Here is a 1,153,433-nt window from a genome sequence, read left to right as displayed (position 1 = left end):
AAGCATCTCAGTTGTAAAAATCTGAAATCCAAAATGCTTCCAAATCTTTTTTGAGTGAAAACATAATGCTCATTGTTACATTTCAGCTTTTCACATTTGGGACAATCAATATAATGCAAATATTCTAACATTTTAAAAAATCCAAATCACATCTGGTCCCATGGACTTTAGATAAGAAATACTCAACATGTGTACAGAAACACCATTAAAAGAAAGCTTTAGTGATAAGAATTTTACTTTTCTTAATTGCTATTATGAAAGGAAACGCTTACTTTGTTACACTTTTAAATAATGCTAGATGACGAGTTAGTGGGTGCAGCGCACCAGCATGGCACATGTATACATATGTAACTAACCTGCACAATGTGCACATGTACCCTAAAACTTAAAGTATAATAAAAAATAAATAAATAAATAAAAATTAAAAAAAAATACACTTTTAAATTAGATATGGAAATTACAAGAATACTTGAGTGTGTGGTCTGTTTACCTTATGCCTTGCATCGTTTTAAAAGGTTTTCCAGGCATTTACGCTGGACATTACATCTAGAACTTGTTTGTGTTAAAATAATTGAATAATTGTAATTTGTGTTTTCCTTTCTGATATTTCTTGTTTTTTTCTCTTTTCATAATGTGTTGCTTAGAATTTTCAAAATCATATAGGTCTTAGTAAGCAATATTGTATTCTTATTGTAATGAGTATGGGTGAGATTATTCTTTAAGAATAAAGATAAATGTTGGGTTGAGATATATGTTTTCACATGGTGAAGCAATTATTAACATATAATATACATATTTACATAAATATATTTCAATTAGAAAAGCAAATATCCATTGAGCGCCGACTAGACAAATGCCATCCACCGGCTTCTTCGAGGAAGATAAAACAAGAATGAAATTTTACCTTTACCGCAAGTTTAAAAAACAATCCCTTACCTCGTTAGGTGACACCTGCTGGAGGAACTCTAAGTACCACAGGATGCAGCTGGTACAGGATGGAGGGACCTGGGGAGACTCTGTTAAAAGAACTTTCAGGATCGTGAAATTTCATCAGACCAAAGGGCACAACAGTATTGAGAATGTTTCAGGCAGAGAGAGTGATCAGTAATTCACAGAGGAAGTTATTCAGGACTGTGCTTGATGAGGGAACATAATTCACGTAGATTGGAGCAGAAGTCAGACATAGGAGGGCAGCAGCAGAAAGACCAGAACACTATACTATGCCCACGTTACAGCGTCTTGGAGACAAGAATGATCTGTTTAACTAATTTAGTCATCAGCTGGGCATTATTGACTGTTTGATAGTGTAGTCATTACCCTACAGCACTGACAGTTTTAATTTTCTCAATGACAGTTTTAGACCAGAATAGAAACAGAAACGACAAGAGATTTCGGGGAACCTGAAGCATTTCTGGAACTACCTTTCATATGCATTAGATACTTAGGGATGTGAATGTGATATGTGAGGGATTTAGGAAACTTGGGATCAAATTTGACAGTTTAATCATGGTTTAGAACTATGAAAAATACTAGATTTTTAATACATCAAATTTTGCTTTTAACATTATTCTAAAACCCAAAATGCTCTGTTCTGTGATACTGTCTAAACCTACTTTTCTGTAAGAAAATATCATATTAATTTTATCATTATGTCTTTTATTATTAAACCTCTTAAAGATATTTATTCAAAAATGCCTTTGTTTGTGGAAGATTACAAAGAGGTTTTAGTTTAACAAAAGGTAGTTTGATGTATATACCAGTAAAAAAAGAGAAAGAGAAGTTGACCTTCACTAAAAGAGAAGTCAAAATTTTGAAATGCTGAGAAGATATAAGAATAAATCTATCATTATATCAAAAGATATATTTTTCTCTCATTCATATAGCCTAATAATATTCTATAATCACAAGCATAAGAATATTATTCTGAGAGTCAGCAATAAGAATTAGTTGTCATGAAGTGATAACCAATGATGTTCATTCTCAAAAACACCTCTACAGCATATTTTGAAATATGTATTTTAATTCACAAGTGTTCATAGATTTTATTATTGCAAGAAAAATGAACACCTATTCTTGAAGCAAATGCAAGCAATAACAGTGTTATGTACATTTCATTCTTGCTGGGAATTATGTATTTATAGATTTCATAATGAGTTATCTTTCTAGTGGTTTTTTTGTCCTGTATCTGTTTCTTCTGACATACATCTTAATATGTCTTGAAACCTCATCACCTGAAAATGAACCAGTGCTTATCTGCCTAAGAAATAATGTAGTTTTCTGAGAAGGGAGAAATAACTACTCTAAACATTTCAATCATCCATAAAATTGTGCAAATCTTTAAACAAAAACTTAACTTTAATATGGCTGTTGGAAATAGTTGAAGGTCTAAGTCAGTCGCAGTTTCAAAAACATCACAAAATAAATTCACTAACGTTTTAAATAGCACTATTCTCTGACAAATTTTTTAACTTTTTATGCAACTGTGAGAAATTATCTGGAATTCTGGGGAAAAGTCGTAGCATTAGGGTCAACTGCTGGCCAACTGGTAGTGTGGATATATTTTCATCACAAAGCTCCCAAATAATGATGCTTTTCCATGATCTTATATTCTAGGACATTATAATAAAAGTGTGCTGACACACACACAATATAGATTTAGCAGAACATTGAAAAGAAATATGAGAAAATGATCACATTATAGCTTTTGAGTTAATTAAATATAAAGATGAATGCTGAAGAACATGGACTTTTTCTTATCACATTGGAGCCAGCCTCTAGTTTCTTTAATTTCAGAAATTGGGAAATGCAGGATTCTCTATGATGAACAGTATTTTTAGTGAGATAATAAAAACACTGTGTAATTACATACTGTTTTTAAGCTGAGTGCTTGGCAACAAGGCCTAACAGCAGACTGCTGAGTTGGCCATGCTTTTCATTTCGTTTGGAAATGCCCGTTTGTGGGTGCTAAAAAGAATGATAATTTTTAGAATATATGATGATAAAAGTAGGTAAGCAGAGGGTAAATATAACTCTTGCTGATTATTTTCTAAGGAAGACCAAATATGCAATTATGCATTTCTTTATATGGAGAGCAGCTCCTATATCCTTTTCTATTCATTTATTTATATATGCATTCAGCAAACTTCAATTGAGTGTATACCACAGGCTAGAAGTTTTTATTACTGTGTAAGGCAGGCCACACTAGCTGCTAAAACAAACAAAACAAAACAAAACAAAATGACAATAAAAACATTTTGAATTTAGTCTTAATAAAACAAAAAGGCTTTTTTTCACATATTCCAGGGCCCTACATGAAATTATTAGGGTTCACTTGTTCAACACTGGAGGCCCCAGACCCTACGTCTCAAGGTTTTCTTGTCGCTTGAAGAGAAGGTGCAATTCCCCAAAAAGACAATGCATGCTTCCATCAGGACCTGCTCCTAATGTTCCTCCTGCCCCCAGGCCCTAACCCCAGTTACATCGAAGTAAAACTTGGCCAGGGCCATTTCTGATAAGCTCCAGTAAGGGAACTGCAGTACAGAGCCATACGTTCTGGAGGAAGCCCATGCCATGTGCGGTGGAGAATTATGCACCTCTCAGAAGACAGCTCCTGGTGCTCTACTGGGCCTTGGCTGGTCAGAGCACCTGACTGTGAGTCCTCAGGTGGCCACGCAGTGAGTGTCGCCCTCTCCAAGCTGACTCTGTCAGACCCATCATGTTGCAAGGCCAGAGGGACCCAGCAGGAGTCCAGCATAAGGGGAGAATGGTGAATCCAGTGCCATGTATTGATAGTACCGTAACCGCAACAGCAGGGGGGCCATCTGCTTCTCACTCATCCATGCTGCCCACCACTGGGGCACCTTGCTTTGCTCAGCCCACACCTGCAGCTGCATGGAGAACCCATGAAACCTGGCAGACACAGGAGAAAAACGCCTGAGTGTGGTTAAGGGATTACGTAGTTTGGTCATTGGTGCAAGCTGAATACAGGCTGTCACTGCACCGTGCCCCTATTCACAGAAAATCTTGAAATGCAACAGTGGGAGGAGTCTTCACAAAGGGCAAAGATGTTGTGCATCCAGTTTCTATGGAAAGACTCAAAGCCAGTAGAGATAATAGATGCCCACTAACGGTCAGCGGTGAATGTTTGACCAGTTGATCGGAGCCAGTAAGAAGAAAGATTGGAGTGTAAGATACAAGGAAACCAGGTATGTGGGTGGGCCTGGAAGGGTGGGCACTGCCTTCCGAGATCTTTGCAAAAAGCTTTAACACCACAGAGAGCATCTATTTTGGAAGACACACTAAGTAACCAAGTGGTTGAATTCAACCAGCCTCTGTTATTGTCCACTTGGGAGCTGCTACAAAAACGGTGTGATGGAGTAGTCATGGCAACAGGGAGGGAGGGAGACTGCTCACGGGTCCAAAAGCATCAGCTGTCACTTGCCAGGGGCCTCTACCTGCACCTACTGCCAAACGTTCAAACTTCCAGCAACGAGACCTGCGCTTAGTTCTTCCTATAGCATCGTCCCATGAGAGACGACCAAGGGTCAAGTTAAGCTCCTTCCACAGAGAAGAGGCAGTAACATGCATTTGACTGAAACTGGCAGATGTCCTAGAAATGGGTCTGCCTTCTTTCCCTGAGGCCTCAGCCTATATCACTTCTCAAGAGATTTCAGAATGCTGGAAACACCTCTACAGAATCCCATCAGTTATTTCACTGGAATAGGAAGCCCCCTTTAATATGAAAGAGATGTGGCAGGAGGCAGATGGGCATGGGTCGCTTGGGCTCACCAGTTACTGCGTGGTACCGGGGTGCCTGGGTATTGAATTGATGAAGGTGTAAGAGGCACAGTGAAGAGGCCAGCTCCAAGATGATGCGGGAGGATGCACGAAGATGTAGGACGCACCCAAATCGTGACCCTTAGATGCTGCTACATCCAAAGCATTTACATTACGCAAACAGAGAGGGTGGCCCACTCATCATAACTCCCAGAAACACATCTGGGAAACATGTGATTCCTGCACGCCACAACTCCAGACTCCTCCTGATTCCCAAAGAAGGAGTTCTTGCATCAGGGTGAAGAGCCCCAGTGTACTCTGAATATGACCATTACCCAGGCCATTCAGGTTCCCCTGCAAAGGAAGCAGCAGGTGCGTGAGTCCCCTGCCTATGGCCAGGAACAAGCAGTGGCCCCTCTCCCCAATCTTATTAGTATCAGACCACCAGTCCCACACTCCCCAGTAACACAAAGAAGGAAGTAAAAATTACACACATTGGGGAGAAAGAAACTAAACTGTCTTTACTCACAAATACCATCCTTGTGCTTACAGAAACTCTCGGAGAACTTACAAAAGAGCTTGTGGCACTAATAAGAGAATATCACAAATTCGTAAGACACAAGGTTAGTCTACAAAAGTGAATTACTTCACTACATACCACCAATAAAGGTGGAAATTTAAAATTTAAAAATGATACGTTTGCAAAAACCCCAAACAATGAAATACTTTTGCATAATCTAAAAAAATATGTGCAGGATCTATATGTGGAAAATCAAAAACTCTGGTTAAAAAATCAATGAAGACATAAATAGAGATGCAATCTCTGTTTGTGGGTTGGAAGACATTATTACTGAGATATCAATTATTTGCAACTTGGTTTATGGATTCCACACAATCAAAATCTCAGCAAGCTTTTTGTAGCTGTTGAAGAAGTAATGCTAAAGTTTATATGAAAAGGGAAAAGATGTAAAGCGGCCAACACAATACTGAAAAGAACCAAGTTGAAGGATGCACATCATCCAATTTCAAACTTAGTATAATGCAAAAATGATCACGCTATGGTTTCTCCATTCCGTTGCCTAAATTCCTTTGTTAAAGATCATTTGATGTATTTGTGGGGGTCTATTTATAGGTTCTCTATTTTGTTCCAATGATCTATTTGTCTATTCACTTGCCAATACCACATATCTTCATTACTGTAGCTTTATAGTAGGTCTTGAGTTTAGCCCCACAATACCCCATTCCACCCAAAGATGCATGCATCCTAACTCCTCAAACTTGAAATGTTACTTTATGTGGCAGCAAACGGTCTTTGCAGATGAGATTGAGTTACGGATCTTCAAAGGGGACATTATTCTGTATTATCTGGGTGGGCTCCAAATGCAATTACATGTATCCTTAGAGGAAAGAGGCAGAGGGAAGTCCCTCCCACAGAGGAGACTGTGACATGCATCCAGAACAGAGAGATTGGAAGATGCTGGCCTTGAAGATGGCAGTGATGTGGTCACAGCCAGGGAGTGCTGGTTGTCACTAGAAGCTGGAAGAAGAGAAGATCTGATTTTCCCCTACAGCCTCTAGAGGAACAACCCCACTGAAACATGGATTATGGCCCAGTGATACTGTTTTATTGTGATGGGAACATTTAACATGAGATCTACCCTCTTAAAATACTTCACAATACATTATTCTTGACCACAGGTGCGGTGTTGTATGGCAAATTCCTAGAGCTCATACATCCTGCCTAAATGAAACCTTATACCCATTAATGATTTTCAGGTCCAAATAAGATTCAGCACCTATTTTCTTTTCTTTTTTTTTCTTTTTTTTTAATTATATTTTAAGTTCTAGGGTACATGTGCACAACGTGCAGGTTTGTTACATATGTACACATGCACCATGTTGGTGTGCTGCACCCATTAACTCATCATTTACATTAGGTATATCTCCTAATGCTATCCCTCCCCCCTCCCCCCACCCCACGACAGGTCCCAGTGTGTGATGTTCCCCTTCTTGTGTCCAAGTGTTCTCATTGTTCAATTCCCACTGATTTTCTGTAATTTGTTGTATACTTTAAAATAAATCAAAAAGAAGACTTTTAATATTCCCAACACAAAGAAAAAATAAATGTTTGAGGTGACGAATAATCCCAATCACACTGATTTGATCATTACACATTGTATACACGTATCGAAATATCACACATACCCCCAATATATGTACCCTTAAACTATGATATATCAATTAAAACTAAAAATAAGTTATTTCTGGGTGATCTCTGAGAAAAGAAATTTTTTTCTTTCTCTTTTTTCATTGTTTTTCATCTATAAAATGGGATTGATGGCACCAAGCTTATAATAATGAATCGAAGAGAATGTGGTTTAATTTATTAGGAGTGCCTGGCACACGGTAGGCACTGGATACAGGCTTGCTATTTGTGGTATGTGATTATATTACGTTATGGTATGTTATGGTGTTGTACGTTTAGGTTATGTTTGCTGTTATGTTAGTCACATGGCTGTTCCCACTAATGGGGATTGTAATTGTCTTGTATCCTCAGTTTATGTTCCTCAAACATAAACATTTTATGACACGATGCTCTGCACCACACAGGTGTGCAAATGTTGTTGAATTACTTAAAATTTGAATAAAGTGTACTGTAGGAGATGAAGACCTCACAAGACTTTACCTTTGCTTAAAATATTAATTCAATAAAACATTTCCTCTTTACATAATCTTTTATCGACTAGTGAGGGTTTAAATGTCCATTCTCACAGAAATCTTTGCTCGGGCTTCTGGAACTTAAGTTGCAATTTTAAATGTTTTCTGTCAAACGGAAGTGTCTAGAAATCCATCCGTCCTCTTTGAGGTTGCACTTCCCAAAGCCGTGGAAGATCAACGCAGCAGCACCCGATGACACCCTGTATTTATGTCTCAGACGCTCACCTCACCTGACACCGTCACTGTGGCACACTTGTTACCTCGGTTCAGGAGAAACACAAAGGGGTGTGGAGTTACCCACAGGGCATGTGGTTCTCGGCCCACGTCAGTCGCTAATCAGCATTAGGATCTTGGACAAGTAAATTGATTCCTCTGCTCCTCAGCTTGTTTACGTATAAAATAAATTAGTTTTACATTAAATCAGTGTTTTCCAATCTGCTTTGTTTTCTTTCTCAGAGATTATGCAGAAATGACTTGTGTGTATTTTTAGTTGATTTATCATAGTTGTACATATGTACATATATGGGGGATATGTGTAATATTTGTATATGTGTAGATAATTTATGTCATGACCAAATCACTGTGATTGGAATTCTCCACCACCTCAAACATGTATCTGTTCTTTGTGTTGGGAAAATTAAAATTCTTCTCTTCAACCTGTTTTGAAATATGCAATAAATTACAGAAAACACTTTAGAAAAGAGGCGCTGAATCTTATGTGTACATAAAAATCATTAATAGGCATAAAGTTTCATTAAGCAGAATTAATAACCTCTAGGAATTTGCTGTATAGCACTGCACCTATGGTCAACAATAGCCTATTGTATATTTATTTTTTAAGAGGCTGGATCTCATATTAAATGTTCTATCACAATAAAATTGAATTTAAGAAAACACAAAGGCTGTGTTGAAAACGTGAATTATTGGGCCTGGCCCCAGAGATGATGGTTCTGTGTGGATTCTGATTTCCAGGGCATCCTGGGTGAGGGGTCCCGTGTCTTGTTACAAAGAACAAAGCCAGGTAAGGTGAGAGAGGCCAGGTCTTCCTTTCATGATTCAAGCTGTCTCGCTTTAATCATATTAGCTTTGTGTTTTTTCTTAATTTTTTTTTAATGTGGGATTGGCCTAAGAATTTGCTTGAGAATAGAATTCCATTTCTCCTAAAAATAAAATAAAAGTTTGAAAACCAATGAGATAATGAATGTGAATTTCCCAGCAGAGCTTGGGTTATAAGAATCACTCCATTATTTAGGTATTACTTTTGGAAGACAGATGTGAATCAGTGACTTAAAAGCCTCAAATTATAAGGTGCTTTGATCACTGTGATTCCTTTCTATGTTATGTATTTAGGTTAGGTTTAAAATGATATGCAAACATATCCCGTCAAGACAAATTGCTTAAAGCATTAAAGCAATGCAAGTGCACATTTGGGAAGAGTTGAAATGAACTAGAGGTGCTGTTGGGATCAATGTGATCACGAATCCTAGTTGCATTTATATGTAATAAACAAGATCTCAAATTCTTTTTCATCCTGGTCTGCAGTAAGGCATGCCTCCTGAGATGGGGGACTGAGGCAGGTCCCACAGCATGTGCAGTGGTCAGTAAGGTAAGTTGGAATGGAATGTTTAATTCCCCGGAGTTCAGGACCATCAACTGTATCACCCTGGATGAATGCATTAGCCTCTCTGAGTCATTTACCTGATTATTTTTAAGCATGCTATTTGTTCTCCTTAACTTCCAGCATTGATATATGGTCTCCAAATGGGATAACTTGTATGAAAGAGATTCATAAACTGTAAACACATAAAGATATTAAAAGATAACTATATAAGCTTCAAGTAAGCTTAAGATCCCAGATTTAGAATGGTTAAAAGGGAAACTTTAGCCAAATTAAATTTAAAAGAGCATAACTGAACAATGAGTGATTCATGAATCAGGCAGCCTTTCCGGCCAGACTAGGCTCAGAGACTCCAGTGCAGCCACAGGGTGGAAGAAGATTTTTGGACAGAAAAAGGAAAGGAAAGGAAAGGAAAGGAAAGGAACGTACGGAAAACGGCAGCAAGGCACAGAGACAGCCACATGGGTTACAGCTCAGCCTTTACCTTATTTGAATGGTCAGCCCCCTTTAATTGGCAAAAATTCAGTGAATGGCATAAGCATAGGCTGTGGTCTGTCTACATATCCATTTAGGCTGTGGTTCACAAGGTACAGAGAAACTTTCAGGCCAAACTTAAAATATGTATAGAAGCCCCTTTAGGCTAAACTTGATTCAACAGAAACTTCAAAATATTTGGACCTGATACACTCAGGCAATATATCAAATAAAGATTAGGGAGTAACTGCAATGAAATATTGAACATATTTATTGCTACCATGAATGCCTTTCTCCTCAGGCTTAGCAGGGCGGCATTTGCCAAAGAGCAGACTGTGTGGTGTGAAGGCTGCTGGACCTAGAGCAGCACAGACGTCAGTTTGCAGCAATATCAATGACAAAGGCCAAATGGGAGAGCAGGGCAGTTGGCCATTTGGGGTACATCCAAGATGCAAAAGCTCAAGTAAACATTCTTATAATTATTTTCAAGATGTGGCACTAGTTATATATATAATGCCAAATCTTGAAAATGAAATATATATAACTTAAGTGCATATTCTTTGAAAATGTGTATTTATTTGAGAGAACCTACCTATCTGTTAGGTCTTTCATCACCAGTTTCTTAAGACTTGTATTATATTTTATTTCTTTTCTAAATGTTTTACTTGGAACCTGACAAAATGAATATAGTATAGTTAATGCTATATAACTACTTACTGACTTACATTGAAAGAAACTGCATTTTCATTTGTGGAAACATTTCTTCACTTCTGTATGACAGAAAAGAAAAATCAGGGATAGCTTTTTCTTTTGTTTCTTTACTGAGACAGGGTCTCACTCTGTCACCCAAGCTGGAATTCAGGAGTGTGATCTTAACTCACTGCAGCCTCAATCTCCTGGGTTCAAGCCGTCCTACTTCCTCACCCTCCCAGGTAGCTGGGACTACAGGCTCATGACACCATGACCAGCTAATATTTATTTATTTATTTATTTATTTATTTATTTATTTATTTATTTATTAGTAGAGACAGAACAGAGTCTCACTATGTTGCCCAGACTGGTCTTGAGCTCTTGGCCTCAAAGAGTCCTCCTGCCTCAGCCTTCCAAAGTGCTGGGATTACAGGTCTGAGCCACCACGCCTGGCCACTGGCAGCTATTTAATGCTGGGTAAATATGTTTATCACTGTTACTCCTTCTCAATTAAGGCAATCTTTTTCTCTTTCATTTCTTTTTCTCAATTTGGAGGAGGAGAATTAAAACCAAAAATTAATGAGGACAACCACCTTTTCAGTACTAAGGTGAACAGATTTGGACAGAAAGAGGAATCTCAGCTTATCCACTGCCCCAAGTGATGTTATCTTAACATGACAGATATTTTTTTCAAACTTTTCATCACTGCCATTCAGCTGTGAGAAGAGAATGGAACGTTTTATGAGTCGGAGGCAGTCACTGCTTCTCAAGTGTCTTTTCAGAGGGCTCCTCTCTTTCTGGAAGCTGAGTGATTACCGCTGAAGGCTCTAAAGCGCATGCTTCGTCTTGGTCATTAAGCGAGAGGGCTGGGCGACCTCAGTAATTAAAACGCTCCGTCCACTTGAGCCTAGAGGGCCTCCTGCAGCCAGTGGTGCTGGCCAGACTTCTCTGAGCAGGAGGGAAGGTTCCAGCTGAGAGAGGTTTTTAAAGTTTAGCTTAAAAACATGCTTGGAGCCTCTGATCCCACCAGGTGGCTACTTGTCAAATATGCTTTGCCACCATTAGCTGATCTGGGAAATAATTTGTCTGCCCTTCAAAAGAAATTAAGTGAAAATCCAGGCTTTTCCAGGCAAGGGAGAGCAGCCTGCAGGACCAGAAAAGAAAATTATCACCTGCCGTGGCCACTGCGCTTCTGCCGCACTCAAGGAAATACCAACTTTACGATGCCGTCAAAAATCAGCTTTTTTCTCTCTACATTTTAGCGTAGGAGTTGATTCTTCTTTATGTGGAAAAAGGTTTCTGAGTTTTTATTTTATGCTTAAAAATTATTGATTAAAAAGGCAATTAATTAATTTTTTTAAAGTCACGTTCTTCAGCAAAGAATTATCCTAGTAACTATTGTAGAAATATTCTTGAACATGAAATACCAAAAAGCATCATTCAATTTCCAGTAACATTAAAACAAAGTTAACAGAGGGAAATAGGGCACAGGCCTGTGGGGTAATTAATGAATATTTATTGAGTCTTGTGTGGGACAAAATGGGGAAAATGAGATGTGTAAAGTTCTCTCCACAAGGTGCTTACAGACAAATTTAGGGGAAAAAGGTGAACACGCGGACATAATACTCATCATACAGGAGATAAAAAGAAATGCCTTAGGCAAATAGGGCAAGGGAGTCCCTCAGTAAGGTTTCCTTTTCAATAAAAAGCAGCCCCCAAATAATTTCTTTTCTAACAAAAAACAACCTGTAAAATCAAGCTGTAAACATAGATAAGCAAGCTGGACGCTTGCAGGGGTGAATGCTGGCAGCTATGCTGATAAGAAAGGGGCTCCCTGGGAGCCAGGCATGTTCAACATGGCAGCTCCATCTTCCCTTTTTTTGGCCAATCGCGTGCACAGTAAGGAGAAGACAACAGGGCATTGGCCAATCAAAGACCCCATTTCTTCATTTGCATAAGAAAAGATTAAGGTGGGGCACCAGCTTCCTCTCACGCTATGTAGAGGTCACACGTGGTCCAACCAATCTTTGGGCCCTATGGAAATCAGACACCACCTCCTCAAGCCAGTCTATAAAGTCCCATGCACTTCCCTGCGGGCTGGAAGACCCACTCAGGCACTTCTCTCTCTGCAAGAGAGAGAGCTATTCTCCTTTCTCTTTCTTTTGCCTATGCAACCTCCATTCCTAAACTCACTCCTTGTGCGTGTACGTGTCCTTGATTTCCTTGGCATGCTGCAACGAACCTCTGATATTACCCCAGGCAAAGACGCCTCTTCACTGAGAGTACAGCAAGTTCTAGGATACCACGGTGATTCATTCACCATGTACAGATTTGCAGGCCAGCCCAGTTCAGCAGAGTTAGGGGATTTTCACAGACAACATAGACATGAGCATCTTTCCTTTGTTAGGTTTTCCAAAAACTTAAAGCAAAAAGAAGGGTTTGTCAGTGCAAGCTATTCTGCGTAGCTGCCCAGCATCATGGGATTTAAAACCAGGCCATAAGGAATACCCAAGCCAGGTGGAATGCCATCAGCCTGTGAACCCCAAATATCTAAGACAGATCTCAGTCAATTTAGAAAATTTATTTTGCCAAAGTTAAGGATGCACGCCCATGGCACAGCCTCAGGAGGTCCTGATGACACGTGCCCAAAGTGGTCAGGTAACAGCTTGGTTTTATACATTGTAGGGAGACATGAGACATCAATCAATATGTGTAAGACGTTCACTGGTTCCATCCAGAAACGAGGGATGACTCAAAGCGGGGAGGGGGCTTCAAGGTCACAGGTAGGTAAGAGGCAAACAGTTGCATTCTTTTGAGTTTCTGATTAGCCTTTCCAAAGGAGACAATCAGATATGCATTTATCTTAGTGAGCAGAGAAGTGACTTTGAGTTCTGTCCATCCTTGTCTACAGGGAAATTCCTCGTGAGGGAGGTATGTAGCTTTTTTATCTTAGTAGCTGTCTCTTTTAGGAATAGAATGGGAAGCAGGTTTGCCCTAAGAAGTTCCCAGTTTGACTTTTGCCTTTGCCTTAGTGATTTTAGGTTCCCAAGATTTATTTACCTTTCGCAAGTCAAAACATCCAACATCTCCAAATCAAGGGAGAAAGCTCTAAAAAGATGACCCTTAGAAATCACCCCATGTTTATTCTACAATATTCCAAATCCTTTATCCCAGGCTTTGAGGAAAGACATTTGTCTATACCATCACATACAGAGCACTGAAGCTGTAAACATGTTAACAAGACCAAATGGGGAGGGCCAGAGAAGGAAAATGATCCTTCCCGGGGCAGCGCAGCTCAGGGCTCCTCTGGAGAATTGAGCAGGGCTCCATCTTCAGCACTTAATTGGGGAATTGGCATTTCCACAGCAGTGTGCACAGGCAGAGGCAGGGAGCCTTCCCATCCCAGAGTTTCTAAAGAGCAGTAAACGTGAAGAATTGTTTTCTTAACATATGCAAATTCCCTTTCCCTCACTATGCTTTGTTTGCTTAGGTACGATTATTACACCTGATGGGATCCTATCATTTATTCCTTCAGGGAGCATTTGGGAAGCCCCAGAATGAATATATCAGTGCTAGACATAGGAAGATCAGCCGCCATCTGTGCCTTCAGTTAACACAGGCGCCCACATGGCCAACACTTCAAGGAGCACTTCTGCATAGCAGTTGAAGGCTGTATGGAGGTGTCATGCAGGTGAGGAGTCAGACAGTTACAAGGTGCAAAATTAAATGGTCTAATTTAAAAATTCATATTATTTGCAACAGTGTGTGTTTGCTGTATAACAAGATCTCAGGGGTATACAGCAATAACCATTCATTGTTCCCAGACATCTTGGTTGGGCTCAGGTGGATGGAGGACGTGGTTTGGCTGGGGCAGCTGAGTTCTGCAGTCTCTCACCCTGGGCCTAGCATTATGGGCTAGCCTAGGCATGTTCTTCTCATGGTTACGGGGGATGTGCCAATAGGAACGAATGAGGCTGGGCTGGGAGTGGCATGTCTGGCTTTCCTCATTCTTTCCACCAAATGCAGTCACATAGCTGATGCAGGCCTTGATGCAGGAACACACCCTACTGATACCAACAGAGGACAGGGAAATACTGGGTAGAAGAGGGCAGTTCACCAGCAAAGGCCCCACCCTCAAGCCTGGAGACCTGCAGCCCTAAGTGGGAACAGGCATTTCCGTTTTTGTGCCCAAGAAGTTGCCTTTTGGCCCACCATGCCTCCCATTCTATACCCATATAAACCCCAAACCCCTGGCTCCAGAGGCAGATGAGCAGGTGAGGAGATGAGAAGACAAGCAGGCAGACAGCGGAACATCATGGCAGAGAAAGAGAGAAGAGGAGGAATGTCTGAACACAGAGAGGAGTCTGGCTGTGAGTGGTCAGAAAGGAGTCCAGCTGCTAGACGGCCATTCTCCAGAGGAAGATCATCTTCCCACTCCATTCCCCCTTCCAGCTCCCCATCCATCCCTCTGGGAGCCACCTCCAACCACTCAATAAAACTCCCTCATCGTCCTTCCCGTCCATGTGTGATCTGATTCTTCTGGGATGCTGGACAAGAGCTCGGGATACAGACAGCTGTCATACTGGTCCTCTGTCCTTGCAGAAAGGCAGAAGGTCTGCTGAGCTGGTTAACACTCAAGCCATCCCAGGATGGCAGGGCTAAAAGGGCCCGCCCACTTGGGCTCCTGCACCTGTCCGTCTGTGTGCTCCCCCAACATCAGGGGTTAGAGCAGCGGCTGCCACTGAACAGTCGAGCCACACCCCTGTCACACATCCTGTGAGGGGGATCAGGGAACTCTCCCATTTCACACCCATTGGTGAGAGGAAGTGAGAACACACAGAAAACGGGGTGGAGTTAGGGAAACGGAGAAGGGGGCCCAATCGTGCATATAGCACACTGTGTGTGGTCAACTTTCTTAATCAGAGACATGAAGAAAACATCAAATCACACATGACTGCGTCAGCACATTTACTTTATTTTTAAACCAGTGGCAAAGCCAGGTTGATGTTGGAAAGCCAGTCGGCCAACATCAAACAATGTGGAAAAACTCCTTGAGATGACTCTGTGTGAAGAACTCACAGGGGTGGGAAGTCAACACTCTATGGTAAACCCACATGGGCCAGAGATAAGAAACCCATGGAAAATGCATGTTTTAAGATTATTTTAAACAAAAGCTGCTATTCTTTGCCATTTGCTGTCAGCTCCTGGGTCACACAATGGAAGGCAGCTCCAACAGCTGTGGAAGTAGGCACACGTTTGACTGAAGAAAATCCACATCTTCTGCACACACAGGCTGGAGGACACACTGCCCTCTTCAAACATACAGAATTACAAACTATGGATACCATCTGCAATGTTTAAATTCCAAACAAAATGTCATTTTTCCCATTTTTATTTGAGTGGTACTGGTTTAATACCCAAATTCATGTCTGCAAGTCATGGTTAAAAGTTCAGAACACCTTTAATTCACCCTTTATTTGCATCATTAGCATAAATACTCTTACTGTAGAGAGAGGATCTCTCTGAGATTATACATAGTGATGTGTTGAATTATTAGACTAAGAACAGGAAACCTTTAGGCTGACTGTGAAATCAAGGTGGGAACCACGCGAAGTCCCCTCTCCACTTTTTAAGATAATGGACCTCCCCGCAGATGTGCAGTTTGAGAGATGAGTACAGCAGCAGGAAAAACACAGGCTCTGTGCAGACACCAATCACCCCAGCAAGGTGGGCCTGGCTGAATGCTTGGGGCATTCACTTAGCTGAGCTGAAAATTACCCCCTTCGTGTTGTCAGAGAGATGGTTATTTCTGCTTCATGGTCCTTAGGAAAGTCACCTCTGCTTTTGAGAGATGTAGGCAGCTTTTGAAAAGCCTCCTGCAGTCAATCTGTCCCGCTAAAGCTACCGGCACCTTTCCCAAGATGCCCTGATATGGACTGACTCTGACCACAACCTGGAGAGAAGCTCCACCGTGCGAATGAAGACAATGGTTCCAAAATCCTCTGCTCCTTTCATTAAATTTAAAGTACATAAAGGGAGGGAAGCTACAGGAGTCTGAAAGAGCAGAATATGCCTTTAACATTCAATTTCTGAATAGATGACTCTAGAGTTATTAGTGGAAAGAAAACTATTCTAATCACAAATTCACAAATAACTAATTGTGAGTGATCTGAAGCAAAGCCTTTTCTTTCCCTCCCTAAATCTTCTTTCTCAGAAAAGGGAACAAACTCCTGGATTTCTTGAAAATATTTTTGCCTAAAATTAAAGTATTATGTGGAAAAATATTTTATTTTTTATTTTTAATAAGAAATTCAATAAATTGATGATGCTTCATATAAAAGTAGCAGAAGGAATAATGAAAATAGAAGAGATGAAGGAAATAAAGAAAAGAGAGAGAATAGGGACTGTGGAACATCGTATTTCTCTTTAATGTTGCAGGGGCAGGATTTTCAGGCCTGAACATGGATGTTGCATTTTAGTTAGAGCATTGCTTAACTCAAGAAGAAACAAAGGAAACATAATCATTATGTTTGTGGAAGAGGACAGATGACATTAAGCTGTTTAAGTCATTAAACTATTACAATATAATGGAAAATGTTATTAAAAATATCTTAGAATGGCATGTCTATGAGCAAACACTCTTCTGGAACTGGATAGCACTATCTATATCAGAATATGTAAAAAGTTAGTTCCTAAATAATGCAGATTTATGCAAACTCTTCAGTTCAAATAAAAATATAAGGGGAAAAAAATGGAACTTACCACTGAGGCATTCACCTTGACAAACTTGGTTTCCATTGTTCTGAGAGGTGTGAAAAGGAACTAAGCCCGATTTCTTTCTTTCTTTTTATTTTTTTTTTGAGACAGAGTCTTGCTGTCGCCCAGGCTGGAGTGCAGTGGCGCGATGTGGGCTCACTGCAAGCTCCGCCTTCCGGGTTCACGCCATTCTCCTGCCTCAGCCTCCCGAGGAGCTGGGACTACAGGCGCCCGCCACCACGCCCGGCTAATTTTTTATATTTTTTTTAGTAGAGACGGGGTTTCACCGTGTTAGCCAGGATGGTCTTGATATCCTGACCTCGTGATCCACCCGCCTGGGCCTCCCAAAGTGCTGGGATTACAGGCGTGAGCCACCGTGCCGGGCTGTAAACCCGGTTTCTGCTCTAGCATGCAGCCACTGGTAGATTATCGTTTAGGTTTTGTCAACACCAATAGGAAAGCCATGTAATCCGAAAATGAATTTTGAGCCAATTCAGACAATTCAGGCAAGCTCAGCGGGCTGCAGGAAAGGGGGGCAGGCCTGTGTTCCCTTCGCAGGGGGCTTTACCTGGATGCAACTTGGTTACGTAGTTTCCGAAGCCCTTGGCCTTGTTGCTGTTTCCCAGTCTTGCACTGATTGAAGTGAAACAGAGAATAGTTCTGTTGGAATCTGATAGCAACCCCTGACCCGTGGACACGCACATTCACTCAGCAAATGCACGCTGGGCTCCAAATCCCTGCTGGGCACTGTGCTGGGGTCATGTCTACCCAATGCAAAAGCCAATCCTTGTGTTCTCTTAACATTTGGTGACTGGTTCATGGGGTGGACAAGTAGCTGATGTGTTAAGAGTGAAAAGATGTCTGGAGAAAGCTACTATCATTGATTACCCAACAGGAAAAGACGTTGAGTGACATTAACGCAATCCAGGAAAGCCATGTTCTTGGATGAGCTACAGGTTTCCCGTCACCAGAGAGATTCAGAGTGATGGAGGTTGGGGAGGTAAATAGCGAAAAGTATGCTGAATTATCTCCCGGTTTTCTATTCTTGGTGATTTGCTGCAGTTTGTACAGTGGAGGAATGGAGCAATCTTCTGACTCTTTGGGAAATGGCCTGTAAATGCTAATGGTTACCATTGTGCCCTCAAAGGAATCCCCAAATATCCTACCAGATCTTCTGTGGTTAGGGATTTTAATGAAAAGCGTAACCTTTTCTAAACAGCTCAATGGCTTATCATTTTGAACTTGATCTCTTTGTATCAAGAGAAGACATTTAATAATGTTTATCTCTTTTTAATTTAACCTTTAAGAGATTAAAGGGATCCAATGTTTGTTATTCTGTTAAACTTTTATTTCTCAGTTGAAAATTTCCACAGGTTGCCCTTCTTCCAAAAGGTAATGACTGAAATCCCAGCATGTTGAGAGGCTGAGGCAGGCAGATCACCTGAGGTCAGGAGTTTCGAGACCTTCCTGGCCAACATGGTGAAACCCCGTCTCCACAAAAAATACAAAAATTAGCTGGGCATGGTGGCACACACCTGTAATCCCAGCTACTCAGGAGGCTGAGGCAGGAGAATTGCTTCAACCTGGGAGGTGGAGCTTGTGATGAGCCGAGATCGTGCCTCTGCACTCCAGCCTGGGTGACAAAGAGAGACTCTTGCTTGAAAATAAATAAATAAATAATAAAAAAGTAATGAGTAAGGTATAAATAATGTTGGCCAAAAATGACTGGTTTTATGATCTCTAAAGCCACATAGCTTACAAAATTTACTTATTTTATATTTGAAATAATAAAATAGATGCCAGTTTTTTTATACTCAACATGTCACATATTTTTCTACATTTTGCTTCCATTTGATTGTGTAAAAATAATTACTCTATCTTTATATTCTCCAATTTTGAACATGGTATTTTGAACAATTTTTAACATCAGCATCCTCTGAAATAGATTAATTATGAAGACTCATATTAACTCAAAATAGGTCAACAATAAGTATAACATAATAGTAATATAATAGTATAATAAAATTTCTAGATGTAGAAATTTTATTTAAAAAATTGCCTACTTTTCCAATAAGAAATGTTATGATTCTCTTTCTTAAAAGCTGTCTTGTTACAGTTTTTCATCTTATTTCTTCTGTCATGAGCAACATCATTTCATATTTGGCAATGGTTAACTGAATAATTGACCAAAGCTTCAAACATAGTGCATTAAACATACATAGCTTAGTTTAATAAAATCACTAGTAATCTCTATTCATACACAATCATGTTTTAAAGACACCTCTATGATTTTGGAACATTAATCTGGGAGACAGGGGCACAGTATCCTGCTAAAGCATAGACCATAATTGTTTTACAGTCGCATGCTCAAACTCTCAAACTCTTCCCCTCAAAGAACATTCCTTAACTTTTAACTTCAGCAGACTCTTGAATACATTAATTCAAAGACTTAGAATAACTCAAAATAGGTCAACAATGACTACACTATAATAAACTCCATAACATGTACCGTCTGAAAGACATCCTTAGTATTGCACCCTTTATCACAGTGTGACATGCTGGTTTCTTGGATAAAAATATAACAAAGTTCCTACATGCACTGTAATCTCTTTACTTTCTCATGGGACCTTGCAGAATCGATTAACTTTTCTACTTAATATCAGCATGCATCATGGGATGTAGCAAAACATTCCTTTATTATGTCGATCACAGTTTGGTGGTGCACCCTTCAGACTTCCATGAAGCACCAGGATGTTAGGGCAATCTCTTATGAAACGTTGACCTCTCCTGTGGTGGAGATGCCCCAGGGTAATGAAGCTGAGATACTCCCTAACCACCACGGAAGGCTTGGCTTACATTCCAGGAGGGCAAGTCATCTCTCCCAGCAGAGGAAGGGTCAGGTGAATGTGACAGCAGTCGATGAAGAATTCAGAGTGTCCTAGTTTTGCGGTTCCTGCAGTTCAATCCACAGAACTTGTGGGTAAACATCTCACCCTCATCACACTGTCCTTTGGGAACTGGGGCATGGTAAGCAATGCGGATAATTGTTCAGCCTGCTGCTTTTGCTGTGAGTCATGTTCAATTTCTGTCTCTGACCCAGGGATCTTTTGTCTTCTGTCAGGATACATGTGGGAAATTGAGATAGGCAGCCTGTTAGTTTGCAAGTAGGTAAAACCTCAGACCCACTACAGTTTCAGACTTAACACGTTTGTGCATAAATAAAACAGAAATGCATCTATACAAAAATATAAAAGATAATAATTATCCAGATCGTAAAGATTCACTTTTATTGATTTGACTATAAATATCAAAAACATTATGAATATGACCAGAGGAATTTAAACGTTGTCAAAGTTTCTAGACATTTCTATGCTAATTATATTTATGACATTGCCTACTAAGTAACTTTTCAAGCAATAGAAGAAATTAGAAGAAAGGAACACGTTGCCTGGAGTTGGAATTATTGAGGTCAGGATTTGAAAGTAACAAATATATCTAAAGGAGCAAATCCGGAAGCTGTCCTATCTAAGTTAGGCCATCAGGACAAATTTCGGATCAGAAGTCAAAATCCTGAATTGCAAAATTCAGACATTTAAGCTGCCCTATCATAGAGATTACAAAGGAGACGATGACAGAACAGAGTGCCTAGGAACTGGGAGTCCCTTCATGGCTGATAGGAATCCTCCCACCTCCCAGCTCTGGTTTCCTCAGTGGTTTGGTCCAATACTAATGTTGAAATCAATACTTCATGCTTATTTGCCCCTGAAGTCAGCAGATTAGCTACTCAGAGATGACCTTCGAGTTGCTCCTTTATAATTGTAAGAGGGCATTCAGCTTAGAATTTTAAAATCAATAGAAATCAAATCTGGCTAAGAGGAGTTACTCTATTGTTCGCATTACTAATATTATATAATATTGACTCAAAATCCAATAAAGCATTTTAAAGCACCTGAAAAAAACACTAATACCCCCTTTGATAATATGCACACCCTCTTACAAACACAACTGCATGTTTATGGGACAACGAATTTGCATTCATTTAGAAGTTACTTTATAAAATTTGCTTATGAGATTAACTGAAAGAACCTGAATCATTTGTTTTTCTAATTTCTGGCTTTAAAAAAAGTACTGTGTAAGGAAATGAGCTTATTCATGAAAGAAGAAGTTCCAACTCAGTGAATGTAATGGAAAAAGCCAACAATTTGTTTTTGTAGGCTTTTTCTTGAGATTTTAATATCAATATATGTCCTTAATTTACCTCTAATGCTGAGAACTTTTTACATTTTAGTTCTGCAAGAGCAGCTTTATTTTCTAGAAAAAAATATGGTTTTGAAGTCTTTTTATAGAAACTGAGTCTTATATCTTTAATTGTTTTCAAACTTAATCATATTTCAAATAATTGTCTTGGAAGATAATGATAGCTAGGGTTTATTTATTGTTTATTTGCACCAGGCACTATTCCCAGTGTTTTATATTTATTCTCTCATTTATTCTTTCCAACGACTCTATGAGATAAACATCCTCATTTAACAGATGAAGAATTTGAAGCAAGAGAGTTAAACTACTTGCCCATGCTGTCAAAGACAGTTTTGCAATACTAATATCTCGACCAAGGTCAGACCCTAACTCCTGGCCTGCAATTACTGCTCTAATCTGTCTTATTTATGGTAACTTCAGCAAATGCTTCTGAATATCTCTATCAATGCCCCAATAGCAGGCTAACAAAAAAAAACTTGAATTGTAAAAACAAAGGCCAAAATGAAATAGACATGGATAAAATATAAAAAGTAATTTCATTCCAAATTTAAGATAACTATCACAATTGGCAACTAATTCCACAGACTATTTCTTGAATAAGGAAGAATTGCTTAAAAGACAGGCAATGTAGGTTCTCTTCCAGGGTTTTTATGGTTTTAGGTCTAACGTTTAAATCTTTAATCCATCTTGAATTGATCTTTGTATAAGGTGCAAGGAAGGGATCCAGTTTCAGCTTTCTACATATGGCTAGCCAGTTTTCCCAGCACCATTTATTAAATAGGGAATCCTTTCCCCATTGCTTGTTTTTCTCAGGTTTGTCAAAGATCAGATAGTTGTAGGTAAGCGGCGTTATTTCTGAGGGCTCTGTTCTGTTCCATTGATCTATATTTCTGTTTTGGTACCAGTACCATGCTGTTTTGGTTACTGTAGCCTTGTAGTATAGTTTGAAGTCAGGTAGTGTGATGCCTCCAGCTTTGTTCTTTTGGCCCAGGATTGACTTGGCGATGCGGGCTCTCTTTTGGTTCCATATGAACTCTGAAGTAGTTTTTTCCAATTCTGTGAAGAAAGTCATTGGTAGCTTGATGGGGATGGCATTGAATCTGTAAATTACCTTGGGCAGTATGGCCATTTTCATGATATTGATTCTTCCTACCCATGAGTAAGGAATGTTCTTCCATTTGTTTGTATCCTCTTTTATTTCCTTGAGCAGTGGTTTGTAGTTCTCCTTGAAGAGGTGCTTCACATCCCTTGTAAGTTGGATTCCTAGCAAAAAAACCAAACACCGCATATTCTCACTCATAGGTGGGAATTGAACAATGAGATCACATGGACACAGGAAGGGGAATATCATACTCTGGGGACTGTGGTGGGGAGGGGGGAGGGGGGAGGGATAGCATTGGGAGATATACCTAATGCTAGATGACGAGTTAGTGGGTGCAGCGCACCAGCATGGCACATGTATACATATGTAACTAACCTGCACAATGTGCACATGTACCCTAAAACTTAAAGTATAATAAAAAATAAAAAAAAAAAAAGACAGGCAATGTAGTCAGATAATATACTAAAAAAGTCAGTACATTTGAGACTTCCTTTTGCGTCTGCAAATTTTAGATGGCAGAAGCAATAAAGGTCAGACCATTACAGAAAAGTTGGAATATGGCAAAAGCAATATTTAGAGGTGAATTAATAAATTCAAAGTATAACCATGTGCTTTCCCCAGCTCATCAGTTTCCAATATTTCATATGTCAAAAAAGCCACATCCATGTAGTTATTAATGCAATCGTTGAAAATTGTGGTGAGAACAAAAATTTTATTTAGATAACCAATTAGGAAGTTAGAAATCAGAAGTATTATCAGAGACATAAATATTTGCAAGGTTTCAAGGCAAAAATATGTGTTTTGCCCAAGGTTAAAATGCACAGGTTGAAACTGCTGTGAAAAACAAATATAATTCTGATTTAAGAAACTGATTTTTAAATAAATAAAAATACAGTATCACTTAAGATCATAATATCTTAGCAAATCTAAATGTAAATATTCTACCAAAATTATGTGAGGTTTCTTCCCATAAATGGAAAGATGTCTCCAAGGAAATATCTTAATGTTATTAGTCTAATCAATAAACCAATTGCAGATGGTTCTATAAACATCCCTAAAAATATGTCCAAGTGAGTATTAAAATTTATTTTTGTAAGGATTAAGCTAAAATAATAATGGAAAGAACTTTGTATGAGTAGGGAATAGTGAAGAAAATAATTGGATAAAGGTGTATCTTTATTGCCACGGAGGAAAAAGTTGTGGTGGAAGGAAGTTCCCTGCACTATTCAGAGAATTTGGACTTTGCTTTTGGCCCATGAATGAATACAGCATCTCCCTAAAGATAAATGGAAAAAGCGGCACAAGGAACACAGTATCATAGACCATTATTTGAAATTATTCTTCAGCACTCCTTTGATGTACTATGTCTACTTCTTAACAGCTTTTGTCCAACCTGCAATGACTATGGAACCACTTCAAACAATAACTTTTGTGGGGAATCACAACGTCTGTCCTTTCTCCCGATGTTACTTTTGTCCAATGGTTCAGATATTCCTGCACGCTTCTCAACAATTTGTCATTATATCCCTTTTGTAATTATTTTACAATTAGGCTTCTCTTTTGTATGTGTGGAGTCTTGTACAGAGTTACTAGTTCTTCACGAAGATGACTTTAAAAAGTAAGCTAATTTATATGTAGGCATCATCCTTAGTTTCCTTATATCGAATTATAAATATTAGACAAGATTCCTAGTTTGAAAGCTGTGTAATTATATTGAAGAACACTGTAAGATTGTATTTGGACGGCAATAGTAGGTATTCACTCTAAATACATTTTCAGAGCTGCCTGCATTTGTTTTTACAAAGTTGATAGCAAAGGTTTAATAAAATTCATTTGACAACACATTGTCCTTTTTCTCTTACAATATAATAACCCTGACATTTTTGTTGTCACTTTCAAATTGAGTTTCTATGTCCCTGGAGGCATCTCCATATGATGCTCTGAGAAGCTGATGTCACTGACAGGAGGTTATTTCTCCCAAGGAGGCTGAAGATCACTTTGGATGAAGTGTTAAGTGGATGCCTCCCAGGCTGGAAAGACAAGAAAAATGGGTCAAAGATGGCGGATAAGTTTTGCTTTCTTTTATCCCTAGGAGGGACATCTAAGGTTATGACGCTCACAGCATCTGCCTTTTTCCATGTCATACCTGAGCATTTGAGGATCCCAGAGCCTTCGTGGCACCCAGCAGGTAGCCGGTGGAGTCTCATGCCAGCCTCATCACCCCTGTTTGTAACTGTCTCAGCTTGCATTGGATGAAGGTGCATTTTATATTTTGGGTATTTCTTAAACTCAAGTTTCCTAGAACTGCAAAAGTACCTGATGCCAAGCAGGCACAGCCTCAGGGAGACCCATTTGCTGGACAGCAATTTGGATTCAGGCTGGGTATTTAGAATTTAAGGACTTAAGAACATGTAGCCATGGCCAAAAAGAGTACTATGAAAGCTTTTGTTTTAGGTATAATACTTGTTCTAAAAACTGTTCCTGCTAACTCAAAGTTTTATTTCCTTCCATTGGTCTTAAAATGCATTTATCAAAATCACTCTCAAAGTATCATCATCATATATACATTTTTTGAAATGGAGTCTCGCTCTGTCACCCAGGCTGGAGGGCAGTGGCGTGATCTCAGCTCACTGCAACCTCCACTTCCCAGGTTAAAGCAATTCTCCTGCCTCAGCCATCCTAGTAGCTGGGATTACAGGTGTGCACCACCACACCCAGCTAATTTTTGTATTTTTAGTAGAGACAGGGTTTCACCATGTTGACTAGGCTGGTCTTGAACACCTGACTTCAGATGGTATGCCCACCTCGGCCTCCCAAAGTGCTGGGATTACAGGCATGAGCCACTGCTCCCAGCCATATCATCATATAAATAATCAGTTGTAATAATGTTGACTAATAACCATATTCTCTATCTTGTGAATGCTTTACATAAATTATCAAAAGCCTACAAATCTGTGTTATTATGATTCCAATTGTACATATCAAAATTTCAAGTCACAGAGAGGTTACCCAAGACCACACAATAATCCAGACTCACTTTAACTAATTACATGGGAAAATGCTTTTATTGGACACCTGGGGACTCACACTTTGACTGAAACCTGAGGAACAGGAATGGAAGACGCAGAGATCAAGAGCATTCCGGGGTTTGTGAGCAAAGAAGACAAGAACCGTCCTGAGACAGAAGTCACCTCCACAGCTCTGATGGGGACCTGCTGATGCCACATCACTTGGTCCATGCCTGGAATTCTCCCTGAAACACATAGGATTGGCCAAGTTTGGTCAGACATCTCTGCTCAGAAGGGGAGATGAAATTTCTGTTTTCTTTAACTTTTAACCCCCATGCTATCATCTCTACTGTGCAAATATGAAAACTTTGGCTTAGAATAAACTGGTTCAAGGGGACAGACCTAATTAACAGCAGAATGAAGATTCACTCATGACAGGCTGAATCCTCATCCATGTGTTTATTTCTATCATTTTCCCAATTCAATGGCGGATTTGTGTTTTCTCCTTCATTAATAGTTTAAAGCAAAGCGATGCTCTTCTAAAAAAGAAAATGCAAATGTAGCAATGGCCCACATTTGTCATTAACTGAGAGGTGTATCTCATAACACCACCCTATGTAGGCTTGTAGCTACTTGTCAACAAAGGGCCTGGAATTAATTTATTCCTTGAGGAGCGTTCTTATTCCCTTGACATTTTGTTCTTCTGTCTGCACCTCTGGGCACTTTCTTTGAATTCTCAGGAGCACAACTTTCTAAGTCACTCAAGCTGACATCCTTCATGAGCTGCCAAAGGCAGAGAAATAAACGCTTTTACTATTGAGGGGTCTCACAATGTGCTTTTTGAAGAAAAGCAAAGCTTTACATTGTATGGAAGTAAAAGCAAATCACTTTGTGTAGGAAAAAAATTCCTCAGAAAAAAGGAATAAAAATGCAATGTTAACAACTCCATTTTATGGATTTCAAACTTAACCCATTTAGCCATTGTGTATAATAAGAGGTATAACAAAGAGACCTGTTTAGCAGTGAAACTGAGTATCAAATGTTTAACCCCGCTTTGAAATGGAGTATTTTTTTTCAATGTTACTAAAAACAAACGTGATTGTTAGTTGGATCAGCTAAATACAGCTTCTCAGAAACAAATAATTTAATTATTTCAGGCAAAATAAAATTTTATGAAACAGTATTATTCTATAATAGTATTATTCTATCTAAATGTAAGTTAAATAAATGAATTCTATACAAATTATTTACAAATAAAAAAACCATGTTGCTCAAAAAGTGCAGTTATTACATTCTCAATTTCCTAGATATTGGTGGTAGAGGATAGAGGACAGACATATCTGGTTCAGAATTATAAAATTATTTGTAAAGTCCGAGAGTGAGTTTGTTCATTTTTATTTATGTTAATCTAATTCATTTTTATAACAGTTTTAGGTTTACAGAGAAATTGAGAAAGTGGGACCAGAGCTCCCGGTCCCCTGCACCTAGGCTCTCCCATGACCCGCATCTCTCATGAGTGAGGTGCATTCGTCTCAATGAACCAATATTGAGACACTAATGTTGACCAAAGTCTACACTTTATTCACAGGTATGTGAATTTCCCCTACTGTCCTTTTGTTAAGCGTGTGTAGCTAATCAGACATGAACAGGGCAGAAGGAGGGTCCGGACAGCCCACCAGGAAAGTCAGGTGACCATCAGGTGACGGTCAGGTGGTTGTCACACTGCCCCTTCAACATAATAATAGGTCACAGCCAGTGTCAGAGAATGGTGGTCTCCCTATGGACAGGAAACACCTGAAACTGGTGATCAGCAGCTGCCAGATAACATCTCAGGAGTGCAGCCAGTGGGCTCAAGCGTGTGCATTAAGAGGCAACGTGGCGGAGGATGACCTTCCAGGGGCATTTGGGTGCTGAGGACAGAACGCCTCAAATGCGCATGTGCATGACTCAAGTAAACACACTGCACATGCGCCGCTCTGTGGCGCTGGCAGCCACTGCGCATGTGGACAGCCCACCCCAACGGAAGAATCGGGGGGAAGGGACGCAAGACCCTGGAAATATCCCAACATATAAAACCCCAAGTCAGAGGTCAAACCGCGCACTTGTCCTTCAAGCCACCTATTTGGGCCTCTTCCAAATGTACTTTTCTTCCCTTCGTTCCTGCTCTAAAGCTTTTAAATAGACTCTCACTCCTGCTCTAAAACTTGCCTTGGTCTCTCCTTCTGCCTTATGCCCCCAGTCGAATTCTTTCTTCTGAGGAGGCAAGAATTGAGGTTGCTGCAGACTCGTGAGGATTCACCATCCGGAACACTTTTGCGGCTCCAGGGTCCCATTCAGGATCCCACATGACATTTAGTTGTCATGTCCCCTTAGGCTGCTCTTGGCTGTGACAGTTTCTCAGACTTAACTTGATTTTGGTAATCTTGACAGTTTTGAGTGGGACTGGTTGTATATTTTGTCCGATGCCTCTTTGCTGAAATGGAATTTATGTTTTCTTCATGATTTGACTTGGGTTAGGGGGCACTGTAGGAACAGCACATAGAAAAGGGGCCATTCTCCTCACATAGCAGAGGCCGCATGCTCACGCGTTCATCACTGTTTTTGCTGACCTCCATCGCCCGGACGAGCAGCACCTCTCAGGCTCTCACCCAAGGCTGTTCCTCCCCTCCCGCCTGCGGCTGCCCTGTGCCCCGGGAAGAAAGTCACTGTGAAGGGCCCATGCTCGGGAGCCGGGTTACGATTGCCCTTCTGGAGGACAGAGCCTCTGCGGAAATAACTTGGATTTTCTTATGCATGGGGGCTGTATCTCTTGTCCCCTATTTATTTATTTATTCAATTATATCAGTGTGAACATATAAACACTATTTTATACTTTGGGTTATAAACCAGTACTACCTCACCCTGTTGCTCAAAGTGGCTCAGCTTTGGCCATCAGGAGCTCTTCTAGCTGACTCTTTATCCTTTGACATCCCCATCAGTGTGTGTGTGTGCACATGCATATGTGTGCACATGTGTGCATGCCTGTGGATGAGCATGTATTTCTGTGTGTGTATGTGTGCATGTGCATGTATGTGTTACGCACGTGTATGCATGTGTGTGTGTGTAAGTGTGTCTGATTGTGTGTGTGTGTGTGTGTTCAGCCCTATCTTTCCTTCTGGCACTACAAGATGCTCTAGGATAAGCCTGCATATTTCTTGTCCTGGTTCTAGAATCAGCCATTACCCTAAAACTTCCTGCCTACTTTACTGGGGATTGGTATTAGAAACCAAGATCTGGGCACTGGGTGTGCTTGTCTCCCTTGAGTGTCTTTGCTTCTAGGCCTTCTCAGCCAACAGAGCAAAGGTTCATGTGTGTATATTGATCATATTATAAGTCACACACAAATGAGTGAACATTTCTCTCTGTACCTGTGAGTGTCTATATTAAGCACAGGTAGGTCCATCCTGGTGTCTCCAGCTCTGCTCCATCACCCCATGGATTGCTCTCCTGCCTCATCCTCATTCCTGCAGTGAGAAACCTGCCTTCCCCACCCACCGTCCCGTCATTGAATTCCTCAGTTCCAGTTAAACCCGCTGTGATGAGCAATCTCATGTCGCACAACATTATCAACTAGAGTACGCTTATTCTGTGTACTTTTCACCTTTAGTTTTACAGACTCTATTTTTTCCGAAAATTACAGAGTTTTGTACCTGTTCTCTATTTTTGTTTTTAACTTAAAAAAATTTCTGTAACTTCCAGTTGAAATGTCATTGTAGGTCCATAAGCAAGGTCACTGTCTGTTCCAAACAAACATTACACGTTGACATTAAAATAAACTTGTCTTAAAGAAGCATTATACTTTGAGAGGTGAAAGAAAGTGGGCAGAGACTTTGTCAGGATCTGGGAGCTGGATTTGGAATATCCCTCAAACCTCCACAGACTGTGAAGTGCATTTCTAAGACCAGGTTTTGAGCTTGAACATGAGAGGGCTGAGTGAGAGATTTAAACACAAACAAACTGCTAGGGAAAGAAGAAACACAAAAGATAAAGCAAAGGAAGTTGAAGCAAGGGGACAAGACTTAGAAGAGAAATAATGCCACTGTGGTTACAAAAATCAACAAATAATATTGAATAAATTCAAAATTACTTTAAACAGTGCTTAGCATACTAAAATAGGTGAAATACTTTAAACTACACAAACAGGAAATTATCACACAGAACAAAAGGGCAGACATAAATGCAGAAGAGCATGAAAAGTAGTCTTTTAGAAATCTGGAAACTAGAAAGTATAGATGGAAAACAACATTAACTCAATAAATGCCATCAAAAGAGAAATTACTGAATTTGAATATAATATGAGGAATTCCAATGAAGTAAATGCATTCCTATTGAAATATACCAACTTTTTATCTTTTTATCAATTGTTTCTTCTCAAAATTTTAATCATAGTTATTTTTAAGTCTTTCCCTGTTAACTGCTTCTTTCCACATCTAGTATGAAAACCAGAAATAAAATTCTAAGGCCCCCTAACCATCTGAATGGACCTCTCCTCTTGGCCAAGGGCATTCCAAAGTTAATCTGAAAAAATAGTTCAGCCATGAAGGAAGGGAGGATCAGACACGCCTCATTATACTCCCTTTTGAAATCCAGGAAAAGCTGACCAGCATTAACATCAATACAGATCTTAAGTCTGGTAAGAAACATTTACAACCTATTCTCTCTGAAGCCTGCTACCTGGAGGCTTCATCTGTCTGCCTGATAAAACCTAGGTCTCCACAACCCCTTATAACCCAGACATTCCTTTCTACTGATAATAACTCTTCCAAGCAATTGTCAATCAGAAAATTTTAAAATCCAATCATGACCTGGAAGTTCCCCCACTTCAAGTTGTTCTACCCTTCCAGATGGAACCAATGTACATCTTCCATGTATTTGACTGATATCTCATGTCTCCCAAAATGTCTAAAATAAAATGAGGCTGTACCCTGATCACTTTGGGGACATCTTCTCAGGATCTCCTGTGGGCTGTGTCATAGGCCATTCTCGGATTTGGCTCAGGCCTGTCATCCCAGCACTTTGGGAGGCCAAGATACCTTTTTTAAAATTTGTTTATTAAACAAAACATGTCATTCTTTTTGGCAAAGTGCCCTATGAAATAACATTTAAAATAGAGTCTTTCTCTAAGGTGGAGTTCATTGTGTCAAGGGTGCCCTGAAGCTCTCGGGGGTGCTAGAAATTGAATGTATATTGCTCTGCATGGTGTACATGAGTGTGCACGTAAAAATGTATTTGTCTGTACTCTGAAGATTCGTGTTCCATGCTGGCTATATCACATCTTATTTTAATAATAATTAATGAACAGATAAATCAGAAGAAAATGTGCTTAATAATTTACAATAAACTTTTCCTATTTGTCAATGGCATTGGTATCAGTAAATAATTCAATTGTAATTAGACACACAACATTTGTATTAGAAAGACCACAAAATGGAACGACACCTGGAAGGAATGTTTTTCGTGTCCTCAGAAAACAACAACAAAAAATCATTTCAAACTGCAAATTAATTATCTGAGTTCCGACGAATGAATGATTATCAAATCATAAGAATACAATTGCATATCCTGACATAAACAGGGTAGCTTTTTTACAAATCATTTTAATTTTTCTCCTGGAAAGTACACATACAAATGAGAATAACAATGACAGCAAAACAAACCTGTGTATTCAACTGAGTGAGAGAGGGAGGAAGCTCAAACCTCTGGGTATGTGTAATAGTTTACCAAAGAGCAAAGCTGGCAGGACACATGCAGGAATGGAGAGGGACGCCTGGAGGGGAACGAGACCTGGGACAGGGCAGTGGCTCCCAATCCTACACACTTCTGGTACAGTGCAGGGGAGCCCCAAAGCGGGCAGAGCCTGGGAGGATTCTTGGCTTCCTTCAGGAAAGAATGCAGGGGCAAGGTGGTGGTAGAGTAGAAGGTAGAGTACAGCTTTCTTAAAGAGGCAGTGTTACAGCTCTGATGACAGTACAGCTAGTGACTGCTCCTGCAGGGCTACCCCATAGACAGAGAGCAGCAGCTCAGGGCAGGGCCACAGTCCTATTTATACCCACTTTCGATAACATGCAGATCAGGGGCTGGTTTAGGCAGAAATCTCTAGGGAAGGGGTAGTCCTTTTGGGGTCCCTGGGTCATCCTGAGTATTGCCCTGGTGATGGTGAACTGACAGGGTGCACTGGTGGACGTGCTGTTGGAAAGCTGTTTTTGTCTCAGCCCTGTGTTAGATGGTCCTCAGTTTGGTCCTGTGTCCGAACCCCACCTCTGGAGTTGGTCCTGCCTCATATCTCAGCATCAGGAAGTGTTCCTTCCCAGAGGCAAGGATCCCACTTCCTGGAGGAACTGCTGGGTATTGTGGTACACTGCAGACATGCTGATTAGAGAAAGGAGGCTGATTAGAGAATGGATATTTCCAGAATCAAGGAGGCCAGAGGGAGACCCTCAGGCACAGCAGCCTTCTCTCCAGAACATGACTGGAGGGCAGCAGCCACCTTGGAGGAGATACTAGGGCCGGATGCAGAAACTCTCATGAATCGAGTGTGGCTACGAGAAACAGTGTCTCTGGACACAGAAGCCCCCGGACAGAGAAGCCCCCGGTTACATAAATGAGTTTTTGCAACAGGAGTAAATATCTAAGGAAGCTGATGAGCTGAGAAATCTGGAAGTTCTTTCCATCACTGTCTCTCCATGACTGTGCTTCTCAGAGCAAGTTTAGGAAAATGAAACTTATTTATGTGTGAATTTTAAAAATAAATAAACGTAACTTCTACAAACGTGGTCTAGGACAGGCTTGTTCAACCTGCAGGCCACATGCAGCCCAGGACAACTTTAAATGTGGCCCAACACAAATTCATAAACTTTCTGAAAACATTATGAGATTTTACTGTGATTTTTTATTAGCTCATCAGCTATTGTTGGTGTTAATATATTTTATGTGTGGCCCAAGACGATTCTTCTTCTTCCAGTGCAGCCTAGGGAAGCCAAAAGATTGGACATGTCTGGGTTAGGACATTCTGTAAGAAAGAGAAGTAATGCTCCTTTATATATTAGAAACATGCAAAAAAAATCCACAGAGAAAATAAAATTACAATCCAACACTCCAACGTGAATTGAGAAAAACGTTATTATAACACAGTAAAAGTCAGACAAATACAGCACAATGTAGAAATGTAAGATCTAAGAAAGGACAGTTTGACAATAGGATTTGATGTCTGCACAATGTGGAAAGGTGAAATAAGGGCTGATGGTCTTAGAAAAAGTGTAAAAAAAGGCAAAATCATTTCAGGAATGAAGGCTGGACCTGAGAAGCTCAGGGAGGGGGTGAACCATCACCACCACCACCAACCTCAGCCTCACAGTAAGTCCTGGGGGCTGGGATGGGAACGGTGGATGGACCCAAACAGTAGGGATCCCAGACAACAGATATACAAGAAAGCAAGCTGGTGCAATGGACAACTAATTTAAGTTATTCAAAAAGACAACCAGTGCAGGGAAACAGAATAACGATTTAATGTAAAATTCAAAATATATTCTTAAGATAGAAGGCTTAAATCTGCTTCTTGAAAGAGCACACCGTGGTCTACTGAGAACTGAGCAAAATAAATATGACCATTGAGCTCATGGATGTACAAAGTAGAAAAACTATGTGACAATTAAGAAAAAGGCTTTTGAGGAGCAGACAAAAAGCTCACATAGAATTTGAGGGAGGGAAAATACATCTTTCGTCAAGTGTTGACAACCACCTTTGATGACAACTGCACAGGTGCTTGTGGAAAAGAGGTTGCAGTGAGGATCTCATACACAGGAAAGTACCTTTCAGCTCTAAAGGCTACGCCCATAGAGTGATAATCAAACAGGAAATTGAACATTGTTCTCAGGAATACCAAGCATTGCTCGGGAATACCAAACATTGCTCGTAGGAATACCGAACTTTGCTCGCAGGGATACCGAACTTTGCTCATAGGAATAACAAGCGTTGCAAACAGGAATACAAAACGTTGCTCCCAGGAATACCGAGCATTGCTCCCAGGAATACAGAACGTTGCTCCCAGGAATACGGAACGTTGCTGCCAGGAATACCGAACGTTGCTCCCAGGAATACCGAATATTGCTCCCAGGAATACCAAAGTTTGCTCCCAGGAGTACCGAACGTTGCTCCCAGGACTATCGAGCATTGCTCACACAAGCCTTTTTGAGAAAATTGCTAGAGAAAGAACTGAAACCACCAAGTGAGGACAGGAGTTTTTAAGAAAATAAAATACTGCCAATGAGCACTAAATAGGCCTAAGGTCAGCCTCAAACAAAAGCAAAGGAGAAAATGAGTGGAATTACGACCATTTCATTGTATTTTCCAGCAGTGCAATTAGGCAACAAAAATTGGGAGAAGAGGTAAAGAGAGATTTTTTAAGATGAGTTAGTTCATGTATTTCTTATTTTGAAAATAATTATTCTCATGCAGTAACAATGCAATCACACGAAACACAACAAATACTGTACAATAATGTAAAATTATAATGACTTTAATAATAAATATCACTACTTAAATCCTATATAAAATATGAGCAAACAGGACCCAGCATTAAAGTAACAATACATCACAACCATGTGAGATTTAGTCCAGCAGTGAAAAGATAATGTGATGTTAATACATTCCTCATATTAATAGAACTAAGAAGAAATATAGCATGATGCTTATCATGCAATTAATAACAATTCATGACTATATTTAGAGAAAGTACTCAACATAGAAGGCTGTGGATATAATAGAAATGGAATTAAATACATTTGTTTTACCCCTAAATAATATCATCAAGCTTTATGAATTAAAACTTAAAACATTTCTTCTAAAATCATAGACAAAACAGACATTTCCAGTATTATCATTATTTAATGAAATAAGAGAAGCAGACAGGAGAAAAAACATGATGTAGTAATTCCCATTTAAGGGAATTTATCATGTAGAAATTCTTGCAACTGCACTGTGACAGTTCATTTTATGCGTCAACTTGAAGGATATTTTTGAATGGGATTAGCATTTATTTATTTATTTAATTTTATTTTTGCAGATCACTACTAATTACATAGAAGCTACTAGCCAAAGCCAAAATCAATGAGGTTCATACAAATAAGAATCAAATGCCATATTCAAAGCTGTAACAGGATATCCTCATGCCCAAGCGATGAAGGCTGGGGTGAGTACGTCTGAACATTTTATTTCAAGTTGTTAAAGAGCTTTGGGGCCGCACGATGGTCCCTTGCATCCAGGAAATCAAAGAGCTCCTACGTGCAATCCTCCCCTGTGTGTGATGGAGAGATACAGGCTCATGGCAAATTTGCGTGTCGTCCTTGTGCAGGGGCCATGTTAATGTTCTTTGTGTTCTTTTGACCTTACTGCATATGCTGCTGAAGCCAACCCGAGATGAACGTTTAAATCAGTGAACGCTGAGTCAGCAGATTGCTCCACTAATGGGGGTGGGCCTCATCCTATTAGTTAAAATCTTGAATAGAACGAAGACTGACATCCCCGGAGCAAGAAAACTTCCCCAGCAGAAGGCACTCAGAGGACACCGCAGCCCAGGCTCCCCTGCAGCCCACGCTGGATAGTGCCAACTCCCCAGGTTCCACAATCACATGAGCCAATTCCTTGTCATCTCTGTCACCTATCTATCTACCTATCATCTACCTATCTACTACCTGTCTATTACTTAGCTTTCTATCTACACACCATCTATCCACCTGTCACCCACCCTATCATCCATTGATTATCCATCATCTATCTATCTAATCTATCTATCTATCTATCTACTACCTGTCTACCATTTAGCTTTCTATCTACCTACCATCTATCCACCCGCCATCCATCTCTGTCATCCAATGATTATCTATCTATCTATCCATCTATCATCTACCTATCTACCACCTGTGTATCATTTAGCTTTCTATCTACCTATCATCTGTCCACCTGTCATCTACTTACCTTTCTATCTACCTATCATCTATCCACCTGCTATCTGTCTCTATCATCCATTGATTATCCATCTATTTTCTATCCTTCTATCTATCATCTATCTACTACCTGTCTATCATTTAGCTTTCTATCTACCTATCATCTGTCCACCTGTCATCTATCTCTATCATCCATCAAACATATATCTATATGTCTATCCATCTATCGTCTATCTACTCCCTATTATTTAGCTTTCTATCTACCTATCATCTATACACCTGCCATCTATCTCTATCATCCTTTGATTATCCATCAATTATCTATCTATCTATCTATCTCTCTATCTATCTCTCTATCTATCTATCCTCTATCTACTATCGGTCTATCATTTAGCTTTCTATCTTCCTATCATCTATCCACCTGTCATCTATCTATCTACCAATCATCCACCATCTATCATCTACATCTCTCTACCTGTCATCTATCTATCCTCTATCTATTCACGTGCATTATTTTGGTTCTGTTTCTCAGAGAAATACAAATTAACACACATTAAACGGCAGATGTACAGGATTGCATATTGCTGGATTCTATTAGAAATAACCGAATGCCATCAGCAGGGGTCTGTATAGTCAGCCCCTGGCAAGCCCGGTGGCCCAGCCTGTGCAGCAGAGGCCCTGGGGTCCAGCAGGTACTGCTGCCTCCCTGTGCTTCTGCCTGTCTGGCTGTGCTGTGCTGGAGGGGTTGGAGGAGGCTGGAGGCTCCCAGCACAAGCACCTGCTGGGGCTTTCTCCTGAACCTTGGAAGGCAGCTCCGCCCAGGCACAGGCACATGGAGAGGTGGGGGACACGTATCCCCTTTCTGAAGGATAGCCTTCCATCAAGAGGGAATAGGACTCTGGGAAACAGGGTCCAGCTCCTGCCCTTTGGGGCCATAGCTGAGGTTCGTGCTGCTGGGTTTGCAGCGGGACACCTGGGGCTGGTTTCTAGGGTCTACGCTGGCAATTGGCTCATACTGCGGAGTTTTAGTGACTTACCCCTTCCTGCCCTTCTCTCAGATTCCTCCCAGATACAGCCTGGGCATCCAGTCTTGTCCCCAACTTTGCTTCCCTGAGAACCCATATAAGACATCATGGAATGGTTTAAAAGGATTGGGGAGCTCTCTGTGTGCGGATGTGGGTATATTTTTCAGTGAAAAAAAGAAATGCCCAACCCAGGACAAATGTGCTGTTTGGGAAGAAACGTGTCCACTTACGCTGTTGTACTCTTCTGGAGCTGCTTGAGGAAACTTGGAAAGTGTGTGTAAGAAACTAACAGAGGAGTGGCTGGGCACGTTGGCTCACAACTGTAATCCCAGCACTTTGGGAGGCCGAGGCGGGCGGATCACATGACATCAGGAGTTTGAGACAAACCTGGCCAACCTGGTGAAACCCTGTCTCTACTAAAAATATGAAAACTAGCCAGGTGTGGTGGTACATGCCTGTAATCCCAGCTACTCATGAGGCTGAGGCCGGAGAATTGCTTGAACCCAGGAGACCGAGGTTGCAGTGAGCCAAGATCGCACCACTGCACTCCAGCCTGGGAGACAGAGTGAGACTCCACCTCAAAAACAAAACAAACAAACACACAAAAAATTAACAGAGGACAGGGCACAGGGCTTGAGGGTGGTCATTTGCTCAGGCTGTGTAACCAAACACTGCAACATGGGGCACTCAAACAACATGAATTTTTTCTTTCTAGGTTCTAGAAGCTGGAAGTCTAAAAGCAGGGTATCCCAGGGTGGGTCCCGGTCCCTCCCTGACCTCTCGGAGCTTGCAGGCAGCCATCCTCTCTCTGTCCCTCCACGTGGGATTCTTCCTTTGCAGCCGCCTGTGTTCTAATTTCCCCTTAATATAAGACACAGGTTGGTTATGTTGGATTGGGACCTACCCATATTATTTCATTTTATGTTAATCACTGCTGTAAAGACCCTGTCTCCAAACACAGTCACATTCTGGGTCATGTTAGGACTTCGACTTATGAATTTTGGGGGGCATAATTCAGTCACAACAGTGGAGATGAAAACATGACTTCTAAATTCTTACCTTTTTATATTTTGATTTTTAAAGCATATATGTATTTCTGGGTAAACTATCACACTGAGGAAATAATATTAATATAGAAAAGGAATTATTGCATGCTATGGAAAGCATGCTTCTCTTTCATCTACTTTATCTGTTTTCACATCTTTATCAGAAATTCTGAAAGCATAACACTATGGCTGAAAGTCATTCTTCTGGTTGAATTTCCCATGTGGACAGCCTGACCTTGCCGTCCCCCGACCTCTCTTCCAGAGCCGTTATCCCAAAATGCCAGTGGCAGCCATTGCTGTGCTTCTGCCAGAGGCTTCCTCTAGCTGCAGGAAGCCACTGGGCTCAGGAAGGAGAACACACACAGTGTTTTAAGGACATCTCTCTTTAGTCCTCAGGATAACAGGGCAGGGGTTACTTGTGGCCTCTTGTTCTTACTTCCACTTGATTGCAATTCAGAGACCACAGAGTTCCCAAAATTATGAACAACCTTATGGGCAGAAAAGCGTTGCTATGTCAGGAAGGGTGATGAAGACTGATCATCATGCAGAAATTGGTTTCTTGCTACTTCGTGGGGACAGGAAGGAAATTCTGTCTCTGGAACTCAAGGGGTCCTCTAGGATCTTTGCGTTGGCTGCTTCACTCACAACGACCCCTGTCAACAGGCGATTGCAATGGCCGCTGTCTGACCCAGGCACCGTAACCAGAGCCTCACTCCTCCTGAGATATGCTGATCTTACTGACCCCCCTGGCAAACAATAAAGACCAATGAACCTGCTGCTGGGGTTGAGGGACCTGGAGCAGCAGATGGGACTGAGGATGAAAGTGAATTGCAAGTATGGAGCCAGGGCCAGGGCCGTGGGAAGGATCATTTTTATTCTGTGAATCAGCCTCTTTCATTGCCTTTTTAGCTAAAGTAATTGTAACTTTCTGCCTCTTTAAACAATCAGTAGCAAGACAGATTGAATATAATGTAGGGCAAGAGCCTCTCCACCTGCAGACCTCATTGCTCTGTGCACCTATTGGCTTCTACCCTCTGCACTGGGACCTGCAGTCCTGCCGGAGGGATCTCTCTGGCTGCAGGAAATCCTTGGCCTGCCAAAAGTCCCAGAGAGCTACAGCCCCAAGATGCAGCCCTCACAAATGACAGATGGAACTTAATAGAAAATCACTTCCACTCCCTTGCTCCTACAGTAAGTCACGAGAGTCCTTACCTCTGGGGGTTATTAACCGATGCGAGGGGCCATGCAGGAGCACCCCAGGGCTCTGAAGCAACCTGTATCATGATCCGGATGGCGGCTGCTTGAGCAGACTCGTGGGGCACAATTCATTGAGCTCTACAATGAATATTTTTGCAGCTTTCTGTGTGTATGTTATACTCAATCATTTTAAATTTTAAAAATATACGTAGGATTCTAATTCATAATACAGAAATTGAATAAACCCAAAGACTATTCCCACAATGTACACAGAATCCTGTGGAAATAAATGCATGGAAAATAAAGGGGCACCTTTATAATATAAGGAGAAATAAAGTGGAAATTCAGTTCTGGCATCAGGTGGTGGCTGGGACTCAGTGGAGGATGAGATTCAGGAGGAGAGGAGCAGATCGCTCCAAATCTGTTTTGAAAGATCTTCAGTGGGGGGGTCCCTGATCCTGCTCAAGAACAATGGAGAAAGGTGGAAGAAATGTTAGTAGTCAGCAACCTAGGGCCATATCAGAAGGTTTACTCGCTGGCTGAAGAATGGCCACCAATGAAGGGAGTAGGGCTTCATGGTGAGAGGTCACTGGGCTGGGTAGGCCACAGTGTCATCCATCCTAGATGCAGAGTTCTTAAAAGGATGGCTGACTTCTGAAGGCAACCCCAGTCACCTTCAGCAGAAACGTGGCTTTTGAGCTCCCTGTGGTCATTGCACACAGCAATAGATGGCAGTTCTCAACAAACACTTTGTGCAGGGTAGATACTTATTGTTGTTTTTTTCTTTTGAGCAGAGGAAATTTAATGCTTAATTTTTCAACAAACATATGCTTTAATTTTTAGTTCATTGCTGCCCAAAGGGCTTATTAAGGAAATCATTGTAGATTTAAACCATGTGACAAACAGCAGCACTGCTGGTTGGGAATATCAATGACTCCATAAACTCTTGATAGCAAGAGGAGCTGAGCTTCTTCTCACCTGTCTTTTAAATACAGCACACCTATAATTTCCTGGTTTCCTGCAACTTGCTGGATGCATTTCACAGGCTTCATATGGACCAAGCATACGTGTGACCAGCAGCTCCAGCAGTCACTGTAGGCAGGCAGTGTCCGACACCAGGTGTATTAGTCTGTTCTCACACTGCTAATAAAGACATATGCGAGACTGGGTAAATTATAAAGGAAAGAGGTTTAATGGAGTCACAGTTCCATGTGGCTGGGAAGGTCTCACAGTCACGGCAGAAGGTGAATGAGGGGCAAAGTTACCCCTTACAAGGTAGCAGGCAAGAGAATATGTGCAGGGCAACTCCCCTTTTTAAAACCATCAGATCTCGTGAGACTTATTCACTATCACGAGAACAGCATGGGAAAGACCCACCTCCATGATTCAATTACCTTTTACTGGGTTCCTCCCACAACACATGGGGATTATGGGAGCTACAGTTCAAGATGAGATTTGGGTGGGGACACAGCCCAACCAGATCACCAGGGACCTGACACACCCAGTGTCGCTTGCTCTTTCTCCCGTTACTGAATAGTGAGTTGCTGCTCCTGGAGGTGTGGGGTTGGTTACACTGTGGGAAGCAAAACACTGGGGAAGGGAGGGAAGAACTACTAACGCCGATTTTCCAGATGCAGGCAGGTATGAGAGTGGCGCCTCTCTTCTCAGGGGAAACTGGAACCAGCAAGTGGAAATCTACTACCTCTGTCCTGCCTTATTTAAAACACCACTTGGTTAAAATTAATAATAATTTAAAAATGGAGCAAATCCCAAACCAGAAAAGATGTAAGGCAATAGGCAGAAATAAGGATGTATGGTTATCCTACATGTCCATCCATTTTTTAGGATTATGGAGATCGGCAACAAGGACATAGAGTTATCCTATGTGTCTATCTATTATTTAGGGTTATGGAGATCAGTAACAGAGATATAAGGTGATCCCGCCTGTCCGTCTATTATTTAGGGTTATGGAGATCGGTAACGGGGATATAGGGTGATCCTACCTGTCTGTCTATTATTTAGAGTTATGGAGATCACTAACTCAGGACTCATCAAGACATTGTGAAAAGAAAGTCCTCTTATAACAGAGCTAGTGAAAGACAGTGTGTGCATTTTCGGACTCTTTAAACATCTAAATGTTTCCGTATATAAAAAGTGTGTGCATATAAAGTGTGTACACTCATGCATGGTACAGTTCTAGTAATGAGATCATACTTAATTATTGTTCGCTAACTTATCTGGGTTTCAGATTATGACAGCTTATGAACTTATGACATTTTAACTAAATTAACAAAACCATGAAAGGAGATCTGAAGAGAGACCCGGGAGGGCATGCCAGCTCTATATTCTGCTTGCCCTACTACCGCCTCTTACAGTCTCTCATGCAGAATGAATCCTACTCCAAAACAATTTCCATATGTGGCTTTATGGAAATAAATCTTGCTTCTCAAGGAAAAAGATAAAGTACTTCATTTCTTTTATGAAGTTGCATGTTTAGCAAAATGCTTTCTCACAGTGAGCGGTCAATAAACACTTCCCCAAGTGAGCTGTGTGGCTTCTCCCAGCTGATGAAGACCTACTCATAGCTCCCTTTCCTATTCGAGAGCTACTCAGAGATCAGAAAAAGAATCTCATATGTAAATGAAGCATTAGCTTTAAAAAGTCAGAGGTTAAAATGCATTTAACTAGTTGCTTTGCTAAATTTCAAAACCTTAATGCTATCTGTTCCTTGTGAAAATAAAAGAAGAAACTGATGAGTAGAAAATAGATTACTTTAATATGTCATACTTTGATGCTGAAATTACCACCAGTTAGTAGTAACTGTAAATGACAGGAAACGTCACATACATTTATAATTTTTTAGCTTGCTTTGAGATCAAAACTTCATTATTCCTTTTTTTTTTTTTTTTTTTTGAGATGGGGTCTTGCTCTGTCGCCCAGGCTGGGGTGCAGTGGCATGATCTCAGCTCACTACAACTTCCGCCTCCTGGGTTCAAGCAATTCTCCTGCCTCAGCCTCCCGAGTAACTGGGATTACAGACACCCGCCATCGTGCCCAGATAATTGTTGTATTTTTGTAGACATGGGGTTTCACCATGTTGGCCAGGCTGGTCTTGAATTCCTGATCTCAGGTGATCTGACCTTCTCGGCCTCCCAAAGTGCTAGGATTACAGGCGTGAGCCACCACACCCAGCCAAAACTTCATTATTTTTAAGTGTCTCATAGACCATACATAAAATATTAAGGACAAAATTCTTTTCAAAAAGTTAAAATGATTGGAGTTACTCTTACTATTACAGTTTAATGAAACACTTTATTAATGATATTAATATGAGATATAAAATTTTTAATGTCTAGAAATGGCTTAGGGCAATGTTCATATATTTATTTCCTATGATGTTTTATGTTTTTCATTATTAAGGTTTACAATGATGATTGGAAATCGTTATTTACTTTAAGAAAATTTTAGAGTTAACAAAACATTACCCCAGAATATGTACTTCTTGAGTAAATTGCAATTAAAAAAATACATATATAAGCTATATGCATGTATGTGTGTATTCTATTGTTTCTTCTTTACATCTAAAACTAATTATATCAATTTAATATTGTAAATTTTCTTCCTATCAGTGTAGAAGGCCAAGAAAATGTACAGTGACTTTTTTCTCAGTGTTGCTATAAAAAATAAATTATCCTGAAATCTCACTGATGCAAACACAAAGTATAATTGCTTAAATGGACCAAATAAGACAGAACTATGAGAAGAACCTTATTTCAAAATGAACCTAATCCTCAGTAAAAGCAAAATACAAAACTAAACCTCTATAGTAATTAAAAAATTTGTTTCAACCAATGATTATACATTTTAATTTAAAGAGTTTGGAGTTCTTGCATTGTAGGTATACATAAAGGCTATACACTCCAAGACTTATTGTTTCCAATATTCACTTACTGAAAAATTCTCAAAAAAGATAATAATTTCTAGCAATAGGTGGAAAGAAAGGGGTCTGCCTTTTATTTTTATTTTTTTTTTTTTAGACAGAGTCTGGCTCTGTCGCCCAGGCTAGAGTGCAGTGGCACAATCTCTGCTCACTGCAAGCTGTGCCTCCCGGGTTCATGCCATTCTCCTGCCTCAGCCTCCCGAGTAGCTGGGACTACAGGTGCGTGCCACCATGCCCAGCTAATTCTTTTGTATTTTTAGTACAGATGGGGTTTCACCATGTTAGCCAGGATGGTCTTGAGCTCCTGACCTCGTGATCCGCCCGTCTTGGCCTCCCAAAGCACTGGGATTACAGGCGTGAGCCACCGCACCCAGCCTGGCTTATATCTTTTGATCATTTTGGTGACACTTCAGGAGAAGACATTCACCATTTGTCCAGTCTCCATTAAATGCCATTTTCAAAATAAAAGCAAACCCTTGCTTATCTTCTGTGTTATAAAATTGCATGTGGCTGATACAAAAAGCAAACAAAAGACATTCCCAAAGCAAAACCAAACAGAAATAAAAGAAAACATAACAGAAAAAAAAAACCCCCACAAATCCTAGCTGCAGACCAGGTAGGAACGCTGCATAACAAGTCACAGAGATGTATGGTTAATGAACACATAATTCGAGGGAGCTTTATTTTTCCCATGGGAAATGATTTGGGCCAAATGCACCAGATTCCAGCCAACCATCCCCAGATTCTATCATTTTCCTAACAGCACCTGGCCTGGGATTGGCTGCTACAGCCAAAGATTACAACTCTAAAACAGAAACAATTTCTACAAGGACAAAACAAGCATCCAAAGGGTGGAGAGATTGGTTGTTTAAAAAGATTTTAATAATACTGCTCCAGCTCTTCACATAATTGTAGCCTTACTATCCATGCCCCTATAGTTAAGCAAATGTCACATTTGTAAAACGAGGCTTTCTAAAGCCCAGTGGGGCATTTTATCATCCCTAATGTAGCGCCACGATCACGCCTATTCCTCATTACTGTTCATACACACAGAAAAGCTATGTTGCACCAGATCTGAAGGTGTCATTACAGAGCAAATGACATTAATAGTCACCTGATAAAGTTTTCCCAAATAGTAGAGGATTGTATACTTTATAAACTGCACCTCCTAAAATTGAGTTACAGACCACATATGTCCAACCAAATGAAATATCATAGATAATGTGTCTGTATTAACAGTTCAACCTTTAATTTTGTAGTTTGCTCAACTATGTATGAATTTCAAAAGGACACACAGATTTTAAATAATAAAATAATTTCACTCACTCGAATAATTGCAAGTATATCTTGTATTTTCTCTTTCCCTCTATTTCCCCAAACTGCAATTAATGAAAATTTTAAAAAATCACTGTGTGTAAGAATGCCAGAAAAACACTATGAACCATCAAACCAAGGGTGTGTAATCTCAATATGGGGAGGACGGTAGAAATGCTGACAACACATTCAGGCTTAGAACAGGAAACCCTATGCCCTGTGATATGGTTTGGATCTGTGTCTCCATCCAAATCTCATGTTGAATTGTAATCCCCAGTGTTAGAGGTGGGACTTGGTGGGAGGTGATTGGCTCACAGGGGTGGTTTCTAATGGTTTAGCACCATCCCCCTAGTGCTATCTCATTCTCACAATTTGTCATGAGATCTGGTGGTTTAAAATATGTGTCACATTCCCCTTTGCTCTCTCTCTCTCCTGCTGGCCATGTGAAGATTTGTTTGGTTCCCTTTTGCAATCCGCCATGATCGTAAGTTTCCTGAGGCCTTTCCTGCCATGGCTTCTGTATGGTCTGTGGAACTGTGAGTCAATTAAACCTCATTTCTTCATAAATTACCAAGTCTCAGGTAGTTCTTTATAGCAATGTGAAAACAGACTAATTCACCCCGCCATAAATATTCTCCTGGGAACATAGAATGAAAACACTCCAAATTTCATTGCTTCAGCAATGCACTGGTACACCTAAGGAAATTGTCATCAAAGGAACAGACCATAGAACACAAGCACCTTGGGAGGGCTCCACAGTCTCCTATCCTAACACACTTGCCCATTTCAACATTTTCAGAATGGGAAAAAATGTCTTTAGGGCACAGTTAATATCCTTGTCAAAGACTGAGAAAGTCTGTCAAGATGGTGCATGTCCTATGTAAGATGAGAATTTGTGAGACAGAAATTGTATGTTTGATGAGTTGAATTACAAGTCTCCTTTTATCATATTTTGTGCAGAACATTCATTCAATGCAAGAGGATCATCAAATCCCTAGGTTTGGGACATAAACATTAACAAAAGGCACCATCTGTTCCTGAAGGAACTAATGGGATGGCTTAGTCAAGAAGTGGGACGTCATCTACAGTGACAAAAATCCCCATGTCTCAGTGGACTCATGAGAGAGATGTATTTCCCTGTTTTGGTGCTTGTCCATGTGGGTTGATGGAGACGTTTAGCTCATTAAGGACACTTAGGGATCCTGTCTGGGGACCATCTCAAGGCATGTTTTCCATTGTCCAGCAGGAGAAAAAAAGAAATATGGAAGATCTTCCCTAGCACTTAAAGTGACCCTTTGGAAAAAACATCTCTTATGCTTGCTCACATTTAATTGGCAAAGCAAGTCACATGGCTGCACCCAAATTCAGAGGTGGCAGAGTAGACGTAAAGTTGTCAGCAGCCCAAACAAGTAAGAGATGCCAACATTGGTTTCTAAGTCAACTGCAGAGGGCTCTCCCTTCCCCTATCCTCCTTCCTTCCTCTTCCCTCCCCTGCTCTCCTCCATTCCTCTCCCCTCCCTTCCTTCTCTCCTTCTCCGTTTCCTCCGTCCCTTTCAAGCTACAAAGAAGACCACTTTTAAAAGCCAAAATATAAAAGTTAGAATGTAAATAGAAAAACTGAAATCATTTGTAATAGAATAGACAGTGTCCTGGATGCAGACGCCGTCTCCTTACCCGAGTCTGTCCTGAGGGCAAAGTTTACTGAGTGCATCCTTTACTGTTTTCTCCAGCTGTGACTGTGAGATCTGAATCTGAAAAGAAAAAACATCCAGTTACTTAGCCCTAAAAGATTATTTCAGGGACCGCCTGTAAATATTTCTTGCTATTGATTGGATTCTGTAATCCATTTATTTGGGGAGCTGATTTTGGCATCACCCTCATTTTTGTCACTCCTATTCTGGAAGGCTCTGTGGCCACAGCTGCCCCATCATTGCTGTGCTCACCATGCCCTCTGCAAGCCTATATGTCCCACAAGCACCACTGTGTGCCCTGTCCAGGTCTTTCAGAACCAGGTTCTCGTTCATGTTCAAAGCCTCCATTTACTATCTGATAAGAGTATAAAAACTGTTTTTATTTGAATCTGCAATGGCTGTGCAAAACCACTTAACTATGTTTAGAATATGTGGTTATGGTTTAAGACAATCTAACCCTGTAAATGTTCAAGACTACGAGTCTCACTAAGTCATTTACTCAGATGCAGACTGTGGGAGGTTAATTAGCAATAAACTGATGGCATCCCATGCCTCCACTGGGAAAGAGGAAAATGTCAGAGATGAAGAGCTGTTTTTTTTTCAAACTCTTAGAGGAAAAACAATTTTGAAAAATTTGAGTCCTAGAAAAGAGAAGAGTGCTCAGCAGAAAATAATTTCTCTAAGAGTCAAAAACTGAACCTGTGACATCCAGAGTTCTGTTTCTTAGTAACAGTGACTAGGAAGGTTGTGCCGGTGTTATGTGTCAATACAGGTACTCTTTCGAAAACCACTAAGAATAAAGTGAGCTAGAAGCAAGTTAGATTCACCTGAGTGAGATTGAAAGGATATAATGTATTTTTTTGTTAATGAAGATCTTGGGGGAGAAACTGGAAAAGAATGGAAAGGAGGTTGAGTGTGTGTCCTGTAAGCATAAATACTGACGCCAGAGCTACAGGTGTGTGTATGGGAGCCAAATTCTGCAAGCCCCGAAACCAGAATGCAGGCAAGACAGAACATAAGAGGATGTAATGGACTCATGTTAAAAAATAAGAGGTAATAAGTAAATGCCAGTGATAGGATAATAAATGTGTATAGATGGCAAGCTAGGAGGAGATGTTGCCATAGAAACAGAACTTAAGAAAAGAAAGAGTTGCAAACTCCTCTTGAAAATGTTAGAATGATTAGGCTAGAAAGGGTGCAGGTCACTAACACAGCCATCTTCATTTCACCACGCATGTTTCCTGCACCTCCCGATAGCGGCACCATCCTCCCACACAGATGCTGTCACAGGAGGAAGAACAAACAACATAAAATAGAAGAAGAGAAGAAAAGGAAGACCATGGCACACAGATGATGCAAGGAGAGAGAAAAATTTATCCTGAAACAACCTAACTTTATGTCTGTAACTTAACAACTGCTACCTAATTTTTAGTAGAATAGTAATTTTATTTTATTTTTTAAATGGCATAAACCCACTGTAGATATTCAAGCAAGACAAATAATACAAGCAAGACACAATACATTATCCCCAATTTTAACACCAGAATTTTTATTAAGTAATTTTTATTAGGTATTTATTAATCAAGAAAATCTCACTGTGTGTCTGTGTGTGTGTCTGTGTGTGTGTGTGTGTTTGCGTGCTTGAGTTTGTGTAAATCAAAATTTAAAGTGAGGTAGATAAATGATGTGAGAGACAAAGGAAGAGCCATTCTTCAATAATAAAAGGAATTGGAGTCTACATGGTATTTTAATATTTGATTTTAATCTTACTCGAATTCTGTATTATGACAAAAATTAACTTAAACCGAAAGCATAATTGAACTTTAAGGAAATGTTTCTTCCTAACAAGGTATTTCCTAAGTTACCAATCTCAAGAGAGAAGGAAGTGTAAGGAAAAACGTAAAGATTATGGCCAGGCTGGTGGGTAACTGTAATCCCAGAACTTTGAAAGACCAAGGCAGGCGGATTACTTGAGCCCAGGAGTTCGAGGCCAGCTTGGGCAACAAAGGGAGATTTTGTCTGTACAAAAAATTAAAAAATTAGCCTGATATTGTGGTGTGCACCTGTAGTCCGAGCTACTTAGGAGGCCAAGATGAGAGAATGGCTTGAGCCCAGGAGGTTGAGGCTGTAATGTGCCGAGATCACGCCGCTGCACTCCAGCCTGGGTGACAGAGCAAGACCCCAACTCAAAAAAAAAAAAAAATTAAAAATTAAAAAAAGAAGAAGTGTGAATTATATACATTGTAGTTATCGGTTTCTCTACATATGTGATTGTTGTAAGGGAAATTCAGGACATTGAACCCCTAAATCTTTCTCCCCTTCTCTGTAATTCCTGAATTCTTGGTTCTATTATTTTTTTTCCACTGCCGACATGTATGATATCTCTGTTATTTCTGTGACCAAAATGCCCTTAATTATCCAGGACAGCTTTATGTTTACGTGCTCAGTATTCATCTCTTTATCACAGTTTCTCCAATCTGAACTTGAGTTTTTCACTGCGTTTAATTGGCTGGGGTTTGTCATTGGGTTGGAGCTTCTGATGGAATCAGTGTGCCTTTTCCTGTGATTCTTTGTGGTTGAGAGGGGCTGCCTGCTTTGCTGAAACTTTGAACCTGGATGAAAACCCAGTTGGATGCAATATCCCTGCACAGTCATGTTTATTCCTCAGAATTACATGGGGGCTGATCGTGTCTTCTGGCATGGACTGCTGCTGGGAAACGTCGGGCCTAAACCAACCCGCCCTCTCACATGCCAACACCACAGCTTAACGGAAACTTATACCATTCAATCATTTACTAGGTTAGCCAAAAAGAAGAAGAAAAGAAGAAGAAGAAGAAGAAGAAGAGGAAGAAGAAGAAGAAGCAGAAGCAGAAGCAGAAGAAGCAGAAGAAGCAGAAGAAGAAGCAGAAGCAGCAGCAAAGCAGCAGCAGCAGCAGCAGAAGAAGAAGAAGAAGAAGAAGAAGAAGAAGAAGAAGAAGAAGAAGAAGAAGAAGAAGAAGAAGAAGCAGAAGAAGCAGAAGAAGCAGAAGCAGAAGAAGCAGAAGAAGCAGAAGAAGAAGCAGAAGCAGCAGCAGCAGCAGCAGAAGAAGAAGAAGAAGAAGAAGCAGAAGCAGAAGAAGCAGAAGAAGCAGCAGCAGCAGCAGCAGCAGCAGCAGCAGAAGAAGAAGAAGAAGAAGAAGAAGAAGAAGAAGAAGAAGAAGAAGAAGAAGAAGAAGAAGAAGAAGAAGAAGGAGGAGGAGGAGGAGGAGGAGGAGAAGGAGAAGGAGAAGAAGGAGAAGGAGAAGGAGAAGAAGCAGAAGAAGCAGCAGAAGCAGCAGCAGCAGCAGAAGAAGAAGAAGAAGAAGAAGAAGCAGAAGAAGCAGAAGAAGCAGCAGAAGCAGCAGCAGCAGCAGCAGCAGAAGAAGAAGAAGAAGGAGAAGGAGAAGGAGAAGGAGAAGGAGAAGAAGAAGAAGAAGAAGAAGAAGAAGAAGAAGAAGAAGAAGAAGAAGAAGAAGAAGAAGAAGAAGAAGAAGAAGAAGGACAGTCTCAGCAGCTTAAACAGCAGAAATATATTGTCTCACAGTCCTGGAGGCTGGAAGTCTAAGATCAAGGGGTGGCCAGGACTGGCTCCTCCCAGGGTCTCTCCTTGGCTTCCAGATGGCATCTTGTCCCTGTATCCTCACAGGGTCACCCTTCTGCATTTGTCTGTGTCCTAATCTCCTGTTTTTTATAAGGACACCAGTCACCTTGGATTAGGCCACCCCGACAGCCTCATTTTACTTTACTTCCTCTTTCAAGACATTAGCTCTGCACACAGTTTTTGAATGCAGTCACATTCTGAGATGCTAGAGGTTAGAGCTTCAACATATACACGTTGGGCGGGGGACACAGTTCCACCTGTACCAAGCAGCGCATGCAATTTCCAAAGGGTCCTGAATTTAGCCGGCAGAGAAGGACGTCTTGTGCGATGAGTTTGTCTGGGCCGAGCCTTGTCTGATCCATCTACTGCAGCATGTGGTTGGAGCTTACAGCAGAGTCCTCCACACCCAGACACCTGCTCGCCCAGGGCACATTTCTTCACATCCAGGCACCTGAACTCCCAGGGCAGATTCCTCCACACCCAGGCACCTGCGCGCCCAGGGCGGATTCCTCCACGACCAGGCACCCGTGCGCCCAGGGTGTCTGTCTTTCTCCTTGCTGGCAGCATCTCCCATTCTTTGCTATTGTGTTGATCAGATCTGCTATGGTGATCTTTAGGTCGTGCATGTGAATCTCTACGTTGTTTCATCATGTCATTTAAAAAATCTCTTCGTTACCTAACTCCATACTACGATTACATTTTTATCTACCATGAACTGTCCTTGTGGATTTCATTCAAATTCTTGTTTTATTTTTTCTATTTTATGTAATAAATTAATTTTATTTTGCCTGCTTTCATTTTTTTCTTTGACTGCCTTTGATTCTTTTCTTACAGTGCGCTTATGTAATTGTCAAAAGACAATTTTCATATTTCCAAGATTGGGCAGCTCTGTTCAGACCATTCTTCACCCTCCTGCTTCAGGACTCGTTTCACGTAGGCAACGCTGTCTAAAGTTCCCAAGGGATTGAAGTGGGTTGCCCTTGGCTTGAGCCATTTGTCCGGTTTAGTCGGAAGCCATGGACTCTTCAGTTCAGCCACAGAGCGCCACTCCCACGGGTCCTCACCCTCTGGGTCCATCTCCCTCGGTCACTGTTTCCCCTACAACTCAGCTCATCCGGAGAGAGGAAGGCAGGACGCTTGAGTCTTCTTCTCAGATTTGGGTCCATCTACATAAATTATCAGATTATTTTTACTGTCTAGGGACTACATGGGCTTTTATTTTTTCTTTGGTTTGGAGCAGTCTTAATTTCATTAGTGAGTTTTGGAGAAAACGTCTGTTTTGTACCTTTATTTCAACTCCATTCTGGGAAACAAATAAGTTACTATATTCTATCCTGTTTATACATACCACTTATTCCTCACAATGATCATATTTTATAGACATTATTATTATTATTTCGATTTACCAAATAAAAATAAGCCTTGTGGATTTTCAATAACTTACTCAAAGAAAATCATGAGGTAACTGAAAAAAAATAAAAACCTGGCTACTATGTTATTCTGAAACTTCTGAACTTAAACACAACATTAAGAACATTCTCTCTGAAAAAATGAAATTTAAATATATGGTGCTTTCTATAGTACATAGGAAGAATTTCTAGTGGATGCAATAAAGTTGTTTTCTTGCTCAGGTAATGAAGGGTAGTGTTAGCAGAATACTGATACTAATGTTATTTATAATAGTAATAGCAATACTCCATTTATTAAAATAACGATTCCATGTGGCAGAACTTGAATTGAACTTTTCAATATAAATAGTTGTTTGTTTCATGACTCAAATTTAAAACTAAAAATAATAAAATGTTATTGTCATAATGACACCAACTTAACACACATTTTAGAATGTAAAATTTCACATTGGGACAAGAAATAGATTAAATAAATATACAAAATTCCATAATGGAATGATTTTTTACACATTCTTAAATTACTCTAAAGATAGTATGAAATCATTAATTTCATAATTATGAAGAACAAAATCTTCATATTTTATAATCTTTACACAACTTACTCAAATTATACTTTGTATATAAATTTATAAATTGTGTTTTATATTTCTCTCCTTCTATTTGCTACATACAAATTGTACGGGTGGGTTTTAAAAAGGTTTAATTCACTAATTAACTAACATTTACAAATACATAAAAACTGATGTTATTTAGTCATTGTGCTACACATCCACACACACACACACAATGGCTTATGAAACCACTTGTAAATCCCCGCAAAAAGTTCCTGTGTTTCAAAATAGAAAAATTATAATGCACTTGCAATTTTCCTGTTATGAATTGACTAATGCAGCATTCAAATAATTTTCACTTTTTGTTCTATGAATATTTAGGTCTCTGCATCAGCTATTTTGCTCTGTTCCCCAGGCCAGGCTCAGGCATACACCCTTGTCCAGCTGCCTGTCATCTGCACGAGTGTTCTAGGATGACCTGCTCTGAGCTGATCCAGCTGGGCTGCCTGTGGTGTATCCTCCTGCGGCCGACTAACCAGAAGGAAGCGTTATCAGCAGAAGCAAGGCCCACAAGACAGCAAATGAAACCTGCAAAACAGCAAGCAGAAGAGAACGACCTCCAGGGGCCAGGCGGGGAAGTGACACAGAGACACTCAACCATTCTGTTGTCAAAGCAAGTTCAAGCCTGATTCATAGGTGAGAAAATAGAATCCCCCTTGGGACTGGAGGAGATGCTCCCATTGAAAAGGATTCATCGATTATGGTTGTCAATGCGATTGATCCACTGTCACCCACCTCTGGCTTTAACTATTCAGTTTCTGTGTTGTAATCATATGCTTCCAAGACCTTCAAAAGTCCCATTTAATTACCATATCAGGATGAAGCTTCAAGATCCTACCATCACCATCAGCCATCTCTCTGGGGGACAGAACAAGCTGATCTTAGCAGTGGTGATCTCTGTGGTGTAGTCACCTTGAACGTACAATGGTGAGACAGAAAAACCACAATAAGGACCTCCACAGAAAGAAACACTTGCAAGGATGGAGCACAGAAGCACAGAGCAGTCACTGGTCTTTAGTAACTCTGAAATCCACAGGGCAAATGCTGGCACCTCCAGGAGAGAGCATTGCACTTTGATTTTGTCCTCATTGACCCCCAGAGTCATTCCTCAGTCCACTGGTCTGCATGGCTCCTGGGTTCACACTCTGAGATGTCCTTTCTTCTCCATCACCTTATGTGGCATCTGGATTTCTGAAGAAAGGAGCCATGTCAGTGGCTGGGTAGATTTCCCAGTCTGCCCCTACCCCAAGATAATCTGGAATCCTGCAGATCTCTTTGTGTTTGGGGTAATTTCAGTGCCTTTTAGTCCATGCTGTTGTCCCTAGAGCCTGTGCAACTCCCATGAAAATCCTGCAGACTTCTTTGTATTTGATTCCATTTCAATCCACCTGAAAAAAGACAAACTCATAATTCATTTCTAGACAGACTTCTCTCTCTAGTCTTATCTGTGCTCCTTTGGCTGTGTCAGGCTTCTGGGGACTTCTCTTTGACGTTTTTTTGTGTGTAGCTGAAAGTGTCTATTAGGCACAGCCTCAAACCTGACAGAGCCCCTCACCAAGGGGCATGCTGCCACACCATTGATTTTGTCCATGCCCCCAGGCTATAGATTATTTTGAGAGTCTTTTGCTGGCTGGAGAGAGATGAAAGATCAGAAACGGCTTTATTTTCCATTCCCACAAGACCAGGCTCTCTCTATCCCCTCTAAATTCTCGTACAGACTGGGCAATGTTTTATTTCACTCATCTTTTTTACTTTTGAAAGCTTCCAATAAACAGCCGAGATCAGGTAGCTGGCACTTTCAATATTTTGGCTGGAGATCCCTTTGGTCACATCTGAAAGTTCATCAGGTACTTTGCAGGTGAGAGAATTGTGATCATTTCTCAGTCACTCACGTGGTTCACATTTTTTTGGCCTCCAGGGACAATTTTCTCAGTATTTTTCCTCAACAATTTTCAATGATTTGTGCACAATTTTCTCACATCTCCATCTCCAGTCCAAAGGCCAGTGCTACACAGAAAAGGGTCTTGTTATGTCAGATCTAGGTTCTTTAGACCCAACCTCTGTATCCCTTTACTAAGGTCATGAGCCACAAGCCCTCACTAGCATAAACAATAAATATCCATGTTGTCTCACAAGTGTAGGAGTTGGGCTTTGTGACTCTGTCCCTCTGGGCTGGGAACAGCTGATATTAAAGGTCATGTTTTACTTGTGAGCTTCAAAGAGCTTGAGACTTTTGACTCTGACTTCAGGTAATCAATCACTAAGAAATGCCACAGTGTCCCAGGTGAGCCGTGTCCACTTCCTCCCCCTCCTGCCTTTGCAACAAAGCAGCTTTGACTTTGCAGTCAGGGTGTTCAGGACTCCAGATGTTCCCTCTAACTATAGACCTCTCTCTGTTGTGTTTTCGTTGTTCACAAACACTCAATAGCCTTTGGTGAAACAGTACGTTTTCTGAAGCAGTAAGCACATGGTAGAAATGAGTGAGTGATTAGGTACTAGCAGTAGTTAATTGTTAATGAATGAGGTAGGCTGACTGACAGCTGGTGGAAATGGATGATCACCAGATGAATTTGGGGACCTGGAGTCACTCCGATTATGGACTGAACTGTGAACTACAAAAATTCATCTTGAAGTCTTAACCCCTGTACTTCATAATGGGCCTGTATTTGGAGGTAGGGTCTTTATTTAAAAAAGTAATTATGTTAAAATGAGGTCATATGGGTGGGCCTTAATCCAATAGGACTTGTATTCTTGCAATAAAATGAGATTAGGACACAGACACACACAGAGGAAAGACCTCAAGAAGACACAGAAGGAAGGGGGCCATGTGTAAGCCATGGAGAGAGGTCTCAGGAGGAACCGACTGTGCCCGAACCTCGACCCTGGACGTCCAGCCTCCAGAGCTGTGAGGACACACATTTCTGTTGTTGAAGGCTTATGGTAGGCTCATACAGCAACCCTAGAAAACTAATACACCCATGATGCTTAAGAAACATGAAGACAGAATATATAGCTTGTCAGAGAAAATTTATGGCTAAAGTATTAAGCATATTTACATATTAAAATATGTAAATAAGTTACATGTGTGAACAGTTTACATGTTAAAATAAAATAGTATGGGCATGGTGGCTCACACATGTAATCCCAGCACTTTGGGAGGTCAAGGCAGGAGGACTGCTCGAGGCCAGGAGTTTCAGACCAGCCTGGGCAACACAGCAAGACCCTGTCTGTACTAAATAAATAAATAAATAATAGACTTTGTAATCTCAGCTGTGTTGTTGATTTTGTAGAAATATCTGATGCTGATTAAATTACACAGTTTAAATATGTATAGTATAATGGCTTCAATTAGACTTCAATAATATAGAAATAAAATGCATTTTATTTTGTATCGAAAACTAGTGATATAAAAACATATTTATAAATTTTACATTTTTGCCTTTGAAACACACATTATGAAATAATCACATCCTTATATAATATGCTTTCTTATGTTATAAATCTTCCTATTCCTTTATTTTCAAAATTTTCACTCATATCATTTTTAGATTAAGTCTTGTTCACAACGTGTTCTATATTTTTCTTTTAATCATTTCTTTTGTGTTTCCGTTATTCTTGCCCTTGCTCTGAGTTGTAAAATTTCTCCATAAATGTTTTCTACTTTTTCAATGTTTCTACTGGCTGTTTTCATTTATAAGAAAAACATAATTAAACATGATTCAAGAAGTATGTAATAATTCAGACCAGCATCCTAACCCATCACGAGACTTTCAACAAAATTTTAGCTTTTATTCTCCTATACCCACGACTCTATTAAACTTATGCAGACTTTTAGCTCTAAGTCATTGCTAATTTGTAATAAAATATTTGTTACAAAATTTAAGACTACATTCTTAATACTTTCTTTAGATTTAAATTATCATTTTCAATCTTTTCTAAATCTGGCACCAGAAGATACTCTTATCATTCGCATGGACATTCTTTATCCTGTCACTTTAGCCCGACTCTTCCACCTATATTCCCGATTCAGATTTTAATTTGACAGATTTCAGATGCTTATTTCACAAGTGTCTACTGTTCTGAAAGTGTTTCTTATTCCACACTTGTTTGAAAATATCCTTTGTCCTGTGAAAACTGTGAAGAACACTTTAACCTATTCTAAAATTCTAAGAGTAGAATTCTGCAATCTCATAGTGGTACAAAAATGAGTTTACTCCCCGTAGCAATAACTATGTTCAATAATAATAAACACAAAATGTATATAGGACCTTATGTTTACAAGTCATTGAACTAAAATCTTTACACTGATTCAACCTTCACAAGACTGTGGGGTTGATGTTGTTGTTATCAAAGTTAGTGTGTCTGATGCTAATGTGGTCATTTCCAGGCAGACAATTTATTTTCTCTATTTGGAAACTTATTGAATTCTTCATTTTTTAACTTAAGATCTTTACTAGCACGTGTGTATCTTTTTACTTTTTGAATCTCCCCTAGACTCAGTGATCCCTTTCGAGATGGAAAACTGAGTGTATTTTTATTTCAGGAGAATGTTCTTTTGTGACGTCTTTGATCACTCCCTCTTTATTATTCCTTTCTCATCTGGACTTCCTATGGAGAGTGGGCAAGTGCTGGTTCTATTTTCTTTCATGGCTCGTAGGTTTTCTCTCATAATATTCATTTTATTAAAAATTTTTCTCTATGTCATAGACTAGTTTCCCAGCACAACCTCCTGAGTCACCGCATAAAGTCTCACTAGGGTCCTGTGGGAGTCACAATATTCAGAGACTTGATATAATTACTGTCGTCTTTGTTTCCAGTTATTCATGTTTCAGAGTTCTCCATTTTTTCAAAGTAGCTTCTTATAGTTTTAACGGTACCAATCCTTTTTATGCAATGGAAAATATGCATTCAAGGTTCTTCTTTATGGTTCATGTCAGTGGAGGAGACAAAATCGTTTGATCTCTCTCTCTCTAGATCTTCATTGACTTAAACATCCACTGGCTTTTCCCATGTGCCGGGACTCACAACAGAGACAGAGCAGCTGAGTCTGTCCCATGAGCAGGTGCGGGCCCATTCAGCTGTGTGTATCCCTCACTTGAGGGGCACTTGGGCAGAGGTTGGCCTGTGATCATAACCAGGAAGAGAGGATTCTTCTTTGGGTTGGATGAGTAATAAACGAACCTGTAGGCCTGCTCTTTTGATGAAATAGACGGCCACTATGTTCACCATTTTCTCCTTGATATGGCAAGTGACTGAAGTCAGCTCTCTCTAGGAAATACAGTGGGGGCACCTGCGGGGCTGGCTACTCAGTGACTGCGGTACAGAAGACAGTGGCCCAGGCTGCAGAGCAAGCCGAGTCCCGGGAAGATCAGGGTGTCCCTGCTGCTCAGACTGTTGCGGGTGTCGTTTTCATTCCGGCACAATGGGGGCAGTGGAGACTGTGCTATGCGTCTCACTGCTCTTGACAACACCATCTCCAAAGCTCCGGGCACCTGGGAAGGTGGAAGTCCTATGTCATTGCTGGGGTGCCCTGGGGCCTGGCACATGGAGCTGGACATCCTAGAAGTCTGTCCCTCATACTGGATGCCGAGGGTTTTCCCTGCACAATGTTTTCCGCAGACTGTGTTCTCTCTCATTAGTGCAAGGAGCCCTGAGTGGAGGGTTTTGGGGGATATTTGGTGGAGGACAGAAGCAATAAAGAAGGTGCAAAAGGAACACTCATTTCTTCCTCTTCACAATTTTCCAATGATTCATCTTCTCCATTTGAACATCCTTGACAAAGCCGGAAGCACGGATTGTCATGAGCCAAGAACGTTTTCACTGATCATTGTTTCTTCAGGCCGGGTCATAGACACTCAAGCCCCCTCCAAAGTAGCCCTTAGCTGTTCTGGCTTCCCGAGTTCTAAACTCGAACTCCTGGGGTTGCCTTCAAGGCCCGAGGCCGGGTGCCCTCGTCAGCGCGTTCAGAGTCCTGAGTCCTGGACCCACTAGGGAGATGCACAGGACTGGGCACAATTTCGGCAGGGCACAGAGGAAAACGTTCCCCTTGGGTAATTTCAAGGAAGAAGTTCAGTGGCAGGAATTGGGGGTGCAGGGTGGGGGCTGGTGCAGGGATGGGCTTTGCTACTGCTCCTCATCACACTGCACCTTAGCTGCTGCCTGGAAGTCACTTACTAATGAGAGGATGGTTCCATTCAGATATGCTTGCTGCTGCTGAAATGAATATATTTCATCTTTGGCTTGCATTACATAGAGTAGTTCTTAAATTATAGCACTAAACAAGGTGCTTCAACTTATTTCCATGAGTATTGAAATAGACGCTAAACATGGCAACTCATTGTGCATACTGTACGAACCTATTTTTATTTAATGTGGCAGTTCGTTAATATCACAGCTCCTGTAACTGCTCAGCACACAACCTAGAATTTCTCAAGCTTCAAGAACAATGGCGAGAATGGTACCAAGGGTCTGTTTGCCCTCCTTTAAAGCAGGATTCTCTATGTTTTAGCCTGATCAACTTTCATACTTTCTCTGCAGAATTATATAGTGCAAGACATTTGGAGATATTAGAAACCTAGGAGAAAATGTGCTTGAAACATAGATAGTAATATGATCAAGCTAGAAATTAGGAGTCGTGGTCTGCTGTATGTTGAGAAGCATGAGGCGAGACGCATGAAGCTGGCAGAAACAGCATGATTTCAAAATGTATGCTAAATACTAATTTGTGTCATGGATATTTTATCTCTTCTTTCTCTCCCTCCCCTTAATCTTTTCTCACAGCATGCTCAGGCAGAAGAAGATAATAATTAAGCCCATCTGCATTGTCTTTCACTGTCTTTGGGAATTTATGAAATGAGACAGAAGAATAGGCATCCAAAAAGCTCCATTCTAAACGTGGTATGATATTTACATCTTGTGAATTTAAATAAAATTCACACTGCTGACCCTACTGCCCCAGTGCAGAGCTGTTAGTTTGCAATATCACACTCAGGTTGCACTGTGTCCTGGCGGCAGGATGGAGCTGGATGGGCGGTTCTGCTCAATGGAGCTGGATGGGCAATTCTGCTCAATGGAGCTGGATGGGCAATTCTGCTCAGTTGCAGGAATATAACTCCCAGAGCTGGTGGTGCCCACTTTATACAACAGAAAGAGGTACAGTTTCTATCTATCTCAGGGTATTGCCAGAGAGGCTGTGAAGAGATTAGGAACTGTGAAAGTTTGGATATCTCCATGGTATGTATGATCATTATGATTTAAATAATTCTAATCCTCTGAAATTAAAGACACCCAATGCTAGGCATGGTGGCTTACGCCTGTAATCCCAGAACTTTGAGAAGTCAACCAGGAAGGATTGCTTAAGGCCAAGAGGTTGAGACCAGCCTGGGCAACATAGCAGGACCCTGTCTCTGCAAAACAAAACAAACAAACAAAAAATCATACATTTTTTAAAAATCACATTTTATGCAAGCTGCATATATCTTCCTTGATAAGTTATTTCTGTATAACAATTCAGTGTCTACAAATGGAAATTTGCTTAATGACATAAGTCTTACTAAATTGTCTTTGTCAGTAAAATAAAGGGAAAATATTAGGTGATGGACACATTGACCAAGGTTAGGCTTAGCTTTGAAATGTGAGCAAGGGCAACATAAACAGAAAACATTCATTAAGATTCAGGATATAGGATACCTGATACAGGAAACCCAAGTTCAGAATACAGGATTGGATTGTTGTTGCCATGATAAGTTTTGTTTGTTTGACTGTTTTTTTTTTTTTTCACAGTCCCTACTGGCCTAGGCAATAAACACACAACAGGTCAAAAACAACAATTTATCATATGTATTTAATTCTATTGTTTCCCAAATTTGACTGGAATAAACAAAGAACACCAAAGGGATGCAATGATTGTGGTTTTAAGAGTAGGAATATGGGCTCTGGTAGACGAGCTATTTTGGCAAATTTGTATAAGATAGAAAATAGATAATGTTTATCTAATAGATACATCAGAGAAGAAAGGACTTGTCTCAAACACAAATTCAAAGTGAGAGGAAGATATTCCTGGCAAAGCTCCCAATTTATTGTTTGGCGTTTAGAGAGGGCAGATGTGGGTATGGAGTCAAGGTGGTTACTTAATTAATTAATTAATGGCTATTTGCAGATGACCTGTAAGGTCCTCATGCAATTTCTTTCCTCAAGTTCAAGCCCAAGTTCCTGCACAAAGACAAATGATATCCCAAATCTTCCAGTTGATCTGCTGTGCTGGGCGATGTTTCCAGGGAGGAATGCAGCTGAGTGCAGCACCTGAGGGAGTCTCAACCAATTCAACAGCCCACTGTGCAGCCACGTTGAACTGAAGCTTAGCTATTCACTTCCCAGCCCATCTGCAAAGCGCTTCCCCAACGCTGCCCTATAGATTATAAACGTATGATTTACCAGACTGTGGGTAGAAAAGGAAAATAAATATATCACCATTTTATATTAACCAAAAAAATTTGATTTTGACGTACAAATACACATCAATGGACATACATGTGAGGCACTATGAAAGAAAGTCATGAATAGCAACAATCACAACAGAAGCTGCTGGCCATCAGTACAGACAGTGGAGAACTGAAGAGCACAAAATATACAAAATTAGCACATTTAATTTTCATTAAACACCTTATAGAAAATTCGAGGGAAGCCAATTACAATACAAGAATAGGCTGTTCTAATAAAGGAACTATGCAGAGATTTTAAAAATCAGTCTTGTCATTTGAAGTATAATCATAAATTAGCCGGGCGTGGTGGCACACGCTTGTAGTCCCAGCTAATCAGGAGGCTGAGGCAGTAGAATCGCTTGAACCTGGGCGGCGGAGGTTGCAGTGAGCCAAGATCATGACACTGCACTCCAGCCTGGGTGACCGAGCGAAGCTCCATCTCAAAAAACAAAACAAAACAAGTCATTTGAAATATAATTATTAAAATGTAAAAAAACCAATAGGATATTTATAGTACAAATCTAAAAACACTCAGAGAATTAGAATACAACAACAAATCTAGAAAACAGGTGAGCAAGACAATTCATTCAGGCAAAGCCAATGATTCAAGACTGGTAATGTACACCTTATAGGAGGGGCAGAAAGAAAGAGTGGAGACCATGCCACGGAGGATAAACTTTTATTTCAAATAAAAGCTGCACTGTTACAAGCTGAAGAAGGATGACTTTTCATGCAGAAGGGTGCACGGAGCAACACAACCAGAATGGATGGGCTACCATGGAACGCAGTGATAGAGGGATGTTCTCAAGAGCTGCCCAGGAAGAAATGAAGGGCGGGTTCCCTTCAAAAGCCTCAGAAGTAGACCAGCCTTGGCCACTTTCGTTCTTAAAGGCAATGGAGTGTCATATCAATTTCAAAGGAAGGTAATTTTTAAGATCAAATCCCATATCAAATCAAATTATTGCTCAATAATAAACACAGTTTCAGACAAAGAAAAAGTGTCTTTCTAACCATCTTTCAAGAAAAAATAAATTCAGCGTGGTCCTTGGCAGAACTGAAACTCAATCTAATCAGGATGAAGATGTGAGGTTTAGGGGCAGGGGAGGGGAACATTCTTCCGGTGAGTGTGCCAACAATACTCAAACGCCAGTTACAAGCGCAGGTGAAAACCATATCTATAAAATAAAAACATGGCACAAAAGTGAGAGATTAAACGTGGACAATTGGATCCAATAAAAGAGTGTAATGAACACAAATATTTTTAACTTTGACAAGAAATTTTCTTTCAATTTAGTGTCACGAGAATTTGTTACGTATGTGACAAATAACATTCAGATAACTATAATACTGTTAATATTGCTTATTCAATTTTCGTGTTTAGAATCATCATACACATACGTTGAATGGTTGGAACGTGCCTGTATGCCGCCATTTTGGGTAACAAAAGCAATGATGTGATTAAGTCTAACACGAAGCATAGAGAAGGAAATTAAAAAGTTGATTATGAAAGAGCATTTATGATTAAAGCGGTAACAAAGATAAAATTAAAAATAAGAAAATAACAAAAACATTTGGGAAAGAGAAAGTAAGACAGAGAAAAAATGATACATTGATCTTCTAGTCACAGCTGACTAAACAATCATGGTTGTGTAACAATGATGAGAACAATCACCATTTAAGGGATTGCTCCCGGGGGTGAGGAAATCAGCCTGAGGACTGAAAGGGAAAGACACAGCCCACGCCTTTCAATTTTCATTTAGAATCCAATTTTATTTAAAGAAGTAATTATGGCCAGGTGCAGCGGCTCACATCTGTAATCCCAGCGCTTTGGGAGGCTGAGGTGGGCGCATCAAGAGGTCAGGAGATCGAGACCATCCTGGCTAACATGGTGAAACCCCCGTCTTTACTAAAAATACAAAAAAATTAGGCGAGCATGGTGGCGGGCGCCTGTAGTCCCAGCTACTCAGGAAGCTGAGGCAGGAGAATGGCATGAACCCGGGAGGCGGAGCTTTCAGTGAACCGAGATCACACCACTGCACTCCAGCCTGGGTGACAGAGCGAGACTCCATCTCAAAAAAAAAAAAAAAAAAAAAAAAAAAGAAGCAATTACGAAAATAAGAAAACAACCCCCTGCCCTCAGAGCCATAACCATGTGATTCTTCACATTCAAACTTCCTCTAGTATCTTCTATATCTAGAAAGTTTCCAAGACTTAAAAGGAGGGTTGATTTAAAAAAATAGTATCTGGGAACTTCTCTGAAAATCGTAATAAAAATGCACAGCCCTCCACTCTTCCTAACAATCAACAGCGGTCATATCAGGAAAAGTGATTTGAGGACAGTGAACCCACTTCCCAGAGAAACAAACCATGACTGGTAAAACGAATTTTAAAAAAGTGTGCTTTAAAGTCTTTGGAAACATCCTACAGGAATATAGCAACTGAAAAGTGTCTCCTCAGGAAAGTCTACCAGGTCTCTGTAGAGCTAAGAAGGGCGTGTGGCCCTCCCAGCCCTGCTCAGCAGGACACAGCTCCACTCTGGGCGGCCGCAGGGTCAGGAGGAGGCTCCCTCTCCTCATGGTCTTTCGGGTCCTGGTGATTTTCTGGGAGGAGCAGGGCACCAGCTTCCTTACTGCCCCTGGCTGGATGTCCCTGAGCTAAGTCCCAGGCGACTTCCATCGCAGGATGCAGCTCTTTCCCTCAGCCAGCCCCGCTTTGTAGGGCAGAAGCTCCTCCCAGGCTGAGGGCTGAGCTTCCTAGGCAGGTGGCCCTGACCCAGCTTGCTGGTGGGTTTCACACTGATAGCAGCAAGCCCAGAAGACCAGAGATGGCTTTGACACCAGGCACCCAGCTTTTGAGGCAGGGCACCCCTGACAGACAGTCCCCCTTGTCTTCACCCCATCCCAGATCCAAGTCAGTGGTTCAGATTTTGCCCAGGGAGAGGCAGGCAGTAAGAACCGAGGCTCCAGAACTCTCTGGGAGAGCTGACTGTATTTAGAACAGACAGTTGGAACGTTCAGGCCGGGCAGCATTCCCCATCACAATGGAGATGGTGGTGGCGAGCAATTAGGAGGGCACAGAGAACTCTGTGACAGCAGCAATGTCACCTTCAGGCCAGCTAATTCGCAAGGAGAACACGGTAAGGGGCTGAGCAGGGCTTTCCTGAGGTCAGAACACGTTCCAAGATCTGCCTCTGAGTGGGGTATCTTTGTGCTTATCCCACTTGGAGACTAGCAAGCTTCTTGGATGTGTGGATTAATGTTTGTCACCAAAGTTTGGAAGTGCACAGCCATTATTTCTGTGACTACTTTCTCCTATTTATTAATATTCTCAATAAAGAATATATATATTTATTAAGACACACACATATACCATATACATATATATATTAATATATAGACAGAGACAAAAAAATTCTCCAGAAAGAAACTAAGCCCATACTTCTTTTCAAACCATATCCTTTGTGAAATGTGTACCTTTATGTAAACCAGAAGAAAGCATAAAATCTAAGAAAGTTTTAACAGCATCTAAGGAAATATGAGAAATAAGAATTCACCAGTATCATTTTGAGACAAACATCAATACTTGTTAAACTTTTCTCAATTCAAGAATGAGGGAAGACAGCTATACTAAAGAGAATTCCAAAACTATTAAGTATAAAGTATTACGAGATAATACACCAAAAACAGCATCATGAAATACACCAAATCTGTTGCTCCATGTTTGCCCTGAGAATATTTTGACCACATCTCTTTACACTCTCAGAAGTAAGAAAGGTATTGTGGGCTTTTTTAAATAGGAAAGGATAAGCTAGCTACAAGAAACAGGCAGAGATGAAAAGAGAGTTGATTGTGTTAAGAAAAGAATGAGGAAAAAAACGATATAGCATAAATCAAAATGACAATAGAAACTGAAAGGAGATTAATCCCTACTGCAGAAGCTCATATCAGTGTGATGTGAATAATGACAGTCATAACTTTTTTCTTTTACTAGAATGAAGCAAAGAAGGAATTTTAGAAATAAAACATACATAATGAAAGAAAACTTTCTTGAACTGGAAAACAGCCTGACTCTATAAAGCAAAAAACCCTAAAAAACAGACCTCCTTCTGAATGGTGGAGACTGCATTCATAGGAAAGTTGGCCTCTCCCCTAGGCAAAATAAACGAGGAAGAAGAATGTGTGGACACACACACAAACACTCCATTAAATTATGAAGATTATGTTTTATAAAGAAGTTTTCAACCAAAAAAATTGTTCTGTAAAAATGATTGTTTCATTGCTAAAATTGGGGTTAATTCTAGCAAATTTAAGATTCACAAAGTTATTTTGCACTGCAAGAATTTCTACTAAAAATGATTTGGAGCTAATAACCTTGGCATTACTGCAGAAGCTCTGTCTTTCCACACAGCAAGGCTTAGCTCACGTGGCACCTCCTCGATTCTCCTCACTACCGGATCACCAAAACGGTGCTTTTTAATATTTTCTTTAAAAATGTTGCACCCTTTATTAGGACACAGCACAAATCCACTCAAACCTAGCAGCTGTCCAGCATGCTGCAGCTTTTGTTCCATGCTAATTGGGGCTAGTTCCAGATGGGAGTATTAATTACTGATTTCAATTGCAGTCTTACTAATAGCAGTTCACATGATACAAATCTCATTCCCTAATTAAGTGGCAGACCACAATATATTCAGTCCATGTTATGAAATTTTACTGTCTCCAGTAAAAGCCTGTATTACCAAACCAAAAGAGATACCTTTTCTTTACCTCTACTAATTAAAGACTTTGAGATAATTATCAAATCTTTAAAATTGGGTGGGGGTGGGGGCACAGTTTGGCTTAAAGATTTTCTACATTATTGCATGACAAGATACAGAATAAGAGCTGCAGAATTACAAGGAGAATAATTTTGACCCCTAAATTATATAAGCAACTACATATGAGCAACGGCATAGCTCATAGCCTGATTTAAAATAACATAACGTCATACCCAAAATACCCTGACTTAATCCATACATATTCTATGCATGTAACAGAATACCACATGTACCTCATAAATATGTATTATATATATATAAAACAGAAGCAGCCCAGTAAAAATAACATTAACTCAGATATTCTAGGGCTTAACATGTGTGCTAAGCCTAGACTCACTCTGACCATTTAATCTGAAGTTATACTCTAGCTACACCAGGTATAAATTGGAAGACTATTGTTGTTCTTAATGTTTCTTTGTGAGTTGATTAGTTGCTTTTCAGTGGCATTATTATATTAAATTATTGGTGGTGAACACTGTGAGAAATTTCTATGTAAGTTTAATAATAATTCTTGTTGGCTGGGCTCCGTTGCTGATGCCTGTAATCCCAGCACTTTGGGAGGCTGAGGCGGGCAGGTCATGAGGTCAGGAGATCGAGACCGTCCTGGCTAACACGGTGAAACCCTGCCTCTACTAGAAATACAAAAAATTAGCTGGGTGTGGTGGCAGGTGCCTGTAGTCCCAAGCTACTCAGGAGGCTGAGGCAGGAGAATGGCGTGAACCTGGGAGGCAGAGGTTGCAGTGAGCCTAGATCACGCCACTGCACTCCAGCCTGGGAGACAGAGTGAGACTCCGTCTCAAAATAAATAAATAAATAAATAAATAAATAAATAAATAAATAAAATTATCATCAACCTCTTTTGAGGATCTGCTGTGATCAAATTGTGATTGAAAGCATTTGATGAAGATTAACTCATTTACTCTTCAAACCAACTCAATATGACCATATACATGCTTTTAAAAAAATTTTAAATTTACATGCATAATATCACTATCAATTTCACACTAAAGCAATGAAGGGAAATCACATATCTGCAGGCAGTAGATATTAGGAAGTATTAATATGAAAGTCTCTTAATAATTTTTAGAAAACAACTGTAATTTTATTTCTTACATCGAAAATTACAGCCATATAAATGTTAACAGATATCTATGATATTTAAATGCTGAGATATTACACTCGCAAAATGACTGGAGGAAAACAATAGTACAAAGAAAGACAATATGTCAGGTAAAAAATAAGCAAAATAGGAAGATATTAAAATATGGAATAAGTTTACAAATTATAGCCAGATATTTTTAGTATTACAATAAATGTAAATGAGATAAATAGACTTATTGAAGAATAAACACTCTAAAGTTATTTCTAAAAATTACATCCAACTAAATGGAGTATTGCATTTCTATATACTGCTAGCAATGAGCAAGTGGGAACTGAATTTAAAAACACACTGCAGTTACAATCACACAAAAATAAAATATCTAGGTATCAATCTAACAAAAGATAGAAACAGTTTATATGGGTTTGTACAGGTCAGCTGTCAAACGCAAAGGTAGATAGGGAAGCCACAAGGGCAACAAAATTATCAGACACATATAGTGTATCCTTTCCCTTCCTTTCACTCAATATAAAGACCATACAATATTCCTCTTGGATTCGTTCTGATAATATGTAATTACTAAGTTTAAATCTATCATGCTAGTATTTTCTTTTTCTTTCTTTCTTTCTTCCTTCCTTCCTTTCTTTCTGTCTGTCTTTCTTTCTTTCTTTCTTCTTTCTTTCTTCTTTCTTTCTTTCTTCTTTCTTTCTTTCTCTCTCTCTTTCTTTCTTTCTTTCTTTCTTTCTTTCTTTCTCTCTCTCTCTCTCTTTCTTTCTTTCTTTTTTTTTTATGGAGTTTCACTCATGTTGCCCAGGCTGGAGTGTAGTGGTGCAATCTTGGCTCACTGCAACCTCCATCTCCAGGGTTCAAGAAGCTCTTGCTTCAGTCTCCTGAGTAGCTGGGACTATAGGCACACACCACCATACCCAACTAATATTTGTATTTTTAGTAGATATGGGGTTTCACCACATTGATCAGGCTGGTCTCGAACTCCTGACCCCCTGTGATCCACCCTCCTTGGCCTCCCAAAGTGCTGGGATTACAGGCGTGAGCCACTGCACCCGGCCTGTATTTTCTTTTTATTGACATCATATTGTCAGTATTTCCTTTTCTTTTATTCCTTCCATTTTTGGATTAATTATTGTATTAATTTTAATTTTCTTCTCTCTATTGGCTTGTTTGGTATATTTTGACTTTTTTTAGTGGTTACCTTGGTTATTACAATACATATTCTTGCTTCAGTAAAATCTAATGAAAAAAGTAGTATTCTTGCTGATACCAGAATAATTTAGTGACCACAGTACATTTCAACTCCATTTATTCTCTTCCTGGTTTTTGAACTATGGTGTTCATGTATTTTACTATATATGTATACAACCCACAAAACATTATGTTGTTGTTTTAAGTGGTCAATAGGTAAATATCCAATTCCATTAATTCACACATTTTCTTTTTCACAGATTTTTTATATTTTTCCATATATTCATGCATCCTCTTCTTGCTATCCAAGAACATTTTAGAGCTCTTGGAATAATGCACTAATGTGTTTCGTTTTGAGTAATTAATAAATTGAGTAACAATTTTTTCTATTTTACTTGCTTGCTTGCTTGCTTGAGGATGTTGTAATTTAGTCTTCAGTTTGAAAAACGTACCTACTTAGCAGCTATTTTCTTTTAGCTCCATATAGTTAAATTCTATAGTCTGGCTTCCACTTTTTTTGGCTTTTTTGCTTATTTGTTTGTTTCTATTTTTATTTTTTGAGACAGGATCTTTCTCTGTCACCCAGATTAGAGAGCAGTGGCATGATCGTAGCTCACTGAAGCCTCAACCTTCCCAGCTCTATCAATCCTCTTGCCTCAGCCTTCTGAGTAGCTGGGACTATAGGTGCACACCACCATGCTTGGCTAATTTTCATTTGTTATTATTGTTGCTTTTGGTAGAGATGGGGTTTTGCCACATGGTCCACCCTTTTGGTAAGAAGTAAGCTATCAATCTTATTATACTGCTTTGAAAATGTAATGTATCTTTTCTCTGGTTACCTGATTTGGTTTGGTTCTGTCCCCACCCAAATCTCATCCTAAATTCCTATGTGTTGTGGGAAAGAACCAGTGCGAAGTAAATGAATCATGTGGGCAGGTCTTTCCCATGCTGTTCTTGTGATAGTGAATAAGTCTCATGAGATCTGATGGTATTGTAAGGGGGAGTTTGCCGACACAAGCTCTCTTTGCCTGCTGCCATCCATGTAAGACGTGACTTGCTCATCCTTGTCTTCCACCATGATTGTGAGGCCTCCCTAGCCACATGGAACTGTAAGTCCATTAAACCTCTTTATTGTGTAAATTGCCCAATCTCAGGTATGTCTTTATCAGCAGTCTGAAAATGAACTAATACAGTAAATTGGTACCAGTAGAGTGGGGTGCTGCTGAAAAGATACCTGAAAATGTGAAGGCAAATTTGGAACTGTGTAACAGGCAGAGATTGGAACAGTTTGGGGGGTTCAGAAGAAGACAGGAAAATGTGGGAAAGTTTGGAACTCCCTAGAGACAAGTTGAATGCTTTGACCAAAATGCTGATAATGATGTGGACAATGAAATCCAGGCTGAGGTGATCTCAGATGGAGAATGAGGAACTTGTTGGGAACTGGAGCAAAGGTGACTCTTATTATGTTTTAGCAGAGACTGGCAGTGTTTTGCCCTTGCCCTAGGGATTTGTGGAACTTTGAAGTAAGAGGAATGATTTAGGGTATATGGTGGAAGAAATTTCTAAGCAGCAAAGCATTCAAGAGGTGACTTGGGTGCTGGTAAAGGCGTGCAGTTTTAAAAGAGAAACAGAACATAAAAGTTTGGAAACTTTACAGTCTGAAAATGCAATAGAAAAGGAAATCCAATTTTCTGAGGAGAAATTCAAGCCAACTGCAGAAATTTGCATAAGTAACTAGGAGCCAAATGTTAATCCCCAAGACAATGGGGAAATGTCTCCAGGGTATGTCAGAGACCTTTGGGACAGCCCCTTCCATTACAGGCCTGGAGGTTTATGAAGAAAAAATGGTTTTGTGGGCCAGGGAGTCCCTCTGCCATGTGCAGTCTAGGGACGAGATGATGCCCTGCTGCCCAGCTGCTCTAGCTGTGACTAAAAGGGGCCAAGGTACAGCTTATGATGTTGCTTCAGAGGGTGGAAGCCCCAAACCTTGGCAGCTTCTACAATGTGTTGAGCCTTCAGGTTCACAGAAGTCAAGAATTGAGGTTTGGGAACATTCACCTAGATTTCAGATGATGTATGGAAGTTTGCTGCAGGGGTGGGGGCCTCATGGGGAACAATTGCTAGGGCAGTGCAGAAGGGAAATGTGTGATTGGAGCCCCCAAACAGGGTCCCTACTGGGGCACTGTCTACTGGAGCTGTGAGAAGAGGGTCACCATCCTCCAGAACCCAGAATGATAGATCCACTGACAGCTTGCTCCATGCATCTGGAAAAGCCACAGACACTCAAAGCCTGCCTGCAAAAGCAGCCAGGAGGGGGTGCAAACCCCCTCCCTGAAAACCCTGCATACCCACAGGGGCAGAGCTGCCCAAGGCCATGGGAACCCACCTCTTACCTCAGCATGACCCAAATATGAGACACACAGTCAAAGGAGATCATTTTGGAGCTATAAGATTTGACTGCTCCACTGCATTTCAGACTTGCATGGTGCCTGTAGCCCCTTTGTTTTGGCCAATTTCTCCCATTTGGAACAGCTGTATTTACAGGCATTGGCCTGTACTCCTATTTTATCTAGGAAGTAACTAACTTGCTCTTGATTTTACAGGCTTATAGGCAGAAGGGACTTACCTCGTCTTGGATGAGACTTTGCACTTTGGACTGTGGACTTTTGAGTTAATGCTGAAATGAGTTAAGACTTTAGGGGACTGCTCGGCAGGCATGATTTGTTTTGAAATGTGAGGACATGAGATTTGGGAGGGGCAAGCATGGAATAATATGGTTTGGCTGTGTCCCCATCCAAATCTCATCTTGAATTCCATTGTGTTCTGGGAGGGACCCAGTGGGAGGTAATTGAATCATGGTGGCAGGTCTTTCCTGTGCTGTTCTAATGATAGTGAATAAGTCTCATGAGATCTGATGGTACTGTAAGGGAAAGTTTCTCTGCACAAGCCCTCTCTTTTCCTTCTGCCATCCACGTAAGATGTGACTTGCTCCTCCTTGCCTTCCACCATGATTGTGAGGCCTCCCCAGCCACGTGGAACTGTAAGTCCATTAAACCACTTTCTCTTGTAAATTGTCCAGTCTCCTCAGGTATGTCTTTATCAGCAGCATGAAAATGGACTAATAAATCACCTAAAGTTGTTTTATTTTTTATTTGCTTTTCAACAGTTTTACTACATATCCTCGTTCTCCCTCTCTCTCTCTTTCTCTCTCTCCCCATTTCTCTACTAGTGTAGTATATACACACAATATGAAGATTGAAAATTACAAAATTTATATTGTATTATTAATATTATAGTCCTTAGTAAGCTAAGAGAAAAACTACATTACCATAATTGTATGTAACAGTGCCGTGAGAATATAATAAATTATAATAAAATTGAGATCATCCATCAAAGTCAGAACAAGGCAAGGATATGCACTCTTTTTAAAATATTGTGGAAGAAGTCCTAGCCAAAAAATCACATAATGATAATTGTATGTATGCCTATTTTAAAGGAGAGATTATTTTTATTATTATAAAATACATTGATTTTCATTGATGTTGTATTTGTTTCTCTTTTTTTTTCTTGTTGTTGTTGAGACAGAGTCTCACTCTGTCTCCACGCTTTTTATTATTAGAAAATCCATTGGTTTTCATTGATATTGTATTTGTTTCTCTTTTTTCTTTCTTGTTGTTGAGACAGAGTCTCACTCTGTCTCCACGCAGTGGTTCTATCTTGACTCACCGCAACCTCTGCCTCCTGGGTTTAAGCAATTCTCCTACCTCAGCCTCCAGGCTAGCTGGGACTACAGGTGTGCACCACCATGCCCGGCTAATGTTTTCATATTTCAGTAGAGATGGGGTTTCACCATGTTGGCCAGGCTGGTCTCAAACTCCTGAGCTCAGGCAATCTGCCCACCTTGGCCTCCCAAAGTGCTGGGATTGCAGATGTGAGCCACCACGCTCAGCCGATTTTCATTGTTATTTTATTTCTGTTGTTCTGCAGTAATGTCAAGGTTGTCAGCTACAAATCATTTTCAGTATAAATTCCTGCAATGCAAAATAACTTTGTGAATCTTAAATTTGCTAGAATTATCCCCAAATAGCACCAGCTGCATGGTGCCTCCTCTTCAGAAGTCCGAGACCCGTCCCTGTGAAGTCCTCATCTGACCCTGTAAGATGCCCACTGGCCCTTTGCAGGTGTCTGGCCCCAGTCTTGGGGAAACACCTTAGACTTTCTACATTCTAATTATCCCAGCTTTTCCCCTTTCCTTTCATTCCCCTCGGCCTCCTCTCTGAAGTCACTGTCTCTGTTTTAGCACAGTGTTTTAGTTTTGTCTTTTGAATCCCCAATACCCATGTATTCAATTACCTAAATTGATTTTCTCAGTTAAGACATTTCTTCCTTGAGGAACAGCAATATAAAATGCCTAGTATGTTTCTGTTTGAATTATTCCTTCTACTGCTATGAAAGCTACTTTTCCCCTAACAATTTTGAATTGAGTATTTGTGAAATTTCTAAAACTTTTATTGCTTTTTTATTTTGCAAATTAATAATTATTCAATATTAATATTAAATCTAGTATTTTTTCAATTGATGTACTTGGATATTATAAGCAGAAAATCAATAGTTCTTTAATAATAAAATAAAAATAATCTCTTATCTAAAATAGGCATGCATATAATTATTATTATTATTATTATTCAGAGATTTTTTTGGCTAGGACTTCCTCCACAATATTTATAAAAAAAGGGTGCATATATTTGCCTTGCCCTGACTTTAATGGACTATCTCAATTATTTTATACTTAATAATATTTTCATGGCTCTGTTTCACATAATCAAGTTAATGTAGTTCTTCTCTTAGCTTACTAAGGATTAGAATCTATTTTATTATTAGGTTTCCAAATGTTGACCCATTTTTCCCTTCCTGGTACATGTTGTTATGTGTATGGTGATTTATTTGGCTATTATTTTACTTTGGATACTCCATGTTTTATTAGAACGTTACACATACACACACACCACACACACACACACGCACACATTTATTCACATCTGGGGGCACAGCATCCAATATGGGTATTAGAGCTTGATAAACCACTTTTAAAAACCTGCAATGTTTCCCTCTCTGCATATTCTGCACAGGTATAAATAATTTAAGAATCATTTTTCCTTGAAATTGAGTACAATTTCTACATAAAATAATCTCAATTAAGGGTCAATTTGGGTTACAAGGTTTTAATACTTTTCAAATATTTTGATAATTTTTGATTTATCCAACATTTATAATTATATGTGAAGTAATATGGAAATGTTTTGAAAAAATGGTGTTCATTTTATTTAGATTTTCCAATATACTAATGTAATTTGTTCATAGGCGCCTCTTCCAGTTTGAATTTTAAAATTTGTGGTTGTATCCCCCACTACATTACTATTAATATTTATTTATATTTTTCTATATTTCAAAATTGATTTCCAGAAAATTGTACATTTTTTCAAAGAAGAACATTATCTAAGTTCTTGTGTCAGATCCTTTTCTGATTATTTTAAGTATTTCTTATCTGTCATTTCTAAGTCTCTGTATTTTTCTTATATATAAAGGTTTCTAAAAATACTGTTATTAAAATAAAATCAGAGTATTATTTGTTTTATTGCTTTTTTTTTTTTTTTTTGAGACAGAGTCTCACTCTGTGGCCCAAGCTGGAGTGCAGTGGCATGATCTTAGCTCCACTGTGACCTCCATCTTCAAGGCTCAAGTAATTCTTGTGCCTCAGCCTCCCATGTAGCTGGTACTACAGGCACCCGCCACCATGCCTGGCTAATGTTTTGTATTTTAGAAGAGACGGGGTTTCACCATGTTGCCCAGAGTGGTCTTGAATTCCTGAGGTCAGGCAATCTGCCTGCCTGGGTCTCCCAAAGTGCTGGAATTGCAGGCATGAGCCACCACATCCAGCCTTTGTTCTTAATATATAATTAATTTAACCATGATCAATGTGACTAGAGTTTTATTTTACACTTTCTTACTGGCCTAGTATTTAGCATAAGTATAAAAATTAAAATTGTCTTTTATTACTATGTAAAGTGTTTGGACCTTCAACATCATCATTAATCCTTTTGTGTTTTGACATATACCATCCATACAATAAAAAAAACAAGGGGAAATGTTATAAAATCTATTGAGTTTATACATTAGAAAATCAATTTGTCTACATATAATAATGACAGTACTTCAACCCTACCAATATTTACTACTTTATTTTATTTTGTCTCCCATTTGCATTGTCCAGTATTTTCAAATCAAAGTTAAAATTTGTACTATAGAAAACATTTAGAAAAATTATATTTCCTGATTGTAATGGAAATGCTTCTAGCACAGTAATTTCCAAACATTATTTCTTAAATCTCTGGTCCCTAGAGATGCTTCTTAAGAAAATATTCAGTGGTAAATACATTTGGACTATTTCACACCGCCTTGTTTACTCTTTCTTTGATGTTTTCTTCTCTTTACTGATACCTGTCATTTTCCCTAGGGATTAGACTAATATACATTCAGTTTTCCCTAACTCCAATTTCACATCTCAAATGTTGATTCCTTTATCATTTGCATGACTGACTTATTCAATGCTTTGGATTTTCGATTTCTTGATAGGTTCATTTCTCCTGAAATTTTCCTTTTTATGTTGAGATATTATGCTGCAGAGTCTGCTGCTGTAACTCCGTAAGGGCAGTTCAGCCATGATAGGCCTGAGAGCTGTCAATGTTTGTCGTTAAAGTGGAGGAATTCAGGGCAGGACCTGTCTCTGTTTCTTTCCTCTTTCTGTCCCTCTCTTTGATTGAAATCCCTTCCCTACCCTCTCTGCTTTTGTTCTAAGGCCATAGTTTATCTTGGTTTTCAAACCTGGTTTCTCACTGGTGCAGCTCTGTCAATCACCCTGCGTAAGCTCTGCCCTGCGTCCTGTTTTCTGAGTGTTAGAGGCACCGCAGGACCACTGGATTCCTGGTGCTGCTGTGATTTGCAACCACACGGAGCCTGTTGACATCCTCCACATCCTCTCCTTTCTCAGCTTAGGAGGGTCTCTCTCTGGGTCTTCTGAACTCAATGTGACGAATGAGGACTATAAAATGGAAGGAACGGGGGCAATAATCTCATGGTATGTATGTGTATCTGTTTTTATAGGTCATGCTTTACAGTAGCTTTAAAAAACAAGTTAGATCATTTTATCTAAAATATTACGGGCATGTTTATAATATTTAACCTCCTGTTTTTCAGAAAGTTATCATCGGGAATCCGAGTGCTGTTATGGATGGTACAAGTGGCCAACCTTTACAGTAAAATATTCCTGTTCTTGAAAATAAATGTTAAGGAGTCTGCTTGAAATACTAATTATATTACTTAATAAACAGTCTTTTAAATAATTTGATGTTAAATATAGTTGACAAATTTTTTTTCAGCAATGGTGTCAAGTAGGTGCAACTCATCCTGAACCCAACTACACTTAATTTACTAGGACTTGAAGCTTCAATCCTACAGGGGGAAAGAAAAGTAAAACCAATGGTTTAGATGTGAAAGTTTAAATTCTAACTTGATTTTGGCTTCTTACTTACCTGATGGATTTTAAACTGTTTGGGAGATTCTGATGTCTTCTAATATAAGTGCTTCAACTTATAGTTGGGACCTCACATCTATGTGTTATTTGTAACTTTTGTTTGTTTGTTTATTTTGGCTGATATTTGTTTATTTATTGCTGCTATTAATTTATTTGTTTATTTTTGGTCTGGAATGAGTTTATCCATTGGGTATATTTTAAGTTACACAATAAATCAACTTTATTCCTATAGAAAAAAAATCAACCGTGTAGGACAGAAATACCTGCTTGAGATTAACTACTATTTACCATAATTTAAGCTCATGGTCTCCTGCCAATCTTAGACCTCTCTCCGCTCCATCCCTGCAGCACTTTTTTGTTTTCCTACATGGCTTCGGGTTCTTATCTAGTTTATATATTTCCAAAATGCGGTCCTCTGATCACCAACGTGACATGATTTGGGGTGTTTTAAAAGGTGAAGGTATATTTACCATAAAATTTCTTCTCCAAAGCTACCTTTTGGATCAAGGAGTAAAAAAAATCTACATATTAACAACTTCTCAGGTGGTGATTACTTGCTTCATTTAATCACAAGTCCAGAATCTAATTAAACATTTGAACAAAATAAATAATTGAAGGTCTTCAGGATTTTGTAATTCATTTTCACTTAGGTTAGTTTATGCAGTTTTCAATACAGTCTCTTGATACCAATAGACTCGATGAGGTACAGATACTAGTAATAGTTTCTGCAGATAAGAAAACAAGGCCATATAGATGAATAGAATTGTCTAAGACCTCTCCACTACAGTCCTTTAAGATAAAGGCACACATATTCTTCAAACAAAAGTGTTTCCTCTTTCCACTGTGAGGCAGTGCAGGAAATCAATGACCAGATGCAACTGAGGGGAAAACGTAGGTGGAGCCTCCTGTTCTGCTCTGCAGCTACCATCAGCACCTGCATAACTGCCTCTGCTGACACCCCAGGGGCTCCCTGCACCACGTTCACTGCTGGAGTCTGTGCATCTTCCCTGCGCAATGGATGTTAGCCCATTTTAAGATAATGAGAGGGAAGATTGGAGAAGACGAGGAAGTGGTTTGAGAATATATATGTAGCAAAGAACAGAGATGGTATCTAACCCTGGGATTGTTTGACTCCACAGTTCTTGCTCTTGACATTTATGTTTAAACTATAGAGATTCCTAAGTCGATAGCGTTCCAGTTCCTGTAGCTCACACATTAGGCAGCCACACCCTCTGCCTAAAGTGTGTGGGGCTTTCCCTGGGCACTGACAAAAAAGCTCACAGGGTCACAGGGTGAAGACCCACAATAGTCTGCGTGGAAGCTGAGGAGCAAGGAAGCCAGTAGGTGGATCAGTCCAAGTCCCAAAACCCCAAAATTAGGGAAGCCAACAGTGCAGCCTTGTCTGTGGCCGAAGGCCCGAGAGCCCCTGGCAAATCACTAGCGTGAGTCCGAGAGTCCAAAAGCCGAAGAACTTGGAGCATGATGTTCTATAGCAGGAAGCATCCAGCACGGGAGAAAGATGAACGCCAGAAGACTCAGCAAGTCTGCTCTTCCATCTTCTCCTGCCTGCTTTATTCTAGCTGCACTGGCAGCTAGATGATACCCACCCAGATTGAGGTGGGTCTGCCTCTCCCAGTCCACTGACTCAAATGTTAATCTCCTTTGGACACATCCTCACAGACACACCCACCGTCAATACTTTGCATCCTTCAATCCAATCAAGTTGACACTCAGTGTTAACCAGCACAAATGTAATAGTAATTGCAGAAGTAAGATGACGGCACAATTGTATAACCATGCCTGACCATAAGCTCAAACCAATCAACTCTCTGTTTAGAGGTAGAGAAATATAAGCTGAAGGTGTTGGGAAGAGCCATCCAGATTACCAAGATAAATAAATGGAAGTCATCAACGGCTCATTTAAGACATTTTATCATGTACAAAGCCACAAATTCTTCTATTTCAATGTTTCCAACTTTTATGATTATGAGTGTATTTGTGTGTTTCCCAGCATTACAAAGGTGCAATTATCACTAGTTTATATTGTATCTCTTTAAGGTGCATATCATGCTGCTTTGATACACAGGTACATTGTGAAATGATTGCTACAGTTACCTTTTACACGTGTCATAAAAACACCTAAAATTTACTCTCAGCAAATGTCCAGACTACAATATTATTAACTGTAGTCCTCACGCTATACATTATGTTCCCAAAACATATTCATCCTACATAGTTTACATTTTCTATGCTTTGACATATATCTGTGCTCAAACCCCAGCCCCAGCCCCTGGTAAGCACCATTCTACTCCCTGTTTCTGCATATCTAAGTTTTATCTTTTGTTTTAGATTTCACACGTAAGTAAAATCATGCAGTACTTTTCCTTCTGTGTTGCTTTTTTTTTTTTTTTAGAATACTGCCTTCCTTTGGTCTACCCCAAAATCACTACCTTGATAATAAGATATAATAATATAATAATAATAATAAATATATCTGCACCTTCATTTTCATTGCAGCATTATTCATAATAGCCAAGACATGGTGCTTACCAAAGTGTCTGTTGGCAGAGGAATGGATAAATAAATTGTGATATATACACATATACACACATATGTTTGCATAGCACACACACACACACACAAACAATGGAATATAATTTAGCCCTAAAAATATCACTCTTGATAGTAGTTTTACCCATATCATATGAGATGATACTATAAGAGACTAAATGAATTACCACATCACTGGTTCTACACTATCAAAGAGAGAGATTTTCCCTGAAATCAAAATATTAAACAGAATGTCAACTAACCAATATAATTGGGTACAAATGTTCCTGAAATCAGAGAGAATTCGGAACACGGATTTTTTGTTCTCCGACATTCTGAAATGGACAGGCATGATCCAGCATATAGCTGAGTTGACTCAAAAATAAAATCTGGGACAGAATAAAAAGGATAAAACTCTACAGTGATTTGATTGTTTACAGAGATTTAAATTCTGAGAAGAACCCAGTTCCTTCTAAAAGCAGATGTGATTTTAATCAAAATTCTTCTGTGCCCATAGAAGTGCTGTTTTCTTTTTTTTTTTCAAATAATATATTTTATTTACCTAGCATGTCAAAAATAGTACCATTTTCATATGTGATCTAAGTATAATTTTTCATGGACGTAAGGAGGGGAACATTATGTTCCCCTGGGGCCTGTCGGGGGTGGGGGGCTAGGGGAGGGATAACATTAGGAAAAATACCTAATGTGGGTGACGTGTTCATGGGTGCAGCAAACCACCGTGGCACGTGTATACCTATGTAACATACCTACACGTTCTGCACATGTACCTCAGAACTTAAAGTATAATCTTTTTTTAAAAAAAAGAAGTGCTGTTTTCTAATCTAATATTTTTTACTCTCTGTACAGAAAAAAAAAATAGAAGTAAAGTCCCTATATATTTCTTCATCAAATTATTTACATGGGCATGTGTTTTGGCTCCAAATGACTATAATTTTATCTGCAATTTCTCTGAGTTTCTAAACTCTAATGGGAAGCAGTCTTTGTACTAGAGAAAAACTTCAAATTCCATAAATCGAGATGGAATAGCAGAGTTGTTTGCTTTTGTATGGGTTTCTATATTTAATGAAGCTCTAGATAAGATAACGGGATTCACTTCTGATGCACATTCAAAGATATTTCTGGGCCTTCCACCATCAGCCTGTTATGATTAATATACCTAAAGTCGACAGAGACACACACATACAAAATAGTAAATGCTTACATAAAAAATGTTATGTATAGCCATATAATTTAAATGTTCTGTTTTTGTCACCAAGAAAGAGCTCTAGGACAATCTTCTTTGGCTAAATATTGGACAGAAGGCTTCTGAAAAATCCAGGGATTGCTGTCGGAAAGCAGTTAAGCTGGAGAAATTACATTAGAGGAGAGCAGATGCCATTTTCAAGCCAGTTCCCTATTTTTCATGCAGTTGGGGCTCGTGGGTCTTTTATTTCCTAATAAACAAAAGATTGACAAACACCTGTCCTTTCCCTCAGCAGGTAAGGTGTTTATTAGAGGAGTAAAGGCAACGTCATGAACAAGTGAGCTCTCCTCTTCGTATTCTAAGAGTAAAAGAAGTTAAGAGTAAAAAGAAAATCGAGGAATTTAGAATGTTTATCCCCTTTTAGATTGAACTTCACCAACAGCCTAGTGCGACTTTTACATGGTCTTTTAAAGTCCATTGTCCTTACAGAGGGGCGCCCACGTTGGCAACAAACCTTGTCTAGTGGCAACGACCGAGTTTTCTTATCTATTTGTGCTGTCTGCCAATCAAGCGAGCTATTTTTTTTTCTTCTTTGGGGCGATCAAAACATGACCAAAACACTATGCATAATTAGACAGAACCGTGGCTTAAATCATCACAGAAATCATATTTCTCTAATTTTCTCATGTGCTAAATCCACGGAGGTCAAAAGTTAAGTACTTTTTTAAATTTCAAATTTTATCATCAGCAGGGTCCCGAACTGTGTGTGCGTGTGTGCTTTTTACCTTGCCATATTTTAGCTTTTCAGATTTTTTTGCTCTTGTGCTTTATAGAAATGTGTCGATGACTTTACCTCCTCTTTGACAATTTAAAAATGTCTTTCTGTTTTCAATTTAAGGATTCATTTCACCATATGGTCTGTTTAGCCTGATAAACCCTCCTGCCCATTATGAAATAATTGTAGCTGTAGAGAAGCATCCGTATCTCTGTAGGTGAGGTTATACCAGTGTTTTCATGTGCACTGACCTCTTCTCCTACTCCAGGAATTTATCACCGAACAGTCAATTTATTTTAAATCTGCAACCTGGTGTATACGAACTATTTGTCATGATGTATGTAGCCCAACAGATCATTTTTGTTCAGAAGTGTGACTGTCGTACTCAAATACATTCTTCTGGGAAGCTGGAATCAGGCAAACGTCTATGTTCCTTATGGATGGTGTCGCAAATCAATGCAATGGCGTTCTCTCAGATTAACACAGAATTAAGCATAAACTATTTTTCAAGAGTCATATAGACCTTCAGAGCAACAATGCAGAAGGCAGATTTTAATGTTGGTGATGCGTAGTAACATTGTCGCATGCCAAGATATTTTATTTTGGTGTGTGTTTAATTTCTAATAAAATTATTCTGCCTCCTACATTACTAAATTTGAAATTCTCATTGGATTTTGCTATCACTCATGTTCATTTCAATTTGGGCCATAAACATATGCCACCTAAAAAGTTGTAAAATGTTGCACATAGTGAGAAAAAAGCAATGAAAGGGCTTTTGGAAATGCTCTATTCCGCCAGCTCCCTCACTCTGATCATCCAGGGATACCTTGTCTTCTTCTCTTCTCTCCCAGAAACGCACACGCCTTTCTCACCCTGCCATACACCGTCTTCTTTCTGCCACCTGGCATAGCTCCACCATCCTGTCGACCAATCCTACCTGTTTCTTAGGGCCCAACTTTCTGATGGAGATAAATAGATCCGTGAATGATAATTAGCCATTTGCTCATTTGCTTATTGAATGCATATATCTCATCTCATGCACGGCAAAGCTTTCTTTAGGGGATGGGGTTCCTCAGCGATCACATGTTCTAATGTTTGGGAAAGAAGAAAATCTAAAAATAATGCATAAATAATATTTTATCTAAAATATTTTCTATTTTTACATCATTAAACAAAGTGATGAAACATAAATCAATATTTTCCAACTGACATAAAGTTTGGAAGATGACGAACAAGATGTTCTGTCCCAGTTGGAGAAATAGCAACATCCTGTCTATCTTCTGGCCATTCTTGCCATGACTGTGATTTCTAATTAGTTGATTTATTGTTTGTTGTGGCATTTTCTAACTTAAACTTTAATACATCAATGGTTTCTGAGATTTGACCCAGAAACTCAAAATGTGTGTTAAAAGGAAGCCATATTTTGCTGAGTATTTAGAATAAACATTACTGTACTTTAGTAGTAAACAAGTACGTGGGATTCAAAAATTCATATCTCCAAATTTGACTATTCTCAAGAAACCACAGGTATAGGAGGGGCAATTATGTTGATGTCTGAATGCATACGTTCTTTGGTGGTTAACCAACCTCACTCACCATCCAGGGTCTGCATTCTGGTGAGACTCCCGCCACCCCAGGCCACGTCACATGCATATTTACGCCTACTGGATAAACAACATCCTGCTGTCTGTGTAAAAGAAAATGGCACAAAGAACTCAACCTCTAGTGAGGGTGACAGAGGCAAAGACAATATCAAAGATTTTAAGCAGCTGGTAGTCCTGTGCCCGAAAAGAGAGATGTTCCATAAATAAAATAATCAAATGTCAAATGACTCAGTACTGAATAAAGGTTAGTACGCTATATCCTTGTAGGACAAAGAAAAATGAGTACACAAAATGGTTACTTTTTATGATTAAAAATAAAGAGTCATGCAAAAAACAAGACCCTTTTGAAAGTTGAAAAGGCAGTTGAATGTGCGTTGCGAATCCATCAGAGAAACTGAGTAACAGATGGAGACGCAGCCAGGGCAAACCAGAAGCATATGCAGAATTTTCCTGTGATAAACTGCTTAAAAAAGAGCCACAAGCAGTTATTGGTTGTTTGGAAATGGCAAGAAACACGTCTCTCCCTAAAGAATGCCTGTAACAATAGTAATAATAATTGTAACAATGTTAATAGCATGAGTAATAAGTGTAATAGTTGTCCTGTGCCAGCCACTGTTCCAAGCTCTTCACAGAGAAAAATTCATTAAATAGTTCATGATTAGGAAAAGAGTTATAATTGTTTTTGCAGCTCTAAACATCCAGAAAAATTATAATTTTAATATATGCTGCTACCATCTGGCTGCAACCACCAATAATACCAGACATCACAGCTACTCTTTACTGACCTAGCCCATGTCAGGCACTGCGATTGTCTTTCTGTATGTCTTTCTTCACCAAATTCTTATGGCAGCACAATCTGATACAAACTGCACAGGTAATGATGTAGTATATTGTTGAACAATTACAGTAGAAAGGTATATTGAACATTTATAAATAATTCACACAATTAAGCCTTTATAAAATAATTGTGTATACAGACTACTTGCCACAAAGTCAAGTGCCCTGTTGATAATTTTCATAACACTCTCTGCATCTCCATAGTTCTTATCTGAATTGCAATCACTTAACTTTTCTTTGTTCAATTTATCTCCTACTCCATCTTTCTATGGACGCTGTATAAAAAGGGAGCATGTTTTCCTTGTCATCTTTGTATCACTAAAATCGAGCAGAGGCACGACACACTTTATACCATCTTAACCGTTCTTAAGTGCACAGATCAGCAGCACGCAGTACATTCCCCTCTCTGCACAGCAGAGCTTCAGATTCTTTTCATCCTGCACAACCAAAACTTGGCTTGCAGTAAACCATAATTCCCCCTATTTCCCCCAGGCCTTGGCAACCACCTCACTGCTTTCCATTTCTATGATTTTGACGACTTTAGGTGGTTCGTAGAGTGGGACCATATGCTATTTGCTCTTTTGTGGCTGGCTTTATTGCACTCAGCACAATATCCATCCATGTTGAAGTACATGACCAGATTGTTCTATTTTTTTGAGACTGAAAAATATTTCACTGTTAGGAGGCAGAGCTGGAAATATCAGCAATTCACTTAGGACTAACTATCATGGAGGGACCAGTCAGGAAATTAAGAGAAATCAGTTGGATATATGAACCTTGAGTACAGGGAAGAATCCAGGATGAACATATAATTTGGAGACTTATCAGCATTACACACTATTTATGATAGTAGGTGACTCCTCAAAAGAATGGGAGGAGAGAAAGAAGACAAGGAGTCTTGGGGCTGGATTTTGGCACAGTTTACCATTGAGAGGATGACGAGGAATTAATAAATCAGATTGAAAGGAGAAACCCGAGATGAAGGAGAGATAAACGAGAAGTGTGTAGAATCCTAGAATGTATATAGTTCCTAATATTTTGATATGGCGCACAGGCTTTGGGTAATTTACTATTTTTAACATATGTAAATATGTCAGTAGGATAACTTGCTATACTAAATTTGTTCAATCAAGAGTGTGTGTTATTAGGGTACCTGCCAAAATGTCCTATAAAGAGGGCACCATTTATAACCCCACTAATGATGGAAGAGAATGCATGTGTCCCTACCTGTGGAAAACACGATACAAAATCAAATGTTTTGATCTTGGCAAACTGGATTGTAAAAACAGGCAATATTTTCAATTTATGTGTTTTAGAGACATTTTCTTTTTTTCTTCTGTAAGATTTTTAAGCTTCTCATTCATTCCTCTATAGTGAGTTGAGTTATGCGCACAGTTGAATATATTGCCATGTAAGAACCTTCTATCTGTTAAGGAAATGAATCTTCTTTCTCTGAAGAATATTACAAATGTTTCTCTATAAGGTGTCACTTGTTTTTCCCTCTCTATGTGCATATATGTGTGTTTCTATGTTGAAATTCCAAATTTGTGTGCAGGCACATTTCACTGCCTTACCATTTGTAGATTGTTTTTGTCACATTAATATTACAAAAAGGATTATTCCGCTTTTTACTTCCACTAATGTATCAGGTCTTTTTTTTTTTTACACCTTTGATCATCTTTGAATTTATTTTGGTATAAAGTATAAGTCAGAAATGTAAAATTTTACTTAATTTTGCCTTTAGCCACCAAATTGTACCAAATATTTACGGCATGATATTTTACCTGCTGATCTGCAGTGTTACTTTGACAAATCTACTCAGTTCCCTCCTTTATTTCATATTATATTAACACTGCTGGGACTTCCCTACGCACGGAGTCTGCACATCTGGGTTTCCTTGCAGTTAGGTCCTGGTTGATAATTTATGAACAGAAGTGATGTGTGTGATTTCTGGGATGAATCACTAAACGAAAGGATCACATTCCTATAACGATGGGTCAGATCCCTATATGATTCTGAGTCATATCCCTATATGATTCTGAGTCATATCCCTATATGATTCTGTCATAGCCCTATAAAAATGGGTCATATCCCCATATGATTCTGAGTCATATCCCTATAGCAATGGGCTATATCCCTATATGATTCTGAGTCATATCCCTATAACAATGGGTCATATCCCTGTATGATTCTGGGTCATATCTCTATAAGAAAGAGTCACATCCCTATATGATTCTAGGTCATAACCCTACACGAATGGGTCATATTCCTATATGATTCTGGGTCATATCCCTACAAAAATAGATCTTATCCCTAAAACAATCAGTCATATTCCTATGTAATTCTGGGTAATAACCTTCTAATAATGGGGCATATCCCCATAACAATGGGTAATATCACTATAATAAAGGGGTATATGCCCATATAACAATGGGCCATATCCTTATGTTATTCTAGGCCATATTCCTATAACAATGGTTCGTATCTCTATACGATTCTGGGTCATATCTCTAAAACAATCAGTCATATCTCTATGTAATTCTGGGTAACAGCCTTATAATAATGGGTACTATCACTGTAATAAAGGTTCACATGCCTATATAATTCATGGTCATATCCCAATAACAATGGGTTGCCCCTATAAAAATGGGTGATATCCCTACATAATTATGGATCATATCCCTATAACAATGGGCTGTATCACTATATAATTCTGGGTTATATCCCTAAAACAATGGTTTATATCCCTATAAGAATGGGCCATATTCCTATAACAATGTGCATACCTGTAACAATGGGTCATATCTCTGTAACAATGTATCCTATCACTGTAACAACATGTTGCATCCCTATAACCATGGGTCATATCCTTATAACAATGTGTATACCTGTAACAATGGGTCATATCTCTATAACAATGTATCCTATTCCTGTAACAACGTGTTGCCTCCCTATAACCATGGGTTATATCATTATAACAATGTGTATACCTGTAACAATGGGTCATATCTCCATAACAATGTATCCTATCCCTGTAACAGCACGTTGCATCTCTATAACCATGGGTCGTATCCCTATAACAATGTGCATACCTGTAACAGTGGGTCATATCTCTATAACAATGTATCCTATTCCTGTAACAACGTGTTGCATCCCTATAACCACTGGTCATATACTTATAACAATGTGCATACCTGTAACAATGGGTCATATCTCTGTAACAATGTATCCTATCCCTGTAACAACGTGTTGCATCCCTATAACCATGGGTCATATACTTATAACGATGTGTCATATCCTTGTAACAATGTGTCATTTCCTTGTAACAATGTGTCATGTCCCTATAACAATGGGTCATATCCCTATATGATTTGGGGTCTTATCCTTATATGAATGACTCATAGCCCTATACTATTCTGAGTCTATTTCCTACAACAAAGCTGCTTGCCCTCCTCTGGCCTCTCACCCCTTGGAAAACAGACATGGTGACGATGCTCACTTTAAACAGAGAACAAAAGTCATTCATTAAGAGATGGCAAGGGAGTATGACAGAAGACCCTGGGCCAGATTATATCGGGGGATCAGAGGTGGTGCCTGCTCTGAATGGCCCTTCTTCTAGGCTCTGAAGAGAAAAACAAAGTAAATGTATAGTGTTGAGGATTGAGGGATTTTGTATCCGTATAATATGAGTATATATGCATACATATTAGCCTATACATAATGAATAAATCGGTATCTGAAAGTGTGACATTGACATTACAAAACTTAAAATACATGTCATGTTAAGCCAGAATAGACAAAACTTTTACTCTAGAAAATTGATTATAATGGTTATGCCATATGAAACTTTTTTGTTTGTTTTTTTGTTTTGTTTTGTTTTTTGTTTTCTAATTGTAGCCTGCAAACCCTTGGAAGGCAGAATTCTTCTCTATTGAGCCTGCAGCACTGAGGGAGAGAGCAGAAAAATCAATCTACATTTTTGTTTTCACTGTCCGTGGCTGCTTAGCAATAAAATAGGTCAAGATTAACGCAAGAACTGGCCAGCAGGAAAACAGAGATGAAGTGGATTACTATATAGCAAAGGAATTTCTCTTAGCCCATGTCAGAAAATGAAAGCGAAGATTCTATACGCGTAACGATTATAACAAGGCCTTATACTTAACTGTATTTCTAAGGAAGCACTTTTAAAAAAATAGTTAGAATTATTTTATTTTATGGAAATAGGATTTATTGAATTTTTTGGATATTCAGCTTTTTATTTAAGTGTAGGGGTCATCTATTTTTCATTTATTCAAACCTCTCTGGTTTTTCTCTTCCTGATAATAGGAACTTTTTTTTCCAATATAAAGTATAATGGTAGTTTGCACAGATTAAACTTCTTACATAAGCATGGAAATACGTATTTCTTTACGTATTGTGTAAATTTTTGAACATATCAACATAAAATTGTTTATATAATATAATCTTATGTACAGCATCTGTAATACTATCATTTAAGGCTTACTTGTTTTTTCCTCTTGTTTTTTTACTTAATCCATTTAACTAGGAGCTCAAGAAAGTATATTATATTTTTGATATTTTTCTTCTCTTCTTGATGTGTTATTGATTCATCTCAATACATTAGTTATCTATGTTTATTGCTAACAAAAATTGAGAAACATCAAATGAGAAAAAAAAAAAAACCTCGCCTGTACACAGGACATCAGGAAGTAAAAACTGTCAACATATTTAGGTGTAAAAATGAGTAAGTGTTTATGTATGTAAAAAGATTTCATTACCACTAAATATATTGTATTGCCTAAATCTAAATTTAATAGCCACATAACATTTCATCTTATAAACATGTGAATTATTTAAACCTAACTTGGAGCAAAAGTTGTTAATAATGATTTTAAATGTCATGAAGAACAATCTCATAAAAAATATAGGTGAAATTAAAATTATTTTGCCAGGTTCCCAAAAATAATCCCATTTGAATTTGAATTGAAATGACATTTAAACTATAGTATAAAACTGAAAAGTATTCCCACACTTGCAGTATTAAATTTTCCCATCCTGAAGCATGGTACCTCTCTTTTATTAGAAATTTCTTTTATGTAGAACTCCTCAGTGCTTCATATCAGCAAATTTCTTTTATTTCTTTTCTTTTACTAGAATTTAAGTAATTATTCTATTTATTTTACTGGCCAACATCATCAGTGTTGTTGATGGTAAGCTCCAATCTCCCTTTTGCTCTCTCTCTCTCTCTCTCCATTCAATGACTATTCTTAGGAGCACAGTTAGTGAGCTCAGAAATAATTACAAGCTATATTATACTTTTTCCCCTAAATTTTAATGATATTACATCAATAGATACTGTAAGAGTATCTCTATGGCAATAGTGTTGAAAGCGAAAATAATAAATGTCTTTAAAATTCATATATATATTTTTCCTTTTTAACATTTTGTATTATTAGGAATTATATATAATATTGACCTATCTTTTCATTCCTGGTACTCTTGGTGTAAGAGTCACATATTCAAGGGTGTCGTGTAAATGTTTATAGGTGGATTTGGTTTTCCCAGACTTTATTTGGCAAATGATTCCCTGGATAATGGTTGAACAGTGCTGTAACAGAATAGGATCATCTCTGCATGTAACATGACAGGAAGTCACTAATTGATGACTTCCTGTCTAGTAGGAGTCTCTTAGATAATTATACATATGTAAATAATTATATTTGGAAAGTTCTATGAGAAAGAAGTGTGTGCAATGTGAGAAAAGAGCTTCGCCTTGGGCCGGGCGTGGCAGTTCACGCCTGTAATCCCAGCACTTTGGGAGGCCGAGGTGGGTGGATCACCTGAGGTCAGGAGTTTGGACCAGCTTGGCCAACATGGTGGAACCCTGTCTCTACTAAAAATACAAAAATTAGCTGCTGGTGGTGGCAGGCGCCTGTAATCCCAGCTACTCGGGAGACTGAGGCAGGAGAATCACTTGAACCTGGGAGACAGGTTGCAGTGAGCCGAGATCATGCCACTGCACTCCAGCCTGGGCAACTTGACTAGTTACTCTTCTTTCCTTACTGAGTTGATGTAATTTTAACTTGTTATTGATACTGAAGATTCTGGCTACGTATGATATCCTTCAACTTTGTTCCTGTTGTCTGTTATCAATTAACTAGTTTTGACAGGGATAAGTTATTACTCTTTCCTTCATTACTTATGCTTTTGTATCTTTGTCTAGAAATTCTTTTCAACTCTATGCCATAAATATATTTTTCTGAATTTCTTTAATATTCTTAAATTTTTGTAATTCTCATTATGTCTTCAATGCTGCTATAAAATGCATATAAATACATGAATAAATAATTTTTCTGCAACTCTCGAGATGTTCATATGATTATACTTATTTACTGTGACAATGTGGATTATCTCAATTGATTTTTAATTAATAAACCGATCTTGCACTTAATGATCCAACTTGTCATGATGAGTTATCCTCTTTCCTGTGGTCGTATTACGTGTGTGAATTCTGCGCATGTTTTTGCATCTCTTTCATGAGTGAGATAAATTTCCTTTCCTCTGCTCCTCTTCAGAGGATCCAGCACGAGGAAGGAACTGGCCTTGTTAAAATATGTCCAGACACCTCACTTGCTTTTTGTTTATTCACTCAGTGTATTTGTCTGAGATGGACTTTTTCCCCCACTGAAGTATTAGGTTCCATTGCCTGGTGAAGCCATCTGCACTTGGAAATTTTTGTGGAATTTCCCCCTCCCTTCTCATGAGCTAACTTTAAATTGCGGATTTAATTTTGTAAGTTGTTTTGCAATTTTCTAGTTTTTCTGATGTTAATTTTGCTAAGTCATACTTTGAAATGCCTTTTGAATAGAAATTGTTTTTAATGCACTTGCATCTAGTTTTTCAAATGTTCCATCTGTCGCCTTTTTAAAGACTCCACGTTTGGGTATTCTTTTCCCTTCTTGACATGGTGACCTTAGGCCTTCTCTATTTATGTTACCACTTTTTTTAAGCTTAATTCTATTTGAAAATCATTGTCTCTTCTCTTAGCAATCCAATATTACATTGAAATCTTTATTACATTGAAAATAAATTTTATACCAAGTTTAAAGATTTTTTCAAATGTTGCAATGTTATAAAACTTTGTTTCTCTACTACAATCTCCCACACTGCTTATTATCTAAACCAGAGCTGCTCAGTAGCAATTTTCAGGATTATAGATTATTCTATAGATGCGCTGAACCCTGAAGTAGGAACTGGCCTCATATGACCATTGAGCCCTGGAAGTGGGGTAGGTGTCATTATTTTTTGAATTATTTCATTTTAATTTATTTGCACTTTAAATAACCACAAGTAGCTAATGACCACTGTACTGAACTTTGGAGAATTCTCAAAAATCAAACATGTAAATAAAACATAATCAAACTAATTAACCAAAAGTTATTCATTTTGAGTTTTAGACTATTGAGGTGACTCTTGAATTAGAATAATAAAATAAATTGCATAATACAAATATGTTTAGTTAGCATGGATAGAGAGACAAGTGTATGCTATTGTTTTCTAATATCTTAAATATTAATAATTTAAAAACCACCGACATAAAATTTTTGTTTCAATTCATTATTACATGAAGTGATATATCTTATTTATCAGGTAGAAACATATGTCTGAAGTAGAGACTTGCAGCTTGAAAAAAATATTTATCTGAGTCTTTTTGAAATTAAAATTTCTCAATCATTTTAATGAAAGTCTTTATCTCAAGTCCTGTCAATGTGAGAAACGCTTTCATAATACAAGTGGCAACGTGTGAATGGAGGTACACAGCCGTTGGCCTGTGAGACGTCACTTAAATCTCAGGTGTCCAAGGTGTTCTCTGGGCTCACCTGTGGACCACTTGCAGCCACCTTGCTTGGTGCCTGGAGGATGAGAGGCTGCTGCGTCTCCCCGCCGGCCCAGCCTCACCCTGGTGATCCATGAGGTGCTCTGCTCACACCACCTGCCACCAACACCAAGCAGATCGTGCCACTGGGAAGAGGCATCTAGGTCATTAGAGGACAGTGTCAAGGGGGAAGGAGACCCCTTGAAGAGTGCTGGTTCTCACACCTCACTGGTGAAGTGCAGTTGCCCTGGCAAGGGTCTTCGTCAATTTACCGCATGAGCCAGATAACGTCTGCAGGAGAGGGAGGGCAGGGGCAGGACCCCCATGTGGAGCGCCCCAGCAAGGAGAGGCCAGGGCTGGTTCAGTTCCCTGGGGCCTCTCTGCTTCCCACATTAATAATATGAAGTTTGAGTTACATAGTTTCTATAAAATCACATAATCGGCATAGAATGACCATTTTTTCTCTCTCTTCCTTTCAAATCGCTTCATAGCTGATCATGGGGCTTCTGTGTTCACGGCAAGCAACGCTCTCAAAGGATCGCCAGGTCAAGCTAAAACACAAGCCATGGATTTTGGTTTCTTGCTTTTCTTTTTCAAATCTGTTGCTTTCCCCCTTATTCTTGTGTCTTGTGTTGCTTTAAAAATTATTTAGGATTTCGCAAATATAAAATAATTCAATAGTTCTTCTACCCAGAGAAAATAAATTGCCTAAAGTAAAACGCATGAGAACCCATTTACAAAATAAACAAAATAAGGACCTCAGCTTGAATAACCTCACTGAACTATGCAAATGAACTGTGGAAAATATCATAAAACGTGGCTTTACTGGAATTTTTAAAATAATACTCAAGCGTCATGCAATGATTTAGTTCAGAAAGAGCAATTATTTTTAAGAGGACAATTCTCTCAAATTACATGTATTTTAAAAAGAAGGACTTGTCCTGACAAGGCAAAGTAAAACAAGAAAACAAGGGGGAAAAAACCCTAAAATAATATCCTTCTAAAACATGCATAAATAAATTGAATACAAATTATTTTAATACATAGAATCTCATCATTGTTGTTCTGTAGTGACTCACCTTCTGTATAAAACTTATCTTAAGCAGATTCTGCATTGTATATATAAAAGGAAACAGCACAAAACAGGACAGGACTTGAATTATTTAATAAATGTGACTAGAATATTATTTTTATGAAAAAAATATGTACTAACACTATTCATCATATAATTCTAGGTGGGTTAAAGAGATAAAGGAAAAATCAAACCATAAAAAGAGAAGGAAATGTTGATTAATATTTATCTGATTTCTAGATGTGGAGAGCCTGCTGAGCTTAAATAAATGAAACCTGATTTCAACCATAGATTATTTCTCGTGATTGTCAGCTGCTCCGTAAAAACCCAGCTTGGAAACAGGGTGGCGGTGGGGGATCCCACCAGGAAGGAAAGGCTTGAGCACTTCAGTTATTTCCATGTGAGGACACAGCCCTGTCTCCTTTGTGATTTTTTTTAAAAAAAGTAAAATAAAACTTCCATTAGGTACTATTTTAACAAAGATTGGTTTTAAAAGATACACAATTCGGTGAAAATAAGATTTTAGTATAAATTTTCCTAAATAAATATTGGCAAATATAATGGTGAAATCCTGTCAAGGGTTTCAAAACTGGCCAGGCGCAATGGCTCACGCCTGTAATCCTAGCACTTTGGGTGGCTGAGGTAGGTGGATACCTGAGGTCAGGAGTTCGAGACCAGCTTGGCCAACATGGTGAAACCCTGTCTCTACTAAAAATACAAAAATTAGCTGGGCATGGTGGCACGTGCCTGTAGTCCCAGCTACTCAGGAGGCTGAGGCAGGAGAATCACTTGAACCCAGGAGGCGGAGGTTTGAATGAGCTGAGATCACGCCACTGCACTCCAGCTTGGGTGACACAGCAACACTCTGTCTCAAAAAGAAAAAAAAAAAAAGAGTTTCAAAACTCAATCGGCTTCTTTGTGGGATTTAGAGAGGTCTTCCTGGATCTAATAAACTACTTGAGCTAAATATGCTCATCTTGGGGCAGGACGTTCTCCGTCTGTAAGTCTCTAGAGGCCTTATATCGAATCCTTCAATATTTCTGAAAGTAACAGATGAGAGGTCAAATACACAGCAACTTCCTTTGCACTGAAGTTGCCACGGTAACTTTCTACCATGGGAAATTTGAGAAAGATTATTTTATTTGATATCTTACTGTACATAATAAGCAAATACCAAAACAATGGTATTTAAATATCTTTTCTTTGGAGGGATAACATAAAGAATAAATGCCTCTTTTTGTTGAATTTCATAAAACGATGTCTACCACACTGGATATGGGTAGAGAAATGAAAAATGAAGAAAGAACCCACAGAACCTGAGCCGTGGAACTAGAAGAGGTGGTACCCTCCTGTCCCATGCTAGAATTTCGGCGCAAGGGTCCCTAAACCACACCTCTATGTGAGTAAAAAGGGTGATCCTGAACAGTGTGAGCTGCTGGTTTAATTCAGCCCTCGTGACACCTTGTATCTCAACCTCTCCCTTTTCAGATGAAGAAGAGAGGCTGAGAGTCTGTCTTACCTTTGTTGCCAAGTGGGCTCCTGACTCTCAGAGCTCACAGGTGAGTCCACACCTGTCAAATTCCATAGCCCCAGCCCTGCCCCTCACCGCACAGCCATCCACTGCATGCTTTTCCTCCTAGGCTAGACAGGTGGGAACCACTGCCCGGACAGTCAACTGTTCCCCCTCCTGCTTTCCAGACAGTGCCCAGCCTTGGTTCGGCCTGCCACTGTCCCCTGTGGACACCATGCCAGCCTTCATCTCTTCACCTCTCCTTGAGTTGATGCAAGACCCTGAGTAGCTTCTCACTCTCTTCAGTCTCCATATAACTGTGCCCATCTACCTCATCAGCCAGTGCCCAGGTGGGATGAACTTGGATGACTTGTGTACGTATTATTAATGACTGGATTGTCTTACATCATCCCTAAATTATTCCAAGGAGCTTCTATTTATCTTTCCATTAAGAAAATGACTGACCTGATGCCTATTTAGAGTTATTTTGTGTACCTAACACAATGCCAAGCAAACGCTCACTGGGCACGTTTCAAAGTGGACGTCATTGATCTTTGATGGCTGTGTCTTCCTCTGCCTTCCACCCACACATGCAGTGCCTCTGACTTCTCATGGCCTGGTTTGGCCCTGTTCTACCCTACAGAGTTTATTTCTGCTAAGTCTAAGGGTCCAGGGTCTCCTGAATTCTTGTACTACTCAAACATATCCCTGGGCAGCTTCTGAGTCAAAACCACACTTTTCCCAACCTCCTTGTAGATAATCTAATTTCCTCCTTCCATACATAGGTAATATCCCTTCTTTTCCATTATTCCTTTTTAACTGTCGTCAACTGCAAAGGGTTTTCTGCATCTTTATGATCTACAAGATCTCACATTTGTGATGAGGAAAAGACTCACATTTTGCATCAGGTAATGTTTTTCGATTAATGTGCTCCTGCCTCCCTGAAGCTTCTGAGGCTTCAGCCCATTCCCGAATTCTAGCTGAAGAAGCATTTTGGTGCTCCATTTTGGTTTCAAAGCAATTCACTGCCTGCTCTAAAGTGCTATAAAATGTTAGTGGCATGAATTTGGTAGCAGTGACCCAGGCAGCACGGCGAAGAATGGTGATGGAATTTGGGTAACACTAAATAAGAAAACAAAACTGATGTAACTTTAAAGTATTTAACATATCCTTGATACTCAATGAATATTTTATCTTTTCCTTGGGTGAAACTAATGAGGATAGTTACGCATGCTACCTGAGAACAAATATGTAACACGTGTCTCCCTAACAAATATTTCCATTTAAAACTTCTAAGTATATGCACCGGGTGGTGCTAACCATAACTTTGCAGGAAATATTTACTGCTGATGCTATTTTTGAAAAAAATAATTGATATTATACTGGAAAACTTAAATAAACCAATTCAAACCTTATGTCATATATTAATTTCAAGCTCTGACTTTACTTCCTGTATTCAGTGGTATACTCTGAAATCTACAAATAAAATGCTGTTTCATTTTGACCTTCAGATATCTTTGCATAGAAGATACAGCCAAAACTCCTAAACATGAAATTCATAGTCACCATGGGAAATAATTTTTATAATTGCTTAGAATAACATAACTGTACAATAAATAAATAACTTAAGATTCAGCCAATTTTCAATGTAAATGAAATAACAGTTACTACAGGAATATTACACGTTAGTGAGTTTGCAATTGTCTATACCCCTTGCCATTAATAATTATTATTACATTTATAGCATGCCCAAAAAGATACTGTTTATTAATGCAAAATATTAAAAATGAAAGAGGTTAAAGTTAGTCTGTTATATTAGATTTGATCATTTCAACCATAGTATTTTTCCCCAAATATTAAATCTACATCATATAATCTACGCATCAACATGAACTTTACAAGAAATCTACTTACTCTTATAAAGGCATATCACATATAATTGATTTTCACATTTAAGGATATATACTTAGTATATTTTAATATAATCTACGTATATGGGTTCTGCATTTGTGTATATACTGTTACCCTTCTGTATCCATGAGGAATTGGTTCCATGACTCCCTGTGGATACCAAAATTCTCTAATGCTCAAGTCTCTGATATATAATGGTGTGGCATTTGCATACAACCTATGCACAGCCTCTCCTATACTTTAATTCACCTCTAGATTACTCATAATACCCAGGTAAAGAGGACTCAGGGTATCCCTGCTGTGATACCAATTTAAAATGCCGCATTGACCATTTTGGGCTCACCCAGTGTCTTCTGCAACTGCACAGCGTTATGGAGTCACATTCTCTGGACTCCTATTAGCTTTTCAAGATGCTGGAAAGTGTTGGGTTAGGAGCAGACAGAACATTACACTGAGCATAAACTTGACTATCCTCTCTCACAAGATAACATCCCCCAAGAATGCTGACCTTTCCAGAATCACTGCCCTCTCCTATAACTTGTTTGTAGTTGAATTATTTTTAAGAAAAATAAATTTCTTGAACCAATACTCTGCTTTGAGCTCTCTCAGCTGTTTTAGATATGGCAGTCATCAAATAAATGTCATGGAACTCCGAGGCTGGCACTTAACAGAACAGATAAGGAGGCTGGCATTTACTTAAACATTTCCAATGGTACAAAGTGGGACTTTAGTGAGGCCGTGAAAAGTCAAGTAACAATGGGAATGCTTAACTGAGTACAAAAAGCAAAGACACACATAGCTATAAGACACAATTCTAATATTTAAGCATTTAAAATGATATTTAGAACATAAATAAATGATACATTTAATTCCAAGCCTTCTATAAAGACAAATTTAATTTGTACTCACTTGTTATTCTAATATTAAAACTCATCTAAAGAATGAAAAGTTGTAATAATACAGTTTACCATTATGCGATTAAAATCATAGTGCAAATAATTTGGAGTGCTATTTTACTGAAAGAGCCCCAGAGATGATTATAGGTTCCTCAGTCAATACAGTGACCATCTCAAACTGCATGACACTAACATATTAGCCAAAGTGCATTTATTATAGCTTTTTACCAACCCATGCAACTCTGATTTAAAGTCATGCATTCTAATGTGTTTTGACAAGTAAATTGCTTGCCTTTTTTCCATGATAGCCAACCATATAAATAATGCATGCATGGTAATAGCTGGAGCAATAATGTAAAAGTCAACCATGAAGCGCATGCAGCATGTTAATGATCAAGATGCCTTGGCCTCGTAAAAGCAAGCCACAGCCCAAAGAAAACCACACACCTGAGGCCGCACATCTTTCCACACTATGACTAAGCTCATAGCTTTACTTTTTTCTCTCTCCTCCACACCTCCCCAATTTAAGACCTGAATGCTTTTTCTTAAGAAATATCAAGATTCATGATACTGTTCTTTTATCTAACACTTGATATTACTTGGAATTGTTTTCTGAATAACATTCAGAAACAGAAACCATGCAGAAACAACTTCAGTTGTTTCTAAAGTACGGAAAACCTTCTTGAAAATGATAATTAAGGTAATTGTACAGGAGATAATTTTATCTTAAGGGTTTTTTTTAAATTTTCCCTAGCAAATCTCCCACAGTGGGCTTCTTCCTAGATACCAAACCAAAAAATGAAACAAATTGGAAATTGTCAATAATTATTCTTCTAGAGATCCTGTTGGGTAATTTATGGCGCACGTTTTTTCGTCCTTATAGACTCTACTTTTGTCTTCAGTTTCACATTCTGGGTCAAATTTGAATTAAAATAACAACACACATATACATTCATGCTAACCATAGTGATTATCATCATCACCACCATCATCATTACCATTATCATCATCATCTTCATCACTATCACCATCATCACCACCATCATCACTGTCACCATCACCATCATTACCATCATCATCACCATCATCACTGTCACCATCACCCTCATCATCCTCATCACCATCAACATCATCATCACCATGACTATCATCATAATCACATCACCATAATATCATCACCATCATCATTCTCATCATCACATAACCATCATTCACTATCATCCTCATCACCATCATCACCAACACCATCGTCATCACCCTCATCATCACTATCCCCATCAATATCATGTCACCATCATCATCAATACCATCATCATCACCACCATAATTATGATGATACACCCTCATTATCCTTATCTTCACAATCACCACCACCAGCATCATCATCATCATCATTATTTCTGGTACTAAAGGCAAATCTGTACAGACAGTCCCACACCTTTATTGCTACTCCCCTGTTTTGTAATAACTCTAGCCCCAATAAAAAATTATACTGCATTTGTCAAATCATTGTAGTCTCCCCTCTTCCCTTATTATTTATTAATCTTAGAATAGTCATGTAGAAATATTAATATCACCAAATTTTTCAGTCTGTGCAGTTAAGCAAGACCACATGTTTGAACTGCTCTTAGAGCAGAAAAGATGAGTGTCATTCCTAAGATAAAGGCATCCAGTGCACAGTCTGGCTCTTCTTCCATAGTTACAGCATACCCTAGTGTTATCTATTTAGATCTCTGAGACAAAAATGGGCATAGTCTGAATTCTGAGTTACAGTTTAGAAAGGTATTACTGAGGAGAACCACTGGACCTAAAGGAGATTTTGTGTGAGTGAATAGTAAACTCAAACGTATTAAACTTGCAAGAGAAAAGTGTTTGTGTGCCCACATCCAAACTTCTTAAGTAAATTATGAGTAATCTTGTCACTTATGTCCCTATTAGTCAAGCATTATTTTACCTGTAGCAAAAGCCATCTTGACCTTGCTTTCAGAGGAGAGGCCACTCATTATTACAAGTAGTAGTTTATTTGGGAAAACCTAATTATTCCCATTTAATTTTTTATTCATAATTTCCTTTCTGTTATTGCAATTATCACAATCATTATTATTTTTTACTCTATCCCAAATAATATCTCAAACAAATCTATTAAGTATTTATTTGAAAGAAAGGGAAACTGAGATGCAAATATTTTGAATGACTAAGCAAATATCTTGCAGAAAGTTACATATAAAATGACATCTCCTGAGTTTCATTCATTTTTCAGAGCTCCTTGTCTACCATCTATGCTACCCAAACAATATGTTTGTCATACTTTCCAGCATTTTAGACATCTGATTTTCATGTGTGGAAAAGAAAACCAGGAGACTTCTGGGTTCCCTTCCAGCATGTGAGGAAATGGGAAGTCATCCCTCCAATCCTCACAGCAAGAAAAGAGCTGGACAAGCTGAAAATTAATAACTCTTCTTAGATCTGTCAGAGAACTGAGGTCACAGTGCAAAGGGCTGCCCCCACAATTGGAGAAAGAGACAGGTAGATACAAGGAATCCAAAGTTATTGGAGCAGAAGTCCAAGAGCAGAAACCTCCATGGGGCTTAGGGAGGAAAGTTTAAACTGTAACTGATAAATTGCTAGAAGCTCAGTGGGGACAGATCTAAAAGGAAAAAAAAAGAAAGAAATCAAACTCCAGAAAAAGAAGGGAGCCTGCACTTTCGTGAATTTTTCTTCCAGGAGTTCTACCATGTTCAGGTTGAAGATTGGAAAAAAAATTCCCTCATGTTTCTAGCAGGGAGAGGGGAAAGTAGCCATTTTGGAATAAGCCAGAGCAGCTTCTTAACATGGTCGCCCCCAGGATAAACTATTTTAGCCTCGACTATTGGGATTCTACGAAAGCCTTATCACCTGGGCAGAGGGCCACTCCTTACTCCATTCCCCCAACCCTTCCTATCACACCTTAGGGTGAGGGGGAGAGGAAGCCTCTGTAAAGAACCCATCACAGGGGCACCAGCTCACTGAAAGACTAAAACCTAATCATGGGTCCATTGAACTCTTCTGTCTCACCACTCACACTTCACTACAATGTCACTAAGCACCTGCAGCACTTTCTTTTATCCAGTCCACCATATCCAGCTTTCAACAAAAAATTACAAGGCATACTAAAAGGCAAAAAGCATAGTTAGAAGAAAGAACATGAGTATCAGAACCAATCTCAGATGTGGCGGGAATGGTGGAATTATCAGACTGGGAATTTAAAATGATTAAAATGCTGAAATTTCTAATGGAAAAAGTAGATGCGATGTGAGAACAGATGGTCAATGTAGGCACACAGATGGAAATTATAAGAAAAAGCAAAAGATGCAATGTTAGAAAGAAAAACATGGCAATAGAAATGAAGAATATCTTTTATGGGCTCAGTAGTAGATTAGACATGACTGAGAATAGAATCAGTGACTTGAAGAAATGTCAATACAAACTTCCAAAACTGAAAGGCAGAGAAAAAACGACTGAAAAAATGGGTGAAATATGTGAGAAAAAAATCTGATAGAACCTCAAGGAGAAATAGATGGATCCACAATTTTAGTTGAATAATTCAACATCTATCTATCAGTAATAGATACATCAATTCAGGGGGCCAAAAATTAGTAATGACATACTTAAGCTAAACAGCATGATCAATCAACTTGATCTATTTGACATTTACAGAATATTTCACCCAATAAGAACAGAATACACATTGTTCTCAGGTTCACATGGATCATTTACCAAGATTAATCACCTTTTAGGTTATACAACACTCCTTAAAATTTCAAATCAATAGAAATTATAAAATGTATTCTCTCAAAAACCAAATTATTAAATGAGAAATCTATCATAGAAAGCTGGAAAATCCCCTAGCACTTGGAGATTAAAAAACAAAGTTCTAGGCCAGCACAGTGGCTCAGGCTCATAATCCCAACAATTTGGGAGGCCAAGGCGGGCAGATCACTTGAGGTCAGGAGTTCAATATCAGCCTGGCCAACATGATGAAACCCCATCTCTACTAAAAATACAGAAATTAGCCTGATGTGGTGGTGCATGCTTGTAATCTCAGCTACTTGGGAGGCTGAGGCAGGAGAATTGTTTGAACCCAGGGGGTGGAGGTTGCAGTGAGCTGAGATCATACCACTGCACTCCAGCCCGGGCAACAGAGTGAGAGTCTTCCTTAAAAAAAAGAGAAAGGAAAGAATTAAAGAAAAACCCCAAAAACAGAAACCAAAGAAGTTGTAAATAACACACAGATTAAACAGGAAGTCTCAAAAGAAACTAAAAATATTTGGACTAAATGAAAATGAAGATAAAACCTATCAAAATTTGTAAGATGCAGCAAAAGTAATGCTTAGAGAGAAATGTATAGTATTAAATGCATGTATTGGAAAAAATATCTAAAATTAGCCTAAATTTCCACTTAAAGAATTATAAACATAAAAAACATAAAAAGTAGAGCAATTTAAATACAGAAAAAGAAGAAAATAATGAAAATGAAATAAAAAATCAATGATATTGAAAGCATTAAGCAAATCAACAAAACCAAAATTTGTCTCCGAAATGATAAACAAAATTGATTAATCTCTAGCTAGGTTATCTTTAAAAAAGGAGAGAAGATACAAATTACTAATATCATAAATTAAATATGTACCAATATACTATTCCCATTATTATTAGATATATCATAAAGGAATATTTTTTAAAAAACTCTATGCACACAAATTTGATAACTTCGATAAAATTTGGAGCAACTGATTGAAAGACCTAATCTTCTAAAACTCACACAAGAAAAAAATGGACAATCTAAATATATTAAACACAATCTAAATAGTATCTGTTAAAGAGATTGACACAATAATGCGCATCCTACCCAAAAGGAAAGCTTCAGGCCCAGACGGGTTCATGGTGAATTCTACTAAACATTTAAAGAACAAATTATTCCAATTCTGTACAATGTTCTTCAGAGGCTAGAAGCAGAGGAAGTACATTTTAACTCATTCTGTGAGGACAGCATTAGTCTAATACAAAAAGTGGACAAAGACGTTACAAAAAAAGAAAACTACTGACAAATATCTCTTATGAGCATAGATGTAAAAATTCTTAACAGGATATTAACAAACGAGCATAAAACACTAAATTTTATATTAGTATAAAGACAATTACACACAACAACTAAATGGAGTTTATTGTAGGTATGCAATTCATCCTCAATATTCAAAAACTAATCTAATCCATCACATCAACAGGTTAAAAAAGAAAAATTAGGTGGTCATATCAATAGGTCAAAAAAACCATTTGATAAAACCCAATATCCATTCATGAAAAAAAAGTGCAGTTAATGAAAAGCAGAGAAAAACTTCCTAAATGTGATAAAGAATATCTGCAAAAAACCTGTAACTAACTCACACATAATGGTGAGAAACTAGACATTTTTTCTGTAAAGTTCAGAAACAAGGCAAAGATGCTCTCTCTCATCATTTTTTCTACATTATTTAGGAAGTCCTAATGTGGTAAAACAAAAGAAAAAAACAGAAAAACTAACAAACAAACAAAAAAAGCAAAAACAAATGAAAGGTATCCCAGATTGAGAAGGAAAAAATGAAACTGCCTTTTTTCACAAATGGCATAATTGTCCACGTAGAAAATCACAAAGAATTAAGAAAAAAACATCATGGAACAAACAAAGCTGCAAGATAAAGGTTAATATACAAAAGCCAATCATTTTCCTATATATGTGCAATGAACAAGCAGAATGTAAAATTAAAAACACAATGCTATTTATATTAACACCTCCCAAAATGAAATACTTAGGTATAAATCCAACAAAATATGTCTAAGATCTATATAAGGAAAATTATAAAAATGTGACAAAAATCAAAAAGTACTAAATGAATGGAAGGGGTGTTTTAGGTGCATGGATAGGAAGACTCAATATTGTTAAGATGTTAGTTCCTCCTATCTTGATCTATAGATTCAATGCAATCCCAATCAAAATCTCAGAAAGTGGATGTCAACAAGCTAATTCTAAAGTTTACATGGAGGAGCAAAGATCCAGAATTGGCAACACAATACTGAAAAAGAGGAACAAAGTCAGAGAACTGATACCATTAAACTTCAAGGCAAACTGTAAAGTTTCAGCAATCAAGATGGTGCTATACTGGCAAAAGAAGAGATGGATAAAACCGTAGAACAGAATAGAGAGCCCACAAATCAATTCACACAAATGTAGTCAACGAATGTTGAAGAGACAGCAAGAAAATTCAAGAGAGCAAGGGTACTCTTTTCAACAAATGGTGCCAGGAAAAGTGAGCATCAACATTCAAAAATATGAATCTAGACATAGATTTAATACCACCACATAAATTAAGTCAAAACAGACTGTAAGTCTAAATGTAAAACACAAAAATGTAAAACTCCTAGAAGATAACATAAGAGAAAATCCAAATGACTTTGGGTTTGGTGACTTTTTTTTTTTTTTTTTTTTTGAGACGGAGTCTCGCTCTATTGCACAGGCTGGAGTGCAGTGGCATGATCTAGGCTCACTGCAACCTCCACCTCCAGGGTTCAAGCAAATCTTTGTCTCAGCCTCCCAAGCAGCTGGGATTATATGTGGCCATCACCATGCCCAGCTAATTTTTTCTATTTTTAGTAGAGATGGGGTTTTACCATCTTGGCCAGGCTGGTCTTGAACTCCTGACCTTGTGATCCACCCACCTCAGCCTCTCAAAGTGTTGGGATTACAGGCATGAGCCACTGTGCCCGGCCAGGTGATGACTTTTCTAATAGAACAACACTAAAGGAACATTCAGGAAGGAAAAAAAGTCGCATAAACTGGATTTAATTGAAATTAGAAACTTCTGATTTGAGAAAGGCACTGTCTAGAGAATGAGAAGAGAAGCCACAAATTGAGAGAAGGTGTTTGCAAATCACATATCTGATAAAAAGACTTATCCAAACTATAAACAGAACCTTAAATCTCAACAATAAGAAAATGAACACCCGATTTTAAAATGGGCAAAACATCTCAACAGACCCTGCAGCACATGTGATATACAAATGACCAGCATACGTAAAGATGCTCCACATCTAAGTCATGAGGGAATTGCAAATTAAAACGAGACATCATTATGTGTATATTAGAATGAGGAAAGCCCAAAATACTGACAAAACCAAATGCTGACAAGGATGTGGTATAACAAGAACTGTCATTCATTGTTGCTGGAAATGAAAAATAGTATAGCCACTGAGGAAGACAGTTCAGCAGTTTCCTGCAAAACTAAACATACTCTAGCCATGCATTCCATACACTCTTCACTATTTGTCCAAATGAGTTGAAAACTTATAATTTACAGAAAAACCTGTACAAAAGATGCTTATAACAGCTTTATTTGTCATTGCCAAAGGCTGTTATCAAGTAGGAGATGCTTCACTTGGTAAATGGCTGAACAAGCTATGCTGTGTCCATACAATGAGCTATGGAATCTGGGCTGAAAAGAAAGGAGTTATGAAGCCCTGAGAAGAGATGGAGGAAACTTAAATGCACATTGCTAAGTGAAAGAAGCCAGTCTGGATGGCTGCAAATTGTGTGATTCCAACTCTAAGACATTCTGGAAAAGGCAAAACTATAGAGACAAGAGAAAGTCAGTGGTTGCCTGAGGCTGAGGGAGGGAGGAATGCATAGGTGGAATATAGGATTTTTCAGGGCAGTGAAACAACTTTTTATGATACTGCAAAGACAAATACATGTCATTATACATCTGTTCAAACCCATAGAATATACAACACCAGGATTAAACCCTGATGTAAACTATGGACTTTAGGTGATGATGCTGCATCATTATTGTTTCAAGGATTGTCACAACTGTACCTTTCTGGAGGGAGATGTTGATGGTGAGGGTGTGTGTGTGTGTATAGCTGGGAAGGGTGTATGTCAGAGCTCCCTGTACTTTCAATTATTCTGTGAACCTAACACTGCTGTAAAAAATTGAGGCTATTTTAAAAACAGAAGCTAAAGTACAAAGCTTCAGTAAGTCTAGCTGCTTTTTTGAACAATGAACAAAACACACATTTATAATCATAATTAGACTATATTGATCTGATAGGAAAGCAATACGTTTTGATAACAGCTGTTTTTCAGGACTAAAATCCCAATTTGATAAGTATCTGACTTTGATTTTTTTCTTGTTTTTCTTGCCTTTCTAGCATGAGTTATGTGTTAAAAGATCTAGCTTATGAGAGTGTAGTTTCTATCACTCTCACAGCATGCTATGCTACATTACATAATGATACTGAGGCTAAATCTAGCTACAATCTGTTCTTTCAATAATAACAAAATGCATTAAGCAAATGGACTAAAATGGAATTATAGCTGCAGATGCTCAATTCTCATTTCTTTTTATTTTGCATCTTATTACAATATCAGGCTTCAGTGTTGGCCTCTGATCAGGTTGATCAACTAGTAACTATAAGTCTGTATTTAAATGTTCATATCTTTCTGCAGAGCAGTAAATGTCTAAGTTTCTCTATTTGACTCTTTGAAACATTCAGTAAGTAAACTAATTCGTTACCTTATCAGCAAAATTCCCTACTGAATGATACTGTGTTTGGACTTTTACAAAATTATTCAAGTGCAAATTCACTTAAAAGAGATCTCTCATCTAATTTATTCAGCTAAAAATGTGGGCCATTTGTGCTTTATTCACACAGATACCCAGACATATGATGATGTATTTGTCTTTGGTAAATTGTTCCAAATAAAGTTAATATATGTTATCTGACATCCATCAGCTCAAAAGATACACAATGGCTCATACTCTGACTTGGGAGTGTACGTCATAGAATCAAGACACCGTGGTCAGGAGTAAAAATAGAATATGCCTTTCAATAGATTTTTGAGTAAATACCAAAAGGGATGAGATATCAAGTTTTGTTAAATAATTGTTGTTAAGTTTATTATATCAGATAATATTGAGAATTACAATAAAATTTTAAGTACATTACTGAATGGTTTAATCTTTAATTCATTGCTATTCTTTTTATTATTTTCTCAATATTGTGTAGTATGAAAGTAACAGGTATAATAGAAATACAGTAGAAAAAATAAAATAAATTTATCATTTTAATGCACAGACATTTGATGAATATTACCCCATACTCATTTAAAGGTATAACAAAAATTGCATTTTATAAAAATAGAGCTACATTCTTTCATCAGATAATTTGAAAGTATTAAATTTTAACTAGAAAATTTGCAATTCTTGGACAATGATACTGCCTCTCTTTTCGGTCTATTGTGAATAATGATGACTTTGTCAGCCCTGAATATGTCTCTGCATCTTCCTGGTTATTTCTGTAGGATAAATATCTAATTTAGACTCCAGGGAGTCCATTGAGCAGGTGTAGTTGATATATATATATATATATTTTATTTAAGTTCTAGGGTACATGTGCACAACGTGCAGGTTTGTTACGTATGTATGCATGTGTCATGTTGGTGTGCTGCACCCATTAACTCATCTTTTACATTAGGTATATCTCCTAAGGCTATCCTTCCCCCACCCCGCCACCCCACAACAGGCCCCGGTGTGTGATGTTCCCCTTCCTGTGTCCAAGTGTTCTCATTGTTCAATTCCCACCTATGAGTGAGAACATGCGGTGTTTCGTTTTTTGTCCTTGTGATAGTTTGCTGAGAATGATGGTTTCCAGCTTCATCCATGTCCCTACAAAGGACACGAACTCATCATTTTTTATGGCTGCATAGTATTCCATGGTGTATATGTGCCACATTTTCTTAATCCAGTCTATCATTGTTGGACACTTGGGTTGATTCCAAGTCTTTGCTTTTGTGAATAGTGCTGCAATAAACATACGTGTGCATGTGTCTTTATAGCAGCATGATTTATAGTCCTTTGGGTATATACCCAGTAATGGGATGGATGGGTCAAATGGTATTTCCAGTTCTAGATCCCTGAGGAGTCGCCACACTGACTTCCACAATGGTTGAACTAGTTTACAGTCCCACCAACAGTGTAAAAGTGTTCCTATTTCTCCACATCCTCTCCAGCACCTGTTGTTTCCTGACTTTTTAATGATGACCATTCTGACTGGTGTGAGATGGTATCTCATTGTGGTTTTGATTTGCATTTCTCTGATGGTCAGTGATGATGAGCATTTTTTCATGTGTCTGTTGGCTGCACAAATGTCTTCTTTTGAGAAGCGTCTGTTCATATCCTTTGCCCACTTTTTGATGGTGTTGTTTGTCTGTTTTCTTGTAAATTTGTTTGAGTTCTTTGTAGATTCTGGATATTAGCCCTTTGTCAGATGAGTAGATTGCAAAATTTTTTTCCCAGTCTGTAGGTTGCCTGTTCATTCTGATGGTAGTTTCTTTTGCTGTGCAGAAGCTCTTTAGTTTAATTAGATCCCATTTGTCAATTTTGGCTTTTGATGCCATTGCTTTTGGTGTTTTAGACATGAAGTCCTTGCCCATGCCTATGTCCTGAATGGTATTGCCTAGGTTTTCTTCTAGGGTTTTTATGGTTTTAGGTCTAACATTTCAGTATTTAATCCATCTTGAATTAATGTTTGTATAAGGTGTAAGGAAGGGATCCAGTTTCAGCTTTCTACATATGGCTAGCCAGTTTTCCCAGCACCATTTTTAACACTTCAATGTACATTGTTAAGTTGTTGCGGTGATTTTGTGGTGTATTAACCGGAACAGGCAATCGGGTCTCCTGGAACCCTTTCCCTGTGGGATTCTGGTTTAGGACTGGCCGCAGCAGAGGTGAAGGCATCTCCGGCAGCTACCGTGATGGGAGTCTGTAAGAGATGAACACAGAGCTCTGGTCGGTCTAGGGTCCGCTCTGCTCAGCCCTCAGCTCTTTTCTGAACTCGAGACCAGTTTACCAACAATCAGCCATAGGCTCCATTCTCTCCACTGCCTGCACCCCACGTAGCCGTGGCCTGGCTTCCCAGATTTTCACAAGCTCCAAATGAACCCTGCATGCCTGTCCATGACTCAGGAAGACTGACGGGTGAGTCTCCTTTGACCTATGATGTCTATAGCCAAACCTTGTTTCCCCAAGCCCTCCCACCATCATCTGAGGTCTAATTGCTGTAATAATCCTGCACTTTCCAACACTCATGACTGTTCTGCACCCTCCATCAGTGGGTGTCAGACAGAGTAGCTGCAGCAACAAACACCTTACCTGTCCCATGAGCCTGGGTTTGGGGCCAGGCAGAGTTCTGAAGGGGTAGAAACAAGAGTGCTAGAAGATTCAGGAAGAGCAGCCAGAAGGGGTCCTGGGAAGGTGGAGAGAGCCAACCCCTGCTGCCAGCATGCTCACATGTGGCCATGGGGAAGACAGAGCTGACTTAAGGGCCCCTGGATTGTGCCAAAGAGACATCCAGGCCAAATGTTGAAAGTGACAGCTGGTTCCTCTTAGCTTCTTAGGAGGAAGCACAGGAGGAGAAAATGTCTCAAAGATGCTACAGTTCACTTTCCAGGCAGAATTAGAGAAAAACAGTTTCAATGCAAGACTTCTGGGCATAAAAACTATTTTTTTTCTCATTTCCATTCTTCTTAGCTTGTATGAGGCTCTCAATGTTAGAAATAACATGAAGGCAAAGATCAAATCCAGAACTCCCCCAGGGCATATGGCCTTGGTATTTAGACAGAGATCCCAGAACAGCTCTAAGGCCTTTGTGACAACCTTAACAAGGTGAAAGCTGGGTGGGGCTCTGTGTTCCATGCCTGTAATCCCAGGACTTTGGGAGGCCGAGGCGGGCAGATCGCCTGAGATCAGGAGTTTGCGACCAGCCTGGCCAACGTGGTGAAACCCCATCTCTACTAAAAATACAAAAATTAGCCAGGCATGATGGCACGTGCCTGTAATCCCAGCTACTTGGGAGGCTTAGGAGGGAGAATCACTTGAACCCAGGAGGCAGAGGTTGCAGTGAGCTGAGATCGTGCCACTGCACTCCAGCCTGGGTGACAGAGCAAGACTCCATCTCAAAAAAAAAAAAAAAAGAAAGGTGAAAGCTGGGACTGTGTGCCCTCTCTCCTGGACAAAGGGTCTTGTAGGAATTTTTAGTGGAGAGAAAATTGCTATCTTAAAGAGAGGGATGCACCTGGTCTAAGAAAAAGCCAGTTTAAAATGAAAGGAGGAGTCTCGCCTCAACCTTCTATAGGCCGAGGAAGCCTCTAAGCTGCAAGAGACCCTTTCCTTCGTAAAAGGAAGAACGATGCAGACAATGACTCCATTGACTAGTTTATTTCCTTAATAAGCAATTCGCTCTGATCTCACTCTTCATTCCACGCTGTGTACAGGGTGTGAGAATACAAAAATCCATATATTTACAATGCTTAGTAGCATAATGTACAGAGCACATATGTAGGCTAAGAAAAAACAGGATGCCACTTGGAAGAATAAAGTTGATTTCAAGTAAGAAAAAGAGTAATGTTGATTCCAAGTAACAATCAAAACTCACAGAAATCTTCTAGCTCACTTTTAAAATGCCCAAACTATTTTTGGAATGTGTATTTTCTGCGCTTTGGAACATTTATCACACCTCCTACACATCTGGGGTGAGCGATTAGTTTGAGATGGTGGCAACGTACACTCACATAAATAGAGGTCTTCAAGCTTCATTTTTAAAAGTGCTACTGTAATTTACAATGACATCATTCTGATTTTCACATCTTAATACGTCTCCATAGGTTTGCTTTGACAATGTTTTGTTATGTTTTGACACTGTTTGTAGTTTTATTCTAAAGCCTCGGAATTTTAATTCTTTGTTTCACATCAGAGGCACAATGGAAATCAATTAAAATTTCTCCTGCTTTTGGAATGGAGAGAAGTACCCTGGGACTTGACTGATGATTTTTACTTTACTGCCATGTGAGATAAGTATAATACACATATATAACACGAACAGATGTTTAGGGTTTTTAAAATTCCATTTACAAGTAACTAAAAGTTAAAGAAAATAATATTGCAATTTGGTTTCACTTCATGATTTAGGCTTGGAACAGGGAACTCTCAGAAGTTGGAACTTGGTGAATAATGATTTCTCTAATCATCCAAATATGTGTAAATGAACTCCCACTAACGGTCAAAGTACATTTTCACATGTGTTTAAAATTATCGTGTGCTCCAAATAGAGTACTCAACATTGACCTAATCTTAGAAGCAGGTCATCCAGCGCGATGGTGGCCACAGCCTTGAGACCACTGGTGGAGCAATGAAGATCCCTTTGTATGCAGTTACGTTTAAGATGCTTCAAATGGGCATCTTTCAGGGTTAAAACGGATTGAAAGAGTAATGACCAACTCCATGTGTCCTGATGACTAAGTCAATCCTTAAATCCCATCTACAAGGACCTTCCATCTCTGCAAAGTTTTCAAAGGGCCACACCTCACATTTGGAGTACGCTGTGTGTATTCAAAGGGCCACACCTCACATTTAGAGTATGCTGTGTGTATTCAAAGGGCCACACCTCACATTTAGAGTATGCTGTGTGTATTCAAAGGGCCACACCTCACATTTAGAGTATGCTGTTTGTATTCAACAGCTTTTCATGCTGTGGGCTTGTATGTGCTGACTATAGAGTACCCTGCCCCTGTGAAACCATGGAAATAAAATCTATTGATAACTCATGATGCAGTCCATGTACAGTAGCTGTTCTGGCATCCACACCTTCTCTTATCTGGGCAAAATAATCCACACACATTTTTTTTTCAGTTCTCAGTGTGATGTGTGCATGTATGGGATGCCCTGGGGTCTCCTGCCCTTCCTAATGGATCTTCTCTGGACATGCCTTTACACCATCACATTTTAATGTTTAAAAATATCTCGTTATGATGGTTGATTGTATGTGTCAAATTGATTGGGCTAAGAGACACCAAGATAGCTGGTGACTCATTGTTCTGGGTGTGTCTGTGCAGGTGTCTCCAGATGAATGAGATGAGAATTTGAACCCATAGGCTAGGTAGAGAGCATTTGTCTCCAGATGAGATGAGCGTTTGAACTCGTAGGCTGGGTAGAGAGCGGGTGCCTCCAGATGAGGTGAGTGTTTGAACCCATAGGGCTGGGTAGAGAGCAGGTGCCTCCAGATGAGATGAGTGTTTGAACTCGTAGGCTGGGTAGAGAGCAGCTGTCTCCAGATGAGATGAGTATTTGAACCTGTAGGCTGGGTAGAGAGCAGGTGCCTGCAGACAAGATGAGCACTGGAACCCATAGTCTGGGTATAAATCAGCTGTCTCCAGATGAGATGAGCATCTGAACCCGTAGGCTGGGAGAGCAGATCCACCCAGCAGGTGGGCAGCATCCAATCCACTGAGGGCCTGAGTCAAACAAACATGTGGAAAAGGGGAATTCTCTCTCTTCTCTGGAGCTGACGCACCTTCTCCTGCCCTGGGACATCTAAGCTCCCAGTCCTCAGGCCTCGGGAATAGGACTGGGAGTCATGCCGTGAGCTCTCCTGGCTCTCAGGCATCTGGACAGAGGCTGGATGACAGTTTGGCTTTCCTGGGCCTCCGGCTTGCAGAAGGCAGACTGGGGGAATTTTCCATTTCCAAAACTGCTTCTGTCAACTCACATAAGACATCTCCTGTTACATATCTATTTATATCCTATTGGCTCTGTTTCTCTAGGGAACTCTGACTAATAATGTTATTAATAATTCTTTCTAGAAAATATTAAATATACTATTGACTCAGCTCACGGTTCTGGACTGTCAATCCCATTATGAACACGTATTCTGCCAAATATCATGTGCAGTATTTAAAATAATACATGCTGTTTTACACAGGTTAAATCAACAAGACCTCCACTCTTCACACATCGGAAACATGGTTAAAGAGAAGGGGACCAGGCGTGGTGGCTCTGCAGCATGTCAGGCTGCTGTGCTGGCCCCAGAGGGACCTCGTCCTGCAGGGCCATTGCTCAGCAGCTGCCAAGCCACTGTAAGGAGTGGCCCCATCGCCTGCAGTGCTCTATTTCACACCAAGTCTTTTCTCCACCATTTCTGAATAATGAGGCTTTTTCTTGTCTTTGGCTTTCATAGTGCTGAATAGTTTAACTCACACACACATACACACACACACACACGATGTTAGAAACATCTGAAAAACTAAGTCTCAGCTGGGTAGGGTGGCTCTCACCTGTAATCCCAGCACTTTGGGAGGCCGAGGTGCATGGATCACTTGAGGTCAGCAGTTCAAGACCAGCCTGGTCAACATGGTGAAACCCTGTTTCTACTGAAAATACAAAAATTAGCCAGGCATGGTGGTGCATGCCTGTAGTCCCAGCTACTCAGGAGGCTGAGACAGGAGAATTGCTTGAACTCAGGAGGCGGAGGTTGCCGTGAGCTGAGATATGGCCACTGCATTCTATTCAGGTGACAAAATGAGACTTTGTCTCAAAAATTAAAATTAAATTAAATTTAAAAACTACGTTGCCCCTCCAAGCAGGAGGACATGGATACGTCCTAGAGGCTACGGTCAAAATAAGTCCATGGTGCCCATGTAAGGCCCGAGCATATTACATAGCATTTCTCTATCTCCTGAAGCCTCACACCGTGCCTTCCACAAGTGAGACAGGGTCCCAAAGACATGTGGGTGAGCCCACTGCAGGCTTTGCATAGCAGGTGCACTTACTGATTTTAATTATAAAGGTAACACACTATGGTTTCCCACCAGAGAACAATAAAAGAAATCCCAACACAGGATGGTAATGTGGTCCCCCCACACCCACTCTGCCCCTCTAGAAGGAAGCCTGCCGACCGGGAGATGGTTTCTCCATCTGTTCCTTTCCACGCATTCGCACTTCTGTGTAATCATATGCGATCATGTAGTTTTCTTATGGAAGTAGATTTCAAGGCCTGTCTATGTCACACTTCCGTGTGATCATATGTGCTCTTGTAGTTTCTTTATGAATGTGAATTTCAAGGCTTGCCTATGTCACACTTCTTTTGTGATGAGGGGAGTGGTCATTTTATATGTTTAAAAATAAGGGGTTCCCTGCTTGAAGGATTTTTTGGCAGCCAGGAGGCAGAAGTGTGACTGCAAAGTCAAATACGGTTATGCAATCCAAGATACTATTTTTAAAGGAATATATACTACTTAAGAAATTTAAAAATTGAAGAAATTAATACTAATTTAAACTGGTTTATAGTCTTCCCTGGGTAAGCACAAAAAATGAATTTTGATTTATAATTTTATGCTGTACTTCCATGTATTTGATTTCATAAAGCCACACCCTCATTAGAGATCTTGATACAAGTGCACCCCTAAGAACTTTCTCAAGTCAGATTACTGTTTGTATATACATGTGTTTGTGAATTTGTTTTATTCCAGATATTTGAATTATAGTTATTCATTTTCTCCCATCTACGTGTTTCTTCAGAACACATTTATGGGATATCCGGACTAAAGCAAGCCAAGTGCTAACCCTGTATTTTCTGAGCAGAAATATTTCCTACACCAAAAGAGATGTATCGTGACGATGTAAATTGTTCCTATTTGGAAAACACCAATCTGTGAAGGCACCATAAAAAATGTGGCTCCCTAGTTCTCACTTAATAAAGATGATACACACATATGTTGTTCAAGATGCGCTGATTGAAAAAGGGACCATTTCTGAAGCATTTAGACATATGGTTTCCTTTTTTTGTTGTTGTTGTTTCAAGAATAAATAATAATATTTAAGCTGGCAGACAGAGATAGACTTCAGTTAGCCAATTGACCTGGAAACATAATCGGTAGTTGTGAAGTAGGTCTGAGGCTGGTGGTTGGAGGAATCCTTAGAGTAAGTTTTCAAACATACATTTTTCTGCCTCTGCGTTGGGCAGCTCTCAACATCACTTAACCCCTCACGAAAGAGGGAGACGTGAGCACCTGGAGAAGCACACAGAGGGAGGAAAGGACGTAGAAAGACAGAGACAGGTGACACAATACCAGGTGGAAGTGACACTGGTGTTTTGCAGAAAAGACTGTATTGGAACCCCCTAGTTCTGTGCTCCCGGGGTTGACCCTGGTTTTCCACTAAATTGCTACCAGTTTGAGGCAACAGCGATATTTTATTACCCAACTAAATATTTATTAATTGTTGACCTGAGCTCTATTTTTGCATTTTCCGTGCTTCTATTAGGTTTTGTTTGTTTGTTTTCTCATGGAATGTCCTACATGCCTAGATTACAGTTCTGAGATAACAATATTTTATTTGCAACTTTCTGAAGTAAGAGGAGAAGTAGTACTGTTTGTTTGCTGGGGCTTCCAGCACAAAACAGCACAGACCAGCGACTTAGAAAACAGACACTTATTCTTTCACAGTCCTGGAGGCTGGAAGTGGGAGATGACGGTGTGGTCAGGGTGGTTCCTCCTGAGGCTTCTCTCCGTGGCCTGCAGCTGGGCCTCTTCCTTTCTGTGTCCTCACAGGGTCATCCCTCCGTGCATGTCTGTGTTCTAATACTTCTGCTTATGGGGACACCAGGCAGAATGGATTAGAGCCACTATAATAGTCTCATTTAATTTGATTATCTCTTTAAAGGCTTTGTTTCCATATAGAGTGACGTTTTGCAATATTGAACATTAGCACTTTGACGTGAATTTGGGGGTCACTCAACTAAGCCCACAGGAGCAACATATTTGGCATAGTGGCTTTGAGCGACTTCATCGTTCAACATCGACAGCAACCATTTCTTCCATCCCAGCTTCTTCAACAATGAGACCTTGCCCCTTTCCATGAAAGGTGGTTCCCTCCTTGAGCCCAGGTAGGCCTGGGACCTTTCCTCCCATAGCACATAGCAGAAGCAACGCGATGTGACTTTTGACGCTGGGTCACAAGAAGAATAGCAACACTAGCTGACCTGAGCCACCGTCCGGGAAGTCCCTACACTTACTGCCTGCCGCAGGGTGTGCAGAGCAGGCCAGGACATGAACAACCCTGGGGGATGTCCTGATGGATGGTGATGGGAGGAGCCCTGGGTGAACTTCCTGATGGACGGTGATGGGAGGAGCCCCGGGGGACTTCCTGATGGACGGTGAGGGGAGGAGCCCTGGGTGAACGTCCTGATGGACGGTGATGGGAGGAATCCCCTGTGAACATCCTGTTGGATGGTGACAGGAGGAGCCTTGGGGGACGTCTTGGTGACCCATAGTCTTGCTTCACCATGGCCAGGCTCCAGAAGTGTAAGTGAAAAGGAAAACTCACGTAATTCCAGCCCCCAAACCTTAGACAGAGGGCTTTGGCTTGGTCCCAGGTGGGGCAGAGTTAGAACGGCCATGCGCGGGTGTTAATGAGAACCAGGGGGCCAGGGGATCCCCAAAGGCTCCAGCAAGTCCCTGGGGCTCCTTGCAAGGCTGGTGGCGAAGGCGGTGCTGGTGCTGGAGGAGGCTGACCCTCCTGGTGCCACATCAGGACGCTGGCAGCGGCCCTCAGAGGGTACAGGGGCAATGATGATCAGGTTAGGAGACCGGGGCCGAGTGACAAGGGGCCACCGTGAGCTAAATAATGATCTATTCCATTTTCAGGCAGAATTTTCCCGAAATACAAATGAGCCAGGGTTTGCTTTGTCTAAAAATCAAACTATTTCTCATCCCCAGTCTCTGCCTCAAGGGAAAAAAGTACCAGGGTGCACAGAACAAATCCTGGAAAATGGGGCCTCAGGTGAAGATGTGGGGAGGATGCTCCCTCACGGATGCTTCTAGACAAGATCAGAGCCAGACAAGAGGCTGCATGTGCCTCCAACCCCTCCTCTAAAATTCAGGGCTTGCGGGAGTGTTGGGGCGCAGTGGCTCAGCTGTCCCCAGGAAGAAGGGAAGAGCTTGTCTGGAAGAGCCCAGCTCTGGATTTTGCCCACGGCAGCCCCTTGCTGTTCTACAAGGCAAAGTTTTCAGGGAATCAGGGAAATGTGCCAGCATGGACAAACATGAACAGATGTTGTAAAAACCATAACTTCTTATAGGAGGAGGCAGCTGACAGGGAGAGCCATAAACCAGGCATTTCTCTCTCCCTTCCTTCCTTCCTTCCTTCCTTCCTTCCTTCCTTCCTTCCTTCCTTCCTTCCTCCCTCCCTCCCTCTCTCTCTCTCTTTCTTTCCTTCTTTCTTTCTTTCTACTAAAAAAAAAAGAATGCCATCCATGTGCAGAACATGCCCAGGACCAGATGGATTCACAGCTGAATTCTACCAGAAATAAAAAGAGGAGCTGGTACCATTCCTTCTGAAACTATTCCAAACCTTTGAAAAGGAAGAACTCTTCCCTAACTCATTTTATGAAGCCAGCATCATCCTGATACCAAAACCGGTAAGAGACACAACCAAAAAAGAAAACTTTAGGCCAATAACCCTAATGAACATCTATGTGAAAATCCTCAATAAAATACTGGCAAACTGAATCCAGCAGCACATCAAAAAACTTATCGACCACGATCAAGTCGGCTTCATCCCTGGGATGCAAGGCTGGTTCAACATATGCAAATCAACAAGCATAATCTATGACATAAACAGAACTAACAGAAAAACCATAGAATTATGTCAACAGATGCAGAAAAGACCTTTCATAAAATTCAACATCCCTTCATGTTAAAAACCCTGAATAAACTAGGTATTGATGGAACATATCTCAAAATAATAAGAGCTATTTATGACAAATCCACAGCCAATATCATATTGAATGGGCAAAAGCTGGAAGCATTCCCTTTGAAAACCGGTACAAGACCAGGATGCCCTCTCTCAACACTGCTATTCAACGTAGTATTGGCAGTTCTGGTTGGGCGATCAGACAAGAGAAAGAAATAAAAGGTATTCAAATAGGAAGAGAGGAAGTCAGATTGTCTCTATTTGCAGATGACATGATTTTATATTTAGAAAACCCCATCATCTCAGCCTAAAAACTCTTTAAACTGATAAGCAACTTCAACAAAGTGTCAGGATACAAAATCAATGTGCAAAAATCACAAGCATTCCTTTACACCAACAATAGACAAGCGGAGAGCCAAATCATGAATGAACTCCCATTCAAAATCACCAAAAAGAGAATACAATGCCTAGGAATACAGCTAACAAGGGATATAAAGGACCTTTTCAAGGAGAACTAGAAAGTACTTCTCAAGGAAATAAGAGAAGACACAAACAAATGGAAAAACATTCCATCCTCATGGATAAGAAAAATCAATATCATGAAAATAGTTATACTGCCCAAAGTAATTTATAGATTCAGTGTTATTTCCATCAAACTACCATTGACATTCTTCACAGAGTTAGAAAAAACTATTTTAAATTTCGTAAGGAATCAAAGAGGAACCCATATAGCCAAAGCAATCCTAAGCAAAAAATACAAAGCTGGAGGCATCATACTACCTGACTTCAGGCATTTCTTAAGGAGGAGGAATGGGCCCTTGGAGGGTATCATCGGGTGTTGAGAATGGCTGTTTAGTCCAGTAAGTCTGAGGATGATCTGTAAGACATCAGCAACAATCAGATTGCAGCCGCTGTTTTCTTGGTCATAATTTTATGCAAATGGGTACAAGCGACTCCCCAATCTCGCCCTGTTCTCCAGGTGAAAAGCCCAGGCACCTGCCTCAGAGGATGTTCAGGAGGTCAGCCCCAGAGCAGCTGGCTGCAAGGAAGGAGATGTTTACAGTCAGGCTCACCTATGGATATTCACCCCATGGGGCACTCCATCACACACAAGCCCCTACACATACATAGCACACACAGCACACACATAAACACACAAACATATACAAACATACACATACATGCACACAGACTCACATTCATATGCATACACACACCATACCACCCACACACACTGGACTACACATACACACACCACACTGCAAACACAACACATGCATATGTACACAGAAACTCACACACATAAACATGCACATACATATACAAACACCCTACCAAATACACCACATACAGACAAATATAGACATATGCACACGCGCACACACAAACATACACATGTATACAGATAACACATGCATACACACAGTGACAGAGGCTGCAGGAAGAAATGCAAAAAAAAAAATAAAAGAAGAAAACACTTGGCTTTTTAAACAGATCAATAGCAGAACATTTCTGCATTCACAGCCTTCTGCCGATATTTCTGTCATGTCTGCTAAATATTTTGCATGAATGAATGAATGATTGTATTTTTAAAAAGTTATCATGAGCTTTTTCAGATTCTACACAGCACAGTCTCTTTGGGACCTGTAAAATGCAATTTGCATAGAAAAACAGTTTTTAATGTAAACATGATCTTCAGTGTTTCTTAAATTATATGTTTGAATATATTTTCATGTTAAATTACACTTTATTCTGTTTTGAGGTTTCAGCACTGTGTTGGCCTTGTTAACTTGGGCGCTCCATGAGGTGTGAGTGCCTGTGAGGTGTACAGTGGCTGCTTTGCCCATGACAGGCTCTGTGTATGACAGAAACTCAAAGCATGTCAACACCAGCCTGCTTCTGTCCTGGTTCTGTGACGGGATTATCTTTTTTGTGTCCAAGAAGATGTGCAAATAATAATTCAGCAGTTTTAATGGTTTAGTATGAAAATGCAATTATCCAGAGGCACAATTCAGCACAAGTCCATATTATTATCTATTTCGGTATAATCGGTCAGCAAAACTTGACAGTTAGAATTACTGAGGGAAGTTGTGATAACTAGAATAATAATTCTTCAACATTATGCATCTTGGCATTGGTTTTGATATGTGCACCTGCCAACAATTACTTTTCAGCCTAGAGAAAAGCTTCACTCTAATTATATGATCTATGGTTTAGAGAGGGCTTTTTGCCATCCCTTCATCCCCTGTTAGACCAAACTGTTCTCAGATTCACAGGCAAAGGTCCATGCATCTGTATTTGCTTATAAGTTCAACTACAATTGACAGTTTGCAGAGCAAACTAATGCACAGTAGGTACTCAAGACAGAATTACTAAACTGATTATTTAATTCAATTTTTATCCACTGTATTCTTGCCCTGCTCAACAATGTGCTTAGTTTATTATAATGCAGGGGAAATTATTTGAATACAAAACAACTCAACGTTGTTATAAAACCCTTGCTTTGGATTTCAGAATTTATTTTGTTCTCAGTCTCTGCATCTCTCCTCTGCACGTCATGGAGTGAACTCTGATTCCATCAGAACATACATCATTTTCCCAGTTCAGGAGGGTTATAAACAATCCTTCTATTACTAACCACTGAAAGTATCGGTGCTGTGTTTTCAGATGTTAGCCCAGGTGCTATTGCTGTCATGGTGTGTGGTGGTGGCGTCCTTTGAAGTAAGTACATCCTTCCTTTTTTTCAGCAGTTATTTTCTATCCTGATTAAATTTGCACGTATAATTTGTTAGACTATACTGGAAAGGAAAATCAACTACTATCTTCAATAGAACCCATTTCTACCATCAATGATCTCTGTATCTCAGAATATCCCAGGGACCTAGAGAAAGGCTAATGCCTACCAGCAGAGAATGCCATAGAAGTATATAAAACTTAAAGAGATCACTTAATTCTTAACAGATAAAAGCAAGCATTTTGGTTGTTGATTTTGGTATCAATCTAATTTTTTCTACACAGCAAATAGACGATCAGCTTCAGTGATCACCTCCAGCCTTCACAATGTGACCCAACGAAGAGCAGGATCATAGGAGCACTTGCCGTGTGGGCCGGGTGCGGGGGCTTATGCCTGTAATCCCAGAACTTTAGAAGGCCGAGGTGGGTGGATCACTTGAGGTCAGGAGTTCAAGACCAGCCCGGCCAACGTGGAGAAACCCTGTCTCTACTAAAAATGCAACAATTATCTGTGCGTGGTGGCCGGTGCCTGTAATCCCAACACCTTGGGAGGCTGAAGCAGGAGAATCGCTTGAAACTGGGAGGCACAGATTGCAGTGAGACGAGATCCTGCCACGAGTGTACTCCAGCCTGGGCCACGGAGCGAGACCTGAGAAAGAAAGAAAGAGGGAAAGAAAGAAAGAAAGAAAGAAAAGAAAGAAAGAAAGGAAGGAAGGAAGGGAGAAAGAGAAAGAGAGAGAGAAACAGAGAAAAGAAAGAAGGAAAAAGAAAGAAGAATGAGAAAGAGAGAGGGAGAGAAAGAAAGAAAGAAAGAAGAAAAGAAAAGAAAGAAGAAAGAAAGAGAAAGAAAGAAAAAGACTCGCTGCATAGAACCTGCCTCCCAATGGAGATGCAGAGAAAGAAGGAACGTTCGCTGGGTGGAGGCACCTTAAGAGAGGCTTCCTGAATTCTTTCTTGAGGTAGAGAAGCGCTGTGGGGAGAAAGCATGCACTCACCAGTGCGCCGAGCAGAACCTCACCTGAATATGTAAAACGGTGAAGAAGGAGAGTTTTGAACAGGGCTATTGAAGCGTGAGTTAGGTGGATCTGAGAGACTGATGACTGGACCTTACTGGAAATGCCGCTGGAAGCAGGGTCAGGACGGAGCCCGCAGGAAACGCGCCTGTGTGGATGGGCTGAGTCACGATTTTCCCGCCTAGCATATATGCTCTTATATTTGCTCACTAGTTTAGAGTGAGTCTATTTGTAACAACAACAACAACAACAAAAAGAAAAAACACTTCAAATAAACAGGACTCCTTTATTTATGAAGGACAGCTCTTTATTTACGAAGGACAGCTTTACTCAGAACATCTTGAATGATAAAATCCACAGGCAGTATGATTTCTTTTGGTAGTTAATGCTATTTTCTTTTACAACAAAATAGCTTGCCGGACTTTCTAAACAGCATGGTGTAAGAGGCATTTTGTCTCTGCCTCTCGTCATAATGATCACGGGGCACATGGCTGTAGGAAGGGCCGTGCCCTGAAGACACAGGCAAAGTGCCTGTAAATAAACCCTGAGTGGGCAACATGAATGGCCGCAGACCAGACAAAATGAGAATCCAGTTAAACAAGTGCATGAAATATGCCCCTTAGTCCACCCAGCCTGCAACACAAAAGCACAGAACAGGCAGCTTCTAAACCACAGACATTGACTTCCTTCCGTTCTGGAGGCCGGAAGTCCAAGATGGAGGGTCCCGCAGATTCCGTGTCTGATAAGAACTGCTGTCTGGTTCACAGACGGTGCCTTCCTGCTGTGTCCTCATATGGTGGAAGGGCCAGGGAGTTCGGCAGGGCCTCCTATATGCAGACAGGAATTCCATTCACAGGGGATCTGCCTTCAGAGCCTAATCACCTTCCAAAGGCCCCACCTCCTAATACACTCGTGTTGGGGGTGAGGACTTCAACATGGGAATTTGGGGGAGCACACACACTCAGATCACAGTAGGCCCCAACGATAAGAGAGTGTTCACCTGAGTTTAAATAGGGTTTGTTATTAAAATTAAAAACCCAAAAGTCCTATAAACCAGAGGCTGAACTACTAAACAAACACAAATAAGGTCTTATGCCTGTCCCATGCATTTCATACCAATACAGACATCTGCCTATGACTCTTTCAAGAAATCCCTGATTTAGTGAGATATGAACTGGGCTCCTGCGATTTTACAGAGCTTAACATGATCAAAATTAGCCCCATGGACTAAAATTGCATTTACACTTTAAGGAATTCTCCGTTCATATGACTATACCGAAATATTACAAGCTACCGTTTCCTGCTGTGCCTTGATTTTGAAAAATCATTTTACTGTGCTAAAAATATACCTAATATGTATGTTCTAAAAAGGTCTTTTTCTACAGAAACATTGGCAAAATCATCTTCATTGTTCATAGATTGTTGCAGCAGATCCAGCTGAAGGATACACCAACCACTTTAATCAGACACAAAAGAACAGGCTGTCCTCACCTGACCACTACCCACAACAACCGAACTTTAATCAGACACAAAAGAACAGGCTGTCACCTGACCACCACCCACAACAACCGAAGGGCAGGGTGAGTCCATTTAGAGTCTCGAGAATTTCAGACGTGCATTCACTTTAAAGGTGAGATTATATTAATAGCAAAGTTTAAAAGTCACATTATACACAAAATTAATGAAATCACTAAATACCATAAATCTATTTTGAAAAATATTGCCTTATAAAGTAATTCTTACAGTTTTAATGAAAAATTATATAGCACTCTATTATTCATAAAGAACAATAAATATTATTTTTCCAGCAGAAATACAACTTAAAAATGGAATTCACATTTTTAAAACAGAACTTTAAATTCCATTTTACTTCGAGCCTACCAGTATTTTCTGAAATGTGTCTAGAGTGCACCAGAAGTGTGATTTGAAGAGGACAAATGGTTTTCTAACTCCAGAGTGGTTAAAATATAATCTGGGTAAGTAAGGAGAAATGGAAGTGCCTAACGAATCCAACGTGTGAGAAAAGCTGGTGAAGACAATTCATGGGGGATTCGATGCTCTGTGTAAAACAGAGAAGGAAGAAAGCCCTTTAGTCGCGAAGGAGGCCCTTCCCAAATACCAGCAAAGGCAGCCCAGGACAGGGACGCTGGCCAACCTCTGCTAGAATCACGTTGCTGCTAGATAATGCAATGCACAAATAAAGTAACAGATCCAATAATGCAAATTTTAAAAGGGAGAAATTATGTTTATTTGCAAGTGATATGAAGTGAGGGGGGAGCTATTGCTTAGAATAAGCCCATATTTCCAGCAGGGCTCAGGACCATGACCCCAGGCTGAGGACTGAGGGTAAAGTGCCACTTGCCACATGGGGCCTCCGGGGGGAGTCGGGAAGAAACCTGTACAAGGATGAGACCATCCCCCAGCAGGACTCCAGGACTCCATCCCCAGGGCCATGGCCACCCCAGGGCCATGCATGCCCAGAAACACCCTCCATTCCCTGCAGGCAGGAACAGCAGGTGCAGCTCCTCTGCCTGCCAGCTTTGGGACCTCTAGGACTGACCGCTTCCTATCTGGACACCAGTCCTGTAATGCTCTCATCCTCACTGTCTGAGCCTGGCCAGTTCCTACTGCCATCTCAGACGGCCTGTGGTCTGGTCCTCAGCAAACCCCTCTGGGCCAACTTCTTCCCTCCTTGTATCCTCACAGGCACCCGTTGCTGCCTCTGGCTGCCCCCTGCAGCCATGCTGTCTTCTCTTTCACATCCTCGGCCACTGGCCTGGGGTGAGACTGGGTCCTTTCTCCTCATGCTCGGCCTAGAAACTTCTCCCTCTTTCCTGCCTGGAGCCTTGCTTTAAACCCATGTCAGCACGTGACAGTGGTAGCTGCCTCTCTTGGGGTAAACAGACCTGACACGAGGTCAGGAGTGTCTGCAGCTTCTTTGGGAGCAGGAAGAACTTGGGCAGGGAGCAGAGAATGAAGACAGAAGTGGGGCAGCAGATAGGAGCTCACAGGTGCGTTATCAAGTCACCTCCACTGTGTAGGGAGGAGATGCGGCCTCCAGGAAACTGAAACTGCAGGCTTCTTTCCTTTCAGGGACAGCTGTCACCTGAGTCCTGGTAGTGGTTACTGGAAGGCTGAGGGGAGATGGGGGACATGGCATGGTGTGTGTGTGTGGGTTCATTTCCTGCATTTCTGTCCAGGCTGAGACGCCCAAAAGTTCCCTGTGTTCTTGTACTGAGCATTCAGAAGAGTGGCCATTCCAGCTTAAAAATAAAAGCATAAAACAGACAGTGACAACAAAACAGCCACCTGCGACTGCCATCCATCTGAAAGCCGCACTGAGCTCGAGTGGCCGCGTTTCTGCTGACCCAAGGTGTTGCAAGGTCGGGGAGCTGGTTCTCCTCCTCCATGGGTCTGAGCCCAGGCTGCCCTGCTTTTCCGCCAACCACCAGCTGTTATCAAAGGGAACAAAGCCAGGAGAGCAGGCGGAAAATCCCCCAGCTCACACACAGTGGAGGGCCCTCCTGAGAGTCCTGGTCAGCACCTGACAGTGGACAGCACCGTCCAGGCTGCTCTGCTCAGCACCCTTGCCCAGCCACAGGGGCCACGCTGCGCCTGCTCTAGCCCACGTGAGGGCCACCCCACGCACCTGGCTGTTCAGGGCCCTGGCCATGGTAGACACCCAGGCAGGGACACCGAGCCCCACCTGTGCTCACTCCACAGTTCCATCTGTTTGCTTCTTAACCAGAACCTATTGTCCCCAGTCTTACAAAGCTTATCTTACCAGGCCCCTGACAGCCAGTGGAACCCTTCACTGCTGACAAGAGCCCAGGCCTCATGTCAGCACAGGGAACGTTCCATCCACACCAAGTCAGGGAATGGGAGAGTCTTCACAGCTCTCTGCTCGGGGCTGGGAGCCTTCCCACTTCTGCCATTTGGGGCCACATTGTCATCACAGCCACCCGAACTTGGCCTCCCCCAAAATGTGTCCACACCATGATTTTTAAAAAGTAAAAATGGAGGATGATTTGGGCAAAGGGACAAGTGTGCAATCAGAAAGATCAATTCAGAGCTTTGTAAACATCTGAGGAGAAAAATGGTCCCAGAATGTCTTTCTGGTTTATCTCAAGAAAACCATGTAAAAATTCCCAGTGGCAGGTTGCAGTTGTCGTAACCTCTTAATAAATCATATGATTACCTACCTCATTTTGCTTTGGTAACCACATGATTAAGTGTGCTAAAATTAAATGTTACCTTCCTTCTAATGCTGAAGTACTTCTGATTATTCTAATAATATGCAAATTGCATCTTTAGAACTCAAACTACATAATCACCTGAGTATTCCAGTAAGAATTCAACTTATTAATTATATTAAAATATATTCAATTAATTAAAGCCAGCTCATTGCAATTATAAACCTGCAAATAAGAAAAAACATAAACTTTCCTCAGAAAAATAAGTGATTGAAAAGAGAGACACTTTGGTTGCTTTTAAGTGTATTTATGAAGTCATTAAAATTCACAGATTGTTTCATACAGTGTCTCCCACGACCTCTTATTATGGACTGATTTGAATCAATTGGTAATGAAATGACTCGAACTTGTAATAGCAATTAAGAAATAGGGCTGAGCACGGTGGCTCATGCCTGTAATCCCAGCTCTTTGAGAGGCCAAGGCAGGCAGATCACAAGGTCAAGAGATCGAGACCATGCTGGCCAACATGGTGAAATTCCATCTCTACTAAAAATACAAAAATTAGCTTGGTGTGGTGGCACATGCCTGTAGTCCCAGCTACTCGGGAGGTGGAGGCAGGAGAATGGCTTGAACCTGGGAGGCAGAGGTTGCAGTGAGCCAAGATTGTGCCATTGCACTCCAGCCTGGTGACAGAGTGTGAGACTGTCTCAAAAAAAAAAAGAGAGAAAGAAATAGAACTTCCACACACAATGCTTTCACATTGGTCATCATCTTACGTCTGGGTCAGATGGGTGAAAGGATAAAAATCACCACTCAGCAACCAGAGCAGGGCATCTGATAGGTACTCACACCAGGAAGAAGCAGGGCTCAGGAATTGGCTGGGTCACACTCAGAGGAACAGGCAGTCCTGGGAGGGCCTGGGAGAAACTTTGACACAACTTTTTGTAGTGTGTCGATATGTATCTGATATGGTTTGGCTGTGTCTCCACCAAAATCTCATCTTGAGATTAACTCCTGGCAGGCAAACCCAAGTCTCAGGCCGGCCTCCCCAGAGCTGGTGACAGTGCTTCTAAATCCTGGAAGTCTGGGTATGAGAGTGGAGGTGAATTAGCGATTGTGTGTGGCTTATTTTACAGATGAGGAATGAAAGTTACCATTTGGAGCATATTTCAGTCCTTTTAGCACTATTGATCTTGGCGAAATTAATTCTTGCTGCAATAACGATGGATGAGAAACTCCCATATAAGGAGGAAATAAAGCTACCTCTCAAAAAACGAAGGGCATGCTGTTGGGAATAGTTGTACTGAGATAGAGATTGTCTAACAAAAGATGATGCGACCTCCTCACCCTCCAAATGCCTGCCTGCTTCTTCCATATATAAGAAGCCATGAATGCTGAGGTCTCATGGAATCCCTCACAGCCCTGCCATTGCAGGCAGCATCTTTTCAAATAGAATGAATTGTCAAACAGAACGCATTGACATGTTCCACAGAGATAAAGATTTTCACTTAGTCATCGGGCTGCCACAAGTTCCTTTGAGTTTTCCTGTGTTTATTGTTTTGTTATTTTGTTTTCTGTTTTGCATTGTTTTTTACAACACCAAAAAAGCAGGGTGTTCCCTTCCTCCATCTCATCAAATACAGGTGCTGTTACTGAAATTTTCTGCAGCATGTTTGTCAAATTCAGTATTGAATGAAAATGATTAAGAACAAGAAGAATAAAACATAAAATCTCACGTAGGATGAAAATCCATGGGAAAGAATTTTGCAGCAATAGTGTTGTAGCAAAGTTTTTATTTTTTAATTCAATGCATATTGTCATAAAGATTTGCATATGAGCAACAGGACAACCTTAGCTATGGAAGACGTGAGGCTTTGGTGCTGTGGCTGGGAGTGGTGAGCTTCCCCCTTGGGCTCCTCACATTCAGAATGTGGGTGCTGGGGTTGAGTATGGGTAGAAATTCTCCCCTATATTTACAGCCATCATTTATATAGACAGTGGTATCATTTGGGGCTATACTGCCCATATAAATGGCTATTGAAATTTAAGTTTATTTATTAATTATTTTTATTTATTTGTTTATGTTTTTAAGATGGGGTCTCGCTCTGTCACCCAGGCTGGAGTGTAATGGCACAGTCTTAGCTCACTGCAGCCTCTGCCTCCTGGGTTCAAGCAATTCTCCTGCCTCAGCTTCCCGAGTAGGTGGGATTACAGGTGCACGCTGCCACACCTAGCTATTTTTTTTTTTTGTATTTTTAGTAGAGACAGGGTTTCACCATGTTGGCCAGGTTGGTCTTGAACTCCTGACCTCAGGTGATCCACCTGCCTCGGCCTCCCAAAGTGCCGGGATTACAGACTTGAGCCACTGTGCTCAGCTGATTTTTGTATTTTTAGTAGAGACGGTTTTTCTACATGTTGGCCAGCGTGGTCTTGAACTCCTGACCTCAAGCGATCTGCCCACCCCCTTGGCTTCTCAAAGTGGTGGGATTACAGGCGTGAGCCACCACATCCAGCTCAATTATCTTCTTTCTATGCCCTCATTAGACCCCAATAAGACACAGTGCTGACTCATACAAAAATATAACATTTATACTTTCTTTAAATGATATTCAGAACAGCACATACATTTATTATATATGAACTATTAATATCAGAGAGTCAAATACACCAGGATTAATACCCTAAGATGCACACATCCCTATATGCTAAATTGGTTAATTACTTTAAAAAAATTATATGTGTAGACAAGTTTATCAGCGTTTATATTTTTACCATTCTACTTCAAATCATTGTGGAAAAGGGATTATTTATTAAATAACATTGAAACTTGTAAGTTGGGATATTGAAAATAAATATGAATTGGCATACATTAGGGTAAGATAATTATCATAAACAACCTCCAAATCTCAGGATGTAACACAACAAGCAGGAGATATGAGCATGCTGGATCCACAGAGTCACTCAGGGATGGAGCCTGTTGGAGGCCCAACCAAGTCAGGCCCCCAACAGCCCTGGAAGAACACATCAAGCCAGGAGGCTGGGAAGATGGGACTCTGCAGGAAATGTGGGACTCAAATTGTTAGCTCAAGTTATGACACAAATATTTAGATGTATGCTGTGTAGATTTTCATCTGTACTGCTGTGCTGAGCCTCATAAACATGAGAACAGCAACACAAACTTTCAATAAAGTGAACTTTATTGAGGGTTTGGGGAAGGATTATTGAATTAAAATAAAAGTTTTTTTTTTTTAAAGAAATGGTTCAGTGCAAAAGTAATTGCGGCTTTTGCCATCACTCAATAGCAAAAACCACAATTACTTTGGCACCAACCTAATTTTTTTATATGGATGCAATTTTAATTACATTTAAAGTCTCCACCTAAAGCTTGAAAAAGCTAAATATTTTATCTTAGCCATATTTTACCTAGAGCTGATGATTAGATGATTCTGCAAACTGAAATAGAAAAATTAAACTGAAACTGAATATTAAGCTTCAAATTGCACTCTAATTTTTAACCTCTAGTATGTTTGATACCTACATGAATAATACATCTCACCTCTATGTTTTTCTACTATAGGCATATTTTGGGCACACCATTCCCTCCTCCCTGACTGCAAAGGGAAAGAAAGTAAAATCTGTCAAAATCAAAATTTTCATACACTTTTAATAAATGTAGATCAAGATAACATTTTCTTCTATTGTTAAGACTTTTTATTTGCATTATATGTATATTAGTATCTAGAGATAAATAATTTTTTAAAAATCCATGCTTGTTATCCCATTTCGCAACCCTAATTAGAAACCTGTGATCCATGTCTTATATTTCAGCAAGTAGATGGTGAGAATTAGAGAGAATAGATCTCTGCTGATACTCTGTAATCTTTATGTTTATCTAAAAATTGTAAAGCCAAAGTCCTTAACCAGCACAGAATAACCTCTGACATTTTAAAGAGGGTTACATAAATATTGACAACCTCTTATGGCTTGTAACTAGAGTAATAAACTATTTCAGACATCACCAGCACCACCTGTACCTTGCTAATCCTTTTACTCCTTGTCTTGTACTATCTTTGGGGTTTTAGTTTGCTCTCTGATTGGTTTGTTCCGCTTCCATTCTTAAACTCATGAAATCTTCTGTTAAAACAGGTCCTTGGTGAACCAATCTATGGAAATTCTTTACACTAAGTTTACTTCTTGATAATGTTCAATGCACGCAGTTTCTGCAAAGCCCTGCTCCAGAGAAACAAGTTCAATGTTAATACGACGTATGCCAGACAGATTCCAGCACAGGGCTCTGCTTTAATATTCTGTGGGCCCTGTTTGAGAAAGCATGAGAAAGGAGGAATGTGATGACTCCAGTTTCTTATAGAAAGTTTTGAGGCTTGAAAATAGGAATTATTTCTGGTCTGTCTAGATCAGCTAGTGAAAACACATTTCTGGTCCCTTAGGACCAACTAGCCCATGTCCCAGCTATTGTTAACTGCTAAATTTAACAAAAGATGTGAAATGGTAAATGAATAAAATATGATCAACAGCTTCCAGAGAAGATGCCTAATGATGTTTCACAGAGAATGCCAGAAAAATGCATGAGCACTCCCACTTAAAGGAGTGCTTGAAAGTCTGACTCTCATAGAAAAGCACTGTTATAATAACAAGGAAAAAATATAATCTTCTTTAGCACTATAGACTATGCAGAAGGCAAAAGACAGGGTGTTGGTCACTAGGGCAGTGAATGAGAAAAAAATCATTTAGGTCAAAGAGTGACAAAGCACCATGATAATTGCCCACTGCAATTTGGAAGGAAGATGCCATATTTCGGGTTTAGTGAGAGAGGAAGCAAAAAGAGTTTTAAATTTTCAGGCTGAGGCACTATTCACAATAGCTGAGATGTGGATGTCACCCAAGTGGCCATCAACAGATGAATGGATAAAGAAAATGGGGTACCTATACACAATGGAGTACTATTACTATGGTACCATGGTAACAGTACAGCATCGTACTCTAGTATTTACTGTAAAAAAGAGTGAGATCCAGTCATTTGCAACAACATGGAAACAACTGGAGATCATTATGTTAAGTGAAATAAGCCAGGCACAGAAAGAGACACAGCACATGTTCTCACTTATTTGTGGAATCTAGAAATCAAAACCGTTGAACTCATGGACATAGAGAGTGGAAGGATGGTTACCAGAGGCTCGGAAGGGCAGTAGAGGACTTGGGAGGGGGGCGGGGTTGGGGGGCAGGTGGGGATGGTTAATTGGTACAAAAAAAATAGAAAAAATAAATAAGACTTACTATTGGCTGGCACAACAGAGTGACTATAGCCAATAACAAGTTAGTTGTACCCACATTTTTAAATAACCTAAAAAGCATAATTGGATTGTTTGTAACTCAAAGGATAAATGCTTGGGGATGGACACCCCATTCTGTATGACATGATTATTCTGCCTGCACGCCTGCATCAAAGCATCCCGTGTACCCCAGAAATATAGACACCTATTATGTACCCACAACAGTTTTAAGATTTTCTAAAATTAAAAAATAAATAAATTTGAGCCTAAGATTAAATGTGCTAATAATCAAATTTTGACTGAAATTTATTATAGTTGAACACTGACATGAAAATGTGTGCAAACAAATGCTGAAAAAAAGTAATACTACTTCAATGCCAATTGTTGAGTCCCTAGAGCAGCTAAAATCATATCTTAGGGACTCATAACAAGCCTAAAGAATCTTAACAACACTTGGGTGAGGTGAAATAAAGAGAAATCATCAGGACCCTCGAAAATCCTATGGATTCCTTCAGACTTCCGCTTTCTATCAAGTGCTTGCAGTTCCATTTTGACATCTGTTTCATCACAAATATCAGTAAAATACAAGAGCAGATGCTGGAAATTCCTGGGATTACTTTTCCCTGTAGCTGTTTCTCACATGGGGCACTCTACGTAAAATACTATGTTGTACAGAGTACAATAAAGATAGTATGAAGAGACTCTCTGCTGAAGTTGGAATTTATTAAAACTGTTCTAAGTATCATAATTATCAAAACTTCAATCATAGTTTTCAATTGTTACCATTAGGTTGTAGTTAACAATGATAATAAATAATATTTATTTAATATAACAATATTTATATAATCATATTATATGAATAATAATATTTAATAAAATTAAATAATGAGCCCCAATAACATAAGGTGACATAGCAAAAATTGATATATCCAATAAATCCCAAATAATTTTCATACTCTTAAAATTATACTTTCAACATGGTTTATAATTGCTAAGACTAAATATTACTTAACTTTTAGAGTTATGTTTAAAGCAAACTTTGATGTATACAAATATACTTTGCCCTCTGGGCAAAAAGCTACCTCTTTAAAGTAAAACATTTCTAATATTTTTAGGAATGTAGGGATTCAAATATTTCTGTGTTAGAAAGAAGTATATTCATATCCCATAGCAGACAATGCAGTTGAAACTACAAATAAAATTTAGCTAATAAGGAAGGTAAAACTATATTGAACGCAATTCTCTTTCTCCTGAATGTGTCACTCAATGGTGAAATATCATATTGAATTTTATAGGTCAACAAGCCAACCCTTCACTACTCAAACTTTTTCATGTAATTTAACAAAATGCATTTCAACCTGTCATAATTAAATGTTTTGTAATCAGCACTACAAATAAGATGTCATTCTAAAGTGCACTTCTGTTAGCAAGATAATTACATTGCTATCAATAATAGTTTGGTGAACTAAGTTTTCGTTATTTTTTTTCTGACAGTGATTTGGGTGATTATTTTGATAGAAGTTTCCAGTGAAGGAAATAATATGTATTTTTTTCTAACATGACTTGTGTGTGCATGAGGTAAGTACCGGGCACTCGGGCTGAAAATAAATTTGCGTATCTCAAAAACATGCTTTGGATGTGTATCCAAAAATCATATATAGAAAAGATTTCTAAAACCAGGGCATGCTTGTCATTATTTGAGATGTGGGATCATCACATATCCTATTTCCAATATTTCAACTTCCTAGAGAGAAAGCATTTAAAATGTGCCACTGATCACTTGGAGCATTCAATTCCATCACTGCAGATGCTCCTGATCTCTAAAACATCCCTCACTCCTGGACTCTGCAGCCCAGCCTGCTCACTCAATCGCTGCTTCCTGCAGGAAGAACAGTGTGCAGATGGCTCTCCTCATGATCATGCATAAGCACAGTTCCCCCAGGATGCCAGTGGCAGGGAAGAGCACTCACCACCTGGAGGACTGAGCCAGGCAGCCTGAACTGTGAGCCCAAGAGTGCGCTGGGCTGGGTGGGGTGTGAGAGCCTCCAGCTTCCAAAGCCTGGCCGGATCTCACCTGGGACAGGAGCAAGACCATCACCCTTCATCCCAGTGCAGTGTCTGTGAAGACCAGAGGGGACCTGAGAAAGCCCCTGGGCACCTCCAGCCTCGGAGCTCTTGGCATGTTTTCTGAGAATGCACCCTTCCTGTTTAATGCAGTCATCATTTTCTTTGACAAGATTTGCTTTTTTTTTTTTTTTTTTTGAGATGGATTCTCACTCTGTTGCCCAGGCTGGAGGGCAGTGGTGCAATCTCGGCTCACTGCAACCTCGCCTCCCGGGTTCAAGTGATTCTCCTATCTCAGCCTCCTGAGTAGCTGGAATTACAGGTGCCCACCACCACCGCGCACTCAACTAATTTTTGTATTTTTAGTAGAAACAGGGTTTCACCATGTTGGGCAGGCTGGTTTCGAACTCCTGATCTCAAGTGATCCATCCGCCTTGACCTCCCAAAGTGCTGTGATTACAGGTGTGAGCCACCATGCCTGGTCTCTTTGAAAAGATTTCTATTTGAGCATCCTTCCGGTCTTCTAAGATACTACCTCACCCACATAGTGCATCAAGTACGTGCTCAATAAATATTTGACAAATAGAAGAATCAGCAAAATTTCTCTTGAAGACTACTCTGATCTCAGAGTTGAGCTAAGCTTTGTGACAGTTTTAATGGCTTTCAATGTGATACCCTCAAGGAGTTAACAATGTATTTAAGAAGATGATTATAACACATGACACAAATGTAAATATAAGACAGCATGTAATTGAGTGCTAAATTGTGTAGAACATAGTCCATGTACTGTCAAAGTTGGAAGGAGACAAATTAGTGAGAACTGAAATAGTTGGAAAGGCAATGCATAGAAGGATTTGAGCTATGTCTTTAAAAATAGGGTTTGGACAAATACTGTCAGAGGAAGATACCCTGAGCCCAGAAACAAAGAGGAAGACAAGAAAAGTTCACTCTTCCCACAAACTGATAAAGGGACTACTCTGCAGAAAATGCTGGTTCAGCCCCCAGGGGAAATTCAATGATAAGTCAAGAGAACTAAAAATAACTATCATGCATTGGCTGGTGGCTCAGAGTGAGACATGCTTTTAAGTGATTCACTAAGTTTATTTCATTCAGTTCTCACAAAACCACCTGAAGTAGGCACCATTATTATCTCATTTTAGAGACAGGAACTAAAGCATGATGACATCAAATTACTCAACATCATTGTGTTAGTCCATTTTCACACTGCTATGAAGAACTACCTAAGACTAGGTAATTTATAAAGGAAAGAGGTTTAATTGGCTCACAGTTTCACATGGCTGAGGAGGCCTCAGGAAACTTATAATCACGGTGGAAGGGGAAGCAAGGCACATCTTACATGGCAGCAGGAGCAAGAGAGGAACTGCCAAACACTACTAAAGCATCAAACCTTGTGAGAACTCATTCACTATTACAAGAACAGCACTGGGGGAGACCACCTTCAAGACCCAATCACCTCCCACCAGGTCCCTCCCTCAACACACCTGGATTACAATTCGGGATGACATTTGGATGGGGACACAGAGTCAACCTTATCAGTCATTTAGCTAGGAGACTGTGGGGATGGATGTGAGTCCACACAAAAGCATGGGGTACATAAGGAGGAGGTTAGGGGCAGAGTCAAAGCAGAGGCCCAGAGTAAAAGTTTAGGGCAAAGGAGGAACGGGGGTGAATCCTGATGGGCGTTAGCAGAGGCTTCATGGATATGAACAGGGTCTCTTATGGATAAAGTTGCAGATCTCTAAACAGTTGAGAAAATCATTTAAGCAAATACTCATACAAAGAAAAGTACAGAATAAAAGAGCAATATACAATATATTTAACAAGCCTACATAGTATAATGTATAATAAAATATAACATATTACTATATAATTTTACTAACATAAGTATCTTAAAATAATGTAACATGTAATGTAACAAGTCTATATAATATATAATATGCAATGTTCTATAATTATAGTGATATCAATTGTATTAAATAAAATGCAATATGTGGATAATATAACTATATATGATCTATATTGTTATATAATGTTAAATAAGATATATAATCTAACAAGTCTATATAATATATAAGATGTAATTTTCTATAATTATAGTGATATCAATTATATTAAATACAATGCAATATGTGAATAATATCACTACTCTATATAGGATCTACATTGTTACATAATGATATTAAATAAGATATATAATCTAACAAGTCTACTGTCATGAAAACGATTCCTTGGTATTAAGTTCCTTTCAAATGTCAACATTTATGCTCATTTGCTGCATAACTGCGAGTGATTTGGCTTTGCATATTAGGTGAGAAATTACACAATTACAAAGATAATAGTCATGCCCTGGGAACCCAGCAAGCCAATGGCCCAGAGGACAACATGAAGCCCGGGCAGGTAGCTGGCAAGTATTCCGGAGTTGGTTGTTAGCAGCTCATAGTTATGCTCTTCTGAAAATCACCATGGCCTAATGGGGGCTGTCTTGTTGGGGGAGTGCAGGAGACTGCACTCTCCTGGGGTACCCACCGGTGGCTGCCAGAATATGGTATACAAGCCCAGGCTCCTGCTCCAAGGGGAAACAACCCACTCCTCCATGGCCAGAGATCCCACCCATCTCCCTGAAGAGTGCTCTGCTGCTCCCCGGCCCAGACCCTGCCCCTCACTCCCATTCAGGCTCATCCAAGCATCCTCCCTCAACAAATCACCTGCACAAAAATAGCCCCCATCCAGCTCTGCTTCTAGGAAATCCATGCTAAGACCAAAGGACACTTAGGTAAGTGAGATAAACAAATAGCAAACCTGCTCAACCCAGCACACACTCAAAACATGCATCACAGACCAGAAATGCCAAGGATTCAGGAAAAGAAGGAAATGGATTCACCTATGATTTCTTTGAGCAGAGCAATGACCAGAAGTGGGCTTTGAAATGTGCGAAGAGCTAGTGTAAGTGTGGAAAGGCCAGGAAGCGACTCCAGGAGCTTAGATGATTTGTGAACACCTGAACGTGGCTTGAGGTCTCTCCTGGTCCAGCTGCAGTGACCATGTGTCTTCCCTGCTGGCTTTTGCTCTCCTCTGTGCCCAGAGGACCCACTTTAGATTCTGAACTGAGTTCACCTTCCTTTTTCCACAGTGCATTCGAGCACGCTCTGCTGCCTGCAACTCTGACCCCCATCTCAACTCAAACTGAAGACTCTGTGTGTGTGTGTGTGTGTGTGTGTGTATGTGTGTGTGTGTATACATGGACCCACGTTTAATGCCTGTATCCTGAGTTCCAAAGAGTCCAGGGTTATCCTTACACAGCAGCTACTACTTTTTGGAAGAAAAGACGGAAGTAAAAAAAAAAAAAGGGAGGAAGGAAAATAGATTTATATGGAAGGGTAATCAGAGCAATATGAGGGAAGGATTAGATACATAGACATTAAAGCAAGAGAGAGACTCCGTATAGAAATGTAGGAGGGACAGATGCCACTGGGACTGGATGGACACACATTGGCATTTATGTGAAACCCAGGCATTGGTTGGTTTGCACTTGCATAACTCAGGTATAATGAAGAAACTGTTAGACATCTACAGGCCACGAAGGCTCTGGGTTTGTAGAAACAAGGACAACTTACAAGCATTTCTTGCTGCAGTGTGTTGCTGCTGGCTTGTTTGCAGGCATACCAGTGGAGATCCTTTCTTCCCTGGAGGAATCTGTGGTCCCACAACTGCATGGTGGATGGAAATGCAGCCTATCTCTATCTATCTATCTATCTATCTATCTATCTATCTATCTATCTATCTATCTATCGATCTATCTATCTATCATCTATCTACCTATCTCTATCATCTGTGTGGAGGACTGTGTGGGGGTTGGTTCTGCTTTGTTTTTGTTTGTTTGTTTTGTTTTGTTTTGTTTTGATATTACTGAGCAATGCCAGTGGCATTTAGGACAAGAAACAGGGATCTAATGTCCCTCAGGGTGTGGGACCATCCCTCAAGATGAAGGGCCATCCAGCGAAAATGCCCATAGTCTTTCTTCCCACCTCAAGAAATATTGGGGTGGTGTCAGATATCAGGGCAGTTCTCCAGAATAAAGCAGTATCTCTGCAACAAAACAAGTCATTAAAAATGAAGAACAGTCAATTTGTTGATAATAATTAAATCTGAACATGATTTTTCTTTATCTTTGCTGTTCTTGTAATACACTCTGCGGTGTTTATGAGCGGATGCAATGCTCCGCTCCACCGTGCCAGACACGAGGACACCCCTCCTGCGGCTGCCTGCTCGCTGCGCCCTGTCGCTTAATGAGGACAAACTCTTCTGTTTTGATTTGAAGGCCGTGCATCTTATGCAACAGACAGATGAAGAAGTGATCATTTCAGATCTCTTAAATATGCCCCTTTAGGTTTTTGTTCAGCTGTTCAAGGGAACCATTAAGGATAATGACTGCTAAACCAGCAATTCTGAAATGGAATAATGACGTGTTTCATTTGTTTCTAAACAGTTTCGCTGTTTTTCCACTTTTTAGAAAGCTACGGCTCATCATGTCCCAACAATGACAAGACATTTTCCGAGTTATACATTCCGATGCTTCCCCTGCACAACCCCAGAAATGATTCTCATAAAGTGTGTTATAATCCCCACCGCAGACAAGCCTTTTGGAGGGAGTCAAGCTGCTGTGGGGCAGCATGTTACAGATGAGTTCATGAGAAACACCCATGCATGTGCGCTGAGCACACCGTGTCTCTTCATTCTATTACGCGCTCGTATTAGAGGCTCGCCGTTCACAACTAAGCATATTTGGAAACAGCATTAATATGAAAGCTAGTTTGGAATTTTATTTTTTATTTACTTGTTTATTTAATTTGAGACAAGGTCTCACTCTGTCTCCCAGGCTAGAGTGCAGTGGTGTGCGATCATAGCTCACTGCAGCCTCCACCTCTTGGCCTCAAGAGATCCTCCCACCTCAGCCTCCTTAGTAGCTGGGACAGAAGGCGTATACCACCATGTCTGGCTAATTTTTAAAATTTTTTGTAAAGATGGGAATTTCACTGTGTTGCCAAGGCTGGTCTCAAACTCCTGGCCTCAAGTGATCCTCCCATCTTAACCTCCCAAAGCACTGGGATTACAGGTGTGAGACACTGCATGCTGTTTCAAATATTTGTATTTCTAATATCTGTAGCCTTTGAACTATGAGCTATTATTAAATATTACCTTATTATGTAGCACTTAGCTCAGGATTCTTTTAGGCATATATATGTTTATCATCTCCATCATCTATCTAACTATCATCTATCTATTTTTCTATCTAGCTATCACTCTTTACCTATCATCTATCTCTATCATCTGTCTATCCATCTATCATTGTTTACCTATCATCTATCTAGCTATCACTATTTCCCTATCATATCTATTTATCTATCTATATCTATCTATTTATCTATCATCTATCTGTCTTATCCATCTATCATCTAGCTAGCTATCTCTGTTTACCTATCATATATCTCTATCATCTATCAACCTATCTCTATCTATAATCTATCACTATTTACCTAAGATCTATCTCTATCTATCATCTAATCTATCACTACTTACCTATTATTCATATCTATCTATCATCACTAGTTACCTATCATCTATGTCTATCAATTATCTATCTATCATCTATTTATCACTGTTTACCTATCATCTATCACTATCATGTATCTAGCAAAGTAGCTATCACTATTTAGCTATCATCTATCTATCTATCTTTATTATCTCTCTCCTATCTATCTCTATCATCTGTCTATCACAATTTACCTATCATCTATCTATCTCTGTCATCTATCTATCTATCTATCTATCTATCTATCTATCTATCTATCTATCACTGTTTACCTATCACCTATCCCTATCATCTGTCCATCTATGTAGCTATCTATGTATCTATCTATCACTATTTACCTATCCTCTATCACCATCATCTAGCAAGCTAGCTATTACTATTTAGCTATCATCTATCTAATCTCTATCTACCTATCTATCATCTATAAGCCCTACATATTTCTTCTTTACATTACCTCCCCCTGCTTAGCAATGGAGCTCAAGATATGGCCCAGTCTAAATCTCTAAAAATAAACTAAAATAATTGGAACTATTACCCAGAAAATTTAGAACCTCAGTTTTCTAGTTTGTTTTGATTCTGGAAACTCAACTTGCAAATGTAATACTACTACATACTATACGTAATACTACAGTGAAAAGCAGATTTATTTACCCCCCATAGTCTGCTACAATGGTTTTGTCCAGAGATGAGTGGCTAAAAGAGCTATTGAGAAAAAGTTTAAAGTATGTTCTGATAAGATCAAAATTCCACTGGGTGGTTTGTAAATCCTTTCTTCTAGTGCCATGCACAACGATCGCATTTAGATGCCTACTTCATATTCTTACTCAAAGTGAAATTCTCTAAATCTTTGGGTACATTTATCAAAACATACATTATTGTTGTGGACTTTCCTTCAGAATATTCTTATGTTCTCATCTTAAGAACCTAAAATATTTTTGGTTTATGTAATAGGCACACTTTAAAATATAATGTATTATTTAAACAATATTAATGATAATTTTATAATTTTCAGCAGGACAATGTGCTTCCCTAGGTGAGGAGAAAGAGTAGAGCCAACAGTAGTTATCTACTCTGCCTCTGAGCACACCTTGGAAATAAACCACCCATGAGAAGAAGTCCCCCTTCTGATGTGGGGGGTTTGGAAGAGACGCAGGGACAGTGTTCACAGTGGATGGAGAGAAGTAACTGCACCACGCAGTGGATGGGGCAAAGTAACTGCACCACGCTGGGAAGGAAGGAACTGCTGTGGACATGTTCTTCCTGTTGGGATGAGCCACCGCCAACTTGAACATTCATCGTCTATGGTGAAAGTAGACATTAATCATCAATAACTTGCCAAGTTCTCCCTCCAAATATATTCCAGACCCCAGTTGCCATAAACACCTTGTGGCCTCCTTCCTACACACAATAAGAATCCTGTATCTTGTTCCACGTTTAGCCTTGGCCACCTACAGACACAGAAGCACACTGTTAGTTCAAATTTATTGTCTGTGGGCCAAGGCACCATGCACGTAATTAAATCAGTTTTTTAATACTTTAAAATCAAAAGGTAAGATATTTCAGACACTCAGTTATGAAATAGACTTTCTTAGAAAAAGGACATAATTCTCTTGAAATCTGCCCTTAGGTTTTCAGATATTAAAGTGGAAGCTGGAATGAGAACACTCATTTGTAGGATTTCATGCAGGGATAATGAACTAACCCCCATCCTCTTATTCTTCTCTGTGCTGTTAGACAAACAGTTAATTTTTTAAAATCATATCCCCACCTTGCATTGGATTTTATCTTTCTCATTTCCTCATAAAAAACCTCCACATTTTGTTAATAATACCAGAAAGTCACTACTAATCAATTCCCAGAAATCTCCAGTGAGATTTGCCTGTTTCTACTCAACTTCTGAATTCTGCAATGCCCAGCCTGTCTCTCTAGAGAGTCTGACCTGGGCTTTCCTGGCCTTACGCAAGTGATGGAGCTCATGACTCCAGCCATTAACCCCTTCCCTGGACTCCTATCTGATTTCTTCCACTTTATCTTGTTCAAAGGATGCAGTAGGCAAAGAGGCCAAAATGGACACTTTGTAACAGACACACTGGAATTCCAGTGACTGTCCTGCTCCTTCCCTCTTCAGCCCCCTTGAGAAACTTGGTTAACCTCTTTAAAAAACCAATTTCCTCAAATGGCAAAATAGGATGATGATAGTGACAGACACATAGGTATTTCCTTCTGAGTTTATTTCTTCCTCTTGTTTCCTAAGTGTGGATTTTCCTTAAGATTCAGTCTGATCCTTTCTGAACCTACCTTTCAGAACCTTCTGGAGAGCTTTGTAAAAGCAAGCATCTTGGGGTTTTCAGCCCATTACTGAATCAGAATCCCTCCAGATGGGGCTGAGATCCATGTTTGAAACCCGTTGCTTTAGCTGACATGTCTCCTATTCATCCTTCCCGTCCCAGGGCTGTGACTGCTACCTCCGTGGTGTGGCTCTGCACATTGGGGGTCCCACACACTGGGGGTCCCGCTCTCTCTGCCCCTGAACCAAATGCATCCTCAGGTCACACAGACCCTGCCTGTCTGCAGACTATTAGCACATATTTTCCTTTTCTGTCACATTTTATGTCAATTTGTTTAGCATAATATAATTTTATGCAATGTAATCTTCCAAGCATCCTGAAATAAAACCATGCCTCCCATATGCCTTCTACTTCTGGTAATAAAATTAATAGGAAGAATATGTTGATAAAACACACTTGCTTTTGTTAGAACCCAATCTATTTCTTTTTAAGTGATACAGGCCTTTACAACTTTAGCCTAGTTAGTGGGAAAGGCAGTAAAATAAATATAATATAGTGTCTAGTGGTAGTTTTAAAAATGCTATCCATATCTGTACCTATCTATAAATGAAGCAAATTTTGATTCAGCCACTAGCTAAAAAACTGACTTTCATATGATTCTCTACAAATACCAAGACAGTCTCATAGCACCTTACTCTTTCTTGAGGGGTATTGATTTGTAGTCTCTTTGTCTATGTAATGAACTACTTCTGTCTGACCTCCAGAAATTCCTTTCAGTAACAGGAAAAGAGAACCTCATGAAAATAAAAACAAAATAAAATGTTAAAAATGAACAACTCTACTAAACGATAATTTATTTTAAAGCAAAGATTAACTTTATCACTATTTATATACCCACATTTTCTCTGCTTAATACCTATGCAAATAACTGATAAGATGAAGGAATGTGTAAATATTATTTCTAAATGAAACCCAAAGAACAAGTTTTATGTGACTATAATATCTTTATTAGCAAATTCATAGAAGTTGAGCACCATTACTCTTTTACTGTGTTTAGTAGAATGAAAGAACATATGTATTTCAATGATGTGGCTTCACCAGGTGAATCGAGGTATTTTGCCAAGTGCCTGATTTACAAGGAGTCAACAGGGGAAAATAAGGTTGATGAAGAGACTGCTGAGGATCTATTAGAGCCAAGTCGGTGTACAACACGGTTGAGCGCAGGCTCTGGAGCCAGACTGAGTGGGTTCAAATCCCAATTCTGGTTTTCACTAGATGTAAGAGCTTGAACTAAATTCTTACCTTCCTCTTCTCGATTTTCTCATCCACAAAAAGGGAAAATGGGTCCTACCTCATGGGGCTGTTGAGAAGCTAAACACACGTCTGAAGCCCCTAGGTTGTTCTGGCATGAAGTCAGTGCTCTAGCCATTATTACCGATGTCATCACAGTCATTGCATAAATGGTATTCCAGGGAATCCCAAAGCATAATAATACAGTATGACACCCAACAGGTGAGGTATAATTATTGGAGAGTACTCATGTGTTGTGATGCAGCCTCAATTACCGCAGCCAAGTTTTAGAAGTATTTCTTAAAAAAAAAAAAAAAAAAAAAAAACTAAGGGAAGACATGTCCCCATTGTGAAAACTTATAAACACACCTTATTTATTCCTTTCGTGACAGCATAGACAGAAGAGGCCTTGCAATGAACAGATTCAAAATATCCCGTCAGTAAAGCCTCAGCTCCACCTCAGTGCCCTTGTCCCCACTGTGTCTTTGCCGTGCTGAACTTGACAGGGGTGGGCATCCGGGGCCTTCATTCATGAGAGGTCCCTTGCTTGACAGGGGTGGGCATCTAAGGCTTTCATTCATGAGAGGTCCCTCGCTTGACAGGGGTGGGCATCTAGGGCCTTCATTCATGAGAGGTCCCTCGCTTGACAGGGGTGGGCATCTAGGGCCTTCATTCATGAGAGGTCCCTCGCTTGACAGGGGTGGGCATCTAGGGCCTTCATTCATGAGAGGTCCCTCGCTTGACAGGGGTGGGCATCTAGGGCGTTCACTCATGAGAGGTCCCTCGCTTGACAGGGGTGGGCATCTAGGGTGTTCATTCATGAGAGGTCCCTCGCTTGACAGGGGTGGGCATCCAGGGCCTTCATTCATGAGAGGTCCCTCGCTTGACAGGGGTGGGCATCTAGGGCCTTCATTCATGAGAGGTCCCTCGCTCTGTGTGCCGCATGGCTGTGAGAATCAGGGACTCATGGAGCCATGTGGACCAAGTACCAGGGAATCTGATGTCAATGGCTACAAGAAGATGTTAAAAACAAGAGTGTGTGAGTTTTGAGGTGAGGAAGACATTCTTTTTTTCTCCCCAGAGCATTTCAGTGGAGCTGTAAGAACTAAATATAGAGTGGTCAGCATGGTTTCAGGTAAGTCTGGTGGTGGATGTGGACTCCATGAAGTGGGGAAGGTAAATGTAAGTACATAAGCTGGTAGAACTCATGATAGGTAAGCTTTACCCAAGATGGTAGAGGCATTAAAACTGTTTATAGTGCCGGATGCAGTGGCTCACGCCTGTAATCCCAGCACCATGGATCACGAGGTCAGGAGTTCAAGACCATCCTGACTAACACGGTGAAACCCCGTTTCTACTAAAAATACAAAAAATCAGCCAGGAATGGTGGTGGGCCCCTGTACTCCCAGCTACTCAGGAGGCTGAGACAGGAGAATGGCGTGAACCCGGGAGGCGGAGCTTGCAGTGAGCCGAGATCACGCCACTGCACTCCAGCCTGGGCGACAGAGCGAGACTCTGTCTCAAAAAAAAAAGCAAAAATAAACTGTTTATAGTCCTTGAAAAGTTAGTCAAAAAATTATAAAATAGAGGAAAATAACCACAAGACAGACTGACTTCCAAGAGAAATAGCACAATGGATGGGTGAAGAGCACTCCAGCCTGGGAGACAGAGTGGGACTCCTTCAAAAAAAAAAAAAACTTTTATTGTAGTAAAATATACATAGCATAAAATTTACCATAGGTACTTTAAAAAATATTTTTATTGTAGTAAAATACACACAGCACAAAATTTGCCATTTTGACCAGCATAAGTGTACACATCAGTGGCCATAATTTCATTCACTATAGGTGCGGCCAACACCACCATCTATTTCCAAAATATTTTTATTGCCCCAGATGGAAATTCTGTTCCCACTAATCAGTCATCTTCTGGCTGACTTTATTTCTCTGCGAACTTGTCTATTCCAGATATTTCATGGCAGTGTCTCATCTGTCCTTTTGTGTCCAGCTTATTTCACGTAGCATAATGTTTCCAAGTTTCACCATGCTGTGGTGTGTGTTAGAATGCCATCTCTTTCATGACTGAATAATATTCCATGGAGTATCCAGGCCACATTTTCTTTATCCATTCATCCACTGATGGACGTTTGGGTTCTGTGCACCTTTTGGTTATTGTGAATCATGCTGCAGTGTACTTTGATGTACAAGTATCTTTTTGAGTCTTGCTTGCCATTATTTTGGGGAATATGCCTAGTAATGAAACTCTTGTGTGATATGGTAGTTCTATGTTTAAATTTTTGAAACTTCTAAACTGTTTTCCACAGCAGCTGTGCCATTTTACCTTCCCACCAGCAATGCATGGCCACAAATATTTCAGTAAGATTCCAGAAACAATGAAGAAAAACCATGAAGGAGAAACAGTAAAGGAAAAAGAAAAAAAGAAGATCATCATTTTCCACTTATCCTTCATCTATTTTTTTTTCCCTTGAGGTGTAAGAATTCTTCTTTGGAGTTGACAGATATAATCTAGAATAAGCTTTGTGCCAGGAAACACAAACTTAGGGTGTTCACCTTCAGCAACTGTTCTTCTCTGTCTGATTCTATGTATACATACATGAACTCCATACAACATCATTTGAACACGCTACAGAGAGACACTTGGTTTTGTTCCAAGTTTCCTTCTCTATAAAGTGCAACTAATGCCTCCATTATTTCTCACAGGTATTATCAATATTCTTATCCAGTCTTCCCTCAAACACACGATTTTCTTATCATTCCAACATCAAAGTGACTCTCAGAATCACATCAAGTTTTCTTAATTCCTTTCAGTTTGTTAGGCTACAAATATTTTAGTAAGAGTCTATAAACAGACAAGGTAAAAGGAAATAATCTCACACACTTTCTACTCGTCGTTGCTATCTGTCTTATGGGGTTAAGCTTTACTTTTGTATTGCATTTAATTCATGTACGCATTTCAACACACCCACCTCTCAGATCTGTCTAACTGTAAAATTCAGAGGGAAAACATAAGAAACCAGACTTCCATAGTCTTAGGAAGTAATTTATAAAGAGTATAGAAATAACATATGTGAAGTGAGTAATGTTGTCACAGGCACTAAGAAATAGGAATAGTTATTTTTATTTTTTTTCTTAGCTTGAATTTGTTAAATGACTGCTTCTACCTTATAGTGTTTATGCATTAATGTAGAGAAATACTTCTAACATGAATGGACTCAATCGCTGGGGCTTAACCTGTCCACATTTACAACTATAATATTGCCATGGATAATTGACATTTTATTGATGTAATTATTTATCATTGAAATATTTATATTGTTTAATTTCTGTAACAATTTAATAAAGTACTCTCTTTTTATCCTTGAGAAAACTGAGGCCCAGTTTGATAAATTTTGGATCAACTTCCCTAGCTTACATCTCTAGCATGTGACAAAACGTAGCCTGGAGCCCAGGGCTGGGGATTGGAATAGTTCCAGTGCACACATCCACATATCTCTATGGAAGCTAGGAGATCACACATGGAAAACATAGCCTGGATCCCAGGGCTGGGGACTGGAGTTCCAGTGCACACACCCACGTATCTCTATGGAAGCTAGGAGATCACACATGCAAAACATAGCCTGGATCCCAGGGCTGGGGACTGGAGTTCCTGTGCACACATCCATGTATCTCTATGGAAGGGAGGAGATCGCACATGCAAAATGTAGCCTGGATCCCAGGGCTGGGGACTGGAGTTCCAGTGCACACATCCACGTATCTCTATGGAAGGGAGGAGATCGCACATGCAAAACATATACTGGATCCCAGGGCTGGGGACTGGAGTTCCAGTGCACACATCCACGTATCTCTATGGAAGCCAGGAGATCACACATGCAAAACATAGCCTGGATCCCAGGGCTGGGGACTGGAGTTCCAGTGCACATATCCATGTGTCTCTCTAGAAGGTTGGAGATTACACATGCAAAACACATTTCAAAGATTTTTGATTGAAAGGATATATTGTTGTAATGTATTGCTATTATTGTGAAAAACAAAAGAATGTCATTAAGATTCCTTTTTCCCCATTATATTAAGCCTTCATTAGAAACATTGTCAATCTTCAAAAGATGGTGTGGTGATTCCTCAAGGATCTAGAACTAGACATACCATTTGACCCAGCAATCCCATTACTGGGTATATACCCAAAGGATTATAAATTATTCTACTATAAAGACACATGCACACGTATGTTTATTGTGGCACTGTTCACAATAGCAAAGACTTGGAACCAACCCGAATGCCCATCAATGATAGACTGGATATATACACCATGGAATACTATGCAGCCATATAAAAGGATGAGTTCATGTCCTTTGCAGGGACATGGATGAAGCTGGAAACCATAATTCTCAGCAAACTAACACAAGAACAGAAAAAGCAAACACCTTGTGTTCTCACTCATAAATGGGAGTTGAACAATGAGAACACATGGACACAGGGAAAGGAACATCACACACTGGGGCCCGTTGTGGGATGGGGGACTAGGGGAAGGGATACAATTAGGAGAAATACCTAATGTAGATGACAGGTTGATGGGTGCAGCAAACCACCATGGCACGTGTATACCTATGTAACAAACCTGCACGTTCTGCACATGTATCCCAGAACTTAAAGTATAATAAAAAATGTATTTACCAATCAGTTGATGGATAGAGATTCTAAAGTTGATCTTGATCACTACTTCTCAAAATACAGCTATTAGGTTGCTGCAAAAGTAATTGCAGTTTTTACCATTAAATAATTAAATAATGACAAAAAACACAATTATTTTTGCACTAGGCTAATAACCTTCTTTTGGGCAGAGCTTATCAGGATCATTGTTGATAAAGATAGAATTTTTCTTTCAAAATGGAAATGAAAATAGACACAAAAAAATAAACTGGTGATATTCCACCACCTAGGAGTTCTGACCTCGTTCTTCGGCAACTACTTGTTAACTTAATTACATTTTTAAGATAAGCAAAACATTGAAGATAAATATTTACTCTAAGACTAGAATAGATAAATATTTACTCTAAGACTAGAATAGATAAATTGGATGGCTTGTAAAGTGTCTCAAAAAAGGCAATGTTTACATTACATAATATAAAACGTAAATTAGATAAAATTTATGGCACTCTCTTCTTTATTAAATGAATTCTATTGTGCAGAATTTACTAATAATCGGTTTAAAGCAATACAATAATTGTAAAGTCGATGATAGTTTATGCTCTTAATAATGACTGTGAAGGTCTAGAAAGTGTTTGAAGTATACCTAGAATCATAAATAATTAGATTGAATTTGTGGAGAGAAGTGGAAGACCTTAGAGATTAAATTAAAGACCTGTGTTCTAATCTTTATTTTTCCACTTAACTGGAGGAATTATTATTCTGAGTGAATTATTGATCTTATAAAGACCATTTTCTCACCTGTAAAATTAGAATGCCATGTAATTCTCCTGTGGAAATTAAATACTTTAATAACTGTAATACACTTAGCACAATGCCTGGCCATATACTTAGAACTCAGCACCTGCTGAAAGTTAAGTATTTATGAAGGGATGGCACGCATTTCTTCCTGTATTTGCTAGTGCTCTCCTTTTCATTCTAACAGGCTAGAAGATCCATCCCAAGAATTTTCCATAAAACAAAAATTTTTCATTAAAATAGGAGTATTCAGTGATAGATAAGTAAGTTAAGAGCTAATTGATTGACTTAACTTTTAGCCAGATGGACTGATGTTGTGCAGAAGTACCTTCCCATGTATCCACCCACAACACATTCTATCAAAATCCAGTATGACAAAGTACACCTTCTTCTTAACAGGTAATAAAACAGGAAATAGGTGTTCTGGCTTATTCTTAAAGTTGTGGATTTGTAGCATCCAAAGAGTCTTTAAAGTTCTGCAATTGGAAATGCATACCTCTCAACAATTAACCAGAATGCACATGTTGTATCTAATTTTATGTCTCTCTCATGAATATGGATGAACCGTGAAGGATTACCAGCCATTGGAGGCAAACTTCCAGCAAGAAACACAGAGATCCAAATAAAGAAGCAGAAAATAGCAGAACTCAGAGTAAAGGGAATGAATGTAGATGACAGAATAACACTTCAAAACTCTAATCCCCGCAGAATCAGAATACTTTGATAAAGGAAGCCAGAGAACAAACAAAAGGTCTTGGAAGTTAAAAATATGTTAGTGGGAATTTAAAGAAACAAATAAAGATTTGGAAGGTAGAGTTGGGGCCATACCCCAAAATCGAAGAAAACATTAAAGATGTAGCAAGGAGATGTTAAACCTATTTTAAAGAACTGAAAAGATCTATTTAATTAGTCTGGAAAATATAACTAATAATATTGGAGAAAGAAATAATAAAGAGAGGAAAGGGAATCACCAATGATATCAGATGAAAAATAATTAAAAAGATGGAGTCGATGGATTTTCAGATTTAATGTATTAAGGCAAATGCATTTAAAAACTACTTACACCAAGGGCATTATCATTATACCCAAATACTAGGGATTAAGCTGATAGAGAGTGAAAAGAAAAATAAAAACAAGACTTAATAGGCAAAAAAATTTGGAATAAGAATGACTTCCAATTTCTTAACAATACTGTAATCTAGAAAGAAAATGCAGAAGGGGGGCTCACAATTCTCAGGGCAGGTTATTCTCAAGTTAAAATTTTATGTCAGCAAACTAGTAAGAAATTATTAAGTTAATATCTGTAACTAGAACCATGCCTGACATGAAACAAGGACTTTTTAGTGTTTGATAAATTAACAGAATTGATAAGTAAAGGAAGACTTCTTTATACATGAAAGGTATCAATAATTTTCTTCCATTTCTTCTTCCACTAGAAGCAAATGTGGATCACAGAACGGAGGAGCAAATCAATAAGACGAAAGACATTGGATCCTGCAAGTGTTGGAGCTTACACAGAGACAAAAAGCATCCCAGGAAGACACAGAGGGCTGCAGGAAGTTCTGTGCCTCGGGACCAGAGAACGCTAGCAAACTGGAGCCAGGGGTTTCGCGTTCCCAGCAGTGTCTTCTCCTGAATGAGAGACTGGGAACTGACAGATTACCTTATCGTTTTCATCGTATTGAAAAACATTTAAAAATATAGATTCGTCTAAAATGCTGAGATTTAATGGCGGATTTGTCTCACACACAAAATATGAGATAAAAGGAAAAAAAAGAAGCAATTAAAATATGCCTGGAAAAAAGGGGATTGACAATGCATAGTGGTACACAGTCACGCTAATGTAAACGTCACGAAGGATTTAACCAAAATTTATGACATGGCTAACTTGGGAATATGGGAAAAGAAGTTATTGAAGTGTGTATGTTTAGGCAGGAGGAGGAATTCCAAGTGCTTCTGTCTTCTCCCACAGAATGGATTCTATAGCTGTGGTCTATGAGTGCCTCAGTACCTGACAGTATAAGCAAACCACTGAGAAATCTGGAAGTGTGTTTTGTGCCAAAAAAAAGCACAAGTAAGACTTTTGAACGGCTTTGACTCTGGAGATCAGCGCAGGGTGTGGGAGTGACACGGAGGCAGCATGAGACAGCTTGCATCTGCAATAATAGTTCACTTTCAAAACTGTGCTATGTTAACAGCCATATCATTTTTCTGTTTTTCAAAAATATTTTAAATATGTGTGGATAAAATTGTGTACAATAGTCAAACCTATGAGACACATGATTTTTGTATAATTCTCATCAAAATTCAATAAAATGGGTATTTAAATGCTTCACAGATGAGAAAATAGAATCCTGATTTCTAAATTATTTGCCCTGGGTCATTGACTTGTAGCAAAAGTGGACCTTATATTGAGGTTTTAAAATATAAGAGACCCTGATATCTACAGAATGCTGGGTAACAATAAATGCATTTTTAAAAATACAAATACTTGTGTTTGTCAATTGTGTGAAGGACTTGGTTTAAGTCTTCAGCGTCTTTGCATATAATCTCTGAATCCATTACCACGTCTGTAAAGTTAAGGTAATATAAAACTGCACTATCAACTGCAGAAGGATGGGGAGAGTGTAAAACGAGATTACCTATTTTTAAGCTAGTGCAAAAATTGAAACGTCATGTTCTGCCCTTGCCTGTGTGGTCATCCCATCCCCTAAAAGGTAGATGGGAAACTTGCTGCCATGCCCAAAACCTCCTTAAGGCAGTGGAAAGAGGCTTAAAAACCACAGACAAATGTGAGGTTTCTATTTTCATCCATTTGCTCATGTATTGAATCAGCACTTGTTAAGTGTTTGAACACTGCTGTTGTGGCATCTCTACTGCCAGCACTGACAACTTTCCCAGGTCCCTCGGAAAACCTCTGAAATGAAGGCAGTAATGATTCTGTTTGGCATGTAGATATTTCTTCACCAGGTAAAACCCAGGAGCTCTGATGCTGGGCATTTACTGAGTAACAAATCTACAGCATTAGCAGTGTGCATTTCCTCCTGCATCCTGAAGTATCTTTGCTTATGAAAATCTGAAGGCAAGAGGCATGGGTGCTTCTGACAGCAATCCCCTTTGCAGGCAAGTGAAGAATCCTGCACCTGCATGAACCCCATCTGTCTGCCTCTGCTCTGAAGCACCCGCTTCCCCCCATCCGCCTGGACCCTGCTCCAAAGCGCCCACTTCTTCCCATCCACCTGGCCTCTGCTCCAAAGTGCCCGAGTCTTGTGAATTTACATTTAACATCCTTAGGAAGGATTTTCTCACATCTTGATGCATAATCCTGATCACAGATCATTCACTTTTAAATTTTATTGTGCCAGGAACTTTTCTGAGCATTTTACTCATTTATCTTAACAACAATTTATCTTCACGATGATACTCTAAGGCAAACATTATACTATCATAAAGAAGAGAAAATTAAGACAAAACACAGATTAAGTAATAAACCCAAGGCAAGCTAGCTAGTAACTGGGGGAGGTAAGATTCAAATGCAAGTATCATAGCTCCAGACCCGGTGTTTCTGGATTGTATGCCTTAGAAATAAAGAATAGTTAAAAATGAGAGATTGGACAGCCTGTAAATATAAAGTTAAAAACATGCATTTATTATGCTGGAATTTGTGTGGGTCAGAAATCCAGGCACAGCTGAGATGGACCCAGGGTTCTTCACAGCTGTGGTAAGATGTAGACCAGGGCTGAGGTCTCATCTGAAGGTTTGCCTGGGGATGGACATGTGGATAAGCAGATTGGTTGTTGGCAGGATGCAGCTGCTGCAGGCTGGGAACTGAGGGCCTTAATTCCTAGCGGCTCTTGGCTGGAGGCCATCCCCAGAGAGGATGTAAGGTGAGAAGGCAATAAAGAGGGTTGCTAGCAGCATGGAAACTGCAATTTTATGTGTTGCAATCTTACATAAACCATCACCTTTGCCATACTTGTCAGGAGCAGGCACAGATCCGACTTGAAGGGAGGGGTTGCAGAAGGGCATGAATTCCAGAGTGAGGCATCATCAAGGCCATGCAGAGGCCTTGCTGCCCAGCCCAAGCACCTCGTTTTGAGGATAATATGCTGAGGACTAGTAAGTGAAGCCTAAAAAGATGCAGTTAGCTAATCTCAAATAGCCAAAAGTCTATGTCTACTATTTATTTCAGTGTTGATTTTTTTTCTAATAGTTTAATGGGTTCCTCCTTCCAACTCTGCAAATTCTTGTGGGTGATCAAACATTTATGTGAAAGCAGCAAAACTAAGGTGGTAGTAGACATGTGAGTTTAAAAATAATAGGCTGGAGAAAACTTTCCTATAGCACTCAGGGATTTCTCACACTCACACATGTAGACAGGACAGACATGTGATCCTGCCCTTGTGTACCAGGGTTTTTGTTGTTGTTGCTTGTTTTTTCTTTTTTCCCCATTGCAGCAGCTTTTTTTAGGTGTCAGCCTCAAAGAGAGTTATTATATCTTCACTTGCTGGCCAGGTGAAATCATTTCAGTTATACCTCACAGTGTCTGCCTTACCTCAAACTTACTATATCTATGAGCTCATATAAGTGCACTTGCTGTAGAAGCACAGCCTGTACTCTTCAGCCCCACAAAAATGCAATCATGGCTTCAGGAAATAGATAGTTCTATGCATGTCAGCCTCTCCTTATATAATACTCGACCCCAGCAGAATTATTTCAAATACACACACAGAAACATTTATATGAAGAAGTAGATGGGCTTGTTTCAACAATATAATCTTTAATATGACAAGCAATTGATTACAGATGCATCCATTTAACTGTGCTCCAAAATATTTGTCCTGAGGAAGGAGTGTGTGAATTCACCAAAAAGACAGAGCACAGCTGCCAGGAGTCTCCCAGAGATGTGATATGTCAGCCACCCTCCAGAACAGAAGGGCTATGCTTGTTGTTTTTATTAATGATCTTGTTACTTGAAATGAAACAAAATCACAAATACATAGACTTTCTAGGCTTAAAACAGGGCTGTGAGATTAGAGTATTATGGATTAATGTGCCCCTCTGGCTTATAAGAGCACAAGACCAAATCCAGTTAAAAAAGAGATAAGAGCAATCGTCCTCTGCTTGGGATAAACGAATCTGCTTCATTCATCTGGTGGGGCTCATATTAACACAAATCCCACCCAATAGGATTGGCCAATTTATTTCCAGTGATAAGAACAGCCCCACCTGACGCAAACCTGCTGGAAAAACATGCTGTCTTTTAGCCATATTCCTTCCACAAAGGAGCAGTACAGGGCATACAGTATAAAGATGGAAATGTTTAAAAGGGAAGAGGATGTTTAGAAACTCACCCAGTGCAGGAGAGGAGGGGAGGGTCTTTCAAAAGACGTCCTATAAATTTCAGATGTTTTTCTCACTGTGGGGTAAGTGATCGGAGATTGAATTGCTTCCTAGGGAGAAAATTCCACTCTGAGCTTACTTCTCTTTTCGTCTGCATTTATATTTATAAGAGGCATCAGAGTGCTGGGAAGAACTGAAGCATGGCTGAAAAGTTGAACAGATACTGTCTCCATATCATGGTTTAATACACCGATAAACCGACTATTGAATTCAGTCTCCATTCATAAGAAGAAGCTTGAGGAAGTGAGCACATCGAACCTGCCCTGATTTTAGCATAACACACACTTAGGAGACTCCAGAAAGATGGCAGAGGAACTGCAGCCTCAGGAAGCCAACCAACCCCTGCTCATGAAATTTAACTACCTTCAAAGATGATCAAGCCTTGGCCGGGCAAGGTGGCTCACGCCTGTAATCCCAGCACTTTGGAAGGGCCAGGTGGGTGAATCACAAGGTCAGGAGTTCAAGACCAGCCTGGCCAACATGGTGAAACTCTATCTTTACTAAAAATACAAAATTAGCCTGCCGTGATGGCGGGCACCTGTAATCCCAGCTATTCAGGAGGCTGAGGCAGGAGAATCGCTTGAACCTGGGAAGCGGAGGCTGCAGTGAGCCGAAATCATGCCACTGCACTCCAGCCTGGGTAATAGAGCAAGACTCCACCTCAAAAAAAAAAAAAAAAAAAGATTATCAAGTCTCATGAAGCATAAAAATGGCATTAATACATGTATAATACGTTACTACATTGAATTAGGAATATTATTAGATTAATATGTACAAAAAGTGAAATGCAACTAATTTGACCCCTAAATTGTAGGATATATTAGGATATTATTTTTTGATTAAAAAAATACCACCATGATCTACCTGATTCGTAAAATAATTTGTATTTTATTTTACTATAATTATTGTTTGCCTCCCCAATCACATCCAGAAACTGGCATGAAGAAATGGTTTGTTCTCCATAATAGATAAAGATATATAATAATAATCGATTAATTGATTTATTAATGTATAGCATTTAGTGAATACCTATTGTTTGCCAATCACTGGTTTGACAATAGGCTTCAAATTCAGCAAGAGAAATCGAGTCTCTGATTTCATCCTGTTTATAGTAAAATATGGGCAGTGAAAAATAAATTAGAAATTAGAGTATAAACTCCACTGCAAGGAGTGCGTGTGTGCACACGTGTGCATGTGTGTGTGAGTGTATGTGTGTCTCTGCTTGCACATCTTTGAGTAGACTGAATTTGTTATATACATGTGTGTGATTCTCTATTCAAATATTTGTGCACTTAATTAGATTATTTGACCATTAAGAACTAAGAACTTATTATTGTAATGTAGTAACTACAGAGATGTGAAATGATTTTTAAACGCATATAAGTCTTTCAAGTTACAAACTCAAGTATGCAAAACATAATTTTTATACTGAATGTAATGTGTACATTAACTCCCATTCCCCTGATCTTGCAGATTTTAATCTTAATTAATTCAGAAATGTCTGAATCAATTTGTGGTTTTCCTAGTTTGGAATTACCATCCCAACTCCCTTTTCCTCAGGCATACTACATTTTCCTCTAAAATTTATTTCTTTTTTCTAATCAACTCCTAATTAATTCAGCCCTAGGATGGAAAAAACTGATGATCAGCTATATCAGGCATTTGACCCAAATTTTTGTGTTTTTTTGTTTGTTTGTTTGTTTATGACAAAAACTGTGATAGTGATAATTAAAAAACTAAGATTTTGAGGTTTTGAGACTCAATGGTCCTTTTTATCTCCAGCTCTCCTGAGAACTTCAAAATGCAACTCTGAATCTCAAAAGATTACAAAGAATTCTTCGTTTTGTTGTTCTGTGGCCGATTTCCTTCCTGCACCTGTGTATGGAAATAGGGCCAACTCGGAGAGCCGCACAGAATCACAATGACCAATGCAAACACGCTGGCCAACAACCCAAACGTGGTCCTTTCACCAACTCCATTTAAAGCAGTTGCCTACAAGTCCCAGAGAAGGAAGATAATGAATGAATCACGACATAAACAGAAAAGGGGATGCTTCTCCATTCGTGAAGTTGTGGAAGATTATTTGATGGGTTTAGCGATGCTCATTACACATCACTAATTAGGAAGGCAATTGTGCAACTGGAGGAGCCAATGTATTATAATAGCTGGGGAGGCCGGGAATGGTGTCCCCTGCCTGTAACCTCAGCTACGTGGGATGCTGTGGTGAGAGGATTGCTTGAGCCTGGGAGATGGAGGCTGCACTGAGCCATGGTTGCACCACTGCACTGCAGCCTGGGTAACCCACTGAGGCCCTGTCTCAGAAAAGAAAAAATAAATAAACAACTGGAGTAAGTACCCTGTCCCCAGCAACACTTGCCTCTAGGTTTTGTGAGGCAGACTATCTGGAATTTCTTTTTTGACTGTTTCTGTATTTTCCAAGCTACGTATAGTCATTTTATAATACTTAGCCATTAAATATATCAAACATCATTTCTTCCCCATCATCTTATGCTACAGAGTTAACTTTACCTACTGAAACAACTTGGCTCTGTGTTTCCACCCAAATCTCATCTCAAATTGTAATCCCCCTATGCCTCAGAGGCACCTGGAGGGAGGTGATTAGGTTATGGCACAGTTTCCCCGATGCTATTCTTATGATAGTGAGTGAGTTCTCAGGAGAACTAATGGTTTTAAAGTGTGGCACTCTCTCTTCCACCATAGAAGACATGCCTTGCTTTCCCTTTGCCTTCCACCATGATTGGAAGTTTCCTGAGGCCTCCCAGACATGTGGAACTGTGAGTCAGTTAAACCTCCCTTCTTTATACATTACTCAGAGAGTACATTTACAGCAGTGTGAGAAAAACTCATAAGCCTACTATCCTACTGCAATGCCTGGATTATTCTTCATCATGACCCCTTTTCATAAAAAAAAAAAAAAACAGTTTGTGGAGGATCTAAGAAAATCCACAGGAAAGCAAAGTGATGAAGGTTTCACGCTGATGTAAAAGACAGTTCACATTTTATCTGACTTATTTTAGATGTAACTTTTTTTTAGCTAAACATTTGTGCACATCATCAGTTCTACATTTAGTTTAACCATGTAATTATAAAATATATCTCCACATAGAAAGCATTCACTCTGATTTGTCATGCTTTGTAATGTGGGACGTTTTAAATTGCATGTCTCCGTTGCTACCTTTTCCATTGCTTTACCTAGAACTAGTCACATGGTTAGCACACTAAAGCAGCATACCTTTCAGTAGCATATGTACTGGAAATAACCTCATTAATACTTGCATACATGATTTACATTAATCTCCAAGATAAAGACAAATACAGCAAATATGGGACATCAGACCTTATTCTAATGCCCAGACAAAGGTCCACCAGCTGGACAATTCACCTCTTAGTGGCTCCACATGTTTCTTAAGCCAGATGCCAATTATCTTCTCAGTACTGGGCAGTGGGCAAGAAACATGGAAAAGGATGATTTTTTTTAAAAAAGTAACAATTGACTGACCCACTGATTTTACGTGATAGTCTACAAAAAAAACTTATTTAAAAAATAAATATAGAAAACATATAAAAGCACAATCTTGTGCATATGTTGTGTGTGTGACAGAGAGCAAGTTTTTACTAAATTTATTCACACTGTATGCACTATTACATCACTGCAAGGTTTTCTGTTGGCACATTTTTCTTTTTCTTTTTGTTTTTTTTTTCTTTGTAACCACAGAACATTCTACTATATAAACAGGGTTTTATTTTTGTTCCCTATTGGAGAATATTTTGTTCTTTCCCATACTGTAATGAATATTTTTTATTTCTGTTTTCTGCTGCCTGAATCTCATCCCCAGAACTTTTATGAGATCTCGTTCTCAGATCTTACACCTGGCTGCCTTTTCCTCTCATCTAGTCACCTTGAGCTGACCTCAGAGGTGCATTCTCACGGAAGTCCTTGCTGACCACCTAGCCTCTTAATCTCCAGTTCCCTGTTAGATTTTTCTTCATAGCAATTTTCCTTATGAGAAATCACTGATGTTCATTTTTATAATGTTTTCCTAACTGGAATGGAGGCTTTATGGTTTTCTTATCATTACTCAATAAATGTTGTTTGGGTTTATGAAGCGCCTACCTGTGTACGGTTTAGGGCTGAGGGGCAGTGGTCTTAAAGCCGAAGTCACTAACAGCTACAGCTCTCTTCTAGGGTCCAAAAGCATCCATAATACTCAGTTCCAAAATGAGGCAAATGTAGGCAATAGCATCAATAGTAGCTGATAATTCCTGAGGACTCACTGAGCCCAAGTCCTGGGCACAGAATCCTCACAGCAACAAATCAGCATGTATCTGCCATTATTCTTCCCCCACAGCAGACCATACTCTACACATACAATGAAACTCATTTTCTAACCCACATTCTCATGTGTAATATGATCTTTCTAGACATCCATCAAGATTTAGAATTCATTTTTTTAATCTCCTTTAGCCTGTGGGAGTCCTACACTGATTTGGTGACTTAGAAGATGGTAGAAGTAACTTTGCCACTAACCTTCTAGAAGCCCCTGCTTCTTGGAAAGATTGGTCTAGGAATAATTCCTTTTGGAAGCCAGAAGCCATGGTATGAGAAGAACAAGCTCTTCCAGGAGGCTGTGCTTTGAGTGATGGCTCGGATCACTTGTCTGAGAGAAGCTGTCGTGGATGCAAAACCAGTTAGGTCATCAGGTTGCTCCACCTCCAGCTGCCATCTGACTGCAACCACCCTGCTGCAAAAACCACCCTGCTGAGCCCAGTCCACCCAAAGAACCACTGGTGGTAGCAATAAACAGCTGTTTTAAACCATTGGGTTTTGGAGTGGCTTGTGGGTAACAATAGATAAGTGGAAAATAATTTGGTATTTTCAATGGGTGCTGTGAAAATGAAAACCCAGAACACGTGACACTGGCCTTGATTCCAGCAGGCAGGCAAGAGAGGGAAGACTTTGCAGATGTTGGTGGTGGAGGTCTGCAGGACAGGGGTGAAGTGGCTGTATGAGGCTGGAGAAGAAAGGGTTCAGAGTTCTCTGAAAGAGCAATTAACAAATCTATATGTGGGCTGCAGTAATAACCGATAAAAAGGGTATGCAATGAACATTCAAACCTGGCTAAGCTGCATCCAGGCAGAAGGTAGCGAGCATCACTAGGAGCATCACCAGAGTCTTCTCGTGTCCCAAGACGCAATACAAAAAGTGGAAACTTTGTGATGCACTGGTAAATATGCAGAACATCTCTATTTACAGGTGAGGAAACCAAGACTTAAACAGAAAACTGAACAGGTATTGATCATCCCCAATGTTAGGTTCTTGGCCAGGCATTTTTTCTCATTTAACTGCCTGGAGCAGCATGTAATTTTGTCCCCATGTAACACATGAAGAGCCATGTATGCCACAAGAAAGCAGAAGAACAAGGTCCACACATCCAGGTCCTTGGATTCAACCTGGTCTCACCGACTCCAAAACTGACATCATGATAAACTGTTGGGGGAGTGGGGAACCATAACCAGATTCTCTGCTGCTGAACACTGTTTCAGCCAGTGGGCTACTTTTCCTGCAAATGCCAAGCAGACGCCTATACCTGCCTCTGCTGATTGTCGGAGTAATGTACATATCACAATAGACCATGCAGCTCCTCGACCATTAACACCACACCACCTCTCAATGCAGAAATGCCAGCTAAAACCACCACACAGCCATTTCTCCGTGATTATAAGCAAAATTCTTGCAAAGTTTCCTATATATAAAATGTGTTTTACCATGGAGCTAGAATCCCATGTGGAAGGAAAGGACTTTACTTTTCCCACCAGTTTCCTTTTACAGTGGAGAGGAGGAGGGTCTTATGCAGCAAATACCCTCTAAACCTCTTGCTCTGCCAAATACACTTCCTGGCCACTTGTTATATGAGACAGGTGTGCCTCCCTTCCAAGACCCCTGGCTCAGAGGACAAGTGCGGTCACCCAGGGGGCAGGGTGGATGAGGTAATACCAGGTTGCGACAGGTCCACACGACTAGCTCAGTCAACGAGGCCACCTGCTCAAATGCAATCTGTGTATGACACTGTGCGATGTGCAGAAGGAACTTCCATGACTTTGTGGGCCTTAAGGAATGGAGCCGTTGGAGGAAACCAACCGAACAAAGTGCTTGAACAATTCATGTGACTAACAAATGCACTCGTTGAATATTTCTTGCACTCATGTATTCAAAAATATTTATAGAGTGGGCACCTTGGCCATATTTTTTTCTAAGTACTGAACTTAGCAAGGTAAGAGTCATATTTGACATGGACAGAAGAGTTTCCAGGGAAAAGAGGTGCCTGGCCGGAACAGTTTCAAGAGGAAAATGGAGAAGAGAAACAAGAGATGGGAAGATGGGACAAAGGCTTTCAAGGAGTTTTGCTGTTAAGAAGGACAAAAGCCATGGCAGTGCTGGAAGGTAATGTGAGGACAAGACGTTTCCATTGTAAAATGGTCAAAATTACAGCATGTGTGTACAGAGGAGAATGTGGGAGTGACAAGGGAGAAATGATGGGATAAGTCCTGGGCACGTCATTGAGCAGGTGAGGCAACACAGGCTCTAGCACACCCAGAGGAGCTGGGTTTCTTAGGACACCGATTGTTCCAGGCCTCACAAAGTCAGGCAGAGACAGACACAGGTGCAGTCAGATGGCAGATGTGTGTTGGGTGTTAGACATTATCTTGTAACAACTGGCCAGGAAAGAGGAGAGTGGGAGGCTGGGGCTGGTGACGGGAGACAGTGACAGCAGAAGAATGTTGCTTATGCCCAGTCTACTCCATAATCTCATTTTGGTGGCTGTCGCTGCAGAAAATCCTGCTTCACAAAGACAGGATGTTGGAAATGGAAGGGTATGCGATGGTTTCTGGGAGTTAGGAGGTCAGACCAGGCAGAGGGGTAGTCTTGCAGGACAGCCCCAGGAAGCCGCATGCAATGTCGGGGAGGAGGAAAGAGGCGTTCTCGGCCCCCCTGGAGCATACACGGGAACGAGGCTTGGAGCTCAGTTAGGATGTTTGTAACTGGACTTGCACATGCCACCTGCCCCTTCTGGAAATCTATGAGGCATAAAGACTCTCACAATACCCAGAGAGGTATGGACAGTTCTATGCTATATCGGACATGCTATGTTGTCGGGGTAAAAATAAAACGGAGACAACATTTGTGCCCGTCACTGGCATGCTGGAGGATGAATTATGGCACAGCTAGGAAATCTCATGCAGGGCAGCCTTAAATGCATATGACCCAAATCTCATGCAGGGCAGCCTGATCATGATCAGGCAGCTCAGGACATCATAATAGGAAATGATAACCAAGGTTCATTACCACGTAAAGCAAAACAAAATACAAGGTGTCATAAATGTTTCTAGTATCTGACCAAATGTTTAAAGAGAAAGACACACACACACACACACACGTACACACACATAGATGTACATAAAACATCCCCAGAATTACAGGTAAAAACCGATCAGAGTTGTTGCCTCTGAGAAGGAAACTGAGGGACGTTAAGTAAGTGTGAGATTTTCCTCTACAGATAATGACAAAAAAATAGGCATATTACTAGTCAAGTAAATTAAACATAAGAACTTAAGGTTTTATTTTGTTCTTTTTTTTTTTTTTTCAAATGTCAAGTTGTCCTGGGCTGTGTCTGCAGACCCATGGGGTGTGATCGACACTCTTTAGACTTGCCATGATGGAACAGCTGAACCGCCATTGTAGACTGGCACCATGGAAGGCTCATTTCCACATTTGTGGAAATATCTTCCCCCACAGAATTGTAAACCCTTGGAGGAAAAATATAATACCTCTAAGATCCTCTGCCGGAAGTCGTTACCTTAATCTGCCTCTATGATCACAAAGGTTGATTACACAGAGCCTGACACCCTTGTGAGAGTTAACATTCTGATTCCGTGTTCCTTTCCACTCCTTAAGCCCTCACATCATCAACATGCCGTAACAGTAAAAGTAAAAGACAATGCTTTTCATATAAGACCCAAAGAACTAGTGTGTCTTCAACTAGTCCATTACTTTTAGTTGTAGAAATTAAGCGACACAAGTTGAATAACACCTATTGAGTCCTGTTTTACTTACCTAATCACCACATCAGCTCGAATGGGTATTTACGCAATGGGGTTCACAACACGGTGAGAATTGCTCACCTGTTATGTCCCTTACACGTCTGACCCCCTGCAGCTGACGCACTAAGACATGGGCTGACGCTGAGCTGGCTCCGCTGTTTTCCTACCAAGTGTGATTCAAGATGCGATCGCTTGCCAAGTGGACTGCTTCCAACTGAGCCAGCTAACACCGAGAGATGTGTTAAATTACTCTCATCCGTTACCATCAATGGCTCTCAGGAAGTAGAAAGGGCCTTGGGGATGACTCTTGGCAACTGTTTTAATAACTCTCCTATAGCTCCACTGATGTGTGGTCATTACAATTTTTATAGGAAGTGATTAAAGTGGAAGTGGGTTTTCTGAATAGATATGGGACTTATAAAATGCTGTCTTTTCTGAAAAGATACTTTGAAAACCTTTGCAAAATAATAATTTGACCCACAGGACATAGAAAAAGTGGCCAAGCTTCCCTCTGTACCGCCAAGAAAAGGGATGGGAAAGGAAGGAAGAGCTAGTGAGAATCTGAGATGGACTTCCTTTCTCTGAGGCTCTGGGATAACCCAGTGTTCCTTTAGGAAACAGAAGTGTCAACAGAAGAAATTGAAGCAGGAAAATTACGAACACAATGTCCAATAAATATGTAAATAAACACTGGGGATTGGGTTGAGAAATATTCAGCTACTCAGCAATAGGTTTTTCACAATTGGGGGTAGGACTTTAATTAGTAGCGCTTTAGAAACAATGCAAGTAGGTCTGAGGCAGAGATGGTAGCTTTTCTCGTCTTTGTTTTAAAAAAAGCTACTAGACCTTGGGCAGCTCTTCAGTACCTTTGGACACAGGTAGTGACCTGGGGAGAGGGAGTGGCTTGCGTTGATTGAAGCTCCGGCCTCGGATCTGAGCTCCCTGTCCGTATTCCTGCTCAGGCCACCTCCCATCTCACAAGTGAATTCATCTCTTGATGCTTCCCCTTTCTCCATTTATAAAATGAGAGTAATGGAAATACCTACCTCACAAGGCTGTCTTACGGTCGGAATAAACTAACATTTCCAAATATTAGTAAATGTGCTGGAAAATAGTAAATGCTATGCAAAAATGGCTTGTCAGTCTTGCTATTAATTGTGATACATACAATTATTTCCCCATAAAAGGGAAGGATAGCTGAGGTCTCTAGGCACAATGCAATTCAGAAATGTTACAATACTGAGCAGCCAATAAATGTTACGTAGCAAATCTTCTGGAAATGCCAAATTATGAGAGAAATGATGTATACTGTTCCGCATGGCAGAGTAACTAGTCACTAAATATCAAACATTACTCTCCTTGAAACAAACCGTTACCCTAGTCCAAATGGAACCTCAGGCCCTGTTCTGAAATCCGCACATCTTTTGGTATCCATTAAGGAATCTATACTGCAACTGCTTATTGGATTTTTGCATATTTATATAGTCTTATCCGTTCATAGATGCCTGGTGTAGCTTTTGACTCAGCATAATGCCAAGTTCAGGCTACAGTGGCTTACTGCAAAATTTTCAATGAGCTAAATATCCCCATGCATAAAACAATTAGATTTTGCATTGTTTAGAATGTACAACTCTTTGTATCTTTTGTCCAAATAAATCTGATACTATTTTGGTATATGATTCTTATCTTTAGTAAACCATTTAAAGGACATTTGGACATCCTTGTTTCTCATGATTCATAGCACAGAAGCAGAATGTGCTGTTCTCCATAACCACGGAGAAAATTTATTCCCCACTGACCTGCCCACTGAAATCATGTCCTCGACGCAGCTGCACGCGGTTAGAATTGGATCCTCCCACCTCCCCCAAGAACACCCATCTCTTCTCATATTGTGGACATGGATTTATTTTCTTATGGAGTTGCATTAGAAAGAGATTTAATTATGAACATCTAAAAATGCACATTGTGAAACGCAGCTGAACGATCCCCAAAGACTTAAAGCAGGTGAAGTCCCTGGACAACGTTGAAGAGTGTGTCCCAGGGGATCCACTCCCCTGCTCCTTCCCGTGCGGATGACATGCCTTGGCCACGTGAAAAGCACAACCCACATACCCCGGAGTTCCAGCTGAGAACAATGATTCAGAGATCAGGGCATGACGAGCTTTTCGATAAAATCAGCTTATGGAGTTAAAAGACTGGCTTCTGACTGATCTCCTTAGGATATATTTAATCCAAAAGGAAAAGTCACCAGAGAGTGCCAGCAAACTACTTGGATAATAAGGAAGTTTTAAAAATAGAAAGGTGAGATCATATAGGGTAACAATCAGAGTTAGAGCTGGTCTAGTTTATGAGTTATTGCATATTCTTAATTCAGAAAGCCACAGACATATGGTTAAAGATAATGTGAATTTTCATGTGGGCCACCGTCTTTCTTAATTTAGTAAAATCTCTGGTCACTCCCAGATTGAAGATAATAAAATACAACCTTATCTAAAAATGAAGCCGACTCCTTAAAATGAAAACATGTTCAGACAAGTTATTATACTTACAATTTCCCTGACTTCCCCCTGTAGCCAAAGGGATTTTACAACTTCTCTTTCGAATACATCTTTCCTGTATGACCTTCTGTCTTTCAAAAGTCACTTTCCTTTGCAAACTTATGTTCATCCATTTCTATCCTTCCTTCTTTTCCTCTTCTCTCCTTTAAATATTTTCCAATTTTCTTCAAACTACTCAGATTTTTTTTGTGCATTTCATAATTCCTGCACTTCCCTAGGAACAAGGGTCTCTGAGATGTACTCAGCGATGTGTGTGTTTTCTGACATCTTCATTCGTACAGTAATTGGATGGACCCAATGGTGATCTGCAGGTTAACTCTGGTGATTCTCCAAACCTTCTTTCAATGGCTCTGTATGCTTTTCTGTCCCACTCCTATTAATTGTGTTCTAATAATTTTTATAACAAAGAACTGACAGAATAGCAAACTGACCTTTTTTTTTTTTTTTTTGCTCTGCTCTATCTAGGCCTAGAAGACAAAAAAAAATACAGCAGCTCTCAAATCCTCTTTTCCTATATCAAAGCTAATTTCCTTGCATTCCATTTTCCCAGACATCTGCTTCTCACTATATGACAACAGGAGAGAATAAACACTATTTGGGGGGGTATGTTTCTAAATGAAATGCTGAAAGAGGCAACTGGATTTTAGCTCTATTCTTCACTGTGAGCCCTTGCTACTTAAGGTCGTCACTTTAACTCCTCTCTGCTGACCTAGAAGTGAGATTCCTCTGCTCTCAGCACCTCACAGATCCCTGGGAACAGCGCCAGGGGCTCCGACCCTGAGTAAAGTGAGTTTCTTCGCTGTGCTGCGTCCTCCACCATGCGCCCCAGCACCTTTGCTCAGGAGCTGTTAGAAGGAGCATCAACAACCCTCAAGCCAATGATAAGGGAGCTGAATGTCTTCCAAAACACCAACATCCTTGATTGACCTCTTCCAGAGAATTATCCCCAAAACTGTTCAGATTCATCCAGGAAGCAGGCAGAATGAGTCCTGTCTCCTACACTGTGCCCAAATTTCAAAGAATTTCTCCAAGCTTCATATCCATGCTGTGTTCACTAAGTGCACACATATGTACACACGTATGCACACACACGCACACATATGCACACACGTATGTACACAGACATACATACACACTCACTCTTTCCATTTACCCCACGGGCATTCTGAAGCCTCCTGCATTCCTCTCTGTGCTGTTTTAGGTTTCTTCTTGATGGACCTTCCATCCTGTGTTTTTGCAGCTTTGGAAACCCTAAAAATTCCTACAATCTTATTTTTTTAACAAAATATTTTCTCTATTTTGTTCCTTAACTTGAACTCTTTCCCCCGGAGTATACACACGTCTTCCCCCAAAGCGCATTTCAGTTGTCATGCTTGCTGTCTCCCAGGCCTACATCCGTGGACCTTAGAGGGAGGAGAGTGCTTCCTTGGCTCCCAACACCACCTGTGAGTTCTTTGCAGAGTTCTCGCTGAGACGCAGGCCCTGCAGCTCTAAGGAACCCAGCATTCCTCACCGCACGTCCAGCGCACATTAAAGATCTACTCCCCTGAACCATCTTTCTGTTCGGTGGGTGCCCTCTTCATCCTTAAGGAGCCTTAGATTTTGCTGCATTTCAGGAGCTGGCCCTGGACCAGTGTCCACCCCACCCCGCGCCGTCACCCTCGGCTCCTCTCCAGCAGCAGCCACGTCCTGCTCGCCAGGTTCCGACAGCAGCCTCTCGCATGGCTGGGTTTTCCTTTACTTGTTTTATTTCTGTCATTCATCCATTGTCTCCGCAGTCATCTAGCAAAAACCGAAATGGTTATTCCAGGCTGGGCATGGCCCCTCGGAGGCTCCCAAGCCCCACGCAGCGCGCGGCCGGGTCTCCTCGGGTGTCCTGGGGGCTTCGTCCTGCACGGACCTCCTTTCAGGCGTTTCCTGGGTCTCCAGTCCGCCCCGCGTTGATACTGAATTATCTGCATTTTAAAAACCCACCTAACTTTTTCCTGTGGCCAATTACGCTGTCATCCTATATTCGAGCTTCATTTGTTAAATGAAGACGTGAGTGAATGGAGAGAAAGGAAATATCCCCAAACAATTCCAAAAAGCGCTGAAGAAATCTGTAAGTACGCAAAAAATAAGAAAAATGAAGAAAACTCTACTGGGGTTTGATTGACATTCCTGTAAAAAGGACAGCGAAGCAAAATCTGTTCCACATGAAGATTATTTTTAAAGAAGAAATAACATAGTTAATTTATTCAAATATCTGTCCATTTGTTAGGTTAAAAAAGGGATCTTCTGTTTCAAATTACCACTTGTTAATGAGGTTGTATATATTTTACATGCTTAAAGATCATTTTTACTTGCTCTAGGTGAATTATCTCCTTTTATCCATTATTCCTATTATTTTAAACTGAATTAAAAACTTTTATATAAATTTATATGCTCCAAAATCATGTATAAACGCCAGAAAATTACCTGCTCCTGGTAATTTCGTAATAGTCACCCCACAAATCTCCCTGAGTCTTGAAACTGAGCAAATCAATTCTTGGTTTGTCCATTCATTCAACAACTGTCTGGCAGATACTACTTAAAGTTCTAAGCTTGGAATATTTAAAAAAAAAACAGAGCAAATAACAATGAAAATGAATACAAGTCCTTTCCCTCATGGGGCTTACATTCCACGGTGGACAACCCTGTCGCATGTGGGGTCACGGGTGCTCTCATGTCACATCACGCGTGGAGGGCCGTGCTGCGGAGAAAACACACAGGCCAGGCCAGGGTAGACGCAGATGTTTCCCGAGTGTAGTCATGAGAGGCCGATCTATATGCTGATGTCTGAGCAGACACCTCACATGCAGGAGTAGGACATGGTGGCCCGGCAGAGAGCGCGGAGGGAGGAAGCCCGGGAAGACAGGTCAGGAAACGCGGGGGCCCAAGGAGTCCCGTGAAGTCAGCTGGGCTCGAGTGAGGTGGCAAGAAAGGAAAACCCACTCACGTGTGCTTCCAGACGTGAGTGCGAGATGTCATGGGCATGAGTGGGGACCTGCCTTTCACAGGGGGGCGCGGAAAATAGCTTGTTTTCGTTTCTCCCTCAGTCATTCCTGCGACATTCAATACGTTCAGTCAGAACTTTCAGTTGGTCATTTTCTTAAAAAAATTACCCAACTGCTATTTTTTTCCAAATTCATTAGGAGAGTACACAGTATTTTATACTGATAAAAACACACACACACAGCTCTCAAATGAAAACAAACAAGATATCCTTCCACAAGTAAATGGATAAACTATCCACAGCCCTTGCACACAACACAATGCTCATCAGCAAAAAAATATGAACTATCGATTCATGCAGCATCATAGATAAAACAAGTGCGTTTTGCTGAGCAAAAGAAGTCATCGCCAAAAGCTACACACGCGCTTCCGCTGGTGAAATCTAAATGAGACAAATGGAGAAGGGGTTTATTGCAAAGGTCAGCATGATAAAATTTTTAAACGATGGAATTTTTCCATTTCTCGATTATAGTGGGAAATTTGTGACTTTATATAATTATCAATACCCATACAACTATATTCCAAGGTGAATAGATTTTACTGTATATAATTTGATCAAAACTCAACAAGGCTATGAGGAATTCCAACATTGAATTAAAACTATAATGAATGAATTACTGGTGAAAAGCAGAACCAACTCTCGAGGTAGAAAAGAAAGAATGCAATGTTGGAAAACAATATTTTGACTGAATACTAAAGACAAAAAGCTAAAGACTAAAATAATTGAAGCAAAAAACTAAAGACAAAAAGAATGAAGCTAAATACAAAAAGAAATATGTGCAAACACTATTTGCTAATCAGTAAAATTAGTTTTGAAACTACTCTAGCATAAACTTGGGTTGAGCAGGTGAGTAACAGTGGAAGTCACCAAGCTTAGAGTCAATTCACAGAGAGGAAGGTGATCCCTAGATGAATCCTGTGGTTTTGGATTGAAATAGGAGAAATCAGTACAAACTCATAGTTAAAAATTATATATTACATATAATAACACACCTTACATATTATATGTAAATAATGTATTTTACCTATAAGCCTCAGCAAATACATGTATGTCAATATTTATATGTCCATATATATTTATGCATATATATTTATTTTGGCTATTTAAAGACAGAAATACCTGTGCACCTGTGTGTCTATGTGGAGTCGCATGCACACTTTTGCTCTCTAACTCCACCCACTGGAATGGCCTGGAATCATGGCAGACCAGCAACAATGAACACACCTCTTTCCAAGATCCTGGCTTTTTGCCTCTATTTGTTTCCTCAATAAGAGGACTCAGAATGCCTGGAGAAAGGGTGGAATTCAGGGCTGCACTGGAGAAACTAAAAGTGAACTTGGGTCATGCTGTCATGCCAAGAATAAGCTGTAAAAATGGCGGAGGATTTCTGCTCTCAGCTCTGACATGGACTGGAAGGCTGTCACTCCTATCCTGAACCCAAGAGAAAAACTAAACCTATTGAACATTGTTGCCCATTCCAGGACCCCCAAAAGGACAGGGGGCTACCCTGGATCTGGAGGGACAGGCCACGGCAGCTGACCTGAAGCCAGAGCCACAGAGCCACAAATTTGCCAGAATGCGTGGATGTTTTATGACAAATTTCTTGAGGTGGGTCATGGACAGACACAAAGATGAGGAGCGCATGGGGCTGCAGTCTTAGGAGGACCCCACACTTCTGTGTGTTTGCACCCTGGAACCCCACTAGATTTTCATAGCGGACAGTCAAACAAATCACCTCACGTCTCTGCAAGGAGGAAAAAAAAAGCCTCTGTATTGAACACAGACCTGCTCCCCAGAGGAAATGCTTGGCCAGTGCCTTCCTGCCCAGACGGAAGGGCAGTTCTCCTCCTCCAGCAACCAATTCCCAGCCCCTCCTCCAGCGTCCCTCTCTTACCTAAGAAAGCCAGGAGACACCTGAGCAGGTAACAGCCGGGGACACAGGCCCACTACAGACTTGGATTTGATCATAAGAGGATAGAACACATCGTCTCCCCACCATCCTTGCCACCCCACTAGGTTCTGGTGAAATAACAGCGGATCACAGCTGAAACAGCTGCACAGCTCAAACTCTATTTGAGAAGGAGTTTGTAGGGAAACACAAAGACAATAAGAGAGACAGAAACGTGTATAGTAGAGAGGAGTTGGAAGCCCTGAAACCTACAGCTACAGAAAACATTAAGCACAGCCCAGTTTGCAGTAGATCCACGTCAAACTTCACACTGAAGCTTAGTTTCTATTACGTAACCCCATATTGCCCAGATATGAACAAAAAACCATGAGGCATCCTGAAGGCAAGGATCCTCCATAATCTGAAGCGACAAAACAAGCCTCACATCCAGACTCAGATAGGACACAGATTTGGGAATTATGAGACTGGACACTTAAAATAACTGTGATTGGTACATTATGGGCTCAAATGGAAGAAGTAAATGTCATGTAAGAACTTGTGTGTCATGTAAGCAGAGAGAAAAAGTTCTAAAAAGGGATCAAAATAAAATGCTAGAAATGAAAACACCGAAACAGAAATACAGAATGCCTTTTATGGGCTTATAATTAACTAGACATGACCAAGACAAAGATCAACAAGCTTGGAGAAACATCAGTAGAAACTTCTGAAACAAAAAGAGGAAAATAAAACAGAACAAAATTTTCAAAAACTGTAGGGCAATCTCAAAAGATACAATATATGGATATTTAAAATACCAGAAGGAAGATAAAAAAAATAAGAGAGAGGAGTAGAAGAAATATCTGCAGTAAATTGAGCAAGAATTTTTTAAAAATCTATGACAGACACCAAAACAGAGATTCAGAAAGTTTAGAGGACACCAAGCCAGATGAAAAACAAACAAAAAAGGCTACAGGTGGGCATAAAGTATTCAAGTTACCCCAAAACTATAGCCCAAGAGAAAAATCTGGAAAGTAGCCAAAGAAAAAAAGAAAAAAAATGCCTCATCCATAAAGGAAAAGAATAACAATCCCAGCAGATGTCTTCACAGATTCCATGTAAGCTAGAAGAGTTAAATGAAGTATTTAAGTGTTGAAAGAAGGACACCACCGACCCAGAGTTCTATATCCAGAGAAATTGTCCTTCAGAATTGGAAGAGAACTGAAGACCTTTTCAGACAAAAACTAAAGATATTAGTTGCAAGAAGCCCAGTCCTGTGAGAAATGCTGAAAGTTCTTCAGAGCTAAGGAAAGTGATCAAGGCATGAAACTAAATGTATATAATTCTTACTTTATCTACTATTTAATTTTTTTGTTCACAGTAATAAGAGTAACAATGTATTGTTTGATTACAGCATACAGATAAGTGAATTAAATCACAGCAAATGTATAAAGAAACGGAAGCAAGAGTTGGAAATATTCCCTTTTAAGGAACCATCTGAAAGTGGACCCAGATTCCTATAAATGTATATTACAAACTCTAAGATAATTGATATTTTCTTCTTTAGAAAGCAGAGTTTATTTCTTAAGAGAAGAAATAATATTAAATTGTATGCAAAATTTAAATCAGAGAATGCAAAAATGAAGAGGAAGAAAAAACGAGTAAGTGCAATAAATACAAAATAATAAAATCATGATTGATATTAATATTAATGCAGTGCCATAAATATTTGCTTTAAATGTAAATGTTCTAACTATACCAATTAAAGGCAATGATTGTTTCTTTTTAATTTTATTATTATTATACTTTAAGTTTTAGGGTACATGTGCACAATGTGCAGGTTTGTTACATATGTATACATGTGCCATGTTGGTGTGCTGCACCCATTAACTCGTCATTTAGCATTAGGTATATCTCCTAATGCTGTCCCTCCCCCCTCCCCCCACCCCACAACACTCCCCGGTGTGTGATGTTCCCCTTCCTGTGTCCATGTGTTCTCATTGTTCAATTCCCACCTATGAGTGAGAACATGCGGTGTTTGGTTTTTTGTCCTTGTGATAGTTTGCTGAGAATGATGGTTTCCAGTTTCATCCATGTCCCTACAAAGGAAAATGGATTTTAAACAACAACAAAAGGATAGTTTTCTATAGGAAACTCAATTTAAACATAAAGACACTAACACATTAAAATTAAAGGGATGAAGAAAGATATATCAATGCTAAAAATAATCAAAACAAAGCTCAAACAACTTTAGTAATTCCATTCAAAACAGACTTCAGAGCAAGGAAAATTATCAGGGATAAAGATGGACATTATGGAGTAATAAAGCGGTAAATTCTCCAAGAAGATATAACAATCTTTAACAAGCATGTCTTTAACAACAAAGTATCAGAAAACAGGCAACCTAGTAGAACTGCAAGGAGAAACGAAAAATAACCAGTTACAGCTGGAGACTTCAACGCCTGCCTTTCAGGACTTGGTGGATCTAACAAGCAGAACATTAATAAGAATATAGTTAATCTGAACAACAATGGGGATTAACTTGATTTATGTGACACTTCTAGGCAGAAGATAGAACACTCCACTCAACAAATAGCAGAAAATACATTCTTCTTAAGGTCACTGGGAACATTTACCAAGACTGTGCACATTTTGGGTGATGAGACACGCCTTAGCAAACTTGCAGAAAGAAAACAGACAAAATGCATTCTCAGACCACAATGAAATTACGCTATAAATCAATAACAAGATACTTGAACCATCCCCACAAATTCAAAATTAAAAAGCACACTTCTCAATGATGCATGTGTCAAAAAAAAAGTCTGAAGAAAGTTTAAAAACATTTTGAACTAAATAAAAGTCAAAACACAACTTTCTAATCAAATTTTATGGGATAAGGTAAAGTGATACCTACAAAGAAATACATGTATTAGAAAAGCATGATTAGAAACAAAAAGATCTGAAATCTAAGCTTGCACTTCGAGAAACTAGAGAAAAAACAATTAAAGCTTAAAATAACGAGAAGAAAAGAAAAAAATAAAAATCAGATTAGAAATCAATGAAACTGAAGCCAGGAAATTAATAGCAAAAATTAAGAAAACCAAAAGCAGTTTCTCTGAAATGATTTTTAAAATGATATACCTCTAACCTGGCTAACCAAGTAAAAGAAAAAAAATACTCAAATTACAAATGCCAGAATGAAAGAAGGGACATTACTATGAATGAACGATAAAAGGAAATAAAGGAATATTATGAATCGCCATATGCCCACAAATTTAGCAACAAATAAAATGGATCAATTCCTAAAAAAAGGCAAACTGCCAACACTCACACGAGGAGAACTGAATAAAATGAATGAGACTATATCTATTTCAGAAATTGAATCAATAAGCAATAACTTTCCAAAACAGAACACTACCACATGTTTAAGAAAAAATGATACCAATTCTCTATGATATGTTCTGAAAAATAGGAACTGAAGAACACGTCCTAACTAATTTCATGAGTCCAGCATTACTCAAACGTGAAAACCAGGTAAAGAGGTTGAAAGTGAGGAAAAATACAAACCAAAATCTATTATGAACATAGGTATGAAAGTCCTCAAACACAGTGACAGCAAATAAAACCCAACAATAAATAAAATGAATTACAAACCACAACCAAGTGAGACTCTTTTCCACATATGCAGGCACATTCCACACTTAAGACTCACTTAATGTGGCTTGCGCAGTGGCTCACACCTGCAATCCCAGCACTTTGGGAGGCCAAGGCAGGAAGATCGCTTGAGGCCAGGAGTACAAGGCCAGCCTGGGCAACATGGTGAAACCCAGTCTCCAGAAAAAAAAAAAAAAAAAATAGCCGGGTGCTGTGGTATGTGTCTGTAGCCCTAGTTACTCTGGAGGCTGATGTGGGAAGGTTGATGTGGGAGAATCGCTTGGGCCCAGGGGGCAGAAGTTACAGTGAGCTGAGATCACACCACTGCACTCCAGCCTAGGAGACAGAGTAAGACTCTGGCTCAAAAACAAACAAACAATGAAACAAAAAACCTCACTTATTGTAATCCACCGCATCAACAGGCTAAATAAGAATAACTATACAGTCATACCAATAAATGCAGAAAAAGCATTTGACAAAATTCAACACCCTGAATGAAAGAACTCTGAGCAAACTAGAAACAGAGGGATACTTCATCAACTTGATGAAGAACAGCTACAAACACCTACAGCCAGCATCGCATCAGGAGCTGAGAAATGGACCATCTTCCCCTTATGACGGGGACCCAGGCAAAGGGGTTTCTTCCTGTGGTTGTTACTCAACATCCTACTGAACGTCCTGTCTAGGGCCGCAAGAAAAGAAAGCCACACACACTGTAAAAAAGAAATTAAACTGTGTTTGTTCACAGATTATACGATGGTTTATGTAGGAACTCCCAAAGAACTGACCAAAACAATAACAATTCCTGGTCTAATAAATAATATAATAATGTTATAGGATACAAGGTTAACATACGTAAGTCACTTGCTTTTCCGTCTATCATCAATATGAGCATTTGCAATTTGAAATTAAAACCACAATATCAATTACAATGGCAGAAAAATGAGATACACATGTATAAATCGAATGGATTATGTACAAGATCTGTATCTAAAAACTATAAAACTCTGATAGAAAACAATAAAGAAAATCTAAATAAATGGAGAGATACTCTACTTTCATGGACAGGAAGATTTTTTGTTAAGATGTCAGTTCTTCCAAATTTGATGGATAGATTCAGTGCAATCTCAATCAAAGTCCAAGTGAGGTATTTTTTGGATATCATCAAACTGATTCTGAAGTTTACATAGAAAATCAAAAGGCCCATAATCGTGAACAGAATATTGAAGGAAAAGAACAAAGTCAGAGAAACAACACCACGCAACCAACTTTAAGACTTAGAGTAAACCTGCAGTAATCAAGACAGCTTGGCATTGGTGAAAGAACAGACAAATTGACCAACAGAACAGAACTCAGAGCCCAGAAGTAAATCACGCTAACACAGTCAAGAGCTCTTTGACAAAAGAGCAAAGAGCACAGGTAATTCAACAGAGAATGGTTCGTCTTTCAACAAAATGGTCCTGGGAAAACTGAATGTTCATATGAGAAAAATGCAAAACCAGAACATTCATATTTCAAAATAATATCAAAATGTATTATAGGCCTAAAAATAAAATAGAGAACAATAAAACATCCAAAAGAAAACTTAACAGAGTATCCATAAGATCTTGCTTTGGTCATGAGTTTCTAGATCCAACACCAAAGGCGTGATCCACAAAAGAAAAAAAAAATGACAAACTGTCCTTTTCTAAAATCGTAAACTTCTGCTCAGTAAAAACACTGCCAAGAGAATGAAAAGACAAGCCACTGACTGGAAAAATATTTGTAAAACACATATCTGATAAAGGACTGGAATCCACACGATACAAATAGCAATCCAAACTGAGCAATAAGAAGACAAACAACTCAATTAAAAATGGGCAAAAGTTCTGAACAAACACCTCACTGGGGAGGATAAACAGAGGGCAAATGAGCACATAAAATGCAGTCCACAGTATTTGTTTTCATGTCATTCCAAATTAAAATAAAAAAAAACTCCATACCTACCGTCAGCTAAATCCAAAAACCTGTCAATAGGAAGTGATGGTTTCGGAACAGCAGGATACAGTAGATTTCTTCTTTCAACTTCCAAAGTGGTGGTTTCTGTTTCACGGAATCATCCACTGGCTGGTCCTGTGTAGATCATATAAATTGGAGCTGCTGACCCAAGTCAGAGTTGTCCTAAAGTTATGTATTTCTTTTTTTTTTTTTTTTTTTTTTTATGAGATGGAGTTTCGCTCTTGTTGCCCAGGCTATAGTGCAATGGCACTGTCTCAGGTCATTGCAACCTCTGCCTCCAGGGTTCAAGCAATTCTCCTGTCTCAGCCTCCTGAGTAGCTGGGATTACAGGCGCATGCCCCCACTCCTGGCTAATTTTTGCATTTTTAGTAGAGACGGGGTTTCATCACACTGGTCAGGCTGGTCTCGAACTCCTGACCTCAGGTGATCCACCGGCCTCAGCCTCCCAAAGTGCTGGGATTACAGGCGTGAGCCACCACGCCCAGCATAAAGTTATGTATTCATATAACAAACATGTCTTGCAGATTATCTTCCTAGTGAATATAATATTGGTAGAATATCACTATGTTAATTTCAAAACTTTATGAAAAAAATTCCTCTTAATAAATTATTTTGGCCTGTTTTATAGAAAAAATATATTTACATCTCCTAAACTCAGTACATTACTAACATGATGAAATGTGAGAAATATCTTGAGGTATATTAAAAATAAAATTGGCCGAACATTGCAATCATGCTTTTACATTTGGAGAAGCTAGTTAAATGTCCACTAAGGATTATGTCTCTTGAATTTTGGTGATGCTGAGAGACCATGTTCTTGCACAACAAGCAACTGTTTGTTAGCAAAATATATGTTTTAAATGATTAAGAAGATATTTTAAGCATCTTATCTCCTAAGATAATTGCTGGTTATGTATGGCTGGTTTATTGAATTTCATTTATACTGTACGTCAGTCATTAGGGGTTTAGGTTTATATGCAATGTATCATAATTTCACATTTAAAATGATAGGAAAAAGCCCCTCAACATACTCATGCAGAATCTCACCTTTTCAGGAATAAATATTGGCTCTATAACAAAAAATACACTTTATGAGGACATAGCTGTACTATTGCTATCACTACTAATTTTTCACAGCTTGCAAAGGACAACTTATTTCTTTTCAGGTTCATTTTGTCTCAACACTGATTATTTCTAGTTGATCTTTTCAGTAAGGATATAAATATTCTGAATGTCCCAGATTAAAGTAAGAATCATGGATTCACCTCCTCCCTCCCTGCCCAGTTCAAGTCAGGCCCACAGCTTAGCATTCCTTTCTCCTCCATATCAGATATCTCAAATGCCTGTAATAAACACCCTCTGGCAATGCCAGCTTCTGATTTCATTTCTTGCTCCAATTTTAGATGACGTTTATTGAGTTGCATCATCTACAGGAAGGAGTAACTGTAGCAGGTATTCTTTTCAAAATATTTGCCCTGCCTTATTTCTAGAAATGGAAATCTTTCCTAATTGCTTTAAAAACCAACATAGCAGTTTCATTAACTTGAGTTTCACCTTCCCTTCTGTGATAATCCCACTTCAACACTCTGCATCAGACAGTGCATGCCCTCTCATTCTTATTCTCCAGTAAGATTCCAATTCAAAGCTGTTGGTTAAAAATGCCAACATATTTGGCTAGGGCTAGGAATTTAAAATTCAGACATCATCTCCTATTAGCATCATAGCTGGTCTGGGTAGCTTATCTCACCCCTCACATTCAGGCTGCACCGAGGCTTCTCCCCTACTCCTATCTTTGGCTGGGACACCTCTTCCTTCAGTGGCTGTTGTGTTCCAGCAACTCAGCCGCCCCCATGTACACCAGGACTCAACATTGTCCATCTAAAATTTATTTTTAATAACTCACCAGATTCCAAATTCATTGTACAAAATTATGATTGTCAGGTGATGTTTCTTTCAGGAGAATGAATGATAAAATTCAATAAATATGTATTAAGCAACAGTTCTGTTAATGATCTGTTAATTGCCCTAAACACTAGAAAATAATTTCACAGCGAGCTTTGCCCTTGAAGAGCTGACAGATTTAAAGGATCATTTTAGCGCATCATTTATATGCAGTTGTTAATAGAAACTAAAAAACACATTTGGAATCAGTCATTTTCAATGATGGCCATCCAGATGATTGAGAGAGTGTGCGAGCAGGATTGTTCTGAAAATGAAATCACCTGGGATGACCCAGACCGCATCCTGCTCTCCTCCCAGCAGCTCTGGTTTCTCCAGCACGTCGTCCTGCGACGCGCCATCTTATTCATCACCGTTTCACCCCAACTTTTTTTTTTTTTTATTTTTTGAGAAGGAGTCTCACTCTGTCTCCCAGGCTGGAGTGCAGTGACGCGATCTCAGCTCACTGCAACCTCCGCTTCCCGGGTTCAAGCAGTTCTCCTGCCTCAGCCTCCCGAGTAGCTGGGACTACAGGCACATGCCGCCATGCCTAACTAATTTTGTATTTTTAGTAGAGAAGGGGTTTCGCCATCTTGGCCAGGCTGGTCTTGATCTCCTGACCTCGAGATCCACCCGCCACGGCCTCCCAAAGTGCTGGGAGTACAGGCATGGGCCACTGAGCCCGGCCTCTCCCTTTCTTCCACTCATTTACAGCAGTACAAAACAGGCGACTGTTTTCCCAAAGTCTCGAACTCACTTCGCCCACTAACTAGGACCCTGGTTTTTGCTGTGCTGTGCAGGACGCCTCTCAGGGCCACCTGCACCTGCTGTCTGCGGCTTGTCTCCCGAGTCACACTCCGTGAGCGTCATCTCCACCTGGCCCCTCTCCTGAGGTCACTCAGGCCTCCGCATTGCCATGTCCAAGGGGACATCCCGACCCTGACCTCCCTTGTCAGGGGGAATTTTACAGACAGTCCTTACGTCCTTCAGCGCTTCCTTCCTCCGTGTTCCAAGAGGCCACACGCGGCCGCTGCAGCCATCGCCTTGGCGGAGCCCACTCTCCTCCCGAGCCCCTTGACGTTGCCTAACCCGAGTGCCCGGGCTCCAGCCCCTTCTTTCCTCTGAACACGCCCTGCTTTCGTAACCGCATCCAGCCTCGAGGCTTTAAATAAATGCCAGGTGTCGGGGCCGCTGAGTAAGACAACGGGCCGCAAGGACGCAGCAGAGCACCCTCCGTGGATTTGCTGCGATGGACTGAGCCAGCGCTGAGGCCTGAAGGCCCCTGTTTTATTTTCCCCTCAGAGCAGAGGCAGGGGAGGGTGCTGGGTGTCAGCACAGAGCAGAGGGCCGGTCATGAGTCCAGTCAGAGAGCCCTAAGGACGGGGCCTGATTTTATGGCTCTGGGAGTCCCAGGGAGGGAGAGGAGACGCGCTGGGAAAGGACCCCCTGAAGAGGTCTCGGAGTGGAGATGTTGGGCCAGGGGTGCAGATAAGGGGTGAGGATAGGGGGTGCGGATAAGGGGTGCAGATAAGGGTTGCGGATAAGGGGTGAAGATAGGAGTGCGGATAGGGGGTGCGGATAAGGGGTGCAGATAAGGGGTGAAGATAGTGCGGATGGGGGTGCGGATAAGGGGTGTGGTAAGGGGTGTGGATAAGGGGTGCGGATAAGGGGTGCGGATAAGGGGTGCGGTTAAGGGGCACGGATAAGGGGCGCGGATAAGGGGTGCGGTAAGGGGTGTGGATAAGGGGTGCAGATAGGAGCGCGGCCGCCAGCGGGCCTGATCCTTACCTGCCAGCTCCATCGCCGGTGGACCCCAGGGCTTGGCTGTGCCCCGAGTCTGTTGTGGGGACGGTAGCATCTCCAAGAAGTCTTCCAGGAAAAGCTTTGTCATCACACGGGGTTAGGGCTGAAAACCACACATAGGTTTTTTAACCAAGAGCCAGGGTTTTCATCCAGATATTGAACCACTTCCCAGTCCATCCTTATATATCTAGCGGCCTGCTTGGTTCTTCATTCTGATGTGTCCTAGATACCCCAAGCTGAATGTGCTCAAAAATGAGACCCCGCTGCTCGAATCGGGTGCCCCTACCCTCCTCCCCATTCCAGTTGTTGATACGCCCATTCTTCCAATTGTTCAAGCCAACATCTTTGATGGCTTCAGAAAATTCATGAATTTTCTCTTGTTCCCTTACTCATTCCCAATCCATCAGGACATCTAGTTATTCAATATTTAAGCCTTTCCCATGATCATTCCAGTCCTCACCAACTGCACAGGCCCCCGATGCAGGTCACCACCTTCTTTTTATAAAAACTTCCAACACAAATTGAACACTTCTTAAACACGAGTCAAAGGAAATCTTTCAAACGGCCATAATTTAAAAATCATGTATGCAAAACTTATTCAGAGAAAAAGGTGGTACATTAAACTAATGTGTATAGCGATCCCTGACTGGCATAGGGCACGTTTTGCAATTGTGCAGTCGTTTGATTTCTTTTGCTATCTTGTTTTTTAAGCCTCGCCTAGATCATAAGTATTCCACATCTGTGCTTTCTCCAGAGGCTTTTTATTTGTACGTTGTACGAGCATTCTAATTTTTCCCCTCATCTTGAATAGCATGCTACCGTGGCTAACCGACTCACCAAGGTTAACCATTCTTCTTGCCACCTTCAAAAATTACATTCTTTCAGGAGCTGCACAACCCAGTCAGACACTGTGGGCAAATTTAATTAACTAAATGTCAGAGACCATAGTTGTTACAAATGACATAAAGGGAAAAAAACAGGCTAGGGCATAACCTTGAGAGACTTGTTATTGTTGCTGAGTGTTTTTAAAGGACTGTTCACTTGGGCATAATACTTTCAGTCCCAAGAGCGGTGAATAAAACCATGAATATTTCTATAAATAACAAATCACCTCAATTCTCCTGCAATTATCTCATGTTGAGACAACATGAAAGGTTAAAAAAAATGAGTGGGAAGCTTTCATTCTTTTTTTCTGCCTCTGATTTTCTCTGGAATGTGAAGTTGTGCATTTAGCTGATCCCATCTTCGGTGAGGTTGCTGGATCAGCTGCAGGCTAATCAGTGGCCACATCTGGAGGGCCTGCACACAGAGCAGCCACTCTTGAAAGAGCTACAAATCATTTTCACCTTCCTCGTCCAACAGAGCCATAGAGAGCTGGATTGCTCCCTGAGCTAGGAGGATATAAATATTTCCAACATCTTCCTCACTTGCCAAGCTCACCTTGACCTTGGTACTAAATATCTATGTGTGTTCCCATCTTGCTTTTGTGCTATGGCCACACCACATGTTTCTCAACCATCCACAGGTTCTAGGCAGCATTGCCTATTGGATATAGCACAGGTCTCATGTCCATCTGCTATTACCCCAGCTCTAACAAAGAATATTTGCTGGAGGGTGTGAGCACTCCGTTCCAACTCCTACTCTAATTGTGTTGGATTACACCAGTCATATGAGACTTCCACCTGGCCTTCCAAACTCTTGACCCACTCCAAACATCCAGAGCTGTCTGCATCCTTCAACCTGGTTGAACAACAGAGCTTCAGTCAAGACTCCGGCTTATGGAATGAACACTTCTGGGTTATTGAACCTGAATTTCTTTCCTTATGGGTGGATGTCAACTATTATAAACTCAACCTTACCACATTTCCAGCATGGGACTTTATTATTTCAACTCTATTTCGACCAAAATAATACTTTAGAAATGCTGCAAAGTATAAGGTTTTGTCAAATTGTCACCATTTTATTTTTACATTTGCCTGCTGTTTTTACCACAACAACACTGCAACAAACACGAATGCTTTTAACTAAAAATATTTAGATTGTGCATTTCTTTCTGGGTTTTTACACACAACAATCCAATCAACATATGTCAACAGAAATCTATCATCATCTCTGTTATTTCTGACAGACTTCACGCCAGTGAAGGAGCACTGTGTAAAATGAAATGTTTAAAAAAACTCAGAGAATCCAACTTACTGCCTTCTGCAACTGGGGAAGAGCTGTTCTTATTTAAGGAATTCATTGACTTCAGAAATATGCAACTAACATCTTAAGTTCCTCTTGTTCAGATGACTTCACTCATTCTTTATCAGCCAAGGTGAACAGAATCTAGGAATGGGGTGTTTCTTTCTGTCGGCTACACTCTAACATGACTCAGTGACAGTAAATACTAATATTTAACAATTTTGTGGCAGTGTTTTCCATGATATGTTGTATCCTGACTGAATTCTCATGAAAGCCTCATGAATCCACATGTCTGCAGCCTCATTTTCAGAGTAGGGAGCTGAGGCACGGAGGTTGGGTGCCTGGCTGAAAGTCCTTCCATGAGTAAATGGTAGAACTAGGATTCCAGCCCCATCCTCTTGGCTCCAGAGCCACCTTCTCAGCCGTCACAACACACCTGTGCCAGACATGAGGCAGCCACACTCTAGCAAAAGTTTAGGTGTGCAACAAATAGAAAACAACACTGCTTCCTGTGGAACATCACTTACTTGGTCATAAGCAACAAGGAATGCCCCTTGCAAATCTTCCTGAGTTGTGTCATCTGCAAATATCAGGAAATCATCACTACAGCCGACGGAAGCAAAAAATGAGTCCATTTAGTTCAATTCAATAAGGCAGGGAATCGGGACAGATATTTAAGGACTAGCATTTACCTGATAATTTAATTACAAGGAAGCAAAAAAAAATAATAAATTGGGATTTTCAAATAATAAAAGACACAGCTCTCTAATTATAAACATTTTTTAATATTAGTTGAAAAATTAAGGTTAATATTAGTTGAAAAATTAATATTGGTTGAAAAATTAATAATTTTAATATTAGTTGAAAAATTAAATTAGTTGAAAAGTTAAGGTTTCTGAGCTAAATATTTACCAGAGAATATTAAAAGAGATTTAATTGTTTTAATCACAGAAGTGTCATATCTTCTTTGTAATAAATATAGAAAACTACAAAAACCAAATGGACTCTGTATCTGCCTGCATATAGCACACAGAGTGAATGCTTTTTAAATATTCCCAAGATAAACTCATCTATATAAATTTCATAACCTGTAAGTTCTTATTCTACATCCTCAAATTTTTCTTGGAAAGGGTGAAGAACTTTCTATTGAAAAAGCAGAACTGGCATTCCTTAATGTGAAATACTCTAAGAATTCTAAGCTATTGCTTAAAAAATAACAGTGATAACTCTTATAACAATGTCTTCACTAACAAGTATCTGATTAAAACAAATAAAAAAAGAAGTAAAAGAGGGAAGGAAGGAAAACAGGAAGGATGAAGAAAGAAGAAAGAAAGGCAAAAAAGAAGTAATTGAAATGGCTTTTCAACTTGACTTTGGGAAAAGCAAATTTAGGAGAAAATAATCTAATAAGAAATAGCCAAACAACATTGTCTTTGGAAGTACAAAGTAGCCCCATGTCCCAAACCATTTTATAAACCATAATTTATATCTATTAGTGCAGAAATGTATAGGAAAAAATGCTATTAAAATGTGAACTATAACTCCATTCAAATATCTAAAATATGCTTTATTCCAAATGTAAATGGGTAAATAATTTTTGAATGATTTGTCAAAATATTGTATGGGACAAAACAGGTTTGAAGTTCAAGTAATAGAGAAATAGTCATAGTCAGAACATATATTTAATGCAGGAGTCTTGTTAATGACTCTTGCAAAAAAAACCTAATCTATTTCTTCTACTTCACCACCTGTCATGGGGTAAATTGCATCCCTCCAAAGATGATATTGAGAAGTCCCAGCTCCCAGCACCTCAGGTGTGACCTTATTTGGAAACAGAGTCTTGGTAGTTGTGATGGGTTAAGTTGAGTTCATGTTGGAGCAGGGTGGGCCCCAAGCCAAGGTGCCTGGTGTCTCATAGAAAGACAGCCACAGAGGCTGGGCGCGGTGGCTCACGCCTGTAATCCCAGCACTTTGGGAGGCCGAGGCGGGTGGATCACAAGGTCAGGAGATCGAGACCATCCTGGCTAACATGATGAAACCTCGTCTCTACTAAAAATACAAAAAATTAGCCAGGCATGGTGGCGGGCACCTGTAATCACAGCAACTCGGGAGGCTGAAGCAGGAGAATGGCGTGAACACGGGAGGCGGAGCTTGCAGTGAGCTGAGATCACACTACTGCACTCCAGCCTGGGTGACAGAGCAAGACTCCATCTCAAAAATAAAAATAAAAATAAAAAAGAGAAAAGAAAGAAAGACAGCCACAGAAAGTCAGAGACAGATGGGAAAGCCCCAGGTGACAATAAATCTCAGGTTGAAATTATACAACTGCAAACCAAGGAACTTCAAAGATGGCAAGAAAACCACCAGAAGCTTGGGAGAGGCAAGGAAGGATTTCCCCAGCGTTTCAAAGGAAGGATGTCCCTGTGGACCCTTTGATGCTGGGCTTCTGCCTCAGAACTGGGACATGATACATTTCTGTGGTTTCAAGCCACCCAGTTTGTGATACTTTGTTACAGAGTCCTGATGTATCGGGATGTATCATCATGCAAATGAAGAAAAAGAGGAAAAGGGATTAATATTGATTAATTCTTTGGAATGGACAAGGTTTCTTTATTGTTAGTTAATTAATCTTGAAGACATTGCCTTCTGCTTTGAAGCCATCTCTTTCTAATTCAGTCAGCTTACTTTTGTGATATATCTCTCTAGCAAAGGGGGAGCACTGGACAAAAATGTACTCTGCAAATTGTGCCTTCTTCACTGGTCTCATTTACTCCAGCTTCCTTCATTCCACCTGCCTAAGATAAGAACATTATGCAGAAATTCACCTGATTTGGTAATGTCAACATAGCAACTTATCGAAGAAGACACATCCTTGGAGAATTTTTCTCTCATTGACATGGGGGACTCCTCCACTTTCTTCTCAATTCCCAGATCTAATTGGTTCTTTCCATTTTTCTTCCCTCACGTCCTTCTTATCTAACCTTTGTCAATATTTTATCTATTTTAATGGAATCCTACTCTGCTAAGAGGTGGATTTCCCTGTTTCTGCTATCATGTGCCTTGGGATAGAAGAGGATAATTCCTATCCAGTCAGCAATGTATCGCCTAATAGAAGTCCATCCAGAAAATATGAATCCGTGATGAAGGGAATTTAGAGAGAACAGCAGACAGGATTAAGGTTCCTGTGATGTTGATTTATGAGACAATGATAGAGCAAACTAAACATTCACAGAAGGCTATCTTTTTAGACCAGTACACAATAAGTTAATAGAAATATGCTTTCATATAAAGTATGAAGGCTCTCTTAGTTCAGGTTCACCCCGAAAGTGGACACCCAGACAAAGATGTGAGGTATGGCTTTTATTGGGAAGTGACCCTGGGACATCCTGGTAAAAGTTAGGGAGTTATTCAGGAAAGTAGAGACAGCCAGTATTGGCTTCAGTCCAAAGCCAGTATCCACTGTGAGTAAGTGGACCTCAGTCCAGGCTGGAGATCCACGGATGTCAGTTTGGACCCCTTGGCTGGGATCTACCCACTCCGGGGTGTGTGGGAGCTGGGAGCATTATGCACCAGCTCCCTTCAGGTTAGGCTGTTAATTCTCAAGGTCTTCTGATTCTGTGCTGCACCTGGACCCTGGCAGGTCAGGCTGCTGTACACTGTAACCATCGCTGAGGGGCCCAGGGTCTCGGTGAGCACCCCACAGCCTGCTCCAAGACCGCCAGCTCCTGAACCCTTTGTTGAGCAGAATTATCCTATAAAGCTTAATTGTCAAAGCCATTGTTTAAAAATAAGTCAGGGCACACAAGCATTACTCGTTAAAAGGTAGGTTAAACCGTTTTGAAATGTGTGAAATCCCTAAAGAGGCAACTCTGGGCAATTCCCACCAGGAAAACATGGAAAAACCCTGCAGTCCGAAACGTCCATTAATTCAGAGCTTGACCTGGGATTGTTTTCAAGTCAGAAGGTAACAAATCAAACACATCAGCGTGAGTTTAGTTTTCTAAGCCCCTCCATACCTGTCTGCCATCCTCATTTTATAAGTTGCTTCTCTTGGATCCCAAATCCTGGAAGTTGGCACTGGAAAAGCACCTGAGATTGATGTTTTCGCGTTTGTTTTATTGTCTCACTTGTTGTTCATCACTATTATACCCATAGTCAGTATTAAAGATTGTTTATTTATTTACTTACTTATTTTTGAGATGGAGTCTCGCTGCAACACCCAGGCTGGAGTGCAGTGGCACAATCTTGGCTCATGGGAACCTCTACCTGCTAGGTTCAAGCAATTCTCCTGCCTCAGCCTCCTAAGTAGCTGGGATTACAGGCATGTGCTACTATGCCCAGCTATTTTTTTTTTTTTTGTATTTTTTAGTAGAGACAGGGTTTCACCATATCGTACAGTCTGGTCTCAAATTCCTGACCTCAAGTGATCCGCCTGCCTCGGCCTCTCAGAGTGCTGAGATTACAGGCGTGAGCTACCGCACCTGGCTTAAAGGTTGTTTATAAACGTCTTTACTCTGTAACCATTGAATCCACTCCCACTCCTCCTCTTCATGCCTCAGCTTCTGTGACTGACAGTCACCTGCACGCATCTGGATCCTGGGACCTAGAAACATAACAGGTGGGCTTTGTTTTGGCCCACAGAGAATCCATAGATGTCTAGAGCTCCCCAATTTGGTGCTTAGAGCAAAGTAGGCTGCACTCTAATCTCTGTCCCTTGGGACTAAGCCCCACCCCCTTCTTACCTGTTCTCATTCCCTGGGGACCCATTTCCTCCACATTCACCAAAAATAGCTAAGTGTTCCATGAAACTGTGTCTACAGTTTGGAGCTCTAAAGACAAAAAAAAAGGAAGCATATATCCCTTGACAATCCCTATAGAGTAGATTTGAGAAAAGTCTGTGATCCTGGACAAATACCCAGAAAACACACAGTCATCTGTCTGTAGCTTACGTTCTTCCCCCTTGACAGGCTTAGATGTTGAGTTCCTGCTCACTTAGCACAGTGGCTGGTGCAGAAAAAGTGATCAATAAGTATTGATTGATTGATTAATAAATGAACAAATAAGTGAATGAATGAATTCCCAACCAGCCAGTAGGAAAATTTTAAAAGGCAAAAAAGGAGAGGTTAGATGTGTCCAATTTTACTACTTTCCAACAATAGTAAATATGCGGTCAATTTGTTAATTATTCAAGAAAGGAGGAATAAAGAATGGCAGAAAAATCATACGTTTTTAGTACAGAAAGGATATGTGCTGGGTGAGGTACTGCTGAGAAGAAGGGGCAAGACAAGGAGCACCAAGTGTGGGAGTGCTCCCCTGACAGAAGGCGTCAGGACAAGACAAGGAGCACCGGGTGTTGGAGGGCTCCCGAGACAGAAGGTGTCAGGGCAAGGCAAGGAGTACCGCGTGTGGGAGGGCTCCCGAGACAGAAGTCATCAAGACAAGGAGCAGTGGGTGTGGGAGTGCTCCCGCGACAGAAGGCGTCAGGCATAAGAACGGAATCACGGGTCAGGTGCAGTGGCTCACCTCTGTAATCCCAACACTTTGGGAGGCAGAGGCAGGCAGATCACGAGGTCAGGAGTTCGAGACCAGCCTGGCCAACATGGTGAAACCCCGTCTCTACTAAAAATACAAAAATTAGCCAGGCATGGTGGCACATGCGTGTAGTCCCACCTACTTGGGAGGCTGAGGCAGGAGAATCGCCTGAACCTAGGAGGCGGAGGTTGTGGTCAGCCAAGATCGTACCACTGCACTCTAGCCTGGGTGACAGAGTGAGACTCCATCACACACACACAAAAATAAAATAAAATAAATAAATGAACAAACAGAATCATGTTGTTCTGTGGTGACTGAGACGAAGAGAGAGTTTTGTAAGCTGCTTGGCGAGGGGACTTCTGAATAAAAGGGGGGACCTGCAGGGAGCAAAGGGAGAAAAAGAGTAAATTATATGGCTAAAAACCACAGAAGTGGAGTTAAGCCCTTGTTTAGAAGGATCCCCTAACGTTCCCCTGGTCTCTCCCCTAGAGATATGATGTCTGCGGGGTTGGCCATGCAGCCACTGGAAGCTGTAGTTTGGATGGTAGCTGTAGGGACCCTTGCAGAGAGGGCACAGACACAGGTTGACTCTGGCTGGGTTCACGCGTCACGTGCCTGAAATCTCCACCTTCTATGTCCTGACTACAGCCGCAGAATCCCCAGCCCCATCCCTCGGGAGACCACTAGGTTATCTTCACACATAATGGGAAAACGGTGTGAGGTTCACCTAAGACAACAACAACAAAAACCTGGAATAAAGAAAAAAATTCTGTCTTTTGAAAACATGCTTTACCATCTCGTCACACAAATACTTTACCCATAAATTATGGATATTGTTTTTCCTACACTCTCTTCACACAAGATGTATGAACATTTTAGAGCTATGTTAAAATGTGTTTGGATTTCCCAGGAAAAGTATGATTATTTACTTTTTCTCGTCTAATAATGTCTTCAATGTGTCAGTAGCATGTAGAGCAGCCGAGAAGAGGTACTTAAGTGTGTCAGCAAAGCAGAGTACATTTACACCCATTTAAAAGCCGTTCGAGATACTAGCTCATGAAACAAAAGCAGCAGCAGGATTAAAGAATTAATTAAACTTTACAAATAGAGCTCCAAGTAGATGTGGAACGGCTGTGAGCATGAAAAACAGTATCTTCAGTACTCACTGGTTTCTAAGAAAAGTGAATTAACTACTTGAAGTGAAGAAGAAGGAATAATCTTGAAATGGGTGAAGAACAAAGAACTACGAGCTCTAAAAAGAAATGGGTAATTGCTACCGTGAGGTACTACACATGTTTGAATATACAACACAAACGTAATTGCTACATACAGTCAACATTGGAGTAATTTGGTGAAATGAAGGCTATTTAACTAGAAAAATGGATACCAGAAATTTTATTGAGAATGTTTTCATATAATTGGGCTACCTGTGACCTAAATCTAACAAGGAATATTTTGCATAGTTTTAATGAGGTTATGGAGTAGAATCACAATAATAGATCACTTTAGAAACAGACTTTAAGGAAATGATTTATTGGTATATAAGTCTATGCTTAAACAACCATGGAAGAAGGGAACTCAGAACATACTTCCTGTTGGTATTAGAGTTTGTGGGGTGGGCATGCTGGGTTTCAACTGTGGCTGAGAGGTCATCACTTCCTGTTGGTATTAGAGTTCGTGGGGTGGGCATGCTGGGTTTCACCTGTGGCTGAGAGGTCATCACTTCCTGTTGGTATTAGAGTTCGTGGGGCGCGCATGCTGGGTTTCACCTATGGCTGAGAGGTCATCTTGAGAACGATTTCAAGAACAACATCCTTTGGCTCCTCCTGGGAGGTGTTCTAATTGTCTTTGCTTTACGTATCTGTTAAGGAAGACATAATGAAAACAATGTCCCCCTCATCTCTCCCTGGAGGTATGATGTCAGCAGAGTTGGCTCTGCAGCCTTCGCAAGTTTTAGTTTGGATCAGCAAGTTGGAGATTAGAGACATAACTTTACACCAGGTCATGCTAGCACAAATTGATAGAGCAACCACTCATAAAGGGATGGAAAAAACTCACCTAATTCCCATCAGAGTTGACCTACATTATGTAGTTTTATTTAATGTCCTCTAATTACTTGATTTAATTCATGCAATGCAATTATTTGATATTGCTATCCAACCTAATATACCAAACATATTGACAACAACATTTTTCTGGTATTTTTTCCACTAGGCTTAATGCTAACAAGCTGTTGCCCCTGTGTGAGTGCCAAGATGAGCCCAGCAATGGGACCCCCTGCTTAGGGAGGACCCTGGGTTAGCAGCTTGTTCTGGAGTCCCATGGGAGAGCACCCCGCTATTGACCACTCAGTTCTCACACCACTTGTCTGTATTTGAACTACTTTGAAACCTTTATATAGAGAGTATGTCATGGCATTCTTTGGTTTTCTTGTGCACCCCACAGAGGGCATATTTTACATATTTATTTCACCTCTGTTCTTTTCTCAGCTTCCCAAGATAATTAGGTTACCACTCACGGTACTAAGTCACTTTTTTAATAATACTGATTCAAAGTCTTAGACAACAGTCGTATGCAATGAAATACTTTTCTTAAACTATAAATTACAAAAAAGTAGTGTCGTACCTTAATAACAGCAAGAAAAATAAAAGCTCAGTATGGTACACACAGAAGTCATGTGGGGCCTATCAGATGCTGATTCTCCATGGGTTAAGGCTCACTGTTTCCTGCATCTGACTTGGAGTTTGGATGAGGACCCCAAAGCCTCACCCAAGCTCTCTCCCACACGTTTAATCACATTACTATCTGATTCCCACCAAAAAATAAAAATAGAATTGGGATTTGGGCCATCACTGATGTTCAGAGCAACAAATGCACGCCTGATGGTCAGGAACAGAGCCCTTCCAAGTGCAGCTTGCAGTAAAGGATTGCTTGCAGAAAATTCTAAAGGGATTAGGTGTCTCAACTGGTTCTGATGCAACATCATGCCCTGGAGATTCCAGGGGAATGGGAGATTCTCTGTATAATATATAACTGACAGCATGGGCCAGTCCTCCTTCTTTGAGTGCAAAGTGAGTTGTGTAAATATGCGCTTGCTTTGTTTTTGTCTTTTAACTCTTTAGGGCTTAGCTCCGGGTTTCTCTTGGAATGAATATAAATAGAAGACAGAGCTACCCACCCCACCTGACTTAAAAAGTGGCTTCCTGATTGCCTCAGTGAAGAGATAAATAAAGGTAAATCTTGGACTTGATGATGATGATGTGGCGGGAACATTAGGGACCGGTGTGAGGACTCAAAGAATATGAATTGGTGGACTTCACGTTTTCCCTGAGAATGGCGGCTACAGTGGGGAGGCGGCCAGGCCCATCCAGCAAGGATATTCATGGAAGTCAATTCTGAATATAATCCCAGAAAATGACTGGACTTCAATCAAATTGAAAGAAACTCAGGAAAAGTAATGTTTGAAATATTAACATAATTGAAAACATAAAACAACATGTTCACACCCATTAGCTCGTGAAGCTTGAGACACTCTGCTTATATCCCAAATATTGGTTGACTAATATTTGATGTCATCTTTAAGCTGGAACAAAACAAGTCCTAGAAAGAGTAGAACCAAGTTCTAGAACATTGACTGAAGCCGGAACTGTCCGTGTCCATCTTGTTTTGCATTTCTTTCCACCTTTCTGTGTATGATATTAATCTCTGCCTTCATTAAACTTGGGGGAGTTCAATGATACCGAGTGTCCCCAGCTTCCCCTGAGGCAGTAGTTTGACCATGTGTTATTTTTGGTGACATAATGGCCGTGTTAATGACACGTGTGGAAAAGCCATTGGTCAGCAGGCAGGAGTCATCAGTGCCTCCAAGACTCACTGCTGCACAAGGCAGCGAATAAATATTTAATGAGACCCTTTTCCATTAAAAAATAATGGATTACACTCAACTCTAAAGATCAACTTGAATTACTTCAGCAAAAGCCATCAACATTAGTCACGAGAGAAATGGACTCCTCGTCAGTGGTATAATAAACTTACGGTATTTGGAGGTGAACATCTTTGTGACTTTGAATCTGCTCATCTCCTACTATTCAGAAGGCTCAGCTGAAAACGGAACTTTTCCCATGAGGCCTCCTGCTCCCAGAGCCCATGTCCCAGGGAGAATTCGGAAAATCAACACGATGGGCCCCTGGAGGGGGTCCGAGTGGACGACGTTGGGATGATCTTAACTATGCTTTGGTTAGTTGCTCATCACCTCTGATTAAATAAAATCAACGTTTTCCCACATCCTGTTTTGCCACAGGTACAGGTACAGAGCAAACCTAAGCTGGTGTTGACCATAAATAGCATAAGCTGCCTCCATGCACTGCTAATGGGACCGTTGACTGAATTCTTTGGAGCCTGGGAAGCTCTGGAGGCTGAGGCAGTGCTCACCGTTGGGGCCTGGGCCTGCGTGGGGTGCCTACGTCCGAAGGTTCTAACTTTATGCGGACACATCCAACCTTAAGGATCTGCCATGGGTGTCTTCTTGCTGGGGGAGGCATCTTGCCTCCTCTCTTGCACTCTCCAATCTCTGTGATCTAAAGGACACATCCTCCGTGGAGCCCTTCTGTCAACTGATCATTAATGCTACAGAGAAAGTGTTCACTGCTGGCCAAAAGGAACCAAATGCTATCCATCCACAAGCAGGAAAGTCAAGGATCCCGAACACCAAGGTGTTAGGACTGGATGGGAAGAAAAGCTTGGCCTTCCTTATTTTTAGGCCTAAAGTCATAGTCATAAGGATCATCATTCAGTTATCAATCTCAATTTGCCTCCCCTCATTTTCTCTGCATGAAAGATGTTACTCTGGGGTTGGGGAGGAGAGCAGGGAGAAGCTGGTGACGCGGAAGCCCTGGGAGAAACCGAGGAAAGCGCTGGGCGAGTCTCTCACCACGCTGTACAATCTGTAGTCATAGACAAATGCAGTTATTATTTTTTATTATTATTTTTTGAGACAAGGGCTCACTCTGTTGCCCAGGCTATAGTGCAGTGGTGTTGTGTTGGCTCACTGCAGCCTCATCCTCCCCATGCTCAGGTGATCCTCCCACCTCAGCCTCCCGAGTAGCTGGGACCACTGGTGTGTGCCACCATGCCTGGCTAATTTTTGTATTTTTTTGTAGAGATGGAGTCTTGCTATGTTGCCCAGGCTAGTCTTGGACTCCTGGGCTCAAGAGATCTGCCCACCTCAGCCTCCCAAAGTGCTGGGATTACAGGTGTGACCCACCACACCCTGCCAAATTCAATAATTTTATCAGGTGCTTTGGTATTCATCTTGATTTTTCAGGGTCCAAATTTTGTTGCTTATCGTTGCTGTATATTTTGAATAACCACCTTCTTAATGTCAGCGGATCCAGCCTATCCCATGATTACACATGGAGGTGGGGCCCATGAACACAGGAGGGGCTCCTCAAAGCAAAGACTATTCATTTAAAAAATAAGTACGGGGCAGATTTAGTGGCCCATGCTTTATAATCCCAGCACTTTGGGAGACTAAAGTGGATGGATCATTTGAGTCCAAGAATTTGAGACCAGCCTGGACAGCATGGTGAAACCTCATCTCTACTAAAAGTATATATATGTACAAAAATAAAATAAGTTTTAGAAAAGGGCACATGGATCTTGGGAAATTAGAATCCTTGCTTCTGTGTTTCTTCTTCACACATATCTGTTCTAATGGCTGCACCCCTATTGTGTCATTACCACCCTGACGAGTTCAAGTTATCATAATAGATACACAAAGATTATTTTACCTGTATTAATATTTGAATAAATAAATATGCATTTATGGGGCAAATTCAGATACTGTTTGCTTACAACACAAATATTTGACATGACTAGGAAATAAAACATTAAAGGCAATATATTCTAAATAGAAGATGATAATTATCATCTCTCTCTCTCTACACACACACGTACATGCGCACACACACACACACATGAAAAAACAAGAAGAATAAAAAAGAACATCCATGGGCACTGCTGGAGTTCTGCCCTGGGGGGATTTCCCTTGTCTGTTGTCCTTTGGGGACACCTCACAGGGGCTTGGTGCTGCCAGCATCCGCTCCTGTGTGCTGCCTGCATGCCGTGCAGAACCATCTGTAACTCAGGCCCAGGTCTTCTCTTCCTCTGTCAACGGATCCTAGGGATCTCCCCATGAGGCCACAGGTGCAGGCTTGGGGAAAGAAGGCAGTGCGGCCACAGTGGGGCCCATGGGCTCTTCGGCCACTGCCTCATGTGACTTACTTGTGTCTCCAGGACCTGCTCAGCACTGGTCACACTCTGTTGCTTCTGTTTGAGGATGGAGGGTAGCTGTGCACACCCAGCGTTGTAGAGTGGTGGGTCAGCGTCCCCAGCTTATGCTGGGCACCTCAGGTCACACAGCAACTAGGTGGTCCATGGTCAGGCAGCCAGCTTCTATTAAAACCCAGTAACAGGCCAACACTGAGCTTTCTCTCAACAGGAGAATAGTCATCTGGGATGACAGCAAGGCCTTCCTCCAAAATCCTAAAGGCCTTCACTACAATTCAGCAAAGGCCCCATGCAGCATCCCTCTCTGCCACAGACACTTCAGGCTCCATTGGGTCTGCTGGATCACGTGGCCTAAGCAGCAGATCAAGCAGCAGATCAGCTTGCACGAAGCTGGATTTGCTACAGACTTTCTGATTGTTCTGGGCCCCAGAACGTACACATGCATGCGCACACACACACACACACACACACACACACACGAAGAGAGGTCTAGGGAGACAAAGTCCTTCCTTCCCAGGAGAGCTCAGTCTGCACTCAAGAACTGCAGCTATTTAGAGAAGGCCACATTGTGAAGAATAATCTGCTTTGCTTGAAGTCCATGGATGCAGTGTCAATCATATCACAAAATGTCTTCAAGGCCACGTCTAGACTGTTGTTGGACCAAATGGCTAGACACCATAGCTCATCCCAGTTGACATATAAAATTAGCTGTCACACAAATCTAATTCAGAAATGCCAAAATTGGCCAGGTACAGTGGTTCATGCCTATAATCCCAGCACTTTGAGAGGCCAAGGTAGGCGGATCACTTGAGCTCTGGAGTTTGAAAGCAGCCTGGGCCATCTCTACAAAAAAGAAAAAAAAAAATTGGAAATGGCTGTAGTGCATGCCTGTAGTCCCAGCTACATGGGAGGCTGAGGTGGGAGGATCACTTGAACCCAAGAGGTCGAGGCTTCACTGAACCATGACTGCACCACTGCACTCCCGCCTGGGCAACAGAGTGGGACCCTGTCTCAAAAAGAAAGAAAGAAAGAAATGTAAAAATTAAGAGCAATGCATCAAATCCAGCTTAGAATTACTGTAGCGATGCAATGATGATTCAAGCTAAAAAATGATTTTGTTACATTTCAATTAACAAACTAGAAATAAAATGACATAGTCACATCTTTAGAACAATAGATGCAGAGAAGAAAATGAGACCCAAGTGGCATAGTTTAGTCTCTTCTGCTGTATTTCAGCTGACCCACAAGCAGGTGCTGGAGCGCCTGAGGCCCGTCCAGCCTCAACCGCTGACCCTCCGCCTGGCACGCTGGGTAAGCTCTCGTTCTCTCAAGTCACTGGGCTTCAGTGTGGCTCCCTGTGCAGCACTATTTTAGCAGTAAATGATGGACACGTGGTGCTGTACGGAAAGAAGAGTCTCTTCACCTCTGACACAAAACGTAACAGAAAAATAAGTAACAGGTGGTCTTTAAATCTACCTGTGGAAGTTAATAAAGTTAACAAAATAAAATATGTCCATGACATCAGGGTAGGTACAATTTATAAACAGAAGCCAAGGCATTAAGCATTTCCATTTATCAAAAGACAGTATTAAGAAAGTCAAATGTCAAGCCATAGCCTAGAAGATTTTTCAACACTTAGAATCAACAATGAATAGCATTCAAAATAGACAACGTATTTTTACAGAGCAATACAAAGATAAATAACCCATTATAATGTAGGGGAAATTCATAAAGAGTACTGCACAAAAGACTGTTTTCAAGTGGCCAGTAAGTGTATATAAAAGTACTCAAACACACTATCCCTCAAAAAATGCAAATTAAATCTGCAGAGACATAACCAGCACACACCTGCCTCAGTGGATGAAAATGTAAGAACTGTAATATTAAACGTTGCCTGGAGATAAGTGCAGTGAAAGTTTCCTACTCACAAGCACACACAGCACTTACACGGTGAAAGATCACAAGAATACCCAGCACTCACACAGTGAAAGATGCTTTAATCTGGAAAAAAAGAAGATGCATTTTTCAGCTGCATACATTTGCATTCTCATCCAATATTGCAGACTTGAACAAATCCATTTGGATAATTCTATTATCTCCTTCTTTCAGGCCCATCCCATTTTCAAGTCATTGGCCTCTAAACATATAATCCCAAATGAAGACAGATCAGAAATCAATGTTATTATACTTTTTTTTTTTTTGAGATGAAGTTTCACTCTTGTTGCCCAGGCTGGAGCACAATGATGCGATCTTGGCTCACTGCAACCTCCGCCTCCTGGGTTCAAGCAACTCTCCTGCCTCAGCCTCTGGAGTAGCTGGGATCACAGGCACGCGCCACCAAGCCCAGCTAATTTTTGTATTTTAAGTAAAGACGGGGTTTCACCGTGTTGACCAGGCTGGTCTTGAACTTCTGACCTCAGGTGATCCACCCACCTCGGCCTCCCAAAGTGCTGGGATTATAGGCGTGAGCCACCGTACCTGTCCCTATACTATGTTCTAAGTGTGAAAACAGGAGTGCAATATCGTGTCTTGTTTCTGAACTAAGCGTAGGGACGCAGCCTGGAAAAAGAAATAAAATTTAGTGGGTGGTCTGGAGAAATACACATAAAATAAAATAAAATCCGCTGCATATGGCTGTGGTGGTGGTTGGTGCCAGTAGCTGATTCATCTCCGTGGGCGCTCATGACCTGTTGAAGTGCGGCTCCGAGCTGGCTGCTTAATGAATATGTAAACCCCCGACCACGCACGCCTCGAAGCTGCAATAAAGAGGCCTCGGACAATCCGTGGACTAGAGCTCCAGCCCGCACTGGGTCTCAGGAAAACATATTTGCTGAGGTGCGTTAATCTCCCTACATAACTCCCCACAGTTTATAATTAGTACTGCCTTTGTATTCCACCTTACTGAGTGTTTTTGAAAGGCTTTTGAATTTAGGTTATGAGTTTTATGACGGGCATATTATTAAATGTGAACTACTGATACCCAGAGCTTCATGTGCATCACTGCCAGGGGATTTCACTTCTGTCTGCCCGGCGGGGCATTTTGCTGCCTGTAATAGAAGAGTTTTTGAAGAGATGCAAGTCTGCTGCAAAGTAACACTTCCTTTCTCTGTAATTAAAAATGGGGGGAATGCACAGCCATTTACCGCATCGCCGAGAACCCCCCAGCCCCGAGTGGATCTGCGCAGTCGCCAGAAGTTCCGGGTGCACTCAGGGCCGCCATCCCTAGCCCATCATTTCACCCAGTACCCAATCTCTGCACTCACTACAGCCCCAGCCCATCTTCCCCCTTAGCTGCGGTGTTCCTGCTTCCCTTTGGAGCAGTCAGATGAGACATCGCCCAGACCAGCAGCACTTCCAGGCCTCAGCCTTCCCCAGCACCCCGAGTTCCACCTTCCCAGGGAGCAGGGAGGGGCTGGCCCTGCTTCTCCGGAAAAGCCCTTAGCCTTCTAGAGGGCGTTACCCGGCGGGCCTCTGGTTCCCCTACCCCACCAACTCTTCTAATATTATTCAGTTTCATTTTCCAGGTTTAATTCCATCCACTTTAAAAATGTTGCTATTCTTCCCTTCTTTAAAAACAAATGTGATTTCATTTCCCTGGTTAATTTTTACTTCTCCTATTCTCCTTCTTCTTCCCTCCCCCTCTTTCCCCCACTCTCCCTAGCTCCTTCTCTCTCTCCCTCTCTATGTGTCTCTCCTTCCCTCCCTCCTCCTCTCTCTACCCTCTCTTGCTCTCTCCCTCCCTCCTTCTCTCCTTTCTCTCTCTCTCTTCCACTCCTCCTCCCTCTCTCTTCTCCCCCTCTCCCTCCCTCCTTCTCTCCTTCTTTATGCCCCAATCTCTCTCTCTGTCCTCCCTCTCTCCTCTTTCTCTCTCTCTTTCTCCTCCTCCCTCCCTCTCTACAGATAGCCATTCTATCCACCAGGCTTTCTGGGATCAAGGGGCAATGAGGGAAGACAACTGCACTGTTAAAATTACTGAAATGAGGCCAGGCGCGGTGTCTCACACCTGTAATCCCACCCCTTTGGGAGGCCGAGGCAGACTGATCACTTGACGCCAGGAGTTCAATACCAGCCTGCCTAACAGGGTAAAACCCCATCTGCACCAAAAATACAAGAATTAGCTGGGCGTGGTGGCACATGCCTCTAATCCCAGCTACTTGGGAAGCTGAGGCACAGAGTCATCTGAACCTAGGAGGAAGAGGTTGCAGTGAACCAAGATTGCACCACTGCACTCCAGCCTGGGCGACAGAGCAAGACCCTGTCTCGAAAATAAATAAATAAATAGCTAAATAAATAAATAAATTTCCTTGAATGGATATTGGTATTTCATATACTATATACGTCACATGGTTGCTAACAGACTGGGTATTTTAATAAAAGAAGTAGTTAGCTTTTTTTTTTCTCTTTAAATACATAGAGACTAACAGCGGGGACATTAAGTATGGCAGTCTTCAAAGTCTTTCTTTTTTCTCCTTACTACTTGCCATCTCATGTTACCTTTTTCTTAATATATCATTCATGTTCTGTTTTCCTATAATCCCCAAGACTACAGCCACATTTAAATAGTATATTTATATGTTGAACAGTATAGTAATACTGTTTAGACTAATCTTAAGAACTTTTTAAGTCTAAAAAAAGATCTTATTGAAAGCAGTTTAAGCCTCTCTGATGGCAATGTGTCTTTAAAGAACAGTTGAAAAGATGCCAAATATACAATATGCTGATAAGTGGGAAAGCTATAGTCACAAAAAGGCACATCTACTGGAAATATAGAGCATTTTACTGTAACAAAGAAAACTCATCTGGAAAATTATGCAGCAAACGACAGCAGTGATTAACTGTTGCTAAGGTGGAAAGTGGGTACAGACACCTTCAACCATCTCTGTGGTCATTGTATGTTTATTAAAAATGTGTAACTTTTATATTGACAAAAGGAGTAGAGATGATAAAACATTTATCTACATATAATGAACAGATATCTCAATCTTTCTCCTCTTCACCTTAAACACTGATGTTATTTTATTATTATTATTATTATTTGAGATGGAGTCTCGCTTTTCCACCCAGGCTGGAGTGCAGTGGCACGGTCTTGGCTCACTGGAACCTCTGCCTCCCAGGGTTCAAGAGATTCTCCTGCCTCAGCCTCCCAAGTAGCTGGGATTACAGGCATCCACCACTACGCCTGGCTAATTTTTGTATTTTTAGTAGAGAGGGGGCTTCACCATGTTGGCCAGGCTGGTCTCAAACTCTTGACCTCAAGAGATCCACCTGCCTTGGCCGCCCAAAGTACTGGGATTACAGGCATAAGCCACCACTCCTGGCCTGATTTTTTTAAAAATATATTTTTGTACTAAAAGAATGTCTATTATACTTTAAATAATATAAAGCAATTTATTTATACTTCATCATCTTATCACCAATCTTCGGTTTTATGTATAAAAATTTATGATTAGAAACTGTACAAGCAGAAGTTTGAAGTATGTGACACAGGACAAAAGAAGGTGACACAGGACCTCACAGTTCACACATTTATGGCCTTTGCCCTCTTCTGAAAATTGTACATTTTCCAAAGACATTCAGAAAAAAAAATCTACATATAAACCACATATTACTGAATTATTTTCCCCATCACTACTAATTTATGTGTATTATGCTGTCTGTTAGAATAAGAAATAGTGATTAATTATGACATCTCTCAGATTTAAATTCTTGCAAAATTTTCTACATGTTAGATGGTAATCAAACAAACAATTCTTTTAGAATTTAATGAAAATTTCCCCTCTTTCACATGGGTTTTTTATTAGAAAGAAATACAGTGGAAGCTTTCCACTTCAATACAGTGGAAGCTTACAATTATTTTATAGAGAAAATTGCATGCAGACTTGATTACTATAAGTCACAATACTTCAATATTTTAACAATTGAGTCCCAGAGTCAGGTAAACACCTTATGATATGGTAAAGGCACTTCTTTTCAAATAAAATCAGTGGTTGCCAGGAGACGCTGTGCTTGCTTAAAAAGAAACTCTAATCATATCTTCATTTTCATTAGGAATAAATGTTGTTAGTAGTTTCGTTAGTCATTCAAATAACCTCAAACCTGCGTTCAAGTATTTCCTGGGCTTCTCCTTTCCTCCCCGCAGGGATGGCACTTCAAGTGCATATGCAGGACTTTTATTAGGTATTTAAAATGAGTAGCAGACTCTTATCCAGAGCCCATCTTTCCTTCATTCTAGCAGGAAAGGAAAAAATAATAACTCTCAGTTCTAAGCGAGCAGCAAATGGCATAGTTCTTTCTCAGTGGGAACCATCCCCACTCTACGTGTGAAGGAAGTCGTGTGGGGCTCTCCTCACCCTCTTTAGCCCAACCTCTGGACAATATCAATGTCGGCTTGGGTTGAACGTTGTTTTCCGAGAATATGAGTCTGAGAGAATCACCAGCCTTCCTGGAAACTTCCACCTCACAACCTCCTTTACTGTATTTTGGGGCAAAGAGCATGAGACCAAGACAGGCTGTCCAGCCCTTTCTTCTCCACTAGCCAGATGTGGGGCAAAGCTACCTTGCATTATAAGATTCAATGTTCTTATCTACAAATTAAAAATCACACCTCCACTACCGTGTTTGTTTAACTTGTAAATTGAATTATTTTGGAAATAATGGATAGTTGCCAAATCAAATTATTATGGGATTACTGATTAAACAGACTTTTGTTTACTCCATAACCCTGAATCTCCCCATCCCCAGTAGATCCCAAAACACCAGTTTCAAAATGTTTAACATTTATACACCTGTTTTAAGTTGTTCTGGAAGTTGCCTCCATATATGGCAGTAAAGAGGAGAAACAAGTGGCTACTTTATGATTATCTGTTTAGCATTACAGGTAGTGGTTCCGTTAGTTCACACTGCCCACTACCCGTCTGCCTGTCTACCTTCTCGGTGCAATTCAACACCTGTCGATTAACTGGGTGATTTTTAAGGATCTATAGTTAAATTACTTTTGATTTTTCATCAGATTTGGAGTCCATATTTAGATTCTGCACTTTGTACAATAAGGATGTCAATGTGCCCCCACCTGCGTTCACCTCGTCTCTCTTTGTTGACTATATTTTTCAATGTTCGGTTTAGTAACATTTCCATTACACTCTTAAACGTCACTCTCTCCTGTTTTATCTGCCCATTGATTCTAATTGACAATACAGGGCTTCATAGCATTATGTGTAAGTGTTGCTACAGACTAAGATAATGATTCAACAGTTTCCTAGGAGGAAATTTCTTTTCTTCGACAACTTCCTTAAATGCTTCTTGGCGTTCACACTGACATGATTTTAAAGAATGTCCTTGAATTCTCTGCTTTCGTCATGTGACTGATTTCTTCCAACATTTCGTCACACTGTCTAGCCTCGAGAATTCTCCCTACACAGAGCTCTCCTTCCTGGGCCCTCCTCCCTTTGCTGTAATGGAAAGTACTGGGTCTGTGCCCACAGCTGTCAGCCTGCAATGTGCCCAGATCACTCCTCCATGCGGGATCCTCTTCTCCTCCCGTCCCAGGTTCTCTTTCTCTTGGCCTGGGCTTAGTGCCGCTTTGCAGGAGAATGACCTCAAACAACGCTTCCAGAGTATCTGCATGGGAGGATCAACCCACCGGTACTTGAATGTTTCCCAGTCTAGCCTGCCTTGGTAGACTCTGCCCTTCATATTTTAGATGAGGATATAAAAGTATCATAAGCATTTCCTGAAAACACTTTGATGAAGTTGTCTCATTTTATATAATAGTCCAATTTAACTTGTAGACGTGGAATACCAACGAGCGCGATCTTCATTTCCAATGAAGAAATTCATGAGAAATGAGGATTTCCATGATCTTTGCTTTATCATTGTAGTTCTACAAGCTCACAGTGTTGGACAGATGGGTGTATTTTTAAAACATGCTGTTTAACACTTAGTAAGGCTTCTTCTTAGAACACGCATGCCTTTTGTCACTAAGAGATCCTTTCTCCAATTTATTTGTTAATTTTCTCTCCTTCACTTTCTCTATGTTCTCTTTCTTGAAATCCTATTAGTCAGATGTTGGACCCCTCACTTGGGTTCCTCTCTCTTAATGTTTTTCTCACATACTCTGAACCTGGTAATTTAGTTTCATATTTTGTGAGACTTCCATAGCCTTATTTTCCAAGCTTTTTTTTCTCAATTTCAGCAAACACAATTGTCTTCTAAAAAAATCTTTACATTTTCTAATTATTTCTTATCCATAAAATCCACTTCTTCTTTTATGGAGAAAACATCTTCTTGAATTCTTCTAAATTCTAAGTTTAATTCTTCTAATTTAAGTCTAATTCTTCTAAGGTTTTCTTCCTTTGTTTCATTTAGAAATAGTTTTCTGTTTAACTGGAATTTTAAATTCAATGTTAAAGATTTTCCTTGCATGTACGTTTCTACTCGATCTTGCATTTATGTCTTATAACAGGAGGGTTTGTGATAAGTGTGTGCATGCGGGTAAGTCATCTGGGAGCAGACCGTTTGGAGGTGGTGACACCACACTCCAGCTTGCAGCATAGTTCTAAGAGGTCAACGACTCTCATTAGCTTTCCTCCATGATTTTTTCTGGATGCTTCTGTCCATATTTTAATGAATGTGCCTCCACTGTGTTGCTGAGGTAGGAATGATGGCTGTGAACCCTTTGTGGGTAGCCACATTATTTATGAATTTAGAACAGGGATGTAGACAGAAAGTCATATTGATACACGTTTAAATAACCCTTCTATTTTCACCCCGCGTCTCATTCCGCTGACAGTTTCAGAGCTCAGGGCCTCTGTGTCTTTGTCCTGCTGGAGGTCAGCTCCCATGTGCACGCCCTCTAGGCCTATATTTACCTGTAGTTTACTCCACTGTGCTATTCAAGGTGGGCACATTAACTTTCTTCAATTCAGAAATCTGTTGAAAAATTCTATATGCTGATGGTCTCATCACAGTTTGCAGGGTCGCAGTGAGTTTACCATGCCATTTCCTTTATAATTCATGTGGTATAATTTAAGTGGAATCAAAAGGAAACGAGGATATAAAGTTAGACGCTCTTACATTCTTTCCTGAATGGATATCCATGACCAAGGTTTAGCAAGCTGCTTCAGTGGTTAATCCAAATGAGGGGTTTCATAAGTAATGAAACCTCTTGAAAATGAAAGAAAATGAAACATTTTCTTCCAAATAATGAATTGTTATTGAAAATATGTTCTGACACATGTTAAATCTTCTCTTTTGAGCCATTAGAAAAAACCCCTCCCCCCATTTATTTCTTGAGACAATTTCTTGCTCTGTCACCTATGCTGGAGTGCAATGGTGCAATCGTGGCTCACTGTAGCCTCGGCCTCCTGGGCTCAAGCGATCCTCGCACCTCATTCTTCTGAGTGGCTGGGACCTCAGGTAAGCACCATCCCCAGCTGATTTTGAAAATTTTTGTAGAGATAGGGTCTACCTATATTTCCCAGGCTAATCTGGCACTCCTGGGCTCAAGTGATCCTCCAGGCTGGGCCTCCCAAAGTGCTGGGATTACAGGCGTGAGCCACTGCACCCATTCCTAATACCTCTTTTAATATATCTAGAAATAAGCAAGAAAGGTGAACTGAGTTATACCATTTGAAGAAAAAGCCTTCTAATGAGACTGAAATGATAAAATTTAACTTTTAACATTTGTGTGTATACATATACACAAAACCGTGTATATAATCACATATAGCTGTTCTGATTTCAATACAAGTGTTTTTGCTTATCACAATTGGTTTAGTCATTTATTCATGTTTCAAACATGAATTAAACTCATTATTTTTATCAACTGTACTAGGAGAATGGCATTCAAAGATGAACAAGAAACTCAGATTCTAGTTAACTTGGTTAATGTTTCTTCTTTTTTATAAATAGCCTTAAACAAACATCAGTTGTACAAGTATTTAATTTAAATCAATCAAACATAAGCATCTGTTATGCAACACAGTTTCTTCCATAGATTTATATAGGGTTGACTTTACTAGACTCTGAAAGCCCATGAGTACATCCTGTTAGAGATTTATTCTTTCATTTATTTATTCATTTAATTTGCAAGGCTTTGAACTTAATAAAAGCTCAATTATTGTGTGTTAGCTGGGTTGGAAGGAGTATAAGACTTCATAATATAATTATATAACTCTTTATAATATTCCAGGCAATTCGTTAAAAATATTCTGCTTCTAAGGTTGTTCTTAATGTCCTCATGATCAAGTTGGTCTCTGGTTTGAGATTGGAATAGCAAATTAAAATAAAAAGTCTCACCTGGCAGAAAAGAAAAAAAAGAAGTAAAATATAGCATTCTGGTAACATAACAGGTCAGATTAATTATAAGATTGGCTAAACATCTAAAGTAGATTACGCCCCTGACAAGGACAAACAAAAAAAAAGAGGCAAGGAAGTGTATGCAGGCCAGGAAATTTCCAGAATGTGGGGCTCTGGCCCAGAAATTGTGCTGAGAGATTTTGAGCAGCCACGGTGGAGTGGAGAGAGTGCACCTTCACAGGGAGGACCATTTTCTGAAATGGAATATTTTGTACCATCTAAAAGTGCGCATCTCTTTATTCCCTAGAGAATATTATCGTGGCTCTAAGTAAATTGTTGGAGTTAGATGATAATTAAATATATTTTAGTTAATCTTGACTCAACATAAATGTTGGTAAGAAAGTTACTTTTTTTTCTAAAGAGATTTTTATACAAAAAATTAAGTCCCTGCAAAGCTATTGTGTATGAAGCTCTCTGTAATGCACAATGAGTATCAAAGATCAAGACAAGGAAGTGTCTCAGTAAATTTAATGTCTCAATAAATTTAATGTCCAGATACATATAAATTTGTTATACACAGATAAGGCTACAACTAAAGTAGTTGATTAACTCAGCAAATTTGAACTTATAGATTTATAAAATTGGGCGTTTTATTTTTTATATTAAATAGCCTTACATTAAAAATGATAAGATTTATTACACGTAAATACCCAATCTCCATTACTCATTTGACTTAATAGCAACTAGTTTTAAATAGAAAATTGTTAACATAATCCTTGCTCATTTATATTTCTACTGTTTCCTTACAATTCTCTTTAACTTCCTTTTCAATTAGACAATATTTTTATCCTGGAAACTAATGAAGATTGCTTCAAGTTTTTATAAATATGAACGTGACCACCTTGGGACAGACACTCTAATGACTGAAACAAAGCAATACAAATGTGAATCTTTAGATTTCAAACTGAAACAAGCCAAAGCATTCCTGAATTAAGAAAAAATATATATCAGGGGAATTTTAGAGGAACCCCATCAGTAAAGAGAAGACAAAGCAAACACTGCTTCCAAGTAAGACTGGTGGGCATGCATTCCCGAAGGCAGTGTATAGAGTTTCAGGGAACCAAGCTCCAGAAAAACAACCACACTAGTAAAAATTATTTAATTATTATTTTTTTTTTTTTCTGAGACAGAGTCTTGCTCTGTCACCCAGGCTGGAGTGCAATGGCGCAATCTCAGCTCACTGCAACCTCTTCCTCAAGCAATTCTCCTGCCTCAGCCCCCCAAGTAGCTAGAATTACAGGCAGGCACCACTGCGCCCAGCTAATTTTTGTATTTTTAGTAGAGACAGGGTTTCACCATGTTGCCCAGGCTGGTCTTGAACTCTTGACCTCAGGTGATCCACCCGCCTCAGCCTCCCGAAGAGCTAAGATTACAGGAGTGAGCCACTGCGCCCGGCCTTAAAAAATTCTTAGGTGTCCAGAAATTATCCGAGTGTATGGCTAATAAAGAAACATCTATTGATGAAATTGGCTGCAGTTTGCAACAGCAGCGAGAGTCGGCTTCACTCTTCCCTGCAGCCCTCAGCTCAGTGAGGTGAGCCCCTCCTTGGGACTGCGCGCAGAGTAGATGGGACAGAACACACCCTGCAGACCCTAAACAAGGGTCTGGTGCCTCCGTGAGAGGTTAGGTCTCCAGCCTTTCTCATCCCCCACAGCTCCGTGATGCAGAGGACAAGTTCCTTGAGAGTTTGGGGCTGCCTTGTCCCCCCAGGGCCCTCTCAGAGGACAGAGGCTCGACTCCAGGGAAGACAAGCCAGGAACATCGGAACTCAGGTCCCCTGCACCCTGGTGGGCCTGGATGATGGAGGTTACACACAGAAATCCAAATTAGAAAACTGGAAGCTGCCTCACCTGGCCCATGCTCCACCCGTAAAGCAGGTGTCACTTTGAGAGAAGCAGCCACCGTCCCTGCACCAGCTTGGGAGAAGTGGCTCAGAGATTTTGCCAGAAGCAGAGGCAGGCGGTGAGAACAGACAGACCCACAGCTCTCCCCAGAGGAACCAACGTTATTTGAAACGGGGTGTGGGGATTTCTCTCTGCAGGAAGTCAATTCAGACTCCTCGACAAAGCAGAGATTTTGTTTGTCATTGCAAGCCATTTAGTAGTGTTTTTAAGAGATGAAATATATTAATTCCCAAGGGGGCACCAACCATTTTGGCAAGTGCTACAAATAAAAACACATAAGAAAGTCTCAGCCCTCCAGCAAGTTTTTAAATCTGACTGAAAGAACCATATCCATGAGAAAATAAATACAATGAAAAGAAGGCATGTATGTGATTGCTCCTATGCATTCATTGAGAAATAAGGTGGGCGTCAGGAAGGGTGTCGGCCTGCACCCAGAGAGTAAGGGCGTTTTAAACCTCAGAGCAGGGCAGAGCACAGGGAGTGTGGCAAGGGAGAGAGCAGACGGCCTAGAAGCCAATGAGGAATTTACACAAATGACTCAGCCCAGTTCAGCCTGGTTTCTCACCAGCCAGCATCAGCCTTTTAAGGAGAAAGTAGTTATTTGCATGGAGATGTTAGAGAAAGAATTTAAATCCCAAGAGACAAAAAGGTATATACAACCAGTCAATTAGATATCTTGCTGCAATTTGTAATTTGAAGTTCAGAACTATACATAGAAATAGGTCTTATTTTATGGTGCCCTCTGATTAAACATGAAAATAAAATATTCACTAACTGACCAATTGCTGTACTTAATTCTGAAAACTTGCCATTTTTGTTTTTGTAAGGTAGTTGAGTCTTTTGTTTACATGCATGGATTTTATTATACTCATAAATATGTTTCATGCATGTCTATGTAAAGGTGAGAAGAACGATTTTATTAAATTCCTATCTTAGCATAATCAACTTGGTTGTTCAGTCTATATAGCTTTTTTTATAACTTAAAGTGATAACTTAATGCTTCTTCTATCACTGCGCTTGTCTCTGATAGATGAATGGGAAGACTGTGGTTCCGAACTATAGTAAATTTATTTTAGGAGTGGAGCAACAACATGTTGATCAAATGGAAAGTTGATTCAATCATGTGTCTTGTGGGACTGGGAGTAGGGGAAAACGCACTTTGACAACCAAACCACAATTGTAAAAATCACTATCTTCACGTGTAATTTTATTAAACAACAATGTCAAGCTGCTGAATTAAGAAGAGCTAACAGGTCATTGTCTGTAAAAACGCAATTAGCAACCAGTGGCATTTAATAAGGCTGATTCTGCAGGGTATCTATCAGAGTCATAATTTTTTTGTATAATCAGGGTAGGTCACATTTTATTCGCTGTATTAAAAATGACACTGATGTTGCCAAGTTTATGAATTTTGATGAAAGTGTTCAATGTACATGTGACTCATCAGTCTGAAGGCAAATCATTAAAATGCCATGCTCCCTAACATTGATTTTCCTTCAGGCAGTAACAAATTGGGGAAAGTGTGAGAATATGAGCTAGGTAACAGCTTTCACACACTGTCTTACTTTTCGTTTTAATTGTATAGCATTTATAGTGACTGATCAAATTATTTTGTTACCTCCTTAAACATGACAACTTTATGCAACTTCAATTTTGAAAACTGCATCGACACTGAGTTCCACGATGATGTAGTCTAAGAATTTGAATATATTCATTTGGTCTTAAAATTTGAACCTTGACATTTTCCTCAGTATTGGCAGCTCCCACGGTGTGTCTCTTTAATTAGTTCAATGCTTTGCTTGTACCAAAACACAGGACCAGGGCGTTCACCCAACTGTAATTACCCCTTGCAAATTGTCTTCCATAGAACCTGATGGAGAGTCTCTGCAAAATAATTTTTAGAAATGCATTTTTGTCATCTTCTTTACTATCCATCAATATAATTCATAGCTGTCATTTTAAAGCTTTAATTTCCGGGTGGGCATTGCATTATTGCACATCCAGGATAAAGGATTAGAAAAGGCTACATCCATTAACGGGAATGTTCTGGCAGATGCAAGTTTGCTTTTCAGCGCTTTCCTCACTAAGCTGATCTTGTTCAATCCCATGCCATCCAAAAGCTAATTTCCACACCCTCTTTCTCATGCCCATCCAGAAAGAGATGCAAGTGCTTAAAACAAGGAAATCATCTTAAGTGAATTTCCATATAATTTAACTTTTGACTGCTTCACTGTACTTGCAGTTTTCTTAAAATTGACAGGTAAAGAACTCAAATAAAATAAAAACATATACCTAATGTATACATAACACATACAATCTCAATGTGCCTTTTGAGTTTTTTATAGCCAACTTTTCCTGACAGATTTCTTTTCAAATAGTGGAACCATTCTTATTTTTTTCCAAAAATTTCAAAAACACGCAACACAAAATTACACTGAGATTTGTGACAATATCTGAGGTCCCTATATAGAGGAAATAAAAAAAATTGAGAGAATAAGCACACACTTGTTTGGGAAGACGCTGTAGGGAGAAAGTTGTGGATGGAGCCCACTCGACTGCTTCTTACCCAGTTATTTATTCACTCCCATTTTCTGACTGCATCCAGGCAGTCTCTTGCCCTTATTTATGTAATATATTCATAGACCCCAACCCCAGTCGTGATAGCAGAAGAGTCCCATATGCCTATAGATGGAGACCCACAGCAGGGATTTCATGATATTGGATGTAAAACATGCAGGAAAATGTTTTTTTTAAGTTGTGTGAGCTAGAAGAACAGCTGGATAACTCTAAAGGCTTGTCGTGGTGCCTGTGTGTGGACTCCAAACACACAATGAGCAGCTGGCATGCACTAAGAGTGCCGGTCAGCACCACACAGCACAGGAGAAGGTCAGTGGAACTTATCAAGAAATATGATTAGGGAAAAAGATCAAAATGTGTTCAGCAGTCAAAAAAATTTCAAACAACATAAGTCCACACAAGTCGAGAATAAATAAATGCCAAACTATATGCTGACAACTATATTATCAAAAGTATGGTTTTAGGTGGAGAAAGGCAAATTTTGGTGAAAAACATTATAGAAAACATTTTGAAGGAAGTGACATTTGGGCTAGGGCTTAAAAATGGATAGGAAGCACTTTATTTTTAATATATCACAAGCATATACTTACAAATGTAAATTTGGACTTTGCATTCTCAGCTCTTCTCCTTTTCAGAAATAATTGGAGTCATGTCACACTAAAAGACACATAAAACTAAGAAAGTTTAAAATTGTTCTCAGTTTCTACCCAATAATATAAACAATAACAGAGTTAGAAATATTGTTAAGGTATTGTCAAAACTAAAATTGTATTTATGATATTTTATGACATTCAGAGCTAAATAAATTGTATTTATTTGTTACAATGTGGATTAACCTAGGCACATTATGTTAAATGAAATAAGCCAGGCACAGAAGGACAAATACCCTCCTGTATGTGGATCTACAAAAGAACTCATAGAAGCAGAGAGCAGGGGTGGAGAATGGGGAGTTGTTGGTGGACGAGAACAAGCTTTCACTTCTGAGATGAATAAGTTCTGGGAATCTAACATACGGCATGGTGACTGTAGCTAACAACTCTGAATTATGTACTTGAAATTCACTTAAATGTCTTAACCACAAGGCAAGGCAAAACAAAACAAAAAGGTAACCGGGTAAGGTGATAGTTGTGTTATTAACTACGTTGATGATGGTGATCTTTTCATTATATCCATTACCATATATACACATAAAATCATCATGTCATAGATCTTAAAATAATATAATTTTATTTCTCAATTATACCTCAATCAGTTTGGACATTTTTTTAATTAAGAAAACTAATGGAGGTATAAAAGTTTAAAAGTAATCTTTATATTTCTAATTATATTCCAATAACTGATATATTTTACTTAGTTTATTCTTCTTACTTGTATATTAGTTTTTTTATTTGTAATGGTTTCTCTTCATGTTGTAAAGATGACATTTGAGTATTAGTAACGCGGTGTTACTCAAACAATCTGTATAATAAAAAGTACACAGAACATGTTACCTTCTCCCACTATACCAGAATATCCATTAGGACTAAGACCATGTCTATACTTCACTTACCACCACGTTCCATGTAACGAGCACAGGGCCTGTGCCCACAATTATGCAGTCACCTGCTGGAGTGAAGTATTCTGAAAAGTTCTATGAAATTATGATAATCAAATTGTTCAACAAGTTGGAGAATTACAGCAAATGAAACAGATAAAAATGTGGAGAACTTCTCCAGGGAATTGGAATCTAAAAATAAAAGTCAAATTTTAGAACTAAAAGTACAAAAACAAAAATAAAGGCCCTGGTAATACTGTATTCAACAGTAGATGAGACAATGGTGAAAGGAAATTTGGGACAACAGAACATACTAGAGCTAAACACAGGAAATAAAGAATGGGTAAGAAGAAGGGAACAATAAAGATACATGCACATGTTTGAAAAAGATCTAACATACATGCAATTATCATACACAAGAAGAAAAACAAGTAAATGAGGCAGAAGCACTATTTGAAAAAAAATAGCTGGCGACTTTACAAAACCAAGGAACTTGATAGATTCTGCAATGCACAGTGTTCTGCAAATCTCCAATAGGATCAGTGCAAGGGAAACACGTGGGTGTAAAATAGATTGATGGAAAAAAAGCAGTAGCCAGAAAAAAAAGGAATAATACAAAATGAATTTTAAGGGAGTATCATTAAAACTAAAACTTAATACTGAACAAAAATTTTGGAATCCAGAAGAAAATGAAAAGGCATCTCAATGTCCTGAAAGAAAGTAATTACCAAACCAGAATCAATAACAGCTTTCAAGAGTGAAAATGAAATAATGATTTTATGATGAAGAAAAACTCAGAATTTTTTTTACCAGCAAACCTACACTAAGAGAAATACTAAAAGTAGTTCTTCAAGCAGAAAGAAAATGAGCTAAGAGTTAAGATAAAATTATAGGAAAGAACAAAGATCAACAGTGAGGGTTATTATGTAACTACATAAAATTGACCACTGGCTAAATATTGACCTGCAAAATTAATATTATTAGTGGCCCTATGGTGTTTCAGTGCAGGGCAAAAAAAATGCAAAAGGTACAGGGTGGTAAGTTGAGATAAAGAATCACCATCTTCAGAAATGTTAAGAATATAAAATGAGATTCTGTATGAATCTAAATGTAAGATTCTGTAAGGTGAGATTCCATGTTAAAATTTTTGCTAAAATAGTAGAGTGAGTCCATAAGTAAAAAATTAATGAGAGAAAATAAATATTTGACTAAAATATATGAAAGATACAAATGCTCCCAGTATTATGAAATAAATATTTTGGTGGAAAAAGCTATTTTAAAATTTTGCTGAATTAAGTATTCTAACTAAGAATGAAGAGAGATCGAGAAAAGAAGAATAATGTTGCACATTATAAGACACAAAACTTAAATATAGGAGTTGGTAATGTTGACAGTAAAAACATAAGAAAAGGTATACCACAAAAACACTAACAGAAGAAATCTAGGTTACTTGTATGAACAGCATATAAAGAATAGTTCAATTAAAGAAGGATTACCTAAAACAAAAAGGGACACTTTATGATTAGTAGATGATTCACCAGGAGCTGTTGTAATTTTAAATCTATATGTAGCCAATAACAAGGCTTCAAATATATACAGCAAAAATTGACAGAATTGAGAGGAGATATAAGCAAGTACACGATCATAGTAAGAGATTTTAACACTCATAATTACTAATAAAATAGGCAGGTGAATGTATCAGGGAGTATTCAGAAGTCACAAACAACTGAGACATACATTATTATGGGGTATATCTGAGCTATTTCTTGGAACTGACCATATCTTCAGTCATCAATCAGAAAATCTCAGAAGATCGAAACTGTCAAGAATATATTGGACTAAAATGGAATTAAGGTGGATATTAATAACAGAAAGATAACTAGAAATACTCAAGTGTATGGAAATAAAGACTACACTATTGAATAATTCATGAGCCACAAAAGAACATTACAGCAGAAAGAAGAAAATATTTGACTGGATAGTCATAAGTATAAGAAGAAATCAAAACATACGGGTTGCAGCTAAAAAGAATGTTGAGGAGATTTTTCTTGGAAGCGTATTTTCCAAAATATACAAAAAAAATTGAAAATCAAACTTCCAAATGATAAGGCTGTTAAAAAAAAAGAAAGAAAGAAAAACTAGCAGAGTTAGAGGAAGAGAATAAAAATATCAGGGAAGGTTATTCTAATTTTGACAGTTATTCCAATGTTTAAGAAACAAACATTCTCTCAAAGAGTTCATATAACAAAGTTAGATGACAGATTGTTGGGATTGTTTACCTGGGATATCAATGGATTCAACAGTGAATGATTTCGAGGAGGGAGTCATGGAAATGACAGACCATGCCATGATTTGTTTTCAGCCAGTAAACACTGGTATGGCTTTTGTTTAACGTATTTCTGTACCACTTGGTAAATAGTTACTGAGGTCAGCGGTAAAATCATGAGCAAATCTTCTGATCTATTTGATCTGAGATCACATAGACAGAATGATTGAACTACACATTCTTTGTAATATGTTCTAAACTGTAGTATTATTAGAATTATCAGTTTTATTATACTCATATTATTTAGTTGTTTCTACTACTCCTGGATAAAATATCTTTTTCATTGCTTTTAATATCCACATGGACAGCACTTGTGTAAGTACTCACTATGCAATGCATATATTTATAAATTGGAGAATCCTTAATAAAACATTAAGAAAAAATTTAGATCTTTAAAGTGGCTTGGGGGAAAAGCAATGATATTAGTAACAAAAATAGTCTGGAAAATTTATGACATCATAGAAATCAGAAGAGGCAGGACTATATTTTGTCTGTAAGAATCAGTAAAATTGAACAAATATATTTCAAAACAATATGTGAGTGAAGTTGTACTGCTGGTGACATAATGTTGAAGGCAAATGGTGCTCAAAAGTTATATCAATAAAACCTAAAAGTGCTGATACTTAGATATTTCATCGGAATAGAATTGTATTTGATTTAAGGTACAGATTTTAATGGGCAAAATGTGCAATCATTAATGAAGAAATGATGTAAACAAATTAAATTTTTAATTAAAACACTATGCTAAAAAGCAAATTATTTTTTCAAGAATGTTAAAAAAGCAAACAAATAACACAGAAACTAAGATGACAATTTTTAACCATATGTACTTAATAGTTAAAAATAACCATGCACTTTCAGACACTTATGATTTACTAAGGCTTGAAAACAATATTAATAGATAGATATATGCTTTACCTGCTTTAAAAATAGGTGTCTATTTTCATGAGAAAATTAAATTTTAAAAATCAACAATTAATGCATTTTCAATAATAATCTATGAATATTTACTTCTTATAAATAAACGTGTTTAAATAGTTTCCTTAAAATGTAAAATTCAGACCTTAAGATAATTTCATTTTCTAATCTCATGGAACCGGAAGCATCAGCATATGAAATTATGTATCAAAGGTTTGTTTGTGCTTCAAAGTTTCCATCTGGTAAAAAACTATGAGTGAAAAATTATTGGATTTTAGTAGATATCATATTATTAAATTTATAGAAAAAAATATACGGTTTTAGTTAAAATCTTGGAAAAGTTTCTGAAGGTTTTATTTTGGCACTGATTTGCCACATGAAATTTTCTCTGACTGATACAATAAAAAATAAAATACTTTAAATGTTTTCTACTATATGCCAAATAATTTTCACAGAAAATTAAACACCAAGGATTGAAACAATGAACTATGGAAGGAAATTTAAACAATGTACTGTAGAAGAAAATTTAAACTTTGTTGGTTAGCCTTGAGTCCAGAGGATATGAAACGGTTTGAAATTCTTATGGAATCTTCTAAATTTACTCTGATGAAAGTTAATGAACAAATAATAATCATTTTAAAATGTATTTACTAGAGTTATTTGGTTTTCTTAAAATGCATCCTACCAGACACACTAATTTTGTTTCAAAAGAAATAGTTCAGTTGTTAAACCATGATTATTGATTTGTTGAAGATTCTATTTAATTAAATGAAGGAAACTGGCAAAGATATAGAAATCACAGAGAAATTAAGTCATATGATATAAAATAAAACAGAACATTTACTCTTTTTACAATTTATGAAATATTGAGACATTGACAAATGACATTAACAATGTTCTATGGATAAAAACTAAACAGAAATTAATAATAAGCTAACTATTTAAATTTTAAGATCTCCCATTAAATAGAAGAAGTAAGATCTAGAGTTTGGTAGCACAGTAAGGCAACTATAGTTAACAATAATTTATTATATTATCTCAAAATGACTAGACTAGAATATATGGGAAATGTTCCTAGCACAAAGAAATGACAAATGTTTGAGGTAATAGATATTCGACTACCCAGATTTGATTGGTATACATTATATGTTTGTATCAAAATATCACATGTACCCCAATAAATATGTACAACTATAATATATCCATAAAAATAAAAATAAAAAAATAAAAATATCTCATCATTGAATTTTTAAAAAATTGATCCATGACACAAACAAGTTTTATAATGTCAATGTTATTAGAAATGTGAGGAAAATGTAATGTGATTTCTCTTAGATTCTCATAAGCTAAAACAGAATTCAACTCACATGTAATGCCTTGGACGTTGAACTACGTGGAAAGTAATGGAAAATTTGAAGTCACTGCTCATAGCAGACCATGTGTCAGAAAAAATAGTTCAGCTAAAGATAACCAACCCAAACGCAATTTACAGGCAAAATTTGCTATTTTTCTTAAAAATATGCTAATTTTCTCAATAAATAGCAAATAACTGGAAATTATTAGAATGACTTGATCAAAAAAATTTTTTCTGAGACAGAGTCTTGATCTGTTGCCCAGGCTGGAGTGCAGTGGCAGGATCTCAGCTCACGGCAACCTCCACCCCCCGGGTTCAAGTGATTCTCCTGATTCACCCTCCCTAGCAGCTGGAATTACAGGCATTCACTACCATGCCTGGCTAATTTTTATATTTTTAGTAGTGATGGGGTTTCCTCATGTTGGCCAGGATGGTCTCAAACTCCTGGCGTCAAGCCAGCCTTGACCTCCCAAAGTACTGTGATCACAGGTGTAAGCCACAGTGCCCAGCCTTGATCAATATTTTTAATACTACCACTTTTAAAATTCAGTAAACAGTTTTACTAATGATATAGATAGATGATAGATAAATATGTGGATAAATGGATAGATAGATGATAGATAGATAGATGATGATAGATGATAGATAGATAGATAGATAGATAGATAGATAGATAGATAGATAAAGAATAATTTTGGAAAAAGGAAATATCAGTTTTTGGAATGACTTTTTCTCAAAAAAATAAAGCCAAAGAGAAAAATAGATGAAGGTTAAGGGTAAGAATTATGTATTTGAAAAATAGTCCAGGGAAGCTATTAATACTAAAAGTATATCTTTTGATGTATTGATTACTTTGACAATGTTTACTTCTTTAAATTCTACCTGTGCTCCAAAGCTTTTATGGCCGCTAGAAAATAAATGGTATTTAGAAACACATATGTGAGCCTTTATAGGTTACACTGTGGCTGGCTAAATGGAAGTTAAATAATTATATGATGAATGTACCTTTAAAAACTATGTGGTCTGGAGGAAACAAAATGATGTCATGGCATAATAAATGGGCACTATCTGGAAAAGTTGGGGACAATTTCCTTGAAGACGTGATACTGAAGCCCTTTCTTTTGTAAAAGTTAAAAAAGAAAAATATCTTTCATTTGTCATATTTTAGCATAAAATTATAAAAGCATATTAATTCATTGGAAAAAAAATCCTTTCAGGCAAAGATTCAGAGGAAATGTTTTTAAACACGCATTTGTCTCCATCTGAGCGTGATTGATCAATGCAGTAGATGACGTTCTCAACTTGTTTCCTTACTCAACTGAACTCAGAAAGGGCGAGATGCCAGAGGCTATGTTTCAAGGCAGAGTGTGGTATCGAAAAGACCTGATTTAATTAAAAGGGGGGAAACCTGAAAATAAATAAATAGTCCAAATTTGAGCAATCTCATGTAGCTTTTGACATGAGCCCTGTAAAATGCAATGCACAAGACCAAAACAGATTCTCGTAGGAAGAAGCACATGCCTCAGCTACCCAGTAGGTAAGGTAAGATAAATCATTATTAATATGATCAATGTACTTGTATTGACTAATCAAAGTGTTAGCCTTTTAATAAATCAAAACTAAATGTGACCATCTTTCAATTGTATGTCACCATTGAATTCCAAAAGGTCTCATGGCATCATGTGTGATTGTTTAGTAAACAGACTAAATGTTTGAGCATTAGCGAATGCAAGTCTAAGAGCTGCATTCCCCTGGGCACCATTATTCAAGGAGCATCTCTCAGAGAACGTCGAAGCCAATGGGGAGGGAATTATGGGAAGGTCATCGTGAGAAACTGGGGAGGGGATTATGGGAAGGTCATCCTGAGAAACTGTTCCCCCTGAATCTACCTGAGTCCAGTGGAGAGTGGGTTGGGAAGAATTTACCCCAGTTATAGGGTTCTTTCCCATGAGGAAATATATTCAAACACAATTTTAATAAAAGAAATAAAAATTAATTATCCTATAAAACAATATAGATTCTCCAGAGTTTTGTACTTAAATATAATTAAGTATCCCAACTGAAAATAGCTCCGACTTATCTCAATTTTGAAGACTAATCTAGTTCACTATTCTGTGTCTCTGGATAGTTGTTAATTATGTTATTATTACTCTCATTAATATTAGCAGTGTTCGTATCATTTGAGTTTCCTCTTACCTTTTGTAAGAAGATGCATTTGTGTATTTTTTCTAGATAACAATAAAAGAATTTGTAGAAAATGACTTGTATAACACGACTCCTTCGGTATAATTATGATCACTGAGACATTCGTGCTGATGGGGAGAATCACAAATGCTACTATGTTTGAAAATTTCAGCATGATGTTTGTATTTAATGATAATTTCAAATACTAAAATTCTTTGACATTCAAAGAATGTTGCCAAAGGACAGAATAAGTGATTAGGCACCATTTGGAACAGGTCAATGAATAAATCTACGTTTCTTATTACATTGGGTAATGACTATCTTTTCAGCCTTATGGGGAGAGACCAACAATATCAAGACTGATCTGAAAAACATGTGGGGTTAGATTTACTTCTGGTAGAATCATAAGGAAAATATCCTGGATCCTATACAAATCCAGATATTTGTATTTCTTCTCAGAAAGAACAATTGCATTTGCAAAGCTTGAATTTGGTTTTACCTTTTCTAATTATAGGAAAATCTTTACTATCCTTGGACTTTATTTTTCCACTTGTCTAATGTAACATGATGTCATCTGATTCTTAATAGTTCTTCCTCTGGTTTTTAAATTTGTTTTTCTAGAATGAGGAAGTACACTGGGCCTTTTAATGTGTTAATATTTCTTGTATTTCTGTTCTTAGAAATGTAAAGCCAACAAAATTTAGTACTTTTTTTTTACATTGATGAGATATTTTATTTTTCTGTTTTGCAAAAAGGGCAGAATAGAAAGACACCATTTTAAAATTATGCCTTGTTTAAAGTTTATTAATTTCTGTTGTGCAGTGGGGTGTTACCTGTCTCTGTGACTTTCAACATTTACTATTGGGAGGACATAGTGTGTTCAATAATGTGTTCGATTGAATTAGTTTTCTAGGCTTCAGGAATGTTTCCTTCCCTGTATTATATATTATTATATATGTATTATATATGTATAATATATATATTAACCTGTTAATCTTTCATTCCAGCAGTTAAGTTTTTGTATCACATTGGTTATAATGTGTTAAAGAAAGTGTGAGTAAAAAAAACTAAATTTTATTTTTAATGATATGTAGAAATGAGGAAAAGTGTTTCACCAAGTATTTTCCATGGCTCTCCCATGCAGGATAGACAGAGGTGGCGAGACTAGAATCTCATCTCCCAGTGCCCACTTTCCCTCTGTTATTTTCCTTCCTCTCCCTCCTTGGAGTCCTGAACTGTGGGATTCATGATCACTATCTGTCAAATTGCCTCTCGCTATCACATTTTCATCCCGGCCTCCTTAGTGCTCAGAATGGGCCAAGAATGGCCTGCCGCCAGCCACATTTTTCTAGGTGATTTATCAGGAATGGAGGGATCGGTGTTTACTTTGACATAACAAAACTTAATCAAAACATAAAAGAGTGTGTTCTGTACACGCTGTGCACCATTTCCCACACTTTTTAGAAGCAGAAGATACCGGATCTACTCAGAAGACATGACCTACGTCCCCACAACGAATCACAAATGCTTCAGCGTTGCTTGAACATATACACTTTACCTACAGAAAAACATTAGATGTCAGCCGCGGAGAAAATGTGTGTACATCCCACAGGAAATTCCATACTTAGCCAAACTGTAGCCATATTTTACTTTACCTCTCTTACTATGATTTTGCTAGAGTTTGAATTATTTAACCATGTTTTTACTTGTTTATTCCCTGTTTCTCTAATATCCATAAACTTTTAGATGTCAGAAATGTATTTTTTCTGTTGGTTTGTTTTGGGGTTTGGGGAGGGGTTTTGTTTGTTTGTTTTTTGAGACAGGGTCTCTGTCACTTAGGCTAGAGTGCCCACTGCAGCCTCAACCTCCCCGGGGCTGACGCCATCCTCCTGCCTCAGTCTCCCAAGTAACTGGGACTATAGGCGTGTGCCACCACATCTGCTAATTTTTATTGTTTTCTTTTTTTTGTAGAGACACGGTCTCACTTCGTTGCCAGCTGCTTTCACACTCCTGGATCTAAGTGATCCTCCTGCTCCAGCCTCCCAAAGTGCTGGGATTACAGGCATGAGCCACCCTGCCTGGACAGACACCAGAGATATATTTTTCATATGTTTACTTCGCAATATTTATTACTTAAATTTTTAACAAATAAATAATCTACGAAATTGTTACTAGAGCTTTCTAGTTTCAAGAATGCCATACAAGGCCCAACACACTGCAAAGGTTTAAAGCCATACAAAGGGTACGCTCTTCATCCTGCAAATCTCAAACAATACTTCTACAGCATCCATATTAATTTGGAAATTGAGGACAGTACATCTCACTTGCCCATATGATAAAGAATAATCTGTGATAAAAGATATTAGAAAAAATTCAGAACTAAAAATTTACTTACTTTAAATTTTGATATGAAATTTTAAAAATTATTTATTGTTCTTTTTAGACTTAATGAGATGGATGCTTACATAATTTACTTTTTAGAAGAAAGCACAAAGGATCAAATATTAGCAATAATAGTAGAAATCAAAGGAACAGCAAACAACATATAAATATGCTCTAGACAGGTCAACAAAACCTAGAATTAGCTTTTTAAAAAAATGTGTAATGTTGATAAGCCCCTGAGAACATTGATGGAGAAAAAAAGGCAGTGGAAATAACCAATATTAGAAATAACAAATATATATCATTACCACTTTCAAAGTTTTTAACAGAGAAATATATATATATATATAATGAGTATAGTGTAACTATATAATAATATAGAGTAAATATATAAATATATATTTCCATATAATAGAAATATATAAGGGAAAATATAATGCCCATGATTTTGAAGTACATATTAAATAGATTAATCCTCAAAAAACATACTTCACAAAGCCTGACCAAATAGATATAGAAATTTAAATCATCATAAAATTTGTAAATAAATTGAAACTATTATGAAAACTGCAGACCATAGAAACTATACTAGTGAATTTTACCAAATATTTAATGAAAGAATAATACCAACTTTTTACAAAATTTTTCAGACAACAGAGAATTATTAAATACACTCTAACCAATTTAACATGCCAGAAAAAAAAACTGATGCCAGATCTTGACAGAGAAGTGATAATAATAAAATACAGACCAAACTCATTCATGAATATAAATTCAAATATCTTTAAACAATGAAATTGATATAGTTAAAAAGTCATTCATAATTAATTTTAAAATAGCATTCTAAAAATCTAATTAAATACCCTTCATCTTAAGGAAAGGGTATATACAAAATAATGGAATCATGATATTTGTTGGAGAAATGTTGAAATCTTTCTCACTCAATCAAGATGAGGATGGCTTCTCTGCTCACATTTATTCTGTACATTGCTGAAGTGCTAACCCATTTAATAAAGGAAGAAAAAAATAATGAAATCTATCAGCTTTTGCAAAAAGGAATAACACCCTCATTATCCAGTGCATATAATTCTGTATTAAAAGTCCAATAGAATATACAGAAATGTTATTAAAAGTTTAATATGAAAATTATGAAATTTAAATACTATTACTAAAGAGAAACAAATGTTATAATAGATATTTGTTGGTTCTAATAGTTTTTTGGTGGAGTCTTCCGGGTTTTCTATACATTAGATCATGTCATCAGAAAACAGACAATTTAACTACTTCTTTTTGTCTTTGGATGCCTTTTATTTCCTTTTCTTGCCTGATTGCTCTGGCCAGCCCTTCCACTTTGATGCTGAATAGAAGTGTGTGTTTGGTGGAGGGCAGCCTACTCTTGCTCTCGATGTTAGAGGGAAAGCTCTCAGCCCTTCACTATTGAGTGTGATCTGGCTGTGGGGCTGCCATGTGTCCTTCTGTGCCACATGTGTGCTGGGACATCACACTATACTGATGCTGAGAGCTTGATCATGGAAGGTGCCGAGCAGAAGCCTCCAGGGCACCCACCATCTTCCTTCTGTGCCACATGTGTGCTGGGACATCACACTATACTGATGCTGAGAGCTTGATCATGGAAGATGCTGAGCGGAGGCCTCCAGGGCACCCACCATCTTCCTTTTGTGCCACATGTGTGCTGGGGACATCACACTATACTGATGCTCACAGCTTGATCATGGAGGGTGCTGAGCGGAGGCCTCCAGGGCACCCACCATCTTCCTTCTATGCCACATGTGTGCTGGGACATCACACTATACTGATGCTGAGAGATTGATCATGGAAAGTGCTGAGCAGAGGCCTCCAGGGTGCCCACCTCCTTCTTTCTTCCTTTCAGGGACTCCCCATGCTTCTGAGATGCTGCAATGTTTTAGCTGTAATTGGGAGGGCCCGGGAGGTATAGGGCCACACTGTCTTGGATTAACCGTGGGTGTGCCCAGCTCTGCCTTGTCTTAGAGAGAGTAAACCCTCTCAGACTCCACTGTTGCCTGAAATCCGCCTCAGGTCATATGACAGAAGGGTCCAGAGCCCCTTCAGATGCTGCCAGGTCGGAAATGGGCCCTGGAATCTTCACGGCACCAAACTCAAGGGACCTGCGGTAAAGCCCTGGGAAATGGGAATAAGGACAAAGCGGGGCCCCAGATCTCGCCTTGAAAAAAGCAAGACAGTCCGGGATTTAAGAAATGCTGGGACTGCTGTGGCCACTGTGCTCTCAATCTGGAAGGAAATCAAGATCCAAGAGAGAGGTTGGGTAGACCCGATCATGGGGAGCACAAGCTGTGTCCAAAGCAGTGATGCTGCTCTGAGGCACCCTCCGCAGGTCACCTTACAGACAGGAAGGTCATGGCTGGGGCGCAGCTCAGAGTCCAGTGGAGACCCGTCCATGTTAGTGCATAGGATTGATGACAGGCGCTTTCATCCCTGGGAATGATCCATAAATATTGCTGGATAGCCAACTGGAAAGTAATCATTTGAATCATTACTTTATAACTTAAACCAAAGTAATTTTGATTTGAATAAGAAAGTATAACATAAATTAATAAAAATCATAAAAGAACTAGCATAAAATGTGATGGAATCTCAAAGTAGGAAATGTCTTCCTAAAACTGTCATAGTTGAGAAGAAATAAGTGAAAAGCTAGATCACACTTATGCATACACACACACACACACACACACACACACCTTTACAACCAAAAAAAAAAAAAAGACACCAAATGAGTTCAAAGATCAATTACGAATTAGGAAAAAAAATGTAACTTTTATTATATCAAGAATTGTAGCTGTTGATCTATTGTAACATATATTGAAGTCCTAAAAATTAGTTGATACTCAAATTGTGTGTGTATATAAAAAACTGTTACACTATACATATTTTATAGAAAAGAAAACTCATTGTTTTTTAAGCATATGAAAAGATGTCCAAATTCTCTTTTAATAATAGAAATAAAAATGAAAAGCCAATAGAGACACAATTTTTCACCTATTTGAGTGATAAAGATGACAGACAGACATATAGGCAGATAGATAGATGATAGATAGATAGATAGATAGATAGATAGATAGATAGATAGATAGATAGATAGATGATAGATAGATAGATCGATAGACAGATAGATGAGTAGCTCAATAGGTTGATAGATCAATAGATTGATAAATAGAGATATCTAACTTAGGCAGAGAAAAACAGATTGTTTCATATCTTGTCCATAAAGGATGTCAGAATAACCCATTGGGAAGTAATTTGACAATATCTAGAAATGCATATATGCCAACAACTTTGATTCACTGATTTTATCCTTAGTGTTTTTCTATAGACGCTCTCTACCTGTGTGAATGGGGCACTCACAATGGCATTGCAGCATAATTTTTGCTACCCCATGTAAAATAAGTACAAATTAAGTAAGCATCAGTAAATAAGTAGCTGTACAGACATCGCCTTCAGCTTCTTCAGCCTCCTACAAAATAAAAAATAAATCCAATCAGAGTCTTCATCATCATTATGCAATTTTTCTATCCAAAGGTCGGGAGGGGAGTGTTGAGCTCTGCATCTCTTTGCTGTTTCTTGTGAATGGACTCTAATTGCATTCAAATTGACACCTTCAGAGTAAACATTTTCTTGCATGATTTAACTGTCTTTACTATCTGCGCAAAGTGTCTACACCCCAAAAACAAAGTTCTGTGATTTTAAAAATGATTCATTATCCACAAGTTGTTGCTTAGGAAAAGAATCATTTGGAGGAAATTGCAGGTGTGCAGATTTGAATGGATGATCACTCTGTTTTTGAATTAGTTCCTCTGTATGTGTGTGCACCTGTGCATGCATGTGTGCACGTGTGTGTGTCCGTGTGTGCATGTGTGTGTGTGCATGTGCACATGCCTGTGTGCCTGTGTGCATGTGTGTGGTGCTTGTGTGCATGTGCCTGTGTGTGTGTGCCTGTGTGTGTGCCTGTGTGTGTGTGTGTATGCACCCATATTCTTTAGTACTTCAGCTTCCTCCTTCCCTTTTTGTGTGTCTACAGTATGGATATCAATGGTAGGCTTATTTCTCTGCCTTCTGGCAGTGGTCATAAGATTTAGATGGAGTGTCATGATTGTGGATAAAAGTATACTGGCCTGACTCTGAAACCTTCTGTTGAAAACAGATCATCTTGGGTTATTATTTTTGAATTATACAGTGTGGAGTAGAGGAACTGAGTAGGAATGGCATTAGCTCACCCTTCAAAGTGTATGTAGAATGAGTTTGGAACGAGAAGTTGACTGGAGGAGAAATATCCATGAAGGCTTGTTTGCAATGCATCACTAGACATGCTGACACCTGAGGAAGCAAGGATTTTGGGGCCACCTGGAGTGCCATGTTTCCCTCCAGTACAGAGAGTCCTTCTTCTACCCACAAAAGATGATTTCTGATTCAAGAGATGCTTAAGTGGCTCAAGTGGTTGAATCATTTCCAAAATGTTAACATACACAAAAGAAATTGTTTGGATTGATTTTCTCAAGAGGCATGGGATTTTCACCCTAGTGCTCATGGACCACAGATGCCAATAACAGAAGGAATTGTCAATGATCGATCCAGTAAATAGTCATCAACTTCAAAATTTCAAATCATAAATCCCAACACATACCCACTTTTTACACACAGCTTTAATTAATTCAGAATTATTGTGTGAATGATGGTTTCAGATTTTCTACTTGAAATTCAGAGACATTGTTTAGAATCGGGAGAAAATAGAAGAAGAATAAGAGCTACCCATGGGCCACACTTAAGGGTCAATGCTATCCTCTATCAACTAGGAAAGATTTCTCTAGGAAAATCTCTTCTTGCTGTCTGGCCATCTCTAGCCCATGCAGCTAACAGAGGCGTGGTTTCCTTTGAGCAGAGCCTGGAGAGATGATGGGGAACTATTTCCACCAAAATCAACTTTTATCAGCCTTCTCCTATGCCAGAATATCTGAAAAAGCAAGCATTCCAGCTGTGTATGAAAGTCAGTTAAAATAGGAGTTTGATAGAGAATTCCATGCAGAACAGAAGTCTCCCCAACTGCATGTTAGTTTTCCACAGGTTCAGTTACCAGTGGTCAATTGTGGTTCTAAAATAGGTGAGTACAGTACAGGAAGATATTTTGAGAAAGAGAGAGAACACATTCATATCACTTTCATAACAGTATATTCAGTATATTGCTATGATTGTTATGTTTTATTATTAGTTATTCTTGTTAATTTCTTACTGTGCTTAATTCATAAAATGAACATCATCATAGGTATGTATGGGTAGGAGAACACAGAACTAGTATTACTCAACTTTGAGACTTTTTATAAGGATACATTAATCTAGACCATGCAGTGCTGGTAAAGACTAGACAAATAGATCAGTGTGGTAGGATAGAGACCCCAGAAATGGGATCACATGAATATAGTCACCTGATCATTGACAAAGAAGCAAAGGCAACTCATTGGAGAAAAGAATCTTTTTGACAAATGGTGCTGGAACAACTGGACATCCACATGCCAAAAAAAAAAAAAAATGAACTGTAACATTGACCTTATATACATTCGCAAAAATTAACTCAGAATGGATACTAGAACTGAGTGTAAAATGCAAAAGTATGAATCCCCAAGAAGATAACATATGAAAATCTAGGTGACCCTGGATTTAGCAATGACTTTTTAGATACAACATTGAAAGTATGACCCATGAAAAAAAATAGTAAGCTGGACTTGGTTAAAATAAAAAATTTCTGTTCTGCAAAAGATACTGTTAAGGTAATGAAAAAATAAGCCACAGACTGAGAAAAAATATTTTCAAGAGACATATCTCATGAAGGATTGGTATTCAAAATATACAAAGACCTTAAAATTCAACAATAAGAAAACAAACAATCCAGTTAAGAAATGGGCAAAATACACCATGGAATACTATGCAGCCATAAAAAATGATGAGTTCATATCCTTTGTAGGGACATGGATGAAATTGGAAACCATCATTCTCAGTAAACTATCGCAAGAACAAAAAACCAAACACCGCATATTCTCACTCATAGGTGGGAATTGAACAATGAGATCACATGGACACAGGAAGGGGAATATCATACTCTGGGGACTGTGGTGGGGAGGGGGGAGGGGGGAGGGATAGCATTGGGAGATATACCTAATGCTAGATGACGAGTTAGTGGGTGCAGCGCACCAGCATGGCACATGTATACATATGTAACTAACCTGCACAATGTGCACATGTACCCTAAAACTTAAAGTATAATAAAAAAAAAAAAAAAAGAAATGGGCAAAAGATATGAACAGACACTTCACCAAAGAAGATATAAAGATGAAAAATAGGGCCATGAAAAAATTGAAAAACCCCATGTTACTAGGAATTGGCAAGTTCACAGTGAACTGCTACTATATACTATATATATATATATGCAAAACGCTGACACCACCAAATGCTGGTGAGGATGTGGAGCAACAGGAATTTTCATTCATTGCTGGTAGAAATGGTGCAAAATGCAAAATGGTGCTGCCACTGTGGAAGACAGTTTGACAGTTTCTTTAAAAATTAAACATACTCTTACCATGGAATTCAGCAATTGTGTTTCTTGCTATTTATTCAAAAGAGTTAAAAACTTTTGTCAACACAAAAGCCTGCACACAGAAGTCTGTAACAGCTTTATTCATAATTGCCAAACCTTGGAAGAAACTAAGATGCCCTTCAGTGAGTGAATGGATAAATCAACTGTGCTCCATCCAGACAGTGGAATGTCATTCAACACTTAAAATAAATGAGCTATGAAGCCATGAAAAGACATGGAAGAAACTTAAATGTATGTTACTAAGAGAAAGAAGTCGATCTGAAAAGGCTACATCTTGTATAAACCCGTCTATGTAACATTCTGAAAAACGAAAAACAATGGAGATGGTGAGAAGATCAGTGGTTGAGGAAGGGAAGGAGGAACAGGGCATAGGGGATGTTTAGGGCAGTGAAACTACCCTGTATGATACTGTAATGGTGGACACATGTCATTATACATTTGCCTAAATGCATGTAATTTATAGCACCAGGAGGAAATCCCAGCATACACTATGGGTTTTGCATGATAATTATGTATCAGTGTAGTTTCATCAATTGTAACAAATGTACTGTTAAGATGTCTATGCTGCCTGGTGTACAGTCAGTTACAGAGTTGCACTGCCATTGATCAAGCTATGGTGGAATAACAAAATTGTAGCATGTACAGCAACCCATGGGGGAGATGCTGTTAATGAGGTCGCTTTTGCCTTGTGTTAGGAAGGGGTATACGCGAACGCTCTGTACTTCCCACTACATTTTGCTGTAAACTTAACATTGTTGTAATAGAATCTGTATTAATCATAAAATGAGGATGTAAGAAAATATTTCTGGTTTAATTATAAATGGGTCAAATATTTTTAAATAATTATTTATAATATGGATCAAAAATTTTAAATATCATTTCTTTCAGACTGCTCATTTTCTTTCAAGTCTGTTATCCAAAGCAAACAATCATGTATAGCAACATTTTTATAAATAAGAAAATATATTTTTAAAAATCCTTCAGTATTTAATAATTTATATCAATTAAATCATTATTACCTCCACACAGTAGAATGTTATGTAGCTATAAAAATGCATTTTAGAAATAATTCAGACATTATAGGTTGCTGTCACAATATAATATGAAGAGAAAAAATACTATAAAACAGTTTATATAATACAGAATTGTATGAATAACCATATGCAAATCATGTGCATTTATAATATATTTGAATGTATTTGTAATATATTTGAATGAATATATGGAATCAATCAGTTTTAAACTCCATATGCTTATTAATAAGGGGCATTGTCATGAGTAGTGACTATCTGGGATCAGTGTGACTCAGGCAGTAAAAAGAACTTAGCAAGACAGTTGTAGGTAAAGAAATGCAGATTTATTAGAGAAAGTAGGAAAATACGTTGCAAGAAAGCAATGGCCAAGTCAGCAAGAGAGGAGCTGGCTGCAAGGGGACAGAGACTTGCTGGGGATTTTATAGGATGGTGCTTGTGCTGGAGAGAGCCACGTGCAGTACTAATAACACCAAGGTTGCAGTCAGCTAACTGGCATTTTTCTATCAGCACAGGGTCTGGGGATAGCTGGGCCCAGGAAGATTGTGAGTTATTTGCATAGGAGGGCTGTGTGTCCTGCACCGTGAAGAAAGGCAGGCTTACAGCATATCTGCTTCTGCTTTTTGCTTTCCCCATCTCCCCCCCAGCCTGGCTCCTGTTCCCTTATTAGGACTCCACAGTCATGGCTGTTATTGATCTGCCATTTCTAACCATTGTATTGAGACCCTGATTCTTCTGTCCTGGTTTCTGGACTTTCCTTCCTTCCCCTCTGCCTTTGGCCTCATTTGAGACTGGATTAAATGGTAGCTGTGCTTCCTCCCTTGCGTGCACACCCAGAAGTTAACCAGCGGAGTGTCTTGGCTGAGCTTCTCTCCCCATTTCTCCTCTGCATAATCCCAGGAGATCCTTCAGTGTTTCCCGAGTTGCCTGCATGTCAGTGGACCACATAACTCACCTGCTGACCAGAAATATTTTGGGTGGCTTTGTCTCTTATATTTTTCTCTTGCAAGAAACTTCAAACACACTGACCATGTTTTGGCAAAATCCATTTGTATCACAGTTGACCATACTACAAATTTGTTTTCTTTGAATACTTCCTTATTGGGATGTATTCTGCAGTAATGCCAGAAAAAAAATGCATCAAATATTCTAGGATGCTCTGAGCGGTTTCCACTTCTTCAGCTACCATGGGTTATTTTATGTGCTTGTCATCCCTTGACTCTGCTACTGTTCACGAGCCCCACCTGTTCTTCAACTCACCAAAGCCTCAATATCTAAGACATAACTTTATTTGTTTGCTTTGTTTTTTCTGCCTGATTAAAGTCATGTTTTACTTCCTCTGGTTCAAATTCCTCTGAGACATTACTTGATCACCCTCTGTTACTTTTTGTTCTTCGGGGATTTTTTGTTTGTTTGTTTTGTTTGTTTGTTTGTTTTTGAGATAGAGTTTCGCTCTTGTCACCCAGGCTGGAGTGCAGTGGTGTGATCTCGGCTCACCATAACCTCTGCCTCCTGGGTTCAAGCAATTCTCCTGCCTCAGCCTCCTGAGTAGCTGAGATCACAGGCATGCACCACCACACCCAGCTAATTTTTCGTATATTTAGTAGAGACCTGTCTCTACTCCCAACCTCAGGTGATCCACCCGCCTCAGCCTCCCAAAGTGCTGGGATTACAGGCATGAGCCACCATGCTTGGCCTGGGTTTTTTAAATTAGATCTACTTACTTTTTATTATTATTATTATTATTGGGTTTTTTTCTTCTTTCATTAAATCCAGGAAATGTGTTTTCACTCTCTCAACTACTCTCTCTTCGTTAAAAAAAAATCCCAATAAGATATATGCATTCCCTTTGCAGCGAATCCAAGGTATCTAATTTAAAATGCATTACTCTCAATTTGATATTGCATGTTTTTTAAATACAGAAATTACTTTTCAGGCTGGGTGCAGTGGCTCATGCCTGGAATCCCAGAACTTTGCAAGGCCAAACTGAGAGGATTCCTTGAGCCCAGGAGTTCCAGACCAGCCTGGGTAACATAATGAGACTCTGCCTCTACAAGAAAATATAATTAAATTTAAAAATTAATTAGCTGGGTGTGGTGGTGTGTGCCTGTGGTCCCAGCTACTTGAGAGGCTGAGGCAGGAGAATCACTTGGGCTTGAGAGGTCAAGGCTGCAGTGAGCTGTGATTGCACCACCGCACTGACGGAGGGTGAAACCATCTCAAGAACAATTATTTTTCATAAAAATAGAGTTGATATGTAATCCCAGCACTTTGGGATGCCAAGGCTGGTGGATCATGATGTCAGCAATTCGAGATCAGCCTGGCCAATATGGTGAAACCCAATCTCTACTAAGAATACGAAAATTAGCCAGAGGTAGTGGCATGCACCTGTAGTCCCAGCTACTCTGTAGGCTGAGGCAGAAAAATTGCTTGAACCCAGGAGGCAGAGGTTGCAGTGAGCCAAGATCGCGCCACTCCAGCTTCAGTGAGAGAGCCAGATGGTGTCTGAAAAAAAAAAAAAATAGAGTTCTTATGTTTCACATTTATCTCAAAAAAAAAATGTGACTATATCTTTAAGTGAGAACAATAGAACCAAAAATAAGGACGTACACAACCATAAAGACAAACACATTTTAATTGAAGGAGCAGACACCAGAAATACAAAAGAAACTTACACAAACTAGTTAGTAGGATAGCCTGACTGTTGATCTCTATCATTTCCTAAGCCCCCTACCCACGGAATGTTTGCTGCATGTTTAATAGACTGAATTATGTAGAAAGACATCTGGAACTTTGATTACTATGAGAGCTGAAGGAAGTACCTACAATACAGTGTCTTCTATTTTGACATGTCTATTACAGGGGCCTGGGGCAGGGCAAGAGCTCACAATAGTCTTTAAATACTCTCAGGCTTATTTCACTCATCATGGTGAGTATTAAATAAGATCACATTTAATTAAATAAAAAAGTGCTTGGTATGTGTGAAATGTACAATAAAACATGGATTAAATCATAAGCAAACCAATGCTGATGAGACTGAGAAACCCCATCTCTACTAAAAATACAAAAAATTAGCCGGGCATGGTGGTGGGCACCTGTAGTCCCAGCTACTCAGAGGCTGAGGCAGGAGAATGGCTTGAACGCGGGATGCGGAGGTTGCAGTGAGCCGAGATCGCGCCACTGCACTCCAGCCTGGGAGACAGAGCGAGACTCAGTCTCAAAAAAAAAAAAAAAAAAAGACTGAGACTCTGCATAGATAAAAGGCTGGCAGCGGAGACTTCCTGGAAGAAGCAGTGAACTCACACTTCCTCACCGATGTTGCTCTGTGAACAGCGTGCGGTCCTGGGGCTGGTTTCTGCCCACACCATGTCGCTGCTTCGGATGCTGGGATTCCGTTATTCCACCATAACTTGATCAATGGCACTGCGGCTATGTAACTGATTGTACATCAGACAGCATAGATACCTTTGATTAATCTCCTCCTGGTAGGTTTAAAAGACGAAAAAGCCCCTGAGGATTCCGTTTGCTCTCCTTCTTTGCACAGATCAGAGACAAATAGTTCTTTCCTATGTTATTCTTGTCTTGTGTAAAGACGGTTTGTACAAGAAAGCCCCTGGTGTAAACAGTATTGAAACATTGTTCTAAAAGATTAAAGCCCCTCTAATGATCTGACCCCTGGAGTGTGTCTTCTTGCAGGCTGCATTGATGTAACTGTGCTGAGGCGGCGGGAAGTGATATCAGCACATGGAATGGAAAGTAAATAAAACAGTAAAAACTGAGACAATCATAAAATCAGGTTTGCTCCAATCTTTTAATATAAATACAAAAGAATTATAGACAATTATAGACAATATATTAGAATCTATGCACATGTATCTATATGTGTGTATATATACACATATTTACACACGTGTATATACACGTATAGATATACTTCCACGTGCATGCATTCTAATTTTAGTTGATACATTAGGTATATGTAATTTATCAACTAAAATTAGAGATAAAATGCATAGGGTGTTTTTATGGGCTCTGAGGGCATATTGAGCTAGGTAAATGGGATTATTACAAATAGGAAAAGCTAAAAGAAAAATAAATCAAAATATAGGTACAACGAAATAACAACACTGAAATTTGAAAACACTTCCCAGTTTATCACTTTAGGACTTGTAGGAACAGGATTATTTTCCCTGCTGCATCGGAAAGTTGTTCAATGTCAGTTTTTATTCCCCAGAAGGAAAATTTAGTCTGACTGTCACAATAATCTCTTTGGATCAGTGAATCATTTACAACTTAATTTAGCAAAGCGCTGCTTTTATTTCCCACCCAAGGTTGGAAAAGCAGACACATGTCTGAATCAGGCTGTGACCCCCTGAGCTGCCTTTTAATGCACTCACAATGATCCAAAGATTACAAATAAATCGAAAGATTACAAACAAATTGCTGCCCAAGACTGCACACTTCCGTCCAGCTGCTCTGCCCTGGAGTGGACAGGAGCCAGGGACAGTCAGTGACCACTTTGAAGATGTCTGTTCTATCATAAGAAGGGGCGCTCAGCTGACCTTTCGAATTAGTCTTTCTCATGGGAAAGTTAGAGTGGAGGAGGGTTCATATGAATAATCTTTTTTAAAATGTCCTTGCAGAATTTACTGAATCCTTGACAGAGTCCAACTCACTTAGTACAGCTTAACCCAAACTTGAGAATACTGCGAGGAGAAAACCGCTCATTGCCACTCCTTGGCCCTGTTTGAAGGGCTGCATTTTTTTCCCGTAAATAAGCACACCATAAACCAGCATACCTTAAAGTGTTTTCCATTTTAAAATGCCATTCGAAATGGGGTCCTGTGGATTGAAAAAAAAAGCAGGAAGCTTTGGATTTAACAAGGTATGAGAGATTTCTTCATCCCAGGGATTCCAGGATCCTGTAATATACTAATGAGCCTTACGATCTGCAGAACGGATTACATTAATGTGTGTGTGCTATAAATGGTTCAAGTGCTGCCTTTGGCTACTTCACGAGAGTCTTACGTGCTCAAAGTGGATTTAATTTGGATGTCAAATATTCAACTGTTATCCAAAACATAGTATTCGATCACTGGATATCTCATGGCCGGGTTCAAAGGCATTGACTTACTAGCAAGCCTTCGAATGCATCACGATCACCACCGGTTTGGATCAGTGTCTCCAACAACCCGGGGTGGGGATGATTTTCTTCATTTTCTTCACTGTCACACTCACCACTGCATGGGTCATTACATTCCATGTGTCCTGTAAGTTCCTCTAGCTGGTCTGTCAAATCATTAGGATTTATCCCTAATATAGATCACCTTACAGATTTCCACCAAAATGTCAGGATGGATTTTTAAATTTCTAGAACACATCCTGCTAAGGATGGTGGATACTATGGTGGATGCTATGGTGTATACTATGGTGTATAGTATGGTGTAAACTATGGTGTATACTGTGGTGTATATTGTGGTGTATACTACGGTGTGTACTATGGTGTATACTATGGTGTATACTGTGATGTATACTGTGTTGCATACTATGGTGTGTACTATGTTGTGTACTATGGTGAGTACTACGGTGTATACTATGGTGTATACTATGGTGTGTACTATGGTGTATACTATGGTGTGTACTATGGTGTATACTAAGGTGTATACTATGGTGTATAGTATGGTGTAAACTATGGCGTATACTGTGGTGTGTATTGTGGTGTATACTACAGTGCATACTATGGTGTATACTATGGTGTATACTACTGTGTATACTATGGTGTATACTATGGTGTATACTACTGTGTATACTATGGTGTATACTATGGTGTGTACTATGTTGTCTACTATGGTGCATACTATGGTGTATACTATGGTGTATACTACGGTGTATACTACTGTGTATACTATGGTGTGTACTATGGTGTATACTATGGTGTATACTACTGTGTATACTATGGTGATTTTTTGTTTGTTTTTGATTTTTGCCACTTAGCAATAACTCTTATCAGTAAAAAGTCACAAAGATCAAGGAGCAATTTTTTTTTCAGATTTGCCTATGGTAGGATTAAATAGGAGAATTTTAAGGTACCACTTTTTGATTCTAGAGAGATCTTTGTCTTCACTCAGTTTCATAAACTATAGGAATAGCATCATTGTTTTTTACTGGTATTTTTATTTCACTTTTGCTGCTTGCATTTATGTTTTAATCTTCCCATGTGTCATATATTGGGAGTTGATGGCAACATGGCCAGAACAGTAACTTTTAATCCCCAAGCCCATATCAGCCGTGCTTCCTACGACTGGCTAACGAAGATTGGTGAAAACATAGACTTTCCCGGTCACAGGATTCCTCCAGCCATTGAGGCTGTGGCCCTCTGAACAGCTTATCTGCTGTATGTTTCAAAATGCTTATTTTTTAATATTATTAATTAAATTAAGTATTAATTTTTTATTAAGTATATTGAAACATACAGCAGATAAGCTGTTCAGAGCTGCATCATTATAACAATGTCTTTCTTTTCTATATCCCCCAGCTTCCTGTATGCAAAGTCAAGAGAAAATAATAAGAGAAATGAAGAGAAAATAATAAAATTCAGTTTGAAAAAATCTCCATTGCGACTGCTGTAGCTGCACTTTGATTTCTGTTGCCATCGGCTCTGTCGCGAGCCTCCAGCTCCATGACCTCCCTTGTCCTCACTCGTGTCCTCCAACATTAATTAGTTTGCACTTTGTGAATGGTTCCTGCTGCCTCGGAGCCCAGGAGTTAATCATGGCACGAGGGAACTTGTGTTCACTCAGAGACTTTATATTACAGCACTAATTGTACAATTAGTCTGAGGTCAGGTGGGCAGAGGCGTCCCACGCAACCTCGTGCTGGGGAGAGGACATCCATCTCAGCTGGGCCAGGTGCCTCGCTGGCAGCCGCTCAGGGAGGGCACTAAACACGGCAAGCACAGCGAAAATAAGACCTGGATTGAAATCTCCATCTGCGATCTCTGGATAGGATGGGCAAAACATTGGTAAGGGGGGCACTTGCTGAGTGTTCAAGGGTAGGATTTAATAAAATACAAAATTCCAGAGGAATGTGGAGGAGAGGCACTGTAGGCTGCAGTCTTGAATCGTTACATGCAACGCGGTAAGTCAGGGAAGACATGAAAAACATGTCCCTGTGTTTCTCCGAAAATTGTAAATATATGCAATTATGTTTCAGAAGATTCTGGAACCCACAGGACAACATATATTGTATGCATAAATGGGATACACATGCATACACACATACATATATGTGTATATATACACATATATATATAAAATGAACATTTCATGTAAAATTAAGTTTAAAACAGGGAGTAGAATGCTACATTTAGATTAACTTTTAACATAAAAGAGTTCTAATTCTTTTGATATTTGGTGTGATTCTCTCAACATTATCTAGCCACTGGGGGCGGCCTTTCATAACCATCCAGTATAGTTGTGGTTCAGTGAGAATTCCAAGAGAAATGACTTAATAGGTACAATATATGTTATTTGGATGATGGATATCGTAAACGCCCTGACATCACCACTATGCAATCTGTGCTTGCAACAAAATTGTACCTGTACCCCCTAAAATTATACAAACAACAATTTTAAAAAGATTTGTAAGGCATTCTAATCTATTCTATATCTACAAACATCGTCATCATGTCTGAATATCCTGCATTGAGGACATGTGTACATAGAGATATGAGAAAATAGATCAAAAAGCGTAAGTATATTAATGAAAGCAACACTAGTACATTTTAAATGTAACAACTTCGAGGTAGTCTTACTTTCTAAGCCTCTGGTAAGGTCATTTCTGTGTTGGAGAGATATTTTGTTTAGGCTACAGCTATATTTCATAGAACAGAAAGAAGCAATTCTGCATAATTAATGGATTAGAATAGAGAATTCTTGGGGGAAAGTCACAGGAGGGAGAGTGTTGGCAATGAAGCTGAGTGCTGCACATGGGGACAGGAGGCCAGTGATGGGCAAAGCAAGTCCTCCAAGGACAGCAGCACGCCTGAAGGAGCCTCCGTTGCCTGTGCAGCATCCTTTATAAAGCGCCTGCTCTGGTCCTCAGGTAATGTTGATATTCTATCCAAAAACCCTGCGTGTGTGGATCTACTTTTCTGGAGAAATGTGGGGAGGCGGAGTTCAAGAGCAGGGTGAGATAGCAACTCATGTCATACTCAAATGTGGCATTCCACCTAAGACTGCAATAAGCTGCAGAGCACCCTGGAACCAAGAGATGGGCTCGTCCCTATGGTGGTGACCAAAATGCAAGAAGAGAGAGGTCGAAGAGTAGCGATCAGAGAGCAGGTGCCAGGGACAGGCCAGCTGCTCTTCGATGTAAGTTCTAGCTGGGCACTCTGGCTCACTCCTGTAATCCCAGCACTTTGGGAGGCTGAGGTGGGTGGATCGCCTGAGGTCAGGAGTTCAAGACCAGCCTGGCCAACATGGTGAAACCCCGTCTCTACAAAAATACAAAAATTAGCTGGGTGTGGTGGCACATGCCTGTAATACCAGCTACTTGGGAGGCTGAGGCAGGAGAATCTCTTGAACTCAGGAGGCAGAGGTTGCAGTGAGCCCAGATTGTGCCACTGCACTCCAGCCTGGGTGACAGAGTGAGACTCCATCTCAAAAAAAAAGTTTCTACACTTACCTGCAATTTAAAACTCAAGAGGCGTACTTGACAGTGACATATTGGTAGACATGTGGCTAGTTGTTATTGGTTATTTCCTTTTTGTTTAATAATTCTTTACAAATGTATTAAATTCTTTATTTCTGCTCAAGACACAGAAAGTTGAAATAAAGTATCACATTGCCATGACAACAGACACCACTCAAAGACTCTCCAGAGTGAGAAGGCCTCGATGCCCATCCGAGAGTGGAGGAGGCAGAGAAACCCAAGTGGCCGGGAAGATGAGTCTCCTCCTTGGGAGAGGAGATGCTCAGCGACTTTTATCTTCACTGGAATCACAGATCAGGGAGGGAGCTGCCCTCCGTGGAGGAAGGGGCAGGTAAGAACATGGCACCTGAATTTCCATGGACTTTAGGGCCAAGTACCCACTGGAATGGTGGGTGAAAGCCGCGAGGAACCCCATGAAGGGTTGGCTTTCACCTGCCTGTCCTTACCGATGGGTCTCACCTTTATGCTCATAAAAAGCTTCAGGCAGAGCAGGGGAGCAGAGAACCCCAGGGCTGGTCCTGCTCAAGTCTGGGGGAAAGACTAAGACATTGAGAAGAACAAAGACTCCTAGGCATTCACCTCCTCAAAAACTCTTCTCACACTGCTCTCAAATTATTAGCACCTCAGAGCGAATTGACTCTAGTTAGGAAAAATAAATCCCAGATTGAACTCAGCCACAGAGTAGATTGACCCAAGACCCAAATTGGCCTCCTGACACAAGAGGCATGCAGTTTTCTGGGTGTAAAAATGATGCATCTAATTATCTTCTGGACGTTTTACACAATATACCTGAAATCCAATAAAAAAATTAGTTGATACTTGAAGAAGCAAGGAAATTTGACATCTACCAAGACAGGACTGAGCAAAACCCAGAGACAGGCAAATGCAGGAATTCTAGATTGGGACTTAAATCAATAACAACAAAAACCTATGGAAAATTATTTTAGTAAATGAATAAAAGAACTGCACAATAAATATAAACAGATGGGAAATTTAAGAATAGAAAGGGAAGTACAACAGGAAGGAAGGAAGGAAGGAAGGAAGGAAGGAAGGAAGGAAGGAAGGAAGGAAAGAAGGAAGAAAATGAGAGGAAACAATATCCTTGAATGGGTTGTTGGGAAAATCTGATGGCAAACGTCGAGGAGCAGAAGCAGAGGTAGTCATGGAGCTCTAACTGGGGGTGGATGTGTCTGGTACAGTAAATATTATGCTTTATCCCCTATCTTTCCCCTGAGATTATATGATAAATTTTTGAAACGGCAAATATTTTGAGAAACATATAAAATGTGGAGGAAAATATTATCTTTTTAAGAGATGGAAAAAATGTAGAAAAAGATAAGATTTTGCAGAGAATATCTATCATTCAGCCCACTGTCATACAAACATTAAAATCCCACAACCTGAGAATAGAGGAAGAGGAGCGGAATCCGCTGAGGGAGAGCGAGCAGGCTGAGAGCTGCGCTGAGGAGGGCGAGGAGAACCACAGCCCCTCCTGGGTGGGCAAGGGAGGATTGGGGAGCTGTCCGAGGAAAAGCTGTCAAATGACTGTTCATCTGCGTGATTGTTTCACCTCTTTTGTCAGTTCTTTGGGGTGAGAGTAAGTCATTCTGGGACAAAACTTAATCCTCAACAGGGAAAATATCATCTAATGAGCAATTACAATAAAAAATGTACTAGAATAAATGCTGTATCCAACACCAAAGGGAAGGTCGATTACTGGCTATGGAAAGGTCAATATGGAAAGATCCTGAGGTGGGCTGGTTAGATGTAAACCCAGGCACACAGCCAGCCAATGGCAGCAGGGAAAATACAAGAAAAGGACACCCCATTATCCTCTATTCGATGCCTTCCTAGCAAACCATCCACCAAAAAATAAAAGTGAGCTACTGATATGACTGATTTTAATAGTTAAATTTTGATGAAATGGATTCAACTGAATAAATAGATTATTTTATTGTATAAAAATATATTGTATAAAAAATAAAATGCAGTCCTCAGATTAATTCACAATCCCTGGTGTTTTTGATCTTTCAACATTTTAGGCCTACAAGTCAGTCCTGTAGTCAATCAGGAAATGAACAAGCTGATGGCCAGAGCATTCTTACTTAGTGACCACGGGAGGCCCTTCCCGCCTCCTCCCGGGCATATTATGCTATTCCGGCGTTTGTTTTGAGCCTTGTAAGGTAAGAAGTTAACTTGCTGGCCAGTCGCAGTGGCTCACGCCTGTAATCCCAGCACTTTGGGAGGTCGAGGCGGGCAGGTCACAAGGTCGGGAGATCAAGACCATCCTGGCTAACACGGTGAAACCCCATCTCTACTAAAAACACAAAAAATTAGCCGGGCGTGGTGGCGGGCGACTGTAGTCCCAGCTAGTCAGGAGGCTGAGGGAGGAGAATGGCGTGAACCCGGGAGGCGGAGGTTGCAGTGAGCCGAGATTGCACCACTGCACTCTGGCCTGGGCGACAGAGTGAGACTCCGTCTCAAAAAAAAAAAAAAAAAAAAAAAAAAAAAAAAAAAAAAAAAAAGTTAACTTGCTAATAGAAAACCAAAAGAGGTCAGATTTGGACATTAATTAAATTAGCTTTAAGGTCGTATTGCTTTTTGCGCTAAAATTTACTCCTTTTTCTTATCCCATGCTATCCAAAACTATTCACTAGGGATGATTGTAAATAGCTCAAGATTCTAGCTAAAAAAAAACCCCACAAATATTAAAATGAAACCATATTTGATAGATATTGAAATGATAGCTTATTGCTTTATATTTACATATAATACAAGTATAAGTCACAATTACCCATCTCAATGAATTTCTACATGTGTGTATACCAACGTAGGTACCGCCCTGATAGATTCAGAATATTTTTATCATCATTGCATTTTCTCTCATGCCTCTTTCTATCTATATATTCTCACACTCAATTCAAAGATTGGTTTTGCCTGTTCAAAAACTTTAAGTCAGTGAAATAATACAGGATAGACTCTTTTCCATCTGACTTCTTTTGCTTGGCATCCACTTTTCATGTCCTCTGTGTTGTATCAGAAGGTTGTTCTGCTCTATTGCTGATAGTACCCCATCATATGAATAAGACCATAATTTGGTTATTCATTCTCCTGCATTAGAAAGCCACATGTAGGGGAATGAAACTGGATCCTCATCTCTACCTTATACAAAAATTAACTCAAGGAACTAAATCTGAGACCTGAAACTATAAAAATTCTAGAAGATAACATTGGAAACTCTCTCCCAGACATTGGCTTAGGCAAGGATTTCATAACCAATCACCCAAAAGCAAATGCAATAAAAGCAAAGATAAATAGTTGGGACCTAATTAAACTAAAGAGTTTTTGCACGGCAAAAGGAATAGTCAGAAGAGTGAACAGACAACCCACAGAGTGGGAGAAAATCTTCACAATCTACACATCTGATGAAGGACTAATATACAGAATCTATAACAAACTCAAACAAATTAGCAAGATAAAGACGAGCAATCTTATCAAAAAGTGAGCTAAGGACATGCAAAGACAATTCTCAAAAGAAGATATACAAGTGGCCAACAAACATATGAAAAAATGCTCAACATTACTAATGATCAGGGAAATGCAAATCAAAACTGCAATGCGATACCACCTTACTCCCACAAGAATGGCCATAATCAAAAAATCAGAAAATAATAGATGTTGGCATGGATGCAGTGAAAAGGGAACACTTCTACACTGCTGGTGGGAATGTAAAGTAGCACAGCCACTATGGAAAACAGTATGGAGATTCCTTAAAGAACTAAAAGTAGAACTACCATTTGATCCAGCAATCCCACTCCTGGGTATCTACCCAGAGGAAAAGAAGTCATTATTTGAAAAAGATATTTGCACATGCATGTTTATAGCAGCACAATTCTCAATTGCAAAAATGTGGAACCAACCCAACTGGCCATCAATCAACAAACGGATAAAGAAACTGTGGTATGTATACACAATGGAATACTACTTAGCCATAAAAAGGAATGAATTAATGGCATTCGCAGCAACCTAGATGGGATTGGAGAATACTATCCTAAGCAAAGTAATTCAGGAAGGGAAAACCAAATATTGTATGTTCTCACTCATGAGTAGGAGCTAAGCTATGAATATGCAAAGGCATAAGAATGATACAATGGATTTTAAGGACTTGGGGGGAAAGGGTGAGAAAGGGGTGAGGGATAAAAGACTACAAATTGGGTTCAGTGCATACTGTTCAGGTGACGGGTGCACCAAAATCTCAAAAATCACCACTAAAGAACTTACTCATGTAACCAAACACCACCTGTTCCCCAAAAACCTATAAAAATAAAAATTTTTTTACAAGTTTTTGGTTTTTTATTTTAATTTTGTTTTTTGATATTAATAAAAACATGCCTAGAGAATTATTATAGGTTTTTTTCATTTCTTTTCCCCCTGTAAGTAGGTAGTCTGGTAAGCAGGTACCTGGTAAGGTAAAGATTTTTTTTTTTTTTTTTTTTTTTACTTACAGGTAGAAAAGAAATGAACATATTTTTTCAGTGGGTCTCATGAACATATTAGAAATTTATGTTTAACTTTATTAGAAATTTGTAGACAGTTTTCCAACAAAGTTGTATCATTTTACTCTTCAGGTAGCAATGTTTGTAAGTTCCAGTTGATCTACATTTTTGCCAAGATTTATTATTAGTATTTTCAATCATTTTAATGTCACTCTGTAGTATAAAAATGGGAATATCTCATTGTGGTTTTAACTTGCAATTTTCTGATGACTAATGATGTTGAGCACCTTTTATTTGCTTATTAGCCATTTATATGTCTATTTATGGGAGGTAACTGATTAAGTCTTTTCTCTATTTTCTATTTATTTGGTTATCTTTTAATTTATGTTTAAAGGGAATTCTTATTAAAGGGATTTCTTGGTTTTATTTTGAGACGGAGTTTTGCTCTTGAGGGATTTCTTTATATATATTATAGATGAAAGTCTTTTGACAGATATATATATATATAAAATATTTGTGGCTTCTCTTTCCAGTTCTTACAGTTTCTTTTGATAAGCAGGAATGTTCATTTGTGATGAAGCTAAATTTATCTTTCTTGCTATATGTTGCATGCTTTTCTTCTGTGCTGTTCGTTCAAAAACTTGTGCCAATCTAAAACCTGTGAAAATACTATTTAGTGTTGTCTTCTACAATATTTATACTGTTAAATGTCTTAATTCCAATTTAAATTACTTATCTATGTGGTAGCAGTCAAAGTTAATTTTATTTGAAATCAATATCTTTTCAGCAACAATTGATTGTGAGAACTTCCATTTGTTACTAAATTATGGTGGAGCCTTTGTTGGTAATCAAATGGCCAAATGAGCATGAATACATTTTTGGACTCCTCATTTGCTATATTGGTCTAATTTTCTAATGGTATACAAACAAGATACTCTATTATTGACTACAAATTTATGGTAAGTCATGAAATAAGACCGAGTAAGTCCTCCCATTCTTTTATTTTTACCTAAGCTTCTCTTGGCTATTCTGAGTGCTTTGAATTTCCATATAGACTCCTAATTTGACACTAATCATCAGTAAAGCTACTGGGACTAGAATATTCTTTAAGAAAATGATTTTAGTGATGACTGTAATTTATGATTTTATTTATTTACTAGATCTAGAACAAGTCATACTCCTTTTTTTTTTTTGACGGAGTCTTGGTCTTGTCACCCAGGCTGGAGTGCAATGGCATGATCTCAGCTCACTGCAAACTCTACCTCCTAGGTTCAAGAGATTCTTCTGCCTCAGCCTCCTGAGTAGCTGGGGTTACAGGTGCCCACGACCACACCCAGTTAATTTTTGTATTTTTAGTAGAGATAGGGTCTCACCATGTCAGCCAGGCTGGTCTCAAACTCCTGACCTCATGATCTGCCTGCCTCGGCCTCCCAAAGTGCGTCATATTCCTTTCTTAAGTAATCTTTGGTGGTTTGTTTTCTTGACAAAGCACTCCACCTACTAATTGGTAAGCTTACTATATAACGGATGTACTCTAAAAATATATAAGTTTAAATCTACTATCTTGCTCTGAGCTTCCCTTTTGTCTCACATGACCATTGCTTATTTTTCCCTATCTGCATAGGAATTAGTGGAAGGATTTTAAGATTCAATCTGACCGCCAAGATGGCGTAACAGGTGTATCTCTTTATTTTTCAGTGGTAGCACTTGGGTCTGCAGCATATCACTGTAAACGATCTCAGCGAACCTTCACATGCAGTGTAGGTACATGTAAACACCATAGTTCCACTCCCCTACTACCATTTGGTTTTTGTTTTGCTGTCATGCACTTTAAATCTAGATCTGTTATAAACTCAACAATACATTCCTGTCATTTTTTTAATTAAAGAGTCAAAGATCGGTTAAAAAGTTTAACAAGTGAGAAAATACGTCTTTGATACGTCTGCCTGTATTTACAATTTCTGGTGCTCTTCATTTCTTTCTGTTATACAAGTTTCCATCTGGTGTGATTTTTCTTCTGCATGAATAACTTATTTTAACATTTCTTGCAGTGCAGGGCTGCTGGCAACGTTTTCTCTCAGCTTCTGTTTGTCTGACAAAGACTATTTCTATTCACGTTTATAGCAGCTTTATTGAGGCATGATATATTTTAATAAAATTCTTCAAGTTTATAACTTGAGGTTGGGCACCATGTCCAGTCTTGTAATCGCCAGCACAGTCATACCATAAATGTTGGTCACCCCCAAATTTTCCTACCACTCCTTTGCAGTTCATCTCTCCCATGCCACCTGGTCTAAGCAATGACTCATTTGCTTTTTACCACCATAGTGTTGCATTGTATGAAATTTAAAACTTTATGGACCTAAATTATACAAGATGTAATCTTTCATGTCTTGTCCTTTCACTCGGCATCACGCTTTTGAGAATCTCCCAGGTTGTTGCATGGATTAGCCGTCTGTGTCTCTTTTTGGCTGAATAGTATTCTGTTATGTAGACAGAACCACAATATAGTCATCTCTATTGGTTTGATGGACTTTGGGTTTCTCTGCAAATGTTGACTATTTAAATAAAGCTTTTTATGAATATACAGATACAAGACTTTTGTCAAGGTACATTTTGATTTCTCTTGTTTTCATTTACTAATTGACCCATACAGTAAAAGTATGTTTAAGCTGAAAAGAAACTGCCAAATTATGTTCCAAAATGGCTCTACTACTTTGCCTTCAAAATAACAATCCACGTGATTTCCACTGCTGCTGCACACGTTCTGCCTGGAACTCTGTGCCCCGCTCTGCACAGTGCCTTCTCCTCTGGGCTGAGCCACACAGATAGAAGACCCACAGCTGCCAGGCCCTGAGCCCTGCCTCGTCCTCCGCTCTGTGGGGTCACCGCACTCCACTGAGCTCCAGAGTTTGCCTTGAGGTAGAAAACTGTCCCCAGACCAAGAACCAGCATGAATGTGGAACTCACCTAATCAGCCTCCTTTTTCTACAATAGATACCGTCCATCAAGTGATGACAGCATGGTACTGTCTTTGTCCAAAGTCTGAAAACAATCACTCCTTATAATTTTTTTTCCATTTTCCTGGTTGTTACGGGAGGAGCTCGTCTTGTAGCAGTCATTTCTTCATAGCTGGAAGCAGAAGTAGAAAGCCCCCTTGCACGCCTTTTAAAGTATTTAAAGTACAAGGGTGCATTCATAAGAGAGAGGCTGTTTTCTCCCAGTATGCATGGTGCTTCTGTATTAAGTGGTAACACACACACACACACACACACACAAATACGACCAACACACGCATCCCTTGCAGTGCAGCTTTCACAGCTCATGTGGAGAAGACTCCCAGGATCGTCTGTTCCAAGGGGCACGAGGGGCGCCACCCCACTTCTCTGACAGCTTGAGGGGGGCCAGTGTCAGCCACTGTAGCCTGTGAACATCTAAAATTATACATTTCAGGGATATCTACAGCTAGTAATGTCAGCAACATATACTGCCCTGTTTCAAAAATGACAGTAATAACACCAGAATGATAGCATTCAAAGGACAAGCCACGGAGAGGCTGAGGAAAAGTGAGTCCGTGTGGAAGGGGTTGTTGATAGACAGGTGAGATTCCCATTGTCAATGCTCCAAGTCAGGGTTTGCAGAATCTGGGAGTCAGACCTACTTAAACAAACAAACAAGCAAACAAGCAAACTTAGTTGTAAATATCTGCTCATACTTACAGTTACACTAGCAATAAACTGGTCATACCAGCAATAAACAGCAGACTTTATTCAACCATATTGATCTTATCTTCATGTAGATAAAGGTAGAAAAATACTGCATCATCAGTAAGAACTGGAACAAAATTAAAGTACTTGTTCATCACAAACACTGAGCCTAACCTTACGAGTAAAACAATGAACACAGGCTCCGATGGGAATTCTGCCCAAGGAGAACTGGTATACACATTTGTCAAATTCTGTATCTTGCCTATCATCTATGTCAAAGGCATATTTATCCAAACAAATTCTAGAATCAAAGAAAAGAAACCGCATTTCTCACCACATTACAAATTGAAAATATGACACATTTATTTCTGAGCAAGAAGCTGTAAAAAAATAGCCTAAGAATGGGAATCGTGAGGTGACCCAGACCATTTTACTCTAAAGTTCTGTCCCTGACACAGGATATATTTTGCTGGTGGCAATGAAGTAACATTTACGAGTCTGCACAGCCTCTCTCACACATGTGCACGTTAGCTGGCGGTCAGCAGGGACAGTGGAGGCCCCAGCCCACAGGTTGTTTGTAATCAATCAGGCTGCCAGGTGGCTGCACTCAGGCACAGGCATGAGCAAGCCCTGTGGGGCGAGCACCGTGCGCGGCTAGGTTGAAACCACAAGGGCTCTTGTCTCATCAGCCGAAGCAAGCCGAAGGCCTGAGCCCTGCCTCGGGTGGGTTACTCTGAGATTGGTGTGATCCATGTGGGACCACACTGCGTCAATCGATCATCAACAGTTCACTCTCTGGCGTGACTAAGCTGCACCCCTCCCACATGCCCAGGGCTGTCACCCTACCCACAGCCCCCGATGCCTCATCCTACCATAGAATTCAGCCCAAAGTCCAGCATCTCCTCATTCACATCGTGTCCAGACATGACTCCTCAAAGTCAACCCCTAGTGATGCAGAAACCTTTGAGTTAGAATGTCAGTTTCTGTCTTTCACACACACAAAACACACTGGTGTTCTGGGGACAGCATACATGTGACAGGTGCAGCCACTGGGATGGTGAAGGAAGGCAAGGGGTGATGTAGTTCCTGTTCCGAAACACCTCTGAGATTCTGCCAAGGCAGCTGCCGTTTCCCTGTTAGCGGCGCTGGCCGTGCCCACATCAGGTCTCAGCTCTGCCCCTTGGGAGCCTCCCTTCAGACCGTCCTCTCTCAGAAGCCCTGGCGCTTTGGTCCTGCCGTGCCCTGCAAGGGGCTCCCTTCTCTGTTGCTCCCTCCAGCTCTTGGTTTCACCCACTGGGCTCTTATCATCCTCCTCCAAGACACTCTTCCTTTTCCACAGAAACCTCTGGCTTTGCAGATAGGGCCTCCCTCACCTTGCTTCCTGCCTGTGGAAAACCGGGGGCCTCTTTGCCCTTTCATCCACCTCAGGCCCTCCTAGCACAACTTCATGTTACATTTTCATGCACAGCGCTCTGAAAAGTGTCGTGAGCTTTTCATATGTTGCAAGCTAGCCCTCTATGGTCAACCAAAGCCACACCCTCAAATGTTTTTGAGACATGTTTCTTTCTCAACCTCGCTTCCAGATACTTTGTGATTAAGCTTCTAAGAGACGGCACTCCTTGATTCTTAGCCCTTCCTTAGAGCTGAGGGGTCTTCTCTCTGTAGCACTTTAATCGTATCAGAAGTCCTAACAAACAGTCCTACCACCCCCTAGATGTAAGCTTTGGCTCCGGGCCTCATGGCACATTGAGGGCCTTTTACCAGCTGTGGATCCCATGGAGGAGAAGCAGGTTTGTTTTTCAAACTCGCAAGACCTGCCTACTGTAGATTCCTGCAAAATACTGCGTCCAAGCTGAACAATCATTTCTTGAGTTCACCTCCCTTTTTTTATGTCCTCTCGTAAATAGCAAAAAGGAACCAACCTACACTTTCAACATTTTGCCTGGAAATCACCTCCACAAGGTCCACACATTGATAGGACCCATTTTCTCTCACCCGAGAGACCGCTGAAGACATTGTGTTAATTCTCTGGCTTCAACATAACATGGGCCGGCATTTTTCCAGTTTTTCGTACAGTTTTCTAAACAACCTCCACTGAAAACCTGCTCATCCTTTTTCCAGTTCTTTTCCCCAGCCTCTTCTCCCTACTTCATCCCAAAGCTGACGTCACATGTTTTAGTTTGTTCTGTTGTTATTGCTGTTGTTGTCAGCCTTCCTCTTCCAGGTAGCAATTTTTCCATCCATGAGCTTCTAAGTAACAAACCACTTCCAAACTTCGTGGTTTAAAACAACAACCAGGTGTTCAATTGGGCTTGAGATGAGCTGGACAGTTTTTCTCAACAGGGATCATAAAGTGTCTGTGGTCACACTACAAAGTCTGTCAGGGCCCAGCCGGCCAAGGGAAATGTCACCAGGGACTGGGCAGCTCCTCTCCACCTAGTGTCTCTCTCCCCAGCAAGGCTGTCCCATCTTTCCCACAGGTTGGCAGAGATCCATGGGCAACACAATAAACCGTTGGACCTCCTGAGAACAAGACCCAGAGCCTCCAAAAACGCCTCCACCACAGTCAATTGGCAGAGGCAAGTCAAAGTCAAGCCCAGGTTCAAGGACTGGGGAAACTCCCAGTTCTTGCTGCTGGAGGTTGCAAAGCACCTGTCCATGTCTGTAATCTGCACCCTTCTCCCACAACAAGTCCTTGAGCACAGGACTTGGGTTGGACGGGTTATGTATGAATAAGAAGCAAAGATGTTGACAGACATGGGAAAGAATGGCCTGTTTTGAGTTCCTTGTAGAAACCCCTTTCAACAGATGCTCGCAGATCTCTCCACATCTCTCTCACCACTTAGATTTTCTCCCTTCTTTCTTCCCACTCCCTCTTCTTGCAACACCACAGGTGGAAAAATTTTGAGGAATTGGCATAATCAACGTGGTAGAGTAAGAATACAAGTTTATAGGCATCTTGTTTCTCCCACTTGAATCCCTAAGAAAATCTCAACTGTGCCATCTATAGAAGAGTATCAGCCGGGTGCGGTGGCTCATGTCTGTAATTCCAACACTTTGGGATGCCAAGGCAAGAGGATCACTTGAGCTCAGGAGTTCGAGACCAGCCTGGGCAACATGGCTAAACCCCATCTCTACAAAAAAAAAAAAAATATATATATATATATAGAAAATTAGCTGAGCATGGTGGTGTGTGCCTGTGGTCCCAGCTACTCGAGGCTGCAGTGAGTCATGATTGCATCACCACACTCCAGCCTGGACAATAAAGCCAGACCCAGTCTTGATAAATAAAAAAGAAAAAAAAACAAAGAGTATTATGACTTAGGGCACAAGCGCATTTATTTTAAAATGGCTTCTGTCCAAATACTGAAAAGCTTTAAAATGTCATAGAACTTAAAGCAACACATCCTTCGCTTGAAAATCAAAATGTATCTTCTTGTCCTAAGCAAATCCCTGCATGATGCTGGTGATTTTCCCCGAGTCAACTTCTATGAGATACTAAAACTTGACATTCTCGCCTCTGTTTGAATGAAGAGATTAAGGAAAGTGTTGCCTGGTAACAGAGTTAGCATGTTTAATGATGGCGTTGGAGACGTTCGCACCTTGATATATTTATAGGAGGTATCCTGAATCAGGTGAAAGTATTAATTTGATGTTAAGATGGTTTTGTTTTCAATGGCTGTCAAAATTATAATGACAAACTTTACATGTTAGCTCACAAATAATAATGGCCTTTGGGACAAGCGAAGCTTCCAGGAATATTTTGGGCAGTTCAGTTGACAAGTGGGTCGCTCAGGATACAGGATAGCTGCTGACACATTCACATGAGCTGCGTGCTTCGTTTCTTCTTGTCTGTTTTTCCAGTGTTCATCATATATACATAGATATAGATATTGATATCTGTGTACATACATGTGTATAAAGAGAGAGATATGTATGTGTGTATATATCTCTCTCTTTTGTTTCTACAACAACATCCTCTTCAACTCAGACTTTTTGGACAAAAATGATGTTTGACTTGAGTGCATTTCCAGCTTCCCACTGACATCACCAAGAGAAATGAACATCCATTATTGGCAACAGGGAGGAGCAAGCCCTAAGTGTAGCCCCCTGTCTTTCCCCTCACACTCTTCTCTGATTCACAGTCCACAGTCATACTAATTTTTGTCACTGATCAGGTGGCAAAATGGTCTGGCTTTTACACATGCAACACTTTAAAAACTTGGACAGCTGAAGCCTTAAAAATACAGTGTAGCAATATGGCCTTTTTTTTTTTTTTTTTTTTTGACAGGGTCTCACTGTCTGCCACGCTGGAGTGTAGTGGTGCAATCACAGCTGACTGCAGCCTCGATCTCCCAGACTCAAGTGATCCTCCTACCTCAGCCTCCCGAGTAACTGGGACTACAGGCATGGGCCACCATGTCCGGCTAATTTTTTTTCTTTTTTGTATTTTTCATAGAGACAGATTTCACCATGTTTCCCAGGCTGGTCTTGAACTCCTGGGCTCAAGCAATCCTCCCACCTCAGCCTTTCAAAGTGCTGGGATTACAGGCATGAGTCACCGTGCCCTGATTTTTCTTTTTTTAGTTCACAGCATCAAAAATGCACCAGTTTGGTGACATAAAAAGGAAAAATGTAGAATGATTACATTAAATGTGACAGAAAATAAAAAGTAAAACTTCTCCCGTACATTTTACTGAATTATTTCTGCCTGGTCTTGCCAGGCTTATTAATCATTTGATTTTATGTAGCAAATGACTCAATGTTTAAATGGCAACGAATGCTTACTGGCATCTCACGATATGTCTGAAAACACCAAATTAACTAAATCGATGACAATAAAATGAAGAAAAGGAAGAGAAATAAGCCAAGCACAGAAAGACAAATGTTGTCTGATCTCAGTTATGTTTAGAACCTACAAAAGAGGAACTCACAGAAGCAGAGTAGAATTCCCATGACCAGGGCCAGGGCTAGGGTCTGCAGGGCAGAGTGAGACGTTGGTCCAAGGGTGCAAAGTTTCAGTTATACAGGAGGAATAGGTTTAGCGATTGATTGCACAGAATGGTGACTATCATTAATAATAATGCATTGTATATTTCAAAATTACTAAAACAGTAGATGTTAAATGTTTTTACCACAAAAAAATGATAAGTATTTGCGGTGATGAATTTGCTAAATAACTTGAAATTATTCTACAATGTAAACACATCGAAACATCGCATCTTATCCCATAAATATATTACAAACAATTAGTATCTACCAATTATAAATTAAATTAAATTTAAATTTAAAAAATGATTCTAAAAGCCATATTTAAAAAATAAAAAAGAAGAGGATGCAATAATATTAAGATAAGGTAGAATGCTGAATCCCACGTTTATGTGAGTTTTACTTTGGAGAATTCATGCTTTATTCTATGTACATACAGTGCTGCTTCTGTTTCAATTCACAGTCTTGTGCTCTGAACCTGCCACCCCCCTCCCATGGCCCAGTGGGGTTTGCCGAGATTACTCCAGGCACGCCCACAGTTTTCCTCTGACCATCAACCTTGCAAGATAGCTGGTCATGCCTTGAGACAGACTGTGTTGGAGGCACTGAGTGTATCTACACCGGCCTCATAGGTCCTGGGTCACGACCTTAGTCTCATGACCTCCATGCCCCAAGCTGCTAACCTCAGTAACCATGGCATAACATAACACAATCATCCAGATCATTCTATATTTAAATTCCAATTACACATAAATTACTTCCACTAAAAGATAACTGTTGCTATAATCTCCTTGCAGGTCTCTTAGAAAATAGATTTTTAAAAAAATTTTGTTGTTATCAGCAGCCCTTTATTTTGAAAGTGGATTATTTATTTTCTTTATAAAAGACACTTTAGCATTGGGGTGATCTCAGTGACAATTAAATATCTGTACCTTACTTCTGTACAGAAAATACAGAATCTCGTTCAATATAACACAATGCTATATTTTTCCAGGAATGAAAAGGTATTTCTTAGACAATCACAGTTTCAGTTGATAATTTTTCCCATTAAAAGCTCCTCTTGTATGTATCTCAAACATTCTCTGCAGAAAAATAAATGGGTGCTTAAGAATGACAATCAACTGATAGTACAAATCATGTGATTTCAGAATTAACTTCAAACATTAATTTGAAATATTTCAGAAGCTAAAATAACCCTGAAGTAGTCAAGTTTAAAATAATTGTATAGAATTCATGGAGGGAATTTGAAATTCTAAAACATACCGTTTCAGTTATAAGCCTTACATTTGCTTCTTTATAAATTTTTTAATAGGCAGCAATTCAGTATTCTCAAGGTGTCAGTTTTTCCCGGATTGATGGATACATTTGGTGCAATCTCAATTAAAATTTCAGAAAGTTATTTTATTGACAACAATTCTGATTCTAAAGTTTATCTATAAATTTAAAATATCCAGAAAAAATAAGCACAATACTGAAGGGAAAGAGCAAAGTCAGAGGACAGACGCTACCCAGCATGGAGGCTTACTATGAAGCGACAGGAATCAAGGCAGGGTGGCATTAGCAAGAGAGGGGGCACAAAGATCAATGCAGCAGAAGAGAGAGCCCAGAAATAGACCACACAAATATAGTCCATTGAACTCTGACAAAGGATCAACGAAATTCAGAGGAGGGCAGATGGTGTCTTCAACCAACGGTGCTGGAACACATAGCTATCCACCTGCAGAAATGAATTCTAGACGCAGACTATAGGCAATTTCACAAAAATTAACTCAAAGTAGATCACGGAGCTATATGTAAAACACAAAACTCTAAAACTCCTAGAAGATAACATCAGAGAAGATCTAGGTAACCTTGGATTTGGGAATGACTTTTTAGACACAACACTAAAAATATATTCCATGAAAAAATGATAACTTAGACTTTATTCAAATTTAAAAACTTATTCTGCGAAGGACACTAGTAAGAGAACAAAAAGATAACTCAGAGACTGGGAGAAAGTATTTCCAAATTTAAAAACTGACAAATGACTGAGAACTCTTAAAACTTATCCACGAGGAAACAAAGTAACTCAATTAAAAAATGGGCAAAATATCTGAACAGACATCTAGTACCAAAAAATATACATATATGGCATGTAGGCATACAAAAAGATACTCCACATCATATGTCATCAAGGGAAATGCAAATTAAATGGCAATGAGATCCCACTGCATCCCTACTAGCATGGCCCAAATCCAAAACATTGACAACACCAAATGCTGACAAGGATGTGGAGCAACAGGAACTGTCAGTCGTTCTTAGTGAGCATGCAAAATGGGGCTGCTGCTTTGGAAGACAATTTGGCAGTTTCTTTAAAAACTTTTTGAAAAGTTGTGTTTTGCAAAACTTGTACCATATGATCCAGCCATCACTCTCCTTGGTATTTACTCAAATAAGTTACAAACATATGTCCACACAGAAACCTGCACATGCCTGTTTACAGCAGCTTTATTCACAATTGCCCAAACTTGGAAGCAAACAAGGTGTCCTTCAGTGGGTGAAGGGACAAGCCGTGGAGCGTCCGGACAATGCAGTGTTATTCGGTGCTAAAAAATGAGCTATCAAGCAATAAAAAGGCACAGAAAAATCTTAAATGCATATCACTAAGGGAAAGGATCCAATCTGAAAAGGCTACAGACATCACGATTCCGACTGTGGGACGTTCTAGAAAAGGCAAAACTATGGAGACAGTAAAAAGATCAGGAGTTGGGGAGGAGGGATGAACAGGCGGAGTGCAGAGGATTTTTAGGGCAGGGAAATGACTCTGTGTGATGCCACAGTGGCGGGTACCTGTTATCCATTTGCCGAAACCCATAGAATGTACAACACTAGGTGCAAACCTCAATGGAACCATGGACTTTGGTGAACAATATTGTGTATTATCATTGCCCAATCAACAGTAACAAATGTACCACACTGAGGCAAGATGTTAGTAAGGGGAGAATGTTGGGAAGCGCTCATATGGGAACTTTCTACATATTTCTCTCAACTTTTCTGAAAACCAAAACTGCTATTTTTAAAAGGACAATAGATTAAAAGGAAAACAAAAAACTAAAATTGACAGCATCAATTTTTCATCTGAGCAGCTTCTGCCTATGAATTCTCAGGCTTCTTAACGTCCAAGTCCCCCACACTTGGACGTTAAGAACCACCAAGAGCATAGGCCCTTGGGAGGAGACTCCGGGGGAGGAGGTGGGGAGCCCCTCCTTGGGGCTGCTGGGGCCCCCCAGAGCTGATGGTGGTATCAGGCAGCCCTCTCTCCTCCATCCGCTACCTCTGCTCCTGCATCTGAGACCAGCAGGTGGGTTGAGGGTTTCCCCAAAACATATTTCGGTTTGAGTCACACTTGTGTTGGGATCAGTGATTATTTAATTTCTTTGTTATTTCGTCTTCTTCATGCCATTGAAGTTCCATTCATCATGAAATTTTTATCCACCTAAAGAGTGAGGGACTTTCACTTTGTCCTTAGCCCCATGAGCAAAGAAAGAGTTTATTAAATACCTTTGTACAGCTCTCATTTCATATTTCTACTATGTTTGCCTTCCTGGGAAAGGAAAGCGTCAGTGTTTGGTTTTAACCTGTTAAAATGTCTGTAAGTACGAGAGTCCTCAGATAAACCAAAGGTGGGCCACAGGGGCTGGATCCAGAGGGCTTGAAGGGGGCTCCCCGCACCTGGCCCTACACTCAGCCTCCTCCTGTGTCTTCAAGTTACTTCTATTTCATAAATATAGACTGAGAAGAGATGAGAAAAAAGGCCAACAAACCCAACCACTCAAAGTTTGCTGAAAAAAAAAAAGGTTCAACAGAAGTGTCCCTCTGAGGAGATGTCACAGCTGCTTGGACTTTAGCACCTGACTAATTGCTGTCTGGGTCCTGTTACCTCCTCTGTCCCCACCCCATGGGAGGCACCAACATGAAAGCACCGTGTGGGCAGGGAAGGGGACCGAGTCCATGAATAAGGAGCATGTTACATTGGCTCTTTCAATGTCCTCTTTAACCGTCTTGACTGCAGCGACAACCGAAGTTAAAGGTTGTTATGGCTCGACACCATTTCCTCCCTAGTGGAAGTGCTGGTGACCTTCCACTGCTATAGCTCTGCTCAGCATGGAATGGCCCAAGCTTATTCTGTGCCTGAAAAAACGCACCTCATCCATCACTAACCCATCACTGCTTCCAGGAGGAGCAAGTGCTGTTGCCTCAGAGTGTGCAAAGCAACTGGACACAGCTCGTGGAGAAGAGCAGTAAAAACAAGGTTTTTTTTGTCTGTATATATTTTTAAAGAGGTGGCCTTTTTTCTTTTGAGTAATGTGTTTTTGGTCCTTTGTTTTATTCACAATGAATGGTCACTTTTCAACTTTAAACATGTTAAGGATTTAGTTGTCTTCCTAAGAATTCCAAATGTAGTTGTCCTCCTGAGGATTTCAAATCGAGACCTCAGTTTACAGCTCTACTAAGAAACAGGTCACTCTTCTATAAATCCAAATAAAAAGCATTTATGTTTTTCCTAGAGTGCAAATTTTTATGTTTATAATTACTCCACAATTTCTAAAGAAAATGTATTTTGAAAAAGAAAGTTCTTAGCTACAAATCAGAGAACACAAAACGATGAACTTGGAACAGAAACACATGAATCCATATTACAGCTCCGCCCACCCAGGCTCCACTCACCCGTGCTCACCATTCCTTGCAGGGCCTCACTGAGAAGATTTCCGCTCCTCTGCAGACAATCAGACTAGGAAGTTTGATACTATCATTAAATATGTTCTAGCCGGGCACAGTGGCTGATGCCTATAATCCCAGCACTTTGAGAGGCCAAGGCGGGCCTCCCAATCACGAGGGAATAGTGACCTCCTGATCACAAGGCCAGGAGTTCAAGACCAGCCTGACCAACATGGTGAATCCGTCTCTACTAAAAATACAAAAGTTAGCCAGGCGTGGTGGCAGGCTCCTCTAATCCCAGCTACTCGGGAGGCTGAGGCAGGAGAACTGCTTGAACCCAAGCAGTGGAGGTTGCAGTGAGCTGAGATCATGCCACTGCACTCCAGCCTGGGCAACAGAGCAAGACTCTATCTCAAAAAGTAAAATAACATAATAAGATGTTCCTTTTGATGATTGTACCCACAGAGGGGGCCACCCTTAGAAACATTTTTGGGAGAGAACCCCTTTTTTCACTAGCCTAACAGCACCACAGCACCGCATCTCCTGTGTCTACAGGGATCAGCCATCCAACACAACTTCCTGCGAACCCACTCCTTTCTCCCAGAAGAAACATGAGAGAGGGGCTTCAGCTCACACAGCCTGGACTGACAGAATCCCTCCTGTTCTGTCCTGGGTTTGTTTTCTCACCTGGACGCTGAGCTCCAAGGGGACAGAAGACTTCCCATTGATCCTAACATCCCACAGCCCTTTGGTCATTTCTAGGCTGATCCTGGCAGCCCCACAAAGGGCAGCCCGTTGGGGACGCCCCCTGCATGAGTGCAGAAACGTCACCTCAGCACGCACGGCACACGCCAGTTGCCCACCTCACAGCTACAGCTTTTAGTTTCTTTCTGGGTGAGAGACTTAAGTGAACATTTTCCAGTACGTGTGTGTTTCAATGGATGTGAGAATCACTTCACTTTTGTCACTGTGATCCACAAAATGCAAATCAAAGTGTGGGTGGGTTTCATAATTTGCCAGTGAACATACGTTGAGTGGGCAAGTTAGTTGGAGTATTTGAAAACTTCAAATGAATATTCTTTCTTCTTCCTTCACCCTGTCCTTATCTATCTCTCCCTTCCTGACCCCTAACCCCTTTCTCTCTCCCTTTCCCTCTGTTTCTCTTTCTTTCTCTTTCACTCCTTTTCTCTCTTCTCTCATCCCTCCCTCATCTTTCCCTCCCTTTCTGTGTCTCATCCCTCCATGCCCTTATATGCAGATCTAATTATTATAAATTGAGGAACACAAGTCCTCCTTTTAGGATCCCAGCTCCTGGACCCGCTTTCTCTCCCTCTCCCTCTCTTTCTCTTTCTCTCTTCCTCTTCCTCTCTCTTTCTCTTTCTCTCTTTTCCTCTTCCTCCCTCTCCTCTCTCTTGTCCCTCTCTTCTCCCTCTCACATCACTCCATGCCCCATGTGCATATCTAATTATTATAGACTGAGCAACACAGGTCCTGTTTTAGGATCCCAGCTCCTGGAGCCTTCTCTCTCTCTCTCTCTCTCTCTCTCTCTCTTTCTCTCTTTTCCTCTTCCTCCCTCTCCTCTCTCTTTCCCCTCTCTTCTCTCTCTCATCACTTGCACCCTATGTGCAGATCTAATTATTATAGACCCAGCAACTCGGATCCTGTTCCAGGAGCCCAGCTCCTGGATCCCACCATCACTCAGCATGATAGCATGCAGGCTAGGGTGCCCACTGCCTTGAGCAGCCCAGCCCATCCATTATTTACCCTGGTTATCAACTGCAGACTCTAAAGTACTCTTGGCTTCTGAGCTGTAAATCATGAAATGGAATAATATCTAGGCTGAAGGGGAAAAACAAATTGAGATCAATCCTACAGAAGAGTACAAACTAATAACACTCGTTGTCTCTTTGGAGAATTGGAATGAGATGTTATCACAGGAGGTTGTTGACAACGTTATGACAACGCATTTTCCACCCTAACCTGGGGGCACTGTTCCCATGGGACAGAACTGAAGTTTCTTTCATTTACATGTGGGTCAAACACTCAATTGATTTTTAACTGTCCTTTTTATTGTTTTTCAATATAAAAGAAATCATCCAATTTTAGGGGATTGGTTCCCACAGGCAAGCTCTTCAGAGCATAAAATCACAGGGTTCAGCCCCAGTGGTGTGTTTTCTGCCTGCCCGTGCATCAGGCTCTGCTAACATGTGGGCTGTGAGCAGGTGGTACAGACCAGTGGGCGAAGATGCTGGGGGGAGCCCAGGACAGGGGTCGGCCAGGACCACTGAGGCTCTGCTATGAGCCTATCCCACGTGGACTCTCTCTGCCACTTTCCCTGCCTTCTTTCCTGTGGAAAAGGCCCATTTGTTCACTCTCTGAGGTCAGGAGTGTGACAAGTTTTCACAAGTCATCAGCCATTTGTACTGGAGTGAGAATTGTGTTTATCAGAATCACCCAGCTTGGGTGGGATATTCTGGCTGGGGCCGAGGGAATAAGAAAGCATCCCTTGAGCAGTGGTCCTCAGTGATCCCCCCATGGCCCAGGGCCACCTGGAGATGCTTGTGACAGCCACAGATCCCTGGAGCAGATCCCTTGAGCAGTGGTCCTCAATGATCTCCCCACTGCTCAGGGCCACCTGGAGATGCTTATGACAGCCACAGAGTCCTGGAGTAGTCACGGATCCCTTGAGCAGTGGTCCTCAGTGATCCCCCCATGGCCCAGGACCACCTGGAGACGCTCATGACAGCCACAGATCCCTGGAGTAGTCACGGATCCCTTGGGCAGAGGTTCTCAACGATCCCCTCACTGTCCAGAGCCACCTGGAGACACTTGTTACATCCACAGAGTCCTGGGCTTCACGCCAGGAACTGTACCCATGAGCAAGATCTGATGGACTTAAAATACCCCCGAATGTCTTATTATTGATCCAAGATACTGTGTTCCCTTAAGTCATCAAAACCTAGTGGGGCCTTGTGCAGAAGCACGAGGAGATATCCACAGCACAGCCTGAAGTGGGAGGCACCCAGACCGAGGCAGAGGAATAGGGCTCAGGAAGCACAGCCACCGTGGGCCCCAGGATGATGGCCCACACTCAACACCCACATCTCACATGGATGCAGGATCCACTCCGAACGGCGTTGAGATCTACCACATGAGGACGAATGCAAGAATTCTTGGCATCATCAAAGCTGGAGATCAGGCATATCTGGGCTCTGGTGCTAGGCACGCTCTGCTGTCCACATTTGCTTCTCAGGCACTCCATACACCAGCCAGAGACTGGAGGAAAAAGGTCCCTGGGAAGGGCTGGTGAGTATTTGACAAACTCAGTTCCAGACACAAGCCCAGTGTCGACTCAGGTGCCCCAAATCGAGGATGGGGCCGACTAGAGACCGGAACCCCTCGGGGATTTTCAGAAGAGGATTGCAACCTGGGAGTCCTGCGGGTGCACATGCTCACGGTGGGGATGACTGTTCGGATGGGAAGATTTCTTTTCTCTGACTTCTACCCGTTAAGAGCTGTATTCCTGGGGTGGCCTCTTCATTTTACCAGGATTAACTCGGGAAGGAATTTGACCTAAGTGCCTGCTCCTTGGTGACTGGGAGGAGGTGAGCCTGGGCCCCTGAGTCCTCTCTGCAGGTTGATTCTCACCATTAGTCCATAGAACGTTACTGTTTAATCTCATTTTCTTCTGCTACCTTAACCAATCACCACCAACTTGTCAGCTTCAAACCGCAGAGCTTTATCGTCTCTCACTGTTCTATAGATTGGAAGTCAGTGTGGGCTCTGCTGTGTCCTCGGCACAGGATCTCATGGGCTGAGCTCAAGTCTCCTGCAGGGCTGCATTATTTACAAGAGACGCCAGGGAAGGAGGCGCTCCCCAGGGTGCTGGCTGAGTTCAGTTCTTGTAGCAGTGGGACTGAGTCCCTGCCTCCTCTGGTCCATCCCATCCTCTGATTTGGGTATCCGTCTTCTCCTCCGTGTCCTCAGCCGGGTACTGCTTTCTCCAGTGTGTCCTGTCCTCTGATACGGGCACCATTTCCTCAGCCAGGCCTGGTCTTTTCCTCTAGAGGCCCCCACATTCCCCATCAGTTTCCACGTGGCCCCTGCTGCAATGTCAGGTCAAGAGCCTCTCCCATGTGGACTCTCTCTGCCTCTTTCCCTGCCTTTGGCCCAGGGAAACCGTCTGCTTTCAAAGGCCCCTGTGGTTAAATAGGGCCCACCTGAATAACCCAAGACAATCTGTTTTCAGGTTCCATAATCCTAAGGACAGCTGCAAAGACCCTTTTGCCACACAAGGCGACAGCACATGCAGGTCGCAGGGACTGGGGTGATGTCGTCGCGCCTCCCACTTCCCACACCCTGCAGTGATGGACCTGTCACTGCATGAGCCATACATCCATCTCAGGAAGCGTCTGTGGTTGGGCTGCAAGAGAGAAGCCGCCCTGGTCTTTGAGAGGCCATCAGAGGATGGAGTCCAGGAATCTGGACAGTTGGCCTATGCGTCCGTGGATTCTACAAGAGCCATTGTCCATATTTTGACACAAACGGCATTAAAATATCTTGGGAGAAGTGGGTGCCTTGTGGAAATACTTGGAAATAATTGAGGAGGTGCAGATTGAGGTAGAAAAATTTTATGCCATCTGATTAAAGATGAATGCACCAAGAGGGACTTTGTTCTCCCAAGGATTGGGGACAGCCTGAGTTAAATTCCTGAAAATGTAAGTCACATGTCCACTGTCAACAACAGTGGGTGTCTCTGCTGCTCCTGGTGAACAAAAATGAGGTGGCAAGGAGGAGCATTTTGGGTGGTCAGGTGGCACCTTGGTTGGCATTGGGATGAATTTCTATGAAAAGAAGAAAAGGTCATGTTCATTTACCAAAACTGATTTTTAATAGGAAAGGTAAAAATAAACTTATGTTTTCATTAGCATCTATCTTAAATGTCAAATGTCTCAAAAATCATCCCCTGACAAGAATACATTAGTGATACATAATAACTTAATGCATTCTAGAAACTCAGGACGAAGACCTTTGAGGAGAGACATTTCTGAGGATTTTGGTCTTGTTTTTATCACATTTGCTAAAAGTCTAGGATAAGAAGCTTGAGCTGACTAAATGTAAAAAGACCTCTCAGTACAGCAGGGAAAAGTAAAATGTAAATTGTGTAATTGCATATAGGGGATGAACTTTAAATGAATGGAAATTTTACCATGCTATGGTGTAGTATTTATGTACAGTGAAGTATTTATGTACATGGTAGTATTGATGCAGTATTCATGTACATTGTAGTATTTACATAGTAAGTACATTGTAGTACTGATGGAGCATTTATGTAGTATTTATGTACATTGTAGCATTTATGTACATTGCAGTATTTATGTAGTATTCATGTACATTGCAGTATTTATTTAGTATTTATGTACATTGCAGTATTTATGTAGTATTTACATACATTGCACTGTTTATATAGTATTTATGTACACTGCAGTATTTATGTACATTTTAGTATTTATTTATGTACATTGACAAAGGCTCTCTCCTCGACCAAACTTTAGTCTGGCTCCTCTGTGTTCTCTTCTCCATGTGACCTTGACCTTGGACCTTCTTGTGTGTCCTTACTGAGCCCACTTTTGGCAACAATTCTGCTAGGTCTGTGTAGGGAGAATCACCCTATTCTGGAAGCCTCCTCTTGGTAATCTTTCATGCACAGAGCCCACACTCTGCTTCTTGACTATAAATCCCCACTTGTTCTTAGTGTGTTTGGAATTTAGTTTGATATTTTTCCCATTGCAATAGTCTACAATAAAGTCTTCCTTACCATTTTAACAACTGCCAGAGCTTTTTTTTTTTTTCATTTAAAAGCATTATATGGTGTGGATTTACATGCATATATTGCAGTTGGAATATTTCCTTATAAATAAAATGAAGTAGGCTGATTACAGTGAGTATTTTTTTCATTAAGCTGGTTTTAACTGTTTGTCCTTCACTAGAGAACTTTCAGAATTACAGGAGGTTATTAAATAATAGCCATGTTTGGACTTGATGTCATATAAGTCAAATCAATCTCATCTCACTTTCAGGAACAACCATTAAACCGAAAAGGAAACATTTGTCTTTGCAAAAAGTCAAGCACCACATCCCATTCACTTTATGATATAGACACTGAATAAAGAGAGGAGTCAAAAAGTATTCTCTGAAATTATAGTTATATAATTTATGTAAGTGCATAATTATATATGTATATATGTTTATGTGCATGCATACATATTATATTTAGTTAGTTATATTGGTATTTCCCTATATCCACTGTTGAGGAATTTCAAACAAGAAATTTGGAAAGAGATGATACAAGAGAGGAAAAAATACTTTCTCATGAAACATATTATTTTATTTACACATTTTTTGTTTGTAAAAATTTATGGGCTACATGTGCAATTTGGTTACATTGATAGATTGTGTAGTGGATGGATTATTAAATAAACTAATCAATCTTCTACTAGAGTCCTAGCTAAAAGTAAAAATAGAAAAAAGCACTGGCACTTCCTACCACTTCACGGATGCAGAATGGCTCAGAGCATGAGTAACTCTTCAGCAAGCTACCCAGGCATCCTGGGGAGAGGAAGACCTGAGGAAGCCCCAAAGCAGATAGAAAAAACAACAAAAACCTCGGAGAAAGAAGTGTATTTCCACATTCAGCTGGCTTTGCATGCATCCAGGCAAGTGTGGATGTATTTTGGGAAGGCTTATTGTTAAAATTAGCTGGGTGAAATTGAAAAAATGCCAAAGGCAGAGTGGAAGTTGGAGTTGAAAGTCTAACTAGTTCCTGAACCCACTGGACAAATGCGGGCAAGTTCCTGAAGTGTTCTGGGCTTGGTTCCTTATTTTCAAACCAGAGAAGATGAAGGCGCCTTCATATGGCCATCCTGGGAATCAAATGAAGTTGCGTGTGGAGAAACTCATCGTGCACAGGGCTTGTATATAAAACACTAAATAAACACCAGTGATTCAGTCTCTAAATCTTCACTTCCCTCTTCGTTACCTGTCCGTATCATTGCACAGTCATCCCACAATATCCATGAAGAATTGGTTCCAGGACCTCCCACAGACACCAAAACTCTCGGATGCTCAAGTCCCTTATTGAACATTGTGGATTATTTGCAGATAACCTACAAACATCCTCCCACATGCTGTAAATCATTTCTAGATTATCTATGATATTGAATACAATGTAAGAGCTATGTAAAAAGTTGTCATACCATATAGTTTAGGAAATAATGACCAAAAACACATCTGTACATGTTCAGTACAGACTCAGTTTTTTTTTCCCAAACATTTTTGATTTGTGGTTAGTTGAAGCCACAGATATGGAGCCCATGAATATTGAAGGTCGACTGTACACAGATGAACCTCAGAGATATGATGGGTTTGGTTCCAGAACATCACAAGAAAGCGAACATCACAACAAAGCAAGTCACATAATTTTTTTGGATTTCTTATGCATCTAAAAGTTATGTTTACACCATACCGTAGTCTATTAAGTATGCAAGAACATCATGTCTAGAAAAAGTGCATATCTTCACTAAAGAATACTTTATTGCCCCCCAAATGCTAAGGATCATCTCAGCCTTCATGAGTCATGATCACTCACTGGTGAAGCGTCCTGCCTCTATGGTGATGACAGCTGACTGAACAGGGTGGCGGTTATGAAGGGTGGCGTGGCTGTGGCAATTTCTTAAAATAAGACAGTGAAGTTAGGGGCATCAGTTGACTCTTCCTTTCATGAGACATTTCCTGTGGCATGTGATGCTGTTTATATCATTTTACCCACAGTAGAACTTCTTTCAAAATTGCAGTTAATCCTCTCTATCTCTGCTGCTTCTTAATCAACTAAGGGTATGTAATATTCTCAATCCTTTGTTCTCATTTCAACAATGTTTACAGCATCTTCACCAGGGGTACATTCCTACTCAAAAAACCACTTTCTTTCCTCATCCTTAAGAAGCAATTCCGTGTCCATTCAAGTTTCCTCATGAGATTGCAATTCAGTCCCATCTTCAGGCTCCACTTCTAATTCCAGTTCTCTTGCTATTTCCACCACTTCTGCAGTTATTCCCTCCACCAAAGTGTTCAATCCCTCACACTCATCTACGAGGGTTGAAAATTAGCTTCTTCAAAACTTCTGGTAATGTTGATATTTGGACCTTGTTCTATAAATAACTGGTGTTACTAATGGCACCTAGGAGAATGAGTCCTTTCCAGAAAGTTTTCAATTTACTTTGCCCAGATCCATCAGAGGACTCACTGTCTATGGCTACTATAGCCTTTCGAAATGTATTCCCCCCCCTTTTTTTTTGAGACAGTCTCACTCTGTCTCCAAGGCTAGAGTGCAGTGGCGCAGTCTCAGCTCACTGCAACCTCCACTCCCGTATTCAAGCAATTCTCCTGCCTCAGTTGCCTGAGTAGCTGGAATTGCAGGTACCCACCACCACGCCTGTCTAATTTTTGTATTGTTAGTAGAGATGGGGTTTCACCATATTGGTCAAGCTGGTCTTGAACTCCTGACCTCAGGTGATCCACCCACCTTGGCATCCCAATGTGCTGGGATTACAGGCATGAGCCACCATGCCCAGCCTGAAATGTATTTCTTAAATCATAAGACTTGAAAGTCAAAATGACTCCTTGATCCCTGGGCTGCAGAATGGAAGTTGTGTTACCAGGCACAGGAATGCAAACAGCATTATCTCCTTGCACATCTCCATCAGGACTCCTGGGTGACCAGGTGCCTTGTCAATGAGCAGTAACAATTTGAATGGAAGCTTTTTTCTGAGCAGTAGGTCTCAACAGTGGGCTTAAAATATTGGGTAAACCATGCTGTAAACAGATGTGCTGTCATCCAAACTTTGTTGTTCCATTTCTAGAGCACAGGCAGAGTAGATTTAGCATAATTCTTAAGGGCCCTATGACTTTCGGAGTCATAAATAAATATTGGCTTCAAGTTAAAGTCACCAGCTATATTAGCCCCTAACAAGAGGGTTAGCCTGTCCTTTGAAGTTTTGAAGCAAGACATTGACTTCTCATCTCTAGCTCTGAAAGTTCGAGATGGCATTTTCTTTCCAATAGAAGGCTATTTCATCTACATTTAAAACCTGTTGTTTAGAGTAGCCACTTTTATCAATGATCTTAGCTAGATCTTCTGGAGGACTTGCTGCAGCTTCTCCATCAGCCCATGCGGCTTCCATTTGCACTTTTACTTTACACTGTGGCTTCTTTCCTTCAACCTCACAGCTTCAAACTTCTCTTCTGCAGTTTCCTCACCTTTCTCAGCCTCTGCAGAATCGAAGAGAGTTACGGCCTTGCTCTGAATTAGGCTTCCACTTAAGGGAATGCTATGGCTGGTTTGATCTTGTATCAGATCTCCATCTCAGCAATGAGGTTGTTTCACTTCTTATCATCTGTGTGTTCACTGGTGTAGTACTTCTAACTTCTTCAAGAACTTGTTCTTTGCATTGGCCACTTGGCTGTTTGGCACAAGAGGCCTAGCTCTTGCTCTGTCTCAATTTTCAACATGCCTTCCTCACTAAGATTAATTATTTCTAGCTTTGCATTTAAAGGAAGAGAAGTGTAAATTTTTCTTTTACTTGTGCAGTTAGAGTTCATTATAGGGTTACTGACTGGGGCCGACTTTTAATATTTTTGTATTTCAGGGAATAAGGAGGCCTGAAGAGACAGAGGAAGACGGGAGAATGGCAGGTCAGTGGAGCAGTCAGAAGACACATCTATCCATGAAGCTTGCCACCTTCTATGGACATGGTCTGTGGTGCCCCAAAACAATTACAGCAGTGGCATCAAACATCACTGACCACAGAGCGCTAAACCAGATATAATACTAATGAAAAACTTCAGAACATTGGGAGAATTATCAAAACGTGACATGGAGACCCGAAGTGAACACACACTGTGGGAAAATGCCACTGATAAACTTGCACAATGCAGGGTTGCCATGAACCTTCAATTTGTAAGAAACACATGATCTGTGAAGTGCCATGAAGTGAAGCTCCATAAATCAAGGTGTGTCCGTACTTGTCACATCGTCCTGATTGTCCAACCTTTTGCTGAATTCACCTCCTCAACATGAACGTTCATTTATGAGACAAAGACCACAACAGGGTCTTTCTCTGATATGAAACATCAAGGTCTTTATCCAGATTTAAATACTTTGCTGGCATCACGGTGGGTGGAGGACCTGGGAAACTCCCCATCCAGGTGGGATAGTGAGAGGCAGGGGATCTCTGAGGCCTCTGTGCTCCTGACAGCAACGATGTCCTTGGTGTGTCACTGGGGGAAAAAGCCTCAGCTGTTGGGTGGAGGGATCTGGGCCAATCCAAGCTTCTCTATTTAGTTTAATCTGGCCTTGGTCAAATTCCTGCACAGCTTCAAATTATCAGGTGTCTTCAAACTTTAGTATCCTCATTTGTAAAATGGAGTTTATACTATTATTTGTCAGTATAAACATTAAATAGGGTAATTCAAGTCAAACTCCCTACACAATCAAAATTGTCAGTACAATGCATTAAGTATGAGCAGAGCTCTTGACTGATGATCTTGTGTAAACTGCCTTATGCCAGGTGCTTTCCACTATCTCACTGAGTTCCGACCATTCCTGAGACGGGCATGATCATCTCCATTGTAAAGGATGAAGAAAATGGAATACAGGACAATTAAAGCAAAAAAAAAAAAAATCCCAATTTGCACAGCAGGAAATCACCTTGGATGCAATCCTGCCTCATCCCTGGTGCTGCTTGTTAAATATTCTAGCTCTCTGAAGTTTGAGACGGTTGTATCAAAGCTCCTCACCATGTCTCAGTGCTTCCACCTATGAAATATGAGTGGACATGGGTTCTGTGCAGGCTGTGCCTCTGTCGAACTGTTTCCCAGGGTAAGGACAGGCAGGGAAGACGTGGGCCAATGTGACCAGGACCCATTGAGCAGGTGGGGCTGCGCGTTTCTGTGGCATCACAGGTGTAGTCCAGGAGTCCATGCTCCTCTTGCATAATACTCTGCCCTTGATCGAAGATGGACCACGTTGTTGTCTTTATTATTTACACCAATAAATGATGATCAATTATGCCCAGTTACTAATAATATACTGCTTATTTTGCAAACCTCTCTATGCTTAGTAATTAGTGGTTTAGAAGGAGTGAAGTTTCTACATAACATAAATAGTTTTTGTATTCCTAAAATAGTGTCTGTAGATTGTTCCTCCTTAGAAAGTGATTGGTGGCTGAAACTAAATGTATATTTGATTATTTGAAGTAGATGTGATTTCTCAGGGCAGAGTTCTTTAGATTTAACTTCAGAAACCTTAGTAATTTGTTTTTATGAGTGCATGTCTGTTATAAATTTATTCTTGAATTGTTTGTTCTAAAAAGCCAAATTCAGAAATGAAACTGAGCCTGCATGAGTCAGTTACAGGTAAATTTCAGTTTTCATTTAACTGAATCATAATGCAATGAAACCCAGTAAAGGCATTAAACAGTTACAGGATAAACTAATCAGATAACTAATCCAATCATCCTAGCAAGGATTCAACAGTTAATATGATGGAGACACCTTATGTCATGATTAAATGTAGCAGGCCAAAAGAAAGTTATTAAATAGAAAACAACTAATTGCATGCAAAACAACCACCATTCCTGCTATGTTTAGAATATGTATTAATTTGTTAACTATTGATTAATGCGCACACAGACACACACACAAAACTTTTTTACTTCCCCTTGTAAATCAAATGATTCAGACACCAATTTTATTACCTACAAAAAAAGCAAGAAGGCCTCATATTTTCGTTTGTACTTTGGTTTATTTTGCATAATTTCTGTGTTCCTGGACTAGAACCATGCAGTATTCCTGCTGCTATGTGGGGGGAACAAGAAGCAACCACATGAAAACAGAAGACGAAGCAAAGAGAAAGCCTCTTCTTTTGTTCAGCAACACTAAACATGAAACTATGGAGCTGTGCAAAAGTAGAAGCTACGGAATCAATGGAAACCAAGAGTATACAGGATTCTGAAGCATACGTGCCAAAGATCCAAATGAATCTTTTCACAGATAACAATAGCCGTGCAATCACGGCTTGTGCAATGCTGTCAAATATAACTCACTTTAAGTTGGTATTAAAGAAATGGATTGTGTACTGAAGAGGGAAGCAGGAGGGAAGCTGATATTCCAAGATCTTCCCAGCTGCTCACAGAGGTGTGTGAAACTATTACACATCCTTTGAAGTGGAGGAGATTAAGGGGACGACTCACTGTGGGGAAGAAATTTCTACTTGGAACAGAGGGCACAGAAGGACCCGCAAAGCTATTTGAGATAAGATGGAAGGGAGTGGCAAAGGAACCTAAGACCCTCTCTCTTTAAAAATAAAATTTTGTGGAATTTTTATTGTCCCACGGACTATATGTAAATACTATTTCTGAGAACTTTCTGATTCAATAATCGAATAAAATGACTCTGGCGCCATGTGTCATCAGCCTCACGTTAATTCCAGTTATCTGTCATCACCTCTTGGCTCAATCCACAATATTTATTGAACAGCCCTCATCTGCATGGGACTGTGAAGGTGCCGTGCAAGGTGGAGATGAAGTGGCAAGGTGCCTCTCCTCTCAGTGAATTTCCATAATAACTGGAATGCCCTCTGCCACTCGCCAGCCAGGATCAGAAACAAGCGTGCAGTGCCTGCCTCTGAATAGAAATGACAGGAAGCCAAACCCTCCCAGGAGGAGGTGACTGGGATGCTAGACCACATTTTCAAAGGGCTTTTGGCTTCCCACAACCCTGTTTCCACACACACCGTTGTCTAAAAAGCAACAGTTAAGAAATGAAGAGTGCCATTGTTCAGTGTTTGCTGTTGACAAGGGATGGGATACGCGGCTGAAGCAGGCCAGGCTCATCACTAACCAGCTCATTAAACACTTTCTGGATGTGATACAATTCCACATGTTCTGCTGGGCAGAACAAAGTCTGAGGTGTTTTGATTTGGAACATCTCAGCAGCCAAGTCAGGTGTTCTTCCCTGATTCAAGTTATCTCAATACAGCCAATAAATATGACCCACAGTTCAGAGACAGGTAGGTCAATGGATATATAGACGATAAAGAGATGAAGGATAGAGGCATAGATTGATACATAGATAGATAGATGATATCTAAATAGTAGACAGATAGATACATAGAGAGATGAGATAGATAGGTGTTAGGTAGATGGATAGACATTAGATTGCTTAGATGACACAGATGATAGATAAATAGATCATAGATAGCTACATAGATACATAGATGAGATAGATAAATAGATGTTAAGTAGATGGAAAGATGATAGATTAGATGGATGACAGATGAATAGATAGAAAACGATGGATAGATAGATGTTAGACTAGATAGATAGATAAATAGAAATGATAGATAATAGATGATTGATAGATTATAGATAGATGGATAGAGATGATAGATAGATGATAGGCGATAGATAGATAGATATGATAGACTTATAAGTTACAGATTAGGGAGATGACAGCTAAAGGTGACATCCATAGCTTACATGTAGATCAGAGATTAGAATGATTCTTTCTTGTTTTTGAGGGTGAACTATCACTATACTGAAGATTCTAATTTTATCTGTAATATTTTACTCATTTTATTAAAATTGTAAGGCCAATATGAAGTAATATTAATAATTGTGGTTTCGGGGAGGGAGGCATTTGGCTGTTTATGGCATTATCTGTTTTTCTCCCCTTTTACAATTGTAGTTACCTATCATTTTACAATTTTTAAACAAATTTAATGATTTTCCCAAACAATTTAACTTTTCACATCTGCTAGTGGTTAAAGTAGTTTCTTCTGCTGTACATAAAGGAAGAGCTTTTGTAGGAAGGATATTTGTAGAGAGCTTTCCTTCCCAGCCATATGAGTTTTCCACCAGAAAGCTCCCCGCTTCAAGCACTTTAGGAGGAAAAGTCCCCACGGCAGTGAGGGGTGTGGGAAAGGATAAAGAGGAGGCTCGGTTTCAGAGGAGCCACGGCCTCCACGTGTCTAGCGTCTGATTGAAGTCTGGTCTGAGGCTGAGAGAACACCTATATAAATTCCTTGGTTCTGTCTTGGAGGAAGGAGAGACCCCGAGAGGTGCCCGGAGCTGTCCTCTGGCCACTGGCTCATCAGCTTGTGGCATCGCCCGAGACCCCAGCCCGCCCCTCTGTGCCCTGACTGCACAGCGGTCTCTGCTGTGACCCTGCCCAAGAGACTGAGCAGTAAACCGACTTGGACCTAGAAAGACGGTGCAGGAAATGGGCTTCAATTCACTAGAGTGCTTCAGAGCTTCCTGGATTTTACTGTTTTGAAAACGTTTGTTTAACATTGGCCCAGGGTACTAAGGCTGCAGGTGTCAATTTTATGAATCAGATAAATTCTCACTTGTTCACTGCAGTTGTAGACATTTTCCCCCAGAGATGCTGCAGCTCCCAGCTTCATTAGTAAACACCAAACATTGGAGAATCAGGTTCTGCAGGAGGGTGGCCGAGTGCTTTGCCCATCTGCAAGCCTCACGCATGCACAGACACATTCGTTATTGATGACACCAACCATCCTGGAATATGAAACGTGGCCTTTCTGTTTGATTGATTGTTTCATTTTGTTCAGCTATGTGGCTGTTTCTAGGTGGCAGGGGATACTTCCATTAGAAAGGCAGAGCAATTGGGGTTCTGGAGTCAGACATGGCATCTGGAGTCACACTGGAAAAATAGGTGCCTCTGGCAACTAGCTTATGCCTCCCAGCCTCGGTTTTCTCACCTGCAAAATGAGTAGGGTAATATTCTCCACCACGTATGGTTATGTTCTCATGCAAGTCCTTAGCACGGTGCCTGACATGTAGTAATAAAAATCCAATATGTGTTAACGTTTGGGCATCGCAGCAGCAAAAATGGTTGTGTAAGCAGTGGTCATGGCAGTGTTCTTCCTGTGTGTAACTGGGAAAACAAAATCACAAGAGAAGGAGCCTCCGGAGGGGCAGAGGGGAAGAGCTCCCAGGGGAAAACGCAGCATCCTTCGAATGCTGTGTTCAGGCCGGGCAGCGGGGGGACTTGGACAGCAGGAAGCTCGGAGCTGGGGCCAAGCACTGTGATAAAGGAGTGTATTTACTCTTTTTGTTCACACACTAAACTGCATATTTCCCACTCAGATTGAGGCTTTCAAATGTGGCAACTAATTTCCCCTTAATAGGAAGGATAGAACACTATATTCAAGAAGTTAACGTTTCATCTTAAACCCTCAGATATTTCACAAACCTTTTCATTTCTTTTCTTTTCTGTTTTCAGACAGGGTCTCATTCTCTCCCCCAGGCTGGAGGGCAGTGGTGGGATCACAGCTCACTGCAGCCTCTAACTCCTGGGCTCAAGCCATCCTCCCACCTTAACCTCCCTAATAGCTGAGACTACAGATGTGTGCCACCACATCTGGCTAATTTTCATTTTTATTTTTTGTAGAGACAGGTCTTGATATGTTGCCCAGGCTGCTCTTGAACTCCAGACCTCAAGCAATCCTCCCACCTTGGCCTCCCAAAATTCTGGGATTACAGGCATGAGCCACTGCACCCAACCCCTTTCCTATTCATATCTCCTGGTGATCGGGGGGTTCTTACAGCATCAGCTTGTGTGTGGAAGCTTCCCATTGTAATATAATCAGCAAATGGACAGGAAGGAGGAAAGCCTCTATTTTATGACTAAGCAGACATAACGAGGAATTCAAAACAGCAAGTTCTGAATTCATGGCAATGAGTGGACAATCCCCCAACAAAATATGCTGTTGAGTTTCAGGGTCCACCTCTTTTCTCCTCCAAAACTGCTGTCTTTCTTACCTAAGCATTAAGATTTCAAAATGAGAAAGCACCTTTGGAAATGGTGGGAAAACAAGCCACAGCCTGAGTGTGGGCTCACAGGCATTATGGTATAGAAAGGTTAGATCCTCACGAGTATTTAGCCTGAAATTATATTTTGTTTTCCCACAACCTTTTGAAAAGAGGAGCGATAGTGACCTGGAATGCTTCCAGAATATGACACAACAGCTCAATCTCTGAATGTAAGACCACATGAGATGAACAATATGAAAAAAAAAAAAAATTTAGAAATGTCAGGTGGAACATGACTCTTGATGTGACATATTCGAAAGACAATCACGGAAATGGGAAACCAGGCCTGGTCTATGTGGCCATGGAGCAGACTTGACCTGCACCCATGACGAAGACTCAGTCTGGCGTTTTCCTGGCTTGTGCTTTTTACTAAAATCCTGCTCGGCAGATACACACAAGCACGTTTGCCTATGCAGCGGCCCCAGAGACTGAGTTAATATGAAGAGACTGCACAGCCACAGCTATGCCCTTTTAGAGAATAAGAGGACGACAGGAGGCAGCTTATGTTAAAGCTTGCTGACTCTGAAAGGAAAATAAAAGTCCTCCTCACTCTTCTCTGCCTCTGATGGGGACAGCTGTCCTGTCTGTGCCCCTGGGAAGTTCACTCACCTGGTAATGAATCTTAGGCCACATCATTTTGTCTGAGGGAGAAAAGCCTTGAGCCAGAATAATCCTTTCCTTCAATACAGAATATTAAGAATGGGGCAAGTAGAAGAACTTTTGAGTGAAGATGCCTCCTCTCTGAGACTGCAGAATTCTGGGGAGGGGGTTGAATAGAAAAACAAAGTGGCGCTGGGTACAGGCATTCGGCTTGTAGAGCTCAGATGTGTCCACACACCTGTGTTTATAGGAATCTCTAGGAAGATGAACCACAGGCCTCATAAATATCTGTTTCATGGCGAACTAGCTTTTCAGAGGAAGGTGTCATTAGGAGCAAGTTGCTAAACAGTGCTTGCATATGGTTAAGGCTGGGAAGCAGGATATGCCCTTTTTGTTACAAAATAACTATTCCAAATGAAACAGCCACAGCCCTCTAAGACCCCACTGTCCTAGGTTAAATCATCAAAAATTCATTCAGTTTTCTATTTTGCTTTTTTTCCTAAAGGATTGTCATTTTCCACACTTACACAGAGGCCTTCCTTGGCCTGGTGTGCCGCCAATTTTTTTTTTCTTTTTTTAACAGTTAGCAGGGAGGTCGTCCTTGTGGTGCCAACGATGGCATCCAGGGCTGTAATTTTTCCAAATTACTGGTTTTGTTTAGCAGAATGGAGTTGGCTATCCATAGCAATCCCTGACAGCATCGTGCGGTATGTTTAGACCTGCAAAGCAATTAGGAGAATCTCAGAGGACACCCCACGCACAGCTGATTTTCCTGTGAAAGCCAAGCCGGTATCTCAGAGCCGTGCAATGGAGAAGAGCTTTCCAGCCTTCAGCTTTAAAACTCACTGGCATGTGTTTTTTTAGTTCACCTTGGAGGGCTGGGCTGTCCTCCCACCACAGGCACCTTGAGTGGGTCCTGAGCCACTTGCTCCGTTGGCCCTGAAGCTCAGCTCTCAGGACAGCGGCACACTGGCAGCCACTCCCCCTGGTGCTGTCAGGCCCTGGTGGACGTGAATGGCATTCACCTGCCACAGGCTGCCTCCTCTTCACAGACCGACTCGTCTTCACTCGTCAAATTCCTGCTAACTCTTCGGGATCCAATTCAAATATTACCTATGTGATAAACTGATCCAAATTTTACCAAAGAAAAAGTCAATTGCTTATTTCCATTATATTTGATAAACATATCCCCATTAGCACATCCTTTTCTCGGGGTATTTATTTACGTTTCTGACTACGCTGTTTAGATGGTTGTTCCTCCAGCACAATTGCAAACTTTTACATCTGCTGCCACCTGCCCTAAAGCTCCACACAATGCCTACATTTCAGGGTACAGGAAAGGTTTATAGTAAGTTTTTGGATGCACCCCCTGGCTTAAATTGACTTTATGTCTGCGACGTTTTCAATGTGCCTGTGGTATCTTCTTTGAAATTAGGAATGGCATCTATGTCACTCATGTAGATTATACTCACATAGAAAATGCAACTGAGGAAAATAATGCGAATTTCCTTGTTTTCCAAGAAGATGAACTCTGACAGGAAAGGCTTCCTTCAAATTATTTATTTATTTATTTATTTATCTATTTTGGGAGACAGAGTCTCACTCTGTCACCCAGGCTGGAGTGCAGTGGCGCAATCTTGGCTCCTGAGTTCCTGCAACTCCACCTCCTGAGTTCAAGCAATTCTACTGCCTCAGCCTCCAGAGTAGTTGGGACTACAGGCACATGTCACCATGCCCGGCTGATTTTTTGTATTTAGTAGAGATGGGGTTTCACCATTTTGCCCAGGCTGGTCTCGATTTCCTCAGCTCAGGCAATCTGCCCACCTCAGCCTCCCAAAGTGCTAGGATTATAGGCATGAGCCACTGTGCTGGGCCCCTTCAAATTATTCATCTGTTTTTTTTTCCTTGACTGAGGGCTGAAAATCTGCAGCATGCTAGCTGTGGGCATGTTCAGATATTCCACACACAAAAGTATATAAAAATTCATCAAGTGGAAGAGAGGACGCTTGGTCATGCTACCTAGGCGTGATTTCTTTCCTTTTTTCTTTTTTTAAATTTTACTTTCAGTTCTGGGATACATGTGCAGAAAGTGCAGGTTTGTTACATGGTTTCTGATGGACATGCAGGGTCATTTTCACTCTCAGCACAAGGAACGGAATGGGCCAGGTTTCCACCCTGATTTTGCCACATGCAGAAGTGACGGCAAGGGTTTAAAGGGACACGGCTTCCATTTGCTGATTACATTACAGCGGGAAGCTTCCACACACAAGCTGATGCCATCAGAGCCCGCCACCAGGGGATATTAATAGAAGAAGGGGTGAGTGCGGTGGCTCATGCCTGTACTCCCAGAACATAGCACCTGGAACGTGGGTTCTGTGTTGTTGCCTCCTCAGCTCTGAGCGGCTCTGTCCAAATGAGAAGAAGGAAGAAAGGAGAAGTTACTCCAGCCTCCCACAAAGAATAGCAAGGGTAGGCTGAGCATTTATTTTGTTTTATTTTTCAAAGTTGCTGACATTAAAAAGGAGCACAGAAACATTTTTAAAACAAAAACCTAAGACAATTTCCTCATGACTTTTTATTCTAACTCGCTTTCGGAAACATCTCTTGGTCAAGGTTCAGCCCCATTCTTGAAATCCTGTAATGTCTCTTTCAATACAGAGACTCACCGTCTCCGATATCTTCCTAGCTTATAACACAATCTCCTTCATAGAAGAAACCAACCAGCACTTGATACAAGAACAGAGAACGGTTCTGAGTACCGCAGTCATCATGGCTGGAGTTCCCCGTACTCATGTCCCGTCTAGTCCATAGCACATGAGAGGGCCACGGAGAGGGACGTCATGGTCACAGCACACCTGAGACGTGCCCAGTAAACATTCATCAGATTATGGAACTAATACATAAACTTGAATACCTGAGCAAAATCTACATGACCTTTTTGATGCCACCCCTACCCAAACAAAGAAAAATGAGGAATTGTCCAGTTGAATTCTCCCCTCAAAAACTTCATTGCCCTTTTTCTTATCATTCCATTGTTTGGGACAAAATAAAGGGCATTTACACAAATGTTATTCCAAAGGGTCCAATACAATAATGCCAGAAACAGCCATTACTCACTCAGTATCTTGTACGTGTGAGCCAATGGCCAGAAACTTCAGGAATACTTCCTGGAACCTTCACAACAGCCTTTTACAGTAATCACTGGTGTGCTCCATCTCATAGCAGAGCAGGCTGGGGTCATCCGTCAGGTGAGGAGCTGAAATCCAAATCTGCCTATTGGTTTCAGTTTCTTGGACGCATCCCAGGGAGTAAGGCTACCTCCAAGGCAGGCAGGCGGCACACTGGCAGACTGAAGGAGCGGTGTACCCCTGGGCCTCACACAGGCACTCTGCTGATGTCGCCCTGGGGCGGGGACGGCACTCACAGGGCTCACGGCCCCCGTGGCTTCACCATCAGACAAAGTACGAATGGGGAGATACCTTTACAAAGGAGAGAGAGAGAGTGTGTGTGTGTGTGTGCGTGCGTGAGAGTTTTAATATAAGAAACACATTTTTGCGAGGTGGGGTGGTGGAGGCAGCCCTTCTCTGATGCTGCCCAAGTTACAGTAACCATAATTGGTACACAAGGAAAACGCAGCACTCAAGTGTCAGGCCTGGCATCCTTAGCCACCATCTCCCTGACTGAACTGTGATCCCTGGCTCATTAAAAGCACCGTGTTTTACTTAGAGAGATTTGAGGTTATTCATAAATAATTCAGTGCTCCTGGGAGGGCGAAAACAATTGTGAGAACATTAAATTTCCATTAAACATACTAAATGCAAGCAGGCTCTCAAGTGATCTCCTAGGCACAGGATCCAGTACAGCATTCAGTTAGGTATCAAGAGAAAGCCCCGAGTACAGTGCATGCTAAATTGTTGTTTAAGATAAGAGTGAAAAATCAAAGAGTCCAAGACAGTTGAAAATGAATAAATCACAAATTTTGGTAAAAGACAATAGCTCGTGGAGAATATTTTATGCCAAAGGAATGTGAATAAATGTGAATAAAATTGAGACAAGAGTGAAAGTCGAGTTACTCTTACTGGAATGTATGAGTAAAACCTCTTATTTATTTATTTATTTTTTATTTTTATTTTTTTGAGACGGAGTCTCGCTCTGTCACCCAGGCTGGAGTGCAGTGGCGCGATCTCGGCTCACTGCAATCTCTGCCTCCCAGGTTCAAGCGATTTTTCTTCGTCAGCCTCCCGAGTAGCTGGGACTACAGGCACCTGCCACCACGCCTGCCTAATTTTTGTATTTTTAGTAGAGAGGAGGTTTCACCATGTTGGCCAGAATGGTCTCAATCTCTTGACCTGCTGATCCACCCGCCTCGGCCTCCCAAAGTGCTGGGATTACAGATGTGAGCCACCGTGCCTGGTCAAGTCATTGTTTTAAATCCAATTCCGAAGGTATCTAAAATCCCAGGGAGCAGGAGGAGGTCAGCCCATCTATCCCTTTGCCCCTGCAGACAGTGCCAGCATCAGCCCAGGAAAACTTTTTATCTATAAAATTAGAGAAGAGAGGTCTTACGGCCTCCCAGGGTGAGCACTGCTGTTATTAGCAGGGAGCAGAAGCTGCAGCCCCATGTTCAGCTGCTCTTAATAGGATGATTATTTCAGGCGTGGGAGGAGACAGAACAACGATCTTGCCTAAGCGGAGATAATGTTGTACAGCTCATCTTACTAAAATGTGACATTGGTAAAATATTTGAGGGTTGTCACTAAGTGCATATGACAATAACTGATATTTATTGAGTGCCAGAGAGTGTCGCAACGGTATCGTGTCTCAACTCATTTCATCAAACTAGACGGCAAAGTGATTCTAGACAGTCGTGATACCAGGTGACCTCACTGGTTCCCACTGCAGGGATTCTTACTTGTTTTACAATCCATTTACCACAGTAAGGTGAGAATTTTTATTTTCTCTGTTAGATGAGTAATTGGCAAATGGTAAAATTCACCCAGGCTGGAATGCAATGGCACAATCTCAGCTCACTGCAACCTCTGCCCCACCCCGGGTTCAAGCAATTCTCCTGCCTTAGCCTCCCGAGTAGCTGGGATTACAGGAACCCACCACCACACCCAGCTAATTTTTTGTATTTTTAGTAGAGACGGGATTTCGCCATGTTGGCCAGGCTGGTCTCAAACGCCTGACCTCAAATGACCCACCCGCCTCAGCCTCCCAAAGTGCTAGGATCACAGGCGTGAGCCACCACACCCAGCTGGTAGTAGTTTTCAGCAAATAATTTTTACACATATATTTTAGTTTTATCCCTAACAATTCCAAAGTTTTTATGTGATTGTTAATGTATTTTGTTAATTTTAATTTCCTGAAGTGCTAGGATTACAAGCACCCACCATGATGCCCAGCTAATTTTTGAATTTCTAGTAGAGATGGGGGTTTTACCATGTTGCCCAGGCTGGTCTTGAACTGCTAACCCCAAGTGATCCACCTGTTTTGGCCTCCCGAAGAGCTGGTATTGCAGATGCGAGCCACCACTCCTGGGCCCTTGTTTAACATATTGATATTGGGAACTACACTTACTTGTTTTCAAATGTCAAAACAGCCTTACATTCCTGGGATGAATTTCAATGAGTCATCCTACATTTTCTCATTTTGCTGGATTTCACTTCTCAAAATTGTGTTAGCTATTTTATTTGTCCCTGTGTATGTGGAGTATTGTTCTGTAGTATGTTTTTCCTGTAATGTCTTTGTATGGTTTTGCTTTCACAGTAGTTCTAGTCTCATCAAATAAGTTGAGAATGTGATCTGTCCTCTTTTATTTTTTGGGAGACATTGTGCTAAATTATGAGTATTTTTTTCATAAATTATTTTGTAAATGTTATCAGGGAAAATATACAGGCCTGTAATTTTATTTCTGTAGTGAATTAATTATGATTTTGTTGATCTACTTCTTGGTTGAGATTGGAAACTTTCTTTTTAATCCCTCAAATATATTGCCTTACCTTTATTTTAATATCTCTTATGCTTTTGTTACCACTAGAGTTTGTAATAAATCGTTAATTTCATTCCTAATATTGGAAATTTGTGTATTTCATTTTTTTTCCGTAATCACACTAGTTAGAGTTTTAGAAATCTTATTCATCTCTTCAAAGGATTAGTTTTGGTGTCACTGATTTTCTCTACATTTTTCTGTTTTCTATTTTTTTTATCTTTATCATTTTCCTTTCCACCTTCTTTGCATTTAATTAGCTTTTCTTTTTTTAGTTTCATAATCCTGGAACTTATATCATGGAATTGAACCTTTCTTTTCTTTTCTAATACAAACATTTTAAGCCTATAAATTCTCCTCTAGGTACGGCTTTAGCTGCATCTTACCCAATTTTATGAATTCTACTACATTTTTACTCAATTATAAAAAAGTATAAATTTTCTGATATTTCTTCTTTGACCATTGGATGTAAAATACTGTTGTTTAATTTTCAAATAGCTGGATATTGTCAAGATACCTTTGTGTTCCTCAATTTTAATTTTAATTTAATTCTGCTGTGTTCAGAGAACACACTTAGTATTATTTCAGTGACTTTATACCTGTTAATATGTGTTTTATGGCCAGGAGTACAGTCTTGATCACTACTGTATGTACACTAGAACATTATCCGTACCCCTCTGCAGTTGGGTGCAGTAATCAGCAAATGTCAGTAAGCTCAAGTTGGCATGGCAGGGCTGTTCAGGGCTTCCGGACTCTCATTTCACTGTGTCTAATAATTCCATCAATTGATAAGAGAGGGGTGTTAAACACTCCAAAAACAAGTAGATGAATCCAACAATTTTGGATTTATCTATTTCCTTTTTCAGTTCTGTCAGATTTACCTTGAATCTTTGTTATTAGTTGCATAGACATTTAAGAATAACATTTATTTCTACACGAATTAACTTCTTCAATATTATATGTGTCTCTTTATACCTGGTAATACTTCTCCTTAGGCAGTCTAATTTGATATTAATTAGCTACTTAAGCTTACTTTGGGATAGTGTTTGCTTAACATGCTTTGAATTTTGTCTTATAATTTTATGTCTTTATACTTAAAGAGGGTTTAAATAGACATCCTTTCACATCTTGCTTTTTATCTAAAGTGAGAATCTCTGCTAATATCATTTACATTTAATATAATTATTAACGTGGTTGTGTTAAATGCAGTAGTTCGTTAGTTGTTTTCCATTTCTCCATCTGTTCTTTATTCATTTTATCCTCTTTCTATGTATTGCCTTCTGTTAAGTGAGTATTATTATTATTCTATTTTATTTTACTATTGGCTTATCAGCTGTGCTTTAAAATGTTTAATCTATTTATTTATTTATTTATTTTATTTTATTTTTCTGAGACAAGGTCTTGCTCTGTCACCCAGGCTGGAATGCAGTGGCATGATCACAGCTCACTGCAGTCCCGACCTCCTGGGCTCAAGTCATCCTCTTGCCACTGCCTCCTGAGTAGCTGAGATCACAGGTGTGCACCACACCCAGCCAATTTTAGTCTAGTCTAGTCTAGTCTGTAGAGATGGGGTCTCAGTGTGTTGCCCAGAGTGGTCTCAAACTCCTGGGCTCAAGTGATCCTCCTGTCTCAGCCTCCCAAAGTGCTGGAATTACAGGTGTGAGCCACTGTGCCTGGCCTGAAATTTTTAATTTTTTCTAAGATCTGCATGTGCACATTTAATTTAATTTATCAGAACATATCTGTGATTGTCATTAGACAAGTCAATTGTCCCCGTCACCCTCCCTGACATGCACGGTTATTTCAGTGCTCCATTACAGCCCCTATGTGCTCCATAGGCCCCCTCTCAAGGCTGTTGTCACAGTTGCTATCTTATATACTTTTTTCTGAATGATGACTTGATGAATGCACCTTCTAATATAATCTATGCTCCAAGAAGACAGGAGACAGATCTGTGCTATTCTATTTCCTATGTCCACATGCAGCATCAGGCACATGACAGTGTGTTAAGGCACTAGAGAGTAAATACTTACTGAATCAGAAAATAAGTCCATGAATAAATAAATAACTGGATTTTTCTCCAAATGTTTCATTCTACATTGGGAACATATCCCTTCCACCACAAACCCTCCTCTGTTCCCTCTGTTGTCTAAATATCAATTAGAATCTTTGATCATCTACTTGGTACTAGGCCTATATTTCACTTCATCTCTTTTTTCTTTCTCTCCTCTTTTTTTTACATAAACACCACATACACACACACATCCTTACACACTTACACATATCTAAGCTTTTAAAAAATAGTTCTTAATTTTAATACAGTCTTCACATGCATAAGCACGTGACATATAATACAAATATATATGCAAACACGTAAATTTAATGTAATTTTCAAGCCCTTTCTGACATGAATATAAAACTGACAAGTGTGACTCAAGTGAGGGCTATATCAAAGTTCACATTAAGATGAAATACGCCTCTGCTTGGCTCCTCTGAACAAGTGTTTTAGCTTCTTGTGCCCAAACCAGGTCATGTATCAACAAAGAAAAATGGTTTCTGCCCTATAGTTATTTGAGAAATTGATTAAGAAAGTTAAAAGTCAGATTGGCGGTGCTAGACCTGAAAAGAGGTAGGAATTAATTAGCAGAGGGTCAAAGAAATCTGAATCCTGAAAATGCCCGTGGGATTAGGGCACCCGATTCGATTGTTATTTAGTCGATTTGAATATTAATTAGGAAATGTACTTACATTTATGCTCCCTGTGAAACTTAGAAAACTGCCTTCATTTCCGTCAGAAGATGAATTCGAAATTTATATTTCCTTTTCCTTTAACGATATTGACGTTCTTCTTGACTCTTAGGTCATCCCATTGCAGGGATTAAGGGGTGCAGCTCTCTCGACCCCTGCGAAGGGAAGCACGCCAATCTCCCGTTATGGACAGGGTGGGGCTGGATGCTCCTTCGCCCCCGCCCCAGGCTCTGCTGCACGCTGTCCGTCCACGCAGCCCAGCCTGCTGAGGCCTCAGTGCTGCCGTTTTCCCGGTGCTTACGCTCGGGCACAGCAATCGATTTGGACAGTGAAGTGAGTCCCGTTGCAGGCATGGCTCGAGGGTTTCTAATAAAGGACCATAATGTAAACTATCCCCCTGGCTTGTCACCTGGGAAGTTAATAGGCCACCACCACCCTGGCGGAGCCCCTTCCTTCACCGCTGGGGCCCACCTCCGCACGGTCCCTCGGGCCTGCAGGGGCCCCTATGCAGGTGCATGGCGACGTGTCGGCGCAGGGTGGGGAAGCAGGAACTTGGCCATTGAGCCAGAGAGAAATGGGAAAGGCGCGGACACGTGAGGGAGAGAGATATTAATACTTGAGAAGAAGGAGAATAAAGCCCAGGTGGCTCATGGGTTTGCCCACGGTTCCCTGTCTAACCCAACCTGACTCTTACCAGTGCCTGCCTGCAGGTTGGTGGCCTCAAAGGACAGGGCCCCCACCTGGACAGCACGTCCAATGAGAGGGCCTCATGGATGACCCCTCTGCCTCCCTCTTCCAATGCTTAAATCCTTCCCGCAGCACTGGACTCTGTGGATGCCCGGCCTCTGCCTGTCCCCTGCACCCACAACTCAAAAAACCAAAGTACTGCATTGCAGATCAGCAGCTTCTTCTTACTGAGCCCAAAGCTGCCTCCTTTAAATTTCACACATTGGATCTAGCTGAATCCAGAGGTCCACCCTTCATATTCCCCTTCATATTCCTGGAAAACGTGTTGTGCCTCTGACTCTCCGCCTCCCCAGGCTAGAATTTCAACAGTTACTCCAAGGACGTCCTATCATCCTCGCCACTGTTTTTTTTTTAAAAACCCCACTTCGCCTATGCCGTTATTAATGCGTGAGGTTCAAAACTACACAAACGTCTTCATATATTGTCCAAAAAGTCAGAATAAAGGGGAATATGCTTCTTCTCAAACCATGCTCTCAGAATTGCAGCTTTCGCCTTTACCTGGGGGCTCAGGTCGCGGCATCACGTCACACCTGGCGAGAAACAGGATTGAATCCTCCTGTCTTTCCAAAAGAAAGCCAGAGACAAAGTTTTCATGTTTCCGGAAGCTTATGCGCAAAGGAGAGGAAGAAAATACCCCAAAATGAGAAGAACATTTTATTTTTATACTCATGTATTTGACTTTTTAAAAAAAGAAAGTTTCTTCAATTCTTAAAAGAACTAGATAACAAAATAATTCTTCAGAACTTCCTGGCCTAAATGCTATGATCAGGTTGTCCTTTCACTTTAGAAAGGATTTTTTAAACTGCATATTCAAATGCACGTCTTGAGAAGTGGCTTTTTTTTTCTGTTGCTCATACATATTAATAGGAACTTCCATGGAATGCCACCGAACTATATCTTCGTTAAATCTGAGAAACATAGAAATCCAAGTTCTTGAATAGGTCATCATTTCAAGAAACATGAGTGGTGTCACATTTTGATGATTTCAATCATATGGGCTGGTAAAATCAATGTTCTTCCATTTCTCTGCATAATGTGCCCTCTACCACCCACCCAGCAATTGTATCAAGATGCAAACAGCCGTGATCGCTGAGTGACAGCCAGAGAGATTTTGCCTAGCGTAAGTTCTGGCATCACACACAATTGGCTGAGAATTGCAGCTCCACCACTTACAGGGAGTGTGAAATTGGGAAAATTACTTAACCACCCTAAGATGAGTTATCGTATGCAGCAGACACGGGTCATGGAAAGGGTGGTGGTGAGGATGCTGAGAGGTACCAGGGACCATCTCCTTCCCCGTGAGCAGCTACTCCTGTTTCCTCTCATGAAGACTATGGGTTGCATTCTCATGCTTCTCATCCAGAAAATAAGTTAGGAAAACCTGGGACGTACGGAGGATGGTTTGTTAATTCCTGCGCTTCTCGATTTATATGCATAAGGCTATTGCCCATTCCTGCATGATTACCTTCGTTAAAAACACCTTCCTCTTGCTCTAACGAGACTCTAATTTGGGGAAACCAATCTAGAAGTAGAAGCCAGTGGAGCAAACACAGAGTGCAGCCTCTGCTCCACCTTGGCCACCAACCACGCAGCTCAGTGACCCAGAGCATCAGCCTTGCCTAGAGCTTGTCAGATGTTCTGATTCTCCAGCTCCAATGCAGACCCCCATGTTGAAATCCACAGTTTAACACATTTCCCCAAGGAGTCACAGGCTCTGAGGAGCCCCACTCAAGACCACCACAAGGTGAATGAGAAAGAGGATAAACACAGGCACAGTGTGGACTCACAGAACACAGGGCGACGTGAGTGAGACCCTGCTGAACCCCATAATTGCACACAGGAGGAATTCATCAAAACACAGAAGTTCTTTTCTACAAATTCTAATTGTGGTGAGTCAGAACTGGATCTCAATATTGCATTATATTCATAACATCATTCTGTGTACCTTTCGAGCCACATGGAAAAAAAGATCATAGAACCAAAACTAGAGGATAAGTAATTTTATTCACATCACTGTTGTTGAGTTGGATGGGACTTGCACCTGCCTTGTATGCCACAGTCTCTGCGCTGACACTCAGGATGTGTATAGAGAATGGTGCTGAGTGAATGAGGGAACCAGAGCCAAGTCACAGGAAATAAAGGAACGTTGTTGCATGTGCAGATGAAATATTAGATTGTTTTCAGCTCATATGAATGATCTGGGGAAGAGTTTGCTGGTAGCAAGAACATCGAGAGATTTTTTTGCAAACTGATTAATTGAACATTTAACAGCTTGTTTTCATGTACAGTTTACCCAATTTATATAAGCAATTACTGAATTTGCATGTACAAATGGATGCAGCTGCAAAGCCTAAGGTATTTTTTTATTAGATCTACTAAATTTGAATCAGAACATAGGTTTAAAAGCAGCATTTGACATAGCTGTTTCTGCTAATGACAAACAGAGACCAGCATCCTGTATTTGAAAAAAGGTTATTTAGAAGGTCAATTTTACCAAATGAACTAATTGGATTTGAAATGCATGAAATCTTGTTTTACAGTTAAAAGGCGACAATCACATCCTACCTTGATCAAGTCCTAAATCCTCAACTGTTTTAAGTTGGTTATTTAGAAACAAACCAGTGGAGTACAGGTAACCTACAGCAAAATGTGCTCACAGCAATGATGTTAATGCCTATTTCCGTTTATTACATCACGTGGATGCCACTTTGTTTATCAAGCATTTTCCTCTTGATTTCTCACTGGAATATGAAGGATGGGTAAGACACTTCAGTACTGTGGTAGATAATTTTATCAAAATTTGGCATGGTACATACCGAAATTTTTTTAGATTCTGTCTTCCCGATTTGCCTGCTTTCTTGTCCCTGGTACCTGTATTCTGAACCAAATAAAGGTGGTTTCATATATAAATAAGGAAAGATGTTATTTTAATTTCTGATTAATTTTAAGCAAAGAGAATTTCATGGTACATCTGTGTAGATACCTCCAAATTCTTGACAATATATTGAATATATCGGAGGGTTATTAGTAAATTCATGTTCCTGGGAGTTTTCTTCATGCTTTATATAGTAAATTAATTCGAGAAGAATCTGCCAGATGATGTTTAAAATCATTTGTACACAAAAGTTACTATTGTGATATTCATTTCAAGCTTTTCAAATCAGACAGAAGTGCTCGAACATTCCTATATTTTAAATTATGTTGGTGCACAGTAAGCTAAATAACTTGCAACTCCCTGGTTATAAATCCAACAGGGTCTTTCAATCTCAGATATTTCCAATCTTTTTATCTTCATTAACCTAAATCAAAAAGAGTTGAGGTGACAATGAGAGATTGTTCAACCCATAAAACAAATCCATTAAATTTCAACTTGTTTGAGGCATTGCCACAGAACCTAAAATACCCTTATGAGAATTTATAACAATGATTTGTTCCTTCAAGCCTTCATGGATGTTCCATTTTATTGTTTCTCTTGATTTATAAACCACCTTGGGCATTTTTGGCCATGGAGTCCTATTACCTTCCCTTTAGTGCTTCGTGAGTTTCAAGTTTTTCTGGGATGAAAGCATTTTATATTTAGCGGAATTCAGTGGGAATTTGTATAAATGAACTGATGAAACGTCTCCAGACGGTATCAGTCTAAATGGTGTAATACACTCAAGGCTAAATTGACTTAATTATGAAATCACATATATGTGTGCTCGTATCCCAGCTATTTACTCAGGTGTCAGGCATTAATGCAAGTTTCTCATTGACTACTGCTATTTTCCATAACAACAGATAAAAGTAGGTATGCCAGGTACTTGCGAGTGGGTTTATGTGTGTTCCATTCACATAGCTTGCAACACAACCCTGTGATGTAGGCGTTATTGTTATCCAGACTCTGCAAATAAGAAGACGGTGGGGCCCAGGAGAAAGGACAAAACCTGTTCCAGCTCCCACATCCAGTCAATGGTTAATTGAAGATCTAATGAACAGGTTCCAGTAAACGGCATTGCAACCAATTTGCCTTGGATATGTAGCTGAAAACACTCAGAGATTACAGTCAAGACAGCAGGGTTTGAATCCAAATACTATCACTAACCAGGTTTTTGGGCTTGACTTCTGGTACTTACAGTTTCTCATATATTATTGTAAAAGTTGGGCTTTTTAACTGCTAAGCTATGCTCCCACCAAAACATTGTAGAGTCTAATGAAAACCATTAAATGTATTTTTCAAAGTTTCTTTGTGGCCTTTAGATTATCGTCCTGAATTTCAAATTCCAGTTTTAAACTATTTGGATTAAAATATATAAGAGATCTGAAGCCCTCCGATTCCTCTGAAAATTGAGCTCCCTTCAAAATGTTCACTCTAGATTTTATTTTTTGTAATCGAAATTTCCTCAGGTTCATTATTCACAGTTAAAACACTCAATTGTGTTTGAAAGCACCATTATGGTACCTGGACACAGGCCATTCACTTTAAAGCCTTCGCTTGCCCTCCCCACACCCCTGGGCAATAAACGCCCTCCCCACAGCCCTGGGCACTACGCGCCGCATGCCCAGGCCCCAAGCTGCAGCGGTCAGCTGCCCAGGAGGGAGGATGCAAAACTGACCTCTTGACCCCTTAGGGGTAGCTCCTGGTCTTCGGCCGGCATGTTTCTGGGAAGCACTTCTCAACGTGTGTCTTTACGTCTTTCTAGCACGATTGCTTTCATCTGTTCTTACCTGGTTTGGCATCACTGTTACTTTTTATAAAAGCAGGATTGTATTATTCTTAAATATTATTTTGTAATAGGGAATACATACGAGGGGAACTCACTTCAAAAGTGGAAATAAGCATCATAACCCACTGAAGCTGGAGTTTTTAATATATTGTGTACCACTGTAGAGGTATCCTGTGTACACAGTGTGTGTACATATGTGTATCCATGTGTGCACATGTGTATGCCTGTGTATGTGAGCACGTGTAGGTGCATGTATGTGGGTCTTTGCAGGTGTATGCATGTATGTGGGTCTTTGCAGGTGTATGCATGTATGTGGGTCTTTTTCATTATACTTTAAGTTCTAGGGTACATGTGCACAACGTGCAGGTTTGTTACATATGTATACATGTGCCGTGTTGGTGTGCTGTACCCATTAACTCATCATTTACATAGGTATATCTCCTTTGTGAGCATGTGTGTGCACACGTGTGTGCATATATGTGGGTCTTTGTGTGCATGTGTGTGCCTGTCTGTATGTGCATGTGTGGGGGTCCTTGTATGGATGTGTGTGCACATGTGTGCATGTATGTGGGTCTTTGCATATGTGTTCATGTCTGTGCATGCACACATGTGTGCATGTGTGGGGGTCCTTGTGTGGATGTGTGTGCACGTGTGTGTGCACATGTGGGCATGTATGTGGGTCTTTGCATGTGTTTCATGTCTGTGTGTGCACACATGTGTGCATATGTGGGGTCCTTGTGTGAATGTGTGTGCACATGTGTGTGCATGTGTGTGCCCATGTATGTGTATATGTATGCACATATGTATGCATGTGTGGAGATCCTTTTGTTGTGTTCCATTCTCAGCACTCTCCTTCTTGATTCTTTCCACTTACCCACATATTTTGCAAATTGTTTTATGCCAGTACCTGTAGACTTTCTGTATTCTTAATGGCTATATAGTAGTTACTTATTTTAGAAAAGCTTATTTAAAGTACAGAAATTCAAACGTGTGAAAATCATAAGTGCACACTAAGTTGACTTTACAAAGTGAACTTCTATCATCAGCTCCCAGGTCATAGCCAGTGCCCCCAGGCCCCTTTCTGTGGCTGCTTCTGCTCACTGACCCTAACAGAAACTAGCCACCCCATGGCTAACAGCATGGATTGTGGTTGCCTTTAAAACAGCTTTATACAAATGGACATACCCAGTATGCGTCCTCTCGAACTGGCTTCTCTTGCTCAGTGTTGTGGCTTTGAGGTTCACGCCAGGGAGTGCATGGCAGGACTTTGTTCATGCTGTCTGCACGCAGTGTGCATTGTGGAAAACGTGATACCTTTCCTGTTTGATGGACACTTAAATTCCTTTTAGTGTTAAAATCTCATGACCATAAGAGAAAGTATCTTTCTTTTCCCACCTGTAGTTTGGGAAAATCTAAGAAAATAAATTTATTATTTTACTTTCATTTTTTATTTTTGAGATGAAGTTTCACTCTTGTTGCCCAGACTGGAGTGCAATGGCACAATCTCTGCTTACTACAGCCTCCGCCTCCCAGGTTCAAGCAATTCTCCTGCCTCAGTCTCCCTAGTAGGTGGAATTATAGGCACGCACCACCAAGCCCAGCTAATTTTTTTGTTGTTATTGTATTTTTAGTACAGACAGGGTTTCACCATGTTGGCCAGGCTACTCTTGAACTCCTAACCTCAGGTGATCTGCGTGCCTCCACCTCCCAAAGTGCTGGGGTTACAGGCATGAGCCACCATGTCTGGCCAGAAAATGAATTAGACCACACCTGAATCAAATCCCCACCCTCACACTACCATCTGTGGCTATGGTGAAGGGGTTCCCAAATGATGGTAGCTCCCATTTAAGCCAGATGGCCAAAGCAAACACTCACTTCCCTGAAGGAAGAGTAGCTGGCCCTTAAAGAAGAAAGACGTGATAGGTTGAAGAGCAATCTTAAATGTTCATTAAACATTTTATTTTACTGCTGACAATACTGTGTCACAGATATTTAAGGACAATTGCCTGGGTTTATTTTGGTCATTGGTTGAAAAGCTAAGATTAGAGTCCAGAGGTCTCCATGCTCCAGGACAAATGCATGTCTTCTTGAGGAAAATATTTCTAAGGATTCTGATTTCCATGTGAGAAAATAAAATGTGTCTGATGCTTGGTGATTATATGTCACCTCAACTTCATCATCTCCTCACTTTGTAGAGCTGCATTAAAGAGACATATTAAAGTACCAAGTTCTTCACTTATTGACGACAGGATGCTCCTTGACATTTAATCACCTGAAACATTCATATTAAATGGAGTAATTGCTCTATCAGTTCATCTCTTTTATAAAATTATCAGTAGGAAACAGTTCATCAGTTTAACTCTGGATTCCAGTTGGCCAGCTTATAATTTTGTGAACATCTGTAGACCTTTTTGAAACATGAGAGCTCTTTTTTAACCACAAAACATTTTGTAATCCAACACATGAACTTCCCCTGATCATTCTTCAGCTAATAAGCCTGTGATTATCTGTTCTTTGTGTGAAGAGAACACGAATGCAAAAACTCCTAGTGAAAAATGTGTCCTTTTGATGAGTCGACTCATGTCATGATCTTATTTTTAATGAGAGTATTTTTAAGAAGCTAAAAAAAGTCCCTAAATTTAGTACTATACCTCATATACATGAACACATCCATCTGGTTTATATGCAACCCTTGTCTTTGAAATGATCATTACTGGTTTTAAAAAGCTGTTGAAGAGAAATATACAAAAAGCATCCTCATATATGAGATCTAGCTGCAAAACTCAAGAACCTAAATGTCTTAAAGGATGTATATAAAGACATGCTTGTGCAGAATTGCTTGAGGGAAAGCAGGGTAGGAAACAGCTCCTTTTGCACCTGAGTGTTCCAGTCCATCTATTTTATTCTGTCTTTTCTGTCCTATAACAATTAGGTGCTCTGATCTAATGCTCCCTAATGTTCAGCCTTGCACCAAAGCCTGCTTTACAGATAGATCGTGATGTATATCTGCCAATCTAAATCTGTGTATCTATATATCTAAATCCAGATGTAGATAGATATAGATATATAGATACATAGATATAGATATATAGATATCAATATCCATTATGTATCTATAGATGTATCAATGTATCAATATCTATAGATATCTATATAGATATATCTAGATATGCCTACATATCTAAATATAGATATATAGATATCTATGTCCACCATGCATCTATAGATGTATCAATGTATCAGTATCTATAGATATCTATATAGATATATCTACATATGTAGACATATCTAGATATAGAGATAGATAAACGGATGATTGATTGATACATAGATACATACACACATACATACATACACAGATATATAGATACATAGATATATAGATGGTGTAAATTTAGGTGTTCACAATTCCTTGATACCATCAGCATCTCCTACAATCTTTGGGAAATTAATTGATATCTCCCTTCTCCAATTTCCCCTCCCTGGAAAGCAGGAACCCAGCACTCTGCACTCAGGTTGAGGATGGAAATCATGAGACCTGCAGCAAAAAGTACATGATACATATTTAAAATATATCTTGTACTTGTGGTTGATACATGGATGCAGAAAAGGAATACTGGCCTAGAAATTCCTAGTATTTTTCCTGGTATTTTTCCAGTGTACTCTGAATAATAAACATATTCTTCATGTTCTTCATTATGTACTTCAGATGCCAACCTCAAAAAAGGGAAAACAGGCCTGAAATGTACAATACTTAGAACCACTCAGCCTTCGGTGTGCATCAGACTTTGAACTGGGCATTGTTTCAAAACTAACCAAAATCTTACCAAGTATTGTGAAAAGTGGGATTGATCTATAAAAATTCACTGATATTGATCATTTTCATTGCAATTGAGTTTGATAATACCATTCCAAATCCTTTACGGAAGTCACTGTAAGAATGTTGCATGTCAACCACACGATAAATCATTTTCACAAACCCTCCTTTTCCTGTTGATTGGTTTTTCTCTCTCTGAAATATTCCATCAGAACTTTGAGTGCAGCACCTGGATCCTTTCAGCCTGGGCTGCAGCCATCTGGCTCCTGGAGGAAGCATCGCTGAAGACCCATGATGGCTTCAGGAGCTCCTAGAGGAGACACTTTGGTTAATACTGAAGCCCAAAGCCCTTTATTAAACGTCCCCACCCCCATATCCTACTGTGTACCATATAACAATAAATAGTCCAACCCATCAAAGAATAGCTGGCCGGTATTTACCAGAGTGTGTTGGAACCCACTCATTCGAGCATTTCTTGTACCTACAGTGAGAAAAGCAAGGACTCATCAAGACAATCAGAAACTCACAGTTTCCTTCTGTTTAATAGTTTTGCAACCCTATTAGCATTATTTACTTTTTTAAAAAATTGTAAATCTTTGTTTTAATTTCTAAGTTGTAGTTCTACAGTGTAGCCTGTGGGCTTCAATACGACAAGTAATTAACAACTGCAGGCCTTTTGTGTTCATATAGATATAAAAACATCTTCCACCCTGAGCGACCTGAGAAGGAATCTGAAAGTCTTTGTTGATTCTAAAAGACCCTTTCCTGGTGAGAAATTCCCAGGTTCTTTGTTTTTCATTTTTATAACTGACACATAAAAATTGTCTGTATTCAATCCATCATGTACAATGTTTCGAAATTTGTCTGCCTTGTGAAATGACTAAGTTGAGCTAATTAACATATGTCACCTCATATTCTTATATGGTGAGAACACTTAAAATTACTCTTTTAGCAATTTTCAAACATATATTATATTGTTATTGTATTAGGGTTCTCTAGAGGGACAGAACTAATAGGATAGATGTATATATGGAAGGGAGCTTATTAAGAAGAGTTGACTCACAGGATCACTAGGTGAAGTCCCACAATAGTCTGTCTGCAAGTTGAGGAGCAAGGAGGCCAGTGATGGATCAGTCCAAGTCCCAAAACCTTTCCTGCACTAGGGAAGCCGACAGTGCAGCCGAGAGTCTGTGGCCAAAGACCCGAGAGCCCCTGGTAAACCACTGATGTAAATTCACGGTCCAAAAGCCGAAGAACTTGGAATCTGAAGTTCTACAGCAGGAAGCATCCAGCATAGGAGAAAGATGCAGGCTGGAGACTCGCAAGTCTGCTCATTCCACCTTCTCCTGCCTGCTTTATTCTAGCCATGCTGGCAGCTGATTAGATGGTGCCCACCCAAATTAAAGGTGGGTCTGTGTCTCCCAGTCCATTGACTCAAATGTTAATCTCCTTTGGCAGCTCCCTCACAGACACATCCAGGATCAATACTTTGCATCCTTCAATCTAATCAAGTTGACACTTAATATTAACCATCACAGTTATCCACTAAGTCACCACGTTGTCCGGTAGATCTTGAACCTGGAGGACATTGTGTTCTGTGCAGTAAGCCAGGCACAGAAAGATGAATGCTGCACAGACTCACTTGTATGTGGAGGCTGAAGATGTTGAACCTGTAGAAGTAGAGAAAGGAATGATTATCACCAGGGGCTGGGGCTGTGCGGTGGGGACATGTTGGTCAAGGGATACAAAATGTCAGTTAGATGGGAAGAGTACGTTATCAAATCTTTCTATACCTTCATTTTCTGGTCTCTAAAATTCATGGCACAGAATCCTGCCACGTGGCCAGCACATCTCAGGTGTTGGATGGACGTGGGCACCTCCGTTGGCCAGTTCCTCTCTTCAGGTCCCTGGCCCTTGTCCCACAGCCTCAGGCGACAGGTGGTTCCACGACAGAGGTGCAGGTGGGAGAGGGGGCGGCAGGTGGGAAGCTGAGCTTCTCGCACCCCAGCCTGCCCTGTGGGGCCTCGGGATGGGTGCCCAGTTCTGGGGCTCGGTTGGCATGGCCTCCTCCCTCTGCCGTGAGCCTGGGCAGGCAGGTCCAGGTAACCTCCACATCCTGTCTGCTTCGTCAGCCTCTTCCATCACCTGTAACCGAGGCTCTGCTGAGTCCTCCCAGACTGAGGGATGCAGAGTTGTTCTCCTCCCTTGCCCTCCTCCCCCATCCACCCACAGCACTCTGTCCAGTATTGAGCCATTTAAGCAGCGTTTAGAGAAGGCCCCAGATCCCTGGCCTCACCCAGGCTCGGGTCTCCACTGCCACTGCCTCCCAGGAGCCTCCGACCTCCTGACTCTCCTCCAGCCCTTGCTCCTGACTCCCCTTCTCCACACCACTTCTTTGACATCCAGTTTCACACTGTCCATCTCTGTCTTTTAGTTCTTTCATTTATTTTTGTCTTATTTATCAAAAGAGTTCCTAGAGGGTACAATTGCATCTTACATTATTTTTCAAAACTATAACCCACACCTGAGTATAATATCACTGCTGACCAATATTTCAATATCCAGCAGCTTCTATTCTAATTGCTTTGTATCTTAGTAATAGCAACTATAGTGCCACACAGAGAAATGGCAGGGAAAGCATATGAGATCTTCCAGCTGTAAGAGACACTACAGATAATATTATTTAATTTTTTAAAGATGTGTATATAGAAAAATAGAAGTCAAGAGATGCCACTGGATTTATCTGACACAAAAGCTTAGGGGCAGATTTCCAGCTTTCCAGCCCAGTAAGAAATTCAGTAAAAGAGGAATGCGCCTAAGAATTTTATAACAAAGGTAGCCATTCAAAAGGAATTATGTTCAGTTACTTGTTTTTATTTTAAAAATATGTTATCTGTTGTTTAAATTACAGAAAAAACAGGCTTATAGGGTATTAAAATCAACTTAAAATTATATATTATTTCAAAATACCTGAATATCATACAAGCTTGGATAAATTATTCAGAAATAACTAGACAAATGTTGAGATAAGTGATGGTGTGACCTCTCTTCTGTTATTATTTTTAATTATCATCTTTTCAAGACAGAGATCCTGCTGTAGAGCATATATCTGGTTAATATGCTCCCATTCTCTTTGAAAGGGTAATTACTGGGGGAAAGTTTTATAAACAGAAATCAGAAAAACACAAAAACAGAATGATCTTCCCTCCTCGGGGCCCCGGCTGTGCATGGCTTCAAGAGCACCCTCTGAGCCAAGGGAACGACTCCAGTTACACTGTGACCGACCAACTGGGCTGAATAGATCCAGTGCGCATTTCCAAGGTGATTCTGCAATTACAAGGTCCCTAGACCGAAGGGAGATTCTGGCATTTTTGAAGTTACAGTGGTCTCGGAAATACTGTTGAGCGTTTGTTCATTTGACATGCAGGTCAGTAAGACTCACTGTGTGCCAGCCACTGCCCTAGGCTCAGGAGAACTGTCCTAGAGGAACAGACGGGGAGAAGCGAGCAGGTTCCCTGGGACAGGGGCCGATCACCATGCCAGGCAGCCAGGCAGGGGCATGTTACACCCAGGTGTGCGCAGGTGGCCTCTTCCTCACGAAGGAGACCAAAGCAGCTTCAAGCGCATGTCCTCTGCTGGCCAGAATCCTGTGCACGAAGAACAGCCCCTCTGGAGAAGCAAGGATTCACCCCGGGGATGCGTTTCTGCTTCAGATCCCAGAGTAAACAAAGGTGGGCTCTGGCCCCTCGGAACGCCTCCTCCAGCCCATCACTGGTGCAGCCACAAGAGTCAGCGTACACAGAAACCCACTGAATTGTTTAAAAAAAGAAAAAAGAAAGAAAAAAAAGAAAAAATAGAAAAGAAAAGGAGGCAGTTCCAGTCATATGGCTTCAAGTCAACAAACAAACACACGGACAGCCCCATCCTGGGCAGCGGGAAGCCCACCAGGCACCACCCTCTTCCCTAGGCTCAGTGACAATCCATACCCTGACAGACATGTACATGTACTTATCAGGGGTGTTTCTTCCCTAGGCTAGAAATGAGGTCGGTCCCTCATGTTGCATTTTAGGATAAATGTCGAAATTATTAACTTGACAACAAGGAAAATGAGAGACAAGATAAAACCCACCATGAATCAAGTCATTTAATTTCTATTCAGGACACCAAAGACCATGTAGCAGTGTGATGTGTATAAGACATGTTTAAATGTGGATAGAGGAAACCAGGATTCAGGCATTTGTGACATCCAGGTATTATCACTCTGGTAGCTATGGGTCTCACTTCTTTATCAGCTGTTGCAATGAGAGCTCAGTGGAAACAATTATTGTCCGTGCTCAAAACAGACTTAACAGTTTGCAGATGATAGAATGCCAGCACACCAGGGTGTGATATAAACAATAAAAGGAATTTCCAGAAAATGCAAGATAAACAGAAAAGTAAAAAAATATATTTCGGCCGGGCTTGGTGGCTCATGCCTGTAACCCCAGCACTTTGGGAGGCCGAAGTGGGCAGATCACCTGAGGTCGGGAGTTCGAGACCAGCCTGACCTACATGGAGAAACCCCGTCTCTACTAAAAATACAAACTTAGCCTGTTATGGTGGTGCGTGCCTGTCATCCCAGCTATTTGGGAGGCTGAGACAGGAGAACCACTTGAATCCGGAAGGCAGAGGTTGCGGTGAGCCGGGATTGCGCCATTGCACTCTAGCCTGGGCAACAAAAGCGAAGCTCTGTCTCAATCAATCAATCAATCAATCAATCAATAATTTCATCCATACAGTTTGTAGGTCTACTTTACAGAAACGCTACAAAGGAAAGACCTAGGAAAAAGAGCTAATGGAGAATATGAACTTAAACATTTTAAGGCATGGATACTGAGCAAATTGGACATCCTAAAACCCATCGCATGGTGTCTCAGTTACACAATACACGGAAAGAAAGTAAGACACATATCGCGCCTCATATAATCGAGTGCAGCTAACAACTGGTTCTAGATTGTTCTGGTCACCATCTCCACACAGCTACCAGGGATGTGTTAAAAGCATCAGTCTTCCTTCCCTTCTCCTTGTACCACATCTTATTCAGAATCAAAACAAAAGGCCAAGGTCCCAATCCCCTTTCAGCAATTCTGAGTTCCTCAAGACCAAATAGTCAGAGTTGAAAGCTGAAACTTCTAGTACAACAGAAGGTGTTCTGGTCTGAAATGAGAGCTGCCTCTCACCTTTGTTCTTTTCACCTTTTCTCTGCTGTTCTGTACCCATAAACGATCACAGGGCAATGCCCAGACCCCGCGGGAGACTGTGTGTTCATGGTAATATGCAGAAAATTATGTGTTGTTGTTTTTTTTTTTAGACAGGGTTTCCGGGCTTTTTTTTTTTTTTAAGACGGAGTTTCTTGTTGCCCAGGCTAGAGTGCAACGGCGCGATCTCAGCTCACCACCACCTCTGCCTCCCACGTTCAAGCAATTCTCCTGCCTCAGCCTCCCAAGTAACTGGGATTACAGGCATGCGCCATCACGCCAGGCTAATTTTGTATTTTTAGTAGAGATGGGGTTTCTCCATGTTGGGCAGGCTGATCTCAAACTCCTGACGTCATGTGATCCGCCCACCTCAGCCTCCCAAAGTGCTGGGATTAGAGAAGTGAGCCATTTTTTTTTTTTTTTTTTTGAGAGGGAGTCTCACTCTGTCGCCCAGGCTGAAGTGCAGTGGTACGATCTCGGCTCACCGCAACCTCCACCTCCCAGGTTTAAGTGATTCTGCTGCCTCAGCCTCCCAAGTAGCTGGGATTACAGACACCTACCACCACGCCTGGGTAATTTTTGTATTTTAGTAGAGACGGGGTTTCACCATGTTGGTCAGGCTGGTCTTGAACTCCTGACCTCAAATGATCTGCCTGCCTCAGCCTTCCAAAGTGCTGGGATTACAGGTGTGAGCCACCAGGCCTGGCCTTTTAAATGTATTTCTGAACATGATTTCTAGTTAGAAAACTTTGATTTCTAATTACCTTTCTGAAAGTCTGGGTAAGTTCAAGTTCTGAAACACACTTGGCCCCCTCTAGGTTTGGAAAGACCTGCCATTCCACTGGCCAGCCAAGCCCTGCAGAGGGGACCCCACCTCACTCCTGCGGAAGTCAGCTCTCACCACATTGGCACCTGGTCCCTCCAGCACCACAGCGTCCCTGCCCCAGGGTCTTTGCACTGCCCCATCCCTCTACTTGACAATGCCTCTCACTAGATCTCTGCATTAGATCGCTTCCTTGCCATTTTCCAGACAACACTGAAATCCGGCTTTTCTAGGAAGGCCTCCCAGGACCATATTGCTGCAAACAGCAGGTCCTGCATGCCTGGCCTGCTTACCCACTTGCTTGTTTTCTCTTTCTCAAGAGTACTCATGGCTCCTTCTTCACACAATGGCTATTTTGCTAATATTTTACTTATTTTGTCTTAGAGTAAATAGAAACTCCATGAGAAAAGGAGTTCTATGATGTCTGACCAACAGAAAAATTTAATAAACACCTGAATAAATTTCTGTGTGGAATATCTGTGTGTGTTCTCCTTGAATTTCTGGCAAATACTACATATGAGTACCAATTTCAGGTATTCTCAACTGAACTTTAAAGAAAAATGTGTTATTTTATTATTTGGATGAGCTAGCTAATGATGTTTCTTGCTAACTTTTACCTTTAGAGGTGAAAATTTGATTATCACGTAAGATATTTACTTGCCATAAAACGGAAAGCTGTAAAATTCCTACGGCTTTCATCTTTGATTTTCTTTGAGGTATTGTGTATTTTAAGCTGTAAAAGGCCTTTCATTCCTGGTAGGATTAAGAACTTTCTTTTGTTTCAACTTTTTTGAAATATACCTGACAAATAAAAATCGCATATGTTCAAGGTACACTACTCAATGCGTTGCTATACTTTGTGAAACAGTCACCACGATCAAGTTAATTACCATTACTCACATAGTTACCGTGTGTGTGTGTGTGCGTGTGTGTGTGTGTGTGTGTGGTGAGAACAATTTCAACAGGTTATTTCTCTGTTGAATCTTTCAAATCCAATCCTTTGGAATTTTATTGACACATGAACAGAAAAATGTTTGCACAGTTCTTATTAAATATTTTAACTCCCCTCCCTTTTTAGCACAATTTGACAAATGTTTGCTGAACACTGCGCTCAGGAGTGGAGATAATGCAGGAGCGAATTTTACCTGTCTTCAAAGAACTTGCAGTCAAATGAGTGAGAAAATAAAAATATATAATCACAACTTCTTATAGAAGTCAACAAAGAAAAATAAACTTCTTGTAAAAATCACGAAGGCCATTAAGGTCAAGAATTCTGGGTGTGTGGCTGGGGCCAGGAGCAGGGGGACGTGCCAGGATGAGAAGAAACCTACCTGCACGTGGCCCCTACCCAGCCTGGAGGTCAGAGGTCGCCCCTCCAAGCTGAGCCATGGCAAGAGCATCTCTCCAAACCTAGCCTGGAGGTGAGAGGCCACCCCTCCAAGGTGAGCCATGGCAAGAGCATCTCTCCAAACCTAGCCTGGAGGTGAGAGGCCACCCCTCCAAGGTGAGCCATGGCAAGAGCATCTCTCCAAACCTAGCCTGGAGGTGAGAGGCCACACCTCCAAGCTGAGCCATGGCAAGAGCATCTCTCTAAATCCCATACCTGCATTCCTGCTGAATTCTTTCTTGCCTAAGCTTTGGTTTTGAGGACCCTCAGGTATTTAGATGTCTTCATAGTGAAACCTGTTTTCTTAACCAAACTCCTGTGGAATTTAAGGAGGTCCCTGCAGCTGCAGGACAGGTGGGGTGCTGGGTGTGGATTATCTGGTTGCTGGTCTATCACTTTGATACCCACATGTTTCTCCACCATGGTGTTGTCCACTGGGCTGGTGACATTAGGTTTGGGATCTCCCTGCCCATATCTGCAAGCTGGCTGCCACCAGTCCAGTGTCACCATTTCACAAGCACTGAGGTCTATTGATGGCATTTCCAGGGCCTCTGTCCCTCCGAAAATGGTGAGTAATTTTCTTATTCCAGGTGTCCCAATCCAGCCTCTTATGAAAAGCCAAAGCTCCACTTTTCACCCATGGTGAAGCCAGTGGTTAAACCTCTGGCTCATCGAAGAGTCGCACATGTTGTTGAGCAAACACAGTGCCAGCCAAGGGCCCGCAACCTGTGTGCACCCTTTTCTAAGGCCGTGACACACTACAAATACTTCAAGCATGTGTAAGTAACTATGACTATGCTTTGCATGTGGTCTCCTCTATTCACACCAGAGGCAGCCTTCTGTATCCCTTGCCTGGTGATTAGGTGGTTGAAAAGGTGCAGATCACACTGTACTTGCATGTGCATATGTATGTGTGTATGTGTGCAGCTGTTCATGAGTGCACATGTGTGTGAGTTGTGTATTGCGCTTGTGTGCATGCATGTGCACATGTGCACATATGTGTGTTTATTTACTCACCGTATCTACTAACTTATGAGCTACTTGAAGCCTGGAGGAGACTTTTACCCCTTATATCTCTACACCAATACATGTTCATCAGGGACTGTATCTGCCATTCAAGTAGTCCATGTTTGAAGCCATGGAAATCTCAACTCTGAGAATGGAAAGGAGGAAACTATAGCTGCAAGAAGGTTTATGAAGGAAACATCGAGTTGAGAAAATATCATGTGGACCTTTGGTGAATAATTCAGGGATAAGAAATACTCAACGGGTAAAAAAATCCCACATTAACTAGTAAAAAATAGCCAAGGTAAGAAAAAATCAGTGAGAACACTGAGTAATGAAGGATCATTACAGAATTCAGTTCTCTGTGACCTTCTCAATATCCTAATTTTGGTGTCAGACATTAAAAATGATAGGGAAATGAGAAGTATCATGTATTTCTAAGACCATGAGATGATTGTGAGAGAACGCTAATAGTTAGGTCTAAAGTAATACAGTTCCACTTCTTGCAGCATGTCTTTTCTCTTGTAAACACTTACAGGTGGTGATGATCCTGCACCCTGGCTGTGCGGGCTGTAATTACCATGCTAACAGAGCACGTTACAGTAACGCACAGCACATCAGTCATGAAAGGAAGCCATCGCTCCTCTCAAGTGCTCAAAATACCCTCTTGGAAAGCAAGAGAGTTTCCGGAAAATTGTTGACACCTATGCATATCAATTTTAACACATTTTCAGTTTTTTTAGATTTCAAATTCTTATCACCAATTGCAAAGTCAATTTTTACATATTAATCACAACTTTCAGTTAATTCATTGTACCCTTGTGATGTGTTTAAAGAAAAAAAATAACTATTTTTATGGTATAAACAAAATTGTAACATAACTCCACTTAAAGTCCCTGGCTGGGGTGGCTATACAAATATCAGTCAAAATAGACTTTAAATTAAGAATTGTTATAAAGGACAAAGAAGGATATTATATGTTTATAAAAGGGTTAATTTGTTAAAAATATGTAACAATTATAAATCTATATTCACCTAAAAAAAAGTACCAAACTGATGAAGCAAAAATTAACTTAATAACTTAAGTAAAAATTAAGCAAAGATTAACTTGCTTCATCAGTTTGGTACATTGTTTTTAGGTGAATAAGTATTTGTAGTTGTTACATTTTTTAATGGGTCAACCCTTTTATAAACATAATTTGAAAGAAGAAATACACATTTTACAAAAATAGAGATTTTAATAGTAGTCCACTTTCAGTAATTGCTGGAGCCGCTAGAGTGAAGATCAGTAAGAAAATAAGACTTGAATTATATACCAACTGGACATGGCATCTATAGAACACCCCATCTAACAATGGCAGAATACAAAATTTTTTCAAGAGTAACATGTGGCCTACCCTGGAACATTCTCCAGGGTAGGCCACATGTTAGTCCATAAAATATGTCTTAATAAGTTAAAAATGTAAAAATCAACATATGTTCTCTGACTTTAAAGGATCAAAATTAGAAAAAAATGGAATTCACAAATATCTGAAAACTAAATAACTTTTTATAAAACCAATAAAAATGGAGAATCACAAGAAAATAAGAAAATACATTAATATGAATGAAAATGAAAACAAAATATGCTAAAATTTATGAGATATAATGAAAGCAGTGCTCAGATCAAAATTTGTAACTGGAAATGTGAGCACTATGAAAGAAGAAAGATTGCAGACGTATAAACTAATCTTCCATTTTAAGGTGATAAAAAATAGAAGAGCAAACTAAACCCAAAGAAATAGGAAGGAAAGGAATAATAAATATTATCAGGACATAAAAGAATTAGACAATAGATAAAACAAGAGAGAAAAATCAATGAACCTCAATTTTGGTTCTTTAAAAATATAAACAAAATTGACAACACATTGGAATATTGACCAAGAATAAAAGACAAAAAGGTCAAATTACTAAATTAGAAGTGAAAGAAGATACATTACAATCAACCTTAAGGAAATGAAAAGGATTAATAGAACTACTATAAACAACCAATTGGCAACAAATTAGATAACTTAGATGAAATAAAAGGACTACCAAAACTGACACAAAAAGAAATGGAAAATCAGATTAGACCTACAACCCCTAATATATTAAATTAGTAATAAAAAAATCTACCCACAAAGAAAAATCCATTTACAGTAGGTTTCTCTGATAAATTTTACTACATGCTTAATAATGAATGAATAGTAATTATCTTCAAATTCTTCCAAAAAAGAGAAGAACTATTGTCCTTTGAAGAACAATAGTTTTTAATTTTGATTAAATTCAATTTATCATCTTTTGTTTCATTGCTTATGCTTTTGATGTCTAAGAAACTCTTGCCTAATTCAAATGCACAACAATTTACTCCTACGATTCTTATAAGAGTTTAATAGCTTTATGTCATGTATTTAGCTCTTTGATTAATTTTATATTTGGTGTGAATCAGAGATCAAATTCATTCTCTTGCATATGGATATTCAGTTCCCAGAAACATGTGTTGAAAAGACAATTGCTTCCCCATAGGGTGGTCTTGACACCCTTTATTTCCATACTCTTCATGCTGTCCCATTGGTCCATATATCTATCTTCATGTCAGTTCCACATTGTCCTGATTCCTATAGCTTTGTTGTAAGGTTTGAAATCAGGAAGCATAAATCCTTCAACTTTGTCTTCTCCTTCAAAAAGGTTTGGTTTATATTGGGCCATTGGAATTTTCATGCAAATTTAGTATCTGTTTGTCAATTTCTGTGCCAAAGACATCTGGGATCTTGATAGGATTATATTCAATCTGTAGATCAATTGGAATAGTATCCTACATTACCAACATTAAGATGTCCATTTCATGAATATGAGATATCTTTTTATTTATCTAGACCTTTTTTAATTTCTTTCAACAATTTATTGTAGTTTTAAGAGCATAAACATTCCATTTCTTTTGCTATAATTATTCCTAATTCAGTGTTATCATAAGTAATTTTTTTCTTAATTTTAACTTTGAATTGTTCATGTCTAGTGCACAGAAATAGAGGTAATTTTTATATATTAATTTTGCATACTGCAACATTTCTGAAGTCGTTTAGCAGTTTTAATTATTTTAATAGATTTGTTAGAATTTACTATATACAATTATGTCATCTTCATCTACATATGGTTTCACCTCTTCCTTTCCAATCTGGATGCCTGGTATTTCTTTTGCTTCCCTACTTGTCCTTGCCACATCTTCCAGTTTAATATTGAAAAGAAGTGAAAAGAGTGGAATCCTGCCTTGTTCCTTATTTTATTGAGACAACATTCAGCCTTTACCACTGAGTATGACATTGGCATTGAGAGTTTTATAGGTGACTTTTATCAGGTCCAGGAAGACCCCTTCCATTTTTATTTTGTTAAAAATTTTTATCATGGACAATGTTGGATTTAATTAAATGCTCTTTTTTATCTATTGAGATGATTATGTTTTGTTTATCCTTTATTCTATTGATATGGTGTAGTTCATTAATTGATTTTAGGATGCTAATCCCATCTTTCTTTTATAGGTAAATCCCCCTTGGTCATGTTATATACTCCTTTTATAGGTAGATGGTTGTTTTTTTTTGCTACTACTTTGTGAAGAATTTTCTTATCTATGTTTTTAAGATATATTCATCTGTGGTTTGATTTTCTCACCATGTCTTTTGTCTGGATTTTGCTATTAGAGTAATATCAGCCTCATGGAATAAGTTGCAAAGTGTTTTCTATTTTCTTAAGTGTTTGAGAAAAATTGATGTTGATTATTAAGTGTTTGGTAAAATGTAACAATAAAGCTAACTAGGTCTTGGTTTGTTTTTGGTGGGTAGTTTTGGGATTGCTCATTTAATCCTTTAATCTGTTTAGTAGGCCCATTCAGATTATCTATTTACTCTTGAGTAGTTTGAATAGTTTCTGTCTTGCTGGATGTTTGTCCGTCTCATCTAAGCCATCTAATTTGCTGTCATGCAGTTGTTCATGGGTCAATGAACTTCCAACTTTTACACAGCTAGCCAATTATATACCTTATAACAATTATCTTACAATAATTTTTATTTCTATAGTATTGTCAGTAAGTCCCTCTTTCTTTGTTCCTTTGGGAAATGGTTCTTCTTCCCTTTCTCTTTGGTCAGTCTAGCTCAAAATCCGTCAATTTTCTTCTTTTCAAATAACCAACTTTTAGTTTCATTGGCTTTCTCTGTGGCTTTTCTATTCTGTATTTCATTTAATTCTGCTCTAATATTTGTTATTTCCTTTCTTCTCACGGCTTTGTGTTTAGCTTGCTCTTCATTGACCTGATATCGTATTTTGAGATTAGATTGTCAATTAAAGATCTATCTGGCTTTCTTTATGTGTATATTTTCAGCCATAAATTTGTCTTTCAACACTGCATTAGCTGCACCCCCATAATCTTTGTCATGTTGTGTCCTCATTTCATTAATTTTGAAGTATTTTAAAATGTATCTTGCAATTTCTTTTTTACTCGTTGGTTATTTAGGACTGTGTTAATATCCACATACATGTGAATTTTTCAAATTCCTTTCCATTGTTGATTTCTAATTTAACCCCTTTATGGTTAGAAAACATTATGTTTAAATTTTTTTAATTTTTTAAATGTATTAAGGCTTTTTTATGGTATATTATAGTCCATGCGGAAGAATGCCCTATAGGCACTGGAGGATAATACCTATTCTCTCTTGTTGGGTGGAATGTTCTATAAGTAGCTGTTAGCCGTAGTTCACAAGCAGTAAGTTATTACAACTAATTAATCATTAAGGTCTTATATGTCCTGGGGGATATAACGGTTAAGGCTGACCCCAAAGTTTAAGGAATGAATAATCTAACTGGAGAAGTACACATGAGAAATTGATGTTCAATAAAATATAATATTTATGCTATAAATTATGGGTATAGAAAATAATTATTCTGAAGTGTCTGATACATTGAGAAATATGATATTTGGAGCAGGGAAGATTCTAGGAGAAGTGGGGCTTGAGTCTTGGGCATGAAAGATGGGTAGGATTTGTCTGACATATAATCAAGGAAAGGATTAGGAATAAGCCATTTAAAATGACAGGGCTTAGAAACCATGTGGTTAGTATAAATCAAATTTGAGACATACAGACTAAAAGAGTCGACAACTCAATGGGAATAAAACATAAAATAATGAAGGAAGGGTAAGCAGATAATTTGGAAATCAGATGAGAATTATGTGAGAGTGATTGCTAATTCAATAATTTAATGAATCTGCACATCTAGTCATCACCTTTTGCTTTGTGGTACCAAATTTGTGTTCATATTTTTATTCTCATGCATTCATTTACATCTATTTGAATAATGCTCAATTTATTGCTTAAAACCTCTAAGGACAAATATTACCTACCTGACCTCCAAAGTTATCTGCTTTCAAGTAAAGCGATTATGAAACCCAAATCCCAATTTTTAGTCGGAGTGAATATCTATGTATTTTCTCATATTCCCTTAAATTCACTGACCCTGATTGTTAAATGGCTATTTATGTTGAATCCTGGAAAACCACAAATAATCGATGCTTGTTGATGTGCATGCACTTTAATTTCATGCGGTTCAAATGATTAGCATATCCCTTTCCAGAAAATTCCAAAGCAGAAAGCCCAGAGATGTGTGGCTTTGCTAGGCACTGACGTGGTCTCACACTATGTCAGTGACCCACCAGACAGGAGCTTGTGGAACCATTACCCAAGTGGACTGAGCCATTTCATTCTTTAAAGGAAATAAAGCCCACGGAATCTCAAGCTTTCCTTTTCGTCTGCATGCCTTAATTTACATAACAAATTTGTTCCAAATTGTTCCTGTTTTGTCTCCTAACACAGCAGGCCCCTTATGGAGGCCTAATGAACACATTTAATGAACCCATAGTAATCCATTTTTAAAGGACAAATTGGATTGTAACTTAAAGAATCATTCCAAATATTTATTTACAAAATTAGATATGCATAGGTCCATGGTTGAATATATAGGTCTTATCTGTTTTGGACACATTCAGTGTCTCTGAATACAAATTAAAGTATTATTTTTCCCTTGATCTTGAATTTTTTACACTTGAAGTAAAGAAGGAAATCTGTTTTTTAAATGTTAGATTTATTACATTGTATCTGCACACATCTCTGTATGTATGTATAAATACATATAATTTTATAATTTCTTAGACTTCCTCCTATAGAATATAGCAAGAAATTTTCAATCTATAAATTTAAATGTGTGTGCACAGTGGTATTTCAATAAATATGTCATCAAAAATGGAATACTGAGATGAAAATACGGTGTTTTAATAAATGTTATAAACTCTTTTTTAAATGACAAGTTAGACAATTCACTGGGCCTATTCTTAATTTTCCATGTAGTGAAACTGATAATACCTTTCTAACATGCAGAATGATTATGATTATACTAGTATTAAAGACAAAACCTGAAAATCAGATTGTAAGTCATGCAAACCAGAGAAAAATGACTGTCTGCATATTTCCTCAAGGTTGTCTCATAACTTAGAGACTGTTTTGTGGCTTTATTGTGGATATAGTTTGGTTGCAATTTCTTTTGCCACTCTAATTTCCATGACAATCTAAATATTTGTTTTGGAGTATTTTTGTAATTTAGGAACTCTAACTTTGAAAGGTTAACAGACTTCCAACTTTTACACTTCTTGTCAATAATAGAGCTGTGTCTAGAATTTAAGGGCCGTTTTCAAAGCCTCCCTCTTTTTTCTCCTCTCTTCTCTGCCTCTCTATCCCTCTCTGTGTGTTTCTCTCTCTGTCCCTCCCCTTCTATATAGAAATATAACTAATAGCATTAATTCATTTTATGTGTCAACTTGGCTGGGCGTGGCATGCCCAGATATTTAACCATGATTTTGGGGGTGTCTGCGTGAAGGCTTCTGGACGTGATTAACACTGGAATCAGCAGAGTGAGAAAATAAATTGCCCTCGCTAAGGTGGATGGTTCTCACCAAACCACTGAAGTCCTGCAGAGTAGAGAAAGTCTGCGTGATAAAGAACTCTCTCTCGGCCGGGCGCGGTAGCTCACACCTGTAATCCCAGCACTTTGGGAGGCCAAGGCGGGCAGATAACAAGGTCAGGAGATCGAGACCATCCTGGCTAACACGGTGAAACCTTGTCTCTACTAAAAATACAAAAAATTAGCCGGGCGTGGTGGTGGGCGCCTGTAGTCCCAGCTCCTCGGAGGCTGAGGCAGGAGAATGGCGTGAACCCGGGAGGCGGAGCTTGCAGCGAGCCGAGATGGCACCACTGCACTCCAGCCTGGGCGACAGAGCGAGACTCCGTCTCAAACAAAAACAAAAACAAAAAAACTCTGTCTGCCTGAGTGTCTGAGCTGGGACACAGATCTACCTTGGCCTCAGACTGGACCTCACAACAGTGGCTGTCCTGGGTCTCCAGCTCAGCCTCCAGCACACTGTGAGTCCGGTTCCTATCAAAAATCTCCCATTGCTTCTACTGCCTGGAACATCCAGACTAATATGCACATGTGTGTATATATTTCCAACATACACATCTGAATATTCACATCACACGCACACACACACACACATACACACACCACAGAGATTCTGGGAGTGGTTTCCGACAGCACCCTCCACTCCTTGCTGGCGTGACAACCGTCTCTTGACGGCTGCTGTCTGTCAAGGGAGATCTGGGATGACTAAATGGGATGTGAAATTGTGTCACCCACGCCTAGAACATGAGACACGATGTTGGTTGGTTTCAGCTCTGCACCTTACACAGCATACATAGCTTGGAAATTAATCGTATACGTTTTCTTAAAAGGAAACCAGCAGTTGTGACACTCAGCTCTGCAGCAGTCTCCCCTCATGGCTGGCATACACCCTGCTTCGCGGCCTGATCCGGTCTCCGCACCGTGTTGCTAGGTGATTCTCAACACCGCTGGGTTTAGGGAAACATGTGGACATGCGCATGCGCACACAGGCCTGCGCGCGGCAGCACCTCGCCCAGGCTGGCACCTCAAGCAGAAGTGAAGCCATGTGGAAGCTCCACACTGTCCCCGCTAGTAACTCTGAAATATCTGCAGGAGTTATTTTAAGGGATTACATATAGAAACAGCAATAAGTTCAAATTGTCTTAATGAGAAAATATTTATTTCTATTAAAAATTGGAATTTTGAGAATACTTATTGCTTTATCATATTCCAAAAAACGTTTAATGCTGAATCTTTTAAAAATTTTCCTTACTTATTTTCTATAAACCTGATGCTTTTTCTTTTCCGTTGGCATCTATTTATTTTACTCATACTTCATAAGAAAAAATTTCTTATAGTGAATGATATTTAGTGTCCTTGAACATTAGAATTGATTTTTAAAAAATATTTACTAAAAGCATCTGTAAAATTCCTGTGCCAGACATAGAGAATACGGTGAGAGAGAAGCCATCGTTCTTCCTCTCCAGAAAATTACAAATCTTTTCTTATTATGAATACTCATTCTTTGTCCATAGTGAACGGGGCTTCATTTTATCTGATTTTTTGTAATTATATAATAACATATGCTTAATGTAAAAAGTAGCAATAATAATAATAAAATGGTATGTCCCTTGTATCCATGGAAGTTTCGTTCCAAGACCCCTGTGGATGCCTGAGATGGCAGCTTGCACCAAGACTTGTGTGTATTATGTTTCCCTGTACTTACATATCTATGATAAAGTGTTGTCTATAAATTAAGCACAGTAAGAGATTAACAACGATAACTAATAAAAATAGATCAATGATAACAATATACTCCAATAAAAGTTATGTGAATGTGGTCTCTCTCTTTCAAAATATTTTATTGTGCCATAGTTTGGGTAGCCCACGGATAACTGAGTAACTGTGCATAAGGGGGACTACACTAGTAATAGGATAAAGTAAAACAACCGAACCCAAATGTCCAACAATGATAGACTGGATTAAGAAAATGTGGCACATATACACCATGGAATATTATGCAGCCATAAAAAATGATGAGTTCATGTCCTTTGCAGGGACATGGATGAAATTGGAAAACATCATTCTCAGTAAACTATCGCAAGAACAAAAAACCAAACACCGCATATTCTCACTCATAGGTGGGAATTGAACAATGAGATCACATGGACACAGGAAGGGGAACATCACACTCTGGGGACTGTTGTGGGGTGGGGGGAGGGGAGAGGGATAGCATTGAGAAATATACCTAATGCTAGATGACGAGTTAGTGGGTGCAGTGCACCAGCATGGCACATGTAACTAACTAGTTACATGGCATATGTAACTCACCTGCACAATGTGCACATGTACCCTAAAACTTAAAGTATAATTTAAAAAAAAAGAAAGAAAATATTCATCTATAAATATCCCAGCTCTGCTGTGTTGGAGGCAGTTCTGTGGCTCATGCCTGGCGCCCACACAGGGATGGGCAGTGGCACCGTTGGGTTCCCGGGACACTCACGGTTCTCTGGCGCGCGCTCCCGTCGCCCTGGCCTCCCCCAGCTGCCCTGCCCTCTGTGTTTAGACGCCAATGCTGCGGCATGGGTCCCCCAAACCTTCCCCCGGAGCACCACGGAGAAACACACGCCAGGCGGACACGAGGCGCGGAGCGCACCGTTCATGTTTCAAACGTGATTGGAAATTTTTCACATCACCTCCTACACGGCGAACTCTAATTTTAATGAGTAGAAATAACGCACCGGCTTGTTTGTTTTCATGATATGCATTCCCAGGAGTAGAATTGCTGGGTAAGAAGAGAGGTGTGCTCTTCACTCTCAAACTCTTTGCACAGTTTTCCTCTGTGCCCGGCTGTGGTTGCAGTGGCCCGGTGTGTGCTGCCCGGCTGTGGTTGCAGTGGCCCGGTGTGTGCTGCCCGGCTGTGGTTGCAGTGGCCCGGTGTGTGCTGCCCGGCCGTGGTTGCAGTGGCCCGGTGTGTGCTGCCGAAGGTCCCTTTTGGTCCCTTTTACCAAGAACCACCATATCTGGGAATTCGAAATGTTCCCTTTCGTGGCTCTCTGATGCCTTTCCGGTCATCTTTTTGTGTGTTTCTTCTTTTCTTTGCCATCTTTCCTTCTCCCTTTGCCTCTGCTCCCAGCTTCTGGGGTAACCTTAGCAAGGGCAGACTTCCTTCCCAGAGGGGGTCACTATCACGTCCCTCATCTGCTGCAGAGGGGGTCACTGCTACACCTGTTATCTGCAGAGGCAGCTGGGAGGAGACAGAGACCCAGCCATGCTCCCTGTGCCATCTCTGTTGCTGGAGACCTCCAAGCTTACCACCTCTCTCTGGCTACAGGGGCCCCCAGGCCAGACCACCCACCTGTCCAGGCACAGGGCTCCCGGCCAACGCGCCCAGGTTTCCATCTGAGTTGGTATTGGGTGTACCCAGACTGGAGAGCCCCCCGCTGCCAGCCTGGGCCGTGCTCTGCTCGGGAAAGCTCGTGGTGGGCGACACGAGCTGAGAGAGAGTCCAAGGGTGGCACATGTGCAGGCCTGGGTCCTCCCCCATGAAGGCCCTGCCCTGGCACTGTTACCTGTGGGACCCAGACCTGCACCTGCAGGATAGATTTTCTTCCTCTCTCTCACACTGAGGTCTGTGATAGAGGAGGTTCATTCTCCTGAGCCCCTGCCATCTGACATTGCCATCTGACACTGCCATCTGACACTGTCGTCATCTCTGCCTGGGGTGAGGGTTAGAATTTATTATTATTATTATTATTATTATTATTATTATTATTATTATTATGAGACAGGGTCTCACTCTACTGCCCATGCGGGAGTGCAGTGGCACCATCTTGGCTCACTGCAACCTCCGCCTCCTCCGCCTCCTGATTCTCCTGCCTCAGCCTCCCAAGTAGCTGGGACTACAGGCGCCCGCCACCACGCCTGGCTGATTTTCTATTTTTAGTAGAGATGGGGTTTCACCATATTGGCCAGGATGGTCTCAAATTCCTGACCTCATGATCTGCCCGCCTCAGCCTCCCAAAGTGCTGGCATTACAGGCGTGAGCCACCGTGCCCGGCCAGAACTCTGTCTTAACTGCTGCCAAGATCTGGCTTTGGTGGCAGATATCTTATCTGTCAGAGAGGATTGCTTAGACCCTGGAAATATCCCATCAGCAACAATCTCTTATGTGTCCAAATGAGGCAAGTAGCATGGAGAGAAAAGGCAAGTTCTGAAAAGGACGAGTGGCCACGTCATGCTATGTCATCACCTACCTGCGTCTCTGTGCTGCATTTGTAAGGAGTCCATCATCAACAGTTAATCCTTGAAACACCACTGAGACCAGAAAGAACCCTCAGAGGCAGTAAACCATATGAGAATCCCACTCTCCAAAACAACATTTGCAGGCAGAGGCTGGGCAGACTTTTCTAACGACGGTGGAGGTGACAGGCTGTACCTCTCAGGGCTCACTTCAGCTCTGCGTGGAGGGCAGGGCAAGTCAGGGCCCCGCAGGTTTCTTCTGGTCTCTGATTGTGAATCAAGGTAAGGATGTATCATAGAAAGTAAGAACTGATATTTTTCAGGGTTTGTAGGTTCCAGAGTGCTTTCCTTTGAATTCACGTGACGTAGAAACGCAGCCGCTCTCGGAAGCCGGAACACTGAGTGTTGGAAGCCACACCTGCAGCCACAGGGAAACTGAGTCCCAGGTGCTGCAGCAGGGCTGGGGTAGGCCCAGTTCCCTCTCTGGGGGTCTTGATGGCCTGGCCTGTTACTGGCTTAACTCGCCTTTGTCGTCTTGTGGCAGACAGAGTTTGACACATGGTGACCCTTGATGAGCGTGATGAAGGAGGGATGAAGGAGGAAGAATTGAGTGAATGGACACGATAGGATAAACGTCCACACGTGCGAGATTTTCATTCTCAGCATCTCTACCCGACCTGTCACCATGCCCTCCAGTCTCTCCCCAGAGGCAGAGCAGGCAGAGAGGTGTAAAATCACTGCATTCCCGACTTTCCTACACATGGATGGGGTCAAGGTAAAGATGCCAAGAGCTCTGCTGTGCCCTGGTTCTCCCAGTGCAGCCAAAACACACTTCATCACAAACACGTGTGTTTTAACGTCCCTTGCAAGGGTGTGAGAACAACCTACTTGTTGTCACTGAACCCAGAGGAAAACGACGGAAAGGGACTGGCTGTGGCATCTGCCCATGATGGTGAATGTCTCCGACCCCTTCAAGTCAGTGTGTTTGTTCAGGTGGAAGTAGCAAGTCCATGACAGGGATTCTGTGATGACATCCTACCGAAAAGTAGATCTGTCTGGGGCCAGAAAGAGTTCCCTAAACTCCAAAGAGAAAATGCTGTACCACACTGAAGCAGAGTAACAGAGAGCCTCAGGAAAACAGGTGAATGTTGGAAGAGGAGAGGCCCTTTTTAAAATTTAATCACAAATTGAAGTCATTCTTTCTTTTTTTTTTTTTTTTTTTTGTCTCTTGGGTTTGTTGTTTCCAAAAACGAAGTGCTCAACACACTTAGGAAGAAATGATGGGATATTTCCCACCTCATATTTTATGCAGATCTTCATCATTCCATATGTTGTTTGGCTTGTTTATGAAGTTTAAGAGTAACTATTTAGAAAAATCCATGCCTAATGGGGCCTAAGGAAGCTGATGATTTCAGAGAGAAGTCCATATGTTTCTGCTCACAGATACATTCTTCCAAGATATAGATGCTCCCTGTGTGTCACCTGCTCCTCCATAAATTAATTTCCTTACGCACCTTGGCCTTGGTTTTATATTAAAAATGGAAGATATTTCATCTCCTAAAAACGATAATTTACATTGAATATTACATTTGGTGATTCCGTCCCGTTTGAGGTTTGTTGCAAGGAAACGCTTATTTTTACCAATGTTTATCATTTGTAGACTAACCTAAGATATGATTTTTACAAGAAAATCCTGCTTGTTACATATTGACATAATTTCAAAAATATCTGTCTTGCTGTCTTTGTGCTTACCCCACACGAACCGTGCTCCTAAGGATGGTTAAATTAGCTAGGACTCCCTCTTCCTCCAGAGGCTCCTACATTCTAGAGTTGACAGCCTGGATACACGCTGAAGAAATGAAGGAAAGACCCATTTGTTCAGATTCATCATAAACAAGCCCGTGAGGCTGTGGGGGTGTCAGCTACCTCACCAGGGCCACGCTGGGCTGAAGTCGTGGCCCGTTCAAAGGCATCACGGTGGAGCCCTGTTGTTTCTGTGGCTACAGAAGCAGGTCCTTTACAGGCTGAACTGTGACCTCCAAATTCACAGGCGAGGTAGTGCAGGAATGAACAGGTACAGCCTGGTGCCATGAGGACCTGCGGTTTTAAAGGAAACAAAAGTGGCCTGGTCTGGATATGCCAGTGAGGATCAAGGTGGGCCCCCCTGGTACATGGGATGCTGGGCAGGAGGATGGGGGAGGGGAAAACAGCCCCTGGAGAGGCGGGCAGCCAAGGCCGCTGTGCCCTGAGGCTCTGGTCAGCCTGAGGGAAGAGGTGAAAGGCAGAGCTGAGAATGGGAGACGGTGCTGACAACAGGCTCACAGGTCTGGAAGCCCATATAGCAGGACCTCAAGAACTGAGGAGAATGGCCAGGCGTAGTGGCTCACGCGTGTAATCCCAACCAAAACTTCAGGCAACTGAGGCAGGCGGATCACCTGCGGTCAGGAGTTCGAGACCAGCCTGGCCAACATGGTGAAACCCTGCCTCTACTAAAAATACAAAAATTAGCTGGGTGTGGTAGAGCGCGCCTGTAATCCCAGCTGAACCCAGAAGGCTGAGGTGGGAGAATCGCTTGAACCAAGGAGGTGGAGGTTGCAGTGAGCCGAGATCGTGCCATTGCACTCCAGCCTGGGTGACACAGCAAGACTCCGTCTCAAAAATAAAAAATAAAAAAATTGAGGAGAAATGTGAATGGAACAAAGTGGTGGAGAGATGGGGGCGTGGAGAGAAGGCCCCGCTGCAGGGCCCTGGGCATGTAGCCTGAAGGACCTCTGATGACAGGGTGCTCGCTGAGAGTTGGTCAGTATCGTTGTGTATTGCATCTCTGTGGTGTGTCTGTTGCAGGACTCTCATTGCTTTGTCTATATCCCTTCTCACCAGAAATCGAAGCCCTTTACTTCTTTTATTTTCACCTTCTGCAAAGACATGTCCACTCTCCCTCGCTAAAGGGGCCCCTCTCCCGTGTGCCTGCCACGCTCCTTCCCTCTTTACCTCTCATCCCCTCTGCTGCCTCCCCTCCTCCATGCGTGTGGGTCTATTCTGAGGGTTGGCATGCTTCAGGGAGCGTGCCACAGTGCACTTTCTATAGGAAGTGTTCCTTGGGGTGATTGAAGCCTCATGACCAGACTTGTCGCTTATTTATTTATTATTTTTGAGGCAGGGTCTCACTCTGTTACCCAGGCTGGAGTACTGCTTTTGTTCACAAATGACATTTCTCTATGTAGGAAGATGTTCTAGTTAATAATGTGTTTATTGTGGGTGTGCAGGTTAAAAATTATGGTACTGCTATCCATTCCCCTGGAATTGAACAGCTAAGTAAATGGATGTTGGTGGCTGAGTAATAAATAGGTATAAATAAATAGCACGATCACAGCTCACCACAGTCTTGGCTTCCTGGTGCTCAAGTGATCCTCCCACCTCAAGCCTCCTGAGTAGCTGGGACCACAGGTGCACACCACCTCACCCGGCTAATATTTGTGTTTTTGTGTAGAGATAGGTTTCACCAAGTTGCCCAGGCTGGTCCCGGGCTCAGGCAATCCACCCTCTTCAGCCTCCCAAAGTGTTGAGATTACAGGCATGAGCCCCTACGCCCAGCCTTATCACATATTTAAGCACTGGTAATATCTTTATTATTCTGTGGTCCTTTCAGTTGCCACAAAAAACACAACTTGAATTTAGCTTGTCCCTTGCCATCTAAATAATGGCCTCCCAATTACTCCTTTCTAGGGCAGTGGAAACCAAGCCTTAAAGCCCCACAGCCCCAGTCCCTACTTCTGAACACTCTCTCCAAGGTTCCCGGTAGCCCAACTATGCTGGCACTGATCACAGAGCCCAGAAGCACCTGCCTTGCAGTCACCCTTCCCTTCCAGACATCCCTGCTTTCCAAAGCTCATGTTGCCCACTTGGCATTCTCTCTCTTTGCCTTCTCTTGAGCAATGTGACATCACCCATGTTCCTTCTGGCCTCCTTATCTAACCTCACCATCTCTCTCTGTTGCTCTTTTCTTCTTCCTGTCTGTACAGCAATAAGTACATGCAACTTGTTTTATCATGCAAAGAAACATCCCTTTTCTCTGACACCTTGGGAGTCACCAATACCCAGGATCTTACCTTGATCAGTGCTAAGGGTAGAAAATATTTTTCCAGTCATGATTTTATCTCCCTAAAATGTATTCTGATGCCTGTTGTGGAGCAAAACAATGTAGCCTCCCCATCACAAATAAGTGTGCAATAGAGAGGCCAGTAAATAATGGCAAACATTCTTCATAGATCTCATTTTAAAATGCAATATGATTCTTAGTATTTGAATGGTGTCTACACTAAGCAAAAATAATGAAATTGAAAAACTCATTCTCTCAGATTTTCTGCACTCAAAATTCCAAACAATTAACTTGCATGCTTGCATGATTTTTTTACAGAATTGGTAGAATTACAACAGTTGCTCAGGTATCATATAGAGACACCATAAGGCATTCATCTTGATTTCCTTTTTCCCTCAGTACCATTTCCAAATAAATATATGCACTCTATAAAATCTCTGTCATAAATATAGACAGCTGACTCATAATGCTAGCTAACGGGATTTCAGCTTTTTCTCCAAAGAATGTGCAAAGCAATTCGGTTCCAATCCAAGTGGAAAAAAAATCTCTAAAACTTGTATTTTTAGCAAGCATCTTATTGCATTATATAGGAATGCTGAGAAAAAGTGTAAACCCACACCTGTCACTGTAAATCAGAGGGCATGACACTGTCCTTTTCTTCTGCTGGGCACCATGGCTGTGATCATTCTACGCAAAGAATTCCTAAAATATCAGTTACGACCAATGAATTAATAAGCAATTACTGAGAATCTGTTCTGTACAAAGACCTGCACTTGATACCCTGTGACAAAAAATGAGATACAAAGGATGGCTTTCACACAAAATCAAATAATGCATTGCAGTCCTGGGACTGCCACAGACAAACCCTCACTGGGGCTCTGAGGTTGTAAGTGGTGTGTAGCAGAGCTCCTTACAGAAACTCAGAGAAGAAAACTGAGATTTGGGTTCATGGAGGAGGGAGAGTGTGTGTGTGTACGTACATGCAAGTGTGTGCGTGCATGCATATGTATGTGTGTGTAGATGTATACACACATGTGTGTGTTCTGTATATGTATGTGTGGATGTGTACATGCATGCATTTGTTCTGCATCTATGTGTATGTGTGTGCAGATGTGTACATGCATGTGTGTGTATGTGTGTGCATGCGGATGTGTACATGTGTGTGTGTTCTGCAGGCATGTGTATTTACAGATGTGTGTGTATGTGTATGCAGATGTGTACATACATGTGTATGCATGCATGCTTATGCATGTGTGTGCAGATGTGTACATGCATGTGTGTGTTCTGCAGGCACGTGTATGTGTGTGTGCATGCATGCTTGTGCATGTGTGTGCTGATGTTTACATGCATGTGTGTGTTCTGCATGCATGCTAGGACCAAATGTCTTTGAGAGAGAAATAATGCAAAATATGCACATTAGACAGGAAGCTGATAAAATGACATTTTATAAGGCAAGGTGTTTAAGGGGAATTTTACTTTACTTCTACCAGATGAGTGAGCTGTAAGAGTGATGTGGAATCGTTCTGTTTTAATATGTAGGGACCTCTGGCAAGGACCACAGCTGACATGCATAAGTCTGGTGGCCTGGCCTTGTGTCACCAGGTGAATGCCGCAGAATCAAGACAGGGCCGTTGCTTGCTGTCCTGGAAGCGATTCGTCAGAGACTTTGTCTTTTCTTGATTGTTCACTCACAGTCCCCACGGCTCAACATGTGTCTGCCTCCATTCTTCTTTTGGAAGGCCAGTCTTCACAGGGTCTTGATTCCTAATTCTGTGTGCTCCTAGGTGTGTGGCATTGGGGTCTCAGGTGTTTGGCTTCTCCTCTCCTTCTTGTTCACATACTTGGTCTCTCTCAGGTCATCTCAGACACACACACACACACCTGCATCTCTGTATGGGGTGGCATTATAGTAGCCGCACCATCCTCTTCCTCCCTCACATCTGAGCCGACCCATGCCCGTCTCCTCACCCTTCCCTCACTCCCTCCTCAATGGGACCTTCCACTGTGAACCTTCCCAGGAGAAGGTTCCCAGTGACAACATGGACACTGCCCCTGCAGGTCCTCCCGCTTTCCAGTGACCACCCTGGATGTGCCCTGGAAGCCACAGGCCCCTCCTCCAGAACCTCCTCCCTTGGCCTCTCCAACACCAACTCTCCTCTCCGGCCTGTCCCTGGCCCTCCAGCACCTCCTTAGTCTCATTACAGACTTCATGTTCTCTTCCGTCTCTACATACTGACGTTTTCAAGGATTCTGTCATTTGAATCTTCCTGTCTCTGCCCAGTGGGATCTTACACAACAGACACTTAACCTCTCTGGGCCACAGTTTCCTCTTCTTTAAAACATATATGCTAATGGTATCTATCTCATAGTAAATATGACGATTAAATTGGTGAATGCTTATAAAGCACTTGCAGGTGTGTTTGACATCAGGAAATGCTAAGTTAATCTGTCTAACAGTATATCATACGCTACCCTGAAGGATCTCATCCCCTCATACTGATTGTTCCCAAAGCCTTATTTTCTCTAAATTCTAGATTACCTATTGGATAACTTCATTCCCTGTAAGCATATAAATAATAACACCAAAACTGAGCAAAGTAACACACACACGTACACAAACATACTTCCACCCTGTTTAACGCATCACTTTTTCACATTTCCCATCTTAAAGAAAAGCAATGTCACTCACCTAGTGCCACTCACTAAAAGAAATGTCTATTAATTCTGGTCTGAAGGAGTAAGTGTGATATCAAGGAAGGTAAGGAGTTTTCGGTAGATATAAAAGACAGTGGGGAAAACTGCCATAACTGGTGAAGAGTCAGCGATGGGGAGGGGCAAGGAGACGCCCAACAGAGAAACACACTCCCTGGTGGAATGTCACAGTGTCCCCAAACCTCAGAGCTGAGAACGAGGACAGCCGTGGAGCAAGCTGGCTCACAAGGAATGAGTCCTAGCGAAGCAGTGACCGAGTCACTCCTCAGTGGACTTTGCTTAGTTGGTCTTGCTCTATGCAGCCTCTGCCATGGTAGGCCCTTTCCTGAGAGAATCAATTTGGGGGCATCAACAGACAAAGTAAAAATATAATAAAAATAATGAAAACAATATCTAACCAGAAACAGCTTGCTTATAACAGGATGTGTTTCCCCATGTTGCTCCCACAACTTCGGCCCCTTCCCATTGAAATCTGCACACCTGCCTTCCCCCAAACTGACCACCAGAAGATAGAAGGAGCTGAGACCAGGCACCAGGGAGTGGGTCTGAGGGGTGGGGCTTCCCCAGGACTGTGCTTGGGAAAGCTGCCCTCAAGCTGGCCACATCCTGAGTGCCCTGGCACCTGCCGCCTCCTGTGTCCCGTGTGAACGCTTCTGCAGAGAACTCTGGGGGGATCGGAGAAGGGCCGCAAAGCCTCACCTCTCCCCAAGGGGCTCTCCTCTGTGGTTGATTCCCTGCCTATACTTCGGATAGAAAATCTCTGTTTCCTGGGAAAACACCTAATTGTGCATTGCAGGTGAGAGGGGCCCTCCATGGAACTGAAAGGCACCAGAGAGGGCCCGTAGGAAAACCATATAATGGCCTCAATTGTTAACTTACTGGATACTTACCAGCTACCTTAGACATGGACCTATGAATGTAATTAGGTAACAGAAAAATCAGCACCTCAAAAAATAAGAATCAAGTTTACTAAATGTATATGAAGCTGAAGCTCTATAATATAGTAATAGGATTCTGACACCATAGCTACAATACATGCTTAGGTTCATATGTTAGTTAAACAAATAAGCAAAGCACAAGAACAAGAATCACTGAAAAGAAGAAAATATAAAGTACAAGGAACTGCGATAAGCATTAACTCCAATACAATTCAGAATACAGGTCAAAGTAAGTGTTGGTGATGTGGTATATAAATGTCAATGCAGTGGTTTAAAACAGTCTTAAAATTAAAGATACTTAATGCAAAGTTAGAGATACTTAATTTCAAAACACAAAACTAAAATTAAAATAAACCTAAAATTAAAGGTCATTAAAAATAAATTTCTGCTATCTGTGGGCAGTGAGAGTAGAAGTAGCAGAGACATGGAAGGATGTTTATATCAGTGCAAGCCAGAGAAATTATTCAATACAAGGGAGGCTGATAAAGACATTAAGGTTTAAATGCATATATACAAACTTTAGAGGAATCCACTAGTACTATTAGTAATATGATATGGAAATCAATAATATTTCATCAACCAGTATTAGCACACAATCAAAAGAACAACAAAATGTGTAATAAAAAGAAAATGTAATGTATTGTGGCTAAAGTAATTTAGAGTATTTATGTTTTGACAAAAATTGTAAATGGATTATATTCTCCTGCTAAAAGAATCAGATTGATTTTTAAAACATCTTTCATTCACATAGTTTTTCTGGCATGCATACATTTAAAACAACACAGTGTGGTTGAAAATAATGGAAAAGCTGTGCTTTACTGGATTACTTTAAAAAATAAAAATAAAACTGTAATAAGAATATTGATAACTAAATTACAAAGAAGTGTGTGAATATGTGGGAGAGATTGAGGTATGTCAAAGGTAAGTCATAACAGAACAAAAAAAGTAGAGAAAAGAAACCATTTACCAGTAAATGTAATAAGAAATAAGAAATTACTAATTATCAAAGCTTACATTCAATGAGTATATTTGAGTGTATATAGCAAGCAAGAATGAAACCAAGTTTGAAAAATCACTTCATGAAATCTTTAGCACATTTCTATGTTTTAGCTAAGATATGCATTACCAATTTTTCTATCTCAAAACAGAAAACTTGATTTCACAACAAACTACATTTAAATAATTATTTTCACCATAGGCAAAATGGAATTCAAGTGATCTATCTTTACCAAAAAACTTTCATTGTACGGTAGAAAAGAGTGATAGAGAAATGTTTAATTATAATTAATAATATTTAATTACGTTTAATTATAAAGAGTTAGCACTTCATCTCTGACTTCAAGTATACAAATCTAAATATTTTCATTTTATTCACAGTAGATATAAAACCCACATATATCCAGTGTTGATACTGTAGGGTTTCATGTCACTGTGCAATTGGAGAAAACCAATATTAGGAATGGTTTCCAGGATGCCTCTTATAATTACATTGGGAACCTAACACTGTATCCTGAGTGAAGAAATTATAATAACAAGATGTCATTAGAGAAACTCTCACCCCTATTTAATCAGGCAAGAAGCTTTCTCTGACTTGCCTCTCCTCACTGTCCACATGCAAGTTTCCCTCCACACATTGCTTCTTTCTTGTCTTTATTTCTGTGTTACCACCTGCATCTTTTTATTCTCTCTGCTCTCCTGTTCTTCTTCAGCTCAGATGAGCTCCCATTCCTACTGCCTTCTAAGGGATATGGCTTTCACGCTAGCCTTGGATTCTACTGATACCTACATTGGGTACTTGAGACTCTCAACATATTTTCAGTTTTAAAATGAATGCAAATAGTAAAAAACAACTCAAGGCTGGTGAGACATACCTTGGGGAAAATAACATTGGCCAGTTCCAAGAGAATGTTCAATGGATTAAAAAGAACCAGGCCTGAGAAAATATCTGAAAAAGCCAACCCAGTGAGATAATTAGTTGCTGAGAAACTGGGCTAACTCACCCAGAATCCACTATTTGATATTTGATCATAATTATATCCAAATAAGATGTGGACCCAAGGAGATTTTGATGAAAAGAAAAATAACCTATTTATAATTAAACGGGATTCTCGGTGATTCAGCAGTCAAAGGGCTAAGAAAGCCTGTGTTTTCTGTTTGAATCATTTGAAAAGCTAATTGTGACTAATAATTCTGTAAGATCCCATCTGCATCACCGCTGCATTGTGTAGGTGATGTGGCCACTGGGCCACACCCCGACCTCTCCCACAGGACTGGAAGACCTATTCCCCGAGCTGGGGGTGCTCTGAGGGTCCTCAGCTGTCCACCACCCCCCACAGGATCCCCCACATGGCACGACTCAGGACAAGTCTGAAGGCCGTTTGGGGGCACGGCTCCCGCAGCCCACCTTCTCCCTCTGCTCTCTCTCCTGCTTTCTTCTCTCCCTTCTCATTGACCTAATAACAATCTACCAGCTCTCCATTTTCAGACTCTGCTTTTCAGGGAACCTGCCAGCAAGAGTCATTCCTAGTGCAACACTTCAAAGTTGAGGATATTGAAAACTAACAACATTAAGAGATTTTTCTCAAGATCACAGGGAAAAATATGGCAGAACTGCAGTTGAAACATTTATTGTTTGGGACTCCGTAAAACCGGTTCACTTCACACATACTCCATGTTGTGGGGACTGGTCTGGGCAGGAGTGAGCAGACGCCTCTGCACCCATGAGTGTGCATGTTTGTGTAGGGGAAGCCCAGATACTGCCTGTGTGTTGCTGATTTGAATTGCTCAGCCAGGATCCCTCTGCAAGGCCACACCAGGGCAATATGAGGAAAATGATGTCTTTCCGTGGGTTCTCCGTGCTTCTCCTCCTCCATTCTGTGATACTTCATTCTGCCTCCAAAGATACTGTTTCCCAAGATCTGTGCGAGCCATGTCTTCTCTCTCATCGCTCACCAAGCTTCATCTATTTTCTGTCATTTCTGTCATAACTGACCACAGCTATGGTCTTATTGTTGGCTTGTTGTATTTGGTTAACCAAATATCATAACTAAGTGGCTTATAAACAATGGAGACTTATTTTTCACAGTTGAGAAGGGTGAAACTCTGAGATCAGGGTGCCTGTAAGGTGAGGTTCTGGTGAGGCCTGTCTTCCAGCCTGCCTATGGCCAGTTTCTCACTGTGTCCTCACATGGTGGAGAAGAGCAAGAGCGCTCTCTCGTATAGGACACTTATTTATGAGCTCCCATATAAGGGATTGGATAAGGGAACTAATCCCATTCATGAGACTCCACCCTTGTGACCTGACCACTTCCTAAAGGCCCACCTCCTAATACTATCCACTGGAGGCTGGATTCCAACATACACATTTTGAGGGAACACAAACATGCGCTCCATAACAGTGACCATAGCTGGAGCCAATGCTAAATCCAACTAAAGTGCAAATATCCTTCGATGAATGTGTCACCCTATAGAGAGATGAATGTTGGGCAGTCATCCTGAAGATCTGACAGGTGAATATCAAGCAGTGTGAAAAGGAAGTAACTGGGAGAGACAACCCCTTTCCACCCTGTAGCAATGGGAGCTAACTGATACCACCCTTTGCCTTATCTAAAACACCATGTCTATAAGATCTCTGGGCTGGTCACCTTGGGATTGTAGCACCAGACGCACCCTCCACCCTTCCTCACTCTGTTTTCTGTCCAGGGCAGCTCACCTGTGTGAACAGCATCCAAGGCTCTCTGGCCATCTGCTTCTAATTGGGTTTGGTCACTGCAAAGACAAGCAGATAATTGGAAAAAGGAAGGGATGAAGTTTGGATATGGCTATGCCTAGCTTTCTTGGGTATCAAAGACTGGCTCTGTGCCTTAACAAACAGTCAGGGATCCGACGGCGGCAAGGGGGTGGGTAGGCCTCTCCCTACAGTTCCCTGTCCCCAGATTCTGGTGGGCTCTCCTTCCCTCATCGTCAAGCTGAGGATCAATTTGCCCTGTTCCCAGCCCCAGGTCACTGCAAGCACATGGCGGCTTCCCCACTCTACCACACTTACGTGAATTGCCTCTTGAGAACATTCTTCACATCATCCGAATGTGTCATTCTGCTTTCTGCCAGCTTCTTAAATACTACAGTCCACTACATGCTTTCAACCAGACAAAGGTTACTTCTCTGCAAAAAAAGAAAACAAACAAAAAAACCACATGTAATGTTTTAGGCATCACTATTCTAAGAAAATGCATTTGCATTTGATTTTATCATTTGTATAGACAGGCATTTGAAGTGAACAGTTTATGAGGTGCTTGCTGGCAGTGTGATTACATATCGTTATGTGACTTTTTAATTTGGGGATGAAGTTGAGCCAAGTCTAAGCAGGTATCTATCTTTAGAAAGTAAGTTGACATTTAATTGTTAAATAGGAATTTTTCTCCCCAGGGTGCTCTTGTTAAAATACCAGTATCTTATTTTACAACATTACTAATGTTACTAAATTTAGCTTATTGTATTCTATGTGTTGGTTTTATTTTCCCAACCTCTAAATTAAAATGCAATTTTTTACTATATTTTGAGTATTTAAAATATTGAGTGTTTCATAAAGGCTTCCTATCATTAAGAAGGAAGATGGGCTTCTGTCCTTTCATCATAAAAAAATAGTCTCACTGAGATCAGGAAGAAGACAACGCTGTCTCCTGTCACTGATTTTATTTCAATACTTACTAGAAATCTTAGCTAATACAATAAGACAAAAAAGGAAGGAGATGCACACAAATTGGGAAGAAAAAATAAAACTTTGTTCACAGATTACATAATTTTAATGTGGGAAATCCCAAAGAATCAACAAAAATTGTAGTAAATAATTAAACTAATAATTGTAGCAAAAAATTGAACTAATAAGTTATTGGAGAATTTAAGGTCAATATACAAAAGCCAGTCGCTTTTCTTTATACCAGCAATGAACAATTGGATTTGATTCAAAAAACACAATAGCGTTTACTCAGCACTTCAACAATGAAATACTTAAGTACAAATGTAGCAAAATTGTGTACAGTATCTGTATGAGGAAAACTGAATTTTGAAAACCCTGATTAAAAGAATCAAAGAAAAATAAAATAAATCAAGAGATATTCCATGTGCATAGAGAGAAAGCCTCAATATTATCAAGATGTCAGTTCTTCTCCCATTTGATCAACACAATTCCCATCAAAATTTTAGCAAGTTATTTTGTGAATATGAACAAACTGAATATAATGTCTGTATGAAGAGGCCAAAACCCCAGGAGAGCCAGCACAATTTTGAAAGAGATAAAACAAAACTAGAGAACTAACACTACCTGACATCAAAGCTTACTATAAAGCTACAATACGCAAAACTGTGTTGTATTGGTTGACCTATACAAACACAGTCTTGACAAAGCATAAAGGCAACACAATGGGGACAAGATAGCATTTTCAGCAAACGATGCCAGAATAGCTGGACATTGACATGCAAAAAAAAAAAAAAAAAAAAGAAAAGAAAAGAATCTAGACACATACCTACACCCTTCACAAAAATCAACTCAAAATTATTCATAGACCTAGATGCAAACTACAAAATTATAAAACTCCTAGAAGATAACATAGCAGAAAATTTAGATAAACTTGAATTTGGCTATAACTTTTTAGATATGACACCAAAGGCACAATCCATGAAAGAAATAATTGATTAGATGGACTTCATTGAAAATCACAATGTACAAAATACATCATTAAGAGAATAAGAAGACAAACCAGACTAGTAGAAAACCTTTGTGAAACGCATATTTGATAAAGAACTGGTATCTGAAATATGTAGAGACTCTTAAAACTCTACGAGAAGAAAACAAACAAATCATTAAAAAATTGAGCAAGACATCTACACAGATCCCTCACCAAATAAGATGTATGGAAGAAAGTAAGCATATGAAAAGATGTTCAATAGCATATGCCATTAGGAAATTACAAAGGAAAACCACAATTAGGTACCTCTAGACACCCAGAATGACCAAATTCCAAAGCACCAGCAAAATCAATTGCTGTTGAGGATGTGGAGAGGCAGAAACTCTCATTCTTTGTGTGTGGAAATGCAAAATGATACAGCCACTTTGGAAAACAATTTGGTGGTTTCTTAAATAATTAAACATGCACTTTCCATATGATCCAGTTACTGAGGATTAAAAGATAAAGGAGCATTACAAGCCAATATCACTCATTTAAAAAGTTAACAAAATACTAAAATATTGATAAAGTAAACTATTCTAATATTTTATGTGTGAATGTAATATTATATATAATACTTCATTACCAAATATGTATGTATGTGTGTATATATTCATATATACACATCATCTATATATACATCATACATATGTATACTTCACATATATAGTACATCATTATCAAATTATGTTTATACCAGGAATGCAAAGTTAGTTTGACATTGCCTGGGCTAAATACCATGCAATTTCTAATCCTTTCACTATATAGAATTTATTTCTCAACATGAAAAAAATCTCAACTGATGTTTTTGTAAAAATATATTTACCTGGCGGGGTGCCAGGCTCACACCTGTAATCCCAGCACTTTGGGAGGCCAAGGTGTGTAGATCACAAGGTCAGGAGTTCGAGACCAGCCTGACCAACATGGTGAAACCCCATCTCTACTAAAAATACAAAAATTAGCCGGGCGTGGTGGCATGCACCTGTAATCCCAGCTACTCCCGAAGCTGAGTCAGGAGAATCGCTTGAACCCAGGAGGTGGAGGTTACAGTGAGCTGAGATTGTGCCACTGCACTCCAGCCTGGGCAACAGAGAAAGACTCCTTATCAAAATAATAATAATTTTATGTAAATATATATATACACGTATATATATTTACCTTCCCAATTTCAATGCAGCCTTTTAATAATGTGTAGGAAATGTATTTAATCATATTTTAAATAAATATGCAGAGAATCACAGCCATTGTAAATTTTCTGAAAATCTTACTGAGTGCCTATGAAGGGGCTGTGAGCTCATATGGTTTTCTTACTAAAAGAGGCATTTTGCATTCTGCTGAGAGCTCTCCACTCTGCCACTTATCCTGAAGGTGTTTCCATATTGTCTTTCATATTCATTATTTTTCCTTTGAATTGCATGAGTTCCAAGAACATGGAAAAGATGCTGAAGAAAAAGCTTGCCCCTCCCGGGCTAAGTGATCACCTCTCTACTCTGCAGCTGCCACAGGAGGTGGCGGTGGCTGCAGGGAAAGAGCAGCACATTCCCTTTCCTCAGCCCCCTGGCACACTCCTGTCTATTCCTCCCTAACAGCTTTTTGGTGAGAAAACTTGTATGATGTGCTGTCTGTTGATCAGTCAGTTTGGCCTCAGCAGCTTGTCCTGCCTGAGGTTTATTGAGCAGGATGGCATTCCCATCTCTGCACCGTGCATCAGTCATGATAAGGATAAGAGCTGCCCCTCTCAGGCAAGCAGGGCCTGCGGTCTGTTGCATAGCGTGGCACCCAAGGTGCTGCACCCAGAACCCAGCACTGGACTCTGCTGCTGGAATGTTGGACATTCAGCAGTGGTAGGAGAGAGCCCATACTTTCAGAGCCACACACAGACTTCATCCCTTCACAGTGGTCAAAAGAGCCACTGTGTTTACTGGTCCACTGTGCAAGGGCTGGGAGCAGCTGTAGGAGAAGCAGGTGGCCATCCAGGACAGAGATCACTGTTTCCAGCTCAGGCACTGATGACCCTTCACGAGTTGGCATATATTCCTGAGTATCTCCCTACAAATAAAATGGAAAACCAAATGTACTGCTCAACTCGCCACCTGGAGGGCTTCCCTGCACCCGTGTTCTTTAGGGGCAATGCTGAGAGGGGCTGCAGTGCAGCCAAAGTCCACATCGGTCTAGGAGCAACGTATTGTATGAATTCTGTGAATGTCACTCAAGTCCCTTTATGCTCTGCCGGCTGATGCTGGAAGCCTCCCATGAGGCCAGGTAGGAGCTGAGGATGAGGCGCATCAGGGCCAAAGAAGCAGGTGGCATGGGCATCTGGTCTACCTGATGATGTAACCAACTCTTTCCTTCCTGCCTGGTTCCCAAATGTGTCATGATCATCATCAAATGATGACGCATTATTGCTGCCTCCAGGAGCCGTAGGACATGAAGAGCCTCTGATACTGAGATCACAATTAATTCACATCTGTGTGGCCAGTTACGGATGTGGACCCAGTAGCAGCCGGTGGGCAGTGCTTTGTAAACGGAAAGTGTTCTCTGCCACTGAGGATAGTCCAGGCTCTGGGCATCTGCCTCTTCCTGGAACAGGGCTCATGCTTTCCTCATCACGGGGTGCTAATAACTGAGGCAGTGGAGGTCATTCCCTCCAAATGACCAGTCTACAAATCTGCCTTGTAAAGTGACCCACAGCAGCAGTTTTCTTAATTCCCTCTGCTCCCCAGAAAACAGAGAATCAGGCAAAATGTGTGTGCCGAGATTTTTATTAAGTGCAATTCCAGCACAGTAAGACTAAGGGAAAAAAAGGAAGTGGGTCAAGAAAGAAAAAGAAAAAATATTCAAGATGCTAAATGACAGAAGTAGAAGCACTCGGTAGTAATGGCCGGCAGCTCAGCCTTGCAGGCTGTCTTCAGACAGGTCTTGCTGGCCTGCCCAGCTCAGAACAGAACCTGGAGGGAGAAGTGGAGGGGATTTTTCTGTCACTCCCTTTTTGTTGCTCCTTGGTCAAAGGACACCACACAGGGTCCTAAGTCCCAGATTCTATTACACGGCTGCTCTCATTAACCGTAGAGTGGTCAAATCCACCTGCCATGCCATGCTGAAGGAAGACAAGGATGAGGGAGCTAAATGACCATGGCTGCAGCTGAGCTGGGCTGGGTGGAGCTCACAGTGAATACCACTGCAGCCATGCCAAAGGCTGTTCCGCATCCCCAGGAGGCTGAAACAGCCTGCAGTGTAGACATATGGGGCCACAACGATGGCACCTCCATTAAACAAATGCCCAAGGTGCATGCCGCAGGAACAAGCTGTGAAAAGGATTAGGATTTGGATGCAGTAAAAATCATAACAATTTTATGAACATTATAAACCATTTTGAACCAATGTTCACCAGATACAGTTAATTCCACAAAGTAAATAAATCCCTTTCAACATTCCACCATATCTATTTGTATCTGGAATCCAATGAACAGAAAATAAAGGCAGAAGGATTTTTTTAAAAAAAGAACAAAGAGGGGAGGGATAAGCAATGAGTTTGCCATTGTGTGTCTACCATGTACAGTTATGGAGAGAATAGGACATTTCACATACCTTACCTCATTTTATTCTCACGTTAACTTCTGTGTTAGCATCACTGCAGGCATCATGAATGAAGAAGTTAGTGTTGATGAGATGAAGCCATATTCCCGAGGGGGGTTCCACAGCTGCAGCAGAAACCGTGCTCCTGGCTGCAGAGTCTGTCTGCCCTTGGATTGAGCCAGCCAATTCTCTGAAATTTCAACACTCCGTCAGTCCTACCTAGCGTCGCTCCCCAAAGTAGTTTATTGTATACTACGTATAAGCATGGTACCATACTAAGTGATGTCTTTTTAAATCGTTTCAAAATGCTATAAACTTGTCTAGTTTTAAAAAAGAAAAAGCACAGCCCTGTCATTGGCCAGACTTGGAGGAGACGTAGATAAAGCCAGCTGCAGGTTTTGAGGAAGAGCTTCCTCTGGGGTGACGCAGCAGCTGGGAAATGCCATCGCAACCCCCTCTTTGAGTGGTAATTGCTTTCTTTCTAATAACACCCTAGAACTGCTTTGCTATTTCCACCTAGAAATTGGATACCTGATTGCTAAACTGCCTTTAACTCATGGCAACACCTAATCCCGAATTAATCCTCACTTTCGCTAATCCCTCCAAAGAGCAGCCAACTCAGAACGGATCCCTGGCTCCCCTAGGCCCGCATCTCATTTCCAGCTCATAACAGATTCTTCCCCTCACCGTTTAGGCTCATGTGCTCTTCCCCCCGAGCTCCCCTTAGCTGCACCAGATCAAAAAATCGAACTACGGATTTTTCCGAGAGTTCACAGGGAAGTGAATGTGTATGTTTTATGCTTAAAACAGATGTTCATAGAGCCTAAAACAGGCCCAGGACTAACACACATGGTCAAAAAATATTTGTCCAATTATCTTATCTCAATAGAAATTCTCGTCTCATTTTAAACCAAGCATATGATTTGATTTAAGCTGACCACCTGAGGCAGTTCTTTTGCATAGACAGCGAACCCCTTTGTGACAAGAGTGCAATGGCTGCTGGACTTAAAATGCTACCACCTGGCTGCTTCTCAAAATTGCTGACTTCCAAGAAAAAAGTACTACAAAAGAAATGTGGTTACCAACAGTAATTCTTTCATATTTATTATCTTCTTTCTAACTCTATTATATGTACCTAAATAACTATATTGCATGGACTTAAATACAATTTGCATTAAAACTATACAACACTTCGCAAATTCTTTGAATCCTACATGCAAAGGAAAATCTGATCATTTCACAATAGCAAGGGATTCAAGAGAACGCATGGCCCAAACGGCCTCGTTATACAGGTAACATCAAAGAGACTCAGAATGGCTAAGCTGACAGGACAACCAGAACCAGGGCTACATACTATGCACCTGACCGCCAGTCAAGGGCCCTTTCTATTAATATATCCTAATATCTGACATTTAGAGATATAAAATGGTCATAAAGGTTGTTTCAGAATTTCATAAAAGGTAAAATCACATTATCTTGTTGATCATAGATTTTGAATTTAAAACTATGAGCATGTAGTTACTAATCATGATTTATCAAGAGCAGCATGTTTGATTAAGTTCTACACTGACAATATGTAGCTTCTGTTAAATAATTATGAGGAAGCATAATAAAAACATATGAATGATAGAAAATATTTTTTACTCTTGTTAATTGGAACTTTTCTTGCAGTCAACCTATATATTGCATTGCCTATAATTTTTTAGTGCAAGATTTTTATAACATATCTATTCTACAAGTATAATGAAATCACAACTGTAAAAACTGGTATGAAATAACAATAAAAGGTCATTTTAATTTTTGTTATTATTAGATTGCCAAACATATGTCTGCTTTCAGTGTAATCACTATGCAAAAAAGGCTATTCATCTATTCAACTGCTATCTTGTTGAACCCAATTATGACTTAGTGAGGAGCTTTGTCATTTTTCAAGATATAAATTAATTTTTGAGCACAGATTAAATATTTTTAAAAATGAAAACTTGAAACATTGTGAAAGCTTATCACATAAAAGAATCTCAGTAGTACATCTCTGGCTATTCACAAAACATATTAATTTATATTTTATCTGCTGGGGATTTTTCTAAGGCTTAAGAGTGAAAACTGGTGCGTGAATTTCTCTATAACTTCCAAAAGGCAGCTTCATTTTTTAAATTCACCCTACTCAACACTTCATTTTGCCAAGCACCTCTGTGAATGTGCTTCCCTCTAGATGTGTGCGTAAAGTCATTTCTTCGTCTTCTACTTTAAACTGCCCTCCTACGAGTGCGAAGCCGGCAACCTTTGAAAGGAGGCTTCCTGGTCTCTGTGTGGCAAATCCACCCCACCTCTCCAGACTCACTTCCTTACAGTTCTCTTTAGCGCTAAACACACCGCACACATGCACATAAGCACATACACACACGTGCACATGGAAACAAATATGAGTGCGTTGGCAAAGGAGCTCACACGGGTGCCAACACACACATGCAGAAACACGTGCGGACACATACATGGCTGCAAGCGCGTGTGTGTGCGCACAGGCATGGACACATACACACACCTGCATGTACGTGCACTCACACAGAGCCTGTCTTCACACTCATCGACACACAGCCCCCGGGCACCTGCCCGTGACTATCCCAGCTTCCTCTGCATCTGCACTGACCACGCAACCATCGTCTCCTTATGTTTAAGGAGGAGCCGAAGCTGGCTCCTCCATTAAGTGTGTTCCAACCCCTCAAATATGAAAAAAAGTGGCTCTCTGTTCTGGGTTCTAAGTCATTTTTTTAGATTCCTGTAATGTTTATGGGATAGATCTCCGCTCTTCCAGGGGAGGAATGACCATGCTGGAACAATATCAAGTGCAAGTCTATATCAAATATTAATTGTAAAAAGTGTTACGTGATAGGTAGTTCCTCATATCTCCATTTTAAGTAAAGAAACTGGAACTTTGGAACATTTAAAAACCTTTTTTGTGCATTCATTGATAGGATTCATAGCCAAATGCACCCAAGTTCACCCCAGTGATTACAAAATACAGTTTGTTTTTATATCTAAATAGTAGCCCCTTCAGAATATATTATCAGTTATTTCTGAAAGTTATTGGTGTTCTTACATGTGCCCCTCACAAGGTGCCAACCACTGGTCAGTGCCCTCTGACCCTGAATTTTTGGAAACAAACCTCACCTCTGTCACAATTGTTTAAAAATAGGCAAACAGTCATTCAAGTGCAGAGTGTCCCCTGAATGATCCCAAGGCTGGCACCCTCCAGTGACAGCGCAGGGCTCATTCAGAGGAAGGACAGCAGGGGTCTCATAAACTGCAGAGCACATTGTGGTGGTCATTGCAAACTCCTATCATCCACTATCAAGCTCAGCCGGAAGGATCCCAAAGTTGGCACTCTCCAGTGACAGGGCAGAGTTCATTGAGAAGGAGGAGAGCAGGGGTCTCATCAACTGCAGAGCACATTCTGGTGGTCTTTGCAAACTCCTGTCATCCACGCTCAAGCTCAGCAGGTGCACAGAGGCTGACGGGCAAACACAAGATTCTTCCATCCCCCCCACCCCGCCCTCCTTTAGCTTAGGGCCCAAGCAGACTCACCTGCTCCATTAGTCATGGTGAGGCAATTGTGTTGGCCAGGGTTCTCCAGAGAAACAGAGCACCCTGTTAGACACACACACATGCACACGCACACACACAGACACACACACATCCGTGTAGGAACCGATTCACATGATCATGGGAGCTGGCAAATCCAAAACTGCAGAGCCAGCATCCCAGCAAAAAGGCCGCCAAGCAGGAGATGCTCTGGCCTCGGGGAGGCCAGCCTTGTTCCATGCAAACCTTCACCATCCAATGAGGCTCACTCGCGTTTGGGAGAGGGACCTGCTCTCCTCAACCTATTGATCCGAATGTTAATCTCATCCCAAAACACCCCCACAGAAACACCCAGAAGGACATCTGACCCAATATTTGGGCACCCTGTGGCCCAGTAATGCTGCACATAAAATGAACCCTCACAACACCCAATGCCCCGCCATCAGCACACGCTAAGGGCCAGATTGGTGCAGGGGTGCCCGTGAGGGCAGCATTGCAACAGACGGACTTCCAGCCTAAAATGCCCTTTTATAAAAGAAAAAAACTGCCACAAATGAAGAGACAAAACAAGCTCAAATGAGAAAAATATCACACTACAAATCCAAATGTCAGGCATTTCATTATATTCTGATCCGACATAACATTGCGCTGATAAGGTTTTAAGTGTTAGGTTCTCACTGTTTAAAAAGCACTTCTAAAATGGCCATGCTGCCCAAAGTAAGTTATAGATTCAATGCTTTCCCTATCAAGCTCCCAATGACTTTCTTCACAGAATTGGGAAAAAACTACTTTAAACTTTATATGGAACCAAAAAAGGGCCTGCATAGCCAAGACAATCCTATGCAAGAAAAAAAAAAGAAAGAAACCGGAGGCATCATGCTACCTGATTTCAAACTATACTACAAGGCTACAGTAACAAAGACAGCATGATACTCGTACCAAAACAGATATATAGACCAATGGAACAGAACAGAGGCCTCAGAAATAACACCACACATCTACAACAATCTGATCTTTGACAAACCTGACACAAACAAGCAATGGGGAAAAATTTCCCTATTTAATAAATGGTGTTGGGAAAACTGGCTGGCCATACGCAGAAAACTGAAACTGGACCCCTTCCTTATACCTCATACAAAAATCAACTCAAGATGGAGTAAAGACTTAAACATAAGATCTAAAACCATAAAAATCCCAGAAGAAAACGTGGGCAATACCATTCAGGACATAGGCATAGGCAAAGACTTTATGTCTAAAACACCAAAAGCAATGGTAACAAAAACCAAAATTGACAAATGGGGTCTAATTAAACTAAAGAGCTTCTGCACAGCAAAGGAAACTATCATCAGAGTGAATAGGCAACCTAGAGAATGGGAGAAAAATTTTGCAATCTATCCATCTGACAAAGGGCTAACATCCAGAATCTACAAATAACTTAAACAAATTCACAAGAGAAAAAACAAAACCATCAAAAAGTGGGCAAAGGATACAAACAGACAGTTCTCAAAAGGAGACATTTATGCAGCCAACAAACATATGAAAAAATGCTCATCATCACTGGTCATTACAGAAATGCAAATCAAAACCACAATGAGATACCATCTCATGCCAGTTAGAATGGTGATCATTAAAAAGTCAGGAAACAACAGATACTGGAGAGGATGTGGAAAAATAGGAACGTTTTTACACTGTTGGTGGGAGTGTAAATTAGTTCAACCATTGTGGAAGACAGTGTGGCAATTCCTCAAGGATCTAGAACTAGAAATACCATTTGACCCAGCAATCCCATTACTGGGTATATACCCAAGGGATTATGAATTATTCTACTATAAAGACACATGCACACATATGTTTATTGTGGCACTATTTACAATAACAAAGACTTGGAACCAACCCAAATGTCCATCAATGATAGACTGGATAAAGAAAATGTGGCACATATACACCGTGGAATACTATGCAGCCATAAAAAAGGATGAGTTCATGTCCTTTGCAGGAACATGGATGAAGCTGGAAACCTTCATTCTCAGCAAACTATCACAAGAACAGAAAACCAAACACTGCATATTCTCACTCACAACTGGGAGTAGAACAATGAGAACACATAGACAGAGGGAGGGGAACATCATACACCAGGGTCTGTTGGGGGATGGGGAGCTAGGGGAGGGATAACATTAGGAGAAATACCTAATGTAGGTGACAGGTTGATGGGTGCAGCAAACCACCATGGCACGTGTATACCTATGTAACAAAACTGCACGTTCTGCACATGTATCCCAGAACTTAAAGGATAATAATAAAAAAAAACACCTCTTCTTTGAACTGCTCATATAGGTCTTCTCAGCCTCTGCTCCCAACCTTAGATTCCCTTCAAAGAAAAACTTCTCTGAATCTTTATTTCTGACTTGCTTTATGTTTATTTTTTGCCTTTCTGGACATCGCAATTACCTGGGAAGTCAAGGAGCTCCGTGGCGCATGATGACACACACTTGTGCCCTGAGCCCCTGCATCCCGGGCAACTTGCTCTGAGAGCACAGGACCTCCTTAGCCCATGTGCCTTCCACAGCCGGCGTGGCCTGCTGGGATTACTCAGACAGGAGCACAGGTGCCTCCTGGAGAAGGAGCAGAATGAGCAGGTGTCGACATGATCTCACAGGTTTACAAAGTTCTGGTTAAATAAATAGATTTGGTGACACAATGTTCCCTTCCTAAATATCTCTTTGGTAGATGCAATTTATAAACTGATTTTGTCGGTGAATCATTCTACACATTCAAAAATGGAATTGATGCTAACTTTTCCTTTTTGTAGCATGAAGAAAAATACCTACAGTGAGTCTTTGAATAAATTGTTAGATACAGGTAACCACTATCAAAGTGTTATTTTACATGTAGCCATTTACAGCCCTTAATTAAACAGCCAACATCTAAAGAACAAACTGAAATACTGGGTAAATATGGCAATATTATCCACTCTGAATAAATACACTTAAAACAGGCCCAATTGACCTCAATCTTAGTATAATTCTGCTGGGCAACTAAGCAAAGTAAGGCAAATTACATTGCCTTCTCCCTCCTCTCCCTCCTCTCTCTCTCTCTCTCTTTCTCTCTCTCCTTCTGTCTCTCTGTCATCCCACCAGCCACATCTCTCAGAAACAACCTGAATTAACCCAGAAAATTATTAGCTTCAAGAATTATAAAGAGTTAATAATCTTAATACAAAAGGGCTCACAAATAAAAAATAAAATATGAACACAAAATGGAAATAAATTAAAATATCTAAAGAAGAAAAAAGCTCAATAAATACATTAAGATGTGAACAATATCATGAATAAGCAATAAAATGCAAAAATATACCAGATACCAAAATTTATGTCCAAAAGGCATAAGCTATGTCTAATAAGAATACTAAATCTTTGCAAAAGAATAGTGAAAAGAGAGTTATCACGCATTGCCTATGGGAATACAGGTGTTAGAATACCATAAATTCCCTTGCAATTGCCTATCAACATTTCCTTAAAATTCAGGTCCTTTTACTCAACATTTCTGTGATAAGAATCAATTTCACCTTTACCTCCATAATCTGAAAGATTCAGGTGAAAGACATGTGTGCAAGTGTGTTCATGATGCCATCATTTATGAGGATGTAAATTAGAAACTGCCTACATGGCCAGGCGTGGAGGCTCACGCCTGTGATCCCAGCTACTTGGGAGATTCAGGCACACGATCGCGACACTGCACCCCAGCCTGGGCAACAGAACGAGACTCTGTCTAAAAAAAAGAGAAGAAAATAAAATATAGGTCTGGCGCAGTGGCTCACGCCTGTAATCCCAGCACTTTGGAAGGCCAAGGCAGGCAGATCACCTGAGATCAGAAGTTCCAGACTAGCCTGACAACACGGTGAAACCCCCTTTCTATTAAAAATACAAAAATTAACCGGGCGTGGTTCCACATGCCTGTAACTCCAGCTATTCGGGAGACTGAGGCAGGAGAATCGCTTGAACCCGGGAGGTGGAGATTGCAGTGAGCCGAGATTGCACCACTGCACTCCAGTCTGGGCGACAGAGCGAAACTCTGTCTCAAAAAAAAAAAAAAAGAAAAAAGAAAAGAAAAGAAAAAAAACCGCCTGCATATGCAGCAGCAGAAGGGCACTGACCACAGTGGGAGGTATCCTTAGAACAGACGCTCTGGGACAGGCTTCTCACATTTGTCTCAGATGCCCTGATGTGCATCATGAATTTTCTTTTTTCTGAGAAGCAGATGAAATCGACTGTGACAGTTGTCTATACATTTTGTTTCACCAAGATCTCTGCATCATTTCACCAACATACAGATTAGACTGTGGAAAGAAACACCAATGCTTCCTCCTGGCTTAAAGTCAGTCTGTCTGAAGACTATGTATGCTTTATATTTACCTTGCTGGTTAAGAGCTTTAAATTTTTTCACTAAAGTTTTGGTATCATGGTGAAGATAGAGGTAGCAGAATAGACTAGAAAAAAAATCAGAATCTTAAAAGAGTCTTCTACATACCCCTTGAACCAATGATAAAAGAATTAGTATATTTTGTTATTTTTCTTATTATAAAGCAAAAACAATATTTATGAATTATCTTTAATGTTTAAAGAATTTTTTTAAAAATGAAATGTCTTCCTCTAGTTTTCATTAAAAATAAGCACACAGCACTGCAGCTGCTGGCTTGCACATTGGTGATGAATTAATTAATAAACCTATATAACATTGAGGAAAATAAGCTCTTCCTCTGAAATACTAATATTAATGTTGAAAACAAGTTTTCCCCTGCTAGATAGCTTAAATATCTTTCCTTATCCCATTTGAAATATTTAGGAGAATCTCAAAGCGTTTGTGAATGGGCACAAACTACAAAATTTCATTTCTTAATTTATCTTCTCTATTTGGGGATAATTTTAAGCTCCTCATTTCCCCAACGTTCCACTGCTCAATCTCATCTCAGTGCCTTAAGGGAGCTGCATCTATACATGGCATCAGCAGGATATGTGCAGATGAGAAGGAGCCCATGTTGTTGGGACAATTTAAATTCAGAGGGACCGTCTCCATCACGGGGACCGTCCTGGTCCTGGAACTGTGATGTCCAAGGAACACCTGCCCACCTGACTGTTCGGAGCCTCCTCTGGAGTCCATGTCTTCCGGGACATACACCTGCCCACCTGACTGTTCGGAGCCTCCTCTGGAGTCCATGTCTTCCGGGACATACACCTGCTCACCTGACTGTTCGGAGCCTCCTCTGGAGTCAATGTCTTCCTGGGGCATACACCTGCCCATCTGGCTGTTCGGAGCCTCCTCTGGAGTCCATGTCTTCCTGGGCACCTGGCTGTTCAGAGCCTCCTCTGGAGTCCATGTCTTCCGGGGCATACACCTGCCCACCTGACTGTTCAGAGCCTCCTCTGGAGTCCATGTCTTCCGGGGCATTCACGTCGAATTTCAAGGTCATCGTACTCTGTGGCCAGGGCCATAGGTCCATCCAGAGGCTTTTTCTGGATATGTCCTTGTACCAGATCATGCAGTTTGTTCTGGAAGGAGTCTGTTGGCCAATCACTGGCAGTTTGTGTGTCCTCCCGCCTCAGGGCAGCACTCCCACCTTTCCCGCTGGACAAGCAAGCGTGCTGCACGGGGCCGGGGTTTGTGCCTGTGGTCCAGATCCACTCTGCCCTGCTCTGTGCCTCTGTTCTTCTCAATGTTCAGCCACTTGTGTTTCTGCCCACTATGGTTTTAGGTTTTTATGCGCACAGGATGGGAAGGGGCATGGCAGTCCAGAGTGGGCTTGGAAAATGCAACGTTCAGGTGCAAAAACAGGAGTACCTGTTCTCACTTAGGTCCATGGGCACAGGCCGGAGGATGCAGGCTTCACCAGGGACCTTGCCCTTCTCTATGCAGCACTTCCCTGCCCCCGTCACAACTCCCTAAAAGGGTTAAAACCAAACTGTGCCCAGACGACTTTGGGCAAATGTTCTCAATGTCTCCTGAGGGCTGCATCACGGGCCATGGTCACTCATATTTGGCTCAGAATAAATCTTTTCATATGTTTTAAAGAGCTTGACTCTCGCGTCCACACTAATATGCACTTTTTGCCAGTTTATATTAAAGGTGTTTTGTGATTTGAAGCTATTGTATGTATTGGTTATCTTTCTTTCCCTCTATTAGAATTCTTATTTATATAAAAGTGAAGAAAACAGTGAGATAAATCTCATAGGTCTATGACCCAGCGTCAACAAGGAGCAGCCATTCTGCCACTGCTGTGCAGTGGAGTCACTGTCAGCTGCATCATAAAGAGCTGTGAGTGTGGCTGGGTGCAGTAGCTCGCACCTGTAATCTCAGCACTTTGGGAAGCCAAGGCCGGCAAATCATTTGAGGTCGGGAGTTTGAGACCAGCCCGGCCACCCTGGTGAAATCCCCGTCTTTGCTAAAAATACAAAAATTAGGCAGGCGTGGTGACAGGCACCTGTAGTCCCAGCTACTCGGCAGGCTGAGGCAAGAGAATCACTGGAACCCAGGAGTCAGAGGTTTCAGTGAGCCAAGATTGCACCACTGTACTCCAGCCTGAGTGACAGAGCAAGACAAAAAAATAAATACAAAATTAAAAAGTTATTCTGGTTATTCTTCCATCCCCTGTGTGTTCCTTGCTTTGCTTTCTCTTTGTGGCTCAGTCAATGACGCAACTGTGGTCACTGGACACAGACCCCGACCACATCTTGAATCCCCTGGTAAACTTTTGCATGAGGAAGAACATCAGACCGGGGTGCAGAAGAGGATTCCTTCTAATGGTCCGTGGGCACTAGGAAGCCCATGCCTTCCTCGTTATTTAACTGTCTCCCTGCCTGGGGAGAGCCAGCACACAGCGAGAGCCACAGGTGCTGCACGCGGATGGCACTGAAACGGAGCTTGCCCTTTTCTCTGACATGCAGCTCCCAGTAACATCACCATGGATCTGGCCTGATTAACCACTTATGAGATGTTGGAAAAATCACCCAACACATTTTTTTGTGCAAGATTCCTCTATTTGAACACTCTCAACTTCCCATTACCATGGAAACCATAAAGATTCAACTGTGAATTACAGTTTGAGATTTTTTCCTTGGCTGGTTGTGTATAATTAACTTTTGTCATATCATGTATTTTGATACTCCAGAGAGGGCTGCTGTAATACTAACAAGCCCAACTATACTCTATTTTAAAAGGTGGAAACCCCGCAGTGGTGTCTAGGAGACATGGATTCTTGTTCTAACTTGACTACAGCTGCATGGATCAGAAAAGGGGAACTTTTGTTGGCCTAGCCATCCTCAGTCTCAGTGGCGGCTGCAGACAAGTGGTTCAAGAATTATCTGAAGTCTGGCTGGGCACAGTGGATCATGCCTGTAATCCCAGCACTTTGGGAGGCCAAGGTAGGCAGATCACTTGAGGTCAGGAGTTTGAGACCAGCCTGGCAAACAATGGTGAAACTCCGTCTCTGCTAAAAATACAAAAATTAGCCAGGCCTGGTGGCACATGCCTGTAATCCCAGCTTGGGAGGCTGAGGCGGGAGAATGACTTGAACCTGGGAGATGGAGGTTGCAGTGAGCCAGGATTGTGCCACTGCACTCCAGCCTGGGCAACGAGCAAGACTTCGTCTCAAAAAAAAAAAACAAAGAAAAGAAAGGAAACAAAATTATCTGAAGTTCTTTCCAACACAAAAATCCTGTGAATCAATAATTGTTGTAATTGTCTTCTCTCTCAGATTAAAAACACAAGCAATAGTAATGTCTGAGCACTTTGAAGTCAATGATTCCATCTCAAAAGCCTAAACACTCTTCTCAATCAGATTGATAGACATTCTAGGGAACACTAAAGAAGCTTTAAAGCTTGGACCAGTAGGCAAGTGGAAGTCAACAGCATTCAACCTATTAGTAAGCAAGATACTAGCAATAATAATAATGATAATGATAAAAATTTCTACTCCTTAAGTGACTGCATGTGCCAGGCACTAAGCTAGGTTATTATGTATTTGATGGAAACGACTTTTGACAGGTCACTACTAACATCTGTTCTCATAAGGAAAATTAGTTTCAAAAAATTAAATGGCCAGTCCACGACCTCTGAGTAAGTGGCAGATGGGTGTGAAATCCTCCTGCCTTTCACAGCCTTTGCCCTGCTATTTCCCTATCTCAGCCTGCCTTTTCCACTAGGGGAGCCCCTTGTTTCTGAGAGCCACACTTTACTTCCACTGACCTTTTCTCAAATTATTGTCCCTCAATTTTCTGATAACTACTACTAAGTTCAGCAATTTATATTCTGATGAAAAAATTACAAATGATATTGAAAGCTCATATTTGCAACATTTCCGTTCATTGTGCACGGCAAAAAAATAATAATCCAAAGCAGGTTGTCTCCTTCCAGAAATGATTTTAAAATATCAAGAACTGCCTGTGAGATATGGCACTAAAACAAAGTGTCAAAGGGTCCAAGAGGATACCAGTAAAATAGCTCTGTCCCCAACAGCAAATCCAAACAGGTCTGCAGCAAACTCACTCCTTGCCATCTCCCTCAGAGGAGGAAAGAATTCAACCGAGGGGCAGAAGTGGGTTTAAGGCAGAGGGAGAGACAAGCAAGTTTTAGAGCAGAATTGAGAGTTTATTAAAAAGTTCTAGAGTGGCTGGGCGCGGTGGCTCACACCTGTAATCCCAGCACTTTGGGAGGCCGAGGTGGGTGGATCATGAGGTCAGGAGATTGAGACCATCCTGGCTAACACAGTGAAACCCCACCTTCACTAAAAATACCAAAAAAAAACCCAAAATTAGCTGGGCGTGGTGGCTGGTGCCTGCAGTCCCAGCTACTCGGGACGCTGAGGCCAGAGAATGGCGTGAACCCAGGAGGCGGAGCTTGCAGTGAGCAGAGATCAAGCCACTGCACTCCAGCCTGGGCGACAGAGCGAGGCTTCCTCTCCAAAAAAAAAAAAAATGTTTTGGAGCAGGAACAAAATGAGGTAAAGTACACTCGGAAGAGGGCCAAGCAGGCGATGTGAGAGGTCTCAGTGCTCCATCCACCCTTGACTTGGGGTTTTTTGTGTTGGCATGGCTCTGGGGTTTGCATTTCTTCTCCCTTGGTTCTTCCCTTGTGGTGTGCCGTCCGCGTGCACAGCAGCCTGCTAGTGCTTAGGAGGGCCGCAGGCACGGTGTTTACTGGAGTTGTGCACATGCTCACTTGAGGCGTTCTTCCCTTAGCAGTTGGGCGTCCTAGAAGAAGGTCATATACTGGTTAAACTCCGCCATTTTGCCTCTTAGTGCACATGCTTGAGTTTGTTTGTCCAACTGCTGAGGTCTTATCGGGAAGCTGCTGATCATCAGCTTCAGGTGTTTTCTATGGAGAGGCTGCCATTCCCTGGCAGCAGCTGCAACCAATTATTATTTTGGAGAGACAGTTTAATAACTGCCTGACCATCACCTGAGGGTCACCTGACATTCCTGGACGGGGGGCCCTCTCCTGCCCTGCTCATGTCACTGAGCTCCCTACTCATGTCAACAGATCGTTCCATGTACATGTGTGTGCCCATGTACACATGCATAAATACATGTGTATTCAGAGGTTTGTTTTGATCTCCTTCTTCATTATCTATTGGTGCAGAAAATTTTTATTGCAATGTTTCAGATTGTTAATGCTTTTGTGCTGATTAAGACCTAATACTACTGGACAATTCAGTCAATGGAGAGTCCTGTGTTCTGAATGCCACAGAAATAATAGCCAGAGATGGGAAGCCACTGGAACTTTAAATATCCACACACATAACCCAGCAGAAAAACCGTAAGCTTCAATTTTAGTTTGAAAGATAATCACATAGGACTTAGTTTTCCTTTCTCTTATACTTTCTGTCATTTTTAAATGTAGCTGAATGCCCACTGGAACCACTCTGTCCTTAAAGATGTGAATAAAATTGGACCAATGCTCCTGTCCAGGGTGATTGTGGTAACAGCCTAAGAGTTCTGAAAACCCCTCTTGCTCTAACTTTTATCCCTTCTCTCTCCCATCTTACTCCCTGCAGCAGTCCTCTTTCCTTTCCTGAATTTCCTTGGGAAAATTTCCTATTTACTCTGGCCCTGGCCTGCTGAGCTGACAGTTTTTTCTTAGGGCATTGACTATTAGGTTGGTGCAAAAGTAATTGCAGTTTTGGACCATGAATTTTAAGTCATTATAACTAGGCTCGAACACACCTTTTTTTTATTTTTTATTATTTATTTATTTTTATTTATTTTTTTTTTTTTTGAGACAGAGTCTGACTCTGTCATCCAGGCTGGAGTGCAGTGGCATGATCTCGGCTCACTGCAACCTCCAATTCCATGGAGGGTTCAGAGACCATGAAACCAGCTCCCCACTTCCATCTTTACAGGCTATTTCTGCAATTGCATCCTGTATTTCAAACCCCCAAATCCAGAAGTAGAGTTTCTTAAGCACCTGAAATTGGGAACAAGGAATTGCGACCTGCCTGCTCCTACCCCAAAGCCACTCACAGCTGGAGCCACCTCCTGCATTCCTGGCCCCACCTCTCTCTGCTCTCAAATGGCCAGATGCTCTTCTCTGCCTCCTGTCTGCACACTTCCTCAATCTGCTTCCTTAAGTCCTATCGTTTTTTTATTATCACCTCCATTTATTTGACAAAGAGCTGTGGATGTCTCTCTTCCTGTCTTTCCCTGATAAGCGTTCTGCTAAATGAAACACAATGCAGCTATTGGTGCAAATTACCGAAAAGATAATGTTGCCTGACATGGGGTCAATGGTGTTGTTAGCAGTGGAAAGGTAGTTACATTTACACAAAAGATCGTTCGAATTAAAGAGCCTGCAAGTAACCTGCTGGATACGAAGGGCAGAATTATAAATATGCTAATATGCCTCATTATCATATGACTTTGTTGCTAATAAAATATTGAAAAATTATAATTATATTAAATATAGTAGACACGGTGCTTTTCACATTCATATCTGATATTTAAACTTTTATCTTGACGGCCACAAATTAAAGAAAGAAATACATTCCACAAGCAAGATGGGTTTTGCCATCAGCTCTTTTTGATTACAAAATGCCTCTTTTAAAATTTGGGATCTTTAAAAAAAATTTTTTTTGTTTAATTGAATTCATGGTAACAATCATTCTTGGGTAAGCATCAGTTTTTTTCTGGGTTTTTTTTTCCCCCCACTTGATTTTGACTCTAGGATGTACATCTCACTTAAAAAGAGGGAAAACTCCCTATTTGGGGGTTATTCACAGGCCACTGTGAGGTCGATTACAAACGCCCAGGGAGAAGCTCATGATGGCCACAATCTAGTCCAGGGATACTATTTACATGGTAACCTTTCTTGGTTGGATACGATGGCTGTTCTTAAAGTTAAAATGACACATATTTCTGCTACATGTTGAAAATTCATAGCATCCCAGATTTATCCCTTTACAAATCACTTTATTTACTTTTTCTCATCAGATAAAATATCGAGAGTCCGAAATTTAAGTGCCAGGAGTAGTCACTGCCCTGTTGTGCCCTCACTCATCCGGGAAGGAGGGAGAGGCATGAGCCAGGCCAGTTACAGCATAGAATAAAGCCCAGCTGCAGCCATACCTGCGGTCGGAATTACTTCCTCACAGACCATTAGCAGAGGTGAATATGTATGAGTCTGCAGCAACTCAATTCTTGCCTCTTCAAAAGAAAGAATTTGGCCAAGGGGCATAAGGCAGAGTGTGAGATTAAGATGAGTTTTAGAGCAGGAGTGAGCGTTTATTAAAGTTTTAGAGCAGCAACAAAAAGAAGTAAAGGACACTCGGAAGAGGGCTAAGCAGGCGATGTGAGAGGTCTCAGTGCTCCATCCACCCTTGACTTGGGGTTTTTTGTGTTGGCATGGCTCTGGGGTTTGCATTTCTTCTCCTCTGGTTCTTCCCTCGGGGTGTGCCCTCCGCAGGCCCGGTGTTTATTGGAGTTGTGCGCATGCTCACTTGAAGCGTGCGGTCTGCAGGCCCGGTGTTTATTGGAGCTGTGCGCATGCTCACTTGAGGCGTGCGGTCTGCAGGCCCGCTGTTTATTGGAGCTGTGCGCATGCTCACTTGAGGCGTGCGGTCTGCAGGCCCGGTGTTTATTGGAGCTGTGCGCATGCTCACTTGAGGTGTGCGGTCTGCAGGCCCGGTGTTTATTGGAGCTGTGCGCATGCTCACTTGAGGCGTTCTTCCCCTAGCAGCTGAGCTTCCTAGAAGGTCATACACTGGTTAAACTCCGCCACCTTGCCTCTTAGTGCGTATGCTTGAGCCTGCTCGCCCAGCTCCGGAGGTCTTACCGGGAAGCTGCTGATCACCAGCTTCAGGTGTTTTCTATCTATGCGGAGACTGCCTTTCCCTGGCACTGACTGTGATCAATTACTATTTTAGAGAGAAAGTTTAACAACTGCCTGACCATCACCTGATGGTCACGTGGCAGTCCTGGGGCGGGGCCTCTGCTTCCCTGCTCATGTCTGCTGAGCTCCCTACTCTTAACAAGACCACCAGGGCGTTTCCGTGGAGGGTCAGTGTGGATAGAGGAGTAGGATACGGAGATGCTAGATTGAAGCGTATACCTCTCAGTATGAAGAACAGGTAAGAATTAGACGCGAGACGGCATCCAGGTAAGGAGGAGACCTGGATAACAATGGTGATAACTGACCCCCTTTCTCTCCAGGGCACCCAGCACAGGCAGACTCCTTACCACACACATCAACTGTTTCAGGGCTCACCATGCTTAGATTCCCAGCCCAAATCCCAGGACACTCTTGCTCAGTGTCACAGACTACCATTGTCACATGAACTTGCCAGGGCTGGGACCTGAGCCCAGGTCTGATTCCAAAGCCCTTCCTGGGAACAGAAAAAGGAGGAAAAGCAGACCCGGGCGAGGGTCTGGAGCATGAACTGCATGAACTGCACATTTTATTGCCTTGTAAACATTTCTACTGCAGGTGTCCCGATGGCCCAGCAGCGTCTTATCAGTAAAGTTCACCTGGCCAGGCGCAGTGGCTCACGCCTGTCATCCCAGCACTTTGCGAGGCCGAGGCAGGCAGATCACAATGTCAAGAGATCAAGACCATCCTGGCCAGCATGGTGAAACTTCATCTCTACTAACAATACAAAAATTAGCTGGGCATGGTGGCACATGCCTGTAGTCCCAGCTACTCGGGTGGCTGAGGCAGGAGAATCGCTTGAACCCAGGAGGTGGAGATTGCAGTGAGCCGAGATCACACCACTGCACTCCAGTCTGTGTGACAGAGCGAGACTCCATCTCAAAAAAAAAAAAAAAACAACAACAAAAACAGCAGCAACAACAACAAAAACCCACCTCACCTCTGCTGCTACCTCTCATGCACAGAGCCAACTCGCACGGTATTTCTGATGGAGAGTCATCCAGTCTGTGGAAAGTTTTCACGTCCTGCCGAGAAACCCTCTTCACTGAGACCTGGCCCTCTTCATTAAGAAATTCCTGCTTTGTATAACAAATGGGTTTTTTTTCAATGCTCAGACACTCATCATCGTCCAATCTCCTGGAGCCATGTGGAGGAAAGCACTCCACCTCCCTCAGAACAGAGTTGCAATAACCGAGGACAGCTTCGACGACTCTCAGCGTCTTCTTCAGGCCAAGCCAGAGCAAACTGGCTCTGCCGTCCTCCGCAGACTGAGCAGTGTCTCCCAACAGCACTCACGGTGAGAGTTATCTAGCGATTGATAATCCAGGTGATATTGATTACTCTTCTCTCGGTAAATTACAGATTATCAGTGTCGTCTCCCTCTCATGCCCCAGACCATACTTCCTATTTCACTCTTTCTAGCTCTGAATCCGTCTGCGGAACTCACACTGTTGGCTCATTATAAGCTTATTGCCAACTAAAACTCCCAGCTCCATGCCTGGCTGTCTGGGCCCAGCAGGCCCTCCAAATCTATACTTCGGCAGCTGATGTTTTGGTTGTTTCTTCTAACTGTGAGACTTCACAGATGGCCCTGTTAAATTTGCTTTTCTTGGCCTTGGTCCAGCATTGTACCTGGTCAAGGTGACTGAGATAGGCAAAGAAAGGAAGATGACAGTACAAACTATAAGGATGACTATAAGTCCAAAATGAAATAAATGCAAAATAAAGAGGTCTCAACATAATCAGGAAGAATAATAAACTTCAGGGGCAGGGCCAAGGGTATAAGTCACATAATACTAGACAATGGTTAGGGCACGGGGTGCCATTTCCTTCCACCTCTGTGCAGATGTAAGGGGAGCCGCATTCACGTGGAAATGCGCCTCGTGAAAAGCTAAATACCCCTCATCAGAAACACGTGCTGTGAAAAGCAGGACGTCTCTCAGCAAAGCATTTTTCTCCGTCCTGTCTCCAATATGGATTTTCAGTAGCTTTAGAGATGCCGGTCAAGTAGATGGGAACATAAAAATAACCTGACTTAACTGTGTTCCCTGTCCCATATCAAACACTAAAACTGAATTATGTTTCCACATATTCCCAGCTGTCCTATCATCACCTTTATTTATGACATGCATCTGGTAACAGAGGGCAAAGTACATAAAATTCCTTAAAAGAATTAAATGGACTAAAAATTATTAGATTTTTTTGTGTGTGTGAATCTGATTTTTTTTTTTATTTTTTTTCTTTTCTTTTTAAAATTTTTTTATTATACTTTAAGTTTTAGGGTACATGTGCACATTGTGCAGGTTAGTTACATATGTATACATGTGCCATGCTGGTGCGCTGCACCCACTAACTCGTCATCTAGCATTAGGTATATCTCCCAATGCTATCCCTCCCCCCTCCCCCCACCCCACCACAGTCCCCAGAGTGTGATATTCCCCTTCCTGTGTCCATGTGATCTCATTGTTCAATTCCCACCTATGAGTGAGAATATGCAGTGTTTGGTTTTTTGTTCTTGCGATAGTTTACTGAGAATGATGTTTTCCAATTTCATCCATGTCCCTACAAACGACGTGAACTCATCATTTTTTATGGCTGCATATTATTCCATGGTGTATATGTGCCACATTTTCTTAATCCAGTCTATCATTGTTGGACATTTGGGTTGGTTCCAAGTCTTTGCTATTGTGAATAATGCCGCAATAAACATACGTGTGCATGTGTCTTTATAGCAGCATGATTTATTGTCCTTTGGGTATATACCCAGTAATGGGATGGCTGGGTCAAATGGTATTTCTAGTTCTAGATCCCTGAGGAATCGCCACACTGACTTCCACAATGGTTGAACTAGTTTACGGTCCCACCAACAGTGTAAAAGTGTTCCTATTTCTCCACATCCTCTCCAGCACCTGTTGTTTCCTGACTTTTTAATGATTGCCATTCTAACTGGTGTGAGATGGTATCTCATTGTGGTTTTGATTTGCATTTCTCTGATGGCCAGTGATGGTGAGCATTTTTTCATGTGTTTTTTGGCTGCATAAATGTCTTCTTTTGAGAAGTGTCTGTTCATGTCCTTTGCCCACTTTTTGATGGGGTTGTTTGTTTTTTTCTTGTAAATTTGTTGGAGTTCATTGTAGATTCTGGATATTAGCCCTTTGTCAGATGAGTAGGTTGCGAAAATTTTCTCCCATTCTGTAGGTTGCCTGTTCACTCTGATGGTAGTTTCTTTTGCTGTGCAGAAGCTCTTTAGTTTAATGAGATCCCATTTGTCAATTTTGTCTTTTGTTGCCATTGCTTTTGGTGTTTTAGACATGAAGTCCTTGCCCATGCCTATGTCCTGAATGGTAATGCCTAGATTTTCTTCTAGGGTTTTTATGGTTTTAGGTCTAACGTTTAAGTCTTTAATCCATCTTGAATTGATTTTTGTATAAGGTGTAAGGAAGGGATCCAGTTTCAGCTTTCTACATATGGCTAGCCAGTTTTCCCAGCACCATTTATTAAATAGGGAATCCTTTCCCCATTGCTTGTTTTTCTCAGGTTTGTCAAAGATCAGATAGTTGTAGATAGGCAGCATTATTTCTGAGGGCTCTGTCCTGTTCCATTGATCTATATCTCTGTTTTGGTACCAGTACCATGCTGTTTTGGTTACTGTAGCTTTGTAGTACAGTTTGAAGTCAGGTAGCGTGATGCCTCCAGCTTTGTTCTTTTGGCTTAGGATTGCCTTGGCAATGCGGGCTCTTTTTTGATTCCATATGAACTTTAAAGTAGTTTGGGCAAATTGGATAAAGAGTCAAGACCCATCAGTGTGCTGTATTCAGGAAACCCATCTCATGTGCAGAGACACACATAGGCTCAAAATAAAAGGATGGAGGAAGATCTACCAAGCAAATGGAAAACAAAAAAAGGCAGGGGTTGCAATCCTAGTCTCTGATAAAACAGACTTTATACCAACAAAGATCAAAAGAGACAAAGAAGGCCATTACATAATGGTAAAGGGATCAATTCAACAAGAAGAGCTAACTATCCTAAATATATATGCACCCAATACAGGAACACCCAGATTCATAAAGCAAGTCCTGAGTGACCTACAAAGAGACTTAGACTCCCACACATTAATAATGGGAGACTTTAACACCCCACTGTCAACATTAGACAGATCAACGAGACAGAAAGTCAACAAGGATACCCAGGAATTGAACTCAGCTCTGCACCAAGCGGACCTAATAGACATCTACAGAACTCTCCACCCCAAATCAACAGAATATACATTTTTTTCAGCACCACACCACACCTATTCCAAAATTGACCACATACTTGGAAGTAAAGCTGTCCTCAGCAAATGTAAAAGAACAGAAATTATAACAAACTATCTCTCAGACCACAGTGCAATCAAACTAGAACTCAGGATGAAGAATCTCACTCAAAACCACTCAACTACATGGAAACTGAACAACCTGCTCCTGAATGACTACTGGGTACATAATGAAATGAAGGCAGAAATAAAGATGTTCTTTGAAACCAATGGGAACAAAGACACAACATACCAGAATCTCTGGGACGCATTCAAAGCAGTGTGTAGAGGGAAATTTATAGCACTAAATGCCCACAAGAGAAAGAAGGAAAGATCCAAAATTGACACCCTAACATCACAATTAAAAGAACTACAAAAGCAAGAGCAAACACATTCAAAAGCTAGCAGAAGGCAAGAAATAACTAAAATCAGAGCAGAACTGAAGGAAATAGAGACACAAAAAACCCTTCAAAAAATTAATGAATCCAGGAGCTGGTTTTTGGAAAGGATCAACAAAATTGATAGACTGCTAGCAAGACTAATAAAGAAGAAAAGAGAGAAGAATCAAATAGACGCAATAAAAATGATAAAGGGGATATCACCACCGATCCCACAGAGATACAAACTACCATCAGAGAATACTACAAACACCTCTACGCAAATAAACTAGAAAATCTAGAAGAAATGGATAAATTCCTCGACACATACACTCTCCCAAGACTAAACCAGGAAGAAGTTGATTCTCTGAATATACCAATAACAGGAGCTGAAATTGTGGCAATAATCAATAGTTTACCAACCAAAAAGAGTCCAGGACCAGATGGATTCACAGCCGAATTCTACCAGAGGTACAAGGAGGAACTGGTACCATTCCTTCTGAAACTATTCCAATCAATAGAAAAAGAGGGAATCCTCCCTAACTCATTTTATGAGGCCAGCATCATTCTGATACCAAAGCCTAGCAGAGACACAACCAAAAAAGAGAATTTTAGACCAATATCCTCGATGAACATTGATGCAAAAATCCTCAATAAAATACTGGCAAAACGAATCCAGCAGCACATCAAAAACCTTATCCACCATGATCAAGTGGGCTTCATCCCTGGGATGCAAGGCTGGTTCAATATACACAAATCAATAAATGTAATCCAGCATATAAACAGAGCCAAAGACAAAAACCACATGATTATCTCAATAGATGCAGAAAAAGCCTTTGACAAAATTCAACAACCCTTCATGCTAAAAACTCTCAATAAATTAGGTATTGATGGGACATATCTCAAAATAATAAGAGCTATCTATGACAAACCCACAGCCAATATCATACTGAATGGGCAAAAACTGGAAGCATTCCCTTTGAAAACTGGCACAAGACAGGGATGCCCTCTCTCACCACTCCTATTCAACATAGTGTTGGAAGTTCTGGCCAGGGCAGTTAGGCAGGAGAAGGAAATAAAGGGTATTCAATTAGGAAAAGAGGAAGTCAAATTGTCCCTGTTTGCAGACGACATGATTGTATATCTAGAAAACCCCATTGTCTCAGCCCAAAATCTCCTTAAGCTGATAAGCAACTTCAGCAAAGTCTCAGGATACAAAATCAATGTACAAAAATCACAAGCATTCTTATACACCAACAACAGACAAACAGAGAGCCAAATCATGAGTGAACTCCCATTCACAGTTGCTTCAAAGAGAATAAAATACCTAGGAATCCAACTTACAAGGGATGTGAAGGACCTCTTCAAGGAGAACTACAAACCACTGCTCAAGGAAATAAAAGAGGATACAAACAAATGGAAGAACATTCCATGCTCATGGGTAGGAAGAATCAATATCGTGAAAATGGCCATACTGCCCAAGGTAATTTACAGATTCAATGCCATCCCCATCAAGCTACCAATGACTTTCTTCACAGAATTGGAAAATTATTAGATTTACAGCATTATTATTACTATAAATTTTTATATTTCTATTTTTAAATTTCATATAAGCCTAAGGGAATTTTACATTTAATTAATATCCCTGTCTAATAAAAGTCACAGGATAAATGCCATCATTCCAAGACCTGAGAGAGCCTTCCTTCCAAGAACGATGAGCATAAACAGTGGAATGTCAGTACACTAAAACCTATCGACACCAGGCCAGCCCCAGCATGGAGAGAAATAGCCCATGCTCAGTTACTACGAACCAAAACAGGGTTTGGGGTTGTGTTTCTTCATTGTTCATCTGCTTCTCTTCTTTGTTCATTCATTTGATTTCTTTTTAAGTATAATTTTATCTTATATTCCAAATTGTCCCCAAATAGAAGTGAAGGAGTAGATAATTTCTAGCATTCTCTTGTTTTGTCTTAATCTGACAGTAGCAGAGATCGTCCCTGAACTAACTGGGTACTGAAAGCTATTATACACACATCCTGACACATCAGCATCCAAAATTACTTCATCTTTCATTATAAGTCAAATGTCAATGCACTTAGCAGAGTCCCTTCTAAACACAGTGTTCCAAAACGTTATGATTTATTTATTAGCAGAATGTGTTTATTTATGGAGACAATTCTAAGTTCTACGCGATTTGGATCACAATGATTGAAAAAACACCAACACTTATTTCCAGTTAATAAACGTATTGCATGGATCAATATGATTTTGACATTAATACATTTGAATAAAAACAGATTTTTAAATAAAAACTACATTAAATATTCTCTCATGGCCAGGCATGATGGCTCACGCCTGTAATCCCAGCACTTTGGGAGGCCGAGGCAGGCGGATCACCTGAAGTCGGGAGTTTGAGACCAGCCTGACCAACATGGAGAAACCCTGTCTCTACTAAAAATACAAAATTAGCCGGGCGTAGTGGTGCATGCTTGTAATCCCAGCTACTTGGGAAGGCTGAGGCAGGAGAATTGTTTGAATCCAGAAGGCAGAGGTTGCAGTGAGCTGAGATCATGGCATTGTACTCCAGCCTGGGTGACACGGCGAAACTCCATCTCAAAAAAAAAAAAAAAAATTCATTTTCTTCCTTATATGTCATTAAGCAGAAGAATTTAAAATTCTATTTCCTCGGGAAAGGTATTTCTGTTTAGGTCTAGAACTGGCTCTCATTCAACCTTGCGTATGAAAACACGCAGAGCTTGAGAAGATCAGTGCTTATCTAGAAGAAACATTCTGGGTAACCTTATGTGCCATATTCCAGTGAGAAGATGGGGCAGCTCATGCCAGCCCAAGGAGGAGCCAGGGAGGAGCTGCTCAGAGAGCCCAGCGTGTATCTGCAAAGGACGAGACCCATTCGGACTTGCCGGAGTGCAGAGGCCTAGGGAGAGCTCCGACCAGTTGTCACCTCCATGGCTGTCCATGCGGGAGGACTGGCCGGGAGTGCAGAGGCCACAGGAGAGCTCCGACCAGTGGTCGGCCACCCCACAGTTGTCCATGCAGGAGAGCTGGCCAGAGTGCAGACACCACAGGAGAGCTCCAACCAGTGGTCACCTCCACGGCTGTCCATGCAGGAGGACTGGCCAGGAGTGCAGAGGCCTCGGGAGAGCTCCAACCAGTGGTCACCCCCACGGCTGTCCATGCAGGAGGACTGGCCAGAATGCAGAGGCCACAGGAGAGCTCGGACCAGTGGTCACTCCCAGGGCTGGCCATGCAGGAGGACTGGCTGGAGTGCAGAGGCCGCAGGAGATCTCCGACCAGTGGTCACTCCCAGGACCTCTCTTTATAAGGCCACCAGTTCCACTCCCATGATTACCCGTTAATCTATTAACCCATTAATTTATTGATCCATGAATCCACCAATAGATTAATCTATTCATGAAGTCAGAGCCTTCATGATCCAATCACCTCGTAAAGGCCCCAACTTTCAATACAACCAAACTGGGGATTAAGTCTCCAACACATGAAATTTGGGGGACACACTTAAACCACAGCAAATATCAGGAGTTCAGGCCAGGTTTTCAGAGGTAGAAAGTGTTTTGTTTGGTTTTGCTTTGTTTTGTTTTGTTTTGTTTTTCCATCAACATTTTTGAAAAGGGAAGCGGGAGAGGCAAAAATGTGAGTGGTTTCTGATTCACCCCAACACACATACTGCTTACTAAAGAGGCCAGAATGCATAGATATGTATTTATATACATATATACACAATGTAATATAGTGTACGTGACATATGTATATGTTTAAATATACATCATGTAATGTAATACAGGCATCTGCATGCGTATATACAATGTAATATAATGAACTAATGTGTATAAATGTATACATACACATGTATTCACTCTTTTTTCCCGTGGGACTACTCCAGCGAATAGTGTGTGTGCTTGGGTGCCATGAGCCCTGAATGTCCCCAAAGCTGACACTGTCAAACCATAGTTGATGCCTTGGAAATCACCTGGGCCCTGGGGTCAGGATCTCTGTCTTCCCTCAGGAGCGTGAGACTGAGAATGGAAAGCAGCGTGAAGGGAGAACTGGGGGCTCTGGAGTAAGGCAGACCGGTTTCTGATCACGGCTCTGGGATTCGAGTTGCGTGGCTTGGGTGGCCCATCCGCCCATTTCCTCACCTGTACAACCATGGCAATGCATCTCCTCATTCTGGCTGGGTGAAGGTGAAGGCTCAACAGGATAATGTGTGTGTGTCATGTTCTGCCCAGAGAAGCTCCCCGAAGATGGTTCTCATTGAAATAAGCCGGGTGCTCTCCATAGCCTCACCCTCCTAGACTTTAAAGTGGCGGGAGGGGCCAGCTTCCCCTTCCTGCCTTAACGTACCCTGAAGACTCACTGAATACATGTAAGAGACAGAAGCCTGATCATTTTTCAGTGCCTTGTTAGAGACAAGAGAAAAAAGAATAATTGCAATTGGTCCCACTGGGGAAGGGGTATTGAGACAAACACAACTATCTTTTTTCTCCAATTAAGAAACGGTATTTATTCCAGGTACTCACCAAATAAAAATCACTCAATAATAATTATTAATTAAAGTCTGGGCCTGGCGCTGTGGCTCACGTCTGTAATCCCAGCACTTTGGGAGGCTGAGGCAGGCAGATCACGAGGTCAGGAGATCGAGACCATCCTGACTAACACGGTGAAACCCCGTCTCTACTAAAAATAGAAAAAATTAGCCGGGCATGTTGGTGGGGGCCTGTAGTCCCAGTTACTCAGAGGCTGAGGCAGGAGAATGGCGTGAACCCAGGAGGCGGAGCTTGCAGTGAGCCGAGATCGCGCCACTGCACTGCAGCCTGGGCGACAGAGCAAGACTCCGTCTCAAAAAATAAAAAATAAAAATAAAAAAAAAATAAAAAAGTCTGTAACAGGTTACTGCTATACCAAAAATAAGCATGTCTTAAGACAGTCCCTGGGAATGCCGTCTAGGGAGACTTAGTCATATCAGCGAATTTAGAAGGGGAGACACATTTAAAAATCGGGGCACACATCGTTCCCCAAGTTGGAATTTACTTTTTTTTTTTTTCAGGCCATGAGTTAGACTTCGATCTTGACAGATTTAAGGGGTAATTTTTTACAGTATAAGATGGCATGAAATGTATTTATTGACATTTCAAATTACAGCATTGTCAGTGAGAAAGATGTCTAATTTTGAGCCACTAAAGCAGCATGCTGTAGTCATATATTTCTTGCTGAATAGTAATCATTCAGATACAGGGTTCTTATTTATAGCAGGTATCTAAGATGGGAGTGCCACGTACAAAAACTGTTGTTAAATAGACAAAAAGTTATCATTGTGATTATTCACATGCCTCACTCGATTTCAAAATGCTGATGAATTCTATGATATTTCTGCATTTAACAACCATGCCAGCTCAATACAAAATATGAAATCATTATTTCCTGACATTAATGAAGTCAACTTTTCCAGCACAATTTGAATAGGCAATTGAACAGCGAGACTCAAAAATGCATTAAAACCGGGTCAGCTGCTTCCCGCTCCCAACAATATGTCCACAATTCCATGAAGGGTAATCTTAAACCATTTTTTAGAGCAGCCTGTACATCTTTATCTTAAAATTCCAAATGCTTCAACAATAGACAATTGTTAAGAACTAGACAATTATTTTTCGGCACCCATTGATGAATGACTTAGTCCACGTTGCAGGGAAACTGCAGAACAAAGGGGTCCCTTATAATAATGCACGGGCATTAAACCATCTTCATTAACAGGATCTTCTGAATTCAGTTTAGCATAAAACCAAATATGCCATCAAGAAAGCGGAGAGGTGAGAATTTTAAATATATTTTGAAAACTCACTTGATAAAAAGAAGATTAAATAATGGTACTGCCCTCTATTAAAATTCCCTCACTCACTCTCTCTCTCTCACACACACACACAGGGTTAACCCAGTTAAAACTGTCATAAAACTGCATTTTTAACAGCACGATAAATTAATAATACTTATACATTCATATATCCTCAGTTATTATTAGCATTCGGGAGAATGTACAGTATTTTATGTAATTACAATCTGTTAAACATAAAATGCGATAAAATAACAGAGTGTGAGAGTGGCCGTCCCACGTCAGTAACCTTGCTATGCAATCACAGCAAGGAAGACATGGTTTTAGAAAACAAGATGGTTTTTTAAAAAGTTGTCTTGGGGCTAAACTTTGTCAATGAAAGTCCTGTTCATGAGAGAACTGTTGCAAATCCAAGGCATACTTGTGAAACTTCATCCGTTTGTTCATCAGAAGGATTCACGAGCCTTCCATAAAGGGACAGGAAGCATAGAAAGTTCTGCTCTGCAGCAGTTGTTCCTCTCTACTTAGACATCTTACCCCTCTACAGACCAATCAGTAGAAGTAAGTCAGGCCATTTCCTTTGGGATTGAAATTGGCATAAGCGCTCACAGACCTGGACGTGACCAGTCCTCATGGGTAATTAGCCTGTAACAGGACTCTATTACCAAAGCAACACAGGAAACCCCACTTCCACGGCAAATGACCACATTACTGCAGGCTCTGAGGGCAACCAATCGGGCTCAAATTTTATACAAAGAATTGGCCATTGGGGGGTTTTGTGTTATAATTTAATGGACTTTTACAAATGTTTGTAACATACTATTATCCCACAAAACAACAACAACAACAAAACAACCAGCAACATCAATAATGACAGCAAAAGAATCTCGTCATGGCAGTAGATTGAACTTCTGAAAGTAACTTTATGCGTGCAAAGGATGGAAATGTATGTGTGTGAGTGTGTGTCAGTGTGCGAACAAAAACAGACGAAGAGATTTCTGAATGAATCAGACTGCTGGACTATTGTTTTAAAGCCCCGAGGATTGGGACATTCATGCTTTAAGTTTTTGCCTTTGTATCCAGGACTTTCTCACCCTTTTCAATCTTTCCAGCATCAGCTTTTAATCGAGGTGACCTAATCCAACCTGGAGGTTAATGACACAGAGTGTGCAATTAATCCGTGAGGCTTTCTGGGCACTTAAGCCTGAGCGGCATCTGGCTGCCGGTGCTGATCTGCTTAAGATGATGATCAGCTGCTGGTTTTCTTGGAAGGGAGGAATTAAGACTTCAGGACAGCCTTGCAAAAGGAGAGCCCTTCACTCTCTCCTGTAAGATAGAGACAACGGGATTCAAAGGACAGGACGATGGAGCTGAAAGTTGGGGAGGGCTGTGGAGTGAGAGACTGGGGGAATTAAGTAAATATCACCAAGGGTTTCAACCAAAAAGCTGTCTACTTTACCCAGGAGGGGCAGCCATGACCTGCGTGAAAGAGTGATCTGCAGCAAGAGGCATTCTTTCTCAGCCTGGAGTCGCTCATCTTTAGATGTGGAGAGGGACCACCTCCAATACCCTGCAGCATCAGGGCATTCTATGAACAAAGGCTTTAGATAAGGTACTGCTTCTTTGGCCTCAGGGCTTTTTCAGTAAAACCTTCCCCTTCTTTGGGGGGTACTCTTTGCACCCCACATGCATATTCACTCAGTCGCAATCCCTGAGCAGGTCTCATCTCAGTTGTCGCTTTTTTAGTGGAAACCTTAAAAAGAAAAAAAAAAAAACTTCTATTTTAGGTTCCAGGGTACATATGCAGCTTTGTAATCTAGGTAAACTCATGTCCCTAGTTAGGAGGTGTGTTGTACAGATTATTTAGTCACCCAGGTACTGAGCCTGGGACCCAGGAGTTATTCTTCCTGGTGCTCTCCCTCCTCCCACCCTCCCGAGAGAGCAATGGCCAGGTCGGTGCTCCCGGAGCCTGTGGGCCTGTCTTGGGAACGGACCCCTCAGCTGGGGAACCACCTGGTTGATTTTGTTATGTCGGTCTTCACTGTAAAGAAGGCAAGAAAAGGGCTGTGTCTGCCCCGGGTCCTGACTAGAATCCATCATCCAGCACAGGGATACGCATGAAAAAGGGCCTGGAAGGGAATAAGTGAACCAAGAGTACTGTGCAGATTTAAACACAGATTCTCGTGTTCTCTGAAGTCAACTTGACCCTGAATCAGCCTCAACCATTGCTCCCCTGGAAAACACAAGGTTAGGTTCCTGAAAGCCGCTGGTCACACATTTTCGTCAAATAGTCAATAGCTAACCTTGTTGGGTGTGTGCTTCTGTTTAAAGATGCCGTGTTTAATAACCATTGCGGACTCATTGACATTGGACCTGAGGCCCACACCCCATAACCCAGGCCTGACCAAAACTTCTCTAACACAGAGGTTTCAACGTGGATTTCTCTGAACACAAGTGATGTTGAACATTCTTTTCTCTCCTTATTGACCATTCACATGTATTCTTGTAAAGTGGTTTTTCAAGCCTTTTTCTTGCTTTTTATTGTTGTTTAGTTGCAGGGATTCTTTTTATAGTCTCAATATATATCCCCTGACAGATACATATTTTGGAAATACTTTTCCCAATCATTGTTTTGCTCGTTCACAAATTTTAATAGTGCATTTTGATGAGAAGTTTTATTAACTTTTATGAAGTCTAATATACTTCTTTTTTAATGACTGTGATTTCTGGGTCCTGTGTAAGAAATGTTTATCCTTGGGTTTGTGAAAATATCCTCTTATATTTTCTGCTATAAGTTTTATGTTTTCATTTTCGTTGTTAAATATAAGATCCACCTTGAATTAAGTTTTGTGTACCGTGTGACTTGGGGGTTGTGTTTTCTATTTTAACATATGATGTAGGGTAGTGCTCAGGGTGGTTTTGTTTTTTTGTATTTATTAAGGAGAGTTCGTTTAACCATTTAATTGCTTTGATGTTGCATTTAAAAGTTAGTTTGCCAGCCGAGAGCAGTGGCTCACGCCTGTAATCCCAGCACTTTGGGAGGCTAAGGCAGGTGGATCACTGAGGTCAGGAGTTCGGGACCAGCCTGGCCAATATGGGGAAACCCTGTCTCTACTAAAAATACAAAACAATTAGATGGGCATGGTGGTGCGCCACTGTAATCCCAGGTACTCTGGAGGCTGGGGCAGGAGAATTGCTTGAACTTGGGAGGTGGAGGTTGCGGTGAGCCGAGATCGCACTACTGCACTCCAGCCTGCGTGACAAGGGTGAAATTCCATCTTAAAAGAAAAAAAAATCAGTTTGCCATCATGAATGGGAAGCTCTAGGGCCTGTCATTTTGTGTCCCCATCTCAATGTGTCTCTCCCAAGGCCACCCTGCAGCCCGCAGAAGCTGCCCTGTGCGATGGCTATGAGAAAGTGGGAGGCAGGTGCTGGTCGGAGGCTCCCAAGGGCAGCTTGGCTGTGACAAACACCCTGCTATCTCCTGCTGTTTTGCCAGTACCACCCACCTCTTCACCTGTGTGGCTGGGCTGACCCTGCCTTCAAGGAACACTTGGCTGAGCTCATCCCTGACTTGAACATGGACTTTGCATGCTACTACACTTTGACCACCAGCCTGACAGTGGCAAGAGAGGAAAATTAAGGCCCAGGCAGAGGTTTGGGGACCCCTGGCTTCTCGTGCACCACCAGCACCATTGGTAAGTAGATCGTTAAGTGGTGGGAACTAAACATTCCATTGACAGCATTAGTGTTGATCTATGTGTAGAACTATGAGGATTCACCTTTCCTATCTATAGACCAATATTCAGTTTCTTGATTGCTGCAGCTTTAGGTCTTGGTGTTAGGTATTACAGGTCCTCCAGCCTTGTACTTAATTTTCAAGATCAATTTGACTATTCTAGATCCTTCGCAAGTCCATAAGTTTAAGAGATGACTATCAACTTTCACCAAAAGCCACCTACATTATTATTGGGTTAGCAGAGAATGTAGAATAGTTTGGGAACAGTTTACATTTTAACGATTTTGATTTTTTAAATCCATATGCTTAACATGTCTATTTATTCAGGACTTCCTTAATTTCCTTCAAGAATGTTTTGTAGTTTTTAGAGAATATTTGTACTAGTCTGTTTACATGCTGCTGATAAAAGCATACCCAAGACTGGACAATTTACAAAAGAAAAGGTTTAATGGACTTACAGCTCCACCTGGCTGGGGAGGCCTCACAATCATGGCAGAAGGCAAGGAGGAGCAAGTTACATCTTACATGGATGGCAGCAGGCAAAAAGAGAGTTTGTGCAGGGGAACTCCCATTTTTAAAACCATTAAATCTCATGAGACTCATTGACTATCACAAGAACAGCACAGGAAAGACCCACCCCCATAACTCAATCACCTCCCACCGGGTTCCTCCCACAACATGTGGGAATTGTGGGAGTTAAAGTTCAAGATGCGATTTGGGTGAGGACACAACAAAACCATATCAATAGTTCTTACACTTCTTTGATAAATTTGTTTCTCAAAGTTGTATGTGTTCTAATGGTTATTGAAGATGGAATTATTCAATTGCCTTTCCATAGTTTGCTGCTAGCATGTAAAATTCAGTGGATTTTTATATGTTAACTTAGTGTCCTTTGTACTAAATTCATTACTAGTTCCAGTAGAATTCTTTATTGTAAATTACTTAGGATTTTTCTACACTTGTGTTGTGAATAAGCACAGTTTAACCTCTCTCTCATATCTATACCTTGATTTCTTTTTCATGCCTTATTGCACTAGCTAGGAATTCAAGTACAAAGTTTAATAGAAATAACAAGAGTGGATACACTTGCCATGTTCCTGGCCTTGTGGAAAATGTTCAGTATTATACTCTTAACTGTGATGTTTGCTATTGACTTTTCCATAGGTTCACATCCTTGAATCAAGCAAGTAGCCTTGAATTCTCAGTTTGCTGCATTTTAGTATCAGCAATATGCTATCTTTATAAATTGAGTGAAAAAATGTTCTTTTCCCCTCTATTTTCTGAAGGATTTGGGGGTAAGATTGGAATTATTTATTTTGTCAATGTTACACAAAATTTAGTGTGACTGAGTGTCAAGAATTTCTTTTTTTAATGAAGATTTTTATAACAAATTAGAATTACTTAATAAATGTCATACTCAGATTTCATATTTCATTTCCATCCATATTGGTAAATCGTGTTTTGAGGAAGTTGTCCATTTAATCTAGCTATCTATTTTATTGGTATGAAGTTGATTCATAATATTTCCTTATTGCCTTTCTGATGTTATCAGGATGTGTGGTGATTTTTTTTTTCATTACTGCTATTGGAAGTGTGTATTTTTCTCTTTTTTCTTGATGGGTTCTTTTAGGAGCTTATCAACTTAATTACTGTTTTTCAAAGAACCAGCTTGCAGGAGAAGCAGGTGTGATTGAACCGCCACACTTCTCATTTTTTATTTTCTCCTTTCTCCTTCTTCATGGAGGCTTTATTTTCTCAAGTCTATTTTCTTTGACTTACCAGCTGCCATGGCTTCCATGGGCTCTGACACCACATATTTCCAGGTTCCTAACAGAGAGAGGCTCTTCCCTCCTCACACCCTCTTCCACTGCTCAAGCCAAAAGTAAAGAAAAAGAAGATAAAGAAAACACTTGGGGAAAGATTCTGAGTCCTTTCCTTTGTGTGTCCATGGGTCACGTGGACACGTGTGAATGAACGTGCATCACTGCACTCCACTCCCATGATTCCAGCCCTTTCCCACAATGGGCTCATCTGCCTCATCCTGTCGACTCCAGGCTGCCCGTGTTACTTGCTTTGGTCAATGAGAGGAGACTGGAAGTGATGTTGATCATGGCTGAGCAGGAGCTTTGAAAGCCATCTCATGGTTCAGCCACTGTTCTTTTCCTTCTACTTTGAGCACAGCAAAGCCCTAGATGAAGGTTGTCATCACCCTGGATTTGAGGATGAGGAGGACCTTGTGGAGCAAGGCCACAGCTGACAGGCAATGGTATTGGAAACAAGCCTTTGCTGTTGTAAGCCTTTCAGATGCCAGGAGTGTTTGTTACTGCAGCAGCACCTGGCAGGTGATGACTAATACAGTTGGTTATGGGCCTGGGCCAAGTGTATATGCTTCAAACCCTCATGGCTCCCAAGAATTTTTCATTCAGGGGGCAAATCAGAATTAGAAAAATTGGAGGTGGGAAGGAATATATTCCCTAGCATAGAAGGAGGACAAGAAAAGCATTTTGAGGTGGATCTTGTCTTTGTGTTGATATCAGCCAACCACTCTTCTACTGAAACATTTTCTATGGCTTCTGTACAAAATAAAATTCAAATCTCCATGCTTCCATTAAAAGCCTTTCAATAACTCCCCCAGAATGACTTCCTCAGAACCCCTGAAACAAAGTAGACTATTCCCTTCCTTCTGCCTTTCAGCCTGAAATCTCTCTCCTGCCTCCAAACATACAAATCTGCAGCATGAAGCAAAGCCATTTTTCTATTTCAAGGTTATTACATACTCAAAAATTGTTTACTGGATTAATGAAAACTCACCTGCTAAATGAAGAATTCTCAGAATGCCCCAGCCTTATCTGCTCTTAATTCATATTTATATATATATATATGTATACACATACACATATACATATACACATATATACGCATTTTCTATATATATGAAAATATATATGTGCATTTTCATATACATATATGTAAATGCTTGTATATGTATATGTGTGTGTATGTATATATCAAAATTAGCAGAACTTGTTATAAGACTATATGAATTACCAGTTAACTTTTCATACCTTGGCATCTATTCCTTTGATACTACACAGTTGAAGAATTATGATGTACACATTTCCTGCAGAATATCTTGTGTGTGCCTTATCTGTGGCAGGTATTCAGATATTTTTTGATCGGCTGTGATTCTTTCCTTTACTCATTCACATTTACATGATTGATAACTCAATCTTGGTAACTGAAAATTCTCAGACATCTTTTTCACTTTTCTAGCCCGAAGTGAATTTTTTTGTGTCTTATTTTAAAACTTTATTTCCACGAACATGTGTGTATGCACTTCGAGTTTTTTAAACTACCTCAGCAATTTACTTACCAAAATATAGGTAGATATACTTATCAAAGTGCTGAATGAATTCTAACCATTCATTCTGATACAGCAGGTTACACCAAAAAAATATATATATATTTTCCTTTACACTTTCTACTTTAGATTCAGCATTTCAATTTTCAATCTATTTTTGCCAGGTAAAGCACAGTAATTATTATGTTTTTCAAACATATTCTCTAAACATGACTGTGTTCCTTCTGTTCATTTGTGTGGACTTTTTCTCTTCTGTTTTTAATAATTAATTATCTTAGCATATCATAAAATTTTCTTTTCTAAATTATTCTAAGGCCAGTTTTGCTGGCACGGTTCCACAGGTCTATTCTGGGAGTTCAGCACCTGGGCATCTGGCTGCCCGCTGACTGTCCCACAGCAGCCTTTGCAGGGGGCTGTCTTCACAAACCAGTTGATTCATCTGCACACCGCATCCCCTTTTATTCAATACTTAGCAATAGATTTTTTCTTACACTTTCTTGCTCCATTTTTTTATGAAGCAAAGCAAGGTTGTTTCTGACGACTTAGAGGATGCTTTTGCTGATAAAAGAAAGGCAGGAGGAAGACCTCCCTGAGCCTGCAAGACCAGACCGGCGCTCTCCAGCGACCCCCTGTGGCCACACGGGACAAAGTCTGTCTCTCTGGCGTCATTTGTTACAGTTACTGGTGGGTGGGTGGGTGGGTGTGTGTGTGTGTGTGTGTGTGTGTGTGTGTTCGGGAGAAAACAGGGTTCTGGTTAGTTGCATTAGCCTGAAAATACGGCACTTGAAGCATTGATAAGCATTGATAGTACTGCACCTTCCTAGAACTCAGCAATAGAGACCTGCAGGCGTGAGTCTCAGGATGGCCTTAGAGTCGCGGGTGTGGCCAGCAGGCTCCGTCTTATGTGAGTGAGGCCATGAGCTCTACTGGGGAAGCACATTTGTGACCAAGAGAAGAAAGAACTCCCTGGTATTATTCCAAGAACAAAGGAGAGGAAAGTATGTTTTACATAATAAGAACTAATTTATTACGAAATGCTGGTAAAAAGACAAAGCCTATTACAGGTAGCCACAGGCCTGGAGCTGCAGAGGTGATTTCTCTACATTCCAGTGGGACGTTTGGTTCCGGTGTTTCCCTGTCGTGTTGTTTTCAGCTGTGGGGTTTGTTTTGCTCCCTCCCTCTCCTCACACACTGGCATCTGAGCAAACAGGAGGCCTGCAGCGTCCTCGCCCCATGCCAGGTTCTCCCAAGCAGGGCAGCACCTGTGGGAAGGAACCCAGTGTAACGGCCCTTCCCCAGAGGCCCAGCGCTGAAGAGTGTGGGGTGAGGGAAAGAGAGGGCAGGAAGAGCTACAGAGAGACGGGCCTTTGCTTCTCTCCAGCTACTCAGGGCTTCCAGAGAAATCTGTTTCAGAGGTAAAAGATGGATTCATCTCCCTCTTCCAAGAGTGACGAGAAGTGGGAACTCGGAGAGTGGGGCAGCTTCTGTGCAAGGTGTCTCCACCCCAAGCCCCCCAGGTGACCCAAAGTGTGCTCTGCAGCTGCCCAAGGCCGTCCCTCACTTCCCAGCCGGTCCTGACAGCTCAGCCACTTGGCCTGAGCGGCTGGCTGGAGCTCAGCACAGACAAGCAGGACTTGAATGATCGCTCTCCGGCCGCACAACAATCCTATTGTTCTGAGCCCCGTGTCTGGCAAAATGCAGTGGAGCCGTAATTGCCGCTGCTTCCCGCACCCTGCAGCACAGCGAGCCGGGGTCAGCATCAGCCACACGGCCTTCGCCCGGCGCTCAGAGAGCTCCTGTCTCCTCTCGTGCTCAGCTGATAAAATGTTAAATAGCATCAATGCTGACCATGCTTCTGCGACACAGAAAAGACTAAATCGCTTTACACTGCGACTTTGTTCCTCACAGGGAAGTGGAGCTGAGATGGATCACCCTGCACACGCTCTCCCAGCAAACAGAGACGTTTAAAATATCACAAAATCATTTATCTTCTGTAAAAGAGCCCGAGTCCAGCCAATTTACCTTATGATTCATTTCAAGAGACACAGATGATACAAGAAGTCACAACAAAAAAAACTTCAGTCACCATTCTTATGAGGGGAAATAATTGGAAACTATATCAGAATACGTTGACTTTGACACATGTAGAAATGCACATAGATGGGCCTTTTGGGTTTGATCATAGTTTGTTGCAGCCTTCATGACCGAGATAGGCAAAATCCTTGTATAACAAGAGGTCTCTAGCCGGACATCTGAATTTCATTTTTAACATTTTTGTTTTCTAGAGAACATTTTGATAATTGGCAAGGAAAACTACAACAACAGAAACAAATTAGAAAAAAAATTGTAAACCTAAAGTAATTACTTATGAAACCCAGAGCAAAATTTTTGAAATTTCTTAAGCTTGAAAATTTGAATTTATATTAGACCTAGAGAGATGTGAAAATTCTCTTTCATTTATTTTTTTCCATGTGCACCAAAAAACTTTTAAAGACAACGTAGATAAAAACAAAGGCATAACATACATACGAAAAAAAACACTTGGGTTTTGAGCACATGTACTAATAGAGCTTCAAAAATAAGCCATTTCCTCTGAGGCGTGAGGATGATGAAAATTTCTGTCTTGAGTTGTAGAGAAGAGTATTTAGAACAATGTCTTTAATATCCACACCCAGATACAGTGGGTAGCAAACCCCAGGTGAGTGTTTCTCATGATTGTAGAAACTGTAATCTATAACACTCTTAGCAGGAAGTATTTAGACTTACAGAGGTGTGGATTTACTGTTTTTTCTCATAGCCATTTTCAGAAAGCTGCCTCCTTCCTGGGTCCTCTGAGACATCAGGTTGAGCAGTATTGTGGCTGTCATCATGAACCTTGCCATCAGGGACAGGCTCCAGTGTGTTGGAAATCACAGCCAGGAGACAGATTCAAGCCACCTGCGGAGGAGGGTGAGCCTCTCTTTTTAACCATCTATGTCCCAAGGGGAAGCTTGATGACACCATATCTTCCCAAGTTTGCTTGATGGACAGTCTAAATAAATACAATTGTTTCTCTTTTATATCAATAATTTGAACATCCCCCCATGCCTCCAAACACACAAATACTTTGCAGCCCAGTTGCACAGACAGGGTGTACAGAAAGAACTTATCCCTCCCACCCTACCCTGCCTACTTCTGTGGACCATGGACAGCACTGCTCGCGCTTAACACATTCCCACAGGTGCCTTCACTCCTCACTTTGTGAGGAGTGGATGGTGCAGAGTGGTGTTCCCAAACTTCCAGTGTGATGGAGCAAAGCAGTGTCCCCAGCCTTCCTGTGTGATGGAGCAGAGCTGTGTCCCCAAACTTCCTGTGTGTGGAGCAGAGCAGTGTCCCCAGCCTTCCTGTGTGAATGGTGCAGAGCTGTGTCCCCAGCCTTCCTGTGTGATGGAGCAGAGCAGGGGTCCCCAACATTTCTGCATACATGGAGCAGAGCTGTGTCCCCTGCCTTCCTGTGTGATGGAGCAGAGTGGTGTCTCCAACCTTGCTGTGTGTGTGGAGCAGAGTAGTGTCCCCAACCTTCCTCTTTGCATGGAGCAGAGCAGTGGTGATTACACTTGGCTGTGGGTTCAGGTTGCCTGTGGAGCTTTAAAAGGTGCTAATATTTGGATTCCAATCTCAGAGGCAGTTGGGAGTCCTTGGATTGCTTTTCAATGTCTCGACTTTCCCCCAACTTTTCTAATAAATAAATAAAGTTGAGAATCACTGATGATAAGATGGAATTGACTCTGTACTGACCCTATGAAATTCTCTCAAACATTTTTATTTTAGTATATTTGGTACCTATTTTTTGTCATTTTTTGTGGGTTCTCATAGCTAAGTACTGAAAATTGTTGTATCTAGCTGAAGGGCATTTTGTTTTGAGCTCCTTTAAAATGAAATTGAGATGGAATAAATCAATGAACTGTATTAAGCTGTACCAGGCATCTATTTCTGAGTAGCTCATGTAATCTACCAGCAATCAAGATAATTAGTATTACATAATTTAACAAAATATGTGCCTAATTTAGCAATACTTTACTATTCAAAGAGACTCTGTGTCCAGTAATATAAAATAATATGCCTCGCCTAAGCAGAATGATTCTCATTATAAGGAAAGCTTAGGGAATTTTGTCCCTTGTCGTAAAACATGAGCATGTGGTAAAATGTCCATTTCCACTGATGTATCTATGGATCCTTATACTTTTTGCACATATTTTTCCTTCTCTCTAATACCTCTAAAACCACAGATCTTTTGTCTAAATTTTTAATTTTGTAATTAGTAGCTTTTTGTTAATCTCCACCACTCAGTTTTTCTGTAAATCAAATTCTTGCTAAATCAATTCTTTCTTCCTCACTTTCCTGTTAATATCTTGAATGAATATGGTGCATTTTCAATTGACAAACCTACACTGGGACATCATTATCACCCAGAGCCTGTAGTTGACATTAGGGTTTACTCTTGCTATACATTTTATGGGTTTTGACAAATCTATAACAAGACATATCCACATTATTAGAGCATGACACAGAGCAGTTTCCCTGCCCTAAAAATCTTCTGTGCTCCTCCTGTTCATCCCTTCCTCTTCCAAGCTCTGACAGCCACTGATCTTTTTACTGCCTCTATAGTTTTTCCTTTTCCAGAATGTCATAGAGTTGGAATTGTACAGTATGCAACTTTCTCGGATTGGCTTCTTTCACTTAAGATGCAGTTAAGATTCCTTCCTCCATATCTTTTCTTGGTCTCATATATTATTTTTTATTACTGGATAGTATTTCACTTATGGATGTACCTGTTTGGTTATCCATTCACCTAGTGAAAAATATCTTGGTTATATCCAAGTTTTGGCAACTATGAATAAAGTTCCTGTAAATACTTGTGTGCAGGTTTTGTGTAGACTTATGTTTTGACTAATTTTGGTAAATATCAAGGAGCATGATTGCTTCATGTTATATTAAGAGTATGTTTAGTTTTGCATGAAACTGCCAAATTGGCTTCCACAGTGGCTGTGCTATTTTGCATTTCCATCAGCAGTGAATGAGTGTTCCTGTTGCTCCACATTCTCACCAACATCTGATGATGTCAGTGTTTTGGATTTTGACCATTCTAATAAGTGTGTAGTAATATCTTATTATTGTTTTAATTTGCAATTTCCTAATGACATATGATGCTGAATATCTTTACATGTCTTTACTTGCTATCTGTATATCATGTTTGTTAGGTGCCTCTTCAGATATTTTGCACACTTTTTAATATAGGCTTTTTTATAATTGTGGAATTTTAAGAGTGCTTTGTATGTATATTTTAGATACCAGTCCTTTATAAGATATGTCTTTTGTAAATATTTTATCTCAGTCACAGGCTTGTCTTCTTCACTTTTGAAGGATGATTTTGCTGGACACAGAATTTTTCATTTGTATTTCTTTTTTTTTCTTGTAATACTTTAAATATTTCACTCCACTCTCTTCTTGCTCGCATGGTTTCTGAAGAGAAGTCTAACATAATTCTTATCCTCGTTCCTCTAGAGGTAAGGTGTTTCTTTTCCACCCCTCTCTCTCTTTTAAAGGACTTCTTTTAAAACTCCCTTTCCTTTGATCTTCTACAGTCTAAACATGACAGGCTTAGGTGTAGATTTTTTTGGTATTTATCCTTCCTGGTGTTCTCTGAGCTTCTGGGATCTATGGTTTGATATCTGTCATTAGTTGTGGAATAATTTTCAGTCATTTTTACTACAAATACTTCTGTTTATCTACTTTCTTTCTGGCATTTCTCATTACACCACTTATAATTGTCCCACAGGTCTTGCATCGGCTGGTGTGTCTTTTTTCCTTCCTCTTTCTCTCCGCATTTCACTTCCAGATGTTTCTCTTAACATTTCTTTGGGCTTACTAATTCTTTCCTCAGCCCTGTCTGGTTTACTGAATGTCCCATAAATCCATTTCTGTTACAGTTTTTGTTTCCAGCATTTCCTTTTTATTCTTTCTTAGTGTTTTCATCTCTCTGCTTAGATTACCCATCTGTCCTTGTAGGTTATCTACTTTTTCCATTAAAGCCCTTGCACATTCATCATAGCTGTTCTAAGTTCCCAGTCTCATAACTCCAACATCTCTGCCATACCTGAGTATGGTTGTGATTCTGATTCTGCCTCTTCCAATTATGTTTTATTGACTTTAGGGTGCCTTGTAATTTTGTGTTGAAAGTCAGATATGATGTGCTGGGTAAAAGGGATAGCAGCAAATAGACCTTCAGTGTGAGGTCTGATATTTGTCTAGCTACGAGTTAGGTCACATTTCCTGCTTGCCATAGCTAGCTGATGTCCTGTGTTTTTGTTTCTCTTGTTGTCTTTGGGTTTCCCTGGAGACATCTTCTTAAATAGGTCTGAGACAAACAGTTCTGTCAGTCTTTTTCTTCTGCTGTTATACAAGAGACTTGTTGAAGTGGTTGGTGGTGAGGAGTTAGGAGGGGGACAAGTTCCAGAGTCCTATGATTAGGTCTTGGTCTTTTGTGAGCCTGTGTCCCCTGGCCTGTGACCTTCACAGATGTGTTTGCATTGTTTGATTTTTATTTGTTTGTTTTACTCGCCCTTGGATCAGCCATGTTCAAACCTTTGAATGCAATGACTTTTTTTGCCTATCTGTGGTGGCAGATATCATGAAAATTATGCATTGACTTTTATTTAAGCTCATCAGCCGTCACTAGTGTATTTTGTGTGGCCCAAGACAACAAGCCTTAGATGGTTCAGAAAGGTCAGGGTGGAGATTTGGCATTTCCCCTCTCCTAGGTGGGTTAGACCCAGATAAAACCCCAGTAGGTTGGACTTTGATAAAACCACTTATCTCAAGAGCAGGCTTTTCTAAGGTGAAATAAATGTCCTAGCCTATTTCAAAAAGACCCACTTTCACCTTCTCCTCCCACTGCCAGAGGCAGGAGGAGCCTTTTCTCTGACCTTCTCTGTGAGAACTGGTTGAGTTCCTGGAGGTAACACTTGGAAATGTATGCCCTCCCCGCTGTCCGTGACTGAGTCCTCCAGAGCTTTTGTGCCTCTGACTCCTCTGCACTGAGCGCACAGCCACTCCTCAATCGCAGCTTAGGTTTTCTGCTGGCACTTGTTCCCACAGAAGTGTCTCCTCCCGGACAGCTGCTCTGCTAAGTTGGTTCTCTATCCACACACCTGCCTCCACAACTTTTAGGGTAGTAGTTTTCCCTGTGACCTCACTTCTCAGAAGAATCTAGGAAGAGTTGTTGACTTTCAGGGATTTTTAATAGTTTTTCCTAAGGAAGAGGGAAAGACTTTCAAGACCCTTATACACTGAGCTGAAAATCAAAAGTCCTATCATTCAAACGGAAAATCAATATTGTTTGCTCTGTTACCACTGATCCAATCCTAATTCTAATTTCTGAAAACAAAGGGGTTTTAAAATAATAACCACCTATGATTTTTCTGTTTCACATGGGCGGAGAGAGCAGAAAACCCTGTGATCAACAAATGAAGCAAGATGTCCACTGCCCATGACTGAAACAAGCTGAAGCCATCTGGTTGGAAAGGAAATGAAATGAAGCTTGGTAAAAGAGGTTTCACTTTAATTTTGATAGAAAACTGGATAAAACATTTCTAAACAAGATTATCAGATAGAGCTTCTTAAATGACCTGCTTAGTGTTAGATGAGAAACGCTTCATGGCCCCAGAGGCCATGAACAGCAAGGGGTTCCCACTCTGCTTCCCATACAGTGGCTCAGCCACAGAGAATTAAGTCATCAGCCTTCAACATGCACACTCATTTGAAGAGGAGCCTCTGCGGCTATGAAAGCTTTGGAAATTCATTATTACAGTTGACCATTCAAGGCTTCCTTTCATCCTGTAAAATCCATGCAATGCTATGAGGAAGATCAAATTATTTAGAGAAAAGTGAGAGAAACAAAAGCTCACTTAAGAGTCTAAATCCAAGTTCCCTTTAGAATTGTGTCCGAGGTAGGCTGTGCTGATAAATCTGGGTGGTCCTTTCCCCAACTCTGGGTGGCTTTACCTGAACTTACTCACCTGGATGAACCAGAAAATCCTTTTGAGTCCTTCCTCAGGAAACTGGGGCTGACTCAGGCAGCTGGCCCCATGTGGGCACCTGGAGGACACGCCCATCCCTCACCACCTTACCCTCCAGAGTTCAGATCCTGCAGCTTTGCAGGGCAAAATAACACGTGAGCCGGAGGTGGAAGCACTCACGTACATGTCACGTGATTCATATGACACTCGTGTACACATCACGCAATCCATGTGACACTCGCATACACATCACGCGATCCATGTGACACTCGCATACACATCACGCGATCCATGTGACACTCGCATACACATCACGCAATCCATGTGACACATACACATCAGGCGATCCATGTGACAGTCACGTACACGTCATGCAATCCATGTGACACGTACACATCAGGCGATTCATGTGACACTTGCATACACATCACGCGATCCATGTGACACTCGCATACACATCACGCAATCCATGTGACACATACACATCAGGCGATCCATGTGACAGTCACGTACACATCATGCAATCCATGTGACACGTACACATCAGGCAATTCATGTGACACTTGCATACACATCACACGATTCATGTGACACTTGCGTACACGTCAGGTGATTTATGTGACACTCGTGTACACGTCAGGCGATTCATGTGACACTTGCATACACGTCACGTGATTCATGTGACACTTGACCTGGACCTCCTGGGCTCAAGTGATCCTCCTGCCTTAGCTTCCTGAGAAGCTGGGACTACAAGTTTGCACCACCAGGCCCACCTAATTTTTTTTTTCATTTCTTGTAGAGGTGGGGTATCACTATGTTGCCTGGGGTTGTCTTGACTCCTGGGCTCTAGCAATCCTCCTGCCTCAGCCTCCCAAAGTGCCCAGCTAGAAAATATTCTTTTAAGAAAATTGAAATACATTTACAAATGATACAAATCGTGAAAACTTACACATCAAAATTATTAAAATCCAACACTAAAATTACTGAAATATTATTGTACATGTAGGTTGCAGATATAAGATTAGATTTTTTCAAATGGCATCTTTCAATTTTCCCTTTTTTAAAAGAAAGACCATATTAGCATATTTCCTTTATTTATCAGAAACTGTTTCCTGGATACGAAAGAAATTGAAAACATTTTAATAATAGCCCAAAGTGATTTTTCCCTTCCCATCGTTTTGTAGGAGAGCCTGGGATTCATTATTGCTTTAATGACCAGCCTCTTGACTCCTGGCCAAGAGGAGGAGTGTCTTCAGGGCTGTCAGATCCGCCGGGAGGTGGTCACTGACACTGTGGGTCAGCTGGTGACACCCGGAACAGATTGCAGTGCAGAGCAGATGCGGGCTGCATGCTTGCCCTCCGCACCCAGCGGGCTCCGCTGCCACCAGCAATTATGGAGGACAACAGCACAGACCCGCCCCAGAGGCTACACAGACACCCACACACTGCTGCCCTGCCATGCCCTCCACTGCCATCTGTGAGCATTCACACAGCCCCACCTTCACAGGCACCCACCCAGCACACTGCTGCCCTGCCATGCCTCCCACCATTACCTGTGAGCTCTCACACTCCCACCTTCCCAGGCACCCACACACTGCTGCCCTGCCATGCCCTCCACTGCCATCTGTGAGCATTCACACAGCCCCACCTTCACAGGCACCCACCCAGCACACCACTGCCCCACCATGCCCTGCACTGCCATCTGAGTGCTCTCACAGCCCCACCTTCACAGGCACCTGCACACCGCTGCCCCGCCATGCCCTGCACTGCCATCTGAGTGCTCTCACAGCCCCACCTTCACAGGCACCTGCACACTGCTGCCCTGCCATGCCCTGCACTGCCATCTGAGTGCTCACACAGCCCCACCTTCACAGGCACCTGCACACCGCTGCCCCGCCATGCCCTGCACTGCCATCTGAGTGCTCTCACAGCCCCACCTTCACAGGCACCTGCACACCGCTGCCCCGCCATGCCCTGCACTGCCATCTGAGTGCTCACACAGCCCCACCTTCACAGGCACCTGCACACCGCTGCCCCGCCATGCCCTGCACTGCCATCTGAGTGCTCTCACAGCCCCACCTTCACAGGCACCTGCACACCGCTGCCCCGCCATGCCCTGCACTGCCATCTGAGTGCTCACACAGCCCCACCTTCACAGGCACCTGCACACCGCTGCCCCGCCATGCCCTGCACTGCCATCTGAGTGCTCTCACAGCCCCACCTTCACTAGGTCAAGCACTGACCATATGTCAAATCCATTGATTGCACTCGAACTGCAATCTACATGGATCACTGCCACTGTGCTGGAAATCGGATCTCTCTCTGATGTGTTGGCAGCTGTGGAGGACCAGGATGAAAACCAAGGTGACTTTCCACAGCCCTGCGTCCCTTTCACCCACAGCCAGGCTGCTCCAGGCTTCATGGACGCCTCAGTGCCATGACTCTGGGATGCCACCTCAGACAGTTGGATTCCAGCAAAGCTTTGAAGCATCAGTGTGGAAACTGCTGTGTGCAGTGATCATATTAACCTAAGTATTGCAGGGAAACCAATGTCCCAGTCCGACAGGCTATCAGTGACACTCTACTGATGTTTGTGAGTGCCTGGGAACATGGCATTTCACATAAGCAACCTCGCCTGATCCTCACAACACCGTGAGATGAATATTTATGTGGACACCCCACAGATGAGGACAGCACAGCTGTCATGTAGGTAACAGGTGACTCAACTAAGCTTGGGCTGAGGTCTGCTTGGCTCCAAACCCACTCCTTCCCTGTTGTCATTGTCTACACACCCCTGCGTGCACGGCTCAGGTGATTCAACTGAGACTTGGGCTGAGGCCTGCTCGGCCCCAAACCCACTCCCTCCCTGTGGTCATTGTCTACACACCGCTGCATGCACGACTCAGGTGATTCAACTGAGACTTGGGCTGAGGCCTGCTCCGCCCCAAACCCACTCCCTCCCTGTGGTCAGTGTCTACACACCCCTGTGTGCATGGCTCAGGTGATTCAACTGAGACTTGGGCTGAGGCCTGCTCGGCCCCAAACCCACTCCCTCCCTGTGGTCAGTGTCTACACACCCCTGAGTGCACGGCTCAGAGGGACCCACTCTCCTATTCCACCTGCTTCATGTTTTCCTTGTACTTATTCATTTCTCTTGGAATGTGTTTTAGTCTCCATCTTTCTGCATTCTTTCTTCTTCAAAGACTGCAATGGTCTCTCCCATGACTTTTCCCAAATATATTTTAACAATATTTTGTGGTGAACCAAAGATCTATGAAAATAGAGACCTGCACTAAGAAAGTTAGTTGTATTCTCTAAGGCCCCACCCCATCCCAGTGTAAAATCTAACAAAATAAAATATGTCCATTTAGTTAATATCTGTAGTTAGACAGTGTAAGGAGAAAACCCATCCACAGGCACATGTATAATACATTCCCAAGGTGCACTCCAGGTGTGAAAATAGACCCTCGACACTGCTGTCTAAAGCAATGGCATGAGTTCCCTGCATTTTTTTATTTTTCTGCCATGATATAACAAATACCTGCACAGCACTCTGTGTGCCCAGCAGTGTTCTGAGCCTCACAAATGCTGACATTCTTCAACCACATAACAACCCGGTGCCTTCTGCAGATTGGGGACGTGAAGCCACAGCCCATGTGGCCGGTAGGGCCAAAACTGGGAGTCCAGCGGCTCTGCCCTCTGGGCAACGACCGCGGTGCTGGGACCCTTCCTGGGGCTGAAGGGCACGAGCCCGTCTGCTGCCTGCGGACATGAAGGGTGCTCTGCAAGACAACAGCTGGCTCGAGTTATTTTCCTGTACCTGCACTCACAGATTTCCACTGTTCCGATAACTCTTACAAGTGTTAACTGCTTTAATCTTCACCAAAATGCCTGGAGGAAGTAATGCGTCCCCTGGCACAGGCCAGGCCAGGGTTGGAGCCCATCAGTGGGAGCTTTCCCCAGGGACAGGGTTTCGAAGTCATGGATGGCCATATAAATAATTTTTCTGAGCACTGGAAATATGAAAAAGGAAGCATGGAAGTGGAAAACTGGCTTCATTTTCAGAAAATGTTAGTGGAACCCCAATGTCTCTAGGACAATTATCAAGATGAAAACCCAGAATTATGACCAAAATTGCTTTGGTGAGGCTGAGAAGAGCAGCTTTGCGGGAAGGAGACATGGATGAATTTCATTTCCCTCTTTTCCTCCCCGCCAGAAGCAAGACCCCGTGAACGTATCTGCCATGGCTGCAGGGGTGCCTCCGCTTTGCCATCCACCCTGGGAACACAGCTGATGGACTCTGCTCTCGGCCACTGTCCTGGAGGGACCCCTTCCTCTGCCTCCTGTTCAGGTTCCTTATTTCTTTCGCAATTGTGGCAGAAGGTGCTGCTGTTTTTCACAGACATGAGTGGGACAGGGTTTCTCTCCTAATATTTATTTGCCCTCAGAGCAAGGGCTGTTCTGCATGGACCCAGGATTTTGAGGAATAAGAGGATGTCACTGCGTTTTGGGGGATTTGGCTGTCTGGCCAGCCTTTGAGTACCGAGTGGATACAATAGTAGCAAAGTGAGGTCCTTCATCACCTGCTGTTTGCACACATCCATTCTAGTTCAGCAACATTTTCTGCTCGTGTGAGCAGTTACCTTTCATGAAGCCCACGCTCATTCTGTTAAGGGATAATATTACGTGGTTTTGACCCTCAGGGTAGCCACACATCCCCTCTGTGATTGTCCATTTTACTCATTTGTTGACTCAAAAAAATGAGACAGGTGGCAGGGCCTGCATCGGGGACTTCTCAGTGACCCTCACCTGGATCCCAGTCAGGCCAGGGTCTCGGGGAAGCAGAAACCCAAGGCTGCCCAGCTCCCCAGGCTTCATCCTTGCTTGGAACCCAATAAGAGTTTCCCTTGCTCTTCCTCTCCCTGCTGGAACCAAATGTACGGAATTAAAATCCAGGGTTTTTAAATTAATGCTATCAATGGCCAGAGATGCCAGTTCAAGCATCAAACCACATGACAAGCAGCCGTCCACTCAGGCCTCTGCATGTGGTCCCCGCAGGCCAAGACCAGGGAGAGAGCCGGAAAATGAAGAATTGGAGTCTCACAGATGGGCACCACCTGCGCCTCAGATATCGCGAGAACGGAGGAAGCCGGAGGAGGAAATGCAGTGTTTAGACTTTAAACATCAGAGTGGAAAATTGAAATAAATTCATTACATCAGCCAACCCTAGTTTAAATAACAGAAATGTATTCTCGACAAGCTTTCATCCTTTCCTTTCAATTTATTACATCGATTAACACCCCAAACCATTAATTCCATCTGTGTTTTGTTTTCCTCCTCTCTTCCTGCTGTCACACAGTGCTCTGGGGATATGACATCGTTCGTTTTGAAAATCACTGGTTCCAAGAGAAGATTTGGAAAGTGTGAAAAAAATAACTCTTTGAACCATACTCGTTTAAGACACAAAGAAACACCGAGGGTAGGCCGTGCATTAATGTAGCTTTAAATAATGGTAATTTTTATGATTCCATAAAATATTAAGGTTTCCCATTTCAGAAACTAGCAACCAAGGGCATTGTCAATGTAAATGTGAATAATTGAACCTATCTAGGATATTGAAGAAGATTATTTCAGGCCATTATTTCTCATATCCTGCACAAATATTTAGTAGTAAAATACCATACTTTACTCTATCCAAAGGCCACAGATATCATAAAATAACTGATCAGCACATTCTCCCTGCAGCTGGTAGAGCCATCTCACAAACGACCTGGACCTTCAGGAAGAAATGGAATCAGCTGTTACAATTAGCCCTGAGGAAAGATTGATGACTTGAGGTCACCTGCGCTGCATAATAAATGGACCTGGGAGTCTCCTGGGCTTGTGGGATGGAAGCCTCCATCCCTGAGTTCCCTTGATCTTAAAGACGATCTTGATTTTCAGTGCTTTCACCTGGGCACAGGTACGTTCGTGATTAAAATCAACTGTGTTAAAAGAAGACACTAAACATCTTACGTGACCTTGGCATTTCAGGATCATTCACAAAGAAATTTGCATCCTTTTTCTTTATCTTCACAGCAGTTCTGTGCCATCATTTTCCCTCCTTTTACAGATGATGTTCAGAAAGGGTTGTGTCTTCCCCAGTGTATTAGGCCCATAGCACCAACAGAAGCAGGATTTGGAGTCTGTTCTTGTGATTATGCATGTAGGATTTTTTTTTTCACTTGTATTTTCCAAGTACTGTCTTTTTATTTTATTTTATTTTTTATTATTTTTTTGAGATGGAGTCTCACTCTGTCACCCAGGCTGGAGTGCAGTGGTGCAATCTTGGCTCTCTGCAATGTCTGCCTCCTGGGTTCAAGTGATTCTCATGCCTCAGCCTCCCCAGTAGCTGAGACTACAGGTGTGCGCCACCACACCTCGCTAATTTTTGTATTTTTAGGAGTGACGGGGTTTCACCATGTTGGCCAGGATGGTCTCGAACTCCTGACCTCAGGTGATCCACCCGCCTGCTCTACACCAAGTTCATTCAGGAAATTGCTAAGTGTGCATTTGCTGTTCTCAAACCATAAGCATGCCTCCAAGAAAAAGAATGAACAAAGGGAAAAACTACTCTGGTAAAAGTGTAGGATAAAGAGCATTTCATATTCAAGATGCTCCTCTGCATCCTGGGACTTCTCTGCTGCCCCCTCCCCTTCACCAGCCTCCTTCCATGCCCTTTGAAGAGAATGTGAATACACGTGCATGTGGCATAGCAGGTATATTGCACAATATTGTTTGGAAATACTTTCAGGTCTCATGCCCAAGTTCTTTGATGTGTGTTATTTAAACTTAAGAGCAACGGCTGAAGATGAAAGAGTAAAAAAGTCCCCTTGTGCTATTTCTTGTAAAAAGTCATAATTGTGTGTCATATGTGATGATAAAGTGAGTCAGCAAACACAAATATCTCCAGAGAATCCTTTATTCTGCTATTTTCCACCTAGTAAAATTGTCTGATGGAGGGAAGGGGATATTAACTAGAATTCTGATTCTAAAGAAATCATGTTTGTTTGTCAGTGTTATTTGTTTTGGGAAACCAATAAGAAATCAAGTCAGCCAACCCTTTAACTATCTGGAAAGACATTGCAATGCATTAAGAACTGAAGTATTGTAAGTCAGTATTGACCATCAGGACTTTGAAGCAAAGAATAGTTGTCCATGTCTTCAGACAGGTCAAGGAGTTGAGAGGAAAACATTCGGGAGTGGGCACAAGATAATCTGAATATGGGTTAAAAGATGCAAGCTGTGTGGTCAGCCGCAGGAAGGATGCCTTAGGTCTCTCTTTTGCAGAAATAAAAGATCAGGGCAGTTACGTGAATGTATGAAATTTCTCATGGCTGTTATTTCGGGAATGTATTGGAACCTTACATTCGGGGCATGGCTCTGCTGCTATCTGGCAACATGACACGAATCCAGACTTCACACTTCACCTTCGTAACCTCAGGGGAAAAATGAGGATGGTAAGGTCTTTCTGTCCACATTGTATGTTCATTCTGAGGAAAGAAAAATTCTGATTTGTTTATATATGTGTATATTATGCACACACATAGGCTTACTGAAGCTTTGAGTCACTTTTTAATGTATTTTTTGCTTATCTCAAGGAGGCTTGTAGAAGTTCACAAAATCTACCAATTTCAGGCTGCAGGATAAAATACCAGCAGGACATAGTGGTAACAACCCCAGACTGTGAAGTTAGGATGTGCTGAATGTGAATCCTGACTAGTAACCCGTGTGACTTGTAGCAAGTTACCTAAGTTGTCTGAGCCTCTATTTCCTCAACTCTGAAATGAATGTTGTTTCAGTCCTGCCGCCATCGAGGTCTTGTGCATTAAATGAGAGTCACCATAACATTTAAGCTCAGAACCAGACCTTGAGCAGAGCAAGCACTGCCCCAGTGGTAAATATCAGCATCTGCCATGCAAGGACACTTGTGTCCCAGGTCAGTGCCTGCACAGCAGCAAAGCCACAGAGAGACGTGGTTTTGCCTCTTGTGGTGCTTGTGATCTATGGAGAGACAGACATTGAAGGAACAAGCAGAATATCACACAGGAGACCTGTAACATTGTGGGACTGATGAGAGCAACAGTGAGTTGGGGGAGCTTTAAGCAACTCCCACAGGAGGACCCTTTCTGGCCTTGACTGAGAAAACTCCTCCTCCTGGCACACACATACCACTTGGGTGAGGGGACTCACTGCGGAGGCAGCACTGCCCCTTCCATCCAGCCAAGGGCTCCTTCCTATGCCTCACCCGTCTCCCTCCGACCCCTATAGGTTCATGCCGGGCTGCAGTTGGCTTTGTAGCTGCCCGTTCCTCCTTGCAACCTCTCTGCTGGTGCTTTGTTTTGTGGGAAGAGCAGGGACTGAGCATGAAGTAGCTGGGGACACCACAGCGACATCTCCTGATGGGCACCGGGCGAGATTGGCTCCTGCTCCTGAAGCCTCTTCCAACTGCTGCTCATCCCACCACGTTGCCAAGCTGCGCTGAGGCACTGTAGGGAACAGGCAGGAGGTGAGGAGGCTCATCGGGGAATGGCAGCTTACCAGCACTGCTCACTCGCAGCCCTGCTTGCAACAGCAGAGTGAGACGTGCTGGAAACCACGCTGGAGTTAACGCACTTGTCGCTGCGAGCCTCTTCTTTAAAGCCCCTCTGTGATGAGAAACAAAGGCTTTCTCGCCCAGCCATCGCCCTAGCATCATCTATTATGCATCGTCTTATGCAAAATAAATAAAATACAGAAAACAGCAAGTATCTGTGAAAACAGCATTTTCATAAATTATACAAAAATGAACCAATTGGAGGAACTTCAAGAAAAAGGTTTGCCAAAATTTTGATCGTAACTTTCAAATTAGGGTCTAAATGAAGTGTTCAAAGACAGTTTTCAGTTTTGTTTCCCCACTCCACCAACATCAGAAGAACATTTGACAGGCACGTTACTTTCCGGCCACCATACCTGCCCTTGGAGTGAAACAAGGGTTCATGTATACGAGTCTCCCAGACAGCACGGTTGCTCCGTGTGATGATGGAGCTATTGGGGCCATTAATAAATGCTGACCACCTTGTGGGGGCTGTGTGTGTGTGTGAAGCTCTTCTGAAGCACCTTCCTTCGGTGACTCCACCCCCGATGGGTTTTCTGCAGATACAGAAATAGGGCAACTCTGGATTAGTGCAGGCACATTGTGTGAAGCTCAGAAGTTTCACAGGCAGAGTCCTAGAGCTGTGTTTCTCGATATAGTTTAAGCACTCAAATATCTCGGGTATTGCAGAGAGGAAGTGAGAGAGCTATGTGCCTTCTCAACCCTCGCTGGGAATTACCAGCAGAGCTGAGCTGTGCTGTCATGGGAACAGGGTTGTTGAAGCCAGCCCTGAAGAGGGATGTCGGTTTGATGGTGGTCCTCAGTCTGACTTGGACTAGAAGGTTCAACATTCTAAAAGGAAAACGCAGAAGCCCTGTCTTTCTGAGGCTTGTCTGCAACATACGCTCATTCCTTCCAAATTATTTGCTGGAAAAAATTTAATAAATAATCATAGAGTAATTAACATGTTCCAGTTCCTGTCTATACTGGTTGATACTGATTCAACGAGTATGAATGAACTTATGAGGTGGGTGACGTTGTTATCCCGTTTACAGATGAGGAAACTGAGGCACGGTTTAATTTACCCAAGGTCATAGCAGTAGAGTTAAGATTTGAAATCAAATGTCTTACTCTCTCTCATCAATGAAAACTGAGCTACGATCTATCAGCTCGGCACATAACAACACAGGATCATCCTCATTATTTCCAATGTTCCCCAGAGTGATTATTTTTTCTTATGATAAAAATTATCTGGAAATTTCTAGGCACATAAGCAGCTGAAAAGGTTGCATGTGAGGCAATGAATAGCAGAAATATTTGTGTGCCATTTTTATATCAACATGTTAATGTGTGCTAATGAATTTTAGAGTGGATTTTTTTTAAAACATGACTATTGTAATTAAAAGCTTATGTGATTTAAATACAAGATGCAATGATGATTACCAGATTCTATTCCTCTTTATATTTTACATAAGACTTCCAGGGTTCCATAAGTATAATCTTGAAACATAGGACATTCCTGGAAAAAAAAATTGCTTAAAACTATTTCAGTGTGCAATCCACCTCTTTGTAAATGTTACTTTCTTCCATCCAAATATTACATTTGGCAACAAAACTCTCCACTGAGAGCCTTCTCTTCCTTTTGTGTCATTGTTCCCTAAATAAAGCAACACATGAAATTCCTGATGGCAAAAATCAGACTCAGATCCCAAAACCTCTGTCTTTATGCAAGATTTATCTTTTGCATTGGAAACGGCCAAGGAATATGAAGAGGGGAAAGAAGAGGCAAACAGACAAGCAAACAGACAAGCATGCAGGCTCTGAGGAATAAATGCCCCTCAGGACGCTGTCTCCTGGGGAATTGCAAACCTCAGTCCGTTTCTGAGGAAGTGCGGTCTCTGCATTTCTGAAAGAGGTATTTGCCCCCCTTGACACAAGGAGCATGGTAATGAATTGACTAGTTAAAAACTGTTGGTTGGAAAAACCCGTCCCTGTGTCTTTCTGAGCAGGGCGAGCTGAGCTGTCCGCGTGGCTGCGGCAGGAGGCCTCGTCCTCCCGGGCAGGGTCCCTCCCGGAGGCTCCTCCGGTCTCTCCCAGACGCACCCGCGCCGCGTCCTTGTTCCCCGGGAGCAGCCTCCCTCCAGCCGCCGGTCCTGGGAGCTTCACCGTCCAAACGGGAGCTGAGTTTGCAAGCGGCCAGGCGGCGGTGCGGCTGGTGCTACTGCTGATGTCAGAGCCAGAAAGCAGTTGTGATTGGATCTAATTAGACGCGGCTGCAGCAAATAGACAAGCTCCCTGCGTGATTGGCTTCAAAGTGGCTGGTGCCAAACAACTAGCAGAGGCGCAAAAGTAGCCTCCCTGCGCTGGGAGCCCAGAGCAGGAGGCAGAGCCCGCGGGAAGCTCGGAGCACTCAGGACGCCGCGCGCCCTTCCCCGCCCTCCCTGACCAGGGAGCAGCTCGCTCCAGGCGCCCAGCCGAGGCCCCCAGCCCAGTGAGAGCAAGTCATAGAGAACAATTCGAGAGACAGAGAGAGACGGAGCGCGCTTTCCTGCTCAGTCCTGAAAAGTGAGCCGCTCCCGGGTTTGCAACCTCAAGCTTCGCAGCAGCGGCGGCGGCGGCGGCGGCGGCGGCTGCCGGGAAGGAGGCAGGTGCAGGTGCAGGAGGGAGGCGGCTCTGGGCTCCGCGCCTGGGTCTCGACCATGGCCTCGGTCCTGGGGAGCGGCAGAGGGTCTGGAGGGCTGAACAGTCAACTCAAATGCAAGTCCAAGAGGAGGAGGAGGCGGAGGTCCAAGCGGAAAGGTAAGGACCGCGTGGCGCGCCGGCCCCTGCGCCCCTTCACCCCCGGCTTCTCCACCCCGGCCTCTCATGGGGTCTCCGGGCTTGTTCGTTGTGAGCAGCTTCACTTTGGGGTGCTGGCGGGATGGCTGCTCGGTGCAGGGCGCTCGGGAGTTCAGATCCCGTGGAAATGTCTGGGGCCTCCTCTTGCCCAGAGGGGACAGTGAGCAGTCACGCTGCGACATGTTTGAGGGACCCAGACGAAGTGGGGCGAGGGCGGCGAGGAGCTCCCCGGGGACCCCGCGCGTCTCCGGGCCCCGCAGTCCCCAGTGGCCGGCCGGGCTGGCACTGCCTTCCACCCTCCGGAGGCCATCTCGTCTCCCGGTGCCAAAGGAATTACCCAAAAACGGGGGAACGAGCCCTCGCGCCAGCTACTCCCATCCAAACTGTCCCAGAGGAAGGGATAGGCGAAGCCCTGCGATCGCCTCTCCAAATTGGCTGGCAGTTTTTACTCAATGTGGTGCCCGTCAATTTGTAAACATTGGGTTGTAAAGAAAACACAGGGCTCGTCCTTGGAGAAATAAGCAGAAATGAATACAGGAAAACAGAAAGAAGCATCATATTTTGTTAGTGGTAGAAAAAAACCGCAAACCAGGAAAGCAGGAAAAGCAGCTTGCTGACAGCGGCCACTGACAAACTCAGCTGTGCCTTGTTACTGATATTCCTGGGGCTGGGCCGCGCTGAAGTTAGTCAATGCTACAGCAAGCGAGGGCTTTCACACTGGGGATTGTGCAAAATTAGCAATCACTCCAATATGAGAGCAATGCCCCCAGTGCCATCGTAGCCTGCGTGCATGCCAGGAAGAATTAAAAGATTCTTCTCATGCCGACCCTTCTCTCCTAGAGGAACCTGTGTTATTGTCAGTTCCTAGTGAGCCTGCAGGAGAAAGTTCAGTTCTAATCATGATTTGAAATGTGCTGAATTTTTTTTTAAGTGAGGTAGAAGTATAAAGAACGGTTGGAAAAACACAGCTAGAATTGATCAGCTTTGCCAGTTGTTTGAAAGCAGGAGGCAACGTTAGGTGTGTTTGGGGTTGTCCATCTTTCCTGAAGAATTTTCATCTTTGCATTGGCCTAAGATAAGTTTCTACCAGACCGTTTCCTGTGTGCCCTCGAACCGTCACCAGGTCCTTTACTGCTTCTTCCAATAATAGAAATTATCCAGACAGTCAGCAGGCATAAATGTCAATAGCAAACAGTCATTCATTATGACCGAACGTCAGGACCACTGGGAGGGATTGGCCCCCACAACTTCCTCAAAAGGTTTTGGAGCCTTTGGTTTCAGAAGGGGGGTGATGTGGTTCTCTTTTACCTCTCAGCTGCTAAGTGTGCGCTTGCGATTCACTTTGTTGTTTGAAATTATCATTTTGAAACAGACCTGTTAGTGTCCTCCAAAGATAATGCCAACACAAAGTGGCATTGATATTGAGAAAGTCACCGGATTGAATAATGAATATGACTTTTAAAAGAGGAAAAAGGAAGCATCATCTTTACACTTGAAGTGTTCACATTTCCCAATATTTTTTGATTAGTCTATTTAAATATTTAGAGTTGAAGAATGTGGAGTAATAGTTCACAATAATGCATTTTATAAATATAAACAGGAGGAAAGTGTTGCCTTTCTCGAAATTCACTTGCCTTACCGGGAAGCGTCAGTCATGCTATCTTAGAAAGTATTCAATTTAGGGGGAAAAAGGAAATCTGGGGAAAGACTTCATTTGCTATAAACTTAACTTTAGCAATTCAAAATAAAACTCCTATAGCAAATATTTCCATACCTTCGTTATTTTGAATATGTCAAGTCCCTTAATTTTCATAGCCAAAAATTGAAGTGGGAAAGGGCATTCAGGTTTTGTACACTGATTTCTGTTACGAAGAGATTTCTGGCGTGCGGGAGAATTTCCCAGGGCACCTGCCGGCAGCTATCTTGATAGGAAAGTCAAATCAAACTGCTAAATATTCAATTTTTGGGGAAACGTTAACCATGTAGATGTACCTGATCAAATTAAAAGGTAACGTAACCAGCTAAGAGACATATTAAATAATTATTTGCATTTTCCTGGGAATTGATTACTTCATCTATGATACCTAGTTATTACAGATGCTGATATTTTTTATTTTATAAAAACAATGGTGTGTTTAAATTATGTTCTAATTGTCATGAATCTTAACAACCATAAATGAATAGAATAACCTCAATTTTAAGCTTATCTGATATTAAAACTCTATACTTGCCACAATTTAAAATCCACGTGTGTATGAGAGACTGTTAAGGAATTCTAGTGTGGCTCTATTGGGTGCTAACTGAAGGCACTGACAGAAGCACAAGGTAAGGGCTGTTCTTATGGGGGAATAAAGACAATTAAGATACATGCTGACCCTGTTGCCTGTGAGATGCGTATTTCCACCTAGTCTAAGGGACAAGAATCATTCTTGAAGATGCATGATAACTTTAATTTCCCAGTGTGGTGACATCTGGCTCCTTTTCTATGTGTGACTCTGAGAGTGACTTTGGCATGATATGCTTCTTACCAAAATGATCTGTGAGCTCTGAAATAAAGCATGCCGGGGCTACCGCTGAAGTGTGGTCAGGACACAATACTTTCATTAAGTATAATCCATAGTCTTGGAAATGATATTTTTTTCTGTGGAAGGTATATTTTAGTTACTATGCCACAAAGGCAGCTGTATGTATCTTTAAAAAAAAAAAAAAAAAAACCTTCGTCACAGAATATGACTTTCAGGTATTATTTGGCAGGAACCTGTATTTCTCTCTCAGATAAACTTTAAAGAAGATTCTCAGAATATGTCTCCCCACACATCAATCCTACTTCTGTTATTTTACTGGGACCTAGTGTTGTACAATTTTGCATTTTCTGTGTTATTTTTCAGCAGGGACTTTCTTTTAGAAATTATTCATAAATGGTTTAAATTTTTTATGTAAATGAAAAATGCCAAAATTTGACTCTCATATGAGAGAAAAGCTGCTGAAAAAAAAAAAGAACTGTGAGAAGGACAGGGAAAACCTTTCTCATTTTTACATCGTGGCAAAGCAACATTCATATCCCATGACACATGCCAGACACGTCAGTGTGTCCCGCGCCTGCCTCACTCAGAGGCGTTCGGAAAATAGTAGCACTTGGAGGTTATGGAGACTGTTACCTGCCATCACTAAATACCCCTGGAGTTCATTTCTCACACAGTACCAGGAGATTGCACTTTATTTTATAGTTCTTGGTAATTATGTACAACAAAATCCATATTATGTGGTTATATAGAGTAATATCTGCCTGTATTAGAAAATAGCTCAATGTGTAAGTATTAAAAAATGATACATTTTAACCAAAAAATAATAAAAAGATGTTTTTTTGGTTAATATCCGTTCAACCAGGTAGAATAAGAGGCAGAACTCATCAAAACAGTATAGTAAATAAAAATAAATCACTTTAAAATATGCCAATAATTCTCTGAACCCTGGAATAACTTCAGGGTAATACGTATGAGGAATTTCTTAAATGTTTTTAGTTACTAAAACAGTGCATATATTCTGTTTTGTCTGTTTTTCTCTCTTTTGTGAATGTATTTTTTTTCTAAAAGAAGCTATGCATTGGCATGAAAGGCATTTTGCAAATGAAATATTTTTAATCTTCTACCCATTACTGTGTACAATGTGTAAAATGACTGAAGTTTCCAGAATTTTTCTTTGTAAAAGGCTGTTTCAAGGCAAACATATTTGGAAATAGATTGAGGGCCAATCCAAAATCAGCTGGTTCCACAAGGTACATTGGAGGCTGGGGTTTTAGAAGCGGCGTGTCAATCTTCACAGAGTGGAAAGGGGAAGGGGCTTCAGGGGTGACTGGCCATGCAGGATCCACAATCATCCGGGGCCGGTCGGGTTGCATTTGAGCTTTGGCACAGGACACCTCTTTGAGGCATTTGACAGCAAAATAAGTTATCTTGAAATTTAGGTATTGTTCTAGAGTGGTTGGTTATACAGAGTTTTAGAAACTTGAAAATGCATTTTGAGCACGAGGTAGCTCTATAAAAGTAAAGCCATGACTCATGGGAAGGTGTGGAGAACGGGCAGGTTGCTGAATGTTGTGAAATGCAAATAAAAAGTTGGCAAAAGGAACAAAATAAGTCGAGCAGATGGATGGCAGACGCCGGCTTGCTGTGAAATGAAAATCCATGAAAAATTAATGAAATAGAAAGATTGTGCTGAGGATGAGGGCAGAGCGGCCGTGGGCTCCGCAGCCCCTGCAATGCTACAGTCGTCCCCGCCGGTGTCACCCTGGCTGGCCAGGGACACAGTCCTGCACCGCCGGCCAGAGCCCCACATCCTCCGCTTATCTCGCTCACTGACAGCTCAAGAGGAAGGGCTGGATTTACTGATAAAATCAAATTGATTCAACCGTTAACCAGCATCTAATTGTGTGGTGCTTTTTTTCCCCCTTTCTCTTTTTAAAAATTTTGTATCAGTGCCTCTGGTTTCTAGTGGCCCGTGTAATAACAGTAATTGGAGCTTGCTTCAAGGGCATTAGATATGACGTGCGAGTTTGAATGTAGAATAAAAATATGGGATTCGTGTATCCATATCTAAACAGGGTGACTCGGTTCCTGCAGAAGAACCACCTCAGAAGAGCATTACGTAAGGAAACATAGAAAAGGAAATTGTGTTTTTTTTTTTTTGAGGCATGAAAAGATAACTTATGTCCTAAAAGCATTTAATGTTCAATTTTAAAACTATACATCTGTATAGTATGATATATATACACACATACATATTATATATATACATGTATATTACTATGTATGTATGTATATGTATACACACGGTAAAAGCAGCTGAAACATTTGAGCAATTTTTATACCCCCTACTTCTTTTTCCAAAGTAGTAGAAAATGAAAGTCAGTATTTTTGCAATATGAACAATTTTGAACAACTCCTAAAACCAAAATTATTGTAATACTCTGCTACTCATCATTTAAAAATATTATATCAAAATAGATATTGCAGTTTTAAATTTGGTTCTTAATTACTAGCTCACAAGATTTCTAAAAGGATGATTTTCCACATTGTAAGCAAGACTTTAAAAGCCCTTATTGCCATTTTGAAACCGAATATACGAATAAAGGTGAATGAATGCCAAGTGAACTATGAAAAGCCTGGCTTCCCTTCACAGAATATTCAAACTACTGTGTGTTGATGCCGTCTCTGTGGTTAGGATAGCTCAAGAAAAGCAGCAGGGGCTGCACCCTGCCTGGTGTGTGGCCGAGAACCTGATTCGTCTTGCTAAGTATTTGCAAATAGAATGAAACTAAATTAATCTCTATCTGTACAATTAAAAGTTTTTTCTCCACTCAGAGAAACAGAGGCTGCTTAATACTTGATTTTTCAAAGATGATTGTTTATTCCTAGCTTTTGATATAACTCAATTAAGAGCATACCAATATCAAATAGAGACACTGCATTCAAAAAGAGAAGAAAAAATGCTTATAAAATTTTTGGTTCACAGGGACAGCTAACGTGCTCTGGTGAGACTTTAGAAAACAGGAAGGGAAGGGAACATTGAGAAATTTAGGACCTTGGAGCCAGAACTCCTCTCTGCTTGCATATGTTACTGTCTTAGTATCAAGACATCCGTGTTCAGCAATTAAAATTGGGCTTTTATTTACTCGGTTATTTGATTTAAAAGGAATGGAGGACGGGGCTATTTTATCTGATTGCTTGCCTGACATTGTTTAAGCAACGCCCTAGCAAACAGGGCTCGTAGGCCCTGAATCTCCATCTGCAAGTTTGTGAGTGAATCCATTTTCCCGGAAACCACATCCAAATATTAGCAACTTAGAAACTGACATGTTTGCTTTTCAAGAGATCCGCAATCTCCCTCCAGCCCCTAAAATTTGGTCATTTGCAAAGATAGCAGACTTTTCTGAAGAACGATCTATATTTGGAAATAAAGAGTTAATCTGAATTTCCCAGGCCCTCCATATGCACTGTGGATATTTAATCACCTTTTATCCTAGTCATAGGTATTGAGTAGGAAGAGCAGCAAAATAATTACATTGTATTATTTTATTGACGGCGAATGAATACAGTTAGTATCTAGTTTCTGGCAGGAAAATGTCTGGTAAGTCCTCTTTGGGTTATAAAATACATATATATTGGAATTTAGTATCATCTGTTTTAAATTACAAAAATGATCAATAGTTAACGTTCAGTTTTTTAATGTCAAAACAGCAGACAGATCATCTAAATTCCATATTTATATTAAGGAGGGGATTTTATACTTAAGAAATAGTGTCCAATAAATCATGCATTCCTATAAACAAAGAAGAGTAACATGTGTGCTTAAGTTCGAAGAGAAATATGATATAAATGCTCAGGTGACTTAGATTTTAAGGAAATTTATTTCAACTCTCTAAGAGGTGAAATTTTTGAAAGTTTTTTCAGCTGTGTACACTTAAAATTGTGGCATTCAGGTGGCTTCGTTGAGCTGCTTCCAAGGCAGAGGGCAACTAGGATCCTCGTGTTTGTGTAACTGAACGGCTAATTCAGTTCTGATGCAAATGGTCACACCAGCTGAAGCCTCACGCAGAAGAGGGCCACACTGTGTACAAGCAAAATCTCCCACGGATCAGAAAGAGAAACCCAGCAGTGGGGATGCAAAGGTGAAAGAGGGCAGTTATTATTTTTGGTGTTAAGTACCGTCTCACTCCGACGGATCTCTAACTCAAATCTGGCCACATTCATCACTGCACGTCTTTTTAACGGTGCCAACAACAGATCACTCATTTGCAAAACAGATCCAGGTTTCTCTCTGTGGCTGTTGTTTTGCCATTTGGATCATAAATAAAATGAACATTGCTCAGAATCTATTTGTAAACCCACTTCTCTAGGGCCTCTAATAGATGGAGTGAATCTTACGCCCAAATGATAGCTCAACACTTTCAGGTGATTTGCACATAATGGAAAGAATTCCTTTAAACCCCTTAACCAGGATGTGTTTTGGAGAATTTATCGATTTAATTAATCTGTGCTGCTCCATTTATTTGAGATGAAGTCTTTGATTCTTGTTTCCCACTGCCGACAGGCAGAAGCTCTGCCTCATCATTTCCCTAATGTCTGACGTGATTTCTCAAATACGTCTTCTCAAAGGTGGTATTAAAATAGGATGGGGAGCTCAGTTCTCAGAAACTGGAGCCTCCTCCTACCTGAAAATGCTAACCCAAGTCAAATCTCTTCTTATGGCTAAAAACAAACAAGAGTAGAGGGTCCTTACTGTTGCTAAGAAGCAGGACTTGAGACCCATAGCAGGAGAGCTCAAAGCATATATCTAGGGCACTGATAATGATTAAACAAAAAGCAGGTTTTATTAGTTTAAGTCCACCGGAAGTACAAAAATGTCCTCTCTTTAAAATAATTGCAATATTTCCTAAAAGTGTAATTGCATTTGGGAAAAAAATGCAATTTAATAAACATGACAGAAACATCAGCAGAATAGATTCTGACCTCCTCCAAACCCCAAGTCTGGCTGGGTTCACTCATCCCTGTCTGGAGCAGATGCTGTGCTTGCATTGGGCTTATAGCTGTGAAAATAGCCACATTCTTAAAGGAAGTACCTGCCCTCTTTGTGTTAGACTGTGTTCGGGACTGAGGACAGAAATGTAAAATATATACAAGCTCAGACACTATCTGATGTGTACAATTAAAAAGGATATTGTTTTTATAAATTTGGGGATCTACAAATGATTTGTTTTATTAAAAAACAATACCTTTTACTATTCCTTAGGTAAAGAAAAACATAGGTAGCCTAATTTAACCACAGACACAAAGATATTTTATTCATGCTTCAATTCTAAATGTTACTACTACAGATAACCTTTTTAAAGGACTATCCAGATTCTCAAAGAATTCTAACAGAGAGTTTTCAATCCAAAATATATGGCTCAAGGAGAAATTTTGAAAATTCTCAGAATTCTATGCCAATTTTTTCTGAAGAAGAAATAATTTTGAGATAAACATCATTGTTGGAGTTCTAGGAAAAGTACTAGGATAAGCAGTAGCTTTTGAAAAAACTCCAAGACAGTAGCATGAGGAATGTAGAAACTTTGACAGCCCTGAGTGATACCGAACTGAGAGCAAAAGCTGTTGCCTCTAGAAGTATAATACCTTTGATGTGTAGCAAAGCATTATTCCAACATCCGTATACTGTTTCACTCTCAGGAACTAAAGATGGGTATATATTCAGCACTGACTGACATGCAGGGAAATATTTATTAGTCATTTAGGAAGTTAAGTTTCTTTGTTTTTAAGTATAACAAATGTGAGAGTTCATATAATTTTATGTATTCACCTGAGTTTTTAATCAAATTTTTGCTTCAGGGAAGTTAAATCATGACAGGGGCTCTTGTATGTGGGTAATGAATAGAAGGCATGCCGTTAACATGTGCACTTGTGTGTTTGTGCAGATGTCTAATATATGCACACGACGTAGAGGGATGACAGACTCAAGAGGTAAAGCACAAAAGCGTTTATTCAAATAGAGAAAGTTGAAATATTAAAAGACTCCCCAGCTCTAGAACAGCAGCAGTCTAATACAAACATTACAAAAATCATGTAGAGAAAGAAATCTTCACTAAACCTCTGAGAGCACAAATTCTTTGGGAGGCAATGAAAAAGAATGTTGGTTTGTGACTGTGTTTTAGAGTATGGAGAGAAACACTGATTGCTTAATTGTAAAAATTGCAAAACATCATTGTTTAAAGTCTCCCTTTGTGCATATTTTACACCAACTGAAATAAATCTTTTTGTCATTGCCACTAATAACAAAAAATCTATCTTCTTACATCATAGAAGAGAAATCACCACCACATTGGTGTGAAGGAAGGGATTTTAATGGAGAGAGAGACAAAGAATAACTTCCAAGTCTCTTCTTGTGCCTGATTAAAGTTCATCTTTCTTGCATTTTGTTTTATGTAGCTACCAATACAGAAAGAACACTTGATTTTAAAGTATGGTGCGTGCTGTCCAATTCTGCTCTGTTTGCAATTTTGCCTTAAACATTATATGTGTCTTTAGACAAAAACTGTATTGGGAATGAGTCTTATTTATTTATTTATTCATGTGTAAATCTATCTCCAGTGCCTACTGTGAGACAGGCAAAGAGTGAGGCATCACAATGACATGAGCAAAAGGAGTGGACGCGGCCCTTCCTCCTGAGCTTCTATTGTTTATGGAGATACAGAGGCACACACATGAAATCCGAACAGGGAACAAAAATAACCTTCCGTGATCTCAACACTATATATATATATAAATTATCATCAGATGGGCTTACAAAAATAGATTTCTATTGTATTTCCTTTATTATATCAAGTGAAAGTTCTTTGTAAAACTAAACCGTTAAAATGTAAACCCCTTTAAGTTTGAACATTTCTATTCTTTCTACAATATCAAAACATAATAGCTACTCAATTAAAACCCACTGAGAAAACTGATTGCGTTTTTGTAATAAGAATTTCTTAAATAATCGGAACTCTCTGGGAGAGGGGAACATTTTCGGGGGAGGCTGTGGAGAGATGGGCTGAGCTGTCGTCTTTTACACAGGGCAGCACTCAGCGTGGAGTAGGGTTTGGAGGTGGCTTCCATGACCACCTTTGGGGTGACGAGACGAGCAGAGAAGACGTCTTCCTTGGTTTTGCTCTGCGGGGCTCCCCGCAGGTGTGGGTGCTGGTGGTGCTTCCTCCTTTGTTGGGATTTCTCAAGAATGGGGGCCAAAATCCACATCTCTGGGCTCCCAGAAACCAGCATAGAGACTGTCTCGCCGCATACCACGAATACATGCTTGTTGTAGAATTTATTATCAGATTTACATTGTACATTTACAAAGCGCCCTGTCAGGTTTATTTTTAAGCCACAGTTATGTAAATTGGAGTCTGTCCATTCAGCAAACATTTACTGAACACCTTTCGTTGTCAGTCACTGTGCTACATGGTAGAGATTAAGCAGGAACAGAAGCTCTAGAACACGTTCTAAAAACGCCAGAGAGCAAGTCTGAATGTGGCCTTCTCCGTGGTCTCTGTTGAAGATGGGCGCCCTCACTGTCCTTCCCCGGGCCCTCTCCCTGGCCCCTCTGCTGTGCTTCCAGCATGGGCCCCTGAGGTCTCACTGGGATGCACACGCTCCTCCCCACACTTCTCCCTCCTGAATGCACAGCTGCTCTCCAGTCTCCCTCACCTGCAAGCAGGTCCCCAGCTCCCCATCTACGGAGAGCCGGGCACTGCCCAGGGCCCAGGACCCTCTGGCTTCTTGCAGCTCAGGGCAAGTGCTGCCTGCCTATCTCATGAAAAAGCCAGGCAGCCGGGGAAACCGAGGACTCTGACTCTCAACAGAGCATGGCCTCTTTGGTGACCAAGGACGGCATCTCTTTGCCTGGAGGTCGGTCATGTGAAGCAGGATACACACTCATCTGTCTCACACGATTTACAGAGTCATCCATAGAGTCACAGAAGGTGCTGGCAGCACCATGTCCACGCAATACTGTGGATATTCGATAGGGAACGGAAAAGGCGACAGTCACCCAGTGTGAATGGTCCCTTGTTTCTATGTAGACAGCATGTCTCTTGGTCTTATCTTATTAGATAACTTTGGAATCATATCAATCACCCATCATCCAACTATCTACCATCTACCTTACTGATCTGTCATCTGTCACCTAGAATCTAAACAATCTATCATCTGTTCCTTTTCTCTCACACACACTAACTAAGCAGGAGACATATGTAGAGGCTACACCCAACCGCACCGTAGAGAATAAATAAAATTCTGTCATATGTGCTACTTGCCTAGGCTCTGCTCATTTTTGGCCACAGGAATATTGGCTGCAGCAGTTGGGCAGAGATCCTTACCCGTAATAGTATTTAGTAATACCTCAAAACTGGAACATCAGGGAAACTAAAAATGCGAGTTGCTAAAATGGAAATCAGTCAATAGATTGAATGCTCTATACTGTTTGTACATATTTATGCGTAATCACTGATAAACACAGTAGAATTCTGGGGTTAGCCCCTGTACTCTTTACTATGAAAACATTTTATCCGTAGTCCAGTGTGGCTGAGGAAATGGTCTTCATGCCTCTCTCCCTGGGACTTCTCTCCTTCCTTCGGTTCGGGCTGAGCTGATTCCTTAGTGTTTCCCAGGACAGCTTCACCCGCACCTCTAGAAAGGTTAGTGTCTTGTGTCAGCGTTCTTGTCACTCATAACAAAAAACGCATCTGCGGCTGAGGACATTCAAACTTCGCATACGAGTGCTGCAGCGTGGCCTTCTGTCCTGGAAGTGAACGTCTTTGCTCCCGGCTCTCTCGGGTGTTGCCCCGGGTGTGTGGGTAATTCCCCCGCTGCGGGGTCCTGGGTGTCTCTTCTGGGGGGTGGGGGGCTTTCCCTGCTTCAGGGTCCTGGGCGTCTCTTCTGGGGGGTGGGGGGCTTTCCCTGCTTCAGGGTCCTGGGCGTCTCTTCTGGGTGGTGGGGGGGTTTCCCTGCTTCAGGGTCCTGGGCGTCTCTTCTGGGGGGTGGGGGGCTTTCCCTGCTTCAGGGTCCTGGGCGTCTCTTCTGGGTGGTGGGGGGCTTTCCCTGCTTCAGGGTCCTGGGCATCTCTTCTGGGGGTTGGGGGGCTTTCCCTGCTTCAGGGTCCTGGACGTCTCTTCCCAGGGGGTGGGGGTGTTCCCCCGCTACAGGGACCTGGGCGTCTCCTCTTGGGGGGGTGTTCCCCCACTACAGGGTCCTGGGCGTCTCTTCTGGGGGGGGGGGTGTTCCCCCGTTACAGGGTCCTGGGCGTCTCTTCTGGGGGGTGGGGGGCTTTCCCTGCTTCAGGGTCCTGGGCGTCTCTTCCTCTGGGCTGCAGGACTCACTTGCGAGTGTTTTTCATGTGACTCTGAAGCAGTGACATGTGATTTATTCTGATGTATTTTTGCAAGAAGGAATGACATTCTAGTCTGGGCTCATGTCAGAAAGAGGCCCCCCCACCCTTGACGGAGAAGAAATAAATAGAACCGCGTGTGTGCCACAGCCATGTGACATCACGAGACCACTCCGGTTCAGGAGTCAGGGACGTGCCCCTTTACTCACATCCGAGGCAAAAGTATATTCACTAAAAATTCATGAGATGGGATGTATCTATTTTACAGCACGTTAACGCGGCCCCTGAGGTTAGCACGATGCAGGGAGGACATGTCCTGGCAGGTTCATCTGGTTGGGACTTTCCTTCTCTGCAGGGTCCATGCGCTCAGTCAGGTGTGAATCAGTGCAGTGCGTCTGTTTAACTGATTGTCCGTTTGGCCCTTAGGCAATAGGAACTAAAGATTAATAACTAATATTTACTGAGCCCTTATCCTGTCCTAACAGCTTCATGTGCATTGCCTCATTTAATCCTCCCAACAACACTACAAGGCAGTGACATTTATTGTCTTCATTTTACAGCGTTGGCGTGGAGAGGTTAGAGCAAGTACCTGTGGCCCCTCTTCAGGCATTGTGGCTGTCCACATTCTCCCTAAGACACCCCTGCTTATTAAAGTTCTGTGGCCCCCTCCCTAGGTTACATCCTCTCTCCCACAAAGGATAGACGTGGCTAGGGTCCCCCATTTTGAATATGGAGCTTCCGGACCAATTTATTCTTTCCTCTGGTTCTTCTTTTATTGCTCTATGGGACATGAAGCTCTTCCAGGACCCTGCCAGACTGTGGCTCACTGAGGCAGAGAGCACAGTGGGACCCTGGCCATGGAAATGAGGAGCATCATCACTTTCTGTCGGGGACCCAGGATGATAGGCAGGCCCTCCTGCTGCTGTGCACACAAGGAGCCTCTGAGGCTGCTGGGGTTTGGGGGACTGGCTCTGATGGAGATGCTTTTGGGGGCTTGGTGCATCTGGCCCTTGGGAACGAAGATAAACCAGGCAGGCGATGTGCCCTGACCTCTCAGGGAGAAGAGTGCTTTCACCTGATCCTGTGAGAGTGTCCTTCGACACCACCAGGATACAGATAACAGCTCTTTACAGTTAGAATAATTAGCCGGGCAAGAATTGTGCACCTCATGGTTCTCTATGGGCCAGATGCAGAGATGGGTGCAGCTGAAAAGCCAGCAGCAGAAAAAGCCCCAGTTCTGAGGACACACAGGCACATGCAGGCGCTTTTAATCTTGGCTGCACGCTTTTCAGCTGTATGTTTTCAGCTTCATTTTACCTTGCGCACCTCTTTAAAGACCCCATCTTCAAATATGGTCACACTGTGAGGCACCACAGGTCAGGACTTAAATGCATGAATTTTGGGGCAACACCATTCAGCCCATGACAGAGAGAAAACCACAGAAATTCACCTTCGGAAACATTTTCTGAAAACTAAAGCTTACGGTTAGGGTATCAGTGCCCTTTTCCCAGAAACATTATCTCTACCTCAATAAGGGCCAGAAAATTCATAAATCCCATCTTCATCCCTGTAGCATCACTGCTAGAGAAACCATCACGTCTCCAGGGTGAGAAATACTTTTGGAATTGAACTAACCTCTGATTAGGTTCCCCTTGATTTCTTTGCCACGCGGTGCCCTCTAACAGGGTGGTTAGAAGGTAAGTAGTTTTATTTCATTCCACCTTTTGATTTCTCCCTTCCTGGCCCTTTGGAAGGTGCCCATTTCTCATTAAAGGTGGAGAGAACCGTGGTGATTCTAAGAAGGGCTGCTGTCCCCTGTGCAGGTGGCAAGCGGACCGTTCTCACTTCTCGCTGACGGTTCTTTTCCCAGGTTTGATAAGGTCTGCTTCATAACTCTCTTATAGGGAGGTAAAAAGGACCTAAGACACCATCAACTAAACTGTGTCTCTATCTCCTGGATGAGGGAAGTGAGGCCCAAAGAATGCAAGTGGCTACCGAAGAAAGCGAGATGGTGAGAGCAAGCCTGAATCAGAGCCTGGTCCCTCCGGCCCCACCGGCTGTTCTTTGCTTAAGAAGGGACCAAGGCCCTGGAGCAGGATTGAACAGGTGGATTCAGAAAGACCACGGGGAGAGCTCAGGTCCCCAGAGGACGGGAGCACAAAACTCAGGAGCAGATGTTCTCTGGGCAATGTAGAATGAATCGCCACTTAGAAAAGACACTGCTGGAAGCTCTTCCATGCTGCTGTTAAAACAGAAGTCTCAGAAACAGTGTGTTAGCAGTGGCCGTAAAAGCTACATCACAGGACCATGACACACAAGAGCCTTCTGAGAAGGGGCACGCACTCCCGTTTCCAGGGAGATACCGAATAGCGTGCAGCCCAGCTCACACCTTAGTGACCTGTGTTGTCCACACCTGTGTGTGCAGGTGCGTGTATGTGCAGGTGCGTGTATGTGCATGTGTACACATGAATATGAATATAGGACACCTTAGTGTGTATGTGCACACCTGTGTGTGCGTGTCCATGTATGTGTGTGTACACATGTATATGAATATGGGTAAATATACACATATGTATAGGCACACTCCACTGTGCTTTTGCTTGCTTAAGTAATACACCTTTTTGATTTGAGGGTTAAAGGAAACTGCAGAGGTCGTTGAACTAAATTCAGATAGGCAAACATCTTCATTTTTCAGATATCTATATAATAAGTACATTGAATTCCAAAATAATTATTAATCACAGCACAAGGTAAAAATCTTTAAGGAATGCAATGAATTAAGACGAGGGATGAGGGAATTTTTAATTCTGTTTCCCAAAAGAAGAATAGAAAAAATAGGAAGTTGATGTGCTATCAAGAAATGCAACGAAATACAGCACATTATTCATTCGGTAAAACCCGGAACTAAATTTGAAAATTACAAAGCGTGCTTATCAGGTTGATATTCACGCTTTGGGTTACCGGGCATGTAGATTTACAATGAGGACCTATGGCATTCCCTTGTGTGTCCCTGTGTGTTTGTGTAGAAGATACTTTCATCCACTTGCCTGCATAAACAAGAAGTCATTTCTTAGATTAACTGATTCAGAGTCAGTGCTGGTAAAACAAAGTGGAATTGAAGCCACAGGTAAATGTGCATGTTCTATTTTAACCTCAGTAAGTCAGTGAATGAAAAGTAGATTACAGAAATAAATCTGCATGCACAATAATAGCCAGGACATTTGAACTCACTCTAAGTGACCAGTGCCCCAAATGTCAATTTAAAGGTTAAATAAGTGCGACCCTCCCAAGAAAACATGTTGTAACGTTGTAGCACCCCCACAATGTAACAAAGGGTTTACAGTGAAATAGAGTCTACACAATTTCTTGACACACCAACTGACTAAAATAGCTCTTCCCATCTGTTCCCAATCTTACTTATAAAGTCATTTTACATAAACACTCACAGGTAGGACTTCTGAGATTTAAACATTTTAAACATTTAAATATAGTAAACAAATCCCCGATTCTTGGTGGCATTTTATTAGCAATGAGCCAGTAAGTATCAATCTCTGATCACCAGGAATGAGGGGTCCTCTCATGCCGCTGAACTTCGACAAGGGGGCAGATGGAGACAATTTCTCTGGACCCCTCTCCAGTCAGTTCTGTGGACCCCAGGAGCCCTGACCAAGGGCTGGGATGAGGCCAAGGCTGAGGGTAGATGAAAGCACAAATGCTGTGTCCCTGAGATCCAGAGCTCAGTCCAGAACAGACACATCATTGAGATAATATTGTATGTTACACTGAGGCCACACAAGGCCCTCTGTACATCTGGCTTAAATGGGCTTTTGTGAGCTTTGCTGCTGTTGCAATAATGCATAAAATTCTTTATGTGTAAAATACCTTCCTATGCAATGTCACAACTGACTTCCAACAGAAATCACTTGCAATCTGTGTACCTAACACTAATGTGTCCAGCGTGTGTGTGTGTCTTTGCACGCCCTATGATGTGTATGCACACAGCAAGCCCACCTAATTCAGTATAAATAGAATCCCACTAGGTGAAAGCTACTTGGGAAAATATAGAAAACACGCTGACAGTAAGGTGGTGCTTTTAAAGTCTGTGTTTGATACTTGTTCTTTCTGAATTATTTTATGTCAACATCAACATTCGTTTGGTCTTATCTGAACACATACAGCAAAATGTCACTTCTTGCAATATTTTGGTTTGTATTCTTCTCTTTATAGCTTTATTTTTAAAAAGTGACTTGAATTATTTACATAATTTTGATGATGATGAATTAACTTCTCTGCTGGGGCCAGGGCCCTTCTTTCTGCTGACATCCCCTCAAGCAGAGGAAGGCCAAACTTGAGCTGGAGATGCAGGTTTGTCAAATTAATCTCTTCCTGCATTTCCTTCAAGCGAGTGCTGGCCTTGCTTTCAGTTATGTTAACTGTATTCTTCCTCATAAAGTTCCACAATTGAATTCCCATTTTTGAAATCATCTTCATCCGAGCAGTGGGAAGATGCACATTCAAAGCGGCTTTGTGCAGGGAGAGGAGGTGGGTGCCTTTGCTTTCTGAAAACCTTCCAGACAGAAGCACTGCAGCGAGCCAGTGGCGCCAGGACATCGGGCACACACGTTAATAAACGTCTTTTATACCAGCTCCTCTTCTTTTTCCATATGATATTAGTTGCTGCCCCCAAATTTGCCTTGAGTGAGCGCTCTGCTCCTCCAAATGTTTTGCCACAGGGTTTCCACATGTCCAGGTTGCCCAGAGGCCCCCGCATGCTCCTGCAGTGTGGGCCAAAGTAGAAATAATGTCCCATTTCACCCCATCATCCATGAAACAATACTGATTACTCTGCTAAATATTCAAATAAAGACTGCCCCTAGATTTCTCTTTTGGCAATTTTTTTTTGCCATCTACAAGTTAACCTATTTTTTCCTACTTTTATTTTAGATTCAAGGGATACTCAACTTTTAGTTCAGATTCAGTTAACATGTGTGAGTTTCTTCCCTGAATAAATTGTGTGTCGCTGAGGTTTGGTATAGGATCTTCTCAGCCAGGGAGTGAGCATAGTACCTGGCAGTTTTTCAATCCTTGTTCTTCTCCGGCCCCTTCTAGTGTTCCCAGTGTGTGTTGTTCCCATACCTGTGTCCATGAATACTCAGTGTTTACCTCCCACTTATAAGTGAGAACATGTGGTATTTGGTTTTCTGTTCCTCTGTTAATTTTCTCAGGGTAACAGCCCCTAGCTGCATCCATGTTGCTGCAAAGAACATGATTTTATTCTTTTTCATGGCTGCATTATATTCCACAGTGTATGTGGACCTCATTTTCTTTATCCAATCCACCATCAATAGGCACTAGATTGATTCCATGCCTTTGCTATTGTGAATAGTGCTGCGATGAACATATAAGTGCATGTGTCTTTTAAGCAGAACAATTTATTTGGTGGGGGGTGGGTATACACCCAGGAATGTGACTGCTGGGTTGAATGGTAGTTCTGTTTTAGGTCTTTGGAAAAGTTGGCTGAGCTAATTTACATTCCCACCAACAGTGTATAAGCATTCTCTTTTTTCCATAGCTTTGCCAGCATCTGTTATCTTCTGACTTTTTGTCATAGCCATTCTGACTGGCATGAGATGGTATTTCATGGTGATTTTGATTTGCATTTCTCTAATGATTAGTCACGTTCAATGTTTTTCATATGCCTGTGGATTGCATGTTGGTCTTCTTTAGAGAACGTGTTTGATCATGTCCTTTGCCCATTTTTTAATAGGGTTGTTTTTTTTTTTTTTTTGCTTGTTAATTTATTTAGGTTCCTTATAGATTCTGAACCTTTGTCGGATACATGGTTTGCAAATATTTTCTCCCAATCTGTAGGTTGTCTGTTGCTCTGTTGATGGCTTCTTTTGCTGCACAGAAGCTCTTTAGTTTAATTAGGTCTCATTTGCCAATTTTTGGTTTTGTTTCTTTTAGCAATTTTTTATCAAAAGGCCACTGTATAAAATGCTTCTGATTCAATGGAGCTAGGGAACAAATTAGTTTATTCTATAGATATCATATATTCAATTTAGAAGGCATTGTTTTTTCTGAAATCCAAAGATTTGAAATGTTGCACTTCATGAGAGAAGAATCAGTGGTGTAAAATGATGGGATCCCAATTTGGAGAGCAAGAGAATAGAGGAGTGTGTGAGACTATAGTGCCCCAGGCAGTGTAGAAGGTAAAGGTGGGCCAGGCATGGTGGTTCACACCTGTAATCCCAGCACTTTGGGAGGCTGAGGTGAGCCAATCACCTGAGGTCAGGAGTTCAAGACCAGCCTGGCCAACATGGTGAAACCCCGTTTCTACTGAAAATACAAAAACTAGCCAGGTATGGTAACACACACCTGTAATCCCAGCTACTACTTGGGAGGCTGAGGTGGGAGAATTGCTTGAACTTGGGAGGCAGAGATTGCAGCGAGCTGACATCACGCCACTGCACTCCAGCCGTCTCAAAAAACAACAACAACAACAAAAAAAAGAAGGTAAAGGTAAACTTTTAGGCAGATTATACAGCTAAGAAAAATAGGAAAATCTGACCACTACAATTGAGGTAAATTTCCAAAGTTCCTTAATTCACAATCGAGATGGAAAGGCAAAGTCTCTCATCTTGCCGAGAGGCTCAGGGACAGTCCCGGCCACAAGAACCTGTCTGGGAGCTGGAAGCCAGAGCCTGAGCCCCCTCCTGGGAGGGCAGAGTCAGAAACACAACCAGGGGGCCTGGCCTCTGCCTGTCAACTGGGTCGTGCTGCCCCCCTAGGTAAAGCAGCTGTGAAGACCCTGGCCCCTGCCTTAAGGATGCTCAGAGCCGTGTTGCCAGCTGCAATCTCTAAACGCCACTCCCTGTCTCATTCCTCCCACAGGGGCAATGCTCAGACATGGAGGCGGGGCAGGAGGTACAGGACAGCCCAGCATTTGCAGAGAGACTCGATTGTGGACTCACACGGAGGCATGCACACACACAAAAGGGCAAGGGTGACATTTCGGGTCAGCCCTGGGGGCTAGCATGTTCATTCCCCACCGTGTTCCCAGGGCAGTGGTGTCACAGGTGCCCAAGAACACTGGGAGGAAGCAGCCTCCCTACCAGCAGGAGCCCGACCGTCCATGCATGTGGGTGGGACCACGTTCTGGATGATTCCTCCAAGTCACAGGCAAGGAACATGGAGAGTGGGAAGAGCTAAGCTCCAGAATCAAAAAAGTGCGACCAAATATAAGTTTCCCCCAGTTGTAGTTATTTGAATTCCATATTTTCAGTTTCTGCCCCGGCCATCACCTTCCTATGATGTGTGTTAGGTTTTCTCAGCATGATGGAAACAGGGACTTTCTGTTGCTGCTGTGTTTGTGCCTGTTGGTTTCCTCCTCCTCCCTCCCTCCTTCCCTCCCTTCCTTTCTTCGTTAGCATTTTTCTAACTATATTATTCATAGGCTTGTGGGTTTGATGTGCCTGCATTATAGTGTTCTAATTCCCATTAAAATATAAGATGGCATTTAATACATGTTTAAAAGTTTTTCATATGCCACCCAAAATCAGCTTGCAAGCCACCCTTAGCCATACATATTGAAAGACTGGTGTCTGGGTGTGGGGGCTCACACCTATAATCCCAGCACTTTGGGAGGCCCAGGCAGGTGGATCACTTGAGGTCAAGAGTTCAAGACCAGCCTAGCCTACATGACGAAACCCCATCTCTACTAAAAATACAAAAGTTAGTCCGGCATGGTGGTGTGTGCCTGTAGTCCCAGCTACTCAGGAGTCTGGGGCGGGAGAATCTCCTGAACCCGGGAGGAGGAGGTTGCAGTGGGCTGAGATCATGCCATTGCACTCCAGACTTGGTGACAGAACGAGACTGTCTCAAAAAAAGAAGAAAGAAAGAAGGAAGGAAAGAAAAAGGAAGGAAGGAAAAAGGAAAGGAAGGAAGGAAATAAAGAAAGGAAAGAGAGAGAGAAAGAAAGAAAGGAAAGGAAGGAAGAAAGAAAAGAACAGAAAAGAAAAGAAAGAAAGAGACTGGATTCCCTTCTCGCGCAGGGTCTGAGAGTGAGGACCCGTCTGAGGAGTGGGTGCAGAGGGAGGTTCAGACCTGTGGCTCTGTCAGGATGGACTTGTCACTGACACAGGCCCAGCTGCCCTGAGGTCCCCAGGGCTTCCCCGACTCAGATCCCTGCATAACCAAATACACAGGGCCCTGGACAATGTTTCTGCCCCAAAATTGCTTTGAGAAATACATGGGCCAATCTGTGTCTGCAAATGGGAAGAGCTCAGAGATTTAAAAACAAAAAGCAAAAAAAAAAAAAAAAAAAAAAAGCACACTACAAACCCAAGCAGAGACAGAGGAGCCACTTCCCATCTTGGTTGTGAAACACGTGATCAGAATAACATGTGATCAGAATAACATGTGATCAGAATAACATGTGATCAGAATAATGTGATCAGAATAACGTGATCAGAATAACATGAATGTGTGCAATGAAGCATGCTCTCTAATGCTCTCTAGGAATTTTAGGAGTGCCTTTAGCCCTTCCAATCCCAGTGAATTCAAAAGGCCTGCATGTGGTTTATTGTTATTCAAGGTATATGTAAACTTTACGGTTATTTTGTAGACTTTTTTCTTGTAGATCTTCTCTACAGTATAGCTCCTTGATAGTCATAAGGGATATATACTCAGAGATCTCAGAATCCTAAATCTGCCAAAGCATCCATGGCATGCCACTTCAACTGTGTAATGGAGTAAAGTAAAATTTCCAAATCAACTTTCATGTAATATATATTTATTTTTTAAAGTTTGGGGTATTTTGCTTTATATAAATGTATCAGGTTGTTTTGCTGTAAGACTTCTTAGAGGTAACGCACATTGAGAACCCCCAAGGAAAAGAGACACATGCCATGTTTTCTAAACTTATCTCAACTTTAAACAACTGTTTTGGAGGGAATGATACATTAATGCCTCACTTAATATTAGCAATCAATGCAATAAAATTAGGAAGTGCTCAAATGATTAATTCACAATATCAAGAACTTTCACTGGCTGCTTCATAATGGAGCTGTCTACCAAGTAATCTACAATTTTTACTTTGTCTGAAATGTCTATTGTTTTTCCAAGGATCATACTCTTTTTAGATCTTTCACACCTTCTTCCTGACTGTCTCCAGCTGTATTGGACAAATGTTTACCATTTTCTGGCTCTTCAGAGTCTAAAGCACCTTTCTGCCTGGGGCAGTTACAGAGGCTGCCCAGTGTGTTTTTGGAGCTCAGCAGGTGTGCATGAGTCGTGATGGAATGTACAGGGAGAACTGAGTAAGCAGTCGGGCAAGGAGTATGCACAGCAGGTGTGCATGAGTCATTGTGGAACGCGCACGGTGCACCCAGTTAGCAATCGGGAGAGGAGTGTGCACAGGAGGTGTGCATGAGTCGTGATGGAACGCGCAGGGCACACTGACTCAGCGGGCGGGAGGGGAGTGTGCATACAGCAGCTGGGCGTGAGTTGTGGAACGAACAGGGTGCACCAAGTTAGCAGTCGGGCGAGAAGTGTGCACAGCACCACCTGCAGGCAGCATTCCCTGCAGCCCTGCTGCTGTTCGGAAGGGTGTGCAGAGCTTGCGCCAGCCGCTGAGGCAGAGGGGTGAGCAGCGGTGTTGGAGGCCATTGCCTAACTGTGCTGCAAGGCAGCTCTGGAACCTTCCGGAGCCTCCTGGCTTCCTCAGCGGCACCAGCTGGTCGTTCCAGGAGTGCTCTGTGTACTTCTAATACCTGTTTTTGTTTTTGTTTTTTGCATAAAATTAATGGGTTTAGTTTCAACTGCTTGAAAATAAGAACTAGCATATGATTTTCTTCTCAGGACCTTTGTAAGATGATAGAAGAAGGCCAGATGTGGAAACACTGGTGAGAAGCAGATGTGGAGCCACTGGCTGGGTTTCTGCTTCAGGATACTTAAGCTTTCCTACATTTCCTAGACTTGGGGGTCAATTTTCATCTACAATTTTTTTAAATCACATTTAATATTAAACAACCTTGAAAGTTTCTCAATCAAAATCTATTTGTACAGCAAAAAACAAATATTAAAAACACACTTAGTGACTTTTATTTCATTTTCAAACCCTACTTATTTCCAAAAAGAATTTCACAGGATTGCCATAAAAGGCATAGATAAAGTTCTGCCAATGGAAATACACTTCCACATAGACTGGAAAAATCTGGGGACAATAAGACTATTGCAACTGAGCATTGAATGAAATGCTGGGCTTCCTGGCAGTCAAGGCAAAAAGGGAAACAGAATGATTTAGAGACTTCTTGCTTTCTAATAAAAGCAACCAAACCAGGATGTCACACCACAGAGAGAAAAGAATTCGGTTATTTGACTTAGGAAAGAATGAGAGCAGATATCACTAATTGGCTATGATGATGATAAAAGCCCCTTGTTGGGAACATCACACACCGGGGACTGTTGTGGGGTGGGGGGAGGGGGGAGGGATAGCATTAGGAGATATACCTAATGCTAAATGACCAGTTAATGGGTGCAGCACACCAACATGGCACATGTATACATATGTAACAAACCTGCACATTGTGCACATGTACCCTAAAACTTAAAGTATAATAATTTTTAAAAATAGCCCCTTGTTAAGGCTTCACTGAAGCATCTGGCTTTTAAGTAGCTGGTTCCAATGGGCTGTCCAGTGAGAATCAGCTATAAAATGCACCCCTGGGTAAATGAAAGCCCTCACAGGCTTCGTGGAGCCACTTTCTAAGGTTCAGATGGGCACGGATGTGTCAGGTCTGCAAAGGCAGGTATTGATCTTCCTGCCTTCTGTAGGAGGAGGGTATGTATCTAAAAGAATGAAAGACAAGTAAAGTTACTTAAATAAGAAACATAAGAAGGGAGTTAGGACCCAGGCGTAGCTTTTACCACTTCAGGCTGAATACAGGGAAGACTGTTTCCACATTCTGAAAGTGTGCACAGATTCAAAAAGGCATTAAATGGGCGTTGGCTGGTTCAGATGCGTGCCTAGAGGCAGCTTTGACCAATGAAGTAAAGGCTTCATGCAGATTAGACATGCTCATTAAGTGAATTATTTTAGCTTTGGTTTTTAATAAATGAAAGAGAGATTGGCAATTAGCCTTAAAAAAATACATGGTGCCTAAATTCCGTTTGGTCCTCATGCTGGTTCTAGATAGCGACACTCACACGTCGTTTACGGAGGTGCTTCACAATGCCAGCTGCAAACGCAATCTAAATTGTCCAACCTTCCTCCACCCAGTGCAAAATTCATGTGGAACACTGACTGTAATATTTCAAATCCTGGCGTCAATTTTTAAATAGAAACTGCTGAAATGTCCATTGGTTTTTGTTTGGTTGGTTTTAGTACCAATCCAGTCCAAAGAGTACCTTCCTCTGAAATTTTCTAGACACGTTTTCCCATCAAATGTTTTTTGAAGCAATGAAACATCTTTTAAGTGAAATCACACACAGAGTCTCTTTATGCAAAACAAGGAACTAAGCTTTGCCCTCAGAGCTCCAGGAAGCACGTTCAGTAGACCACTGGGTCCCCAGGCATCTGACCCTGACCCACGCTTGTATGGCAGATATCGTTTTATGTACGTCTGTAACCGGAGTCCTCCAACTTGGTGCTCTCTGTGTCCTCAAGGAAGTGAGGACATGCAATACATTGGCAATTTGCTTTAAAGTGTCAAGGGTGACTTTGATCTTTCCATGTTCCCCACGGGACCGCAGCATGGCACTTCACCCATGGAGGTATCCAGGTACTGCAGCAGGAGGAATTCTGGCCATGGCGCTTGTTTAACAGGCTTCTGCAGCCCAGGTGCTGAGGTTCACTACACTCCCTTCCCATTGCTTTTTGGCCAAATAGAAGAGTATTGTGGCTTTGCCAATGCTCTTTGAACCCCCTGGAACCCACGTGAGAAAGTCTTGCAGCACCGTCCTGCTGTGGCCATTTACACCCGCGGAGCCATGGCAGCTCTGTTTGTATTTATCAAGAGTGCACTCGGCTCCTTTCCCACCTCCTTCACCAAGCTCCGCCCCCTGCCCATCCCACTGTAATATGCTGGGAGCAGCACTGCCCGGATTAATGTTCTAATGTTCTTCTCTAACTCTCCACATGGCGAGACAGTTCTGTGGTAAGGTGGGTGGGTGCCGGTCCAGGGAAGAGAGAATTTCATCCCAAGCGCTGTAGGATCCACTTAAGCTTTCTTGAAACAGATCAACTGAATGGGACTTTGCAGGTTCCGCCTTCGCCTCCCATCACCCACACCTCCCCAGGTGTGTGCGGTCCCCTCGCCGGCACCCAGGTGTGAGCGGTACCCTCCAGGCGCCCCATGTCTGCAGCCTCCATCGCCTGACTCCTAACAACTATGCTTTTTTTCCTCAAACTGGCCACTATTAAAATCTGATGTCAGCTAGTTGACAAGTGGAAATGATTTGATAGACTATTTCACAGGGAAGTACACATGACTGATGAAAACCATGCTGTCGGGACTAAGGAGCTTCGTGTTAGTAGGAAAAATCATTTTTGACCAATGCAGTGAAAGTAATGGTGGTGGCCGGGTGCTGTGGCTCACGCCTGTAGTCCCAGCACTTTGGGAGGCCAAGACAGGCAGATCACGAGGTCAGGAGATTAAGACCATCCTGGCTAACACGGTGAAACCCTGTCTCTACTAAAAATACAAAAAATTAGTTGGGCGTCGTGGTGGGAGCCTGTAGTCCCAGCTACTCGGGAGGCTGAGGCAGGAGAATGGCGTGAACCCGGGAGGCAGAGCGTGCAGTGAGCCGAGATCATGCCAGTGCACTCCAGCCTGGGCGACAGAGCGAGACTCCGTCTCAAAAAAAAAAAAAGTAATGGTGGTTTCAGTAACTGGAAGAGCTTTCTGGGTAGGATAAGGGGGGCTTTCCCAATCCTCCCGGGTTGCTCCCCACAGACCACAGCCAGTCCAGCTTTGAGAACACACAGTGTGCCTGCCCCCTGTGCTTCCACACAGCCTCTCCTCATGCAGAAGGCACGCAAAGAAAAAAAAAAAAACAGTATATTCTGCAATACACCTCATAACTTCTTACCTTTGTATAAAACCGAGGCCATGAAACCAGGTAATTTTTGCCTGCTAGAGCTGTGTGAAATCTTTCAAAAAATATTAATTTTTACATAATAAAAAAACTGTTGCATTTCTGCTAGGCTAGGTTGTATAAAACGCGTTTTGAGCAATTACTGTGTGTCAGGAGATAAGCAAATATTGAGTCATAAAAAGAAAATAGTCATTGTCACTGAGGTCTTTGTCCTGGAGAAAGTTTCATGCACGAATTTGAGAACATCTGTTTTAAATACAGCTTCGAACATTATCAACCGTTGTATTTTCTTAATACATCTTACAAATTTATAATTTGTAAATGTATTTTTACTGGGTGTATTTTGAGTAACTAAAATTATGAGCATTTGGAGAAGGCTGGAAAATCCAAAGTCAACATCCATCTAACATTAAATGAATAAGCTACCCAGAGAATTTGTCTAGGTTTTAATTTCTTATCAGGATGCTTTGGGGGGCATGATAGCATGGTTCAGAGTTGTATGAAATTCTAGGCAGCTATAAGAATTCTACTAGAACCTGGAATAGCCTGGAAATGTCAGAGCCTCTTCTTATCCTAGTCCTTATAAAGGAGGAAGCTGTACATATAAATCTATAACAGCCTGGGCAGGAGGGAAACTCTTTCATTACTTATTTTCATGGGAAAGAGAAATAAGTCTTTAGCCTCAAGAGCTTTGGCAATGCCTGTAACTCCTATTTGTTGGAAGCTATCATACAAGACACAACTGTGTTCCTGAGAAATGAGGAATTGCCTCAGATCACACAGCTGGAAATCAGCTCTAAAGGTCTCCAGCTCTCTTGTTATTCTCACGTTTTCTTCTTCGTCAAGTGGAGGAAAACACCTTAGTAAGGAATCCTCTATGAGACTATGTTCTATATCAAAGAGCAGAAGAACAAAATCAGTGCCAATTATCAACATTCTCAGTGCTCCCATCAGCTATGGTGGTGTTCCTAGGATCCATGCTGGTCTCGGCCAGGGGTAGGAGTTTCCCAGGTGCGTCCTTCAGAGCAGGGACCTCAGCATGGCACCAGGTGTCCAGCGGGTTCCCCTCCAGGTAGGAGACCTTGAGTTCGTTCTCACAGATAGGAGACCTTGAGTTTGTTCTCACAGATAGGAGACCTTGAGTTTGTTCTCAACTTCTCATGTTGTAAGTGTAAGTCAGCTCCCCACTGGCCAAACAGGAAGGACTAATGCCTGAGATCCAGCCCTGAGCTTCCAGATGGGGCTGCCTGGCATCCCAGATGATGCTGAGGTTAGGTACTCGTGTCCCTGGCCATTGTGAGCCTATTTTGGGGCCTGGCAAGCTCGGGGTGGGCCAGGCCTCAGAGTAACACACATCACTGGCTGATGGTGCCCTGAGAGTTTGCAAGAACTGACTTTCAAACATGGAAATGCAGAGCACAGGGGGTTGGGCCAAAAATTAGATCCTCTAGGTTGGTTACATTTGACCCTGCAGGGCCACCGGACAGGCCTGGGAAGCATCTGTGGAGGTATCAAAGCTGTCCTCCTCCTCACACTGGCCTGAACAAGCTGAGAAATGAGACAAGGAGTGAAGGTGAAGCCCCAGGGTGGTCTTTCTGGCTAGTAAAGACGAAGCTGAAGGTAGGAGCATGGTGTGAAAGCTGAGAGGCTGCAAGAGCCTGAGAGTCTGCGGGAGCTCACAGTCAGGTGCCCAACGGCATTCCTCGTGCCTCTCTGCATTCCACGCTGATGGTAGTGTGATGTGAACCCAGATAAACTGATCAGCACACCAGATTTACCAGCCAGCCTCATCTATCCCCTGCCCTGTGAGTGCCGTGAATAAGTGGCAAGGACAGTGGGAAGGAGGGGAAGGTGCCCCCAGCACCCAAGTGCAGGCTGGATTCCCAGGCATCTCTTCCTTATCCCTCCAGCTTATCTTCTGGGTGCATGTGTCCCAGTGGCAGGATCAACTCAAACCCAGGGAGTTTCGGCAATTGCTTTTGCTTATCCATTATATTTCTCCTAAATAGTAACTTTTTTGGAGAAAGGATGGTAATTATCAATGTCACACAAGGCCCCAGCCTCTGATTTAGTGCTGCAGGGCCCTGAGGACAGTTCCAATGCTTGGGATCCATTATTAAGACTCAGAGATGATGAGGGGGAAACCACAGCCAGGTTAGAAATTAAATATACTCTTCTGGGCTGAGTATAAAGGAATAGCTACTGCTGGCCTGTGAGAAGCTGTAATAACTAGTATAAATCATTAACAATGAGGACATAGACTCCCCTAAAGCCACCCTTTCCGCTCAACTGTGAACCTTCCCCGGTTTGAGGCGTGGAAGTTTAGGACAAACTGTCCTCCACTGAGCACTTTGCAGAGAAGGTTATTAGCCCTGCGAGGGGACTGTGCTCTCAGGAGAGCTGCACATAAAATGACCAGGAAGGAAATAGCAGCAACTTCTCAAATTAGCATAATTAGTCATTATCTCTTAATAGCCCCACTTGGCTTTGGAGACTTGGCACTTGAAATTCTGCTTAAAGTTCAGTGAGGAAAAACAAATTTCATGCTGAAATGTCTCAATAACACAGCTGAGCTGCTAAGGTAGTTGTCTGGTTGAGGTAAGGGAAGGAGAGGGGTGTGTGGACGTGCCAAGGGCTTCCTGTAAGAACAGCTAGGCATGGGGTCATCTATACAGAGAGAAAGCATGGGAAGCATCATTGGAACTCTCCCACTCGCACTCTTTGAAGATACTTTCAGAATGTTCCCCCCTTGGAAGCTCAAGTCACCACCTGTGCTTAGGGTCACTGTTTCTAATGACACATAATTCAGCTTCCTTCAGATCAAAAGTCTCTCCAAAGTAAAGACAATATGAAAAGGAAAAATGGAAAAGAAAGCCCGGCTTCCACATCATAGTCAGCAGCTAACAAACATTGCACAAACCTTGCTGTTTGCTCATTGGAATTCAAATCCAAATAAGAGTCACAAAGAAATTAGAGTCTGTGGCAAGAAAACAGATGGATTCTTTCTAATTTTTATGAAGACATGCTTGGCAGGATGTAGAGAAGACATAACTACAGTTTTACAAGACTAAACAACATCCCTCTTTAGGCAAGAAATACTTTCCCCCTCATCAGAGGGAACTTGTGTTATTAATTAGCTGTGTACATTGTAGCAATTTGCAGAAAGTCTAAACCATCCCCTTAAGAGACTTAGCATAAACACTGTACTAGCTTTATTATAAAAGGCAACATAAGTAGGTCTCCACTTAGCGACTTCCATAGAGAGACTCATTCAGCATTAGAGCAGGAAATACCTATGAAACAGTCATTCTTAGTTTAGATCAATGGGGTCAGCATGGAGGCTGAGAAGGTTTCTCAGGACCCGACGTGACCTCCCCTCCTCCCTCCATATTTAAAATGTTCCCTGCGTGGCCTCCTCCTTTCCTTACCTCAGGTGTGTCTTGCGTCCACCACCACAGTCCTCTCCTATGGATTTCCACCGATGCCCCCAGCCCTCTGCTCACATACAGCAAGGGTTGCATGTTCACGGGTGTGGCTTGCAGGCTGGAGGATGGATTCTGCAGTGACTGTAGAAAGAAGGAAAAAGGATTTCATATGTGATGGTGACGTGGCGTGTGCAAAGTGCTTCTGTGTGTACATCCTCGCCAAATCCTCACTGTGACCCCAGGAGGGAGATGCTACTATTCCCATTTTACAGAAAAGGAAAATCTTGCCCTAAAATGATATTGAATTTAGCAAAACTAGGACTTGAACCTGAATGTCTCCCAGGACCCCGGCTGCCCCCAAAGCCCATGCCTCTCCTTGAACGTTCTTCTTCTTGTAGCTTTTCCTGCAAATTCTTGATTGGCGTCTTGACTAAAGGGCCTTGTGTCTTGTTGTCCACCAGCACGGTCCCTGGCTGAAAGATTCTGACCAGGAAGGAGGCAAACATATTCATACTTCCCTTTCCATTGAAAATTAATACATATTTAGTCAGGGCAGATTTTCCCAAGTAAATGCATTCTTTCCTTTGAGGAACAGATTGGGCTTCTCAGACCAAGGCTTGGTGTGGGGTCTGCCCTGGTTAAACTGCAAGTAGGCACCCTGGCTTTGGGAGCCCAGGGTCCCTTTTCTTCGTCCCCTTTGATCTTCTCACCTCTCCTGCAACATAGAAAACTCCCCTGAGTTCCTATAATCTTCCACTTTGAACAGGCATCAAAAGATACGAGTTAAACTAGAATCTCTGCTATGGAGAAACTGGAACCCCAAGGGACAGAAGGCAGCCCGCACGGAGCAGAGCCCCAGACAGAGCTGTGGCTTGCCTCTGCCTTCCAGCATTGCATACCTGTCATTTCCACCCTCATGTGAGCACAAGCTACCGTGTCATTTTCCTGAAGGGACCTGGGTCTTAGGCTTTAACACATTGTAGAATGTTAACAACTCTGAATACAGTATTTTTCATGATGAGAAAAAATGGAGGCCAGAAACTCTTTTTAGAGCCCCTGCAACCTCTCCCACTGACCAGTGCTGACTCTGCTGTGTGTGGACCGGGCTGGTCCCCCAACAAGCAGAGGACAAATCAGACAAAGGTCTGAATTCTGTGCTGCCTGCAGGAAACAGCTTTAACCAAGCTTCATCTTCACAGTCTTCTGAGCCAAATGTCTAGTTTATAAACAAAGGAGATGAAATATATACATATATGTATTTGTATGCCGAACTATGCCGAACCAAGCCCAGGAAGGCATCCCTGTATAGTGGTTAACCCACACTCTCCAGACAGCCGGAGTCTGCCCGTCCTCAGGTGAGGCACAGTTCTGCAAAGGAACCACTCTCCCCCTAACAGACCAGGCCACGGGATCGATTTTCAAACACCATCTTCGTCAAGTAACAAGATTAATTTTCCGCATCAGGACGTCTCAAAGGCTACATTAGGAAACCGGATTCAAAAGACAGTGTGGAGAAAATGCCTGCTTGTGAGAAGACCACTGGCCAAAGAAGCTGCAAATCTAGAGTAAGATGAGCTCTCACTGGGGCAGACAAACGTTCACAGCAAATTCTGGAAAACGGGGTGCATGAGGATTTGAAGCCCCGTGGGACACACCCCTCTCTTCCTCCTTCGGAGTCTTCCCTCTGCCTCCTCTGACGAGGTGGATCTGAGGTGGAATCAGTGAAAGGAGGCGCCTATGGGCAGGTCCTGGGCAGATCGGGGCCGTGGTGCTGAGCTGTGCGCCGGTGCAGGAATCCAGGACACCGCGTGAAGGAAGCACCTGTAAAGGAACCCAGGGGAAAAGGGCATATTTTCTGGAAACAATGTTTGTTATGATGGAAATAATTTTGATATCCATTTGATGAAATAAAAATCCTAAACTTTTTCTGTGGGTGTATCTCCCTCTTCACTCTGGACCAGGTACCTGAAGAGAGGAACGCATGAAGCCATGTCAGGAGGCCCGGGGAAACCCTTTGCCCAAAGAAAATCCCACTTCCTGCCCAATGAAACCCTACTTCCTGCCCAACAAAAACCCCACTTCCTGCCGTTCACCACTGTGGTGTCCCTGGAGAGGTTGTCCTCAGTGGAGGGTGTGATTCTTTTGTTCCCCATCAGTCTCCTCCTGTTATAAGGCCAGTGTTGTCTTTCTGATTAGCACGTCAATGTGTGTTTATTTAATGGAGTAAGATTTTTGACTTCACACACAGGCAGAAGATAAAAATACCTGAGAAACCAGGCTTCTGATTCTCAATTACTGCAGAAAGCAACATCATCCTGCAGATTCTAGTCTAGCGCCAGGCCCTCTGTTTGTTGAAAAGTAGGACTGTTTTCCTTTGAAATAAAAATACTTGGAGGAATCAAAAGGTACCGAAAATACTCTCCTGGAACACCATTTGGATTTGTTGCCTTGAGAAGAAGAAATCACTGCAGCATAAAATGTATTACCTGAATATGTAAATACCTGTGGCTGGCCTTCTGGCTTCTGGGACAAAGGCCAGCCCACAGGAAAAGCAGCAAAGGAGAGGAGATTTTTGAAGCCTAGGGGTGCTCACCTCTTCTACTCCCAAGCTGTTCCTATTCCCCAGTTCTCTTTGTACCCATTTCTCACCGTTTTTCATGCATGGAATGTTCTGCTTCTGAAAGGCAAGAAACATGGTCAGCCATGTCGATAAGTATGGCCTTGACCCTAGTCAAGCTCTACTTAGGAGAGAAAAAGCATCACCTATGCTTCCAGGGTAGGGAGCGAAAACACTAGCGTTTCAGCAAAGTGAATTTGAGCACACAGCTGATTCTGTACATTCTCTGTTCTCTGATAAAAGCAGGTCAACATTTGATGCTGCTCACATTACCGTCATTCACTGCAGCTCCACTAATCACAGCTAATGGCTGGTAAAGCATTCATGTGTACTAGAACCTCAGCTAAAGAACAAAAAACAAGAAGATAAAATGGTAAACATAAATTTAAAATAAGGCATTAAACCACTGTAATTCACTGTGAAGTGTTTTGTCACTTTCTGATCCTAGAATAGCTAGGGAAGAAATACTTAAGAGAAAAAAAAATCAATCAAAGCAAAATTTGATCTCCAAATTCAAATAACTTCCCAAGTATACCTCTCATTTTCCCTGTGAGTCATTATCCACAGAGGCGGACGGCAGCTATCCCTGGAACCCTCAGAGCAGCACAATATTGAGAGGCCTCGCACGCTTCTTTGTAAGAACAGCTTTAGGTGGAGACAGTAAAATCATCTGATGGTGAATGATGGGAATAAATAGATTGCTTCACCTTAATTGCCGCACCCTGCATTTCAGGACGGTTATGTCTGAAATTTTCAGATAAGCTTGTTCTCTACAAAACTGTCTGTAAACAATCTCCATTGCATTCTGTTCATTAACCCCCGCTCAGCTGCCTGCCCAACATCCTGAGAACCTACCTGGCCTTGCAGCCCTTCTCACCCCATCTGCCGCCTCTCCTCCTGCTGCTGCCCTGGGGCTCCGGTGACACTGTGACCAAGTGACCCAGTCCGTCCTCTCCGGTCCCCCAGGACCCCCGGTACCATCCACGTCGGCTGCCTTGTCCATCATACAGGCCACTCTTCCAGACCACACTACCCTCCCCAGCCACAAAACCGGCATAGAGTGGGCAGAGGCACCATGTAGAATGCAGCCCCTGCTCCCCTGCAAAGCACGGCCGCCTTGGCCCATCCACCTGTGTCCTCAAAGTGTCAAAGTGGTTTCGTCATTAGATCAAGAGGACGTTAGGGTCTAAGCCATTCTGAGGCTACAGAGGTTTGGAAAATGTGAAGAAACGCCACTTTAATTAAATAATTTAAAAAATCAACCTACATTTGTTTCTTTATTTTTTTAATGAAATTATGGGATTTCAGCTGCATTTTTTTTTTCACACATATTGAAAAGCTTTGAAAGGACTTCTCCCAGGGCTTTGCCTGTGGGTCTGTGCTCGTGGGGTTATTGCCTCTGAGACTCATGGCTGGGTGGTGCCCACGCCCTCATGATCTCCCCTGCACCCTTTTCCTGCTCAAACGATAAACTGCTGGGCTCCTCAGTGAGAGAGGGGAGGCTCAGGCTGGCATATGCAAGCTCACCATTCTCAATACTCTCCGCCCCTTTAACATCTTGACCCACACTAGCTTTTTTATCATTCTGTGCTTCCAGGCTCTCTGAGACCCTATCAGATTTATTCTTTGTAATAATATCAATAATCCCACATGATTCCAAACCACTTTATATGTACCCCTCACAAAACCCCAGAGTTAGATACTTTAACTCAGATGTCTCCAGCCCCCGGGCCAAGGACTGGTACTGGTCCAGGGCCTGTTAGGAACTGGGCTGCACAGCAGGAGGTTAGTGAGCAAGGCTTCATCTATATTTACAGCCACTCTCTGCCACTCACATTATGTCTGAGCTCTGCCTTCTGTCAGGTCACAGTGGCATTAGATTCCTATAGGAGTGGGAATCCTATTGCTAACTGTGCTTGTAAGGGATCCAGGTTGCAGACTCCTTATGAAAATCTAATGCCTGATGATCTGTCACTGTCTCCCATCATCCCCAGATGGGACCATCTAGTTGCAGGAAAACAAGCTCAGGACTCCCACTGATTCTACATTATGCTGAGTTATATAATTATTTCATTATATATTACAATGTAATATTAATAGAAATAAAGTGCACAATAAATATAATGTGCTTGAATCATCCTGAAACCATCCCTGCAGCCCCCAGTCCATGGAAAAATTGTCTTCCACAAAACCAGCCATCCCTGGTGCCAGAAAGGTTGGGGACAGGACCGCTGTCTTACAGCAAGAGTGAGGCTGCTCCTGGATTCCCGACCCACAGGAAGTTAGATATAGTGTTTGTTCTTTTAAGATACTAACTCTTGAGGTAACTTGTCACAAAGCAATAGATAGCTAATGTAGCATCCAATAAACAAACTAAAATCAATCACGGCTTGCTAGGTCTTCCCCCTGGCTGGACACCACCTCTTAGGAGTGAGTCCCCTGTGAAAGTCGCAAGGTCACTCATTCCCGTGGTTGACTGCATTTAACAAAAGGTGAATCCAGTTGAAAGTCAGTGTATAGTGAACAGTGGTCAAAAGATTTGGTGGACTTAATATGGCCAAATGCTACTTTCAAAAAACACCTTGCTTTCAAAGAAACGCTCCCAGATACAATGACCATTGGGTTCTCTTACCTAAAAAGCACACAAGGCTGCAAGATGAAAAATTCATCTGAGGATTCAGGCAAAATCATCAATCATTTTAAGATTATTATGCTAAACAGCTAATAATCTGTTTTATCCTATTTGATGCAAAATCTCCCCATTCTATTTTTAGGGGAGATGCGACTCCACATACCTCACTTTCCAGTTCTTGCATCGTCTCCTGCACCATCAACTCTCCCCTCTCTGCTGGATCATCCCTGCCTACTCAAACACACACTACTATTTCTCTTGTCTTAAAAAAAGTCTCCTCCTACCCCTCGGCCTTCTCACTGCTCACCAGCATCCAGGCTCCAGGCCTTTGCACCTGCTGTGCCTCGGGGTGGAGCTCCACTCCTCCAGGTCCCCACAGGCCCCATCCTCTATTCCCTTAGAAGTACGCTCAAATGTCACCCTCCTTATCAGGTGTTCCCTGGATGCCCCTTCAACCTGCAGCCCCCACCCCCTTGCTAATCATGCCCATGCCCTCCACCCATGAAAATGCTCAGTTCCACTAGGACCAAAGCCCTCATCCTTTTTTCCTTTTAATTGCTGTATCTGGAGAACTCAGAGGAGCCCCTGGTGTAGCACGTGCTTAATAAACATGTGCAGTGAATCAGTGAATGGGTCTGCTTCTCCATGCAACTCACTATCCCACACTCAGAATCACTCTGTATTCATTGTGTTTGTGTCTTTTTTCTGATAATACAATTACTGAAGATTCATTGCAGAAACTTCTGAAAATGCTGAAAAGTGTTAGTAAGACAATGAAAATGAGTCCCTACCGTCTGAAGATAACAGTAGCTAATTGTTTACCGCTTATAACTGTAGCAAGTGGCTCATACCTTGAATCTTGCATTGCAATCTGCTTTTAAAAATAACCCACACTCATCATCACATGTGGTGAAACATTCCTCTAAAGGAGGGCCCGTCTGAGATCTTGTCTGAACTCGTGGGAGAAAATCAGCGAGAGCACTGCCAGTGAGGCGTTCATTCCCAAATGCGGGGCACAGAGAGGCCGGCAGGAGCATGTACCCTGGGGAATGGGGGCAGAAGGTCTTACAGTGCTCAAGCAAAGCGGGGTCACTGGAGTTCAGTGAGTCTAAGAATAGAGGGGTGACCTTTGTGGATTAGCAGCCATCACTTGGACAATCTGTATTTTAATCAAGACAGATGGAGAGAAAAGGGAAGAGAGTGATGGACATGGAGGAAAATCCCAGATCTTCGGGATTCCCTACCTGCCCAGGTGCTGGGACAGAGAGACCTCAAGAGAGAGGAAGAGTCAAGGGCCCCAGACCCTCACCCTCTTCCTTCATCTTCCTGCCTCAGCCTTTGTATTCAAGAGGGGTTTGAGGGTCGTCTCTAAAACATGGTGACTGCATGGTAATTCCATCTAATGAATGGGTTATGGTTATCCACTACTGTCAAAATTGAGTTTAATTCACAAATTGTGCTTTTATACAGAGTGCTACCATGATGAGTTGTTCTCATACTTAAGTCTGTGTATTTGCCTTATGCATTTGAAGGTGGATGAACAATTCCATTATCAGTTATTGGTAGATTTACCCTGTGAGATGCAGCACTCTCTGTCCTGGTCACATACAGAAAGCAGTCTCCACCTCATCTTCAGGGAATGGCCAATCAGGGCTTCTCCATCAGCAGGTGAACTCTGAGCATGACTCTCTCTCCCACTTCTTTCTCTTTGTCTTTCTTTAACTTTCAGTCTTTCTTCATTTCCCTCAAGCCAAGCATACACACTCCTCTATACCATGGAATGTATTGACGAGTGCCTGGTCTCTTGGTGGGGTGGGATTGCATGTACTGGTGAGCGCCTGGTCTCCTGGTAGAGTGGGATTGAGTGTATTGGTGAGCGCCTGGTCTCCCGGTGGAGTGGGATTGTGTGTGTTGGCGAGCGCCTGGTCTCCCGGTGGAGTGGGATTGCGTGTATTGGCGAGCACCTGGTCTCCTGGTGGAGTGGGATTGTGTGTACTGGTGAGCGCCTGGTCTCCCTGTGGAGTGGGATTGCGTGTACTGGTGAGCGCCTGGTCTCCCGGTGGAGTGAGATTGCATGTATTGGCGAGCACCTGGTCTCCTGGTGGAGTGGGATTGCATGTATTGGCGAGCACCTGGTCTCCTGGTGGAGTGGGATTGCGTGTATTGGTGAGCGCCTGGTCTCCCGGTGGAGTGGGATTGCAGTATGCTGCAGCTGGCAGTGGATGCATCTTTAATCTGATAACGCTTAAAATCACTGCAGTGTCAGCCTTGACCAAATAAGGTTGAAAAAAAGTCATTTGCAGCCAGGCATGGTGGCTCACGCCTGTAATCCCAGCACTTTGGGAGGCCGAGGTGGATGTATAAGTTGAGGTCAGGAGCTTGAGACCAGCCTGGCCAACATGGCGAAACCCAATCTCTACTAAAAAATACAAAAGTTAGCTCAGCCTGGTGGTGGGTGCCTGTAATCCCAGCTACTCAGGAGGCTGAGGCAGGGAGAATTGCTTGAACCTGGGAGGCAGAGGTTGCAGTAACCCGAGATAATGCCATTGCATTCCAGCCTGAGTGACAGAGCAAGATGCCATCTAAAAAATAATAATAATAAATTTTTAAAAAGTCATTTGCCCCTTCAACTCTTTCTACCTTCACTGTTTTTATTATAATTAAGTCTATTTTTGAATGTTCTGCTCCACCTTTAACTACCCTTTTACACAACACACAGATGTGCCTTTTTCCAACATTAGAAGTTGCTTTTTCCATCAAGTTTTTACTCCTATGTGTCTCTCATACCCAGCTGCAGTGTCAGCCCAGGGATGTTCTGGGAATTAGGGATGAGGATGTTCGAATTTTTTCTTCCATGAGCAACATATTGTTATTCCAACAAGAAAGGGGATCTTCAGCTGTCTGGAAGGCAGGAAGAGGAAGCGTATGTCTCTCCCCCATGCTCTGTGCATGACATCGGAGGTCGCAGAGCCCCCTCCAGTGGCTGCGGAGACCGCCTTTGTTGAAGGTGGCTCTCAAAGGTCAGAGTGGCCTCCAAGCTCTATTCCTTATTCCAAGGGGGCCAATGTTCCATGTCCCGCACCTGCTAATGGGTGGCATCTTCAGTGTAGGGGAAAACGTGATTAAGGCTGTTCATAAGAAAGAGAAAGAAGCAACAGCTACAATTTTAAAAGAAAAGGAGTTTTAAGTCTTTACCATCTGATTAAACATGTTGGTACGTGGGACAGGGAGCATGTGAGTAACTACTAAAGAGGGAAGCCAGAGAGGGCAGTGGGAAAGGTAGACATGTTGATTTATTAATATGTAACTATTGGAAACCCATCATTCTAACAAAGGTGTGTAGTTTTTCTGACAGGTGGAAGTCATGTATTATTGCTTAATGTTTAGAGAACTGCATAAGAAACTATCCATTCCCAACCGCTCCTCACAGCCCAGTAACTCGACTTCTGCCTCGCTGTACTTCTTGAGAGGAACCTTCAAATAGAGATGAATTCACGGTTACGGAGTAAGCAAGTCGAAAGAGAAGTTGCAGGGAGTTGGGGCATTTGGGGGATGACAGCATCCACTGAAGAATTCCATCAGGGCTTCAATACACCATGCTCAGGTCACGGGCCCCAACTGGTTCCGGGCTTTTCCATGAGCCCGCTGGGGACTCACACTGCAGCACATCCTGGGAGCATGCAGAGGGAGCCTGTGGGGTTTCTCTTCCCACCCACCCTTGTCTGGAGTTCAGGATGGACACACAAAGCAGCGAATTTCTCATTAGAGAAGATGGCATTTCAGTATCAACTGTGGGGCTTCTTTCGGAGTTTTGCTGATCTGTGTAGATGAATCTTTTCTCACTTTCTCAATGTCTTCCTAGTTTTTCTTTCTCACCAAGTTTCTTCTCGCCGTCTTGTGCATCGATGCCCCCAGCGATGGGGCAGGTTTGAGCCACATGTTCTCTGTGTCTGTCTCGCTCAGTGTTCAGTCAATGTTCACGCTACTGACTTGCTGGCATCTGAAAACTGAGCAACAAGGAAGACGAGAGGGGAGCAGACCTGGAACATGTTGCTTTCAAGGAAATCTCATCAGTTTCCCTGGATTTTGTTTGATTTTCCTTTCGGAAGAGAGGCTGACCCTCTCGCCACAGGGCTGTGGGGAATGTGTGTGTTTAGGTGTGTGGGTGGGCAAATAACCAGACCCACAGCTGTGTTCGCACACAGAGGCCCGAGCAGCCCCCACCCAGATGAGCAGGGAGGTGGATTTAAGAGAAGAAACAGAAATGAAAACCTTTAGATCAGGGGTGTCCAATCTTTTGGCTTCCCTGGGCCACATCAGAAGAAGAAGAACTGTCTTAGGCCACACATAAAACACACTAACATTAACGATAGCTAATAAGCTAAAAAAAAAAAATCATAAAATAATCTCATCATGTTTTAAGAAAGCTTACAAATTTGTGTTGGGCATTCAAAGCCGTCATGGGCTGCATGTGGCCCATAGGCTGCAGGTTGGACAAACTTGCTCTAGAAACTGGTGGAGGCTGGGACCAAGGGAGGGAGTACAGGGTCAGGAGGGCCGAGGGTCACCTGCATCCACCTTGTCATAGCCTCTAGCCTCTTTGCAGTTCAGCCCCAGGTCCCAGGTCCTGAGCAGAATGCCCTACAGGAGGAGGCTGCCACCCAGGCTCCAGACCCTGGGCAGGCCTGAGAAGCATCCATCTCTCAGCGGAGGCACGGCCTGTCCAGGTGGGCAGGTCCGCTGGACACTGGGAGTTTAACAGGATGCAGCTGCCAGGCCTAAATGTCTACCACCTCTGATAACATACCCTCAGAGGACAAAGCAATTGGAAAGGGCCTTTAATCACAATGTTAGGAATGGGGGTTGAAATAAAAGTTTGCTTAAAGCATAAATATTATCACTACCAAAGTAAAAAAACAGGAGAAATCATATATAATTTCCACCATTTTAAAAGACATAAATATGTGTGTATTTCCATATAAAATCTGTCACGACCTCACTCACTGCCTCTACACATGCACACACAATGCACAGGAACACAAAACACACGTGCACACATATAAACGCAAAGCACAACACACGTGCACACACATACACAAACATAGGCACATACACAATGCACATGTGCACACATACAAACATGCACATACGCACATATACACAGGCATATAAATGTGACACACATACATCCATGTGTGCATACACAGACACATGCAAACACATACATACAATATGCATGTGTGATACTACATGCAAACATGGACATGTGTGTGCATATATGCACACAGACATGCATGGATGCACATATACACAATGCGTGTGTGCATGTATATGTGCATGCACACATACACATGCAGGCATACACACAGGCACACCCCACACACATGCACACACATATTCTCTCACATACACATGCACATCCCACACATAGACATACACATATGCACACTTTCACAATCACATCTGCACGTGTGTGCCCTCATGCATGTGTGTGTCCTCATGCATGTGTGTACATGGATGCACACATGTACACACACATGCATGCACTCTCACAAACACATGTACATATATACACACATGCACCCATGTGTATGCACAGACACATCTACACATGCATGTATGTTACCATGTATACATACACTTGCATGCTCTCACATACATGTATGTTTGCACACATGCACACTCTCATGTTTCTTGCATACATGCACATACGCTCTCACATGCATGCGTGTTTATGTGTATACATGCACACACTCTCACAAACATGCATATTTCTGTGTATACATGCACACACAGACCTACACATGGATCTTTGCTCCTGCCCTTTGCATCTGCTTCTTTATCTCCATAGCACTCTTGCCGTCTATATATGAGATTGTTTAATAAGCTCTTAATGAATAAATGAGTGACTGAATCAATGGTAACGACCCCTAAAGTGGATAGCTTGAGGTAAAAGGAAGAAAACCGTCACTACTGAGTGTCTGATGTGAGCTCTGCTCCTTGCTGTGTGACCCTGTTAATGCTGAGAACAGCTGAGGCTCGGGGGTCACTCTGTCTGCTCTGAGCTGCACCACTGGTGAGGGGGTGCTCAAAGTACATGGTGGGCCTGGTCGGTTCTGCAGAGCCCATTCTTGCCAGGAAGAAGAGTATCCTCACTTCACCATGCAGGGCAGCTGGTGTCTGTTTTTGTGGGTCCAGAATCAGAGGTTCCAAGAAGTGACCTGACCATCTGAGGCTGCTGGTGGTGAATGAACCGTCTGCTGAGCAGATGCGCTGTTTTCAGGCTTCCGTTCTCCTCGCTGCACAAAACCCAGAAGGAGTCATATCTGGCACTGGGGGCCCATGACCCACACATCCCTGTTCATCCCGCTGCCCCTGAGAACCATGGCGAGTCGCAAGGTTTCCCTCCCTGTGCAGGTGTGGAGCTGTTTAACCTTCCATGCAGAGGCTTCACGTGAAGAGGAGCCCCAGGATGCACGTGGCTCAGGTGCCCCCTCTGCTTCCCACCCACAGGCCTCACCTTTGCTGTGAGTCATGAAGACCCCACTCCTGGACGTCTGCTCATCCTAACCCCATAACCCTCCCTCCCTCGGCTCTGAGCCTGTCCAGCTCCTGCTGCTTCCAAAACCTGGACTGAAAAAACGTAAATGTGCTTGTCCTATTTCTCTAATTGTCCAAATGTACCTTACTTTTAGTTTCATTTCAAAATCTCTTCAATAGGATTGATCGATTTGAGTGTTGATTGTTAATTATTCTAGGGACTGACCAAGAATAAAGTGAGTCAGACCCCACCGTTCCCCTGAATGGGGCCATTGCATTTATTTCCCACACACTTCACTCAGACACATTGTTAGTGGAAGGAAGTGCCACCGGTTGTGGGTCGTGCATGTACAGTTTAAAAGCCCTGATTTGTGTTCAATTAAGACTAAGTAAGAGTGAAAAATCAGCGTCCAGCTTATAGAATAGGCATACACATTGTATACACACCAGTGACCCTCAGAAGAGATTGTCTTCTACCTGACAGTTTGCAAGGCAATGGATTAGCTAAATAGCACATTACTCCAATTAATATATGAAACAATTTGCTATTTTAAGCATGAATTTCAAAAACTTTGAATTTCACAGCAAGATGTGATGCTTAATCAATATTTCCGTGTAGAGAATGCTTGTAGTAAAACCGTACAGAATATGGTTTGAGAAATACTCTTTGGAATTAAATCTGAACAAAATAATAACTGCTCTAATAATAATCAAAAGAACCAGAAAAATTACGTGATGAAAACCCAAACAAGATACATAACATCAGATTAAAATATTAAAGGCTCCAAGAAGTCGATTACTAGAGAAAGATTTAAGTTTTACTGAGGCTTTTTGGCTAAAGAATCATTTCTCTGTGCAGTGTCCTCTGCCATTCCAAGGAACTAGTGTTCCGTGGTACACACTTTGGGAAACCCTGTGGGGTGGACCAGGATTCCTGTATGACCAGCCTGCCCGTCTGCAAGAGACACTATACAATGCTCTAATTGATTATTTAAAGGAAATTTCAATAAATCATAATTTTTCTTATGTTTCCTCAATATAACTACCATAGAAATTTGAAGTAATTTTTCTTTTAATTTAACCTTTTCTCTAGTTTGCTTCTGCAGTGATAGTCTTAGGTTAGTATTATAAACAAGGCAATGTCACTATATTGAAGCTGACACATTTGTAGCCGTGGTTGGAAGAGTCAAATATATTAAAGAATGAATGAATTTCAGTATCCTTTATAAGAATTTTATCATCTGTGAGTTTGCTATTAACTTATTTTGGAAAACAATATCACAGGTCGTTTTGAAAAGAAGTAATTCTAAATTATATCCAATAGGAAAAATAATTTATTTTGTATCTCAGATTATTATTTTGAGTTATATTTTTATCCTTTTACTATATGAGGACGATGACAAAAACGAGAGAATAGAAGATGACAGAGCTCCAGGTGGTGGTTTGGGGTCCTGTTTTGCAGTCTCCAGGTCTTCTTACCCACCTTGACCATCACACAACAGCCAAGTGGTTTGCCCTCAAGACTAGACATGGCAGCCTTGACAAGCCCTAATCTCCCCAGACTCAGATTGTTCATGTGGAAAATGAAGCGCTGAGTAGGGATTGTTGCCAAGGCCCCTTGCAGGTCAGAAACCCCAGGCTTTTACTCTCCCCAGAGCCCTCACAGCCTTCAACAGTAGACAAAGCCATTTGTTCCATAATTAGAGATAAAAGGCTTAGATACACCTGAGAGAGTTGGCTCACGGGTGCTGATGAGTTCCACCACGTATAAGTGATGACATCAAATCCTTCATCCTGGAGAGGGAAGAGACTTCCAAAAACTCAAGGCTTCAGGACTAGCACCTGGAGGGTGGGGAGGTCCAATATGGGAGAGAGGCTGGAAGAGGAACAGGAGTTATGAAAGCCAGCTCTGTGAGCCCAGAAGTTTGTGGATGAATAACTCTGCAAGTCTTACCAAACATGCTAACTAAAATAGTCTAACATAGAACCTTGAGATCAAAAGACTTCAATTCTGTCCTGGCTGCACCTTAGCACGTATTTTGACCGTTCTTGTTCTGAGAGTCCACTCTTTTGTTATCCATGGCATTCATTCATTCATTAATGTATTTATTTATTGTTTTTAGAAAAAAATGTTTGTAGCCCTTCAGGAGCCAAGCAGAGAAGGTGTTTACTTTAGACAGACCTTGTTAGCAGTCCAGTTAATTATGAACGTATAAAGCATCTGACAGATGGATTGGACCTCCAATTCCTCCCCTTCACTGGCTGTCACTACTGAATGAGGAAACACTCCTGCTCAGTAGTCTGCCAGCCTTTTCCTAACATTCTATGCCTTGAGCAAAAACTATCCCTGCTGAATTTGGGACAATGGACTCAATCCTATGGAAACCCCTGCTTGTCCACAAAGGCTGAATCTAAAAGTGGCCCAAGAACAGATGACTCCATGGACTCAGGCTCCCGGCGACAGCCTCCCCAGCTTACCCTGTCTGCATCCCCTTCAAACCACTTCCTGCTTTCCGAGCTTCTGGGGGCATTTAAACAAATACAAGGAGGAAACTCCTGCACAAATTAAACCAATGTCACAGGTTTAGGAAAGCTTCATTAGAAGGAAAAAATGCTCTACTGAGAATTTTAAATGTCCATGTGATGCTTTTAGGTGATAGCTCTGAATTCTAACCTCTAATCCTCAGACACTTGCTGTTGCTCCCGATGACAGAAATGTTCACTGCAGTTTTACTAATGAACACACAATGGGATTCAGACCCGTTCAGTATGAAAATTCTGTTTATTGAGCCCTAAATGTGTGCCAGGCACTGTGCTGTGCATCAGGAGACAGCAGCGAGCGCTGCAGACACACTTTCCTTTGAAACTTAATGTTTTTTAAAATGGTGGACATGAATCCAGTAGAAGATACATGCATGCGTGCACACACACACACACACACACATTTAGTAATGACCTGGAGGCTGAGAGAGCACAGGTGACTGAGATCAGGCAGCAGCAACAGCTCCCCTATCTGGAGGGGACAGAAGTGGAATCAGGGCTAATATCTGAGCAAGACAGAGGGATGATTATGGCTCTGAGTGGGATGTGGTGGGAGGTGGTGCGGAACGAACCAGAGCAAGCCGATGACCCAGCCCCAGTGAGCACACAGGGAGCCATGTGTGGCCTGAAATGATTCTAGGAGCCACAGTGAAAAGGAAAAGTACGTGAAGTTGGTGTGAACAGTACATTCTATTTAGCCCAATAAACAATAGATGCAAATGTTACCCCTTCAACATGTAGTCAGCATTAAACATCACAGGTGAGATGTGCTGTGCATGTCATGGAGTGTGTCCTAGCCTGTAGCCAGCAGTCTCTGCTTGGATGGCATAGGTCCAAGTGCAGAGAAGAAGGACATAGACTCTGAGACTCAAGAAATGAGTTCCAGGAGTAAAAAACCATCGTATTCATTTTCTGGGGCTGTCATAACAAAAGACCACAGACCAGGCAGCTTAACCAATGCAAATGCATTTTCTCACAGTCCTGGAGGCTGGAAGTCCAAGGTCAAAATGTCATCAGGGTTGGTTTCTCCTGAGGCCTCTCTCCTTGGCTTATAGAGGGTGTCTTCTCCCTGTGTCCTCACAGGATCATCCCTCTGTGCATGTCTGTGCCCCAATCTCCTCTTCTTGTCAGGACCCTAGTCCTATTGGATGAAGCCCCACCTCAGCCACCTCAGTTTAACTTAATTGCCTCTTTGAAGGTGGTATGTCCAAATACAGTCCCTTCTGAGGTCCTGGGGATTAGGGATTCAGCATGAGAATTTGGGGGAACACCATTCAGACCATAATAGCAGAGGGGTTGGGTCACCCACACCCAGAAGGAAAGGGGCACAGCGTGGGGTTGAGAGGCAGGCAGGGGCAAACCTGCCTGGCATCATCAGAGTGCTGGGCACAGGGATAGATGCGCGTTTTGATGAGACCCGCAGTGGTCTCCGGAGAAAGGACTGTCAAGGTGCGAGAGTAGGGAGGAAGATTGGGGAGACCCAGCCAAGCCGAATGACAGTGTGCATGCAGGCTGGGGAGGGGGTGACAGGAAGGGCCGGCCCAGAGGGATCAGATCATGGAAGACATCCAGGGGGTGCAGTCAGCAGGCCTTGTGCTTCCTCGACGTGGGGTGTGCAAAGCAGGGCAGTGCTCCACTGAGCATGGGGACAGGAAGGAGCAAGGAGGAGAGCAGGGGCTGCCTTCCTTTCCCTCCTATCTGCCTTTCTCTCCTTCCAGTTATTTTTCACCAGCCCTCAAGAACCCCTTGCACTGTAGAAGGACTGGCAACAAGTAATCACCTCTGGAATTCTGATGCCTGTCACTGCATCATTACAAGTATTCAGAGCTCCACGGCTCTCTGCTTGGGACCCCACAGTCACCACCCTGTCTGACCAAATGCAGAGTTTTTATTTCTTAACACAAAAGCTTTGGGTCAGCAATTCTACACCCACACACGACAACTTGTATTTAATATCTGGAAGCAGATATGTCATAAGTTGCTAACATCCAAAACGGCTTGTTCACATTTAATTAGGTATCAAAACAATGCTTTCTGGTACTGTGTCTTGTGCAAGAAAATATCATTAAACTTCAGCTGAGCATGTGCTCCTACGAGCTGAGAAACAAGCTGCACAGCCCTGTGGCATTAGCTGCAAATTCGCAATGGAAATTAATCTCTCATTTCACTTGGCTTTTTTATAGTGGCTTTTGACCAAGAATAGCTATCACCTTAATGTGCAATGCTTTGTTTTCTTCCCATAGCAATTTATTGATGTTAGCAAAGACTTTGGTGAGCAGTCTTGGCAAAAACAAACAAAAACAAACAAAAAACAAAACCAAAAAAACCCCACATTTCTTTCTTTCTGAAATCATTGTTTCTTTAATAGTGGAATCATCAATTGTATGATTTTTTAAATTTCTCAGAGATGAAAATAGAGACCCCTACCTAACTGTAGAGAGGACTGTTATTTGGTGAGCAATCTAACATTATCAAAATCTGAAATCCATGTATCTCTAGCCTAACAAGTCCATCTTAGCAAATGGCTCATATATTTGCACACATATGCGTATAGGCAGGAAATTCAAAATCTGAAATCCATGTATCTCTAGCCCAACAAGTCCATCTTAGCAAACGGCTCACATATTTGCACACATATGCGTATAGGCAGCAAATTAGATTTTGAATAAGGATGTTTATTGCAGCATTTCTTGAGAGCAAAAGCCTGCTGTGGACAGCCTGAACACCCATCAGGTTAGGTGAACTGCAGGGCACCATCACAATGGAATATTTTATGTTCACACAAAACAATAGGCAGGTCTATGAGGTGGGATGCTCTCCAGGAAGTGTTGTTTAGGGTATTGTGGTGATGTCTGTTTATTCAAATATCGCATGAATACAGATGCCCCTATGTGTGTAAAGAACCCCAGAGAGGGACACACAGACATTATTGATCTTGGGTCTGGGTGAAGGGGTACTGTGGAGTCCTAATTAGGGAAAACAAGTCAGGTTGGCAGGACCAAGGAAAAGAAACAGAGGAAGCAGATAAGCTCTAAGTCTGCCTCTCTTCATGGTCCAGGGCACATAGCCCTCCTGTGCAGGTAACTCACCTACAATCTTCCTGTGCCTAATTTATCATCAAACAATTCAATGTATCATCAAATGCCTCAGCTGATAGAAAAATGCAAGTTAGCTCACTGCAACCTGGGCATTATCAGTACTGCCCTCTCCAGCACAAGCACCATCCTATAAAATCCCCAGCAAGCCTTCATCTCCTGGCAGCCAGTTCCTCTCTTGCTTCCCTGCCCATTGCTTTCTTGCAGCATATTTTCCTGCTTTCTCTAACAAATCTGCCTTTCTTTACTGGCACCTGTCTTGGGAAATTCTTCTTACCCCTGCATCACCAGCCTCAGATAGTCACTGGATCACCTGCAAAATGTACTGAGGAAGTAACATGACTTATTTTCCAATATATATAATTGTATTCTTTGTGAAAATGTTTTTTGGTTTGTAATCATTATCACTCTTTTTACCTTAAAATGTTTGGAAAGAGCTCTCTGTCTCTCAGCTTAGGTAACAGAAGTAGAAAAACCAAGAAGGTGTATAAAAAGGCGTTGTGATGTCAGTGATGAGACAGGGTCAGGGTTGAGTCAGCGCTAACATAAGTCACCATTCCCCTCTCAAACTGAACCAGTACAGTAGGAGTTCCCTTTACGTTTAATGAGCAATCACCCTCAGTTATCTTTTTATTTTTTGCAGGAGGGGGTTGGATGAGATGTTGAGTGTGTGTGACATGACAGAAGGCCAGGTGGAGGGCGGGGAGGGACCCCGCTGGGCTGCTGCTTTCCTGCCACAGTGATGTTTTCAAGCCACCAATGTACCTTCCATTTCCATTGGTGCAGATCTCAGTGAGAAATGCACCTGCCCTCGGAGCCATCCCTGAGTGTTGTCTGGGGGAATATGGCAGCTCAGGGTCTCCAGCCCTTCACTGCCCATCCCAAGGTCTGGAGCTTGGAATGGGACCCACATGAACCGGGACAGGGAACAGCAGGGGAGGTCAGGGCAGCAACGAGGATGTCCCCAACTCTGCCCACCCATGCCCAAGGCTGCAGCTCCCACTGGGGTCCCAGCCCTGGCCAAGGGTGCAGCCAGGCTGAGTGCACCATGAGGTGTGAAGCTGACGGTGGGACAGGGTGGTCAGAAGAGCCCACAGGCTTCGCTGGGACTCAACCCCCCAGGTCCCCACTGGCTGTTTATGTCCAAAAATCCGAATCAGCACAGTCACTCCCTCACATCCTGCTGCCCAGGCAATGAGACAACACGAAGGCTTCTTTTTGGTTATATTGTTTTACTTAAAATAATTGTGTTTTGAGGCATTCCTTTACCCTATATTTGAGGAGAAATGATATTATAAGCAAAGTGCCATCTGCTCAGAGCCTTTAAAAGGAGGCTGTGAATCCAACGGCATATGTGACAAGCAAACATTTCAACTGCTCCGTTTAGAAATGTCACTGTATACGCACTGGCAACTTTAATATTTTCCTCTTCAAGCTTCATTAATCTGGAAAGGAGTGGAGGCACATGGTGGATGGCGTCCCCCCCAGCAAGGGTGTGACTCCTGTGGCACCCGAGCCCCCTCCTGCCCGGCCCTGAGTCCTCATCACAATTCACAGCTGAGCTATCCCCAGCCTTGGACCCGGGGGTCTTTATACTCTTGGCAGGAAAATCCTTGTCCTCAATTTTTTTTTTGCAGAAAAAAATATGATAATTTAAATAATTTAATGCATTTGCACTATTAAAAATTTATTTTTGAATCTAATGCATAACTTTAATCTCTTATAAAATCAATCAAAGAGAATAATGAGGCTGTCTTGGTGGTGCCAAAGTTTAAGTCTGAGAATTTTGGATCGCAGCTTTATTATTATGTTAGCTTTGAGATCCAATCAAGTCCCAAAGATAGCTGTGTAAGAATATGCAAATAGTGGCCATATTTACGAGATGACTCACAATTCAGGAAACTCTTCCTTTACTTAGGCAGGGAGGAGAAGCCACCTCTGGAGTCCCTGTGACAGAAATGTCACGGCTGGGCGTGGTGGCTCACAGCTGTAATCCCAGCACTTTGGGAGGCCGAGGTGGGTGGATCACTTGAGTTCAGGAGTTTGAGACCAGCCTGGACAACATGGTGAAACTCCATTTCTGCTAAAAATACAAAAATCAGCTAGGTGTGTTAGCACATACCTGAATCCCAGCTACTAGGGAGGCTGAGGCAGGAGAATCGCTTGAACCCAGGAGGCAGAGGTTGCAATGAGAGGAGATCATGCCACTGCACTCCAGCCTGGGTGACAGAGCGAGACTTGTCAAAAAAAAGAAAAAGAAAAAAAAAGGCAATGTCATGACCCATGGGAGGCAAGAGGGACTCAGGCTCTCAGTGTGCTGACTGCAGCTGGGAAGTAGACCATAGGATACAAATAACGTGTTTAAAAAAATGTAATTTCTTCATTTTAGACTTTGATCACAATTAGTTAGCTGAAACTTTCACGTGTCAAAGTTCAACATATTTATTGTTTGGAATGATCATTCGCTAGAGAAATCAACAATAAACATTTGTTAATGTTAATATGATACTTATAATAGTATCCTTAATTAACATAAGTGATATCACATTATTCTTGTGCCCACCACATAAAACGGTCTAAGACAGAGCCTTTGACCTTAAAGTGTCTACAACTTAATTAGCAAAATAATGCTTGCAGAGAGAGACAAGCCGGGGTGCACCATGGCATCAGCTAATTGTGTGCCGGAAGCCCAGCGGGTTCACAGTCCCATACGTTTCCTTACTCATGTGACGAGGGAACGTTCGGCTACTCCTGGAAGATTGATGGGCACCATCAGCAACCCACAGCCTTGTTTCTTATCACCCACCCACCATTAGACCTTCCCCTACTTTCACACAAATTAACTGCTCATCAGTTTCCTGATTGCAAGAGCTTGCGGCAGCTGTAGTTTTCAAGGTATGCTTCCTTCAAACCTATTTGGTTCTCACTCTCCCAGCACATGATCCTGTCCTTGTCGACTCAATTGATTCATTCCAACCAGTTTATGACCAAGCCATTCATTTCATTTAACCGCCGGCCCAAGCCACAGAGAACCCCCGCCGAGGCCTTGGCCCATCACCTGCCCCTGCAGATCGATGGCCCAGCTATCAGCACCGCCCTGAAATTAAAGTGCTGCTTCCACTAACCAGCCTCCATGGGTTTCTGTTTTTGTTTTTGTAGAGACTTTTTGAAGAAGCAGGTGAAAAGCCTAATAGCCCTCAAATACCAAGATTTATTTCACTTGGAAGTGTTTATCCTCTCAGGCCTGATTCAATTTAAAAGGAAAAGAATGGGAAACAGATTAACAGAAGCCATTCCGGGAAGGCTGAGCCACTGGAGTGGGTGTGGGAGTGTCCAAGCCAGGCAGAGTCCACATTGCAGCCCATCCGTCCCAGGCAGAGGCCACCCAGCCACGTCCGCCCTGCACATACTCAGCCTCCCCCACTGGAGGGCTAAAGTCCTTGTTCCCCCAGCCCAGCCCCATGGGGCACAAGTGCTGGCTGCATTTTCCATGATGATCCCCATCAGGACCTTGATTCCAGCCAGGAGAGGTCTGGGCAGGACCCTTGGGGTGTCTTCATTTCTTTAAAGACGTGCTGAGAAACATCTGAGTCCCTCCTGCGTCGCCTCCCTTTTCTCTGTTGACTTTGTGCTGTATGCAAAGTGAGAAAGGTCAGTCCACATTTTAATGTAGTAAGCAAAAACCTAACGATGGCTTTGAGTTATTTCTTACATTCCATTTTATGAGGGAATGAGAATTTATAGAATTTTGTTCCAGAGAAAATTCTAAATTTTCCCAAGGATTCAGCACCTTTACAAATATATTATTTCACTCTGTGATGGATTCGGTACCTGCCTGTTATTTAGAATTCCATGTGTCAGGTACAAGGCACAGGAAAGAGAAGAAGGGGGAAAGGTGAAGCTGTACCCATGAAATCGCCATGTATGGAGTCATTCGTGTTGCTCGGTGCTGAGGATTGACTTTGTCACCCAGGGAGTCAAGTTGATCTTGGTGTGATCATTCAGGTGGCCGCTGTGTCTCTGTCCTTCTTTCTCTGTCTTCCTCACAGGCACACATTCACACAAACTCACACACACACTCACGCACTCACCAACACACATGCTCACACAGCTCGCACCCCGGGCTGCTGGCTGGCAGACATGCCCTGCTCATAGAAAGAGAATCTGGCTTCATTCCTTAAACTGCATTACTGCTGGCCCTCCAGACTCGACATGATCCTGTCCGGTCTTCTCCCTCCTCCTCATCCCACAGTCCCCACCCACCCATGAGCAAGGACGACAACCCACACTCAGAACTCACACTATCCTTGGCTTCTGGGTCCACTCTGACCACCCACTCATGAGCATGGATGAGGCCCCCACTCAGAACTTGCACTATCCTTGGCTTCCAGGTCCTCTCTGACTTCCCACCTGTGAGCACAGACAAGGATAAGAACCCACACTCAGAACTCACGCATTCCTGAGCTTCTGGGTTTGCTCTGCTGCCCATTTATGAAGCATTTCCATCGCAACTTTTCAAACTGCAAAATCTTTTGGTGAAATCAGCTTTTCCTGTTTGCCAGAACCTGACCTGTCTCAGCACCATTTAATAATTAAAAATAAAACAACAGTTTGGGGTTTACAAAATAATCAAAATGAAGGGCTCAGAGTGGCTAAAAAGTGGTTAAAACACTATTGCCATTTGGTGAGACATATAAACCTTTAGTTAAGGGACAAGAGAAAAAGGAAATCTAGAACTTTCTACAATCCAGTTAGACAGAAATATCTTAAGAAAAGTGCCCCATTCATTCTTTCTGTTTGAAAAGTTCCAGGGACTATTATTATGTTATTCCAGATATAGAGAATATATATGTGTGTGTGTACATACAGAAATACATTTTTCACCACAAAGTTTTAACTTTGAATCTTATAACAAACACTTCACATTCTATGTTTCTCTGAGTTCTGAAAAAAAAATGTTTTTAGGTTTTCGTACAGGCCCTGGAAGTTTGAATGCATTAAGAAAACATTTAGTAGCTAAGAAAGATGTCTTTAGTTTTTCCATCATCTTCTCAGAAAACTTTAAGAAAGAAGTCTGTTTTTCTGTCATGGATTTCAGAGGAACGTTATTTTTGGACTTAACACCTTGGAGTCTATAGATGGAGTTTTCTTCTGTGCTTTGAAGGATCACTCCATAGTTTGCTTCTCCTATTTAAATTCGTTAAGATGTGCCTTTGAAACGCACTTCACTCCCTGAAGAGGGTCTTATCATTGTCTCATTGTGATCACAGCACACAGGCATCCACACTAGTGTGGGATCCTGGCTCTTTGGCGGTGGTCTTTCACGCACACCGGAGCCACCCTTTGCACAGTCCTTTTGAGAGGGCACCGTTCAGTGCAGTCTCCTCTGACTCAGGGAGGCTCCGTTTACAGAGTCCACCCCTCACATCCGGCCTCGGACTTGGCCCCACCGCCTTCTTATGTGATTCTTTTCCTTGCCTGCGTTTCTCTGCTCACCCAAACCAAGCTATCATTTCCAAGCTACAATTTCTTCAGAAACAGTCATGATGTCTTTTTCTCTCCTTTCTATCCATCTTGGTATCTCAAAATAAGATCTTTGTGTAAGGCTGACCCACTAAACATTTGCCATGACCCGCTCTGACTCGGCGACAGTTACCTGGTGAGTCTGGTACAAAAACACCAAGTGTTTCTCCACCAGCATCCATTCTGGGCACAAAGACAGACCCCACTCCCTGCTTCGGACCCCTTGACCCTGTGCATTGCAGCCTTCAAGGAGTTCACCCAGAAACTGGGAGTTTCTGAACTTTTCATCACTGCAAAATCTTTCAAGCTCACTACTACTTCTGCCTTTAGAATAAATTTAGAAGTTTTTCATGTGAGTTTGTTTGGTTTTCTTCTTTCCATACCTCGCTTCATCCTTCTAGAGTCATGTTCCCCGAAATGTGCTCAATCAGGTCAGTTGGATTCCTTATGAAGCACAATTTTAAAGTTCTCAGAAATAAGATTTAATTTAGAACCAAGAGATGCCCAAATCCTCGGAAAAGTGAATTGCATCTGGGGTCAGACCTATCTCGGTAGGAATGCTAGCGCTATTTGTTTCTCCCTGTGTGAACTCACACAAATATCCCACTGTTCTCTTCTGTGAATGAGGAATCATGTCTATCCCATAAGTAAAGCATGAAAAGCACACAAAACATTGTCTGCAGCAGCATAGTCATCTCTGCTTCCACGCAAATGAAGCTGTGATGAATGACAACGTTCGATAACCACGTGCTTCTTAGCCCACCTCCGCGGTGCTGTGTTGCCGCCGGCATTCGGGCTGTGTTTAAAGAGCTGTATCAGGTGTTGGCCTCATGGGCTTTACGGCCTCTCACTCTCTCATCTGCAGCCCTTGCCACAACGGTACTGAATGCCATGAGAACCCATCTGCCCCTGGCCGTCTGCATTACGTACTGATTTAAATATTATTCTGTTTCTGTAAATACGTGCAATTTAAATTTCTTACAGTCACTGTAATGTTCTCAACCCCTTCCCAGGACACACCTGGCCATGGTGTTGGGGGACCCCTCTGCTCTCTGGTCTTGCTAACGGAGGCTGTGAGTGACACAATGCGTTTGAACCCTGAGAAGCAGTTGAGTGACGCTAACTGCAGTTGGAGATGCAGTTGGCATTCGGAAATTATACCCTGAACCCGGCTTAATCCCAGGTTGCACAGAAAAGAATGGCCAACCGAGAGGATGAAGCAAAGAGACTACCCAATACCCGTGGTCCTTTCGGGTCTCTGGTTTGGGGTCATTTTTGCTTGGTTGTTTGGTTTCTAAGACCGACTTTCAGGGGATACTGGTTTCCTTAAAGTGCAAATGGCTTCCCAGGCAGCTTTCTTCGTTTGGCAGATTATCTGGCTGCCATTCCTCTAGGCGAGACCCTCAGTGGCTCTGCAGAAGCATGGGAGGAAACCCGGGAGGGGCACAGACACTGGTCCTTCCTTTGCATCTGAGCTTGTGGATGAGCTGCTGGCTTCGTGCTGAGGCCTCTGGGTCTTCGACGCCCAGTGCTCTCTTATCCCTCCATGTTCTTCCATCTTTGTGGAGCTCTCATCCATGATTTTTGCACCTGACTGACTGCAACTCTTCCCTTCATGAGTCAGGTTAAGTGATTCTGTTTAAGAAAATAGATTTCAAAGCTATTTTAAATATCTCTGTGTGCCAGCACCCAGGGTCTGCATGGCACATAAATATGCGTCTGTTAAGGAAAGAATGTTGTATTCTGGCTGACAGCACCGAAGCTCGGGAATTTCATTTTGCCATGCCCTGCTGTTGCCCCACCTGTCCACACTCAGGTGCCCTCACTCCCTGCATAGATGCACCCTCACACCCTTGAGTCTCTGCGGAGTGTGCTGCACTTTCACCTACGACTCTGTGGCTGGGAGGATTGCTCGCAGGGAGCCACACCAAACACCCGGGCCTCACTGGGTGACGGTATTTGATTGCATGTAAAATCCATGTTATCAGGCCCCATTGTGAAGTTGGACTGGGCTGCTTGAGAGTAGCAGTAGCCCTGTGTGCAGCCACGGGGTCTCTGAGAGCTCTGCTCACTGGAGGATTGCAGAATAGTGGAGCTCTTAGAAACCACAGGACCATGCCCTGCGATCACCTCATTTTACAGGTGGGAAAACCATGACCCTGAGGCCAAACAGTTTGCCAGAGTCACATGGATAACTCATTGCAGAGCCAGGACCAGAATCTAGGTGGCCTAATTCCTGGTTTAGGGAGTCTTTTTTTTTTAATTTTTTTAAGCTATATTAGTTTGCCTCTTTAAGTTCTAGACTTTCTCGTCACAGGAAGAAATGGAGTCATAACAGGCATAACAATATTTTCTTTGAGAATTTTCTTCCACAAGTTGTTGGGAAAAAGGACATTAAGAACCATACCACATGTGTTCTGGTTTAGAATAGACTGCTTCGAGGAAATGAATTTGAGAGAAATGCATTCTGCTCTGCATGGCTTGGACATAAAAATTATTTCATTGCTACTACAAGGTAAACTTTTTCTCCCTGAGCAAAATAAATCAGCTAAAAACGAGTTGGAGGTGTGTCTGCAGGCGGAGGTAGCTTCTGTAACGAGAAGACTACACTTCATTCCTGAGATGAGGCTGCTGCGTCCTTACATTATTCCTGTCCAGGGGCTGCCTTCAAACCTGACGCTTCCCACTTCTCTCAGGCCCATTTAAGTCGTGACTCCAGGGGGGTCCCTAACGCCTTGTTTATAGACACACATCCGTCACTATTGGCGTGAGAATACTGTGTTCTACTACGGAGTTGCCCATTTCTGGCCAGAACAATTAAGATTATTATGGGATCTGATGAGGATGCAGTCCCCTGCTGCAGCCTTCGTAGACTATAAAAGAGTTTTTATTTTTCAAGTGTATGTGTGTGTCCTGAAAACTCACCCCAGGGTCTGGCATGACCCAAACATGCCTGTTACGTTGAGTTACCTCTAGCCAGAAGCCAGCATCAGACATTTTCCCCAAGCACACTCACAGTGAATTATTAAAGCAAAACTGTCCTGAAGATTTGGGAGGAGGTAATAAATGACAGATGAGCCTTTCTCTAATAAAGCTGTAAATATCTTCACTCGCTCCTTCAATCCCTCAGTGGATGCCCTGTTCTTGGGACTCTTTGGTGGAGAACACTGTGGGAAAATACCCTAGGCTCTGTCTCCACTTCCAAAAGCGCCCACACACACAGATAATGCAGCCTGTGGGAAGTGCATGGCCCGGGAGTCCTGGCAGGAGATGGGGACCAGCCCTGGCTAAGACGATCAGCAGTCTTTACGGAGGACACTGTAGTGCCCCCTGTATGTATGTGGGTGGAGAAGGGTGTTGATGGGCAAAGATGGAAGCAGATGAGGGAGGACCCAAAGGTTATTTCAAGCAGGAGAGGAAAAGGAGGAGCTCAGGAACAGAGTATGGACGATGAGAGAATGCTTCAGAAGTGGCCAGAACACCAAGCAGTTTGTATGAGTGGCAGATTACACAGGAAAGAATATGTAGGGCAGTTTGTATGAGTGGCGGATTACACAGGAAAGAATATGTAGGGCAGTTTGTATGAGTGGCGGGTTACACAGGAAAGAATATGTAGGGAAATGGGTGCCAAGCAAACAGGCTGGGGAGGCCTGGGGGAGTGGGGTCGCTGGCCACGGCACTGGAGCACTGCCTGGCAGGTTAAGTGGCTAAGGCTGCTCTGGGCCTGCTGTTGACTGGAGTCTGTGGGAAGGGAGCTTCCTGCCTTTGAACATTTCTAAGTGGGAGAAAGTGCAGCGTGCCAAAGGAATGTCAACAATGTTAAGAGTGACAACCCACAGACTAAGGAGGAACAGGCTTTTCCAGTCATCCAGGCAGAAGGCATCCCCTGCACTCAGTTTCCGTGTTGAGCCCAAGCGATCCAGTCGTTGGAACATCTCCTCATTCAACGACAGATCGTGGCACAGTGGCTTAGACGCCGCGTGTGTGTCAGAACAGTCTGCAGCTGTACACTCTGGAAACCGGAGTGCTCCTGGGGGACAGTGCTCTTCATCCTGTAACCAGAGCTCTTCCCACCATGGCCATAATGACGCATTAACATAAAAACCCCTCAATTAGCCAGGTCACATGAAATGAGATTTTAAGGGCCCAGGAGTTGCACCGAGTGGCACCCGATCACCTTGACTGAAATCAGCCATTCGGTCCAGGACAGATTTTAAGCCAAAATAATAGCACAAGGGTAAATCTCTCATTACTAATTCCATTTATGCAAAATTCTAATTAGCTGTGCTTGGAAAGATATGTGTCTGATGAGACAATTCAGGGAGGGAAATAGAGACTCCTTGGCTATTGTGGCGGCCGGCACAGATCTCCTCTAAATAGGGTGCCCACATTATTTATCACCCAAACCAGGACACTCGGAAAAGTGAGAGAGGGCGCTATTAATAATGAGGCCAGGATAGTCCCCAGCTGCTGGAATGTGTGGTCGCCCCTCCAAGGATGAAGGAGAGGGCAGCTCCTCGATGCCTTTTCTCTCTCCACGGCTGGGTTATCTTCGGAAAGATGAAACACCAACTGCCCCATATTTGCTGTTTAAAGCTGCCTCTCTGGAAATGGAGCCCAGGGCCTGCACTTTTTATTGTGAGAATTGCCCCAAATCATGACTGATGGAAGCTGATGGGAAAGGACAGGAGAACTCACTCGCTCATGTCTGCACCCAGTGGGCATTGGCCTGAATGCCTGTGAGGGAGCCAGCATCACCTCTAGCCACGTGGGCACCTGTACTCTCTCCTCCTCTGTGCTAGGACATGTCTTACCCGGTGGGTAAGACAACCCCAGGCAGCAGGGTCCAGGAGGAACACAGGACACTAGCAAGTGGCCACGGGAAAGTGGGGAGCAAGTGCCTGGGAGAGGGGGCTTGGTGGAGAAACGAAAGCAGCTTCTCGGTGTTGGAACAGCCGAGATGCGGAAGGGAAGGGGCCACACTTACTGCCCAGCTGCACCTCAGGAAAACTCCACAGTGGAGTTACCTGCAAGCAAAGGTGCTCTCCTAAAAAGAACTGGGCCCCTGGCTGTGAACTACAGCAGCTTGCTAACCATACCAGACCCATAAAAGGGACTCCAGGGAGGGTAAAGCACCCCCAAGTCTTTTCAAGCTCTGAGCTTTCAAGATATTGTAGAGGATAAAAAGCGACTTGAAAAGGAGACAGCCAGCACATGAGAGGGAGATGCAAGCCCAGGCAGCCCCCCTGCATGCCCCAAAGTTCTCGGTGACCTTGAGTGTGACCCTGTGTTCGTTACTGTCCTGAGTGCTGAAAGGGAAGGTGCGCAGACGCTCACCCCAAGGACACTCAACCCGAGGATGCTCACCCCGAGGTCGCTCACCCCGAGGACACTCACTCCAAGGTCCCTCACCCCAAGGATGTTCACCCTGAGGACGCTTACCCTGAGGATGCTCACCCCGAGGTCCCTCACCCTGAGGATGCTCACCCCGAGGACACTCACCCTGAGGTCGCTCACCCTGAGGCCACTCACCCTGAGGTCCTGTGGCATTGCCCTGGGCATTTGTTGGGTGACCGACCCCTCAGCCAAGCCCCTGCCATCTGCACTCACCCATTCCTTTGGAATTTGAAGCCACAGAAATTGGCCTTTAAAACCACTAGGCCTGTGGTGTAGTTCCAATTATCCAGTTTCTTCCCTTGGTGTCTCCTGGATGTCGGAATCCAAGTTTACAGGGAAGAATTGGAGGAAAGAGCATGCTTGTAACCATGTGGTCGTTCTCTGCTATCTGTGAAAAGACATAAAGCCTTATTTACTGAATACAAAATACATGCTAAAAGAGCATCTGACCTGGCTTCCTAGGGAGAGTGAGGGAAGCCTGGCCTGCCGGCTGTCCCTCAGCAGGAGGTGGGACACAGCCTGGATCTGCAGAGTCAGAGCAGGCTTGCCGAGTTCAGCCTGTGTGTGCTGCGTCCAGGGCAGGTGCAGGAGGCATGGGCACAGCTGCTCCCCTCTGTGACAGCCAAAGCTGAGTTATGCAAATACATAGCTGTAGTGGGGATCTAAAAGGTGAAAAGTGAATCCAACAACAGGTAGACAGCTGCCTTCTTGAGCTCCAAATCCATGACACACCAGCAGGCCAGGAGGAGCTCCACCTGGCAGGAATGTGGCTTTGGGTCCTGGCTAGGACACTCCTGCCTTCTTCCTAGCAGTTCCCATTGTTGCCCCTCCCCAGGGCTCCTGTCATCTGGGACACCCTTCAGTGTGGCTGACAGCCCTGCACACCCCTTCCTGGGCAGATGTTCACCTCCTCCCAACCAGGCAGCGCCAGCCCAGCCCCGCCCAGTACCAGCATGTTCTATCATTTAGGGGAGGCTCCCTTTAAACAAACCTTTTGCACCTGTTTCCATCTTGCAAGCCTAAAACAAGTCCTGCTGCTGAAGCATAGAGTGGTCTGAGTCGGCAGCTTCAGTTTAAGGACTCTAGTGAGAAATTCCTCCAAAGGCACCAAACAAACACAGCTACAAACAGAAATTGAGCCTTCAGAAGGAAACAGTTATTTTGGTCTGAACCTTCATGTGCAGGTTTTCCACTCCAAGGCTGCTCCTTTATTTATTATTCTTTAAATTAAAACTAAGCATGTTGATGAAATGGCCTCAGGCCCTGAGCCTTGCTCCTTAGTGCTGGGGTGAAGCGTATGTGTCAGCTGCCTGATAAGTGTGAAGGGTCCTTGTTTTCCAGAACAGGCAGGTCAGGGGGGCTCCTCCCCAGATAGAGGGTCTCCCTGAAAACAGGATTGGTGCTGAAGAAATGTGTGGGCCCTCCACTCCACAGTGACCCATGAGGTCTGAGTTTCTGACACTCACTGGGCCTCACCCACCTTCTCTCCATCCTCTTCATGCTTCCCCTGTGACCATCACTTCACTTCCTTGAAACACTCTTTCCATCTTAAAAAAAATTAAAATGAATAATAGGAGTGTCCGTGGAAGTAGGGTCTTTGGAAGTTTTTAAACAATCACCTAAATATTTCTAAGACCCTCTTCTTTCATTCCCATTAAACTTCTAAACAATTGAGATAAAAATGACAGGGAAGCCAGGCATGGTGGTGCCTGTAGTCCCAGCTACTCCAGAGGCCGAGGTAGGAGGATTGCTTGAGCCCAGAGGTCCCCAGCCTGGAGAATATTGCAAGATCCTATCTCAAAAACAAAAACGAAGGGGGAAAATTCCATTTAAAAGATAATATGGTTATGCTTATGTCATTCTCAGGTGCACCGTTAAAGCTATTTTTCTTTAAAAGGAATGTCTAAATATGCTTCAAACATTGTGCCTTAATATATTCATGAACTTTAAATAATGTATAAAATGTCTAAGTCTATACAAGTCAATGGTTCACAAGCCAGGACTATCTAAGGAAGCCTTGACCATTCACTCAGCAGTTCTGGGTGGGGGCGTCTAGAGGCCCTTGGGTCTGTGAGCTGCACTCACAGAAAGTTTTGGACAGATCTGAGAAAACAGGGACTCTTATTTTCTTCTGCAAGAGAAGTAGGACTTTGAGCCCCTCTAATAATTTCCCAACTACCGATTAACTCACTTAATTTGATATTGCACATTTGCCAAGACCCAAAATGGCAATTTTGTCCTAACACGCCTGCAAACCTTCAGGGATGGATCCTGGAACCCAGAAGCACCTGTGCACAGGGGCTCAGGTCAAGAGTTAGAAACCCACCCTGACTCACAGCCTCTTACCAAAGTCGGGGGTGGGTCGGATGCAGCCCTTACTCCACATCTTCATCTAACTGGGCTCCAAGTCTGAGCAGGTTCAACTCTGACCCCCGCGGACCTCTGCAGCCCCTTCCTCCAAGCTGCCACTCAGAGCTGAGGCTGGCCTCTGCCCTCCTGCAGGGATCAGAGACACGGCTTCCTTTCACTCCCTGCAGAGGCCTCCCTTCTTATCTCACCTGTTACAGATGAGACACCACCAGCTCAGAGACTGAGTAACTAACCCTAGGTCTCCAGGCTCTCAGCCAGAACATCCATGCATCCCTGAACCCAAACCTCCAGAACATTCACGCATCCCTGAACCCAAACCTCCAGAACATCCATGTACCCCCCAACCCAAACCTCCTGAACAACCATGCATCCCTGAACCCAAACCTCCAGAACATCCATGTACCCCCAACCCAAACCTCCAGAACATCCACGCATCCCTGAACCCAAACCTCCAGAACATCCATGTACCCCCAAACCCCCAGAACATCCATGCATCCCTGAACCCAAACCTCCAGAACATCCATGTACCCCCAACCCAAACCTCCAGAACATCCATGCATCCCGAACCCAAACCTCCAGAACATCCACGCATCCCCGAACCCAAACCTCCAGAACATCCACGCACCCCCCAACCCAAACCTCCAGAACATCCACGCACCCCCCAAACCCAAACCTACAGAACATCCACGCATCCCCCAAACCCAAACCTCCAGAACATCCACGCATCCCCCAAACCCAAACCTCCAGAACATCCATGTACCCCCGAACCCAAACCTCCAGAACATCCACGCACCCCCCAACTCAAACCTCCAGAACATCCACGCATCCCCCAAACCCAAACCTCCAGAACATCCACGCACCCCCCAACCCAAACCTCCAGAACATCCACGCACCCCCCAAACCCAAACCTCCAGAACATCCACGCATCCCCCCAACCCAAACCTCCAGAACATCCATGCATCCCTGAACCCAAACCTCCAGAACATCCACGCATCCCCGAACCCAAACCTCCAGAACATCCACGCACCCCCCAACCCAAACCTCCAGAACATCCACGCATCCCCCAAACCCAAACCTACAGAACATCCACGCATCCCCCAAACCCAAACCTACAGAACATCCACGCATCCCCCAAACCCAAACCTCCAGAACATCCATGTACCCCCGAACCCAAACCTCCAGAACATCCACGCACCCCCCAACTCAAACCTCCAGAACATCCACGCATCCCCCAAACCCAAACCTACAGAACATCCATGCATCCCCCAAACCCAAACCTCCAGAACATCCACGCATCCCTGAACCCAAACCTCCAGAACATCCATGTACCCCCAAACCCAAACCTCCAGAACATCCATGCATCCCCCAAACCCAAACCTCCAGAACATCCATGTACCCCCAAACCCAAACCTCCAGAACATCCATGCATCCCTGAACCCAAACCTACAGAACATCCATGCACCCCCCAACCCAAACCTCCAGAACATCCATGCATCCCCCAAACCTCCAGAACATCCACGCATCCCTGAACCCAAACCTCCAGAACATCCACGCATCCCTGAACCCAAACCTCCAGAACATCCATGCACCCCCCAACCCAAACCTCCAGAACATCCACGCATCCCTGAACCCAAACCTCCAGAACATCCATGTACCCCCGAACCCAAACCTCCAGAACACCCATGCATCCCCAAACCCAAACCTCCAGAACATCCATGCATCCCCAAACCCAACCTCCAGAACATCCATGCACCCCCCAACCCAAACCTCCAGAACATCCACGCATCCCTGAACCCAAACCTCCAGAACATGCATGTACCCCCCAACCCAAACCTCCAGAACATCCACGCATCCCTGGACCCAAACCTCCAGAACATCCACGCATCCCTGAACCCAAACCTCCAGAACATCCATGTACCCCCCAACGCAAACCTCCAGAACATCCACGCATCCCTGGACCCAAACCTCCAGAACATCCATGCATCCCTGTACCCACACCTCCAGAACATCCACGCATCCCTGAACCCAAACCTCCAGAACATCCATGTACCCCCAAACCCACACCTCCAGAACATCCATGCATCCCCAAACCCAAACTTCCAAAACATCCATGTACCCCCCAACCCAAACCTCGAGAACATCCATGCATCCCCAAACCCAAACTTCCAGAACATCCACGCATCCCCCAAACCCAAACCTCCAGAACATCCACGCATCCCTGAACCCAAACCTCCAGAACATCCATGCATCCTTGAACTCAAACCTCCTGAACCAAGGCTCTTTGCTTCTGAAATCTTGCAGACAGCAGAAAAGGTCTTTGGGGGCTTTCTGACTTGAATGACTTAAACTTTCCCCAGTTTTTTTATTTTAAGTTTTGGACTTCCCCATGATGATTTTCGCCGCTTTTACTCACTTACAGTTGATGAGTGAGTGGAAGGTGACTCCGGGACCGGTCAAGTAGAGGAGATGCGTCACACGGTGATCTAAAGGCTAGAAATCAAAACCGGGATGGACTCCGTGACCTCCCAACCGCAACACAACCAAAGGGCTTGACAGGAATAACTTGAGGTTTTTGGCCAACGATATTTGCACAGTTTATCAAATAACGATTGTGACTACTTCATGCTAGGCTGTATACGCTTTTTATTCTGACTTTTTACTACAAGCCAGATCAATATTGGTCAAGCCCATATTATAACAAATAGCTCCTATTGAAAATCTCAGTGCCACCCAAAGCTTCCAAAATGCCGCCCATGGAAGTCCAGGAAGCCAAGTGCAGCCAGTGCCGACATATGCAGCCATTCATTGAAATCCAGCAGGAAACTCCCTCTCAAGTCACACCCGTAGGACTGGTAAATTTGAGGCTGCGGGGCCCCCACAGTTGCCAATTTTCTCACAAGGGGGTTGGAGGCTTTAAAAAATGGATCTTTCAAAGAATATTTTTTTCTGAAGTAAAGAAGGTGCACACATTATGGAACGCACTTACTGCGCAGGGCTGATTCCTGGGCCCCCGGCCGACGGGGCCGTTCCCAGTGGCCTCCTTGCAGCCCTCCTTGCATCGACTTCAGGGGTTGCAGCAGCTAAACATTCTCCTGTAGAACCTCTCTCTGATTATTAACACATTATTTGGTTGTTATTCTTAGTTTTGCACATTTAACACATTTATGTTGGCTGTTCTAACATCTGCCCAATAACCTTTCTTTAATATGAAGCAGATATGATTGTTGCTTTTATTTTATGAATGAGAGGATGAAGGCAGGGAGAAGTCAGTAACTGGCCTAGGATCCCATTCCGGAAGTGGCTGAGTGGGCACACAGCCCAGCTGCCCCCCTGGTATGCCCAGCAAGGCCTGCCTGGCAGTGAGCGGTGGCAGTGGCTGCACGGCCTCAGCCCTGAAGGCTCCTGTTCCCCGTCCTGAGCCCTGTCCATGCAGCAGACTCCATTGGAGGGATTCGCCCTTTCCTTCGTCATCTTTATGACCCGACGTTCCCGTAGTGCTCAGTGTTCATTTTTCACACTCTCATCCTGCCATGTGTCTTTCCTGGAATAATCAAGTGTCTCCCACGCAGCTACTTCAATAAGGTCTGAGCGACGTGTTTCTTTGTTTCTGTGACTACTACTAGAAAGTAAAGAAATCATTTTGCAAGATTTATCATTACAAACTTCTTGTTTCAACGAGAGGGCTTCATCAATATTTCCCTTAAAAAAATTATGAACGTTCATTTAGGATATTTTAAGTCCCAGACTTTGACCATAAGTTGCCCACTTACAAAGTGCCTCTAAATACACACACACACACACACACACACACACACAAAATGAAATCTACAAATCACTTGTTACGCATCTGAAATATATATGATCTATTATACATATACATGTATATTCACTGAACAATATTTACTTTTTATTATAATAAAATTCATGTTTTTACCATGTGCGTTGGAAGTCTTCCCAATGCCAGAATAACAGACTTTTCAAGTTATCCATCAACTCTCAGGTCAGTATTGCTGGCCCTGGGAGAGGCTACACCAAAAGGAATGAGGTGAAGCCCATGTGGTCCAGCCGACAACTGTGTGTCTGAGGCAGAAACAGACGCCTCAGTTCATCCCCCTGGTCCCCTCTGGGCTGTTGGTGTCTCTGGAAACTAAGTGCGGTGGCATTTGACAAGGCCTGGAGGAAACCCGTAGGTTAAAAGTGTGTTTCCCTCCTGTGGATTTGTGCAGTACCCTGAGTAATTACTCTCCATTTCTAGCTCTTAGTTGTCTCATTTGTAAAATGATTTGTCCTCAGTAACTTACTCCATCAGGAAAACCAGACGTGGAGGTTGCTGGATATGTGTTAGAGGGAGGGAGGAAGGGGAAGTGTGTGCGTGGAGGGAGGGAGGCAGGAGACTTCCCATGCGTGGAGGGAGGCAGGAGCCTTGCGGTGCGTGGAGGAGGCAGGCGGGGGGGCCTGGACGGAGGAGGGGGAAGCGCGTGCGTGGAGGGAGGCAGAAGCCTTGCGGGGCCTGCAAGGAGGAGGGGAAAGTGTGTCCATGGAGGGAGGCAGGCGCGGGGCTTGGAGGGAGGAAGGCGAAGCGCGTGCATGGGGGGAGGCAGGAGCTGTGCGGGGCCTGCAGAGAAGGGCGGGCGGGCTCTTGGAGAAGTGCGGCCTGGAGGCGGCATCCGTCAGAGGCGGACCTTCCTGGCGGAGGGATTTTGTTTTCCTTCTCAGTATGCCCGCTCGGGTGTATGTCTGTAGTTCAACCGCAGATTGTTGGTAATGTCGAGGGAATCAGCAGCGTTCCTTCAAGAAGGATTAATTACGAGCCCGCGTGGTGTTTAAGTTTAGGATGGCCAAGGTGCTCGACACCCCAGCGCCCTTCCCAGGAACCCACAGCACATCCCTGGGCAGCCCGCAGTCCACAGGAGCCCCAAGCTGCAAAGGAGGCTGAAAGACGGGGCGTTGGCAGTGCCCGTGGAGACAGAGAGAGAGGAAAACGATGGCAGGCTGTCCACACCCGCTGTCCACACCCACCCCACATACTGACTCGGGGATGGGGAAGGGCTCTGCTTGACGCCCACCTCACACACTGACTCTCGGGGATGGGGTAGGGCTTTGCCCCTCCGCCCCCCGAAGTGTGCATGAACAGGGGCATGTGAATCAAGAGCAAGTATGTTGCCGAAAGACAGCCAGTGAGAAAGGGCTTTTAGGTACAGACACCCCACTCCCCCCAATGCAAGTGAGAAGGGAAAAGGGAAGCAGCGACGTCTCCTTAACTCCTGATTTCCAGGTTCCTGGGCATCTCGGTGCGACGTGGTGTCAGTGTCTGTGGCAGATTCGCTGCATGTTCCTCAATTTGACGCAGCGTATGGAGCGTCTCTTATTGCAGGTTACTGGATGTGGTACACAGGGTACACTGTCGCAGCTGGAAAGGTGGCACCGATGCTCTGGGAATGCAATGTTATAGGCACAGAACGAGGAGATGAATTGTCGGCCCATTGCCAGGACTGGAACAGGTGACAGAATCCAGAGAAGCACGAGGGAGATGCCACCTCCATGGGCAAGTTGGCCCTGTCCCGATTCTACCTCACACCTCCTTCCACGTGCCCTGAGCCTGCAGGCAAATGCATGTTACCAGAAGCAGCAAAGCAGGTGTGATGGGTGGTGATGGCTGTCTCCTTCCGAACATCTCCAGGTTGATAGCAGACTTAACCTCTGCAACATCTGGGCTGGAGTTAACCAATATGATCAGTTTTGTAAACAAAAAGCACAGCAAAACCACACATGCATCCTTTCCTGGGGCAACCGTGGTGAGGTGCTCTGCTGGGATGTAATGAATAGAAAGTTCTGAGGAGGAAGAGGAGCGGAGCACAGACCTCTTGGGGCCCAAGGCGGGTGGGGGCGAGATCATGAGAGCAGACGCTGTGGCTTGCCGGTGCCCAGCACCCTCTCCCCGTCTGGGTCCCTGGGAAGAGGAGAAGTAACCGGGAGGTGTGAGAACAGGCAGCAAGCTGGAAGATTGTATTTGAAATGTGCATGCGCGGCACGGAGTTGAAATTACCTGTATTTGACCTTTCCTTTTCTTTTCATAGAAAGAATTTGAAATTCCATTTAAAAATCAGAATCAGGAAAAGGCTTGAGGTGTGCAGCTGACTCACTCAATAGATATGTAATAAGCCTGATTCACATTTGTCTGTGGCGCTGACGTTCTGCTCCCATCCCTTCCAGACGTCTGAGTTCCCCATTGTCTGGAAGCGTTTTTTGCCACGGCTCCTGTGCAGACGTCCTAATCACCTGCTCCTGCTCCTGCTCTTACAGAACCAGGCAGGGCCGCGTTGAGAAGCAGAAACCTGCTGGACAGCTCAGGAAGCCTTAGTGTTGGCCCCACTGTGTGCCCGGCCTCCGTGACGTGTTTAAGTCACACCCTTTCTGAGCCTCGAGGCCCTGAGCGACAGTAAGCGTTGAGCTTCAGTGGCGCTGCACACTCAGGTGTCCAGGCACCAGGTTCCTTCCAGGAATGAGTCAAGTGTGGCAGGGCTGCTGGTATGTGTGGCAGGGCCGGGGCCACTGGGAGAGGGGTGGCTGCCGGTCAGCATCTGACAACTGCTCCCAGCGGTAACTCAGTTTCAAGGAAGCAGGAGCTCCTGGTGTTTCAAGGGAAGCCAATAGCCAAAATCTTACTGGAACAAATCTCAGTTTAAAAGCTGATGAATCATTTGAATGTTTTGAAATAATGTGCCCTAAGTAAAATCCATCTGCTGCTGGGTTCAGTCCTCTAAGGACCCCTGTTCAAACTTTGGGAAATGTAATAAATATTATTTCTGAAATTCCATGTGCTAGGAAGGAAATCTTGGTGCAAAACCTTCCAAATACTACCTCTTTAACTTACTATGACACAAACTAGTATGAAAATTATACCCAAACATATTGGCTGCTAACAGAAGGAAAGTGAAGGTTTGATATTGGCTGGATTATAAAGATATCTTTCCAAATATTCAAAATGTTTAGTGTAGGGTTCCACAGAGGCTATGTCTTCCCCCTAGGAACCTGGGAGGCTTCATGAAGGCCTGAGGCTCCAGACTGGAGACACGGTCAAGTGTGAGACTCACAGACGCCCTGTACCCACACGTGAATGGTTTCTTCCCATGTGCAAGTCTGCATGTGTCTGTGTGTCTGCATGTGTCTGTGTGTGTTTGTGTCTGTGTGCATCTATGAGTGTGTCTGTCTTGGTGAGTGTGTCTGTGTGTATTTGTGTCTGTGTGTCTCTATGAGTGTGTCTGTTTGTGTGTCTGTGTGTCTATGTGTCTGTGTTTGTCTCTGTGACCGTGTCTGTGTGTTTGTGTCTGTGTGTGTCTCTCTATGAGTGTGTCTGTGTTTGTCTCTGTGAGTGTGTCTGTGTGTGTCTAGGTGTGTCTCCCTGTGGGTGTGTGTGTCTGCATGTGTCTGTGTGTGTTTGTGTCTCCCTGTGTATCTGCATGTGTCTGTGTGTGTTTGTGTCTGTGTGTCTCTGTATGAGTGTGTCTGTGTTTGTGAGTGTGTCTGTGTGTTTGTGTCTGTGTGTGTCTCTCTGAGTGTGCCTGCGTTTTTCTCTGTGAGTGTGTCTGTGTATGTCTAGCTGTGTCTCCCTGTGAGTGTGTGTGTCTGTGTCTGTGTGTTTGTGTCTCCCTGTTTGTGTGTCTGCATGTGTCTGTGTGTGTCTCTATGTGTTATGTGTGTGTGCTGCTTTCACACAAGGCAGGTGGGTGGTGGTAGCTTCCAGGGAGCCTGACTTCCAAGTCCTCGGGATCAGCTGACTCTGAGACCTCTGTTCCCTTCTAGGGGTTGATGTCAACCCCCCCGGGAGACACGCGTGGTATCATCTCCTCAGGCCTCACTAGCCCTGCACAGCTCTTCGTGGAGCTGAGGGATCCTGGTGAAGCCCTGATGAGGACTCTCACCTGTAGGACACCTGGGAGGTACCACCTCACCCTGCAGACCTGGGCTTCTCATCTCACTGTGACATTAGGCAGGCAGTAGGCTAGGGCTTGGCTTGCTGCATAAAATGTCCTCTCCATTTGTAATTCCCCAGTGTTGTCCTCAGGCCAGCTCCAGGGGCCAAGGGGAGACAGTCACGGCCAACCAGCCCAAGGTGAAAATAAACTAGCTACTGCACTGGTCCTTCCTACAGGGCCGGTGCCACCTAACCAGGCTCTGTCACACATAATAAGACCTTTGCCACCAGGAGCTCGCAGAAGATGGTCCTCCTGGATATAACAGAAGCAGCCTGTGAGCAGCACAATGGGAGGACTGTTTTATTTAGAAAGAAAACTCTCGAACAGATTAGAATGCCTTTCTCCTTCCATTAATAAATATGTGAAACATAAATCAATCTTTCCTTGGGGACCAGGGCTTATCATTATGAAAATTGGTTCTCATAAAGTGCCGCAGAACAGTGCACACGGGGCCTCTTGAGATGGTGACAGTGTTGGTCCCTTCAGTGTTCAGCCCTAATTGCTATTTGCTGTTTGAGTTCTTGACCTGAACGTGGGTGATTCACACCACTTTTCCTGACCTCCAGTGAGCCGATCAGCCCCACCACTGCTTCTAATTGGCTGATTTGCATGCCCTCGGACTTGGAAAACCACATACGAATCCAAGCTTTGTAGATACTTAACTAAAATATTGGTAAACTGTCTCTGAATTCATATCTGAGGGGTTTTCCACTGCACTAACAGCACACATGTCAGTGCCTAAAGTTTGAGAAGTGTATTTTGACTGTTCCAATGTCCTTTGTGCCTCATTCCTAGAGGGAGCAGTGTGTCACATGACTGGGTTCTAATGAGTTGTAACACATGCAAAAGAAAAATTGTATGACACCAGTTAAGCAAAGAAGGAAGACTTCACTCAAAACTATTGCAACCAGAGAGAGAGACTGAACCCAAGTCCAAATGCACCAGCGGCCAGTGGGGATGACAGCCGAGTGGTGGGGCGAGGGCCTGGAGAGAAAATCACAGAGGCCCTCGGTTAATATCACTAAGGGTGAGGGTGAGCGTCCAGCCCACTATCTCAGCGGGATTCCTGCTAACGCCTCATCCAGGGAGGGCTCACAGGACCCAACCAGCCTTTAGCCAAGGAGGGTGTCCTTGTCAGAGAGAAGTGACCTAATGTTCTCACCCAACATATTCCCAACAAGGCCTCACAGGTGATGCCCCACCTGATCCATTTTCTTGTGTTTCAGGTTAATATCTACAGTTATGATTTTTTTTCAGAAAGGTTATTAAACTTGAAAGATAGTTCTTTTAAAGTTCACAAAGAGAATTCATACAAATGGAAATCAGAATTTTACCACTGCATTCAGAAATCACTATGAGTAACCCAAAATACCTCTAATTTGTGGCTTTTTAGGACAATTGAGCAGCATTCTTGCTTGTTTATCTAAGGGCTTGCAACAAATAATTCAGGACCTATTTTGAAGCCTGCTAAGTGTGGGCTGCATAAACTGTCAAGCATCCTCCAATTATGGTAAACACCCCTTTGAATATTCAGCTGTGAAAACAAGGACCTCTCAGTTCCACTGGAGATGGAAAAATTGCCTAGTCCACATCTTTTAAGCAACTGCTGTTTGTAAATGGATGATTTATCTTCCTGGTATGATCTATGAAATTAAAATATTCTCATTAGCAAAGATATTTACAGAGAACCCCATTTGCAATTTTGTATGCAATTTTTCATATCCTATATGTGAGTTCAACTTAAATACACCAAATTTGAGTGTCTCTACAGTCCTTAAAAAATAGCTAAATCAGAGGTTTGCATGTTTTATAGGCCTCATAAAACATATGATTCAGTCCTGATGCCTAAAGAAGAGACAGAGAATCAGAAAGATCCTAGTTGTAAGCTCGCAATATCTGACTAATTATCATGTGACATTTAACTTAATGTTTGATTCATCATTCTCAGCTTTTCATGAGCAAGATCATAAAATCTATGCTTTTAAATTAAATTCTTTTGGGGACAATTTACGCAAATAATTTCTCACACAAATGTACTTACTATAAGTGCAAAGACATTTCCTTAAGTCAACTGCCGTTACAGATGTTAATTACATAACAATAACTTAAAAACCCTCTATGTTTTTAGTAGATTACATCAGGGGTCTTTTCAGAGTCTACACAAATTCTGAAAGTACGTAAACAGACATGTTTGTCAAAAGTTCTTATGTTACCCTGAGCAAATGGGTCTACAAAACCCTTGGTCAACTTTGATGGGTTGAACACATCATGTCAAATAATTGCAACTGTGCTGGTCAAAGCTGATGCCGTTAAACATTGGCCATCTCGAGTCTCAGAGTCTTTCAGATATGAGTTAAACATGTCAGAGCCTATGGGTGGATGAGCTGCGTGTGGGTTCCCGCATTTCCAATGCCCAGATGCCCTCGCCCCTCAAAAAAATGAAGCTAAAAATCAGGATTGGAACCAATGTTAGGAAACTGAATGTTGATGAGACAGTTTCTAGTAAAACATTCAGAATTCCCCCTCGGCTGCAGGAGGACGCTGGATACCCCAGATGCGGCAGACCATGGGAAGCAGGGAGAGCTAATGGGCTGGCAGTGGCGTGTGCATGACAAAAACCCTCGGGCAGCTTTCCTGCGGGAACACGATTGGGGGAACACAGTCTGAGCTGTCTTGTAGCAAAGCTGAGTCTGGTCATGAGGATCACCTGGGCGAGAGAGGCTGGGACATGTGCTACTGGCCCCCCTTTGGAGGCTCTGACTCGCAGATGAGCTGCAGCCCAGGAGAATGTGGATTCAGATGCTCGCCCTGGCGGGGCAGGCAGGGCAGGTGGCCCTCAGTGCCCTGCCGACCCTCGGGGCTGTGCTATCTCAGAAAGGCCTCTGGCTCTGTCACCCTGGCACTTGCTCCAGCAGGGTCTTCCTCTCCCTCCCGGGTCTACGCAGCCCTGAACCCTTGTGCGCACCTCTCGTGGCATTTTATAGCGGTGCCATCTCCTCTACTCCTGGGTTCTTGGTACCTAAGTAATCCCTGCCCACCCTATCCAATGCTGGTCTCAGCCTGGAGCCTCCATGCCCGGTCCTTTCACCTGGCAGGACTGTGGCTGGGCCCCAGCTCCCTGCAGGCCACTCTGTTGGTCCCTGAATGTCAGGCTAAGCCCTTGGAGTGCTTCGTTGCTGTGCTATCCTTGTCCGTCCTCTGACGCCCCCGTGCCGCACCCTCATTTACTGTGGGCCTGGAGGCCTCTGGTGAGCCCTGAGATGCTGCAAACCCAAGGAGCCTTCGAAGCATCCATGCCACTGGCCTGAGGCCTTCTCTGGGGGACACAAGGCCCCCAGGGAAGTGTCGTCTCCAGGGACTTCCCAGAGAAATGCCCCTCCCTTCCCCCGGACCCCGGCCTGTGCCATCACTCCTTTTTCTCTTGATGTCCTCAGGACCGAGGAGTTGGATTTCCCTGAGCTGCCTCAGAATGGCTGACATTTCCCCTCCCAGTGGACGATTGCTTCTTGGCATTTGGCACAGGCCGCAGCCCTGGGCTGGACCCCGGCATGCAGGGCCTAGCACTGTCTATGCACCGCCTGGGTGGGGTGCCTGGGGATTCCCTCTCTGGGCCTCGGGTGCCCCGCATGCAGAAGGCATTCGTGGAGATCCTCTCAGGGGTGGGCCCAGTGCTCCTGCGTTGGCAGTGGAGGCAGATGTGTGCCGTTCCCTGGGTGGATGCGAGTTCCCCACGTCGGGGTGCGTCCTCTGTTTCTATGGCGTCTCCCCCAGCCACGCTCAGTGTCTGCGTACAACGCCCACTCACGTGCATTTCCAATGAGCTGGAAACGGCGGTGAAGCCTTTATATTAATTGTTATATGAAGTCTTAAATATTAAGGAAAGATCTAGGGCAATAAGCCAGGGAGCCAGGGGAAATAACTAAAATTAAAGATGTTGAAGTTGGAAGTTAGCAGTGACCTAAGCTTTTTTTTTCTTTAATTATGATTCCAGTACTTCCTGTGGGAAAAGTGAAACTTAATACAAGAAGTTCTGGCAACTCTAGAGATTTTAATGACAAAATACGGGGGCTCCTTCCCCCTTGCCCCTGGTCAAGGTGTCCACATGACTCACCTTGAATCTCATGGGTCCCTGGTGTTCTTTCTTTCAGTTCTGTGGCCTCCCAAATGCCATCTGTTTTCTTGATTTCCCTTCTCAACATTTCTTCTGCCATCTCATTCTAAGCAATTAAGCCCACGCAACTCAGTGGGGCACAGAAGAACTCTGGCAGTCTTGAGGAGCCATTTGGCAACAGAGCGATGAGGACGCAGCACACAGCGCCCTAGGCTGGGGACGGCAGGGCCCCCAGAGTCAGCCGCATGGGAGTCCCTCGTTCCCCTTGCCGTCTGCTGACTGTGATCTTTGAGAAGTTACTTCATCTCCCCAGTCTTCAGCTACTTGTCAGAAATTGAGGGAGGCTAGTGCACTCCTACCAGACCACCGAGATGATGAAATGAGATGATGAACACGAGAGATGCCCAGCACACAGCCTGCTCGCCGTAAACAGCAACTCTTCTTACCAACTGCTAAAGGCCATTCGTGAAATGCAGTTCTCTGGACCGTGAAGCCTCTTAGAAAGACGCCGTGACAGCAGCGTTTGTGGGTCGTTAGGTCAGGTCTTTGAAGGATGTGGAGCAACAGAAACCCTCATTCATTGCTGGTGGGAGTGCAGGATGGTGCAGCCACTGTGGAGGGTGGTCTGGAAGTTTCCTGCAAAGCTGAACACACTCTGTTCATACAATTCAGCCAGTGCATACCTTGATACTGACCCACAGGCATGGAAACACAGGCACACAGAAACCCACACACTGACCAGCAGGCATGGAAACACGGGCACACAGAAACCAACACACTGACCAACAGGCATGGAAACACAGGCACACAGAAACCCACATACTGACCCATAGGCACAGAAACACGGGCACACAGAAACCCACATACTGACCAACAGGCATGGAAATGCGGACACACACAAACCCGCACACTGACCCACAGGCGTGAAAACACAGGCACACAGAAACTGCACAGAAACAGCTGTTTACAGCCACACTATTCATCATTGCCGAAACTCAGCAGCAGCCAGATGTCCTTCAGTGGGTGAATGGATAAACAGTAGCACATCCGAACCAGGGAATGATATTTCATGCTAAAAAGAAATGATCTGGCCAGGCGTGGTGGCTCACACCTGCAATCCCAGCACTTTGGGAGGCCAAGGCAAGCAGATCACCTGAAGCCAGGAGTTCCAGACCAACCTGGTCAAGATGGCGAAACCCTGTCTACTAAAAATACAAAAATTAGCCAGGCATGGTAGAATGTGCCTGTAATCCCAGCTACTTGGGAAGCTGAGGCAGAAGAATCACTTGAACCCAGGAGGCAGAGATTGCAGTGAGCCGAGATCACGTCACTGCACTCTAGCCTGGGTGACAGAGCGAGACTCAGTCTCAAAGAAAAAAAAAATTCATTTGTCAAGTCATGAAGACACATAGAGAAAGCTTAAATGCACATTATTAAGTGAAAGAAGCCCATCTGCAAAGGTTACAAACTATGTGATTTCAACTCTATGATGTTCTGAAAAGAGCAAAACCACGGAGACAGTAAAAAGATTCATGGTTGCCAGGGGTGGCGGGGAGGGAGGGATGAGCAGGCGGAGCACGGAGGGCGTTTCGGGAGTGGCAGTGCTCTGTAGCAGCCACAGCGGGGAGATGCACTGGTCGAAATCCTCAGAGCCGCACCACGCAGAGTAACCCAGATGTAAATAGAGCCAATAATAATGCATCAATACTGCTTCATCAATCGTAATCAATGCGCACATGGATGCAAGATGTTAATAGTAGGACAAACTGTGTACAAGGAGGTTGCATGTATGGGAAGTCTCTGTACTTTCTGCTCAACTTTTCTGTAAACCGAAAACTGCTCTAAAATAGTTGATCACTTTTAAAATACTTTAATTGCACACTATAAAATATATTGAATTTATAAAATTTATTAACTGAGTTTACCAAATAATTCAATTGAACATTGCAGCTAATCACATCCACTGGACTTAAATTTAGCTTTGTCCTGTGTCTCCCTAGTGACATCGTGTTCCGCGTCTGGTTGATTGGCAGTTTTCTGGGTCACACCCTGGCGTTCTGCTGATGCTCCCAGGCCGCATGTGTACAAATGTCTGGTCCGTAGAAACCAGAGCAGAGGTGGCCGCTGCCCGGCAGGAGCCAGTGCTTCTTCCCCTAGAGGGGCACTGCTGGGAGACGTCGCCCCAACTTCCTGCCCAGCACCCTGGGCATCCGGCGTGGTCACAGCAGGAGCAGAAATGATGTGAATTGTTGCAACCGGAGCCTGCGGACTCCTCCCTGCTGTCCTTTGTCTCTGGCCTGCTGGAAGCCATGGGTTTCGAGGGGCCGTAGTTCACTGCAGACCCTAGCCTCACCCAGATTTGACAGTTCTGGAACAGGAAATAAACTCGCTCTAGTTTTTAATAGCTGTGGTAAAATTACCACAAACTAAGCAGCATAAAACCACGCCATTTGTTACCTCATGTTTCCGTGAGTCAGAAGTCTGGGCCCGCGTGGCTGCACCGAGTCCTCTGAACAAAGCTTTGCAAGGCCAGAGCCAAGAGCAGGCAGGTCAGGCTCTGGGTGGGGGAAGGGGTCCGTGGGGAAGCTCTGCAGGGAGCTCCAAGGGCCCTGCCCCAGTTCAATCAGGGCGCTGGCTGAATTCAGTTCCTGAGGCCGAGGATGGAGGCCCATCTCCTCTCTGCTGGGGCCAGCCTGGGCTCCTGGAGGCTGCCTGGATAAATTCCTCCTCAAACCTGTGGACTGGGCTCCCCTCACCTCCAAACCTCTCTGATTCTAGTGGGAGAAAGTTCTCTGCTTTGAAGGGTTATTGGATTGGGCTAATAACCCTTCCAAGAATAGTCTGGGACATCCTCCCACTGCAGGGTCAGTAACCTCAACCACATCCTTAAAGCACCTTCAACGCTGAAAAGTAACATGTCTGGGTCCCGGGCTTAGGGTGTGGACCTCCCTGGGGACTCCTGGGCTCAATGCACATGCCCTGAGAGGAGCAGCTGCAGTGCAGGTTCATCTGTCAGAGCGTCTGCCGCTGCCTCAGTGCCTGCATTTCCCTTTCTTCAGCCTGATTTATAGCTCCTAGCCCCTTTCCCTCCCCAGCAGCAGTGCGGTTCCGTGGAGGGAAGACGGTGAAGCTGCCCAGAGACTTGAGTGCCTGATTCTCCCCGTCCCTTTGCACTTGGGAAATTTAGGGCAAGTGTGTGAAAGTCAGTGCCTGAAGTATCTGTCTGTGCAATGGGGGTGATTGTGACATTATCTGAGGCAGGTTTGGAAGAGGATCCTGGGCACTGTGACTGCTGGTTCCTGTCTGCTCGGTGAATGCCCACCCTCACATGGCGCCCTCCCTCTGTCTCTGCTCTGGGCTGGTTCTCTACTCCCCACCCTGGCTCTGCTTCCCTGGCTAAAGCCCACCCTCTGCTTAACTTGTCTGCACTCTAGGTGCTTGCTGGGGCCCTCCCCCAACCCTAGCTGCCTCTTCAGACAGACAACTTCCAAGGCATCCCGTAAAATAAAGACCATGAAGGAAAGAAACCTGGCCCAAGGCAGTAAAGCTTTCTAATTCTCTTTCTCCTCTATAGGGAGATGAGATGAGAGGATGTTTGGGTGGGGAAGAAAGGGATAACCTATGAGACATAAGCCATCTGTGACTCAGGAAACCGTGGAAACCCACCCTCCCTCTAGCTAAGGTACACAAAACCACGGGGAATGTACCCAATTATGACCCAGAGAAAGTGACGGGGACAGGGCCTGGGGAATGTGTAAGAGTTAAAGAAAGAAGAAAGGAAACATGAAAAGTGGCTTCACAGTCAAAGACAGGTTTATTTTGGAAAATAAACCTGAGAGGGGCTTCTGGCTGATTTCGGTCAGGAACACTCTCTTACAGACTAAGGGTATTTAAGGGTTTAGGGAGGGGAGATTATCGCAGGCTCGGAATGTTTCTGTGTGAGGGAAAGTTTATTGCAGGGTTGGAATGCCTCTGTTTGGAGACGAGGTTATCTCAGGGTTGGCATGTTTCTGGTCAGAGGGGGGTTTATCTCAGTGTTGGAATGTTTCTGGTCATGCTGACATTAGCCATTAGGCTGATGTTTTTGGGCTGGATTTAGGTGGTTTTTAATCAAGGAGAACTTAAAATGGTGGCATTTGTCCAAGATGGTGATGCTCCTGCTGTATCAGAATGTGGTTAAACATGCAGTGGAATGAAGGCAAGGCCAGACGTGTACTGACACAGTGTGGATCAAAAGTTCAGAGACTTTGGGGCCAAGGTGCAGGGCTGGGGATGGACAGGTGTCCACGGATACCCTGACACTGGATCCAACTCTGCTCCTGCTCACCTGATACACGGGGTCCCAACAGGAAACATCAGAGGGGCACAATTATAAGACAAATCCACCCTTTTTCTGGGGTCTTGGGCCTTACGTGTTCTGGTTGACAGGGCAAAATCCCAGGGGCTCTGGAGCCCCAGATACTGGAGCTATTCGTTCCTTCTTTACCCCTCATTACATGCAGTTACCTGTGGCTGACATGACTGGCCACCATTCTACCCCAGTTTACTCCAACATACATAGTCACGCTCATCTGTAAACTTCCCAAAGGTGGGACCTTACGACCGACTTTGCTTCTCTCATCTGAATATATTAATAATTAATAATTCCTGACACAGAGTGAAATGCTCAATAAATGTTTGTTGAACCAAACTAAACAACACCCAAGTGCTGTTAGTGCACCTGCAAAAGGGGATTGATGATTATCCTCCAGGAAGTAGCCAGTGCTTTGTGAGCACAGGCTTGGTCACAGGGAGCTTCTATTCTGCATGCTCCACTCCCCAGGCTGGAAGGGGGTGATGGAGGAGGAGGGTGGACACAGGATACTGGAGGAGAGCAAGGAAGGCAGGCAGATGAACCCGGAAGCAGCATGATAGGTCGCCCAGGCGGGGCAGGCAATGGAGGAAGAGGGTGGAGACAGCCCCTGCCCCGGAGTCTCACAGGACACTGGAGGAGAGGAGGGAAGGCAGGCGGAGGAACAGGGAAGCAGCATGATGGGTTGCCCAGATGGGGCAGGGCCCAGCAGGAGCTCCCCCTGCAGATGTGGGCATAGGCGAGTTCACCAGGCTCTGAAAGTTGGGCTGGGATTGCCCGGATCTTAGAGACAAAGGCGTTGTATTCCAGCCTCATCGTTCCGCAGCTGGAGACACGCTGAGAATTCAGACTAAAGTGACCAGGGCCGGCAGTGGGGCTCCAGGCTCCTTCCAGGGAAGAGGGATCACCCCGCTCCCACTGTCTGAATCGTGTTTCTGTGCATGTTTTAGTCAGTTTGGTTTTTTCGTTTTTTAGATGTCGCATGGGGACCCCCATTTTCTGTCCCTGTGCCTGGCTCCGGCCTTCCCCCAGCTCATAGACAGGACGGGGATGTGAGCAGCAGAGGAGCCCGGGGCAGGCCAGCAAGGACTCCCATCCCCGTTTATTTAGCAGGTGTGGAATGATTCGGTCTTTTCATTGTAATGCAGATTTACAGTGCAATAGGCAATCTATTTTTCAATTTGGTATACTGCCGCTGATAAATTAACAGATGTCGATTGACTTTTTCCCTCCAGTCCCCTGTTTACACCTGACAGGCCTACTTTATAGCTGAGCAGTTATTTGAAGTTATAAACATTATAATTAGCAATTTTTTAATTAGGCTGACAATTAACAGGAGATTTGCAAAGCTGCTAATTTGACATGTCATACTCTCCGTAGTCCTTATGTTAACCACAACTTGAGTGAATTCAATTGAACAGAACCACAGTGTCTGGGAAAAAATCAATCTCAGAAGAACCCTTTCTCCCCACTTGGCTGGCTTCATGGCACTTGGACAGAGAAGTGGAAACTCAGAAATTTTGCAGGATAACAATACTGACAGCTGAACCCCAAACAATAGCAGCTCCGCGAGAGTAGCTCAGAGCACACGACACAAAGGCAGGTCCTGCTAATTGCATCTGAGGCTCTTGCTTCAAAGTCTGGATGACCTAAGGCAGGTTGGAGGCTCTGTTGTGATGCCAGTTGCTCCTTAGACCTCATCGCCAAGGAGACCTCCTGATGCAGACACCAGCAAGGGCTGTCATGACAGAGGCTTGTCCTGTATGGCTGGGAGCTTCCCCTGCACCACTGGGTCCTGTGCTGATGCCAGTGGAGTGGGAGAGAGATAGAAAGAGAGACAGAGAGAATCAGAGACAGAGAGAGACGCGAATCAGAATCAGATAGAGACAGAAAAAGAAACAGAATCAAACAGAGACAGAGAGGGAAAAGAGATACACAGAGAGAGAAAAACAGAGAGAATCAGACAGAGACAGTATCAGATAGAGACAGAGAAAGACAAGAGATACACAGAGAGACAGAGAAAAACAGAATCAGACAGAGAATCAGATAGAGACAGAGAGAGACAGAATCAGATAGAGAGAGACAGAAGAGCTACATAGAGAGAGAGACAGAGAAAAACAGAGAGAATCAGACGAGAGACATACAGAGAGAGAGAGAATCAGATAGAGACAGCCACAGAAAAAGACAGACAGAGAGACACAGAGAGAGACAGGGAGAATAAGATAGAGAGAGACAGGGAGAATAAGATAGAGAGAGACAGGGAGAATAAGATAGAGACAGAGAGCATCAGACAGAATCAGATAGAGACAGAGAGAGAGAATCAGACAGAGAGACAGAGAGACACAGAGACAGCTAGAGACAGAAGAGATACACAGACACAGAGAGAATCCGATAAGAGACAGAGAGACACAGAAAGAGAGAGACTGAGATAGAGACTGAGGCAGACACATACAGACAGAGAATCAGATAAAGAGAGACAGAGATGGGGAGAAACAGAACCAGAGAGAAACTGAGAGCAGAGAGAAAGAGAGAATCAGAGACAGAGATAGAGAGGGACAGACAGGTGAGAAAGACCGGGAGGGAGGCTGCCCTTCCACCTCCAGGGAGTTCATCCCATCCGTGCCTCCCAGCAAAGGAAGCTCTCACCATGGCCCCTGGCTCTGGGATTCCAGCACCCTGCACTCGGCTTAGAGGACATACTGCATTTACATCCTTGGACCTTGGAAGGCTTCTGAGGTCTGTTACTTGGTAACCGTCTGCAGCACAGGAGATGCTGCCTTCTGTTGGAGGCCTCGAGAGACTCCAGAAATGGGAGACCTTCAGGAAACTGTGGCTTCAGAGGGGAGAGAGATGGTGAGTGCATTATCCCCATAATCTGTCTGAGGCCAAGAGAGGAGGAAAGACAAAATTATTTGAAAATTTCCAGTAAGAGGAAGAGAAAGTGTTACATTTTCACGCTTTTAAAAAGAAGGAATTTTAAACATAAAAAAATATGATTTATCAAATTCCTTGAGTTACTCCTTGCTTTCTTTTCCCTAGGCTAAATCTCACTTCCTGTGTGCAATGAGCAAGCCATTAATTAGAATTTGCAGTACTACCAGAAGCAACGTACTGAAGTTGAGCTGTGCCATTGAGCTTTGATTAATAACTTTTTGCTGCTTTCATACTTTTTTGAAAATCTAGATCAGAAGAAATTGGCCACCTGGAGACTCTGAATCTGAAGACCTCTTTTCGAACTTTTCACAAGGCTGCATGCTTTCTATGGTGTACGTTGTGGGAAAAAAAAATAGAATTTGGCATCACTGAGTTAATCAGAAACCCTAAGCTTCATGAGAACTTTTGTTAAACACACACACACACACACACACACACACACACACACACACACAAAACACTAGATGGGTACCACTGCTTTAGGAAGAGAGAGTTCCTTGATTTTTCAACTTAAAGTATCTTATCTTTGAAGGAATTTGCTTTGTTTTTTTCTGGCCCATCCTAATGCCTCTACTTCATGGCATGGAAAAAAAATCCACAGCATTCTCTGGGCAACAGGATAAATAAGCCTTGAAGATAATTTTAATTTTAAGATAACCTTCCCATATATAATAGGCACATTAAAAAAAGATTAATTACCATTATTATCTTTGATTTGATACCAGTGAGCACATTGGCCTAAAGAAGTCAGTTCTAGTCACAGAGTCAAAGCTGGCACATCCCACATGAAGACGAGTGAGAGTCCCAAATCTCAAGTCATAGCCAACACCCCAATATGAAGAGAAAGGCCTTTTATGCAACAAGCGTGCATCATTCACAAGACCACGCACTAGAGGAATAGAGTTGTATATTATTAGCAGCTCTCTCTCTCTCTCCCTTTTTCTCTCTTTCCCTCTCTCTCTTTCCCCCAACCTCTCAACCAGTATGAAAGTGAAGCTATCTAATACCACCCCAGAAATATCAGATGTTGTAAAATTAGCACAATATGAGATTGCAAAGAAGTGTTTGTCTTTGGGCTAGGAGTGATGGCAGAAGAGAAAAGTAGAATTACACGTGGACCCTGGGAGGCTGGCAGGGATTCCTGGTGGAGGAGACGCCGTGAGTCCCTAGGTTCGACGTCATCTGAGGCCCCAGATGAGCATACATTGTTCTACTAACACAAGGGGGATTATTTCAAAGTTACTTTCCAGGGTTTTAATTGATGCCCATTTTGGCGATGTAGTACCTTTAAAAGGTTATGTTATGATGTAGTTTCTGTTTTCAAAAGCAGGGGGAGTAAGAAAAATATCCCAGAAGTGCATTAATAAAAGTGCTTACAATTTTATAAAGACTTTACTCTTAGACAGCTTTATTTCAGTTATCTGAAAAATTAAATGTGAGCACTGTTTTGTCTGGATGAAGCTAGATAAACGAGATATATAGGTGTGTGGGCACACCTCACACCTCACACAAAACCCACAGCTTACTTCAATACAACTTTTAGTGAAACCCACTAATTTATAAGCTCTTTTGTAATGTAAACATGAAAATAGATATTCTTCCTCCTTCCAAGAGGTGGTTTGATATCCACAAGATTAACTTTGAACAAAGATGCTACTGAAAATACTCAAAACCTCGCTTGTTCCAGTACTGACACATCGAAAGGGACCCTCCACGAACTTACTCCTGAAAGCCAGCCATGCCCATGAGGCCATTTTCTAATAAAAAGGCATTTCCAGTTTTCTTTTTTTTTTAATTCCACTTTTTCTAATGTGGTTTTCCATCTCCTGTTTAGAGTCAGTAAAAATGCTGAACTTTGACATAGAGCATAGAATGTTTGAAAATGCAGAAGGTGCCAGCACTCCTTTATTTTGATAGTTAAACACACAGGACAGTTTTACAGTGGTTCTGTTAGAATAAATGGTTAATCAATAGCAAATTAGGTATAATTAAGTGTGCGTTGCAGTTTTTACCTCTGATGGACCCGACAAGCCTTGCAGAAAACTCAGCCCGGAAAAGATGCCTGGATGGCAATGTGGGAACCTGGTGGTTTCTCCCTTCTCTTCTGCATTAGGGCCAGTCTGGGAGTGAAACCTGCCAGGTCCCCTTAGACCCTGGGGTGTTGAGTGGGCACCCGCTTTCCACAGCATGGAGCTTGGCTTAATTATCAACACCCCCTCTGTTCTAGTGCCTTATTGTCCAGGACAATGAACTGTCATAGCACAGGCAGGTTCAGCAGCCGAGGGGTGTGGCCTCAGGGCTCAGGGGACACCCTACAGAGAAACCTCAAGGAAAGGCCCCATGCAGGGCTAACCCTGCCCCTGCTGGAACCTCACCTCCCAGTCCTCGCCCTGTGTCCCCTGCGTCTCTCCCAAGGGTCTGCAGGGGAAGTGAGATTCCTCCCGACCGCGTCCTCACCCTCACGCCTGCCTGCTGTGCTGATGGCTCCACCTTGTAACTGAGTGTGACTCTGGCATTCCAGCTCTCGTGGGCTGGCCAGCACCTTCACACAACTGAGCATTTCATCACAGGTGCCTGGCATGGCCCAGCATGCATCACCTTGGGCCTGGCGTGTGGCTGGGAAGGGGCTGTGGTGATCAGCAGCCATGAGCCAGGCTCACCTGCAGCACACAGAAGCATGCAGGGCCAACCTGGTAGAGTCGTCAGGGAGAGGCGACATTGCTGCCATTACCAAATAGCCCACATAGATGCCCACTCCACCCTCTGAGGGACTGCACTTCGGGATCGGTCCATGCTGGGATCTGACAGAACCAAAGGAAACAGGAACCTCTGTCTAGAGGGGTAGGCGGGCAGTAAGTGGGAAGCCAGGGAGTGAGCCCTGAACTGCCACCCTGCGGGGAAGCTGGGGCACACTGCACAGGCGGGAAGAGGGGTTCTGGGTGGGGGTGCACAGGGGAGGCACCACCACGCGGGAAGGGGATTTCAGAGCTTAGACAGAAGCAGGTGACATTGGAGGGTCTAGGTGGTCTCCAGGAACAGGCCTGTCTCAGCACCCCTGGGGTAGCCAGTGCCATGGGGTGGCCCCCAGGAATGTGGCCCTCACACTGCAGCCCTGGGTGAGCTAAGACCCTTGGGGGAGGCGTGCACTTCCTGTCCCCATGGCCACTGGAACCTGTTGAAGCTGAGCCTGAAATGCAAGCCTCAGGCAACCAGAAAACTACATGATCACCTCAGGTTGCTACTGACTGATTCAGGTATTGGTAGATTCATTTCACCCCATTTCAAGTGGATTTGATGTGGCTTACAACACCTGCAATGGCCACAGAGAACAGGGTGATGGGGAAGGAGCAGGCGTGGAGAGGAGACCCAGACGCAGGCAGGAGCATCGGATGCTGAAGGCACCTCTGCTCCTCTACCTCCACAGAGCCAGCCCCCAGGACCCCCGGGGCAGCTGTGGGGCATCTCCCTGCGATTTTATGCTCATTCTGTTACTCCCCTCCCCCAGCCACACGGAGCCTCCCTCCTGGGGGTCCTGACTTACTTCGTTGTCCCCTGGGGCAAGGCGGCCTTTCAATCGCAAGCTGCTGAAAACCCCATTAATAAAAACCCTGCTAGGGAGGGTTAACAGGAAAAAAAAATCAGTTCCTCACCATCAATTTGATTACTCATTTATTGAGGGTCTACTGTGTCCATGGCATTGGGCCTGGTCCTAAATTCAGGGAAATTTAACAGGATTTGGGAGGAGATGAGACCGAACATGTGGTGCCGCAAAACCCAGACCCTGCGGCTCTGCAGGCACAGAAGGTGTTGGGTGGAGACTGCGGCTCTGCAGGCACAGAAGGCGTGGGGTGGAGACTGCGGCTCTGCAGGCACACAAGGCGTCAGGTGGAGACTGCGGCTCTGCAGGCACAGAAGGCGTAGGGTGGAGAGCGCTGACCAAGATTGAATGTGGGCACATTCCTGAGCCCCCCAACATTCCTGGGACCCCACAGAGCCTACAGCAACCTCAAACCCCAGCCTCTTCACGCCCCTGGACTGTCATCAACACCCTCTGCCAGACACCAGCAAGGGAGGTTCTTTCTGTGTCTCAGCAGCAGCTCTGAGCAGGGATTCCTGTTCCCTGCTGTCTCCCCAAGTCCTTCTGCCATGACTGGGACCCCAGGCAAGCCAGCGCCTGGGCACCAGTCTCCCTCCTCGCCATCTCCTGTCTGTCTCTAGGCTGTGGCAGCAGCCCCATATTTCCCCTGGACGCTGACCCCCTCGTGCAAGTCACCTCCGCAGGAAGGTGGCCCTTGGAGACAACAACAGCCTCACATTGGGATCAGCCATGCTTTTGCAGAGAAGCTCTAAGTGGCCATTTCCAAGCACTCTGTGATTGGGTGCCTGAGATGGTTGTCATCAGGATCCCAGGGGGAGGAGGCCTCCATCGTCTGAGGGGCTTGGCATCTCAGGGAGGACACTGGCCTTGGCAGAAGAGGGGTAGAGCAGAGAAAGCGTGCATGCCCCCCAACTCTGCACACATGCACCCTTCCATCACTGTCACGGATCGGCTGGTTTGTTTATCAGTCCTAGGCCAAGACCTTAGTCTTGGGGGGTGGTAAGAGGGCAAATCTTGGAGTGAAAGCACACAGTCAAGTTCAGCACTGTCTAACTGCATTAAAAATGGGTAATGAGCCTTCCTTGCTGATGCTGACCTGTGCGAAGAAGGCCTGCCTCAGGACGGCTTGCTTTCATGAGGACTGAAAAGGTCAACACAAACCAAGAACAACAATATGCTAGCCAGTAGCAAAACGAAATTAATGAATAAGGAAAAATCATAGCAACAATTGTAGCAAGCAACGACTTTCTTTTGCACACCACACAAATTAGCTATTTCTCATTTGCCCCCCGAGGAAGTTTCTCTTCCTCCCCTAAGAGCAGATGTCAGTGGTAGGAGGACAGAATCCAAAAGGCGAGCCCCGAGCTCTGGAATGGAAGTGGGGTGCTCCCGGGAGGAGCACAGATGGCTTGGTCTTCCTGGGAGCTGGCAGCAGCCTGAGATTACACGGAATGAATTAAACCCAGTAGGGGCCTTGGCAATCCTGGTCACTGCTACGTCCCTAGCGGGGCCGGTGCACAGTGGGTGCTCAGGAGCATTTGCAGAACAGATGCCCCAGTTAAAAGCTGAGACTGGGCAGCCATGCTGAGCTGTCACTGGCCAGGGCTGTGCTGCAGGGCGTGAGGTGGCCCCTCCCAATAGAAGCAAGCAGGGGACAGACCCGCTTTGCTTTTTGCAGTGCGTGACCTCCTAGAACATCAAAGATATTGGATGCCCAATCAGAGTTCACCCAAATTACTGGAATACAGTGACCATAATCACAAAGAGAAAGGTGCAGCCCCGTCCCCAAGGATCTCAGCAGGGCTGATGGAGCCCAGCTCTCTGTATTGAAAACCATTTTATTTATAGTGTCATTTTTCTCAAGAACTGATGCTTTTCGATGGATCTTTGTGTAAGCTGGACCAGTGGAGACAGCGGCCTCTCCTGGGCAGGCTCTGCTCCCACTGGGAACCAACCCTGGGTCGTGTGGGGTAACAAGAGCCCTGAGGTGCCCTGGGCCTGTGTGATGGTCACCTTCACGGGCAGAGAGAAAGCAGCACCCATAGGCAGGCAGCCCCCGCTCCCCCCGAGAGTCACACCCACCACACTCAGGCAGCAAGGCCCCGCTTCGCTGTCTGCTGTCTTCATTTATTCTGCACGAAATGTGCCCCTTGCTTGGCAGTAATTACAAATGACGAACAGCCAAACAGCGCGGGCCTGAAACTTCTGTACGTGGGAAAGACAGCTGGCAAGGGACTAGTGTGCTGAGGTCAGGGGCTGGTTCTGGAAGTTCCATCCAGTCAGGGAGTGTGGTTGTCTAGGCGTGCACAAGCAAATGGGTGCGGCTGGTGGAGAACGTGGCCCTGGCCATGGCAGGTGGGGGTGCTGCCCCCTCTCTCACATCACCCACTGCGGTGTGGCTTGCAGGACCCTGAGAACCAGGGAGGGCGGCCTGCCCCAGTCACCCCAGCACCCCCTGGGGCTTGCCAGGGCCAACCTTGGAGACCTTGCCCAGATGGGGCCTTCGCCAAGCCAGGGCTCGATGGAGAGACTATTTATTCTGAGCTGTTTATTTAAGCACAGGGGGGTTCCTAAAGGAGCCGTCAGACCTTGCTCATTGGATAATAGTTTAATTGGGCCCATCTGGAGGATGCTGTGGCGAGAACTGTCCCTGCTCTGATATTGGCAGGGAGGCAATTTGTCATTCTGTGGCCAGTGACTGGCACTCCCATCCCCAAAGCCACACAGAAGCCGGACTGTCTGTCTCACGAGGGGAGAGCGGAACATCTGAAGCGTTGTGTGTTCACCTTGGCACAGAAGGAGAAATGCAGCTCTCTGGTGTCCTTCAGATAACCTCAGCTTGGGAGACCAAGCTGCTAAAGTCAGCCTGGTGCTGTGTGGCTGGCCAGCCCTCACATGAGCCGGGAAAAGCTGCTCCACCATCTCGGACACGCGGGGTTTTGGTGACCGTGCTACATCCACGTCAGCATTTGCCATGGCCCTCGACACTCTGCTAGGGGCAAATGTCCCACTGCTGAGAAACTCCAGGCACGCACATCTTCCTCAAGTGTCATTAAATGTCAGGCCTTCTTACTCCCCTATCCGGGACTGTAGTGGGCGGACAGAGAATTAAAGCTTCACTCCAGGAAAGACCTTGTGGACGGTCAGTGGAGTCATGTGCCCGTTTAATTTAAGATAGTAAGGGACAGATTAACTTAGACCTTTCACGGACCGATAGCAAGGACTTCTGATGCAGTTAGATCAGTATCTGCCACTTTTGTATGGGAAGGTGCTGTGAAGTTCGCGAAGACTGGCGGAGGTGCGTTTCCCTGCGCTGTGGTCATGTTTGGGCTGCAGCCTACCAGCCCCACATTATTTATGAGCCACCTCCATTCTCCACCCCCTTCAGTATCACAGCCCCGCAAGTACTTAGCTTGTCAAAGGTCCTAGCAAAGTGTCTTTACCATCTGGTAATGTGGATGCTGACCTACTCAAAACACCAGGAGGCTCTCCTTGCAAACCCAGAATTTTCCTCTCCTTTAGGTGACATCAACCAAGGTTAAGTAGCTTCTAGAAACACTGAAGAATTTCTTACCCCCAAAAAACATAAACTAGGCTATAAATCTCACTCTTTGTAGAGCTGTCACTTAATCTATGCTTCAGAAAAGCATGTGAGAGCAGTCATGAACGTAACCAGTCTTGCAGACACCACCACCATATTTATGGCAAGCGTCCACCATGGGGAACAACAGCAAGAGCAAATACAGTCTAATTGTTCTTGGATATTTCACCTTGGGAAGACCTTCAGGGAGGGTTTGTAGTTATGAAAAGGTATGATACGCAGCCCAGCCAGTGACAGAAGCAGGACCTCCAGGTCCTCCCGGGTTTGTGTAATCATCGCTCCTCAGGAAGCCACTCCCTTATGATTTCAGAAATTGTCTCAGGTAATTTTAGGAGTAATTACATGTGCATCACAGATCTAAGATCTCTAGTGGAGCTGGAGAGACCATCTCCTCTGCCTGAATAGATACAGCACTCTTACTGGTGATACAGCTGAAACCCAGAAAGTCAGCAGCTCCATGAACTCAGGACTGGGGTGTCCAGCACCGCATCTTGTGGCTGTCTGGCTGAGATACACCCTGGCTGGCCCAGGGGCACATCCCACCGACTGGAGCACACTCTGGCCCATCTGGCAATCTGGCCTAGGTTATAGGGTCATTTCTGGCAAAGCAATCAACCAATTAGAATTTCACATATGTGCCTAAACATTTGAGACACCCATACCTTGTGTAAAGAAGCTAGCTGTTAAAACAGAAAAGTGGACACAGGTTAGCTGTCAAATAAGCCACAGAGAAAATTAAAGGGAGACGTTATCATAGGACAGAATGGTCAGGAAAGATGAACTGTGGCTGAAGGGCAGGACAGGGGCCCAGATCATGATAGAAAAGTGTATCCCCTGTGGAAAATTGGGGAATACTCGATGCTGAAGATTGCACATGAAGAGTCACAAGGGACGTTGAAAATTTCCTTCAAATTCCCTGATTCCAATTTATGATACGATTTCAAACCAAGTACAAGTACATGACTAAGGACATTTCAAAGGCTGTAAAAATAAATCATCCTTTTTTTTTCTGATTTTCATTCCATACAAGCAAATTAGGCTGATCCAACCAAACATAAACGGAAAGATGGACATGAATGTGTTGAGTTTGCGTCTGAAGTCCGTGCCTGTGCACCCCGGGTACCCCACACAGCCTCTCTGAGCTTCACCGGAGCATCCGCTTTTTCAAGATTTCTATACCAAGTATGGTAGCATCCTCTGTAAAGTGCCTTATTAACACCGCAAACTGTGGAGGGGCAGGCCGCCTGGTGCTGAGTAGGTCCGGCGCCACCTACTCGCCTGCAGCTGACATTGCACCAGTTGTTGAATGTCAGCGTCAGTTTCCCTTGTAAGATGAGGAGCTAGAGACTGCCCCTCGAGAACAGTGGTGCTGACTCCATGGCCTACCCCATGGAAGATACTTTGTAATGCAGATGGCGTCTAAAACACGCTCAGTTAACCAACCATCACTTCTGCTGCTAAGACACCGCTATCGCTATGACTAGACTTCGTTAGTCAGCGTAATGGTAGATTCATCTTCTGAACATGCATTAAAATAGAAAGGCAGCTCAAAGAGTACCAGAGCTGGATTGCCTGAAAACATGTTTCCACGGGGGCCAGGGTCTCTTGATCGCATATACGTATGGACCAATGCTTACCCACATGTTTATTTTCTAAGTGAACAGTTCTCGAGCGTAGGCAGGGACGATTCCAAGCACAACGTGATTTACTTTGTAAAACTATGGGGGAGATGGCAGAATAAGTATTTCCTAAAAAACACACTTTTAAAACAAGCAGTTGAGCCAGCTCGAGTTCATTCCGTTTATGAAGGGTCCTGGGGATGCTTGAGGAGGAGGCTGGAAATCAAGCTCACGGCGCTTCCTGTGTCCCAGCTTCAAGGTAAAGAACGTGACTTTGTGCCTGGTTGTGTGTGAAAGGGTTGGAGATAAATCCTGCTTTGAAGAGACTGTTACTATGGAAGATGAATTATTTTAGGAAACAAAGGGGAAAGTGCAGCACAGATACAGTGTAAACTTCATGTAATCACCTGCAGAAGTTCAGAAGCCAGAGAAATGTTACACTTCAGAAAAAAGAAAACAGAAGCTTTTTAAAACTATAAAAATGTGTTTTCAGTTTCCTAAGCTTTCTGCTAACATGTCTATGTGGCTTTAAACTGCAGTCTTCTTGGATTTCCCTAAATTATCCCTCTCAGAGAAGACATGTATCCACTCAATTAGAATTTCTCACACCAGTTTAATGGCATTTCAGGCTCATAAATTGGAGCCTCCAGTTCGAGATATACCCTAAATTTAAAAATTGTATATATAATACGTACACTCACACATACACACAGACATATACACACACACCACACCACACATACACACACATACACATATACACACATGCATATATACACACATACACACATGCATACACACACATATACACATACATACACATATACATATATACACACCACACATATACACAACATATACACACATACATATATACACATATGCATGCACATACATGCATATACACACATATATGCACACATACACACATGTATACACACATACACATATATACACATATATACTCATATACCCCCCACACATATATATCCACACAAATATAAATACATATCCCCACACATACATATATACACACACTATACATACACATGCATGCAGAGATATATATATATACACACATGTATACTCACATATATAAACACATACACGTATATATGCAGGCACATATATACACATGTATATACACAAGTAGACACACATACATATACACATATTTAAATGTGTATACACATGTATACACACATGCATACACATATATGCACACACATGTACACACATATATGCACACACATGTACACACGTATACACATACACATATATACACACATGTGCACACACATATACATGCACACACACTTTTTTTCATAAGGAGCCAATGGTAGAAGAAATCACAGCTAACAAAATAGTGACTCATGCAATCCTGCAATTGTCTATGTTTCTACAAAGAACTCTAAAGCACTTTCTTCTTTCTAACGTTCCTGGAAAAAGACTTTGAAGTGAAAGAGCCTCAGAGTACTGACTTTTCTTGGGGAGGGTCTCTGCAGTAATGCATCTTTTTAAATTTTGCCTCCAGAGCAGCAGGCACTGTAATGAATAACATTGGCAGTGAGGACGGAACTCATGTGAGTGTCAGTGGCAACACGGCACACAGTTTTCTCTGGATTTTATCCTCCCAGAAATGGTGGGGCCTTTCCATTTTCACACTGGCCTCCCTCACTGACAGCCACCTTATTTCTAGGATCCAGAGGAACTCTTGCATGCTGGTCGCAGGCACGCAGGCACTGGCAAGACTGCACCAAGGGTGCATGCTCAGTTGCTGGTGTCTTGTGGTGAGCACACAGCAATCACACTCAGTGTATCTCGAGGGTCTTTGCTGAGTTCATCAACACCTCAAATAGCACATCACACGCCCCCTCCCACATGTGAAAACAAATGAACAAAAAGGGAGAGAATTGTCTGAGAGATAGAAAACTGGTGAAGAGCAGAGAATTTAGGACTAGAAGGGACTGTTGCAAGTTCGGATTTGAGTCCAGAGCCCTGCTCTCATCTTGATGGAAAGACTGGCATTTTGCTGCCAGTGGGGTCAACCTGACTGTCTTCTGTGACTGCGTTGGCAGCAGTGTGAGTTCACCGTGCAGCCACGCCCACCAGCAGCTAAAGCCACTGCCCTTCCCAATAGTCATCAAGACCCACACACCATTAGTTTTTCTTTCAATGTCTGATTTGCTCTCTTCCTATTCAATGAGACCACTGTTCATTGTTTGTGGATTCAAAGGATGCCAAGAACATGCAGAGAGAGAGAGAGCCCGGGCTAGAAAATAGTCCCTCAAGATGCACACGTTCTGGGTGTGCATGGGGTCTTGAGCTCTCATGCCATTTTGCTGCTTGACAAAGCCCAGCATGGCTAAGACGGCAGCAGTAAAGGGAACTGTCACGAGCTAGGCTGGACCCCAGGACACATCGTTTTCAGAGCACTTGGGCCATGTGGGTAGACCTGGGTGTGTCCTAATGGAAATCCCTCAGGGGTTTTAAGCTGCCCCTAACTCACCTGTGTGCACGTTGTAGAGTCCACATGGGGAACTTCCCTCTGGGAGGCTTTCCTGGACCTCTCTGCATCAGACTGGGTGCCATCCTCATGTGTCCCTGGGACACTTCTCCTAACACCACTCTGGTTGTGATTTGTCATTATCTGTCTCATGTCTGCGGGATGGTGAGCTCCACTGGGCAGGGACAGACAGCACCTCACAGCGCACCTTCCCTGTACTGGAATGACTGATTGAGTTTATGAATGAATAAACCTGATGAATGAAGAAGAATGAGGGATGAAAAAGGGATGTCTTGAGCAAAAGAAGAGATCCCAAGCATTGGGGTGTAGGCGTTAAAGTGAACTCCAGAGAGGAGAGGCAGAGGGGGCAGCTCAACATTGCAGAGTTTCGTGATGGAGATGAGGTGTAGATGGCAGGGAGGTGGGAGGCAGTCAAGTGCCAGGGATGGACTCAGAGCTGGGTTAGATGTGACAGAGTCTCCAACCGGTCTGAGGAGTGCTTAGATGTACGTTTAAATACACTGCCGGTGTGAGTTTTGGTTTTGTGTGACTGAGGCATCCTTAGACCAGGTGAGGAAGCTGTCACAATCAGAGTTGGACTTTAAGTGGATGCTATCTTCTTGCAAACTTCAAGAACTCAAGTTAGAGGCTTTATGTGGAAGTAACAAAGTGGTTGCATCCCCCGTACTTCTGCTAGGCAATGGCACTGCAGGGGCAGTGGGAGTTCCATAGCTGTGCAGGCTCCAGGTCGATGGGCTGGCATGCATCTCTACCCTGGTCCATCTAACCTCCCAGTAGGGACATGTAGAATCAGTCTTTGTGGATTCTGCCACACCTAAGGCTTTAGAGCCCATCCAGTGGGCTGTACCATAGCCATGCATGCGTAAGCAATGCAACAATGAGCACGAAGCGAATCGTGCTATTGGCTAATCTGACTGAAGCGTCTTAAGTGCTCAGAACCTTGGTCTCTGTGTCATCCCACATCGCCTGCAAAGGGGGCCAGATCCCCTGCCAGAATCCCAGGACCCACTGATTCTCCTCTCTGATGCCAGTTTTCCATGCGTTGGCATTTTTGCCAAATAACATTCCTTTTATATACACTGACCACATAAACACCCTCCTTAGCCAAAGGCTGGCATTCTACAGTCTACCTCGACCTCTTTTTTGTGTGTTTGTATAGGCGTGACACGCACTCTTAAAACTGCTTGCGAAAATTAGTGAGACAAAGTCACACTGGAAGAGCCCCTAGCCATCACTATTTGAGAGTGAAATCTCGAGTCATAAATTTAAACATTAACAAAACAAAGTGAAAATCCAGAACCTCAAGAAGAGGAATTCAGTGCCAATGCAATCTCTCATTCGGTCAGAAAAGTCATTTGAAAGGCTTCCCACCCTCCTTACAAGTGTGAGAGGCATCAGCAGCAGGAGACTCCATGGAGCTTTTCTTGTAGAGACAAGAAAAATTGCTTGTGCTCCGCCAGCATCATTGACTGTCCACTCCACGCAGGCGCCTGGCAGGACAAGACAAAGCTCATGTGACAGCAATGGGAACAGCCTGCACATTTCTCTGTCACCACCGATGATAACCTGTGTCACCACCAGCATGTGCACGTTTTGCTTTTTTAAAGAGCGTTTGAGAATTCCCCTATCCTTTGTCCTTCTCCTTCTCCCTGCTCCCCCGACCGAGCCTGGATAGCAAAGGGAGGTGATAGATGTAGGCGGCTAAAAATAGTTTGTTTTGCATGTAACATACAAGCAAGTGAATAATTTTCTTCTGTAAGCAAGACGCCCGGGGACAGGGGGAGCTTGGTGGCAATGGCAGCTCGGGGACATTGATGGAGTGCTGTTCCCAGCGCAGTAAATCAGTAGTGGCGTAGCTTGGCACACTCGCAAATGCGGCTGCAGCCTGGAGGAAGAAAATACAAAAGCCCTGGAGGAATACTTCCTGCATTTAAAAATTATCCTTGAGCTCTTTGTGGTTGACAGAGGGAATTTGATCATTTATCCTCAGCTCGTGTAAATGGCATAATGAATGCCCCATCTCCCCGCATTAGCTGCTTCCACTCCTGCCTTTGAGATAACCTGGAGTTTTATTTACCTTGGGCCGAGTGGGGCCGGGAGACAGCCGTGTGGGCTGTGTGCGATTCGGTAATGAAGCTCTCCATGAGGAAGCTTGGGGAGAGGAGATCACAGCGCCCTACTTTCACATTACTGACCTAATGTAGCATCCACTTCTCTAGGGACCAGCCTAATCCACCAGGCACCTTGTCATTGTCACTCCCCAGGCTCCAAATCATTCTCAGGATTGGAATTAGAGATCTGGGATTGGGTTTCTGCAGAGACAGCAAATTAGCCCCAATGCCTCTGTACAGAAAAAAAAGAAAGAAACTTGATTTTGGAGCTGCATGCGGAGGCTGGAAGGGACCTTTGTGGTCCTGAAGCCCAGGCTCCCTAAGGGGTGGGGAACCGGGAGCTGTCCGTGGTTCTGACGCGCTTCGCAGCAGGACTTGAGCTCTTCCTGGCCTCTCCCAGGTCATGGCAGCTCCCTCTCCCACCTTATTCACCCACTTCCCTATACTGGTGAAGCTGACGTCACTGTTGCTTTTGTTTTTTGGGGGATGAAATCATGAAGTAACCCTAGCCCCCCACCATCAGCCACCCTCCAGGTGACCCTGACCTAAGAGTGGCCTCTAGCCCTCCAGCCTGGGAAAATGTAACACGTCAAGTGTAACTGGAAGTTGCCTCATCTGGTATGAAAGTGAGTGCGGGGAAAAATGAGTCATTCACCTTCCATCTGCAGGTGGCTAAGTTTATAGGCGCAGAGACTTTGTACTGAAAACGCTGCAAAAGGGAAATTCCAGCCCTTTCATGTAAAACATCATTAACACCCTTTAGGCAGAAATCTTTTTTTTCTGTGTTTGATGGCATGTCTTATTTAATGTAGCACCGTAAATAGGGAAGGCAGAGTAGAGTCCATTAGAGATGAGTTTTAAATTCCAGCTTTGCTGCTCACCAGTCCCATGGCCTTTGGGTGTCTGTGCCTCAGTTTCCCCAGGTGTAAAGTGGAGAGGTGTGCCTACCTCCTGTTTATTAGGTGCATTACCTGAATAAACACCCAGGCCTCTTGGCCCTGCGCTTGCACACAGTGGGAATCCGTTCATGCTGATGTCATTGCTAATTAGGAGGGGGCCGCAGGGTGGAGGTTTCCTAGACTTAGAGGGGTCAGTGTGGAGGCCGTCTGCCTCTCCCACTTCACCCAGAACTTACCTGCCTGCGGTTCACAGCCAAGGGGCGAGTGTGTGTGAGTGTGAGTGTGGATGTGTGTCTGAATACTGAGTGTGAGCGGGTGTGTGAGTGAGGGAGTGTGCATGTGTGTGCATGTGAGTGTGGATGTGAGTTTGTGGGTAAATGTGTGAGTGTGAGTGTGTGAGTGTCTATGGTGAGATGACCTTGAGCTAATTCGCTATTTTGAAAGCCCTGTGGTGAGTGATACTTATTGGTAGCAGATCAACTCTAGTAGCTCCTTCTTTATCTTGCCTTTATTTTATATAAATTATATCAATGTGGTTTTTTCTGATCAAGTGATCTGATTGGCTATAATATGTTATTTGAGCCATAACAACTGGGAAATACTTAATTGTAATAAATACTGACATAAATTTTCCAAAACGTGCATGTGGCTGCCTCTGCAGTTGACGATGTTTACTAATACTTAACTCATCCCAGGAAGATAGGGGAACTGAAGTGCCTGCATCCCTTTCTGCAGGGCCAAGTTCACGGGTTTCAGGAACATTTGAAGTTAAAGGATTTAGGTGGATTGTTCATTCAACAAGTAATCATTGAGCACCGACAATGTGGCAAGCAATGCTTTGAGTATTTTTGATGTAAGGTAGACAAAATCCGTGTGCTTTTGAAGTTTATGACCTCACACAAGTTCTGGTTTTGATTTCTGAGCTTTTGGGTCAAATTTTCAAAAGAAGTCATTAATGGCACAAATACACAGAATGAGACTTTTTGGTCTAAAAAATAAAAAGAAATCATAATAAATGTCAAATATTTGCACTGAGGTAAAATGTAAATTAGTTATAATAGGAGCACTTTTTTTTTTTTTTTGAAATGGAGTCTCGCTCTGTAGCCCAGGCTGGAGTGCAGTGGCACCATCTCGGCTCACTTCAACCTCCACCTCCTGGTTTCAAGTGATTCTCCTGCCTCAGCCTCCCAAGTAGCTGGGATTACAGGTGCCCGCCACCACACCTGGCTAATTTTTGTATTTTTAGTAGAGACAGGGTTTCATCGTGTTGGCCAGGCTGGTCTCAAACTCCTGACCTCAGGTGATCCACCCACCTTGGCCTCCTAAAGTGCTGGGATGACAGGTGTGAGCCGCCACGCCCAGCCAGGAACACATTTTTTTAAAAAGATTTATAAGGAAATAATCTTAACAGACTAACTTGGAAAGCAGAACACTAGCAGATGCTGGCAAGACGTGCAGATGGAGGAGGGGCCAGAGTCTCCCAGCCACACTCTCGCAGCAAAGACGCAGTGAAACAGGTGCTCCCTAAGTCCTTAAAGAATCAGCTTTCTGCTGCTCTTTTAACTACAGATGAGTTTCTGGCTAAAACCCCAGTAGCTTCTGTGTTCTAGAAATAAATACAGACCTTTTATTTCCTTCAAAAAATGCTGTGGTTTAAACAACAGCCTGTGTGGTTTTTAGACCTGATATTGGGTTGTTCACATCATTTGTTTTTATGAAATTATAATAAAGCAGCTGACTTCAGTTATGCTAGGTCAGCACGTGGCAGGTCAAAGTGGAAACACACCACTTCGTGCTGTTGCTTTGATTGGAGCTTATCAGCTTTTAGACCCTTTTGGAGCTAATCCATGCTTTGTCAACGCTAGATTCACATTTAAATGCCCAGAGACTTTTTATTGAATTATTCTATATCAGGTGCTAAATAATATAATGAGATCCACCCTTGGTAACACATGGTGTTCATATCCATTACAGATATTTTTAATATATATTTGTAGTTTATGAAAATGTTTTTTAGATTTAGCTAACCTTTCCTTTTAGCAAAGATAACTAAGAATGAAGACAAAACAATGAATACTTTTTCGCTAGAATCTAAGCTTTTCATGGGTTCACTGACGTTAGCTAAGAGTGAATTTGGGATCTTGCAGTTGTAGCCAGGTGAGACCACAGGGCAGCTTTGTCCAGCTGGGATGGGTTACATTCACCTCACCATCTCACCCCAAGCTTTCTTCTTATATCCTTTACTTTCTGTTACTAAAATTCACCATTTACCATTGGTCTCCTTTTGAGACGTCTATCTTCTCGCTAATATATTTTTCAAATGATATACAAAACAAACAAAATACTTCATAGCTTAATAGTGTTTCAGAAGATTGTCTATAAAAATATTTATAGTGTATAGACATTTATGTGTGTGCATGTTTTTGTGTCTGTGTGTGTGTTTTTGTGTGTGTGCGTGTCTCCCAGGCAACAACAGGATTCACCTACGTAGTTTGTTATCTGGAAAATGCTTAAGATGTTCAGCTTAACTTGTGGGTTTAGTTTAGAGCATCCGCCATTTTTATGATTTCTGTCTCAATTGTGTTTTCCTCATATTTCATGTCAAAATGTAAATGGGCCCCTGGAGCCCCTCTAATGGCAGCAAACTGCAAGCTCTGACACTTGCTTTTAACCTGCTTTAAAAAAGGTAGAATTAGTTCTGTTTATTTGTCACTTTCTTCAACAACACTAGTGATTCTCATACTGGACAGGAACCATGATATCTACCCCTCCCTCCCTAGTGTGTCCCTATTAAAGAAGCAGGCGTTTAGAAGGAGAGCTTGAACTTAACCCCTTCCACTTAAGGAGTAAGACTATAATTGTCCAATGAAAATGAGACTTCTAAACTGAATTTTACAAAGGTACAATCTCTAACAAACTGGCTAAGGATGGAGTAAATTTCCTTGGGAGAAACAGAAAAACACCCTCAGGAGATAGTGAGTTCCCCATCACTAGAGGTATGTAAGTATAGCCGCCATGCTCCCTCATCGATGGCATCCAGTGTTTACGGGCTGTGGGATTAAAACACACTTCAGATCTTCCTGCCAACACCCCATTAAGGCCTGAAGTTTTTTTCTGAGTGGTTCTACAAAGAACCACTGTGCCTGTTAGAAGGGCAGGTCATGGCTTTGCGGCTTGGCCTGAGCCCTCTTCAAGTTTTTGTTTGTTTGTTTTGTTTTGCTTTGTTTTGTTTTGAGACAGAGGAGTCTCACTCTGTCACCCAGACTGGAGTGCAGTGGCATGATCTCCGCTTGCTGCAACCTCCGCCTCCTGGGTTCAAGTGATTCCCCTGCCTCAGCCTCCTGAGTAGCTGGGACTACAGGCGCCCGCCACCACACCCAGCTAATTTTTTGTATTTTAGTAGAGACGGGTTTCACCATGTTGGTCAGGATGGTCTCGAACTCCTGACCTCATGATCCTCTTGCCTTGGCCTCCCAAAGTGCTGGGATGACAGGCGTGAGCCACCGCGCCTGGCCCTCTTTGTGTTTTATGAGAACGGGAAGTCTTGTTGGAGCCCAAAGCTTTCTTAGGGCAAGGATCAGATGTGAACATCAGGCTGCTCGTGAATGGTCTGGAACTGTGGGCCAGCCGGGGAGAAACATCCAGATAAAGCTCACCCAGTTCCAAAGCTGGTGGCGTTTCTTGGTCTTCTCTGATTCCAAGACCCTGGGACATTCCTGAAGGCTCTGGGGACTTCTCTTCCAGGGCCACATGACTGCCCACAGCACAGGCTCTGAGCCCTGCTCTAGGAAGAACCATGCAGTCAGCCTCCTGGATGCGGCCAACCTCCTGGATGCGGTCAGCCTCCTGGCTCAGTTCCAGGACAGGCTTGGCAGGCAGCAGGAGAGCACTCATGCCCATGGGACCATGGCCCTCCCATTCTCCTGAAGTGCTCCGGCTTTAGGAGATGGCCACAGCATGTCTGCTCTCTGTTGTTGCCACCCTGACTGCACAAACACTTGTACCATGATGAGAGGATGGCCCTGATGATCTCAAACCAGGACACTCGCCAAGATGGCTTCTTCCCCACCGGAAGTCTGTGTGAGTGCAAGCAAGGCAGCCTCTCCACCTCCTTTAAGAAAAAGACCTGTGTGACTTGTGTCACCTGCATGGAGGGAGCACGGATGAGAAGTATGTGAGCCCCCGACACACCACTTTAAGCAAATAGAAGATGAGTGATGAGTGGTGACTTTGCCTTTTCTCCCAGCTCGTCGGGTCCAGCTGTGTCATCTCGCAGACACGGAGAGGACTGGCTGCAGTGGGAACCACCATTTATTAGATGAGCAACCTTACAAAAAAAACACTTAATCCTAAATCTCATTCTACTCACCTGGAAAATGATGGTGATAAAATTATCTGCCTCATCGGCTTGTTGTAAGAAACTGTGTAATGCACACGAGGCTCAGAGAGCAATGTTTGGCCAGCAGTCAGCACTCAATAAACGTTCACCTGAAATATGTATCCTTCGCTATAATTGGCCTGACCAAAAAAAAAAAAACCTCATGAAAGTGGAACAATAGACCAAAGCTTTATAAGGTCTCAATTGAGTCAAACTGTTTAAGAAAGCTTGCCTTGAGCTACATGCATTATGGCTTTTATAAATGCCATTTCTGTATTAATGCTAAGAGATTTATGTGACATCAAGTTAGTCAAATATATGTACTTTTAGCATTTAAATTAACTTCTTGTCCCAAACTCTAAATGGGGAAATATGTCATCTTTTTTCAACAATCAAAGCTCATTGTTAATTCACGAGTTAATGACATTTTGAAACTACTTCCATATATTGAAGTGTAATATGTGCATCTGTCCTCCATCTCTCCTGGAATGATTAAAAGTTGCTTCATTTATATTGGGTATTGAATTTGACAGGGTAATTCAGGAAATACAGAGGCAACTAATGAGAGCTAGAAAAGGAACTTTCATTATCGCCAAGTTTCCTCCATGTGGAAAACAGCCTGGAGCATCTCCTCCCAGCCACCCAAGACCCATTTTCCCCCAAACCTCTCTTTTCTGTCTTCTGGTGGAAGCAGCTCCAACTGTTCATTCTCACATAAAAATATTGGCTGTTTTTTTTCAATGCCAGACAAAGAAATTTTCCATTTTAATTTCTACTTTTCCATTCAGCACCCCTGATACCAGTGTCTGTAGGGAAATAGCAGAAGTGGCGTTAGGAGGCAGCCCGGAGCAGTAGGAGGTTTGCTTTGCTCATAAACAGGAGCCACGCAGACGCATTAACTTGGTGAGGAGGCAAATTATTGCGAGCAATTAATACATCATCGTATGAAACTGCAGTTTAAGAGTGGCAACACATTTAAGTTATTGATATTTTATAGGGATGGGATAGAAATCTAATCAGAAGAATCATACTGTTAGAGGATAAGAATTCACCTTACAATGTTTTCCCTGCATGTTGCCATGGATTGTAACTTCTTAGGATCAAGGAACAAATACATTATTTTATGGAAAATTATTTGAAAACTTCAACACCTTGAAATTCTGCATTGAGGGTAATCACTTAAGAAAAAAACCCTTGCCATCTTCTAAAAGAAAGTGTATTTGCTTTTCAAGAGTATAATGGGTTTCATTAGACTTGCATTTTCCACCAGTAATCAAGATTTGGGGATTGCTATGTGATTATAGCTCTAATCAAGGAAGAATGCCATAATTAAAGAATGAAGCTGGTGACAGGCAACGCTGCTCCTTCCTTCCCACTCCCAGCTGGCAAGGTGTGGAATTTAAAGGATTCTGTGGAAACAGGATTTACATCATCACGGCAGAAGTATAAACTGCCAAGTATCTGATGTTAGCTAGAGCAGAGCCACTTGTGGTAAAAGAAATCTCAGTAATTTAAAATAAAATGGCTCAGGCAGAAGTATTCCTTCAGTGTGTCTACATCTGTTGTGTTGCGGACACCTTTAATTCTGTAAGATTTAAGCAACAGCCTTTCAATCATGAGTGAGTATTAAATCATGAGGGCACTTTTCAGAAAAAAAAGAAAGACTGTTATTTTAAGCGCCAAAAGTTAAACAAAGGTGACCCAAAAGTGTTCGTTGGAAATTTTATATAGAGAGAGAAATATTATATATATTCTACATAGAAATAGATATATATCAATATTATATATATTACATATCAATATTATATGTTTTATAATTTGTGATATATGTTATATAATATATGACATACATAACAATATTATATATGTCATATAATATTGATGTATTTCATATATTGTATATTGATATGTATATTATACATCATATCGGTATATATCAAATATCTATATATTGATATATGTAGATAGATATCTATCTACATATATATAAAAATTGAATAAGTACAAGATTTATATCAAAAAAGTGTTCTTACCAACATTCTTGTTGGCGTTACTGGTGGCATGAACTGTGGTATCTCTTGCAACTGCTGGTCTGTGCAGAGCCTCCCCCCACATTACATAGGCACCATTTCTTTTGGTTTTTTACAGGGTTTCTCAGTGTCCCCCAGGCTAGAGTGCAATGGTGCAATCACAGCTCACTGCAGCCTCAACCTCTGAGGCTCAAACAATCCTCCTGCCTCAGCCTCCTGAGTAGCTGGGACTACAGGCTCACACTACCATGTCTGGTTAATTTTTATATTTTTTATAGCGATGGGACTTTTCTTTGTAGCCCAGGCTGGTCTCAAACTCCTGGGCTCAAGTGATCCGCCTGCTTCAGCCTCCCAAAGTATTGGGATTACAGGCGTGAGCCACTGCGCCTGGCTCTTCAGTACTTTTTAAGAAAGTCAGTCTGCCTAGACCAGTTTTGGTTTTTCTCCCAGCCTTGCTTTATGTCTTGCACCCCCCTCAACTCGCTCCCTTGAGCTATTTCTCATCTTCTGTGTACTGGAAACCAGTTCCCAGTATAAAGTCAGCTTTAACAAAGGAGCGCCCCACCTCCAGAAACGTGCCTCAGAGCCACACCTGGGAGCCCTGCACTGATGTCCCATGTGGACTTCATCACGGCTGGGTTTACCTATCCAGTGGCCTTCATGTGTCTTCGTTTCTTTGTTAGTTTGTTTTAACATCAGGTTTTCTGCACAGTGTTCCGGAGAGCCCTGTTGCTAGATAAGAGGCCTCTGGGTCAGTGGAGGGGCTTTGACAGCCACACCAGCAACTGTCCAGGGATAGAGTGAGGAGGTGTCCAGAGATAGCCAAAGCCTATTGCAAGGAACGAAATGAGTGAAGATAAAAGGGACCAGAATCGCTCAACATGTGTCTGAAATAAATGAAGGGTAACTGAGTAATGATTTAAAATTCTCTAAGAGAAATGTGGCCAGCCAGTTCCGTTCACAGGGAGGGAAGGGAGATGAAGACAGTGGGAGAGCTTTGAACCCAATCCAACGTGAGGCTGTCCCAACAGAGGGAAGCTCAGAGTGGGCGGGGCAATCACCCACAAAGCAGGGAGGTTTCATCATCCGGTGATTTCAACGCAACACTAGGCAGAGCCACATCTCAAGGGGACCTGTTGGGTTTGGTCTTCTCCAAGGGAAAATTTGACACTAACGCTTTCAGCAAGCACAGCGCTGTGGTCTCAAGGCTCATACTGTCTTAGATGAAGATCCTGCAGACGTATTCTAAGTTACATAGGACGTGCACCTGCCAGGACTGCTCAGCCTGCCGAGTTCACCACTCCAGGCCCAGCACTTTGCACAGAGCTTGACTCCAAAAACTCTATTGAATAAATTAACATGGGAACATTTCATTCTAGAAATGATCTAAATAATGAAGGAAGGTGATCATTCTCAAGGTAACCTATTAAAATTGTGTGTTTTTAAACTGTGGCACCCATGGTTGATATTTTTTAAAGGCACTCCTCTACGTAAGATACATTTGGAATTGTAAAAATGCCATAGACTCTTTCAGTGTACATTATAATCTTTTCCATTTCACAAATACACTTACTTTAGTTAATATGTATTGGATCCAGAGAAATATTTAAGTTTATGCCAGCTTTCCAGGGTTGAAATGAAAACCAGCTTTTACAAATACAGATTGGTTTGCTTAACCACATCCAGCTGTGACCGAGAATCGACTAGAATGAGAATAGATCAGAAAAATTAAAAAACGTTTGTTCTGGAAAGTAACTACTGGTTTTATGAAAAGCTTATTAGAGCTTGTTAAAAATGGATTATTAATGAATATTTGCACTTTTATATTGCTTTCAGTTAACCAGTGTTGGTTGTTCTGGTAATGAATTGAATTCAATTAAAATATTTTTATTACACATACATATAACTCTTTAGAGTGTATCAACTGGAAAGATTATATGGATATTGTGTGCTTCTAAAGTTTTGAGGTCATGCGACATATTATAATAAACATGAATTCGGTGCAGGAATCTTGCCAAGTATATGACAATACTTGGCAGGTTCATTTCCAAACACTTGTACACCTGGAGTGACCCTAACCTGCAAACTCCAGAAGAAACACATCCTTCCAGGTAGGAAGGAGTGCCTGGAGGAAGGAGCTTCCAGAGCCCAGGGCCAGCCGGCCGCCCCTCCTCTCAGCTCAGATGGTCCCTGGGGGTCCACGTTTCCAAGGAGCAGCGTTGAGAACAGCCAGTTCTGAGGTCACCTTGCCCTTGCCTAGGCTGGACACCTGGAGAGTCCTGGGAAAACACCCGCTGTGGTTTTCTTTAGGAAACATCACCTCTTTGTGCTGTGTCTGTGGCCTGATTGCAAAATACAAATGCCCATGTCCAGTGTTCTCACAGATGGGTTAGGTCTTGGGCCATTGAGTGCACTTTCGGCTGAAGGACCTGCTTACTTGAATCTGACTCTGGGGTGGGTGTGGCCCCAGGGGCCTCCCGGTGTTGAGGGAGGAGGAAACACACCCATGGGGACAGGCGCGGGTGGGAGAGGGGCCCCAGGAGCCACAGCACAGCCGGCAGCAGAAATGTGCAGATCAAGGGAGGTGTGAAGAGAGGGTGGAGACGAGGAGCTCTGTGTCCCTCTGTGCTGGCAAGGAGCTCCATGGGGCTCGTGAGGTGCCATGTAGGATGGCAGGTCGCCTGGACATGCAGGTTCACATGGTGCTGGCACAGGACACTCCCTCGGGCTTCAGGCTGCTCCACACTAGAGGAGGGGTCAGAGTCGGGGGCCTGGACTGAGTCCCTGGGCCTGCTCAAACCCTCAGGGAGAGCCCAGGACAGCCTGTCCCCTGAACACCAGCTCGGAGAGTCAACTGACAAAATTTCATGTGAAAATATTTTGGAAACTACTCAGCATTATTCAATATAAGATAGTGTGTGCACTAGCCAGGGTTCTCCAGAGAAACAGAACCAGTATGATAGATGGATGGATAGATAGATTACATAGAGGGATAGATAGATAGATAGATAGATAGATAGATAGATAGATAGATAGATAGATAGATAGATAGATAGATAGATGATAGATAGACAGACAGACAGACAGACTCACTCATTGAGTATCCCTTACCTGAGATGTTCACTTGGGATTTGGGTTTTTTCAGATTTTGGAATATTTTCAATACACTCATCAGTTCAGCGTCCACACTCTGAAAATCCAAGATCTGAAATATTCTGGTGAGCATTCCCTTTGAAATTCCTGTTGGCACTGAAAAAGTTTTGAACTTTGGAGCATTCCGCATTTTGGATTTTTTGATTAGGGACACTCAACCTGTGTATGGGGAGGTTTACTATGGGAACTGGCTCATGTGATCATGGAGGCTAAGACGTCCCTCAATCCCTGCTTGGGCACTGAACCAGGAAATCAGTGACATAGTTCAGTCCAAGCCCAAAGGGCTCAGAACCAGGGGAGCCAACAGTGTAGCCCTAGCCTGAGTCCAGAGGCAGAAGAAGCAGGAGAAGCAGGAGGAGAAGCAGGAAAAGCAGGAGAGGAAGCAGGAGTACGGGAGTCTGAGGCCCTGGGGAGAGGGAGGCCCACTCCAGCAGAGGTGATCCACCCTGCCCCCAGCTTCCATTCCATTTGGCCCTCTGTGGACTGGATGCACCCACCCACATGGACAAGGGCAGAGCTTCTTGACTCAGTTTACCATTTCAAATACTGGTCTCTTCCAGAAACATCCTCCCAGATACACCCAGAAATAACAGTTGACCAGCCCGCTGGGCAGCCCCCGAGCCCAGTCAAGTTGCCACATAAGATGAGCCTTTACAGCATGTCACGCTAACCTGGAACGAGTGTGCAGATGGGAGTGGTTCTTCGTGACTGCTGGGCTGTGAGGTCTCTGTCCATTCAATGCCACTTCATGCAGTCCCACAGTGAGTGGGAGGAGGACACTGGTGTGAGGATCTGCCATTAGTCCTTGACTTCTCAGGGCTTTAGGGCAGTTATTTCCCCTCTAGTCTCACCAGACTTGGAGAACCGTCATGGACACTGTCTCTGGGGTGAGGGCCACAACTCAGCCCACAGCCTCTCCATAGGCCCAGCCACATGGGCAGGTGCATGGTCACAAGGCTAGTGCTGTGAGTATCCAGTGTGTGTGCATGTGTGTGCACATGTGTAGTATGCATGTGTGTGCAAGCACTTGTGTGCCCATGTATAGTGTGTATGCAGATGCATATTGTGCATGCTTGTGTTTGCAAGCCTGAGTATACGTGTACTGTGTGTGCATGTGTGTGCACATGAGTATTGTGTGCCTGTGTGTGTGTGTGCATGTGTGTAGTGTGTGCATGTGTGTGTGGTGTATGCATGCATGTGGCATGTGTGTGTAATGTGCACATGCCTGCACAAGTGTGTTTATGAAGTTGGATGTTTAAGATCTATGTTGTTTTTCTTCATGAGATATTTAGTATAATGATGAATTTATCCAGTTTAGATTATTTTATGGCCCTAGAAACAGCTTAAATATTAGCTAAAAACAAGGATGTTTCTAAGATGTATACCGTTGAAAATCAACAGCATTTTATTAAAATGTCTCAGTCCTCCCACTGCCATGTTGTTTTTCCCTGTGAAGAGCGGGCACGTTCTCCTAAGGCAGTGCATGGCAAGCTCCTCTCTAAGATCATGCTTATCCACACCTCTGGGTAGCAGTTTCAGAAGAAAAAGGTGAGAATTTTAACAGAGAGAAAAGTTGTTGTTTAGAATTTCTATGACACTATACATTTCCAGAATAACTACAATAATCTGATAAAATTCTCACATTGTTTTTACAAATTACCATTTAAAAAATACATATTTTCCTTCCTAACTGTGAACCGAGCCACATTTTCCTAGATCTGGCAGCAGGAGGAGAATGGAAGCTTGGTCCTGCACTGCAGCCCACACAGTGTCGTCCTTTACCCAAGATCTCCAGTAGACAGACACCATCAAATCACCAGACCCATTCATCTGCCAGCCACCTCACTGCAACTGTAACTGACGTTCAAAGGGTGACCTAGCGCTTCCTGGATGTAGAAGTCCTTCCCTGGCATCAAAGAGTGACGGAAGCACTGCTGTTCATTCAGGTTTCCTGTTAAGCATATTTTTTGCGCTCTGACGTCGGGCATGGGAAGGTGATACGCCCTGGCATGACACCAGCTGGCCCTGAGCCCGAGCCTGCCCAGTCACCAGGAACGGGACCTCACAGTGGAACCCGAGGCAGCCTTTGTCAGGTCCCCGCTGGCTGAAGCTGGGTGAGCTGTTCCCTGCCACGTCCAGCCTGTCTCGGTGCCAGGTAGTGGTGGGTGCTCTACAGGCCTCACTGAATGGAATGGAGGAAGGAAGAAAGCAAAGAAGGAAGACAGGGTAGAAAGGGTGGAGGTGGACGTTCATGGATGGCGTCGGGACCCCACGTGGAGGCACCTGGCACATCGAACGTGTTGCACACCCTTTTTTCTTGTTCCAGGGAAGCTAGGAACTCACTGTTGGGGGACTGGTTCACAGGCCACTCTCTTCACACACTTCACCGTGGGTGGTGGCTCTACTGAGAAATACGTATTTCCTTCATAATTCTTTTCTTTTTTTCTTTCTTTCATTTATTTGTTTGTTTGTTTATTTATTTATTTATTTATTTTTGAGAAGGAGTCTCGCTCTGTCACCCAGGCTGGAGTGCAATGGCATGATCTCGGCTCACTGCAACCTCCATCTCCTGGGTTCAAGTGATTCCCCTGCCTCAGCCTCCTGAGTATCTGGGACTACAGGCACCCACCACCACACCTGGCTAATTTTGGTACTTTTAGTAGAGACGGGGTTCCACCATGTTGACCAGGCTGGTCTCAATCTCTTGACCTCATGATCTGCCCACCTCGGCCTCCCAAAGTGTTCCTTCATATTTCTGTAATCCAGAAATCTAAAATGCACATAGACCTTTAATAAACCACCCTGTGGAAAAATGCACTGAGGCATTCATAGAGTCGCCATTTCTCTGCCTGAAACTTCAGCCTCTGGATCCAGCACACACCACCTCTGCCCTGCCCAGAGTCACTGTCACCATGGGAGACCCAAGAGCTGAGCGAGGGTAGAGACTGAAATGTAAATGATTTGTGGCTTCTGATAGAGAGTTTACTGTAACCAGGGCACAGGGTAAGCCACTTTCCTCCGCCCCCTCCCTGAGAACAGGCTGGTACCCAGGGAAGGGTGTCACCGCTGGGTAGGAAGCCCTCCCCACCCCTTTATGCCCTGCCTTGCTTCTGTACAGCATTGATCACCATCTGAAATTATCCTGTTACCTGTACGAGTGTCATCTGCTCCCATCCTCACGAGAACATAAGTGTCGGGAGGGCCAAGCTCTAGTCTGTCCTATTCATGGACTCAGAATGGTCTCTGGCCACAGTGGACCGTTCATGAATGTTTGCTAAATGTATAAAGAAATAATTATCTCCTATTTCTAAGATGAAACACTCAAAGCCAAAGGACCTGGTGCCATTGCTGGGTTATCTCATAAATCAACTGCAGCTCTAGCAAGCAAGGCTAGAGGCTCCTGTCTAGGTGGCCATGAAGGGCCAAGTGGGTGTGGCTGCGTGACTGCCGGGGTGAACGAGGGCTCGGCAGATGGTGTTGGGCAAGTAGATGAAGGAATGACGGGGGTTGGTTTTGTCAGGTTCCTCCCTCCTCACGCTCCCTTCCCCCACATTCTCTGTGTCTCACTCCCTGTCTTTGTGTCCAGGTCACTTTGTGTTAATGCTGTTTTACTTTGCGGCCATTCTCGGAACGGCATGTGCAAGGCTGTTGTGTAACCCCTAGAGGCCACACAAGGGTCACAGGCAAGTTGTGTGTCTCAGGTTACAAGCTGTAGGGGTTTAGCAAAGAGAGACAACGTGTCGTGTCAGGGATGGCAGTTTGGGGGAGTTTGTGAAGGACGGGGGGTGAGCTGGACTTGCAGGATCTGCAGGTGCCCAGGCAATGGGGACAGACCCAGAGTGGAAGCACCCGGCCTTTGTGACGACCTGAGGGGCTTGAGTGCTGGGGGGGTTGGGCGCTGGGGGGCTTTGAGTGCTGGGGGGACTTGGGTGCTGGGGGGGTTTGAGTGCTGGGGGGACTTGGGCGCTGGGGAGTGTTGGGTGCAGGGGGGAGGTTGGGTGCAGGGCGGGGTTGGGCGCTGGCGGGGTGCTTGAGCACTGAGGCTTTAGCTCCATGGGAGCAGGAGGTAATGAGGGAAGTGAATTAGAATGTCACTGTGAAGTCCTGACCGTCACAATGAGGAGGTCTCCACCAATCCCAGGGGACAGCATGGCTAGGAGTAAACCCACACTTGTCTCAGAAACAGATTTTTACCAACTGCAAACTGGCAGGTAGAAACTGTGCCCTGGCTCATCACTCACCAGGGAGTCCAATTCCCTGGGCCTTAGTTTTCTTGTCTAAACAAAGGAGAAAGAGTAAATCAAGTAACCACAAATCTCTCAAAATTAAAAAAATAATAATCTAAACTTCCAAGGAACATGTGACTCGTGGACTCTGTGTTGCTAGGGGACACCCTGGCGAACAGCTTGAGCCAGTTTCACGCCTGTCCTCACTGAGGGTCTCAGCTCTCCCCTCTCTCTGTCTTCTCGTCAACGTCTCCAAGCCCCTCATGAGGCAAATGAAACCCGGCCAGCTGTCCAGCCCTTGCAGGAGCTACAGGGAAGCACAGACCGATCTTGAGTCAGAACCCAACGGACACCAGGGAGGCCCCTCCAGTGGTCACGACACTGGGCAGCCGTGATTCGCTGGCCTGGAAGTGGGACCAGGGCCTGGTGGGAGGCAGCCGTGAGCAAACGGCGGGGACTGGTTTCGTTTTTCTCCATGGTTTCCAGAAGAGATAGACACACCAGGAACGTCTTTGTATTTCTCCCAGTTTGCCGAAAAGAAGGATTTCATTTAAAACGTAGAGATCCATGCTAAAATAGCTCAGGATTCAAATTCTTTTCCTTGAAACTGACTTACTTCCACACCCATGGAGGTTTCTTGTACAGAATGAAACAGGAACCCTAGACAGCTGAGTCTCTAGTGACATTCGGCCAAGTGTCAGAAACACATTTTTATCAGCCATAGCTGTGGAAGAAAAGGCCGTGATCAAACTATTTTCATTGTTTTAATATCTGTGTCATTCTCATGTAGAATCTTGGCTTATTAAGTTTCTCCCGGTGCCTTCACAGTAACAAAATTCTAAAATGTTTTGAAAGCATCACTTAGAGCCGCACAACAATTAACAGCCTAGCAAGCGCTGAACAGCGAGTGCCGATCGTAACGCAGCCTAACGTCAGTAGAAAGCAAGTAATCACAGGCACTACCCACGGCTAGCAGGGTTGTGTGCCATTATCATAAAGCACTGATGAGGCCCCCTCGCTCCTTGACGATGTGCACAGAAGCGACTTTTCCCCCTAAGCATGCCAGGGAGGCCAGAGGAGGCTGCAGGCAATGCACCGCCGCCCGTTTGCTCTCAGCCCCTCAGGCACCTGCTGCCAGGGTGCTCCAGGGTGGATGTGTCTTTCCTGCCTCTGATCTCCCCACACGTGGACAAGGGCAGAGCTCAGGCCAGTCACAGAGGGATGGGCGAAAGCCCACATCAGCCGGCAGTTTTCCAGGATGGAGGGTCAGGCTGATTTCAGACGGGGCAGACCTGTCTGCAGTGTGAGTGGAGGAGGGGTGATGCTGGGGGGAGTCACAGCTTCTCCATGGCTGATGCCCTCCAGCTCCACCTCTTCAAGTGCTGGCACCTTGAGGACAAACATGACCAAAGAGACAGGTGATCTCTACGAGGCTGTGTCTCGGTTTTATTTGATTTTGTATATTAGAGAATGGGTGATCGATTAAAAGGAAAGAAATCACTCTGGGAGAGAGCAGTACAGACAGCTGCCGTGGAGAGAGAAAAGCCAGAGAAAACCCCTATGTCTCTTTCTAGTGTAATCTGTAAAACAGCCAGTGCTTCTGCATCTCCATTTCTTATGACAAACCGGTAGAAGTTAATTCCATTAGAAATCTAGGAACGTTAGATGTCATAGCCATGGCTGTGTAGCTGTGGGCAAACTTCTACATGAAGTTTTTACAGCTTATGGTTTTCTACTTTGATTATGGGGTCTGTGCAAGGACTGAGATTTAAGTTTAAAGTCAAAGTTCACCTGATAGACATTGAATTGTGCCCTTTAACCTGCAACAGATGTAAGAAGGTGATGAGAGAGAGAGAAAAAAAAATTAAGATAGAAAGGCAATCAAGAGAAAGAATGGAGGAGAATTTCTCCCTTTGTGGGAGGCAATCTTGGATGCACAGATGGGCCCTGCTCTCCAAATGGAGTCAAGTGTCCGTGATCACCACAGTGCTTCTCATGTCTCAAATTCTACCACACAATCTTCCAGGAGTCTAATCTTCAGTTGCTTTGGCTAGAAAAGCAACCTCTAAATCAATAAATCAATCCGAGGCTCGTCAAGCCCCTTCTTGTGCACGTCCCAAGTTATTAAAATGTATAAGTCTCAGTCTCGGTGCTCGAGGAGCTAACGATTCACCGGAGGGCCCGGCTCCAGTTCGAGTGGGTGACTGATGCGTGAGCCTGTGGGGAGGGAGAGGCGTCCAGGCCAGGGTGGGCAGAAAGCGGTGCTAGCGGGTGCACCAGGGCCCAGGGAAAAGGTGGGACCTGAGTGCATCAGGCAAGGAGAGGGCAGCAGGACCCCACAGAGAGGGATTCTTAGGAGGAAGGCACAGGGTGGGTGCTGATGAGGGAAGGCAGGAGATGCATAACCACAGCAGAAACCGATACGTGTTTATATTAGGTTGGCGCAAAAGTAACTGTGGTTTTTGCATTTTTTAAATATATAGTAAACTATATATAATACAACATGTAACAATCGGGTCACTTCCAACCGTGCGGGTTGCTTTGTGCATGGCTGTTAACAGGTGGTGAGCGACAAGCCGGGACGTGTGTAGCCACCTTCCCTCTGCCCATGGCCCTGGCAAGTCGTTCATGTTCTTCCCTGTCGAGTGTGGGGGCAGCCCGGAAATATCACTGAGGACAGGCCGTCGTGGGAGTTTGAGAGGAGCCAGTCTGCCTCATGGATGGCCTGGGAGCTCCCATGACACGTGCAGGGAAGTTCACAGCCACGGGAGGAGGGCCAGGCAGCACCTGCAGAAAAGATTTCGGCTGCTGAGCAGAGGAAGCCCCGGAGTTCAGGAGGTGCCTGAGGCGCGGGCAGAAGTGGGGTTAGCGTCTGAGGTCCAGTGGAGGCCTGTGTCTATGCAGGAGAGAGCGTGGGCAGGCGTGGGGTTAGCGTCCGAGGTCCAGTGCAGGCCTGTGTCCATGCAGGAGAGAGCGTGGGCAGACGTGGGGTTAGTGTCTGAGGTCCAGTGGAGGCCTGTGTCTATGCAGGAGAGAGCGTGGGCAGACGTGGGGTTAGCGTCTGAGGTCCAGTGGAGGCCTGTGTCCATGCAGGAGAGAGCGTGGGCAGACATGGGGTTAGTGTCTGAGGTCCAGTGGAGGCCTGTGTCTATGCAAGAGAGAGCGTGGGCAGACGTGGGGTTAGTGTCCGAGGTCCAGTGGAGGCCTGTGTCTATGCAGGAGAGAGCGTGGGCAGACGTGGGGTTAGCGTCCGAGGTCCAGTGGAGGCTTGTGTCCATGCAGGAGAGAGCGTGGGCAGACGTGGGGTTAGTGTCTGAGGTCCAGTGGAGGCCTGTGTCCATGCAGGAGCCGAGGTCCAGTGGAGGCCTGTGTCCATGCAGGAGAGAGCGTGGGCAGATGTGGGGTTAGCGTCCGAGGTCCACTGGAGGCCTGTGTCCATGCAGGAGAGAGCGCAGGGTCAGGCAGGGGTGTGAGAAGCGGGGCGGCCAGGCAGGTGCACACAGAGGGCAGGAGCAGGAGGCATGGCTGTGCTGGGTGATGAGGACATGGGAAGGCCACAGCTCAGCAGGAGGAGGGTGGGGGGGGTCGGGCAGGCCTCGCTGGGGACACTTAGCAACCTGGGGCTGGGTCCCATGGGCTGGATCTGTGGAGGCTGTCATTCCAGGGCATGTCTGATGTCTGATGGCCAGTGGACATGTGTCAATTCTGTATTAATGTGATGACACTTGGACACTCACCATGCCTTCCCTGGTCTTCACAAAGCCAGTGGGGACTCCCGAGAAAGCTGTTCTGTGGCCTCCACCTGTGGAGCTTAGACTCCAAAACCAAGCCCTGCACCTCCAGAGGCCTGTTTTTCCCTCCGAGGAACATTCCCTGCCGTCTGTTCACTGGGATTCCAGCATTGTTTCCATCCAGGGCTCTAAACACCCCACCAGCGCCAAGGTGCAAACCTCAGTCCCTGTAAGCTGCCCCTGATGGGCCAGCCCTCAGCACTGCAACCGGCATTGGGATTGCAACCCACGTCGACTGTCTGTCTCCCAGTTGTCCCTGGAAAAAGCGGTATTTTCCCTTAAAGGAGTGTAAAGACGGCGAGTTCAGCCTCAGGCTCCGCACAGGCCTGGACTCAGCACATGAGCTGAGAGCAGCCTCTGCTCCCGCACACCACGCTCCTTTCTGCACCGCAGAAAACAGGCTGGAAAAATGTCTCTTGGGGTTTAGCTCTCAGGACTCGTCAATAATTCTGAACAACTTGTGGAGGTGTTTGGCCAATTCTGAACAGATGCAGATAAATTCACATTTCCCCAGACAGTTAAAAGAAAAATCTTTAGCTAAAACAACAGTAGGAGAAACCTGTGTTAGAATGCCTTCTACATATATATATGTTTAATTTATTTTTATTGAGATATACAAGTGGTTTTCATGATTCACCTGCTTCAGTAAATGCAGCATAACATCATCTGTAATTTAACCTTCAGTTTTTTTTAATTCCAAGTCAAGAAGAATCTCAAGCACTCACAAAAGCCATCTTCTCTTTCTAGTTTACTTCCTTTCAAGTACTTTTTTACCTTTAAAGACTCTGAAGATAAAATTAGAAGTCATTTTGTTCCTGCATATTGGTAATGAGTAATTATGCTGTCAAGTAGTACGTAACTATTAATTACATGACTGCCTTTTTATTTCAAGGAGTTATTTAATAATTTTTTTAATAAAGAGTTACATGTGTCAGTCTCTTAAAAACATATCCATCAATGTTATTTTCAGAGGTGGGGAATTGTCATAACCTCGTGAGTTTCGCTCAGTTTGTGATTATAGACTTCACAGATGTGTGTGTTCTGTTGTCACAGGAAATGACAGTAGCATCTGGAAGCGCACACCGTGGCCCCCAGCCGGTGGGGAGGCAAGGTGGGAGGGCGTGCTCGGCTCCCAGCTGTGGGGCTGTGCTTGGAGTCACGGGTAGGAGACCAGGCAGGACGGCATGCTCGCTGGAGCCTGGAGTTGCATCAGATAATACGAGGAGAACCCCAAATCGTCTTTAGTGGTTTAAAATGGAGGCAGTCTGGATTCTTATTCTCTTTCTTTTTTTCTTTGGTTTTTGTTTGTTTTTGTTTTGTTTTGTTTTGTTTTTTCCGAGACAGGATTTCACTCTGTCACCCAGGCAGGAGTGGAGTGATGCCTTCAAAGCCCACTGGGGTCTCAGCCTCCTGGGCTCAGGTGATACCCCCACCTCAGCCTCCCAAATAGCTGGGACCACAGGTGTGTGCCACCATGCCAGGCTAATTTTTCATGTTTTTAGTAGAGATGGGGTTTTGCCATGTTGCCCAGGCTGGTCTCAAACTCTTGGGCTTAAGTGATCGATCCGTCTCAGCCTCCCAAATCGCTAGATCATAGGTGTGAGCCACTGCACCGGCCTTGATTCTTACCCTGAATCTCTTTCACCAGCTGAGCTACCTTGGCCAAATCATTTCATCTTGCTGTGCCTCAGTGGCCCCATGAACAAATGATGATAATAATAGTGCCTCCTGAAGGGGCTGTTTGAGGATTAAATGCTGTGGGTCTCTAATAAGCTCTACAAACATTAACTATTTGACTGCAACGCTCAGCCCTCGTACTGGGCATTCCTGAGGGTGAAGGCCCCTGGTCCTGTAGGTGGGAGGGAGGTCTCCAGTGTCTTCAATAAGGCAGGGAATCCATGCATGTGCAATCGCACTGATGACAGAGAAGGTGATGACGGTGCAACGGGACAGACAAGGAGTTCAAAGCAGTGACGGCTGACGGTGGACCACGCCTGGGGAGGCGGCCAGAGGCGGGTGTAGGCGCTGACAATGGAATTCTATGGGTAGTGACAAAAATTCTATGGGCTGTGTGAAATCTAGTTTTCTAACAAACATTTTCCCAAAACAACAGTTTATATTCTTACTCAAGTGTAATCAAGTAAGTGCCATTCTAGCTATACAGTAGAAACTACTGTAGTCTGCAGTTCACGTATTTGTTGCAGCATTACTGACATGTTTCCATTCCATAGACTTTGCCCATGTTTCGTGCACAATTCAATCATTTTCACACATCTACAGTGTTGAGCTGCATGACCACCTGGAATGCGCCTCACGTCTTCTTGAGAATGTGGGCTTCATGGATGTGTGTGCAGAAGGAAGCTTATTTTTTCATTTATTTAATGATGTTTTTGCAACAATCCAATCCCACCCCCAGCCCTGGGCAACCACTAATGGACGCCCCATCTCTAAGTATTTTCCTCTTTTGGAGATTTTGTATAAATAGAATCATGCCATACGTCACGTCTTCCTTCCAACTCCTGCTCAGCACAATGTTTTTGAGGCTCATCTGTGTTGGGGCGCGTGTCCGTAGTTTGCACCTTTGGCCTACGGAATGGTATTCTAAGGTTTGGATAGAGTTCCTGTCGTTTCTCCCCCTCTCTGTTGATGGACGTTTGTGGTGTCATCAGCTCTTGCTTGTTATGAATGAAGCCACGTGAGCATTCCCTGACATGCCTTTGCGTGGACGTGTTTTCATTCCTCCGGGGTGGGTGCCTAGGTGCTGAAGTACTCTGTTATATGGCGGGTATATGTTTAGCTATTTAAGAAACAAACAAACAGTTTTCCAAAGTAGCTGTTGCATTCTAAATGCCGAGCAGCCACGCATGAGGAATCGCCTCTTTTCATAGTTCATCCAACACTTGGTATTTTCTGTCTTTTTAATTAGAGCTATTCTAGAGGGTATATAGCTGTATCTCACTGTGGTTTCATTTACATTTCCCTAATTACTAATGACGGTATACATCTTTTTAAGTTTTTGTTTTCTATATGTCCTCTTTAGTGGCATGACTGTTCAAAATTTTACTCCTTTTTACTGGATTCTTGTCATTACTGAGTTGTAGGATTCTTTATATATATTCTAGATAAAAGTTCTTTATCAGATATATAACTTGTAAATATTTTCAACCTGTATAAGATTTATTTTTTCATTAAAGTTGTGTTTTGAAGCTCAAAGTTTTAAAAGTTGATGAAGTCCAACTTTTTAACATTTCCTTAATGAATTGTGCTTTTTATGTTGTGTCTAAGAATTATTTGCCAAATTCAAGCTAATAAAGATTTTTTCCTGTTTTCTTCTAGGAGTTTTAAAATTTTAGCTAGGGTCTTTAGGTCTGTGGTTCATTGTGCGTTAATTTTGTGTATAGTGTAAGGTAATGGTGTATATTCATTTCTTTGAATGTGAGTATACAGTAGTACCAGAACCATTTCTTGAAAAGAGTATCCTTTCCTCATTGAAATTTCTTAGTACCTTTGGAGGAATTAGTTGCCCATGGATGTAAGCATTAATTCATGAACCCTCAACTCTGTTCAATTTATCTAGATTACCTTACCTTGGTAGTAAATTTTGAAATCAGCTAGTATAAGTTTTCCAACCTTTTTCTTTCTTTATTTTTTTGCAAAATTGTTTTTACTATTAGATCCTTTGCATTTTATTTTCATACATATTTTAGGAGGAGCTTGACATTTTCTACAAAAAAAATCCTGGGATTTGAGATTTGGCAGAGATTGCATTGAATCCATGGATAATTTGGGATGAATTGTTATCTTGACATCTTGACATTACTGAGTCTTTAAATCCAGAAACATGGAATTTCTCCCTATTTACTTAGGTCTCCTTTGATTTCTTTCAGTAATGTTGTAGTTTTCTGTACACAAGTCTTGCATTTCACTGTTGTTGTTGTTGTTAAGTGTATTCCTAACACAGTGAAAACTCATCTCTACAAGTAATACAAAAACTAGCTGGATGTGGTGGCATGTGCCTGCTGTCCCAGCAATTCCAGAGGCTGAGGCAGGAGAACCACTCGAGCCTGGGAGGCCGAGGCTGCAGTGAGCTGTGATCATGCCACTGTTCTCCAGCCCAAGTGGCAGAGTGAGACCCTGTCTCAAAAAAAAAAAAAGAAAAGAAAAGAAAAAGAAGAAAAGAAACTATTCCTAGTTATTTATTTTTGAGGCTCTTGTAAATGTAACAATGTTCTTGTTTTTCTTTTCAGATTGTTAGTAATATATAAAAAGACGATTGATATGTTTATACTAATCATATGTCCTGCAATCTTGCTAAAATACCTACTAGTTCTAATATATTTTTTGTTGATTCTATCAGATTTTCTACATAGATGTTCATGTCATCTACAAATGAATACATTTTAATATTTCCTATGCTGGATGCCTTGAATGATTGGCATGTTTGTTTATTTTGTTTGTTTTGTTCTCATACTTGCAAGGACCAGCAGTATACTGTTGAATTCAAGTGTGAAAGTAGACATCCTTCCCTTGTCCCTGATCTACAGGAAAGCACTCAGCCACTCATGACTAAGGATGGAGCTGGGCATGAGTGATTCATATATGCCCTTTTATCGCTTGCAGAAGTTCCATTGTACTCAGAGTTGTTAAGGGAGTTTGTCATGAATGAGTACTGGATTTTTCCAATACTTTTTTCTGCATGTATTGTGATAATCAGGTGTCTGATCTTTATTTGATTAATATAGTATATTACACTAGGTGATTTTTACATTTTAGGCCAACTTTTCACTGTAGGCGTAAATCTAACTTGGTCTTTACATACACCCTTTTCATATGGTGCTTGATTCAGTTAGGTAATGTTGTGTTAATAGTTTCACATCCATATTCATAAGAAATCTTGGGCCATACTTTTTGTGATATTTTTGTGCTTGCTATCAATATAATATTAGAACAACTGAATGAATGGAGAGTCGTCTCCCCTTCTGCATTTTCTAGAACAGTTTGTAAAAGATTGTTAGTATTTTTCCTTTATTTAACAAATTCACCAGTGACACCATTTGGGCCTGGGCCTTTTTTTGTGTAAAGGGATCTCTAATTGTTAGTTTAATTTTCTTAATTGTCATTTTTGTAGTTTTTTTATTTCCTCTTTAGTCATTTTTGGAAATCTGTGCATTTCCAGTAATTTCCCCCATCTCATCTAAGTTGTCTCATTTGGGCCATAAAGTTGCCCGTAACATGTGCTTATGATCCCTTTAATTTTTATAGATTGGTGATAATGTTTCTTCTTTCATTTCTAATTTTCATAATTTGTGTCTTCTGTCTTTTATTACTGGTCGGTCAATCTAAATATGTCAATTTGTTGATTTTTTTGGTTTTCTATTTCATGGATTTTTGCTCTAATCTTTATTATGTCTTACTTTGATTTTAGTTTGCTCTTATTTTTCTACTATATTCACATAGAAGCTTAGAATATTGATTTGAGATCTTCCTTTTTTTCTGATATAGGTGTTTAAAGCTATAAATTTCCCTCTACTGTCTTAGTTGCACCCCATAAATTTTAATATAATTTTGTTTTAGTGCAGTTAAATTTTTTTCTTATTTTTCTTGTTTTTCCTTTATTGATCCATGGGTTATTTAGAAGTATATTGTTTAATTTCTAAATATTTGCAGATTTTCCAGATTTCTTTCTGTTGTTCATTTCTGATTTACTTTCATTGTGGTCAAAAACATCATTATATGATGCCAGTGCTATTAAATGTATTGATTTTTTTTCTAATCTAGCATATTATCTATTCGTAAAATGTTTCTTGTCCTTAAACACAATATGTGGGCTGGGCATGGTGGCTCATGCTTGTAATCCCAGCACTTTGGGAGGCCAATATGGGCAGATCTCTAGGTCAAGATATTGAGACCCTCCTGGCCAACATGGTGAAACCCCATCTCTACTAAAAATATAAAAATTAGCTGGGCATGGTGGCATACCCCTGTAATCCCAGCTACTTGGGAGGCTGAGACAGGAGAATTGCTTGAACCTGGGAGGTGGAGGTTGCAGTGAGCCAAGATCGCACCACTGCACTCCAGCCTGGTGACAGAGCGAGACTCTGAAAAAACAAAAATACATGTTCTGCAGTTATTACATGAAGTGCCTATTTTTGTTAAATAGATTAAGTTGATTAATACTGTCATTTAATTTTCCACCTAATTGTTCTATCAATAAATAATACAGCAAATGTAGTTTTTTTAGAGTCATTGTATGGTGCGTATTTTTTCTTTTTTTTTTTTTTTTTTACTTTCAACATATTTGTCTTTGATTCTAAAATGTATCTTGTAGACAGCATGTAGCTAAATCTTACTTATCACTCTGATGATCTCTGCTCTTTTTATTTGGGTGTTTAGACAATTCATATTTAATGCAACTGTTGATATGGCTGGATTTACATTTACCATTTTGTAATTTATTTTCCACATGTCTCTCGCCTTCTCAATCTCTTCCTGAATAACTGAGTGTATCACTTTAACTCCTCTGTTGATTATTTTACACCATTCATTGCTCCAAGCCAAGTGATCCATTAATTGCAGCCAAGAAGCTACAGTTCCTTCGCAGTCTTCCTTAATCTGACAGAACTTCTACAAGCTGCAGGGGGCAGGGGTTTCAGCTGTATAGTTGCTTTTGGAGGAGAGGGTTTAATTTTCTCTTCAAATGGCCATTACTGGAAATCTCGCCTGTGATTTGCTTTTAGTGGCTTTAATTTTTTTGTTGTTGAGCCTGCCACAATGATCTGTCCAACAAAACAATACTCTTTTATTTGTATTTAATTCATTGAGAAACTGTCGATTACCATGTCACAGATTTTTAACTACCTCAAACTTGCTAGGTGGCACCACTTAAGATCTGACTTTTGGGAGGCTGAGGGGGGAGCATCACCTGAGCCCCAGGGATGGAGGTTGCAGTCAGCCAAGATTGGGCCACTGCACTCCAGCGTGTGTGAAGTGCAAGACCCTCTCTCAAAAAAAAAATCTGATTTTTAAACCTAGTGACACTGTACTTGAACAAAAACAATGACTTGTTGAAAGTAAAAATTACTTTTGCAAATTATTCTGAAGTGTCTTATGGTTGAATAATCAGAATTTTCTATAGGTATGTGAGTTTTCAGGGTTGGTAGAATCTTCTCACTCGTCTTAAGTTTGAAGCATTATTGGACTTATTAAAAAGGTGATAAGCTATACATACTTTTACAATATCCACTAAACAATTATAGTTTGGGGTTGTTGAATGGCAGTAAAGAGGTTATAGTCATGGTGGTGGATTTTTTTGAAGTAAAGCTGGACTCATAGGATCTTGAATAAGAAAAGTTCATAAACAAGCCTGCTCTTCTCATTTACAGAGCAATTCTGTGACTCACCTAAAGGCATTCTGTTAGAGTAAAGGCTGGAACTTAGGTACACCTGTTTGGGCAGGCAGCAGATGGCACACTCAGAGGGTTAAGTAAGAAATTTAATAAAGGAAGTCGTCTTAAAGGTGCAGAGAATGTCACAGAAACTAAAGGGCATGATGAAGCTCCCGGGGAGATGCAGCCTTAGGGGAAAAAAGTGGACAGCAATTCACTGAACTCAGGGAAATCTGTAGTTGAAGGGGAAGAGCCATCCAACAAAAGTTTTGAGCTTAAGAGAAACACAGCAACTGTCAAACAGACTGGAAGGAAAACTAACCCTAGAGCCTCCCTCCCTATCACTGAAACCAACAGAATGCAAAACCCTCTGAGGCCAGTTCCCAGGATGCAGAGCTCAGCAGGGCGGTGCGGAGTGTGTCTGGACGGGCACACAAACATCTAGCGACAGAATGCAACCCTCTGAGGTCAGTTCCCAGGAGGCAGAGCACAGCAGGGTGGTGTGGAGTGTGTCTGGACGGGCACACAAACATCTAGCGACAGAATGCAACCCTCTGAGGCCAGTTCCCAGGATGCAGAGCTCAGCAGGGCGGGGTAGAGTGTGTCTAGACGGGCACACAAACATCTAGCAACAGAATGCAACCGTCTGAGGCCAGTTCCCAGGATGCAGAGCACAGCAGGGCGGTGCAGAGTGTGTCTGGACGGGCACACAAACATCTAGCGACAGAATGCAACCCTCTGAGGCCAGTTCCCAGGATGCAGAGCACAGCAGGGCGGTGCAGAGTGTGTCTGGACGGGCACACAAACATCTAGCGACAGAATGCAACCCTCTGAGGCCAGTTCCCAGGATGCAGAGTTCAGCAGGGCGGTGCAGAGTGTGTCTGGACGGGCACACAAACATCTAGCGACAGAATGCAACCCTCTGAGGCCAGTTCCCAGGATGCAGAGCTCAGCAGGGCAGGGTAGAGTGTGTCTGGACGGGCACACAAACATCTAGCGACAGAATGCAACCCTCTGAGGCCAGTTCCCAGGATGCAGAGCTCAGCAGGGCGGGGTAGAGTGTGTCTGGACGGGCACACAGACATCTAGCACTACTTGCTGGTTCTGATCCTCGTTTTTCTTTTTTTTCTGGATGAAACATTCAAGTTCCCAACAGAAGAGAAATACAAAGTTCTCCTAGCAGCAGTAGTTTTGAATGATGATTTCAATTCAGTTACACTCCCACTGGGACCCTCTATAGAAATGCAAGCCACCATCAATGCCCTTCCTATGTGGTGGCAAGAAAAATGGGAGAAAATGTATAATTAGTCAACATAAAACACAGCTGCCATATTCCTCACTTCTGAAGGAGGGCACAAAGCCTAAATGTAGAATTCCAGCCTCCCCCTGCCACCAGCATTGTAAAATGGATGATCCACTTTGCCATCTCCTCTGCTGGTTTGACAGGTGGGGTGATCTGAACCTGCATTCCAGTAGAATCCAATTTTCAGTGGCTTTCTCCTTATTTAGGAGTCACAGTTTCCCATTGACAAATGCAATGAACATCAGAGGCTGCTGAATTCAGCGTGTTTACAACACAGTGTTGCTGCCCCACTGGGTAGGAGCACCCACTTTCCGAAGGAGGGACTGTGGTATTCAGGACAACAGCCCCTGCCCTGCCAAGTGGTGTCAACACTGGAGAGGTGAAAGTGTCCTGGGAAAAGCCTCAGCCTCCTTCTTACAGAAGCATGGCCATCTTCTCCAGTAGAGGAACGCCTCCTTTGCTCACTACATCTCCAAATCCAGCATACCCAAGTCCTGGGGGTGGAAGAAACACATCCTTCCAGTGAGGGTGTCAGTGGGAGAGCCCAATTCCCATTCGAGTCTGTGCGTTCTGTGCCTTCTGACTGAGGGAAATGGCGTGCATCGGACTTGGTGTAAGACACACTCTCCCGGGTGGACAGTGCCCCACCCAGACAGCTGTGCACCCTGACACATCCACCATACCGCGCATCCTGGGCCTCTGGGTGGTGGGTACCTGGCGATGGCAATGAGTCCTGGGCCACATCCAGGGCTGTGCTGCCTCCCCAGCATGGGCTGGAGGGGATGCCCAGCTTCTCTGGGGAGGGGCAGGCACACTTCAATCTGGAAGGCTGCTGTGAGCACAGCATGGCAGGGCGGGAAGGCAAGGCCATGGCATTGGCTCCAAGGTGGGGCAGGCAGTGGAGAGTGAACCTGGAGGCAGACAGACCACTAAGCAGTGCACCTGCTGACCATTCTAGAACTTTCCTTCATACCCTGTTCTCACTATTGTAATTTTTGTCATTATTTTCTAATACCAAAAAAATAAAAATTTAAAAATTCAGGCCTCAGACAGAAGTAACTTTGTTTGCTGTTTTTTACCAATCCAACACATACACTTCTCAGTAGACCGAGGTGTACCCAGGGCCCATGAGCTCCTCCCCAACAACGAGAAGAAAGAGCCATAAACCCCTGAGACCAGTTTATGTTCCTAAACCCAAAACAAAAAGGGCATTTTATTATTTTTTTTTTAGTCGGAGTCTCGCTCTGTCGCCCAGGCTGGAGTGCAGTGGCGCGATCTCAGCTCACTGCAAGCTCCGCCTCCCAGGTTCACGCCATTCTCCTGCCTCAGCCTCTCGAGTAGCTGGGAATACAGGTGCTTGCCACCACACCTGGCTAATTTTTTGTAACTTTAGTAGAGACGGGGTTTCACCGTGTTAGCCAGGATGGTCTCAATCTCCTGACCTCGTGATCCGCCCGCCTCGGCCTCCCAAAGTGCTGGGATGACAGGAGTAAGCCACCGCGCCCAGCCAAAAAGGGCATTTTTTCTAAAATTCTTACTAAGTCCTGAAACAGACACACCCCCTCTCTGCTAATACACATTGAGGGAACCTATTTTTCTGTAGGGGATGGGAACTCATCAACAAAATCTGCTTTTTATTTCACTTGTTATAAACCCTGAGAGCAACATCTCCCATGTTTGGTGAACTTTCAGAAATTGATCCTTAATTTAGATAAATAAAATCATTGCTTTTTCTGTATTCTGTAAAATTCAAATTAAAACCCAGGCTGATGTAGCCAAATGTTTTTGCTTTGCCTAGTTTAAAAGTTCCAATGAGAAAACAATGGTTTAAGGAGAGAACAGTATCTATTTTGCTTTTTAAAGCTGTAATAAACATTGATATTCTGTTAATGTAATCAATTTTTTTAACTTTTGTATTGAAACAATAGATTTACCTTTTACCATGTTAAGTTGATGACATCTGTACAAAAATATAAATTTTTCCTTTGAGAAAATGGAAATGCTGCATTCTTCTCTTTAACAGCCTCGGTGGTTTTCAGGCTGTCTGTGTGTTGTATCAGTGATGGACATTTAGACTTCAAGGTATAATTTCCAGTAAAGAAAAGTCATTTTTTTCCATCTGAATAAGCACTCTATCACACTAACCAAGTCAAACAAAGTTATTATCTGGCTTTTTGCCAAGGTATAAAAAAATACAAAGGTCATATTTTTAATAGCTTTGTACTCTATAGTAATCAAATTGGAAAGCCTGGAGAAATAAACTCCTTGAATTTCCCCGTGCTCCCCGCGCACATTTAACCACTGGCTTGCTGCTCTCAGGTGCAGAGCTGCGGGCTTTCGGCTCACCATCCAGCCTTATCTCCGTTATTAGCTTTGTACATGAAGGCATCGTGTTCTAATCATAAAGTAGCAGAAACCAGCTAATGAGAAACATGTCTATTCAACTCCACCTTTGAAGACTCTACCAAAAGATAACTTCCAGGCAAATCCCAGCTCATGGGTGAACACGATTACAGCGTGTAAACCTGGATACACTGACGTGTTAATAGATTACTCAGCTCTGCATTCACGAAAATGAGCATCTGCTGTATACTCCTTTTGTTTTGGGTGGCTGCATGAGTTGCTGGGAACTCTGCACAGTTACCCCACCCTGCTGCTGGGGTGGATTTTCAAATTCGCTTTGAAATCACAGGTAATCCTGAGGACTGAAGAATGTCTCATGGATGTTGTCCTTGAAATAGTAACGACAAGAAGTAGTAGGAAAAATTATAAAGACATGCCATTGAAGAATCATGATATTTATATTTTTGCTTAAAAAAAAATCTTTTCATGGAATTCGTCTGAAGACATTCAACTGACCACACAAGACACACATTTCAGGCATGGCTAATGCTTGTTTTGCCCCAAAGGCATTCTGAAAACGATGTTGCTTCCTGTAAGTAAACGCCTTTCTTTGTACATTTCTCCTTCCACAGATCTTACTCTGGAGACGTTAGGGTAACAGTAAAGTTTATTTTTTATCTCTGTCAGGCACATGCCGGGGAGCTGTCCATCAGAGCCTTTACAATTCTGAAGCTCTGTTAGGCCCACTAGAAGTCATTCAATTCATGTGGGCTGTAACTCTAGAAGTAAACGAAAGTGTTAACTTGTTCACAACCCCTTATCAACAGCTTTCATCAAAACTTCAGACAATATAATTTAAAACAACATTTATTTCAGCTACTAATCACTACAACCCAATAGTTTAAGATAGGGCTCTGCACACTTATCCTCAAGATCAGATAGTGAGTAGCTTAGGTTTTGCAGAGCAAGAGGCAAAACGAGGATATTATGTACCTGCTTATACGACGTAGCCCTTATAAATAAAAACCATTGTTACCTCATGGATGCCAAATAAACAAATAAAAAGATATGCAGGCTGCTGGCTGGATCCAGCTCAAGGGCCATAGTTTGCTGACCTCTGGTTCAAGAGAAGAGCCTCAGGCAACACACAGGGCTGCGATATTGGCTCTATCACTGGCAGGTGATTTGGACACGTTATTTAATGACTTTCAACCCTAATTTTCTCACCTATAAACAAGGACAATAATAGAGGCTGCCTCAGAGTTGGGAAGATGAGTAATATTAGAAAAGTGTACTATCTACGGAACAACTGCTAGCCCTGTCTTAGCCTCTGTTTCAACAACATTTCATGACCACCTGCTGCTTTTTAATAGGCTTGACCCACCGGCGTTGTGACCGCCTCCTTATGTCCAGCCCCTCCCTCTGGAGCTCAGGAGTCCTGGCTGGGGAGGGCGGCCACGGTCCCTCTGCTCTTCGGTCCTGGCTTCCCGTGTTCTATTTGAGGAACACGCCCATTCCCTCCTGCAGGGCAGATTCGTGCTTGGTGCAGAAGTACAAAGACGCGGCCCCTGTTCACAATTCAGAAAAAGACGAGGACCCCAGCCTTTTCTGAATTTCTCTTAATGGCTAATGAGCTGTGGGAGAGGCGGCCCCCTCGGCTCAGCCCTGGGGAGGAACCGAGTCACAGGACCTGCCAGCTGGAAAGATCCACTCCAATCTCCCTGGTCGGCCTGAACCCACCTCATTGTGCCCCCCAGCGCTGGGAGATGAGTTCTGCCTAATTCCTTGTGATTCTGAAGACTGGTCTCCTTGCTCACACGGGGTGAAACAGAAAGAAACAGACAAGGGCAGGTGGGGGCGGGAAGAGGCCCCAGCTGCACCCCTAGACACCACGCATCCGGGGAGCATGGTCCAGGGTTGCCCAGGGCTCTGTCTGTCCATTTTTTTCACTGCTGCAAGAGTTTCCTTCAGAAGGAGACGGGTGGATAAGAGAGACACAAAAAAAATCTCATCGCTGGGACGATATATCAAGTCACCTTGAGCTAAGGTCGTGTGAAATGAATCCGCTACTTCTGGGCTGAAAGTACACCAAAGGCAAAAATGTTTTTTCCTCCTTTCCTTCAGCCTAATGTATGTGTCATATTCCCGTATTAGGAACATCAATGGGGGCACCGTGCCCTGTTCCCAAGGAGGGAGGAAGAGGCCAGGATGCATTAAGGATGTGAGTGGAGGGGGAGAGCCGAGTTTCTCCCACGAGACCCCCCACCTCCCCAGCATTTGGGGAATGGGGAGCTCCAGCGAGTGAAGCAGCAAGAGGGAGAAAATCAATTATTGGAGAGAGAATTTCATCCAGGCAGGTGCTTTCCAACGAAATGAGAGTGAATTTCCCCCTTGGATCAGATATACTGCCACTGTCTTAGTGTCTTAAATTATTTGTTCTGAGAGTAAGTTGAGAGAGGAACTGAATATTACAGATTTTAGCAGCACACGCTGATTTATGGGCCTTGGGCACACTGAAGGTCCAGGAGAAGAAGAAAGATCGGCCGCTGGAAGATGCATTCACTCCGCGCCTCCAAAACGGGCCTGAGAGAGTCCCCAGCTCCCAGCCTGTGACACTCCTCAGCCTTTCTGGGGAAAGCCGGGTCCACGGGGAAGGTTTCCTCCCCCTCCCTTGCCCTTTGTGTGTTTGGGGAGGTTTAGGACTACTTGCACACACGCGGCACCAGTGACTGGAAAGTAAAGGCTTGTAATGTTGATGTCATCGTATGGACCATATGTATTTCCTACCACTAATGTACAATTTGGTGGACATTTTATGGGCTGAATAGGTCCCCAAAATTCATGAGTTAAAGCCCCCACCTCATGTGTGTGTGTGTCTGTGTGTGTGCATTTACATGTCTATGTGTGTATGTGTGTTTGTGTATGTATGGGTGTGTCTGCGAGTCTTTGTGCATGTCTGTGTCTGTATGTGTCTGTATGTGTGCGTGTGCCTGTGCACATGTGTGTCTGCATGTGTGTGTGTGTGTGTGCCTGCCCATCTCCATGAACAGTCCTGCTTAAAGCATTCTTGCTTGGCCTTATGACCTTGTGAAATGCCAGGACACAAACTAAAAGACCCCGGACGGAGAGGCATCTGTGGCCCAGCAAGTCCCTAGACGAGGGCTCTGATGAGGAAGCCCCTTATGCCCGGCTCAGCAGCTGGTGCTGGATGAGGACCCCGGCAGGCACCTGTCCTGACCCCACATCAATGACTCAGGTTTACAGGCCCCAGTGCCTGGTGCTTTTCTTTCTGTCCACTTGTTTTACCCAGAAAAGTAGTGCTAGTTACTGAAAATTATCCCTTTTTCCGTCTTTGCAAAGACATAGATTCAATGTTCATCACTGAGTGTGGGGACAGAGGGGAGCAAAGCCTGTTTCTGGCCCTTAACTTGGGGTCTGGGCTAGGAGAAAGGGGCCTGTGGACATATCGTATCGTTGAGACTGCGCCTGGGTTCCCAGCCAGCACCTTGTGCAGAGGCTGGAGCCGAGCAGCAGAACTGCCCGTGTAGGGGCCCTGGGGTTGCAGGGAGGCAGGGAGCCCACGGTGATTCTGGAAGGATCCTGAGAACAGGCTGGAGGGGGCCTAGGAGCATTTATCACTGTGCAATTTAACATCTCTGACCTATTGGGCCTCTCATAATAAAACAATCTTAAAAAGGAAAACAGGCAGTAATAATAAAAAAAAAATGCAGCAATCCAATTCAGCTGGTGGCTGCCCAAGCTTGAAGGTCTCTGGGCACCTTTGCTTAAATAGCTGAAAACAAAATTATGCTAAACAGAAGCATCTGAAGTCGGCCTGCTGCAATCCTAATGAAGAGGGCAGACGGGGACTGCCAGCGCCCTGCTATTCATCACCTGCCCTCTGATGCTGGAGAAGGGTGTTTAAACCAGACACCTGGAGAGGCAATTTGCTAACGCTACACGTGGTCATGACCACAGACACATGGCGACACACTCTTTGCAGCCACACAGCTCACCCGGGCCCAGTAGAGGCCAGTGTGTGGGTTAAAGCCCCGCCCATGTGCTCCCTGTGTTGATAAAAGAGTGTCCCCAAGGGAAGCGTCTTCCTAGGGTGTTCTTTCAGGATTACAGACACACAGTTAAGAGAGCACGCAGTCCCTCATGTGAAATGTGAATATTGAAACACCCTCTGTGCAACCAGTCAGCTGATGCCCTGGCTTAGGACTGAAGGTTTCTCATAAGGGAAGAGATGGCAGCTGTTGGATGCAGGCAGGGGAGCAGATCTGTGGGTCCTCAGGCCAGGAGGCTTCTTGGCCCTGAGAACCTGAAAGCAGGAGACGGGGGCAGACAGGGTTGGCAGGTGGGGGTGCCGCCTCCCCAGGCACGCAGCCTCCTGGCACCAGGGCAGCAAAGAGTTAATCAGGGAGACAAACCCGCTGTGACCAGCGGGTCTCTGTGCAATCATCAGGAGAACTAGCTATTATAGCCCGTTTAATAGCTTGAAAATGAACTCATTAGTGGTCTTTTATCAGTGGAAAAAAGTCTATTAAACCCGGACGTGTGAGGCAGCAGCCCTGCGGCACATTGCCATCCCGCCTGTGAGCTGAGCGAATCCGAAAAGCGTCTCTGGGAGCAGGGTCAGGCTCCCTGCAAGGGGACCAAAGGCCAGCGACGCCGGGCACCGGGCACATCGCTCCTGAGATCTTCGCCTTAATTTATAGTTTGGTGGGCGTTTCGGGTCCTTCTTTCTAGCCTTCTGCATTAGCTGTGCAATCCGCAGGGGCAGCCTCAAGAGGATGCCACGGTTTAATGTGGTGTTGCTGCAAGAGGGACGCACAATAGGGCATGGCCATCCGGCACCCTGCAGGGGCTCAAGACAGAGGGCCGGCAATGCGGAGGGAAACGCTGTCCCTACCCCCATCTCCCCTCCCTCCCAGCCTCCCTTCTCTCCTTCCTTCCTCTCCCTCCCTTGCTTTTCTTTCTTTCTGTCTCTTTCTTTCCTTCCTTCCTTCCTTTTTCTTTCTTTTTCCTCCTCCTTCCATTTTTTCTTCCTTCTCGTCCTCTCTCCTTCCCTCCCTCCCTTCATTTCTCCTTTTTCTTCCTTTGTTCCTTCCTCATTCCTTTTTTCCTTCCTCTCTCCTTCCCTCCTTCTGTCTTTCTTTCTCTTCCTTCCCACTTTCCTTCCTCCATTCTCCTTCCTTCTCTTTCTCCCTTCTTTTCCCCTTTTCTTCCTTTTTTCCTTCCCTCCCTCCTCTCACCCCCTTCCTTCCTCCCGTCTGTCAATGGTCCCCGAAGGTAGAGTGGTAGAGTTCTTTCATGCACTGCACACTCACTGTTTCCTGCCGCTGGTGACGATTTAAATTCTCTTGGACAAACATCTCAGCAGCAGCACAGGCACGCTGCGTCTCCATGACCTCTGGGACTGAGGGACCCGGTTAGCATAAATCCAGGAAATAAACTGTGAGGCAAACGCAAAAGGTCTTCTCAAAATACCTTTTCCTCCTTTAATATCTTATGGACTTTCCAAACCCCGCTCCAGACGTTGGCACAGACTTTTATACTATGTCAAATCACTTTCCATTTGCATGGATCTTGTTTCATGAACAAGATGATAAATAGATGATGCCAGAAGTTGTGTTTTACCCTTCTTTCAGAATCCCCCTGAAACCTACGTCAGTTTCCAGTGGATGCTGTGGTCTTGGCCCCCCATTGGACAGGGCTATATTGCATTGCCCTTGCACACTGTTGTGTGGGGTGTGATGGGTAGACAGCAGTCTCTGAAATTATCAAGCTGGGAGCCATGTTAAAAACAACCACTACTTGCCTATTAGAAGCCACTTTTCCACTTAAAGTTCATGCGAGGCCTGGAGGACCATGCCCTAAGCCCACAGAGGTCAGCCGCGTCATGTCCAGTGTGGGTGATGGCTGGAGCCCCAGGCAGGTCCAGAGGCACTGGGCGGATGCCCCCTGGAGTCAGAAGTCAGCCGTGTGACGTCCCCTGCCTGGAGTCACGATTCTATGCATGTCGCTGCGGGCAGGGTCCCTAGGGTTCCCATCGTGTCAGCATCAACGAGCTCTCGTACTTTACTGGAGGAGTGAATGGCACTGATGCAGAGCTCCTGGGTCAGGGCGTCCCTCCAGGTCTACAGGTGAATAGGGCTTCGGTAGCTGGTGCCTGGTGTCTGGGATGTGGTCATCATCATTTCTCAAGCAGGACAGCAGCCTGTGGCTCAAACGTGTGTCTCAGCTGCAGATCACAGCATTAGGTGATGAGAAACTTCAGAGCTGAGGTTAGGTCTTGGGACAGAGCGTGGACTATATTTCTGTGACTCCAGAGTTTCAGGGTCCTTCAGACCTCTGTCCCAGCCTAAATGGCCTAGCATTACTAACAAGTGACAGAGAACCGGGTCCTCTCTAGCCTCTGGTGGACGTGGTGAATCGTCCATGAATGGAGGAAGAGGGGCAGCTCAGCCCTCGGAGACCTCGGCCAGGGGAAGCCCAACTTCTGCCCACCAGAGTTAGGGATCAGCCACTTGCGAGAAGAAAATTCAAAGTTTCATTTTATTTATCAAAGTTAAAAGGCCCAACTGAAATGGATTACATTTCATATTTGTTGTTGAATTATAGACATTTCAAAACGTGTATATTGTTACCTGTCCAGATTAGACATTATATTTTTTGCTTTGTTTTTGTTGTTGTTAAAAATCCTCACTCCTTTTGGCAGTTTAAGTAGATGGTGGAATTCTTCATTCTTTGCCTGAATTACTGGTCTATTTGCCCCACATTCTGTCATGGATGGACAAAATCAGTACAAAATGGCACAACAGCACAGGCCATTTCACTGGGGTAATGTGAACCTCAGGTTTAGTTTGCCCGACACACACTTGTTGTTGACTCAGTGGGCCCTGGCTTCAATGGCTTCTGTTCCCCATGCAGGAAGCAGGTACCAGCCCAGTGTGTCTCCTGTTCAGTCTCTGCAGGAGCCTGTCAGCTCTCCAAGTGCCCCAACCCACACTCCCATAGAGTCCCTTCTACTACCGCTAAACCTGCTGGATTAGAGAAAGAACTTCCGGCCAGAAAGAAATCATCCCTTCCCTGCACCTTTTCTTCCCTCTTGACCACCTGTGGGACTCTAGCTGGCTCTCTCGTGGTCTCCTTCGGACTTGGGATGGACACAGGCTTGATGGATTCATCTCATTGCATGTTTTGCCAATCAGCCTCTGTCTGAAAGGCATATTGTCTCTTGCAGGCCCTAAACCTTTCCCACGTCCCTTCCTTGGGCTGTGAAGCAGGGCTCTCACCTACTTGCGGAGAGAGCATTCTTTTGCACTCCTCACCATGTGTGTCCAGGGTTACCTGGGAGCTTGCCAGGCACAGCCAGGACGCTCCCCCCCGCTCAGGTTTCCAGCTCAGAGAGTCTGGGCTGGGGCTTGACTTTGCACTTCTAAGCCCCATGTGAGGAGAACTTTGAGAACTAGTGCCATAGGGTGAAGACTGTAGGCCCCCAGAAAGGTGCTGGGACACCAGCTGCATGCCCAAACCTGGGCAACAGGAAAGGAAGGAGCGGGGGAAGAGACATGGAGAACCTGAAACCCAGCCCAGGAATCACCAACGGGAATGATCTTGAATTGCGTGTAATTTTCACGTGAAAGAAATATACATATTGTAAATGCCATCCTTTAAACTAAATCACTAACAAATTGATTGATAAACATCGTGATCACTAGACTGTTTGAATGTTTAAATTCCAGAACTGTGCAGCTGTTCCCCCAAACTGATTGTTCTATGGACATTTTGTCATGAAAATCAATATTTTATTTCATTCTAATCATTGACTTTAGACATTCATTTGCCAGATAATGGGCTGCTAGTCCTCTTAACGTTCTCTAAGTTGTCCATAAATTCATATTCTAAGCCAATATACGTTGAAGCCCTTTTGCATCACTCTTCCTGTTATTGAGACATCTAAAGCAGAAATTTCATTTCTTTTCAAAGGTAAGGGCCCTCTTTATATATCCAAAATGTTTTGCCTCCTCAGGCAATAGTAGCTGTAGGTTGGGTACTTACTTTTTAAGAAAATAGTTACAAAAAGCAACTTACTAGGACTTGAATAAGTAAGTGCATTTTCCTTATCCCAATAGAAACTACATATATTAAAAATAAGTTACAAGTAGAATTATAAGTGCAAGTGCAGTAGGAAATGGTCACCCTGGACTTTTTACTGAATCCTAAATCCAGGCTTCTCAGAGGAGACCATTCACACCCATTCAATCCAGAATCAGAGATTGGCAAGGAAAGAAGGGCAACAGTGGTCTCCGGGCCCACCTCGCTCCCTGGGCAATGCCTCTGAGAGACGGGAAGGTGACATTGTCACAGTAAGAGCTGCGTGGAATCACAAGAACCTGATTGCATCAGTGACCAGCAAACCCTCAGGGGTTCCCTGTAAACCCCAGGCTGAAGGAACGAGGCACTCAGGGACCCACTGAGGCCACAAAGAGAACGCATGGCTTGCCAGCCAGAAGAAGAGAAGGAAGGGAGGACTCACCTGAACCATGGATTCTGCCCTGAGGGTCTGTTTGAAAACAGCTTTTTCGGTCTGGCTTTATGTAGATGACATTTTCATCATCCCTACGAAAAATTGAATATACTATTTATTACTATAACTCTATTAGATAAATGGGTTTATTCTGCTGTTACAAAAATAATTGCATGGAAAATGTGCCTTTTGAGTTCTCTGACCATAAGAGTTTGCCCTTTTTATCTCTTTTCTGAGTTTTGGCTATAGTATGCATCTTCGTCATAGCAGAAATGATAAAATTGGGAGACACTTGTAGTATTGCTCAGAGCTTCATGCACACAGACGTCCTCACCAAACTTACCACGAGAAGTGGTTGGGTGCCCTTTGAATCTAGAACCAAATAAAATACACCAGACACTATAGTTGATGCATGAACTCATTGTAACGTTCTCATGCGCTGAGGAGAAACAGGCTTAGAGGAGACAAGGACCGGTTACAGGTAATAGATTCACAGCAGCTCTTTCCTTTTGGTGTTAACAGTAAAGAGAATATACAGCAGATGTAAGATTCAAAACACTACAAAACCAGGCTCTTTGTATTTTACCCCTAAATTGTGCTACAGTGTTTCTGATTGTGGTGTGAATACGTAAACTGTGGCAGTGCAAACAAAACAGTGCCTGGCCTCTCCCTGGAGTAATTCTCCATCCACTCCCTCTCCCTTTCCAGGAAGGGCTGACCCAGGGCTCTAGGGATCTGGGTCGAATCTTCCTGTCTCTTCCCAGCCTGGAGATCACAGGGAAGCCACACCCACGCCTTCAATATCAGTTTCTTCTAGAAACAGTCAACGTCGGGTCGACATCAAATAATTCTTGTAAAGATTAAAATGAGATAATGCAAAAAAGGCTCTGACATTTACTAACTTCTGGAGAAAATACTGTTTATTGTTGACACTTTATAAGGCCATTCCTTGAGAGCTAGAATTTATCTGGGTTCTGTAGTAGCTGAAACAAATATATTTTTCTGAAAAATTCATAGTAAATGCTGATTGATGAGTGAGTATTGACTAGATAGATAGATATAAAATATTGGCCAGAGGCAGTGGCTCATGCCTGTAATCCCAGAACTTTGGGAGGCCGAGGTGGGTGGATCACTTGAGGTCAGGAGTTTGAGACTAGCCTGGCCAACATAGTGAAACCCCATCTTTACTAAAAATACAAAAATTAGTCAGGCGTGGTGGTGTGCACCTGTAATCCCAGCTACTCAGGAGGCTGAGGCAGGAGAATCGCTTGAACCCAGGAGGCAGAGAGGTTGCGGTGAGCTGAGATCACACCACTGCACTCCAGCCTGGAGACAGAGTAAAACTCTGTCTCAAAATAAATTAATAAATAAAATATATATGACTGTATATTGATACTACAGTTTGTGACTAAGCAAATTATCAAAATTTTAGGACTCCATTTTTTACGATAAAATTTGAAAATGGTAAAAAAAAAAAAAAAGATCACAGCTCTAAAATTGTATGTGACTGTGACTTATGACCACTGTACATACTGTGAGCTGTCACATAAACCACAAAAGTGCAAGTGGCAGCGTAGAGAGAACCCTCCACGGCACTGGGCACCTCGTGCTCTCTCGGTGACACTCAGGCCTTCCTTCGGCCAAGGAAATCGTTCTATTCAGGGTGATTTCAGACGCTATGGGTAGGAGGTTAGGGGACATCCTTTTCACAAGCAGAAATCTTCAGTCCTGTGATCCTCATCTCTGTCCAGGTAGCAGGGCTGGCCCTACTCAGGACCTCAAGGTGCAAAGGTCCTTAGAGCAGAGCGACTGCCAGGGTCGGGCTCCAAGCCGGTGCTGCTTCCTGGCCCTTGTCAATGCGGCACCAGGAAGAGCCACAGCCATGGCCGTCCCTGACACAGCCCTGCTGTCATCCGGGGGTGCTGCCTACCAATTGTCCGAAGAATCCATCTTCCTCATCCCAGCTCCACCCCGGCCACATGTGTGAATGTGTGTACAGGTGTGTGTGTGTTAATGTGTGTACAGGTGTGTGTGTGTTGATGTGTGTATAAGTGTGTGTATAGGTGTGTGTGTTGTGTGTATGTGTGTACAGGTGTCTGTGTTTGTGTGTATGTACAGGTGTGTGTGCGTGTGTGTATATTGATGTGTGTGTGTGTATGTATAGGTGTGTGTGTGCATGTGTGCATGCTGATGTGTGTATGTGTGTGTACAGTTGTGTGTGCTGGTGTGTGTGCACGTGTTGATGTGTGTATGTGTGTGCATGTGTGTACAGGTATGTACATGATGTGCATCTGTGTATATACAGGTGTGTGTTCATATGTGTGTGTACAAGTGTGTGTGTGTTGATATGTGTATGTATGTACAGGTGTGTGTGTATGTACAGGTGTGCATATGTGTGTGGATGTATGTACAGGTGTGTGTGCATATGTGTGTGGATGTATGTGGATGTGTGTGTATGTACAGTTGTGTGTGTTTTGTGTCTGTATGTACAGGTGTGTGTGCGTATGTGTGTGGATGTGTATGTACAGGTGTGTGTGCGTGTGTGTGTATGTACAGGTGTGTGTGCATATGTGTGTGGGTGTGTATGTACAGGTGTGTGTGCGTATGTGTGTGTGTGTATGTACAGGTGTGTGTGCGTATGTGTGTGGGTGTGTATGTACAGGTGTGTGTGCGTGTGTGTGTGGGTGTGTATGTACAGGTGTGTGTGCGTGTGTGTGTGGGTGTGTATGTACAGGTGTGTGTGCGTGTGTGTGTGGGTGTGTATGTACAGGTGTGTGTGCGTGTGTGTGGGTGTGTATGTACAGGTGTGTGTGCGTGTGTGTGGGTGTGTATGTACAGGTGTGTGTGCGTGTGTGTGTGGGTGTGTATGTACAGGTGTGTGTGTGTGTGTGTGGGTGTGTATGTACAGGTGTGTGTGCGTGTGTGTGTGGGTGTGTATGTACAGGTGTGTGCGCGTGTGTGTGGATGTGTGTGTATGTACAGGTGTGTGCGCGTGTGTGTGTGGATGTGTGTGTATGTACAGGTGTGTGTGCGTGTGTGTGTGGATGTGTGTGTATGTACAGGTGTGTGTGCGTGTGTGTGTGGATGTGTGTGTATGTACAGGTGTGTGTGCGTGTGTGTGTGGATGTGTGTGGATGTACAGGTGTGTGCGTGTGTGTGGATGTTTGTGTGTGTACAGGTGTGTGTGCGTGTGTGTGTGGATGTGTGTGTGTGTACAGGTGTGTGTGCGTATGTGTGTGGATGTGTATGTACAGGTGTGTGTGCGTATGTGTGTGGATGTGTATGTACAGGTGTGTGTGCGTATGTGTGTGGATGTGTGTGTATGTACAGGTGTGTGTGCGTATGTGTGTGGATGTGTATGTACAGGTGTGTGTGCGTATGTGTGTGGATGTGTGTGTGTATCTGCACAGCCACCATCAAGGTTCATTCTTGAGGAAATAGCCAGGATAGCCTCTCCCTGGCTGTGCAATGTGGAGTCAGTTTCTCCAATGACAAAAGAGGCCGTGCCCTCCTCATTTATCATGGAGAGTCGATGGATGCCAGAGGGATGAGGAAAGGAGAAAAATCACGCTTCCCCTCCTCCATCCCTTGGGAGGCCTGTCATCGGGAGCCATTCTTCCCTCAGCGTGGTGTGAGGAATTGCTGATGTGGGGAGGGAGACGCTGGGAAAACACAGCGAGCTCAAAAGTGGCATTGAAAGCAGAGTGGACCTGGCTCTCAGGCCTCTGCAGGCACAGAAGGAACCTCGGGGAGCGGCTCCTCCACCCAACTGGCCTGACCGCCCGTGGTGTGCATTCAGTAGGTGCCAGTTAGAAAGTCCACGTCAGTGTCTCTCGGAGTCAGTCCCCCGTGTGGAGTCAGCAGACCCCACCGCAGGACAGCCAGCCATCACTGGGTGGTAGGGTAGCGACTTCCCCACCGGCTTCAGGCCCTCTGAGCCTGTCCCTGCTCCGTGTGCACACAGCACCCAACACGCACCGGTTCCCATGAGCCCTCCTACCAGTGGCTTCCAAGAGTCCATCTCTGAGGGAAAACTTGCTGTAGTGATGGTTGACTCTGCTAAGAACGTCCATGACTTCTGCTGAGTCCTGGGTTTCCACAAAGGGAATGGGACCCCCTCACATTCAATGCTTTTGCTTTTGTTTTGTTTTATCTGTGGCTTAGTTTTCTATTGAAACTGAACTTTTCTCACTGTGACCCACAAGGATTGCAGTGACAACTGTTCCTAAAGATTTCTTTGAAAGATGCATGGAAGTACCCCAGAGCACAGACCGCAGCGGCTGATGCTGGCGTTCGGGGGAGCAGGTGGCTGTCGTCAGGAGCACATCATCTCTCCCACCAACGTTCCTTGGACACCGATCAGCTTTGTGGTTCTTTTTGGTGAGCTGCTCATTAGCTCAGCACATGTTTCTAACGTGTGTACAGCAAGCCAAGTTTCATGCAAAAGGAACAGACATGAGCCTTTTTCCTGTGAGGCCAGCTCTCTGGCTAAGACACAATAGCTAAGATCGGTGTTTATTTTTTAAAGTAGGCTTTAAATTATGTTGTTACAGGAAAATTGAATGCATTTGGCAAGGCTGAGATGGGGAGATTCCTTCAGGGCACAGGAAACCGTTTACTGTGAGAAGGGCATGCTGGCAAGAAAACTGGACGAAAGTTAACTTAGACCCACACTGCAGAGCCGAGCCTGGATTCTGTCCGATGACCACCGGTGGGGGCCCACCTGGCCCATCTTCCACTTGGTCATTGACGCCTGGGCTCCAGTAACCACTCACAGGCTTCACAAAAACCTAGGGAAGCTCCCACCGAGTCTCTGAGCCACACGTGGTGTCTCTGTGACTTTAGGAGTTGGGTGTTCCAAAGAGGACGGGAACAGGCAAACTGGCTTTCTGTTCTGAGCAGCCGGTCTGTGGCCAATGCAAAACTGTCTGACCTTGTGTCTGAGTACTGCAGGCTCTTCACACTCAGAGCTCACTTCCTCTCATGAATCAGACATAGCATCAGCCTCTGAGACTGAGCAAGGCCCTGCTGCAAGAGTCACTGCTTCTGCGGCCGCCGTCATCATCGCTCCCACCAGCTAATCTGCCTTGAGGAGCTGCATGCTGGCTGCTTCCTCTCCACCATAGAATGCCACTTTCACATGCACCTGGGAGGAGGGATTTAGCATCACCATGAAACAGGGGCCTCAGAGAATCATAGATTTGCCCAAACATGTGCTGTTGTTAAGTTCCCTGCCAAATAGGAAGAATGGGAGAGTGGAAATCAATGGGACTCCTTCTAGTCGGAGCAGCTATTACATAATAAATTAGTGTCCTTTCTGGTAACACTGAATCTTTTTTTTTTTTTTTTTTTTTTTTTGAGACAGAGTCTCACTCTTGCCCAGGCTGGGGTGCAGTGATGCAATTTCGGCTCATTGCAGCCTCTGCCTCCTGAGTTCAAGTGATTCTCATGACTCGGACTTCGGAGTAGCTGGGATTACAGGGGCGCACCACCACGCCCAGCTACTTTTTGTATTTTTAGTAGAGACAGGGCTTTCGCCATGTTGACCAGGCTGGTCTCAAACTCCTGACCTCAGATGATCCCCCCACCTCAGCTTCCCAAAGTGTTGGGATTATAGGCGTGAGCCACTGTGCCCGGCCTCCTGCTTGAATCTTAATATCCATCCTCTATCAGGTGTTAACAATAGGATTGGACCCGGGCAATGAAGGCCAGCAGTTTCTGGGATAAGGTATTGCCAATGCCAGTTTCCCTAAGTGTAGCCAGGCCTCAGCACCCCATCCCAGGCAAACACCTAATGGGCCCATCTGAGGCTGCAGCTTCTCCCTGCCAGCAGATTTGCTTTTCCCGCCACTCCCATTTCTGCACTATTTATACCACATGTGGCCTACCCTCAGGTGAACCTGGCATTGTCACGTGGAGTCCTCATGACTTTTTAAAAAGTAGAAGTAATTGTTGTCATCAAATTATTTCACAGGCCGGGCACAGTGGCTCATGTCTGTAATCCCAGCACTTTGGGAGGCCCAGGTGCTCAGATCTCTGGAGCCCAAGTGTTTGAGACCAGCCTGGGCAACATGGTGAAACTCTATTTCTAGAAAAAAAAATACAAAAATTAGGTGTGGTGATGCATGCCTGGAGTCCTAGCTACTTGGGAGGCTGAGGTAGGAGAATCACTTGAGCTTAGGGAGGCAGAGGTTCCAGTGAGCTGTGATAGCACCACTGTACTCTACTCCAGCCTCAGCAACAGAGCAGCACCCTGTCTCAAAAAAAGAAAAAAAAAAGTTTCACAAAGGCTTCCAGACAGAGGAAGGGATACTTAAGAGGCCAGGTGCGAATTTTTTCCTAAATCCCCTCACTGACCCACTTCACAATCTGTCTTTCTGTTGTGATTTAAAGTCCAACTGGGAGGGTTGCATCTTCCACATAAATTTAGTGTCCTTTCCGGTACCATGAATGTGTATTAAAATATTCATTAAAGGCTGTTCAGGACTACCCCCTCCCCAAACCCATATTTCCAATACCTGCTTCCCTGTACACAGGATCATAATGTGAGGTGGTCGTGGAAATGCTGATAGTGATGACAGTGGCAGTATTCACAGCTACCGGTCGTCACTGCATGCTTGCAGGTCAAAGTGACACACACTTCACATGTTTCTCACTTAATCTGTACAGTTCTTGTATGAATTTCACCCGTCATCACCCTCATTTTGCAGCTCAGCAAACAGAAGCCTGTGCATCAGTCCCTGGTCATAGAACAGTGAGATTCTCCATGGCCTTTCCATCTTTGTTTCCACCCCCTCAGCCCCTGAAACTCTTTGTCAAGTGAGTCAACGCTGCAGGGAGGATGGCCCGTGCCAATCATAAACTGGGAAGCTGGAATTTTACGTCTGAGATACACTGGTAGCTCACAAAACACATACACACTTTCTCAATTTATCAATTAAGATTTCTTTTGAGTCCTCCCGTTAACATGGCACTCTTGGTTGTGAGCTACAATACTGGGCTGCATGCTAACAGCTGAGGGCCTGGGGCCACCACACACCGGCAGCTGCGCCTCTGTCCAGCCACACAGCAGGTGCGCACCGCGGCCCTGGGCTTCCGGTTGGGAACCTCATGGGCATCCGCTCCCTCCCCTGGGCTTCACTCCTTCCTGCCTGGGTGCCGCAGGCTGTGAGATCCCTGCCTGGGAGATCCCTTCGCTTCTGTCTGCGGATTCCAGTCTGCCTCCTGACCAGAGGGCCAGGGCTCTCCCTGGCTGGCTTAAGCTTTGACCCAGAGTTCCCCAGACAGCCAGCTCCTTCGTGTCCCCACGCCGGCTCTCCTGGGGCCTTCTGCATCTTCTGTGGGCTCCTCCTGCCCAGGGACACTTCCTCCTCTCCTCTCAGGGGCTTGCTGTCAGGATCTTCCGGAATTGTGTGTAGCTCAGCATCAGGACTCCAAGCAACGGGCCACATCCCCCACCCATTTCGGTCCAAGCAATGGGCCACATCGCCACCCGTTTCTCCACGGATCTTTGTCTACTGTGGGCATCTGAGCAAGGCTGGGTGGTGGGGACTTGCTTTTGTTATTTTAAGTTATGATCTCCATTTATTTTATTTCTATAGATTTGGGGGCTATAGCTGCAGATTTCTTCCATGCATATATTGGATAGTGGTGGAGTCTGGGTTTAGTGCACCCACCTCTGGAATTGTGAGCAGGGCACCCAGCAGGGGATGTCTCAGTGCACCCTCCTCTGGAATTGTGAGCAGGGCACCCAGCAGGGGATGTCCCAGTGCACCCACCTCTGGAATTGTGAGCAGGGCACCCAGCAGGGGATGTCTCAGTGCACCTACCACTGGAATTGTAAACAGGGCACCCAGCAGGTGACATTTCAGCTCATGCCCCCACCTCTGCCCTCTGCCTTGTGGAGCCTCCAGTGTCTACTTTTCCACTCAGTGTATCCATGGGTACTCACTGTTTAGCTCTTACTTACAAGTCAGAACATGTGGCATTTGATACATGCTCTGAGTTATTTTTCTTAGGACAATGGTCTCCAGCTCTATCCATGTTGCTGTAAAAGATATGACTTCTTTCTTTTTCATGGCTGCATAGTATTCCACAGTGTATATGTACCACATTGTCTTTATTCAGTGCATCGCTGATGGACACTTAGGTTGATTCCATGCTCTGCTATTATGAGTAGTGCTGCAATAAACAAAGGAAGGCAAGCATCTTTTTTATACAATGATTTCTTTCCCTTTGGGTAGATATCCAGTAGTGGGATTGCTGGACTGAATGGTAGTTCTATTTTCAGTTCTTTGCAAAATCTCCAAGCTGTTTTCAATAGAAGCTATACTAATTTACATTCTCACCAAGAGCGTAGTAGCATTCCCTTTGCTTCACAAGCTCACCAGCATCTGTTGTTCATTGACTTTTTAATAACAGCCATTCTGACTGGTGTGAGACGATGTCCCATTGTGGTTTTAATTTGCATTTCTCTGATGGTTAGTGATGATGGTTAAGCATTTTTTCATATGTTTCTTGGCCCCTCATACGTCTCTTTTTGAAAATGTCTGCTCATGTCCTGTGCCCACTTTTTAATGAGGTTATTTTTTTTCTGTTGAGTTGTTTGAGCTCCTTGTAGATTCTGGGTATTGACCCTATGTCAGATGCAAAGTTTGCAAATATTTCTCCTATTCTGTAGGTTGTCTGTTTACTCTGTCAATTGGGAATTGCCTTAAAGATGATAAAAATCATAGTCACCTAAATATCTGCTTCATTTTTGCTATATACACATATCCCCCTCCCCCAAAAGAGAAAAGAAAAACACCCAGAGGGCTTCACTTGAAAGGCTTTATTTTCATTTCATTACTGTCACTTGCAAGATTTTAATGAAGGCTTACAACTCTTCAAAAGAAAGGCACCATCAGCATAATGTATAATTATTCCATGCTCTGTGCCTATATAATCATAATTCCTTAATACTGTGGTCGGTAGTTCTAGGGAACTTTCTTGAGTCTCGTTGCTCCTGGGCAGGAGGCTCACTTTCCCTTTAACAATCACACACTGCCACCCACCGTGGAGAGAAGTCGGCGATGAAGCCCCCCCATTCCCTCCGGGTGCCAGTAAATCCTGGCTTGCTCCCACTCTCCCTCCTGCTGCGGGACCCCCTTGCTTTGCCACTTCGTCAACATTGCCATCTTCCCCACTGAAACCCCAGGGACCCCACAGGCCTTCCCGGAGGTGCTTCTGTCCAGTTGTGCTCTGTGTCCCGGGGCTCATGGCCGGGTGACACTGACTCCCTCATCCTATTCTGAGCAGTGCTCCCCTGGTCTCAGCCACTCAACCAGCGGGTCCATCCTCGGCACCTCCCCAGCCCCTGCAGGGATCAGAGCCTGTGCCGGGAAGCATCTCTCCTGCAAGCCTCTGTCCTGATGGGGCCTCTCCAGGAGGCTTCACTCAGCTCTTAGCGCAGGGGGTTGCACGTGAATGTTTGTTAAGTGACATTTCTCTCCCGGTGCCGGACTTTATTCTCCTAGCTGCCGATGGTCATTATCAGTGTTATTAAATCATTTATAGAGCAGTAATGCTTACAGGGAGGCCAAAAGGATCCCTCTTCATGGAAGATTTTCTTTATACTTGAGCCATTTTACTCCTAAACAAGATAAACTTGTTGTTGGTTTTTCCCCACAAGTAAATGGGATATAAGAAAAACAATCATGATGTTCCAATTGATGCCCATCACTGTTTTCCTTGTCAAAAATGTCATTGCCATTGAGTACCACTTCAAACTATGTTATTGTCATTTTTGAATATGAGTTCTTAGAAGTCAGTCATCCTAAAGATATATGCAACCCAGCAGTCCACAAAATCCAGTCATCCAGCTCTTGCACCTGGCTGGTTACCAGCATGACGAGAGCCCCCTTCACTCTTTCTGTGAACAAGTCATGAAGGGGTGTCCATGAGACCTGGCCGCAAGTGGAAACAGACCACAAAGCCGTAGGCAGAGCAGCCTGTCTGTGAAGCACACACCTGGAGAGTGCAGAAGGCATGAGCAAGGCCAGCGGGCCGTGGAACACAGCACATTTACTTTCCTGGAAGTGAGCTCATTCTCCCCATAGGCTCCAACATGTAGATGTCCAAAGCTGCTGGGCCTAGGGCTGCTCTGATCTCTGTGGATCCCCACAAACCAACTTTGAAGTCCATTATGACCAGCACCAAATGTTTTTAAAATGGTTCACCTGGGAGGATTTTGTCTCTCAGCTGAATTGTAGAAATTGTGAAGACAGGCACCATGCAGAATACTTCTCTCTGGTCTCTCTGGGGTCTGTGCAGAACAAGCAGTGCCTGCATGGGGCTCCAGGGAAAAGGCATTGGACTGGGAGGACAGGGAAGAATCCCAGGGTCTGGCCTCATGGTGACAGCTGAGCCTCGGCCCTCAGCCTCTGACCCTGACGGCAGCCATGGTTCTGACCAGCAGATGCCCCTGCCACATCCGCCCTCCACACTATTTTTTCTAATACAAATCTGATTGTATTGACGTGTTGATCCTTCTGAACGTTCTTAGCCAGTGCCCTGGGGTGAAGCCCAGCCTCCATACCATACTGTCTGATGCCACTGCCGGGTGCTCAGTTGGTCTTTCTGGTCTCCCTGTTGCTGTACTCTGAGACCCTCTCTTCTCAACACAGGAATTCCATGCAGGCAAGCTGTTCTCGAGTGCATTTCTTGAATTTAAACATCATCTGTTCTCTGAGGGCAAAGTTTTTATCTTTTTCTGTGCCTTGCAAATGTTTACTTATTTTCCAAAAGCCAGTTCAAAGATTGTCCACGCGGAGGAAACTCGACTATGTTATAAGTGCACCGTTCCCAAGCCTCAGCTTCCGTGTGACATTCAGGCCACGCCCCAGATGCCACCTGGCTCCCTGCATTGTCTGTGCTGGGCGGGCAGGTCTAGGAATGAGTCACCAAGCCCCTGAGGAAAGACCGCTTCCTGCACTTCCTCAGATCCTGCAGCACAGCCCTGGTCCCCAGCAGAGATGGGGGAGGTGGTGGGCGCTCAGCGGCTGTGTGCTGGATGCGTGGATGGCACCCCACCACAGGTATGCCACACATCTTCAAGCCTTGCTCTGCCCCGATACAACGAACTGGTGGGAGGAAGGGAGCCCTGATTGTGCAATTCTGCGAGTCTCCACTTACAGGACCTGATATCATGCCACTGGCTGAAAAACTGGAGGCTCTTTAAGCATCCTCCAGCACAGGCTCTTGATCTTGCTCCAGCAGCCTAAGCTGCTTTAATTGTTAATTCTGAAAAGGAGCCCCTTGCTTAGCCAAGAAAACGAGGAGTGGGCGTTTCTCTCAGTGCTAAGGCCACTGCGAAGGGTCTGTCTGAGGCCCTGTGCTGGAGCCAGGGTGTTTGCTCAGCCCACTCAGAGAGATTGGGCCGCTTGATGGTGAGTTAGCAACATCTGCTCACGGCAAACACCCACGCCAAAATCCTTTCCAACAGACTGGGTGGAAAGGCCCTGCTCCTGGAGACTTGAGGTGAAAATGGCCCCACCACAGAAGACCTGAGGAGAAAAATGAAGAGAGAAACCTACGGCTGTGTGGACAGGAGGCATGCTACCTCGCCCTGGGAGGCAGTCACGCAGACGTGGTTTTTGTTGTTGTTTTGTTTGTTTTTTGATTTTCTTTTGAGATGGAGTCTTGCTCTATCACCCAGGCTGGAGTGCAGTGGCACCATCTCAGGTCCCTGCAACCTCTGCCCCCTGGATTTTAAGCAATTCTCCTGCCTCAGCCTCCTGAGTAGCTGGGATTACAGGCGCCCGCCACCATGCCTGGCTAATTTTTGTATTTTTAGTAGAGACAGGGTTTCACTATGTTGGCCAGGCTGGTCCTGAACTCCTGACCTCGCCATCTACCAGCCTCGGCCTCCCAAAGTGCTGGGATTACAAGCGTGAGCCACTTCACCCGGCCTCACAGACTTGTTTTTAAGTCCGTACATCAGGAGGACAAGCCGCAGCTGACTGGATGGCTCTGACGGGTCCTGCAGCTCTCCGAGTCCCATGAGATGGGCCGGGCATAAGATGTCATGTAGAAGCACTTCACATATCATCAAATTCTACTCTCAAGGGCTCATTCTTATAAAATTCCCTCAAATCATTCTACCAAGCACTGTAATAGGAAAAAAGAGAGAGAAGGGTAAAAGTCAAATAAACTTGGAAAAAGTTGCCCATCATCAACCTTGTCCATGCAGTCATGTTAGAAGTAATATTGCTGAGGAGCCTCAGTTATAAGCAAAAACAAACCAAATCGTAAATTAATTAATTCAAAGAAGCCTTTTCTAAACTCTTGAGACTACAGAACTCTCTGCTTCTTTAAGCCCTCACTTATTACTACTTCGCAGAAATGGTGTACAATGGAACATACTTGAGGAATTTAAATTTTAAAAAATTGTCATTGCTTGTATTTCTAATTACCAGTCACCTAAAGGATGTTTAATATGATTTAAATAAACTCAAGAGTACTGGGCACTCATGGTCCCCTGACACTGTTGAACCAGAGAGGCGACCTATGGAGCATGGCTTGGGTGAGGGGAGCTGGGTGACAGAGGGGACCATGCCAGAGAGGAGATCTATGGAGCGTGGCTTGGGTGAAGGGAGCTGGGTGACAGAGGGGACCATGCCAGAGAGGAGACCTATGGAGGGTGGCTTGGGCAAGGGGAGCTGGGTGACAGAGGGGACCATGCCAGAGAGGAGACCTATGGAGGGTGGCTTGGGCAAGGGGAGCTGGGTGACAGAGGGGACCATGCCAGAGAGGAGACCTATGGAGGGTGGCTTGGGCAAGGGGAGCTGGGTGACAGAGGGGACTATGCCAGAGAGGAGACCTATGGAGCGTGGCTTGGATGAAGGGAGCTGGGTGACAGAGGAGACCATGCCAGAGAGGAGACCTATGGAGGGTGGCTTGGGTGAAGGGAGCTGGGTGACAGAGGGGACCATGCCAGAGAGGAGACCTATGGAGGGTGGCTTGGGTGAGGGGAGCTGGGTGACAGAGGGGACCATGCCAGAGAGGAGACCTATGGAGCGTGGCTTGGGTGAGGGGAGCTGGGTGACAGAGGGGACTATGCCAGAGAGGAGACCTATGGAGGGTGGCTTGGGCAAGGGGAGCTGGGTGACAGAGGGGACCATGCCAGAGAGGAGACCTATGGAGGGTGGCTTGGGTGAGGGGAGCTGGGTGACAGAGGGGACCATGCCAGAGAGGAGACCTATGGAGCGTGGCTTGGGTGAGGGAAGCTGGGTGACAGAGGGGACTATGCCAGAGAGGAGACCTATGGAGGGTGGCTTGGGCAAGGGGGGCAGGGTGACAGAGGGGATCATGTGGCACGGAGGAGGAGCTGGGCTTTGTTATACTTGCGAGAGCATCTGAGCTTATTATTGTCATGAAAAGGATTTTATCCCATCCTGGGTGTCTGGTGCTCTCAGCATCTTCTTCCAAACCTTCCTAAACAAGATCTTGAATTCACTGTAAAGGGATCCCACCCTGACAGAAGAATCCGGGGAAAACCAGGGGTGTAAAAAGCCCATGTACCAGGGTCAGCCGTAGAGCAGGAACCCCTGCCCAGGAGGGCCTGAGAGCCGCTGTCCACAGGCTGGTGGGTGAGGTGAAGGATGCCGGCCGGAGGTCGATCTTGTGTTTTCCAAGATGAACTGGCAAGAAGATTTTCTTTCATTATAATAATTTATCATTTACAAGATACCAGCGCTACACAGAGATTGCTGAATAATAGATGAAATTGTGCTGAACCAAGTCCCTGCCCTAAGGAGTTTTCCATGGGAGGCATAAGTGGAATCATGTCAGACAAGCATAACACAATCTGCCGCCTCGTCCAACAAGACGGCGGCAGGTGGGGGGGTCCTGGTGAGTGCGTGCATGTGTGTGTGTGTGTGTGTGTGTGCACGCCTCTGTGTGTAAGAGAGATTCAGAGACAGGGAAACTAGAGATCCATTTAATGTGGAGGGAAGTGGCACCCAGAGAGCACTTTCTGAATTGCACAGACACTGAAGACAGGGAGCAGCCCCCCAACCCCCAAAAGGGCACAGAATGAACTCAGGGGCTCCCATGAAGACCCCTGCCCCCAAATGCAGCCCCACTGTCTCGATGCCTTTGGGTCCAGGCATTTGCCAATAATGCAGCTGTAGACCCTCAGCAGCGAACCCTTTAACAGTGCTTAGTGGGAATGAGCTGTCGGTGGGGGTACGAAGGGGCATTTTTGAGAGGGAGGAAAGAAGGAAGGGGATGGCACGCACTCGCGGAGCCTCCGAGCAGCCCTATGGTGTGGCCGAGGCAGGAACAGCAGCAGCCCTGCCTCTGGTACTGCGTCTGGATTCAGGGTGGCTTCTCCCACCCACACCCATCAAACTCAGGCGGAGTCCATAACCTGGGGACCAGGCTCCCTGTGAGGCCCCAGCCCAGGCAAGGTTGAGGAATCCATTTCTGAGGAACCACAAAGGATGAATTAAAAAGTCTTCGGACACAGATTCTTAGAACAGTTTCACTGAGGTATAATCGACACATAGAAATTGCACCTGTTTGCGGAGCCCAGCGTGGCATTAGATGGACACGTACATTGTGAAACGATTTCCACAACTGCGCTCAGTAGCATGCCTGTGGCCTCACGTGGTCAGTTCCCCTTTTACTGAGTAACCTGAGCACCCTGGAGCCTCTCTCATCACAGCTCCTGCAACAGACGACGCACGGTTACTGACTGCGTTTCCCACGCTGAGCATCGGGTCTCCAGAAGGCACTCCTCCCATCCCTGAAACCGTCCACCGTCCACCTCACACCAGCAACCCCCTGCACGACTCTCCGGCTCTGGCAACCACCCTTCTGCTCTCTGTTTCTATGAGTTTGACTATGCTACCAACTTTTACAACCTCTACATGAAATACATGAAAAGACTGCTGCAAATCTCCAAGCCTGACAAAAGCACATGGTTTTTTCCGGTCAGCATTGTAGAGCCTCTCGTCTAGCAGCCAGAGGGGAACCACGATGACAGACACTGGTGCTGCCTCCATGAGGAACCAGGTCCAGAGAAAATGCCTCTGGGCAGGAGGGGGAACTGCTGCCTTATTTTTATGTTTTCCACTTTTTATTTAACCATGTGGATATATTATTCATAAAAATGAAATTTAGAATAAAAATCAATGAGAACCCATTCACATTAGAAGCAGCAACGTTATGGAATGAACTTCGTCATAGGGAACTATTATCTTGAGCCTGATTCACCCATGCTTAATTAAAACCTGAATTCCTGGTATTAATAGCTGATCCCAGTCTGGCCAAGCAATCTGAGGCTCCTAATGGGCTGGGTGCCAAAACCAAAATGTGAAAATGAGTCACCAAGGCCACTGTCCTGTGCAGGCTCGGCGCCACTATGCCTCGCGACGATACCACACGGGCACCCAAGACATGGAGGTGCTGGGAGCAACCATGGAGGCGATGCTGCCAGCAAGCCAGGCCAACCTCACACAGCCCACAGGGGCCTGAACACTCTCTCAGGCCTATTCCCCAAATCCAGCAAGGCCAGCCCACAGCTCACAGCCTGGCTCCCAGAGGAGCACCTGCTGAAGCCAGAAGGACCATTTAAAAACCACTTGACACTTTGGGAGGCCAAGGCGGGTGCATCACCTGAGGTCAGGAGTTTGAGACCAGCCTGGCCAATATGGTGAAATCCTGTCTCCTACACACAAAAAAATTAGCTGGGTATGGTGGCAGGCACCTGTAATACCAGCTACTCAGGAGGCTGAGACTGGAGAATTGCTTGAACTCGGGAAGCGGAGGTTGTGGTGAGCTGAGATCATGCCATTGCACTCCAGACTGGGCGACAGAGCGAGACTCCATCTCATACACGAAAAATAAAAATAAAAACCTCCTGAAACATGGGATGGGGGACAAGTAGCCGAGGACAGAAGCCAGCAGGCTTCTAACTCAGGGGTGGCCATGGACAAGCATAGGCCAAAGAGGCGGGGCCCATGGTTCTGATGGAGCTGGATGCCCAGACTGTAGACGCCTGGACCGTGGACGCCCCGACCGTGGATGCCCCAACCATGGATGCCCCACTGTGGACACCCCGACCATGGACACCCCGACCACGGACACCCCGACCACAGATGCCCCGACTGCAGACTCCCCTTCGTGGATGCCTTGACCATGGATGCCCCAACAGTGGACACCCTACCATGGACGCCCCTCCGTGGATGCCCCAACCATGGATGCCCTGACCCTGGCAGGGTCTGCACCTTTCCACCATACATTCTCCCCTGGAGGCTGGCGGTCAGGCTGAAGGTGGGTAGGTTCCCATACGGAAGTATCAGTCCTAAAAATGCCCACCATCTGTTCGCCACAAATGTGGCAGAATTCAGAACCAGGGGCTTTCCGATGTGAGAGGAAGGAATTCAGTGCACATAAATAATAACCAGTGTACTGATGGAGCCATGCTAGTAACTTGTGCATGAGAACACAGGAATATTCAGAGGAAGAGGGGTACACAAGAAGACAAAGAGCCTTGGGTCGCTTCAGGTTACGTCTCCCAGCCACAGGGTTTTAGATTTGGGAGCTTTTTAAAATGTGGATGAGGGTGCTGTGCTGTGGTTCTGGGCTGGATAGGCCTGATCAGAACAAAGCCAGCCAGGCCTCAAGCCGACTCCTCCAAACATCGGAGGCCATGCTGCCTCTGTCAGGAGCTCTGTCTTGATCTGTATCGATCTTGTCATCTGCGAAGCTCTCCACATCTTTTTCTCATGAATTTGTGTCAAAGCAGATCCCACACCCCATTGCCTCCAGAATTGAGTGTGAACCCCAAGGCAGGGGCTGGCGTCCATCCAGGGTCGGGCTGTCTTCCCACCTTTGTTCCCTGACTTCTGGCTGTCGAACCCACTTTCTCCTCCTTAGGCCAAAATTCCGAGCTCAGTATCAGGCATAGAAAGGTTTTCTCTGCCTTCATCCAGGTGATGTTCCAGCCGCAGAGGGGTGACTCTTGGTGCCATCTTTCTGTTTGATTGTTCACCGGCAAATCCTCTCAGCAGCAGCACCGTCTGGCCTACCTACCTCTGTCTACCAAGGGGGAATCTGTTTAAGACAATCTGCACATTAAATTCCCATCATTTGGCCTATCAAGTTCCTTATATTGGTTGCTGATGCTCCAAAAACCCAAGGAAGGGCTTTGTTGATCACCAAATCCAGGCTTATTGGACCCGCTGCAGATAAAAAACCACCTTGACATAGCATCCAGGGTATCTCAAAATGGGAATAGAGGAAGATAAGTTCAGGGTTTCAGGCCTGGGCTGGGCAGCTTTAAGGTGGGTGTTTCAGGGCAGCAACTGGAGGGATTGGGGAGAGGGTGTGACCTGTGAGCTTAGAACTGCTTGTCCTGCAAGGTGGGTCTTGAAGTGAGCCTTGAGCCAGGGTGGCCTCGGTGTGTAGCCTGTAATTGGGTCAAACAAAGATTTACTGGAGCCAAGTCATTTTCCCCTTGTCATAGTGTTGTTGCATTAGTCCATTTTCAGCTGCTGATAAAGACACAACCGAGACTGGGTAATTTATAAAGAAAAAGACACTTAATGGACTCACAGTTCCACGAGGCTAGGGAGGCCTCACAATCATGGCAGAGGATGAAAGGCACATCTTACATGGCGGCAGTCAAGAGAGAATGAGAGCCAAGAGAAAGGGGAAACCCCTTATAAAATCATTAGATCTCATAAGGCTCACTACCATGAGAATAGTACGGCGGGAACCGCCCCCATGATTCAATTACCTCCCACCAGGTCGCTCCCACAACACGTGGGAATTATGGGAGCTACAATTCAAGATGAGATTTGGGTAGGGACACAACAAACCATATCAATTGTTTAGCACAGAAAAAAATAAAATGCTTGGTTTCAAATTGTTCAGCTGAGGCACAAGAAAGAGATCAGTATTATTTCTCACGGGAACCCACGCTATCTCCCCACACTTACCTATATTGCTTTGTAAGTGCTCATGAAAAAAAAAATCAAAACAACAAATAGACCAAATGCATAACCATATTCACACAGAACCACCTTCTTCTGTCTGAAACCGAACCTATGCCATGATCATACACCCTGCTGAAGGAGTGATTTTCAAACACTTTTTTCATTTTTCAAGGGAAGCAAGAAAGTCCTATATTTAAAACAAAGCTGAGTTCTTCTGTCTGGATGAGGACTGGAACCTCAGCCATTCCCCTTTGCTGGAGGAACCCCTGAGGGTCTCTAAAGGGTCCCCGGACTCCCAGAACCCGACTTACATCCCTGGAGCCTTCATGTCAGAAATCATTGTTCTTTTTGTTTTGTTTTGTTTTTGAGGTCAAAATCATTGTTTAGGGACAAATTAATTTTACTGTCAAACTATGTGTACTCAAGAAAAGAGATAAGCACCTTTGGTAAAGGAAATGAGTATACAAGCAGTTATAATCATTTTAGCCATAAATGAAAAAAAATCTTTTGAATGCCAGAAGACAGAAAATTTGCAATTCCCCGGTGTAATTGAGTGTATGTTTATAGACTTCATTTTTGTTTTGGAAATAAATTCTTGCACAATGGAGATACCCTGGTTAATTTAAGTTATAATTAAAAACAACCCTAACTTATATATTGATTTCATTACATTGTATTTCATTTCTGTTTATTGTTTCATATTTTAACGAGTTAATAAAGGAGGCGTTTTATATATTTCTTTATGCTACTCACAAACCCACACTACGTCCTGAATAGAAATCACACTTGTGCAACACATTTTTTTCTTCCCAGCTACAGTAATGAGAATGTTTTTCCACTGACATTAAATAATCACAGAGAAGCCAGGAATCCATTCTCTGTGTAGGAAGGAGTCGGTTTTCCTTGTTTTCTGGGCAAAGCAACTTGAGATTTACTTGAAAGAAAAAGGTGTTGAGAAAGATCTAACCATCACCTGATTGAGTAAGGTGAGCAGATCCCCTCGGGGCAGAGATGCAGGTAATCACTTAGGAAAGTGAGATCCTGACCTTGGCACCATGTTGAAATGCCAGCCTGCATTGATCTTCCCACAAGAAAGGCTTCACTCTTTTCCTGAAGTGAAATCAAATGCATCTGAAAATGTGGGCTGAGCCGTTCCCGACCATCCCGCCAGCTGCTCTCAGGTGCCTCATCTTCTCAATTTGGTGGCTTTCGGATCAAGCACTCGGGGTCCTTCAGCCAATACCCTTTGCTGCCTCATAATTCTTGTAGTTGCTGCAGGAGTAGAAAGCCAAAGACTGGGAGCAGAAGAACTGGGTTGGACTTTTTGTGGCTGTTTGTTGTTAACAGACTTTAATAATTTGGGGGTTGTGAACAGAAAATACCTGAGACAGGTCTCAATCAATTTAGAAAATTTATTTTGCCAAGGTTAAGGATGCACCCATGACACAGCCTCAGGAGGTCCTGATGACGTGTGCCCGAGGTGGTCAGGTCACAGTTTGGTTTTTGCTTGTTTTTTGTTTTTTGTTCGTTTGTTTGTTTGAGATGGAGTCTCGCTCTGTCACCCAGGCTGGAGTGCAGTGGCGCTATCTTGGCTCACTGCAAGCTCTGCCTCCCAGGTTCACACCATTCTCCTTCCTCAGCCTCCCAAGTAGCTGGGACTACAGGCGCCTGCCACCACACCCGGCCAGTTTTTTGTATTTTTAGTAGAGACGGGGTTTCACCGTGTTAGCCAGGATGGTCTCGATCTCCTGACCTCGTGATCTGCCCGCCTCGGCCTCCCAAAGTGCTGAGATTACAGGTGTGAGCCACCGCACCCAGACACAGTTTGGTTTTATAGATTTCAGGGAGACCTGAGACATCAATCAATATCAGTCTGCGTAAAATGTACATCAGTTGGTCTAGAAAGGTAGGACAACTTGAGGTCAGCAGGGGCTTCCAGGTCATAGGTAGCTTTTCACCAAATACACAATTCCCATGTGAGAGGAGGGTAGAGCAGGAATCATCACGTAAGCCTTGGTCTGGCTCAGTGACTCTGCATTGTTACATAAGCAATAGGGCAGAGGAAGCAATTAGATATACGTTTGTCTCAGGTGCACAGGGGGATGACTTTGAGTTCTGTCTGTCCTTTGTCCACAGGGAATTTCCTTGTGGGCAAATCACGAGGGAAGCATGTAGCTTTTTTTTATCTTTGTAGCGATCTTATTTAGGAACCAAATGGAAAACAGGTTTGTCCGATGCAGTTCCCAACTCGACTTTTCCCTTTGGCTTAGCGATTTGGGGGTCCTGAGATTTATTTTCCTTTCATGGGGTTCACAGCATAATTGAGTGGTGAGTACAGAGTTGCCCCATGCCCCTGTCCCCAATACAGTCGCAGCCTCCCCCACTGTCCGCACTGCCCATCAAAGGGGGTTTTTGTTGTAGTCGATGAACCTACAATGACAATCACCACCACCCACCCAGAGTTCACAGTTTACATTAGGGTTCACCATAGCAGAATGTATTGTACATTCTGTGGGTGTAGACAAATGTACAATGGCATGTATCCACCATTACAGTATACAGCACCATACAGGGTGATTTTTCTGTCCCAAATCCCATGTACTCCACTTGTTTACCTCCCCCTCCTCCAAACCCTGGCAACCCCTGATCTTTTCACTGTCTGCAAAGTTTCACCTTTTCCAGAATGTCCTAGAGATGGACTCCTACAGGATGTAGCCTTTTCAGATGGTCTTTCTTCTTTCAGTTAGCAATATGCAGTTACATTTCCCCTGTGTCTTTTTGTGGCTTTGTAGCTCATTTCTTTCAAGCACTGAATAGCTGGATAATATGCCATGATCTGGATGAACCACAGACGATGTATCCATTCACCCACTGAAGGGCCTCTTGGTCGCTCCAAGTTTTGGCAGTTATGGATAAAGCTCCTACAACCATCCAAGTGCAGGTTTTTGCGTGGATATAAGTTTTAAACTCCTTTGAGTAAATGCCAAGAAGCACGATTGCTGGATCATATGACCAAACAATGTTTATTTTGTTAGAAACCATAGAACTGTCATCCACAGAAGCTGTGCTATTTTGCATTCCCACCAGCAATGATGAGAGTTCCTGCTGCTCCACATCCTTACCAGCATCCGGGGTGTCCGTGTTCTGGATTTTGGCCATGCTATTAGGGGTGTAGTGGCATCTCATTGGTGTTTTTATCTTCATTCTCTAGTGACATACGATACGGGGCGACTTTTCATAGGTTGATTTGCCATCTGTATCTCTTCTTTGGTGTGGTATCAGTTAAGGTCTTAGGTGCATTTTTTAATTGGGTTGTTTGTTTTTCTATTGTTGAGTTTTAAGTGTCCTTTATATATTTTCTCTTAATCTATGGTATGATTTCTCATTTCCTTGATGTTGGCTTCTACCGTGCACAAGTTTTTAAATTAAGTCCCATTTATTGATTTTGTTTTTATGGATTGTTTCTTGGGTGTCGTATCTAAAAAGTCAGCACCATACCTAAGGTCATCTACATTTTCTCCTATGTCATCTTGTAGGAGTTTTATAGCTTTGCATTTTACATTTAGGTCTGTGATTCATTTTGAATTAATTTTTACAAAAGCTGTTAGATTTGTGTCTGGACTCATTTTTTGGCTTGCGGTTGTCTAATTATTATAGCACCTTTGCTGCTCTGTCAACAATCAACCCTTAACCCTAACCCTGTATTTGTGTGGGTCTATTTCTGGGTTCTCTATTCTGTTCCACTGATCTATTTGTCCTTTCTTTCACCAGTTGGTGCTTCTCCTTCAGCATTGTGTTGGCTACTCTGGGCCTTTTGCCTCTCCACATAAACTTTAGAATGAGTTTGGTGATATCCACAACATCACTTGCTCAGATTTTGATTGAGAATATATTGAATCTACAAATCAAGTGAGGAAGAACTGACATCTTAAAAATACTGAGTCTTCCTATCCATGAACATGGAATTTCTCTCATTTGGTTCTTGAATTTCTTTCTTTCGAGTTTCGTAGTTTTCCTCATATCTTGTACATGATTCGTTAGATTTATACCTAAGCATCTGACTGGGGTTTGGGCTGAGTTCTTTGTTGACCTAATTATCTATTTTAGTAAGCCATTCATCTCCTTTAGGCCTGCATCACTTCATCTTAAAAATTCTGCTTTATACACTGCACAGGGCTGTTGCAAAGACCAAATGATAAATCACACTTGAAAGCTATCTGTAAAATGCAAAGCTCTGTAGATTCTCAAGATCATGTTTGCATTAAGGGCCCTGTCAGTATATGAAATTCTACAACTGTTTTTATGACAGTGACCCCTTGCCATCCTCTTATCATGTGGCATTTTTTACTTTTCTCTGGGAAGGTGAAATTTTGAAACACTGCATGTTGAAACGTGACCTCTGCGGAGGCAGAATAGGTCAAGTGTTGATCTATGGCATGAAGTCCCAATGGCTGAAATCCTGAAAAGTTGTTCGTCCTTAATCCAACAATTACTTTGTGATGATAGATGAAATCGCAGTCACCAGGAGAAAGAGCAATATTGGCGGCAACAAATACAAAGTGGATGCATCTGGGAATACAGAGACACAAGTGGCTCAGCCCATGCACCAGGGAGGCCTTTCAAAGACAGGCCCGTGACTGCTCTGTAGTGTCATTAACACGCTCATCAGAGCTGGGGGCTCTTACAGCCCCTGGGTCTGAGCAGAGGCACCATGATTATGAAATCAGTGCTGAAGGGCACTACGAGGAGGGTGCTGAATGGGGCCTGGCTGACATTGATCTTCCTGACAACCATGCTTCCCTGTGACATGGAACTCATGGGAATTTATGGAGGGTGAGAGGAGCTTGAGCAGCCTGAGGAGAGTAGCATCTGCACTAGGGTTAGGGTCGAGCCACAGACACCAGCAGATGTGGCTTGAGTTCACGCACTGGCACTGACTGTTTGGTTGAGGGTGCTGCTTGGTGCACCCATTGCATTCAAACATGGTGGCAGTTGCAATGGAAGTGGTCATCGTTCTGTAGCTATGACTGTCATTCATCTCCAGTAAAGGTGGAAAATATATCAAGAAAAAAATGCATGGATTTATTCTTCGAAGGCCATTTCTGGTCTTCTGACACTGCCAGGGAAACCAGGGCAGCACGAGGATGGATTTTGCTTCCTAAGGCATAAAATGTGGAGTCAAACGCAGGGATCTACCAGCTGTGGGTCAGTGCTGGGCAGACCCCAGTGAGGGCTGCTGCTGATAGGGGCCCTGAGACTGAGCATGGGAGGCAGCGAGGCCCTCCCTCTGCCACCAGCAGGTAACGCAGGGTCACGTCACTTCCCACTGCTGCCGAAGTAGCTGGGCCAGAGACAACTCCAACTCCAAATGGTTTCCTGTGTGCCAAGGTGCTCATCTACCACTTAATCCATTTCTGCCTCTCATCCATCATGTAAATGAAACGTGGAATGGTCCCAAGTTTCTTCAAGAGGCTGTTAGCCCTTGACAGCAAGTATTTTAGAGCTGATTAGATTAAGAAGGTCTGCTCGGACCTCAAGTCAAGTGCTGTTTATGCAGCTCGAGTGTCAACCAAGCTCAGTGGACCGCAGTGAGTGGGGAAGTGGCCTCTGGGGGAGGAGACGGTTTCCTGTTCCAGGGCAGAGAAAACAGCCACTGTGTACTTAGCATGTGTGGGCACCGTGCTGAGATCTTGGCCTCTCTGCACACACATACACACACACACACACACACATCTATTTCTAAGTCATCTCTATGCCTATCTGGGTGCATCTGTGTCTCTCTCTATGCACTATGTCTATGTATGTATAGGTGACTCTGAGTGTGTTCTCTCATCTGTATGTGCTGTGTATACGTTCTCTGTCTATATCTAGCTCTATCCAGATGTATGTTCACACACATGTATGTATATATGTATACACACACACACTTAATACTCAAAAATTATCCGTGAGGTGAGTACTATCAGATACTCTAGACATACCCCTGCAGTAGTTACTATTGTTCCATTCTACAGGTTTACGTACAGGCTCATTACCTGGTCACGGTCGCAGCTAACAAGGAGTAGAGCCAGGCTGGGAACTCAGGAGGTGGCTCCAGGGCCCAGGCTCCACTGTTGCGCCTCCTGCTCTGGGAGTGAAGGGGCCACGTGGCCGCCCAAGCTCCTGTCCTTGGGGGAGATGGTGACATTTCTCTACCAGGAGAGGCAGCACCTTCCTGGAAACCCGGATCCAGTGGAACTGGGTGTGTGCTTCCATGTAGCCGTCACAGGGAAAGCTCCCACGAGCGGAACGTCTGATGGGTTTAAGCCTCACAACAGTTCCAGGCTTCTTCCCCACACCTTGAACATCGTTTGAGGACTGCTGGCCCCACAGCAGTCTTCTCCCAGCCCGGGTTCTATCCCTGCTTCTAGTCAGTGTATTGGCGAGGATATAGAGGGCCGTAAACATTTTCACCACGTATTCCAGCAGCTCCACACTGAGTATTTACCCAAAGGAGCTGGAAACATGTCCACACAAAATCCTGCACACAGATGCTTATAGCAGCTTTATTCAGAATAGGAGGCAACCAAGATGCCCTTCAGTGGGTGAGGGAATAAGCACTGGGCTTCATCCGCACGATGGAGCATGATTCAGCACAGAGAGAAATGAGCGATCAAGCCATGGAAGACCTGGAGGAATCTTAAGTGCACGTTGCTAGGTGAATGAGGCAGTCTGAAACGGTTATAAGGTGTATATTCTGAAAACATAAAGCTATGAAAACATACCAGTGGTGGCCAGGGCTTGTGGGGAAGGAGGGAGGAACAGAAGGAGCATGGCGGATTTTTAGGGCAGGGACGCTGCTCTGTGTGATGTTCCAATGTGGATCCAAGACACTCTCCACCTGTCCAAGCCCATAGAAGGTTCAACACCAAGCGCAAGCCCCAGCTTAATCTGTGGACTTGATAACGGGGTGGTTATGCATTTGTGGGGAGGAGGTACAGGGGAGCTCTCTGTACCTTCTTTATTTTGCTGAGAACCTCAAACTGCTCTAAATAAAATGAAATCTTTAAAAAAAAAAAAAAGCCTTAAGACAATTTTTCTCATCTCAGAAACAAAGACCCGTGAAGAGATAAGTTACAATGCCAGATCAACATATATATACAATTTTAGAAATATGGCATAGCATTATCCTAAGCGAACTAATGCAGGACAGAAAACCAAACACCACATTTTCTCACTTATAAGTGGGGGCTAGATGTTGAGACTTCATGAACACAAAGAAGGACCAATACACACCCTGCTTGATGGTGGAGGGCAGGAGGAGGGCAAGGATTGAAAAACCATCTATCAGCCACTCAGCATATGAGCTGGGTGGTGAAATAATCTGTACACCAATGTACCCTGGCAACACGCGATTTACCTGTGCAACAAACACATACATGTACTCCTGAAACCATGATAAAGGTTTTTTAAAAATAAGAAAGAAATCTGGCACACAGCATAGACAATTCCGGGGCACTGTTCAGCAACTGGTGACTCGCTCATCTGCCTCGTCCAAGTTGAACATTCCTGGGGGAGTGGAGACTGTTTTTGTGAACAGGGATAACTAATGTTTGCTGGGTGAACAGACAAGACTTCAAAAGGGAGCCCCTGAGTCCTGAAAGGTGAGAGGCTGCTAGAGACACCAGGCATGTCTGGGGAGACTCGGGGAGAGAATGTCACCTGGGCATCCATGGCCAGCCTGTGCGGGATGTCTGGACCACTCAGAAGTCAGACCAAGTGTGATGAGGGTTTGGGATGAGAAGTCACCAGCGGTAACCTCAGAGGTGTCAGTTGGGGCCAAGGAATTCGCCTTCTGTTGAGAAGTTCGTCCTTCCTCTTTCTCACATGATAAACTAGCATATTTAAGTCAACTAGCTCAGATTTGGAGTCTTTATTTTATTTTTTAGGAAGTATTTCTGCTTCACTTAGAAAAGTGAGGTGCTCTGCGTCTGTGACATGCTGCCTCACTGGAGAGTATTTTAGAGTCCCTTCCACGCCTGTGACTGTCAAATCAGAAAGGGATCGCTTTCATTGAGCGCCTGTTTCCTCATGTACTCTACAGCTGAGTCACAATCTCTCAAATCATAGTCAACAATTTTCTTGATTCCAACCAACTGATGCTTAACTTGCTGTTACGTGCATACTATAATTTCCCCATTTTCATTTTTCTTTAAAAAATGCAGAAATTACATGATTCAGCGGCACACATAACCATGTGGCTGAGTCTAACGCAGGCAATCGTAGGAGGATGTAAATTGTGCCGTCTATTCATTGTGTGGTTTTGCCAGGGCTCTAAGCCTCATGGGAGACAGTGTATTTGCCCTCGAACAGGTGACCGACATTCCCAGATGACAGGTCTGTGACCGCTGAGCATCTTCACCTGCCTGACTCTAAGTACTTGATATAAAGAGGTGTGCTAGGAGGATGCCAGCCTATCAGAGCTGGAAGGCAGGGTAAACTGAGGCAGTGTGGGCACCTGGGGCTCTCCCACCTCGTGGTACCCTGATCCATCCCGCTCACTATCCACCTGCCTCCTGCCCTGATGGGCCAGGCTTGCTGGTCCCTGCCCACCTCTGCCCCTGGCTGCGGCATCCTTCCTGTGTGTCCCACCCCAGACCCCAGCGCCCAGCCTCACCAGGCGCATGGGGAAGCTCTCCCAGGGCCCCAGGGAGAATGCATGAGTGTGGGCCTGTGGGTGCTGGTGGTGTTTGTAGGTGTGTGTATATGCGTGTGTGTGCATAGATGGGGAGGATATGTCTGTAAACGAGTACCAGTGTGTATAAACAAAGGTGAACCTGTCTGCAGCGTGAATGTGTGCCTGAGTCTGTGTGAGTGTGCATGAGCATGTGTGTGCACACACTTCTCTGTGTGTGTGTGTGTGTGTTTGGGGTAACATGGTACACAGTGTGAGCTCATGGAGAACAGTGGTTCAGCCAAGGATTTGGGTACCTGGCCCGACAGCACCCACGGCTGCCAGGGGAGCCTCCAGATCCATGCCAAGGGCCCCAGGAAGCCGAGCACCCACAGGCGGGGCTGCCTTTGCACCAGAACAGCTCCCAGCTCACTACTGCCAGTGACTTGTTCAAGCTCAAGTCTGTCCTAGAAATAAAGCCTCATGCAGGTTTCTAAGTCACTTGCAGTGATAAAATGAAACTAAGTTGTTTATATTTTTAATTTAAAAATGTCACAATTAACATGAACTCATTAAGGAAAAATAAGAAAATTTTAGTAACGCAATATTTTTAAATGTGTATTCAAAACAGGGATGAGTGTGATTTCATGCTTTGTCACCTGCTCTTTTTTGCTGCCTGGCCCTCCTGCCTCTGCACGTGCCATCCGTTCCGCTGCGGGAAGTGCTGGGAACCCCTAAAGTTCACCTCGTTCACATTTCCATCCTATGGGGTGGTGAAGAGGTATAAATGATATGCAGCACACACCGCCTTGCTTTGCTGGGTCTGCTGAAAGAAACCTCGCAGATGGGGTTGCTGGAGCAACTGACTTTCCTGCTTCCACAGTCCTGGAGGCTGGAGTCTGAGATCAGCGTGTCCACAGGGCTGGCTCTGCCTAAGCCTTCTCTTCATGGCTTGCAGACGCTGTCTTCTCCCTGTGTCCTCACAGGGTTGTCCCTCTGGTTGTATCTGTGTCCTCATCTCCTCTTTTTATAAGAACACCAGGCAGATCGGATTTGTGCCCATCCTAATGATCTCATTTTATCTTAATTACCTGTTTGAAGACCCCGATCTCCAAATACAGTCACCGTCTGATGTCCTGGGGGTTAGGGCTTCAGCATGGGACTTTGGGGGACACAGCTCACATGCAGCACATTGGGCTGCTCCCTGTGTGTCGTGTGCAGCAGGGCTGGTGGGGCTGTACATTCGCTGCACCCACCGTCCTTTCCCACCGTCCCCTGGGCACCACCCTCACCAGCCACAGCCACAAGGCCTTCCTACAGCCTGGCACGTTCACAGCTGCCAGCCCTGGTCGGAGGCCCTGGTCTCAATGACGTCAGTGCTAGTCTGGGGACAAGCCCCACTGCTTTTGGATAGAGTCACCAGACCAAATAAAGGAGACCTGATCAGATTCTAATTTCAATAAACAACATCCACCTTCTGTGTGCATGAGGGTATCACTGCAGCTTCTGGATGGCCTTACACCAGGATGCACCTGGGCTTCTTTCCATCCACCTCCTGTGTGCATGAGTGTATCACTGCAGCTTCTGGATGGCCTTACACCAGGATGCACCTGAGCTTCTTTCCATCCACCTCCTGTGTGCATGAGGGTATCACTGCAGCTTCTGGATGGCCTTGCACCAGAGCGCACCTGGGCTTCTTTCCTTGCTGTGTCTGAGCCACCCCAGGCCTAGGGCTCTACAAGGTGGAGAAAGTTGGGGGGTCCTTCTTGAGAACTGCAGTGAATCTGTTAAATCAGCCATGGGAACCCAAGGGGACAGCAACCACTGCACCTGCTGAGCCTCCCCGGGCCAGCAACCTACCCAGAGCCTGAGGCCCGCTGTCACCCAGACCCAGCCCCTTGGAGACACCTCACTGCCTCCAAGACCAGAAGGGGAACTGAGGCTTGGAGAGGGCAAGCAGCTGCTGCCCCAGGGCCACACAGCAGAATGGGGCCTGAATCGCGCTTGACGAAGTCCACATGCCCCTCCTCATCCTCCACCTTCAATGTGTTTTGCAGCCATTGTCCCCAAGGGCCTTTCCTTGAGAGACCCTGGGGATGTGAGTTTCAGGGCTCAAAGCTTCAGGAAACACAGCTGCTCCATCTCCAACTGGAGGGTGCACAGCGCCCCTCTGCTCACTACAGACTGATGATCACCTGTCTCCAAACGGGGGTTGCACAGTGCCCCTCACCCACTTGAGACCGAAGATCGCTGGACGGAGACACAGACCTAGCATTGCTTATCCCGGGGGTCCCCACTGCAGTTCACGGGACCCTCAGTCCTCTCTGCTCCTGCCAGCACCACAGAACCATAGCATGAACTGCTGCTACCGTATTTGCAGGAAGTCCAGCAGGGAGAGCCCTCCTGCAATGGCCCCTGAGCCCCTCCAGTGACCCCGAGCCCCCTCCTGTGACCCTGAGCCCCCTCCTGTGACCCTAAGCCACTTTCTGTGACCCTGAGACCCATCCTGTGACCCTGAGCCCCTCCAGTGATCCTGAGCCCCCTCCTTTGACCCTGAGCCCTCCAGTGACCCTAAGCCACCTCCAGTGACCCTGAGACCTGTCCTGTGACCCTGAACCCCCCTCCTGTGACTGTGGACCCCCCTCTTGTGACCCTGGTTCCCCCTCCTGTGACCCTGAGATCCCTCCTGTGACCCTGACCCCCCTCCTGTGACCCTGGGCCCCCTCCTGTGACCCTGGGCCCCCTCCCGTGACCCTGGGCCCCCTCCTGTGACCCTGGGCCCCCTCCTGTGACCCTGATGCCCCTCCTGTGACCCTGGGCCCCCTCTTGTGACCCTGACCCCCCCCCCGAGTGGCCCTGGGCCCCCTCCCATGGGTCCTGAACTTCCCTTTAGTGACCCTGAGCACCCCTCCAGTGGCCTTGAACCCCCTCCAATAGGCTTATCCTATTGGATAGGGGGCTCTGAGCCCCCTCCCACGGATCCTGAACCCCCTCCCGTGGCCCTGAGCCCCCTCCCATGGCCCCGGAGTACCCTTCCCATGCGCTGTGTGCTCTGCAGCTATAGGTGCCCCTCTCTGACTTGAGGGGCTTCATGGGCTCTCTGACAGGAAGGGTTTCCTGAGCCATGTGCAGTGGAGGAGGGATGCAGGTGGACTGGGTTGAGCTGATTCAGAAATGACCCTGGCACTGCCCCAAGGCCAGAGCCAAACCGCCAGGCTCTCTCGGTCTCTGTGACCCCATCTGGAAACCATGGAGCTTGACCACAGGGGGATCCCACAGAGTTCCCCAGCTGAACCTCCCACCCTCCTCCACCCCAGGGCCAGAGAGGCACAGGAGCAGGTGGGGAGGAGGCTGAGGACTGAGGGAGAGAGAGGGTGGCTGGGCACAGAGCCCCTCAGAGCAGCGTCTGCACGCATGTGTCTCCAGGGTGTGCAAACAGGAAGGGGCTCCAGGGCCCCTCTGACCCGGCAGTGCTGGTGCTGAGTGCTGCATGCCCATCTACTTACTTTTCTCCCGTGTCTCTGCTATGAAATGTGCTGCTTTGGCATCTTTAAGACCCATTATTCTCCACCATCACCACCTGTGAGTTGCCAGAACAAGCATGCATTTCCCTCCCAGAAAAATAATCAGCACTGAGACTACAGAATCCAGCCACTACCTTTTTAATGAGCTGAGCAGACTGGCTTTTAATTTATAGCAGCTTCTTAGCAGCCAGGGGAATATATTAGTTTTAATTTTTTTTTAAGAAACAAAAACAGTAGAATTGCTGTGTTCATAAAATCCAATCACAAGCAAGCCGTTCCATGAGGGGTGAATTAATTAGCACTACTTATTAAGGTTTTACTTCTATTGATTCATTCTGGTCCATCAATAATCTTAATTCACCCACAAAACCAATTCAGCTTAATAACCTGTACAAGGGAGTCAGGAAGTTGAGTTACCTATTACAGTGTTGCAGCCCTGTTACCTGCTATAATGTTGCAGCCCAGTTACCTGTTACAATGTTACAGCCCTGTTACCTGTTACAATGTTGCTGCCCATGGTTTCTCTTTTGACTTCTGTTTTTCTGTCAACTCAGCCCTTGAATCGCTGCCCCTGGATCTCCTGGCAGTGCCACTCAACATCCTGAGATCACCCCTCAAATCCTCTTTCCTCTCCACTCTGCCAACATAGCCCCTCCTGCCTTATGTCAGGTAACTGAAATAGCTGCCTCTTCCAGGCTGTATGTGTCCCCCGAATTCACAGGTTGAAGTCTGACCCCCAGGACCTCAGTTGACTGGGTTTGGAGGTGGGGTCTTTACAGAGATAATTAAGATAAAATGAGGTCTTTAGGGTGGACCCTACTCCAATCTGCATGGTGTCCTTATAAAAGCAGACATTAGGACACAGACATGCACAGAGGGGGGACCCCGTGAGGACACAGGGAGACAGCAGGGTCTATAAGGACAGGGACCTTAGGAGGAACCAGCCCTGCCGACACCTTGACCTTGGACACCCAGCCTCCAAAACGCTGGGAACAGGAGTGCCTGTTCTCTGTGGTGCTTTCTAGGAAAGTCTAAGAAGACTTGTGCCACTTCTAACCCATCCTCTGGCTCCCGTCGTCTGCCCAATTCTCTTTCCTAAAACTCCACCTTTCGCCATGTCCCCTCTGCTTTCAGTACCGGTTTCTCAATCTTCAACTCAAAGCCCTTGTCCCAGCCTGACGCCTCATCATCAATGCAGGTTTGACTCATGTCCTCCTAGAAAATGCCCTCACACCGGCTGTTTCCTTCATGCTGTGCATGTGTAAGAGGCTGTCCGTTCCGTGCTCTCGGCCCACATCACATGTGGCTCCTCCTCGCTCAGCAGAAGGCTCAGCTGGGAGGCGGGAGGGAAGGATGCCACCTTCCGTGATTTGCAGCCTCAGGATTCCCTGTGTGGGTATCTAATTTTTTTCCTAAAGGTCTTTCAGATATGAGACACTTTGATCTTCAAAAAATGCCAGGGACATCACGGAGGCCTTGTCATTGTTTTAATGTAAGAAACAAAGGCCCCAAAAGGTTAAGAGATGTAGTTCATGACAGATGGAGGGTTAGCAGGACGTGTCTTGTGTCCTGCCCAGCGGCCATCTTACTGGGTGTCACTGACCTCTATGGCCAGTTGAGGAGCTGGCTGCAGCGGGCTCACTGGGCGGCAGGAGGGCCTCACAAGACCCCGTTGAGCTTGCAGCCCAGGGTGCCCCAGTCCTGGCCCCCATCATCTTGCCTTGAGGGGCTGGGTAGAGCACCGTCCTGCTGGGTGCCTGCTGCATGGAAAACCTCATAACGAGAACCCCAGCATTTTCCTCCTCAACCTCCCAAGGACACTGAGCTATTCCTCAGGCCTAAGCAAGGAGGTGCAGAGTGCGCCTGGGCCTGGGAGGGGAAGGGGGAGGCCGCTGTGGCCACTGCATGATCCATTTTATTCACCTTCTCTAAGAAATGGACATCAGGGGACGGAATGAGAGTGAGGGTGGGGTGTTGGAGGCACCGGCCTGGCTCTCTGCTGACGGCACCTTTACTTTCTGCTGTGTACTTCGGCCTCACCAGTTTCTGCCCCACACTCAACACATCCCCAAGCTCTTCTGTGACATGGGGAGAAATGGGGGAAGGCCCTTTTATCCCAGGCAGCAGCCGTTGACAGCTGGTGCACATGGGGTGGGGAGTTGCAACCTGAGCACAGTTGAGTGCCGGTGACAGCCCCACCTGGGCTCATCCAAGCTGTCCTTTCCCAGCTGAGATCCCTGGTCCCCCGGCTCACTGAGCCCCTCATCCCCATCAGTGACAGGGACAGGCCCACCCCAGACAAGCACACAGAGCCACTGTCTGCCTCCAAACAAACGTCAGCAGATGCATCCTCTGTTCATTTACTGGCCTCCTGAACTGAAGCCCAAAGCCCTGTTCTGAGCTCCACCTCTGCTGAGAGCTCGCTGGCCTGCAGGAGCCTGGGCTGCTGAAGCCGACCCTCTCACAGGCTGGGGCCACTCTGGCCATGTAAATGAGCACTGGGGGGCAGTGGATGTGGAGAAAGGTCACCGCTGCAGGAAAAGACCTGCCTACAGTGCTGCAGTAGGGTGTGTGAGTGAGCCAAGCAGGGAAACGCCGTATGTGGGTGCGGAAGAGCACTAGGAGCACTTGGGGGCCCAGAAGCACCAGCAGCAAATGTCCACGCAGGGGAAGTCCTGGCTCAGGATGGCCCCTGGGGAGCCCAGGCTGCAGCACCTGCTCTCTGGTCCTCCCACTCAGTGACCTCCTCTTCACTGCCCTTCTTCCCCAGCCCTCTCTCTTAACAATGCTTTGTGTTTATTTTCTTCTTTATCTACTATTTACTGAGGGCTCAGTATTATGCCAAGTTCTGCCCACATCCTACCCAGTCAGTACTCAGCCCAGCATGGTGCAGAGGTGGTCCTTCCATTTTATAAGTGAGAATGACAAGACTTGGGCACTTGTCTCTTCTATACGAACCAACATGCTACAAAACAAAACAAACACCCTCACAGTCATTCAGATGGACGAGAAAGGGCACCCACCGTCAGTTCCCGAAGAGCCTCCTGCAGCCATTTTTATCTTCCCTCTTCTATATGCTGGTGGCGTCACAGCATAGCTGCCTGATGCCTGCCTGGCTCAGCCCTGTAGAGACCTGAGATAAACAGGTGCCCACTCACCTGCACACGCACCTGCAATCTCACCTGTTCACTCATCTTCACACTCACCTGCCTTCTCACCAGCACACTCACCTGCACACTCACCTGCCTACTCACCTGTCCACTCACCTGTCCACTCACCAGCACACTCACCTGCACACTCACCTGCACACTCACCTGCCTACTCACCTGTCCGCTCACCAGCATATCACCTGCCTACTCACCTGTCCACTCACCAGCACACTCACCTGCACACTCACCTGTCCACTCACCTGTCCACTCACCAGCACACTCACCTGTCCACTCACCTGTCCACTCACCTGCATACTCATCTGCCTGCTCGCCTGCACTCTCACCTCTGCAACTAAAGAAAAGGGGAGATGAAAGAGGGAGTCCTGATACCCATGTATCTGGCTTCATAGCTCCTCAGGAACTGCAGCTGCCACAATATCCACAATTCTTACTCATTTGCAGCAGAAAAACATTTCAAATCCCAGTGGTGATTTTGCTTTGCACAACTCCACACCATTTATCTGTTTTACTTCCTAAATTTATAATGAGAAAATATCACAGAACACAAACATGATTGAAATAAACTATAGTATCAGTATCAAGCACTATGCAAATATTTTCATGAAATTGTAAACAAAACCTGTCATACAGGCTTTTTTAAAAAAAAAAAAAAAGTAAAAATAGATCAAAAGTTACACTTCTAAAAGTATACAGTATGATCCCAGTTTTGCTCTGCAGTAAAGTGTGTGTCTCCTTTGCTGGATGGCAGATGTTCAAATGCGAGGGCCTTCAAGAAAAAACTTTAGAGTGGGCTTTCTTTTAACTCCACCTTAATTCTGAGTGCATTAAAAATTATTCTTAGAAATGCTGATTCTTTCACATCATTCGATATTTATTTATTGGAATAAATAAATGGAATCAATTCAATTCCATGAAACTGGAAGACCCAATGACAGGTTTTGTCTGGGAGGCAGGAGACCCTAAAGCCCAGCAGGTGTTTGCCCTGAGTTCCCCATTGGCCAGACTGTGCTCTCAGATGATTGGAGCAGCAGCCTCTCCTGCACCTGTCACTCAAGTCCTCCGGTTTCCAGGATGCGGGCTCCCATCCTCCTGGAAGTTTCCAGCATGCGGTGTTCTCTCTGTGTCCCCACTCAGGTCCAGCGCCCCCCTGTCCCTGTGGGTTCCTATCTGCCCCGTCCTCCCAGCCACTACAATAACCAGCCCCCAGGCCTTTACGAAGCACTAGCAGGACTCATTTTGGTCTTTTGCCTGTCAGAATCCCCATCTTCTCCCATAGTTGTGCCCTCCTGACTCACCCACTGCTGTGACAGGCCAGGGGGCATGAGAGTCTCTGGTGAGAGAAATGATTTAAGACGGCCACATGATCTGAGGCAAAAGGTCTGTGCTTCAGCTGAGGCTTCACCAAGAAATCAGCAAATCCTGAAGCCACCAGGCTTAGAGACACACTCGGGAGGGAGGCCTTTCCTGCCGTGCGGTGAGCATGGTGCCCGTCCTGCTTCCCCTCCACTGTCACTGGGCATTCTACCCAGCACCTCGCAGGTGCAGGTGCTGGGGGATGCAAAGGGGAGAAAGCCGTGGTTAATCAGCCCAGGTAGCAACCGCCAAGGGGGAGAGACAGCAAAGCAAACACATGTGTTTAGTACATCTTAAAAAAAAGCAGTCTCGAGCTAAATCCTAGTGTATATTCACCATACTGCAAACATTTTTAAATAGTGGCACACTCAACTTCAACATATACTGTTAAAAAATAAAACCGCACAAATCGATATGTCATAAGTGGATGCATTTAACATCTTCTAAATTATACTGAAGTTTTAAGGTAATTTTAACGTATATATGTTTGTATGTGAATGAGACAACAAATCTTGTTCTCGGTGCCAAAAATCAATATATGTAGTTTTCATGTCAGGAGAAACTGCTACTTTCAAAATGGAAGTTCCCAGACATGGTTTAGTAATTTATTCAAGGAAGAAAACAGTGACCAACAATGTGAATTATTTTTGGTTTCCTTTTTGATTTAAATAATAATTGTCAATGTCCCAAGGCAGTATAAAAATGTAGGGATAAAAAACAAGCAGTGCCAAATGCTGCCATTCTTTTAGGACGTCATTTATAAGAAAGTCTTGAGCATAATATCATAGTATTTTGAGCAGTATTACATTTTTTTTAAAAAATGATACTTTAGAAAATAATTTCTATGTGTCTAGAGTATGAAGGCAAAATATGATCAAATTTATGGCCAATTAAACCCTAAACTGATTTTAAGATATGACAAATGGTTGCATTTAATTTCTAAAAATGAGACAGGTGCGAATATAGAAATGCTTACTTCCAAAGGCCTCCTCCTCTGCAGCTCATCAGAGCAGAATTTAAGAATAAAATTAGAAGCTGAAAAATGGACGGAGTCGGAACCCAGAGGCAACCTTTGCTGACCTCGTTAGGTGTTGGGTAAACCAGCCACGCTCCCTCTGGGAATGAGAGAGGATTGCTCCCCAGCTGCCCATCCTCTCTACATGCCTCCTGCTGCTCACGTTCTGCAGGCTGGGGGTTCATGACACAGGGTGTGTGTCTGGTGCCACACAACGGGCAAGAAACAGCAAAGAAGCAGCCGCTGCTGGAGGCCACTGGGTACATTCTGGATCCAGTTCTCTCTCTCTCTCTCTCTCTCTCGCTCTCTCTCTCTCCCCTGCCACCACTTTCTCATTTGGTCACTGTCTCTCTCTCTGCCTCTGTCTCTGCCTCTCTCTCTCTCTCTGTCCCTCTCCTTATATATCTCTGTCTCTCTCTGACTCTGTCTCTCTCTTTGTCTCTGTCTCTTTCTTTATATCCCTGTCTCTCTCTGTCTGTCTCTGTGTGTCTGTCTCTGTCTCTCTTTCTCTCTGTCTCTCTATCTCTGTCCCGCTCTGTCTCTGTCTCTCTGTGTCTCTCTCTCACCATCTCGCCTCGCCTTCTAATGGGCGCATCTCCTGTCTCAGATCCTTCCAGGTCGTCATACAAATCGTAACTTATTCACTTGGGGAACTGAACTAGCCACAGAGGCTCAAGACAAATGGGGGATTCTGCCGTGTGTGCTTTGTCCATTTAGCTCATAGATAGATAGATAGATAGATAGATAGATAGATAGATAGATAGAGATAGAGATATATAGATATATGCACACAGAAGTTTAGATTCAAAAGTCAGCATTTCAGGAGTTGGGCCCAGTGTCAGTGAATCAGATCTGCTTACCTGTCCAAGGGCCTGGTCTCCAAACTCCTTAGGAAACAGTGACATTTTAACTCCATGTGAAGACCTCCAGCTTTCTTTCCTTCCTTCCTTCCTCCCTCCCTCCTTTCCTCCTTCCTCTCTTTTTTCTTTCTTCCTTCCTTCTTTTCTTTCTTCCTTCCTTCTTTTCTTTCTTTCTTTTCTTTCTTCTCTCATCTTTTTGGTATTTTTTAAACTATTAACTTGGCAAATAGCCTTTTACTAAAACCACAGACTTCTGGGTTCACGTGGGCAGGTTGACTGGTGAGAAGTTTGGTTGTGGGGAGCCAGTGTCTGCGGAGACAGCCCCGCAGCTGGACCACGTGCTCGCTGAGGCCCCCGCGGCTGGACCGTGTGTTCGCTGAGGCCCCTCCGGCTGGACCATCGGTGCTGCTTTTCTGTGCTGCTGGTGCAGGAGCCCTTCCTTCCCTCCGCCTCCCCGCTGAGCGTTTCCTGGCAGCCGTGGTCCCAGGCTCCATCTAGACCGATATAGGACACCAGGGCAGAGTCAGGACAGCGGAGGCCTGGCCAAGCCTCTGTTGAAACTCCTCAGCTATGTCAAGGGTTCCCCAGTGGCGGCTCAGGCCCTGCGAGGTGACACTGTTCCCCGGGTGGTTTGCACTGCGCCGTCTCTCGCTGGTCACTGAGATGATTCAGTATTCTTCAGTTGTGTTTCCTGTGAATCTGTTTAAGTTTCCTGTGAGTTAGAGAGAATGGCAGCTGCTGCTGTGTGACACAGGTTCCCAAGAATCGAGCTGCTCCAGATGGGGTGATGCCGTGCCATCAACGGTGTCTCTGAGCTGCTCCCGCAGGCAGGAGGCAAAGGGCACTCCGAGGAGTCAGGATCAGATCCCAGGCCTGTCTGGCTGCTAAACACCTTGGCCTCGAGTGAGGCACATAACCATCCATTCCTCAGTTTCCCATTCCTTCAACAAACGCTCTTTGAGCCCCTGCTGTGCGCATGGCAGTGGATGAATCCTTGTGAGGAAGATAGTGGTGAGGAAGAGAGGATAAAAGGTCTGCTTCCAAGACGCTGAGCATCAGCAGCCTCGAAGTCAGCAGTGCCCTGGTAGGGCTGTGGAGGCACCTGGGCAGAGCTAAGAGGCACAAGCACGAAGCCTCCATGCCTGGCCACGTCCTGTGTCCTGGCATGAAGTCGCCTGGCAGGGGCTGACCGTCCTTTCATTTTCTCTTCAGAGTGGGGGCAGTTTGCTTTGGGTCCCGACAGATGGATGGAAGGATTGTGGCCAGTGAGGGTCCCCTGGCCTGGGAGAGTGGGAGGGACAGACCTGGAATGTGAACCTTGGGCAAGGTGCAGAGACCCATGCTAAAGCCAACACCCACAGCCACATCCAGGCACCACCCATCCCACCGCACTGGGCTCACGCCTCCGAGCTCAAAGACGTTGGGAGAAAGAGCATCTAGAAAGTACTGGGTCATCTCAGGCTTCTTGGAAAAGGATTTGAAGTGGACGGGCAGGTTTTCAAAAGACCAGACTCCAATCTTCCAAATGCACAGGCATCAGTGTGTGCAGGTCTGCTTCTCGGTGGGGGGAGGACCCACAGACTTCCTCTGAGCATCACAGGGACCCCCAGTCACCCTCAGCCTCACCCACACGGGTGCCCACTGGCCTTCCTACTGTTCGTCCTTCGCTCTCTAAACTTTCACAATTCTAAGTCTGCTCTGAAGTCTAAACTAAAGAGAATACAATTAAGAATTCTTACTTACATTGTATTTCTAAAACCCCAGGGTTTTTATTTTCTTTCCTGACAGGTGTGTTGTATATTTATACTTCTTCATTTCTGATCTTCCTATTAATTTTAAGTCAATTATAGTGACATTATTTTCTGTTCATAAAAATTGCTTTAGCGAGATGTTAGAATTTTAAAGAATGTAGTTATATGGAAGCACACATTTAAGAAAGGAACATATACATGCATGGAATTTCGCAGTTAAAATGGTTATATGTAGATAAACAGAACATATAGAAGAGTTAAACAGGATATGTAAAACTAAACAGTGTATAATTCAGCCTCCAGTTTAGAATGCAATCACCACATCTAACAAAGTGACACACATTTTTTAACTAATGATTTGAGTTGCAATTTCTCTCCTTGAATCTGCCATCTGCTATTAGAAAATATACATCACCGAATCACATACAATTGTTCTACTGAAAAATGAATGCACTTCTTTTTCCCCACAGTAACCACTAAAACGCTGTCCATTATTTCCAAATTACTTTCTCGTGTGCACAGCTATCGAGGGAAAGCAATTAGGATTTCATGGTACCTGGTCTTTAGAGTAGCAACTTGGAAAAACAAATTAGAATTGCTAACGAAAGAGAAAAAAGAACAGTTTCTTAGTACCGTTCTTTAAAGGAGACACATGTGTAGACTGAAAATATGAATCCTTTTCTAAACCAGGACGCTGTTAAGTGGGCAAGGGGATGTTGGCAGAAATTACATGGTACCGGGGACAAAAGCTGGGTCTGTCCCTGGCAAATCCAACAACTGCTAACCCTGGGTATGTGACATGAGAGTGAAAGCTTCACAGGAAGTAAACCATCTTACAAACAATTACAAAATATTCTCAACTAGATACACACACACTCACTGTACACAGGGGAGTTTTGTTTTTTTTTTTTTTTTTTTTTTGCTAGACTGAGCTCAACCTAGAGGAGAAGTAACGATGAGAAAAGTATTAAGATATTTTAACTCTGTCCCTCTCAGACCAGCCTACATGGAGGGCTCTGCGATCCTGGCTTCCTTTGCTTGCAGAGTTAAGCTGAGACGGTGATGGCTGATAGGGTGGGGTGCAGAGTTACAGGCAGGACCAGAGCAGGCAATGCTGCCCGCCGCGGAGAAGCGCGTGAACACACCGAACCTCCAAGACAGATGACCGAAATGTCCCTTCTTTCCAGGAATCTTCTTCGGATAAAATACTCATTCCTAATACTTTGATGAAATAAGTGTCTTTGGCATACCACAGATACAGTGTATAGTCAGCCAGGACAAATTGTGGAAAACAGGAGGAAAAAGCTGCTTGCCCTCACTCGACAGAGTAAGGTAAATTATTCTAGATGGCCAAATTCTAGTATTCAAATCTCTCTTGTCCTGGGTGGCAGAAGTTAGATGCCTTTCAAAAATGCTCCCTAATTGCTTCTAAGGCCCCCAAGAGATTGGCCCCTTTCCCTGCTGCCTCCCCTCAGCCTCTTCTCCTCTTGTGGACACTTTCAGTTCCATTTCAGAAATTCCAAGTATATCCATGGATCTAAAAAGATAGACAGCACCGGAGAAGACAGCGTGCTTAGAGAAGGGGGAGGGGAGGCATAACATTACATGCATACCCGCGTATTTATAGTGGTTCATGAAGACGCATTCGATCTGTGTTGCAGGCAATGATTTTTCCTGGAATTAGATTAAAACAGAAAAAGACACAAGAAGAGGTTTCTTGTGTCTTTTGTATAAAGAAACCAGAATAATGCACATAAATATATCCAAAGTTGTAGACTGAGAGACATACAGATGATCGTGGGGCAAATTACAGGCCAGAGCACAATGAGAGGTCCAGAACCTAAAATGTTCTCAAGCAAATTTCACAGAAGACCTGGTGCCAGCGTAATCAGAAGGACAGGAATGGTATCATTCCAGGCCAGGAGAGCGGAGAGCCCTGCGCGGGAGGGAGGGGAAGGCACTGGTGCTGCTGCACGTCGGCCCCCAGGCCAGGTGGGATGCAGGTCTATGGCCAAGGCCAGGCCTGAATCGCTGGAGGAGCCATTGCTCGAATTCTCTAGAAAGTAGATGAATTGAGATCACGGGAATCTTGAATTCACCCTGCGGCCCACTGACCCTAAGAGCTGTTAAGGCAAAAGGCATTGCTATTATTACAAACCTCTGGGTTTGTTTTAAAGGCAGAAATAAAAAAAAAACAAAGATAATAAAAGTAAAATCAAATGTCCTATAGAGACAGGGAGTGCTCTCTCTTCCTCATGTCAGCTTTCTGTTTGTTCCATAAACTGGCGTGATTATAGTAGTGGCCTTATATTCATTCAACAAAATTTCATCAGTGGCCTCTTAATAATTAAGTGGCCAAGGAGGATAAGATGATTAAGCTAAGCTATAGCCAGCAGCAAGCATCTGATGTGGGAGATGGATGCAGGAGGTCATATGAGGGGGACGCAGGGACACGCGTGAGCACCTTAGAGCAACCACGTTCTCACCATAGGCAGATCTGAAGGGTGTGGGAGATCTTGTGGGGACGATGCAGGGATACACGTCCGCACCTTAGGGGGACCACGTTCTCACCATGGACAGCTCTAAAGGGAGCGGGAGGTCACCTGGGGAGTCGCAGGGACACAGGTCAGCACCTTAGGGAGACCATGTTCTCACCCTGGACAGCTCAAAGGGTGCGGGAGGTCACGTGTGGAGGATGCAGGGACTCACATCAGCACCTTAGGGAGACCACGTTCTCACCACAGACAGTGCCACGGGGTGCGGGAGCTCAGCATGAGAAGTGCTTCTTTCTGGCTGAGAGATTAAGGAAACACTTGTTGAAGGAGCAATTGAAGAAGAGGAAGAATAGTAATAACAACTTCAATCATATTTCTTGAGTCTCTGCCATGAGGGATACCACTGTTACCTGCATTGTCTCCAGCCCATGCGGTGGCCTCCCCAGACCCCTGCAAGGGCAGAGGCCTGACCTTGGCTGTCCTACTGAAGAACGTGAGGCAAAGAGAAGTGAAGTGGCCTGCCCATCATGGCAGGCTGGTAACTGGCAGAACCATGATTTGAATTCAGGTCTAGCCTAATGCCGAAAGCCAGGCTCCAGGAAGTATTCCAACCAGGGGGGTGTCATTCTCCTTTTTAGGAATATTCACTAGCACCTACTATATGCTAGGCCTTATCACAGGTGCTGGAGATAAATGAGCGATTACAGATCGTAAATGGCATGTACTGAGCCAGTTCCAGGGAGACAGCTCATGAGCACACCGCATGTACCTGACAGGCTAGATTTTGTTGTCTCACACTTGAGGAGCAGGTTCAGAAATGCTGGGAACCTTTTGTCCCAGTGATGGAGTGAGGCTTGTAACTAGGAGGGTCTGATGGCAGAGCCCCTATCCTAACCTCTGTGTCCTGCGACTTTTTGAGACAGGAAGGTCTCTGCCCTCCCTGCCAGAAAGAAACGGCAGCTGCAAGAGTGATGAGGGCCTCATGTGATGGGGGCTGGGAGGGACATGGATTGGCAGCATGAGCCGAAAACGCTCACAGGAGAATGGCCAGATCTAGGGGCCCAGAGGTGAATGCTCAAGGTGAACAAAAGCTGACTGGGCTTGGGAGGGGGTTGGGCTGGGTGAGAGGGGCTGCTCCAGGCAGAAGAACCAAGGGTCCCTGAGAAGAGAGGACACGCGGCGGGGGAAGAGAGAACCGCAGTGGGAATGGCCAGAGGGAGACGGGCTCCGGCTGAGGCAGGACCACTCCTGGGAGGCGATGAGCTCGGGAGCTGGGGCTGCACCCAGAGGTGACTGCAGTTCACAGAAGCATTTTAGCAGGATCTGATTTGCATATTTCCAGGGCTTCTAGGCATCAGGAGCAAAGACACGATGTGGCAATCCTGGTTGCATGGGCAAGAGTGGGAGAGGGGAAGTGGAGTGAGCATGAAGTGGCTGCCGAGGGAGTGGCGGTGCTGGGGAAAGCGGCTCTAGGCCACATCGGGAGGATCCTGAGTGCCAAGGAGCCCCTGAAGGCCTTCGGGCAGGAGGAGCCTCTCAGACCTCCACCTGGGGGGAGTTCTAGGGTACGGTGCATGAGATTGATTTAGGAAGCTCTTATCAGCATCCAGGATCAGGCCCAGCAGCTGCACGGGGGACCAGGTGGAAAGAGGGGGGGACTGGCAGGTTCCGGCAACTCCACCAAATCTGGGATTAAGAAAAGGCTCCGAAATGATCATATGGTTCCCAGCCTGGGTGAACAGAGAAGGGGTCTAATTTGGTCTTTTGTTCATTTTGTTTTGTCTTGTTAAATCTTCAGTGCTTGAAACAGTGGTGAGCCCATCATAAACCCTCAGGAAATAGTTGTTGAAGAATGTGTTGAATGCTGTATGAAGTCAATTCCAAAAAACTAGGCAGTCAAGGAAATGAGCAAGTTTGGGACTGATGAAAATAAATTCATGTCTCTGTACCTTGCATTTGAAGCACAAGTTGTCTGGGTCTATGACATCCAGTCCCGCAGCCAGGGCACACGTGCCAATTACACACTCAGAGCTGGGCAGGTCTGGAGAGAGAGGGGCTGCCAGTGACCCACACACAACACATTTCAAAGAAAAAATGAATTTCAAGTATCTCCTTGATGTCTTTATATTGATTACAAGTTGATATAATCATGTTTTGGACATACTGGGATGATAAAATTTATTATTAAAATTAATTTCACTTGTGTTTTTTACTGAGAGTCTAGAAAATTTAGTGGTACCCCTGTGGCTCACGTTACGTTTCTGTTGGACGGTGAGTGCGGATCTGAAACTCTAGGTCAGGTATTTAGAAACCCAAGTCTGTAGTACACGAGGCCCTCACTGGAGAAAGAGAGGCAAGGTTGCCCTGCATTTTGGCAAGAGGTATTTGGAAGAGAGGACATTTTCTCTCTGTGTACCTTATTCAAAGGCAAGGGTTTCCTGCAGGTCTTCAAACTCCCTGCAACAGCCAGCTGCCCAGTCTAGGGCTCGGTGTAGACAGATGACCGTCCACAGTCCCTGGGAGGCTGCGTCTGCTCCGACATTCTCGGCTCCTGACCCTGCTCGCCTGCCTGGGCGAGAGCGTGGCTTTTTCTGCCTTTCCTGACTTCCCTGACTGCAGTCTTACAATTGCCTGGACTTTCCAGGACTGCCAGACTCTCCAGCTTTGCTAGAGGAGAACTCTCCAATCCAACCCGCCCCTCGTGTGTTCACGCATGTGTGACGACCCAGGGTGCCCCCCGTGTGTTCACGCGTGGGTGACGACCCAGGGTGCCCCCCGTGTGTTCACGCGTGCGTGACGACCCAGGGTGCCCCCCCGTGTGTTCACGCGTGCGTGACGACCCAGGGTGCCCCCCGTGTGTTCACGCGTGCGTGACGACCCAGGGTGCCCCCCGTGTGTTCACGCGTGCGTGACGACCCAGGGTGCCCCCCGTGTGTTCACGCATGCGTGACGACCCAGGGTGCCCCCCGTGTGTTCACGCGTGTGTGACAACCCAGGGTGCGCCTCGTGATGACCCAGGGTGCACCAGGGTAGTTGAAATGCATCCTTCTCGTCTGATTTTCTGCTGCATGTGATGGGTGAAAGAAGTTGTTAAACTCTTGCTGCTTTTTACTAAAACGAATGTGGTTTTGATCAAATAATGTTTCTAATTAATCACTCCTGACCTCTTGGCAGGAACAAGGGAGAAAGTAGATCCCATTCTTTTCAAGGCTGCATTTCAGGAACAGGCTTCAGTTGGGGGGTCCAGAAAAACACAAACATTTGGCTCTCTTTTCAGAAATTTTTAGAGAAATGCATTAGGGAGCCGACTAGTCTGGGAATCTTAGGATTTGTTAGATAAGTAATCCAAGCTGGCCTTGGAAGACGAAAATCTCACATCTTAACCTTTGTCCTAGATATGAAAATAGGTTGTTTACACTGACAGTTTTCACCTGCCATCCACGCAGTGGGATTCCTCACTCAGATCTGATGCAGAGCCCAGGGTCCTTTAACAATCAGAAGCCCGCTGCTCCCCCGAGGGTGAGGACATGCCTCTGAGAAGCCGCCCATCTCTAGCGATGATGAGAATGTCACGGCAGCGTGGGCTCCTCTTTATAAACTGTTTTTCCTTGCTTAGTCCTATCATTTTTACTTCCTGCTCCAACAAGAAAAGACCTGTCAAATCTACAGAAAACCCTATGAAATTTCTTAAAATGTCTAAAATCATCAGTCAACCCAGGGCAGGACTGTGGAGTCGCTGAGCAAGGCATTTGTTTTCTGGTGTGATTCTCGCCCTGTTCCTCCACCGCTGACCTCAGCACCACCCCCCACCGGCCCAGGCTCCTCCTGACCGTCTTGTGTCAAAATCTGAACTAGGATCTGCTTGTCAGCACCCATCCCCTGTCACGGTAGCTTAAGTGCCACATCTCCAGAGGGCATCTGTCCTTTGAGCCAGGCCAGTGGTGGAAGAGAAGTCCCCTATCTCGGGGGCCCAGGCATCCACCCAGTGGACCGGCCTCTGGAGGACCCTCCCCAGGGAATGTGACCCGTGTCACTTGCAGGATCGTAGAGAGACTCCGACCTCATCACGCACCTTAGCATCTCAGGACCCTTGACACCTTGTCGGGGACAGCTCCAAGAGCCAGTGATCACAGCCCTTATCAGCCAAAACCCATATCCACACTGCAACATGATCTGTTCAGCCCTCTTTCCTCTCCCACAGCAATGTGTATTTCCATAAAAGCAGCAGAGTCCTGGGTGGGGAGAAGCAAGTATCTGGCATTTATCTTGGAAACCACATCATTCTCTCCTGAGCTTGGATTTGACAGTCCCTGCAGCTGAAGTGCATCAGTGTCTTAAACCCTCACGTGGATGTGTACGTGGACTGTCTCAGCACTGGGGATGCGATTGAGAGACTTTATCCACCTTTCCCAAGCCTCAAAAGCAGTGCCAGACACAGACACCAGATGTACCTGTGCCAGGCTTTGAGTCCAAACGTGAACAAACCAGCCCAGTGTTGGTTCTCATGGAACATAAACATCCATGCATAAAACAGAAACACATGCATGTTATGCTGGGAAGTGGTCATGGCTCTGAAGAAAAATAAGGCAAGCTGAGCACCCATGGAGGGGGCAGAGGTGGGATGTGGATTTAGATGGGGCACGCGGGGGCTGAGCACCCACGGAGGGGTCGGAGATGGGATGTGGATTTAGACGGGGCACGGGGGGGCTGAGCACCCACGGAGGGGGGCAGAGGTGGGATTCGAGTTTAGATGGAGCATGCAGGGGCTGAGCACCCACGGAGGGGAGCAGAGGTGGGATGCGGATTTAGATGGGGCACGGGGGGGCTGAGCACCCACGGAGGGGGGCAGAGGTGGGATTCGAGTTTAGATGGAGCATGCGGGGGCTGAGCACCCACAGAAGGGGACAGAGGTGGGATTCGAGTTTAGATGGGGCACGCGGGGGCTGAGCACCCACGGAGGGGGGCAGAGGTGGGATGTGGATTTAGACGGGGCATGCGGGGTCTCTCCGGGGAGACGGTGCCCGGACACAGCCTGGGGGTGGGAAGGATGGAGATGTGAGGGTTCCAGAGTCAGGGGGTCCAGGAAGCTCCTTTCTTCTTTGCTCCATGAAAAGTGTGGAAGCCACGCTCACTGCTGGGCCTGGGGTGATGCCACTGAGGCTAAGAACTCAGCTGCTTGCAGCTGCTTTAAAAGGAGGGCAGGGAATGTGGCAGCCACAGATGCTGGAAGAACATGGATTTTGTTTTGTTTTGTTTTGTTTTTAGATAGGGTCTCCCTCTGCTGCGCAGGCTGGAATGCAGTGGCGCAATCTCAGCTCACCGCAACCTCCACCTCCCGGGTTCAAATGATTCTCATGCCTCAGCCTCCAGAGTACCTGGGATTACAGATGCCCACCACTACCCCCAGCTAATTTTTTGTGTGTGTATTTTGTATTAGAGATGGGGTTTCACCATGTTGGTCAGGCTGGTCTCGAACACCTGGCCTCAGGTGATCCACCCACCTGGGCCTCCCAAAGTGCTGGGATTACAGGTGTGAGCCACTGCACCCGGCCCAGAAGTTCTTTTGATAAACTAAACAAATGTGGGCAACAGCTCGGAATTAGGAAGGTGAAGAACTGTTGGAGGCTTTGTTGAGCCTGGAAATTGCAAAATAGCTGCCTGGGAAAACGGAATTATAAATTAACCAGGAAATGTGCTGGACTGGCGGGAAGCGTGGGGCCTGTTGGAGGACTGTGGCTGTGAATTTTAGGCGACTCCAGGTGGCAGGGTTTGCTGTTTCCCTCCAGCCAGGTTTCAAGGGCTCCGGTGCAGCCCTGAGATGGGTTGAGAGTTGGAGCTGCCAGGGTCAAGGTCACTCCAAGGTCACTCCCAGGTCCAGGTGCACTTGACAGAGGAGGGACAGGCAGGAGCCCAGCACCAAGGGGAGGACGGGGCGTCAGACGAGAGGTGGTGGCTGGGCAAAGATGGGGGCACCATGGACTGGACACAGTGGCTGGGTAAAGATGGGAGCACAGTGGACTGGACATGGTGACTGGGCAAAGACGGGGGCGCCATGGACTGGGCACCTGAAACTGAGGCAACGGAAGGAAAGAGGTGCCCTCGGACAGTGGGATGCTTAAACTGAGGTTTCCAAGGAGGGACAGGTTTTGGTGATGACCACAGGACTCAAGAAGAAAAGTGAGATGCAGGACAAGATTCCTGGAGGTAAAAATTGTCTGGATTAAAGACCAAGTTATTACCTTCATAAATATTGAGGTCACCAAAAATAGTGATAGGAGTAGAGGTCAAAAGATGCCTCATTCAGGTACCAAACCTTCCCCCCTGAGGAGGGGTTGTGCAGAAAATCTGCAGCAGAGCAAGTGTCTGCAGCATATGCTTCCAGGGACAGGGCTGTGGTCGGGGGCAGGAAGATCTGGGGTCTTCCTGGGGGCCGGCTGGCTCCCACACAACTCTGTTGACATGGGCAGGCAGGGTGGATGTGCCCTCTGGTCCCGGTTTGCTGAGCTCTGGTTGCAGCCGGGGTACTTGGAGCGCAATGTGATGTGAGAACAGACATCAGGGCATCCTCGACAGCTAAAAGAGACAGAAAAAAGCAAATGCTCAGGCCCTCCCCAGACCATGGAGTCGAAATCTCCACTTAATAAGATCCCAGGTGATTCGAATGCACAGCGAAGTTTGTGAAGCACCAGCAGGGAGTAAGAGGGAAGGGAATATTTGCAGACAAGGAGGAAGACATAGAGCATTTTTGCTGGCGGGACTCTGGAATTGGCACGGGGTAGAGTTGGGAATTGCTTCACCAAGAAAAGTGGAAACACAAATCCAAGATTTCCTACACAATGCATCTATCCCCTTCCTCTTATAGAACCCCCTCAAGCAAAGGGATTTGTCCCCCAGTAAAGAAATTTAAAAAAAAAAAAGACTTGTTGTTTGAGAGGAAGGCTTTCTTTGAAGGTGCTCTTGGTGGGGTGAAGAGGAAAGGAAACCATGGAGCCCTGAAGCCATGTCCTCGTTTCCCAGCCACGGGAAGGTGCCCCCTCATCCTGGGAATTTCGTCACTTGAGCATCATATTAAACAGTGTGAGGAATTGAAGGATTCCAGACCCTAATCTCTAAGAGCTGATAATTCAGAATATATGAAACACAGACAAAGAAAAACACAATTTCTTATTTTCAAATGTTTCCCCATTCTTTCATTAACATGCACAACATATATGTTTTCAGTTTTTTGTTTTGTTTTGTTTTTTGAGACAGATTCTCACTCTGTCACCCAGGCTGGAGTGCAGTGGTGTGATCTCGGCTCACTGCAACCTCCATCTCCCATGTTCAAGCAATTCTCTTGCCTCAGCCTGCCGAGTAGCTGGGGTTACAGGCGCACGCCATCACACCTGGCTAATTTTTGTATTTTTAGTAGAGACAGGGTTTCACCACGTTGGCCAGGCTGATCTCGAACTCCTGACCTCAGGTGATCCAACCACCTCGGCCTTCCAAAGTGCTGGGATTACAGGCGTGAGCCACCGCGCCCAGCCCATATGTGTTTTCATAAGGCCCTCAGCTCTGCCTTGTAGTCTCACATACCTGACACAGGGACACAGTTTCTTAATGAAGCCCCAGTCCATCCTTCATTTTTGGCAAGAGCACACTCATGGCCCCTGCGGTCAAACTTCTCACACTTCAAGAAACCACAGGACATGAGTTCCCTGAAACTTCATTAGCCCCCACTTCTCTTACGAAGGATGATTGAGCTTCAAATTGTATTTAAGATATATGCCTTTTCAATTATTAAAAAGTCAAAAAATAAGATGCTTGTGAGGTTGCAGAGAAAAGGGAACACTTATTCGCTGTTGGTAGAAATGTAAATTTGCTCAGCCACTGTGGGAAGCAATTTGGAGATTTCTCAAGGAACTTAAGACAACTGCCATTTGAGTCAGCCGTCCGATTACTGGGCTGTATATCCGAAAGAAAGTAAATCATCCTACCACAAAGGCAACATGCAGTCCTGTGTTCATTCACAACAGCAAAGATATGGAATCAGCCTAGGTGTCCATGAGCGGCAAACTGGATAAAGAAAATGTGGCACATTGACACCATGGAACACTATGCAGCCATACAAAAAGAATGAAATCGTGTCCTTCGCCACAACATGGATGCCTCTAGAGGCCATTATCCTAAGAAAATTAATGCAGAAACAGAAAAACAAATAGTGCATGTTCTGATCCGTAAGTGGGAGGTAAACATTGGATACTCGCGGAGATAAAGATGGGAGCAATGGACCCTGGGAGGGGGCAGGGGGACAGGGTTGTAAAACTATTCGGTTCTATGCTCACTACCTGGGGCACGAGATCGTTCATATCCCAAACCTCAGCGTCACACAGTATACCCCGGTAACAACCTGCACAAGTACCTCCTGAACCCACAAGAAAAGTTGAAGTTAAATGTTTAAAAATACCTTTTTAGTAGTGTAAACAAAGCTATCCTAGAAATAAGAGGCAAAACAGGCCCAGGACACACATGTTGCTTGAAATCAGAAAGGACCTACTGACGCTCACAATAACTGAAGTCCCGTTGGGGGCTGTGGGGAAGGCAGGAGAATGAAGGGAAGCCATCTGTGCCCTGAAGTCACCTCCCCCGGGGGAAGAAAGTTGTGCTTCAGCGTCACCAGCAGAACTTGGGAGGATGCTGGCTGGGGGACAGTGGAGACTGGGGCAGAGGTTCTTGGTGTGTTTTTAAGTGAAGTTTTAATCTCCAGCATACACCAGGGAAGAGACAGCATTCATTGATGGTTCTGTGACAGCCCAACCGTGAGAACAAAATGACTCTGTGCGTTTAAACCAGAGGGAATTTAATCCTAGGAGATGATTCCATGGGCCAGGGAAGGACTGGGAGCCCCACGCCAGGGATGAGGAAGCCACAGGCCCACCCCTGACCCTGGCTGGGTGGATGCTGGAGAGCTGAGTAGCTGAGTAAGAAGCCCAGAGCCTAGGGCACAGGCCACCCGGAGACAGAACCAGGGCCTGCCCTGCAGATGGGTGGGGAAAGAGAAATAGGGCCGCTGAGATGAGCCTGGGGGACCCGGGGGGACTCAGACCCCAGATTCTGTCTCTGCCCTGGGCTGTGGGACCCAGGCCCCCTGAGAGGACGGAGCAGAGCTGAGCGCTGGGGAAAGGTTCCGACCCTGCACAGCCTCCACCAGCCGACTTTCTGGACTCCGGTTTACAGGCCTCCTCTGCTGATTTGTGTAATTTTAGAATTCTACCGGTTCTAAGTGAGCCTGGACTTCCTTTACAGGCCAGAGGTGCAGGGTTTGTGTTTGGGGCGATGGGAAATGCGTTTCCCGTGTGCGGGTGTGGCCTCTGTAGCTCGTTATTCCTGCCACAGTCGCTGTGCTTAGAAGAGCACAAGTGTCTTCTCCCTGCGCTCCAAACGCCTTCTTTATTCTTAACCTACTCGGGCAGTGCTCTCAAAAGCATGTATTTTTAGGCTTCTGGGTAGAAAAGACTGTGGTTCCTCTGGGAATAACCTGTTGGAAATCAAACAGAGAAGAAGCCGGGATGTTTCTGAACAATGCCAAGACGGAGCCGGCCTCCTCGAGTCCATTAGAGCATCGCGTTCCTTTGATTTCCATTTTCGACGGCGGAAACTGCATCCTTCCTTTGAGACCGGCTAGAATCTTCTCTGATTAAAGGGTCTTCTGGCTTTCCATGGAAGCCTCTTCCTGGGAGCAGGCCAAACATTTTAGTGAGAGGTCGGGTGCCTCTCGCGCTGCTGACGCCGTCAGAATCCGCTGCCTGCCTTGTCCATGCCAGTTCCCAGAAGGCGCCCGGTGCCAGAGGAGTTTGAACTTGATCCAAAATGTGTGCACCATGTAGCTTGGGAAAATTCAGCCATTAAAAGCAGCTAAAACTAAGCAATTTATGACTTACAGATGTCAATTTATGACAGAAATCACCGCATATATTGTACCAGCACAGTGACATTTATTTGGTAATTAATGATTAAAACAGTCACTTCCCAATGTTATGAGCCACCTGGTGTCTGGTAGCATTCAGAGATGGCAGTGCTGGCCCGGGCTGTGAGGACGCGGTGCTCCCGGCAATGGGGCAGGGTCTCCGGCAGGGAGCTGCGGGTGACACTGCTCTCCCCCCATGTCCCAGGATGTTCCCACAGTGACTGGGCACAGACCATGGGGGTGACATACAGTTTCTGCCTCAAAAATCCTGACAAACATTTGCTGAATGAGTGACTAAACAAATGAATTAATTAAGGGTTCCGTTCCACAGGAGGTAAAAACCAAAACATACAGAAAATCTAGGCCAATAAAATACCTGCCAAGACCACAAGGATCCATTCCATTTCCGCCAGGGGTGAGTGTCCGGCAGGACCAGGCCAGAGGAAAGTGCTCTCTGACTCCAGGGCCACTCTTCATGCCCTTCTCTCCCCTTCCCTCCCCTTCCCTCCCTCCTCTCCCCTTCCCTCCCTCCTCTCCCCTTCCCTCCCTCCTCTCCCCTTCCCTCCCTCCTCTCCCCTTCCCTCCCTCCTCTCCCCTTCCCTCCCTCCTCTCCCCTTCCCTCCCTCCTCCTGTCGCCAATAGATGTGTTGATTGACTGTTCCCTCAAGCTGACCTTGGCAGCCCCTCGCTGAGTGCCGGGCAGGACCAGGCCAGAAAAAGGCTCTTCACGCCCTCTTCTGCCCTTCCCTCCCTCCTCCTGTCCCCAATAGATGTGTTGATTGACTGTTCCCTGAAGCTGACCTTGGCAGCCCCTCAATGAGTGCCGGGCAGGACAGCCGCCCATGTTCTCTGGAGCCACTGTGAGGTGAACACACAGATCCTGCTCCCTCCGGCCCCCTGGGGTGAGCACTGGGGCTGTGCCTCCCACTTCTCTTCACCCACTCTCTATGCAGGCATTTCATGCCCCTAATGCCCCAAGGACAGGGCCCCAAACTAGCCAGAGAGGAGGGAGCGTGCAGTGAAACCCGAGGCTGTATCCACTTACACGGCATGGGCCACAGCTGCCCTGGAGTGCAGTCCACGAGCTGCAAAGGAAAGGCTCCTGGCCCCAGGCCAGCTCCCCCCATGGGCATCCTGGGGGCTGCAGAGCCACCTGCTCGGAGTGGGAGTGGCCAGGAGCAGCCTTTAACCCCTGATTGATAATGACTTGGTGGCAGGATTGGGACTGTATGCTTCCGTGATCGGCTGCGAGGGAGGAGGCTCAGGCCACGTGTGGAAGGAGGGCTTGGCCTCCACGCAGGAGGCCACCTGGAGCCGCTCAGCCTCACTCACCTCACTCCACCCCCCTGGGGTGGTCACGCTGCCCCTCCTGAGGCCAGGACTCCATGTCTGCAGTATAAAGGCCAGTCAGTCCCATTCTGTCTGCCTTTCCCAGCACATTCTGACAAGCCCAGCTCAGCCCTCACTTCTCAGAGCACCTGTCTATTTGGTACATTGTGTCCCGGAGACATTCACAGCCGGAAGCCCGGCAGGACCTTCGATTTGGCCATCGCTGGACCTGGGGCCCATTGGCCACCAGAGGGGCAGGAAGGGGTTTTTGGAGCCAATCCCAGGCCCCGGCACCTCAGGTGCTCACTCTGTTTTCTTGTTTCATTTCTGGGTTACCAGGTGAGATGTCATTGGAAGAAAGACCTTAAAATTATTTTATTTTTGCTTTAAAAATAATAATGGAAGTTTTACCAGTTCTACAATAGAGGGATGGCAGGAAGGGCCGGCAGAGGGACAGCCGCCCAGGAAGGGAAAGTGTGAGGCCTGCTCCTGGCAGTGCAGTCCTGCTCGAGCCTGCCTCTTTTGCATCTTCTGGATCATTGAGAAATTGTCTGGGTGAAGGTGAGAAGGACTTTACCACTGTGGCAGCCCGGACAACACGTTTTCCTCTCTTAAGCAAGTGGAGAATAATTTAGCTGGCTCCTATAAGTTTCCTGGGGCTGTCATAAGACCACAGCCCAGGTGGCTTCAATAATAGACATTCACGTTGTCACAGTCATAGAGGCCAGAAACCCGAGATCAAGGTGTCCAGGGGCCTGGCTCCTCCTGAGGCCTCTCCGTGGCTTGCAGATGGCATCTTCTCTCTGTGTCCTCACAGGGTCCTCCTTCTGTGTGTGTCTGTGTCCTCATCTCCTCTTCTTATAAGGACACCAGGCAGGTTGGACCAGGGTCCAGTCATATGACTTCATTTATCTTCATCAGCTCTGTAAGGACACCATCTCCAAACACTGTCACCTTCTGAGGTCCTGGGAGTCAGGGTTTCCACGTGTGAATTTTGACAGGGCCGAATACAGCCCAGAACAGCCCCTTTTCTGCCGTCCTTTTTATTTTAAAAGCACAGTGCACCTTTAGTCTCCAAACTCTGCACCGTTCATCCTGTTGCGGCACAAACAGGGCTCACATGGCGGCCTGGGAAGCGTGGGGACCGTGAGGCGGAGACTGCATTCTAGATCTACCATCTCTTCACCTTCACTCTTGCCAAATGACTAAGCACTCGGGGTTGTGGTTTTCTTGTCTGTACAACGGAGGTATCTACTGGTCTCCAAATCTCTTCTAGCTCCCACGACCCTAACAAATTCCAAAATCAGTTCCTTTCACTCCAAAGCCATGAGACTGCATTACACTAAAACCTCTCCAGTGTCGGTCTGTGTGGCTGCAACCTCCCTGAAGGGGCCTGAGGTTCATGCCATTTATATCTCCAGTAAATAGTGGTAATTTGGGCCATGTGGGCCATCGGCTTTCATCAACTAGAGAGCGTCATTAGCTGCAAAAATGTGTTGACTCATATTCGTTGGTTTTCAAAGACCTATGGTGGCTCTGAGGTTTCCAGAGCCAGCACAATCAGTGCAATTACACTGAGACTCTCCAAAGAATGCGCTTTCTCAGAAAATAGCTGCTGTTCGCCGTGTCAGGCCAAAGGTACTCTAGGAAGGCATTTTCCGTGGTACTTTGAGGTTAGCACTTCCAGGAAATTCAGGGAGAATAAAGCAACGAGGACGTGCTTAAAAATTTGATCAGAGGCCCAGAGAGGAAAACAAACAAAATGTAGTTGTGTGTTTGCCGAGTACAGTGGAGCAGGTGGCCGGGCAGCCTGCAGCGGGGAGGGGTTCCAGGTGTGGGCTGTGGTGTGGGGAGCAGGGACCCCATTTCTCAGAGCTTATTGGAAAGAGGGAAAAATCTCTTTGGCCCTGCTGGGTGTAGGGAAGACTTTGTTTGTCTTTTTGTGTTTACTTTTCAGTCCCTGGTAGCCTCTTATAAACAATATGGTGTGTTGTGTTTTGGAGGGATTCCCTCTATTGTAAGCTTGTATTGCATATTAACAGAAACTCAAGGCTTCCTGGATGGGCACAGAGAGCTCCATCTAATCTCACGCTGCAGACCCAGCACCCAAGAGAGGGGGTGAGAGGCTCTCCTGGCTGCCGTCTCTCCGGGATTGCAGTTGGCTGGAAGGAAGGGTCTGGGGTGGTTCCCACGCTTGAACAGGGATCAGGTTGTCCCGCTGGGCACCCTGTGATATCTCCTGCCTTTCCAGGGCATCAGTTTTGGAGTCTAGAGAATGGGGACAATGGGTTTGGCCAACTCTGTGACAATGAGGAGGAAGAGTGCATTGCGTTCTCTCTTACGCAGCTCTCTCAGTGCCGTGCTCTGCATTGCGTTTGCCTCTTAAACTGTTTGACCATGCGTGGGTCTCGGAGGAAGAAAAGGAGGCAGCGTCTTCTCTTAGCACAATCAGGACAAATCCATGCCACTGGGTGGAAACACCAGCCCCGGGCACCCTGCTCACCCCTGCACCCTCCTCCCGTCTCCCTCCTTCCTTCCTGCATTTCTCCCACAAATATACCTTTGGAATAATCAAATAACAAAGATGAATCACAATCCATCCACTCCCAGGGCTTTCAAAAAGAGCGCCTTGTGTCCCTGCTAAACAGAGACAGTCGAATTTTTTTGAGGAAACTTGTTTGCCTGCTGAGTTCCAACTTACACACTCAGCCATGTCTGCTCCATGCCTCACCCCACTCCGCCTTTCAATGAGAGGAGGGGACCCCCCAGCTCCACACCCCACCCCACTCCACCTTTCAGTGAGAGAGGAGGGGACCCCCCAGCTAAAGTGATTCCCCCCTAGTGTTTCGAACTCCGTGTACCGGACACCAGCCTCTGCTCCCACCCTGTACTGAAACCCGGCTGCAGTTCCCCTCAGACGTCTTCAGATTCTCCCTCTCTTTTAGCATCTTGTAGTTGGCAACTCAACATGCTTAATTCAAGAACAATGACAAATCAACGCCTCTCTCCCCCACCCCTGTGGCCCAGCCAGATCCCCTTAACAGCCCACCCTCATTCCTGCCAGGCCTGCCTTGGCCCCTCACACTCTGGCCACTCACTTGTCCCTTTTAATAAAACTGTCAGCCCAGGTCACAAAATAACTCTTCCCAGGTTCCTAACTCGCCAGGTGTCCTGGCATCACGTGACACCATTAGCCAACCTCCCTTGAGTGTGGTAGGTTCCATGTAGTTTCTGTCAGCTTTTTCTCTTCCTGTTTCTTTCTGTCAGCGCCAGTTTCTCTTTCTCTCCTTATCCTAGACCTTTACTCCCCCTACACTTACTGGACGGCAATTCACATCTGTGGCTTCAACTGCAACCCATGCATTTGCCAAATCTGACCCTCTGGTGAGACTTTATTCACCCTGCTCCCCTGCCTCCAGGGTATCTTGGCTGGGATATCTCACTGGCCTTCCCAAATTCAAAGTCTGTGAAGCTTAGCTTGTCATCACTGTCTCTGGACCTACACAGTGTATTCACCATGTCAGTGAAGGGGTCTTTGGCTATGCCGGGGGTCCCCGAAACCCCCCTCAGGCTCTGTACTCACTGGTACTCACTGGGTAAGGCTGGCGCACCAGCAGCCATTGTTTAACGTTGTGAAAGTCCACAAATTGTCACCAGCGAAGGGAGGGGAGCCTGGGTGACAAGGAGAATCCAGGCATGTGCCTCCAGACATCCTCGCCCAGTGAGTTGCAGGAATGGGCTTAGTTCTCCCATAAATGATGGTGACAATGTGTGCAATGACACCAGCTGGGAAACTCACCTGAGCATCCGGGTCCAAGGTTCAGCCGGGAAAGTTCACCTGAGCCTCTGGGTCCAAGGTTCAGCCGGGAAACTCACCTGAGCCTCCGGGTCCAAGGTTCAGCCGGGAAAGTTCACCTGAGCCTCTGGGTCCAAGGTTCAGCCGGGAAACTCACCTGAGCCTCCGGGTCCAAGGTTCAGCCGGGAAAGTTCACCTGAGCTTCGGTGTCCTAGGTTTTTATTGAGGGTCAGTCACTTAGGGAGGCAGTGTCTGTGTGACAGACCACAGCGGCTCAGACTCCAGCCTCCCAGAGGGAAAACAGAAATTCTCTATAATTCCATCATTAAAATAAACTATATGGTCAAGCAAGTACCACGTGTCCCGAATCCTCAGGCCCACAAAACACTGTGACCAGGCAAGGCCTTCCCAGGCCTGTCAGGGGCCTCCCAACAGCCCTGCCCTGAGTCTTGGCTCTGGCCTTCAGATCAGTCCTGCAATGACAAACCAATGCCTCTCTCCCCCTCTCCAAAGTGTATACACCTGTGCAGCCTCTTGCCCCCTCCTCACAGTGTATACACCTGTGCAGCCTCTTGCCCCCTCCCCACACAGTGCATACGCCAGTGCAGCCTCTGCCCCCAACACAGTGCATAGACTTGCACAGCCTCTCTCCCTCCCCACAGTGTATACACCTGCACAGCCTCTCTCCCCCTCCCCACAGTGCATACACCAGTGCAGCCTCTCCCCCCACCACACAGTACATAGACTTGCACAGCCTCTCTCCCCCTCCCCACAGTGTATACACCAGTGCAGCCTCTGCCCCCAACACAGTGCATAGACTTGCACAGCCTCTCTCCCCCTCCCCACAGTGCATACACCAGTGCAGCCTCTCCCCCCACACAGTACATAGACTTGCACAGCCTCTCTCCCCCTCCCCACAGTGCATACGCCAGTGCAGCCTCTGCCCCCAACACAGTGCATAGACCTGCACAGCCTCTCTCCCTCCCCACAGTGTATACACCAGTGCAGCCTCTCCCCCCACACAGTACATAGACTTGCACAGCCTCTCTCCCCCTCCCCACAGTGCATACACCAGTGCAGCCTCTCCCCCCCAACACAGTGCATAGACCTGCACAGCCTCTCTCCCTCCCCACAGTGTATACACCAGTGAAGCCTCTCCCCCCACACAGTACATAGACTTGCACAGCCTCTCTCCCCCTCCCCACAGTGCATACGCCAGTGCAGCCTCTGCCCCCAACACAGTGCATAGACTTGCACAGCCTCTCTCCCCCTCCCCACAGTGTATACACCTGCACAGCATCTCTCCCAGTTTCCCCAAAGGTAATGATGTCACCTGCACCGCTACACACACAGAGTGGTGACTGACAGGCCACAGTATCTTATCTTCAGGTCCTATGTCTGTGTAGCCAAGGCCTCCCACCCGGGTCCCGCTCTCGATGAATGGCTTCTGTCTGCTCCTGCCGGGCTGTGTTTACTGACCTGTTCCTAACATGCAGTGCTCACTGGGTTGTTCACCCTTTCCCCAAAACCAGTGAGTGTGTTCGCACTTCACAGACCCTCCCTTCCTGGCAGCCCTGCCTCCAGCCAGCCCTCATCACGTTCCCGCCTTGCCTGGCATTAGCCGATGGATGCCGAGGGCTTATCCGGCTTTGCAGGGAGTCGTTTGTCAGGGCCTTCCATCGGAATCGCTATCAGGAGATGGGTAATGGGTTCTGCAGCCTTTCGACCTCCCAGCGTTGGTTTCACCCTTCGCCCAGCTGTGATCTCCTAAACATCATTACCATCCTCCAGCCGGGACGTGGCCTTTCTGCAAAGGCTTTAGCATCTGCCTTAAGGGGCAAGAGATGCCTGGTAAAGGGTGGCACTCTTGTCTCAGATGAGACCCAGGACACAGAGAGTTGCTGCCCCTTCTCCAGTGACTTGTGGTGGCAGTGTTGTGATTGGAGAGCCACAGTGTCCCCAGGCTGTGTCTCCATCTCCTCACCATTTCTCCTCAAAGTCAGGAGCAGGACAGACAGGCAGAATTTTTCACTGCGAGTTGCAGGTGGTAATTTTAGAGCTGGTCAACAGTGGTAACGGAAGCACGGGAGAGCCTTCCCACCCGGTGGAGGCCGGTCTGTAAGTGCAGGAACCTGTTGCTGAAACACCAGGGGTTTGACCTACATCCTGCTGCTCTCTGCACGGAAAGCCAATCACTGAGACAATGAGTACTGCTGACGCAGAGGAGAGGAGAGCTCAGTCTCAAATCCATCTCCTGGACCGACTAAAATCGGGAGTTCATGTAGCAGGGAAGAAATGTAACCATGTGTGGGAAAACAGGAACCAGGGAGAGTTAGGGGGAGCCATCAGTCAACAGGCAGCAGGTGGTCACAAAGGCAGTCAAGGCAGGCAAGGGGCTGGTGTCTTGCTCTTCCGATGCAGTGATCTGGTGAGTTTCAGCTCCTTGGTGCTTTCTTTTTTTTAAAAGGACTAAGGGTCATTTCCTGAGGCAGAAACTCAGATAAAGCAAATGTAATTTTCAAGCTTTAAGACCAGAAGGGTCCATTTCTCTGTTCATTTCAAAAAGCTATGGGACTGTTGGGTCAGTTTGAAATCTGTGCTCCCTGCAGCCTCCCTCATCCTGCCCACTAGCACTGGCCGTTCTGCTGACTGCTCCCAACACTAGAGAGTGCAGGGCACTGACTACATGCCCCGTGCGCCCTCACTGCGCTTCTGCCTCTGCTGACCTTGGGGCTTCCTTGTTGCTTTTCATGGAGTGCAGCGCAGTCACCATAGGCCCCTTTGCCATCCCTGCCAAGGCTGCCCACACCCACAAACAGGTAATACCCCTTGGCTGCTAAAGCCACAGCATTCCCAGAGCTCCACGAGGACCCTTCCTGGCTAACCGAGGCCATCTTCCTTAAGGGAAGGGGAGGAAGGGGAGGAAAAGTCAGGGAAGAGACAAAATTCGCAGTCAAGGTCACTGCCCGCGGGAGCTCACTGAAACTCTCTTCTAACTTTGTGTACAAGGAAATCCGTTCTCATTTCTGTTCTACTTGTTTTCCTTTATCTTATATCCCAGAGAATCTATGGTTTACTGTTACAAACATCCCCCAAATGTTCAGATCACACTGATTTTAATTATTTTGAACTATCTTTAAACATAAGAAAGATAGAAAATGGAAGAAAAGTGCAAGATGTAGCTAGTCTTCCAGAGAAGGATGCTGGTGTGAATTGCACCCACTGTATCTGGTTCTGAAAATATTCCCTAGTGGGATCAATACTCGTTAGGAAGCATGGAGCCATGGCTGCACCGTGCTACACACTCTTCAGAATGAAGTGGCACCACATGACACAGAGGCTCAGAATGCCAAGGCCAGCAGCTGTGAGACAGGTGGAGAGATGGAGCTGGTATTTCAACTCCTGTTACTGGGTGCTCAGCAAAAGTCCGTTCACCAAGCCTACCAGACTTCCCAGGGACCATCCACATTCCTGCTGCAAGGGACATGTGTGTGTGTGTGTGTGTGTGTGTGTATACTTTGCTATTATAGACTTCACATATTATATAGACTTTACCTAATATGTAGACTATATATAATGTAGACACTTTGCATTATATAGACCATACGTATTTTGTTTACTTGACATATTACATACTCTTTACATATCATATACACCCTACATGTTATATAGACTTTATGTGGTACGTACACTTGACATAGCATTTGTACTTTACAAATCATATAAACTTTATTATGTGTACTTTACATGCTACATACATTTCACACTGTATGTACACATTATACATCGCATTGACTATACCCGCCTCCTAGACGTAAGAGCAGGGTCTGTACCTGTGCATCCATTCCCGCCCCTGTACCCCCTGTCCAGGCCCCGGCATTATCCTCCTGCCACCACCTGCTGTGCCCGGCCCCGACAGAGCCTTCTCCAACCCTGCAGACCCTGCCGTGACAACTCTGGCTGGGTCCTCTGGAATCCAGAAGGGTGGTCTCTCAGGCAAGCAGCTAGTCCATGTCCCGTGTGAAAAGCCACAGACCCCCAAGCCTGCTCCTGAGAAGCCTGCCCTGGGCCAAGGAGTGGAGCTGCTCATCAGAGCCCCCGAAGGTGGCACACAGCCCAATACTCTGCACCCCCGGGGGCTTCATGCTGCTGCCCACCAGGTGGTGACCAACGGGAGGGGCTGTGGCCACTCACCAGCCAGTGCCTCTGGAAACTCAGCAGCCCTGGTGCCACCTGCCCCAGGCCAGGCTCATCCCACTGCCCTCCCAGACCCTGGCGTTGCTTTCAATATTCATATAACAAGAGCATGGGGTTTCATGACCGTCCTGAGCAGGGCCCAGAGAGTCTGCCTGGGACAGCTCTACTCCACGGTCAGGAAAACACACAGTGAAGTCATCATTGCCCGTTCGTCACGTCCCTGAGGTCACCATTTTGTGTTTTGTTGTTTTTTTGTTTTTTTGTCACCTGCAATTCTCGCTTTCAGTAAGAGCTATCTGTGGACCATCACAAACACGTTAAGGTCCCATTTTGCAAGAGTTAAGTTCTTAAAATACAGACAAAATTGACTTGATGGGATGAACTTGAGATTTCTGGCCAGAGCTGCCTCACGTCACGGGTGGGCTGTAAACTTAATGAGTCTTTGCTGTTGTGCTAATAAGCGGGCCCAGCGCTGCCCCTTCACAGGGAAGAAGAAGGAACGCAGGCCCGGCTGCTCAGGAGAGCACAGACACAGATAATTCCACCACATCATGGTTCGGGTCTATTTTTTATTTCCAAAGCTCCCTTTATCCGTTAAAGAATGAAGTTGGTGACAATTTATCTTTCCTCTGATGGTAGCGTTTCCTTTCCAGTTGAAATCTCTTCATCTGCGAGGGTGTGTGGGAGACGAGAATAGCTCCCAGCCCGAATAAATGCGGCAATGGACGGCAGATCTGCTGTTACTGCGATGTCTAAATTGTCCTTCAATTAAGCTGGAGAGCTTTCTGAGAGCTTTAATTGATCTCTTTTTAGATACAATGAGCTATCAAAAATGGAATACTGAATAACAGGCTTGTTGTCCGCGTCTGCTATTCAAGGGAGGAGGGAGCTATTTAAAATGTGTTCCCAGCATATTAATTGCAGGAGGCCTTGACTGCACTGCAGACCCACCTGGAGGACACGCTTCACAGGCAACTCTTTGAAGTTGGAAGGACCTGGCGCAGGCCTCCAGATGAGGCCTTGGTAGAGGAGGGCGGGCAGGACGCCCGGCTTCTGCTTTTCAGGGTTTCGTTTCTGGCTCTCAACGCCGCCATCCTGCACCGTGGGAACGCAGAGAGCAAGGAGAACAGGGAAGGCACCCCACACCGCCCCAGGGTGGAATCCCTTCCGTCCCAACAACCCAGGCAGGGAAGCCGCACCGTCCCTGTAACAGGCCTGAAGCTGCCCAGCGCGGAGTTGCAAGTGGAAAAACACCTGGACAAGAATCTGCTCGGGCGGACGGACGGCTGTGATCCAGGGTCTGAACTGCATCTGAGTGGGGTCTGGGCAGCTGTGATCCAGGGTCTGAACTGCGTCTCAGTGGGGTCTGGACGGCTGTGATCCAGGGTCTGAACTGCGTCTGAGTGGGGTCTGGACGGCTGTGATCCAGGGTCTGAACTGCATCTGAGTGGGGTCTGGGCGGCTGTGATCCAGGGTCTGAACTTCGTCTGAGTGGGGTCTGGGCGGCTGTGATCCAGGGTCTGAACTGTGTCTGAGTGGGGTCTGGACGGCTGTGATCCAGGGTCTGAACTGCGTCTGAGTGGGGTCTGGACGGCTGTGATCCAGGGTCTGAACTGCATCTGAGTGGGGTCTGGGCGGCTGTGATCCAGGGTCTGAACTTCGTCTGAGTGGGGTCTGGGCGGCGTGATCCAGGGTCTGAACTGCATCTGAGTGGGGTCTGGACGGCTATGATCCAGGGTCTGAACTGCGTCTGAGTGGGGTCTGGACGGCTGTGATCCAGGGTCTGAACTGCGTCTGAGTGGGGTCTGGGCGGCTGTGATCCAGGGTCGGAACTGCATCTGAGTGGGGTCTGGACAGCTGTGGTCCAGGGTCTGAACTGCGTCTGAGTGGGGTCTGGGCGGCTGTGATCCAGGGTCTGAACTGCATCTGAGTGGGGTGTGGGCGGCTGTGATCCAGGGTCCGAACTGGGTCTGAGTGGGTTCTGGGCGGCTGTGATCCAGGGTCTGAACTGCATCTGAGTGGGGTCTGGGCGGCTGTGATCCAGGGTCTGAACTGCGTCTGAGTGGGGTCTGGGCGGCTGTGATCCAGGGTCTGAACTGCGTCTGAGTGGGGTCTGGGCGGCTGTGATCCAGGGTCTGAACTGCGTCTGAGTGGGGTCTGGACGGCTGTGATCCAGGGTCTGAACTTCGTCTGAGTGGGGTCTGGGCGGCTGTGATCCAGGGTCTGAACTGCGTCTGAGTGGGATGCTACCTTCTAAGGCCGCAGGTGAGACTCACGTGCCCTGGAACATTCCTTGAGGCAGCCAGACCAGGAGGGCGGGGGCTGTTGCCTGACGTGCCCTCGGTGGCATAGACTGAGTTTATTTTCATTCTCCTCCTGACCATGTTGGCCACTGAGAAACTCTTCATTTCCTAAATCAGATGTGGACTTGCTCATCTTAGGACCCACGGGCTGCCCTTTAGGGACCAAAACACATGTGTCAGCCAAGAACGAGCAACTGCAAATAAAATCCTGTTTTCTTCTTATACTGTTGAGAATCGGGGCCTTGATTTGGTTCCCAGATTTTAAAAACAAGTCAGAGCTGCCACAATTCAGATAAAATCCAAACTGTCTCTTACACCTCTAATTATCAGCTTGCCTTCTGGGTAAAATGGTGCTATTCAATTATTGGTTTTTGTTCACTTGTCAACCACCAAAAGAAAAAAAAAATTATCACTGCTTTCAAACCACTAAAAGAACAGAAATTCTGCAAATTGCTTTCTAAACATAGCTACTTCCGACCCAATACCTCTTTGCAGAGTGTCAAAAATTGTATAATGTTATGTTGCACGCAAATCATATTTAACGGGGGCTGTTTCTAAGATTTTGTTTTACATTATGTAATTTCATTGAAGTGAATTCTTTTGTCACCACTTTATGTGTGGCTCATTTTGACACTTTCCACTTATCACATAAAATATACGTTTGATCCAGCCCCTGTAAATAAAAGCGAAATTGTCAAACAGGAGCGTGCCGCTTTAAATTCCCTCGCAAAGTGAAGGCAATAACTATCTCTCCTGGGCAACTTCAGGGTTCCAAACACCATGGGTGGGCCTCCCCAATTTCTGGTGTACCCTCTACCTTGCCAGTTGTGTTTCGTTTCCTGTTTGAGAGAAATGAGACCACCATAGGTAGCCTAGTCCCGGAGAGGTTACTTGCACTTCAACACCAACGGGCCCAATGTCCCCTTTCTGTAGCCTTGGAAGCCAGGCACACAGCACTGGTCGATGGGTTTGCATCAGGCCAGACCATGGCATGGAGAAAATGGCACCAGCCGCTGTGGAGTGAGTGCCTAACACCTGCAAGGCTTAGGCAGAGAAGGACTCCAGGCCCCTTCATGCTCACTAGCAAGTGGGTAGCACACCTGTTGCACTGCTGAACCAAAAAATAAATAAACGAGAGACAAGGCATTCAGGAAATGTTAAGTAAGGTGCATAGTCCCAGAGCAGCTACATCCTAAGGCCGGCTTTGAACCCAGAGTGCTGCCCCTGGAGTTTCTGTTATACCCGCTCTGGCCTTGCCTCCCCTCCGCTACAGTCTCCTAGAGGAAACTCTGGCTGTAGGATGCAGAGACTCACATCCCAGGGACGACGTGCATGCTGTGTGGAGCCAGGCAGGTCTCTGCCCTCTCTGGCCTGAGACCCCTCACCTGTCATGAGAATGACGCCTGCACCCTCTGAGACCCGCAGGACTGCAGAGAGGCCTCGGTGAGGGTGGATGGGATGCCGTGCAGCGTGAACTTCTGGGCAGGCAGAGCCTGTCACTCTCCCTCTAGGAGTGGAACTGAGTGTCCACTGCATGCGGCAGCAGCCAGGGTGAGGCGTCATGGGCAGCAGAGGCTTCTCCTGCCCGGATTTCTGCTGAGTTCCTGTCCTCGACTCCCATGGCCCCGACGTTGTGACGTCCTCTAGTGGCACTAAAGGACCTCGAGCCCCTCGGCGTGCCTGGACTCAGCCTACTATACCCTCACCCAGGCCGCGTCCACGGGCAGAACGCTCCCCGTGCACCACAGGATGGCCTGGCCTCAGCCTACTATACCCTCACCCAGGCCGCGTCCATGGGCAGAACGCTCCCCGTCCACCGCAGGATGGCCTGGCCTCAGCCTACTATACCCTCACCCAGGCCGCGTCCCTGGGCAGAACGCTCCCCATCCACCACGTGATGCCCATCCTCCAAGTGCCCTGTGGCCTCCATGCCTCTCACTCTTCCCGCAGGTCTGGGTCAGGTGTGCATCCAGCATGTCCTCTGGGGGCCGCGTGATCCTCTGAGATAACTCACACTGGGCTCTGCCACAGCTGCCCACTTCTCTCTCCTCTACCAGATGCTTGGGGATGTCCTGTCTCACTCCTGGATCCCCTGTGTCTAATGCAAATTGAGGAGAAGGTGAAGGAGGGATCAGAGGAGACCCCTCTGGCTTGTGCTCTGGAAGGGGCTTCGCAGTCTGGCCAGTCCCAGATCAAGACCCCTGTGGGATGCCCACCAGCCGGCACAGACCCACGGGCTCCCTCCTTCCCAGAGGTCTGCGACCCCTGCAGCCACAGCCACAAACGCAGGCACTGGAGAGACTGCCAGGCTCTCTGGACACATGCAAGAACACGGCATTGGCCCTGACAGGGAAGGGAAGGGAGGCAGGCAGGTGCTCAGTACATCCAGCCTCTAAAGGAGATCCCCCAGGCCTCTGTGTCATCCGTGTGTGTCTCAGAAGCACTCCAACTTGAGCCCTTCACCACCTTGCTCTAGGAGGAGCTACTGCTTGCAGTTCTGAACTTTCAATTTTTTAAAAAAAGCAATTCTTTTTCTTTTTTACTTTAAGTTCCAGGATACATGTGCAGAACTTGCAGGTTTGTTACATAGGTATACATGTGCCATGGGGGTTTGCTGCACCTGTCGACCTGTCATCTAGGTTTTAAGACCGGCGTGCATTAGGTATTTGTCCTAATGCTGTCCCTCCCCTCACCCCTCACCCCCTGACAGGTCCTGGTGTGTGATGTTCCCCTCCCTGCGTCCATGTGTTCTCATTGTTCAACTCCCACTTTTGAGTGAGAACATGCTGTGTTTGGTTTTCTGTTCCTGTGTTAGTTTGCTGAGGATGATGGTTTCCAGCTTCATCCATGTCCCTGCAAAGGACATGAGCTCCTTCCTTTTTATGGCTGCATAGTATTCCATGCTGTATATATGCCATGTTTTCTTTGTTCAGTCTATCATTGATGGGCATTTGGGTTGGTTCTAAGTCTTTGCTATTGTGAACAGTGCTGCAATAAACATACGTGTGCATGTGTCTTTATAGTAGAATAATTTATAATCCTTTGGGTATATACCCAGTAATGGGATTGCTGGGCCAAATGGTATTTGTGGCTCTTGATCCTTGAGGAATTGTTGCACTGTCTTCTGCAATTGTTGAACCAATTTACATTCCCACCAACAGTGTAAAAGTGTTCCAATTTCTCCACAGCCTCACTGGCATTTATTGTTTCTTGACTTTTTAATCATTGCCATTCTGACTGGCATGAGATGGCATCTCAGTGTGGTTTTGATTTGCATTTCTCTAATGACCAGTGATGGTGAGCTTTTTTCATATGTTTGTTGGCCTCATAAACGTCTTCTTTTGAGAAGTGTCTGTTCATATCCGTGGCCGACTTTTTGACGGGGTTGTTTTTTTCTTGTAAATTTGTTTAAGTTCCTTATAGAGTCTGGATATTAGACCTTTGTCAGATGGGTAGCTTGCAAAATTTTTCTCCCATTCTGTAGGCTGTCTGTTCACTCTGAGGATAGTTTCTTTTGCTGTGCAGAAGCTCTTTAGTTTAATTCGATCCCATTTATCAATTTTGGCTTTTGTTGCAATTGCTTTTGGCGTTTTCGTCATGAAGTCTTTGCCCATGACTATGTCCTGAATGGCATTGCCTAGGTTTTCTTCTAGGGTTTTTATGGTTTGAGGTTTTACATTTAAGTCTTTAATCCATCTTAAGTTAATTTTTGTATAAGTAAAAGGAAGGAGTCCAATTTCAGTTTTCTGCTTACAGCTAGCCAGTTTTCCCAGCACCATTTATTAGATAGGGAACAATTTCCCCATTGAAAAAGAGCAATTTTTATTTTCTCATTTTTCTTGGGAACATTTTGCCTGTCTAGAGCCAGAGTCCTAGTTACAACATTCAGAAAATAAACATATAAGCTAGATTCTAGAGCTGTGAGTAATCTGAAAGGAGGCGGCCACCGTCCAGTGCCGGATGCCACATGTGAAGTGGGACGTGGAGACGCAGGTGCAGACCTGCCTTCCCAGTCCGTTGCTGATGGAGAAGCCTCAAGGTTTTGGGGTGACACTGTGCTGGGAGGAAGGTGTCTTAGCCCACTCAGCTGCTATCACAAAATACCATAGATTTGGTGGTTTAGTTTAAACAATAAATGTTTATTTCTCAGTTCTCAAGGCTGGAAACCAAAGACCAAGATCCAGCCCACTAGGATTGCCATGAAGGCCCCTTCCTGGCTTGTAGATGGCGCTTTCTGTGTCCTCGTGTGGCAGAGAGCAAGAGCCCGGTCTCTTTCTCTTCTAATCGTGAGGGCCTCACCCTCAGGACCCCATCTAACCCAAATCACCTCCCCAGGAACCACCTCCTCATGCCAGCTTCTGGAGTTGAGGCTTCAACGCCTGAATCAGGGGCACGACACAGGGTTGGACCCACCCTGCCAGGAGCCTGGGCACTCTCCCGCTGCTGCCCATGTTTCTGGGGCCTGCTTGATGGGCCAGGATCTCTGTGTTCTCTATCCTAAAAGGCCAGGATTCCAAGTCATCTGTGAAACCACGGGAGAGAGATTTGATGTCTGCCTCCCTTTCAAATGAAAGGAAAAGACTGGGACGAGAGAGGGCGGCACTCCCCAGACAGGCCCTGACCACACCCTGGCCCCCACGCCTCAGCAGAACAACGCTGAACTTCTATGGACTCACAGGGGCGAGGTCGGGGCAAGGAGACTCAGGGCCTGCGCTGCTCACTGGGTGAGAAGTCACAGCTGGTTAGGAGGCCGCAGGTAAGCAGAGGTGCGAGCCACCCGGGACGGGGTGAGTTATGTCGACAGAGTCCCCTCAAGGGAACCCAGTGTCTTGGCAGCAGATGAGGCATGCGTCCCTGTCAGCCTCCACACAGGATAAATGGATGGCCCGGAATCTCGCCATCAGCGACATTGCCGTCTGGGGAAAAATGGGAGTTGAGTTTGATGTTATAAATCACCATAATTTGTTACAATTTCCAAAGACAAATATGACAGTGTGGAATTACTTTGCAGCGCCGAGGCTGTCATTTGCAGAAGCCGTAAAGTGCCCGAGCAAATCTAAGAAGGAGATACATTTAATCTGAGGACGCAGAGCTCAGTATCACCTCGGAATATCGTGTTTACCGAGAACTTAGCTGCACCGGCACACGGAGGTATTGCCGAATGCTCATTTCATTCCACTCCGAATCAGACTGACTCTCATCTGAAGATTTTGTTAGCAGCTGGAATGGATTCTCCTGGACAGCTTACATTTGCTCAGCTGGAGGAGAGAAGAGGTGATGTCTGTGTTGCCCGGGGACGGCATAAAGAGCAGAATCCCAGCACACTCGTGACCGTGGGAACCTCCCTCACCATCATGGATCAGAGCAGGAGCCAGAGGGGTGTTGCATGTCACCAAAATCCTGTTGAGGACCCATGGGTTGGGGAGGCGTGGCCTGCATGCTGTTGCCTCGTCCTAGCTCATTCACCTGTGAATAACTCACCCCGTCCCGGGTGGCTCGCACCTCTGCTTACCTGCGGCCTCCTAACCAGCTGTGACTTCTCACCCGTTGAGCAGCGCAGGCCCTGAGTCTCTTTGCCCCGACCTCGCCCCTGTGAGTCCATAGAAGTTCAGAGTTGTTCTGCTGAGGCGTGGGGGCCAGGGTGTGGTCAGGGCCTGTCTGGGGAGTGCCGCCCTCTCTCGCCCCAGTCTTTTCCTTTCATTTGAAAGGGAGGCAGACATCAAATCTCTCTCCCATGGTTTCACAGATGACTTCATTCACAATGATCTGGACACCTCTCCAGCCACTTCCCTCTCAGTGACGGGGCTGTACGCGTGGGCAGGGAGCCATAGAGACGGGCATCGGTAGCAGCATCCGGAAATGAGACCACAGGGTAAAACAGGGAACACCATCAGCTCCGCCAACTAATGCAGGGATCATCTGCTGAGGAGACAGTTTCAGAAGCATCAAGGGAGGAAGTAATGGCGGAATTAAGCAGAAATGACTGCTCAGATGGGAATGGACATCGGAAGGCAAAGGCGGAAACGCCGAAAGCCTCCGGGTTCTTCTGGCCTTTGGACTTCAGTGCCAGAGGCCGGGAGCGGTGGCTCATGCCTGTAATCCCAGCACTTTGGGAGGCTAAGTTGGGTGGATCACCTGAGGTCAGGAGGTCAAGACAAGCCTGGCCAACACGGTGAAGCCCCCGTCTCTATTAAAAATACAAAAATTAGCCAGGCATGGTGGTGGGTGCCTATAATCCCAGCTACTTGGGAGGCTGAGGCAAGAGAATCGGTTGAACCCAGGAGGCAGAGGTTTCAGTGAGCCGAGATCGTGCCCTTACACTCCAGCCTGGGCGACAAAGTAAAACTCCTTCTCAAAAAATAAAAAATAAACTATTTCAATGCAGGAAAATCGCCTTCTAATCCTTCTTAACCCTAGTGTTTGTGTCCTCAGAAACTAAATCAATCTCTCTCTCTCTCTCTCTCTCCCCCTCCCCCATCAAAGTCATCAAAACCCAGTCTCTTCAACCTGCATATCCATAAAATAATTAAAATCCTGTAATTATGGTTTTGATAATCAGAAAATTATTTACAAAAATACTCCTAAATGATTACGTTAAAAACCACTTCTAGGAATGCGTGTGTGGTGAACGTGGACTAGCCTCCCTTGGGGCCATGAGGGTCCCGTCTGCTGACAGAGGGGGAGGGTGGATGCTTCTCTTCCGCACAGGACTTGTCTGGGCATTTCATACGCTGATGTTACTCCGAGGAGGAAATGGAATATGCGTAAGATCTTTCCTAAATTCCTTTCAAACCTCTAGCTGTGGTGCTCTTTGGAACATAGTTTAGGAAATATGCTCAGAAATCATTAACTCACCCTGGTATTCCCAAGGGCAGCATCTTTTGTGGCAAAGGCAAGAACCCACTGCTCACCCTTGGGAGGCATCGCAGAGTCAGGACCTGGCATGGCCTTGAGTCCCTAAACAGCCCCACAGTGCTCCCAGTGTAGCCTTGGTTTCCTAGGGGGACTCGCACGTGGCAATGCCAGGGTCACACCTCTCAGGATCGTGATTAAAAGGTGATGTTTGGTCATGATTAAAAGGTGGTAGTGGCTCACGCCTGTAATCCCAGGACTTTGGGAGGCCAAGGCAGGCAGATCACGAGGTCAGGAGTTTGAGACCAGCCTGGCCAACATAGTGAAACCCCATCTCTACTAAAAATACAAAAAAAAAAAAAAGAATGAGCCAGGCATGGTGGCACATGCCTGTAGTCCCAGCTACTCAGGAGGCTGAGTCAGGAGAATCGCTTGAACCAGGGAGGCAGAGATTGCAGTGAGCCGAGATCGCACCACTGCACTCCAGCCTGGGCAATGGAGCGAGGCTCCATCTCAGAAAAAAAAAAAAAAAAAAAAGGTGATGTTTACACTAGAGACGGTAATCAGCTGGCTCGTTACTCTCCAGGGCCCAGCAGGAACATCTAATGAGAGTTTGCTTCGAGGAGGGTGGAGGCCGGCCCCTGCCCTGTCCTTCCCCTGGAGTAACACACAGGATGCGGTTCCTCCCCTTCATTTCAGGGCAGGGTCATTACAGACACTGCTGGATGCCCGCAGGTGAGGCGAGGCTCCTGGGGCAGGCTGAGGGGTTCAGATGGGCCTCATTATCAAGATTTAAGTTCCTGGAGAAGCGCCCATTCTCCGCCTGGCCTGCGGGCACCTGCACATTCAGGCTCCTGCCTGTGCCCTCACCTGCCCAGAGCGAAGGTGCGATTGACCCACTGGGAGAAGAGTCCCGGTGCCATAGCCAGCAGTCACATCCCCCTAAAGAAATGTTTCTGATCATCATGGCTGGCACTGAGATGAGAAGAGGCCTGTGATGACCTCTTGGCGTCTCACTGGCCCTGCACACAGTGGACAGCTGCCCATAACATGCACTGGGGCAGCACCCAGTGCCTGACCCCTGAGAGCCACTTCCCAACTCCACAGGGAATCGCACCTTCCCCTGGTCAATGCCAGGGGGTGAATTTCCCAGCTACAGGCCCACAGCAGAAGGACACGGGGATGGGCCACTGAGGCTCCACAAACAGGAGCCCACACCGAAGGCCCCATGAACAGACACGGGGAGCCAGGGGTCATGAACATCAGAGCAGGAGATCACGGGGGAAAGTTGGTTCCCACGCTTTCAGATGATGAGGGTCAACAGCTGTTTTTGATTCTGGTTTTGTTGGTTTCTTAAAAGAAAGAAAATCAATGTGGGAATTAGAGATAGACAGTATGTCTTCAAGGGAGAAAGCACAGAACGGTCTGTCTTCAGGGAATGGTGCGGGCTGATACAGGAAAACGCCATCCAGAAAGCATCACAGGACGGTCTGTCTTCAGGGAATGGCACGGGCTGATACAGGAAAACGCCTGCAGACAGCACGCAGTGGGAGCACCAATAATTAACTCTTCGGGGACAGTGCCCAGGTGCCCAGGGATGTTTTGCTCTGATTCAAATCACAGGCAGGAAACTATTTGATGTAAGTTTGCAGCCTACAATACCGGATGGCGTTTTTTTGAAAACAACACACAGAAAATACACAGAATGCCAGAGGAACTTCCAGTGGGGGTGGGAAAGAGACACGGGATGTGGACCACGTGTGTTGTTAGGAGGAAAGCTGGAATTCTAGGGCACTATTTTTTTTTTCTTTTTTTTTGAGACGAAGTCTCACTCTGTCACCCAGGCTGGAGTGCAGTGGCGCAATCTCGGCTTACTGCAACCTCCGCCTCCAGGGTTCAAGTGATTCTCCTGCCTCAGCCTCCCGAGTAGCTAGGATTACAGGCATTTGACACCACGCCCAGCTAATTTTTGTATTTTTAGTAGAGACAGGGTTTCATCATGTTGGCCAGGATGGTCTCAAACTCCAAACCTTGTGATCCACCCACTCGGCCTCCCAAAGTGCTAGGATTACAGGCGTGAGCCACCGCACCCAGCCTCTAGGGCACTATTACTGTGTGGCTGTAACAATGATCAGCCTGCACAGTTATCACTGCAATGAGTAAAGTGCTTGACTGAGCTGCAGTTGGTGTGGAATATTGTAGATTGGTATCCATTTGGGGGCTGGAAGGAGGATTTTTAATTAAGGAACTGTCAACAGCCAGAGGCCCAGAAAGATTTGAATCTTTGGAGAATTGGCCATGCCTCTCACGAAGGGCTGCCTTGATGAGGAGCCCTTGGCATGCAGCAGCCTGCACACTCGCTTTGTCCTGATGGGATCGACTTGTGAAATGATCCTGCACTCCCAAAAAGGCAAGACCTGTTCGGCCACTCACTAATTTACTAGATCATTCCGTGGTTACTCTGCCCACTCCCTGCGTGGGACATAGTAGAGGGGGAGGCACTCAGCGAACCTATGGGTGGCCCACGGGCAGGACATCCTGGAGCACATGGTAGGCTGTGGATCGCCAGCTATCATGGCGCAGGGCTTGTCCAAAAGCCTCATTCGAGGATCTAACCTAATGGGAAGCAGAAATGCTCAGGTCCGACCTTGCCGAAGAAGCAAAGACTGACCTGAGTGCTGAGTGCTGAGACCTGCGTGCTGAGTACTGAGACCTGAGTGCTGGGTGCTGAGTGCTGAGACCTGAGTGCTGAGTGCTGAGACCTGAGTGCTGGGTGCTGAGTGCTGAGACCTGAGTGCTGAGTGCTGAGACCTGAGTGCTGAGTGACAAGTGGGTTTCCAGAGTTGAAGGGGAGCAAGCCTCAAGGCAAAGGCATACATGCGAAACAAGCTCAGTGAGCTGGAGAGAGAACCCAGAGATGCCGTGAGCAGGGAGAGTGTGGGCCATGACTTCAGAGGAGTTTGGAGAGTAGGGGGTGCCCACATACTGTTTCTAAACAGATCTTGTTTAGAAATCGACAAGCGGGCAGTGTGCATGGAGGGCTTTGGGCGCAGGGGCGGACGAGGCTGATGAACAGAAAAGCCCACTCAGGCTCCGCATGAAGAGCAGGCCGCAAGGAGTCTCGTCCTGTGGCTCCCACAGAGGCCAGGTGACCCTGGCTGAAGCAGTGGCCGTGCAGAGAGAGAATTCAGTGAGACACACTCACGAGGACCTGGCAGGCTGGAGAAAGGAGGACGAAGTGACTGTGGCCCGGGTGCTGGGTTTGGAAACTGGATGAGGAAACCCAGGATGCAAGTGTTTCAGGAGGAGGGAATGTTGTGGGTGTGGGAGGCCTTGGGGCAGAGGCCATGCAGGATGAGGTCTGAACAATGTCCCTTCACCTGGGTGCCAGGAGGGAGACCCTCACTGAGCTCTGAGAGGGGCGTTTCGGTCGGGCAACTCGGCTGCATGCTCCACATCCCATAGCAGGGGCAACGGGTGAGCAGAGGAGAAAGGCACGAGGCAGTGGACGGGTGCCCATGGTGGCAGGAGCAGTGTGGTGGGTGCCTGTGGTGGCAGAGGCAGTGGACGGGTGCCCAAGGTGGCAGGAGCAGTGGATGGGTGCCCGCATTGGCAGGGGCAGTGGACAGGTACCTGCACTGGCAGAAGCAGTGGATAGGTGCCCATGGTGGCATGAGGTTGTGGACAGGTGCCCACATTGACAGGGACAGTTGACGGGTGCCCACATTGGCAGAAGCAGTGAATGGGTGCCCATAGTGGCAGGGGCAGTGGAGGGTGCTTGCAGTGGCAGGAGCAGTGGACAGGTGCCCACATTGGCAGGGGCAGTGGATGGGTGCCTGCGGTGGTGGGAGCAATGGACGGGTCCCTGCAGTGGCAGGGGTCAGTGGATGGGTGTCCGTGGTGGCAGGGGGCAGTGGACGTGTGCCCGCAGTCACAGGGGAGCAGAGAGCGGCTTCCCAGCCATGCACTGGTGGTGGAGATACCCTGTCCTTTGCCCTGCGCGTGCCCCTGAACTCTGCCCTCTACATGCAGCAGCACTGCCCGCAAGTCTCACAACCAATAGTTTCTGCCGACATCATTCTGTCCCCTGGGGAAGCCTCCCCCTCCCGTGGAAGCTACTGAGTTGCAGGGGCAGAGGGGCTCCAACAAGGGCTATTTTTTAAATGGGGGAGATTTGAAAATGTTTAGAATCTGGTGATAAGGGTGTCGGTGAGGGGAAAACTATGGAAGGTGTCACAGGAGAGGTGACGTTGCATCAGAAGAGTGGAAGGGTGTGGGGCCCAGGGCCAAGGATGGCCATAGCCACCGTGCAGGGGCGGATTCAGGCAGATGTCTCGTGGGTGCTGATGACCCCAGGGAGTCAGATTTCTCAGGTCCTCGCCTTCCCTAATCTTCCCCCTCAATCTGTGGGGGACACGCAGTGTTGGGCATGGTGCATGGACTGATTGGAGGATTTGTGTTGGGGATGGTGCGTGGACTGATTGGAGGATTTGTGTTGGGCATGGTGCGTGGACTGATTGGAGGATTTGTTGGGGTGGTGCTGCTTGGCTCCTGCAGTCAGACCCACCTCACAAGCAACATCTTGTCCCAAAAACTAGTCCAAAGCAAAGCTACATTGTGGGGAAAGAGAGAACCGTGGGAACCTAGGAAGGGACAGACCACAGTGGCAGGACGAGTCCATTCTGGAGCTCATAGAGGGCAGATCCCGCTTGGGACCACATGCCACTGGGTAAATACACTTTCAAAATCCCAATTCCACACATTCTGCTGGTGTCAACAGAATCCACTTCCCTCTCAGGCCATCATTGCCTCATTCTAAAATCTGTGGTTCAGCTTCTGACCAAACATGACAGCATCTAACTGTTTTCACTACAAAGGGCATCACCTGTCCAGGAAAGGGCTTTCTCACCCAACGGGCAAGAGTGCCATCAACCAGCATGACGGGAGGGGTGTGGGTGATGGGAAAACCATGGAGAACTTGAGAGGGCTCACACCGGGCGCTGCTGGGATGACCAAAGACCTCAGACAAGTAACGTGAAATTCTGTACCACGGTTTACCTCTATAAAACAGGAGTAAAAGTGTGTTCCTCACACCATTATCATCAGCAGTACTTTGGCGCATCCATAAGTCCTTCCTGAGAGCCTCACATACAGCAGGGACTCAATAAGTAACTGCTCATAGATTCACGTGCACTGTCAGATCAGTTACATAAATATGAAATGTGGCCAGGGGTTCCAAACATCGATACCAACGCAGCTTGAAAGGAACCAGAAATGGAGGAACAGTATTTGATATGTCCCTTTAAAAATCTGGGTAGACCAGCAGTTTAGGAAGTGAACACGGGCACTCACAGGAGGCGCGGAGCTGCTGTATTGCACAGTAACATTAATGCAGTAAGCTCAGGTGTGTTGGCCGAAGACACAGCCATTGGCGAGAACGTAGCCCACAGCCGCGGACACGAGTTTGTCGAGAGGCTGCGCATGCATTCGGGTTATTCACAGCCACCGCCAAGAGGAGAGTCCATAAAGTGTGGGGGCTGTTATTGATGGAGGCAGGATTATATGCCTCTTACTGCACAGATATATCAGCCTGGCATTTTTCTACTTACTCCAGGATTTTTATAACGTTCAGTTCAATGGCATTCTTGCTTAGTGAATAATTTTAATTTGTGCATCCAGAATGATAGATTTGTGAATGTTGATGACAGCAAAGACCCATCCCTCATCGGCTTCTCCCCGTGCAGCTGGGCCCCTCTCCCCTGTCGTCTATCTGATGTTCTTGTCAACACCCCTTCAAATATCTCACGCTGGACGGCTCTCCTGCTCCTCTGATGAGATGTGTGATCAAACGGAAGAAAATTATTCTGATAGACTATCTGACCCCCGTCTTACCAAACCAAATAGCATCTCACAATATTATAGTTTTAACTTTCTAATCATCCTGTTATGTATATCATCCTGTTACGTATAGCAAGTCTTTTTACAACAGAAACAGCATTCTTCTTGCCAGTCATGTTAAGGGCATTGATTTTAATTTAGTTTTTGTGGATTATTGTGTTTGCTTGATTTAAAATGAAAATCAAGGAGGAAGAAGTTTTTAAATATCATCAAGCAGTGTGCTGAGTTACTACTGTAAGCAAACCCCGTAAAAATCATCAAAACAGAATCCTAGGCATAGGAAAGAAAACTCCCTCATAACCACCGATCTATGTGGGGATGAGAATGTCTCTATAAGGAACGCTAGACATGTATTTAAAATACTAGCAGAGTCATATCGTAAATGAGGATGCGATAAGTACAAGAAGCAGTTCTCCTCAAGGAATTGGAAGTGAGATTCTGTGGCGAGCACCGTAGTTTTAAACTGAGGGACGCGGAGGGAGAAGTTCCTGTAAGAATTCTTTCCCTTTGTCATTCTCCTCAGGCTCCTGACCAGTTTCTGGGTTAAAGAGAAGGGCAGTGCCTCTCTCGTCTGTGGTCACTTGGTTAATATCATCCCCAAATGCGGAAGCTTCCAAAAAGCTGGAGTGGTTTCGTTTGGAAGTCAGAGCTGTGCACAAATAAGTTATTTTCTCTATTTCACATAATTATTAACAAATGCAAATTAAGATGCAGGGGATGTTTCTATGCCAGGACTCACCTGTGGGGAACTGTGGGGCTGATGAGGCAAGCAGCGAAGTGGCTGCCTGTGCCCGCTCACGACCCCTCCACGCACCAAGTGCGTGAGTCAGAGAGGTGCCAGGAGGAGGCGGGAACAGCTGCTTCATGTCATCCGGCTCAGTCCGTGTGTGTTGCTAGAAAGGAACACCCGAGGCTGGGTGATTTATGAGGAAGAAAGGTTTGTGCAGCCATGGCTCTGCAGGCTGTACAGGAAGCGTGGCACCAGCATCTGCATCTGGTGAGGCCTCAGGAAGCTTCACTCGTGGCCGATGGGGAGGGGAGCAGCCTGTGCAGAGATCACGTGGTGGGAGAGGCGGTGGGAGGGGCCAGGCTCTTCCTACCAATCAGCTCTCACTGCAACGCACAGAGCAAGAACTCATTCATGACCAGGAGGACAGCACCAAGATACTCGTGAGGGATCCACCCCCGACCCCAGCATCCTCCACCAGGCCCCACCTCCAACACTGGGGATCACGTTTCAACATGAGATCTGGAGGGGACAAACCTCCAAACCATAGCACTGACTGTGCCACTCTTAAGAGACAGTTAGACAGCTCCTTGCCTCCTCTACAAGACTAGGGATGGGGTTCCAGGCATGCTCGTTAATGACTGCCCCATCTGCGCCACCTGCCCCATCTGCCCCACCTGCCCCACCTACCCCACCTGCCCCAGGCCATCTCTCCAACTTCCCATCTGTGTCCTTTCCAAATCCCAGGAGCAGCCGCGCAAGTGCGAGACCGCCCTGCTGCCTTAGAACAAGGCTTTCCCCAGGAAGCTGTCTCTACCTAGGATATGCCCTGTCCCTCGCTTCCTGAGCAACACCCCCTCAACACAGATGCACATGCATGCATACACACACACACACAAACACATGCATACATGCACATGCACATATATGCACACACACACGTACATAAGCATACACGCACACACACCCATACACGCTCACACACAGACACACGTGCACATGAGCATACACGCTCACACACACATGCACATACACGCACATAAACGCACGCAGACATGCGCACACACGCAAGCACATGAACATACACGTGCGCACACACGTACATGCTCACATACATGCACATACACACAAACACACACGCACATGAGCGTACACATACACACCCATACATGCGCGCACACGCATGCACACACACAGGCCAGCTGCCTCGGCTAGCTCTGTGCAAATGGTGGGCGTCTTCTGCAAGCCACCCTGTCTTCCCAGGCTGTCTCCCTCTCAGGACGCACATACAACTCCTCCGAGGTAACAGGACACAGATGCAACCCACAGAGCCGACAGGAAAACGTGGACCACCAGCGTCGGGCTGCTGATGTACTTTGAACTGAAAAGGCCCCCTAGATACCCACAGAACTGCACGGCTGAGGCGAAGAGAGACCACGAGAAACAGAGATACCGATGTTTCAGTCAAGGAAAAAATTAGAGAAGAATGTGGAATAAAAAGAATCATAAAGTGAAATAAATGTTTTCAGATTTTAGATTTCAGATCCACTCCCGCAGATGAAATTGTGAGATTCCTGAAGAAAATAATTGCACCAGTATTTTATCATTTTACAGTTTTGATTATGCTTATTTCCAGTTTTCCAGGAAAGAAATCTTTGTGTAACCTCATATGCATGTGTTACAAGTAGAACCAGAAATTCCTCCTCCCCCAAACATACACAAAGGAAAGCAATTATTTAAGTCAGGTACCTGACCTTTTTTTACAGCTATTAGTACAAAAAGTGTTTTCTGGGGTGGTTTCCTGGCGTGAAACTCAGGATTTATAGAATCTCTTCCTGTTCGTGAAGTTATTATTATTTTATTACTAAAGCCCTTAACTAAAGCAAGGATGCTTACTTAAATTGGCAGCTAGCTCTGAAAATGGAAAGGTAAAAAGACATAGCAGTATGTATTTGTGGATATAAATTATCTTTAAATCTGGAGGCTCAGACATAGATTGGACTATCCTGACTATTTTCTGTGTATTTCATTCCAGCCAGACTGCAAGTTCTAGGCTGGAAATATTATTTTCAACATAGAATTACAGGCCTTTGTGTCACCACTCACTGTGATAGCCAGCAGTTCCTGGACCCCCACAGCACCTGTACACAGTACACATGAACACACGCACGTGTGCACTCTGACCCTGCCCACCACCTCTCCCCCCGGGCAGCCACCGGGCTATGCTGTTCTCGTAATCAAAGGTGGAGATGAGGAAAGTGTCTGCCTACAGCAAACACTCAGAAATAGATTCCTGTGAAAACCAAACAAAAAGGCAATAGAAAGGAGAAGTGGGAGATACTACATTTTTCATTAGGGCTGTTGCTGTGGAGGTTTTAGAACTTGGGCTCAGGAAAAGTGCTTCTTGCTGATTGACCCATTATCCAAGTCTGGTTGGAGGAACTTGTGATGCCAGCAGGTCTGAAAATTGCCCAGAAGATCACAAACATGGATGCCTGCTGGTGGACCAAAGAGATATTAAGGAACTCTAATTATTTTCTTTTATATCTTTCCTACTGAATATTGGACACATTAGTCACAAATGGCGACTGAATTAGTGGGACTTATATGTGGTGATTCCATAGGCATCAAAACACCTGTGAGGCTTAGTAGTCGTAAAGTCCTGACCCTATTTTTGCTCTATTGCACCAAATACATTCATTGTATTATAAGAAGTTTGTATGTCTCAGACTCTCCTACAAAATTTTGTGTACCTTAAAGATAGTGACAAAGAATTATCTACCTATCATCTATTCTCTCTCTCTCTAATCCATCCATCTATCTATCTATCTATCTATCTATCTATCTATCTACCTATCTACCTATCTTCATATCCCCAGGATACTGTCTAGAATATAGTAAGTGCTGAATAAATTAATGAAATGATTAATTAAAAAATGAATAGGTGAATGAATGAGTAGATGGATGGATGGATGGATGGATGGATGGATGGATGCATGGGTGGATATTGAGTAGACAGATCAGGTTGATTAGAGAAAGAAACAAGCTATTCAATACTGTTTATAATATGCAGGCCATTTATACAGAAAAGAGCATTTATAAAATAGGAGATTAAAAGGATGACAGATTAGAAAATGCAATGTTCAAGAGTTGTGCTGATATAATGGTGAAACTGGGATGGGGAGCATCTGACTAGATTTTAGAGAGAATTAAGCCTCAAGGTAAAACATTGTGATTTTATTTCAGTGATACTCTAAATCTTTGCTTGTTTCTGATAAGGAAAGAGTCGGTATTAATTTGGAAGCTGCAAGGTTGGAATAAAGTTATTTTAATGATGAGTGGAGAATCTGAAATGTTGGAACAGGCTCATTGTCAAAATGCGGAAACTCATGATAGAGATGAATGAGACTGAGGTGCTATTCCAGACGAAGCCTCTGGCAGGTTCTTTAAGCAAATCTAATGTGAGGGGGTGGGATGGCCCAGCAAGCATAGGGGCTTTGTTCTTGGTTTCCCCGGCTCAGGGCTGTGTGACGTGCATGTAACTTAACCCTGTAACCGAACCACCTCCAACTTCCTGATCTGTAACACAGTGGGGTGGAGACTATGTCCTCTTTGCACTTACACAAAATCTTGGTTCTAATGTTAGGATAAAATATTACTTCCAATGCCTACGTTACATATCTAAGTAGATAACCATTTGTTATCATTATTAATTAATTTGTCATCAGATTAAACAGAAATTCATAGATATTTGCCATACTTGTTTCTCTCTGAAGAAAAATAAAACCTAAAGCTAAGAAATAGCCGTTGTCGATTTTGGATTTGTCACATAGTGTTATCAATTTGCTATAGAAACGTGAGTCAGTGCTCTTCTAACAAGAGGATGATGTCACCAAGCAGCGGACTCACATCTGTCTGCTTGGTGTAAGGAGATAACGATTTGAAACTCACCTGAAAGAGAGCTTAAGGGCTTTATAAGCAATAACATCGTGATCCTTGCACTGGTGAGAGAGAGGAGTCGCTCCTGCCATGGGGACTGGAGCGGCACAAACAAGGTGTCTGGTTAGGAGCCATGGTGAGCTTGGAGCCCAGCATGAAGGGGCCTGGCCTGAGCTGCAGGCACACTGTCCTCTGAGGACCTCGGAAGTATTCTGAGAAGTAGAAGTGCAACAGTCTTTAGAGGCTACTGAAAAATGGGGCTAAGATCCACGAGTTCAATAACTAACGTATAAACGGGCAAAGGAAGAAGGAGAGGAATGATTGCTGAGAAGAGGGACATGTGTAGGGTTGGCATGCGTCTGTAAGAGTCCCTAGTACATACTGGACCACCTGACACACACACTGAGTGACAGAAGGAGCTGGAGCATGCAAAAGTGGAGACGTTGTCCTCGTCCTCATCACAGACAGAAGGTGGCATCTGGGCCTGGACCTTCCTGGGAGTCGGGGTTTATACCATGGCTAGCTGGGGACACTGGTTTCTGGTTTGCAGGAAAGGCCTTCAGCCACCCTTTGTTTTACCGCCCTCTGACTCTCAGGCATCAGACACCCCACAGCGAATTTTCCTGCCTTCCACCTCCCCCTCTTAGAGGCAGTGTCCTGTGGCTTTTTCTCTCAGATTCCTATAGTTTCTGAGGCCAGAGATCAATTGTCTCTGATCCCTGTCTATCTGGTTATACGAAGACAACCTCTGTTACTAGTAGCTACTTCAAACGTGAGGCTGTCTGAGAACTGAGAGGTAGCCATGTATTTTAGCAACTCTGACAATATCACAAAGGCAGTGTCTCAACACTAAAATAATGATGATTACCATTCACAGAATGTTTCCCTTGCTCCTGACAATTGTGTGGTTATCAGAAATTCCTTTCATTTTTCGTAACAATCTTGTGGAGTAGACATGTTTAACTAAGTGTCAATGAAAAGAGTCCAACTCTGTAAAATATTTGAAGAGACTTATTCCGAGCCAAATATGGGTGACCCGGCCCACGACACAGCCCTCAGGAGATCCTGAGAACATGTGTCCAAGGTGGTCGGGGCGCAGCTTGGTTTTATATATTCTAGGGAGCTATGAGACTTCAATCAAATACATTTAAGAAATACATTGATTTGGTCCAGAAAGGTGGAAAAATTTGAAGCAGGGAAGGGGTTGGGGGTAGTGGGGGGTGGATGGGGGGTGCACTTCCAGCTTATAGATAGATTTAAGCATTTTCTGTTTGACAATTGGTTGAATTTGTCCAAAGTCCTGGAATCAACAGAAAGAAACATCTGGGTTGCAATAAGAGTTGGTGGAGATAGAAGTTTTATCATGCAGATGAAGCCTCCAGGTAGCAGGCTTCAGAGAGAAGAGGCTGTAAATGTTTCTTATCAGACTTAAGGTCTGTGTTGCTGTTAATGCCGGAGAGGCATCATGAGGCATGTCTGACCCCCACTTCCCAACATTGCCTCAAACAGTCTCTCAGGTTAAATTTTAAAAGAGCCCTGGCTGGGGAGGAAGTGCATTCAGAAGCTTAGGGGGCCTTAGAATGTTATTTTTGGTTTACATAGGGAATATGTATATAAAAGACTGAAGCGAGGTTTTAAATGTCTAAGACAGTACAGGTGGTTAGGAGCTGAGTCCGAATCCACACCTGAGTCCATTGGGCTTCAAATACTTGCTTTTAACCACTACATTCTATTGTCACCCGAGATGCCTGGGACCCAACTCATCTATGGTTGGGGGGGGGTAATGCCATGCCTGTCATAAACAGAACTTGTGGCAGCTTTTAAACATGCAGTTTCTACGACTAATACAGAGTTTTTACAGCCACCTCACCCGACTCCGGGCCGCCTGTACTTGCTGAGCACATGGGAGTATTAATTCCGAGTCCCCGAAGGGCAGCCTCAGGGTCTATTCCAAGTGGTCCTGAACTCAAAGAAGAAAACTTCAGGATGACAGTGGGGCTGGACCTAGACTAACCCATTTGACGTTTCTGATATGTATTCTGTCAAATTAAACATTTCTGCGTAAATCGAGGTCTTATTCTCAGAAGTGGAAAAGGTCCAGGAACCATCTGAAAAGCTTGCATCTCAATGCTATATATGTAGTAAATATTCAAATATCATTTGATATCAACATGTGTAGAAAATAGTGTTCTCTGAGAAGCCTCAGTGCCCACCACCCAGGAAATGTGTGAAGTAATTTTTCCATAATTTTCTTATCATAGGAGGTGATATATATTAGCCAAAAATTCATGCAGAATGACCTTAACTCAGATTTTTAGTCTCGCCATTTTGGCCAAACAGCAGACAAACTAAGCAATGTGGTTCTTGCCACTTTGTATTGAAATGTCAAAAAGTAATGCAAGTTTGGTGATTAGCAAATGTTCCCTACATCTATTAATTAATTGGCCTAAATGATTTAGTTATCATCAGATGTCAGATGGGAAAGTCTGACCCATTGTTCTTTCTTCCCTAAGTTTAGCTTTTCATGTGTGTGTTTTAAAAAATATAAAGTATGGCCATGGTAAAAGTCTAGAGAATTCAGACAGATATTAAAACTGCAAGTGAAAAGTCACTCATAACCCCACCAGCCAGATATAAGTGCTTCTTCAATTTTGGTTTGTGTCCTTCCAGATATATTTTTATACACATACATATATAGACATTTGCAAACTGTAAATATAAATGCAGTTTTATTACAAAAACAGGGTCATATGATGCATATGGTTCAGTCAGAAACTGGATTTTTAACTTAACAATGTATTATATGAAAATCTGTAAGCAAATGTGCTACCAAGTTAAAACCGCATATGCTCCTGTGTATGGATACACTTAATTTAGTTTTTGTTGGATATTTATTCCACTTAAACGTTTTGGTTTTATGGAAAACACTAGCAAATATGCCAATGCGAGCTTCTCCCAAGTGCTCAGTAGAGCCTCTTCTGGAGTGGAATTCCCAGGTAGGGACAGCAAGGGACTCATTCTAGAGGAAAGGATTTGCCCAGGGTGTGTGAGCTTCTGAAAAGACATTTCCAGTTGGCGGAAGGCAGCCTACATGGCAATTATTTGAATACTCTATGGTTACTGTTTCAAGGAATCAGAGGGAGGTAAGAGTTACAAGATCCATGCAGGGCAAAGGGAGGTAAGAGTTACAAGATCCATGCAGGGCGAAGGGAGGTAAGAGTTACAAGATCCATGATGCAGGGTGAAAAACCCTCAGGCCATTGGTTTTTCTAACTGTGCCATGGCCAGTCCCAAATCCTGAGTGGCATGACTTTTTCATGTTCTGATAATATGGGCATCACAGCAACAGAGAAGTCAAACGGACCCAAAGGTAGGGCCCGGGGCTGACAGAGAGCACCACACCTCCCTTCCACACCACCTGAGCCACAGTAGGGCACCGGGGATGATGGCTCTCTGCTGGCCCAGCTGCAGGGTCCTTCAGGGAGCTCCTCAGACACAAAAGTAGGCCCCTACGATGCAAGCATATGACACCACATGTGGATGTTACACAGAATGCATTCATATGACAATACCAACATACAGACACTACACAAATGCATGCATATGACCACACCACCTGCAGCCGTTATACAGAATGCATGCGTATGACCACACCATGTACAGACGTTACACGGAATACATGCATATGACAATACCACATGCAGATGTTACACGGAATGCGTGTGTATGACCATACCACGTGCAGACGTTACATGGAATGCATGCGTATGACAATATCACATGCAGACATTACACGGAATGAATGTGTATGACCACACCATGTACAGACGTTACATGGAATACATGCATATGACAATACCACATGCAGATGTTACATGGAATGCATGTGTATGACCACACCACATGCAGACGTTACATGGAATATAGGCATATGACCACACCACATGCAGACGTTACATGGAATGCATGCGTATGACAATATCACATGCAGACATTACACGGAATGAATGCATATGACCACACCGTGTACAGACGTTACATGGAATACATGCATATGGCAATATCACATGCACACATTACACGGAATGCGTGTGTATGACCATACCACGTGCAGACGTTACATGGAATGCAGGCATATGACCACACCACATGCCGACGTTACATGGAATGCATGCGTATGACCACACCATGTACAGACGTTACACAGAATACATGCATATGACAATACCACATGCAGACGTTACATGGAATATAGGCGTATGACCACACCACATGCAGACGTTACATGGAATGCATGTGTATGACAATATCACATGCAGACATTACACGGAATGAATGCGTATGACCACACCGTGTACAGACGTTACACGGAATACATGCATATGGCAATACCACATGCACACATTACACGGAATGCGTGTGTATGACCATACCACGTGCAGACATTACATGGAATGCAGGCATATGACCACACCACATGCAGACGTTACATGGAATGCATGCATATGACAATATCACATGCAGACATTACACGGAATGAATGCATATGACCACACTGTGTACAGACTTTACACGGAATACAAGCATATGGCAATACCACACGCACATGTTACACGGAATGCATGTGTATGACAATACCACGTGCAGACGTTACATGGAATGCAGGCATATGACCACACCACATGCAGACATTACACGGAATGCAAGCGTATGACCACACCACATGCAGACATTACACGGAATGCAAGCGTATGACCACACCACATGCAGACATTACACGGAATGCAGGCATATGACAACACCACATGCAGACATTACACGGAATGCAGGCGTATGACAACATCACATGCAGACATTACACGGAATGCAGGCATATGACAACACCACATGCAGACATTACACGGAATGCAGGCGTATGACAACACTACATGCAGATGTTACATGGAAGGCTCCATCTGACAACCCTCGGGGAGGTCCAGGGACGTTATTGTTTCCAGGAGCTTGGAGTGCAGAGCTCCGTCCTCACAGGCTACGTTTCCACAGATGAAGCAGACGCATTCCGAGGCAAACAGGTACAGATGTGAAGGGAAATTGGGAGCATTCACCTGGAAACTCTAGAAGTCATCGCTTGTGTGGGAATTGAACAGGTCATCCAGGGGGTTCTGGCGTGAGAACGTGGTAGAGTGGATCAGCTCTGAGTTCACTTTTTCTGACTTCACTGCTTCTACTTAGAGGGCTGAGACCGAAGCTCATGCGGCCAACACAGTATCTTCTGATCTGATCGGGGAGTTTCGGATCCATCGCTCTCGCTGCTGGAGCACTTGCTTCTCTAACGGGTTGGCCTCTCACATACAAAGTAACAAATATCGCCTGTTTTGTCTCATCTGTCTTTCTATGCTTAAATTCTTTTTACCTCCCCACTAAGAAGGCCTATTTCAGAGTGATGTGGGACTGATAGGGATGTGAATTTTGCCCCCTTTCATTCACTCAAGGAATCTTTAGTGAGCGCCTGCCATGCAAAGGCTCTGTCCCGTGCTTTGGGGCTGAGCTGCGGGGAAAGGGTGGCTCGGGAACCCCTTTCCTCACAGAGTGCCTATCCTGGGGATTCACAGGAGGAAGCAGAGACTAGTAAAATTAAGTAACTTCCTGGCTAGCTGATCATACGACCGAAGACAAAATCCCATCTCGTGATTCTCAGGGCAGGCTCTTTTCAGGATTCTTCATGAAAATGGACTCCCACAGTTGCTGGGTCCACCCCACCTTGGGACGGTGTCCCAGAAAGCGGCGTGTGCAAGTATTCTGACAAAATCCTCATTATTAAGCGAGGTGACACATGGCATTAGCAAATTCACTTGGTGGGCATTGGTGGGGGCAGACCAGGAAAATAAGAAAAGGAAAGAGGAAATTTAAAAACTTAAGTTCCAATATACGAAAGAGAGCATGTTTTCCCATCCTTTCCCAGCCATATCAAGAGCTGACTTACTGAACCTCCAAGTGGAATTCTAGGCTTACTACCTAGTAGAGCTTTTTTCCTGATAATACCAGTTTCCATAATTGCTTTTACCCCAGAGAAGATTACAGCATTCCAGGATGTCTCTACCTTGCTTTGCTTTTAGTGAGAATATAAAGAAGGACAAGAAATATGTGCTATTGGATATTAATTTGCCTAAATGATCTGAAGGAGAAAAAAATGAATTTGAATCACTTCCTGTCCAATTCACCATTTAAGCACATACGGTAGTGCCCTTTTCCAAAAAAGGAAGGCACGATGCAAGAGTTACTTTCAGGGGCCACGTCTGAGTGACATTATCTCTCACACTCTCGGTGCAGCTGCCTCCAACTTTGAATTTGAAATTTTCTAATGGAAATCCTCCCTCCAGTGAGCAGGCGGCCTGACGCCACGACCGCTGGGATCAAATGTTCCTCCCACAGCAAGTGCTCGGATGAAAAACTGGGAAAGGACTGGCCGGCGTGGGGGAAACGCCATCCCTTTTCTGCTACTTCAGATGAATAATGACTCCTAAAACCCAGCACGTGAAAGGCTGAGTCACAAACACACGTGTCTAGAATAAACTACCCAGCCAACTTCCATGCGCTGTCGTTGCCTGAGACCTTTAAAATACAAACGCTTCAAGTGAGGCCATTTGCAACCTTTTTGTGTCACTTTACCGATTATCCTCATACTTTAACTCATTTTCCCTCATCTCTGTCGCATCACAGTTGGAAGGGTGCACGAGGCCTCCGCGGGGAGCTGCACTTTGGGCGATATTCGCATGCAGCTCGAGGAAAATGTTTTCTTTCTAGCCCTCATTAAGGCATAAAACGGGATGGCATTGCCGCAGGAAATCATGCCAACCTTCATTTTCCCAAGCACAGAGCAGCCCGCACAGCACACAGCAGCCCGCACAGAGCCCGCACAGGTGAACAAGCAGACATTTGGTCTGAAGCGTGTATGTCGAGAATGCACGCTGGTCACAAGCAGGTGGGAAGCTCTGAATCCAGCTCCACCTCGGGAAAGGAGGGAAAGGGAGCAGGGAAAGCCGCCTCTGTTGCACCCATGGTTGTTAAACACACCTGTCAGAGCTCACCTGCCGGCCTCCATTGTCCTGGGAAGGGAGAGGGCCTCGAGTCAGGATGGAGGGAAGGTGGTTTATTTGGGGTAAGGGTAAGGGACGCAGCTGCAGGACATGAGGAAGGAAGGTCAGCCCGCAATGAGGCCGGCCTTGAGCCTGCTAGAGGGTCAGAGCACCCCGGTCTGTATCACAGCAGGGCCGTCCTCTGGGAAGAGGGTGTGGTCAGGGCACCCCTGGTCTGATTGACAGTAGGGCCGTCCTCTGGGCTCTGACTTGAGTTTTGTCCACATCTGGCACTGGCTCAGATCTCCTGCCCACAGATATGGAGGCAAAGCCCAGGCGTGGAAGACATCTTAGCACTGCACACTCCGTGTTGACATGAGCATACAGCAAGAATTTGGAGAGGCACTGTCACATAGGCTTTCCTTAAATCTCACAAAGAAGAATCAAAGAATCAGAAAAATCTGCTCACAAATCGGCTGAGTGAGAATAGCATCATTGCTGCAGGTGCCAGCTGGGCAATCAGTGGCTGGCCGCTTCCTGCACCTTCTGGGCCTGGAAGAAACACTTTGGGATCTGAAGTTACTTTTTCCTTGGCCACCTGAGTGACTCTGGCTGAGGGGTGGGTGGGCAGGTGTCAGCACAGCTGTGGAAGGCGATGGTGTCCACCCTCTCACTGTGGGGACAAAGGACCAGTGCTCCAAGAACGGGGTCACTCTGGGGCCTGGGGAGCCTCCCAAGGCTGGCGGGTTTTCCCACGCCTTCAGCTTCTCCAGAACTGACCTGGGTCTTGGCTGCAGGATGACCTTGCTGGGATGTCCTTACTCTTCTGCAGTGTGAATGTCCCCCTCATCACCCAGAAAGCTGTAATGGTTGTGATCTCAGATCTACTGGGTCACGGCGGCAGCCAGGCAGAGGGTTTCCCACCTGGAAACAGACATGCTGTGCTCACCTGGACTCTGTCGGCTCAGGGGGTCAGGGCCCAGTGCACCAGCCAACGGGCACCAGGTTCCCAGCGGGGGATCCAGGCACAAGCCACACCGTGTGCCCGCCTGCCCCTGCTCTGTGCTGCTGTGGCCTCGTTGAGGCTTCTTCTGGCCTCATTGAGGCTGACATTCAGTCTGCTTCCTGGCTATTCCATAGTTTTCCTCTCCAATTTTGTTCTTTTTTTGTTAATGATGTTGAACTATCGCTGCTGCAACAGGTCTTCTGCAAAGCCTCCAGCTAAAATTTAAATTGAACTTGGCCAGTAGATTTCGTTTTCAGCTATAAAACAAAGGCCTTCCAGTGTAAACGCCTGTTCACCGTGTGCCTTTCCATTTTACTGTCTCTTTCGCCCCTTTTCTGTGTTCTTTCTCTACTGTGGTCATGACGAGAATTCACGGAGTGCTCAAACCCTACGCTCCACTGCTGGTCTTGCCATGAGCAGAGAGGGCTCCACTCCATCCTGCAACGTGGCCAAATTGCATAATTTTCCATGTACTTGGCAAGGTGTAAAAACCTCTTCATAAAGGATTTCTTGTTCTCACAACACAAAACCCACCCACATTTGAGTGTCCTGGGATTTTAAGCTTCTTGGGTGGTGGTCCAGTGCAGTAGCCATCTGCCACAGGTGACAACTCTAATTCAATCAAAATTAAATACAACTTAAAATTCAGTTCCTCTGTCTCGGCAGCCACACTTCAAGCACTCCAAGGCCATAGGAGGCCAGGGGCCGCTCTGCAGGACATCCCAGATCTGGACACATCTGGAGGGAACCAAGTTCTATCAGACTGTGTGGGGGCAGCCAGAAACGAGCCCCACTGAGGGAGGAGGGAGGAGGAAAATATATCCCAGATAATGGGCATCAAAAAACATACTCAGTACCACATGGTCACTGAGAAACATTAAAATTCAAAATTCATTTATTGTTCAAATAATTGAGAAGCAGTGGAGAACTGATGGCTGTTACCCTGAAATTGAGGGCCGTGGAAGTGTGTGATTTACTGATTCCCTGACTACTGTCCCAAAGCATCAGAGCCGTCCTTCTGAACATTCAGGAGTCCTCTGTATCAGCAATATCAGGTATATTTTTATATATTTATGTATTTTTGTTATTTTATATAATATACATATAGAGACAGCGTCTCACACTGTCACCCAACTCTGGAGTGCAGAGAGCTATCTAGCTCACTGCTGCCTCGATCTCACAGGCTCAAGCGATTTGCCTGGCTAATTTTTTGTTTGTTTTTAGTAGAGACAGGGTCTCGCTATGTTGCCCAGACTGGTCTCTAACTCCTGAGCTCAAGTGATCCTCCTGCCTCAGCATCCCACAATGCTGGGATTACAAGCATGAGCCATTGCCCCCGGCTGTATTTTTGTTATTTTGTTTATACACAGCTTCATTTAGAACAAATTTAAGTGTTTTAGATAGAACAGGGTAAACAGCTCAGAAAATGGAGAGTTGAACAGTAAGAGGCGCCAGAAAGGTGATAGACAAGCATTCACCGGCTATCACTTCAAGCCAGCATGATTAGCTGTGATCCAACTCTACCGGCCCAGAGCTTCTCCTTCTCCAGCAAATCCCTGGTTGTTCCTGACACTGAGTCCCTCCACACAGGCGCTGAGCTTCTGAGCATGCACCTGGGCGGAGGGGTTGCAGAACCCCTGCCCCTCTCCTCAGGGCTGCCCTGGAACCCCAGCACTGCCGTGTGTCTGGATAATTCCACCCCAAAGTAGCCCTTCCCAGCACGCTCCATCATGAGAGACTCCTGGCTAGAACCATGGTGGGAGCACCGGAGCCAGAACAGAGCCACGAACTCCACACAGGCGAGAAGAGGATCCTGAGCCACGGAGGACGGCCGTGTCGCTAGCCACACACTCCAGAGTGCCCTCCTGCCAGGGTCGGCTGCAGGGCGCTGCCGGCTTCAGGAAACAGTCCTGATGGTGGCGGTCATCCCGTCATAGCCAGCCTTGTCACTGAGGGTCTTCGAGGAGCGTTTCTAGTTACGCTTTGTCATTAGTGTATGGGCTATGGGTTTCTGGCAGCTCAAGATTAACATAGGATTCTTGGAACTAGTGAACATTCTGGTAATTTTTTTATTTACTGTTATTGTATATATCTAAGGTGTACAACACGATGTTTTGATATACATACAAATAGTGAAATGAACACTACAGTCAAACAAATCAACGTGCCCATCACCTTCCAAAGTTACCATTCAGTGTGGATGTGGTAGGAGCACTAGAATCTACTGTCTTGGCAGATTTTCAGTATGCAATGTCATCAGCTGTAGTCTTCATTCTTCACGTTCGCTCTCCAGACATCGTCACTCTCCCTGAGTGTAAATGTGTCAGGTGAACTTTAAAGTAAGCAGCTTGGCAGAGCCCATTGTCTTTACCAAGTCCTTGTTGATTTCCTGCTGTGCGAAAGGCTGGTGGCAGACGTGGGGTGAGCCCAGCACAGACTCCGGATGTGTCCCTGGCATGACAAGATCAGCACACAGCTCCTGCATCTCACTGGGACACGTAAGAGCACCTGCTCCACATCCCTGGGGGACAACCAACTCTTCCAATGTCCACACACCTTGCTTGTGGCTGAAGCTATGACCCCTGAGAAGGTGTTGTCTGGCAATGAGAGCAGAAACTTGGAGGGAAATAATTTGCTTCAGAATCATGTGCTCTTGAATTTGCATCCCAGCTCTTCTCCATGTCATGAGACTTGGATTTATTTGGAAATAGCTTCCACTCTTTGGACTTCAGGCTTCTCATCTAGGAAATGCATATGATGATACTGACCTCATTCTGTTGCTTTGAGAATTAGATGGCCAACGTGAAACACCCATCTTGGTATCCAGTGTAGACAGCATCAAAGTCTTGGTATCCAGTGTAGACTTAATTGATGTATTGGTATCCAGTGTAGCAGTATCAGCATCTTGGTATCCAGTGTAGACAGTATCAGCATCTTGGTATCCAGCATAGCAGCATCAATGTCTTGGTATCCAGTGTAGACAGCATTGACATCTTAGTATCCAGTGTAGAAGCATCAACGTCTTGGTGTCCAGTGTAGACAGCATCAACACCTTGGTATGCAGTGTAGACACCATCCATATGTTGGTATCCAGTGTAGACAGTATCAAAGTCTTGGTATCTAGTGTGGACAGCATCGATGTCTTGGTGTCCAGTGTAGACAGCATTGACGTCTTGGTGTCCAGTGTAGACAGCATCAACATCTTGGTATACAGTGTAGACAGCATCCATGTCTTGACATCCAGTGTAGACAGCATCGACCTCTTGGTATCCAATGTAGACAGCATCCATGTCTTAGTATCCAATGTAGACAGCATCAAAGTCTTGGTATCTAGTGTAGACAGCATAAACTTCTTGGTATCCAGTGTAGACAGCATCCATGTCTTGGTATCCAGTGTAGACAGTATCAAAGTCTTGGTATCTAATGTAGACAGCATTGATGTCTTAGTGTCCAGTGTAGACAGCATTGACGTCTTGGTGTCCAGTGTAGACAGCATTAACATCTTGGTATGCAGTGTAGACAGCATCCATGTCTTGATATCCAGTATAGACAGCATCCATGTCTTGGTATCCAGTGTAGACAGTATCAAAGTCTTGGTATCTAGTGTGGACAGTATCGACGTCTTGGTGTCCAGTGTAGACACCATCAAGGTCTTGGTATCCAGTGTAGACAGCTCCATGTCTTGGTATCCAGTGTAGTGGCATTAATGGCTCATATGTGTGCTCAGCCAATTCTTCCTCGGCTGATTCTTCACTCCTTTCAGACCGGGCTCACAGATGTAGCATCAAATGTGGACACTGCCCCCACTCCCCATTCCACAGGAATCCCTACCTCGTTGACTTTGCTTTTCTGTTCTCCATGTAACTTCTCTCCCCTTGGCACAGCCCACACATGTCTCCCCTCACTGGAATAGGAGCTACCTGAAGAAAGAGAGTCCCCCTGTTCTGTTTACTGTTGAATTCCAGGCATGAGATCAAAGCCCACCATGGGGTAGGTGTTCAATAAATATGTATTGCTTTAACAAAAAAGGCATTCTGATACATAATCTATCCGTTGAACATAGCACTTCACCTTAGCTTTTAACAATATTATAAGTGCATCCACCCAATACGCCCACCCACCCCAGCAGCACAAAAATAAATGGATCAAAACAAGCAATAGAACAGGAGCCAGGCCCGGTGGCCACATCTGTAATCCCAGCATTTTAGGAGGCCAAGGCTTGAGCCCAGGAGTTCAAGACCAGCCTGGCCCATGTGGCAAAACCCCATCTCTACAAAATAATTTTAAAAATTAGCCGGACATGGTAGCATGCACCTATAGTCCCAGCTACTCAGGAGGCTGAGGTGGTAGGATCACTCGAGCCAGAAGGTTGAGGCTGCAGTGAGCCATGATCATTCCAGTGCACTCCAGCCTGGGTGACAGCGTCAAGAAAGAAAGAGAGAGAGACAGAGAGAGCTTTGGAATTGAGAGTTCCATCTATAATGGTATTTGATGATTACTGGTTTTGTGGCAAAAGCTTTCAGTGTTCTAGCCTGGCTTTAGGCTAGATTCCAGTGAAGAAGGGACTGTAGGGGGTGGGGGAGTCATTAGTCTGAGATTCACAGTAATTACGATAATTACGACAGAATCACAAAGGACTCTAAGGTGTCATTGATTCTATCCTTCATCTCCAAGGTCTCCAGATAGATGTATGCATATGAAATTCAACCAAGAAATGATTCCCACAGTTAGTTTAAGACACCTTTCAAATTTTAGCTTTGGTTTGAAAATAATCATTCGGCAATAGGTGTCCTCAGTGGTTGAAAACAACAGCCAGAAATCACTTCTGGTGCCTGCACAGTGGCTTACCCTTGTCATCCCAACACTTTGGGATGCTGAGGAGGGAGGATTGCTTGAGCTCAGGAGTTTGAGACAAGCCTGGGCAACATAGTGAGACCCCAACTCTAAAGAAATGTCAAAAAATTTGCTGAATATCATGGCACACAGCTGTCATTCCAGCTACTCATGAAGCTGAGACAGGAGAATCACTTGAGCCCAGGAGCTCAAGGCTGCAGTGAGCCGAGATTGTGCCACTGCACTCCAGCCTGGGCAACAGAGCGAGATCTTGTTGAAAGAAAGAAAGAGAGAGAGAGAGAGAGGGAGGGAGAGAGAGAGAGAGAAAGAAAAGAAAGAAAGAGAAAAAAGAAAGAAGAAAGAAAAGAAAGAGAAAGAGAAAGAAAGGGAAGCAAATGGGATTTTAAGACGTCAGAACCTCAGAAGCAATGCAAGCATTAAAGCATAATTTTAAGAAGCTCCCTCCTTGACATAAAGAAAGAAGAAAATAGCCAGGCCCATGGTTTTGTACCACAGACATGGCTTTAGCTGATGCCCCTTTAAGATAAGATCCCTAGCCAGGCTCTCATCTGAATTCCCCTTTCCATTTCGCAGCTGTTACAATGTTTTCCAAAAAGGCTCTGGAGCTTAATTTGGATTTGAGCACTTTTGAGCCTGCACGGACCTAATGAGAAACTGCACATCAGCAGTCTGGTGCCACTTACACATCCTTTTCTCAAACAAATAATCTAATACCTCTTCTGTGAGTCAATGAATTTATTAAAGACAAATAGTCAAGCCTATCTGCAAATCCTGCAGAATCCAGCATTTTGACTAAATGACATTTAGCCAAGTTGTAACTCTAATGGCAAAGAAAACAGTAGCAGCTCGGGCTTAAACCTCTGTCCCCGGGTGAATATCATTTCCAATATCCTGTACAAATTCTTTGAAGGATTTGTGCCTGACGAACCCCCGAGGGCTTCTTCAGAATTAGTTAATAGTGAGAAAGCATCGAGCTAAATTTATTGGTTATAGTCCCCATGATTGCATAAAAAATAAAATTAAAAGCAAGCCTCTGAAGAATGGTTTATCAAGCTTGGTAATGGTATCATCTCCGACAGTGAGGTCATAAAAGCATATTAGTGACCCCCCGATGGAACGTGTTTACTGCAGAAGTCAAAGAGATTGATCATTTTACCCAGGAGGTGGCATTCGGTTCAACATACTGTTGCTGTTAGTCTGAAAAACACGCTAATCACCAAGGGCATGGCACGCAGTGAAAGCGGGAAACGAGGCACGATTATCGAGGTTTTTATAGATGGACCGGCTCCTCCCAGATGCTACAAAATAGGATCTATTCATAGACTCCTCTTCAAGAAAGGCACCAAACTCCTCGCTTAGCTCCCCAGCCTTCATGCTGAGGCCCAGGGACCGCTGGGCCAGACGACTTCTCACCTGAAGCCAGAGGAGAAGGAAAGGCCTCTGCAGAGCCTGGGTTCACGGCTGGGCTTTCAGGAGCTCTGCAGCCTTCCAGTGTCTACTAAAATCAAGGTTGATTTCTTAGGGACTGACAGAATAAGCACGACTTCTTTCCTTCTTTATTTATTTTGAGATGGAGTCTCGCTCTGTCACCCAGGCTGGAGTGCAGTGGTGTGATCTCAGCTCACTGCAACCTCCGCCTCCCGGATTCAAGCGATTCTCCCACCTCAGCCTCCTGAGGAGCTGGAAATACAGGTGCCCACCACCACATCCGGCTAATTTTTGTACTTTCTGTGGAGACAGGTTTCACCATGTTGGCTGGGCTGGTCTCAAACTCCTGACCTCAGACAATCAGCCGGCCTTGGTCTCCCGAAGTGCTGGGATGACAGGCGTGAGCCACCGCGCCCAGCTAACACGACTTCTTTAGAAGCCAGCGTGAAAACAATAATGTAGGCAAGTGACTCCAAGGGCCTCCTGGGAGTCTCCCAACGACTCTGCCAGGCAGGTTTACTGGGTTCTCCCCATGTTTGAGGGAAGGAAACAAGCTTCATGCTCACACATAGCTTGGCCAAGCCGAGGTCCAGACGCAGCCTCTGACCACAGCGTGTGTCTTCACCAGCTGCGGGGACAGCACTGACGTCCATTGAGGTTCTGCAAGATGCCTGTCCTGGGGACGGATGGAGGTCGGTGACAGTGAGGGCTCTCAACCACCAAGGGGCCCTCAAACGCATCCTATTCATCCAACGCCAACACCAGTGTCAAGGGCTCGCTGGCCGTGTGCTGCTGGATAATTCACGTTCACGCGCGACCTCACTTGACCTTCCTGATGAACGCACCACTCGGGAATTGTGTGATCTCCCTTGTGAGGTTTAGAAAGGTGAGGTTTCCCCAAGATCACACAGTCAGTCAATTGTGGAACCTTGGACCAGACATCCCTAAAATTAAAGAACAGCCCTGACCACGTTACTAGTTCTGAAGGACCCAGAGGCCAGTGGAAGAGCCATCGCTGCCTGTCCCACCCTGGAGAAGACGGCAAGAAGGGCACCGTGGTCAAATCCAGGACTGGGAGGGCTGGCTGCTCCCAGCTCTTCTCCTCCAGTTCTCCCCGTGTACGTGCCAGGAAAGCTGCATATGCCTAATGAAGTCACTGTACACCCGACATCTGGCACTTAGGATTCACAACAAGCAGGTGAAACCCCTTCAGACAGCACCCTGCCCCTCCACCGAGTCCTGGAAGACATTGGAACTCGGCCTGTCTCCCGTCCTGAGCCAGTGCCCACACAGGAGCTACACTGGTAGATTCCAGTCCCTGCCATTCAAAGCTGCCACCTGGTCGAGGGTAAACATCTCCAGACGGAGCTCACGTTTCCCTCTAGGCAGTCGTCAGATTCACGTAGTGAAGGAAGCACTCAGAAGGGACTGCCATGTGTGCTCACGAGGGGCCTTGAAGAGCAGTGTGAGCAGAAGCTGGGGTGCGTGGATAGCAGGGAGCTCCGGATGCAGCCTGGTGAAGGGGGCAGGTGCGGCCTTCCTGTCCGGTGCCAAGGCTCATGCCAGCCTCTCCAGTGGGTCTGGTCTTGCTCCCTCCTGACTCCAGGGCCTCCTGAGCTTCCCTCACCTAGAACGAGCTCCTCTTCTACAGCCAGCACATCTGAGCCCACTCTGTTTCCTTCCTCTGTAGCAGCGTCAACTCCTGTCTTCCTGGCTTCCGTATTTATTGATCACAGCTCTGCCCTCCTATAGGGAAGTCACTCGACAGCCACTGGAAGAATCAGTGAGTAACACCCTAGGACTCAGAAGTGCTTCTGTCTCGGCCACCGTCTTGGGCAGCCATAGCAGCGGGGCACAGGCTGGGTGGCTTAGGCAGTGGACGTTGGTCCCTGAGTGCCACAGGCTGGGAGCCCACTGTCCAGGCAGCAGATCCGGACTGTGGGGAAGACCTGCCTCCTGACATCCTGGCCTCCGACCTGCAGCCGGCCACCTGCTCACTGCGTCCTCACATGACAGGGATCGGAGAGGGACGAAACCAGGGCCCTCATGTTTTTCCTTAGAAGGGCACTGATCCCATCACCGGGCCCCACCCCCATGACCCAATCACCTCCCAAAGTCTCCACCTCCTAATACCATCCCTTTGGGGTTGGGGTACCAACATAGGAATTTGGGGGACCCCACAGCCAGTCCACAGTGGGTACTTATAGCAAGTTTCTCCCCTACATTTAATTTTCCTCTTTTACGAGATGAACATAGTAGGAATCTCCATCTCCCAGGGCTGTGTGGACAGCCACGTGAGACCCTGCACAGTGGGTCGGCAGGACGCCTGGAGCCCACATGGTCCTCAGTAAATAGAGCTACCGTTCTTAGCATTACTACAGTTTTCTTTCTAGAAGGGCATGCCTAGACAGGCTGTCGCTGAAACTAACAGAAAAGTGTAAAGAAATGTGCTGCAGAGTTTTGCAGGTGTCTGGTGCTTGGGAACATGTAGCGGGGGAATCAGAGTTTTGCTGGTGTCTGGAGCTTGGGAACATGAGCCTCAAATATGCAAATACCGTAGTGGGGGAATTGAACGGCCTGTGGGCTTCCTGCTAGACCTGTGACTTTTATCATCTGGAAGCTTCCATTAGGCATTCTAGCATTTCCCCCCCAGAAATAATAAATATTATGGGCAGAATTTCTCTATTTCAGAAGGGTTGCAGGAGGAGAAGTTGAAATGAGCCGCATGACAAAATTCAAACTTTTATAAACAAATTCAGTTGTCATTAAATTTCTTCCTGACCAATACCATAATATTATTCATTTCTACCTGAAAACCATTCCAAAGGACCGTCATGACAGACAGTAAAAAGTCCAATAGGGGACATGCACATCATCTTCCCAAAGACACAGTCACATGCACTGTTTCTCTTAAAATCTGATAATAGATTATCAGATAAAATAATAATCAGATCATAGATGATCAGATTTTAAGAGAAACAACCAGAAACGATTAGGTGATTATTAAAGTGTGCTCTGATTTTGATACCAAGAATGGAAAAAGTCAAGGAAAAGTATACACTGAAAGATTATTTATTACTTTTTTGTGAGATGTCACGCACGCACTCACACAGAAATAGAACATGATGGAGCTTCTGGTTTGGAGTCCTCCTAATTCAAGAAGATGTCTGGAGTGCAGACGTTGGGGACAGGAGTGGCAGAACCACGGGCATGGGGAGGCGGCTGCCACGGTGGGGACGGGAGTGGCGGAACCACGGGCATGGGGAGGCGGCTGCCACGGTGGGGACGGGAGTGGCGGAACCACGGGCATGGGGAGGCGGCTGCCACGGTGGGGACGGGAGTGGCGGAACCACGGGCATGGGGAGGCGGCTGCCACGGTGGGGACGGGAGTGGCGGAACCATGGGCATGGGGAGGCGGCTGCCACGGTGGGGACGGGAGTGGTGGAACCATGGGCATGGGGAGGTGGCTGCCACGGTGGGGACGGGAGTGGCGGAACCATGGGCATGGGGAGGCGGCTGCCACGGTGGGGACGGGAGTGGCAGAACCATGGGCATGGGGAGGCAGCTGACGCGCCTGGCTGGGGCATGGTGAGGCTAACTGGCTCAGGGCTAGACACACTGGTTTCAGTTCAGGCAGAACGAGTGTTTTCCGAGGGAAGATGTGTGTGGATGTGAGTCAGACGACACCTTAGGGAAATCATTTCGTCTCCCTAAGACAGCTAACTCAACCATAAAACTTCCCTGGAAAGGAAAACTGGCATCTGAGTTATTTGTTGCAAAAAAAAAAAAAAAACCCCTCTGGTCCCTTGCAGGTGCCGTCTTCCCTCTGCGCTGTCATCTTCCTCAGCATCATCATCACATACACACTTTCCAACAACGCACGATGCGGGTTAAATGGGGCAATGCAAGGCACACAGTGAGGTTGATTTGTCGTTGGTGTGTGTGTTTCTGTGTGTGCATGTGTGTCTCTGTGTGTGTGTCAGTGCCTGTGTGTGTGCATGTGTGTGTTGTGTGTATCAGTGTGTCTGTATGTGTGTGTGTCTATGTCGTGTGTGTGTCTGTGTGTGCATGTGTGTGTGTCCTGTGTGTGTCCGTGTGTGTCTGTATGCATGTGTCTGTGTGTCGTGCATGTATGGCTGTGTCTGTGTGTTGTGTGTGCATCATGTGTGCATGTGTGTGTGTGTGTGCATTGCATGTGCATGTGTGTCTGTGTGTGTCGTGTGTGTGTCTCTGTGTATATGTACGTGTGTGTGCGCACACACGCATATGTGTGTGTTTGCATTCCTAGAACCTGGGTCCCAGATTCAGGGATTTCAGTCCAGAGCAATTTCAAAAAAGAGTGCCAGGCACAGCATGAAGCCGGCAACAACTACCCCCTTGTATATTCATAGCAAAAAATGAATAGTAAGAATACTTTTTAACAATTTTTTAAATATTGAAAAACATGTAGCTTTATACAAATTTTACTTCAAGGTCATTGTTTTTCTCCTTTTGTCACGGAAACGGTCCTGGACTGCCCTACCTGCAGACTGGCTTTTTGCAGCAACTGACCCATGTAGTCAGCCAAGCAGTCCACAATATTTCACCACCACGGCAGGAGCTCCATGTGAATGTCCAGGCCCACGCACGTGGGGCTCCACGCAGTGCACAGCCAGCCGAGTCAGGGGTCTGCAGTAAAACCCCCTAAGAGGGCCGGGCTGGCTACATAATGCCCGCGTACACACATGTCTGCAATGAGACGTGTACTCAGACACACTCAGATGTCCAGCGCCAGATGCATTATTTCCCATTAAAGAGGGGAAAAAGTAAGGGGTGGGCTGAGTGTTGGAAAAATGAAAGTGTTGGCTTCATGGGAGAACACAGTAGGACTGGCTTGTGGGCTGTGAAGAAAGGTGTGCAAGTGTTGCCTGGGACAGAGCATGCCAGCTCGCAGTGTGAGAGCTGCTGCTGGAAGCGATGGGCTCCATGTTGAGGGATTTAAAGGGGGTTGGAGCTGCAGATCCAGGACCTCAGCATGGAAGTGAAGGAGCCAGTTCAAGCGATGGAATCCAAGTTCACTGAACATGCCACTTCCATGTCATTTGTGCCTGCTTCATGAAATACTGGCAGAGTGAAGGATTGGGAAAGAGGCTGAATGATCAAAAACTCCTGCTCTCTGGCCTGTATTAAGCCATTCTTGCATTGCTATCAAGAAATACCTGAGATTGGGCCATGTATAAAGAAAAGAGGTTTAAATGGCTCACGGTTCTGCAGGCTGTACAAGAAGCGTGAAGCTGGCATCTGCTTGACTTCTGGGGAGGCCTCAGGAAGCTTCCAATCATGGCAGAAGATGAAGACAGGGCAGGCATGTCACATGGCAGAGCAGGAGCAAGGGGGCGGGGAGTGGGCAGGGCTACACTGTTAGAGACCAGATCTAGCCAGAGCTCACTCACTATCACGAGGTCAGCACCAAGAGGATGGTGCTAAACCATTCATGAGAAATCCACCTCCATGATCCAGTCACCTCCCACCAAGCCCCACCTCTAACACTGAGGATTACATTTTAACATGAGATGTGGATGGGGACACAGATCAGAACCATATCACGGCCCTTTATGGAAAATATTTGCTGACCAAGATCTATATCGTGCTGTATAAAGGAAATGATACAATGAATGTGAAGGGCTCACAGGTGCTAAAAGGGGGGCTGGAAGGGAATTGACTGCTTTTGTGCTTCCCTGTGACTTATCAAGGTCTTTGGGGGCACAAGGAGGTCTCTGGAGACCAGAAGTATGAGACCAGCCTGGGCAACATGGCAAAACCCCATCTCTAAAAAAAAAAAAAAAAATAGCTGGGTATGGTGGCGTGTGCCTGTTTTCCTAGCTACTCAGGAAGCTGAGCCAGGAGGATCGCTTGAGCCTGGGAGGCAGAAGTTGAAATGAGCTGCACTCCAGCCTGGGCTACAGACTGAACAACAACAACAAAAAATCCCTTCACGAAAGCCTGATACTGCATAATCCTTGGTTCTCTTCCTAAAAATTAAATATGTATGTGTTATTTTGAGGAAAATAATTTACTGAGTAAAGCTCTAAATAGTGGAGATAGCTGCTGTATTCTTTTGGATTTTTCCTTGGATGTGCATATGATACGTTTGTTTAGGGTTAATCTCATTGCTATTCCTTAATGCTTTCTCCAAAAGTTATTTAAAACATAATTAAGATAATATGCTAGATTGCCACAAAAAATAAGGAAATGAATAAGACGGTGACAGAAAATAAATGGCACCATATGCTCATGCTATTACCAAGATCTCTCTGAAATGCAGACATCTTACCAAAATTTATTGAAAAATAATTCTTTCCTGCATGCTTAAAGATTTTTAATGCAATAACCAGACAACATGATCCCGTTTCTTTTTCCATCTAAGTGTTGTGAGAAAACAAATAAAGATTAAAGTAACACAGGTTAGAAAATGGATGTTTTAAACTACACAACCTGGACTTCACCCTGAGGCCCAGCTCATGCACCCAAGTGACACCCTCTCAGACTTCCATCCACAGGCCAGAGGCCCTGACAGAGGCAGGACTGAGGCCCCTGCAAGTGGGTGACAGTTCCTTTATTGCAGCTTAACTCCTCTTCAAACACAAGTAAATTTAGTAGATTTGCTTCTTCCATGGGTTGCCGTGTCACTGATTCAAGCCTGGGAGGGGTGACCCAAAACCTTGCTGGGAATCTCAGGATTTTGAAGGAGGCCTATAGTTTGCAAAAGCACCTTTTATTGCTCTTGAGAGACCAAGGATGTGTGGGTCTGCCTGTGAGCACACGGTCATATACTTCTCCAGAGTACAGAACTAAACCTTCTTTACTGGTGTGGGTGCACAAAACTTAAAATTAGAAATGCTCCAGGAAGTAAGGCGTCTTCAGCATGGCTGGCTGGACAGTTGTGGGAGATGTAGCATCACAGAGCCCCGCCGGGGGCAGCAGGTGCAGGAGGGGCCAGGCCCCCACTGAGGCTGGTGAACCAGAAGCCTCCTTTCGCTGTGAAAGCAACAGCTACTGTGTCCGTTCTTGATGGCACCCAGGTGGACACTGTGTGGCATCCTTCCTTGCCAGTTTACCTGGTGGTCAGTGATCAGCCTCAATGTTCTGGAAGTTTCCTCACGATTGCAGTTTTTATTTCATATCTCACCAGGCTATTCCCACAGGTAACATCCATGGACCTACTTTGGTACCGGGTGCAGTGGTGACCCTTCAGCCAGGCAGAGTTCTTCGAAAGAAGAGAATAAAACCTTAATCCTGTCCTCTGCCCAGTTGATTAATGAATCAAATGGCTTTGCCCTTAGTTGAAACACTGAATTTCTGCCCTCCAGGTTCTTGTCAGTGAATAAAAAAAGAATTCTGTTTTCTAATCCTCCTGAAATGCCCAGTGGGGAGAAATGATATTTATGGAGGATTGGCTGAAGGACATGAAGTCCATAAATTCCCCTGGCTAGTTTACATTTTACCCTTGGATCAAAACAGGCTACTGGCAAGCAATATATTCGAGCTGTTTTGATTGGGCCCCTCTGTGGAATTGCTTTCTGCTAAATTGATTTTTGCTATTTTTCATTTTTAATTGAATTAAAGATAATGGTAATAAACAGACACATGAATTGGTTTGTGTACATGTTGTGGGGGAAGAGAGAGAAAGAGCCATTCTAATGCAGATTCTTGAGTTCCACCTCCAGTGACTCTGATTCATGTAGGGCCCAGTACTCTGCAAGTTACCAAGCTCCCTGTGTGCTTCTGATACAACTGGGCTGTGTGGCACATTGAGGAGAATGCTGCCTTTGAGAAACCGGAGAAAGTTCTGGATATTTAACTCTAGAAAAATCATGTATACATGCACACCAAATTCTGTGTACAATTCCAGGAGACTCAAAACTGTTTCCCTACATAGCTAGCAAGTTAAACTCCCCCTTTTACTGCAGGAATGTTTAAGCTGCCCAAACACACTACCCATCACTTCTTTAAAAAGGTACACTAGAGGCCAGGCGTGGTGACTCACGCCTATAATCCCAGCACTTTGGGAGGCTGAGGCAGGCAGATCACAAGGTCAGAAGTTCAAGACCAGCCTGACCAACATGATGAAACCCCGTCTCTACTAAAAATACAAAAATTACCTGGGCGTGGCGGTGCATGTCTGTAATCCCAGCTACCTGGGAAGCTGAGGCAGGAGAATCGCTTGAACCTGGGAGATGGAGGTTGCAGTGAGCACAGATTGGGCTTCTGCACTTCAGGCTGGGAGACAGAGCAAGACTCTTTCTCAAAAATAAAAATAAAGTAAAATTTTAAAAGGTTCACTAGAGAATATGACTCTAAGTTTCAGGGACAGCACAACAGTGCTTTTCCAGAACAAGTGTTTTGTTTTTATCCCATGATTATTGTGAATCTTGCAAAGGTCAGAATAATTTCTTTGCATTGGCAGCTAGGAAGCCCCTCTCTAAATATGCTGCCCACATATAACAGCTGGACGAGATTAAATGTTTTTGCTGTGTATCTATTTTACCTCTCTTTTATTGCCCTAATCAAAATTTTCTTTGCTACAATTCACCCCAAAATTATTTTTACCCTTTTGTGCTGTAGGTGTTTATGAAGAACTAAAAATATAATTAACTAAATTATTATTTTATGTTAGTAAATAAGTTATCATTTAGAATCAACCTAGAAGTATCAAGATGCATTTGGGAATTGCCACTGTTTTTGTCATGCGGCCCTTTTTGGCAGCTATGAAAACAGAATTTCTACTGGAATAATTGCTTCAAAGTCATGTCGATTCTACCTTCTATAACTTTCCAAAGACAGAGAAAAACACAGCAGCACTTTGATTCATCTAACACTTAGGTTAAATGTCCTTAGAGTTCAGGGAGAAAACTGAAATAACAACAGAGAACAGACAGGTCATTACACATGGGGTGAGACGATAGGTGCCTAAACAAGAACAGGGGTGGGATGATGTGAACAGGGCACTTCTGTGCTGGGTTCAGTGGGAGGCACTGCTCAGAAGCAGGGACCCAGGCCTGACAAACAACTCCAACTCTTCAAAGGAACTCTTGAATCTAGCTTTTCTGTGTAGAACTATACAAAAAATTCACAAAGCAAGTGATACCTAATAAAATACGTTGTGCAGTTCATATGCAACCTGTGGGCTATCATTTTATAGCTGATTAAGGGTTAAAAGATATCAAAATCACCTCTTCATGTTGTCAGAGAGGTACCTATATTGGTGACTGAGTGTTGAGTGAGTGATGAGTAATGAATGAGTGATGAGAGATAAGTGAGTAATGACTAAATGATGAATGATGAATGAGCAATGAGTAATGAATGAGTGTTAAGTGATGAGTGAGTGATGTGTGAGTAACAAGGGAATGATAAGTCAGTAATGAGTGAGTAACAAGTAATAAGTGAGTGATGAGTGAGCAGTGAGTGATGCGTATGAGTGATGAATGAATTATGAGTGAGTAATGAGTGAATGATGGTTAATGGGTGAGTGACGAGTAATGAGTGAGTGGTGGGTGATGAATGAGTGGGGAGTGGTGAATGATGAGTGAGTGTTGAGTAAAAATGAGTGGTGGGTGATGAATGATGAGTGAGTGGTGAGTGATGAGTGAGACATGAGTGAGTGATGAATAAGTTCGAGTGAGTAATGAGTGAGTGATAGGTGAGTGATGAGTGGCTGACGACTGAATGATGAGTGAGTAATGAGTGAGTGATTAGTGAGTAATAAGTAATAGAGTGTTGAGTGAGTGATGAGTGAGTAATGACTGATACATGAGTAAGTAATAAGTGAGTGATTAGTGAGTGATGAGTAATGAGTGAGTAATGACTGAATGGTTAATTCAGTGAGTAATGAATGCGTGATGAGTAATGAATGAATGTTGAGTGATGAGTGAGTGTGAGTGAGCAGTGAGGGAATGATGAATGATGCGTGAGTAATGAGCGAATGATGAGTAACGAATGAGTGTTGAGTAATGATAAGTGATTAGTGATGAGTGAATGATGAATGATGAGTAATAAATAAGTAACGAGTGAGTGATGAGTGATGAATAAGTGTTGAAGGTTGAGTGAGTGATGAGTGAGTAATGACTGAATGATTAATGAAGAGTAATGAGTGAATGACAAGTAATGAGTGAATGATGAGTAATGAATGAGTGTTGAGTAATGAGTGAGTATTGAGTGAGTGATTAGTGAGCGATGAATGAACACTGAATGATGAGTAATAAATGAGTAATGAGTGAGTGATGAATGATGAATGAGTGTTGAGTGATGAGTGAGTGTTGAGTGATGAATGAGTAATGACTGAATGATAAATGATGAGTGAGTAACAGGTGAATAATGAGTGAGTGATGAGTGAATAATGAATGAATGATGAGTAAGTGATGAGTCAGTGATGTATTTCTAAACAACATTTTTTGATTTTGGTCATTTCTGAAATTTATACAAAAGCATATGTCTGTAACCTGTGTTTTACGTCTTTCATTCACCATTGTGTTGGTGAAATTCATCCATGTTACTGCATGTGTCATGTTTATTATATTTTGAACACATTAAAATTTTGAACACATAAAATTATTCATTCTAACATAGATGGATGATTTCCACTTTTGGTTTTTATAAACAATAATTTTTTTTGTATCCTAGGAGTTTCTCTTGTTTATAAATGTATGAGTGAGATTACCTGGTCATAGGCCATGTGTATTTTCACACATATGAGATCACTCCAAATAGTTTTCTTTTCTTTTCCTTTGTTTTTAAAAAAATTACTTATTTATTTATTTATTTATTTGAGACAGAGTTTCACTCTTGTTGCCCAGGCTGGAGTGCAATGGTGCAATCTTGGCTTACTGCAACCTCTGTCTCCTGGGTTCAAGTGATTCTCCAGCCTCAGCCTCCCAAAGTAGCTGGGATTACAGGCATCTGCCACCATGCCTGGCCAATTTTTTATATTTTTAGTAAAAATGGGTTTCACCATGTTGGCCAGGTTGGTCTCTAACTCCTGACCCCAGGTGATCCACCTGCCTCAGCCTCCCAAAGTGCTGGGATTACAAGCGTGAGCCACAATGCCCAGCCCAAACAGTTTTCCAAGGTATCTACTGACTTATACCACCACAAGCGCTGAATGAGAGTTTCTGCTTTTCCATATACACACAAATATTTGATTTAATGAGATTTTTTTATTTTTGCCACCCAGAAATGTTCATTTTCTCTACCTCTAAAACTGAGTTATTCTCTCCCATCCTACCCAGACACATTCTCTTCCATGCCTCAACTTCCATGCCCTCCAGGAAGTCATCTCCACCTCATCAACCAACATTAAACTCCACCCCCCTTCAAATTCTATGGAATTTATACTTTAAAGTGGTTACTTCTGCAGATATCTCAGGAACGTATGTGAGACCCCCTCAATTAACTTACAAATGATTGGAAAATAGAAGTGACATTTATATATAATTTTATTTCCTCAGAACAAGTTCTTTATGAAATATAATTTCAGATTGAAGAGATTTACGATTAGCGTATAAAAAGCATAACTGATGCTTGTGCCTGTGTGTCTGTGTGTACATATATATGTAATTTATAAATAGTTTTGAATCAATTATTTATAAGAGAAAGGAGAACAATAAGTGTTTAATACAACTGAGAGGAACTGATGAATTAGAAAATGGTTTCTAAATTAGCCTTTATTTCAAAAAGCTCTTTCTCTAAAATTTGTCTCAAATGAACATGTGTTTTCTGCATATTTCCACAAACTTATTTAGAAATTTTTGATGAGTCTCTAAAAATGGAGAGGAACACTATTAAATGTGCAATATTTCATATGATGAAGGCAGTATATACAAGTGGTTTGGGGCACGAATTCTCTAATCAAAAAGACCCCAGTTCATACTCAGACTCCGTCAGTTAACATCTGTGCTTCCTTGTATACATTACTTAATCTTCATAAGCTTGGTTTTCTCCTTGCAAAATGAAGATGTTAGTAAGGATATTGTGTGACATTCGCAATAACTTCTTAGTCAAGTGTTATTATTATTATCCCATTTCATTGATGTGACGACTTAGGCTTATAGAACTTAAGGGGCATACCTGAGATTCAAAAGCCAGTGACAGGGTCACTGTCACTGTCACAGGTCCAGCTAGAGGCAGGGCTGGACTAAGGTCCTCTGAGTCTGCATTCCAGGTCCTTGCCACTGGGTCATGGTGATATAAATATGTATCTAAGACCTCTTAATATGTGGTTGTTTCTACTTAATGTCTCAGCCTAAGAAGCCAAAGTACACAGTAATTTCCCTATTGTTCATAGCCCAGTGTGCGTTGCTCTCCGTATGAGGAAAGTTAAGTTACATAATGATAATGATGACAATGGTGGTGATGATGATGATGACGGTGATGATGATGCTGGTGATAATGACAATGATGATAACAGTGATTATGTTGATGCTAATTATGGTGATGATGACAATGGTGATGATAATTAAGTTGATAATGATGGTGATTATGATGAATATGATTATGATGATAACCATATGATGATGATGATGATGAAATTATGATAATGGTTGATTGATTAGTATCATCAATGTTGACACTAATGATGGTTATGATGATGACTATGATGATGATGATAGCAATGATGATCATGGTGATGATGGTGATCATGACAATGATATGATGATGGTGATGACAATGATGATGATGGTGGTGATAATGTTGATACTAATGATAATGTTGGTACTAAATGATGATGAAGATAGGATGATAATGTTGGTAATAATGATGGTGATGATGACGATGATGGTGGTGCTGATGACAATGATGATAATGGAGGTGACGATATTGATACTAATGATGATGTTGATCTGATGATGGTGACTATGATGATGATAAAGTTGATGATGATGGTGCTGATGACAATGATGATGGTGATAATGACAATGATGATGATAGTGATGATGTTGATACTAATTATGGTGATGATGACTATGATGATGATGGTGATGATTATGTTAGTAATGATGGTGATTATGATGACTGAGATAACGATAATAACGATGACGATGATGATGGTGATAACGATGATAATAGTGATGGTGATGATGAAGATAATGATGTCAATGATGAGGTTGATACTAATGATGGTTATGATGATGACAATAGCAATGATAATCATGGCAATGATGGTGATGATCACAATAACGATGGTGATGGTGATGACAGTGATGATGATGGTGGTGATAATGTTGATACTAATGAAGGTGATTATGATAATAATGATGGTGATGAAGATGATGGTAATGTTGATGACAATGATAATGGTGGTGATGATGACAGTGATGATGATGGTGATGATGTTTATACCAATGATGATGATGATAACAATGATAATGATGATGATGATGGTGATGATGTTGGTAATAATGATGGTGATGATGATGACTATGATGATGGTGATGATTATATTAATAAGTATGGTGACAATCATGTTAATAATGACAACCATGATGACTAGAAATGTTTGTACTTTTCATCATATTCTAACTAATGGCATGGAATATTTCTAAGGCTCCTCTAAAGCTTACCATCTTAAAGACTGGAGGCAGCTCCAAATCTTTTCTAAGACTATGTTCTGCCAAAATGTAGCATTGGGCTGGAATTCTATTCATCAACCTGGGTATAAATGCTTAAACCCATTGCATAGTAGTGTTGTATTAGATTTATTTTCATTTGGCAAAATAACCTCTATGATATTTTTTATTAAATTTAGAAATTATGAGCTCTCCTTTTGTCCTTAGCACAGCAGAAACCCTCTGAGGAGTTTTGTAAATAAATGTGAACGTGAACTACTTGTTATACCTTGCATGTATACGATATACAACTTGAATGTTTCCTCCAGCATGAATCTTCTAACTGGTTGCTTTTTATTGGTAATTCTCTTAAAACCATGTGCTTTAATGGAAGAAATATTCTTGCAAGGTTGGTTTTGTAGCAGACTTAAAGGAGTTCAGTTCACCAATTTCTACTAATTATGATAAAAAGCAATTTTCCAATCAGCCAAATCATGTAAACTGTGGTCTAAAAATTATTTTAACCAGAATCAAACTATTTAAAATTAGGAGATAATCCGAGACTTCCTACTAAAACATATATATAAATTATGCCTCTGTTTTGGTTGAGAATTTAAAGTAGAAAAAAAGAGAAAACCTAGAAAAATCTTTAAATCTTTTATGTTTTTAGCAAGAGATAGCTCCAGATTTTCAAAGTAGGACAGACTGTAGTTTGGAGAATGGGAGATGGTTCATCCTGAAGCTGCACTAATCCACCAGGTGTACTTCTACTAGATTATACATTTGTCGAGGGAGGTTTGGAGAATGGGAGATGGTTCATCCTGAAGCTGCACTAATCCACCAGGTGTACTTCTACTAGATTATACATTTGTCGAGGGAGGTTTGGAGCACATAGTAAACGTTTGGGAGGTCAAAGACCCCCACAACTCACCCCTTGGCTCCACCTGAATTTTGTATTTTGGAGCCAGACAGTAAGCCTAATTCCATTTATTTGTACAATTATTTAATCACTCTAAAATGACATGTTACTGTTGTCACCTGGATATAGTAAGTTTGCCATACTTCAAAATAAAAGTGGAGCTAAAGGATACTCAGCAGTTGATGTTCTGCCAAGCTGAAAATAACATTTAACAGGCTTTTAATCTATTGTGTGGGTTATTGTCCCCAAGAGTGCTGTTGTAGTCCATAGATTTGAAAAATTAGAACAAAGGGTCATTTTTGCTTAGCATTCATAGCTGGTGGTGTTATTATTATGGCTTTAGTAATCAAACAGGTTCACCAACAAGTACAGCATTTCCATTTACCATCTATGCAAATATTTACGTATTTCAAAGTAAATAAAGAACAGAAATCCAGACAGGACACTATTCAATCAAAAGTAGTTGATTGACCTCAGACCCAAAGCTACCTCTCAGGAGACATGGATATTGTCTATGGGCTCATTCCTTCATAATTTTAAAGTCTATTTATAGGAGAAAAATTGGAGGAAAATATACTTAACATTTATTCCTGTGTGTGATTTTGCTAAATTTTCTATTGAATACCTAAAATTAGTGTCCTGAGTAAGAAACCATGCAAATGGATCATTCTGGTCTCTTGTAAACCAGGTACTATACTTGGCATAAGAATGGCCTATTATGGGCCAGGTGCGGTGGCTCACATGTAATCCCAGCACTTTGGGAGGCTGAGGCAGGTGGATCACAAGGTCAGGAGTTGAAGACCAGCCTGGACAACATGGAGAAACCCCATCTCTACTAAAAATACAAAAAATAGCCAGGCGTAGTGGTGCACGCCTGTAATCCCAGCTCAGGAGACTGAGGCAGGAGAATCGCTTGAACCCAGGAGGCGGAGGTTGCGGTGAGCTGAGATCATGCCATTGCACTCCAGCCTGGGTGAAAGAGCGAGACTCTATCTCAAAAAAAAGAATGCCATATTATGCTGTGCCTAGAATAATAATGCTTGGATTCCATCTCTACTTTGCAGATTAAAGACAGGATCACACCAGTCTTATAGTATGGTCCTCTCAGCACTGAACAACGAACAAACACTTGGTAAATTAAGGAAAGAATTAATTAATTGAGGAAATAGGTTCACAGAGATCAGCAAGAGGACCATGAATCAAGTGTGAACTTGCACTTTCTGATTCCTTAGTTAGTTCATTCTTTGTAGCACACAGAGAAACAGACCAATTTGCCATTATTTTATCCTCTGAATCTTTATGTATTCATTATTGTGACCTGAATCTATCATGGTCTGAAACTAAATTACATCTACTTAATACAAAAATATACCCAAAGAAATAAACAAAAAGATGGAACAAAGCTACTGACTGCAAATTAGCACTTAAAAATTAGGAATTTAAATTTTTCTGTAACCTGCACCACCTAATACTTTATAAATAGCATAAATACTTCCATTATCCAATAGCAAAAATAAAATACTATGATAGATACTATGTTGCCAAAAATTGGAATCCTGATTTGATTTCTGAGTCTGGAGCCAATTTCACTGACTTAATCGAAGTGTACATTAGGTGGTGGCTGTTGCATGCTTTAAAAGTTCTGATGAAGCATTTTTACAACTATTGAATAGCAACAGAAAATGTCATGTCACAAACTTTAAAAATGTGCTGTGACCTGTCCCTTTTAGGGTTTTAAAGTCACAGTCCTTCTTGGGAGCATTTCATGTGGCCTTGCTCGGCAAGTGCGTGGGGATTAGATGCTCGCGTCAAGGCCTGAGCTCCGTGTCAGCAGCGACCTGTGTTTAAAGCTCTCCCAGGCCTCTCATGGTACTTGGCATGAAGTCCAAGCACATCACCTCCCCCTACAAAGCCCTGCTCTCCCTCCTGGCCTCGTCTCCCACCTCCTTCCCTACCTGCTCCCCTCCAGCTGTCTTGCCCACCTTCTGATTGTGAGGCTCAGAAGGCCGGGGTCCCCCAGCACCCGGGACACTCCCTGACTTGCATCCCTGCCTCCCTCCTTGGTCGAGTCCCAGGTGAAATGCTGCACCTGTAGACAGGTGTTCTTGGACCACCCATTAGCCTTCTAGGGCTGCCAACACAAAGTCCTGCAAACCTGGGCCCTTAAAGCAACTGAAATCCATCCTCTCATAGTTCTGGAAGCCAGAAGTCCAGAATCAAGGTGTCAGCAGGACTGCACTCCCTCTGAAGGCTGCAGGGGATGATCCTTCCTGCTCCTTCAATCTCTGCCTTAGCGTCACATGGTACTCTCCTGTGTCCCCTCATGACTCTCTTTGATAAGAACACCAACATACTGGACCATGGACCCACTCTACCGCAGTGGGGTCTCCTCTTAACGAGCTAGGACCCAATATCCAAACACAGTCACATCCTGAGGTCCCATGGGTTAGGACACCAACATGTATTTTCTGGGTGGGACACCGTTGAACACATAACAATCCCTATCTCTGAAGCCCCTCCCCCAGCCATTCTCATCCTCATCCCATTACTTAGTTTTACTTCTCTGTGTGGCGCTTATTATTCACTTATTGATGGTTCACTCTGCCTTCTGCCACTAAACTATATGCTTCCCTGTCTTGCCCACTACTCAGTTCCCTAAATCAAAAAGCAGAAACTCAATGAAGAGTTATAGAACAAATGAGTGATGCTTATATCACAAAAATGATCTTATCAACAACTATTAAAGGCCAAGAGAGATACATAACAATAACTCTCATTTTGTAGCAATTTACAAATTAGAGGTAGCTTTCTGCTGTCTTATCTCCTTTGATTTTTACAACAATCCAGTTAGACAAGCAAGGGAAATTTATCTACTTTTTAACAGGAGAAACTACAACTCAAAGAGGCGAATCACTCAGCCATGAACAGCAGAGACAGAAAGGTCTTTCCACTCTGATTTCTTTTTCTTTTTTTCTGAAATCTTGCTACAGACAAGCTCCTTGCCTTGTTGAGGGGTAGCATGTATACACAAAAAGATAAAGAAAGGTAGGTTATGGCAGGCTCATTGTCAAGTCTAGGGGTAGGATTTTCTCCAGACTGTGGGGCTCATTACATCTGACTTTGTTTATTCCATTCTTAATTTCCCACAAAAACAGTGTGTTTTGGTTTGGGACTCCTTATGAATTAGCCCTGCTAATTGTCAGGCAGGATGACTCTGGAGCTGACAAAATGGTGAAACAAAGAATGGGCTTTTTTGAGTTATCAGGATTTCTTAACATTCTGTAGGCACACAAATGCTAGGTGTCAGTAAGATTGTAAAACTCCAGTTAAATAAAAGGTTTCAAAATGGTTCCTAAAAAGAAATAATAGGCCAGGCACGGTGGCTCATGCCTGTAATCCTAGCACTTTAGGAGGCCGAGATGGGAGGATTGCTTGAGCCCAGGAGTTCCAGACCAGCCTGGGCAACGTGGCACAACCCTGTCTCTACAAAAAATAAAAACAATTAGCCGGGTGTGGTGGCTTACACCTGTAATCCCAACTACTTGGGAGGCTGAGGTGGGAGGATTGCCTAAGCCTGGTTGAGGCTTGTGTGAGCCCTGATCATGCCACTGCCCTTCAACCTGGGCCACAGAGCAAGAGTCTGTCTCTTAAAAAATAATAACAATTAAATAAATACATAAACAAAAAGAAATTATAAAATTGTGAGGACTGCAGAAGGCATTTCCTCTGGCCAGTTACTTTTTCATTGTTCCTAACAGATATGAAGCACCTGCCATGATGTGGACTTCAAGGTCCTCTTCCTTCAGCATGGTAATCCTGTAAGGCTTAGACATGGCATCCTATCTGCTGACGTATGTAGTTCATGAGACAACAGGGGTATGGTCCTTGGAAACAGAGAACCAAGTTCAGCTCTGGATTCTTACTTTCATGTGTATATTGTCTTGGGTGAGCCATTTAATGGCTTATTTAAAAAAACAATAGCAGGCTGGGTGTCTTGGCTCAGGCGGGTGATTCCAGCACTTTGGGAAGCCAAAGAGAGCAGATCACTTGAGGTCAGGAGTTCAAGACCAGCCTGGACAACATGGAGAAACCCCATCTCTACTAAAAATACAAAAATTAGCTGGGCAGGATGGCACACACCTGTAATCCCAGCTACTGGGGAAGCTGAGGCAGAAGAATCATTTGAACCCAGGGGGCAGAGGTTGCAGTAAGCCCAGATTGTCTCACTGCACTCCAGCCTGGGCCACAGAGCAAGACTCTGTCTCAGAAAAACAAAATTAAATTAAAATAAAAATTAAAAGCAGTAGTAAAAGAAACCTCAGAGGATTTTTTCAGTGGTCATTTGAATTAATATATTGGAACTTACCTTGTAAACAGTTAAGTGCTTACAGATATAAGGTTATCTTAACATTTAACCTACTATTCTTAATAATTATTTCCATATAATCTATAGTATACTATTGCCTGCTATTATCATCCCATTATTGCCTTTCTGAGTGGTGGAATCCTACTCTTCCTCCAGGGCAAGTTCCCAAGGCAAGTCCTGGGTGAAGCCTTCCACTAAAGGGGCTGGCGTTAGGCTTGCTTCTTCTCCTAGGCCTTTGTTAGTGTTGCTTCTTCTCCTGGGCCTCCTGGTTCTTCATGTATTCTCTGATGACAGCATCTTGCACAGGCTCACTTACCTGACAGCTAACGTGTGCTTCTGTTTATCACAAAATTGTCAGTCAGCTGCAAGGCTGAGGTCTTTGTTGTCCGTGCACCTGTAGCAGCAGCTTGCCTAGACAGGCCCTCATGATATGAAAGTATGTGGTATATGGAGACATTTTAATTTAAATATCCCACAGTATTTTGACACCCTCTCATTCAGGCTCACCAGATATTTCACCCAAGAGAGACACCCAAGAGTGTTTGATCCTAATATGCTAATTATTAGGATCCCTCATCCAGCATTTCTTGTATACAATTGTGTTGGAGTCTCTTCTTCCTTACATATTCTTCTTCTAGGCTTCAGAAAGTGCTGGTTTGAGAAGTTCAGAGTTCGTCTTACCTAAAGACCAGGCAGGTTGAAATAACCGTGGTGTCTTCTGCCTAAGAATTGTTACTCAAAAGCATCTGCCATCTTTATAGTTTTCCCAGTGGTTTAAAAAACTCTGAGATTGACTTTGTTGTTTTTCTTCTGCTAATGCAAACAGAGAGCTCGAAACTTGTGGATCTGCTACTAATGGGCAACACGTTAAGTGGCGGCTGTGAAGGTATTTGTTCCTCTGGACTCACAGGAAAATGTTAGACCAGAGGATACTGAGAACTGTGACCAGTCGACTTGGGTAGATCCACTGCCCTGAGTGCAGAAGCTCCCAGAGAGGCACGGTCACGCCTTGCTGAAAGGGAAGGTCAGGTGCATCCGTGGGCCTCCACAAGTGCATGAGAAGTTGATCAATGTCTTAGAGTTTAAGTATCAAGGAGTAACTTTGGCCAAGAAATGAGCAAATTGAGAGACATTTGGCTGCAATACTTCACACAGCCGCGAGAAATCTGGCAGAAGCAAGCCTCACTGATCCGAGGTGCGCAGTCGCGCTTGCTGGCACCCGGCCAGCAGCCTGTGCCCCCTGAAGCTGCACAATCCATCTTCACCTTAGTGGAGGATGCCTTCCATTTTCTCTCAAAAAGGAGGGCAAACACTGTATAAGGTCTCCCTGATCAGATCGGAATGTGTTCCCATCTCATCCTGGTTTGCTGACCAAGAAGAAACCATCTCCTTCTAAAACCTGTCAGACGGTATCGTCAAGGACCGCAGATATGCGAGCGTTTTCCCCCGAGGAAACACAGATACACGTATGCTGTTAGGGAGCATTGCTCTTCCCAGACTCGCGCAGGCCCAGAATTCACAGAGAAGATATGCATGCAGGGAGATGCAGAATATTCCAGTGTGAGGAGCGGACGTGCATTCGCCAAAAAGAAAAGTCCTCCCTTTCACGTCTCCCCAGTGTTAGGCTCTTTCATGGGGTGCAGGGCTCATTGATCATTGATCATTGATCCTGCAGCCTGGCCTATATCCAGCACAGCCCATTCTTTGGTGGGAGAGAGATATCCAAGTTCTCCACCGTCCCACCAGGGCAATTTGGCCACTTGTCTATTTTCACACCAATTCAGTAATGCCCTCCCTGAAGGTCACTCTTTAGGAAAGGCCTTAATTAAGATTTCTGCCTGCAGCAAATTGTAGAAACTGTAATACATCACACCAGCAACCCAGACACAGGTCATTGGCTACTCAGACCTGCTCATGTGATGTGAGCAAATATTACCATTGTCACTTTGCTGTGGGTCATTTTTGGATGTGCTTTGAAAGGCAGTGCCAACTGTAGGATGTTTGTACATCCTTTTTTTTTTTTTTTTTTTTTTTTTTTTGCCAAATCTGAGATAATGTCTGTATCTTTTCAAAGAAAATGCTTGCCTCAAAAGTCTACACTAGCTTATAAATTATGAAATAGTCAGATGCTTAAGAGAGATTTTAATACATAAAAAGTAATGGAATGGATTCTTTATATTGAGTGCTTTCGCAAAGCAAACCAAGAAACATATATATGACCTTCTTGGAAATTACCACAATTTATGAAAAATTTGAAGCTGATATATTAACTTTTAAATTAGTACAATAGAAAGACTCCAATTCATTGTAAATTCAACAAATTCCCTTTCATCTGTTTGTTTGTTTGTTTCCTTTTTTCTTCCTCCTCTGTGGAATCATGCCAAGCTCTCCTCACACCCGCGGCACGTGTTTTTAACTCCCAGTAGGTGAAGAGCTACCACCACACTTTTGTTTTTCTGACCACTCTTGGTTCTTCAGAGCTGTCAATCTGTATTTAGTTCACACCAGCCTGAAAACATAAATTGCAAAACAAACATCTTTTTGCACATTTTGTAATACCTAAAATGTTTCCCTAAACCATGTCCGTTCCCAAATGTCTATATTCTTTTCTTCCTGCTTTATTCCAACTACACTTTAGGAATAAGTCAGATATCCCAAGTCATGTTCCATGACCTTTATTTACCTCACCTAACCCTTGGCCCAAAATGAAGTGTGAGGCTATAGCTTCGCCCACAACCCAGGGCCGGGAGCAGGTCAGGTCAGGGCATGGGTGAGCCCACAGGGTCTCCACTCAGCAGCAGGCACCTCCTCTCCTTCCCCTCAAGAGCTATAAAGAAGTCCAGCTCCCAGACCAGCAAGGGCTTATCTTGCCAAATTCTGTTTACGAGAAGTGTGAGTGTGTGTGTGGAGAATGTTTATTTAGTCTTTTTGTTTTCGCTTGTTTTCAATAACTTGCAACTGAAGAGCTCAAGTAATTTAAATGTTACTGGGGTTCCCAACCCTAATGCTGCATCAGAATCACCAGATAACTTGACAACCCTTCACCTGAGTCTCACCCAGTCGTAGATGGATTTGGTTTGACTTTCCAGGTTTGCTATTCAAGGCCTTGGCCAAGGGGAGCAGGGCTGAAATCCGGCCTCCCCAGCATCCGGGCTCCCACGGCACCCACGCATGCAGCTGATCTGGTGGGGCCCAGGGCTCCGAGACTTTCTAGAGTTCTTGCAGATAATTCTCACACACAATGAGCACTGAGAGCACAGAGGTCTGTGTGGGAGGTCTGAGTGGGAGACTTAGAACAGAGATTCGCGTGGTCTCTCTTCTTTCCTCTTCCAGCCCTAAACCAGTTACATGTACTTCATCTATCTCAATTCCAGTGACGTTCACTCCTCTTGCATTTTAAATGTGGGACCCTCTTACACCAGTAAATCGAGATTTCTGGCTCCTCCTGAAATATCTGGCAGTCCTGGATACCTTCCCATGTGGTAGCAATGAGCCGTGGTGTCTCTGGTCATTCCCCACCAACCCTGGTCACCCTCAGTTCTGAGGCTGATGCTGATGGCTGGCCGTCATTACTTTTGCACCCCTGCTTTTTCTTGAGGTCTGTGTACCCATATTTCTGTCAAAAATAAGAAAATAAAACACAGTCCAAGGAAAACACAGTAGAATATATTTGTATGAAAGCAGCCCTAACTGCTTAATACACAGCCAAAGCAAATCTGTTATAAACCTAGCTTGGTTAACTCTGGCCAGACACAGCCAGTCCCTAAAAACCTTGGTGTTTTTAATAGCTCCACCTGAAATGTGCAGACTTTGTGTCTATATTGTTCGACTCTCCAGATGATTTACTTAATTATCCATCTAGAGTTACCTCTGTAGAATATATTAATGATCTGGAATTTAGAGAGAATAATGCAATAATTAAGAATTCTATTTATCATCTCCCAAACAGATAAACCTGGAATAGATGCCATCTAGAAAGCATCTCTGAGATGTGCTTAACAACACACACACACACACACACACACACACACACAGGCGTCCACACACATACACATGCACACACACATTTTCATTGTGTTTTTCCTCTAACGAGGTTTACACTAGAGCTTGAGATAATTGGTCCAACCACAAAACTCAAAGATGAATGAGTAGCCAATGTGGCACCTCTAGGAACTGTGCGTCTTCTCCCTTCAATACAACCATACATAGGCCAGAAATACCGCACCTCGGAGCTTCTGCCAGCTGAAATAGATTTTAATTCCCTGCCAAGCCTTCACAAACATTCAATTGCTGGAATCCAATGATGCAGTTAGAAGAGAGAGGGAGAGTCATGTATTTTATTTCTCATTGGACGTAACTTGAACACTCCAAGCCAAGGCCAATATTTTGTCCATTACAATCACATTGCAAGTCTGAATTAGAATCATTTCTGGTTTCAAACACTCAAGGTGAGTGAGACAGAGGAATGAACATGGGGGATCAGGGCTGCCTCATTCTCACCCCAAACAATTCTGCAAAGCCTAAGCCTTCGCCATAGACGGAGCGTTATTATTCCATCCCACCGGGGCATGTGTTGTGACAAGGTGACAGGACAGCAATGAAAAAGTTAGTGTTTCAGCCTTGTGGATCAGACCAAGAGAGTCATCAACTATGCTGACGAGACCTGGGACACTTGGTGGACTCCTCTGCCCCCACCCACTGCAAGTGGGCAGCGGCCAGAGACTGGCAGGTGAGAGTCGTTGATGCAGGCTGCGTGCGGAGCTGCGTGGTGCCTACATATCCCTCCGCATGCTGCCATAGGTACATGTCTACATGTCTGCCTGCATCTGCACCTATATCCATGCCTCTTAGGTAGAGATCTATCTATTAGTGCACTTACAAATCTACCTATACATCTGTATATGTACACACATGCTCACAAGTGCACCTACATATCTACCTGCATGCCTACATAGGTACCTACCTCCAAGTACACCTACAAATCCACCTACGTACCTACATAGGTATCTACATGCATACCTACCTATAAGTGCACATAGAAATCCACCTACGTACCTACATAGGTACCTACCTGCAAGTGCACCTACAAATCCACCTACATACTTATATATGTACCTGTATACATACCTGAATGCCGACATAGACACATACCTACATGCATACCTACATCTGTACCCATATCCATACCTACCTGCATAGATACCTGCACACCTACCTACAAGTGCACCTACAAATCCACCTACATAGCCACATATGTACCTACATACATATCTACATAGGTGCCTACATACACACCTGCATGCCAACATAGGTGGATGTCTACATGTGTACCTGCATTTGTACCTACATCCATCCCTCCCTGTATATGTACCTACATGCACGCCTACATACATACCTGCATGCCAACATAGGTGGATGTCTACATGGGTACCTGCATTTGTACCTACATCCATCCCTCCCTGTATATGTACCTACATGCATGCCTACATACACACCTGCATGGCAACATAGGTGGATGTCTACATGTGTACCTGCATTTGCACCTACATCCGTCCCTCCCTGTATATGTACCTACATGCACGCCTACATACACACCTCCACACCCACAGACACACGCACTTACACAGGTGCCTCCTCACCTGCATACATGCATGCACACCTACCTATGCAGAAAGGCAATGAGTGTAGCTGCCAGAGCATTTCCCAGAGGTCCCCATCAAGTGAATAGTCTGGAGAATAAACGCCATGTGGTTGCCCAGGTCTATAAGAGGAATGGCTTAAGCTTCTTCCCATTCCTTACGTTCCACTCAGCATTTTCATGGAGAAGTGACTTGGACAGAACAGACTTGGAGCCACAGGAAGGGACGACAGCGTGGACAGGGCTCTAGCTCTGAGCTTGAGCGGTGGGCGGCAGCCTGGGGCGGCAGCGGCACAGGGACCCTCAGCTGTCCGGCAACTTCTCCTTCTCAGTTTCTCACAGGCGAGTGTTTAACGTGAGGGTGCGTCATGAACATGCGAGCATTTAAAGAAAATTGTGTGCCCAAGAAATTTTAGCTCTGTTTTTGCACACCACTTTTCAAACCAATTTTCAAGGATTTTTCTCCTTCTCAGCCAAATGAGAGAAATAAAGTCTGCAGAGGAGAGATAGTATTGTCCTGGGAAATATCGAGAGGATTAATGTATCTTGACTGAAGCTAGCAGGAAATTGTGTTTCAGTTGTGCTTATGGGCTTATTGTGAAGACGTCACATCAAGAACAATTCATTGAACAAGAAATATAGGGTGTAGAAATAGGAAGGCAAAGTAAATGGGGAGAGACAGATTCAATAGTGGCTTTGATGTGTATCTGCATTGTTAATAAATGAGATGCTGACACTTTCATTCAGGGGAAGAAAAATCCCCTGGCGCATGGCGGAATAAGAAAGGATGTTTTCATTTAAGTTACTTCCGTGTCATATTTGAAACTGGAGGGATAATTCCAGCACTGTTGATTCGTAAATACTTTGAAAATCGAAACGGTTATAACAAGCTCAACACTAACTTGATTAAACAATGTCGTATTACAGTCTCTCCTGTAGGTGCTGTCTTTTTAAACCTATAAATGCTAAATCTCTCGAGAGAGTCATTCGAGGGTGGCCCTGGCCCTGGAACATCAGTGTTAAGAGGGGAATCAAGCGTCACCAAAAAATGAAAAATAACACAGCTAGACTTCATCAGTTCCGGGGTGGGGCTTTTGTGGCTATTTTTGTATGTTTGTTTGTTTTCATTAGTTGCTTCGTCATTTTCAAACACTTTCGTTGGCATCACATAATAATCAAACTGACTTTCTGGGTATTATCAGGTAAAGAGCACCACTGAAAGACCAGAAAAATAATACTCTGGGATACAAAGGACAAAGAGATTTCTGACTTTTCCACAGAGAGCTGTGTTTCTTCTCAAGGAAAAAAATGCTCTTGAAAAGTATTCGCTCTCTAGGGAGCTAAGTATTGTTTTCCGTGAACATTTGCATAGCTAGGACGAAACGACTGTACCATTGTCTTGGAATTACCATCGAACTGTAAAGTTGTTGTTCAGGATTCTGTGACTTCTTACACCGTTAGAACAGTGTGGTTTCAGTAACGGGGTTTCCTAGATCCCAAAAGACCTTGAGCTCACAGTGTTCAGAAAAATGACTAACAAAATAACTACTTTGTTTGAAACAGAAACGTGTTGAAATATGCCATTTTGAAATGTACTATTATTCTCAGCTTTTACTTTTAGGATCATTTGAATCTGTAATTTAAATCTTATGGGACTTTTAGAAAAAAAGGGAAACCAAGGAGAAATAAAAATGTTTACCATAGGTTCAAAGCTCTAGTTATAATAATTAGCACAACACAGCTTACAGGAACATTGAACTCAGTTACTAGGATGCTTTTAGTGTAACTAAACAGGAAATGAAATACAATAAAATCATGTCCAGAAACAGGAAAAATAAAAACATAATTTCACTGGAAAGTTAGAACACATACGTGGGCAATTTACAAGTTGAGCTACAAATTTAGCATGGGGCTTCCTTGCAGCCCAAGTATAAAGAAAATTTTGACAGCTTCACAGTTTTGTGAACTTGCTATTCATAGGGAACAATGTCTGTCCATGGCCCCCGAGAAACCTAGAACACAGATGGAAGAAGGGTCCTGCACGAGTGTCCGCATAAGCAGTCCTGACAAGGGATGTCATCCTCACTGCATTCCAATGCAGACAACAAGAATATAGTGAGATAGCTTTGCTGGGTATGTGGGTGTTTCATCTTTTTTGTGGTAAAATACACATAATACAAAATTTACCACTTTTTAGTGTACAGTTCCATCATGTTAAGCACCTTCTCAGTGTTGTGCCAACACCTCACCATCCACCCATAGAACCATTTCATCTTCCAAACTGAAACTCTGTCCCCATTAAACACGAACTCCCACTTCTCCTGGTAACCTCTATTTTGCTTTTGGTCTCTACGAATTTGACAACTCTCAGTCCCTCATGCAAGTGGAATCACACAGGATTTGTCCTTTCGTGGCCGGCTCATCTCACTTAGCCTAATGCCTCCGTTATGCACAAACCAGAATTCCAGTCCATTGTATGGATATCCATTCGTGCACTGATGGACACTTGGGTTGTTTCTACCTTTTGGCTGTTGTGAATAATGCTATTGTGTACATGGGTATTGAATATCCATTCTAACCCCACTTTCAATTATCTGGGACATATACCCACAAGTGCAAGTTATGAATCATGCTTATTTTTCCCAAGGAAACACCATACTGTTCTTCCCAAGTGGCTGCACCATGTTATATTCACACTGGCAATTTACAAGTTTCAGTTTCTCCACATTCTCACCAATAATTACATTTCCTGTGGTGTTTTTTAGTAATAGCCATCCTCATGGGTATGAAGTGGTCTCTCATGGTTTTGATTTTTATTTCTCTAATAATTTGTCATGTTGAGCATCTTTTCATATGTTTAGTGGCCATGTGTGCATTTTCTTTGGATAAATGTCTCTTCAAATCTTTTGCCAATTTTTAAGTTGGATGGTTTAAGTGTTGTTGACTTGTATTTCTTTTCTATTCTTTTTTTTTTTTTTTTTTTTTTTGAGATGGAGTCTCACTCTGTCGTCCAGGCTGGAGTGCAGTGGCACAATCTCAGCTCACTGCAAACTTCACCTCCTGGGTTCAAGCCATTCTCCTGCCTCAGCCTCCTGAGTAGCTGGGATTACAGGCACCCGCCACCATACCCAGCTAATTTTTGTATTTTTAGTAGAGATGGGGTTTCACCATGTTAGCCAGGCTGGTCTCAAACTCCTGACCTCAAGTGATCCGCACACTTCAGCTGGGATTATGCGTGAGCCACTGTGCCCAGCCCATATTTCTTTGTATATTCTGGATATCAATCTCTCATCAAATATATGATTTGCAAATATTTTCTCCCACTCTGTGGGTTTCTATTTCACTCCCTTGATGGTGTCCTTTGAGGAATAAAAGCTTTTCAATGTGAAGTAGAATTTATCTACTTCTTCTTTCATCACCTATGCTTTTGGTGTCATTCCAAGAAATCAGTGCCAAACCCAGTGTCATGAGGCTTTTCCCTGATGAGCTTTTCTACGAGTTCTATAGTTTTAGGTCATATATTTAGGTCTTTGATCCATTTTGAGTTTGTTTTTGCAGCTGGTGTTACTTCACTCTTTTACATGTGAATATTCAGTTTTCCCAGCACCACTTGTTGAAAAGACTATCCTTTCTGCATTGACTGGTTGCAGCACCTTTGTCAAAATTCATTTGACTACATATGCAAAGGTTTATTTCTGAGCCCTCTGTTCTCTTTCATTGGTCTGTGTGTGGTATGCTAACACCACTCTGTTTTGATTTGTAGCTTTGTAGTATGTTTTGAAGTCAGGAAGTGAAGTCAGGATTCTCCAACTTTGTTCTCCTTTTCTTAAAGATTATTTTGACCATTCAAGGCCCTTTGAGATTCCATGAATTTTAGGATGGGTTTTTCTATTTCTGAAAAAAAGTCCTTGGGATGTTGATAGAGATTACATTGAATCTGTGGATTGCACTGGGTAGTGTTATCCACTTAATAATATTAAGCCTTCCAATCATAAGATGTCTTTCCATTTATTTATGTCTTTTATTTCTTTCAACAATGTTTTGTCGTTTTCAGTATCCAAGCCTTTTACCTTCTTGGTTAAGTTTATCCCTAAGTATTTTATTCTTTTAGATGAGACCATAAATGGAACTTTTTTTTTTTTTTTGAGACAGAGTCTCACTCACTCTTTCACCCAGGTTGGAGTGCAGGGGCACAATCTCAGCTCACTGCAAGCTCCGCCTCCCAGGTTCACACCATTCTCCTACCTCAGCCTCCCGAGTAGCGGGGACTACAGGTGCCAGCCACCACGGCCAGCTAATTTTTTGTATTTTTAGTAGAGATGGGGTTTCACCATGTTAGCCAGGATGGTCTCAATCTCCTGACCTAGTGACCTGCCCGCCTTGGCCTCCCAAAGTGCTGGGATTACAGGCGTGAGCCACCACGCCCGGCCAGAACTTTTTCTTAATTTCCTTTTCAGATTGATCATTGTTTGTACATAGAAATGCAACTAATTTTAAGTGTTGATTTTATATTCTGCAACTTTGTTGAATTCATTTATTAGTTCTAACAATGCTTTTAGTTTTTCTACATATGATATCAGGTCACCTGCAAACAGATAATTTTAATTCTTTTTTTCCAAGTAGGATGCCTTTTACTTCTTTCATCTTGCCTAATTGCTCTGGCCAAAATTTCCAATACTGTATTAAATAAAAGTGGTAAAGTATCTTTCTCTTTGTCCTGTTCTAGAGGAAAAGCTTTCTGTCTTTTACCATTGAGTACAATTTTCGCTGTAGGTTTTTTTTTTTTTTTTTGTATATGGTTTTTATCATATTGAGAGCATTTATTTCTATTTCCAGTTTGTTGAGTTTTTAAAGACAGCTCCTTCCATCTCTTCTGTGTGTCATTTGGGTGCATAATCCAAAATGCAATGGAGTAAAGCACGTCTATGGAGTAAAGCACGTCTATGGAGGGCCCCAAAGAACCTGGCTTAAGCACGGAGTCCTTCGATGTTTTGTCTTGATATTGAGAGAAGCTAAACCTTTTCTTGACAAATGAATGAAGTGTGTGTCCTTCAGATACACTTCCCTGTAAATCATTGTTCTCAGCTTTGATCAACATAAATCAATAGTAAAGTGAATCCCTCAAATAACTAAGTAAATTGACCTCCTGCCTGGTGTTATTGGTGGAAACCAGTTACATGTTGGAGCCGCCACCCCTCTTCAGCCTCTCCCCTCCCTATAGGGCTCTGCCCTCCATACGCCCAAATGCCACCCATGGTTTAGGAGGCAGAACCCGACTCTGGATTTCCTGCTTTCCTCAGCAGGCTGTGCTGGGTTCCTCTCAGAAACAGGTTTTGAATCAAAAGCTAGGCTGTGAGATCCTACCTACTCTACTCCAAGCTGCGCTACCAAAACTCCATCTCCCAGCCTCTGCTGTCCGGTCCCTGAAGCCACACAAACCCGCCGTGTGAGGCCGAGGGTCTGAAAGGAATCTGCTATCCCTAACTTGTCATTCACATGTCATGGGTGATCTGCTACTGCCTGGGTCCCAGCAAACCTGTCACACATCAGGGCTTCTTCCTGCTCCACGTGGCTGCTGCCTTGCCTGGGTTCTGGTCTGTACCCCCAGTCCTCACTCCAAACAGTCCCTCTGAATGGAGTCCCAGCCTTCAGCCTAACTCCTGCCTTAAGAATTCAACTCTGTACCGCAGCTACTAACTGGGATCCTGGTTGACCCAGAGAGGTCACCCTGTAGCTGAGAGGCTGAGATGCGGCCACACATACACAACCTATGCTGCCCCTGCCCAAGACAGCTGCAGCCCCACTCCCCTCTTGGCTGCTATGCCATAGACTGCTGGCTTACCTTTTGGGAGGGTGCTACCAGCTATTGGATTTGTTGGTGAAGACCCATCTGTTTGCAGGCCCCTCCTCCAAGGGTCCCCATCTTGGTTCTCTCCCACCTGAGGGTTCCCATTTTGGCACTCTCCCATCTGAGGGTCCTTATTTTGGCACTCCTGTCGGAGGGTCCTTATTTTGGTGCTCTCCCATCCGAAGGTCCTTATTTTGGTGCTCTCCCATCCAAGGGTCCTTATTTTGGCGCTCTCCCATCCGAGGGTCCTTGTTTTGGCGCTCTCCCGTCCGAGGGTCCTTGTTTTGGCGCTCTCCCGTCCGAGGGTCCTTGTTTTGGCGCTCTCCCGTCCGAGGGTCCTTGTTTTGGCGCTCTCCCGTCCGAGGGTCCTTGTTTTGGCGCACTCCCGTCCGAGGGTCCTTGTTTTGGCGCTCTCCCGTCCGAGGGCCCTTGTTTTGGCGCTCTCCCATCCGAGGGTCCTTGTTTTGGCGCTCTCCCATCTGAGGGTCCTTGTTTTGGCGCTCTCCCATCCGAGGGTCCTTGTTTTGGTGCTCTCCCGTCCAAGGGTCCTTGTTTTGGCGCTCTCCCGTCCGAGGGTCCTTGTTTTGGCGCTCTCCCATCTGAGGGTCCTTGTTTTGGCGCTCTCCCATCCGAGGGTCCTTGTTTTGGTGCTCTCCCGTCCGAGGGTCCTTGTTTTGGTGCTCTCCCGTCCGAGGGTCCTTGTTTTGGCGCACTCCCGTCTGAGGGTCCTTGTTTTGGTGCTCTCCCGTCCGAGGGTCCTTGTTTTGGCGCTCTCCCGTCCGAGGGTCCTTGTTTTGGTGCTCTCCCGTCCGAGGGTCCTTGTTTTGGCGCACTCCCGTCTGAGGGTCCTTGTTTTGGTGCTCTCCCGTCTGAGGGTCCTTATTTTGACGTTCTCCTGATGGTCAGCAGTTAGTGACGGTGCTCATCATCATTTTGAGAAGCTGAAATCTTTCAAACAACAATGTCTGTGTCTAGATTTAGGACATTTTCCCCAACAAATTTAAGAGTTGGACCCAGGGTACTAAGTTACTTAAACAGAGATACTAAGGAAGTGTAGAGCAGATGACAGAGGCATTCTCGTGACTCTACTTACATCCAGCCATGGAAACCTCCATGCCGTGTGCCAACGCCAGGTTGAGACACAGAAGACCCACCCCCTCTGATGTACGTGACGCTGTTCCCAGGGCTTCCATCACATCTGTGCAGCTCAGAGTTTTACTGAGACATGAAAGAGAATAACATCACGCCTGAATGCTATGTACTTCCTAAGACACTGCACACTGTTCTAGGACTAGAAAGGCCCAGCAGAGCTCCCATGACTGGAGTCTCTGCCTGTTAGGGCAGCACTGGCGTCTCCTTTGGCTTTGCAGGCCCAGATCCTCACTCACAGCTCAGTAAAGGCTCGGGGAGGTTTGCTGCAGTCGGGTTTTTCACAGGGAGAGAACCCAAGCACAGGCACACAATGGGACAGTTTACCTGGGCATGACAGGATCCCACATGGACCCTCTAAGTCCTCCAGTAGAGGGGCTCTTCCCTGGGATGCATGTCGGGGCAGGAGGGAACCTCCCAGTGCACCTGTGAGAAGCGTTCTGGGGAGGCACCTGCCCGCCACAGGATTGTTAAAGACATTTGTGACCCGCAGAAGTCCCAAGTTAGATTTAAACATAGCATGAAATAACACGTGGCTGTGGTCTCTATTTATGTCTAAGGGAAATAGTCATGAAGGCATTCTCTGAAAATTAAGCACCCCGCCTATCATCTGGAAAGAGGCGCACAGGCTGACGCTTCATGTTGGTCCCCATATTTTTATCTATGTATGGATGGCTTTTCATTGTTTCTGGCACATCACCGTGTTGTTGTGGGTGCAATGGCTGGGGCTGGTGTCACGGGTGGTAAAAGAATTTACCAAGACAGTCGTGGGTAAAGAAGGCAGATTTATTAGAGAAAGCACGAAGATACGTTGCAAGAAAGCAATAGGCAGCACAGCAGAAAAGGGGCCGTCTGCAAAGAAGCAGGGCTGGAAGGAAGCTGTATAGGGTCATGCTGGAGGGGGCCATGGGCAGATAAGGTCATGCTGCTGCGGCTACTTGTGGAGTGAGGTATTTGGGAACAGCATGTCATGCCAGCAGTTGCCTGTGATTGGCCGTCTCTCAGAACAACTGTTCTCCCCGACCTGTAGCGCCTTCCTCAATGTTACTTACTAATCTTATCAGGACTCCACACTTCTGATCAGTGCAGTCACTTCTCCTGTAAGGAAGTGGTGTTAGCCATGGGTCAGAGGAGAAAGCCAGCGTTTGCAGGATCGGGCAACCCAAGTTTCACAGCCATGAGTGAGAGGCAGTGCTGTACAGTGGGAGGGTACCCTTGCGTGGCCGTGAAGGTGCTCTAGGGGTTGGATCGTAGGCCAGGTGGGGATCTGGGGAGAGTCATCATGATTTGCCACAAGGTCAGCATCTGGAACCCGTGGGCAGCCCAGCACTTGTGTCTCTGATTGTTAAGAAAGGAAGTCCCTGTGGGCCAGGAGTGTTCCCGAGCATGTGAATATCATGCGGCCACCCTCACTTGTGGCACCCAGGCTGGGTTCAGAAATTAGAGTTCCCTCCACACCCCAGAGGGCCCTGGCACCTGCAACCTCCCGGCCCTTTCCATCCAGCCGGCCTCAGGTGACTCGGATGCACGGGGACGCCTCTGCCTCCCTGGATGCACAGCGGTGCCTGGCACTTGGCAAATCCACCGTGCAAATCAGAGTTCGTGAGGCCGATGGCCTTTCTGATCTGGTTGCCATGGAAACGGTGGTCAGATGGAAGAGGATAAGGTAGGGAAGTTATAAAAAGAAGGCTGTCTTTAAAACCTCACCTCAGCTCCCCCGTCCTGCGTGCGTTTCCATGGAAGCAAAGCAATAACCACCTGGCAGATGCGTTCAGGCCTCAGCTTCTGGGCTGTCAATCAGGCAGCCCAGGCGTCTTCAGGAGCCTGGAATTTATCCCCCAAGAACTGGACTTTTACAGGCACAGTCACCACGCAGGACACTGAAAGCAACCGCCTGAGCCCCAGGTGTGGGCTTCTTCCCACTCAGCCCAGCTCTGCCCTGCAGGGCCTGGGGCTTCTCCCTGCCAAGGGCCCTTGCCAGAGACCCGCAGTCGGGCACCCTGGGCTGGACCTCGACCTCCACACTGGCCCCCACCTGAGGCAGGCCCCCCTGGCTCCACTCCAGGCTCCTTCCTGCAGCCCTCATCTCTCCCTTTCTCTCTCTGCCTCTCTCTCCCTCCCACTCTCTTTTTCTGTCTCTCTCTCTTCCTTTTTTCTCTCCTTCTCCTTCTCTCACCCCTTCAAAGGATGTTTTACTTCTGCAGAGCTTTCTCTTTAATCACTAGTGACAATTTCCCACCTTCAAAATGCATTTCTTTTGTTAAAAAATGCAAAGAGTTTTCACTGTTTTCAAAGCAGCTGAGAATTTTCTCACAGTAACACTTAACTGTCTCCAAGACAAAAGACTGCCATCTAGACTCGGCGAAACAAAAATGTTCGTGTTTTGTAGTGAAGAAACCATCCTCTGTGGCCTAGAAAATTCACACAATTACCTCCAGTTGTGGGGGCATTTCCCTCCTCATTGCTGGTGGCCTTTGCATCCTGAGATAAGGCTCCATGCAAAGGGTAATTGATTTCCACATTTTCTTTCCATTGGGCAGCCCTATCTCTCTTCAAACTTCAGTTCCATCCAAATTTATGCAAAATATCCATCACACATTAAGCGTTCATAGAATTCTCATAATAAGGTCTGGCTCAAATGGCTGAACTTCTAAAAATATGCCAGAATGTGCCAGGTGAAAAAACAAGGTGTCACATCTTTTGTTTGTCTTCCTGACGTGTGTCTCCTTCTCTTCCAATTTTCAAATTCCTTTGGGGCAATCCTGAGGGTATTTCAAGGATTTCCCTGTCCTCACAGCACAACTCTGGAGACTCCAGGCCCCTCCCCTGCTGTCCCCTCCCCACAGAGGAGGCCGCTGGGGCCCGGGATGGGTATATGTGCTGCTCAGGGACAGAAAGCAAGAGATGAGAGTGAAGGCCCCTGCCTTCCCGTCACAGCACCTGAAACAGACTCATCACTAAACCAACCAGGAAGCCCAAGGGGAAAAGGTGCCCAGATACACTGTCAAACCCAGCCTGCGGTAAAGTTTCCTTTCTCCACAGTAGTTATTCAAAACCACCTAAGCCCCTAGAGCAGCAGCAGGAGACCTGCCTCTGGCTTCAGTCTGGGAGGAAGAGGCCCCTCCTGCCCCGGGGGGGCCTCCTGAGTGCCGAACCCTCCCCGGGGGTCCTCCTGAGTGCCGGACCCTCCCCGGGGGTCCTCCTGCTGACTGAGCTTGAAGACTCCGCGTTGATTTCTCTTCAACTCTTCCTGAGCGCCTGACCTGCTGGCACCCGCTGCTCTGTAGCAGCAGCCCGTGGGGGTCCCCGTGGGCGTGGCACCATCAGACCAGGATCCCACCCACTGTGCAATAGATTCACAGGCAGCTCTCCCTCCAGGACGACCGACAGCTGCCGCCTCAGTCACTGAGGCCCCGGGCTCAGTCCAGCCATGTGGTGCGTGACCCTCCGTGACACGCAGTCCTGCGAGCATCCTTGCCTTTCTGAAGCCGCCTCCTCCCGGAGTCCTGCTCAGCACTCTTACACAGGCGTTTCCATCCCGACTTTGCACACGTAAATCTCATCTCCCCAAGGCTCGGATGCCCCGCCCAGTCGACCCACCCGCTGCCTGGGGCTCATCCATTCCCACGCATTCTCTCCCCTGTATCCTGGGCGCAGGTGAACTGGGTCTGCCTCCTGGTGGGCGGACAGTCTCACTCAGCAAATGGAGGCTGAGAGCCTCTCCCAGGTGCTTGGGACACGGACGTGGCCTGGGTCATGTTTGCGTGTGTGGACACAGCATCGCCTTGCCCGTCCGCTCCGGCTGTGTCACTCCGTTCAACAGTCCTGCTTGGGTGCCACCAGCCTCCTGGGATGCATCCCCCTCCTCCTAGCCCGCAGAAGAGGCCTGTGTGTCCATCAGTCTTTCTGAAGACCCACTGACCCCCAATGTAGACCGGGCTGCCCCTGCTCTGAGCTCCGTGTGTCCCAGACATTTCCATCATGGAAGCTCATCCCCAAACTGTAGCTGGTGACCTCTCACCCTCCCCAGGGCCATCCCCTCCCAGAGGGCCGGGAACGAGTTTTACCCTCGATTTCCCTGGAATTTACACAAGGATGCTGGGAGCTCAGGAGGAAAGAGCAGGGTGTCCATGGAGAAGATGCCTTTTAATTTACAGAAGTGACGTGTACTGTGAGATACACGCGAAGGCCATGCAGGGAATCAAGCCTGAGACATTCACACAAAGTGGAGAGGATGCCAGCAACCGAAGAGCAGGTGCTCAGTGGGATGGGGGCTCAGCAAGGAAAGGCGTGTCTCCTGCGCTAGAAACTACCGGTCCCCCGTCGAGGCCTCCCCCATGATCCGGGGGCTCAGCAAGGAAAGGCGTGTCTCCTGCACTAGAAACTACCCGGCCCCCTGCCAAGGGCTCCTCCGTGATCGGCCACGCTTCAGCTCTAGGGTGGAACTTGACACCTGTCCCCACCACAAAGGTTTGTTCTCTTCTTACACTTTCCATCCTGGTGAACACCCCAGAAGCCACCCAAATTGCCCAAAAACCCTTCTCTCCTTATCCCAGATTTCCAGTCCATGAGTCCAATAAATTTCCCTAATGTCTATAGACCTCTATAGACATTAGGTGTGGCTTTGGGGACAGAGTGACTCTTTAAAATGCAGATCCGAGGCCAGGTGCAGTAGCTCATGCCTGTAATCCCAACACTTTGGGAGGCCAAGGCAGGTGGAGAGCTTGAGCCCAGGAATTCAAGAGCAGCCTAGGTAACATGGTGAGACCCCCATCTCTACAAAAAATACCAAAACAATTAGCCAAGGGTGGTGGCACGTCTGTAGTCCCAGCTTCTCAGGAGGCTGAGGCAGGAGAATCCCTTGAGCCCGGGAAGTGAAGGTTTCAGTGAGACATCACACCACTGCACTCCAGCCCGAGCAACAGAGTGAGGCCCTGTCAGGAAAAAAAACAAAAAACAAAAAAACAACAACAACAACAACAAAATATATCCAATTATCCCAGCAGCAAATTTGTATCCATTAGGGTCTGTGGCAGGCAACCTCAATTCTTGCCTCCTCAGAAGAAAGAATTCGCCTGAGGGGCATAAGGCAGAAGAAGAGACTGAGGCAAGTTTTAGAGCAGGAGTGAGAGTTTATTTAAAATCTTCAGAGCAGGAATGAGGGGAAGGAAAGTATATTTGGAAGAGGCCCAAGCCTCTTCCAAAGGACGGGTGCGTGGTTTGACCTGTGACTTGGGGTTTTATCCATTGTCATGCTTCCAGGGCCCCACGTTCCTTCCTCCATGATTCTTCGCTTGGAGTGGGCTGTCCACATGCGCACGCTTGAGCCTGCTAGCCCAGTTCCTGAGATCCTATCGGGAAGCTGCTGATCACCAGTCCCAAGCATTTCTATCTGTTGGGAGATGCTTTTTCCTGATGCAGGCTGTGACCAACTATTACCGTAGAGAGACAGTGTGACGGCTGCCTGACAGCCACCTGATGGCACCCGACACTCCTGCTGTGTGTGGGAGCCCTCTCCTGCCCTGCTCATGCCTCCTCACGTCGGTGTGAGGAGCGTGGCCCTGCCCCCACCCTGCAGAGCCCCAGGCAGCGCCCTCCCATCGCTAAAATTACTCAATAAATCACTTATTAATAGTTAACACAGGCAAAAAGTGATTGCACAGAGCGATCGAGAGGTTGTGCCGGACCGATTTCCTTTCCAGATGTTTCTAGATTGTGAGACCAGGAGGCTGCTGGGCCATGGCCACCATCTTTCTTGAAGGCATGACATTTCTCTCCTCTAACTGGTCCTTCTCCCAGCATACCTCCAAGTCCCCAGTATGGTGAGGAAGACTCTCCTGGCCCGGTGTCCACTTGGGTACACCCCCACGGTCTGGAGCTCATCACACCTGGCTGACCCCCGAGCCACGTGGCTCTCGCCCCTATGGCACAGAGCTCGTCACACCTGGCTGACCCCCGAGCCGCGTGGCCCTCGCCCCTATGGCCCAGACCTCCTCACACCTGGCTGACCCCCGAGCCACGTGGCCCTCGCCCCTATGGCACAGAGCTCGTCACACCTGGCTGACCCCCGAGCCACGTGGCCCTCGCCCCTATGGCACAGAGCTCGTCACACCTGGCTGACCCCCGAGCCACGTGGCCCTCGCCCCTATGGCACAGAGCTCGTCACACCTGGCTGACCCCCGAGCCGCATGGCCCTTGGTCTCCGCTTGGGCAGTTCCTCCTGTGGCCACCCTTGCCCCTCATGCATGGTCAGCTGGAGAAAAGGGTTCCCTGGGTGATGCCACAGCCACAGCACCTCCTCCTGAGACCCTACACACGGCCACTGCGCTTAGCATCAACATGCGTTTGCTGTAAAGAAGCAGCAAGACAAGCCCTTCTGGTGTGGGTGCCGTGTCCCTCTCATCTCAGCCGTCTCACTGGCGCTCAGTAGAGGCTCAATGTGCTTGTTGAACTCTTAGACTGGGGTCTCCTCTGAGGGCAAGATGGTGTAGTGTGGATTGAATTATAGCATAAATAAACTTGATGTGTAAGTAGTTAATTGACCACAACCAAAAATTAAAGTACTTTTTTGGTCAAATGACGGTACCCAGAGACCGCTGTTCACAGGAAGGGGGATGTGGAGGGTGAGATACAACGTTCTCTCCTTGGTCCTGTGTTATTCAATGTCTAACATGTGTACACGGCCATAAATTCGTGAAGGCACAGGGACCTGGAAAGCACACATAATGTAGCAAATATCAGAATTAGGATGCAAAAGTATTTCACCAAATTACAATAATATAAGCAACTAAGCTACATAAAGTTTAACAAGAAATTATACAGGCCGGGCATGGTGGCTCATGCCTATAATCCCAGCACTTTGGGAGGACAAGGCGGGAGGATCACCTGAGGTCAGGAGTTCAAGACCAGCCTGACCAACATGGAGAAACACTGTCTTTACTAAAAATACAAAAAAATTAGCCAGGCATGGTGGTGTATGCCTGTAATCCCAGCCACCCACGAGGCTGAGGCAGGAGAAGCGCTTGAACCTGGGAGGCAGAGGTTGCGGTAAGCCGAGACCTCGCCATTGCACTCCAGCCTGGGCAACAAGAGCGAAACTCCATCTCAAAAAAAAAAAAATTGTACAAAAGTCTGCTCTTAGTTTTACTCCGGGCCCCCCACCAAATAAAACTGAAGAAGGGCAATTAGCTGTCGTACCATAGTGGACACACGGAGACAGAGTTCTACTCGCTCTGTGGAGCTTCAGAAGGAGAACGGTGGGAAGGTTTTACAAGGAGAATGCTGGTACTAACAGAAGAAAACCTCTCTGGAGTGTTCTGCGGAATGAAATCCTTTGTGGAATCGTGAGTTTCCATTCTTTTGAGGTTGAAAAAACCACCCCTGTGGGATCATTCCAGTAGGTTGCCAGGCTGTTAAGAAATGGGAGGTGTTTTCTGGGTTTGTCTTTGTTTTTGTTTTTTTTAGACGGAGTCTCACTCTGTTGCCCAGGCTGGAGTGCAGTGGCGCCATCTCGGCTCACTGCAAGCTCCGCCTCCCGGGTTCACGCCATTCTCCTGCCTCAGCCTCCCGAATAGCTGAGACTACAGGCACCTGCCACCATGCCCGGCTAATTTTTGTATTTTTAGTAGAGACGGGGTTTCACCGTGTTAGCCAGGATGGTCTCGATCTCCTGACTTTGTGATCCACCCGCCTCAGCCTCCCAAAGTGCTGGGATTAGCCTCCCAAAGTGCTGGGATTATAGGCGTGAGCCACCGCGCCTGGCCAGGAGGTGTTTTTATAGGTTCTCTTTTCTCTGGTTCTTACAGGAAATTGATGCCATAGATTTTTATCTATTTTTACATCTAATGATCATTTACACATGTTACACTACATGAGTCATAAAATTTGCTAAAAATTGGTGTTCTTGAGTTAATAAAGACTGAAATTATGCATTTACAGTAAGTCCTGGCTGTGAAAGGGCTCCCAGAATTCCTGCAGTCAAGGGAAGAGCCCTTGTTATTTTGAGTTAGTCATGGTTTTGAGTTGCCAATTTTCATTTTGCTAAGTATAAAGTTCTGTTAATTTGACATTTTCAGCGATTTCGTGGGATGCCATTGTTAGCCCCACAGGGCCTACAGTGCAGAGTGATGTGTATTTGCATCAGCAGCATCTTAGCGAGGGATATGCTGTGCGTGGATATGGAAAGACGTGTGTACTGCAGTTGGACTAGGAGTAGGCGATACACATTTTGATAAAGTACATAAGCACATCGTGACCTCGAAGGCACTTGTATTGAAAAGTTATTTTTTAATCTGACTGGTTTTGCTACAGCTGAGCAGAAATGGGTGTGTAAGTGGCTAGGGGAATCATTTGCCCAGGACCATGGCTAGGAAGGTGTGAGACGGGATGGACGCAGCTGGGAGAGGGTCAGGTCAGATGACCTTGGGAGAGGGTCAGGCTGGATGACCTTGGAAGGTCGCTCCAGGGCCGGGAGTCTCCAGTTCTCTGTTGTTCCCTTGACAAAGTCCAGCCTACCCGGGCTCCCAGGCACGCCGGGCTCATGCCCCCTGGAAGGACACTTTGCTTCATCCAAACTGAACTCCCATCATTCCCTAGGAGAGCCCTGTTTATTCTTGTCTCCAAGACCTGATTGTTTTTTCCATCTGGTTGGATTCATTCTATGATTTTGAAATCCACTTCCCCCATGCAATGCACCTGCCATGGAGCCCTTTTACCATCTCTCTAGCAGTTGTCATCCTTTCGTGGATTTTCATAGCACTTTACAGCTTCCTCTCATGTTACCTTTTTCTAGTATCACAGCTCCAGGTGTTACTGGCTCCTCTTAGCCCACAGGTGCCTTGAGGATAAAGCACTGTTTTCTTTTTTGTTCTCTCCTCAGAAGGCACCAGTCATCAATTACGACAACTAACATCAAACCAACCAATTCAATAAACTGATTTCTGGATGGTTGAGACAATTATTCTCCCACCAATCTATTCTAGAGGTTTTCATAATTTGGGACTTCTCAAGAACTTGTGTAAAAGTGTAAAAGTTTGGTATTAAAAATGTGATAATTATCATCAGCTCCAGTGAAATCTGGAGAATCCAACGGTTTTCAATTTTTTTTTTCACTTTTTCAGTACAAATTCTAAGATCAGAATACTGAAAAAGAAATCCAAATAGGGAAGAGAATAAAGACGGTGGACTTAGAGATGTGACTCCTAGGTATCATCTGCCAGCTTTGTGTTTGCCAATAAAGGGAAGGCCGTGACCTCCCGGAGCCGTGCGCAGACCGTGGCGCTTTGCAGGGGGCACTGGGGAGGTGCTGCTCCATTAGTTCTGCTGTAGAAACATCCACATTAAACCCAGTCCAACGTTCCCATCTCTAATAGAAACGACTCTTTCGGTGTCTGTGATCAGCACTTTATGCAGAAAGAGAAGAAATGGATGCATCTGGGGGCCGTTTCCAATTCCTAGAGGGCAATCTGAACAGACTGGGTAGCGAGAAAGCGTTGCTGTGTTGGAAAGAACACGCGGTAGCAATCAGGGGACCCCATCAGCCCAGCGGGGCCACTTGGGCAAGACGCGCCGACGTTCTGAGCCGCAGTGTTCTCATGTGCAAAATAACAAAAGTGTTGGTGTGGATCCTGCAGGCTTCTTCAAGCTTTCAAATTCAACAATTCAAGAAAGTACAAGCTGTGTCCCACTTGGGCACGGAGGTTTGCCACTCACCATCACCTCCACACCTGTTCCGTGGCAGCTTTGCCATGCACGCCCCGTCGCTTCCGCAGGCGAAAGGGAAAGGTAGCCGGGGGTCCGAGTCAGAAGAAGGAAGGCACCACTTGTCCTTGGACCAGAATGGGTTGGACAGCGCTGCTGCTTGCTGGGGGAGCCCCCGGCCCCGACTGCCGAAACCAGACTTTGGCAGACCTAGAGGCTTCTCCGGCACCAGCCGCTGCCTGCCGCCTTCTCCATTGGAGAGCATTTGGATAGCAGCGCTGGGGGATTCCGATGCCAGAATAACACTGTGACCTGTGAGATAGCCACAAAGCTGCACCACACCCAGATTTGTGAGTGGGATGAGTTGGACAATAGCGCATCTTGGGCCACACTAGGTAGCGTCTCCCTGTTGACGCCACACCACCAGGGAGCAGTAGTGTTTCCCAAAGAGAGAAGGCCACTCTCATCAGGGACCCGGACTAACAGGCCCAGAGTGTGGAGACTGCTTTCCCAGAGAGCCCCCTTGGTCTCAGGCAGCCAGCAACACCCCACCCTGGGCCTCCCTCCCAAAGAATCCTTCCATGGCCAACCAAGAGGCAACCGGGCTTGGCTGGGTTTTACATTTTCGGGTATTTTTCTTTTTCTTTTTAGTCTCACAAATATTTATATGTTTAAGTAATAATATTATTTTAGGGGAGAAACACAGAAAATAAGGACAGGTTGATCCTGACAATGTCATATAGATGACATATTAAAAACAACATATTGGCTGAGAAGCCCCTATTATAAATAGCTGGCACAGAAGCTCCACGCATTAGCCAGCTAGACTTTTGATTCCACTATAATTATAGGAAGATCGTTTCAATCCCTGCGGTGGGGGAGCATTTAGAATTGCAGCAGAGGTAGTAAATTACGGGTCCTCAATGTCCTCGTCAGACAGACGGCTTTCGTTTCAGGAAGAGGGACACAGCGCTGTGTCAGAGCCAGTCTCCCCTGGTGAGCTTAATGTGCTCGACTCAAAAGCACAGGATGGAATAAGGGAAGTGGTAGGGGATTTTACAATCCACCAGCATCAACATTTATTTTTATTTTCCCAGAGCAGGGCGTGCTGGCACTGCCTGGGGAATGCTTACATTATTCACTTTGATTCTGCCTTCCACACCCCCAGGAGCAAAGTCGACCCGTTAATAGTCCGTGTGTGCTGGTTTTGCTGGGCACAGTGTCAGCGGTGGCTTCAGTCCTCGCTCGACAGCAGGTGCCTTTGGATTTGTCACCTTGCCCAGACCCTGAGTCTCCATCCTGAGCCAGATGTGGCTTCATGCATCAACACAGCCCAGAAATAACGCGGTTGGAGCTGCTTTCGGGTTTGCTTTCCAACCTCAGCCTAATCTTGAAGAAACTGAGAAGGAGATGGGGAGGGAGAAGGATTTCGCATGAAGCCGTGCAGTGGCTTAATTAGCTCTTGAAAACCCAACTGGAATTTTTCTTGGGTCCTGCCAGAGAGATGTTTACTTTGAAGATGGGGGCTTGAAGAACGGCGATGCCTTTTCTCATAAATGATCTCCCTGAATCTTGTGCATTTCTCCAATTGGTAGCGAAGAGCTAGACCAATGAGCAGTTACAGTATTAAAGACAGAAACAGAGTGACTGCCATGCTCACACAGAAAGCATCGCAATGTTTAGACAGTGGCTATAAACCAAGGAGTCTCTCTCCTGCTTTACGAGAATGGATCAAAGTGTGGCAGGAAAGGGGAGAGAAAGCGAGAGAGAGAGAGAGATGCTGTAAATAGACTGGAAACCAGAATATGGAGTCCCCTGCTGAAGGCCGGTCCTTCAGAATGGCACCCTGAATCCTGTCTCCACCACTCACCACGTTCCTTCCTCTCCGTAGAACTCTCCAACCACCCTGAAGTCAACACGCAGGGCTGTGTCTCAGTTTACCTTCCCTGGGTTCCAGTTTACATTAAAGTAGAATCTGTCCCGAAGACCCAGGCGGCTTCTGATAAGCAGTGTCACATCCCATGTCACGGGGAACGTGCTCTGTGGTTCCAGGTGCCACAGTCTTCCATAGAGAAATTCAAACTTGATTTGGGGCTTTCTGGGGATCCAACAACAGAAAAGTCTACTGAATTCCAAGGGTGGGAATTAGTCCCCACAGCAGAGCCTTTGGTCGCAATCAACCGCCTCCGGTGTTCCTGAGAGTGGCCCCTCCTCTCTCGTAGGGTGAGGCGGGCCTGAATCCACCCTGTGCTGTGTGTCCGCCTAGCCACTAGGTGAGGTTCCCACCCCAGGATTCCCAGAGAAAGAAACGTTTTCATCCCCCACCATGTGTGCGGCTGTCGCAAGGACCTCCGCGTGCTCAGAGAGCTGCCCACATCCTGGAGATACTTGGATGGGGCCCTGTGAAGACCCTCAAGGAGACCATCTCTCTTTGTGCTACTCAAATTTCCCTAACATGCAAGGGGCCAGGAGGGAGGAGAAGCACCGTCTTTGCCCGGTTTTTCATTCATCAGAAGCCATCAGCAGCCTGTTATCACGAGGAGCCTGAACTTCAGCCGTGGCCAAGGTCCAGGAAACAACAGGGAAGCCAGAAGATGTGGTGTCCGAGGCCAGCTTCATGTCACCCACGGGCTCTCTGCAGGGAGCTTTGGTGTAAGAACAAGGGCAGAGTTGTGGAGTCAGCAGTGGACTACGGGTTTAACCCGATGGACGGGAGGTCTTGCCTGGGTCGTGTTTTGCTGCTCCCATTGTTGATGGCAACTGAGAGCCTTCGGTTCTTGTCTTCTTAGTTTAAAAGAATTTAAAGAGACACACAGCAGTAGAAAGCAGTTAAGAATTTAAAGAGACACACAGACGTAGAAAGCAGTTTATTGCAACAGAGAAAGAACCCTCTGCAAACTAAATGCAAAAGCAAAAGTACACTCTGAAAGACCAGTCAGCGCGGCTGATGGAGAGTGAGTCAGCCAGGACCGCCCGAGGGAGGCTCGAGCTCCGGGGGCCCCACACCACTCTTCGGGCGGGGGTGGGAGAGGTGTTGCTGGTACGCACATTCTGGGTGGCCCTCTGGGTGCACATGCAGTAGCTGTCCATGCTTGTCCATACATCACATGCCTCATTAGCATCTTAAACCTCCACCCAAGTTGCGTTTTTCACTATTCTCATGAGCAAAGGTCAGTCTGAGGACGGGTAAAGTCAAAAGGCACACTCTCTACAGGGGAATTGCCCTGCCAGAGGCAGCTTTGCTTGAGTGAGCTGGTCTACAGGGCGATTCTGGGGCTCACTGTGTCGGCACTGCGGTCGCCACGGTCCCCGAGGACACAGTGACGTACCCGACCCCCTGGTGCCTCGGAGGGGCAGGCAGCTGCAAGCACTCCTTCGATGTTTTCCAACTAAGAGAAGCCCTGGCTGCTTCCTTCACCTTGGCTGAGGTTTCACTGAGGTATCGTTAACACACAGGAAAATTCAGTCCTTCGGTGCACGGTGCTGGGTTTTGACAAGCACACATGGCTGAAAAGCACCATCAAATGTAAAATAGCTCCACCACCTGGAACCCTCTCGCTCCCCCTGTGGCCCATTCCTGTTCCCACCCCAGCCTCTACAGACCATGGCTTCACCTCCCGACCTTGTAACTTTGCCATTTTGAGAAGGACACATAAACAGAGCCGTCCTCAGTCGCCTGAGCCCGTGCCTGTCACCGAGCAGGACATGTCTGAGTTTCGCTGTCGGCAGCTCCTTCCTGGGCATGGCTGGGTCGTGTTTCATCCCGGGGAGGAGCCGTGTTAACTCCTCCATTCTCCTGATAGGAAAACATGTCACTGTTTCCAGTTCAGGGTGACGATGAACCAAGCCACTGTGGGCAGTCCCGTGTGGGTCTTGGAGGGGGTGTGAGCGTCCTCACCCTGCGGGAGGTGACTGAGGCTGGTGTCACCGGGGCCTCCGCCGAGTGTGTGTCCACCCTCTTCTCCAGCACGCTGCCCGCTGTGACTGCCCCCAGCGCATGTGTGGGGGAGTGTGTGTCCACCCTCTTCTCCAGCGCACTGCCCGCTGTGACTGCCCCCAGTGCGTGTGTGGGGGAGTGTGTGTCCACCCTCTTCTCCGGCGCACTACCCGCTGTGACTGCCCCCAGCGTGTGTGTGGGGGAGTGTGTGTCCACCCTCGTCCAGCACGCTGCCCGCTGTGACTGCCCCCAGCACGTGTGTGGGGGAGTGTGTGTCCACCGTCTTCTCCAGCACGCTGCTCGCTGTGACTGCCCCCAGCGCGTGTGTGGGGGAGTGTGTCCACCCTCTTCTCCGGCGCACTGCCCGCTGTGACTGCCCCCAGCGTGTGTGTGGGGGAGTGTGTGTCCACCCTCGTCCAGCACGCTGCCCGCTGTGACTGCCCCCAGCACGTGTGTGGGGGAGTGTGTGTCCACCCTCTTCTCCAGCACGCTGCTCGCTGTGACTGCCCCCAGCGCGTGTGTGGGGGAGTGTGTCCACCCTCTTCTCCAGCACGCTGCCCGCTGTGACTGCCCCCAGCGCGCGTGTGTGGGGGAATGTGTGTCCACCCTCTTCTCCAGCACGCTGCCCGCTGTGACTGCCCCCAGCGCGTGTGTGGGGGAGTGTGTGTCCACCCTCTTCTCCAGCACGCTGCCCGCTGTGACTGCCCCCAGCGCGTGTGTGGGGGAGTGTGTGTCCACCCTCTTCTCCAGCACGCTGCCCGCTGTGACTGCCCCCAGCGCGCGTGTGTGGGGGAGTGTGTGTCCACCCTCTTCTCCAGCACGCTGCCCGCTGTGACTGCCCCCAGCGCGTGTGTGGGGGAGTGTGTGTCCACCCTCTTCTCCAGCACGCTGCCCGCTGTGACTGCCCCCAGCGCGTGTGTGTGGGGGAGTGTGTGTCCACCCTCTTCTCCAGCACGCTGCCCGCTGTGACTGCCCCCAGCGCGTGTGTGGGGGAGTGTGTGTCCACCCTCTTCTCCAGCACGCTGCTCGCTGTGACTGCCCCCAGCGCGTGTGTGGGGGAGTGTGTCCACCCTCTTCTCCAGCACGCTGCCCGCTGTGACTGCCCCCAGCGCGCGTGTGTGGGGGAATGTGTGTCCACCCTCTTCTCCAGCACGCTGCCCGCTGTGACTGCCCCCAGCGCGTGTGTGGGGGAGTGTGTGTCCACCCTCTTCTCCAGCACGCTGCCCGCTGTGACTGCCCCCAGCGCGTGTGTGGGGGAGTGTGTGTCCACCCTCTTCTCCAGCACGCTGCCCGCTGTGACTGCCCCCAGCGCGCGTGTGTGGGGGAGTGTGTGTCCACCCTCTTCTCCAGCACGCTGCCCGCTGTGACTGCCCCCAGCGCGTGTGTGGGGGAGTGTGTGTCCACCCTCTTCTCCAGCACGCTGCCCGCTGTGACTGCCCCCAGCGCGTGTGTGTGGGGGAGTGTGTGTCCACCCTCTTCTCCAGCACGCTGCCCGCTGTGACTGCCCCCAGCGCGTGTGTGGGGGAGTGTGTGTCCACCCTCTTCTCCAGCACGCTGCCCGCTGTGACTGCCCCCAGCGCGTGTGTGTGGGAGTGTGTGTCCACCCTCTTCTCCAGCACGCTGCCCACTGTGACTGCCCCCAGCGCATGTGTGTGGCGGTCCTGGCCCCTCCACATCCTTGTCAGCATTCACTGTCGTCAGCTTCTCTGTGGCTGTTTTATTGTAGCCACTCTTGCAGGTGTGTCAAGGCGTCTTATGGGGGTTTGCGTTTGCGCTTTCCTAATGACTGATGGTGCTGGCTGTCCTTTGTGTTCTTGTGTCTCTCATATGTCTTCTTCGGCAAAGTGTCTGCTCAAAGCCCTTTACCATTTTTTTGTTGGGTTATTTATCCTCTTAATTTTGAATTTTGAGAGTGCTTTCCCTATTCTGGATACTGGTCCAGCATTGGCTGTGTGATTTGCAAATATTTTCTCCCTGTCTGTGGCTTTTCTTTTCATTCTTAGTGCATTTCAAAGAGCACAAGTTCTTAGTAAGGCCCAAAGTATTTAAGTTCAATCTTAAGCTACGTTTGTGCCAGAAATCCTTTCAGTAGCTCAAGTTGAGACAGAATCATGTCTGGGTCTATTATGAAAAATAAAATAGAGCTTTTGTTTGTTGTACACACTAGAAAAAATGAAGGTATTTTATTTATGAGACGTAAATAGACTCTCATTCTAAGATGAATATGCGCGCTTCTTAAGCCCGGGTTAACCACTTTAGCGGAAGAGCTGACGGCATCAAACCTGCTGCCTCTTCTACCCGTGTCTGCATCTGCATCACGGACCAGGACACGCTCCTCTTTGCCAACGACACACGGAGGTTTCTGAGCAGGGACCAGGGACACAGGAGGGCGGGAGGCAGCTTCATCAGCGAGGGCCACACGCAGGGATTCTCTGCGACAAGTGCTGGAATAACAGCCTCCACCAAATGCTGTGAACGCCCCAGAGAGGAAACACTGCTGAACACCACCTGCACCCACACACCACCCAGGCACCGTGGGCTGACTTCCTGTGCCCCCGCTGCAGCCCCCAATCCCACTCATCACCCTGGGCGGAGAGCATGTCCTTCTCAATGGCCCACAAACCCACCATGACCCTGGTTACTATGTTCAGCTCACTCAGGCATCCCTAAATGGACACACATCCCACCTGCCCCACCAGCTGCGTCCCACCCCACCCAACCCCGGAAACGTACTTTCCCTACTGCATCCGGAGTGGAGGACGTGTTTCGAGGCTGTTTCTTGTTTTAAATAACATTTCTATTTATCAGTTATTTCCTTCACAATGGTATATAAATGCCTATGCCTACACTCATGCACATTCATTCACATACACATGCATACACACATGTACATACACACAGGCACATACACACACACACGTACATAGACATGCACACACACGTGCACACATAAACACATGCACACACACACATACACACAGGCACATACACACATGCACATACACTCATGCACATACAGGCACACACACATGCACACATACACACAGGCACATACACACATGCACATACACACACACACGTACATACACATGCACACACATGCACACATAAACACATGCACACACATGCATACATACACACAGGCACACACGCATACATACACACATGCACACACACACGCATACATACACACAGGCACATACACACATGCACATACACTCATGCACATACACACAGGCACACACACATGCATACATACACACAGGCACACACACATGCACATACACTCATGCACATACACACAGGCACACACACATGCATACATACACACAGGCACATACACACATGCACATACACTCATGCACATACACACAGGCACATACACACAGGCACACACACATGCACACATAAACACATGCACACATGCATACACACAGGCACATACACACATGCACATACACTCATGCACATACACACAGGCGCACACACATGCACACATACACACAGGCACATACACACAGGCACATACAGGCACACTACACTCATGCACACGCCCTAACTGGGCAACTCTCAAGCCCCCAGCCTCGTCCCATTCCAAAAGTCACCATCATTGCCTGGCTGTCTTTGGTTAGGACGCAGCCCTGGCGGCAGGTAGAGGCTTGTGTGGAGTACCTTTTGTCACAGGCTGTAATAATTTGCTTTTTGCCACTATTTTGCCTCTCCCCTTGAAGCTCTCTTTCACTAAAAGGCTTACTGGGGACACTTAGCCAAGAGAACACACACACAGGTGACATAAGGGCTTCAACAGTGGAGCTGGCAGAGCCCTGAGCTGTGGCCAAGGCAGGCTCTGGCTGAGGGTTGCTGCTGGGTGCTCAGGGGGCCTGGGGCTGGTGGGAAGTGGGCAGGGCTGAGGGGGGAATGGCTATATCCTGCCAAGAGGGGCAGAGAAGCTGAACACACACCATGATCATTTTGCTTGGGAAAATAGAACCTGATTGCAAAGTAATTATTAAAACAACTTTTAATAATTAACAACTAAAATTTTTTTTTGAGATGGAGTCTCATTCTGTTGCCCAGGCTGGAGTGCAGTGGTGTGATCTCAGCTCATTGCAACCTCTGCCTCCCCGGTTCAAGCGATTCTCCTGCCTCAGCCTCCCCGGTAGCTGAAATTACAGGTGCATGCCACCACGCCTGGCTAATTTTTTCATATTTTTAGTAGAGAGGGTGTTTCACCATGTTGGCCAGGATGGTCTTAAACTCCTGGTCTCAGGTGATGCACCCGCCTCGGCCTCCCAAAGTGCTGGGATTTCAGGCATGAACCACTGCACCTGGCCTAAAAACAACTTTAAAATCATCTGTGATGCTTCAAGAAAAAAAGAAAAAAAAACGATTAAGAAACTCACCTGGTAGCTTAATTGGGACAATCATGTAAGGTCTACCAGAGGCCAGGTAATGCACAAGAGATCAGTATCATTAAAGAATCCCTCTGGAAAATGTGCTTTTTCTGACCAGGGCAAATTTCTTTTTAAAAAAAAAATGCACAGGGAAAGAATTAGATAAATTGCCCTTGAAATTTCTCCATTCTCATTTGGTGAGAAATAAATCATCCAAGTCAATGATAAAAGGATTACGAGTCAGATTCTCATTTCCTCACCCAGGAAGGGCTATAATTACAGCGACCATATTTTCTGAACCAAACATCAGGACTGCAGGCCTGACAAGTACACGTGTTCTGATGAAGACAATAGGACAAGTTCTCCTAAATGGGAGATGACCTGCAAGAGCCAGAGCTATAACGAGTGACTCTGACACAGAAATAGTTCGGTCTGGGGCGTTTGTCATGATGTCATTGATATGGCACTTCTGGAGGTTCGAAGTGTCACGTTGTTGCTGAAATGATTTCTTCTGTTGCTGTCCCTGGCATGCAGCAGATACTGATTTTAAGGCAGTTGATTCCGTTGACTACTTTTCTCATCTTAGTAAAGACAATCAAAAACAACAGAATATATAATGTCCAAATTAACATTTAAATTTAGCCACAAAACCTGTCACGGTATTGCACATAAAATTGTTTTTTTTAACTTTTAAGTTCAGGGGTCCATGTGCAGGTTTGTTACGCAGGTAAACTCAGGTCACAGGCAGGTTTGTTACGCAGGTAAACTCAGGTCACAGGCAGGTTTGCTACACAGGTAAACTCAGGTCACAGGCAGGTTTGTTACACAGGTAAACTCAGGTCACAGGCAGGTTCGTAACACAGGTAAACTCAGGTCACAGGCAGGTTTGTAACACAGGTAAACTCAGGTCACAGGCAGGTTCGTAACGCAGGTAAACTCAGGTCACAGGCAGGTTCGTAACGCAGGTAAACTCAGGTCTCAGGCAGGTTTGTTACACGGGTAAACTCAGGTCACAGGCAGGTTCATAACGCAGGTAAACTCAGGTCACAGGCAGGTTCGTAACGCAGGTAAACTCAGGTCACAGGCAGGTTCGTAACGCAGGTAAACTCAGGTCACAGGCAGGTTCGTAACGCAGGTAAAGTCAGGTCACAGGCAGGTTTGTTACACAGGTAAACTCAGGTCACAGGCAGGTTTGCTACGCAGGTAAACTCAGGTCACAGGCAGGTTTGCTACGCAGGTAAACTCAGGTCACAGGGGTTTGCTGCACAGATTATGTCAGCCAGGTGTTAAGCCTCATGCGCATTCGTTATTTTTCCTGATCCTCTCCCTCCTCCCGCCTCCACCCTCCAACAACCCCAGTGTGTGTTGTTCCCCTCTCTGAGTCCATGTGGCTTCATCTTTTTTTTTTTTTTTTTTTTTGAGACAGAGGTTCAATCTTGTCACCCAGGCTGGAGTATAATGGCCCAATCCTGCTCACTGCAAACTCCGCCTCCTGGATTCAAGTGATTCTCCTGCCTCACCCTCCCGAGTACCTGGGATTACAGGCATGCACCACACGCCCAGCTAATTTTGTATTTTTAGTAGAGACGGGGTTTGGCCATGTTGGCCAGGCTGGTCTCAAACTCCTGACCTCAGGTGATCCACCCCCCTTGGCCTCCCAAAATGCTGAGATTACAGGCATAAGCCACTGCGCCTGGCCCTTGTGTCCTCATCATTTAGCTCTCACTTGTGAGAACATGAAATGTTTGGTTTTCTGACCCCATGTTAATTTGCTAAGGAGAATGGCTCCAGCTCCATCCATGTCCCAGCAAAGGACATGATCTCAGTTTTGTTTAGGGCTGCATAGTATGCCATGGTGTATATGTACCACATGTTCCGTATCCAGTCTGTCGTTGATGGACATTTATGTTGATTCCATGTCTTGCTATTGTGAGTAGTGCTGCAGTGAACATACACGTGCATGTGTCTTTATGATAGATGATTTATACTCCTTTGGGTATATAATTAATAATGAGATTGCTGGGTCAAACAGTTCTTTGAGGAATTACCACACTGCTTTCCACAATGGTTGAGCTAATTTGCACTCACACCCACAGTGTTTAAATGTTCCTTTTTCTCCACAACCTCACCAGCATCTGTTATTTTTTGACTTTTTAATAATAGCCATTCTGACTTGTGTGAGATGGTACCTCATTACAGTTTTTATTTGCATTTCTCTAATGATCAGTGATGTTGAGCTTTTTTTAATATGATTGTTGCCTGCATAAGTGTCTTCTTTTGAAAAGTACCTTTTTAAATATATTTGTTCCTTTGAGTATTTGTTCTGTCATACTTGAAGCAAATCTGGTGTTAAACTTAGAAATGTACACATGAAGAAAAAACTACGTTCGCTGCTGGATGGGTCCTCATTTTACAGAAACCTTCCCCATGAGGTTCATGTAGGTGGCTACTGCCCTCGCTATTTAAGAACTAATTGATTTTTAGCTCCCGGAGTGAGGGGCAGGCAGAAAAATGTAAAAGCAAAGAGGCCAGACCAGAGGGCACCGTGGAAGCCATAGCGGCGGACCCCCAAGTGGAGAAGGAAGAAGGGGTCTGCGGGGCCTCCCTCTGCATAGGTGAGCCTCTCCCAGGATAGGGCTAAGAGGGGCATTGTCAGTTCTTGAGCAGGGCTTCTTGACTTTCTTTTTTTCATTGTTTTTAGTGATCAATAAAACTTATAATATATATTAAAATGCAAAGAAGCTTAATTTCATAGAAAAGCCTCGATTGTTTCATCAGAGAAAGAGAAGCCTGTGAGACCCCAAGTTCTCACTCTCAAGTGGGACCTTTCCTTCTTCTCCTGGCAGCTCATTAGAGCCAGGAGATTGACAGCAACTGCAAGCTTCAGAAGATCCTATTTTGCAGATGGGAAGTATTCGCAAGAAATTTAAATGTGGGCGCACGCTGTTCTTCCTGTGGAGACCTCCAGAGGTTCAGACAGATGGACACGTGCCTAGAGAGGGTTCACCACAGTGACACCTCCATTGAGAGAGGTTTGTTTGGCCTGAGTGTGACGATGTGTCTGGGAAAAGAACCAAAAGTCACATGAGCGTCCATCACCTGCGACTTTTCTAAAGAGCGTTTGGGGAACTTCGATATTTAAAGGGGAAAGAGAGAGCAGGAGAGAAAGAAGGAGGGAGGGTCAGCAATGAGGCAAATGGTTACGTTCTTGGAGGCTTTGATGTGAATCTACATTTTACGTGCAAAGAGAAGGGGTGCAGGAAAAGGCCAATGATGCATTCGCTTCGGGTTGGGTGGAGGGATGATTTTGGGCAGAGGGATGATTTTTGTTCCAGTCTTTGCCTTCTACCTATGAAGACGAGCTGGTCATTGACATTGTCAGGGTGAGATTCCACAGAACTCGGTTTTAGGGCTAGAAACAGGGGGATATCTATCCTGAAAGGCTGAGGGATTTAGGAGTTCACCAGGAATTTCCCTGTGAGCAGTTTGTGAGGGCGGCCATCAGGGAGTTATGTGGCCTTCTGTCACTGTGGGAACCTGGCTTAGAGATGAGGCTGTGGAATTGTAGCTCCGTGTCCAGGAACAAAAGGAAAGCAGTATTGCGTGGCTCAGCTCTGAAGCGTAACTTTCTTTTTGGCAGAGTGAGTGTGGGGTCCCAAGATTCCATTTTATTTCCTGAGTCATAGCAGAGACTCCTAAGCTGCAGCAATATGCTTTTATGTGTGTGGGTTAATGGGGTGCACCTTCCACCCACAGCTGGGAGAAGCCTGGCCCCGAGAGCATCAGAAGACAAAGACCCTGAGATGAGAAGGCACCTTAAAGTGAGGATGGCTTGTCCCAGCGAACTCGGAACCCTCCTGGAATCAGGGGTAGAGGTGGACACTGGTGTGTCTCAATGGTCGTGTCCAGCGCCCTGGCCAGCCCTCATGCTCACCACTCCTCTGCAGCAAGCTGAGCCTTATGTCTAAATTTATTTCTTATTCCAGTTGTCCAGAAAATTATTCTCTGAAGATTTCCTTTGTAGTTTTGAGTGGTTTTATTTTGTTCAGGCAAAATGTATCGTTTAGGATGAAAACCTGTCCCAGGAGATTGTGCCATGTCATCTCTTTCCGAGAAAAGAAATTGATCTTTCTGCCAGCACAGTGGTTCACACTTGTAATCCCAGCACTTTGGGAGGCCGAGGCGGGCAGATCACGAAGTCAGGAGTTCGAGACCAGCCTGGCCAACATGGTGAAACCCCGTCTCTACTAAAAATACAAAAAATTAGCCAGGCGTGGTGGCGCTTGCCTGTAATCTCAGCTACTCGGGAGGTTGAGGCAGGAGAATCGCTTGAACCTGGGAGGGGGAGGTTGCAGTGAGCCAAGATCGTGCCATTGCGCTCCAGCCCCGGCAGCAGTGCGAGACTCTGTCTCAAAAGAAAAAAAGAAATTGATCTTTCTCGGGCAGTCAGAAGATCCTATTTTCTTACAGAAGTCTCAACTATTTATTTTACCCAAAGTAAAAGAGAAATATGTTTAAGGGGAAAGGGCAAGAAAGGGCCACTAGTGACCCTTTTTACCACGCCCCGTGCATCTCGAGCACACCTTGATGATTAATTCCATCAACCTTCAAGTCCCCAAAATGGCCACTTGCAGGATCGTTGCTGAGGCAGAGCTGGGTTCACGAGACCCCCTGGAGTGAGGTGGGGGTTGCAGCCTGGCAAGAGCTAAGAGCAGAAAATTAGGGTGGGGTGTTCGTAGGTTTTGGGCCGGGGACGGGAGGCATGAGAGCCAAGAACTGGCTTGTATGGAGCAAAGTTAATGAGGAAACTTTAGGTTGGTAGGAAGAGCAGACGTCTTCCAGGCAGGAGCCTCCAGGAGCCGTTGCTGGTGTTGAGAAGGAAGTGACTTGGTTGGTTAGTTCCTAGGCTTAGCTCTCATGGGCAGGTATTTCCTGGAGAAATCAGGGAAGATCCTTTTGCTGGTCCTAGTATTGTTTAACACAGGGACAAGGAATTACAGTGGTTTCCCGTTCTTACTAGTAGATAACGTCTAAAAAGTTTTCTAAGCTTTTTCCCTCGCCGGGTCCCTAGGTGAAACTAGATAAAGAGTGTAAGTTTCATTGATCTTAAATCTTTAATTATGCATGAAATGATGTATTGAGTTTAGCTTAGTTAATGTGCCTGGAAAAGCATACAAATAATTATAGCCATATGATTTATTCTGAATGTGCTATTATAAGTGAAACTTTTCAACCACTCTTCTATGCATGAGTTCGCCAAGTTCTGAACTAGTACAATCCTTTAAGTGACATACATTAAAGAAAAACGAATCTCTTTTGTTTAATATTATGTGTTATTTTGCTTGCATTCACGGAAGACGTATTTGTGTGGTGATAGGAGAGAAATAGACAGAAGAGGGGAATAGTTTCTAGATATAAAAATCGCTTGCTTTCGGTCAGTTCTTCCCTATAAAAAATAAGTTTGCAGTTCAATGAATCAGAAGTGAATCTGTATCCATGAAAAAATTTGGAAATTGACAATCGTAAATGGCTCAGCTCCCTCAAATATAGTAGTAGTAAGAATATTAATTTTTAAAAAAGTAACAATCCCAAAAAGAGTTTTTCTAATGCTATGAAAAAACTGGATCCAACACATTAAACTTTTTTAGAGAAAGAAACAGCAATACCTCCAACTTAGCTCTGGCCAGAGCTTAACTTTCCATAAAGACACATCAAATTGTTTTCTTTTTAATCTGTGCATTATTATTCAATTATTGCTTCTGTTTTCTCTATTTTTTTATTTTTGTTCATTTAGATCTAGCTGCTTCATCCATGATACATAAGTAATTCAATATTATCATAGTCTGAATAGCCTGGCTCCCTAACTTAGGAAGTCTGTATTTCCTAATTATTTTGCTCATCATAATTGTTTTAAATTAACATATTAAATTCAGAGAGTGACTATTTTTAAAGACATTTCAAATGATTACATTTCTTCCAGGTGGTGCTTGATTTGTACCTGGCAAAAGAACAGGGAAGCATCTGGTCCTTAACAAAGTGCCTTCTCTCACCTGCAATCCATCCTCACTAAAGCCAGCTGCCAACTATTCATAAGTGTAAGCAGGACGTGGCGTTGCCTGTAAATAAACTGTACCTGGGAAAATCACGTTGTTCAGTGACAAGGTATCCACTCTTTCCACTGAGGGGAAAAAGCCCTAAAGGAGTTTGATTCCAGTCTCGTGTTTCGTAAGCAAATTTCTACAACGTGACTAAACTTATTTAGAATTTCCTCTGTCGCCTGTTGGTGTTAAACAGCAACCTGGCACCATCTCAATTCATGAAGAATATTTGAAGGCAAGACTGAGTTGCTTGTAAAGCTCAGCAAGGGTCTTCTTTTTTCTGTTCTTTTTTTAAAATTGTGGTAAAATATACATACCACAAAATATACCCTCTGATCCACTTTTGAGTGTATAGGTCGGTGGCACTAAGTACATTCACACAGTTGTGAGCAATCACCACCATCCATCTACAGAAAGTTTCATCTTCCAGAACTGAAACTCTGTCCCCACGAAACACTAAGCCCGTTACCCTCCCCGGCCCCAGCAACCACCCTCTACTTCCTGTCTCTGTGGGTGTGAGGACTCTAGGGACCTCATGCAGGTGACATTGTTCATTGTTTGTCCTTTTGTGACTGGCTTAGTTTCCATTGTAGATGGTCCCTAGGGTTCATCCGTGTTGTAACATGTGTCAGAATGTTCTTCCTTTTTCGGCTGAATAGTAGATATTCCACATTTTCTTTGCACATTCATCTGTCAATGGATAGATGCTTCCAAATTTTGCCCATCATAAATTGTGCTGCCATGAACACGGATGTATAAATTTTCTTCAAGTCCCTGCTTTCAATTTCATTGGGTCTATGATATGGTTTGGCTCTGTGTCCCCACCCAAATCTCATCTTGAATTGTAGCTCCCACAATTCCCATGTGTCATAGGAGCAACCCAGCGGGAGGTAACTGAATCATGGGGGTGGGTCTTTCCCATGCTGTTCTCATGACAGTGAAAAAATCTCACGAGATCTGATGGTTTAATAAAGTGCAGTTCCCCTGCACACGCTCTCCTACCTGCCACCATGGAAGATGTGACTTTGCTCCTCATTCCCCTTCCGCCATGACTGTGAGGCCTCCCGAGCCATGTGGAACTGTGAGTCCATCAAACCTCTTTCCTTTATAAATTACCCAGTCTCAAGTATGTCTCTATTAGCAGCGTGAGAACAGACCAATACACTATATAACTAGAAGAATTGCTTGACTATATGGCAATTTTATTTTTAATTTTCTGATAATAGCCATATCATTTTCTAGAGCAGCTGCACCATCTTACGTTCCCACCATCAGTGCACAGCGTTCCATTTTTTCCCACATTCTCACTAACCCTTGCAGTAGCCATTCCAGTGGGTATGAGGCGGTATCTCGCAGTTTTGGTTTGCATTTCCCTAAAGATTAGTGACGTTGAGCTTCTTTCCGTGTGCGTACTGGCTGTTTGTTTACCTTCTTTGGAGAAATGTCTGTTCAAGTCTTGTGCCTATTTTTTAATTAGATTCTTCGTTTTGTGTGTGTGTTCAGTAGTAGGAATTTTTAATATTGTCTAGAAACCAATTTGTATCAGATCTATGATTTGCAAGTATGTTCTCCCATTCTGTGGTTTGCCTTTTGGAAAAGGGTACCAAGACCATTCAGTGGAGAGAGGACGGTGTTCTCAAGAAACAGTGCTAAGAAACCTGGATATTCACATCCAAAGGAATGACATTAAACCCTTACATTACACCATATACAAAAATCAATTCAACATGGATCAAAGATCTGAATGTAAGAGCTAAAACTTTCTTAGAAGAAAACATAGGGGAAGCGTCATGACATTGGATTTGGCAAATGAATTTCTCAGATGTGACACCAAAAGCTCAAGAAACAAAAGGCAGAAAGAAATTGAACGTCATCACATTAAAAATTTCTTGAGCATCAAAGGGCACAATCAGCAAAGGGAAAAGCCCATGATTTACTTGGTTTTTCCATGAGGAGACAGGAAACAGCTGCCTTGTCTAACGTCTTGCTGATACAACTCCTTCAAGGCCATTTTTTGCAGACGTGGGGGAGGGGAGAGAGGATGTGGAATTAAATTCTAGGTAAGGGACTAGGTGTCACAGACCCAGGGTCCTCAAAGTGTGGCCCCAGTGACAGCAGCAGTGGCACCTGGGACATGCTGGAAATGCAGATTGTCAGGCCCGGCCCGACCCCACTGAGGCCCAGGCTCTGCGCGGCCCACCAGGATGCGTTGTGACAAAGCCTGGTGACTGGCACACACTGATGTGGAGAACCACTGCTGTCGCCTGTATTTCTTTTTTAAATGAATTTATTAGCTGCATAAGCTCACTAAAAATACAAAAGGTTTTTTTTTTCATGTCTTCTTTTTTTATTATACTTTAAGTTCTGGGGTACATGTGCAGAACATGCAGATTTGTTACACAGGTATACATGTGCCATGGTGGTTTGCTGCACCCATCAACCTGTCACCTACATAAGGTAGTTCTCCTAGTGCTGTCCCTTCCCTATCCCCCCACCCCCCGACAGGCCCCAGTGTGTGATACTCCCCCCCCACCCCCGTGTCCGTGAGTTCTCATTGTTCAGCTCCCACTTATGAGTGAGAACATGCAGTGTTTGGTTTTCTGTTCTTGTGTTAGTTTGCTGAAAATGATGGTTTCCAGCTTCATCCATGTCTCTGCAAAGGACATGAACTCCACCTTTTTTATGGCTGCATAGTATTCCATGGCATCACCTGTATTTCTAAGAAAGTCTTTGAGCTGAGTAAAAGAACTAGAAAGTCATGGAGAGAGAGAAAACCAAGAAGTTTTTTTATTATTGTTATTATTATTATTACTATTTTTCCCACAATTATTCAAACCCAAGACACAGAGCTGATTTTTGTGGGCCATGGACTTAGATTTACATGTGCGAGAGTTGACCAGTGCTTTCACATTTGCTGTCTCCCTGTGTATGCTGTCATCATGCCACTGAATTCCCGCAGCTGGAAAGCTGCTGTCTCAGATCAAACTACACCAGAGGTGTGATGGTGGCAGCGGCTGTAATCCGAAGGGGGTGTGTCGGCCTCCTGGCCAGGCATCTGCTCTGACCAGCAGGGGTGCCTGGCAGCAGGCCTCCCCTCAGCTCCCACACTGCCTCCAACTCCACATCTGTGATTCCTAGGTACCGTTCATAAGGCTGTCCTTTAACACGCCACTGAGATGTCCTTTGACCTCTCTAAAAAAAAAAATATCCACTCATTCTCTTCTCTAAGTCTATAAACAAAATGCCAGAACTTCCCATCTGTCTCACATGCGGGCGAGAAGAGAGACCAGATGTCTCTCATGATCTCATGTCCATGGGGCCCTGGCACATGGTGGGGGTTCCCTTCCTCTGCAGGTGTGTTCAGTGTACTTCCTCCTCATATGGGTGTACTTCCTTCTCATACGGGTGTACTTCCTCCTCATACGGGTGTGTCCCTCCTCATATGGGTGTAATTCCTCCTCATACAGGTGTGTCCCCTGTTATACAGGTGTGTCCCCTTCTCGTACAGGTGTGTCCCCTTCTCAGGAAGGTGTGTCCCCTCCTTATACAGGTGAGCCCCTCCTCATACAGGTGTGTCCCCTCCTCATACAGGTGTGTCCCCTCTTCAAACAGGTGTGTCCCTTCCTCATACAGGTAAGTCACCTCCTAATACAAGTATGTCCCTCCTCATACAGGTGTGTCCCCTTCTCTGCAGCTGTGTTCCCTCTTCCTGCACAGGTGGCTGTCATCCTGCTGTCCACCTAGGGATCAGTCCAAGTTGCCTCAGACTCTGAGCCTCACTTGGCCCTATGAGTCCTCAGGTGTCAGGGCAGCACTGCCAGGTGCAAAGTTGGTGGCTGAGTGAGGTGCACACTCCACTGTTTGCTCCCTCCAGAGGATAAACACTGCTCCTGTGTCCCTGTTGAATACTCTGCCGTCTTTCCCATACTGGGAGGGCACTTTCACCTGTATCGCTGGTTCACCATTTCATAGTGTGTCCTAGGTGATTCCTAGTTGTCTCCTGAGAAAAAGTGTTTTATGATGAACTATTTCCTGCAAACACTTGTCACACAAAGATGGACAGACCAGGCTTCTTCTTTGCTGTAGGACTTCCCAGAGTCCCCAGGCTGTGAGGACATGGTTATTTTCCAGGTTTTGTTGGCACACACATCTCTCTGTGTTTCTGGCTTGCACACAGCAGACACCATCAGCTCCCTCTGCTTTTCTCAAGGCTGCTGTGCCTATTCACAGGAGCTCCCTGACAGCACATCTGACTGTGTGCTGTGCCCAGCTATGGTGAGGGCCAGTGGGGTCACCCAAAAGTCACCACTTTCCTACCCCTCAGCAGCAGCCTTCAGCTCGTGGAGGGTCAGGTGGCAGATAACACCCCAAATCTTGGGTTTTCAGGCTGGAACAATGCCGAGGCATGCTCCAAAGCCCCAGGGGCCCCATGCAAGCAGGGGCTTCTGTCTCCCCTCACCTCCCTTCCTTGCCACTCACCCATGTTCCCTGCCATGACCTTCAGAATAAATCCACCTGCACTCAGATCCTCGTCAAATAGCTTTAGGCAGCCTGTTCTTGTTCAGTCCCCTTTGTGATCAGTTTCCCCTGGGGAAGAACCAGACATCCTCAACAAAAGGAGCCAGCAAAGGGTAGATGTGAACACAATAAGTGACAGATCCAAGGGGGCGAGGGAGGCATTCGCAGGTGCAGGAGGCACCATCCGGGCATCCGACATCAGAGTCCGGTGCTGAATCATCACCGAAGCCACGAGAGTGGGAGGCAGGGGCGGCTCTGCGTGCCTCCTACAGCAACCAAAATGCAGCCACAGTGGCTAAAGAAAAAGCACCCTTCCAGCCGCAGGAAACGAAGTGGACAGACACACCCATAATGATTTTCCAAAGATTATTAATGTCTTTTATGTAACAAACTATAATTGCATAAAATAAGATGAGTTGTCCTCATTTTCAGAGGGCAGGAAAAGAAGCAGGCTTGTAACTGAGGACCAGGGCTATGCAGGAGGAATTCCTCCCTCCCTCTCAACAGGAGCCTCCACCTGTGCTCTCAGTGTGGAGACCCTCGGGAAGCTCTTCCCAGGAGGGCAGGGTGGCCACCTTCAAGCGTCATACTGGCGGCAGCCTCCTTCCATTCAAGCGTCATGCTGGTCACGGCCTCCTTGCAGCCAGCACCTCCGTCAGGGTCAGCGAGACAAAATTAGCATGCACAGGCACTGTGCAGGCCTCTCCTCCATGCCCTTGGCTAATTGAACTCACCCAGATGTTTTCTTTTCTACTCAGTGAAATGATGACATTATTGGAGGTTAATAGTTAAGGGTTTATCTAAATTAGGTATCCGTAAAGTCCTTAATTTAGCCATTGAGTGCCTAATAGAGATTAAATGGGACCTGGAGATACAGCCTATATTTCAATCTGGAGGGAAGCACTTTGCACAAAGCCCTGAGGATGAGCCTCACTGTGTCCCCTCCTTTAAAGGAATACCTTGAATTTCTTCCCATGAGGTCCTGACTCTCAGGGATTTGCATGAGATTTCAGGCATGTTCTCTTCGGCTTCTCCTCTGGGAATTCTCTCTGGATGAGCATCTAATTTCTGCTCCAGGAGACTTTATGAAGCTGTCTGATGTGCTAGTGCAGAGGGTCCTGAAAGGAATTAGGGGAGAGGAAGCAGAAGTCACAGGAGACACCTGGGATAAAAGGCGAGAAAACATACAGGACCAATGGATATGGGACTTCTTAAGAACTTTTACCGTGGGGATGCGTTGCACACACTCAGCACAGTGGAGGGGGCAGCTGAATGATATAGGCTGATACAGGATGGGTCACGGGGATGTGAAGGGGCACGGGGTCCAGCTGGGAGATCTCACCAGATCCTAATAAAAAAGTAAGGGATACTGGCCAAAGGGCAGCCCTGACCGAGGCAGAGTCTTGGGCAAATGTGGGAAAGTGACAGTTATTGATAATAGCATGTGGGGCTGACTGTTCCTGGCAATAAAGAAAAGGAGTGGGGGTCACTCGGGTGAGGGGGACCTGGTCTCATCCAGACTCATGGAAAGACCAAGGATGGAGCCAGGACCACCAGTGACCGCAACCATTCATACTTGAATCCCGGTGTGCAGGACACAATTACCCAGAGCCCTTTTCTCCCCGAACTCGCTTCTCCAGAGTGTATGGGCAGGATCAGGCTGCATGTGTGTCCTGTGGTGCAGTGTGCACAGGGTGGTCATGCTTACGAGATGAGCTGGGCACCCCTGAGATGTCGGTCATGGGGTGGGCAGGCTGAGGCTCTGGCTATTGGTGGGAAGGCGGTGGCTTCTGGGTGGGTATGGCTCCCTTTGATTTCAAGTTAGTATTACAGTCCAGCAGTGCTAGGTCGACAAAGGAAAGCTGTTGATTTAGACCAAGCACGGTTTCCTTTCCAAGGCCATATAAGGCACAGAGTTCCTGTTTAGCTGCTGGACTGAGGGAAACTTACATGTCTGGCCCAACCAGTCTTTCTAGGTTCAATCTGCAGGAAATAAAGATGTTAACATAAGAAGCTATGTGAGATGGGCTTGTCCATGCACCCTATTACCATGCAAATGATCTGTGAAAACTTTCATAAGAAAGCACCTGAGAGAAGCATGGCAATCTCACAGGCTGGGAAGAAGAGCTTCCTGCCAAGACCAGAAATGGGCACTTCCAAGGAGGAGGGATTTTGGCAGCAGCTCTATGCTGAATAGGTTGGCTAAACATACATATTCAACAGGTGACAGAAGGAGCTGTGGATATTCATGAAGGGAGTCCTGACACATGCATATACATAAACCCATGTTCACTTTGGAGTAGACACTTAACATTTAAATATCAAAGGGAGCCATACCCTGTGTCTCATTCACATTTGTTTCATGGAGGTAGAGAGAGCCTGTCAGCCCAAAACCTAATCTTCCCCTTGCCTCTTCATAGATACTGTCTTACATGTTTTCCAACACCACTAACATGTTTGTTTCAAACATCTGTATTACACAAATCAAACACCACCAAGGATATAATTATCTTTCCCCCTTGATAACTAAAGAACATCAATTTAGCCTATAGGTTTGTAATGCTGTTTTTCTATACCATAAAGACGTATGCACGCATATGTTCATTGCAGCACTATTCACAATAGCAAATACATGGAATCAACCTGAATGCCCATCAGTGGTAGACTGGATACAGAAAATGTGCGACATAGATACCATGGAATACTATGCAGCTATAAAAAAGAACAAGATCATGTCTTTTGCAGCAACGTGGGTGAAGCTGGAGGCCATGATCCTAAGCAAACTAACACAGCAACAGAAAACCAAATACCACAAGCTCTCACTTATAAGCAGGAGCTAAATGATGAAAACACAGGGACATGAAAAAGGAAACAACAGACACCAGGGCCTACTTGAGGATGGAGGTGAAAGGAAGATGGAGATCAAAAAACTACCAATCAGGTACTATGCTTATTACCTGGTGCCATTACAATCTGTACAGCAAACCCCTGTGACACAAGTTTACCTGTATAACAAACCTGCACATGTACCACTGAAGCTGCAATAACATTTTAAAAAGCAACCAAACAAAACAAAAACAAAAAAAAAATTACATATGATCTGTCTTCACTCAAAAATGCAGAAGCTGTATGGCTGGACTTCTGTACTCTCTTCCCATTTTGTTCTGCCTGGTGGAATTACAGTGACATCCTTTACAGCCATCTCCTTTCTCCCCACACCTGAGAGCCAGGTTGGTTGTTACCTGCCATGAGCCACAGGGGAAAATAACTTGATCCTTACAATATCTTTTGGAAAGAGATATAAAAATCCCATTTTACAGATGAGAAAAATGAAACCTAAAGAGGTTAAATAATTTTTCCAGGATAATCTCAGATACCTGTGGAGCCAGAAGCTGTGTCCTGCTCTCCAAGCTTCTGTTATAAAGCGCTTCTAGCTATGCTGCTCTAAGCCATTCCACGCGTTGCTGTAGGTAGTATCCCACTGACCCGTGCATCCGAAGGCTGCTAATTGAATCCTCATCCTTAAGATGCTTTGAGTAAATCTGGCATACAAAGTTATAATTAAATTATTACCCACAGCTTTAATTAACTAAGAAATTTCATTCGTGTTTTACAATTAAGTGATTAAATAATCAATTTTCAAATATTTCCTAAATGAAGTCATGAGCTTCAAGAACCCAAGCGCTATAATTCAATTAAGAAGAATGAAATAAACCCTTGACAATCGTGTAGGTCGAAACCCTCTGAGACCATCAACCCTCCCGGGGCCTAAGTCAGGCACTTTGGCAGGAGTATCAATAAGTGAGAAATCATTGAATATGTTCACAAGAAAGCAAAACTTATCAAAGTCCACTCTGAACCAAGCACTATAATAGGCGAACTTGCATACATGAACGTTTTAACTGTCACGAGAACACTTTAAGAGAGATGAAAAATTATTCCTTTAAAAAGTATGAAAACTAGCACCCAGAGTTCAAGTGACTGCCCTGAGGGGCACAGCTATTCACTGACAAACAGGAATGGGAGCCCAGGCTTTCTGCCTCTGTGCCCAGCGTGTCTCCTGCTTCAGCACCGCCTCCCTGCATGCCTTCGCCCCCGCCTAAGCCCTGACCTCAGCACTCATACTTACCCACTGTGCCACTGAAAAGCTCTGCCTCAGTTTGCCCATTTGTTAAGTGGGAAAAATAGTAACACCTATGTCATAAAGTCATTGTGAAGATTGAATAAATAGGTGCATGTAACATAGCTTGTACCTTTGTACAAATGTCCAGAAAGCTGGGGTGCTATTTTTCTTACTATGACGATTTGTGTATTGGGGTACCATTTGGGTAGTTCACAAAATTCTTTCCCCTCTTCACAATAATCATCTGAGGTAGTCGTAGTCATAATAATAATAATATTTCCATTCCAGAAATGGAGACGCACAGATTCAAAAAGACTAAATGACTTGCCCAAAGAATTTTGTCCAGAAAGTGGAAGAACAAAAACACAGCCTTATTTCAGCCTTCTTGTCCTGGTCCATGACAACACAAAGCATTAACTTAATGACCTCATGTTTCCTTCACCCCTCCCTTCCATTCCTCGTCCTACAGTGTTAAAGATAGAACCTTACTCTAGGGAGTAGGAGCTTTACATGGTGAGAGAGAGTTTATGCAGTCTCACTTTGGACTATAATATCGAAAGAAAAGCTATGGATTTTTCACCTGCTTTTCCTTCCCTGAAAATATTGAATGGCCCACTATAGAGTTTTGTCATTTACATTGCATAACTATCCTATCCAAATCATCAACCGTATGTCTCACCCTTAACAAACCTCCTTCCATCACACAGGTCAGCTTATTAGCCCATTAGCTCATTCCCTGGCCTCTCCAGTCACCTTTTAACTTCCCTTTTCTTTGACCACTACTGTTCTTATTTGTACCACTGAAAGCGTATTCTCCTACTTTACTGGCAATTTTTAATTTTCTCAACTAAAAAATAAGTTTTTAAGAGCATGGTTCTATATTAAATTTCTGATTTCCTCACAGCATGTGATTTACTAGTGAGTACATGCAACATGTAAATAATGGAAGGACAGATGGATGGATGAGTTTAGATGTATGGACAGAAGGATGAGTGGACAGATGGATGGATGGAAGGATGGGTGGATGGATGGTGAATGGATGGGTGGGTGGGTGGGTGGATGGATGGATCGATAGATGCGTGGATAGATGGAAGGATGAATGGATGTAGATGGATGAGGAATGGGTGGATGAATGGATGGATGGAAGGATAAATTGATGTAGAGGGATGAATAATGAATGGACAGATGAAAGGATGGATGTAGGCGGATGGTGAATGAATAGATGGGTGGGTGGGTGGATGGATGGATGGATGGAAGAATGGATGTAGATGGATGGATGGTGAATGAATGGATGGGTGTGTGGATGGATGGATGGGTTGGTGGGTGGATGGATGAATGAAAACATGAATGTAGATAGAGAGATGGTGAGTGAATGGATGGTAAATGGGTGGGTGGATGGATGGATAGATGGATGGGTGGGTGGGTGGATGGATGAATGGAGGGAAGGATGAATGTAGATGGATGGATGGTGAATGAATGAGTGAATGGATGGGTGAGTGGATGGATGGATGAATGTAGATGGATGGATTGTGAGTGGATGGATGAGTGGGTGGATGAATGGATGGGTGGGTGGATGGATTGATAGATGGAAGGAGAATGTAGACAGATGGATGGTCAGTGGATGGATGGGTGGGTGGATGGAGAGATGGATGGATGTAGATGGATGGTGAATGGATGGATGGGTTGGGTGGGTGGATGGAAGAATGAATGAGTGGATGGATGGATGGATGGATGGATGGATGGATGGATGGATGGAAATAGATGGATGGTGAATGGATGGATAGATGGGTGGATGGATGGATGGATGGACAGATGGATGGATGAGTGGGTGGATGGATGGATGGATGGACAGATGGATGGATGAGTGGGTGGATGGATGGATGGACGAATGAGTGAGTGGGTGGATGGATGGATGAATGAGTGAATGGGTGGGTGGATGGATAGATGGATGAATAGATGGATGGGAGAATGGATGTAGATAGAAAGATGGTGAATGGATAGAGTGGTGGGTGGATGGATGGATGGATGGATGGATGAATGTAGATGGATGGATTGTGAGTGGATGGATGAGTGGGCGGATGAATGGATGTGTGGGTGGATGGATGGTTAGATGGAAGGAGAATGTAGATAGATGGATGATCAATGGATCGATGGGTGGGTGGATGGATAGATGGATGGATGTAGATAGATGGATGGTGAATGGATGGATGGGATGGGTGAGTGGATGGCTGGGTGGATGGAAGGATGAATGAGTGGATGGATGGATGGATGGATGGATGGATGGATGGATGGAAATAGATGGATGGTGAATGGATGGATAGATGGGTGGGTGGATGGATGAGTGGGTGAGTGGATGGATGGATGAATGAGTAAGTGGGTGGGTGGATGGATGGATGAATGAGTGAGTGGGTAGGTGGATGGATAGATGGATGAATAGATGGATAGAAGAATGGATGTAGATGGATGGTGAATGGATAGAGTGGTGCGTGGGTGCACGGATGGATAGATGGATGGATGGATGGGTGGATGGACATATGGATGAATGAGTGGGTGGATGGATGGATGGATGGATAGATGGACAGACAGATAGATAGATAGGTGGATGGGTGAATAGCACTTGTGTTAACCTGCAATAGTGGTAGATTTCTACTCCCCCATGCTGAATAGGGAAACATTTCTTTACCTTCCTTTTTTTCTAATACTCTCCAGAAAAAGATAGTCTACTGACTTCAAGTCTTCCTTTTATTTAGTTTTTATCATCTCTTGCAATGACTTTCTCAATATTCTTAGATAACTCTCATTTAATCGACTTTTACTCTTGAACCTTTTATTCTCACTTAAGTCCAAGCTATTAGGAATTAGCTGTGAAATCAGCTAAACTCATACTGATATCTGAAAAAAAGGAGGTTTCTATTAATGTCTTAATAGTCTTAAAACATTAAAATGGTGACTAGAAAGGTGTTGAATTTTTCATTGTCCTCTGGTCCCACACACAGAGGCAATTCCTTCAATAGAGAGCTAAAGAACTTGAAAACTGAAGGACATGGTTAAATAAAAATACTAATTCAATTTGCAAGGGGAATCAAAGAAGTTGTTAGGAATGGCAGACCAAAAACTGTATAATATTTAACAAATGGAATATATTATTAACATTAAAGAATTAATTCGCCTGCATAATAGGAAAGGAAACTGAAGACAGTTAGTTTTGAGGGAGCATAAATGGCAAAGAAAGGTCTTCAGCAAGAACCAGATGTAGGTTCCAGGTTTCTCACATTCTCCCACATGAAATGGGGCAAAAGCTCTCCTAAGGAAAAATGAGTCCCAAGCAGAGGACAGAAAAATAAGCTTTGAATTTGGGTGTTTTTTCCCCTTGGCCTATGCCTACTTAGAGGAAAAATTTAAATCACTTTGTACTTGGTGTCATCCTAGAAGTTTCAGTTGTTTGTTTGTTTGTTTGTTTGTTTGTTGTTTTTATTCACTCACTTCTCTCCAGGCCTTCCCAACCCATTGTAGGTGTTATTTCAATTTAGTCTTTTGTGCTGAAGTAGTTTTCATCCCTCTTTGCTCTTGTCCCATCTCATTTACTTTACTGTCTTCTATCAGTTTAAGTACAGTCAACTCGCTTTTCAGACTGGCTCATTGCATTTCCCCATCTTCCTTGTTTTTGTTTTTTCTCTTGTCCATTCAGCTTAGGTGGTCATACCCCTCGAGCATCTCTTGGTCTGTTTATTTTATACTGGGTCAGAATTCTCTGTTTCTCTCCCAAGTTTTCCAAGAAAAAAATTAAAACGGCAAAGTGTTAAACTGAACTTTTCTATCTTCTGTGCTTTTACCATATACAGTATAACAGGTAGCTTGGTTCTTATTGATCTTTTCATTTAATCTCGTAAGAACAGTGTCTTACTCTCAAGAGTACGACTGCTGGTCCCTTCATTTTATAAGAATGTTTATTGTCAGGGTAGCACTTGGGTGAGCCTGGAATAACACTGTCATTATTTGAACCGAGAGAGTAGCTATTAAGTGATAATGTCTGGTTTTCTATTTTGTGTGTGAATGTTTTTGTTTTTCAGTTCGGCTTCAAGCACAGCATGGCCATCTCTAGCAGGCCTGTGGTTTGAGCTCCACACTGAAAACATGAAACATTAACACATACTAACACAGAGGAAACTTAAAATTTAGATTAAAATGTGAAGACATGAATTCCACAGGGTGATGCTTAGTGGTGGGGACACAGACAAGACCTAACCAGGGAGAAATTTGACAAAGACATTAGGAAACCACACCTACCCAGGAGGGAAAACTGAGCTGTCTTCTGATCTTCCCCAGAAGGGGTTCTTGGAAAAAGTGAAAGTATTTATTGGGCCAGGGTAATAAGGAGATAAGCTGTTGCAGAAATTTTGAATAATGCAGATCTTACACAGTTATATTGTTTAAATTTTATTAGCCTAATATACCCCATCGGGTATTTAACTTTATAGTTATGGGCAAGTTAGAGAAAGATCCTATTTCAAGGATGTTTTATCATGCATTGGTTAAAAATCAGACTGAAACTGAATTTTGTTTTGTTTTGTTTTTTCATTGTTAATTGGGACCAGGGTGTTGAATATCCACACATTTACTTGGGAATTGACTTGTAATATAAAATCAAATGAATATTTATTTCCACAGTATAAGAAGAGAATTCAGAATAACAGAATTAGCACAAGTTTCTTAATTTCTCTAAGCTCAATTCCCTCATCTGCATAAAATACAGAGATGAATATCCTATTATCAATGTCAATTTTGAAAATTAAAGGAGATTCTATACATTATTAAGCATGGGAAGCGTCAACATTTCAACAAATTTTAAAATTTCTTTTGATTTTACAACATTAATAGATTGTCACAGAAAAAAAGACAAATATGTCATGAGAATAAGTAAAAATGATTGATTTACTTCCTGTGTGATTTTGTGTAAGTGAAGAGTAATACCTACTTCATAGGAAGGATTGAATGTGAGTTTAATGAGATAATATGTCTAAAGGACTTGGAAAATATCTTTAACTGTTATTATTTATTATTGAGTGTCTTCCAAAACAAAGAATCATATGTAAACAATGGATTTTCTGCATCAAATCTTCTTTCCTTTGAGAAGTTGTCTCTTTATTCTGAAAGATTAACCACGCTAACTCTTCTTTCTTTCAGATGTTAGAAAGCTTATGTTAAAAACAGTGCATCTGAAGCAAAAACAATAAAAACAGCAGATAGGAATATTGCTTTTCCAAAAAACAATATTTTTAGATAAGTTGCAGGTAAAAGATTTTGCTAGACATATTTTTTCTATTTTTTTCCCAAGGAATCTAGGATATTCTTCTCTAAATGCATAATGAAAGGCAATTCAGGAGGCAGATGTTATTAACTACCCAACAGCAAGTGAAACTAGTCGTCTACTGCACAGATGCAAAAGCTGACATCTGGTCTACCTGACAGTCCTACTTAGGGAAATGATTCAGCTGACACTACCAAGTGAGCTGAGAAACTGGTCCACCAGTGAACCTATAAAGTGTAATCACAAAATATCCTGCAGTGTTCTGAATGAATAGTGCTAGCTATTCATTCCTCTAGGTCTAGCAAAGGCTGGAGTGAGGCTTGAACACATGAATTTTCGTTGTCATGTCTATGAGCACCTTGGCTAAGGCACAAAAAATGGCTGTAAAACTCACCTGAAGTTTGTGCTCATGTTCTTTTGAGGACCCCATTTCATGACTTAAAACAGTTTCATCTCCTGGCATTTCATGCATTTGTTCTGTTGGACTTTGGAAACACATTAGGAACCACTTTACAATTAACACCTGGCTCATAGCTTATCTTGGACCAGAGTGTTCATAAACTTGATTAATTTATGTTAGACTTTAGACATTTTTCAGGAAACCGGTACAGACCTGCCCCCAGGACAGGCTACAAATAAATTAGGTTGTGCAAAACTAAGAATTAAAATTGAAAATATTATGTGTAGCTGATGTCATTCATTATCATGACATTGAAATTTTGTCACAATGTGGGGGTATATCATGGGCTCTGGCTCCAAAAAGCAATCTCTGAGCCAGATGCTACCAGTTTTAAAGATGGTATGAAAAAAAAAAAGACGGTTGTAGCAAAGGTGTGGAATATTAAGGACTGGAGATATAATATTAGATTTAATATTAGACACGGTCCACACCATGAGGATCAGATTGACTGTCCCACGGTCACCTAGCTCATCAGTGGCCATGTTCAGTTTGGAATCCAGGCTGTCTCGGAGCCCAGGTGCTGCTCAGCTTGTCAGCGCTAATGTGCAGCTGAGACTCAGGAGCCCCACAGTGAAGGGCCTGCCTCCATCCTGGGGGAGACTCAGGAGCCCCATAGTGAAGGACCTGCCTCCATCTGCTGAGGAGACTCAGGAGCCCCATCATGAAGGACCTGCCTCCATCCTGGGGGAGACTCAGAAGCCCCACAGTGAAGGACCTGCCTCCATCTGCTGAGGAGACTCAGAAGCCCCACAGTGAAGGACCTGCCTCCGTCCTGGGGGAGACTCAGGAGCCCCATAGTGAAGGACCTGCCTCCATTCTGGGGGAGACTCAGAAGCCCCACAGTGAAGGACCTGCCTCCGTCCTGGGGGAGACTCAGGAGCCCCATAGTGAAGGACCTGCCTCCGTCCTGGGGGAGACTCAGGAGCCCCATAGTGAAGGACCTGCCTCCATCCTGGGGGAGACTCAGAAGCCCCACAGTGAAGGACCTGCCTCCATCCTGGGGGAGACTCAGGATCCCCATAGTGAAGGACCTGCCTCCATCCTGGGGGAGACTCAGGAGCCCCATAGTGAAGGGCCTGCTTCCATCCTGGGGGAGACTCAGGAGCCCCGTAGTGAAGGGCCTGCCTCCATCCTGGGGGAGACTCAGAAGCCCCACAGTGAAGGACCTGCCTCCATTTGCTGAGGAGACTCAGGAGCCCCATAGTGAAGAACCTGCCTCCATCTGCTGAGGAGACTCAGGAGCCCCATCATGAGGAGTCTGCCTCCATCCTGGGGGAGACTCAGAAGCCCCGTAGTGAAGAACCTGCCTCCATCTGCTGAGGAGACTCAGGAGCCCCATCATGAGGAGTCTGCCTCCGTCCTGGGGGAGACTCAGAAGCCCCATAGTGAAGAACCTGCCTCCATCTGCTGAGGAGACTCAGGAGCCCCATCATGAAGGGCCTGCCTCCATCCTGGGAGAGACTCAGGAGCCCCACAGTGAAGGGCCTGCCTCCATCCTGGGGGAGACTCAGGAGCCCCACAGTGAAGGGCCTGCCTCCGTCCTGGGGGAGACTCAGAAGCCCCGTAGTGAAGAACCTGCCTCCATCTGCTGAGGAGACTCAGGAGCCCCATCATGAAGGGCCTGCCTCCATCCTGGGAGAGACTCAGGAGCCCCATAGTGAAGGACCTGCCTCCATCTGCTGAGGAGACTCAGGAGCCCCATCATGAGGAGCCTGCCTCCATCCTGGGGGAGAGTCAGGAGCCCCATAGTGAAGAACCTGCCTCCATCTGCTGAGGAGACTCAGGAGCCCCATAGTGAAGGACCTGCCTCCATCTGCTGAAGAGACTCAGGAGCCCCATCGTGAAGTACCTGCCTCTATCCGGGGTGAGACTCAGGAGCCCCATAGTGAAGGATCTGCCTCTGTTTTGGGGGAGACTCAGGAGCCCCGTAGTGAAGAACCTGCTTCTGTCCACCGAGGAGACTCAGGAGCCCCATAGTGAAGGGCCTGCCTCCATCTGCTGAGGAGACTCAGGAGCCCCATAGTGAAGAACCTCCCTCCATCTGCTAAGGAGACTCAGGAGCCCCATGATGAAGGACCTGCCTCTGTCGTGGGGGAGACTCAGGAGCCCCATAGTGAAGAACCTGCTTCCATCCACTGAGGAGACTCAGGAGCCCCGTCGTGAAGGGCCTGCCTCCATCCTGGGAGAGACTCAGGAGCCCCATAGTGAAGGACCTGCTCCGTCCACTGAGGGGAGGGAAGGTGCGTCTCACTCCCAAGGCCAGAGCTAGTGTTCTTCAGGGCCTTTGTCTGCCCACCCTGCTTCAGCCACTCTGCCCAAAGGAGAGGAGGGAGTGAGAGGTGGCAGGAAGGGAAGGGGACGAAGCGGTTCTCATGAGTAAACAGGGTCATGCCAGCTGGCATAATGTTCCTAAGAAGTGAGACCTCAGGTGGGGAGCCTTGCGTTAGAGATTAAAGATAGCAGATCTGCTCAGCCTAACTGGAATTATTCTGCTCCTGTTTATTCCATCTGCCCTACGTGTCCCATATCCTCGGCCCATTTCAAGTTTTACTGTTTCCTGCACATTCCATGTCACTTTTCACCTCCAAAGAAGCTTCTCTCCAGCCTGAAATGCTGGCTTCCTTCCCCACAGGACCCGCTATCGCTGTCCAAACCCCACTCCTGCCCAGGACGCCCTTCCAAGGCCAGGATCCTCATCAGGGCTCAGATGCACTTGGATCCCTCCCTTCTTCCCATACTTCTTGCCTTAATAATTTCCCAATCGGCTCAGGTGAGTCACTCAACTCTCTTAAGGCAGGAGATGCCTTTTAGATCAGCGCAGAGCCAGCCACACAACTGCTGTGCAAAGAAAAGACCTGACTCGGGCTCCTAATAATCCCATGGCTGTGTGTCTGCTGTAAGCGTCCTGGCTGGAGTCACTTCTTAGTCTTTGTACCATAAGCATGTGTGTCCTGTGACTCTATGGATATGTACTATAAATATGTATGAATTGCAACTATACATAGATGGAAACGACATAATAAGCTACAACTAACTTTACATTCATCCACATATATACATACACACACATATGGAAAGTTAGCTATATATATATATATGTGCATGTGTGTGTGTATATATATATATGTGTGTGTATATATATATATACCAAATTATTTTTGGAAGACAAATTCATGTAAAATGTTTTTTCCCATTTACGTCTTTTACAAAGTAATTTCTAAAATTTATTTTAATGAAGTTTGTACATTTTTTCACTAAAGAACTGAAGAAAACCTTTGCCCTATTAAAAATGCTTTTTAAATTTCTAAGAGTTCCTTAATGCAACTAATAGCATACATTAGACAGGCTCCTTCAGGTGAACAGAATGTGTTGATTCTTGCAATTGTACTTATCAGAATATGTAACTACTATACTTTTCTGATTTTTTTATGCAAATAGCATGAAAACAGATGTGGTGAGATTAATAGAAAATGCCAAACAGTAAGAAATATAAGAATTGCTGCATAATGTCTTTGAGAAGAATATTTTCCTTGAAAGGGGATATAGTCAATAATAAATCAAGATGCTTCAGGGTTACAAGGAGCAGCTGAATTTTCATCACAGAAAATAAGACTTTTTTATTTAAATGAAATCACTCGTTTAAAGCAAAAATGTAAAACTTGAAATGGCAGTTAAGGTAGCTTCTCCCCAAGGGAAATTGAGATGTATCTGTGTGCATCAACATCTTTTAATGTTCTCTTTCCTAAAAGCTTTGAGAGGTGGGAAATTTTAGAAAACAAAAAATTAAGTGTTCATAATATAAATGCCTTTTTATTATTATAAAGATGGTTACAATACTACAAAGTATCGTGTGAAGAATAACCCAGTTCCAATGGTAACATTATTATTTTGGAATATCAGAGTAGCTGCTGGATGAGAAGCCAGGCATAATTACCTTTCAAACTGCAGACATTATCGGCTTTTGCTCACGAGAAGTAAGTGTGATCGTTAAAAATCAGTGAAGACTTTCTTTAAAACAAAAAGAGACCTAGGCTAATTACAAAAAGAATGTTTAAAAAGTAGCTGCTAGGATAGTATAGGTTTCCCTTGTGATGATTCTCCATATTGTAAAATTCTGGAAAATTAACGGATCAATCCAAGTGGCTTCTGAAGAGCTGCTTTATTTGAATAGAGGTGTTCATTGTACACCCACACACAAGCATGCACACACGCACATGCAAACACACATCACGTACACACACAGCCTCTCAAGAGCCACTTCCATTACAAAATGAAATTATATTACAAAAGGTGATGACGGAGGCTCAAGCCTCAAACATACTCCCGACTTCTCTGGTTCGTACATAATTTCATTCAACTCAGCTAACGTTTGTTTAGTTAATAAGACAAACATTGTCAGGAACAGAAAGGTGGTGCTGTCACAAGAAACACGCTCTAGCAAAGCAATTTTATCATAAAGGTTACCCATCCCTTTCTATAAAATCATTTTCCCTTTGAAACGTTTTTACTCATTTTGCTGAATGTCGTATTATGAGTGACATGTGGACTAAAACCTTCCCGGAGGCCACATCCTTCCAGCCTCACGTTGCCTGCTGGGGTGGCCAGCAGGGAGGCAGGTGGCAGCCAGGGACAGGACAGGACCCGTGCTGGACGCAGGCAGGCCTGAGTTTAAATTCTCCCGTGCAGGTTTTGGAACGATGCTGTGAACCCTAAAGTCTCGCCCAGCAAGTGGAAGGAGAGAGAGGGGCCTGGCAGGGTGGCCACAGTTTGGATGAGAGGACACTACAGGATGGTGCAGAGGCAGGCTCAGTCCAGGGCGGTGGAGGCTCGGCCCTCAAACAGAAGGAACACAGGCCCCCTCGTTAATGGTCCTTGTGCAGAAGGAGGCTCAGCCCGGGGCAGCAAAGGCTCTGCCCTCAAGCGGAAGGAACACAGGCCCCCTGAGTTAATGGTCCTGTCTTTTACCACAGCAGAGATTAGAACATCTTTAACAAGCTTTCTCCACCAGGAGTAACACTGAGGGGAGGAAAGCTTCACACCCTCCTTTGAGTTCATTTTATGCAAAAGCACGGCTTGGAGGCAGGCCTGAGCCCCGTTCTTGTCTCGCCAACACCTGTCTGAGCTCCTGCCGTTCATCTGCTCCCAGCCCCCCAGCCAGCACCACCTTCCCCCTAACCTGGGCATCCACAGCCCGGGGACACCTCTCATTGGAGGCACAGCCGGCCTGGGGCCAGGGTGGGTTCTGTGCCCTCCCTCGTGCTCCACGGCCTCCCAGGGGACCCAGGCCCGTGCTGTGCTTTAATTTTTTGAGGATCTGAATCTTCCCCCAACGAAGCTGTGAGCCCAAGTCCCCTTGTTCCCGGACCAAACTGAGGGTTGGGCTATTTCTCTCTGCCCAGTAACGAGATGCAGATGAACTGAGGAGGAAGGAGTTTTTATTTCTGTAACTGGTTACAGGGAGAAGGAGCGGAAAATATCGCCAGACCAACTCAGAATTACAAAGTTTTCCAGAGCTTCTGTACCTTCTAAGCTCTATGTCTACGTGTAAGTGTTCATTCCTCTAAAGACATAAGTGATGAACTTCTAGTCTATAACTAAGGTCGAGTCCTGAAGACCTTCCTCTGGAGCCTCAGTGAGTTTACTTCATCTAAATGGTCCAGGTGCCGGGGTGATTACCCTTATCTTGTCTCCTGCTAAATCATGGAGGTTTGGGGGGTTTCTTCAGACCCCCAGTAAAACTTGTTTAATTCTAAATGGGTCCTGTTAAGAATTCCTTCGTTATTTTGTCATGCTTCAAGGCCCAGGAAAGGCCTGGGCAAAACTCTTGGTGGGCTTTTGTTCTATTCCAGCCTTTGTATAAGGGCACTGGCTTTTAATGTTTAACTTCGCCACCCAGTCAATACTGAAACAGTTGTTACGGAGGCCTGTGTTAGTGAGACCTGGCCTGCCACACCCACACATCTGAGGCCCCAGCGGGAGCTGAAACCTGACACAAAGACAGCAGGCCTTGGAGAGTGAGGGCCAGACATCTCCATTTAAAACGCAAAAAGCGGTGAGAGGCAACACATTTTCAAATTACAGTTAATGTGGAATTTCTCATACCAGCCTCTGTGTACATCACCTCTTCATGTTATTTTAAATCTCTCGTTATCAGCCTACTCTGAGTCTAATAGCTTCACCCAAAACTCAAACCCTTTTTTTTAACATATACTTGAAAACATAGTTGTTTTCTTTCTGATTACAAAAAAATCAGCACCTAAATATTAAAATAGCCTCCGTGTTCTATAGTATGTGTTCAATATGCACCAACTTGTCAAATGATACCATGATTGCACATTCAGTTACATTTACAGTCAACAGTATAATGGTAATGTCACCATGTAGTGTCCACCGAGATGTATCTTTGCAGAAAATTTGATTCATTTTAGACCTATATTTACAAAATTATTAAATTTCTGAAGGAATCATTTAAATTTTTCAGACATTCTATACACATAAATGGAACTTCTTGCTACTGATCCTTTAAATTATCTCCGTGCTGCATTTCCAACTTCCTGTATTCTTCTCCCCACAATTTCCTGTCAGTGGGGCAGGGCAGCAGTCCTCATCCCAACTCAGGGTTGGTGGGAGGTGGGCCTGGGAGAGACACCCAGGCTCAGGGTTGGACAAAGTGGGTCGAATCCCTGCTCCACCCCTCAGTCATCTATGGATGTGATCTTAGCCAAACAACAACCTCAACACCGACAACCTCACCACCTGAACGTCCGCATCTGGGAAGCCGGACTGATTCCTTTTGTAAGGAGGTGATGAGGATTGCAGGAGACTTCGACGCAGCGGCTCATCCACACGTTTTAATCCACTTCCCTGGTGACAATACTCTCTGCCTTTTCCTCTTCTTCCCTGAGATCACTTTAAAATCAGTCACAGAGCAAACCATACGTCCTCCCTGCAGGCTTGTGGGGCAGTGAGAATGACATTGGCCAGTGCAGCACTTCCATGCATGCAAGATGTCCTGGGCACACGCGAGAGACCCCAGCACTCATTTCACACCAGCTGCCACAATTCGGAGAACGCTGTGGTCCTGGCTATCCCACCGTGTTCTTTCTCAAGCTTCGCCTTTCCTTGCATGACTCCTCTTCCTACTCTCTTCACTTCATTTTCTCTTTGATTATGATAATTCCATGCCCAAAGCTTACATCGGAGTTGAAATGGCTTGAATTCTTTCCAGACCAGGATTTTTTTAGAAAATGGGAGATTTTTTTGGCTTGTTAGTTTTTTCTTTTTAAGGATGTATATCAGCCAGGTTCATCTTCACCTAGGATCTCCTTTAAAACTGAGGATCCATTGAACCACGTATTCATTGTTCAGGAGATACTTAGGAAGAGGCTATGGCTGTGCGAGATTCTGGCTTCCAGCTGAGCAGAACCACCCTTGCCCTTGGGGGATGCCTGGGCCTTCCCTGCCGGAGGTGACCATCTCCCCAAGGACAATAATCAATAACAATGCAAAGCAAAAGAGAAAGTGGAGCCCTGGGGACCTTTGCATTGATTCTTTGAATAAGCTTTGAATAAGCATATTCATATTAAGCATACTCATATAAGCATATTGAATGGCAATCTGTACCACAGCCAGACAGCAAGGTTATGTTCCCAGACAAAGGAAATAAGTCGTAATTGCAACCTCCATTAAAGAGATTTGGAACTTTTTGACTTGGGACTTTTCACTTAGATAAGTGAATGTGCATCCTAGATTAAAATACCCTCATGAAAAAATATTCCTAGCAAAAGTAAAAAGGTAAAGGTCACAGTCACGGGCTGAGACTTCATGAAATGGAAGACAAACTCTATTGTGTAAAACTTTAGAGAATTAGGGGCCTGAGCTTCCTTCATACCTCTATTTACTTTTTCCTCTAGCCAGCCAGCCCTTGACTGACCTCATGAGCTAATATTTGTCAATGATGAAGACATTGCCAAGCTAAACAAATTCCATCTTGATATTCTAGGGCAATTTCTCAATATATCACAAGTTAAATAAGACACCCTGAGAGCTATGTTTCTATCATTCAAAGATATCATTCATTCATTCATTCATTCAGTTACTATCTCTGCATTTTCCATGAGGTGTCAGGCTTTATGCTGGAGACATAAAATAAGTAACATAGTCATGGAATTTATAGGATTCTGGGACAGCGGCTTAATAAGATAATAATATTAATATATTATAATGAACTGTAATGCATGGCATGAAGGAAAAGAACAGGAACTAAAGCAGAAGTGGGTGCCTCACCTAATCTGAAGTGTGGCGGGGAGCTGAACCTGAATATTTCTTTCCTGGGAGATTTTAAATTATGAGTTCACTTAATGGTTATAAGACTATTCAGGTTAGCTTTTCCATCTTGGTTGAGTTTTTGTAGTTTATGGTTTTCTACAAGCCATTTCTTCTAAGTGTGGAATTTGTGAACTTAAAATTGTTCATAGTTTTCCCTTATTCTTTTAAAAACTACACATTCTGTAGTAATAGCACCTATTTCATTTCTAATACCAGAGATTTGTATTTCTCTCTTTGTGTATCTTTCTCAGTCTTGCAAGATATTTTTTAGTTTTATAGATTTTTTGGAAGGACTAGTTTCATTTCACTGATTTTCTATTTTCTTGCTTTCAATTTCATTGATTTCTTCTCTCATCTTTATTCTTTAATTGTGCTTGCTTTGGGTTTATTTTTCTTGTTTTTTTATAGTTTTATAAAATAGAAACTTGCACCATTGATTTGAGACCTTTCTTCATTTCTAATGTAAGCATTCTAGATCAATTATAAATATGTATAAGTGCTAAATGTGCTATAAATTTCCCTCTCAGTACTGCTTTAGCTGCCTCTTAACACTGCGGCTTTTGTATTTTCATTTTCATTTGGTTCAACGCATTTGTATTACCTTTGAGATTTTTTCTCTGATACATGGGTTATTTAGAAGTGTGTTGTTTAATTTCCAAATGTTTGAAGACTTTTCCGTTGTCTTTCTATTATTGATTTCTGGTTTAATTCCTTTATGGTCAAGGAACACACTATATGATTTTTATTATTTTAAATTTGTTGCGATTTGTTTAGTAGCTCAGTATATGGTATATATTGATGAGTGTTTCAGAAGAAATTGAAAAATATGTGTATTCTTTGTTGCTGATGGCAATTATGTGACAATATTCTAAAATGTCAATTAGATCCTGTTAGTTGATGGTGTTGTTCAAGTCTTCTATATCCTTGCTGACTTTTAGTCTAGCAGTTCTATCAATTACTGACAGTAGGGTGTTGACGGACCCCAAGGTAACTATTGATTTGCCTACTTCTCATTTCAGGTCTATCACTTTTTGCTTTATATATTTTGATGTTTTGTTGTTTGGAACATGCACTAAATTTAGGATAGTTATGTCTTCCCAGTGGATTGATCCTTTTATCATTATATAATTTCCCTCTTTGCCTTCAGTGATTTTCTTGGCTATGAGTCTACTTTATATAATTTCATATAGACACTCCTGATTGTTTTTTTTTTTTTGAGACAGAGTCTCACTCTGTCACCCAGGTTTTAATGCAGAGGCATGATCTCAGCTCACTGCAACCTCCGCCTCCCAGATTCAAGTGATTCTTCTGCCTCAGCCTCCCAAGTAGATGCGATTACAGGTGCATGCCGCCACACCTGGCTACTGATTTTTTAATTACTACTTATACAGTATATCTTTTCCCATCCTTTTAATTTCAATCCATATATGTCATTGTAATTTAAGTGAGTTTTACATAGACAGCATATTGCTGAATCATGTTTTTGTGGGTTTTTTAAAAATCCACTCAGTCAATCTCTGTCTTTAATTAGTGTTATAAGCCATTTACAATTAGCATAATTATTGACATATCAAGGCTTAAATCCTCCATTTTATTATTTGTTTTGTTTGTTCCTCTGCCTCTCATTCTGCTTATTTCCTTTTTGCATTACTGTGGCTTATTTGAATATTCTTAAGGATTCTACCTTGATTTATTCACAATTTTTTAGTATTTGCCTTTTACAGTTTTCTTATCAGTTGCTCTTTGTATCTCAGTATGCAACTACACTGCACCATGGTCTACTGACATCAGTGCCTTGCCACTTCGAGTAAAGCATAGAAAGTTCACTTTCACTTAGTTCTCTTACACTCCATACTGTCTAAATACAATTGTCGTAAGTATCCTCTACATATAGAGAGCGCCACATGAGGAAAAGGATACTTAGCACTATTTTTACTCATTTCAATGTTGTTCTTTCCATTTTGAAGCCCCAAGCCTTCTTCTGTTATTATTTCATTTCTGTTTAGAGAAATTCCCTTAGCTGTTATTTAAGAGTGGATTTGCTAGCAACAAGGAAAGGAGATGAGGGGAGGAGAGAGGAGTAAGACAGGGGAGGAAAAAGGAGGAGAGAGGAGGGAAAGAGAAGAGGAAAAGCAAAAATAGCAGTTATAGAAAAAAGCAGTAAGATAAGGAAGAGAAAGATTGTATCTAATCTTTAGCAGGATTCCTAAAATCAGGTATTCAAAGTGACTGTCTTAATAAGTATGGTGCAGACCAGCCCAGCAGGATTCATATCTAATGCATCTTCATTTAAGCAAACATATCAGCAAAATATAGAAGCTGAATGATGCTTCTTGCAAGACCTAGAGCCCACAGAGACTGCTTCTCATGGAAAGACAGGCTTCATGTGTGTACCAGAGAGAGCAATAACCTTTGTCCTACATTCACGTCTGCAGCATCCATGTGGGTTGGGCCCGAATCTATAGGCTAATATTTTACCATATTCTCTTTACAGAGTCTTCTTATTGAGAATGAGAATTTCCATCTGCATACTAAATGTTTCAGTTTATGTTGTTTGCAGGCTGTTGGGTACACTTTTGAGTGATGAGGGTTTTGTCCTACGGAAGGCAGGTTAATGTAATTTCATCAGCTAAAACAGCACCAGGAGCACCACTGCAGTTCATGATCATGATTTAAGATTTTGATTATGAGATTTATGCAAACCTAAAACCCATATAACCCTGTAAGCATTTAACAATTTTTCATTAGACTTTTAAGTTTATGGACGTGCATGCCATTGTAAGAGGCATTACAGAAGTGCCCACATACCTCGTACCCGGCTTCCCTCCATGATAACAACTAGCAAAACTAGAGCACACCATCACAACCAGAATATAGACACTGGTGCCCCCCACCCACCTGATTCAGACCAGAATATAGACACTGGTGCCCCCACCCACCTGATTCACACCAGAATATAGACACTGGTGCCCCCCACCCACCTGATTCAGACCAGAATATAGACACTGGTGCCCCCCACCCACCTGATTCAGACCAGAATATAGACACTGGTGCCCCCACCCACCTGATTCACACCAGAATATAGACACTGGTGCCCCCTACCCACCTGATTCACACCAGAATATAGACACCGGTGCCCCCCACTCACCTGATTCAGACCAGAATATAGACACTGGTGCCCCCACCCACCTGATTCACACCAGAATATAGACACTGGTGCCCCCCACCCACCTGATTCAGACCAGAATATAGACACTGGTGCCCCCCACCCACCTGATTCACACCAGAATATAGACACTGGTGCCCCCCACCCACCTGATTCAGACCAGAATATAGACACTGGTGCCCCCACCCACCTGATTCACACCAGAATATAGACACTGGTGCCCCCTACCCACCTGATTCACACCAGAATATAGACACCGGTGCCCCCCACTCACCTGATTCAGACCAGAATATAGACACTGGTGCCCCCACCCACCTGATTCACACCAGAATATAGACACTGGTGCCCCCCTCCCACCTGATTCACACCAGAATATAGACACTGGTGCCCCCCACCCACCTGATTCACACCAGAATATAGACACTGGTGCCCCCCACCCACCTGATTCAGACCAGAATATAGACACTGGCGTCCCCCACCCACCTGATTCAGACCAGAATACAGACACTGGCACCCCCACCCACCTGATTCAGACCAGAATATAGACACTGGCACCCCCACCCACCTGATTCAGACCAGAATATAGACACTGGTGCCCTCCACCCACCTGATTCAGACCAGAATATAGACACTGGTGCCCCCACCCACCTGATTCACACCAGAATATAGACACTGGTGCCCCCCACCCACCTGATTCAGACCAGAATATAGACACTGGTGCCCCCCACCCACCTGATTCTGACCAGAATATAGACACTGGCGCCCCCCACCCACCTGATTCAGACCAGAATATAGACACTGGCGCCCTCCACCCACCTGATTCAGACCAGAATATAGACACTGGTGCCCCCCACCCACCTGATTCAGACCAGAATATAGACACTGGCGCCCTCCACCCACCTGATTCAGACCAGAATATAGACACTGGTGCCCCCCACCCACCTGATTCAGACCAGAATATAGACACTGGTGCCCTCCACCCACCTTATTCAGACCAGAATATAGACACTGGTGCCCTCCACCCACCTGATTCAGATTTCCTGTTTTACTTGTTTCCTTGTCCGTTTGTGTGTGTGTGTGCGTGTGTGTGTGTGTGTGTGCGCGTGTGTGTGTGTGTGTGTGTAAGTGCATGTGTTTAAATCTGTGTAATTTTATCACAGGTGTAGGCTTGTACCTCCTCCATCACTGGGAAGGACACAGAACATCCCGTCACCACAAGGTCCCCATGTCGTCCTTTCGTAAGCACACCCACCTCCCTCCCATCCCCAGCCCCCCATCTCTAACCCATGACAACCACTAATCTTTTCTCCATTTCCATAGTTTAGTCATTTCAAAAATGTCATATAAAAGGAATAAAAGGCTGGGTGCAGTGGTTCATGCCTGTAATCCCAGCACTTTAGGAGGCAGAGGCGGGCGGATCACGAGGTCAGGAGATCGAGACCATCCTGGCTAACATGGTGAAACTCCATCTCTACTAAAAATATAAAAAAATTAACTGGGCGTGGTGATGGGCGCCTGTAGTCCCAGCTACTCTGGAGGCTGAGGCAGGAGAATGGCGTGAACCTGGGAGGCGGAGCTTGCAGTGAGCCGAGATAGCGCCACTGCACTCCAGCCTGGGTGACAAAACAAGACTCTGTCAAAAAAAAAAAAAAAAATAGGCATAAAAACATTTTGGAGCCAGGTGTGGTGGCTCACGCCTGTAATCCCAGCACTTTGGGAGGCTGAGGCAGGCATATTTCTTGAGGTTAGGAGTTCGAGACCAGCCTGGCCGATATGGTGAAACCTCATCTCTACTAAAAATATAAAAAAATTAGCCAGGTGTGGTGGTGCACACCTGTAATCCTAGCTACTCTGGAGGCTGAGGCACAAGAATCACTTGAACCTGGGAGGCAGAGGTTGCAGTGAGCCGAGATCAAGATTGCATCACTGCACTCCAGCCTGGGTGACAGAATGAGACTCTGTCTCAAAAAAAAAAAAAAAATGGGACTGGCTTTTTTCATTCAGCATGATTCCCAGGAGTTTTATCTAAGTTGTGTATACAGATAGTTCATTTCCTCTTATTGTTGAGCAGTGTGTATGACCATGGTGTGTTTAACCATTCACCACTGATGAACACCTGGTCTGGACTAATTCCAGTGTGGAGCTATTACAAATAAAGCTGCTATAAACATCCATGTACAGTTTTTTATGCAAACATAAATTTCCATTCCTCCAGGATTAATGCCCAAAAATGTGACCTCTGGGTCATGCGGTAGTTGCATGTTTAGTTTTATAAGAAACTGCCAAACTCTTTTCCAGAGTGGCTGTAACATTTTACTTTCCCACCAGCAACGTATGAATGATCCATTTTCCCTACATCTTCACCAGCATTTGGTGTGGTCACTACTTTTCAATCAAGCCATTCTGCCAGGTATATGGTAACATCTCACTATAGTTTTAATTTGCATCTCCTTAATGGCTAATGACATTGAACATCTTTTCATATGCCTATTTGCCAACTGTATATCATCTTCAGTGAAACATCTTCTCTTGTCTTTTGCCCATTTCTAATGGTATTGCCGACTTTGTTACTAAGTTTTGAGAGTTCTTTATATTTTTTTAGACATAAGTCCTTTGCCAGACATGTGGTTTGCAAATACTTTATCTTAATCTTGAGCTTCTCATACCCTCTTAACAGAGTCTTCTGCAGAACAGAACAGCTTTTAATTCTGATGAGGTCTGATGTCTGCATTTTCTCTTTTATGAATTGTGCTCAGTGTCACATCTGAGAACTCCCACACCGTGTTCTGAAAAGGTGACCTGTCCTCCATTGAATTCCTTTTCCACCCTTATCAGAAATCAGTTGGGACTCCATGTGAGTCTACTTATGGAGGATCTAAATTTTATAACTCAGTCTCAGGGATAAGTTAAAAAATCAGGCCCCTGGAGCCCAGCGGAGTACACACGTGCCTGCAGCGGTCTGCCCAAGTGTGAGGCCGACACATAGCTCTGTGGCCTCTTCCCGATGGGCAGGGTTTGGGGACAGGGGTCCTCCGGCTCTTTCACAGCTGCTTTAGGTTCCTGTCCCCACTGTGTTTTATCCAACACAAAGCTGCCTTCTTAGGAGTCTGCCCCGTGTCTGAAGGGAGAAGCAGGGTATAGAAGGGATGCAGTGGTGGAGTAAGCGCCGTCAGGAGTCAACCAGGGGCAAAGTGTCTGCACACAGCCTTGCCGCCTCTCCTGGGCCAGGCCCTGGGCTCTCTTGCCCAGCGTGGCAAGCAGGTTCACTGGTCTCCGAGTCTCAGAAGCTCAGCTCCATCCATTCACGCTCCTCACCTTATCAAATGGAAGAACCTCCGCCTGGCAGCAGACTCGGAGCTGGAGGCTTTTCCTTCCAAGCCCACAACAGGGGAGAGGCAGAACTGAGGCCTCACAGGTGTAGGGATGAGACAGGACCATCCTTCCGTCATAACTGCACCTGAAGAATGGTGTGTGTGCATGCTGACTGTGTTCTCCAAATCGCCACGCAGAAGAGGGCTTCGGTTTTACAGCAACAATGACAAGGGAACATGAAATTTAAAGAGAAAAAGAAAGGATTTAAAAAGGCCAGTGCCCAGGGATAAGGCAGTTCTCTCCTTGTTCTGTTTATACACAGTGAAGACAACAGAACTGTACATTTCAGAGGACCACGCGGGCCGACCTAACGAGGCTGGCGCTGCAGAGCTCATCTGTGTGCTGCATTGCTCGGCCTCACCTCTCACCAGGGAGCCCAAAATACCTCCATATTTTAAACCACAGGCTCTTTTACACATCAGATCTTGATTCCCCTTCTCTATATGAGTCTTGTTGTGTCATTATAGATCAAGCATAAAACATAAACACAACCTTCTGACAAATGCCACAATGCTCAGCATGACTGCCTGAGTCGAGGAAGGAAACTCTAACCTCCTGAAAGAACCTGTTTCTGCATTTTTGAGTAACATCCCTCCGTGAGATTAGCCCTCACCCGCTCAGCTCCACATCGGGTCATTCTCTGTCCTCCACTTTTGCTCATCCTCCTCTGACCACTGACCTGCAGTTGGAAGGCTGTGGCTTTCGTGAGGAGTCAGTGTTTGCTAATCTATTCCAGCATGCATGCTTCCTGCCCATGATGTCTTCATGGCAATTAAAATAGATCCAGCTCAATCTCCATCATGCAGTTCAGGCTACAGACTAACCTGCTGACAAGGAAGAGAAGTCAGAGAAAGGCAGGGACTGAAGGGTTACTGAGCCAGGAGCACAGCTGGTTTTTATGGGTTGGAACTTGAGAGGCTGTAGATGGAAGGTTCTGCTTAGATCCAACCATCTTCTACAAGATCTAAGCGGAGTGAGCGAGCCCAGGCTCCCACACCGCGGTGCTCCACAGAGACCTGCCCAGTGACAGAGGACTGGGAATACGCAAGCGAATCCCTGGAATCCTGGACAGCAACACATTCAGTATAAAAGATTAGATACTTCAGGTATTGCTTGAAGGATACAAACTTGAATTGATTCAATCAAAGCAACATTTGTTGAGCATCTATTGTGTTCTAGGACAAAGCATAGGCTCTATGCTCCGGGAAGATTAAAATGGATTCAGGGAAACAAAAACCCAAATAAATGAGTGCCATTCAGCGTAAAGTATCCTGAGAAACAGGTGGTATATAGGGCAGGAGAACCATGACCAGATCACAGCATTTGACCAGGAAATCAAATGCAGTAGCACAATGAAATCTCAATTCTTGTTCCTGAAACCCTAGTCCAATTACAGGATAATGCTTGTTACCTTTGACCAGAAAGACTTAAAATACCATGGAGCAAAATAGAGGCTCCAGGCTCATTGAATTCTGACCACCCCCTTCTCTTGCTTTTCCAGCTGTAACAAGGCTTCCACGCACGCACCCCAGGACGTGCGTTAGAAGAGACTCACTCTTATGTTACAGTGATTAGCTTTTTTTCCTGCAGCTGCTAAATGCTTTTGGAGACCTTAGGTTGAAATTTCATCTTTACAAAAAAATCACAATTGATGTTACTTAGAACAGCTGGTGGTTTCCACCACTTACTCCCCAGTGGCCACAGTTCCAATTTATGGCTAGCCTTGTCTTCAAACATCTCGGGGCAACCAAAATGCGACAGGATGACAGATCGTCCTCTCAATGGACACTGACAAACAAATTAGTGCAAAGATGCTTTCCGCAGCAGAGCAGATGTGTTGAGTTCCATCACATGGAACAAGCAATGAGAAGCTGTCCATGCCCCATCTGTGCCTTTTACTTTTTATTTATCTCTCTCTTTTTTTTTGCAAACTCTTGATGCACCATCATGACACACAAAGCACCAAGCTTCCGTGGGCACTAAATGACCACTTTAGGGGGCTGGCCACAATGCCCTGTCCTAAACTTTCTTAGGACATAATCCAGGAAATCAGACCACTCAGCAATAGAACTGTCCGGTGGTAAATGGAAGTCATTTGTAAATATCCGCGAGAATCCACACTTTGCCATGAGTCAGTAAACACGAGGAAGAGGCCTCAGAGCATGCCATCTCGCGTGGTTTTTGGAGCCACGGCTCTGACATGGTTCTCACAGGGGTCTTCAGCCTTTCTTCTTGCTCTCACACAGGCCCACAGAGCATCCATTAGGCCAGGAGGTTGTTAGGTGTGTAGCCCTAAACGCTTCTTACTCCCAAAGCCACAGGAAAAACATTCATATCCTCCTATCCTTCCTCAGATCAATCAGCAAAGTCTTTGCAGACCTACTACATACATAATGGACCTACTGCATACATAGTGGACCTACTGCATACATAGTGGTCCCACTGTATACGTAGTAGACCCACTGCATATGTGTTGGACCTTCTGCATACATAGTGGACCTACTGCATACATAGTGGTCCCACTGCATACATAGTAGACCTACTGCATATGTGTTGGACCTACTGCATACATAGTAGACCTACTGCATACATAATGGTCGTACTGCATACATAGTGGTCCTACTGCATACATAGTGGACCTACTGCATACATGGTGGACCTACTGCATACATAGTAATCTTACTGCATACATAGTGGTCCTGCTGCATACATAGTGGACCCACGGCATACATAGTGATCTTACTGCATACATAGTGGACCTACTGCATACATAGTGGTCTTACTGCATACATAGCGGTCCTGCTGCATACGTAGTGGATTTACTGTATACATAGTGATCTTACTGCATGCATAGTGGACCTACTGCATACACAGTGGTCTTACTGCATACATAGTGGACCTACTGCATACACAGTGATCTTACTGCATACATAGTGGACCTACTGCATACATAGTGGCATGGAACTCACTAGGCCCTAGGAAGGTAGCAAAGACAACTGAAGAGTAGTCCCTGCCTCCCCTAGAACCTTTGAGTCCCCCTAGCACCATGAACATGCAGCAGCCACACTGCCAGGACCAAGCAGTGCTGGGCAAGGTGGCTGCAGGCTCAAGGCTGGGTGCTCAGGAGCCAGGAGTCCGGAGGGGTTTCTAGGAGGCTTGCAGAATCCCTCAGTGAGAACAGGGGAGTTGAGCTGAGTTTTAAGGAATAAACAGGACTCAGATTAGAAGGGAAAAGAAGGACAGTGATTTCAGGAAGGGAGGGGGCCAAGGGTGTGAGCAATGGCGTGAAGCTGGCACAAGGGCCCGGGCCAGGACTCCAGCTTAGCGAGGGCTGGGAAGGCGGTGGCAAAGGTGGGAGCTGAGCTGGAACCCAATGGCCACGGCCACCTGTGGAGACTCGGGGACTCGGAGCAGAGAGACTGCTGGCCAAGGGTCCCCTTCAGCGATGTAAGCTCCAGGAGAAATGCACAAGGCAAATGCCTCTCTGAGTCTCCATAAAATGGGAACACAGGCTCACAGAACATCTAGGTGCAGGGCTCTCAGCCATAAGAACCAGACAGGTGGGTGCCGCTGCTCCCAGGATCCAAGCCATTGTTTCTAGGGAGATTCGGTGGGCTCCACCTGCAAAATGGAGTGGAGCGTGATGGGGTAGACCCCAGGCGGAGTTTGCGTGTGGCCATAGGAGGTACGCTAATGCCCTTCATACCTGGGTGCCGCAGGCTGAAAGCCCAGTGGATCCTTACAGTCTGCACGGTGTATACAGCCTATGCTTGGTGACACATTGACAGATGGGTGGTCATTGTTACAGCAATTTATCAGAGTTCACTGGTCAGCCTTACCCAAATAACTGAGGCACTGTGTCAATTTTGCACAGATGTGTAGGTATCCATGGTTTCCAGAGTAGATGGCTCCCAGGAAAGGGACATGTGACCTGCAGGCTGGGGTCACCAAGGCCATTGTGACCTGCGGGCTCCTCTCCCTGCCCCAAGACCAGTGCCATCAGCTTAGCCACAGGGCACTGCCTCTCACTGTGCCTTCCCCTCTGGTGGAGTGTCCAGGTGGGTTGAGGTCCACCTGTGCCCCCACCTGCAGCCCCGGTCTCCAAAGCGTGAGCCGCTGGTCTGGCCTGAAAGTGTTGACAGTACCTCCCTCTCACTCATGAGTCCTTATTCCACCCTAGGACAGCTGTCTCTGTAAACAAATTTACAGAATCAGAGCACTGAAAACTCCTGACCTTATATTAAGTCTTCCAGGATTTATCAGAAAAGCATAAAGCTGTGAAATATCCTATGTGGCCTCATGGATTCCATATATTTTGAATCTTTCCTTTGATGTACCTTGACCTCCTTGTTCTATTCCTCTTGCCAACCTTGGCTTAAAAACTTGTGGAAGTCAAGAGCCAAGTCTGTTGCCAGGGACATGTCCATGGCTTTGATGGGGGATGTTGCCCATTGTTGGGCCTTCTGGTGGGGGCTTCCTTAACTCACAGCAGCTTTCAGATGTAGGTGCCTCAAGCCTGCCACTCTGCCACTAGAGTAGGTGCCTGGGGCTGCTTCTCCTCCGTATTCTCTTCAAATAACATGAGATGGAAATAGCATATGCAATGAGTACATAGCTCTTCCTCAGCAGACCCATCAAGGAACAAATACAATCATCCAAAATGTGCTTCCTTCTCCCTGTTTCAGTCTAGGAGCTCTCTGAGTGTTCTAACTGGATTCATATTAGACCACCTCCCTGTCAACATGTTCCCTGCCCTGGGGTTCACTTTAGGAGGCAATGGGGTGAATCTTACAATGGAAAGGACAAAACAAACAGTCAACAGTAACAGCGTGGGCTCTCCTGACTTCCACAACAGCAGCCCCGTCTGAGCATCATGAGTCTTAACTCTCAGCATGTGCATTTTATAAAGGCACGATTTTTGTCTACTTTGTTCACTGCTATAGTCCCAGGGCCCAGGATAGTGTCTGGCCCACAGTAGGTATGAATAAACATTTATTCAATGTGAATAAGACTCTGTAATGAAAGAGAATCTAGAGAAGAATAAGTTCAAATTGCTCCCTGACCCCCAACCTCCCACTGCTTTTAGGAGTAAGCCCATTGTTACCCAAAAAGATTTAGTGACTTCTGTGAAATCGCAAGAAGCCAGCCTGGAACCTGACCCTGAGACACTGAGACCCTTTAATCTCCTCACAGCTGAGCGTGGGTGGGGTTAGGTCCTACAGATCCTGACCAGCCACCTGGCCCACAAACCAAGCAGCAGACAAACAGTATGGAACCGACGGGCAGGTGCACAGGCTGTGCTTTGACTGTAACGCTCCAGTGCAGAGGGCCCCTTTGGTCCGGGTTAATCAAGGCAGGTCTGAAGGAGCCCCCGCCCTCCTCCAGCCGGTGCCCCTGCCCTCCTCCAGCCGGTGCCCCCGCCCTCCTCCAGCTGGTGCCCCCACCCTCCTCCAGCCGGTGCCCCCGCCATCCTGGGGACCTGACTCACATTAGTGCTCTGATCAGAGGTGAAGGGCGGGAGAGCTTCGAGCTCCCCCTGGAGGTGAGTGTTGCACAAACACACTAGATGGAGAACAGTGGAGGTGTAACACCACCCTGTGAGAGCAGAGAGAGGAAGGAGAACCGAGCGGCGCAGGGCAGGCAGGAACATTTCGCTTTCATTGGCAAGTGTCCGTCTTCTCTACTTGCCGGTTTGCTCCGGGGTGTGTGCAATGCAAGCTCCTTTGGAAGCATGCCTTACAAGACATAGCACTGCTTCTTTCAGGACGGGGCTCTAATTTGTGGCTAGCCCCGGGCGGGCGTTAATCAATGTGGTCCTCGAGATTTACATCTTCTCCTGCTTCTGTGCCCTGGGTGCAGAGCCTGTGTTCTCAGCGGCAGGCAGCGGCTCCCTCTCTGTCAGCGCTGTGCTCACTCGCTCTCTGTTTCTCAGCCGAGCTATTTCCTTTCCTCTGCCTTTTTTTTTTTTTCCTCTTTCTGGAAGATGAGGACCTGCCATCATTCATCAAGGATTTGATTCTTCATCATGAAAAACCATGGTCCTGAGTCCAGCTTCTATTTGGTAGATAGAGACAGATCAGCTTCAACTCTAAATTTTATAAACCTCTTATAATAAAATCCCTCGGATGTGAATGTGCTGTCTCAATAATTAGATGAATACACCCAACCACTGGTTACCAGCATGATGAAGGATCTGATCATATTATTTTCCGTGGCCGCGCTGGCCTGACAATCCCCCACCACATATCTGTCTGTGCTACTCTTTGTCAGGCTTACACGTAGCTGTCCATGTAAAAATACTTATAAAGTAACTGCTCAAACATGAAAATCACAAGGCAAGAGCTCATTAAACAAAGAAGCGGCATGAGCTGTGCTGTGTAGTAGATTAGAACTTTAAATATTTCCTGCTAGCAGGTAAGGTATGGGGTCTTTAAATATGTATTATTATTCACATTTAATCATGCACCGAATGTTCCTGCCTAATTGCTAAATGTTTTCTCTTGTGCTTAAATTTCATGCCACAGATTATTAAAAATTGACTTTACAATATTTATTTTACTTATCTTCTCAAGCCAGACTGGGTTTAGCTGATAGATTTGGTAAATTATTAATTTTTAAAGGCAATTTGTGCTACATTTTACACTCGGATGATGTCCAGAGAGACTCTGATTTCTAGTCCAAAACTTACAGAACTGAATCACTTTGATTCATCTTTAATCTAAAGACTCTTAAAGCACATATGCAGAGATGTGAGAGCTAATGAATCCCTCCGATGTGACGTGAAAAGCTAACAAGCGCTTAGTTAACATTTAGATTCATGTGATGAAGGAGGAAAACTATCATTTCCAGTAGGTTATCTGAGCAATAACCTTGGACGATATAATTCATTCTGTTATATAACAAGAACTGCTTAGAGACATCATGAGACTTTAATAAAACCCACAAACATCTCTATATCAGGCTTAATTTACTGCAGCACCAACCTTCTGGGCTTACCGTCCCTCTGGGTACCGGTTCCGCCCAGTGAGGCTGTGCCCTCCATAAAGTGGCCCGTGGTTTTGCTATAACTCGGTTTACATAGGGGAGCATACGCATGAGCCAAGATAAACTTCTCATATGGATTCTGCTGGATTTTTTTAAAGTGTTTGATAGTAAGTTTCCACTGTCCATACAATAAATTCTAAGCTAAAATTATATATTAAATTGGGAGTAGATTCTTAGACACCAAAAAGATAAAATGATCAATAAAATGAGGTCAGGAGTTCGAGACCAGCCTGACCAACATGGTGAAACCCCATCTCTACTAAAAAAATACAAAAATTAGACGGGTGTAGTGGCAGGTGCCTGTAATCCCAGCTACTTGGGAGGCAAGGCGGGAGAATCACTTGAACACAGGAGGTGGAGGTTGCAGTGAGCCAAGATCATGCCATTGCGCTCCAGCCTGGGCAACAAGAACAAAACTCCATCTCAAAAAGAAAAAGACACGTCACTGTACATTTTTGTGTATATTTAGGCTCCTGCTTTAGTTTCATTTTTCTGAAAACCAGTGTTATCTAAACCTCCCTTTTCTTAGCCACACTATGCAACCAAGATCCAGGGTTCCAAGTGAACCCTTTTCTTTCCTCGACCATGCAGCCTACATACCAAAGGGGCGCGGGACACACTTGGCTGGTTTCCGACGGCACGCACGAAACAGAAAAGGGAAATTTTCCAAGACAACTGACAAAAATCAAGACATAGATTTTTTTTTTCTCAGTTATCCTGCAGAAACTTTGAAAGGCTTGATGTATTTGCTGAACTTTGGAATGCTCACTGAGTTTAAAATCACTATGGTATCAGTGTTGCTCGGCCTAAAACTAGCTAGGGTGCTGAGGAGGAAATAGTCTGGATAGTCACATAATAATACGGACTGCTCTGGCCAGCCTAGAGTCCTGCGTGAAAGATAATAGCAGAAATAATTTCCTCAAGACACCAGAAGCTTCGGACAACTGCTTTTTACTGCAGGCTTTTTTTTCCCCTTGTCAATGCCATTCCAATTATTTTCTTGGTGCCTGGAAGGAAATTAGTTAAGTGACATTCGAGTGTCAGAGCTTCTCCTTGGCACCTTGGGCCTTGTCTGCCTCTAGCCAGAGCCCACGCACAAGGAGGCTGCCCTGTGGCGTCTCAGCAGGGGATCTCCCAGAGCAGCCCTGGAGAAAGGAGATGGGACTGCCCGGGACAGAGCAAAGCCACAGGGCAGGTCCCCACTGCATCTTAAAGATCGAGGCCTGATCCTGAGCCCACAGTGTTTCCCGGGAGCTCCAGGGGTGTTCATAGCCGACTTGAAATTCTAAGGAGACGCTTCCCCACACCAGGACTAGGCTGCTTGGTTTCTGTGGACAGTTTAACAAAACACCATAACACGATGAAGATGATCCTAGATGGGCGACTCCCTTTGGTTTATGGAAACGTCCCTCCACCAACAGAGGAGGTGCAATTGTGAACCTCCTTGCCTGGGCCGTCTGCTCCAAAGTCAAGTCTCCCCAGACATCTCAGCAAAGGATGTGGAATGACCTTCATCGGCTTTTAAATGTACTGCAAGTGGCTTATTCTTTAAAGCTTCTAAACATTGTGATCTGTAAACAAATATGCAGATATCTGTCCGCTATTTTCCCCGTGCACCCTGGCATCTGCTCTTCCTGCCTAAACTTTGCGTTGCCTTGGGGCCCACAGCGCATGGCCTCAACGCACATGGCTGCCACTTGCCATGCAGGCATCTACTGTGAGCCCTGGAGGGGCAGCCATGGCACACCCTAAGAAGCACGCAGAGCCCAGGCCAGGCAGGGCGCTGAGTCCAGAGGAGTGAGGCCCACCCCAGGAGGTGCAACGCCGGCCCACAGCACAGGAGTGAAGAGTGGGGAGGCAAAAACCACCCAGCCACCAATACAGAACCCAGACAAAAGAGAGCACAGACTCCTGTCCGTGTGTCAGGCAAATGGTGCAAACTCCACACCTGCCTGTTTTGATGTGATTTTAGGAATATCACTTACTCCACTGTGTTCGTTCACGTGTAAAATAGGAATGATCATAAGATCCATCCTTCAACAACCCTTCATCCTTCTTTTGAGTCAGTAAGATAATTAATGCAGGGCAATTGGCAGAGTGCCTTAGAAATCGCTCATCAGATCTCTTCCCGACCCTCTGGGCTGCACTCCCTGGTTACCCACCCTGACCGACTTCCTGACCGTCTAGTCTATACTTCCTGACCAACTGTTCTATACTTTCTGACTGTCTGTTCTGCACTTCCTGTCTAGTTTGCATATCCTGACCATCTGGTCTATACTTCTTGACTGTCTTGGTCTACACTTCTTGACTATCTTAATCTACACTTCCTGCCCATCTAGTCAACACTTCCTGGCCATCTGGTCTATACTTCCACACCATCTGGTCTACACTTCTGGCCATCTGGTCTATACTTCCTGCCCATCTATTATATCCCACACTTTCTGGCCATCTGATCTATGCTTCCTGACTATCTGGTCTACACTGCAGGCCACCATCCACACAGTTTCTCAAACACTCCTGCAGTAACAACTCCTAAGTCGGGGAGTCTGATGTCTCCACATGGAATGTTTCAGGGGGACCCGTGCTGCACCCACCTCCCTTCTCAGCTGCTGATGGTCATGCCCCAGGCCGACACCTTCTCTCTCCCACATCAGCAAGCTGGGCGCTGCCAATGTGAAAAGGTTGGCTGCCCTAATGGGGTTTCACCACGTGACTTACTGGCGGGGATCTGGCTCTCATGGAGAGTGAGTGAGTTCATGGGCCCCATTCTCTGGAGTGGAGCACCTGGTTGACTACCATCATCCCAGACCCCACAAGGGTGGTGATGGAGCCAGGTGCATGGTATGGACCTGTGTGCATCAGGGCAGCCTGGGTGAGAAACTCCAGGGCCCCTGCCTGTGCAGCCTCACAAGGGCCTTTCCTGGATCCCAGCCAGTTACCTGCTCTAGCTCTCCCCGCGGCCCATCCGCAGGGAGGCTGTGAATCAACAGAGGGAGAGAGACCCACAGGGGCCCGCCAATGGCCAGGCGCTCACTCCTCTGGGCCTCCTGTGCTGACTTTGGACCCCAGAGTAGGTTAGAGGAGGAACCAGCTACAACCGAAGTGCAATAGAATGACTGGCGTCCCCTTAACAAACACCCACAGGCACACTCACCCCAGTTGGGCCTTCATTTAGTTTCATCTCTCAACTTTTGGCAGCATGAGTTGCCCAATAATTCATTTATTCAAAAATATCTTCTATTTGCCAAATCCTGTCTTACATGCAAATGTACATGTGTGTACATATCTGTGTGTGTGAATAAGTGTTTATGAATATGAACCGCATATGTTCATGTGATTCACAGACCAGTCCATCTAAGAACCTGCAGGAGGGAAATAAGACAGGCAATCACAAGAAGTAATGTCTACTTAGATATTCACGGATGGCACAGTGATGTCATATGTACTGCTTGTTAAGCCCCATGGCGGGTCTTGAGTTTGGTCCTATTGTTATTTCCCATTTATGGAGTGGGAAACTGAGGTCTAGAGATATTCACCCAGTAGGCTGTGATCACACGGCTGGTGAGTGGTAGAATCAGCCTCATATCCAGGCTCTATAATATGACTACCCTAGGAGTTCCATCAATGCTCAGAGAAGAGAGACACTACTGCTTTAGGGCAATAAATAGGGCTGCATGGAAGAGGTGGCAATTGAGAAAGTGATAATTTTTCACATAAGATGATAATTTTATTTTGACTCTATGATCAATAGAATCAAACAAATAACTTTTCTAATTTAGTTTTAGCCTTAATGTAAATTAAATTATTATTTTTAATTTTAATAAATAGCTAATCTGCTATATTATGGCAGTTTTCTTATTTGCATAGAATTGACTTGATGAAATGACTAAGAAATAGCCAATCAAATTATCATTTCATGACACATACTCAAACAAAAAAGTGATTGAAGTCTTAATTAGAGAGAGTCACCCTATTCCCAAATATTTCTTACCATGCGGAAGAGGTGTCGTGTTTATCTAGTTGTCTGTCATTGACCACCAACTCATGTATCAATCATCCATTCATCCATCCACTCATCAACTCATCTGTCATCCATTCATCCACCATCTATTCATCCACTCATCTATGCATCTCTCCATATACCCTTTCTTATATCCATCCATCTATCCATGATCCACCCATCCATCCCACCATCCATCCATCCATCCATTTCACCATTTATCTGCCCATTCTATTGTCATATACCCACCCAGCCATCCAGCATCTAACCACTCATGTACCCTTGTACCCGTCTATCTGCCCATCCATCCACCCATCCACCCATCCATCCACCATCTGTTCACCCACCCATCTATACATATACCCATCCTTATATCCATCCACCATACATCCACCCATCTACCCATCATACCTCTGCCCATCCATTCACCATCCATCCATTGGTCCACCATCCATCCACCCACCCATGATCCACCCAAACATTCCCCAATCCATCCATCCATCTATCATCCATCTATCCATCCATCCATCCATCCACCTTCTATCATCCTATCCATTCACCATATAGCCACCCACCCATCCACCATCCATCCATCCACCTATCTATCCATTCATTCACCATTCCTTTATCCATCTATCTAACCATCCATGAGCCACTCATCCAGCCCCCATCATCCACCTAGCCAGCTGTCTCTCTATCCATCCTTCTGTCCATCTGTGTTGGGGTGATCAGACCCAACACCAGGTCATGGGGGTGACAAAGTCCAGTGGAGTCAAAGGATTGAGAAAAACACAGTTTGAGAAGTAAAGGTGGGACCGGGGGCCGTCGTGATCATGGAGGCTGCAAAGGCCCCAAGCTCTGGGAGCACATGCTATTTATTGGTAATCCAACAAAGAAACAGGTGATGAGAATGTGGAGGTTGAAAGGGCATGTTGCATTAAGCACATCATTTACAGCTGTGATGGTTTAGCGTTTGCTCTGCTACCTGAGATAATGGAGAGCAGGTTCTTTTAACTCAAGATACAATCGATCCTGGGAGAGCAAGGAGCAAGGAGCCAGCAAGTCTAGACACATTCCAGAGCCACAAGCCCTGGATTCTATCCAAGCCATGAGGGATTTTATGCCCTGGGCTGAGATTATGGTACGTCAGGGTAGCCTTCCACCCTTTGGCACAGAGCTTGGTGTTCCAAAGGCCACAAGGGGTTTCAGACCCTGGACCCCAGACATGTTCCAAGACTCTTACATTATGTCAGACCTGCAAGCCCTGCCTCAGCTTCTCCCGACACTCAGCTTTTCCCAATAATCTGCCCATCAGCTCAGTGCTCACTGTATTCCCCCCCATCAAGGAAACGAAGCTGGGTGGGGGGTAGGTTGAGCAATTCCAGGACAGTGAGGATAGCTGGCTGGAGGCCATGGCTGTGCAGGGCACCCCCTGAGCCGGGCTGGGGAGGAAAGGAGTATCGGGGAGGCTTCCAGGGAGTGGGACCTGAACAGCGTCTGAAGAACGAATAGAGCCCCTGATGTGGGTCTGGCACCCAGCGAGCACACATTGTTTTTTGGGCTTCACTGAGAGGACATCACCATGAGACCTGCAATTGCAAGACAAGGATTTCTTTACCTGCTTAACTGAACTCATCCCCAGTGTTCACTGGGTATCGCAAAACTTTTCTATCCATCATGGCAGAATGGATGCATAATTTACAAATCGGTTTTTACTAAAGATTATTTGGGTTTTGACCAAAAAATTTAAAGGATGAATTTGTCATTGTGCCCGGGAGCATCATCAGCGCTCAGTCTGTAAGATTCTCAAGGCGAGACTGAGAGGTCGCTGGGCAGAACAGAAGGCCCGGCCCCAGGGGCAGGCCCTGAGTGAGAATCTTGGCTTCCCTGCCCTAGGGTTCACGGCTGCGCTTCCTGTGTCCAGATTTCTTCTCTGCAAAACAGGGCCAATAGCAGGACCCTTTCATAAGATGGTTAGACCCGAGCAGGTGCACGACACAGGCTGTGTGCACTTCAGCTGTAATTTATGGTATTCCAGTTACACAAGCCATTGCTGACATTGGCTGGGTCGCTGTTAGGACCCACATGGTTTTTGTGTGAATTCAAGACTGAGAGCTTGGGCATGATGAAATAGACTTTCCTGCTCTGGAACTCTGCCTCCATTCTGCGAGACCCGGCGCCGTTTCTATCCACAGAGCACCCCCTTCCCCAGTGCTGTGTCAGTGTCGGGATTGGGGCTGGGACATTGGCTGGGGACCCCCTTCCTGCACCATCTTCCACTCATGTTCTCACTGGGACCCCTGCTGCCCTGGCTGGGCCCCGCGCCCTCACCATACAACAACTGCTCAAGTGGTTCCTAGGCTGTCAGCCACCTGGGTGGATTCTAACACCCGTCTCCTGCCTGCAGACCATTCTAGACCATTCTAGAGTATGCATGGCTGGGCTCTGCCAAGCTCCTGTGGCTCCTCTGCTGAGAAGCAGCCATGCCCAAATCCCCATGGAGCCCACAGCCCGAGGGCCCATCCACCCTCCCACCAGCCCTGAGGCAGTGGGCAAGACCCCTCTCCATTAGGGTGGGCGGCTGGGGACCAGCAGGGAAATGAACCGAGGAAAAGGAACCTACGTTAAAGTCACAAAAACACTGCAGGTGGATTTCCTTATTTGATATTCAAAACAATTCTATGAGGTAGCTGCTATTTTTATAGTAGAGAGGAGAAAATTGAGACGTAGAGAAGCAACGTAGCTTCCCACAGGTGGTGGGGGAGGATGAGCCCCGAAAGCCGTGCCCCCACACCCACCTGCCCCACCCAGGTCTGAGCAGGGATGCGCCTGGCAACCACAAATTGACTCATTACATGGTCCATTACCCTCGGAAGCCTTCTGTTGCTCCTGAGTTGATTACCTGAAATGCGGTCTGGCCCATCCTCTGGCAGATACGAGGATTATTTTGTGCTTTATGCGTTGGCTCAAAGGAAATATTTTCTGCTGTTTTGGACTTTTTTGAATGTATGGATATAATTGCTTTAAAATAAAATAGAGAACTATTTTAAAAGCAAAAATAATAATAATAAAGTCACAACCTCACATAGCTAAAGCCTGGGTTTCATTTAAACATGGATTTATAAATTTTTTAAGTTATTTGTTCAAAAAAAAACACATCTTTTAATCAACTGTTCAGTAAAGACTTCAAGGTGATACAGTAAACAGACAAAAGAAGTCCAGCTCTTTAACAGGGTTTGCGACTTCCTTTTAAAGACCCGACTGTTTCCTGGGAACTGAGCCATCCTCTAACCAGCCCCGAGGTCTCCGGGCTCGCAGGATGCAGCACGCTCCGAACCCATCCAGCACCGTCCCAGGCTCAGCTCAGCGGAGAAAAGGGCCCTTGACAAGGCACAGACATCTTGACCGCATCCTTCCCCAACGCATGCCCTGGAGTCTGAGAATTTCTTGGAAGACAAGCACTCTCCTCACATTCCTGATAACTTGACCGGGGCAAGAAGGGAATGAACACATCAGGCCTCTCTGCTCCTCTCAGCCTGATGCATCTTTTCTAAGTCCACTCTGAGTAAAGGCTGTTTTAAATAGCAGTTTCCAGGTCTTTATGTATAGAAATCTATACTGCTAGCTGAAAGCAACGTCTTTCAAATTTTGGTTGAAAATGCAGAGAAACAAAATAGCTTTTGCTACAGAACTGTGTGTATTTATCAAGCACTGAGGGGCACTTGCTGTAGGTCAGGCACTTGCGTCTAAGACCTTCATAAATGGCGTTTCAGGAAGTACCCACAGCGGCCTTGCACGGATGATTCGATCCACTTCTTGCCGGCGGAGCTCACACCCGACACACTGTGGGGTCTCTGTGGTGTTGCTGCAACGTGTCCACTCAGCACGGACCGCCCGTCCCCGCCACCCATCCAGGACCACATCTGGGGTGCCTGTCGCTTTAGTGAAGCTAACCTGGCCCAGGGATACAGTCAGAAAGTCACCTGAGGAGGAAAAAGCTTCAAATTCCCGCTTTGGGTTCACAGAATCTTGGGTCCAGCCGTAACTTGGGTAAGAGTTAGGAGAACATTGCTTCTGGAAGCCCTGGTTTCTCCTGAACCTCCCACTGGTGGCCTGGAGAGGACGTGGTGCTGTGGGCTGGTCCTGCCCTGGGCTGGTGGGGACGGGTGGGCTAACGACGGAGCCTCTGGTGCACTTGAAGGAGCAGCACTGTGTTCCCCCGAAGCCAGGGTTGCCCCACAGCCTCACGGACGCACCTGTGCCTCAGCCACCATGCAGCCTGGAGCAGACAGGTGCAGAAGGCCTGAACCAGGCCCCTGAGATTCTCCAGGCCCATGGAGGCTGGGGACGCATCTCACCTGCCCACCTGGCCCAGGAGAGACAAGGAAGCTAAGGCCGTGTCTGGATGGCCGTGCCCTGGTCCCAAAGGCTGCAGAGAGGAGAGCAGGATGCAGTTTCCCTGCAGGCGCCCTGAGGGAGGAGCGCAGACGCCGGCACAGCATGGAGCAGACCAAGGACAGGTCTTCCTGCTCTGCACCAAAGTCTGGGATCTGAGACTCAGTCCTTTGCCTCCAGGAGGACAGGGCGCAGCTCGGGAGAGGGAGAGGCCGTAACTGACTGGACTCCCCTCCATCCGGGCAGCTGAAACAGCTGCTCACCAAGTGATCAGGCGGCACTCACAGACGTCTCAAGGCAGAAGCTCAGTGGAAGAAGGTTCGCTTGTTTACGCGGGTAAAATTGCACCCACGATTCCTGCTCATCCCTGTGGTGAATCAAAGCACAGACTGGCTGACCCTGAAAGTGAAGGAGGACAGGGGGTCTTCAAACAGGAAAACCACCGCAGCCAGTGTGGCAGACGCCGAGGAGAGGCAGTTGGAGCAGACGCTACACCATCAACAGTTACGTAGACTCCAGTGATCTCCTTTTAACGTCGTAATATTTCTAGAGCAGCAGCCATTTTCTGCTGAATAGGAGCAGGCCTTTAGATTTAATTGACATCTCTGTTGTCTGCCTGCCTGGAGAAGGGAATACATCACTCCTTGTTTTGTTATTTTGCTCTCAGGAAATGAGATTACATTATCTCAGCCTGAGAAGTCCTCTGGCCCAAACCCTTCCATCCCTGATACTGTGCTCGTGGCAGCAGCGAGGAGAATCCGTCCCCATGACCACAGCCAGGCCTCAGCACCACTGGGAATCCTTCCCCATGCCCATGGCCAGGCCTCGGCACCATGACCACAGCCAGGCCTTGGCACCACTGACAATCATTCCCTATGACCACAGCCAGGCCTCGGCACCACTGGGAATCCTTCCCCATGACCATGGCCAGGCCTCGGCACCATGACCACAGCCAGGCCTCGGCACCACTGACAATCATTCCCTATGACCACGACCAGGCCTCGGCACCACTGACAATCATTCCCTATGACCACGACCAGGCCTCGGCACCACTGAGAATCCTTCCCCATGACCACAGCCAGGCCTCGGCACCACTGGGAATCCTTCCCCATGACCACGGCCAGGCCTCAGCACCATGACCACAGCCAGGCCTTGACACCACTGAGAATCCTTCCCCATGACCACGGCCAGGCCTTGGCACCACTGACAATCATTCCCTATGACCACGACCAGGCCTCGGCACCACTGACAATCATTCCCTATGACCACGACCAGGCCTCGGCACCACTGAGAATCCTTCCCCATGACCACGGCCAGGCCTCGGCACCATGACCACAGCCAGGCCTTGGCACCACTGACAATCATTCCCTATGACCACGGCCAGGCCTCGGCACCACTGAGAATCCTTCCTCATGACCACGGCCAGGCCTCAGCACCATGACCACGGCGAGGCCTCAGCACCACTGTCAATCATTCCCTATGACCACGACCAGGCCTCGGCACCACTGAGAATCCTTCCCTATGACCACGGCCAGGCCTCGGCACCACTGAGAATCCTTCCCCATGACCACGGCCAGGCCTCAACACCATGACCACGACCAGGCCTCAGCACCACTGAGAATCTGTTGCCACAGCAATGGCCAAGCCACATGCCCCACGCAGATGGGGTTCATGTGGCCACAGAGATGAAACATCTGAAAAGAGAAAAATTCTCTGTTTAGCTGCAGGTCAAGACAAGTTTGCAGAATGCACTGATGAAGGTGGGAGCCCGCTGTCAGGCAGGGCGGGGCGACGAAGGTGGGAGCCCGCTGTCAGGCAGGGCGGGGCGAGGAAGGCAGAGATACCTGCCCCGGGCTGGATGCGGGGGCTCCGTGGGCCAAGCGTGCTTCAGGGGTGTGTGGTGTGAACAGAGCATGTCCAAGGGTCCAGAGTAGACTGAGACATGGGCATCAGCCTGAGGAGTGAGCAGGAGCTCATTAGGTCTCTCCAGAGAGCAGCACAGCAGGCCCAGCCTCCTCTGCAATCACTGATGCCACCACCATGGAGCCAGCAGCTCTGGAACACAACCCGGCCAGCCCAGCTGCAGGCACAGTGGGTGAGGAGCCGCAGCCACCCTCATGCTCTGAGCCTGCAGCAGGCGTTGGGTCCCAGGCAGACAGAGCAAGACCCAGGCCACTCCCTGTGTGCTGGTGCAGACACAATTCCCAGCTACCAGTGTGCGGCCGTGGTCTCTCTCAGTCCACAGAGGCTCGGAGGCAAGTGAAATCCAGAGCCCAGTGAACAAAGGATTCACACAGGCTCACCAAGACACACAACAGCCGAGCCTCCCTGGTTACCAGCAAGGACAGGTCAAAGCCATAGGGTGACTTTCTGGTTTCCGATGGGCAGCAAGCTTTTAAAATTGCACTCACGGCTGGCAAGGGGTGAGTGAGATGGGCATATTCATGCTGGACGGGTGGCCCTGGGACTCGGTGTGACTCTATAAATAATTTGATTTTGGAAATCGAGAGCCCTGACATTCTTGACTCCCTTTCGCTCAGCTATTGCATTTCTAAGAGTGTGAACTGAAAGATCATCATAGATGTGGTTCAAGACTCATGTGTAAAGATGTTCAGTGCAGCATTCTTAATTATACATATGCATATCACATGTGAGCACATATCTACACAATATCTAAAAACACTAATGCTCCCTGTATATCCAGCAATCTGGGAATGGTCGACCATGCTGTGGGATATATTTTCATTGGAATGTGTTACGTAGACATTTTAACTCGTGTTTTAAAGAATATTTTAGATAATGAAAAATGTTCACAATGTAACATTAAATGGGAAAGGGGATTGCCAAACCATGTGAAGCATGATCTCAGCTTCATTAAGAAGGATGCATGCATGCATATTTACAAATTAAATCCAATTTCTATTCGTCTAATATCTTGCCTCTCAAGCTAAGACAGTATAAAATATTCTGCAAAATAATTAACAGTGTGAGCCCTTGGAAGGTGGGGTGTGTGACAATGCAATTTCCTTTTTAAATATTATTGTATATTTTTATATTTTCTATAATACTGAGATAATTCATTTTAGAGTCAAAGAAAGCATTGGCCTCCAGCCTCCTCACTTCTCTCTTCTGCTGGGAGGGTTTGGGTCTGTCTGCCCAGTTCACCGCACAGAACAGTCATGCAGAGGGGAAGGAGGGCCTGGGGATGGAGGCCAGGTGAGAGCAGCCCCCAGGACATGCTCTGGAGAATCTTCCATCCTGGAGGCGGGGGAGGGCACCACCTTGGGAAGCAGGTTGAGCGCTCTCAGAACACCGTCACTCATCTGATGCCAGGATCTTGAATTCTCAGAAGCCCCAGGGAGATCGTCTCTGCCAGTGCTGGGCTAGGACTATGCCCCGAGGAAGGGCAGCCAGGACTCCTGGGCTTAGGCATAATCCAACAGAATGCAGGCTGAGGCCCCAGGAAGCAATGACTCCCTGCCCCCTACCATCAACTTCCCCAAGCCTCTGAGTCTCTCTCAACCTGAAACCATTTTTTAAGGGCAGCCTAGCCCTGCAGAGAAAAAGGCCAGTGGGTCACCAATGGGACCACCGCCAGGGGTTAAGCCAGAGACCCCACCCCGGCTGTTGTACCCTCTTCAGGAGTAGCAGTGGCTCAGAAGGACGCCGGAGACGTCGGACCCGGGACCCCTTCCAATGGCACTTATAGAAGACAGAGGACAGCACAGGAGATGCAGGTGACTGCAGGTCATCGTCCTGCTTCCCAGGAGTCAGTGGTGCTGCCCGGCTGTTCCTGTGCTGTCCCGAGAACAGCAAATCAGTGTGGGGTCCGCTTGGTCTGTGCCAGTCCTGCCACTGTGTCAGGGAACCAGGGAGCCATCAGAGGCTACTCAGTGGACTTTGTAAGCACCTGCATAAAATAACACATTTAATTTAATGCAAGGTCGTAAAAATAAGTGGGCTTTATGGATGCCTGCTTTATGCATCCGCACAGCCAAAGGAGGAGATGCATTCCCCAGGGCCCAGATCACTGGCGTCCCCGGCCATCCCAAGGAAGGATGCTTCTGGGGAGGATGGGGGTGGGCTGCTTCTGGCGAGGGGGGCATAAGCTCCTCCTCTTTTCCTGCAAGCTGTCGCCACTCCCCCCATTCATCATCTGTGAAGTAGGAAAGCCGGCAATCCTCGTCCAGTCCTGGGACGTGCAGGAATCAGGGCCCCAACTGCAGGGCCAGGGGGTTGACGATGGGGGAATGGGCGTTGGTGTCATCGAACCCGTTGGCAGCCCCAGATCCACCCTGGCACTAACCCTCACAGCAGTCACAAGGGGTGCCAGGGCTCCCCCGCCAAAGCCTTCTTTATTTCAGACAGCCTGGGAAAAGGGAACATCCCTAGCCAACACAGCCCAAAATTAAATTGTCTGGGAGTTCCACCAAAGTTTGAAAGACCCATCAACCCATAGGAGGGAAAGTCAAGGCCAAGTTTATTTCTAGCGACCAGTGGTCCCCAGGTAGGGAAGCCACAGAGATGAAGAAGAAAGGAGACACTTTAGGAGATGATCCTCTGTGGGCTTCAGTGTCCCCTCTAGCCTGCCACGAGGTCCCCCAGGCCACTCTCTCCTTCCCGGGTACCGAGCCCACACGGCTTTAGAGCTGGATGGAAAGCAGGTACCTTGGCAAGGTGATCACGGACAGCAAGTGTCCCGAGAGTGAGGTGTGTCCTTCAGCTCCCTGCCTGAGCCCCTGGGGAGGGCCCACACACAGAAGGAAGCAGGCCCTGGGCTAACCAGACCTGCAAGGAGAGCAGCTGGGTGAGGACCAGGGTGACATTGCAATCCACAGATCCTTCAGCAAGCTCGTCGCAGTGAAAATCCACACCTCCACCATGGCTGAAGATTTTAAAAAGAATAACACATAGCCCAAGTCTACAGGTGAAGGGTGTAATAAACAGGTGTATCTAGGCGAATGGTTTAATAAATGGGTGTATCTTGGCAAAGGGTTTAATAAATGGGTGTATCTAGGGGAAGGGTTTAATAAACGGGTGTATCTTGGTGAAGGGTTTAATATACGGGTGTATCCAGGGGAAGGATTTAAGAAATGGGTGTATCTTGGAGAAAGGTTTAATAAACGGGTGTATCCAGGGGAAGGGTTTAATAAATGGGTGTATCTTGGCGAAGGGTTTAATATACGGGTGTATCCAGGGGAAGGGTTTAAGAAATGGGTGTATCTTGGAGAAGGGTTTAATAAACAGGTGTATCTTGGAGAAGGGTTTAATAAACGGGTGTATCTAGGGGAAGGGTTTAATAAACAGATGTATCTTGGCGAAGGGTTTAATATACAGGTGTATCTAGGGGAAGGGTTTAATAAATGGGTGTATCTGGGGAAGGGTTTAATAAATGGGTGTATCTTGGCGAAGGGTTTAATAAACAGGTGTATCTTGGCAGAGGGTTTAATAAATGGGTATATCTTGGCGAAGGGTTTAATATACGGGTGTATCCAGGGGAAGGATTTAAGAAATGGGTGTATCTTGGTGAAGGGTTTAATAAACAGGTGTATCTAGGGGAAGGGTTTAATAAACGGGTGTATCTTGGCGAAGGGTTTAATATACAGGTGTATCCAGGGGAAGGGTTTAATAAATGGGTGTATCTTGGCGAAGGGTTTAATAAACGGATGTATCTAGGGGAAGGGTTTAATAAATGGGTGTATCTTGGCGAAGGGTTTAATAAACGGGTGTATCTAGGGGAAGGGTTTAATAAACGGGTGTATCTTGGGGAAGGGTTTAATATACAGGTGTATCCAGGGGAAGGATTTAAGAAATGGGTGTATCTTGGCGAAGGGTTTAATAAATGGGTGTATCTAGGGGAAGGGTTTAATAAATGGGTGTATCTTGGCGAAGGGTTTAATAAACAGGTGTATCTTGGCGGAGGGTTTCATAAATGGGTGTATCTAGGGGAAGGGTTTAATAAATGGGTGTATCTTGGAGAAGGATTTAATAAATGGGTGCATCTTGGCGAAGGGTTTAATAAACAGGTGTATCTAGGGGGTTTAATAAACGGGTGTATCTTGGTGCACAGCTTCTTAGAGGCTTCAACATACATTTTAAAGATGTGGGTGGATTCTGGTACATTTCCCAAGAAACATCTTAAATTTTTGTTGTTGTTGTTGTTGAGACTGAATCTCACTCTCTTCCAGCCTGGAGTGCAGTGGTGCGATCTCTGCTCACTGCAACCTCTGCCTCCCAGGTTCAAGTGTTTCTCCTGCCTCAGCCTCCTGAGTAGCTGGGATTACAGGCCCCTACCATCACCTCTGGCTAATTTTTGTATTTTTAGTAGAGACAGGGTTTTGCCACGTTGGCCAGGCTGGTCCCGAACTCCTGACCACATTGAAGCTTGAACCCTTATTTCTGGAGATCTCTCATTTTGTGGAGGCGCTAGAGCCAGCCTCAGTTTCAGCAAATTGAAGCTCAAGATTGGAAGGAGAGTAATTGTAGGTAGCTCAGAAGACCCCACGAGCAGTGGTTGAGGGAACATGTCTAAATCAATGCTTCATGAGTTTTTGGAACACAGTCAAGGTGTAGTAAATGTGATTTCTCCTTAGCACTGAGCCTCTTACTGCATCTGGCACAGGATCAACATGCATAATGGGGCCTGGGCAGCGTTACCTCTGCCCCGTTACCTCTGTGGTTTGTCAGCTGGGCCCCGCATGACCCCACAGGCTCTGGGAGCCCTCAGAGCTGGGAGCAGTTTCTGAAGATGCAACGGTCCTCCACGCAGGCGCCGGGAATTGTACGTAGGAGGCTTCCCCCTGAGATTTAATTTGCACATAAAGGGACACAGGGTCCTGCTGCTTTAACAAGCTGCGTGTCCTTAAACAATCTAACGAAAAGGACCAATGTAGAAAGCGTGAGCTCCCGGGGAATTCACCCATGTCTCACTGGGATGGGAAAGATGCTCCTAATATATTCTGTTCCAGCTCCCTTTTGGAGAGTTCAAAACAATTGCCCATCACTTTCCCTTAGGGGTCTGTCCAGGGCCCTTTGGGTCCACGAATGTCACTGCTGGCTGGTCAAACGGAAGGAACTTGCCCCGAAGCCGGTGAGCTTACAGGTCACTGAGCAGCTTTAAGAGACTCGCCAGGCACCAGAGAGGAGAGGTCTTGCTGAATTTGGATTCAGCTCAGCTCAGTGCCTGACACAAGTGGTCACTTTTCTACCTGCAGAGCCCCACATGGTTGTCACTGAGAAAATCAAGTGATACAATGACACATTTTTTTCAGGGCACAGGCGGGAGGAGTGGAGCCCACGCTGGTTCTTGCGCCCTCGTCACCACGCAGCATCTCCCTGGTGTCTGCTGGATGGCAGCCAGCAAATGGGCAGCATCTCTGCAGAATTATTTGTGCTGGGCACTGAGGGGCATCTCAGCACCTGCCAAGGGGAGATGCTTAGCCCCATCAGGTCCCCAATGGTAGGGCCTGCGAGACCAGCCTGGGCATCTCCCGAGGTCCCCCGTGAGCCGCTCCATGCCCTTCCCTGTGTCCTGCTCTCCTCCTGGCCAAGCATAGAGAGCTCCTGGCAGCAGCTTCTCCTGCTCCTTCTGAGCCAAAACCCTTGTTTTAACTAAGTAAGCAGCTTGGCCTCTAGAGCTCATCTTTAGGAAAGCACCGAGGTGGCAAGGGCCCTGCGCTGGGAGCTGTTTCATCTTTGTTGGCCTAGAGCTTTCCAGCTGCGGGGACACAGAAGCCCCTGCACCACAGGAAGCCCCTGACCCTGGCTTGCTGAGAGTGGATGGGGGGTGGCTGGTGACCCTGGGGTGCAATGTCGCTCCCCACAACTACTGGCCTGGTTGATATTCACAGGACAGCTCCCTGCAGACACACCCAGATGACACAGGTGTGCTCTAACTGCCTCCAATCGGGGAGGCAGGAGCAGGGGAGGCTAGGGCGTGGGGACGGTAGGAGCACTACAATGATGAATGAAAGCAGATTTAGGGGCAACAGGAGACTGGGAGGGACGTGCCTCCAATACTGCATTGCATGAGAAAGCCTGTGGGTTACAGAGGAACTTGTCCTTGCTGCAGGCCGAGTGGGTCCTAGGCTGCAGCTCTGAGAATGACAGCTCGGGGGTCTGCAGATCAGCTACGCCCAGGGACACGGTGCCCTCCCTCGGAGTGGGCAGCTGCCGGGCCCCTCACATGGAGTGCAAGCTCTGAGCTTGTCGAAGTGGCTTCCCCGTTAGCTCACCCAGAGCTGCTGCCTAAGTTGGTTCATTCTGGCATGAATAAGGCAGGAATAAATGAGAATGGCTCTTACTGACAAAAGTAGCAAAAGCCCTTTAAAAACGTATATATAATTTCAAGGAGCACAGCCCACACCTGACCAGGACCAGGCTTAGCCTTGCTCCTGCATCTGGGGTGTGAGTGACGACCCAGATAGGGCCCCCGCAATGACTGAAAGAGACATCGTGATTGCCCCTTTACACATGGGGGACTCCAAGCCCAGAGAAGACGCTTGAGATATTTGGTCACAAGGGTTGTACGAATCAGGACCTCTTTGGTTGCAAGTGTGAGAAGGCACAATCTTGGCTCGTGGAACTGAAAAGTTGAGCAGCGGCTGGCTCAGAAAAGAAAAAATGAGTTGAGCAGCGGCTGGGGTCAGGGTCCAGTGGAGGCAGCAGCCGGCCTTTCTCCATCCCCACCTCCGGCTGCTTCCACCAGAGCCGCACACGGTGCCTGCAGGACCCAGCAGAGCTCCAGGTGCACGAGCGCACCTGCCCCAGCAGGAAGACGGACTTCCGCCACCCTGAGCTGAGTCCTGTGCCCCTCACGGAACAAACACCAGGGAGGAGGGTGGCATCTGGGCGTGGGGCAGGAGCCGGCCCAGTTCCACTTGGAAGGTCCCGGCCTCAGCTTCATGCTCTGCTGGCGCCATCTTGAAATTCTTAGTGATTTTTGAACATTTCTGTTTTACACTGGACACTGCAAATTGTGGAGTCCCTTTTTGCCAGGAGAGTAGGTTTATGCTGATCAGGTTAATCAGAGCCCCCGCTGGAGCTGAGGGGTCAGCCTCATCCACTCAGGAAGCTGCGGGGCAGGAGGGGTGGCCCCAGGGAGGAGGCTTCCTCTGACCAGAAGGAGATGGGAGCTGATGGCGAGGAAGGCAGGATGACTCTCCACTGAAGTGAGGCCGCCTCCGACTCGATGACCGTTTGCGCCATTGGCTGAGCCCCTCCATCAGCCGTCTTTGATTGATTCACATATTTGAGAATTCAGTTTGATGTAAATGACATACTGCACCAGCGCGCATTTCCAGGCCTGTGTGAGCTAAGTGGCCGCCTCTATGCTAACCACGCACCAATTCCACACGGCATTTTTTCTCAGTGAAATTCTCTCTGTGCTATTCTCCCCTGACCCCACCAGGCAAAGCAGAGTGGGCACGTGGCAGGCTCCCCACGTGTGTGTGCAGAATAGCCGTTGATGAGCAAATCGCTCAGAAGTAGATTTTAGAATGCGCCCTACCCCTGGCCAGACCGGTGCGCGCACGCGTGAACACTGACTTTGGACTAGAGCAGAATGAGACAGCCTTCCTTCCCTACCCCTCATCCTGGGGCTCAGCACAGGCTAAATGAGGTCTGTCTGCTGCTTCACTTAGGAAATGTCTGCAGGGCAGTTCCCAAGACATTAGCCAGGCCTCGTGACACCCCAGATGTCAGCACTTCTCCAGTCTGTCTCGTGGAACAGAAGTTCCGTGAGATGCTCATGAAAATCGAGTTCCAAGGTCATGAGAGAGGCTGTGTGTTTACTCCATTTTGGAGATTTTCAAATTGTATCAGCACAATGTGCATTACAAGCCCCGGGAAGCCCTTCCATAAAGAAATCTGCTTAATTCTGTAGAACTCAGCCCTCCACAAGTACACGCTCGTGGAAATGCTCTGGGCACTAGCACCTGTTTGTGTTTGGCAGAACACACTTTGGGAACTGCTCCCCAGGCCTTGCTGCAGTTTTCTAAAGACGAGCAAGAAACTGCTTGCTCAGTGGCTCATTCCCCTCTAGAGAGCGTGAGGTTCACAGAAAAACAGGGACTCTGCAGAACAGAGCCTGGACCCCACTCCCAAACCGCCGTGAAGCCGCCGCTCTTCGGTAGAAATGGGGACACGGGATACACAGTGTAGCCTCCTTGCTGGCGCCATTTAAAATGCACCGCCGTCTTCACAGCGTGCAAGCTCCCATTGAATCCATGGGGATCCAAGTGTCAGAGGATTCCAAGGCTGCACCTGGCCTTCGTGGGAAGGGAGCTGGGACCATCACCGGAGGCCCCGAACAGCGCTGGCACCTGCCCTCCATGGTCAGTCCTGGAACCGGGGGTACCCGTGTGCTGTGAAACCCCAGAACCCAGCTGTCTTCTCTGACAGGGAGAGGACCCAGGCTTCCCGCAGCATGACCGAAGGCCGGGGTGTTGCAAAACCCCGGTCCCCGCAGCGCTCTGTGCTGCTTACCATCATCACGCCTCCTTCCCATGGGTCATGCCTTGTGGGAAAGTCACGACCAGACCACACACACCGGGACGTCCCCCACCCGGCTGCCTCCACGGTGGGTCCCTCAGCTGCTCCGGAGGCTCCTTCTCATCCGGGAGGTGGGGAGGGTGACGCTGGCCCTGACGGTGTCTGTGGCTGCTGGGACACACAATGGGAGACATGTAATCGTCGGGGTGCCCACCCAGGCTGGGGCCCTGGCGAGGGGTCCTGGGACTCTCTGATACTGCGCTTGCTCTTTCCAATTTTCCAATCGTGGTCAGGGGCCCCAGCGGTTAAGGTTCCAGTGGAGACAGTGATGATTCTCAGGACTTCTTCACTCCTGCCTTGAGGTCGTTCCCGGCCCTCCCTGACTCAGCCGTCGCTGAGGCCTTAGCTGCAAAACAGCTGCTTCCTAGAACATTCAGCTGTCCCAGGGCTCCAACTCCAAAGCCATCAGCCCTCCCACTCAGGCAAATTAAAACCATCCACATGCCACACCTTTTTACAAACCGTGTGGAATGCAGAAGAACAGCATGAAAAGGAGGCTCTCAGTGACCAGGTGGGGAGGGGAGCGGTGCCATCTCGTCCCTGGCACCAGCCCCTCAGTGCCATGGAGCACTGCGTCGTCCCCACCCAGAGGAGGAGCACGGGGCTGGCAGTAGCTCAGGGTGCTTTACTGCATGGTGTCTTCAGGCCTGGCATCAGGTGGGAAAACACTCCTGAAACTAAATTAACCAGTTTTAGATCTAATTTTACCAGGCTGGAGTGGGCTGCAGATTGATTTTCAGGGCATCTAATAGAGAGCACTGTGGCTGCCTTTCTCCCAGAAAATCCATCTCCATGTGCTGCCGTGACTTGCTTTGCTGGTCGCTGGGAGCAGTGAGAGGCCAGCGATTCACCGCGATGCGTCTCACTCTGTGCACTTCAGGAAGTTGTGACACGGAGTCCAGGCCCTGAGGTGTGTTTGCTAAATGCGCCTTTTATGGTAAAACTGCTGCCCGGACTTGGACTCGGGGAGGCCCAGGGCTCAGCCCTGCGGTGGAATTGGCCTGGGGGAGCCCACACTGCTCTGCCGACCCACGCAGGAGAGACAGACGCAGGACAGCTGCAGGTGCTGGCTCCACGTGGCAGGCAGAGCCCTGGAGCCTTTCCCCTCCCTGCCCCAGCTCTGTTATCCCCCACAGCGGTGCCTCCAACCCTGCCCACCACACACCCCATTCCATCCGCGGTTCACGCTTTTCCCCTGATCTGAACCTGCTAATTCTCGCTCCTCATGTTTGTCCTCATCCCTCAAAGCCAACCTCCAAAATAAGAGACAGAAATGGAAAGTGTGGCTGCACTGGCACCTCCCAAGCACAGGCCGGATGCAGGCTGTGACATCCTAGAATGCACGGCTTCCTTGGGGCAGCCTCCCACCAGGGCCTCCTGTGTGTCCCTCAGGGCACTCTCAAGGGCAGCCCCCTGCCGGGTTTTCTTCCCTTTGTTTCATTATTATTGTTGTTATTATTACTCATAGTCCTAATGACACAGCACAAATAAACTTCTCTGGTCAGTGGTTCCCTGGCACACTCAGTGACAAGCTGGTGCATCCTTCAAATAATATTACAAAAACCCTGGACGTAGGAAAGACCACGTTTACGAATCCGTCTCAGGGCGTGATCATCACACAGCAGGACGACCCCCACAGAGCATCTGTCACACTCCCCCTCTTGTATCTCAGCACTCATTAGCCACTTCCCGGGAAGCTGAGAGGCATAGGGACCCCAGGCATCAGGCCGGGGACCCTGCTAGAGACCCTGCTAATTGACTGAACTTCAGCTGGAAAGGTGGGAAATGCTGAGTGGTAATGAAAACCAGGAGCCAAAAAAAAAAAGATATTATTGGCCAGATTCTTTATAAATGCCATTTGACCAGTGCCCACCTGTCCCATAAAAGGGTCTCATCTGCAAATCTGGGGTGGCGTCACCCATCATGGGCCCAAAACACCATCCCTCTTCATATCATCACAAAGATTTCTGAGAGAGGAGGAGATCTCCAGAGGTGGTTTCTCCTTGTTACCCATGAACTATAAATACCCTCCTTCAGCCTCTTAGAAAACAGCCGGCACTTCAGCACAGGGGACTGACTGCCATTGGCCCCTGTAGGTGGCCAGGGGGAGTCAGGGTGTTTCCTCTGCGTTTGGAGATGGACAAAATAACCAGTCCCTGCAAATCTTCTCAGTTCATTTTATTTCATGTTTCCTACATCCCATGTCATTCATTTATTCATTCAGTGAACATTTGTCGTGGCCCCGCTGATACCAAAACCTGTGCCAGGCTCTGAGGAGAGATTTCTGAGTAAGTGCCCACTCTTAGAAGTCGCTGGAAGGCTCTTCGGTGGTTCTCTGGCAAACCACTCTACCCGTCAAGACCCCAAAGACAGAGCGGTCTATTTCCCCCAGCAACCTCGTGCAGGCTGCGCTGCTGCTGCGGAGGGAGAAAATCTCTTCTTCCCAAATGTGAACCTGGCCTCGCAGGTAAACGGGCACGCCAATCCACGCAGAGCCGAGAGCTGGGTAATTTGAGGGTCAGAGGCACGAAAGTCTCTTCTCCATCTACGCTGATACCTGAAACTCCACCGTTAAAACTTTATTTATATTGATCAATTGTTCCTTAGCCTATTACAGATTTCTCAAAGAAAGAAACGGCAAATACACGTTTTTCAGTTGTCTTACCTCCGCACCAGAACTGGGTTCTGACAGTTTTAGGAAAAACAGAAGGTTTATCTGGAACTGGGGTTAGGGGCTCCTGGAGAGGGGTCTTCACTGGAGCTCTACAGGGAGAGGATGGGCCCTGAAAAACAGGAGCGAGTGGGATGACCAAGGAAGAAACCCGTCTCCCTCCCAACCATGCACACGTGAAAGGCCAGATGCCCCGAGCAGCACTCATGGTCTTTCACCCCGTGTCAGAGCCCCTGCCTGTGCTGGGCAGCTTCCCGCGCCCTGGACACAATTGCAGGAAGCAGGCGAAGCTCTGCCCCGGGAAGTCCGCACTCAGGAGGGGAGAGGCGGACGGTGCCCCAGGAAGCCTGCACTCGGGAGGGTTGAGGCGGACGGTGCCCCAGGAAGTCTGCACTCGGGAGGGTTGAGGCGGACGGTGACCCAGGAAGTCTGCACTGGGGAGGGGAGAGGAGGACGGTGACCCAGGAAGCCGGCACTGGGGAGGGGAGAGGAGGACGGTGACACAGGAAGCCTGCACTCGGGAGGGCAGAGACGGACGGTGACCCAGGAAGTCTGCACTCGGGAGGGCAGAGACGGATGGTGACACAGGAAGCCTGCACTCGGGAGGGGAGAGACGGACGGTGACCCAGGAAGCCTGCACTCGGGAGGGCAGAGACGGACGGTGACCCAGGAAGCCTGCACTCGGGAGGGGAGAGAGGGACGGTGACCCAGGAAGTCTGCACTCGGGAGGGGAGAGGAGGACGGTGACCCAGGAAGCCTGCACTCGGGAGGGGAGAGGAGGACGGTGACCCAGGAAGTCTGCACTCGGGAGGGGAGAGAGGGACGGTGACCCAGGAAGCCGGCACTCGGGAGGGGAGAGAGGGACGGTGACCCAGGAAGCCTGCACTCGGGAGGGCAGAGACGGACGGTGACCCAGGAAGCCTGCACTCGGGAGGGGAGAGAGGGACGGTGACCCAGGAAGTCTGCACTCGGGAGGGGAGAGGAGGACGGTGACCCAGGAAGCCTGCACTCGGGAGGGGAGAGGAGGACGGTGACCCAGGAAGCCTGCACTCGGGAGGGGAGAGACGGACGGTGACCCAGGAAGCCTGCACTCGGGAGGGGAGAGGCAGACGGTGACACAGGAAGTCTGCACTCGGGAGGGGAGAGGAGGACGGTGACACAGGAAGTCTGCACTCGGGAGGGGAGAGGAGGACGGTGACCCAGGAAGCCTGCACTCGGGAGGGGAGAGGCGGACGGTGACCCAGGAAGCCGGCACTCGGGAGGGGAGAGACGGAAGGTGACACAGGAAGTCTGCACTCGGGAGGGGAGAGGCGGACGGTGACACAGGAAGTCTGCACTCGGGAGGGGAGAGGAGGACGGTGACACAGGAAGTCTGCACTCGGGAGGGGAGAGGCGGACGGTGACCCAGGAAGTCTGCACTCGGGAGGGGAGAGACGGACGGTGACCCAGGAAGCCGGCACTCGGGAGGGGAGAGGCGGACGGTGACCCAGGAAGCCTGCACTCGGGAGGGGAGAGACGGACGGTGACCCAGGAAGCCTGCACTCGGGAGGGGAGAGGCGGACGGTGACCCAGGAAGCCTGCACTCGGGAGGGGAGAGACGGACGGTGACCCAGGAAGCCTGCACTCGGGAGCGGAGAGGCGGACGGTGACCCAGGAAGCCTGCACTCGGGAGCGGAGAGGAGGACGGTGACCCAGGAAGCCTGCACTCGGGAGGGGAGAGAGGGACGGTGACCCAGGAAGCCTGCACTCGGGAGGGGAGAGGCGGACGGTGACCCAGGAAGCCTGCACTCGGGAGGGGAGAGACGGACGGTGACCCAGGAAGCCTGCACTCGGGAGCGGAGAGGCGGACGGTGACCCAGGAAGCCTGCACTCGGGAGGGGAGAGGCGGACGGTGACACAGGAAGTCTGCACTCGGGAGGGGAGAGGAGGACGGTGACACAGGAAGCCTGCACTCGGGAGGGGAGAGGCGGACGGTGACCCAGGAAGCCTGCACTCGGGAGGGGAGAGACGGACGGTGACCCAGGAAGCCTGCACTCGGGAGCGGAGAGGCGGGCCGTTAGTAGGCGTCACAGGGACACTGCAGGCGGGGATGGCAGGGAGGAAATGGAGCAGGACAGGAGCTCAGGGCCGGATTCTTCGATCCTGGGACACAGCACGTGCCTGGCAACTTTTTGTTGAACAAATGAATGATGGAAGTAATGAATGACAGGCTTTTCCAGCCTTTGTTCAAATAGCCCAAACTCACCAGAGACGGGCGTGAAGGCTGTGTCGGCCGAGGCGTGGGCGCCCACCCGTGCAGCTGCGATGGGTCACCGAGGGGGTGGGGACAGGGATGGGAAGTTCAGTCCGGCAGCGCTCTCAAGGCTGGAGAGAGTCGCACGAGGAGAAGAGTCGGGAGGCTCAAAATAATAAAACCCATCCCGTGTACCAGCCAGGAGCTCAGTGCTGAGGAAATAATTAGATTTAGACTTGCAAGCTCGGCTATTAACTCTTTGACCTGCTCTCTAAACAAATTACTTACGCGATCATTGCTCGCTTTCCAGTTAACTAGAATGTCTAATGCGTAGAAAAGGTGAGAAATGGCCCACATTTGGACCAGTGCTGAAAAAACATGGACTCAGAGCAGACAATGTGGCTCAGTCCAGTCAGCGGAGGACAGGGCACCCTGCTAGGAGGGTTCACGATGCCGCACTTCCAGTTTCAAAGAAGCTCAGTAGAAAATAAAGCAAAGTGCTGGTCATGACTGGCTTCAGAAGGGCAAGCGTCAGCAAGGCCTGGGGAAGCCGGGGGCGCTGAAGGCAGCCGCTATGAGACGCAGTGAGCCGAGCCTGGCCATCACAGGAGCGCAGCCCCCCACCCTGCTGCACTCCCGGTCCTTGTCTCATTGGATTCCCGCAGCTCCCCAGGACACAGATGGGGATGGTCTGCGACGCGGGGATGCTCTGCGTCGCAGGGATGAGGACAACAGCTATAGGGAGGTCCAGCACTCAGAAGAGTCTCACAGCCCCTGCACTGGAACCTGGAGCCGCCGAGGAGGCAGCCTGGGCCCTCAGGTAGCAGATGCCCCGTTGGGGAGAAGTGCCTGGCAGCCCATCACCGCCCCCTGGGCTCGGCAGTAACAGCAAGTGTGAGGCTGCGGTCGTCAGGGCTGGAGGAGTTACAGGAGGGCAGGAACGACCTTGCCATTCTCTTATCAAGGAACTGCCAGGACCTCTGTGAAGCTGAGGCCTTCAGCGAGCTCCTCCCAGGACCGTCGGAGAGTCCCGGGTTGGAGACAGGAGGGAGGTGGCCAAGGTCCCTGGCTCACCCACTCACCATGGGGCTTAAAGCCTGACTTGTGCATTAGGCTTCGATTCAAGACGGTGTCATCAGCTGTCGGGCGGGAGCTCTGAGCAGTGAATTCAGAAAGAACAGATTAGGCTTGGAGAAGAAAAAATCTTGGCCAGGCACGGTGGCTCACATCTGTAATCCCAACACTTTGGGAGGCCGAGGTCCCAGGCAATATAGCAAGCCCTCAGCTCTAGTGAATATAAAACAATAGCCAGTTATGGTGGCACGCATCTGTAGTCCCAGCTACTTGGGAGGCCGAGGCAGGATCAATTGAGCCCAGGAGTTCGAGGCTGCAGGGAGCTGTGATTGTGCCACTGCACTCCAGCCTGGGGACAGAGCAAGATCTTGTCGAAAGAAAGAAAGAGAGAGGAAGAAGAAGGAAGAAAAGAAAAGAAAAAATGACCTGTGCACAGCGAGTCCTGGTGTCTGGGGTGCCCCTCTTCCTTAGCAGGGAGAGGAAGCAGCTCCTCCCCTTAGGCGCTCCTACCAGGTCTTTGCAGAATGCAAGTCTCATCTCCGGCCCTGGTTTCAGACCCTTTGACGTTCCTGAGGCCCCAGGCAGGTTGTCAGTGACTTCATGTAGTGCAGGGAGCCCAGTGGGCCTGACTTGCTCCTCTGTGGCTCGTGACCCACCTTTGACCCCCCAGCACTGGTCACACGAACCTCCGTGAAATTCCACGAGGTCACTCCCTCTCCCCTCCTGGGCCTTTGCACAACATCCACTCAAGAAAAGTGACTTTGGCAACCAGTTAACAAATAGATTGGTGAACGTGATAAATAGGAGATTATTGCAAAGCCCAGATGAGAACCGAAGCGGCAGGAGCAGGCTGTGGAGCAGAGAAACACCAGGAGGGACCCTCTAGAGAAGCTGAGGCACTTAACAGGTGCAGTGAGGGCGACAGGTAGGCAGAGGTGACCCTCGGGCCTTGAGGCTGGGCCCCGGGCGGATGGCGTTAAATGGATCAGAGGAACAAGGACACACTGCATCTTCACAGGACATACTTGTCCAGTTTTGAGTAGATGGACTCAGAAATCCTACAGAACAATCAGATAAGCTTCCAGTAGGACGTGAGGAATTTGGCCTTGGAATCAGAAGCTGATTGGGGATTAGAGTGTGGTTGCCTTCAGGCCACCTGCCTCCCAAAGCAGCTTCTTTCATACGTGGGATGGCTCTGCGCTTTCTCTTCTAAACCTGGGACGAGTGAGTGGAGCAAGTGCTATTAATGATTACAGCCTAAGGCAGAGTTCACGGAGGACACCACCCTGAAAGGACGAGGATGATGTCAGGCAACTTCTGCAGCCTCCACCCCCAGGAGGAGCACTCATGTCTAGAACTTTGCAAATTTGGCTGAGCCTTGGCTAATCCTTTGGAAAGCTGTGAGTTTCTCCTTGTGAAGTGTGAACACACACTTTAGACTATTTTCCTAATTTAAATATACTTTCTTGCAAGGAGTCACCTTTTCCCATCAATCATTTGAGGGACCACCTGTATCTGTGCCCACCGCTCACATCTGGAAGGGCACACAGAACAATCTGGTGTGTGTCTGTGTTGGTGTTTCAGCTTTTTCCAAGGTTAGCTGGAGCGTGGTGCATAACACGTGGCCTGGGGGGTCTTTGAGACTGTGCACAGTACCACAGTCGCTGTGAAAACCGTGCCCTGTCACAGGTCCCTGGGGGGTCTTTGAGACTCTGCACAGTACCACAGTCGCTGTGAAAACTGTGCCCTGCCACAGGTCCCTGGGGGGTCTTTGAGACTCTGCACAGTACCACAGTCGCTGTCAAAACCGTGCCCTGTCACAGGTCCCAGTGTTGACACGGGAATGTCCCGGTGCCCTAGCTTTGAGGAAAGCTACCTGGGAAGAGAACAAAATGCCTTAGAAATTAAACCATGAGATGGGGAAGGTGGTGATGGCTAATGCATACCCACAAAAATAACTGGGAAGAATGAAAAAGACCTAGTTTTTGATAGCACAACAGAATGAATAGAGCCAATAATAATGTAATCGTACATTTTAAAATAACTGAGTATAATCGGATTATTTGTAACACAAAGGATAAATGCTTGAGGGGATGGATACCACGTTTTCCATGATGTGATTGTTACGCATTGCACGCCTGTATCAAAACATCTCATGTGTCCCATAAATAGATACACCTACTATGTACCCACAAAAATTAAAACTAAAAAATACTAGAAACATTTTAACCAACAGAGAGAAGAAGAAATTAAACCATGAAAACTGGACACATTCCACCAATAGCTCAAATTTGGCTGTGCAACTAGTTGCTAGCCCTGCTTTGAGCCCTATGAGTTGGAAGTGATGTTTCTACATGCACAGCTACTAGGAGCTCCTGTCACTGCCAGAGGCTCACTGCCACTTTCACAGAGAGACTACTTCCTACAAATGTGGGGACTTTGAGAAGGAAATTAGGAGTTGTATGTTTTTTTTTTTTTAACACAATTACCTCTTTAAAGAAACTCTCTCCAAATATGGTCACATTCTGAGGGACTGGGGGGTTAGACTTCAGCATGCATTCTTGTAGGATATCATTCAGCCCATGACAGTGAACATGTGGCTGACACCGCAGGCCACCTCCGTTTTAACTGGACGCTTTCAGGACCAAACCTATGAATCGTATCCATCTCTGAAATTGCCAGAAAAGATTCACCAAAAGAATCAAACCTTCTCGTGTTTTACAAAACACAGTGCAGACCCAGAATCTCTTTAAAAGTTGCCTGAGCTCCCTGTGTTGTTCATAGGACGGGAGCTTGGAGATGGCGTTTTAAAACCCATGTTCCTCCTAAAAAACCTGTGAGAAGAACTCCTTGCCTTTCGTCTGCAATGTTACTCCTTCCTCCTGCCTGCGTGGAGGTTAATCATCCCCTTGCTTCTCAGGGCATCCCACCTGTCCACACTGATTTGCTTTTGTGTTTAGATAGAAGTGCATCCATTTGAAGACATACCTGTATTCTGTTCGAATATACAGCTATGGAGAAAGTGGGTCAAGCCTGAGGGAGGCCATCTGTCAGAGCGTGTTTTGGCAAAAGGAAAACATGAGAAGGAAACTTGTAACAGAGGCTGAAGTATTGTAGCCTGAGGGCACCAAGAGAGTTCTGTGGACTCCAACTGTCAGCCCCAATCCCAGTTATGTAACTGTTCAGGAGTGCAGAGCTTTGCAAGATGTGGAATGGACGTGGCCCACAAAAGGGAAAGGCAGAAGTGCAAACCTCACTTTCAATTTTTGAAATAAGGACAGACTCAAAGTGCTCGATTTATGTATTTTTAATAGCCTATCCTATGAAATATTTAGTGCTTTTTAGGAGGCAGAGTATTAGATCAAATTCTGACCAGGCACGGGGCTCACACCTGTAATCCCAGCACTTTGGGAGGGTGAGGCAGGCAGATTGCTTGAGCTCAGGAGTTTGAGACCAGCTTGGGCAACATGTAAAAACCCCGTCTCTACAAAAAATATAAAAATTAACCAGGAATGGTGGTGGGCACCAGCTATTCAGGGGCTGAGGTGGGAGGATCGCTTGAGCCCAGGAGGTTGAGGCTGCAGTGAACCAAGATCACACCACTGCACTCCAGCCTGGGTGACAGAGTGAAACTGTGTCTCACAAAAAAAAAAAAAAAAAAAAATCCAATTCTTAGACATCCTGGCAGTTATCATTTTATTATCATTTTTATTGAAACTTCCAGCCAATGTGTTGTTTCACATGAATAAGTTTCCAGATAACTGACATACCATCACGCACCAAAAGATGTTTTTAAGTTTTCATCATACTTGCTAAAAATTGTTTGATAAATTGTTTGTAAATGAAACAGGGTTTCAATCCACAAAGTGGACTCCAAAAACATTGATCTTTTCACAGTCCCTCAAATCATCATGGGTAAACTGAGGCCTCAGAGACCACCAAGGCATGTGTGGTTGGGCCTGTGAGAAACAAACTCACTCGTCCAAACCCAAAGAATGGACTCAGAGACCCGGAGAACAGCGATAGTGAGACTTTTAATGATGGTCTTGCAAGATCAGGTGTCTGATGGGCAGGCACACCTAGCACAGTTTCAACAAGCAATTTATCCCCTAGTGCACAAGTCCCTCCCCCGGTTGAGCACTCATAGGCTGAGCACTATGGGGTCACAGTCTTCCCAGACATCGCCTATTGGTTGTTGGGCAGGAGCTTTAGGTGTTTTCTTTAGGGTTGTCTTACTGCATTTTATTGCAACCCACAATGCATTGCAATCCCAGTCAGCTCAGGGGCTCTTCAGGTATTTGACTTGTGACCTAAGTAGCTGGGCAGGCTGAAAAGAACAGACAAAATGAGCTATTTCACAGGCTAGTAAACTTTCATCTTAGACTAAACTTCTTTGGTTCAGGTGAGGGCAACTAAGGGGGCAGGGGGTGGGCCAAAAAGCAGGTGTTGGCTATCCAAGCAAGAGCCTAGTATATCCTGTTTTTTCTGTAGTTTGCTGACCTAAGCCGATTTAAGGCACATTGTCTTGGAAATGGACCACTGAATACATTATTTCCTTCAGGCCTGAGGCTCACAGTTCTGATCCCAGCTTGCAGCTTTCTGGAGCTCTTGTTTGCCCCTCACTGGTTACTCCCCCTTCACTTTATGTAGATGCAGAGGATCTGCAAATCCAAAGTTGGCTCTGAAGGACTTTGTCTTTGAGACTGTAATTTTTCTTATTGCAATGTCTAAGGCTTTTTAATATATTTGAGCTTTCACATCTATAAAATAGGGGGAATAAAAAAGAAAACGGAAACCCAAAGTCCTGATAAGTAGAGGCATAAGCAGATACGCTTTCCTAGCAGAGATCTTCATTTAATATCTGTCATCCTCAATTTTCTCTTTATAGATTCAACAATTCTTTGAGGCTTGCTTTACATCATTTATTTTCTTGTCCAGTCATGATTTTTGGTTTTTAATTGTTTTTAATAATGGAAGTATAATTTACATACAGCAAAATGTACAAACCGCACATGTTACAGTCCAATGACAAATGCAGGCACACATGTAGCACATGCCCCATCTAAATACAGCATCTTTTCATTTCAGCAGCAGAAGCCCACTTCCGCCTCTTCCCCACAATCTACAAGCACCCCTCAGAGACGCCCATGCTCTGCTTTCTCCACGGAGTGCTGAAAGCCTCCTGGAACTTTATGTAAATGGAACCACACTGCATATTCCTTTTTGTGCCCAGACTTTTTTGCTCAGCATAATGCTTTTGAAATCCATCTATATCATAATGTAAAATTTTAATATTTCACTCATTTTGTTTTGTTTTACTGAAGAGTGATTCATTGTATAAATGCACCACAATTAATGTATCCATTCTTCTCTTGATGGGCATTTGGAATATCTCCCGTTTTAAGCTGTGACGAATAGTTTGAATAAATATCCCTATGTGAGTCTTTTTGTGAACATATACATTTCATTTATCTTGGTTAAATATCTAGAAGTGGAGGTGGTAATTCGTAGGAAAGGTGTATGTTTAACAACCAAGACATTTTCCAAAGTTTCTTGAAGTTATTATACGAGGGGATGAGCTCTGATTTTCCACATGGTTATTGACATGTAGACATGTAGCACTGTCAGCCTTTATTTATTATTTATTTATTTATTTATTTATTTATTTATTTATTTATTTTTGAGTCAGAGTCTCACTCTGCCTGTCACCCAGGCTGGAGTGCAGTGGCACGATCTCAGCTCACTGCAACCTCTGCCTCCCCGGTTCAATCGATTCTTGAACCTTAGCCTCCCAAGTAGCAGGGATTATAGGTACCCACCACCACACCCAGCTAATTGTTGTATTTTTTGTAGAGATGGGGTTTTACCATGTGGCCCAGGCTGGTCTTTTGGAAGTGCTTATTGGCTATTTGTATGTCTTTGTAGTGTCTTCCACAATGAAGTTTCTGTTCAAGTATGTTGCCCACTTTTTATAAATGGAGATTTGTTATCCTTTATTATTAAGTTGCAAGAGTTTTTATATTCTGGATACAAAACAGTCATCTTGATTGTAAATATATCATCCCAATCTATCCATTCCTTTTAGCTTAATCAACAGTGTATTTCAACAAGCTGAATTTTTCCAATTTGATGAAAACTAATTTGTCATTTTTTTTCTTTTGTAGTTAGTGCTTTCTATCCCCTAGCTAAGAAATCCTTGCCTAAATGAAAACCATGAAAGTAATCTCCTCAATTTTCTCCTTAAAAATTTATAGTTTTAGCTTTTTCATTTAGGTCTGTGATCCATCTTGTGATCATTTTCACATATGATGTGAGGTAGGGCTCAGAATCATTTTTTTCAATATGTTGTCTAGTTTCTTAGAACTATTTATTAAAAAGACTTTCTTCGTCAACTTGCTTTGGTACCTTTGTTGAAAATCAGTTGATCATACAGACTTGATCCTATTCCTAGACTTCCCCTTTTGTTCCACTGGTATTTATCTAGCCTTACGCCATTACTACATCATATTTGTTCTGCAGTATCAATATTGTTTCGACTATTCTGGGTCTTTTGCATTTCCATATAAACTTCAAAATTATCTTTCAATTTCAACAAGGGTACTGATTGAGATCGAATCATATCTATAGAAAAATTAGGGGACAGTTGATATTGTAACAATATGGAACCTTAGATTCTATGAAAATGGCATACATTTCTATTTATTGAGGTCTTTTTAAACTTATTTTAGCAATTGTTTGTAAATGTGAGTGTAGAGGTTTGGCATGTCTTTTTTTTTCTTCAGATTATACCTAAGTATTTTATACCTTTTTGTCCAAACAGTATTGTTTATTAATTTAATTTTCCACTTTTTCATTACTGGTACATAGAAGCATGTAGACTTTTGTGTATTGGAGTTCTGTCCTGTGACCTTGCTGAATTCACTTATTATTTCTGGTAGTTGTTTTCATCTTTCCTTAGGAATTTCTACATATATGATCATGCCATGAGGATAAAGTCAGTTCTACTTCCTTTCCAATCTCTATGACTTTTATTTTCTGGCCTTATGACACTAACTAAGACCTCTGTCCAATGTTGAATAGAAGTGGTGAAGGCAGACATCCCTGCCTTGTTCCCAGTACCACAAGGAAATCATTCACTCTTTCATCATTAAATATAATACTAGTTATAACTTTTGGATATGTCCTGTATCAATTTGAGGAAATTTTCTTCTAGTCCTTTGTGTGGTGAGAATTTTCATGAAGAATGGGTTTTGTATCTATAGATAAATTAGGAGACAATTGATATTACAACAATATTGAATCTTGAATTCTGTGAAAATGGTGTATCTTTCTATTTATTTATCTTTAACTTATTTTAGCAACAGCTTGTAAATATGAGTGTGGAGGTTTGGCATGTCTTTCTCAAATGTTTTTTCTGCATCTTTTAAGATACTATTATTTTTCCCCCTTTATTATGTTAAGGTTGTGAATTACATTGATTGATTTTCAAACTGTAAACCAATCTTGCATTCCAGGATGAACCACACTGGTTCATGATACATTAACATTTTTATATAGGGATGAACTTGATTTGCTAATATCTTGTTAAAAACTCATCTGCTTGTGAGGACCATGGGTCTGTAGGTTTTTTTTCTTATAACATCATTGATTGGTTTTGGCTTTAGATTAACATTGGCCTCATCAAATAATTTTGATAGTCCACCCCCTTCCATTTTTCTAGAAAATTTTGCACAGAATTGGTATAATTTCTTCTTTAAATATTTCTTGCAGTTCACCAGAGGGAGCTATCTGAGCCTAGTTTACATGTGAGGTTGTTTTTACTATGAATTAAATTTACTTAATATATATTGCACTCTTCTGGTTTTCTGCTTCTCCATCAGTGAACTTTGACAGTTTTTGCTTTTCGAAGAATGTTCCCATTGCAAATATGTTTTTCACTGACTAGCATACAATAGTTTACATTATTCCCATATTCTTATTTAATGACTGCAGGAACTATAGTAGGATCCCCTCATTTATTTCTAATTAGAAAACATGGAAGTTTTTTCTCCTTTTTCATGATTAATCTAACTTGAGATTTATCAAACCTATTCAAGGAGACAATTTTTTTGCTTCATTAGGGTTTTTTCCCTATTTTTTTCCACTTCCTATTTTGACTCCTACTATTAATTTTAGTAGTTTCTTCCTCTAACAACTTTGGTTTGATGTACTCTCTTTTTTTAGCTTCTGACAGTGGAAGCTTAGATAATGTTGGACGTTTCTTTGTTTCTAATATAAGCATAAATTTAGAGCTAAAATATGTCTCTCAGCATTGCTTTAACTATGTTTCACAAATTGTGTTATGTTATACTTTCATTATCACTGAGAATAAAGAGGCTTTAATTTTCCTGTGATTTCTCTTTTAACTCTTGGGTCACTTACAATGGTGATACTTAATTTCTGAGTATATACAGATTTTCCATATATCTTTTTGTTACATATATTTAACATAACTATATTGTGGCCAGAAAATATACTTTTATGATCTCAAACCTATAAAATTTATTGAGACCTTTTTTATTTTGTAGTGTACAGTCCATCTCAGCAAATACTCTATACAGTGTTCTATAAATGTAACTTAGGTTAAGTTAGCTGTTAGAGTTCTTCTAATTTTTTGTTCTATACAACCTTTTTCTCACTACTTGTTCTATCAGTAACTAGGGGAGGAATGTTAAAATCTCAAACTAGCATTATGTATGTTTCTACCCTCCTTCATTTTGCTAGTTTTTTATTCATGTTGTTTAAAACTCTGTTGAGTGCATAAACACCAACAAGTATTATATTATCTTGATGACTTGATCATTGTGATATATCTTTCTTAATCCCTGGCAATATTTCATATTTTGAAAACTACTGTGTCTATTGTTAACATAGCCATTCCATCTTTCTTAAAATAAGCATTTACATGATGTATCTTTTTCAGTCATTTGACTTTTAACCTATCTATATTTTTATACTTGAAGTAGGTTTTTGTAGTAATCAAAAATATAAGTTTTGTTTTTTAAATACAATTTGAATATCTCTGCATTTTAATTGGAGTACTCAGTCCATTTACATTTAATGTAATTACTGATATATTTGGATTTAAGTGTACCATATTGCTAATTTTTTTCTGTTTATTCAATTTTTTTGTTTCTCTTTCTTTGCCTTTTTCAACAAATCAATCTTTTTTAGTATTCTATCTTCTCTGTTGACTTTTTAGCTATACCTCTTTGTACTATTTTTAGTGACTGATCTCAAGATTAAAGCATGCATGTTTAACTTATCATAGCCAACTACCTCATGATCAAAGGAAGAAACTTGCAACAGAATAATTATATTTACCCCATCCCAAGGTGTGTGCTGCTCTTTTTATATATTTTCTAAATATACAATAAACATTACAGTACACTGTCATTATCTTGTATTTAAAGAGTTAATAGTCTTTTAGCAAATTTTTGATTTGTATTCTGTCATTCTCATTGCAGTTGCTCTGTATGTAAGATGTCCTGTTTCTCTGGCTACTTTGAAAATACTTTCCCTATCTTTTGTTTTCAGGAATCTGGCTGTGCTGATTGGTACAGTCTTCTTCAGATTTATTCTATGTAAGTTTGATTGAGATACTTGGATCTGTGATTTGATGTGTCTAAAAGAATTGAAAACTTTTAAACTATTATTTAAAGTATATTTTCTACCTTAACAGTTTTTCCATTTTTTTCTTGAATTCCAATTATACATAAGTTAGACTGCTTTATATTGTCCAACGGATCGTTGAGTCTGTCACTTTTTTCACCTTTTCTATTTCTCCCTGTGCTTAGTTTTGATTGTTTCTGTTGATCTGCCTTCAAATTTACTGATATGTTTTGCAAAGTGACATATCCAATGTGAAACCCATCCAGTAAATTTTTTCATTTCAAATGTTATGTTTTTGAGCTTGAGAATTTTTGTTTTATTTATATAGTTTCCATTTCTCTACCAAGATTCCCCATCTATTTACTTATCATATCCCCTTTATTTTTAAATTCTTAAAAATATTTCTAACATCTATTTAATGTCCTTATCTGCTAATTTCAGCATCATTCGATCTTTTTACTTCGACTATATTTTTTTCTGATGATTGGTCATATTCTCCTGCTGCTTCTCACTTCTAGCAATGTCATTACTATTACTCTATCATTATTTGCTGGGCTTTGTGGATACCATGTTGTTCAGAATATGGATTTCACGGTGTTCCTTGAGTTTTCTTCTAGCAGGTAGATTATTACTGACCAAGGGTAGTTTATTACTGACCAGTTTCTAGTTGAAATGATCAACTAGATGATTTCAAAGCTTGTTTTAAGTCTTCGTTAGCGCATGTTCACGGCAGTTCTTAATCTAGGACTAGAGTATTCCTAGTCCTAAAACATGACCTTTTTACAATCCCGGCTGAATCCTAGCTCTTCAGTGATCTATGATTCCGCCTGATCAGAATGCCAGACTTTCAGCATTGTGCCATCATTTGAATTTTCATTCAGCTCGCAGGTCCCCAGCCGCTGCTCTCTGTGAAATCTGAGTCTCTCCTTCTCATGTGGGGCTGAGTCTCAACCAAATCCAGCAGTGGCCCCACCAGATCTCTGAAGCAGCTTCCTTCTGCCCTCAAATTCTAGTTGTCTCAGCAGCGCAAACTTTGGTTTTTGCCTTCTCAACTTATCAGTGCTGCTGTGTTCTTCTCCAGGTCCACTTTTCTACTGCTGAAAAGAGCTTCCAGGTGGGAAGTTGTGGAGCTGTGGGGTGCAGTCTCATGCTTTCCTTTTCTCAGGAACAATGGTCACGCACTGCCTGGCATCCAAACTCTGAAAACGGTTGTTTCATAGACTTTATCCAGTTTTGCTGTTGTTTACAATGAGACAGCTGGTGAGCTGCAACTCCCTCATCCTGGCCAGAGGCTTGTCCACTCACGGCCAGCAAAGCCTTCCTTCCTGCCCTTTCTAGGACTGTGATGTGGGCTCAAGATCACTTCACACACTCCTGTCTTCTCCAGACTCACTTTGGAGGAGGCTATAATGCACTTACCATTTCCCTTTTTGGTTTCAATAGATCAGAAAGAATTTGGTAAGACAGAACTGAAAACTCACTGTGCCCCACTCTGCTAATGGTGTTGAGTCATGGTCCTTGGACCGGGAAGCGTAGAGAACTGGCTCTCCTTCTTCACAATGAGGGAATGTTCCTCTGCACCGTCTATCCCTGGGGCTTTCAGCCAACCCCAGTAACTTGTTTATGAATACATCGTATGTGATTACTTCTGCAGAGAGGAGAATCCATCTGATTTTTCTACAAAATATTAACCAGACCCTAAATTTAAATGCTTTTCATACTTGAATTAAAAACTATTTATTGCACTATTCTTCCTTTTGTGGCCCGAGAAACAAAGATGCTGTTCTGATCTTAAAGATAGGACAAATGAAACATAGAAGGTTCAATAAAATTTAACAAAGGCAAGGCAAGGAAGAAAAATCCAGAAAATTCAGCAGCCACTACAAGGATAAACTTTACTAGGGCAGAAAAAGATAGGAAAATGAGGATCTCCTTAAGTAGCCTTTGCTCAGTGTGGAAGGCAACTGCAGGCTGGAAGCCTGGGACGTGCTGAGGACCTTATAGATAGTCCTGGGCACATCCGCTAACTTCTCAATGTCTCAGATTCTTTGCAGAATAAATACATCAAGAAAGCTAAGACGTGTCCCAGTGACTATGCAGTGTGACTAATAACCAAGTAACCAGGTATCCTCAGTATGTGCAGTTATTTTGATTTTCAAAGTACACTAACACCTAATACTTCAACCACATGTTCTTAAAGCCTGATAATTCATATCAAGCATTCTGGGGAAGGCGATGAATTCAGGGGACTCATGAATTCCTGATATTGCATGAAAAACTGCTGGCATATCCACATGTGCCTTTCAGGGAAAATAAGCCATCACTTTTTTTTTTAATCATACTCAAGGAAAATCCTCACCCCAAGATGTTAAGAAGAAACAATAAGTAAACTATTAACTCAGGACATTTTGTTTCTAAACAAGATGATTAGGAAATCTGAAAATACCTAAAAATTATTCCAGTGAGTATCTCTTTCCCTCAACCCTGACAGTGTAGTAATTCTCCCAAACGGTCGTAATATGAAAAACCGGCAATAACCTCAGAACCTCAGTGTTGCAGACGCCAACTGCACTTCACGGCTGCACGTGGTTCCAGGCAAGGGCTTCTGTGCCCTCCAGATGCGCACCCAGATGCCCCCTAAAATACATAAAATTGCTTCAGGTAAATGCCATTTATTCCACAGTGAGTAACAAGGTTTATAAAGCAAGTGTCCTGGAACTTTCAAGTCATACATTAAAAACAGCCATCAGACCTTTCCCGAAAGTGACTCTTGACTCAGACCAGGGCCGGCCCCGGGCCACTGCGTCCCCCAGGTCAGTTTCCAGCTGGTCCATATTCGATGATGGGAGCCCGAGCTCAAGAACCCAGGATGTGAGCAGCTGAGGAGCGGGGAGTGCCCAGCCGACCCCTGACGTTTCTAGAGTAACACCCGGCCAGCCCAGCCCCCTCTTCTAGGCGTTACCCAGAGGGTGGGGAGGCGGCGGTAGCGTGGGGAGCCCTGTGATGCAGCTTCTCCTGGCACACCCCAAAGGTCCACAATTGAGGCAAAAAAAAAAAAAAAAAGTATGGCATCCTTTTTTCATCAGAAGCTTGAGTAAAACCAGATTTCCAAAAGATGACAATGAGAAACATGCAAAAAATCGAATTAGCTGAATATCAGAGTTCCACTCGTATTGAACTAATAGAATATACATCAGATCTCAAATGGACAATGAGTTCCTAGGAAACCACAAAGAGAGGCCCTGATGCCAAAGAACTTCTGTTGTACTTTTTCTATATTAAAAATGTAATTCTTCACCTCTTTTCTAAGAACACTGTAAAGATGCGGCCTGCCCTTTCTTGGAAATAATTGCTTCTCTCCCAGAGCTTATGTGCCTTCACGGTGATTGCAGATCATAGTTGGAATTTCAGGTGTACTTGTTAGCAATAAATAAGTGTTAGCAATTCTGCTGGCTTTCTGTTTCCTTTGCTTTAGTTTGGTTGCTCAAGCTGTCCCATGAAATCTAAAGTCCACTGCACTCGTGGAAAGAGAAGTTGGTTAGGCATAACTAGGAGTGTCAGAGAAAATACAAGATGCCCAGTTACATTTGATTTTGTTTTGCCATTGTTTTTACGTATTAATTTTAATTTTAAAATGTTTATTTGACAAAAGTTGAATATATTCAAGGTGTACAATGCGATGAATTGATATATACATTGGGTAACGATCACCAAAAATTAATTAACACATCTGTCACCAGCCATAGTTACCATTGTGGGGGATGAGGATGCTTAAAATCCACTCTTTTATCCCATTTCAAGTGGGCAATACATGTTATTAGCCAGAGTCCCCACGCTGCACATTAAGACTCCAAAACTCATTCATCCTATCACTGGAAGTTTGTACCCTAGACAAACACCTCCTCACTCTCTCCTTTCTCCCCTCACCCCACGGACCCTGGCAGCCACCATGCTGCTCTCTGCTTCGGTGAATTCAACTTTTTTAGATTCCACATGTGAGTGAGATCATGCACTAGTATTTGTCTTTCTATGCCTGACATTTCACTTAGGATGAAGTCCTCCAGTTTCATGCACACTGGTTGCAAATGGCAGGATTTCCCTTTTTTAAAAGGCTGCCTAATCTGTTGCTTGGCTGTACCGCATTTCACTTATCCACTCATCCACTGAAGGACACTTGAGTTGCTTCCACCTCTGGGCTCTGGTGCACGATGCTGCCGAGGATATGAGGATGCAGATCTCTCCTTGAGTTTCCATTATTTGGGCATTGACCCGCCAGCAGGCAGAACTGCCGGTTCCCCCATTTTACATTCCCGGAGGGCTCTCATTTCCCCATGTCCTCACCAACACATTATCTTCTGGCTTTGCTTTGTTTTTCTAATAAACATCCTAATGGGTGTGAGGAGGTATTTCATTGTGGTTTGAATTTGCACTTCCCTAATGATTAGTGATGTTGATTACATTTCCATGTGCTTATTAACATTAGTACCTCTTCCTTGGAGAAATGTCTATTGAAGTCCTTTGCCTTCCACTGAATTTCAGACAAACCATGAATAAGGTTTTTAAGTATATATGTGTGTGTGTGTGTGTGTGTGTGTGTGTGTATATGCACAAATATATATGTGTGTGTCCCACACAATATTAGAAATGACTATATATGAAAAAATTATCTATTGTTTATCTAAAACTCAATTTTAACTGGATGTCCTGAATTTTTATTTGATAAATCTAACAACATCAGAAAGTAACAACTTTGATGGATCTAAAACAATCCTTAAATATCTTATAATTTTGCTAAAGTAAAGTCTGAAATAGTTTAGTGCATTTTTGTGAGTGTTTGGCTGGTAGCCCTACTTTATTAAAAATGTAATTTCATCTTGAGATCCTCCAGACTGAATCATTTGAGCTTCACACTCTTAGTGTAACATTATTGGACTCCCTTAATGAAATTATAACTCAAGCAAGATATTTCATTCTCTGGTAGTAAATTAGCTTGGGCTGCGAGGGTTTAGGAGAGCAAACCCTTCCCTGGTTTATTCTTGTTTGGTAGAACAAAGAAGGTACAGGCATTTTATATTTGAGTTATTTATTGTTCTCTCTGTTGCCCGTCCCTACTGGAAACAACAGCTGTTAACGGGCTCCCGAATGAATTTCAATGGGAACTCTCCTGGACTCTGGAAATCTTGGCTAAGGAGAAAACAGGCTCAGCCTCAAAAGAAAAAGAGCCAGTTTCAGGCTGAGTCTGGACGCCTGAAGGCCAAGGGCAGATGAAACCAGCAGTTCATGTTTTCTTGAGAAATCACACTGAAGGAGGTATACAGTGCCACGGTGGGGCACCTGTGGACAGCTGTCCTTGTTACAGGGTGATGTAAACTCAGTGACCTCCTGGGAAATCCCGTCCGCGGATATCCACAGCTTCCAAAACAGAGGGAAGAATCCCGCTTAGCAAAGTAGCCAATACCACAGCCAGTGCCCTGGAACTTAGCAGGGATGCTAGGACATGCTTCTGTCGCGCTCTGCACCGTGTTGGATGAGCAACGCTGACATTTCCACCTGGGGCGTCTTAATCAGTGTGGTCCAGGTTCATAATGGCACATGTGAACCGTGCGGGCTGGAGGATGTCTGGGAGCCAGGGGCTCCCTGTGCTGTGTCTCTGTTGGCGTCTCCTCGGCAGTGCAGTGAGTTCTGCGTGTGAACCAATACTCCCGAGTGCGGTGGCTTCATTTAGGTGGTGGAAATCTCCAAATTAAGGAGCTTTTCTTTCAGATCCCTTTATTAGTCATTTTTATTTCTCTCAATCATACCTCAAACCCACCATTCCTTAATCTCGCTATTGATGAAATAAATTGCTGAGACCGTGGGAGTAAAAAAGCATACTTTATTGGTGAAGAGCGGCATCTCCTGGTTGGATCTATTTCCACAGCTGTGCTGCACTCACTGTGGTAGGGACCCAGGAGGCAGGACCTGCTTGGCCTTTGCTCACCTGGCCACAGGCTTCAGGCAGAGGCAGTCCCTGGAATTCCAGCCACCGCGTTGAGGACGCTTGGCCGTTTCCGGGAGGACGGTGCATGCTCTGCCCCACACCGCTAGCTCCCTCCTCCCCTCCTCTACTTCTGCCAAACACCCGCTAAGTGACAGGTCCTTTATTTTTAATGCATGTCAAGCCCAGAAAGCAAATTCTGCACTAATAGGGAAAGATAGTCTTGGCTTTATTGGCACCATTCTCTTTTAATTGTGAGATTGTTTTACTTGTTTTAGCCCATCTCTGTGAAATGATCTCGACAGAAGGCTCTGCCCTACCCAGGATTTTGTAAACAGATGCAAGGTTGTCGCCCTGGAGATAGCTGCTTAAAGTTTTAAGGGACATGGGCAAGATGAAGGGGGATGCCAAACTAAGAGAAGGAGAAAGAAGGAAATCGTAGAGTTTTAAATTCAGTGGAGAGAGGAATTTGATAAAATGCTGTCAGATATTCAATAAAAGACTGAACCAGAATGAAATGGCTGAAACCAAAGTGACCTCTCCACCTCCCTTGTCCAACCTTCAGTAATAAGAACTTATAAAAGCATTGAGTTTTTCTGAAACTCCATGTCACAAGTGCATTTCCTGTTCTTTTCTTTCCAGATAAAGTAAGCATATTGTCAACCTTCCTCGCTCCTTTCAAGCACCTGAGTCCTGGCATCACAAACACGGAGGATGATGACACCCTCAGTAAGCAACTTCCCTTCCCCGAAGTACACAAAGGCCCCTGTATCCTTTGTGCAGGGGTCCCCTGCAGTCCCCAAAACCTGAGATACCTGGGGTCATCTGGCAGGGTCTGTTTGGTCTTACCTGGAGAGACAGTATCTGCTCTCATTCCTCCACAGAATCCCCATCTTCCATGCAACCCCACCCACACCTGCAATTCTGTCCTCAGCTGGGATCCTTTTCTTATTTGAGGTCCTGTCCTCACCCAGAATCCTATCTCCACCTACAATCCTGTCTTCATCTGAGGTCCTATCCTTACCTGGAGTCCTACTGTAACCTGCAGTCCCACCCTTGCCTGCAGTCTCATCCTCACCTGTGGTCCCATCCTCACTTTCAGTGTCATCCTCACCTGTGGTCCCACCCGCACCTGGAATCTTACCCACACCTGCAGTCTCATCCTCACCTGTGGTCCCATTCTCATCTTCAGTCCCATCCTCACCTGCAGTTCCATCCTAACCTGGAATCTCATCCTCACCTGGAACCTTACCCACACCTGCAGTCCCATCCTCACCTGGCATCCCTTCCTTACCTAAAGGGCAGGAAAGTGTCAGTAATGTCTCTGGGACTGAGAAATTATTCCAAGAAATTAACCAGTTTTCTTGGACTATTCTCTCCTCTCCTTCCTTTGTTTTTCCATCAGACCAGAAAGAAAAATGGTCACGGTGTCTTAGAGCGCGGTTTGTACAAGTATTTAACAAGGAAAGGGCTGGGTAGGAGCCCCGCCCCCTCCACCATGCAAATATTTCTGGCACATGAAACTGGAAAGGGGCCAAGCAGTGTCCTCGCGATGGCACCAGGCTGGTTTAGGAAAGGGATCTGAGCGGCGTCTCAGGAGCAGACTGCAGGGGTGAGGATCCAGGAGTGTGTGGCTGCAGGAGCTGGCCTCTGGTTCACAGCAAATTGTCAGGCATTTAACAAAGAAGACAAGACATTCCACACCATGTGAACAGCTCCTCAAATTTTAACACCACCTGGCAAATGGCTCCTTTTTCAACCAGGAAGAGGTCAGCGCACGCCTGTTGTCATGGGATGGGGAGGAGGCGAGGTGACCCTGGGATTGCTGGTCAGACCAACAAGAGGCAGTGGGAGGGGTCTGCAAGGGGAGCCGTGTACTTTGCCATCAGCGTGGGAAACACAGCCCTTCCCAGACAGCATAATAATTAACTATACTGGAAATGGAGGTTGTTCTGCAAAAGTAGCATCACAGCCTTTGAGTGTCAGGACCAGAGCGAAGGTCAATGCCCTCTTTTGGACCCCTTCTCTCCTAGACGTGGAAGGAGGGGGTTAGGAGGAGGGTGTGCCGGCACTAGAGAGGGCTGGGCCCAGACTCTGTGCTCCCTCCCCAGCACAGCTTGAGACTCAAGCCAAGCTTTGACACAGGTTGCTTCTGTTCTCTGGTGACCCAAACTGGAAAATTTCCAGATGAATCCCTTTATTGATCACTACTTCTGAAATCTGGGATAGAGAAAGTAAAAAGCACACACCAGGCATGTGCATGTGTGCACACACACCCCAGGAGCACACACAAACACACACCCCAGGAGCACACACGCACATATGCACACCCCAGGAGCATACACCAGGCATGTGCATGTGTGCACACACACCCCAGGAGCGCACATGCACATGTGCACACACACCCCAGAAGCACAAACACACACACCCCAGGAGCACACACCAGGCACGTGCATGTGTGCACACACACCCCAGGAGCACACACGCACATACACACACCCCAGGGGCACACACAAACACACCCCAGGGGCACACACAAACACACCCCAGGGGTGCACACACACACACCCCAGGAGCACACACAAACACACCCCGGGGCGCACCACACACACATACCCCAGGGGCGCACACAAACACACACACCCCAGGAGCGCACACACACCCCAGGAGCGCACATGCACATGTGCACACACACCCCAGAAGCACAAACACACACACCCCAGGAGCACACACCAGGCACGTGCATGTGTGCACACACACCCCAGGAGCACACACGCACATACACACACCCCAGGGGCACACACAAACACACCCCAGGGGCACACACAAACACACCCCAGGGGTGCACACAAACACACACACCCCAGGAGCACAAACAAACACACCCCAGGGGCGCACACAAACGCACACACCCCAGGAGCACATACAAATGCACACACCCCAGAGGCGCACACACACACCCCAGGAGCACACACACACACCCCCCAGGGACGCACCGCACACACACACCCCAGGGGTGCACACAAACACACACACCCCAGGAGCGCACACACACCCCAGGAGCACACACAAATGCACACACCCCAGGGATGCACCGCACGCACACACCCCAGGGGTGCACACAAACACACACACCCCAGGAGCACACAAGCACATGCGCACACGCACACCCCAGGAGCACACAACCCCCCCACCCACCCCCCTGCCCCGCCAGAGCTGAGCCTGACGTGTGGACCTGGAAACACGTGGGAAGGGGAAGTTCACTGTTTCCTCCTCCTCCACACCTGGAGCTGCTGGCATCCCGGCTGGAGCTGGTCTCCCTCAGGAGAAAAAGAAATGAAGCTTCAGCAAGGGCCAGAGGACATTTGGGGTGCGGAGCGAATGGTTTCAAACTTACAGAGGTGCAGCAGCCGCCTTTCTGTAGCAAATAGAGGCCAAGACCTGGAGAAATAAACCACCTGACTGCATGGGAAAGTTACTGCTCTGCCCGTGAGATTTCTGAGAGAGGGACGTTCCCCACCCCACGTAGGAGCTTCTCCTTCCCCCTGCCCTCCCGTAAGAACTCCCACACTGGGCAGTGAGGAGAGGAGAGGGCCTGATGAGGCCAAGACTTTCTGGACTTTCTGGAAGCCTTTCAGGCTCTGTCCTGGCAGCCAAGCTGCCTTGGGCTGTGAACATTATGTAACTCTCAGAGCCTCCATGCTAATGGGTAGAAACTTAGAGGTAACAATAACTTTAAGTTATTTATGGTAGTTAAAATGCTCTTGAAATGCTTGAGGAGTCTCATTTTCAACCAATGAACTAGTTGCTCCCCTTTGAGTAGATGCTGTTTATTTACTTTATTTTCATAGATTGTTCAAAGACAAACCGGCAAATGAATCAGCCCTCCCTTCACAGATCCCTGTGGCATTGCCATTGCGGCCTTATCCATTTGTAATCCAGATGCACGGGAAGGTAGAAAAAGATGTGCGTGTGTGTGTGTGTGTGTCGTGATGTGTGTTCATGCATGTGGCATGTGTGGTGTGTGTGGTACATGCACGTGTGTGAGTTCACGTGCATATGTGTCATGTGCGTATGTGTGCATGTGTGCACATGTGTGCGTGTGTGCATGTGTGTGGTGTGTGAGTCTGTGCACGTGTGTGCATGTGTGGCGAGTGTGGTATGTGAGCGTGTGTGGTGTGGGAGTTCACATGCATATGTGTCGTGTGCATGTGTGCAGTGTGTGCACGTGTATGTGTGCATGTGTGTGGTGAGTCTGTGTGCGTGTGTGCATGTGTGTGCACGTGTGCATGTGTGCTGTGTGAATCTGTGCACATGTGTGCACGCACATATGTCAGGAGCGAGGGTGGGTGGTAGGAGCACACATGACCTTGCCCTGCCTCCTCCGGTCTCCCGTGTTTCACACCCTGTGAGTCTATGTGTCTGGGGGCTCCGACACGAGGACAGTTCTCATCCCACTTGGCGTGTGTTCCACCTTTGGGGAATCCCATGTGCTTCCCTGTGGATGCTGGATGCCCATAACCTCACAAGGTCATGGCTTTTGTCTGGGGCTGAGTGCCCCTCATCTAAGGGTGCGGAGCAGGGAACAGGCTCGCAGGGCACACACCATGCCTATACCTGCGGGAAGTGGGCCTGGGAGCCGCATCTGGAAGCCCATCACCCACAGGCTGGTCTGGGCTGAGTGGACCGAACAACTCCACGTTTGTAAGGCGTGTCTGCCCCGGGGCAGTTAATTCTGAGGAGTTTTCTCTTCCAACACTGAGCAGCCATGAGTCCCTGCCATCTGGCCACTGTCACCTCTCTGCCGACCACTGCCCAGAGGTTGGGATCCGACCCAGTTCTGCGAGGACCAGCTGAGCCCAAGGCTGCCCGGCACAAAGGCAGCCCTGGGCCCTGGAGCTGTACTGAAAAGAGGTCCCCTGACAGCCGCACCTGCTCCTTCCTGAGTCCCATGCACCACAGGCCCAGCCCCATGGGGTCCTGCGTGACGAGTCTTTGAAGGAGGCCCTTCTGCAGCTGCCCAGCCTGCCAGTGTCCACTCCACAAATGCCAGGAGCCACTGCCTCCCACCCCCGGCCCCAGCCTGCCTCTTGTCGCTTCCAGACCCTCTGCCTTGCCCTGGAGAACCCAGGCACCTGCCTTCCCCTCCCTAAGTGGGGCTTCATGGAGGGAAAGGGCTGCTCGGCCGCAGAATAACCTTCACCAGGAGCAACATTATCTCTTCCAATGTAGCGTGGCGCGCTGCCTGGCCAACTCCAGGGAGCCCGTCTGACCCGCAGACACGCAGCGTCATTATTAGTGATGCATGCGGTCCCAATGATACCGCACAGGGGAGGCCGGGCGTGCAAACGGCCCAGCAGAGGACGGACGGCGGGAGCCAGAGGAGAGGATGCCTGAGCTCTGGAGCAGGCGCAGCGCTGCATACGGCGGACAGAGGGCGGGCAGACCCACCCGGCCTGGCCCCACCCGCACCTGCTCTCCACCTTTGAACGACAGCAGCCTAGGCCGTCCGGCTTTGCACAACCAGAACAGCTTCCGCTTGGAAAGCAAAAGTTTCACCACAGTCATGACAATATAAAACGTTGGCCTTTCTCCCCCAAATGCTATCCTTTAATGCGTTAAAACTTTACACTTAGCACCACATTCTGGACACTGTATCAAACAAGGTCATGTGCGTATGAGGCTCTGGAGGGTACCCGTGGGAGAAGTGGATGGAAATCATTTCATTTTGCATTTTCCCATGCAGATGCCTCCCTGAGTTTTCAAATTGCTCATGATCGTCCTATGACCCTGGCTTGTGGTATTTATCAATAGTTCCAAATTATTTGCCTGCTTTTCTCTAATTTCTACAGTGGAAGGATAAGTGCAGCTCTCTGAAAACCTGGTGCCGCCCACAAAGACCTCAGAGAAGCCACAGTTCACAGACGCCTCATTCTAAGAGGTCTCCAGAATGAGGTGCTTGGCTGGGGTGCAGAGGCAGGAGGACATGCCAGGGGGTGGACGGCCAGGATGCCACCCACGGAGTCTCACTGGAAGCGGGTTTCACTAGGAAAGGTGCGCGGAGCCCACGCGGTCTCACTAGGAAGGGCGCGCGGAGCCCACGCGGTCTCACTAGGAAGGGCGCGCGGAGCCCACGCGGTCTCACTAGGAAGGGCGCGCGGAGCCCACGCGGTCTCACTAGGAAGGGCGCGCGGAGCCCACGCGGTCTCACTAGGAAGGGCGCGCGGAGCCCACGCGGTCTCACTAGGAAGGGTGCGCGGAGCCCACGCGGTCTCACTAGGAAGGGTGCGCGGAGTCCACGTGGTCTCACTAGGAAGGGTGCGCGGAGTCCACGTGGTGTCACTTGGAAAGGTGCGCAGAGTCCGCGTGGTCTCACTAGGAAGGGTGCGCGGAGTCCACATGGTCTCACTAGGAAGGGTGCACGGAGTCCACGTGGTCTCACTAGGAAGGGTGCGCGGAGTCCACGTGGTTTCACTAGGAAGGGTGCGCGGAGTCCACGTGGTTTCACTAGGAAGGGTGTGTGGAGTCCACGTGGTTTCACTAGGAAAGGTGCGCGGAGCCCACGTGGTTTCACTAGGAAGGGTGTGCGGAGTCCACGTGGTTTCATTAGGAAAGGTGTGCAGAGTCTACATCAGGAATTTTCCAGGGAGAAGAAGTGTGGTGTGAGCCCCAGTGAGGGCAAGAGGGCAGGGGAGCTGTGCTGTCTCCCCAGGGCCACCACGCCATCCTGCTTTCTGCCCAGTTCCCCTGCCATTTCCCACCCAGCTGATGTAGGTATACACACAAATGCACACACACACATCCACACAAAGTATACATAATGCACACCCACACGCATGCACACAGTCACACAGTCACACATGCACAATTACATGTGCACACACGGGCACATGCTCGGGCACACACTCGTACACGCACTGGTTATGTTACACACTCAGGCACTGTTTACCAGCTGGAGCCCTCCAGGGGTTGGTAAGAATCAGTTTCCAGTCTGAGTGAGTGACTCTGAGGAGCCTTTACCAACAAGACGCGTGTGTGTGTGTGGGGGGGTGTGTGTGTGTCAGAGATAGAAACAGGGATAGAGACAGAGAGACACAGTGAGACAAAGACCGAGAGAGACACAGAGACAGAGAGAGACACGGAGGCAGACAGAGAGTGATACTCTCCTCCTCTGTTCTTTTTCTCAAGACTGCTTTGTCTAGTCGGGATCTGTTTTGATTCCATATGAACTTTAGGATTTTTTTTTCTAATTCTGTGAAAAATGACTTTGGCAATTTGACAGAGGGACGGCATTGAATCTGCTGAGTGTTTGGGGCAATATGGACATTTTAGTAATATTGATTCTTCTATTCCATGAGCATGGGATGGTTTTCCATTTGTTTGTGTCTCAATTTCTTTTCTCAGTATTTTGTAGCTCTCCTTGTAGCTATCTTTCATCTCCTTGGTTAGATGCTAAGCCTTTCTAAGAATCCTGATGTGCAGCTAACATAGCAAGTGTTCCCCGTCTGCCCTGGTGTAAGCACATGAGTTTCTTGCAGACCTACTCCCAGCTCTAATATACTATGAGTATGCAATTATGACCGGCAAGAATAATAATTATTTGGGATAATAAATTTCGGAGTGGACTAAAGGAATCACCAATTCTTATACTCTATTTTGAACTGTCTATTTGAATTGTTCCAAGTGCAAATAAATGCATTTTCCAAATCACATCATTTTTATAATGCAGGCCCTTCAAACCCCTTGATCCCAAATCCCTGGCACCACCCTGTGAGGTGGGCCCCACACCTCCCTCTTCATGCCCTCAAAAGGTGTTAGTGGCTTACAGTGTTTTTTGTGGTCACAATTAATGTGTTCTGAGGGCCTGCAACATTTGATAGGTCATGCCAAAACTTTTTTTTAATTTAATTTAATTTTATTTGAGGCTTAGGGATACATGTGCATGTTTGTCCTGTGGGTATACTGCACCCTGGTGGGGATTGAGCTACTAGTGTACCCATTACCCAAATAGTGAACATTGTATTGATAGTTTATTTTTCAAACCTTACCCATCTCCTACTCTCCCCCCTTCTCAAGTCATCAGTGTCTCTTGTTTCCATCTTTATGTCCATGTGTACCCATCGTTTAGCTCCCACTCATAAGTGAGAACATGCAGTATTTGCTTTTCTGTTTCTAAGTTAGTTCATTTAGGATAATGGCCTCAAGCTCCAATCACATTGCTGCAAAGGACATAATTTTACTCTTTTTTATGGATACATGGTATTCCATGGTGTATACATACTACATTTTCTTTATTCATCCACTGTTGATGGACATTTATGTTGGTTCCGTGTCTTTGCTATTGTCAATAGTGCTCAGATGAACATACATGTACAGGTGTCTTTTTTATGTAACGATTTTCTTTTCCTTTGGGTAGATGCCCAGCAGTACAATTGCTGGGTCAAATGGTGGTTCTATTCTTAGTTCCTTGAGAAATCTCTATGCTGTTTTCCATAGAAGTGGAATTAGTTTACATTTCCACCAACAGTGCACAAGCATCCCCTTTTCTCTGCATCCACACAAACATGTTGGATTTTGTTTGACTTTTTAATAATAGCCATTCTGACTGGAGTAAGATGATATCTCAGTGTGATTTTAATTTGAATTTCCCCTATGATGTTGAGCATTTTGTCATATGCTTGTTGGCTGCTTACATTTTTTTCTTTTGAGAAATGTCTGTTCATGCCCTTTGCCCAATTTTTTGTGGAGTTGTTTGGTTTTTTCTTGCTAAGTTATTTGAATTCCATCTAGATTCCGGATATTAGCCATTTGTCAGAGGCATAATTTGCAAATATTTCATCCCATTTTGTAGGTTGTCTGTTTACTTTTTTATTTTACTTTATTTTTTGCTGTGCAGAAGCTTGTTAGTTTAATTAAATCCACTTTGTCTGTTTCTGGGTTTGTGCATTTCCTTTTGGGGCCTTCATTGTAAATCTTTTGCCTAGGCCAATGTCCAGAAGTTTTTCCTAGGTTTTCTTCTAGGATTTTTATAGTTTCAGGTCCTATGTTTAAGTCTTTAATCCATCATTGAATTAATTTTTGTATATGGTGAGAGATAGGGGTCCAGTTTCATTCTTCTGCATATGGATAGCCAATTTCCCAGCACCATTTATTGACTAGGATGTCCTTTCCCCATTGTTTATTTTTGTCAGCTTTGTTGAGGACCAGATGGCTGGAGACGGACCACTTTATTTCCGGGTTCTCTACTCTTCCGTGAGTCTATGTGTCTATCTTCGTACCAATACCATCCTGTTCTTACTATAGATTTGTAGTATAATTTAAAGTCAGGCAATGTGATACATCTGGATCTGTTCTTTTTCCAGGGACTGCTCTAGCTATTCAGGGTCTGTTTTTGGTTTTATATGAACTTTAGTATTGTTTTTTCTAATTCTGTGAAAAATAATGTTGGAATTTGATAGAGATTGCATTGAATCTGCCGATTGCTTTAGGCAATGTGGACATTTTAACAATATTGATTCTTCCAATCCATGAGCATAGGATGGTTTTCCATTTGTTTGTGTCTACAATTTCTTTCATCAGTGTTTTGTAGCTCTCCTTGTAGCTATCTTCCATCTCCTTGGTTAAATGTATTCCTAGGTATTTTATTTTGTGTGTGTGGCTATTGTAAATGGGATTGAGTTCTTGATTTGTTTCTCAGCTTAAACATTATTGATGTATAGAAATGCTACTAATTTTTGTACATTGATTTTGTATGCTGAAACTTTACTGAAGCCATTTATCAAGTCTAGGAGTCTTTTAGAGGAGTCTTTAGGGTTTCCTAGGTATATACACATTTATGTCATCAGGGAACAGAGATAGTTTCACTTCCTCTTTTCCAATTTGGATGTCTTTTATTTCTTTCTCTTGCCTGATTGCTCTGGTTAGGACTTCCAATACTATTTTAAGTAGAAGTAGTGAGAGTGGACATCATCTTGTTCCATCCCTTAGGGAAATGCTTTCAACTTTTCCCCATTAAGTGTGACGTTGGCTGTGGGTTTGTCATAGATGGCTCTTATTATTTTGAGGTATGTGTCTACAATGCCTAGTTTGTTGACAGTTTTTATCATGAAGGGATGTTGGATTTTATCAAATGCCTTTTATACATCTGTTGAGATGACCCTATGGTTTTTGTTTTTAGTTCTGTTTGTGTGGTAAATCACATTTATGGATTTGTAGATGCAGATTCATCCTTGCATCTCTAGAATAAAACCCACTTCATCATGATGAATTATCTTTTTGATGTGTTACTGAAATCACGCATTCTGAGTGTCTGCAACATTTGACAGAGAATGCTAAAACTGTTACATGCACTGTCTCCATTGATCTAACAAGGCCCATGTGGTAGGTTCCATTTGTGAACCGCGTGATGGGCCAGGTCACACTGCCAGCACCCAGCCGCTGGAATCCACCTCTGTGCCCCAGAGACAACGAGTCCATTCACCAATCTGTGCCGTGAGCTTTGGAGACAGCTTCCCGAGAGAAGACAGGGACAAAGTACAAAAAGTGGGAGCCAGGGAAAAGCTCAGTGTGCCTGCTCTGGGGATCAGAGACAGAGGGGATGACTCAGGAGGGGCGTGGCCATGCCCACCCTCTCGGAGCAAGGGCAGAGCTGCCCATTGGTGGGCTAATCAGGCTTTGTAAGCCTAAGTCAGGCTGACTTTTTAAAATGTATTTTATTGTGTATATTTCAGGTGTACATCATGATGTTTCGTTACACTTACACTTAGTGAAGTAGTTACCACAGTCAAGCAAATGATCACCTGCACCTTCCACTGCCTTTGTGTGGGTAACAGCCGCTATCATCTTCCCTGCTGGCCAGTGGGAACACCCAGACTTGGGGCGCACAGAGAAAGAGTGAGGGGTTTGGGACACAACCCAGGGGGTAACTTCCACAGGGCAGCATGAAGAGGGGAGGCTGATAGTCCCCCAGCTCCCCTCACCCCCAGGGTGTGGCCTGTTGAGTAGAGACCCTGGTGAGTGCAGGAATTCGGCTCTGAGACCCACCAAGCAGGTGCATCAACAATAGCTTTCCATCAATAGCTTTCTACTTAGAGGCAGGTGGTTTCCTGGTCTCCTGATGTTTTATCTCTAGGTCTTTATATATGATGACTGAGTGTGAGAAACCTGTTGATTATATGGAGAAAAAAAATGAGACCAATTTCCTGGGTCAGGGAGGGGAGTGTAACACATTTAATACCTTCCATGTGGAAGGAAAAAAAAAAGTTAATTTGTAAAGTCGGCGTTACAGCTGTGAGTGGTTCACATGCAGCTGCTACAGCAAGAGGCCAGCAGGGGCAGCACCTGGATGTGAGCTCCTCCATTTTCCAACAGCCTCAGAGCCCAGAGCGCCATTCCCCTAGGACCAGCTCCCACCCTCACCCAGCCCAGCCCCACAACTGTCACAGGACCACAGGGCAAGCTCGGCTCCCACCCTCACCCAGCCTGGCTCCACGACTGCCACAGGGCGAGCTCGGCTCCCACCCTCACCCAGCCCGGCCCCACGACTGCCACAGGGTGAGCTCGGCTCCCACCCTCACCCAGCCTGGCCCTCACCCTTCCTGACCCTCACCCAGCCTGGCCCCATGACTGTCACAGGACCACAGGGCAAGCTCGGCTCCCACCCTCACCCAGCCTGGCCCCACGACTGCCACAGGGCGAGCTCGGCTCCCACCCTCACCCAGCCTGGCCCCACGACTGCCACAGGGCGAGCTCGGCTCCCACCCTCACCCAGCCTGGCCCCACGACTGCCACAGGGCGAGCTCGGCTCCCACCCTCACCCAGCCTGGCCCCACGACTGCCACAGGGCGAGCTCGGCCCCCACCCTCACCCAGCCCGGCCCCACGACTGTCACAGGACCACAGGGCGAGCTCGGCTCCCACCCTCACCCAGCCTGGCCCCACGACTGCCACAGGGCAAGCTCGGCTCCCACCCTCACCCAGCCCGGCCCCACGACTGTCACAGGGTCATAGTGTCAAGGCTTCTCCCACTTGGGCCTGAGGGACCAAAGAGGCAAAGCCTTCCCTTCGTATGCCTCAGGCACCTGCACTGTTACCTGACTTAGTAGGTTCTGGAAAGTTTTGTGAGAACGAATTCTTGCCTTGCCAACCAGAGAGAGAGAGGAGGCTTTGTTGTGTGTGGAAATGCTAATGCTGCTCTCGGCCCTTCTGAGGGAGCAAAACTCCCTCAAAAACTCCTCTCAAGGCGGGAGACGGCGACCCCAGCCACAGCTCGCTACTCATAGACCTGAGGCCCTGGAAACCCTTCTTCCAGTTTCCCTGGAATTCCTGCAAAGTGCACGGAGAAGCTCAGGGAAAAAGATGAGCAGGGAGGGAAGTGGGACCTGGACGGAGAGAAGCAAGGTGGGCGAGACGCGGGTGAGAGGAGGGTGAGAAGTGTCTGCCCCACCATTTCCCTGCTGTGTTTTCAAAATGTGTCCAATGTTCCCCCACAGCTGACTATCGCTCAGCCCATTGGATGTGCTGCCTCCGTTTGTCCCTGTAAGAATCTTATAAGGCAAATATTTTTTAAATCTTCACATTCTGCCTTAAAAAATCAGTTGGCCAGACTGAGTGACTTGCCCAGGGTCATGCACCCCTGGATGATGGAGCAGAGCCCAGAGCGTCTGCTGCACCCCCATTCCCCACAGCTCCATGCAGAGGCCACCGCTGCGCTGTGGCCTCTGTGCTGGGCTCCCACGTCAGGGAAATGGGAATCGGGGCCTGTGCAGAGGATTCCAAACCCTAATCAGGTGATATCACCCCCAGAGGGCCCAGCTGGTGTGTCCAGGACAGGCCCCTGAAGTATGCTCTTATTATCAATTATTAATTATTATGAAAGAGGCCCTCATACCACAATCTGACATTCATGGTTTATGCCATGGAAAACTTTAATTCTGAGAGTCATAGGACATTAAGTCAGGAAGAGGCATTCAGTGCAGCTAGCGGCAAAGCGTTGCTCTGTGAGTTCTGATCTGAGATCCAGCAAAGGTCATGCAATAACGCCAGCCACTGTAATCACACTGACAGTCTCGTCCATCCCCACCTTGCGAGAAATCAATAAGAAATTACAGAGTACCAGGCAAATCTCTATGCAATCTGGTATGGGGTTGGGGGGTTGATCTTGTTGGGTTTTTTGCTCCATCTTTAAGTCCAATTTGGAAAATTCCATGGTTAGTCTCATCTGCTAACCCTTGGCCTGAAATACACTCAACAGTAGAGCAGTGCTATATGTATACCAAAAGTGCATAATGATTAACAAAAGCATTTGCACTCAGCACTTTCTCCTCAGAAGGTAACTGTTTCTGCCGCCATCAACTGTAAATGAATGTTGTGCACCTATAACTAATCAAGCTCTCAGATCCACGTTTTGAACAAAATTACCTCCCCAAACCTAATACTTTTTTAGACATAATTGCCAGAGAAAACAACAGAGCCACCTCACAATTCAAAAAATTCAAATGAGAAATAGAGATTTTAGCAAACAGAGAGCACTTTCAAAGCAGAGCCCAGAGCCTTCGGCAGGAGAACCCAGGTAGTGGTGATAGCTGAGGCCAAGAGCCGGATGTTTTCACCCCGAGCTGAACGGGCAGGCAGCGCGCAACGTGAGAAGAACATTCTCCAATGTCAGGATACCTCGCAAAGGTGCCTGATTTTCAAGGGCATCTTTTGTGCCTATGAAATGTATGTTTTTATTATTCTCCAACAACGATGTCATAAGCTGAGGGGCGGGGAGCGTGGGGCTGGGCCAGCCAGGCCTCATTCCTGCTTGACTTTCGGGCCACATGGCCAGCAGGTGCACGTGTCAACATCCAGCCACACTCAACCTCTGTTTCTAAGCTGTGGGTTAGCTGTAAAAATTGCCTCAAGTTTCCACTTGCTTAATGAGAAAAAACTCATCCACACCTGGCAGAAGAGCCTGTCCCCACGAACAAAGCCAATGAGTGAGAGGAAGCCTGTGTGTTCTTGCCCGGGACAGCTCACCATCCGGTCACACGTGGGGCAGCCTGTGGGCTCAGCTTCATCTTCCTCTTCCAGAGGGCCCAGAAAAGGGTGTTACTGTACATAGGCCAAGACAATGATGGAAGTAATCAGTTTCCATAAAATCACCTTTACAGCAACAACACAGACGAGGGTGATCCGATGCCTAGGACTGAACTGCACTGCGACCAACTAATAAACTCTGCAACCTCAGTAAAGGAACTTCCCCACTGAGAAAATCGGACATTAATACCCTCCCCAGGGCTGACTGGGGCAATGGGAAGCAGCAAAGTCCGGGTTCTGCATGAGCCAAGCCTCAGGGTGGGGCAAGGGCACAGCTCACTACCATAATTCTCAGAGTATTTTGTAGTAAACCCTCATGGAGCCTTCCAGAAGCACATTCACCAGTGAGGGCAGTATGGACCCAGCAGGTCGTGGGGCCATCCATGGCTGAGATTCCCTAATGGAACAGCTTTGCCAGAAAACAGTGGTCCAGGATGGTCAGTCCAGAAAAATTAAATCATCATCAAATGCATTCATCACCCCAGTTGGCAAATGATGATTTTGCTAAATGGACTTCAGAGCATTTTCTGCAAAAGAAATAAAGCACTGAAGTCACACGTGAAGTAACCCCCCAGCCCCTCATTGCACTTCCCTCCTGCACTCTCCAGGGGAGACTGGACTGGATCTTTATTACCCACGCATCAGCAGCCTTGTCACAGACGCATGGCTGCATGAAGAATATAGAACGTCGGTGTTCTTATAATAATAATAATATCCTATCCTATGGGTTACTTTGCAAGTCAATTTTATTATCTGGCATCCTATTTCTTGAGATTCATCTACATTGAAGCATACAGACATAGTCCATTACATGCAACTGCTATATAGTATTCTGTAGTGTGATTATTTCACTGATGACTCATCATTCCTCTAACCATAGAAACTTGGGCATTTTCAAAGTTTTCAGTTTTGTGAAAGCATGCTGCAGTGCACACCTTTGTTCAGTTCTGCCTCTGTGTATGAAGGTTTCTCTAGGATGCATCTCCAGTGGCAGAATTGCTGAGTAAGGTGTGTGTTTCTTTATTCTTGCCCGATGCTCCCAAAATGCTTTCCAAAGGAGCTGTGCTTGTGCTCCTGACCACCGACCCATGGTACCTACCTGAAAACACTGTGACATTACAGGTCTTTTTAAAGTGCTTGCCAGTCTGATGAAAGTGGTAAGACTCCCAGGGGCAGAAACCAAGCAAGTGGCCTGGGTTCCTGCAAGGGACCAGATTTTGACCCATCTTGGCCATCATCATGCCTTCTCCCTACATTTGATTTAAAGTGAGAGAGGAGTGACTCTTCCTTTCACTAAACACTTAGGGGCAACTGCAGGGTTATTCAGTGGCCTAATTTCAATATTGGGGCTTCTCAGGGAGGCCTGAGCAGAGGGAGAGAGATGAGGGAACGGCCGGTCCGTGGAGCGGTAGGAACACTCACAACAGTTCCTAAGTTTGCCGTCTTAAGTGGGTGCGATCCATGACACTCCAAGACAATCACCATAGTAACATCAAAGATCAGGCATCAGAGGGCACCATAACAGATATAATAATGGGAAAGTTTGAAATATTTTGAGAATTACCAAAATGTGGCCAGGCGCGGTGGCTCTCATCCGTAATCCCAGCACTTTGGGAGACGGAGGCAGGCAGATCACCTGAGGTCAGGAGTTCGAGACCAGCCTAGCCAACATGGTGAAATCCCATCTCTACAAAAATACAAAAATTAGCCAGGCGTGGTGGTGGGTGCCTGTAATCCCAGCTACTCAGGAGGCTGAGGCAGAAGAATCGCTTGAATCTGGGAGGCGGAGGTTGCAGTGGGCCAAGATCGCGCCACTGCCCTCCAGCCTGGGCAACAGAGTGAGATTCCGTCTCAAAAAAAAAAAAAAATTACCAAAATGTGACACAGAGGCATAAGGTGAGCGCATGGTGTGGGATCAATGGGCTGACAGAGTTGCTCAACTCAGGGTTGCCACAAACCTTGGATTAGTGAATAACACGTTATCTGGGAAGCCGAACAAGGAGGCGTGCCTGTACGTTAAATCATCTCTGGATGACGCATACTGCCTAATACAGTGTAAACGCTATGCAAATCACTGTTATACTGTATTGTTTAGGGACTAATAACAAGAAAAATGTCTGTACACGTTCCTAGTGATTCATCCATTTTTTCCCGAATACTTTCTCTCCACAGTTAGTTGAATCCACAGATGGGGAACTCAGGAATACAGAGGACCAACCGTATTTACTGAATAGGTGTGCCCCTTCTCCGGGAGAAAGGCCAGGGACTCACCCCAAGGCCGCAGTGCCTCACCTGGGCCAGCTCCTAGGGTTTCCTCCAGGGAGATCTCAGGAGACACCACCTGTCTGCCTCTGGCTGTGAGTGAGGAAGTAGAGTTTGGGGGCTGGACCCCCTGCCCCTCAGTATTGTGGGGGCATTGGGCACCGGGCCTGGAGGTCCCTGTAGCAGGTGGGAAGGGGGACACTAGACCACACCACCCCAGGAAAGGCCTCTCTGACCTTTGACGTTGCCCAAAACTTGTACAAAGTCAGGGGCGCTTGTCTGTTTGTGAGACACAGCCGCACTTAAAGCAGGAGCCAGCCCAGAAGAGGACAGCTCGTAGCCACAGGCCCTCAGCAAGGGACCAAGAAGGCTGCTTCCCCGCATGGGCCATAGGCTCCCAGGGGCTCCCTCTCTCCGGCGGCCACAGTCATTTCTCAGGCCTGGCCAGGGGGCACGGGCGGCGAGGTCGCTGGGACGGGGACCCTCAGGGAGTGCCTGCTGTGCCCATCGACCTGCCGGCGCCCGCCCAGGCTCCTGACTGGTCTGTTCTCCCCTCCAGGTACCAGCAGCGCGGAGGTGAAGGAGAACCGCAACGTGGGCAACCTGGCCGCGCGGCCACCGCCCTCCGGGGACCGGGCCCGGGGCGGCGCGCCCGGCGCGAAGAGGAAGCGGCCGCTGGAGGAGGGGAATGGGGGCCACTTGTGCAAACTGCAGCTGGTCTGGAAGAAGCTGTCGTGGTCGGTGGCGCCCAAGAACGCGCTGGTGCAGCTGCACGAGCTGAGGCCGGGCCTGCAGTACCGGACAGTGTCGCAGACGGGCCCGGTGCATGCCCCGGTCTTCGCGGTAGCGGTGGAGGTGAACGGGCTCACGTTCGAGGGCACAGGCCCCACCAAGAAGAAGGCCAAGATGCGCGCGGCGGAGCTGGCACTCAGGTCCTTCGTGCAGTTCCCCAACGCCTGCCAGGCGCACCTGGCCATGGGCGGGGGCCCGGGCCCCGGCACGGACTTCACCTCCGACCAGGCCGATTTCCCCGACACGCTCTTCCAGGAGTTCGAGCCCCCGGCGCCGCGCCCCGGACTCGCGGGAGGCCGCCCCGGGGACGCCGCGCTTCTGTCCGCGGCCTATGGTCGACGGCGGCTGCTGTGCCGCGCGCTGGACCTGGTGGGCCCGACCCCCGCCACCCCCGCGGCCCCGGGCGAGCGCAACCCCGTGGTGCTGCTGAACCGCCTGCGCGCCGGGCTGCGCTACGTGTGTCTGGCAGAACCGGCCGAGCGGCGCGCGCGGAGCTTCGTGATGGCCGTGAGCGTGGACGGCAGGACGTTCGAGGGCTCGGGGCGCAGCAAGAAGCTGGCCCGGGGTCAGGCCGCGCAGGCCGCACTGCAGGCGCTCTTCGACATCCAGATGCCCGGCCACGCGCCCGGCAGGGCCAGGAGGACGCCAATGCCACAGGTGAGGGGCGCGGCGGGTGCAGGGGGAACGGGCGGCGCTGGGGGCGCGGGGGAGACCCCGACCTTTCCCTGTGGGGAGTGGCGTCCAGGCTTCTCCGAGAAGGAGAGGCCGCGTGGAGCGGGAGGGGAAAGAATGTCTCCCGGCCTGGTGAGGTGATGGGAGAACAGGTGATGGGAGAACAGGTGCTGCCGGCGGTTTTGAGGGTGACAATGCGGCTGCCCGGGAGGAGACGGCGAGGCCGGGTGGGGAGCGGCCAGGGCGCCTCTGTCTGCAGGGGGAGGGACGGTTCCCCCGTGCCAGGTTTCGTCCGTGACTGGGTCTCCACGCGTAGGGTCGGATGGTCGTGCCGGGTAAAACTGGCGTCAAGTTTTCCACCAGGGAGGCGCCCTGTGCCTGGGAGCAGCCGGAGAGGCCGCCAGCCTGGCAGGATCCAGACGGGGTCCCTGGTCCAAGGGAGAATCGCGCTGGGAGGCCGAGGAGGCCGGAGCGAGAGTGGGGAGCTGGGCCTCACTCTGCCCGGCAGGACCCCTCCGGTTCCTTCCTGCGCAGCTGTGGGTCCGCCTTCTAACCTGCTATTACCTTCACTCACTCCAGACATGTTCTCAACTGTCTGGGCATTACCGGTTGGAGGTGTCCAGGTTCTTGGCGCCTTGAGCAAAGAATTGGACAAAACCCACACAGCAAGGAAAGAACGAAGCAACAAAAGCAGATATTTATGGGAAATGAAAGCACACTCCACGGGGTGGGAGCGCCTGAGCACAGGGGCCCAAGAGCCCGTTACTGAAGTTTCTGGGGTTTAAATACCCTCTAGAAGTTTCCAATGGTTACTCGGCGTAGGCCCTGTGTAAATGGAGAGGACATTTCCTGTCATCGCTGAAGTATTTCCATTTGATTCAGCTCTAGGAAGTCAGTGTGCACCGGCCTTATGTTCCTACCTCCAGACCCTATTCTCCTGCCTCCTATCTGTCAGAAACTATTCTGATACCATTTTAAAACAATCTTATCCTGCCAAGTCTTGCAATGGCTGATTTATGCAAATTATCTTTTCTCTTATCATGTTCAGAATTATCTGTGGGCATCACTAATGTAGCAGATACAGAAAATTATCTTTATTCATTTTGGCATCAATCAAGGAAAGAAACATTTCACATAGTTAAAAAGCACTTAGCCCAGTGCGGGACTCGTCGTAAGTATGCAATAATTGTAAGTTATGGCTGTGATCGCTACCATCGTTACATCACAACACCTAGGACAGAATCTGTTATTTTGCCTGGGGAGATGATAAATCTCTTCACGAATGTAGGGTCCCACTCGAACCTCAGACACTGCTCAGGGAGACTGCAGGGTGACACAGACCACATGCGTCGTGGCAGAGCCCTCATCTTGAATTGTGACTGGGTTCAAGTGCTCACTATTCACTTGTCAACCAATGCTTGTTGAACTCTTGGCCGGCATGGGGTAGGGCACACCCCTGCCTTCTGCCTCTCAGGAAGCCATTCATTCATTTTCAAGTACTTGTGGAACATCCGGTGGTCATTTTAAGGAGTGGGTTAGAGGGATTTAGACCACAATCTCCATCAGTCTTGCCGTCCAAACTCGCCCTCAAATAAAAACACAATGTAAGTAAAAACAAGGTGGCAGACAGCAAGGACGGCTTCCACATAAGTCCCTGGGCACTTCCTCACAAGGGTGCTGGGGCCTGGCTTGGTCTTTTCTTACACCTCCTTCTTATTTACTCCCCTCTCTCTTCCTTTTTCACCCTGTTTCTACACTCTCTGTAGCTTAAACTTGCCAGTGACCATCCTGGAAGCCACTTCACCCCTGCAGCCTGGGGGAGGGGGGGAGGGGGGATGGGGTGGTGAGGAGACTGGGAGAGAGCCCTCCTAATGCTGCCCATGACCTTAGGTGCAACCTTGGCAGGCTCGGGTCTCCTGCCACCTCCTGAGAAGCCCCACCACCCATGGTCTGGGGCGTGTCCCCCGTCGCTGGGATACCTTGCTCACCCAGCTGAGCCTGCCACTCTTCTGTTGAATCTGTTAAGCAGGAAACATCCCTCCACCCTCCCCAGCCCCCCTCCTGCGTCCCACTCATGTGAAATGTGAAGAATGTCAGTGAATTCTGGCGGCAGTGGCTTTTTCTTTCATGTCGTCAGCCCTGAGCTCTCACGATGGAGAAACCAGGCAGCACTACTACTTTGTAATAGTCATTTGACCCCAGAATGCAGCACATCAGTTAGAGCCATGGCCACTAAATTATTTTTCTCTGACAGTCCCTAACCACCCCGACTGGATGATGAAGGGCGCAGAGCAGCGCGAGGGTTTCGGGCCATTCATCTCTGCTCTGCACGCGGCGTCCCAGGGGCCCATTTTACCCTCCCTTGTACCGCTCCCCATGCGCACCCACAGCTGGGCGGGGGCTGGGAGGACACTGGGACTCAGGGCCAGGAACCTTCAGCAGTTTATTAAATTCAAATCCTATTATGGATGTGATTCAGGGGGAAAAAAATGAAAAGACTTCAGAAATTGCTGTAAATGTGGCTTTTCCTCCTTGCCCTGCCCCAACCTTCCCCCAAAACCCTGTCTCTACTTCATGGACCCCCGTCTACACAGCTTGCTTCCTGTTCACGCAGACCCCTGGTCCCACTGCATGGTGGCTCTGGAGCTGAAATTCCTAAAAGCCTGAGTCCCTGGCCCTTGTCTGACGGCCCTGTTAGCACCTGTGTCTGGAGGGCAAGCCATGCGTTTTCTGGGCTGTGTCCCACGCTCGGAAAAGGGCAGGCCCACCTCTGGGGCTGGGGGTAAAGGCCGCCCTCCCGGAGTCCGTCCAGGGAGCCTGGAAGCAGCGCCTCCTGCTGGGACGATGCAGTCTCTGCACTTGGGTGCCGGCCCCGGTGCTTGAGGTTCTCTGCCCACAGTCCCAGGCTCACCCCATGCAGGGCTGGCTTCCACGTGCAGGACCACAAAACCACGTCTGGATCCACATGGTGTTTCGGTAGAAGCCAGCAAAGATGCTGCACGTCTGCTCAGTGCTCTCCGCCAAAGGCTTGCTCCTACGAAGGAAGCTTCAGAACCATCCCGGAGGGAAGTTTTCTCATTAAGTAACAGTCAATGAAAAAAGTTTCCAATGTGATGGTGCATAGAATCATCTGAGTGCCGTGTTTAGACACCGCTGAGGAGCCTACTGCAAGAACCCAGTGTGTTTTCAAGGGAGGTCAGGGTCTGCACTTCCAGCTCATCGGGTGGTCAGAGACCCACACTGTTGAGAGCCACTGCGGCCGGAGCTTGTCATGGTGCTGCTCACAGCCTCAGCCTGGAATGGCAGGGCCACGGCGGGAAGAGTGTCTGTCTTGCCGGGACAGCTCGCAGGAAGCAGGGCCTCCCAAAGGCCCTCGGAGACCTGCAGTAGTGTGTCTGTAAGGGTGAGCGTTGTGGTGGAGGTTGGGATTCACAATATCAGCTTCCTTATAAACACGTGAAGTCACCCTCCAGTGGTAAAGATGACGTACGATAGACTTGTGTGTCATCCGAATTTTGAAAGAGGAAGTTCAGAAGCATGATATTTTCATAAAGATTAAAATCACAGGTGTGGCTTCTTCATATCTGATTTTCACTATTTCCTGCACCTGGGGGTGTTTCTCAGGATCAGACTCATCTAACCCGTCAGCTTCATGGGATCCGAGTCAGCCAGAGTGACAAAAGCAGGCATTTATCAGATTCCTTAGAACTCACACCAGACCTAAACATGTAGGGTTTACAGTACTGGCAGAGGGTTTGCAGGCCAGTCTCCTCTCCATGAGTATCAGCTGATAGGGGCAGTGCCTGCTCAGGTGCATCTGCCTGGCCCATTGCAAATCCTTCATGCTCTCCTCATCTGCAGTCCACTCAAGACTCCTCTAGGTTAACTGGGTACTCAGAAGTAAGAACAAGACTGTGTCAGGATATAAATATGTGCTACCTGGAGGCATCATCATAAAAAATGATAAAATCACAAAACCTACATCTCTCTTCAGTTTGCTCCCCACCCCTAGCATGAAAAGAATTCCTAAGCAAAAACGCAACCATAAAGGAACGCTTTTCAGCATTTTCTTTCCGTGAAAACTATTTAGAAAGGAGAATAAAGTACACTATAATGCCAGTAAAAATAAATAAATCAGTAAAAGTCATCTGTGTGCCCAGTAACTCTGAAAAGGAAGTTTATTGACTTGTTTGTGAGTTTATCTTTCACCCTCAAGTACCCCCTTTCTTTGTTTTTTAAATTTTCATGTCAGGCACAGACGCCCTGTTGTCCACACACCCTCACCCCACACTCTCCCACACTCAGTCCATACTCCAAACTAGTGCCTTCAGAAAGAGAAACAGTTCCTTGAATGACTTTCTATAAATGTTAAAAGAATCTTTGTCTTGCTGGAAAAAAAAAAACAAAAAACTTTCCATTGCCACCCAGCCTCATGAGAATTATTCACTGCCAGCAAGAAGTTCTTTATATTTTCATAAAGACTTGGAGAGACTGGGAGGGGTGGCACCTCGGGCATCCCTGGGCAGCGGAAAAGGCACTAGAACCAGGTGTTTGAACTGGGAACTGTGGGTTTGGGTCTGAGAATGCAGGTATTAAAGACATAAAAAGTGTCTGTGAAGTCCCTGGGAGAAGCCGCCTAGAGTTTGGGCCTTTTCCTCCTGGGATGGACCGGGCTCCACATTCTCACCAAGCAATCCTCAAGGGCTGAGGGCACAGCAGGTTTCTCTCCTATCCGACATCATAATGGCTTTCCATCCCCAGCTGTTCCCACCAGAGACACCATAGTGAGAGGAAAGCCTGAGGGGTTCATCCTCTGTCCCCACACCAAGAAATACGCAGCTGAATCCTTGCAGAAAAATCATGACCAATTATTGGGATTGCTTCAATCAGTTGAGGCAGCAAGTCAAGATGAAGCCACTTCTTTGATGCCCAGAGCGAAGTCCAGGGTGATTTTTTTCTCCTTCTCTGTCTGTCTGTCTCTCTCTCTGTTACTTCCTCTCTCACACACACTATTTGTGCGGGATGCACATGCACATATGTGTGTATATAGATCTACACTAGAGAGGAAGACTTACAGTCAGCAGAGCTTTGTGCAAACGTAGGAAAAACCTGCTTGTCCTGTGTGAGCGTTTCAGAGACCTACCAAAAGGTCTTTAATTCAGCAAGTTGCTAACATGTCTGTGGCTCAGTTTTCTCCTCTGCACAGAGTTTTTCTGGGGCTCGTGTGTCTACAACAATAGAGTAAGCGCTCCATGCTTGTTGGCTGTTATTTGTATTAGCATCATTGTTTTTATGATGCAATTACAGGTTCAATTATTTAAGATACTTATTCCCACACCAAAGTATATTAAAAGCAAACAAAAGGCCTGATGGCTCATGTCGCTCCCATCCTGGGTGAAGGTGTTTTCTAGGTTAAGAGAAGACATTTGCTTGGGGTCTGCAGGCTCCTTGCAAGGGGTTACCAGATAAAATACAGTGACAAGCTTACATTTAAAAATTATAGTTATTTATCTGAAATTCAAATTTAACCAGATGTCTTATATTTTATTTGCTGAAAATAACCATGCATCCCTCCTTGCAACTGAAAAGTGAGAAAGGGGGTGAGAGTGTGGTGCCAGGGACAGGAGGGTCCCGTGGGAAGAGGGAGACTCCAGCAGCCGCCTGTCTGCCGCTGTGCCCACCATCCTCCCTCATTTTTCTCAGAGCACTCAGAGAGGTCACGGATGTGCCAGTGTCCTAGGGTGGGGACACTAACGATTTTTGGGTCTTTTCCTGTCTCCCTCACTCAAATATTGAAGTCCCCCTCTGGCTAGAAACCAGCCATTCAGTCTCACTCACTTTGTGAATAAATCGAATGGAGGAGGGATAATCACAAGCAGGCCAGGAGCCAAGCATCTTTGCAGTGTCCTGAGTTCGGTTTCACGTCTCTGCCCTTTTGCTGACAGGAACTCTTTTAACCCCCCGTGCAGACAGTCACTGTTGATTTCACTTATGTGTAAAATTACAAAGGGCTTGCTGTGAGTGGGGGCCCTAGAAGAACCCTCCTGACCATAAAGCCCAGGAATCCAGGGTTAAAACGAACGTCATTTCTGTCGTGGCAAAGGTCTCAGTGTGTAACTCAGGGAGAAGACTGAAGAGAGACCAGTTAGGTAGGAATCAGCCCTTCCTTCCTAATGGTTTTCAATAGTTCCATAACTTACTTAAGGAGAAAAATTGGGATTTCACAATTGGCTTGTTTGAAGTTAGTTCTCGTGTCTTAGAAGTGGTGATGAGTGTGTTGTTGTTGCTTTGCTTGAGAAGGGTGGAGGGAGGTGAGATTGAAGAACAGTGTGTGCCATTTTTCATCATGATGGCTTCCAAAGAATGGGCTTTAAGATGGTGTCACTCCTACATGCAGCTTTTCCTCCAGACTTGGGCCAGCCCTAAGGCTTCCCTGGAAGGCCAGCATGAAAGCTCCAACTCCCCTCCATCATCCCCAGGTCAGCTAAGTGCCCTGGGAGGCTTCAGTCACTGGGGACAAGCAAGGCCTCATTGAAGCTGAGGTTCTGGGTCCTGGTAATGGATCGTTGGGGCTGTGTCAAGTTCTGTTGTTTTCCACCAGCTCACCCCAGGTGGTTCTGTTCTCTGTGAAGCCCTCCAGGGGGTGGGTCCCCAGGACGCCCTTCCACCCCAGCTGGCTGCCTGTGTCTCTGGGACCATTCTTCCCATGCGCCTGTGGCCACATCACCTGCTTTGAAGCAGGAATGATCCCAGCAGCTTGCTTGCTTTCAGCACCTCACCTTCTGGGTTTTGTGGCCACACACACCATCCTGTGGTCCATGCAGGAAGGCAAGGTGCTCTTTTAGGGAAGGAAAAACAGTCCTGCAGATCCAGCCATCCCCAAACCTTCTGGCTTTCTTCGTGTCCTGGGTCTGTGAAAGAGGTGCTGATGGCCAGAAAAAGAGCGAGAGGTCACTCATTGTCATTACACATGGGAAAAAAAACTTTCAGAAAATCCTTCCTTAATGAGGCACTAGAGGCTTTGTAGATGCTTAACAATACATTTATGCATTTATACAATGTAAATACAATGTATGATATACATTTATACACTATACGTGTCTACAATGTATATACAATGTATGCTATATATTTCTATAATATATGTATACAATGTATATACAATTGTGATATGTTTACACCACGTATATACAATGTACAGCATACATTATGCAATGTACATGCAATCACAATGTATGTTTATACAATGTATGCAATGTACAATATACATTTATATAATAGCTTCTGCCACCCTACTTCCTACTAAAACATGTTAGGTGAAATTGTAATATGTAACTGATACGTATTTAAGCCTACAGGTTCCCAATACCATGTTCGGAATTTTCAAATATGGTTAATATGACTGTCCATTAGTTAAGCAGGGCCTGTGAGCCAAGCTTCACCACTTGTCTCTATTTCACAGCCATGATTACTGATGATAACAACAGTGCCATTTGCAGCTAATATTTCCCAGGCACTTAATCTGGGTCACACATTATTCTCAGTGCTTTACACGCACAGTAACGCTCATTTAAAATTTTTGAGGTCTGTTTTACAGAGGAGGACGTTGAGTTTCCGGAGACCTGAGTCCCACGTCCAAAGTCTAGTCGCTGAGGGGTGGAGCAGGGAGGACAGTTACAGACAGCAGAGCTCAGCTTCTGTGGGGCTGGGGCTCATCCTCAAGACTCCAGCCTGCTCCACCCCTCCCAGCCCCCAAGGGCTTTAGGCTGATGGAGGACACAGAACACTGTTCATTAAAATAGAGGTCTATGATTTAGCACAGCAAGAGTGACAAAAGAGTGTTTGTTATTAGTTCCAAACAGGGAGAAACCACAGTGGGCTGACTGGCAGGGAAGAGTTGATTGAAAGACTGCAGAGCCCAACTGTGTGGGAGGAGGTGGGCAGCCAGGGGAGGGACACACACCTGGGCATCATGTCCTGGTGGTTGGAGACTCCTGAACACATGGGAGCCTCGTGGGAGCCCTCAGGGAGGTGCAAGCTGGAGAGGATCGGGTCACCTGCCTGCAGGGGCTCCACTGCCCTCCTGGGCTGGTGCTGCCTTGGGTACCTCCATGGAGCTCAGAGGCTAGAGGGGCTTGCTCCCCATGGGAAGGTGGCTCTGTAAGCAGAGAGCCTACAGCCTCCCTGGGGTAGACAATGGCTCCATTAGGATGGCTGAGCCCCCTTCCTTTGGGACTCATCATTACACCAAAAAGGACAGGGTCAGCTAAAGGAGATGGCAACTGGGAAAAGCCAACGTTTAAATGAACCAGAGAAAGGAAAGAGGTGCATCTGAGAGAGGAGAGGGGATGTGGGAGAGCACATGGGGTGCCACCTTCCCCATCCCAAGGATGCCCAGGAGGGCCCTGCTCCCCTGATCCCTCTCCCCTGAGCCCCCTCTCCTTCGCCCATTGTCACATCCCCTGAGGCTCCTCTTTTCATGCACGTACCTGTGAAGGGACCACCAAACAGGCTTTGTGTGAGCAACAAGGCCGTTTATTTCACCTGGGTGCAGATGGGCTGAGTCCAAAAAGAGAATCAGCGAAGGGAGATAGGGGTGGGGCCGTTTTATAAGATTTGGGTAGGTAAAGGAAAAAGGGGGGCTGTTCTCTGGTGGGCAGGGGTGGGGGTCACAAGGTGCTCAGCAGGGGAGCTTTTGAGCCAGGATGAGCCAGGAGAAGGAATTTCACAAAGTAATGTCATCAGTTAAGGCAGGAACCGGCCAGCTGGATGTGTACCTGCAGGTCACAGCGAATATGATGGCTTAGCTTGGGCTCAGAGGCCTGACATTCCTGTCTTCTTATATTAATAAGAAAAATAAAACGAAATAGTGGTAAAGTATTGGGGCGGCGAAAATTTTTGGGGGTGGTATGGAGAGATAATGGGCAATGTTTCTCAGGGCTGCTTCAAGCGGGGAACCTAGAGAGGGAGAGATTAAGCTGAAGGATGATTTTGTGGTAAGGGGTGATATTGTGGAATAGTCCTGTAGAATTATTGGTGATGGCCTGGATACGGTTTTGTTCGAGTGTCTACGAGCAACCTCTCACTGTTATTTACGGGGCTGCGTATAAGTAAACAAGAAGAGGGCATGGGAGGAGAGTCTGATGAGCAAGGGGAAGGTAGCCAAGAATGGAGTGAAATACAGGGTGTCTTCCTAGCAATAACTACTGGTTTTTAAGTGTGCCAGTATTGATAGAGGGCTTGTCTGTAATACGGAACTGGAAGGCTCTAATTGTTTCTGTGATGTGTGTAGTTGGGCTTCGGAGATGAGGAGTAAAGGAACATCAAGAGGGTGAAAGGTTACCTAGGGGAATTCCAGTGGGTCTTCGCCGAGAGATACATAACGGAGTGGCCACAGGAATAGTAGTTTGTGTTGTGAGAGGTCCAAATATGGGCGGAGTAGAGTTGATATAATGAGAAGGGTTTTTTAAGTAAGTGCGGAGGAGGGCGGCGTCTTGCTGATGTGAAATGTCTGGGGAGGTCTTGCTGGAACTGTCTAGAAAGTAAATGAGTTCTTCAGGAGGGTAAAGGTGAGGGCTGTTAAAGGAAGTTCAGAAGTGTAGGGAGACAAGAGATGTTGCCTGGTCTGCATGTAAGCGGGTACAGCTGTGTAGGCGCTGGAAGAAAGGGAAATGCAAAGCCAGCGGATGTTCGCTAAGGAGGGATTAGAAGCGGCTAGGAGAGAATGGGTAAGGTTGATAGTGTGGTGGAGATAGCTGGGGAGAGGTAGAGGGTGCCCTAAGAATGGGAAAGAATAGAACTTCATCAGGGTGAAAGTATTGAAGGGTCTTCTGCCAGCAAAGAGCATCCATCCACTCTAAGAGGGAGATAAGAGTTGCCAGTCCTAGGTGGGGGCCAATCCCCGAGCTTGATGTGTAGGGAAGGGAGGGGCCTGAATAATCCCTGAGGAGTAGTAGAATAGCAGATGGAACACTGAGAGGTGATTTCCTTGAGGATAGATTTCTACAACGGAAAGGAAATGAGAGGTTCTAAGAGGAGGGCTGGTGGCTTGTACTATAGTATAGCCTGCCTTTCCTAGTGTGTGGGGATTAGGCCTGGTGGAACTGCCATCAATAAACTAAATGTGATCAAGGTGAGGAACAGGGAAGAAGGAAATATGGGGAAATGGGGTGAATGTCAGGTGGATCAGAGAGATACAGTCATGAGGGTCAGGTGTGGTATCTGGAATAATGTGGGAGGCCGGATTGAAGTCCAGGCCAGGAACAATGGTAATTGTGGGAGACTCAACAAAGAGTAAGTATAGCTGAAGAAGCCGGGGAGCAGAAAGTATATGCGTCAGGTATGAGAAAGAAAGTAGATTTTGGAAGTTATGAGAACTGCAGAGAGTGAGTTGAGCATAGTTTGTGATTTTGAGGGCCTCTAAAAGTATTAAGGCAGTGGCAGCCGCTGCATGCAGACATGAGGGCTGGGCCAAAACAGTAAGGTCAAGTTGTTTGGACAGAAAGGCTACAGGACGCGGTCCTGGCTCTTGTGTAAGAATTCTGACTGCACAGCCCTGCACTTCAGCTGTGGGTAATGAAAAGGGTCAGGATGAGTCAGGGAGAGCTAGGGTGGGGGCAGTCTCTAAAGCTGTCTTCAAGGAAGTGGAAGAGGAGTGGGGAAAGGATTTAGGATCTATGGGGTCAGCTAGGTTTCCTTTTGTGAGTTTATATAACGGTTTTGTTAGGATGGCAAAACCAGGTATCTAAAGTTGAAAGTATCTAACCATGCCTAGGAAGGAAAGGAGTTGTTTTATAGAAGGTGTTGGGGTTTGAGAGATCAGCTGGACATGATTGGCAGGGAGAGCACGTGTGTTTTTATGAGAATTACAACAAGATAGGTAACAGATGAGGAAGAAATTTGGGCTTGACTGAAGTAATGGGAGCTGTCTGTGAAGCTTTGCGGCAGTACAGCCCAGGTAATTTGCTGAGCCTGATGGGTGTCAGGGTCAGTCCAAGTGAAAGCGAAGAGAGGCTGGGATGAAGGGTGCAAAGGAATAGTAAAGAAAGCATGTTTGAGATACAGAACAGAATAATGGGTTGTGGAGGGAGGTGTTGAAGATAGGAGAGTATGTGGGTTTGGCACCAAGGGGTGGATAGGCAAAACAATTTGGTTGATAAGGCACAGATCCTGAACTAACCTGTAAGCCTTGTCTGGTTTTAGGACAGGTAAAATGGGAGAATTGCAAGGGGAGGTTATAAGCTTTAAAAGGCCATGCTGTAGCAGGAGAGTGATAACAGACTTTAATCCTTTTAAAGCATGCTGTGGGATGAGATATTGGCATTGAGTGGGGTAACGGTGATTAGGTTTTAATGGGATGGTGAGGGGTGCATGATCGGTCACTAAGGAGGGAGTAGAGGTGTCTTATACTTGTGGGTTAAGGTGGGGAGATACAAGGGGAGGATGTGAAGGAGGCTTTGAACTGGGGGAAAAGGCGGCAATGAATAGTCAGGGAATAGTCAGGGAAGCAGATAATTTAGTTAAAGTGTCTCGGCCTAATAAGGGAGCTGGGCAGGTGGGGATAACTAAAAAGGAGTGCTTAAAAGAGTATTGTCTAAGTTGGCACCAGAGTTGGGGAGTTTTAAGAGGTTTAGAAGCCTGGCTGTCAATACCTACAACAGTTATGGAGGCAAGGGAAACAGGCCTTTGAAAAGAAGGTAATGTGGAGTGGGTAGCCTCCGTATTGATGAAGAAGGGGACGGACTTACCTTCCACTGTGAGTTACCCGAAGCTCAGCATCCGTGATGGTCCAGGAGGCTTCTGAGGTGATCGGGCAGCGTCAGTCTTCAAGCGCTAAGCCGAGAAGATTTGGGAAGGAGTCAGAGAGCCTTGGGCCAGAGTTCCAGGGGCTCTGGGAGTGGCTGCCAGGTGAGTTGAACAGTCTGATTTTCAGTGGGGTCCTGCACAGATGGGACATGGCTTAGGAGGAATCCTGGGTTGCGGGCATTCCTTGGCCCGGTGGCCAGATTTCTGGCACTTGTAGCAAGCTCCTCGGGGAAACGGGCCTGGAGGAAACCCTGGCAGCTGCGGTTCAGCCGTTTCGAGTTCTTGCGTGCTGGAGATATGGCGGGGGTTTGTCTCACAGTGGATGCAAGGAATTGCAACTCAGAAATACATTGCTACTTGGCTGCCTCTACTTTATTATTGTACACCTTGAAGGCGAGGTGTACAATTAAGTCCTGCTGTGGGGTTTGAGGGCCGGAATTTAATTTTTGGAGTTTTATTTAATGTCGGGAGCGGATTGGGTAATAAAATGTATATTGAGAATAAGATGACCTTTTGACCTTTCAGGGTCTAGGGCTGTAAAGCATCTCAGAGTTGCTGCTAAAGGGGCCATGAACTGGGCTGGGTTTTTATATTTGATGAAAGAGCTTAAACGCTAACTGATTTGGGAGAGGTCGGATAAAGAAAAGGAGCATTAACCCTGACTATGCCTTTAGCTCCAGCCACCTTTTTAAGGGGAAATTGCTGGGCAGGTGGGGGAGGGCCAGTCACGGAACGAAACTGTAAGCCCCACCAGGTGTGAGGAGGGGAGGTGATAAAAGGATTATTGGGTAGAGGAGCAGAGGCTGATGAAGAATTGGGACCTAGCTCGGTCTGGCGAGGAGCAGCCTGGGGAGGAGCAGAGGGGTCAGATGGGTCTGTAGAAAAGGAAGACTGGAAAGAGGAAAGACTCAGCGACGCTTGCGATTGGGACTAAGGGGAGGGAAAGAAGGAAGATTTGGGATGAGTTGCATTGGGAACAGACTAGGGATGTGTAAAAGAAAGCCTGGACGTCAGGCACTTCAGACCGTTTGCCTATTTTACGACAAGAATTATTTAGATCTTGTAGGATGGAGAAATCGAAAGTGCCGTTTTCTGGTCATTTAGAGCCATTGTCAAGTTTGTACTGGGGCCAAGTGGTGTTGCAGAAGAAAATAAGACGCTTAGATTTTAGGTCAGGTGAGAGTTGAAGAGGTTTTAAGTTCTTGAGAACATAGGCTAAGGGAGAAGAAGGAGGAATGGAGGGTGGAAGGTTGCCCATAGTGAAGGAGGCAAGTTTAAAGGGAAGGGTAGAGGCATGGAGAAGGGGGGTGGGGAGCAGCCCTGGGCTGCAATGTGGGTGAGCAGCCAAGCCAGGCGTCCCCACAATTGACCTGCCACCAAGGGAACGTGGGTGAATGACCAAGGCAGGCTTCCCCGTGGAGATCAGACATCAATGGAACATGGATGAATAATCAGAGAGGCGTCCCCATAAATGATTAAACACCAAGGGAAGGCTGCCTTCCCAAGTCCGTGACCAGCGCCGGAGTTTTGAGTCAATGGATAAAATGTGTCTCCTTTGTCTCTACAAGAAATGAAAGGAATTGAAATTAAGAGAAGGGAGAGATTGAAGGGTGGCGCCAAGATTGAAAGGAGAAAGAGGTTGAGGGATACTGAGGGAGGTTGGAGAAGAGAGTAAAAAGAGGCCACTTACTGGATTTAAAATTGGTGAGATGTTCCTTGGGCTGGTCGGTCTGAGGACCCGAAGTCGTAGGTGGATCTTTCTCACAGAGCAAAGAGCGGGAGGACAGGGGATTGATCTCCTAAGGGAGGTCCCCTGATCCGACTCACGGCACCAAATTTCATGCACGTCCGTGTGAAAGGACCACCAAACAGGCTTTGTGTGAGCAACATGGCTGTTTATTTCGCCTGGTTGCAGGCAGGCTGAGTCCAAAAAGAGAGTCAGCGAAGGGAGGTAGGGGTGGGGCTGTTTTATAAGATTTGGGTAGGTAAAGGAAGAAGGGGGGTTGTTCTCTGGCAGGCAGGGGTGGGGGTCACAAGGGGCTCAGCAGGGGAGCTTTTGAGCCAGGATGAGCCAGGAGAAGGAAGTTCATAAGGTAATGTCATCATCAGTTAAGGCGGGAACAGGCCATTTTCAATTCTTTTGTGGTGGAATGTCATCAGTTAAGGCAGGAACTCGCCATCTGGATGTGTACCTGCAGGTCACAGGGGATATGATGGCTTAGCTTGGGCTCAGAGGCCTGACATCTCTCCTTCGCCCACTGTCACATCCCCTGAGCCCTCTCCCCTGAGTCCATTGTCACATACTCTGAGTCCTCTCCCCTGAGTCCTCTCCCCTGAGTCCATTGTCACATCCCCTGAGACCTCTCCCCTGAGTCCATTGTCACATCCCCTGAGCCCTCTCCCCTGAGCCCTCACCCCTGAGCCCTATCCCCTGAGTCCTCTCCCCTGAGTCCATTGTCACATCCCCTGAGCCCTCTCCCCTGAGTCCTCTCCCTCAGTCCATTGTCACATCCCCTGAGCCCTCTCCCCTCAGTCCTCTCCCCTGAGCCCATTGTCACATCCCCTGACTCCTCTCCCCTCAGTCCTCTCCCCGAGCCCATTGTCACATCCCCTGACTCCTCTCCCCTGAGTCCCCTCCCCTGAGTCCATTGTCACATCCCCTGAGCCCTCTCCCCTGAGTCCTCTCCCCTGAGCCCATTGTCACATCCCCTGAATCCTCTCCCCTGACTCCTCTCCCCTGACTCCTCTCCCCTGACTCCTCTCCCCTGAGTCCTCTTCCCTGAGCCCATTGTCACATCCCCTGAGCCCTCTCCCCTGAGACCTCAAACCTGAGTCCTCTCCCGTGAGCCCATTGTCACATCCCCTGACTCCTCTACCCTGAGTCCTCTCCCCTCAGTCCATTGTCACATCCCCTGAGCCCGCTCCGCTGAGTCCTCTCCCCTGAGCCCATTGTCACATCCCCTGACTCCTCTCCCCTGAGTCCTCTCCCCTGAGTCCTCTCCCCTGAGCCCATTGTCACATCCCCTGACTCCTCTTCCCTGAGTCCTCTCCCCTGAGTCCATTCTCACATCCCCTGAGCCCTCTCCCCTGAGTCCTCTCCCCTGAGCCCATTGTCACATCCCCTGAGCCCTCTCCCCTGAGCCCTGTCCCCTGATTCCATTGTCACATCCCCTGACTCCTCTCCCCTGAGTCCCCTCCCCTGAGTCCATTGTCACATCCCCTGAGCCCTCTCCCCTGAGTCCTCTCCCCTGAGCCCATTGTCACATCCCCTGAATCCTCTCCCCTGACTCCTCTCCCCTGACTCCTCTCCCCTGACTCCTCTCCCCTGAGTCCTCTTCCCTGAGCCCATTGTCACATCCCCTGAGCCCTCTCCCCTGAGACCTCAAACCTGAGTCCTCTCCCGTGAGCCCATTGTCACATCCCCTGACTCCTCTACCCTGAGTCCTCTCCCCTCAGTCCATTGTCACATCCCCTGACTCCTCTCCCCTGAGTCCTCTCCCCTGAGTCCTCTCCCCTGAGTCCATTGTCACATCCCCTGACTCCTCTCCCCTGAGTCCTCTCCCCTGAGTCCTCTCCCCTGAGTCCTCTCCCCTGAGCCCATTGTCACATCCCCTGAGTCCTCTCCCCTGAGTCCAATGTCACATCCCCTGAGCCCTCTCCCCTGACTCCTCTCCCCTGAGTCCTCTCCCCTGAGTCCTCTCCCCTGAGTCCTCTCCCCTGAGCCCATTGTCACATCCCCTGAGTCCTCTCCCCTGAGCCCTCTCCCCTGAGTCCTCTCCCCTGAGTCCATTGTCACATCCCCTGACTCCTCTCCCCTGAGTCCTCTCCCCTGAGTCCTCTCCCCTGAGTCCTCTCCCCTCAGTCCATTGTCACATCCCCTGACTCCTCTCCCCTGACTCCTCTCCCCTGAGTCCTCTCCCCTGAGCCCATTGTCACATCCCCTGAGTCCTCTCCCCTGAGTCCAATGTCACATCCCCTGAGCCCTCTCCCCTGACTCCTCTCCCCTGAGTCCTCTCCCCTGAGTCCTCTCCCCTGAGTCCTCTCCCCTGAGTCCTCTCCCCTGAGCCCATTGTCACATCCCCTGAGTCCTCTCCCCTGAGTCCTCTCCCCTGAGTCCATTGTCACATCCCCTGACTCCTCTCCCCTGAGTCCTCTCCCCTGAGTCCATTGTCACATCCCCTGAGTCCTCTCCCCTGAGCCCATTGTCACATCCCCTGACTCCTCTCCCCTGAGTCCTCTCCCCTGAGTCCTCTCCCCTGAGTCCATTGTCACATCCCCTGAGTCCTCTCCCCTGAGTCCATTGTCACATCCCCTGACTCCTCTCCCCTGAGTCCTCTCCCCTGAGTCCTCTCCCCTGAGTCCATTGTCACATCCCCTGACTCCTCTCCCCTGAGCCCTCTCCCCTGAGCCCATTGTCACATCCCCTGAGTCCTCTCCCCTGAGTCCAATGTCACATCCCCTGAGCCCTCTCCCCTGACTCCTCTCCCCTGAGTCCTCTCCCCTGAGTCCTCTCCCCTGAGTCCTCTCCCCTGAGTCCTCTCCCCTGAGCCCATTGTCACATCCCCTGAGTCCTCTCCCCTGAGTCCTCTCCCCTGAGTCCTCTCCCCTGAGTCCTCTCCCCTGAGTCCTCTCCCCTCAGTCCATTGTCACATCCCCTGACTCCTCTCCCCTGAGTCCTCTCCCCTGAGTCCTCTCCCCTGAGTCCATTGTCACATCCCCTGACTCCTCTCCCCTGAGCCCTCTCCCCTGAGCCCATTGTCACATCCCCTGAGTCCTCTCCCCTGAGTCCAATGTCACATCCCCTGAGCCCTCTCCCCTGACTCCTCTCCCCTGAGTCCTCTCCCCTGAGTCCTCTCCCCTGAGTCCTCTCCCCTGAGTCCTCTCCCCTGAGCCCATTGTCACATCCCCTGAGTCCTCTCCCCTGAGTCCTCTCCCCTGAGTCCTCTCCCCTGAGTCCTCTCCCCTGAGTCCTCTCCCCTCAGTCCATTGTCACATCCCCTGACTCCTCTCCCCTGAGTCCTCTCCCCTGAGTCCTCTCCCCTGAGTCCATTGTCACATCCCCTGACTCCTCTCCCCTGAGCCCTCTCCCCTGAGCCCATTGTCACATCCCCTGAGTCCTCTCCCCTGAGTCCAATGTCACATCCCCTGAGCCCTCTCCCCTGACTCCTCTCCCCTGAGTCCTCTCCCCTGAGTCCTCTCCCCTGAGTCCTCTCCCCTGAGCCCATTGTCACATCCCCTGAGTCCTCTCCCCTGAGTCCTCTCCCCTGAGTCCATTGTCACATCCCCTGACTCCTCTCCCCTGAGTCCTCTCCCCTGAGTCCATTGTCACATCCCCTGAGTCCTCTCCCCTGAGCCCATTGTCACATCCCCTGACTCCTCTCCCCTGAGTCCTCTCCCCTGAGTCCTCTCCCCTGAGTCCATTGTCACATCCCCTGAGTCCTCTCCCCTGAGTCCATTGTCACATCCCCTGACTCCTCTCCCCTGAGTCCTCTCCCCTGAGTCCTCTCCCCTGAGCCCTCTCCCCTGAGCCCATTGTCACATCCCCTGAGTCCTCTCCCCTGAGTCCAATGTCACATCCCCTGAGCCCTCTCCCCTGACTCCTCTCCCCTGAGCCCATTGTCACATCCCCTGAGTCCTCTCCCCTGAACCCTCTCCCCTGAGTCCATTGTCACATCCCCTGACTCCTCTCCCCTGACTCCTCTCCCCTGAGCCCTCTCCCCTGAGCCCTCTCCCCTGAGTCCATTGTCACATCCCCTGAGCCCTCTCCCCTGAGTCCTCTCCCCTGAGCCCATTGTCACATCCCCTGACTCCTCTCCCCTGAGTCCTCTCCCCTGAGTCCATTGTCACATCCCCTGACTCCTCTCCCCTGAGTCCTCTCCCCTGAGCCCTCTCCCCTGAGCCCATTGTCACATCCCCTGAGTCCTCTCCCCTGAGCCCATTGTCACATCCCCTGACTCCTCTCCCCTGAGTCCTCTCCCCTGAGCCCTCTCCCCTGGGTCCTCTCCCCTGAGCCCTCTCCCCTGAGTCCATTTTCACATCCCCTGAGCCCTCTCCCCTGAGCCCTCTCCCCTGAGCCTTCTCCCCTGAGCCCATTGTCACATCCCCTGACTCCTCTCCCCTGACTCCTCTCCCCTGAGTCCTCTCCCCTGAGTCCTCTCCCCTGAGCCCATTGTCACATCCCCTGAGCCCTCTCCCCTGAGCCCTCTCCCCTGAGCCCTCTCCCCTGAGTCCATTGTCACATCCCCTGAGCCCGCTCCGCTGAGTCCTCTCCCCTGAGCCCATTGTCACATCCCCTGACTCCTCTCCCCTGAGTCCCCTCCCCTGAGTCCATTGTCACATCCCCTGAGCCCTCTCCCCTGAGTCCTCTCCCCTGAGCCCATTGTCACATCCCCTGAATCCTCTCCCCTGACTCCTCTCCCCTGACTCCTCTCCCCTGACTCCTCTCCCCTGAGTCCTCTTCCCTGAGCCCATTGTCACATCCCCTGACTCCTCTACCCTGAGTCCTCTCCCCTCAGTCCATTGTCACATCCCCTGAGCCCGCTCCGCTGAGTCCTCTCCCCTGAGCCCATTGTCACATCCCCTGACTCCTCTCCCCTGAGTCCTCTCCCCTGAGTCCTCTCCCCTGAGCCCATTGTCACATCCCCTGACTCCTCTTCCCTGAGTCCTCTCCCCTGAGTCCATTCTCACATCCCCTGAGCCCTCTCCCCTGAGTCCTCTCCCCTGAGCCCGTTGTCACATCCCCTGAGCCCTCTCCCCTGAGCCCTGTCCCCTGATTCCATTGTCACATCCCCTGACTCCTCTCCCCTGAGTCCTCTCCCCTGAGTCCTCTCCCCTGAGTCCAATGTCACATCCCCTGAGCCCTCTCCCCTGACTCCTCTCCCCTGAGCCCTCTCCCCTGAGCCCTCTCCCCTGAGCCCATTGTCACATCCCCTGACTCCTCTCCCCTGAGTCCTCTCCCCTGAGTCCATTGTCACATCCCCTGACTCCTCTCCCCTGAGTCCTCTCCCCTGAGCCCATTGTCACATCCCCTGACTCCTCTCCCCTGAGTCCTCTCTCCTGAGTCCGCTCCCCTGAGCCCATTGTCACATCCCCTGGGCCCTCTCCCCTGAGCCCATTGTCACATCCCGTGACTCCTCTCCCCCTGAGTCCTCTCCCCTGAGCCCATTGTCACATCCCCTGACTCCTCTCCCCTGAGTCCTCTCCCCTGAGTCCATTGTCACATCCCCTGACTCCTCTCCCCTGAGTCCTCTCCCCTGAGCCCATTGTCACATCCCGTGAGCCCTCTCCCCTTAGTCCTCTCCCCTGAGCCCATTGTCACATCCCCTGACTCCTCTCCCCTGAGTCTTCTCCCCTGAGTCCATTGTCACATCCCCTGAGCCCTCTCCCCTGTGCCCATTGTCACATCCCCTGAGCCCTCTCCCCTGAGCCCTCTCCCCTGAGCCCTCTCCCCTGGGTCCTCTCCCCTGAGCCCTCTCCCCTGAGTCCATTTTCACATCCCCTGAGCCCTCTCCCCTGAGCCTTCTCCCCTGAGTCCATTGTCACATCCTCTGAGCCCTCTCCCCTGAGCCCTCTCCCCTGAGCCCTCTCCCCTGAGTCCTCTCCCCTTCCCCCATTGTCACAGAGGCCTCTTTCCATCGTTCTCGCAGCACCTGGTGACTTCCTGGGCCGCTGTGGCTTGCATGCCTGCCTGTGCCTCCCATGTGCCCCAGAGCTGAGGTGGATGGGTGCTGGGCTCTCTGAGAGGACAGCCCTGGGGTGCATGGGCACTCAGCTCCCAGCGTTGGCCTCAGCAGCAGCCCGGCCATCCTCACACAGTCTCAGGGTGCCCAGATAGAGACCAAAGCCAGCAGTCGGGACCTGGACCCCATCTCGGAGCCTTCACAGCCCTTAATTCTGCTTCTCCCCATGTCAACTCAGGTTCCCTTGGAAACCGACAGCAGACAGAGCAGAGGGGGTGGGAGGTGGAGAGCAGGGCACAAGGGGTAGGGGGCAGAGCTGCAGGGAGGGCCTCAGATGGAGGCAGCCGAGGGAGGCACCTCCTGGCCAAGGGCCCCAGACCACCCACTCCAGACAGAGTCTGGGCCAACGCCGCAGGGAGCAAGCACTGCTCAGGCTGGCAAGAGTCACAGGCTCCAGGGCTCAGGCGTCGCCTGACAGCCCAGGAGTGGCAGCAGCAGCAAGACCTGCAGGCTCAGAGTCACCACAGAGGCCCCTCAACCGCTCGCCCAGGAAACCCACATCCGAGACTCCCCAGACCCCTTCCTGAATCAGCTTTCCACGAGCGCAGGCAACAGTGGTTTCTTTAGAGACATCAGACAGTTTCCTGAGAGTTTAGAAACAACAGGGAAATGTTCCTCCCATGAGAAATGACTTTGTAGCCACTCCCACCCCAGCCCCTAGCAATGCAGGGCACACCCCGTGCTCAGCAAATCACTGCACCACAGGACCGAGATAGCCCTGCAGGGGCCCGGGATTCACATTCCCACTGTCTCTGTTTCGCTCTGTCCCTGTCTCCCTCTTCTGTCTCTGTCTCTCTCGGTCCCTGTCTCTGTTTGTCTCTGTCTCTCTCAGTATCTCTCTGTCTCTGTCTCTCTCCACTCCTATCTCTCTCTATCTCTGTGTCTGTCTCTGTCTCCGTATCCCTCTCTGTTCCTGTATCTCTCTACCTCCCTCCATCTCTTACTGCCTCTCTCTTCCCATTCATCTCCCAATTACCCTGAGCCTATTCCAGCTCCCTTCTCAGCAATCCTGGTGTCCACTGGGGGTGCCTTCGGTGCACTGCGTACGTGGGGTCCAGAGGAGGGCGTCACCTGTGAGCGCTGTCGGGAGGCGTTGATGGCTGTGCTCCTTGTGCACCAGCCGGGTCGAGGCACCCGTGGTCTTACTGAGGGTCTCGTAGCCGATGGGCGTGAAGAGCTGAGGTGAGGGCTGAGGCCTCCTGGCTCCTGATCTGTGTGCTCTTCAGTGGTCTCCTGGGCAGGGGACAGGTCACACGGCTGCCATCCACAGCCCTGGAGAAGGTGGTGAGCTTAGTCTCCAGAGCCAGTCTCCTGCATCCACTTACCAGCTGTGGGACCTAAGCCCTTGAGTGCCAAGTACCCGTGCCCTGGTTTCTCCTCATTCCTAAATGAGATGATACCAAAAGCAGTCGCTCACAGAGCAGCTGGGAGAACGAAACGGGCAGATGCATGAACCATGCTTAGAGTGGCATTTGGCAATCTCATTCTTGTCCCAGGGACGCCGGCTGTGGAGACAAGGCCTCGGTCCTCTGACACGACTCACTGCAACTTTATGATCAGGAAGGCGGGAAAGGGACAAGGGATTTCAGGGAAAATCCAGACGAGCTCCCCTAATCCCATTTCTGGAGTAACACGTTGAGGGCTGGTGTGCGGGGCTGGGAAGTCAGAGCAGAACCGAAGGGAATGGGCCAGTCCTGGGCCCCTCTGGGCCTGCACTTCCTCATCTTGAAAATAAGGATCTGTGATGGAATGTTCACATGCAGTTCTCACATCCTGAGAAAATAGAACCCGTGTTAAGATGTCCATATGTCAACATGATGTATCCAATATGGGCACATATGCTGGGGGCCGCTTTCTTGGTAACATTTGAAGAGCAGCAAACAGGCACACGTCCCCATTGACATGCAATCTGCAGCATTTTGCCCAAAACTGGAGCTTATATTTTCTCACTCCTGTAGTATTTTCCATTAAATTCTAGCTTTCCAAACCAATGGGAAACAGAGGACCCTGGGCAGATGGGAGAAGGTGGCGAGGACCCAGGTGCCCTCGCCTGACATGGGCCTGGCTCCCGGCCTGCTGGCCCAGGTAGTGTCTGGAGCGGGAGACGGGGTGGGGCGCCCCTGGCACCTCTGCCTCTGATGGCCTTGCTCTTGCCTTTAGTTCCCTAGTACCAAGTGCCTCTGTAAAGGCTAGAGCCTGCAGCATGGCTGGGGGTCACATCTGTTTAAATATGCCGCATCTCGAGGCATTTTATCTCTTCCTCCCCACAAACGCTCCCAGATCATTCTGAAGAGCAAGACTCAGTAGCACTGAAAGCCAGTTCATGCCCCTGTCAACAACAACTGTCTCATATGCTGCATTTTTAAGTAAAACGCGGTGACAACCTCAGGTCCCCCAGAGTTGGAGGGCACCTGTGTTCACAGCACCCACAAGAGGGGCAAGAACTGAGGGGCTGAGGGGTTCTCACGGTTGGTGAGAGACGAACTCGTTATTCCCAATCTCAAGCCCCATCTCCTTCACTGCCACATTCTGGCCACTCTCTCGCCCATACATCTGAGACCCTGTCGGTGCATGGGGAGTAATAAAGTGGAATGAGAGTTTGTAACAACGGCACCATGATTAAAGGTTTTTAAAATGCATTTTTCTAAATTAATGCACACGGTGGAATTGTGAATTCACTCAAGTATTCAAAATTAAAGGTGAACAGAACAACAGTTACTATACAAACACTAAGTGTGAATGGATCTTTAAAAAAACACCGGGCATTTTCCTTCTGATCATGATGATAACACACACAGTGGTGAAAGGCATCCTCTGCCGGCAGTCTCTCTTTTGCCTTAACCACAGTTCATTTGTGATGATTTTAGTAAAATGAAAAGTGTTTAGTAAAATGGCTCTCAGGTTGCAGGGTTTGGTGTGGAGGCTTTATTCAGTTATCTAAACTGAGAAATCTAAGTGAATATCCTTCCATCAAGCACACGTGTCGGCCTGCAGCATCCATGCAAAGTTGTTCTGGATTTCAATGCCAAGAAACAGGAATTCAAATGCTAAGAATAGACTGAAAGAGGCAGAGTCATGCGTCCATGTGGCCTCTGTACATGACCCTACAATTCTTGTCCTGTCCCTCAAAAAAGAAGGGATGCTGTCCTCACTATCAGAGTCACGGGGGGGAAACACAGCAGCAGCCCTTCTGTCCAGCCAGCTCCCCAGATGGGAACCCAGGTCACCAGCAGAGCCGTGTGCACGAGGCTGGGCTGGCTCAGTTCCCAAGGGCAGGAGGACATGGGGTCAGTTGAGCTCTGACAACTGGGGTCACAGGAGTGTCCACAGGGTGCCGAAAAGGTCCTGGTGTGTCCATTCTGATGGAACCAAAGGAAAGCCTTCCGGGAAGCTGGAGGATGCGGACTTGAGCCTGGCTCTGCCTCTTGCCAGCTGGGTGTCCGGAGCAACATATGCAGACTCTGAGCTACCTCACCTGCGGAGCAGCCAGGGTTTCCAAAGGAGGGAGCTTCTCTGAGCACCTCTAAGGTCAGAGGGCATTGGCCCATGAAAGAGTCCCTGGACTGTGCAGTCCAGCCCATGCTGACACCATTCTGGGTCTGACGAGGCCTCGTGAGGGGGGACCACCGTGACAGGTGGGTCTGGCATGAGAGTGAAGCATCCTCACCCCCCAGGCTGCGGCGGTTTCCTCCACGTGCCCTCCTGGCTCACACCCGAGGCTGCGGCGGTTGCCTCCACGTGCCCTCCTGGCTCACCTGCCAGGCTGCGGTGGTTTCCTCCATGTGCCCTTCTGGGCAGCTGTGTTCCCTGAGGGGGCCACCTGCCTCTTTGGCGCCACCGAGTCCTACAGTCTGTTTTATTTCTCGGCCTGGGAGGACATTATGCACGGAGCTCGGAAACACAATGAAGGCCACATGGAGAGACAGCGGGCACACGGGTGTGGGCCTGGCCCAACCCCCAGCACAGCCAGGCTGAGGGCTCCTCTCCTGCCCATTCATAGAATGTGGGTGCTGATGCCAACGTCCTGGTTCATTTGGGGCCCCACGATACAGTGTGTGTGAGAGTGCCTCGCCGTGCCCGTCCCAGAAGTCACAGCCATGTCCACGGCTTTCACTCTGACCACCCTCCTAGCACCAGTTGCTGACATTTTGCCTCCTGGGAAACAGTCTGTGAAAGGCATGGGGTCCGTGTGGGACTCCCTGTGGCTGCCAGAAGGGTGCTGGGGTCGGCCTCCTGCAGTGGCCTGGCGGGTCAGGTCACCTGCCCAGGCGTCTCCCCTCTTATACTCAGCGTTCAGCGCCCATTTATGCTTTGTGACAATTCTTGCCTTTTACCTTCCCTCTGTGAGTGTAACTTTAATTCTTTAGTAAAGGCAGGGTTATTCCCAAACAACACCAGGAAAAATATTCTGAGCCCTTCCTTCTCCTGCCATGCAGCTTTGGGCATGCTGAGGCATCACCTTCTCACCAGGTCATTGCCGCGACGGCCACCCAGGCTCCAAGAGTTCACACGTGACCTTGACTGAGTCCTCTCGCTGCTGAACAAAGGAACCTATTTCCCTGTCTTGTAGCTTGGTCTGATGGTTTGATGAGTAAATCGGATGCCGGTAGAATTTTAGAAACATTGACCCAGTCCGTTATCTTACAGAAATGGAACCCAAATCCTGTGAGGCAGGTGGCTTGGGTGAGGACTCGTGGCCACAGGTGGGAGAGCCATGATTTGGAGGACCCAGCCCTGCTCAATCACACAGATGCCTCCTGCAAAACCTGAGTTTTTTTTAACTCTTATTTTAGGTTCAAGGGTACATGTGCAGGTTTGCTATATGGGTAAATTGTGTGTTGTGGGGGTTTGGTGTTACAGATTTTTTGTTACCCATGTGATTAGCATAGTGCCCGAGAGGTGGGTTTTCAGTCCTCACCCTCCTCCCACCCTTCACCCTCAAGTAGTTCTCAGTATCTGTTGCTCCCCCATTTGTGGCCATAGGTGCCCAGTGTTTCGCTCCCACATATAAGTGAGAACATGGATATTTGGCTTTCTCTTCCTGCATTAGTTTGCTTAGGATAAGGGCCTCCAGCTCCATCCATGTTCCTGCAGAAGACATGATCTGGTTCTTCTTTATGGCTGCATAGTATTCCATGGTGTATATGTAGCATACTTTCTGTATCCAGTCCACCATGGATGGGCATTTAGGTTGATTCCATGACTTTGCGATTGTGAATAGTGCTGCGATGGACATGTGCGTGCCTGTGTGTCTATGGTAGAACAATTTATATTCCTTTGGGTATATACCCAGTAATGGGGTTGCTGAGTCAGATGGTAGTTCTGTTTTAAGTTCTTTGAGAATTTGCCAAATTGCTTTCCACAATGGCCGAGCTAATTTACATTCCCACTAGCTCATTCCCACTGAGCTAATTTACATTCCATTCTTTTTTCTCGCCAGCATCTGTTATTTTTGGACTTTTTAGTACTAGCCATTCTGACTGCTGTGAGATGGTATCTCATTGTGGTTTTGATTTGCATTTCTCTAATGATCAGTGATGTTGAGCTTTTTTTCATATGCTTATTGACTGCATGGATGTCTTCTTTTGAGAGGTGTCTGTGCATGTCCTTTGCCCACTTTTTTATGGGGTTGTTTGAACACCTGGTTTTTATGTACAGGCTTCCTATGACTTCCTATGTCAGAAAAGCCCTGACTAACTTCACGTCTTGTGTATAGATCTCATTTCTCTTCACCCTAGATCTGTCTTTTATGCTCCATTCTTTCTCCTTGTGTTGGGAACCAGCAGGTCATGACCACACCCTGTTCTTGTGTCTGCAAAAGCATTTTTTATCATACAAGTCTCTTAAGTTGAAGTTCCAATATTTTTCTCCAACTTTTGTGCATTCCCCAATTTGGAGATCACTTTCTTATGTGATTCACAAACAAGGCTCTTGTTTTTGAGATGCAGGGCGGAGACTTGTGTTCAAAAAAAGGACTAACTAAAAAGAGTAATAAATGTGGGAGAGAAGATGAGAACTGATCACAGCAAAAGACCTCTTTTCCTAATCAGCTTGTCACCCCACTGCAATACAGTCAGGTGGACAAAGATGCAGAAAAGGTGGCTGAACCATTGGGGCGGTAGGTTTCCTAACTCAGAGCCAGAGTGCTGCTGATGTCCTCAAGTGCTAGCCCATCACAGGCAGGGCTGGATGAGGCTGAGACTTTCCACCCCCACCCCACCCATGTCTGAGAGCATCTCAGGGTACTCTCCTCCCGTGGGTCTCCGATCTCCAAGAGGAGGAGAGAGGGAAAGACCGGTTTCCCAAAGCTCCTCCCTCTCCCTAGGAATGGCCCACCTGAAGAAGACTGCAGGAGTCAGGAGTCACTGTTCCCTGAATGTTTCTCGATGCTGTGATGTTTAATGTGAGCAGACAACCAAGCGGCGTGCACGGCAGTTGGGCAGAGGCCTCAGAGTCAAGGCCCTGTGGGTGTCAGTCCTGGTTCTGTGGGGCCATGTGTGTGTTTGAGGGACTTGCCTCAGCCTTCTCCATGGCGTGGGGAAGCTGAGGAAGGGGGTCCATCACAGGGTGGTTTTAATGATAAAATGGGACATCCAAGCAGAGGGTTAAAAATTCATGAAAAGCTGGATTTGACTCTCACTGTCTTCACCGTAACTGCCCATCTTTGAGAGTGAGCAGGAGGTTGGGACACCCCAAGATGTGGGCACTGCCAGCCAACCACACATTCCTGCACAGCTGCAGCATAGTTCTGACTAAATTCCAGACAAAACCTGGCTGAAAGAAAATGTAGCAATACCATGATCAATGAGCCTGGGGTGCACACATCAGAAAGAAGAGTGAGAGGGTGAAAGTGGCTCAGGAAAAAGAGATCACAAAACAGCCCCATTCCGCCTGAAGGAAATCACCACTGCGGGGCACGTGGTTCTCTGGTGGATGCTGGTTATCGCTGCTGTGGGGCAGTTGGTTCTCTGGTGGATGCTGGTTATCACTGCTTTGGGGCACGTGGTTCTCTGGCTGATGCTGATTATCACCACTGAGGGACACTTTGTTCTCTGGTGGATGCTGGTTATCACTGCTTTGGGGCACATGGTTCTCTGGCTGATGCTGATTATCACCACTGCAGGACACTTTGTTCTCTGGTGGATGCTGGTTATCGCCGCTGTGGGGCATGTGGTTCTCTGGCTGATGCTGATTATCGCCGTTGCAGGGCACGTTGTTCTCTGCTGGATGCTGGTTATTGCCACTGTGGGGCGCGTGGTTCTCTGGTGGATGCCGATTATCGCCACTGTGGGGCGTGTGGTTCTCTGGTGGATGCCGGTTATCGCCGCTGTGGGGCGCGTGGTTCTCTGGTGGATGCCGGTTATCACCGCTGTGGGGCGCGTGGTTCTCTGGTGGATGCTGGTTATCGCCACTGTGGGGCGCGTGGTTCTCTGGTGGATGCTGGTTATCGCCGCTGTGGGGCGTGTGGTTCTCTGGTGGATGCTGGTTATCGCCGCTGTGGGGCGTGTGGTTCTCTGGTGGATGCTGGTTATCGCCGCTGCGGGGCGCATTGTTCTCTGGTGGATGCTGGTTATCACCGCTGTGGGGCGCGTGGTTCTCTGGTGGATGCTGGTTATCGCCGCTGCGGGGCGCATTGTTCTCTGGCTGATGCTGGTTATCGCCGCTGTGGGGCGCGTGGTTCTCTGGTGGATGCTGGTTATCGCCGCTGTGGGGCGTGTGGTTCTCTGGTGGATGCTGGTTATCGCCGCTGTGGGACGTGTGGTTCTCTGGTGGATGCTGGTTATCGCCGCTGCGGGGCGCATTGTTCTCTGGTGGATGCTGGTTATCGCCGCTGCGGGGCGCATTGTTCTCTGGTGGATGCTGGTTATCGCCGCTGTGGGGCGCCTGGTTCTCTGGTGGATGCTGGTTATCGCCGCTGTGGGGCGTGTGGTTCTCTGGTGGATGCTGGTTATCGCCGCTGTGGGACGTGTGGTTCTCTGGTGGATGCTGGTTATCGCCGCTGCGGGGCGCATTGTTCTCTGGTGGATGCTGGTTATCGCCGCTGCGGGGCGCATTGTTCTCTGGTGGATGCTGGTTATCGCCGCTGTGGGGCGCGTGGTTCTCTGGTGGATGCTGGTTATCGCCGCTGTGGGGCGCGTTGTTCTCTGGTGGATGCTGGTTATTGCCGCTGCGGGGTGCGTGGTTCTCTGGTGGATGCTGGTTATCGCCGCTGTGGGGTGCGTGGTTCTCTGGTGGATGCTGGTTATTGCCGCTGCAGGGCAGGTGGTTCTCTGGCTGATGCTGATTATCGCCGCTGCGGGGCATGTGGTTCTCTGGTGGATGCTGGTTATCGCCACTGTGGGGCGTGTGGTTCTCTGGTGGGTGCTGATTCAATTCCGGACCCACGCGGCTCTAGGCTGTCTGGGGCCACAGCATACAGGAAAGTTGATAATCACAGGTGTGGCATGTTCCCTCTCCACTGCCCACCCCCAGCTGTGAGCCCACCCCTGCCCCTCTGGAGACACCAAGCCAGAACGCAGGAGTGCTGCTGTAAGAGTAACCTCAAAACCGTCGAAACTTCTATCAAAAGCAGTTATTCCTAACCTTCTGCGTCATATTGTTGGGAATGCATTCCTTTTTGAAAGTCTGCACTTGGTCACAGGTGGGCTGGCACCTGCTATCGATGGATGTTTCTTCATCCTCTGAGCTCCCAGTGGGGCTTCAGAGCAGGGGCCAGAGCAGCCCCACACCCGCTCCCTCTGCAGATCACTGCTGCTCAGCTTTTCATGGCCAGAAAAGTTCTTTTCTAATGGGAGTATTGACTTGGAGAATTTTCAAAGTTTGGCAAGAATCCACTGCAGCCTGGATGGGTTGATATTTATGCTGTGTTTGGTGTTGTTTGATTTTGTTTATCTGTTTTTAATCCCTTCTGTAATCAGAGCAAATGTAGGGATATGAGAGGCAAGATGAAAGTGAAAACAGTAAAAATACAGCCAGAGTTTGTCTCCACCTCCTCACAACCTATTACATGAATGAAATGAAGGCTCTGAGTGACTCCTCCCGTTAAAGTGCAGTTGGCAGGAATGGGACCCAAAACAAAATGGCTTCTCCTTAGTCCCGTAGACTTGGGGTCAATGCAAGGTGCAGGATGCACTTAGCCATGTGTGAATCGTGGTCACCATGTTGCCAGCTCTGAAAACTGCAGATTTGACCCACCCTTTCCATGGGGCAGAGTTAACCTGAGAAGAGGCTATGCTGGGCTGTGGGGGTCCATGCTCAGCTACAGGCATGGCAGGAAGACATCTCAGCTCAGTACAGGGCATGGCCGAGCAACCCGGCTAGTGTGGGGTCCAGGGAGGAGAAACCCAACAGACAGGAAACACTGTCTGAAACTTGGAAAGATACATCCTATCCAACCAAAATGAGGAAAGCCTCTCAAGAGAAGCGATGCTTTGAATCCAGAGTATGAGACCCAGCGGAGGCTGCTGGTGTTGGAATGTGGAGAAGAGTTGGGAAGATCAGCCCTCAAGGTCCGGAGCTGCTGGGAATGAGACAAATGTTGGGGTGAGTGAGCTCACAGCCACCCTGCCCTCCAGCCCATGCAAGGAAGCAGACAGCCCACCCGCCGCCCTGTTTCCAGAACCTGGAACCTGGTGGCTGGTGGAGAAGAAGGGGCAGATTTGTCTTCTTTCAGCCTAGAAATCCTTCCTCCACCTCTCTATCCACCATGCCAAAATGTCGGGGGGTGACCTAAGGCTGGGGCTGTGAGCTGGCCCACGTAGGAGCCACCATTTCCATTCATGTTTTAGATTCATTTATGAAACAGACAGAAATTGCCTAATTGAGAACTAGCTGGTCCATGTTTGAGGCCAACCTAAATAGAGAATTCTTGCCATTTTAAAACCCTGCGTCATTCTAAACAACACCTCACTTGACTAGGTGGCCTGGTTTTCTTGTTTCAGCATTTTGCCTCTACAGGATTGTTTTTGTTTTTGTTTTTGAGGAAATAGTTAAAACTGAGAATTTTATATGGTAGGGATCTGAAGAAGAGAAATTGGAAATGGGGAAAAATGGTTTCAAAAATGAAGTTTATCTGCAATGTAGTTATTATGGACCAGATTCAGTGAACTGGGAAGAGTCCACTGAAAGTGTGCGGCCCAAGACAGTTGAGCTTTTGGTTGAATGAATTTAAGCATTTGGGCTGAAGCTCTGAAGGCATGTTCAGTTAAACACTTATCAGTCTGCCAGCATGAATAAAAGGAGAAATGCCTGCCACATTCCTTAAGACACTCCCTATTTTTAACGAACTGTCTGTAGAGTTTGGGCAATGTAGTTCTTCCTCAAAGTTCCTTCCACATGGACTAGCTTCAGTGAATGTTTCTCATGTAAAATAGATGCTTTTATTTTGAGCCATGATTTTCTCCAATGATTCTACCCCATTTTGCAAAGCACCATGACCGTATTAAATGATGCCATGAGAAGCACGTGTCAGTCCCAGGTGACAACACAACTTCAGCAGAGCATCCAGCGTGTGTATAGTGTGCACGAGGTGAAGAAGGCTGGGCTGGACCAAGACCTGGGAAGCAAATCCTATGACTTCTCCTCTTTGTGAATTAATGGCACCCCCCTTTTATAGTCTGACCAAATATCTTAAACATTTTATGACCCAATTCCTTTTCTCCTGGTATTTGAAATGGGAATTAAATGCAATAAAATCAATATAGTAAAAACGTATCAATAATTGGAGTGGCTAAATGAAACAATGGGTATCAGAAATTTTATTCTAATCCCTGCACTCCAGCCCCAGGGTAAAGTTGAGGTGATAATGAGGCCTCAGTGGGAGGGATGGGTAACCCCGGCGCATGCACCTGCTTACCCTCAGAAGACCACAAAACTTCTCTCCAGAAAAAATTACACTTTCTCGGTCTGCTGAGGTCTCCCTGTGTCAGGTGAAGTTTTATTGTAGGCCTTACCATGGAAGAATTGTTTGCAGGATGTTTCAGCTCATTTCTTGAGCATTTCAATGGCATCACTGACACCAACCACTCAGAAAAGCTGGACTACTCAGTGGGATGCCCAGCATTTGGTGTAGTTGAGCCCAGCCTGCCATCTAAGGTGAGTGTGCACCTTCTCTGATTGCAGTCCATGCAGGTGAGCCATTAGAGCTTGCCGTTAGAGTCTAAATCCTGAGTGAGAATCACTCTGGGTATTTTGTGTTTCCTAATACTTGATTATTTGGCCCAAAAATTTAATATGGAGGCAAGTGCACACATACACCACATGCTTATAAACATGCACTATCTGGACCACTTTCTATTTTCCCCTAGTAATTAAGTGACCTTTGGAAAAGTTCATTCTTGGTTATATCTAAAACACACATACACACACACACAGAAATCTTTAAATAAAAAAGGGAAAAATCTTTATTTGGATTAGTTATAAAATAACCCAGTCCACTAATCTCCTGTCCGTTGATTTTTGGCTATCTGGACTCATTATCTGTGGCAGGGCTGTGTACTCTGTTTAGATGGAAAAGAAGAGAAGAGTCAGGAATCGGAGCAGAGGGGGAGACCACACATGCACTGTAAAGGTTACCACCACTGAGAATCACCAACGACGACGGAAAGAAATGAGCTGAAACATCCTGCAAGCAATTCTTTCAACGCTAAGGACAATAATAAAACTTCACCGGACACAGGGAGTCCTCAGTGGACTAAGAAAGTGTAATACTTTCTGCAGAGAAGTTTTGTGGTCTTCTGAGGGTGAGGAGGCTCTAGGAAATGTCTGTTCCTTGAGGAACCCCTCATAATTCACAAGCAGCTGAACCTAAGTAGAGTTGCAAAGGTCATTCTTATTTTATAATATGAAGAAATATCCAAGGACTCTTTAAACCCTTCATTTTCCTCCCATGGCTATGCGGTACTCGTATATCATAATACAGGATGATCTGCCTAACTGTAAGGATGTTCATTTCCTAAATATGAGGGGTGGGTTTCCCATGATGCTTCAGAAGTGTTGAGAGATACAGAGATGTGTGAGAATACCCTTTAAATGCCTAAAGCATTGATTAGGAACCAGGTATTTAAGACACTGAGGAAACAAAGATAAACAGGATAACATTTATTAAGAAACAGTGAACCAGAGAAACAGATATGGAAATAGCCACACAGTAACAAGATAATTGCTTTAATGGAGGTGCTACTACATTCCTTAAAGAGTCATCCAATTATTGCCAAGTGGGTAACATCTTAAATGCATTACAGGATGCCATTGTTTGTAGGCCTCCTGCAGTGAAGCCCAAAGCCAAGAATCACTGTGAGAAGAATAGATGCTGAATTTATGCACTCCATGAATTCGAATGTTTGCATATTATAGTTTCTTAAAATGGAGGATATGTTTAGAAATCACTGCATTCTACAACCAAATTATTTTTGAATAAGAGCTAATTATGTTTACATTTGTCATGAAGAAATATGAAAACATGCTATGAATGGTCAAATTAACCACCAAAGCCAAATGTGAAGACCCATTTAGCACTATTCAATTCCAAATTCAGTGTGAAGACACGGGGATTGCAGCGGGTCTGTAACGCAGGCATCTCTCTAATTTGCATGTGCCAAGCAGGATAAGCCCGGCAGTGAGCTGGTGCAGAAACAATGAGGTAATCGGGATGTGCACATTCTGCTTTGATGGCTTTTGAAATCAGAGAAAAGTGACAGAGTATTTCCTATTTAGGATGGGACTCACTTATCCTTATTTAAGACATATCAAAATGTTCCTCAGGTTTTAGAAAAGATATAAATGATGGCCCAAGTTTGTTATAGCCCAACCAGTGGCTTGCAAGCAGTCAAGCCTTCCTGCCAGGAGACAGGTTTCCATCCCTCATCCATCTTTCCACCCCTCTCTCCATCATTTCCTCCCTCCAACCCTCCATCCATCCATCCATCCATCTGTCCTTCTACCCTTCCCCCATTCCTTCACCCCCCACCCTCCTTCCCTGTTTACCCATCCCTTCCTCTATTTCTCCCTCCATCCTTCCCTCCATCCCTTCCGTCATCCACCCCTCTATCCTTTTCTCCCATCATCCCTCCTTCTCTCCCTTCCTTCATCCCTCCCTTCATCCCTCCTTCCAGCCTTCCCTTCATCCCTCCTTCCATCCCTCCCTTCATCCCTCCTTCCATCCCTGCATATCTCCCTCCATCCCTTCCTCCATTCTTTCCTCCATCCTTCTATCCATCCCTCCCACCCTCCATCCCTCCTTCCATCATTCCCTCCCTCCATCCATCCATTCATCTCACAGACATCCTCAATAAGTACTATCTGCCCCAGGCGCAGGTAGCTGGAACACACAGAGACAAATAAGACAAACCCATTGCCCCTGAGAAGACCTCACAGTTTGAATTGTAACGCATACACGTAAGACTTGGCCGGGTGTCATGTTTAAAATGTAGCTCCTGGGCACTTAACCCAGAGCTACCAAACCATACTATCTTGGGCTGCACTTTTAACAAGGGCCCCACATGATTTTTAGTCATGATAAAATGTTAGAATTAAGCTCTGGGAAGAGTTTGAAGTGAGGACAAATAATGACAGTTAATCTTCTGGTGCCATTCTGGAGATGCACTGAGGGTTTTTTCAAAGCACTGAGGAACGAGGACCAGCTCCAGTCCCAGAAGTGAGGACCCTTTGCAGCAATGGCCCAGCTACACACAGGTGCTTGACAAAGACGTTACACACCCTTTAAAAAATCAAACATTAAAATAAGAGGCTAATTTTAACTCTATACAAATATTGTTGACTTCTTGAAGAAACTTTATTTGTAAAAGGAAAACTTCAAATAACAGAAAATAATCGGCCTTGCAATATTAAAGATTCATCTATTAAGGTTATAAATCTTGACCAAGGAACCTACATGTGAGTAGCCAGATTTGCAGATATGAATGATAATCAATGCATTTATATATATGTACACATATAAACATGCAATACACTATAAATTTATTATATACAAACACTTGCACATGTATGTGCACCCACGTGTGGAGAAATATTCCTACTCTCTGGAAGCATATTTCTCTGTAGGAAGCACAGTGAGGAGTCCACGAGCCTCACAATGACAGCTTTAGACATCGCTGCCCATGGCACTTGACAGTCACAGCAAGCAGGGCATTTGATAAAATATTTTCAAATGTATTCGACCAAAAGCCGTGGCCTGATCTCTTCCATACGAATGTCATTAGTTAACAAGTTAATTATTCCACTTTCTGGAGATCACTAAACACTCACCTAGGCCACCCCGCCGCTTCTTCCATGTTTCCCGCCGTACCGCTGCTCCAGGAAACACAAAACAGCCTCCGGCCTCTGCCCATGAGTCTGCGTCTTGCCATGGCCCCTGCCTATCTGAAAAGTTAAAGACACACCTTGGCAGAAATAACCTTCATTGTGTGTCCAGTCTAGTTGTTCCGGCCTGTCTGAGTAACCTGCCGTGTGAGCATTTCTATAATGGGGCTACGGGCATTTGTAAAAAGACCACTGGGGTGCTTGATGTCTGTTTTCTTTGAGAGGTTTTTATTTCATCAGTCTGGGCAGCAAAGGAAGCAGGAATTGTGTTTTAGGTTTGGGCTGCCTTTTTGTCCCTAGGAATTAGCATCCCTGTGGCATTACAGGTAAGTAGGATGAACCGAGGGCACAGGCAGTCCCACCTGAGACGGCCCTCTCACCATCGGCCCCACAGATAGTAGCTCATGGGCTGCTGCTTCCTTTTCATTTTATTGGACTTTGAGGTCTGCAGTTGATAAATAATCATCGTCTCTTTCCCCAGCCTCCTTTCTGCATGCTTTTTCTGTACAAAATTTTCTGTTACACATACACACTTTGCCTATTACAAGTATCATGTATTAATATGATGAGAAAAACAATGTGCTGAGGTGTAAGGAAAATCACCTCTAGAGACTAAAAAATACCCTCAAAATTAAGTGGGGCCCATCTGAGCACAGAGAGGCAGTTTCACGTGGTGGTTGAGGTCCTGGACCTGGGAGCCCAACTCAGGATCTGAACCCTGGCTCTCCCTGTGAGGCCTTCTTTCAGCATGTGGCCCACTCTGCTGCAGAAAATTTGGATGGTAAGGGCACCCAGCTCACAGGGCCATGGTAGACAAAGGTACAGGGCCTGGCACACATTGAGACCACAGCTTCTTCCCAGCAAAGCATCACTAGGTGCCTAAAGATTGTGTAACATCAGATGACTCCAAACTAAGCAATTATGGCATCAAAGTTAATCAAAACCAGGAGAAAAGCTAGTAGAAATCGAGTTAGCTCAGCCAAGTCTGGGGCACATGAAATGATCTTGGCAATTGAATAAGAAACGGATCAAGCACTTTTCTCTAATGAGCTGAGGGATTTGTGTTCTGAGATGGCCACTTGCAATTGGAGTCAAAACTCCATAGCAGGAGAGGGCTGGAGACCAGAAATCTGGGCTAACAGAGGAAGGTTGTCAGATCGCTGGCTGTGCCACCATCAACACAAGTGTCTCTCCCATTGATTGCGGGGATGGGGAAAAATGGACAACTCAAAATCTAGAGAGAGGAAAAACGGTAACTCTGCTTCCAATGTAATCAGAGAAATTCTTACAACTTAATCAATTAGACAATTTAGTCAAACAAATCACATGAAGCTTTGGGGGTTTTCCTCAAATAAATTGATATATCTTGTCTGAATTAACCAAATTAACCAGTAGTTGTGTCTCTATTGGACAGATGCCATCACAGATCAGAATTACAACTTAGAGTGGGAGGGACATTGAAAGTCTCCAGTCCTGCACATGGGGAATTCTCTTTGATGTGTCTCTCCTCTGAGGTCAGAGGGCCAACGTCTTGTGCTTTCTGGAAGACTTTTGAATTCTCAACTCAAAATATCAAAAATATGCCATTCTTTACTGTAATATTTTTAATCAACAAAAGATATTTAACACCTGTTCGATGGCAAAAAAAAAAAAAAAAACTGATGCTAGTTAGCCAGTCTATCTACTCTTTTATTTTTTATTTATTTATTTTTTTTTTCTGAGACAAGGTCTCACTCCATCACCCAGACTGGAACGCAGTGGTGCAACACCAGCTCACTGCAGCCTCAACCTCCCAGGCTCAAGCAAACCTCCCACTTCTGTCCCTACTTCAGCCCCCCATGTAGCTGGGACTATAGACGTCCACCACCGCACCTGGCTAATTTTTTATTGTTTTGTGGAGATGAGGTCTCATTATGTTGTCCAGGCCACTCTCAAATTCCTGGGCTCAGGCAGTCTGCCTGCTTCAGCTTCTCAAAGTGTTGGGATTACAGGCGTGAGCCACCACACCCAGCAAGTGTGTCCATTCTTGCCCGCTTTGCAGATTTAAGACTTCGACTTCTTCAGATGAATATGACTGAAGAAAATGGCAGATGGCACCCTGAGCCCTGTCAACCAAAGCCAAGTGTTGCAGCCAATCTGACAACTGCAGGAGTATCTTTTCTGAAAATTTCCCAAACTGTTCAAATAACCACCACCATACCATGGGGAAGGAAATCTCTGAAAAACCCTAAAAGCTCTCTGAATAATTCCAAATACATGGGTCCAGAATTCACTAGTGTAGTGTGTTAAAGTCTTCAAAGTATGCGGTATGTAGATGATTCATTGAGGTAAAGGAAAAAAATCTAGAACTTTTACTGATACTTTGATCTCAGCATTTTTATAACAACTTAATTGAGCTATAAATCAGACACCATAAAAATCACCCTTTAAAGTACAATTCAAAGGTCTTTACTATATTCACAGTGTTCTGCAACCATCATTCTTATCTTTGGATAGGAATTTTGGAATATTTTTCTGACCTCACAACAAACCTGTTAGCATTTTCCCCTCCCCTGGCCCCTAGCAACCACTGATCTTTCTGTCTCTATGATTTGCCTATTCTGGACATTTCATGTAAATAGAATCACACATAAGTGAGCATTTGTGTCTGGCTTCTCTAACTAAGTTTGGTGTCTTTAGGGTGTGGCATACGTCAGAACTTCATTTCTTTTTATAGCTGAGTAATATTCCACTGTATGGATGTCCAGAATCTCATTTATCCATTTGTCAGTTGATCCATCCAACATTTGGGTCATTTCTACTTTTTGTCTATTATGAATATTGCCACTGTGAACATTTGAATATGTGGTTTTATGTAGATATATGTTTTTATTTCTCTTGGGTATATACTTGGCAGTAGGATTGATGAGTTAAAATGTATTTAACATTTTGAGAAATTTCCAAGCTGGTTGCATCATTTTGAATCCCATCAGAAATGTATGAGGGTTCCAATTTCTCCACATCCTTGTCAACACTTGTTATTATCTGTCTTTCTGATTGTAGCCATCCTAGTGGGTGTGAAATGGTGTCTCATTGTAGTTTTGATTTCAATTTCTCTAAGTATTAATGATATTGAGCATCTTTTAATGTACCATTTGCCATTTCTATGTCTTCTTTGGAGAAATATGTATTCTAATCCTTGATCTATTTTTATTTAGGCCTACTTATTGCTGAGTTATAAAATGTTATTATGTATTCAGGTATATCATACCATTATCAGACATAGGAGAATGTCTTATCAGTGCCTCATCAGATATATGACTTACAAATATTTTCTCCCATTCTGTGGGTTGTCTTTTCATTTTCTTAATGGTGTCCTTTAAAGTACCAAACTTTTTATTCTGATGAAGCCCAATTTATCTATTTTTTCCTTTCATGACTTGTGCTTTTGGTGTCCTAGCTAATGAATCGTTGCCTAAAGCAAGAGCACAAAGATTTACTTCTGTGCTTTCTTCTAAGGGTTTAAGCATTTCATCTGGAACCTTCAGTGCAACGTTGAGTAGAACCATCAGCACTGGTGAGAGCCAACGTCTTTGCCCCAGTTCTGCTCTCAGGGGACAAGCCCAGCATTTCCCCATTTCACGTGGTGTTGACTGTGGGAGTTTTGTAGATGCTGTTTATCAGGTTGAGGAAATTCATCTTTATTCCTGTCTGAGCGTATCTCATCATTTTAAATTTATATTTTTGTATATGTTTTACAAATTAATAGAGTGATTTATAGATCATCTATAAATGAGTGAGCATGCAAATGTGGAGAGAATGCTCTAAAGTACTTGGGGTGCATATCATGCAATCGAAGGTCACCAGCTCCAAGCATGGTGCCCTGAGGCCATGACCATGGCCAGCCTAAGCCGGGAAAGGCTCACAGCTGCACATCCTCTACCTGCTGCCTCTCAGATGCCTGCCAACACCCTAGGACGGCCCATGGCTGAATCGACCCTGACTCAGCCCTCCTGGTGAAGAAGTCTCTATTACCACCCTTACACACAAAAGAATGTGGGCAAAATTCACTGATTATCCAGGTATTCCCTACTTTCATAGAAATATCCAAAATCATAAAATACCATGCAAGGGAAGAGATAATGCATCATTGAACAGGTCATCCAGCCCTGGAAAACATTCCCATCCTATCTAAATGTGTTTAAGAGAAAAAAAAAACAAACAAACAAAGGCACTTCTTCTACCTGGCTTTACTAGTTCTGAGGCCCTGATTCACAGCCCCTGGTCTGGAGCCTTCATGAGGAGCATCAGCAAATCGGGATAACCAGCCCTGCCTGGTCCCGCCCACACTCTTACAAACGCTTCTGTCCAGTCCTATTTCCCAGAACAAACCAAGCCCCCAGGTGGTTCGCAGCTCCAGAATCAGGGACCAGTGCCTGGCAGGGATGTTGTTTGTCCCACACCATCGAATAAACAGATCTTAAAAGCAGCCATCAGGGAGGCAGAGGGATTAATGAACCCTCTAGACCAACACCCACTAGAGGACCCAGATGCAGCAGCCAAGTGCAGGGGAGCTGATGGGGCAGAAACCACCACGTGAATCCCAGCTAGGGTCAGGAGACCAAGACACTCAGCCTAAAGACGTTTTCTACAGAACCCAGGCGCCCTGGGTGTGGCTCAGGCACCCAGCCAGGTCAGGCCACAGCCTTCGCACATGGACAGTGGGTTCAGAATTTCAAAAGGTCAGGGCATCCTGCTTCTGGTCTGAAAGAGCTTAAACAAGGGATACATTTTTAGAGATTTAATCATTTAAACTCTTAAGAATCACTGGAACAAATTTAACAGTAGAGGTTTTTCTTATTTTTTTATTCACATGTTCATTACTGTGAATGCCTAGCTTTCCATTTAGAAATAGTCTGACAATTTTCACATCTCAACTGGCAGCAGGCACAGAATGCAGACAGCTGCCGAGACGCTCTCTGTCGCGCTGAAATGTAATATCGCAGTGCTTTGTTAAATCCTTTATCTGCATACCTGCCACAGGCTGCCCACACTGGGGTGTGAACTTCATATTTAATCAGAGCAGCGTGTCTGAACCAGATATGTCATAAATTAGCACAGCAACTAACTTCTGCAGTCCTGCTTTTTTTTTTTTTTTTTTTTTTTTAAGACAGGGTCTTGTTCTGTCACCTCAGCTGGAGTGCAGTGGTGCAATCATGGCTCACTGCAGCCTTGACTTTCCCACCTGTGTTCAGGTGATTCTCCCACCTCAGCCTCCCAAGTGGCTGGGACTGCAGACACACACCACCATGACCAGTTATTTTTTCTATTTTTGTAGAGTCGGGTGTCTCACTATGTTGCCCAGCCTGGTCTCAAATCCCTGGGCCCAAGTAATCCTCCTGCCTCATACATCTCAAAGTGCTGGGGTTACAGATATGAGCCACTACACTTGGCCTTGTACTGCTTCTTGGTAAGCAAAATGAAATCGAAGTTTTACATGCCAAGCTCTGGAGGGGGATTTTTACGCTGGCATAATCCCATCCCCTCTGTTCTGTAAACACTCCCAGAAGGCTGTCCCGCTCCAGGAATGTCTGCAAAATATGATGATAAGAATAATTGAAGTATGTAATAATGTTTGCACTGTTCAAGAAAAAAAAACAGGACATGGGTTTGAATGGAATAACTGAACGTTACGTGGTTGATTTTCAGGTAGTGTCTGCTCATTTCATCACATTGGCATGGTGTCTACCAATTCCCTAACACAACTTCTAAACCCACTTTTCCACCCTTAAGAGCCTTTCTTCGAGGCCAATGCCATTTTGCAGTCCTATCCCTTCCACCCTCCACTGCTGTTAACTGCCAATTGCCTGGGTGCTGCCCTTCGTTGACTACAGCCAGGGGTTCCAGAATCCCTCTTTGCCTCCCATAGAGGGGTCCCTGTGCCGCCACAATCGCTCATCTCCACGTCATGGGTGTGGTCCTTCCAACACACACTGACGCCTCTATTTCAACAATTCTGGAGCCTGTGCTGCCTCTCCACGCCTGCTGAGCTGCTTCATGTGGGTCCCACCATTTCCCGACTGGGTTATTGTAAGGCTTCCTCGCATGTCATTTCCTCCAGTGCAACTTCCCTGCAATCCGTGCCCCCAGAATGTGGAGGCGCCGTGCCGTGGGGAGGCGCTGTGAGGAGGCGCTGAGTACTGGTGAGACACTGAACTGTGAGGAGGCGCTGTGCTGTGGGAGGCACTGAACTGTGAGGAGGTGCTGTGCTGTGGGAGGCACTGAACTGTGAGGAGGTGCTGTGCCGTGGGAGGTGCTTAACTGTGAGGAGGCCCTGTGCCTTGGGGAGGCGCTGTGCTGTGGGGAGGCGCTGAGCTGTGAGGAGGTGCTGAGCTGTGAGGAGGCGCTGTGCAGTGAGGCGCTGTGCCGTGGGAGGCACTGAACTGTGGGTAGGCACTAAACTGACGAGGCGCTGTGCCGTGAGGAGGCGCTGTGCCGTGGGGAGGCGCCGTGCCGTGGGGAGGCGCCGTGCCATGGGGAGGCGCCGTGCCGTCGGGAGGCGCCGTGCCGTCGGGAGGCGCCGTGCCATGGGGAGGCGCCGTGCCATGGGGAGGTGCCGTGCCATGGGGAGGCGCTGTGAGGAGACGCTGAGCTGTGAGGAGACGCTGAGCTGTGAAGAGGCGCTCAACTGTGAGGAGGTGCTGTGCCGTGGGAGGTGCTGAACTGTGAGGAGGCGCTGTGCCTTGGGGAGGCGCTGTGCCGTGGGAGGTGCTGAACTGTGAGGAGGCGCTGTGCCTTGGGGAGGCGCTGAGCTGTGAGGAGGCACTAAACTGACGAGGCGCTGTGCCGTGAGGAGGCGCTGTGCCGTGAGGAGGCGCTGTGCCACCAGAGGCGCCGTGCCGTCGGGAGGCGCCGTGCCATGGGGAGGCGCTGTGAGGAGACGCTGAGCTGTGAGGAGGCACTGTGTTGTGGGAAGGAGCTCTATGGGTTTAACATTCTTGTGCTTCCTGTTTTTCTTCTTTTTCTTCTGCTCATTTCCTCCTCCATCTTCCTCGGCTTTTATAAAAATAGTCAAATTTCATGTTGGGATCCAGAGAAAAGTTACTTTCCCAAGTTCATATAAAAACAGTGACAGAAACGGTTACTTTTCCGAGTTCATAGAAAGACAGTGACAGAAAAGGAATTAGCACAGGGTCATCTCCCTCGTGGGGTCTCGCCTTTCCTGCCAGATCACCCTTCTCAGTTTGCCCACGTCACAGAATGGTTCAGATAGTTCAGCAGTTACACTTTTGCCCCTCCATGGGTGCCCACCTGGAGTTATTGGATAGTTCTGATGTTTTCCTAGTGAGGGACTCAGTCAGTTACCAAGGCACTTCTCCAGAGCATCATAATTAGTGAGTTAAAATCAGCTCAGCCTTGTGTGCTGCAAAGTTCCTAGCAGCACAGTAAAGCTGAAGATAGTGACTTCCTGTTCTCTGTGTGTGTCACTCTGTGGACAAGACACCAAAATGGGTAAGTTTTACCAAGTATGGGGGGAATGGTCAAATTCACTTGCATTCAGTTTTCCAAGATAAGAGTATCTTACTGTTTACATATCTACTGTTTTAACTTTTTATTGCCTTCTCTCTTCGATTCGAATGGTTTCCTGTGAGAGAGTTGATTAGTAAACTATCTCAGCAAAGCAAGTATTGTAAACTTAGAGAAACTATATTCTGAGGCGTTAGGAGTTTAAACAGGAGAATCACTATGTCCCGGGCTTTGGGATGATTAATTCACCTCCAGAATGAACAGCTTGTTCTCAGGTGCGGATATTCTAATGGCCGTCGATGGCTCTTAGGCATCTGTTTTCAGAAGTGCAGGTGCCCAGTGCTTTCCTCCGTCCCACATGGTCTTCCTTCTCCCAGGACTGAGAAGGAAGCTTGAGTCTCTAGTACAAGAAAGATGTGGGGGGACTTCAGGGGCTGTCTCACAACCGCCTGGTGAACAGTCTCCATGGAGGAGGAAGGCGGAGCTGGAAAAACAGATGGGGTCCCGGCGTCTTGTCCCGTTTTGAATACTTTTCTTATTTCTTTTCCTGAGTGACAGAAATATTTAAATATGGAGGGAAGTCAGCTTCCAATTCCACTTTACATTTTACCCAAACTGTTTGCAGTGAGTTACATGCGGGAGTGCTACTCATTCCCTCCCTAGGAAAGCATCAGAACTATCCAGTACATGCAGGAGTGCTGCTGGAACGTGAGGATATGAACCCTCGCCCCAAACAGCTAAAACATAGGAGGTGAGAGCATAGAATACACTTGGGGTGCAGAAGCGGAAGCAAAGTGTTAGGCGTGCAGTCGGAAGTCCTCATGAAGAGGTGAAGAGAGGTGCGGTATGAAGTTGTCATGGCCCCAGCGTTCGGGATGTTCTCATGAGGAGGGACCCCCCGGTAGAGGACTCTGTGTCCACGGAGGTTCATGGACACTATCTGTGACATGTCAGGCTGGGTCCTTTGCAGAGCCCCTGAGCAGCATGTGGAGCAGACACTGTAGCTTCCCTTCCCAAGAGTACAGATTTGTAGGTTTGGCGTGAGGCCCAGAACTTCGTGTGTGAGAGTAAGTGCATGTTTAAGCTTTTAGTTCTGACAATTGTAGATTCACGGCTGTTCTAGGACATAGTACAGAAAGAGCCCATGTACCTGTGCCCAGTGTCCCTCAGTAGTTATACCTTGAAGAGCCAGAGCACAACGCCTCACAGACAGACAGGCATTGACAATCCCCTGGCTCGCTCACATTTCCCCAGTTTTAATTGTACTTGCGTTTGTTTAGCTCCATGTAATTTTATCCCAGGTGTAGGTTGTGTGCCCACCTGCACTGTCAGGACACAGATCACCCATCCCACAGGGCCCCTTGATGACTATGCAGCCACCTTCCAACCCCACTCCCCATAACTTTAATATCTGGTGGCCACTGGTCTGTTCTCCATTTCTATAATTTTGATATTTCATAAATATTATATAAATGCAATCATGCAGTATGTATTTGGAATCATGTCTTTTCACTCAGCATAATTCTTCACACACTCATCCAGGTCTTGCATTCATTCATATTTCGTTCCTTTTCATTGCTGAGTAGTATTCCACAATAAGCCACATTGCAATTCGTCTAAGCATTAACCTGTGAAAGAACATCTGGGCGGATTCCAGTTTGGGGCTCATATGAACGCAGCTGCTATAAACATCACTACAGATTTTCTGTGTGAACATAAATTTCCATGCCCTCTGGGGTAAATGCCCAAGAGTTTAATTGGTGGTTTGCATTGTAATCACATGTTTAGTTTAATAAGAAATATCCCTCCAGAGTGGCTGCACTGTTCCACCTCTCAGACAAGGCATGAGGGACCCACCCGGGCTCTTCTCAGCCTTTATTGTGGCCACTGCTTTTCACAACAGCCATTCCGTGATGTGTGGACTCATATGGTACCTCGTGTGGTTTTCATTTGCATTTCCTGAATGACTAATATAGTTTAGCATCTTATCATGTGCCTATCCATATATTCATGTATCATCTTCACTGAAAAGTCTTTGTGTCTTTTGCCCATTTCTAATTTAATTGTTTGTTTTTGCTGATAAGTTTTGAGAGTTCTTTGTGTAGTCTAGACACTAGTTCTTTGTCAGGCAAGTGAGTTGCAGATATTTCCTCGCAGTTTATGGCTTGTTGTTCATCCCTTTAAGGCAATCTTTCACAGAATGAAAGCTTTCCATTTTGATGAAATCCATTTCCTCCATTTTTCCTTTTATGGATGGTGCTTTTGGTATTGAGTCTAAGATATCTTCATCTTGCTCTAGATCCCAAAGATTTTCTCCTTTATTTTTTCCTAAAAGTTTTATAGTTTACGTCTGTGGTCTACTTTTAGTTACTTTTGTATAAGATTTTGTATAAGACATGGAGATGTGGGATTTACAGTTTACTTTCTTTTTTAAGGCTGTGTTTCCTCCACTGAATTACCTTTGTACCTTTACTGGGTTCCCTATTCTGCTCTATGGACCCATGAATCCGTCCATCCACCAACATCACATGATCGATTACTATAGCTATAGAGTAAACCTTAATATTCAGTAGAGTGATTCCTTCCACTTTATTCTCCTTTTTCTTAAAGTTGGCATTTCAGTTATTCTAGGACTTAAACATTTATATACATATTTTAGAATAAGCTTGTCTATGTCTACAAAATATTTGCTGGTATTTTGTTAAGAATTGCACCAAACTATAGGTCAATTTTGGAATAATTGACATTTCTTCTATTTCAGTCTTCCAATCTGTGAATACGGCATGTCTCTCTATTAATTTAGGTCTTCTTTGATTTTTTTGTCAGCATTTTGTAATTTTCGTCATACATATCCCAACAGTTTTTTTTTTTTTTACAATTTCAAAGTATCCCATAGAATCTGTGAAGTATGATGAAGAGGATGATGACAATATTAACTAAAATTTAGATAGCCTTCCTCAGATTCAGACGCAGTTCTGAATGTATTACTGTGTTAATTCATTTCACAAAACAAAAAGGGCTTTCCTCCTTTATTAACCTTCAATACTTTTTGAAATTCTGATATACTTTTTAAAAACTTTCCACTAACCAACCAAAGAAGGGTACTGTTTTCCTGATTCTAACAACACCATTGTAGTAAGTGTATCAGAGTAGTGTCAGCTTTCTCCTGGTGCCAAATGTGGTACAGAAAGTTGAATCAAATCTGTTCCAAGTATGGGCTACTGATGCCATCTTATTTATGTACATCATGAAAAAGAGAGCAATTACATTAACTTGAATTTTGAAATAATTTAAAATTATACACTTAATGCCAAATGTTTTTTCTTTAAGTAACTTGGGTAGAAATAATTATAAATGCCACACCTTTTCTTCTTGAATAGAGTGTGTCGAGTATAACATTTTTTTCTAGACCTTCCATTCTTCTGGACATAGAAGATAATATTGTATTACAGTGGGTGATGTGCCAATGGCTCTTATGATCTGTCAGTTTTCTATTTTTCCTTCACTTAATGGCTCCAAATGGCTTAAATTCCCTTGCCTGTTTTGTTAATATTGTATTCTCCTTCCTCAATATTAGCCTCATAGGTATCATCTCTTCTTTTCTCATCATTCTCCAATCTGGTAAATCTCCCTAAACTACCTAGATTAATTGCCACATTGCCTAAACCAAAGACCTCTGTAGTAAGTCATGAAGAAATCTAACTCAAATACTCAGTTTGGAGAATTAGAAGAAGTACAAGGAGAGAGACAGAAGGTGAGAGCAGCATTTGAATTTAAACTAGAGTCCACCTTGCTCTGAAGCCTGGGCTTTTTCTTCCATCCTAGACTGAGTTTTTTGAAAAAGACAAAATAGTTCCCAAGACAAGGTTCTTAACAAATGGGCTGAGTCCTTTCTACCAACAGAAAGTGCCCAACCGAAATTATATCCATCTCTCCCATCACCTCTCACCAAGCTTCAAGGGCTTCATTAAAAACACAGTGAGGAATGTTGAATCCTGCAGTTTCTCTGCCCTGAGTTATTTAGAAATATCATCAGGTACCAACTGGTGTCTCCTGAGTCCAGGGCTGGGTGCTCAGAGGAGGGAGGAGGAGGCAAGATGGAAACAATGCAGAGGGAGCATTTCTGTGTCTTCTGTGGCTCTCATCCCTCACCGAGAACCCGAAGTCCTCCCCCAGAGCCTCTCTCCTCCCCTTCTCATTCGTGCTCCCTTCCTCTCTCTTCCCCTTCCCAATCAGCTGTGGGACACACACGCCCACAGGCAGGAATGATGTCCATGGAACCTACCTAGCCTCCTTCCTTCTACATTAGAGTACAGGGCTTACCAACCCATGCCATTTTCAACCTAGACAAAAGCCCTCGTAGCTGGGAAATTCTCCCTGGAACAGAGTATGATGATTTGTTTAAGAGAAAGAGGATATTAAAATAGTAGCATCAGTAGCACGGTGGCTCACACCTCTAATCCCAGCGCTTTGGGAGGCTGAGGTGAGAGGATTGTTTAAGGCAGGGAATTTGAGACCAGCCTGGGCAACATAATGAGACCCCCATCTCTACAAAAAAATTTGAAAATATTAGCAGGGCGCAGTGATGAGCACTTTTAGTCCCAGCTACTCAGGAGGCTGAGGCAGGAGGATCACTTGAGCCCAGGAGTTCAAAGCTGCTGTGAGCTAGGATCGTGTCACTGCACTCCAGCCTGGGAGACAGCAAGACCCTGTCTCTAAAAAATAAAAATTAAAAGTTAGTAGCATACTTCTGTATCTGAGGATGGCAGGCAGTGCAGTCACCTTTGCTCTCAATGGGCTGTTTTCAGGCAGGATAGGCAGGGATCTTCCGGATGAGGACAACATCATGGGCTTGCTCTCCGCAAGAGAGAAGAGGTGATTTCCATGAGGCAAGATTTGGACAGTGCTTCTGCAAAGTGTGCAGGAGGAGAGATCTGTATGACACCATCATATGGGGAGAACTATAAAGAGCCAATGGGATGGATTTGGGTTCCAAATTATTTATACTGGTTTTTAACTACAGAGTCATATGGTACCTCAGTATGACAGATGGAAGTCAGAATGAAACCTGTTGTTTAGGTTGTAGGAACTTTACATTCTAATGTCATCAGAACATTTCACAGTAAAATATGTTCCCAATGAACAATGAATCCCAATGACCCTGTGCTGCCACAGGCTCTGAATCTGGGCCAGTTCAGTTCTGTTTACAATCACAATACGGCACTGCACATCCACAATGCCCCACCTCCAAAATGTTTTATTACAGTGCTTAAAAAACAGGAAAGAGGCATTTTATCATTTGCCTGCCGGCCCATTGTATTCTAATATTTTTTTCTTAAGGAATTATTTTATCATCTGTCTCTTATTTTGTAGCTCACCACATCATCTCTCATTATAGAAAAATAGGACCAACAGACTGACAGCAAATCTCAGTATCGCTGTTCTCTGGCAGAAGGACAGCTATAAAATCAACACCAAAGCTACCAAATAATTCACTGTGGAAAAATTCTCACTTTGCAGATAGTTGTTAAATTGTATATATTATGACTAAGAACTATCTGATACACCATGGTCCAATGGTTTTTCTTAGCCTGAGAGGGGGCACTTTGCCTTCACCAAGTAGATACCCTAAGACGTGAAATTGAGGTCTTGCCTGAGCTCAGATACTGGCCTCCTCAGTAAGCCCAACACCCCTAAAATCAAAGTGACATCTACATGGTGTGATTTGAAAGATGCTAGATACCAGACCCTAAATCTGGATGATCTATTTGGACAAATCACTGCCTTCACCCTTTCAAAATTCACATACTTTTGGGGAGCCCTACTTTGCTATGTTAAAGACAATGATGTTTATTGAGACTCACTCCATTCTCCATAGCACATCATGGGACACCAGAATGGCAAGAAGCATCCTACCAGCCTCATGGGAGGGACTCAACTTCAATGCATGCTTTCCATTTGAATGGGAGTGGTTGGGCGGCTGGAGGCCACTGTGAGTCTGAGGATGGAGGCAAGATGTGAAGATGCTGGAATGAGGAATGGGAAGGGAGTAGTAAGAGGTGAGCTGAGGCCTGGTCTACATGAGCATAGCCCCAGTGCTGTAGAGGGTGAGGGTAGTGTTATGTGCACACACTGCTGGTGGGCTGCACCTTGCACAAAACAATTTGGCAATACACACCAATAACTTTAGAAATGTTTATACATATTGGTCCAGTAGTCCCACTGCTGGGAATCCATACAAAGGAAATATTTATATTCATAAGGAAAAGACAACATGGCGACTCTCTAACTAGCCAGGCATTCAGCTACATCATTACATTTATACTGTCTAATTCCCAGAAGTCATGTTCCAGGAAGTAAGTACAAGCTAAGGTAGGTACTCGGACAGGGCACAGAATGCCTTGGCATTCAAGACAAAGAGGGAAACATGCATTGCATAGTCCCCAACACTCTGTAGAAGGAAAAATGCCAGCTATCCATTCGTCATGGAATAGACTCTTTTCAAGTTCTGATATAAGAGGAATTTGTGCAATGAGTTCTTATCAACCAAGATGTGATTATAATCATTTTGTTTGAGATCTTGCTAATCCATAGCTATTATCTGAATATGTCTTTTATTTTGCTTTTTATTTTGATTATGATGGAGGGTTTTTGATACAGAGAAAATTTTAATTTCCAGGTGATCTATCTGTCAGCTGTATGACTTATCCTTCTGCTTTTATGCTTTGAAAGATCTTCTCCACCCACCCCCAGGAAGTTTGGTAAACATTCATGTTTGCTCTTCTGTGCTATTTTTCTGTTTTATTCTACCTACCCATAATACATCTTGAGGTATGATCCACAAGCAAGATCATGCTTTCTTGTGACAGTCGGCCTAGAAACCTTTACTGAACTTACTTCCTCATTGTTTTGGGGTGTCCCTGCTCTTATACTATATGCTGTATCTCTGTGTGTAAGGAAGTCTGTTCCTAAGACACCAGCCCCATCCTATAGATCTGGCCTTATTCTTCACTCTGTTTTCGTCACTGTCACAATGTGGCATGGGTCAGCATCTGAGCAGGTCACATGTCCCACTTACTCTGAGCTCCTTGAATCTTTTTTTATCATCTCCAGCCAGGATTTTGGATGGAGTTATAAGCAGACGACAGAAATTAAGGCCGCTGGCCACATTCATAAGCCTTTGGAGCACGGTCCATCTACCCTGGGTCATTTTCTGCTGGAAAAGGTGCCTGTCTGGAGGCTGGCAGACCCTTTACCCACCACGGGAATTTGTGGGGTGTGATCTGAGAGATGCTTTCTCCAGTGGAGATGTGGGAACTAGACTATTCCAACTGTGGCCAACACAGTAACGAGAGATTCCCACACTCCCCGATATTCCTTCTGACAGGGACAAATTATACTTTGACAACACTTTAGAGGTCACAGAAGGCATTCCCAAACACAGTCTCAAGCAGCCTTTGTATCAATGCTGAGTTGAATGAGCAAGTATTGTTGCCCCCACTTGTACATGAGGACAGCAATGCCCAGAGAGATCAGGTGGAATCTGAACCCCAGCACTCTGCGATTATGTGTGCACTGAGAAATCCACAAAGGCATGGATGAATAATAAATAAATGAATCCAAGCCACTCCCCACACCAGGAATGCAAATGGTACTGCTTGTTTCTAGCGAATGGTCTGGCTTTCCCACATCCCTCCGGCCCAGCCCATGATCTCTCTTACTCCTGCATGGTTCTCAAATTCTGCAGGGAGCTGTCAGTGTTTGAATTTAAAGGGAGCTTCTAGTATCTTATGGGCTCTAAGAGGTTGCAAAAATAAACAAATGGTACCAAATCGTACCATGATGGGCTTTACCATGTTCCTGTTACAGGATCCGTCACCTGTGACTACACGCTTCTCTGTGGGTGGATTTTTTGCTCTTTTATTTGATTGCGTTACTGTGAAACTAATAATAAATAGTAGAAACTGACATAGATTTTACAGTGTCTAACAAAAGTATAGTATATTCTTCACCATCTTAAATTGCCCAGCTATGCAGAATGCACGTTTATAAGTGGCCAACACTTCACACCCAGTCAGAGGAGACAGGGCCTTCTCCTAATGTTAATGTTTTTATAGATCAGGGTCCAGCAGTTACCTGGCACTCACAGCAGGGATTGAGGGAGGGTCGAGTAAAGGGGCACTGGCAGGGAGTAGGCAGGCTTTAGGGAAGTGACGGGATGGGTACCAAGCTCAAGATGGGAAGGCTGGGGTGCAGAGAGGCAGCCATGTGTCCAGCCACCCCTCTAAGCTGGGCCCCCAGTGGAGGGGCGTGGCCGGCCCACAGAGACCAGAGCCACACAAACTGACCCACCCCCCCCCCAGGCCTACCCCTGCCTGTGCCCCCTGCTGATGGGCTTTTGGGGGACCCAGGGGCACGGAGCCCTCAGTACTGCCCAAGGAGTGAGAGAGGCAGATGGATGCACCAGCAACATCAGGGAATTGGACTTACCCCAAAAACATTGCCAACTCCTGCACCAAACCCAAACCAGAAGATAGCGCCTAAGAAAGGGATGTCTTCCCAGAAGTGATCTTGTTTATATAAAGACTCTCCCAGAGCCATCAAAACTAAATCATGTTCACTTAAATGTTTAATAATTTCCCTTCACCAAAAATTAAAAAATTATGTGAAACCCTCAGTGTTCTAGAAAAATCCGTACAACAACTTACGAAGACAATCGACTATGCCTGTCAGGCTCGTGGAGATTATGGGATGTTTTGTAATTACGCTTGGGATTATGCCTGATTATGTAAGTGATATTCAGTGATTAAGTCTCAGGGAACATTATCTGGTACAAGGTATAGAAGATACGGCATAATAATTATTTTTAAATTATGTCTGCCTGCCTCCATTCATTTTTTTCTAATATAAGTAAGACTTTAAGCACAAGTGAGGAAACTAAAAAACATAAAAATCAGCTAAAATAAAAAGTGAAGCAGAGCAAGGCTGTCAGCAAAAACATACAGGAAGGGAGGGGCCTACGCCACAGCCTTTCTAAAAATGGAATTATTTTATTTTGCCACAGCAGTGCCCATAAAAATGATTTTTCCTTCCAGCCTGAGCAGTGGCAGCTCAAGAGGAAATGGACCAGATCTTAGACCGGGGGTTTAACTGGGAGAAAAATGTCCAGGCTGCGTTTTGCACACAAGCATGCACAGACACACGCACACAAAACTGCAACCTTGTGCCTCCGGAGTGAAGAGCTAAGCACATTACTCATTCGCAGAAAAATGATGGGAAAAATCTATCATTTTAGTATTTCCTTCTCAGGGCAAAATTCAATGAAAATCTAGTTAAGTTTTAGCCAAATGGCATTTTCATTAATGCAAAATAAAGACTTTGAAAGCAGCCTTGTCACTTTATAGCCAGGCCAGTGCACATGGGGTGTGGGGAGGGCACAGCAATAGAGGGCCCTGCTTCTGCGAGATTCTCAGGGCTTTGTGCTGTTTTGTGATCTAATAAGTACTGCTCTGAATACATAAGATTTACAGTTGTACCATTTTTTAAACAATCCTATTCCGGGTAGGAGGAAAATCAATGACTCCCAGAATGACTGGGATTATTTTAGATCAAACCAAAAAGGGGACTCTGGAAAATAATGAGGCCAGCACAGGGCGTGCACTGTGGCCGACACTGCCATCAGCACCTTGCACGTTGCTACTCACAGGAGTCCTGCAGCAACCCCACAAGGCAAGGGCTGCGACAAGGCCACGTTATGGGCGAGGAAGCTGGGTGAGGCGAGCCTGGACTCAGGGAAGTCGCCATCGCCACGGCAGAGCAGGGCCCAAGCCCAGCAGCCTGGCACCATCCACTCCCTTCCCTGCTGTGTGATGCCGCCTGTCACAGGGATGTGGGAGCTGACTCGGAAGGGGAAATGAACTCGCTTCAAAAATTAAATGGCAAGTGGGAGCATCTCTGCTGCCCCATCTGAGCAAGAAGGAAATTAAGAACTGCAAAGTTCACACTCAGTCTTTAAAAAAATTAAACTTTTAACATTAATTGCTCCTGAACATTTGTGAGTGCCCAAAATCCTGACATAAAAGCCTTAATTTCTATGCAAAGCAGATAGGATGATTGAGTTATAATTAAAATGGTAATTATACCCTTAATGCTCCATATTTGACTTTTCAAAAAACTGTTATGCTCCAAGAAAAGCTATTTAAAGATCAGAGGAAAATGTTTGAAAATGAATGTATTCAAGACATTTTAAATCTTTTAAAATCCAGTTATTGATTTTTACATGCTTTCAAGTGTAGTCTAAAACATTTTCTTCATTTATTTTGGTCGATGGAAATAATAAAAAATCATTGGAACGTGAAAAGCTTAAATGAAGGCAATATTCTGGAGGCTGATATTTAACGTGGTAAATATTTGAGATGCTGGGCATAGGGAAGGGGCGTCTTCACCTGCATAGGGGCCCCTCAAAGCCCCTCCCTGGGAGGCCAGGGTAGGGCCCATTGTGGGAGCAACCACGGCACCTCCCTGCCTGGCTTCCGAGGAGCCCCTCTGAGCTTGAGCCCTACAAATATGACATTTCCTTTGATCCCTCATTGACTGTTTAGAATTAAAAAAGAACACCTAAAGCTATAAATCAAATGTCAGGTGCAGCAGTCTAGTGGAACCATATCAATATTTCATGATGTATGGCTTGCTGGGAGGCTTGGAAACATCAGCCATGCCAAACGCCGTGCTCAGGACGCTTTGCGCTCACTCAGCCGTGCTGGGTGCCCCAGCAGCAGTCAATGAAGGCGGAAACCGTGGAAGCCATGTGCGCTGGCTGGGGCTGATGCAGAGGCCCAGGAGCCCCTGCAGACCCTCACCCTGTCACCTGCAGCACCTGGTGCCTGGCTCGGCTCTTCCGGAGCTGCCTCCTGATCTCTCCCTGCAAGCCCCCACCCCGCTGAGGGGAAGAAGAGTCTGCACCAACTCAAATCATCCCTGGCCTCCCCTCCTGACCACTTTCCCAAACTCCCAGAGAGACTCGGTGGGGAGAGGAACTCAGGGCTCCCTGCCCAGGACCCCTTAACTGTACGCTACTTCGTCATGTTGGAACCTCGGGGCGGCTTCTCTCCGTGAGAAGGGTGATGATCAGGAAGGGGTGGAGAGTGCGGCTGACACCCTCTGCGTGAACTTCCCTGTTCCCATTAGGATAATAAAATAAATTCTGGGGAATTTTGCACCAACAGTGAAATATCTAAGGCCAGAGAGGGCCTTGAGTTCACTCTGAACACCACGGTGTTCAGAGCAGCCCAGGTGCAGACATCCGAGGCCATGTTCCTCCTGGAGAGCCGCTGAAGCTTTCAGACATCCGGGAGCACTTTTGTTGCTTCTGTTTGGGTCGTGTCTAACAGAGATGCTCTCAGGGGCCCCTCTCCCGTCAGGTGGTTGGCAGACTATCATCACATCTTGGGCACCTCAGACTCAGCTCTGCACCTTCGCATGCCGTATTTGAGACCCTCCTGCGAAACCCTAAGCTCAGGTCTGTCACGTGGGTCAGAAGCGGCCGGAAGGCCAGGGCAAGTGTGGGAAGAGGTCTCCCTGGAGGCCGGGCAGTGGGGAGGATGGAGGGGCACTGGCCGTGGAAGGGCCGATGTGGGAAGGAAGAGGTGGACCAGGAGGAGGAGGAGGAGGAAGAAGGACTGGCTGCAGGGGCAGACCAGGGAGGGCAGGGCCCGTCTGCTGACTTAGGACCCCCAGCTATAGTCTGTCTGGCTTTGCTTCTCATAAGGGACTTCCTAGGAGGACGGGGCAAGTAGAGTCCAGCTGTGGGCAGGGCTGGTGACCTGCGAGGGGAGATGTCGTTACTGAAAGGGAGGCAGCTGCAGAGAAACCTTCTCAGCTCTGCTGGGGAGCAGGTGTTGATGGTTGGCAGCTCTCCTCTTGGTGGTTTTCAAAATGATTATGATGGTTCCTAGAGCAATGGGAAGACAGAGTTCAAAATAAGAATCCAGAATGTCAGATTCCTAAGTGAGTAGGTCCTAAGGCCAGGGCCGATGTCTCCGAGCCTCGGGTCCACAGGGCTCCTGAGCTGTGGCACGGGCTGTGTGGCTTCCACAACTGCCTCTCCTTCCTCAAGAGTGGAGGCTGGAGATTGCCCTGCAGAATGTTCCAAGTGACTGGTTTTCAGACATAGCGAGTTTCAGAAATATTACTAGTTAGCAAAAGACATGGTGTGGGTGTTTGGCATTGCCAGCTGGCTGCAGGAGGACGCTGGGAGGCAGGACCCACAGCCACAGGCATTTGGGAGTCCACACAACCTCAGAAGGAAGGTTGATGCAAGCATGTTTCTGTGAAACCTTTGCACAATGGAAGTTTGCACTGTGCAGGCAAGGCCCTTCGATTAACTCGGATGGGTGTGCAGGTGTCTTCTCTGTGGTGTGTGTGGCCACTGTGGTTCTCCCACCCTCCCTCTAACCAAGGGCAGGAAACCATCTTGGCTGGGCAGAGGTAACCCTGTGCCCTGTTTTAGTTGTGTTTCCCCTGTTATCCCAGGAGGTGGTGCCTCACAGTGGCTGGCTCTGCTGTGGAAGCATTGGTGCTTTCTGTGAGCAGGGACTCTTGTCACTACAATTGGCCCACACTTGAAAGGGACAGTCGCTCGTGAATGGCAGAGACACATTTTGGAATGGGCAGTCCCAGTTCCACCACTTAGTTCCCAGTGCCTGGCACTCAGTGAGGCCTCATGAACATTCTGCCATCTGTCATCCACTGTGGGGACCCCCTGGCAGGCAGCAGGACACCCCTGGCTGTGGAAGGCCCGAGGAGTCGCGATGGGGGACAGGTGGAAGGGGCATCTTTCAGAAGTTCAGGCCACAGCTCTGAGTCACTTCAGAGGCACTCAGGGCCCATCCCCCTTCATCCTTCTCCCCAAAGCTGTCCCCCAGTGGGCCCTCCCCCACATAGATAAGACCCTGAGACCCTGGACTCACCTGGGCACTCCCACCCCACTCCACGGCTGGTTCCTGGCTCTCACCAGGCCTTCAACAGATGCTTGTTGAGGAATGGATGAACGGCCCCAACTGTATCATTGGATGTAAAGGCCGAAGAATTCCAAATGACGTTCTGGCCTCTGGTCAGGTGAAATGGTGAGAAAACCCCAAGATCACATCTTCCCACCCCTCTCCTGCCGCCCTCTTGTGTCCACTCCATCCCCCACCATCTATAAAAAGATGGCGAAACACACAAAATGGAAGACACCAAAGCTCAGTGCAGCAGTGGCTGTGCCCAGCCTCATGGGCAGAGGGGTCACAGGCACAGGCATCTGGAACAGAGCACTGCATGGCAGCTGTGTGCAGCATGGCAGTGACACCTCCGCAGAGGAAAGACAGGCAGGAAAGGAAGGCCAGGTGTGGACCCTGGTTCCCACCTGCCCATGCGGGTTGGGCAGGTGCCTCACCTCCCTGCGTCTTTTTCCTCCCCTCTAAATGGGAAACGTGGCAGCGCCTACCTCAAAGGGTTACTGTGACAGCCAAAGGGAGATGTGCATGCTTATCACCGCACCTGGAGTGAAATTATAAACAACTGGTAAACTTGGCTCTCTTCACAATCACTCCAGAAATGAGAAATCAGGAGAGACGTCCTGGAGACAGGGAACTTCAGGTGGTCTTTGAAATCTGTTCAGTGTTGAAGCCAAAATGTGATGAAGTGAAGAGAAACTCACATTCAGGCCACAGCAGAATAACTGAACCTGCTGCATCAGCCTCAGAGCCAGCCTGGGGCCTGCCGGGGGCTCACTCTGACCTGGAGGTGGCCACAGGGGCTGCTGGAAGAAGGTATGGCTGTTGCCCTTTCTTCCAGAAAGTGCATCCCCCACACCCTGGTGGAAGCTGCATCCACCACTGCATCTCTGGTGCACGCCAGCCAGCACCCACCGAGGTTCGCATGCTCCAAGGAGAGGGAGAAGCAAGAGTCCGTGAAACTTGCCGCCTGCAAATCCAGGACACTGCAAGCCAGAAAGTTATTTTTCTGTTCCATTTCACCTCCAAGCTGAATTATTGATTTTAATACTTTATTTTCACATGAGTTTATTTGAGTGACAGATGCTACTCCGGTAGTGCTCGTGAAGCAGAAATGAGACTCTGGTAATTAAGGATTCCATCCTGAGTCCGCAGGTACCAGGAGGATTAGGCTGCTCACTTCAGTGAGTACAGACTCTCAGGGATTAGGACACAGACTCAATCATTCCTTCCACTTTCCTAAATTACACTTACATTCTCAGGGAGGCTTAAGATCCAGCCCAATGGCTCCAGAAAGAGCTTCATTTAACTACGCTTCCATCATCATAGGGTGGAGATGGTAGCTTGGGTGCCAGCTTGAGGAACAAGCATCCAGGTAGCAGTGACAGGGGTCCCAGTGGGAGATAGAAGAAGCAAGGTCTTTGCTGGAACCCAGGGCTGACAGAGCTGAGGGGAGGGTTGAGGAGCTTTGCAGGCTTTCTCCTCACTCAGGGTCTTCATCTGTGTGGTGGGGTCTCTATGGAGCAGGCAGGGGGACACTCTAGGCGCCTTGGCCAGGTCTTCACCTATCCTCTGAGTTCAGAGTATCTGAACATGGAAGATGCAGGTGTACTGAGATATTAAACAACAACGTCAGGTGTCTTTTTTTTTCATTTCCCGGAAGAACCCACTAAGCATTTATTAGAGATGTTTGGGGAGCATCTGAAGGATCGCACCTGTTACCAAACCAGGAGACGCTTCACATGGGCCCCAGCCATTCCCTGCTCCTGGAAAGCCTTTTGTTAGGCTTTTTCCTCCCCAAAAGCCTAAACAAAACTGACACCAGACACAAAAGTAATGCCATCAGCAGCACCACAAGTGCCTGGTGTGGGCACTCAGTCATGTGTGGCAGGGGACAGGACCGGCACCAGCATGGAGCTGGTGTGCCCACCATTCCCCATGGAAGGAGAAATGAGGTTTGCTTGAGATCACACAACTGTTTAAAGGCAACACTTGGATCTATAGTCAGGTCTCCTGAGTGACCCCCATGAGCACTGGTCTTCACGGCTCCGTGCTGCCCAGCTCTGGAGCTACTGAGGCTGTCTCAGTCTTCATTTGCCTATAGCCAGATCTAGATTGTGGCAGACCAGTGGCAACATCATGTGAATAATCGAAATCCACATTTACTCCAAAACACACATTTTAGCTATTAAGTTGAAATATACGTAATTTGCATTCTTGTAGGTCAAAATATTGTCACTAAGTTCAACCTTTAACCTCAACTTATTTTTAATCCAAGTTACTGAAAACTACTCCTTGTCTTTACAATCCTGTCTCCTCTTTCCCTGCCTCTTCCTTGGGGAAATGAGAGTCAGAGTGAAATGGGACAGGAGATTGAGGCGCCAGGGGCCTGGAGAGCCTCCTCCCCTCTCCACTTATCCCTGTCCCAACCACAGAGATCCCCTCCAGAGGTACCGTGAGGACCTAGTCCCGACTGGAGCGCAGCAGCCTCCACTGTCACCCCATCACTACCCCCGTGCCTGCAACAGTGCCCAGCACCGAGTGGGCTCTCCAGAAATGTCTGCTCAGTAAATTAGTAAAATAATTTGTGTTTGAGGACTTTCACTTCTGGGGCCTCCAGGGCTTAGAAAGTAGGTTTAGATGGATTCTTGTCTCTTCTTCCTCTGTTTTTCTTTGATCCAAGGAATGTTATTCAGAGTCAATGAAGGAATGTTATTCAGAGTCAATGAAGTTTTTCTCATTGATTCCAACATCTTCATAGGTTAGCAGGAGTGCTGAGCCTCAGTGCCAGCTGCTTCTCCAGGACTGGTGAATATTTTAACATCTGGGAGTGTCTCTCAGTGCCAGGCATGGTGGAAGTCAGAAGTTGTACCTCTGTGTAAATGCAAACACCTTCAGACTGCTCACTCAGTGTGACAGCAGCACCTGGCACAGTGCTCGGTCCAAAATAGGCCCCATTCAACAACTGATGAGTGACTTAATAAACAAAGCAGCAGGAAATTATAGAGACTTTGGTGAAATCAAGCACTGAGAAGCAGATGAAATTGGAGAATGAAGGATAGAAGTTAAAGGAAACACATGAAGACCCAGAGAGCATGGAAACAAAGGATGAAATTAAACTGGAATCTCAGGGATGGAAGACGCTGAAGACGGAGATTCCAGGTGGAATGATGCGGCCCCAGGTGTGCCCGCAGGTGGCAGTCCACCTAGCTGCAGAGACTGGGAACTGAAGGGAATCTCAGGAATGTCCTGAATTAAAATAGGGGCCGGGAGAGCAGCAAATGGGAAGTGGAGAAGTTGCAGTGCTTCATGAGGGAGATGGGCCACACCCCAGAGAGCCCCTCCCTCCCATCAAAATCCGGGGCTGACTTCTCCAGCCCCACCAGCCTGGATTCTAGGATCTGAAGACCAGAGCCTAGTGGCTCATCCTGCCTTGCCAGGCCCTGAACCAGGGAGGCTTGTGCTTAGGGGAAATGTTAACATGTAATTATGCTGAAATTTCTGTTGTTGGAATGATAATAATCCGTCCTGGCACATTTCACAAAACTTTTCAAATATTAAACCTAAGCCAGAAACAAACATCCCAGTGGTAGCCACCGGACCTCCCAGGACCACTCACAGGTCTTGCAGAATCCCCATCCTAGGAGCCAGCCCTGGCCCACTAGACAGGCCTCGTGTATCCCAGGGAGCGCTGCCAGTGCATGCCCGGCTGAAAAGGCACTTTCCACAATGACAAGGCCACAGTCGGCATGGAGGATTTTGGTCTATAGGCATGGGGTGAGATTCAGACCAAAGAGTCAGGATCTGCTGAGAGGCAATCTTACACTGTCCAGCAATGGCACATTTCTTTCTGGATGAAGTTTGGTGCTCAATACCCAACATGACAGGCAATGTTTATGAGTCACCCTCTGGGTATGGAGTCTTGAACCCCCTAGAGGCAACCTCAGACATGTCCCAAATATCATTCCTTCAAGTGCAAATTCCTACAACCCAACACACAAAAATGTCTGTGTGGTTTGCTGTCAGAGGCATGGACTTCGGTTAGTCTAAATATCCATCAGTTAAAGAACTGAATTTTATAAAAAAATCATTGCCTTTTTGGGGACTTTTCCCCTGTAGGAAATCTTAGGAATCTGATGGAATTTGATCATTGCCAAAATCAACTTTATAAGAAACTGCATCTGTTTATCCTAGAAAACCACTTCTCCAACACTTTCAGCTGAGAAAATAAAGTGCTAGAGAAAAATGTGCATTCCATGCTCTATTTATCCTGTCCTTTCTAAAAAAAATAGAAATAGAGGTAGTCTGTGTTAAAGAGCTCCCTGACCTGCTAATCATACACAAAAATAAATTATATGATGGAAAATTAGCTACCTGGAAATGCAAATTAAAGCAATGCTAAGATACCAGTACCAAAACCCAGAACACTGACACCACCAAATGCCAGTGAGGGTGTGGAGCAACAGGAAATTCAGTCGCTGCTGGTGGGAGTGCAAAATGGTGCAGCCACTGTGGAAGACAGCGTGGCAGTTTCTTATGAAACTAAACATACTCTGACCATATGGTTCAGCAATCACACTCCTTGGTCTTTACCCAGATGAATTGAAAATTTGTGTCCACACAGAAAAAAGGCACATGGATGTTTATAGTAGCTTTATCATAGTTGCCAAAACATGAAAGCAACGAAAACGCCCTTCAGTAAGCCAGTGGATACACAAACTCTCATCCATCCAGAAAATGGAATATGAGTCAGCATTACAAAGAAGTAAGACAGGGAGGAAACGTAAATGCATATTGCTGAGTGAAATAAGTCCATCCAGAAAGGATACATGTTGTATGATTCCATCTACAGGACATTCTGGAAAAGGCAAGACCATGGAGACAGTGGAATGATCAGGGGCTACCAGGAGCTGGAGGAAGGAAGGCTGAGTAGGTGGAGCACAGGGGATTTTAGGGCAGGGAAACTGCTCTGTGTGTACTACAGTGGGAGATACTTTTTTTTTAAATTTATTTTTTTTTATTATACTTTAAGTTTTAGGGTACATGTGCACATTGTGCAGGTTAGTTACATATGTATACATGTGCCATGCTGGTGTGCTGCACCCACTAACTCGTCATCTAGCATTAGGTATATCTCCCAATGCTATCCCTCCCCACTCCCCCCACCCCACAACAGTCCCCAGAGTGTGATGTTCCCCTTCCTGTGTCCATGTGATCTCATTGTTCAATTCCCACCTATGAGTGAGAATATGCGGTGTTTGGTTTTTTGTTCTTGCGATAGTTTACTGAGAATGATGATTTCCAATTTCATCCATGTCCCTACAAAGGACATGAACTCATCATTTTTTATGGCTGCATAGTATTCCATGGTATATATGTGCCACATTTTCTTAATCCAGTCTATCATTGTTGGACATTTGGGTTGGTTCCAAGTCTTTGCTATTGTGAATAATGCCGCAATAAACATACGTGTGCAGGTGTCTTTATAGCAGCATGATTTATAGTCCTTTGGGTATATACCCAGTAATGGGATGGCTGGGTCAAATGGTATTTCTAGTTCTAGATCCCTGAGGAATCGCCACACTGACTTCCACAATGGTTGAACTAGTTTACAGTCCCACCAACAGTGTAAAAGTGTTCCTATTTCTCCACATCCTCTCCAGCACCTGTTGTTTCCTGACTTTTTAATGATTGCCATTCTAACTGGTGTGAGATGGTATCTCATTGTGGCTTTGATTTGCATTTCTCTGATAGCCAGTGATGGTGAGCATTTTTTCATGTGTTTTTTGGCTGCATAAATGTCTTCTTTTGAGAAGTGTCTGTTCATGTCCTTCGCCCACTTTTTGATGGGGTTGTTTGTTTTTTTCTTGTAAATTGATTTGAGTTCATTGTAGATTCTGGATATTAGCCCTTTGTCAGATGAGTAGGTTGTGAAAATTTTCTCCCATGTTGTAGGTTGCCTGTTCACTCTGATGGTAGTTTCTTTTGCTGTGCAGAAGCTCTTTAGTTTAATTAGATCCCATTTGTCAATTTTGTCTTTTGTTGCCATTGCTTTTGGTGTTTTAGACATGAAGTCCTTGCCCATGCCTATGTCCTGAATGGTAATGCCTAGGTTTTCTTCTAGGGTTTTTATGGTTTTAGGTCTAACGTTTAAGTCTTTAATCCACCTTGAATTGATTTTTGTATAAGGTGTAAGGAAGGGATCCAGTTTCAGCTTTCTACATATGGCTAGCCAGTTTTCCCAGCACCATTTATTAAATAGGGAATCCTTTCCCCATTGCTTTTCTCAGGTTTGTCAAAGATCAGATAGTTGTAGATATGCGGTGTTATTTCTGAGGGCTCTGTTCTGTTCCATTGATCTATATCTCTGTTTTGGTACCAGTACCATGCTGTTTTGGTTACTGTAGCCTTGTAGTATAGTTTGAAGTCAGGTAGTGTGATGCCTCCAGCTTTGTTCTTTTGGCTTAGGATTGACTTAGCGATGCAGGCTCTTTTTTGGTTCCATATGAACTTTAAAGTAGTTTTTTCCAATTCTGTGAAGACAGGCATTGGTAGCTTGATGGGGATGGCATTGAATCTGTAAATTACCTTGGGCAGTATGGCCATTTTCACGATATTGATTCTTCCTACCCATGAGCATGGAATGTTCTTCCATTTGTTTGTATCCTCTTTCATTTCCTTGAGCAGTGGTTTGTAGTTCTCCTTGAAGAGGTCCTTCACATCCCTTGTAAGTTGGATTCCTAGGTATTTTATTCTCTTTGAAGCAATTGTGAATGGGAGTTCACTCATGATTTGGCTGTTTGTCTGTTGTTGGTGTATAGGAATGCTTGTGATTTTTGCACATTGATTTTGTATCCTGAGACTTTGCTGAAGTTGCTTATCAGCTTAAGGAGATTTTGGGCTGAGACAATGGGGTTTTCTAGATATACAATCATGTCATCTGCAAACAGGGACAATTTGACTTCCTCTTTTCCTAATTGAATACCCTTTATTTCCTTCTCTTGCCTAATTGCCCTGGCCAGAACTTCCAACACTATGCTGAATAGGAGTGGTGAGAGAGGGCATCCCTCTCACTGTCTTGTGCCAGTTTTCAAAGGGAATGCTTCCAGTTTTTGCCCATTCAGTATGATATTGGCTGTGGGTTTGTCATAGATAGCTCTTATTATTTTGAAATATGTCCCATCAATACCTGATTTATTGAGAGTTTTTAGCATGAAGGATTGTTGAATTTTGTCAAAGGCCTTTTCTGCATCTATTGAGATAATCATGTGGTTTTTATCTTTGGCTCTGTTTATATGCTGGATTACATTTATTGATTTGAGTATATTGAACCAGCCTTGCATCCCAGGGATGAAGCCCACTTGATCATGGTGGATAAGCTTTTTGATGTGCTGCTGGATTCGGTTTGCCAGTATTTTATTGAGGATTTTTGCATCAATGTTCATCAAGGATATTGGTCTAAAATTCTCTTTTTTGGTTGTGTCTCTGCCAGGCTTTGGTATCAGAATGATGCTGGCCTCATAAAATGAGTTAGGGAGGATTCTCTCTTTTTCTATTGATTGGAATAGTTTCAGAAGGAATGGTACCAGTTCCTCCTTGTACCTCTGGTAGAATTTGGCTGTGAATCCATCTGGTCCTGGACTCTTTTTCGTTGGTAAGCTATTGATTATTGCCACAATTTCAGATCCTGTTATTGGTCTATTCAGAGATTCAACTTCTTCTTGGTTTAGTCTTGGGAGGATGTATGTGTCGAGGAATTTATCCATTTCTTCTAGATTTTCTAGTTTATTTGCGTAGAGGTGTTTGTAGTATTCTCTGATGGTAGTTTGTATTTCTGTGGGATCAGTGGTGATATCCCCTTTATCATTTTTTATTGCATCTATTTGATTCTTCTTTTTTTCTTTATTAGTCTTGCTAGTGGTCTATCAATTTTGTTGATCCTTTCAAAAAACCAGATCCTGGATTCATTAATTTTTTGAAGGGTTTTTTGTGTCTCTATTTCCTTCAGTTCTGCTCTGATTTTAGTTATTTCTTGCCTTCTGCTAGCTTTTGAATGTGTTTGCTCTTGCTTTTCTAGTTCTTTTAATTGTGATGTTAGGGTGTCAATTTTGGATCTTTCCTGCTTTCTCTTGTGGGCATTTAGTGCTATAAATTTCCCTCTACACACTGCTTTGAATGCATCCCAGAGATTCTGGTATGTTGGGTCTTTGTTCTCGTTGGTTTCAAAGAACATCTTTATTTCTGCCTTCATTTCGTTATGTACCCAGTAGTCATTCAGGAGCAGGTTGTTCAGTTTCCATGTAGTTGAGTGGTTTTGAGTGAGATTCTTAATCCTGAGTTCTAGTTTGATTGCACTGTGGTCTGAGAGATAGTTTGTTATAATGTCTGTTCTTTTACATTTGCTGAGGAGAGCTTTACTTCCAAGTATGTGGTCAATTTTGGAATAGGTGTGGTGTGGTGCTGAAAAAAATGTATATTCTGTTGATTTGGGGTGGAGAGTTCTGTAGATGTCTATTAGGTCTGCTTGTTGCAGAGCTGAGTTCCATTCCTGGGTATCCTTGTTGACTTTCTGTCTCCTTGATCTGTCTAATGTTGACAGTGGGGTGTTAAAATCTCCCATTATTAATGTGTGGGAGTCTAAGTCTCTTTGTAGGTCACTCAGGACTTGCTTTGTGAATCTGGGTGCTCCTGTATTGGGTGCATATATATTTAGGATAGTTAGCTCTTCTTGTTGAATTGATCCCTTTACCATTATGTAATGGCCTTCTTTGTCTCTTTTGATCTTTGTTGGTTTAAAGGCTGTTTTATCAGAGACTAGGATTGCAACCCTTGCCTTTTTTTGTTTTCCATTTGCTTGGTAGATCTTCCTCCATCCCTTTATTTTGAGCCTATGTGTGTCTCTGCACATGAGATGGGTTTCCTGAATACAGCACACTGATGGGTCTTGACTCTTTATCCAATTTGCCAGTCTGTGTCTTTTAATTGGAGCATTTAGTCCATTTACATTTAAAGTTAATAGTGTTATGTGTGAATTTGATCCTGTCATGATGATGTTAGCTGGTTATTTTGCTCGTTAGTTGACGCAGTTTCTTCCTAGTCTCAATGGTCTTTACATTTTGGCATGATTTTGCAGCGGCTGGTACCGGTTGTTCCTTTCCATGTTTAGTGCTTCCTTCAGGAGCTCTTTTAGGGCAGGCCTGGTGGTGACAAAATCTCTCAGCATTTGCTTGTCTGTAAAGTATTTTATTTCTCCTTCACTTATGAAGCTTAGTTTGGCTGGATATGAAATTCTGGGTTGAAAATTCTTTTCTTTAAGAATGTTGACTATTGGTCCCCACTCTCTTCTGGCTTGTAGGGTTTCTGTCGAGAGATCAGCTGTTAGTCTGATGGGCTTCCCTTTGAGGGTAACCCGACCTTTCTCTGTGGCTGCCCTTAACATTTTTTCCTTCATTTCAACTTTGGTGAATCTGACAATTATGTGTCTTGGAGTTGCTCTTCTTGAGGAGTATCTTCGTGGCGTTCTCTGTATTTCCCAAATCTGAACGTTGGCCTGCCTTGCTAGATTGGGGAAATTCTCCTGGATAATATCCTGCAGAGTGTTTTCCAACTTGGTTCCATTCTCCCCATCACTTTCAGGTACACCAATCAGATGTAGATTTGGTCTTTTCACATAGTCCCATATTTCTTGGAGGCTTTGCTCATTTCTTTTTATTCTTTTTTCTCTAAACTTTCCTTCTCGCTTCATTTCATTCATTTCATCTTCCATTGCTGATACCCTTTCTTCCAGTTGATCGCATCGGCTCCTGAGGCTTCTGCATTCTTCACGTAGTTCTCGAGCCTTGGTTTTCAGCTCTATCAGCTCCTTTAAGCACTTCTCTGTATTGGTTATTCTAGTTATACATTCTTCTAAATTTTTTTCAAAGTTTTCAACTTCTTTGCCTTTGGTTTGAATGTCCTCCTGTAGCTCAGAGTAATTTGATCGTCTGAAGCCTTCTTCTCTCAGCTCGTCAAAGTCATTCTCCGTCCAACTTTGTTCCGTTGCTGGTAAGGAGCTGCGTTCCTTTGGAGGAGGAGAGGCACTCTGATTTTTAGAGTTTCCAGTTTTTCTGTTCTGTTTTTTCCCCATCTTTGTGGTTTTATCTACTTTTGGTGTTTGATGATGGTGATGTACAGATGGGTTTTTGGTGTGGATGTCCTTTCTGTTTGTTAGTTTTCCTTCTAACAGACAGGACCCTCAGCTGCAGGTCTGTTGGAGTACCCTGTAGTGTGAGGTGTCAGTGTGCCCCTGCTGGAGGGTGCCTCCCAGTTAGGCTGCTCAGGGGTCAGGGGTCAGGGACCCACTTGAGGAGGCAGTCTGCCTGTTCTCAGATCTCCAGCTGCATACTGGGAGAACCCCTGCTCTCTTCAAAGCTGTCAGACAGGGACATTTAAGTCTGCAGAGGTTACTGCTGTCTTTTTGTTTGTGCCCTGCCCCCAGAGGTGGAGCCTACAGAGGCATGCAGGCCTCCTTGAGCTGTGGTGGGCTCCACCCAGTTCGAGCTTCCCAGCTGCTTTGTTTACCTAAGCAAGCCTGGGCAATGGTGGGCGCCCCTCCCCCAGCCTCGCTGCCGCCTTGCAGGTTGATCTCAGACTGCTATGCTAGCAATCAGCGAGACTCCGTGGGGTAGGACCCTCCGAGCCAGGTGTGGGATATAATCTCGTGGTGCACCGTTTTTTAAGCCCGTCGGAAAAGTGCAGTATTCGGGTGGGAGTGACCCGATTTTCCAGGTGCCGTCTGTCACCCTTTTCTTTGATTAGGAAAGGGAACTCCCTGACCCCTTGCGCTTCCCAAGTGAGGCAATGCCTCGCCCTGCTTCGGCTCGCGCACGGTGCGCGCACCCACTGACCTGCACCCACTGTCTGGCACTCCCTAGTGAGATGAACCTGGTACCACAGATGGAAATGCAGAAATCACCCGTCTTCTGCATCGCTCAGGCTGGGAGCTGTAGACTGGAGCTGTTCCTATTCGGCCATCTTGGCTCCTTCCTAGATGGGAGATACATTTTATACATTTGTCAAACCCATGCAGTGCACAACACCAGAGTGAGCCCTCCTGTGAACCGTGGGCTCCGGGTGGTAGTGATGTGTCACTGTAAGGTCACCAATTGTGGGGACTTTGATAATAGAGGAGCAGGTGCATGTGTGGGGGCAGCAGGTACAGGGAACATCTCTGTAGCTTCTGCCCAGTTTTGCTTTGAACTTAAAACTGCTTTAAAATATAGTCTATTTGTTAAAAATTAGCTACTTGGCAGGATTATACCAGAGGTGTTAGCACAAAATTCAATGACAGGAAATAAACCACAAGAAATCCATAATGATTTCTCAGGGATGCCTGGTCTTTAAATCCTAAGCAGTCACCCTAGTATTTAATCAGCCAAATTAATGAACCCTGAAGAGGGAGGGAAGGAGGGAGGAATGGAGGGACAGAGAGAAGAGAGAAGCATCAAGAAAAGAAAGTTTTCTGTTTAAGGTTGATTTTCTTAACGGTTTTATATTGGGCATTGATTGATATTCAATATTGTGATGGGTTTCATTTTCAATAATGTATGTAAGCACTTCCATTTATAATCTATTTAGGTTCTAAAATTCGCCTGTTCAAGCCTATCCCCATATCAAAGGCTGCTATCACCCTCTGTTGGTGGTAACCAGAGTTGATGACTTTTGCTTGGCCACTTAATTTTTCTCATCTCTATGAACATTCAGCAGTTAAGTCACTTCTGTATTTTATTTTTAACGGAATTAAGTAAACATTTTATCTTGTTATCTTTAAAATTAGCACGCACAGAGTCCATAACTGTGTGGACCTGTTAAGTCCCTGTGCCGTGATTTTATCATCGGTACCATAACTGAAGAGACAAGAAAGCGTTTCGTAATTCCTCAGTATTTTACCAAGAGGAGTGAGCTTTCTGACCAGTGCTTATGTGCCCTGTATTTGGTCAATTCCTCTCAGAACCAGTGGTTTTTAAGTGGGAGATGACACCACGGTCTGGCAGTAGAGTGGACACCAGGGCCAATTCAGCTCCTTGATCACTGATCCCAGAAGCATGTCACAACCCTGACAATCACAGCAGCATCTTACGTTGCATATTGCTTTATCTTCTAAGCACCTTGGCCTACATGTCCTCTCTTTTGGCATAGTGACCACATCAAGGTGAAAGAACAAGTGGGATTGTAATATCTCATGGATGAGAAAAACAAGCCTCCAAGAGCAGGGTAAATGATTGCCCACAGCCAGACAGTGCACGGCAGCAGATTCACATCTGTATGTTTTGATTTTAAATCCAAATCCCTTTTCAGTGAATATTTACTGAGCATCTATGAAGCCCACGAGGAATTTTTAAATGAGGAAGATACAATTGCTATGCTCAGGGAGGCACCTAAAGAAGCATTTTGAACAGGTCTTCAGTAAATATTCATTGAAAGAATGAACAAATTATACCGTGTCATAAGTAACACAGGAAAGATATTTTTAAGTGTTATAGGAGCACACATGGGGGGAATTGATTAGTGGAGGAGGAGGTGTCTGTGTGAGCCCAGCAATGTCAGGAGGAGAGGCGTGGGGGTGCCCCAAAGAGAGGTGCTGTGGGGGGCGTGGAGCTGGCATCAGCCTGGCTGTGTGGTGTGGTGTGAGAGGCTGGGAGCGGCCGTCACTGTAGGAACAGGAGGGGATGTGGAAGAACCATCCCTGCTGCGAGGGCAGCCTTCAATGGGCATCCATCTGTAGATGCCATTATACCTGCATGTGAGAAAACTTAAGCCACCAGCAAGGCTAAAAGGGTTTGGAAGGAAGACAGATGAGAAGCAGAGAGACTACTTAAGAGGCAACTATGATAGTTTTTATTTTTAAAAATCCCAAAAGCACCAAAAAAGGGAAGGATCTTTAAACAGCTGGAGGGCAGAGTGGGAAAATCTCATCCCTGCGAGATGAGACAAGTGCGGTGGGTACGGCCAGGATGGTGGGGAACCGAGGAAAAGGACCTCTGCCTCCAGGGTCCTCCACCCGGCCCCCCTGGTGAGGTAGGTAACTCCAGCATGTGGTTGATGGCCAGGCGTGAAGTGGCCATTAGGACAATGAGCCACATTCAAGTAGCAACTGCACTTTATTCACTTGGAGACACAGAGCAGGGAAGAGGCCAGGGTGTCCGCATGGCCCCCGGGAGCACAGGGGACCAGAATGTGGGACCCTCTCTTTGCCCAGGAGCCCAAACCAAAGGCTGCTGCTGCATCATAACCCAGGAGGTCAGGAAGCAGAAGGAGGCGAAGCCCAGGGGTAGAAGAGTCCCTAGTCCGATGGATGAAGTGTCCTTAGCTCCACACCCTACAGAAAACTGCTGCACCAAGCTGTGCACCAGTCTGGGATGGGAGGGCAGCTTCCCCATGAGGTCTGCAGGACACAGCCTCGTCCTCCTGTGGTCAGGGCTGAGAATCTCACACAGGTGATCAGCCAGGGCAGAGAGCTCATTTGCATACCATCCAAACCAGTGGATAACATACTGGGCTGGACACTTAAAATCACCAAAGGAGTCACTGCTTGTGACTTAAAGTGACTCTAGAATTTTCTAATGCCTGGAGTCTGCTAGATCTTCACCAGGGGTAGGGGAAGGACACCCCTGCTGACATGTGAGGGGCAGTCCAGGCTGGGGCTGTGGCCACGTCCACGTCCCCCAGTGAGGCAGGTGCCCCTCACACTCTGCGCACTGGTTCTGCACTTCCTGGCTTTTGCAGGCAGGCTCCTGATGCCTTCCGGGCTCTGCTTGTGGGTTTCCTCATCTGGGGCCCCTTCGTGACTCCCCACATTAGCTGGGGTCCCTGTGATCTGGTCTCCTAGTCACTTACGCTTTCCTTCCTAACACACAAGACATTTAAGAGCATGTGTCTTCCAGCTGGCTTCACTATCATCATAAGGGAGAATCATTATCCATCATCAAATAAAAATGGCATTGCGGCTGGGCACTGTGGCTCACACCTGTAATCCCAGCACTTTGGGAGGCCAAGGTAGGCGGATCACTTGAGCCCAGAAGTTCAAGACCAACCTGGGCACCATAGTGAAACCCCATCTCTACAAAAAATAAAAATAAAAACTTACCTGGGCATGGTGATGCACGTCAGTGGTCCTAGCTTCTCGGGAGGCTAAAGTGAGAGGATCACTTGAGCCCCAGAGGTGGAGGCTGCAGTGAGCCAAGAGTGTGCCACTGCACTCCAGCCTGGGCAAATCTAAAAAAAAAAAAAAAATTCCCATCGCACATGGACTCTGCAGTGGGGCACGTGCCCTTGAGGGGAGCTCCTGCTTGAGCCCAGTATGTGTCTTCTCCATCCACGTGTGTCCTGTTTCTTCCAAAACAGAGGCCCTTCCTTGCCTCAGTTTGGCTATTGCCTGTCTCTATGAAGTCTTCTCTGGGCTCCCTCAAGGTGAATTTTGTGCATACCATCCTGCCTAGGTTTTAAGCGCAATAGCATCTCAAATATAGGCTGTAAATTAGGTGAAGGGAAAACCTCACTCTCAATAGACAACAGCTGCTCGGCCCTGGGATGTGCCCCCAGGATCACCCAGAGCAGATTTCATGGAAACCCTTAAGTCCAGCCACTCCAAAAAACCTTCCTTGGCAAAAAAACATAAAAACATAGCTGGCTGTTTTCCCCAAGCTGTGTTTACAAAGCCATTGTGAGAAACTTCAGTTTGTCTTTATAAACTTGTGTTATTTTTTTCAATAGCATCTACTCCCTACATTTTAGTCTCCCGGAATGACAGATCTCTGTCCGTTTCGTTTGCTGCCTGGCATGTGGGGGGCACAATGGAGACAATGTGTGTGTTTCTGAAATGAATAAATGACAGAATGGTCCATTTTTTGCTATCTCAAATATGAGGGAGGGAAGTGGAAAGCAAGGCTGTGTTTGTGAGAGCTCCTCGGCCGCTATAGCAAGTGACCACACCCAGGTGGCTGAAATGACAGAAGTTTATTCTCTCAAAGCTCTGGAGCCAGCGCTGACCTCCAGGTGTGGGCAGGGCTAGTTCCTTCTGATTCTAAGGGGCATCTGTCCCACCCTCTCTCCTGGCCTCCAGCCCCTGCCTCCATGGCCGCTGCTGTCCTGGCTGTGCCCGCGTCTCTAGACTGGGGGAGTTTCAGGGCTTACCAAGGAAAAAGGTGTGCCCCCCGGTGGCAGGAGCGCACACAGGCTGTATGAGGCTGGCGCTTGGACAGATTTGCATGCAGCGGCATCTGTCACGGCCTAAGACTGTTCCAAGAGGAGAGGAGGGCAAGGGAGCTGCTGGGAAGAGGGGTTCAGAGGGGGCTCCTTGTCCAGGCGATGCCACGCAGCCACCCTGGGGGTCTCTGGGTCAGAGGGTTCTTCGGGTCTGAACGGCCTGTGGTCTTATAACCACAAGGCCCCACCTTATCAGTGGGGAACAGCTCTATGGTAAGGTTTCACAGGGAATGCCAAGCAGGTGCCCTTTCAATGGCTAAAAACCTGCTTGTTTGGGCTATTTTTAAAATAACTGGATGTGTAAAAACTTGAGTTTGGCTCTGGCAAGCTTTGAGCTAATGGGGCTCAGTTGCAGTGAAGAAACATACCACCTGCGGGTCCATACCCACGGCTGACGGGGGCTACGCCTCCCTCCATACCCAAGGCTGACGGGGCTACACCTCCCTTCCTCCCTGAGATAAAGACACCAGTCCCTGGATTTAGGGCTTCCTCTAAGGCCAGGATAATTTCGTTTCTAAATCCTTTACTAATCACATCTGCAAACACCCTATTTCCAAATAACATTATGCTCTGAGGTTCTGGGTACACCTAAATTTGGGGGATACTATTGAATCCAGGATACTTATTTTTGTTTGTGTTTAGATAGGTATTTTGTATAGGAGGAAAAGAAAAGGAAAACATGAAAAATTACACAAATAAAATACTGGAGAGACGGGAGTTAGAAAAGACAGACTGTTACTGCCCTGAAGGCAGCGGGCAGGACAGCGCCGAGCATCTTAGCAAGGAGCCAGGCTGGGAGTGGAGAAGGAGTGTATTTTTTCTGGCAGTAAGGAAGGAGAAAGGGATGAGTGAAAAAGGAATTTTGCAGTAGAAATGAGGGTGGCTAAAAACTACTCTCCCATTTTCCAATTCTGTTGTTGAGCTTAGAACACAGACAGCAGGGCCTCCTCCTTTCCACACTTGATTGTGTCCCAGGAGTTTTGGGGTCATTACATATGTCGTGGATAGAAAGATGCTAAATGCAGAGAGTCCCAGGCAAAGCTGCAGACAACCATCCTGACCCCTTCTCCCTGCCCTCCCCCAACGTTTGTGATGGAGCACTTGGCCTTCTGTACTCCACAGCACCACAGGAAGACCCCCATGCACCAGGCCTGTCCCTCAATTCTCCGCCGCCAGTTAGGTGTCTCAATGTGGTAGTTGTCTGGAAAAGCATAGAATACGTTATGGAAACATCACTAGCCAATAACCATTTCAATCCTGTCCTCTGATAATGGGGTTAAGCAGCATCTCTGCTGTGAAAGAGACCAGCAGTGGGGAATGAAAACTTTAGTGCAGACTTCCTGGAGCCTTCACATTTTTCTACAGTCTGCACACACTAAGCTGTTGAGATGGGTTAGATTACAGGTCAGTAAATATTCGCCTTCTCTCCCTCCTCCGTGGAGGGAACATACTTTCCCCTCCCATTCATGTTTGTCTTACACATGGATCCTGCTTAGGCCAGTGGGACTGGAGGGTCCCAATAAGCAGAGGTTTGAAGTTCACTTGAGCAGCTGGACTTGGACCCTGGCACATCTGACAGCACCATGACAGGAAGGGGTCTCCAGGGGGCTGATCCAAAGGGAGTTGCACATGGAGCGGGCCTGACCCCACAGCACAGCTGGAAGCCAAGCTGCACAGGCCAGCCAATATCACCCCACCCCAGTCCAACCACAGGCTCCTGAATGAGGAGCAAATGCTTGCTGACTGAGCTGTTGCACTTGGGGATAGTCATTACACAGCAAGAGCTTACTGCTGCACCACACATAGGCCACCTTTTCCTACTACAGTCTGTGAATCAACAGGGTCTTAAAGAAGCTGTACTTCTCCCATATTCAATGATATTAGAGATTATTTTCTGAAAAATATTTTGAAAGAATAAAATAAAACCATTTATCATTATTCTGTATTTTAAACTTAGGTAATTCTAAAAAGCAAAAATTCTTAATGAGACCCTTCATACATTCTGCTATTTCTGATCTCTAAATAAGTCAGGATTCTAGAGGCAGATCCAAAATCTTATCAAGAGAGGTCATTGAAGAAACAGAGGCGCACACGTCAGCTCAGAGCCCAGACTCCCACCACCAGAGAGAGCGGCACTCAGGGTCCTCTCGTCCTCCCTGTCCATTGTACTCTTTCTCCTAAATTGCATCGGACATCTCTGATGTTGTCCCCAACATTTCCTGGTGAAATTGTTATGTTCTATCTGATTATTACCTAAATGACTTAAAGAGGTCAAAAGTGCACAGCAATCCACTTCAACACATGCCTGGGATGTAAATACCTGTAACCCCAGCATATCTTCCTGCACCGAACTCTCACACTCTTCCCAAGATTTTGCAGCATCTTGAAGGTCATTTCTTGGCTTTTAGCTCCTCTGATGTTTCTCTCCCACATCCCATGTCACATTCACACTCCCCAGGCCCCATCAATCAGCCAACCAGCAGCGACAAATGTCATATGTCGAGCTCTGCACCAGACATAACGCCATGACCTCAAACAGAAAGTCCTTGTCCTGGCCTTCCTGGAACACTGGCGTTTCCACACCTGAAGTGAGAGGAACACATGTAATGAAGATATTCAACATGTTTCACCAGGAAAGGATGTGGGCCGTTCCCGCAGAAGCCAGCTGCTTACCTGCTGCCAGTGACTCCGCACTCCAGCTGCACACAGAAATCTGCTTTGACAAACAAGAGACATCCTGGCCCCAGCCCAGGCATCCCATCACAATTGGTCTAGGTCGGGGCCTTGGCAGGGGACAGTTTTTAAATCTCCCCAGGAGAATACAATTTGCAGGCAGGGCTGAGAGCCACCACTCCATGCTGTGGGCACACGGGTTGTCAGAATTGGGTAGCGCTAATTAGGGCTGGCATCAGGGGAGAAGCAATTTTCAACTCAGGGAAGGAGATGGCTTGACCGGAATTCCATCACAGGTGTAATAATGAGCTCAGCAAAGCTTTGACGTTGGGGGCAAGATAACAGAAAGGCAAGGCAGTGTGACCCAGCAGTTACCATCGCTGGATGGGGGAAGCGAGACAGTCATGTCAGAGCCAGAGAAGTCCTAGGGTCGACATCACTGGAACCCTCTGCTTGGTTATCAGTCAAACAACGTGAGGGGCTGCCGCCTTCTTCGAGAATCAGTTTCCCCAGCTGTAAGGTGGAACGCCATCAGGTGAGTCAAGGGCCCGTCAGCACACACTCAGAGTGTGCAGCTGTGGCCGACAGAAATGAGGAATTCGTCCTCACACTGAAGATGGGTAAGTGAGGAGCCACGTCACCCCGCCAGGTCCCAGGCATCACAAGTCTTCCTGGGCCTCTGTTCTTGCACACACACTGCTCATGTGAGCCTCAGCATCTGCACATGGCTAGCATCAGAAAAGGAATTTCTCATAACAGAACTGCAAGCACACCCCGATGGAGAGATGTGGCCACCACAGAGCTGATTCTATCGGCAGTCACTCATCTTCAATGGTGGAAAAGTTGAATTCTTCCTCATCTCAAATGATCTATTCTCGTACCCACTGCAGCTGATTTTCATCCATCTCCTCCTCACCCTGCAGCCCACCTGATGGAATTCCCATTCATGGGAAGTTCTCTTCTGAGCTTGCTCTAAGTTTTTTCTTTGTTTGCACTTCCAGATGACCAACAGCTCCCCCATGCCCCCACCCCCCTGCAAGCCACAGATGCTGTCTTTTGTTTTGCATTTCTGCTGCGAGAAAGACATTGCCCTGCCGACACTCCGAGAGGCATCAGTGAGTAAAGTCTGTTTTACAGGCTGCAAAGCCATCTGGACTTTCTGCTGAAAAGGTTGGACATGGTTTTAGGCAAGATTTTTATCACATCTGAGAGGGAAGAAAAGCCTTGAATGCATTACCATCTTCCAAGGTTGGTGTCAGATTTTTTTCCCCTTGTCAGTTGCAAAACAAAACAAAAAGAGATGACATAGAAAGGAGTGGGGAATGAAGATACACATCTGCAGAGGAAGCTTTGTCAAAGGTAGTGGAGGATAAACAAAAAATAAATTAGTTTTGGTTTTATCAGAAACTGGACAGACTTCCACTGGTATAATAGTTTGTCCAGCATGACTGAGCCTTTCCAGCGAGAATGCCCTGAAAATGCAAAAGAAAAATCGAGATGCTCACAACAGAGGCAGAGATTTGCTTTCTAAAACTGATTAATAGCTTTTAAACACAAGAAGAAAGGCAGAGGAGGAAGGGGCTAAAACAGACCACATGAAGAGTAAAACTACTTTGAAATCTATCTTCTTCCCTTCTTCCCTCCCTTCTCTTTCTCCCTCTCTCCCCTCTTTCCCCCACCTCCCTCCCCTCTCTCTTCCCCCTTCTCTCCCTGCTCTTTCTCTCCCTCCTTCCCTCCCTCCCTCTCTCCCCCCATCCCTCTCTCCCTCCCTGTCCCTCTCTCCCTCCCTCCCTCTCCCTCTCTCCCTCCCTCCCTCTTTTTTCTATTCCTGTCTTTCTCTCCCCCCTTTCTTACCCTCCCTCTCCCTCTCTCTTTCCTTCCCTATGTCCCTCTCTCTCTCCCCTTCCCTCCTTTCCTCCCTTTCTCTCCCTCCTCTCCCCCCTTTTCCTCCCTCCCTCTCCCTCCCTCTCTTCCTGTGTCCCTCTCTCCCCCCTCCGTCTCTCTCCTTCCCTCCCTCTCCCTCTCTCTCTCCTTCCCTCCCTCCATGGAAGGATGTTATGTATCTTGGCAACAAAGGCTTTGGATTTTCCCCTCCAGTTACTGACAAGAAACCAGAATGATTTCTGGTGTCAGAAACCTTCCTCGAACAAGGAGCTTTCTCTGGAGAACACGCTCCGAGCAGCCACACGCCATTCGACCTCTGTTCATTGGGGTGTCCTCAGGCCAGGACATCCTGGCAAGTGGGCCGTCAGCGGGCAGTAGCCTCGCAGCCTCAGCCGGGAGACCCAAGTCACTCCTCTCAGAAGCACGGCACCCGAACCACCTCTGTTCATCACATTTTGTCCCGTGGAGCAGTGACAAGACCCAGCAAGATTTCATGGCGACAGAACTTGAAGGTTTCAGGGCGACGGAACCTGAGAGTGATACAGACATTTTGATTCCTGCTGCAACAGGGTATGAAGAAAACACATACCTAATTTTATCGGAAAAGATATACTGAGTGTCTATGCGTGCTGTGATTTGAAAGAAATCACTCAGTAGAGAAGGGCCTCAGGTCACAAGCCTTTTGTCTAAGTGAGGGGGATAAAAAGGCTTCACAGTAGAGTGACAATTACTAATCCTGCGACAGTAATATATGCAACTTTTAAATTTTTTTCTAAACATTTATTTTGTGACTACTCTGTTTCAATGCTCCCTGGGAGTGAAAAACAAGATTCTAGCCAGGTGCGGTGGCTCCCGCCTGTAATCTCAGCACTGTGGGAGGCTGAGGCGGGAGGATGGCTTGAGGCCAGGAGTTCGAGACCAGCCTGGGTCACAGAGTGAGGTGCCCTCCCCTACCCACTCCCAGACCATCTGGAAATACCCAGTGCAGACAAGGTCAAGTCAGCTTAACACACGCACACCGATAGTGGTGAACGCTGCTGAGCCGCTGGCGAGGTCAGTCTTAGGAAAGTTGGTGGCAGACGCGAACACCCCCACTGGAATTGGTAATTTGAAAGGCGCAGCTCCACGGACACAGCCACGATATGCCTTCTGCCGCCACACAGCCCCTGACCTGCCGCAGTGCCAGGCATGAAGCCTCTGCCCAGCCAGGCCTCGGGGTCCTCTCTAGGGAAACACAGGCTCCTTCTCCTCTCCTGGCTTTCTCTAGGCCCTCCAGACACCAGATGGAAATCTAATGGAACCTACACACCATGCATTCTGCAGGGCTGAGCTCAGCTTCCTCCAGGACACCACAGGAGCCGTCTTGGTTGCATGTTTGTCCAAATTTAAAACTTCACCCAGCCGAGGTGGGCCATCTGTGGCTTCGTCTGAGATGCTTACTTTTCGCAGGATTTTCTTGGAGCTCTGGGACCTGGTGGGGCGCTCACTCCATGCAGTTGCTTTCACTCCACCAGGGACATCGGGTATGTAAATAAACAAAATAAAAATATTGCAGGATTGTGCAGGGAACACAGCATTACAGAGGTGCTGGTGGTTTTGGTGTGAGGAGGGAACACGGACCAGAGGATTGCGTTTTCTACACACACTGAGCTGTGAAGGAGCTCCGACCCCGCTCCTCTGGGAGCCTGCAGGATGCTCAGCAGCGGCACCCAGGCTGCCTCAGGGACCCAGGTGCATTGGGAACAACTTGGCAATTTTCATCCACTGAATTCTGTTCTCCAGATCCTGCTTTCAGGATAGGGAAAGACTCAGGGGCAAAGTCATGGGACAAAGAGGTCTGAGGGCCCCCACCTCTGTGGCACTGGAAGCCTGCGTAACATCAGCCTCCCTGGTGATTTTGCAGAAGAGGGGTTGACGTTCCTTAGATGCTCACTTAAAGGCTTTTCTTGAATTTAACAGAAGCTGGGAAGTAAATATTACTTTCTCTATGAAACAACTACTTTTTCCAAGGGAATCTCTTTCTCTAGATGGCCTGAAATGATTCTTCTGGTTTTTATCTTTTTAAATCCAGATGAATGCAAATAACCATGAATCAGCCCCAAACGGAGGACCTCATCTGTTAGCACCCTCATGTCAGCACACAAACGAGAATTTAAAGATCCTAATTAAACCCGGGCTCAAAATATCTTCCTGAGTAGACCAGAAAGCACCAGTTTCACAAAAAAACAGAAATATGCATCTTCCCAATGTGGTTTTTAGTTTATTTTCTGTGTTTTAATGGTATTCAAATTTGAAGTTGATTGCTAAAGCAGTAACTACCGTTAATGTGTGTAAACAGATTTGTGGATATTTAACGATTTAGGAAACTGTGGATGACTACTTTACATAATCAACAGGTAGACAGACAGATGTCAGCACACACAACCGTCAACCCTCAGTTGCTCAAGGCTGAATGTGGGATCTCTCATCTCAGGCTTGTTTGAAATCCTCAATTAGTGAAAAGCCCTTGGAAGGCACCTCTAACATTGTGGTCAGGAGCCCAGATTTTGGAGCTAGAATTTAAACATAGGGATAGGGATTTCATTCCAAGCCTCCCACCAACTGCCTGAGCCTGTGTCAGCGAGCCAGCCCACCTCTCTGTGCTGATTGTCTCATCCGTGCGGTGGGGGTGTGAACACCTGGTCCCGGGGACCCCAGCATCTGGCTTCAATGTCGATGTCCTTCCGCCGACCAGGAGGGAGGCCCTTCTCCACTCTGCTGCAGGCGTGGGTCACCTGTGAGTCCCTGCAGGCCTCCACTTTCTGCTGGAGGTGCCCGTGAGCTGGACCATGGCTGGGGCTGATTCATAAAATAAACAGCAACATGCAGAGGACAGAATCCACTTGTCAGACATGGGGGAAAAGGTAGTCAGCTCCTGACCTTGCAAAGCCTCAGGCACCAAGAGACACTCAGTCTCGTATGACTCAGTCCCTGCTTTTGCTCTATACAGATCCTTCATTTTAAAGCCGTATTTTCTTCATTTTCCCTAGATGGATTCTTGACTGTAACTAATTATGTCGGATTAAAACATGCTAACAACACAAGACTGAAATGCCTCAATGTCTGTAACCCTGGAAGTTAAAGCTGTGCTCAGCCACCAGCCTATGTATGCCGTGTATGTGCCTATGTATGCCGTGCCTGCTCTAACGCATCTCCGCGCACACGTGGGAGGGCCTTCCTGCCGCAGGCCGCAGGCTATTGTTTGGCGAACGCCTACCTGCCCCTCCCTGGTGTGGAACACGCCTGCTCCTGCGTGCTGGCTGTGGCACACCCACCGTGGAGTGAAGGTCGGGCGGTCCTCCCAGGGACTGGATCCTGTGGGCTGTCTTGTCACCCAGCAGCAATGCGTGGTATGAGGCCTGCATAGACCAAAGGGAGGGGCAGACAGAACGGGTCCTGGCCACGGAGCCAGTGAGAGGAAGCAGGAGGTGGGCAGTGGGAGGCCCAGGCCTGGTTTTCCACCTCAGAAAGTGGGATGGGTCTGCCCGTCAGGAGCACCCTGGTCTGTCCCACCCAGCAGCCGTGGCAGACTCGGGCTTCCTGACGGTGCCGTGGGCAGAGGCCTCCCCCTGAAGGCCTCCTCCTCCCTCTTCCAGGTCCCCAACGTGAACCCAAAAGTATCTGAGACAAGCCTCAACCAATTTAGAAAGTTTATTTTGCCGAGGTTAAGGACACACCTGTGACACAGCCTCAGGAGGTCCTGACGCCATGTGCCCAGTGTGGTCGGAGCGCAGCTTGGTTTTATACATTTTAGAGAGAATTGAGGCATCATTCAATACGTGTAGGATTGACATTGGTTCAGTCTGGAAAGACGGGACAACTCAAAGCAGCGGCTTCCAGGTCATAACATTTTTCTGATTGGCAATTGGTTGAAAGAGTTATGATCAGTAGAAAGGAAGGTCTAGGTTAGGATAAGGGGTGTGGAGACCAGGGTTTGACCATGCAGATCTCTGGGTAGCAGGCTTTGGAGGGAACAGATGGTCACTGTTTCTCATCGGACTCAGGTCTTTGTTGATGTTAAGGCTGGTTGGCTTTTCCTGAATTCCACAATGGAGGGAGGTATCATGAGGCATGTGCGACCCCCTCTTCCATCATGTCTGAACCAGTTTTTCAGGTTAACTCTGGAATGCCCTTGGCTGAGAGGAGGGGTCCATTTGGATGGTTGGGGGGGCCTTAGAATTTTATTTTTGGCTTACACCAGTGTTTAGACAACCGCGTCACATGTCAGAGTGCCTCGGCATCCTCTGTCAGAAACCCCTATTCAGGGAGTGGGGAAAGGGCTTAAGACCCACAGAAGTACCCCGTGGTCTTGATGCAGGTGGCTGCCTGCCTGCTCCAGGAGGTTGGGGGTCATTTGCTCCCCTAAGCTCCTACCCCAATTCGTCTAAGAGGCAGCATTTGCCATGGCAGGCCTCCTACCTGCAGGCTCATCTCATCTGAGGGTGGGAGCTGTGACCAAGGCATCTCTTCTCTCTCCTCAGCGTCTCAGAGGCAGCATGCATTGTGGGGCCTCATGGAACTAGTGTGACTTCCAGACCCACAACTTACTGCCTGTGTACTGGGCAAGGAGTTTTATTTTCCTCAGCCTTGGCTTGTTCATCTGTAAAACAGGACAATAATCGTAACTGCCTCTTAGGAATACAATGTAGATTAACAGAAATGACACTCGCTGTTACTTAGAGAGCACCTGATATGCAGTCAGCCCTTGAGAAATGTCAGATGCCATTTATCACGATATTTTGTGTTTCCTGTTTCGTATTCTAGGCTGCTTTATGTAGAGGACCTTGTCTTATTTTGCCCTGTATTTCATCAGTGCCTTGCACAATAAATTCTGATTGATTCTTTTCCCCGAGGGACAGGGATGGGGGTGAAATAAAAGCAGAAATGCTTGAGAACTGGTGTCTGTGACGTTCTGGGCATGGCCGAGCCTGTCTGCAGTCAGGGCTCTGACAGACACCCCCTCAGCTCCTTTCAGGCTTCCCTTTAGGGTAGGGCTTCAGAGACAGCAGTGCACGAGCTGACCCAGAGGCAAGCGTGCTTTGGGGTGGGGACCCACCATGCGCACTCAGTGGATGTTGTGATTGCAATGAGGAGTGACACTGAGTCCTTGTCCTTGGGCATCCAGTCTGACGAGGACAATGTTTGTGTCAACAGTCACAAAATAACACACCCAAGCTGTGAAATCAGAGAGGAAGGAACGCTTAGATCAGAAAACAATGCTTAAAGGGCCACACAGCCGACGGCATAACTCCAAAGCACACTAACTTAACCTTTGAATGTGCTGTTGCCTCAGACTCTAGCTTCTAATTTAAACTGAAATAAAGGTACATGTAATTAAAGAGTGAGCAGGCAGTTTCACTGATGAGCATTTCCTCACCAAAAATAGACTGATGATTTCACTAAAAGTGACTAAATGGAACAGCTGATATATGTGTAATTTCCTCCTAAGGTTGGCTTTGGGTCCAAAATCTACCCAGCATCTATGTGCATGGCTGCAGAACTCTCATGGAAATGGAGAGGAGAAAGGCAGTTACCAGGGGCTAGGATGTCCGTCAGAGCACACAAGGTTTCAGGTAGACAGGAGGGACAGGTTCTGGGGATCTGTCACATAGCACGGTGACCATAGTTAATGATAATGTATCATGTATTTCAAGACAGCCAAAAAGAAAGGACTCTAAATGCTCTCATTACAGTAAGTCTTTGAGGTGGTGGATATGTCAGCCTGATATGATCATCCCACAATGTGTATATGTATCAAGACATCACATTGCACCCAATACATAAATACAATTATTATTTGTGAATTAAGACTAAAACTCTAAAAGGCTAACTATGTAGCTTTGATTTCCTTATGATTCAACTCGTTATTCAGGTTCTTTTAAGGGGACCATCCTGTGAGCACAGTCGTGGGGGACAGGCCTCACCAAAGTCAGAGAGTTAGCCAAGACAGAGGCCAACTTCAAGTGAGTCACAGGAAAGGTCACCCCAACATACGCCCCCTCAAAACTGCATGTGCCTGCATACTTAATTGTATCAAAATGTACCCTTTAAACAGGTTACTTTAATTTGAAGGATGAGGCACGTGGGGGTGAGTTATTTCTGTTTTTCTAAAAAAATGTTATGTTTGCACACAGTTGGATGATAATGGCAATAACAACAGCAGCTGGTATTTGAGTGCTGGATGCTGAGCTTAACAGTGCCGGGTACCAGGCTAAGCACCTCCATCCACTGTCATCCAACCTCCTAACACCCCTATGACACCAGCACTGTTCCTACTGAAGAGACGAGTGCAGGATGCTGCAGGCGTACATCTCTGTGCCAAGATGCAGAGCCTTGGCCTTGAGGAGTGATTATGATGATGCCTCTTGCAGAGGAGGAACCCATGGCTCAGAGACCCCAATTGCCCCGTAGTGGTCATGCAGCTGGGGTAAGGTGGTGGCAGAACTCAACTCTGGTTCTTCTGATCCCAAGTTTAGGGCTTTTCCCACCAAACAATGGCTACAATAAGGGATTTTTCCTTTTCATGCCTTCACTCAAATTTGCCATCTGCCTTTAGGTAATTTGAGATTTAGAATAATTGAATAGTCAGATAATTTAAACTATTTGGTTGGACATCGGTTTTTACCAGTCCCTGATTTTGAAATTAATGAAGCTTTATTGTAATTGTCAGAAAACAAGGCTCATTACATGACATAGAGACTGCCTCTTCCACAGAAACACAAAGGGATATGAAGATGGAAGTCAGGGAAGATCATCTTCCATTTTCTCTGATTATCCCGGAGGCTTCGGTTTGTGTTTGGCTGGACTTTCCTGGCAGTGTTTCTCCTACTTCCCGGGTCTAGACGGGGTGGGTTGTTTGAGAGGGGGCTTCGAGGTGTGTCCTACCTCCATGTGGACTCTGGCCCTGCCTCCCTCTGCCATCTGCACTCCCAAGCTCCCTCTTGGCTCTCTCCAGTGAGGCACCACCCACCCCCACTGCCCCACCACCCGCCCCCACTGTGAAACAAAGTTCAAAGGGGAAAGGAGCCTGGGGACTCGGGGCAATGGTCCTGGATTCCGCGTTGCCCCACCCATGTGCAAATCTAACCTTTCTGATTTTTCAGCTGTATAAACCCAAAGACAGGATTTCAACAGGAAAATATTTACTAAAGGCTTTCTCCTTTATAATCTATGGATTTTAGTATCCCACCACTTTGGCTGAATGTCAATTTTACCCTGAGGACTACTGCTGCAAATTTGAGCACATTTTATTTATTCATGCCATTCAAAATATTAGTGTTGGAAATGAGTAAAGTTTGAGTCTTGCAATGTTCCCATTTAAAGTTCATTTTCCAATGTGAATAATGCTGGTAATTTGCCATGGTAATCGGAGCCAATAGGCAAAATGTGGGCAACAAAAAGTGGGAGCTAACAGAGCAGCCTTTTGCTTTGCTTTTCCGTTAAGCACAGGAATGCACAGCTCATCAAATATGGGGCCAACTCCCCACTTAACCCTGGAGCTGGAAGCATCTGGTTATCACTATTGTGTAACGAGAAACCACACACCCTCACCTCTGACCATTGCTGGTCCAACGTGCAGCCGCTGCCCATTTGTGCATTCATAGCTTCGAGGCTGGGTATCTTAAACCTCTGCTCTGAGGGTGCCAGGCAAAGCCTCAGGGCATCACCAAGGATTCTCCAGAACCCCCACCCACCCAGTCCCACCTACCACCATCATCCCTGCGAGAAGCCGAGCTGCTTTGTAAGGGTTCACAGGAGGGCGCGTTTCCCCACGGTGTGAGCTCTTTCCTGGGAGGCTTGAAAGACTGGTGCAAGACACATTAACCCTGCCCCGCTGCCAAGAGACCCTTCAGCAGGCATTTTCTAAATGGCTAAATCACCAACAATAATGGGGACAGCTGGATGTCTTTTTCATATATAAAAAAGAATTTATGCTGCAGATGACTTTTCTGTTGATTATTCAGGCTTTTTTGAACAGGTTTTAGATTCTCTCTGTGCAGGGCTTTCTATATTGCAAAGCACTATCTCACCTGCCCCCAGTCCAGCCTCTCTCGTCCCCTCCCCAGCCGCTCACCTGTCCTCTGCAGGAGCTGGGGCATCTGGATGGCAACCTATGCCTTCCTGATATTGTCTGGAGGGGAAGTCACCCCTCAAGGACTGAAGGTGGACCAGACCATGAGGGTCTCTAAGGCCCACCTTCCTCTCCCACTCAAGGACTGGAGTTGGACCCCACAGATGTGCTCAGTTCTATATCTCAAGGATTTACAGTGTATGGTTGGATTTGTTTTCTGAGACCTTCTGGGAATCCACCTCAAAAGAGCATCAGGTAGTGTCCATGAAGATAGGCTGCCACAGCTCAGATTCAGACCTGAAACAACCCCATTTCTGCCTCAACTACTTGCTTGCTTTAGATCTTTGGCCGAGCTACCAAATCTCCCTAAAACTCTTTTGCTACAGTTATAAAATGGGACGGTTCTTCACACAGTTGTTGGGTGGATTAAATAATGTGTTAACAGTTCCCAGCAGGGATCTCAATCGAGAGCCTCGCAGGGTGCTACCCGTGCTGTGGGTGGAGGCAGCCATCGGTAGTAACAGCTATAGTGCAGGTCCAGTGCAACAGTTTAACCTTCCTAGCCCTGAGAGCATCCTCATAATTCAGCTTACATCTAGGGTGCTTGAAGCAAAGCAAAACAACAAACTGCTGACCTTACCATGACTGAGACGTGCCCTCGGTGCCAGGCCCTGGATCACTGTCCTCACCAAGACATGTGGCCCCTCACACAGCTGCAGACCCAGCCCTGTCACCCTGCCAGTCAGGGTCCCTCAAAGGACATCCATGTGCCTGGGTAACGTCTGAGCTTCACGTGGGAGCGATCTCTGCCTGTTTCTGTGCTGATGTATCCCTGGCAGGTATAATCGTGTCTGACCCTGAGAAGCATTCCATAAATATTTGATGAATTAACAGATGAACTCCTTGGCCTGGAATCGAGACCCTACACTCTCTTGTAGTGAGTGGCCCTTTCAGTTTAATTTCTCATAACTACTCTGCACAAATTCTTACTCAGGCCAGACTGATCTACTCTTTGTTCTTATCCCAAAAACAAATGTTTCCACCTCTGAACTGCTTCAGGCTACGGCTTCTACTAAGTTTTTATGATCATTTAATCCCTGACAATTTAGATTCTTTCTGGGCTTTGAAGGAATCACATAAACTATCTCTTCCAGGGAGGCTTCCCTGACTACCCCACTCCCAGTCCCTACCCAGAAGTGGCCTCTTCCTCCTGCAAGTATCTGTACAAGTCCAGTGAGCCACATGAAGGACACAGGCCATAGGCTGTCTACACTGGTTATTCTCATGATGGACAACACTCCACTGCTCAGGCATGTGTTATAGGCTGTCTACACTAGTTATTCTCATGATCATCAACACTCCACCAATAAGCCACATGAAGGACACAGGCCATAGGCTGTCTACAGAAGTCATTCTCAAGATCGTCAATACTCCTCTGATGAACCACATGGAGGGCATGTGCCATAGGCTGTCCACACCAGTTATTCTCATGATGGACAACACCCCACCAATGAGCCACTTGTAGGACACGTGTCCTAAGCTGTGCACACTACCATTAATTCACAGGATTGTTAACAAATATAGAGATCATTGCAGCCCCTTAACTATAAAGTGGTTTATGAGGATTAATTGAAAACATGCACCTAAAGCATTTAGAAAGTGTCTGGCAAGTAGCACGATTTCAATGACCTTAGCTAGAACTCCTATTAACCAATAGAAAGTCAGTAGAAACAGTAACCACCTGTCCACAAGGTCTGTGGTATATTGCACATGTATGACATGTACAGGAGAAAGAAAGACAAGCATACAAATTATGCCAGGAAAGGACACAGCTTGAAAGTGCTGTAAGACACCAAGGGTTCCCATGCTGGGAAGCCTTTATAAAGGAGCTGGCATTTGACCTCCATAGAGAAACATAGGTTTGTCTACCTTCTGTGATGCAAGTTCAAGTGGACGGAACTAGTAAGCACATGGTTTTTGAGCACCCTAGGAGCCTCTGTAGAGCTTCTGACGTAGGCACTGAATTGAAAGATACGACGGGAAGGTGCGGATTGGTCATAATACACAATGAGATAACTCAGTTCTCTGGGTTATGGGAAAGTGTCTTCCCTTATTTTAGAAAGGGACCATGCAATATAACTTGGCCCATGTGCTCAGAACACTAAATCTGAATGCATTTATCCATCCTAGGAGATGAAATGAACCCCTTGCAGGCCCATGAGCATATTCTGTAATTTGCATGCAAAAAACTAATCAGGCACAAGCTTATTTTTGAGCACTTTAGCTGCTTCTCCTGTAAACCAAGTGCCAGGTGGGGAAGAAAATCACATTATTGCAAAGTCTGATTAGTTGGGTTTGCAGTAACCAAAGTTGACTGTATATATTATATCCCAAGTGATTAAAACATTAAACATCCCTAGTGTTAAAGAAGTATGTCTCCCTATCTGAATTCTAAGCTGCTGTCTAGCTTCTAACACCCTACGTCATCAATGGCAGTGTCATTTACATACAGTAATTCAACTATGGAAAACTACATAGAGCTGCAATCATGTATGTGATTTAATTAAAAACCAATCACTTAAAATACCTGTGGCACAGTGCACACAGTTCTGTGGAGAGACCCGGAAAGGGCTTCACTGGGGAAATGGAAGGACGCAGTGCAAAAAAGCAAGATCTGTGTTGAAAGCTGTGTTGGTTATCAGTAAGATGGGTTTGTGGCCAAGCACAGAAATATTTCAGGTCTCTGAGCACCACGTAAACACCAAGGTGGTCTCGAAAGGACAGGGAGGGGAGGAAGATCTGCAGTGAGTAAATGGGACCCCAACACAACCCATTCTAACTCCACTTCCTGGAGAAAGAGATTAATTACTCAGGCAGTGAGGTTATCACTGGAGCTGAGCTGTGCCAACCCGTGGGGACCCCAGCCAGGAGGTGAGACTTGCTGAAGCCGTCATGGGAAATCACGCTGGTTAAATAGCAAAGAGAGAAAATTTCACCAGCTTACTACAAATCTCTCTACATTTTAATTAGTTCACCACCCAAAGTAAGGAAAGTTTTTTAAATTTTTGCTTTTCTCTTTTTACATTTGCCTTTATAAAATGTTAGTTGAAAAATATGCTTCATATAAATGTCAAGCACCCCTCAATTTAAAACGTAAAGAATAAAGAGAAAAGGATTATAGAGGAGGAGATGGGGTTGGCTTTTTAAAAGGAAAAAAAAGTTCTCATGGAAGTTTCCTGGGCTTAGGAGTGTAGCGAGAGCAGTCACCCAGGAACCTAGTGCCACATCCTCCCCATGCAGCCCTGCGGTCCCTGAGGGGCAGGATGCTGGGGCACTCTGGGGTGACAGTCTCTGTGCACCCCTCGGTGCTGCTCCTGAGCCCTGCTGGCACCGTGCTGAGAAATCACGCAAATTGTCTTTCACCAAGGCTGGACTTGAACGAGAGCTGGACAGATTCTCAGAAACAAGTGCTGGAGCTATCCAATCCACATCTTTCCATTGGACCAGGATCGACCAGCACAAAGCATATAAGCGCATGGTGCTTTGCCTGGGCCTCCTATTGCATACCTGAATCCACAAACCACCAACGCACAGAAATCTAGCATTCCATAGGTGAGGCCCTAATAATGGCTACTTTCATAACAAAAATGTTTTCTACTGGCCAGCAGAACAGTGAGGAGGAGCTAGTTCCTGAGGCCTGGGGACCCCCCAGCACATGCTCAAGACCCACCTGAAGAGCCCCTAAGTGGAGATGAGGTCATCATCTGGACCCACCAAACGTGTGACATCAGCAATAGACCAACTCATCATGGATCCACCACACACGTCAAATCAATCATGAGTTATGGTGCAGAGACATTTTCTATTTATAAGTTGTAAGATTTCATGCACTATTTGCATAAGTCTTCAATTTGGTTGCCACGTTTTCTTTGTCTTTTTCTCATGGATTTCTCTCCTCTATGACTCAGAGTAAATAACATTGTTGCCGTAACCCACGGCCCCCAAAGCCAGTGGCGCACTATAAATAAGCCGTGCGTGCTCAGCTTGTAGCTAATTCCTTCACCCTGGCCCCAACCCTCTCGTGGCTCCATCCTGGGGTTCTCTGAATCCAGCTTGTAGGGAGGGAAGAGAGAAACGGGGGATTGAGAAAGAGGAGGAAAAGAGCCTAGGAGGCAAACACGGAGCATCACTCAGGAATTTCATAGAGCATCACTCAGGAATTTCACGGAGCATCACTTAGGAATTTCATGGAGCGTCACTTAGGAATATCACGGAGCATCACTCAGGAATATCACAGAGCATCACTTAGGAATTTCACGGGGCATCACTCAGGAATTTCACGGAGCATCACTTAGGAATTTCACGGAGCATCACTTAGGAATTTCAGGATCCACACCTAAAAATGGCAAACACAATTTCCTCCAGCACTCAACAGGCAGCCCTGGTCACACAGCCCTCCTAGATGCTGGAAGCAAGGAGATGTCGTATGTCAAGGAAGGAGGGACAGTCCACACCTGCATGTCCACATGTTTCTGGATAAAGCCTATGAGGGGCAGAGAGCAAGTGGTGCCTGCCCCTAAGGTGTACCCACCAGGCTAACACATGACATGGGTTCAGAAAGGGAGCCGCTCAGGTGACATCATGTTTTGTTTGATGGAACTAATGTTTGTGTCCCCCGAAATTCATATGTTGAAGCCCTAATTCCCAGTGTGACTGTATTTGGAGATGGGGCCTCTAAGGAAGTAGTTCAGGTTAAGTGAGGCCATGAGAGTGGGGTCCTGATCTTGATGTAATGATTAGTGTTCTTGTAAGAGGTGACACCGGAGAGTGAGCTCACTCACTCTGAGCCAACAAGGTGATGCTGCCACAGACATTCAGTTGAGAACATCCTGTCCCTGACCTCCCCCAAATTCACATCCTTCTTGCATGGCAAATGCACTCATCCCATCCCAACAGCCCCAGAAGTCTTAGCTCATTCCAGCATCAGCACTAAGGTGTGAAGTCCTGAGCCTCAACAAAACTTCACCTGAATCAGGAATGGGTGGGACTCGGGGTGCAATTTGCCCACCCTGAAGCTGAGCTCTCCCCTCCAGCCGTGAACCACGGAACCCAAACAAGTTCCATGTTCCCAAAATATAACAGTGAGCCAGGCATGGAGTAGACGTCCCTTTCCAAGAGAGAGAAAGAGGCAACAAGGAAAGGGTGGCAGGGCCCATGCAAGTCCAAAACCCTAAGGAAGTACTTACGGCAAAATGAGGTCATGGAGTTGAGGCAGCTTATCCAGTGGATTAGTGTCCTTATTAAAGATGACCCCACAGGCCAGGAACGGTGACTCACACCTGTAATCCCAGCACTTTGGGAGGCCAAGGCAGGAGGACTGCTTGAGCCCAGGAGTTTGAGACCAGCCTGAGCAACACACTGAGACCCTGCCTCTACAAAATACTGAAAAATTAGCCAGGTATGGCACCCTGTGTCTGTGGTCCCAACTACTTGGCAGGCTGAGCTAAGAGGATGACTTGGGCCCTGGAAGTTGAGGCTGCAGTGAGCTATGATCACGCCACTGCGCTCCAGCCTGAGCAACAGAGGGAGACTATGTCTCAAAATCAAACAGACAAACAGACAAACAAACAAACAAATGATGCCATGGAATCTGGTCCTGCTCTGTCTTCATGCATACACAAAGGAGAGTTCATGTAGCACATGACAAGATGGCAGCACCCACGCACCAAGAGAAAAGGCCTCAGAAAGAAACTGACCTGGCCGACACCATGATCTTAGGCTTCAGCTTTCAGAACCATTAAGAACGTTAATTTCCGTTGCTTAAGCTGCCTAGTCTATGGTATTCTTTTACGGCAGCCCCAGCAGATAAAGACAGTGTGAAAAGGTTGGGAAAAAAAAATGCTGATAATAACTGGTGGGAAAAATAACCAACTTTTTTCTGAAATTTTACTTTTTAGATAATTCATCCTTGAGAGTTTCACTTATCCATACACGCAGTCATTCATTCGAGAGGTTGATGACAGCCATGATCACTCATGGTGCTATGGCAGGACCACGAAAATGCAAAACGCATCCAAGCCATGCTCCCAGCCACAGATGCAGCACTGCATAGGAGTCACACCATAAAACATGAACTGTTAGGTAATCATGCAGGAAAAAACATGAATCGACCCCTACATGAATGTTGCTGGAGTTCTAAAGGCAGTGGATTGCAGATGAGGGAGAGGACCTCCAAACAGGGGAATAGGAAACCTTTCGGGCCTAGGAAGGATTTTAGAGACTGAGGCAGGGCAGGACATAATGGATTGAGAAACAGCCTATGCCATAAAAAAAAAAAAAGAATGAAATCATGTTCTTTGCAGCTACAGGGATGCAGCTGGAAGCCGTCATCCTAAACGAATTAACAGAAAAAGCCAAATACCGCATGTTCTCACTTACGAGTGGAAGCTAAACATAAGAGTACTCACAGACATCAAGATGGGAAGAGCAGACACTGGGGAATACTGGGGGGAGGGAGGGGGTTGAGAAACTAACTACCAAGTACTGTGCTCACTACCTGGGTCACTCGTACACCAAACCTCAGCATCACTCAAACCTGCACATGTACCCACTGAACCCAAAATATAAGTTGAAATTTAAAAAAAAAAAAAGACAAGACCGGGTGTGGTGGCTCACACCTGTAATCCCAGCACTTTTGGGAGGCCAAGGCGGGAGGATCACCTGAGGTCAGGAGTGCTAGACCAACCTGACCAACATGGCAAAACCCCATCTCTACTAAAAAGTACAAAATAAACTAAAATTAGCCAGGCATAGTGGCGCGCACCTGTAGTCCCAGCTACTTGGGAGGCTGAGGCACTAGAATTGCTTGAACCTGGGAGGCGGAGGTTGCCGTGAGCTGAGATCATGCCACTGAGGTCCACCCTGGGTGACAGAACTAGACTCTGCCTCAAAAAGGAGAAAAAGAAAGAGAGAGAGAAAGAGGGAGGGAAGGAAGGAAGGAAGAAAGCAGAAAGAAAGAAGCCCACTTGATCATGGTAGATAAGCTTCTTGATGTGCTGGTGGATTCGGTTTGCCAGTATTTTATTGAGGATTTCTGCATCAATGTTCATCAGGGATATTGGTCTAAAATTCTCTTTTTTTGTTGTGCCTCTGCCAGGCTTTGGTATCAGGATGATGCTGGCCTCGTAAAATGAGTTAGGGAGGAGTCCCTCTTTTTCTATTGATTGGAATAGTTTCAGAAGGAATGGTACCAGCTCCTCCTTCTACCTCTGGTAGAATTCGGCTGTGAATCCATCTGGTTCTGGACTTTTTTTGGTTGGTAAGCTATTAATTATTACCTCAATTTCAGAGCCTGTTTTTGGTCTACTCAGAGATTCAACTTCTTCCTGGTTTAGTCTTGGGAGGGTGTATGTGTCGAGGAATTTATCCATTTCTTCTAGATTTTCTAGTTTATTTGCGTAGAGGTGTTTATAGTATTCTCTAATGGTAGTCTGTATTTCTGTGGGATCGGTGTTGATATCCCCTTTATCATTTTTTATTGCATCTATTTGATTCTTCTCTTTATTAGTCTTGCTAGCGGTCTATCAATTTTGTTGATCTTTCCAAAAAACCAGCTCCTGGATTCATTAATTTTTTGAAGGGATTTTTGTGTCTCTATTTCCTTCAGTTCTGCTCTGATCTTAGTTATTTCTTGCCTCTGCTAGCTTTTGAATGTATTTGCTCTTGCGTCTCTAGTTCTTTTCATTGTGATGTTAGGGTGTCAATTTTAGATCTTTCCTGCTTTCTCTTGTGGGCATTTAGTGCTATAAATTTCCCTCTACACACTGCTTTGAATGTGTCCCAGAGATCTGGTATGTTGTGTCTTTGTTCTCATTGGTTTCAGAGAACATCTTTATTTCTGCCTTCATTTCATTATGTACCCAGTAGTCATTCAGGAGCAGGTTGTTCAGTTTCCATGTAGTTGAGTGGTTTTGAGTGAGTTTCTTAATCCTGAGTTCTAGTTTGATTGCACTGTGGTCTGAAAGACAGTTTGTTATAACTTCTGTTCTTTTACATTTGCTGAGGAGTGCTTTACTTCCAAGTATGTGGTCAATTTTGGAATAGGTGTGGTGTGATGCTGAAAAGAATGTATATTCTGTTGATTTGGGGTGGAGAGTTCTGTAGATGTCTATTAGGTCCGCTTGGTGCAGAGCTGAGTTCAATTCCTGGATATCCTTGTTAACTTTATGTCTCAATGATCTGTCTAATGTTGACTGGGGTGTTAAAGTCTCCCGTTATTATTGTGTAGGAGTCTAAGTCTTTTCGTAGGTCTCTAAGGACTTGTTTATGAATCTGGGTGCTCCTGTATTGGGTGAATATGGGCAAGGACTTCATGTCTAAAGCAACAAAAGCCAAAATTGACAAATGGGATCTAATTAAACTAAAGAGCTTCTGCACAGCAAAAGAAACTACCATCAGAGTGAACAGGCAAGCTACGGAATGGGATAAAATTTTTGCAATCTACTCATCTGACAAAGGGCTAATATCCAGAATCTACAATGAACTCAAACAAATCTACAAGAAAAAAAACAAACAGCCCCATCAAAAAGTGGGCGAAGGATATGAACAGACACTTCTCAAAAGAAGACATTTATGTAGCCAAAAGACACATGAAAAAATGCTCATCATCACTGGCCATGAGAGAAATGCAAATCAAAACCACAATGAGATACCATCTCACACCAGTTAGAATGGTGATCATTAAAAAGTCAGGAAACAACAGGTGCTGGAGAGGATGTGGAGAAATAGGAACACTTTTACATTGTTGGTGGGACTGTAAACTAGTTCAACCATTGTGGAAGTCAGTGTGGCGATTCCTCAGGGATCTAGGATTAGAAATACCATTTGACCCAGCCATCCCATTACTAGGTATATACCCAAAGGATTATAAATCATGCTGCTATAAAGACACATGCACACATATGTTTATTGCGGCACTATTCACAATAGCGAAGACTTGGAACCAACCCAAATGTCCAACAATGATGGACTGGATTAAGAAAATGTGGCACATATACACTATGGAATACTATGCAGCCATAAGAAATGATGAGTTCATGTCCTTTGTAGGGACATGGTTGAAGCTAGAAACCATCATTCTCAGCAAACTATTGCAAAGTCAAAAGACCAAACACCACATGTTCTCACTCATACGTGGGAACTGAACAATGAGAACACATGGACACAGGAAGGGGAACATCACACACTGGGGCCTGTTGTGGGGTGGGGGAGGGGGGAGGGATAGCATTAGGACATATACCTAATGTTAAATGACAAGTTGATGGGTGCAGCACACCAACATGGCATGTGTATACATATGTAACTAACCTGCACATTGTGCACATGTACCCTAAAACTTAAATAATAAAAAAAAAAGAAGGAAAGAAAGAAAGACTGGCTGTGGAGTCGGGAATGTGTGGACCTGGGGAGAGGAAGTGCCCTGCCCTTGAGGGCGCCATGGCCGCTGCCTGGAGCCACCCTGCAGGACTGAATGTGCACACCTGGGTGCCATGGCCTCCTGGCTGTCAGCTGCGCCTCCCAGCTCCTCCAGCTGGGGTGGGTGGAACTGTCTGGCCAGCAATATCTCCATTCTGCTCTGTCAGTTCAAGGCCATCTCTACCAGCCAGGGGCCCTTGTCACTCTAGAAGAAAGCTGAGCATCACTCTCCACCTGGCATCTGCTGGCCATGCAAGCCCTCCCCAGTGAGTCGAGGAGGCCTTCATCTGTGGAAATGCTGAGGCCCAAACCAAATGTGATTCATTCCACCCCAGCTGTTCCTCGAATGACCCCACAAGGGAGCGGCCAGGGCTCAGGCTGCTTGGTTCATAGTGGGAGCCTAGGGCAGGGGTACAGGCCTGCAGGGTGCGGAGAGTGGGTGGCCAGGCTCCACCATGGGCCCCCCTCCAAGGGCCACCGCCTTCTTGGGGTGCCAGCCGCCTTCACCCGTGTTCTGTCCCAGCCGCGGCTGCTCCAGCCTGCACCCGGAGGCAGTGAAGCCTGCGGCCATCCTTGAGTTCAGATCCTGCTTTTCCTCAGAGCAATCTGGTCACCAGTTCAGTGCAAGGGTCAAGGTCAAGGCGGCTGGGGTACGTCCCGTCTCTGCCACCCCCTGCTGTGTGACTGGTTACGTTGCTTCAAGAGCTAAAAAGGATAATATTGGCACCTTCCTGGGCAGGTACCGCGCCTGCTCAGAACGAGTCCCTGCTGTCACTGTTTGTGTGTCTTCCCATCTCTAAGGGGACAGAGCACTCCCTAGGTTTCCACAGTGAAATCTATGTTTGCACGCACTGTTATGACTCAGTGGTCTGAGACCGTCCTGATGTCCTGTGCTGGAGCCTTTCAAGCAGACACAAAGTGACACAGAGAGGCCTCCTGTGCTGGACAAGCTATCACTTCTTAGACATTTGAAACTTCATCCTAAAAAAAAACAAAGAAAGAGCTACACACGTCATTTGGAATAACTCTGGAGCACAGCGTGTGCTGGAATCAGATGCCTGGCACCACAAAAGCTGTTTTAGAAGCAAAAGATGTAGTTCTGTCCTTGAATCAACATTAACACCCATGAATCACCCAGAATCGGATACCAGAGCTGGCAACGACAGTGAACCCCGTGGGACAGATGTGGCCCCCAGGCTGCCATGGCCACTGCCTGGGCTGGGGAAGTGTCCCCGTGGCTGGAGTCCAGGACGCCTGTGCAGCAATGCTGATCGGTGCTGCCCTCGCCTGCCCATGTGCCGTGGGGCGAGCCAGCGGGAGAGCAGTCTGCATTCTGTCACCCGAGAAAGGGAAGCTCTCCTACTCATCCTTCAAGGTTTATCTCAGACATCAGCTTTGGACAAGGCTTTCTAGACCCTCTTCCCAGTGGGAAGCCCTTAAGTGCCCTGTCCCCTCTGCAGGGCCGGTGAGGATGAGCACCCCAAGTCAAGGCCCAGCACAAGCCTCCCCACCTCCCAGACCTGCTGGCACCCACGAGCCCCGGGCCTGGCAGAGGTCCCACCCGTCACCTGGTCCCAGAGCCAGGGCTGCCCCATCAACCCTGTGCCCGGATGCTTCCCCTGGGAGATGCGGGAGGTCCTGGCAGGATGGGGCTGGCAGCACACGCCTTGCAGGAGCCTGTGGTGGGGCTGCTTATGTCACCTTCACCGTCTGTCATGGTGCTCAGAAGCTGACTTCTCGAGGCCTGAGGTGATAGCTGAGGCCTGTTGGGGCTCCAGGACTCTGTGGGCCTCTTTCCCCCTGCATCATCTTCTCCGCCCCAGCTCAGAGCTCAGCGTGCAAGGTCGTGGGGGGCACAGGCAGGGCCGGACAACCTCACAACCAGGCCTGACCTTTAGATGTGGGCAGCCAGCCTTCTAGGGGAGAATCAAGGACCATCACGAAGGCTCCCGCCTGCCACCCACCTTGTGGACGTCGTTGATGGCAACTGTGTGTGATTTGGGCACCAAGGAAGACCAGGTTATCACAGGGGCCTGGCCCAGTGGCTGGAGCCTGTAATCCTAGCGCTTTGGGAGGCTGAGGTGGGAGGATCATCTGAGCCCAAAAATTCAAGGTTGCAGTGAGCCGTGATAGTACCACTGCACTCCAGCGTGGGCGGCAGAGAGAGACCCTATCTCAAAGAAAAATAAAAAAATTAAGAATCACGCTCTCCCTTGACAGCATGCATTGAAAGAGTAAACGAGGGTGCAGCAGGTTGAACAGTAGCCTCAGAAAGACACGTCCAACCCCATGACGGTAACTGAGAAAATGTTCTCTGCAGATATCCTCAAGTTAAGGACTTTGAGATGGCCTCATCCTGGATTGCCCAAGTGGGCCCTAAATTCAATGACAGTTGTCCCTACAAGAGGCAGAAGAGCAGACACAGACACAGAGGAGAAGGCCACGTGGGGATAGAGGCGGAGACTGCAGTGATGCGGCCACCGCCCAGGGACGCCCGGAGGCCTGGAGCCAGGAGAGGCAGGAAGGTTCCCCAGAGCCTCAGGAGGCAGCACTGCCCCTGGACACCTCAGTCTCAGATCTCTGCCTCCAGAGCTTCGGGGGGATGAATCCCTGTTGTTTAAAGACCCCAGTTAAGGGTATTTTTCCAGCAGCCCCAGGACACAGCACACGGGGTGTCCAGGACACAGGTTTCCCTCTCTGGACCTGATTCCAGACACGAAAGACAGGACAGCTGGGAGCAGCCTGGACTGGGAGCACCCAGGAAGACTCCAGGCTCACAGCAGTCCCTGAAAGGTCGGGGTGCCTTTCATCTGCAATCTGTCCTATGTGGGGCTTCCATATTGATTCACGACACAGTGGGAAAGGTAGCTGACATCACTTACAGGCTACAGCGGCTTGGGGCCCTCAAACCCCGGGGTGAGCAGAGGAGACTGCGCCGGGCCCTGCACTTCTGCCCTTGACTGCAGAAGAATTAAGAGGGAGAGGTGCTAGGTTGTTTTGTGGCAGGTTTTTTGCTTCTGGCAGGCAGGGCTGTTTTCACACAAACATGTTTTATTGCCTACAAGTGGGATTTTTAAAAACTGTCTATCTTTCTTAGCGTTATTAATCAGAGAGCTGTCCTTATCAGCAGCAATGCCTGCGCAGCATCAGCATCCACACACGCCCGGTGGAAATGTGGAAACCAGGCCCAATGCTGCAGTATCAACATCAACACATGCCTGGTGGTAATGGGGAAGCCTAGTCCATCAGGAAAAGGGACTGTTTCCTGCCTCCTGGATGAGATGATGAATTGATTTGGCTGCTCAGAGGCTCAGGCAATGCCTGTGGTGACTGGGGGAGATGATGATAATGATGAAAATAATAAGAGTAATAGTCACAGCCGTCATCTCTGAGCACTTCCTACCAAGTGTGGGGCACTGTGCTGAGCACTTAAGACACCGTATTACATTTAATCCTTACGAAAACACCATAAGGTGGAAATGAAGATGATTCACTTGTAAATTAGGAAAATGGGCTCCGAGGAGTTAACGACTCACCCAGGCTCCTGAGTGGCAGAACTGAGGGTCCAACCAGGCTTCCCTACTCCAAGGCCTGCAATGGCTATGCCAGCCAAACTGCCCCCGAAGAAAAGCTTGGGGCCCCATGTCAAGGAAAGGGCAGTGCTGCAGCCTTGGGCCCAGAGGAGCCGGGGAAAGGGCGGCCACAGAGCCACACTGTGTGTGCTGTCTTCCCAGAGACCAGGAGTCACCTTATCACTAATCAGATTATGTTAAGGGGTGTGCAGGGGCACACGTGTATGTGTCTGTGTGCCTGTGTGTGCATGTGTGTGCATATTCGTATGTGCACATGTGCCCTAGGTGTGTTGTGTGTTGCATGTGAATGTGTGCATCTGTGTGCATGTGCAGGAAGGTGAGAAGAGGTTGTGGAGAGAGCCACAGCGCCAGCCATTTTGCCAGAAGAGCACCCTGAGACTGCTGGCTGTGTAGACACCGGCTCTGGAATACTCAGAAGACTGCGGTGGCCCATCATCCCTATAAAAATTCCCTCCCCGCCGAAAGACTCCTCCAGTCACTGCTCTGAGAGGCAGGGAGAGGAAGTAGACACTGTTTCCATGGGGAGGTTGGCAGAGCTCAGGGTTTCTGCTGAGAGCAATGCTGGGGTTAACCACTCATAAGCCACTCAATATGATTCTGAGCTTTGAGGGCACAGCCAGGGAGAGGCCATGTGTGGTCACGTGGGGACAAGGCTGTGAGGAGGGGAGGAGAGCAGGCCCATGTGTGGCCACATGGGGATGAGGCTGTGAGGACGGGGAGGACAGTGCCCCATCATCCTCCACGGCACCTGCTCAGCCCAACGTGGAGGCCTGTGCTTGTGTCTTTCAGGAATTCGCAGACTCCATATCCCAGCTGGTCACACAGAAGTTCCGCGAGGTGACGACGGACCTCACGCCCATGCACGCCCGCCATAAAGCGCTGGCAGGAATCGTCATGACCAAAGGTAGCCACCTCCTCTTTTCCTGTGGGCATTTTCATCTCTAAAGAAAGGAGCATTAGCATCTACCTGATCTTGGAGGCCAAAAGGCTCTCTCTTCCACAACAGGCTGTGACAAAGAAAGACAAAATATTATAGCATATACAGAGATCAGTGGCCAGAGCATATTAGCAGGAAAAGCCATCCTGACCATGGTGCTGTGATTAGGCTGCCGGGGCCCAGCTCTGCTTGGGCATCCCCCGACTCTGGGGGGCCTGGCCAGCCCCTTCCGGAGGACCCACGTCTCCTGAGAGTCCTAAGTCCCTCTCGTTGGGGTGTAACCCACCCCGAATGCTCTCCTTTCTGCCAAGATTCCCCATCTCAAACTCACAGGGAGGGAATTCCACTCTGAGAAACAAGGGTGACCCAGCCGCGAGGGGCATGCTGAGAGCCAAGAAGGCGTCCTCTCCAGTCAGCCAGGATGGGGGAAGATGAATGAGGGCTAAATGTGATCAATCAGCCCTGTGGAAACAACGAGCCACCAACCCATTAATAACAAGCCAGCTGGTTATTTGAATTCAACCATTTCCATTTCCAGAGTTTTTCACGAGTGTGTAATGACCTCGTCACATTCATTACACTCTCACACACTTGGGAGTCATTACTGTGAAATAGTAACTGACCTTTGGATTAAGTTTCACACACACACTTGCTCTGCATGTGCCAGCAAAATCTAAGGCGGAAAAAGACCATCGAGCTGACGTACAAACATATTTATGTTACAAAATAAAGGACCAGATGACTGGCATGGTTCTCAGCCACGCTGGGCCAGCAGGGTCCTCTCCAATCTTGCTGGGTGTGGGAACACTGGAACCCAGCGCCATGTCTTGGCTGTGTGATCTTCCCAATGTGGGCCTCCTGGTAAAATGAAAATGAAGCTGCTTTCTCACAATGTAGCTGGGTAAGATCTAGAATATGAGATTCTTTGAAAGGTAAAGTTGCTTTATAAACACATCATCCAGTATATAAATATACCAGCCCCACCCTGGCCACCAGCACCTGGCCCCCTTTCAGACACAGATGACACCTGCCTCTCTGTGGATTTAGGAATGTTCTAAATTGAGGGCTAAGAGTTCACCTCCACCAAGCTCATCCCTGCTGGAGGTGACCATTCCTTCATCCTCCAGCATACAGTCATCAATTGGGCACCGCCATACACTGGGCACTGCTCTGTAGGCCCACGGGGCTGTGAGGAAGAGACACAGCCCCCACTCAGGGTACAGAAGTCTCACTGAGGGAGCAGTGAGTTTGGCAGGCCAAGAGCATCATCCTAGCACAGAATCCAGCCCTACCTGCACAGAGCTCTGCGACCCATGACCAGCCACTGAGCCTCGCTGGGACTCTGTTCTCTCACCTTTAAAATGGGGATAACAGCAACACCTACCTGATCAGGTTACTTTGAAGGCTAAACGTGTTCATGTATTTCCAGCTCTTAGAAAGTTACCTAGCCCATGGCAAGTACCATGTAAGTGTTAGTTAATTATTGGTAATGGCACTATTTACAAATTATTTAGTCAGTGCCTGGCATACAAAGTTCTGGGGAATCAGCAGAGAACAAGAGACCAAATGCCTACCCTTGTGGCTCTTATGTTCTAGTGGGGAATGGTTCATACAGAACAATTTAAATCCAATATAAAACAACTATAAAAGAATTACATACACACAGGGTTGCTGGTCCATATAAACAAAACTTTGGTAAATTTTAAAATGTGGAGTGTTACACAGACTTCTGCTACAGATTTCTGAACTCAGGTTAAATTAGTGTCTTGGTATGAAAAGGAAAGGAGGAAGGGTAGGGGGAGGGAGTAGAAAGGGGAGGGGAGGGGCACCAGCCACCCTGGCTTCCTTATTGTGCAATGCACTTCCAGCCCCAGAGGCATAAGTCAGTATGACCTGGAAAGTAAGTTTGTAGCATTTCTCAGCGCCGGAACTCAATATCTTTCCATCTTTCTGGGAAACAAATCTGGCAAGTTTTGGAAGCTACTCTCAAACTTCATGTGGAAAATAGTAATGTTTTAGAGGCTTGTGGGGAAATGATACTTCTAAGTTGCCAGTGAATACAATGCTTTATGTGTAGGCAATTTATCTATATGAATTAAACTTACTACATGAAAATGAGACTTCATAAGGTAGAGCTTCACTAATTAGTGACTTCTGAACGCTGAAGAATAACTTGCTTAAATTTACTTTCCTATTGTAAAGAGACACTGATTTTAAAAAATTAGAAATGTGCAAAATTACCAATACAAACATTTTTAGATACTCATTTACTTAAAAGTTGATGTGCCATTTCATCTTAATTCTAGTTCAGTTATTGAAGCAAATACCTAAGAAATTCTCAGAGTAATATGTCTTGTTCTAGTTGCTGTATATGTCACAATGTTTTAAAATTACACTTATTTTGAAATAAAACACAATTTGATTTGCCCCTCCTGTGGATGGGATGCCAACTCACTCACATTTATTAGCTCCTGAAAGTTCTGTTTATGAATCAGAGACCATTTCTTAGCCATTATGAGAAATATAATCACAGAAATATATACTTATGAACAGAAGTTTTTATTTTTATCAAATTAATGCAGTCATATGGTAAAGATTCTAAAGAACTTCTGAATGAAAAGCCGTATTCTCCCACTCCACCCCTCACTCCCCTTCACTCTCAGAAGCCACCTCTAACCATTTCAAATTTTTTTCTTATGACTCTAAGTACTATATACTTCTATATTTCTAGATTTTCAGTTCTAGATAACATCTATTGACTCATGCTATTAACATTTGATACTTTTTTCATTTTCCATTATTATGTTTGTAATGTGCAATTATAGATAAACCTTTATTTCTTATTGCATCAAATTTGGGTGTGGTTTCACTCCCTGTTCTGTGCGTTGAGGGTGGCAGCCCTCAGCCCCTTCCCCACTAGCCAGCCTCTCTCAATTATACGTGTTACACCTTTACACCATCATCACTGGTATTTATATCCTTTCTTATGCCCATAATTAAGTCTTCTCTACTTTGTCTTTTGAGTGATTGTAACAGCTGAACAGCATCTATCTGTTGAGAGTGTTGCAGATATTCCCACTACAGAGCCAAGCAGAACCACCTTCAACCCTCCCAGCACAGTTCCGCTGGGAAGGGAGCCTGGCTGCCTGGCGTCAGGACACGCAGAGGCTCCGCCTCCACCCCCAGCTCCAAGTTGTGTTGTGTTTAAGCTTGATTCACTTGTGTTGCTAGACTTGCTTATATCGCTTTTGAAATATTGTGCGTGTTTTTTTCTGGAATGTCTTTTTTCTCTTACTGAAAAAAAAGAAAGAGGAAGATTGTGCCTTTACCATACGTGCTAAGTCACGAGGCTTCTATGGAAGCATCTCACAGAGGGTACCTGCCTCTCTCCCAGAGAACTCCCAGGCCAGGCCCATCGAGGCACGTGCTCTGCAGACCCGGCGTCCTGCTCTTCCAGCGGGACACCATCTCCGGAATCATTGTCTTCCTCCTTGCTTTGTCTCCCCTCATAGAGAGCTTCCTCAAGAAGCATCATCTAAAACGATGGGAGATCAACTTTGTGAATATTCCCACATCTCAAAATTCCTTGATTTGCTTGTCATCCGTCTCAATAGATTCCCAGGGGGGAATTCTAAGCTTTCAATTATTTTCCCTCAGTATTTTGAAGTAATGTTTCCATTATCTTTTATCCAATATTTCTGACCTGCCTCACATTTTCTCTGCAGTGACCAGCACCCACACCTACCCGGGAGGGGGAAAGGTCTTTTTTTTTTTTTAAGTTGGATTTAAGAATATGTTTAGGTGTGAGCCATTCACTTCTCTTGACATATTTAAGCTATTTGTATAGTTTTATGTCATTTGTTTTATGAATTCCTTCATTTACACGCATTTTTGTTAAATTTTCAACACTCTATTAATTTTCTGCTTTTACTTTTAAAATTTGTCTCTTCATTCTTTTACTCGATGTTTTTGGAGATTTCTTAAATTTATCCCACAGCTCATAAACTGCCTTTCCCTCCTAATTTTTGCAACCTATTTTCATTATTTAAATATTTCCCTTATCCTCCATTCTTCCTTTTTCAAGGGAGCCTCTTGTTCTGTAGCTGTAACTTCTGCTCAACTCCTCTGAGGAGACGCCCTGGCCCGTGTCCTCCAGGCCAGGGGCAGTGGCTTTCTGTTTCGCGTGGTCTTTCTCCCGTGTCCTGCTGATGGCCCTCGTCTGAATACACACACTTGTGAACGAGACGTTAGACTGGTATTGTAGGCGTTGGCCTGGTGTCTTCTGCGGTGGTGGCCGGCTGGTCCTTCTCCCACAGGCTCCCGCCCGGATGGGAAGGCGGCCCAGGGCCCATTTCCATCAGCTCAGATCTCCTTAGGATTTGTGGGCACGGCCCCCCCCCCCGCCCCCCACCACAGCGCCAATGAGGTGTGGTCCCAGCCGGCCCTGGACCCTTCTCAGGTGGTCCTTTCCTCCCTGTAGGGTGGGACTCCATCTTTCATGCTGAACAAATGCTTCCACCCTCAGGCATTCTCCCCAGAGAGCAGGATGCTTGGCCAACTGCCACAGCCATTTATTTAAAATAATCCAGTGAGCCCTATGCCAGGAGCACATGCGCTGTTGCACCGGACCTACAGGCACGAGGCTGGGCCCTCCCAGGCCTGACCGTGAAGACAGCTGCTCTCTCTTCCACTGGGAAGCTTTGTTCTCATTCTCTCCACTCCTCCGCGCCGACCCACACGCCATCTTCTCAGAGAGCGTGGACCGTGTCTTCCGGGGGAGCCTGGACCCCGCTCAGGCCGTCGCCTGGGAGGGCATGGGCCGTTGCTCAGGTCTTCCGGAGGAGCCTCGCCCATGCTCAGGCCGTCTCCCGGGGGAGCGTGGACCTGACTCAGGCTGTCTTCCGGGAGAGCCTGGGCCCCCCTCTCAGGCTGTTTTCCGGGGGAGCGTGGACCTGACTCAGGCCGTCTTCTGAGAGAGCCTGGGCCCCCCTCTCAGGCTGTTTTCCGGGGGAGCGTGGACCTGACTCAGGCCGTCTTCTGAGAGAGCATGGGCCCCCCTCTCAGGCCATCTTTCGGGGGAGCGTGGACCTGACTCAGGCCGTCTTCCGGGGGAGCCTGGGCCCCCCTCTCAGGCCGTTTTCCGGGGGAGCGTGGACCTGACTCAGGCCGTCTTCTGAGAGAGCCTGGGCCCCCCTCTCAGGCTGTTTTCCGGGGGAGCGTGGACCTGACTCAGGCCGTCTTCTGAGAGAGCCTGGGCCCCCCTCTCAGGCCGTTTTCCGGGGGAGCGTGGACCTGACTCAGGCCGTCTTCTGAGAGAGCATGGGCCCCCCTCTCAGGCCGTCTTTCGGGGGAGCGTGGACCTGACTCAGGCCCTCTTCCGGGAGAGCGTGGACCTGACTCAGGCCGTCTTCCGGGGGAGCCTGGGCCCCCCTCTCAGGCCGTTTTCCGGGGGAGCGTGGACCTGACTCAGGCCGTCTTCTGAGAGAGCCTGGGCCCCCCTCTCAGGCTGTTTTCCGGGGGAGCGTGGACCTGACTCAGGCCGTCTTCTGAGAGAGCCTGGGCCCCCCTCTCAGGCCGTTTTCCGGGGGAGCGTGGACCTGACTCAGGCCGTCTTCTGAGAGAGCATGGGCCCCCCTCTCAGGCCGTCTTTCGGGGGAGCGTGGACCTGACTCAGGCCCTCTTCCGGGAGAGCGTGGACCTGACTCAGGCCGTCTTCCGGGGGAGCCTGGGCCCCCCTCTCAGGCCGTTTTCCGGGGGAGCGTGGACCTGGCTCAGGCCTTCTGGGGGACCCTGGGCCCCCGCTCAGGGCATCTTCTGGGAGGGCATGGGTCCCACTCACCCCTTCTCTCCATCACACAGTAGTTCAGCGTTGTTCCCTCCCGAATCCTCTCGTTTCACTGGAAAAAGAGAAGCAAATAAATGTTCTCCCCCATCCTCTTGAACCCCTACAACACTTACTAGCCAAACTGTCAGGGCACCGCTTTATTTAGAAACTCTTGTGTTTCATGAGCGAATGATTCTTAAAGGGGCTGTTGATGGTGATGCCTTGCATTTAATATGCAGATTTATAATTTTGACAGCATTTTTACATACACTAATCAGTTTGATTGACATAACCCCGATAAGTGGGGAAGGCAGGAATTCTTATTAACACTTCAAGAAATGCAGACACGAAGATGAAGAGGCCAAGTGGCTTTCCTGATGCCCTGAGGGCGGGGCAGAGCTGAAATGTAGAGCTGATGGTCCTTTATCCTTCCCAGCTCCAGGTTCCTTTTGGAAGCAGGCATCAAGGCCCGGTGGTGACCATGCATTACCTCTTTATGGGAAATTATTTTTCGAGTTTATTAAGTAAATAACTAGAAAAAAGGAGTTTTCTAGAGTACATTAGGGGCTCATGTTTAAATTTTTGCTAGTCTAGCCTACAAAACATATTCTGAAAATATGGCTTTTATAAATATTCTTTCCCATTTAAACTAAGGTCCAGCTTTATCACTCCACAATTTTCTTGGACTTACAACTGCCCTGGAAAAATGCACATTTCTTGAAAACAGCCTGGTAGAGTTCAACTTTGTAAAAACAGCCCGGGACAACTAGGAAACCCTTCTGAGGGAAGTGGTCCGGCCTCTCTTATTAGGAAAAATACAAAAGTGCCAATTAATTCCACGATGGAGCATAAGTTTTCCAAGTTTTGAAATGTAGACTATGTTTTGCTGCATATGCTTGGCTTTGAACCTAAAATGAGCACATAAGGTAAAGAAATGTGTCCGTACTGTCTGTGCCACGCTTTCGGCTTGAATAAAGAATTGTGTTATTGTGTTGTACCAGATAAAGCTGGTTATCAAACATGATTTTCCCATTTGCACTTTAGAAACCATGACAGTTTAAATACAGTTAAAACTTCTCTTTCCATCATACAAAGAGCATCTGTGTAAGTTCATCTTCACAAGGACCTAAGAGAAGCAGAGTATAAGGAGTTTATTCCCCCAATTTTTCAAAACCTTTCTTCCGTTGTCTCCCCTGAATGACTGGCAGTCACTTTGATCTTAAAATTAAAAGCAAGGTCTTTTTATTTGCATCCAGTCGGGCATGAGGAAGATAAGCTGAAACAAATGAACTGGACAAAAAACCCTAAACAGAAACCTCATGCTGCGATGAAAGATGGTGACTTATCATCTGTATTTCAAGGAATTGATCTAATGATTGCTAAGTGGATACCGAGAAACGTGAAGCTGATGCTGTGTCTCTGTGGGTCTGTTCAGGCACATTAAGATTCACGGAGGCCGACGGCTGAGTACAATAAGGAGCACTGATGGGCAATTGATTTTAAATCTTTGGTTTAAACTGTTAGGTTTAAACTATAAAATGCAGGACAGATTTCACTACACCGGTGCTGACCCTTGCGTAGTGTGAATGCTGACACATTTCTACTAAACATCCCTCCTCAAAATGGAGAGGAAAAGAAAATCAATGACTGGACATTTGTTCCACCCGAATCCCACTCATGGCTCATTTAAATAGTTTAGCCTGGAATAATTCACAGGGTGCGGATGAAAACCCTCAAGGCTGAATTAACTAAGGAGAGGACTGGCAGCCCTGGCCGTGAGTTAAATCCTCACCAAATGCCTTCATTTATCCCAAGTAAGGAAATGGGTAGATGGAAATACATGAGAAATGGAGGAGAAAATAAATATTTTTGCTACACTCTCTCAAGGTCTAGTACTCCAATCAAAGCTGTTCAAACACTTCTTCACTTTTCTGATCATTAACTCATAACTGAGCATTCAATTCTATCTTCAATCTAATTGTCCAAAAGGCTTCACCAGGAAAAGAAAATCCAACGCCATATTATATCTCAAGGCAACACAACTAAACTCATTTTATTCTGGTCTCTTTGAGTCTTTTTTTAATGGAAGCATAACACTAACTTTGTTGGTGAAAAAATAAAGGACACTAGCATCCAGTGTTTAACTGCATGCCAGGCAATGTTTGGGGTGTGTAAAGCCACATTCTCCTATTATTCAACAAGCTAAAATATTCTTTATTATTATTATACTTTAAGTTTTAGGGTACATGTGCACAACGTGCAGGTTTGTTACATATGTATACATGTGCCATGTTGGTGTGCTGCACCCATTAACTCATCATTTAGCATTAGGTATATCTCCTAATGCTATCCCTCCCCCCTCCCCCCACCCCACAACAGGCCCCGGTGTGTGATGTCCCCCTTCCTGTGTCCATGTGTTCTCATTGTTCAATTCCCACCTATGAGTGAGAACATGCGGTGTTTGCTTTTTTGTCCTTGTGATAGTTTGCTGAGAATGATGGTTTCCAGTTTCATCCATGTCCCTACAAAGGACATGAACTCATCATTTTTTATGGCTGCATAGTATTCCATGGTGTACATGTGCCACATTTTCTTAAACCAGTCTATCATTGTTGGACATATGGCTTGGTTCCAAGTCTTTGCTATTGTGAATAGTGCCAAAATAAACATATGTGTGCATATGTCTTTACAGCAGCATGATTTATAATCCTTTGGGTATATACCCAGTAATGGGATGGCTGGGTCAAATGGTATTTCTAGTTCTAGATCCCTGAGGAATTGCCACACTGACTTCCACAATGGTTGAACTAGTTGACAGTCCCACCAACAGGGTAAAAGTGTTCCTATTTCTCCACATCCTCTCCAGCACCTGTTGTTTCCTGACTTTTTAATGATCACCATTCTAACTGGTGTGAGATGGTATCTGTGGTTTTGATTTGTATTTCTCTGATAGCCAGTGATGATGAGCATTTTTTTGTGTGTTTTTTGGCTGCATAAATGTCTTCTTTTGAGAAGTGTCTGTTCATATCCTTCACCCACTTTTTCATGGGGTTGTTTGATTTTTCTTGTAAATTTGTTGGAGTTCATTGTAGATTCTGGATATTAGCCCTTTGTCACATGAGTGGGTTGCAAAAATTTTCTCCCATTCTGTAGGCTACCTGTTCACTCTGATGGTGGTTTCTTTTTTTTTTTTTTTATACTTTAAGTTTTAGGGTACATGTGCACATTGTGCAGGTTAGTTACATATGTATACATGTGCCATGCTGGTGCACTGCACCCACTAACTTGTCATCTAGCATTAGGTATATCTCCCAATGCTATCCCTCCCCCCTCCCCCCACCCCACCACAGTCCCCAGAGTGTGACATTCCCCTTCCTGTGTCCATGTGATCTCATTGTTCAATTCCCACCTATGAGTGAGAATATGCAGTGTTTGGTTTTTTTGTTCTTGCGATAGTTTACTGAGAATGATGATTTCCAATTTCATCCATGTCCCTACAAATGACATGAACTCATCATTTTTTATGGCTGCATAGTATTCCATGGTGTATATGTGCCACATTTTCTTAATCCAGTCTATCCTTGTTGGACATTTGGGTTGGTTCCAAGTCTTTGCTATTGTGAATAATGCCGCAATAAACATACGTGTGCATGTGTCTTTATAGCAGCAAGATTTATAGTCCTTTGGGTATATACCCAGTAATGGGATGGCTGGGTCAAATGGTATTTCTAGTTCTAGATCCCTGAGGAATCGCCACACTGACTTCCACAATGGTTGAACTAGTTGACAGTCCCACCAACAGTGTAAAAGTGTTCCTATTTCTCCACATCCTCTCCAGCACCTGTTGTTTCCTGACTTTTTAATGATTGCCATTCTAACTGGTGTGAGATGGTATCTCATTGTGGTTTTGATTAGCATTTCTCTGATGGCCAGTGATAATGCGCATTTTTTCATGTGTCTTTTGGCTGCATAAATGTCTTCTTTTGAGAAGTGTCTGTTCATGTCCTTTGCCCACTTTTTGATGGGGTTGTTTTTTTTTTGTAAATTTGTTTGAGTTCATTGTAGGTTCTGGATATTAGCCCTTTGTCAGATGAGTAGGTTGCGAAAGTTTTCTCCCATTTTGTAGGTTGCCTGTTCACTCTGATGGTAGTTTCTTTTGCTGTGCAGAAGCTCTTTAGTTTAATTAGATCCCATTTGTCAATTTTGTCTTTTGTTGCCATTGCTGTTGGTGTTTTGGACATGAAGTCCTTGCCCATGCCTATGTCCTGAATGGTGATGCCTAGGTTTTCTTCTAGGGTTTTTATGGTTTTAGGTCTAACATTTAAGTCTTTAATCCATCTTGAATTGATTTTTGTATAAGGTGTAAGGAAGGGATCCAGTTTCAGCTTTCTACATATGGCTAGCCAGTTTTCCCAGCACCATTTATTAAATAGGGAATCCTTTCCCCATTGCTTGTTTTTCTCAGGTTTGTCAAAGATCAGATGGTTGTAGATATGCGGCGTTATTTCTGAGGGCTCTGTTATGTTCCATTGATCTATATCTATGTTTTGGTACCAGTACCATGCTGTTTTGGTTACTGTAGCCTTGTAATATAGTTTGAAGTCAGGTAGTGTGATGCCTCCAGCTTTGTTCTTTTGGCTTAGGATTGACTTGGCAATGCGGGCTCTTTTTCGGTTCCATATGAACTTTCAAGTAGTTTTTTCCAATTCTGTGAAGAAAGTCATTGGTAGCTTGATGGGGATGGCATTGAATCTGTAAATTACCTTGGGCAGTATGGCCATTTTCATGATATTGATTCTTCCCACCCATGAGCATGGAATGTTCTTCCATTTGTTTGTATCCTCTTTTATTTCCTTGAGCAGTGGTTTGTAGTTCTCCTTGAAGAGGTCCTTCACATCCCTTGTAAGTTGGATTCCTAGGTATTTTATTCTCTTTGAAGCAATTGTGAATGGGAGTTCACTCATGATTTGGCTCTCTGTTTGTCTGTTGTTGGTGTATAAAAATGCTTGTGATTTTTGTACATTGATTTTGTATCCTGAGACTTTGGTGAAGTTGCTTATCAGCTTAAGGAGATTTTGGGCTGAGACAATGGGGTTTTCTAGATATACAATCATGTCATCTGCAAACAGGGACAATTTGACTTCCTCTTTTCCTAACTGAATGCCCTTTATTTCCTTCTCCTGCCTGATTGCCCTGGCCAAAACTTCCAACACTATGTTGAATAGGAGTGGTGAGAGAGGGCATCCCTGTCTTGTGCCAGTTTTCAAAGAGAATGCTTCCAGTTTTTGTCCATTCAGTATGATATTGGCTGTGGGTTTGTCATAGATAGCTCTTATTATTTTCAGATACGTCCCATCAATAACTAATTTATTGAGGTTTTTTTAGCATGAAGGGTTAATTTTGTCAAAGGCCTTTTCTGCATCTATTGAGATAATCATGTGGTTTTTGCCTTTGGTTCTGTTTATATGCTGGATTACATTTATTGATTTTCGTATGTTGAACCAGCCTTGCATCCCAGGGATGAAGCCCACTTGATCATGGTGGATGAGCTTTTTGATGTGTTGCTGGATTCGGTTTGCCCATATTTTGTTGAGGATTTTTGCATCAATGTTCATCAAGGATATTGGTCTAAAATTCTCTTTTTTTGTTGTGTCTCTGCCAGGCTTTGGTATCAGGATGATGCTGGCCTCGTAAAATGAGTTAGGGAGGAGTCCCTCTTTTTCTATTGATTGGAATAGTTTCAGAAGGAATGGTACCAGTTCCTCCTTGTACCTCTGGTAGAATTCGGCTGTGAACCCATCTGGTCCTGGACTTTTTTTAGTTGGTAAGCTATTAATTATTGCCTCAATTTCCGAGCCTGTTATTGGTCTATTCAGAGATTCAACTTCTTCCTTGGTTTAGTCTTGGGAGAGTGTATGTGTCGAGGAATTTATCCATTTCTTCTAGATTTTCTACTTTATTTGCGTAGAAGTGTTTATAGTATTCTCTAATGGTAGTTTGTATTTCTGTGGGACTGGTGGTGATATCCCCTTTATCATTTTTTATTGCATTTATTTGATTCTTCTCTCTTTTCTTCTTTATTAGTCTTGCTAGAGGTCTATCAATTTTGTTGATCTTTTCAAAAAACCAGCTCCTGGATTCATTAATTTTTTGAAGGGTTTTTTGTGTCTCTATTTCCTTCAGTTCTGCTCTGATCTTAGTTATTTCTTGCCTTCTGCTAGCTTTTGAATGTGTTTGCTCTTGCTTGTCTAGTTCTTTTCACTGTGATGTTAGGGTGTCAATTTCAGATCTTTCCTGCTTTCTCTTGTGGGCATTTAGCACTATAAATTTCCCTCTACACACTGCTTTGAATGTGTCCCAGAGATTCTGGTATGTTGTGTCTTTGTTCTCCTTGGTTTCAAAGAACATCTTTATTTCTGCCTTCATTTCGTTATTTACCCAGTAGTCATTCAGGAGCAGGTTGTACAGTTTCCATGTAGTTGAGCAGTTTTGAGTGAGTTTCTTAATCCTGAGTTCCAGTTTGATTGCACTGTGGTCTCAGAGACAGTTTGTTATAATTTCTGTTCTTTTACATTTGCTGAGGAGTGCTTTACTTCCAACTATGTGGTCAATTTTGGAATAGGTGTGGTGTGATGCTGAAAAGAATGTATATTCTGTTGATTTGGGGTGGAGAGTTCTGTAGATGTCTATTAGCTCCACTTGGTGCAGAGCTGAGTTCAATTCCTGGATATCCTTGTTAACTTTCTGTCTCGTTGATCTGCCTAATGTTGACAGTGGGGTGTTAGACTCCCCACAATAATAATGGGAGACTTTAAGTCTCTTTGTAGGTCACTAAGGATTTGCTTTATGAATCTGGGTTCTCCTGTATTGGATGCATATATATTTAGAATAGTTAGTTCTTCTTGTTGAATTGATCCCTTTACCTTTATGTAATGGCCTTCTTTGTCTCTTTTGATCTTTGTTGGTTTAAAGGCTGTTTTATTAGAGACTAGGATTGCAACCCCTGCCTTTTTTTGTTTGCCATTTGCTTGGTAGATCTTCCTCCATCCCTTTGAGCCTATGTGTGTCTCTGCAGGTGAGATGGGTTTCCTGAATATAGCACACTGATGGGTCTTGACTCTTTTTCCAATTTGCCAGTCTGTGCCTTTTAATTGGAGCATTTAGCCCATTTACATTTAAGTTAGTATTGTTATGTGTGAATTTGATCCTGTCATTATGATGTTAGCTGGTTATTTTGCTCATTAGTTGATGCAGTTTCTTCCTAACAAGCTAAAATATTCTTATATTTACCCTAACCATGCTGTGGTTAAGCACACTTAAGAAAGAGGGCAAGAAAGAAAAAGAGTTAGGGAGGGAGGGAGAGAGAAAGAGAAAAAGAGCGAGGAAAGGGAGGGAGAAGGAAGAAAGAAGCTTCAGGAAATGACTGTGCATTATCTGTGAGCAGGAGTTAATCATCGTTGACAGGGTCCCCACTGTGTGGATGGAGATATAATAAAGATATTCTAAAGGATTCAGGCTAATTAGTGAACAAATGTGAAACTGAGTGAAGCTGTAACCCTCTGAAGTAAGTGTGGACTTTCAAATGTGTGCACCTGGGGTCATGGTTTACACTCCCTCGTTCCCCAGTAGACCCCATATTTAAATATTCAAGATGTGTCCATCTGCATTAGGTGATATTGAAAGGACTTCCCTGCGGAAACACTGGAGGAACCTGTGGTGCTGTTCCAGACACATCCACGTTGGAACCTGGGGGTAATTCACACCAAGAAACACAGGGTCTCCTGGCTTCCTTCCCTATGCTGTTATAACCAAACTTTCCTCTCTCCGCACCTCTCTTTCCCAAACACCCTCACTGCACAGTGTGTCTGTGTCTCCTTCTGCTGCTCCGTTGGACTTTTGAAGTCCTCATGCACAGCGCTCTGGACCCAGCCCCTGCATCCGCTTCATCACACTGATGACAGGAAGAGGTGTGCATGGAGGCAGGCTCCCAGGTTAGAGAGGGGATGGGCATCTGATCCCTGAGTGCTGACCCTGAAGAGGAAGGGAGGCGGGGTCTCGGGCTGAGGAGGAGCTCCCGATGGAGGAAAGCAGTCTCAGCTTTGGGGCCATCCTGGCAACAGGTGGCTCAGGGAGGAGCCAGTCCATAACAAGGTCAGTGGAGGGCAGAGAAGGGGAGGAGAGTATGAAGCTACAATCGACAGTGGGTTCAGGGCGGCCTCCCCAACTTAGGTCAGTGCCTCCCTGTGTGGTTGGGTCATTACCCAAGAATGGGTGCTCTAACTAACCAGCCAGATTTGAGCCCAGGGGAACTCACACCTCAGTCAAGAAAAGAATAGAAAGTATTAGAGGTCAGCAGAGAGGGCGTGGAGCTCACAGGGCCTGAACACAGCTCACCTCTGAGCTGATTCAAATATGATCTTCTTAAAAACAGAACAAAAACAAGCATACCAAGTGGTTGCTTACAGATGAAGAAAGCACTGTCACTTACAATATTTAGTCCATGAATTATTTATGAGCACGGGCTTCACGCTCTCATTATTTCTGGTTTTAGTGCCAGTGAGGAGACCTTGTCAGCCATCCTCGGTGGGAGAAGGAAGAGACCGTTCATCGATCATACCAGGTGTTTCCTATTTGTTCCTTTGATATGGGGTGAAGAGCTTGCTCAGCCCAATGCAAATGAGGAGATAAATAGACTTTTCAATCTATTAATTGCAAAGCGTTTGTTGTCATTCTACCTCTTTCTTGGGGGTAGGAACAGGGCATTGAATATATTTACTAAATGTGTAATTACCATATTTATATCCAGTGAAACCCTTGCAGTGTTGATGTTGAGGATCGTAACTAATAACCTTCTCATAAGCTCGCCTGGCCCCATCTTTTGATATATGTGGTATCCTACCCCAAATTCTATGCATTTTGAGGTTTTATCCACTCAGAATGCCACTGGCTGCAGGAAGTGAGATAGCTGATTAGCAGTGTTGCAAACAAGCACCTTTTTATTGTCTCAGTAACCAACAGTGGCCCACATGCCAGACCCTGGTGGCAGGCGCCATTCAGGCCCCTGTGGTTTCAGGGTGTGTGGCCCCCTGGCCTCTCCTCATCCCACCCGCTGCTGCAGGTCATGCTTCCAGACCCCATCAGGGCAGGAGGAGGACATGTTCCATCCCACAGACTTCTTTTGGTCAGGATTTTGCTGCTGGCCACTCAGCTGTGCAGGAAGTAGCGGGGAGAGTTGGAAAGGGAGAGTTTCGCATCTCAGTCTCCACAGCAGAGCCAGTGAGGGAGGACAGCCTGGAGCTGGATGTTCAAAAACCAACACTGGTGCAGGCATCCACAGTGCCTGCTCACTTCTCCTGGAGCCTCAAGTCCCTCTTCGTTACTGAGCTGTAATACTGGGCAATACTCCAAGTTGAGCACTGTGCTGGGACGAGTGTGGAGAGGTCTGTGCAGCAGCAAATACTGCTGCATCTGCCTGTCCATTCTCATGCCCCGCAAGTATACTTTGGAAAAGTCAAGTTAATTCAGTAGGAGAATGTGCCAGATGTGCCACTGTCATGTAAACACCGTTAGCTCCCAGGGCTGACATGTGGTTGTCAATGTGCTTGCCTGCCTGGATGCTGCCTGTGTCAGGGCCCAGCTTGTCCTGCCCGCTGATGGGGCTATAGTGTGTTTGACCCACCATGAGTCACAGACACACGTGTGACGTGTTTGGGAGGGATCCCCTCCACTCTCATGAGGTCACACTGTCTAGCGAACCATGCAGCCGGCTCCCTGCCCAAGGCCCACAGAAAGGTCGCTGGCATCTCCTCAGTTTCCTCCCTCTTACCTCTAACCTCACCGACAGCCCATCAGGTTTGGAGAAGTTCCATTCCCTGATGGGGAACAGCAAAGAGCGTTGACCAGCTGACATCTGGTCACATCCCTGTCCATGGGCTGACCCTCTTTGGGTTGTAGTGGGGGCCACAGCGCCCGAGGCCATCACAGGTGGACAGCAGCCAGCGTCAGCCTGGCATGGTTTCTGGGCTCTCTCAATGCCTTTGTCGTGTTGTATGTTATGTGGAGTGAGCAGCATGTTTGATTAGTGTGTAGACCCAGCGCTCACATGTGCCTGGCACAGAAGGCTTGGTGAGCATCAGCTGCACTGACGAGGACAAGCTACGTGACGTGGCACCCAGGGCCAGTGATTGCCTCATTTCCTGTCAGAGCAACATGTGAATCTGTGTTGACAAAGCAAGCCCCAGCCATTTTGGAAGGAAAAAGAATGAGTGTTAAAACAGCAGAGTTACTCATTTCTGACATTCCTGGATCCAAGCACTCCCTCATTTTTTGGCCCCATGAGGAGCTCAGAGCATTGGCCCTGCTTGCTCCCTCACTGGGGCTGAGCCCCGGCATGACTGGCAGTCTCAGCACCTGAAAGTGAGGGTGGCATGTCCTCTGGGAGCATTTTATAAGGAAATTAATGAGTATGTGATTCCTGTGCTTATCCTGACAACTAAGTGCTGAGGCTGAGAAACCCTGGCTTTCACAGCGTGTTCACACAGTTGGACAGAGTCAGCATTTGGGATTCACTAATCAGTTTCCCACCATTCTTTGAAGCTCAGGTACAGCAAATGGGGACCATGGCATCTGTGGATGCCCACAGAGTGGGTTTTCTTTGTAGATGCCTACAATCTATTGAGCACCATATGTGTGCAACGCTCAAGAGAAACTGCCCCTCGATTCAATGGTTTCTCTTTCAAATTGCCAAACCAAAGAATCTGCCTCAGTGAAGAGCACCTATTCCCAAACTGCATCCAATGACATCACACAGCCAGGTGAAAAAGTGAATATTCTGCATCTGCTTTTTTTCACATACTTCTGCTCCCCAAATTCACCTGACCATAAGAATAACCTGAAAACATTGCCTAAAAACAGATTTTCAGGAACCTCACAAGGAGATGCTCATTCAATAGTTTTGGGGTTCTCGATTTGTAGGAGACTGGAGCCACATCTATGATTTCAACAGTGACCAAAAGATTCCTCTGATCACACAAGTATAAGAAAGAATGGCCAAAACTTACTTGACATCTTTTATGCAGAGAGCAATTCTCCCAGTTCTGGTGAAGACAACATGGTGAGCAAGGCTTCTACCCATCATCTCCACTCAGGAGTACCTGGGAAGAAGGTAGACGGTTCTGGTGATGTCACCCACACAACAGGAGGCCCTCCAGAAACTACTACTGCCTCACAGGCACTGGAGTTCTACACCAGTAACCACGCAGATCCACCCCGTCCTAACCACGGAATCCACTGCATCCTAACCACGGAATCCACTGCATCCTAACCAGAGTCAACTGCATCCTAACCAGAGACCACCGCATCCTAACCACAGAGCCCTCCACATCCTAACCACAGAGCTCACCATGTCCTAACCACAGAGCCCACTGCATTCTAACCACGGAATCCACTGCATCCTAACCAGAGTCAACTGCATCCTAATCAGAGACTGCGGCATCCTAACCACATCCTAACCACAGAGCCGACCTCACCCTAACCACCGAGCCCTCTGCATCCTAACCATAGCCCACCGTATTCTAACCTAACACCGTATTCTAACCTAACCACAGAGCCCACCTCATCCTAAACACAGAACCCACCGTATCCTAACCCAGAGCCCAGCACATCTTAACCAGATCCCACCGCATCCTAACCACAGATGCCACCGCATCCTCACCACAGAGCTCCTTGTTTTCATGCAGGCTGCTCCCAGTCTTCAGCTACTCTTCCTCCTTTACGTAGCCAGTGGTTACACACCTTCTAGTCCAGGACACAGGTCTCTTCTTTCTCCCTCTCTTAACACTGGCTTTGATGTCCACGGCTGCCCCATCCTCTGAGAAGGTGTCCCTACAGCTGGTGTAGCCCAACCACAGTCAGTTTCTGCTCTCCTGCCATGCTGCCTTCTCCCTGCCTGTGAGCATGTGCTGTGAAAGGAGCTTTGAGACTGCACAGTTTTTTATCCTCTTTCCCTTGAATAAGGTAGGTGTTTAATGCCCATTGAATGAATGGATGGATAAGCAAACGGAAATACATTAAAATATGCCCTTGATACTTTAAAGCAAGCGAGTGCTCATCCTGGAATTGTTATTTGGCCCATGGCGCAATGCCATGGTCAGATTTAGTTGAAAGGTGTTCTTGAACGTGTCTTGTCTTTAAGCTTTCCCACACCAGCCCTCTTGTTCTCACTGCAAGAACATGTGCTTCATAGTCAGTAGAAGTTAATAATGGAACACATGGTTTTTTGTGTGTTATTCTAGCAAGGGAAGTCACAGAAACATCCTGGTTGCAGATGGAAAAACAAATATGACTACAAGAGAACAGAAATATATGTATCATAATAGCTAAAGATGGCGGCATTTTTGCTGTGTATCAGGCACATGTTAAGAACTTCGCATTATTTTCTTTAATCTTTAAAAACTTTTTCCAAACAAGACAACTGAACACAATTAAATTCTTGCCTCAAGTAAGCAGCAGAAACAGGGCTACCTGTGCCCTAGAGCCTGTTAAACTCTGACTACAGTGCTTTGTTATCTGATATTCCCCAGATGTATTGTCATTCATAGAGGAGAGCACAAAACATTTACACATAACTTGTTTTCCTTCCAAAATCAATGCATTTGAAATGTTTAGAGAATAAAAGCCCAGGAGACACTGGTGTCTTCTGATTCCTGAGGAAAGCCATAAATCAAGACCCTAGTGGAAGAAAAATCTCCCCTGTCAAAAGCAAAGCTGTTTCCTTTCAGTCTCAGTCCAATCATGTCCCCAACAGACAAGATGTCCCCAAGCCAGACATTTTAAAATCTACCTGATTTCGAACTAATTAGAGGAAATATAGAGAATGGAAGCAGAAACACCAGAAGATTAAAAAAAAAAAAATGGCTTGCAGGAAAAGATTGAAAATAAAACAGACTTTGACCAAATAATGACTAGATGTGGGATTGCAGGCCGATCATGATATTCACTGCGAGTATTCAGAGAATACCAACCACAAGGAGACTGGGAGCTTTAAAGATGAAGTCTGGGAAGTGGACTGAAATTGTACAGAAGATCAGTTAGGCTGAACACTGAAGAAGGTTTCCTAACACTGAGCACTGATAAACTGTGGAAGAGTCTTTCTCAAGGCAAGGTGTGGAAACCCTGTTGTTGAGTCATTAAATTCAGTGGGCACAGTTCTAGGAAATAGGGAGGCAGAGTTAATTACACATGACACCCTTGGGGCAGTCTACATGTGGAGTAAAAATTATTCCTTTCTCTCTATATCTTCTATAATTTTGAAATGTATTTCTTTGATGCTATTTGGTATATTTTACTTTCAGTTTTCTTCTTAGAAATTTGGCAATCCTTTTCCTCCAAAACCAGATACAGTATAAGAAATGTACCTTTAAAACATTGGAACAGGCTGAGAATGACTTAGTTCCAAGTAAATAATAAAAGCCCATTCCCAGACATTGTGCTGGGGAGAAGCCCTGTGTCTGCATCCATTTGTGCTGCTGCAATAAAGTACCTCAGACTGAGCCATTTATAAACAACAGAAGTTCATTGCTCACAGTTCTGGGGGCCGGGAAGTCCACAATCCAGACGTCAGCAGGCTTGGTGTCGAGAGGGCTGCACTCTGCCTCCAGGATGGTGCCTTGTTGCTACATCGTTTGGAGGGGAGGAACACTGTATCCTCACATGGCAGATGGGATGGCTGGCATAAGAGGGCTGGACTCTGTCTGAAGTCTCTTTTATAGGGGTATTAATCCATTCATGAAGGTGGAGCCCTCATCCCCTAATCACCTCCTAAAGGCCCCACCTTTTAATACCACCACAATGAGGATTAAGTTTCAATATAAATTTTGGAGAAAACACCACATTTAAACCATAGCACCCACCAAGTTTATACATTATCCCTTATTTTATTTATGACATATGCATCTTTATTTCTTTAATCACCCAAAAACCATTCTTTGTGTTAGGGTTCGCTCCTGGTGTTGGACATTCTATGGGTTTGGGCAAATGTATAATGACATGGATCCACCATTGTACCATCAAACAGAGTAGTTTCACTGCCCTAAAAATCCTCTGTTCTCCGTCTATTCATCCCTTCCCCGCCTCATCCCCTGGCAACCACTGACCTTTTTACATATCTCCATAGTTTTGCCTTTTCCAGAATGCCCTGTAGTTGAAATCATATAATATGTAGACTTTTCAGATCAGCTTCTTTTACTTAACTTTTATTAACTTTCCTCCATGTCTTTTCATGGCTTGATAACTGATTTATTTTTAGTGCTAAGTAATATTCCATTGTCTGAATGTACCATGATTTATCCATTCACCTGCTGAAAGATATCTTGCTTGTTTCCAAGTTTTGGCAATTATGGGTAAAGATGCTGTAAACATTCAAATACAGTTCTTCATTTCTTACATCTAAACATTGATCAATTTGGAATTTACTCTGGTACATGGTGTCAGATAAAGATGCAATTTTATTTCTCAGATGACTATGCAGTTGTTAGATACCATTAACTGGATAGTCTCTCTTTGCCTCAGTGGTTTGAGATGTGATTATCTTTGTCCTATACTAAATTCCTGCACGTGTTGGGTCAATTTCTGGACTCCCCACTTTGTTCCACCTGTTTCACTTCACACCCCATCCCCACAGTGACCTGGCATGGAGCCTCTATAACCTGCTTGATGTACACTAGGGCTTGTCTCCAGCATTAGCCTTCTTTTTCAGAATTTTCTGGGTTTCCTTTTAGAATCAGCTTGCCCAGTTAAAAACAAATAACTATCTTAGTTCATTTTGTGTTGCTATAACAGAATACATGAGACTGGGTACTTTATAAAAAATAGTGGTTTATCTAGCTCATGCTTCTGCAGGCTGGGAAGTTTAAGGGTATGGCCGTGGATTCTGGTGAGAGCTTTTTTTCTGCATCATAACATGATGGAGAAGGTCAAGGGGGAAGCAGACACTTGTAAAGAGAAAACCAGAGGGGCATCATGGCTTCATTACAGCCCACGCTCATGGGAACTAATGCATTTCCTTGAAGACTAAGGGACATCGTGGCTTCATTACAGCCGACTCTCACAGGAACGAACCCATTTCCTTGAAGACTAATCCATCTTGCCAGAGCAAGAACTCACTGCCTTGAGGACAGCAACAAGCCCTTCATAAGGAATCCACCCCATGACCCAAACACCTCCCACTAGGTCCCGTCACCCCCCAACAGCGCCACACTGAGGACCAAATCTCAACAGGAGTTTTGGCTACAAATAAACCATACCCAAGCCATAGCAATGGCAAAGCAAAACAAAATTATACTTTTTAACCAGGTGTCTTGTCCAAAACAAAGCACTATTGCTGTTTCTTTGGGAATCCTGTTAAATTTATGAATCAATTTAGAGAGGATTCATTATGTTAAACCTCCCTATCCAAAAATGTGGCAAGTCTTTCTGTTTGTTTAAATTTTGTTGTGTCCTTCAATAGGATTTTTAAGTTTTATTCACTATAGTCCTTGGTCATTTCTCGTTAAACTTATTCCTATTATCTCGTTTGCTGCCATTATAAATGGAGTCATTTTTCCTTTACAGAGTCTCTCTAGTTGCTGTGTGTCTCTATGAAAGTTATTGACTTTTGTATATTAACTTGGAATGCTTTCACCATATTAAGCTCTCTCATTGTTTCTAGCAGTATGTCAACTGGATTCTCTGGAGGTTTCCAGACACAGAATCATAACATGTTCAGACAGTGCTTGTGTTACCTGCCCCTCTCCAATTACTACAGAGCTAATTTCTTTCTCTTGTTGTGCTCGTTAATGGCTGCAGCAGATGTTCCTGAATGGTCATAAAAATGCCTGGAGTGCTTCCCCATAGAGCATGATACTCGTGTGTATGTGTGTGTGTGTGTGTGTGTGTGTGTGCATAAAATCACATTCAGGAAAAAAATCCCTCTGTTCCACTTGACAGAGTTGAGTTTTGATAAAAACTCAATGTTTTATCAAAAGCATTTGTTATATTTTGTCAGATGCCTTATCAGTGTCTGTAATTATGCCTATTTTTGTGTTGCATATAAATCCTTTTTTTTTTTTTTTTTGAGACAGGGTCTTGCTCTGTTACGCAGGCTGGAGAGCAGTGGCGCAATCTCAGCTCACTCCAACCTCCGCCTCCAGGGCTCAAGTGATCCTCCCACCTCAGTCTCTCGAGTACCCGGGACTACAGGTTCACGCCTCCACACCCAGCTACTTTTTGTATTTTTTGTAGACTTGGGGTCTGGCTATGTTGCCCAGGCTGGTCTCAAACTCCTGGCCTTAAGCAATCCACTGTCCTCAGCCTCCCAAAGTGCTGGGATTACAGGTGTGAACCACTGTGTGCCTGGCCTTAATTTTTTAATATAATTGATTATCACATTTCAGAAATAAGCCCACGTTGCAGGGACGTACTGTAGTGCTCTTTTCCTCTGCTACTTGATGGCTAGTATTTTGTCTAACTGAGGGTCCTCTGTTGTCTGCTTTGTTGTGTAGGCTACGTCAGTATGGCAATGATTTAGGCATTCCATGATAACACACAACCTGAAGGCTTCTCTTGTCTTTATATGCTCCGGAACACTTACAATTGCCTTGAAACCATCTGCTACTTAAAGGTTCAGTCGAATTCTACAAAACTCACTGTGCTTGGTGCTTTGGCGGGGGTGCAGGAGCCCTGCTGTTTGGCCAGCTTTTCCACTTATTCTATAGAAATTCGTATATGTATATTTTCTGTGACTACTTCTCATGTTGTCTTACAGAGTAGTAGTTTTACTCTCAATAGCCATTTATAGGAAAAGAGATCACCAATAGCCACTATGTATGGAGTGATGCTTCTATACAAACTTGCGTTTTATTGGCTTAACAGCATCATTGGAAGGATTGGAGTAAATGCTGTTGGCACCACAGCCGCCCCATCCTGGGCTTCCTGATCTTCTCCTGGCTCCGAGTACCGGCCAGGTGCAGCTCACAGCTGCAGCATCCTCCTGAGAATGGCCCTGGCCACCAGACGCCTGCACGCCTGGGAGCGCCCACAGCTCATTACTGACACGTCGCACGCCCTTGCCTCACACTCCAGAGCTTCCTGTTTGGTCAGCTGGAGACAGGACCTCAGGAGGACTTCCTAAGTCTTTCTGCACCTCCTGCATGCCTGGGAGCACCCACAGCTCATGACTGACACATCGCACACCTTTGCCTTACACTCCAGAGCTTCCTGTTGGGTCAGCTGGACATGGGACCTCAGTACAGCCTCCCCTCGCCTGGCGTCTTTGCTGCCCCATCTTGTCTTCCTGACTTAATAAGCCCCTGCTGGAGCATCCCTGACCCAGCTTCTGCTGCAAGGCGGCCTGGCTTTGGGCACATTTTTACACAAAGCATTGCTCATTGAGTGCAGAGCATTTTTGGTGTCCATACGGCTTGGCATGGCCTCACCCCCATCCCAGCAATCAAGGATCTCCATGTGGGGAACCAGAGCACCGAAAAAGGAGAATGTTAAGACACCTCTGTGCAGGGCTGACACAGCCCCAAATACCACTGGTTTGTACCTGGAGGGTGATGCCCATAAACCAAGGACCCCATTTCTCCCCATAGGTATGAGTGGCCTAGACCTGCCTGTGGCCCCGCCATGGTTGCAGCACCCTCGCGCTGTCCCCTGTGATGGGGGTGTTAAGAAAAGCATGTTTATCTGAATGCTGGTTGGTGCTGTTTCTGTTTTTGACACGTTTTTGCTCACAGTCTTTAACTGCTACTGAGCTCTGTTCTCAACCTCACTACGCTGCCTGATGCCTCATCACCCTCATGGCACCGAGGGGAGAGATGATGACGCCCGCCCTCTCCTTTCCCCCAAATTAAATCGGTCAGCCCCAAATTTGGCCATTCTTCATTAATGGGACGTATCTCAAAATAATAAGAGCTATCTATGACAAACGCACAGCCAATATCATACTGAATGGGCAAAAACTGGAAGCATTCCCTTTGAAAACTGGCACAAGACAGGGATGCCCTCTCTCACCACTCCTATTCAACATAGTGTTGGAAGTTCTGGCCGGGGCAATCAGGCAGGAGAAGGAAATAAAGGTTATTCAATTAGGAAAAGAGAAAGTCAAATTGTCCCTGTTTGCAGATGACATGATTGTATATCTAGAAAACCCCATTGTCTCAGCCCAAAATCTCCTTAAGCTAACAGGCAACTTCAGCAAAGTCTCAGGATACAAAATCAATGTACAAAAATCACAAGCATTCTTATACACCAATAACAGACAAAGAGCCAAATCATGAGTGAACTCCCATTCACAGTTGCTTCAAAGAGAATAAAATACCTAGGAATCCAACTTACAAGGGATGTGAAGGACCTCTTCAAGGAGAACTACAAACCACAGCTCAATGAAATAAAAGAGGATACAAACAAATGGAAGAACATTCCATGCTCATGGGTGGGAAGAATCAATATCAAGAAAATGGCCACACTGCCCAAGGTAATTTATAGATTCAATGCCATCCCCATCAAGCTACCAATGACTTTCTTCATAGAATTGGAAAAAGCTACTTGAAAGTTTATATGGAACCAAAAAAGAGCCCGCATTGCCAAGTCAATCCTAAGCCAAAAGAACAAGGCTGGAGGCATCACACTACCTGACTTCAAATTATACTACAAGGCTACAGTAACCAAAACAGCATGGTACTGGTACCAAAACAGATATAGACTAATGGAACAGAAATAATGCCACATATCTACAACTATCTGATCTTTGACAAACCTGACAGAAACAAGCAATGGGGAAAGGATTCCCTATTTAATAAATGGTGCTGGGAAAACTGGCTAGCCATACGTAGAAAGCTGAAACTGGATCCCTTCCTTACACCTTATACAAAAATTAATTCAAGATGGATTAAAGACTTACATGTTAGACCTAAAACCATAAAAACCCTAGAAGAAAACCTAGGCAATACCATTCAGGACATAGGCATGGGCAAGGACTTCATGTCTAAAACACCAAAAGCAATGGCAACAAAAGACAAAATTGACAAATGGGATCTAATTAAACTAAAGAGCTTCTGCACAGCAAAAGAAACTACCATCAGAGTGAACAGGCAACCTACAAAATGGGAGAAAATTTTCGCAATCTACTCATCTGACAAAGGGCTAATATCCAGAATCTACAATGAACTCCAACAAATTTACAAGAAAAATCAAACAACCCCATGAAAAAGTGGGCGAAGGATATGAACAGACACTTCTCAAAAGAAGACATTTATGCAGCCAAAAAACACATGAAAAAATGCTCATCATCACTGGCCATCAGAGAAATGCAAATCAAAACCACAATGAGATACCATCTCACACCAGTTAGAATGGCCATCATTAAAAAGTCAGGAAACAACAGGTGCTGGAGAGGATGTGGAGAAATAGGAACACTTTTACACTGTTGGTGGGACTGTAAACTAGTTCAACCATTGTGGAAGTCGGTATGGTGATTCCTCAGGGATCTAGAACTAGAAATACCATTTGACCCAGCCATCCCATTACTAAGTATATACCCAAAGGATTATAAATCATGCTGCTATAAAGACACATGCACACGTATGTTTATTGTGGCACTATTCACAATAGCAAAGACTTGGAACCAACCCAAATGTTCATCAGTGATAGACTGGTTTAAGAAAATGTGGTACATATACACCATGGAATACTATGCAGCCATAAAAAATGATGAGTTCATGTCCTTTGTAGGGACATGGATGAAGCTAGATACCATCATTCTCAGCAAACCATCGCAAGGACAAAAAACCAAACACCACATGTCCTCACTCATAGGTGGGAATTGAACAATGAAACACATGCACACAGGAAGGGGAACATCACACACAGGGGCCTGTTGTGGGGTGGGGGAGGGGGGAGGAATAGCATTAGGAGGTATACCTAATGTTAAATGACAAGTTAACAGGTGCAGCATATCAACATGGCACATGTATACATATGTAACTAACCTGCACGTTGTGCACATGTACCCTAAAACTTAAAGTATAATAAAAAAGAAAAATAAAAAATAAAAAATAAGTAAATAAATAAAAATCTTCCTATTTCTCATTTGTAATGTGTGGTACTCAAGCACATTTTCTGGCTTCTTCCTCTCCCTCATCTTCTGTGTAAACTTCCCAAATCCTGTGGATTCGGTCCTTGCTGTGCTCTCTGGGTCCCTCCCACCAATCCACTCCTGAGGGTGCTTCCTAAGTCCTCATGCACCATGTCCAGCCCCAGCCTCCCACCCAGTGTCCTGGCCCCTTCTCTCCTCCTGTGCAACCCAGCACTCACTCATGGGCAACAGTACTGCTGTCCTTCCGGAAAACCCTTTCACAGCTCCCATTGTCTATTGGTGAAGAGCTAGATCTTCAGGGTGGTACTCAAGGCCTCTGTGACTGATTTCCACCCACCTTTGAAGCTTCGCCACTTTCCCACACACATCTCCCACGGGCTCCAACGGCCCGCAGAATACGCAGATTATGCAGAATACGCCTGTGCCCTTTCCCATCCGTGCCTCTTGCCACCATGCCCACTCTGCCTAGGACGCCTCCTCCCGCCACCTGTGCAGAAGCTCCCTGGGTGTGAGTCTGTCTCTCCCTTTTCCTCCCTCGCTGTCATGCTGGTGACATTCCATGTACAGCACTTCCGCGACATTTCTCATACGACGTCTCATGCTGCAGCCGTTTCTGACCGCGTCATCTCCCTCGGTCCAGGCTTCGCGTCTCCTGTGTTGGGAACGTGGTGCTGGCGGTGGGGGTGAGAATCATGAAAACTGAATATGCAAACAGTGCACTTCTTGGGCCACGTAATTGTGCTGAGTGTGGCAGAGTCTGGAGCCAAACGGAGCTGGGAATCAATGAGGGGTAAAGGGAAAGCAGTTGCTTTTTTCTACAGCTCCAATTTCCACGGAATCCAAAGAGGAGGAGCAGGCCGGGGCCTCACAGGCCACAGCACCTATTCCTGAAGAGTTGTCCGTTTCCACCAGAGACTGCATGTGCACCAGTCGTGAACACTGAAACTTGTTAGGAATCGTTATAAATGTGTTTCCCATTTCTCTAAATACCTGCTTTAACGAAGCTGGAACCTGAGGGGTGGTTTCTGCATCGCGATGTCAACCTTGTGAACCATTTCTCAACAGTCCACATGTCACTGACGGCCTGAGTGAGATGGTGGCTCCCCACCCCCGGCAGAGTCAGTAGCAGCTGCCCACCCCGGCTCCCTGTAGCCTTAGATCCTGGTCCCATCTGCTCGTCAACTTCTGGGAGCCCCGCTAGGGGGCAGCCCCCGCACCCAGGATGGCTGAGAGAGGAGGAGGCCTGGACCTGGAACCCGGCAGCTGCTCACGAGCTTTCCCGGGGGAGGAACCTCAGGGCGGCTGGTCGTGTCCTGTTCTGATTAAAGCGGCGTGGGGAAGTCTGGTCACTTCCTGAGCTCAGGAGCAGTCCCGTCCCACCAGGGAGGGGGCAGTGGGTAGACAAACAGGACCAGGACCATGGAGTTCTCTTCGGGCACAGAAACAGGGGCTGCTGGGAGAAGCTGGGATGAGCGGAGAGAGCAGTGGACATGGGCAGGAGGCGGGGGCTGTGCTAGACCGCTTTGCCTGGAAGGAAGGAGACTGGACAGACAGACCCCAGCTGCAGAGCCATGGGGGCAAGGATGCTGCTGGGCCTCTGCAGGGTACTTCCCCAGTGCTCGGTCCCTCCCGGCCCCGAATTCTCCCTGGCTGTCACTGGTAGCTGCTGACACCACCCTTTTATCTCACGAAGAAAGATCCCGCGGTGAGGCCCAGAGAGGGCAGATGCCCTCAGGGCTCAAGAACTAAGTTCTCAGGGGAGAAAAAGTCACATCAGAGGAACAAGTGTGTGAGAAGCGAGAAGCGCTCATGACCAGCCAGCACTGTTTGCCATGGGGAAGTCGATTTTATTTAAGATGGGAGGGAGGCCTGCTTCTGGCGTGACATTAATTTGTGTGTCACCTCTTCCAAGAAATGGTCCGGACTTGTATTTACCAGGTAACTCTGTGGACGTGGCCGCGGTCAGCGGCTAACGAGTCTCCGTGCTGCCCTCCCTTGGCCTGCGATCCGGGCCCAGCCAGTGGCTGTCACATCCCAAGGCTCCTGGGCACCCGCAACATTCCTGCCACCTCCAGCCGAAGGGCCTGGATGATGGATTTGTTATTGGATTGGCAACACTGACCCGTCTAATGACACGGACTCCCTAGGGAGCCCTTGCTTGGAGTATTTGGTAGAAATTCTGACTCGTGTCCTCAAGGAATTCACCATCTAAGTGCAGAGAAAATACACATCCACACAGACCTGTTAGAGCAGAGCAAACATTGGCTTGTGTCTTCCAGCTTCTCCTCCTTAAACAAAGTGATGAATATTATACTTTAAGGACATTACGTTGGGGGTTGTTTTTGAGGTTTCTTTGTTGTTTGTTTTCAGTCCCTGAAGAGAGTATCATTTTTGTGGATGGGGTTCCTTTGACTATGGTTAAAATGACACATCCAGCCTCCTTTCTGTGTTAGTATGACAGGTTCATCAGCTCCTGTCCTGTGTTTCTGTGTTAGGGTGAAGGGTTCATCAGCTCCTGTCCTGCCCTGATCCCGTTGGAGGACAGGAGAAAGCACAAAGGTGGTTAGAGGTTGGGCAGGAAGCCCAGGCCGCAGCTAGCACTGCTCCCACTCACAGGGGACCTGGGACTCAGGTGGAGAAAACTGCCCTGGTAGTAAGTTTGACCTCAAAACTCTGCTCCTATGGTGCCTAAGGAGCATTTCAGCAACCTTAAGGATAGCAGAGGCACTCTGAGCGCTGTCTCAGGCCACCATGAAGTAGATGGGAATCCCTCAGGCGGGCGGTCACCCGTGACAGCCTGGAGCACACAGAAGCCTCGCTTCCCAGCTCTCAAAACGCAGTGTTTCCAAGGTTTCCTAACCCAGGGAAACCGCTGTTGTGAGACCCTGAAAAGACCGAGGAGGAGGGAGACGGGGGCCGTGGGCTGCGCTGCTCTGATGCTATCTGTGTCCCCAGGCCTGGATGCTCGGCAGGCGCAGGTCGTAGCCCTGTCCTCGGGGACCAAGTGCATCAGCGGCGAGCACCTCAGTGACCAGGGGCTGGTGGTGAATGACTGCCACGCGGAGGTCGTGGCCCGGCGGGCGTTCCTGTACTTCCTCTACACGCAGCTGGAGCTGCACCTGAGGTGAGCGGCTGGGGACAGGCTCCAGGGAAGGCGGACGCCGCGGCTGGGGGCTGCCAGGGAGCAGATGGGGCCCCATGCCTGGCTCAGAACACGCTTCCCTCTATCCTGGCACAGGGTGAGCCAGGAAGCATCCCTTTTTATTCAGACTAGAGACATCCCTGGCACACCAATAAAGCCGCCGTGTGGGCTGGGAAGATGCTAAAATTCCAGGCTTCCTCCTTACTCCAGGTTTCCCTCCAGAAAACACCTTTGCAGCCCTCGTCCTTCTGGGCAAGGCCACCCTCTCCTGGCCTCGGTTCCCCATGCCCCCCACATTCCTGCACTGCCCCTTTTCCGCCATTGCCCTCAGAGAATGTGAGTGCAGTGCCCAAGGGGTGGCTTGGAGACGCGCTGTCTTCTTGCCTCCTGTGCCAAGTACATGTGAAGAGGCCGCTGAGGCCCTGAGAACTGTGCCCCAGTATTGGGATTCCCGGGGTTCCCTGGCCTGCTCTGGCCATCAGGCATTGGTGGCTGTCATGGGGCAGCCTCCTGTCCCTGAGACACTTTAGAGAGGAGCAAAACCCAGGTGGTTTGCAGCACGTGGCCTCCGCGACACACCCCCAGGCTGGGCCGTTCAGTCCCAAGGGCTCACTGTGGGTTCCTCTCCTGAAACGCTCCCTCCTGTGTCTCCTGTCTACTCTTTCACATCCCTTGAAGCCATCTGCGTTCCTCAAATCTACGAGTAATGGGACCTTGGGGGGCTTTGGCAAGGGTCATCTCCATGCCCATTAGCTGTGCAAAAGCCACACAAAAGGAGAAAGGCCCACGTGTAGCCCTAAGCAGACGCTGCTGAAAACAACACCTTAACACACTCAGCTCTTTTTTTTTTTTTTTTTTTTTTTTGAGATGGAGTCTTGCTCTGTCGCCCAGGCTGGAGTGCAATGGCATTATCTTGGCTCACTGCAACCTCTGCCTCCCGGGTTGAAGCAATTCTCCCACCTCAACCTCCTGAGTAGCTGGGTCTACAGGCATTCACCACCACACGTGGCTAATTTTTGTATTTTTAGTAGAGACAGGGTTTCATCACGTTGGCTAGACTGCTCTCAAACTCCTGACCTCAAGTGGTCCACCTGTCTCGGCCTCCCAAAGTGCTGAGATTACAGGCATGAGCCACCGTGCTCAGCCCACACTCAGCTCATTCTTATCTGAGCCTCTGAGCAGGGAGCCACAGGTTGAACCCATCCCTCAGTTCCCTGAGGCCTGCGGGGTGCGGCAGGAGTTGGATATGGGGGAACAGAAATATCTCAGAATGTAGGGAAGGATTTCTCCTAAATGCCCACCTGCTCAACTAGGACTATCTCCAAGATCCCTCGCTCTTGTTTGTGTCAGAGAAGGCAACTAGATCAACATTTACCAGGAGCTGGTTACATGCTTGGTGCTGTGCCACCAGCTGGGGGGTCCACAGACAGGTACACCCGACGCCTGCCCTGCATGGGGAACCAGCACAGGGGAGGGGGGGGTCCAGGGCAGCCACGTGGCTGACAGGCCCTGTGCCGGGGCCCAGGCTTGGGACACATTTGCCAAGGGTCCTGGGGGAGGCAGCCGGGGCAGTGGGGGACGGTGGCTGTGGGCAGAGTGCAGGCACAGAGGTAGGAAGGCTGCTGGATGCCACAAGGGCTTCCTGTGGAGAAAATGTCTGTTCTATTGCCTGTGTGATCTCAGGGCCCCACAGAACACAATCCATCACCCATGGGGCAGAACGTGTGAAAACAGCAAGACCGGCAGAAGGTAGATGGCCAGAAAGCAGGGGAATAAACACCGGGACACAGGGAATAAACACCAGGAGGCAGAGGGGAGTAAACACCGGGATGCAGGGAATAAACACCAGCAGTCAGGGAATAAACACAGGGAAGCAGGGAGTAAACACCGGGACGCAGGGAATAAACACCGGGAGGCAGGGAATAAACACCGGGAGGCAGGGAATAAACACCGGGAGGCAGGGAATAAACACCGGGAGGCAGGGAATAAACACCGGGAGGCAGGGAATAAACACCGGGACACAGGGAATAAACACCAGGAGGCAGGGAATAAACACAGGGAAGCAGAGAGTAAACACCGGGACGCAGGAGAATAAACACCGGGAGGCAGGGAATAAACACCAGGAGGCAGAGGGGAGTAAACACCGGGATGCAGGGAATAAACACCAGCAGTCAGGGAATAAACACAGGGAAGCAGGGAGTAAACACCGGGACGCAGGGGAATAAACACCGGGAGGCAGGGAATAAACACCAGCAGTCAGGGAATAAACACAGGGAAGCAGGGAGTAAACACCGGGAAGCAGGGAATAAACACCGAAGAAGGAAATGCAGGCATGTTCGTTCAGCGCCCACTCCGATGGGGCAGAGGTGGGGCTGCTCAGCTCCAGCTTCACAGCTGGTGGGAGTTTTCCAACAGGCAAATCATTCACCATCAGAGAGGCTGGGACCTCTCCCGCCCCACCTGGGTCATGGCCGGATGCAGAAGGAAAGCCGTTTCGCCACGGCTCTCCACTCCCACCTGTGCTGGTGATGGAGCCCAGGCCTTCCTACAGCTCTTTTCCTCCTTTTAATCACACACAAGCTGCCCACTCAGGCTACGTCAAACCGACAGTCCACTGTGAGGTATGGCCATGAGCAGCACTGGCAAATCCACAGAATCACAGGTGTGTAGACAGATAGATGTGGGCGAACAGCAATGGGAAAAAATGGCTTGGTAAAAGATCATGGTGGGGCCCAGTGTGGTGGCTCTCGCCTGTAATCCCAGCTCTGTGGGGGGCCAAGGCAGGTGGATCACCTCAAGTCAGGAGTTCAAGACCAGCCTGGCCAACATGGCAAAACCATCTCTACTAAAAATACAAAAATTAGCTGGGTATGGTGGCATGCACCTGTAATCCCAACTACTCAGGAGGCTGAGGCAGGAGAATCATTTGAACCCAGGAGGCAGAGGTTGCTGTGAGCCAAGATTGCACCACTGCACTGCAGCCTGGGACAAAGCGAGACTCCGTCACACACACACACACACAAAAAAAAAATCATGGTCGCTCGCACCTGTAATCCCAGCACTTTCGGAGCCTGGGGCAAGTGGATCGCTTGAGCTCAGAAGTTCCAGACCACTCGGGGCAACAAAGCAAGACCCTGTCTCTAAAAAAAAGTAAATAAATTAGCCTCGCATGGTGGTGTGCACCTGTAGTCCCAGCTACTCGGGAGGCTGAGGCAGGAGGATCACTTGAGCCCAGGAAGCTGAGGCTACAGTGAGCCGTGATCACGCTACTGCACTCCAGCATGAGCAGCAACAGAGCAAGACCTTATCTTTAGAAAAGAATAATAATAACCCTGACAGGTAAATGTCGAGGCGGGGGTAAGAAAGCAGGGTTTCTGCCAGTCATGTTCGCATTCACGTAGTTTCATTGCTGCCTATTCTAGAAGTGTTGGTACAGGGGAAAGACACACTATGGGGTGTGAAGGAGGAGAAACTTGGGGGCCAGGCGCAGCGGCTCACACCTGTAATCCCAGCACTTTGGGAGACTGAGGTGGGTGGATCACCTGAGGCTGGGAGTTCAAGACAAACCTGGCCAACATGGCGAAACCCCGTATCTACTAAAAATACAAAAATGATACTAGGCGTGGTGGCGCATGCCTGTAATCCCAGCTACTCGGGAGGCTGAGTATCGCTTGATACTCAAGGCAGAAGAATTGCTTGAACTCAGTGGGTGGAGGTTGCAGTGAGCCAAGATCGCACCATTGCACTCCAGCCTGGGCAACAGAACAAGACTCCGTCTCAAAAAAAAAAAAGGAAAAATATAAAGGAAAACTTGGGGAACAACTCTACAAAACAGGACTCAAGCGTTCACCTGGTTGGAACATTTCTGGTTTGGTTTGTGATAAATGACCCCAAACCTCTTTGTGACCCTAGCAAGCGGCGCGAGGACTCAGAGCGATCGATATTCGTGCGGTTAAAAGAAGGTGGCTACCGGCTGCGAGAAAACATCCTCTTCCATCTCTACGTGAGCACCTCCCCCTGTGGAGACGCAAGACTCCACTCTCCCTACGAGATCACCACAGACCGTAAGAGACCATGCTTTTACCTTCTGTAGGCCAACAGCCCCCAGCTCCCTCTATCTGGGACTCTGTCCTGGGCTTTCACAGCCCAGTGCGGGGGCGCAGTGTGTGGGGCCCTTGGGTACTGGAAGGGGATTGCGTCTACAATTAGTGGGATAACCATGCCTCCAAAATCTTAGTCTGAAATGCTCAAGTGATTGGCAGAAGAGTAGTCTGAGGCCTAAAATTAGCTACCTAATTTCCATAGTTCTCTGCTTTAATAACTCAGACAATCCCTGTGTCCTGGGCTGGGAAAATGGAATGAAGGGAAGGCCAGTGAGAGTTACGCAGGCTAGGAGCAAATTCCAACTGGCTCTGCTTGCCTTTGCTCACAGCGTTGGGGAGGAAAAAAGCTCAGCTTTTGCAACCAAGCCAGGGATGAGTGATTCCCTGCAAAGGGGTTTCCCCAGGTGAACTATAAAGTTCCACTGCAAACCCGCCCTGTGAGCATTTATCAGTGGAGGTGAGACAGAACGCATCCACGCAGCCCCTGCCCCTCTGTCCTCTCCATCAGCAAAGGGCAGTGATGCTGCGATTGCCAGGGTCGGAGGGCACGGCATGGGGCAGGGTGGGGCTCTCCCTTGAAGCCACCCTTGACATCAGCAACTCCATGATAAAAGAAAAGGTGCTTCAGGGAAACTCCTCTCTTTCATTTTAATGATGAAATCCTATTGCTTAGTGCTATCTGCATATGTCACACACATATATGTATATACCACATACACCACACTCACACCACATACACCACACACACACCACATATACCACACATGTATACCACACACCACACACAACACACACACCACATACACTACACGCATACCACATATACCACACAGACCACATACACCACACACATCATATAACACAAACACATACCATATACCACATGCATACCACACACACCACACATAGCACATACACCACACACACCACATATACCACACACATCACACACATAGCACACATACCATATATACCACATACATATCATGTACACTACACGCATGCCATATATGCCACACATGCATACCACACACAGTGCACACACATACCACATATGCCACACACATGCCACAAGCACATGCATACCACACACACCACAGACCACATACACCACACATAGCATATACAACACACATGTATACCACATATACCACATGCATATCACATACACCACACACACATTCACATGCTCCCACACCCTTTCCAGAAGCAGCTCCAGGCAGATCTTTGAATGCAGGCAATGCATGTGGTGTATGTGGTGTGTGTGCTATGTGTGCGGTGTGTGTGTGGTGTATGTGATATGTGTATGATGAGGGGTCCAGTCCTGATGAGGGAGGAAATCTCTGGTAGACATACATGGACAGCACACAGCTATTAAGGCTTGGCTTTGGCCTGACTCTCCTCCGGTGGAAGGCTACATGGTGTTTTAATTACCAAGGTAAGGAAAATTAAGCATTTTTGTAATGCCCTGCTGTTGTCAGGCTTGTCATGCAGCCTCCACCAAAGACAAGAAGGTGTGGGGAAAATGGTGTCTTTAATCTCACATGAGCTTAGCCTGATTCTGCAGTCCTCACATGGGATGCTGGCCCAGAAACATTCCTCCTCCTTTTTGCAGACTTCCCTCCAGCCCCACTGCTTTCCCTTTGGGATGGCTGGATACGGTTCTCTGTAAGTGGATCCTCTGGGATGGCTGGATACGGTTCTCTGTAAGTGGATCCTCTGGGATGGCTGGATAGGGTTCTCTGTAAGTGGATCCTTTGGGATGGCTGGATACGGTTCTCTGTAAGTGGATCCTCTGGGATGGCTGGATAGGGTTCTCTGTAAGTGGATCCTCTGGGATGGCTGGATAGGGTTCTCTGTAAGTGAATTTGGGTAGTATTTCCACACCCTTTGGAAATTAAATGAGAGAATCCCGCCAAACTGGGAATGAAGAAAAGGAAGCCTGTTCAACATCAGGGACTTTTAAAGGAACTTCCTGCAGTAGGGAGAGAGAGGCAGGGGCGGCCTGAGTACCTGAGAAGTGGACACAGCCCTCCCCAGAGGGAAGGGAGCCCAGTGTGGCCCCACAAGACCACACAGGGCACCCCCCACTACCAGGCCAACTCAGGAACAGAGAGACAGAAAAACCACCAGGAGTGGCTTCATTTTCACTGGACATATTCAGCAAGCCAGAGCTACATGATACCAGCTCACCCTATAAAACTGTGAAATCCGGTACACTGCACAGCTATTGGGAATTTTGTGAAATCTGGTCCATTGGACAGCTACTGGGAATTATCTTTCCATTCTTCTTTAAAGGGTTGGCATCGTAAAGACCCAGCTAGAAACCCTCAGAATTGAGAGGAAAAGTCCCGCCAAATGCTTGGGGTTGGCACTAAGTTATCCAGCCTCTTCCTTGGCTAATGTGTCCCTGGTGGGAGTTGGGAGAGGGCTGAGTGAGAACAGCAGGAGGCTTGTCCACGCCTGAGACCCCGTGGTCTCCCCAGGGGACAGTTCTAGTCTACTGGGCCTCCCACGTCTCTGTACATCGATCACCAACTGCAGCCTCTCCAGCCAGCCCTCACTTTCTACTGCAGTGTCTGTGCTTTAGAAAAACAAATACGTTCTCCGAGGCACCCTGAGGTTCACTTCCAGACACAGATGTCTTTTATTTCATGGTGCTTGTAAGAAGTGGCAGGTGCTGGGAGGAGAAAAAATAAAGCATTTTTCTCACATTTTTGCAGCAGATATGCCAGGCAAAATTGAGAAACTCCTGCCTGTGCTGTGCCTCTGCATTGGGCTGGTGCCACTCCTCCGCTCTCCCATCTGGAGAGCGTGGAGAAGGAAGGTACTTGGTGAACTCTCCTATAACAGGGACTCATCTGCCAAAGTCACTCAGTAAAGGCAGGAGAACTCAAGTTCCTGCTGTTCTCTGCTTGGAAGGACCCTTCAGAGAGCTGGCTCTGCATCCTTTGAATTGCCTGAGGAAGGCAGAGACCTTCAGGAACAACTCCTGCCATTTCCCCTGCAGAGAGATGCTTTAAGCTCCTTTACAATAAGAGGCAGGGGTCTCCACGTCGCTAACTCAGGCGGTGTATGTCTTTGTTACCCTTTAAAGAGGGTTGGACCATGGATAAGGGGATGCCAGTGGCCAGGCTTTTGCTGTGAGGGGCTCTTCCAGGGCTAGCCAAGGGCAGTGTCGATGGTGACAAGCCCCCAAAGGAAAGGCTGGCGGCGGGAGCTGGACACATCCAGTTTGCACTGTTCCAAGAGGTCTGCAGCTGGCACTGCCTCCCTCCTATGGATTAACCCTGCAGAAACCCAGCTGCACTGCCCCTCCAATTCAGAGGCCCACATTCCCGAAAGAAGCCCAGGGAACAAAGGAAGCCCTGAGGGCCATGATGTTATTCTCACAAATGCAGAGGCCTCAGAGTGCAGAGAGCTCAGTCTCCTCCACTGAGACCTTTGCTGGGGGCCAGAGGAGCTCATCTGAAACCGAAGGAGACTCTGAACAGAGGTTTCAGTCTTCTCAAGTGCTCTCTGCCTCTGGCCCCTTCTGGACCTGCCATGTCTCCTCTCACCAGCACAGTGCTTGGTCCTGGTCACTTGAGCTCATCCCTTCCTCAGTCTCCCCTTTGGCCTGCATCGAGCGATTGTGCATCTCCACAGTGGCCACGCCTGCTAACCTCTCTCTCAACTGTGCCAGACTTCTCCCTTTCTCACACATATATACCCACACATACACACACACACACACACACACATAAGCACATGTGCACAAAAACATACATAAGTACATGTACACACACACATACATAAGCACATGCGCACACATACATAAGCACATATGTGCACACACATAATCACGTGCACATACAAGCACAAGTGCACACATGAACATGCATACATAAGCACATATGTGCACACACACATATGCACATGTGCACACAGACATAAGCACATGTGCATGCAAACACATGTACATAAGCACGTGTGCACAAACACACATGCATAAGCATATGTGCACACACAAGCACACAACACGTATCTGATGCATCAGATGTATCAATATAACTATGACGTGATTAAGTCAAAAAGAAGTTTGGTGCCCAAGATTGTTCCCCCTTCTTTTAAAAATGAAGGAACACAGAGTAGGGCATAAGAAAAAATTTCTGTAGATAGGTTTAAATAATCATGACAGTAAGTATCATGTAACCAAAGGCCCAGGAGAGAAGCGAGTCTGACTTGGGGTTTCTAGGAGCACACTTCTGACTCTCTGGTGGCTGCTGAGCAGCTGGCTCCCGGCAGCAACCTGCTCCAACAGCTCAGCAGGACCAGGAATTCCCCAAGCTCCAACCACCCAAGGCCCAGGCTCAGGGGCTCCAAGTCTTAGACACAACACAAGCGCCCTGGAGTTGCCATCAAGCCCCACTTTCCTGGGATGCATGTGGCTCGAGAAATTCTAGATGTCCCCATGTTATTTTTCCCCTCAAAAACATTTGTCTAGATCATAAATTCCCCATTCCTGGAGGCCTTAGACATGGTATCCATGCCAACTGGTCTCAGGTATTTTGGGAGCTGTGTCACCTGCTAGCTTCGGAAGGCATTCAAGTTTGTTGTTTCCAGCTCTGGCTTATCTATCAGGGTCCCAGGCCAGTGTTTACCAATGCAGCTCACCCCATGCACTCTGGCCGAGATTCTGATGCATTCGGGGCAGAGGGGCATCCAAGACTCTAGTTTTCTGAGCACAGGTCGGGTTTTGAGCCAGCAGGTTTGAACTCCTTAAATCATCTCTTCAGACTGGGCATTTGTTTCCTTGCTGGCTTTGTAGAAAGCGCTTGGAGGCATGGATGGCCTGGTAGCCTGCCTGTCTGCAGAGGCCAGGCAGAGCTTATGGCCGGACTCCCCGCTCTGTGGCATCACAGGCAGGAATGAAAAGTGTTCGTCATGCATCGCATGCGACCGAGGGGAAAGCTGCTTTCGCGACAGAGACCGCGGACTCAGTCTTCAATGTCATGTGACCCAGGGCTACTCCATTCATCTCAGGCGACTCCAAACTGCCACATCTGTGGCTTTCCCCTGGACCTAGAGGGGCCAGGTCAGTTAAGGCAGGGACAAATGCCTGAAAGATATTTATTCCCGCACCAGGAGAACATGCTGTGTGTGTCTATGTTAGAGTCAGGGTTCCAATGACTGCTCTCAGCGCAGACTCACGAGGGCGATGGGTCCTTTAGTGGCCCTGGGAGGCCTGGGCTAGAACTCAGGCAGTTCTGAAAGAGCCCAGATGGAGCAGAAGATGAGGGTCTCTGTACATCACTGTGGTTGAGCAGCTCCTCTCCTCCCAACCCACCAACCACCTGCCTGCAAATTCTTCTTTCTTGGCATGGTTTTTAAATAACCTGGTAAACTCAGTTCTTACAGCCATTTTCTGAGAACTTAGCAGCTTAAATTCTCCAGTCCATGTCCAGAAAATGCCAAGAAAAATAGATTATGTCATATATTTACCTACAAGTTCATGCTATGAGCCTAGTACGTTTGTTCTAAGCCAATTCCATTCAACGATTAGAAAGGTAGTTGAAGAGATTTAACCAAAATCCCATAGGAAGTCAGGGAATACAAAATACAGTTCCTTAAATTCCTGCTTCAGATTTTCCCATTGAGTTACAGAAATATGCAAAATATGATAATATCTGTGCATTGTAGGATAATGAATTTTAATGGCCTTATAATCCAGCATCATCACTATCATCATCATCATCAATCAAATATGGCAAAGTGCACCCACATGGCCACATGGTAACTACTGTGGATATTATTATTACAATGAATACTAGGTTGCTTCACAGGCAGACTTTCTGGGATATGCCTTTTGAAGACAGTTTGAAAATCTAAAATTTATTTGGTGTTTAAAAATATTTTCTTCTTTTCTCATGCCTGTGGTTTGTTTCATTTTTGGTGCTCTCTCTCCCCCTTGTGATTGTAGCAACCATGCATCACTTTTTAGATAAATCTTTAGCTCCCCAGGGGACAAACCTCTTGTTGTTTGTCTCCAATTCCTTTTGATTCTCCCCTAAAAATAAAAGATTCACTTGAACAATTTTCTAAAGCACATCCTCATTTAGAAATGAGGATCTAGGGGGAGGAGCCAAGATGGCCGAATAGGAACAGCTCCGGTCTACAGCTCCCAGCGTGAGCGACAAAGAAGACAGGTGATTTCTGCATTTCCAACTGAGGTACCGGGTTCATCTCACTGGGGAGTGCCAGACAGTAGGTGCAGGACAGTGGGTGCAGTGCACCGTGCTTGAGCTGAAACAGGGCAAGGCATCGCCTCACCCAGGAAGCGCAAGGGGTCATGGAATTCCCTTTCCTAGTCAAAGAAAGGGGTGACAGCACCTGGAAAATCGGGTCACTCCCACCCTAATTCTGCGCTTTTCCAACAGGCTTAAAAAATGGCATACCAGGAAATTATATCCCACACCTGGCTTGGAGGGTCCTACACCCACGGAGTCTCACTGATTGCTAGCACAGCAGTCCGAGATCAAACTGCAAGGTGGCAGTGAGGCTGGGGGAGGGGCGCCAGCCATTGCCGAGTTAGTTGTTTGATTAGGTAAACAAAGCAGCCAGGAAGCTCAAACTGGGTGGAGCCCACCACAGCTTAAGGAGGCCTGTCTGCCTCTGTAGGCTCCACCTCTGGGGGCAGGGCACAGACAAACAAAAAGACAGCAGTAACCTCTACAGACTTAAATGTCCCTCTCCGACAGCTTTGAAGAGAGCAGTGGTTCTCCCATCATGCAGCTTGAGAGCTGAGATTGGGCGGACTGCCTCCTCAAGTGGGTCCCTGACCCCCGAGTAGCCTAACTGGGAGGCACCCCCCAGTAGAGGCAGACTGACACCTCACACAGCCGGGTACTCCCCTGAGACAAAACTTCCAGAGGAACGATCAGGCAGCGGCATCTGTGGTTCACCAATATCTGCTGTTCTGCAGCCACCGCTGCAGATACCCAGGCAAACAGGGTCTGGAGTGGACCTCTAGCAAACTCCAACAGACCTGCAGCTGAGGGTCCTGACTGTTAGAAGGAAAACTAACAAACAGAAAGGACATCCACACCAAAAACCCATCTGTACATCACCATCATCAAAGACCAAAGGTAGATAAAAGTACAAAGATGAGAAAAAAAAACAGAGCAGAAAAACTGCAAACTCTAAAAATCAGAGCACCTCTCCTCCTCCAAAGGAATGCAGCGCCTCACCAGCAATGGAACAAAGCTGGATGGAGAATGACTTTGATGAGTTGAGAGAAGAAGGCTTCAGACGATCAAACTTCTCTGAGCTACAGGAGGAAATTCGAACCAATGGCAAAGAAGTTAAAAGTTTTGAAAAAAAATTAGACGAATGGATGACTAGAATAACCAATGCAGAGAAGTCCTTAAAGGACCTGATGGAGCTGAAAATCAAGGCGCGAGAGCTAAATGACAAATGCAGAAGCCTCAGTAGCTGATGCGATCAACTGGAAGAAAGGGTATCAGTGATGGAAGATCAAATGAATGAAATGAATCAAGAAGAGAAGTTTAGAGAAAAAAGAATAAAAAGAAATGAAGCAAGCCTCCAAGAAATATGGGACTATGTGGAAAGACCAAATCTACATCTGATTGGTGTACCTGAAAGTGACGGGGAGAATGGAACCAAGTTGGAAAACACTCTGCAGGATATTATCCAGGAGAACTTCCCCAATCTAGCAAAGCAGGCCAACATTCAAATTCAGGAAATACAGAGAACGCCACAAAGATACTCCTCGAGAAGAGCAGCTCCAAGACACATAATTGTCAGATTCACCAAAGTTGAAATGAAGGAAAAAATGTTAAGGGCAGCCAGAGAGAAAGGTCGGGTTACCCACAAAGGGAAGCCCATCAGACTAACAGCTGGTCTCTTGGCAGAAACTCTACAAGCCAGAAGAGAGTGGGGACCAATATTCAACATTCTTAAAGAAAAGAATTTTAACCCAGAATTTCATATCCAGCCAAACTAAGCTTCATAAGTGAAGGAGAAATAAAATACTTTACAGACAAGCAAATGCTGAGAGATTTTGTCACCACCAGGCCTGCCCTACAAGAACTCCTGAAGGAAGCACTAAACATGGAAAGGAACAACCGGTACCAGCCGCTGCAAAATCATGCCAAAATGTAAAGACCATCAAGGCTAGGAAGAAACTGCATCAACTAACGAGCAAAATAACCAGCTAACATCATAATGACAGGATCAAATTGACACATAACAATATTAACTTTAAATGTAAATGGGCTAAATGCTCCAACGAAAGGACAGACTGGCAAACTGGATAGAGTCAAGACCCATCAATGTGCTGTATTCAGGAAACCCATCTCACGTGCAGGGACACACATAGGCTCAAAATAAAGGGATGGAGGAAGATCTACCAAGCAAATGGAAAACAAAAAAAGGCAGGGGTTGCAATCCTAGTCTCTGATAAAACAGACTTTAAACCAATAAAGATCAAAAGAGACAAAGAAGTCCATTACATAATGGTAAAGGGATCAATTCAACAAGAAGAGCTAACTATCCTAAATATATATGCACCCAATACAGGAGCACCCAGATTCATAAAGCAAGTCCTTAGTGACCTACAAAGACACTTAAGACTCCCACACAATAATAATGGGAGACTTTAACACCCCACTGTCAACATTAGACAGATCAACGAGACAGAAAGTTAACAAGGATACCCAGGAATTTAACTCAGCTCTGCACCAAGTGGAGCTAATAGACATCTACAGAACTCTCTACCCCAAATCAACAGAATATACATTCTTTTTAGCACCACACCACACCTACTCCAAAACTGACCACATAATTGGAAGTAAAGCACTCCTCAGCAAATGTAAAAGAACAGAAATTATAACAAACTGTCTCTCAGACCACAGTGCAATCAAACTAGAAAGAAACTCACTCAAAACTGCTCAACTACATGGAAACTGAACAACCTGCTCCTGAATGACTACTGGGTATATAACGAAATGAAGGCAGAAATAAAGATGTTCTTTGAAACCAATGAGAACAAAGACACAACATACCAGAATCTCTGGAACACATTCAAAGCAGTGTGTAGAGGGAAATTTATAGCACTAAATGCCCACAAGAGAAAGCAGGAAAGATCTAAAATTGACACCCTAACATCACAATTAAAAGAACTAGAAAAGCAAGAGCAAACACATTCAAAAGCTAGCAGAAGGCAAGAAATAACTAAGATCAGAGCAGAACTGAAGGAAATAGAGACACAAAAAACCCTTCAAAAAATTAATGAATCCAGGAGCTGTTTTTTGAAAAGATCAACAAAATGTGATAGACCACTAGCAATACTAATAAAGAAGAAAAGAGAGAAGAATCAAATAGATGCAATAAAAAATGATAAAGGGGATATCACCACCAATCCCACAGAAATACAAACTACCATCAGAGAATACTACAAACACCTCTACGCAAATAAACTAGAAAATCTAGAAGAAATGGATAAATTCCTCGACACATACATCCTCCCAAGACTAAACCAGGAAGAAGCTGGATCTCTGAATATACCAATAACAGGCTCTGAAATTGAGGCAATGATCAACAGCTTACCAACCAAAAAAAGTCCAGGACCAGATGGGTTCACAGCCGAATTCTACCAGAGGTACAAAGAGGAGCTGGTACCATTCCTTCTGAAACTATTCCAGTCAATAGAAAAAGAGGGAATCCTCCCTAACTCATTTTAGGAGGCCAGCATCATCCTGATACCAAAGCCTGGCAGAGACACAACAAAAAAAGAGAATTTTAGACCAATATCCTTGATGAACATTGATGCAAAAATTCTCAATAAAATACGGGCAAACCGAATCCAGCAGCACATCAAAAAGCTCATCCACCACGATCAAGTGGGCTTCATCCCTGGGATGCAAGGCTGGTTCAACATACGAAAATCAATAAACGTAATCCAGCATATAAACAGAACCAAAGGCAAAAACCACATGATTATCTCAATAGATGCAGAAAAGGCCTTTGACAAAATTCAACAACCCTTCATGCTAAAAACTCTCAATAAATTAGGTATTGATGGGACATATCTGAAAATAATAAGAGCTATCTATGACAAACCCACAGCCAATATCATACTGAATGGGCAAAAACTGGAAGCATTCCCTTTGAAAACTGGCACAAGACAGTGAGAGGGATGCCCTCTCTCACCACTCCTATTCAACATAGTGTTGGAAGTTCTGGCCAGGGCAATCAGGCAAGAGAAGGAAATAAAGGTTATCCAATTAGAAAAAGAGGAAGTCAAATTGTCCCTGTTTGCAGAAGACATGATTGTATATCTAGAAAACCCCATTGTCTCAGCCCCAAATTCCCTCAAGCTGATAAGCAACTTCAGCAAAGTCTCGGGATACAAAATCAATGTACAAAAATCACAAGCATTCTTATACACCAATAACAGACAAACAGCCAAATCATGAGTGAACTCCCATTCACAATTGCTTCAAAGAGAATAAAATACCTAGGAATCCAACTTACAAGGGATGTGAAGGACCTCTTCAAGGAGAACTACAAACCACAGCTCAATGAAATAAAAGAGGACACAAACAAATCGAAGAACAATACATGCTCATGAGCAGGAAGAATCAATATCGTGAAAAAGGCCATATTGCCCAAGGTAATTTATAGACTCAATACCATCCCCATCAAGCTACCAATGACTTTCTTCATAGAATTGGAAAAAACTACTTTAAAGTTCATATGGAACCAAAAAAGAGCCCGCATTGCCAAGTCAATCCTAAGCCAAAAGAACAAAGCTGGAGGCATCATGCTACCTGACTTCAAACTATACTACAAGGCTACAGTAACCAAAACAGCATGGTACTGGTACCAAAACAGAGATATAGACCAATGGAACAGAACAGAGCCCTCAGAAATAATGCCACATATCTACAACCATCTGATCTTTGACAAACCTGACAAAAACAAGCAATGGGGAAAGGATTCCCTACTTAATAAATGGTGCTGGGAAAACTGGCTAGCCATATGTAGAAAGCTGAAACTGGATCCCTGCCTTACACCTTATACAAAAATTAATTCAAGATGGATTAAAGACTTACATGTTAGACCTAAAACCATAAAAACCCTAGAAGAAAATCTAGGCAATACCATTCAGGACATAGGCATGGGCAAGGACTTCATGTCTAAAACACCAAAAGCAATGGCAACAAAAGCCAAGATTGACAAATGGGATCTAATTAAACTAAAGAGCTTCTGCACAGCAAAAGAAACTAACATCAGAGTGAACAGGCAACCTATAGAATGGGAGAAAATTTTTTGCAACCTACTCATCTGACAAAGGGCTAATATCCAGAATCTACAATGAACTCAAACAAATTTACAAGAAAAAAACAACCCCATTCAAAAAGTGGGCAAAGGATATGAACAAACACTTCTCAAAAAAAGACATTTATGCAGCCAAAAGACACATGAAAAAATGCTCATCATCACTGGCCATCAGAGAAATGCAAATCAAAACCACAATGAGATACCATCTCACACCAGTTAGAATAGCAATCAGTAAAATGTCAGGAAACAACAGGTGCTGGAGAGGATGTGGAGAAATAGGAACACTTTTACACTGTTGGTGGGACTGTAAACTAGTTCAACCATTGTGGAAGTCAGTGTGGTCATTCCTCAGGGATCTAGAACTGGAAATACCATTTGACCCAGCAATCCCATTACTGGGTACATACCCAAGGTATTATAAATCATGCTGCTATAAAGACATATGCACACATATGTTTACTGTGGCACTATTCACAATAGCAAAGACTTGGAACCAACCTAAATGTCCAACAATGATAGACTGGATTAAGAAAATGTGGCACATATACACCATGGAGTACTATGCAGCCATAAAAAAAGATGAGTTCATGTCCTTTGTAGGGACATGGATGAAACTGGAAACCATCATTCTCAGCAAACTATCACAAGGACAAAAAAGCAAACACCGCATGTTCTCACTCATAGGTGGGAATTGAACAATGAGAACACATGGACACAGGAAGGGGAACATCACACACTGGGGACTGTTGTGGGGTGGGGTGAGTGGGGAGGGATAGCATTAGGAGACATACCTAATGCTAAATGATGAGTTACTGGGTGCAGCACACCAACATGGCACATGTATACATATGTAACAAACCTGCACGTTGTGCATCCTAAAACTTAAAGTATAATAATAATAATAAAATTTAAAAACAAAAAGAAATGAGCATCTAAAAACTATCCTTATTTACCTTGATATTGACCTCAAAAGACAAGGGTTTTATCTAGAGTTTTATATAGGTTAATAAGCACTGTAATGAAGAGTCTGATGACTTGGACTGTCAGAATTGGACCAGAATGTTTGGGTGGATTTGGGAGCATCTATGTAGACACAGCAGTCAGGAGTTTGAGGTTCTACACTTTCACTGTCTCAGGCACACTCTAAATCCACTACAGATCATTTATGGCCAGCTCCCTGCAATTGCTGGTTGGACTGGCATTTTGTTGAGCCTTAAGTGGCATCTTCAACTCCTTCCCACCTCTCACAATTAGCCAGGAAAGAGCCAGAGGAAATGGGCTCTGCAGGATCACCGACATTCAAGCCACCCTGGGGCTGCTCAAACTCATCAGGGAGCCTGTGGAGAAGGCAGCCCAAGACTGAACACCTCCAAAAATAAACACTCAGGAGCATCTCATGCACCTGGCTCCTCAGGCAAAATTAGTCTAACCTGAAAGCTTTGGGTTAACTCCTAGGAACTAGCTGTTAATTAAAGCAGGGCCTCCCAGTTGTCATGGCATTAACAGGCTATCAAGTGTACTTCATGGAGAGTTAGTTGTGCAGTAGCAACTGGTAAAAATTTAGAAAGGCCTTACAATATAATAGGCAACTTTCAAGATCTCGAAAAAGACCACAATAGTTAAAACGTTGGGAGAATATAAGAATACTATAACAGAAATGGAGGGACAGCAACAACCACATTCCCTGAGAAAATATCCCCCAAATGAAAGAGTAAAGTCCCTAATATTGTGGTAATGTTGTAGAAACTGTTAGGTGTGATGGCTCCTCCATGCTTTCAATGTTGCCTTCCGCAAAAAGCTGATGTTCATAAAGACCCCACCTGCAAAAACTCAGTTTAAACCAAGTGTTTTGAGTCATACGAACTATTTTATGTTCAATTTATCATCACCACCATCATCACCATCATGACCATCACCACCATCATCACCACCACCATCACCACCACCACCATCACCATCATCCATCACCATCACCACCATCACCACCACCATTACCATCACCATCATCATCACCATTGCCATCATTATCTTCACCATCATCACCATCACCATCATCACCATCATATCACCATCTCCACCATCACCATTATCTTCACCATCACCATCACCTCCATTATCACCATCACCACCACCATTATCATCACCATCACCATTAAAGTTGCAAAGAAGAGATTTGTGCTTTATCTGGGGAAGAGCTGGGCATTATTTGCTGTGCCTGCCCAGGCTCAATACCTCTCATTTGCTCTTTTTTCCATGAATGACTCAAAGACCGGTCCAAATTTTATCTCATCAAGTATCTAGTTGGTTACAAAGTGAAAAGCCATCTGAAGCCTCTCAAAGGGTTTTTTCTCCAAGGAATGCAGTGATCTTTCTTCCCAAGGCATAGCCTTAGGTACTATGAATGTATAGTGAAAGAATGTCAGCTCTTAGAGACAATTAGAAAATACACTGGAAATTACTTGGGATCTTTAGGAGAAAGTTGCTATATAAACCCAAGCATTAGTTACCATTCAGCACTGTATTAGTCCATTCTCACATTGCTCTAGAGAAACACCTGAGACTGGGTAATTTATAAAGAAAAGAGGTTTAATTGGCTTGAGGTTCCGCAGGCTGTACAGGAAGCATGATACTGGCATCTGCTCGGCTTCTGGGGAGGCCTCAGGAAGCTCACAATCATGGCAGAAAGTGACATGGCCAGAGCAGGAGTGAGAGGGCAGGGGAGATGCCACACACTTTTTTTTTTTTTTTTTTTTTGAGACGTAGTCTCACTCTGTCGCCCAGGCTGGAGTACAGTGGCACAATCTCGGCTCACTGCAAGCTCCGCCTCCTGGGTTCAGGCCATTCTCCTGCCTCAGCCTCCCGAGTAGCTGGGACTACAGGCGCCCGCCACCACACCCGGCTAATTTTTTTTTTTGTATTTTTAGTAGAGATGGGGTTTCACTGTGTTAGCCAGGATGATCTCAATCTCCTGACCTCGTGATCCGCCCACCTCTGCCTCCCAAAGTGCTGGGATTACAGGCGTGAGCCACCGCGCCCGGCTGATTCCACACACTTTTAAATGACCAGATCTCATGAGAACAATTCACTGCCACGAGGACAGCACCAAGGGGACGGTAGTAAACTGGGCATGAGAAATCCGCCCCATGATCCAGTCATCTCCCACCAAATTCCACCTCCGACACTGGGGATTACATGTCAACATGGATTTCAGTGGGGACACGGATCCCAGCCATATCAAGCACTGTCAGTGGGGGAAAGTGAGGGGGAAATTCCATTTCCACAGCTTCTAAAACTTCAATAGGAACTTTCTAAAGAAAGCATTTAATATTCACTTATGTTATCATATGTATGTAAATGATATAATCACTATACTATTTTATATATAATTCAAATGCAAAGCAGTGGGCCATTTCCATATTACAATATAATCCAGATTTAATGTACAAGATTTTGGCTGGGTGTAGTGGCTCAGGCCTGTAATCCCAGCACTTTGGGAGGCTGAGGTGGGTGGATCACCTGAGGTCAGGAGTTCGAGACCAGCCTAGCCAACATGGCAAAACCCCATCTCTACTGAAAATACAAAAATTAGCCGGGTGTGGTGATGAGCGCTTGTAATCCCAGCTACTCAGGAGGCTGAGGCAGGAGAATCTCTTGAACCTGGGAGGCGGAGGTTGCAGTGAGCTGAGATTGCGCCACTGCACTCCAGCCTGGGTAACAGAGCGAGACTCCGTCTCAAACAAAACAAAACAAAAACATACAAAATTTTTTCAAAGAAAGAGAAACATAAATTTAAGCTTCCTCTTGCTCATGCTAGTTCTCCAAGTAATTGTGGGGAATGTGGTATAGGGGGGTGGGGGGTATCAAGGGGACCCTAGAAAGGAGAACACAGAACACCTGAGGGACCCACAGAGACCCACCAGAGGCTCCGTCACTTCTGGGCCTGGCGGAGCTCCTGCCCATGGCGACCCTCGGTAATTAGGGGACACAGCAAGAGCAGAGGTGCCCAGGCAACCCCAGCACCTTCACAGGAGCCACCTCGCCGACTCCTCACAGCCTGGGCGGCAAGCACTGCTATTACCCTCGTCATTAGAGGAAGTAACCAGGTCACAGTGACTTTGAGACACTTTCCCAAGGTTACACAGCCAGCTTACCATGGAGCCGGGATTGACACCTGGACCAGGGTAAGAGCTGAGTCCCACTCACCACCTATTTCTGCACAGCCCTCCAGCTAAGCATAAATATTTACATTTTTAATGGCTGAAAAGTGAGAAAAACGGTGTTTCACAACCTCTGAAAATGACACGTCCAACTGCGTGTTCAAGTCTGCATCTGTAAATGAAGCATTGAGGACGCAGTGGCCCCTTGCTGGCCTGAGCACGGTCCAGGCCGTGGCTGCACTCATGCAACAGAGGCGGGTGTTGGTGAAAAGAGAGTCTGGCCCATGAAGCCTGGGGTTTTTACTCCCTGACCCTTGACTGGGAAGTTGGCCCAGCCCAGGCGGGATGGTGTGGCTCTGGAGCCCACCCCCACATGGCGCTTATTTCTGAAGCCCCTTCCTCGTGCCAAACGCCCAGCCATGGCGAGGGGCCCTTTGACCTCTGTTGCAGTCCTTCCTCTTCTCCCACCTCCCAAAACCAAGGCGGCTTCCCTCTTCTCACCCCTCCCCGCCCTTTTATCTCCTAGTGCACAGCAGCAAACACCTCGTCAGGAAGTTCCGCGGGCACCTGCGCACCAAGATCGAGTCCGGGGAAGGGACGGTCCCCGTGCGTGGCCCCAGCGCAGTGCAGACCTGGGACGGCGTCCTGCTGGGGGAGCAGCTCATCACCATGTCCTGCACGGACAAGATCGCCAGGTGAGGCCCACGGCTTCCTCTCGAGGATGTTGGCTGCGGCCGGTGGGGAGTGCCAAGCCCCAGGCTCCCTGCATCCCACTTCTGGTGAGGTCAGTGATGCTGGGCACATGCAGTCAGGGCCCTGTGCCTGAGCCGTGGAACTCCACAGCCGTTCCACGTGTTCAGTCCCACATCCTGAGGCCAAGGCACCCCGAGTCCCCGAGGGAGCAGGGCCCTGCCACCCAAGGCTGCCGCTGCAGAGGCAAACAGCCCTGAGCAAGGCCCGGCAACCCCAGGCTGCAGCTGCATGGGGCAAACACAGCCTGGCCTGAGGCTGCCGGCCAGTCGGGGTGGCCATAGGCTAACGAGAAGCCAGGGCCTCCCTCCCCACTGGGCTTTCCACCAAAACCTAATGTCCAGGGACAGCCACAGGCCTTGAGTTCAGCTGGGTGGAACACCTTTCCCCCACCATCCCCTGAGATATTGTCTTCTGGGACGGAGTTTTCAAAGCCTCCATGTGGAGGTCTCGGGATGAGAGGCCTCGGCTGAGCTCTGTGCAGAGGAGCAGGAAGCTGCAGAATAGGCACCCGCCTCCCTCCCAGCACCTCCAGTCGCTGCCACACCCCGAGCTCCTGAGCTGCTCTGCCCAAGACCTCCCCCCACCTTGGTCTGACGCGTTGAGACCTCCCCCTACCTTGGCCTGATGCCCCGAGACCTCCCCCAACCTCAGTCTGATGCCCCAAGACCTCCCCCAACCTCAGTCTGATGCCCCAAGACCTCCCCCAGGTTAGTCTGATGCCCTGAGACTTCCCCCAACCTTGGTCTAATGTCCCAAGACCTCCCCGTCCTCGGTCTGACCCCCTGAGACCTCCCCCACGTTGGTGACACACCCACATTGGTGACACCCTGAGGCCTCCCCCACGTTGCTCTGAGGCCCCGAGGCCTCCCCAACGTGGATCTGAGGCCCTAAGACCTCCCCAACGTTGATCTGAAGCCCCGAGACCTCCCCCACGTTGGTCTGACGCCCTGAAAGCGCCATCCCCAATGCAGGACATTTCTGTAACTTTGGTTTGGAAAATAGGGGTCACAGGTGTGGGGACAGCATGAGTTTCCCTAAAAGAGCCATGAATTCCCCACAAGCCTGATAAACTAACAACAATGTGGTCACAGGAAGTCTGGGTTGAGGGACCCAGAACACCCTTGGACACTCCGGTCGTCCTGTTCCTCTGTCATCTGCAGCTGGAGTGAAAACAATGCATTCGGTGCAAATGTGGTCTCCGGGCGCCACCCCCAACTCCCAACGAGGCTGTGGCCCTGAGACCCTCTGTAAGGACGTTTTGTGGTGGAGCCAGGCAGGAGATGCAAAGGTTGGTCCCCAGGATGTGCAGGAAGGAGGCTGAGTGGGGAGGGCCAGGAAGCCCAAGGCCTGAGCAGGACCCGGGGCATCACCTCTGATGCTTGCATAGAGGCTTTTGTGCCCATGGGGTCCTGGGCTCCCTACAACCACAGCACAATCTGGGGAGAGAAGGGAGAGGGTGGGTCCAGCCAGCCCCCATAAAATCCTCTTCAAAACGCAGCCACCCGGGGCTTCTAGCACAGACGGATGCCCATGGGGCAGGCAGTGCCTGCACGGGACAGGCACCTGCCATGTGCCTAACAGATAACAGGACGACTGTTTACCCATCCTAAACCCGAGCGCTGGGCCCTGGCCCATCCACAAAACCCAAGGGGCTGGAGGTCAGGGGGGTGACATCAGGGGACACAGAGCCCAGGAGAAAACGGGAGACCCCCGCCGCACCTGCCCCCGCCCCTGCAGGCCCCTACAGCTCTGCTCCCCGGGATCTACACAGACCGGCTTCTGGACTCCAGGCAGATGAAACCCCAGCCCTGACAACAGTGGTTCCACCTTCTCATGGAAGTCGTGGGAGAGCTGGGGAAAATGGTGCCCTTTCCTTCCCGGCTCTGGGCACTCCTGGCTGGGGAGCCACAGGGTCAGCCTAATGACAGTGGACCAAAGCCGTGGTTTCTGCATCAAAGGGACCAGCCCATTGTCGACAAATAGCTCATTCTTCAGAAGAAAATGTATTCTTCCTTTATAATGTTTTCATCTATTCATGATGAGGAAAAAGCAGTAATTTTCACCTCAACTGAAATTCTCTTGGTGCCCTAAGATAGCATTGGGTTTCTAAATTTACTCTCTGGTGCCCCAGAAAAATGAAGTAAATTAGCACCTACAGAATTGAAACTTGGCCATCCCTGGGATCTTCAACATCCATAGATGGTGGACTAAACACAGGTGCAAACCCACGCAATGCTGGACACAGGTGCAAACCCACGCAATGCTGGACACAGGTGCAAACCCATGCGACGCCGGCAGGTCCAGGCACAGGTGCAAACCCACGTGACGCTGGGTACAGGTGCAAACCTACACAACGCCAGAAGGTCCAGGCACAGGGGCAAACCCACGCAACGCTGGCAGGTCCAGGCACAGGTGCAAACCTACACGACGCTGGACACAGGTGCAAACCCACGCGACGCCAGCAGGTCCGGGCACAGGTGCAAACCTACACGACGCTGGACACAGGTGCAAACCCACGAGACGCTGGACACAGATGCAAACCCACACAACGCTGGCAGGTCCAAGCACTCAGTGGCCACTCAAGGGGCAGGGTTTTCTCTCTGTAACAAAATCTCCTTGAAAAACAAAGGTCTACACTGCTTCCTGGCCAGGGGCTTTCAGTGTCTGGGATTTGGGGGTGATTCTAGACTCCTTTTGAAAAGAGAATACAAGTTTGTGGAAATTGTCACACCCGTGGCTCTGGGTTGCTAGAGTGAGAATTCCTGAATTTGTCCAGGAATTAATCCTAAGTGCCCGCCGGGTTAGAACAGAGTTGCGTCCTCTCTCTCCATTCACAAGTGCTTCACCCCTGAGTCTGGTGACAGGACAGGGGTGCAGTGGACAGGGGGGTGCCCAGGTGTGGGGGCACAGGCAAGGCTTGAAATGCCCCCAGCCACTGGCCCAGGCCCCTCGAAGCCCAGCCCACCTTCTGGTTCTGGTACTGGTTCTCTCCTGTCTTAGACTTGGCTTCCCCTTGTCCCCATCATCTCTTCCCCCTCCTCCTCTCGCTCTCGGCCTCTCTATGTCTCTGCGTCTGTCTCTATGTCTCTCCCTCTGCCTCTCTGTATCTCTCTCCCTCTGTCTGTCTCTAGCTTTGTGTCCATCTCTGTCCTTGTCTCTCTCTTTCTCTGTGTGCCCATCTCTGTCTCTCTGTCTTTGTCTTTTTATCTCTGTCCTTGTCTGTTTCTGTCTCTGTCTTTGTCTCTCTCTCTGTCTCTGTCTCTCCCTCTCCATCTCATCCTCCTCCCTGGCTGTGCGTATCTCATCTCTTCATCTCTGCTCCACTCACCCTCCCTCACTGATGAGCTCCCTGAGCTGCTCCTTCTGCCTCCCTCCCTCTTCCCCAAAGCCTTTCCCTCCTCGAGTGCTGCCACGCTGTTCCCTGCATGGAACCTGCAGGGGTTCAGTTCCAGGTACTGTCTGCTTCTGCGTCTGAGTTCTGACCTCCAAGGGCTCACCGGTGCCGCTTGGCTGCAGGGTGCCTGCCACGGTGGGGTGGACTCAGGGCCGCTTGGCTGCAGGGTGCCTGCCACGGTGAGGTGGACTCAGGGCCGCTTGGCTTCAGGGTGCCTGCCACGGTGGCGTGGACTCAGGGCTGCTTGGCTGCAGGGTGCCTGCCACAGTGAGGTGCACTCAGGGCCTCTCAGCTGCAGGGTGCCTGCCATGGTGGGGTGGACTCAGGGCCACTTAGCTGCAGGGTGCCTGCCACTGTGGGGTGCACTCAGTGGCCCTTGGGGGCCCTCAGTCAACAGCCCTTGTTGGTTTAGCAGGAGGGGGAGGAGGGGCAGCCATGGTCCCGACAATGGCAGAAGTGGTGCCACCACTCGGAGCCTCTGCTCTGGGCCAGGCACAAGCAGTGACATGGGGACACAGCCTTTGGCAAGAAGGTACTTGTGTATCTGCCAAAATTAGACCTGAGCATAGACCAGGATGTCCCTGCTAAGGCAGGAGCTATTTCAGAATTGCGCCGCACTTGCCGTTTCTGAGCAGAAGCATATGTTATGCTGATGATTCCAGACCATAAGCATCTGGGCCGTGCGTTATTTGTACAGAGAGACCATCTGATAATGTACGTGTTCATCTGTTTTCTATCCTGCACAAAAACAAAAACTAAACCTAGGGCTTAAATAACAGTCAACATAAAGGACCCTTCATACACGAATACGGATGAAATATTCTAAGTCAGGGAGTTAATGACAGTCAGGGCTGTGTGGAGAGTGGAGTCTGAGGACATGGAGGTGGAAGTCACCGTCTGTGAAGCGGCAGGAGGGCACACGTGGCCGTGGAAATGACCTCATGTGAGGCACCATGCCCGGCGCAGGACGCACAGGAGCCAGCGTCACCCTGAGGGCCTTGGTGAGATGTGCAGGCAGTTTTGAAAGGTGGTTGTCAAATAAGTCATTATTAAAAACTAAATTACATAAACTTAGAACTAAATATAGTGGCACAAAGGTAACAGGTACTCAAAACTCACCACTCCAAATTATTTTACTGTTATTTGTGCTCTTGAAATTATTTACACCTCTTGTATCTGTGTGGTGGAAATACCACAAAATCCTGCTGTTTTCCAAACCCCTTCATCGCTGCCCAAACCTGCTCAGTGACCTCACACTGGGGCCTTGAAATTGGCCACAGTGATGGTGCTTACACCATGGAAATTGGAAAGCTACACACACGTGATTGTTTCTTTCTTTCGAGAGCTGATTGTTAGCAGCATACCACGGTCTCGTCCAGAAATAACATATTTGAGGCTGCTGGGAGTCCACTCTCTGACCCCGGGAGGCCCTCACCCTCCTTAGAATCCATCCTTCCCACCAAACTCTAAGCTTCTGGCAGGTGGGGACCTTGTCTCATTCCATGTCATGCATTCAGTGTCTGGCACGGTGGGTGCGGGAACATAGCAGGCATACATAGATCGATAGATGACAGACAGATGGATAGAGATGACAGATAGATGATACAGCACATAGCAGGCATACATAGAACAATAGATGACAGGTAGATGAAGATGACAGACAGATGATACAGAGATTATAGATCAGATGATAGTTAATAGATGATAGATGATAACAGATGACAGATAATAGATGATAGATGATAGGTAGATGACAGATGATAGATAATGATAGATGACAGATGAAAATTAGATGATAGATGATAGATTAGATAGATGATAGATTATAGATTAGATGACCGATCGATAGATGATAGAAGATAGATAGGAGGGAGGGAGGGAGCGAGCGATGGGAGGCTGAGCCACAGCAGGAGAGGAGAAGGGCTTTGAACCCCTCACAGCGCCATTGGCAACACCTTGGTGGGCTGGCAGGGAGAGTGCCCGGAGCCTCCCTGGCACAGGCTGGCAAGTGCAGCCTCCGCGTTGCCCTGGTGCTAGCTGCAGCAGCCTTCAAGCACCGGCTGACTTGGCTATGATGGCTCCACTGAGACTCGTCCCGAGGAGACGTCTACACCATGGAGAGGCCCCAGCGCAGGAAGGGGCTGCTTCCAACTGTCCCCACCTTTCCATCTGCCTGAGGCCCACCTACCAGGCTTCCTGCCAGGCTTTTTTACACCCCCACGAGGTACAAAGTGCTCCACACGGTCCGCATCCAGGAACCGCTCACTGCGCTCATGAACGAAGGAAACCTGCTCTTTTGTCAGAAGGGCCACAACATGAAATAGGAATCGCTGCGACGTGATTGATGATGCCCTGGGAACTGGAAGTTGAAAGGACTGCAGGCTTCTGACGTGCCACGCAGACGACTTTACGGAGGCAAAGCATGCGTCTTCTGCTCAGCCACTAACTTTGGCCAGGGCTCCAGAGGTATGTGTGCTGCTCATACATTTTAGGGATGTGCTAAAACCAATGAAACCTACAGATTTTCTCTCCTAGACAGCACGAGTCTCATCCCACACGAGGCTGGGAACCCATGGTCATATTTGCTTCTTCGTTTAGAAATTTCTCTGGGAATAGACGCAGTTCTGTTTGAGCAGCCGTGAGATTAATGTCTGGCTGGCTTTTGATCTCCGACTTCGTGCCACTTTCATGTATTAAAATGAGAATAAATGGATAGAATTGTATGTATCATTAAGGTACAGAAAGTGTGTCCGCCAGACAAATAGGTCATTCTCTTTGCAATTTCCCTGTGATATCAATGAAAAATGATCTTTTGTATCAAAAGATCCAAACAAACAACACAGCTACATTACTTCCCACCTACAGATCAAAAGTAATGCACAGGCATCACCTTTAGGATCAATAATACCCATAGTGATATTCTTGGGTGACAGCAGACCTTCTTCTGGGTACGGAATTCCATGAATAATAATAGATTTCACTTCACAATGGTAAGATCAGTTTACAGCAAAATATGAAAGTGTGTGATAGAAATCTTGAAATTTTTCCAGTGGCTTAGAATGAGCCGTAAAACATTGTGGAGAAACCTTTTGTCACATTTCCTTACACATCATCTGATGTCCCCTCCGCCCTCTGTGTGGGCTTCTGGCCTCCTGCGGCCACAGTCGTTCAGTGCACCAGGGCACGGGAGAGCACTCAAGTTGGGAAAGGGTGTGGATGACAGTGTGGTGTGGGTGTGTGGGTGTGGGCCAAGCTGTAGGTGTGGGCATGGGTGATGGTGTGGGTGACGGTGTAGGTGTGGGCATGGGTATGGGTGATGGTGTGGTTGTGGATGTGAGTGTGGGTGACGGTGTAGGCATGGGCATGGGTGTGGGTGACGGTGTAGGTGTGAGCATGGGTGTGGGTGTGGGTGACGGTGTAGGCGTGGGCATGGGTGTGGGTGATGGTGTGGGCCAGGCTGTAGGTGTGGGCATGGGTGTGGGTATTGCTATGCGTGATAGTGTGGGTGTGGGCGAGGCTGTAGGTGTGGACATGGGTGATGGTGAGAGTATGGGTGATGGTGTGGGTGATGGCGTGGGTGTGGGTGATGGTGAGAGTGTGGGTGATGGTGAGAGTGTGGGTGATGGTGAGAGTGTGGGTGATGGTGTGGGTGTGGGCGTGGGTGATGGTGTGGGTGTGGGCCAGGCTGTAGGTGTGGGCATGGGTGATGGTGTGGGTGATGGTGTGGGTGATGATATGGGTGTGGGCGAGGCTGTAGGTGTGGGCATGGGTGATGGTGTGGGTGATGGTGTGGGTGATGGTGTGGGTGTGGGCCAGGCTGTAGGTGTGGGCATGGGTGTGGGTATTGCTATGGGTGATAGTGTGGGTGTGGGCGAGGCTGTAGGTGTGGACATGGGTGATGGTGTGGGTGTGGGTGATGGTGTGGGTGATGGTGTGGGCGAGGCTGTAGGTGTAGGCATGGGTGATGGTGTGGTTGATGGTGTGGGTGATGATATGGGTGTGGGCGAGGCTGTAGGTGTGGGCATGGGTGATGGTGTGGGTGATGGTGTGGGTGATGATATGGGTGTGGGCAAGGCTGTAGGTGTGGGCATGGGTGATGGTGTGGGTGTGGGTGATGGTGTGGGTGATGGCGTGGGTGTGGGCGAGGCTGTAGGTGTAGGCATGGGTGATGGTGTGGGTGATGATATGGGTGTTGGCGAGGCTGTAGGTGTGGGCATGGGTGATGGTGTGGGTGTGGGTGATGGTGTGGGTGATGGTGTGGGTGTGGGCGAGGCCGTAGGTGTAGGCATGGGTGATGGTGTGGGTGATGGTGTGGGTGATGATATGGGTGTGGGCGAGGCTGTAGGTGTGGGCATGGGTGATGGTGTGGGTGTGGGTGATGGTGTGGGTGATGGTGTGGGCGAGGCTGTAGGTGTGGGCATGGGTGATGGCGTGGGTGTGGGCAAGGCTGTAGGTGTGGGCATGGGTGATGGTATGGGTGATGGTGTGGGTGATGATATGGGTGTGGGCGAGGCTGTAGGTGTAGGCATGGGTGATGGTGTGGGTGATGGCGTGGGTGTGGGCGAGGCTGTAGGTGTGGGCATGGCTGATGGTGTGGGTGATGGTGTGGGTGATGATATGGGTGTGGGCGAGGCTGTAGGTGTGGGCATGGGTGATGGTGTGGGTGATGGCGTGGGTGTGGGCGAGGCTGTAGGTGTGGGCATGGGTGATGGTGTGGGTGATGGTGTGGGTGATGATATGGGTGTGGGCGAGGCTGTAGGTGTAGGCATGGGTGATGGTGTGGGTGTGGGTGATGGTGTGGGTGATGGTGTGGGTGTGGGCGAGGCTGTAGGTGTGGGCATGGGTGATGGTGTGGGTGTGGGTGATGGTGTGGGTGATGGTGTGGGTGTGGGCGAGGCTGTAGGTGTAGGCATGGGTGATGGTGTGGGTGATGATATGGGTGTGGGCGAGGCTGTAGGTGTGGGCATGGGTGATGGTGTGGGTGTGGGTGATGGCGTGGGTGTGGGCGAGGCTGTAGGTGTGGGCATGGGTGATGGCGTGGGTGATGGCATGGGTGTGGGCGAGGCTGTAGGTGTGGGCATGGGTGATGGTGTGGGTGATGGTGTGGGTGATGATATGGATGTGGGCGAGGCTGTAGGTGTAGGCATGGGTGATGGTGTGGGTGATGGCGTGGGTGTGGGCAAGGCTGTAGGTGTGGGCATGGGTGATGGTGTGGGTGATGGTGTGGGTGATGATATGGGTGTGGGCGAGGCTGTAGGTGTAGGCATGGGTGATGGTGTGGGTGTGGGTGATGGTGTGGGTGATGGTGTGGGTGTGGGCGAGGCTGTAGGTGTGGGCATGGGTGATGGTGTGGGTGTGGGTGATGGTGTGGGTGATGGTGTGGGTGTGGGCGAGGCTGTAGGTGTAGACATGGGTGATGGTGTGGGTGATGGTGTGGGTGATGGCGTGGGTGTGGGCGAGGCTGTAGGTGTGGGCATGGGTGATGGTGTGGGTGATGGTGTGGGTGATATGGGTGTGGGCGAGGCTGTAGGTGTGGGCATGGGTGATGGTGTGGGTGATGGTGTGGGCGAGGCTGTAGGTGTGGGCATGGGTGATGGTGTGGGTGATGGTGTGGGTGTGGGCGAGGCTGTAGGTGTGGGCATGGGTGATGGTGTGGGTGATGGTGTGGGTGTGGGCGAGGCTGTAGGTGTGGGCATGGGTGATGGTGTGGGTGATGGTGTGGGTGATCGTGTGAGTGTGGGCGAGGCTGTAGGTGTAGGCATGGGTGATGGTGTGGGTGTGGGTGTGGGTGATGGTGTGGGTGATGGCGTGGGCAAGGCTGTAGGTGTGGGCATGGGTGATGGTGTGGGTGATGGTGTGGGTGATATGGGTGTGGGCGAGGCTGTAGGTGTGGGCATGGGTGATGGTGTGGGTGATGGTGTGGGTGATGATATGGGTGTGGGCGAGGCTGTAGGTGTGGGCATGGGTGATGGTGTGGGTGATGGTGTGGGTGATGATATGGGTGTGGGCGAGGCTGTAGGTGTGGGCATGGGTGACGGTGTAGGTGTGGGCATGGGTGTGGGTGATGGTGTGTGGGTGTGGGCGAGGCTGTAGGTATGGGTGTGACGGTGTAGGCATGGGCATGGGTGTCGGTGATGGTGTGGGTGATGGTGTGGGGGTGGGCGAGGCTGTAGGTGTGGGCATGGGTGACGGTGTAGGCGTGGGCATGGGTGTGGGTGTTGCTGTGGGTGGTGTAGGTGAGGCTGTAGGTGTGGGCATGGGTGACGGTGTAGGCATGGGCATGGGTGTCGGTGATGGTGTGGGTGATGGTGTGGGTGTGGGTGAGGCTGTAGGTGTGGGTGTGGGTGACAGTGTAGGCGTGGGCATGGGTGTCAGTGATGGTGTGGGTGATGGTGTGGGTGTGGGCCAGGCTGTAGGTGTGGGTGTGGGTGACAGTGTAGGTGTGGGCATGGGTGTGGGTGACAGTGATAGTGCAGCCATCCCCACACGTAAGGGCTGAGGCAGGTCACCCTGTGCTGATGGGGTTGTGATTCCCTCTCAGGCGCCCTCAGCGTTGCTCTGGGGATCACTGAATGAGTCGTTTGTCTCCATCCTGTGTGTCTCTCGCAATGCGCACCTAATGTTCTCCGCCATTCAGAAGGATCTGGGGGTACTGGCAGCCACACGCTCCTCACTGCATCTGAAATCCACCGTGGTCTCTGGGGACCCACGATGAACCACAAGAGGATACCCTGAGCCTGTTTGCTGGGCAGAACCCCCACCCCACCTGCCTCAGTGCCCTGACAGCACCGACCACTCATCAGGCTCCGGGCGCCCCAGCAGAGAAAGCTGTGGGCCAAGCCCCTGCTCAGAAGCACCTCTTCCTGGGCCAATGGCCTGTGACCATCTTGTCTCCCCCGACAAATCAGGCCCTCCCGGAGGGCAGGAACCAGGCCCTCCCTGTGGCACTTAGAACTGTGTCCTCACATCTCAGGGGCTCAGCAAACACCACTGACTTGATGATTACATGACAACTTAGAGCCCATGGGTGCTGCCTGGTGGCTAAAGACCAGCCCGGAGGAAATGGCCTGATGTGCAGCCAGGCCCACTGGGGGTCCAGGCCATGAGAGGATGCTCTAGAGTCCCATGTCCCTGAGGCACCTCAGTCCGCCCAGGGCCTCGTGCTGATGCGAAGGGGCTGGGGAAGCAGGGAGCTGAGAGGATGGGAGGCAGGGACAGAGCCCAGCATGGGGCCCGGCTGCCTGCACCTGAGTGCTGGGGCCAGGGACAGACACGCCCAGGTGTCCTTGGCCTCCTCTGTGACCTCAGGGGCAGTGGGTGCTTGGAGGACAGGGACCCCGGGGGGTGGCACCAGCCACATGCACCCAGGGGAAGCACGACCCTGCAGACACCTTTTCAGACTCTGGCCTCCAGAACTGGGGGAACATCCCTGTTTCAAGCCACCCCACTGTGGTTGTCCCACAGCAGCCCTAGGACGCTGGCACTGGCAGGCGAGAGAAATCACCTATCCGGTCTTCAGGAAATCAGAGAACAGATAAAGTCACAGTAAACTCGATTCCTAAAATCCTACCACCACCATAGCCCTGGGAAGATGGGATGGAACTGCAGAAAGTGGTAGTCACAGGTCAATGAGAATTGACCTGCAAAGCCACAAGGTAAGGTTAAGGAGTGCCCTGGAGACCAAACCCTGCCCCTGCGTGGGATGAGGGTTGGACGCCGCAGGCATAACAGTCCCATCCTGAAGGCCTGTGGACGCAGCCTGTTTTTCCAGCTCTATGGAGCCAGGCTAGACTCTCACTAACAGCCAAACCCCAGGCTCCTAAAAGAATGGGGAAAACTGCAGAGGTGCTTTTAGCTTTTGTCTCTAAGATTAATCAAACATTGAGTGGCATATAAAAAACCTAAATCTCCTGGAACTAATGTTCCTTCAGATATGGTTTCTAATTTTAAGTACCTGAGCTTGATTATTGATCACAATGTGTCTTTAAATGAACAGATTAAAACTTTCTCCATGAAAATGAACCATAAGAAATTACAGCTGCTCTCTGGGGAATACAGCACTGGCTGATTTCTAAACCTAAATTTTAGCCTGTGCAGAGTGCCGTCTCCCCCCACCTAGAGATCAGCTGCTCAATGTTCCCTCAACAACAGCTTCTCGTGCCTCCTCTTGGCCACGCAGCCCACCTGGGAACAATTCTGACGCCTTCCTCCATGATTTGTTGACTCCACTGAGGTCGAATGAGTGATGTTCATTGTTCTAATCTCAGAGTGTAGGCCCTTCCTAACAGAACTGCTTTTAAACACCAAACCCCAAGTTCCCCCAGTCCTGTTTAAAAATATTTTTACTCCTTTTAAAAGAGTAAAATTGTACAGATTGAGATGAAGTCTTGCTCTTGTCACCCAGACTGGAGTGCAATGGCGTGATCCCGGCTCACTGCAGCCTCTGCCTCCCAGGTTCAAGCAATTCTCTGCCTCAGCCTCCCGAGTAGCTGGGATTACAGGCGTACACCACCATTCTCGGCTAATTTTTGTATTTTTAGTAGAGACAGGGTTTCGCCACGTTGGCCAGGCTGGTCTCAAACTCCTGACCTCAAGTGAACCACCCGCCTCAGCCTCCCAAAGTGCTGGGATTACAGGGGTGAGCCACCGCGCCCGGCCTTAAGTGACATAACACCTCTAGTGAGGAAAGAAGCAGTGATCAATTCACTAACACTTATCAAATATAAAAAGTAATAATGAAACAATCAGCAGCCCCGCTGCCCCCGCGGCTCGGCCCTCCTGCACCAGCACCACCGACCTCGGCCACAGCTCCTGAGACCAGAGCCCAGTTCCTGGGGGGACCCCGCCCAGATGCTGTGGAGACGGCAGAGGGTGACAAGCGCAGCATCTGCAAGGTAAGAACTGGAACTCCAGTCAGGGGGACAAGAGAAAACACGAGGCCGGGCTGAGTGGGGACCTGGGATGCTCAGCAACGACGCAGACAGTGTGGACGCCACCAACCCAATACAGAGACGCAGAGACGGAGGCGCAGGGCTGAGGTACCTGAGTCACAAGGCGTCATCTCACGGCCGCCATCTTCACAGAAAGAACCAAAGGTCCCCGGGCTGAGTGAAAAGTGTCCTCTGTCCCCAGAACCAAGAGGCCCACGAGGGGCCACCGCAGTTCTCTCAGACCGCACAGGCACGAGGAGGAGACGCCCCAGTTGGAGGAGACGCCCCAGTTCAAGGAGACGCCCCAGTTCTCTCAGACGCACAGGCACGAGGAGGAGACGCCCCAGTTCAAGGAGACGCCGCAGTTCTCCGAGACGCACAGGCACGAGGAGGAGACGCCCCAGTTGGAGGAGACCCCGCAGTTCTCTCAGACGCACAGGCACGAGGAGGAGACGCCCCAGTTGGAGGAGACCCCGCAGTTCTCTCAGACGCACAGGCACAAGGAGGAGACGCCCCAGTTGGAGGAGACGCCCCAGTTCAAGGAGACGCCCCAGTTCTCTCAGACGCACAGGCACGAGGAGGAGACGCCCCAGTTCAAGGAGACGCCGCAGTTCTCCGAGACGCACAGGCACGAGGAGGAGACGCCCCAGTTGGAGGAGACCCCGCAGTTCTCTCAGACGCACAGGCACGAGGAGGAGACGCCCCAGTTGGAGGAGACCCCGCAGTTCTCCGAGACGCACAGGCACGAGGAGGAGACGCCCCAGTTGGAGGAGACGCCCCAGTTCTCCGAGACGCACAGGCACGAGGAGAAGACGCCCCAGTTCAAGGAGACCCCGCAGTTCTCCGAGACGCACAGGCACGAGGAGGAGACGCCGCATGTCCCAGAAACCATCCTCCAGTGGGAGAGCGTGGCCCTGCACAGGTAGCCGGCTTAAGGAGGAATCGTTAGGACCCGGGAATGGAGAGACGCACCTGGGGATCATCCTCTTCACTCTCGGGCGAAGGAATTTTACATTTTACCAGCGTGTTGCAGGGTAGACTTGGCCAGAGAAATATCAACAGAAAGGGAGTTGTTGAGATGGGTTTTTCAGAAGACAAATGAGATACGTGTGGCCTGCAAGTAATTTACTGAAAATAATCGGAAGCGGCTGAATATCCCACCCACCCCACCTGAGTCCAGCTGCCCCGTGACTCCACCTGACCGCAGCAGGCTGCCACGTGACACCCACCTGACCCCAAAGGGCTGCCCCGTGACTCCACCTGACCGCAGCGGGCTGCCCCGTGACCCCAACTGACCCCAGCGGGCTGCCCCGTGACCCCAACTGACCCCAGCGGGCTGCCCCGTGACACCCACCTGACCCCAACGGGCTGCCCCGTGACCCCACCTGACCCCAGCGGGCTGCCCCATGCCCCCAGATGCCTCACGTCCCAAACGTCAGCAGTCAGGATGGCATCTACCCAGTCTCGGTCCATCCCGGCCGCCACGCGGAACACGCTGGCCCACGACAGGAATCCGCTCCTCTTGGCGCTGGAGGCTGGAAGCCAAGGTCTCTGCTCCAGCAGTTTCTGTGTCTGGTGAGACTGTGCTTCCCAGGTGGTAACGGCACCCTGTGCCGCGTCCTCCCATGGTGGAAGGGGCTGGGGAGCACTCTGGGAGGTGAGGATTCCATGTGAATTTTTGGGAACACAAGCATTCCGACCGCAGAGCCTGGGGGTGTGCACTGTGCTCCCTTCCCCTTGGCCTGACCTGTGTGAGCTCCTGGGGAAGCTGTGGGCAACCCAGAGACCCCTCAGGCTGTGCCATGGGCTCCAGTGAGTTGTCTCCTGCTGTGAAGCAAACCACCCCAAAACCCTAGGGCCACCTAAAACCTGTTGTTTTAGGCAGCCCTAAAACAACAAGGCCCTCATGTACTCCCAAGCCCTCCCTTTGAGCTCGGGGGTTGGCTCACTTCATCTCCACATGGCGCCAGCCGAGGCAGCCCCCGGGCAGCAGGGACCCCTTTCCTGGCAGATCAGCTGGGGCGGTTGGAGGCCCTGGATCCACTTCACGGACTCAGGAGTCTCTGCAGAATGGCGGCCGGGACCTAAGGGAGCACCCAGGAGGTCAGGGGACCCAGTCCCAGGTGGCATCATCCCAGCACCTCAGGCTGAGGCATCCCAAGCTGCAGAGGCTCAAGGCAGGTGCAGGCCCACCCTGTGGATGTCACAGTCACGTTGAGGAAATGCCTGTTGGGTGGGGTCACTGAGAGCCTAGCTGGTTTGTTTCCACCTTTGAACACAACACAGCTGCTGGCGAAGGGACAAACTGTCCGTCAGTTTCCTCCTACGCATCAGTCACCTCCATCTGCACACCAGACCCGTGCTCAGCAATGCCAGGAGATTTAAACCACAGGCACCTGAGGGCCAGGCAGGGGCAGCCCAGCAGGAGGCAGTCACGATGGTGCTGGACACAGGAGGGGACCTTGGAGGGGACAGCTTGAAAGCCCTGTGGTTTTAGAGCAGTCACAAGCGTCCTACACAATGTGACGGGTGAGGCCGGCAGGAGCCAGTGAGGGGCGGAGCGTCCATGCGGCAGAAGGTGCAGGTGGGGCAGCTGTGGCCTCCTGGCCCTGAGGGTGTCCCAGCAAGCCAGGCCCGCTTCAGAGGCACGAGAGCTGTGGGACCCATGGTCAGGCAGGCCAGGGTGTCAATAATGCACCATCATTTATGTAACCAGTTCCCTGTTAAGACGCACTCAGGTGATTTCCCATTTCTGCTCTGACGTGCTCTGTCTGCTTTGCAATTACAAACAGCCCCTTCAAGACTGGCCCCATCCATACATCAGGCGTTCCATTGAGAATGCAGATGCTGGGTGAATTCCTAGCAGGTGTGCTATTGAGTCAAAAGGCTGTTGGCTTCTATTTCACCTTGAAAGGCCCCCAGAATAGGTCTGAGTGGCCTGGAAATGGGGTGGGGCCTGTATGCAGAGACGTCTCAGACTTATTACCTGTCTTGTCAAAAGGTGGGAGGAAGAAGGTGTGAGACAGGGTTTGGAGGTAGGGTGTGGAGGAAGGGAAATGTCACCCCCAGACTGGCCAGAGATTCAACTGTCCCCTGTGCTCTTCCAATGCCGTGAAAGGTAGATACAGTTACTGTGACCCCAGAACCAACACGGAGACAGTGGTTCTCAAACTGAGCAGCCTCAGAGCCACCTGGAGCCTCCTTAGAACTTGCACTGCCGGGCCTCACCCCAGAGTTCAAGAGCCAGCAGCTCCGGGGTGCAGCCAGGAATCTGCATTTCTATCAACTTCTCAGGTGATGCTCCATGGCTGGCCCAGACATCCCACTTTGATGTCCACTGAGAAGACAGTCGCTCAGAGCAGCAAGAGAACGGTCAAGGGAGGCCCCACTGACCAGCATCATGACCTAACTGGTACCTGACTGTGTTGGCACCACATGTGCCGCTTTGCTGCAGAAGTCCTCAACACTGGCTCACAGGAGAATCATGTGGGCGGCACCGAGAAAGCTGATGGCCGCACTGACTCCCCAGTCACACCAAAATCCTTGGGGGAGCCAGGCCTCTGGAGATCCTCAAAGTTCCCAGATGATCCCAGCAGCAGGCCTGACAGCCAGCCCTGCAGAGCTGCGGACGCCGGGCCGGGTGGCAGCTGAGGACTTTGCTGCAGGCTTCATGTAACTTTAGAGAGTTACTTCTCCTCACAGGGCCGCGTCACGGCGGAAAACCAAAGCGTCCAAAACAGGCAAGGGCGGTCCTGTTCCCTGCCTGATGCCGGCGCACCTGCAGGGACAGCCTGAGGTGTCGTCAACCCACCGGAGACCTGTCTTTCCTTCCACTGTGGCCTGGAGGCTGCAGCCTGGACTCAGTGAGCAGGTTGCATCTCCTGGCTAAAGAATGGCAGCCTTTTTCCAAGACCTTCCCCACTTATCTGTGGTATTTCAATGACTGACAAAGAGACAAAAATATATTTATTTAGGGATTATCTATATTGAAAACTAGACATGGGTTTTTTTTCTGTCAACATTGCAGTAATATCAGCTGTTTGAACAAAAGGAGAGGCATTTTTCCATTCAATCCTGAATGCTGAAAATTCTCCAGCTCATATTCAGAAAGACATTTGGTTTTATTGATCATGTTAGCAGAGTAAGTTTAATCTCTGGTAGCCAGGCAAGGAGAAGGTTGATTTCCTCTTTACTGTAAAGGTTATTAGGTAGGAACCAGATAGAGAAGTTATTTGTCTTCCGACGGTCCTGCAGCATCACAGCCACTCACAAACGTTCCGGAAGTTTTGTTCAAAGCCCGTGCTCTGACGGCCTCTAACACCGAGGCGTCTCTTCCAGGAATCCCAATTTTACTTTTTAACTCGTGGCTTATTTCACGAAGGTGCTTTGTTACAGATGGCAGAAATGTACCTTTCCCTGCTTTATAAGACATTTTAAGACGCACTAACAGTCTGAGAATTAACAGGCCCACTGGGACCACAGTACCCGGAGCCCTGGGCCCTGCACGGGGTCCTTTCCTGGGCTTGTTTTCTGGCATCTCCAAATCTGAGAACGGGCATCTTACATCCCGAGGAGGGCCACACTGCTGAATTTCCTCCCAGCCTTTGGTCTGTCCTCTGGTCTCAGATTCAAGGGAAGAAGCCAAATCCCTCAACCGCTCCTCAAAAATGTCGGCCTTGGCCGGACACGGTGACTCACACCTGTGGTTCCAGCACTGTGGGAGGCCAAGGTCAGTGGATGGCTTGAGCCCAGGAGTTCGAGACCAGCCTGGGCAACAAAGGAAGACTCTGCCTCTATGAAAAAATACAAAATAATTAGGCTGCGGCGAGCTATGGTTGCACCACTTGCACCACCATACTCCAGCCTGGGTGACAGAGTGAGACCCTGTCTAAAAAAAAAAACACACACACACACAAAGACCAGGTGCAGTGGCTCACACTTGTAATCCCAGCACTTAAGGAGGCTGAGGTGGGAGGATCGCTTGAGCCCAGGAGTTCAAGACCAACCTGGGCAATATGGCAAAACCATGTCTCTATTTAAAAAAAAAAACAAAACAAACAACCAGAAAACACTTCCCATTGTTCCCTGAAGGAAAAGCTCAGTTACAAAAAATCTCCTTTCCCAGGATTTGTTACCATTCTCTGACTTATCGGTGAACATCAAGGAAAAGATTGACTCTGAAGAGCCACCATCCAAGATCCAGGGAGACACACTGTGGAATCTGTGGAATGAAGGTCCTCGGTGACAGGCGCTGTGTGTCCTCCGACCATCCGAGATCCAGGCAGACATGATGTGGAATGAAGGTCCTCGGTGACAGGCGCTGTGTGTCCTCCGACCATCCGAGATCCAGGCAGACATGATGTGGAATGAAGGTCCTCGGTGACAGGCGCTGTGTGTCCTCCGACCATCCGAGATCCAGGCAGACACGCTGTGGAATGAAGGTCCTCGGTGACAGGCGCTCTGTGACCTCTGACCGTCCGAGATCTAGCAGACATGATGTGGAATGAAGGTCCTCGGTGACAGGCGCTGTGTGTCCTCCGACCATCCGAGATCCAGGCAGACACGCTGTGGAATGAAGGTCGTCGGTGACAGGCGCTCTGTGACCTCTGACCGTCCGAGATCTAGCAGACATGATGTGGAATGAAGGTCCTCGGTGACAGGCGCTGTGTGTCCTCCGACCATCCGAGATCCAGGCAGACACGCTGTGGAATGAAGGTCCTCGGTGACAGGCGCTCTGTGACCTCTGACCGTCCGAGATCTAGCAGACATGATGTGGAATGAAGGTCCTCGGTGACAGGCGCTGTGTGTCCTCCGACCATCCGAGATCCAGGCAGACACGCTGTGGAATGAAGGTCCTCGGTGACAGGCACTGTGTGTCCTCCGACCATCCGAGATCCAGGCAGACACGCTGTGGAATGAAGGTCCTCGGTGACAGGCGCTGTGTGTCCTCCGACCATCCGAGATCCAGGCAGACACTCTGTGGAATGAAGGTCCTCGGTGACAGGCGCTCTGTGGCCTACGACCATCCGAGATCCAGGCAGACACTCTGTGGAATGAAGGTCCTCGGTGACAGGTGCTCTGTGGCCTCCATCTCATCCTACCCTTCAGAGCGCCCGACCTCACCCCTCTGGTAGAAGCTCGCACATCCAGTGGCCAGCCCTTCCCTTGCTTTCTGGGAGAAGCACTGTGACTTGTAGAAATGACCACAATATTTTTTTAAATGAAGTTATGCAAATCTGATAGACTGAATAAATGTTTCATAAAACCAATGACTGTTTAAATTGTAGGACTAAATTGTTTGTATATAAATATTACCTTTTATATTCCATTTGAGTTTTATGTAGATGAGCACATTACTTTAATGACCTGCATTTGCGGAGGGAGAGAGGGAGAGCGGCTCCCCGAAACCCCCACCAGCCAGATGGCTGCCTTTTCTTGCATGAGATTAAAAGATGTTTCTCATTCACGGAGATGCTTCTGAGGCAAATTAATATCGCTGGCTAAATTGCTTGTGTTTTTGGAATAAAATTTAAAGAGAACTTTTTAAAGCAATTGGTGTCACGGGTTCTCGGAGAAGATTACTCTCCAGGTAGATTCGGTAATTAATGGAAAGAATTCTGTGTTAATTGACTGCTTCAGGAAGGGAAATGTAATGACTCCTTATTAATCATGAAAAGAGACGCTGCATGCGGGGATGGCAGTAATTGCTCTAACAGTGGAGAAATGTTAATTAATGAAAAGAACAATGATGTAAGAAATTAGCTACGTAACGCTTGCTGCTGAAGGAGGTAGGATTTTAAGCACATTATTTAGAGTGGAAACCATAGAATGTTGCTTCAAAAAACACACACATGGAACCTCTTGCCACTCAAATTTAAGGGGAAAAAATGTCAGTGCTCTTGGCATTTTTGCTTGAGGAAGCAAAAACATTCACCCAGAGCTATATTTATTTCAAACAAAATGGCCTTGTTGTTCATCTCCAATCTGGGCTTCTGAAACCAAAATCATGCCCAGACCAAAACAAGGTCATTTGTTAATGTAATTTCAACACAATAGGTCATTTTGACTGCTAAGGACAAAGGGAGTACTAAGTATTTTTCCCTAAACTAAAATAAACAAATTCCATTTATAGTATTTCCCAGCTAATATAAAGAAAAATTCAGATTCACTTTTGGGATGGAGTATCTTTTTAAAAAAATCTAATTCTAAGTCCCACAGAGAACATAACAGTTTCCACTCTAACGACTCATTTTCAGAAGAGAGCAGCATTTGTTAGCACACATGGGCCTGTGGAGCCCAGTCCCAGGCAACAGTGTCCCCAGAGCCCCAGTGATGGCTGGGTTGGGTCTGGGGCACTCCCAGGGAGCCCCCCAAGGTCTGCACGATGGGAAGACTGACAGGTCCTCAGGACCAGGCCGCAGAGGGGCGGAGGACCAGGCTCCCTGGGCTCCTGGGGAGGGTCCTGCTGACCGCTGGCTCTCCCCTGGGAAGACTGACAGGTCCTCAGGACCAGGCCGCAGACGGACAGAGAGGACCAGGCTCCCTGGGCTCCTGGGTGGGGCTCCGCTGACTGCTGGCTCTCCCCACAGGTGGAACGTCCTGGGGCTGCAGGGCGCGCTCCTGTCCCACTTCGTGGAGCCCGTGTACCTGCAGAGCATCGTGGTGGGCAGCCTGCACCACACGGGCCACCTCGCACGCGTCATGAGCCACCGCATGGAGGGTGTCGGCCAGCTGCCCGCCTCCTACCGGCACAACCGGCCTCTCCTCAGCGGTAAGAACCCCCGTCCCGGGGGCCCTCCACCTCCTTCCCACCACCAGGTCAGACACAGGTGTGCCCGGCAGTGCCATCCCTCGCAGACTTCATCCATGTTGGCTAGTGGCAATTTAGGATTTAATGGGCAAAGTCCTACGATTTTAAAAAGAAAAAATGAAAGGTTTCAGCATCTCTCTGCATATAGCAATAGGCCAGGTCCTGATGTGAATTCGTGATTGTGTGATGGTGCTGTTTTCACAGCGGTGTCTGAAGGAGTTCTGAAAACAGAATCACTAGTGTTGGGCTCACCCAAGAGGCCCCACCTGCCCACCTGGCCGCCCACCTGCCCACCTGGCCGCCCACAGGAGGCGATGCTGAGGAAGAGCCAGGTGGGCGAGGAGGGGCGCGGGGGGGGGGGGGGGGGGGGGGGCGCCAAGGTCACGTGGCCAGAGCGGAGAGCGGGTCTTCGGAACCCAGGGCCCCGGGCCCTCCACACCCTCCAGAGGCTGCAAGGTGACTCCGCGAGTACTGAGCCGGCTCCGCACCAGGATTCCCCACAGCCCAGATGTCCTCAGAGACCCGAGCCTCCCCAAGCCTCTACTTCCCCACGTTACCTGGGGCCTGCCCGGGCTGCCTGGCACACAGCCAGCTGCAAGGATGAAGAGTCCCTTGGCAGCTGTGAGGTGCCCTAGAAAGACCCGGGAGTGGTCTCGGGAGGGTTTTGTGAAGGACACGCTGACAGGAGGCGACTCCTGGCCTTTCACAGGAACAGCGGGAAGCGTGGGTGGGTTTCCGAATCACCGCCAGCCTCATGCTGGGGCTGCAGAACACCAGGTCTTTGAGTCAGCCTCCCTTGCTGGAGTCGGAGAACTCTCTGAAGGGCCTGCCTGTGGCAGGATCAGGCAGATACGTGGGGGAAACGGAGAAAAACCTCTGCCCCAGCAAGGAGAGGATTTTCACCTGTTTGGCAAGTGGCCCCTGCACTCTTTTTCTGCGCGTTTTCCTTAGGCCATCCCCGTTCTTTGTCCAGCACCTGCTGAAGGGCTTATTTAAGCTTGCGCAGCACAAGGAAATATGGAGTACAAATGCAACCGTGCCCTCCCCAAGCCACCGTCAACGGAGCAGGTTTTGCCCTCCCTGGGCACTGGCATGTCACCCTCAGCAGCCAGTCTCCCAGTGCTGATTTTCAATCATGTGTCCATCTGGGAACATGTCAACATAAATAAAAACAGGAATTTCCAATCCTAAGTGTGAACACAGTGAATTTTAGAAAACGCAATTAGAGAAATTCAGATCCACCTGACATCATTGAGTGGCACAGATAATAGCCAAGCCCGAGAGACACCTGTCTGCTTCCGATCCCAGGTGGCACCTGCCACACCACAGCCAGTGCAGCCTGACTAAATATTTCAGCCTCCATTTACATGCTTATTGGGAATCTGGTTTTCATTATTTTGGAGACGCAAATGAGCCTAAATCTTGGTACCTTGCCTGCATGCAACCCCTAAGCTGTCCCTGCATTGTTCTTGATGGACATTTAAAAACCAATCATGCAAATTTTGAAAAGAAGTCATCAGAATTTCTTGCACCAAAAGAAAGACAGATCTTGCACAGGGATAATAATAAAAAGCACCCTCAAATAAGCAAATGAAGTTTGCTTGAAGCTTCCCTCAAGGTCAGTTTGCAGAACTGCCTTAGAAAATGAAGATTATGTATTAGCAGTATGAGGCCCAGCAATTTAGATATGGCTAAATCAGCTCTGAGTCAAAAAGAAGCAACCAAGCTGAAAAAGACACCCTTACTCACACAGTCACGGGATGCATAGTAATGTTCTTGAAGGACATACTTGAAAAATTCTGCACTTTCCAGTCTAAACCTATGGCAAAACTTCAGGACCAGAAGCCCATTTCGAGGCTGTCTCAAACCCTGAATCCTTCAGCAAAAGTTGCATTATTTCCTGAGTACAGATAGCCTAAAGGAGTTTGCCCTTGGTCCTTCTCAGTGAATTCAGTAAGATGAACAAAATGATGGGGATAGTAATTAATAAAAGTCTATGCTTTGAATAATCATCCTTTTAGGAAAAAGTGAGATGAAATAGCCACTTTGACAGGCTGTTCCACCAAGCTGAGGATATATGCTTCTCTGAGCTTTCAACATCAAGGCTAAATTTTTATTTCTCTTCATCAAGACAAAAAAAATCTGGGTAGGATAAATTCGCTGTTTGTGTTAACGGCATATTAAACAGAGATGTTGTCAATGATTAATTTCTTAGTCCACGCTGCAGATAAAACTGTGATTATTTTTACAGCCCACCTCAAGGTCTTGGCAACGAACATGAAATCTGAGAGATGGACCCAGAGAATCGATTGTTAGAACCATGACTTGTTTAAGACTCTTGGTTTATGTTCATGTGATGAACATTGCAGTGTTGGTGATAAAATAGAGGAGAGCACGGGCTGTCTTCCTCCACAGCACACACTTTCCTGGAGTGTGAAAAGGGCCAGCAGGGGCGTCCGAAGCCCTTTCAGGCATCCATGTTTCACAGCAACACCATTTGTCAGAAAAGAAGTTAGATACGTACTGAAATGTGAAGTCACATATGTACTGAAATGTGTACCAATACTAATAGCTTATGAAATTTCCCAATGCCACCTATTTTTGGCATTCAAAGTCTCTCTCTGTTGCCATTTATGTCCATTTTTTTTATGAGTCCAGATTTTCAAAATGTTGTCACACTAAGTTGAGGAAAATTCTATGGAGTATCAGACCTCTTTAATTCAGGAGAAATTTCTGAAATTAATTATAATTAAGAGTATTTTACAAAATAACATAGTGAAGCAGTAGCAAATATTTTATCCAGATGGTAAGTGATTTGCAATATTATTTTTACATTAAAACAGAGGTCTATTTTGGAGTAACCTACAAAATTTTTACAAATGTTTAGTAATAAACACATAAGCATTACAAAAATATTTTAGCAGCCTGCTGTTTCTTACAGTCACTAGAGCTAGAAATTTATCTTCCTATGCCCTTGCAGGAATTTTTGGTGGAAAAAAATTATAAATCTTGCTAGAACAATCTAAAAAGCAGTCTTAGCTAAGCGTGGTGGCTCATGCCTGTAATCCGAGCACTTTGGAAGGCTGAGGTGGGAGGATCACTTGAGGCCAGGAGTTTGAGACCAGCCTGGCCAACATAGCCAGACTCCATGTCTACAGAAAAAAAAAAGAAAGAAAGAAAAGAAATCCTAATATCTTTTCATGAAAACTAAAAAAGTTAAATTCAACAAAGAACTATTTAATAAGACATTTTTATAGATTGGCACAGAACTTTCTAGGCAAATTAGATGGCACATAGCTTATGATAAATATAAAATTATTGAAAAACCTTGTTTTCATTTTCTGGAGAATCCTTTTAAAAATATTTTGTATAATAATTAATTTTCATTTAATTTCCACCATGATCTTAAGGAATTGTTTCCCAATAGAATTTACGCAACGAACTTAATTACATTGCTCCTGAGAATTGTATCATTAACTCCAGGAAAATACTTCCATTGTGAATACATTAAATGTATCCAACATCGAGAAATCGATCAGCATAATCCAGGCATTTGCTTAATCATTCAGCAAATGTGTACTGATGATTTACAAAGTGCCGGGCACAATCCTACATTGAGAATAGAGCAGTGAACAAAATAGTCAAAGATCCATACCTCAGGGTGATTGCATTCCAGTAGGGGAGACGGACAAACAAAATATGAGTGCTTTGTCAAAAAAAAAAAAAGGCAAAAGAAGGATTAAAAAGTGACCCTCAGCCCTAATAAAAGGATCAGGAGCACTCTCAGTGTTGTGGTGACACTGCGCAGAGTCCTAGAGGAATGAGGGAATGGAGCTGGGAGAAGGGCTCCCACAGGGTTTTGGGAAACAGGCAGGGTTGGGCTGAGAGTATGAGGTAAGCGGACGGGAGAGAGAGGCACTCTGGAAAGGCTGCAGCGGGCTTCCTCTCCCTTCTCACCAAGGGAAGATTCCAGCTGGTTTCAGGCTGCTGTTTGGTTCCCAGACCTGAAACAATCACATGGGCCTCGATTCAGTGGGGTTACGAAGGTGGTCACAGGGCTAACGGGAAAAGCACAGACTAGGACGGTGCCATAAAAGCCAACTGGCCCCCACCATCATCTTAGGATGCCAGACTCTCCCCACTGTGCTTTGCTGGCTCGGGGGCTAGAAAGCCTCACCCTGCTGCAGTGAGCCATACCTCCCTTCAGAAGCCTCGGGCTAAGAGCACCATCCCTCTTCTTCTGAACCAGGATCAGCCTCTCCATGGATTCAGAAGCCTCAGGCTGACAGCACCATCCCAATTCTTCTGAACCGGGATCAGCCTCTCCATGGACATCCCTCATTGCTCACAGCCACACCCCTGGAGTCAAAACTCTGAGCTTTCTCTGGCATGAAAACCTTTCAACGTCATCTCTGCCTAGATGTGCTCTCCCACCCAGGCCTGCAAAACTCTGCCATTCTGAGAGAGAAATGTTTGCCAGTCATAAAACTTAACAAGGGACTAAAGACCCTTATCTTAAAAAAACAAAAGAAAACTGTGTACAGCATTGACAGATACTGAATGATGGTTCCCTGAAGATTCTGTAAAACTGGAGAATCCCACTCCCCATGGGACTGCACCACAAACCCTGAGGATGGCGGGAGATGTTGGCAGGGGCACCTGCAATTCTCCTTGGTGGCACCAAGGAGAGTGCCACAAGAGTGAACAGGAGAGGGAAAAGTTGCCAAGCCAGGACCTGGGGAAGGACAGGGATGGGAGGGGAGATCTTCCCATAAGAGTCCCTGAGAAGCTGAAGGGCTGAGAGGTGCTTCAGCACCCACGGGAGGCTAAGGGGGCGGGTCGGCCTGCCTCCCAGGGCCAAGGTGGGCTCAAGGCAAACAGCCCCTTACAGTGTTTACAGCTTGAAATGGTCTCCACTCCTGATTTAAATTAAGACGGTCCTCTTACTCATTAGATCAAAATAACTCTACAAAAAATTATAAATAGAATATTGCCACACACAAAAAATAAGCAGACACAGGAGATAAAACCCAAATCCAGAAGAAACAACAGGCAGCAGGACAGACGCTCCAGTTGGAGTTGCAGACACAGACCCTAATATGACCACGCTCAGTAGGAGAAAGGACATTTTCTTTTTTCTTTTTTTTATTATACTTTAAGTTTTAGGGTACATGTGCACAATGTGCAGGTTAGTTACATATGTATACATGTGCCATGCTGGTGCGCTGCACCCACTAACTCGTCATCTAGCATTAGGTATATCTCCCAATGCTATCCCTCCCCCCTCCCCCCACCCCACAACAGTCCCCAGAGTGTGATATTCCCCTTCCTGTGTCCATGTGATCTCATTGTTCAATTCCCACCTATGAGTGAGAATATGCGGTGTTTGGCTTTTTGTTCTTGCTATAGTTTACTGAGAATGATGATTTCCAATTTCATCCATGTCCCTACAAATGACATGAACTCATCATTTTTTATGGCTGCATAGTATTCCATGGTGTATATGTGCCACATTTTCTTAATCCAGTCTATCATTGTTGGACATTTGGGTTGGTTCCAAGTCTTTGCTATTGTGAATAATGCTGCAATAAACATACGTGTGCATGTGTCTTTATAGCAGCATGATTTATAATACCTTGGGTATATACCCAGTAATGGGATGGCTGGGTCAAATGGTATTTCTAGTTCTAGATCCCTGAGGAATCGCCACACTGACTTCCACAATGGTTGAACTAGTTTATAGTCCCACCAACAGTGTTAAACTGTTCCTATTTCTCCACATCCTCTCCAGCACCTGTTGTTTCCTGACTTTTAATGATTGCCATTCTAACTGGTGTGAGATGGTATCTCATTGTGGTTTTGATTTGCATTTCTCTGATGGCCAGTGATGATGAGCATTTTTTCATGTGTTTTTTGGCTGCATAAATGTCTTCTTTTGAGAAGTGTCTGTTCATGTCCTTCGCCCACTTTTTGATGGGGTTGTTCGTTTTTTTCTTGTAAATTGGTTTGAGTTCATTGTAGATTCTGGATATTAGCCCTTTGTCAGATGAGTAGGTTGCAAAAATTTTCTCCCATTTTGTAGGTTGCCTGTTCACTCTGATGGTAGTTTCTTTTGCTGTGCAGAAGCTCTTTAGTTTAATTAGATCCCATTTAGAAGCTCTTTAGTTTAATTAGATCCCATTTGTCAATTTTGTCTTTTGTTGCCATTGCTTTTGGTGTTTTAGACATGAAGTCCTTGCCCATGCCTATGTCCTGAATGGTAATGCCTAGGTTTTCTTCTAGGGTTTTTATGGTTTTAGGTCTAACGTTTAAATCTTTAATCCATCTTGAATTGATTTTTGTATAAGGTGTAAGGAAGGGATCCAGTTTCAGCTTTCTACATATGGCTAGCCAGTTTTCCCAGCACCATTTATTAAATAGGGAATCCTTTCCCCATTGCTTGTTTTTCTCAGGTTTGTCAAAGATCAGATAGTTGTAGATATGCGGTGTTATTTCTGAGGGCTCTGTTATGTTCCATTGATCTATATCTCTGTTTTGGTACCAGTACCATGCTGTTTTGGTTACTGTAGCCTTGTAGTATAGTTTGAAGTCAGGTAGTGTGATGCCTCCAGCTTTGTTCTTTTGGCTCAGGATTGACTTGGTGATGCGGGCTCTTTTTTGGTTCCATATGAACTTTCAAGTAGTTTTTTCCAATTCTGTGAAGAAACTCATTGGTAGCTTGATGGGGATGGCATTGAATCTGTAAATTACCTTGGGCAGTATGGCCATTTTCACGATATTGATTCTTCCTACCCATGAGCATGGAATGTTCTTCCATTTGTTTGTATCCTCTTTTATTTCCTTGAGCAGTGGTTTGTAGTTCTCCTTGAAGAGGTCCTTCACATCCCTTATAAGTTGGATTCCTAGGTATTTTATTCTCTTTGAAGCAATTGTGAATGGGAGTTAACTGATTTGGCTCTCTGTTTGTTGTTGGTGTATAAGAATGCTTGTGATTTTTGTACATTGATTTTGTATCCCGAGACTTTGCTGAAGTTGCTTATCAGCTTAAGGAGATTTGGAGTTGAGACAATGGGGTTTTCTAGATATACAATCATGTCATCTGCAAACAGGGACAATTTGACTTCCTCTTTTCCTAATTGGACACCCTTTATTTCCTTCTCCTGCCTAATTGCCCTGGCCAGAACTTCCAACACTATGTTGAATAGGAGTGGTGAGAGAGGGCATCCCTGTCTTGTGCCAGTTTTCAAAGGGAATGCTTCCAGTTTTTGCCCATTACGATATTGGCTGTGGGTTTGTCATAGATAGCTCTTATTATTTTGAAATACGTCCCATCAATACCTAATTTATTGAGAGTTTTTAACATGAAGGGTTGTTCAATTTTGTCAAAGGCTTTTTCTGCATCTATTGAGATAATCATGTGGCTTTTGTCTTTGGCTCTGTTTATATGCTGGATTACATTTATTGATTTGCATATATTGAACCAGCCTTGCATCCCAGGGATGAAGCCCACTTGATCATGGTGGATAAGCTTTTTGATGTGCTGCTGGATTCGTTTTGCCAGTATTTTGTTGAGGATTTTTGCATCAATGTTCATCAAGGATATTGGTCTAAAATTCTCTTTTTTGGTTGTGTCTCTGCCCGGCTTTGGTATCAGACAAGATGGAACACTTAGGGGGAGAGATGAAAGCTCAGAAAAAAACAGAACCAAATAGGAATTTCAGAAATACAGAAAATAAAATAATTTGTTTAACAGAGGATGGTTCAATACCAAATAAACACAGCACAAGAGAGAATTAATAAATGGGAGCACAGTTCTGAAGAAAACATCCAGAACGCAGCACAGAAGGCAGAAATGATATATGGAGGATGGATGAATAGATAGATGGTAGATAGATAGATAGATAGATAGATAGATAGATAGATAGATAGATAGATAATAGATAGATGATAGATAGATGATAGATAGAGATTGATAGATATTTATTTTAAGAAATCAGCTCATGCAATCGTGTAGGCTGGCAAGTCTAAAATGCACAGGGCAGGCCGGCAAGCTGGAAGTTTCAGCAGCAGTGGCAGTGGCACGTCTAGAGTCCACAAGCCATGTGGAGGCAGAATTTATTTCTCTTCACAGAACCTGAGTCTTTGCTCTTCGGGCCTTCAGCAGATTGGACGAGGCCCAGCCATGTTGCAGAGCATAACCTGCTCTATTCAAAGTCTAATGAGTTAAATGTTAATCGCGTTGAATGTGCCTTCCCAGCAATACCTGGGACTGCTGGTTAATCTCGCAGTTAATCTAGTTGGGTGCTACAGCCTAGCCAAGGGGGAAACATAAAATGAACCATCACACACAGAAAGTACAAAAGAGTGAAGAGAGCAGGAAAGTCTGAATGCATGTAATAAGAGTTCCAGATAAAGAAAGAAAAGGTAATGGAACAGGAGAGATATTTAAAGAGATCATAACTAAGAATTTTCCAAGACAAACAAAAAGCATCCAAATGCAGATTTGAAAAGCACATTATACCCCAAGAATAACTTTTTTAAATTCTCATCTCAGTGGTTAAATTGCTGAAAAACAGAGACCAAAAAAATCTTAAAAGCAGTCAGGAAATGAAAGACAAACTCACTTCAAAGGAGCTAAATCAGACTGGTAACTGATTCTCAGAAGACAAAAAAACAATGAAATGGCATCTTTAAAATGCCGATAGAAAAACAATCTCAACTTACAATCTGATATCAAGAAAAAGCATCCTTCAAAAACGAAGGTGAGACAGCGTTTGCAGACAAACACTGACAGAGTCTAACTCTGGTGGACTCACTCTCCAGAAAACACTCCATGTGTTATTTGGGCTTAAGAAAAACAATCTCAAATGAGTAATGCTGACTGAAGAACAATGAAAACCAGCCATACTTTTATCCAGTTTGAAACCTGGCATATTACTACATTTTGAGTACTAGGGCACAAAAATACATAATTTGGAACAGCAAAAGACCCCATTCCCCCAAAGTCCCTTTGTCCCATATCTTTTGAAATAATGACAATCCTTACAGAAGCCAAAAATCATGTCTTTATCAGGCTGAAAAATGAAAAATGCAGATTCTTTCCTCTGCCATGGAAATTTCACATCTTCTGAAGCCTCCTGTGAGCCTCTGCACTTTAACCTCGGGGGAACCTGAGCGGTCGTCCATCCTCCCGACTCCTCGGCGGTCTCTTAGGAATAAAGTTCCTGGAGATCAGTGGAGGCACAAACCCTCCTGAGAGGACACCGCCCAGGCCTTGGCATCCCCGGACATCACTGCCGTCCCAGCAGAACTCACACCCGGGACATTCACAGACGGTGCAGCCAGCGTGGCCCGTTCCACGCCCTGCAGATGCCTGCCTTCCACCCTCAACACCTCCACCTCAAACCAGTCACATGAGGGAAGGCGAGGAAAAGCCACCATGGCCTCTGTGTTTTCAACATTCATATTCCCTTCTGGCTTGCAGGAATCCACAGAATTTTCTTTCTTTTGAGACGGAGTCTCGCTCTGTCACCCAGGCGGGAATGCAGTGGCGCGATCTCGGCTCACTGCAACCTCTGCCTCCCGGGTTCACGCCATTCTCCTGCCTCAGACTCCCAAGTAGCTGGGACTACAGGCACCCGCCACCAGGCTGGCTAATTTTTTTTTGTATTTTTAATAGAGACAGGGTTTCACCATGTTAGCCAGGGTGGTCATGGCTCATGATCCACCCGCCTTGGCCTCCCAAAGTGCTGGATTACAGGCGTAAGCCACCATGCCAGGCCGAACCCACAGAAGTTTTTAGGACTATCTCACAGCAGAAAGAACCAGCTGTCCATCCTCAGTTAACCCCACCATCTCCAGCCTCCATAGTACATTTTATGTTTCTTATAGAATGTGCTGTATCAAAGCAAAACAGCAGCTATAAAATTACTGGCAATTATAAAGACATTCATATCAATGATAATGAATAAAACGGCATTAATACAGCCTTAGAAGTTAGTTACCCCAAATCCATAAGTCCACATTAAATTTACCAGCTCTTCCATTAAGGGTGTGTGGGTGTGCGTGAGAGAGAGAAAGACCCCACAGCGTGTCTGGCCATATAGAAAACTCAGGAGATCTCTCTGATTCCTTTAGCTTTATGAATCTGTGCAGGCCCAGATGGCATGCTGTTTCATTCACTCTGCAAAATTAAATGCAGTGCTACCCAGTGACACAGACTTGCCTCACTGCATGTAAAAATTATACTCTTGAAATGTCTTGTGTAAATTTAATTTTGGGAAAGTGAGTTACCTTGTAAATATAGTAGGCTCACTTTGAAGAAATGCTGTAACATCTCACATAATGCCTTTTTAAAGAGGTAAATAAGGATTTTCTTCAAGTCAGGCATCTTTTTATAGCTCCGCGAGCCACAGTAAAACTCACTTTCACAGATGAGTTGTGGATTCGCCCCCCACTGGTCCTAGTAATGGTGATGTAACAGCAGTGGTTGTGGTGATCGTGGTGGTAGTTGAAGCAGTGCTGGTAGGAATGGTTAATTCACTTGTTGGAGGCCACACTGCCAGTATGTCACAGAAGTGAGTCCAGCTTTGCTCTGCTGCCAGAGCCCACTGTTAACATGATTGTGTGTTTTTAGCAAAAAGGTCACACAATCTCATCACGCTGATCTCTGTACACCAGACAGCCTGGCAGAATATTCATGTCAAAGGCTCCAGGACACCAGCTTATTCCTATACAGATGTACTCTGAAATAAGACAGCTCCCTAAAAAATGTTCTCAGAGATGAATGGCCCATATGCTGCATGGTATATTTACAAATTAATAAATGCCAACACATCCCTGAGTTACGTACCAGGTTTAAGAAGCGTCTGTGAGCGTGGTTCCATTACAGATGGCTCAGGGAGAAGCTGCTCAGGTAGCGAGGGCGTTATTCCCAAGGCCGCTTGGGAGCAATTACTAAAAAAATGTGGGGCCTGACCCTGCTCACCACCAGGCTACACAGTGTTTCAGGGACACCTTTTTTCCTCACCCTTCCTTGGGCTTCCTACACAGATTTTCAAATCCAAGGTCCTACCCGACGGAGGCCACCCTCACTCAGCAGGTGCACGTGCCGGGCGCCCCGTGCATCCCCAGGTCGCTCTGCACACCCAGCCAGTGGCACAGAACTGCTCTCTGGGCAGCCCCAGCCCCCCACCCTCCTGGACCATGAGCCCCGCTGGTCCTCATCACACACAGAAGGTCCAGAGGGAAATAAACAGATGCGGGGAGAAGTAGCCCATGAGCTGCCACCTGCAAACCCCTGTTCTACGCCGTGTGGGGCCCAGAGCGTGCAAACCCCTGTTCTACGCAGTGTGGGGCCCAGAGCGTGCAAACCCCCATTCTGTGGAGTGTGGGGCCCAGAGTGTGCAAACCCCCATTCTGCGGAGTGTGGGGCCCAGAGCGTGCAAACCCCTGTTCTACGCCGTGTGGGGCCCAGAGCGTGCAAACCCCTGTTCTACGCAGTGTGGGGCCCAGAGCGTGCAAACCCCCATTCTGTGGAGTGTGGGGCCCAGAGTGTGCAAACCCCCATTCTGCGGAGTGTGGGGCCCAGAGCGTGCAAACCCCTGTTCTGCAGAGTGCGGGGCCCAGAGCGTGCAAACCCCCATTCTACTCAGTGTGGGGCCCAGAGCGTGCAAACCCCCATTCTGTGGAGTGTGGGGCCCAGAGCGTGCAAACCCCTGTTCTATGCAGTGTGGGGCCCAGAGCGTGCAAACCCCCATTCTGCGGAGTGTGGGGCCCAGAGCGTGCAACCCCTGTTCTGCGAAGTGTGGGGCCCAGAGCGTGCAAACCCCCGTTCTGCAGAGTGTGGGGCCCAGAGCGTGCAAACCCCTGTTCTACGCAGTGTGGGGCCCAGAGCGTGCAAACCCCCATTCTACTCAGTGTGGGGCCCAGAGTGTGCAAACCCCCATTCTGCGGAGTGTGGGGCCCAGAGCGTGCAAACCCCTGTTCTGCAGAGTGTGGGGCCCAGAGCGTGCAAACCCCCATTCTACTCAGTGTGGGGCCCAGAGCGTGCAAACCCCCATTCTGCGGAGTGTGGGGCCCAGAGCGTGCAAACCCCTGTTCTATGCAGTGTGGGGCCCAGAGCGTGCAAACCCCCATTCTGCGGAGTGTGGGGCCCAGAGCGTGCAACCCCTGTTCTGCGAAGTGTGGGGCCCAGAGCGTGCAAACCCCCGTTCTGCAGAGTGTGGGGCCCAGAGCGTGCAAACCCCTGTTCTACGCAGTGTGGGGCCCCGAGCGTGCAAACCCCCATTCTACTCAGTGTGGGGCCCAGAGCGTGCAAACCCCCATTCTGCGGAGTGTGGGGCCCAGAGCGTGCAAACCCCTGTTCTATGCAGTGTGGGGCCCAGAGCGTGCAAACCCCCATTCTGCGGAGTGTGGGGCCCAGAGCGTGCAAACCCCCGTTCTGCGAAGTGTGGGGCCCAGAGTGTGCAAACCCCCGTTCTGCGGAGTGTGGGGCCCAGAGCGTGCAAACCCCCGTTCTACGCAGTGTGGGGCCCAGAGCGTGCAAACCCCCGTTCTGCGGAGTGTGGGGCCCAAAGCGTGCAAACCCCCATTCTACTCAGTGTGGGGCCCAGAGCGTGCAAACCCCCGTTCTGCGGAGTGTGGGGCCCAGAGCGTGCAAACCCCCGTTCTGCGGAGTGTGGGGCCCAGAGCGTGCAAACCCCCGTTCTGCGGAGTGTGGGGCCCAGAGCGTGCAAACCCCCGTTCTGCGGAGTGTGGGGCCCAGAGCGTGCAAACCCCCGTTCTGCGGAGTGTGGGGCCCAGAGCGTGCAAACCCCCATTCTACTCAGTGTGGGGCCCAGAGCATGCAAACCCCCATTCTGCGGAGTGTGGGGCCCAGTGCGTGCAAACCCCCGTTCTGCGGAGTGTGGGGCCCAGAGCGTGCAAACCCCCATTCTACTCAGTGTGGGGCCCAGAGCGTGCAAACCCCCGTTCTGCGGAGTGTGGGGCCCAGAGCGTGCAAACCCCCGTTCTGCGGAGTGTGGGGCCCAGAGCGTGCAAACCCCTGTTCTACGCCGTGTGGGGCCCAGAGCGTGCAAACCCCTGTTCTACGCCGTGTGGGGCCCAGAGCGTGCAAACCCCTGTTCTACGCCGTGTGGGGCCCAGAGCGTGGGGCTGCCCCTCCGGGAAGAGCGCTGCTCACTCCGTCCTTAGACCAGTCCCGAAGTTCACTCCCACTGGGCTGGATAATGGCCCCCACCGATGCCAAGTCCTAATCCCTGACCTGTAAATTACCTTGTCTGAAAAAAGGGGTCTTTGCAGATGTGAGTAAACTAGAGGATCGTGAGATGGAAGATGATCTGAATTATCTCAGTGGGCCCTGCCTGCAGCCACCTCTGTCCTTAGAAGAGGGAGGCGGGGGAGATATGGCACATGCAGAGAAGCCGGTAAGGATGCAGGCAGAGATGGGAGTGAAGCCGCTACAAGCCAGAGAGCCTGGGATTGAGCAGAGGCTGGGAGAGTCAAGAAGGGGTCTCTCCAGAGCCTCTGAAGGAGGTACAGCCCTGCCCGCACCTTCAGACTTCCAGCCTCCAGAGCTACGACAGGACAGATTTCTGCTCTTTTAAGCCAACACATGTAGCAATGTGTTACAGCAATCACCTAAAACAAATACAGCCTACAAAAGTACAATTTTCTGTGCATGTGGAAACCACATTAGAATACACAGTATCGTTCCTGTGTTGCCATACACCGAAGGCAGGAGGTGCATCACAGAAGTGTTCCACAGGGTTAATTTGGATTTGTTGTAGCTTCTGGATGCCAGAGGTTCACAGGAATTTTGGCCTCACGGGGTGGCCTGCAGAATGAGAAGCGTGGGACCCCTGTGCAAGCACGTGTACGTGTTTGTCCACAGCACTGGGGTATCTGTGTGCAATTTCTTGGGAGGACGCGTTTCTCCTCGGAGCTCAGCTGCTGATGCTCATGTTTTCTGAGTTCAGACTCCCGCGTGCAATTTCTCAGGAGGAAGCATTTCTCCTTGGAGCTCAGCTGGCCTGATGCTCACGTTTTCTGAGTTCAGACGACACAGGCTCCGTCCCTCAATCGCCACAGGTCTGTTGGCACCTTTCACTGCTGGAGATTCCCTGAATCCCCTCCAGGAGACATTTTGTGCTGTGTACTAGGGAAGGAGGTAGCGCCACGTGTTCGGGGGAAGGAGGTAGCGCCACGTGTTCGGGGGAAGGAGGTAGCGCCACGTGTTCGGGGGAAGGAGGTAGCGCCACGTGTTCTGGGGAAGGAGGTAGCGCCACGTGTTCTGGGGAAGGAGGTAGCGCCACGTGTTCTGGGGAAGGAGGTAGCGCCACGTGTTCTGGGGAAGAAGGTAGGGCCATGTGTTCTGGGTGGACTGGGTCACCAGGTATGTGCTGCTGTGTTATCTTGAGGAACAGGGTGGGACAGGCCTGAGTAGGTGCCCCTGCAGCTGCAGACACCCTCTGTCCTTGGGACTCGAGTTCCGTCTTCAATCAGCCGATGCCCACTTCAGGAGGAATGAGCCAGGAGTTAATGCATTTTCACATTTCCAGCCACAGGAGTTAAAATTAAACACAAGCCAGGCTTTCGTTTCTAGGCCTGAGCACATGTGTCTTCACCTTGTCTGGCTCTATCCACAACTACCGCTAGCAATGCAATCCAGCTGAGTTAAAGTTTAGCCCTAACACCCTTCAACCCTTTCGAAACCCACTTCTCCACGGCCAGGAAGGTGCTCGACAGGAACACCGTGAGCAAGCAACTGGACCAGCTCCCAGAAGGCTCTGCATGTCTTCGTACGGCACCTGGGAAACTGGTGGAAAATTATAAAATCAGTGTACCATGAGAAATCATTCACGTATGAGCAGAAGGCTCCTGAGAAACCAAGTGGCTCCCCCAGGCCAAAATAAATAAAGAAAGGAAGAGCCTGGAGTGACCTGATGTCCCAATGCTGGAGTGTCCTCAGGAGACATCCCAGGACAGGGAGTTACCTCCTTGAGGGTGATTCAGGCTGCGGGGAAATGGAAAGAGAGTGAAAGCGCACGAGGCCATGGCCCTTCCATGTCGGTGAGGAAGAGATGGCCCTCCTGGAGCCTGGGCACCTGCTGCGGGAGGGCTGGGCCCCAGCGTGGGAAGAGGGCCTGGCTGCTGGCCGCACTGGAGAAGGAAACTTCTGGTTCCTCAGAGCAAGCAGCCCGCTCCTGACTGCACTTCCTCTCACCATGATGGATCTGTCCCATGGAAAGAGTCATTAACGGCAAACCTAATAGTGAGACTGACATGAGCATCCATGAGCATCCGTCTCTCTGCACATTAGACTCCAGGGATCTGGGCCGTGGTTCCCGCTCCACGGGCGTGATCAGCTGCAGATATTAGTCACAGCGATGTCAGAAACTACTGCCTGTGTGAGTATTCAGGAAACATCCCAACACTATCTCTCTATGGAAGGTTTATTAAAAAAAAAAAAGACAAGAAGGTAGAAGAAAAAAAAAAAAGGACTGCTATTCTTCCAGGCTGCCTTGGGAAGTTTTTCTTTTGCCAGCAGAACACAGAGGGGAGCAGACCCTTCCCTAGAAGCTCAAAGCGTAAGCACATGGTCCTCTCCCCTGCAGAGGATAAATAAAGGGAACAGAATGTGTTTTCCGTGAAAGGAACAAGGAACTGACCTTTGCTTGTTGGTCGGTTCCTACGTTCCCTGGACACAATTAGGTGATTGTAACTAAGTTGGAAATGTTCCCTGTGATCTAACTAGAAAGATTTTTGATCTGTGTGACTTGGAGAGCACGAAACAAACTGCACTTGGCCTTCAAATCCTCCTTCAGATGAAAACAGCAGCATTCATAGCCTGGGTGCTCCAAAAGTGCTCTTATTTGCCTGGTTTGATCTTCACATCACCTCGTGAAGCCGAGAAGTCACCTGTCACAGAGCGGTAAGTGGAGGATGACCTCGGGCCACAGAACTCCAGCCACCTGGTTCCTGGTCAGCGGGAGAGGCCCCTGGGGTGCGTTTTCCACCTCCGGGGTCATGGACAGGCTTGGATATTGAAGATTGCTCCTGGGTTTACACCACTTTCTATGTTAAACAGTAGCCTGCGGGGCTGTTGTAGTTAGAACTGAATGATTTACAGTGTGATTTACGTCATCACAGGTGAGCTGAGATGTTATTTACAGCAGACACTATCCTCCCTGTGCACATATGGACACATGGGACCACACCCTGGTGAGAAGAAGCCCCCGTGCAAGGCTGGACGACCCCGCAGCCCACCCGCCAGCGCCTCCCTCGCTGCCCCACCAGCTCCTTCCTTCTGTCCCCGGAGTGTGGAGCAGTGCACATGCTGGGTTCACACCCACGTCCTCACAGCTGCCTTCCCGGTGGTGTTTGGGCCTCGTCATGCCTGGCAGCCAGGAGCATTGGGAGGAAGCCCCGTCAGACGGCAGCTGGCCAAGGGCTAGCAGCAACTTGCCCACATCATCCTCCGCAAAGAGAAAGGAGAGGGGCACAGGCCGGAGCCAGGGCATCCTGACAAGGAACCAGGAGGTCCTGTGTAGACAGACCTCAGGCTCCCAAGGCTTTCCTCTGAGTTCAGACTTTGCAGCTTGGCACCTCAGTGGTTGGCCCTGATGGTCATGGAGACCAGAAGGATGGGAGCGGGAGGAGGAGGGGTGGCCACCTGGTGACGGGAGCGGGAGGAGGAGGGGAGGCCGCCTGGCGACGGGAGCGGGAGGAGGAGGGGAGGCCGCCTGGCGACGGGAGCGGGAGGAGGAGGGGAGGCCGCCTGGCGACGGGAGCGGGAGGAGGAGGGGAGGCCGCCTGGCGACGGGAGCGGGAGGAGGAGGGGAGGCCGCCTGGCGACGGGAGCGGGAGGAGGAGGGGAGGCCGCCTGGCGACGGGAGCGGGAGGAGGAGGGGAGGCCGCCTGGCGACGGGAGCGGGAGGAGGAGGGGAGGCCGCCTGGCGACGGGAGCGGGAGGAGGAGGGGAGGCCGCCTGGCGACGGGAGCGGGAGGAGGAGGGGAGGCCGCCTGGCGACGGGAGCGGGAGGAGGAGGGGAGGCCGCCTGGTGATGGGAGCGGGAGGAGGAGGGGAGGCCGCCTGGTGATGGGAGTGGGAGGAGGAGGGGAGGCCGCCTGGTGACGGGAGTGGGAGGAGGAGGGGAGGCTGCCCAGTGCGCGCAGATCAGGGTAGTGACTGCCTCTCCCAGTGCCCGGTCATCCCTGGCCTTGGTGGCTGGCTCCTCCTGCCCAGGCGGCCCCTGCCTAGTAGGACAGCCACAGCGGCCAACGGGCCAGATTGTCCCTCCCGGCTCTCGGCGTGGCAGCTGCCACCATGAATCACTTGAAGGAAAAAGGAAGAGCTGACATGAACGGGATTCGCTTGGGTGTCCCACATCACCTGTCCGTGGCCAGCAGAAGCTCGCCAGGTGACTTTCGAAGTGGTTGGCAAATGGGCCATGTGCTCAGTCTGTCCACAGAGCTCAGGCTCGTGGATGAAGCTGGGAGCAGCAGAGGATCTGGGGTCTGTGGCTGTGCAACTCTGTAGTGAGTGGGTCTTCCCCGAATTTAAATGAAGCCTGCTTCCAGGAAGGTGTTATGAGCTGTGCTACCACGTGACGTGGGGACAGCTTCCTCCCGGGAGTCTGCTATGGCGGGAACCCACTCGCACCAGCTCAGCCCACCAGGTCTTTGCTCTCAGACCAATGCTGACACCTGGGCCTCTCCACCAATAGCCAGTGGCTTCCCAGGGACCTGAGCAGGCACTTGGCTGGCCTATATGCAATGCCCTGGCCAAGATGCCAAGTTCTTCTCTGTAGGCGCCGCCATCTCACGTGATGCATGACGGGCCCCCGAGAACTCAGGGGCCCCGCTCCCCTCCAAGCACCACAGGACAGCAGGCCAGGAAGGCAGGAAGGGCTGGAGAGGCAGAGCTGATCTGCGAGGAGGCATGAATGAGAGGGAGACACCCGGCCAGCTGGGCTTGGGGAACGCGTCGGGTAGAGGCCATGCAGGTGCCGCGGGAGGTGGGAGATTCAGGAGGCACCAATGGGACAAGGGATCTTGGGTTATAAACCAAGTGTCTCAACACCACTGCTGTGAGTGGGAGCCTGGACTCCCTGCCGACTCACTTTTGTGTGGACCATGCATCTTCCTATGAGACTCTGAGCAGAGACAGGGCCAAACAGCACGTGCCTCCCCCACCGCCCATGGACGTCTGAGGGCCACGTCCACCATGCTGGGTCCATGAGGAAGCCCTGGGCATGGGAAGAATTGGGCTTTGTCCCCAGGACGCTGCCTCTGGCGTCCCATAGCCTGTATTCCTCTGATGCCTTCCCCACCCCGCGGGTCACATTGCCAAATGCAGCCTTCAGAAGGGACTGAAAGAGACAATGAATTGGGGGGGCTCAGCTGCACCGGAATCTCATGTGTTGGAATCCTCAGGCCGTCACAGGGCAGGGTCTCGGCAGGTGCCCCCTGGAGTTTCCAGACATCTTGTGGCAGCATGTCCAGAAGCCCCAATCAGCACAGGAGCACCTCAAGGAGTCAGGGCTGGGGCCACAGTTAGAAGCCAGAAAGTGCACCACCCCCAGCTGCAAAGCAGCTGCCACCCCAGAGTGGAGACCTCCTCATCCACCCTTCTGCACTGTGAGCTGGGCTGCAAGGACTGTGTGGTCCGGGTTAAAAGTCCAAGCACACAAGAGGCAACACTGTTGAAACGAGGGCCTCCCTGAAGATGCCGGCTCTCTCTGGACAGGACCAGCATCGTGGGCGTGCAGCCCTGCAGCTCACACAGGCACCTGAGCTTAGACGAACCCGTGCTTGGTTTAATGCCCCCCTGTCGTCTTCAAATTCTTCGTAACTGTCGAAGAAAAGGCCCCACATTTCCGCTGTGCACTGAGTCTCAAACACTCTGTAGCCAGTGCGGTTTCAGGATCACATTGCAGATCAATTGATCCTACACTCATTTCTGCCTGGTTTTTATTGTTTTGTTTTGTTTTGTTTTTCTCATCAGCTAAACTGTAAACCTGAGGAAGCCAGGGAGCTGCGTGTTGCTTACTAGCCCCGGTGTTTTGCCTCCAGCAGAGCGGGGCCTGCAAAGGTGCCTGATAAACACACTCTCAGATCACTTCCACGTGGCTCTGTTCATTCATTCACTCAACAAATATTTACAGAAGGGGGGGGAATCTGGATGGAGCTATATTATTACCAGACTATTAAAATCTTCGATTAGAAGCCTGACGCAGGTGCAGCGACGCCGTGGACCCGAGGCGGCCACCACGGTCCTGCCCAATTTGCAGCCTCCACCCTGCGGGTGACACATGAACTGGCCAGTCCTGAGGATGAAAAGGGAGGACCATTCCCACTCACACACAGGCTCCATTTCCCCACAGCTGCCCTTGGGGGAGCCCCGTGTGAGGCCAGGAATATTAACGCCCGCCTTTCCCCATCTCCCTGACAGGCGTGAGTGACGCCGAGGCGCGCCAGCCGGGGAAGTCGCCCCCCTTCAGCATGAACTGGGTCGTGGGCAGCGCGGACCTGGAGATTATCAACGCCACCACTGGGCGGAGGAGCTGTGGGGGCCCGTCCCGGCTCTGCAAGCACGTGCTGTCTGCACGGTGGGCGCGGCTGTATGGCAGGGTAGGTCACACCCATCCTTGGAGGGAAACTGGACCCAGCCAGACCCTGGCTCCAGCCCTGAGCAAGCTCTCGGGAGAGGCCAACACTTGGTCTGCAGGGAGGGAGATGCACGACACAGCGCCCATCACGTGTCCTTTTCCCAGCTGCCCAGGCCAGCAGCGTTTCCCCTGTAGGCTTGAGACCCTGCTACCCCAGGCACCACCCCCAGACCAGGCTGGAGCTGCAGAAGCAGGAAAGGAGCTCATTGCTGAACCCCTGACGTAGCCGGCACGGCACCACCTGCTTTGTTCGGGGTGTCCCAGAAGCAGCTCCTGGGGACTTTTGAAGTCGATACTATTCCCGGTTTAGATATCAGGAAACCTACACTCAGAAAAATTGTGTAATTTCCCCAAAATTTCACAGGTAATGAATTTCAGAATTCGAATTTCTCCCCAACCCCAAAGCCCAAGCATTTCCACGACATCCAAAATTAGGAGCAAGTTTCTCCTTTACAAGTAGGGATAACAGCAATATTTCTGGATTTTAAATCAAAATCTGTATCTGTATGCATTTCCAAAGCATAGGCTGTAACCAAAAACAACAAATAACAGAAAAACCAGCCAACACATAAAAAATGCCTCTCTCATTTTACCATACTTTTTAATCCAAGAAGGAATAATAGTGTTGATTTGTCAACTGGTAGAGCAGGGCAGGCATACTAATGCCTAAAATAAACGTTTTAGCCAACTTAGAGGACACTCAGAATTGCACATATTAGCTCTGAGCTTGGCCGAGACGCCCAGCATCCTGCAGCTCTCAGCCTCTGTCCTGTCCGCTCAAGGGCACTGCCCGGGTCTCCCTTCTCCTGGAGACTTGGAAGGTCAGGGAAGCATCGATGCTGTCCTGCTGAGCAAAAGGGCCCTCTCCTCTTGCACATGCTCGAGGTGACCCCCCGGTGAGTGCCTCCCTGGAAGACCCGCTGTGGGATTTGGAGCTCCCCCATGGCCCCATCCTCTTCCCTCCTGGCCTCCCTGCCCCGTGGTGGGGGTATCAGAGCTGCATTTGACCCCTGTCTTGTGTTGCTGCAAAGCTTTGCCTGGCACACCTCAGAAAGCTAACAGAGGAAACGCCTCAGCTCCATCATCCTCCTGCTCAGCCGACAACATGACTCTCACCAGCCTGCTCCCTGCCCACTGTGATGCTGTTTTAGCTCCCACTGTCCCCCTCTGTCCCCAACCCTGCCTGGAGCCCCTGCACAGTGTTCATACTTTTAATAGCAGTCAAGTTTATCTGCTCATTCATCATTCACACCTCAGATGAAGCGGGTTTCCTTGATGACTAGGTTTCCTGTGGAATTGCCAGAGGACCTGGTCACAGTTGCTCTCTGTAATAGTGGGAGAAAGAAAGGCAGAAGGCCAAGGCCAGGAGCTGATGCCTGGCATGTAAAACTCACCTAGCAGAAGCTCCTTTTCTGCTGGTGTCTGATTGGCTCTTTCTCCTTCTTGTCCGCAGCTGAGCACACGGACACCCAGCCCCGGAGACACGCCCTCCATGTACTGTGAGGCCAAGCTGGGGGCGCACACCTACCAGTCTGTGAAACAGCAGCTGTTCAAGGCCTTTCAGAAGGCTGGCCTGGGCACCTGGGTGAGGAAACCACCGGAGCAGCAGCAGTTTCTACTGACTCTCTAGACTGCGGGCTCCTGGCTGCTGGAGCTGAGCGGGACGTTGGAGGGATGGGACCGTGTCTGGGGGGCGACGTGGCGGGTCGGCCGGTTCCCTGCATTCGTTTTACTTTGGTGTCCCAGAAACACGCGAGTGTGCAATGTTTGGACGAGCAACGACACAAATTCAGAACGTGCCTCTTCCCAGATCGCTGGCCCCAGAACCCTGTCCCCCACACCCAGGGGCACACGCACTGTTGAGTTAGCGCCGACTCTTCCTGTGGAGTCTGAGGGAGGGGCTCCATTTAGGCAAAGAGGTTTTAGCTGCAGCCTTGGAAGGAGGCACCGACACGACACCAGGCAGGAGTGAGCCTCAGGCCCCGTCCCTGCACCCCACCCCTGCGTGCACCTCTTGGTGATGCTGGGGTCTCACTAGCTTGAGGGGGCACATGAAGATAAGCCACAAATGAAGAGAAAAGCCATGCCCACCCCAGCCCCAGAGAAACCAATAAGAATCCTCTATTATTTTCACTATTCATTTAGGTTTTTCTACTCCACCTCCTTTCAAAAAAGATTTAAGATGTACGACATTACCGAACACCTAAAATAGAACCAGAGAAACGAAAGCCATTCCCACAAAGTGAAGGAACAGTTTCCAAAACCCCTGCGAGGCAGAGTTAAGACCTGTGACGTGGGGAGCCTGGAAACACCCGGCCCACGCGTGCTGCAGATGTGGGGAGCCTGGAAACACCCGGCCCACGCGTGCTGCAGATGTGGGGAGTCTGGAAACACCCGGCCCACGCGTGCTGTAGATGTGGGGAGCCTGGAAACACCCGGCCCACGCGTGCTGCAGATGTGGGGAGCCCGGAAACACCTGGCCCATGCCTGTTCAGTCCGTCATGGCGTTTGGTTTATGGTGGCCGATACTAAGAGCCACTGAGGTCTGGGTTGTGTAAGGGTTAGCTACCACCCTATAACCTCCCTACCAGGTAATATGGAGACCAAGTCTTTGATCAAATTCTGATTTTTTAACTAAATTTTCGTTAGAAAGCAAGCACAAAATAAAATCAAAACAACCTTTACCTTCAGCTTGAGAGGCTACCAGCTCTCTACTCTTTCAGATTCTCCAATCAACACCTTGCAGGACAAGACCCCAAAAAAGTTCAGCTGTCAAAAAATGTAAGAGGCAGGATTCTGTGACCCTCAGAGCAGGCTTCCAACACCAGAGACCTTCAGCTCACAGTGGAGACGGGACATGGGGGCTTTAGCCCACAGCATCATCCCTGAGAGCCGAGGCGCTGTATTCATACGGGGTCAGGCTCTTTTCCAAGTATCTTTACATAATCCATGTACCTCGAGCTGCTGTCATCTCACCTCCGAGAACTCATTTCTAACATTCATCACGCTAGATAGCCAGTCTCTCATTTCTCCAACTTAAAAAATCCAACTCTGAAATTCATGACAGTGATGGCAGACGGCAAAGCATGGTGGTGTCCACCTCTGGGGTGTGGGCTTCCCGGAAAGAATCCCAGCTGACCACCCCAGAAAGTGCAAGAATAACATCGTGCTGTACATAGTCAAGTGCTATAAATTACAGTTATCATAATGAGAAGGCGGAAATGAAACTGAGTTGTAGCTATTTGTTACAAGATAATAAGAAGTAGAGATATTAGTATGGAAAAAGAAACTTTTCCTGGGATTTAAAATCAGGCGAAATTTATCACTCAAGTTCTTTTAGAAAAGAAAACAGGTACTGGAGTAGACAACTTCTTCCAGATAAAGTTTCAAAAGATACGAGAACATTTTTTCAAATAAAGGACTCACATTAATCTTTTATAAAAATCACAAAAATAAATGAAATCTTAATTCAGTGCAAAAGCTAAGCTCAAACAACCAGTTTCTATTAAGTTCTGGTAACTTGACATCACTAGGATGAAGCTTAGAGAACTTAGAGTCGAGAGGCGATGGGTGGCTCAGACGTTCGCAGCAGTCAGAAGTGAGCGCTCCCCTGAATGCGTGGGAGCACGGCCAGCTCCTGGCTGAAGTCTCCCACCCAGGCCTCAAATCACCTTCATCTGAGATGTTGGCTAGAGAAGCATATGATGCTTTGTCCCAGTGGGCTCCAAATCACGCTGTTTCTGCAGCGAGGGGGCCTGTGCTGTAAGCAGACTTCACTGTCACAGGGAAGACGCAGGGTCTGATTCACGGGACTCGGAAAGTGCTCGGCCACCCAGTGGCCAGCATCATGAAGCCACAGCTGGGGGGTTGGGATTCGTTTTGTCTCAGGCATTGACCTTCCAGAAACAACTCAGACTTTTCTGAAATATCAACATCCACATCTGGAGAAAGCCACACATTAATTCCATGCTACCCATTAGTACAAGTGTATGGATTCATGTATTAAGTCCACAGGAGACTCCATGGAAGGAGAGATTAAAGCTCTTCAGAGAAGACCGATAGCGACAGAAGAGTTTCCAATGCAGCCAGAGTGAGGTTGAGGTGCCGGAGCTTTTCCGTGGAGGGATCTGTCAGAGGGGATGTGGGCTGCAGAGGGGACCCCACGTAAGGAAAGGAGGGTCCCAGGCCCTGGGTAGTGAAAGGAGAAGGTAGTCGAGGCAGTCAAGGGTGACCCCACATGCAGGAGGCACGCCACACCAGATAACGCCACACGCAGGCTGCTCCCAACTGACAGGGCCTGACCCAGCCAGGAAGGGCCAGGTCCTAGGATTCCACAGTGCCAGGAGTGCCCGAAGGGGCCAGGTCCCAGGATTCCCACAGCCCCAGGTGTGCCTGAAAGACCCAGGTCCCAGGATTCCCACAGCCCCAGGTGTGCCTGGAAGACCCGGGTCCCAGGATTCCCACAGCCCCAGCTATGCTTGGGGGGGCCGGGTCCCAGGATTCCCACAGCCCCAGGTGTGCCTGGAAGACCCGGGTCCCAGGATTCCCACAGCCCCAGCTATGCTTGGGGGGGCCGGGTCCCAGGATTCCCACAGCCCCAGGTGTGCCTGGAAGACCCGGGTCCCAGGATTCCCACAGCCCCAGCTATGCTTGGGGAGGCCGGGTCCCAGGATTCCCACAGCCCCAGCTATGCTTGGGGGGGCCGGGTCCCAGGATTCCCACAGCCCCAGGTGTGCCTGAAAGACCCGGGTCCCAGGATTCCCACAGCCCCAGGTGTGCCTGGAAGACCCGGGTCCCAGGATTCCCACAGCCCCAAGAGTTCCCGGAAGAGCTGGGTCCCAGGATTCCCACAGCCCCAGGTGTGCCTGGAAGACCCAGGTCCCAGGATTCCCACAGCCCTGGATGTGCCTGGAGGGGCTGTGCCACCTCTGCAGAGATGGAAGGGCTGGTGTTGAAGCCTGAGGATTTCGCCCTCAGGTCCAGGTCAGAACATCCCAGCACCACTTTCAGGCCAGGTCTGCCCTGCAGTTTTGACCACTGAATTGGTCTTAAGAGTGGCCACCCATTCTCCTCCAAGTGAGGGGGCAAGACACAAGTAGGGGACGGGTCACTTTCTGTCACCCTGAAAATACGCTGGGCACGACACAAGTAGGGGATGGGTCACTTTCTGTCACCCTGAAAATACGCTGGGCACGACACAAGTAGGGGACGGGTCACTTTCTGTCACCCTGAAAATACGCTGGGCACGACACAAGGGGGGCTGATGAAGTCAGGCCTGCCCCTCCAAGTCCACCTCAAAATCACCGTCTGGCTTCCCCGCACTTCCCACCACCTGACACCGCCAAGCCCCTTGCTTCAGATTTTCTGTGGTCTGTATTCATACCCTTGCTTCAGATTTTCTGTAGTCTATATTCATGCCTGCTTAGGCCCCTACAAAAGTCCTCATAAAACCAGCACCACCTTTATCTGCCTCCAAAACACACACTGCTTTCCCATCAGGAAGATGAGCAATGTGGTTTCTGGCCTGGTTCTTAGTCAAAAAGTTAGTGTCTGGTGGTTTCTGGCCTTTTTGCAGGACGGGGCCCAGGGAACAGCTGCGCGGCCAGGCAGCCTCTGCTGTCCACCTCCAGCCCCGGTTTTGCAGCCGTGTGTGATGTCAAGGGATAGAGTTAGGGTTTCTGTGCGTTTTGTTTTTGCTGAGGAAAGGATGTGCAGGTCGATAGCTATTGTTTCCTTTCCATTCCTGTGATTCTCTTTACATCTGTATATATCTATCACACCATGCTGACTTTGTGATGAGTCCTGTTCCTCAGAAACATCAAGCTGGGTTCCTTTTCAAAGAAACACACAGATCATATTTCTCCATCTCATTTTGTTTTCACAGGGAGCTTTTCTTATCAACAAAGTCACATGCTTTTTTTTTGGATATAATGTTTATCACGTCTGGAGAGCCATAAACAGTAAATACAGAGGATATCAATGCCCAGAATAGTTAAGAGTATTTTGATGAAATCCTATTTTTAGATAATAAATTTCAAGATGTGTCTATAGTATATTGTTTAAAACAACTGAAGACATTTGAGACGTACATAAAGTAGACATTTTTAATTTAGGGAAACTTATATGCCCTTTTTTAAGAAGCCATTCTAATAAAAATAATCTGACTAATTGGCCCAAAATACAGTAAGTATCACTTTCTAACAGAGACCAAAGGGAAGCTGAGAGCCTTTCCTTTTACGTACTGCCGTTGGATCGCTGCAGCCGCCTCTCACAACACCCAACAGAACCCGGTGAGGCTCTGTGGGCTTCCCGCGGCCCTCACGGAGGCTGCAGAGTCCCCTAGTCCATGTCAGGGAGCCGCCATCCCACACACCTCCAAAGCCTGTCCTTGCCTGCGGTTTTTGCAGAGCTCGCGGTTGGAGGTGGAAATTTAGAAGCCCTGTGTTGCAGGAGAGGCAGTAGCACCCCCAGGCAGCTCTTAGCAGGGACAGACCACCCCCCGCCTCGCTGGTATTTTAGGGTCTTTTGGTATTTTGCCACCGTGTGGGGCTAGGCGGGCGGCTGGAGGACACGGTGTAGGCCTTGCCGCTGTCTGGGTTCCTCGCCACTGCAGGAGCAGGGCTGTTCCTGGAAACACTGGGCTGCTGGTGGCCCGTCAAACTTCTCCCACAAATTCTGAATCCGAGAAAGTGAAGGAAGGATGGTGGGGAAGTGAGGAGGCAGGAGCAGAGGCCACAGGGACCGACCAGAGATGCAGTGGAGACAGAGGAGCTTCCTTCTCAGGCTGTTTCTGGGAAGCCTGAGAGGCGGCCGGCAGCACCCTCCGCTCACTCTCCCCTCAGCCTCTTCGCTTCCCTTCTCAACCCTTTCTCTCCTCCCCGCCTCTTCCCTTTCTTGCTGTCTTGTTAGTCCCTGTCCCAAAACTCCTGGCTCCTTTGTTCTGCTGCCGTGGCCCCCACCCAGGAGGAGGTCTCAGGCACCATCCCCGCCACAAGGGATCCACACAACAGGTTCATGCTGGGGCTGGGGGAGGCCCGCTGGGTTCCTGATGCCTTGTGCACAGGGAGTTGCTGCAGTCATTTTTGGACTCTCCTGAATGTGTCCACATGTTCTGACCTCCCACCAGAAGGAACGCTGGTGGCCACATCTCTAGAGATCTATTTACTTTTTTGAGACCAGCTTATGAGATTGGCTAATTTTTGTATTTTTGGTAGAGATGGGGTCTCACCATGTTGCCCAGGCTAGTCTCAAACTCCTGGCCTCAAGTGATCTGCCCACCCCGGCCTCCCAGAGTGCTGGGATTACAGGCATGAGCCACCGCGCTGGCCTCTAGAGATTCACACCAAACAATATCACTCCTGCGGGAACCGTAGACAGATCAAACCCTGGTGAGAGGAACACTTTATTTCCCAACTCATCATCCTAAGCCAAGGTTGGAGGAATGAGCATCCCCTAAACACCAAGGCGAGATCACCCGGGTCCCAGTGCCTCTTTTCACACAGGCCCTAGATTTCTATCTCTCTGCAGTTTATGCATCAGTAAAAAATCTCTCCCAGTGTGCCCCGTTAGTTTTCAGCATTTTGTAAGCAAAATGAACTTAACACATAGTAATTCTAATTGAAGGTATGTACATAAAAAGCATGATTGAATGGCAATATTGTATCAATGGATGTACATTTGTAATATTTGTAAAAAAAAATCCAAAACCTTAAAATATGAATTTACATATGTTAATTTGCCTCTAAGTTCTATAAATTGCACTTCAGTGATATCTAATAAGTGAATGTTTCTGTTAAGTGAATAAAAATATTCAGTAAAATTGTTCTTTCCTGGGTTGTTGGGCCTTTTTCATCAAGCAAAGTTCTGGGGGTCTCAAGACTATATAATGTGTCCACCCACCCCAAAGAAGGGACACAATCAGCTCTAAAACCTTTTCCTGGTCAGGCGCAGTGGCTCATGCCTGGAATCCCAGCACTTTGGGAGGCAGAGGCCGGCGGATCACGAGGTCAGGAGATCAAGACCAGCCTGGCCAACACGGTGAAACCCCATCTATACTAAAATACAAAAAATTAGCCCGGCATGGTGGCGCATGCCTGTAATCCCAGCTACTCGGGAAGCTGAGGCAGGGGAATTGCTTGAAACTGGGAGGCGGAGGTTACAGTGAGCTGAGATCAGGCCACTGCACTCCAGCCTGGTGACAGAGTGAGACTCCGTCTCAAAACAAACAAACAAACCCTTTTCCTTTTTCTAATAGTTACATCAACTAGTGGCCTCTGCCTGAGCAGCAGTTACTAGCCCGACATTAGCCTTACAGATTTACTGTAAATGAACTCATAACAGCACAGGGCCGGAAGTGAAGAGAGCTCCCTTCCAGCCTTGAGCCCGCTTCTCATTAACTGCATAAAATGAATTAATCACTGCGTGCGTGACTTTGCGCCTCAGTTTTCTCACCAGTGTGTGAACACAGCCTTAGCCTCCTACTTCCCAGGGCTGCTGAGGGAGGCTTGAGGGGTTGAAGGGTTATGAAATCTGAGATGTTCGATGTTCTGAGTCCTCTCCCAGATTTGCCGTAGCTTTGCCATAACACACGGAGCACGGGTGTGGCTGGTAATTTCATGTAGAATACTAAGCCAGGTGGGAACTGGGGTGTAAGGGATTCCCAAACGTCTCGGGGGCTTGCGCCGCAGCTCCATGTCAGTCTGCGTGGACTGGGCACCCCAGAATCCAGTAGAGTGTTTTCCCCGTGACACATCTTGCTGCTTTCCAGGGACCTAACTGTGGGCACGGCAGGCCCAGAAAGGGACATCCCTGTGCTGGCTGAAGGGACTTTGATTTCTCACTGTCACCTGGGAATAGACTAAAATTACAGCCATGCTGAGTACGGGGCTCCAATGCTGCAGCCGGAGGGGCCGGGATAAGACGTCTTGTTTGGAGATGTTGCTCTCGTCTACCCCGTGTCTCCAGCCCCACCCTACCTCCCTTCAGGCCAGGCCGTGGGTGCCTGCATTTGGAGGTGTTGCTCTCGTCCACCTCGCGTCTCCAGTCCCACCCTACCTCCCTTCAGGCCAGGCCGTGGGTGCCTGCATTTGGAGGTGTTGCTCTCACCCACCCCGTGTCTCCAGCCCCACCCTACCTCCCTTCAGGCCAGGCCGTGGGTGCCTGCATTTGGAGGTGTTGCTCTCGTCCACCCCGCGTCTCCAGCCCCACCCTACCTCCCTTCAGGCCAGGCCATGGGTGCCTGCATTTGGAGGTGTTGCTCTCGTCCACCCCACGTCTCCAGTCCCACCCTACCTCCCTTCAGGCCAGGCCGTGGGTGCCCGCATTTTTTTTTTTTTTTTTTTTGTCTGTGTGTTTCACATTAACCACAGTGATTCTCCACTCAAGGGAGGGTGCGGGGGGTCTCAGATGGGGGCAGAGGTGGAGGTGGGGGGGGCTCTGAAAACACTCCAGAAGATTCTGATGCCTCCCCCTCATCCACAGGTGGGGGCCATTCCTCCGGGTGGGCTGTCAGCGCCCTAAAGAGCATCTCATTTCTTGGGCCTTATGATAAATTACCCCATAGACAGCAAAACAAGGGGTCAGGGTTATGGGCAGAGAATGAAGAAGACCTGCAGGTGTAAAGAGGGTTCAAGATGAACCTCAAAGGCGTCAGAGTTGCAGGGTGAGTCAGTGGTCCCTGGCCAGAGTCACTGAGCATGGAGAATCAGAGTGTTGGGAGGGATGGTTTAATGGCCCAGGGACAGAAAGGTCTCCAGCCTCATCTCTTAGTGGCCCAGAAGTGGCTCCTGGGGTTGGTCTTTGCTGTCACTCACAGAGGAGCCCTTCCTACCCAAAAAGGCCCTCATTCTTGCCAGTGGGGGGGGTCTGCCTCTTGGTAACCCCTCCAAACATAACGGCTCCACACATCTGCCCAGTCTTTCTTCACGCCTGCCCTCACCCCAGACAGCCTCGTCTCCTATGTCATTTTTCTTTCTTGTTGAGAATTTTTTTAAAGCATGAAACCTGAAGTTGATGATAAATCATCTTAGTGAGAGGTTTCAGCTAAGTGCATGTTCCCAAAGGAAGTAACCACCATCCACTCTGATTCTCGAAATCTGATAGGTGTGTGTGGGGTTGAAGGACAAAGTGGCCACAGCAGTGGTCCTTATGCTCTGTGATTGACACACCGCTCTGTGATTGACACACCACTCTGTGATTGACACGCCTTCATCTGCTTTGAATCTTTTTTTTTTTTTTTTTTGAGACAGAGTCTCGCTCTGTTGCCCAGGCTGGAGTGCAGTGGTGAGATCTTGGCTCACTGCAAGCTCCGCCTCCCAGGTTCACGCCATTCTCCTGCCTCAGCCTCCCGAGTAGCTGAGATTACAGGCACCACCACCACACCCAGCTAATCTTTTGTATTTTTAGTAGAGACAGGGTTTCACCGTGTTAGCCAGGATGGTCTCAATCTCCTGACCTCGTGATCCACCTGCCTCAGCCTCCCAAAGTGCTGGGATTAGAGGTGTGAGCCACCACGCCCGGCCTGCTTTGAATCTATTAAATCCAGTTCCATTAGTTGGGTTAAACTTGATGACGGAAATGCACTCTCCCTGGAGGGTTTCAGAAAGCCACTGCCCTTAAAGGGCCAGCTTTCCCAAAAGAAAGCCTTTCATCAACAGAGATGAAGCCGGGAGGAGACCGAGGAAAATCATGAGCACAAATACAGAGGACCCCAGAGCAGTTGGCCTCCATCTGCTGGCCTGTGAGGATTACACATTGCTTGACGAAACCCAAAACTGAGGTGGCTGAGAACCTCTGCATGTTCCCACTGCTCAGAGCTCAGGACCACAGGAGAATGTGCCTCACACACCGAAGGAAATGACCTCATGAATCTTCATGGATGGAACATTTGGCTCGGTCAAGGAGTGGGCTTGGTATGGAGTGATGGGAAGGGGAAGCTGTGTGGAGTCAGGGGGCTGGAGTAGAGTGGTAGGGAGAGGACCACGAGCACACAGCTCTGTCCTGAGGACATGGCCCCTCCCTAGACCACATTCACCCATCTCTGTCCTGAGGACGTGGCCCCTCCCGAGACCACATTCACCCATCTCTGTCCTGAGGACATGGCCCCTCCATAGACCACATTCACCCATCTCTGTCCTGAGGATGTGGCCCCTCCATAGACCACGTTCACCCATCTCTGTCCTGAGGACGTGGCCCCTCCATAGACCACATTCACCCATCTCTGTCCTGAGGACGTGGCCCCTCCCTAGACCACATACACCCACCTCTGTCCTGAGGACGTGGCCCCTCCACAGACCATGAGCACACGGCCCTGTCTTGAGGGCGTGGCCCCTCCATAGACCATGAGCACACAGCTCTGCCGAGGACATGGCCCCTCCATAGACCACATTCACCCATCTCTGTCCTGAGGACGTGGCCCCTCCATAGACCATGAGCACACAGTTCTGTCTTGAGGGCGTGGCCCCTTTGTAGACCAGGAGCACACAGCTCTGTCCTGAGGATGTGGTCTCTCCATAGACCACATACACCCATCTCTGTCCTGAAGATATGGCCCCTCCATAGACCACGTTCACCCATCTCTGTCCTGAGGACGTGGCCCCTCCATAGACCATGAGCACACAGCTCTGTCCTGAGGATGTGGTCTCTCCATAGACCACATACACCCATCTCTGTCCTGAAGATGTGGCCCCTCCATAGACCATGTTCACCCATCTCTGTCCTGAGGACGTGGCCCCTCCATAGACCATGAGCACACAGCTCTGTCCTGAGGATGTGGTCTCTCCATAGACCACATACACCCATCTCTGTCCTGAAGATGTGGCCCCTCCATAGACCACGTTCACCCATCTCTGTCCTGAGGACGTGGCCCCTCCACAGACCATGAGCACACAGCTCTGTCTTCAGGGCGTGGCCCCTCCATAGACCACATACACCTATCTCTGTCCTGAGGACATGGCCCCTCCATAGACCACATACACCCATCTCTGTCCTGAGGACATGGCCCCTCCATAGACCACATTCACCCATCTCTGTCCTGAGGACATGGCCCCTCCCTAAACCACATTTACCCATCTCTGTCCTGAGGATGTGGCCCCTCCATAGACCACATACACCCATCTCTGTCCTGAGGACGTGGCCCCTCCATAGACCACATACGCCCATCTCTGTCCTGAGGACATGGCCCCTCCCTAAACCACATTCACCCATCTCTGTCCTGAGGACGTGGCCCCTCCATAGACCATGAGCACACAGCCCTGTCTTGAGGGCGTGGCCCCTCCATAGACCATGAGTACACAGCTCTGCCGAGGACATGGCCCCTCCATAGACCACATACACCCATCTCTGTCCTGAGGACGTGGCCCCTCCATAGACCATGAGCACACAGCTCTGTCTTGAGGGCGTGGCCCCTCCATAGACCACATTCACCCATCTCTGTCCTGAGGACGTGGCCCCTCCATAGACCATGAGCACACAGCTCTGTCCTGAGGACGTGGCCCCTCCATAGACCACATTCACCCATCTCTGTCCTGAGGATGTGGTCTCTCCATAGACCACATACACCCATATCTGTCCTGAGGACGTGGCCCCTCCATAGACCATGAGCACACAGCTCTGTCTTGAGGGCGTGGCCCCTTTGTAGACCAGGAGCACACAGCTCTGCCCTGAGGACGTGGCCCCTCCATAGACCACATACACCCATCTCTGTCCTGAGGACGTGGCCCCTCCATAGACCATGAGCACACAGCTCTGTCTTGAGGGCGTGGCCCCTCCATAGACCACATACACCCATCTCTGTCCTGAGGACGTGGCCCCTCCATAGACCATGAGCACACAGCTCTGTCCTGAGGACGTGGCCCCTCCATAGACAACGAGCACACAGCTCTGCCGAGGACATGGCCCCTCCCTAGACCACGTGCACCTGTCTCTGTCCTGAGGATGTGGCCCCTCCATAGACCACATACACCCGTCTCTGTCCTGAGGACGTGGCCCCTCCATAGACCACATGCACCCGTCTCTGTCCTGAGGACGTGGCCCCTCCATAGACCACATACACCCGTCTCTGTCCTGAGGACGTGGCCCCTCCATAGACCATGAGCACACAGCTCTGTCCTGAGGACGTGGCCCCTCCATAGACCACATACACCCATCTCTGTCCTGAGGACATGGCTTCTCCATAGACCACGAGCCCACAGCTCTATCCCTGAGGTACGAGATGGTTGCTTGAGAAGCCAAGCACAGGGAAAAGTGATTGTCCACATTGTCATCCACAGCCCCTAAGCATTGTGGGCCCCCAGCACTCCTCTCTGGACAGTGAAAGAGACAGCCTCATGGTCAGCTCGGTAGGAGCTTTTTATCCTTTCAGTATTTAGTCAATATCAAAAATATCAGGGCTTGGGGTGGTGGCTCACACCTGCAATCCCAACACTTTGGGTGGCCAAGGTGGGAGGATCACTTGAAGCCAGGAGTTTGAGGCCAGCCTGAGCAACATAGCAAGACCGCATCTCTACAAAAGAAAACTACAAAAATTAGCCAGGTGTGGTGGTAGCAGCCTGTGGTCTCAGCTACTCAGGAGGTTGAGGTGGGAGGATCGCTTGGGCCTGGGAGGTTGAAGCTGCAGTGAGCTGTGATCATGCTACTGCACTCCACCTGGGCAACGGAGTGAGACCTTGAGACCTTGCGTCTCCATAAAACAAACGAACAAACAAACCCCAGCTGTGGTCACACTCTGAACACCACCTGTGTGTGTGCGCCGCTGAGGACGGCGGGCGGAGCCCATGCCCTGTGTTCACGCGCACCTGTGACTGCTGAGACCCAGGATGCTACCTCCACCAGTGCTTCATTTCATCTTATTCAGATGAACACAGCAGGGACCCACTCACGGGCTGGGAATGGGCTCGATTCTGTGCCTGGACACAAAGTTAGCACCGCAGCAAGCACGTGTTCCACCTGCGAGCGGCTCCCGTGCGGTTCTACAGGGGTGCTGCGCCCTGGCGGGTCCTGCACACGCTGCTCCAGCGACACGTTCTGTTCTCCAGGCCCCTGCACACAGCCAGTCCATGTGGAAGCTTCTGCATCCTGCCCCGTGCCCTCTGATGGAGGAGGAATTAAACAGGGCTCGAGGGCACATGGGCATCGAAGAGTCACAGCACCCGGTGCAATGCAACTGCTCCCAGTCAACCTGCCACTCGTGCCCACAGGCTCAGGGCCTGGGACTCAGGGCCCCACGTCACCCTAGGGCTGCCCAGCCCTCCCGATCCCTCCAGCACCTCACACAAACCTCCTGGCCTCCCTCGGCAGCTAACTCCACACCAGATCATTTTTCAAAAGAATGTAAAGTAGATTCAGAAATTCCTTGCCAGGCCTGGCCAAGCATGACCTAGGGCCTCACAGGTGTGGGGGGAGGCCGGAGAGGGAGGCGCAGATATGCACAAGGCTGAAGCTGATCACCAGAGGCCCCGGGAGCTGCTTTTTCTCACTCAACCAACACAAGCCAAATCTCTCATGCAATTTCATGAAGCCAAATACAGGTACTTTATGTAGCTTGAAAGGAGTTTAGTTGAACATCTATTAAGCACCTACTACCTACGAGGCACTGTGCTAGTGGCTGAGGGAACGAAAGGACAAGGCCAGGCTGCCCCGTAGCTCACTCTCTGGTGCAGAAAACAGGTGAGGAGAGCCCAAGAGGCTGGAGGGGAGCTGCTCCCTCTGCCGCTGTGTGCAGTGAGTTCTGTGTGGTTAACAGCTCTTACTGCAGAATGGAGAAAACGGGAGCTGCGCACTGTCACTGAGAGGACACAGCCTGTAAATCAGCATCCCGGGGGCCTGGCATGCTAGGCTTAGTCATACATATAAAAAAACAATCAACACATCACAAGATGCCAAGATTTTATGGAATAACCAAGAATAGCATGACCAATGTCGCCTTATGAGAAGCTGAGGATGATGCTGCAGAAGCCTCTTCCTGAAGACGCACCCTCATCACAGCAAAACTTCGACTACGTTCTTCCCTGTCAGCATGTTCTGACATTTCAAAATAGTGATCGATTCCCCGAAGGCTACGATTTCTGAGCAGACTTAGTAGCCACAGGCCCCATCTCCTTCACACTCACGTTTCAGAATCCAATGCCCAGATGTCATCCATGTTTGCCTCAAAGGAATCAGCGTGGGACGTGGGAGGGTGGGTGGGGACCAGATCAAAGGACACAGCCCAGAGATGATGGCAGTGGGGCTCATTCTGTTCTACTTTGCAGGTGAACATTTCCATAACGCGATGTTTAAGAAGGAAAGGAAAGAAAAATGACCATTATTACTGTCCCTGAGAAGGAAAAGTAAGTATTTATCCCTTCTCTTCTTTCTTGTAAAGGGAAGATCCCAGGCAGGCTCTCGCCACTGGTGGGGCAGTCAGCAGCGTGGACACGGATGTCTGGGCCGGGGGACAGCGCATCGCTCCACATGAGAGGAAAGGGAAGAGACCCCAGAGATGCAACGGTGGGCTGGTGGGTCTCAGATAGAGGGGAGCAGGAGGGCATGAGGGATCCCACGGGGTAGGGGCCACTGCTCTTCCGAGGGCAACAGCCTGGGATAGAGGAGCTGATGGTGTCCTGGGCTAGTGTGGGTTATGTCCTGTCTCTGTGCCCGCCAGGGGCCTCCTTCCAACGCTGCTCCTGCCTGAGCATTTCCAGTCAGAACTCTGTGGGGAGTGTGTACACACGAGTGTGCACGTGTGTGCTCTGCACATATGTACACGTGTTGCATTGTGTGCATGTGTATGCGTGTGTGAGCATATGCTGTGTGTGCATTGGACATGTGTGTGCATGTGTGTGCTTTGCACTCATGGACATGTGCTGTGCATGTGTTCTGTGCATGTGTGTGCTGTGTGCACATGTATTGTGTGTATGCATGTGTATGCGTGTGCTGTGTGCATGTGTGTGTGTGCCGTGTTGCACATGCATGCATGTGTACGTCTGTGTGCATATGTGTGTGTGCGCTAGATTTAGCACACAAGAGGCTCAGAAGGGAGCAGGGGCAGGAGCTGTGTGATCAGGCGTGGGTACCAGCCCCTTCCGTGCCAGCCTCCTGGACATCCCCTGGGCCGGTTGCTCTCCAGGCTCTGAGTGCTCTTTGGTCTTCAGGCCTCTCCTGCCCACTCAGCCCTCCATGCGCTGGTGATGCCCAGATCTGGGCCTTTCATCAGCTTCCCTAAACCCTTGTCATGGCTTCCTGAAGGCGGCTTGATCACCACTCCTTGATCACCACTCGCGTGTGCTTGCCCATCCCTCCAGGGCCCTCCTAACCCCGGCCTCCATCAGCCCTGGCCCTGCTCGTTTTTCTTGGCGATGCCCCCAAATGGTGTCCCCTACAGCACACAGATGTGCACGAGGGGACACACCACCTCGCCATGCCTGGTGGCTTCCCACGTTAAGACTTTTATGCTGAGCATGAGTTTTTTGCAAGTGAAGACGTTGGTGCCTCCTCCCTGTCTTCTGGAACTCCCAGCCCCGCATGCAGCCAGCTCTGTGTGGAGGGGAGATGGCCTTGGAATGAGAGAGCTCTGCCACTTTCTGGCTGTCATTTCAGAAAAGCATTAGACTTCCTCAAGTTTGCTAGTTCATCTGTGGATAATGGCAGCCCCAATGGTGCCTGCCACCTGGACATGTCGTGAGGCAAGAGACCTCAGGGCCCTGCACTTTTGGGGAAAGGGGGAACTTGGCCGCCAAGGGAGGAGTGCGGGCATCAAACTCAACTCCTCCTGGGAGTCCCTTACTACTGGCTCAGGATGAAACAGAAGATTCGAACTCTGCTGCTCTCTTCTGGAGCTGCTGGAAGCTGCCTGGTTCACGTGGACATTATGTATCATTAAATAAAAGACAGCGAAGATCATGGCTTCTCGTACAAGCCAATAAATTTCGGTGGATAGAATTCCCCAAAATAGAATGTGCACTTGGACACCCTGAGCCAATCTCGGCATTGCTGGTGTGAGCCGTCGTCACACAGCTCAGAGGCCAAGGACAGGGGCATGGCTGCTGCTTACGGGCAGTGAACAACCCACCCTGACCAGCCAACGGGCGGCTCTGGGGCCCCAGCTCAATTCCAGGTGTCATCGGAGAGTGGGGGTGTAAGAGGGGCAGGAATTCCTCAGCAAAGCACATTTAGCCAAGTGTTCTCTCCGTTTGGGGAACCATTTCAGCTGCTTTAGCAGACGACAAAACAGCAGTGGCTTAGACAACACAAGAAAACACGACTCCCCCATGGAAACGTCGGACATGTCCCTGGAGCTGTGGGACGTACATGGTCTCGGAAGCCCCCTCTTCCCACACAGGTGCTTATTCAGCCTCCCAAGGTTGTGCTGGGAGTACAGCAGGGCATGGGGCTGTGGTGGTGAAGGCGGGAGAGGGGCATGGGGCTGTGGTGGTGAAGGCGGGAGAGGGGCATGGGGCTGTGGTGGTGAAGGCACTGGGAGGGGTGTGGGGTGGCCACTGTAGGGCGTGGCCAGGTACCGAGGGCTGCTCAGCTGCGTCCAGGGAACGCCTCCCCCTGCACCCCACCATGGGTCACTCAAGACTCGAATCTGCACAACTTTCTTTCCCCTGCTGCCCTGGCCCTTCCGAGCCAGGAGATGTGATTTGCCTCGTAAAAAGTAAGCCTTCAAATTCTATTCTTGGGGCTCATGAATGAATGAGGAAAGCACTACAAAGCCAAAAGGAAAGGAAGGTGCATCGGTTCCTCCTGCAACACAAACTTCTAGCCGCCCCACGAGGCGCTATGGGCTTCAAAGGAAGTCATACCAGGGAGCCCTCGGTAAGGTGCCCGGATACAGGCACAGCCCAGCCTGCAGCCCACAGCCCACAGGGGAGGCTGAGGACATGCCAAGGCCACCCGTGCACACCTCCACCCCCGCTGGGACCCTGTGAGCCAGCCCTGTGCCCGGCGGGAACCTAACTCTCTGGGTCCTGCCATTGTGGTGCATGTAAGCCACGCAGCAGATGAAGATATTTAAAACTACTGGGCGTCAGAACATGCCACACCTTTCTAACCACATCCAATGACACCTCTTATTAGTTTAATTAAAACTGAATGCTTAATTTGGCCATACGGAGACAGAACACAGCAAGTTGTACCTAAAAGCACTCATTAGCGCCTGGACAGTGCGATCCTCTGGGAGGTGCTGCCGGCGGTGGGATTCTTACGGCCGTGTGGAGAAAAGTCGGCCTGGATGTGCAGCCTGGCCCCACCACCTGGCCAACTAATACCTCCAATGTGCTTTCCTGTCTATCACGTAAGAACAGCAGCAGCTCAGGCCGGGTGCAGTGGCGCACACCTGTACTCCCAGAACTTTGGGAGACCGAGACGGGTGGATCACCTGAGGTCGGGAGTTCGAGAACAGCCTGGCCAACACGGTGCAACCCCATCTCCACTAAAAATACAAAATTAGCCAGGTGTGGTGGCACCAGTAATCCCAGCTACTTGAGACTGAGGCAGGAGAATCGCTTGAACCCAGGAGGTGGAGGTTGCAGTGAGCTGAGATTGCGCCGTTTTACTGCAGCCTGGGCAACAAGAGAGAAACTCCTTCTCAAAAAAAAAAAATACAGCAGCTCTCATGCAGGGTTTTCGGAAGACTAGAAATAAAGTATGTAAAATATCTGATATGTAATAGTCACTAATAAATAATGGTTTTTATGATTAGCTAATAGAGTGTCAATAACTCTTCATTGATAGTGGTGTGGATAAAGGAGAAGCCCTTATTTCAAAGGAATCAAAACACACCACAACACAATTTGACGTAATTTTATACATGGTTATCCCACCTGTAGACAGTGATTTACCTGAAAGCAGGGGAGATATTTGTCTCAGGGATTCAATCTGCAATTTTCGAATCAGTGGGCATACCCTTTGTCTGTATCACCATATTCTATCATATGCTTCTTGAGTGAAAAGATTTTTTTAATTATCTTTTCTTCTTAAAGGATTAAAAAACCTGAGAATATCAATTGTGCCCTTCCTGGTTCAGCATTATTAATAAGGTAAGGTGTCTATGACAGTAGATTATGATCAACACACCCACCTCACTGTGGTCATCAGACACTTGCAGAGGAAGTACCTGCCTGGAGACACATCTGAGGTCTCGGCCAGGGAACCAGAGCCCCACCGTCAAGAGACTTACGCGCGTGTGCCCCCCCAGGAAATCCTAAGGGACCCAAATACCTAAAAGCACAGAGTTTCGGAACTAAACTCTAATCTAGTGCAACTTCATTGTTGGTTTAATAAGGGGGTGAATTTTTTACTATCAGAAGGAACTTTTCCTTGACCGTTTCATACCATTTTTCTTAGGGTACATGAATGCATTTAAGACATTTTGTTTCCTCTCATGGCAAATATAAACCTCACATTATGAAGTTTCCTAGTGTATGAAGTGAGGCTTATTTGTGTTTTCAATAGACCAATGACTGCTAGAAAAATTTCTATCCTAAGAAAACAGAAAAACCAATCAAACTCGGGAGAAATCTCTTTGCCCACAGAGATTACAGAGCAATTCTTTTGTGACCCTAAAGAGAAATACACAGCACAGGTGAGGTGCTCAATGACACACAGGCATCGAGGAGTGAGGGGTGAGTGATCACGGTGCATGTCTGAGATGGAATTTCATTTCACGTTGTATCAGAGCCGTTCATGACAGAGGAAAGTGTCAGGCCATGCGGTGCAGTGGGAAAACGGGACGGTGGAATGTACTCCATGGAAAGAAACAGTTATCGGTGTCTCTCTCTGAGTGAGAGGTTTGTGGACGACGTTTCTATAATTAATACATTTCACATTTACAATTAGGAAAAATCATTATTTTCAAAATATCGATGCCAATTGAATTAAGTCACAGGAGTGACGGAGCCTAAAATTCTACTGCGACACGATGACCAAGAGGCTAGCGCAGACACTTTCTTCGAGATGAAGGGAGTTCTCTTTGAAGATACTTTTTCTCTCCTGCTCAGGGGTCTTTTTAAGCCCCTTTCACTTGGAAGGACAATTATAGTGGAGATAATCCCCAAAGTTGTCCCGGAAATGGCTCCCGCTGCTGCTGTGGGTGCCGGACCTGGTGTGGCCACTTCTGATTCTGGGGTTTGCGGGAGAGGCCTGCCGGGACGTCACCTCTCCAGGCTCCTCCCTGGGTCAAAGCTTCAGATAGAGGGATACTCGGTGTTCCAGCCGGCACGGAGCCTCCTGAGCGCTGGCCCAGTGAGCACCTCGACCCCCCGAGGTCAGGGTGGCTGGAGGGCCAGTCCCAGGGGTTTCAGTCAAGTCCCAGCTCAAGGAAGCCACTGGGGGTCATGAGCTGCTGAGCAGGAAGAGAGCAGTCAGCTTAGAGGCTCTCAGGGAAGAGGCCAGGAGCCCCTCCTTAGTTCTGAATTGTCCAGGCGGCCACCCCATCCTTGGCATCTGGGAGCACCTGATAAGTCAGGGAAACGTGACACGGGAGCCGTGCGTCACATTGAGGGAAGCCAGCCCCAGCCTGAGCCTGACCATCTGGCTCCAGCCATGATCTCCGACAAGACACTTTCTTAGTTCATCTTTGTCTGAAAATGAGGCCTCTACACCTACAGGTTACATGAAATGTGTGACGTGGGCAGCAAAGTCCTGGCAGGTGGTGAAAAACCCAATAAATACCTGTGAGATGAGCAGCCACTGTCCCATGGCCCCTGGAGAGAGGAATGCAGCCCCTCAGGAGCCCCCTCAATCTGAGCATCCAGCATGGGGCTCGGCTTCCCACTGTGGCTGCACCATCTCCACAAACTTAGGACCCTTTGAGCCTCTGAAATGGGTCTCCTGGCTGAAGTCAGGGTGGCCGGTGGCCTGCCTCCCCTCCTCCCCTCTCCCAGGACCCGCCATTCCCGCTGTCTTCTCAGCCAGCAAGGTCCTTGCACCCTGCTCTCCCGTGCACCCCCAGTGCTCGTCCTGTACCCCCGGTCCTCCTGCTGCTCCCCTGGTCCTCTCCCTCCTCACCCCTATCCTCCCCCTGCTCCCCCCAGGTGAGCTGTGGGGCTTCTGTTCCAGGCCAATTCTTTCAGTGATGCTCCCTGGGCTGTCCCAGGTTCCTTCCTGTGGACCTTGTAAGTTCTTTGAAGCTGCCAGGTGCCAGGCTCCCAGACAACAGGACCCAGTGCATCATGCTAATATACAATACATAGTGCCTGCTATTTACAACGTAATCTTAATATATGGCACACAGCACCTACTACATAATGCACAGTGCTTCCCATATGACCTTGGCATACAATCTTCACAGAACAGACTGAGCACCTACTACATAATCCATAGTGCTTCCTATATGACCTTAGCATCCAATCTTCACAAAAGAGGCTGGAGAGGAAAACCAGTTGCGGTCCTAACACTGCCTCTTTCTCACTGTGCCTGCCTTGGTCAAGGCACCCGACCTTCCTGGGCTACAGTTTGCCCTTCTGAAAATGGCATGTGTACTGGAGGACTTATCTCTCACAGACCTAAAGTTCTATAGCTCTCTACAGCCACTCAGGAAAACAGCAGAGAGGTTCCTCAAAAAAACACAAATAGAACTACCATGGGACTCAGCAACCTATTGCCAGGTAAAGACCCAGGTGACAGGAAATCCGTGGGTTGAGGAGACATCGGCACCCCCACACTTATCGCAGCACTGTTCATAATCGCCAAGGTATGGAATCGCCCTTGGTGCCCAACAACAGAGAATGAATAAAGAAAATGTGGTGTAGATACACAATGGAATACCATTCTCCCATGAAAAAAATGATATCCCAGCATCTGTGACAATATGGATGAGCTTGGACATCATGTTAAGCGAAATAGCCAGGTACAGAGAAACAAGTACTGGGCGATCTCATATGGAGCTCTTGTATGGATTTCTTGTATGTGAAATCCAAAAATAACACAAAATTTTAAGTTGATCTCCTAGGAGCAGAGAGTAAACAGTGGTTATGGAAGCTTGGGAGGGGAGGATGAGGACAGGGGATGAGGAAAGATTGTTCTACTGCACAATAGGCTGACTTTGGTTAACAATAAAATAGCATGTATGACAAGATAGCGAGATGAGAGGCTTCTGAGTGTTGTCACCACAAAGAAATGATACACGCATGGCGCGATGCATGATGACACATGCATGATACACAGTGATACATGCACAATGATGCATAATGATACATGATGATGGTACATGCATGGTACATGCATGATACATGCATGAGGTGATACATAATACATGCATGAGGTGATGATACATGCACAATGATGCCTAATGATGCATGATGATGGTACATGCACAATACACGCATGGTGATACACGACAATACACACATGAGGTGATACATTATAATATATGCATGAGGTGATACATAATGATACAGGCATGATGATGCACAATGATGCATGATGATGGTACATGCACAATACATGCATGGTGATACATGATAATACACGCATGAGGTGATACATTATAATATATGCATGAGGTGATACATAATGATACAGGCATGATGATGCACAATGATGCATGATGATGGTACATGCATGATACATGATGAAGCACGATGATACGCATAATGATCCACCCTTGAGGAAATGGGCACACACACTACCCTGATTGGATCATTACACAACACAGATATGCATGGAAACAACAAATCGTACCCCATAAACACGTACAGTGTGTCCATTAAAAGTTAAATACATAAACTTTTTAAGTCTTCTGCAGCCTAGCTCTGTCTCATCTGTCTTTTAAGCTTTTCATGCACCTGTTACTCTTATTCTGTCATTCATGGCACCCAATGCAGTGCTCTGTGCATAGATGGTTTACCGCATGCAGTAAGAGTAAATGGAAACAAATTTCATGCTTTCTTGCTACTTACCTTACACTAAAAAGTATCAGGTACTTGACTATGTACTCGGCACTTGCCACTCACTTTTCATTACTGTTTTTAATCCTCACAACTTTAAGGAATGGGTATTTTTGGCCTCACACAATAAATGAGGAAACAGCATTAAAGAGCTTAAGCAACTTGCCCGATACATCAAAGCTACACGGTTGGAGCTCTCAACCTCCACCCAGATGGCTTTCAGCTGCTCTCCAGAAAACTGAGAATGTGGGGAGACAGGCAGTCTCTCTAACACGAAGCTCTTCTGTTTATCTGGTGAGAATCTATGGTTCTCCCACAAGGGCTCTGACAAAGTTTCTTGGACCCAAAAGATACTAACTGCATTTCCCAGTTCCTGGGAATCTAAGATCTAGAAGTCATAGAAAGAGATGATTTTGGGGCCTCTGGTCAACATCAAGGCACCTGCTGAGGTGTGAAATGTGAGCACTGTGCCCTGACATGGTGGGTACATGTGGAGCACACCCACTTCTGACAGCCGACTAGGGCCACAAGTGGGACCAAGAAAATGTGCGCCTATCTCAACTTTGGTCCTGTGTGTGGAACACAAGCACACACACACAGAACTTGTGTATAAAGAACGCATCGTCTTCACAAGATGGTCATCTGGGAGAGGCAGAGCTGAGAAAGACCCCACTCCTCGGAAGCGTGGCTGGTGAAAGTCCGCGCTCACGAGCACAGTCGCTGATATTGCCTAGCGGAGGTCGGCGCTCACGAGCACAGTCCCTGATAACGCCTAGCGGAGGTCCGCGCTCACGAGCACAGTCCCTGATAACGCCTAGCGGAGGTCGGCGCTCACGAGCACAGTCCCTGATATCGCCTAGCGGAGGTCCGCGCTCACGAGCACAGTCCCTGATGACGCCTAGCGGAGGTCCGCGCTCACGAGCACATTCACTGAGAACACCTAGGAGGTCCGCGCTCACGAGCACAGTCCCTGATGACGCCTAGCGGAGGTCGGCGCTCACGAGCACAGTCCCTGATAACGCCTAGCGGAGGTCGGCGCTCACGAGCACAGTCCCTGATGACGCCTAGCGGAGGTCCGCGCTCACGAGCACAGTCCCTGATGACGCCTAGCGGAGGTCCGCGCTCACGAGCACAGTCCCTGATGACGCCTAGCGGAGGTCCGCGCTCACGAGCACATTCACTGAGAACACCTAGGAGGTCCGCGCTCACGAGCACAGTCCCTGATAACGCCTAGCGGAGGTCGGCGCTCACGAGCACAGTCACTGATGACGCCTAGCGGAGGTCCGCGCTCACGAGCACAGTCCCTGATGACGCCTAGCGGAGGTCGGCGCTCACGAGCACAGTCCCTGATAACGCCTAGCGGAGGTCGGCGCTCACGAGCACAGTCCCTGATGACGCCTAGCGGAGGTCGGCGCTCACGAGCACAGTCCCTGATGACGCCTAGCGGAGGTCCGCGCTCACGAGCACAGTCCCTGATGACGCCTAGCGGAGGTCCGCGCTCACGAGCACATTCACTGAGAACACCTAGGAGGTCCGCGCTCACGAGCACAGTCCCTGATAACGCCTAGCGGAGGTCGGCGCTCACGAGCACAGTCACTGATGACGCCTAGCGGAGGTCCGCGCTCACGAGCACAGTCCCTGATGACGCCTAGCGGAGGTCCGCGCTCACGAGCACAGTCCCTGATGACGCCTAGCGGAGGTCCGCGCTCACGAGCACAGTCCCTGATAACGCCTAGCGGAGGTCGGCGCTCACGAGCACAGTCCCTGATGACGCCTAGCGGAGGTCCGCGCTCACGAGCACAGTCCCTGATGACGCCTAGCGGAGGTCCGCGCTCACGAGCACAGTCCCTGATGACGCCTAGCGGAGGTCCGCGCTCACGAGCACATTCACTGAGAACACCTAGGAGGTCCGCGCTCACGAGCACAGTCCCTGATAACGCCTAGCGGAGGTCCGCGCTCACGAGCACAGTCCCTGATATCGCCTAGCGGAGGTCCGCGCTCACGAGCACATTCACTGAGAACACCTGGGAGGTCCGCGCTCACGAGCACATTCACTGAGAACACCTAGGAGGTCCGCGCTCACGAGCACAGTCCCTGATGACGCCTAGCGGAGGTCGGCGCTCACGAGCACAGTCCCTGATAACGCCTAGCGGAGGTCCGCGCTCACGAGCACAGTCCCTGATAACGCCTAGCGGAGGTCGGCGCTCACGAGCACAGTCCCTGATATCGCCTAGCGGAGGTCCGCGCTCACGAGCACAGTCCCTGATGACGCCTAGCGGAGGTCCGCGCTCACGAGCACATTCACTGAGAACACCTAGGAGGTCCGCGCTCACGAGCACAGTCCCTGATGACGCCAAGCGGAGGTCGGCGCTCACGAGCACAGTCCCTGATAACGCCTAGCGGAGGTCGGCGCTCACGAGCACAGTCCCTGATGACGCCTAGCGGAGGTCCGCGCTCACGAGCACAGTCCCTGATGACGCCTAGCGGAGGTCCGCGCTCACGAGCACAGTCCCTGATGACGCCTAGCGGAGGTCCGCGCTCACGAGCACATTCACTGAGAACACCTAGGAGGTCCGCGCTCACGAGCACAGTCCCTGATAACGCCTAGCGGAGGTCGGCGCTCACGAGCACAGTCACTGATGACGCCTAGCGGAGGTCCGCGCTCACGAGCACAGTCCCTGATGACGCCTAGCGGAGGTCGGCGCTCACGAGCACAGTCCCTGATAACGCCTAGCGGAGGTCGGCGCTCACGAGCACAGTCCCTGATGACGCCTAGCGGAGGTCCGCGCTCACGAGCACAGTCCCTGATGACGCCTAGCGGAGGTCCGCGCTCACGAGCACAGTCCCTGATGACGCCTAGCGGAGGTCCGCGCTCACGAGCACATTCACTGAGAACACCTAGGAGGTCCGCGCTCACGAGCACAGTCCCTGATAACGCCTAGCGGAGGTCGGCGCTCACGAGCACAGTCACTGATGACGCCTAGCGGAGGTCCGCGCTCACGAGCACAGTCCCTGATGACGCCTAGCGGAGGTCCGCGCTCACGAGCACAGTCCCTGATGACGCCTAGCGGAGGTCCGCGCTCACGAGCACAGTCCCTGATGACGCCTAGCGGAGGTCCGCGCTCACGAGCACATTCACTGAGAACACCTAGGAGGTCCGCGCTCACGAGCACAGTCCCTGATAACGCCTAGCGGAGGTCGGCGCTCACGAGCACAGTCCCTGATGACGCCTAGCGGAGGTCCGCGCTCACGAGCACAGTCCCTGATGACGCCTAGCGGAGGTCCGCGCTCACGAGCACAGTCCCTGATGACGCCTAGCGGAGGTCCGCGCTCACGAGCACAGTCCCTGATAACGCCTAGCGGAGGTCGGCGCTCACGAGCACAGTCCCTGATGACGCCTAGCGGAGGTCCGCGCTCACGAGCACAGTCCCTGATGACGCCTAGCGGAGGTCCGCGCTCACGAGCACAGTCCCTGATGACGCCTAGCGGAGGTCCGCGCTCACGAGCACATTCACTGAGAACACCTAGGAGGTCCGCGCTCACGAGCACAGTCCCTGATAACGCCTAGCGGAGGTCCGCGCTCACGAGCACAGTCCCTGATATCGCCTAGCGGAGGTCCGCGCTCACGAGCACATTCACTGAGAACACCTGGGAGGTCCGCGCTCACGAGCACATTCACTGAGAACACCTAGGAGGTCCGCGCTCACGAGCACAGTCCCTGATAACGCCTAGCGGAGGTCCGCGCTCACGAGCACAGTCCCTGATATCGCCTAGCGGAGGTCCGCGCTCACGAGCACATTCACTGAGAACACCTGGGAGGTCCGCGCTCACGAGCACATTCACTGAGAACACCTAGGAGGTCCGCGCTCACGAGCACAGTCCCTGATGACGCCTAGCGGAGGTCGGCGCTCACGAGCACAGTCCCTGATAACGCCTAGCGGAGGTCTTAGAAGGGCCACGCATGTGTCATTATCACATACTCACTGTAAGAGTTTGCGGATACTTCCCCGACGGCTTCATTTATCCAACTGTGGAAAGAGCTTGCAAGCCAGGTCATGATTGAGAACCCACCTGGACCCAGCAGCCAGACCGCACGCCCACGTGATGTGCCCTGGAAAGTGCCTGCCGTGGGTCCAGAGGGCAAGAGGTGAGGAAGCGCCACCTGTAATGAGAGCAGCACCAGCACTTGCTGGGGCACGTTCCCTGGGATGGCGCAGCCACACCTGCAGGGCTGGAGCCTACCTTTGCTGCTGGATGCTGCTCAGCACCCACCCCTCCTGCTTTCCTTGGGAGGCTTCCAAGCCCTTGGATGACTTGATGGGACCATTTCTTGCCACAGGAGCCAGAGGGTCCAGACAGGCCCCTCCCCAGTGACACAGTGAGAAGGGAGGTGGCATGTGAATGAACCCTGACCTCTGAGATGCTCACTCCTGAAACTGTGACTCTTGAGATAAGGACACAAGGAAATGCCCTGCTAACTGCTTCTGCCCAGCTGTCTCCAGCATAGCAGTCCAGCTCCTCACCTCGGAAAGTGCCTTAGCTCTCTGCTGTCAGCCCACATTGCTGCAGCTCCCAGTCCCTGATATCTAACAGCACGTTCCCTTTGGTAATTGGCCAGCAGCTTCTGCTGTTTGCATCTAGAAACCCCAAATGACAAAACGGCTCACAGCCTGTTCAAGACGGAGGGCAACGCCACACCTCTAGGAAGCCTCCCCTCCAGGCGGAAGGTGTTCCATGCAGAGCTGCGTTATATGTGCAGTCTTCTCCCTGTAACAGAATAGACTTTGAAAGTAAGAACCAGTGTGAATGGAATCGATGCTGGACAGCACAGTCGCAGACTGTGGACCCCACAAATCCTCACATGTGGCATGAGACAAACAGCAGTCCCCAAAACTGTGGGGATGCTTTCCTTTCAGAAAAACTGGAACAAGCAAAATCACTCTGGAACAAAATGTCACTGGCACAAAGTACACCCAGAGTCCGTGCAGGACAGCCTCCTCTGTCCACACACATTCTCTCTTTATGTTAGTATCAAAACTGCTAGAAAAATGAATATGGGCTCATTCAAAGCCATTAGCTCCCATACAACACAGATGTCTCAATAGTGAGACTGGTGTGTCCATGTTGAATTTCCCCATGTGTGACTCCATCACCGTTCATCAAAGCAATGTGTCACGGTCCCCGTGCCCTTAAGAAAGCATGTCCCTTCTGTAATGTGTGTTTCTATTTCACCTCTCCCGTCTGCTCAGGGACTGAACTGCCGTGAGAAATGGGAATGCTACTCCTGCTGCACCTGCAAGCACATATTATCCCGCAGAACCCAAAACTCCTCCAGGAAACACAAAACAAAACAAGACTCCCAACTCTTTCCCTCCAGCCACCTCCACCCCCAGAATTCACTGCAGCCAACACAATGCCAGGCTTCAAAATGGGGCTGTGGGATGTTTGTCTAATTGTCTCCGAAATACTCGCATAGAAGCAAGGCTCGCGCAGTGGCTCACGCCTGTAATCCCAGCACTTTGGGAGGCCAAGGCGGGTGGATCACGAGGTCAAGAGATCGAGACCATCCTGGCCAACATGGTGAAACCCCCTCTCTACTAAAAATGCAAAAATCAGCCAGGCATGGTGGCGGGCGCCTGTAGTCCCAGCTACTCGGGAGGCAGGAGAATCACTTGAATCCAGGAGGTGGAGGTTGCAGTGAGCCAAGATCACACCACTGCACTCCAGCCTGGTGACAGAGTGAGACTCCGTCAAAAAAAAAAAAAAAAAAAAGAACCAAGGCTCTAGCATTTTCTAATTTCAGGAACCATGAACCATCAGGTGCCGCCAAAGTTAAGGAGGCATTTTTCTAAATGCAAATCTTCACAGTTTCTTCTGCCAGAGGCACAGAGAGGGCTCATTGGATTTTCTGTTCTACCTCAAAGCCATTGCATGTTTTTTTCTTATTTCTTGTTATTTAATTTTTTTTTAAACAAGCCAACCAACTAAAATAACAAATTGATTTTCATTCAGGCAGCTCCCAGAACATAACTGGCTGGACCCCAGTAACGTCCCACACTGTGGAACATCAGGGCCCTCATCTCTAAAGATGTGGCTTGAGGTTTGCAGGCCTTATCGCTCATTAGCTATCCAGCCAGATGCAATTGCTCTGGAAGCAAGTAGCCCAGATAGACAGGACCTTCTGGAAATGAGCCTTCAGAGGCTGAAAAGTGTCTTGGAAGAGCAGCCCACTCTCCACCCAGCTGGCAACTAAGTGGCTGGTAGTGTTGATTTCATTGTCTGCCTCGGCTTGGGTTCTCTCAGAAAGTCTCTGAGCCAAAGATTTGAGTGCAGGTAATTTATTAGGCACTTGCTCCCAGGCAAAAACGGTCAGGGGTGGGAGGATGAAAGGGAAGAAACCAAAAGTTGCAGAAGCATTGTCCTCGCAGCTAACATGGCCACGTGCAAACGTGCCAGCCAGCAAGATGTTGGCATCGCCCTCTCAGCTAACATGGCCACCTGTGGAAGTGCCAGCCAGCAGGATGTCAGCATGGCCCTCGCAGCTAACATGGACACGTGCGAACGTGCCAGCCAGCAGGATGTCAGCATCCTCCTTGGAGCTGACATGGCCACGTGCGAACGTGCCAGCCAGCAGTAGTCGGCATGGTGCTGAGCACCCTCCGGGAACCGTCCCTACCTGAAATATGGGTGTGATGTACGGAGCACACGCAGCCACCCTGCAGCATGAGATGACTGTTGAGTACAGGACACGCAGAACGAAGCTGGAAAATGAAAAAAAAAAAATCCTGGCTTGCTGACTTCCTGGGGCAAATACTGAGTGTTGGGAGATCATTTCCAGACTTAAATATGAGAGAGAAGTAAACCCCCCTTTTATTTCAAAGCTTAGCATGCCTATAAGTCACCTGCAGATCTTGTCAAAATGCAAGTTCTGACCAGAGAGCCCGGGCTTGTGACTTACATCATCTCCTGCTGAAATGCTGACGACACTCCGAATGGCAAGGGTTTTGGCCTCTATTATTTGGGGTTTTCTATCATTCACCATTGAAACTAATCCTAATTAAAACAGTTTCACATTGGGGAGGAAAATAGTTTTTGTCTTCTTTAAACTACTATGACTTAGGGTGTGTCAAAACCTCAAAAACTATATATATATATATATATATTTCATTTCACTCGATTTCATTTGGGACACAAATGGAGACCAGAATCACAGGTATCTTTGGAAACTGTTCTCAGCCTTCCTAGCTCAGCTGAAATGTCCTTTTCCAGGGACACTGGGCCCAGTGGGGTGTGGTGGGGTCTGCGCTGGCTCCCCGCGCATTCATACCTTGGAAAGCTGCAGAGCTGACTTCAGGTTGTGCCAATTCCTGTGCCTGCGTCATCCCTCATGTACATAAAGCGTGAGGCGCGCAGGCCTGTGCCTGCGCCAGCCCTCATCTACGCCTGCGCCAGCCCTCATCTACGTAAAGCGCGTGGCGCGCAGGCCTGCGCCTGCGCCATCCCTCATCTACGCAAAGCGTGCGACGCTCAGGCCTGTGCCTGCGTCATCCCTCATCTGCATAAAGCGTGCGGAGCACAGGCCTGTGCCAGCGTCATCCCTCATCTGCCTAAAGCCCTGCGAGCAGGCCTGTGCTTGCGTCATCCCTCATCTGCATAAAGCGTGCCGCGAGCAGGCCTGTGCGTGGTCATCCCTCATCCGCATAAAGCGAGTGAGGCGCCCAGACCTGTGCCTGGCGTCATCCCTCATCCGCATAAAGCCTGCGGCGCACAGGCCTGTGCCTGCGTCATCCCTCATCTGCATAAAGCCGGTGGCGAGCAGGACTGTGCTTGCGCCATCCCTTATCTACATAAAGCATAGGGCGCGCAGGCCAGCGTGTTGGAAAACAACGCTTTGATGTTGTCTCCTGGATTTTCACAGCCTCCCTCTCACAGGAGAACAGGGATGGACCCCGGCCTTGAGCACATCTGAGCTCTCTCTCTCCTGCCTGTGCTCCTGTTGAAGACATTCAGCCTCCGACTGCCCTCGGGAGGATGGAGATGCCCGGGTGCCGAGGCCAGAGCCCATGCGCAAAGCAAGGGCTGAGACCACGGAGGCCCCTTGTCTCCTCCAGTGGGTTCCTGAAGCCACGTCCCTGCTTGTGGAGGAAGAAAGCCGAACTGCAGCTCAGGGAAAGGTGGGCTTGCTGGCCTCGCTGGCGGCATCCGAATGCCTGGAGCCTCATGGTGGGTTCTGCTATTGCTGCCAGCAGCTGGATGTTTCGAAATTCAGACCTTGGCGGCCGCGCTGCCTGAGACGATGCTGTTACGTTTGCAGGGGAGGTTTCAAGGCCTGCTGGAGTCAGCGGCTGCCTTGCCGCCCTGGGAGGTGAGCAGCCCGTCCCCATGCTTGCTTCCTACAGGATGCAACCTGCATTTTCACCCCAGACAGACGCAGTCTTGGACATCTGCTTGCCAGCATAGAAAATGCGTTGTTTCCCCCAAGTTTATTTTGGTTAATGGATTGAATTGGTTTTTTAAAACTGCATTGCTTTGAAACATCACTGGAGTTTTTCAGTTTTCATATTACTACATTTTTTATGTATTATCATTGAAATGCTATTTTAATGACGGTCAAAGCGGCTCCCAAGCCCTCCTTCACTGGTGAAGCACCAAGGTGCTCAAGTGAGCTCCCAGTGTACATGAGGGTGCTCTCGCTTTTGAAAAAAAGTGAAGGAGGCTGGGCGCGGTGGCTCACACCTGTAATCCCAGCACTTTAGGAGGCTGAGGCAGGCGGATCACGAGGTCAGGAGTTCGAGACCAGCCTGGCCAGCATGGTGAAACCCCATCTCTATTAAAAATACAAAAATTAGCCGGGCATGGTGGCATGCACCTGTAATCCCAGCTACTCGGGAGGCTGAGGTAGGAGAATCGCTTGACCCCAGGAGGTGGAGGTTGCAGTGAGCGGAGATCGTGTCATTGCACTCCAGCCTGGGCAATAGAGTGAGACTCCAAGAAAGAAAAGAAGAGAGGGGAGGAGAGGAAGGAAGGAAAAGGAAAGGAAGGGGAGGAAAAGAGAGAAAGGGAGGGAGGGAGGAAAAGGGAAGGGAGGGAGGGAGATAAGGAAGGAAGGAAAGAAAGGAAAAAAAACGTGAAGGAAATGGAACCCTGTGGCTGTGCAGGTCACGTGGCATTGAGCGGGCCACTCTCTCTGTTGCCCCGGTGCGGCCCTCACGCCGCGCCAGCCAAAGGCGACCCTGCTTTCGATGACTGTGGGAGGAAACGTTAGCCACGTCCCACACAGATTGGAAATCTGACATTTGGAAAACTGAACTCAATCATCTTTTTTTTCCCTTTTTTACTTTTCAATTCCTTCTTCCTCGGTTCTCCACTCTCAAAATTTTGCAGTCATCATTGATTCTTTCTCTCCCGAGTTCAGTTCGAGGCCAGGTTCTGCAGAATCCTGAGGTGGCATCACGAGCATCTCCTCAGTCCCTTGGCCGTGACAGCTTCTCCTCCACCCTCCATCCTGGATGAGCCGGTGAAGATGGTCCTTCCTCAGAAATAACTGCAACGCACTGGTCCTCCTCTCAAAAGCCTAGGAAGCTCCCCTATGCTTCAAAACCCAAGAGCTCTGCCTGGTTTTCTCCAAGTCTCCCCCCACCCCCAAATGGCCATTTCCTCTCCCCATGATTGCCTGCACATGTTTCAGTGAAAAAATTTTGATTGGTCCCTATACGGGGGCTGTGGCAGGTGAAAAAGAAGGAGTCAGCTGTCAACCTGCAAGTCAACAGCGGCCTCTCCATACAGGGGATCTTCCATTCCTGCCTTTGAGCTTGGTAAGTCGTTCACTTCCCACACAGACCCCAGCACCTCTGCTCGCCACCCCCCACATGCCCCCGACCCTGATCACACCCACCAGCCTCTGCCACATTTAGAGTTAGATGTCTCTCCCTGTCTCTATCTCTATTTCTTACTGTCCCTGTCTCTCTCCCTGTCTCTGCCTCTCTGTCTCTCCCCATCTCTCTCTGTCCCTGTCTCTCCCTGTCTCTCTGTCCTTCCCTACCTGTCTCTCCCTGTCCGTCTCTCTCTCTGTATCTTACTATCTCACTCTGTCTCTCTGTCTTTCCTGTCTCTCTCTGTCTCTCCCTATCGCTGTCTCTCCCTGCCTGTCTCTGTCTCTCTCCCTGTCTGTTTCTCTCAGGTGCACACATGCTGCACACACACACACGGGATCACTCGGGAGCCGTTCGCCTCCGTGGTGAGCGTGTCGTGATGCAAAACCCTCTCTCGAGTGTGTTTTGCTGGTAGTGACTGTCAGGGTGCTTTTGGGGTGTGTGCTGATTGCTGTGGTCACTCGAGGGCGGTGATGGGATGGGACCCTCGGCTGGCTCCAGCACCCACGCGGCCTCTTCCACCCAAGGCCGCCCCCACAACAGGGCTGTGAAGACGTGGCTGCACCCCCCAGTGCCCCTGACCTTGAGAGCAAAGTGAGAAGAGAAAGAAAAAGAGGAGCGAGAAGATGATCTCCTAGGACCCCTGCCCCTGGGAAGCCCTGTTCCTCAGATGCGCATCACAGACCCCAGGGGCCTTTTCCTCTTACTCTAGAAGGTGTCCACACAAACAGCCATGGGGCCCTCTAAAGGTGGCTCCCTTCGCACAGGAGAACACGCAACCACACGGACCCACTGAGGACACATGTGTGCAGCGTGAGCATTGCCATCAGTGCTGCGTGACAGTCACCTCTTCTCCAGACCCTGCTTGGAGTCCCTCACCCGTCTCACCATCACGTGATCTCAAGTTTATTGAAGGAAATCAGATGCAGCAGCAAACATGCTTCTCAGGCTCAGAAACAAAACCCTCGCCACTGAGCTGATGAGTCTCTCTGTGCTTCTAAACAGCGTGGAAAAGGTTAACGAATGAGGCTCAGGCAGGCCTGCGGGCTCCTTCAATCGGGGCATCGAAAGCCTGGGCAGTTTTAACAGAGGCTGTTGATGGGCATGTTTCAAAGCAAACAGCATCACGGCCCTGACAAGCCAATGACAGCACCGTGCAGTGCTGGGGGGTGCCCGGAGGCATAGCCACAGAGCCCAGCCCTGGGGACACGGGACCGAGGGTCCACAGCCACAGAGCCTAGCCTGCACTGGGGATACAGGGCCCAGGGGGCACAGCCACAGAACCCAGCCTGCCCTGGGACATGGGGCGGAGCCTGAGGATGGCTGGGGTCAGGCAGCCCTGTCCTCGTCCCCAGCACTCCACATCCCCAGCGTAGCTGGAGACCCAAGCTGATGACTCGGACACAGGACAGGAAAGGGCATAAGTGACTGACAAGCTCCAGGCCTGTCCTGACAGGATCAGAGGGGAGGCAGGAAGGGCCCTCCATGGCAGGCAGGTGGGGCGCCACTGCAGAAACCATAGCAGGTTACAGAGAAGAATTGTAAAGAGGCCATGCGGCTGGGGGCAGAGGGAGGGCCCCCATGAGATGAGGAGGCACTCATTGCGGGAGAGCCAATGGAGACAGACAGAGATGCGGACGCTGCTGTGGCCATAAAACCAGGTACGCATCTCAGGGGCCTCAAGATGCTTTCTTTATTGTAGATTTTAAATCTCCAGGTGAAGGGTTGTCCATGGATCTTCCCCTGGGCGCCTTCTAACCCAACAGACAGCTTGTCTGGTTCCCGAATGTCACACTGCGTGGGGATGAGATGGAATCCCACACAATGCCTCAGGAAGAACTAGAAACTGCGAAACTCCCAAACAACCCGATAACCACGCAGCTGCTGCAGCAAAGTATGAACACAGCCGGGTGAAGCCCACTTCCTCCAGCTCCCCGGCCTGCACCGACACCCACTCCAAAGACAGCTCAGGCCTTCCTAGAAAAGGCAGGTCCTGACCTAGGCTAACATTTGTAGGTAAATTCTTGGATATGAACTACACGCCCTTCAACACTGATATTTCTATAAAGAGAAGGTCAAATAAAAATATAAGCAATCTTGCAAAATTTCTCAACATTTGGGGAGATCTCTTATCTCCCCTTAAATATTGCAAATTTCTTTGCAACAGAGACCATATTTTATCACTCTGATGTTTATGACAAATTGGCAGGAAGTCTAAAAATCTCATTTTAGAGACACGGAAATTGAGACCCAGAGAAAGGCTTCTCCTGCTAAACAACTGTTATCTGGTTTGGAGAGAAAAAAAGAGAGCTAATACAGGCTAGAAAACACATTTTTAGAGAATGGTTGAAGATGAAAGAGTTATTACAAAGCCTAGCAGATGTTAACATGTTATAAGTACATAAAAGAATTTAAAACTACAGTGATCTTTTCAAACATTATATGATTAGTTTGGTTCATATGCTGGTCATGAAAAGGAATTTATTTCAGTGTAATCTAAGATTTATACCAGCTGTGGTAGGCAGTCATAGTCCCTCAAAAACATCCTCATCCCCATCCCAGGCCCTGCAACTGCGTAACACTCCATGGTGAGGGATTAAAGCTTCAGGGAAAGGAGGTAGCTACTCAGCTGACCTTGAAATAGGGAGGCTGTCCTGGATCATCTGGGTGTACCCCATGTAACCTCAAGGGCCCTTACATGGAAGCTGGCAGAAGAGGCAGAGGGAGACTGGACAAGGGAAGGATGGGGTAGGTGGGGCCATCTGTGGCTGTGAGGATGGGGAGGGACCTCCAAGGGGGTCCCGGAGGCTGGAAGGGAAATGGCGTCTCCCCAGAGCTGCCAGAAGGGGCCCGGCTATCACTGAGTGGACACCGCATCGGACTCTAACCCACGGACTGTGAAATAACAAACCTGTGTTCAGCCTCTGAGTCTGTGTTGGTGACAGCAGCCCCAGGAAACTCACACAGCAGCTTTCGCCAATAAATAGATTTTCCTATTTCTCAGAATATTCTATAATATCCTGTATAAGTACAGATTTTCCTGTACTGCTCAGGACACTGTCCTGATAAGAAGCTATCGATAGATAGAAAATCAATAGGTAGAAAAAGTTAAAATACTGGCTTTTTAACTAAAGATAATGTCTGGTGAAGGTTTGTTCTTAGAAGAGAAGTTTGCAAAGTGTTTCGTCCTGGCATCACTGGCGAGCGTCTTTGAAGATCTGCAAAGGCGCATGTTGGGCAGTCCCCCGGGAGCTTCCATTCACTTTCCCAGGGTTTCGCGCCCCTGCCCTGCTCCCTGACGCTGGCAGGAAGGCCATCAGGTGCTCCATGTGGGATGAATTGTGAGAATCCAGCGAGTGCAGGCAAGGGAGACAAATGAGAGTGACAGAGGCCAGAGGGGGACCTGGAGAGCCAGAGCCCTGGGGAAGAGAAAAGGGGAGCGATTAGAACAATGGGAAACAGAACAGCACAGAAGAGAGAAAAGACAGAACGAAGTTGTGCAGGAGGACTGAGAAGGCACCTGGAGACATGGGGAGGGAACGGCTGACTTCTTTCCAGCCAGAACTGAGGCTGGCCCTTGTCTGAGTCAGGCGGGCAGGGCCCGTGGGAGGGACAGACACACCAGTGGGGTAGGAGTGTGCGGTGGTGTTGCCCTTTCCCACCCCAGGCCCCTACGATGTCGCCCTGCACAGGCTGCGTGGCTGTACTGAGTGTTTCCTTGAAAAACAACACGGTGCAATTTGGACTATCGCAGTTTCACTGGAAGTCTTTGAATACAAACCAAAGCCTACGTGTTTTTTTATACCTAATGTGTACATATATTCACAAAACAAAGCAATTCTTTTTTTCCCAGAAAGGCAGGAAGAAAACAAATGATCTCAAATGTGTCTTCTATGAACATTTTTGGCGGAGTTTGAACCATATTTTGTCTAGGCAGGCCTTGCACACCGGAAAGACCTCCGAGAAAACCTGTTTCTTCTCTTTCTCATGTGGTCTCTGGTTTACCAGCTAACAGAAATAACTTCAGGGGAAGAAAGAGACCATTGTCCCTTTACCTCTGGCTTCCTTAGTCAGGAATATGAGGTTTTAGAACTGTATCAAAACTGGACTGCATGATTGATTCTGCACCATTTACCAGCATTAGACTTGCCATGACTGTTAGATGTACTTGAAAGCTGTCCAGCTTCCTACTCAATCCTTGCAGGCAACAGATGTCGGCCCCCTGGATACTGCCAGTCAGCACAAATGCCTACTCTCAGAGGTTTGGAGAATCGAACTGGGGTGGTCAGGAGCTCCTGATCCATTCTCTGCCCAAGCCAACGTTTAACGTCTCCAAGTGGGTCTGTGAGCTCAATCGCTTCTCTGCAAGGCGTCAGTTATCCAGTGCAGAAGCCGTGACTGTCTACCCCTGTGTGCACGTGTGGGAGTGCGCTGACGGTGAGTGCAGGCCGGGCAGGGCTCTTCTTAAGTTGGATTCCAGGAGAGACTGAGTTAAGAAGCTTCTGCCTCTTCCTCATAGTTCTGTCTCAGAGTCATTGCTCTGTGGTTCACTTCGGTGTGCCGTGGGGCACATGTCGTCTGGCTCTGCTGGGCCGTCCAGCGTCTGAACCCCTCGGATCTGGGGAACCCCCTGCCTCCTGTGTGCCGTGGGGCACACATCCTCTCGCTCTGCTGGGCCGTCCTGCATCTGAACCCCTCGGATCTGGGGAACGCCCTGCCTCCTGCATGGACATCAGATGCTTGATCCTCAGCTCCCTAAACTGAGGGCTCAGCTCTGCTAACGGCATGCTCATGACTTTTTAATCAGGAGCCATAGCTTTTAAACAACAGCAACCATGGAGAATTCTGTCTGCTTGATAAAGGACATAAAATCATGGAGTTTCTGGGTCAGGCGGCGGCAGGATACGCTGGATGCCTGCTGCTCCCGAGGACAGCTCTTGGCAGGTTCTGTGGTCAGCCGTGGAATATGGACTGAGACTAGAGCTGCTCCCGTGCAGAAGGCTCTCAGAACACTCAACCCCTTTTCCGTTCACATCTCCAGATAAAAGTTTCTGCAATTCCAACGGTGACACCAGACTGACGCATCAAAGCCCATGGTCCACCATCAACTGTGGGTCAGGCCGGGCGCAGTGGCTCACGCCTGTAATCCCAGCACTTTGGGAGGCCCAGGTGGGCAGATCACCTGAGGTCAGGAGTTCCAGACCAGCCTGGCCAACACGGTGAAACTCCGTCTCTACTAAAAATACAAAAATTAGCTGGGCCTGGTGGCAGGCGCCTGTAATCCCAGCTACTCGGGAGGGTGAGGCAGGAGAATTGCTTGAACCCAGGAGGCAGAGGTTGCAGTGAGCTGAGATTGTGCCACTGCACTCCAGCCTGGGTGACAGTGAGACCCTGTCTCAAAAAAATAAAATAAAACAAAACAAAACAAAAAATAACTGTAGGTCAATGCCGGGTGCAGTCCTGGGCCCTACTCTTACACACGTAGAAGCTGCACAACACCCCCCGCCTGGAAGGCTCTCGTGAACAGCACTGGTACTTGAGTGAATCACCCATCAAATCTTGGAGACAGATGAGACCCAAACAGCCAGGCGCTCTCCAGAGACAGTGGCTGATGTTTCTGGCTTGTGGCTGCTATGGTAGGAAGGGCGTTGAGGTCCATGTTTAGCTGAGAAGGCTGCATGCCACACAGGTTACACACGCTCCTATTCACAATAACCCTCACTAGTTCCTCTGTTAATGTCTAACGAGGCTGTGAACCAAACTAAAGAATGAAAGAGCCCAGAAAGTCATCTTTTTTCTAGATGAATCAGCTCAACTTGTGATTACCTGCTGAACCAGTTCAAACTAGATCCATCTTTTATTTCACTAAAACTCCTGAACCAAAACATAAGAAATATTTCAGAACCTGAAATCAACTCATTCTTTGAGGCTCTGACTTACAGGACAAGCACTGTTCTTTGCAAACAAGCCACAAGGCTGCGTTCTCCGGACGAGGTGTAAATGGTGCTACCTGATGCATGATGGAGTGGTTGATAAAGGCAGTATTAATTCTTGTCTCCCCACCACACCCCTGCTCATGAGGCTTTTGGGTTCTTGACCACATTCTGGTAGTGTCCAGAGATGGCTCCCTCCATGCCACAGATGGATGTGGGAAGCCCCAGATTTACTGACTCATCCCAGGGGTTGTGGCCACGCCTGGCTCACCAGGCTCCAGCGCCCGGGAGGAAATGAGGAATCGTGGAGGAGCTCTGTGGACTCAGTCCCTCCGGGTCCAAGCCTTTGTGAATAACTAAGAGAGCCCAATGCTGCTCTCAGGATACAGCCTCACTGCTCTACTGGTGCTTCTCATAGAGAACATTTTGTGAAGGTAGAAAATGATGCTGCACGCCCACCTCGGCCTTCACGGACTCGGCCGGTCCACCCCATCTTCTCCTCTTCTTCCCCATCCTTCCTCACTCTGCCCTCTTCCTCTCTCCTGTGACCATCAGCCTCCATCTCTGACCCTCCCTCTAGGACACCTGGTGCTCCAGGGCCTCTTCCCCAGGGCTCCCTCTTGTCTCATAGACCTTTGCAAATTTCACCACAAAGTGCCCAGGCCCACCTCAGCGCTCCACTTGTCACATGTGGATCCGTTGGCCCTCCATGCTCAGCAGCACACGCACCCAGACGTCTGCACACACACTTGCTCACGCCTGGGCGTCTGTCCATCACACCCCTCTGCCCTGGGCTGAGGCAGACACTGGATTGACTATTTCCGTGAATCACAACCACACCATCAAAGCGGGGGCAGGGGCTTCTGCAGCTGGAGCAGAGAGCAGGGCCAAGGGTGCCTCTGTCGTGTGTGGGCACATGTGTGCACTCACACGTGTGCATGTATGTGTGTGGTGTGTGGATACCTCTGTGCATGCTCATATGCATGTATATCTGTGGCATGTGTGCTCACGTGCACGCTCACATGGGTGTATTGTGTGGTGCATGTGTGCGTATGTGTATTTTGTGTGGTGCATGCATGTGCATGTGTGTCCTCATATGTGTGCTCGTGTGTGCTCGCGTGTGTGCATGTGTACACACGTGTGTGATGGAGGGAAGTCAGGAGGGGGCCACCTGTCTGAGGACGGATCAGGAGGGAAGCATCCCCGGGAAGGGAGCCTGAGGACAAAGCCAACCATGATCCAGTGGCCTGTGCCCCCTGTGTGCGCCACCCAGCAGCTCTCGTCCCAGCTTGTCCGGGGCGCACAGGCTCCTGAGTGGCAAGAAAGGCTCTCCTGTCAGCGGAATCCATGGTGGCAGAAGAGGCAGAGGTTGTTGGGAACTGTCCCTCTCCCTTATCTCTCCCCCTCCACAAAGAGGGACTGTGGAGCCACTCAATCTAACAGCAGATCAGGTTCCTACCATGCGCTGATTTGCAGAAAGGACTAATGTGCAGATTAAAACGGACACTGCTGAGCGAAGCAATTTCCACCCTGTGATATCTGAAAGTGCTGATAACTGCCATAGCAACCCGCTCACCACACTTCAGCTTCCTCTGGCCCCGGTCTTCACAGCTGCTGGCTGTGGCTGCAAGGTTAAGATGACGTTAGCTTTCTAAGGCTAGAGAGACTGTGCCTAGGACGCACCATGGGAATGTAATGGTTCTAACTGTGAGGTTATATGGTGGAAGAGAGGCTACTGACAATGTACAATATGGTGGAAGAGAGGCTACTGACAATGTACAATATGGTGGAAGAGAGGCTACTGACAATGTACAATATGGTGGAAGAGAGGCTACTGACAATGTACAATATGGTGGAAGAGAGGCTACTGACAATGTACAATATGGTGGAAGAGAGGCTACTGACAATGTACAATATGGTGGAAGAGAGGCTACTGACAATGTACAATATGGTGGAAGAGAGGCTACTGACAATGTACAATATGGTGGAAGAGAGGCTACTGACAATGTACAATATGGTGGAAGAGAGGCTACTGACAATGTACAATATGGTGGAAGAGAGGCTACTGACAATGTATAATATGGTGGAAGAGAGGCTACTGACAATGTATAATATGGTGGAAGAGAGGTTACTGACAATGTATAATATGGTGGAAGAGAGGCTACTGACAATGTATAATATGGTGGAAGAGAGGCTACTGACAATGTATAATATGGTGGAAGAGAGGCTACTGACAATGTATAATATGGTGGAAGAGAGGCTACTGACAATGTATAATATGGTGGAAGAGAGGCTACTGACAATGTATAATATGGTGGAAGAGAGGCTACTGACAATGTATAATATGGTGGAAGACAGGTTACTGACAATGTATAAGCTGAATAATTGTAGTTGCTGCTTTCGTGTATTAAGCTTCTTTTCAAGATATAGAGAAATGTACTGAGGAGATAACTAGCCCCTAATACCCTATGCAGAAAACATAAACGGAGTCAGGGAAAACTGCCTATGCTTTGAGTTAGGATCAAGAGGAAAAGACGGTGTCTGTGGGGAATTGCCATGCTGTGCATAGTTGTAGGGGATGGAGGCCGCTCATCTCCTAGGCTGGTGAGGTGAGAGGGGCAGGAACCTGGGAGATGAGCGTGAGATGCAGAAGCCCAGGAAGGGCGGCAGCTTTAGGCAACACCACCAGGCCAAGTTCCACTCGCTTAAGAACCCGTCCTCCTCCAGTCACCCGACAAGCATTTTCTTTTCAACTAAGTCTGAATGGAACACAAGGTCAGCACTTCTTCAGTCAGTGCTGCCACAAGCTAGGTGTCATGCCGGGAGAGAGACATGGTTCCCGATAGGTCCACGGTCTCTATGATGGTAAAAATATAACAAACGATGACAGTAAAATATTACAGACACTGCGGTACACATTTGGAGGGAGTGCCAGCATCAGAGGGGTCAAAAAGGTTGATAGTGGCCTGATCTTTAGGCTTAATCTTAATGTGTGAGTCACATTCTCTCCAGAAGGAGGCTGGAGAGAGGGAGAAAGTGTGTCCCAGGCCCATGGTCCACAGAACGGCTGGGGAGAGGGAGACAGCCTGTTCCAGGTGCGTGGTCCACAGCCGAATGCACGAAGGACTTCAGGTCAGCATCTAATTGGATAGAGCCACAGAGACTGCAAGGGTCCAATCATGGGGGTGTCAACTGCCGCACCCAGTTTTATCCCATAGACCAGGAGTCAGCAAACCACAGCCCCTGGGCCAGATCCATCCCACGGCTTTTTTTTTTTTTTGAGATGGAGCAGTGGCCCAATCTCAGCTCACTACAACCTTTGCCTCCTGGGTTCAAGCAAGCAATTCTCCTGCCTCAGCCTCCTGAGTAGCTGAGATCCACCACGCCCGGCTAATTTTTTTGGTATTTTTAGCAGAGACGGGGTTTCGCCATGTTGGCCAGGCTGGTCTTGAACTCCTGACCTCAGGTGATCTGCCCACCTCAGCCTCCCAAAGTGCTGGGATTACAGGTGTGAGCCACCACACCCAGCCCACGGAGTGTTTATCTGAATAAAGTTTTACTGGGACACAGCCACGCCCATCCATTTGCATACTGTCCATGGTGGCTTTCATGCAGCCACGCCCATTCATTTGCATACTGTCTGTGGTGGTGTTCTCGCTACCACAGCACTCAAACAGTTCCAGCCAAGATCACGTGGCCCGCAAAGCTTGAAATATTCACTATCTGACCCTTTAAGAAAGTTTGACAACCCCTGCACAGGAGACAGAGAGTTGTTAAAGGCTTTTTAAAAAGTTGATTATTTGGATTTCATCAAAATTTAAAACTACTTTTCCTCCTACGACACTGTTAAGATTTAACAACTTCTGATTCTGACGAGACAACACAGACTCCTCCCTCCCTGCTCCTCCCCACGAGGTGACAATCAAAGGAAGGGTCTGACAGGTGGGAGGGGGAGAGCAGATAGTGAGGAGGCCCTGAGGACTTGAGGAAAGGCAGCATCCCAGTGCTCCCACCCCCACCTGCGGGCAGAAGGCAGCCCAGGCCCAGACCTCCAGCTTACTCAACCCCACCAAGCGGCAGAAACCAGCCCAATCTTTCTTGGATACTTTTCTGCTCTGTCCGTGGTGCCTGCAGAGGTCAGCCAGGAGCCTCTGCAGCACTGGGTGGTCTGGTGGAGTCTCCACCCACAGTCCTGGGGTCTACCGACTCCCACTGAGCACCAGCAAGTGGCCCTGGGAAGCACCTCAGCAGCCACGTCAGCTGAGAACAACCAGGAGCCCCTCTGGCATGGGTGGCCCAGAAAGCACTCCCCACCCACAGGCCCAGCATCCCACCCCACACCCATGGGCACCAGTGGCTCAGGAGAGCACCAGCGGGCAACACCAGCAGGAATTAGGTGACACAGACAGGGACTGAGCAGGACAGCTACAGGCACCAGGCAGCACAGGAAAACATTTCTGGCCCAGGGCCCACCAGGCAGCGCTGGAAGGACTTTCCACCACAAACCGTGCCCACCCCCCGGGGTGCCAGCAAGGATGAATAGGGCCCATCAACACCAGGTGACCTTGATAAATGTTCTCCCCCTCACAAGCCCAGGGTCTCCCTCCTCCCCCTACACACACCGTGAGGCCTGGGGAAGCACTGTCCACCCTGCAATTCAGGGTTTCTCACCCACCTCCCAAAAACTAAGAAGCACCAGCAGACTTGAGGAAATGCACTCCACCCTTCTGAGTGGCACTAGCAAACAGTGAGCATTCTGCCAACACCAAGTGGCCTGAGAGGTGCCCTCCTGCAGGACCAGAATCACCCCCCACTCAAAGACAATAACAATTACAAATACTCTTGAACCAAGTGAAAAAGGAGAAAGACTTAGCAAATAAATAGAAGATACAAAAAGAATCAAACAGAAATTGTGGAACCCCAAAATACAACTGAAACAAAAAAAAAATTCAATGCATGAGCTCAATGGCAGAATAAATATACCAAAGAGAGGATCAGTGAATTTCACGGTAGAACAATAGAAACTACACAGTCTGACCAACAGAGAAAAAAAATAGATTTAAAAAAAATGAACTGAGCTTCAAGGACCAATGGAACAATAACAAAAACAAAGTCAAAATTCATGCCATCAGAGTCCCAGAAGGACAGGAAAAAGTGTGTGGGGCTGAGAAAATGATTCAAAGAAATCATAGCTGAAAATTGGCCAAATTTGGCAAAAGACATAAACCTAAAGACTAAAGAATCTTGGTAAGTCCCAAGCAGGATAAACCCAAAGAAATTCATGCCAAGACACATTGTAACTAAACTTCTAAAGACTACAAACTAATAAAAACATGTTTAAAAGCTGCCAAGCCTGTAATCCCAGCACTCTGGGAGGCCGAGGTGGGTCAATCACGAGGTCAGGAGATCGAGACCATCCTGGCTAACATGGTGAAACCCCATCTCTACTAAAAAAATACAAAAAATTAGCCGAGCATGGTGGCAGGCGCCTGTAATCCCAGCTACGCGGGAGGCTGAGGCAGGGGAATGATGTGAACCTGGGAGGTGGAGCTTACAGTGAGCGAAGATATGCCACTGCACTCCAGCCTGGGCAACACAGCGCGACTCCATTTCAAAAAAAGAAAAAGAAAACAAAAAGCTGCCAAGAAGCAGCAGCATATTACCAACAGTGGAAAACCTACTCAAATATAGCAGATTTCTAATCTGAAACCATGGAGGCCAATAGAAGGTGGTACAACAGTTTTCAAGTGCTAAAAGGATTGTCAACCCTAAATTTTATATCCAGCAAAAATATCCCTCAGGAATGAGGGAGGAATAAAGATGTTTACAGATGAAAATATATAAAGGGATGTGTTGCTAGTAGACCTATACTTAAAATGTGGCTAAAGGAAGCTCTCCAAACAGAAAGGAAATTAGAGTAAGAGGAGACTTGGAACCTCAGAAAAGAAGGAAGAACATATAAATAGGTAAAAATAGGGATAAATAGGACACATTATTCTTTTCCTCATGAGTTTTTAAAATCATATTTGATGGTTGAAGCAAAAACGAGAAAACCATCCGATGTGGTTGATGTATGCAGAGCAAATACTTGAGACAATTTTATTGTCAGAGCAATACTCATGACAATATTTTAAAAGTAGAAAGAACAAATTGAACTAATTGAAAGTAAGTTTTGTACATTTCACTCAAAGTGCTAAGACAGATACTGATACCAGTAGATTGTGATGTTGTGTATGTATATTGTAATACTTAAAGCAACTAATAGAAATTATATGAAGCAGTATACTCATAAACACTATAAATAAATCAAAATGGAATTGTAAAAAAAAGTCCAAATAACATATAAGGCAAGAAAACAGAAATGATAAAGGAAACAAATAGACAACAGTCTTAAGTCCTAACATATCAATGATTACTTTAAATGTAATTAGTCTAAATATAGCAATTAAAAGTCAGCAATTGGCAGGATGAATTTTTTAAAAACCTGACCCAACTATATGCTGCCTACAAGAAACTCACTTCAGACACCCTTATCTTTTTTCTTAACTTGAAACAAAAAGGATAAGGATGGAAAAAGATATATCATGCAAACATTAATTTAAAAAAGCAAGCCAAGTATGGTGGCACATGCCTGTAGTCCCAGTTACTAGGGACACTGAGGCAAGAGGTTTGCTTGAGCCAGGGGTTCAAGGCTGTAGTGAGCCATGATCGTACCACTGCACTCCAGCCTGGGTGACAGAGAGAGACACTGTTTCAAAATATAGAATAAAATAAAATAAAATAAATAAAAAATTAAAGCCAGAGTAGCTATATTAATATCAAAAAAATGTAGACTTCAGGGCAAATAAAATTACTAGGATAAAGTGGGACATTACATGATGATAAAAGGATAAATGAGAAGACATAATGATCCTAAATATGTATGCACCAAATGACAGAGCTTCAAAATACATGAAGCAAAACAAGGTTGAAAGAATAAATAGACAAATCCACAATTATACTGAGAATTTCATCACCCCACTCTCAACAATTTATAGTACAAGAAAAATTCATCAAAAATATAAAAGAAAGCAATATTGACCAATGAGATCTATTGAATTTTACAGAAGACTCCATCCAATGACAGCAGAATACAGATTCTTTGTATGCACTCATCAAACTTGTAACAAAATAGAACATATCCTGGGCCATAAAAGCAAAACTTGGGAAATGTTAAATAATTGAAATCATGCAGTATGTTCTCTGACCACAGTGGAACAAATGAATAGCAGAATTAGAATCAATAGCAGAAAGAACAGGAAAACATCCAAGTGCTTGAAATTAACAACATACTTCTAAATGAACCATACGTCAAATGGAAAGTTTTAAAAGAAATTTAAAATGCATGGAACTGGATACAAATTAAAATAAACACACCAAAATGTGTGGGATATCACTAAAGCAATTCAAACAGGGAAATTTATAGCACATAACATTTATATTAGAAAAGAAGAAAGAAATCAATCATTTAAGTTCTTACCTCAAGAAATTAGAAAAGGCAAAGTAAATCCAAAACAAGCAGAAAGGGGAAATAACAAAGATTAAAATTGAAATTAATTAAACTTAAAAGGAAAACGAGAGAAAATCAATGAGACAAAAAGCTACTTCTCCATCCCCACACCCCCAAAAGGAAATCAATAAAATTGATAGACCTCTAGCTAGGCTGACAAAGATAAACAGAAGGTACAAATCACCAAAATTACAAAATAGAGGATATCACTACAGATCCTGGAGCCAGCCACAGGATAGGAGAAAGTACTTGCAAAAGACACATTTGATAAAGGACTGTTATCCAAAATATACAAAGAACTCTTAAAACTCAATAATAAGCTACTTGGGAGGCTGAGGCAGGAGGACAGCATGAACCTGGGAGGCGGAGCTTGCAGTGAGCCGAGATCGTGCCAGTGCACTCCAGCCTGGGTGACAGAGCGAGACTCTGTCTCAAAAAAAAAAAAAAAGAAAAAGAAAAGAAAATAACCCAACTTAAAAATGGGCCAAAGGTCTGAACAGACACTTCACCAGAGAAGATATACAGATGGCAAGTAAGCACATGAAAAGATACTCATCAACATATGTCATTAAGGAACTGTAAATTAAAACAACAATGCAATAATGAGATACTACCATACACCTATTACAATGGCCAAAATCCAAAATACTGACAATACCAAATGCTGACAAGGATATGGAGCAACAGGATCCTTCATTTGCTTCTGGTGGGAGAGCAAAATGGTGCAGCTACTTTGAAAGGTAGCTTATTAGTCCATTTTCATGCTGCTGATAAAGACATACCCAAGACTGGGAAGAAAGAGAGGTTTAATGGACTTACAGTGCCACAAAGCTGGGGAGACCTCACAATCATAACGGAATGAAGGAGGAGCAAGTCTTACATGGATAGTGGTGGGCAAAGAGAGAGTTTGTGCAGGGGGAACTCCTCTTTTTAAAACCATCAGATCTCTTGAGACTCATTCACTATGATGAGAACAGTGCAGGAAGACCCACCCCCGTAATTCAATCACCTCCCTCCAGGTTCCTCCCACAACACGTGGGAATTGTGGGAGTTACAATTCAAGATGACATTCAGGTAAGGACACAGCCAAACCATATCTGGTAGTTTGGCAATTTCTTAAAAAACTAAACATACTCTTACCATATGATCCAAAAGTTGCTGTTCTTGGTATTTACCCAAAGAAGTTGAAAATGTATGTCTACACAAAGACTTGCACACAGATGTTTATAACATTTTTATTCATAATTGCCAAAACTTGGAAGTAACCAAGATGTCCTTCAGTGGGTGAATGGATAAACTCTGGGATATCCAGACAATGGAATATGATTCAGTAGCAAAAAGCAATGAGTTACCAACCCATGAAAAGACATGCAGGAACCTTAAATGCATATTGCTAAGTGAAAGAAGCCAATATGAAAAGGCTACATGCTGTAGGATTCCAACTCTGACATTCTGAAGGCAAAACTATAAGTGAAGGTAATTTTTTAAAAAATCAGTGGCTGCCAAGGCTGAGGAGAGGGAGGGATGAATAGGTGGAGCACAGAGGTTTCTTTGGAGCAGCAGTACTACTGTGCATGATACTAAAATGATGGATCCATGTCATTATACATTTGTCCAAACCCATAGAATGTCCAAAACCGAGAGTGAACCCTAATGTAAACTGTGGATGTGGGGTGATAATGATGTGACAATGCTGACTCTTCAATTGTACTGAGTGCACCCTCTGGTGGGGGATGCTGACAGTGAAGGAGGCCACGCATGTGTGGGGGCAGAGGGATATGCAACAACTGTGCATTTTCTGCTCAACTTTGCTGTAAGCCTAAAATTGCCCTAAAAACTAACATCTAAAGATAAAATGGTTTGGTAGAGGGATAGAGAATAGATGAATATGTGATAAAACAGGAATGTAAAATGTTAATCATAAAGTTAAGTGGTGGAAATATGGGCTTTCACTGAAAAAAATCTTTCAATTTTTCTGTAGGTTTGAAAATTTTCATAATAAAATGCTGTGGAAAAATAAATGTTGATATCATGAGTTTCTGCCATCCAGGACATCCATGACATCCAGGTGGCAGAGTCTGGGGATCTGCACAGAAGTTGGCTCAAAGAGAAAATTTAGAAAGTGGCCAGCATGCATTTCATAGGGTGCAAATTCAAATTCCTGCAAGAGTTCCGGCGGTTAAGGATGGTGCTGACCTGGTCCTGGCGCAGGTATCTAGACAGGGTGGCCCCTCTGCAGCTCCACCAGTTGCAATGTGGAGATGCTGGCCCAGTTTTGTCTGGTATTCTAATATTTGCAAGAAAAGTCAAAAATCTGAATTTTAAACCTTTTGCTTCATAAATGTTGGTAACATTTAAATATTAGTTTAAAAAAATACCAGAGACTATGTCTGAAGGCACCCTTGGGTGTGGTCTTTGGGGTCTGGTAAGGCTCTTTCCTTACAAAATCAGCAGGGAGGATCGCCTCACCGGCCAGTCATTCAGGAGAGCTGCCCCAGCCTCACCAGTCGCTCACTCAGGAGAATTGCCACGGTCCCACCAGTCGCTTACTCTGGAGAGCTGCCCCAACCCCACCAGTCGCTCACTCAGGAGAGCTGCCCAGGCCCCACCAGTCGCTCACTCAGGAGAGCTGCCCCGGCCCCTCCGGTCACCACTCAGGAGAACTGCCACGGTCCCACCAGTCGCTTACTCAGGAGAGCTGCCCCGGCCCCACCAGTCGCTCACTCAGGAGAGCTGCCCCGGCCCCACCAGTCGCTCACTCAGGAGAGCTGCCCGGGACCCTCCGGTCACTCACTCAGGAGAGCTGCCCCGGCCCCACCAGTCGCTCACTCAGGAGAGCTGCCCGGGCCCCTATGGTCACTCACTCAGGAGAATTGCCGCAGTCCCACCCCAGTCGCTCACTCACGAGGGCTGCGCTAGTCATGCACTGTTTTCTGACAGCGTTGAACCCACTCTCCAGAGCATCCAGTCATTTACAGAGCTACTGGAAGAGACAACATTTTAAATGGATTCTTCATCCCACAGGCAGTGGTTACTTGGATGGAATATTGTGGGGTTCCTCTTTCCTGGCACATTTGGAAATCTTTGAAATACAGAACATAACCACGAACTAGAAAATTAACAGGAAATACATACTGCTTCCCAAATACATCAAACATGGAGTGAGTTCCTTGCAGTGGATACTGACGATTCCTGGGCAATCTCTATTGCAGGCCTGCTGTGTCGCCCACGGTCGGCATTTCACCCTTTCCTGAAGTAGCCATGCGAGAACTGGAGATACCTTCAGTGCCTGCTGGAGGGGCCTAACCCAGAAAGGGCAACAGTGTGGTCCTCCCTTGTTCAGAGTGGGCTCAAGTCCATATGTGACTTCAAAAGATGCTGCAAAACCATGGAGTGAAGCTAAAAGTAACAACGCAAGCACAAGACTTCAGCTAAAAAATGAAAAGAAAGAAATGGAAGCACAACGCTGCTTCAGCCTGTTTTAGTTTGGGCAAGGAATATCATTAATCAGTCCCTCAAGACATCTTAGCTGTTGGTAAGAAAATAACAGCTTTCATAAACAAACTTATCTACAAGGAGAGAAATGTAAAGCCAGAGGCTGGGAGCGTCGTTCAATGATTCCGTTGCTGAGGACAGCATGTCACCTGGGACAGACAGCCACAGCAGAAAGGCAGGAAAGAGAAGAAAATCTGTGGTGGCTGGGAGGAGAGGTTTGCTGAGAGCCTTGCCACCAGGACACCCTGGCCTCATGGAAAGGTACCAAGCCCCGCACCACCCAGCCCTTCTCTGTTTTCACATGGGCTGGAAAAGGGAAGCCTGACATAGGAGCTGTCTGAGCACCCACGGCTGCATCCGATGGCACTGAATTAGGATAATTAATCATCCCCATGCATTTCCCAAACAGAGGCACATTTCAACCACTCCAGATGATGATGTTTTAAATTTAAGTTCAATTTTACATTTGAAAAATACACATTCCGTTCTTGAGAAAAAAAAACAGAAAATAACTGTAAAGTAACTGTACAATGTTTCATAAAGATAAAGGGCTATGAAACATGGTTTCATTCTGGTAAAGATGACTTTTATGTTTTTGTGACTATTTTTCCTAATGTTTTCACTTAAAAACAATAGCAACAATAACAACAACCAAAAAACAAACAAAAAAAAACACACGTGTCACCTATTTTAAAAGTTCCCATCTATGCAGTTAGATATGGAAATGTAATTTTGAAACTTCGATTTAAATCAAAGATCTCAGCTTCCACCTTCAGTGAAAAAAGAAGAACAAAGTAAGCTCAAAAGTAATGAGAAGAAAGGAAATAATAAAAATCAGGGCAGAAAACAATAAAATACCACACGAAATAGAAAAATCAATGAACCAACATTTTGTTCATTAACAGTATCAATCAACTGATAGACCTTCAGCCAGATTAATCAGGAAACAAAGGAAGACATAATTACCAATATCAGGAATGAGAGAGGTGACATTATTATAGATTCTACAGATATTAAAGGATGAGAATGGAATAATATGAACAACTTTATGCCAATAAATTCAATAGTTTAGGTGAAATGAAGGAATTCCTTGAAAAACATAAGCTGTCAACATTTAACTCAAGTAGAAATCAATAACCTGAATATCCCCATATCTAATACATTTAACTTATAGTTTAAAACCTTTTCACAAAGAAAACTCCATATCCATATTGCTTCACTCATGAATTCTACCAAACATTTAAGGTAAAAATAATACCAATTCTACACAAACTCTTTCAGAAAACTGAAGAATAGGGAAAGCTTTCCAACTCTATGAGGCCTGCATTATGCTGATATTAAAATCAGACAGAGACTTCAGAAGAAAACTGCAGCCCAGTCTCTCTCATGAATATAGACACAAAAATCCTTAACAAAATAATTGTAAATCAAATGCAACAATATAAAAATAGTACAGTATGACAAAACTGGGTTTATCTTCAAAAATGCAAGGTTAACATTCATAAATCCATTAATGTAAATCATATTAACAACCTATAAAAGAAAAACCATATGGCTATCTCAATAAACACCAAAAAAATCGGAAAAAATATCCTACATCCATTTCTGTTAATAACTCTTCAGCAATCAGTGAAGAGAACTCCTTCAACTTGATGAACATCTGTGGAAAACATAGAGCTAATATCCTAATTAATGGTGATATACTGAGTGCTTTCTCTTTCAGATCAGGAACAACATGGAGTTCACCTTCTCCACTTTGGTCATACATTGTATTAAGGGTTCTCACCATCACAGTACATCAAAGTAAGAAAATAAACCAACTGCTCCTATCCCAAGGTAGAAAATCTGACAGAACTTGTGCTAAAAGTGATTATAACTAACTGGTAAATTTTTTTCAAACTGCAGGATACAGATAAATGCACATATTTCCTGTTTTTGTCTCGGAAACTATTTCTCCCTCACTTTTGCAGGACAATTCTCTGGACACAAAATTCTTTATTGATGGTCATTTCTTTCCAGACTTTAAACATTTCACTCCATTCTCTTCTTAGCTGCATTGGTTCCTGACATCTGATGTCATTATTATCGTTCCTCCATAGATAAAGTATTTTTGCCCTGAAGTCTTTCAAGATTTTCTTTTTGTCTTTGGTTTTCTGCAGTTTGAATATAATGTGCCTAAGTGTTGACCAAGTCTCTTGGTATTTATCTATTTGGTATTTATTCCCTGAGCTTTCTTGATTTGTAGTCTGGTTTTTCCTATTAATTTTGGAAAGGTTTCAACTATTACTTTACATCTTTCACCTCATCCTTTCTCTTTCTCCTCCTGGTATTCCCAAACACACATATTATATCTTTTGTGATTGTGCCACAAATCTTGGATACCATTCTGCCTTTTTCATTCTTTTTTCACTTTGCTTTTCAGTTTGAGTGGTTTCTATTGACCTGTCTTGAAGTTCACTGATGCTTTTCTCAGCCATGTGTAGTCTGCTAAAAGCCAATCAAAAGCATTCTCCATTTCTATTACAGTGTTCTCTATTTCTAGTATTTTTATTCTTAGGATTTCCATTTATCTGCCTACATTACCCAACTGTTCTTGCTTGTTGTTCACTTTTCCCACTTGAGCCCTTGGCATACTCATCATAGGTGTTTTTAAATTCATGTCTGCTAATTCTAGTGTCTCTGCCATATCTGAGTCTGGTCTGATATTCTGTCTCTTCAGATTGTGTTTTGACTTTTGGCATGCCTTCTCATCTTCAGCTGAAAGCTAAACATGATGTATTCAGCAGAAGGCACTGAGGTAAGCAGGCCTTTGGTGTGAGGTTTTATGCCTCTGTCTAGGAGGGAGGCTGGGCTCATTGTCTGCTGTAGCTGCAAGTCTCCAATCTCCTCTGGTGTCTTTGCTTTTCTCTCCCGTTGTCTTGATTTCCCTTGAAACTCCTTCTTAAGTAGAGTCAGAGCTGTGGCCCCCTTGACTGTCCTTATTCAGGAGCTCTGTAGTTGTGAGGCCAGGTGGAAGAGGGGAGGGGAGGGGAGGGGAAGGGGAGGGGAGGGGAAGGGGAGGGGAGGAAAAAGGAAGGCAGGGGAGGGAAAGGGGAGGGGAGGGGTCTGTAGTCCCATGATTTGGTCTTGTGTTTTCAGGGGGCCTGCACACGTCTGTGGCTGTGACCTTCACAAATGATCCTCAAGGTACTGCCCCCTGAGACAGGAAGACTAAGAGGCTGGAGCCGAGTGATTTTCCCTCCCCCCAGGTCAGATGTGCTGGTGAAGGCCTTGCCCTTGCAGAGTGGGTCTGTAGGGAGAAAGCTCTAGCTGAATTCACAGTCACCTTCCCTCCCCTCACCGCACTGGAGGGGATCCTTCTCCCGTCTTCACCATTGGAACTTGGTGCTCCTGGAAAGAGAACCCATGAAACTGAGGCAGCCAGCAGACCAGACATCTGGGAGCCCTCAGTCCACAGCCAGCCCCAGCCTCTGTCAATGCCTCCATGGCCCCATGTGGGGTCCCGACCCATTTCTGGCTCCAGCAGCTGCTCTTCCGGAAGCCATCATTCTCTGTATCTGCCTGTTTCTCCGGTTTTGGGTCACCCGTTTGCCCTGTGACCACAACTCTCTGTTGTGATCTAAGAAAAATCACTGTTTTCTGTTTTTTGCCTTTTTATGGTGAGGGAGACAGAAACGACTTCCAAGCTCTTTCACATGTTGGAATGGAAACCAGAGGTCTCCAGAATGGTCACACTGGGAAAGGTATGGCAGGCTCTCAAGGTTCAAAATCAGCATTTATAGGAATTCGCCCAGGAGAATGAAAACATGTCACCACAGAGACTTGCACACAAGTGTTCATACCAGCTTTATTTGAAATAGCCAAAAACTGGAAACAATCTAAATGTCCATCGGCAGGTAAACAGATGAATGTGGTTTATCCACATGACAAAATCCTACTCACAATGAGAAGAAATAGATTGGGATATGCAATAAATCTTTCAAAATAATTTTTCTAAGTGAAAGAAACCAAAAAATACATACTGTATAACTGCATTTATACAAAATTATAGAAAATGCAAATTAATCTCTAGTGACAGAAGGTAGACCAGTGTTTCCCCAAGGGTGGAGTGGGGGTGAGGAGGGGCAGTGCAGGGAACAGGGAAGGGCCCGGGTGACTTCCCTGGGGGATTGTGCATGATTTCGGTTGTGGGGATGATTTCATGGTAAATGCCTGTCAAAGGAAATCACGTTTTATACCTTAAATATGTCTGGTGTGTTGTCTGTTACACCAGAATACCAGAACAAAGCTGTTTCAAAAGAGAGGAAAACTAAAATTAGCTCCTTCGGACAGGGAGTGGTCAGAGAACATATACAATTAATTTTATTACTGAAAAAGAAAGAAAATAAAGTTTATCAGTAGAACATTTTTGTATTATGGAGCTAGAAAACTCCGTAATACTTCAGGAGCTATAAAACTTTTGTAATGCATATGCATTATAGAAAATGATTATATGTTTAGCCAATATTCTAGAACTTATCCACCTATGCAATGAAATGCTGTTTTCCCAAAACACAGACTGAAAATAAAAATTTTTATTCCAATATGTGGCCATTGCTCAATAACCATTTGTGGACTGTCTCCTGGATTTGAAATGATTTTCAGTCCCAGTTTATGAGCAACATTAGAAAACTACTTTTATTGTTTTATGATCACACCTGGCAAATGAAATCCTTATTACATTTCCTACTTTAAAGCTGGGATTTCTAAAATGTATTTGAAAGCAGCCCAGTTTTGACACAGTGTAACACACTGCCTTTCAACAACTTCCTCAGTGACCATTTTCTCAAGGACATTATCTTGGAGCAAAATTGGCTTTGTGTTTCCTCCTATGAAATGTGCACACTGCCTGAATATCAGATAGCTTAGAATAATAAAACTACATGTTTATAAATGGAAAAAGTACTAATATGTGAAGTGAATAAAATATGGCTCTTCAATGATGAGTTTAAAACTGATGCTATCAAAAAATATTGGTATAAATCCCCCATCTTATCAGCACTCACTTTATCCATCTTTGGAATAACACACATTTTCTCTTTAGAATTTCTTACTCTTTTAATTATATAATATTAGGTACACTGAAGGAATAGTATAAAAAATTCCTTCTAATTGTAAAGTATTATAAAGTATGAATACTCAGATTGCTTGAGCCCAGGAGTTCAAGACCAGCCTGGGCAACATGGCGAAACCCTGACTCTACAAAAACATACAAAAATTACCCAGGTGTGGTGGCATGCATCTGTAGTCCCACCTACTAGGGAGGCTGATGTGGGAGGATCGATTGAGCCCAGGAGGTCAAGGCTGCAGTGAGCCATGATTGAGCCAGTGCGCTCCAGCCTGGGTGACACAGTGAGACACTGTCTCAAAAAAAAAAAAAACATGTTCCCACCATCCAAATTAAGAACCAAACACTGCCAATTCTGAGCTCTTCCCAATCCTACCCTCTGCCCCCAAAATAGGTGACCACGGATTAGATAGACGGACTGGCAGACGTGGTTTGGTTTTGCTTGTTTTTGTACTTTATGAAAATGGTTTCATATGTCTGTGGTCTTCAGTGCCTATGTTTTCATTCCACATTATGTTCCTAAGATCAAGGATTGTGTGTAGCGTGGTGTTCTCCGATTTTACCGCTCTGTGCTAACTCTGTGTAGATTTGCCAGTTTACCCCTGTGGATGTTCGTGTTGTTTCTAGTTTGATACTATCACCCTGCACAGTCTCCCAACACATGTTCAAGTTCTTTAGAACAGTGGTTCTCAAACTGGACAGCAGAATCCCACGTGAGAGCATGTTTATTATAAAAGGCAGGTCACCATTCCCCAGAGATTCTGAGTCAGTAGCTTCTAGAGACCCAGAGGTCTCCATTTTAACAAACACTCAAGATGATTCTAATGCAAATGCTCTAGACATTACAGCATAATCAACCGTATTCTAAACACACACCTAGTGTGCTGGGCACAGAGGTATGCACACAGCCAGACTTCCAAGATAATGTTTCCAAAGTTGCTCTATTACTTTAGACCCCAACCAACAGGGTGCAAAGTTCCAGTAGTCTATATATGCTCCACAGATTTTCCCTCCAATCTAATGACTGTGAAATGGCATTTCATTTTGGCCTTAATTTTCAAGTTCTCAATTTCTGTATTTTGTTATTGGCTACTCATATTTTCTCTTTTGTTACATACCTATTCAGGTCTGCTGTTCAATTTCCAATTCTCCTATAGATATATAAAATCTTATTTTGTTCACTATCCTGGATAGCAGTCCTTTGTGAATTATATATGTTGCAACTACCACTTGTGGTTTATCATTTCACCCTAACGGTGTCTTATAATGAACAGAATCTTTTAATTTTAATGTAGCTGAATTCATCCATCTTTTCTAGTATGCTTAATGCATTTTTAAAGAACTTTAATAAATCTAAAGTTATAAAAAAAATTTTAATTTTGATGTCTCTCCTTTAAAATTTAACAGTTAATGCTGGAATTCATTTTTGTTTGGTGTGAGGTATGGATCCAAATAGATTACTTCATTTCATGTGGAAAACAAACAGTACTAGAACCATTAACTAAATAGGTCACTGTATTAGTCAGGGTTCTCCAGAGAAACAGAACCAATAGGATGTATATAGATACACAAAGACTTGTGATGAGGGACTGGCTCATGTGATTATGGAGGCTGAGAAGTCCTGCAGTCTGTCATCTGCAAACTACAGGCCCAAGAGAGCTAGTGGTGGTGTTCCAGGCCAAGTCTGAAGGCCTGAGACCCTCCCACCCCCAATCAATCATGCCTAGACAGGGTGTCACATACCAGGGCATGACCACTCCGACAGCATCCATGTGAGAGGTAGACGTGGTGCCCAGGTGAGAGGGAGGCAGAGTCTGTGGAGTCGGGGGGGCAAGGTGCTCATCAGCATGGGTGACAGATGAACTTAGCTAAGATAATGATGTCTCCAAGTTGTGACTGACATTTCCTAACTCATCATCAACTCTTTAAGGGGAAAATCCTGATCATATATTTTAGGTTGTCGGTGCTTGAAACATCTTTTGAGTACACTAAGAAATGCCTGCACAGTCAATACCTTTCCTATTCTGAACTGTAGAATGAAGAACACTTCTTTCCAGCAAGAACTGCCTGTTCTAACCCTTAGATCTCAATCCATCCTCTTTCTCCATCCTACTGCCAACAACAGCCCGGGCAACCAACATCCTTCACCTGGATGACTGGGCAGTCTCCCCACTTCTGATATTCACCCTTTCAGGTGCAGAGGATGAAATCCACACTCTTCCCCAGAGCTTCTGGGTGAGACGGTGCCTGCATGTCACCCCAGCCCCCCGGGGCCACCACATTTCACCTGCACTCTGGTCACACTCTGATCTCAGCACCTGAAGTGTGCCAAGCTCACCTTGTTTTTGCTTATGGCACTCTGCTCACTGGAAACTCTCCCCACCACTTCCTGGTGCCTTGACTAACCTCAGAGAAGCCTCCATGACCAGATACCCAAGGCAGCTCCTCACTATTCTCCACTCGGCCCACAAACCAACAGGCCCCAGGAAACTAGCTTGACTTCCACACAGAGCTCCTGCATCTCCAAAGACCTGCTTAGTTCATTTTCATTTTGACCAAAAGCTGCTTAATAAAAGATATTCTACTAAAATTAATTTTAAATTACACAAGACTTTTGGCCAGGCGCGGTGGCTCAAGCCTATAATCCTAGCACTTTGGGAGGCAAAGGTGAGCAACTGCTTGAGCTTAGAAGTTCGAGACCAGCCTAGACAACACAGTGAGACCCTGTCGCAAAAAAAATTTTTTTAATTAAAAAAAAAAAAAAATCACACAAGACTTTTGGCTAATTTCATTTTCAGCTTCTTCCCACTATACGATGAATTGTATATGTTACATATAATAAATTCAGGTGTTCCCAAATTTTAGCATAGTTTTTTAAATTCTAAGTTATTAGGGAAAAACAGTAAACCTATGGATAGTAAGGGAGACCAGTGCCCTGGCGTTTTGGTGAAATCACAGCAATGTGTAAGCATTTCTATCTGGATTCTTGATACTAATAGAGCATGAACTTTTAAATTCACTGAAGATGTAACATTATGAAATTTAGACAATAATCGCAGGCTATTAAGGAGGAAGGTGAGAAAGTTAAGTAACCAGTGGAGAAATGGTCTGCCTTTCTGGGTGTGAAGATACTCCCAGCGCCAATGCAGTTTAGGCAGTGGCCTCGCCAGTGTGAAGGAGCCACTATCTGCTCAAGCAAGAACCCTCCCAGACTCTCCACTTGCTGAGACCGCAGCAGCCTCAGCCTCAGCCACAGCCACGGCCACAGCCCTGGTCTCAGCCTCGGCCACAGCCTCAACCAAAGCCTCCGCCCCAGCCTCAGCCCCAACCTAGGCCTCAGCCTCAGCCACAGCCACAGCACCAGTCCTGGTCTCAGCCTCGGCCTCAGCCTCAGCCTCCACGCGTGGGTCAGACATGGCCGTGCACCAGGAGCCCCCAGGAGCCACTCCCAGTCTGGTTTGCATTCTCCCACAGAAAATGGCACCTACTTTCTGTAACTCTATTTTTTTTTAACTTTCAAACAAGCTTACTGCAATGAGAACAGTATGAGCATTTTATTATACTGAGGAACTTTACCAAAAATTATGTCAAACTGTTAACGCTTTTGGAAGTTTTCGGGGTCCTGATGAGGGATGAAGCAACATAATTATGTATTGTTTAATGTTAGCATAAGAGATAGACACAAAACACAACTGACTTTTTAAGTCTAAAAATTTTTCGAGTGACCAGTATTATATTTGTTCAATTTCTAGGTCATCGTGATGTTTATATAGTCATTCACAATGTTTCACCAAAGCAAAACATGAAAAACTATAAAAATAATAAGACTCCCAATAACACAAAGCTTTTATAATAGTAATTATGGAACATGGACATTTTAATGAATTTCATATTGCAATGAAGACAGTCAACACTTAGAGACAATTATATCGATACAATAAAAACTGATTCCACGGAACACTTATAAATGCATACATTTTCCTCCAAAGAAACATGTTTTTCACAGATTTAAGAAACAAATGATTTACATAGGATTCTTCAGATTCCAAAATATGTACAGTGTTTTTGTCTCTACAGAAACTGATGAGCAGTGGTTGAAAAAGTTGCTTTGCCCAACGGCATGGCTCTTATGAAATTCTGTATCATATACAGTTTTCAGTAACCACACATTTTCCGTCTATCATTAAATGAAATTCTGGACACATCAGCATACAGGACAAAACTGTTCCCACTTCCAAACACTGTTTCAGACGAGATCACGTGTGGTTGACAGTATGACTTAATTTAGCCACACACACGTGCACACACACACACACACACCATCCCCGATCTTGTTTGTGACTCCTGATCACCACGCTGCAGCAGCAGTGGATGAGCTCACATTAGAAGACGACACAGCAGCGAACAGCAAGGTGCCCCGGCTCCTGAGAGCTCTGCCTGAGCACCGCAGGGCTGCGCCCCCAAGGACATGCAGGAGTCCAGTTTCTGAGGTCCCTCCAGTTTGCCAGACAAGGTGAGCAGCTGTGGCAGTAAAGGGCACCAGTGTGCCTGGAACTCAGTGGCCACTAGGAATATTGACTTTTAAAAGCTTCAAAAATGTTTAATCTGGCAGAGATCTGGTTCTTAAGTTTGATTTGGCTATTTGCAGCCATTTTTCAATGTTCCTAACCATCATCCTAAGACACCCAGACTTTCAAATTAAACTCCAAGGAACCCAAGCAGGTGGCCTGTGCAGTGGCCCTGGAAGCTGCCCTGGGCTCAGACCTTTGTATGTGCAGTGTGGGAGGCTCTGGCAATTGGACCTCCAGCCAAGAGAAAAAGTGAGGCCCCAGCAACATCTGGACACAGCACAGCCCTGCATCAGGCAAGTTCGCTCAGGACAGCAGGAGCTGAAACCTGAGATTCTAATCAACCAGAGGGACCAGGTGGACTCCATTCTCAGAACAGTGCAGTCAGGAAATAATGTCGGACAAAAACACAACACATTTTTTATTTGTAAAATCAAAATGACTGAAATATTCGCTGTTTGTCCCTTAGCCACGTCAGCTCCATCTGAGGTGGTTATGGGTTTTTCTTGGGCCCGGGGCTGTCAGTCATTTCAGGGTCATTCTAGATGACTTAGATTCGAAGCTCCTTGGACCAGCTCCTGAAGACCCAAGTAGGGAGGTGCCTCTCATCCCTGGCGAGCTGCACCAAAGGACGGGTCCAAAAGTCCCACGTCCTACTGCACCTGCACCTACCGGTCCCCAGATGGGTTCCCTCCTACCTCACCGTAAAACAGGGCAAAACACAAAGACCTGGGGATGTCACATGACAGCTGTAAATATTACCTTCCTGTGTCTCTCCAAGTGGTGAGCCTCCAGGTGGACGTATTGAAAGGACTGAATATACAAGACGCAGGAAATGAGAGCCTCTTTATCAAAACCGTAACTCAGCAAGAAACATTAACATACAGATACCAGGTGAGCAGTAATTTCCAAGAAGGCAAGAACACCAGGCTCCCTCAGCAGTGGCGGGACTGGCACTGAGAGGCGTCCCCACCACGGGACCTGGAAGTGTCTCGTCACCGGGGCCTGCTGGCTGCGGCCGTCAGCTTGTGCGCCTAAGTGGAGAGCCTACACCTTCAGGACACGTCGGTGTGACTGTCTTTCCTGCCTTCTGAACTGAACTCAGTATTCCAGCTATAAACCAAAGTGCTCCAGCCAGGCAACAGTGAGACCCAAAGTTTCCCAAAGACCCGTCTCTGAGGTAGTGTTGTTGGCTCTCAAACACCACCACGGGAGTGAGCCCATTCGGAAGCACACAACCGAGGTGCGGAGAATTAACTGGGCTCTGTGTGCAGGCGGCCTCTTATCAAGGTCAAGTGACATTCAGTGGACAAGTCATTTGAAACATCTAAAACCTGTTTATAACCATAGCTATAAATTAAAGTGCTTTACATTTTGCTTAATATTTGAAATCAGTGATTAGAATCCTATTTCAAAATTTGCTAGCATGAGACCTCGGGAGACTGAAATGATTTTCTATAAAAAAGCAGAAAACTTTTCTTTCCTAAAGAAACTCCAAATGGTGCAAATCCAACATCCCATGCTTTTTTTTAACTTCTAAACTCCAGGTTACCTTTGCAGAACTGTAACAGAAATTAGAGTAGAAGCTGACTACACGACAGCACATGCTGAACTTCACGCGAGGTAAACACAAAATCCTGGAGCGATCCTGCTGGTCGCCAGCCAACACAGGCAGCCCCCCAGTCTTCCCAGCACAGGCAGATACGTACAGTTACTCCAGGGAACGCAGGACTGCCGACGCCGCAACGTAATACAGAAGTTCACATTTAATTCACACAAATGTAATGCCCTACTGTTCACCTGTCCAATGTCAACAACTCACAAGCATTTCATGTGCTACATGGGAGGTGAGCTTTGCCTCTACTGCCCAGAGGACCCAATATACATACATATACAAGACAAAAGTAAAAAATATGACCACACATTTCTCTGTACATTTCATGCAAGCTGGGCACTATGTGAAAAGAACATATACAAAGCACCCTTTCCAGGGTCAAACTCTCACAAAAATGGCTGATTAATACGCAGAAAAGCCTGCACCCATCAAAGGTCTGTGCTGGCAAACAGTGAAACTAAGGACTGCCGGTGTCCTTATTTTTCTTGTAGCAATGCAGGGATGTTGATGTTCCAACCAATGGCTTGCCGGTCAAACCCACAGGTGAACAGATTGCACACGGGGTGGTCTTCACTCCATGCCGAGCAGCACACCATTCTCCTGTGGCCCTAGTGATGATCAAACAAACCAAAATCAGTGCATTATTCCCGAAAGTAAGATTTATAAGACCTCAGCGAAATGAATAACCACATCACTCAAAGTACGTAAGTTATAGGAAAACAACATGGTGTGCAGGATCAGTCCCATGGACCACCGAACACGGACCACCAAGCATGGACCACAGATCATGGACCACCGTGCATGGGCCACAGATCACGGACTGCCGAGCACCAACCGCTGCCGAGCACGGACCACCGAGCACCCCATGGACCATAGAGCATGGACCGCCAAGCATGGACCACTGAGCAGGACCACCGAGCATGGACCGCTGAGCACGGACCGCCGAGCACGGCAGAGCCGCCAGGACGTGCAGCCAGGCCAGGATGAGTGACGCCGAGACACCAGTGAGCACAAGGGTTGGTGGAACCCACCCCAAAAGCACTGTATGAGTCCTTCTTTAAGAAAATGAGTAAGATTACAGTCAGACAAAAAAAAAAAAAATGATCAATGTGAAATTTTTGAATAAATGAAGCTAGGAGATATTTAGAGGTAAATTAAATGATATTCACTCAAAGACCTCAAATTGCATTTTAACGAATAACTGGCTTCGGTAATAAAGGAACTAGAAAAATACATTTGGTGTCATATAAAACAAGGATAAATAAATGGCCTTTTAGGTAGATTCCTGCCATCTTCAGCAATTCCAGTTAAATATCAGCATGCTGGAAAAGTTACTGCAAAATATGTGACAGAGCAATAGCATATCGGTGTGTATGTACGTAGCAGATGCAGGCTCTTAGCCAACACTTAGAATATCTGTAAGCAGTGCCTTAGCACCCATCTGCATTTTCTAAACTACACAACAGCTCTGATACGTTGCTGTTACAGCATCAGGTACAAGAGTGAGTCAGTATTAAGTAAAGTTGACAGATTAAGAAACACTCAAAGAATGGCATAAAGTTTTCCTGCAAAATATTTACCCATAAATATGCTATTTATACATCTGGAGAGAGAACCACAATAGCTATTTATACATCTGGAAAGAGATCCACAAAAGGCCAGAAAAATAAAATAATTGTAAGAAAGACCACATAACAAAGGGTTACAAAAGGCACAAAAAAGGAAGCAGCAATGCATCCACTAACTGGAGGTAAAACCAAGGCTGTGGGCAAGAGCTCTGCACAGTGAAACTCAAGGCATTCGCTGCAGAAGTGCCAAAGAGCTTCCAGAAGAAAGCCAGCCAGGCTTTCACCTCCGGCAGAGCTCCCATGGGATTTCCATCCCTCATGTGCCCACAGCGTTGCCACCCAGGAAGCAGATGCACCCAGAAGACGCCCCATGCCGTCATGAGCCCCAGTGCACGTGATGTGCTCCAGGACGCTCAGCACGGGGCCCCATGGGCCTCTACTTCACGGGGATCCTTGAGCCCTGTGAGGCTCCACGTCACAGGGACCCTCACACTCCGTGAGCCTCCACTTCACAGAGACCCTCATGAAGGGACCCTCGTGCCCCGTGAGCCCCCACTTCATAGAGACCCTTGCGCCCCGTGAGCCTCCATGTCACAGAGACCCTCACGCAGGGACCCTCACGTCCCGTGAGCCTCCACGTCACAAGAGACCCTCATACATGTACCCTCATGACCCGTGAGCCCCCACTTCATAGGGACCCTCACGCCCCATAAGCCTCCATGTCACAGAGACCCTCACGCAGGGACCCTCACGCCCCGTGAGCCCCCACTTCATAGGGACCCTCACGCCCCGTAAGCCTCCACATCACAGAGACCCTCGCGCAGGGACCCTCACGCCCAATGAGCCTGCTCTTCACAGGAACCCTGACCCCGGACCTCCTGACTCTCCACCAAGCTCGCTTTCCCAAAACTCATGCTGGGAAGTGACACCTACTCCAGCACTACAGGGAAATATTTTCAATCAGTCCCTTTCACTCCACTACTTAAAGGCTCAAATAAGTGTTTTGTTTTCTCTTTTTCAAGTCAGTCAGCTGAAGAAGTAAGGACAATATAAGTCAGTGATTTCCAGCAGGGTTCTGTGACACTGAAAACCACATTTATTTATCTGAAGAGGTGTTACAAGTTCTAAATAAAGTTAAATCACATTCATTAATCTTAAAAATAAATCTATTTCACATACCACTTTAGGAGGGAATAAACCCAGGCACAACAGAATCCTACAACATCAACAAAGTTGTATGTTCACAGATAACTGAAAATAAAACTGTCTACACAGAATTAAGGCCAAGAAAAACCATTCAGAATTCCGTTTTTCTGAGGGAAAATACTCTCAAAGTAATAAAGTCATAGTTCACAGTCATAAACAAATAGTTTTCATGAATTTGTGTTTCAAAATGCAAACTTTACATGCTGCACAGAAATTTTAAAATCCGCATGGGCACGCTGAAAAGAGAACATTCTACTGTGTCTAAGATGCAGCTGAGAGGACACATGAGTGATGCTCAGCTGTTAACAAAACATGAAAAGCTTCCCCAGGACAAGCAATTTATGGCTGTGTTAGGGGTTGTGAAGCATATTTTAGTCACTCTAATTTCATGAAATTTTTCTACTCCACTATTTTGATGTGTATCGAGGAGTAAAAACTCAATAATTAACTTCAAACAGTGCACTCTCATGCCAGGAAGGGGACTGAAGAGACACCTGGTCTCAGGGAAGCTCATTTCCAGAAAGTCTGTGCTACCTGAAGAAAAGGTGTTGCTGCGCTGAGAGAACCCCCACTTTCGCACGTGCCTCCCTGACCACCTGGCCTGCCTGCAGGTTCTGAGGCTCACACCCCGTGCAGAGCAGCTGCGGCCCACGAGCCACGAGCTGGTGTCCACAGAAGGAGCCACAGAGGCACTGAGGGGGCCACCCAAGCTGCCGGCAGGCGTGTGGCCCTGTGCAGCCACAGGAGGCCTCGGGGAACAAATCCATTTACTCGCACAGGTATCCAGACAGTCCTCCAACAAAATCAAAAGAAGACAGGAAAGAGGGATCCTCTGGGGGGGCCTCCATTACGCACAAGGCTGGGCAGACGCTGCCTCGACCACGGGGAGTTTCTTTTTTTTTTTTTTTGAGACGGAGTCTCGCTCTGTCGCCCAGGCTGGAGTGCAGTGGTGCGATCTCAGCTCACTGCAAGCTCCGCCTCCTGGGTTCACGCCATTCTCCTGCCTCAGCCTCCCGAGTAGCTGGGACTACAGACGCCCGCCACCACGCCTGGCTGATTTTTTTGTATTTTTATTAGAGACAGGGTTTCACCGTGTTAGTCAGGATGGTCTCGATCTCCTGACCTCGTGATCTGCCCACCTCAGCCTCCCAAAGTGCTACGATTACAGGCGTGAGCCACTGCGACCAGCCACTGACCCCGGGGAGTTTCTGTGCATCGCAGCTGACCCTGTGACCTCCCAGGGGAGAGCCAACAGCAAACGCCACCCACATTACAGTGAGGCCCGGCTGCAGAGCACAGCAGAGCCGCCAGGGAATCTGAACACGGGCCCCCAGGCCCCCTGGGCCTCTGCATCTGTGCGGGTGCCATGGAGTCTCGATTCTCTTTGCGCCTTCCAGGCAACCAGGACGGGTGGGCTGAACAGCACATAGCGAGAAACTCCCTCCGCCGTCTTCTGAAGTTAGCAAGGAGCAACCCTTCACTAACAAGAAACTAACATTTAAATATATTTCTTCCTGTGGCAACAGCCTGCCATAGAAACGTGTTCTTCTGGCTGGAGGTGGAAGAGGTCCCACCTTAAAGACCCCCAGCCTACAACCAACCCAGCTTCTACCTGGCCACAACGCCCACTCAACACTTCCAATCTGCACAGACACAACTGCAGACATCTAAGACGGCTTCCCCACAGAGCCACCACCACTAACACGTGCACCAAAGAGCTCGTTCCGCGTGCCTGTGAAACAGAGGAGCTGCATGTTTTCTTTATTTGTAAACTGAAAAGCCGATCATGGTATTAAGAACACTGGGCTGGGCACGGTGGCTCACGCCTGTAATCCTAGCACTTTGGGAGGCGGAGGAGGGCAGATCACCTGAGGTCAGGAGTTCAAGACCAGCCTGACTAACTAACCAGCCTGACTAACAAAATTAGCCAGGCGTGGTGGCGCATGCCTGTAATCTCAGCTACTCGGGAGATTGAGGCTGAGGCTGAGGCAGAAGAATTGCTTGAACCCGGGAGACAGAGGTTGCCGTGAGATCATGCCACTGCACTCCAGCCTGGGCAACAAGAGCAAAACTCTGTCTCAAAAAAAAAAAACACTGAAGTAGGTGTGGAATAACTTGAGTGTACAACTCTACTTCTTCAATTTTAAATTTTATGAACTCTACAGCTCAAGCATTTCCAAGGAAAACTTAGCATGCAAAGACTTAGTAAGAAAATGAGAATGTAAAATATCTCTACCCGTCCTCCTCCACCGTGCCCTGCATATGTTCACCGACCGTGCTGTTACCTGTCGGCTGCTCCGGGGAAGCCGCGCCAGGCGCACTCCTGACATATCAAACAGTCTCACTTGTCGGTTGTCATGGGGGAGGGCTATGATTTTTTGGCCGACACATACATTGATCCTGCAAAGAAGAGGGAAAAGTGGGTTGTGCATGAAACAGTGACACTGTAAGTTTTTGAGTTGACAGATAATGAAGCAGGAGGTTCCATATTATTCATATTTCAAGGCCGACTACATGAACACACTGCGTGTACCACCTGCTTACGGTATTCAAAAGAGACCAAGTTACTCACACGTAGCTACAAGATCACACAGACCCCATGCACATACACACAATACACACACACACACTGCTCAATGGTAGAACCAGACCCACCCAGACACAAGACCAATCCTCACAAGAAGTCAAGAGAAGCCCTGCATGTCTGCCACAAACGGGTCATTCTCATTCTTACAAATCTCACTGATCCAACCTGGTTTTAGGCTAAGTTAGTTTAACTTTTCATGGAATACTGAAACTGCATTAGAGGACAAAGAAGCCTAAACCATTGTTCCCGGGGTTCTATCAATTAAACCTCCATGAATAAAACATGAAATCACAATCAATCCTTTCACATCAAACTGAGCCACTTACTTAACCAACAGTTTGACTTTACCTGTTAATGGCAGAGTCCGTGCGAATAGTTGCAATGGGGGATCTCATATTTTTCAAGTCCCAGACTTTCACCGTGCGGTCATCGCTGCCTGAAACCACATTGTCTCCCACGGTGAACACGGCAGAAGTCACAGTGCTATGAACAAAGGGCACAGAGTCAGATGCAACAGCAGGTGCAGGACGTGACACCGCACCCCACACACAACCCTGAGCAAGTGGGTGGGAAGGAGGTCGGAGAAGCGCAAACTCACAGCTCTCTCCTCTGCAAACTGCTCCCGCCTCCCAAAGCCTCTCCACCAGTGCAAGAAAAGGACAACTGATTTCTTCCCAGTGGATCAGAAACACACAGTCCATTCTACTCTATTCCACATCTCCAGGCAACGGAACGAAGAGAGGTTACAGAAAGTAGGGTTGGACAGAACATGCCCAAATGTCTACACATCTGGGTCTATGGCAGAGAATTTAAAAAATCCATTCCAACAACAACTGTCAATCAATGTAATCATAACATATCTTGGTCTATAGCAGAGAATTTAAAAGAAATCCATTCCAACAACAAGTCTCAATCAATGTAATCATAACACAGGAGTTAAGAGAAAAACACTCTGACAACAATTCAAACACGGACAAAGGACTTGGATCAACATTTTCCCAAAGAAGATATACAAACAGCCAAGAAGCCCCACACACCAGCATTCACAGTAGCATTACTGACAACGGCCAAAGAGGTGCAAACAACCCACATGTCCATCAGCAGATGGATTTAATGCGGCGTGTACACACAACGGAATATTATTCAGTCGTAAAAAAAGAAACTCTAACACATGCTATGACATGAATGAACTTTCAAGAATCCCCCTCATCTAAGATCCCTGGACTAGGCAAATTCATAGAAACAGGAAGTAGAACAGAGGTTCTCGGGGTCTGGGGGATGGGCATGAATAGTTTCACAAGTGCAGAGTTTCCATTTGAGATAATGAAAAAGCATAGGAAATAGTGCTGGTGGTTGTACAACAATGTGAATTGATTTAATGCCACTGAAGTACACACATAAAAACAGTTAAAATAGTAAGTTTCATATTATGTATATTTAACCACAATCTTTATCTTAAAAAGTTTGAGGAGAAAAATTCAACATCACAACCACTCTTGGAACCTGCTTCTATAAATCCAAAATAATAATTAATAGTTTTCTTTTTAATTCAAATGTGTTGAAATATGTGGCCCTCAGGGAGAGGCTTGAGGAACCGAAGAGGCCCTGAAATGGCTGAGATGGGAGACCCACGCCCTAAAGATGAAAAGTACCATAAAAACAAGAAGAGAGGGGGAAGAAAGGTTTCATCAGTTTATGTTAAACTCTTTCATAAACTTTTCTTTTGAAATGTAAAAAAAAGTGTTTGACATGGTGCTAAGTATATTAAATAGTCTTACCAGTGGTAAAATCGGATTAAACGTGTAAACAAAGGATGTTATCACTTGAACTGCACTGAGAATCACTGAAGAAACCCAGGCAAAATCTGCAGAGGAAACCATGTCCTCACCAGCTGAGGCTGTGCTGGCAGTGGCTGGGGTGATTACCTTAACCAGTGATCAAAGGAAAGTCTCTGGCACTTGCCAGAAGGTATTTAGAACTCAAATAATGAAATGACTTTTGAAGAAGAAAATTCAATCACCTCTTTGCTCACTGGCAAAGTTCAGTAAAAAGAATGTGATAAAAACCTTACTTTCCCTGTGAGCTAAGGGCACACAATCCAGGCATGATCCACTGCTGTCTTCAGCAACGGCCAGGGGGCTGCGCGTCCTGCCTGGCTCAGGGCTGGGGTGGGTCCCCATGCTCGCCATGTGACTGGGCATGAGTGGCCCACCCAGGAAGACGTGGTCTGACTTCAGGGCAGAGTGGGCAGATCCTGAGACGCAGGGGCAGTGCCTTCTCAGAGAGACACAGGCTTGACCCCTACACTGTCTCCCAGGGCACAAAAACTGGGGTCACTCACTCTGTACAGGGGCTCAAAACCCGCCTCACCCCTCACTGAAGCAGCTGAGATACCTACGAGATGATAAGCATGTGAATTTCCACCTATCCATGAAGGAAGTGTCCTCTTGTCGTCACAAATCACTAATTTAATGTGGACCAAAAGCTTGGTTTCCACATCTACCCTCATCGAGGTCCAGTCCATCAAAATTGCTTGGAACTCTGGAGTCCAGTTAAATGCCAGTTGTCCCAGCCACTGAAGCTGTACCGTGACATGGGATTTCATGCTCTATGCGGCCCTGGATGAGAGAAGCACCACGCAGTCACCAAGCCCATTTATGAAAATTCTCCTCATTTAGTGGACACCAGCTGAGTCCTAATTACGTCTAAGTTCCACTGCATTAAGACAAGGTTTTTAAAAATATAACATCAAAGTACAGCAAAGCTACTGAGAATCAAGGTGCGTCAACAACACCTGGCAACACACTCTGACACCGAGACCCCGGAACACAGTCCGGATGATGCGGCGGCGACCGTTTTCACGTCTGCCTTCTCAAAGGCCTGGTCGTGGTGCCCACAGCTGCGGTGTGCATTGCTGACACTTATTCCCCCGCTAGGACCTGATGTCTGGTCGGGGCCCTTCCCTGTGGTGCAGCATCCTGGCCTGTGGATGTAGCAGCCGCCCTGCCCAGGCACATTAGAAACTAGAGCAGACCCCTCCCCAGGGGTGACAACAAACACTGTCTCCTGGGGGGAAACTGCCCGACTGGAAACCACGGCATCACACGGGGCAGGACACAAGCAAACGCCCAGCCTGGGTAACGAGAGCAGCACGGGTTACGAGAGCAGCATGGGCAGAGAAGAGAGACTGCAAAATCAACCCAGTAACTCCTCCAGAGTCTTCATCTGAAAAAATAAAGAACAACATGAGGGCTTGACTATAAATCAGACGCTGCCACGCTTCAGTGAGAAGGTTACAATGAGGCTTAGAGGACTTCGGCTGCTGGGGGAGCCTGGAAGAGTGAGAGGAGAGGTGCCCCCAACTTCTCTTTGAACTGGAGTCTTCAGGAGGTTTGGCCAAGTTAAGTTTCAGTGAACATTCTGCTAAATTAATAGGAAAAAAGGCTCAACAAAAGATCGCCTAACTCCATGTTAATGAAATGCTAAAAGACATTAGGTTTTTAATAAATCACAATCCTGACAAGTATTGTCGGACATCAAAAGAAAAAAGAACTGGCAAAGAGGCAGCAGCTTCCAAGGCACCCTCAACCACAGGTCCCATGGGGAGGCTGGCGCGCACGGCCGTGCGCTGGAAATGGTTCCGACGCTGCCAAACTCCGGCAAACTCATTTATCTTGTCGTGTGGGGCAGCCGAGCGTGCTCCTCCAGCTGACAGTGCAGCACCTCCTCGCCGCACACCACTGCCTGGTCTGGAACATTCCGCTCCCTCCGCGGGTCTCCATCAGCGGAAACGCCGCGAAGCTGGCATCCTCATTAGGACGAACAGCTGTCTCCCAGTCACACAGAGACACAGAACCGCTTCTGCATAACAATCTGCCGAAATTTCACTGCTAAGGAAAAGACGACACGATGTGGAAAACACTGGGCCACAAAGCGCTGATGGGAGTGCTTTTCCGGCACGACATCAAACACTGACGATCGTTTCCTTTCCTATTTTTAAAACGCAGCTTCCTCAAGGTAATGTGTTTACATCTGAGGAGCACGCCTGTGTGTCCACAGAGAGCAAGGGTGCGCGAGAGGGAGTCCTGTGGATGGCAGCCCCTTCCTTGGAACCCAGGCTTCTCAGTCAAGGTACCGAGAACAGATCTTTGAAAATGAACAGCTGTGAAACAGGCAGCACTGTGGCTTTATTACTTTATTACTTTGGCATGTCAACTGTTCTGTTACAGCGCTGATACAAAAGTACAACACCTGCGTCGCCAACAGTCCTGACTTTAAAACAGTGCCCTGAGTAACTAACCAAAGGACACCCCAATAAGCCAGCCAGGACCCCCGGGTGCCCCTCGGAGGCGGCGCTTCATAGCGCAAGGGAAGACGTGGGGTAGCTGTGTTGTGTTTGGAGTCATCAGAGCCCTTCCTGCAACTTCCAAGCTATCTGCCTGAAATCCAACTCCTAACACATTAAACAGGTCTTCTCTTCACAGCCAGGCAGCCCAAATGCACACTCGGGGTCTCCGAAGCTCCATCCCGGCCTTTCTCATCACCCACGCCTTTTGGAATTCAAGAACTCACACAAGCATTCATTTGACGAACTCAGAGGACTGACCAAGAAACGGAGAAGTCACATTCAAATAAGACACATTTCTCAATACTCCTTGATGGCTACCTCCCAAAAAAGTGGACCCTTCAGATAAAAATCAATCAAAGCAAAAATCAAGTATGTATCACATGTGATTCTTTTTCAGAATTTCAAATTCAACTGTTCCCTGGAGAAGTCAGTTCTCCTAATGCATAGTTCTACCTCAGTAGTCTCATGGGGCCATGCTACTCTCCAAACCCCTCTCGGCAGAAATAATGAGAGATTTCCCAACTAAGTCACTGATAAGGGCTGCACTACAGAACTGTTCATGCAACAAATATTTATTAAGCACTGGCTGTGTGCAGGCCCCGCTCCTCGTCAGACAGTGTGCAGAAGAGGAGGAGGTAAAGTCACTCCAGTGACGCCTCCCTCCTCCCAGCGAAGGGGGCAAGTGACTGGCCACTTATAATATTACAAGGTCAGCAGTGTTAGGCGCACAACAGCACCCTAAGGCCTGGAAGTGCTGCCAACAGGCACCACAGCAAAGCTACAAGAAGCCTCTGCAACATCTGTGTTTACCACGGCCCACAGAGAAGGGCTTCTAAAGTGACTTCAGACTACGCTAAAGCCTCCCTAAGATTTGACTAACTGAATTAGTAAGAACCTTTCCACAGACTATTCAAAGAGAACATTTAGTTCAGTATAACCTGACCACCTCATCCGGCCAAAAATAAGATTCTAAAGATGAGGTCCATGAGCTATGGGGGCACAGTGAGAACACTCTTCTGCTAGCTGAAGAGCTTCACCTTGGCTATGACACAAAGAAAGAAGACCCATTACAGAAACACTGACCTGTGGTGCCTGGACTCAGTAACAGCACTCAGCTCTGTGTTCTCTTGCTCTGCTCTGTCTCGTGTACTGATCTTATCATCCTAGAACGTCAAGGCTACCAAGGACAGAGACCGTTTCTCACAACCACTGCATCTGCAGGAGCCTGTACAGACGTATTTTCCAAATATATGCTCTTGACTTGTTTTGCAGCATGGCCTTCTGGTATACAGAAGAAATTCCTAACGCCCATGCACTCATGTTTTTTCTTCATAGGAATGGCCCTAGTCTTTTATTCAGGGTTCATTTTCATTTCTACGTTATCAGTTTTAGAATGTTCAAGAGCAGTAAGTAAGAGAAATCTGTGGGATTGAGTGAGAAACAGCATTAGAAACCAGCACAAAAATGGCAAAAAGCAACAGCTGACTTCCAGAGAAGCTGAAACAAAACACTCAACAGAGACAAACAGTAACGCCCAGGCTGCGGGGCCATCAGGGCAGGGAGGCAGCGTGGCAGTGCGTGCACACTCCTAAAGCACTGGTATGTCCCTCTCTTACACACACACACGAAATAGTCTTTTTTTTACAAAGTGTTGGTTCTTGAGGGATCATTGGAGAAATCGCTTCTGTGGAACATCGTGCTCTCCAAAGATGGTGTTAAATGAAGTGTTTCTCTGCTCTGCTGCTGAGCACCAGAAACCCTGCAGCTCAGATGCCTGCAGGGACTTCATGCAGAGCTGGCTGAGGGTGGCTGAGTGCACACAGCTCAGATGTGTGCAGGGACTTCAACCAGAGCTGGCTGAGGGTGGCTGAGTGCACGCAGCTCAGATGCATGCAGGGACTTCAAACAGAGCTGGCTGAGGGTGGCTGAGTGCACGCAGCTCAGATGTGTGCAGGGACTTCAAACAGAGCTGGCTGAGGGTGGCTGAGTGCACGCAGCTCAGATGCATGCAGGGACTTCAACCAGAGCTGGCTGAGGGTGGCTGAGTGCATGCGGCTCAGATGCGCGCAGGGACTTCAAACAGAGCTGGCTGAGGGTGGCTGAGTGCACGCGGCTCAGATGTGTGCAGGGACTTCAAACAGCTGGCTGAGGGTGGCTGAGTGCACGTGGCTCAGATGCGTGCAGGGACTTCAAACAGAGCTGGCTGAGGGTGGCTGAGTGCACACAGCTCAGATGTGTGCAGGGACTTCAAGTAGGGCTGGCTGAGGGTGGCTGAGTGCACGCGGCTCAGATGTGTGCAGGGACTTCAAACAGAGCTGGTTGAGGGTGGCTGAGTGCACGCGGCTCAGATGCGTGCAGGGACTTCAAACAGAGCTGGCTGAGGGTGGCTGAGTGCACGCAGCGCAGATGCTGATAAGAGGCTGCCAGGCGACCCTCACATGCCACCCGGGCCCTGGCTCTGCAGTGACCATGCACACAGCATGGTCACCACCATCTTTTCCAAACGTCAGCTGACGCTTTAGGCAGCCACCCCTCCCCATGCTGCCCGCTCTGCGTATCATGCTGGTTTCTGCCGACTTGTGGACTCAGACACCCCCACCTGTCTCCGGAGTCTGTCCTGAAGTACCTCACAGTTAGGAAGTTTTGAGTATGTGTCAATAGCCTGATGGCTGTCTTACAGTCATCTCAAAGAAAAGTGACAGAATCTGACAGGCCGAAACAAAGCTGTCGAGTAGAGCGATTCAAACGCAATCATTTCCTTAAGTCCTTATTTATGAGTTCCTGAGTAGCCCTTCTTAAATGATGAACTTTAAAAGGGTAAAACAGAGATACACTAAATCTCCTCTCACTTTTAAAAACAATATTCTAACTTGGAAGCAACTTTAAAATGCATCAATAGGCAGCCAGGCTCAGTGGGTCATGCCTGTAATCCCAGCACTTTGGAGGCTGAGGCAAGAGGATCACTTGCGGCCAAGATTTCGAGAGCAGCCTAAGCAACATGGTGAGACTCCATCTCTACAAAAAATACAAACATTAGCAGGGAGTGGTGGCACAGCCCTGTAGTCCCTGCTACTCAGGAGGGTGAGGTGGGAGGATCACTTGAGCCCAGGAAGTCGAGATTGCAGTGAGCCGTGATCATGCCACTGCAGTCCAGCCTAGGCGAGAGGGTGACGCCCTGTCTCAAAAAAATAAACCAATAAAAATTTAAAAACATGCATCAACAAGGGACTGGCTCAGGAAGTTACTGTTAGGTTCATATCACAGGACACTGAGAGAGGAGGATGGAACGGCAGCTCTGCAGGTGGTGGCACGGACAGCGCTGCTCTGCTGGTAAGAGACAAGGATTCTCCTTTGCACAGAAAGAACCACTGGGCCTAGGTGTGCCCAGCTGCGCACTGTATCTGCTAACGTCTCCTTGGCAGTTTCTGTGGTCACAAGACAAAACATTCACTAACTAATACAAAGGAAACACCCAAGACCACCCCTGAACATGACTGCTGCAGTGAGGTTCTGTTCCCGCGAACTGCTGCCCACTACAGTTCTCTGCAATCTGCACCATACTCAGGCCAACCAGCAAAGCTCCGAAAAGCTGTCACCGGCGACAGATGGAGTCCTTAGTGACCCTAGCCTGGGTTTTATGATAACCTTGGATATCAGCCAGTTATTATTAAGAGTTGTATTTATATAAATCTATACACTTCCTAAAAATAAAATCACCTTTATTAATTTATGCAGCAACATGGATAGAACTGGGGGCCATTATCTTAAGTGAAACAATGCAAACACTTAAAGACAAAGAGCGTGTGTCCTCCCTGGCAAGTGAGAGCAAAACTACGTGCACACAGGGACAGCGGACTGACAGACAGGGTGGAGACCCAGGGTGAGGTGGGTGACGGGAGGACTGAGAGACATGGCAGAGACCCGGGGAGGGGTGGGTGACAGGAGGACTGAGAGACAGGGCGGAGACCCAGGGCGGGGTGGGTGACGGGAGGACTGACAGACAGGGCGGAGACCCGGGGCGGGGTGGGTGATGGACAGGGCAGAGATGACCCAGGGCAGGGTGGATGACGGGAGGACTGATGGACAGGGCAGAGACAACCCAGGGTGGGGTGGATACAAGACTGATGGACAGAGTGGAGACCTGGGGCGGGGTGGATGACGGGAGGTTGCCTGGTGCGTGCAACAAGCATCACTCCAATGAGGGGTATGCTGAAGGCCCTGGCCTCACCTGAGTGGAGTACATCAAGGTAGCAAAACTGCACTCACACCCCATGAATACATACAACATTTTGTTAAAGTACTCTAATGTAATCTAATTAAAAAGACAACCACTTCAGGCATATGGGTAGGGGATGTAACACTGAGAGGAGACACAGGTGTGCTTCCAAGGCCCCACAGCCTGCAGGCCGTCCTCATCTCCATGTCACTTCCACCCCAGAGGCCCTTCCACAGGGCCCTGCTGTCCGCAAAGTCACCACCTGGTAGACGGCTGGCTCTCCACCTTCCCCACAGACAAGGACTCAAAAGCCATCACCAAAAAGAAAGCAGATCTGAAAGTGGAAAGCAAACTGATTTAGAGACCACATGCGGCCTTTCCAACACCCACCTCCCAGGCGGCCAGCTGGCCAGACAGCACCCAGAGGCCCACACCCAAGCTGACGCCTGCATGCTGACTGTGACCAAGCACAAAGTTCAGGTGCAATTAAAACTGCCCATCATCCAGTTAAAAATGTTGATTTCCAAACATCTTTTCCCTTTAAAAGCATAACGAAAACTGTTAACACCATGACACAAGCTGCAAAACTGTGTTTACCTTTCTGAGCACACGATCTAGAACTCAGTGTTTAGTACCAAATCTCTCCCCCAGGTGTTTGGAAATAAAAGCACACAAACATGTCATCACTTCAAAGTGATCATTATAATTTCTCAACTGATCTTTTAAAATTTTGTTTGGTTAGATGTGTGTTTTGTTTTCTTTAGAAGAAAGCACCAAAGACCACATTTTGCGAATAAAGTTAAAATTGTTTGCAAAGAATTAAAAAGGAAGAAAACAAAAAACTTTGCATCCTCAAATATTGCATCCATGTTGAGATGATCTCCTGTTTTTTTCAATGCTAAAGTTTATCCGCATTGCAAACACTGCCAGCCCGGCACAAGGCAGAGCCACCCGCCACCCACAGAGGAGGCTTAATGGCCAGTGACGCCTCGCCTGTCAGCTCCTTTTTATAGCAACCAAAATAACAACAACAAAAAAAAAACAAACAAAAAAGGGAGATGGGGAGGGGAGGAAAACTCTACGGGATTGGGGTGTGCTGAGGGGGGTCTGAGGGCTGAGGCTGATATCTAAACAGGCAAATGTCATGACAGCAAAAGCCTCTTGCAGGCACGTCTATTCACCCACGGTCTGCACAGCGAGGGCCCGCGCTGGAATGGCCTGCGTGTGGGTTCAGCCCCCTGGGTGTGTGCAAGGGAATGCAGCAGCCAGGAGAGGGCCAGGCTTATGGAATTACACTGCCGCGTGAAAAACACACGAACAGAAAAGAACTTAGTTCAGGTGAAAAGCACTGACTTCCAGCTGCAGCTCCTGGTGGTTAGGACAAACACAGGCAATCTCGGAGCTTCTGCAGGTTCCGTTCATTCCAGAACACGCTGTGAGGTGAAGATCGCAGTAAGGCGGATCACAAGAGCTGTCTGGCTTTCCGGTGCATACAGAAGCCATAGCCACACCATCCTGTAGTCTGTTAAGTGAGCAACCGCATTACCTCTAAAAACGCAATGTGCATTTCTTAAGTAAGATAAATTTTACCACTAAAAAACACTAACAGTCATCTGAGCCTTTGGTGAGTCATAATCTTTTTGCTGGTGGAGGGTCCTGCCTCGATGCTGATGGCTGCTGACTGATAAGGGTGGTGGCTGCTGAAGGCTGGGGCAATTTCTTAAAAATAGGACAGCAATGGAGTCTGCTATAGCAATTGATTTCTCCTTTTACAAAAGATTTCTCTACCGCATATGATGCTGTTTAAAAGCATTTTACTGGGGCCGGGCATGGTGGCTCACGCCTGTAATCCCAGCACTTTGGGAGGCCAAGGCAGGTGGATCATTTGAGGTTAGCAGTTTGAGACCAGCTTGGCCAACGTGGTGAAACCCTGTCTCTACTAAAAATGTAAAAATTAGCCAGGCATGGTGGCAGGTGCCTGTAATCCCAGCTACTCGGGAGGCCTTGGCAGAAGAATCGTTTGAACCTGGGAGAAGGAGGTTGCAGTGAGCCAAGATAGCACCACTGCACTATAGCCTAGGCAACAGGGCGAGACTCCCATCTCAAAAAAAAAAAAAAAAAAAGGCATTTTACCCACAATTGAACCTCAAAACTGGAGTCAGTCCTCTCAAACCCTACTACTGCTTTACCACTGAAGTTTATGGAATATTCAAAATCCTTTGCTGTCATTTAAACAATGTTCACAGCATCTTCACCAAGAGTACATTCCCACTCAAGAAACCACTTCCTTTGCTCATCCATAAGAAGCAGTTCCTCGTCCATTCAAGTTTATCATGAGATTGTAGCAATTCAGTCCCATCTTCAGGATCCACTTCTAATCCTAGTTATCTTCCTGTTTCCACCACACCTGCAGTGACTTTCTCCACTGAAGCCTTGAACCCCTCAACGTCTCTCAAATTCCTGTGACATTTTGACCTTCTCCCATGAATCACAAGTGTTCTGAATGGCGATCAGAATGATAAATCCTTTCCAGAAGGTGCTCAATTGATGTTGCCAAGGTCCATCAGAGGAATCACTATCTATGGCAGCTATAGCCTTACGAAGTGTATTTTTTAAATAATAAGACTCGAAAGTCAAAATGACTCCTTGAACCATGGGCTGCAGAATGGGGGTTGTGTTACCAGGCATGAAAACACCATTCATCTCCGTCAGAGCCCTTAGGTGCACTGTCAATAAGCAGGACAATTTTGAAAAAAAAAACTTTTTTCCTGAGCAGTAGCCTCAACAATAGGCTCAAAATATTCAGAAACCATGGTGTAAACAGATGTGCTCTCATCCAGCCTTTGGTGATCCATTTATAGAGCACAGGCAGACTAGGTTTCACATAATTCTTAAGGGCCCTAGGATTTTCAGAATGGTAAATGAGCACTGGCTTCAACTATAAGTCACCAGCTGTACTAGCCCCTCACAAGAGCATCAGTCTGTCCTTCGAAGCCAGGCAGTGACTTCTCTTCCCTAGCTGGGAAAGTTCTAGATGGCATCTTCTTTAACAGAAGGCTGTTTTGTCTACACTGAAAATCTGTTATTAAACACAGTCATCTTCATCGATGAGCTCAGCTGGATCTTCTGGAGAACTTGCTGCAGCTTCTCCATCAGCACTTGCTGCTTCACCTTGCACTCTCATGTTGTGGAGACGGCTTCCTTCCTTAAACCTCATAAACAACTCTCTGCCAGCTTCCGGCTTTTCTTCCGCAGCTCCCTCACCTCTCACAGCCCTCAGGGAACTGAAGAGAGTCAGGGCCCTGCTCTGAATTAGGCTGCAGCTAAAGGGAATGTTGTGGCTGGTTTCATCAGTCCCCACCACTCAAACTTCCTTCATATCAGCATTAGGATTGTGTTCTTATCATTCGTGTGTTCACTGGAGTAGCAGTTTTACTTTCCTTCCAGAACGTTTCCTTTGCATTCAGAACCTGGCTGTCCGGTGCAGGATGCCCAGCTTTCAGCCTCTCTGCCTTCGACACATCTTCCTCACTAAGCTTCGTCATTTCCAGCTTTCAAGTGAGGGACACGCAACTCTTCATTTCAACACTGAGAGGCTGCTATAGGGATGTTAATTGGCCTAATTTCAATAGTGTTGTGTCTCACTCATGAAGTCAGAGGCATTAGGAGAAGGTGAGAGACGAAGGAACGGCCAGTTAGTGGGGCAGTCGGAACACACACGATTTATCGACTAAGTTCACTGTCTTCTATGGGCAAGGTTCCCAGGGCCTCAAAACCAATTATAACAGTTACAGCAAAAGTCACTGACCACCCTCACATAATCACAATGAAATAGTAAGAAATATTGTGAGAATGACCAAAATGTGAGAGAGAGGCAGGAAGTGAGCACGTGCTGTTGGAAAACTGGCACCAACAGACCTGCTCAGCCAGGGCTGGGCTCCACAGACCTTCATTTGTAAAAAACATCAATCTACGGAGTGCAATCAAACAATGTATAAGAAATAGCCACCAAGGCACGTGCCTGTAGTCCCAGCTACTCGGGAGGCTGAGGCAGGGGAATCGCTTGAACCCAGGAGGTGGAGGTTGCAGTGAGCCGAGATCGTGCCACTGCACTCCAGCCTGGGCAACAGAGCAAGACTCCATCTCACAAAAAAAAAAAGAGAGAGAGAAATAGCCACCAACAGCTGAATTCCTGTGACACACTGAAATTTTCAAATTAAGCCTTTTTATTATTTCTAAGAACAACACATACTACAACTTCACATTTCTGCTATATGAAGTATCTAAAATTGCTTTTCATATAAATCAGTACACGCTGGGTCACTAACAAACAGTCAAATAAAAACAGCCACACAGTTACGCCAACTAAGTACTATCATGGTAAAATTCCTGCTATAATACAGAGATGCCATAACACAGAGTGAAAAGAAATAAGACACATCAAAAGGAAAAGGTGACTGGTCCTTCTAAACACGTAGGATCAAAGCCTTCAGCAGCTCACAGCACGGAGCTCCATCCCCATCCAGCAAAGGTAATGACCACACATTTCAGGGGACCCATTTCGCTACACTTTTCTTTCTTACAGTGAAGCATTGGAACTCAAACTCTAGTCTTTGAAAAAGGCACAGAATGCAAGTAAAAGTATGGGGATTACAGTAAGAAAAAAAAGAAAATGGGGAAAAATCTCTCCTGGAAACTGGATCACAAAACTGGGCCAGTTACCCTTAAGCCTTTAGAGCTACTTCTTGCCTTAAGAAAACCCAATATACAGCAATTCACCTTAACTAGACAGTTAATTATTTACATTATAAAAGACATTAGATTCCAACATACTATACCAAAGAATTTACGCTTAGTTCCTACAAGTGAAAATACGCCCTAAGATAAAACTTTGAAAAGCACATTCCACATCATGTTAATATAAATTACGTGAGAAAGGGTATTTTTAGTCACACATGTTGAAGAAATACTGCCTCTGTTTAAGGGGTATCACTAAAAACACCCTGCATATAACTTTCCAGCCTACATCAACAAGAACAGCAAACTTCCTAAGAACGCATGTCTGACTTTTGCTTTCAATGCTCAGGAAAAGAACTAGCAAAAAGAACTCAGGATCACCCTGTAAAACCGGCAGAGCTACTTCCTTGATGAGCAGGCAGTCCTGCAGGCCTCAGGCCCGGCCCTGGGCGAACATTCCCACCTATCAGGGTGCCAGGCCCTGTGGGTCTGGGCGCTAACACGCTGGACACGCATCGGAGGCTCACGGATGTCCCTGGCGATGCCGTGGCCACTGCAGAGAAGCTCCCGGCGCAGAGGGTCCCTCAGAATGACATGGTGGCAGGGAAGGCAGGAGACCCAGGGTGTGCTCTTACAAGTCATGTTCAGAACGTCCCAGACAAGTGATCAAACGGAACACACACACACAAACTGGCCATTCCTCTTAGGAACTAAACCCGCACCCCGGACCTCACCCAGGTGTGCTGTGGCATGGATGCACATCTCAGGACCTAAACCCGCACTCCGGTAGTCACCCAGGTGTACTGTGGCGCGGATGCACATCTCGGGAACTAAGCCCGCACTGCGAGGACCTCACCCAGGTGTGCTGTGGCGCGGATGCACATCTCAGGAACTAAACCCGCACTGCGAGGACCTCACCCAGGTGTGCTGTGGCGCGGATGCACATCTCAGGACCTAAACCCGCACTCCAGTAGTCACCCAGGTGTACTGTGGCGCGGATGCACATCTCAGGACAGAAACCCGCACTGCCAGGACCTTACCCTGGTGTGCTATGGCACGGATGCACAGCTCTACACATTTGTAAGGATCACGCACTCTGTAGGTTTTATTTGTCGTATTGGCTCGAACCCACAAAACCCATGCCGGAGACAAAGGCAAGTGTTACTAAGAAGACACCTCAGATGAAACATTTTTGTAAAATGACTCATTTCCTGCTTTTCTCATTATGAGGCACGTCTAAAGGTTTACAGCTGATCTGATGTCAGGAAGGAAGAGTTCGTGTTCAATAAAGGCGTCCACGGCTCCACCTGCTGACCAAGCCCTCATCCTGCATGAGCACAGCTGAGGAAGCGCCAGGCCGGTGAGGGGAAGCTGAATGTCCAACAGCCCAGCGGACTCGCCCCGACACAGCAACAAAATTAGCACCAAAGAGAGATCTTTTCAAAACGTATTTTTGGATGTACACATCAACAAGATACGCTAGTTCATGATAATCTGAGTAAGAAAAAAGAAAGCATAAACGATCTGAGTAAGCATGGCCCGGGCAGGTCTGGTCCACGTTCACCTCACCCCCGTGGTTCAGGTGAATGGAAGCACAGCCTACAGCCTGGAAGACCCATGTGGGAGAAAGGGCACACGGGAATTACACACTCCACCTTACTCTACCCCCACACCTGATTCCAATAGGAAGACATAAACCCTAGGAAACTGTATTCATAGGTCCACATTAGTAAGAACTTTTTCATAACAGTTACTACATTCTTCATAAGTACAGCTCTCTAAAAAACAACCATTGTTTCATGTATCCACTAGCTGCAAAAATGTACCACAAATTAACCAGATTTTTTTTTTTCTGAGACGGAGTTTGGAGTTTCGCTCATTGCCCAGGCTGGAGTGCAACGGCGTGATCTCGGCTCACCGCAACCTCCACCTCCCGGGTTCAAGCGATTCTCCTGCCTCAGCCTCCCAAGTAGCTGGGATTACAGGCGTGCGCCACCACACCTGGCTAATTTTGTATTTTTAGTAAAGACAGAGTTTCTCCATGTTGGTCAAGCTGGTCTCAAACTCCCAACCTCAGGTGATCCCCAAAGTGCTGGGATTACAGGCGTGAGCCACCGCGCCCAGCCTAAGCAGATATTTTAAAGATGCCACCAGCATTGACTACACTTCACAGTCAAATGGCCAAGACCACACGGTTGCAACAGCCTTAGAAGCAAAAACATACACTTGCAATCAACTCTGGTGATATAAATACAAAAACTTTTCTTTTTACACAAAACGAAAATAAAATCTTCCAATTAAATATGGCAACTGAACAGAGACAATACAGGACTAGAAGGGTCTTAAATAACACAAGAGGCACCTTGAAGGCACCAGGAGGGACTGCTCTGGAATGACCCCCTAGAGCCAAACCCTCAGCAAACCACCTGGCCTCCTCATGCCTCAGTTTCTCTCTCTGAACTGGGGTGATGCCAGGGGCTCTAACAGTGCCTGGCACAAACCAGCAACTCACCAAGCCCTGGCTCCACTGCGTCCTCCTCTGGACAGAATTCTTCGGCCTTTCCATCCTGCCCTCAAAGGGGACAGGCACAGCAGGGCACACTGGCCTATCCCTGCAACCCCCATATCAGAAGCACATAGGAAGCTGCCCTGCTCTCTAGACACAAAACTATCCTCTTCACCCAATTCTCAAAGCTCTGACAGATTTTTGTGCTCCATACAGATGACCAGAGTCAATGCAGTGAGAGCTGCTGGGTCGTCCCAGCCTGGGGCAGGGAGCTGTACCAGGATGGTGGCACTCAGGGCCCTGCAGGTCCCATGGTGGGGTTGGGGGGGGGGCACTCAGAAGCCAAAACCAAAGCAACCACAGGGATCACAACCACCAACACCAACAAAGGGCAGGTGTCTATGCTCGCTAACACTCAAAAAACACAGTGCCAACTAACTAGTGTAGACAGAATTACAAAGATCCCCTTCTGCAGGACTCAGCGTAACAATGAGCTGAGGCCCTGGACCGAGGAAAGGTCACTGAGGAATTAACATCCGTGGAATAGTGTCGCTTCGCTATTTGAAACAGGAGAGCACCTCTGGCAGGCAGACCTGCAGACGCCATCTTAACCGCAGGAGCACTTCAGCACACCAATAGCACAGCAGAGGGGCGCTTTAAAGGAAGTCATAAGAAAAATGCAGAATGAGGGGCATTCTACAAAAGAGCAGGCTTGGATTCTTCACCAAAAAACTCAATATCCTAAAAAGTAACAAAAAATGGGGGAAGGACCATTCTAGATTAAAAGAAGCCAAAGAACATAATATCTAAATGTGATGAGAGAATCCTGATTAAATCCTAGCTCTAAAAAAAGTATCAAAGACATTTTGGGGAGAACTGAGTAAATTTAAATATGGACCAGATAAAGGATGCCATAGAATTTTTACTAATCTTCTTATTTGAACAATGGTACTGTATTAGGAGAACATCCTTATTCTTAGAAAATGCATGCTGGAGTTTTCCTTTCAAAGGGCTCAGCCAAAGAAAACATACAAGTGTGTGTTATAGACAGAGGTGTGTACACATCTACAGAGACAGCAGTGCTGCAATACAACAACAGGTGAACCCAGGTGAAGGATAAGTGGGCGTGTCTGTTACAGACAGGTGTGTACACATGTGTAAAGAGAGACAGCAGTGCTGCAATACAACAACAGGCGAACCTAGGTGAAGGATAAGTGGGCGTGTCTGTTACAGACAGGTGTGTACACATGTGTAAATAGAGACAGCAGTGCTGCAATACAACAACAGGCGAACCTAGGTGAAGGGGAAGTGGGCGTGTCTGTTACAGACAGGTGTGTACACATGTGTAAAGAGAGCAGTGCTGCAATACAACAACAGGCGAACCTAGGTGAAGGATAAGTGGGCGTGTCTGTTACAGACAGGTGTGTACACATGTGTAAATAGAGACAGCAGTGCTGCAAAACAACAACAGGCGAACCTAGGTGAAGGGGAAGTGGGCGTGTGTTTTAGAGAGAGGCGTGTACACATGTGTAAAGAGAGATAGCAGTGCTGCAATACAACAGGCGAACCTAGGTGACAGGGTAGTGCGTGTTGTGTGTTACAGACAGCGGTGTGTACACATGTGTAAAGAGAGACAGCGGTGCTGCAATACAACAGGTGAACCTAGGTGAAGGGTTAGTGGGCGTGTTTCAGAGAGAGGTGTGTACACATGTGTAAAGAGACAGCAGTGCTGCAATACAACAGGCGAACCTAGGTGAAGGGTTTGTGGGTACACTGTACTACTCTGTTGGTTTTTATGTAGGCTTGAAACTTTTCTAAGCAAAAAGCTTAGGAAAGCACTGCAGGCGCAGGAGTGAGACCGTCTTGCTCCTCCCGTCCTCTAGGCCTCCGACTGCCCTTCCAGTGAATTCTCATGAGGAACAGCAGGGCAGTCATGCGGCCCCTCTGCCCCGCCCTGCACAGTGTTGCCAGGTGGCGGGCCCAGGTCCAGCCAGGGCTTTGCTGTGGGGCCCCTCTGCATCTGGTGGACGTCAAGGAGCACCACATCCAAGCTAACATGCATGGGAAGCAGCGCTCCCCGAGCTGCAGCATCTTCCTCACCAATGAGCTGGCCTGCAGCAGGGTCAGGCCCATGTGGCGGAGCTCATGGGGGCCCAGCTCAGCGCCTGCTGCACCCTGATGCAGCAACAACACAGTGCTGCGTTCAGCCACTGACCGCCGGGAGGTCTGTATTACTGTGGCTATCGCTGACGGAGCTGGCAGAATAAACGCTGACTTGATGTCAGGAAGGAGCAGTTTAATGCGTGTGATACCCCCAGAACAGACCCAGGCTGCCATAAAGATCTCTACGCATGGTCGTGACTGCTGCCTACTCCCGTTCCAGCCTCAGAGTCAAGGAATTAGCTTTCCAATCTCAAGCTTCTTTTTAAAAACGTTGTCCTGGCCAGACGCGATGGCTCACACCTATAATCCCAGCACTTTGGTAGGCTGAGGCAGGCAGATCACCTGAGGTTAGGAGTTCAAGACCAGCCCAACCAATATGGTGAAACCCCACCTCTACTAAAAATACAAAAATTAACCAGGAGTGGTGGTGGGCGCCTGTAATCCCAGCTACTAGGGAGGCTGAGGAAGGAGAATCGCTTGAACCCGGGAGGCAGAGGCTGCAGTGAGCCGAGATCGTACCACTGCACTCCAGCCTGGGTGACAGAAAGAGACTCCGTCTATTAACAAACAAACAAACAAACAAAAAGTCCTATTTTCCTTTCCAACATCTTACTAACATTCTGAACATTAAATCTAAAACTTAGTAACTAACATTAAACATATAAAACAGATTTTCATATTTGGAGTTCATTTATAAACCTTTCAATGCGCACTGCTTATCCAGACGTCGGGGTGGAGAGCAGCACTGGTGGGAGGTAGGGGGAGCATGGAGGAGCGAGGAGCGGCTGGGAAGATCCCACAGGCATGGCTGGCAGGAGACTTGCCAGTGGACCACAATGGGGCATGATGGGGGAACGGGGAACAGAGATTAAAAGAGAAGAACCAGGGAACACTCTAGGTAGACAGCCCCCGTGACTGGGCAGACGGTCTCTGACTGAGCAGGGCCAGACTGGAGGAAGGAGGCGGTCACGGAAAGAACTGAAGAGTTCTGTTAAGACCTCACACGGCTGGGCGCAGTGGCTCACGCCTGTAATCCCAGCACTTTGGGAGGCTGAGACAGGCGGATCACGATGTCAGGAGATCGAGACCATCCTGGCTATCACGGTGAAACCCCATCTCTACTAAAAATACAAAAAACTAGCCAGGCGTGGTGGCGGGTGCCTGTAGTCCCAGCTACTCAGGAGGCTGAGGCAGGAGAATGGCGTGAACCCAGGAGGCGGAGCTTGCAGTGAGCCGAGATAGGGCCACTGCACTCCAGCCTGGGCGACAGAGCGAGACTCCGTCTCAGAAAAAAAAGACCTTACACTTGAGCTGCCGGAGAGAAACCCAAGCAGAGAGGGACACACTGGATTGAGGGTCTATGTCTGCGTTTGCGTGTCTATGTGTGTACCTTCTCCCAGAATATACCATGCAGACACGTGTAATAACAAAAACTAGATGGAAAAGATCCAGGAGACGCCCCGTGGGTAGCAGTAACAGCTCCCGCGGCTCCCATGGTGGCGTGGCCGGCCCCTGTGCTCAGCTACAGGCCCTGTGGGTGGCAGTAACAGCTCCCGCGGCTCCTATGGTGGCGTGGCCGGCCCCTGTGCTCAGCTACAGGCTCTGGCAGCCCTGCTCTTCTCTAACCCTGTCCACCCACTCCCCCATTCTGTCTGCATTAAACTTCTTGAGAGAACTTCGGAGGGTGCCTTCTCTTAATCTCCTACATCCTTTGAAATAGCCAAAATGGAGCTAAATGTTTAGAAAAAGAATAGCAGAATTTGAAAGGTAGTCGTTTTTTTGAAAGATAGTAGAGTTGGAAATACTGAAAATTAAGGCTAGAATTAAGTTTTCATGTCAACCCACAGAACTTTTTCATGACTAAGGACAGATGTCTAAACTACCGCAACTCACTCCGTGTGTCCCTGGAAAACATTCACCGAGTGGATGGAGGGGTCCCTGAAATCCCAGAGGCGGAAAGTCGTGTCACGGGAGGAGGTCACCACGAGCCGCTGGGTGGGGTGTGTGCAGCAGTGCGTCAACTCCTGGTCGTGCCCTGTAACCAAGATGGCAAAACACAAGGTCATCACCTGAGGAGCACACTGAGAGAGACGCTTTTCAACAGCACAAGAACCCAAGAAGCCGTCTCTCTGAGAATGTGAACCTGACCTAATGGAATCACTCAGCAGCATGTGGGTCACAGTGGGGCAGGTTTTCCCTCAGAAGCTGAAGTCCTTTCAGCCGTCCATGTCAAACGAACAGAAAACCAAACAGGTGCATAACCCATTTTCTGACCCTAACAGTTAGAAGGTCAGGCAAATTAACAGGTTGAATGTGAGAACCACTTAAATCTTAATTCTTTGCTTAGAATACCTTCTAATGATACAACGCTATGGGTCCTCAGTCAAATACAATCTTTAACGCTCATGCAGCAAATGCACTTAGAGACAGATTCGCAGAAGCAACTTCAGCAGGCAGAATCCTAACATGGCCCCAAGCCACCCCCGCCCCGTACATGCCTAACACCCTTCCCTTCAGTTAGGGCAGAGCCTGTAAATAGGATGAGATTATCTTTCTGGTAATTATGATACATTATAAGGCAAAAAGGATTTTGCAGATGTAATTAAGGTCCCTAAATGAGTTGACTTTGACTTCATCAAAGGGAAGATTGTCCTGGGTGGTCTGGCCTAGCCCTTAAAAAGGGTCCCAGAAGTTGGAGAGTTCAGAGCAGCAGGGGAGCTCCAGCTGCAGAGGAAAGCGGCTGCTGTGTGGGAAAGGCAAGCCCTGTGCAGGGGCCCCGGGGCCAGGCACAGCCTCTGCACGCCCAGAGGAGCCCCGGCTGGCAGCCGGCAAGAAGACAGGGCCTCAAACTCCAGCCGCAAGAAGGAGCTCCTCCAATGACCAGCAGGCTTGGAAGAGGACCGCAGCCTCGGGGAGGTCCTGACCAGGCAGCACCCTCACTTAGGTCTTTGAGGGCCCAGGGAGAAGAGCAGCTACCACGGGCCCAGAATTCCTGACCTGGGAAACCATGAGGCCGTCAATTCCTGTCGTTTTAAGACACTAAGATTGTGGAAATTTGTTACAGAGCAATGGAAAACTAATACAACTACCATATGTCCAATATCTAGATACTACATGCTACAATTTAAAACCCCTGAAGACAAAATAAATTTAGCTACCAATAGTTCTATTATTACTAGAAAGAATCTCCAAAAATTACCACAGAAGAGCCAAGAACACAGAGACTCATTCTGGTTAAGAAGTAAGTGGCAAGGTCAGACATAACCCATGGACATAAACTAACATGCACAGCCAGGAGGCGGCGGACTCAGAGAACCCAGGCACCTGTCAGAGAGTGAACGAGCTCGGACGTCTCCACGTCGTACAGGTTTGCCGTCCGGTCCCAGGAGGCAGTCACAGCCTGCTTCCCCCCAACCAGCCAGTCGGCGGCGATGACCACGCCCTGGTGGCTCTTGAGGGATGTCAGTGGGACGCGGATGGTGGGGCAGTCGCTGGACACATCCCCATCGAGGTCGGGCTCGTCCTTGTCAGAGCACTCTACTTCATCTTCCCCAGATATCTGCTGCCAAAGGGAAGGCCAGAAAAGAAAGACATTTCCTGGAAATCTTGAGTTTCTTCTGACATAGCTACAAAATAGATGGTTCTCATTAATCTCTTGAGGACATATCCATCATGATGGTCACCACTAGGAGCCCGGTGCTGGCCACTGTGATGAATATGTCCTTCTCTGACCCATAACTGCTGCCCGTGAACACCCATCAACTCTACGACCACCTCGTACAGAAAAAAAAGTGGAATCCACAACATTGTCAACTCAACTACCATTTATTTCCACACATCAACAGAATGGCAAATAAAATGATTTTCAACATTTAAGCTTTCATCAGTTACTTGTAGAAATGCAATATAAAACTAACCAAATACAAATGAAAGTCAGTAATTTATCACATTACAAAAAGGCATTTTCATTCTCAAGAGCCTATTTAAAATATACTTGGAATTCTAGTGCTATAGTCATAAGAGTCTATTTTCCTTTGTAACATCAAGCCCCCTGTCAAAGGCCAAGGCTAAAACAAACACATTACAGCCAGCTCTGTAAGAAAATCTGTATATTCATCCAACAAATATTTATCAGGGGGTGACAGAGTGCCAGTCCCCACCCCCAGCCCAGGTGCTGCTTACACAATGCAGAAGAGGACAGACGGCTTCTGACATGCACACATGCAAAACTACGCTCAATCTAGCAGGTAGGAACTCTGGAGTGAAGACCCCTGGTAAAGCCCCTGCCCTCAGAGAACTTAATGTTCTAGCAAAAGAGGGAGACCACACACACACACACACACACACAGACACACACGTTAGTATGGAGAGGTATGTCATATATACACAAGTACTAGTACTGGAACTGATAGTTTGGAAATTTGTCCCAGCCCAAATCTCATGCTGAACTGGAATCCCCTGTGTTGGAGGCGGGGCCTGGTGGGGGTGTCTGGCTCATGGGGGAGGATTCCTCATAGCCTGATGCTGACCTCACAATAGTGGGTGAGCTCTCACGAGATCTGGCTGCTTGGATGTGGGGCACCCCCCGCCCCCGCCTTACTCCTGTTTCCATCACATGACGCCTTCTCCCGCTTCGCCTTCTGCTGTGAGTGAAAGCTCCAAGCTCCCTGAAGCCTCCCCAGAAGCCAAGCAGATGCTGGTGCCACGCTTCCTCTACAGCCTGCAGAATCAGCCTATTAAACCTCTTTTCTTTATAAATTGCCCGGTCTCAAGTATTTTTTTATAGCAATGCAAGAATGGCCTAACACAGGCACGTCATGAGCACATACACATTACTAGGGAATGTACGTCACAGGGACGCACAGCAGCACGGGAACGCATGTCACAGGGACGCACAGCAGCACGGGATCGCACGTCGCAGGGACGCACAGCAGCACGGGATCGCACGTCACAGGGACGCACAGCAGCACGGGATCGCACGTCGCAGCGACACACAGCAGCAAGGGAACGCACGTCGCAGGGACGCACAGCAGCACGGGATCGCACGTCGCAGGGACGCACAGCAGCACGGGAACACGTCACATGGACACACAGCCGCACGAGAACACGTCACAGGGCCGCACAACAGCACGGGTTCCCACGTCACAGGGACGCACAGCAGCACGGGAACACACGTCACAGGGACGCACAGCAGCATGGAAACATGTCACATGGACGCACGGCAGCAAGGGAGCGCACGTCACAGGGACGCACGGCAGCACGGGAACGCACGTCACAGGGACGCACGGCAGCACGGGAACGCACGTCACAGGGACGCACGGCAGCACGGGAACGCACGTCACAGGGACGCACGGCAGCACGGGAAAGCACGTCACAGGGACGCACGGCAGCATGGGAACGCACGTCACAGGGACGCACGGCAGCAAGGGAAAGCACGTCACAGGGACGCACGGCAGCACGGGAACGCACGTCACAGGGACGCACGGCAGCACGGGAATGCACGTCACACGGACGCACGGCAGCAAGGGAAAGCACGTCACAGGGACGCAGGGCAGCACGGGAACGCACGTCACACGGACGCACGGCAGCACGGGAACCCACGTCACATGGATGCACGGCAGTACGTAAACACGTCACAGGGACGCAGGGCAGCGCGGGAACACATATCACATGGATGCAGAGCAGCACGGGAACACAAGTCAACATGGAGACAGAGTAAGGTGGTAGTAACTTCTATGAAGTAAAATAAAACAGGACAAGGGGCAGCTGGATGGGGGCTGCTATTTTACACAGAATTACTGAGGAGGGACTCTGATGAGGTCGCACGTGAGTCAGATGTGAGGAAAGGAAAGGTTAAGTAAGGCTCGCCCGGGCTGAGGAACAACATTCCCGCCATGTGCGGAAGAGCTACGGGAGGCAAAGTCGGGAACAGCTCCTGTAATCCCGGGAGACTGGAAAGGACACCAGGTTTTATTCCGTGTGATGCAAAATCACCAGACGGCTGTCGGCAGGATGTGATGCCCGGTGTGTGCTGTGTGAACAAACTGCGGAGGGAACAGTGGAAGGGGCTGCTATGGGCAGAACTGTGGACCCAAATTCCTGTGTTGAAGTCCTCACCCCAGGACCTCAGAATGGGGCTGTTTGGAGAAAGGGGCTTTAAAGAGATAATTAAGGTAAAATGAGACCAGGAGAGTGGATCCTATTCCAATAGGACTGACGTCCTTGTAAGAAGAGATGAGGACACAGACACTCCCAGAGGGATGAAGGACCCAGGAGAAGACGCCATCTATGAGCCATGGAAAGACGCCTCAGGAGGAACCAGCCCTGCTCACACCCTCATCTCGGGCTTCCAGCCTCCAGGACTGTGGGAACACGGATCTGTTGTTTAGAACACGGATCTGCTGTTTAGAAGTCACCCTGCCTGTGGCACTTTGTTATGGCAGCCCCAGAAAACAACGGGGGAGACGGACAGGAGATGAGAGAAGTGCAGGTGAGAGAGGGCGGCCTGGAGCAGGGTGGGAAGAAAGAACTGAAGCGCCCTCTGCTGCAGGAGTGGCTGACAGGGTGATTTCCACAGGCAGTAAGAGAACAATACAGGCATTCAGACGGTGGAAAGGTGTTTGGTCTAAAGCACTGGGTGACAGGGATGTTTCCTGAGATGGGTGGCACAAGGAAAGGAACACCCAGAGACAGCAAGTTCAGGGTGGCACGTGCAGCTCAGTCGGGACGGGGGGCCCGAGGCTCACAAGGCTGGCAGAGGCCCCCAGACAGGCTGCAGCAGGGGGGTACTCGGGACGTCACCTTGAAGGCAGGGGGTGACGGGTGACAGCACTGCACGCGGCTGGGAACACGGCTCTGGAGGGAGCACAGCAAAGAGCCAGGAGCAGCCACGGGGTGAACCCCTCACAGAAGAAAAAGAAGGCTGAGGAAGTTAAACGAGTAACTCAGTGTAACCTAACTCACATGTGACAGTCATTCTGTTGGTCTAAGTCTGTTTCCACTACGCCACCCAAACGCTTCCTTATCAACACTGTGGATGTCAAGCAAAACTCACAGATGCAAATTTTAAAACACAAGACGTTTGCCCAAAAGCTATAATGATTCAAGATGAACACAGATTTTAACAGATTAGAGTTTGTGTTAAAATTGAAAATTACAACTGCTAAGCAAATCAGAGTCAACACTGGCCAGCAAAAGCTTCTGAAAACAAAACTGCTTTCCACCTGAGGACCCTCATTTCATCCAGTAGTGCTGGAAGGAGCCTCCCACGCCATTTCTGCAGGGACCTGGCCGTCCACAGGCTGCATTGCCTCCTCCTTATTAGGGAGGGCCCAACACAACTGTGTGTGCAGTGCTCCCAGGACAGCTCAAGTCACAGCACATCACAGAGGTTCATCTTTAACTCAGACCCCCCAACACCAGCCCCAAATCTTGAGGTGGCAGCTATCAACATGAGAAGTGCACTCACCCAACACAAGCAAAGTAGTATAGAAGAAAATAAAATTAAGTGAACATTCTAAGTAAACTATTAGGTGTTTTTAATGTAAGTACTGGACATGAATCTTCCCTCTGACAAAATTGGTGTTTTTCTTATTTTATTTGGAAAACAATCCATACATTAACTCCTTTGAATTTCCTGAGCATCAAGGCTCACCCTCCTCACCTCTCCACCACGCCCACCATCAGCGCACATTTTCAATTTCCTGAGCATCAATGCTCACCCTCCTCACCTCTCCACCTCTCCACCACGCCCGCCATCAGCGCACATTTTGAATTTCCTGAGCATCAATGCTCACCCTCCTCACCTTTCCACCATGCCCGCCATTAGTGCACATTTTGAATTTCCTAAGTATCAATGCTCACCCTCCTCACATCACCACCACACCCACCATCAGTGCACATGCTGAAATTCCTAAGCATCAATGCTCACCCTCCTCACCTCTCCACCACGCCCACCATCAGCACACATTTCACTTGTTTCATCACTAAATGTGCGTGTTAGTGGACAGTGTTATGCGCTACATAATGAATAGTCTGGCAATTCCACAAAGAGAACAAAACTGTTAATACACAATACATGCAGTTAAAAATGAACTATGATAACCTCGATTAGGACTAAAGAAAACTCATTTATCACTGGAATTTATTAACTGCTTAACTATCTCCACATAGAACAGTGTTTAGAATGTTCACAAAGCAGAAAACTCAAGGAATATTCCAAGATGAAAATATCAAAACTAGATTACTTTCATCCTTGCAACAATCACAGCCCAATACAAACTGAAACTTCTAGACGTGTATGTCATTTACACTGTCTGCCTGGCACTGTTCCCACCTGTTCAGGCACTGAACTGGGGGAGCTGAGCACGTGGGAAGATCACACCACTAACATTTATCCTGTCATTGAAACTAGGGAGATAACTGCTCTCAGAGAAACATTCAGGCCTCTTTGTGATCATAAACATAGGGCACTGGGCTACTGCAGAGAGCACAAGGCAAACAGTAAGTGAAGAATTTTATGAATTTATGGTATAAATACATGAAGAATTCATTCTTCTCAATACACATCTTTTGTTACCTACGTTTAAATTTGAACCACATAAAACTGATGTCATACAGGCCATTAGTTGATGTGATGATAGAAGTCCATGAAAGATACACCAGATGTCTAATATTAAACAGATGAGACAGTGAGAAACAGGATCCAAACATAAACTGTAAGAGAGTGGACGGTAAATGTTTACTGTCTGTTGAAAGGAAGGCTGGAGCAGATGCATGCAGACAGAGGTGGAGGAGCGTCTTTCTAGGCACTGTCTCATTCAACGCAGGCTGCCAAAACACAAGACTACAGGCCGAAAGGCTTCAACAACAGAAATGAGTTATCTTCCAGTTCTGGAGACTCTAAGTCCATGACCAAGGTGTCAACCAGTGCAGCTTCTGGTGAGTCCCCTCTTCCGGTGTGTGGCACCGCCATTCTGCCGCGTGCCCACAGGGGCTCTTCTATTAATATTAGCACAGAGAGGCTGGGCACGGTGGCTCACGCCTGTAATCCCAGCACTTTGGGAGGCCGAGGAGGGCGGATCACGAGGTCAAGAGATTGAGACCGTCTGGCCAACATGGTGAAACCCCGTCTCTACTAAAAATACAAAAATTAGCTGGGTGTGGTGACACGCACCTGTGGTCCCAGCTACTCGGGAGGCTGAGGCAGGAGAATCCCTTGAACCCGGGAGGTGGAGGTTGCAGTGAGCCAAGATCACACCACTGCACTCCAGCCTGCGCAACAGAGCGAGACTCCATCTCAAAAAAAAAAAAAAAAAAAAAAAACAGACAGATGGGGAGAGGGGGAGAGAGAGAGAGCGTGCACACACAAGGGCAGCCATAAGGGTGAGCTGTCTGGTGTCTCTTCTGACAAGGACACACTCATCCTATGGGATCAGGGCATCCCCTCCACTACCTCATTTTGCTTTAACCACTTCCTCAGAGGCCCCATCTCCAAATACAGCCACACTGGGGGTTAGGGCTTCAACACAGATTTCTGGGGGACGGAGACATTCAGTTGAGAACATCCTGTCCCTGGCCTCCCCCAAATTCATGTCCTTCTTGCATGGCAAATACACTCATCCCATCCCAACAGCCCCAGAAGTCTTATTCCAGCAACAGCGCTAAGGTGTGAAGTCCCAAGTCTCAACAAAACATCACCTGAATCAGGACTGGGTGGGACTCAGAGTGCGATTCGCCCACCCTGAAGCTGAGCTCCCCTCCAGCCGTAAACCACGGAACCCAAACAAGTTACATGTTCCCAAAATACAACAGTAGGGCAGGCACTGGACAGACGCTCCCTTTCCAAAAGAGAAAGAGGCAACAGGGAAAGGGTGGCGGGGCCCAAGCAAGTCCAAAACCCCACAAGGCAAACTCCACGAGCTCTTCAGGCTCCAGAGAGCCCCTCTTGGTCTGGATGCGCCACCCTCCAGGCATGCTGGGGCAGGGGCGTCACCCCCTTGGCTCAGCCTGGCAACCCCACCCCCACAGCACTGGACCATGGGCAACCTGGCCCTGAAACCAAGGAGGCTCCTACACTTCAAAACCAAGGAGGAAACAGGCTCTCGTCCTGGGACTGCAGTGAGAGCTGCAGCCCTGCCAACCTCAGAATCACCTTCAGGGGCATTCTTCCCTCATCTTGAAGGGTGGTAAAGGTTCTCGCCCAGGCAGCTCTGGTTTCTGTGCTGTGCAATCCCAGCAGTCTGATGCCTTCCTTCATTCTGTCCCCACCGTGTCCCCTCTGGTTCGAGCTGGCGGGGTCTCTGGGTATAATCCCATCTCCAGTCCTGGATCCTGCTGCGGTGGGTGCTTAAAGCCGTGGCTCCCACCCACACTCGCCTCCCTGTCAACTGACTGTTCAGACAAACCCTGCATGTGCTCTTCGGAACCGGCTTTCTCTTTCTTTTATCACAGGCACAGGCTGGGAATTTCCCAAATCTTACAAGTGCTCGTGCCCTTTCCCTTAACAACTCTTTCGGAGTATCTCTGTCCTTTCACACTTTATTATAAGCGAGGAGAGCAGCCAGGCTGCACCTTTAACATTTCATTCACAGGATCTCAGCTCAGCCAAGTCCTCGGCCATTTTGTAATGAGGATCACTTTCTTCCGGTTCCCTGTGACCTGTTCCTTGCCTCCTCTAAGCCTCAGCAGAAAGGCCTTCAACATCCACTTTTCCACAACATTCTGTCTATGATACCTACATTCTCTGAGATGCTAGAAGCTTTCTCTCCAGCTCTCCCCTTTCCTCTCTGAGCCTTCACCCGAGTCCCCATCGACGTCCGTATTTCCACCAACAAGCTCTTCGCAGCTATGGAGGCTTTCTCCAGCAGGTCCCTGCAAACGCCTGCAGCGTGCACCCATTCCCGGTCCCGAAGCCACGCCCACACTGCCGGCATTCCTTTAGCAGCCCGCACTCTGCGGCACTGAAATCTGTCTCAGTTGGCTCTGGCTGCCGTAACAAAATGCCACAGACCGGGCGACGCATAAAAACAGACATTTATTTTCTCACAGTTCTGGAGGCTGGAAGTCCAAGATCAAGCCAATTCAGGTTCTGGTGCAGGCTCATCCTTACAGACGGCCGCCCTCTGGCTCTGCTCTTACGTGACGCGGAGAGTGACAGAGAGATTGAGAACACAGGTGAGCTCTCCACTGTCTCCTCTTATGAGGACCTCAAGCAACCTCACTGAACCTTAACTACTACCTTAGAGGCCCAATCTCCAAATTCAACCATACTGGGGGTGACGCCTTCAACACTGAACTTGGGGGGACACAGACATTCCGTCCATGACAGATATTATAAATGGATTCTCAGATTCGCAGACATCAGCATCCTACACATTCGCAGGTAAGGAAAGGTGCTTACACTAGTGTCAGCAACAGGCTGGGGTGTCGGCAGCTGCACCGCGTATCTCCAGATATGAGCAGTCTGATCTCCAGAAGCTGAAGAGAGAAATCGGGGAAAATTACCCAAGGCACAGACCATGGTAAAATGTGCTCTTCACCACGACTATGGCTAAGCAGCAGCAGTCAGACCTTTCCAGCTTAGTGACCACTTAGTGAGATGAATGTACTTTTTACTTAAATAACTCTTTTCTGAGACTGCATAATGCTATTGAAAATAGAGTACATGTCCAAAATTGAGGAAATAATGATTACTTATAAAACTATTTCACCTTTCATTTTAGCATAGAAAGTCCTGGAAGTTCAGAGAAAATGTACAAATAGTAGATTTTCCTCTCCATCTATCTAACCTAAGAAACCCTATCATATCAGAACTTACAGCTGCAATCAACTCTGAGATGTTCGGGAAAGCGACACTCATCTCCATCCATTCAACACACACGCGGCCTTTCAATGGGCCAGGCACCTATCAGCACTGCTCATGTGTGCGGCTCCCGTCCCGCTCTGTTTTCAGCAGCCAGTTTGCGAGGAAACGCTTTGACTGAGGATTAGAAAGACAAAAGGACAGCACTGCGGGGCACAGAACAGGCCTCGGACACCAGCATGGCCACCTCTCACCCACACACGGGCAGGCTGGCTTCCACCTTCTCTTCACTGCCACCCAACTTCTCTAAAGGAGCTGCTCTGAGCTGATGCAGCACATTTGATGCAAATGAATGTACTGCCCGGACTTGCAACTCCTCCTCAAATCAACATCATGCCCAATCCCAGTCTAACCCTCCTCTCTCCATGCCCGTTACCTCACGTTTCCCTCTAACTCTCCTCTCTCCATGCTCCTTACCTCACGTTTCCCAGTCTAACTCTCCTCTCTCCATGCTCCTTACCTCACGTTTCCCCTCTAACCCTCCTCTCTCCATGCCCATTACCTCACGTTTCCAAGTCTAACCCTCCTCTCTCCATGCTCGTCACCTCACGTTTCCCAGTCTAACTCTCCCCTCTCCATGCTCATTACCTCACATTTCCCAGTCTAACCCTCCCCTCTCCATGCTCATTACCTCATCTTTCCCAGTCTAACCCTCCTCTCTCCATGCCCATTACCTCACATTTCCAAGTATAACCCTCCTCTCTATACCCATTACCTCATGTTTCCCAGTCTAACCCTCCTCGCTATCCCCATCACCTCACGTTTCTCAGTCTAACTCTCCCTTCTCTATGCCCATTACCTCCTGTTTCCAAGTCTAACTCTCCTCTCTCCATGTTCATTACCTCACGTTTCCCAGTGTAACACTCCTCTCTATCCCCATTATCTCATGTTTCCTAGTCTAACTCTCCCCTCTCTATGCCCATTACCTCACGTTTCCAAGTCTAACTCTCCTCTCTGTCCCCATTACCTCATGTTTCCTCGTCTAACTCTCCCCTCTCTATGCTCATTACCTCATGTTTCCAAGTCTTCATCAGTTCCTGGATGTGTCTGGTTCCACCCTCTTTTCCAGCCCTTTGGTTTGAATTTGGACACATCTAATTGCTACCAGTCTCCTTGCCCCCTTTTCAATCATCCCACAAACCGCCAACTTCGTAAGGTGTAAACTCCTTGTCTGCTTTAGTCTTCATACACGTATGAAGGCGAAAGTCAGCTATGTGGTCTGGGCCTGCTCAAAATGACTCTCAGGCTAACCCTCCCACCACATTTCTCTCTCACATAGAAACTCCAACCAAACCGCATGACTCGCTGCATCCCACACACTGGAAATACTTGTCGCTGGGGCTCCTTCTTAAACAACTCCACCTGCATGAAGGGGCCAGTCATCTCAACCTCAGTGTTCTATTCCTGCGTCAGCACAATTTGGCCCATAGGCGAAACCCAGACAGCCGCCCACTTTTGTGAGTAAGTGGACACAGCCATGTCCACTCATCAGTGCACTGTCCGCTGCTTTTAGGCTGCAACAGCAGAACTCAGTACTGGCGACAGAGCCTGAATGTCCCGCAAAGATGAAAATATTCACTGCTTACTCCTTTACAGAAAAATCATAAGGACCTCTGGTCTACTGAAAGCCTACACACATCCTTCGAGATCATCACCAATGTCCCTGGGCTATCATGGGGATCTGTGGGGGTCTGACAATCTCACAGGAAGAGTCCTCAGTACTGTAAGGCTACCCTCCAAAAGCGACCAAGGCAGGCACGTTTTTAAAACTACTCTTAAGTTATGGTAAATCCAAGCTACCACGGGTTAGATAAATTACCCAGAAAGAAGTAAAAATGCTGACATTGGCAACTTGCCGTGTCTCTGTGCTACTTTTCTCTTTTCCTCCATATCAGATCCCTACAATCTAAGGGAACAGAATGGTAACCACAGGGCCTCAAGGAGCTCCATCTACAGGAACTGCGGGGGGAACAGCAAACATGCTGATGCTGCATGGAAAGGCTTCAAGAAGACTGTGAAGCCATCTTCATCTCACAATAAATCCAACTGCTTATCCACTACTGTCTCTAGAAAGTACTGCTCAATGTATTTTCCTTTATCCATTTCTCATTTAATTCATAAAATGTCTACTAAAGATTAACTTTCATAAAAGCCATGGATTATTCTGCTACGATACGAAAGGAATATTTATAGTTGTTTTAAGACCATCTATCATTTTGTTCAATAAAGAAAAAAATCAACATACCAGTGAGAGCCAACTGCTCTGAGGGATGAAATTTGATAGAATTTACTGCAAAATAAAAATATGATAAAAACAGGTTTAAAGTGACAAAAACATGTTATCAACATTTATTAGCTATAGCGTGTATTTCAAAGTCAACATTAAAAGAACTATGAGTTCAATATTTGATCCTCCACTCAGTTAAGTTATAAATAAATGTGTGAATTAGAACACAGGCACAATAAAAACAACTAAGGTATGAACCACCAAACCGCTACAGTTTAGGACCCCAGGAAAAGGATATTCATCATCTAGTTCTTTTTACAGACAAAGATGTCATTTTTAGCTAAAAATAAATCAGGATTAAAAAAAAGAAAACATAATTATGACAACAGGTGAAGACAAATTATAGTGTGGCAGACACAATTTATTACCATAAGCCCCGCCCCATCCGCCTTCCTTCCCAGCCTAAGGACCCCAATCTGTTCTGTGACTAGTAGAGACCCCAGGACCCCAGAGAGTATAACCTCTGCCAGCCTCAGAGAATGAATCACGACTGGGTTACGCAGGCTATGATGTCCTCCCACTCTCCTTACAAAAGGGGTATTTGGCAGAGGTCTTCTTTTTTTTTTTTTTTTTTTTTTGTGAGATAGGGTCTCACTCTGGTTGCCTAGGCTGGAATGCAATGGCACGATCTCAGCTCACTACAGCTTTGACCTTCAAGACTCAGGTGATCCTCCCACCTTAGCCTCCCAAGTAGCTGGGACATAAGAATGTACCACCACACCTGACTAGTTTAGGGTTTCTTTGTATTTTTAGTAGAGACAGGGTCTTGCCATTTTTAGTAAAGACAGGGTCGGGCCAGACGCAGTGGCTCATGCCTGTAATACCGCACTTTGGGAGGCCGAGGCGGGCAGATCATGAGGTCAGGAGATCGAGACCATGGTGAAACCCCGTCTCTACTAAAAATACAAAAAATTAGCTGGGCACTGTGGCGGGCGCCTGTAGTCCCAGCTACTTGGGAGGCTGAGGCAGGAGAATGGCATAAACCCAGGGGGGCGGAGCTTGCAGTGAGCCAAGATCGCGAGCCACTGCACTCCAGCCTGGGCGACAGAGCGAGATTCCGTCTCAAAAAAAAAAAAGACAGGGTCTTTTGTATTTTTAGTAGAGACACGGTCTTTTGTATTTTTAGTAGAGACAGGGTCTTGCCATGTCGCCCAGGCTGGCCTCAAACTCCTGCCAACCTCAGCCTCCCAAAGTGCTGGGATTACAGGCGTGAGCCACCGCACCCGGCCAGAGGTCTGAGGAAGCTATCATTTTCTTGAAAAAGGAGCAGGAGACCCTGGCACTTCACCTTCCCCCTTGCTCCTGTCTTGAATGTAGACAGAATAGCTTGACATGTGGTCAGCAAGACCACAAGCACACACATAAATGCCAGCATTGAACACAGAGCCCGGCTCCACAGGCCTGACCTAGTCTGGAGCCCACACTGCCCACCTGGGATCTTCCCGAAGCAAACGACAGGAATTGGGATGGGGTGAGCTACCGTCAGTCAGCACCAGTCAGCAGAGCAAAGAGCTGACTCGTGTCACTCTGGGGACACTAACACTTATTTCCACCCCTTGTGAAGAAAATGCATGTCCCTAACGTAGAACATATAGGAAATTTTACCACATCTGAATAGGTTATCTCCTTAACAAAATGTTGGTAGCTATACCATTAGAATTATATTTTTTTAAGGAACTAAATGAAAAATGCTAGAAGATAGCCTCATTATTAATATTAAAATACAGATAACTGTGGGAAAAACTGGTGGAAACCGTGTACACTTATAAGCAATAAACTTAAGCACTCAATGGAGCTAAAACCAAACGATCACTAGAACCACTAACAAATAGTATTAATGCTTCCAATTTCAATGAGAAATTTTGGTAAGATCAATCATCAATTTTCACTTTATTATGTCTATCCCAACCCTCAGCTAATCACAAACGAAGCTGGGCCACTGTGAGGTAAACGAAGCTGGGCCACTGTGAGGTGTGGGTGGAAGGCACCGCACCACAGAAGGAGGGGTAGGACAGGCACATGGTGACGGGAGCTGTGGAGGCAGTTGCTTCGCAGCACTGCTCACCCAGGCAAAATAATGTGAAAACTGACCCCTGATCTTACAAAATCGGCACAGAATCACGTTGGGGTTAGGATGAAAACCACGCCTGTATAACGAGGCCCTCGAGAGAGCTCAATCACCCCCGGTCACCTTCCATAGTGGACGGTCAACAGGCCGGCTGGAGCAGGAAGGCCGGGGCAGCAAGTGAGCCATGATTTAAAGGCGCGGCAGCAGAATCCATGGCCACCTGACCCAATCCACAGTGGCCACGAGGGGAGCAGAAACGGGGATGCCAGCCATGGCTACCCTTCATCCAGTGTCAAAGGCACTGGCTCTTTCCATCACATGCACATTTAACTGTCATAAAATTTAAGCTGAAATCTAAAGAGAGAAGAACAAAGGGGACAACAACCTCTGCCACCAGTGTCACCTCTGCCTCTGAGAGGCGCAGACACAGTGAAACTGGGACCCTCACCCATTTTCCTCTCCTGGGGGCCAGAGCGGGGAGTCTGCTATTGGGCATTGTGCTCAGAGGACCCAAGAGGAAAGAGGCAGAGTGTGATTCAGGGTCAAGACCATCTCCTTGTAGAGTTGTACTGATTCAACTCCCACCAGCCCCACCACTCCCTTTAGTTAGGTCAACTTAAGAGATCAAAACATCTCCAGGCCGGGCACGGTGGCTCACACCTATAATCCCAACACTTTGGGAGGCCGAGGCAGGTGGATCCTCTGAGGTCAGGAGTTCAAGACCAGCTTGACCAACATGGTGAAACCCCCATGTCTACTAAAAATACAAAACTTAGCTGGGCGTGGTGGCATGTGCCTGTACTCCCAGCTACTCGGGAGGCCGAAGCAGGAGAATCCTTTGAACCAGGGATGCGGAAGTTGCAGTGAGCCGAGATCCTACCACTGCACTCCAGCCTGGTGACAGAGCAAGACTCCATCTCAAAAAATAAATTAATTAAAAATAAATTTTAAAAAAATACAAAATTTAGCCAGGCGTGGTAATCCCAGCTACTCGGGAGGCTGAAGCAGGAGAATCATTTCAACGTGGGAGGCGGACGTTGCAGCAAATGGAGTTCGCACCACTGCACTTCAGCCTGGGCGGACAGAGTGAGACTCCGTCTCAAAAAAAGAAAAATCCCCTAGTGGAAAAACACAAACACAAGTCCCCAGGAGGAAGAGGAGAGACACACGCAACACGACAGCGTGCCAGAAACACAGGCGTCTTCTCCCCTCTCCGACACCTCTCTAAATGCAGGAGGCATCCTGGAAGAAACAGGCACAGACCCACAAAGAAAGAACTAAAGAGACGAACTAAAGAGCGAAGAGTCGACACCGAATACTGGAGGCCAGAAGAGCAGATGGTGACGGTGAGTGGGTGAGCACGGGAAGGCTGAATTGCGGGTGAGCACGGGAAGGCTGAACTGCGGGTGAGCACGGGAAGGCTGAACTGCGGGTGAGCACGGGAAGGCTGAACTGCGGGTGAGCACGGGAAGGCTGAACTGCGGGTGAGCACGGGAAGGCTGAACTGCGGGTGAGCACGGGAAGGCTGAACTGCGGGTGAGCACGGGAAGGCTGAACTGCGGGTGAGCACGGGAAGGCTGAACTGCGGGTGAGCACGGGAAGGCTGAACTGCGGGTGAGCACGGGAAGGCTGAACTGCGGGTGAGCACGGGAAGGCTGAACTGCGGGTGAGCACGGGAAGGCTGAACTGCGGGTGAGCACGGGAAGGCTGAACTGCGGGTGAGCACGGGAAGGCTGAACTGCGGGTGAGCACGGGAAGGCTGAACTGCGGGTGAGCACGGGAAGGCTGAACTGCGGGTGAGCACGGGAAGGCTGAACTGCGGGTGAGCACGGGAAGGTTGAACTGCGGGTGAGCACGGGAAGGTTGAACTGCGGGTGAGCACGGGAAGGTTGAACTGCGGGTGAGCACGGGAAGGTTGAACTGCGGGTGAGCACGGGAAGGTTGAACTGCGGGTGAGCACGGGAAGGCTGAACTGCGGGTGAGCACGGGAAGGGTGAACTGCGGGTGAGCACGGGAAGGCTGAACTGCGGGTGAGCACGGGAAGGCTGAACTGCGGGTGAGCACGGGAAGGCTGAACTGCGGGTGAGCACGGGAAGGCTGAACTGCGGGTGAGCACGGGAAGGCTGAACTGCGGGTGAGCACGGGAAGGCTGAACTGCGGGTGAGCACGGGAAGGCTGAATTGCGGGTGAGCACGGGAAGGCTGAATTGCGGGTGAGCACGGGAAGGCTGAATTGCGGGTGAGCACGGGAAGGCTGAATTGCGGGTGAGCACGGGAAGGCTGAATTGCGGGTGAGCACGGGAAGGCTGAATTGCGGGTGAGCACGGGAAGGCTGAATTGCGGGTGAGCACGGGAAGGCTGAATTGCGGGTGAGCACGGGAAGGCTGAATTGCGGGTGAGCACGGGAAGGCTGAATTGCGGGTGAGCACGGGAAGGCTGAATTGCGGGTGAGCACGGGAAGGCTGAATTGCGGGTGAGCACGGGAAGGCTGAATTGCGGGTGAGCACGGGAAGGCTGAATTGCGGGTGAGCACGGGAAGGCTGAATTGCGGGTGAGCACGGGAAGGCTGAATTGCGGGTGAGCACGGGAAGGCTGAATTGCGGGTGAGCACGGGAAGGCTGAATTGCGGGTGAGCACGGGAAGGTTGAATTGCGGGTGAGCACGGGAAGGTTGAATTGCGGGTGAGCACGGGAAGGCTGAATTGCGGGTGAGCACGGGAAGGCTGAATTGCGGGTGAGCACGGGAAGGCTGAATTGCGGGTGAGCACGGGAAGGCTGAATTGCGGGTGAGCACGGGAAGGCTGAATTGCGGGTGAGCACGGGAAGGCTGAATTGCGGGTGAGCACGGGAAGGCTGAACTGTGGGTGAACACGGGAAGGTTGAATTAACCTGCGTGAAGAACGGAAAGCCAATAAAAAACACAAGCCAGGCACAAGAACAGGAAGAGACTTCTTCCTGCTGGGACAAGGCAGCCTCTGTGGATCCACTCAGACCCCCTAGTGGAATTAATTATAAAAGCTGCAGATAAACAGCAAAAAATAAACAAAAGGCTTGAAGTCATCATGGAAGCCCTGAGGCCCCCAGGCCCAGAGGCCCCAGAGGGAAGCACTGGAAGCCCCACTAGCTGAGGCACTCCCTCAAGGCACAGAGACCAGCCAGCGCGAGGGTGCAGTCCAGACGTGAGGGGCCGCGACAGGAACTGAGGCTGGATCCCTCAGGAGAGGCAGCCAGGAAGGAGTGGGCCAGCTGCTCGCCTCCCCCAGGCACTGACAGCACCTAAACTGGGCATAAGGGCGGACACCAAGCAGAAAGCAGCCTCTAAGAGCTAACACGGAGAGGACTGGCAGATGAAACTAAAGCTCAGGGCCTGTGAAGGCACACCCTTGAAGGACAACTCCCTTAGAACAAGGGAAAGCGAGAGGAACAGCAGAACCCCTAAAGCCTGAAACCCACCGGCCACCAACCCTTAAGTCAATCAAGGCTTGCCGTCCACTCTATCTGCTGGCCAAGGGAAAATTAAATCCCCTCTAGAGAACAGAAATGACTATGCGTGTATGTACACGTCTATGTGTGGATGCAGGCATACCCCGTTTTATTACCCTTCACTTTACTGTGCTTTGTAGGTACTGGATTTTTTACAAATTGAGGGTTTGTGGCAACCCTGCGTTGAACACCTAATTGCCACGATCTTCCCAACAGCATGTGTTCACTTCATGTCTCTGTGACACACGCTGGTAATTCTTGCAATATTTCAAACTTTTTCTTTTTTTTTTTTTTAATTTCTTTTTGCCAGCACCTTGACCTTGGATTTTTGCATTATTATTATATCTGTTAATAGTGACCTGTGATCTCTGATGCTACCATTGTCATTTTGGGGAGAGGCACAAACCACACCCACATAAGACCACAAACTTACTCAATAAATGTTGTGGGAGTTATGACTGCTCCACCAACCAGCCTTTCTCTCATCTCTCCCTCTGCTCAGGCCTCTCTACTCCGAGACAAGACAATACAAAAATTAGGCCAATTCATAACCCTACAATGGCCTCTTAAGTATTCCAATGCAAGGAAGAGTTGCACATTGCTCCCTTTAAATCAAAAGCTAGAAATGATTAAGCTTAGTGAGGAAGGCAAGTCAAAAGCTGAGACAGGCTGAAAGCTGGGCATCTTGCACCAAACAGCCAACTTCTGAATGCAAAGGAAAAGTTCTCGAAGGAAAGTAAGAGCGCTATTCCAGTGAACACACAAATGACAAGAACACCGATACACAGGAAGTTTGAGTGGTGGGGACTGATTAAACCAGCCACAACATTCCCTTTAGCTGCAGCCTAATTCAGAGCAGGGCCCTGACTCTTCAGTTCCCTGAGGGCTGTGAGAGGTGAGGGAGCTGTGGAAGAAAAGCCGGAAGCTGGCAGAGAGTTGTTTATGAGGTTTAAGACGCCGTCTCCACAACATAAAAGTACAAGGTGAAGCAGCAAGTGCTGATGGAGAAGCTGCAGCAAGTTCTCCAGAAGATCCAGCTGAGCTCATTGGTGAAGATGGTCACTCTAAACAACAGGTTTTGAATGCAAACAAACAGCCTTATATTGGAAGAATATGCCGTCTAGTACTTTCCTAGCTAGAGAGGAGACATCCATGCCTTCGAAACTTCAAGGGACAGGGTGACTCTTGTTAGGGGCGAATGCGGCTGGTGACTTTCAGCTGAAGTCAATGCTCACTTGCCATTCCAAAAATCCCAGGGCCCTTAAGAATTACGCTACATCTCCTCTACCTGTCCTCCATAAATGGAACAACAAAGCATGGATGACAGTACATGTGATGACAGCATTGTTGACTGAGTATTTTAAGCCTACCATTAAGACCTACACCTATCATAATACAACTGGCTCATTGACAATGCACCTGCTCACCCAAGAGCTCTGATGGAGATGTACAAGATGAATGCTGATTTCATGCCTACTAACACAACATCCATTCTGTAGCCCAGGGATCAAGGAGTCATTTCGATTTTCAAGTCTTAAGCTTTTAACCTATGCACATATATTTAATTTTTTTAACGTTTCTGAAGAGGAAATTTGAATGAGGAAACAGAATACAGCACTCATTCCTCTAACAGCGTTTTGCTCTACATTTGAGCACCAATCACACACACGCCAGGCACTGCTAGAAAACTGCAGGTGACACTGTGGCACCCCAGCCAGTCTGTGGGATGCCAGGGGAGGAAGACAGGTAAGAAGGCAGCACGGAGGAGGGGGTCTAACACGGGAAAGGCGCCAGCCTGTCTACACACTAAGGGGAAATGTCCAGGGCAAGAAAGAGAAGACACGGTGACAGCAGGAATGGCCGAAGGAGAGGAGGTCCTGGGAAAGGGGAGGGGAAGGCTCCACAGCTCATCAGGGCCCTGGGGACAGGCAGACAGGCGCTCAGAGCCACGGGCCCCACCCACACCTGTCCCTCTGTGCACACAGGCGATGCCACCTCTCAGCCTGGCAGCGTGGAGGGTGTGAGGGAGGGCGAGTGGGCAGGTGAAGAGGGCACTGCGGGGGAAGGAACCACACAGCACGTGCGAGAGGAAACAGAAACAAAGTCTGGTCAGGAAACTGGTACACACACAGCTCTAAGTGAAAAGGCAGAAAAGAGCTACGTGGACGCGTTCACTAAGTGGACAGTGTTAACTACGTGGACAGCGTTAACTACGTGCACAGCGTTCACTACGTGGACAGCGTTAACTACGTGGACAGCGTTAACTACGTGGACAGCATTCACTACGGGCACGCAAGCACATTCATGGAGTATCCTTTATTGAATACATCCAAGTTATCACTACATCAAAAGTAAACCTCTAAAACAGGTATGTATTTTGTGAAAAATAACGCACACATTTCAGTTATAAAATTTCCTACATATGGGTTATATACAACATTAAATAAAATGCAGACTAACATGATATGTACGTTGTTTAGGGAGTTAAGCTTTTCCCTGTTATTGAGCCCATACAAGCTCAAGACAGAGTTATCCCAGTCTCTGAACAGACCACACTGTCCCCTGACAACCGAACCAGTAAGGCTTCCTACACAGTAGCAGCTGGCTTTATCATGCACGATTTTAAAAACACACTGGAGAAGGCAATGGCCTCTGGCTACAGCACTCCTTAGGCAGTGCTTACCTGAGCCCACGTGGCCTGCGTACTTGACTAGGCACTTCCCTGTCTCTATGCTCCACAGCAAAGCCGTGTGATCTGCAAGATGGAAATGAAGAAGTCGGAACTTAACTATCATCAGTTTATAGTTTTTCAAATGAAAGAATAAGACAAATACTCTAAAAATGGGAAATTACACGACCACTGATATCTCTTCCACCTTTGATTCTATTACTCTGTATGCTTCAATTGATCAAAGAAAACATTTCCCAAATGGGAGAAGCTGTGACCCGTCTGAGGCCATGAAGTCAGCTAACGGACAAGCAGAGACTCGATTTCCTACTTTACTATCAGGCTGGCTGCATCCTGCTGGAAAATGACAGACAGAGGTCGTTCCCATCACAGTTTCATTATTTTATTAAAGTATTAAAATGTTCCAGAACATCTCCCAGAGTTCAAATTCAAACAGCATCCAAATCCAGTTACAACTGTTGAGATAAGCATGTCTTTGGATCTTTGGGTCTTTCTCTTATAGCCATTATTTTTTTAAGTAGATTTAATGGGAAAATCTGAGAAATAAGCACCAATTAGCCAAATGAAATTTCGGAAATATCAGAAAGGACCTTTTTATTCTTTAAAACTATGATTTCCAAAGCAATCCAAGGCGCTCATCCATGAAAACAGTTTCAAAGGAGAAGCAAGAACTTTCTTTGCTATTCAAGTGGTTTATCACATTCACTTCTGCCTCTAAAAAGCAGAGTCCAGTGAGTGATTAACGTCTCACAAGCTGGGACGGCATTTTCAATGAGCACCATTTGTAATTTGAGCAATTTTTATCTCAAGGGGTATTATGCCACCTTAGATAGCTTTCATAAAATATCTTTTTTCAGAGAAAACAATGGGTCACTTTCCACACTCTGCCCCTGTGATTCTGTGGGCAAACACCTGCTGGGGGAGGCCATCAGCCTCCACTGCTGGCTACGTGCCCAGGTAGTGTTCACTTTCAGTGAGTACCAAAGTCCCGTCCCTCAACTTTACTCCACTTGTGGGAAAAAAGTCAAATACATCCACAAATCAGAAACACACTTGGCTGTGGATAAGAAAAAGAGGGCCAGGCACGATGGCTCACACCTGTAATCCCAACACTTTCGGAGCCCAAGGCGGGCGGATCACAAGGTCAGGAGATCAAGACCATCCTGGCTAAACGGTGAAACCCCGCCTCTACTAAAAATACAAAAAAAAAAAAAAATTAGCCGGGCGTGGTGGCAGGCACCTGTAATCCCAGCTACTTGGAAGGCTGAGGCAGGAGAATCGCTTGAACCCGGGAGGTGGCAGAGGTTGCAGTGAGCCGAGATTGCACCACTGCACTCCAGCCTGGGCAACAGAGCGAGACTCCGTCTCAAATAAGAAAAAGAAAACAAATAATTGGAATACTGATTCCTCAACACGTTTAAGTTAAATCCATTCCAAACAAGTATTTCTTTCCTCAGATGCTTGGTTCACCGTGAGTTGCAACGCCCTACCCATGGGGACCTGGAAAAGACAGGGTGCAGATGCACATCTATTCATGGGAGCATGGAATGCAGGATGCAGCTGGACACCCACCCACGGGACCACAGAATGCAAGGTGCAGCTGCACACCCTCCCACGAGGCTACGGAATGCAGGACTTCAGGCCACAGCACTAAGCATCACCAAGGGCTAATGTGTGGGTTCCACTGACTCCTCCATGACGCTTTTGCATCTAGGGTTCCTCTGCCACAGAAAAGTGAATGTCCATCTCTCAGGGATTAGGCACAGCCATGCTTCCGCAGGCTGGCCAGGTCCGTGTGCGACTCACCGGCTGATGCAGTCCCGAGCACCACTGGCTGTGTCTTGGCCACGCTGACATCCCAGATTCCGTCCCGGTGGCCGATGTACTCCTTCACGAGCTGGCAGGCAGCTCTCGATGTCGTGGTCTTAAAGCTGGAGACAATCTGAAACCGAGATGGGGAGTCTTGTGAAACAATTTACTGAAGTAAATTTTTCTAAGTCAAGAAAGAGAAAACGAAAAAGACGTCTTGGAAAATGCACAAATCACTGACTAGGACAGTTAAAGCATCAAGGAACACAGCGCAAGTGTGAGCTGAAACGCCCTGTGTGGAAAGAGTGGCGGGTTCAGCTCCTATCACAGAGAATGCGTGCAGCTCTCACGGCGACCTGTGCAGGCTCCCCCACCTCAGTCTGGCAGCCAGGCATGGAAGGTCTCACTGCAGAAGGGTGGATTTAGGTGTTTCAGGTCCTCTCCCCCAAACCCAAACCATGAGACAAAATTTCCAAATTCTTAAAAAAAACAAATCGTTAGCTAGCCACTCAGACACAAAAAAGTCAGGAAGGACATCCCAAACCCTTAACTTTAGCTAATGACACTGATCGCTGTACATGTTCACATTTTGCTGTTTTTGAGAATTAACACCAACCACGTATCATCAAGTGTAAAAAAAGCCTGTGGTGGGGAGGAATCAAAAGACGACACTAATAGGTGTGCCGGTTTGCCCGAGACTTGGCGCTCGCTCAGAACAGGCACCAGCTATGAGGATGCAGGGCAGCGCGGCCGTGGGCCCCTGGCCTTTTGGACATGCTCAGCCCAGCAGGAGACAATGCGAACACATCACGGACCACAGAAAGGCATCGTCTCGAATGACGACACACACAGCAGACAGTTCTCATGCCCTCTTGTCAGGAAAAATATGAAGTGAGTGAGGAAGAAACTAATTCAACGCAACGATTTCTGCAGAGTTTGCTTTTTAAATTTTTCTTCAGTAAGAAAACAGCTGTCCAGCTGTTAAGTAAATCAGAATAATGTAGACTTTTCAGAATAAAACAAAAAAACTAAGTGAAGAACTAAAATCAGTGGCATTACACAACTTGTTTTAAACACTGATTTGGCATAGCCCTGAAAAACACATCTAAATTCATTCTTCCTAAGACCATGAAAGCACAACCCACTGTCACATGGATTTGGGTCCGCACCCTCGAGTTATTCTCCTCGGATACAGTGATATAAAAGGCTGAGGAAGAGGCCAACATTTTCACCAGTAACAGAAAGAACTTCCACTGCAACTGGTCACAGGAATTGCAAAAGCACTTGTTCAACCTCAAACCCATCATTATCCTCTTTTCTTTCTGAACACTAATATCCTATTCAATCCAGGAAAATTATGCCTCCACAACACGGGAGATGCTTTTGCTTACAGAAAGTGTCATTCAGATGTTAAATAATATTGTAACATTTTAGGAGGGAGTGAAATTAAAGGACACACACAACCTCCCACCATAATAAGCTGTGGTAAATTTCACTTTCCAAGTCTCTCACCATTTCTAACATTAATAACCGTATTGTAGTAAATTTCATTTTCCAGGCCTCTCACCATTTCTAACATAAGTAACAGTATTGTCGTAAATTTCATTTTCCAAATCTCTCACCACTTCTAACATTAATAACAGTATTATAAGAAACAAACTACTAGAGTTACATTCTTCACCTGCTCCATTCGCAGGGTAAGAACAGAGTGGCTCCTTCCCAGAGGCTCCGACTGCACTGCTGCTGGAGCTGTGCTGCTGGAGCTGTGCAGGGGATCATGTGCCATTTTCAAATATTTTCTCATGTGTTGCTTCCAAAATGCCCACTGCACTTTGACCATCTATTACCTTAACTCTTTTTCCTTAGAAAAGCTGACTTAGTCGTCATTACCAAGAGGCCCAACAAAACAGACTGAATTACTTAGAGGGAACGTTCATAACAGAAAAGCAGCAGAATGAAGCCGCAGACTGACGCTCACGCCCGTCATCCCAGATCGTTTGAACTGCGGCGCAATCTAAAGCACGGTTGTGAAAATGTTTGCAAATATTTTTGAGAAGATAAGTGTCTTTCTTTGTGGAAAAAGCCCTTTCTGATTTTTATAAGTTTCTTTAAAGTGGGCTGCAGGTTAGACTTCCTCACTTCCCTCCCCCGTAGGCATCAGAAATCTCATTAGCCACCCAGGAAGGGGAAAAACCTCTTCTGCGTTCACGTAACACACTTTTGTGTTCCCGCTATCCCACCAGGCACGTTACTTGCTTTTCGTGGCTCTGGGTCAGAAGGAGGGAAAGTAATAAAGCTAGACTGTAGCCTTTTTCTTGTTGCATTCATGCTTAGCTTTGGCACCAAGAATCCACACTGTAGTACGAATCAGAATATATTCTGTTACCAAATTATTTCTTCAATCTTCAGATGTCTTATATTTTCATAGTTATTTTTTACAATGGGTACGGGCAGTGTGCAAAGTCTATAAAGATCATTAGTAATATGCTTCTTATAAATTCAGATGAATTTCTAGTACCTAAAATGACTGGGCTTTAAATATCTCTAATACATTTTTTAAAGCAAAGCATTACTATACTTATCCTTACCCTTGTCCAAATCTTATTTTTTACTGCTCATGGTAAAGGACAACTTTATATAATCATTTCTTCCTCTACTTCAGTAATAATGAGAAAGTTTTGGAATTCCAAGACCATACATTGTATATATACAACTGTACACACCAGAAAAAGCAACATAATCCAAGATAATGTAAAAAGAAATTAAATGAGGAAGAACATAATTTCACACTTCATTATGAAGAAAAAGCTTCAAGTTAATTTATTAAAAAGTTCAAAACTTGTAAGTATAAGCTAGACATTACATGGCCAAAAAAAATCAAATAAATTAGCAACTTACATTCTAGATGTTATCAAAGGAAAGTACAGTAGAAAATACCAACAATTTCAGATTTTCTTTTGAATAACAAAGAATTACCAAAGACTATCAAGTGAGGACAAACGGCAGAAGGACTAAATTTGCTCTATTAATTGCAGTTAATCTTACTATAGATGTCATGCTGAATTAACTTTAAACTCAAGGAAACAAATTGGAAAAATAAAAAGCTAACAAGAACTACTTACACCATCATAGCAAGATCACTGAAAATTTCAATTTATCTTCTGTATCCTTGAAATATGCCAAAGTACAGATGCATACAAAATTACCTCAAAATATCACTTGATAGTAATCCATCACAGACAAATGAATTCCCAAACAATTAAACCCTTTCCACTTTAAGAAGGTCAGCACGAGATACTTTAAGAAAATGCAAAACACCATGAACATCCCTATTTGCCTCAGAGACAGACCTTCACTTCCTGATCACACTTACGAAAATGAGGGAAAGAACATAATGAACTAAAATGTAACTTTAGCTCAGAACATAATTTTCACTAATTTGTACCTATTTATTAGCTTCCTCCAAATTCAGACCCTTTATATTAAGCCAATTAACAACAGAAATTATATATTCCCTCTAAAGACAATATATTTACTAATACATCATATATTAATCCCTGTAGGTACTAGGGTAAGCTACTATGTAAATGCCTGCATAGTGACATTCTTTTTTTTTTTTTTTGGAGTCGGAATCTCGCTCTGTTGCCCAGGCTAGAGTGCGGTGGTGTAAGCTCGGCTCACTGCAACCTCCACCTCCCAGGCTTAAGCGATTCTCATGCCTCAGCCTCTCAAGTAGCTGGGATTACAGGCACCCGCCACCACGCCCAGCTAATTTTTGTATTTTTAGTAGAGACAGGGTTTCACCATGTTGTCCAAGCTGGTCTCAAACTCCTGACCTCAAGTGATCCACCCACCTCAGCCTCCCAAAGTGCTGGGATTACAGGCATGAGCCACCATGCCCAGCCAGGACATTCCTTTAAAAAACTAAATTTCCCTTAAAACCATTTATCTTTTTCTGCTATGCCTTTCTAATTGGAAAATAAACAACTTAAAGTACACATCTGCACACCTTAACCAGCACACGATGGCTCAAGAGCCAGTGGCCTGCATACCTTGCTGGTGGAAGCCTTGTAAGTGGTCTTCAGTTTCTGGGAGAGCTGGCTGGTGCTGTGACTGGCTGCAGGGACAGAGAGTAACAATCAAACACAATCACACAGTCAAAGACCTACAGCCTCGCAAATGGGTCTTGTGTCTTGCACAGGAAGAAAGGGGGCCCAGAAAGGCTCGTTTGACCCTAGTGACACAGAGCCATGGCAGAACAGGAACAAGAACCGAGCTCCTTATTCTCCTAGACCCACACCTGAATTAGATAGTTCGAGGTCTGCTGACAGCAAAACGCAAACCAGCCAGCATCCTTCACTAAATTCCAAATTTCCTGCATATATAATCTGCAGGACAAGACTTTCATGGGAATTCACCTTACCTTTTGTTTTGAGTTGGCCCTTACTCAGCTCTGCTCCATCAATCGCTTGTCCTTCAGCAGCTAAACGTTCATTAAGAGTGTCGATTTCCCTACGTACTGGGAAGAAAAAAGTTTTCAAAAATCTAAAGTATGTTTTTATGTTTAAGTGTACTCACCACTTCCAAAACTCGCACACAGAAAAAATGCTATATATTAGTGTTATATAAACAAAGACATGAATAATATTCTAATAAGCAAGATCACAATTCATAGAGTTCTCAAAAAACTAAAGAAACCATTCAAGGCTGGGTGCGGTGGCTCACGTCTGTAATCCCAGCACTTTGGGAGGCCGAGGCAAGTGAATCACGAGGTCAGGAGTTTGAGACCAGCCTGACCAACAGGGTGAAACCCTGTCTCTACTGAAAATACAAAAATTAGCCAGGCATGGTGGTGCATGCCTGTAATCCCAGCTACTCAGGAGGCTGAGGCAGGAGAATTGCTTGAACCCGGGAGGCAGAGATTGCAGTGAACTGAGATCGCGCCACAGCACTCCAGCCTGGACAACAGAGTGACACTCCATCTCAAAAAAAAAAAAGAAACCATTCGAGATACCATTCCAAAAGTAAAAGCTCACACACTTGCTACACTGTGGAAGACACTGCTATCAGGGTCTCAAAGACAGCACCTGCATTTCAACATAGTTTCCATAGTGCTTGATTCTGCACGATTAAAAACATTATTCTGGGCTGGGCACAGTATCTCATGCCTGTAATCCCAACAATTTTGGAGGCCGAGGCAGGCAGATCACTTGAGGCCAGGGGTTCAAGGGCCAACATGGCAAAACCCCTTCTCTACTAAAAATACAAAAATTAGCCAGGCGTGGTGGTGGGTGCCTGTGATCCCAGCTACTTGGGAGGCTGAGGCATGAGAATCGCTTGAACTTGGGAGGCGGAGGTTGCAGTGAGCCCAGATCATGCCACTGCACTCCAGCCTAGGTGATAGAGCAAGATTTTGTCTCAAAAAAAAAAAAAAAAAAAAGTTGAAATGATTTTTCCCTCTATGAATTGTAAAGGTGGACTCTTTAAAAAGGAGAATCCAGTATTAACATTAAAATTTCCAAAAGCAAAGTTTAAATGACAGAGGATTATATTCTCTTCATTATTCATCCAACCACACCACTTAGTTACAGAGTGAAAAACAGCTTAACAATGGAAATGCTCTTTGTTAGTATTCAACTTTTGGAATCAACCTGTAGATAAAGCATGAAAGACTTGATTATAGTTACATTTGTCTAATACAAATTTTATAGTTTGGGTGTGGTGGCTCACACCTATAATCCCAGCACTTTGGGAGGCCAAGGTGGGAAGACCGCTTAAGCCCAGGTGTTTGAGACCAGCCTGGGCAACACAGTGAGACCCTGTCTTTATATATATATAAATTTTACAAACACAAACCCTAGAACGAGAAAAACTGGCAAGTAATAGAGCAGCACAAAGGACCTGTTTATTTCACTGTGCATGCAGCATTAACACTAAAGTGGATAGATCTAAAACCAGAAGATGATTACTTACATTCACAGGACTAACCACCCAAAAGAACCAAAAGCAAAAACATGCAGAAAATGTCTTCCTTTGAAGAGTGCGATGGGCTTGAGGGGTAATGGTAGATTTCTTTTTAGACTGTCTGATAAATTTTTAAGCACATATGGCCATTACTTCCAAAATAAAAAAAAGAAAAATTAAAGCCAAGCTAATTCAAAATTGTTTTGATTTGTCTTTAATAAGTCAGATATAGTATATGCATCAATTTTCAAATGATGGTATATTAATAAAAAAGTAAATCAATGTTTTCTCAATTTATGGTGTACTTGGTGTAGGGAAAATGATAAGATCCATGTATTTTTTATTTTTTATTTTTATTTATTTATTTTTGAGACGGAGTCCTCGTGGGAATTATACCAGACCCACAGAACTGCAAGATGACAAATCTGTGTTAGTTTAAGCCACTAAAATAAGTTTAAGTTTGCTACAGCAGAACAGAAAACTAATATAGTGATGAATGTCTATTCATAAATTTGACTATGGATAGGTAAAGCTATAAAAGTATATTAAAATAGGAGATACTCACATTCTAAGTTTTCGATATAAAGGTTTTCAAATTCTCTTTCTATTTGACCAAACAGTTCCAGAAGTGTACTGCGAACCGAGGAAGGCAGTTTAGAATCCTGCAGAAGAAGACTTTGTTTAAAATGAATGAATGAATGAAAAACTCTAAGTACAAATATGCTTTTTCCAAAGTGAATTATCTTTTATTCTAAACTCTTATTTTGTATTATTACATATTTTTATATATAAAATGCTTAAAGAGTTTAAAGTTCCAAATTTCTGCCAAGGAGACTATAAATCAAATTGTATAAACAGCTACCTAGTATCATATGGGATTTGAAAACAAACACTCCTTCAAAATAACACAATTTTTCCCTTTACAAGAGAGGACATAAGCCTACCTTATTTTAAAACTTCCAAATTTGGAGAGAAAGGCGGCAGCTCCCATAAATGAACTATTATAAACAGCCTCTGAGTGCCATCATACGCTATCCTACAAGTATTTTAATCTGCTAGACCCTCATGGAAGAGGCACCTTTGCAGAGTTTCCGCCATACCCACTGCACTTCAAGCAAAAGCACAGTCACTCTTCCCATCACTCTACATAACACCTAAAAGAGTGTTGTGAAGAGGAAAAAAAGAAGAATTTCACAAAAAAGAGCCAAATGTCTATTAATTGAGTGAAAACATTAACTTTTAATTTCCTGCCCGGGCCACGCTCTTCATGCCTGTGTGTTTCCCGCACCCCTGGGAAGGCGAAGGGAAGGAGCTACATTGTCAAGTGTGGTCCAGCAAGTAAGCAGGTCCTGAGCACCAAACATATCACAGGCACTCGCTGCTTGGACCCACCAGTCAACAGGAGCCTGCTAGATACAGCCATGTGCCACTCCAACCTCCCTGAGGGCATGGCCTATGCACTATTTGGTATGTGTCCCCTACTCCCAACACCCAGAGTAATTTTCAAAAAAAATCCCCATCAAATATTTCTAAAATAGTGTTTCAATACTTACCTTTTTTTTTTTTTTTTTTCGAGACAGAGTCTCACTCTGTCACCCAGGCTGGAGTGCAATGGTGTGGTCTCGGCTCACTGCAAGCTCCGCCTCCCAGGTTCAAGCAATTCTCCTGCCACAGCCTCCCCAGTAGCTGGGACTATAGGCGCGCGCCACCACACCCAGATAAGTTTTGTAGTTCTAGTAAAGACGGGGTTTCACCATGTTGGCCAGGATGGTCTCAATCTCCTGACCTCATGATCCGCCCGCCTCAGCCTCCCAAAGTGCTGGAATTAAAGGCGTGAGCCACTGCGCCTGGCTGATACTTAATGGGACTTTTCAAATTTACATATAGCATAAACTTTTTTATTCTGATGAGTTGTAAACTTTTTTTTTTTTTTTGAGATGGAGTCTCGCTCTGTCACCCAGGCTGGAGTGCAGTGGCGCGATCTTGGCTCACTGCAAGCTCCGCCTCCCAGGTTCGTGCCATTCTCCTGCCTCACCCTCCTAAGTAGCTGGGACTACAGGTGCCCACCACCACACTCAGCTAATTTTTTGTATTTTCAGTTAAGACGTGGTTTCACAGTGTTAGCCAGGATGATCTCAATCTCCTGACCTCATGATCTGCCCACCTCGGTCTCCCAAAGCTCTAGGATTACAGACGTGAGCCACCGCGCTTGGCCGAGTTGTAAACTTTTAAAAAAGATGCACTATATTTATTAAATCCTTCTGAGATTAACTTAAAAGACAGAAATTTTAGGGAAAAATGACAGCATTTTAGCAATGTGAGTTTTACAGTTATCACAGATTTCTCACAAAAATTTTACAAATCACACACACACACACCCACACCCACATATATATACTACTTTAAATACTGAATCTACTGAATTGGTACTATAGCCTCTAAACATCCTTCTAAAACCAATGAAGAACATGAAAAAAGAAGAAAGGAAAATGTAACTATAAAAATTAAAACTAGGCCATCAAAAAGGACGTCCCAGCCAGGCACAGTGGCTCACGCCTGTAATCCCAGCACTTTGGGAGGCCAAGGTGGGCAGATCACCTGAAGTCATGAGTTCGAGACCAGCCTGGCCAACATGGTTAAACTCTGTCTCTACTAAACATACAAAATTAACCAGGAGTGGTGGCGGACACCTGTAATCCCAGCTATCTGGGAGGCTGAGGCATGAGAATCGCTAGAACCCAGGAGGTAGAGGTTGCAGTGAGCCAAGATCACTACCGCACTCTAGCCTGGACAAGGGAGCGAGACTCCGTCTCAAAAAAAAAAAAAAAAAAGAAGTTCCAATAACTATGAAACATAAGCTTGCACTGAACTGAGAATCACTATTAGTATTTTCCCTGCCCTGTGGCCTCTGCACGCCCCATTCCCTCTCTGTGAACATCCCTCCCCACAAGCATCACCTCCACAGAAGCCCTTCTGACTCCTACACGAGGCCAATCTCCTCCTACAGAATCAGTTCCTACTCATCTATACCCATCATGTTTTAAGGCTCTTATTGTTCAGCAACTAATTACATCATGTCATATATACTTGAATATTAAGTGCATATTAATATAAAAGTAGTTGCTAACACATGGACACAGGGAGGGGAACATCACACACCGGGGCCTGTCGGGGTGTTGGGGGGCTGGGGGAAGGATAGCATTAGGAGAAATGCCTTATGTAGGTGACAGGTTGATGGGTGCAGCAAACCACCATGGCACATGTATACCTACGTAACAAACCTGTTTGTTCTGCACATGTACCCCAGAACTTAAAGTATAATTTAAAAAAAAAAAACGGAATTGCTATGGAAAAGAAAGCTGAGAAGTCAGCATTAACCTCACTTTATAATCAAGAAACTAAATGCACAGAGAAATGAGGACTTGTCCCACTAGAGGGCAACTTGAGCCCAGGAAGAGCACGCTTACAAAATGACTTTCAACCTTTTCCATCAGTTCTCCCTTTCTGTGCCATTCAATTTCACAGACTCTCAAACGAGTTGTTGAACTTTTGGTACCACTTGAGAAAACTCAAGACACTACTGCCGTGACTCAGCAAAGCTTTTAAATGAATTTGTTCCATCACATTGACACCAACACACACCTGAAAGCACCTGCACGCACGTGCGGGAAGCAGCCAGCTCTTCAGGCCGCAGCCAGCACTGTGTGCACGTGAACGTCGCAGTTCTCGGCAACAACAGACCTCCTGCGCCTGCGCGAACCTGGCTTTCTAAACTACTTCAGACTGGCAAATCTGAGACGTATAAAGTTAAACCTAACACGATGTCTCCCTCAGACGCATCTGCCCTCTCTTCTGTATTGCTGCTCCTCAACAACTGAAAGGGCGTCACTCTACACTGTCTAGAACGAGACCACTCCTACGTTAATCAACACCTCCCTGTTCTGAGATCGCCCCCCTCACACCTTCCATACCAAACGCGTGCAGCAGACACCACAGCTCTCTCCCACCCACGGCAGGGGGAAGGGAGAGCACCTCACGCGGGCCACTTACAGAACATGCTGACTGGTCCCACTCCGAATCACTGCTCATTGAAGAAATGAGCTCCGCCCAGGGAGCGAGCGTGGGAGACACAGGCCAAAGGTGGTGCAGAGGACGAGGCCGTGCGGCTTGGAGACCTCTGAGCTACCTTCGTGAGGGTTACCATGAAATGCAGTCACCGCCTCTGCTGTGTCACAAAGGAGAATGGGCATTCAGGCCCCAGAGAAGAACACTTTCACCCCAGGCAGGAGACAACTCTAGAACATGCCAGCAGGGGAGGCTGCAGGGTTTCCACTGCTAGAAATGTACGTGAACCTACAAATTAGGAAAACCTATCTTTGACTGCTTACTCACACTGTCCAATAGGGTAGCCACTTGCCACATATGACTATGTAAATTTCAATGTAATTAAAAGTTTTAAAAATTAAAATTTCATGTCCCGGGACACTGACTACATTTCAAGTGCTCAGCAGCCACATGTGACTGGTGGTTCCCACATCAGACAGCAGATACAGATACAGACACTGCCCCCACCACAGGAGTCCTGCCGCATAGCTCTGCTGTCTCCTAAGTGCTGTGTTGAACGGGGTCCACAGGCCCAGGACCTCAGCATGCGACTGTGTTTGGAAGCAGGGCCCTGAAAGAGGTGGTGAGAGTAAAATGAGGTCATAAAGGAAGGCCCTCCAGTATGACAGGGGTCCTTGTAAGAAGAGACTAGGACAAGACACGCAGAGAGGGACAACTCTGTGAGGACACAGGGAGAAGATGGTGTTGGCGAGCCACAGAGGTCTCAGGAGGAACCAGCCCTGCTCACACCTTGATCTAGGACTTCCAGCTGCCTGGAAGGACCATGAGAAAATAAATGTCTGTTGTTTAATTAAGCTGCCCAGTCTGTTAAGCTACCCAGTCTGTGGCATTATGTTATGGGAGTCCTAGCAAAGTAATACACTAAGAATGCCAAAGCTATTTTTGTAATTTTTTTGAACACTAAGTTAAAATGTAATCACTTTTTATAGAAATTAGAACCAGGTACTGGTTTAATTATTCAATGCATAATCATCTGATTTGAGGTGAAGATCCTCTTCGTGGCAACAGTCATGTCGGGTTCTGGGTTCACACTGTTGTATTCAGTGTAGAGGTCCCGGCCTCGAAGTCCTGGCATAAAGTTACCCACATGGTCCTAACAAGATCCAATATTCACAGAAGCCAATTTCTCAGGTTTAAGCTTTATCTTCCTACAGCATTATGGCTGATGAATTTGTTCTAATTGTGAAGGAATGGTTGTAAGTTTACATATAGTTATATACATATATAACCATATATTAGATATATCTAGAGCTTATTTTAATATAAATATACTGCGTCTAGACTTCACAACACTCTTTAAAAATTCTGACAGAATTTCATCAGCTATAAACGAACTAGAAAAAGTATAAGCAAAACTTATCTTTATCAAAAATAATTAGTTCATTTTAATCCAAGGATGACATACTCACGGCGGCAGAGACAAGGATAAACCTAAGCAAAGTCACTAAAAGATCTGATTCCAAAAACTCTTCAGAGAACAGAAAGAGATCATTAAAAGGATATGATACTCTTCTTTTCTTGAGACTGTTAGAGACAGAAAACCCAGAATTGTACTGTCCGCAAGCCTGTACAAAGAATAAAACTAATCCAAACTCTCATACCCACTTTGATTTGTTATTACTTAGTATACATATGCTAACCCATCTGTGTATGCTGTTGTATTTGATAGAAGTTTTAATGAGTTTATTTTGGGGGAATTTGGGAGGGGTGATCTTTTTTCTTAGTAACCCAACCCTTTTTTTCTACTTTGGAGACCTTTATATATTTGGCTACTTTTATAACATCACAGACACAATCACCATCTTTAAAATAAGGCCTTGATCCCGGGCCCGGTGGCTCACGCCTGTAATCCTAACACTTTGGGAGGGCGAGACAGGTGGATCACCTGAGGTTAGGAGTTCGAGACGAGCCTGACCAACATGGTGAAACCCTGTCTCTACTAAAAATACAAAATCAGCCGGGCATGGTGGCACATGCCTCTAATCCCAGCTACTCAGTAGGCTGAGGCAGGAGAATCACTTCCACCCAGGAGGTGGAGGTTGTGAGCGGAGATCGCGCCATCGCACTCCAGCCGGGGAAACGAGCGAAACTCTGTCTCAAAAATCAATCAATCAATAAGGCCCTAATCAATCGTAGCTTACTTGTCCTTCTAACATGTCTCTTGGCAGTCCCGTCCTCTCCTGCTCCGAGCTGTTAGTTCTTCGTATAGAAAGGCTATGGGATTTGCGCTTCTGTTTTGTTTGGCGAGCAGTCGAACAACTTGCGCTTTCTGTGGGCATTACTTCTAAGAGGTAGTGTCCTGGTCACGCCTGCAATAAGCTAAAAACAGCAAGAAAAAACAGTGTTTCTGATACAGCGAGTTGAAACAAAAGAAAAACAGTGAAGAAGATAATGACGACTTCTAATTACAAGCTTCCTTACTATAGTTAACATTAACTATATAATTTGGAATATGACAAATTAAGATGTTTTAAGGTAGGGACCACAGCCTTTATTAAAGAAGTAATTTCTTTATCAAATTTCATTAACATCTTAAGTATCAAATGGCAAAAAGGAGGTTTAAAATTAAAAAAAAAATAGCTCTCCCTTAACCCAACAGAATTCCCCAGGCACAGTCTACTCCCCCGAGGGAACCAATGTTAATTGCATATTCTAGACTACAGATTCTAGACTCATGCTGTCCAATAGGAATATAATGCAAGTCATGGATGTAAATTTTCCAGTGTCCATATTTTTAAAAATAAAAGCATATGAAGTTACTTTTAATGATTTACTTAACCCAATACATTTAAAATATTTTATAGTCAACATAAAAAACAATGGGATATTTTATGATTACCTCTTTGAAATTCAGTGTGTATATTTACAGCATATCTCAATTCAAACTAACCACATGTGATTAAGTTATTCAAATCTCTAATTTAAATATTATGATTTACCCACTTTGGGCATTTTCTACTCCTTCCCTGTTATTATCCATCCTTCCTCCCAATTATATCACTACGTTAATTACTACAATCTTAGGTAATATATTTACACACATATCTTCTTTCTTCAACTACAGATTTTGCTATTTTGAACATTACCTGCTGATTTTTTGCTATTACTGATCCCTCCTCCCATGAACACAATCCTATCATCAGGCCAGCTCAGCACCTCACTGTCAAAGAATGCCTGACCCATATGCAGTCAAAGGCAAAGCAGGACACGCCCACGACCTCCCAGATGCCAACATGCCTCCATCATCTTCTTTTAGAGAAAAGACTGGCCCAAGTCCCAAGAGTAGGGGATGGTTCTGTGAATATATCAGCGTAAAGGAAAAATACACTAACCTTTAAAATACACATAAGGACTATGTAAACATCTAAATTCCAAGTAGACAGTTACAATGGTGACTTACGCAACAGCAATAGCCTGAGCCTCAAGGCAAGACCTTATTTCTGGTGTGCCCAGCCCTCTTCATTATCAACTCCTTAGACATTACCAGGTGCAGACACACATCCCTGAAATGCTACTCCTTTCCTTCCAAATGGCTCTCACTTACTCAATAGCCCTAACACCTCCTTACTTTGTTATAGAATGATTCCTTTTCTACAATATTTTAAAATCACTAGCGTTCCCTTCTTTTTAAACAAGTCGGCCTGTTTTGAAAAATTAGTTTATCTACACATAGAAGAGAGTATTCTTAACAGAGATGAAATGTATTCACAAAAAATTTAGAGTGTCTTCCATAAAGGTTATTAATAACATAAACAAGATCTTTCCTATTCAGTTTATTAAGCATTCTAATTATAATCCTAAATACCAAGGCTGAAAATATTTTTCTAAGAGAAAATATTGTCACTTATAAAAATTCACTTCATTTATTTTTAATATTATAAATAAAACAGTAGAAATCAACATATTTAACCTTAGAATTCAAGGAAGTCGTAGCATTTTTCTAAATATCTTTCTAAATATGAATGTGAGTATATACAGTTTAGCTTTGTTTCCTGTTTCTTACATACTATGCAGAACTCTCATATATAAATTTTGTTATTAAAACTTTTTTAAAAGCCAAGCATAACCCAAAAATGTTAGAAAACTGGAAGACAGTTTGCCTATTATTTAGGACAGTTTTTAAAAGCTTTAACTTAATCACAAGCTTCTAGTAACTCTCAACCAAAACAGTCATGTGAGTTATGAAGTTCCCAATTTTTTTTGTTGTTGTTGTTGAGACGGAGTCTTGCTCTGTCTCCTAGGCTGGAGTGGAGTTGCACGATCTCAGCTCACTGCAACCTCCATCCCCCAGGTTCAAGCAAGAATCTCGTGCCTCAGCCTCCAGAGTAACTGGGACTATAGGCATGCACCACCATGCCCAGCTAATTTTTGTATTTTTAGTAGAGACAGGGTTTCGCCACGTTGACCAGGTTGGTCTCGAACTCCTGACCTCAGGTGATCCACCCACCTCAGCCTCCCAAAGTGCTAGGATTACAGATGTGAGCTATTGTGCCTGGCCTCAACTTTGTATTTTGAAATAACTGCAGATTCACAGGAAGTTGCAAAGATGGTCCATATTTCCCCAGTGGTTACATCTTACATCATTACAGTACAATCTGTTAATTTGTTAGTTAATTTCACTAAACCAACAAACTGACATTAGTATAATGTGTGTATAGTTGTCATTCTGTTACATATATAAATTCCTTTAGGTGTCACATGTTCAAGATACAAAACACTCCCCTCACCATACAGATCACCCACACTACCCATTAGTTACCCCAACTCCCTGGCACCATCCCTCAACTCCTGATAACCATTAATCTGTAACCATCTCTACAATTTTGTCATTTTGAGACTGTTATGTAAATATGATCAAAGAGCAGTTACCCTTTTTGAGACTCTTTTTTCCACTCAATTTAATGGTTACGATCCAACCAATTTTCTGCATGTATCAACAGTTTTTTCCTTTTTATTACTAGCTAGTGTCCACAGTATGGACATTTAACCATTTGTTTAACCATTCACCTGCTGCAAAAAAAAAAAAAAAATATATATATATATATATTCTTTCCAATTTTTTTACTATTACTAATAAAAGTTGCCATGAACAATAATATACAGGGTTTTATGTGAACCTAAGTTCTCATTTCTTTTGGATAAACAGCCCAAGAATAAGGCTGCTCAGTCACAGGGTAAATGTATATTTAGCTTTAAAAAAAAAACTTGCTATATCATTCACACACCATGTAAGACACCTATTTAAAGTGCACAATTCAATGACTCTCAGTATACTCAGGAAGTTGTGCGATCATTACCACAATCAACTGTACATTTTTATCACCCCAAAAAGAAGCCCCACACCTATTTGCCCTCACTCCTCATTTCTCCCACCCACTTCCCAGCTAGCCCTAGGCAACCACTAATTTACTTTCTCTCCATATGAATCTGCCTGTTCTGGCCATTTCATAAAAATGGAATCATACAACATACGCTCTGGTCTGTGACAACCAGCTTCTTTCACTTAGCACAACGATTTCAAAGTCCATCTATGTTGTAGCATAGTGGTAATGTATTCCCTTTTATTGCCAAATACAACTGACAGACATTTGGTTGTTTCCATATTTTAGGTTATTATGAAGGTTAAAGTGCAAATTTCTTGTATGTGTATACTTTTATTTCTCTTGGGTATACCTGGAAACAGAATTGCTTATGTTTAATCACGTTTAGTTTTTGTGTTTTTTTTCTAAGAGTGTCAAACTATCAGTATTTTCCAGGGTGGCTGTTTCATTCTACATTACCATCAGGAACACATGAGAGATTCAGTTATCCACATCCTCACCAGCATTTGGTATTGTCACTACTCTTTCATGAAAATTTGTCATACATGAGAAATTTTGTGCCAGGTATACAACACAAAGTCATCAAGACAGGCTATTTAGGGTGTCCACCACCCCAGTAAAACACTGTTTGTTTTTTTGTTGTTTTTTTTTTTTTGAGACAGAGTCTCGCTGTCGCCCAGGCTGGAGTGCAGTGGCTCAATCTCGGCTCACTGCAACCTCCACCTCCCGGGTTCACGCCATTCTCCTGCCTCAGCCTCCCGAGTGGCTGGGACTACAGGCGCCCGCCACCACGCCCGGCTAATTTTTTGTATTTTTAGTAGAGACGGGGTTTCACAGTGTTAACCAGGATGGTCTCCATCTCCTGACCTCATGATCCACCCGCCTCAGCCTCCCAAAGTGCTGGGATTACAGGCGTCAGCCACCGCGCCCGGCCTAAGACACCGCTTTCTTAAGGATAGTCACCCTACTCTGCTGTCAAACACCGAATGTATTCCTTCTATCATACTGCATGTTTGTACCTTTTAACTCTCTTCTCATCCTCCCTCCGCCCCCGACTCACACCCTTCCCGGTCTCTATTATCTACCTATTTTCCCACTGTTTACCTCCATGTGTTCACATTTTTTAGCTCCCACATGTGAGAACATGAGACATGACTTTTTGTGCCTGGCTTATTTCACTTAAAATAATGGCCTCTGGTTCCATCCATGTTGCTTCGAATGGCATAATTTCATTCTTCTTATGGCTGAATGGTATTGCAGAGTGTGTGTGTGTGTGTGTGTGTGTGCGCACCACATTTTATTTATCTAGTCATCCGTCAACGGGCACTTAGGTTGATTCCATACCTTTGCTATTGTGAACAGTGCTGTGTAAACCTGCAAGTGCAGGCATCCCTTTGTCACTACTTTTTTATTTAGCTGTTCCGTTAGGTGTGTAATATCTCACTGTGATCTTAATTTGCATTTCCCTGATGGCTAGTGACACTATCTTTTCATGTGCTTGTCATCCACATATCCTCTTCAGTGAGGTGTCTCTTCACACCCATTTTCTAACAGTATTATTCGGGTTTTTTACTGTTGAGATTTAAGAGTTCTTTACATACTCTATAGTATGAATTATATGTCACATAGGTTAAGCTGCAAATCATTTCTCCCAATCTGTTGCTCTTCATTCTAAGAGTTTTTCACGAAGCAACACTTCTTTAATGTTGATAATTTTTTCTATGCATCACACTTTTAAAGTCATGACAAGAACTTTTCATGAATCCCTAGGGGCCAAACATTTTCTCCTGTTTTCTCCTGAATTTTTTATAGCTTTCTGTTTCACATCTAAATTTATTACCTATATGGTACTGACCTTTTTATAAGGTGTAAAATTTAAGTCAAGGTTTTTTTGTTGTTTGTTTTCACCTGTGTATCCAATTATCCCAGCCTCATTTGTTGAAGATGATCCATCCTAGATTGAACTGCTTTGGACTTTTGTCAAAAAATCAACTCACTGTACTTGTGTGGGGTTATTTCTTGGTTCTCTATTCTGTTCCACCGATCTACATATTTATCCTTCCACCAACGGCAGTGATATGGTTTGGCTATGTCCCCAGCTAAATCTCATCTTGAATTCCAATGTGTTGTGGGAGGGACCCAGTGGGAGGTAACTGAATCATCGAGGGGCAGGTCTTTCCCGTGCTGTTCTCGTGACAGTAAGTCTCACAAGATCTGATGGTTCTATAAGGGGGAGTTTTCCTGCACAAGCTCTCCCTCTCTGCCTGCCGCCATCCACGCAGAATGTGACTCGCTCCTCCTTGCCTTCTGCCATGATTGTGAGGCCTCCCCAGCCATGTGGAACTGTAAGTCCAATAAACCTCTTTCCTTTGTAAATTGCCCAATCTCAGGTATGTCTTTATCAGCAGCGTGAAAACGGACTAATACAAGCAGTTTCTATTATTGTTCTGTATGATGTCTTAAAATCAGTTACAGTGATTCCTATTAAATCTTTCTCCATTTTGTTTTAGCTATTCTAGTCCTTTGTCCTTCCTTTTACATTTTTGAATTATCTTTTACATATCTACAAAAATCTTGCTGGGATCTTGATAGGAATTGTGTTAAATCTGTACATCAATCTGGGGAGAAATGGTATATTTATTATGCTGAGTCTTTTAATCTATGAATACAGTATTTATTTAGATCTTACTTTCCTCCATGTCAAGGTTTTTTCTGCATAAGTCCTAGTATCGGGCTGGACGAGGTGGCTCACGCCTGTAATCCCAGCACTTTGGGAGGTCAAGGTGGACGGATCACAAGGTCAGGAGATCGAGACCATCCTAGCTAACACGGTGAAACCCCGTCTCTACTAAAAAATACAAAAAATTAGCAGGGCGTGGTGGCAGGCACCTGTAGTCCCAGATACTCAGGAGGCTGAGGCAGGAGAATGGCATCAACCCGGGAGGCGGAAGTTGCAGTGAGCCAGGATCGCGCCACTGCACTCCAACCTGGGTGACAGAGCAAGACTCCGTTTCAAAAAAAAAAAAGTCCTACATATCTTTTCTCCATTTTAGACTAACATCTCTCTTTTTATTTTTTGTGTAAGTTTAAATGATACTGTACTTTTATTTTGGTTTCCACATGTTAATTGCTAGTATAAATACAACTGGATTTTATGTATTAAACGTGTACATTCTTGCTGAACCTAAAGTTCAAGATTTTTTGTGGATTCCTTGGGATTTTCTATGTCAACTATTAAGTCATCTAAAAAAAAAAAGGACAGTTTTATTTCTTCCTTTGTGGTTTGTAAGCCTTCTATTTCCTTTTACTACTTTATTGATTTGGCTAGAAATTCCAGTACTATCTTAAATTACTATAATGACAGCAAACACCCTTGCTTTGCCCTGAATATTCGGGTGAAAATATTGTGTTTCACCATTAACTTTGATGCCAGCTATAGATTTTTTTGTAGGTGCTGTTTATCAAGTTGAAAACGTTTCCCTCTACCATTCATTTTCTGAGTTTCTTTCATGAATGAGTGCTGAATTCTATCATGTTTTTTTCCTAGTAGCTTTTTTTTTGACCTACTGACAGGACCAATTACACTCATGACTTTCAAACATTGATCCAACCTTGTAGCCACAAAATAAACTGCACTTGTTCATGGTGTATCATTCATTCTCTCTCCCTCTATTCTCTTTTTTGCCTTCTCGTGGGGTAAACATTTTTTATAATTTCATATTTATTTACCTACAGTATTTCTGAGTTTGCCTGTTTTGTATAAATTTTTAGTGGTAGCTCTAGGTTTTACATTATACATTTACAGCTTATTGTAGTCTACTGATTATCAACATTTTACCAGTTCACATAAAGTATACAAATCTTACTTTCCTCTATGCTTCTTTACCTTTCCCCATTTATAACGTAATCACAAATATTTCCTACACATACACTGAGAACCACACCACGGTTATGCTTCAAATTCCAAACACAATTTAGAAAATAAACGAATACTAAATTGGCCGATATTTTTGCTGTCCATTCTTTGTTCTTCCCTCCTGATGTTCCCACATTTCTTTTATCATTTCCTTTCTGTTTGGAGAATTTCCTTTATTTGTTATTTTCATAGAGTAGGTCAGCTGGAGATAAATCATGTGAAGGAAGTTTTCACTTGATATAAAATTCTGAGTTGATAGTCCTTTTCCTTCAGCACCTGAAAAAAATGTCCTGCCACTTCCTTATGCCCTCCACAATTTCTGATAAGATCCACTGTCAGGCCAGGCGCAGTGGCTCATGACTGTAATTCCAGCAAGCGTGAGGGAGGCCGAGGCGGGCAGATCACCTGAGGTCAGGAGTTCAAGACCAGCCTGGCTAACATGGTGAAACCCCGTCTCTACTAAAAATACAAAACTAGCCAGGCGTGATGTGGCATGCCTGTAATCCCAGCTACTTGGGAGGCTAGGGCAGAACTGCTTGAACCTGGGAGGCAGAGGTTGTAGTGAGCTGAGATCACACCACTGCACTCCAGCCTGGGTGACAGAGCAAGATTCCATCTCAAAAAAAAAAAAAAAAACAAAGATCCATTGTCACTCAAATTGTTTCCCACTACAGGTCAAGTGGTATCTCTCTTACTACGCTTCTGTCTTCAGTTTTCAGAAGTTGGCCTGGATGTGTCTTAGCATCTTTGTGTTTATCTTCTCTGGGTTTATGCTGCTTTTTATGTCTGAAGGTGTATGGCTTGCCAAGTTTAGGAAACATACAGCAGTGATTTCTTCAGACACGTTTTCCCCCCACCCCGTCTTTCTCTCTTTCTAGACCTCTGATGACACAGATGCTGCATCTTCTGTTAAAGTCCCACGGGCCCCTGAGGCTCTGCTCACTTTTTTCCAGTCTATTTTCTCTCTGCTGTTCAGATTGGGTAACTTCTATTGTTCTATCTTCAAATTGACAGCTTCTTTGGTCTGTCCTCTCCTTTCTGCTGCTAAGCCATCCACTGAATTTATTTCACATATTCTATTTTTCACTTTTGAAATTTTGTGTTTCTTTTTTACATCCTGTATTTTCTTCCTGAGGCTATTTGTCGTTTGTCTCGAATGTTAATTGGTTATTGAAGCATTTCTACAATCGCTGCTTTAAGGTCCTTGTCAAATAATTCTAAACTCTGTGTCATCTCTACGTTGGCATCAGTGGTCTTTTCTTACTGAGGTTGAGATTTTCCTATGAGTGATTTTCCATTGAAATCCTGACATCAGACTCAGGATCTGATGTAAGTCTTCTGTTAGAGCAGGCCTCTGCCAGGTGGATGTGGACGGTGAGGTGGAAGTTGAGATTCCCACTCAGCCTCCACGGACCCCTGCATGAGAAGGAAAGTTCAGCCTCCTGCCGAACTTCCACTCCCACCACCAAGGCTGAATCAGGGCTGCCTCCGTGCTGCTCCCTATACAGTCTCCCCCACACCACAGGGGGGTGGCCTCATGACCACAGGGCAGCAGTAAAGTTCCTGAGTTTTGCAAGGTCCCTCTTATGATACCCTAGCAGAAAGGAGGCTGTGCTCTGTCACCACCCAGCAGAAGTAAAACCCCAACTCCTCAGCCAGTCTTCTCTGACAGCAACCCTGCAGAGAGGAGCATCTCATCCCAGCTTGTCATGAGTGGGAATCTGAAGTACCTGCCCAGCCTCTGATTAGCAGGGTGAGGGTGGTGCCGCAGGGTTTCCTGTGATATTTAGCTGGAGGAAAGTACTTACCATCGAAAAGTTCTGTGATTTGTAGGCTGCCCCTTTCCTGGTCTTTCAGACACAGAGAGCAGGCTTTTCTTGGGCCTTGTTTTGTCTGGGTCCTTTTATACCTGCGCTGCTAGCTTATCCAGCACAACATATGAGATACATGAGGCAAAAAGAAAACTCACAGAACTAAGTTTGGTGTCATTTCTGTGGTCCCAATGTACGAAGGAAGTCTACCTTCTTTTCTCCATCTTTCAGTCTCTTTTTTTTTTTTTTTTTTTTAACAGAGTGTCGCTCTGTTCCCCAGGCTGGAGTGCAATGGCACAATCTTGGCTCACTGCAACCTCCACCTCCTGGGTTCAAGCAATTCTCCTGCCTCAGCCTCCCAAGTAGCTGGGACTACAGGTGCCCAACAGCACATCTGGCTAATTATTGTATTTTTAGCGGAGACAAGGTTTCACCATATTGACCAGGGTGGTCTCTAACTCGTGACCTTGTGATCTGCCGCCTCAGCCTCCCAAAGTGCTTGGATTACAGGCGTGAGCCACTGCACCCGGCCCACTCTTACATTTGTTTTATATATGTCCAGTGTTTTTAGATGTACTTCATGGGAGGAATAAGGAAAAATAAGTCTCCATCTTTCCGCAAGCAGAAAGCCAAGAATCATCTTTTATTCTCAAATTGCATATGTGTAGGCCTATTTTTAAAGGAGAAGTAAGTCTTGCTTTACAACATAAAACAGTTACTTTGTAGTTTATGGAGTATGTTTTGTAAAGGAAAAAAAGAAACCACATCAAAAGCCTGTGAAAGCTGTCCTGATATGGCCTCAGAGAAAAAGGGAGACTCTATCTTCAGTTAAATGAAGCAAATAAAACCAGCAAAGGGTTTCCCTTCCCTCTCTTAAGAACTTCATCTGTAGAAACATTCTGATGCATTCCAGACATTCTACAAGTTCGTTACCAAAAATGCAGAGATTACAATATCACCTTTCCTTTCTCATCAAAATTATAAGTTTTGGATCACTGATTTTATCTCGCTGGCTATTCCAGCCTCTCCGTAAGTTGCATGGTGTTCTCTTTGGTTTAGCTTGCTTTCTTCGCCACTTCACAAAATAGTCAATACCGCCGGCAATCTTTTTCTGCTGATCAACTGCAACCAAATGTATGCATTTCCTACAATCACCTCCCTGGAACTTGGCACCAAATACAGATTTTTTCATACTGGAGTAATCTTATCATCTCTGTATTCACACCCTCCACATTTTTTCCCAGCGTCTGTATTGGTCCTATCACCACTTCCTTCCTTTCACACCACATCCTCCATGGAAACTCAGTCCTTGGCCCAAAAAAAAAAAAAAAAAGCTCAAGACCAGAAGTGTTTCAGAATTCAGATGCTTTCAGATTTTGGAATATCCGCATATACATAGTAAGATATCCTAGGGATGGGACCCAAGGCTAAACTCAAAGTTCATTTATGTTTCATGTATACCTCATGCACGTAGCCTGAAGGTAATTTTTTTTTTTTTTTGAGATGACGTCTCCACTGTAGCCCAGGCTGGAGTGCAGTGGTGTTAACCTTGGTTCACTGCAACCTCCATCTCCCAGGTTCAAGCAATTCTCCTGCCTCAGCCTCCCAAGTAGCTGGAATTACAGGCACCCAACACCATGCCCAGCTAATTTTTGTATTTTTAAGAGAGACGGGGTTTCACCATGTTGGCAAGGTGGTTTCGAACTCCTGGCCTCAAGTGGTCTGCCCAGCTCGGCCTCCGAAAATGCTGGGATTACTGGCCTGAGCCACCACAGCAGGCCTCCTGAAGGTAATTTTATTTTGCCCTAGGGGATCCTGAATAAACTATGTTGCGCACCCACATTTTGACTACAACCTGTCTGTCACAAGTAAGGTGTGGAAATTTCCACTTGTGTCATGTTATGGATTTTGAATTTTTGGATTAGGATGCTCAACCGGCAGTAGCATAAATCTTATTTAAATGTTTAATCACCAGTTTAGGGGGTTTTCAGGTTGGTATCATGGGAAGAGGGACAAGGAAGTGGCAGGTGTTTGTAAAACTACTGAAATGGTATACCATGGAATCTAAAATAGACAGGAAGGGAAGTGAAAACAGAAAGAATTAATGGAGAGATACTGGAAGAAAGTTGGTGGACTGGCAGATCTACCAGAGGCTGAAGAGCTACTACAAAGAATTGCTGTAAGGCTCAAATGGATCAATAAATACAAAGAGTCACTAATCCTCATAACATCCCTATGAGACAGAGTTCCCAAATCCAATTAAGAGCCTTTCAACACAGTCATACATCACTTAAGGACGGGGACAGGTTCTGAGAGATGCATCCTTAGGTGATTTCATCACTGTGGGAACATCGCAGAGTACACTTACACAAAGCTAGGTGCACAGCCTACTCCACACCTAGGCTAGATGGCCCAGCCTGCTGCTCCTAGCCTACAACCCTGCACAGCATGTTACTGTACTGAATACTGCAGGCAACTGTAACACAATGGTATCTATTTGTGTACCTAAACATATCTACACATAGAAAAGGTACAGTAAAAATAGAGTATTACAATCTTATGGGACCACCATCTTACATGAGGTCTGTTGTTGACCAAAACATCATTTGTTATGTGGCACCCGATTGTATTTAACAGACTAAACACTAATAAACTGATTATAGAACTGTAAAGAGAAAAAACAAACTTCTTCACTCCAAATATAACTTTCTTTAACCTTTATGCACTGTTTTACCTAAATACAAGCAAAGAGAAACCTGAGATTCCAAAACGTAATTATTTTCCTTCAAAATATTCACATTTACCCAATATTATTGGACAGATTACCATATTACAAAGAAGGCTTATGGAGATTAAATGTCCTTCTGGTTTTCAATAAAACATTATTTTCAAGAAACTATAAATAGTCCCCTCTAAAAATTGAATCTCTTTATCCTACCATGGATTTAACAGAATAAACGCTCCTTCTGAACTCCTGACTCATTTAGTCTGTCCAGTTCACCTGCCCTTAGTATATGTTGCCGTGTACGTAATACACCCCCACTGCTTGTAAGCAGTCAGAACAACAGGCACACAGCTGTGATGCAGCACAGTGCTCTACACACAGCAGGCACTGGCCAAACATTCGACTAATTAATGAAACCCATAAACACACTGTGTTAGCAAGCTGAATTCCTCATCTGTAGAAATGCTGTAATATTGGGCCAGGCATGGTGGCTCATGCCCGTAATCCCAGCCTTTTGGGAGGCCCAGGCAGGCAGATCACCTGAGGTCAGGAGTTTAAGACCAGCCTGCCCAACATGGTGAAGTCCCGTCTCTACTAAAATACAAAAATCAGCTGGGCGTGATGGTGCACGCCTCCCATCTACCCTGGAGGCTGAGGCACGAGAATTGCTCCACCCTGGGAGGTGGAGGCAATGGTGAGCTGAGATCATGCCGCTGCACTCCAGCCTGCGTGACAGAAATGCTGTAATATTAAACAGCATCAATGAACACTTAGCTTTCTGCTCTTTCTCAAAAGATTCTTTCTATATTTTTTTTTTGAGACAGAGTCTCGCTCTGTCGCCCAGGCTGGAGTGCAGTGGCGCGATCTCAACCCACTGCAACCTCCACCTCCCGGGTTCAACCAATTCTCTGCCTCAGCCTCCTGAGTAGTTGGGGTTACAAGCACCCACCACCACGCCTGGCTAATTTTTTGTATTTTCAGTAGATACGGGGTTTCACCATCCTGGCCAGGCTGGTCTTGAACTCCTGACCTCATGATTCACCTGACCCGGCCTCCCAAAGTGCTGGGATTACAGGCATGAGCCACTGCGCCTGGCCAGATTCTTTTCAATATTTCCAATATTAATTAATTTGTAGCTATAGAAATTATCATTCTCCTAAGTGTGTATAATTTGAGGAAGGCAGATAACATAACCAAAGTAGCTTGAAACAGCAATATGACAAATTCTTTTCTTTGTGACACAGAATCTCGCTCTGTCTCCCCAGGCTGGAGGGCAGTGGCGTGATCTCGGCTAACCGCAACTTCTGCCTCCTGAGTTCAAGTGATTCTCCTGCTTCAGCCTCCTGAGTAGCTGGGACTACAAGTGCCCACCACCATGCCCAGCTGATTTTTGTATTTTTAGTAGAGACGGGACTTCACCATGTTGGCCAGGGTGGTCTTGGACTGCTGACCTCAGGTGATCTGCCCACCTCGGCTTCCCAAAGTGCTGGGATTACAGGCATGAGCCACCACGCCCTGCCAACAAATTCTTAATTTACACTTTCATTTGAAACAAAAAACACAAAACACTACTTTCAGTTTCATATCCAGTAGGATTTTAAACATTTTTCTTTCATCAAAGCAAAAACACTTGCTTAAGTGGTTAATTTCACAAATGTTAATCACATGCAAAAGAATGGTTAAAGAATATAATGTCCACGTGGCATTAAAAATAAATTGGAGAAATAAATTGAAAATTGCATAAAATGTGATGGAATTTCCACCAGAAGTTTAATCAAGTTTGTAGTAACATTTTATCGTAATAACACTGTTAGACGAATTCCTAGTGGGCTGAGACACCAAATTCAACTTCTGAGCAATATCGAGGAAGAGAATGGTCTCTACAGGCAACCTCAGAAATCTGTCATCAGTATTAACCTGCTTAAAATGTTTTGTCATTGACGAAATGAAGGCATGGAATACATACACCATCAATTCTGTGGATGACAATCAATTAGGAAATACCATTAATCAGATAAATAGCCATCAAGATTTTCAAAAGATCTCAGTAGTTAAAAGAATAACTTTAAACCAAGGATGAAATTCAACAGATGTAAAATCTTTTCCCTGAAAAGAATAAGACAGGATAAATATGAAAACTCTATCTTAGTTTCACCTTGGGGAAAGGGACTTAGGGATTTTAGTTCAGGGCAAATGCCCAAAGTGAACAGCCTAACATAGCTACCCAAAAAGAGGAGGAGGGAAACACACTCACTCAAGATCTCCTGTATACAGCACTTTGCAAAAATGGCTGGCATATATTACATAACGTAACCTTCCCAGTAACAAAATGAGGCTGATATGAACACCATGTTAGAGGACAGGGAGTGGGGACTTAGGAAGGCCTTGCCCAAGGTCACACTGCTGTTGAGACGTGGCCAGTGCACACGAGTCCCTACTCTGTCTCCTGTGAGCAGTATTAATAGAAAGGCAGCGTCTAAACCCAGGGGATAACAGATCACTCCATTTGTTCCACATTGGTGAGTTCATATTTACATACCGTGTTTAACTCCTGGGACATATCAAAAGCTATTTTGAAAGACTCGAATTTGATCAGGAAAGTAACCAGAACAGTGTGTGTGTCTGCTGAGGTTGGGGGAAGTTCAGAAGACGAAGAAAGTTCCTGGAGATATAACTATCTTGAGCTTTCTCATTCAGAGGTAAATAATTCCTGCAATACTTTTATGACCGCAACTCACAGGCCAACATACTGAATTTAAGAGAAAAACACTTGAACTTCAATAAATGAAACTTCCAAGCAATTAACACTTTTCTATAATGGTATCCGCTTCAAGGGACGAATGATTTACCGTTTAAGTTAAATGACAAAATCTCTAAAAACCTGGCAGACCTTAAGCTATTTTCACTCACAACCTGGAAAAATGTATTTATTCAACTTGGTTTAGTAAATGAGTACATTATTATTGTTGCTCTTGTGTTATTCCGGTGAACAGCTGTCTTAAAATGTTTCCCTCCAGCGGTGGCTGCTTTCAGGGGGAAGGGAAGGAAAAGGAAGTCTTCAAAAGGGGAACAATATCATGGCGCTGTGTTAATCACTTCAGCATCCGTCACTCCACACTCACCACCCTTCTTGAAGCCGACCATCCCCACTCTTTGGATAGAAGAAAGGCCATTCTCCTCTCTGAAGGGCCTCCCAAGTGCTTCCCTGGAGACGCACTTCCCCGGGATGCTCAGGCCGAAGCAAAGGGGGCGGGGAGAGACCCCGGGCCGAACCCTTCTGCCCCCAACCCCTCCAGCGCCGCCCCGGGCCCTCCAGCGCCCCGACTCTTCCTGGACTCCGACATCTTCTGCACCGCCCCGGGCCCCGATCCCTCCCGCACCCTGGTCCCTCTGGCACCGCCACGGACTACTCCTGCGCCCCGACTTCTCTTGCACCCTGAACCCTTCTGCACCACGGCCCTTCCTGCACCGCCACGGGCCCTCCTGGGACCCGACCCTTCCTGCACCACCACGGACCCTCTGCATTCCAAGCCCACCTGCACCCCATCCGCCACTATGCACCGACTGCCCCTGCACCCCCTTGAGCCCTGCAGTGTCCCGACTCCTCTTCGGGGCATCCGGGGAACGACTCGGCGCCTGACAGGTAGGAAGATGGCGGCACTCACCTGTCACAGCAGCTGCGCCCGCCACCCCCGGAGCCAGCCCGGGTCGCGCACCGCCAGTGAGTCCCTACGACGCGGCCCCCAGTACTGACCCGAAGACGCGCAGGACACCGCTGTCTCCGCACTGACGCGACCCCACAACCCCAACCTGGCGCTAATGCACTTCCGGCGTCGCCGGAAGTCCCACCCCAGTCCCGCGCCTCTGGGTTCTCCGGAAGCCGCCCCACACCTCCGCCCTACACCCGGCGGCGCCGGAAGTCACGCCCCGGCTTCCGCCCCGCAGCCCCGAGGGGTCCGGGTGCGCTGAAGACCCCTTCGGCTGCTGGGCCAACGCCCCCACCCTTGGTCACCTACTCCTGCCGCCGAGCGGTTCGCGGGAGGTGGCCTCGGGGGTCGTAGCTACTCACCGGCGGGGCGCTCCGAGTCCATCTGCCCCGTAGCCCGGCAGCCGGGGCGGGAGGGCTGCGAGCCCGGGGCGCGGTCCGCCTGAGGCCTGAGACCCGGGGCCGCCTGCGCTCAGGGCCGCGGTGCCGGCCGCGCGGGAGCCTGGCGGGGACGGCGCGGTCAGTGTTCGGCTCCTCCGCAGTGACTCACCAGCGTCCTGAAGCTTTTGATCACCATTGGCTGGGAAGGAAAAACAGAATCAGCTGTTCCCTGCGAAAGGTGGGACTTGGGCCGCTTTTTTCTTAGAATCTAGGTTGGAAACGTCGCATGATGGTCTTTACGTAAACAGCCGTCTCAACGCTCTACGGAAAGCTCTAACCGCTCATTTGAAGCCCACCTAGAGTAAATCAAGAGCGTGAAAGCATTTTTTTTTCTGTGTAGGTTAACATTCCTGCTCCTTCCTTTAAAAAGGAAGCTCAAGGCCAGGCGCGGTGGCTCACGCCTGTAATCCCAACACTTTGGGAGGCCGAGGCCGACGTATCACGAGATCAGGAGGTCGAGACCAGCCTGGCCAACATGGTGAAACCCTGTCTTTACTAAAAATACAAAAACTAGCCGGGCGTGGCGGCGCGCGCCTGTAACCCCTGCTACTCGGAAGGCTGAGGCAGGAGAATCGCTTGAACCCGGGAGGCGGAGGTTGCAGTGAGCCGAGATCGCGCCTCTGCACTCCAGCCTGGGACAGAGCGAGACTCCGTCTCCAAAAAAAAAAAAGGAAGCTCAAGATGAAGAGTCAGAAGTGGTAACTTGTTTGTTGCACAAGAAACAAATTTAGCATTCTATTTAGGGGATCCAGATTACCAAAAAAAAAAAAAAAAAAAAGAAGTGAAGTTATTTCTGCATTAAGTATATTAATAAAACTTTATCACTAAAAACAATTCTGTAAGAGGAACGCCAAGGAAAAAAATATTTGAGTTTTTAGAGAAGTCATTTTTTAAACTTTTAGAGGTTGTGACATTTAAGTAACATAATTTTATTTAGTACCTAGTATGCAAAGACATTGTACTGGGCATGGCAGCAAATAGAAAGCTTTGTAAATCGCAGTGTCCCATCTAATTAACCCGCATTCTAACAGGTGGTTTTATTTTGCAGGACCGCACCACAGTCAGGTAACACCAAGAATATCGCTAATGTAATTTTTTAAGTTGATATATTTAGGATTCCACAAAAGTCAGTGAAAATAACTGAGAGCATGACATGTCACAAAACAAGGGAAAGAAATCATTTTTTGAGGATCAGTCGCTTTACATCTTTTGTAACTAATTTAATCCCCAAAGGAATCCAATAAAGTAGAAGTTATTCTAAATTGAATTTTAAGCATGAGAATGTGGAAATTACTCGTCAAAAGTCAAAAATAATCGTGCAGCAGGGCAAAGACTAAAGGCTGACATCAGAATCCATGTTCTTTTCACTGTTGATGTGCTAGGGCTGCAGGAACAAAATACTGCAAACTAGGCAGCTTAAACAAATTTATTGTCAGAGGTCTGACTGGAAGTCCCAAATCAAGGTATTGGCAGGGTTGGTTCCTTCTGAGAGCTGTGATGGGAGCCTGTTAATGCATCTCAGCGTCTAGGCATTCCTTGGCTTGTGGCAGCATGCCCCCGCCAGTCTTCACATGACGTTTTCCATGTCCGTGTCTGTCTGCACACTTAGCGTTCTTTTTATGAGGACATCAGTCATATTGGAGTACAGTAGGCGCTACTTTAATATGACCTCATGTTAACTAATCATATCCACAACAACCCTGTTTCCAAATAAGGTCACATTATAAAATACTGGAAGTGAGGTCTTTAACACATGAATTTGAAAGGGGGACACAATTTAACCCATAACACACTGTATCCTGAAATAACTATCCAATGTAATTTTTTTAAAAGACACAAAACTAGCCGAAATTATAAAAGGTTATGATTGCAATCCTGGTATCCAGTTACATTCTCCCTCCTGCAGAAGCTGTGGAGAATCCTGTCTCAGAAAACCAATTTCTATTTTGTCACATGTCCATCTATGCAAAATACATGTACTTTGTCCCTGACATAGGGCAACAATGCTGAATTTACTAAGACTCATTTTTGCGCATGGTTTGATAGGGAATTAAGATTTACTAGGTATTCTGTCATTGTCTTCATTACTGATTATTTTAACTGTGTCTCAAACACTTGGATAGTTAGTACACTATAGTGTTATAAGCTGTTTGACATGTCGCTTCATAAATTCTCAAGTTATATATATATGTGAGTATATATGTCATATAACAGGCACAACTGTTTTCATGTGTATCACTTTGTTGCACTTCACAGGTATCATATGTTTCTTACAAAGTGGAGGTTTGTGGCAGCCCTGCATGGAGCAAGTCTATCAGCACCATCTTTCTAACAGTATGTGCTCACTTCATGTCTCTCTCACATTTTGGTAATTCTTGGAATGTTTCCGTTATTAAATCAGTTATAGTGATCTGTGATTAGTGATCTTTGATATTACTGTCATAATTGCTTGGGGGGCACCATGAACCACCCCTATATAAGACAGCAAACTGAGTCGATAAATGTTTTATGTGTTCTGACCACTCCACTGACCAGCTGCCTCCCTATCTCTCTCCTTCTGCTCAGACCTCCCTATCCTTGAGACACAGCAATACTGAAATTAGGGGCCAGGCATGGTGGTGGCTCATGCCTGTAGTCCCAGCTACTTGGGAGACTGAAGCAGGAGGATTGCTTGAGCCTAGGAGTTCGAGGCTGCAGTGAGCTGTGATCACGCCACTGCACTTCAGCATGGGCAGCCAAGCAAGACCCTGACTCAAAAAAAAAAAAAATCAGGCAATTAATAGCCCTAAAATGGCTACTAAGTGTTTCATAAAAGAATGAGTTGCACATCTCTTACTTTAAATCAAAACTAGAAATGATTAATGATTAAGCATGGTGAGGAAGGCATGTTGAAACAGCTAAGTCGTGAATGCAAAGGAAAAGTTCTTGAAGGAAATTTGAAGTGCTCCTACAGTGAATACACAAATGATAAGAAAATAAAACAGCTTTATTGCTGATATGGAGAAACTCTGAGTGGTCTGTATAGATTAAACCAGCCACAGTATTCTGATAAACAAAGCCTAATCCAGAGTAAGGCCCTAACTCTCTTCAGTTTTCTGAAGGCTGAGAGAGGTAAGGAAGCTACAGAAGAAAAATCTGAAGCTATCAGAGGTTGGTTCATGAGGTTGAAGGAAAGAAGCTGTCTCTATAATACAAAAGTGCAAGATAGGCCAGGCATGGTGGCTTATGCCTGTACTTCCAGCACTTTGGGAGGCCAATGCAAGTGGATCCCTTGAGGTCAGGAGTTCAAGACCAGCCTGGCCAACATGGTGAAACCCTGCCTCCACTAAAAATACAAAAATTAACTGGGTGTGGTGGCACACGCCTGTAGTCCCAGCTACTCAGGAGGCTAAGGCAGGAGGATCACTTGAACCCAGGAGTTGGAGGTTGCTGTAAGCCAAGATCACACCACCACACTCCTGGGTAACAGAGTGAGACTCCATCTCAAAAAAAAAAAATGTGCAAGTGCAAGATAAAGCAGCAAGTCATCTAGGAGATCTACCTAAGATCACTGATGAAGACGGCTTTGCTAAACAATAGGTTTTCATTGGAGTTGAAACAACCTTATTTTGGGAAAAGATGCCGCCCAGGACTGTCATAACTAGAGAGGAGAAGTCAAAGCCTGGCTTCAGAGCTCCAAAGGACAGGCTGACCCTTGCTAGGGGGCTAGTGCAGCTGATGACTTTATGTTGAAGCCAGTGCTCATTTATCATTCTGAAAATCCTAGAGTCCTTAAGCGTTATGCTAATTCTAGTCTGCCTCTGCTGTGTAGATAGAACAACAAAGCCTAGATGACAGCACATCTACTTACACAGTGTGGTTTACTAAATATTGTCAGCCCACTGTTGAGACCTACTGCTCAGGAAGAAAAAAAGATTTTGTTTCAAAATATTACTGCTGATTTACAGTGCTCCTGTTCACCCAAGAGCTCTGATGGAGATATACAAGGAGATTCATGTTGATTTCATGCCTGCTAACACAACATCCCTTCTGTAGCCCATAGCTCAAGAACTCATTTTGACTTTCAAGTCTCATTATTTAAGAAATACATTTTGTAAGGCTATGGCTGCCCGAAGATGTAACTGAATCACTGCACTAGCATAATAAAACATGAATGGATAGGCAGTTGCTTCTTGTGGATGAACAAAGAAAGTGGTCTCTTGAGATGGAACCTAATCCTGGTGAAGATGTGAACACTGTTGAAATGATAACAAAGGATTCAGAATACTCCATAGACTTAGTTTATGAAGTAGCAGCAGGGTTTGAGAGGATTGACTCTAACTTTGGAAGTTTTCCTGGCCGGGTGCGGTGGCTCATGCCTATAATCCCAGCATTTTGAGAGGCCAAGGTGGGCAGATCACAAGGTCAGGAGTTCAAGACCAGCCTGGCCAACATGGTGAAACCCCAGCTCTACTAATAATACAAAAATTAGCCGGGCATGGTGGCGCACGCCCATAGTGCCAGCTACTCATGAGGCTGAGGTAGGAGAATTGCTTGAACCCAGGAGGTGCCAAGATCGCACCACTGCACTTCAGCCTGGGCGAAAGAACGAGACTCTGTCTCAAAAAAAAGTTTTCCTGTGGGTTAAAAAAAATCTTTCATGAAAAGAATTGTCAATCAACGTGACAAATTTCATTATTGGCTTATTTTAAGAAACTGCAACAGCCACCCCAACTTTCAAGCACCACCTTGATCAACAGCCATCAACATTGAGGCAAAACCCTCCACCAGCAAAAAGATTATGACTCACTGAAGGCTCAGCTGATGGTTAGCGGTAAAAAATATTAACTTTAATCATCTCGACCATTCAGTACTCATCTAATATTCTCTATAACAAAATGGGAAATACACATAAAGCACTTCTGCTACATGCTGAATTATGATTGTTGTCTCCAGGAAAAGAACTTGTGGGAACGTTTGAGTTGTAAGCTGAACTAACTAGCTGCTTTTTTCATGAAATACCACTTTTACTGGAAAGAACTGACAGATAAACTGAGGTATTCAAACCTAGATATTTGGCAGACATTTTCGTGAAAATAAATATGTTCGTGCCACTTCAAGGAACATAATTCTCAGTACTTGTTGCCAATAATGTTGGAACTTTCATGCAAAAATTCAAATAAAAAACAAACTTAAAACCATCAAGAACTTGGTGACTTTATGTGGAAACCAGTGCTACAATACTTTAGCTTCCCAATACTTAAAAACTTTTCTGATGAGATTACTAGTGATATTAACAATGTGATTGATATTGAATAATGAAATGTTTTAGCATTTGGAAGATCTGTTTAATTCAGTAAATCAGTATTTTCCAAATGACCAATGCATGACATTTCAACATCACGCATAGGAAAATAGGCATTCGAGGTACAGTCAAATATAATGAGTTTTAATGTAACAAGTACAAAATGTCCATTTGAAGTGGTTTCAAATTCCAAATAGTAATTGGAAAATCCACCACTCGTGTTTTGGGGTAGTAGTATCGAAAAAGAATAACCAAGATAATTTGAAAAGGCTATTAAAAAATACTTCTCAATTTTCAAACTGCATACAGCAGGTGCTCATTCATTTCTTTGTAACATTGATGAGAAAAAGACTCCCAGCCAGGGGCACTGTCTTTGTGGTGTTTACGTGTTCTCGCCACACCTGCATAGGTTTTCTCTGGGTGCTGCAGTTCTTGCCACATCCCAGAGGTGTGCACGTGAGGTGAACTGGTGTGTCTTCACTGTCCCAGTCTGAGTGTGGGTGTGTGAGTGGCCCTGTGATGGAATGGCGTCCTGTCCAGGGCTGGTTCCCTCTTTGTGCCCTGAGCTACTGAAACAGGCTTCAGCTACACATGACCCAGAACTGGAATAATTAAGTAATAATTATCTTTTTATTCATCTTTCTTAAATGTATGTATAGCTCACATTTATTTCAATGTTTAATATTAGAATACTTTGGCCTTTAGAAGCTTAGTGATTTTTTTTTCCTTGGCCAGAAGTATGCTTTAGGAACTTAATCCTTATTTTTCAGCCTCTGGTAAAATTGGTTTTGCTATACGTTGTTTCACTTAAAAGTCCTAATTCCCAAGAACGCACTGACAGCAGTGAGGACTTGCTGCGCATGCGGGAGGCCAGATTTTCTTATCTGTGTGAAGCCAGACATGAAAGAGATCTGTCAACATATAAAACAAAATCAAAGTCTGTTTTTTGTCTGGAAAAGATTTTAATAAAAATATAACTTATGTTAGTGTCATGTGTTTTTTAAGTGAATATTTTAATATGTTTAATTTCTATGTTAGTAAATAGCAGTAGTAAACAACAGTGAGCAAAAGCTTTTAGGTGTCCTCAGTACATTTTAAGAGTGTGCAAGCGTCCTGTGACCAAGAAGTTTGAGAACTGGTGCCCACCAGGTTCATCTCACAAGTTCAGTATTTTAAATTCCACACAAAAGGTAGAGGAAATAGCTGAATTCGCTTCAGCTGCGCATACATTTCACGATTATTTAAAAGTTCAGAGGGCTAGGCGCGGTGGCTCACACCCGGAATCTCAGCACTTCGGTAAGCTGAGCCAGGTGGATCACTTGAGGTCAGGAGTTCCAGACCAGCCTGACCAACATGCGGAAACCCGTCTCTATTAAAAATACAAAATAAGCCGGGCGTGGTGGCGCATGCCTGTAATTCCAGCTACTTGGGAGGCTGAGACGGGACAATTGCCTGAACCCGGGCGGCGGAGGTTGCTGTGAGCGGAGACTGCACCATTGCACTCAAGCCTGGGCAACAAGAGCGAAACTGTCTCAAAAAAAAAAAATTTAGAACGTACTGTCATGTACCTCGAAAGCGAACACTCCCAACATAGCGTGGAACGCCCCACACCCCCGGCGACTTTGCTACGCCTTGGTCCCGGTTGCAGACACCGCAGAAAGGCCATCGTTCTAGACATACGAGAACTCCCCGTGCAGCCAAACGCTGTAGTCCCAGCGGCGGAACTCGGGAGGGGGGGGGGGGGATGCCCAACCAGCCAGTCAGCAGTGACGTCCCGCCTTTCCTCCGTTTCCACTGGTCCAGCCACGCAGAGGCCGCGCCCATGGGACGCCGAGCTTCCGGCTGCCGGGCTTGGCGCCCCGGCGCTTTCGGATTGGGAGGGCTTCCTCCATGGAATGCGAGCCTCGAGACGTCTGACGTTAGGCACCGTTCGCAGCGCCTCGGGCTCGCACGGCAGGATCGAAAGCGTGATTGGCTGGCGGCTGCTGTGGTCTCGGGCACCGCCCAGTCGCGGGACGCTGCCTCTGCGGAACTGGGGCTGGGGCGTGTTGACCCCCTTAAAGGCGCCAGAGCCCGCGGTCACGGCTCAGGTTCCCGGTGCTTCGCGCGTCTGCCGTTGTCACAGGCCAGGGAGGTGGCACCACCAGGCGAAGCTTGGCGAGATTGTGTCGTCAAGCGCGTACGGGCGCCAGTTGGCCGGGCGATGTGGCGTGGACTGGCGCTGGCGAGAGCGATTGGCTGCGCGGCCCGGGGGTGGGGCCAGTGGGCGGTGCGCGCCGCGGACTGTGCTCAAAGCGGGCGCTCTCCGGGACCGGCGGGTGTCTGTGGCCGGAGGCTGATCAGGTACCGAGGACGGGCGGCGGAGTTCGGGAGACAGGGGCAGGGCGGCATCGGGGAGCTGCGGGACGGGGCGGGGAGGAGGCCCGAGGTCTGAGCCACCCGTGAGGTCTCGGCGCGGAGGCCTGGACAGCTGGGGGTGGCGGCGTTGGTCTCCCGAACTGGAGGGAGGCCGGGCCTTCCCGGGCTGTGGTGGGCGCCCGCGCCCCGTGGAAGGCGGAGGCGTGAGTCGGGGCGTCAGAGACGTTGCCATTCTTTGTCAGCGGAAAAGATCGTCGTCTGCGCACAGTCACCTGAGGTTTAGGAACTCGTGGAATTGGAAACCGAGTCGCAGGAGACTAAGAGTTGCGAGTCTCCCCTTAGAGAATTCAGAAACAAGCGTAGACAGCATCGTCAGAAACACGAGCGTGAAGACACCGGCCTCCCCGTGCCGAGTCCACGCGTGTGACGCGGGTGTATACACCTGCGTCCGTGCAAGAGGGTGACAGCAACACACTCAAGGCGCTTCTCCTGGGAATGGAGCAGGAGAAGAGATGGGGAGCATCGCATAGATGGAACTAGACCTTTTTTCTTGGGTTGGGTGATGTGTTCCCGCGTCTACTACATGGTATTCTTTAAACGCATAAATAGACGTATTCGTTTTACCTTGTGATTATGCAGCTTAGCTTTAAAATCTGAATTCTGAAAATCCTGAAAGAGCAATTGTCATTACAGCTGGGCGGTGGTGCACGCCTTTAATCCCAGCACTTTGGGAGGCGGAGTCGAAGGCTGCAGTGAGCCGAGATCGCCCCACTGCACTCCAGCTTGGGCGACAGACACAGCAAGACCCAGCCCCATCCCCCCGGAAAAAAATGTCATGTCAAAAAGTCTAGTAATTATGTAGTAACGAAACCTATCTTAGTGATCACCTAATATACAGTTGGCCTACTGTATCCTTGGGGTCCATATCCATGGATTTAACCAACTGCACGTTATAAAATATTTGGAAAAAAATTTCATCTGTACTGAACATATACAGACTTATTCTGTAAACAATACAGCACAACTATTTATGTAGGATTTACATGTTTTAGATATTATAAGAGATCATCTACAGATGATAATTTAACGTTCGGCCCGCATCACTTAACAGGGATACTTTGGAGAAGTTCATTGTTAGGTAGTTTCATCATTGTGGAAGCAGAGTGCGCTGACGCAGACCTAGACAGTGGAGCAGCTGGGCTGTGTGGTGTAGACAGACGGTGGAGGAGCTGGGCTGTGTGGTGTAGACAGACAGTGGAGCAGCTGGGCTGTGGTGTAGACAGTGGAGCAGCTGGGCTGTGTGGTGTAGACAGTGGAGCAGCTGGGCTGTGTGGTGTAGACAGACAGTGGAGCAGCTGGGCTGTGTGGTGTAGACAGACAGTGGAGCAGCTGGGCTGTGGTGTAGACAGTGGAGCAGCTGGGCTGTGTGGTGTAGACAGTGGAGCAGCTGGGCTGTGTGGTATAGACAGTGGAGCAGCTGGGCTGTGTGGTGTAGACAGTGGAGCAGCTGGGCTGTGTGGTGTAGACAGTGGAGCAGCTGGGCTGTGTGGTGTAGACAGACAGTGGAGCAGCTGGGCTGTGTGGTGTAGACAGACAGTGGAGCAGCTGGGCTGTGTGGTGTAGACAGTGGAGCAGCTGGGCTGTGTGGTGTAGACAGTGGAGCAGCTGGGCTGTGTGGTGTAGACAGACAGTGGAGCAGCTGGGCTGTGTGGTGTAGACAGACAGTGGAGCAGCTGGGCTGTGTGGTATAGACAGACAGTGGAGCAGCTGGGCTGTGTGGTGTAGACAGACAGTGGAGCAGCTGGGCTGTGTGGTGTAGACAGACAGTGGAGCAGCTGGGCTGTGTGGTGTAGACAGACAGTGGAGCAGCTGGGCTGTGTGGTGTAGACAGACAGTGGAGCAGCTGGGCTGTGTGGTGTAGCCAGTTGCTCCTAGGCTGTTTTTCCTGTTGCTTCAGGCCTAAATTTGGATAGTGTGTTACTGTGCTGAGTAATGTAGGCAGTTGTAACACAACAGCAAGTGTTTGTGTATCTAAACATAGAAAAGGTGATGTGCTGTGCTCCGATGTTACAATGGCTGCAACATCATTAGCAATAGGAATATGTCAGTTCTGTTATAATTTTATGGAACCACTGTAGTATATGCAGTCTGTAGTGTACGGAAACATCATCATGTGACACATGTATGTATACAGTGGATATACACAGGTGATCTGCAAATATTATGCCATTTTATATCTGAAACTTCAGCATCCTCAAATTTTGGTAGCTGTGGGAGGTCCTGGAACCAACTCCCATATATACCAAAGGATGACTGTATAAAACTAGGCTATAGAAGTTGGAAATCTTTCTAAAATTGAGGCTAACTCTGAAGTTGACTTCCTTTTCACATTATTTTCCCTCTTGATTTGTTTTAATCATTAACCTTATTTCAGATTTTTTGTATTAGATATCAATATCTCCATCATCACTGACTCCTGACACACGCATTCACACACACACACACACACACCCAGACCCTATGTGGGTCTAGAACTTTGTATTAAGTAGCTGTTTAAACACTTTGTGTACATTCTGCAGTATGCTTGAACTCTGTTGAAAGTATTTCAGTGGTCCCCATGTGGTGGCTCACTCCTGTAATCTCAACACTTTGGGAGGCCAAAGCAGGCAGATCTCCTGAGGTTAGGAGTTCGAGATCAGCATGGCCAGCATGGCAAAACCACATCTCTACTAAAAATACAAAAATTAGCCTGGCGTGGTGGTGCACGCCTGTAGTCCCAGCTACTTGGGAGGTCAAGGCAGGAGAGTCACCTGAACCCAGGAGGTGGGGGTTGTAGTGAGCTGAGATTGCACCATTGCATTCCAGCCTGGGCAACAAAACGAGACTCCCTCTCAGAAACAAAAAAGTGTTTCACTAAAATCTATGTATTTGAAATAGAGTCACATAGAAAGTAGAGCACACGGGATCTTCAAAATATATTGGGTAGAAAAATCAAAAAACAAAAATTATAATTCATTCAGAAATAAAGGAGAAGAAAAAAGGGAATAAAAAACTTCAAGGTCAGGCTATGTAAAGGTGCCCTGAAGGATACAAAGATTAGAAAGCTTAGACGCTGCTGGATATAGATATGTAAAAGTGTGAGTCAGAATACTGAAAGTACCCTAATAAGTGCTTTACGTTTTAATCACATGGGAGGGATAAATGGGGGTTCAGAAAATTAATGTTTGATGCACTAAGGTAGGGATGGGCCAACTGTGGCCTACAGGCCAAATCTGGCCTGCTGCCTGTTGCTACGTCCTGTGAGCTGAGTGTTTTTCTCATATTTAAACGGATGGAGAAGAATCAAAATATTTTGTGACACATGAAAATTAAATGTAATTCAGTGTCCATAAATATTTCAGTGTCCATAAATATTGGCATGCACCCACACTCAGTTTACATACTGCCCAGTTCACCTATTGCCTGTGACTATTTTAGTGTTACAGAGGCAGAGTTCATACTCTCTGGCCCTTCACAGAAAAAACTTGCCAAGCACTGCCTTAAAGCATCTATTGAATATAACGAATTAAGTCTTCTCCTGTTTATCTAGAATGATATCAGCTAAGTACTGTCCTGGGGGAAATTGACAAAACTCATACAAATCATTTTTCTGATCAGGAGCTTGGGTTGAGAAAAACTGGATTAAGTCTTACTGTGACATTGGTAGAAAGGTTATTGAATGTCTGGCACGAGTTGTGCCTTGAAAAAACGGATTTCAACCAAGATTGGCCTGTGACATTCTTGAGCAACTATGCAGAGACAGGCAGTGGGAAAAACAATTCAGGATGGCAATGGGAGCACATTCTAGAGATTACAGAAGCTGGTGTAGAAAAGCAGGATGAAAAGTTAGGTTGGGGCCAAAAACCAGAGAAGAAAAGTACACTGGAAAAAGGATTGAGTATCAAGTGCTGCAGAGGATCTCAGAGGTCAAGAATTTAGAGTGGAACGTTGAGCTTGGCCTTCAGGAGCATGACTGTGATAAAAGGCCAGCTGTGAAACCTGTAGGAGAAATGATGACCCAGATAGTGCTGAGCAGCCGGCTGGCAGCGTTCTTGGGGTCCCTGTGGGGATGCAGAGTGGTACAACTGCAGATGGGGAAACAGCATCATTATTAACCTGTGTTTATCTGACATTCAGAAAAATATATGATGGCCTTTCTTTCTCTTTTCCTTTAATATTAGTGTTCTAGAACAGATCAGACATTTTGTAATGATGCCTGAAATAAACACTAACCACCTCGACAAGCAACAGGTTCAACTCCTAGCAGAGATGTGTATCCTTATTGATGAAAATGACAATAAAATTGGAGCTGAGACCAAGAAGAACTGTCACCTGAACGAGAACATTGAGAAAGGTGCTGCTTTGAAACAGTCTTTCTTGTAAAGCGATTTGTGTAGGCATTTCCGATTTGCTGAGAAGAGCACTCTGTTCAAGGAAGTGCAGTCTTCAATAATACCGTATTTTCTCGTTGGTTCCAGTTCGTTAAATAGTGTCGTCATTAGCATCTGCTTTGCTGTCTTTCTGTTACAGCGATTTCTCTTCACTTCATGCCTGTTACTCGGCTTCTTCAGAGTTATTCTGGATTCATAGAAGAGGGACTAGCCCTGACATACAGCAGCAGCCTAGCCTCTAATATTTCTAGAGAGTGGAGAGAGGCGGGCACCATGCAGGGAAGCGTGTGCCTTCACCACTTTCCGAGAACTGAATGTCCTTGATAGGGAACTTGACTGCAGGAAAGGGGCCACCAGCATCACCATTTCCTTCACTCGACGGCCAACTTCCTTGCCCAGTGCAGAGCTCTTCCTCACCATAGCCATGCAGAGACTATGCATGTGGATAAACCATGGGAAAAAGCAAAAGCAGCAGCAAGTTACTAATGTTATTCTGAACTGCAGGGAGAGAATTTGGTAAATAACTGGTACTTAAGGCTAAAATAATTGTTATTTCTTTTGCTTTCAGGATTATTGCATCGAGCTTTTAGTGTCTTCTTATTCAACACCGAAAATAAGCTTCTGCTACAGCAAAGATCAGATGCTAAGATTACCTTTCCAGGTTAGTACACTTTTAATGTACAATATTGTGTTTGTACATTAATTTGACTTTTTATCATTCTGATTTCTTGGAGCCAAGGTCACAAAGGGAAATCCTGTGAATGGCATAATTTTATATTCTGCATAAAGTGAGTTTACACAATGAGTGCAACCTAATACAACAGCAAGAAAAAATAAGAACTAGTAAGCAATTGGGCAATATGTATAATTTACGTATTTATCTTTAATCTGTATTATCTACACTTTGATCTTTTTTGGTTGAAGAAGTATTAATAAGGAACCTACCTACAAATGTAGTCTGTTTCACAACATAATTACTGATAGCCCATTATAACCAATTTTAAAATCCTTAAAATAATTACTGATAGCCCATTATAACTGATTTTAAAATCCTTAAAAATCATTTCATTTTTCAGTTACTTATAAAACTTTTTCTTGATCTTTCAGACCTACTTTGAAGAAAAGTTGATCTGTCTCTGTATTACCATTTTCCAGGTTGTTTTACGAATACGTGTTGTAGTCATCCATTAAGCAATCCAGCCGAGCTTGAGGAAAGTGACGCCCTTGGAGTGAGGCGAGCAGCACAGAGACGGCTGAAAGCTGAGCTAGGAATTCCCTTGGAAGAGGTAACCAGCTCTACTACACAACCATACGAGCTGAAACCTAAACATACTTTAAAAAGGTTTTCAATAAAATTTTTAAATTCAAATGTAGTTCTCTGCTTGGTAACCTCCGGAGTTATGAGTTAGCCCCACAAACCATCTTGAATAAAGATTATTTAAATTTTAATTTCTTAATATCACTTGTCAAAACTTAGCTCGATACGGGGATGGATTGATCTGTTAAGCACTATATAAGGTTGACTATTTCTATAATTGATCAAATCGAAGATGAGTATTTTCAACTGTTACAGCTCTTGTAGAATTTAACTGACAGGTTTTCCAGTTCTCACCTAAAACTCCCCACCTTCAAAAAAGGTGAAGATTTTCTGACGGAAACTCTTAGGAATATGAACCATAAATCTCATTGGTTTAATTGAAATCATTTTTTTTCTTGGAATTGTCCCCCTTAAATAAGACCTGGATAAACAAAGTATTTCTTATCTATATTTTCCAAAAAGCAATTTTAAAATATGAAAAAGAAAAATGTCGGGCCGGTCGTGGTGGCTCATGCCTGTAATCCCAGCACTTTGGGAGGCCGAGGCGGGTGGATCACGAGGTCAGGAGTTCGAGACCAGCCTGACCAACATGGTGAAACCCCGTCTCTACTAAAAATACAAAAACTAGCTGGGTATGGTGGGGTGGCACGTCTGTAATCCCAGCTACTCAGGAGGCTGAGGCAGGAGAATTGCTTGAACCTGGGAGGCGGAGGTTGCAGTGAGCTGAGATCACACCATTGCACTCCAGCTTGGGTGACAGCAAGACTCCGTCTCACAAAAAAAAAAAAAAGAAGAAAAAGAAGAATGTCACATTTCTAGTTTGAGTGACTGCCCCTTTTTTTAACATTAAAAAAAAAAACTTATCTGATCGGGAAAAAACGCAAACACTTGAAACTAATAATGTAATCATTTTTCCATATATAATATTAAGATTTCCATATACCATTGATAGGAGATTAATGCTTTAAAAGTTCTAATCCTAAAACTATACTGCTGTTCAAGATATCGCTGTAATACAGTGAGCTAATTTTAGATTTTTTTTGTTACGGTGGCCGATGTTTTAATTACTTTTTTTTTTTTAATGTCTTAGGTTCCTCCAGAAGAAATTAATTATTTAACACGAATTCACTACAAAGCTCAGTCTGATGGTATCTGGGGTGAACATGAAATTGATTACATTTTGTTGGTGAGGAAGAATGTAACTTTGAATCCAGATCCCAATGAGATTAAAAGCTATTGTTATGTGTCAAAGGAAGAACTAAAAGAACTTCTGAAAAAAGCAGCCAGTGGTGAAATTAAGATAACGCCATGGTTTAAAATTATTGCAGCGACTTTTCTCTTTAAATGGTGGGATAACTTAAATCATTTGAATCAGTTTGTTGACCATGAGAAAATATACAGAATGTGAATATGTAGGTAAATGATTACAGAAAAATTTCTCTGCTTAACAAACTTAGAATGACTTTTTCCTTTTAAATTTAGTTCTATCATTAAATTTAGTTCTATCATTTAGTACTATCATTAATGTATTATATACACTGATACTTTAAAACTTGTGTGGAAAAAACTAACTTATAATTTTGTATCACACACCCTGGATATGTGTTCTGTTTCTAAGCGACATTTGTGAGAGATTATTGTAAAATGAGAGAGAGCAAATAAAACTTAATTTAATCTTTGCAGATACATGCTTATGGGAAATTTGAACAAATGAGTGAAACTCTGTGTTTTTAGTAGGCTGTGATAAACATTTCCGGAGCACTTGCAGAGGACTTGCTATTTGCCAGGTGCTTTATGTATCATTACATTTTTATCATAGTTCAGAAAAATGTGCAAAGGAAACTATTGTGTCGCTCCTTCAAAACAGTCTTAATTAACTTTCATATTAGCAGATTAAACTAGCAGAGCAGGTTCAAGGGAAATTAAATGATATGGACCCCAATTTGTATCATTCTGAGTTGATTGTGTGGTTTATTCATTCTGGAAACATGTTGATACTTACAGTCAGCCACTGCTTTTGGTAAGTGATATTGATTAGGTTGAATCTTCTTGTAAATAGTATTTACCAGTTAGCAAAGTCTGTGTTTTCAGAATTACAGTGAGCACAGAGGTGTTCATAAAATGGGAATTGAGTCCCACTCGGTAAGAGTTGCTTAAACTTGACACTGTCGACATTTGGGCTGGATAAAACCCCTGTGGTGGGGTCCGTGCTGTGCATTGCAGGATGGTGAGCAGCGTCCCTCTCCTGTGACACCCACAGTTATGCCGGATGTTGCCAGATGCCCCTAGGGGACACAGTCAACCCCCAACTGAGGACCACTGTCCTACAGAGTCAGGAAATATTGTAGGGAGAAGAAAATAACAACAACAAAGGCCTGTGTTAATATTAAATAGATGAGATTATGGAATGTGTATATTAATGTTAAAAACTGTACCTTGATCAATGTACTTTTTATAAACTTGCCATAGATATCTCAGATTTGAAACCTCAAGACAGATTTATTATTCTTAAATGCTGTATGATAATGAAGAAAAATAAAAATTTATTTCTTGCAAAGTTAAATGTTTGTTAAATTCAATAGAATGACTCATTTATGGTTAACTTTGGGCAATTTATAATTTCAGACAAGACTGTTTAGCAAGTATTTTATTGAAAAGTAAAAAAAATTGCAATTTAATACTGCGTTTAGTTTGTTAAAATTTTGATACACTAATAGGATATTGCCTGTATAGTTTCTGTTGCATTTATAATATTGTTTCTAATTTTTTTAGTTTTATTTTCTAGGAAGTTTTAGGCCGAAAGCCACATATAATTAGTTACGTGATAAGTATGAGTTGCCATGGCTACTGAATTGGACATGGGACCCTTAGACTGCTACCCAGCACCTTGTTAAGTACTTAGCAAGAGTTAGATACTGTTGTAATATTACTAGGACGCCATCCAGAAAATCGAAGGAATGTCTTTTGACCTGATAAACTCCTTAGAACTCCTTCATCTTTTATAAAGAGGAGTATCCCTCTCCTAGATATAGCTGCTTCTGACCCCAAAGGCAGATGTGTTGGTTTTCAACTAGAAAGCTAAATGGTACCTATAAATTTTTTTTTTCTTAAACTGTTTTAAACTCTTAATCTTCAAAATATATACTTCTTTGATTCTGGTCAAACCATTGCCAACTCCTTTAAGGACAAAGTAGAGGTGGCCTTCTAATAATGGCTGATTCTGTTTCCCCGCCTGTATGATCAAGAGAACAAGACCAAGACAGAAGATGGTATAATAGGAAGGAAGGCACATTTTCTTCTTACTTGGTCCTGGCACCTGGGGACAAGTCCAGGTCGTACCCGCAGTGCGTCCCTGTGGGAACTGCCCTCCACCTGCTCCCTGGGGACACGTCCAGGTCGTACCCGCAGTGCGTCCCTGTGGGAACTGCCCTCCACCTGCTCCCTGGGGACAAGCCCTGGTTGTACCCGAAGTGGGTCCCTGTGGGAACTGCCCTCCACCTGCTCCCTGGGGACAAGCCCAGGTCGTACCCGCAGTGCGTCCCTGTGGGAACTGCCCTCCACCTGCTCCCTGGGGACAAGCCCAGGTTGTACCCGAAGTGGGTCCCTGTGGGAACTGCCCTCCACCTGCCCCTTAGGGGGTGCTTGTGCAGTGGTTTCATCCTCTCACTTGGATCTGTCCGTTGGACCCTCACTAGGGTTGGGAGTTCCTCATAGGATGAGGTACTCTAGATCCCCTCTTGACAGATTTTCTTTTTATTATTTCAGATACACCTCTTCTTCACCCTTCCTCTCTGGGTGCTTTTTCAGCCCTAAGTATGTACTTACACATTTTATAACATTTTATAGCGTGAACTGAAGTGTGTATTTGTGTGTATTCAGGTATCCTGACAGCTTTCTGCTTTACAATTTTCACACATTATACTTATTTACCATACATGGTTTAGACTCCCAAACGTAAATCTCCAACACTGCATTCTCTCCTCTATTTTATATGCATATAGGTGAATGCATAAGTAAACTGATATATCCAGACAGTAGGATGTTATTTGGCACTAAAAAGAAATGAGCTATCAAGCCACAAAGACAGGGAGGAAAGTTAGGTGCATGTTGCTGAAAGAAGCATGAAAGGCTACATCCTGAAGGAGTCCAGTTCTCCAACATTCCAGTAAAGGGAAAACTGGAAACAGTAAAAAGCCAGGGGTGAGAGGGGAGGGAGGAATGAGTGGGCAGGGCACAGGATTTTTAGGGCAGTGAAACTCTTCTGCATGGTACTGAATTGGTGGATATAGGTCATTATGCATTTGTCCAACACCAAGAGCAAGCCTCATGTAAACTGGACTCCAGGTGATAATGATGTGTTGACGTACGTCTATCGGCTGTAACAAATGGACCACTCCGATGAGGATGTAGATAGTGGGGGAGTCTGTGTGTGTGGAGGGGCTGGGGGTCTATGGAAACTCTCTACCTTCCACCCAATTTTGCTGTGAACCTGAACTGGTCCAAAGAATAAAGTCTATTAAAATTTGGGTGTTAAACATGAAAAGGAGCTTAACCTCATTAATCACAGGGTAGGTGCAAATTGAAACCCGAATTTAAAAGACCGACATCAGCAAGTGTTGACGGAATATAAAGTAACTGCTTCTGAGCATGCCTGCTACCATGGAGCTGTTGGCCACTATCTACTAAAGTCAAACGAGTCAGACCTGGCAGGAGACAAATGTGGGTGGTTCTGCCTTCTTTTGTTGCCATTTTACTAACTAAGCAGCAAACGAATGCAGCATATTCTTGAGCTGGAAAGTCACTGACATATTCGTTGTTACTTTGAGAAACGAGGTGTTTCCTAGATTTTTATGCACTGCCCTATAAGTAGGTGATACAGTGTGGGTTCAGGACTTGCCTCACTCATGCAGCTCTTTGCTACATGTCCAGTCTCTAGCCCAGGGACGCCCCTATAAGTAGGTGATACAGCGTGGGTTCAGGGCTTGCCTCACTCACGGAGCTCTTTGCTACATGTCCAGTCTCTAGCCCAGGGACGCCCCTGCAGGACATCTGCAGTGATTACATCAGCCTTGGTGTCTGCGCAATCGGATGCTGCCATGCCGCGGGAGCAGTCCTGCTATACACAGCAGTGTGAGTAAATCCACAGACCCAATCTTGAGTGGAAGAAGCTGGATACAAAAGGCACATGTGATTCCAGTGAAATAAAGGTCAAAAACAGGCGAAACCAATTAAGATGTAGGCAAGAATAGAAGCTACTTCCAGGGGGCGCAGGGAGCCTTGTGAGATTTTCGAAGTGTTCTCTATGTTGATAGGGTGTTAATTACATGGGTGAGTATGTTAGGATTGATGGAAACAATTTGTGCACTTTTAAGTGACAGCTTAACAATATAGAATCCATGAGCTCTAGAGAACAGAGCTCAGCACTGATAGAGAATCAGTGGAGAGCAAGTGGCATCTCACCTTGACAGGAGTGGAAGTGCAGGTACTTCTGCCACTGCATCTTGGTATCAGATTGGCCAGGAAAAGCCATGAAGACACGCCCTGCGTGGGTTGGGGCTCCACTCCTGAGAGAAGAAAGCAAGGTCAGCTCCCACGGTGTACGTCGGGTCCCCATGCCCGTGGGCCCCTGCAGGCAGCTGACACGGCATTGACATGACACACTTATGCTGTAGGAAAAGAACTCTGTCCCCACCCCCACCCCACGGGGCACAGATGCCGCAGTGGGGTTGGTCGCGTGCTGCTCGATCACATGCCCTGATGCAGATTAAAAGGAACACACAGAGTCTGAAGAGGAAAGGTGTTCCCACGCCAGGTGACAAGCCAGCTCTGGCTGTGAGGCCTTGCCTGCATCTCAGCGTGTCCACGTGCTTTCCCTTCTGCCTGGAACCTGCACTGCCTTAGTCTGCACCTGGCTGAATCTGACTCATTTAAACCCTTGGCTTAAACGTCATCTCAGATGATCTTCCCAGGACTCAAATCTGAATCACCAGCATGAAGTCGGAGCTCAGTGACTTTGAGTAAATTATGAATAAAAACTTAAGCATTGGCCGGGCGCAGTGGCTCATGCCTGTAATCCCAGCACTTTGGGAGGTCGAGGCGGGCGGATCACGAGGTCAGGAGTTTTGAGACCAGCCTGGCCAACATGGGGAAACCCCATCTCTAGTAAAAATACAAAAATTAGCAGGGCACAGTGGTAGGTGCCTGTAGTCCCAGCTACTCGGGAGGCTGAGGCAGGAGAATGGCGTGAATCCAGGAGACGGAGCTTGCAGTGAGCCGAGATCGCGCCACTGCACTCCAGCCTGGGCGACAGAGCGAGACTCCATCTCAAAAAAAAAAAAAAACTTAAGCGTATACTCACGGGTCCCATAAGGCTACATTGCTTGTGTACAGACGGTTCCCTCTCAGCAGTTGCCACTCCCACGTCAAAGGCTGTTCATGCTTCCCTTCAGGTAATGGTGGGCCAGGTGGGCCAGGCAGTGGCACAGCCCACCTCCCAAGAGCGCTGGAAAAACCTGAGAGAGAATGTCAGAGACCAAATAGCTCTGAAAAGAAGCATAGGGCAAAATCTAGGAGAAGAAAACCTGTGCTGCTTTTCCCAAGGGGCATTGCCCAGTTCCAGTAAATGAGCAGAGAGGCTGGGCAATGGAGAGGTGCTTCCAATAGCCAGACAGGAATGGGGGAGCAGAGACCAGGGGTGAGAGCTGCGAGGGCAAGGCCCACGGAGAGCTTCCCAGGCTTCATGTGCTAGGAAGAGGAATTTAGGGCCAGCCTGGAATTGGCTCAAAACCTGTTTTTATTAGGGAAATCTGAGATAGTTACTTCTCTAGTTTCTTGCAGAAAACCATTATGTGGAGGACAATAGCACATCACAGACTCCAAACAACCCCCATGTCTTTGTCGTACACAGCATCCAGAGCTCGCTGGGCGTCCACCCGGTGGGAGACGGGCCAGCACGACCAAGTGGCCAGCACACCAGCCAGCAGCAGTGACTTCAGGGCCCAGAGAACGTCAGCACGCTGAAACCTAAGACACAAAGCTTAACATCAAAGAAATAAAAGTCATGACAGAATTTTTAGAGAAACTGGACATTATTTTTTTTAAAGAACCAAATGGGCCCTGTTTTGAAGGATGTCCCTGAGAGCCATCGGCCCCAGCTGAGAATCACTGCTGGGGTCTCTGTTTCTTATCACAGAAATTCTAGAACTGCGTCCAGAACATAATCAGCACTCAATAATTATTAGCTAAAGGATAGAAAGAAGGAAGAGAAGATAGACTAGAATGTCTTCCATGTGAATTTTTTATTGAGGAAGCTTGAGAGGCGGCCAAGAGGCCTGGGGAGGCCTGCGTTCCTGGCTTTAGGCTGTTTGTTGAGCAAAGACAGTGACCTTTCTGTTCCCAGAGAAAACAGCCCTTCTCAGTTTCATTATGGACAATGTTCTTCACAGCCCTTACGTTACTTTCCAGAGGAAGAGATGGAGACTTCATAGACCTATTTAAGTAAGATTGAAAGATGATTTTATTAAAATCTTTCCAATTTTTATACTTCTGGCCAACAATAGGCATTCTTAGAATTTTTGAAATTTACAACTTAATCATGACATGTGAACATCCTAAAGTACACACGTCCTTGAAAATATTCCACGGAGAAGCTACAATGAAAGCCGTAAGACTCTGTGATTGGCTCTGTGACCATGGTTTGCAGATTGATCTGAGCACTTTGGCCAGGCATGTGCCAGTTGATTCTTGTCCCAGGAAGCCCAAGACGTGACACGGTGACCCACTTTAATGTGTTTATACATAAGTGATTTCAGGAGGCAAAAAAACAGATTACACTTTTTTTTTTTTTTTTGAGACGGAGTCTCGTTCCTTCGCCCAGGCTGGAGTCCAGTGGCGCCATCTCGGCTCACTGCAAGCTCCGCCTCCCGGGTTCATGCCATTCTCCTGCCTCAGCCTCTGAGTAGCTGGGACTACAGGCGCCCGCCACCACGCCCGGCTAATTTTTTTGTATTTTTAGTAGAGACGGGGTTTCACCGTGTTAGTCTGGATGGTCTGGATCTCCTGACCTCGTGATCCGCCTGCCTCGGCCTCCCAAAGTGCTGGGATTCAGATTACACTTTTAAAAGTAATGGCAAACATAATTCTCAATTTAGGGTCTCAGTAATTTACAAATGTATGTCTAGAGTTAATGGGCATAGAAATTTACCCAGAAGAATTAGGAGGGGTATGTATGCAAGGGGTAGAAATAGGATCCCAATTCAGAGAAAAGGGAATTGTTCTCAGGGAATCAGGACAGGGAAAGTTTAGGGAGAAGAGAAGAACCAAAGTATTGAACTTGGGGCAAGACCAGAGTAAGAACCAACAGTAAAACCAAATTGCTGCACAAAAATAGTAAACAATGAGACAGGGATAGTTTTTTGGCCTGAAAATACTAGCCCATACATGTATGCCAAAAGCCTACTGGCAGTGTACCCAAAGAGACTACTTACAGCACCATGGCACAACACAGGCATGCAGTGGGTAAGGTTTCCTGGCATCTCGTCACAACCACTGGGCCTTGACCTTGGCCATCCCTGAGCTCTGAGCTCAAGTCTTAGCAGGTTGGTCCTACTTACTGATTGTAACAGGGCCCTTGTCACTGGACTTTGGCCAGTTATGTTAACATCTAGCTATTTATGAACCTTGTCATTAATAATTATTACAAGATACGACATAATAGGAACAACTCTATTCATAAAAAATATATACACATAAACAACAAAAACATGTATATGTATTGTTATTCAGCCTCCTAGATGAATAACAGCTTAAACCTTATTAAGTCTTTCATTTTTTGCCTTTCATTTACTTAATTTTCTATTACAGTTTCAGAGCTTGGGTTATACCTGAGCCTAAACATGGTTAAATACCACCCAGTTGTACAGGAGACAGGATCAAACGATAGAGAAAATAGAGAAGTGAGTGTTGGAGGAAGAGCAGTAGTCTTCTCATGGCTGAAAATTAAAGCTAAGTCTGAGACTGACCCCTATTCACGTGGATATGGGGCCCATTTTAATAATGAACTTACGACCGGATGCGGCGGCTCACGCCTGTAATCCCAGCACTTTGGGAGGCCGAGGCGGGCAGATCACGAGGTCAGGAGATCGAGACCATCCTGGCTAACACGGTGAAACCCCGTCTCTACTAAAAAATACAAAAATTTAGCCAGGCGGAGTGTCGGGCGCCTGTAGTCGCAGCTACTCGGGAGGCTGAGGCAGGAGAATGGCGTGAACCCGGGAGGCGGAGCTTGCAGTGAGCCCAGATCGCGCCACTGCACTCCAGCCTGGGCAACAGAGCGAGACTCCGTCTCAAAAAAAAAAAGAAAAATGAACTTACATTTCTTTCACATATATTCAACTCTTCACATGTTCTTTTTCTCCTTTTGTTGGATTTATCGAGCTGTGCTTTTCAAGGATTTGTCGATTTAATGCACATTATCAAAGTTAGAGGTGTAACCTTTCCCTACATACAATCTTAGTATGTTTTTAGTATCTTCCTTTTTCTTACACATTTTCCAAAATCTTTCCTATCTCCCAATAGCATACGCAGAAGAAAATGAGATATCTCAAATATAGCAAAAACTGCATCAGATTGCTTTGGAATAAAAAAATTGAAAAGCTTCTAGTGATCCCAGCACTTTGGGAGGCCAAGATTGGCAGATCACTTGAGGCTAGGAGTTTGAGACCAGCCTGGGTGACATGGTGAAACCCCATCTCTACAAAAATTAGCCAGGCATGGTGGTGTGTGCCTGTAATCGCAGCTACTCAGCAGGAGGAAGGAGGGACAGGCAGGGGGAGGGGGCTGAGGGACAAGAATTGCTTGAACCCGGGAGGCAGAGGTTGCGGTGAGCCAAGATCGCACCACTGCACTTCACCCTGGGCAACAGAGTGAGACTGTCTCAAAAAAAAAAAAAAAAAAAAAAGGAGCAACAAAGTTAGAAAAAGCCATTAACTAGAATGATCAAGAAGAACAGAGAGAATGCACAAATGATGAAAATCCGAAATAATGCAGGTACATCTTTGTATTACCCAGCTAAGGCATAGTAATTAAAATCTTCCCATGAAGAAAAGACAAGGCCCAGTGGCCTCACTAGTGAGTTCTACCAAACATTTAAAGAAGAAGTATTGGCCGAGCATGGTGGCTCACGCCTGTAATCCCAACACTTTGGGAGGCTGAAGCGGGCGGATCACCTGAGGTCAGGAGTTCAAGACCAGCCTGACCAACACGGTGAAACCCCGTCTCTACTAAAAATACAAAATTAGCCGGGTGTGGTGGCACACGCCTGTAATTCCAGCTACTCAGGAGGCTGAGGCAGGAGAATCACTTGAAACTGGGAGGTGGAAGTTGCAGTTAGCCGAGATCGCGCCATTGCACTCCAGCCTGGACAACAAGAGCGAAACTCTGTCTCAAAAATAATAAAAAATAAGAAATATTACCAGTCCTTCATAAGCACTTCCAAGAAATAGAGGAAAAAGGAACACTTTCTTTTAGTTATTACAAGAAACTATACCAATGTATTTTAGTTATTTTATATTTTTTATATATTGGTGTTATTTTATTAGTTTTATATATATTATTTTATAACTAATCTATATGTTATATTAATTATTTTATATATTATGGTTATATTGCAGTTATATGTAGGTATATATAGCTATATATAGTTATATTAGTTATCATATTAGTTATTTTATATATTGTTATTTTATATTTTATATATAATATTTTTAGTTATCCTACCTCCCAATAGCATATGCAGAAGAAAACGGGATATCTCAAATATAGCAAAAAGATTTCTATTGAGAAGTGTTCAGTAATTAGTAAAATGACACATATGTGATTGATTTTTTTTTTTTTTTTTGAGTCATTGTCTTGCTCCGTTGCCCAGGCTGGAGTGTAATGGCACAATCTCAGCTCACTGCAACCTCCACCTCCTCAGTTCAAGCAATTCTCTGCCTCAGCCTCCCGAGTAGCTGGGATTACAGGTGCCTGCCACCATGCCTGGCTAATTTTTGTATTTTTAGTAGAGATATGGTTTTACCATGTTGGCCAGGCTGGTCTTGAACTCCTGACCTTGTGATCCACCCACCTCGGCCACCCAAAGTGCTGGGATTACAGGTGTGAGCCACTGCGCCCAGTGTGATTGATATCTTAAGGCTGATGACAGCAGCCCTCTCAAATGAATCTGCAATTTGCTACTGAATCCATACAATTCACCTCCTCCAGTATTTGGCCAAGCCACACAGTAACTATTTATAATAGGTATTACAAGAATAACTATTATCAATCACGAATCCAGATACAAAAATCTTAAAATATTAACAGAAACCAGCAACATATAAAAAGAATATACTCCATGCCCAAGTGGGATTTATTTCAAGAAAGCAAGGCTAGTTTAACATCTGAAAATCAATTAATATGATACACCATATTGCTAGAATAAAGGGGAAAAGACCACACAAGACTCATTTCAGTAGAAATGCAGAAAAAACATTTGACAAAACTCAACATCAATTCATGATAAAATCTCAAGAAAGTAAGACGAGAAGGGAACTTCTTCAACCTGATAAAGGTCACCTTCTGAAAACCTACAGCCAACCCTATCTTTGCATTGAACAATGCTGTAGAACTACAGCTCAACACACTTTCTTAGGAAAGCAGAATCTGAGAGCCCATTCAGAAAAAGAACTACCTCAACACTCTTTCTTAGGAGAGCAGAATCTGAGAGCCCATTCAGAAAAAGAACTACCTCAACACACTTTCTTAGGAAAGCAGAATCTGAGAGCCCATTCAGGAAAAGTCTGAGAGCCCATTCAGAAAAAGTGTTCTTTGGAGAGCAGGATTGAATTAGTTTGATCTTTTCAATTGAATGAGGCAGTAAGCCACTAGGCACAGTGATACTAGCTTTGGTAATGTGCAGCTGTAGAGAGTTTGTACAAGGTTATTAAATTACAGTCAAAATTTTGGTCTAGAATATCTTTTAGTTTTGGTGACCTAGGTCCATTATGTGCCTTAGGAATATACAAATATATGTAATCCAGGCTGGAGTACAGTGGCGCAATCCCAGCTCACTGCAGCCTTGACCTCTGAGGCTCAGGCGATTCTCCCATCTCAGCCTCCAGAGTAGCTGGGACTACAGGTGCACACCACCATGCCTGGCTAGTAGAGATGGCTCTTGCCATGTTGTCCAGGCTGGATGCCTGGGCCCAAGTAATCCACCCGCCTCAGCCTCCCAAAGTGCTAGGATTACAGGCGTGAGCCGCTGCGCCGGACACTGCCTTAAGAGTATACTAATGTATTTTTGATGCAAATGGAACTTTTCATTCAGGTGTAAATAAACTTGAGCTAAGTAAATGGTAAGAGTTGATTTACATGCTTGCATTTATCTATTTTTTTCATTTACATACAACTCCTTGTGGGAAAGTGCACTAAAGATGCTGAGTACAAAAACTTTGTATTTATTTGCAGGATATATCTGAATATTTTTAATAAATTAAATAACCAAAGTTCCAAATTATAAACCTACAATCATGGACAGACATGGGAGCTTAAAGATTGCGTGTCTTGGCCAAATATTGGAGGAGGTCCAGGTGCAGTGGCTCACGCCTGTAATCCTAACACTTTGGGAGGCCAAGGCAGGCAGATTGCCTGAGCTCAGGAGTTTGAGACCAGCCTGGGTAACATGGTGAAACCCCATCTCTACTAAAATACAAAAAAAAAATTAACCAGGGGTGGCAGCGTGCACCTGTAGTCCCAGCTACTCGAGAGGGTGAGGCAGGAGAATTGCTTGAACCCAGGAAGCAGATGTTGCAGTGAGCCGAGATCATGCCATTGCACTCCAGCCTGGAGACAGAGCGAGACTCCGTCTCAAAATATGTATATATTAGAGGAGGCAAATTGTATGGATTTAGTAGCAAATTGCAGATGCATTTAGGAGGGCTGCTGTCATCAGCCTTAAGACATCAATTACATATGTGTCATTTTACTTATTATTGAACACTTCTCACTGAGTACTTGTTCTAGAAGCCCTCCCAAATTAATTATCTCTTCCAAATTTTCCCAATAATACCAAGGGCCTCATCTTTTCTGATCATAGCTAAAGTGTTAATTCTTTCTTGATTTATATAGATAAAAATAACCCTATTATGGAAAGTTATTTTTATTTTCCTCACTGCCAAAATTTTATTGATCACCGTTTTCCAACATAGGGATTTGGGTATAATCTCTTAAGATATTTACAGAAATTTTAACCTATGTTATCAAATATCAGGAAGTGCTTATCTTAGAAGCTTGTTCTTTGGAATTTTGTTGACAGGAGTTGAAAATTTGAACAGCTCAACAACTGTACTTAACAATTTAGGTTAAGTTACTTGATAGTTTTAAACGTGAGAAAAGGAACGAGAAATATTAGAGAAAGGAATTGGATATAGTGAGCATGAAGGAAGTTTTCTAAGAGTGTTCCTGCAAAGGAGTAGCTTGCTGGGCAAATGAGGTCTAAAAAACTAGCTGTTACTTAAATGAAATCATAGTCACATGCTTGCAGACTGATAGGAGAATTCCAAGAGAGAGAGAGAAAACGTGATGATAGAGAAGAAAAAGGGAAAATTGCTGGACGATGTCTTTGAGTAGGTGACTGTGGATGAATCTGCTGCAGAAGAAGTTATTTTTTGTTTTTTGTTTGTTTTTGAGACAGAGTCTCGCTCTGTTGCCCAGGCTGGAGTGCAGTGGAGCGATCTCTGCTCATGGCAAGCTCGGCCTCCCGAGTTCACACCATTCTCCTGCTTCAGCCTCCTGAGTAGCTGGGACTACAGGCGCCCACCACCACACCCGGCTAATTTTTTTGTATTTTTAGTAGAGACGGGGTTTCACCATGTTAGCCAGGATGGTCTCGATCTCCTCACCTCATGATCCACCTGCCTCGGCCTCCCAAAGTGCTGGGACTACAGGCATAAGCCACCGCGCCCGGCCCTTTTTTCTATTTTTAGTAAAGATGGGGTTTCACCATGTTGACCAGGCTCATCTCAAACTCCTGACCTCAGGTGATCCACCCGCCTCAGCCTCCCAAAGTGCTGGGATTACAGGCGTGAGCCACCACACCTGACCCAAGAAGTGACTTTTGGTAAGTACATGGATCACCCATCATTCTAGGTGGAAAGCAGAGGATTAGGGTTGTACAATGCCTAGGAGATGGAGTGATGGTGTTGGGAGTGGCTGTTCTCTTCTGCATGCAGCAGTTTTCTCAGAGATCTGAGAAGCTTACCCCAGTGTCGACGATAATGTGTCAGTATTTCTGGAACATGGCAAGCCCTTTCCATCTGTGGGTTTAAGTCATCTTGTGTGTCTGGGATATTTTTCTTTATTATTATGGCTCTCTTGTTCAAGGATACCCCTTTTAGCACATGCTGTATTTGTTTTACCCTCTCTTTCATACCTACAATACTTGGCCTACTCCTTTTTAACTCTTTCCACTTCCATTTCTTTTTACCTGCTTTTCCCAGTCTTGGCCTCCATGTCCTTCTCTATATTTCACTGATATCTAGAGCCCTTTCTGTTGCTTCTAATTTGCCTTAATCAGATGTAATCATCTATTCCTAGAGTTTATCCTTAACCTCCTACCTGCAGCATTATAGGTCATCAACTGTCATTCTTAAAGTTGTCATAACCTCTCTTAAGAAAATTCTCCGCATATAGCCTAATCAAAATGTCTTCCTTCCTTTCCTTTATAATGTTTTTTGTGTGCTTTATGTGTCAGAACCTTGTACCCAGATCAACCTAGCAAAGGGTTTCCCTCCTTTTTTATCCCCTAGAACATTTTACAGAGAATGACAATTCCTTCCTTGAAATTTTGATAACATTTGCCTCTAAAGCTTTCAGTGCTTAGTTTGGTGGTGACGATCCCAACATGTTAAACTGCACAGATTCTGGGGGCTCAGCTGCATCTGCAGCCACATTGCCTTGGGCAGGTAATTTACCTCTCTGTGCTTCAGTTCCTTATTGATGCTGTGAGAATAAAAAATAACGCTTATCTCAGAAAGCTGTCGTGAGGACCAAATGAATTAATATACATTAAACTCTTAAAATAGAAACTGGCACAAAGGAAGGACACAATGTGTGTCTGGCTGTCTTACTATTATTATTATTACTATTAGAGTTGTTGGATTATAATAGGTACAGTATTGTATATTAGTTTCTTCCTCAAAGCCTAATTCATAGACTTATTTATTATTTTTTAGATCTTTAAAAGAGTACCATTCTCCCATTCTTACTCTTCTGACTAGAAAAGAAACAAGTTTCAAACAGACCATTTATTCCTGAGTCTCAGAACTGATTTCCAGGGAAAACATTTCAGGCATAGCCTTTTGATTTTCTACGTAACTAAAAATTACATGCATAAAGGTGAACTTATGGAAAGACAAAAGAGCAAAACACATTAATCTTTTTATAGAATATTACCCATCACTGCTGCTGTGTTATTTTTGTTCTGTATCATCTGTGCCAAAGTCAGCTGAGTCATGCGTCCATCGTGCTTCTCTCCTCATATTCCCTAAGAGAACCGACAGATACGGCAAACATTTTTTTGATATTTTAACAGACCCTACTTGCAAAACTATTTGGCCTAGAGCTTTAGTTGGTAGATGATATTTGGAATATGATAAGCAAGAAATTATACAGTTTTTTAGCTCTTCCAAACACATTGGTTTCCAAGGTCTTGCATTTATCGATTTTCAGTTATTCTAAGAATTTATTCAGTAATTTTAGTCACAATCTTTATTATTTTTCTCTTCCATTTGCCACCTTTATTTTTTCTTTTTAAAATCTGGGATGATATATACAGCAAGTGAATTAAAAATATGCCATTGAACGGCGCCGTGGCTCACACCTGTAATCCCAGCACTTTGGGAGGCCGAGGCAGGCGGATCATGAGATCAGGAGTTCAAGACCAGCCTGGCCAAGATGATGAAACCCCGTCTTTACTAAAAATACAAAAATTAGCCAGGCGTGGTGGCACATGCCTGTAATCCCAGCTACTTGGGAGGCTGAGGCAGGAGAATTGCTTGAACCAGGACCCAGGAGGTGGAGGTTGCAGTGAGCCGCTGCACTCCGGCCTGGGCTACAGAGTGAGACTCTGTCTCAAAAAAAAAAAAAAAAAAAAAATTAAATAGATAATGAAACAGTGCAAAAAATTATACTTTCAAGGTTTTTTAAATAGTAAGATTTTTGCCTCTGGAGCCTCAGAAAAGGGACAAAAAAGAAATGGGACTATTGAGAAGTCCTTCATCCCTCTAGGCGGACCCTGCACAGGATTAAAAGGTAACACAGCGGTAGGATACAGGTCTGTTCAAATAGGAACCATGATCCAGGAAATGTACAAACGGCACAATTTCTAAATAAAAATATGCTTAAGGGAAGAACTGTCCCTACCTCAAGGTAGATGAAGTAAAGGTAAAGCATTCCAGCCTCCTTACCCAGAAAGAACAATAGGCTTTCCTGGAACTGATGTTAGATAAGCCAAGAAATGGAGCAAGAGGGAGTGCGTGTGGTTGAAAACCAGTTAAATGAGGCAAAGGTCAATTACATATTTACATTATTTATTTTTTTTTTTTTGAGATGCAGTCTCGCTCTGTCACCCAGGCTGGAGTGTGGTGGCGTGATCTCAACTCACTGCAATCTCCACCCCCTGGATTCAAGTGCTTCTCCTGCCTCAGCCTCCCAAGTAGCTGGGATTATGGGCACCCACCACCATGCCCGGCTAAATTTTTTTGTGTATTTTTAGTAGAGACAGGGTTTCACCATGTTGGCCAGGCTGGTCTGTAACTGCTGACCTCAAGTCATCTGCCCACATCAGCCTCCCAAAATGCTGAGATTACAGGCGTGAGCCACCATGCCCGGGCAAATTACATATTTAAATTAAAACTGAAGAAACTCTAGCCCATGTACACCAACATGTTTCATAACAACAATCAAACAGATACAAGTCAAATTCATCTTAAGGGTGGATTTAAATACCAAATGGTGACATGGTTACACAACAGTCTCCCTCATTTTTGAGTTGTACGTCGATGCTCTTATTTTCTACTATAATTACATGGTTTTAATTGTAAAATTAGAACCTTCTTGTCTTAAGGATATTAAGTCTTTATCTGTAATAGTCCATCAAGATAAAACATTTTATAATTTTTATTTTTCTTTTATCAAGGCTTCACTGACATACAGAAGGACTATTTTAAGGTATTTAAATCTACCATTTTTTGTGTGTCTAGAGTTCCAACTTGGTGTCTTGCCTGTAAAGATTTTTCTTTACAGAATATCATGTAATTATTCATCCACATATGTTTCTAGTACTTTTATGCTTTCATTTTAAAAAAATTAAATCTTAAATTCACATGGATGTCTCCAATATGACATTAGAGAAAAAGATATAATTTTATTGCTAAAAACTAGCCAGTTATATCATCAATTCTCAAATAATGTATCTTTTTCTAGCTATTTTAAATGCCACCTTAATCATACATTAAAATGCTAATGTTGCTGGGTGCGGTGGCTCACGCCTGTAACCCCAGCACTTTGGGAGGCCGAGGCGGGCGGATCACCTGAGGTCAGGAGATGGAGACCAGCCTGGCCAACATGGTGAAACCTCGTCTCTACTAAAAATACAAAAAAATTAGCTGGGCGTGATGGCGGGCGCCTGTAATCTCAGCTACTCGGGATGCTGAGACAGGAGAATCGCCCGAACCCGGGAGGCAGAGGTTGCAGTCAGCCGAGATCACGCCACTGCACTCTGGCCTGGGCAACAGAGCTAGACATCACCTTAAAAAAAAAAAAAAAAAGAAAGCTATAGAGTAGAAAATAACTTACCCTAGGTTTAAAAACTAAAAGCATTTTTTAAAGTGAGATTGTGTCAAAACAATTTTCTATTATCCCTCAATTGAGAGGGAGAAAGATAGAGAGAAAGAGATGGAGAGAGAGAGAGACCGGGGTGTGTTTTCTTGTTAAGAATACAAAAATATCAGATTGCCTTAGCTGATACCTTTCTACATCCCCAGGGTATAAAAGGGCCCTGGTTCAACTTGCACATTCAGTTCCACATCTGATACCCAGGAGTCTCCAGCTTCCAAGAGAGGTTAGTGCATATGTTTTACCTTGTGGGAATTCTTTCTTTTATGATCTAAATTTGTACATATTCAGTAATTGTTTTCTCTGCATTTCTATTGTATCTCATGTCCATACATTAAGTCAAACAGCCTTTTGCAAAGAGGAGGAGCAGATTGCTGAAAATAATAACAGTAATGATAATGGACAGACGTGAATGCATTTTTTTAAAAAGTAGAAAAGGATGATGAGAAGGTTTTACATGAAGATAAATGACCCTGAAAACATTTTTTTTTTTTTTTTTTTTGAGACAGAGTCTCACTCTGTCTGCCCAGGCTGGAGAGCAATGGCGCGATCTCGGCTCACTGCAACCTCCGCTTCCCAGGTTCAATGATTCTCCTGCCTCAGCCTCCTGAGTAGCTGGGAATACAGGCATGTGCCACCAGGCCTGGCTAATTTTTGTATTTTTTAGTAGAGACAGGGTTCCACCATGTTGGCCAGGCTGGTCTCAAACTCTTGAACTCAAGTGATCCTCCCACCTCGGCCTCCCAAAGTACTGGGATTACAGACATGAGCCACCGCTCCTGGCCCTGAAAACATTTTGTGAGAAGATCTTCACCTAAGAATCTGCTTGGCTCTGAAGAGGACCATAGCCCTTCTGTGGGTGACGTAGCTTTCCTACAAGGCTGTGTGTTTCTCCACGTCTGATCCAGGTCCAGTGGTTTTGCACAGGGCTGCACTTTTCCCCAAAAACTTGTACAAAGAGTGTTACCTACAGTTTACCTCGGTGTGTTTTGTGTGTGTGAGTGTGTGTGTTTGTGTGTGTGTGTGTGTGTGTGTGGTGGCGCGGGGATTCTTTAACTCATCACTAAAGGAAACCTGGAAAACATGAGGAGTATGTATGTACCCAAGATTTCCCGTTCAGAAAGACACCACATTAGAAACAGATGATTCACCTTCCATATCTCAAAACTGTGCTGCTTCAACACAATTGCTGTCACTTGTAGAGAAGGTGTATGCTAAATCCTAATGTGGTTGGTAACACATAGCAAAAACGAGATGGCAATATCTTTCACATAAAGAGGTATTTGTGTGCATCTATTTCAGGTCGGGTCACAGCCAGCAGCTATGTCTGACATAAATCTTGACTGGGTTGACAGGCGTCAGTTGCAGCGCTTGGAGGAAATGCTGATCGTTGTGGATGAGAATGATAAGGTTATTGGTGCCGACACCAAGAGGAATTGCCATCTGAACGAAAACATTGAGAAAGGTAGCCCCCGCCCATTTTCTCTGTCCAGTTCCCAGGGTTTTCCCATTTTTCCCACCCGACAGCAACCTAAGAAGAGAGGCTAGGCCTTTCCGGCTAGGAGGCGACCGCGGGGTCACCTGTGTGCTTGCTGAGCCGTCTTTAGAAGGCTCGGGGAACAGCACCTGTCTTTGCTTGGTCAAGCCCTTGTCAGGCTCCTGCACCTTCTGCTAGGCATCCGTGCTCTTCCTCGTAAGATCCTGTTTCAGCAAGAATTCTACCAGGTTGTTTTAGCGAGAACCCTGACCTTGGCATCTGATTAAATTCCTCAACCCCGTCCCTCCCAGGTGACGTCTGATCATGCAGGCCTGTCTTCAGCAAGTCTTGTTAGGTCGGTGTAGCCAGAACCCCCTTCCCACTGATGTTTTCTCTTAGTAACATTTAATCCATAGACCCCAGCCTGCTCCTTGGGTGTTGTGTGCAGTTAGGCTGGTTCTACATGGAGGTCTCTTTCCCCTGTTGAAATGGTTCTCAATAAAGTCAGATTTTTCTGCTTTAACTCCTGTCCAGCTCTGGTTTTCTTTGACCATCTTAAGCCATTTTATTATTTTTTAATTTTCATTTTTGTGTCTTTTTTATAAATACATAATAATTATGCATATTAATGGGGTACATGTGATAGTTTGATACCAGCATGTCATGCATAATGATCAAATAGGGCATTTGGGATATCCATCACCTCAAACATTCATCATATCTTTGTGTTGGGAACATTCCAAATCCTCCGTTCTAGCCACACTGAAACATATAATACACTGTTGTTAACTACAGTCACCCTACTGTGCTGTTGAACAGCTGATATTATTCCTTCTCTATCGCTGTATGTTTATACTTATTAACCACCCTCTCTTCATCCCTCCCCACTGCCCTTCGCAGCCTCTGGTGTCTAGCATTGTGTTTTCTGCCTCCATGAGATCAACTTCTTTAGAGCCCACATAGCAGTGAGAACATGTGATACTTGTTTTTCTGTGCCAGGTTTGTTCCACTTAACACAATGGCCTCCAGTTCCATCCATGTTGCTACAAATGACAGGATTTCATTCTTCTTTTTTTTTTTTTTTGAGACAGAGTCTTGCTCCATTGCCCAGGCTGGAGTGCAGTGGTGCAATCTCGGGTCACTGCCAGCTCTGCCTCCTGGGTTCATGCCATCCTCCTGCCTCAGCCTCCCGAGTAGCTTGGACTACAGGCACCTGCCACCACGCCCAGCTAATTTTTTTGTATTTTTAGTAGAGACGGGGTTTCACCATGTTAGCCAGGGTGGTCTCGATCTTCTGACCTCGTGATCCGCCCACTTCAGCCTCCCAAAGTGCTGAGATTACAGGTGTGAGCCACCGCGCCCGGCCCGATTTCATTCTTCTTTTGTGGTGGAACGGTATGCCACTGTGTATCTAACCCTCATGTTTTCAACCCTTCATACCTCCACGGACACAGGTTGATCTCATATCTTGGCTGTCGTAAATAGTGCTCAGCACCCAGGAATGCTGCGATATCTCTCTGACAGACTGATCTCTTTTATTTTGGATATTTGCCCTGGTAGTGGGATTTCTGGGTCATCTGGTAGATCTATTTTTAGTTTCCCGAGTGTTCTAATCCGCTGAGATTCTGAAACGTTGTGTTTGGGCATCCAGCAGTCCCCTTTGCCCTGCCCAGGTGCCACAATCACAGGCTTTTCCATGAGAAACAGACTGAGGACAAAAAGCACGAAGGACGATCGTACAGACTCCAGGCATGCGCTCACACAAATGGCACTTACCTTTGCAGGGCTGCTGCACCGAGCCTTCAGCGTTGTCTTGTTTAACACCGAGAATCGAATCCTGATACAGCAGAGGTCGGACACGAAAGTCACGTTTCCTGGTGAGTCCGTTCAACCGAGCCCCGGACTGAAGAGAGCATCTCATATGACTTGACCGGAGGAATCTGGGACGGGAACTCTCTGGTGCTCGGTGCCGCACTGTGGTGAGCTGGCAGCTCATCCTGCAGAAAATCGGCAGCTCAGGCAGATGCTAATTATGCTGATAGCTCTTCAGTAGGCTGGGTTTTCTTTCTTAAAAAATTAAGAAACTATATGAGTTTCTGGGTTTTTTTGTTTTGTTGTTTCTTTGCAACGGCAAGTTACTTAAATGCAGAGGAATTTATCAACCTAAGGATTTAGGGGATTAAAATAGCATTTAGCATAAAATTAACTAGGTAATAATAATAAAAATTATCTTACAGGTCTTAGAGTTTTAATTATCTTGTACTTCTTAAATTTACAACTTAAAATTTTTTTTTTTTTGGAGATGGAGTCTGGCTCAGTCACCCAGGCTGGAGTGCAGTGGCGCCATCTCGGCTCACTGCAAGCTCCGCCTCCCGGGTTCATGCCATTCTCCTGCCTCAGCCTCCCAAGTAGCTGGGACTACAGGCGCCCGCCACCACACCAGGGTAATGTTTTGTATTTTTAGTAGAGACGGGGTTTCACCGTGTTAGCCAGGATGGTCTCGATCTCCTGACCTCGTGATCTGCCCGCCTCGGCCTCCCAAAGTGCTGGGATTATAGGCGTGAGCCACCGCGCCCGGCCAAAAAATTTCTTTTTAGAGGGGAACAGCATTTACGTCAATTGTGGTCATTTAAAGTGTTTTGGCCTAGGCTGTCCTCAAATTTTCAAAACCAGACCTTGCCTGAGCCATTAAAGCGAATGGCTAAGCATGGCCAGCTGTGGTCGAGGTTTTCTCCTCCCTTAGTTCTTCCTCGGAGCCACAGTGGGTACATCCTGCCCATTCCCAAACCCACCACCATACTTGCTGGTCAAGTTGTACTCACGGGCTCCTTGATGGAGCTGAATGCAAAGTTTGTTTCAGAAAAATTCAGGAGCTGCAAAGTTAAGAGGGTCAACTGTAGTACATAGTCAACAGTTTGCAAATAAAGCCCCTGGAGCTAAGATTTCCTATCATGTGTTAGCCGCCTCCAGGATACATAGGGGCAGGTGGGAGTACCAGCTCTTGTACTTGCAAGAGGGGATTCAACTTCAGCCAAACTCCTTGCAGAGTGACCGAAGGAAGCACTGAGGGTCTGAGGAACGGGAGGGAACAGAGATTTACTGAGGAGAGTGTTACCTCCCGTCATAGCACTATTGCTGTTATTTGGGTAAATTAAGTAGAACCTCTCAGTAAGGAAACTTGGTCAAAGGTATTCCAGCAGTCTTCCTGTGAAACCATGCTCACTCATCACCACCCTCAAAGTGCAGCCCAGCTTCCTCAGCCCAGCTGGTGCAGCCACCCAGCCCACAGCCCCACCACCTCCTCCTGCCACCCCATGGCATCTCAGGTCCTCTGTGGGTACAAAACTGAGTAGGAACCAGTCCCTCTCCTAAGACATACTGGGATAGTGCCACGGGACATGTGTGTGCACATCTGCAGGAAGGGCCGCAGGAGCAGTCAGGGCCAGCCCCACCAGGTGGTCATGTGGAAGACCCTCACCAAGCCCACAGCTGTGGAGGCTGGAGGCGAGTGCTGCTCTGAGAGCCCATGACAAACCCACTCCCCCCGCTAGGCTGTCTTCTGCTGATGACGGATGATGGTTTTACCTGAAGCATCTGCATTTGTATTTAATATATTCACTTTTCAGGAATAAAGAGGGATGTTCCCACATGCATTTTTTCCAGGGTATTTTACCGACTCCTGTAGTAGCCACCCATTATACAACCCAGCAGAACTGGAAGAAAAGGATGCCATCGGAATGAGGAGGGCAGCCCAGAGGCGTCTGCAAGCAGAGCTGGGAATTCCTGGGGAGCAGGTACACACAGCATCCAGTCTCAGCTGTGTCCACGGGAGTCCAGGCTGGCAGCGGGCAGATGGTGAACAAAGTCCAGGCTGGATCTACACCATTGACCTCATGAAGCACCATGAGGACGAAGGATGGGGCTGTGGATGGGGCAGTGTGAGTCCCTATGTGTCCCAGGCAGGGTTGAGACTGTGCAGGAATCTGTCGACCACACACCGAAGAGGAAATTCAAGCCGGGCGCGGTGGCTCACGCCTGTAATCCCACTTTGGGAGGCCGAGGCGGGCGGATCACAAGGTCAAGAAATCAAGACCATCCTGGCCAACATGGTGAAACCCCATCTCTATTAAAAGTACAAAAATTAGCTGGGCGTAGTGGCACGTGCCTGTAATCCCAGCTACTTGGGAGGCAGAGGTTGCAGTGAGCCGGGATTGTGCCACTGCACTCCAGCCTGGCAACAGAGCGAGACTCCATCTCAAAAAAGAAAGAAAGAAATTCAAGTGTCCACTAGAAAGAATGTCCAGGATCCTGTGAGCATGTGTTACCTTCATCCACTCAAGAACACGTTTAAGAGAGGATGGATGTTCTCCTGACAACGCTGGCCGGTTTCTACGGGGTTTTCTGTTGAGGATGTGTGTGTGACACGGTTAGTTCTTTAAATGAAGACAGACAGGTTTACTGGAACCAAGAAACCAAAGCCAGTTTATCATTCAGACTTGAGTCCACAAAAATTTACTTAGCTAAAATTGAGGTTTTGGAAATTATCAATTACCAAAGAAAGTGTTCATTTTCTGAGGAAAACAAATGTGTTTATTTTCTCTATTTTTCTGTAAATTCTGTGTTTTACATTAGCGTTGTTAACACTGCACCAATTTCTGTCAATAGATTTCTCCAGAGGACATTGTGTTCATGACAATCTATCACCACAAGGCAAAATCAGACAGAATTTGGGGAGAGCATGAAATTTGTTACCTTCTGCTTGTGAGGAAAAACGTCACTCTGAACCTGGATCCCAGTGAAACGAAAAGCATCCTCTACCTGTCCCAGGAGGAGCTGCGGGAGCTGCTGGAGAGGGGGGCGAGGGGTGAAGTCAAAGTCACCCCCTGGCTAAGAACCATTGCCGAGAGGTTTCTGTACCGGTGGTGGCCTCACCTGGATGACGTGACCCCGTTTGTGGAGCTTCACAAAATACACAGAGTGTGAGAGGCAGGGAGGTCGAGTCAGCCATGTGCAATGCCCTCAGTGCAGGCAGAGGCACCATTGAGGCAATGACACACCCTCTCCAAAAAACAGGGCAAAAGGGGCACTTGATTGCCCATCATGTATAAATCACTATTTTAACCTTTTCATCAACTTTGTCATATCTTAATTTTCCCTTTTCCTTATTTCTGTATTTCTCATCTGCCTGGTTGCAGGGAGGAAATTTAACGTTTCCTTTGTCCCAATTTCCATTTTATAAGCACTTGTTTGATTAACAGCAGCTGATCCTGAAAGTCTTGGGGAGATCTTGAGAGTCCTGAAGCAGGCGGACTAGCCTGGCTGGACCATGAGGCTGTCTCCCCACAGCTTTATCCAAGCCTCCAAGGTCAGGATGGCATCTCTGCATCATGTTTTTCTTTTTAAATCACTTATTTCACAGTGCAACACAAGGCTGCATTTTTTTAAAAAAGACACATTCAATCTTGTATCCTAATACAAGCAGTACGGAAGATGCGTATGGTCTCAGCCAAGTGACTCGACGTTTATCCACTTCTGTTCATTTGATTATGTTTCAGTAATATGCTTACAAATAAAGACATACTTGCTTTAAAACATACTGTTGTTGTTTAACACAAAGTAAACTATATGTTAAGTTTTGGTGTTTAATACGGAGAAAGAGTTTCAAAAACCAGACCTGGTATTTTTTTTTTTTTTTTTTTTGAGATGGAGTCTCGCTGTCGCCCAGGCTGGAGTGCAGTGGCGTGATCTCGGCTCACTGCAAGCTCCGCCTCCCGGGTTCAAGCCATTCTCCTGCCTCAGCCTCCCGAGTAGTTGGGACTACAGGCGCCCGCCACCACACCCGGCTAATTTTTTGTATTTTTAGTAGAGACGGGGTTTCACCGTGTTAGCCAGGATGATCTCGATCTCCTGACCTCGTGATCCGCCTGCCTCGGCCTCCCAAAGTGCTGGGATTACAGGCGTGAGCCACCGCGCCCAGCCATACTGTTGTTGTTTAACACAAAGTAAACTATATGTTACATTTTGGTGTTTAATACGGAGAAAGAATTTCAAAAACCAGACCTGGTTTTTTTTTTTTTTTTTTTTTTTTGACACGGAGTCTCACTCTGTCACCCAGGCTGGAGTGCAGTGGCACGATCTCGGCTCACTGCGACCTCCACCTCCTGGGCTCAAGCAATTCTCCTGCCTTAGCCTCCCAAGCAGCTGGGATTACAGATGCCCACCACCACGCATGGCTAATTTTTGTATTTTTAGTAGAGATGGGGTTTCACCATGTTGGCCAGGCTGGTCTCGAACTCCTGACCTCCTGATCTGCCCACCTCGGCCTCCCAAAGTGCTGGAACTACAGGCTTGAACCCCTGCACCCAGCCCAGACCTGGTAAATTTTTAAAATTGCCACATGTAATCCAGAAGTGTGATTAACTAAAGTCCTTTCCTCAGCTATAATGTTGATTGTGTGACTTGATAACTTATCCGTGGTGGCTCTTGGAACCCTGTGTGTCTTTGGGGCTCCAGGAGCACACGGACCCCTGGGCAGGTCCCTCCGACCCCACAGCTCTTCACCCCAGCGCTCCCCAGCAGGTGCTTTTGAGGTGGCATTGGGGGTGTTTTCGTGTTTTACTGAACATGTAACTTCAGGGACGGGCCACAGCAATAGGAGAATGCCCATATTTAATTGCCTAATGCCTCCAGCAACATTTTACTCCCCCAAAAGTATTTTTGCTTTAAAACAAAATAGAAATGTCATGTTTTTTGCCTTTTTATTTGGCCAAATCAATAGCGACTATAACTAATCCAAAACATGAGCTAAGTAAATGAAAACTACTTTCTTCTGGAGGTTTATTTTGGATAAAATAGTTGAAGACAGACTACAATGAGACATTGTAAAATAAGACTAGAAAATTATTTAAGAGGGTATTTTAAGCACGGGATTCCGACACACTCATAAACGTGTTTGCTCCCAGCTCTTACAAAAGAAAAGAAGGTTTTTCGCCATCAAAAACAACCCAGTTACACCAGTAAATCTTCCCAGTTCTGAAAATCTGAAGCAACTGATACTCCATTAAATGTGGAAACACTGTCTACTCAAAACATTTGTAATATTATGCAGTGACAAAAATTTCCCACATCTATATAGGGTTAACCATAGTTTTCAGCAAAGCAACAAGTGCTTTACTTATTTTGTCTTTTTCAGTTTATACAGAGCTCCAATTTCATGAAACCATACTGTGCCAAACCAGGAAATAAACAGCAACAGTCTAGCCAAGCCACGCCAACCAAACGGATACTATCTCCTGTCCTTTTTACCAGCTTTCCTCTTCCCAGACAGCAAGTGCTTGGGCTTCATATCAAATACGTGTCTATCCGCCTCCCCTTTCTTCCCCAACCGATTCATCTTCTTCTGAGCATTCTTCATCATAGTCTTGGCTTTCTTCACCATCTAAAAGAAGGAGAAAAAAATAAAGTATGTTCATTACTTAAAACCAATTTTCCATTCTGAATTTTAACTACTGGGTAACAATCTGTTTAATGGCTCAGGTCTGTTCAGCGAAGAGACCCTGTTACATCTCTTTTCTCTTAAGCCCAGCACAGTTATCTGCAGGAACTCAATGAGTATTTTTGTATAAAGACTGGATGAAAATCATACCCAGGACAAGCTTTATACCCAGGACTAGATACACTTTAGACCTAGAAGGTTAGCACACATCTGTTTTAACTCCCTCTTACACAAGCTAAGGACTCAGGCCCATGAACCTGTTTTCCTCAGGTCTGACTGACAAGTGGCAATGCCAATATTAACAGCCAGGTTTCAAGATGGCAATGGCACAGAGGAGTGAAGCTCAGGCTTCCATGAAGGAGACTGCAGTTTATACACAGACTCTCCTGCATCTCCATTACCACAACGCTGAAACTAAAAGTTGCTGTGTTTAATAAAAGGACGTTTCAGCAAGACAGACTGTGTACATCTAAAGTGTCTTTGCCAAAAGACGCTACAAATAAACTAAATGTGACTCAAGCTCTCCACCTGGGGGGAGCAATCCTGCAACCTAAGGATGAGCAGGATCACCCGCCAATCAACCCAGGAGTTCCCTCTGCTGTTCCTCCCACGGGGGGCTTGCTGGATTTGAGGCCTCCTGGTGCTTAGCAGTGGCCACTTCCTGGCCCTCTTCAGACAGCAGGGTCTAAGCCCAGACTGCTAGTGCTGTCAGACCATGCTCTGGCCACCCTCCGCAAAAGCAAAATGCCAGGGAGGGGTCCATCCTGGGCAGCTGTCAGGGGCGTCCACCTGCACCCTGACCCGTGCTCTCCTCTAAAGGATGCCACAAAACGAGGGCATGCAGTACACACAACCCCTGCCATAGTTCCTGCAAATGGCAACTGCTGGTGTTTGCCCTGAACCCTGTGCAATAAACAACAGAGACTGTCATTTTATTACATTACACAACACAGAGACTGACCTTGACATCCCTAAGACCAGAAACATCACGTGGAGTTCGAGAGCAACTCCCACTCCGGGCCACAGAGGACGGAGGAGCAGAGTCTTCCCGCTTTCTTTTCCTAGTGATGCTCCGGGATCTTCTTGCCTGGACTGCGTAGTGGGCCTACAAAGCAGGGGAAGCAATGCTCAGCACTCAGGACCCCAGCCCCGCTCCTAGGCTCAGCGCTCAGGACCCCAGGTCCACTCCGAGGCTCAGAGCTCAGGACCCCAGGTCCACTCCCAGGCTCAGTGCTCAGAGCTCAGAACCCCAGCCCCACTCCCAGGCTCAGCGCTCAGGACCCCAGCCCCACTCCCAGGCTCAATGCTCAGGACCCCAGCCCCACTCCCAGGCTCAGTGCTCAGCTCTCAGGACCCCAGCCCCGCTCCTAGGCTCAGCACTCAGGACCCCAGGTCCACTCCCAGGCTCAGAGCTCAGGACCCCAGGTCCACTCCCAGGCTCAGTGCTCAGAGCTCAGAACCCCAGCCCCACTCCCAGGCTCAGCGCTCAGGACCCCAGCCCCACTCCCAGGCTCAGTGCTCAGCTCTCAGGACCCCAGCCCCGCTCCTAGGCTCAGCGCTCAGGACCCCAGGTCCACTCCCAGGCTCAGAGCTCAGGACCCCAGGTCCACTCCCAGGCTCAGTGCTCAGAGCTCAGAACTGCAGCCCTGTTCCCAGGCTCAGTGCTCAGGACCCCAGCCCCACTCCCAGGCTCAGTGCTCAGCTCTCAGGACCCCAGCCCCGCTCCTAGGCTCAGCGCTCAGGACCCCAGGTCCACTCCCAGGCTCAGAGCTCAGGACCCCAGGTCCACTCCCAGGCTCAGTGCTCAGAGCTCAGAACTGCAGCCCTGTTCCCAGGCTCAGTGCTCAGGACCCCAGCCCCACTCCCAGGCTCAGTGCTCAGCACTCAGGACCCCAGCCCCGCTCCCAGGCTCAGTGCTCAGGACCCCAGCCCCGCTCCCAGGCTCAGCGACAGGCATGAGGTCACTCCAGCAAGAGGGGAGGAGAGGAGCGTCTGAACCATTACCACATGGGCTAAAGATCTTGAAAATACACACAGTATTTTCATATTAGTGACACCATTTCAAGTTCACATTAGTAACAATTTCACATTAGTTGTTGGTCAAATACTCTTATTCACTTAACGGAAGCTGCTTTATGTAAGAAAGCTGATTTTAACTCCACTTAAAGAAACTTAGAACTCTCATTTAAAAGTGATTATTATAGTATAGCATCACAATTTATATTTCAGATATAAATAATGCTCTCTCCCTCATTGCCCCATTTTGGGGGTTAATGATATGAACACAAAGGGACAACCATCAGACAGAAACCATCAGACGGAAACTGCAGACTGCACATCTAGAGGACAGGGTATGCAGCCACACCCTGGGCACGTCATGGCGCTGCCTCATGCTGGCTGTGGAGCTTTTTTTTTTTTTGAGACACAGTCTTGCTCTGTTGCCCAGGCTGGAGTGCAGCCTCAATCCACCACTTCAACCCAGACCCAGGGTCAGGGAATCCTCAACCCATCACTTCAAGTCAGTCCCAGGGTCAGGGAATCCTCAACCCATCACTTCAACCCAGTCAGTCCTAGGGTCAGGGAGTCCTCAATCCATCACTTCAACCCAGACCCAGGGTCAGGGAGTCCTCAACCCATCACTTCAAGTCAGTCCCAGGGTCAGGGAATCCTCAACCCATCACTTCAAGTCAGTCCCAGGGTCAGGGAGTCCTCAACCCACCACTTCAACCCAGACCCAGGGTCAGGGAGTCCTCAACCCATCACTTCAAGTCAGTCCCAGGGTCAGGGAATCCTCAACCCATCACTTCAAGTCAGTCCCAGGGTCAGGGAATCCTCAACCCATCACTTCAACCCAGACCCAGGGTCAGGGAGTCCTCAACCCATCACTTCAAGTCAGTCCCAGGGTCAGGGAGTCCTCAACCCACCACTTCAAGTCAGTCCCAGGGCCAGCAAATCTCAAAAGAGAAAAACTGGGAGCTCTCATTTCTTTTTGCTGTAATTTCCCATGTTCCCACGGCTTTCCAAAACACTGGTTTTCTTTCTTTCTTTTTTTTGAGATGGAGTCTCACTCTGTCGCCCAGGCTGGAGTACAGTGGCACGATCTCAGCTCACTGCAATCTCTGCCTCCCAAGTTCAAGCAATTCTCCTGCCTCAGCATCCTGAGTAGCTGGGATTACAGGCACACGCCACCACGCCCGGCTAATTTTTTGTATTTTTTTAGTACCGACTGGGTTTCACCATGTTGGCCAGGCTGGTCTCGAACCCCTGACATCATGATCTGCCCGCCTTGGCCTCCCAAAGTGCTGGGATTACAGGCATGAGCCACCACGCCCGGCCAGTTTTCTTTATTAAAAAGGTGTATCCAGCCACATAAACACATGAACCGCCCCCACACTCACGTCATCTTTATCGTCCATGTCAACACCAAGACTACGCATCTCCTTCTCCAAAACTGTCCTCTGAACCTGAGAGGGATAAAAAGAAATATTAGCTTTAAATTAGTTTGATGAAATGTTGAAAAAAACTTCAAGGCAATATATATGTATATATATTTTGCAACAATTATAATATACTTATTTTAGAAGTTGTAATTTTTACTGGGCCTCGCTTTCATGTTTTTGGATAGCTCAATTAAATCCCACGAAAACTAACATTAACGGAGCAGTTGCTGTGGGAAGAATCAGCGTATCCTCCACGTCTGTCCATTCTTCACCGCAACACAGGGGAGAGAGTAACCGTCTCCATCAGAGGTGAGACACTAAAGCTGAGGTTAGTGAGGTGGCCTCAGACAAAGGCAGTGCGCCAACCTCTCTCCTCCCAGAGATGGCTGAGCCCCACCTGGAGAAGTACAAAAATGTCCAAGTCCGCCATAACCAGTCACTTGCCACCACGTGAAAACAGTGTATTCAAACAGGAAGACCCACTGAGAAGCATCCTGAAGGTCAAGTGACTTCTCTGGTTACATGTTAACTGCCCTGCATGTGGGCTTTCTTCCCCCAGTACCACCCTGCCACAGAGCCAATAAATTGCCTTTTGTAGACTGCGTCAGGTTTCTGTAAATTGCTAAAGAGTCCAGATTTTTTTTTTAATTTTTTATTTTTTGAGACGGAGTCTTGCTCTGTTGCCCAGGCTGGAGTGCAGTGGCACAATCTCGGCTCACTGCAAGCTCTGCCTCCCGGATTCACACCATTCTCCTGCCCCAGCCTCCCGAGTAGCTGGGACTACAGGCGCCTGCCACCACGCCCAGTTAATTTTTCTGTATTTTTAGTAGAGACGGGGTTTCACTGTTTTAGCCAGGATGGTCTCGATCTCCTGACCTCGTGATCCACCCACCTCAGCCTCCCAAAGTGCTGGGATTACAGGCGTGAGCCACTGCGCCCGGCCTAAAGAGTCCAGATTTAATGCAGAAATTAAAGAACAAGAAAACCAGCCGGGCGTGGTGGCTCACGCCTGTAATCTCAGCACTTTGGGAGGCCAAGGCAGGCAGATCACTTGAGGTAAGGAGTTTGAGACCAGCCTGGCCAACATGGTGAAACCCCATCTCCACTAAAAATATAAAAGTTAGCCAGGCGTAGTGGCAGGTGCCTGTAATCCCAGCTACTCGGGAGGCTGAGGCAGGAGAATTGCTTGAACCCACGAGATGGAGGCTGCAGTGAGCCGAGATGGCGCCATTGCACTCCAGCCTGGGCGACACAGCAAGACTCCATCTCCCCCCTAAAAAAAGAGAGAGAGAAAAAAGAACAGGAAAATGTTCACTGATAGCCTTGAACGTCTGTGAACCATAAGTTACAGTTTTAATCTGTACAACTGCAAAATGACTGGATCTAGAGTAGTGCCAAACTCGAAGCTGAAAGTCACCAAGAAAGGACGCAGTAAAGAATATAAAAGATCAAGACGTGAGCGATCTTGCAAATCCATACACCAATAAAACAAGAATGTGCAATCTTATGGCCATAAATGGGCTGAAAAGTTGTTATTTAGCAATGATCACACAGGAATCCAATTTTCAAAAACTAGATCACACTTCTTTGGAAAGACACAAACTTGCCTTCTTAGCAGTTCGCGGCATCCTGGGTCCCTGTGTATTCTTTTCTTTGGACTCCAGAATTTTCAACTTCTTTTTCTCTCGAATCTGCTTTGCCAGCTGTCGGATTTCCAGCATCTCTTCGTCTTCACTCTCAGATACACTGTCATACTCTCCAGCAGCTGTTCTCAGCTCTTCTTCTTTTTCTAATTCTTCCAATTTCTTTAAAAATAGAGTGCAATGAAGCAAAATTCACGAGAAAAGCCCTAAGTCAGTGAGTGTGGCAGAGTGTGTACGGGAGCTATGTTTCCCTGCCTCGGAGGAGAGCGATTGCCCTGGTCCAGTCCCACCTGGGCCCTGCCTATGTGCCATTTACCTCACAGGGAGGGTTCTGTGAAGAAAATGGAGACCACGTGAACGCCAGCCGCCAGCAAGTCAGTAACCCCTGTGCACCATTTCCTTTTTTTAAAACAATTAAATTCCAAGGCTAAAAATGTGCAGAGACCGCCTCCTTCACTTCCAATGCTCCCGGCAGACACACAAAAGCAACTCAGTCCTGAGAAACTGAATTCGTGCCACATCCCATGTATCCGTTCTAATGTCACCCCAAATACAACCTCACTGGCTACAAATAAGACAAAAATGAAAACTAAAATACACACGTTTATCACACCCTAATGAAGCAACCCGGTCAGGAGCCCAGCAGGCAGATGTGCCTGTATGAGACTCTGGCCAGGAGTGCAGAGGGTGAGACTGGGGGGCCAGGCCTCGTGGAAGGGGATGGCACGGGCACAGCTGTGTCGGAGGAGGGAAGTCTCAAGGCTTCTTGCGCCCAAGAGCACGGACTGCAGAGGGGAAGAGGCTGGGAAGGCAGGCGGCCACCGCAGGGACAGTGAGGGCACGGGCTGGACGGGGGCCCCAGCAGAGGTGACAGCAGATGCCCTGAGGCCACTCCTCCAGCACCAACGAAATTGAGATGTTGCCCCCATAATCTGCTATCCCAGAATCTGCTATGGAGGCACAGGGAGCACAGAGACCACGAGACTGAAAATGTGAACTCAATGACGGAGGGCCTGTGGGAACCAAGGAGTGGCAACATGGGACATGCAGATGGCAAGTATTGTATAAAAAGAATGTTCCAGAGAGCTCAGCTGAGAGCAGAAGGCAGGACAGCAAGTATTGTATAAAAAGCATGTTCCAGAGAGCTCAGCTGAGAGCAGAAGGCAGGACGGCAACTAATGGAGGACACAGTATAAGGATGTTTTCGTTTTTTAAAAAGATGAGTAAAACTTGTGGACATTTATACGCTAAGAAAAAGCAAGTAGGGAGGGGATTGAGGCAGGAAAAAGATGTGACACAGCAGAGCCCCCGAGGAAGAGGGTCCAGCACAGCAGAGCCCATCCAGGGCCTGGCGGAGACACAGGGTGGGGAAGGTGGTGCAGGGGGGCACAGTCAGGATGGAGGGATGCAGGTGAATGAAGGGACCAGCATCTCCACCAGAGTCTCGGGGTTGGGGGAAGAGGTGCAGGAGGCACAGTCAGGATGGAGGGATGCAGGAGAATGAAGGGCCCAGCACAGCAGAGCCCATCCAGGGCCTGGCGGAGACACAGGGTAGGGGGGAAGGTGGTGCAGGGGGCACAGTCAGGAGGGAGGGGTGCAGGAGAATGAAGGGGCCCAGCATCTCCACCAGAGTCTCGGGGTGGGGAAGGTGGTGCAGGGGGCACAGTCAGGATGGAGGGATGCAGGAGAATGAAGGGGCCCAGCATCTCCACCAGAGTCTCCGGGGGGCGTGGGGGGAGGCGGCGGGAAGGGGGCAGGCCAGCATAGCAGAGCCCAGCCAGGGCCAGTATCTCCACCAGAGTCTCAGGGTGGGGAAGTGGTACAGGGGGCAGAGTCAGGATGGAGGGGTGCAGAATGAAGGGGACAGGCCTAGCTGAGCCGAAGCCATGCTGCTATCTTCCAGCAATACTACTATAATAAAAAGGAAAACAATCCACAATTTAAAAAGTGACACAAACCTTCATGATGGCTGGATCAATATAATCAGCTATATTATGGCCTTCCCAGATTTCTGGTATCTTATCATGTTTTTCAGACAAATTCATTAAATCCCAGTACTCTAAAGTTAAAAAAAAGGTGGTTACGTTTACAGCATTTTAATATCTTCAAGTACTACATGCGTAAAATGAGTTGTGACTGACGGCAAATCAACGACTCCACCGCAGACGAGAGCACAACGTGCAATTCCACATGCAGCAGCATCAACACATCAGCCTCATTCAACACCCACACATGGAGAAAGCTACAAAAATCACCCCACCATCCCAAAACAACAGGAAACAACACATCAGCCTCATTCAACACCCACAGGTGGAGAAAGCTACAAAAATCACCCCACCATCCCAAAACAACAGGAAACAACACATCAGCCTCATTCAACACCCACAGGTGGAGAAAGCTACAAAAATCACCCCACCATCCCAAAACAACAGGAAACAACACATCAGCCTCATTCAACACCCACACGCAGAGAAAGCTAAAAAATCACCCCACCATCCCAAAACAACAGGAAACAATGGAAGAACTCCCACTGAGTGCTATCAGTATGCACCTTTTCTTTGAGACAGGGTCTCGCTCTGTCATCCAGGCAGTGGTACAATTTCTGCCCACTGCAGCCTTGACCTCCTAGGGTCAAGTGATCCTCCCACCTCAGCCTCCCGTGTCACTGGAACTACAGGCACATGCCACCACACCCGGCTAATCTTTGTATTTTTTGTAGAGACGGGGTTCTGCCATGTTGCCCAGGTTGGTCTCAAACTCCTGGGCATAAGGGATCCAAAGTGCTGTGATTACAGGCATGAGCCACTGCACCTGGCCCTCAGGATGCAACTTTTAATCTTCAAGAAATTAAAAGTTGACAAATAGGCTGAAACACTTTTATTACTTATTAAAGTCTTTCCCCCATTTTCTGAAATACTTCACGTCCAACTGGCATGTTATAATAATGATGACACTCTGGCCCTTACTCTGAAGATCCAAAATATAATCATCTCCCATTTCCAGCTCAAGATCTCGTTCCTGCAATGGAAAGAGAAATTATCATCAGCTTCATTTTGCCTTTCAGATTCAGAAATGCTCTGCCCCTTGTCACTTGAAACAATCTTTTCTCCAATCCTCTCAGTATCAGTGGGGTTCACCTTCCATTTCTGGTAGGAAGGCTGTTTCTTATCTCCCTGTCTGTGGGGCCGGCCTTTGGGTTCTGGTAGGAAGAGGCTGTTTCTTATCTCCCTGTCTGTGGGGCCGGCCTTTAGGTTCTGGTAGGAAGAGGCTGTTTCTGGCCGTCTGGGGACTGTCTATCCCACTCGTGCATTTGGTTCACAGCCATCTTCCCTCAGGCCAAAGAGCTCCATGAGAGAGGCTTCTGCAGGGGGACTCACTGCTGTGTCCGCAGCCTGACGGGGCCAGTGTCTGGGCACCCGCGGCTCCTGTTCGATGCCCCAGGCCCCCACGATGGGCACACACAGCCTGCCTCCCCCCATGAGAACACTGGGCGAGAGCTTCGGCAGCATACCCTCTTCTTCTTGGACTCCTCAGTTTCCATCCTCTTCCTGCGAGCCACCACTCCTTCAGGGATGAAAGGGGGCCTCTCCTGAGAAGATCCCATATAAAATATTTATGTGAAATGCCTGCTGAATGAGAAACTTACAAAGCCGAAAAAGTAGAAACAAATTCCCTACGTGTAAGGGGAACAGAAAACCATACCCAGACCAATGAACAACCAACAGATTATTTTAGGGGAGAGGAGTGGGTTCATACCGAGACCAATTAACAACCAACAGATTATTTTAGGGGAGAGGAATGGGTTCAGGGTCACTTTGAGCACAGAGACCAGGAGGACTCCACAAAGTGATTCCAAAGTTTATCCAGGAAAAACAGAAATCATGATTATCGTGAAAAATTATGGAAGAAGAAAGTGGTAAGAAATAACACTGGATCAGCAAATGAAAGAAATTTAGACATAAACTCAAGAGCATATAAGAATTCAATGGAAACATAAAATTTCCAATACTCAGGTCAGAAATGCCGACCACTTGAAACGGAGTGCAACCTCCACCCTCACAACATAACCAACTCAAGACACGGTGAAGACTATCTAAAAAAGCTAATTTTTAATGCCAGTATAAAAGATAATTTTTTTTTTTTTGACAGAGTATCACTCTTGTCACCCAGGCTGGAGTACAGTGGAGTCATCTCGGCTCACTGCAACCTCCGCCTCCCAGGTTCAAGCGATTCTCCCGCCTCAGCCTCCTGAATAGCTAGAATTATAGGTGCGCGCCCGACTAATTTTCATAGTTTTAGCAGAGATGGAGTTTCACCATGACTGCCAGGCTGGTCTCAGACTCTTGACCTCAGGTGATCCACCCGCCTCGGCCTCCCAGAGCACTGGGATTACAGACGTGAGCCACTGCACCCGGCAAGAAAAGATACTTTTAAAATGACTTTGGAATGAATGGTAAGCCTTTCTACGTACAATGCAAACCTGAACACCCAGAAAAAAAATATTAATGTATGTTAATAGTTCAAAAATGTATAGCACATTTGAAGTTAAAAAGGCAAGTGACAAAAAGAGAAAAATATTTGCAATGTATCTGACAAGAATCCAACCTTTGTAATATAAAAGTAACAAATCAGCGAGAAAAAGATAAACAGCCTAAAGAACTTTGAAAAGGCCAGTAAGCAGACAAACATGCTCAACCGCACCCAGCATTACATAAACACACAACAATAAAATCATCTTTACACAAGACTGACAGAGTCAGCGCCCGACCACGCCGAGGACACAAGGAAAGACAGAGGGAAGGACACAGCCTCCAGCGTCAGTGCAGCACACACCAGGAAGGCGTCTGTGGGACAGGAACGTTGTCAACACCACATGGTGAAGTGCAGACACATTTGCAGTAAAACATGAAGACACAGCGTAACGATGTGTGCCCATTCACAATGGACAAAACAATGAAAATTTATTTTATTTATTTTTTATAGAGACAGGGTCCCACTATGTTGCCCAGGCTGGTCAAGAACTCCTGGGCTTAAGCAATCTTCCCACCTTGGCCTCCCAAAGTGCTGGGATTACAGGCGTGAGCTACCTCCCCCAGCTAAAAAAATGAAAATTTAAAGAATGAAACAGATTTCCATCTGTGTTTAAAGAACTTTTTAGAAATTAATCTTCTATATCAGAAACATTTCTGGAAGGATAAACTAACAGTGACCACGTCATGCAGTGGGAAACGGGTGCCATGTGGCGTTCTGCACTTTCTTCACCTTCTCAATCCTTTATGTAAGCAAGAAGGTGAAACTGAGGCCCACCCACAATATCCACCTGCGAGTGTGTGAAACTGGATGGGAGGCTTCTGGAAAAGGCACACAGACAGCACCTGCTGACAGTACTGTAAGCCCACGGCTGTCCCAGGGGCCGTCTTACCTTATCGTCCCTCCTGGTTGGGATAGCCACATGCAGTCTATTCAGCACCTCATTCACTTTATTTCCCTTCATTTTGGTTTCCACTCGATGAGCCAAAAGCCTATCGCAAGCCTAATAACGTAAAAAAGAAGGCACAGTCACAAACGCATCCTCCAGCAGCCTCCAGCTACAGGTTCCAGGAGGAGCCACAGATCAGAGCCACTCGGCCTTTTCCCTCAAGGTAACTAACACGTAGGGGGCCACATTCTCTGAGGCCCAGGTGGAAGCGGCCCTGAGAGAAGGTGCATCTCCAGTGCCTGGGCCTCTCTCCCACCACAGTGACCCTCTGCACAGACACACGGTGCCCTCCAACTGCCCTTCACGAACTGGAGGCAATGTTGCCCCTCAGGACTCTAACCAAGCAATAAATCCCTGAGTGCAACCATGGCATCAGGAGTGCCATCTTTTTAAATCCTGAATGCGACCATGGCATCAGGAGTGGTATCTTTTTAAATCCCTGAGTGCGACCATGGTATCAGGAGCACCATCTTTTTTAATCCTGAGTGCGACCATGGCATCAGGAGTGCTATCTTTTTTTTGAGATGGTATCTCGCTCTTGCTGCCCAGGCTGTAGTGCAGTGACACGATCTCAGCTCACCGCAACCTCCGCCTCCCAGGTTCAAACGATTCTCCTGCCTCAGCCTCACGAGTAGCTGGGATTATAGGCATGCGCTACCACGCCCGGCTAATTTTGTATTTTTAGGAGAGACAGAGTTTCACCACGTTGGCCAGGCTGGTCTCGAACTCCTGACCTTGGGTGATCTACCCGCCTCAGCCTCCCAAAGTGCTGGGATTACAGGCGTGAGCCACTGCGCCTGGCCAGAAATGTCCTTTTATTTGAGATAAAAACAACATGAAATACAAAGTAATTAGGACAGCATGTGAAATCCAGCAGCGGACTGCCTCCTGCAAAAGCTGTTCTGCTTTTCAGACTTTTCTCCCTTCTACTTCGAACAGATTCCATAAAAATAATTTTCACTGTACTTGCTACCGAAATATTAAAAGGCCAGAGACAACAGCTGCTTTAGGGTAAAGTTGTTTAGGGTGAGAAGAGCAAAGCATCCCCTCACACCCCACTGTCCACTGGGGGCAAAGTGGGTCTTAGAAGGGTCTGTCTTCATGCCCCGCTCTCGCACGCCACCCGCCTCGCTACTGCGAGGGCTCCAAGTGTTAATAATGTCTAGAAAGAAAACTGTTTTCTCCCCACGACTGACTTGAATCAAACAAGAGACAATAAAAAGACTGATACCTGACTTAAGGCAGCACTGACCTCTGTTTTAACTTTAATAACACCTTCCTCAGTCAGGGTGCTGGTCTCTATTACAGGGAATCCTTCAGACTGCAGATCTGTAAATATTTTCTGGGAATGCAAAGAAAAAATGAGAGATGTATTATTCATTTCCAGTTCCCTATGGAACAAACTGTACAGTTCTGCAAATGGAGGTTGCAAATGTGAACATCTGTGGTTGTTTCAAAGTCTTAAAAAACAGACATATCCTAAAAACAGTTATTTTCTTCATATTCTTCTATGATCAAGAAAACACAAATGACATCAAAAAGATGGCCGACTAGTAGCCCCTCACATCTGTCCCCCACAACAAAGGCAATCAGAATAACGAACAACTACATGTTAATAACTGAGGGGGAGCTCCAGAGGGCATCACAGGAGTAACCGGCACCCTGGGGAGCAGAAAAACACAAGACGATGAAATACAGCCCAAAGAAAACACCAGGGGCTGGGCGCGGTGACTCACGCCTGTAATCCCAGCCTTTGGGAGGCCGAGGCGGGTGGAGCATGAGGTCAGGAGGTCAAGGTCATCCTGGCTAACATGGTGAAACCCCGTCTCTACTAAAAATATAAAAAATTAGCCGGGCGTGGTGGCGGGCGCCTGTAGTCCCAGCTACTCGGGAGGCTGAGGCAGGAGAATGGCGTGAACCTGGGAGGTGGAGCTTGCATTGAGCAGAGATCACGCCACTGCACTCCAGCCTGGGGGACAGAGCGAGACTCTGTCTTAAAACAAACAAACAAACAAACAAACCAAAAAACCACACTGGGCCGCCAGCAACCCACCCCACAGCTGGGATGCAACGCGACCCAGGAGGAGGTTCTCCCCACGGTGAGGGGGTAACAAGAGGATGGCAGCAGCCCCGCCACCACTCTGGACACCCACAGCCTTCACCACTGGAGCCCCCTGGCATCCTCACAGCTGTGCTCCCACACAGAAGGAGCTGACACTGGGCCCTGTCTGTTGGGCCCATGGGGCGGCTATGCTCCGTCATCTTGGGACTGGAACTGCGGCTGGAGTATGTCTTGCTCAGGGGAAAGTGGCCACAGCTCCCCTTCATCCCTGAGGCTAAACTGCCTCCAAACTACCCAAACCTGGTGGCCCAACATCCCCAAGCCAGCTGCGAGCAGCTGCTACCCCTTCCCAGCAGGGCTTGGTGGAGGTGGAGCCCCTCTACTAGCCCTTGCTCTAGCACCCAACGGTACCCTGCCTCCTGGTAAATAGCACCGTGGCCTCTCAGGGCATGTTGTCTCCCTGCTGCCTGAGCTGAAGCAGTGCCCTGCTTCCTGGGAAATGCCCAGAATGGTCACATATCCCAGCGTCTATGCTGAAGAGGTACCTTGTATCCCAGGGCAACGGTGCCTGGGCCGCCCAGAAGAGTCACAACCCTCAGGCCCAGGCTGACCAGCCACACACCATGGGGAGGAGCTGACATTGTACTCCACACCCCAGGGAAACAGGGCAGGGGCTGAGCCGAGGCACCTGCCCCACCACGCAAACAGCTCCAGCACCTGCTCCCTGGAGCTGGACTAACCCTACATTCTGAGCTGCAGAGTCACCACTCTTTCCATGAAATGGAGTCACTGCTGTCCTCCTCCCTGTCCTCTAGGGCCCAAATGACAGCTGGACTAGTCCATTCTGGGGTCCTTGCTGCCACCTCACCTAGCATCAGAGAGTCTGGGATACTGCTGGGCCCCACCATCCCAGGGTCCAGAGTTCCCCTCGAGCTGACACTAAGCCCTCCCTACTGGCTCAGGTTTCTGAAGTACAGCTCTACCCTGCTTCCCAGGCTCAAACCTCCAGAGTGCATCTTCCCTGGAGTCAGGGCCAGGACTGTGCCCTGACCCCACGGGTGGAGTCACAGCTACAGCCTTGCCCTGTGGGCTTAAGCTGCTAGGGGTGCTTCAGGATCAGAGATCCACCACAGAGAGCAAACCTGCACCCCAAGGCCAGGCCATGATAGGCACACAAGACCCTAAGGCTAGGACCCCAGTCCCACAGCTACCCTGAGTACCTGTAGCTGAAACCCAGCACTGTGGCAGCTGCTTGCAGACCATGTCAGACCTGACACCAAGAAAGATCCCCTCAGATAAGTCCCCCATTGCGGGAAAAACAAGAATAGCAGGACCCCAAAAGCCCCTGACACCAAGGACATTAAAAACATACACCACCGCTGGCACAAACTTCCAGAGCTGAGGCCACTGAGCCACCCAGTTATTGCCAACATTTCATGGAGGTGAGGAAGCTGCACAGAAACAATGTCACTGCTCCTATCCAGAAAGTCACGGTTCCCTTCCCAAATGGCACAGTAAAACCCAAGTGAGGTAAAAGTCTCTCCATGAAAGCCACTCTAGAAGAAAGTATAAAAGAGGCTCCTGTTCTATCAGATGCAGAGACATCAATGCAGGCACACAAGAAACATGAAAAAGCAGGGAAATAAGAAATCATGAAAGGAATATTAACTCTCTAGGAACAGACTCTAATGAAAAGGAAATCAATGAATTGCCAGAAAGAGAATTCAAAACAATAATTTTTTTGAAGGAAACTCAATGAGAAACAAAATACAGATAGATAATTCAACAAAATCAGGAAAACAATTTCATGATATGAACAAGAACTTAAACTGAGACAGAAATTGTAAAAAAGAGTCAAACAGAAATCCTGTAGCTGAAGAATTCAATGGATGAGATAATACAATAGACAGTTTTAACAACACACTGGATGAAGCAGAAAAAAATCTCTGTCATTTGAAACTACCTAGTCAGAGAGAAAAAAAGCAAGAAGAATGAAAAAGAATGAAGGAAGCCTATAAGATTTACGGGACAACATTAAGTTAATACATGCTGGCATTATGGGAGTTCAAGAAGGAGAAGAGAAGGGAAAAGGCTTAGTAACCTATTTAATGAGATAGCTGAAAACTTTCCAAGACTGGGGAGAGGTATAGACATCTAAAACCAGGAAGTTCAAGGATTCCCAAATAGAGTCAGCCCAGAAAGGTCTTCCCCAAGGCACATTATAGCCAAACTGCCAAAAGTCAAATAGAAAGGAAATTCTAAAAACAGCTGGAGAAAAGCTTGAAGTCACATATAAGAAAATCCCCATTAGACTAACAGCAGATTTCTTTGCAGAAACCTTGCACGCCAGGAGAGAATGGGATGATATATATTCAAAGTGTTGAAGAAAAAAAAGAAGACTGCCAGCCAACTATATTACATCCAGCAAAGCTATCCTTCAGAAATAAGGGAGAAATAAATTCTTTCCGAGAAAAGCAAAAACAGAGAATTCGTCACTACTAGACCAGCCTTACAAGATATACTTAAGAAAGTCCTACATCTGGAAGCGAAGACAATAATCACTATCATGAAAACATGAAAAAGTATCCAAGAAATTCACTTAACCTGTAAAGACATTAAGACACACATAGACTGAAAACGAAGAGATGCAAAAAGATATTCTACACAGATGGAAACTAAAAGCAAGTAGGAATAGCTATACTTCTATCAGATAAAGCAGATTTTAAGTCAAAAACAATAAAAAGAGACAAGAGGGTCATTATATAATAATAAAAGGGGTCAATAATATTTGGGGACATCAACATCAGACTTGCAACATTAGACAGATCCTAGGCAAAAAAGAATCAACAAATACTGGATTTAAAGTGCACTGTAGGCCAGGCGTAGTGGCTCACGCCTATAATCCCAACACTCTGGGAGGCCAAGGTGGGTGGATCACTTGAGGTCATAAATTCAAGACCACCCTGGCCGACATGGTAAAACCGTCTCTACTAAAAATACAAAAAATTAGCTCGGTGTGGTGGCACACGCCTGTAATCCCAGCTTCTCAGGAGGCTGAGGCAGGAGAATCACTTGAACCTCAGAGGTGGAGGCTGCAGTGAGCCGAGACCGTGCCACTGCACTCCAGCCTCAGTGACAGAGCGAGACTCCATCTCAAAAAAAAAAATCAAAAAAAAAAAAAAAAGTGCACTGTAGACCAAACATCTACAGAACATGTCATCCAACCGCTGCATAATACACATTCCTCTCCTCAGTCCATGAAACATTCTCCAGGATAGACCATGTTAGGCCACAAAACAAATCTCATCAATTTTTAAAAATTGCCAAGTATCTTTTCAGACCACAGTGGAATAAAACTAGAAATCAATACCAAGAGAAACTTTCAAAACTGTTAAAAAAAAGAAAAAAAAAAAAAAAGCACCCATGGCAATTATAAACATGTCCCAGAATGACCAATGGATCAATGAGGAAATTAAGGAAGAAATTAAGAAGGTGATGCTGACATTGCTGGGCCAGGACCACAATTTGAAAGCCACTCCACCAGTGCATGCTTCTAAAAGCATTTATCGTGAAGGATGCCTATTAAAAAGCCTGTAGGATTCAATTAGTTTGAAAAATTCTGTGCAACAATACTGCCTGCCTCTTGGAGAAAGCTAGCAGGCACGTCTCACTCATAGATCCAGATCCAGAAAGCCCAAATTCCAAGATCCTCCTTCTCCTTCACTCAATCATTAGTCTCCAAACTCATTTAATCACAGAACCTGTTTTATGAAGTAACACCTGTGAGCACCCTTCTCCAACAGTTCTGTCCTAAGTAATCACATTTTCCAAAAGTCCAATCCATTAAATACAGATGCTTCTACACACTCAAGAACAAAGAATCCAGAAACTTATGTTTTCGTTTTAGTTTGCCAATAACGAAGTTTTTATTATGTCTTTTCACTAAACCACTGAGGATATTATCTCAACTATAAAATACAATTGTGGACTAGTATTGCTAAAATTCCTTCATCTAAACTTTGGTTGTCTGAGATGAGAATTCAGAATTGGTAAGTAAGAAATATTCAAAATATTAACATGATTTACCTGATCATCTTCAGAAAGTTCAGCTATTCTCTTCACATCACATTTGTTGGCTACAACTATGAGAGGCTAGGCAAGGAAGAAAAATAATGAAATCATTATTCTCGTACTGCAGGATATGAAGCAAAACATGAGTGACCACACGCACCTTGTTGATGAAGAGAGGTCTGATGTTCTGGAAGAGTTCTAGCTGCTCCCTCAGCCCATGCCCACACTGCTCAGACAAATCCATCACATACAGGACCGCAGCACGGAGGTGGGCCAGGGCAGTGATGGCCTGCATCTCGATGGTGTTCCTATCCTCCAGAGGGTGGTCCAGGATCCCAGGAGTGTCTACAACCTAACACAGCCAGACCTTGTCACTGAAAGCACACTCACCCACAAGCTTCTTGTCCAGCACATCCCAGAAGTCACTCACACACACCCAACCAGACCTAACAATCTTACAGGAGAATTGTAGTAAAAAAAAAAAAAAAAAAAGTAGGGCTGGGTGCGGTGGCTCACACCTGTAATCCCAGCACTCTGGGAGGCCGAGGCGGGTGGATCACGAGGTCAGGAGATCGAGACCATCCTGGCTCACACGGCAAAACCCCATTTCTACTAAAAGTACAAAAAATTAGCTGGGCGTGGTGGCGGGCACCTGTAGTCCCAGCTACTTGGGAGGCTGAGGTAGGAGAATGGCTTGAACCAGGGAGGCGGAGCTTGCAGTGAGCCAAGATAGCGCCACTGCACTCCAGCCTGGGTGACAGAGACTCCATCTCAAAAAAAAAAAAAAAAAAGTAGGTCTCTCAAACTGAATACCACAAAATAAAGCAGTGACAGAAAAGTACATACTATTTAAACATCAAAAAAGGGAGGAGGAACCCTGTAGAGCTCAAAGAAATGCTAGCCATGATGTTGAGAGAAATGACCCCTCTTTTTACCAGCGACATCATAAAACACAAAAACTGGGATAACTGAGAACCCTCCCATGTCTTAGGAATTACTTTCTTCACAATTTATAAAATTAGACTGTGGAAACATTGCTTCTTGCTTTGTATTTATTTATTTATTTTGAGACAGAGTTTCGCTCCTGTCGCCCAGGCTGGAGTGCAATGGCACAATCTTGGCTCACTGCAACCCCTGCCTTCCGGGTTCAAGCGATTCTCCAGCCTCAGCCTTCCAAGTAGCTGGGATTACAGGCACCCACCACCACGTCCAGCTAATTTTTGTATTTTTAGTAGAGATGGGGTTTCGCCATGTTGGCCAGGCCAATCTCGAACTTCTGACCTCAGGTTAGCTGCCTGCCCTTGGCCTCCAAAAGTGTTGGGATTACAGGCGTGAACCACTGTGCCCAGTCTGCTTCACGCTTTTAAACTGTATATATGCCATTTCTGATAACAGAGTTAGAAATGACACAAAGATAATTTCATTTGATGTTAACAAAATGCAGAAATCCACACTGGCAGCTGGCTGCCTCCCCTGAATTATATCAGAGACATGCGACCTGTTCTTATGCATCCCCAGAGCTCAGACGAGTTTTCTTTATGATGATGGAGAAATTTCAAGTTCTTGATAAACCAAGATATTTGTTCTGTTTAAAGACAAGACTCTTGCCAGGTGCAGTGTGACTCACACCTGTAATCCTAGCACTTTGGGAGGCCAAGGCGGGCAGATCACCTGAAGTCAGGAGTTCAAGACCAGCCTGGCCAATGTGGTGAAACCCCCTCTCTACTAAAAAAACACAAAAATTGGCCGGTCGTGGTGGTGCGCACCTGTAATCCCTGCTACTCGAAAGGCTGAGGCAGGAGAATCACTTGAACCTGGGAGGTGAAGGTTGCAGTGGACTGAGATCATGCCACTGCACTCCAGCCTGGGCAACAAGAGTGAAACTCCAACTCAAAATAAATAAATAAATAAAAATAAAGACAAGACTCTCACCTGCCAACGTAGATACTTATAATCCATGTGCCCAACAAACAGAGACTTGGTTGTGAACGCATAGGGCTGGACATCCACGTCTGCTCTCGTCACCTGGAACAAGTGAGAACTTTCAGAATCACCTCATTTCCTCTGTGTACACGTGGGATCTGTGTGTTTTAACAAGACTGATTTTGGGCAGGAAAAAACCATAGAAGAAACCTCACACGATAAAACTGCATCGAACAGGAGCCTGGTACCTCTCCCTTTGCACCACCAGGCCAAGGACTGGGGTACTAGGACAGCGTGAGGGCTGGCATTTGGAGGACAGCCACCACCTCCCCTCACCCTCCCACATCCTGCCCCACCGCCTGCAATGCCCGCAGAGCTCTTTATGATGACAGGCACGTTCTGTCTGCACTGTCCAAACCGGGCCACCAGTCACGCACTGCTAATGAACTTTCAGTATGTGGCTCATGTGACTGAGGAGTTGAAATTTTCATTTTGCTGAATTAAACTGCAATTTAAAAAGCCACCTGGTCCAGTGGCCACCAAATCGGCCACAGAGCACTGGCTCAGAGCTCAGGGCAGGTTCAGAGCTGACAAGCATTTGAAAAATCAGCAAGGACCCTGCAGAGCTTTGCTGGTCACCATGTCACAGCAACCTGTAGACAAAATAAAACTCACAAATCTATTTCAAAGCAAAAGTGATCTTAAGGTAGGGTGGAGTGGTTCACGCCTGTAATCCCAGCACTTCAGGAGGCTGAGGCAGGAGGATGGCTTGAGATCAGCCTGGGGAACGCAGTGAGACTCCATCTCCACAAAAAATAAAAAAATTAAACAGGTGCGGTGGCGTGCACCTGTGGTCCCAGCTACTTGGGTGGCTGAGGTGGGAGGACTGTTTGGGCCCGGAAGGTTGAGGCTGCAGCGAGCCATGTCTGCACCACTGCACTTCAGCCTGGGCAACAGAGTGAGACCCTGTCTCAAAAAGTTTCAACAAAAAGAAAGAAAAAAATTTTTTAATTAAAAATAAAGTGATCTTGGCACTGAGTAAGCCATAAAATTTGACAATTTTCTTGGCACATGAGCTGTTGCTGGTTGTAAATTCACATTTTAAATGTTGCTTTGCCTCTTCCTGAGTCCCAAAAACTCAGCCAAATTTTCCTGAAGCATGAAATGACCGAGTCCCTTAAATGTTACGCTTATCCTAGTCAGTGAGCTCACCCAGAGAAAGAGCGACTTGGCACCGTCCCTCTACTAGACCACATACGATTTCATGTGAAAGCTGACACAGCAACCAAGGTAACAGATCACTCAGATGCAGATGCAGATGCAGACGGGAAGACCCCAGCTGGGTGAGTGTCACCTGCCACCGAAGCCCCGCTGGCATAGCCGCTCCAGGACAGGCCAACAACACCCAAGAAAACCTCCCCAGTTGTCAACAAAAATGCACTTACGTGTCTCCAATTCCTTAGAAATTATAGGACACACACAAGAACAAAAAGTAATGGCTTCTGTAATAGTAATATAAATGTAGATACAGACAAAGTCAATCCTTACAAGAGGAGCTTGGCGTGCTCAGGCACCAGGAACTCCTGCAGACTAGGGCAGTGTTTACTCAAGGACCAACTCGGAGGCCGAAATTATTACCAAGGCCATCCTGAATCCCACGCAGTCAGAATACAGTAACACTGACCCACAAGGCCGTCCTGAATCCCACGCCGTCAGAATACAGTAACACTGACCCACAAGGCCGTCCTGAATCCCACGCAGTCAGAATACAGTAACACTGACCAACAAGGCCGTCCTGAATCCCACACCCTCAGAATACAGTAACACCGACCTACAAGGCCGTCCTGAATCCCACACCCTCAGAATACAGTAACACCGACCTACAAGGCCGTCCTGACTCCCACGCCCTCAGAATACAGTAACACCGACCTACAAGGCCGTCCTGAATCCCACGCCCTCAGAATACAGTAACACCGACCTACAAGGCCGTCCTGAATCCCACGCCCTCAGAATACAGTAACACCGACCTACAAGGCCGTCCTGAATCCCACGCCGTCAGAATACAGTAACACCGACCCACAAGGCCGTCCTGAATCCCACGCCGTCAGAATACAGTAACACTGACCCACAAGGCCGTCCTGAATCCCACGCAGTCAGAATACAGTAACACTGACCCACAAGGCCGTCCTGAATCCCACGCAGTCAGAATACAGTAACACTGACCAACAAGGCCGTCCTGAATCCCACACCCTCAGAATACAGTAACACTGACCCACAAGGCCGTCCTGAATCCCACGCCCTCAGAATACAGTAACACTGACCTACAAGGCCGTCCTGAATCCCACGCCCTCAGAATACAGTAACACTGACCAACAAGGCCGTCCTGAATCCCACGCCCTCAGAATACAGTAACACTGACCTACAAGGCCGTCCTGAATCCCACGCCCTCAGAATACAGTAACACTGACCAACAAGGCCGTCCTGAATCCCACGCCCTCAGAATACAGTAACACTGACCTACAAGGCCGTCCTGAATCCCACGCCCTCAGAATACAGTAACGCTGACCTACAAGGCCGTCCTGAATCCCACGCCCTCAGAATACAGTAACGCTGACCTACAAGGCCGTCCTGAATCCCACGCCCTCAGAATACAGTAACGCTGACCTACAAGGCCGTCCTGAATCCCACGCCCTCAGAATACAGTAACGCTGACCTACAAGGCCGTCCTGAATCCCACGCCCTCAGAATACAGTAACACTGACCCACAAGGCCGTCCTGAATCCCACGCAGTCAGAATACAGTAACACTGACCCACAAAGCCGTCCTGAATCCCACGCCGTCAGAATACAGTAACACTGACCTACAAGGCCGTCCTGAATCCCACGCCCTCAGAATACAGTAACACTGACCTACAAGGCCGTCCTGAATCCCACGCCCTCAGAATACAGTAACACTGACCAACAAGGCCGTCCTGAATCCCACGCCCTCAGAATACAGTAACACTGACCTACAAGGCCGTCCTGAATCCCACGCCCTCAGAATACAGTAACACTGACCTACAAGGCCATCCTGAATCCCACGCCCTCAGAATCCAGTAACACTGACCTACAAGGCTGTCCTGAATCCCACGCAGTCAGAATACAGTAACACTGACCCACAAGGCCATCCTGAATCCCACGCCCTCAGAATACAGTAACACTGACGTAAAATAGTCAGATGATTTGCTTTACGATAAAAACCAGACCAACCTTGTTGATGAAGCTGGACTTCCCAACATTTGGGTACCCACACAAAAGCAGGGTCCTGGTATTCGGATCAATGGTTGGCAAACGGGATAAATGCTGACGCACTAGGAAAAGTTCAAATTGAAAAATTAAGAAACTCAAAGTTTAAGATTTGCTTTAAATTTTGTTTTCAACTTAGTTACAGTCCAGGCCTGTGGTGATATTAATCTTACTCCAACTTTTGTAATGCAAAATTGATGGAGAAAATAGTTGCAGAAAGTAATAGTATACACATAGTATATTCAATTGTTATTTCCCAAGTTTGGCTCTAGTAAGAATCATATTCCTCAGCCCTTCTAAGCCCATGTTTTAATTCATTAGGTGAAAGGTGGGGCCAACAGCATGTCTGGCAGTGTCCAGACAATTCTCATTAGCAAGATGACATTAGGGAACCAGTGCACTTTGAAGCCTGCAGGCCATGCCGTTTGGGCTACGACATGGGTTACTGCCATTCTGCCACCTCGTCTGTAACAAACACGGCTCCAGGGTGGCACCCCGGCCATCATGAAGACCACACAGATCTGTAGCAAAGCACCTGCAAGGCATTCAAGTATCACAAATTTTGTTAAAAATTATTTCTAAGATGCAGGAGAGAAAACAAAACCGAATGAGTCAAAATAATTTGTCATGTAAGAATACACACAATAAGCAAGTAATTGTTTCAACAGAATCCTAGTACATTAATTCAGAAAGTCCTATTAAATACAAGTATTTTTAAAAATAAAAAAGTGAATAATAAACGATGAGCCACCTTAGTTTTTATACTTTTCAGTATTTTCTCGTGACTTTTTTGTGTATGCCTTACCTATTAAATATGAAATATATAAATTTTCTTATCAGTGCTACTGATTTGTAAGTATTTATTTTCAACAAAAACCAGCCTATTACTGTTTCTCATAGGTAAGGCTAGGAAGAATAACTGACCCTGTCATCTCCAAAATACAACAAAAACAGACATCTCAAGTCCTCAACAAGGACGCATCCTCTCAGCAGGATGCTAGCACGGTTCCCGCGGATGCGTGACAAGCACCTTGCTCCAAATACTCCAAACTCTGCTTCTGCCTCTTGATCACTGTGCACATCCGTCCCAGGGCCGCACGCTTCAGCTGTTTGCAGCGGTAGAGAGAGTCGCCATACTTCATCAGTCGCACATAATCTTTAGCAACACTGTAAAAAATAAAAAATATTAGTTTTTTTTCCACTTTCGATAACTTAAAAGACACTACAGAAAAAAGTACCTTACTTGTCCACTAAATTTTTGGCAATATTTATTTGCCCCAGAGCCAACTTGTAATGATCCTTGTCGTAGAGAATATTCATCAAATCAGCATAGAACGGATGAATATCCTGTAACAAACAAACAAAAGCACACCATGGTCACTTGGGGCCAGCAGTTTTTCATCCCTACCACTTGAAGAACAATTTCTTTCCCTCTCCCTTCAAGCCTGCAGTGTCTCCTCCCCAGTTCCCTCTCCTGGCCAGGGGCCCTGTCTATTTAGTCCTCTGAGAAAACAGGCATCAGAAGGGATGCGGGTGCCAATGGTCACGGCTCCCACCCACCTCACTCTCAGTGCAGTGGTGGAGCTGTGGGACCCAGCAATGACCAGCCCCCGACCCTGCATGTACCCTTCCTGTTGCTCAGGAACTCAGCACTAGAAATTCTTCCCTCCACCTGACTATTCCCAGCAGCGTAAAAATTTGCCGTTATTTCTCAATCTTTAGGAAAAAAAATTTAAAATTCCCATAGCCCCAAAATCCTTCCAATTCCCTCTCTTTGCTCCCAAGAGACACTGTGTCTCTCCTCTCCTCCCTCTCTTGAACCCACTCTCTCCAGAATTCTGTATCCACCACTCCATCTAAATAGCCTACAAGCTCACCAAGGACCTCCCAATGACCAATTCTCAGTTTTTATCTCACAGACCTCTTGAAGCGCTGCGGGCTGGCCATGCATCCTGCCTGCGGTATTTTCCTCACAGCTTCTAGGTGGAGAGTCTGACCCCTCTAAGTCCTGTGCTGGCTAGTGCTCACAGCTCTACCCCAAACATTCATGCTCCCCACAGCACCCTTTTTCCTACATTCCCTTCCAAGGTGATCTCAGATAGATTTAAATGTCGTCTGCATTTTACTAATGCATTTTAAATCACCAGGCCAGCATCTCCTGAGATATCTCACCAGTGCATATAAACTCGACCCTTGACTACCACCTCCAATCCCATGTCCCAGTGTTCACCTCCCTACCCCGCCCCACCTCCTGGGTCTCCTGCACCTGCTGCTTCTTTGACTACAGGCCTGACACCCTCTTCCCGCACAGATACTCCCTACTCCCTTCCATGGCTTCACTGCATTCATCTGACACGCTATTTACTGTCTTTTCTCCACCAGAATGAGAGCAGGAACCTTTACCACTTCTGGATTCCTAGTGCTCAGAACAGTACCAGACAGACAATAAGCATTCAGTGAATGACAACTTAATATCTAACCATCCACTCTGAAGCTGTTCTCACATAACTAGTCCTGGCTTTAATAGGAATAATAGAATGTTAATACATTTGAACTCTCCTACCTCTGATGGTTATAACACTGAGGATGAAAAAGACAAAACTTCTTAAAAAGAACCACAAAAATCTGAAACTAAGTAGATCAAAGTATGTTGTTGGCTAAAATCAAATATTTCCTAATATCAAATCAGTTAAGAATAATCTCATTCTTGGCCAGGCACTGTGGCTTATGCCTGTAATCCCAGCACTTTGGGAGGCCGAGGCAGGCGGATTACCTGAGGTCAAGAGTTTGAGACCAGCCTGGCCAACATGGAGAAACCTCGTCTCTACTAAAAAAACACAAAAATTAGCCGGGTGTAGTGGCACATGCCTGTAATCCCAGCTACTCGGGAGGGTGACGTGGGAGAATCGCTTGAACCTGGGAGGAAGAGGTTACAGTGAGCTGAGTCACGCCATTTTACTCCAGCCTGGGCAACAGAGCAAGACTCTGTCTCAAAACAAACAAACAAAAATCTCATTCTTAAATCACATTCTTCACCCCCAGGTACTCTCTAGTACCTGACCTTTCCCAAGAAACCATTCACTCATTCAACAAACATCTACTGAGCAACTGTGTCAAATCCTAGCTAGACACAACCTAAGTGTCCGTCCTCTAGCAAGAATTCTTGTATTTTAAGCACTTCTGTATTTTAAAAATAAGCCATTATTGGACAGGTGCAGTGGCTCACACCTGTAATCCCAGCACTTTGGGAGGCCGAGGCAGGCGGATCACCTGAGGTCAGGAGTTCGAGACAAGCCTGGCCAACATGGTGAAACCCTGTCTCTACTAAAAATAAAAAAACTAGCCGGGCGTGGTGGCGGGCACCCGTAATCCCAGCTACTTGGGAGGCTGAGGCAGGAGAATCGCTTGAACCTGGGAGGTGGAGGTTGCAGTGAGCTGAGATTGCGATACTCTGGCTTAAAAAAAAAAAAGCCATTATAACTTGTTTAAATATGAAGTACTGTCACAGAAGCCAAACGTTTCTCTCTGCCTACACCTGCCTTCAGAGACTACTCTGGGGCAACAGCGGATTTAGGCTTTGAGACTATACTGCTGATCCCCACGCCCTTCACAACCTCAATTAACCTTGCAACCACATTACCCCACACGTGGTGTCATAAGGCTTTGTTAGTTTGCCAGGCAGTTTCTGCTCTTGCTTTTCTACAGCTAAAGAAACAGGCAGGCCGGGCGTGGTGGCTCACGCCTGTAATCCCAGCACTTTGGGAGGCTGAGGCAGGTAGATCATTTGAGGTCAGGAGTTCAAGACCAGCCTGGCCAACATGGTGAAACCCCGTCTCTACCGAAAATACAAAAATCAGCCAGGCGTGGTGGTATGCACCTGTAATCCCAGGTACGCGGGAGGCTGAAGCACAAGAATTGCTTGAATCCAGGAGGTCGAGACTTCAGCAGGCTGAGATCACGCCACTGCACTCCAGCCTGGGCAACAGAGTGAGACTCAGTTCTCCCCCAAAAAAAGAAAAAAAGAAACAGGCAAACTGCAATGTGCAGCAGAGAAAGGAGCTCGAGGTTTCTGGCTTCATTCAAAAGTCACAGCTCCCATGTGATCTCTTCTTGCCAAAGAAGAAAACAGTCAGTGCTGAACTGACTGTCATCAGCTGATGAAGCAACAAGATCACAAACAGTAGTGGATCTTACGCCACTGACCCAAGCTGAGACCAGAGTTAAAAAAAACCCTTGGAAAGAAGGTGGAGGAGATGAAGCCCAGACAACCAGTGAGCTGCTAGCTTCTGTGTTCATAACCCACAGCTATCATTAACATTTGGGTTGACACCTGCAAGCCCAGGGTTTACACAGAAAGCCTGAGAAGACAGCTTGGGGCCTCCTTAGATGGGGTTTGGTTGGAGGAAAGAAAGAATACTAGGGAATCAAAAGACCCAAATTCTGTTCTCACTTTTATAAATTCAACAAATTAGTTCTTTGCCACTAACTTACTGAGTAACTTAAGTCAATTATTTTGTTTCCTTTTCTGTCAAATGAGTACACCAAACTGGTTAAACACTGGTTCTCTGAAAGCTCATATTTACATAACCACAGAAGTCCCCCAAGTCACTTACATCCAATTTAGGGAAATCTGTTAGAATTTGTGAAAGTCTATCATGGTAATTCTGTTGAGTAAATTTGACTTTTCTCATGTAAAAATGTCTAATGCGATGTATTTGGTAATGTTTATGAATAACGGTTGGAGTCTTTCGTTGAGTCTTCGACAACGTGAGGTCTATAAAGTCCTGCAATTAAAGAAAATAAAACATAATTACATCAAAAGGGTCTACTTTTGAGCCATTTATTTGAAAGCTTCCTTTTTTTTTTTTTTTGAGACAGAGTCTCGCTCTGTCGCCCAGGCTGGAGTGCAGTGGCGCGATCTCGGCTCACTGCAAGCTCCGCCTCCCAGGTTCATGCCATTCTCCTGCCTCAGCCTCCGGAGTAGCTGGGACTACAGGCACGTGCCACCACACCTGGCTAATTTTTTGCATTTTTAGTAGAGGTGGGGTTTCACTATGTTAGCCAGGATGGTCTTGATATCCTGACCTCGTGATCCACCTGCCTCGGCCTCCCAAAGTGCTGGGATTACAGGCGTGAGCCACCATGCCCGGCCCTGAAACCTTCTTAAAACACTAATATCTTACAGTACTACATATTTTAAATTATAAAAATTTACTAAACATTTTATGTACAACCTTGTTCATCTTGAAACACATGGCTAAGATAAATTTTACACCATACTTTCTTGATGCTATCTTAATTTCCAAACACCTAAGAACCTTTGAAACTTAAATAATCAGAGAACTCAAACCATAAATTAGAATAGTTGAGAAAAAGAAACAATCCTCCCATTTGTTTATGCATACCTTTGACTTTGAAAGTACAAAAAATAACAGGTAAAACTAAAATCCACTGTTTATAATTTCCAAAGAGATGGAAGGGAACTATTTGAGGAGATGAAGGATTTTTGCATGAGTTACCCAGTGCAAAGAGTCAGCACTTCTCTTTAATAAGGATCCGATCCCCAGGATTCCTAAATCCAATGTATCTAGCCACACAATATTACTTGATCTTTTTTCTTGAACACTTTGATTAATTCAACAATTTGATTAACTCAATATTATTTCATACAAAGGTTGTTAGGGATACTTGGGTGCTGAAGATAATGAACAAGATACTGTCCCTTCCTTCACGGAATTCAGGGTCCAGTGACAGAAGTAAACAGGTGGGCACAACACAGTCTGCCAAGTATTGTACTATGAGAGGCACACGCAGTCTCCCCTCTGGGCCTACAAGTGAGACAAGTAAACGGGTGGTCACAACAGTCTGCCAAGTACTATGAGGGGCACACACTGTCTCCCCTCTGGGCCTACAAGTGAGACAAGTAAACGGGTGGTCACAACAGTCTGCCAAGTACTATGAGGGGCACACACGGTCTCTCCTCTGGGCCCACACAAGATCTTCTCTAGGTTCTTCTGCACCTAATGGCGTTCACAAATCCTGAAGGGGGACCAAGTCAAAGGTTACCTACTTCATAAGGTTCCCCCTGACTCTCCAACTTACCACAGCTAACCACACTCTTCTCCTCTCCCAATCCATGTGTGTCCTCCATGATAACAATGTTTTATTTCTAGTATGGTCATACAAGATGTGACTTACCCCTCCTTTTTTTTTTTTTGAGATGGGGTCTTGCTCTGTTGCCCAGGCTGGAGTGCACTGGCGCGATCTCGGCTCACTGCAAGCTCTGCCTCCTGGGTTCACACCATTCTCCTGCCTCAGCCTCCCCAGCAGCTGGGACTACAGGCGCCCACCACCACACCCGGCTAATTTTTCTGTATTTTTAGTAGAGACGGGGTTTCACCGTGTTAGCCAGGATGGTCTCGATCTCCTGACCTCGTGATTTGCCCGCCTCATCAGCCTCCCAAAGTGCTGGGATTACAGGCGTGAGCCACCGCACCCAGCCTCGACTTACCTCTCTTGAAAATGACTTCCAAAGAGGCAGGTATTTTATCTAATGCATTTTTGTAACACAGTACCCGATGCACAGGACAGGCACTCACTCAACATCTTCTAGAATGAACTGAATACCACACTTTCCTGATGTGATTTTTTTTTTTTACTTCCAATCACCAAACAATTACCATCACCCATCTTTTAGATAAGTCATCTGTTCTCTAAAAATATAAATCTCACTCCACAGAACAGAAGACGGATGGTGTACAATATATTCTACAGTTCTCCACATAAGTCAATAACATGAACAAAGTTCATATAATCCAAAGAGCAAATTCCTTCAACAAACCTGAGAGATGGTTGACCAAAAATACAAATAAGACATGACTCCTGCACTCGAAAATACTACAATCTGGCTGGGCGCAGTAGCTCATGCCTGTAATCCCAACACTTTGGGAGGCTGAGGCAAGTGGATCACTTGAGATTAGGAGTTCAAGACCAGTCTGGCCAACATGGTGAAACTCCACTTCTACTAAAAATACAAAAATTAGCCAGGCCTGGTGGCGCATGCCTGTAGTCCCAGCTACTCGGGAGGCTGAGGCAGGAAAATCACTTGAACCTGGGAGGCGGTGGCTGCAGTCAGCCAGGATCACACCACTGTGCTCCAACCTGGCCAACAGAGCGAGACTCTATCTCAAAAAGAAAGAAAGAAAATGCTACAATCGATCAAGAGATGTGCCAGAACAACTGTCAGGAAGAAATAAGAAATGGTGGACAGAAGTGGGGAAACAACTTTTGCTATGAAGGTAAAATACGAGACTCCCACAAAGCTTTCCAAGGCAAGCTCATCCCGTCCTTGAGACTTGAAGAAAAGGAGGCACTGACGAGGGGAAAACAGTCACTCTGCAGGGACTTCAGTAACTCCCTCTCGTGCAGGAGTCCCTGGGAGGCTCGAGTTGCCCGTCAATGTCTGTGTAATTGCGACCCAAATCGAATGTTCACTACATAAAAACGTGACTTCTTAAAAGTCCTAATACTAGGGCCGGGCGCGGTGGCTCACGCCTGTAATCCCAGCACTTTGGGAGGCCGGGGCGGGAGGATCACCCGGGATCAGGAGTTCGAGGCCACCTTGGCCAACGTGGTGAAACCCCGTCTCTACTAAAAATACGAAAATTAGCTGGGTGTGGTGGTGCACGACTGTAATCCCTGTTACTCGGGAGGCTGAAGCAGGAGAATCGCTTGAACGCAGGAGGTGGAGGTTGCAGTGAGCCGAGACCGCGCTCCAGCCTGGGAAACAAGAGCGAAAAACTCTGTCTCAAAAAAAAAAAAAAAAAAAGTCCTAATACTCAACACTTGTTGACTCATTCTTGCCACACCAACCAACGCTGTAAAAATTTAGTCTGGGCCTACTATGGTCTGAAAAGGAACAGGTATTCCCAAATCTAACAGTGAAAGAGAATGACTTAAAAATTATGAAACGTTAAAGCACGAGAACAACGAACCCAGGATTCCTGAGAGGGGAGGGGGCTACGCCAAACCCAGAATCCGAAGGCTCATCACGGACCACGGAACGCTTCCTCCCTCACATGTCGGGGTCCCCCTCCACTCGCCCACATCGTCACCCAGGGCCCCTCCAGGGAACCCTACTCTGGGTGTACCCCGATCTCTGGGGGCCCTCAGTCTTTGGGTGGACCACGGTCTTAGGTGGACCCCGGTCTCTGGGGGATCCGATCTCTGGTGGACCCCGGATTCTGCTGGGGGAGGGGAAATGATCCCGAGTACGCGGCCAGACGGTCGGGCCCAGGAGCGCGGGATGGGCGAGCGGAAGGCGACCGCTCTCCCACGGCTACAGGCCCGGACCCTCCCCGGGGACCCAGCTAACGAGAAGGCGAAAGTCGCAGTGGCCCTCCCGGAGTCGCCTACCTTGGCGGACGGCACCACCGTAATTTTCTTGAAGTTGTAATGCGCCATGCCGGCAGCCGTATGCACGCGGGTACTTGGCACTCCCGGAACTTCCGCCGTCGGGCGCAGGTGAGACTTCCACTGTCGGGCGCTTGAGGTACGTCACTTCCGGGAGCTCAGCCAAACGTGTTCTGCGTGCTCTACGGCGCTTTCCGCGTCGCACAGCGCACCCGCCCGGCCTGGAGGTCCGCCATGGAGGGCGTGTGGGGACCCCAGGAGCGAGGGTACAGAGGAGAGGACGCCCGGGTATTAGGGGGAGCGCGGAGACTAAGTTCCTGCTGAGTAAAGCGGCGGTTTCCGACAGACTGCCCTGCGGGTTTCTGTAGCGGGTTCAGGCCCCCAGCCACCCGCCCTGGGCCAGGGTTCGAGGGTCCGGGGTCGTGGGATTTGGGAGTTGCGGGGCTTAGGAGTCCAGAGGGTCTAGGGGATCCGGGAGTCTGGGGGTCCTGGGTCGCGGCGAGCCCCGCAGAGGAGGAGGAAGCCGCGCGTGCGGGGCGTGACCAGGCTCTGGGTGTGGAGCAGATGACGCCCCCACCCCGGCCTCGCGCGTGGGACTTGATCCCGGGCCGTGGTGAGGAGGCCCTCGCGGCTTCCCTGCAGCCCTGCTTTCTCGTGCTTGTTAAATCCCAAAACGGGTGGAGAAGGGAAAGCCTGATCTAAGGCAAAAGAGGTGCAGCTGGTTCCGCGCAGTGCGTTAGGAGAGCCAAGGGAACAGTTGCGAGAGACAGTCCTGTGGGGTCCAACTGAGAAGAAGGTTGATGAGGATGGAGCCTTTACTGCTTTAATGTTTGTGAATACAGTGGCCGCTCCCTTTGGGAACCCAGGGCCACATCCCTTAAATTAAACGTTAGGTAGGGCTGACTCAGTCAAGCAGTGTTCAGAGCTGTTGACTATATATTAACTCGTTTAATTTCTGCAACAGCCTCATGAAGTGCGTGGGGAAACAAAGGCACACGAGGCTCGAAAGCACCCCGTGGTTGTGCAGCTACCAAGCTAACAGGCAGCAGAGGTGGGCTTTGAACCCAGGCAGCCTGGCTCCAGCAAACCTGCTTCTAACCATTAGCTATACTGCTTCTCTCACGCATCTGGGATGTCCCCTACTCTCCAATCCTTTTCAACAAGTCCTATTATTCTTACGCGAAAATACCTCTCATAAATTCCCAGCATTCCAATATTGAAAATCATTCTGGGTCATGCTTTTCTCATCTATTAACTATGCTTCCATTTTTGTGTCACAAGGCGGATAAGCATACCTCCTACATCTTTGTGGCACTTCTAAAGGAAGCTTCTAGGGAAATTAGGATTTGCTGGCTATGATCATTTGCTAAACCACAGGACAGTTCTAGCCACCATTTCCGAGATTAGCAAAGCTATGCTCATACTTATTGCCCTTTCTTTTAGGTTCTTGTATGTTTCCTCAACCTCTCCCACTTTCTCTCACTCTGATATAGCCAGTTCCTCTTTTTCTTGTAATCCGGTATTTAGATAAGTCCAGTCAATACTTTGCTTCAGATGGGCAAACATCCTTTCTTTAATTCTTTTTTTTTTTTTTTTTTTTTTTTTTGAGACGGAATCTCACTCTGTCGCGCAGGCTGGAGCGCAGTGGCGCGATCTCAGCTCACTGCAACCTCCGCCTCCAGGGTTCAAGCCACTCTCCTGCCTCAGCCTCCCAAGTAGCTGGGATTACAGGCACCTGCCACCACTCCCGGCTAATATTTTGTATTTTTAGTAGAGACAGGGTTTTACCATATTAGCCAGGCTGGTCTCAAACCCTGACCTCAAGTGATCCACCCGCCTTGGCCTCCCAAAGTGCTGAGATTACAGGCATGAGCCACCTGCTTTTAACTTGTTCAGCTACAAAGGCATGTCTGTGAATGCACAACCATAATGACTCATCATGGGCCCAGAGCTATAACAATGATAAGGTACCAAGCATCTTACACCATGTGTGTGTTGATGAGAATCAACATCCTTGCCTGTTCTTGTGATTTTGTGGCGGAGTATAGCTTCTTGGGGGCAAGTATGTGTTCTGCACCACTAGGAGCAAGCTTCTTTATCATACACTTCTGGGCTTCTCTGGGGAAGCCAAACTCTAAAGGCCTTTTCTGAGGAGTGTCGCAAATGCTGCCTGCAGTACAAGGCACATTGCCAGTTCCTGACTGTGTTAACAGGTTCCAGCTACCAGGACGCCTCTGAGTGTGTACCTTGTGACAGAGAAAGGTACTTCTCAGCTGTAGTAAAGGATGCTCTCAAGGGTACTCTGCAAAGCTTCTGACTGCGAGGCACTTCTCAGTAAAAAGCTTTGTTTTTCAGACCTTTTTAATTTGTGGGCTTGGTCTTTTCTGTTTTACCTTCTCGTTGCTGTAATTCTGATGGATGAAAGGTACGTTTTGCAGAACTGAACTTCCTGCCTGAAAGGAGCCTTTACATGGGGATTAGCCATCAGTAGGCATCCGGTCTTAGAGGGTCCTATGAGTGCTCCATTGGGCCCGTCGGCCACTTCCTTGGATCCCCACAGGAGCTCATTCAGAACGAGTCACATGCTGCTTTGTACCTAGATGCTTCCTTGTGTACATCTTGTTTCCAAAAGAAGTAGCCAGCTCTTCGTGGACAGGAACTGTGTCTTACTTTTTTGCCATCCCTCACCTCAGGCAGCACTGCCAAGAGCATTCACAGTGACTGGAACTCCGTTGATTGAATGTTGGCTTGAGTAAGTTCCTGATGTCGTAGGGGCTGTAGCGGTTGGAATCTGGCTTCTCCAATACTCAAGTAGTCCTACTGAATTACAGTGCTGTCAGACCCCCTCTGCACAACCCTGAAGTGGGTCAGAACTCCACACTGTGCCATAAAGAGGAAAGCTGTCAACAGGGAGGTCTAAGGAAACACCTCCTTTGTGGAAGGCAGCAATGGCATGAGAGCCACCCTCCGGGCCAAAGGTGCAGCCTGACATTCTGTGCAGAATTACACAGTGAGTTAAGAGTGTGAGCTTCATTTCTGAGATACAGCTCCACCCGCTGTGATCCTGGGAAAATGTCTCAGCTTCACCAAGCCTCTGTTTCTTCACTCTTTGCTCACTTACTATCTACCAGGCACGTTAAAAATATGTGAATTATTTTAGCTTTTCACTAACCCTATTCTACAGGCATTAATAAGTGAGCAAAGAGATTGTGTATTATTAATTATGCATTATTATGTATTATCTGTTCTTATTAGCTGCTTAGTTACAATAATATTTGCTAAACTTTTGTTCTATTCATTAAATTATCGTTGAACCTTAACAACTGCAATGCAGGGAGCCTCCACCACATGCCAGGTCACTTGCTTGCTTCTCGGGACAGCATAGTGAGGTGGGTGTGATTGTCTCTGTTTCACAGACAAGAGTGCTGGCTTTGAGGTGGTTGAGTGCTTGCTCACCGTCACACAGCTGGAGAGACACAACGAGGTGGGTTCAGGGCGCGTGGAACTCCAAAGCCACTCTCCTTTTGCACTGCCAGCCGAGAGTGGCTTTGTTCTTGACCTCTTTAGAGTTATTACCTTGTTTGGTATTTGTTTGTTTGTTGGTTTATTTATTTATGAGACAGGGTCTCACTCTGTCGCCCAGGCTGGAGTGCAATGGTGTGATCTTGGCTCACTGCAACCTCCACCTCCCAGGTTTAAGCAATTCTCAGATTTAAGTGCCTCAGCCTCCCGAGTAGCTGGGACTACAGGTGCACGCCACCACACCTGGCTACTTTTTGTATTTTTTAGTAGAGGGGAGATTTCGCCATGTTGTCCAGGCTGGTCATGAATTGTTTGGTATTTAAACGGAGGTACATGATGGATTGCACTTGGGGTCATAAGCTGTCAATAATCCCCCAGCACCTGCGTTTCACTAAAGCACTGTTTGCATATGCAGACAGGTTGTGTTTCTTCTGTGAGAATTCCGTTCCTGTGCGTGGATCATGACAGGCACCTGTGCTAATGAACTTCTGCCCTTGCTTACGTCAGAGCTGCTGATAAGGGGTGTTTCTATGGGTTGAGTACGAGTCATTCTATTGACACACTGTTAAAAACATTCTTTGCATTCTGCTGTTCCATAAAGGAACAATTTTAGGTTTAATGGAAATCTTGCGATCCCTTTTCCTGGAGAAGATTTGTGATAATAATCGTACACGTATTTGGAATGCATGTACTTATGCTTGTATGATCAATTTCCAAATGATTCTAAATATCTGCAGGCAGAATTTCTTAAGATTAGCATTCTGTGCTGTACCCAAAAAGATACTCGAGATAAGCAAAGGCAGGTTTCATGTTGCAACAGACATCTGAATCCTTAGTGTTTCTGGAAGCTGGTTAAGCAGGTAGTTGTGATGTCTGACCCTCAGGTTAAAAACAGTGAAAAAAATTCACTTTGATGATGTGACGTCATTGTCACAAGTTTAATAATTGATTTTGAAGGTCTGCACAAGGAAACCATAATGCTTTAGCAATTTCCGTGTTCCAGAGGGAGGAGGCTTAAAATTTCAATTCCAGCCCTGCCACCAACTTCTAGACTAATAGTAAGCTAAGTGCCTTTCCTGCTATTATTTTTAATTAAAAACATATTATTTCCTCACAAAAGCATAGAAGTATAAAAATAATAGTATTGACTATCAGAATGTATGTGTCTGGACAGTCTAAATTATCCTGTAATAACAAATAGTCTCCAAATCTCAGCATCGGTTATTTCTCTCTGATGCTCCACGCCCACTGCTGTGGACCAAATTAAGTCTCCCCAAATTCATACGTGAAAGCCCTGTCTCCCAGTGTTAAGGTGTTTGGAGATGGAGCCTTGGGGAGGTAATTCAGTTCAGAAAAGGTCACGAGGCTGGAGCTCTCCTGATGGAATTAGCACACTTATGAGAAAAGACACCAGAGAGCTGCTCCCAGGCTTCCCCGACCCCATGCATGCACCAAGGAGAGACCATGTGAGCACAGAGAGAAGGCGGCTTTCCACAAGCCAGGAAGAGGCTGCACCAGAACCCAACTATGCTGGTGTCCTGATCTGGACCTTCCAGTCTCCAAAACTGTGAAAAGAAGATTTTCTGTTGTTTAAGCCACTCAGTCTGGTATTTTGTTATGGCAGCCCAAGCTGGCGAAGATACTCACCATAGGTCAGCAGGGGCCTCGGTTCAAGATGGTCATTGAGGGATCAGACTCCTGGAGTAAAGGTTGACAATAGCTATGCTGAGGAAAGGGGAATGAATTTGACAATTAAATGTTTCCGTCTCAGCTCCCATGGGCCTATTTCTGGACAGTGAGTTGAGAATAACAGCGTTATTTGTAAACAGTACTGACGCCTACTGCGTTGGCATGTAAAGCAGAAGCTCTTTAAATCTGTGTTCAATTGATAATTAATCCAAATATGGTACAATGAATAATGCCAAAATACTTATGTTTAGAAAATCTGAACCTATGACCGATACATAAAGAGAAAGGTAATAACCCCTCTTCTGTTCCTCTGTCCCAGGCTAATATTGACTAATGCAGGTCTTTCTTCATAAATGTTCATTCATTTAAAAACTCCCTTAAAGCATCAGTATACCTGGGGACTGACAAAGTAGGAATTCCAAACTCTTAAGAAAACATGAAAGAACTCTCGTGAATGATCCCTACCCAGCAAATAACTCCTATCCTGTTTCCTTTCTCCTTATAGTCTGTTTCAGCTGATCATCTTCATAGCTCGCTTTCCATTGGGATTAATGCAGACCACTTTTTTATTTTAAGCTATTCTCATTTTCAAAATTTCTGTGGCAGACTGCCATGCCAATACTCCATAAACAGAAGTTGAAACACATTCAAAATGGGAAAGTACTAGGAAGGCCATGTGATTGGTGGAGAAAATTGAATCATACAGAATTTTAATAACTTTAAATAGTAAATTTTAGAAGTATATATGTAAAAACTTCATGATTTCATATTTTGAGGCAATATGTCATTGCCTGCTATATGTGGCTTTATCTAGATAGTGTTTTCCATTTTGTCAACTCATCACAATTTGCTCTTTTTTCCCTTTTTACTTGACTGGCCCACTCTGCCATGAGAAAATGTGGTCTAGTCCAAATTATTTTTTTAAATATAAAAAGTTATAGGTTGAGGCTGGGCGCAGTGTCTCACGCCTGTAATCGCAGCACTTTGGGAGGCCAGGGTGGCAGATCACTGGAGGTCAGGAGTTCGAGACCAGCCTGGCCAACATGGCAAAACTCCATCTCTACTAAAAATACAAAACCTAGTTGGGCATGGTTACACACACCTGTAGGCTGAAGCAGGAAAATTGCTTGAGGCAGGAGGTTGCAGTGAGCCAAGATTGTGCCATTGCACTCCAGCCTGGGCAACATAGTAAGATTCCATCTCAAAAAAAAAGAAAGAAAGAAAAAAAAGCTATAGGTTGAAGAAGTAGCAGATCAAAAAAAAAAGTAGCTAATCAAAGAATAGCTTTGATTAGCACATATATGCACATTAGCACATATATGCTAAAAGCATGTTTACCCTGCTGCCTGCTGCTAGATTCAGGCAATTTCAGACATTGTCTGTTCCACACATAATAACACATTTTAAAACAAGTGCCGTTTCTTTTACATGGTCAGCTAGGGATAAAGAACAGTCTCATATTGAAAACAGTACATGGCTGGGTGCGGTGGCTCATGCCTGTAATCCAGCACTTTGGGAGGCCGAGGCAGGTGGATCATGAGGTCAGGAGTTCAAGACCAGCCTGGCCAAGATATGAAACCCCATATCTACTAAAACTACAAAAATTAGCTGGGCACGGTGGCAGGTGCCTGTAATCCCAGCTACTCTGGAAGCTGAGCAGGAGAATCACTTGAACCTGGGTAGCAGAGGTTGCGGTGAGCCGAGATTGTACCACTGCACTCCAGTCTGGGTGACAGAGTGAGACTCCATCTCAAAAAACAAAACAAAAGTACAAAGTACCTAAAATATGTTTTAAACACCCTTTAAAGTTATCTAAATATTACTTAGTGATATAGTTTGGATATTTTTCCCACCCAAATCTCATATTGAATTGTAATCCCCAGTGCTGGAGGTGGGGCCTTGTGCGAGGTGTTTGGATCACAGAAAATTGGTACCAACGAGTGGAGCATTGCTATAAAGATACCTGAAAATGTAAAATTAACTTTGGAACTAGGTAATAGGCAGAGGTTGGAAGACTTTGGAGGGCTCAGAGGAAGACAGGATGATGAGGGAAAGCTTAGAACGTCTTAGAGACTGGTTCAGTGGTTATGACCGAAATACTGATAGTGATATGGACAGTGAAGTCCAGGCTGCTGAGGTCTCAGATAGAAATAAGGAAATTATTGGGAACTGGATCAAAAGTCACCCTTGTTATGCCTTAGCAAAGAGCTTGGCTGCATTCTAGTCGTGCCCTGGGGATCTGTGGAAGTTTGAACTAAAAAGTGATGCTTTAGGGCATCTGGCAGAAGAAATTACTAAGCAGCAAAGTGTTCAAGAGATAGCCTGGCTAATTCTAACAGCTTACCTCAGATGGGGGAGCAAATAAATGACCTAATGTTGGAACTTACATTTAAACAGGAAGCAGAGTATAAAACTTTGGAAAATCCGCAGCCTGGCCATGTGGCACAGAAAGAAAAAACTTTTTAAGGAGAGGAACTTAAGCAGGCTGCAGAATGACCACTTGCTAGGGATATTTGCATAACTAAAAGCGAGCCAAGATAATGGGAAAAAAGGCTTGAAGGCATTTCAGAGCTCTTCCCAGGAGCCCCTCCCATCATAGGCCCAGAGGCCTAGGAGGGCAGAATGGTTTCACGGGTCAGGCCCAGGGTATCCATTGCCCTGCACAGCCTTGGACACTGCTTCCCATATTTCAGCTGCTTAGCTGCAGCCATGGTTCGAAGGGGCCTAGTTACAGCTTGGACTGCCACTTTGGAGAACATAACCCTTGGCAGCTCCTGCATGGTGTTAAGCATGCAGGTGCACAGAATGCAAGGATGAAGAACTGGTGGCCTCCACCTAGATTTCAGAGGATGTATGAGAAATTCTGAGTGCACAGAGAAGCCTGCTGCAGGGAGAGAGCCCTCACAGAGAACCTCTGCCATGGCAGTGCCAAGGGGAAATGTGAGGTTGGAGCCCCCACACAGAGTTCCCAGTGGGGCACTGCCTAGTGGAGCTGTGAGAAGGGGACCATCATCCTCCAGAAACCAGAATGGTAGATCCACCAGCAGCTTGCACCCTACACCTGGAAAAGCCACAAGCATTCAACTCCAACTGGTGAGAGCAGCCCAGGGGGCTGAACCCTGCAAAGCCACAGGGGCAGAGCTGCCCAAGGCCTTGGGAGACCACCCTTGCAGCAGTGTGCCCTGGATGTGAGACATGGAGTCAAAGGAGGTTATTTTGGAGCCTTAAGATTTAATGACTGTCCTGCTAGGTTTTGTTTGCCTGAGGCCTGTACTGCCTTTCTTTGGCTGATTTTCTCCCTTTTGGAATGGGAATGTTTACCCAATGCTGCCTATATCTCCACTGTGTCTTGGAAGTAAAGACAGAGTCTCGCTCTGTCACCCAGGCTGGAGTGCAGTGGTGCGATCTCGGCTTACTGCAAGCTCTGCCTCCTGGGTTCACACCATTCTCCTGCCTCAGCCTCCCGAGTAGCTGGGACTACAGGTGCCCACCACCACACCCGGCTAATTTTTTGTATGTTTAGTAGAGACAGGGTTTCACCATGTTAGCCAGGATGGTCTCAATCTCCTGACGTCGTGATCCACCCACCTCAGCCTCCCAAAGTGCTGGGATTACAGGCATCAGCCACCGCATCTGGCCGAAGACACTATTAACAGAAGTGTTAGCTGGGTTAAAAGAACCAACAAAGGATGACAAAGGACCCAGTTAACTGGCAACTGTGGGAAGCCATCACAATTCATAGGACTGAGGGTTAAGGCAATGATAGAACCTAGCAAATGCTAAAGCCATGTAGAAGGGCCCCAGGTGGGAGCCACAGCCATAGAGGAACACAGTGACACCAAGCCTCAGCCCTGCAGAAAGGGAGTGAGAGAAATTAATAACCAGAGCAGTCTCTCCTCCTTATAATTCTGCTGGGGGCTCCCTTTGACTAACCCAACAGCCAGAATGCAAGAGGGCCTGGACATCCAGTCTGTAGAAGTCAACTTCCAGGGGCATAGAGCAGGGCAGAGGAAGACACAATCTGGAGGGGCAAATGGAAAACACACAACACCGAACTTAAGCAGATTGAAATAGATTGAGAAGACCAGTAGGATTGAGAGCAAATGTTTGTCCAATAAGTACTCCAGAAGGACAGGAGAAGGAGCAAGGGAAGGAGGCAATGGTTGAAGATATAAAGACTAAGATTTTTCCAGGAAAGATAAAGTACCAGAAAGATAAATAAGAAATCATAGTCAGAATGCAGAATACCAAAGACAAGAACAATTTGTTAAAAGCAACTGAAAGGAAAAGCCAGATTGCCATCAAAAGAGCATCAGTGAGTGTGACAGCTGACTGCTCAACAGTAACATTGAGAGACAGGAGACAGTGGAATATCTTCAATATGACGGGGGGGGGGGGCGGGGGGACGGGGAAAAACAAACAATGCTGCCAAACTAGAATTCGATGCCCAGAGAAAATATCCTTTAAGGACGAGGAGAAAAACATTTACAGACAAAGGAACACTGAGAAATCTTACCATAAGCCAATCCTTTCTAAAAGAAAGTTTAAATAATATACTTGCAGTAGAAGCAAAGTGATCAGAATGAGGAACAAATAAAGTGCATAAAAAACAATAGTAATATCTTATTACATTTTGACACATAATTAATAAAGCCTATAAATCAAGAAAGGATAGAGTTAAGAGTTCTAGGTCCTACTTTCAGAACTAGGGTAAAGTACTGATGAACTTCAGACTTGGTAAATTAAGTATCCCTGTTATAATTCCTAGGTTAATGATTATAACTACACAAGCAGAATGTATAACTTCCAAATTAGTAGAAAAAAAACCTAAAATGGTTAACAAAAGCTAATTGAAATGAAGGCAAGAAAAAAGTGAAAAGAAACAGAAAAAAATGGAAAAACCACAAATAATATGGTAGCTATAAACCCAAATGTGTTAATAAGTACAATAAATGTTTAATTCATAAAGATAGCTTTAATGTAAACCAATAACGTAACCTTGAAATATAGAATGCAAAAATTGACTTACAAAGAGAAACTCGTTTCTCTGTACATGAGTACAAAATTCTACCTGAAAGTTAACGAGGTAAACATCCATCTTAAATTTAAGAACAGCAAAATAAAGTAAAAGAACAAATAAAATGAAGGAATGAGCAGAAATTCATGCTGTATAAAACAAAAGTTGATAATGAAAAGACTAAATGGTCAAACCTGGGGCAAGACTGATGAAGAAAAGTGAATAGTGGAAATACTGTTTCCAGCCTAGAGGCGGCTCCTGAATGTGTGGCCTCATTCTTCAGCCCCATTATTCTGTTTGTAACTCTATAGAAATAGCCTATGGGATAGGGTAGTTCATCTGGCACACCCTAGGCGGGGGGCTCACTTTTAAAGTGTGGCAGTGTGGGTAGAGTTGCCTCACCCACCCCCACACCCAGTGACCTCAGTCCACCCTTGCCTTTCATCAGGGTCTTTGTATGTAGTCATCCCTTGGTATGGGTGGAGCATTGGTTCCAGGAATCCCTGTGGACACCCAAATCAGTGGATGCTCAAGTCCTGGTATAAAATGGCATAGTATTTGCATATAACCTATGCAATCCTCCTGTGTACTTTGTCATCTCTAGGTGATTTATAATACCTAATACAATGTAAATGATATATAAATAGTTGTTGTACTGTATTGTTTAGGGAATAATAACAAGAAAAAGAACTCTAGGCCAGCACGTTGGGAGGCTGAAGCGGGAGGATCTCTCTCTCTCTCTTTTTTTTTTTTTCTGAGATAGGATCTTGCTTTGTAATCCAGACCCAGGCTGGAGTGCAGTGGCGCTATCTTGGCTCACTGCAGCCTTGACCTCCCAGGTTCAAGTGATTCTCCTGCCTCAGCCTCCCGAATAGCTGGGAATACAGGCACGCATCACAGCGCCCAGCTGGGAGGATCTCTTCAGCCCAGGAGTTCAAGAGGGCAACAGTGAGATCCCATCTCTACAAAAGATAAAATAATTAGCTGTGCATGGTGACAAGTTCCTGTAGTCCCAGCTACTCAGGAGGCTGAGGTGGGAGGAACATTTGAGCCCAGGAAGTAGAGGCCACAGTGAGCTGTGATCACACCACTGCATTCCAGCCTGGGCAACAGAGCCAGACCCTGTCTGTAAAAATAAGTAAATAAATAAATAAATAAAATAAATTCAGCATTACTTAAATACCTTATGATACAGTCACTGATTTAAACTCATGCCACTGATTCCTCTCTGCTAAGTGAAAGATCTGTTCCTCAAGTGTCTCATTTTGCAGACAAGAAAGCGAGGTCCACACATTACATGACAGGCCTGTGTTCTACTAGGCCGGGTCCACACATTACGCAACAGGCCTACTATCTACTAGGCCGGGCTGCACATTACGTGACAGGCCTGCCTTCTACTAGGTTGGGTCCACACGTTGCATGACAGGCCTACCTTCTACTAGGCCGGGTCCACATGTTACACGACAGGCCTACCTTCTACTAGGCCAGGCCGCACATTACATGACAGGCCTACCTTCTACTAGGCCAGGCCGCACATTACATGACAGGCCTACCTTCTACTAGGCCAGGCCGCACATTACATGACAGGCCTACCTTCTACTAGGCCAGGCCGCACATTACATGACAGGCCTACCTTCTACTAGGCCAGGCCGCACATTACATGACAGGCCTACCTTCTACTAGGCCAGGCCGCACATTACATGACAGGCCTACCTTCTACTAGGCCAGGCCGCACATTACATGACAGGCCTACCTTCTACTAGGCCAGGCCGCACATTACATGACAGGCCTACCTTCTACTAGGCCGGGTCCACATGTTACACGACAGGCCTACCTTCTACTAGGCCGGGTCCACACGTTACATGACAGGCCTACCTTCTACTAGGCCGGGTCCACACATTACACGACAGGCCTACCTTCTACTAGGCCAGGCCGCACATTACATGACAGGCCTACCTTCTACTAGGCCGGGTCCACACGTTACATGACAGGCCTACCTTCTACTAGGCCGGGTCCACACATTACACGACAGGCCTACCTTCTACTAGGCCAGGCCGCACATTACATGACAGGCCTACCTTCTACTAGGCCGGGTCCACACGTTACATGACAGGCCTACCTTCTACTAGGCCGGGTCCACACATTACACGACAGGCCTACCTTCTACTAGGCCAGGCCGCACATTACATGACAGGCCTACCTTCTACTAGGCCGGGTCCACACGTTACATGACAGGCCTACCTTCTACTAGGCCGGGTCCACACATTACACGACAGGCCTACCTTCTACTAGGCCAGGCCGCACATTACACGACAGGCCTACCTTCTACTAGGCCGGGTCCACACATTACGTGACAGGCCTACCTTCTCCTAGGCCAGGTCGACACATTACAGGACAGGCCTACCTTCTACTAGGCCGGTCTGCACATTACGCGACAGGCCTACATTCTACTAGGCCGGGTCCACACGTTGCATGACAGGCCTACGTTCTACTAGGGTGGGTCCACATGTTACGCGACAGGCCTACCTTCTACTAGCCTGGGTCCACACATTACACGACAGGCCTACGTTCTACTAGGCCGGGCTGTACATCACGTGACAGGCCTACATTCTACTAGGCAGGGTCCACACGTTGCATGACAGGCCTATATTCTACTAAGCCGGGCCACACATTACACGGCAGGCCTACCTTCTACTAGGCCAGCCGCACATTACGCGACAGGCCTACATTCTACTAGGCCGGGTCCACACGTTGCACGACAGGCTTACGTTCTACTAGGCTGAGTCCACACATTACGTGACAGGCCTACCTTCTACTAGGCCGGGCCACAATTCTTGCTTCCTATTGTGTTTCCCACTTCACACTGCCTGGCTTCTGTCACGTCCACCCCAAGAGACCTGTGTGCATTCAGACGATTCGCCACGCAGTGGAGCTCCCTTGAAAGTCGCTCCTTGACTGCACCTTAGAAAACAGCATTTCTTCCATTTCTTCAAACCTAACATTTTGTATATGAAAATCTAGGCAGGGCTTGTGCCCCAGTGACTGGGAGAAGAATAAGAAGAAATTCTAGGAGTACACCTCAGGGTGTTTAGTGAATCGTAACTGAATTCAACAGACACTTACTGAGCTCCAGCTGTGTGGCAGACCCTGTACTAAACACGTGGGGACATTAGTAAATAAAACAACATGTCACTATTGCTGC

The 1,153,433-nt window shown here is 45.4% G+C and overlaps 8 protein-coding genes, 1 non-coding gene and 1 pseudogene across 16 annotated transcripts; 5 read left to right on the top strand and 5 right to left on the bottom strand.

Annotated features, from left to right (window-relative positions):
* Positions 1-34,742: 34,742 nt before the first annotated feature.
* On the bottom strand, positions 34,743-34,847 carry LOC112441059 (U6 spliceosomal RNA). Its single transcript, XR_003029040.1, has one exon. It is a non-coding gene; the product is annotated as a U6 spliceosomal RNA (small nuclear RNA).
* Positions 34,848-372,185: 337,338 nt separating this feature from the next.
* On the top strand, positions 372,186-940,677 carry ADARB2 (adenosine deaminase RNA specific B2 (inactive)). Of its 2 annotated transcripts, XM_003827767.6 has the most exons (10): positions 372,188-372,787; positions 730,147-730,233; positions 746,404-747,293; positions 843,439-843,553; positions 872,500-872,668; positions 876,599-876,750; positions 892,819-892,987; positions 912,959-913,140; positions 932,636-932,814; positions 934,306-940,677. In XM_003827767.6, the coding sequence occupies exons 1-10, from the start codon at positions 372,688-372,690 to the stop codon at positions 934,480-934,482; spliced, it is 2,220 nt and encodes a 739-aa protein (XP_003827815.2). In that variant the 5' UTR covers positions 372,188-372,687; the 3' UTR covers positions 934,483-940,677. The 2 variants fall into 2 exon arrangements, with proteins under 2 accessions (XP_034785753.1, XP_003827815.2); XM_034929862.3 differs by lacking the exon at positions 730,147-730,233 and having other exon boundaries at positions 372,186-372,787.
* On the bottom strand, positions 548,310-578,984 carry LOC130540511 (putative uncharacterized protein ADARB2-AS1). Its single transcript, XM_057298798.1, has 2 exons — positions 578,715-578,984; positions 548,310-550,227 (listed from the first exon to the last, which is right to left on the bottom strand). The coding sequence occupies exons 1-2, from the start codon at positions 578,839-578,841 to the stop codon at positions 549,911-549,913; spliced, it is 444 nt and encodes a 147-aa protein (XP_057154781.1). The 5' UTR covers positions 578,842-578,984; the 3' UTR covers positions 548,310-549,910.
* On the top strand, positions 593,804-599,826 carry LOC117974478 (uncharacterized). Its single transcript, XM_034929863.3, has one exon. The coding sequence runs from the start codon at positions 593,804-593,806 to the stop codon at positions 594,419-594,421; it is 618 nt and encodes a 205-aa protein (XP_034785754.1). The 3' UTR covers positions 594,422-599,826.
* LOC129393169 (uncharacterized) lies at positions 769,473-777,633 on the top strand. Of its 2 annotated transcripts, XM_055092355.1 has the most exons (2): positions 769,473-774,736; positions 774,905-777,633. In XM_055092355.1, exons 1-2 carry the CDS (start codon positions 773,786-773,788, stop codon positions 775,328-775,330), a joined length of 1,377 nt encoding a protein of 458 aa, XP_054948330.1. In that variant the 5' UTR covers positions 769,473-773,785; the 3' UTR covers positions 775,331-777,633. The 2 variants fall into 2 exon arrangements, with proteins under 2 accessions (XP_054948330.1, XP_054948329.1); XM_055092354.1 differs by having other exon boundaries at positions 769,473-777,557.
* Positions 940,678-986,391: 45,714 nt separating the features above from the next.
* Positions 986,392-1,069,118, bottom strand: WDR37 (WD repeat domain 37). Of its 4 annotated transcripts, none has more exons than XM_003827762.5 (14): positions 1,068,915-1,069,118; positions 1,053,618-1,053,795; positions 1,047,917-1,048,013; positions 1,045,811-1,045,906; positions 1,045,440-1,045,504; positions 1,041,385-1,041,520; positions 1,039,573-1,039,644; positions 1,031,299-1,031,343; positions 1,028,592-1,028,668; positions 1,020,515-1,020,752; positions 1,019,084-1,019,225; positions 999,569-999,703; positions 998,919-999,033; positions 986,392-994,467 (listed from the first exon to the last, which is right to left on the bottom strand). In XM_003827762.5, exons 2-14 carry the CDS (start codon positions 1,053,753-1,053,755, stop codon positions 994,336-994,338), a joined length of 1,488 nt encoding a protein of 495 aa, XP_003827810.1. In that variant the 5' UTR covers positions 1,053,756-1,053,795; positions 1,068,915-1,069,118; the 3' UTR covers positions 986,392-994,335. The 4 variants fall into 4 exon arrangements, with proteins under 4 accessions (XP_003827810.1, XP_008951341.1, XP_054948326.1 ...); XM_008953093.5 differs by having other exon boundaries at positions 1,020,515-1,020,749; positions 1,068,915-1,069,056; XM_055092351.2 differs by lacking the exons at positions 1,053,618-1,053,795; positions 1,068,915-1,069,118 and adding an exon at positions 1,051,402-1,052,032.
* Positions 1,069,119-1,076,417: 7,299 nt separating this feature from the next.
* On the top strand, positions 1,076,418-1,085,349 carry IDI1 (isopentenyl-diphosphate delta isomerase 1). Its single transcript, XM_003827764.7, has 5 exons — positions 1,076,418-1,077,023; positions 1,081,259-1,081,431; positions 1,082,037-1,082,129; positions 1,082,624-1,082,754; positions 1,083,877-1,085,349. The coding sequence occupies exons 1-5, from the start codon at positions 1,076,425-1,076,427 to the stop codon at positions 1,084,192-1,084,194; spliced, it is 1,314 nt and encodes a 437-aa protein (XP_003827812.2). The 5' UTR covers positions 1,076,418-1,076,424; the 3' UTR covers positions 1,084,195-1,085,349.
* Positions 1,081,229-1,088,316, bottom strand: LOC100976533 (uncharacterized protein IDI2-AS1-like; annotated as a pseudogene). Its single transcript, XR_008954493.1, has 2 exons — positions 1,088,247-1,088,316; positions 1,081,229-1,081,901 (listed from the first exon to the last, which is right to left on the bottom strand). The product of XR_008954493.1 is annotated as an uncharacterized protein IDI2-AS1-like (transcript).
* A 13,604-nt stretch (positions 1,088,317-1,101,920) lies between these two features.
* IDI2 (isopentenyl-diphosphate delta isomerase 2) lies at positions 1,101,921-1,107,177 on the top strand. Its single transcript, XM_008953088.5, has 4 exons — positions 1,101,921-1,102,182; positions 1,103,979-1,104,071; positions 1,105,858-1,105,988; positions 1,106,860-1,107,177. The coding sequence occupies exons 1-4, from the start codon at positions 1,102,041-1,102,043 to the stop codon at positions 1,107,175-1,107,177; spliced, it is 684 nt and encodes a 227-aa protein (XP_008951336.1). The 5' UTR covers positions 1,101,921-1,102,040.
* A 1,761-nt stretch (positions 1,107,178-1,108,938) lies between these two features.
* Positions 1,108,939-1,146,574, bottom strand: GTPBP4 (GTP binding protein 4). Of its 2 annotated transcripts, XM_003827759.6 has the most exons (17): positions 1,140,007-1,146,574; positions 1,136,205-1,136,375; positions 1,132,835-1,132,938; positions 1,132,622-1,132,758; positions 1,131,556-1,131,656; positions 1,128,317-1,128,409; positions 1,126,545-1,126,736; positions 1,126,400-1,126,465; positions 1,121,504-1,121,593; positions 1,120,195-1,120,305; positions 1,118,284-1,118,361; positions 1,117,739-1,117,790; positions 1,116,731-1,116,831; positions 1,114,737-1,114,934; positions 1,113,088-1,113,153; positions 1,110,651-1,110,794; positions 1,108,939-1,109,632 (listed from the first exon to the last, which is right to left on the bottom strand). In XM_003827759.6, the coding sequence occupies exons 1-17, from the start codon at positions 1,140,052-1,140,054 to the stop codon at positions 1,109,480-1,109,482; spliced, it is 1,905 nt and encodes a 634-aa protein (XP_003827807.2). In that variant the 5' UTR covers positions 1,140,055-1,146,574; the 3' UTR covers positions 1,108,939-1,109,479. The 2 variants fall into 2 exon arrangements, with proteins under 2 accessions (XP_003827807.2, XP_008951337.2); XM_008953089.6 differs by lacking the exon at positions 1,136,205-1,136,375 and having other exon boundaries at positions 1,140,007-1,140,133.
* Positions 1,146,575-1,153,433: the final 6,859 nt, after the last annotated feature.

This window comes from Pan paniscus, chromosome 8, assembly GCF_029289425.2.
Source record: "Pan paniscus chromosome 8, NHGRI_mPanPan1-v2.0_pri, whole genome shotgun sequence".
NCBI classification, from domain to species: Eukaryota; Metazoa; Chordata; class Mammalia; order Primates; family Hominidae; genus Pan; species Pan paniscus.
This window is presented reverse-complemented; position numbering and strand designations above follow the sequence as displayed.

Coding starts and splice junctions, on each gene's coding strand:
- GTPBP4 (XM_003827759.6), bottom strand. CDS start 1,140,054: ATGGCGCATTACAACTTCAAGAAAATTACGGTGGTGCCGTCCGCCAAG. Junction 1,116,832..1,117,738: donor TTATATTTTGGATCTTCAGA/GTAAGGGCCAGA, acceptor TTTTAACTTTAG/AGTACTGGGATTTAATGAAT. Junction 1,113,154..1,114,736: donor TGCCGCGAACTGCTAAGAAG/GCAAGTTTGTGT, acceptor TATCCCTCTCAG/GTTCAGAGGACAGTTTTGGA.
- LOC130540511 (XM_057298798.1), bottom strand. CDS start 578,841: ATGAAGCAGCTGTTCCCGCCTCCTCCTGGCACCTCTCTGACTCACGCA. Junction 550,228..578,714: donor AGCCCCACAGTTCCCCACAG/GTGAGTCCTGGC, acceptor TGTCTCTTTTAG/CTGTCGAGGATGCCCTGATG.
- WDR37 (XM_003827762.5), bottom strand. CDS start 1,053,755: ATGCCCACAGAAAGCGCAAGTTGTTCGACTGCTCGCCAAACAAAACAG. Junction 1,028,669..1,031,298: donor AGAGCAGTTGGCTCTCACTG/GTATGTTGATTT, acceptor TTCTCTCTTCAG/CTTCTGGAGATCAGACTGCT. Junction 999,034..999,568: donor ACGGACTCTGCCATTAACAG/GTAAAGTCAAAC, acceptor TCTTCTTTGCAG/GATCAATGTATGTGTCGGCC.
- IDI2 (XM_008953088.5), top strand. CDS start 1,102,041: ATGTCTGACATAAATCTTGACTGGGTTGACAGGCGTCAGTTGCAGCGC. Junction 1,104,072..1,105,857: donor CACGAAAGTCACGTTTCCTG/GTGAGTCCGTTC, acceptor CATTTTTTCCAG/GGTATTTTACCGACTCCTGT. Junction 1,105,989..1,106,859: donor TGGGAATTCCTGGGGAGCAG/GTACACACAGCA, acceptor TTCTGTCAATAG/ATTTCTCCAGAGGACATTGT.
- ADARB2 (XM_003827767.6), top strand. CDS start 372,688: ATGGCCTCGGTCCTGGGGAGCGGCAGAGGGTCTGGAGGGCTGAACAGT. Junction 872,669..876,598: donor CAGCTGGAGCTGCACCTGAG/GTGAGCGGCTGG, acceptor TTGTGACCCTAG/CAAGCGGCGCGAGGACTCAG. Junction 913,141..932,635: donor CAACCGGCCTCTCCTCAGCG/GTAAGAACCCCC, acceptor TCTCCCTGACAG/GCGTGAGTGACGCCGAGGCG.
- LOC129393169 (XM_055092354.1), top strand. CDS start 773,786: ATGCTGGTTATCGCTGCTGTGGGGCAGTTGGTTCTCTGGTGGATGCTG.
- LOC117974478 (XM_034929863.3), top strand. CDS start 593,804: ATGTTGGTATCCAGTGTAGACAGTATCAAAGTCTTGGTATCTAGTGTG.
- IDI1 (XM_003827764.7), top strand. CDS start 1,076,425: ATGCCCAACCAGCCAGTCAGCAGTGACGTCCCGCCTTTCCTCCGTTTC. Junction 1,077,024..1,081,258: donor TGTGGCCGGAGGCTGATCAG/GTACCGAGGACG, acceptor CTTTAATATTAG/TGTTCTAGAACAGATCAGAC. Junction 1,082,755..1,083,876: donor TAGGAATTCCCTTGGAAGAG/GTAACCAGCTCT, acceptor TTAATGTCTTAG/GTTCCTCCAGAAGAAATTAA.